Source organism: Gopherus flavomarginatus, chromosome 6, assembly GCF_025201925.1.
Source record: "Gopherus flavomarginatus isolate rGopFla2 chromosome 6, rGopFla2.mat.asm, whole genome shotgun sequence".
Lineage (NCBI taxonomy): Eukaryota > Metazoa > Chordata > Testudines > Testudinidae > Gopherus > Gopherus flavomarginatus.
In genome coordinates, this window is record NC_066622.1 from 79127746 (window position 1) to 80102920 (window position 975175).

A 975175-nucleotide genomic window follows, 5' to 3' on the forward strand; every position below is an offset into this window, starting at 1 on the left:
GAATTAGTTGATAAACTTAACAGTAACAAATCACTGGGACCAGATGGCATTTACCCAAGAGTTCTGAAAGAACTCAAATGTGAAGTTGCAGAACTATTAACTAGGGTTTGTAACCTGTCCTTTAAATCTGCTTCTGTACCCAATGACTGGAAGTTAGCTAAAGTAATGCCAATATTTAAAAAGGGCTCTAGAGGTGATCCCGGCAATTAGAGACCAGTAAGTCTAACATCAGTACCAGGCAAATTAGTTGAAACAATAGTAAAGAATAAAATTGTCAGACACATAGAAGAATATAAATTGTTGGGCAAAAGTCAACATGGTTTCTGTAAAGGGAAATCTATCTATTCGAGTTCTTTGAAGGGGTCAACAAACATGTGGACAAGGGGGATTCAGTGGACATAGTATACTTAGATTTCCAGAAAGCCTTTGACAAGGTCCCTCACCAAAGGCTCTTATGTAAATTAAGCTGTCATGGGATAAAAGGGAAGGTCCTTTCATGGATTGAGAACTGGTTAAAAGTCAGGGGACAAAGGGTAGGAATAAATGGTAAATTTTCAGACTGGGGAGGGGTAACTAGTGGTGTTCCCCCAGGGTCAGTCCTAGGACCAATCCTATTCAACTTATTCATTAATTATCTGAAGAAAGGGGTAAAAAGTGAGGTGGCAAAATTTGCAGATGATACTAACTGCTCAAGATAGTTAAGACCAAAGCAGATTGTGAAGAACTTCAAAAAGATCTCACAAAACTAAGTGATTGGGAAACAAAATGGCAAATGAAATTTAATGTGGATAAATGTGAAGTAATGCACATTGGAAAAAATAACCCCAACTATACATACAATACGATGGGGGCTAATTTAGCTACAAGGAATCAGGAAAGAGATCTTGGAGTCATCGTGGATAGTTCTCTGAAGACGTCCACGCAGTGTGAAGAGGCAGTCAAAAAACAAACAGGAAGTTAGGAATCATTAAAAAGGGGCTAGAGAATAAGATGGAGAATATATTATTGCCCTTATATAAATCAATGGTATGCCCACATCTTGAATACTGCATATAGATGTGGTCTCCTCTTCTCAAAAAAGATATACTGGCACTAGAAAAGGTTCAGAGAAGGACAGCTAAAATGATTAGGGGTTTGGAATGGGTCCCATATGAGGAAAGGTTAGAGGCTAGGACTTTTCAGCTTGGAAAAGAGGAGACTACGGGGGGATACGATAGAGGTGTATAAAATCATGAGTGATGTGGAAAAATTAGATAAGGAAAAGTTATTTGCTTATTCCCATAATAAAAGAACTAGGGGCCACCAAATGGGCAGCAGGTTTAAAACAAATAAAAGGAAGTTCTCCTTCACATAGCGCACAGTCAACTTGTGGAACTCCTTGCCCGAGAAGGTTGTGAAGGCTAGGACTATAACAGCATTTAAAAAAGAAGTGGATAAATTCATGGAGGTTAAGTTTATTAATGGCTGTTAGCCATAATGGGTAAGGAAGGTGTCCCTAGCCTCTGTTTGTCAGAGGGTGAAGATGGATGTTAGGAGAGAGATCACTTGATCATTGCCTGTTAGGTTCACTCCCTCTGGGGCCCCTGGCATTGGCCACTGTCGGTAGACAGGATACTGGGCTAGATGGACCTTTGGTCTGACCCGGTAGGGCTGTTCTTATGGTCTTCTTATGAGCCAGTTCCATTAAAGCCAATGAAGTTAGAGTATGGGGAGGGGAGAATCAAACCCAAATCAAACCAACACATCTATATTAACTGCTAATCATACCTGCTATAACAGTGATATAATTGTCAACATGATTATATATCATCCAGAAAAAATAGTAATGCCCAGCTAGAACTATTCAGAAATTCACCTCTCTTGCTACTATGGGTCAAAAACGATCCTGATAAAATATAGAAGACCAGTGTTCTGTAAGATCTTCACAGAGGCTTAAATCTTCTAGCCTAATAAACATGAGAAGAATGCTATCATCCCTCCTACATTGTTCCATTGGAGGTGGAGGTGGGATAATTGACTCCCACTCTCACTATGAGGCCCATTCCCACAGCTGGCCCTTGTGGGAGACCAGTTCAATACATGCAGATGTCTGCAGCTGACCTGGCCCCTAGTTTGCCCCTGGGCCATAGCTTCCCTTTGGAACCATGCTAGGTGATTCTGCTGAAAACCTCATAGCCAGAAAATTATTAGAGACCCCAACAGAGATGAGGATCCCACTGTAACAAACACTCTAAAGTCTAAATAAACAAGAGAGCCAATGTGCAAGAGGGACAAGACAGGCAAAGCAACTTGTACAAAGTCATACAGCAGGCTAATGGCAGAACCAGGACTAGAACCTCAACCCATGTCTTCTGATTACCAGTCCAGCACTTAGATTACACTATCTCCCAATTTCTGTAGCACTGACATGATGATGTGCATCCTCCATGGTTCTTCTGGTCCTTCCTGGACTCTGTGTATGGCCTCCAAAATCCATAGATCCCTTGTGTGGACCCTGGAGAACATGAGAACCGTGCCTACCCATTTTCCCAATGGGCTACCTGTAATAAGATAGAACTAGCCTGATTTGCTGTGAACCTTGAATTGTACTACTTTGAATTAACAGGTTGATTTCTAAAGAGATTTCTTCGTGTGTTAGCTGGCATGTGACCTGCAAATATTGGGAAAACAACCACAAATCTGAGTTTCACCCAAATGCCATTAGTAATAAAAAATAAGGGAATACGTTGTATGAACAAATAATGTTACATAAATGCATGGACAACAGTATTTCTAAATGAAATTTTGGTGGGTAGAGGGGTTAAATCCATGTGTCCAAGTGCAGACAAGATATGACTTAAAAAACAGAAAAATGAGCAAAGTTTAGTGCTTTTCAGGAAAACGTCTTAGGAGAATTTGGGGGCATTTATGGTATTTTTGCTGAAGTGAGGAACAAATAAATCAACTTATTCATCTGCAGTTAGCAAAATACCTGCCCCAGGCAGCCATTATCATAGCTTCTGAAGGTTTTTTGGTTTTGTTTGTTTGTTTTGGTATTTTTGTTTTTTGCAGTGTTTAGGTTACTTTTAACATAGCATAGAGTGCTTGAGATCCTTTTTTTCTTGTTTACCTCCTATTCCATCTTGATTTCCCCCCCAAAGCGTCACCTACAAGTTGAAGTTGGGAATTTAAAAGAAAACAACAACTCTGAAAGTAAATATATTAGAGACGCAAAAACAAAAGCAAATAGCGTTCTCTCAGCATACAGTATCCTATTCAGAACATATGCCCTCTATATTTATATCTTCCCTTCTCTTTATCCCAGATATACCAATGCAGTGGCCAAATAAAATATCCAGTTCCTACTTTCAGCCTGTAGTCTTTAGAGATTTAAAGCATTTGCAAGGTGTGCATCAATGGGGAACTATTTATAACAGAATTTAAAGCTGTTTTGCACCAAAACAGAACAGAGAAGGTTGAGAGGTAGTGTAGCTGCCAAGATATACTGTGAGAACTTCATGCAGGGATAGGAAAAACAGTTCTGGTGAAATAAGAATGCACCTAAATTTCAGCCCTAACTAGACCCTCCCACCAAGCCCTTACAAACAACAGTGCACCTGAAGCTTCTCATTCATGCCTGGAAGCAGGGGCGGCTCTAGGTATTTTGCCGCCCCCAGCATGGCAGGCAGGCTGCCTTTGGCAGCTTGCCTGCCGGAGGTCCCCTGTCCCGCAGATTCAGCGGCACGCCTGCGGGAGGTCCGCTGAAGCCACAGGACCAGCGGACCCTCTGCAGGTATGCCGCTGAAGGCAACCTGCCTGCCACTCTCGCGCCAACAGGCAGAGTGCCCCTCATGGCTCGCCTCCCCAGGCACGCGCTTGGCGTGCTGGTGCCTGGAGCCGCCCCTGCCTGGAAGACCCAATTCAATAAAGCACTCAGCTTAATTTCAATGGAACTTAACCATGTTCCTGAAGTTAAGCTGGTATGTAAGTGCTTTGTGGAATCGGAGGCATGCTGGAAAGCTAAATATTCTCCTGGACTCCTTGCCACTGAGATCAGGAGAAGAAGTGAAAATTATCAGAAAAAGAGAGAGTTTGTGTGTAAAAGAGAAGACTTGACAATCCTCCCAAACTGATAGGATTCTCACCCTTGCCAGCGTGACATTCAGTGCGGTTTTAAAACTATATCCTGGTAAGAATGATGTTACTGGTTCTACTGGTATGCCCCATGTGAAGTATAGAGAATATCATAGAATCATAGAATATCAGGGTTGGAAGGGACCTACGGAGATCATCTAGTCCAATGCCCGCTCAAAGCAGGACCAATTTCCAACTAAATCATCCCAGACAGGGCTTCATCAAGCCTGACCTTAAAAACATCTAAGGAAAGAGATTCCACCACCTCTCTAGGTAACCCATTCTAGTGCTTCACCACCCTCCTAGTGAAAAACTTTTTCCTAATATCCAACCTAAACCTCCCCACTGCAACTTGAGACCATTACTCCTTGTTCTGTCATCTGCTACCACTGAGAACAGTCTAGATCCATCCTCTTTAGAACACCCTCTTCAGGTAGTTGAAGGCTGCCAGCAAATCCCTCCTCATTCTTCTCTTCTGCAGACTAAATAATCCCAGTTCCCTCAGCCTCTCCACATAAGTCATGTGCTCCAGCCCCTAATCATTTTAGTTGCCCTCCGCTGGAGTCATTCCAATTTTTCCACATCCTTCTTGTAGTGTGGGGCCCAAAACTGGGCCCAGTACTCCAGATGAGGCCTCACCAACGCTGAATAGAGGGGCATGATCACATCCCTCTATCTGCTGGCAATGCTCCTACTTATACAGCCCAAAATGCCGTTAGCCTTCTTGGCAACAAGGGCACACTGTCGACTCATATCCAGCTTCTTGTCCATTGTAACCCCTAGGTCCTTTTCTGCAGAACTGCTGCCTGGCCATTCAGTCCCTAGTCTGTAGCAGTGCATGGGATTCTTCCATCCTAAGTGCAGGACTCTGCACTTGTCCTTGTTGAACGTCATCAGTTTTCTTTTGGTCCAATCCTCTAATTTGTTTAGGTCCCTCTGTATCCTATCTCTACCTTCCAGCTTATCTACCACTCCTCCCAGTTTGGTGTCATCTGCAAACTTGCTGAGAGTGCAGTCCACGCCATCCTTCAGATCTTTAATGAAGATATTGAACAAAACCAGCCCCAGGACCGACCTTTGGGGCATTCCGCCTGATACCAGCTGCCAACTAGACATGGAGCCATTGATCACTACCCGCTGAGCCCAATGATCTAGCCAGCTTTCTATCCACCTTATATCCACCATTCATCTAGCTCATACTTTAACTTGCTGGCAAGAATATTGTGGGAGACCTTATCAAAAGTTTTGCTAAAGTCAAGGAATAACACATCCACTGCTTTCCCCTCATCCACAGAGCCAGTTATCTCATCATAGAAGGCAATTAGGTTAGTCAGGCGTGACTTGCCCTTAGTGAATCCATGCTGACTGTTCCTGATCACTTTCCTCTCCTCCAAGTGCATCAGAATTGAGTCCTTGAGGACCTGCTCCATGATTTTTCCAGGGACTGAGGTGAGGCTGACTTGCCTGTAGTTCCCCGGATCCTCTTCCTTCCCTTTTTTAAAGATGGGCACTAAATTAGCCCTTTTCCAGTCATCTGGGACCTCCCCCGATCACCATGAGTTTTCAAAGATATCAGTGTGTCCAGATCATTCAAAATGGAAATAATTTTTTAAATGTGAATTCTGTTTGCTGTACCCTCTTACCCTTCTGTCCCTAAGACTGAGCTTCTAGAGCTATCCCTTATATCTATACATGAAGACCCAGGTGTAAAATCAAGATCCAGCAAAGATAAGGGAACCCTGTCCATTGCCATATTGGATAAACTCTTTTGCTCCAGTGATGAAGCTCTTGCAAAAAAAAAATTAAGAAATCTCTTTGGTCCACTGTTAAGATTCACACTCTCCTCTGTCTCCCACCTACCTGCAAAACCCATGCGAGGAGCTATCCCTCTGTCTTAAGTAGAGGAAGGAGAAGTGCACTCCCCCTACTCATCTGCTCCCTTTTAATTCAACCCTGTATACAACCATACCTTCAATTCATTCTTTTATCAAACAAACTGTTTGATAAACAGCTGTTGGACTGGTGGAAGGTGGTCCAACAGTGGTAAGCAGCACTGAGAAGGGAATCTTCAAATTTTAGGCTCCAGCTTTTTAAGAAGAATGATTCTTAAATGGTTAGAGAACTAGCCTAGGAGTTGGGAAACATGGGTTCAATTCTCTGTTCTGCTTCAGATATCTTGTGTGGCGTTGGGTAAGTCACTTAGCCTTTCTGGGCCTCAGTTCTGTATCAGTAAAATGGGAAGAATCACTCTTCCCTACCTTGAGTGGGGTGTTGTGAGGATCAATACATTCAAGACTACAAAGTGGTTTGAGATCTACTCCTGAAAAGCACTGTTTAACAGCTAGATGTTGTTTGTTCTTAAAGGTGTCCAACTCTGCCACCTGCTGCTGTTGGATGGATGACGGAAGGATAGTGTGGAAAGTGATCCCTGTTCATGATCCTTAAACCATCTCCACTTAAGCACAGGCTTCTGTCCAATTTCCTTTAATGACACTTAAGCATGTGTTTAAATGTTTTGTTGAATAGGGATGGATTTAAGCACTGTTCTGTTAAATCAGGGCCTCAGTAAGCACAGATGCTCATGTGTTGTGTTTTTAATCTTCAGTCTTGACATCAACAAATTATGGTCAGTTTGGGTTCAAAGAGACTCTTCTCTGAAAAGAGCCTATCCTCTTTCCAGCTGTACTTTTGTGTCTGGTTATTCAGTGTGAGTCATAGTGCATGAGACGGAGTACTTCTCACTCTTTTCCTCCTCACACTTTGTTTGGGTTGCTTACGTCACTTTTAAAATATTGATCCTAGCAGAGAGTATTGACTGCTTGTTTCAGTACAGCCCAGCGCAGCTGGGTGTAGCACTTTAACTCTCTTAGACAAAAATGAGCAAACTCCCGCTGAGCCAGCCAGCCATTGATTAACATCAAATACTCACAACATCAAATGTCATTTGGTACCTAGCCTCCTACGTTATTAGCCAGTGTCTGGTTCAGAAGACACAAGGATATAAGTCCAATTCTACGTTATCCCTGCAAGGAGAGAGAGAGAGAGATTCAGTGATACAACACAATCCAGCTGCAGTATAAATGAGCAGTTGAAGCTCAGATGCACAGGAGCAGACGACAATTTTCTAGAGCTGGCTGTTGAACCACTCTCCACAGGTCTCTGCTTCAGGTTGTCAGTCACGGCTGACTACAGAATAATATGCCCTCCTTTTGATATCTGAATAAAATCTGTGACATTAGGCAGGATACTCTGTGCTTGGCCTCCTGGTAAGTATGGCAATCATAAGGGAATTTCCATCCCATTTCTTTTCATGAGCTTACACGCCAAAGTAGATACAGGCCCATTAGTAGGGGGCTGACCTTCTCATGCTTTTAGAACAGAAACAGTAAGAAGAGGTTTGGCTACTGCTAACGTTTGGTCTGCAACAATTCACTGTCATTTGTCAGCAGGGAAAGCCTCTAATGAACTGGTAGCAGATTCCCCTGGCTCCGGTGCAATTATTGGACAGTGGGGTTGCTGCTGTCTGTAAAAGGAGAAGCATGGTTGCCTGTTTCTAAGTAGCAGATTACAGGCTTTTTCTTCATTGGTTTAGCTGATTTGCTTTTATCTGCAAAGACTTTTTTTTTTTAATTAGGTTTTTTCTGAAAAATATGTCTCTATTACTAACACCAGTGTGAGTTCATCTAGTGCAAGATAGGGCTCCTGTTACTGTCAGTGTTTTTACCACTGAGCAGGTTTAGACAGTCCAGTGCTTAGGATGCCAGCAACTAGCTTGCACTAGCGCTCTACAAGTGAAGCTGCTTCAGCCTTAGAAAGTGTGGGAAATTATTTTTCAGCAGAAATCTTTATGAAAACACAGCCGGTGAGATTAGAGTTTGATACACACGGCCTGAATCTTTTGCAGTGTACTTTACCAAACCCAAAGTAACCTATTTAAAAATTTCTTAATAAGATGGAGAGGGGGATGTGACTGGATGGATGAGGGGATTGGCAATGGAGAAAAAAGCCTTTTTCCCTCTTGGTCACTGGTTCAAACCCTTCTAGGTCAATAGAACATTAGCAAAAAACGCTGTTTAGAGTGTGGGCCAATAGGGCACTGGAATGGGAATCAGGAGCCCTGTCTTCAGCTGCTGGATTTGCCACTGACCTGTGGCATGACTGTGGATAAATCACTTCCCATCTGTGTCCCTCTGTCTCCCCTGTAGAGCACCTAGCATCAATGGGGCCCTCATCTCAGTTGGGGCCTGTGTGTGCTTCTCTGATAAAAACAACAGCAGCTCCTTTTCAACTAAGGTTTTAAATAGAGCTTGTAATGATATAAGCAACGTGCCAAAATGTTTGTGTTGAGACTTTTGGGGTCCTGAATGTTTTGTGAGCACAGCAATAGCAGTGGTTGGTTTATGATCCTCAGGAAACCAGATACTCAGATCTGCTCAGGTGTCCAAATAAACTCTTTAAGCCACGCTACTTCAAAGGGACAGCAATCAAGTTTTTCCTCTAGGTACTAATGCTGAAGACTCCCAGGTTTATTATGGTCTCCTTCCACGCAATAGAGTGAACAATACTGCATGCTCTTTGAGCTCTCACATTCCCCAAACTGATACATTTTTCTTCCACTCCTGAAAAGAAAGGGAAGAAAGAGTGAATGTTTCCACCTAACTTGTATATCCCTCTGCATACTCTCATGAATGGGTTGTTTTGACCTCTGTATCACACTGTGATCACTTTTAGTATCAATGTCAAATGATTAGAAAACTGTCCAGCTGTGTGAAGAGGTGATAGGTCATATTGTCTGATATTATTCGATCATACCTGCTTCCTTGCAAAATGAATGGCATTTTTGGGAGCAACTTGTAAACTTTTGCCAACAATTTTCACCTGCTCTCAAAGAGGGAGGGAACCTCAGGTTTCAGTGGAATGCTTACACTTACCTATAGCATTAAAAACATAATGGATTAACTGGATTCAGTGTCTAGCTTGGAGAATCCCTGAACTTTTCATGTCTTCATGGCTCTCTGAAGCCTACTTCCTCCTGATTCTATACTTTGGTGGATTCATAAGCTGGCACAATGCTATATAGGAACTGCCATGCTAGCACATAATTAATTTTCTCAAACAGCGTGTCTAATGGTTAAAGCGTGGGACAGGAGACCCGAGTTCTGCCATTGGATTGCTGTATAATCTTGGTTAACCAATTATTTTCCCCATCAATAATATGAAGCTCAAAATACCCAACTTGGTAAAACACTTTGAGATCCTTAAATGAAAGATTCTTTGTCCCTTACCTTGCCCAACTGTCAAAAGATTTCTGAGAGGGCTAATTAACATATGTAAAGCACTTTCTGATCCTGAGGTGAAGGGAGCTCTCTATGTGGCAAGTATTTATTAAGCATATTTCTGTCTTTTCAGAAGCTTGGGTGTTTTGCAGTGTAGTGAAACTCATCATTTCAACACATCTCATGTGATAAACACTTCTGTGTGTAAATATGGGTCTAGGTCATCCCCTTTCAAGGAAAAACTTGTGGGCAAAAGCTCTGGGGATAGAAATCTGAGTGGTGTTTCCATACAGAAGTGGTCTCTATATCATTTTGTCAGGGATAGGGCAGGGTTTGTTCCCCTCACAGGCCAACTTCCAAACCTAGTGGAGGCCCAGGAATCCCTGGGAGGACAGAGCTATCCATTAAGAGGCCCTCTGCCTCTGAAGTTGCTATGGTTCTTGATGGCTTCTCCACCAGCCACCGCTACCCCATAGAAGGCAGGGCCTACAAAAGAGTAATATAACTCTGGCTGCATTGTTTTTCCAGGCTATCTTTGCAAGGCTGGAGTGAGGACAATTTGCATTCTTCACATCTCTGGCTTGTCATTAGTCAGAATGCTCTAGATAGGTGAAGGTTCTGATATGTTCCCATTATAGCCTGTCCAGTTTGCTCATACCTACCGAAGTGGGAATTCTAGTTGACTCCATTAGACTCCTCTGTCTTCAACAGAGACCAGTTGGTTTCTGCTGTTGAATGTGTAGGTTTATTGGATGTGTTGCTTTGGTCCAGAACTGTTTGCTAACAGGTACAAATTTTCAGCTGGAATTTCTCCTTGGGAAGACTAGTGTGACATCAACACAACAGCGTGGTTACTCAGCAACGGTTAGCCTCCAGTGTGGTGGAATAAAGGTGTTTGTGTATTTTTCCTTATTATCTTAGGATCTGATCATGTAAACATTTGTGCATCTGAGTCACTTTACTTGCACAAGTAGTCCCTTTGAGCTAATTATAATGCAAAAGGGAGAAGCCACCCCATGCAATTGAAAGACAAGACATTCTAAACATTAGGCACCTAATTTGTGGAGGGCACATGCTCAGCACTTTCTGAAAAACAGATCCCATTAAGCTGTCTGAAGTTGATGCCTGAACTAGGAGGCCTCCAAAATGACTAGTCACTTTTGAAAATCTTGGTCATCATATATTGGATGAAATCCCAAACAACTGGTGATCACTGGAGATCACATGTCATAACAGTAAAGAGGTCAAATTCTGTTCTAATGTGTACCCATCACCATGCAAAGTTTGGCCCAGGTTGCAATTTAGCCTCAATATCAAGGACAAAATCTTTCCTACAGAAGATCCCTCTGCAGTTTCAAGGGTTGGCTTTGTTTTTTGTTTTGTTTTTTTTCCTTCTCCCTCCAAAAATGGTAGTGTACAGTTACTGGCATAAAATGTCTGCTGTGTTTCAATTCAGAAGTGACTATGTTTTAATTGATATGTATCTTCATATCAATTGAAAACAAAGAAAAATGTATCAAACCTTCCAAAAGTTTGTGAAATTTCATGGAGGGATTCATCCAGGGAGCTCTCTAGTCAGGGATTGAAAACTGCAGAAATTCTGTCAAGCTTTGCGTAAGCTTTACAAATAACTTATTCAAGATGAGCAGTAAATCTTTTGAGATGTCTGTGCTGTGATCTTATTTTATTACTGTGTCAGAGGGAGTATATTAGGCTCTGGCCAGGAGAAGAGTTAACTCACTCACTGAAATGAAAGACCAAAGCTGCATGCCCTAAGTACAGATATGGTCAATATAGCTGGGCTGGCCCAGCTGTCAAGAGTTAAATAATTCCCTGGCACTCTAGAACTAGGAGGTGCTCCTGAGAACTGGATTGTTTTATAATAAGGGTTAAATGCTTTATAGGGAAAGTAGAGAGAACAGGGCCTAAAAATCTCTCTTTTGCTGGGATCATGCTTTAACTGCACAAAGACTTAAAAACTCGTTTGAAACCCTCATTATAAACAGATCTGATTATATGTTTGACCATGACTCTGACACTAAGTGGTGTAATCTTTTGTTGAACTCTTAGTTTAAACCCTAGTTGCGGGACGTCTTCTGAGTGCTTCCACAAGGTTTTACAGTGCTCAGTTCATCCGTTCAATTGCCCCTTTAAAAACAACGGTGTTAGCCTCAAATCTGACTGTGGCATCCATGGCTTGTCATGTGCTTTATAGTGGCTAGATATAGAAAGTAGAAGACTATATAAAGTGTGATCCTTCCTAGAGGGAAGGTGGGATCCTCCCACCTACATAAGTGATGTCAGTCAGAAAACACTAAAACATTGCATCAAAGGAAATTCTGCTGTGCTATTATGCAACATTCCATTAGGGGGAAGAAGTTATCTAAAATGCTGTTGGAAGAGAGGGGGGAAACTGGAGTAATTTGAAGAGATTAAATCCACCTGATGAATTGAAAGCAGATTTCAAGCTATTGCTTCAGATAGAGGTTTTAAAGCCTGTAACAGACTCCAGCAATATAGTCACTGCATCCTTCATTGTGATTTGATCAAGGGCCTTTTGAAAAACACCATTAGAAGGTATCCCTGTTAGTTCATTTGCTCTCTGGCGTTATTTGAATGTCTGGTGTCTATAGCAGGCAGCCTGAGTGAATAGTGCAGGCAGCTGAAGCACAGCTCTTAGAAATGGACAGTCCTATAACTGTGGTTATGAAAGTATGAGGTGGTTTATTAGAGATTATAATAGTTTTATAATTAGTATATGAGTTTAAATAATTACCTTATAAGAAATAATGGGCAACCATATGCTACAGCCAAGAAGGAAGCCCTCAAACACTAGTGTTCATTTGTGTAATTGTTCTTTCTCCAAATTGTCATTCTGTCTGTCACTGCATTATTTTAATAGAAGCTAGAGGCACATCTCTTCCTTGTTTAAAAGAAAGCTTTTCATGCTAGGCCAAAGAGACCATCCATGCAAAAACCAGTTTATTTGGCTAGTTGATGTCATTCTTCAAAGTATCTGAGTGAAAATGATATCTTCTTCTACTATGACTCAGAATGCCCTGCTGCTTGGCCCCATATATGTGGACATAATAACCCTGCAATTATGGCCTCACTGACTCTTGTTATGTAAATGACTGACATAGCAAATTCACCATAGCGATTAAATGGCAGGATCAGGGAGGAAATCTTTCTATGGCTCTCTTTGACAAGTAGTCAAAAGTGGCAAGGAAAGTTCTGAAAACCAAAAAGCGATGCAAAAATGTATGTGTGAGAACATATCTTCTTCTTGAGCAAGGAGATTCAAACTTCACAGCCAAAGATAAGTGCTTGGTTAGACTGCTAGCCTTTGGGATCGTCTGTGAGTAGCTAGCTAATGCTTGCTCATGTCAATGTCATTCCACTGAGTTATATAAAACACTAGGGTTAATGTCATATATGCAGAGAACAGACTATTTTGACAAAAGGCTCACAGCATGACAACATTTTGGCATTCTTGCGCATTGTGATTTTCAGGAGACTCTAAATACTGTACAGCTCCTAATCCTTTCATGCCTTTTAAGTTCTTAATATTTTATTACATAAAAATGACTTGCATGTGTTTCTATAGCGAGGAGGCCTTTTATCCAAAGTGCTCTGCAAAGTCTCGGAACCTAGTCCCAGAACCTCTGACTAAGCCCACATCTCAGGGGCTAGTCAATTGTCTGTTGCAATGATACATCCTTTTCTTATATAGAACCTCATGGGGTGAGTAGGTGGCATGCTTGACTGGACTGAGTTCACGTTAAACGACATAGGCCAGCCAAAACTGTCGCTTAACAGTTTAAACTGCTGCGTTTGTACTTTTAACTGGTAAACGATGACACATCTCTCACCTTCACAAACAACAATGAAGTTTTTTATTATTATTATTATTATTATTATTTTTACAAGGCAAACAGCAGCTCCAGGTTTTGTGTGTGGTGGTTATAAAATAATCATGCCCCTAAGGATCAAAGAGGCACTTGTCTGTGCCTCGTGCCTCATAAGAACCGTAGGGTGTAATTGCCTAATGATGACACTCCCTGCCCCCGTCATCTTATATTATTTAATGAATTCCAAAACATTGTCTTCAAGCTCTGCCTTGTGGTCGTCATAAAGAAACACAAACATTATCTGCGATACTGATTGCATCAGCAACTCATCTTCTATTTCAGATTACCTCTGTAATCAGAACAGCCTGGAATCTGTGTACAACATGGGGCGGGGGGTGGAGGTGGGGGTGGGGAGAATCAAACAAAGAAGGCTTAAGGCCCTAATATTACACTGAGAGCCATGGGGACAGAATCCTGCACATCCTGGGAACCCCACTGAATTCAGAGGTCTACTGTGCAGTTGTCAGGATCAAGGCCCAGTTCATTAAAGCTTTGTGCAGAACTTGATATGAACAGAAGTTTTCATTTGTTCCTAGATTCCCAGAGCTTAAGACCAGAAGGCACTATTAGTTCAACTAGCCTGAAATCCCACATGACACAGGCCATTAAATTCCAGTTAAGCCCAATAACTTTTGTTTAGCTAAAGCATGCCTCCCAGAAAGGCACCCAATCTTGATCTTAAGACTCCAAGAGGTGGAGAATCGACCACTTCTCCTGGTAGTTAGTTCCATTGGATAATCACACTCACTGTTTAAAAAGACAATAGGCCTTATTTCTAAATTGAATTTATTTGACTTCAGCTTTCAGCCATTGGTTCTTGTTAAGACGTTCTCCCACTAGATTAAAAGGCCCTTTAATACGTGGTAATTTCTCCCAGTGAAGGTATTTATACACTGAAATCAAGTTAACGCTCAATCTTTTTGATAAGCAAAACAGACTGAGCGCCAGCACCTTTAGGCTGGCACCTCTGGGCTTGCAGCGTAAGTTACAAAAAAAAAAAAAAAAACTTGAGCACCTCTTCCATTACAAATTAATGCACTGCTGAGTTCTTTAAATCTCTCACTGTAAGGCATTGTCCCCAGCCTTCAAATAATTTTTGTGGTTCTTTCTGAGGCTCTGTTCTCAGACTTATTGTTTCAGTTTCAAGTTAATTATTTAATTTTGATTTTATAGCATCTAACATGCTAGGCATTTCCCATAAATTAAATTTGCCAGATTTAACTGAAAGATTAAAATAAATAACATAGGACAAGCCCATCAAATCATTATAATGCTAAATGCTGCAGATCAAACCCTCATCTCCCCCTCATCCCAGTCTATCAACCCACATAACACAGCTTCCATTAATTATTTTTCTCTGTGTGTGGTTAAGAAGTGAAAGCAAACATATGAATAAAAGCTTTTCCCTGTGTTAAGCATGATCTTTTAGGGCTTGATCTAAATGGGAGTTTTTCCACTGACTTCAATGAGCTTTAGATCTGATGGGAATCCTTGTTTTTTTCCACTAGAAATCACTGTTAGCAAAATATTTGAAGTGAATTTAGTACCTATGAAAAGGATGAGACTAAGAGGCTCAGAAACAGATCTGTTTTACTTATCCAGAGACAAGCTACAATAGCAGCAGTGCAAACTTTATACTACCTCACAAATCAGCCTTCACCCTGTTGAGTAGAGACATTTATATGCTAGGAAAATGCTTGTGCTGTCATAATGAAGTTAGTAAAACTCTGTATGTCTGCAGGCAACCCACAAATGGAAGAAAAGGGCTGAATTAAAATAAATATATATATACATTTTTTTTCAATAAATAGTTTGACCAGCTTTATACACTAGTATTTACTAGAAATCTACTTGCTTGTATAATGATGCAGAGTATTATGTTTAGTCTCTTCTTTCATGCTCATCACCATACTATCTGAGCCCATCACATACATGAGTGCATATGTCGTCATCAATGACACAGTAAAGTATTATCTTCCATTTTCCAGATGTTGCCATAAAGTATAGTAAAACTAAGTAACTTGCTCAAGGTCACATAAGAAGTCTGTGACACAGCTGGGAATAGAACCTAGATCTCCATTGTCCCAGTTTGCCTTACCCACAAGACCCTCCTTCCCCTTCCTGCTAGTTCAGATTGACATATTTTGCCTGAAGGCAAGAGAATATTAACCACAGAGCAACAGTTAGCCACTTTGATGGAATGTTCTATTTCTTAAATAATAAGAGCAGAACACAATCATATTACATTATTGTTGTCTAATGGCAAATATGTTATGTAAATTTTGTAATTAGGGAAAAGTTTTTTTGCCCCAAAAGAAATTTTCATTACACAGAAATGACAACAGCAAATTATAATAAAAGCCTCAAAGCTAAGTATGAAAGTAAGTTTTAATTTCCAGAAGATTTATTTTAGTCTATTGCTGACATCAGCAGTTAGTCAAGTTTGGCTTGATTCATTAAATATTTTGTTAGTCCCTTCCTGTCAAATCTTTAATGCATGTTTTTCCTCATTAAGAAAAGGATATGATGGGCTTTGAAGGGCATATTTTTCATAGCCATGAATTGGGGTTCACCAGCGGGACAGATACCGCCACTAAAAGAAGCATTCAACTAGACACATGGGCAAGCTGTTAAAAACATTGGGGTGATAGTAACTCGTTAAATGTAGAATTTTTGTTCATCATCTCCACTTTTCTTAAGCAAAAATTGACATTTTTATCATATGTCTGAGAGGATGAAATGCATGAAAGGATTCAGGAATAAAAAATTAGTTTCCTTTTTGTTAGAAAAAAGAATGAAAAATTACATTTATTATAAAAATAACTGTTAGAATAGGGGGGCAACAATGATCTAAAGCTGATCAGAGAGGTCTGTAATATATGCACCAGCAATTCACTAATTGTAGAGTTGTATAATCATGATCTAATGGATGCAGCAGTGAACTGAGATAGAACTCAGATCTCTTGACTATCACTTGATGCACTTGTCTGCCATGTGAGCTTGGACAAGTCCTTTCAGTTCCCTGTGCCTCTGTTTCTTCTCTTGTCTTTTTGTTTGCCTTTGGAAAAGGGACTGTCTTTAGTCCCAGCTTAACAAATGTGCATTTGATTCATGTGCACAAGTCCCCCAGCATGGGGGCGAGAAAGGAGGCCTTACTCTGGGGCTTTGGGTGGGAAAAACCACACACACAAACAAAAACAATCTAGGGTCTGGAAAGGGGTGGGGGTCTCATGAGAAGGGGGATTCACCTGCAAGCTGTGGTGAGAGCAAACAGGCTGCAGTGAAGAGCTGGGCTAGCTCACAGAACCGGAACTGCTGTGGGGTGAGTGGAGGGTGGACTTGCACTTCAGCAGCCCCACTAGAGGCAGGAACCAATTGCCTCCTATGGGACTCCCATCCCCCGGAGACATCAAAGGGGGGGGGGGCTCCCCATTGCCATAGTGCATTGGGACCCAAAGTTTTTAATCCAGCACTGTATGTGTCTGTATGGAGTCTAATGCAATGGGACCTGGGTCTCAACTGGAACCTCTGTCATGCAAATAATAAAAAACAAGTGTTGAGACAGAGGGATTAAAGCACCAGATAATTAATAGGTTTCTTAAATAGAATGCAAAATTCCGTATATATTTTGCAAGAGATCTAAAGAGGTCACTCGGAATTGCAGTGGGCTCTGCAATAATCATGATTAGTTGTATTTAAAAAAAAGAATTTACATTTATATGGCTATCTCCATCTCCAAGGATTCCAAAGTGTTTTACTATCAGCATACACAGTAAAAGTGCAGCCACTTGTTTAACAATGCATAGCAGCCTTAAACTACCGTTTAGGAAAGGAAACCAAGTAAAATATCAAATCCAGTTGTAACTATGGAGGGATTTGGGTAGGTAAAATAGAATTAAACATACTGGAATTAGGCCTGAATACTGTGGTGGCTTGACTCTTTATAAAAAGTATCCTGATGTCAAGCGTTGAGGAAGACCTCAGCATTTCCATATTATCTGAAAGACAACAGCCCCAAGCCACACAGCATTCTTAACATGATGTGACATTGCTTCAGTATTGACTCAAAGAACACCATTTATTTAACAGCATATCCCAGAGCACCTGGGTTTTCCCTGAACATCTCACATCAAAGGATGAGAAGGAACACATTAACAATATTCCAGTGCTCCACACTGATTAGGCCTCAACTAGAGTATTTTGTGTCCAGTTCTGGGTGTCGTATTTCAGGATGCATGTGGACAAATTGGAGAAAGTCCAGAGAAGAGCAACAAAAATAATTGAAGGTCTAGAAAACTTGACCAATGAGGTAAGATTGAAAAAATTGGATTTGTTTAGTCTGGAGAAGAGAAGACTGAGAGGGGGCATAATAACAGTTTTCAACTACATAAAAGGTTTATATAAGGTGGAGAGAGGTAAATTGTTCTTGTTAACCTCTGAGAATAGGACAAGAAGCAATGGGCTTAAATTGCAGCAAGGGTGGCTTAAGTTGAACATTAGGAAAAACATTCTAACTATCAGGGTGGTTAAGCACTGGAATAAATTGCCTAGGCAGGTTGTGGCATCTCCGACGTTGGAGATTTTTAAGAGCAGGTTAGACAAACATCTGTCAGGGATGGTTTAGATAATACTTAGTCCTGCCTGGAGTGCAGGGAACTGGACTAGATGACCTCTTGAGGTCTCTTCCAGTCCTATAAGTCAGTATTACTCCATTTTCTTGTCTCCCTCATTCCCAACTGAGGTATTTAAACTGGAGGAAACACACACCTTCAGTTACTCAACACACGTCACATCCTCCTTAGGAGTGAGAAGATCTTGTGGTCAGCGGATTGGGATGGAACTAAGGAGGGCTAGTTCAATTGCCGGCTCTGCTTCAGACTTCCTGTGTGACCTTGGGCAAGTCACTTAGTATCTCTGTGCCTCAATTCCCTATTTGTATAATGGAGATAATACTACTTCCCTCTTTTACAGGGGTCATTGTGAAGCAAATGCAGTCACTGGAGAAGAAAGTATCCTTACTTCTCACCATCAGAATAATTTTGGTGTTGAAGATGAACACATACCACACACACACAAATAGTTACACCCAATTGAACTCAGGAAAGAGTAGAACTTGCACCTGAGTATATTTTCCCCTGATGTTTGCTTGTGGTTAGAGAAGTCTCACTCCCTTTTTTCCAAAGCAGAGCTCTGCCTTCCATGTCCCTCTGCTGGCCTGCAGAAAAGATGGTTACCATTAATCTAACTAGTTGTTTCTAGCTTCTGCAAGCATGTCATTAAAAGAGCTTCCTAACCCACACATCAATCTCTTTGACATCTGTCATACAGCTTAGATCATATATATAATATTTTTCCCCAATGAAAGAGTCATGCTGTAAACATTCTTTCATTCCTCTAAGGCTCATGTCAAAAAGAATCATTGACTTATTTTCAGCATGTCCAACTTTCCATGCTAATGGTGTCTACAGATCTAAAAACACTGCCCATGCTTATCCTTTCCAAGTTACTGACAAGCTTCAGGGAGGAGAGCCGTAGAGCCTGCATGAAGTCTACTGCATACAAGGTGGACAATCTGATAATGAAGCCAATTAGATCTTGTCACTCTATTTTTGTTCTTTGCTCCCACTGATAGATGGATGAAGAAAGACCTTAGTTAACTGATCTCCAGCTAGGCTCTGAATATTCCCATTGCTGTTTATGTTTCTTACCCTCGGTTCTCCTGACCTGTTTCTCTTGAACGTTTAGACCCTGTACTGTCTATGACTGACTGGATAATTCTTGTATTCCTTTAGCCCTCTCTTTGGCGTGCCATGTACCAGAGACTTTTAGCACCATTCAATCTATATAGCATATGATTATTTCAGTTTGCCATTTTTACACATACGCTTTCACATTAATCCAAAATCTGGCATCACTCTTCACTGTAACTCAGATGTCAGGATGGATTGAAGCCATTCCTTGGAGGATGTGCATTTGAACTGGCAGAGAGTAAATGATTGATAATGAACATAAGCATATTTTTTGTCAGGACTTCAGCATATCATTTGTTGGAATGCATATTCTAATGAATGCCACCCACACCTACCAGATGTGTCATCCAAGATTATGCCAGTTCCCTAATAAGACTATTGTTTGATACCCAATGCCACTCACTGGAGGGAAATGGAGAGAGTCACAGGACTTTAAATTCCTCATTAACTTGTTTGTTAATTTCAAGAAGTTTCATGAGATGGTGCAAAAAGCCGGATGCAGAGTGGGGGATGCTCTCATAGATTTATGTTAAATTTGAAGCAGAAATGGTAATTGATGTGTGACTAAAGCAGAACAAAATTCAGTAGTTTCCCTTTGTAGGCGTTCATGTCAACATTTTCCTTGGTTTCATAATCCCAGCTTTGGTTTTGAATTTCATGTATCAACAAGCCTCAAATCTCCAAAGTACAACTGCTAAGTGTAACTTATCTCATGCTGAAACCATGCAAAACTATAAATTTTGCATGATTTTGATGCAAGAAACTGTGCCAAGACTTGGTTTAGGGGGGTTTCTTGAAATCTTTGTGACTATGAACAAACCTTTCAATGAACTTGATTGCAGTTTCGAGTTTGTATTGAAACAATGAATTTTAATGTGATTTAGAGTCATGTTTTTGCACCTTGCTGACACCAAGGAATAGGTGTACATTAAATCTGGCTCTGTTCCATGCAGTAGGGGGCTCAAAAGTTCTGTGTAATCTTGTAAGGAATAGGGGAACAATACGTTGTAATACATTATTTCCTGCACATCCATGCCTGAAAATGTGTGAAACAAGGTAGTCTAATATCTTCTTTCTTATAAGATTTCCAGCACAGTTATGCAGTCTCAAGAATTCGGAACATTTGAGTGCTGAACTGAACTTCCTGCCACAACCTGGCTATTAGTAGTCTTAGGAGGTACTCAAGAACATAGGGTAGGGCAGCTATGGGAGAAGGCTGTTGCTTGCCCTCAACAGGATATGGAGCTCAGAAACAGCAATGGGAACTGAAACTGTCCATTTCCCTGTTTTTCCCTGATAATCTTGCTTTTATGTTGCCTCCTCTCGCTGACCTTTTTATGTTGCTTGCCTTCAAAGTAGTTGCCTCTGAACCAATGCTATGGACTTATGTCAAGTAGTACCTTACTTTCTGTGTGAAGTCCCGCAGTACTACTCATGGAGTAAAGCAACACTAAATCCGAGTAAAGGCATTGCAATCTGGCTCTAAATCTGAAGATGTTTGGACCTGAAGTTATATCTACTTATCCATAAATAATAGAGATGAACATTTATCTTTTGTCTCTGTGTTGGTCTCAGACACCACAACATGCATGGATTGGTTAATGAGAGAGAGAGATGATCTCATTGTCGTCCAATTCAGACCAGTGAAATTCCACTGAACTCAGTGAATTATGAATGGTGTAAAACTAGAGAAGAGACTCAAGCCTAGGGTTTATAGATTAACTCTGCATTACATCTGTCCTCCACAGTGTCACCCGCATAAATGAACCATCTCTGTAGTCATAGTTGACATGAAAAAAAAGCACAGTTTTACATATACGTACGATGTGATTGGTATAAGAAAGATGCAGCAGACTCAAAGTCATGTTGTTTTATAATCCATCCAAACAAACCTTTGCATTGTTCCATAGTTCTCTCCTGTGGTGATCCCCTTCACAGGTGCACATATAAAACACTGGATTAGATAGTCCTTGCTTCACATTGTTCTTCCTGTGTTTTTTATGGCTATGATAGTCAAAGGGCAAGAACACCAGAGATTGTGTAATATTTCTGTAGGGGAAGGAGGTGGAGAACTCATTAGGATTTACTCTGAAGCTCTCGCAGAGCAGTAGCTAAAATCCCATAAATACTTCCTGTTAGTCCAGCTGCTATAGAAATGAGCAAGGGTTTTCTTTTTCCCCTTCTTCTTTCCAGCCCTCACACTATCATTTCTTCACCGTGAACTGTATTTAATATGTAAATAAAAAGCAGGCTTTTAGGAGATTTAACTGTTTCCCTTGGTATTTAAATTATTCAATTATAACTAAAGCTATTAAAATACAGTTAATTAAAATTGTTAGATTGTTTTCCCTTGCACTGATCACAGCATTGCCCTACTTCTCCCTCTAGCTGTTTAATTCCTATTAAAAATTATAATGCTTTGCTTTATTCATAAATGCAGTAACCTTACGCACATTCTTCAAGTGATCTCTTTGGTACAAACTGTGCCGGTTTTCTTCTTTTTTAGCAGTGAAGCGGAAATTTTGCTGTAGTCTTTAGAGGTTTAATCAGCAGTAAAAGGACTCAAAATTTAACATTACCAAGTCATGAGAAATAATGCAGTTCCCCAGGGGAAAAAAACTGCTTTATTTTGATGCAATATAATGTCATTAGAGATGACAAGAGAACCCTGAAGTTTAATAAAAGGTGGAATCTAAATAAAGATTTCATAACTCAAAATATAAAAATACCAGATTTTCACTTTCAATATTTAATTCGAAAGGTTTCACAGCATTCTGGTGGGAATAACAACATAGCTGAAGTACAGATGGGTAAGTTCTTTCAAATAAATAAATAAAGGATGCCAAGGCAAGTTCATATCTTCTTGATTTTATCTTAGTAGATAAAGAGCACTAAGTGACAGTTCTGCCCCTTTCCTCTCCCGCCACCTTCTGTGACAAATAGGAGACTATAATCACATGCTGATGTTCTAAAAGTAAAGGAACAGGAATGGAACCAACACAGAATGATCCCCCTCCTAGCCCCAAGGTTCTGGCAGCCCCAGCAGCCATCTGGAGCTCAAGGGGCCCGGGGAAGCAAGTGAAACCAGAGGGAAGGTGAGTCAGGGAGGTCTGGAATCCTCATTAATTAGATGATTTTGGAGTGCAAAGTCCATTAGAAGTTCCTTGAAGCCTCAATTTCTGATCCTAGTTTATACCCCATCTCTCCCCCATAGCATGGGTTGGTTGGGTTCAGCTGCAGTACAGGTGCACATGTCTTCGTGGGGACCAAGTATGCCAGGCAACCATGGGGGAGCAGTAAGACATCTAAAGGAGTTGGGTGCTAGGGCATCTCATATACAGATGTCTCAAAGATCACAGGTTTAGGGTCTGTGTTCTCCATTCAGCCATGGGCATCACACTGTTAGGAGGCTGCGCACCCAGCATCCTCTGCTGGGCTTCTCACCTCTTCCCCAGTCTGTGATAGTAGACCCATGTTAGGGAGAGAGAAGACACTACAGTTAGGCCTGAGTAGGGCAAGAAACTAGTTGTAATAGTTGATGATCTTCCCTTTCTGATGGAAGAAAATCAGGTGTCCTTGCTGATTACTTTAGCTATCTTAGATACAGCTGATCATGAGGTTTTGGTGACTGTAGTGCGATGAATGGAAGTAGAGAAAAAGGGGTCCTGGTTTCAGGAAGCACGAAATTTAATGTGACCAAAGGGCAAGCTGGGGCCAGTCTGCTATTACACTCTCTAGAGCCTCAGCATGTTAATCTGACCTTTCAGCGTGCTCAGTAAAGGTCTTTTTCCTTCAACTCTGCCTGCCTTTTGCATCCCTTATTGGCAGTGAAACAGTGGCATCTCAATGAATCCTAGCGGGGATAGGTGCTGTTGTCTTGCTGTAGTTCTATTCCTCTATTTCCAGGAGATCCTAGCTGTTAATCCCAGGAGATTACTCACCTGCCCTGAGGACATTCATGCAGGGTAGCAAAGGTTCTCACCTGGTACCCCTCCTGGTGTGCGTGTGTGTGTGTGTGTGTGTGTGTATATTCCCTCCAATACACTCTTAACACCAGCACTATATTTAGAGCCAGTCAAAAACCCCAAAAATGTCTAATGAAAATTTTAAACTTTTCATGAAGTTTTGGTCAAAAATTGATTTTTTTTATGAAAATTTTATTGAATTTAAAAAAAATAAAACAGACTGTCTCCATTTCTATTTCTGTTTTTTCTCATCTAGTTGTAGTTCAATGACTTACAAAGTGTCTGAAATTGTTTGGGGCCTTCATGGGGTCTTGCTAACTGGAACTCAGCCTAGAGAAGATGAGTTGATGCTTACAATTAGGAGATGTAGTGGAAGGAATAGCAGAGGTTATATCTGTCCCTCTTAATTGCTCAGGTTTACAATCTTGGGGGTTGTGTTAAGTACCCCAGTAGTAGCAGTGGTCAGGGTCAGGGTCACTGCTTCTCATTTTCACCAGGTGAGAAGAGTGCAGTGTTTCCTTTGTGTACCTGGCTACAAGTATCCACTAATGATTTAGGCTACAGTAACAGGTCTGCACTCAAATATACTGCAGAAATTTCCTGCTCACTTATTAAGTGGTGCTTCCTGCAGAGCCCTGATCCAGTTTGGGGGAGGACCTGCCTATGGTGGTTTTTATTTACAAGAACCTGAATTTTATACACAAGTTCCATACATGAGACTACATGAGTGACAGCCTCTCTTCTGGGGTTAGACAATGACAGTTTCAGTCACTGGACATTATCAAGCTTATTGCCGACTGATGTTACAAAAAGCGGCTGCTGCTGCTGCTAGACTTTTTTTTCCCTCTCGTTTTTGGCTCTTTGATTCTAGAACATGCTTCCCTTCTTGGTCCTAAACAACTTTTTTAAAAATTAAAATCTCTTACCTACACTCACGACGTATCTTCTCTTTTTTAACCAGACATTTTCCAGGAGACGTGGCATTTAGGGATGGTTTGTTGGGAAGTCTCGTTTTATAGTGTACGTTTGATGCTATAGGTTTATTATAGTATTATACTTATGGACTTACTGTATTACTTACTGTATTAGTTAACAAAACATATTATAAAAATATTATGGGGCTTGGCTGGTAGAGTTCTTGAGCTATTTTCCTTCTCACCTCAGGGTTTCACTAGCATAACTCCATTGGCTTCAGTGGGGTTACTCCCGATTTACACCAATAATTAGTATTGAAATCTGGCCCCTTGTACTTGTCATTGAGACTTGTTATCCCCTAATGAATGGTATTTGTTCAGCACCTAGGATTGTGGAAAGTCCTTTATTAAATCCAAATAAATGCACTCTTGTCTCAGCTCTACTTTGTGAACTGCTTAAATATGCTCTTCATAAATAAATCAAGTCCAACTTTTGTTATAAAAAGTGAAAAGTTCATGGTAGTTGTGCATTGGCCAAGCATAAGATTCAAATGAAAATGACAGAAGCTGACAGATATGATAGGAACGGGTAAGAGCATCAGTACAATACAAGTTTAATACTTCATAATGCATTGGCAGCTGTGTTCATTTAAGTAGCGTTGCGAAGTTCAGCTGGCCTAGTGTTGCTCCATTTCCGAGCTGTCTGTTCTTACTCTTTCTGATTTAGAGTGAGAGAAGTTGGCTCCCCAGAGAATTCTGAGTTCTAGTTTAAGTTAAATCACCTAATGTGACCTTAGGCAGTTCATTTGGCCTTCCTGTATCTTGATAAATTCAACTTTTAACATTGGATAAAAGCAAGGCCTGGCTCCAAGGCAAATCTTACAAGGAGCCAACCTTTCCTAGGTGAATTAAATGACACAGCTACACCTGTTATATCTATCTAGAGGACATTTAGTCATATCACCTTGAGCTGTGAACTTCCTGGGTCTTCTAAGCTAAGCAAGTCCAGACCCAATTAATACTTAGAAGAGAGAAGAAGGAAAACTAAGGTGCTGCAAGACTTGTTCTTGGAGATTTTGACTGTGAGGAAAGACTGACAGCCTCATACACCAGCATGATGTTAGGAGGCACTTTCTTTCATGAGATGCCATCTTTTCAACTGGCCATACAACACTCACGTCTGCAAAAGATCCCAAAGTATTTTTCACTATCTGATAAGCGTATTATCCCTAGTGTCCAGGCCAAATTGCAATTTAAACCATAACATTTTTCCTAGCCAAAATCCACACATTTATAGTTTCAATTGGACCAAGTATTCTTTACCCTCACTTCCTAAAACACTGTGTTGTGTAGTTGTGCTGGTGCAGAATGGCTGCTATCTAGAGGTGGCAGGCAGCTCTCAATAGATGGCCTATATATTGAAAGAATATGTGTCAGGGTCCACCAAATAAGGCTGGTCCGGAATTCTGGTTGAAGCCAAAAATGGAGAATAAAAGAGAATTCCAGTTAGAAGTTTATACAGAGAAAAGTACTGAGCATCTTACGGAATCAGTGATAGTTGGAGAGTTTATAATCCCATACTTTGTGTACTGCCCTTTAGTTAATTGGTATACTGACCCTGTATAAGGAAAGCATCCATAAAGCACTTAAGCATGCACTTAATTTTAAATGTCCACTTAGTCGGACCTAAGTCTCACTCATCTCATGAAAGAAAGTGCCTCCTAACATCATGCTGGTGTATGAGGCTGTCAGTCATTCCTCATAGTCAAATTCTTAAGTACATGCGTAAGTGCTTTCTGTATTCAAGGCCCTCATGAATACCCTTACTGTAATCTGTCTGATAGCAAGTTACTCTCTAGTTCTCTCTAGGAAATCATTAGTATATATATATAGCCTTTAAAAGACTTTGTCACTCTTTATGGTGAAAGGTACTTTTTAATATAAAGTTAGAATTATACATTATTAATATGTAACAGCAGGCATAAAACATGTAACAGCAGGTGCTCACTTATCAAAGTATTACCCAAGCTCAGATCCACATAGCTTTTATTATGAGACAATGCCTAATCAGAGTACTTTACATACAATCATAGAATATCAGGGTTGGACGGGACCTCAGGAGGTCATCTAGTCCAAGCCAATGCTCAAAGCAGGACCAATCCCTAACCAAATCGTCCAAGCCAGGGCTTTGTCAAACCTGACCTTAAAAACCTCTAAGGAAGGAGATTCCACCATCTCCCTAGGTAACCCATTCTAATGCTTCACGACCCTCCTAGTGAAAAAGTTGTTCCTAATATTCAACCTAAACCTCCCCCACTGCAACTTGAGACCATTACTCCTTGTTCTGTCATCTGCTACCACTGAGAACAGTCTAGATCCATCCTCTTTGGAACTCCCTTTCAGATAGTTGAAAGTAGCTATCAAATCCCCCCTTATTCTTACCCAGTACCATTAATACGTCTCTAGTTATATACGATACTTATAACACATACCTCTTTACATTAACATCAGCTTCTACACAGAAAAGCCTGATGCAATAGATAGGTATTGTGTGGTGCCTGGAAGCTGCCCAGCTACCAAAATGAGCTATTTCCAGAGATACACACTATCTATTGAGAACACTCATCTCATGTAACCCTAAGGGCTTGTCTACATCAGAAAGTTGCAGCGCTGGTGAGGGAGTTACAGCGCTGCAACTTTGAAGGTGTACACATCTGCAGGGCATCACCAGCGCTGCAACTCCCTGTTTGCAGCGCTGGCCGTACTCCCGTTTTGTCTCGGGTGTAGAGGATCCAGCGCTGGTGATCCAGCGCTGGTAATCCAATGTAGACACCTACCAGCGCTTTTCTTGACCTCCGTGGAAGGAGGAAGCCTCTGGTAATCAAGCTGGTCTCCTTTCCCGGTTTGCTCTCTCGTTCCCGGAACCCCGAGCAAGCAGGTCTCCTTCCCTGCGGTTTGCTGGGTGGCTCCGGGAACGCGAGAGCAAACCGGGGAAGGAGACCAGCTTCGCCGCGGTTTGCTCTCGCGTTCCGCGAACCACCCAGCAAACCGCAGGGAAGGAGACCTGCTTGCTCGGGGTTCGGGGAACGCGAGAGCAAACCGGGAAAGGAGACCAGCTTCGCCGCGGTTTGCTCTCGCGTTCCGCGAACCACCCTGCAAACCGCAGGGAAGGAGACCTGCTTGTTCGGGGAGCGCGAGAGCAAACCGCGGCGAAGCTGGTCTCCTTTCCCGGGTTTGCTTTCGCGTTCCCCGAACCACCTAGCAAACCGCAGGGAAGGAGACCTGCTTGTTCGGGGGTTCGGGGAACGAGAGAGCAAACCGGGAAAGGAGACCAGCTTCGCCGCGGTTTGCTCTCGCGTTCCCCGAACCTCCCTTGAAGCCGCCCAACAGCGCTGCAGTGTGGCCACATCTAACACCACTTGCAGCGCTGGTTGCTGTAAGTGTGGTCACTCTGCAGCGCTGGCCCTATACAGCTGTACTAATACAGCTGTAACAACCAGCGCTGCAAAATTTTAGATGTAGACATGGCCTAAGACCCAGCTAATGAGAGCGACTCTTTGGTTCTAATTTCATTTTACTATGACTCTTAGAATTTATTCATCCTAGGATGCATTTACACATCTGCAGTCTGAGTATTCTAACCGTTTGTAATAACACTTCCGGTTCCTAGTTTTGGGTGACAATTCATCATTGTTCTGTTCAGTCAATGTATGTTTTCTGCTGGCTTACAGTATCTCTTACCACAGTTTAGCTCATGGACATGGTGCCACTGCTTTCCTTCTCTCTCAGTGCTCTGCAGCTTCATTTTAAAATATTCGGTCTGATGTGGCATGTGTATATATATTTAGCATCACTTTTCTATGCCCCACTGCTCTATGACCTGATTATTTATATTATGTATCAAGTACTGTATGTGATAGGGCATTCAAAATGAAGGAGTGGCTGGAAGATCATTACAGTAGGTAATACAGTACATACAGTTAAGCGTTCAAGTCTACTTTTCAAACTGAAATGTAATTGTGTATACATTTTAGCTTTAAAATTATGTTTCTCCAACAGCATATTAAGAATAGGAACCTTCTGCTTCTATAAGAGAATGTTTTCCAGGTGTCACTCAAAGATGAGTAATACCCTTAGGGCTTTTCCATGCTGGAAGGGAAATTATGTTAGAATACAAGTTAAATACAGACACTGGGATTTTCAGAGGAAACTAAGAAAACAGGGCACCTAACTCCCATAGGCCATGGCTACACTAGAGAGTTGCAGCGCTGGTGAGGGGGTTACAGCGCTGCAACTTAGGATGTGACCACACTTGCAAAGCATGGCCAGCGCTGCAACTCCCTGGTTGCAGCGCTGGCTGTACACCCGGTCGAGCCTCGGGTGTAGCGATTCCAGCGCTGGTGATCCAGTGCTGGTCAGCAAGTGTGGACCCCACCAGCGCTTTTATTGACCTCCGGGGTATAAGGAGGTATCCCAGCATACCTTTTAAGCCTCTCTGGTAATCCTGCACACTCCACTGCCCTGGGCTCAGCTGACCCCACCTTTAAATGCCCCGGGAATTTTAAAAATCCCCTTCCTGTTTGCTCAGCCAGGTGTGGAGTGCAATCAATCAATCAATCAGCAACCATGCCTCCACGCCCCAGACGAGCCCCAACATGGAACAGTTCCGAGCTGCAGGACCTCATCAGTGTTTGGGGTGAGGAAGCTGTGCAAGCACAGCTGCGCTCCAGCCGGAGAAATTATGATACCTATGGGCAGATATCACAGTCCTTGCTGATAAGGGGCCATGAACGGGACGCGTTGCAGTGCAGGGTAAAAATTAAGGAGCTGCGCAGTGCTTACTGCAAAGCCCGTGAGGGAAATCGCCGCTCAGGAGCTGCCCCCACAACCTGCCGTTTTTACAAGGAGCTGGATGCCATACTTGGGTGTGACTCCACTGCCATTCCTAGGAGCACGATGGAGAGTTCAGAGCAGGGAGAAGTAGGGGAGGGTGTAGAGGAAGCCGAGAGTGAGGCTACTGAGGTGGAGGGAGACACCCCGGAGTCCCAGGAGGCATGCAGCCAGGAGCTCTTCTCAAGCCAGGAGGAGGCTAGCCAGTCGCAGCAGCAGGAAGTTGCTGGTGAGGAAGAAGCTGAGGAGTGTGCTCGGGGTAAGCAGATTTTTATGTTTTGGGAGAGGAGGGTTTGGGTTATGGCTGCCTGCATGCATGCCTAAACGTGGAATAGCCCATTGATTTGCTCTATCACGTCTCTGTAATCTGCCTCGGTAATTTCTTGAAAAGTTGCAGCCAGAGCGTGGGCAATGTGCTTTTGCAAGTTTATAGGGAGAGCCACCGTGGTCCTTGTCCCGGTCAGGCTAACTCGTCCAATCCACTGTGCAGCGAGGGGTGGGGGGACCATGGCTGCACACAGGCAAACTGCATAGGGGCCAGGGCGGAATCCACATTGCTGTAGAAGACCCTCCCTCTCTTCCCAGGTAACACGCAGCAGTGATATATCTGGCAGTAGGAAACCCTGTTGAGAATTTAGGGATACTTCAGTGCAGGGCGCCAGGTTCGTGGTCCCCCCCCGACCAGCAGGTCGCAAGCACCGCGGTGCATTCCAGTCTCCCCACCCCCTTGCAGCAGGTCGCCAGCACCGCTGTGCGTTCTGGTCTCCCCACTCCCTTGCAGCAGGTCGCCAGCACCGCGGTGCATTCTGGTCTCCCCACCCCCCTTCCAGCAGGTTGGAGGCACCGCGGTGCGTTCCGGTCTCCCCACCCCCTTCCAGCAGGTAGCCAGCACCACTGTGCGTTCCGATCTCCCCAGCCCCCTTCCAGCAGGTCGCCAGCACCGCGATGCGTTCCGGTCTCCCCACCCCCTTCCAGCAGGTCGCCAGCACCGCGGTGCGTTCCGGTCTCCCCACCCCCTTCCAGCAGGTCGCCAGCACCGCTGTGCGTTCCGCCCCCCCGCCCCCCCCCAGCAGCCCGGCAGTTCCACGGACCGCCCCTCCCCGCCAGCAGCTCGCCAGCTTCATGTTCCCTACTATCCCCTGTGCAGGCCACCAGCTACCTCTTCTACCCAGTGCAGATAAACCCCAGTGAGCCATCAGTCAGTTCCTCCTCCCAGGTGAAGTCGGGGCAGAAACACTCACCCCATTGCTCGCCATGCCTTCGCTTCCCTGGCCTCTCTGTGTTATGTTAGGTATGTGGGAAGGATGCTACAAAAAGTCTACAGACTCCTTCACTGTGTGATAATAAACAATGTAGCCTCTGTGTATTACATGTTTCTATCTATGTTTTTTTTAGTGACCTTGACTAATGCAGCCAGATCACCGGCCTCACGTCGGTTGCAGAACCTGAGAAAAAATCCGCGAAAATCAAAAGAAGAATTGATCAAAGCAGTTATGAATCACTACAACAGAGAAAGTAGGAAGACGCAGGAACGGAGAGAGAAAATGTATGAGTGGAGGTAAACACAAAGCAGGAGAAAGGAATTGGCTACCAAAAAAAACCTCAAAGCACATGATAAGCCTCCTGGCTCGCCAAACTGACTCTTTCGAGTCTCTCGTAGCCATGCAGGCAGATCTGTACCGTGGTAACCCACAACCCTCCCAAAGCTCTCTTTCTTGTTCCCCAGTATTTGCACAAAACACCTTTCTCCAGCAGCCAGTTTCTTATTACCCCCAGCTGCCCCCAACACCTGTACGATCACCTACCAGCCCTGATAACTACAATCCTTACCCTGTGCACTCCACCCCCATTACTCTGCAGCATAGTAATCCTGAAGTGCAGCAGACATTGAACAGCAATCCAAACAGGACATATTCAAACCTCTGAATGTACAGTCCACCACCCTAACCCCCCTGGCCTTTTATGTACTGTACTTTGAATAAAGGATTTTATGGCTTTTACAATACTTTTTATTATTGCAGAAAGTGGTAAATGCTGTACCCCAAAGTAGAAAGGAGCACAGCAAAGGCACCAACCATTACTGTTGGCTCTCAGCATCAAATTGCTCCCTTTAAGGCATCCCTAATCCTTGAAGCCCTTTCCTGGGCCTCTCTAGTAGCCCTGCTCTCTGGCTGTGCAAATTCATCCTCTAGGCGTCGAACCTCAGAGGTCCATTCCTCACTGAATCTTTCACCTTTCCATTCACAAATATTATGGAGGGTACAGCACGCGGATATAACAGCGGAGATGCTGCTTTCCCCCAAATCTAGCTTCCCATAAAGACACCTCCAGCGGGCTTTCAAACAGCCAAAAGCACACTCCACAGTCATTGTGCACCAGCTCAGCTTGTAGTTGAACCGGTCCTTGCTCCTGTCAAGCTTCCCTGTATACAGTTTCATGAGCCAAGGCATTAAGGGGTAAGCGGGGTCTCCAAGGATCACAGTGGGCATTTCGACGTCCCCTACTGTGATCTTGCGGTCTGGGAAAAAAGTCCCGGCCCTCAGCTTCCTGAACAGGGCACTGTTCCGAAAGATGCGTGCATCATGCACCTTTCCAGGCCATCCTGAGTAAATGTCAGTGAAACGCCCACGGTGATCCACAAGCGCTTGCAGAACCACGGAGAAATACCCCTTGCGATTAACGTACTCCGATGCCAGGTGGGGTGGTGACAGAATAGAAATATGTGTCCCATCTATTGCCCCTCCACAGTTAGGGAAACCCATTTGTGCAAAGCCATCCACAATGTCCTGCACGTTCCCCAGAGTCACAGTTCTTCTTAGCAGGGTGCGATTAATGGCTGTGCAAACTTGCATCAGCATCATTCCAACGGTCGACTTTTCCACTCCAAACTGGTTCGCCACCGATCGGTAGCTGTCTGGAGTTGCCATCTTCCAGATTGCAATAGCCACCCGCTTCTCCACTGGCAGGGCAGCTCTCAATCTCGTGTCCCTGCGCCACAGGGTAGAGGCGAGCTCAGCACACAGTCCCATGAAAGTGGCTTTTCTCATCCGAAAGTTCTGCAGCCACTGCTCGTCATCCCAGGCTTGCAGGACGATGTGATCCCACCACTCAGTGCTGATTTCCCGAGCCCAAAGGCGCCGTTCCACAGTGCTGAGCATATCTATTACTGCCACAAGCAATTGAGTGTCTTGAGCGTCAGGCGTTTCAATATCATCGTCTGACTCCTCACTGTCACTTTGCAGCTGAAGGAATAGCTCCACTGCCATGTGTGATGTGCTGGCAACATTCATCAGCAAGGTCCTCAGCAGCTCAGGCTCCATTTGTAACAGAAATCTCAGAAATCGCACTGCAGACTCACAATGCCGCCAAACTGCTCGGAATGTGTAGCAAAGCACCACGGGGCGTTGGAACAGGAAGCAGAAAGACCCACGCACTTCCTTCCCCTTCCCACAAGCCACAGCGCCAAAATGGGACGAGGTGCTCTGTGGGATAACTGCCCACAATGCACCACTCCCAACAGCGCTGCAAGTGCTGCAAATGTGGCCACACTGCAGCGCTGGTAGCTGTCAGTGTGGCCACACTGCAGTGCTGGCCCTACACAGCTGTACGAACACAGCTGTAACTACCAGCGCTGCAGAACTGTAAGTGTAGCCATGGCCATAGACTCTCTTGAAAAGCACAGCCTTGTTTTCTGCAGACAAGGTCTGCCAGGGCTTAAAAAAAGAACTGTCAGCTGGACCTTTAAATGCAATAGTCTTTGTCCTTACTGATTTCTAAGTCATCTTTAACTTTGTGCTAGTTAACACACAGTCTAACACTATAACTATCAGTGTAGACAAGCCCTTCCTGGGCTGATGCCTGTTATCTGCTGCGGAAACCTCACACCACAATCCCATCCTCATCAACGGGCCATCAGGGTCAAAGACAACCAATGCTCTGCAAAAGCCTCATTGCAAACTTAATTGTTCACAGGTGGAGGCAATTTATATTTTAATTGCAAGGCTATGCAACAGTTTTAACTCCTAACTCAGATGTAAACCTTCCTGATGTAAAGGTTTGTTTACTACATTTATAGATTTCACCTACTTGTCACATCATAATAAATGTAGTGTAATAAGAATGGGACTGATTCTTCTCCCCCCAAGTTTTACACCAGTGTAATGCCACTGGTCCACTTAAATGGGCTTACTCCCAGCTTACACCAGTACAATCACGTGAGGGAATTGGTTCCAGGATTATTTGTGTGTATGGCGTCAGATACACACATGCAACTCACATTCACTACATTTGAAGGCAGTATGTACTGGTGTCCATGTGACAACCGCTATCTTGGCTGATATAGTGGAGACCTTCAGAGCATAAGCATTATGGCTTGAGTTACTAACAGATGCATTTACGCTGTGGGTTGGGTACAGAGGGAGACTGGAGTAACCAAAAGAGGTTATCATTTCTTCTTTGGACGCAACTGTGAAAAAGCAAGAGAAAGCGTTCCTTTTCTGAGACATCACTGAGCTAGTTGAAATTTTTAAATCAAAACATTTTTGACAAAAAATGGCTGTTTCATCAAAACAGAAATTTCCATGGGAAATATCTGTTCCGTGTCAATTTTTGTTTGGGGTTGGGAGGGGGGCGGTCATCAAGAAAACAGTTTTCAGCTGCAAATGGGAAATTTTCAGCCACTTAGATGAAAAATTTTGCCCACTTTGATGATATTTTTCATGGGGGAAATATTTCCTGACCAGCTGTGTCAATCAGTTTTGTTTTGAATTGGAAATCTATTTTGAGTCAGGCCGTGACTGTCTGCGCAAGTGTGCATGGAGGGCAGAAAGCTCAAGCACACAAGCTTCCCTTTGCCCTGGCACCAGGATTAGTCAAAAATCACAGCACAAAACTGCTCTAGGCTATTGCCAACAGCTGTGCCAGACTCCCAGGAAAGGCTGAAGACAGAGGAGGGCAGAGCCATTGTATCCATCAGCCAGCAGAGTTGAGCTAGCACAGAGGTAATGCATGCTACACTCTCACTCTTTGAAAGAGTGTAATAGGCTGCTTTGGCTGAGGTACGAATGAACCTGGAGGCATTGTGCCTGAGTCAAAGACACTGTCTCTGGGAGTTGCGCTGAACTGATATCCCTTAATACTTCCCCCCCCCCCCCCCGCCCCGTCCAATATTGCAAACTAGCTACGGAACGATACTTCAGCCCATTATTTGACATTGAGATTTTACTCTGCAATGCCTTTTGCCTTTTAGAATGTAACATACACATCTCAAATAATGAAAGCTTCCACTTCTGACAGTGCTGCTGCAGTTTTGCTTCTACATTTGCAAGTCTCTCTCGCTTACCCACTGTCTCTCTTGGGCCAGTATGCAAAATCAAGTTGTATAACTAACCTATGAGTCATTCTTCCCCTTGCAAAATCTCTTTGGGTGGGCCTTTCTGGCTTCAGTGACACTGTCTGTTGTACTACTGGCAGTTCTTTATCCTCTTCTCTCGATAGCCGTTCTGTTCATAATCATGATTTTTCCATTACGCCAGTGAACGGGTGTCACGTTTAATTATAGCAGCCATTTGAGATTTCAAAGTCTATAGCCTTGATATCGTGTAATGTAACAATTGTGTTAGTGTCTTACATTAGTAAATCAGGCTATTTTCCAGCCCCAATAACAACAAACCTCTTAATATTTTCATTACTATAGTTAAATCATTTTTACTTCTCAAAGCTGTAGAATGACAGACACTAGGAAAACAAAAGGCTTATTATATTGCTTTCACCAAAGAAACATATCAGTCCATTAATAAAGGCTGAGAGCATGTGCTCCTTATTTTTAGATTCATTAGTACTGATTAGTCAGCGTTTTGTTTGTTTTAAATCGTGATTTTCTATTGTAACAGAGCAAATCTGAAATCTGTATGGCAGATACCCAGTAATTACACAGTAAGAAAGCTGGCTGTGATTGGTTGGTGCTTGCCCTTTGTCTCATTGTTATTGTAAGTGTAATGAAAATACCAACAGCCTTGCTTACTCATGTGCCAGAGGTAGTCCTTGTGAGAAACCAGTGTGTGAATCAAGTCGGTGTACAAAAACACAATATGTTTGAACATCACTGCCTACAGTTAAGCCAGGTTGTCTTTGTACTTTACATCAACTTTTACAAAATATTACCTGTTGTTGGAATGGTTTTCATGAGAGTTTTGCAAAAAACAGAAGTGAGGTGAGGAGGTGTTTCTCAGAACTCGAGAACAAACTCAACAGACCTGCCCCCCCGCCTCCAGCCCCATGTATCAGTTTGCAGCCTGGACGTGCCAGCTCGCTTCCTGGATTATTGGCTTTGCAGCTTCATGGAAAGTGTCTATTATGTAGAAATGGAGAAAGTGTGAGGGACAAAAGTGAATTTGTGGAGTAATTTATTAATTCTGTCCTGGTTTCAGCCACGCTGCCTTTTCAGACAGCCTCTCTTCTGTCTGGCCCTTTTAAAAGGAAGATTTAATTTGTGTTGGTGTCAGCAAAGTTTTGTTTGTGTGAATGTTTGCAGAAATTAATTTCAGGCCAGAAACCAAGATTTATTTGATCATGAAACAATCTTTTTCTTGGCAAAACAAAATTAATTTTGAGTGAAAGCAGAAGTAGTTCATAAAGATTGGGTCCATTCAGTTAAGAAATGGAAGAATAACCCCTGGATTCTGAATATCAAGTACACTCCATGAAGGGTCTGCAAACATAGAATCATAGAACTGGAGGGTTGGAGGGAAACTCGAGAGTTCATCAAGTTCAGCCCTCTGCACTGAAGCAGGACCAAGTAAACCTAGCCCATCCTTGACAGGTGCTTGTCTATCCTGTTCTTTTAAAAACCTCTAATGATGGGGATTCCACAATCTCCCTTGGAAACCTGTTCCAGAACTTAAATATCCTTACAGTTATAAAGTTTTTCCTAATATCTATCCTAAATCTCACTTGTTGCATATTAAATCCATTACTTCTTGTCCTACCTTCAGTGGACAAGAAGAACAATTGATCATCATCCTTGCTATTAACAGCACTTAACAGATTTGAACACTGACATCAGGTCCGCCTCAGTCTTCTTTTCTCAGGACCAAACCTGCCCAGTTTTTTAAACACTTTCTCATAGTTCAGCCTTTCTAAACCGTCCATCAGTTTTGTTGCTCTCCTCTGTACTCTCTCCAATTTATCTATTTCTTTCCTAAAATGTATTGCCCAGAACTGGACACAGTACTCCATCAGAATCTTAATCATTGCTGAGTAAAGTAGGACAGTTACCTCCCATGTTTTACATATGCCACTCCTGTACCGCAGAATATTAGACTTTTTCACAACTGCATCACATTGACTCAGGTTCAATTTGTGATCCACTGCCAGATCCTTCTCAGCAGTACTACCACCTTAGACCAGTGGTTCCCAAACTTGTTTCACCACTTGTGCAGGGAAAGCCCCTGGCAGGCCGGGCCGGTTTGTTTATCTGCCACGTCCGCAGGTGCAGCCAATCGCTGCGCCCAGTGGCAGCAGTTCACTGCTCCAGGCCAATGGGAGCTGCTGGAAGCGGCATGGGCAAAGGGACATACTGGCCGCCACTTCCAGCAGCTCCCATTGGCCTGGAGCAGCGAACCGCGGCCACTGGGAGCTGTGATCGGCCAAACCTGCGGACGCGGCAGGTAAACAAACTGGCCCAGCCCACCAGGGGCTTTCCCTGCACAAATGGCAGAACAAGTTTGGGAACCACTGACGTAGACAGTTATTCCCCATTTTGTAGTTGTGCATTTGATTTTTCCTTCTACATGTAGTACATTGCTCTTGTCTTTTTTTAATTTCATATTATTGATTTCAGACCAATTCTCCAATTTGTCAAGATTGTTTTGAATTCTAATCCTGTCCTCCAACGTGCTTACAACCCCTCCCAGCTTGGTGTCACCCACAAATTTTATAAGCATATTCTCCATTCTATTATCCAAGTCATTAATGAAAATAGTATTGGATTAGCACTGATCCCTCTGGGACTCCATTAGATACGCCCTCTAAGTTTGATAATAAACTATTGACTACTACTCTTTGAAAGACCTTTATTCAACCGGTTTTGCACTCACTTTTTGTAATTTCATCCAGAGAACATTTTCCTAATTTGCTTATGAGAATATCATGGGGGATTATGTCAAAAGTAGGGCTGCCAAGCGATTAAAATTTCTTTTTGATGTTTTATACATTTGGATGTTTTCTACATTTTCCAATATACTGATTTCAATTACAACACAGAATACAGTGCTCAATTTATATTTATGTTTGATTACAAATATTTGCACTGTAAAAAAAAAATCAAAATAAATAGTATTTTTCAGTTCACCTAATACAATTACTGTAGTGCAAACTTTTTATCATGAAAGTTGAATTTACAAATGTAGAATTATATAAAAAAACTGCATTCAAAAATAAAATAATGTAAAAGTTTAGAGTCTGCAAGGCCACTCAGTCCTACTTCTTGTCCAGCCAATAGCTCAGACAAACAAGTTTGTTTACATTTGCAGGAGATAAAGGTGCCTGCTTCTCATTTACAATGTCACCTGAAAGTGAGAACAGCCGTTCTCATGGCACTGTTGTAGCCGGTGTTGCAAGATATTTACATGCCAGATGAGCTAAAGATTCCTATGTCCCTTCATGCTTCGACCACCATTCCAGGGGACATTCATCCATGCTGATGATGGATTCTGCTCAATAACAATCCAAAGCAGTGCAGAACTATGCACATTCATATTCATTATCTGAGTGAGATGCCACCAGCTGAAGACTGATTTTCTTGTTTGATGGTTCGGGTTCTGTAGTTTCTACATTGAAGTGCTGCTCTTTTAAGACTTCTGAAAGCATGCTCCACACCTCGTCCCTCTCAGATTTTGGAAGGCACTTCAGATTCTTAAACCTTGGGTCGAGTGCTGTAGCTATCTTTAGAAATCTCACACTGGTACCTTCTTTGCGTTTTTGAATTCTGCAGTGAAGGTGTTCTTAAAATGAACAAGTGCGAGTCATCATTCGAGACTGCTATAACATGAAATATATGGCAGAATATGTGTAAAACAGAGCATGGACCATACAATTCTCCCCTAAGGAGTTTAGTCACAAATTTAATTAATGCATTATTTTTTTTTAACGAATGTCATCAGCGTGGAAGCATGTCCTCTGGAATGGTGGCCAAAGCATGAAGGGGCATATGAATGTTTAGCATATCTGGCACACAAATACCAGCTAAAAGTGCCATGCAAATGCCTATTCTCACTTTCTGTGACATGGTGAATAAGAAGAAGGCAGCATTATCTCCTGTAAATGTAAACAAACTTGTTTGTCTTAGCGATTGGCTGAACAAGAAGTAAAACTCAGTGGACTTGTAGACTCTGAAGTTTTATATTGTTTTGTTTTTGAGTGCAGTTATGTAACAAAAAAAATCTACATTTGTAAGCTGCACTTTCACAATAAAGAGATTGCACTACACTACTTACATGAGATGAGTTGAAAAATAGTTTCTTTAGTTTATCATTTTTACTGGGCAAAAATTTGCAATACAAAATAATATACACTTTTATTTCAGTTATAGCACAGAATACACTATATATGAAAATGAAGAAAAACAACCAAATATTTAATACATTTAAATTTGTATTCTATTGTTTAACAGTGCAATGAAAACTGTGATTAATTGCAATTAATTTTTATTGTGATTAATTTTTTTGAGTTAATCACATGAGTTAACTGCGAATTAAACAACAGCCTTAGTCAAAAGCCTTATTAAAATAAATATATATCACATCTACAACTTCCCTCCAGCTACTAGGTCAATGACCTTGTCAAAGAAGGAAATTAGGTTGGTTTGGCACCGTTTTCTCTTGACAAATCCATACTAGCTATTCCTTATCACTATGGCTACGATTTAGTCAAGGGTACTTTTTAGTAAAAGTCAAGGACAGGTCATGGGCAATAACCAAAAAGTCACATCACTGACCTGGCTGTGACTTTTACTAAAAATTCCCCTAACTAAATCTTACCTGCGGAGAGGAGGAGGACAGTGCTCAAATGGACCCTGCTGTTCCTGGGGGTTGGGGGCAGCCCAGGGCCCCACTGCTGCTGCTTCTCTAGGCAGGGCCGGGGGGGCAGCCTGTGGTGTTGCTGCTGCTCCCAGATTGCTGCTCCAGGGCAGTGCCCAGGACTAGTTGTCTGGGGCCACCAGAGCAGTGGACAGTGTGGCTGGCCCCAGGTCCACTCAACTGCTTGGGCAGGCCACCCTGGGGTCAGCTGCACTAGCCACTGCAGCTGTAGAAGTCACGGAGGTCCCAGAAAGTCACGGAATCCGTGACCTCCATGAAAGAATTGCAGCCTTATTTATCACTCCATTATTTAATAGTTTGTTCCAGTATCTGTCCAGGTGTCAGAATTAGGTAGCCTGATCTATAATTCCTCGCATCCTTTTTGTTCCCCTTTTAAAGATAGGTACTATGTTTGCTCTTCTTCAGTCCTCTGGGAACTCACCCATCACCCATGAATTCTTGAAGATAACTGCTAGCAGTTCTGAGATTGCTTCAGCTAGTTTCTTAGATACACTAGGAAGAATTTCATCATCCACTGGGACTTTACATCTAACTTATCGAAATATTCTTTAACCTGTTCTTTACCTATTTTGGCTTGTGTCCTTCCCCCTCATTGTTAATATTGTGTTGAGTATCTGGTCATCATTAACCTTTTTAGTGAAGACTCCAGCAAAATAGGCATTAAACAGCTCAGCCATCTTGTTCTCATTAATTAACAGCTCTCCTTCCTTGCTAAATAGAGGACCTACACATAACTTGGTCTTTCTCTTGCTCCTAATACATTTTCAAAATCAATTCTTATTGCCTTGCTAAGTGTAACTCATTTTGTGCCTTAGCCTTTCTCATTTTGTCCCTACATACTTGTATTTTTTGTACTCCTCCTTACATGATTGTCTAGAATATATTTTGATGAATGATTCATTGAACAATATTGAATAATAATTTGTCAGAATTGTGATCTATCCACAGACAATAGTTAGGAAAGGTGACGCTGTTCCACTAAATGTATCATCTCCTATTTGGAGAAAATCTTTAGATTGTACGAAACAGAGCTTTGGATTCAGACAAGCTGTACTTGATGTGTTGAGGATTGGGTAGACTGTGTGTCTGTATGTCATCTTGGAGGCTTCCTGATCCTGGGGTTAGGTAGGGACCGTCCTACTCCCAAGAATAATTTGGATTAGCTTCAGGGTTGTTCTAAATCATGTTGTGATGCTCACTGCCATAAGAAGCAGTTCCATCCACAAGGGATCCATGGAACACAGCAGCTGTCTTAGCCAGTAATGCAATGGTGTAGGCTGTAATGAGTAGTGGTAGGGTGTCACTTCAGCCAGTCTGCAGCACCCATGGATGTCCCCTGTGATGGGAGAATCTCCAGGAGACCACGTCCATTGGGTTCCAGCTACTTTGCACCAGTAGAACAACACAAAGCAGCTGGTAATGGGCCAAGAGTCTATCCCTTTAAAAGGGAAGAAGAGAGTATCAACATCCACAGAGTAACAGGGTCATTTCAGTTCTGCAGATTTCAGAAACCGTTGAACTGAATCAGAAAACTGAATGTGAATGGTATGAGAACTCGGAATTGGGATGTATATACAGAAGACAAAATTTGTGTCCAGCATGGAACAAAAATAGATTGATAGAAAATAATTTAAAAGCCAAGGAGTATGTTTATCTGAGTCAAAGGATCCAAAACAGGCTGATGAAATATAAAGCTAGAAGATATAACAACGCCATGAAAAATAAAACTCTTCACACTATGTCAGTATGTTTTTGTCAACTTGTACTATATGTCATTGAATATTAAGTAAAAACATGGGCCTTCTAGGAGACAGACAGTAAAGCAAGCATTAAAATATATTATTAATAGCTGCTATAGTATGTAAAAGAGAGATAAGTAGACCAAATGGTAAAAGTGAGAGAAACCGTGAAGATTATGAAGAAGCTGTAGTGGCAACTGCCTGAGTATCTAGCAAGAACAGGAGCTGAAAATCTCAGCCCTTTGGTATTTATTCTAAGACAAATAAGAGATTTAGTCACTCAACTCGATTTAAAATTTAAACCTTTTGAAAATCTGTCTTTAGACTATAAGGTCCACCAGCAAACATAACAAGAGATGAAGATTTGCAGGACCTACATAATCACATTTAGTCCAGACATGAATGTCTGCCAGTGGTATTAATTATGAAATCGTCCTCTTAGGTCCAAGATGAATAAGGCTGTGGTGGCACTGATTGTGATAAGTTTCTCTTCCTATTGGGAGCCAAGTACCCTAGTCAAACACAATGATATGTGGTAATGTGGTACAAATGACTAAAAATTTCTTTATGGAGATCCAACTACTTCAGTAACCATCACTGTAAACAAAAGGTTGTTTTTTTCTCTAGTACTGTAAGTTTTTCTGGAATAACAGTATATTATTTTAAAGTTTTCTCCTCACAGTGAGTTATGATGCAACTAGGGAATTGCTCTGAAAAAGCAACTGCAGTTTCCTCATTCCTCTGATTTTTAACTAAAGCCAGCAACTAACCTCAATAACTACTACATGCCATTTCTCATCTCCTCTTGTATGTTATCCTGGCATGGTTCCTTGAACTCAGATTTTCTTTTTTAGTGTCAGACTTGATCGGTGATTTTTCCCCCCAAATGGGTTGCTTCTTCCTCCATTTTGATTTACTTTTTTAGTCCTTTTTGTATTGCTATCTAACCCAGAAAGCTCAATTAATGTGTGGATATCGTTAACATTGTATACTATAAATGGCATGGCACTGTAGTAATTTAATTGTACAAGAAGCCATTAAGATGTGCGGTGACAAACATCAGAGATACGTTAAGCCCTTGTCGGCACTGGGAATTTGCCCCAATTTCAAACACTGGTGTAGCTGTGTGGATACAAACACGTAATTTAGGAAGGCAAAGACACTTTTTGCAACAGTGGAATTGAAAAAATCACTTAAACCTAGGGAAACACCACTGATGCAGCTTTACTTGTCTACACTGAGCAGTTGCATTCATGCAGCTATACTGGTTAATTGCTGAGATTGGGGCAACACCTTTATGTAGACAAGGCCTACAATCGCTCACTTTTCTCCTGCATTTTTAACATTTTATAAATTATTTGTTTTTAGTAAAAGTTCTGACTCCATGATCTCTTTATATATTGAAGAGTCAGCAAAGACCCTTCCTAACGGAAAGACGTGCAGCAGAGATTTCCAGAAATAGGTGTCTAAAATAAGGCACCTAAATTCACTCTGGTGCAAAGAGTGTTGAGCACTCAAGGAGCTCCCATTGAAGGTTAGGAATCTAACCTGAGGTACTTATTTATGAAAATCTTGGCATATAAATAGAACTAATGAATGTATTACTACTAAGGTTGCAATTTAGTCACAGGTATTTTTAGTAAAAGTAATGGACAGGTCATGGGCAATAAACTTTTACTAAAAATACCTCTGACTAAATCGTAGCCTTAGTAATCATAGCTGGGGGCATTTGAGGGGAGGCTGCTGATGCGGGGAGATTCAGGGGCAGCCACTGTGGGGGAAATCTGGGGGGGGGGTGCTGCTAGGAGGAGGCACCTGCTTCTGGGGGCCACAGACAGTGGCTGCTCCACTTTGATCAGCCGGAGCCCACTGCCTGCAACTGGTGTGGCTGTCCCCGGGGCTACCTGAGCAGCTGGAGCTGGGGTCAGCCACCCTAGCCCCTGCAGAAGTCACGGAGGTTGCAGAAAGTCACGGAATCCATGACTTCTGCAACCTTCGTAACAGACATGAAGCCCTAATTATTACCAACCAATATTTTCCAGAGTGATTAGTGATTTTTGGGAGACCCCCTTTTGTGAGGCACTGAGGCACCCAAATTTATTTGTCATCTTTTTGGTTTAGGCCATTATTACTGGTTGACAAGTGAGAGTAGCTATTGTAAATACCCATGATATATGTGCTCACCTTGAACAATCCAATAAATACCAGAGATTTCACATAACTTGAACTTCTCCAAATTGGTGGTCTAATGTTTGCAGCACCACTAAGAGGAAATTAATATAATGTTTGTAAATTATTAAACTGGTGATCTTTGGGGGACCTGTGATAGGAATGTCACATTCCAAATTAGGGATTTTGCTCCTGTACTCACCAGCTCATATTGAATAAATGCATGAGATTTCAAGATTGTAGGATACTTCGGCATTTGCAATCATAAAAATTTCTGCTGGACTTTGCGTAATGTATGATTTTAAAATTCAGATGTCAACATGAGGCTTTCTCTATCCCAATATACACACGCATTTTAAAAAATGAGAATATTCTATTTCAAGATTCAAATTCATCAAGAACATGGAAATTAATTGTGTTAGTAGTTACCCTGTTATAAATGCCTATATGACAGATGTGTTGGTAGGCAACTCCGTAGTTAAGGTGTTGTTGAGCTTTTCAGTTAAATCACTCAGTTTCACTATTAAATTATTTGAATTTACTCTTCAAATTTAGTGCATTTATGGTTCAGGGGATTTTGATGGATTCCACTGAAATTTAATTCCACTGTTATAGGCCCCAATTCAGTAAAGCATTTAAGCATATGCCTAAGTCCATCCCTATTCAGCAACACACAAGCACATGCCTAACTTTAACATATGCTTAAGACCCACTAAAGTCAATAGGACATAAAGATATGCACAAAGTTAAGCACATGTATAAGTGCTATGTTGAATACTGGTGGGCTGCTGAATTGAGGCATTACCGAGGTGGGAATGAAGTAGAATGAGATTCCTATATTCTACTATATTACGAATTTCAGTTCCAGACATAAAGAATCTCTACTTAATGTGTAAAATGTAACTTAATCATAAACAATGGGACACTTTTGCTAAACTAATATGAACATCCCTGGAACTCTTTAGTTCCAAGCTGCAATTAGATGTTTGAAATTACATTCCCCCTCAACCCCGTCTTCATAGTAATTTCTATGTACCATTTATGTAACTGTAATCAAAAGACCTACTTTATATTTAATGCTCATTGAAGTTGGTATTTAAAACAAAAGAATTAAGGCAACATAATCTTTTTTTCAATTTGACAAAGTAAGCTACAAAAGGACAATTTTATTTTAACTGGAGTGTTTCTCCACATGACTTAATCCTTCCACATAGTTTCCTTATTTTTCTTATTTTAAGATAAGGAATAGTCCTTTTATCTGCCGGGCAAGTTGTTCTTTTTCTTGTGGGAGTGTGTCTCATCTCCAGCACATTGGGCCTTTCTAGAATAAATATACCAGGAAAAAAATTTTTTGGCTGAAAAATAATTTTTTATCTTCAACAAACCAAACATTGTAGAACATTGTAATATAAGCTCCTATTTGCCCAAAGGTAAATTGCAGTAAGTGACCTACTAAAGAACATTTGCTGTTCAGCAGCTCAAAATATGTTTGATAATACAACAGAGCCCTAAAAATGAATACTTCTAAATTGAAGGAACATCTGCGAAGAGCTGAAAAACAGAAAAGAATGTCCCTTCAGAAAAGTTCATTCAGAAGAATAAGTTCTTTTTTGAAAATACTTATTTTGTGAAAGTTGCATGAGGAATGTGAAGATATTTTGTTTTTGATCACAAAAAGAGAGGGAACTACACTAGAAGGACTGTTAGTAGCATTGTAGAACCTGTAAAATAAATATAGGGCAAGTTAGAGCCAACTGTGTACTCTCCTTTAAATATCTTCATTTGTACAAGCCTTCAGTGAAGCCACACTGTGCCTACTCAGTTTAAATAAATCTTAATCCTGGGCATACTTTATTCTATTTCATTTATAAATGGCTTATGAAAGGCTAAAAATTATTAGTAGATGTTACAGGTATGAGGAGTATATACTTAGAGTGGGGCAAAAAAAAATTGGGTGTCTTTTTTTCCAAAAAAATGCAAAATCAGTTGATCAAAACTTTTTGTGACTTTGTATCGAACTCACTACATTGTTTTGATCGAAAAATAAACAAACAAAAACAAAATTCTGAAATTGAAACGTTTCATTTTGACATTTTAAAACGGGTATTTCAATGTTTTTATTTGAAAGTTTTTTGTTTAGAATTGTATTTCATTGTTATCTAAAAAAGGCTTTAAAAAAATCCAGATGAAATGTTTTGTTCAATCCTGATTGCTTGCTGTGTTTAGAGACTACAGTTTAAATGGTCTACAGGTGCCATCAGATACATCTTACACTCTGTATAAAACAGAGCTGCTGTGATGTTGTTGTTGTACTTTTTAACACTCCAGAATGAATAGGTGACAGAGGCATTTACTAGCTAGGCCAACACCATTGAATTCACCAATGAACTCATGAGACAGGGCCTAGGAGAGTTGTGGAATACTACTGCAGGGGTGTGAGTCATCAGAGAAGTATTCTTCTCTCTGTATGTTGCTTTGCAGTAAGATCCAGTCTGACAAGACATTTATGCGGTTTGGCAGCTCCAGTGACTTCAATGGATTTTCAGCTGCTTACAACAGCAGAGAATCTAGCCAACAGTTTTCATGAAATATACTGAAATGAAAACTAACAGCATGTCCCAGGTGTGGTCGCATCCCTGAGACTAGGATCACATTCCACCATGGAGACAACTTCTTCAGTAGATCCTAGTGAGACTGTGTGTAACCCGTTACCATACATAGGTACATATAGTCTTTATTTGGAACTTTCTGCATCACTGACATCTGTTCCTGGGGATGGAATTTTTCCTCTTGGCTACTGAAGATCACAGCCATCTGGTGTCTCTGGATCAGCTCCAGATTAAGCAAGCCAGCAGCGTGAGGCCCTCATCACTCCGCACCTGTTCAATACCGCAGCCCAAATGGTCTAGGACACTGAGGTGCAGCATGAGCACAGGTAGAAGTGTGAGCCTTGGCCTTGAGTCCTTTCCCTTCATTCTAAGTACCTACCTTTTTAGAATCGGACAAACTTGTGTTATATATGACCCTTTCTACTGCATGAATTCAGCTTTCCCCCCCCCACCCCCCCCCATGGTAAAGTAAAAGCAGGGCCTCTTGCTCTATGACTAGCTCAGCATGGGGGTGGAAAATAAAGAGGGAAACTGGGTCTTAATGGGAAAGAGATTTCTAGCTACAATGTCTTCAGCCTCCAAATCAAATGCCAGGGGAGGTTGCCTGCACCAACCCTATTTCGGGAGCTAGTTTGCTGCTGTTGCATGCTGGGGTGGCTAGCCAACTACCCACTTTTATAGCCCCAACAGTGTTACAGCTGTGGGAAATCACTGGAGTGTAGGTCTGCTCTGGATCCCCCCTCCTTTCCCACCTACACCTGCTTCTGACCCACCCCTGACATACCAGTGATATCCACTACAGGAATTTCTGTGGAGGCTTAGCTGCTCTGTGCCTGCACTCTGCCAGTGGGAATACATCAAGAGGGATATGCAGCTGCGTTGAGGCCTCTTAATACCAAAAGCCACAGTGTAGTGACAAATTCCTGCCCAAGTGGAGTTCTGCTTTCTCTTCCACTCTCTAGCATCACTCTGACAAGCTCTGGACCTCAAGAGTATTAAGGCGGACCTCATGCCACTACTGGATATACGGCATAAATGGAAAATGGGGAGTGACACTGAATAGGGCAACAAAATATGTAGAGAAAATATTGACTGCCTTAGAAGAGTGAATTGGGAACTCTGGGGAACAGTAGAATTAAGTAATTCAGAGCATACAGTCATCCAAAAATCAATAGGACTAATTGCCTGAGTAAAAAGCAATAGTTTGCAGAACCTAACTGAAGGTTCAACAAGTACTAGTAAACTTTATTGTTGTAATTGGGTTGTTAAATTATATTATGGTCATGCCCAAAGGCCCCAATCAGAATTGGAACCCCACTGTGCTGGCCCCTGGGTGCTGTACAAGCCCCAGGGGAGAGACAGTTTATGCTTTGGAAAAGTCACCCAGTAAAGTTTTCAATATACAGATGAAATATCCTTGTTAAAATTGGTGGGGAAATTGTGTCTTTCACAGTCGCTTTGGGTACAAAAGGCTAAGTTTGCAGAGCCAATTTTATTTTGAGGCTGTAGTTTTTAAATTTCTCCCATCTTTTATTATGCTGTGTGACATCCCACTAATGTCTGCCGCAGTCTGTATCTCTGGCTAAATAGCAGTTCCTTTAAGAGCCAACACTAGATGCATTCCACAAATTGCTGAACAGTCCTTTTATCTTCATTGGCCAGATGAGAATATCACCAAACTACCACCCAAAGTGGTAATGACACTGCCCCTCCCCACCTGTTTATACAGTAATGGCCTGATTTATGGTGATACTGTGCAAATCAGCCTAGATTTTAGTTAGTGTAAATTCATTTTTTCCTTTGAGTTAATGTAAAATATTTTAGCTTTAGAAATATTTAATCTTAAAAAAAAGGAATAAAAAGATATGTGGGCTGACTTCCTCCATTGCTGTGTACCACGTGGAGCCATTTACACAAGTGCAGTGTGAGTGAAAAATGGATGTGAAATGTTCCCATTCTGACTGGTAGTGCCTTACACTGACTGTGCACTGGTATAAATGACTATACAAGGCTGAGGGAAACAGTGAACTGGTTCATAGGAGATTTCTTTGTCTGTGAAAATATCATAAAAATATAACAGGGTTTTGGTTGATTTGTTCGTTTGTTTTGTGTGGGTGTGTTTCGGGGAAGGGTGAAGAAAACTCTGAATATTGCTTTGAGACTGCAGACAAAAGATTACCCAGAATTCTACTTGCTCTTTAAAAAATTACAAAACATTTAGTTGAAGCTTTTAGCAAATGCCATTGTTTTGGCTCTTGACAGAAATCTCTTTGAGTAGATGTACGTTCTTAAAACCCATCTGTGTCCCTGTATGTTTAATTTGTCAAGTTCCTAGTTTTGATAGCCTCCTTTCCCCCGACCCCCACCCCCACCCCTTGATAACTGACAGAACAGTCTGGAAGATTTGTATTACTACTAGCCTGCAGTAGCCTCTAGTGGCCTGAGGCAATTGGTTGTATGCAAAATATGAATCCTTCTGACACCCATGATTTTGTTTCTTTAGCATCCCATGAGCTAAATATATCCATCTCTGGTGTATTTTAGAGAATGTGTGGTCTTGGGTGGTGAAGTGCAAGATAAAAGAAAGCTTAATGTAGATATTTGTTTTTCCAGGGAAACAATTCTGGCATTTGAATCCTTTCTTACTTTTCCTTACCACATCAGTGGAAGTGCTCACACTGAAGAAGTATTCAGAAGAATGCAGGAGAGGGGTGGGTGTTATAGTGTTACACTAGATGAGAACCAAAGGCTAATTACAGGAAGCTGATCACGCTTTCAGGTCATCAGCTAATGTCTACTCAACTCCACTAAGGTTTTGGACCCCAGTTGCTCATTGAAATAAATATGACTCAGTAGCAGTTTTATACATTTTTATTAAAGCTATTAAACAATCATAAAATCAAGAAAACATATCACTAAAACCAAGCTTTGTTAACAAACCTTAAACTAACAAAGGCCTGTCTATGCTATCTCACTGTCCTGTTTGAGGAGGATTACATTCATGTGAACTAGGAACCTTTCAGTTCATGCCTGCAATGTCCAACAGGGGAGTTGCAGTACAGCCTTTTGGTGTGCACTGCTATTTGCCTCCCACCCCATGAACCAAATTATGGGGCAGTGTAGACATGCCCTAAGATTAAAACAATACAACTATCAAATCAAGATTTTTAAAAAGGTCAAATCAACAACTTACTCTCAATGTTAAATTGGAATTAAATCATCAGGTGACTAAAATAAATCCTTATAAATTCCATGCGTGGCTCAAGGAGGCTGCTGTCTGCCTATGATACAAACCCCAACTAAGGAATTTTACCCAAGGAAATCGATCCTATAATTTGGAGCTGGTTGAATATTTTGATACTTAATTCAAATTATCTAATGTCTGAACCACAGACTCAGAGCCAATTATAAAGCTTCCTTCTTAAATTTCAGATCTATTGGGGTGACTAACCCTTTCCTTCACACCAACCATCCAACAGAGATATTAGAACACAGGCCTTCAAAGTGCACTCTGTTAAGGGGAAGTTTGATGGCTCTAGTTTAGCAGTTCACAAGTGACAGCTCTAAGTGTCCTCGGATACTTTAAATACAGACTACCAAACACGCCTTCCCAAGTATCTTTGAGACTATGTTTTAGCGCTGTTTAAAACTTTGTGTCTGGTGCCTTCCCTGTGTGGACTCTGCAGGTGCTCCTGCTCCTATGCACACACACAACCACACTTTCACACCCTGAAATAAAAAAAACTAAAAGGCTAGGATATCTGCCAGCTAATAAAACAAAAGACAAAAGTAGAAAAAGGGAAAATAAGATAACGGGAGTATGGGAACTCTTCAGCTCTCAGACTTCCATATTCTGTATGTCTGTGTGAAAAGGTCTGGAGAAGACCTGGACACCAGTATACAGAAAGTCCAATCTAAAATCCTATAGAAATAACTACCTGAAAAGACTTGGCAATAGCCGGCTGCTCAACCTTCATCCATCAACAAAATTAAAAATAAACTTGAACATTGTATGACCAGATGTCATCATTCTTCTTGCAAACAACACAATTTAGGAACTAGCCAATAAGTCAGACATCTTAGCTTTACAAGTTTTTTCCTCTTGATAGGAAACAAGTTACTTTAAACCTTTTGAGATGAAACCCTTTGAAGAAATAATTAAATTTATACAATTTATACAATTCTCATTTACGATATTTCTCTTGCAACTGTTTCCAAGAATAATTCTATATGTTTGGATGGAACTATATAAATATGTGATGGAATAAGCAAGAGTCACTTCACTATGTCTTTCAAGTGAGACAGAGAAGTAAATGGGATTTAATAATCTGACAAAAGTCCATGAAACCTAAGGCCTTGTTTACAGGGGGAAATAGACTGATTGGCATATCTATGGCAGAATAAGATATTCCACAACAGCTATTCTGAAATAGGTCCTCATATGAACATTCTCTTCCAACATAAGTCACTTTTATTCCAGAATAATGGATCCACTCATTAAGCTATTCTAAAACAGCATTGCAGGTCCATTTCCCCTTGTAGACAAGACCTAGGAGTATTGGCTGTCTTATTAGGGAAAAGTGTATGTTTGCCTCATTCTTAGACATTTTAAAAGCAGTGTCTCTAGTATGTATAGCACAGTCCATGAGCTTTTTTTTTTTTTTTTTTTTTTTTTTTTGGTTCCTTTTCTATTCTGCTGCAACTTAAGTGTTCAGTTTAATGATTTGAGAGAGGAGTCAAATGTATCCAGATATCTGAGAATCACAGGGACAAGTTTAGCAATTTAGCATTATATATGAGACTGTTAATGCAACTCCACATTTTAGTGGAGCTGGAGTTCCCAATTACTAATCCTTCTTCAGACTTAGATAAACTAACCCAAATGTGCACATAATTTAGATAGCAGAGTTTCAGGTTCCCCTGTTACTCATTAATCTCACATGAAGGGAAATGCAAACCAGTCTGGACAGTATAAGACATGCACTCCATGTGAAACTTTGCCCAGTACCTGAGCCAAACCTAAATCAAAGCTTTTTTGATATTCAAAACAATGCAACTATTTTATTCTTGTTGGCCTTTTTGCATTTCCAGGGTCTGCCTAGAAAGCAGAGCTGAATGTGTCAGGATTGATGCTATTCTAATGATATGTAGCAAAAATCAGGCTGGGAGAGCCTTTTCTATCTAGGAAGGAAGTTAAAGGCAAGGTCTTTGGATCCTCCTGGGATCAGGAACTTGAATACCGAGCAAATCATCTGCAGAGCAGGAGCTGGTGGCTTTATTATTGCCAGATTCCTATACTGCTTCAGTTGGGATAAGATCATAGGATCAAGAATGGGGGGAAAAGATACAACATTGTTAACTCTTGTGATTTTTATCCTGAGTTTTGCAATATTTGTTAAGTTTACAAAGTGTCTTGCTCCCATGGTAACAGAGAAAAAGCTGGATCAGTGTGAACCCCAAATCATTAACCAGAAGGCAAATAAAAAGAATTCCCAATGCATTATTTTTAAAATCTTTTTCTTTTGCAACGAGATTTGTGATTTTTAGGGGTTGGCAATACCAGAGACAAAAAGCTAATGGGGAGGATGGGAAGAAATTTGTTCAAGATACCCAAAGAGTAGGTAGTTTAGACCCCCTTTTTGCCTAAATTCACCTCAGGCATTTGTGAAGAGAGGAAAGATGGGCTTGTGGCAAAGACATTGGGCTCGAATGTAAGAAATTTGGATTCTGCCACAGACTTCTTGTGTGACCCTTTGCAAGTTCCTTTAGGCCAGACTTTTCTTCAGACCTTCTTCATACTCACAGCTCTACATTTAATCAATGGGGAACGTATGGGTGGTTGGCTTTTTGGAAAATCAGACCCTTAATCTCTCTGTACCTCAATTTCCTGTAAGTAAAATGGAGATAATGTCTTTCCTTCTATTCTTCCTGGTTTGTCTGCTTACTTTCAATACACACTAAATAAGTAATAATATATTAGTTACCTAGACAACAGGTTTCATCCAAGGATGTCCAATGATTTTACAAGAATTCAGTCTCACAAAACTTTGTGTGGTAGGTAAATGTGCAGATTTTAAGGACAGAAGGAACTATTATGATTATCTCATTTGTCCTCCAGTGACTTCTGCATCAAGCTCATAACTTCTGATGTTAGATGTTATTTCATTTTGTAGCTGGGTAAGTTGAGGCAAAGAAAAGTGATATGCACAAGGTTATACAGCAAGTCAGTGACAGAGCCAACAGCTTCATTTATAGTTTATGAAGGGTTAATAAATGGTTAGTAGATGTTTAATGGTTAATCCATTGTTATAGAGTTCAGCAGGTCAAAAGGTTGCTTACAGCCATTTGCCTACATCCATCAACAAGTGTCTATGATCGTAACATGTTACTCATCTCTATAACATGTTTTAAACATCCATGAATCATTTATTAACCCGCTAGGAACCATGTTTAAATGGAAACTTAATGTAAAGTGTGACTAAGGCTTTGTGTACACTGCAAGCTAAGGATGTGAGTCCCCTGCTCGTGTACACGGATTCAGGTTGCTAAATGAGAGCTAGTGCAAATATAAACAGTAGTGTAGCCCCGGTGGCATGGGCAGTGATGGCACGCTTAGCTGTGCCAACTACAAACACTCCTGAAACTAGTGGGTACGTATGTACCACCACAGCCAGGCCTGCCGTGGCTATACTGTTATTTAAACACATGCTAGCTCTCACTGAACTACCACATCTATGTGCACAGGACCAGGCAAATCACATGGCTAGCTCACAGTGTAGGCATAGCCTAAGTTAACTTCCAGTCTCCTGATTTAAGCACCAGACAAGTCAGGATTTATTTTTTTAAAATTGAGTCTTATGTTGACAGTGTGCCTTTAAGACCAACATGTCATTCTAGATATACAGTTCTAACTCGGCCTGTCTGTGATTATGTGCTTTAACATCATTACTCATGTATAGCCTGTCTTTTCCCTTTCCAGGCTATATGGCAAGTGATGCTTCAACAAATAATGGACACCATTCACCGCAGGAGGTTTTGTGTGTTTATTACAAGCCCTGGGACATGTCTATAAAATGTTAAGAGTAGTAGTTAACCACTGGCTCCACCATTTGTTGTTCAAAGCAACACTAAAATGAGCTGGTCAGCATATTACACTCTCTCTGACTTCAGTGTTTTGTTACTGACAGTTCTTCTTATCATTAGATTTTTTTAATATATTTTGAGTTAACTAGTTGCTATCTAGCCATTTCTACAGGGAAAAATAAAGGCACTTTTCCTTTTTGCAGTGTTTGCGATCTTGTCACTGAAATCCCACTCAGAGAACATTTAGGACCCAACAATGGGCAAATTGTTTAATTTAAAATTTAGGTATGTGACAGCAGGGAAAAATGGGGAATTCTCACACCAAAGAGTTCTATATTAAGTTTAATCTCTGACGAGAATCTTAGAGATGAGTTATGAGCCAAGAATGCACAAAAACTTTTTAATATAGAGATCTACACAGTTGCATTGTAACATTTTAATACTAAACGTTGAATCTCAAGTTCGTTAGTTATTTGGCTTGATTTTGAATAGGCATACAAAACTAGCTGAACATCTAGGGTATGCAAAACTGGCCCCAAAAATCTCATTGTTGTTTATTTATTGGATTTGTATAACCATAGTATCTAGCGGTCCCAACCAACATCGGGTGTGCTAGGTACCATACAGTAAGAGATGCATCGTTGGGCTCACAAACTTTAAAGGGAATCTAAGGGCCACACTGCGAACTGCTGTTGGTGAGCAATCACTCTCAGGAGTACACCATTGCTTATGTCCTATTACAGACTTCAAACAAGCGCCTCCTGTATTCCAGACCAACCATTTCTACAAATGAGATGTAGTGGGATCATGACTTAGGTTAAATGACCTGCAATTGCCTGGTTGATATTATACAGGGTTTTGTATTGCTTGTTTTCCTTTCTCGGTCGTCTGAGGGATGCAACTTCAGTGGGAAGGGACAGTAGTCCATTAGCATTGTTAATTAACTGGCTGATTTTCCTGCTATTGGGTCTCAATACTGTATGCAATATATTAACCAGTCCCGACATGCTTGGCATTATGAATCAGGCATAGTTGTCTTTCATAGTGCAGTAGCTATATTAATCTTACCATGATTTTTCTTTCACTTTGATAGCCTCACATTTATTCACAAAAAGTGTTGTTCTGATCTTAAGGTCTCTGTTCTAATTGCTGCATTGGGGTCATGAAAATTTCTAATGATGTACTATTTAGAATTATCATACAAAGAAGAGTGGTGCTTTGGATTTATACCAATGTACAGAGAGGCAGTTGATTCTCTGGGGTTCCAAATAGAGCAGGATGAATGTCCTAACATTTGCCCTATATATTAGTTTGAATGTTTAAATGCATTCACTTTTAATCCGGTTGTGCCTTTTTTGTGTTCATTTTATGTACATATTCTACTGAATGAATTTACTAGTGGGAATGTTCACAGAAACAGTGCATTTTAAGCAAATATTGCAAAATATTTATGGATAATGGACTCTGAATTCATAAAATGGAAGTATTCATGCCAGATTCTTTGAGTTGAATTCATCCAATCCAGGGGCAGGATACATACCATGTCAGCTGTATTCAATCAATAGGCTCTAACAGCTAGAATTTGTATTACTAGCAATGACCTCCTCATGCATAATCTGCAGCGAATAATACTGAATAACAAATGTGAGGAAATTCTGAACCATTTGTGAATAGTTTGCAAACAGGAAATAAATACATTATTGGCTAAAAATTATTCTCCAGGTATAGTTCTAAGTTACCCTAATATGTCCACATTTCAACTAATATTAGTGCTTGTTCAGAAGTTATTTTGTGCTTCTTAACTCTGCTTTAAGTTGAAGGACTCAAGAAAACATTAAGTCTATGCCTTTTTACCATAAGGCTTCTTTATTTTTATTTTTATTTTTTTGCCTGTAGATGTTTATAACTCATTAAAAGGAAAATTACTGCATTTCCATTTACTTTGTATTGTTATGGTGAAATTGTATTTTAAGAATTTTTTCAAAGATTTGGCAAAAGTTGTTACAAGATTTATTGTTTAAAGTCATACAAACGTTTTCAGGTGAATCTGTTTATTTGGACTGGAAGAGATTCAAGGTAGAGTGCAATATAAATTATTCTCTCCCCACTGCATGCTTCCCAAAATGCAAGCATCAAAAGTTTACAATATCATTACATACTTGAGAATCTATTTTTTCTAAAAATTTCTAAATTAAATAATATTTGGCTGTTTCAGGAAATAAATTATTGAATGCTGGAAGCTGAAAACTCTCTGCAATACAGGAATGCCCTAGGAGGCTCTGTGATAAAATTGGACATAAAAGTCACAATTGTAGCTCAGAAATCAAAAAGTCTATCTCACAGCTACACAAGATATGAGGGCAGAATTACCTAATGATGGTCTGCAGTTGACAGAAAGCCCCTCAATCACTGAAAATTTCAGTGGCACCTGGAGGGAAAACAGAATCACACTATTTGGAAATCTCAAGGGTAGTATGGCCAAAATGGCTCCTCTGTGTTTCATGTGTGTAAAAAGAGTTAATGGACTTGGCTGAGTTCCTAAAGGACGGGAGTCCACATTATAAAGGGTCACGATCATAACTGCCAGCAACCGACTGATTTTAATATTTAGCTGTCTCAGGAATAGGGCTGAGGACTGAATGGATGTGAAGACCGAACTGTCATCTCCTCCTTCTACATGTTCTCTTCAAATCAGGCTTGAAGCATGTGGGAAGCTTGCAGTGCTGTTGTTCATACTGTGCATGTGCTAGAGACTATGGAGTTTGACCAACTCTCAGAGACAGCAGTGGGACTCTTTCCATTGCTTATAGAGGGGTTATGATCAGGACCATACAGAGAACTTATGTTCATGGGGTTGCCAATGTGCCATTGGGCATAATCAATAAATTCATTTTTAACAAAGAAAATTAGCAGCCTTGTCCTAACATGGATTTTCCTGTTGCTTCTCAGACTGAGGCAAAATAATTGATTTTACCAGTTTTAAGAACACCGTTGACAGAGACTTTTTCCCATTCCACTAGTGGTAACGTAGGTAATTGCCACCTGTTATCTTTACATTCTACTTCTACTACAGACATGTCAAAGTCAGTGTTAATAACAGCATACCAATACTAGTACTTTATGGCTTCATTGTTATTATTATATTGCTATAATACCATCATTACCATCTAAGCTTAAAATTACTAACTACATTCAGCAAAATATACCTTTCCTAATGTTAATGCCAGGGTGGAAACTTGACAATATCCTGTAAAGTTAGCTATAATTTTCCCTCTAAGTAAGTTTCAGCTATTACCAGAGCAGTGACTCAGTAGCTTTAAAGATCTTTCTAAAGTCAAGGTTTCCAATTACAAACTGGAGGAGTTTCCTTTCATCATTCACAGAAGTTAGACACTTTTAAATGAATAAGTTCCCTGAACAATGTGTCTGGTTCTGAGATGTACTGAGCACCTGCTATTCTCGTTGGCTGACTAGCAGATGTTCAACAAAGGTAAAATTCAGACAACTTAAGTGAGACTTGAGTGGCCTGTTGGCTTTGTGCTGTCTTTCTGCATGGAGGTGAGTTTCATCATAAGTGTTCAGCACTCACTGAAATGAATGGCAATAGTATTGGAACAGATAATAGATTAGAATAAGCCCCCGACGGAAGGATCATTGTGCAACCGCTGGATAGTTTTGCTTTTAAAAGGCATGCTTACATATCTGTGATAGAGATGAAGTACTGCCATGCTGCAAAACATTACTTTGTAGATCAAGTGATCGCTACATTAGGAATATATCCTATTATATCTATTTATACACACACTACACCAGTTTTTGACAGTGGAATAGTGCCCTCATATAAAATGAATTAGAAGTCATTATTAATACAAATGCTTTAAATAAAATTTTCACTCAATAGAGTTTTAATAAATAAAACCCAGCTGTTGTTAAATCAATGCCACACCACCTCAGACAGTGAGCAGTCTCACACACTAACCACCAATAAGCCTGATCAGCTCTTGGCTCAGAGACTGCCAAGGAATGTCTAGATGTTGGAGAAGATGATGCAACCAGCTGGTTCTCTTTCTTACGAGTAGCTGCTGACCCATTTCTCGAGCGTGTTAGGTGTTGCAAAACTTTGCCAGTTGCTGACTTTTAGATGTAATGTAAAACTGAAGCCCTAAAAACTGTTGTTAATGAAGATCCTGTGGCACTTTGCACAGGCATTAGAGGTGTTCACCTCAGGCCTGGTCCACACTACACAGTTAAATCGATTTAAACTCTGTACCCGTCCACACTACAACACACTTTAAATCAATTTTAAGGGCTCTTAAAATCGATTTCTGTACTCCTCCGCAATGAGAGGAGTAACGCTAAAATTGATATTACTATATCGATTTAAGTTTAGTGTGGATGGAAATCGAAGTTATTGGCCTCATCATTTTACAGTAGCTATCCACAGTGCACCGCTCCAGAAATCGACGCTAGCCTCGGACCATGGACGCACACCACCGAATTAATGTGCCCTAGTGTGGACGCATAAAATCGATTTTATAATATCGGTTTTATAAAACCGGTTTTAGTTATTTCGATTTTATGCTGTAGTGTAGACGTAGCCTCAGTGTGCTGGCCAAATTCCAACTGCATTCTGCCTATTTAAGTCCCTCCTGCAGTTTCTGTTGGGCATGGTTATGGGCCTACTGGTTGATTTTTGTGAGGACAAGGCTGAAACTAGGTGAAGTGCAAGACTCCTGGAGAGAAGTCATTTTTACACAAAAGAATTTCTGTTCAAAGAGTGCAATGTCCTCAAAGAGCACATGCACCGAAGAATTAAAATAAGCACATCTCCTATAGCCATTAAAAACATAAATATTGCACCATGGCACCAGAGGAGAAAATCACTCAAAGATCAGACAGAATCATTAAGTCAGGGCATTTCCTGTCCCTGAGACAAGCCTAATATAGACTGAACTGGCAGCAATGTTAGGCATTTCAGCAATAAGTGCTGTAAAATGTGGCTCATGTACTATCTCCGTGACAGTTTCAAAGCCATCAGATGACAGCAGGGCCAGCTACAGGATTGTGTCTGCTGTCCCACTCTAAAGTCAGGACTAGTGGTAGGCCAGGGAACTCCATTCTACACAATGCAGTCATTAAGAGTGTGAAGGATATGTCACAGAGACATAGAACAATCATGGCATGAGGTGTTGACGTTGCATCATCACGTATGGATGAATATCATGTTTCAGTCATGCCATCATGTCAAGACTTTGTGCCAAGAACAGCTGGTAGGTTTTCTGCAACTCCATCCGATATATTATTGTCCCGTTCTCCTCCTCTCTGCCACTTACTGCACCTGAATGCTGAGAATAGGGGGATGAGGAGGTCTTTTGTTCTTCTTTCACCCTCCATGGCAACTGGAAAGGGCAAGAAGGAGTCCTAGGGCTTATCTACAAGAGGGATATTTTATAACATATTTTAAAAAGGATTCAGCTATACAAGTGATAACACTGGTTAATGCTATCATCTGGACCCTATTTCAGGAGATTTAAAATGATCTAACCTTTTTTACTCAATGGGTTTCAAGACCATCTGAAATGGGTTCAGTAAAGATAAATCAGGTTCCTTAAACCACTTGAACTGGGTCTACCCTATAGCTGTAACTGGTTTTAAAACCAATTAGACCTGTGAACAATTTACTTATAGTGGCCAACGGGGAAGGTGGAGTGGAAATGTCATCGACAGTAAAACTGACACCTAGAAGAAATCACATTTATTCTCGTTTCTAGAAAAGCTGGACATTTTGTGCAGGTTTGTTTTGCTTTTCCAAAAAAATGTTGTTTTGTTCCAAAAAGCTGTTTTTAGCTGCAAGACTTGTGCTTCCCCCAGTGGGAATTTTGCCTTCTTGTACAACAAAAATATTAATGTTCACCTTTGAACAAATTCTCTCTGGTGTGAATACCTCGGAGGCTAGCCCCTTTCCGAGAGTTTGAGCCAAGCTGCTAGCATGCTCTCTCCTATTGAGGAGGGAAGATATCTAGCTGACAAGAGGTGAGGCTATGTCAGGACTCTGGAGCTGAGTGAATCCCAAGATGACTGGTCACCTCACTGCCTCTGGAGCCTGACTCATCTCTCAGGCTGAGCAACACAGGTCACAGACTGGGAACTGAGGCTACTGGTGAATGGCAAGGAAAGATTCGCTGGCCAGAGTAACTTGCTGCAGGTAGGAAAAGGATAGGGGAGCAGGCAGAGTAAAGAGGTAGGTCTGCTGGGAGGTAGATATGAGGATATGAGTACTGTTTCTTTAAAATTGTGGCATTCTGCCAGGCAAGAAGGGCTAGACCAGGCCCTAGGAAAGAGGTTCTCAAACTGTGGTCCTCGAGCTCCATTCAGGTGGTTCGCAGATAGTTCCCTCTGAGGTGCGCGCCTCAGCGGCCGCACACAACAGAATGAAGGGCCACCCACCTAATTAGTGGAGCCACAAAGGGCGTGGTTCCACTAATTAGGTGCCTGGATCCTGGAGAAGACGCACATGTAAGGTGAGGTGGTGGCCTTGGGGGAGATAGAGGGGAGGGGGCAGTGAGGTGAGAAGAAGGGCTAGGGGCAATTTGGGTTGTGCAGGGCTGCAGAAGCCAGAGAAAGAGGTGATTTTCCCCAGCTCCAGGGCTACCGCTGCCAGAGAAAGACCCCCTCCTTCCCAGCCCCAGCTTGGGGGCTGCTGTGGCAGGGGAGAGAGGGAAAGACTCCCCCGCCTCCTTCCCAGCCCCAGCTCAGGGGCTGCTGTGGCGGGGGCGAGAGGGCACATACATCACATTAGAAAGGTAAGACTACTGAAAATAAAATATACGTTGTGTGCTTTTATTTGTAGAACAAAGAATGTTAATTATTATTAAGGGGGGTGTTATGTAGTGCTTTTATCTGTAGTGCTTTACAAAAGTTAGCTAATAGTACAAACAACATTTGGAAAGATCATTAAGTGGTCTTCTGAGACCCTCAGCAATTTTCAAGTGGTCCATGAAAAAAAAGTTAGAGACCCACTGCACAAGGCAGAAGTTTTATAGTGAAGCAAAGAGGGGAAGAGTGTGTAACTTTAGGGATCACACTGTATTCCTCATTCTAAGAAAGTTCCTTTTCTCAGTGTCAGAAGAAAATGCCTCTTTCTGTGATCCTTTCCCATTGCCACCTGCCTGCAGAATCTGCTGGCATTTGGATGGGAAGCCACTGGTGATCTAAAGAAGGGAGAGACTTCTTGGGCAAGGGTAACAAAGTTAGCAGAGCTCTTGTGGGGGAAAGGGAGAGGAAAAGGCTCCTCTCCTTTCCCAAAGAATCCCCAGGATAGAAATACTCCGCCTGAGGGCTTCCAGGGTTCATGAAAGTGGAGTCATTCAGACACCCCCCTTCATACAAAGGTACTGCTTCACAACATGGAAACAAATGGGATTATACACGTTATTAGTCACAGAACTCCCCATGTAGCTGGACACCACCCCCTAGCTATCCTTTGTCCCATAATCCAACCACTAGCACTCGTTTCCCCTTCCCTTTTTGGGAGAATAGCTTCCATATGACACTGTTTCTTCAAAGAACCCCTAGCATGGGTTCCCAGTAGTTTTTGCAACTAGGATCATCAGCTCCATAGCAGTGACCACAATTATTTGATCTATAAGAGGAACTCCATTAGCTGGTAGTTGTAACAGGTTGTTATCTTGTGTGTGGACCAGCCCCTAGAACGGTATGTGATACACACTGTGCAGGCATGTTATGTCTCCTATCTATTAAAAGATACAGTCCCCTTCCACCCAGTTAAAGAGGGGTAGAGGGTTCATTACAGACTCTAGGCTTAATGCTTGAGTCTAGTCCAGATAGTAGCATTGCAGGAGTTGAGGGGGTAGGTGAATGTGGCCATACATTACCTTTATGTTTCTATTGCTCCATGTCGTACAAACTGGGGAGGGGGGTCACCAAACTGCAGTAGTACTCCAGCCATGTTGCTTATACTTGGGGTTGAGAGAGGAAGGTGGCCCAGAGCCAGCTGTGAAGGCTGTATAATCCTTGGGGATGCCAGCAGGGGCATGTGCTCAGCAGAAAAACTGAACTGGCTTTTACAGCTCATTTACACCACTGGAGCAGCACAGAGGGGTCATAGTGAGTGCTGGAATCTGGCCCTCTGACTGAACTATAGTGTTTGTTAATACTCAGCTGCTCTGTTCCTTCTTGGCTCACAAAGGCAAACAAGAGCTCTGGCTCCACTTAGGCCATTTCATTTTCCAGCTTGCCCTGTGTTAACTGGTTCGTAATGCCTGGAAGTCATTCCTCAAGGAAAAGTCTTTAGATAGATTTAAAAAAAGAAAAGAAAAGCCTATGACTGTGGTAGATGTTAGACGAATCTAATAACCTTTAGAACAGATACTGGACAACTGAATACTAAAAGATTTCCAAAACTGCAATGTGAAATGCTTCTTAAGTGAGAAGAAATAAGTGAGGGGATAATGTATGAACTCAACTTGCTTAAATTTTCTTTAACTAGTGATTGTCCCAGAACATACGTCATACTTCATTCCATACACCCGCCCACTCTGAAATGGTGTCATAGACCACTGCTACTCACTAGTAATTTTAAAATACTGGGAAGTGGGTTTAAAGACAAGTCCTCAGAATAATACAGGAGAGGCAAAGGCATGTGAAAGAGGCAGAGGAAATGTTGTGTCTGTGTCCTAAAGAACTGCAATTTTTTTTCATTTGACTGTTGATAAGCTGCTAAATGTTCCAGGCACTGAAGATTTGGGGTGGGGGGGAAATGGAGAGTTTTTAGAAGGCAAGAGAGACTAAAGAAAGTGCAAAAGCCACAGCAAAACATGTCAGCGGCGACAACTGCTATACAATTAGTGCAGTTGAGTCTGAACAATGCAAAGTACAAGTCTTTGGATAATAATACAATGTGGAAGTAAGAAGCAAGATATTCTTGATGAGCCTTTATATTAACTCCACTGCTTTAGGCAACAATGGGAACCGGAATATAGTCAGTCTGCCAGCTGCTGCTGTTCTTCCAAGCCCCGCATCAGTAAGAAGAGTGCTTGAAAACAGTGTTGGCAGCCAACGGGCTCCACAGATGAGGGCTCCTGACATTGCTGACATCAGTGGAGCTGAACCAGCGTTAGTAGCAGTTGGAAATATTTGAAAAACGTCCCTCTTGAAGCAAGGGCCTTAGCAGAAGAAACTATTTGTACATAAAAGAAAGTTATTTCAAGGAAACTCCCAGATGCATGTACTGGTGACTATAGAGCCATCACTTGCTGACTCAAATCAAATGAGCTGTCTCCATCAAACAGGGCCTCCAGTTCCAAATGTAATGCTTCCAATGTCACTGTGATAAAAGCATGAATTCTCAGCTACAGCAGTCAGTGTTATCCACGTCATTTCTCTCAAGGTTAGGTGTGGTTCCAAACCAGAATCTCAGATCTGAACACTTTGGAAGAACATAATAGATTATGGCCTTAGCATTATTGTTCAGATATTTGTATCTGATTGCAGATGAAGAGCCAGTGACAAACCTAAAATATATAGATGGGTCAGAACTGAGGACCTGGATCTAAACATCACAAATTCAGGGACATGCGAAATCTGTATCCTCATCTGCATTCTGCAGCTCAGATCCACCCCTAATGAACAGTAATGGATGGAGGGTTGAAAATTCATCCCAATATCCAAAAGTTTACATGCTTATCCCCACTATTCAAAGGTCTTAAGTCTATAAAAATTGGGTTGGGAATCTTATGAGATTTGGGGGTTGATCTGGAAACCATGCAACAATGGCTTTCCCCAGAGTTATTCTGCATTTCAGCTTCTGTAGCTCCATCAGCATGGAAGAAGGAAAGCTAATCCAAAGTGATTGGACTAGCTGTCTAGGAGGAGCTAGCTTTTTTTAGCAACGTGTGTGGGAATGTACATGCGCATATGCACACAGAGCCAAACTCCACACCTCAAATGGAAAAATGAAAGGCTTTGAAAGTTAAAACTGATTTTTCTCTCTCTGACAGGTTTATTCCTATATAGTGAGGAAAATGGGACGGTCCTTAATTGTTAATGAGAAGTCTGCCTGAATAAGGATTGGAGAACAGAGCCATATATGACAAGGGCTTTGGACCATTACTGTCAAATATTGTTAGTTGTTTTTTAAATTGGGGATCACTAAAAACTAAACAAAAGCCAGGTCAGCTAACTGTAACCTCTAATGTAAAAATCTCTTCACCAACTCCAGCTGGCCAAAATGTAATTGCTTTGGCTGGCTGATATTCAGTCAGCATCTTCGGATGTGTCTGCTGAGTCATCTGTTCCGTAAGCTACTAGTCATCTGATAAAACGGAAGGAATCCAATAGTTAACGGAAAATAAGTTCATAATACACAAAAGCATTGTTTCCTCTGTTTTGCTGCCCTCCTCTCTGTTGGCTCCTTCATCCTGGTGCAGCTGACACTGAGATGGTCAAAAATATTTCAAAATCTGTGGTGTTTATTCTTTCCAGTTTCTGTCAACCTGCTTCACCTCTATCTCTTAGAACAGCTAGGGTAGGGGCAGGGTGAGATTCATGAAACTCCAGTCCATGATAGCTGAGCAGCAGAGAGTAAAAATTCTCTGTGCTAGGGTCTAACAGAAAAGATGAAAGGGAAAATTGGATGAGACAAGAAATTAACTGCATAACTCTGATAAACCCCCAAGACCTTTTCCAGTATAGGGCCTGATCGAAAGCCCAGTGAAGTCAAAAGGAATTTTTCCATGGATTACAATGGACTTTGAAACAGACCCTTGGATAATTGGCTAATAAGAGTGTGATGGAGTATGTACCGCACAGGCCTGAATGAGTTTATGCAGGCCTCAGAGGCCAATTAACATACCAGGACGTGCCTGAAGGGGGAGCCATGCTTAGTTCATCATCAAGACCAGTTAGGCAGAAGTAGGCTGATAACTCTAAAAACGAGGAAGTTCAGACCAGAAAGTTGCTGTGACAAAACAGTTAGCAGTTCTGAGAACAAAAAAAGCAGAAGCTTTCACCACAGAAACTTTCTGAGGGATGAGTAAATCCAAGTGCAGCTTGCTGCCAGATTAAAAGACAATTCATTGAAGAAAGGCATGAACTATTATGTAGTTGGGTACACATGAAGATACTATCCTGAATGAAAGGTTTATATATGAGAACTTGAGAAAGCTATCAATATAAGCAAAAATACTAGAGCTGTCAATTAAATGCAGTTAACTCACAATTAACTCAAAAAAATTGTGATTAAAAAAATTAATCATGATTAATCGCAGTTTTAATCACATTGTTAAACAATAGAATACCAATTGAAATTTATTAAATATTTTGGATATTTTTCTACATTGTCATAAATATTATATTCTGTGTTGTAATTGAAATCAGTGTATATTACTTTTTTCAAATATTTGCACTGTAAAAATGATAAATTAAAGAATTTTTCAGTTCACCTCATACAAGTACTGTGATGCAATCTGTTTATCATGAAAATACAATTTACAAATGTAGATTTTATTTTGTTACATAACTACACTCAAAAACAAAATGATGTAAAACTTCAGTGTCTACAAGTCCACTGAGTCCTACTTCTTGTTCAGCCAATCACTAAGACAAACAAGTTTGTTTACATTTACAGGAGATAATGCTGCCCACTGCTTATTTACAATGTCACCAGAAAGTGAGAACAGGTATTTGCATGGCACTTTTGTAGCTGGCATTGGAAGGTATTTACATGAGAGATATGATAAACATTTGTATGGCCCTTCATGCTTCATCCACCATTCCAGAGGACATGCTTCCATGCTGGGGATGCTCGTTAAAAAAATATGTTAATTAAATTTCTGATTGAATGCTTTGGGGGAGAATTGTATGTCCCCTGCTCTGTTTTACCCACATTCTGCCATATATTTCATGTTATAGCAGTCTCGGATGATGACCCAGCACATGTTGTTCACTTTAAGAACACTTTCACTGCAGATGTGACAAAATGCAAAGAAAGTACCAATGTGACATTTCTAAAGATAGCTACAGCACTTAACCCAAGGTTTAAGAATCTGAAGTGCCTTCCAAAATCTGAGAGGGATGAGGTGTGGAGCATGCTTTCAGAAGTCTTAAAAGAGCAACACTCCAATGCGGAAACTACAGAACCCAAACCACCAAAAAAGATGCTGGTGGCATCTGACTCAGATAATGAAAATAAACATACTGCTTTGGATTGTTAATGAGCAGAATCCGTCATCAGCATGGACACATGTTCCTTAGAATGGTGATGGAAGCATGAAGGGACATATGAATCTTTAGCGCATCTGGCATATAAATATCTTGCAACACTAGCTACAACAGTGCCATGAGAACGGCTGTTCTCACTTTCAAATGAAATTGTAAACCAGAAGCGGGCAGCATTATCTCTTGCAAATGTAAACAAACTTGTTTGTCTGAGCAATTGGCTCAACAAGAAGTAGGACTGAGTGGACTTGCAGGCTCTAAAATTTTACATTGTTTAATTTTTGAATGCAGTTTTTTTTTTACATAATTCTACATTTTTAAGTTCAACTTTCATGATAAAGAGATTGCACTACAGTACTTGTATTAGGTGAATTAAAAATAATATTTCTTTTGTTATTTTACAATACAAATACTTGTAATCAAAAATAAATATAAAGTGAGCACTGTACATTTTGTATTCTGTGTTGTAATTGAAATCAATATATTTGAAAATATAGAAAACATCCAGAAATATTTAAATAAATGGATTCTATTATTGTCTAACACTGTGATTAATCATGATTAATTTTTTAATCGCTTGACAGCCCTAAAAAATACATCTCCACGTAAACATTACATATGATATATAAAGTTTAGATATCTTCCTGAAAGCAGTTAGAGGGTTCTTTTGGAATTGTATAATGCTATCTGAGCACAAGGATTGATACTAGTGGTGTGGAAACAGCTCTTTAATTCCAGAGAAAGGAATAGATTTGACACAAGCTTATCCATCTAATAAAAAGACATTTTCTAAGAGCTTTAAAAGGGGCATGAATTGGGGGAACAGGGGAAGAGATGGAAAGAGAAATTTTTCAAAGAAGAACATCACGACTATGCAAATATTTATTTCCTGCCGGAGAATGACATTGTTCCAAAGAACCTTTCGACACACTTCAGCTTCTTTAACTACACACCAAGAACTTTAGAACGACTGTGAAAAACGGACCAATATTTTTTAAAAAAACACCCTCTTTCCTTGTTCAGCCCCAAACTAAACTGTCATGAAGTAGAAACAGGAGCAGTAAAACATCACAAGAGAAGGATGTGTTTTCAGTATAATCAGAGAAGATGCCCATAGTCTTCTGCAAATTACTCTGTGCTCATGAAATTTCCAGGTTAATTTTCAGGATCTAAACCAGAGACAGGCATTCTTTTTGGCCTGAGGGCCACATCGGGGTTGTGAAACTGTATGGAGGGTCAGGTATGGAAGGCTTTGCCTCCCCAGACAGCCTGTCCACTGCCTTCTCCCACTTCACGCCCCCTGACTGCCCCTTCATAACCCCTGACCCATCCAACCCCTCCATGCCTTGTCCCCTGACCGCCTCCTCCTGGGACCCCTGCCACTAACCACCTCCCTGGGACCCCACCCCATCCAACTCCCTCCTCGTCCCCTGACTGCCCTGACCCATATCCACACCCCCACCCCCTGACAGGCCCCCCAGGACTCCCACGTCTATCCAAACCCCTACCCCAGTCCCTGTCCCCTGACTGCCCCTGAGATCCTCTGCCCCTTATCCAACCCCCTAGCTCCCCGCCCTCTTACCATGCCACTCAGAGCCAGCCATGCCACCGTGCTGCCCGGCAGGAGCGGCTGGCCAGAGCTCTGGCAATTTGGCAAGGTGAGGCTGCGGGGGAGGGCGGAGAGTAGGGGAGGGACCCAGGGCTAGCCTCCCTAGTCGGGAGCTCAAGGACCAGGCAGGACCGTCCCATGCGCCGGATGTGGCCCGCGGGCCATAGTTTGCCCATCTCTTATCTAAACACACAGATCATTTGGCTCAGCATCTGAATTCTTGGAGTGCTAATACAAATTGAACCTCTCAAGCTCTGGATATCCCGTCTGCCTTTTTTTCATGGTGAGGAATCACATGAACTCACCTTCCTGAGGCAGCAAGAAAACAAGGAGATTTATTTGTTTACAAGATCTTGTTTTATTCTTTCCCCTCATGAACAGCAGCCATAGCAAATGGTTCAGTTAAGAGACGGAACAAAATCCTTCGGTTTTTCGATAAAAATTCTCTCCAGTTTTCCAGAAGCTCATATAGCACACACTGTTTAACTGCCCTTTTCTGCTGCTGTGTGGTCTGCAGGATACTTAGTAGGAGAAACATGTATTGCAACTTGCAGCACAGACGCAATCTGGGCATACTGCACCCCTCGGGAGGGATTATATATATTCAAGCCAGAGAGAAGTTCCTGTGTTACTCTCTCCCCTCCCATGTGACATCTCTACTTTCTAAATACAAGAAACTATTCGGAGCAGGCTAGCTGTGGAGGCTTCTTTGATGTCCTTCCATCACACTGAGCTGTGGAAAGCCGCCTTGTTGTCTTATATAGGGAGCAGTTGAGGATATCAAAGGGAAGATGGGATGTTAAATTTTTATTGATGAATGTTTAATAGTCTGGGTTGTAAGCTGTCATGAGTAATGCTGTAAAAGGATTCAGTCTGAATCTCACTGTTTGCCGTACAGTGTCTGAAAGTGATTAGTCTTTAAAGAGCCCAAATCTCTTTTTTTTCCCTCCAGCAATTTATTTTCTTCAGCAGATGAAAAGAAACCTATCGTGATCCTTAGGAGAGAGTCAAGTGGGCATTATGGGTTAACGCATCAGCCTTGCTCAGCCGGAGACTTAGGTTTGAATCTGCTTTAAAACACAATTGCAATGAATTTAACATTCTCACTCAATAAGGCCACCCATGTGATGTGTTTGGCCAGATCTCCTTAGGACTGGAGCATATCTGGGCTGTTGCACATTGTGGCTGAGGTGCATTAGCTGAACAATGTGGAGAAACCTGGCTTTGGATGGTCCCAGAAACATTGCCAGAGGAGAGATGGGAAATCTCCCCTTCCGGAAATCATGATTGATAATCTCCATTCTCCTTTCTCCCTTAAAACACGAGTTTTAAAAGGAATGATCCATTGGAGACTTTAAGACCATACTTGGAAGATAAGAGACAGTTGCAGCCCAAATTCTGAAAGACTGACTTCACTGCCACTTCATCCACTGATGGAAAGATGCTCACCCAAGGTGCATCCTGCCCTGGCACTCTGTGAAAGTGAACCTATGCTAAAATACTGTATGTGTGATCTCAGGGGAGCCTTTGGATAGGGTGGAATGAAATATTTCAAGTCTCTGATCACATCCTGGTCCTGTGACAAAGTGTCTGTAGAAAGACAGAGCAAACTAGTTAAGGGGATGGAGGAGGAATAAGTTTGTGGCGGTGGGGAGGGGTATACAACTGAGGGGTAGCTGTCAAAGAAGATGGTGTGTGAGGTGCCAGTTTCACTGTTAGGAGATCTATTAATCCATGTGTCAGCCATGCAGAGACACTGTGAAACCAGATAGGGCTGAGTAAGGTTTGATAAGGTTTTGGGAAACAAAGAGTATGTCTACACGGCATCTGAGAGTCAGCCTCTCACATCATCCACAGAGTTGTGTTAGCAAGGATGGGGCTAGCATGATAAAAATAGCTTAGTAGGCATCCTGGCTCAGGGTCTCAAATTTGGTGGCGTGGGTGGGTTTGAGGGCCCAAGCTCCAGCTGGAGTCAAAATGTCAAAATATCATCTACACAAGCTGTTTTTAGTATGCTAGCATAAGGCTGTGGACCTAGGCTTGGACACTCACTCCCTGATGCAGTGTAGACGTACCCAAAAGATGTATTTTCCTATATGCTGACTATGAGTTCGGAAAACACAAGCCCGTTCGGCTAGTCTTGGGCTCCATGTTTTTTTAATGTTCCAGATGTTTCACAACACTTTAAAATCATTAAACAATATCCATATTTTTAAGAGCAAATCTAATATTGGGAAAGGTGCTGAATTTGACAGCCTTGGATTTGAAGTTCTTAGTTTATCTACTGAACATATACAGGAGCTTGCCCTGCAAAATTTCCTTGCATTGCCCTGTGACCTCCATCTTATTCTGCAACCTCACATTGTGGGGTGAGAGGGTAAATCATCCTCCATGCCTATTCAGTATTTTTGGTTAGTACCAATTATGAGGTGTTTGATGTGAATGAACACTTGGATGTGGATGGAACTGGAGTGAGGCTCCCCACTTGTGTCACATAGGTTACTGAACAATCATCAGATGATGATAGTTTTTGTGCACTACCTTCTGAGCTGGATCAATAATCACTATTAATGAAAGGCTCCATAGTCCACTGCTAAATGCCTGGTCCATCCCATCCCCTGTCAATGGGATATTTTTAGGATAATTTTCTCTCTATCCCTGATTGTTTATTGTTCTCCTCCTCCCCCACCCCAATAATTTTAGATATGTTATCCTAGGAACATTCTGGGTCTAATTTTCCAGTAGTCAGATCACAATATGCCCACATAAATTGGAGGATCAGCTTGGACATTGGTTCTTTCATGCCAAGGAGCCTGTAGATGTGCCACTCATGAGTTGCACATGAACATAGCACGCGTAGTCATGCCAACCAGTGGTGGTTTGCACTTTGCAGTTTTGCATACATGGGAAAGGGTATAACTGAAAATTTGTATCAAAATCTGTGCTGTACATGTATTGACTGAGGCCACCTGGGATATTCCTGACTCAGAATATTTGGTTCTGTTTTCTATCGGATTTCCACTTTTTAAGTGATTTCTTCCTGTTTGCATTGAGAAGTCGTTAATAAAACATGGCTTAATAGTCTCATCTTTAAAAACCACCACTCCTCAGCTGGCATCCCTGCTGGCAGACTCAGTGGAGCAGTAAAGATTTAAATAGGCCATGAAGACTAACTGATGTTATCAGGCTTGATTATGGAATGTGCTGGTGGGAATAGAGACAGGGAAGAGTTTTTTCCCAATATTTCTTGTGGGTGGGCAGAATCATTGAAATGCTCCCTGTGAGATTCTAGCCTGGGAGATTACAGATGTTTGTCTGTAGGAACCCAGGATTCTATTTATTCCCCCATCTGGATGTGTTCAGTAGATGTCCCTCTCTCTCTCTATCCCTCACCCCAGTTCTCTGAAGATCTGTGACAGAGGGCATCTCATAGTTCAGTGGTGAATCAAAAACAAAACAAAGAACTAATTAAATTAGCATAAATGAGTTTATGTAAATTAAATATACATGTTCTAACAGTTCCTTAGTGCAAGCACCAAATCTTATGGTTACACATACTCATTTAAAATTAATCTGCATAAACACTGGGAATATGATTACTTCTAAGAATAAAAACTTATTTTTATAAGAATGCTTTCCACCTCCCTCTCTCACTGACAAGGACAGCTGCTGCCAAGTGGCTCTCTAATCTTCAGGAAGAGAACTTAAACAACCTCTTCCCCTAACACTGTCTCCTTAGGATCTTACTGTTCTGTTCCCTCAGGAGCCATCCAGACCAAGCTGGCTCTTGCATTGCAGCATATTGCTCTATACTGGGGTTGACCTAATCGAAATGTTCATCAGTTAGGGTTGGTCAAAAAATTTCATCAAACTGGTTTTTTTAATGGGAAATTCTGTTTTCCCTACAACACATTATTTTTCACAAAAAGGACTCTGCTCTCCATGGAAAATTTTGACTTTTTGTTGAAAACTTGAATGCATGAAAACTGAAATATTTTTATTTGGAAATGCCTCTGTGATGCTTCATGAGGGTTAATTGGCTGCCTCATGCTCATGTTCTCTACTATGGATTGGATTCCTCAGCCGAACTGTATCTCACATACTGAATCGAGGCCAGAGACTCCCAAGATGCACCAAGGTCTCCGCTCTTGCTGAGCCACTGTGCTGCATCATGGGACATGTAATTCACCCAGGAGGCAGGGCTTAACTTTTGTGAGTCCTGATTTTTTAAAATTTTGCCTTGATGTAGTCCTTGTCTTCTAACTGTGCATTGGCCAGATTTTCAAAAGTTCTTGACACATAGCAGCTCCCACCCAGAACAATGGAAGCTGCTGGATGCTTAGAAATTCTGAAATTTTGGCCACTTCATTTTTGTGCCTAAATAAAGAGCTAGGTTGTTCTAAAAACTTAGCCTCTTAGGCCTTATCTAGACTAGGACCTAAAGGTAGGCTGTTAGTCTGCATGTTTAACACGTTTGAAAAGTCTAGTATAAATCAAGAGAGTGTACATTTTAACATGTACTAAACTGGGTGAGTTAAAGACTAGGTTCACCTCTAGAAGTTAAAAAATATTAGAACATGCCAATAGCACACTTTTTATCCTATTCTAGACAAAGTTGTACTTGGGGACCAAAATGGGAGTGATTGGGTGCTGATCTCCTTTGGAAATCTGCCCTATATGTTATGTATCATATCTGGGTACAACTCTATTCACACAATATATAGTCACTTTATAATTAGTTATATCTCGAACAAATACAAAAATGTGCATGATCTTATAGCACAATATCAACATTTCATATTTGTCACAAACTACAAGTGATTCATTGAAAACAAAATGCTTAGATATACCTCTTTAAATTATTGCATCCTATTCAATCTTTGTCAGGAATATCATGTAAATTAAATCTATGATTAAACTATTCAGCCAGAGATCATATTCCTCTGGGAACACAACTCAGAATGATCAATTGTTCCAGCACTACATATTTTTTAAATCATAGCATTTCCTCTACTCCTAGAGACCCAGTATCTTGACTGTGTGAGCCACTGAAGGTTTCTGTAAGAACTGCCAAAACTTTCAGGTGTGACTTCCTGATATTAAGTGATGGGTCAAACATATTCCAGGAAGGGTGTCGAATTTTGTTCAGATTCTGCTTTGCTGAGAGATCTGGCTGACTTTCTTTTTTCCTCTTAACCCTGACCTTAAGCCTAACTCCTGGGGAGCTTCCGTGGTTAAAAGCATCAGTTAGACATACTTGTCCCTGAGGCCTAATACTGCACAGTGCTGAGTACCTCCTATAAGCAACTGAGTCTCCTCAACTCCTATTGACCTCAAAGGTTGTTGAAGGTGATCTGCTACACAGTAAATGCTGAAACAGAGTTGGGTCCAAAATCTTGATCCTCTTCTGTTAGATAAGACATGATGTGCCTTCTCTTTTCTCGTAGAACATTCAGTCGGCGAAAGGGTGAAGTAATTTTAAAAAAGGGTATTAAATGTATTATATGCTGTCTTAGAGATTTCTAAGGAATCTGTTAGAGGTTTGCAGGCACAAGTGAATGACAGTGTAATTCTGTTCTTTTATGCTGTCAGTTTCCAATAAGGATCCTATTCAGCAAAGCACTTAAGCATGTGTTTGGCTTTCAAGCACATGATTAAGTCTCTCCATATTCATCAAAACACCTAAGCATGTACTCAAAGTTAAGCATGTGCTTGAGCTTTGCGGAACCAGGACCTAAGCTGATTTTATTAAACTACTTAGGTCCCAAGTGTGCAAACTTTTACAGTCAATGGTGCTAGTCGTGTACATCAATTAAGCACACTCATAAATTTTTGCAGGATTAGGCCCCAGGGAAACAATCACTTCAATGTGGGAATCCAATTTGTGCAAAAAAAAAGTGGAGAGGATTGTGAGAGTGGTGGATTTTCATGGTTGGGAGACTGTTTTAGCTTTTTATTTGCCTTGTTGGTTAGTGAAAGTTTCTATGGATGACACTAGTGTATGTTAGGTAGGTTTTAGTGTTACTTTTGATACCTGTAACTTAAGGTCTGTCAAGTGCACCTCCCTGGAGCATTTGAATAGGAGCCCTTTTTAATGTGTGTAAAGCTAAAGGAAAAATATACTTTGAATGACTAATAAAACAAATCTATTAACTTTTTTAATGTGTGTCTCTACTTCGACAGTAGGCAGCATGCTTGAGTTCTGAATTTCTAACAAAGACTATAGCAAAGTAGCCAGTTTTATGAAACCAAGATTGGTTCTGTTCTGCTAACTTGTGTATGATGAGGAGTAACATATGGCTGAAAGCTGCAGAGGATGTATTATACCTGAAGCAGTGTACTTCCAAATTAGAGATGGGCCTAAGAACTAGGTCTTGGTCTGGATTTCAAAGCCTTTCTACCCAAAGTTCAGAAGGTCTTTTATTTGAAGTTTCAGCTCAACCCATTATAGAAAGAAACACCGAACCAAAGAGTGTTAGTCTCTGCACAGCAAAGAAAAACCCAGGCTGGCCCATGCCAGCTGATTCAGACTTGCAGAGCTTGGGCTGTGCAGGACTGACCAGAGGATTCAGAGGACCTGAGGTCCTCGGTGGGCGGGGCCCTCGCTTCAGCAGTAATTCGGCGCCAGGGGGCAGGACCCACTGCCGAAGTCCCCTGAAGACCCTCAGCGGAGGTCACCGCCACCGAATTACCACCGAAGACCCAGCTCTTCGGTGGCGGGTCCTGGGGCGAAAGGACCCCCCACAGGGGGTCTTCGGGGCACTTCGGCGGCGGGTCCCGGTGCAGAAGGACCCCCCGCCACCGAATTACCATCAAAGACCCGGAGTGGAAGAAGCTCTGGGAGCCCGAGCCCTGCAAGAGTTTTCCAGGGCCCCCAGAGCGAGTGAAGGACTCCCCTCCAGGGGCCCCAAAAACTCTTGTGGGGGCACCTGCGGGGCCCGGGGTTTGGGGAAAATTACCACACTTGCCCACTCCCTCCCCTCTTGGCGGCCCTGGGGCTGTGGGGCTGTTTCATTGCTGTAGACTTCCAGGGTCAGGCTGGAGCCTGGGCTCTCTGACTTTGTGGGGTGGGAGTGCCCCAGATCTTGAGCTCCATCTTGGGCCCGGAAGTCTACATAGCAATGAGACAGCCTCCCAGCGCAAGCCCCAGGATCCCGAGTTGGGTCAACCATGGGTTTTTCTTTGCTGTGTAGACATTCTTCTGCAGCATTTTGTCTGTGCTCATTGGCTCAAAATTGGAAGTGTTCCAATCTCAGTCTCCAGTTTAATTAATAGATTATTAATCCAGAAAGGACCATTGTGATCATCTAATCTGATTTATCCATAACAGAGGCCATCAGACTTCCTGGAATTAATTCAGCATATCTTCTAGAAAACATCCAATCTTGATTTAAAATTTTTCAATGACTGTTGGTAAATTGTTCCAGTGATTAGTAACCTTCATTTTTAAAAAAATCTCTGCCTTATTTCAAGCCTGAATTTGTCTAGCTTCAGCTGCCAGCCACTGAATTTTGTCTGCTAGTTTGAAGAGCCCTCTGTCAGATTTCTGTTCCCCACCTAGGTACTTGCATATTGTGGTCAAGTCACCACTTGACCTTCTCTTTGATAAACTAAGTAGACTGAGCTCCTTGAGTCCATCACTATAAGGCAGGGTTTCCAATCTTTTAATCATACTCTGAACCCTCTCTAAATTTTCCACATCTTTCTTGAATTGTGGACACCAGAACTGGACACATTCAAGTAGCAGTCGCACCAGTGCCACATGCAGAGGTAATACAAACTGTCTATTCCTACTCAATATTCTTCTGCACTACTGTTGGCTCACACCTCATTTACTTCAATGAAGCTCTGGTGGTTTACTACAACTAATAATGTGGCCCAGGGCTCTTAACCACTCACATTCATTTAGAAATTGTATATAGGGAGGAAGAGATTAAGAAAAATAGTCTGTATATTTAGTCAGAGATTCTGCTGACACTGGATTCTGGGAGTACAACGCACTGAGTGAAAGCATTTGAACCTTGAAATAGAAAGATAGACCTCTTAATTAATCTCGCTGTTATTTTATAAAGTGTTAAGAAAACAAATACAGAGACTTTTTTCCATTTAATTACAAAAGGAAAAATGTGTGTGTGTGTGATGAGGAGGAGGGTGTGGACCAGGGCAGCACATTACGCTTCAAAAGTAATTACGTAGGAGGGGAAGGTTTATTAGGCTGCAATAAACCATCATTTATGCTGGTTGAATCTTTATTAGAGAGCTACCTGTTAACATTGCTCCAGTTAAACTTGTATCAGAATGTCTGTTCCAAATCACGTTTTTTTCTTGAATTTATAGCTATGCTTGAATTTGTTTCTTTAAGTAGAAACTGGCCACATAAAAAAGTTACTTGCAATGTATTTAAATGTTGACTATTAGGGTTCTAATTGTGCTTGCTGATTTTTAATTTTATAGGTAATAAGTTTGCTGGCTCACAGCTCAGACCTTGCTTTCTTCTAGGGGACTCTGTGAAAACTGGGAAAACAACTGTGATGGGGTGTGCCGGACCCTTTGAGGCCTGCTGCTGGAGGCTTCATGGTCCTACCACAACACACACATGCGCCAGAAAAGGAACAGTGAAGGTGGGTCTCCCAGGCCTTCCTACAGAGGCTGCAGGGAAGCAGCCAATCTGAGCACAGTAGGCCCAGTTAAAAGTAGCTGCCGGGCTGGAGCAGATCATTTGCTGGCCAGGACTGGAACAGTGAGGAAGGAGAGTAGTTGAGATCTTCAGCCCTGAGGGAAAGGTGAGGAGGAAAGGTCTATGTGGGAAGTGGCCCAGGGAATAGCAGCAGCTTTCCAGAAAGCAGCACATGTCCCTGGGTCTATCCCCTGGAGTAATCGGCAGGCCTGGGTCCTCCCTCATTCCCCACCAGCCACTGGCAGGGTGGCCTAAGCCCCAAAAAGGGGATACGGTTGTTTAGAGGCCCAAGTGAAGAGCAGGACTTAGAGTCCCCAGGGAGACAGTCCTGGGGGCACTGCTCTATATCAGGGAAAACGTGGACTTAAAGCTAGCCCAGAAGGGGCTGAGGATTGAGTCAGAAGCAGAACTTTCAACATTACTGAGGACACAGGGACATGCCATGTTGGACCTTTTACCCTGAAAGGGGTTCCTTCATGCCTTTGACCATGTGTGACTTGGCCAGAGGGCTGAGCCACTGAAGATCCACCTGAGGAGGCTGACAGCTGACGGGACACCGGGAGCAGAGAGTGCAGGTTTGCACCCTACTGATGAGAGGTGCTCCCTAGAGGTGCATGTCCCCCGTCACACCAACATTTAAAGGCATCAGCTTTGTTTTGCTGATCTGCATGTCTATGTGTCCCATTGTCCTTCCACGCTGGCTGTATAACCCCATTCCTGTGAGCAGCTAGGGTATTGCCAAGTATAAGAATAGGCTTCTCCTCCTCCTGTGTTTTTCCAGCATCCTACTTGCTACATGAAGCCAGCACAGAGTAAATGTGGACACTCATATATAAATATTAAAAAACACAAATCTATTGCACTCAACCACTGAGCAGCTGGAATTGCACATATAATTATATGTTGCAGCATTTATTTTCATACACAGACAATTCCTGGGATCAGGATGGCAGTGTAATGAGAAAGCTGTTCTTTGTTTATGGTGATATGTTAATTGATCCTTTTTGTCTGGTGGGGTGCTCTGACTGAAAGCTCTCAGGTTTACCCTTGTGCCAGATCTTCTGGGTAAGTTTGTCTGTATAAGTTGTTAAGTTATACAGTGAAACCGCGCTATAACGTGACCTTTGGGGTCCAAAAAATCCCATCGCGCTAAATGCGGGGTCGCGGTGTAGCAGGGTTTCATATCAGTCAGGTGATCCCCAAAGCGGTGCATTGAGGTGCACTGCTAGTGCCCCTGGTGCCTAGTGCCCAGCAAGGGAGAGGAGCTGTGGCCCCCCACCTGCCAGGGACAGAGAACTCCGGGGCTGCGGGCACCGGTGCTCTCTGTCCCCGGCAGGAGCGGGGCTGCAGCTTCTCTTCGGCTACAAGAGGAGCCGTGGCTCCCCACCTGCCAGGGACAGAGAACTCCGAGGCTGCGGGCGCCAGTGCTCTCTATCTCTGGCTTCAAGAGGAGCCTCGGGCACCTGCCTGCTGGGGACAGAGAGCACCAGCGCCAGCAGCCTCGGAATTCTCTGTCCCCAGCAGGTGCGGGGCTGCAGCTTGTCTCCCCTGCCATGGTGTTGGGGACCTTTGGTACAGTATCATACTGTATTATACTGTACCTTAAAGAGGAGCCAACCTGCGATCGCGTTATATGCAATTTCGCGTTATGGCGGGGCGCGTTATGGAGGGGTTTGACTGTAATTGTTTTATTGTTTGTCACTTAGAAACCTATTGATAGGCACATTTAGGAATGCATTAAATTAAATGTCAGAATATTAACTCAGGATACGGCAGATGCCCTCTAAAGCAGCTTGGTGAATTTTGGTAAGCTTTATGTAGGCTTTAGAACCATTGATTGAACAAAACCTCCAATCCTTTGGCAGTTAACCCATCTCTAAGGCATGGCTGAGCTATCGACATCCAACTTCTACCCCATGCTTAAAGTTAGTATCTTGGCAACAGATGTATTATTGTTTGTTGTTTGTGTTAGCAGATAGAGGCCCCCACAGACACATACATAAACATAGCAAAGGACAGTCCCTCCCATGAAGAGCTTACTTTTTTTCTGTCTTGCCCATTATGAATGTATTACTATCATCGCCATTTTAGAGGCCGGAAACTGAGGCAGAGAGAGGCTAAGTGACTTGCCCAAGCTCACAGAGCAAGTCTGTATCTGAGCCAGGTATATAACTCAGGTTTCCTGAATCCCTGTCTAATGCCTTAACCACAAGAGCATACCTCCCGCTCAAGGAAATTCTTGTTTAGAGTACATTGGTTCCCATAGCCTCACCCTTCCCTGTTCTCTCAGTGGTGCTTCATTCAAAATCAATTCACTCAATTTTGTGGTGTGTGTGTCTTTTAAACAGGCTTTTCATGTTCTGACTTTTCCCCAAGCCCCAAACTCTAATCAGAATGTCCCCCCAAATCATGAATTCTGGGAACTTGGTATGTCACTTGGGATACCAGCGTAAAATAGTCAAAGGATAAAATTGGGTAACTGTATCTAGTGAATGAGATACTGACAGAATGAGACATCTTGAGTCTTGCTTTCCTTTTGCACCACAAGGGGAGGAGTGAATTAATGCCTCACTGTGTTAAAGCAAGGGAGAGAGCACTATTAGAGGATGCATACTGGAAAGATAATTAAAACGATGGGCCACTATCATTTTAATCATTTGGACTCTGCTTCATAAAGAGAAAAGAAATTTTCCCTCTTGGTCTTCAGAGTGCTTGGATTTCATGCATGATTCCCTGCTGACTTGTCTGCTGGATATAATTAAAAAAATTGAATTTTGTAATATGGCCTGTGTAATTCAGTTAGTAGCTTGTTGAGACAGCTTTGCAATGTTTTGCTTTTTTTCCGTCATGTGTTCGCTGTTCCTCTCCAAACAAACAAACAAACAAACCCAACAACAATAACACAGCTTGCCAGACAGAAATACCAACTGTTCTTGGCACCAGGCAAACAGATTCTCTAGAATCAAGAAACATATTTCTAAGAGATGGTGGGGGAGATAAAGGCAAAATCCAGCAATCCACTGGAAAAAAATGGGAATCATTAATAAACTCTGGAAGAAATGAAGGGGGTGCACTTTTCTTGGAGCCCATATTATCGAGTGCATAACTGCCCCAGGAGAAGACCACAATATTAATTGTCAAGCTGACAATCACTGTTCATTCCCTTGTCTCCCCCCTGGCCACAGAGGGGAGGTGAGCTATTACCGCTCTATTCCAGTAGCAGATTGCTTCCCCTTCCACATTGGCTCAGCTCTGTTGGCTAGTATGCTGGGCTTCATTCATTTTCCATCTTGGCCCTGCGCTCTTTGCCCATCTCCATGAGATGGGAAGTAGTGGCTCCTTGGAGGCTGCTCTATCCTCCACTTCCTATGATGCAAGAGGTAGCCAGCGCAGTGGGAGTAAAGGGGTCTCTTATGTCTCCTTACTCCTCTGTGAGTTTGTAAGTCAACAGGCAACCTATGCAGTGGTGGGAGATAATAAATAATAGTATTTTACATTTACATAGAGCCTTTTATTTCTAATGATGCCTAAAAGCTTTACAAATCCTACTTTGAAAACTCCATCACTGAAATGCACCCAAATCTGACAACTGTCTGATTGCTTACAGCACTACTACACAACAGTTTAGGACAAGTATTGAAGAATAAGTAAAATTACATAAGGAATTAAAGTTGGGCAGAATGTAATCATTTGGGTTAGGTGTGCAGTTTGCACAGAAGAACCCTCCCTAATCAGGTGAATTTGTGAATATCAAGCCCAGGTTCAAATGTTTCACAAATCTGTGCAGGTGTTGTTCCCTAACCTTCCTCATGTCTCAGGCACAAGGTTTCCACAGACAGCTGCACTGTCCTGAGAGAGATATAGAGCTCTAAACTGGTCATTGTGTGTGGTTACTGCTGCTGCACCCTTAAAATTTAGAGCATTCTCAGTCACGCAACTAAATGCTTGAATCAACTGATTTCAATGGTGCATTTCATGTTAAAAGTTAAGCATATGCTTACGTGATTTGCTGAATGGGACCATACTAAATTATCTCCTTTATAAAGCTGCTGTTGATATTAAAGTTAAGATATGTGCTTGGGGAGTGCTATATAATAGTTAACACTTATCAATAGTAATCCCTTAATATTCCCTCTGCTTTGAATAAGAAATAGCTCATATCACAGCTCCTGAGATACTGGAGTTAACTTTGTAATGACAAGTCCTGTATATGCTTGTGTTTATGCGTATGCACGTCTATCCTGTAGTCACCATTTAAAATACAAACAAACAAAAACACACAGTAAGGATCTGATGTGAAGTCAATGAGAGTCTTTCCATTGGCTTCAATGGGCTTTGGTTCAGGTTTAAGTGTATGTGTGTCTGGATCAGGCTTGAAAGAGTGTGTGTGTGTGTGTACATATTCACAGGTCTATATTTGTGTGTGTGTATATATATATATATATATATATATATATAGTCTGTCTCTCTCTATCTCGCTCTCTCTATATATATATATATATCTGTGTGTATGCTTATGTGAGTATTTATATACACATTCTCACAAACAAATATATATTTAAGATTTGCTGTTCTGGAAAGTCTAGTGAATAATGTAAATGATTAAAGCAGATGCCTTGCAGAAAATATTGTACAGGCCTCCTCATTTAAATTCAGCCTCTTATTCACACTTGGTAATACACTGTGCAGTATGAATTATGGATGCCTGTTTTTATCTCTCACACTACACATGAATGTTTGATAAAGATTGTTTCCAATATTATATTTTGTCAAAATGCTCATCTAAAATTCAGTCAAAAATACTTCCCAGTAATTATGCATTGACTTAGTACTTTAAAACAAATGTCAACTGGTAGTATCATTGTTTTTCCTGAATATTTGTGCTGAATAAGGGTAAGAGACTGAGAACATTTGAAGCCAAAATTCCTTATTTATACTCAGCCCGCATGACACCAAAGTAACTACAGTATGTTGGGGGGGGGGTTGGTTTTTTTTTACACTACTCTACAAATGCCTCAACCTTACCTCTTTGCCTTTTGAGGAAAGACACTGCCTTTATGCTAAAATATTCGTAATGATGTTAGGAAATGGATTACTATCTAGAAGGGGTCTAGATTCATGTTGAAGAGGTATCAAATTCATTTCCTTGGGGCATCAAGATAGCTGCATGATGTCTCTAGAAGAAGAAAGCCCAGAGGAAACAGTGTTTTGGTGCCTACAGTATGTTTATTGGTTTTGTTTTCCCTTTCTCTGGGTGAATTTAGTTCTCCTGAACAAGCAGGACTACCAAAAGCAAAACAAGGTGCAGCCAAGTATTCCAAAAGCATTCCCCCTTTCCCCTACAGCTCTGTTAATGAAACTAGACCATGACTACAGTGCCCCTTAGGTTACTCCAAGCCCACTCCTCTCTTGTGTAGAGTCCTCTTAAATTGTATCAGACTGTCCAAGTGGTTTGTGACTATAGTCAAATGTCCAGAAAAAACTAAAGGCCTGATCCAAAGCCCACTGAAGTCATTAGAAAGACTCCTTTTGACTTCAATGGGATTTGGATAAGATTCTAAGATTAAATCTTCAGCCTCTTTTTATCATTCAGAGGAAGTCAGTTCCAAGAGGTTGATGCTGCCTTTATGCATAGATGTATATTACTGTGCACGTTGTGTGGAGAAGTTGCTACGCAAACCCACATCTGCAACATAGCTGATTTTGCTACTTATCTATGAATCCTTGAATCACAGTTGATTTGTGGGAAGGCTCCGAACAGCTGCCCATATTTCCAGCATAGACTCCCTAAATTCCATCCCAGAGTCTGTGATGGAACCACCTCAGAAGCAAAGCGACCTGCGTGGAACTTGGAGGATGAAGCACAGGCTCCAGGAGGGAATAATTTGAAGGAGGCACCTGCATGTTTTTCTGTATGTACTTGGCTAGAATGCTAGCTGCAGTTGCAGAGCCTTTGTAACTAGTTCTCTTTATTAAGAGTTTAATTTTACAAACATGAAGTCCTCTCATGTTACTATCCAACAGGCAGTACATGAACCAAGAAGTACCAGGGGAAAATGCTGATAAGTAGGGGGAGGCACTTTCTACTGTATAAAAATCTCAGCACAAAATCAGGGCCAGTGGGCTCCTTTTTTATTTGGATCCCCCTTTATTTGCTGCGCATACCTACTTGCTGCAGATCCAGCAGAGGGATCAGCATATATTGGCACATAACCATCTGTGAGTAGATTAAAGCCAGTCTTTTCTGTTCAAGGACCCCGATCTTCCTTTCTTATTCCTTAGTTTGCCCTCACCTGCCACTTTCTAAAATCTTTTCATGTTTGTTTTGGAAGCCTGGTGTCACAGCAGTTATAATAAAAGATAGATCCAAGATGGAGTAGTCAAACTAAGACATTTTCCAGACATATTTTTTCTAACACATAGAATAAAGATATATCATTAATATTTATGTGTCTCTGGTAGTTTATGTAGCCCCATTACCACAGCATGTTAGCTGCCTTACAATCTTTAATGTATTCATTCTCACCTCACCCTTTTGAGGCATTAAAGTACTCTTATGGCCACACTACAGATGGGAAACTGCAGCACAAACAGATAAAGGCCTAGTCTACACTGGGGGGGATCGATCTAAGTTACGCAGCTTCAGCTACATGAATAATGTGAATAACGTAGTTGAAGTCAATGTACATTGATCAACTTACTGTGCTGTCTTCACCCCAGTGAGTTGACTGCTGCTGCTCCCCCATCAACGCTGCCTGCGCCTCTCACAGAGCTGGAATACAGGAGTCGACAGCAGAGCACTTAGGGGTCAATTTATCGCATCTAAACGCGATAAATCAACCCCCACTGGATCAATCACTGCCCACCAATCCAGCGGGTAGTGAAGACATACCCTAAGCGACTTGCCCAAGGTGTCTCAGTCTGTGGTAGAGCAGGGAATTGAAGTCAGCGTCTGTGCGCTGGTAGGCTAACACTGAAATCACTAGACCATCCTTCTGCACTGTGCTAGGTATTTCACACACTAGAAAGAAAAGATCCCTGACCCTAAGAGCTTCCAATGTAATCTTAGATATGACATGACAGTTGGCACAACAAGCATTGAGGGAAGTGAAGAAAGACAAGGGTCAGAACAGCAAGTTCTAGGATGCAGCATGTAATTCTTCCACTGTACCTCTTTCTGTCAAGTCTATTCACCATCACCAAACAGTTGGTCTCCAACCATATGTATATTATGGCAGGGCTGCATCTTCTGAGGTATCAAAAAAGGGACATCTGGAATGACCCTGAGCCCATAAAACTGGACAGCTGGTAGTGTATATTAAGCACCCTTACAGATTTCTTGAGACAGCTGCCTCAAAAGAGGGATGGTTTTCTACAGTTCCTGCCTGAAAAAGCTCACAGTCTGCATACAAGACCAGCTAAGGAAGTATTATTATCCCCATTTTACACTGGAGAAACTGAGGCACAGAGCGATTCAGGGATTTGCTCAGGAAGTATATGGCAGAGCTGGAGACTGAGGCTGAGTTTAAGGCCTTAACCAGAGGCCAGCCTCTTCAGTATAGTGTGCAGCTCTTTGTGGCATGCTGTGTGCACGTCAGTGACACACAAAATCAGGGACAAAGCTGGATTGTGTGCTGATCGGCAAATCAGGCTGTTCTGTACCACAAGTTAGCAGGGACATGGCAGAGCTAAAGAGATAGCAAACAGTGGCTAGTCAATGAACTGTGTCATATTTAGAGCTCAGTTTGGTGGCAATTCTGAAAAAAATGAAGGAAAAATGTTTCATGACAAACTATGTTTTGATTTCAAGCATTTTTTTACATTTTTAAATTAAAACGTAAGAAAATTTCAAAGCAAAAAGTGGTTTCACATAGCAAATCAAGCAACACATTCACAAAATGTTTTGGTGCGGCAGAATCTGTTTTTTTCCCCCTCTGATTAAAAAGTTGCATTTGAAAAATGTTGCCCATGTTTACCAAAAGGATGCCATTTTCCATCCTGATGTGATGTGGTGTCTTTTCATGTATCTGAGCCTGCTAGTAGTTAGTTGATGATGGTTTCCATTAGGCTCTTTCTCTCATAGGTCTGCATTTGGAAGTGATTATTCTCTTTGATATGTGTTTTGCTGGTATTTCATGCTATCAGCTGAGCCTCCGGATATTTCTGATTGCTAGTATGAAGAACCTGGGTACAAATTCCCTTGGTTTTGGATAAGATGTATGAAACTGGATTATGTGTTTTAGGGCTTGTCTACACAGTCTGTTCATTTGTACCAGAGTGATGTAAAGTCTAATGTGCACTAGCATGTCTAACTGTCCCATCAGACCCTGCTCATGGGCACTAAACGTTCCCTAGTGCACATTAATGTAGTAGTATCAGGGGGTAGCTGTGTTTGTCTGTATCCACAAAACCAACAAGGTGTCCGGTGGCACCTTAAAAACTAACAAACAGATTTATTTGGGCATAAGTTTTCATGGGTAAAAAACCTACTTCTTCAGATGCACGGAGTGAAAATTACAGATGCAGGCATTGTTATACTGACACATGAAGAGAAAGGAGTTACCTCACAAGTGGAGAACCAGTGTTGACAGGGCCAATACAATCAGGGTGGATGTAGTTCACTCCCAATAATAGATAAGGAGGTGTCAATTCCAGGAGAGGAAAAGTTGCTTCCCTAATGAGCCAGCCACTCCCAGTCCCTATTCAAACCCAAATTAAAGGTGTTAAATTTGCAAATGAATTTTAGTTCTGCTGTTTCTCTTTCAAGTCTGTTTCTGAAGTTTTTTATTCAAGTGTGGGTACTTTTAAATCTGTTATAGAATGTCCAGGAAGATTGAAGTGTTCTCCTACTGGTTTTTGTATATTACTATTCCTGATGTCTGATTTGTGTCCATTTATTCTTTTATGCAGAGACTTGTTGTGTCAACCAGGCAAGGTATTAACAAACTTCAACAGGACTTTATTTTTAAAGTGGAAACCTCTTTACCAAGTGTGGTGTTTAGATGTTGCTTGTAATTATTAGAACTGGGAGCACTGGCTGTTGGGAGTCTGAAAGGACAGGAAACAGGAAGGTGGGGGAGGAGTTGAGGAGACAGAGTGAGAGTTACAGAGGATGCAACAGCAGCTTGGTAAAGAGGTTTCCACTTTAAAAATAAAGTCCTGCTGAAGTTTGTTAGTACCTTGCCTGGTTGATACAACACCAAGCTGCTGCTGTACCCTCTGTAACTCTCACTCTGTTTCCTCAACTCTTCCCCCCTCCTTCCTGTTTCCTGTCCTTTCAGACTCCCAACAGCCAGTGCTCCCAATTCTAATAATTACAAGCAACATCTAAACACCACATTCCCTCCTTTCTTAAGAACTCACTCAAATAAAATAAACATTGTTTTTCTAACCACAGGAACAAATAGGAAACAAGACACTGTACTACTGGCAGAAATATTACACTGAAAACACTGTAGATACTACATAACATAGTCTCTAGTCCAGACAGGTGGTTGTCTGGGTCTGACAGGCCGTCTCTCAAGCCCCAGTTCCAATGCAATGTCTTGTTGTGTTGATACTACAGTGAAGTCATCCAATGCAGACTGGGTGTTGACATAATCTCCTCTTGGTGCATAGGCAGGTGCAAGATAAGAAGCATTCCATACCCACCCATCAGAAAGTCAATAGGTGTAAGGTCCCTTCTTCTCTATGATTTTAAGAGGAGCTGTGTATTTATGGTCCCCTTTGCATAAAATTCCAGGTTTTCGTATTCTAATGAAGGAACCACACTCAAACTTTGGTTCCTTAGCACCCTGCCGCTTGTCTGTGAAAGACTTATACTTTGCTTGGTTCTATTCAACTGTTTTTCTCACATCTTCCTCAGTTGGGGCCTCAGCTCATGCCTTTAACAATACAGCAATGTTCAGTTTAGTATTCATCTGTTTCCCATGCAGTAACTCTGCAGGTGATCTTTGCATTATGGTATGTCGTGTAGCCCAGTATGCTTGCAAGAAATCAGTAGTGAAGGGTATCCATAATCGCCCTTCCAGTTTAGCTGTTTGCAAACTCTCTTTCAAACTTTCGTTATACCATTCTATTTCCCCATTGGCTTGAGGGTAATATAAGGATAACTTTCTGTGTAAAATGTTCCTCTCTGCTAGAAAAGTTTCAAACTCCAGGGAAGTAACTTGACTACCAGTATATGAAACCAGTTCTTTGGGGTTACCTTCCCTGCTAAAAACTGAAGAGAGGAACTTAATTATTCTAGCAGAAGAGATTTGCGATATAAACACTACCTCAGGCCATTTACTGAAATAGTCTATTAAAGTGATGGCATAATGACAGTCAATTGGAGCAGTACCAAAGGGTCCTAAAATGTCAATCACTCACTTTTTCCCATGCAGATTCAGGAAGAGGAACAGGCTGTGATGGAGGAGTACATGTCACTGCTATCTTATTCTGCATTTGGCAAGTGACACAGGATTTTATGAGTGCTTCAGTTTGAAAGTCCATCCCTGGCCACCAATACAAATCCCATAGTTGTTGTTTGGTTCTGAGAATTCCTTGAGTATTGTGTGCCAAGTGTATGAGTTTTGTCTGTAATTCTCCTGGCACAAGTAGCCAGTGTGTACCTCACAGCACACAGCCATCAAGCAAAGAAAGTTCATCCCGAACTCTAAAATAAGGCAGCAAAACTGGGTCAAGGTTTTTAGGGTTACTGGGCCATCTCTTTGTCAGAAATTCCCATAGTTTTTGTTGAATTGGACATGCTGAACAATCAGCTTGAAATTGTTCTCTTATAACTGCAGTAAGAGTGCTTGGCATAAGCGCAACTACTACATCCTCATCCTCCAGTGGACCATCTGGTGAAGGCAAAGGCAGGCGAAAAAGGTAATCAGCTACCATATTTTTGTTTCTAGGCTTATATTCCAGTTCATAATTGAAAGAAAGTAGTCTTGCAGAACATCTAGCAATACGATATCCTGCTCTTTCCAGCCCTTTCGTGGTGAGCAACATCATCAAGGGGCTGTGGTCTGTGCGCAACTTGAATATGTGGCCCCACAGGTAAGTTCTTCATTTTTCAGTAGCCCAGACTCAAGCAAGTGCTTCTTTTTCGACTGTAGAATATTTTCTCTCAGCATTACTTAGTGTCCTTGAAGCAAACACAACAGTCCTCTCTGTGTTGTCCTCATGAAGTTGTGTGAGGACAGCCTCAAGTCCATAATCAGAAGCATCAGTAGTTACAATTGTGGGCAATGCAGGACTGAATAGTGCAAGTACTGGACTATGTACAATCAAGTCTTTCACTGTTTCAAAACTAGCTTGTGCATTCGTTGTCCACACTAGCGTTGAACTTCTCCATAGTAATTCTCATAACGATTCAATGACAGAAGCAAAATTGAGAATGAATTTTGCATACCAGGAGGTAAGACCCAAGAAGGAATGTAAGGTTTGCAAATCTGTTGGAGGAGGAGCATTTGAAATTGCCAGGATATGATCTGGATCAGGTTTTAGTCCAGCCTGTGAAATTGTGTGTCTCAGAAAGGAGAGTTCAATTTGTCTAAATTTGCGTTTGGACCTATTGAGCTCGAGGCCTGCTTTGCTGATGCAGTTTAATACAGACTGCAGGTTATTGTTATGCTCCTCAGTAGTATTTCCAAACACGATAATATCATCCAAATAGCACTGAACTCCATGTTGATTCTTTAGAATCAATTGCATCATTTTTTGGAAGGCACTTGGGCCTGACATGAGACAGTATGGAACACGTTTAAAACGAAATAGTCTCTCATGTAATAAATGCTGTGAGGTCTCTGCTATGTTCATGCAACATAACCTGGTGGTATGCACTCTGCAAATCAAGAGTAGAAAACATCTTTGCTCCATGGAGTTCTGCTAATACTTCTTCTATGTGAGGAAGAGGATGGCTGTCAATCACAATAGCTTTATTTGGCTTCCTTAAGTCAACACAAAGGCAAATGCCTCTACCCTTCTTCTGCATCATTATTGTAGGTGAAACCCATTCCAAGGAATTAATCTCTTCAATAATATCCTTTTGAACAAGTTTTCTAAGTTCATCTGAAACAGCTTCCCTGACTGAAAACGGTAAGCTCCGTAATTTTTGTCATACAGGCATCTCATTATTCCGCATTTTAATTTTATGCAGAAACCCATAAGCACAGCCGAGTTTCTCCTCAACCTGGTATTGAGTCCCAGCTGAAACTGGTGTGTGTACCACAAGAGTGCTTTGCTGAGGAAGATCAATTCGTCCATTAACTACCCTGAGATTTAAAGAAGCCAGTAAATCTGCCAAGGATAGGAGTGCCTTTGTGGACAATGTAGAACTCTGCAGCTACACAGCAATCACCAAAAGTAACTATTGCTGGCAGGCAGCTGTGTACTGGAATATGGTTTTTCAAATAGCGCATGAACTGAAATTTAGATTCAGTAAGAGGCGCATCTTTAAAGTAATGCAAATAGATAGAATCAGGTACTATAGATACTGCTGAGCCAGTGTCCAGCATTAGCTGAATAGAGTGTGATTTGCCTGAGGGTACGGTGGAAACGTTTACAGTGCACTTTATCTGTTCTGGAGTATGTGCAGTAGTGGTTTTGTCCACTCTCAGCACAGTTACATCTGGTATTGTAACTGCATGCACCTGTTGACTGAACTGGCTACTGCAACATACTTTAGCAAAATGCCCAATTTTTTTGCAATGATTGCACTGAGCTACTCTTGCTGGACATCCTGTGTAGCTTGCAAGGTGTTGTGGGGATCCACAGCGAAAGCATGCTTTTACTGTATTTTGAATTTGCTAATTCAGTGGCTTTTCATTAGTTTTCCTCCTGCAATTGTTTGTCTGCAGCAACAGTGAACTTTTCTGCAAAGGAGTCACAGCCTGGATTGTGCCTCCTGTATCCCTGCTCATTATTTTAGCTTCAGATGTAGCTGACTCAATCTGTTCTAGAAGTAAGCGTTCTCCTACACAAAGCATGGTTGTTTTCTCAATGAGCTGGTCTCTAATCATCTCATCTGCCATATTCCCAAAGTCACAAGTTACAATGAGACTCCTCAGGGAAGCAATATACTGCATTATAGTTTCCCCTGGTTTCTGCTCACGCTGGCGAAATCGGTAGCGATTAGCTACTACATTCACCTTTGGCACAAAAAAGTTCTTTAATGCAGTGAGTACAGTCTCATATTTATCATCTGCAAGGGGAAAAGTGTAAAATATATGCTGCCCTTCTGCTCCAAGGCAGTGGGTTAGCAGAGCATGCTTTCTTACTTCAGAAATCTCTGTAGCACTGATTCCAAGCAGATAAGTCTCATACATACGGATCCAGGCAGTAAAAGCAATTAGAGGCTCACCTGGGCTTTGCAGAAAAGGTGCAGGTGGGTTCAGAGGCAGAAGATCCATCCTCATCATCAAAATGTTGTATCAACCAGGCAAGGTACTAACAAACTTCAACAGGACTTTATTTTTAAATTGGAAACCTCTTTACCAAGCTGCTGTTACACCCTTTGTAACTCTCACTCTGTCTCCTCAACTCCTCCCCCCTCCTTCCTGTTTCCCAACAGGGAGTGCTCCCAGTTCTAATAATTACAAGCAACATCTGAACACTACAAGACCGTCTGGTTTGGCCAGTATACATAACAGAGGGGCATTGCTGACACATAATGGCATATATCACATTAATAGATGTGCAGGTGAATGAGTCCCTGATGGTGTGGCTGATGTGGTTGGGTCCTCTGATGGTGTCGCTAGAGTAGATATGGGGACAGACTAGGCAACAAGGTTTGTTACAGGGTTTTGTTCCTGTGTTAGTGTTTCTGTGGAGTGGTGTGTAGTTGCTGGTGATGTAGTACTGTTTGAAACAGAACCAAATTAACACATACTGTGGAACTTGTGCTGGACACCAGATGGGAGAGAGTGTGACACATTAGAATATAATCTGTACCCGAGGAGTGTAACGCATCACATAGACAAGCCTTTATATTGTTGCTGCTTTATTGAGCAGAAGAAAATTTCAGGGCCTTGTGGGACAGTTCCTTGTGTGGAGCAGAAACTGGTGATGCAGCCTCAGATATTTCTCTTAATGTAATTTTTGTGTAGTTTGTAAATGACCAAGTCCTGTTTCCTTGAGCAGCAGTGGCAACAAACTGTACATGGACAAATCCCTCTGTTGGAAGCTTCAAGTCAAGCATCTGTGCCCTGTTCTCAGAAGCAGCTGCCTTTACCTCTGTCATCTGACCCTAACTAGTCAGCAGCTGCTATCCGGCACAAAGAATATTCAGACACACCTAAGCAAAGGGAGAGTGCTTTACCCCAGTCAGTGTCCATAATGATCTTCTGGGTTCTGGAGAGCATCTTTAACTCTCTCTATTTAGAGTTTTATTCCTGGACTCTTATACAGCAGTGACCCTTAATGTGCGAATGATTAGCACCTTTTACCATAACAATTTGATGACAGTGTAGTTCCAGAAGACATGTCCTCCAAGGAGTGTGCATAACTACTGTCATATTTTGGCTTGCTCATATTAGCTTCATGATCTTTATATTAACAGATCTGAATATGTGGAGGTACATGTTTCTAGCCATCTGCTTAATGACTGCTATGTTTCAGCTTCTCCACCTAAGGGAACTTTTCTGCCAGACATGGCCATCATTTCAATAAGTTTCAAAACAAAACACTACATATTTATGGTGCAATAGGTTTAACAAGAAGCCTCTTCTGTGCCCAGCAGATGTAGTCAGCAGTTCCAAGTTTAAAGCATGAAAACAGAGTTGGAAGCATGAAGTCAATGTTTCCACCTTGCAGCCAAAAGAAATCCTCATTTCTGCTTCTTATTCCTGATCCGCCCTAGTGACCTCAAGAGAGAGTTTCACATGTAATGATCATTATGTGTACTGTAGGCAGTATTGGCTTTGTACAGGTGCGTGTGGTCAGAGCAAACGATTCCAGGGCATAATATGTAACTGCCTAGAATGACATTTAAATGTCAATAAACACTTCAGTAACAATATAATTGTTGAAGGTGGTTCCAATGTGTCAGAATCATGAGCTGAAGAGAATGTTCAAAGCAGTGTCCGTCTATGTCAGAAAAACAGCAGAGGGTTCTATGCTCTTAATTGCTGGTGTGCCATGGTTTCTTCCTTTCTTTTGCTGACAAGTGAGGAAAACATTCAAACGACCAGATCCTCAGCCATTATAAATAAGCATAGCCTCCGTGGCTTAAATAGAACTATGCCAATTTACACCAGCTGACGATCTGACTCCCAAACCCCAGCAATTTATCCTTTATATTCTTGCATCAGTAACCCTAAGAAATCATTATCAGTTGCTCTCCTACTGCATTCCCTTACTGTGGTTAAAGATGAGTTACTGCATGGTTTGGGTTAATGGAGGCATATTCTCCTGAGAGATAAGAACATGCTAGCTTTTAGATGGGGATGGGTACTTTATTATGGTGTATGACTGATTTCAATGCTGCTTTAACATCTGCCAGCATGCACACACAAACTAATAAGCTGTTCACTGCTTCTTGCCCCTGAGGGCACCTTTCAATGAGGAAAACCATTGATTTTTACCATCAGACACCAAACCATAAGCCATTGCCTGAATTATTCTATCCCCAGTGGTACAGTCTGTAAGGAAAGCCAGTCATTTTAGTCCTCAAAATCACACGTACAGATAAACTAGCTAGTAATATGCTACCTGTGATGCTCAGACATTTAATTTTTTCTCCTAGCAGGAGAACAATTGCTTTTAACTTTTTGAGCGGTCCAGTGGCCAAAATAAACCTTATTAAAAATATTTTGATAAAAGGAAGAGCCACATAAAGATAAACTATGTATGCTCTGAAGTTTCCAATGCATCACCAACTGGCTATCACTGTCACTCTTCATGGCAGTCTCAGCAGAGAGGCTAAAGATTGAATGGCAATGAAGTGTGTAATCATGCCTGCTACCTTTTAGATTGTTTGTATTTCCCCATGTAAGCAATAGCCCCTCTTCCGCCTTGCTATGGTGCTGTTTGGAGAGGAGAAGGCAACTTACTCCTAGACCTGCAGTTCTCAGACCCAGCTTCCCACATCTAACGCTCAAAGTTACTAGGTGTACCACCTTTGAGCACACTAACCTGTGTAGATATTTTGTGTTCTTACTCTGTTACTATACTTTAAATCAACCAACTTTGCTTCTCAAGGGCTAGCCAGAAGAAAAGGTCCTAAGTCTTCAGCTGGTGACACTCCATGTAACTCAATTGATAAGCACACCAGTTCAGGATCTGGGACTCTGTATGGACTTCTGTCTCCCTTTCACTCCCCTCTTTAGCATGCTGGTCTTACAGAAATCAGCAGACACACCAGCTCCTCCACAGCCACTCCAGTGAAGCAGCTACTCTTTCCCCTTGTCTTCAGCCAGCTGGCAAAAGCAGCAAACTGAGGGGCTTGGGGAATACCAGGCACAGAGGTCCATTTTGCTTAGGATGTTAAAAGCATCCTAACCTGCCTGGAAAATAGCCCCTGATGACCTGAAGGTTTTTAGCTTTGTCTGAAGTACCAGTGACAATTTCAAGGCCTGATGTCTTCTGAGCCAGTGGGGCTAGAAACACGTTACCCCAGCTTTCCAATAATGTACAGCTTTTTTTTCCAGATTTATGGTTCATGAGACACCAGACCTTAAAATCCCATTATCTGGGTTATATTCTTCTATGTCTGCTGTGTGTTATTCCTATAGTGTAGTAACCTTCCTAGCTCATGACCCTTGCATATCAGAATTTCAGATAACTGGAATGTGAGTAGAGCTGGCTTACATTTTTCAGACATTAAGTGCCTGTACCTAGGAGGAACACCCAGCACCCCCATGTTCATCTTTATAAAATGGTATCCAATGAAAAGTTTGTCATGTTGGTTGTCTTTGGATGGCTCATAATGCACTGAGCATGGTTGTTATAGTGGTGATATAGTAATTGGTACAGTAATGTTATAGTGAGGTTATAGGTTATAATTTCATGTATATAGTTATGAGGCTGAAAATGTAACCTCATGGCTTAAAGCAAGCCGATGCAAAAACTCTCCAAGAAGAGAGAGGCAGTTCACACCTCGTCAGGGCATGGATGGGACCCAGCCCAGTTTTACAGGAACAATGGACACTGGCTTAGGCAGCAACAAAAGAATCTGTTAGACCCTCCAGGGAGTCACCCCCTTACTTTGGGCAGTTTGGGACTGTGATGAGGTAATGCTCACCTGACTCCGAAGAGGGTGAGGGGGGCAAAGCCAGCAGGAAAGATAGGACATGATAAAAGGGAGAGACATTTGCCATGCTCTCTTTCTCTTCCACCTACATCTACAAATACCACACCAAGAGACTGAAGCGCTGATCAAAGAGGAGAGACTGACTGAAAAGTAACCAGCTGACCTGTGGTGAGAAGAATCTAAGTTTTTAAGGACATTGGAAGTGTTAAGATCAGCGTAGAATGCGTTTTGATTTTATTTCATTTGACCAAATCTGATTTGTTATGCTTTGACTTATAATCACTTAAAATCGATCTTTATAGTTAATAAATCTGTTTGTTTATTCTACCTGAAGCAGTGCGTTTAGTTTGAAGCATGTCAGAGACAATCCTTGGGATAACAAGCCTGGTACATATCAATTTCTTTGTTAAATTGATGAATTTAAATAAGCTTGCAGTGTCCAGCGGGCATTACTGGACCCTGCAAGATGGTAGTTCCTAGGGTTGCATCTGGGACTGGAGATATTGGCTCGTGTCATTCAGCTGCAAGTAACTGGGAGCAGCTTACATGCCAGAGGCTGTGTGTGAACAGCCCAGGAGTGGGGCCTCTCAGAGCAGAGCAAGGTAAGCCTGGCTCCCAGAGTCAAGGACTGGAGTGGCCTAGCAGATCACCGGTCCAGATAACACCAGACGGGAATGTCACACTACATTTTCCTATCCATCAAAAAACATAGTTTAATCAAAATCAACATTTTCTGTGCCGAAAAAGCCAAGAGTCGATTTCAATGAAGTTTTCTTTCCCAATTTTCCAGTCAGGAGTACCGAAACAAAAAATGTCATTTCAAATCAACCACTGGGAAACAAAAAATGTCATTTAAACATATGAAATAGTTTTGTTTAATTCAAAAAGAGCAAAACTTCGACATTTCTGATCCAAAACTTTTTGTAATATTTCATTTCACACAAAAAAATCAACTTTTCATTCTGATTCAAAAGGGAAAGTAATTCTGAAATGTTGAAATTCCCTGTTAAAGGAAAATTCAATTTTTTCAATCCGCTTTAAGTATAGGTCAGGGGTAGGCAACCTATGGCACATGTTCCAAAGGCGGCATGCAAGCTGATTTTCAGCGGCACTCAAACTGCCCAGGTCCTGGCCACTGGTCTGGGGGGCTCTGCATTTTAATTTAAATTTAAATGAAGCTTCTTAAACATTTTAAAAACCTTATTTACTTTACATACAACAATAGCTTAGTTATATATTATAGACTTATAGAAAGAGACCTTCTAAAAACGTTGAAATGTATTACTGGCATGTGAAACCTTAAATTAGAGTGAATAAATGACGACTTGGCACAGCACTTCTGTAAGGTTGCCAACCCCTGGTATAGGTTAACTGGAATTAGAGTAATTGAGTTTCTACCATATTCAAATCTTTGTATATAACCCAAACTGCAGATGCAGCCAGTTTATTCAAATCTATAACGTTCAATGAAAACTATGCCATCTACTTTCCCACAGAATGCCATACATTGTAACAAACTGATTTCATATATACTTTGGATTATGATATAAGGATTTAAAATGTGAACTTTGACCCACATCCTTACATGGTGGGGAAGAGGTATACTATTTATTATAACAATTTTAGACCAGGAAGTTGTTTTCTAAAAAATACAGGAAAGGGGAACACTATCGAAAATATTCTCAAAATCTTTCAGGATCACACCATGGACCATATTTTGAGGAGGGAGTTGGGAGTCTGTGCGCAGCCACTGTGATGAGAGAACAGGGTATTAACATGTGCAGATAACATTTCAGACACCTTACCAACAACACCAGCTTAACAGTTAGGATAATTAACTATTGGAACAATTTTCCCAGAGTCATAGTGGAGTGTCCATTATTGACAATTTTTAAATCAAGATTGCATGTTCTTCTAAAAGATCTGCTCTTGGGCTAGATAGTAACTGGGACTATACAGCCACGTGAGGGAATAAGAACTCTCCTCACACTCCTAGCCAGACCTTGGGTTCAGATACCAAGAGTAAGCAGAGTTATGCACTTGCTTACCCCTTCCCTGAAGCAGGTGGATTACCTGTCTATCTTGTAATTTATTACCTGTAGAGGCCAACAATATATTACTATCCCCAGAAGCAATGGAGGAGCAGAGATGTGATAAAATCTTACTGGGCTTGTAATTGGTGGTAGGGATATATTTTGAAAGTGATTGCTGAGGTGAGTGACATCCCAGTTACAAGCATACAACAGCAAAATAGACTTTTGTTTACACTTTTGGGAGAACTGAGAAATAACTGGTTATCCATGAGACTCCTGGCCTCCCAAGAGTTGTGAAAACCTGACTTCTGAAACCATGGCATTAACTCACAAAGGAAAATGAGTTTAGACTATCTTAATTTAATCCCCATTTGTCCACTGTACGATATCAACAAACATTTTATCACAACTGGTAAATTCTGCTCAGAACTGGAACTGAAGGTATGATGCAACTCAGACATGAGATCCATGAGCTGAATTGTACATGGGGATCACACTGTACCTTCCTCTAAAATGCCCAAGTCAAGCGAAGTCTATTAGTCCCTCACTTTCAATAGAGCCATACCAACTCCCTCTCCCCACCCTTTTTAAAGCCAACTTCAATAGGAAAGGAGTAAATTGCTTTATAATCCCTTGCTAAAAGGCAAGCAGAATACCCATATCACTGGTCCTGGATCTCATAATGTCGAGGCAATGAAAGTTGAAGAAGATCATGGAGGCAGTGGAAAGTGCCATGCTCCGTGTGCAAGTGCTCACAGGTTCAAATCCTCTCAGATCTTTTTACAGAGGTGGTGAATATTCTCTTATGACACAATTTTTTAACTGTGATGTAACCATTAGAACTACCAATGGAAGTGGTGAATTCTCCATCTCTTGATACCTTTTCATCAAGACAGGATGCCTTTCTTGAAGATATGCTTTAGTCAAACACTGGTTATTGGGTTCAATGCAGGGGTAACTAGGTGAAATTGTATAGGCTTATGTTATGCAGTAGGCCATATTAGATGATTTAATGGTCCCTTCTGGCCTTAAAATCTATGAAATTTGCAAATTTAGTCAGGGATATTTCAAATTAAAAGTATTCAAAGCTGGAGGGCATGAAGGACTTGCTTGCAGAGAAACTATGTAACAGGAAACGTGATACGATGATAGTGAGGGGAGAGGTAAAAAACAGGAATAGCCCAGATCTGAGCACCAGTTCATGCAGTGACAATGGAACTCAGCTTCTCCGAAGTTGGTATCAAAGAATAACCATTTATAATGACAATGTCTATAAGCAGAGAAGCTAAGTCTCTGATTGCTAAATAAACTATTGCAAAAAGCCCTTACACAAAGCACCCCCATGCCTAACCAACAACTCAAATCTCAAAGGCTTTTATAGTTGAAAGAAGAAGAGATTAAATTAAGAAAATATTAGTGAGTTAATGAATGACCAAAATATTATTTGGTCTGTTTATAATGAAACAAACTTAAGCATGTGTTTTTTCTCTCTTAGATATTTCAATAGCATTCCATAGCTTCCTATCAGTATAGCCAGTGCATAGGATATACAAGGCAGTATTTTCTACCAGATAGGATAAGAACCTTTGGCCATCTAGTCCAATATCCTGTCTCTGTCAGTGGCCAGGGCAGGTGGTGGATTAGCCACTAGGGCCTTTGCCCAAGGGCCCTGGCCAATTGGGTGGCCCTGGAAAAATGGTTGCCCCGACATCACAACCAGCATATCCTTTACTATCCTTCATCCTATGCACCACCATAAAGTGGTGTCATAATCTAACCTTAAGGTAGCAAATAACAATCCAGACCATGTAAGGCTTTATACATTCAAAACAACATTTGGAATTGAACTTCGCAGACACTGTTGTCTATGGAGAAGCGATGTGCTTGTTTATGGCCTCTGCACTGGCTGAAGTTTTCAGTAATCATCAAGTGTAATGCCAAGGAGAGCACATTGCATCAGTCTGCTCTAGCAAAGGGCCTGGGTAAGTGTAGTGAGAGAGAACAACCTCTTATCCAGAAGCAAATGAAATATGTGGTGGTGCTACTCATAGATCCAGGACCAGATGAGGATCCAGAAAGACCCCTAGGTTGCAAACCTAGTTAACAATCCACAAACATCCCTCTCCATACATGCCAGTAGCATGTTATCATTTAGGTTGGAGGTTCGAAAGAAAATGTGCTGTAGAGAAAATTCCACCTCCTCACAATTTATTGTTCCTACTGCCTTAATTTTTCCTGCCATTTTTTAATGTCTCCGGTAACTTTAATTTGATTTTTCCATGCTGCACAATCATTGAGCTCTATTTTGTTTTTTAAAATGACTGTGTCCATGAGGCATGTTTTCCCAAACGCCTGCAGTTCTGCTTAATCATCAGTCATCCTTGGACAAACATTTTTAGCATTTGAGCATTTGCCTGGATCGCAGACACTTGGAAAAGATTTACCAGGTCATCTTGTCCATCCCACTGCCAATACAGGATTGTTCCCTACAGAAAATTTTCAAGTGCTTTGTCCCATCCAACTTAAATTAACAAAGCAAAGAGGCTTCCTCAAGTTCCCTTTGGGGACTATTCTTCAGTCTGATAGGCCCCACTATTGGGAACTTCTTCTTTATATTCATGAACCTAAATTACCTTTTATTCATTTTCTTGCTGAAAATTGATTCCTTATCAGAGTTGCATAGTACTGGGAAATGAAAGCAGACTCCTGTCCTACAGGAACCCAATAACACTAATCAAGGTGGTCCTTTTATCTTGCAATGCCACAGTATTAACAGTTGTTCCAATATTAAGTATATCCTTTATTATTCTTAACATAGTATGGTCACCATTTTGAAAAGTACTCACTAATTTTGGTGCTCAATTTTTACGTACTCACACTCATAATACCTGACTTTCAGACGTGAGTATCCATTGCTCTCACTGGTTTCATTTGAAGTTGGGGATGCTCAGCATTTATGGAAGTGGTGAAATCCTGGCCCCACTGAAGTCAGTGGAAGATTTGCCATTGACTTCCATGGGGCCAGAGTTTTATCCAATGTGCCCCAGGTTAACTAAGTGCTCAGCTTCAGTGGCCGCTTTTGATAACGTTGGCCTATGAATTTCCCTGTTAGCATTGTCTAGTGGTTAGTCTCCACCGTGCATTCCATCACTATCCCGTACCTGCATGTTTCCTCTGGGCACAATATTCCTAGGCAGTTTAACATTTAATCCAAGGAATTCCTAGCATGCCACAATACTGGAGTCTTTATAAAGGTGAAAGCATCTTATCTTAGTCTTTGAATGCACTTCCTTACAAACTCTTGAGAATGGAAAGAGCCAATTTCTCAATGGTGTATGATTTCATAGTTCTCATTTGTCTTGTAAAACAAAAGAACGTTTTCAAAATATCTTCTTGTGTTGACTAATGACTATACATATCCACCTTTACTTTAAAACTAGGGACCTGCAAACCTCATGTTGTTTGTGAACAATGCAAACCATTTTGAGGCTCATAGAGTGGAAGCTGTTGAAGTTTATGAATATTTAGTTTCCCCTGTAATTTTTGCCCCAAGTTTGACTGAACTGGAAAAAATATTTTCTAGCTCAAATGAAAACCCATTATTAGGGACATGAGCCTCCCCTGAAAGCTAGCTGGCATAAGAGACTTTATAAGGTTTGTTCATTAGACACATTCTCCCTCCTTCTCCCAGTCACTTGCTCTACCCTCTTTTTTTTCCTCCCACATCCTCACTAAATTAGCTTTTCACTCTGCCTGTTTGCTCTCTTTTTCACTCTGAATTTTTTTTCTCTCACTTTGATCCTTTTTTCACTTTCTTTCCCAAGAGGGTCACAAGCTCAGTGATGTCCAGTTTAGAGTCTGACATCTGAACTCCCCCAAACGAGTGAAAAATTAGGCAAAAGAAATTCAACCATCTCCTCATCAAGGTGATAAGCCAGCTCCTTAGCTGGTGTAAATCCAGGTCATTTAATCAAGTCCACTGAGGACCTGGTCCTTCCTTTTATTATAATAATGGTTTGGTGTCCTAAATACTGAGCCAGTTAGCAATGTTTTCCACTGTGGACCAAATTCAGCCCTGAAGTAAATTAACTGAATTCCATGGAGACTTTCACTAAGGCTGAATATGGCCCAGTATGTGTGTAGTGCAGATTGCTTTATCTACATTTTATCAGTGGGGGTGCCAGACTATGCTGCCTCTCTCTCTCCCTTGTTCTGTTTACTCCGTTTCCAATAAGAGATAAAAAAGCTGACTTGCAGTCAGAAGGGGTAGAGTTGGACTGAGCAATATAAAGTGCTGCCAGAACTAAAAGCTCTGTGCCAAATTGTACAATACATTCTACCAGTGGCTACATCTGGTGCTCTTACTAGCTGGCTCTGCTGGTAGCCTAGGCAGCCCAACTTGCAGCTCTGAATCTTTTTTCCTGTGACTGTCTCTGGGTCAGGATGCATCCTTTCCTCCTCCCAATGGAAAGCCTTGTCCCTGAAAACAACTAATTGCAGTACGGCTTTAAATTAAAGGTCGACGGATGTGGATTGAATTTACAACTGCTAAAACTTGGAGAGTTTTAATTATGAACTTGCTGGAATGCCACATCCCCACCGATGCGTTAATACTCCTTAATTATCTCACAGATGAAGAGTCACATTGTGGGTCAATCCTTAGCTGGTGCAAATCAGCAGGGCTGCACTGAAGACAACAGACAAAAGCTTGATGACTCTTTGTCCTCTAGAGACAAGACTATGGAGGTGTGTGTCATTCCTATTGGCTCCTAGCCACTTCCAATCAACAACTACACATATTATTGCTCTTTCCTGTAATTATACTTCTGAAATTCAGCACTAAACTTCTGTGATGCCAGAGACCAAACATTGGAGAGTGCAAAGGGAATGTACCTCATGCTTTAAGAAAAGAAAGCATTTCCTTTTTTAATTGTCAAGAGTTAGGCTTATGAATACTAATAGGGACTAGCCTTTTAGTACATCTGCTAGCTAAGGACCTGATTATAATTACCTTCAGCTTCACCTTGGGCCCTTAATTACCATCAATCACTTGCAATCTAAAGAAGAGGTATTGTTGTTCCTTATTTTGGATGTAATCCTGCAAAGATGTATGCCCTTCTTAACTTTGGAGTCGGAGAACAATTCACATGCACAGAATTAAGGATATCTTTGCAGAAGTGGGGCATAACTATTAGCAGTACAAACACCTGTTAATACACCATTACGGTTAAGAAACACCACTGTTGATAAGAGTGCTATATGCCTTTAACAACACTGACGTGCATGCTATGGGTCTGATTCTCTGTTGTCCTGCTCCTTGCATAGTCACTTCCACCTAGGCAAAGTGGGTGTGAAATCTACTGCTCTGATCTAGTATATGTTACACCCACTTTGTATGCCATTTCCATTAGTGTCATAAAATTCTCCAGTCCTCTCACTTTGTATAATCAATTTCAGTTCAGTTGTGTTCTCTACCACATGGGGCCAAATTTTGGTCTAAGGTAAATCAAATGTAAACTTGGAGTAACTCCCCTGGCTTCAGAAGAGTTACTCTAGATTTACTTTGGGATAACTGAATTTGATCTGTGGTGTAGGAGACATTTAAATAAAATCTCAGAATATTTAACATTGCTAATTTGCATGGATACATATCTGGATTGCTTTGAAAAAGAAGAATTTTCTCATTTCTGTGCCAGATTAAAATATTATATACACAAGACTCAGTGCAATAGACACCAAAAATATTAAGTAAACTCCTTGCTGCCTCTCTCATGTTGAGGAGGGATTAAAACAATCTTTTGCTGCATAATAAATTTCCTGCAGAATATGGACCAGACAAGAGTAGCACTGGATGCTGCAGATATCTCATTAGAGTCTGACATTGAGGGAGAGATTTCTAGAAATCACTAGAAAGTATTGTTAGAACATAAATTAAGCTTTCAAAATAACTTAATCAGCCCATAATGTGGCTTTCTTTGGGATCATCTATCTTATATAAAAGGGAGACTATACAAAGACCAGAGAAATTGGTTGTCCCCGTGCCCTCCCTTTTGCCCCTACTATATTGCACATTAAGCTTCTTACTAGTCTTCTGTATTTTTCAGCCACTGGTCCAGTTCAAATATGTCTCTGCTTTGCAACATCACAACCAACTGCTCTCTGCAAAGTAAGCCTGTCCAGTCTCCCTAGCATTCTATGCATTGTATATACAGACATAGGGAAGAGCAGGCAAAAGTTCTAGCAAATGACACTGTGCTAGACATAAGAAGGGTAATACTGGGTCAGGCCGATGGTCCATCCAGCCCAGTATCCTATCTTCTGACGGCGACTGGTGCCAGATGCTTTGAAGGGAGTGAACAGAACAGGGCAATTTATCGAGTCATCCATCCCCTGTCATCCAGTCCCAGCTTCTAGCAGTCAGACACTTCTAGCAGAGACACTGAATGCAAACAAATTAATTATAATTATTAGCTTTCTTATTGTTCCATATACAAATAGATTTAGCTTTTTCCAATGTAGTTTTGAATTTGTCAGAGACTTTGCTGGGCAATTATAGTTAAAGGAGGGTGGAATGCTTGCTGCAGTTGGGATTTCTGTAAATCTCTGATGGAAAATCCCTCTCCTTCCCCCAGCATAAAAGCTTCTGTATATTGGATACAAAAAACTATTTACCCCTATATCCAGAGATGGAATGGAGCTTCTGCATACCAGTCTCACCTCTCCCATGTGAAACCATCTGCCCCTTCCCTCTAATCCCCCAGAGGGCTCTTTGGGAATTCATGTGGGTGGGGAAATGGCAATTGGGTGGGTCAACAAATTTTGTGGGAACTCAGACTATCCCACTTCCTGGCCTATGGAGCTAAGGTCCAGCTCCTTGGGTGGCTATTGTTATGAGCAGGGCTGTAATTTCAGAAAAACTTGGTGTGGGGGGGCATAGTTATGTCAGCATATTGAACATTGTTTGTGGCAATATTATGTCCTGCAAAACTGGGGCAGGGTTGGGAAAAATGGAGCATATGGACCTATGAAAATACTGGGAGGGGGCAAACCCAAGGTCTGGTGTTGGGGGTCAATTGCCCCCCTTACCCTAGATCAAATAATGCCCCTGATTACAAGAGTGCTCTGTGTGTATATATGTGTGTCTATCTATTTAACATCTGCAGTGCTAGTAAATGGCACTCAAGAACATGTAGTATAGTTGTAGAGTTCTCTAGAACTCTTCTTCTTGTGCAACAACAGATGGCTTCCTCTGTGCAGTGGTTTACATCAGCTTGGAACAGTGTAGGTCCATTGAAGCTAGTCTGACTTAAACCAGCTGAGGATCTGGCCCAAAATAGCCTTAGGCTGTGCAGACTTCTCTCTTCATTGTGGAGTTCCCCTTTTATGGGAGCCAATTGAGGAGCAGCCACAAGTTAAGAGTCTGTCTGCCAGGGCTCACAGAACTGGCAAAGGTCTCCTGCTGTTACCCTGGATTCTGTGAGAACTGTATGCTGACCCTGGCCTGTTCTGTGGGGGCAGGGGACAACTTGGAAGAAATCTTCATGGGGAAAAACTTGCAGAGCAGCTTCCCTTAGCTCCCTCCTGTGGGTCTTTCATTTGCATATAGCCAACAATGTGCATGTGCACTTAACAGATGACTACCTCACTTAGCCCTTGAAGTTCAGCCTTCAATGAAGAGAATGAGATGGGGGCAAAGCAAGTTCAGACCTTTGTGATTAACTTAGAATTTGCAGAATGCAGAAAAAACTGCAAAGCCCATTGCTTTTTCTACTCCTGTCTATGACTGGATTAAGAATGCTTTGAAGGACTGTGTTGTGTTGGTGTTCTCCATGAACACTGTCCCACCAGCAGTCCCAATACATACTGCATCGCTAATCAAGCTACTCAAAGTGGGCAAGAATTTATGAAGGCTCCAGTAAAACTCTTAGTATGAGAATAATCAAATTCTCCCAGAAGTGACTTATCAGTAGCTCATTAATCTTATTCTGCTCCCATTGGTAGTATACTCTTGTGTCTCCACTGATTTTAATAGAGCTGTGCCTGGTTTACTTCAGGGTGAGAGGGAAACCTATCGCTTTATTAGCACTGGTCAAAAATGTCCACATTTTTAAATTATTTGTACTAAAAAAGATTTTTTTTAAAGCTTCCATGAAGAATGTCACCCTTTTTGGACCAGCTATATGGATGTGTGGAAAATGTCAAAATTCCAGTGAGAAAATAGAACAACATTTTTTGCAAACTTGTTCCCTGAAAAATGGGAACAGTTTTCAATTTGCTCCAGTTATGATCTATGTTGCAATTTCTTTTCAGACGTGGTTGTGCAACTACTCCACTGGGATGGCTGTTTTCTTGCCAGATTTCAATCATCATCTATTTTTGAGTTATCTGTTGGCAATATACTTCACTGGAAAGAACATGTTCCCTCCAGTGCTCCACATTGCAAACTTCATCATTGAGTTTGAGGATGTACCTTCAAAACCCAATTGCATGTTCTGTTGGGAATGTGTAATAAGCAGAAACAAGAGGAGAAAAGCAAGTGGGGTTGGGAGGAGTAGGTGTTTAACCCCAATATCTCCACATAGGAGTGAACCACACAAATAAAATCACAAACTTGGTTAACTTTAAGAGGCGGGTTTGATAAAACCAGCTATAAAACAACATCATAGAGTTTGAGGGTTTATTTAAAAACAACATCCAAAAGACTGAAAATTTGCATTTAGGGTATAAACACCCACCTTAATTCTGCCATTTGACTTCTCAGAAGCATCTGGAACTGAAGATCTGACAACATGCCCTTGTGCCTGAAACTGGCTCTTACACTGTGTGCACCTAACCGCAGATGCAGAAGGCAACAAGCTACTGCTGCTTTTCCTAACTGTGCACAAGGATATCAACAGCAACACAAGTGTCAAACACAGCAATCAAAGGTTGTTCACCAGCTTATCTCTGAGAAGTCAGTAGATTGATAGAGCGGTATCCATAGTGGTGCGATTTTCAACATAACCATACCTCCTGAGGGCCAGTGTGCTGATAGTGTAACCCACCGGAGAGCATGTGTTTATAGGTCCCCTTGTGTGCCTGATCTAGCAAGCTGTAGCAGCTTATGCTTTTTAGGTCTGGAGGTCTCTGTTCAATCCCCAGTGTGTCAGCCAAGATAGCAGCCATCACAGTGGCACCTCTGAAAGCCTACTTACACCCAATGATTGAGAGATTTCGTTCAAAGGTTAAATATGGCTCACATCTATGGGGAATACTAGTACCTGTAGGCTTGCTTACTGTGGAGCTGAAGTTACTGGGCCCAATACAGAAGTAACTGGATGAAATTTGATGGCCTGTGTTCTATAGGAGCTCAGACTAGATAATCTACTGGTCCCTTCTTGCCTCAAATTCTATTAATCTACTTTTTCAGTGCTTGCACTATGAAGAATTTTCTAATACTTTCATGCCATCTCCATGTGCTTTTGCTGCACTGTGGTGGTAGCTTTAAAAGCCATAGAAGGAACAGTAGTGGCTCGTGTGCCTTAATGTTAACAGCAACAGTACAACCAACGCACAGAGGGAAGAGAGTATGGGTAAAACTCTAGTGGTTTACATTGAACAGATCAGGATTTGCCAACAGCTACCATAAAGCATTGTCTGAATTTACCTAAGAACAGGCAATAAAGTGAGTAACTGGGTGGTATCTATTGACAAATATTGGTTTTTTAATGGAGAGCACAGCAAATGGGATTTCCAACATTAGTTTTATATCCACGTAGAAAACATGAGGGAAAGAAACAGTGAAGATTAGAAACAGAAGAGAGGAAAAAGAGAGAAGGAAAGACAGAGCTGGAACAAGAGAAAGGAGGAATGGAGGAAAAGTAGAGATGGGGAAGGAATACAAAGAAATGAGAGAGGAGGAACAAAGCAGAGGCCTTCACTCGACTGGGAAAAGTGATTGATGGTGATATGGCCCCTCAGTTCCTGTCTGTCAGACATTTTAGCCCCTTGACGAAAAGGTTTGCCCAGCTCCAAGTTAGATTTAATAGCAAAAAGCTTCAAATATTCAGCTCTTGATAGGAGGAAATGGTCCAAGCCTAACACAGCAGATACATCAAAGGTTATTTGCTGTATTTGCAGTAAAACAATAGTGCTAGATTGTTCACTTTCTCTGTACAACAACCATGGGTGACTTCCTCCTCGCTTTTTCTGGAAGCTGGTTAGTTTTCAAGTGCTGAATCAAACATAGCTATGTAGATGTGCCACTGCTGATCCATTGGGAAGACTATGCCACATGCAGACTGCTTTACTTAAGGTGCTTTGAGAGGTGGGGTTATCCAATGGGGAGGTTGCTGTGTGCAACCCCATTAAAAATAACGTTTCTTTTTCCTTGTCTTAAAACTCTCCATAGACTTGTTTGTTGGTTAAGTTTGTCACAGGCTCCCAAGCCTACCGGACTTGGAGAACTTTCAGAAGGGCTTTTGGAAAGCTTTTTTAATTATAATATTTCCCATTCCAGGTAATAACAGAAACAGTATCTGACCTAGTGCTTGTCTTCATAATTGCGTGCTCATTCAGAGTGCTGCAATTAGAGTTGTTGTGTTTTAAATATGTAGGATTTTTTCTGCTCATTTTTTTTGTTTGTTTGTTTCGTGTTTGGATTGGATTTTAAATGGAAGGGAGGGAAAAAGCCCACTAATTATTCAGGACATCATCATTCAGCAAGGAAAAGTGTGAAGTGTTGGACTTCCTGCAGCTTTTCAGACTCATGAAAAACCAAGCTGGCATCTCTGATGCAGCCACAGATGTCAGACATCTTGTGAAGAGAACCAACATGCTGGGGTATGATTTACTTGGCAACATAGTGCAGCACAAGAGGAGAAATTGCTTGGCTCCAGAGCAGGCTGTTGATGTGAACGTACCTCCTAGCCAAATGGTAGCACTGAATCTAACTCCATTACAGAGCTCATCTTTCTCCAACAGAGCATGATGCTCCCCCACCCTTTGCCCAGCCTGCCCATTCAACCCAATTCCTTGTCTCAGCCCATGTGCTCCAATTACCTTTCTTTCTAATTCCCTTGGGCTAGGAAAGAAACTCTAAAATATATCTTCAATGAGTTTGTAAAAAGGTGAAAAAGGCCCAACCCAGGCATGCTGGTCTACATAGCTTGACCATAAGCAGAAAAAGATATCTCAAATAAAAGGGCTGTAAAACCCCTAAATTGTTTTAGCTCCACTTTACACATAGTGTGGCTGGGGCAGAAAGGGGTTAGCAGACTTGCTTGGGATGTTCGTTTCGTGAAAGCCAGGAGAGTTTGTACTCACCCATTACATTCTTTTATTCATATTTTATAAAACTCCACCAGTGCTGACTGCAGAGCCTGCAGCTACCTGTTCTGCCCTGTAGTCCAAAGCCCAACCCTCCAACATGAAGGGTGACTTTTTTGACATCTACAGCCATCACCCTTCACCGGAATACCAGCTGATCCATTCATTGCTAAACGTCACACATGGAGTCAGAGTTAGAACTGAGAACAGTATCCTGGAGTTATGATTCCTAGACTAAAATCCTAGGAGTAAGTCAAGGGTCAGCAACCTTTCAGAAGTGGTGTGCCGAGTCTTCATTTATTCACTCTGATTTAAGGTTTCATGTGCCAGTAATACATTTTAATGTTTTTAGAAGGTCTCCTTCTATGAGTCTATAATATATAACTAAGCTATTGTTGTAAATAAGATTTTTAAAATGTTTAAGAAGCTTCATTTAAAATTAAATTAAAATGCAGAGCCCCTTGGACCAGTGGCCAGGACCCGGGTAGTATGAGTGCCACTGAAAATCAGCTCGCATGCCACCTTTGGCACGTGTGCCATAGGTTGCCTATCCCTGGTGTAAGCAGAGTCAGGATGAGCTCTACCCTGACATCTGGTGGTGAATTGTGGTGTGTTGTGCAAAAGAACTGCAGAGGCTGATCTTGTTTGCATAGGCACACCCACCCCGCCTAGCATGAGCCCAGAACAGCCGAAATGATCCCTTTGGCTGCTGTGGGATCCGCAGTTTCTCTGTTATTGGGGCAGGAAGAATAAAGCATTATTACTCTGATTATGTGAATCAAGGACAGTGGAATGGTTTTATGACAGAGGGACTCACTGTCAACTAAGTAGCACTCTCTAGACAAGGGACATGGGTTCCAAAAGCCAGTGAATTGAGAGAGGCTGGAGATAGGCACTTCTACTTGGTGGTGTGGGCCCACCTTTGAGGGTGTGAAACACTAGCTGCACCTCCTTCTCTCTCCACTGTGGAATATCAGAGCTAATTTTGATTCCATTAGGAGTCTAGTTACAGGCTGCTGAGCTGAATTCACTTGGGGCCAATGGTGCTCCAGCACTGAGGCTCCCCTACTACAAGCTGAAATCACTAAAGCACTAAACTGAGTGCTGTGTTAAGTGGGGGTCCTGAAGCTCTATTCCTGAGTGGCTAACAGAGCAGTTTGTGGGACAGCTGGTGGAGTGGAATGGAGCGGCTGGCAGACCAGTTTGTGGGGCTGGTGGAGTAGAGCAGTTTGTGGGACAGCTGGTGGAGTGAAGGCTACAGCAGAACCCCATGGAGAGGTGGTGCAGTTGGCCTCAGATCATGTAAGGTGCCCCTTAACAGCCCTGCCCTCCCCCCCCACCCCGATTTCCACCCAGGCTAGGACGTAAAATTCTGCAGATAAATTTTTGAACTCTGGGGCGGAACTGACCAGGGACTTTTGGGTTGTTGGACTTTTGGGACTTTGGGTGATTTTTGGGTTGCTGGGCTCAAAAACTCAAGGGAAAGGAAATGGCCCAATTTGCTGGGGTGGGTCTTTGCTCATGGTTTGGTCTATGAACCCTAGTTGTGGTGTTTTCCCAATTTAATGCTGATGTCATTTACCTCATGTTATTAAAGCTTGTCTGCTATACCAAGACTCTGTGCTTGCGAGAAGGGAAGTATTGCCTCTTTGAGATTTTCCCAGGTCACTGGGTGGGGACTTGAGCTGGTTTTGCATTGCGTTGTTGGGAGGGGACCCCTATGTACTGAACCCAGCCCTTGCTGCTATCAACTCGGCCTGGCAGAAGGGTTACATAGGTAAGACTCAGATTTTGTCACAGATATTTTTAGTAAAACCCATGGACAGGTCACAGGCAATAAAAATTCATAGAAGCCCATGACCTGTCTGTGATTTTTACCAAAAATATCCCTGACAAAATGGGGAGAAAGGAGAGTCCAGCACCCACAGCGGTTGGAGGCTCTGGGATCCCCCTGCTGCCAAGCAGCTGCTGAGAGCTGCGGGGTGGCAATCTCCTGACAGTTCCAGCCCTGGGACAGAAAATGTCATGGAGGTCTCTGGAAGTCACGGATTCTGTGACCTCCATGACATAATTATAGCCTTACTCATAGGCCAGAGTGATTGGATTTGATTCACTGATTTGCTATTTTATGCCTCTTTTCCCCCTAATTTCCTTCTTTATTTAGCAACTGTGCACCACTTATTATTGTACTGTTTATTAGCTACCCTATATATGTTTTAGCCTCAATTGTGCCTTATAAGCACAGCTCCATAATACCTCTGGAGCTCCTCAGCACTGCAGGACAGCATGTTCGCTGCGCCACCCGGTAAAATGAGACTCTAATCTAAAAGAGATTCCAAAAATGCCTTTGTAGTTTCCACATCTCTTGTTCCTCAATTATTCCAAATCAGATATTCTCTACTTACTGATAAACAAGATGATTCCCTGTCCCCAGCTGTACAACCTCATCCCAAGCTCTTCAAGCTGAGTTACCTTGTTTCCTTTCATTCTATCATTACCAGGTTCCATATACCCAACAATGCACTCATTTACACTGGGTCATCCCATTGTCTTCACCTGTGCACCTCCATGACCTTCAATGGCATTGCATAGTCTCAGCTGATCGACACTTTGATGAGAACATTGGTAGATTATTCTTTTGGTGACATGGAATCTGGAATAGAATCCTGCTCACCCCTGCTTCACTATGTTGGTTCTGCAGGACTAACAGGAGTAAATAGCGTTAAGGAGGGGATTTTCAAAGCACCCAAGGGAGTTAGGAGCACAAATCCCATGGAAAGTCAAAGGGGCTAGTGCCCCTTAACTCCCTTGGGTGCTTCTGAAGATTCCACCCTAAAAGCTTCTTTTAGCTACTAGCATCATTAGACAAGACTCTGAATGCACTCAGGGAGTAGGAAGGTGCCATTATTACATACTTACCTTTCAGAGCAGAACTTCACTAAGTTGCAGCTAGTTACTGCAAAGAGGAGAAGGCAGGGCCAAAGTTTTGTCTTTTCCCTACTCTTCTAGGAGCTGCGTCTGCACAAGGAACAAAACTGTGCTTGGCACCTGGATGAAGGGCACAAATAAGGTTTTTTGTAGCCTTTTCACCCATATACAGGTAGCCAGAATTATTATTTACTATGCATTTTACACTAGTGAGTTTGATCTCCCCCCAACCAAGATCAGGGCTCCCTACTGCTAGGCACTGTACAGACACCTAGAAAGAGACAGTCTGCAATCTAAGAGTGTCATAAACAGATAGTTAAGGGTTAATGTCTCTTTTACCTGTAAAGGGTTACAAGCAGTGAACCTGGACCACTTGACCAGAGGACTAATTGGAAGACAAGATACTTTCAAATCTCGGTGGAGGGAAGTCTTTGTTTTGTGTTTGTTTGTCTGTTGTTCTCTCTGGGTTCTGAGAGTAACCAGACGTACCTACCGGCTCTCTATAGTCTTTTTGATTGTTTTCTTTATTTGCAAATGTGTATTTTGCTGGAAGGATTTTAATTTGTATTTGTGCTGGGGGGAAGGCTTCTCTCTAGTATCTATAAGCTGAAAGACCCTGTAACCTTTACCATCTTAATTATAGAGACAACTTTTACTTTTTTTTCTTTCTTTTATTAAAAACTTTTCTTTTTTAAGACCTGATTGATTTTTTTCCCCTTGTTGAGGCTCAAGGGAATTGAGTCTGTTCTCACCAGGGAATTGGTGGGAGACAGGGAGAGAAAAGAGGAGAGGGGAAGGTGCATTTCCCTTTGTTTTAAGATTCAAGGAGTTTGAATCACAGTGATCTTCCAGGGTAACCCAGGGAGGGAAAGCCTGGGAGAGGCAACGGTGGGGGAAAGGGTTTACTTTCCTTGTGTAAGATCCAGGGGGTCTGGGTCTTGGGGTCCCCTGGGAAAGTTTTGGGAGGACCAGAGTGTACCAGGCACTGCAAGTCCTGGTTGGTGGCAGCACTACAAGATCTAAGCTGGTAATTAAGCTTAGGGGAATTCATGCTGGTACCCCACCTTTTGGACGCTAAGGTTCAGAGTGGGGGTTATACCATGACAAAGAGCTTTCTGTCTTTACAAACCAGACAAACAAGGGTGAGTGAAAGGAAGTTTTATATTTTATAGATGAGTAATGGAGGCATAGTGTGATTAAGTGACTTGCCTAGGAAAGGATTGATAATTCAGTGGCCTGGGACTCAAGGGTTTAATTCCCTGCCTTGCCACAAACTTCTTAAGTTAATGTTAGACAAATCATATAGTCACTTTGTGCGACTACAGTTTCCCATCTGTAAAATGAGGATAATAGCATCTCACAATGGTGTGAAAGTAAATGCGTTACAGATTGAGAGGCACTCCAATACTGTGGTATTGGAAGGGAGTGGGACAAGGGAAGGCATAGAACTACCTAAGATGAAGATAGAGAGAAATCAGCAAGAAAGCCCTCGTAGAGCTGGGAACTGAAGCCAGCTCTCCTGATGGCTGGGCAAGTACCTTAACCGGGAGCCCATCCTTCCTGTCTTGGCTCAGGGTGAGAATTATTTTGTGATCAATCTGGTCCTGTGTGTTGATTATTTTACTGACACGCAGGCTGGAACTCAGTCTGTTTCTGACAGTGAACTTAAATATTTGAAAAGGTCTCTATCCCCCCTTTTAGTGGGAAAACTAGAGAGGCACAGCACTCCCATTCTATAAACTGGGACCTGCTGTTGTATCTAAAAACCCACCTATTGGTTTTTTCCCCCTTTTTAAAGATCAGCTGATCAAACTGTGATAAGGACAAGTATGCAGAAGCCTGATAGCAAACACTAAGCAATTTCAAGCATAAAAATAACAACAATGCAGCCTTCTATTTTCTAACAGTGACTGTTGGCAATATTTTTTTCCAGATAAGATGATATCATCTAGACTACTATAATCCTTAAGGTTGTAAACTGTGTCATGTTGCTCCTCTTTGGAGCGGATCCATCAGTCAGCTGGCCAGAATTTAGCTGATTAAAACTGAAGGCGTTGACTATAATTTTATTATGGGTGGTTGCTTTATTCATTTCACTGTGGGAAATGATTCATTTAAGGTGCTGGATTTGGGGAGGATGGGGCATCCTCTACAAAATTAAGGATTCCTTCCCCTACCAGAAAAACCTAATATAAAATGGTTTAGAAGAGGATACAATAATTTTATTCTGAATTTTGTCACCCCTGGATTATATTATATAGTGGAGCTTAGTCGTATAGGATAACAGCAGTATATTTAGAAAGAGTGGCAGCTTTAGTAAGGACGTAGCAGCATGGAAGATGAGAGAATCAGAAACACAGAGGAGCTGAGATCCTCTGCACTCAGTACTATCAGTGAGAGGGGATTATGCAGAAGCAATTTAAATGAATCTAAGGGTATGTCTACATCTACAATTTTGCAGCGCTGGTTGTTACAGCTGTATTAGTACAGCTGTATAGGGCCAGCGCTGCAGAGTGGCCACACTTACAGCAACCAGCGCTGCAAGTGGTGTTAGATGTGGCCACACTGCAGCGCTGTTGGGCGGCTTCAAGGGGGGTTCGGGGAACGCGAGAGCAAACCGGGGAAGGAGACCAGCTTGCCCGTGGTTTGCTCTGGCGTTCCCCGAACCCCCGAGCAAGCAGGTCTCCTTCCCTGCGGTTTGCAGGGGGGTTCGGGGAACGCGAGAGCAAACCGGGGAAGGAGACCAGCTTCGCCGCGGTTTGCTCTCGCGTTCCCCGAACCCCCCTGCAAACCGCAGGGAAGGAGACCTGCTTGCACGGGGGTTCGGGGAACGTGAGAGCAAACCGGGGAAGGAGACCAGCTTCGCCGCGGTTTGCTCTCGCGTTCCCCGAACCACCCTGCAAACCGCAGGGAAGGAGACCAGCTTGATTACCAGAGGCTTCCTCAGGTATGCTGGGATACCTGCTTATTCCACGGAGGTCAAGAAAAGCGCTGGTAAGTGTCTACACTTGATTACCAGCGCTGGATCACCAGCGCTGGATCCTCTACACCCGAGACAAAACGGGAGTACGGCCAGCGCTGCAAACAGGGAGTTGCAGCGCTGGTGATGCCCTGCAGATGTGTACACCTCCTAAGTTGCAGCGCTGTAACCCCCTCACCAGCGCTGCAACTTTGTGATGTAGACAAGCCGTGAGAGGAAGTGAATGAATTTCACCAGCTTCAGTTGTCTCGGTTCTTTCTTTGGCATCTAGCACAACCTCTGGATTAGAAACTTCTGTGTGATGCATTAATGTTTTTATCCTGCAACTGTGCAATAACAGCTGCAAAGTGGGAGAGACACATTCAGAAGGAGGCAGGGCTTGGTGACTGTGTTTGCACTGCATATTTGGTATGCTTAATCCCTGTGGCACAAATGGCAGAGTAGAGGAGGCAGAGTACTCACTAGAAATACACCCTGGAAGCTACTAATAATTTTAGCACCTGCATAGCAGCCTGAGGATTTTAATATCTTGCAATGGCTCCTCTTGAGCTATGTGTTTAAAAAGTTCAGGGTTTGGATTCAGTGTGAACAATTGACCAATATTTTGGATTCTTATCACATGTACCTAAACTATTTAGATCTACCAAACTGGGCAGAGGAATACTTGTGAGAACAGGCTTTCTGGTAAGATATCCAGTGCTTTCTACTTCTTATGGAGCTGGCAGCATTTCTCCCAGTCCCACAGAACCTGGACCTCTGACATCTTGCACCTTGGATAATTGTGTGCCCCTGTACTCAAATAGTAGCATTTGACATTCACTTGACACAGCTTTGAGAGTACACAAGATAGAGAGAGGGCAGTGGAGAATCCAGGCCTCAGCATATGTATGATTTCACTTAGAACTCATAAGTGTAGGGCTGAGGTGGGCAAACTACGGCCTGCAGGACCCTCCTACTTGGCCCCCAACCCCTCCCCTGCAGTCTCAGCTTACTGTGTCACCGGTGCAATGCTCTGGGCGGTGGGGCTGTGAGCTCCTGGGGCAGTGCAGCTGCAGAGCCACGGCCTGTCCTGGTGTTCTCGGCAGCATGCCTGTAACGTCGCCAGTCACCGGTGCTCCAGGCAGCATGGTAAGGGGACAGGGAGCGGGGAGGGAGGGGGTTGGATAGAGGCCAGGGGAGTTTGGGGTGGTGGTCAGGGGGAGAGGGTGTGGATAGGGATTGGGGCGGACAGAGGGCGGGCAACAGGGGGTTGAAAGGGGCAGGGGTCCCCAGGGGGCAGTCAGGGAACAGGGAGAAGGGGTGGTTGGATGGGGCAGGAGTCCTGGGGGGCAGTCAGAAATGAGAGGAGGGGTTGAATGGGGTGGCTGAGGGCTGTCAGGGATGGAGGTTCCAGAGACAGTCGGGAGACAGGGAGGTTGGATGGGGCAGGAGTCTGGGAGAGTCAGATGAGGTTGGGGCCCAGGCCAAGCCTGGCTGTTTGGGGAGGCACAGCCTCCCCTAACCGGCCCGCCATACAATTTCTGAAACCCAATGCAGCCTCGGTCTAAAAAGTTTGCCATCCCCTGGTGTAGGGCCTTCCAAAAATAATGGAAATAGTAGAAAAATAAAAGGCAGTCAAACTTTTTTAAATTACGGTGTTTTCTTAGGTTTGGGACAGAGTTTCAATGGAGGGGGAGTTCTCATTTTATCTAGACCTGCTAGCTCATATTCAGTTTCAGCCCTTTCCTCTCCCCACAGTGTGCCCAATTCACCTTTTCCCTGCACCCTGGGGAGATCTTCACACCAGTGCAAAGTGGGTGTTAAAGACTGCCATTCTGAGAGGATTCAAAGAGGGATTAGATGTGTATACACATCACAAGAATATTCAGAGTTATACTAGTAACTATGTAAACATAAACAAGATTTTTGGAGGACTATAAACTCTCATGCTTCAGGACATAAGCCAGTATTTTTTTCCTTTGAGCTGCACCATTAATGGCAAATGGATGATACTTCAGTAATCTCTGCTGAATTTTTAAAAGGGATTTTCATATGAGTGTAAAGCACCAATTATGTGAACAATGAAAGAATGATTCTTTACTCTCTTAAATAGTCTTCAGAACCATTGAGGAGCAAGTGTTTTGCCTCTACAGACACATTACCAGCCCATCTCTAGCCATCAGCCTGCTAGCTATACCCAGAGAGTGTGCATGGTGTATTATGGGGTGTCAGCCCTAGAATGATGTAAAAATCTATCAGTGAAAGCAGCTGAACTCTAAGAGCATTTTCCAGCTGTGCTTTGCTACAGAAAAATGCCGGGAGCCCATCTTCTCCAGGTGATGGCAGGGATTTGGGGTGAGAGGAAAGGACTTATCTCGCCAGCCCTGCATTAGATGGACAACCCACCTAGATGTCTCCTAAAGTTCCAGGAGACTTCACTGGGTGGAAAAAGAGTTGCAGAATATTTCTTTCTTGCACACCCCCTACCACTGCCCAGCAGCAGCAAAAAGGGAAAACTAGAGCTGGTTGAGGATATGGGAATATCTGAGGTTCAGGTGAGTTCCTTTTGTTTAATAGCTAAAATGACCAAGCTCACCTAGGCTCATTAGCTTTGGGTTTAGGTTTTACTGATTTTGTGGGTGTACACAACAACAGAACTCAGCAAGATTCTCCTGGATGTTAAAATCACGTCAACCAAGCCTCTCAGGGGAGGAACACGTGGATTTCACAAGTAACCATGACACTCTATGGAAATATACCATCAGCTCATTAATTTCGTCCTGGAAAGCAGTATGAGATGTGCAGAAGAGTGGTTTAATATCCCTCCTATCAAATGAGAAGTTGCCACTTATAAAATAGCCCACCCAGAAATGCAGTCCCTGATTTGGGACTGAGCCCAAGCCTTTTTAACCATATTCATGTGTCCCAGAGTCTGGTGTTCTACTCACTGAGCCAAATTGTCTCATTAGAAAATTCCTAGAGCGTGCACGCCATGGACTTTGCAGGAGGTATGGGTGAGATCTAATCTCTTCAGTAAAATATTCAGAAGCAAATACCTTTGCTACTCAGTCCCCACGGATAAGAGCAGCCATATGGGAACGTCTTTGCTGGATGTTGCAAGAGTTTCTATTTGTGTTTTTTGGGTGAGTGAACAGCAAGTCATTTTATACCTTAGCTCTCATCACGGCTCTTTAAAAAATGTGAATTGACAGCATCAAACTGACTTACATTAATCTTTGTTACACGTTGGTACGCTGACTCCATTGCCAATCAGACTATGTTCTCCATCTGAATTAGTTTATTACTAAAAGATGTGTGAGGGTGAGGTGAGGAGAACCCAACAGATCCCCAATCCCCATCTCCCTGCTGGTGGTAGGATTCTGTCTGGGTGAGGTGAGAGGAACCAAACAAATCCACCTTCCCCCACCCCACTCCCATCTCCCTGTTGGTGGTAGGAATCTGTTTGCTTTTTGTACGTGATTTTAGATAATAACTTGCAGAGCTGTTGTTTGAATGTATCCTGTAGCTGAAATACACAATTAGGTGGGCATTTGTTGTCTCTGCTGCTAATCAACTGGCATTTGTAACATGCAAATTAAACCAAACACAAAATCAAATGGTAGTTTTTAAAAGTAAACATGATTTAATTCTTTTAAGGGGCATGGAGAAAACTGTCTTCCTTAATAAAATGCTGCATTTATTATGAGGATTAATAATTATTATTAATTGTTTGTAGTGCAGTGGTGCCTGGAAGATCTCATCATGGATCACAGCCCAGTTGAGCAAGGCACTGTGTGTGCACATACGTACACACACACACACACACACACTGAAAATGCAGTCCTGTCTCCAAAATTCTGTGTGCCTATACTATATTTTCTCCAGTTTAAAAGACAGTTTGATCAGTGGATGTACTTAAAGCACATGATAGGGGTGCCTTCCTTTCTGAAAATCACCATGCTAGAGACGTATCCCCCAAGGCATATCTTAGGCCCCAATCCTGCAGTGATCTCCATGCAGATGCCCTCTTCTCTCTCCCCACCCACCACCCCACCGTGTCCTATTGAAATAAGGGAAAGGCACTCAGCTTTGATTTCTCCGATATTTTACAGAAAGCCAAAGAGCCTATAATGGTGTGAATGGTCACAGCTCCACTAACTTTGGCAGAGCTGTGTGCTGCAGCTGTCATTTGTGTCTAGGGGTGGGTGCAGCTGTAGAAAGCAATGACCATCTTCCACTTTGACTGTCAGGGCTCTGAACTGCAGGGGCACTTAGACAGTGGGAGCATGCCATTTACAGCAAGTTCTGTTCATGCTGCTGTTCAGTGATTACATCAAATAATTGAATTATTACATATAAACTCTTGTTGCTTTAATGCAAAGAACAACACGAGTGGTGCAGATTTTCACCTGCTGAGGGCTGTCCCAGGGTATTCTGGAAGCATCATGTTTCTTTCATATGCCAGGTCACTGCAAACTGTATTTAGGAGGACTGTGGTGTGGATGTTACATCATCCACTTTCTTTATATATATGAGTGCATCTTCTCACTTTGTCATTTTCTGTACAAAAAGGGATGCTCAAATTCACATAATTACCGAGCAAGTAATTCCCAAGAGACCTAAGATATACATCTAAAATGCTTGGTTTTCATTTATTTTTACATTATACAGTTATTAAACATAAAAAACTTCTCCCTCTCAAAAACAAAAGGCAGATCCTTAGCTGCTGTAAATCAGCATAGCTCCATTGAAGTCAAACAGTGCTACAACCAGTTTATTTCAGCTGAGAATCTGACCCAGAGCTGTAGAATATTTTGTGAATCATTTAGATCTTGCTGAACGGTTATAACAGTTTAGCATCACTTCAGACTTTTCATGGTTGTTGTCTTGATTGTATCCCAAAGAGAAGCTAGAGAAGTAGTAAACCTACACAGCTCTAGGTTATTCCAGAAGCCAGTCAGGTGCCCTGGTTAGCTGAGGATCAATCAGGTCACTCAAATAAGGGTACAATTTATATTTAATAATATGACTGCATGTTTATCTACCAACTACTGATCACAAATATAAATACTAAAGGTGAATGACTGTGTGATTCTTACTTTATGACTCAAGTCATGCCTCCTTAGATCCATGCAGGCAGGGGACTGCACAAGCTTGGGGGAGGAGAGTAGATAATAATGGATGGTCTAAATCATTTAGGGTGAAATCCTGGCTCCACTGAAGACAATGGGACCACTGTCATTGACTTCATTAGGTCCAGGATTTCATCCTTAGTGCCTGAGCCTGATCTCACTCGCACCAGTTTCACTCCAATGACTTCGGTATAGTCGCACTTGATTTATATTGCTATGAGTTCAGAATCAGGTCCTTGCAATTCTCTCCCTAGGAAGGTACCACTGAACTCCGTATTAATGGAAGAGCAGCTCAGTGGCAGCCGGTGTCAAACACTTTTCCTTGCTGGCATGTTAAGTTCAAATCCCCGCACTATCAACTTACTCTCTTCTGAGGCAGACATCCAGAGTACCCCAGGCTGCACCTGCTGAGGGTATGGCTACACTTGAAATTTCAAAGCGCTGCCGCGGCAGCGCTTTACTTCAAAATTTGAGCCTCTCTGTATCTTAAAGCTGCTATATCATTTTGGATAAGAATTTGACCCCGTGTCCTTTGCTAAAATTTCTCCACCTACCATTTTTGTGCGACAATTTGTTGCTTTCCTCCACACCTGAGAGATCTACAAAGGGATAGTTGATAAAGAGCCAGGGGACCCTGTGAGGTAAAAGCCGCTTGTATACAGCACACACAGAATATTAGGACTGGGATTTCAAATGTTACTTGTCTTCAGCGGTGATATCAGCAATAAAAGTACCACCTTCTGGGAATGACAGGGCCATGAGATTGCTTGGAGTACCACTAGGCACTCCAAGCAGGTAGCGATGATTTCTGCCATGTATTGGAAATTTTGATGTAGGCTCATATCTATTGAGAATAAACAGTGAAAACCAGTTGCCTGGTAAAACATATTAGCTACTTTTTATGACTCGAGTCTTAATATTAGTCAGTGGGAGGAAACTTTGAAGAGAAAAGAAAAATGGAAGAAAGAAAAAGGAAGAGAGAGATTTAAAGGCTAGATATAGGATTCAGAAGGAAATAGAGGGACAAGGAGAGGAAATGAAAGTGATGCAAATTGTGAATGGAAAAAAATGACAATAAGATTAAGAAAAACAGCAGAGCAAGCAAGCGAGAAAGTGTAAGTAACGGTGCTGGAATTAGGCAAATGCTGAGCTGTGGTAGTTCAAGAAAGAACCCTGCTATCTCTCCTAAGGTGGAGGGGTGGGGGCGTTCAGACCAATTTAAAGTTGTCCCTGTCTAATTCTGGTGGTTAAATCCAAACACTGATGAGAAGATGCACAAAAAGAAGTGCAGAATGAAGCTTTGTGGAAAGAGCTCTTGAATGTGGCAGCACTTCTGCATGGAAAAATTATGTAAATGTCCAGTATATAGGGAGAACGATGCCATAATTTTGGAAATTGCTATTACTCCAGAAAATTGTAATTGCTCAGGGTGCTCTAGGATTTTGAGACTGATCTTAGATAGAATTCTTTAAACTTTAAACTTCATACAGGTGTGAAGAGACTCTTCAAAGCAAGTCATTTGGATATTAACAGACAGTATTAACCATTTACTTGTAAATTCCCAGAAAATTCCTTCTTCTTGGTGAGGATACGTGGTATTCTTCATATATAATGAAGCAGGTGATTCCCTGCTTAAAGGCAAAACTCAGTTTAACCTAAGCTGGAGAACTGAAACTGACGCTTCCATAATGGGGGTAATTACTTACAGATGTGCTCCTGTAACAATAATGCACAAAAGGAAAATACTTCTAGGAACAGATTGGTAGCTGATAGTTTGCACCAGCTGAGGATCCGCAATCCCTTCCTCCTCCCCATTATCTATCATGAAATTATTCCAGGAAACAGATGAGACACATAGATGCCCTGTCCTTGTGCCAAGGTGGAATCTCCCATTGATGTAAAATGAGACTTGTAAATGGTCGTGGAGAGCAATATATGGTTCTACATGTACTAAAAGAAACATTTTAAATAACTCATTTTTACATGAGTTCCAGGGTTAGCAGAAAAATAATTATTTATAATACTAAACATACCTAGCAGCTTTTTAGTAAAGGATTGGAAAGGCCCTCCAGTATTGCCTGCATTTACAGAGCCTCATTCTTGATTTCATTGACACCAATGTAAATCAAGAGTAAAAAGCACTGTGTTATGCATGTGTAAGTGAGAAGAGATAAACATGTGATTTGTTCAATAGGGATGTGCTTAAGTGCTCTGCTGAGTGGTGGCCTCTAATCTGTTTGCCTAAGTGCCATTAAAATGAATGGGTCTTAAGTACATACTTAAGCGTTTTGCTGAATCAGGGCCTTAATTTCTACAAATGGGAAAAACATACATGCAGATATCTGGTTTCAGAACTGGAACTATAATTTAGTCCAGTACCTCGAGAGTGAATGATTTCACCATGTATGAAGCTGGGCAAAGCAGCAGACCATGTAAATTAGGGTGTTCCTATTGGTTTAAAAAGTGTGGGCCCCAGCAAAGGTGAAAATTGTTAACTGCTTCTGATCTCTTCCCTGGACAATTCATTAGAGTTGTCCTGAGAGCGACTTTTGAGTAGAAAGAGTGGCTGAGTTTCTGTAGCTGGTTAGTCGTCTGTTTTGATCTTGCACTCTTTGGAATCTTTCTATCTGTAATAAAAGTTAACTATTTTGTTAGTACCTTTAGGTAACATGCAAAAAAACGCGAGTCCTTATGGCACCGTAGAGACTAACAAATTTATTTGGGCATAAGCTTTCATGGGCTAGAGCCCACTTCATCAGATACATGGTGATCAGTGCCTCATAATGTACTTCAGAGAGATTAAAGGAATTCCAAATGCTTGCTTTGTGAATTTTTAACACAGAGCTTTTGTATTGTCCAGTGAATTAAAGCAAATTCATGGAAAGACAAAACTGTTTCTTACCACAGTTAAAACTTACTGAGTATTTTTCCATATATTCAGAGTCTGATAATATCATAAACTTAATCACTTTGTCATTTACAATTGCAAGATATGTGGCTTTAAAAATTGGAGATATACCTATCTCCTAGAACTGGAAGGGACCTTGAAAGGTCATTGTGTCCAGCCCACTGCCTTCACTAGCAGGACCAAGTACTGATTTTTGCCCCAGATCCCTAAGTGGCCCCCTTAAGGATTGAACTCACAACCCTGGATGTAGCAGGCCAATGCGCAAACCACTGAGTTATCCCTCCCCCTCACACTTTTTTAATTACACTTTTATTCCACCCCCTCTGCAAATTTTAGAAGCTGCCCTTTAATATATCTTACTCATTCACTTTCTCATGCAATCACGGAACAGAACTAAGACCATTAGACTTATGTTTCCAAACTAACACGCACAAAATGGGAACTATCAACTATTCACAACAAACATTTCATGATTAGTCTACAGATGAAGAGTTTCAATCGTTCCCTGAACATTATGGAATAATGACCACTTTGAGAAAATCATAGACCATTCACAGACAACTTGTGAATAGAAAAATAGGCAAAATGTTTTGAATAAATGATTCTCTCTGAATTATTCACTCTGATTGTATCTTGATGGTCAGTACCTCAGCAGTAGCCTATCAATGGAAACCAAGTGCTGCAGGCACTAGTTAAGGCATTTCAGTAGGTGACACTCTTCTTTCAGAATCAATATCAAGACTGTGCACTGGGGATCATGTAGTTTAGTCCTGATCACTTTTTACTGAACACTCCTTGAAACTTTGCATGTGTGTTTCTTTTGGCCCGCTCTAGCTGTAGTTTAAATTCTTTGTACCTGCATTTCTCTTGTCATTTAATAGTTTAACAAAGTGAAGATTTGGAGGTGAGTGAAGCACAGTCTATGAGTACCTACATGGTGAACAACTATTTGATAGTGGACTCTTCAGTCTAGCAGAGAAAGGTATAACACAAGCCAATGGCTGGAGCTGAAGCTAGACAATTTCAGGCTGGAAATAAGGTGTACATTTTTGACAGTGAGGCTAACTAACCATTGGAGCAATTTACCAAGGGTGGTTATAGATTTTGCATCATGGACAACTTTTAAATCCAAGATTGGATTTTTTCTAAAAGATATGCTCTAGGAATTATTTTGTTTTATGGCCTGTGTCATATGGGAGCTCCGACTAGGTGATCACAATGGTCTCTTCTGACCTTGGAATCTATGAATCTGTAAATTATACTTTACATCTCATTCCCAAACCCCATTATATAATATTAAATGCAGAACTCATGTCAGCCTTAACTATGGAATTGTGAACTACACCTCCACCATCATTGTTACAATCACCCCAATACAGTCTGTAAAACACTTGGGGATGACATTTGTTCTATGAATAAATACAATCTATTGTTAATAGATATCCATATACCATGTACCTATGAATTTTATAAAGTCTGTGAAGGAAGCAGAATAGCCCCACACCATTAAAGAAGGGGTTAAGGAGAGCCTAATGGACCAGCTAATCCTGCCCCCACTATAACTGTAGCCAATGCCTGGAGGGGGAATAAAAAGAGCCTGGCTCAGTTGAGTGCTGGATGGCCAGGAAGGAGGCTGGAGCTCTGCCTGAAGGGATCATCACTTGCAGATGATGTAGAAAAATGGATCCACGCGTTGTGTTTTCAATCAGATCAGCCTGAGGCCCTTTATTGACTACAAGCGCGCAAGGGGTGACAGCTATTGGAGCTGTTCGTCTCCCTCCTACTCCCCCCGCCCCCAGTCCAGGAACACACAAGCTTTTTAAAGTTTAAAACCACAGACAAATTACACATACTTCCATATTAATTACCTTATTTGGAATAAATTGCAAAATTAATACAGGTCAAAAGCAGAAAGAACAATCATCCTTCTTATCTGGCTTTTCCTGTTATTGTTATTCACAGTCTGGTTCATTTGTGGTTTGACTTTTCTAACGGTGCTATTGTGGTTATATATGTCCTAAGCTGGGGCTATTATAAATTGTTTTGTTTGGCGATTTTTTCCACTCTGACTCCTTCTTCCCCTTGTACACAAAAACAAGTAGGATCTTAGTTCAAGAGCTGTAAGCAAGCTTGACCAAACTCAGGGCCTTGGCTAAAGTTTAAGGCCTGCTAAATTTTCCCTCATAATTCCCCCCTTTGATGCCTCTTTGGAATCACTTTAGCCTACACTTCTATGTTCCTTAATCCATTAATTTCCTCTCTCTCTTCCTCTCCGTCTACCTGCATTTCCTCATACATGTTCATTACTGCCTCTGGCCTCTGGTTTCCCAAACTGTTGTCATTATGTTCATTAACAATCATTAGCATCACTTGCTTTTGTACATTGAGCCTAGCAGGTCTAGCGCAATGATAAATGCATTCATTACAACAATAGTAATAACACAATTCTATGCCAAAAAATAATAAAAGCGATAACATTCCCAAAATAAGAAAATAATGTGGCTGGGGTTGCTGAATAGCCTTGGTTATAAAGCATATGGCATCATACTTAGTACATAAAGTGGACACTCTATAGGCTGTATGAAAGTTTCATCTCAGGTAGTTTTGGGCTAGCTTCCGCAAGCTATTCTTCGAGATTTCATAGTCTTAGGGCTTGTCTACATCACAAAGTTGCAGCGCTGGTGAGGGGGTTACAGCGCTGCAACTTAGGAGGTGTACACATCTGCAGGGCATCACCAGCGCTGCAACTCCCTGTTTGCAGCGCTGGCCGTACTCCCGTTTTGTCTCGGGTGTAGAGGATCCAGCGCTGGTGATCCAGCGCTGGTAATCAAGTGTAGACACTTACCAGCGCTTTTCTTGACCTCCGTGGAATAAGCAGGTATCCCAGCATACCTGAGGAAGCCTCTCTGGTAATCAAGCAGGTCTCCTTCCCCGGTTTGCTCTCGCATTCCCCGAACCCCCGAGCAAGCAGGTCTCCTTCCCCGCGGTTTGCAGGGGGGTTCAGGGAACACGAGAGCAAACCGCGGGGAAGCAGGTCTCCTTCCCCGGTTTGCTCTCGCGTTCCCCGAACCCCCGAGCAAGCAGGTCTCCTTCCCTGCGGTTTGCTCTCACGTTCCCCGAACCCCCGAGCAAGCAGGTTTTCTTTCCCTGCGGTTTGCAGGGGGGTTCGGGGAACGCGAGAGCAAACCGCGGGGAAGCAGGTCTCCTTCCCCGGTTTGCTCTCGCGTTCCCCGAACCCCCGTGCAAGCAGGTCTCCTTCCCTGCGGTTTGCTCTCGCGTTCCCCGAACCCCCGTGCAAGCAGGTCTCCTTCCCTGCAGTTTGCTCTCGCGTTCCCCGAACCCTCGAGCAAGCAGGTCTCCTTCCCTGCGGTTTGCTCTCGCGTTCCCCGAACCCCCGAGCAAGCAGGTCTCCTTCCCTGCGGTTTGCTCTCGCGTTCCCCGAACCCCTGAGCAAGCAGGTCTCCTTCCCTGCGGTTTGCAGGGGGGTTCGGGGAACGCGAGAGCAAACCGCGGGGAAGCAGGTCTCCTTCCCCGGTTTGCTCTCGCATTCCCCGAACCCCCCTTGAAGCCGCCCAACAGCGCTGCAGTGTGGCCACATCTAACACCACTTGCAGCGCTGGTTGCTGTAAGTGTGGCCACTCTGCAGCGCTGGCCCTATACAGCTGTACTAATACAGCTGTAACAACCAGCGCTGCAAAATTGTAGATGTAGACATACCCTTAGTTCACTTATCTGTCCGGCAGTGAGGCAGCAAGGGAGAGGTTACTAGCCCAATCACCTTGCTTGGTTGGAGGCTTTATTATGTCCTCAGGTGGAGAGGTTTTTTTAGCAAAATACAAAGGCACAGTGGGTCTGTCAGTGGACAAAGGAGAGTTACCAGCTCTTCAGTTTGTTCTTCGATCCTGTTGTTCAGGAGAAGCAACAATGCCAGAAGGAAAGATAGACCGATCATTAGTCGGAGAGCCATTACAGTGAGAAACTTGGGCAGGTAGTCAATTCTCGGCACTTCACAGCTGTGTTGATAATTAACAGGACTTGATAAGGATCTTTCAGCACAGGGCCAGGGCGGTTCCTTGCTGATGGACCTCTATGTAGACCCAGTCTCCTGATTTCAGTGAGTGGCAGGGTTGCTATGTGTAAAAAGACCTAACACATTTCATTAGTACCTGACAACAATTAAGCCTGGTGTTATTTATTAAATGACTGTCCCTCTGAGCCAGAGCCAGTGGGGCACAGCTGGTAGTCGCAGTGGGCACCCTGTTAGAATTTCCTGAGGGCTGAGTTCAGTCTTTCGATTGGGAGTGGCCTTCAAAGGGCATTTGGCCATATTGGTGAAGCTGCACAGAACTTTTTTGTGAACAGGGGCTGCTAACAGGGAGTTTTGCAAGGGAGTTTGGAAGGGGAGTGGGAAGGGAGCGGGGGTCCCTTGTCGGTCCTACCTGTTCCTCTGTAATCCCCTTAAAACCTATAATCCAAACCACATTCCAAAACCCCTTTCTTTAAACCACCCTTTCATTACCTAGGAGACAATGCAGGCAGAAGCCCAGCAGCAGAGTGGGGGCTATCCAGTTTATTGCACTGAGCGCAGAATGTATGATTTCCTGACCTGTGGGCAGGTGGAATATGTGTACAGTCGGTGCAAAGAGCTCCTGGCCCTCAGAGACCATATACGGACTTTGGAGGCCAGGGTGGTGGAACTGGAGGAGCTAAGAGAGGCAGAGATGTATGTTGATGAGGCTTTCCAGGACACTGTAGAATTGTCCCACCTCCGCTCAGACAGCCCTTACGCTGTTGAGGAGGAAGAAAGGCCCAGGGAATCAGAGCAGTCAATGGGAGCAGAGGGAAACCTTCCCATAGTTGGGACCCTCCTTCCAGATGGTGCTTGTACACAAATGCTAGAAGTCTAAATAATAAGATGGGTGAACTAGAGTGCCTTGAGATAAAGGAGGATATTGATATAATAGGCATTAGAGAAACCTGGTGGACTGAGAGCAATCAATGGGACACAATCATTCTGGGGTACAAAATATATTGGAAGGACAGAACAGATCATGCAGGGGGAGGAGTGGCACTACATGTGAAAGAAAATGTAGATTCAAATGAAGTAAAAATCTTACGTGAATCCACATGCTCCCTAGAATCGCTATGGATAGAAATGTCATGCTCTAATAAAAATATAACATTAGGGATTTATTATCAACCACCTGACCAGGACAGTAATAGTGATGATGAAATGCTAAGGGAAATTAGAGAGGCTATCAAAATTAAGAACCCAGTAATAGTGGAGGATTTCAATTATCCCCATATTGACTGGGAACATTTCACTTCAGGACGAAATGCAGAGATAAAATTTCTCAATACTTTAAATGACTGCTTCATGGAGCAGCTGGTACGGGAACCCAAAAGGGGAGAGGCAACTCTAGATTTAATCCTGAGTGGAGCGCAGGAGCTGGTCCAAGAGGTAACTATAGCAGGACCGCTTGGAAATAGTGACCATAATACAATAGTATTCAACATCCCTATGGTGGGCAGAACACCTCAACAGCCCAACACTGTGGCATTTAATTTCAAAAAGGGGAACTATACAAAAATGAGAGGGTTAGTTAAACAAAAGTTAAAAGGTACAGTGACTAAAGTGAAATCCCTGCAAGTTGCATGGGCCCTTTCTAAAGACACCATAATAGACACCCAACTTCAATGTATACCCCAAATTAAGAAACACAGTAAAAGAACTAAAAAAGAGCCACCGTGGCTTAACAACCATGTAAAAGAAGCAGTGAGAGATAAAAAGACTTCCTTTAAAAAATGGAAGTCAAATCCTAGTGAGGCAAATAGAAAGGAGCATAAACACTGCCAACTTAAGTGCAAGAGTGTAATAAGAAAAGCCAAAGAGGAGTTTGAAGAACAGCTAGCCAAAAACTCCAAAGGTAATAACAAAATGTTTTTTAAGTACATCAGAAGCAGGAAGCCTGCTAAACAACCAGTGAGGCCCCTTGACGATCGAAATACAAAAGGAGCGCTTAAAGACGAGAAAGTCATTGCAGAGAAACTAAATGGATTCTTTGCTTCAGTCTTCATGGCTGAGGATGTTAGGGAGATTCCCAAACCTGAGCTGGCTTTTGTAGGTGACAAATTTGAGGAACTGTCACAGATTGAAGTGTCACTAGAGGAGGTTTTGGAATTAATTGATAAACTCAACATTAACAAGTCACCGGGACCCGATGGCATTCACCCAAGAGTTCTGAAAGAACTCAAATGTGAAGTTGCGGAACTATTAACTAAGGTTTGTAACCTGTCCTTTAAATCGGCTTTGGTACCCAATGACTGGAAGTTAGCTAATGTAACGCCAATATTTAAAAAGGGCTCTAGAGGTGATCCCGGCAATTACAGATCGTTAAGTCTAACGTCGGTACCGGGCAAATTAGTTGAAATAACAGTTAAGAATAAAATTGTGAGACACATAGAAAAACATAAACTTTTGAGCAATAGTCAACATGGTTTCTGTAAAGGGAAATCGTGTCTTACTAATCTATTAGAGTTCTTTGAAGGGGTCAGCAAACGTGGACAAGGGGGATAAAGTGGACATACTGTACTTAGATTTCCAGAAAGCCTTTGACAAGGTGCCTCACCAAAGGCTCTTACATAAATTAAGCTGTCATGGGATAAAAGGGAAGGTCCTTTCATGGATTGAGAACTGGTTAAAAGACAGGGAACAAAGGGTAGGAATTAATGGTAAATTCTCAGAATGGAGAGGGGTAACTAGTGGTGTTCCCCAAGGGTCAGTCCTAGGACCAATCCTATTCAATTTATTCATAAATGATCTGGAGAAAGGGGTAAACAGTGAGGTGGCAAAGTTTGCAGATGATACTAAACTACTCAAGATAGTTAAGACCAAAGCAGATTGTGAAGAACTTCAAAAAGATCTGACAAAACTAAGTGATTGGCAACAAAATGGCAAATGAAATTTAATGTGGATAAATGTAAAATAATGCATATTGGAAAAAATAACCCCAACTATACACACAATATGATGGGGGGTAATTTAGCTATAACGAGTCAGGAAAAAGATCTTGGAGTCATCATGGATAGTTCTCTGAAGATGTCCACGCAGTGTGCAGAGGCGGTCAAAAAAGCAAACAGGATATTAGGAATCATTAAAAAGGGGATAGAGAATAAGACTGAGAATATATTATTGCCCTCATATAAATCCATGATACGCCCACATCTCGAATACTGTGTACAGATGTCGTCTCCTCACCTCATAAAAGATATTCTAGCACTAGAAAAGGTTCAGAAAAGGGCAACTAAAATGATTAGGGGTTTGGAGAGGGTCCCATACGAGGAAAGATTAAAGAGGCTAGGCCTCTTCAGCTTGGAAAAGAGGAGACTAAGGGGGAATATGATAGAGGTATATAAAATCATGAGTGATGTTGAGAAAGTGGATAAGGAAAAGTTATTTACTTATTCCCATAATACAAGAACTAGGGGTCACCAAATGAAATTAATAGGCAGCAGTTTTAAAACAAATAAAAGGAAGTTCTTCTTCACACAGCGCACAGTCAATTTGTGGAACTCCTTACCTGAGGAGGTTGTGAAGGCTGGGACTATAACAACGTTTAAAAGGGAACTGGATAAATTCATGGTGGCTAAGTCTATAAATGGCTATTAGCCAGGAAGGGTAAAGAATTGTGTCCCTAGCCTCTGTTCATCAGAGGGTGGAGATGGATGGCAGGAGAGAGATCACTTGATCATTGCCTGTTAGATTCACTCCCTGTGGGGCACCTGGCATTGGCCACTATCGGTACTGAGCTAGATGGACCTTTGGTCTGACCCGGTATGGCCATTCTTATGTTCTTATGTTGTTATGCCAGATTGTGATACAAAATCCTAAAATAACAGTTTTGGCATCTGCCTTTTTACAAGGAAATATATTACTAAAACTAACACATGCTAATAATTACAACGTTTAAACCTTTGAATTAAATCAATCTGAATATTTACAAAAGGGTCCCCATGGTGTGGGGTGCCCAGCTGAATTTGTCCATACCAGTCTGCCACTTTTGCAGATCTAGGCAGATAGGACAGGAATTGCAGTACTGCTGTGTCATAAAGGAAAATATCTTGGGCATACCAATACTGCAGTACTGATGCTATCAGAGCATACCACCCCCCTCCTGCTTACATGTGCCATTTTATGGGACACCATCTGGGGTACAGCAGATTATACAATTTAATTTACACAGCAAGTCTTTTCCCAAAAGGCTAGCCAGTGAACAAGGACTGAGGAGGAAAACATGATAGTTAGACAGAGGACTGACAGAAACGGTCAGAGGTGAAGAGACGGGGTGGGGCACAAGAACCTTGCCCACCCCTACCGCTTGTAGAGCAGCCAGGGTAGGGACATTCCCTTTTCCAATGGCCCATCTGTTTGCAATAATGACACATGCCATCACAGGGTCCCGGGGAAGGTAGACAGTGGTGACCTTAGTTTGGCCTTTCTCCTCTCCCCCGCAATGGGCGGCTATTGCAGGGTCCTTGCACGTCCTGGAGCTGGAGGGTCATTAACTTAGTTTTAATGTGGTGGTGATAGTGTGGGGTAACTGCTAAAATTTCATTTAGATTCTTTTCTTTACTTTGTTTACAGGTGCTAATTTTGGCCCAATCTGCTTTCTTTGGGCAGATTGTGAGAACTACTTCCCACAGCCTGTTTCTGATCCTATTTATTGTGTCCTGGTCATGGTCTGGGTCCTCCATGGGCCACCAAGCTGCCTGATCAAGACGATTTAATGTTTTCCTGAGCAGGACTCCCTTCAAGAGTTCGTTTAAGTCTGCCCAGGTAGGGTTATAACAGGGCATGACAGTTTTTAATTCTTCTTGAAATTTAACAGGGTCTTCTCTTATTTTTGGAAAAATTTTAATTAAAATATACAAATCCGTGGGAGACCAAGGTGCATGCACAGACACTAAGGTCTCCTGACCTGAAACACCAATGCCCGGGGACTGGTGCAAGGGGAATATTCCTCATCACAGGGACACACTGTCTGAGGGGTGAACATAAGGGGCTTTTGTTGCATAATATTTCTTGCCATCTTAGTTGAATTTAAATTCTTTGCCAATTCGCTTTTTTTTTCTTTTATTTGTGTGGTAAGTTTCTCCTGGGAGTCCTTGAGACTCCTCATTTGAGATTCACGGCACCATTTTTCTGCTTCTTCATACCAATTAAAATATTCATCAAACTGGCTTTATGGGGATCCCATTCTTTAAAAAGCTTACAAGTGAAAGAACTGCAATTTGCGTACATACAAACATACAATACTCAGGCGTGCCCTTTTGGCGGGACAGTGATTCCTTTTGTCTCACCAGCCCCCATTTTAACAGATCACTTTCACTCAGGTCTTTACAAAGGGAAGGCTTATTGTAGGGTGTCCATGACTGTCTACACCCTCGTTCAGCAGAGAGCATCAGCTGGTCTCAGAGAGAACGGCGCCGCTTACTCTCTTGCTCTTGGTGGGGCTTTTGGACCTGTCAATGGCTCATGCACTGCCCTTAGGTGGGGAGGGGAATCAGAGGAAAGAGGTTGAGGAAATGAGACCGCCCGAGGGCGGGGAGGATAGGGTCACCCACACTTAAACCCAGGCAGTCCTGTTGGTGGTCAAGCCAGTAGAGCGAGGTCAGGGCCCTTCTGTTTCGGCCCTTCTAGGTGGGGTCACAGGGCTTGCTTTAGAGACATCTCTGGTCATGAGCCACCAGGCTTCGCAGAGAGCTCTGGCCGTCTTCCTATGACCCTTATAACAGATCACTCTCACACCAGCACACACACTGGCACACAGTAATAGCGTCAGAGGCCTGTCTAGCCACACACTTGGCTCTTCCTGGGATACAGTACAGAACAGATCAGAAGGGTGTCAGGCATGTCCAGCAGCAAAAAGTCCAAATAGAGCATGTAACTCACTCGAACCGAGAGCCTATAGGCGGTCCTTCACCAGAAACCCTAAATAGAGATTTCAAAAGGTCTCTTACCTTTCCAGTGGGCCAGGGATGTGGTGGGGAACAGCTCGCGGTCCTCCGGTGTTCGGGGTCGCTGTCTATCCAAGTCACGGCACCAATTGATGTGGAAAAATCGATCCATGTGTTGTGTTTTCAATCAGGTCAGTCTGAGGCCCTTTATTGATTACAAGCACGCAGGGGGTGACAGCTATTTGAGCTGTCTCCCCCACCCCCCCAATTCCAGGAACACACAAGCTTTTTAAAATTTAAAACCACAGACAAATTACACATACTTCCATATTAATTACCTTATTTGGAATACATTGAGAAATTAATACAGGTCAAAAGCAGAAAGAACAATCATCCTACTTATTTGGCTTTTCCTGTTATTGTTATTCACAATCTGGTTCATTTGTGGTTTGACTTTCTAACAGTGATATTGCGGTTATATATTTCCTAAGCTTGTGCTATTACAAATTGTTCTGTTTGGGGATTTTTTCCACTCTGACTCCTCCTGCCTCTTGTACACAGAAACAAGCAGGATTTCAAGGGCTGTAACCAAGCTTGACCAAACTCAGGGCCTTGACTGAAGTTTAAGGCCTGCTAAATTTTCCTTCACATAGAGATGCAAAGAAATGGGCCCGCTGGCTGGAGCAGCCACTGGAGAGGAATAGTTAGACCCCAAGGAGCAAGTGATACATGAATCAAAGACTGTTTTGAGAATCAAGCTCAAAAGAAAGGGCAGGGCTTCCCCACTGGGAGATGGCCCAGTATTGAGTGAGGTTTGCTTTTTGTTGTAGAATGTTTTGGGACTAAGCACCTCGCCTCAAATCCTCCAGCAGAGGGATAAGACAGAAGGGACAGTTAGCCTGTGGGCCAGAGCCCACCTCAATGAATAGAAGAGACAGCCTTCTTCCCCCACAGAGAGTCCTGTGGCTTTGTTGGGGTGCGTGAAAGGTTCACAAGGAGGCACTGCTCCAGCCATATATGCTGTTCATTCAGGTAATCTTAATATTAATGACTATAAAAATATTATTTTATCAATGTGCACTATGTATTAACAGTATATTTTATGAATTAACTTCAAGTTAATATTAAGCAATGCTAAATTATTACGGAACATCATATGTGTTGCTACCAAAAGAGTTCATCATGATTTATGTTGTTACAATGAACATCAAAGGAATTAATAATGATTTGCACTTACTATGAAGTGGTACCAATGTAGAGGGGGGAAACGGTTAGTCTAATTAAATTCTGGAAACCACTTTAGGGCTCTACTGTATTGTGGATGCTGGTTCTTATATTAATTCTCTCTGAAAGGTTTTAATATTGTTCAAAGAGGCATAATTTTAAAACCAGACAGTATTTCAGATTATTTTTTTCCCCAAGGCATCACTGGCCAGGGACAGCATCTAGCACAATGGTGACTTGCTTCCTAAGTTGGGCTTCTAGGTACTACAGTCATACAGAAAATAAATAATATCTATGATAGTCCTAAGATATTAGGTATATTGGAGAGGAGTAGATTCATGAGCTGTGATAGCTTCATGTTTTGACAGACCTGAGTGCGCAGGAATCACAGCCTCAATCCAGCAATCACATAAGTACCTGCATAACTCTGCTCCCATGAGTAGTCCTATTGACTATATGCAGCTTGAATATGGACATTATGAAACTCAGTACTATATATTTTAGTAGGCTGGAGGACTGAAGTTTTCCAGCTGGGTTGATCAGTGTGAAAATCCATGCTTATCTATCCTCTATATCTTTTGTTTGTGTCTTTTAGTTATTTATACTGAAATAAATACAGCCGTGGATCTAGGCACCATGACACATATTTACCATATATGATCATGTTGATCTATTAGATATTCTTGTTTTATTTTAGATAGGGTTGACCTACTAAGAGTTTTTTAAAATCTTAGGTAGGATTGTAATCAACTCTTATCTATCACTCTTATGATTGCACTCATCAACTCTTCCTTTGTATGTCTGATTGTAACAAGAAGAATGGGGATAAAGCATTAAAAAGATCATTTAAATTGAAACCTCTCTCTGTAGCAGAAGGATACAGAAGGAGCCCAAAGTGTTTTTCAGGTAGAAGAATCACATCACCAGCTGAGTAGAGGGACATTGCTCTGTAGTCTTGTTATTAAACAGTGCCAATCTGGCACATGAGGTAAAGATTAATGTAGGCAACAGGAACTGTAGATGGAATCTAGTTGCCTGTGTGGAATTTGACGTGAACACCTTTACTCTACAGAAAAGTGCCATAGGCAAATTAGTGACCACAAGGGCACTGTGACTTAGGCCTTGGCTACACTGGCGCTTTACAGCGCTGCAACTTTCTCACTCAGGGGTGTGAAAAAAACACAAGATACAGCACTGTAAAGTGCCAGTGTAAACAATGCCCCAGCACTGGGAGCACGGCTCCCAGCGCTGCAAGCTAAACCCCATGAGGTTGTGGAGTATGTGCAGCGCTGGGAGAGCTCTCTCCCAGTGTTGGCGTGCAACTACACTCACACTTCAAAGCGCTGATGCTGCAGCGCTCTGAAGTTTCGAGTGTAGCCATACCCTCAGCTTTATATCTTATCTGAATAACAGCACTCTAGCAGCAGCGTGTTCCCTAACATCCCATTTGGGAATTGGCTCATGGACTTAGAGAACTCGCCTATTGAATCCCCAGCCTCCCTTCATTGTTATTCCTTCCCGCCGCATACCAGGTTTCTCACACAAACACTGTGATGGATTGGATCACAGAAACGCTCCTGGGAGCTGCCAACTGATGTGCCAAGACTACCTCTGCTCCTGTTTTCCCTGCCAGCTGAGGACTCCAGCACCCTGTCTTGCTGAGCCAGACACTCCCATCTGCTCCAACAAAGATCCAGGATCTGAATTACTTGCCCCAAAACTGCAGGTTTACCTGATAGCAGCTAACAGAAGTGTGCTTGTCTTTAATACCCAGATGCCCAACTCCCAATGGGGGTCTAAACTCAAATAAATCTATTTTACCCTGTATAAAGCTTATGCAGAGTAAACTCATAAATTGCTCACCCTCTATAACACTGATAGAGAGATATACACAGTTGTTTGCTCCCCCCGGTATTAATACATACTCTGAGTTAATTAATAAGTAAAAAGTGATTTTATTAAATACAGAAAATAGGATTTAAGTGGGTCCAAGCAGTAACAGACAGAACAAAGTAAGTCACCATACAAAATAAAATAAAATGTGCAAATCTATGTCTAATCAAACTGAATACAGATAATCTCACCCTCAGAGATGCTTCAGTAAGTTTTTTCCTTCCAGGCCTGGGCACAATTCTTTCCCTGGTATAGCTCTTGTTCCAGCTCAGATGGTAGCTAGGGGAGTCTTCATGATGGCTAGCTACCTCTCTTCCCTTTGTTCTGTTTCACCCCTTAATATATCTTTTGCATAAGGCGGGAATCCTTTTGTCCCTCTCTGATTCCCACCCCTTCCTTCTCAATGGAAAGACATCAGGTTAAAGATGGATTCCAGTTCAGGTGACATGATCACATGTCACTGCAAGACTTCAAGCCTTCATTCCTCCCAGCCTGACTCACAGGATGGCCTGCCTGCAAACAGAGCCATCCAGTCAATTGCCCTGGTTAACGGGAGCCATCAAGATTCCAAACCACCATTAATGGCCCACACTTTGCATAATTACAATAGGCCCTAGAGTTATATTTCATATTTCTAGTTTCAGACACAAGAGTGTTACATTTATACAAATAAGATGATCACACTCAGTAGATTATAAGCTTTGTACTGATAACAAGGGACCTTTTGCATGAAGCATATTCCAGTTACATTATATTCACTTATTAGCATATTTTTATGAAATCATACAGGCTGTAACGTCACACTAACCAGACCTGTCTCTAATTAGCTTATTTTTGGCAGTTTCTCATCTTCTGAGGCCTGAGCCAGCTGATCTTATGGTAACTATGGTACCTGGTTGTTCTAGGTGAAGGATGCAGAAAAGTAAAACCAATAACAGTTTGTAAGACCCCTTAGACATTTAACAAATAATTTTACCATAAACCCTGTAGCAATTTTACCATCTCCACAATACATTATGTTAAGGGGTGGTAAAAAAAAGAATTTGTTGGCATATATTTAGGATGCCCTGCATAACTCATTCATGGTTTCAGAACTCTTTGAATAGTATGAACATCCAAAACTCATTTAGATTTGCACCAATAGTAAGTTATGAAAACATGGATGGGAATAGTTGCTTTGCTTCTGTCTCTAGACCTATGAAATTTGCTGAAAGTCTTTTACTTCTATATAACTGTAACTTGCAACCCATTGCTGTAGACCCTCTTGAAAAACCTATTCTAGCAAGATTTTTTTCAGACCTCAATTCATTTAAAGCACGTGCTTGCTTTTAGGCATGCTTTTAAGTTCTGTTGACATAAAGTTAAGCATGAGTTTAAGTATTTTGTTGAACAGGGATGGACTTAAGCATGTGCTTAAATGTTTTGCTGATTGAGGCCTAAACCTTTTAATTAGAGCCATGTTTACAATAAATTAGATTATCTTTATCTGTTCTGCAGTGATCAAGAAGTTACCAACTGTCACTAATAAAAACAACCAGTTCTTGTTTTAGTTGAAACTTGCAGTCTAAGGAAGCAATAAAGACTATACAATATACTAACTTAATTTTTACTGCATCAGTTATGAATTGAATTTGCAAAATACCCACTCTAACGTCAAATAAAAGGGGAGGGAAATTAATAAAATTTAAAGTGGGGTTGTTCGTTAAATACATATATCCAATAAAATAATGGAATGATACCAGATCCTTTCTGCTCTAAATATTTGTTCCTTCCATATACAGTATAGTCTGTAGTGCATCTCTCTCTGTCTCTCCTTCCACTAACAATTTATATTCAGGATACTCTAATGAAGTACATCTTGAGTCTCCTTTTCATGGCTAATGAGGAGACAACAAGAATTTGACTAATACTAGTACAATTACTGGAGCAGTGAAGCGTGCATCTCTGATTAGACATGATAATTTGCAAGGCTGGGCTCTTCACATTAAGTTTGCAAACAGTTTAAAAATCACTTCCTCTATTTATCCAGCTAATCTCTGTTTAATGACTCCAGATTTGACAAAAGAAAGAGAAAACGTCTCTTAAAAATCCTATACTTCATTTATGAAGCGTGAGTAGGGAGCAGAGGTGCAATTTGTAGTAAATCTTTTCCAGAAGACTCTTTGATGAAGCCATGCAGCTGACTTTTCACATATGATGGTATTTTTATTCATCCTAGAATACATCAGAGTTTCTTTTATACTGAGGTTTGTTGCCTTTGTCTGTTTCGCTGTAGAATATCACTAATTTCTCCATCAGCTTTAGGCATATTTTTACTGTATTATTTTTGGCTCAATTGTTTGCTTTCAGTTTCTTTCTAATTATAGAATCATGGGACTGGAAGGGACTTCAAGAGTCTAACTTGTTCTTAAGAATTTCCAGTGATGGAGATTCCATTACCTTCCTGGGAAATTCATTTTAGTGCTTAACCACCCTGAGGGTTAGGAAGTTTTTCCTAATGTCCAACCTAAACTTCCTTGCTGCAATTTAAGCCCATTGCTTCATATCCTATCTTCAGTGGTTAAGAACAACAATTTTTCTCCCTCCTCCTTGTGACAATCTTTTAGGTACTTGAAAACTATTCTCACGTCCCTCTCAATCTTCCCTTCTGCAAACTAAATACACCCAGTTTTTTTCAATCTTCTCTCATAGGTGATGTTTTCTAGACCTTTAATCATTTTTGTTGCTCTTCTCTGGATTCTCTCCAATTTGTCCACATCTTTCCTGAAATGTGGCACCCAGAACTGGACACATTACTCCAGATGAGGCCTAATCAGCAGAGTAGAGCTGAATTACTTCTCTTGTCTTGCTTACAACACTCCTGCTTGTGGTCCACTATGCCCCCAGATCCTTTTTCTCAGTACTCCTTCCTAAGCAGTCATTTCCCATTTTGCATCTGTGTGCAACTGATTGATCCTTCTTAAGTGGAGTACTTTGCCTTTGTCCATAGTTAATTTCAACTTATTTTCTTAAGACCATTTATCCAGTTTGTCAGATAATTTTGAATTTTAATCCTATCTTCCAAAGCACTTGCAACCCCTCTCAGCTTGCTATGACCTGCAAACTTTATAAGTGTATTCTCTCTAAGCCATTATCTAAATCATTGATGAAGATATTGAACAGAATCAGACCCAGGACTGATCCCCGTGGGATCCCATTCAGTATGCCCTTTAGCTTGACTGTGAACCACTGATAACTACTGAGAACAGTTTTCCAACCAATTATTCGCTCACCCTATAGTAGCTCCATCTAGGTTGCAAAGGGAATTAAAACCAATAGTAAAAGGTTCTATAGTCATATAAATAAGAAGAAAATAAAGAAAGAAGAAGTGGCACCGCTAAACACTGAGGATGGAGTGGAGATTAAGGATAATCTAGGCATGGCCCAATATCTAAATAAATACTTTGCCTCAGTCTTTAATAAGGCTAATGAGGAGCTTAAGGATAATAGAAGGATGACAAATGGGAATGAGGATATGGAGGTAGATATTACCACATCCGAGGTAGAAGCCAAACTCGAACAGCTTAATGGGACAAAATCGGAGGGCCCAGATAATCTTCATCCAAGAATATTAAAGAAACTGGCACATGAAATTGCAAGCCCATTAGCAAGAATTTTTAATGAATCAGTAAACTCAGGGTTTGTACCGTATGACTGGAGAATTGCTAACATACTTCCTATTTTTAAGAAAGGGGAAAAAAGTGATGCGAGTAACTATAGGCCTGTTAGTTTGACATCTGTAGTATGTAAGGTCTTGGAAAAAAATTTGAAGGAGAAAGTAATTAAGGATATTGAGGTCAATGGCAATTGGGACGAAATACAACATGGTTTTACAAAAGATAGATCATGCCAAACCAATCTGATCTCCTTCTTCGAGAAGGTAACAGATTTTTTAGACAAAAGAAATGCAGTGGATCTAATTTACCTCTATTTCAGTAAGGCATTTGATACAGTTCCACATGGGGAATTATTAGTTAAATTGGAAAAGATGGGGATCAATATGAAATTGAAAGCTAGGAACTGGGATAAGGAACTGGTTAAAGGGGAGACTACAATGGGTCGTACTGAAAGGTGAACTGTCAGGCTGGAAGGAGGTTACTAGTGGAGTTTCTCAGGGATCAGTTTTGGGACCAGTCTTATTTAATCTTTTTATTACTGACCTTGGCATAAAAAGTGGGAATGTGCTAATAAAGTTTTCAGATGACACAAAGCTGAGAGGTATTGCTAACACAGAGAAGGACCTGGATATCATACAGGAAGATCTGGATGAGCTTTGTAAACTGGAGTAAAAGTAATAAGATGAAATTTAGTAGTGAAAAGTGCAAGGTCATGCATTTAGGGAGTCATAACAAGAATTTTAGTTATAAATTGGAACACATCAGTTGGAAGTAATAGAGGAGAAAAGGACCTCGGAGTATTGATTGATCACAGGATGACTATGAGCCGCCAATGTGATATGGCTGTTAAAAAAGCTAATGCAGTTTTAGAATGCATCAGGCGAGGTATTTCCAGCAAAGATAAGGAGGTGTTAGTACCATCATATAAGGCACTGGTGAGACCTTATCTGAAATACTGTGTGCAGTTCTGGTCTCCCATGTTTAAGAAGGATGAATTCAAAGTGGAACAGGTTCAGAGACGGGCTACTAGGATGATCCGAGGAATGGAAAACCTGTCTTAAGAAAGGAGACTCAAAGAGCTTGGCTTGTTTAGCCTAACCAAAAGAAGGTTGAGGGGGGATATGATTGCTCTTTATAAATATATCAGAGGAATTAATATTAGGGAGGGAGAGGAATTATTTAAGCTTAGTACCAATGTGGACACAAGGACAAATGGATATAAACGGGACACTAGGAAGTTTAGACTTGAAATTAGACAAAGGTTTCTAACCATTAGAGGAGTGAAATTCTGGAACAGCCTTCCAAGGGGAGTAGTGGGGGCAAAAGACATATCTGGCTTTAAGACTAGCTTGATAAGTTTATGGAGGGGATGGTATGATGGGGTAGCCTAATTTTGGCAATTAATTTGGCAATTGATCTTTGATTATCAGCAGATAAGTATGCCCAGTGGTCTGTGATGGGATGTTAGATGGGTTGGGATCTGAGTTACTACAGAGAATTCTTTCCTGGGTGCTGGCTGATGAGTCTTGCCCACATGCTCAGAGTTTAACTGATCGCCATATTTGGGGTCGGGAAGGAATTTTCCTCCAGGGCAGATTGGCAGAGGCCCTGGAGGTTTTTCGCCTTCCTCTGCAGCATGGGGCTCGGGTCACTTGCTGGAGGATTCTCTGAAGCTTGAGGTCTTCAAACCACAATTTTAGGACTACAATAACTCAGACATAGGTTAGGGGTTTGTTATAGAAGTGGATGGGTGAGATTCTGTGGCCTGCATTGTGCAGGAGGTCAGACTAGATGATCATAATGGTCCTTTCTGACCTTAAAGTCTATGAGTCTATGAGGTTGTATTTCCCTACTTTGTTTATGAGAAGGTCATGTGAGACAATATCAAAAGCCTTACTAAAGTCAAGATATACCATATCTACTGCTTCTCCCCATCCACAAGGCTTGTTACCTGGTCAAAGAAAGCTATTAGGTTGATTTCACATTATTTGTTCAAATCCAAGCTGACTGTTACTTATCACCTTATTATCTTCTAGGTGGTTGCAAATTGATTGCTTAATTAGTTGCTCTGTTGTTTTTCCGGATACTGAAGTTAAGCTGATTGGTCTGTAATTCCCTGAGCTGTTGTTATTTCCTTTTTTATAGATTGGCACTATATTTGCCCTTTTCCAGTCCTCTGGAATCGATCCCATCATCCATGACTTTTTGAAGATAATCACTAATGGCTCAGATACCTCCTCAGTCAGCTCCTTCAGTATTCTAGGATCTATTTCATTAGGCCCTGCCAACTCAGATTCTAACTTGTAATTTTCAACTTGTTCTATCCCTATTTTAGCCTCCGATTCTACCTCATTTTCACTGGCACTCACCATATTAGATGTCCAATCACGACTAACCTTTTCTGGTAAAAACAGAAACAAAAAAGTTATTTAACACTTCTGCCATCTCCACATTTTCTATTGTTGTCCCCGCCCCCATTGAGTAATGGGCCTACCCCATCCTTGGTCTTCCTCTTGCTTCTAATGCACTTGTAGAATATTTTCTTGTTACCCTTTATGTCTCTAGCTAGTTTAATCTCATTTTGTACCTTGGATTTTCTAATTTTGTCCCTATATGTTCTTTGTTTATATTCATCCTTTGTAATTAGACCTAATTTCCACTTTTTGTAGGACTCTTTTTTGAGTTTCAGATCACTGGAGATCTCCTGGTTAAGTCAGGGTGGTCTTTTCCATACTACCTATCTTTCCCACACATAGTTGGGGATAGTTTGCTCTTATGCCCTTAATGTCTTTTTGGATAAACTGTCAACTCTCTTGAAGTGTTTTTTCCCCTTAGATTTGCTTCCCATGGGATCTTACCTTCAACTCCCTGAGTTTGCTAAAGTCTGCCTTCTTGAAATCCATTATCTTTATTGTTCTGTTTTCCCTCTTACCATTCCTTAGAATTATGAACTCTACCATTTAATGATCACTTTCACTTAGGCTGCCTTTCACTTTCCAAGTTTCAACCAATTCCTCCCTATTTGTCAAAAACAAATCTAGAACAGTGTCTCACATAGTAGCTTTCTCCCCCTTCTGAACTGAAAAATTATCTCCAATACATTCCAACAACTTGTTGGATAATCTGTGCCCTGTTATGTTATTTTCCCAACAGATGTCTGGGTAGTTGAAGTCCCCAATCACCACCAAGTCCTGTGCTTAGTGTGATTTTGTTAGTTGTTTAAAAAAAGCCTCATCCATCTCTTCTTCCTGGTTAGATGGTCTGTAGTAGACCCCTCCCATGACATCACCCTTGTTTTTACCCAGAGTCTTTCAGCAAGTTTGTCTCCTATTTCCATCTTAACCTCAGTCCAAGTGTATACATTTTTGATACATATGGCAACACCTCCTCTTACTGCAACTTTTAGATTTATACTTGCCTATTTACACATGGCAAATCACTTTCTTTGACAGGAGAGTTTGATAGTAGTTTTTACTCATCAGCATCATTGTGAACAAGTCAATTTTCATGACAATTTTGTAAGGCTGACACTTACCATTCCTAGGTTTCTGTGAAATTCCTTTTTTTATGACATGTACATTTTCTACAGTCAGAGCTGAAGCAGACAGCTTAATACCTGCTGGTGTGTCCTCTGTGTAACTTCCTCTGAAGCCACAGCTCCTCAGGCAAGGGTTCTGGTCAGACTTCACAAGCGGAACAGGACCAGGTCAGTCCTTGGATGGAAATCTTCCTAACACAACTACCACTGTGGGAACTGGCAGCATTGCCTCTCTAGATGGCATTCTTGCTGTGTCAGGAATCAGGACTGAGCTGCAGCCATAGCAATCTTTCAAATGAGCATTCAAATATATGTCCTGAGGTAACACTGCCCTCCTGGGCATGTCACTGGCAGCAGGTATCGAACCTCCTGCAAGAGTAAAGTCATGATCCATTTCTGGCTGCTATCCCAGCGAGTCCGAAAGAGATTGTGATTCTGAGACACCTAGTTCCTTCCAGGGGCTCTTTCTTAAATGTCGGCAGCTTTGTGTCACCTCTTACCCGGGCTTGGAGCAAATGTTCCACCTAAGCCTTAGGGAATATAATTACAATACATAGCTTTTAAAAAGCATAATTGTGCAGGTGTGTCCTGCTGCAGGAGCTGGTTCCTCTGGAGCCATAAAACTGTTGGTTTGATATCAGCATGATATGCCTCTGTGATTTGCCAGTCTAGCTTATTTTTTGAGGTGGGGAGAGTTGTTTGCTGTCAGAGAAAAAAACAGTAGCGTTCATGAACTGTAGTGGAAGGAGACAGAAAACGTTGGATCAACTTCCTTCTGTAACTATGGAAGTTACTATGGGGCATTCCCTGGGGAAGCCTTGACAAAAGGCATCTCTGAATGCAGAGGACACCTGTGTTTTCCTGCTACTCCCAACACAAAGAAGAGAGGTAAAATTAGAAAACAATATCACAGGTTGCAAGCTATGGGCTGGCAGGTTTCCAAACCTCAATGGCAGAAAGTCCTCCCAGGGGGATGGCAGTTGAAGCACTGCAAAGCACAACCCTTCCCCATCTGCTGCTATGGTAGAAGCCAGTTCACTCTGCTTCAAAAAATGGGCAGAACTAATCAGGGGTTCTCGTTAACTCTTGTCTGTGACTTCCGCTGATGGACCTCCTCTCTTCCAGTCTAGGTTTATCCAGAGCTTGGTTTTCAAAAAGGTTGGCTACCTCTATTTCCAACTGTCTTCCCAAGATTAATAGATTTTAAGGCCAGAAGGGACATTTATTATCCCCTCATTTGACCTCCTCATTAACACAGGCCAGAGAATTCATCCACTGATTCTTGGTGTGATTATTGATTGAACACCTCTGAAAACCAGGCCCATACTGTACTCATCACCAAGGTAACTGAGCATCTTAAAGCTGCCTTTCCCTGGGGCAGTGGTTCCCAAACTGGGGTTCGTGAACCCTTGGGTGTTCACAAAATATATCAAAGGGTTCTCAGAAAAAAATTCTGTAATAGCAGACAGAGCTGTCCCTAAGGCCACCAGGGCCCGGCAGCCCGAGCCCTGTGACCATTACTTCCTGACAGAACAAGTTTAAGCTTTGTTGTAGTCATGCATGGTTTGCCTGGACTGCTCAAGACCCAAATGCTTGTGGGAGGAACTCTTTATTTGAGTTGGCTTCTTAAATACCTTCATGCTGTTTCACATCTGATACTCCTTGATGAAACATGTAGGAGGCTGAATCGAAGTGACATGAGCTACAATAGTGAAATCTTGGAAGAGTGTTGCCGTTTTCATAATGTAATAAAATCATGATTAATGTAATAATAAATAATGTGTAATAAGTGCATCATAAAAAAGCCAAATTATTTCCAAGATCACTGCTTCTATAATTTATGCTCAGGTAAGGGAGAAAATCCCTGGAAATATTCATTTTTAGGAGGGGGTTCACAACATTTGATATTTTTGTGAAAGGGGTTCACTGGTTGTTAAAGTTCGGGAGCCACTGCCCAAGGGGAACACCTGGTACAGCAGTGTAATCACCACTGTTCTCTCTGGGAGAGTGAATCCCAACTCTGGTGCAGTGTCTCCTCCCCACTTAGTGCAAAGAAGAACAACTTGTCTTATGCATAACTTAGATCCTTATGTATGCAGTGTATAATTGACACTGCTCAATAAATAATAGGGGTATTCATTTCCAGCTCCTTGCTGGACTAGAAATATTCTGGGCAAAGAGCCTGTCCTGCATTTTTTTCTGTATTTGCCCTCTGGGTCCAACCTAGAAGCTGGAAATATAGAGGTGGATAAAGGTGAAAAATAGGGCTCTCAAGCAATTAAAAAAATTAATCATGATTAATCACGGAATTAAAAAAATTAATTGCATTGTTAAACAATAATAGAATACCATTTATTTAAATAGTTTTGGATATTTTCTACATTTTCAAATATATTGATTTCAAGTACAACACAGAGTACTAAATGTACACTGCTCATTTTATATTTTTTGTTATAAATATTTGCACTGGAAAAACAAAAGAAATAGTGTTTTTCAATTCACCTAATACAAGTACTGTAGTGCAATCTCTTTATCATGAAAGTTGAATTTACAAGTGTAGAATTATGTACAAAAAATAACTGCATTCAAAAATAAAATGATGTAAAACTTTAGAGCCTACAAATCCACTCAGTCCTACTTCTTGTTCAGCCAATTGCTAAGATAAACAAGTTTGTTTAGATTTTCAGGCGATAAAGCTGCCCGCTTCTTGTTTACAATGTCACCTGAAAGTGAGAACAGGTATTTGCATGGCACTATTGTAGCTGGTGTTGCAAGATATTTATATGCCAGATGCTCTAAAGATATGTATGTCTCTTTGTGCTTCGGCCACCGTTCCAGAGGACATGCATCCATGCTGATAACGGGTTCTGCGCGATAACCATCCAAAGCAGTGCGGACCGACACATGTTTATTTTCATTATCTGAGTCAGATGTCACCAGCAGAAAGGTTGATTTTCTTTTTTGGTGGTTCAGCTTCTGTAGTTTCTGCATCAGAATGCTGCTCTTTTAAGATCTCTGAAAGTATGCTCCACACCTCGTTACTCTCCGATTTTGGAAGGCACTTCAGATTCTAAAACCTTGAGTAGAGTGATGTAGCTATCTTTAGAAATCTCACATTGGTACTTTCTTTGCATTTTGTCAAATCTGCAGTGAAAGTGTTCTTAAAATGAACAATGTGCTGGGTCATCATCTGAGACTGCTATACCATGAAATATATGGCAGAATGCAGGTAAAATGAGTAGAAGATATAAACTTCTCCCCCAAGAAGTTCAGTCACAAATTTAATTAATGCATTATTGTCTTAATGAACGCCATCAGCGTGGAAGCATGTCCTCTGGAATTGTGGCCAAAGCATGAAGACGCATGCGAATGTTTAGCATATATGGCAAGTAAATACCATGCAATGCTGGCTACAAAAGTGCCATGCGAATGCCTGTTCTCACTGTCAGGTGACATTGTAAATAAGAGGCTGGCAGCATTATCTCCCGTAAATATAAACAAACTTGTTTGTCTTAGCAATTGGCTGAACAAGCAGTAGGACTAAGTGGACTTGTAGGTGCTAAAGTTTTACATTGTTTTGTTTTTTAGTGCAGTTATGTAACAGAAAAAAAATCTGCATTTGTAAGTTGCATTTACACAATAAAAAGATTGCACTACAGTACTTGTATGAGGTAAACTGAAAAATACCATTTATTTTGTTTGCCATTTTTGCAGTGCAAATATTTGTAATAAAAATAATAATATAAAGTGAGCACTATCCACTTTGTATACTGTGTTGTAATTGAAATCAATATATTTAGAAATGTAGGAAAACATCAAAAACATGTAATACACTTCATTGTTTAACAATGTGATTAAAACTACAATTAATCACGATTAATTTTTTTTTAGTTAACTGTGTGAGTTAACTGTGATTAATCAACAGCCCTAGTGAAAAAAAAATGAGCAGGCATAAGCTGACTTTTTTTTCCCAAGTCCCCAAAAGCATTGAGGTCAAGAGAATTGAGCAAAGTTCCAGGTTATTTTATCTCAATTTTTTAAACTCCTTTTTACTGAATAGTTATATATATATTTTTAAACAAACGTATGTGTCCTGATGCAAATAACAAGAAACATTTTGTTTCTAATTCAGTTGGGGCCTGATCCACTGAAGTCAATGGGAGTCTTTCCATTGACTTAAATTCTCTATGGGTCCATCTCTTAGTGCTATGGCATTATATATTTATTATTACTTGTTAGCTGGGAGAAAAAGAAGGGGGTAATTTATTATGTGTGCAGAAAATTATTTGTGAACTGAAATCTATGACTGGAGGATGGTTTTCATTTTTTTTTAAAAGGAAGGGAATTATATTTAAAAGAAGCATTGTCACTTAAAACAAAGCCAAGTTGTTCTCTGTTATATATCACTGTAGCTGTTAGTGGTAGAGAGAGAATACATCAAATACGCACATTAAAAACCCTAAATTCAATTAGCTAGTAGCTCTTTAAGGTGAAAAGGGTATGTGACTAAATTTAGTACACGACTAATATTTTTTGCTATTACCTTTTATGAAAAGTTCAGCAGAGGTTTCTCTTTCAAGCAGTGTGTCTGAATTCTCCAGAACTGAATCTTTGCTCATTTCCTCCAACTTGCTGTAGGCCACACGTAAGAAAATTTGAAACTGAATCAGCCATTCTAAATCTTCCTTTAAAAATTGCATCCAGAATTCACTGTGTTTAGTGTGAATAGCCCATCCGGTAGCATGTATCTCCTGTGCAAATTGATCACCAGGTTCTTTGAGACCATTTTCATAGAACAGCTCATGTATTCCTGAGTGTGATTATGAGGAAGGATGGTCCTGTGGTTAAGGCACTAGCCTGAAGTTTGGGAGATATAAGTTCAATTCCCATTTGTGTATCAGACCCTTTGTATGACCTGGAACAAGATACCTAGTCTCTGGGCCTCAGTTGCCCATCCATAACATGGGGAATAATGCTTCCTTTCTCCCACTCTTTGTGCATTTGGATTGCAACCGCTTAATATGTGTCTCTTACTATGTGTAGGTCTGGTCGGGGTCTGTAGTCACAAATGCAGCTTTTTGTAGTGAATATTTCTCTCTCATCATCCCTTATTACTCAGCTAAACAACCTGTGTGAAGCCCAGCTCTAGTCAGCTTTGTAGATCTGGGGCCCACATAAAATATCTGGAGGAGAGAGTGTCACGTTATTGATATAAACTGGAACCATATAGAACATGGGTTGCAACCAAGGTCCTGTAGTGGCACCAAATCTTATGTAAAGGGGGTCATATAAGGTGTCCAAGACCAAGTTATGAGTTACTGATTATGATTATGCTGTCTGTATGTCTGTATCATTTTGGTAGTTGAAGTTATGAATATTGGCTGTATGCTGTCTGTATTTCAAACTTGTGTTGTGTTACTGGGAAAGATCCCAGACAAGTTGGTGTCAGCTCTGTTTAGCCTGCTTGATGGCCCATTAAGGACCATCACCTACACAATTGTCCCATCGAGAGAAGGCAGTTATGCCCTGTGACTCAGCAGGGTGTGCAGAAACTGGCCCATGTGACTGCAAACTCCATTTTGCTGTAACTTTCCACAGCAGGAACAAAGGAGTGTTCTTACACCTGGAAAAGTCTATATAAGGCGGAGGCCTCATCTCCATTTGGTCTTCAATCCTGCTTCTTACCTCTGGAGAGACTTTGCTACAAACTGAAGCTCTGCACAAAGGACTGAATGACCCATCCCAGTGGGGGATGTTCTCCAGAGACTTGATTTGACCCTGCTGTTTACTCCATCACTGCTACAAGCCTGAACCAAGAACTTTGCCATTACTGTATGTAATTGATTCCATTTAACCAATTCTAGCTCTCATCTCTATCTTTTTCCTTTTATGAATAAACCTTTAGATTTAGATTCTAAAGGATTGGCAACAGCGTGATTTGTGGGTAAGATCTGATGTGTATATTGACCTGGGTCTGGGGCTTGGTCCTTTGGGATCGAGAGAACCTTTTTCTTTTACTGGGGTGTTGGTTTTCATAACCATTCATCCCCAGGACGGGTGGCACTGGTGGTGACACTGGGAGACTGGAGTGTCTAAGGAAATTGCTTGTGTGACTTGTGGTTAGCCAGTGGGGTAAAACCGAAGTCCTTTTTGTCTGGCTGATTTAGTTTGCCTTAGAGGTGGAAAAACCCCAGCCTTGGGCTGTAACTGCCCTGTTTGAGCAACTGGTCCTGAATTGGCACTCTCAGTTGGTTCCCGCCAGAACCACATCGTCACAGAGAGGAAGAAGCAAGAGAGCCTCATTCTCTTTCTACAAGTCCTAGATCTACCTGACAACAGAGAAAGCTAGTGGGGTCTCTCATGGCACAATACAAGCCAGTGCTCTTGCAATAAGTTCTGTAAAATGGGAAGGGGCAAGAGTAGCCCAAAGAGGAGATAGGGGCCACACTTCTATTTTTTTTCAAATCCCCATTTTCCTGGTCTGGAGCGTTACTGTTGATCTATTATAGTAATTTCAAAAATGAAGTAATCACACTATCAATAGTCGCGGAGTTTCTTGATACATTTGCAAGGCAATTTGAAATTCCAGAGCTATTCTTGGAGTGAAACAATGACTTCAGAAGACCAAAGACGCCCCGTCCCCATTACACAAAGTATTTTTCTCTACAAATTCCCCTTTTCTTTCTCCCCCAAATCTGAAGTGAAACCTTAAATGTCCGCAATTTCAGAAAGGTGTGAAATATCCAATTGTGCAGCTTTCACGCAAATCTCAGAGCATCTTTCATACAAAATCACAGCCAACTTCAAATGGAGAATAAACATATAAATGAGCCATTTCTCAATTCTGTATCACAAGATATTCTGAAAGGAGAGAGAGGTTGAGACTTAAAAAAATAACTTCTCCAGTTAACTCTCACTGAGCCATTAACATAGAGTTGGCCCTAGGCTTTGTCAAACTCATTCATGTGGTGTCTCATCCAGCTACCTCACTTCAAGCCACCTTTGAAGCTATTTGTGCTGTGTGCACTTTGGCCATTATTGAGAATCTGACCCATAATGCCCAGCGAGTAGATCTTGTGATGCCTTTGTCTGTCACATGAAACAACTCTTTACTCTCTGTCTTTTCCCTGGGTAGGTACTTATAGACAGTGATCAAGTTATCTCTTTGGTCTTCTGAAGTCATTGCTTCACTCCAGGCATAGATTTAGAATATCAAATTGCCTTGCAATATCTATCAAGAAATTCCGCCACTACTGACATTGTGATTATTTTTGCAAATACTATAGCAGATCAACAGACTTGCTTCTCTTGGACAGCTATTCACACTTTGGGCATGGTGCAAGCAATTACGATGGGATTCATATTCTAATACCGGTTAGCTCTGCACTCAAGTGAATCATTCCCACTAAGGATGGAAGATTCTTTTTATCCGATGTCTCTGTTCATTATGGGCCTTCTGTGAGCCACAAAATCCCAGTTCATAGCTGTTGGCATCTGGATGTGCACTACTTGTAGAAAATGCAAAATGTCTGGCATAATCTCAGTTCAATGCTATGCTCACACTAGTGGTTGTATGTGAGACCCTTAAACTTAATAACAGGAAAATTTATACAACAAGGCACTAACTAACTATCCCTAAAGGCTAATGTTGGAGTTTCTTGTCCCCTTGATGTTTGTGGAGAATTTATTTTATGTGTATAATTCCCATTAACCCTAAAGTAAGCTCCTTGCTCTAGGAAATCTTAAAGTCAAGGGTTTATTTTTTGCCATGAAATTTAAAACAATTAACGCATTCATGGGAGAGGAATTTCAATTGAGATCACTGCATTTGGAAAAACAAGTGTGTTATTCATAAGCAGAATAATTCCCTCTCCCAATCCTTTCCTCTAAACATTTGGTCATAAAAGGGTTCATTTTAGACTATCTGTAGCAACAGGAGAGGTAAATATTGTTCTAAAGCTTAATATTCTGAGTCAGTGGAGATGGGTGTGATCCAGCTAGATTTATCTTGTCCTGTCATTTCAGATGTACCTTACCCACTCTACAGAATCATTCCTTGTAGACACCAGCAGGAGTCTCTGCCATCTTAAGCCTGATTTTCTTTTTGAACCAGTCTTGTTTGTTTTAGACAGGTTGCTTCATACCCTGTTCAAAAATGAAATGTTTTCTTTGTGCATGAGCTTTGACAGAAATGAAGAAAAATCTCATCCATTTTCCTCAGTTGTCCTTACCTCATACAAAGGAAAACATTCACAGCTGTCTCTGGTGTCCTGCAGTGCAATAATTCTTCTCCAGATGTAGACTAATACCTGAAAACCTGCTGACATGGCCACTTGCCTCCAATGATGCCATAACTTCTGGACACTAAGAGCACAAGATTGATTTGTGTCATTATTCCATTAAGTCCAATATCCCTTTAAACAAGCTCAAAGCATATTGCTGTTCAGAATGAAGAAAAATACCTTACAGAACTCTTAGATTTTTATCAGTAATGTTAAAGATTTAAATGATTTTCAAGAACACCTAAGGGAATTAGGCACATGGAAACTCAATGGGATTTATATTCCTCATTTGACAACCCTGCCATTAGATTTTTATTAACAATTACATTCCAAGAACTCCACAAAACATAGAAAATTTTTTTCTCTCTCTAAAATATAAAGATGAATGTGAGTTGGTGTGAATTTTAGCTGCAGTACAAAGAATCATTTTTCAGGAGTCTGCAAGGGACTAAAAAGAAGCCTTCTCCTTTGAGAAGGTGAAGGTAAAACAAATGTAAAATTAGATCTGATAATTAATGGACCTGTGCAAAATACTTGTGACAAATCACATGAAACTTCTCTGGTTTGGTATTTAGTTACAAAAAAAAAAGATGTACAAGGTTTGTAAGAAGATCGGCAATTCCAGATTCTTTCCTTGAACCAGCAAAAATTTATGATTTATGGTGGAAAACATACGAAACTCAGTGGTTTTTCAGGGTGTCAACCCCAAACCATATACAACTTGGTGGTTTCAGCTTCAGGTAACAAATGAAACTAAGATATTGTGAACCTATGAGAACTGAAAAAAGATAAGTGAGAGATCTGAGATATAAAGCCACAAAGATTTTATATATTTGTACCAGAGACACAAAAGGGAACAGTTTTGGTGGTGGGAGGGGAGGAGAAAAAAAAGATCCTTTTGAACAAAAAAGAACCACAAGGCAACTGGTTTTTATTGTATGTTTGGGAAGAGAGAACCCAGGGTTTGCCAAGCCAGCTCAGACAATCAAATCCAATATTCTATTACTGGCAGTGGCCAACATCCGGCTAATTATGCAAAGTTGTACAGGAGGGATTAATTTCCATCATGGGCTTAAACCAAGCCCTGACGGAGAAAAGTAGGACATACATATGAACTAATAACCCAGGCCTAACTCTTCCAGCAGCAGTTGGAAGATTTCACCATAAATCCAAGAGTTAAAATCAGGTATGTGTTAGAAGAAAGGATTCTACAGGTTAAACACTGTGCATTGAACTCAATGGATATTACACCCAAGCAAGGGCAGAATTAGACTCTAAGCATTCATTGCATTTTGTTAAATTGAAGCATGTAGCCGTTATCCTCATGGTCACAATTTTATTCCTGCCTGCATATATAACATATTATCCTATTATAGATTGACCTCACTCATATAATTGGCAAAAGGGTATTCCATTAAAAGTAAAAGCTTTTTTATTTCATTTTCTCTCTATGGTTCTTTTGTGATAGTCCATCCTCTTTGTGACCAAGCATTTAGTAGGTTCACTAGCTTTCCATACACCTCTTTATGTCTTGGCTGTGTTGCCCAGGAGTCAATTTCCTGGTATTTTTTTGCTCAGAGAGGTGACCAGATTCTTGTTGTACAAACTGCTCATCATCTTAGACTGCAAACTATTTGGAGTAGGGACAGTATTTTTCTGTATGTATTGACAACTCCTCATGCCATCACAATATAAGTAATAATACAAGCAATGCCAGAGTTCTTGGAGTACAGATGTTTGAAGCCTTAAAAGGGTACATTATTGCAACAGGCCAGTGAAGGTTACTTGTAATAGGTAATTACCTATCCAGTTTTGAGGCAGATATGGCATGGTCTTTACCAGCTGCTATTAAGTGGCTCTGGACCCACTTTTGTGTCTGTTTTGCTTATCCACATTTAGATATCACCAGCAGAGGCCATTTTAAAAAAAAAGGCATAAAAGTGCATCCTGTTAGAGGTCAAAAGATGAATGCACTGTTTACTATTTCAGGACCCTGTTAATTCACAACCTTTTGTAAGGCTTGAAAATTAATATAATGCATTCATCTCCTCTAAATGTTCATATACTATCTGTGCATGATAAAGTATGTTTTGCCCGGAGTTGCATTTTCTATAGTTTCATTTTAATGTATTTATTTGTTGGTAAATTCAACTATGCTGCAAAGGGTCTCTTAGTCATCAATGAAACTTAATATTGCCTTACTTTAGATAAAAGTACTGCAAAGTAGACAGATGGAAGCTTTGAGTTGTGAAAGCTAGGTCTCTGAAAACAAAATTTCAGCAATGGACTTTAAGTGCAAGGAAGACAATTAGGGTATCATTGACACCAAAGTTGGAAAAGAATTTATTAAAAGTTCTGCAAAGAGCCAGGATCTCTCTGGTGCCTCTTCTGCATATCATATGTGAGTAGACAGGGCTCAGAGGATTGAACAAAGGACACAGATCCTTTCATCTGATAATCACTGAGTACCCTAGGTGACAAATGAGTTCGTCTCAGTCCAGTTCCCAGTGAGCAGCTGCCCACATCACATAAACCACCACCACAGTTAGCACTAACTCACATCATGTGTTGGCAGTCTTAACAGAGCGGCCAAATACTGAAAAGGCCTGGAGATGGAACTACTGTTTCAGGTCAGAGTTGGCAGGAGAATAAAATAATATTACTTAGCACATGAGGAAATTTACTTTGTTGCTACCACAGCCATAGTAGAACTGTCAAAAGAACAGAACTTGATTTTTCAGCACTGGCAGTGTGGTGAATTCCACAAGCACTATAAAATTTACCTTTACAAACTTGAAAAAATATCTTGGCCCCTTAGCATTGAGGAATCTAAATCTCAACATCTGAGAATTCCTCTGGTGTGGAGCAGTCCTCACCTGGCACAGAAATGGTATAGTTGACCTCAAGGCCGCTCCTTCATTATCAACCCTAGTGTAGGGTGTATGCCAGGGCAGGAGAAAATATCAAAATGTCCCTGTGCTCTGGCCATTTTCAGCAGGTAGACAGCAATTTAGGGACCATTACTGGCTGATGTAGTTTAGAGCCTCCCACAGACTGCTCTAAACTGTCTTATGACCAGCAGAGAGCCAACAACCAGCTTTTTTGAGCTCCGCTGGCATTATAGCCAGTGGAGACTAGGTACAGCAGATGTGTTGAGATCATGTACCTCTAATGAGTACCAACAGATGCAAATTACTGAATGGAAAAAGAGTTTGTGAAAGTAAATTCATATCTACTGCTGCCAAGCACATTTGGAGCCCAATGTTTTCAAAATATTAAGTTACTTTTTAATTATTATTTTTGTGTCCACTAAAAAAAAAGGGGGGGTAACGAGTATTATAAACATGAAGCTAGGTTTTTAGAAGCTTTGATTCAATTTTTTCCTAGAATTTTTTTGAGAATCCATATTTTGTTTTGGATTTTATTTTAAAATGTCAATTGGAAATTAAGTTTAACTAGGTATTGCTATGAGCTGGATAAAACCTCATTGAGATGGGTAGGCGTGAACTCACCCTTCGCTTAATATAACTGTAAACATAAGACCCCACCTAAGACAAAAGTGTATGACACACACCCCAGGAGCTTTTGCTAAAGTATTGTTTCTGGTAGGTATGTAGGTGTGGAAAGAGAGGACACACACATGCTGACGTTAGACAAATGCAGAGGCAGCCTGAAGGAGCAGCAAAAAAATGTGTGGCTGACTCTGGAAGAAACTTGGGGAGAGGCTTGTGGTTCAGAGGTCCAGGCAGAAAAGAAAGAGCACTCTTGGTGCTGTGAGTAAAAGAAGCTGTTTCCTTCTATTTGATTCCTTCTATGTTCAGAGACATATTTTCTGTAAATAAACACAATTGCATCAAAGAAATACCCGACTATTGCCCCAAACTTTCACTAGTCAGTGGGCTCAATAAGAGACAACAGTACCATGAGAAGCTAGAGTGAGGATTTTCCAAGACAAATAGAAGATTGAGCCACATTACTCCTATTAACTTAATTGGGAGTTGTGTAGCTAAACCTCTTGGAGTATGTCTACACTGCAATAAAAGACCCATGGCATGGCTGCAACTGTCACGATTCATCTGACTTGGGTTTGGGCTTCAGGGCTAAAAATGGCAGGGTAGATGTTCAGATTCGAGCTGGGGCCTGGTCTCTGAAACCCCACAAGAGGGCGTGGGTCTTAGAGTTTGGGGTTCAGCCCGAGCCTGAATGTCTACACTGCAATTTTTAGCCCCACAGCCCACAAGTCTGAGTAAGTTGACCCAGGCTCTGAGACTCCGTGCTATGAGTTTTTTATCGGATTACAGACATACCCTTGGTGTGCTTTGAGAATCTCAACTCCATGCCCTTTTCTTGTCTCACATATGGTACTTTACCCTGTTCAGTTTGACAGTCTGCTGCTGCTGCTGCTTCAAAGGCCTCTATGATTTTCTTTCCACGTTTTCCAACTTTATATCTAATCTGATCGTACCTCTTAGTGTGTGTATGTGTGAAACAAACATACTAACCCGATAATAGCCTTGTTAAAGCTTTTATAACACTTAGAGAATTTATACTTGGATTTCATCCAGGAAGGAAATGTCTGAATGAAACAGAACTTAAATGTTCATCCATTGCAACTTTTTTCTCCTGGCTGATTTTTTTTTAAGTTAAAATGATAAATTGTGTTTCAAGAAATGATGACCTGAGAATAGATGAGCTGGAGTCTGACATAGGATTTCAGGCTGAAATATTAAATACTGTTATGTGTGTGTGTATGTACACATTTAATGTGTATAAATCAATGTATATTTCTTCTGGAGAATTCCATGTTATATATCTTTAATTTTCTTCATTGGCCCATGTTAGACCAAGAATTTCCCTAGAGGGCAGAACTAACCAATCTCTTGTAAGATTAAACACTTTATTAATTACTACCAAATGTTATTCTTGCCAACTCCAACTCCCCGTGTTTTCCATCTGCTCTTGGTGAAGCAAGTGCAACCACTTCTTGTGTGCAGACTTTGTTACACTCCTCAATGCCTCTGTCACATCGAGATGAGACTATTCTTATGCACTTATTATAGGGGCTATGTCCAATCAGATGCCTAAGCAGATGTCGTCTTCCATGCCATTTGTTAACTGGGGCTCACAATGACTGCACATAATACCAGTGCTTCAGGGGTTGCCCAGGCTGCCTTTCTGGGTGGAATTCAAGTTGCTAATATTGATGTCTAAAGCCCATAAGGATTTGAGACCATGCCGTACTACTGCAGTTGTGATCAGCAGAGGCACTTGAGCTGGAGCTCCCTCAGTATTAAACAGAAGGGGTTGGCCTCTGGATAATCTCTCTGAAGACCCCTCAACTCTGGAATGAATTTTCCCCTTTGGTCTACCAGTGCTCAGATCTGTTAATCTTCCAGGCATGCTGCAGACCCTAACTGAAGGGAGGTGGGCAGAAGGGATTGTTGTGAACTACTAAATGCCTCACATTGGTGACTTCTTTATGCTATAAGGGGCATTCATGTTTATGATGATTATTAAATAGTATTTCTTTTTATGTGGGAAGAGCAGGTTGCGCTCTTGTCTGGTCTCAACTGTGTCGAGGATGGAGGGGCCAGCCAGAGCACAGGACAGGCACTCGCGTGCACTTTTATTAAGTGAAATAAATTAAGACAGAAAAAAATACATTAATAATGCCTGGCAGAGCTAATGGGGTTGATCCTGAATTCAGGCCGTTCATCTTTTTGACAGTAGATTCCTCTTTTGATCCAACATTTGGCAAGTTTCGTAGGCACAGTCTTAGCTCCCCTCCCCTCGATTTGCAGATGAAAATAAGACAATCGAGTAATATGAATATATTTCATTCTTCTTGTGCCCTTCTTCCCTAAGATCAAAGTGCTTTCCAACCAGCAGCTCAATTGTCTCTTTAGGGCAAAGCCCTTCATTGGAGGCAGAGAGGAACAGCACCACCCAAGGGGAGACCCGTAGGGGAGGAGAATGTCTGTCTGCCAGAGCTCCCCAGCATGCAGGGGAATCAGACCTGCTGAAGCACTTCTTTATGGGGCACATCATGTTCCCCACAGTGTTCTGCTCCATCCCAAGGACTGATGTGGAGATTGGAGAGAAGCCAAGTTGCTGTTAACACCCTGTTGGGGGCACTATACCTTCAGGGGACACAGAGCACAGAGCCCTGCCATCTTGGTACCCTCTCTAGACAGCGTGCATCCACATAAGGGCAGGCAGAGTCTGAATCATTTTACCTACCACTGATATTCAGCCACTTATGAAATACAGACAGATTGCTAACCTGCAAAAAACACACAGCACAACCGTGAGGCCAACTGAACATCCTGCATATTTTTCTGCAATATAAGACTGCACTCACTGCTAACGTATGCCTAAATGGTGGCTTATGATACGCATGACCGTTCACCACTTTATCGGTCCGGGTCTTAAGTTAGTGGAAAGACTCCAGCTGACTTCCCTGGGCTGTGGATCAGGCCCTAGGTAAGTTGAACCACTCACACTAATATTGCAGAAAGTATCTTTTTGGCTACCGTGACGGACATAGTGATATGATTAGACAAATAGAATATTTTCCAGTTCATGCAGTTTCAGGCCAGCTTCTGAAATCTCTCACATCTTGATCTCGCCTAGACAAAAGAAGCAGCAAGCACGGGCAAAGGAAAAATGTCCAGACTTAAATACAAACAAGCTGCTTTGGCGTTACTAATGTCTTTTTCCCTCTTACATTGATTTATCTGCCAGTGTTTCATGTTTTACTTGGATAAATACAACCAAATGGGGAAAAAGCTGAGATGCCCCATGTGCCTTCTGATAAGTTCTGAACATTTGGAACTGATTGAAATGGAGGGAAGTTGGGGGCTCTCTATGGGTATTGGTATTTAGTAATACAATCTGGTTTATATTACGATGGAATTTCTGAGATCCAGAATATACTTCACTAACAACCATTGGTTGCTGTAATAAATGTATGATCATTCATATTGTTTTACATATAGAAGGATGTATATATTGACAACCCTGTGGGATTTGAACTTGTTGGGGGAAGCCAGTGGGTTATAAGAGTCTGAGCCATTGTTCATATCTTGGGTGCATCTTCGTTAGTCAACTTCATGGTGACCAGAATCTGTGTAGACATATTGGGATCCTGCACTGCAAGTGAGTGGGCATCTGGTATGCCATTTCCAGTTACTCATGTTCAGTGCCATCAGTCTGTAGGACCATCAGGCCAAATATAAATTGAATTTCCTGACTTACTGAACTCTTGGAAAGTTGGCTTCCTGGTTCCTCATTCTGGATTCTTGCTCCATGAATGGGAGGTGGGTCAATATAAGCTACGTAGATAAACTTGGGTGGCGAGGGAATGGGGATCATGTAGGCAAGCCAGTGGACATCCATGGAGATTTTCATGGCTATGCCCTGGGGGAGGACTCCTTCATAGATGAGGAGGCAACTGGATGGTACATCCCAAGAGACTGCCTTGGTGTTGGTGAAAGGTGTCAAAGTGACATTCCTGGACATATAAATTATTCCGTTTTTTCACTGAATAGTTACAGAACAATGAGAGAGAGCACAAAATTTCCCACATTAATCTTTCCAGTTTGCCTCAACCTTGATCTGGAGGTCCTGAGAGAAGGAGAGTAAGAGTTCTTCTTCGAGTGCTTGCTCATATCGATTCCAATTAGGTGTGCATGCGCTGCGTGCACATTCGTCAGAAGATTTTTACCCTAGCAACACTCGGTGGGTCAGCTGGGTCGCCCCCTGGAGTGGCGCTGTTATGGCACCGGATATATACCCCTGCCAACCCAACGGCCCTTCAGTTCCTCCTTACCGCCAGTGACGGTCATTGGAACTGTGGAGTGCGGCTTTGTTGATCTCCACGTCCCTAGCTACTCGATATGAAGGACGCGTATTTCCACATCGTAATTTACCTACCACACAGACGGTACCTCTGTTTTGTGGTCAACCATCAACACTTTCAGTTCACTGTACTTCCATTTGGCCTTTCTACAGCTCCGCGTGTGTTCACAAAATGCATGGCTGTAGTCATCGCCTCCCTCCAGCGTCGTCGGGTACACGTCTACCCGTATCTTGACAATTGGCTCATTCAAGGGACTTCCCAGTTACAAGTGTCGCAGCACCTGCACATCGTCAAAGACCTCTTCGGGAGCCTAGGCCTGATGATCAACACAGAGAAGTCTACTCTGACACCCATGCAGAGAATAGACTTCATAGGAGCGGTTCTGGACTGCAGTCTGGCCAGAGCCTGCCTCCCGCAGTTGCATTTTCAAGCAATGGCTTCAATTATTCTAGGTCTTCAAACTTCTCGACAACGTCGATGCACATGTGCCTCAGCCTAGTAGGTCACATGGCCTCCTGCACCTTCGTGACCAAGCACGCGAGGCTACGCCTCTGTCCCTTTCAAACCTGGCTTGCTTCAATATACCAACCACGCAGAGACAGCCTGGACTCAGTGCTTATTATTTCCTGGAAGGTTCTGGGCTCCCTAACCTGGTGGCTAAACCCCACTCTAGTCTGTGCAGGGATGCCATTCCACCCACCTCAACCCTCGATGGCCCTAACCACGGACGCGTCATCTCTGGGTTGGGGTGCCCACCTCGAGAGCCTTCGCACTCAAGGCCTCTGGTCGCCTCAAGAGCTGGCCTTGCACATCAATGTGCGGGAGCTGAAAGCAGTCTGTCTAGCATGCCAGGTGTTTCGAGAACATCTCCAAGGCCGTTATGTATCAGTGTTCATGGACAACACAACAGCCATGTTTTACATAAACAAGCAGGGTGGAGCTTTGGGACCTCTGGGACTTTTGCATAGCCCACTCGATCGATTTGGTAGCGTCTTTTCTCCCAGGAGTCCAGAACAGTTTGGTGGATCACCTCAGCAGATCCTTCCTGTCTGACGAGTGGTTGATTCGTCCGCCCGTCATCCATTCTGTTTTCCGGAAGTGGGGGTTTCCCCACATAGACCTCTTTGCCTCCCGAGAGAACAGGAAATGCCAGGTGTTCTGCTCCTTCCAGGGACGCTCCCCAGGCTCCCTCTGACGCATTCCTGATCCCGTGGAAGAGGCACCTACTCTATGCCTTCCCACCATTTCCGCTCGTCCACAGAGTCTTACTCAAGCTCTGCAGGGACAGTGCCCACCTGATCCTGATTGCTCCAGCGTGGCCGAGGCAGCACTGGTGCACCACGTTGTTCGACCTCTCAGTGGCAGACTCGATTCCCCTGCCACTCTGGACGGATCTCATTACACAGGACTTCGGCAGGCTTCACTATCCAGACCTGCAGTCTCTTCATCTCACAGCATGGTTGCTGCATGATTGAGCCAGTCTGAGTTGCGTTGATCTGCCTCGGTCCAATAGGTGCTCTTGGGCAGTAGGAAGCCTTCCACTAGGATGACATATCTCGCCAAGTGGAAGCATTTCTCCTGCTAGTGCACTCAGCGTAACTCAGTCCCCAGGCAGGTGTCCGTTCCTACTGTCCTGGACTACCTCTGGTCCCTGAAAGAACAGGGCCTCATGGTCTCTTCCATAAAGGTGCATCTGGCAGCCATCTCCGCCTTCCACCCAGGGGAAAATGGCCGATCAATCTTCTCTCACCCCATAGTTTCAAGGTTCCTCAAGGGATTGGAACGTTTGTACCCTCAAGTCAGATGCCCGACTCCTACCTGGGATCTCAACCTGGTGCTAGCCAATCTTATGGGTGCCCCTTTCAAACCACTGGCCACCGGCTCACTGCTGTACCTTTTCTGGGAGACAGCCTTCCTCGTCGCTATTACTTCAGCAAGACGAGTATCTGAGCTTCGGGCCTTGACCGCGGACCCCCCGTATACAATATTCCATAAGGACCAGGTACAGCTGCGACCACACCCCTCCTTCCTCCCTAAAGTGATGTCCACCTTTCATGTCAATCAAGACATCTTCCTCCCAGTCTTTTTCCTGAAGCCACACCCATCGCGTCGGAAACAACAGCTGCACACCCTAGACGTTTGCAGGGCTCTTGCCTTTTATATTGAGAGAACAAAACCCTTCCAAAGGTCACCTCAGCTCTTTGTAGCTGTGGCAGACTGGATGAAAGGCCTACCCATCTCATCCCAACGAATTTCATCTTGGGTAACATCCTGTATCCGTACATGCTATGATTTGGCTCACGTTCCAGCTAGCCACCTCACTGCCCATTCTACTCAGGCTCAAGCTTCATCTGCTACCTTCCTGGCCCACGTTCCCATCCAGGAAATATGTCGGGCAGCTACCTGGTCATCGATTCTCACCTTTGCCTCACATTACGCATTGATTCAACAGTCCAGAGATGATGCAGCATTTGGCTCAGCAGTTTTGCATTCTGCAACATCTCACTCTGACCCCACCGCCTAGGTAAGGCTTGGGAATCACCTAATTCGAATCGATATGAGCAAGCACTCAAAGAAGAAAAGACGGTTACTCACCTTTGTAATTGTTGTTCTTCGAGATGCGCTGCTCATATCCATTCCAAACCCACTGTCCTTACCCTCTGTCAGAGTAACCGGCAAGAAGGAAGTGAAGGGCCGTTGGGTCGGCAGGGGTATATATCCAGCGCCATAATGGCGTCACTCCAGGGGGCGACCCAGGCGACCCACCGAGTGTTGCTAGGGTAAAAATCTTCCGACGAACGTGCACGCAGCGCGCGCACACCTAACTGGAATGGATATGAGCAACACATCTCGAAGAACAACAGTGACAAAGGTGAGTAACCATCTTTTTCTAGGCCCATTCATTTTTTGGCGTCTCCAATGAAATTGCCAACAATGGTGCTACCTGTTGTGAAGGTCGAGATACCTGTCCACTAAGAATTGGTTTAAGACCACCATCTCACTGCCCATAGGCCATTAAATGTGGTAATAGCATTCATTTTTTTCTAATCCAGGCCACATTCAAACCAGCAGTCAGGAAAGGCTTCACACCCTTTAATAATCACCTGAGCCATTAACACTCCCAGCTTACATTCACATTTATGTTACAGGCATGCAAGTGGCATTGGTAGACAAATCAGGTAAACTGACTTCATTCAGAATAAGAATCAATTAGCACTGAGTCTATTAAATCCCAAAAGAGAGGGATTACTACAGTACTCGAAAACAGCAAAATACGCAACAGTAGATTAAACACAAAGTTGTCAAAAATCTCATTGAAATAACAGAAAAAATTAAATACAGAATAGGAAACTAACAACAGACATTGACCTTGGTTGGCTCCTACATTTAAAAAAATGGCTGGCTGATGGCAGAGCAAGGGATTTTTTCCCCTTGTTTGTCTGGATTGTTGATCAAGATACAGGGAAGTTACAGAGTCTCCGGATTCTTTTGACCAAGACAAAATCGGACAGAAAACATAGTGTAATTTTTTAACAGTGAAGTTAATGAACCATTGGAACAATTTACCAAAGTTGTGCCAGGAAATAGAGATGATGCAGTTCAAAGAGGCATTATTTGGGGCAAGTTCTCTGGCCTGTGTTCTACAGGAGGTCACAATAAATGGTCACAGTGGTCCCTTCTGGCCTTGGAATCTATGAATCTGTGAAAACCAAGTTTAGGTTTAGGGGAGCCTTCCTCCTAGTTTGTTCTGAAAGAAAACATGAATTGTCCAGGTACACTGCATAGTTGCCCAAGGATTTCCACAAGATCCTGCTCTGCTATCTATTGGCCTGATCCAGGAAGGTACTGAGCATCCACCTCTCACTGATTTACAGCAGCAGTCACCGGATTCTGCCTCTCACGGGGTAGGAATTTCTACAATACCAGAAATAGCTTCCAAGGAAATGGCCAACAGAAAAGCCCACAGACTGAGTGACCCTTCTGCACCTTACAAGTCACATACAGGCCTGTTCTTTTTTAAATTTCCTTACAATGAATGGCATGGCAGATTAGTCCCCACAGCGTGGCTAGTGCTGTGACAGTGCGCACACAGTACTTGCCAAAAGTTTGCCTTGAGAAAACAAATGCAGTCCAGCTTTGCAGCTGATGTTCTCCTGCTGCAAGACATGGCATGCTTGTTGTCCAGGCGCTATATCATCACTGATGTACTGTCTCCGGAAGGAATCGATGCCGCTGAAAAGGCATTTGGATAACATGCAAGCTATGGTTCTCTGAGTTTCTTTAGCTCTGTGATGCAGGTGACAGGCTTTCCAAGCAGGAACTAGAAGGTCTGAGGGAGAAAAACGTCTCCAGGAATTAAACAGGAATTGTTGATATTATATGTACAAAACTGCTGCTGCTAGGCATGGTTTTGAATTGCATCATTCAATGTCTGGTCACCAGGTCAAAGGTACAGCCCTCAAAATACCCAGCCTACTTTAGAGACTGCAGTTTGCCAAAGGCCTGTTCCAGCAGACACTCAGCTTCACTGATACAGTCCAGCCATTCCCTATTACTGTGTAAAATCAGCTTATTCAAGGAAGAAACAAAGTGTAGCTCAGGAAGTCCGTTTCTGGCTATTTTTCTGTGATCCCATGCAGCCAAAGGCAACTGATTCTGTGACCAAAAGGTGTGAGGACTGTGAAGCAGAGGGTGGTGATGCTGAACTTCTATGAACATCTGGCCATTAATCTCAGCTTTTGGGACTTCTGCAATGCTGGCAAGCAGAGCTCCAGCTGGCCTGGGGACCGCTGCTTCTCCATGAGCAGGTAAATAGGCCAGATGGTCTCGAATTTTACTACTGTTTCTAGTGTGGATTATGAGCCCTGATCCCCAGCTAGCAATACGCCTTCCAAACATCGAACATTTTTATTCACCTTTTGACCACACACACACAATGTAATTATTAAAGGAGCAGCATAATAATTGGAGCGGCAGCCAAAAGGAAAGTTTGATAAGCAAAGGAAAAGCAACAAAGATCAGCTTGCCTTTCTGTCCTCAGTGCAAAATGGCAAGTCACAGACATGCATTTCAGACAGTTGCAGTTGCATTCATTTTTGCTATAAACCTAAAAATTCTGTACCCCCACCAACACCAATGAAGCTGCTCTTTTAGCTCCTTGCAAAAAAAAAAACAAACTGAAAACTTGCCATAACTTTTGTGTTACACTGTGTATATGAATAAGGAGGTCAAGGATCTGCTGCAATGAGTTCCTGGAGGGAAATCTTATTGCAGTTACAAGTTTCAGAGTGGTAGCCATGTTAGTCTGTATCAGCAAAAACAACAATGAGTCCTTGTGGCACTTTAGAGACTAACAAATTTATTTGTGCATAAGCTTTCGTGGGCTAAAACCCACTTCATCAGATGCATGGAGTGGAACATACAGTAGGAAGGTATAAATACACAGCATATGAAAAGATGGGAGCTGCCTTACTAAGTGGGAGGTCAGTGCTAACGAGCCAATTCAATTTAAGTTGGAAGTAGGCAATTCTCAACAGCTGACAAGGAGTGGAAATCACTATTGTAGTGCTAATGAGGCCAATGTAAACAAGGTGGCCCATTTGAAACCGTTGACAAGAAGGTGTGAGTATTTAGCAAGGGGAAATTAGTTTTTGTAAAAACAATGAGGAGTACTTGTGGCACCTTAGAGACTAACAAATTGATTTAGTTTCTGTAGTGACCCATCCACTCCTAGTCTCTATTCAGGCCTAATTTGATGGTGTCCAATTTGCAAATTAATTCCAGTTCTGCAGTTTCTCTTTGGAGTCTGTTTTTGAAGTTTGTTTGTTGAAGAACTGCCACTTTTAAGTCTGTTACTGAGTGACCAGGGAGATTACTTCGGTTACATGTAGCATTCAAATCATAACAAGGTGGGGGAAATGTCAGAGGGAGCTCAGGTTGACATCTTGTCAGAAAATATGTAGGATTATTATTTATGTGTTTGTATTACAGTAGCACCTAGAACAGGTCTGCACTGTGCTAGGAGCTGTAGGAACTTGTGAATGTGGAACTCTTACTCACCCCAGTCATCTCTTACTCACAGGAGTTGTCCCATCAAAATAAGGGTGGTGCAATCAGGCTATTGGGGAATACCATACTATGCATCATCATCTGTTCCTATGGTGTAAACATTAGCAAAATCACCATTTTAAGACATAGTGGTCTTGTAAATGTTGCTGTCTTGGTTTCTCCATGAAGGAGAAGAGAGAATGTAGGGATGCAGTTTACGGTAAAGCAGGGGGTCAGAGAAAGCTGTGGTATATGCTAGTTAGGGCATGGCAGGAAAAGATATGGTATCTGCTTCCTTGGGGAAGGAAGAAAGTGGGGGTAAGTGGCATGAATGGTGATTATCATGGGCAGCGGGTGAACCAGCAGTTGGGGGAAGCTAGTCCCATCCCCCTCCGCCCGAGACCCCTTCTCCTTTTCCCGAGGCCCCACCCCTCATCCCTTTCTGCCCCCTCCTCCACTGGAGCTCAGAGTGGCAGAGATCCCCATAGCCTCTGGCACCCCCGCCCCAGGCCAGCACCCCTGTCCGCAGCCCCAGAGCACAGAGCAGGCAGCGTGCTCGCAGTGCCCCAACCCCAGTCCTGGAGTACCAGGAGGGCGGTGGCGTCGCAGCATCCCTGGCTGGCGCACCAGGCAGGCACCAGCCCTAGCTTCCCCAAGTCCTGGCAGCAGGCTGTCTGGCCCCAGCCCTGCCCCAGCCTGGGCCATGAAAGAGCAAGAATTCACAGGCATTCCTGGGGGTGGAGCCACATCAGGCTGTTTGGAGAGTTCAGCCTCCTCCAGCCTATGATACTTGTCGTTTTGGAAATAGACCAAAAACATTGGGATGGGCAAAAGAGAAGGGAAAAGGAGAAAACCAATCCTAATCATCCATCAGCCTGGAAGTTCCTTCTCATGCTTCCCTCCTCAGGAAACTGCCAGGCAACAAGATTCATTCCCAAAGGCTGGAAAAGTCTGAATGTTAATCAAAACTATGAGTGGAGGAGCAGGTGCAGCAGCCTCTCCGTCCATGTTCTAAAGCCTCTGTGATTAAAATGGAGCATCTATTACTACAAAAACTACAGTCACACAGCTCACATGAGGATGATCAGATCGCAGACTCCCTAACTTAGAGTCTACTCCCAGTTGTATCAAAGGCAATGAGAGTTGTGGCTGACTCCTGTGGACACAGGATTGAATCCTTAGCGTCCTCTGTATTCATAACAGAGGAAGCATTAGCAGCTGGTGCTAGCAAATTTAAAGTCTCAGCCACTGCCAAAATAACAACAGCAACAGCATCTCTCTTAGCTGTTTCTATGGCATTGGCTATGCAGTGACAGAAAGCACAAATTGGATCTGGTGTCAGTGCCAAGGGTCAGCCCTGTGTTTAGGGAAGGGTGGTTCCAGGGACGGCATTGTGGTCCACCTTTGAAACCTATGTGCCACCTCCTGCAACTTTGCCAACAATGAAGCATTGGAGCGTTTCTAAGGAATCCCCACAGAGGAGACAGCCCCAGCAGCAGCCAGGCCATGCTGACACTGCTGCAAAAAACAGGCCATTAAATATCTGATATATGAAGTTTCAGCAACATGCCAGAGCAGAAATAGACCCATGTCATCCCCACCTCTTCTATAGCAGTGAAGGCTGCAAAGAAACATGTGGGATTAAACAGATGGAGCTGAACACAGGCAGTGGGCAGAACAATGGAAGGTGAAATTTGACTTGAGTAAATGGAAAGTGAAGCTCATTGCTAAAAATAGTCCGAACTTTTACATGCTACTGGGCTAAGAACTTACATGATTCTCTGTGGGGGAAAAGACTTAAGAGATATCACAGTTAGTTGAATAAAGATATCTGCCCTGTGTGCAGCAGCATTTGAAAAAGCATATCCATTGCATTAAACAAGAGATTCAAAAGTAACTGTAGAGCATTGGTCTCCACCTTGCTAGTTTGCTTCTAACTGTATTTGTTTTCTTTAGGAATCTTTTAAAATATGAGAGTTTATGACCATTTCCAGAGCAAACAGACTTAGTAAAAGATCATGAGAAACAGTACATTTAAGGCTGTTGCTATCTGACAATGTAAGAGGAATTCTGGCTTCAAGGATGCTGTGAGGCAATCATTCCCATCCCGGATTTACTTTACCTTATAGGTAAGGGTAGTAGTACACTATGCTTATAAATCCCTCCTTGTGTGCAGTAGTATTGAATGTAATCTCAGGGCATTGTTTGTATGTATGCAATATTCATGGAAATGCAGATTGCTCTTTTGCTAGCCAGCAAACATTGTTTACTTTCTTGAGTGTCCCTGAGTTATGTTCACATAAAACTCCTTAACATCTGATAGGAGATACATTGGGGAGGGCCATTATGAACAGATCCCACTCCTTTAAGAAGATTTTGAGTCTGTGGGAGTTTGCATTTTCACTGTTTGGGGAAGTAATGGACCTGATTCAATGGAAGCTGATGTAAAAGGGTATTGCTCCACTGAAGTAAATGGATCTGTACCCATTCACACCAGTACAAGATATGTTCCATTGTACCAGCAATGTCCCACACAGGTAAGCAGTTACAGCTACCCTTAACGCCCAGAAGGATTATGGTGACTTAATTTCTCTAACCACATGTAGAATGTTTCAACTTTTTTCTCTCTTTGTTTGTCTCTCTTTATGCAAATATATGCTCAGTGACATCTAGAAAGCCTTACTATTTAATTTGTTCCCTTCTCTGATAACTGGGGTTCCCTGTAACAGGCAATAGATGGAAACTGGCAGGGGGAAGGGGAAGTTGAATCCTGATTGTGGAAATTATTTGCACCTTTGGCTTTGTGGTGGTCTGGTGAATGTGGCCCACTGGTTGATGGATGCTAGTAAACTGGTGAGGTGATACAGCAGAATTCTATTAATCATTTAATTTAGTTTTCCCTGGACTGTGGCTCAGGAAATCTGGCATGAAGAATAATCACCAACTTAGCATTTGATTCAGTTGATTAATGCAAAGCCCTGCCTCCCCCGGGGCGTTATTCCCATCTGTCACTGTGACCAGGAGCCATAACTCTTTCCCATGCACCTATGTAAAGGGAGAGGAAGGAGAAGAGTTATTTCTATGATTGGGTCATATAGTGGTGCCATGAACTGTATCTTGTCTTTAATGCTCAAGATGCCAAATTTTGCCCTCTGTTATACTGAGTACAGCTCCCATCAGTGGCATAGAGTTTATCTTCAGCTTTATGCTGGGGGGGAAAAGCTGGTTCTTTAAGGTTTGGGATCCTGGGTAATTTCATGGATATAAAGAGTGGGCTTGTGGTAGTGGTTCAGAGGAGTATCCCCTGTTTGAATTGTGTCTGTATTGTAGGCACAAGGATTGTGGGAGCAGCACTACTTAGTAGCAAGCCCTATGCAAAAGGGAATGCAATTCTATATCAGCAGGTAATTTCTTAGACTTCTTAGACTGTTTATTTTAGCTTCTTAGGCATAAAAAATAATTACTAGTCACTACACTACATATCTTGGTGTTAGTGACTCCTCACTAAGCCTTTCAAACTCTGACAATATTATAATGACATTATAATGAGTGGATGAATAATAAATGAATGTTTATTATCTTAGTTCTTGAATCCAGCACTGGTTATAGAAAGATCTCAGGGAGGTTAGTCTGGAAAGGAGAAGTGTTAGAGAAGATTTCTTTGTGGTACAGTGTTTAAAATGTGGCTAATACTGAATGATGCAGTTCTTCCTTCATTTTTGACTTTTCTTTCATGTTGTAATCTGTTTCTCCTACAGTTAAGATTTCCTGGTGGTTGTTAATAAAAGTAGTGTACACAAGAAATGCTGCCCTCTTCACTTGAACTTTAATAACTTGGAAAGAGCTGAAAATAAAAATATTCAGTTAAAGCTGCAGATTTTCAGAGCAAAATACTTTACTTTGAAATATACCAGATTCTCAGCAGATTATCATAAAATCCCCTGGATGATACAAAATCCAGTTGCATCAATTAAAGATTAAATCTTAATTCCATGAAGTCAAATCAGGACACAATCTTATCCCCATTTTCCCCATTCCTAGCTTTTCAAGTGTTTCTCCGTTCACTTTGCAGCCTCAATTTATCTGTGTTCAAAATGTTCCTTTTATCCCTTCCTCAGGTTCTTGGGTCTTCCTCTTGTTCTTCAGTTCCTCAATTTCACAGAGGCCATTTACCATGGATGATTATTGTTTTAGTACAGTGCTATTAAGCATATGCTGACCACCTCACAATACAGACAAAAGATAATCAATATCTTTCCTTGACAGACTTACCAGAAAGATAATAAGACAGTGAGAAGGAGTAAGGACATGATGCTTAGAACGAGCACCAATGAGGCTACAAGATTACCTGGTGAAAATGGACTACAGACAAAGGGATTTGGCCAGGAAGAAGTTGCTAGAGACCTTGATGAGTGACGTTTTCAAGGAATGCAGCTTCAATAGAGTGAAAGCTTGTGACATTCTTGTCTGGAAATCCAATGTTCTTCTTTATTATTGCTACCTATGAAAATCTGGGGCTTTCACTGCTTCTGTATTAAAATCAATACCGAGTCAGTTTTAGGGTTGGATTGCATAACTCATATTTAGTGACTTGCCAAGACAGAAATCAAAACCAGATAATTGCGAATAAAAACTAAAATCCATTACAAAAGTTATGTATGTGTTATATATGTGCTGGTTTTGTTCTATTTGTACAGTTCCTATCACAATATCATCCTGATATCAGAATAAGGCCTTCAACTGCCAAAGCTAGGTCTGGATAATGGGATGGATCACTTGATAATTTCTCAGTTCTGTTCATTTCTTCTGAAGCATCTGGCACTAGTGATTGTCAGAAGACAGGATACTGGACAAGGTGGATTATTAGTCTAACCCAATATGGCCATTCTTATGTTCTTGTGCTCCTTCCTTCTGTCTTTTTCACATTAGTCTGAGCTGCAAAGCACATGTCTATCACTAAAGAGTCAAACACACATGATAATCCATACAAAGCCTTAAAATTGCAGAAGCCCAAATATCATCTCAAGCAGTCCAAAGGATCTGGTCCTGGCAAACACCATAGCCCTCAGATAGAATGCCCCACAAGGTGAAATGAATCAATTCTCAATGGCCCTTGCTTGCAACGTACAAAGGAACAGGGGAAGAAGCTCAAAATGACAGTCAAAGGAGAGCCTGGAGAAATAAGCAGGACAAGCACCAGGCTCAACAGATAGCCCCAGTCAGACTCCAGTGGGGAACAATCCATCGCTGAGGATCCGTGACAGTGAGAGTCTTGCTCTGACATGATCAAGAACTTAAGGACAATGAGCAGGTGCCTCAGTTGGCTGTAACTGTCTACCAGGGAGAAAGGATAAGAAACTTCAGAAATAAAAGGAATAATCTTCCATGTCTAGGCTGCTTGTTTTTTCAAGGCTTTTCAGTCTATTTAACATTGCAGTGTGACTCACCAAATGGCAGGTGGTTGAGTTGGCCATTAGCCACTTAAAACTGAAGTGACAATGGCCATATGACATTGGTAGGTTCCTTCCTGGTTTGTATTTGCATAATGTTTAGTATAGGAACAGATGCTGAGTCAATCGTTCATTGCTAGTGTATTCTATAAAAATAGTAGGGTGTTTGCCTGGATGGAAGTTCATTTCCTATTGCAATGGAAATTTCTTCCTGGTTGTTACCTTTGAAAGCCAGCACAACAGATTCTCCCTCAATAACTGTCAACATTTGGTAAACTGAACCAGACAGTGAAAAATAATCATGGGTAACAAATACTTCCTTTCTGTACTAAGTTTCTCATTCCAGCCCAGAATGCAAATGAAGCATTTTCTAGACAACATGAGATCATGCAAAACTGCTGTGCAGGAACATCTTGTCATGCCCAGAACCAAGGAGCTACCAAATAGAACTAAACAGAATATTTGCCTCTGACCTGCAACCCAGTCCCTGCACCCTTTAAACCTCAGCTGGTCTCTTTCCTCGCCTCCCTCTCCACCTATCAGCTAAAGACCACACCTCCTGTGGAGTATTTCCCTTAGATGGGAATGAGGAATGCAGGGATGGGTGGGCACTCAACTATAAAAACCCTTTGTAAAGCTCACACTGCACAACCAAGCAGAAGTAAAGGGCTGTGTGTTCATGTTAGACAATTAATGGTTTACATGACCAAACTACCAAACAAAAATCGCGTGGGGGAGCAAATTATGAAATACGTAAATAAACTGCTGAACAGATCAAGGTGAAAAGAGCCAAATAGCTGCGTGATCGGAGAGAAAATTCCATTAGAATAATTTGTAAAGGCATTTATTTGCCTTACAATCATAAATTAATCTCATAATATGCTTCTGACAGATATTCTTGCACATGCTAAACAGCTCTTTAATTTCTCAAACTGTCAGACATACTGATAAGCCATGCCAATGAGTTCACCAACCCTCTCTGGCTGAAATGCTAATTCTTCTACATGTATTACTTACTGTTAAAAGTACCTGTGTTACTAAATGAAATGCAGTTGTTTGACTAGATCCATGTATATTATTATTATTTATTAGGCGCCAACAATTGCTTGCATATTTTGGGAGGTGCAGTGAAAATATGTTTGCCATGGTATGTCTTTGTGAGCAACAGCTGGGGAACTGGTGCTGTTGTTAGTTATTAGAGCAGCATTAAATGTGTGAATTTTGGGACTAGAAAGATGGATAATATTTGTTTGTTTAGGGTTGTTGCCATGATAATTAGGATAGTTACATGGACATTGGAAACAAACTAGTAACTTACAATGAATTAGTAGTGTAAGTTCTAGAGGATTTTGGGGGGTGTCAGGTTGGAGGCTTTTTTGGGTGGGGGTTGTTGTTGTTTTAAGTTACTAATCTGAGCTTCATAGATTTGCCCAGAGCCTTTTTTCTTATTTAGCGTCTTTCTCTACACCGAAAAGGGGGTGAAGGGGAGGGAAAATCTCTCATGGAAACCAGTAGCTGAAGTTATATCTGGATGAAAGCACAGAAGATGGCTGTAAGATAAAGGTGGTGGGGGGGCATGCTTCCAGCCATTGATCCAGATAAAAGAAACTGGAAATCTAAACTGATAGCACTCACGGTTCAAGTTTTTCAGAGTGAGGAGTGTTACCAAGATATTCCCAAAATCCCGGCTCTTCTTGCCTTTTCAATGATGCTATGTTGTACAGTACACAGCCATTTTGTGTATTCCTTTGAAAAATAATCCTATCTTGTCTCTACCACAGGCTAAAAATGCTATTATATACCTAATGCTTCTGCTTTCATAGCAAGAGAGAGGGATGTTATATGAAGAATGCTACATATGTGGGACAAAACAAAAAAAAACAAAGTAAATTAAACATGTTGAAAGTAATTTATTCTGCAAAATTAAAAATCAGTGCCCAGCTATGAATGCTATACAAATACCATAGGGTTTCTCAATTATCCAAAGGTACAAAGAGGATTATTTTATTCATTTAGTTTTACTGATTATGGACCTAACAACCCCTGTTCCATCACAATCTCACTGTTTGTGAAAACAGTTGTGAGTTTGCTGATGAGTCCCACAATCATTAGGCTTTTTTCTTAAAGGCCTACCTCTCCGAAGCATGTGGTTACATGAGCATCTCAACTTACATTTACAAAAGGAAAAAGTAAATCTCTAGCCTTCATGGCTGCAGACAGAAGTTGAAAATGAGGCTCAAAATCCAGAAGGAAAATAAAAGGAATCCCCACTTCATTGTTTTTTAAAATATCATTCTGTTTAAATCAATCTCATATTGAATGCTCTGGGTTGGTGAACAGCGCACTTTGACCCTGGAGAACCCCCTCCTTCCAGGGGGTATCAGGTTCCGTGGCTGAGGCAGGAGAGGATTGGTGCTGCGAGTCTATGGCCACTCTCCACACCATGTTCATATCATCCCCAAATCCCCGGGAATTTAGCCAGCAATACAATACTGGTTAGCATTAATTTATTCACTTTCTTCACTGTCATCTGAATCTACCCTGAGAGGCACTGTGGAGAATTAGCCATCTGGGAAGTCACTGGCATGCTCTGCAGTTTATCACAGTAAAATCACAAGAGCTAACAACACTGCAATTCAGCATCCATCACTGCTAATAGCAGTTTTGACATTTACCCCAAAATAATTACATCACATACATATTATCTATATAATAAGATTCCAGGATTGTCACTCTCAGTCTACATTGTCTGTTGAATCAGCGTGATGCAATGGAAGGCTGAGAACATGACACAAGTGCAACCTAATGGCTCAGAAACTAGAAGGCAAAGGAAAAGTCTGATGATTTTTAACCCATACTCGTGATATTTTGAGGCCTGTCTGATTTTTGGATGCTGGTGGTTGTGATACTAGAAATGTATGAATAGTCCTAACCCTAGCTGCACACTGCAACAACATGGTTAATTTTCTTCTCGTTAAAATCTGTTTACTGGAGAGAACTAGTTGTCACACCATTATTTTTTCCAACCTCAGGAAACCTGAGCAGAGATCAGAGATTGTGGTGCAATGTAAATAGTCCCTGGGAGAGAGCACCACTTTCTGATCCTTGCCTGCCTGCTGAACTTCCAGTGGATTCCTTGGTCACTAACACTGTTTAGGAGGGTTACCTGGCAACCAGCTGCAAAAAATACTGCACCTGGTTTCTCTGACCAGGAAACTCCTGCACTTGCAAATCTAAAAGCCTTCTGTGTACGCAAACACGGCAGATAAACACCAGACTGGAGACTGCCCCTGTAGCCAATTAAACAAACAGCTGTTAGGTTTAATTCTGGGGATTTTTATTTTTTTGTTTTTTGTTTTTTGCTTTGTAAACAGACTGTGGAAACACAAAGAAAGCATCTGCAAGGAACATTCAGAACAAATAATGATTTCCACTCAGCTGTGCAGAGAAAACCACTTCTAAAGTCTTGCCTATGACACTGGTGCCTTTAACAGGTATTGGCAAGAAGAGGAGAGTTGCAGAGCCATGTCCCATGGCCCTCTATCAAATAGAACCCTCTTGTCTGGCACAGAACAAAGAAATATTGCTGGCAAAGAAGCCTGTTTGTGCATTTTAGAGCCATAACACAATAAAGCCCCTCCATAAAAGCTCTGAGTTCCTAGGGCTGCATCTTTAAGCAAGGTCCATGGTGCCAAATAAACAAACAAAAGTACACACCTTTGGAGTACTCCTTCAGGAAGTGGAGAGTAATTTTCTGCCCACTGCAGCAGCCCCTTCCTACAAGACTGCCTTCTTTATAGGTGCTTTTGAATGCAGCTGTCCTGCCACCTTCTCCCACAAATATTTCCACCCTTTGTTAGGGAACTTGAGAGAACCAATGAAGGGGTAAGGCAGGTGGGGCAATAATAAATGACAAAGGATTCTCTGGACATGGGAAACTGGCTGGATTGGCATCTCTTTGGGGCAGGAAGTGCCTTCTTGTTCTCTTTGGACAGCGCCTAACACAATGGGGTCCTGGTCCATGACTGGGGCTCCTAGGTGTTGAACTGCATTTCCAGACATTCTAATACTTGTGATTCTCTTTAAAGGGTAGAAAGTTTGGATGTTTGCCGGACTCTATTGAAATGTTCTTTCAGCCTTAACTCTTTGTTAGCAATATCCTTTGTTTGGACTTGTCATAAAATTCTGAATTATCATTGAGATTACATTGCAAGTAGATATTGTTTAAGCCATTTTTCTGGGTTTTCAGTTTCTACCTATCTCATATATGTAGCATTAAGCAGAAGGTTCTCTATGGGTCAGATTTTCTTCCCCACACCTACACTTTTGTGTCACAGCAGTGGTGCAAAGGCACTGAAAACTAGTAGCTCACTCCAGCTAGGCATTGCATTGGCATGGGGGAGCTACTGGGTGGCATACAACTGATGAAGCCAGCTCCTACAGCCCCCCACTGCTGCAGTGGCCAGTGAGCAGGGTCTGACCAGACCATACTGCATTCCAGCAGTGTCCAGCCAGCAGACAAGAGGGGAGCCAACTAAGCTGCAACTGGCTTAAAATGGGTATCAAACCAATGTGCTCGTTTTGTACACCCCTTGCACGCCTCTGGCTGCAGCAGAGAATCTGGCCCTGTAAGGGCACATTATTGCTTTGAACTTTAAAGTAACTGTAGCCCAGCACTTAAATGTCATAGACATGTTAAAAAATACATATTCATTATTTTCAATTAGGTACTGTCATTAATACCTTTGGAATACGATTGGTTTTCCCCATGAATGCACTCTCTTTTAACAATGCTGGCGGATGGTGTCATCCAACCCAAAAGATTGTCTCATATGCTCTCCTGGTCTTCTAATTTCTCAAATCTAAACTTTCACCATCATTCTCCTGGGCACTGACTCTCCTCTGGCTCTTACTCACTGACTCATGAATATTGATGTTTTTAATGAGCAAACTCACCAAACATATAGTCCAAATAGCTCTGTCCCACATGCCCATGCTGCCCACAGGTCAAATTTCATAATATTTTACATCAGCAATTTAGAATAATGATTTATAACATATCTCCATCAAGGGCTTGACATGACATCTATGGTCCACTTAACGAGAGATCTGAGAAAGAAGCTTATTTTTAAGGGGAAAGAAAGAACTGATTTACATTTGCAAAACTTTAGGAGAATTGAGTTTATGTAGCACCTGATCCAAAGTCCACTAAGTCATTGGAATGGCTCCTATTGACTTCATTAGGTTTTGGATCTGTCCTGTAATTTTTGCAACTGCTATCATGTTTAAAGCTACTTTTTTTGATTTCCCAGTGTCAAATAACTACAGGGGTGGGACAGTGTGAGAGACTGATCACCGTCTGAGGCTGTGCACGGAGGCAGCTATCTTAGGGCATATCTCCATCCTATCTGTAAGCTGGACTGGGGGAGTTAGCCGTATATGTGGCACAGTCCTAAGACTCAGAGGAGGGCTATTTTCAGGCCCAGGGATCTATGCCTGAGAAAGGGGTGGCCCAGGATAGGTGGTGCCCCACCCCGACTCCACCCTTTCCCCATCCCTGTGCCGCCTCCATTCCAACCCCTTTCCCAAAGTCCCTGCCCCAACTCTGCCACCTCCCTGCCCTTATTGGACCCGTTCCCCAAATTGCCATCCTGGCCCCGCCTGTTCCCTGAGCATGCTGCATTCCCCCTCATCCCTCCTCCCTCTCAGTGCTTGCTGCTGCGAAACAGCGTGCTGCAAGCGCTGGGAGCTAGGGGGGGAAAGCGGGCATGCAGCATGCTCAGAGAAGGAGACGGAGACTGAGGTAAGCGGTGGTGGGGTGGGGAGCTGCTGGTGGGTGCAGAGCACCCACGAGTCGGCACCTATGATCAGAATTACATTAACATTTTTAAAGAGACCAGAATGCCAGTTATTTATGCCACCCTTAGAAATCAGTCTGAGAAAGAGTTTGGAAGATTTAGACTCAGACCACCACTGGAACACTTGTAAAAATTCTGAGACATTTCAGCAGCCTATATCCTCACTTAACAAATACATCTCCTTGTCATTTTCTTCTGTCCAAATTTCAGTCAGGACTGTACTGTGCAAAGAAAAATTTCAATATGGGAAGGAGTGGTTAGAGGAGAGGACTGGGGCTCAGAACCAATGGGTTGCAAAACTGTCATACTGAAGTCAGCTTAGACCAAGGACTTTTATACAAGGACATTCTTTCTGATGGACACCGGGAAGAATGGCAGCCGCAAAAACAGTTGGTGGTTCCAACTAAGTACCGGGGGAAGCTCTTAAGCTTAGCCCATGATCATCCCAGTGGCCATGCTGGGGTGAACAGAACCAAGGACCGGTTGGGGAAGTCCTTCCACTGGGAGGGGATGGGCAAGGACGTTGCCAAGTATGTCCGGTCTTGTGAGGTCTGCCAAAGAGTGGGAAAACCCCAAGACCAGGTCAAGGCCCCTCTCCAGCCACTCCCCATAATTGAGGTCCCATTTCAGCAAGTAGCTGTGGATATTCTGGGTCCTTTCCCAAAAAAGACACCCAGAGGAAAGCAGTACATACTGACTTTAGTGGACTTTACTACCCAATGGCCGGAAGCAGTAGCTCTAGGCAACACCAGGGCTAACACTGTGTGCCTGGCCCTAACAGACATCTTTGCCAGGGTAGGTTGGCCCTCCGACATCCTTACAGATTCAGGGTCTAATTTCCTGGCAGGGACCATGGAAAAACTGTGGGAAACGCATGGGGTGAATCACTTGGTTGCCACCCCGTACCACCATCAAACCAATGGCCTGGTGGAAAGGTTCAATGAAACTTTGGGGGCCATGATATGAAAATTCATCAACGAATTCTCCAATAATTGGGACCTAGTGTTGCAGCAGTTGCTGTTTGCCTACAGGGCTGTACCACATCCCAGTTTAGGGTTTTCACCATTTGAACTTGTGTATGGTCACGAGGTTAAGGGACCATTACAGTTGGTGAAGCAGCAATGGGAGGGGTTTACGCCTTCTCCAGGAACTAACATTCTGGACTTTGTAAGCAACCTACAAAGCACCCTCCGACACTCTTTAGCCCTTGCTAGAGAGAACCTAAATGATGCTCAGGAAGAGCAAAAGGCCTGGTATGACAGACATGCCAGAGAACGTTTCTTCAAGGTAGGAGACCAGGTTATGGTCTTGAAGGCGCAACAGGCCCATAAGATGGAAGCATCATGGGAAGGGCCATTCATGGTCCAAGAGCGCCTGGGAACTGTAAACTACCTCATAGCATTTCCCAATTCCTCACTAAAGCCTAAAGTGTACCATGTTAATTCTCTCAAGCCTTTCTATTCCAGAGACTTACAGGTTTGTCAGTTTACAGTCCAGGGAGATGATGTTGAGTGGCCTGACGGTGTCTACTACGACGGGAAAAAAGACGGTGGCGTGGAAGAGGTGAACCTCTCAACCACCCTGGAACGTCTGCAGCGGCGACAAATCAAGGAGCTGTGCACTAGCTTTGCCCCATTGTTCTCAGCCACCCCGGGATGGACTGAACGGGCATACCACTCCATTGACACAGGTAATGCTCACTCAATCAGAACCCCACCCTACCGGGTGTCTCCTCATGCCCAAGCTGCTATAGAACGGGAGATCCATAACATGCTACAGATGGGTATAATCCGCTCATCTACCAGTGCATGGGCATCTCCAGTGGTTCTGGTACCCAAACCAGATGGGGAAATACGCTTTTGCGTGGACTACCGTAAGCTAAATGCGGTAACTCGTCCGGACAACTATCCAATGCCACGCACCGATGAGCTATTGGAGAAGTTGGGACGTGCCCAGTTCATCTCTACAATAGACTTAACCAAGGGGTACTGGCAAGTACCGCTAGATAAACCTGCCAAGGAGAGGTCAGCCTTCGTCACCCATGCTGGGGTGTATGAATTCAATGTCCTTCCTTTCGGCCTTCGAAATGCACCCGCCACCTTCCAAAGGCTGGTAGATGGTCTACTAGCTGGACTGGGAGAATTTGCAGTTGCCTACCTCAATGATGTGGCCATTTTTTCAGACTCCTGGCCCGAACACCTACTACACCTGGAAAAGGTCTTTGAGCGCATCAGGCAGGCCGAACTAACTGTTAAGGCCAAAAAGTGTCAAATAGGCCAAAACAGAGTGACTTACCTGGGGCACCAGGTGGGTCGAGAAACAATAAACCCCCTACAGGCCAAGGTGGATGCTATCCAAAAGTGGCCTGTCCCAAGGTCAAAGAAACAGGTCCAATCCTTCTTAGGCTTGGCCAGATACTACAGACGATTTGTTCCACACTACAGCCAAATCGCTGCCCCACTGACCGACCTGACCAAAAAGACCCAGCCAAATGCAGTTAAGTGGACTGATGAGTGTCAAAAGGCCTTTACCCAACTTAAGGCAACGCTCATGTCTGACCCTGTACTCAGGGCCCCGGACTTTGACAAGCCATTCCTAGTAACCACGGATGCATCTGAGCGTGGTATAGGAGCAGTGCTCATGCAGGAAGCAGCAGATCACAACTTCCATCCTATCGTGTTTCTCAGCAAGAAACTGTCTGAGAGGGAAAGTCACTGGTCAGTCAGTGAAAAGGAATGCTATGCCATTGTGTACGCCCTGGAAAAGCTACGCCCATATGTTTGGGGACGGCGGTTCCAACTACAAACTGACATTGCTGCACTAAAGTGGCTTCATACTGCCAAAGGGAACAACAAGAAACTTCTTCGTTGGAGTTTAGCTCTCCAAGATTTTGATTTTGAAATTCAGCACATCACAGGAGCTTCTAACAAAGTAGCTGAGGCACTCTCCCGTGAAAGTTTCCCAAAATTCAGTAGTTAAAAAGTGTTCTTAAAATGTAGAAGTCTGTTAGTTATATACTTAGTGGTATAGGTAAAGGTGCATGTGTTGTAGTAATCTGGTTATTTTAAAGTTCTAGATGGAAATCGCCGCCAGTGAGCTTCCCCACTGTCTGCAATTTGGGGGGCGTGTCATAAACAGATAGCTAAGGGTTAATGTCTCTTTCACCTGAAGCACCTGACCAGAGGACCAATCAGGAAACTGGATTTTTTCAACTCTGGGTGGAAGGAAGTTTGTGTCTGAGTCTTTGTTTTCTGTCTGTCTGCTTTCTCTGAGCTTTGGAGAAGTATTTCTGCTTTCTAATCTTCTGTTTCCAAGTTGTGAGTACCAAAGAGTTTGTTTCTTTTGTATTTACATGAATATAGTGCTGGAGTGCTTTGATTTGTATTCTTTTTGAATAAGGCTGTTTATTCAATATTATTTTAAGCAATTGACCCTGTATTTGTCACCTTAATGCAGAGAGACTATTTGTACGTATTTTTCTTTCTTTCTTATATAAAGCTTTCTTTTAAGACCTGTTGAAGTTTTCTTTACTGGGAAACTTCAGGGAAGTTGAGTCTGTACTCACCAGGGAATTGGTGGGAAGAAGGAGTCAGAGGGAGATCAGTGTGTGTTGGATTTGTTCGCCTGACTTTGCATACCCTCTGGGTGGGGGGGGGAAGGGAGATTGACTTGGTGATTTTGGTTTCCAGGACTGGGAACGGAGAGGGGGAGTCACTCTGTTTGGATTCGCAGAGCTTGTGTCTGTGTATCTCTCCAGGAGCACCTGGAGGGGGGAAGGAGAAAAGGATTATTTCCCTTTGTTGTGAGACTCAAGGGATTTGGGTCTTGGGGTCCCCAGGGAAGGTTTTTCAGGGGGACCAAAGTGCCCCAAAACACTCTAATTTTTTGGGTGGTGGCAGCAGTCCCAACTCCAAGCTGGTAACTAAGCTTGGAGGTTTTCATGCTAACCCCCATATTTTGGACGCTAAGGCCCAAATCTGGGACTAAAGTTATGACATGGGGCTCAGAACCAATGGGTTGCAAAACTGTCATAATGAAGTCAGCTTTGTCCTTCAATAGCAAATTCCATCCAAGAACCTCAGAGTGCTTTACTAACCTTGATGAACTGAACTTCACAACACTTCTGTGCGATATGAAAGTATTATCCCCATTTTGTAGGTGGGGAAATTGAGGCACAGAACTCTTTCTTTTGTTACCTCAGTCTCCCACCATCCCCCCACTCTGTTTGTCCGTTTTGCCAATCTGACTTGTCCTGTCTGACATGTAACCTGCAAGTTCTCTGGGTCAGGGGCTGTCTTCTTTGTTACCTGTCAGTATACTACAGCAGTGGGGCCCCAGCCCTTGACTGCTGCTTCTACTGTAATAGACATAAAGGTCACACTTTATATTAATATTCAATTTATAAAGATTAATACACATTACAAGCATGTTGCAGATATGAGTAGTATGTGTTATATATGGTTATTATAAGCCAGAATTATTAACCCTTTATAAACAATTTTATAAATGGAATCACTATAAAAGGGTGACTGAAATTAAAAAAGTTAAGTAACTTCTCTCGCTCACACAGAATCTGTGTCAAAGCCAGGAATGGTAAATGCAAACCTCTTAAAAATGCTTGTTTTTCCTCATTTCACTGTAAAGACAAAAATGGACCTAATTTCTTAAAAAACCCATTTGCCATTTTCCAAGTAGCAATGGGTCTGGTTGAGCAAAAATGGAGCAAATATCCATTCGAAGTAGAGTTTATGTGATGTAAAATTACACAGAACAAAACAGCAACCATTTTGATATGTACCAGTAGTTTCATTAAACTGAAAATTGTGAACATTTGCCCAGTTCTAGGCAGGAGTCCTGGGGCCCATTCTTGGCTCCATGTGACCCTAGGAAAATCAATTGTGGACAGATTCTGCCATGCTTATCTACATTGGACATAGTCTGAAAGTCATCTCACTGAAATCAGTAGGGCTCCTCGTAGAGTCAGATACCATTTAGTGTTAGTAAGTGGGAAGATTCTGTCTCTTATTCTCTGTTTCTCCATGTATAAAATGGGTATAATAATGCTTACCTGACTCATAAGTTTTAATATTGATGAAAAGTTTTGAAGCTCAGATGAAAGATCCAATGGACCCAATCTAGCACTCATTGAAATGAATGGATAAACTACTGATGGTTTCATTGGTGGTTGGATTTAGGCCTATTGTGAGTGCAAATAAAGGGCTAGCCGAGCTGGTTTATATGTCATCAAAAAAATGGCTTTTCTTTATTGAATGTTTTCATCTTCCTCAGAATTTTTGTGCCTGTCCTTACTCGTATTTTTATTGAAAAGCTAATCAAACTTCTAAATTTCATCAGCCTTTTTTTTCCCCCTCATTGTTTGACAGTCTCGCTGGCCAGATCACTTTCCCACCTCAGAAAAGGCCATGGAAATATGAGTGCAGAGCAGGGGATGGGGACATAGAAGGATGGGATCTTAGTGACTCCATTCCCTCCTTAATACTGGCCCAACCCCAGAAATCGGGGACAACTTTCACAGAGTTTTCATGGAACTGCCACGGCTTTCATGGGGTATTATGTTGGGGAACGGTATCACAGAGTCTCAAGTTAGATGCTGTACCCCATCCATGCTGGAAGGGTGAGACCATCTGATTAGTATTAATAACTCAAGATGGTTGAAATTTTTCAGCTGAAAAATTATCCCTCTGAAAAAATGAGATTTTGTCAAAAATAATATTATTTTCATGGGGAAAATGTGTTTTTGGATGAAATTTCTCAATGGGAAATTTTAAAATTTAAAATAGTTCCTATGAAATTTCTCTCAGTAAAATAAATGTTATTTTATCCAGCTCTATTAATAACAAAATTGCAGAAACTTAACTTTACACAGAGGCCTGGGGATCTCCCTCTCTGGAGTTAACTTAGCAAATAGAGCCTCATTGGAGGAAGGAAGGGAGAGATTTTACAGGGAAGAAAAAAATTATCCTGGATTAGTAGCTATGATAACAATAGCAGGCACTTCCAAAGAGCCAATTTATCTAGGCCAGGCTGTATCAAGAGCTTTACAAAGTTATGTCAAGTGAATCTGGCATGACCGAGTAGTATAAAGGGTGCAAACTAGAAGCTGGTTTGGGGATTGGAGTGCTATTGCCAGTGTGTGTACCCTATACGCTGTTTATTACAGTTTTACCTGAAAATGGAGCTGCTCATGTTTTGCTTGACTCTCATTCTCACAGGAGTAAGAGATGTTTTTCTATAATTTGAAGACTGGAACTGATACAAATACAGTAGTTGGCAATATAATACTGAAGCATGCAGGAGTGGGGCCAGGGTTTTTGGCGCCCTAGGCGGTGGTCCTTCCACGCTCCTGGTCATTGGTGGCAATTCTGCGGCGGGCGGGGGTCCTTCCGTGCTCCCAGAAGGACCTGCCGCAGAATTGCCGCCGAAGACCTAGAGCGTGGAAGGACCCCCAGCCGCCAAATTGTCGCCGAGGGCAGCAAAATGCCACCCCCCCAAATCCTGGCACGCTAGGCGACCACCTAGGTCGCCTAAATGGAAGCACCGGCCCTGGAAGCATGGCAGTGTTAGATTTAGTAGTCCTTTTGTGGCTGTCATTTGGTTTTGACCATGTAACTGTTTTTAAAATAAATTGAATTTTAATGTGATTTAAAAACACCTTCAAAAGTTTGATCTGTTCTGATGTATAGGACAGGCACCATCACAAGGCACTTTATTTAAGGAGAAAGTGAGTCTTGCAAAGGCAGGTCTGCGATAAGGGACATATGGCAAAATAATTCTAAAAGTTCTGTGAACATTTTCACACACGGTCACTTATCATTTGCAAGATGTTGAGACACAAAAGACAGGATTAGTAGTTATAACAAGTAAAGTATAAATCCATAACCATCTGCAACATCATGGTTTTAATGTGCCAGGATACGTTCTCTTGGGTTTAGATTTAAAATCTTACATGAAATTCCTAGTAACTACTAGAGAAGAAATAAAGAAAAAAGCTTGATTAATATTGTCTGATATAAAATGCAGACACTAAATATCACACTGTTAAAATTCAGCTCCCAGCATCCTCTCTATCTTTATACAGATAAGGATTTTTTGAGACAGATGACACCTTTAATATGCATAAATATGCTATGCAAGTTCTGGGATCCCCTCAAGGTCCTTTTATTATCAGATGTGCTAAAACTGTGTACGTAATAGAGTGGTAAATATTGTATATTGTTTTGTTTAACCAAAATAAAGTGTCTCCTTTACTAGTGAAAGCTGATGTGTTGTCTAATGAAGAAGCTGTTGGGAATAAGATGTATTTTTTTCCTCTAATAATTATATTCTGATGGCTGGTAGCTCTTAGACAGGCCTGAGGAAAATCAAATTGTGTTTCTAAAGCGATGAAATAATAAGAAACTCTGACTAGGTGTGTAATATGCAATTGTGCCAGGGTGAACAGTCCATGGTTTGTTCAATAATTAACTATAAATACCAATATATATCACATTCTACAATAAAGTGATGGTGGACTGCATGTGAACTTACATTATAAACAAGCTATGTATCTAGCTCTTTAACTGTAAATAGCTATAGCTACATATCCATGAAGCATTGTGAAACCTGTTAAATGTTTATGTGATTTGGAACCTTTTTTCTCAGCTGAATCAGAGTTTGGGACACTGAGTCTGTTACCAACAGGGGGAAGGCTTTGCTGGACATTGTTATTTGCTGGGTGGGCATCAATTGGTTTGTCTTTTGAACTGAAATATACTGCATTAAATTACAAATGGTTTAGAGACACGAGCTAAGGTATGAGATAATGGTCTGGAAGTTAGCACAATAGAAATAACAGGAAAACTACTTTTAAGAGGTGGGGGAGAAAGATACAAACTAGAATATGCATGTAGTCAAGGGGGAAAGGAAGACATCTTATTTATGAAAATTTGTCCCTTCTGCGTGGTGATTTCTATTCAGCTATTTCCTTAAGAATTAGTTCTTTAAATTGAATTTGCTTTTATACTGTATTGAAAGGGAAGGGAGAACTCCAACCGATCCACAGCCCCGCGGAGGGACGAGCCTCCCTTAGCACCAACGTGGGCAGAGCCAGCGGGTCCTGCGCCCGCCACCCAGAGGGCAGGGCGCAGGACAGGAAGTAGAAAAGCCCAACTGCAGAGCTCACTTAAAAGCCAGCTGCCAGACAGGCCAGATGCCTGTGGCCTAGCTCAAGGTTGGGACACACTGGTGGGCTGTGGCCAACACGAGGACTGGCCAGGCCAGCCCAGTCCACCCCTGGCCAGCTACCCAGAGGAGCAGCCCAGCCTAGCCCTCGCCACCTACCCAGAGAAACAGCTGAGCCTACCCCTTGCCCGTTACCCGGAGGAACCGATGGTTCTGGAAATCTCTGAGAACACCGCCCTAACCCAGGTACCCTATGAGGGGGAGTCTGGAAGTAGCCCGGGTGCAGTTGACCTTGGTCTGGCCACAGCTCAGCCAGAACCCATGTCAGTGTGTTGCGGTCCGGATCCCCACTGACTCAGCAGCATGTCTCCTGCTGCTGCTAAGGCCCCAGGCTGGGACGCAGTGGAGTGGGTGGGCCTGCGTCCCCTCAGCCACCCTACTCACGGGTGGCAGTCTCCCCCTCGCACCAGACGCTCAGAAGCCTGAACTCCAGACTGTTTGTTTGCCGCCCTGTCTGACCCAGACCCTGGGCTTCTATTGAACTATTGACTCAGCCCCTGCTTAAGGGCCTGAGCTCCAGACTGTTTGTTTGCTGCCCTGCCCTGACCCGACCCAGGGCCGGGCCCATAGTGAACTATTGTGAGGCAGTGGGATCCCCTACTGCCCCGCAGAGCGACGAGCCTCGGCTGAGCCCTTCTACCCATCCTTTTCTATATCCAAGTCTACAGGCCTATAAATAATTAACAGTTGTATGGAACTTATATCACTGATGTGGCACATACTTTACGTTAAAGTGCATTCACTTGGCTGACAGGATCATGCAAACACCCCCTGGATAACTTTACTCATTGGAGTAGTCCCATTGACTGTACTGGGGCTGCATGTAGGGGTACAGATACTTGTGTGTATAAGTGATAACAGGATCTGGCTCTGTGCTCAGTATAAGTGTGAGCATAGCACTATAAGCCATAATGGTATATTTACACTCCTGCAACATCAGTACATCTGGTACAACAGCCCTCTGGTTTCTAATGTTCAAAACAGAACACGGATCTGTGTTAATACCTGACCATGGCAAGTTGCTCCTGTCTCCACTTCCTTTGATACTGAGCAAAATGTTCTCAGAACTGAAACCTTTTCCACAACAGGAAATATAGAATAGAATATCGGGGTTGGAAGAGACCTCAGGAGGTCATCTAGTGCAACTCCCTGCTCAAAGCAGGACCAAACCCTACCAAATTGCCCCTGTAAAAAGTGAACTCACAACCCTCCCCCCAAATAGCTATAGCCTTCAAATTTTGTCCAAAAACTATTTCTCTGCTACCCTCCTCAGTTGTCTAGTAAAAGACTCAGAACTGGGGGAGGATAGGAAGTGGCATATGGAATAGCTCTGGCTCAAGCAATGAGTTTCTTATGAAATGAAGTTATTATTGATCCCAGCGGATGTGGACTAGTGTCTTCCTTTCTCTCTGTCTCATTCTGCAACAACTATGAATGATCTCCCAATTCTTTGCCCAGCTGCTGCTGTACTAAAAAGGCACATGAATTTATGTTCTACTGGTGATCCTCCCACAGAATATGCCATATGTTAATTGCTTTATTGATGGTTGGGCCGGTTTTAAGAGATATTGCCAGTTTTGGTGCAAAATTCATATTGATTTAAGAACGTGACTGAATAGGTTACCTTTCTTAGCAGCCTAGTTATTTCCCCTCTTTTTATGTTTCTCCACGGATTTCTGCTTACTTTATCTCACCCAAAGCTTGTGAGCTTGATGAACTGAGCAAGATGTTTTCCTTCTCCATGCTATTTTCTCTCAACTACTTTTAACATCAAATCCCAGTTCTTTATCCAAGGATCAGCAGGACTTGAACACAGGCCTAGAGAACTACTAGGCCACCAACTGCCTCTCACTTGTGCCCTGTGACAGCTCTAATCTAGTTTCTCCGAGCAACCCACAAAGGCTGAATGTCACAGGAAGTTCTGCTTGAGTGATCCAACTGACAGCTGTTTTAGAGATCCCTGATTTGCTCCTGGATCCAATAGAAGTCCATACAATTATGTGGATCTCTAACTAGTTGTTGTTGCTGTCCTGCTTCTGAATTCCTGGTATTGACATTGGCTCTGACTTGAATCCTGTTTGAACCCCCCGAACCCTAACACTGACCTGATACCTGGTATCGACCCTCGGCTTGAGTCTTAACTTGAGTTTGACATCAACTGTAACCCTGGGCTTTTGTTCCTGGTTCCCAACTCCTGCCACTAGCCCTGCCTTCCTTTGCCCAGGATTCTGACACTTTAGAAGTTAAAAAAAATAATAACAATAATCCAGTTCAAACAGTGATCTGCAAACCAGAGCTCTTTTCTTAGTGCCTCTTACAGCATCACCTAGTAAGAGCAATTCTTCAGTCAAAATCTTCACTGACAGTTTTGCTGCTGATGCAGGAGGCAAGAATAAAGCCCTAGCTCACTGCTTACTGAACGGGTTCAGACGGGCTAACAGGAGCTCCCTTACCTTGTGTAGTTACTTACACCAGTGCAAAGAGGGTATAAAACACTCCTGTGGTGGCTTGATTGCATCTTTGCATTGGTGAAAATGATGACACTAGTGGCAGACTATAGAGAATCAGGCCCTTTGTTTTTGTCAGGAAAAGTAAACAGCTGCAACTCCAAGACAGGCACACAACCTCCCACTGAAATCAACTGGAGTTTTGCTACTGGCTTTAATAGGAGGAGGAGGAAGTTCCTAGTTTTAATACAGACACATTTTTGATAGAGCTGTTTGAAAAAAGAGGAAAAAATTCATGGTTGTTTTTTTTAAATTCCCACTTCAATAATTTGGATTTTTTTTCCAAATTTGGGGTAAATTTCAACCAGCTGTGTTCTTGGATCACAGCTATGTTTGTGAAGTCAACTTAAGTGCCATAGGCCAAGTTCTGCAGTTCATATTCCATCCTTAATCAGGCAAAATCTACCCTGAACACAATGGGAGCTTTGTTGATTGTGCAATCCATAAGGAAGGTAGGGCATGGCTAATTCTGAGCTTTTTCAAATTCATCCATCTTTATCCCATAAGAAATTAGTTGTGCGTTCCAAACATCACTTGGATGTATTGAAATAAAGAGGGTATAAAAATAGAAGAAATTTGTCTTAAAGAAAGAAGCTTTAGTATATGAACACACACTTTAGGGTTGGTGTTCTCCATCTGGGCCCCTTTACTTTGAATGCTCTGCCCTTTGATCCAAAAATAGCTTGAACCTGTTGACTTTCTGCAAAGGAAAATGGGCAACGAAAGCCCTTTTCCCAGTCTGGGGAGATTTCTCTAGTGCAGGCTCTGGGTTACACATAGGTTACATAGGGAGTGTGCCAGGGAGGGAGTCAGTGGTTCTCAAACATATTTTGCTGTGCCCTCCTTCTCTATAGGAGTCACCTTACCCCCACACTGCCACCTGTCTGGGACAGGAAGTGACTCACCAAGGGGAGTGGGAAGCTCATGCCCAGGATGGTGGCAGGACCTGGCTGGCTCCATCCTCAAAGAAGCCCATGGCAGCACAGCACAGAGCAGATCAGGGCTCCTCACATTTCTGCTTACCCTCCCCAGAGCCTCTGGCTCCTGTACGCTCTGGAGGCCAGGGATCCTGGAACACTTTGTGTAGTGGAGTTGCTGAAAGACATTGAACCAAACTGTAAACCCTGTATATAATGGAAATCACTTCAAGCTATGGAGTGTGGCAGCATCCCTAGTTCCAGCACCTATGCCAGAAGGTTTAAAATTTGCAGGTCTGTGGCCAGGCCAAGGCAGGGCAGGTGTGCGGAGAGCACACAGAGAGTCCCCAGCAGTCAGGGAGGGGAGGGCTGGGCTGCACTCCACCTCCCTTCCTGACCACTGTGGGCTTCCTGTGCCTTCTCTTCATAGCAGCTCGGACACCAGGCCAGCTACAGCCCTGTGCCCTACCTGATGCCTCCCCGATAACCTCCTTGCACCTCTGGGAGGGGGTGAGCTCTACCATTTGAAAACCAATGCTCTATAGCAAACATCTATGAGGACACTCAGCTGCTTTGGGCTGAAAAACCAACCCTTGGACATCTAGGCATGTGAGGAGTTCTGTGACCTGAACCATCTCCCAGCAATGGTGCTTGAACCATGGGTACCGGGGGTGGGGGTGCTGCTGCACCCCTTGGCTTGAAGTAGTAATAACAAACAACAAATACATGGTTTCCATGATCAGCACCCAGACTATCACATTTCTTCCAGCATCCCTGTTTCCCAGAGCACAGTCCCAGCCCAGAGTCAGTCAAGCACATTGGTGGCTTAAAGCCATTTTTGTGCTGCCTTCCCTCTAGCTCCAAGAGGCACAATACAGATTCTTCAGCTGTGGCGTGGCAGTTTTAGTTGCTAGGGGGTCTGCCAGCGGCTGCTTGGTATGAGACATGGCTGGGGGAGGGAAGGGGGTCAGGAAGGAGAACGGCTGCTGCTGCTGCTGCTTGGAATGTATAAGTTTCCTGTGTTGTATCTCGAAATCTATGCCAGCGGTGGTCAGAACTCTGGATGGGCATTCTTCGGCATGGAGTTTTACTTCCAAATAAAATATACACAATGAATCTCCAAGCTCGCATTTGGTCACTGTTTTGTAAAGGGGTGTGTTTTGAGAACTAGACATATGTTGCTGGAATAGTAGTTCTAGAGAGTAATTAGAGCAGCATAATGGTACAGGGGCAGCTTAATGATGTGCATTGCTTGAATGAAAGGATACAAGAATTGATCTGCAATAACAGGACTGTGTAGTTTGGAAGATAGTAAAGTATGATCCTGCTGTGATCAGCAGGTATTTAATGTGTTCACTGTCTTTTTCCTTGTTCCTTTAAAAGAATCTGTTTGCAATTATAGCATGTTTTGATTACAAAGTCAGAATATTCATCTCACTAGGTTTTATGATAAAATGATATAAAAAACCCCAGTATTTTTCATTCCATTCTCTCTTCTCTTTTCATATTTTAACAGATGTATTTGGTTCTGGACTCAAGCAATATGATGGCCTTTGTATGTATCTGTGTGAAATCTTTCTCTTTTTTACTTATGATATGGCTAGTTCATTAATGCACTTTACAGTAACTGCTGCCATTGACTGGACATCAGGGAATAATCAAGGGCTGTTTTGTTTTTAATTTATAGAAGCACTAACCATGCAGTCTTCCTTTAAGACAAAAAACCATTTTTTTATTATCTGTCTTCATTACCTTCTGGTTGAATTATTCGTTGCAAATAAATTATTACCTGAAGATGGCTCTTTTTTCTACTCATAAATAGCTTGATTTCTTTGAATTTATTCATTATTTGTATTTGCCAAGAAGTTTATCCAAACAAATTCCAGTATATCAGTTGTTTGCAAATTGTTCACTTTGAATATTCACAGCCTGTGACTGGTCATGGTTTTGTTTCTATTCCCTGATGGGATAACTGAATATTTTAAACAGTGGGCTATTGATTATAGAAGAACTGATAGTGAATAGTGATTAGCACATGTAAACTGGTAGATTCTATCATCAGCCTGGGACAGTCAGTCAGCCATGCCCAGTTCCATTTGTGGCCCTTTCTTCAGGGCTCTGTCAGTTTACTTTTCAACACAAAACCATACGGAAGTGCAGAAGAAAAGCAATAGGCCTCTTCTGGACTGGTCTCCAGTAATTAAAGGGTCTGGTCTTGTCCAGCCTAGAGGGATCCACAGGACCTGCTTGCCTTCTGGCCATCTTCTGCTGCAGCCACAGGAGAGTATGCTCTCAGGCTCCTTCAGTGAGCTGGGGGCCTCATTTGTATCTTCTAGCTAGGAATATGACCCGCTCATTAAGTCCTTTTCAAGTGAGTCCCAGGACCTACCTGCTGGGTTTCCCTTCAGAACTAGGCCACCTGCTCCCTGGCCCTTAAAGGGGCAGCCCACCCTGTTACAGCACTCTTCTGAGCCTAATTTTTACTCACGCTTAGAATACATCAATACCATGTGCCAACATTTTCTCAAATAAACCATCAGTTATCTGACTACTCATGTAGAATCAATAATATGAACCAGCAAATTAACAGGAGAGTCCACATGATTGGTTTATTAATGAAAATAGTCACAAATTGCTGTTCTTATTATTTGATTGGTTCTGCTCATGACATAAGTTGTAAAACTCCTGCCATAAAACAGAACAATTCTCAACCGTACACAAACTCACTCATGCACAAAAAAAGGAGTCTAGTTCACTTTGGTTCGAGTTTCAGTATGTGAGTAACCATCACTCAAGCGTTCTTCAGTCTCAGGGACATGACTCATGTTAGTCTCAGAGGTACCTGTGTTCCACACAAATCTGGTGTCTCCTTCGCTTTTGGGTTTTTTTTTTTTTTGTTTTTTGTTGTTGTTGAAAATTATATACACTAGAAATGGAAAATCATTAAACTAGTTCTTCACACCAAAAGAATGAATCCCAGAGCATTTACATTTCCATGAAGAGTCCATGACTCAGCAAAGCACTTAACCATATGCTGAACTTTAAAGTGCTTTAGGGAGATACACAGGCCCTATTGAAGTTAAAGGCAAAGCTCCCATTGACTGCAGTAGAGCAAGGTTTTTCCCCTTAAGTTAAACATGTGCTTAGGTGCCTGACTGAATAGTGATGGGGATGAGTCACCTGCTTAATTACTTTGCTGAAAGTGGGGCTGGAATGATTTTTTTAAAACCTGTGTTTTGGATCTTTGTGATACCTTGCATCCACTGGCAAACTGAGAGGTCTGAGGGTGAGCCTAGTCTCTGAACCAGTTCACTCATCCTTAATGCAGATAGTGAAAGGCTGCTAATCTGTTATCATTCTATAGACTGAGTGTTCCTGTCTCATTTCAAGTCAACTGATGTGTTGGCAAAATATCACACATTAGTTTAATGTTCAAAGTCCAGAAAGAATCCACCTAATGGGGAATTTCTATCATCTTATTTTCCATTATTTTATTTCTTTCTCTTTATTTACTTAGTAGAAGTGTTTGCTAACCTACTGGCAATTAGGCTGTGCTATCTTTTATTTTCTCCCTAAAACAGACTCAGATGGAATAACAGCCATCTGTGGTTATAAAATTTACTACTCACACAGGATATTATAAAAACAACTGGTGGAGCTGCCTGGAAAAAAATAAGTTTAAAAATAAATGTGGGCTCCATTTAGTATTTTGCTTCGAGGAGGAGGAGAGGACTTTTTAATCATATTTTATTCCAGGTATTTCTTTGGAGGACATCAACTCTTTCAATAAGATAGGCTTGATTTTTATAGTATTAGGCTGAAAGTACAGGATGGGAGGCAGCAGTGAAATAAATCTAACTAAATGAGTCCAGAAAGCAGTTTCATATGTAAACTCAAAAGCATTATGTGCGCCTCTTGCTCAAGTCATGGTATCTTCAAAGCACATAAAATATTTTTCTATCTGTATCAATGCACATCAGGAGATGTGCATGTGTTTCAGTGCTGCACAGTTTAAGATGCCAATTCTGTTTTAGATTTGGATCTTCAGCTGGTGTATATTGGCATAGCTCCATCAACTTCAATGGAACAACACCAGTTTACACCGGCTGAAGATCTGGCCTTCAGTCTCTGGCACTAATTGATTGTGATTGGAAGCAGTTTAAAATAAGAGCTTTCCCCTGATTTTAATTTGTCCATTTCTTCTTGATAGCTTGTTGCTTAAAAGCAAGATTAATTACATGTTGGTTAGACAATACAGAAATACATTTAAATAAAGGTAATAGGATGTTTAGGGCCATAGATATCAGAAAGTAGCGTTGACTGACTCAACATATATAATTCATTCAAGGGCCTTAACCCCTTACAGGCCCAGCTCACTGTATGACAGAAGTATTTTAATACCTACTCTTACATTTTAATTTATTCCAATATATAGCATAAACTAGGCTACATCAAACTTTGAAGACCTCAGATTAGAACTTTAAGGGCTTGTGCAAAAGCAGAGATAGACAGGTAGAGGTAGGAGACAACTCATCTAGAAATAAACTTATTTATTTAAAGATTTTCAAGTTTCGACCTAGGAGACAGTAGGAAATGCAGAAGTGGGGATGGTTTAGTGAGTAACAGGATTTATAAAAGTCATAAACTTGCTTCTTGTGGATCTTGAAGTAGTTGGGGGTTTTTAAGAGGTTTTGAAGAAGGAGAAGAGGAGGAGAGGACACAGCTTTCTACTTAATTCATCTCTGACCCATCTGTTTTATGTACCATATGCTGGGTATTAACATGAAAAGACTCCATGCTTTTAAAACTAAGCTGGGTCTTTATTAAGAGAACTATTTACAGAATTGCTGCAACTTGCAGCTAGCATTCTAGTCATGTGCACACAGACTGACTTCTTTGTGTTTCCTCCAAACTCTTCCTTCCTGCAACCTGTGCTCCTCCCTCCAAGATCCACCAGGTTTCCTTTCTTTTTATACTCTTCCCTCAGCAACACTATGACAGACCAGGACCTGTGAATCCTTTGCAGACTGCCTTTACCTTGTCATAACATAAAAATCAATTAATACATAAAGTGTGCAGCACTGGGTTCAGCAACTCTCATACCACCAGAAAGGGGAAGATAGTTTACAGTAGAGGAGAGGGCAAGGAAAGAAAACTGAAATTTCAAAGAGGGAAAGATGCAAGTAAGCAGGCTTCTTGCAAGCTAATTATAGAGGGAAGGGGAAAGAAAAGATGAATAGGGTCAATCGGTCATAGGTTAAAGCAAACAGGAATGTTTTAAATGAAAAATAACTCAGTGAGAGAAGGGATGAGAAGGCCACTTCCAGATAAATGGGAATGCACAACACAACAGCAATGATCAGTAATTGTGGGGTCTTGGAAAAAGAGACGGCAGGCCAGAATTAGCACTTGGCCTTGAGCAGGAGGGGAAGAAGGTGGGCATGGGGGCCAAAGAGAAGGGGATAGAATGAGTTTGAAAACAAGAAGAGCAGTTCTGAATTTGATTTAGAGATAGTGAGAAGCCCTGCGTTCAGCTCCAGAAGCCCTGTGTTTAGAATAACAGGACTGATGCAGGTTTCCTGCAGAGCTGCGTATATGGGAAACTTGCGCAGCATCTATCTGCTCTCTGCTGGGCTCAAATCAATGTTCCTAGTCTCTTGCATTCAGGAGTAGCACATTTACACAGAGTACAGACAATATGTGGAAAAAATTCAGGGCTTGTCTATGATCAAAAGTATACACATCTTTGCTATGATTCCTTTTAACATGTCCCTCTGATGCTATAGCCACCTCCTCTGTACTGCAGACTGCAATTTAAATGAATTTCAGCAGTAGATGATTTTCATTTTTTTTTAACTAAATGGAGCTTGCTTGCTCTTTCTTCCCCCTCTGCAGTGATAGATTCAAACAAAAAAGTCACAAGATCAAAGATTAAACTGAAACTAGACCAGACATCTCCTGCACTCAAATAGTTGTATCCTTTGTTCGTGACTCACTTATAAACCTCCCCCTGCACTAAGCCATATTCTTCATTCTCGGCAAATCACAGGAGCAGATGCTCCCTTTGACATGTGGATACAAGTCACAGATTTAGAGGCTTTCTTGATTTGTGTTGGCTAATGCAACAGTTACTTCAGCTGAACTCCGAGTAGTGGAGAAATACACTTTCCAAACTTGCTTTGATTTCTTGACAAACTAACTGGCAGAGATTATGACAAGTGTTCTTTGCTTATTTAACTCTCTCCACTGTTCAGTTCCTTACAAAAATGGGATGAAATTAATTTTCCTGCACTGGGATGCTTTGTTTTTCTTTCAGTGGGAAATGGATGTTGGGTGTGGATTTTCTCTCTCTATATATACATAAAAAAAAGTCATGAGTGAATTTACTGCTGGAAGGAAAAAGTTGAGGGTTGGCAGCTCTAGAGACTGATTTCCTCGTATGTATTTATTTATTGCAGTAGCACATTGGAGCCCCAGTGATAGACCAGGACTCAATTGTGCCAGGCCGTGTACAAATGGAACAAATGGACAGGCCTTGCCCTCAGAAAGAGGTGACAGTCCTAGTAAAGCAATAAGTTAGAGGATGAGAGCAGTACAAGTGGCCCCACCCTGGTGTCTTTGTGGAGGGACCACATCAAGTTCGATCTCCATGCTTGTCAAGAGAGAAATTCACTGTATGTACAGGGCCAAAACAATGTTTATGCCCCACTAAAAAGTGGGCTTGAGTGGTTCATGCTGGCCCTATGTGCAGGGGTGAACTTCACCCTGAGTTCTTGGCCAGTCTCCTGAGACTGCTTCCAACACTTCCAGTTTTTATCTGGTCATTGTGAGGTGGATTAAAACAGTCATCTACTCTAATATAGGTCACTCAGCTAGGGTGGCCGGATGTCCCGATTTTATAGGGACAGCCCAGATTTTTGGGTCTTTTTCTTATGTAGGCTCCTATTACCTCCCCACCCCCGTCCCGATTTTTCACATTTGCTGTCTGGTCACCTTATACTCCTGTCAGATAGTAAGGACTTTTATCTGCTACCATCTAGGTTATAGTCAGAGGAACAGCCCAAAGATGAAATGCCTTATACTGTGTTCTTATACCCCTGTGAACCAGTCAATCCCCTCACTGTTATTTTGATACCCTACAATGTAAATTGTTGTTTATGCTAAAAGGGACAGCTTTTCAAAGCTGTATTTAGGTGCCTCAAGATAAATTTCAATAGGAATTAAGCACCTCATCTGTGTAGTATCAGAGGGGTAGCCGTGTTGGTCTGGATCTGTAAAAAGCGACAGAGAGTCCTGTGGCACCTTATAGACTAACAGACATATTGGAGCATAAGCTTTCATTTGTGAATACCCACTTTGTCAGACGCATGTAGTGGAAATTTCCAGAGGCATGTTACATTGATGGACGTGCAGGTGAATGAACCGGTGATGTTGTGGCTGATCTGTCACATCACCAGTTCATTCACTTGTACGTCCACCAATGTAATAAACGCCATCATGTTCCAGCAATGCCCCTCTGCAATGTACATTGGCCAAACAGGACAATCCTTACTTAACGGGATAAATGGACACAAATCAGATATTAGGAATGGCAATATACAAAAACCTGTAAGATAACACTTCAGCTTCCCTGGACACACAATAGCAAATTTAAAGGTAGCCACCCTGCAGCCAAAAAACTTCAGGACCAGACTCCAAAGAGAAACTGCTGAACTTCAGTTCATTTGCAAATTTGAAACCATCAGCTCAGGATTAAACAAAGACTGTGAATGGCTAGCCAATTACAAAAGCAGTTTCTCCTCCCTTGGTGTTCACACGTCAACTGCTAGAAGAGGGCCTCATCCTCCCTGACTGAATTAACCTCGTTATCTCTAGACTGAGTCTTGCCTGCATATTTATACCTGCCTCTGGAAATTTCCACTACATGTGTCTGACAAAGTGGGTATTCACCCACAAAAGCTTATGCTCCAATATGTCTGTTAGTCTATAAGGTGCAACTGGACTCCCTGTTGCTTTTTACTAATCTGCGTAGGCACTTTTGAAATCCTACCAAACATGAATATTCATTTTTAGGTACCTACATTTTTTTTTTACTATCTGGCCCAAAAAGCCTAGTAACACAAATGCAAGAGACAGAGTGATATGTGGACTTCTTGTTTATCAACAGGAAACTGTTGTGATGAATTAATATTGTAAGTTCATAGTAAATTTTATACCACAGTCTTTAGTGCTGCTAGCTGGGTGATAGATGTCATTCTTTTTAAATCACTCTATGTGGGATCTCTCCTTCTGTGGAGGATTGGAGGTTATAGTGGTAAGCTAAGTCCTAACAGGGAGGTAGGAAGAATCCCACGTACAGTGTAATGTCCTGACACTCAATTTATCTCCCTTCGAAGGAGGAAGGGCTGAGCTGACTTTGCAGTTTCAAGGAGTCTGTGATAGGTATTTCAAACGTAGTGCTTAGAACAATCACTAAATCATTACTTCTATCTGAACTGATTAATTGCTTATTTACTCACAAGGAAAAGAGAAAACGAAAAGCAAGGGTCTTTAAGTTTCTCTAATATTTCCAAATCATTCCTCTCTAATTTTGCCTACTAGAAAAAACTAGCAACCCAACAGCAACTATCCACATTATAGGGAGCAACTGTGGACAGTGAGTCTTAACATGTTTATTGCCAGATAAACAAGAAAATACTTAGGCAGTTTCTTTTATCAAAAAATTAATTATCATTTTATATTGCCAACTCTGCGTTATTCTAGTACCCCAGAATAGCTACATTTATTTGATATGGGGACCTAAGTGCTTTACTTCTTCTACAGGTGAACTTGAGATAAACTCTGAGATGCAAACCCCAGCATCTAACAACTAGGACGTAGATTTTAGCTTTGTGGCTATACCTATAACTAAATGTCTAGCAAGAAAGAGGCTATTCTACCCTTCTCCCGGGGAATTCTGTTGGTGCTAATGCTCACTATTATTGTTATTTTTATCAATAATAAGAAAAAAAATTACCTAATTTTCCTCTTACTACCATAGTTTACATCAGAGTAACTCCACTGCTTGATTTATATCAATGTGAGTGAAAGGAGAATCAGGCCTACAATTATTATTTCATTATTAAATTTTATATTATTTTAAAAAGTAAGTGGTTATTGGTATAATTGAACATATTAGCTCATCAAGCGCAATTTACAAAAATAAAACCCACAAAAAGACATGCCCACAATGATAGATTCATAAGAAGCCTAAATTACTGCATTAGCTTATTCCTCTATGTCGGGTTGTTTGGGGGCTGGAGTCAGAAAAGGACTTAGGTGCCAAATTCCCATTTTAGGCACCTAAATACCAGAATCAGGCCCCAGTGGGATTCACAATATCCCTGCTGAGCTGAGCCTCAGCCCTATAGACACCTAAAATCACTCAGCATCTAATGTTCGCAGTAAAAGTTACCTAGACACCTATGTTTCTGCTTCTACGCATGCACACTGTGGCCCCCTGCCAGGCAGGGCTGGCTTTAAGGCGATTCCCCCGATTCCCGGGAATCTGGCCCCATGCCTAAGAGGGCCCTGCAGCGTCCGGAAGAGGGGGGCCCCGCACCCTCCGTCGAAGTGCTGCCAGCAACCGATTGAGCTGCCACCAAATTGCCACCACTATCTTCGGCGGCATTTCGGTGACAGCTCTTTCGAATCAGGCCCCGCACGCCCTAAAGCTGGCCCTGATGCCAGGCATCCAAATGAGCGAGGCACAAACCAGAAGATAGGTTTTCCTCCGCCTACCTCACCTGCAGGACCCAATGTGGTGAGCCGGCTTGGAGCTCATCTACTGGATCAGTCCCCTGTAGATGAGCCTATGGAGAACACTGTGGGAGTGACAACCTCCATCATAACTTTTAGCCCAATGGTTAGGGATGTGGGAGAACTCCAGTTCAACTCTCCTTAAAGTGGAGAAAGGATTTGAACAGGGCTCTGCCACATAGCATACGAGTGCTCTAGCTACTAGGCGTCTCAGTTTCTCCTGCTGAAGGTGTTCCACTGTGGTTAAATGAGTAAAGTCATTGGAGCAGGGGGACTGGCTCCTGAGTCTCCCACAAGAGCATTCTAACCCCCTGGCTACAGTCATGCCCGTGCTTTCTCTCTTTCCCCACTCTCTCTGGCCTAATATCTAAGCTAAATAATAACTTGTAGCTAAATAATGAAAGAATCATTGGGCCAGACAGAAAGACAGCAAGTTTCAGACTCTGGGTATGTCTACACTATGGGATTATTCCGATTTTACATAAACCGGTTTTGTAAAACAGATTGTATAAAGTCGAGTGCATGCGGCCACACTAAGCACATTAATTCGGCGGTGTGCGTCCATGTACCGAGGCTAGCATCGATTTCCAGAGCGTTGCACTGTGGGTAGCTATCCTGTAGCTATCCCATAGTTCCTGCAGTCTCCCCCACCCATTGGAATTCTGGGTTGAGATCCCAATGCAAAAACAGTGTCGCGGGTAATTCTGGGTAAATGTCGTCACTCAATCTTTCCTCCGTGAAAGCAACGGCGGACAATCATTTCGTGCTCTTTTTCCCTGGATTGCCCTGGCAGACGCCATAGAATGGCAACCATGGAGCCCGTTTTGCCTTTTATCACTGTCACTGTATGTGTACTGGATGCTGCTAACAGACGTGGTAGTGCAGCGCTACACAGCAGCATTCATTTTTCTTTGCAAGGTAGCAGAGACGGTTACCATCCCTTTTGCACCGTCTGCCATGCCATTGTAAATTGGCGATGAGATGACGGTTATCAGTTGTTCTGTACTGTCTGCTGCTGTCATGGGTGCTCCTGGCTGGCCTCGCTGAAGTCGGCCGGGGGCACATGGACAAAAATGGGAATGACTCCCCGGGTCATTCCCTTCTTTATCCTTCGTCTAAAAATAGAGTCAGTCCTGCCTAGAATATGGGGCAAGTGTACTAGAGAACCAGAGAGCACAGCCACTCCGTGTCAGAGCCCCAGAGATCCCGCAGAAATGATGAGCTGCATGCCATTCTAGGGAGTGCCCCTGCAACAAACCCATCCGTTGCTTCCCTCTTCCCCCAACCCTCCTGGGCTACCATTGCAGTGTCCCCCCATTTGTGTGATGACGTAATAAAGAATGCAGGAATAAGAAACACCGACTTTTTAGTGAGATGAAATGAGGGGGAGAAAGCCTCCAGCTGCTATGATAGTCCAGGCAGGACATTAAAAAGGTGGTGAGGGAGAGGAGCCCAGCGTCCCGCTACTATGATAGTCCAGGCAGTACAGAATCTTTTCTTTAGACATGAAAGGGGGGGCTGATAGAGCTCAGCCTCCAATTGCTATGATGAAGACAGTTAACAGCCATTCTGTACCATCTGCTGGGGATGACGGGGAGTCATTCCCATTTTTACCCAGGCGCTCCCGTCCGACCTCACTGAGGCCAGCCAGGAGCACTCACGGGCTGATGATGAAGACAGATAACAGTCATATTGTACCGTCTGCCATCGGGAAGGGGATGCTGGTGTTCAGTGCTGCAGCACTCCATCTATCAGCAGCATGCAGTAGACATAGGGTGACATTGAAAAAAGGAGAGAAACTTTTTTTTCCCTTTTCTTTTGGGGGGGAAGGGTGTAAATTGACGACATATACCCTGAAACACTCGGGAAAATATTTTTGACCCTTCAGGCATTGGGAGCTCAGCCAAGAATGCAAATGCTTTTTGGAGACTGCAGGGACCATGGGATAGCTGAAGTCCTCAGTACCCCCTCCCTCCCTCCATCCATGAGCATCCATTTGATTCTTTGGCTTTTCGTTACGCTTGTCACACAGCACTGTGCTGCGGACTCTGTATCATAGCCTGGAGACTTTTTCAAATGCTTTGTCATTTCGTCTTCTGTAACGGATCTCTGATAGAACAGATTTGTCTCCCCATACAGCAATCAGATTCAGTATCTCCTGTACTGTCCATGCTGGAGCTCTTTTTGGATTTGGGACTGCATCGCCACCCGTGCTGATCAGAGCTCCACGCTGGGCAAACAGGAAATGAAATTCAAAAGTTCGCAGGGCTTTTCCTGTCTACCTGGCCAGTGCACCCGAGTTCAGATTGATTTCCAGAGTGGTCACAATGGTGCACTGTGGGATACCGCCCAGAGGCCAATACCGTCGATTTGCGGCCACACTAAGCCTAATCTGACATGGCAATACTGATTTCAGCGCTACTTTCTCGTCGGGGAGGAGTACAGAAACCGGTTTAAAGAGCCCTTTATATCGATATAAAGGGCCTCATTGTGTGGACGGGTGCAGGGTTAAATAGGTTTAACGCTGCTAAATTCGGTTTAAACGCGTAGTGTAGACCAGGCCTCTGTAACTTGCTCAGTGTTAGCCTAACTATGCTCCTGTTGAAGTCAATGAGTATTTTACCATGAACTTCAGTGGGACCAGAGATTGGCCAATGGTGAATACATCTGAAAAACCTGCCTTTTACGTCCAAGTTCTTGTGGAACAGGGATTACATCCTAGATTTGTTTTGTAGAGTGCCTCTCACACTTTGGTTGTGAACACAGTGTGAATAAATAGGTATAATTAATATTAATTCATTCTGTGAACTCTGTGTGCCTTGAAATCTCTTCCTTGCTGGCCTGACATTGATCTGGAAGAGTTAGCAACTTGCCATGACCAATGGCAGGATAGAACTAAGTATGCACTGGATTGGAGATAGGGGTGGGTGGGGGAGAGAGAATAGCACATAACATCTACTCTGGGGTTCTTCAGGCACAAAAGAAAAGGGTGCATCTTTAGCGGTTAGAGTAGGGGACCTGGAAATCAACTTCAATTGCTCAGATACTAACTAGAGATCGGTGCCATATTAGAAACTAGATAGTTTCATAGTCAGACCAACAATCTTCCCAAAAAGTTCTATTCCCAAATCTGCCAGTGACTTGCTGTGTAACCTTGGAGAGCCGTCTTCAAGTCTATGTCCCTCAGTTTACACGTGCCTGATATGCAGATAGTACTTACTCGCTTCATACAGTGTTGTGAAGCTTCACTAATTAATGCTCTAAGATCCAAAATAAGAAAGTGCCATATAACTGCAAAGTGCTCTTTATTAATTCCACGTAAGTTATTTTGATTAGGCTCTTCAGCTGCAGAAGACATGCAGGACCTCTCACAGCAGACAGCTATGGAGGTAATTTCTCCTTTACTGAATTGAGCCCTTAGGAATTAATGATTGACTTCTAATAGGTTTATCCCATTCAAGTGGAGGGGTTTCTGCACGATGTGATGCAGAAAAAGGAAGAAAATACCCAAAGTGAAGTAAACTCCAGTGAATGTAAGGGATCATCTTACGGTAAGTGTTGTAATTAGAACCTAGGTGTGATCACAGAACCCCCTTTGGGAGTTGCCTCCTGATGTGCCAACACTACATCTGCCCCCTGCTTTCCCTGCCAATTTGGGATCCCAGCACCCTGTCTTGCTGAGCCAGACACTCCCGTTTGCTCCAACAAAGACCCAGGGTCTGAATTACTTGCTCCAAAGCTGCAGGTTTACCTGAAAGCAGCCAACAGAAGTGTTCCTGTCTTTAACACTCAGATGCCCAACTCCCAATGGGGTCCAAGCCCAAATAAATCCATTTTACCCCATATAAAGCTTATACAGGTTGAACTCATAAATTATTTGCCCTCTAGAACACTGATAGAGAGATATGCACAGTTGTTTGCTCCCCCAGGTGTTAACACATACTCTGAGTTAATTAATAAGTACATTACATACAGAAAGTAGGATTTAAGTGGTTCAAAGTAGTACCAGACAGAACAAAGTAAGTCACCAGGCAAAATAAAATAAAATGCGCAAATCGATGTCTAATCAAACTGAATACAGATAAGATCCTCACCAGTTCCAGAATGCTCCCTTTTACAGACTAATCTCCTTTTAGCCTGGGTCCAGCAATCACACACACCTTTGCTCCAGTTTCTTCCAAGTATCCTGGGGGGTGGAGATGCTCTCTCTTTAGCCAGATGAAGACCAAATAGAGGGGTTTCCCAGGGTTTAAACAGACTTTCTCTTGGGGGTGGAGACCCCCTCCTCACTCCTATGCAAAGGCCAGCTCCAAGATGGAGTTCTGGAGTCACCTGGGCAAGTTGCATGTCCATGCACGACTCACAGTCTTTAGAGTCAGAAGCCAATGTCCACATGGTATCTTATATGTCTCCAGGAAGACTTCTTATGTGGATTGGAGCATTCCAAGATGTATTGTTCCCCAAGTGCTTCCTGATCGGGTACTTAATAACCTTGCGAATTCCTTCCTAAAGAAACTGACCAAATGCCTCACAAAGCTTACTTAGAAATCAAGCAAGTATACAGCCAATATTCTTAACCTCAGGTACAAAATGATATACGTGTACAAATAGGATGAATAGATATAGTAGACCATAACTTTTACAGAGGTATATTACATGGCACAGGCAGCACAAAACATATTCCAGTAATGTCATATTCCCGTAAAGCGTTATGGGGTACAGTGTCACACTAGGAATGGTGAATATTTTACAATACTCAGTTATGGTACTGAGATTCATTTTGTAATTAATTTTGAGCTGCAAGTTGATCACTTTTAGTTCACTATTTCTGAGCAAAACATTTAAGACTAGGCAGATGCATTGCAAAACTTCCATACTAGGTTTCAGAGTAAATGTTTATATAACCCTTCATAAGAAGTTAATGATGCTCATTAAAATGTGAAAAGCAGTCAATCACGTTGACTCTCATTTTAAGAGCATTTTAGTATCACACCCTGCTCTATGAATTAACAGCCCATTTAGTTACTTATTTGGGTTATAGCAAGGGTTTGCCAGATGACATAAGATATTTACAGAGACTTCAGAGCTTATACATGTTTTTCACAGAATCTGCTATTACTAGAATGTATTAAACTTTGAATAAGATGATAGATATTGTGAACTAAGGCTACACAATAAAATCTAACATTATACATCCCAAAGTTCTTTATAGAGTGATATATTAGAGCAAAAGCAGCCATTTAACATAACAAAAATATCAGACAACAGTTCAGGACAGGGAGTGAAGAATGCCACATTTGAAATTGCAGGGAGTATTTAGACCAACAAATGGTAGTTACACCAACTAGAATTTGGTTGGGATGACAAAAATGGTTGTAATGTGATTCAAAAGCAAAATCAGCATCTGGTTTACAGGAAAATTAATTTTACAATTCTGTATTTACAGGGTCATAGAAGACCCAGTTAATTAATCACTTTTTCTGATGCTTTGAACAAGCTTTCACCTTTTAAAAGCCTCTAGAAAAGTGTTAGGTGAAAATATGGCCCCAATTCAACAAAGCATTTAAGCACATTGACTTCAACAGGATTTAAGCATGTGCCTGAAATTAGGCACATGTTGTTTGTTGAATAGGAATGGACTGCTGAATCAGGGGCTTAAAGTAGCAAAGAGTACAACTGCATCTAAGGAAGGTCTATTTCTAGGCTTTATTAATTCCGCTGTACAAAAGGGTCTAAAAATAATGCTTTTGGGTAAACAGACTGAGTACATAGCAGAACTTGATGATGAATAGAACTTGCAGTCTACTAGCTGCTGGTGATGACAGCTCAATCTTTTCTGGTTATGTGTTACTTTAAAGGGAAACTTTTGCCTCTTATTAGCATAGCAAACTCTCCCTTCAATTGCTGGGTGTGGCATGAGTAGCTGGAAGAACCAAACACTGCATGAGACCATTCTCAGAAGCTCTATCTATAGCAGCAGTAAAGTACTGATATATTATTATTTCCCCTACTCTGTGTAAACTCCTGTAGATGTCTGGGGGGGAGTGGAGATTAATATTATTTGGCCATTGCGGGCTAGTAACAATGAGGGATCTTAACTCGAAATTGCTAGGCTTGGTAAAGATAGGTGAGACTTAGGTCTAATATATGTGTGCTTATTGTATGATATCACAGAGAACCATAGCAAGAGACTGAAGTCCAGTTCCTCACCCAAACTTCTTTCTAGGCTATCGGGAAGAATAGAGTGAATAAAGAAGCTCTCTGGTTGATTTTTTTACCACAAGGAGGAAATGTGGCTGACTGATTAAATGGAGGATACTGGATGTATTTCTTATTTTGCTTCTGATGCATTGGGTGATATTTACCTCCCTGTTCCTCAGTTTACCTCTCTGTAACATAGTCATAACATTATACCTACCTCACGAGAGTGAATTTTTAGTCCATGTATGGAGCACAGTACAAGGGTAAAATATTACAGAATGCTTCTGAGTCTTGAAGTAATCTGTCTTAGAAAGAATCCTGGGGTAGATGTGGTGGCTGAAACTACATTCACCACTTTCAAATAATTAACTAGACTTCAAGTTAGTGGTGTCCTGTTAAACTTCAACAACACTCTACTATGTAAATGCAAAAGCAAGAATCACTTCTAAGTTGCACAGCCTATCACCCAGACCCCTGGTTTTATGTTTCCTTTTAGCTATCTCTGATCCTTAAACAGATAATATTCTTGCACTACAGTATTATTTGAAGAATATATATAATTGTTTCCTGTGTTACTACATCCTTGTACATGAACTTCTATTGTTGAGAATTATAATATTTTGTGTAAGGGATAGCTGCTATTTCTTTCCTAACAGTTGAAGTATTGCCACTCCTACCCATTCAAAAGTCATGAGTCAGGCCCTAAAAACTCTTGAAGTTGGCTTAAAAATCATGAGATTTGATGGGAAAAAACTGGCTTCTCTTTATTTGCCATATGGGTTTCAAGCTTTTCTCTGCAACTATGGGAGCTAGCAACTTGGATTAAAATTGATAGCTGAAATTCTCAATTAAATGTTTTCTGAGCTGAAGCTTAAAAGAAACCAATCCACTAAATATTGTGAGACTTGCAATACAATCACAAGGGGTGATACTGCCAAGAAGATTGTATCAATTGTACTATTTGGATCTGGTTAACTTAAACATGCCAGATCAAATCCATCTTAGAAAAGGTCTTGAAAGAAGCTGGTAGGCAAGGAGAAACCTACACTGGAGTATTCAATGGAACCAAAAGATAGCAGTTGCTAACACTAAGGAAAAGTCTTTTGTTTTTCATTAATTTCCTAGAATTAGTTTAATTTGCAGTCATTTCCACTGAAAGAAATTTGGGGTGCTGGTACATCACATTCACTGCCTCACCCCGTCCCATTTCACCCCAGTTACAGATGTTTGGGGGGGGAGGCTGAGTCCCCCCTTTATCATTATCCCTATTTACAGTGGACTCCCTATGCAAATCTGGGTCAATCAATTAACTGTTTGTAAATAATAGTCCAGGTCATAGCAAATCTTTGTAGTGCCACTACACTTAAAATGAAGATGCTGGCTCCCTAAATAACTCCTTAGAATAGTACATAGTTCTCTTCTTTTAAAATACCACCTGCATCAGGAGTATGAACAGAGAACATTCATATTCTGCATGTGATATACTGCATACTACATGGATTAAACAGAGGGCCAGTGTAACAGGGTGGCCCAGACAATCTTGTTCATTGATTAGATGGTGCTGAGAAGTGGACAGGTGTTCCTTTTAAACAGGTGCAGGGAAGGGGAAATGGGGAGAGAAGCTTAGAAGAGGATAAGCTCCTGTAGTACTCCCTGAGTGCTCAGTTAAAAGACTCCGCAGAGACCAAGAATAGGGCAAAGAGCATATAAAAAAGGTGCCCAGGAAAGGAGCCAAATTTGTTTTCTTGCTTTTAGGAAGGACATGGTTTTAGAACACTGCTGCAGGTTAGCTTGGAAAAGGAACCTAGGTGAATGTGGAAGAGCCTCTGGTTATGATTTGTGATCTGTTGTACGTTGTCAGGTTTGGATTCTGAGGACTTTATCTTTGGACTTTGAAGACTTATCTTAATAAAGGAGCCTGAAGAAGGGTGCTGTTGAAACAGGGAGTTTAGGAAATTCCTGTTCAAGAGCCTGAGGAGTGGGAAATTGTGGTAGAGCACTGCAAAGCCAGGTCTTGCAGCAAGGGGAATTGTGAATTTGTAACAGCTGGATCCTGCTCTCACTTCCAGAAGTGTAAATTGGGAATAATGTCTCTGAACTCAATGAAGTAACATCTTTGTAAAACAAGTACAAGGTAAGACCAGAATCCAGACACTTCTGTTTAAGTGCTTGAGTTCTGTGAACGATGAAAGGTAAATATCTTGGTAACTTAACTGCCTTTTTTTAATGAACAGGGGGTTTGGGGGATGACAATCATTTGAAATTGTATTGAATGGTCTTGTTATAGGGTCATTCAAATAATCCCTGCCACAAAACGGCAAGAGGGAAATAAAGATACTCTATATCCACTCTTTCCTATCACGGAATGAGAAACCCTCATCCAAACTCCATTGGTATTTCAGAGGAATACAAGTTGTTATGGGAGAATTCCATGACTAAATCATTTCTAAATCAGGCAGCAAATTTAGAAAAATTGCCTGAGTGTCATAAAAACTGTTATTGTTTTAGTTTGTTCTGCAGGGTTTATCCCCTCATCCATAAGTAGAATTTCTACAAGTGGTGTTTGCTAGAGAATTAGTGAGGGTGAGTATCCTGTTTTAAGTTTCTGCTCTAAAAATGAGTCCTAGGGAGCTCCTGGATCTTGCCCTTAGATTGTGCACCCAGCCATTGGTGCATGTGATTTCATGATTAATTGATGTCTAACTGGCTGTTTGTACATGCAGTTACCCAATATGTACAAAAGACTTGTACACACAAATGAGGATGCCTATTATCCCAGACATTTCCAGAAAACACTAGTTGGAGTCTACCAGTAGGCATCTGGGCCAGATCATCAGCTGATGTAAATCAACATAGCTGCAAGGACTTCACCTGATGTCAGTCTAACTCTTTGGCCCTTGCTGTTTAGGAAGAATATTGCTTTGCCTTTTATGTATGTTTGCATGAGAGAAGGGAGAAATAGAATTGGCTGTTCTGAAATCCTGCAACAGAAGAGTTAAGAGTGTGTACTTTTTCAGACATTGATTTTGAAATTACTACTTATGACAATTTAAACATACCAAAAAGCACCCACTACTGAGTTTCTTAGAGTCTGTATGCTTTGCTTATTAAAATCAGAGGGCATGTGAAAAAATGATAATCCCTTAACTAACAATTTATCTTGCATGAAGAAAAATACTAATATTTCAGTCTTGATGAAACCAAATTGCTATTTGACTGTGATCACATTAGCTGTTTTGTGCTCCTGAAGTTACACTTTAAAGGTGAATTCCTGTGTACTGTGACAAAGTTCCTCCTCTACCTTGGTGGGTCCTGCAATTATTGGCAGATTTGCTCACCTCAGTGATCTTCCCCACAGTCTGGATCAATTCCTCCTGTGTCTGATCAGGAGTTGGGAGGTTTGGGGGGAATTCAGGCCTGCCCTCTATTCTGGGTTCTATCCTAGGGCCCTATGGATTGCAGCTGTCTATAGTGCCTCTTGTAACAGCTGCATGACAGCTACAACTCCCTGGGCTACTTCCCCATGGCCTCCTCCAAACACCTTGTTTCTGCTCACCACAGGACCTTCCTCCTGGTGTCTGATAATGCTTGTACTCCTTAGTCCTCCGGCAGCACACCCTCTCACTCTCAGCTCCTTATGCCTCTTGCTCCCAGCTCCTCACACACACTTCTTCTCCTCTGGCTCCCTGCTGCCTGACTGGCATGAGCTCCTTTTTAAACCCAGGTGCCCTGATTAGCCTGCCTTGATTGGCTGCAGATGATCTAATCAGCTTGTCTACCTTAATTGGTTCTAGCAGGTTCCTTTACTCTAGGGCAGCCCCTGCTCTGGTCACTCAGGGAACAGAAAACTACTCATCCAGTGACCCATATGTTTGCCCTCTACCAGACTCCTGTACCCCACTGGTCTGGGTCTGTCACAGTACATTAATGAGCTTAATTTGTTATACCAGATTCTTGTTAGGAAGGACCATTTTGTGGGTGGTGGTGTTGCTCAAACATCATTTTGATCACTTATACTTGGTATTAGTCTCCATTAACTTCTATAGAAATTATCTTTGTGACAACAACCATTTTTTCCCAGCTCATGCACACACACAAAGAAATCCCAGGATCCCAACCGTGCTTGTAATGAAAGTTAATTGTATTTAATGACTTAAGAGTGCCATTTTGTGTTTATGGATTGCAAATTACCCTGTAAATACTCAATATCTGGATCAAATTAGTTGTATAACAAGTTGGGCCAAAAGGCAGTATATATTCACTGCTGTTTTGGCTCCCATTCTCTAGTGGCTTTAAAAGGCTTTTTAGAAATCCTACTCATACCCTATGAGCTACCTTGTCAAAACTCAAACCCATTTTGAGTGTGCATTTTATTTTTATTTTCAAATATGGGCTTTGTATAAACTTGTATTGTCCAGGAGAGGGTTGGGCTGTACAGGATATGCACTCCTGGGGGGGGGAATCTAGGACTGGGAATGTATTGGGATCATCCTGCAATATGACCAAGGCTTATAAGATCCATGATGCAGCTGGCTGGCTGCAGCACACACATAGACATAGCTGGGAGTGAGTTGCATTTTGAAAGCTGTCTGGAGACTATAGCAGCAAGGCATTGTAAAGGGCACTCCAGGTTAGAGGGCAGGTGCTCATTAGTCTGGATTGTACCTTGATATGTCGCAACAGGCTACTGGCTTGGGATGAATGGAAAGTTTAAATGGAGCGGAGGTGACTAAGCCTAGATTCACTGCACAGCAGGTATGGGGTTGAGCTAAGGTCATAGAGGACACAATATTTCATGTAGAAAAACATTCCAGAAGCATCTTTTTCACTGTAGACTCACAGACGCATATAGTCTCATGTGTTTACTGCTGTGTAACCTATTGGAGTAATGTGTTTTTCCAATACAAGATGGAATTGATTTAGGTGTCTAATGGAATGACCAGGAAAAATATGCATATTAGCACAATAGTTTCCAGTCTTTCCAAAGTACCAGCCAGCAACCTCTGCATCCCTTATCATCAGAAACATCCTCAAACTCCCTATACTAATAACAATTTTTGTGCCCAGCCTGTGTTCTGAGGTTCAGTGCATTGTCTCCAGTAGCCTCCCGTTCATCTCTAATCCAATGGCTGTGGTGCACCTGAATAATCAGGCTCATTTGGAGCACTTCATGGTGCAATCTGGATTGGCATTATAATCTGCCACCAGGATCTAATGACATCCTGCAGCTTTCCAAATCTCGTGAGACTGGGATTCCTGATAGCATAAGATCCAAAAAGATGAGACAATGCACAATTGGTTGGCATGTTGGTGGTGATCTCAGAACAGAAACTAGGTTTGATAGGGAGAGGACTCAAACCAAGAGGAGCTAGGCAGCCATGTACCAGTAATAAAAATTTGACGTGGAACCGCTTTGTTAGCAGCACTTTCTTTATGAGCCAGATAATCAGTCTAGAGGGAGTCTCTCAAAAGGAGATTCTCTCACAGGCTTGGTCAGTACAGGAAGTTACATCTGTTTTAAATCCGTGCAGCTGCGAATGTGGACATTCCTAAATCAATTTTAAACCTGGTTTATATTGGTCTGGAACAGTTAGAATCTGAAATGCAAATCTCAGAAGGGCTGGATCAGCCATTACAGGAGCAAGCTAAACCACTATAGGCAAAGTTTCCTGATACAAGTGTGCCCAAATGGGGGTTTGCCTTGGTTTAATTAAATCAGGTTGTTGTGGGTTTTTTTAAAAACCTATTTAAGTAACCGAGTGCAGCGTGACTGTAGACAAGCCTACAATATGAATAAGCTTCCAAATGCATGTTAGACAGGAAATATCAGACCTAGCTCACAGAGTGGAAAAAATGTCAACTGTTTAATATTTTATAAGCACTGCATGTGTTTCTACATGATAGATTCTGGAAATGTGGTGCTTATATAATCTGCAGCTGCTTGAACAACTCTGTTCACATTGTTGTGTTGTCCTTGTCTCTGTGCTAGACTTTGGAATCTAAGACTGCTGATTCAAAAACTATTGTACTGTTTCCTTTTAAAAAAAAAACAATACTTACATTCTTCTCATTTTCCTCAACAATGTATGTGAAGAGCCAAATAATGAGGTCTTTTGGTTTGGCAGGTGATGCTTAGAGTCAAACTGCTGAGTTCTAATCTTTGGGGAAGTTGCTTAGCTGCACTGTGCCTCAGTTTCTCCACAAGTAAAGTGGGGATAGTACTCCACCTACACTTCTGGGGATGCCCAATTGTCTGGCTAATTGGATTTCTGCTATAATTAACTCACAGGAGTAAGATGAGACTTGACTGGATAATGTCTACAGAATGCTTTCAAAAATGAATCTCTACCTATCTACTATCACTACCTATGTTCCAATTACCATAATGTTTGAGCACTTCAATTTATTTAAATATAGTTAATGTATTTATTCTCTCTCTCAATAGTCCCCTGAGGAAGGGAAGCATTTATCCCCATTTTAGAGAGAGGGAACTGAGGCACAGAAAGACTGAGTGGAATTTTCAATTCCCAATAAAATCAATGGGAGTCTCACCATAAGTGAATTGACCACGGCCATACAGAAGTCTATAAGAGCAGGGGATTGAACACAGGTTTCCTAAGTGCTAGGTTAGTGCTCTAACCATTGGACTACCCAAGCACATTGTACCCAATCACTGTACCTAGAGAAATTAACCATATAAGGCCCAGAGGAATAGTACAATCATTTGTCTATAAATACGTTGGGGTTCTGTGTGCAGAAAACATGGTTTCAAAGCTGAAGTGAACATTGAACCTGAAATGAACTTGATACTCGGTGTCCAACTGAGCTGCTCAGGCAGAACGGGCGAAGAGAGTTTTCTCCCCTCCCAAGGTGAAAGTTACTGTATTGGAAACTCCAAGGGCTAGGTTTGACTTGGACTAATTGTCCGTGTGAGAGAGAAAGAAACTCCTTTGACCCTTTATACAGACTACTGGGTCTTTGTCTGCCCTTCTAGGAGTAAATATAGCTATTCACCTGCTTACTTCCTCAATGGAGCAAGTGGGCAGGAACTGAGCTGAGCCTTGTCTCCACCCATTTCTTACGGACTGGTCAGACTAGTTAGCTGAGGCAGCATTGGTTGCGTAATGTAGGCCAGCAGTACATTACAACTGCCAGCAGACAAGGAAATGCAAGAAGGGAATCGTGTCTCTCGGAGGTGCAGTGGCTCCCAGTTCTGATCCTGGGTTAGTGCTGCTTGCTTACCACTCTGCACTCAGGCTGTGCTTTAAGTCCTAATTTAGCCTGAGTGAGTGTTGGGGGAATCTGATAAAACATAGGAAAATTTCTGAAGTCCTCGGGACTTTGAAGAGTCCCTCAGCATGAAGCAAAAGCTACTCAACCATTACTGAGTAATGTCCTCAGAATATGATCTGACCCCTAATCACCTTAAATTATCAGGGTTTGGGATGGAAGAAGCCACCCTCTCTGATCTGCTGGGCAGCTATAGTACTGACTGCAGCAATATGAACTTGCTTTCTCTTAATATCCTCTCAGTGACCTCAGTCTTGACTTGGAGACAGAGACTTTTTTCTCTCTATCTCAGGGTGGAAGACTAGTAGATGAGAATAATTCTTTGCTGGTTCATCCCTTAGTCTCTCCACAAGACAAGATGGCCAGTGTCAGCAAAACATTGTCAGAGGTTTTTGTTTCGTATGTCATGTTTTCTAGTAATAACTCTCCTATGCTAGATTCTGGATTAAGACCACAGTATTGTCAACACCAAGCACCCAAAAATCATAAGTCAAGCCTCTGAAAATCTTGCCATTTTAAACACAATACATTTTAAGTTCTTTCTTTCTTTCTATTTTCTTCTGCTTGTTTAACCTTTAGGGGACACTCTTGAAAGTTTTCCTCTACAGCCATGAACGCTAGAACCCTTATAAAAAATTTAAGCTGAAATTCTTGCGTATCATGACTCCAGAAGCTGGGATTTTAGGAAGGGGGGGGGACCACTAAATATCACAAGACTTGTGATACAGTAGCGAGAATTGGCCACATTTCGAATATGAAATGTTTCACAGAATGAAGATAAGCCTTGAACCATCAAAGTATCCTCGTAAGAACCCATGGCTAATCCTATTCATTCCTCTTATGTTAACAATGCAGCATTTTCAGAATAGAAGCTTTAGGCCAGAACCTAGTCCCTGCTCTTTCAGCAAGTGGTGATGCATAATTGGAAGTGGACGATCTATGGGTTTAGCACATAAATTTCCCTATATATCTGTCTATAATTTCAAATGCCAACTGTATAGCTGTCTCCTCTACAGACCTGCCATAGGCTTCCCTGCCGGCATTTGTGCCCTCTCTGACGATATTTAGAAGCTATTGAATAGGAATTACAGTAGCTGGCACTTTCAAGTTTTTACCTTTTTACATGGCAAATTGTCTCATAAATTATATGCATTGCCCTGGGACCATGCCTTTCATCATCGAGCCCCCTTAACTGCATGCTTCTAGGCAGTACTGGAATATGTCTATACTGGAGCTGGGAGGTGTAACTCTAGTTCAAGGAGACATACTTGTGCTAGTACTGATCAAGTTAGCACACTAGAAATAGAAGTGAGTCATGGATGTGCAAGCAGTAGGAGGGACTAACCCTCCTGAGTATATCATCAGAGACCGTAGGTACTCATTTGGGCAGCTAGCCTTGCTGCTGGTTTGTGCCATTGTAGCTAAACTTCTGTTTTTAGTGTGCTAGCTCAGTTAGACCTAGCAAAAGTATGTGTCCTCAAGCTAGAACTGATCCCTTCGAGCCCAATGTAGACATGCCTCTGCTCCTGCAAACACACATTCCATGGGCATCTACTTGGCAACATAGGACATTAGAGTTTGTTCATTTTTTTTCCCTCCACCTGATTGAAGAGTTTCAGCTCTCTCACCCTGTACAACAAAGAGGGAGATGCAGTTGAGGTGAAGATGCCATATTATCACTAGTATTATAGTAACGTCTACAGCTTCCACTGAGATCAAGGCTCCATTGTGCTGAGCTCCGTACAAACACGTAACACAGTCCCTGACCACAATCTAAATAAAGACAACATTATTATCCCCCTTTTACAGAGAGGGATCTGAGGACTAGAGATAAGTGACTTATCCAAGGTTGCACAGGAAGCACACAGAACACATTTTGTTAGCTCCTGTCACAGGGTGGACTGGGCTAGGCTTGGCAAGCTGGTCAAACAATGTCAATTGACTTCCTGTTTGACCTCAGTCAAATATTCCAGCAAGAATGCCCTGATGTAGGCAGTGTCCTGCATTTTTCATTGTCTCATGCTAATCTTTCTTTCTTTTTTTTTCTTTTTTCTTTTTTAAAGAAAACATTCAGGTAACAAGGGTTTTTTTTGTTTGTTTGGTTGGGCTTTTTTTGTAATTAGGCATAAGTATTTATCTGAGGCTGTCTTTTCAAGACCATAAAGTCTTATTGTTTGTTACTCTTCTAACAAATTAGTGCCTTAAAATAGCTGACTGGTCAATTGACTAGTCAAATACCCAACCCTGGACTGAGCCCTCTAAGAGGGAACTGGTCTAACTCATTAAGAGCCTCATGATGGGGCTGATAGAGGGCAGCTGGCTTCTGTAAAGGGACAGAGAGGAACAGGAAATGGCAGGGAAGTGCTGGAAGGTACCTGCAGGCTGAAAAGGGGAAGAGCTTGAGTCACTATGGGAACAAGACTCCTGTCAGGTAGGGCTGGGAGTGGCTTGCTGAAAGCAGAGCATTGCAGTGGACTTAGCTGACTCTTTATTTTGGGCTGTTGTTTTGTTTGGAACTAGATTAAAGATGAATGAGCAATCATAATTATGGCATTTCCTGACAATTCAGTGCTTACTTTGCAAACTTATATAACATTCTTTTAACACAGTTTTGTGTGTAATTTTATTTATCCTTGTCCTCCTGCTTTCCTACTTATCTGCTTTCTTGCCATCTGACACTGATTTTTCCCCCTCCCAAAAGCGAGCCCTCCCTTATGTGCAAAATACACTTAGATTCTGTTTTATGAAGAAACTAAATACCAACTATGAAAAGAAAACAAACAAAACAAGGACTATAACAGTGGGACTGAGCTACGGCAGTTTTGAGGTAAAACAGATTGGATTAATTGCAAGCTCTTTGCATGATGAGGTTCTGATGGGAGCATATCTCATTGCTTAGCCAGATGTTGTGAGTTTACCCTGCATGCTAGAGAGATCACACAGCTCATTTGTTCTTCTGAGCCGTGTGATATAAGGCAGGGATACAGCGTGTTTAAGTCACCACAAGTCTTAACCAGAGAGCACCTAAACTGATTTGTGTGCTTCCATTTAGTAAATTACTAAAATATATGTCACTAATTAGAAATTGCCCCACTCTGGAAGAAGAGGAAAGAATGCTAATGCAGTTAGTAATCTGATCTTGTTTCATCTAGTGTTGTATTAGTCACCATTTAAGTTGGTGCCCTTCCAGTTGGACTGATGATGTGCCACAGATACCTGCTGTGGAATATGTTGCACTGTCAAACATGTCATTTTGGGGGCAGTGAAGAAATCATTCTGTGTAAACTGGAAGGTGATAGAAATTCAAATTTTCTTAACTTCCTGTCCTAAAATTATTGCATAACACTGCTGTGCTCTGCTAAGCAGCTGTGTTTTCCATCTCCGAGGCAGCTGTAGTCCAGTGGATGCTGAAGTGAATCCTTTGTGTATAGGACAAAGGTCTCATCTCCAATTGGCTCCTTGGATCTTCATTGCATATGGTGCACTTACTCTGTGCAGAATTTTACTGGTGTCAATCAAAGCCCACATTAGGAGTAAGTGCATTGGCATAGTTTGACTTCTATATTTGGGGATGGGGGAGGGTGTGGCAGCAGCTCCAGTCAGGCCAATGGGACCATATGGAGGGGGGGGGGCGTGTCATAAACAGATAGTAAAGGGTTAACAAGTCCAGTAAACCTGGCTAACACTTGACCAGAGGACCAATCAGGAGACAAGATACTTTCAAATCTCAATGGAGGGAAGTCTTTGTTTTGTGCTGCTTTCTTTGTTCTCTGTTCTCTCAGGGATCTAAGAGGGACCAGACAGGTATACAGACTCTCCAATCTTCTGTTCAATTTAGTAGGTACCGTTTAGAAAGGTGGTTTAGTCTTTTTTGTTTGTTTGTTTTCTTTATTTGCAAATGTGTAGTTTGCTGGAAGGATTGTATCTCTGTTGCAACTTGTATTTGTGCTGGGGGGAGATTTCTCCCTGGTGTCTATAAGCTGAAAGACCCTGTAATATTTCCATCTTGATTTTACAGAGACAATTTTTACTATATCTTTCTTTTATTAAAAGCTTTTCTTTTAAAAAAACCTGATTGATTTCCCCCCGCCTTGTTCCCCTCCTTGTTAAGGCTCAAGGGAATTGGGTCTAAACTCACCAGGGAGTGGGGTAGGGGGGAAGGAGAGGGGGGAAGGCGAATTTCCCTTTGTTTTAGATTCACGGAGCTTGAATCTGTCTATCTCTCCAGGATAACCCAGGGAGGGAAAGCCTGGGAGAGGACATGGTGGGGGAAGGGTTTATTTTCCCTTATGTTAAGATTCAAGGAATTTGGATCTTGTTTCACCAGTGAGTTGGTGAAGCCTCTCCAGACGACCCAGGGAGGGAAAGTCTAAGAGGGGGAAAGGGAGGAACTGACTATCCCCACTCCTTGTTTTAAGATCCAGGGGGTCTGGGTCTTGGGGTCCCCTGGGAAGGTTTTGGGGGTACCAGAGTGTACCAGGCACTGCAAGTCCTGGTTGGTGGCAGCACTACAAGATCTAAGCTGGTAATTAAGCTTAGAGGAATTCATGCTGGTACCCCATCTTTTGGACGCTAAGGTTCAGAGTCGGGGTGCATTCCATGACGGGCAATTTACATGCCTGTCCCAAGGCTTGTAGTTTGGGGTCAACCCCACTCTCTTCTGCCCCCCTCTCCCACCCCAACCCCAACCTACGCCCATGGTTTTCAGTTAAAATCTTGAATGTGAGAAGCTCCTTGGCTATTTGACTATACTCTGAAAAGTCAAGGATTTCTTGCATCTTGAACTGCTACTCCTATGAACTTATTATAGTTAGCAAATGCTCTTTCAAGAGCAATTCAGTCCTTTCTTTGAAGGAAAAATAATGCATTCTTTAGCACAGGGGTCAGCAACCTTTCAAAAGTGGTTGCTGAGTCTTCATTTATTCACTCTAATTTTGAGGTTTCGTGTGCCAGTAATACATTTTAATGTTTTTAGAAGGTGTCTTTCTATGTCTATAATATATAACTAAACTATTGTTATATGTAAAGTAAATAAGGTTTTTAAAATGTTTAAGAAGCTTCATTTAAAATTAAATTAAAATGCAGAGCCCCCCAGACCGCTGGCCAGGACCCAGGCAGTGTGAGTGCCACTGAAAATCAGCTCACATGCTGCCTTCGGCACATGTGCCATAGGTTGCCTACCCCTGTTTTAGCATAATAGATAACCACAGAGGGCTTCTGTCATGGTATAAATCCCCACTCTGAACCTTAGCGTCCAAAAGATTGGGTACCAGCATGAATTCCTCTAAGCTCAATTACCAGCTTAGTACTTGTAGCGCTGCCACCAACCAGGACTTGCAGTGCCTGGTACTCTCTGGTCCCCCTAAAACCTTGCCCGGGGACCCCCAAGACCAAGTCCCTCTGGATCTTAACACAAGGAAAGTAAACCCTTTCCCTCATCATTGCCTCTCCCAGGCTTCCCCTCCCTGGGTTACCATGGAAGATTACTGTGATTCAAACTCCTTGAATCTTAAAACAGAGAGGAAAATTCACCTTCCCCCCTCCTTCTCTCTCCCCCTCCCAGACTCTCCCGAGAGAGAAAGTAATCCTAACACTGAGAGAAATTAACCTTTCTCTCCCCCTTCCCTCCTTTCTCCCCACCAATTCCCTGGTGAATCCAGACCCCGTCCCCTAGGATCTCACAACAGAATAAAAAAACAATCGGGTTCTTAAACAAGAACAACTTTTAATTAAAGAAAGAACAAAGGTAAAAATTATCTCTGTAAATTTAAGATGGAATAGGTACATGGTCTTTCAGCTATAGATGCTGGGAATAGCCTCCCTGCCTAAGTATACAAGTACAAATTAAAATCCTTTCAGCAAAATACAAATTTGAACTCCTTCCAGCCAAATACACATTTACAAATAAAGAAAACAAACATAAGCCTAACTTGCCTTATCTACCTAGTACTCACTATTTTGGACATGTAAGAGACTGTATCAAAGAGATTGGAGAGAAACCTGGTTGCAAGTCTGGTCCCTCTGAGCCCCCAGAGCGAACAACCAAAAACTAACAGCACAAACAAAGCCTTCCCTCCCTCAAGATTTGAAAGTATCCTGTCCCCTGCTTGGTCCTCTGGTCAGGTGACAGCCAGGCTCACTGAACTTGTTAAGTTCAGGCAAAATAGATATGAAGTACTTCTGTTCTATTAACTCTTACTTATTTGTTTATGACAGCTTCATACTCATAGTGCCTGTCACCTAACAATATCAAAATGCTTTTCAAACAATGATTAAATCTCCCTTCCACTCTCCTCCCATCCCAGGGGATAAATAAGGGTTGATGTTGTTGTCCCTGTTTTACAGATGGGGAAACTGAGGCATACAAGGCACTTAAGGCCAAGATTTTCAAAATGGCAACTGATTTTGGGTGTCTGCAATTTTGGACACCCAATCTGAGGCATTGTTTACCACCTGTTTTGGCACCTTCGTCTCCCATTGACTTCAGTCTCTTAGTACTACTTCCGTAACCAAAGACTATGTTCTTCATGTCACAAATCAAAGCTTCTGAAAACTGCCTAAGGTCCGCAATAGCAGAGTTTGATTGACTCATAGACTCATAGATTCTAGGGTCAGAAGGGACCAATGTGATCATCTAGTCCGACCCCCTGCACAAAGCTAAACTCCTTGGTGGCCAGTCAGCCAACTTCTGATTAGCTAGCCAGTTCTCTAGGCTGTAGCTGCAGCACTCTGATTATACAGCACTTGATTTTTTTAATAAAGGTTTGGCTGTCTCCCAAGACTCTATAAAATTGGGTTTACATTGTATTGTGTACATAACAGCTACATTGCTAAACAAATAAGTCAGTCAGATCATATAAGATCACTGTAAAACCAGAAATAATCTTCTTTCTTCAAGTCAGAGCACTTGCACCTAATTAATGCAATACGATAATATGATACAACTGCCCCACAACATCCTTCACAAAAGACTAGGGCCACAGTATAGGTTATAAAATTGTTGACTTAGCATGAACACTGGAACATACCAGTGCTTAATTTACAGTATTTGTGTAGTAAAACTGTAATGACCCATATAAGAAAAGCTGATCCATCTTCTTTCACTATTTATAAGTCCTAGATCTGAACCTCACTTATTTAGAACTTTAATTCCATTTTTACTGAGTATGTGTGTACCAGAGAACACACTGCAAAAGTAGAGATCTTGTCACACTAGACATTGTTTAGAAATGTAGAGATTTTAGAAATTTATCCATTAACTTACCTTTCTATTTGGTATATTTTTATTCTGTATGTATACAGTTGAACAATGTGGAAGAGGAAGTTGATGGTCAGAGATATTAAAAGATGCATAATTAGCATGTTGTTTTCCACATCCTACATCACGAGAATATGAGAGCAGGACTGATGTCCTATCCTTTGTTCCATGCTGCTGCCTCAAATTTCCTTTCTTGGTTAGTCATGCATCTCATGAAAATCAAGTTCTCTGAAGTGGATCCTCCTCCTACTTTTAAGAAAGCAGATGCTATGCATTCACTGCAAGAAAAGTGGCCTATTCCTGTGGACAGTAGGGCCTTGAAGTGCCTTCAGCTTGTCCTAGGCACTTGAACCTTTGTGTCTATTATAGGATTGCAGTGTTCCACTCTCTCCTAAGCAGCACCCCTATGTATCAAATGCAATATTAACTAGAACTTTGTTTAAATATCACTGGGATGAGGTGGGAACATTATTGAACTTGCAAGGCAAATGTCCTTATATTAAAAGCCAAGAAAGGTAAGAGATCAAACTTATAATTAGTATTTTCCTTCCCTTCCCAACCAATATATATTCTTAGACTTAGTGCATTTCTCAACATGCATGTTATGCTCTGACATGAGTCATGCTTTGCAATGACTAGCTTAATTGTTCATTTGATTGGCTTTTATTGCTACCCTTGCTCTAAACCCACTTCTTGGTCCCTTCCTCTTTCCTTACAAAATTCTCTGAACTGATAGTGAATCGCTGTATGAGCAACAGTGCTGGGCCCTGCCTATAAGGCACAGATGAAGGACTCTTATTTTCCTTGCTTGTCTGATGCAGGCACAGTGAGGCGATAAAGCTTCCAGTGAGAGCTAAAAAAGCCAATGAGTTTTCATTGTCAGTCTGCAGCATGGCTTTCTGTGGCCTATTAGCATAAGGCCATAGAATAGAGGCTACCCCACAAATGTTCCTAATTAGCACACGGAATGCGAAACAACATCCTTCCAAAGTGCTGGGAAAGTTGGATGGACTGGGAAGCTATAGTATGGAGGCAGAGGGTAGCAAATGCAGGGGCTGGATGTCTAACTCCAAAGAGTAGGAAACAAACTGTAAATACTGTAAATTACTCCTGTTGATTTGCTCGGGACTTACTGAGCCCTCGTCCAGACTAACCCGCGGCATCGGCGGGTTAAAATCGATTGCTCGGGGATCGATATATCGCGTCTAGTCTGGACGCGGTGTATCGATCCCCGAGCGCGCTTACATCGATTCCGGAACTCCATCAATCCGAACGGAGTTCCGGAATCGACGCGGAGAGCCGCGGACATCGATGGCGCCCCGTCCAGACTGGTGAGTATCTCGATTTTAGAAATTCGACTTCAGCTACGTTATTCCCGTAGCTGAAGTTGCGTATCTAAAATCGATTTTAATTCCTAGTCTGGACGTGGCCTCAGAGTGGGGGATGATTCATTGACTGTTTTTAATGACTGCTCAAAGGTTCTGATGCAGCAAGTTTCTGATAGTAATGAGGCCATTGTCCCACTAAGCCTGTGTGGGCATCATTATGAATAATCATGATCTAGCCTCCTGCTTCAGGGATTTAGGGGGTAGATTATCCAACATCTGCCTACATGTGGGGTTCTCACATCTCCCTCTGAAGCATCTAGAACTGCTTGCAGTCTGACAGGATACTAGATTAGATGCAGGGCTGGCTCTACAGTTTTCGCCGCCCCAAGCAGCGCACCGAATTGCCGCCCCGGGTGGTGGGGGGGGGCAGTCCGTGTGCCCTTAGGGCGGCAGGCGCGTTTCCACAGCAGCGGCAATTTGGCAGCAGCTTCTATGTTTAGCTGAAGCCGCCACGGACAGCTAAACGTAGAAGCTGCTTCCGAATTGCCACCACTGCGGAAACGCACCTGCCGCCCTAAAGGTACATGGACTGCCCCCTCCTCCCCCCCGTGGCAGCAACTCAGAGCGCTGCTTGGGGGCAAAACAACAGAGATTGCTGCCCCTTGCAGATTGTCGCCCCAAGCACCAGCTTGGAATGCTGGTGCCTGGAGCCGGCCCTGATTAGATGGACCACAGATCTGATGGGTCCGTCAATTCCTAGGTTCATAAGGTATTTATTTGGTTAAATACTGACCCAGATGAAGTCCTGGTCCCTGCTCTTGGGAGTTTACAATCTTAAAGATAGAAGCCAGATAACTGTGCACGAAGGGTTTTGGAGAACGGGGTGTTCTTCTTCGAGTGATTGCTCATATCCATTCCAGGTAGGTGTACGCGCCACGCGTGCATGTTTGCCGGAAACTTTTTACCCTAGCAACTCCAGTGGGCCGGCAGGTCGCCCCCTAGAGTGGCGCCACTATGGCACTAGATATATACCCCTGCCGGCCCGCCCGCTCCTCAGTTCCTTCTTACCGCCGTGTCGGTTGCTGGAACTGTGGAGTGCGGCTTGCTGTCCTCCACGTCCCTAGCTCTCCTGTACTTGTTCGTCGTCTTAGTTGTAAATAGTTCATAGATAATTCGTAGATAGTTTGTTAGTATAGTAGTTAATTAGAGTCTTGTATATAGTTGTTTAACATCGCTCGCAGGTGGGCCGTTGTCCTCCCTGGCACCCGGCACCGGGCCCATCCCTGGCTCGTCGGGCTTCAAGCAGTGCTTGGCATGCAAGAAGCCGATGCCTACTAGCGATCCCCACGACGCGTGCCTTAAGTGCCTGGGGGAATCGCACATCAGCGAAAAGTGCCGCATTTGCAAGGCCTTTAAGCCTCGCACGAAGAAGGAGAGAGATCAGAGGCTCCGCGCTCTCCTCATGGAAGCGGCTCTGACTCCGGCACCGGCGGCGCAGTCGGCCAATTCTACTCCGGCACCGGACCGCGCCGGCACCGGCAAGACTCCCTGGCACCGACTATCCCCGGCACCGGGAGCAGACTCACGTCCCTCGGCGTCTGCAACGCCATCGAGGCAGGCCCGAGTGGAGCGCCCGGCACCTACCCTGGCCGCGGCACCGCCTGCAGGGCTGCTGTCGACTCCGGGCCCGGAAGGTCCGTCGAGTCCAGCCCCTCCTAGCTCCCCCTTAAGATCAGGGGTCGAGATACTGGTACCGTCTACGCCGGAGACCTTTGCCTCGGCACGGGACTTGATCGCGATGACGGAGCCGTCGCAGCCTCAGCCGGCACCCCTGGGACGGGTAACCTCCAGGGGTAAACCGATGCTTCGAGTGCTGTCTCCTGAGTCCCGGCACCGATCACCCCGGAGGCATGAACGCTCGCGCTCGGGGTGCCGCTCGGAGTCCCGGCACCGTTCTCCCAGGCGGTACCGGTCGTACTCGCGGCACCGATCGCCATCTGCACGGTCCCGGTCGGGCTCCTCTCACCGCCGGCACCGAGACTCCAGGAGCTGTTCACCTCGACGTTCGGCTCCTCCGTCGACCTCCTGGCACCGAACCAGTGGTAGGTCCCGATCCCAGTCGACTTCCCGGCACCGCGCCGGTGGCAGGTCCCGGTCTCCGCTGCCGTCCCGGCACCGCGCTCATCGAAGGTCGCGGTCCCGCTCCCGGCACCGACATCGCTCCCGATCTCGATCCAGATCCCGGCACCGGTCATCACGCCGATCCCGATCCCAGCACTGATGTGGGTTGCAGCACCGACCTTCGGCACCGAGGGGAGCGTCGGATTCGGCGCACAGAGACGCATACCAATCAGGCTCAGCGCCTCCGTGGCCTTCTAGGGAGCCATCGGTGTCTTCCCAGGCTGACAGCGCCTATGCCATGGGCCAGGACAGACACTCGGCCCTGTTCCAGGACCCTCCACCACAAGAGCAAGGGCCTCAACAGTGGGGGTTTTGGACCCCATGGGCGTATTCCCAAGCCCAGGGTCCACAACACATTACCCCCTGCCCTACGAGGGAACGCAGACCACCGGAGGCGACGGTATCTAGACCCCCTCCCTCCCCGGAAGCAGACGGCAGGTCCAGTCACCAGGATCCAGAGCTCCCTCCAGAGACGGAGGTGCAGCCCCACATGGAACCCCCTGTGGACACTCTGTTGCCGGGGGTTTCCTCGTCGTCTTCTCCGGATGAGGCAGTGGCGGGTACCTCGTCCTCCAGCCCTCCCCCGCTTGATCTTAGGGTGCACCAAGACCTCCTCCGCCGGATGGCACAGAACCTGGATTTGCAAGCGGAGGAGGTGTCTGAAATTGAGGACCCGGTGGTGAGCATCCTCTCCGCCGATGCGCCCACCAGAGTGGCCCTGCCCTTTATAAAAACAATCCAGGCCAACGCCGCTAACATCTGGCAGTCACCGGCCTCCATCCCTCCGACCGCTCGAGGGGTGGAACGGAAGTACATGGCCCCCTCGAAGGGCTATGAATACCTCTACGTTCACCCGACACCCTGCTCATTGGTGGTCCAGTCGGTGAACAACAGGGAGCGCCACGGTCAAGAGGCCCCAGCGCCCAAGTCGAAGGAGGCGAGACGAATGGACCTCCTGGGCCGCAAGGTCTATTCGGCGGGGGTGCTACAGCTCAGGGTCTCAAACCAGCAGGCCCTCCTCAGCCGCTACTCCTTCAACTCGTGGGTAGCGGCAGGGAAGTTCGCGGAGCTCTTGCCACAGGACGCCCGCCAGGAGTTTTCCACCATCCTGGATGAGGGCAAGAAAGTAGCAAGGACATCGCTACAGGCCTCCCTTGATGCTGCCGACTCGGCCGCTCGGACCCTGGCCTCGGGGCTCACGATGCGCCGAATTTCTTGGCTGCAGGTCTCTGGCCTTCCACCGGAGCTCCAACATACTATCCAGGACCTCCCCTTTGAAGGCCAGGGCCTGTTTTCCGATAAAACAGACCCCAGACTAAAGGACCTCAAGGACAACAGGGTCATAATACGGTCGCTGGGAATGCATATGCCTGCGACACAGCGCAGGCCATTCCGGCAGCAGAACCAGCAGCAGCGGCGGCGGCCGTACCCTCAGTTCCGCCCGCGGCAGGACCTCTCTAGGCGCCGCGGCAGGAACAACCGCCGCAGGCAGTCCGGTGGCCAAACGGGGCAGAACCAAGGCTCTGCCAAGGCCCCTCCAGGACCTAAGCCTTCATTTTGAAGGTGCACCCGAGGGCGCAGTACCAGTTTCCCCTCCGGATCCTTCCCCGCAGTTTTCCAACCGTCTTTCTTTTTTCCTCCCGGCGTGGACCCGAATAACATCGGACCGTTGGGTCTTGCGTACGGTGCAGGCCGGTTATCGCCTGCAGTTTTCTTCGACCCCCGCCCTCCCACCCACCATCCCCGTCCCTCTTCAGGGGCCCCTCTCACGAGCAATTCCTCCGTCAGGAGGTGCACGCACTCCTCGTCAAGGGAGCCATAGAGGCAGTTCCGGAAAACGAGAAGGGCAAGGGGTTTTATTCCCGCTACTTTCTAATCCCCAAGTCCAAGGGCGGCCTCAGGCCCATCCTCAACCTGCGGGAACTCAACAAGTATATGGTGAAGTTGAAGTTCCGTATGGTATCCCTTGGAACCATCATCCCATCCCTGGATCCCGGAGACTGGTACGCTGCCCTCGACATGCAGGACGCTTATTTCAACATCTCTATTGCCCCCCAGCACAGACGTTTCCTCCGCTTTGTGGTCGACCGCCAACATTATCAATTTGCGGTCCTCCTGTTTGGCCTCTCTACGGCCCCGAGGGTGTTTACGAAATGCATGGCAGTCGTCGTCGCACACCTTCGACGTTGCCGCATTCACGTCTTCCCCTATCTGGACGACTGGCTGATCTGAGGCACATCGGAGCTGCAGGTCCGCGACCACGTCTGCAGGATCAGCACCCTCTTTGCTGCCTTGGGCCTCGTCATCAATGTGGACAAGTCTACTCTGCTCCCCACGCAGCGGATAGAATTCATCGGGGCCGTTCTGGACTCTACCCTGGCCAGGGCCTTGCTACCCTTGCCCAGGTTCCAGTCGCTGTCGGCCATCATTCTGCGCTTGCAGGCGGCCCCGCTGACCTCTCTACGAACATGTCTGGCCCTTCTAGGCCACATGGCAGCCTGTACGTTTGTGATGGCATATGCCCGACTCCGCATGAGGCCTCTTCAATCTTGGCTCATCGCGCAGTACCGGCCGGCCAGACATTCGTTGGACACAGTCGTCACCGTTCCTCAGAGGGTACTGGACTCCCTTTGGTGGTGGCTGGACCAGTCCGTGGTCTGTGCGGGGCTCCCGTTCCATCCGCCCCAGCCCTCGGCATCCTTGACTACAGACGCCTCAGATCTGGGCTGGGGGGCACACTGCGGCGCCCAGAGAACTCAGGGCTTGTGGACACCTCAAGAGATCAACCTCCATATCAACATACGAGAGTTGAGAGCGGTCCATCTTGCTTGTCAAGCGTTGTTGTGTCGCGGTGTTCACTGACAACACGACGACCATGTTTTACATCAACAAGCAGGGCGGCACCAGGTCCTCTCCCCTGTGTCTCGAGGCAATGCGCCTCTGGGAGTTTTGCATAGCCCATTCGGTTCACCTTTCCGCCTCCTATCTCCCGGGGGTGCGGCACACTCTAGCGGATCGGCTGAGCAGATCCTTCCGTTCGCACGAGTGGTCCCTCCGTCCAGACGTCGCCTTCTCACTCTTCCAGAGGTGGGGTCGTCCCCGGATGGACCTCTTCGCGTCCAGGCAGAACAGGAAGTGTCGAGCATTCTGCTCCTTCCAGGGTCGGAAGCCAGGGTCTCTAGCAGATGCATTCCTGATCCCGTGGACAACCCACCTGTTTTACGCATTCCCTCCCGTTCCGCTGATACACAGGGTTCTCCTCAAGGTGCGCAGAGACAGAGCTCGGGTGATTCTCATAACTCCAGCATGGGCCAGACAGCATTGGTACCCCATCTTGCTGGACCTCTCAGTAGCGAACCCAGTTGCCCTGCCCCTACATCTGGACCTGATCACCCAGGACCACGGCAGGCTCTGTCACCCGGACCTTCAGTCTCTGCACCTTACGGCATGGCTCCTGCGTGGTTGACAGGCTCCGAGTTACGCTGTTCTACCCCGGTTCGGGAGGTTCTCCTGGGCAGTAGAAAGCCTTCCACCAGGGCTACTTACTCAGCTAAGTGGAAGCGTTTCTCCTGCTGGTGTTCGGAGGAAGGTCTTCGCCCTGTGGAGACTCCCGTCACCACTATTTTAGACTACATCTGGTCCCTCAAGACCCAGGGTCTGGCGTTGTCGTCCCTCTGGGTCCACCTAGCGGCCATCTCCGCGTTTCATCCTGGAGTGGACGGATGTTCTGTCTTCTCCCACCCTATGGTGGTGAGATTCCTGAAGGGACTGGAGCAGCTCTATCCACAAATCCGCCCTCCTGCCCCTTCATGGGACCTCAACCTGGTCCTAACTCGGCTCATGGGCCCTCCATTCGAGCCATTAGCTACTTGCTCCCTGCTCTACCTCTCGTGGAGGACTGCCTTCCTAGTGGCCATTACCTCAGCTAGACGAGTGTCAGAGCTGAGGGCCCTCACAGTGGACCCACCGTATACCGTCTTCCATAAAGACAAGGTACAGCTGAGGCCTCACCCTGCCTTTCTTCCCAAGGTGGTCTCAGCTTTCCACGTTAACCAAGAGATCTTCCTCCCAGTCTTTTTCCCAAAGCCCCATTCGTCCCGCAGGGAGCAACAGCTCCACTCGCTAGATGTCCGTCGGGCGCTAGCATTTTATGTGGACAGGACCAAACCATTCCGCAAGTCCCCCCAGTTATTCGTGGCGGTAGCGGACCGGGTCAAGGGGCTGCCGATTTCCTCCCAGAGGATATCTTCCTGGGTTACCTCCTGCATCAGGACCTGCTACGACCTGGCCCATGTCCCGACGGGCCGTGTGACTGCTCACTCCACCAGAGCACAGGCATCATCGCTGGCTTTCCTTGCCCGTGTCCCAATCCTAGAGATTTGTAGGGCGGCGACCTGGTCATCGATCCACACATTCGCTTCCCATTACGCCCTGGTTCAGCAGTCCAGAGATGATGCGGCCTTTGGCTCTGCAGTACTCCAGGCCGCGACCTCTCACTCCGACCCCACCGCCTAGGTAAGGCTTGGGAATCACCTACCTGGAATGGATATGAGCAATCACTCGAAGAAGAAAGGACGGTTACTCACCGTTGTAGCTGTTGTTCTTCGAGATGTGTTGCTCATATCCATTCCACACCCGCCCTCCTTCCCCACTGTCGGAGTAGCCGGCAAGAAGGAACTGAGGAGCGGGCGGTACGGTAGGGGTATATATCTAGTGCCATAGTGGCGCCACTCTAGGGGGCGACCTGCCGGCCCACTGGAGTTGCTAGGGTAAAAAGTTTCCAGCAAACGTGCACGCACGGCGCGTACACCTACCTGGAATGGATATGAGCAACACATCTCGAAGAACAACAGTTACAACGGTGAGTAACCGTCTTGTATCTTAGTCTGGAGATAGGAGTGGCAATATGGTGCTCAAGTGGGCATGGGTTATTGTTTGAAGGCCTTGTGCAAGCAGGGTGTTTGATAGGGATTTAAATGAAGAGAGGTTTGGAAGTCTGAGATACTCTCTGTAACACAACAAGAAGATTCCCAGACATGAATACAATCCAGCTGGTGATTCTGTGCCTAACTGTTCTGAAGCATTTCACCCTTGTATGTTTAGGTAAGTCTGCACTGCAGCTGGGAGGCATGCACTAGCTCCACTCAAGAGAGACCATGCTAAAAATAGCAGTGTAGCTGTGGCAGCTGGCTGGCCACCTGTGTGTGGACCCAGGCAGTTGGACAGACTTGTTCTCAGGCAGTTACCCATGGTGCAATGTCTGCGCTATTTCTAGCACACTGGCTAGAACAGAGCTATCATGTGTTAGTCTGCTCTGGCTGGGAGGCACATTCCCAGCTGCAGTGTAGACATAGCCACTGAGACTGCTGAAATGCAGCTGTATGCAATGGAGGCTTCATTCCCTTCAGCTATAGCAATTCATTTAGGCTATGAACCCTTTGAAGTAACTGGAAAGACAACCATTGACTTCAGCAGCCATTGGCTCAGGTCCGTAAGCAGCTTTGGGCTTTTGAGCCACCTGTGTAGCGAAGACCTGCTCTGTCCATTAGGTTAGTACAGCTTACTGCAGGCTGGCTTGGAGAGTGCAAGGCGGGACATGATCTACCCTCTTCCCTGCCTTGTTTTGTGGATTTGCTTCCCAGGAGGAACAGGGACAAGTAGCCCCTAAGCTTCCAAGAGCAAAGGGAGAGCTACTATGAGCAGCTCCTGTGCAACTGTTCTAGGGGGGAAGCTTCTTGGCCAACCCTCCAGCACTGTGCGTCCATGCAAGGACCTCTCTCAGTCTGGACCATTGTGGTATGGCATGGCAGTGTGCCTGATATTTGGCCTGCTCATAGACAGAACATTGACATGCCCACCATATGTGATTTTTATGGCAACTTCCTTCTTGATTTGATTCATCTTGGGAATATCACCTGCATGTGTTGAGTAAGCCCAAGTGGTTTTGTTTTGAGAGTTTAATGAAAGTAAACAGAGGAATTAAATGCGGGAATGTACAAAAGGAGACTTGTTGAGGTTATTGTATTTTCCCAACTTTCTCTGCTAATAGAGACAATCCTTAAAGAAAACCACACAACTGGATTGTCTCTATTAGCAGAGAAAGTTGGGAAAATACAATAACCTCAACAAGTCTCTTTTTGTACATTCCCGCATTTAATTCCTCTGTTTACTGTGTGGAAGAATGCCTCACAGTAACACCTAATAAAATTTGAGAGCCTGGTTTGTAACCGCACGACATGTTTCAACTGTCCTATCACTGGTTCCTGAATTCTATTGGAGCTGTGTGATATGAGTCCCGACATGATTCTACTTCAGATTAGCGCATGTGGCATGGCTGCTAGAAAGGCAAATTCCAAACTGGTTTTGAGAGCTGTTTCATTTAACATACAGAGAAGTGAAACCATTCTGAAAATCAGGCTAGTTTAACACAATAGTGTGGACTTCTAGATAAATAGTATTTGCTCTAAGGAGTCTTCAAATTTTTTATTTGAGCTGAATAAATGTTACAGTTGAAACCAGTCCTTGGGGTTTCATGTCTGTCTTTCAGCGGCCTGTGACTTTCTTTCCCTTTGGCTGCTGTTTCACCTGATAGAGTTGACAATGGCATGGCTCCCAGGAAAAGAAGTAATGCTGGTTGTATGCAGTTATCACTGAACACAACTGCTCTGAATTTTAATAGGTAAGTCCTCTGCAACTGCAAATAACATATGGCTAGCACTGAGCGGCAACTTCAAGGGTCTCTGCCTGCTCGCATTTCTATCAGGTAGCTGTGGAATGGAAGCCTGCCACTTCAAGGAAGGCATTTAAAGAAGGCAAACAGTGGGAAGATATGCTGCATAAACTCAGTGTAGTTAATGTCTGGTATCCTAATATGTACAATATTCACTAGCTTGTGTTCTTTGTTTGCTAATGCTTTTGTTAATAGGTGAAGTGCTTTCACCAAGGTGCATTTGATAACACATATGTAGAGCATTATTTAATAGGAGAAGTCTTCAGTCAAGCTGGAAAACCAATCTAAACTTGCAGCTCTTGCCTGTGTTCCCAGAGGGGAATCCTAACAACTAGGGGCTGCATTTTAGCTGTAACATCCTTACGGTTCACTGGCAGCTGAAAGGAACACATTTTGACAACTATATTTAAATACCATCAGCCATTCAGCACCCTCTCTCATGTGTTGTCACATGCAAGTGCATGCACACCCTATCCATTGGTAAGGAATTGTTGTTCCTGTTTTTTAGCCATTTCAATGGTTTTAATTCTGGAATTGCACAGAGTCACTGAACTTCCTTACCTTTTCCTTGCCTATTTTCTCACCCAGTACAGTAGGTTTGTGAATTATCTACCACAGAAAAGTATAAAGAGACAATACAGTTACCTACCATCTTTAGAGGAGATTACATTTGTGCTCCTATAGCTCAGGGAATTGGAGCTAGCTGGAAAAACTGTTTTTCATCAGAACTTTCTGACCAGCTCTCTGGAGCATTTTTATCCTTGTTTTACTACAGCAGAGAAAACTGAAAGCTTATTTACCTCAGGGGATTGCTAGCTGGTGTGAAGTAATGGTGCAACGTCCTAATGTAGACACTGTACCAGTGCCATCTATCTACAGTAGAGGTGCAACTATATATAGTTTCAAGATCTACAAATTTCTCTAGTCTAGAAAAGCTCTGAGGTACAGAGTATTTATGTGAATTGTGTGAGTTTATTCAACAAATCTGTGGTAGACTAAGGAATTGAAAGCGCTTTTAGGAGATAATTAGAGCTGATCAGAAATAAAAATCTCCATTCTGTGGGAATTTCAGATGTCTTTGCTCCAATTTGGAACAAAGAGCCAAAATTTTCAACAAAACAAATATAAAATCTTTTCATGTTCAACCATGTAATCATTTTGATAACATTTCAATGTTATGGTATAATGTAATAGAAGCCAAACAAAATGAAGTGAGATGAAATGGGAATCAGAATTATTTGACTTCTTCCCATTGGAAACTTTGTCGAATCGATGTGTTCCTGTAAAATTATTCAATTTTGATTAAACTGCATTTTCTGATAGAAAACTGATAGAACTGTTTTCTGATTAAAAAAAATATGTATTTGACCAGCTCTACTAATTAGAGCATTTTTCAGTATATTTGGAAGCCTAAATACATAGTTTACCACTGTATAATGAGGCCTCAGCTAGAGAACTGTGTCCAGTTTTGGGCATCACATTCCAAAAAAGAGGTGAACAAACTGAAGAGAGTTCAGAGGAGAGCAACAGAAATGATGAGTTTTAGAAAACGTGATCTGATGAAAGGTTAAAAGAACTGGGGCATGTTTAGCCTGGAGATGAGGGAGCTGCAAGAGGACTTCAGTCTTCAAATTTGTAAAAGGCTGTTAAAAAGATGGTGATCAATTGTTTTCCATGGCCATAGAAGGTAGGACAAGAAGAAATCTGTTTAGTTTGTAGCAAGGGAGATTCAGATTAGATCTTAGAAGTAACTTTCTAACTTTAAAACTTAAGCAGAGGAACATGTTACTTGGGACAGTTGTGGAATCCACATCACTAGAAACTTTTAAGAACAGGTCCGTTAGACAGAGATGGTCTAGATATTGTTGCCCCTTTTGGACCTGAGTGGCTAGTCAAAGTTCAGGGTTCTGGAGATGTTCCAGTTGGGAGTCTAATTTGATGATGGAGTCTGGTATTTTCTTTGCAATCTTATTTACAAGGAACATGTGTGGTTCTGCTTCTCTAAATGCAGGAGGGATTGGAACCAAAAGAATACTCTTGTAGGTTACAGCCCCAAACCTCTGGTTTCTGGTAAAACTCCACTATGCCTTGTGTTAGGTGTGTCCCACTAGCTGTCTCTTACAACAATCTTAAATGAAGGGCAGGTACACACTTCATTTTCAATGAGGTTTTAACTCAGCCCAAAACAAGGTTTAACCCAGTTCATAACTGTATACTTAATCCTGCCTCAGCACAGGGGAATGGACTGGGTGACCTCTTGCAATCCCTTCCAACCCTACACAAAAAATGTGATTATTTATCATGACTTACTCACATTGTGTCACCACACTGGGATGCAACATCATGACACTGTCATATTACATCATGCTGCAGATTGATGCTGTCATGCTACAATATAGCAATATTAACACCATTTCTGTGCTGGTGTAAATATTGTTTCAGTGCAGGAATTGGATAAAAATCACAGTTGCCATGGATTTTTAGATAAATTCACTTTCATAATCCTTTTCAATTTGCTTTTGGGTGACTATTCAAGCAAGTGAGCTATATTAGTTGTTCATACTTGTGAAGGCAAATTTTAAGTTCAAATGCTGGCATATTAATGGAAAGCAAATCTGCATGGCTAAGGACTATTAATTGTTTTTTAATTAAATGAAAACTTTTTTTTCTACATTTAATTTTTGGCAGTGTAAGAAAACCTTATCCAATAGTATCTTGCTAGATCATGAACGCTAGGCAGTGTAGCTGACCACATGAGCTTCTAACAAAGAAAGAACGTAACCACACAGCCCAAACACAGGAAAAAAAATCTGTTTACAATTCTATCTGTGTTTTTAATAGTCTGGTATTAATAAAGGTAAACATTTTTTTAAATACAAAAATAACAAAAAACCATTCCTGGCAAGGTTCTGTTCAGCTCTCCGGCAGCTGAGCTGTTGAAGGGAACAAGTAGCTTCTCTATATCTCCTCGTGCCACATCAGGTCTGGACAGTAGGACAGCCTGTGCCCTTGTGGGGGTATAGAGCTGCTCCTAAAATGTGCTGTCCCACGGAGGGGAGGAATAAGCAGGGCTGGGACTCTACTTTCCCTCACTTCCATGCATGGGTGGAAGTATGCTGCATTCTTCGCAAGGTGAAGAAGCTTGTACTTTACCTTGTTCCCCACAGCTCCAGTGCACCAATGAGTGTATTAAGGCATTCTGATCTCTGTGGTTTTATTCCTCTGATGCCCTTCTGGGTGGTGTGCCTCTACACTCCAGTGCAGGACTGTATTAGCCAGGCAGAGTGTAACCGCATGGGGTTTTTTTTTTCCTTTTTGAAGACTCCAGGAGCCAAGCAAGCTCATTGGTGTAACTAGATTCCCACCTCTCAGCCCCTTCACAACATATCCTTGAACTGTAGGTTCTTCCCTCTGTGCACTGGGGACTCTCACAGTGTTCTTTCCCGGATAATTGCTGCTTTATCTGTTGCTCGCAAACTGCTTCTGCAGGGGATTCCATTTTGGAATGCTCAGCAGCAGCAATGGCTGAGAGTACATATCAGTTGCTAGCTGGTGTAATTTAGCATAGCTCTATTTACTCCAGTGACGCTTCACTGATTGGCGCAGGCTGCACATCTGGCTCAGTATCTCTTCAGAGAACAAACAGCAATGAGCTCACCAGCTAGTAGTGGCCAGTTTTCCGGAATACAAACAACTCATTGTGCTTGACAGAAATAAGTCAAGGTGGAAAAGAGAAACCTTATCATATTCATTTTTTTTCCTTTCTGATTTTTCTTCCTTCAAGAAAAGAAAGAGAAGCACTATTCCAATAACATTACTATGCTAGGATGCCAGGATTAACACAGTATTGGACATAACTATAGTTGGAGGGCAACATTATTTATAGACACTGTTGCAAAATAAGACATGCATCATAAACAGGACAGCCCAATGCAAGTTACTATACAGTCCCATGGGTCAGACTTTCTATTTGAAATAATGACAGCTAGTTAACACAGGATTCTTAGGTACAAATGAGCCAGGAGCCTCGGTTTTCCCTGCTTCACTGACTGAGGAAGCATAACTGAATAAGTACTCTGGTTAGCCTGCACAGCAACAGCATATCCTCTTCCTGGTACATCAACTTTTGCAAAGCCACCGCTTCCTCAGTCAAGCTGTAGAATACTTAGGGTTTAGGGAATTCACCACTCTTTGCTCTGAAGCAGGCATAACTCCACTGATGCTAATGTTGCCCTTTTTGGCCAGGCAATTAGCCAATATTTGGGCCTGGAAGGATTGTTCCCACTGAGAGGCAAAGTGGATGATGAGAGACAGGTATATTCTTTGGTTAAATCTTGTTAATTTGCAAAGAATGTACTCAAAGTCCTGTTTCTGTGACACAGTGGAAACAAACAGCAGGCAGTTTCTTTGCTCACAATTTCTAAGTCTGTCTTTCCAGTCAGTGTTATTTCCCAAGGATCTTTCTCTCTCTGCTCCCTCTTGGAGCCATAATCAAAACTGTTTATTTCGCTGACTGTGCTCTCTCTCTCCCTCTAACTTCAGTGAAGATGCTACTATGCCGATGAAAGAGTTTCTTCCATCAGCATAGTTAATCCATCTCCCCAAGAGGCAGTAGCTATGTCAATGGGAGAAGCCCTCCTGTTGACATAGTACTGTCTACACCAGGGTTAAAATGGTATAACTGTTATGCAGGGTGGTGGATTTTTCACACCCTTGAGCAATGTAGTTATACTTGTTGTTAGATGTTCAGCTTGTGCCTGTTTTCTCCCTGAGCATTGCCCCAGCTCTGCGCAGGCAGCCGGCACAGCAGACCTCGAGTGAACTGCCAAATGACCACAAGATCCGTTAAGGTACAAAGGCACCAGGCCAGGTTTATTCTTGACAAAGCACAATGATAGCACCTGGCAGAGTCTATGCGGCTACTAAAACAAGTATGCCTGTGACAATGGATGCAGCTCATTGAATGGTGAGTTTTTTCATTCTCCTCTCAGCTGCACCAAGACACACTCTCGGAGAGACCTCTTTATACCCTGATACAAATAAGTTATGTACTGCCCCTCTGACATAACTAGCCACGTCAGGGGGCAGTAACTATTACCCATCTCCTTGTACGTGTTGGTTTGATTCCAACATCTTTATTCATCATACTGTCATCCTGACCTTATCTTTTAGGAGGGGTCAGTGTGTTCTTGTTATCCTTGGGAAATGTTTTTGTACCATCCTTGATATCGGGTGTTCTGGTACCACTCTTCTGGAATGTGTTTGCGAGAGTGCTCTGTGCCCAGCACTTCTTAGGAATGTGTGTTTCTGCAATATCAGCCAGATTCTGTGAGCTTGCAAGCAGGTGGAGCCTGACCTTTGCTCACAGCCTGACTTTTTCTAACTTTGCTTTATATCAGTATAGCTTGCCCACTACTTTAGCTCAGGCCTCATACCAGGCCTCTGATACAAGGGCTTGTGTCTCAGGCTGTCTTCCTACTACAATACTGTTGTAAGTTTAGAGTGTAGACTTGGTCATAATCTGTGATTGTCCATCAGTCAGACCTGCTTGATGTCAGCTATGAACACCAGCATCATGCTAGCAAAGGTGAGAGCCCTCGCTGAGATGAACCACTGGTGGTTTTACCACCCTACCATCAAGACTTAATCTGAGGGTTGTCAGCATAGTGATAAAAATGCCAGCAAATGAACTACTGTAGTGCACCTGTTGTGTGTCACCAGTGGAACTGTATGAGTACAAAAGCAATGGTAAGAGTTTCCTGAAATCTTCCATGTGGATAAGATCACCCAATGTATCTTGATCTGTTGGATTTCACTAAGGACAATGCAGGGGTGGTACCAGGTATTCTTGTCAGGGTACGTCTACACTACAGGATTATTCCGATTTTACATAAACCGGTTTTATAAAACAGATTGTATAAAGTCGAGTGCACACAGCCACACTAAGCACATTAATTCGGCGGTGTGCGTCCATGGTCCAAGGCTAGCGTCGATTTCCGGAGCGTTGCACTGTGGGTAGCTATTCCATAGCTATCCCATAGTTCCCGCAGTCTCCCCTGCCCCTTAGAATTCTGGGTTGAGAGCCCAGTGGCTGATGGGGCAAAAATCATTGTTGGGGGTGGTTCTGGGTAAATGTCGTCAGTCATTCCTTCCTCTGGGAAAGCAACGGCAGACAATCATTTCGCGCCCTTTTTCCCTGAATTGCCCTGGCAGACGCCATAGCACGGCAACCATGGAGCCTGTTCAGCTTTTTTTTTTTTTTTTTTACAGTCACTGTATGTGTACTGGATGCCGCGGACAGAGGCGATACTCCAGCACTACACAGCAGCATTCATTTGCTTTTGCATGATAGCAGAGATGGTTACCAGTCGTTCTGTACCGTCTGCTGCCAGTGTAATTTGGCAATGAGATGACAGTTGTCTGTCCTTCTGTGCTGTCTGCTGCTATCATGGGTGCCCCTGGCTGAGATCGGCCGGGGGCGCAAAAGCAAAACTGGGAATGACTCCCCAAGTCAATCCCTCCTTTATGGTTTCTAAAAATAGAGTCAGTCCTGCCTAGAATATGAGGCAAATGTACTAGAGAAGCAGTGTATCGGAGAGTACAGCTGCTCTGTGTCAGATCCCGCAGAAATGATGAGCTACATGCCATTCACGGGGGGTGCCCCTGCAACAACCCCACCCGTTGCTTCCCTTCTCCCCCAACCTTCCTGGGCTACCGTGGCAGTGTCCCCCCCCATTTGTGTCATGAAGTAATAAAGAATGCAGGAATAAGAAACACTGAGTTTTTAGTGACATAAAATGAGGGGGAGGCAGCCTCCCAGTGCTATGATAGTCCAGGCAGGACATTAAGCAGTGTGGGGGGAGAGGAGCCCAGCATCCCACTGCTATGATAGTCCAAGGCAGTACAGAATCTTTTCTTTTCACATGAAAGGGAGGGGGCTGATTGAAGCTCAGCCCCGAGTTGCTATGATGAAGATGGTTACCAGCTGTTCTGTACCATCTACTGGGAATGACAGGGAGTCATTCCTATTTTCACCCAGGCGCCCCCGGCCAGCCTCACCTAAAGCCAGCCAGGAGCACTCACGGGTTGATAAGAAGGACGGTTACCAGTCCTACTGCACCATCTGCCACTGGGGAGGGGAGAGGAGCGGATACTTCTCTTCACTGCTGCAGCATCGAGTCTACCAGCAGCATTCAGTAGACATAGGGTGACATTGAAAGAAGTCAAGAAACTATTTCTTTCCCTTTTCTTTCACGGGGGGAGGGCGGGGGAGTAAATTGATGAGCTATTCCCTGAACCACGCCGGACAATGTGTTTGAACCTACAGGCATTGAGAGCTCAGCCAAGAATGCAAATACTTTTCAGAGACTGCTGGGGGACTGTGGGATAGCTGGAGTCCTCAGTACCCCCTCCCTCCCTCCATGAGCGTCCATTTGAGTCTCTGGCTTACTGTTACGCTTGTCACGGAGCACTGTGTAGCCTGTAGATTTTTTTTTTTCAAACGCTTTGGCATTTCGTCTTCTGTAACGGAGCTTTGATAGAACAGATTTGTCTCCCCATACAGCAATCAGATTCAGTATCTCCCATACGGTCCATGCTGGAGCTCTTTTTGGATTTGGGACTGCATTGCCACCCATGCTGATCAGAGCTCCACGCTGGGCAAAGAGGAAATGAAAATCAAAATTTCGCGGGGCTTTTCCTGTTTACCTGGCCACTGCATCCGAGCTGAGATTGCTGTCCAGAGCGGTCACAGTGGTGCACTGTGGGATACCGCCCGGAGGCCAATACTGTCGATTTGAGGCCACACTAACCCTAATCCGATATGGTAATACCGATTTTAGCGCTACTCCTCTCGTCGGGGAGGAGTACAGAAACCGATTTAAAGAGCCCTTTATATCGATATAAAGGGCCTCGTAGTGTGGACGGCTACAGCGTTAAATCGGTTTAACGCTGCTAAAATCGGTTTAAACGCGTAGTGTAGACCAGGCCTCAGCTCCCACTAGCACCAGTTGGTAACTCCAATGACTTAAATGGAATTATTCCTGAATTTATTCTTGAATCTAGCCTAAGAGGTTGTTGTTGTGCTATAATCGATATTTGGAATAACGTAACATCACGGAGGGTGTCACTTGATCTCATATTTCCCCTACAGGAAAGCATGTTCCCCAGAAGATTTTGTATTTGACAAGCAGCAGGGAATTCCTATTTCATCAGCTGTCTGACGGTTTTTAGCAGAGGTACGGGCAGGCTGGTCCCCAGCACCTGACCAATATTCGCTACTGCTCATATACAAATACTCCTACATGGAAAATTCAGATTTTCTGACTCTGCGTGTATTACTTTTGCACTGAATCACTGTGTAATGTGTAGCAAAGGAGGGAAAGTTGAAGGGGCTAAGGTCAAGGGAAGAATTATATTTTTACTTTCCAGTAGCCCATTTCCCTCATATCCACTGTCAGGAATAGAACTTTAACTTATAATAGAAACATAAATCCAGTTACATCGTTTATTGTTTTAAAATGAATTTCAGTTGAGGGGAAAAGACTGTCTTGTGACTGTCATGTTTTTAAGTTATTTTAGCAGGGAGAATTAGCTATTTGGTCAGAGACAAGGGCTGAAAGGAAGGCACAGGACAGAGAATTTGGGGGGAATTAGCAGCACAAATTGTATCCATTTGAAGCCTGCTCCCCATACACACACGAACACTGTGCTCCCCAAGATGACAGCAAATAAATACTTAACTTTAGGTTACAGATCTCTACATATTGTAGGTTATACTAATGTGCTAGTGACAACCAGTGCTTGCACCAGGCATTGGTTTAGTGTCTGCCTTTTAGTCCATTCTCATACATGAGAAATCACACACACACACAGATTTCATTTTAGTTTTTTTCCTAGTTGTCTTTCTCCTCTCATGTAGGCTCAGATCCTCTGCTGGTGTAGCTCCATCAAAGGCAGTTGAGGATCTATTGATTGGAAAATAAATTCTGTTCTTCTAAACTAATCCACAGGAGCTGCTTTTTACAGTCCTGAAGAAGTGCTTTTGCAGACATTGGGCCTGCTCTCACAAAAATGTTGAGCAGCTCCTGAGAGGTTCTGAGTGCAAGTGTAAAGCTGTGGTGACTGCAGGTTTGGAACGTTCTAGAAGGCAGAATTCAAAAAGGCTAGTTAGTCGGCCATGAGTTTGTTCAGTAAGTCCTTTATCCACACTGATGAGATGCTACATCCTGTCAGTCAGTGGCCTGGCTGAAAAGTTCTACTCTGCTACTATCTATCTTGAAAGGATACACCCCATCAGCAATTGATGATAGGATGACCCTCAAGTGTTTGGAGGTTCTGGTCTGCATTATATAAGAATCTGTATTTTTGGAAGCTTATATCAACCCCTTCAGTCTGTAAATGTGGTTGGAAATATTCCAAGAATAGGTTTGCCTCTCCTTTCCTTAAGCAATATTCTGAAATCATTCCAGTGGCCTACAATTCTCATTCTAGTTCCAGCATCTTCAGTGGGGAGGCTCTGGCTGGCCATGGTCAGAATCATGTCCAAGGCTGCAGCATGGTTCTGGAATACATGTGTCAATACTGAAGGAAAGCGTGTGTTGTAACTTGGTTCTCCAGTAAGGAAATAGTTGTAGTGTAGACAGGACCTCTGTAACTTTAAACTAGGACTTTAAACTAGACCATCTTCTGCTCAATAGGAACTAAGAAATGAATTGCTATCAAATACAGTTTATATCTTGTACAAAATAACCTAAAAAATTAAATCTTTGTAGTAATGAAATCATACCTCTGTCTTTAAAAGCTGACTGTGTTTCTGACTGTCATCCTTCATCTCCTGTTGACATTGAAAGAGCTGATCACCCCCAACTATTCAATGTAAATATGTTTTCATACTTCAACCAGATGAGCAGCCTCTATTGTTTTATATCTACTGGTAATTATCTGGTAAGGAATCACATAGCGCTGAGGGAAATACAGAAGTGAATGATGGCTATTTCTCTTAGCAGCTTCTATTTTCCTTATGGGTAAATAAATAATTTTAAAAGTTGCTCCTCTTGATCAACTGTGAGATTGCAGAGCTGAAACAGAGCCAGGATAACCAAAAGAGAATATCGTGGAAGGTAATGGCTGGGAGCCTATTGGTTTTAAAGAATCTGAATCCTTCATATGCCATCAAACATTGCTTAGGGTACAAAGAAGGGTCCACCATGCCTGTCTATTCTGGGATGCTCTTTGCATATCCTATGTCATTGTATTACAGTAAAAATTTAAATGTGCAAAGTGAGTAAAGGTGGTAGAATCTGGCCCTAAATTCTTTTTTGAGATTTTCTGATGTATGTTTAGCTGTGAAAGCAGAATGTGTACTTCATCTATGGGTAGGTCTCTAAGCACCTTGCCAGTATAACTATACTAGCATATTTTACCAGCATAGCACACGTAGTGCCACTTATACTGACAAAAGCTGTACTTTTCCCAGTATCACTTATTCCAGCCCTCTTCTTCACCTCCCCTGAGCATAAGCACTATTTTTCCTGTATAACTGCATCTATACTGGGGCTTTTGCTGGCACACCTGGTCAGACCCCTCACTGACATAGCTATTTGAGCAGAAATCCATAGACGTGACCCTGTGTACAGAGAAACAGAAGTCCTTTTTACAGACAGGAGAACACAAACTGTTCTCCCATGGAGATTTGACTCTTGTTCATTCTTGTCGTTGTACCAATCCAATCTTTTAATGAGAAATGGAATTCTGAATCTTATGGGCCTGATTCTGTTGTTCCTACTCTGGTTGAGGAACCTCCTATTGACAAGTAGTCCTATTGACTTCAGTGACACTACATGAGCAGGAAAATGGTGTTCGTTGTGAGTAAGGGCAGCCAAATCTAGCCCTTTTTAATTTTCCATGTTTTCTTGTATTTGGTCTCTATTTCCAGCCTCCCCAGAGGAGGAAGCAACAGTGAATTTTGAGGGGGGCGGGGGAAAGGCTTGTTGTTGCAAGATTTCTAGGCCAGCTCTTCAAACTGAAAAGTCAGACTGGGTGGAGTTTAGAAATGTAGGATGCTCACTTGTATTGAACCCCCAAAACTTTTCAGGTTCACACGTAATTAGAGAGAGAGCACGAGTAGCTACACATCTTCAGACATTTTATCACTTTAAACCAGGGGTAGGCAACCTATGGCACGTGTGCCAAAGGCGGCACGCAAGCCGATTTTCAGTGGCACTCACACTGCCCAGGTCCTGGCCACTGGTCCAGGGGGCTCTGCATTTTAATTTAATTTTAAATGAAGCTTCTTAAACATTTAAACAACCTTGTTTACTTTACATACAACAATAGTTTAGTTATATATTATAGACTTATAGAAAGAGACCTTCTAAAAATGTTAAAATGTATTACTGGCACGCTAAACCTTACATTAGAGTGAATAAATGAAGACTCGGCACACCACTTCTGAAAGGTTGCCGACCCCTGCTTTAAACTAATCCTGAAGTTGGGTGCAGAACTTTGCATCCAGTACTATTCTCCTAGTGACTTTCCTCTGGTGGCTTCTTTTTTTAATATCCATTCCATAAAGACTAGGATATTGCTAGCTCTGTGAATGTCTGCCTCCTGTTTTTATACCCTAATAATACCAGCTGCCTCCATTTTCAGAAATGTGTGAACTGAATATAAAGAATGGCTAAATCCCTTTAGGCTGGCTAGCTCAAAAATGGAGCTTTCCATTTCTGGCAACCACAACAAAAAGCTGTGGACTAAACACTGAGTGGGCCTCAAGCTTTGTTTGTAAACTCAAAATCTCGACCTGGAATCTGCAGACAATTTCTCTGAGACAGTCACATTAAAAAATGCTAGTTCTGAGCCAGGAGTTCAATAGAAAGGGCAATAAAAGATCTAAATAGGCCAATTTTGACCAAATGTGTTTCTTATTTTCTTATTCAACTTTCTGGCTTTGCAAGGTATAGCAACAACTTCAACTTAGAATTTTATGGTGGCAAGACTTCTCAAGGTATAATAGATAGATAAATGAGAGAGAGAGAGAGAATTAATATATGAAAATATAACCATAATATGCAAACTTTTAAGGGGCAGACCCTCAGCTGACACAAACTGGTTTAGCTGCAGTCTGTGCTCATACAATACCTAGAACTCTGGTAATACTACTAATTGACTTCAATGGAGCTATGCTGATTTACACCAGATGAGGATCTGCCTATAAATTCATGTCTGTCTGTGAAGGAATTTGAAGTCTGAATTTTCAAAAATGACCTCCCAGTATCTGACCTGGCTCAACTCCTGCTTTGACCACTAGGTCAGACCTCTCATATCGCGGACATGATTGCAAACTAGGCACAAAATGGCAGATGAAATTCAATGCCAAGTGCAAAGTAAAGTGCATTGGGATTGTATTTTCCAACTATGCATTCAAAATGATGGGGTCTAAATTAGCTGTTACCACTCAAGAAAGAGATCTTGGAGTCACTGTGGATAATTCTTTGAAAACATGTGCTCAATGTGCAGGGGCGGTTGAAAAAACTAGTGATGATAGGAACCATTAGGAAAAGGATAGGTAATATAATGCTGCTATACAAATCCATGGTATCCACACACCTTGAATACTGTGTGAAGTTGTGGTCACCTCATCTCAAAAACCCAACACATTAGAATTGGAGAAGGCACAGAAAAGGGCAACAAAAATTATTAGGGGTATGGAACAGCTTCCATAAGAGGAGAGATTAAAAGGAATGGCACTGTTCAGGTTGGAAAAGAGATGACTAAGGGAGGATAGGATAGAAGTCTATAAAAGCATGAATGATGTGCAGAAAGTGAATAGGGAAGTGTTGTTTGCCTTTTCACATAATACAAGAACCAGAGGTCACCTAGGGAAATTAACAGGCAGTAGGTCTAAAACAAACATCAGCAATACTTCTTCACACAACACACAGTCAACTTATCGAACTCGTTGCCTGGGGATGTTGGACTAGATAGCCTCCTGACATCTCTTCCAATCCTAATTTTCTATGATTCATATCACCATAATCCATACGTACAAGGAATATTATCCCAGAGGAGTCCATGAGTCACTGAGGCTGTATATTGGGTTTGTGGGTTGATCGGGGAAGCCAGCTCTGTCTCGCAAGAGTGGAGTCTTCTGTCCTATGTGGGAATAGGAATGGGCCACTGGTGCCATGTGCCAAGTTTATGGGTGTTGAAACAGAGGTGAGAGCTCAGCCCAGCTTTTCTCTGACTTTTTTTTTCCCCTACTCTTCCCACTGTTCCAGCAGTTTCCTGTTGTTCTCAGTGTAACATGTGGTTGTGGTCAGTGTTTTCCCCAGGAAATGAAATTGGGGGGGGGGGTGTTTAAGCATTCTATGATGCATGACATCTACATCCTTCTTGGTTTCTTGTTATAATTTTGCACAACTCCTGTTAATGAACTTCTTGAATGCAATGTGTTCGTCTTTGGTAGCTTCTCGTGTCTCCAGTACTTCCATTCCTTCAATTGATCTGCTCATTTAGCTCATTCACATAATCAGGCAGAAGGTGACTTCTTTCAGAACACAAAATTCTATTCAATGATAAAAAAAGAACACTCAGCTGTAGCTGTTGTGACTAGGAGTAGCAAGAGATGAATTTCTACTTCTTTCATTCCCAGAAAACATAGCATTAACATCAGGCCAAGCCACTAGTGATGATAAGAAGTTGAAGTTAAATCTTCATTCATTCGTCACTCTGTGTTCAAATTTTCTATTCTGTCCTGAGCACATGGCAGCCCCATTGCTGGTAGTGCCTCACTTCACTCAACTGTCAGTGTTTTATAGGACAGGGATCTGTAAAAGCTATGTAGAGGTTGAGTAGAATCTAGAAGTCACTGTTGTAGATTTTTAAGAATAAAGTCTGTGTACTTTTTCAGATGTCTTAAGCACTTATTGTCCTCGTCACTTAAGGATTCAATATAAATGCCTTCATTAGTCAACTTCTGGACTGAAGTCTTTGCTTCTTCCAATACTATTTTCAATGGATAGTTCTCTGATCCAAATGTGGCTTCTATTGCTGGACAAAGATCTACTACTGTTGTAGCAGATGCCTGGATGGCATTGTTTAATGACCCAAGTGGTTTCAACAGTAGACTTGCAAGAAGGATAAGGGCAATAGTCTTCTCTGAACGTAGCAGCAAAAGTAATATACCAGCCTCACTACTTAGATCCATCCCATCTTGGCAGATACCTTCCAAAATCAATAACGGTTAGAGTAATTTTTAAGACAACAGCCAAGGATCGCTCATGAGAAAGCCAGAGGGTTTTCCCAGGTTGGACTAATTTGAACTTCAGTCCCAATGTGTCTTCTATATTTTCCAAGATATTCAGTCTTTTTGGACTCTTGCTGAAAAAAGGATATGATGAAGACATTAAATTTATAGCTTTTTAAATGGCTTTTGAAGAGACTGCAGCTTGTACTAGCGCTAGTTGGAGTAGATGGCCTCTGCAGTGTGTATAGGAGAGATTAGGGTTACGCTTTTCTCTGAGCAAAGCTTGTACTTCACCTAGGGAGATCAGACGTCCCGATAACATCGGGATCATCCTGATATTTAGGTGTTTGTCCCGCAAAGATCAGTTGGGACGCAATTTGTCCCGATATTTTGCTCTGCTGGCAGCACTCAGCTTTTTTTGTTTTTTCGCTCCCCTGGAGGACTCCCCTCCCATGTGTATTGATATTTTTTTCCTCTTGTCTGGTCACCCTAACTTCACCATGTCTTCCAGAGAAGTTTGCACCTCCATCAAATGCACAAGCAGCCATTTGTCTGGGGTCCAATTGACAAGCATTTAACACTAAGATGTGGGTTGTCACAGATGCAGCCAATGTGTCTACTATAACTTGAACATCTAGATATGCATCTACTGGCCTACCACTGACATCAAGATAATGTACACAATGACAAATACTTGCCCATTTGCTTTGGTGTATTCATTAGCCATGTATGCAAATGTTTTGAATGTGGTGAGAAAGGTCTTCATTTTTTCATCTTTGAGTCTTTGACTGCACCATATGCTGCTAGCCAGTCAGTTGAGTTTCTTGCAGAAAGATAGTGAGCATTTGCTGGTCTTCTTCGGAGCCAATATTCAACTTCAGGATGAACAAGTGACAGTGCACTTAACATTGGCCTCCAGTTTGTAGTGTGTGGTATTTCTTGCTTAAATAGAAAGTATGATGCCACACCCACGTTTGTTCGCATGTTTCTTGAGGTTTCACCCAGCTCACAGTGATTTTTTTTCAGCTGAGCTCTTAATGGGGGAACCTTACTGCTAGTGCAGACTGGGCCTTCTCTTCCACTTAGACCTGATTATCATTGATTTTCAGTTGTAATGGTTATTTAACAAAACAAAAGACTATCTATGGAGCCTAATCAGCTCTATCTTTAAACAGTGGAGAGGGGCAGGTCAAATAGTACTTGTGACTCAGGCAGGCCACCAAGCAAAACACCTGTCCCCACCCTCTCTCTTGATGCCCTCAATCAGCACAGGCTAAGTACAGTTCTACTGCCCTTTTCTCATACAATAAGAATAACAACATTTCATTCCCCTGCTACCCCCGCATTCAAGTGATTTGTAACCCAACCCCAGCCAAAATCTATCACTTGGGTAACACAGCTCTGTTTGCCAGATACCTAGGTAGATTAAGTGTGATTATAAATGCAATCTGGTCCTGAAATCTTTCCCCCCAGTCCCAGCTTATCACTAGATGTCATGGAGAGTTCATTTAGACTTTGCTTACAAATCATCATTTGGCCAACATCACCGAATGAATTCACTGACATCGTCATAAAAACAAAAGCTGTGTAAGGAATCTAGTCTATGTTCATACTTTTCAAATCTATTATACTTTTTCTATTATACTTTTTCAGATACATGTATTTTATCATACGCTTCATGTGCTTTTAAAGTATGTATTAATGTTTCAATTTCAATTCAAATTTCCAACAATCACTAAATTAGCAACACTGCATGCAACTAATTCACAAAACTGGGAGGGGAGAGTGTTGGGGAAATTCAGGGGGGAACAGGTGGGTGTGGAGGAAAATCCCTGGTTATGGTGCTGCTGCTGCTTTGGCAGTGGCCTGTTCCTGGCATCAAAAACCTGTTGGATTTTTATTTTGGCTTGTTGCCAAAACTTTCCCGAGGCACTCTCATGAGAGAAGGGACTTGGCATTTTTCAAAAGTGAATAAGTCGGTCAAACCTGAACAGGATTTCATATGAGAAGCAAACGGCACTCTCTAACTCCTGCACTTTGGCCCTACTGACTTTCAAAGGCTTGCTGCAAACAATGAGAGGTTTTATAGCTTCTCCAAAAAAGTTATAAGTATCTTTTATAATGGAAAGTATAATACAACCTAAATTTTGGGGCCACTACCAGCTGCCCATAAACTAATGAGAGAGCAGGAACATGGCTATCGCCTTACCTTCACCACACTCTTCCATGCCTATTCTGCAGATATAGGGCAGCTCTGAGTTTCCTCAGTACTCGGGCTCAACACTGTCATTAGCCATGTGCAGGGCATGAATGTGGGGAAATGTCTCCATTGCACACACCTGCACGGGACTAGTGGCAATTAAGCTCATAATTTCAATATGGATTTCTGTGCCATTTGGAAAAGGATGTTTGTTTTTCCTGGGCTGAGAAGGCCTGAGATCCTTCTCTCAAGCAATTAAAGGTAGCTGAGGGGTTTTTTAATAGGACTTTTTTAAATTTTGAGGTGCGTGGAAGCCTCTACATACAGGGAAATCTTCCCTTCTTCAAGGGATCCAGCTAACAAAGACTTATTGTAAACACCAGGTGCAAGAAACCCAAGGTAATTGTCTATAATTGTAAGATTCTTGTTAGCGCTATAGTTAGCTCAGTCAGATATGCATGCGGCAGCCATTCATGTCAGTGGGAGTTACATGCACGAATTGAGTGGAGAATAGGGCCATTTATGTTTAGCTTCCTTGACATAAAATGTATTGAGATCATATGCTAGGAGGTGACACTTTTTAAACAATATCCAAAATATGCATGTGTAAAATGTGACATTTAAGGTTTTTCACAAGTTGTTAAATTGTGGAAATCTAATTGGAATCTGAGCTCTCTTGGTAGGGAGATAATATGCTATTACCAAAAGAGAGAAATAGTGTATTTCAAGATGCAAGTTAACGCACTTTCTTTTAAAAATGGCTTTGGAAGTTAATGCCTTTGGAAACCTAGACATTGATTTATCTTTGAAAGGCTTTATGCACTTCTCTAATGCTTTGCATCTCATGATCTCAAGGCACTTCACAGACTTGGTTAAGTTTCACAGAAAATTGCTATAATCCCCATTTTACAGATGAGGCAGAATGCAGAATGGGAAGTCTGTGGCCTTATGTAAATTGAGCATTGACCCCAATTGCCGCCATTGGTAGATAGCCACCGGCACTGCAGCGCCAAAGGACCAAACCCAAAGGAAATCCAGGATTTGCACTAGTTGAGCTAATTCTGTTTTCAAACATGAGGGACACAAAACATGGTTTTCCATGTGTACACGAAGATTTTGTACTGGTGCAGCTATACCAATTGCTGGCTACAGGAGGGGTGGGAAAATCAGGGCTAATCTGTATAGACAAGATGTATGGCAATGCCAGGAATAGACACTAGGTTTCCTGAATCATTAGTGCATCTTCCCCCCACACACCTGCCTTTTAGCTAAATAAAATTGAGATGGCTGTCTTGTGCCCTGTGAGTGGACTGAAGTGGTGGTGGTGAGGAGTAGAGGGTGATCCTTAAAGTGTTCAAACAAGATTGCTTTTTTTTTCTTTCTTTCTTTAACAAGATGAGTGCTCATGAAACATTATGTGAAGTCCAGTTACAGCTAGCAGGACTGTTTTTATAAGCAGGGTAGAACACTGACTGGTTCCCATGTGGCTGAATGAGTTCAAGGACCTTCTCCCTACTCTTTAGCATGCTAGTGCAGAAGCTGGCTAGATTCCCATACAGGGAATAGATTCCCTGATCCCAAGTAGTGTCTCTGGGCACTCGGGGGCAGATTTTCAAGTGTTCAGCCACCACATTTGGGAACAGATGTTCAAGTTAGGTGCTGAGCTCTTTTGAAAATCTGTCCGTATCTGTCTGAAAAAGGGCAGGGACTCTGCCTCTACCTCCTCACTAGCCAGCAAACACAACAGAGCACAGAGTAGTGAACGTTTTTTGTTCATGGTGGTGGATCTACTTCATCAGGAATTCAATATCACCAGTGGAATTCTGGCTGATCATAAAATATCGATATTAAAGGAAGAACATGAGGTGGGTTGTTTTTTTTTTTGTTTGTTTTTAATCTGACTATATAACGTGACTTGACTTCATCTACAACCAGTGGGTTTATAACCCATTTTGGTTACAGCTGCATAACATTGCAAGGAAACGTGTTGTTCTTATCCTGAGGCATAGAAAGTTGCATGTTAAATCGTTGTGGTCAGAAAAGAATATATTTGAGTGAGGTTGTTGCAGCAGATATACTGTAATGCTTGGGCAAAATAGGGTGAGTTCAGGACAGAATGGAAGGCTTGGTTTGAAATGTACTGGATTTTGTCAGTTTGTCACAAGCTTAAATGATGATTTCTATGCCGAACTGAATGCTGGGGGGAGGGGGGCCAGAGGAAAGAACACTCATGCAGAAGTGCCGATGGCCACATCACTTCAGGCTGTGAACTTGTCAGGTCTCATAAACTAAGCAGGGTCAGTCCAGATCAGCACTTGGGTGGGAGAACTCCAGTGGAAGCAAAAATGCTGCTGAAGTAGGGGCCCAGTGATTCAGCATGTGGAATTCTTCCCTGTGAATCTGTATTGAACCAATGCCCTGATATAGTGCTAGAGACATGTCCGGCTCAGATAAGGAAAATCAAGACACTGAGTCCTTTTAGTCACTGATGATCTCATGGCCCTCTTCACAAGAGTGGCTGTTTCAGAGTGGATGTGCTGGCTAAGTTCTATTCAGACAATTATTTTTTCTTTTGTTTAATTGAACAAATTACTTTTGTTCAATATCTTGTTAAAACTCTCTCTTGAAGTGTTCCTGGGTTTTCACCTTCCACCCCATAAGTAGCTGAATTAATTTCTGTGGTAGGTGAAGTGATCCAGGGTCAGATTCTGACAGCCATCCTCAAGATGAGTAGTATCTTTTTCTACAAGTGGTCCCGTCAATCAGTATATTTACAGAGTAAAGTACTGCTCAGTGGGCCCAGTGCAACACCCACTGAGGTCAGTGATGGGACTTCCATTAACTTAACTTGCTGCCCATTGACAAGATTAGAACTGAGCCCACAGTGAATGCAGTAGTTAAACTATCTCTTTCTCAGTGACTCATAGCTATCCCATTTTAAATAATCTCCTTTAGGAGACCTTTCCATTCTCTGTTTTAGGCCAATGGAAATATTTGTGGAAAGTTTACAGAGACTCTGTTGAGACTTTTTTGGTTTGTTGCTGAATGGAAAAAATACTGTTGATCTTAAAAGGAATTATTAATAGGGAACAAAGCAAGTAATGTAAAAAAAGACTTCAAAATATGTTTTAGTTTAAAAAAACCAAAAAACTAATTACAGGCATGATGGGTAGCAAACTTCAAAAGCTCTTACCTATGTTTAAAATAAATTACTTCACCTGTTGTGTACTATAAAAACACCACTAAAAGTGGGAAGGAAGAGCATGTGTATGTCCCTGTCTGAAATAACCAACCAGTCACCATTTAGATTAGAGCTGGCTTTGACTTCATCAACATTTCAAGAGTTGGGGATGGGAGGGGGCGGGGGGGATTGTGCAAAAAAAATGGTATGTGAATGAACTCACTGATTGTAGGTGAGTCTTTAGAAATGCGATTTTAGGAGGGAATTGCATGAGGAGAGGGAGGAATCTTGGTGAACAGGGGTTGGAAAAATGTTCCATCCCCGAAGGCAGTGGGGAGGGAAGGGTGTGAGAAAGAAAACAAGGTTGGTGTCATGGGTGAAGTGAAGAATGTGAGAGGGAACATGATAGCAGACAAGGACAGAGATGAAAGTCCTGGTGGAATGCTTCAGGACCTTGAAAACAATAACAGGAAATTGAACTTGATGTAGAAAGCTAATGTGGAGTCAGTGGAGGGTTTCCATGATACGGGTGACTTGTCAGAAAGAGGGCTGAAGAAAATGATTTTATGGACAGAGTGTCAGAGGGACATTATTGAGGCTATGCACCATACGGACAGGCTCTCACATTGTGGTGAGAACTGCTACTGTCCCATTTCAGTTCAGTCTTAACACTGCATTAACATAGGATGGGGTTGTACATGTCTGGATAGCAGTATGCTGTGCTGCGAGTTCCATGCAGTATATACAAAGCCATGGGAGAAAATACATGCAAAGAAGTGACAAAGTCTTGGCACAATATCATAATTCTTAATGATTGCATAATATATGGTTAGTGCCAATGAACATCATGAGGAGTATTAGCTGCTTAGTCTGAGCAGTAACTGCTTTTCTGACATTAATAACTCAGATGTTTTGGATTTCAGAGAATGCTAAAAGCAGCATGCTTGCATTATTGACTACGGAATACAAAATTTCATTAAACAAACAACACAGCCAATTTTAGTTACAGGATTGATTTAAGAAGAGGAAAGAGCATCTGGAACTGGCCGGAATACAGTTTTGATTCCTCCTCTGAAATCGGAAGTGCCAGCTAATTTAAACCAGAGTTATACAAATTCATTCCTGGGCTGTGAACTGGTAGAGCAAGTTAATAAGTTTGCAGTGTTATGATAGATACACCCCTCAAGTGCAGCCAGGGAAATATAACAGAAATATTGGCATAATCTAGGGAAAATCCTGTCCCTGTTGAAGTCAATGGTAAAACTGGATGCCCAGACTCTGCCTTCCTGGTAAATCAGCAGAAGAGTATGGCAGAGGAAAACTTGATTCCCCTCACAAAGGCTCTAATTCTGCAATTTTTCCATGTTGGCCAATCCCCATGTCCATGCATAGTGTCACAGAAGTCAGCAGTGCACCCAGCTAGATTAGCTTCAAGGTTTCCTCTGTGTTCTTTGCCAGAGGCTTGGTTTCATCTCACAATCCCACCCCACCCCAAAATCATGGAATCCAAAAAGGGCTTCTATTCTCAGTCTGGCTCTCCCTAAAATCTGCACTGGCTCCTGAGTCCCCCACTATTCACTCCAGCTCTTTGTGCTGTCCCTTAGCTAGAGGCTTCTGCCTCATAAGCAGCTGTCCCACATGGCTGAAAACCAAAATGACCAGGATGCCAGTGCAGAAGGTCCCATTCATGTATATATCTACTGGAAGGAAGTATGATCGGGACCACAGACATCACCTATTAGAAATATTGAGCCAAATTCTTTGCTGATTAAAATCAGTGGAGTTAAACTGGAAAAGAATTTGGCCAACTAGCAGCATAATAAATGGCTGGGAATTTCAAAGGTGCTACAGGGTGGTAAACACCCAGCTCCCACTCAACTTCAATATGATTTGGGTGCCTAACTCCCTTTTTGAAAATTCCCAAGATGATTTGCAATCTCATATGCTAGAATCCTAGCATCATGGCAGCCATCCCTTCAGATAAACACTTAACATAGCTCTCTAGGTTATTGATAGTGCTTCCTAAAAAGCCTAGTACAGTCATTACAAAGCATGACACCACATTCCATTTTCCCTCTGGGGATGAGCATTCTGCCTTTGTAGTTCTGTCAGTGTGTATTTTGTGTGTATGTGCTCGCGGATATATGCAGGAATAGGCATTCTCAAATGATAATTTTAAAAGAGAGAGAACTGAAAACAGATGAGATTTTAGCCTCTCGTGTTCTCCTTCAAGCCTCAGTAAAATGCTCTAACAGGTTTGATCAAGCATCTGTAAAAAAGAACAATTGTGCTATTCATGCTAACTGGACCACCTACAGTTAGGTGTCACTATAATTATTGTCAAGTATTATTGTTACAAGGGTGTACAGCACGCATAGATCTTCCTTTAACCTGACAGTGGCCGATTTAATGGAACATTACTTATTAACACAGCCTAGAACAGAATCTGCTAGCATACCTCTAACAAAACTTTGTTATAGTTGAATGAATTACAGACCACCTTTTGAATGCCTACTGGCTGGCTTGGTGCCAAAGACTGTAAAAATTGAAAATGTAGTTTGCTTCCTCCTTTTTCATAAAGAAATCTGAAAACAGAAGCACTGACCTTGACAAGCGTTTCACAGTAAAGTTTTCCAATAGGAAAAAGCACTATAAATCAAATCAGAATAATTTTGTGTACAATTTATTTTCTCCCAGTTTGCCAGGATTGCACCTAAGGACTGAATTTTTGTAATATTAAAGGAATGTTTTTAATCCTCAAGACTTAAAGCATGGTGAGAGCCCAGTCCAAATTTCATCTTCACTTCTTGCATTTGCCTAACATCCTGGCTCTGCGTTCCCATGAACATGCAATTTATTTCTCTTGCAAAAGTCATTGTAACCCATAAGAACAAACACACAACCTGAAAACCTAAAAATGAGCAACAAGCTCACCTAGATGACAATCTGCTGCCTAGCTTCTTCTCCCCCCGAAGCAGAAAAATAAGCTAAACATTGCCTTTCTTTCTCTGTGTTAGTAATTCTGTATTTATCACATGAGTTGGAAATCTTAAAAGGTTACAGTTTATTCACCAGACCTGGCTTGGGGGAGCTTGCAGACTCTTCTAACAATTGTCACAAGCCAATGTTCTAAAAGTAAAACCCTAAACAGAATAGTTTTGAATATTACATGGATGTTAAAGCAGAATGTAGAGTCATAGATTCCAAGGACAGAAGGGACCACTGTGACCATCTAGTCTGACCTTCTGTATAACACAGGCCATAAACTATCCCCCAGAATAATTCCCCGTGCAGAACTTTTTAGAAAAAAAAATCCAGTGTTGATATAAAAATTGCCAGTGATCTACCACAACTCCTGGTAAATTGTTTCAGTGATTAATTTACTCACTGGTAAAAATTAGGCCTTATTTCCTGTCTAAATTTATCTAGTTTCAATTTGTATATGGGGCAGATCTTCAGCTGGTGTAAACAGTCATAGCCATATTGACTCCAATGGAGCTATGACAATTTAGGCCAGTTTAGGATCTGTGTCTGTGATAGCTAGTTTGAATAAAGTTATTTATGATACCATGAATTTAAGAACTGAACTGTAACTTAAAATCAGCCTTGGCCAGATCCGGTGCTTTCTTCCATGCTGTCCTATACATGGAGTGACCTCCCTAAACCTGCTCAAATCCTATTGACTTAACTAACACTTTGACTGTCATTTATTGATTTCAGTGGTACTCAGGGGTGGCTCCAGGCACCAGTGCACTAAGTGGGGGCGGCCTGCTGGTTGCCGTGAGGGCGGCAATCAGGCTGCTTTTGGTGGCATGCCTGCGGGAGGTCCGCCGGTCCCGCACCTGTGGCGGGTACATCGAAGGAGTGGGACCGGCTGACCTCTCACAGGCATGCCACTGAAAACCGCCTGACTGCCGTGTTTGGGATGGCAAAATATATAGAGCCGCCCCGATGGTACTTCAGGACACGTTTAAGTGCTTTGCTTATTATTGATGAATGTAAGCAAACATTTAAGTGCTTTGCTGAAGTAGGGCCTCAGGTCCCTCCTAAAAGCTAACTTAGGTTGTTTTGCCTTCAAAAAGTTTATATATAAAATATAGCAAACTTAATGGAATTGCCGAGGTGTGTGCAGGGCTTGACAGTTAACCATGTGGCACTATTTATTGTACCCTTGTCCTTTCTCTCCCCTCTTCTTCCCCGTTTTTCAATCTAGATTTCAACTCTCATTTGTTGTGTGATGTTTGAATTAAAGCGCTAGTCTGCCAGGACAAACCCATACAGCAGCAAGCTGCATGTAGCTATGAGGATACAGCAGCTTGCAGACTGAGGCCTGAAACTAGAAGGCACAGTCTGTCTCTTCACTTGGTTTATTTTGGCATGCTTGCGACGTTGATTTAATGATTTAACAATGTGTTAAATGTTCAGTTGACAATATCCATTCGATTTTTTCATTCTGCCCTGGAAAGAAGTGAAATGCCCCATTCTTTTTTGTGGGAGGGCAGAGAGGGGGTCAGATACAGAGTATTTAAGGCATCTTGCCAAAATGCATGCATTCAGCAAAAATTACTGTTGCAACTTCTGTAAATAAGACAGACTCCCAAATATCTACGCAGCACTTAGATACAAAGGTGATCAATGCCTTATAAATAATTAAGCCAGAGAGAAATGTCCTGTTTAGATCATGGTCTATCATATGTAGATTTGATTGGCTCCTTAGCACTAATACCCACGGTGCTCAGTAATAACCAAATGGATGCTGACTAAATCCGTACATTTATCAGTGTGTAGGATCATCGTTAAAAAATTGAATACACAGTAGAGTTCTTAAATGGTAATAAACTGACTAAGGCTTCATTTAGTAAAACTCTTCTGGCCTACTGAAACAGCTTCATCAAATCTCCATGTATGTAGCTGCCATAGCAAGAGAGAGGGTATGGTTCAGTGTACAGTAGGTCAGCTGAGGGGCCTCTTGCATTTTGGTCATATGGTTAAGTCTTCAGTTCCTATATGTTGTGTGGATGTTGAAATGTAATCCTAGTGTAGTTCTGCATTGGTAGGAATGCCTCGCTACAGAAGAAACATGGAACAGGAGTCCTATTCTGTTCATTCTATTTGGGTTCTTATACCACACTTGTAACCATGGTTTCTGAGACTGAAGGTAATAATCCCCTGGCACTTGATAAAAAGAGTAAGAGAATCCTAATATCATGGTTAGAAATGCTTTCCAAAGAACAAGTTCAATAAGCAAGGTGTTAGGTGTGTTAATGCAGTGTGCCACATTTACCTACATAGTCAATGTGCTGTTAGTATCTAACTCTTTGCTTTGTAAAGTGCTTTCAGACACATTGTGTGTGAAAGTGGATATAATCAAGTTCTAATCTTGTCTACATATACTGCATGTTCACTGTGGGCATGACCCAATTAGAAGCTTTTCCGCCAACTTCAATGGGCTTTGGATCAGGCCCTTGTGTAATTCCCAGTATGATTAATGGTGTGAGCCTGTCCAGTGCCCTGGAATGAAAAACCACAAAGGGTTTCTTCATTGGGATTTTTAGAAGTGTTTGAAAATCAAAACTATGGGGAAATCATATCATCTCAGTAATGTAGGATTCTGCTGTTCTGACAAATTTGTGCAGATTATGGTTTCTGCATAGAGGGAGAGGGTGGAAAGAGAGAGTAAAAAAAATTGCCAGACCATTAAAATGTTGACATTGTTTAGTAGGATATTCTTCCATGAGACATAAAACATTAAATGAAAAATTATTTGTTGTGTCCAACTCTTAAACCTGTGTTTTGAAAATTATCCTTGTTACATGTTGACTTAAAATTCTTCAATTTGTGTTCCTGTCCTTCCATGGATGTGGTCTAGTTTAATTAGCAAATGCCCCTACTCCTGAACATTCATTTATATCAGAATTTTCTTGTTTCTTAATCTACCCAGGTTATAATCTCATATCAATATCACCCAGAACATTCTGTTTGTATATTCATCCCTTAAGGAATTCTCTCCTTCTCACTATTCACAGCGCGCAGTCTGTATTGACATGTAAACCTGATTAAAGGTTCACTGCTGTTTTAAATATGTTCTTAACTACTGGTAATCTAATGGAACTAAATTCTGCCCCCCTTGAGCAGAGTTCCATAGAAATCAAGGAGATTACTGGTGGAGCAAGATGTTAATACAAGTAAGGGTGGCAGAATTTGCCCCCACTGAAAAGTTTTGCTGTTGACGTCAATAGGACCAGGATTTCACCCACAAAGTGTTTTAACTCTGTGGGGCAAGGACTGTAACTAGCTGTAGGTCTGTACAGTGCCTAGTACATTTATAGTAATATAATTGGTAACAATAGTGCCCTGCTGATCTTTTAAAAGTAACTTGTTACTAGAATTTTTATTTTCCCCCATCAGAAGTGTGCATGTACACATGTGTATTAAGGCTCTACTCTTAGACTTGGAGCAGATATTTATCTATCTCTGAAGTTGATTAGCCCATTTTTCTCTTGGGGGGTGGGTTTTGGTGTTTTTTTTTTTTTAAGAGACGATACAATGATAGGATTAGAATAATCAAAATATTTAAGCTGCAGTCAGTTCAGAGACACTGCACAATTTAGGGACTTCTCTAAAGTTTATGGAAAGTATCTGAAGCTGTTTGGTTACAGATTGGTTCTATAATTGGACAAGACTTCACAGAAATACTCATTCCTTCAAATTGGTTAGTACAAAGCCACAGGCACTTTGTACCCTTGGTCAATCATATGTGCCAGGATACAACCACACAATAAGTGAATACTATATACTAGGTATCCTGCACCGCTGTGTCAATTTGGGAGATGGAAATGTTCCAAACTTGACGAAATTCCTCAATTTTATTTTGCAGTTTACACCTGAGCTATTCCAGGGAAGTGACTTTTTCAACAATAACCTGATTCAGCAGTCCTTTATACAGGTTACATTCCCAGTGATCTAAAATGGAGTAGAATGGAAACCCACTGAGGTTTGTTTTCAGTCCTGATACTTTGGTGGGTTGTTGTCTCAACTGTTTCGTAAAGTCATTGCACATAAGCTCCTGAGAAATTGCACATAAGCTCCTGATTGATTAACTCTGTGCCATCTGTGTAAAAACCCTCCTAAAGCAACACGAAAGTAACATTTTGGGTCTAGCCTGAATCTACAAAAACAAGACAACTGAGTTCAGACTGCAAATTCCATCTGATTCTTCATCCTTAATGTGCCTCAGTGTGTCTAGGGATTGCAGCACATATGGTCTGTAAGATCACCCACTGTTTGAAGCCCCCTGAAATACATAGGAATAGATGCAATGTGGTGAATTGCAGATGGAGTAGAGGAATGGATTTTCAGTCTTAAACTCACAGAAGCGCAGCATTACAAAGTTAAAGCTAAATATTTGTTCTGACATTGTCCTTTGCTCCCCTGTTGGGCCTAGATGGTAGGGATCTCCAAGCAGTGGGTGATTTTTACATACCATATGTGCTGCAATGATTAGGCAGAGACAAGGACAGTCACAACAGAGCTTCAGACTCAAAGCAAGAAGATTCTGAAAAGTCAAACTCTTAGCTGTAACTCTAATAGTCTTTATAGTATGGTTTTATATATAATAATTTCTATTGCTATTTTTTGCTGGGTATCATGGTGGCTTTTTTGGTTCTTAGGGATATATATTTAGTTTGAGCCTCTATTATGGTGGTATTAAATAGTTTTGCAGGCATTTCACCCTTGTGACTGTTCCTTTTAATTGCCATTTAACTAGCTTCCTCATTTTTGTGCTATTCTCCTTTTTCAAGTCTAGGAACTAGCTGAACCAAATCTCAACACCATGAGCAATGATCTTTGAGAGCTGATGGAGGGTGGGTGAGATCCCAGAGAACTAGAGAAGGGCAAGCGAATACTTATATTTTAAAAGAGGAATCAATAGGACCCAGGGAACTATGGACCAGTCAGCCTAACTTTGATACCAGGAACAAATTATTAAACAATCAATTTGTAAGCAAATTACATAGAGCCTCTCCTGCTCATAACCAATCTAAGCAAATGTAGTTTTGATGAAATTACTATGAAGTGGGTGCACAACTCGTTGGAAAAAAACAATGTGCTCTGAGTAGATGTCAGTGGTTTACTATCAAACTAGGAGGATTTCTCTAGTGGGATCCCTGAGTTCTGTGTCCTGGTTCTGCTACTAGTCAATATTTGTATTAATGATTTGAATAATGGAGTGGAGAGCATACTTATAAAATCTGCAGATGACATCACTCTGGGAAGGTCAGTAAGCACCTTGGAGTACAGAATGAGAGTTCAAAAGGACCGTGATAATTTGGAGAAGTGGTCTGAAATTAACAAGATTAAATTCAGTCGCTTCTTTTAAACCATTAATTTCTCCCAATATTTTAAAACACAATGCATGGCAAATTAAATATTTCATTACCATGTCTGTGGTTTAAATAGTAGTATATAATTAATAACAGTAATAATCAGAGCCCTGAATCAAACCCAGAGGCTATATACAATATACAAATTAAAGAGTTGGTTGAATCCAAATGCACATCTGGATCTGAATTTTGCAAATGTTCCCTTTTGTTATAATGAGCAAAATTGAAATGTCATAATTTTATTTATATTCCAACAGTTTGCATATCTGCTAAACCATCCTGGGTGCTCTGCAATAAAACAAATACAGGTAAAATGAGTCCAATCGTTAGAAAAATAAATGAATGAATATTGCGTAAAGCCATAGATTAAAACCAATGAGACAGGCTAAAACCCTCTATAAATAAAAAGGTTTTTAAACCTGCTCTAAAAGAGGTCAATGTCATGGTCTTCCTCTAGTGAAAGGCAGAGCCAGTCCACAGCCCTGGGGCTGCAGAGAATATACCACTCCATCCATCTCACCCCCTTCTACTCCAGGGGCCAGGAGGGCACAATGGGACCCAGGAGTTCAGAGAGGTATCTGAAGTCCAATTCATTAAGGTCACAGAGAGTCTAAAGCAAAATGTAAATCTGAGTCTGTGCCCATCAAGGTTTGTTCTGAGTACATGGCATGTGTGCAATCACAGAAGGTCCATCCCCACAGCTCCCTCACAACGTCCTTTTGTATCTGCTCTTTGTACAGCGTTCAATCAATGAATCCACCATTGTCTATTGGGTCTTTCTGCACACACAGGGGCAGGATGAAGTGTGTGTCCCACTGTAAATTGGACAGCCTCCCCCAACCAATCCAGCAAACAAACTTCCCGCGTTCCATATTAAACCTGATTTTTAATTCCAGATCCCAAGTTGTTAAAGAACAGGCTTTGACTCCTAGCTATTCAGAGACATCATCATTGGACAGACCATCATTGCTTAATACAAATGAGAAAGGAATCCTGGAACCTGAGCCATTACTTTTATCCAACATACCTTAGACAGATATTTCTTTTCATAGAAATAATAGATTTCTCAGAATACAGAATGGGGTCCCTGGTGCTGTGAGAATCCTTATTTTTCACAAAATAAACTGCATGTGTTTGGATAAGCAATGGCACCAGTGCCAGCTCATACACTGTGACAACTAGTGCTTAGCAAATTGATGTGCCGCCTTAATGCTACAAGATTGAACACTTCTCCATTGCTCTTGCCTTCCCTCAGGAGACTGTTGCTCCTAGCATGACCCCTTTTGCTTTGCACGTCAAGTGAAGGAAAATCATCCCTGGATGCACTTGTAAGGACAGATATTGATCTCAAGCATTCTGATGCATATCCAGAGTAACTCTGCAGTCCGCAGAGTTATTCCATCATATGCTTCTGGAATTGACATCAGAATCTGGCCATTGGCCTCTGAGCTTGATCTCTTACACCATGCAAGAGAAAATAGCATGCCTGGTGCACTAGCCGTACAACATGTGCTAAGCCATTTGGGCAGAAATACAGAGAATTTATTATTGATGTTTATCACACGGAACATTGATGTATGTAACGGTCTTAGTACATTTTCTTAATGGTCACATCTATGCCAAAGGTATTGATGTTTCTTCAACATATCAGGAGCATAAATATCAACCTTTAATTTTTATAAAAGCTTTTTTTTTTTCTTTAAATCATTTAAAGCCTCTTCTCATAATTCAGGTACCGCTCGTTCTCTGCAAGAAATGTTTGTTTGCTTGTTTTATATTTAGCTTCATCATTTAGTTTTTAAATGCTTTGAACTGTTCATAAAATGTAGGGTTGTGCATCGGATAGCTGTGCGAGTCTGAAAAAGTGGGTTAATGTTGAACCCAGACAAGGAGGTCTTACTGGTGGGAGAAAAAAGCTGGAGGATCTCACTTGTTAATCAATTCTTGTTGATTAATGGGGCATGCCTAGGGAAAGTTGATATATTGCAAAATGTTACTGGCCATTTTTCACCATGGGCTGAAGTCCAGGTTTTAACAGTGGTCAAATGGTGGCTGTGTTACTTTAAAAAATATTAGATGTTGCGCTCTCTATTTCAGACATGGACTTAGCCACAATGGTGTATGCCTTCGTGGCTGTTGCAGGGGGGATTGGCTTGTTATGTACTTTATCTGGGAACCATTTTAGTGCTACTTGGCAACAAGACTTCTCAAAGGCCTTCATGCACCTCCACTGGCAGTCTGTTATCCATTTTGCGCTCCTATAGGTCTTAGTGGTTTCTGAGGGAACTATATCCCAGTATGGCAACTGCAGTCAGTAAAGGTGGAGCTGCTGGCATCTCATTGTATAATCCTGAAAGGACAAGAGAGAGCTCCTTCTTCATCAGTGGTCCATGACTCTTGTAGTCAAACTAAAGACGTATGGCATCCTTCTGTATTGGGCTTTTTGCATGTTGGTTTCCTTTGTAGTTAATGTCCAATTGAAGAGAGCTGCATTTTACTCCTAAGCTTGGGAGTAGGTCTGAATTTTTGCTTTTTCTCTTTTTGTTAACCTTCCCATTGACCACTAGGCCAGTTGATCCTTTTAGTTATCATTTTCTGTTTTCCATCAGATGCCCAGTGCCTTTGGCATAGATGTAAATATCCATTACTGTCATCCATCATCTCTAACTGAAATAATAAATAGGCCATAGAGCCACACAACCTCTAGATAATATAAAAAAGAAATATTTTGCTACTACTGGGGTTTGAATTCAGTTCTGTTTGGGTTCTTGCACTCTCCCCATAGAAGGGTATCTGAGAACCTATTAATATCTACGTGGAGAGATTGATAGCACAGTTTTTGTGGCATTGAAGGAATTCCATCATTGCAATGAAGAAAATAATCCTTTTCTTAATGTGCTGGTTCTGCATTTTCCATCATATCTAGCCTCACTTTAATTGTGAATTATTATCTTGCTGATATGTCACTTGAATCACATGGTATTATTTCTACTTCCTGACGGAATGACAAACTTTTTTTTTAAATAGGAGAATGACAACTGTCTTACTGAAATTGAAAAGCAAAAGGTCAATAGTGAACACTCGTGTTCATTAATAGCATTATAACTTGTACCGAGGTGCTGTCTAGGATCCCCAGTCATGGACCAGGGCCCCATTGTGTTAGGTGCTGTACAAATACAGAACAAAAAGCAGCCCCTGTCCACAAAGAGCTGACAAGCTTGAAGTACATAAGAACATAACATAACATCCATCTCCACCCTCTGACAAACAGAGGCTAGGGACACCATTCCTTACCCGTCCTGGTTAATCGCCATTAATGGACTTAACCTCCATGAATTTATCTAGTTCTCTTTTAAACCCTGTTACAGTCCTAGCCTTCACAACCTCCTCAGGCAAGGAGTTCCACAGGTTGACTGTGCGCTGTGTGAAGAAGAACTTCCTTTTATTTTTTTAAACTTGTTTCCCATTATTTTCACTTGGTGGCCCCTAGTTCTTATGTTATGGGAATAAGTAAATAACTTTTCCTTATTCGCTTTCTCCACATCACTCATTATTTTATATACCTCTATCATATGCCCCCTTAGCCTTCTCTTTTCCAAGCTGAGAAGTCCTAGCCTCTTTAATCTCTCCTCATATGGGACCTGTTCCAAACTCCTAATCATTTTAGTTGCCCTTCTCTGAATCTTTTCTAATGCCAGTATATCTTTTTTGAGATGAGGAGACCACATCTGTACGCAATATTCAAGATGTGGGCGTACCATGGATTTGTATAAGGGCAATAAGATATTCTCCATCTTATTCTCCTAAGTAGGTAAAAATGAATATATTTGTTCATTTACAGACAAAGAGTTTGTATAAATATTAACCATTCCCTAAACCGTTTGTACATATAGAATAAAGAAAGGCATAAGCATGACCAAAATGAATAGTCATTAAGAATTCAAACAGGTTCTCAAACACTTCTGGCCAGTATTCAACCAGCTCTACGGTTGAAAATAATTTAATGTACACACTTTCCATCTTGGATGATGAAAAATTCTTGTAAATGTTTCTGCCCTCACCAGCCAGACACACTACCATTTCCTAGTGGTTTTAAGTGAATATTATTGTAGCTTGGGGTCTTAAGTCTGAGGTTTTCAATCTGTGATCTACTACTTATCTTAGCACTTACTTTTATATTGCACTCATCACAGTGGTACTTGAGCACCAATGTATGGGTGCATCCTCCTTCCCTCACAGAAAAGTAGCAGCAGTCATTAATGCTTCCTTCTCCTTGATGATTTTATTAACTGAAGCTTAAATTACTTCCATTGCTTTTGAACAGTATAACCTAGTGCTCATTTACTCCCCCAATTATGAAAAATTAGAGGAATTTAAATAAGGATTGATTGGCATGAGTACACAACATGAAGTCAGACCAGGCCTAATTAAATTCCTCTGTCTCCCTCCGCCACCACCACCACCACCACCACACTTGGGGCCTGTTTCTTATTTACACTAAAGCCCCTTTACATTACTCTGGCAGTATAAAGTGGACTTTAAGTCAATTATATGCATATCACCTACTATAAGACCCTTTGCACTAGCAGAATGATGTAAAGGGGCCTTTGTGTAATTGAAGATTGCTCCTGATTACTTAACAGTCACCTTTAAATTGTCCAGTTAGCACTTGATCTAGCTCTTGTTAGAGTCAATGATAAAACTTCCATTGACTTCAGTGGACCAGAAGAAGGTCTATAGACAGCACTTCCTGTAGTCTCCTCCCTTGCAGTTAGGGCATACATTTTCAACAGTAACTAGAGATTTGGGCTGACTAAGTTTTGGGGTGCCCATCTTGACACACCCTTAAGGGACTTGATTTTTCAGACAGTGCTGAAGTCCCACCATCTGAAAATGATTTAACATTTCTCAAATTGAGTGTCCGAACTAACTGGCCACTCTTTAAAAAGTTAACCTGACCGTTTTCAGAATAACTAGTCTAAGAGGATTTGCCAAGGGAAAATAGGCTGAATCTTTTGGACAAACCATCATCCACTGAAATTCATCATTCTAGTAGCCTTGCCTGACCCGTAAACAGGTGCTCTGCAGTTGTTTGCAACAGAATTTTCTGTAGAGAAATGTTGCCTCATTATTTTATTCCTGACTGCTTTCCATATGGTGGGATGTTAAGAAATTGCTTTTTCTGCCCTCTGCCAATAAATGACCTGCTTTAACCAAGCAATCTGAAATGAATCATAACACTGTCAGTATGTGCACTAGCGATTACTAAGGAGCTCAACACTGTGAGACTATCTGTAGCAATATTTGTTCTTCATTTCCAAATGCAGAGACTACACTATTTTTTTTGTCATTTGAATGGATGAAGCAGACATTATTACCTAATAATCAGATGATGTTGGGTATAAATGTCAATGCAACACTCCACCTGTTCCCATTTCACCCTAACTTCTGATCCTGCCATGGAAGCCACAGGGGATATAACAGGGTGGCAGATTATAGGGCCCTGATTGACTCAGCAGGAGCATTCTGCATGCCTATTCTGAGTCAAGTGCATTAAGTCTACACAGAGATTTAGAAGTAGCTTAGCTTAGTCATGCCAACAAGTGGATCTCTAATGCTAACCAAGAACTAAACCTGATTGATGGGTCCCACTCAGAAGCAGAGAGGACTTGGGGCTGAGATAGAGGGAAAAACTTAAGAGCAATGACATTTGAGGGGAAGGCTTAGGCTGGTGTGTATGGTGGTGTTTAATATCAGTAAACAACAAAGCCAAACCTGAGGAATAGAGTAAGGGTGGACAAGTCATGGTGAACGTATATTCTGTTGAAAGTAGGGTGGGAACTTCACCTCCTTGCAGGGAATTTTGACACTAACTTTAGTGATAACAGGTTCAAGTCCTAAAGGTATGGATATATCATATCATAAAGAGTCATGTGGGGAGTGAGGAGGGTGGGGCAGGACCTCCCTTTGACTGGAAAACTGTGTTTCCTTGAGGAATTCTATGTAGCAAATAAATTATCACATTATAACCGTTCTTCTAAAGTTAAAACAAAGTTGGTGCTCAGACACAGGAGGGTGTCTGCTTTTCTTCCCCTTTTCCTGGAGGGGAACCAGCCAGTACAGGGATTCAAGGGAGAGGATAGGAGAGGCAGAATGTCTCCAGTACTTTCCTCTTCCACACACCCCCCCCCCAAACCCCTAACCCTTGGCTGCACAACCACCCAAGGAAGGACTGGGGCAAACAGGTGCAAGCTAGCTCTTCATGTTTTTGTTTGTATAGAATCTGTTTCTTCTGGCTGTAGATTTATGGAGACAAATGACTGGAATAGCTCATTGTTATCAATAAATGTGTGTTTTTAGACTCCGGAGAATGCAAACCTTCAATTGACTGCCCCATCACACTTAGCTTCACCAGTGGGTTGGCAAGACAGACTCAAATCTTTCTCTCCAAATCCAACCCTAAAACTTTGATCCCCTGGTCAGAGCCAAAACCAGAACAGAAGAGGTCTCTTTTCCAGATTCTGTTAAGACTCTGTCCATGTGATTTTTGTCAAAAGTTTTGCCACGTTGATCTCACGAAATGTCTGCCTGGTGGGACAAAAGCATGTGAGAATAGCTTGTAAGATTTCAGTGCCATTGAACCTGAATTTAAACTCTAGTCCCAATCTAATTTGGATCTGGAGTCAAATTTGGTCTCAGTCCAACACTCTTACTCTCACACAATGTCTACTGATTTAAAAACTTAAAATAATTTTGTTTTTAAAGAAAAAGTGAAGTAAGCTAGTGTCTTCCATGTAGGTCTGGCTGTTGAGCTTTTAATTCAAATCTTGTTCTAAATATTGAGTGCTGCTATAGAGTGATGGAGTTCATGTTTACTTTCTTTGAGTCTTCAGTTTGGAAAGTGGTGACTGGATCCTATCCCTCCCACCAAGACAGTACAATTAATTCAGGGTACCTTCTCAAAACAGTGTGACCAAACCCCAATATTTTAATAAATTTAGTACATGTGCCTTCTGTGCATCCTTTTAAAAAATGCAAATGTATTATAGTAGTAATAAAAGTAGCTAGGTGTTGTGATACTTAATGTCCTGAGTGCCTTTAAAATGAGCTGTTTCCAAAGTTATGGAGAATTGAATGGAAAGTTTGCCTCAAGAGATGCAATCAACAGCTTTGTTTCACTTTGAGAAATATACCTAAAACACTATGGGATGAGTCAGTTTTGAAAACAACTTGGGAGCCAAGAAAAATGATCTAAGAAACTGTCTGTGGGGAAAGCTAATAAATTACACTGGCACAACTCACTTTTCCACCCTTTAAACCTTATTTAGTCACCTCTCGGGCTTATAAGGGATCTCTCTAATGTTAAATAAATGGAAATATGGTGGTTCACCAGCATGAATTAAGGAAAAACTGGAAGGTCTACATACAAAAGCCTGATTTGAAGAAATTCCAAAGAGCAAACTAGAGAGTAATTGTACCACATGAGAAAATAGACAATCGTCATTAAACAAGACAATATCCTGCGCCATGTGTTTTAACACATTAAATGGTATCGTGACCCATGACTTTACTGAAAGTCAGTGGAGTACAGTGGACTTACAGCCTGTTTCAAAGCCCATTTATGTTAATGGAAAGATTCCTATTGAGTTCGGTGGACTTTGGATCAGGCTTTCACTCTCTAGCATGCTAGTATATTTTGTGATCTACTTGCATGACCACATAATTCAAGAGAGCAGTACATTGAATGCATTGACATGTCTAACTGTTTTGGCTTGCCTCCTTCAAAACTGATGTGGGTACTTAGGTGAAAAGCACCTGTGATTTTTTTTCATTAAACTTTAGTCCGTTATGTGTATATATGAAAACAAATGTGTGTGTTGCATGAGAAATGACCACCAGAAATTGATACATAAGAAGTCATTTAATCAAGACTGCAAAATATAGTGGCATGCCATTCCATAAGCCCATTGTGACAGAAGGAGAATCATTTGAGGCAGGGGAACATAGTAAACTCCTCCAGAGCTGGGTACAGACACAAAGCTGTTGTTTGTGGAACTCTCAGCTGTATTTTCCTCAATGGAAATCTTTCTTTTGAGCATTGCTAACTTTTTTTTTCCCCCCTTAATCCCAAAATTTGATAGGCCAGTCTGGGCAGAGTACTTGCATGATCATGTTTCCAAGACTGTGTGACCTGAAATTTCCATTAACTATGTAGCTTTCCCTCAGAGTATTTCAGTTTAAAGAGGTATTGTAAAATTGTGTAATCCATTTTGTCCACAGATTTTTCTCTTGATGAAATGGTCAATAAATTTTAATTATGTCAAAAAATACCTTCCCTCTGATATCATATTATCTCTTTGCCAAGCTTCAGAAATAATAAGCCATCAAGTTTTCAAGTTCTTCTTACTCCCATATTCTACCCATTTGTATTCATGCCTAATAAAAAGGTGGGTTTGATAATGGATAAGGTCAGATGGGAAAAGTCATGGGTCCTGGTTTTAATTCTAAAATTACACTGATATAAAAGCAGTGTAACATAGTCGTTGGTCTTGCTTATTGACTGTAATGATGAGACTTCCATTCTCCTCGGAGAAAGTGTTTACCTGCTTTGCACAGGTAATATTTCTTCCAGTCTCATATTGTCCTAACAAATTAATTAGGCAAAGAACCACTTCTGTGTCTAAACAAAATAGACTGGGGATTATGAGGCCCATTTTAAAAAATTGTTGATGCCAGGCCTGATAAATCTTGAACAGCCCTATGAAGTTTAGTCCTTTGTAATTCAGTAATGAGGGGTTAGTTATTAGCCATGCTACTTTGAGCCATTTCTAGCACATGTAATTATTAGTTCATTCCTTTTCCATAGTGAATAAAAGGAAAACTCAGGAACCAGAGAGGCTGATGTAATGAGTCAATACAATATTGTAGTAGCAAGAATATTACTGGAGTGATCTGTGATGAATCGGCTATCATGAGAATGTACTAACTTATCCATCAATGACAGGCATTGATACCCATTATAGAGGACAGTTCTCTGGATGGCTCATTTTTCCCCCAGAGCACCTATGGTTGCCAGGCAAGAAGTGCTCTGTAAAGCTCCTTTGGAACATTTCAGAAGCATTAGTGTCCAAAGGCATTGTGTTATACTCAGAGGCCCTGTCAGATGGTGAATGCAGTATTCTATCCTTGGTTTGGAGGAACTTCTACTTGTCAGTAGGCACTGTCCAGGCTGGAGAACCAACAGGCCTCCTCCAGCAATTCTGGAATCTCCTCAGTCTTAGGAATGAGAGATCTCTCACTGTAGTGTCATCCAGCCATTGATTGTCCACACGCATCTGTGTCCCCCCATACTTCTTCCTTATTGAGACTGTGGGTACAGTCATGGACTCATGGAGGGCTACATGATACCTCTTTCCACTATCTGTTGCAGTTGTTTGCTGACCTCTACTTAGTGGTGGACTGGGATCCTCCATGGTCCTGATATGAAACTTGGTATTTCCAATCTGTCCATTGCTATGTCAGCCTCGTGCATTGCAGTAATTGTCTAGGAAGGTTCTGAGCTGCTCTCAGTAGCTTGAGTGAAAAACACCCTCCTCCTCAACCCCAAATCCCCAAGATCATCTCTTCCCCCCACTTGTTTCATTCCCATGTTTAGTCTGTTTTAGTGTCTCCCTCCTTTCCAGTGCCTTGCTGTGCTGCTAGTACTTCAGGCACTACAGAAATACACTGGTAGCCAGCTGTCAGAGAGCATAATCAAAATGACTGATGGATTTGTCTTTATCCTGTGTCCAGTGGTTGAAGGCTGCTCAGTTTCACTCAGTCTGTGGGTTGGTCCAGAGACCACTATACGGCACCTCTGACAGGCATATACCCCTTGGGTATCCTGTGTCCATCCTTCAAATGCCTCCTGTGTTTTGTTTTGGAGCAGCAGACCAAGAAAGGTCATCTTGATGGCTTCATTCTAGCCACTTATTCTTGCAGTTTGTTCAGAATGGTTGGTCCAGTTGGCTCAGTTCAGCCATCCTCAGTATATCTTTTGGGCATGAAAATGGGTCACCACATTGTCCCCTACACATACACCTGCCCATCTCCTCCTGCAGGAGGGACACTTGGGAACACTTGGGTTATCTGAGTTGTTCATTTCCATCCACTAGGTAGCCCTCTGTCACTTAATACCTATGGCTCTTGCACTGTAAACTCTACCAGCCAATACCGCTAAATGGTCTCATCCCATCTGGAATGTGACAGTATCCGCTTCTTCCAGCTGTGTATTTAATACAGCTCAGTGCTGCGGTGCACCAAAGCTCATAAAATACACAGGAGTGCTAGGTGGACCATGACTCTAGGTCACTAGGGAAGGTGGTGTATGGAATGGGAGCTTTGACCAGATCCTGCAAAGTATTTAGGTGCCTAACATCAGTTGATTTCAGGAAGAGTTAGGTGCCCAAATACTATCGAGGATCTGGTCCTTCCTGCTTGGCAGACTCATCAGAGACAGTTCAGCACAGCAGAGAAATTCCACCCATCAATTAGTGTACTCTGCCAAATCCAGTGGTCCCACACAGCATGAGGCTCAATCAGCTCCCCTCTGTTTGACTCTGAATTTCAGGCTTGAGATAAGAGTTGAATAATCCACTGAGATGCAGGAAAAAGCTTTGGGTTGTGTTGCAGGAGATGTTCAAAGTAAGGAAGAACCCCCATCTCCGGGGAGCTCTTACGGGTTCAGGCAGCAGAGTTATGTTTACCACTCTTCATTTATGATAATTTTTTATGAGCTGGAGTGCTATGAAGAGCTTCTCCTCTTCTTTCTCCCACCGATTATGTAAGAGTACAATCAAATCCTTGTGTAGTGAGGCAGCCTGGTTCCCAGGGGCCTCGGAGGGCCAAGAGCCCAGCTGGAGGCCAGATTGGGCGGAGCTACGGGGCTCTGGGCCCGCCCCGCAAAGGGTCAAGCATCGACCCGGAAGTACAAAGGCGGGCCCTCCAAGCTCAATAAGGCCCCAGCCATCAGCCAGGCCAGCTGTCCACGACCAAGCTCCTGCTGAGGAGGCCGCAGAACGCAGCGGCCGACCCAGCCTCCCCCGACTCCCGCTACCCGGAGGAGGACTGGCCGAGCCGGACGGTGGCCCTCTACCCGGAGGACCCGCTGAGCCCACCTGTGGACACTTACCCTGAGGAGCTGATGGTGGTTGACCCCTCTGCCGACACCATGACGACTCAGGTACTCGAGGAGGGGGAAAGGGGAAGTAGCCCGGGGGCAGCCGACCCCAGTCTGGCTGCAGCACGGCCAGAACTGATGTCAGTGTGTTGCGGCCAGGATCCCCACTGACCCAGCAGCGGACTGCCTGCCGCTGTTAGGGCCCCGGGCTGGGACACAGTGGAGTCAGAGGGCCTGCGTCCCCCCCTGCCACCCTTCCAGGGGTGGCAGACTCCCCCCTCTCCCTGGTCTGAGGAGGCCTATAGACTTATCTGAACTGCTGCTCAGCCCTGCCTGAGGGTCTGAGCCCTGTACCAGTGTTTGTTGCCCCGCCCCGAGCTAGGGCTTTGGTTTTGTAGGACTTATAGACTGAACTGCTGGGTGTGTAGTGAGGCAGCCTGGTTCCCAGGCGCCCCGGAGGGCGAAGAGTGACCCTTCGCCCGACAAGCGAACCCTTACACCTTGTCTAGCTGGAAAGGACAGATACAGGACACACTGGGTGTCACCCTATGGAAATAAACCCCTGAAGCCTTCACTGTTTCTTTGGTTTGGTTTTTTTGTTTGAGAAACCCTTGTAGGAAAGTGAATAGCCCGAAAACAAGGCAGTAGATAAAACCATAAATTAGTAACTGCTTACAGTTGATTTACGGTTATCCACAGGAACAGAGGAATGTCAGAGACTCTTGGGAAATCTCTAGGAATTATAAAAGGGCTGTTTGTAGAACTGAGGGGGAAGTGTGTGACTGAGTAGAGCAGATATGTTTCTGGACTCCTGTTTTGTAGTAGTATATGCTTATGTGAGGATGTTAGCTATGATACATTCAGTATCTCTGGATATTTTCTTTGATTTCAGTATTCTGCTAACATTATCTGTCTAAAATACAGTAGCTTGAGATCTGTAAGAGTGTACATCTATGTTGCATACCCCTTATGGTGGTGTTTAGAGTACAGATACTGCACATGCAGCCCCAGCTCGGGTGTAGATAGCAGTGTAGATGGTGAGTCACTACTTAGGTTGGTAAAAGTTTGGCTGAACCTGATGGGTATGTACCCTACACGGCTCTGTACAACCCCAAGCAGCACCTCTCCCATCTACACAGCTAAAAATATCAATGTAGTGTCCTGCTGCAAACCTTTCCCCACCACAGTGAGATGCTAGAGCTTTCCCTCACCACAGTGAAAGACTCCAGCAGTGGAGAAAGACTCTTTCCCTACCACTGCTCACGTGCAAGAGCCTTTCATGTGTGTGGATGCAGCTTGCCTTTCATTGCAGCGTGTAGCCACATGTATCCCACACGCTGCCCGCCAGTGGTGTGCTGTAGACATACCCTGAGTTTTGTAATAGTCTGTCAGGAGCTAGCTGTAGCTTAGCTAGGCTTGCTCACACCTATCAATTCAAAGTGAAATTAAACCAAAGCTGCTAAAGTTTGCTTATTTTCATGTCAACATTTTGTATAACTGCTGTTTTGAGTGGTTCTGATAAAGACAGTAAATTCTACCAGGAAACTCAAGAATGGGTTTGCTTAAACATATGCTAGCTTTGCCTGATGCGCCGTTTGTCATTTTTGTGATTGTTTTAGTCCGAAGTTGGGCCAAGCTTCACATTTATAGTCAAACTCTAATCCAGCCAAATGTTACCTGTGTTTGGATTTTATGACAGTCTTTCACAGCTCTCTCGTTTAATGTCTACATGCCACTTGTAGAGAGAGGGATGAAAGTTCATTCTCTAAATGATTCAGTCCAAGTGTCAATATTTGAAGGTAATTAATAAAAACACCCTTAAGGTGAGGAGTAGAAGTTAGACAATTGAAATATTATGTTCAAAACTTTTATAGAGTACATAGAGTGAAAAAAGGCACTCTTTTTGCTTTAAAAGCTGAATAGTTGTCATGTATGGTACAGAAATAGGAAGGAACAGCGACTGGTAGCCACTCAGACATAATACGAATGGATTTAGGAGATAATCAAATATATTTATGAAATTGGAGAAAATCTAGTTAGAAAGAAACAAGGTGGTCAGTCAGTCAAAATGGGACAAGGCATGGAAAACCACAACTTCCTATTAACCCTCCATGTTCATGACCCTTCAGTGGAGTAAAATGCAAATTGTTTCTAGGGAATGTTGTGTTACTTTTTATTTCTAATATTTAGACTCTTAGAAAACCTTTTTAAGAGACCACAGCGAGAGCAGGGGACTGAGAGTCAAGGGACTCAGATTCTGTTTACTCAAGGCTGATGAGATGTGACAGTGCATAGCTGAAACTGGCACGTAAGAATGAACTCAAAACTAGAATCTATTTGACAGCAGCAGAAAAAGTTCATATTATATTTAATTCAAGGCAGTCAGTGCCTTTCCTAAAAAGCCTCCACTGATTCTAGTTCCCACCCTGCCACTGGCTCTCTGATCATATTTAACCTCTCTGTGCCTGTTTCTTCAGACCTACTTCTGTAAAATGCTTTGAGATCCTTGGATGAAAAGTGGTACGGAATATCTTTGGGCCTACCTACTTCCCTCCAATGCATGGATGATGCCCTTACTGAAGATATTTTGGGGTCCAGACATCTCGCATTTCATCTGTGACATTAAATTGCATTTGCCATTTGCAGGCCTTGTCTCCTAAAATCCTGATTCCCATTCAGTGTTTGTTGTTGTTCTAAACTGTATATATAGCAAACATCTTGAATGTTGGTATCCTTATAACTTTACACCTCTGTCATACTTCTAATCCTTGGTTAAATCATGGATGTATATTACGAACAGGAGAGGTCCTTAGGTTGACCTGATATTACACTCCTTTTAATCTCTTACCAAGAAAGCTGCTGCCAAAAGTAATTCTGAGGCAATTTCCTATCAAACAAGCAGTCTTATCCCCAGCTTAATGACTCCATACCTTAGTCAATAATCTCTGGTGTGGAACTAAATATCAGATGCTTTTAGAAAATCAAAGTATACAATATGCTTCCCTTGTCTACCGTAGCAGCTATATCACTGGAAAGAAAAATCTCTACAAAGTTAGTTAAGCATGACCTCCCTCACATAATAAACCAATCCTGACTGGCTGCTAAGTGATGGATTCAAGGTGCTCTTTGATTCAGTCTTGGAAAATTATTGGGAACAATTTTACTAGGACAAATGTATAATGGACTTGTTTATGTTCATTAAGTGTAGCTGATTTGTTCTTTGGTTTCCTTTTTTTAAGTGTTTTTGTTTTGATGCTTTACTGTTCTCTGTGCTCTGTTCTGAAATTAGAAAATGGTTATAGCACAGATTTTTAAATTAGCATCCTTAAATATGCCCACAAAATTTGCTGTTACTTCACCAGATGCATCTTTCCCCATTAAACTGCAGTTACCACATATAAACACTGATATTGCATGTGCACAAAATGTAGAAATATATACTTATGAGTTTTTCAGGAAGGCCCAATGTAAAATTTGCCAAATGATTAAAGGCAAACTTTTTCTGATCTCCTAATTGGTATATGGTATCTAAGGGTATGTCTACACTGCAAAGTTGTCATCAAAACTTTTGTCTTTTGCGGGTACTTAAAGCCGCACTGCGAAAGACAAAAGTTTTGCCTACGCAAGTGGCAGTGTGAATGCAGCTTTGTCAGCAGGAGCACTCTTCTGCCAACAAAGCTAACGCCGCTCATAGGGCTGGAAGTATTTTGATGGCAAAAGTGCAGGGTGTAAACAAGTCTACTGTAACTTTTTGTTCACCTTAAGTTACATGAGTCTGTAACGATGCAAGACTCACCGCCGTGGCACCCCCTGTGGTCATCTAGGGAATTGGCTTTCCAGCCTCCAAGTGCCCCCTGTCAGCCAGTGTCTCGCCTTTCACTGGCCCCTGTGTCCCTCCTGGACCCCGGTGCCCCTTTCTTTTGGGAGCTGCCCCCTGGCAGTACCCTCCACGGTTTCTGGGTCTCCCCACCCAGGGGAACCCCCACTCACTATACCCACCTCACCTCAGTATAAAGCTACTGCCAGTCACCATCTAGCCCCCGTTCACTGGGGCAGACTGCAGTCTGTAAAGGCCACTCATCACAGGCAAGGGGGGTTTGGACCTGTTGCTTCCGCCTATCCTTGGGCTGCCTCCTGCACCTCCAGTACCTATTTGGCCTTGCAGGAGGCCGGCAGCCTGGGGAGTTGCTAGGCAGGAGCTGCCCAGCTCCTCTCACCTTTCCCCAGCCCTGCTCCACTTCAGGTACCCTGGTACGCTGCCAGGCCCATCTCCCCCCACACACACAGCTAGAGGAGAGATTCTCTTACCCTCTGGCTCACAGCCCTTTTATAAGGGCTAGCTGAGATCTGTTTGGGGTGTGGCCGCAGCTGAGCCTGCTTCCCCAATCAGCCTGAGAGCTGCTTGCCTCAGCCACAGCCCTTTCCTAGGCTGTTTTAAACCCCTCAGGGAAGGAGCGGGTGACCACCCTACTACAGAGTCTCACTACACCAAGGGCATCTGTATTCAAAGACGACCCTGGCTGTGGATCTCCACAATTCTGCAGGGACGTGGAGTCCATGCCATCTGGATGGCTCCACCACTTCTTCCTGGGACTGTCCTCTGGATATGGCATCTCCCCATGTTCAGGAAACAGAGCAACAGGCATGGTGCTACTTGTGGAGGAAGATGGTACTCACTGTGAGGGTGCTACAATGTAGCCCACAGTGAATTTATTCAAAAATTGAAATGAGTATTTGTGGGAAATTTGTTGCACTTGTTCACCCAGATTTCATTTTATTGCAAGCTTATGGGGTGTGTAAGCTATTTTTTCCTCATCTAACGCCAAATCTTAGTAGGTGGTGACACAAGAAAACTCCAGTATCAGTGAAATTTCCCCTTGTCAAACTGAGACAAAATATTAAAGAGAGAGGAAAACAAAGTGACCTCCCACTGACTAGGGGAATTACAGAAAGAATGTTCTGTATATATAGGCCTCTGTCCAGGAAAAATCCAGTATAGGCCTCTGTGTGATGTCACAAGAGAGCTCCGATAGCAGTAAAACAAATAGATTTCAGCTTGTTTAAGGCCAAATATAAAATAAAAATAAGATGGTTTCCATGGTAATTTTAAAAAAGGCAATAAATATATGAGGCCAGTTCTTGTCAGTCAAACACAGGGACTAAGCAGAAAATAATTTTGTTTTCCCCACTAGACTTTTCTAGATGGTTCATGGGCTCAAGTGAAATAAGAGTGGCCATATTGCATCAGACCAATGGTCCATCTAGCCTGGTATACTGTTCTCTGTTCATTCCCTCTGAAGCATCTCGCACTGGCCACTCTCAGAACAGGGCAGTTTTGAGTGATCCACCCCCTGTTGCCCAGTCCCAGCTTCTGGCATTTGGATGTTCAGGGATACGTATGCAGCCTTTATCTATGAGATACCATCTGAAAACTACTTCTGCTGAACTGTGGTGACCCTTCTGGTTGCACAGAATGTCTCAAAGAACCAGTATTATAAGAGAAACACCATGTAATTTCTATCCTGTGATCTATCCCAACATCCACGCGCACAAAAATATACCAGGAACAGCTTGAAATATTTGTGAGTACCCAGCTAGAGCAAAAATAAAATCCTCAACATTGCCACAAGTAATAGATGTCAGACTCAAACTGGTCAGTACCCTGGTGGCTTGAATTTAACAATTTATACTGCAGCAGTGAATCCAAGAGTAGTTTCCAGGCTAGTATTAAATGGACAATTTTATTTGTTTAATGTGCAGATATGACCAAGTGATATGTGGGATTCCCCATTTTATTTCCTCTCAGTGGCTTCCATATCAAATGTGTTCCATTCCAAAGATCTTTCCTAATTGCCCAGCTCTGCAAACTCAGCCTAGAATCTGAAAAACAAACACTGTTCATTCTGCAGTCAGATCTCAGCTGGCAGCTCCTTTGGTGTGGGAGACAGAACCAAATCCAGCATACTTGTCCATAGTTGTCTTGGCTCTGCGTGGCGAATGAGAAAAATTGTGTTTTCTCAGTTATCACTCAAAACTCAGGAGTAAAATCTTCTTTTCTCACTTATTACTCAAAGTAATATAGGGAGCAGAATATTGTGCATGTAATGTGCCATGTTTGCATATTTGCTTTCTTGACTATTGCAATACTCTCCTACTCTACTTTTCAGAGAAATACATTGACTGAAAGAAAGTATGTAAGGGAAGACTGAACAAAATCTAAGAACAACTCTAGTACTCAATAGCATCAGTGAATGGGGAGATGGGAGAGGAGTTATTCAAATAAAAGCATCATAAGAAAGATGGTATTTTAAATAAATGTAGCATGGAAAATCAAGTGTTTGCTTGATTTTTCAATGATGTCATTTTAAGCACTGGCACCCTCTGAATACTTCCCGACTCACTACTCTTCTGCTCATGTGGGACAGTTATTGTAGAGGAAGTGTTAATAGTATGGATTTACCCGTTAAAACTAGTGAGCAGTACATTTGAAAGCTGTGATCATTTATCACTTTGATGGTGATGTCTCTGAATATGTCATCTTGCCAATTCCATCCAACGGGAACCTCTGTTCCTGCTGCTATTGCGTACTAACCAGAATGATGTCAGTGCTGCGCACATAAAGCTGCAAAAAGTTCTCTCTCAACCTCCTCTGTCTCATTCCATGTGGGTCCCATGCATAGCAGGATCTCCCTGCGTTCAGTCACAAGGCCCCCTACATTGTCCCAACTGAGTGTCTCTCTTAAACACCCTTTTCTGCCATGCTGCTTATAGTGAATCAAGTAGGTTGTATAAACAATTCCTATTTGTTGTTGCTCTTCCTTTAACCTCTGTCTACCTGTTTGTCCTTAGACTGTGAGCACAGATGATTCCTTCTTGAATTCTGGGAAGGTGCCTAACACTTCATGGGCGCTACCATAAATAAACAGAGATCTGAAGATTTCATTTCAGCTGTGATCCAGAAATAGCCCTACATCCCCCAGTTTGGATGTGGATCCTTGGGTGCTTGGTTAACTCTTCCAGTTCAATCCATTGCACAGAAAGGCTCAATCCACAAAGTTCAAATCCAAAACTGGGGTTTGAGAGTCCTGGGACTTGAGCCTGCAGTTTGGATCTGACATTCCAGTTCAGACCTGTCTCTAATTTGAGTGAGCCCAAAAGTCAGTCACTAAGTTTCATATGGATTTACGTTAAAATCATGTGGCATGGCAAAATTCTCTCATATCCACTTACGATAAAACTGTCCAACATTGTCCTGGGTTCAGAAACTTGAGCATGAACCTTCACATGGACAATCTGAGTTTCTAGTTTGTCACAAAACTTAAGAATCAGGCAAATGTCCCAGAATTTGTGGTTTTTTTTAATTTCATTCATACTCTGAGTTCTCTTCTAAGTTTTATACTGAACAGAATCATAATTCTGTCTACTTATTGAGTCCGTTACTGTTTCATACCGACTATCAAGTATAGTGTGTTTACTGTCTTGGCAGATGGGAATTTATATGGTTTCCATGGTTAAAATAATAAAATGATGTTGATCTGCCCAGAGTAGCTCTTGTTTTTTTTCAAAAGGGTCTATATGTTCCTTATTCATGGTCCTTGAATTTTAGAGTGGATTTCTTTTTTGCATATCTTCATGCAAATGTTTCTAGCCAGATAGTTCGAAGTAGTCCTTTCAATCACAGTAGCTTTGGTGACATCACAATTTCAGTATGATTAGATGATAGTGGTAAGTAACATGGTAAGTAGTAGGGTGAATTTAAAATATGTTTCATTCATGACTTGACAGATGCTACCCAAGTAAAATATACCCAGACCTTCACAGAAGTAACCAATATAGACAGTGATGAATTGCAATTTCACTGTTTTTATTATATGTGGGGAATTATAAAATTATATTGGTCACTGGAGCTGGTTGAATAATGAGGAAAATGCTAAAAAAAATTGCTGGTTTCTCAAATTTCTGTAAGCTTTTTAGCAGGAACCATGTTTTGTATTTGTATACTGGGGTAAAGAGAGGGATGCTGAGGTAATATTAGGTACAACTCTGACAATCCCTTTTTTTAGCCCTTCAGTTGAACTTTTTGCTGAAGTACAAGCCAGAGTTCTATCTTTCCAGAAATCGTTACACAGAGTTAAACCTCTAGCCTATTGTATGTAAAACCCTGAACATAGCTGTTAATAACTGTTCTCAGTCAGCTTCAGAGAGAGAGTACCATGCAATTTCTTAGTAAACATGCATTTAATATAAATAAACATTATAAAGACTATTTTTAACTACTTATGAATAATATTTAAACAAGCTACTCAGTAGTAAGTCTACCAGTCCTTATATAAACTTCCCCACTGTGTTGCCGTTGCATATATTTAAATGCAAAATTTTGTCATAACGCTTACACATCTATACATTTAGAATACATCATCTTTCAGAGATTTCTCTGTAGTGTGGATGTAACTGTGAGTGTGTGTGTGTCAGTCACCTGGATTCTTCAAAGTTTGAGTAGTATGGTAGCATCTCTGCTTTTTTTAAACACTTCAGAGCCTTGCCAGCAAACAAAAGTCTGGGGATCCTTACAATGTGCCATCATTTCAGCCCGAGGTTTACTAGTTGGCTAGTTTCCTCAGTTACTGTATACAAAATGGAATAGGTATTGGAGTCAGCATATAAAATAGCCATTCCATGATATCTAACAGTTGACAAGAAGGTGTGGGTAACAGTATGGGGAAAAAATTAGCATGGGGAAACAGTTTTTACTTTGCATAATGCCTAGGTCTGGGATTAATGGAAAACCTCCAATTGACTTAGCTGAGCATTGCAGCAGACCCCAAGTTTTAGAGAAACAAGAATCTCAAGAAAGGGGAAAATAATACTCAGTCTGAAAGCAGAAGAAATCTTAGATTTTGTAAATAAATGAATACTAGGTGTATCTTGACACTAACAGCATAACTAAGGTCTTGGCTACACTGGTGCTTTACAGCACTGCAACTTTCTCGCTCAGGGGTGTGAAAAAACAAGTTACAGCGCTGCTAAGCGCCAGTATAAACACTGCCCCAGCGCTGTAAGCTAATCCCCACAAGGAGGTGGAGTATCTGCAGCACTGGGAGAGCGCTCTCCCAGCGCTGGCACTGTGACCGCACTTGCACTTCAAAGCGCTGCAGCGGGAGAGCTTCCGCGGCAGGGCTGTATGGCTGCAAGTGTAGCCATACCCTCTGTCTTGTTTTAAAACAGAGATACTGGAAGAGCCAGCATCCTTGGATGCAGGAGTTTCTTCAACATAATGAAAAGATGAAGTGTAGTTATTCCTTTGTAATGTTGTTAGTAAGCCCCTTGGATATTACAGGCAAACTCTTTTTCTTATGTCTGAGATTCCATACTTTGTAAACTGTATTATGTGTCAATTTCATGCAACTGGACATACTTGTGAACTTTGTTCCATAGCATGGATGGCTCATCTTCTTTTGGAAAACATAATCTAAAGTTGTACTTTTGAGCTGGTACTCTTCCTTAACCTTAAGAATAAAGAGAGGATACTATATTACAAAGAATCTGCCCCCTTATTGCAAGTAAAAATTACTGAATTGAGTGATTCTACCTCATAATGATCATACTGTAAGGCTTTTTTTTTTAAAAAAAACTCAGAGCCTTGAGATATGAACTAAACTGACAAATTTAGAGTGCCTAAAGAAAGCCTTAAAGAGGATTGGGAACTACTGATGAAACTAGCTGTACACAAAATAACTGGTGAGAAGATGTAACTCAATACACTAAACTTTGTGAGTCTATAACAAGATGTTACTCTGCCTGAAGTTGTCCTTGATTAGCAAAGTGTCACAAACTCAGACACAGGGGAAAGTAATTAGTGACCATTGTTATTTAAAGAGATAGTTGGAGAATGGTTAGAAGCCTATGAACTACTAAAAACATCTGATACTAGTCTCATACGGCATATAAGATAAGTATAACCCAATAAACCACATAATAACGATTAAAAACTTTTTATCATAAAGACCACAGAGTTCTTAGACTGACTCAGGAAAGAATTTCGCTGTAATTTGGGGATGGGTTCTTAACTACTTTTCCAGAAGGAGGAAAGAACTATAATGTACTGGCAACACTGCATCTGATGAAGTGGGCTGTAGCCCACAAAAGCTTATGCTCAAATAAATTTATTAGTCTAAGTTGCCACAAGTACTCCTGTTCATTTGGCAACAAGAAAGTATTAGCAAAACATGTGGACAATGGTGATCACATGGGACAAACTATAAAAGCGGGGACCAAATCTAGCAAAGATCTAGATACATGTTTAGTGGAAATAGTATTGGGGGTTATTAGTGTATACAGACCCTAATCAGGATCTGGGTGAGCCTATGTGTAGAGTTAAATCCTGGCCTCATTGACTTCACTGGGGCCAGGATTTCACCCTTAGACTTATTTTCTAATCACATAGTTCTGAAACCACAAATGTGAATTTTCTTTTCTTCCCTCATGGTTACAACTTTCTTTCCACACTTCCTGTAGTTCAAAGGCTGTTAAGCATGCACACTTTTTCTGAGATTTCCTTTTTCCCCCATCCCCCGTGACGAAGTGGGGATTTTCCCTTGTTATGTTGCATGTGAGCCTTACTGTTGAGCCTATGTGAGTCTTTTTTACTGTTTTGCATGAATAGAGTGTGTGCCTCAGTTTCCCTGAGTGCTGCATAGGGTGAAAGTAAGGCAGTACAGTGTACCGGTAAAAAGTGGCTGCCTGTACCACTAACTTTAAAGCGCTGCCACAGCAGCACTCTAAAGGACCCTGCTTAAAGCACTGCTGCACCAGCGTTTTAATGTCCCTGCCCCTTTTGCCCCACCCCACCCCACCCCCTGTCCACCAGAGCAGTTATCCCGGGACTGGTGATTTAAAAGGGCCCGGGTCTCCAGCTGCTGCTGCTAGAGCAGCAGTAATCGGACCCCGGGCCCTTTAAATTGCCACTGGAGCCCCAGGCACTATGGGCAGGCTGTCTGGGGGACACTGAATCCCAAGCCCACTCCCCCCTTCCAGGGGGGCAAAGCTCCCCCTCCCCCATACTGGTAAGAGAGAAATTTTTACTTTCATCCCTGGTGCTGCACCAATACCTCAGTGGTGGGAATAAGTGTGTGTGACTTTGTCTAAGACCCTCTGGGGCAGATAAGGCTGCTCCAGCTGCCTGCATGTATGCTATGGCCAGTGCCCTTCGTAACCTGGGACCCAGGAGGGGGATGCAACAAGGTGATGATCAAGTGACTATTTGCCTGGGAAGCAAGACAAAGACAAGGAGGAGGAGCAACCGGGAGGTCTGAGGTTGGGTCACTGGAAGCTTCTCAGTCTGCTTGCGAGGGACTGGAAGAGGGGGAGTCCAGGGCATCTGGCCTGGGATTACCCAAAATGGACTTGGCTGAAACTCACTGATTTCTGTGCTAACAAGCTGTGTTCTATGCTGTGTTCCTTCTGTTCTACATGCTGGGTGAGAGTTATGTTGGAGTGCAGGGCCCTATGGCTTCCTCAGGAGCCCCGCCCAGGTGGACTCATTGCGGGAAGTGCACAGTGTGGAAAGGGATGCTGAATACTCCTAAGGTCAGATCCAGGAAAGTTGAAGCTGTGTAAGCTTCTTGCCCTGGTGACAGTATTCTCAGAGAGATGTAGACACTAGACTCCTGGCTGGCTTCATATGGAGTAGTTCCAGAGCATTGCCCAGTGACTCCATGACAACTGGTGACAGAGGTGAGATAAACTGCACCCTGTGGAAAGAGCATCCTGCAATAAGTGACTGGCGAGCATTAAAACGAAAGGGGGTGTCATAAACAGATAGCTAAGGGTTAATGTCTCTTTCACCTGAAGCACCTGACCAGAGGACCAATCAGGAAACCGGATTTTTTCAACTCTGGGTGGAGGGAAGTTTGTGTCTAAGTCTTTGTTTTCTGCCTGCCTGCTTTCTCTGAGCTTTGGAGAAGTAGTTTCTACTTTCTAGTCTTCTGTTTCTAAGTGTAAGGACAAAGAGATCAGATAGTAAGTTATATGGTTTCTTTTCTTTGGTATTTGCATGAATATAAGTGCTGGAGTGCTTTGATTTGTATTCTTTTGAATAAGGCTGTTTATTCAATATTCTTTTAAGCAATTGACCCTGTATTGTATCATCTTAATACAGAGAGACCATTTATATGTATTTTTCTTTCTTTTTATATAAAGCTTTCTTTTAAGACCTGTTGGAGTTTTTCTTTACTTCAGGAAAATTGAGTCTGTACTCACCAGGGAATTGGTGGGAGGAAGAAATCGGGGAGATCTGTGTGTTGGATTTGCTAGCCTGATTTTGCATTCCCTCTGGGGGAATAGGAAAGAACTTTTTGTTTCCAGGATTGAGAACAGAGAGGGGAAGTCACTCTGTGTAGTTTCACAGAGCTTGTGTCTGTGTATCTCTCCAGGAGCACCTGGAGGGGGGAAGGGAAAAAGGATTATTTCCCTTTGTTGTGAGACTCAAGGGATTTGGGTCTTGGGGTCCCCAGGGAAGGTTTTTCAGAGGGACCAGAGTGCCCCAAAACACTCTAATTTTTTGGGTGGTGGCAGCAAGTACCAGGTCCAAGCTGGTAACTAAGCTTGGAGGTTTTCATGCTAACCCCCACATTTTGGACGCTAAGGTCCAAATCTGGGACTAAGGTTATGACATGAGTGGCAGCAGGTGGGATATAGACAGAATCTAGAAGCCAGTAGGAATATTATATTTTTCTCTTCTCTGCTAAGGGCTTTTTAGCAGAGAGAAACAGTTGGTTTTAAAAGGGAACCAGAGAGAATTTTTTTTTTCTGCTCTCTCTGGCAGTTTGTGGCTTGCATGTTAAGCGAGAAGCCATTAAGAGACTGTTGAGGGTCTTTTGTCACACAATAGCACTCCCATTGAGAGTCATTACCAGCACTATATGAATGCAAATAAAGTGGTTTTTCAGGTTTACTTAACATTGAAAATTAGCTAAAGGCACTGTTGCTAGGCAGATTTCAGGAGGCAACAGAGAACCTGCAGTTCAGAAGATAAACACCGGAGGGCACCCCAACACAAGAAAACAGGAACCATGACTTCTAAGGCAAAATTGAGGCCGAAGAACAAATCAAAGAAGCTGAACACAGGCGAGAGATGGAGATGAAAGAAAAGGAAGAAAGCATGAAACTGGCAGCCTTCCAAAGAGAACAGGCAGCCCAAGAGGCAGCACACAAAGAAAACTAGAAGAAGAAGAGGTGGCCTACCGAAGGAAACAAGCAGAAGAAGAGTTGGCCCACCGCCGAGAAATGGAAAAGCAACAAAAAGAGAATGAAGAGAAGGAAAAACAGAGAAAACATGAACTGGAGTTGGCAAAAGCTGGGCTGCATGTGCCAGCCAACCCTACAACCCGGCGCCCATTATTGCTCCACAGCACAGAAAATTTCCCACCTACAAGGCAGGTGATGAAACCGAGGCCCTTCTTGGAAAATTTTGAAAGAGCTTGTCTTGGGTACAGCATTCCCGAAGACCAGTACATGGTAGAATTGAGGTCACAGCTCAGTGGACCTTTAGCAGAGGTGGCAGCTGAAATGCCTAAGCAGCAAATGAATGACTATAAACTTTTTCAAACCAAGGCCAGATACAGAATGGGAATAACCCCAGATCATGCCCGTCGGCGTTTCAGAACCCAAAAGTGGAAACCAGAAATGTCATTTCCCAAACACGCCTACTACATTGCAAAAAACTATGAGGCCTGGATAACAGGAAACAACATTCAAACCTTGGAAGAACTGCACCTCCTCATACAAATGGAGCAGTTCTTGGATGGTGTTCCTGAAGACATCACACGGTACATACAAGATGGAAATCCCAAAGATATCGCTGAGGCGGGGGAAATTGGAGCCAAATGGATGGAACTGGCAGAAAGCAAGAAAGCTACTGTCAAGGGGAACGATTACCCCAGGGGGCACACAGACCATAAACCCTACAACCGAGGACAGCCAAAGACCCCACATACCACCCAAGTAAAGCCACAGATACCCTACCCTTCAACCTCACCAGTCTCCAGTAACTCACCTCGGCCCAGTGACCCATCAGATGGAAGATGCTTTAAGTGTAATGAACTGGGACATATCAAGGCCAACTGTCCCAAGAACACCATGCGAGTGCAATTCATTACACCACCATCACACCAAAGATCCCCAGGCCCGGATGCCTCTCAAATACCCTTGGAGCGAAGGGAAAATTTGAGAGTGGGCGGAAAGAAGGTTACTGCGTGGAGAGACACGGGGGCACAAGTGTCAGCTATCCACCAATCCTTCGTTGACCCCAAATTCATCAACCCAAAGGCCAAAGTTACAATTTACCCCTTCATGTCACAAGCTGTAGACTTGACTACAGCTCAACTGCCTGTCCAGTACAAAGGCTGGTCAGGAATGTGGACTTTTGCAGTCTATGACAATTATCCTATCCCCATGCTACTGGGGGAAGACTTGGCCAACCAGGTGAGGCGGGCCAAGAGAGTGGGAATGGTTACACGTAGCCAAACCAGGCAAGCTTCCAGACCCATTCCTGTTCCTGAGCCGTCCACAGAGGCCCCGTCTGTGTTACCAGAGACCCAGACAGAGGTAGTGGATCCAGATTCCATGCCAACCACTGAAACAGCCACAGCACCTCCAGTCCCAGGCCCGGAACTGGAACAGCAACCAGCACCAGCGATTGCAACCCCATCTTCAAACTCAACGCCAGTGGGCGCCAGCGAGCCACAACTGGCAGAAGCAACAGACAGCCATACCCAAAGGCTCAGCCAGAGCCTGAAATACCCTCAGGTGCACCAGCGGAGAGCGGTTCACAAGCAACGGAAACAACCCCATCACCTACATTGCTTCCAGAGGGACCAAGCCCAAGTCCACAGTCTGAGGAAGAACTGGTGACCCCAGCCTCAAGGGAACAGTTCCAGACTGAGCAGGAAGCAGATGACAGCCTTCAGAAAGCGTGGGCGGCGGCACGGAGCACCCCACCGCCTCCCAGCTCTTCTAATCGATCCCGGTTTGTTATAGACCAAGGACTTTTATACAAGGAAATTCTTTCTGGTGGACACCGGGAAGGATGGCAGCCGCAAAAACAGTTGGTGGTTCCAACTAAGTACCGGGGGAAGCTCTTAAGCTTAGCCCATGATCATCCCAGTGGCCATGCTGGGGTGAACAGAACCAAGGACCGGTTGGGGAAGTCCTTCCACTGGGAGGGGATGGGCAAGGACGTTGCCAAGTATGTCCGGTCTTGTGAGGTATGCCAAAGAGTGGGAAAGCCTCAAGACCAGGTCAAGGCCCCTCTCCAGCCACTCCCCATAATTGAGGTCCCATTTCAGCGAGTAGCTGTGGATATTCTGGGCCCTTTCCCAAAAAAGACGCCCAGAGGAAAGCAGTACGTACTGACTTTAGTGGACTTTGCTACCCGATGGCCGGAAGCAGTAGCTCTAGGCAACACCCGGGCTAACACTGTGTGCCTGGCCCTAACAGACATCTTTGCCAGGGTAGGTTGGCCCTCTGACATCCTTACAGATTCAGGGTCTAATTTCCTGGCAGGGACCATGGAAAAACTGTGGGAAACTCATGGGGTGAATCACTTGGTTGCCACCCCGTACCACCATCAAACCAATGGCCTGGTGGAAAGGTTCAATGGAACTTTGGGGGCCATGATACGAAAATTCATCAACGAATTCTCCAATACTTGGGACCTAGTGTTGCAGCAGTTGCTGTTTGCCTACAGGGCTGTACCACATCCCAGTTTAGGGTTTTCACCATTTGAACTTGTGTATGGTCACGAGGTTAAGGGGCCATTACAGTTGGTGAAGCAGCAATGGGAGGGGTTTACGCCTTCTCCAGGAACTAACATTCTGGACTTTGTAAGCAACCTACAAAGCACCCTCCGTCACTCTTTAGCCCTTGCTAGAGAGAACCTAAAGGATGCTCAGGAAGAGCAAAAGGCCTGGTATGACAGACATGCCAGAGAACGTTCCTTCAAGGTAGGAGACCAGGTTATGGTCTTGAAGGCGCAACAGGCCCATAAGATGGAAGCATCATGGGAAGGGCCATTCACGGTCCAAGAGCGCCTGGGAGCTGTAAACTACCTCATAGCATTTCCCAATTCCGCACTAAAGCCTAAAGTGTACCATGTTAATTCTCTCAAGCCTTTCTATTCCAGAAACTTACAGGTTTGTCAGTTTACAGTCCAGGGAGATGATGCTGAGTGGCCTGACGGTGTCTACTACGACGGGAAAAAAGACGGTGGCGTGGAAGAGGTGAACCTCTCAACCACCCTGGAACGTCTGCAGCGGCGACAAATCAAGGAGCTGTGCATTAGCTTCGCCCCATTGTTCTCAGCCACCCCAGGACGGACTGTACGGGCATACCACTCCATTGATACAGGTAATGCTCACCCAATCAAAACCCCACCCTACCGAGTGTCTCCTCATGCCCAAGCTGCTATAGAACGGGAGATCCAGAACATGCTACAGATGGGTATAATCCGCTCATCTACCAGTGCATGGGCATCTCCAGTGGTTCTGGTACCCAAACCAGATGGGGAAATACGCTTTTGCGTGGACTACCGTAAGCTAAATGCGGTAACTCGTCCGAACAACTATCCAATGCCACGCACCGATAAGCTATTGAAGAAGTTGGGACGTGCCCAGTTCATCTCTACAATAGACTTAACCAAGGGGTACTGGCAAGTACCACTAGATGAACCTGCCAAGGAGAGGTCAGCATTCGTCACCCATGCGGGGGTGTATGAATTCAATGTCCTTCCTTTCGGCCTTCGAAATGCACCCGCCACCTTCCAGAGGCTGGTAGATGGTCTACTAGCTGGACTGGGAAAATTTGCAGTTGCCTACCTCGATGATGTGGCCATTTTTTCAGACTCCTGGCCCGAACACCTTCTACACCTGGAAAAGGTCTTTGAGCGCATCAGGCAGGCCGGACTAACTGTTAAGGCCAAAAAGTGTCAAATAGGCCAAAACAGAGTGACTTACCTGGGGCACCAGGTGGGTCGAGGAACCATAAACCCCCTACAGGCCAAGGTGGATGCTATCCAAAAGTGGCCTGTCCCACGGTCCAAGAAGCAGGTCCAATCCTTCTTAGGCTTGGCCGGATACTACAGGCGATTTGTACCACACTACAGCCAAATCGCTGCCCCACTGACCGACCTGACCAAAAAAGACCCAGCCAAATGCCGTTAAGTGGACTGATGAGTGTCAAAAGGCCTTTACCCAACTTAAGGCAACGCTCATGTCTGACCCTGTGCTCAGGGCCCCGGATTTTGACAAGCCATTCCTAGTAACCACAAATGCATCTGAGCGTGGTATAGGAGCGGTGCTCATGCAGGAAGCAACAGATCACAACTTCCATCCTGTCGTGTTTCTCAGCAAAAAACTGTCTGAGAGGGAAAGTCACTGGTCAGTCAGTGAAAAGGAATGCTATGCCATTGTGTACGCCCTAGGAGTATATGTAAAGGTGTATGTGTTGTATTAATCTGTTTATTTTCAAGTTCTAGAAGGAAATCGCCGCCAGTGAGCTTCCCCACTGTCTGCAATTTGGGGGGCGTGTCATAAACAGATAGCTAAGGGTTAATGTCTCTTTCACCTGAAGCACCTGACCAGAGGACCAATCAGGAAACCGGATTTTTTCAACTCTGGGTGGAGGGAAGTTTGTGTCTAAGTCTTTGTTTTCTGCCTGCCTGCTTTCTCTGAGCTTTGGAGAAGTAGTTTCTACTTTCTAGTCTTCTGTTTCTAAGTGTAAGGACAAAGAGATCAGATAGTAAGTTATATGGTTTCTTTTCTTTGGTATTTGCATGAATATAAGTGCTGGAGTGCTTTGATTTGTATTCTTTTGAATAAGGCTGTTTATTCAATATTCTTTTAAGCAATTGACCCTGTATTGTATCATCTTAATACAGAGAGACCATTTATATGTATTTTTCTTTCTTTTTATATAAAGCTTTCTTTTAAGACCTGTTGGAGTTTTTCTTTACTTCAGGAAAATTGAGTCTGTACTCACCAGGGAATTGGTGGGAGGAAGAAATCGGGGAGATCTGTGTGTTGGATTTGCTAGCCTGATTTTGCATTCCCTCTGGGGGAATAGGAAAGAACTTTTTGTTTCCAGGATTGAGAACAGAGAGGGGAAGTCACTCTGTGTAGTTTCACAGAGCTTGTGTCTGTGTATCTCTCCAGGAGCACCTGGAGGGGGGAAGGGAAAAAGGATTATTTCCCTTTGTTGTGAGACTCAAGGGATTTGGGTCTTGGGGTCCCCAGGGAAGGTTTTTCAGAGGGACCAGAGTGCCCCAAAACACTCTAATTTTTTGGGTGGTGGCAGCAAGTACCAGGTCCAAGCTGGTAACTAAGCTTGGAGGTTTTCATGCTAACCCCCATATTTTGGACGCTAAGGTCCAAATCTGGGACTAAGGTTATGACATGAGTGGCAGCAGGTGGGATATAGACAGAATCTAGAAGCCAGTAGGAATATTATATTTTTCTCTTCTCTGCTAAGGGCTTTTTAGCAGAGAGAAACAGTTGGTTTTAAAAGGGAACCAGAGAGAATTTTTTTTTTCTGCTCTCTCTGGCAGTTTGTGGCTTGCATGTTAAGCGAGAAGCCATTAAGAGACTGTTGAGGGTCTTTTGTCACACAATAGCACTCCCATTGAGAGTCATTACCAGCACTATATGAATGCAAATAAAGTGGTTTTTCAGGTTTACTTAACATTGAAAATTAGCTAAAGGCACTGTTGCTAGGCAGATTTCAGGAGGCAACAGAGAACCTGCAGTTCAGAAGATAAACACCGGAGGGCACCCCAACACAAGAAAACAGGAACCATGACTTCTAAGGCAAAAATTGAGGCCGAAGAACAAATCAAAGAAGCTGAACACAGGCGAGAGATGGAGATGAAAGAAAAGGAAGAAAGCATGAAACTGGCAGCCTTCCAAAGAGAACAGGCAGCCCAAGAGGCAGCACACAAAAGAAAACTAGAAGAAGAAGAGGTGGCCTACCGAAGGAAACAAGCAGAAGAAGAGTTGGCCCACCGCCGAGAAATGGAAAAGCAACAAAAAGAGAATGAAGAGAAGGAAAAACAGAGAAAACATGAACTGGAGTTGGCAAAAGCTGGGCTGCATGTGCCAGCCAACCCTAACAACCCGGCGCCCATTATTGCTCCACAGCACAGGAAATTTCCCACCTACAAGGCAGGTGATGAAACCGAGGCCTTCTTGGAAAATTTTGAAAGAGCTTGTCTTGGGTACAGCATTCCCGAAGACCAGTACATGGTAGAATTGAGGTCACAGCTCAGTGGACCTTTAGCAGAGGTGGCAGCTGAAATGCCTAAGCAGCAAATGAATGACTATAAACTTTTTCAAACCAAGGCCAGATACAGAATGGGAATAACCCCAGATCATGCCCGTCGGCGTTTCAGAACCCAAAAGTGGAAACCAGAAATGTCATTTCCCAAACACGCCTACTACATTGCAAAAAACTATGAGGCCTGGATAACAGGAAACAACATTCAAACCTTGGAAGAACTGCACCTCCTCATACAAATGGAGCAGTTCTTGGATGGTGTTCCTGAAGACATCACACGGTACATACAAGATGGAAATCCCAAAGATATCGCTGAGGCGGGGGAAATTGGAGCCAAATGGATGGAACTGGCAGAAAGCAAGAAAGCTACTGTCAAGGGGAACGATTACCCCAGGGGGCACACAGACCATAAACCCTACAACCGAGGACAGCCAAAGACCCCACATACCACCCAAGTAAAGCCACAGATACCCTACCCTTCAACCTCACCAGTCTCCAGTAACTCACCTCGGCCCAGTGACCCATCAGATGGAAGATGCTTTAAGTGTAATGAACTGGGACATATCAAGGCCAACTGTCCCAAGAACACCATGCGAGTGCAATTCATTACACCACCATCACACCAAAGATCCCCAGGCCCGGATGCCTCTCAAATACCCTTGGAGCGAAGGGAAAATTTGAGAGTGGGCGGAAAGAAGGTTACTGCGTGGAGAGACACGGGGGCACAAGTGTCAGCTATCCACCAATCCTTCGTTGACCCCAAATTCATCAACCCAAAGGCCAAAGTTACAATTTACCCCTTCATGTCACAAGCTGTAGACTTGACTACAGCTCAACTGCCTGTCCAGTACAAAGGCTGGTCAGGAATGTGGACTTTTGCAGTCTATGACAATTATCCTATCCCCATGCTACTGGGGGAAGACTTGGCCAACCAGGTGAGGCGGGCCAAGAGAGTGGGAATGGTTACACGTAGCCAAACCAGGCAAGCTTCCAGACCCATTCCTGTTCCTGAGCCGTCCACAGAGGCCCCGTCTGTGTTACCAGAGACCCAGACAGAGGTAGTGGATCCAGATTCCATGCCAACCACTGAAACAGCCACAGCACCTCCAGTCCCAGGCCCGGAACTGGAACAGCAACCAGCACCAGCGATTGCAACCCCATCTTCAAACTCAACGCCAGTGGGCGCCAGCGAGCCACAACTGGCAGAAGCAACAGACAGCCATACCCAAAAGGCTCAGCCAGAGCCTGAAATACCCTCAGGTGCACCAGCGGAGAGCCAAATCTGGAACTAAGGTTATGACAGGGGGTTAGTGAGAGACGTGTGCTGAAGGCTCAGAGAGGTGCAGTTCCAGGAGGTGGAGGAACCTAGAGCTTAAACCTGAGAGAGAGAGTGGACCCCTACAAAGGGCTGTTGCACTGAAGGGGTTCCTCCCAGGGACTGTGGGAAGCTGAGAGAGCACAGGCCTGTGAGTCCTCCACAACTTGGGAAGAGCAAAGAGATGGCCTATAACCTTCTCCTTAAGAAGGATATTGTAGAGCTGTGCGCAGAGAGGGGGATGTGCATTGGAAAGTTCATCAAGGCACAGCTAATTGCTCAGTTGGAAGAGGATGATCTCTCTGAGGAGCTGCCCTCCCTCCTCATCTTGACATAGGCACTGATTTCTGCTCCCGCCGGTGGGTGCTCGACCTCCCTCTGCCCTGGCCCTGACTCCATTCCTTCAGTGAGGCCACGCCCCCACCCACCCTTGCCCTGCTCCCATTCCAACCCCTTCACCAAAAGAGCCCAAATCCCAGCACTCCAATCTGGAGGGCTGGGACCGCAGGCAGTGAAGGGAACTGGTTTCACTCCCCTCTCCAGCTGCTGAATAACAGGTTGAGTTGCAGAAGGACCCCTCCTTAGAGAAGCTGAGGGAATTTGCTGACCACAACATGGCAAAACCCCTTGGGGAAGGCTGCAGGGAAAGATTTCTCGGGGAGAAAGGATTTCTGTATGGGAATGGGCTCCCCCAGGGGAAGTGGAACTGGGGGGGGGGTCTGGAGGCAGCTGGTGGTCCTCCAGAAGTACTGCTGCAGGCTACTGTACTTGGCCCACAATGTCACTCTCTCAGGACACCAAGGGATCCAGTGCACCAGGCACAGGCTGCTACAGGACTTTTACTGGCCCAGAGTCTGCAATGCTGTCCAGCAGTACTGCAGGTCCTGCAACCTCTGCCAGAGGGTGAGGAAGGCTCTGGACAAGGGAAAAGCAGTTCTGAGATCCCTGCCTGTCATAGAGGAGCCTTTTCAGAAGGTGGACATAGTGGGGCCCTTCAGCAAGGCGACCCAGGCAGGGAAGAAATACATTCTAGTTGGGGTACGTTTTGTTACTGTTTACTCAGAGGTGGTGGCTCTGTCTTCCATTGAGGCAAACACTGTGGTGGACATGAAGCTGACCATCTTCAGTGGAGGGGGGGTTCCCCTGGGAGGTCCTTACAGACCATGGCTCCAATGTCATGTCAGCCCCACTCCAGTGCTTGTGGGAGAATTGTGGTGTCCAGCACACCTGGGCCTCAGCCTGTCACCCTCTCTCCAATGGGCTGGTGGAGAGATTTAAGGGGCCCTGAAGATGATCTAGACTTTCTTGGGCCAATATCTGCAGGACTGGAACAAGTGTTTACCCCACCTGCTGTTTGCAGACAGGGAAGTGCCCCAGGAATCCATGGGATTTACTCCTTTGCTGTTACTGTATGGGAGGAGAGTGAAGGGACCCCTGGACTTGGTGTGGGACCAATAGGGAGGGGAAGACCTCTTCAGATGGAAAATCAATGGTGGAGTATGTACTAACTTTCTGGGAAAAGCGTGCAGAGCTCATGGATCAGGCCAGGGAAAACCTAGCCAGAGCCCAAGGGAGGCAGGTCTGGTACAACTTCTCAGCACATGCCTGCTCCTATGTCCTCTGTCCTTCACCTGCAGCACCAGTTTTAAATTGGAGCGTGGTGAAGCACTGGAATGGGTCACCTAGGGAGGTGGTGGAATCTCCTTTCTTAGAGGTTTTTAAGGTCAGGCTTGTCAAAGCCCTGGCTGGGATGATTTAGTCAGGGATTGGTCCTGCTTTGAGCAGGGAGTTGGACTAGATCAGTGGGTCTCAAACTTTTTTACTGGCGCCACCTGTCATATTGCAAGCCTCTGAGTGTGACCCCCCTACCCCAGTAAGTTAAACACACTGATTAATATTTTAAGCACTATTATAAATGCTGGAGGCAAGCAGGGTTTGGGGTGGAGGTTGACAGCTCATGATCCCCCCATGTAATGACCTAGCGACATCCTGAGGGGTCCTGAACCCCAGATTGAGAACCCCTGACTAGATGACCTTCTGAGGTCCCTTCCAATGCTGATATTCTGTGTCACCAGGGACCAGGTGGTGGTTCTCATCCTGGTGAGAGAGAATAAGCTGCAAGTTGCCAGGAACGGTCCCTTCAAGGTCATCAGGCAACTGAATGAGGAGAACTAAATGGTGGAACTGCCCAACCGTGCTCTCAACCACCAAGTTTACCATGTCAACATGATGAAGATGTTCTGTGACAGGCAGAGGCTGGTACTGGCCATGAGTGGGCAGTGGGAGAAGGGGGAAGATCCCTTAGTGGGTCTGTTCCCTGAGACAGGAGCCAGCCTCCTCCTGGAATCAATTCTTCTCTTGGACCAGTTAACCCCTGCCCAGCACGCAGAGATCTGAGAAGTGCTGCATTTCTACCCGCAGCTGTTTTCACACTGGCTTGGGCTCATTAACCTAGCTGTCCACTGGATGGAGACAGGAGCCAGCGCCTCCTATCAGTTGTTCCCCTTTCAGAGTAACTGGGACCACAGCTCAGGCCCTGGAGAGAGGGGTCAGAGTCATGCTGGCTTTAGGGGTGATCCATCCATGCACCAGTCCGGGGGCTCTCTCGTGGTGCTGGGCCTCAGGAAAGATAGGTCGATCCAATTCTGTGTGGCCAGGTGGAAGCTCAATGCCATCACCATGTTTGGTGCCTGCCTAGGGTAACCAAGTGTCCGGTTTTCGATCGGAACACCCAGTTGAAAAGGGAGCCTGGGAGCTCCGGTCAGGCCGTTGACTGTCTGGTTGGCAGCGGAGCAGGGCTGGCGGACTCCCTGCTAGCCTCCCTCCGTGTGACTCCAAGTCCCTGGAAGCAGCCAGTATGTCCCCCCTCTGGCTCCTACACATAGGGCAGGGGTGGGAAACCTAGGACCTGCTGGGCAGGAGCCGCGATCTGCAACTTTTCCCACTGTTGGGGAAAACCCTGAGCCTCTGTGCTTCCCTCTCCTCCTCCCCCCCGTGGCGCTGGAGCCACTGCGCTGGTTCATCTCACTGTGGGGGGAAGCCCTGAGCCTCCGTGCCCCCCTCCCATGGGGGGGGCTGCAGCCGCAAGTGGGGGGAAGCCCTGAGCCTCCGTGCCCCCCTCCCATTGGGGGGGGGGCTGCAGCCGCAAGTGGGGGAAGCCCTGAGCCTCTGCTGCCTCCCCCCCTCCCAAACCCTCCACTATAAATCCAGATGGATTTTTTAGCTGGAAGGAGCTTCAAGCACAAATGCTAACCTACACCATGGCTTCTTATTGCCAAACCACCTGGACTTTAAAACAATTTATGTGCTTAACTGCTAATGAGCAGGATTCATTGCTGGCTTTCAGGTCTTTCTGTGCAAAGGTAAACTGAAGTCCTTTTGCACACAGCAGCATTCCTCAGAGATTAGATTTAACTGAGAATCCTCCAAAAGTAAGATGCACCCATATTAGGGCTGAGAAATTAGGGTTAATAGGGGACAAGCTATTGCAATCTGAAAGCCTGTAGTACAGTAAGGAACAAACACACGCAATATGGAGCTGCTTCCAACCAAATTATTGCAACCATGCTGGAGGCACATAACTGGGCTCATACCCACCAAGTTCTTTCCAAGGGTCGAGATGCTCAGCTGCTGTGTGTTTTCACAGCCTCTTGCCCTGGAATGGGAACTTCAGGCCCCACTGTGTGCAGTGATATGTCACACACAGACACAGACACCAGCTGTAGCAATGATTTCTCTCTCACTCACACACACACACTCACACACGTGTGTGTTGAGTTTATAATGGCGCCAGTGGCTCCATGGAGCCGGGCCCATGCTCAGAAGGGGCCTTGGCCTTCTCCACTTGCACTGTGCCCTGAGACCCCGCTGGCTCCCCCCCACCCACCACTTGTTCCTCTCTGCCTCCTGGCTCCACCCTCTGCTCCTCTCAGCCCACTGGCCAGACCTCAGTGCACCTCCAGCTCTGGGCAGTTTCTGCTTCCCACCACCTGCGAGGCCCCACCTGTCTCCCCAGAGCTGAGTTGCCTGGGACTGGTGCAGAAGCCTAGCCAGTGTCAGCCAGGTGTCGGGAGGGGGGAAAGGGAGGGGGAACAGTGTAGAGGGCTTGGTTGGGCCCCTCCAGGCAAGTGCATCTTGAGGGACCCTGGCCGGGGCAGGTCCTGGCCTGGCTTATTGCACCACTCCCAAGGGGACGGAGCAATTCCCGGCCCTGGGACAAGCCCTGGCTGCACTGCTGGCTCAGCCCGGCAGACACAGACAGTTACCTCCCAGCAGGACCGGTGAGTGCGACTGGGAGGCAGGACTTGGAGGAGTGGGTCTTTGGGGCGAAAGAGGGGTGCTGGCCTGTGAAGGGGCAGGGAGGATCTGTGTGTGTTGGAGCACTAGGGAGTGGGGGGTGCTGGGTAGTTGTGGTGGGGCTGTGGGCAGGAGTGGGGCTGTGCATATGTGGGTGGGTCTAGGGGGGTGCTGGGCATAGTGGGACCAGGGGGTCCTCCGGCCATAGGGAATTGCGGAGTATTGGGCAGGGGGGGCTGTGTGGTGTGGCATAGGCCCACCTCAGACGGGAAGGGCCATGCTGGGCGGAGCGGGGCTGTCCCTGCCCATGCCATGCTGTATTGCCTCTGACTGGCCCCTCACTCCGGAGACCGACGTCCCCGCACCATGCTCCATTGGGGCCCACAAATACGTTTGGCACCAAGCCCACAAAAGGTTAATCCATCCCTGCACACATACCACCCCCCTATAGTAGTAGTAGCAGCAGCAACACCACCGCCCACAGCACCTTCCTCCTGAGTGGGATGTGGGAGCTTCATCCGAGCCTGCCCCTCTCCCCCAGCTTGGGCAAGCTGCTTTACACCCACACCCCAAATGCTTTTGGAGGTGTGATAAATCCCACACACATGACAGCAGCCTCTCTCCCTAGTGGGAGCCCCAAGCACCAGGGCCCCCTGGAGCCACAAACTAGACCCACTGCAGGGGGAAGCCCTGAGCCTCTGAGGCCGCTCCAGGCTAGTGTGTGGCTCGCAATTGATTTTTTTTTCTGTGTGTCAATGGCTCGTGACAGAAAAAAGGTTCCCCACCCCAGAGCCCGCACCCCCAGCGGGAGCCCTCACTCCTTCCCACACCCCAGCTCCCTGAACCAGCTGGGGGAGAGAGAGCGACGGGGGGAATGAAGTGAGTGGGGGCAGGGCCTCAGAGAAGGGGTGGGGAAGGTCAGATCCAAGAAGGTCAGAGCTGTGTAAGCTACTTGCCCTGGTGACAGTACGGTCAGAGAGAGGTAGGCATGCTTCCCCCAGAGACCCAGCCGGCTTCATACGGAGTAGTTCCAGAGCATCGCCCGGTGGCTCCATGACCCTTCCCCTTATACTAAATTCCCCGTTCAAATCCATGAACTGCCTGTTCTTTCCTGTGAGAGAAATTTCCTCAGAGAGCTGTGTTTTCCGAAGAAAGAGAAATGGGTTCAGAACTTGGGAAGCCTGCTAAATCTGTTTTTTATGTAGCTCGATAAACACAATTTTCACTAGGGCTCAAGGTTGGTAGTAAACTCTGAGCCTAGCTATCACAAGGACTCAACAATCAATATTTTGTTCTGCTAGTCTGTTTAGAGGCTTCTAGGGGCAAAAATCAAATCATTTGGGCCTGATTGTTATACAGCCTCCATATGGAAAGAAACTCACTGGAAAGTACATAAGCATTAACTTAGCTCCATCATGTGAGCTGAAGAGCATAAGAAGTTATATGGCTCTTGATTTGAATTTTTTTGAGGGGGAGGAGGGGCTGACCAAACTACCTGCTAACAATAAATCCTATTATCCTCAGTTATAGAGAGCGGTGAGGACAGTGAGGCAGACAGAACATACTTACTGGTCCTTCACTCCAGGGGAACTTCAAAAACTGTTCCTGCTAGAGTCCTCCAGGACTGAATACCAACATTTGTAAAGTATGGCAACTTGTTAATGGACAGAGGGGACAAATGCTGATGACAGCATATTGGGCTGCATTAGTAAGAGCATTGCCAGCAGATCAAGGGAGGTGATTATTCCCCTCTATTCAGCACGAGTGAAGCCACATCTGGGGTGTTGCATCCAGCTTTGGGCTCCCCACTACAGAAAGGATGTGGACAAATTGGAGAGAGCCCAGCGGAGGGCAACGGAAATGATCAGGGGGCTGGGGCACATGACTTACAAGGAAAGGCTGACGGAACTGGACTTGTTTAGTCTGTAGAAGAGAAGAGAGGGGGGATTTGATAGCAGCCTTCAATCACCTGAAGGGGAGTTCCAAAAAGGATGGAGCTCGGCTGTTCTCAGTGGTGGCAGATGACAGAACAAGGAGCAATGGTCTCAAGTTGCAGTGGGGGAGGTCTAGGTTGGATATTAGGAAACACTATTTCACTAGGAGGGTGGTGAAGCACTGGAATGGGTTACCTAGAGAGGTGGTGGAATCTTCATCCTTAGAGGTTTTTAAGGCCCACGTTGACAAAGCCTTGGCTGGGATGATTTAGTTGGTGTTGGTCCTGCTTTGAGCAGGGGGTTGGACAAGATGACCTCCTGAGGTCTCTTCCCATACTAATCTTTTATGATTCTATGACCCAATCACAGCTAACAAATCAGGACCCATCCTGTGGAGCAAGAATCAAACCACTTAGGGAAATTCTGCATTCTGCTTTGGAGTTGTTTGTTTCCATTTCCAACCCAATGACATCCTTAGGTGGCGGACTGAAGCAGAGTCCAGAAGAACAACACACAGTAGTAGTTCTTGTCTTCCCATTAAAAATTATCAATAGCTCCTTTGAGGCTGGGGAAGGAAAAAGTTAAACAGTTTTTCTTAGCAAAATATTTATTTCAGAAATTACAAACCCCTCTACGCTGGAGAGAGAGAGAGAGAGAAAGAGAGAGAGAAAGAGAGAGAGAATTTTTGGTCCTAGGTCATCCTCTTCTTGTATGGCTCCTTTGTTTTCTGCTTTTCTTGTTTAGTTGGTTTTGTTCTGAGACAGAAATGCTCAAATTCTCTAAATGTGTTTTACATCATATTACATATCTAGGCCCAAATGCTTGCTTCCGCACCAAAGTGAGAGGGTCCAAAATCCAGGGAGAGATGGAGAGAGAGGTCTTTGTTGGTCTTGGTAAGGACCAAAAAGCTTGTATATCACAATTTGTTCCAGTTAATATCATAGAACATCTTAACAGAACTGTCTACAGTTCCCTGATCTCTCCTGGCAGTCTGGAGCCCAGACTTCCAAAATAGAAGATGAACTTTTGTCTCTGTGCCATACACCGCATCCTTTCGCAACAATGACAGCTGCTCTACACAGTCACTCCATGACTACTCACAGAGACTCAGTGGTTATGAAGGAGGGTTTGTTCAGAGTGGGAGGCATAGGACCAGTAGATGACTCTTTACTGCAACCATGACCACCACCCCCATCATTCTGCAGGATTTCCTTTCAGAAAATCGTTTTGCCCAAATCAGTATTTTCTCCCCCTGGTTCCCTCTAGTTCAGACACATGTCCCTCAAAGGAGATGAGGCAGATGGGGAGAGAGAGCAGTGTGGAGGCATCTGCCCACAGAGATCTGGATCAACATCTGCAGTAACAGTTTGGGATGTTTGCAACTTGGATGGGTTGCGTTCCCTGGTGGTAAGGGGGCACTCTTTGTAGTGAAGGATAGTCCACTGTGTATTCTGTTTGGGGTACCTGTCTCACTTAGAGCTCAAGCCCTGATCATTTCCCTGTGTGTCTTTCTGTAGCATGATGGAAAGCATAGGAAATCCCTTTATGGACAGTCATGAACTATATACGGAGGCATTTCTGAGAGTTAAGTCCTTAATATTCATATTCCTGTGGATACCTAGATCTGTTACACACACAGCAGCACCCTCCCCTTATCTTCCCTTCTAACATAGTACCCTTCCCCCTATGGAATGAAATGCAGAAATTCCATTTGCTGGTCCCTTGGTGGACAGTTTTCAACATAGAGGATGGCTTGACCTTTCATTAACAAATACACACTGTCAAATTTTCCAGTTTCTAGTAAGTCTCTCCTGCTACTACGACTAATAAGTAACCATCCTACTAATTCATTAAGGCAGATATTTGAATGAAGGGTAGGCATAATAATTGTTCCTGCAAGGAAATGGACCAAAAATATGTAATTTTAAAAAAAATAAACCTAAGTCTCTTTAATTTTTGTTAACTGCTGAGATAGAAAACATAAGTAGCTCCCATTTAATCTGATGTGGGTTTTTTTTTCAAGTGAGCAAACTGAGATCCCTATGTGGGAAGTACAGCTTTTATTCAAACACATGATGTTTAGCAGTACACCTGTCAACTTCCCTTTAAAACATTCCAATTGTGCCAATTTCAGTGGCAATCCTGAAAGTGGGTGGTTGTGACTTTCATTGTTCTCATCAGAACCATGAGCAGTCATATCAGCATTAAGTAATGACACCCTAGAGCTGACAGGCTTCCAAAATCTCTTTTGTCTCACAACCAGTACAAATCCTTATAATTGATTTGGATTGTGGGGCTGGTAATATAGCACTGACTAGCAATTAATGCTAACATTTTAGTCTCATTTCATGCTGTCAAATACTCGACACTTTTTTTTATGTAAAAGATTGTCAGGTATAAAACCATTTGTCTCATTATATGTCGATTTGCCAGCTCCTCTTCAGATCACTGTCATGAGTGATGCAGGTGAAGCTTCCACTTCTTTTAACTCTTAGCTCAGTGGTTATATGAGAGGAATTTGGAAAGTATGTACCTATTTACTCTTGTAAATAAATCAAATCAATTACCAATAACGCATCATCAGCTGAAGACACGTGAGAAATACCTAATGATTGGTTGTATTCAACTGTGTTCAGAAATGTTTGTTTTACGTAAATGAGACAATATTAAAGACGTCCTTTATTATGATGCCATCTGGAAATGGGGATGTGTCAAACCATGGATTATGGACGAAGGTGCAAGGTTCTGTGACCGGTCCACCTGAGATGCAAAGTACCTGCAATCAATGCTCTGCCTTGCCCAGGGTCTTAGCAGGCTTGGAAAGTGAATGGTACTGTCTCAGGATGAAGGGTGTAACCAGAATGAGTAGGGGAGTGAAGATCCAGGGCTATTAAATGGGAGTTTTGTTGTTGACTTTAGTGAAAGCAGGATCAGAACCCCAGAGCATCTCTTAGGCAGCCTTTGTGGAAATTCAGGCTGCCTTCTCTTGGTGAAACTGCAGTAAAGGCTGAAGAGCCATCTCTCCAGAAATGAGACCTTCTGTGGTGTGCCAGATGCTTATTGATGCTTGGAGGTACAATATCCTCCTCTACTCAATATGAATTGAGTCCATTTTTGTGAAACTAGGTTGGGATTCTTTTAGTGTTGCATAAAGCCTGGTTTGCAACAGTCAGTCAGTTTAATAACAAACCACCTCAAAACTCTCTAATCTTTCTGATGTTCCTTTACCTGTTGAATGTAGTCCTATTTACCTGATTCAGGACTTGATTCTGAAGTCTCTATTGAGGCATTCGTTGGCTTCATTGAAAGTTGTGCTTGAGTGATTCGGCGCAGGCGAGGCACCTTTTAACTGATCAGTGTGATGCTATCAGGTTTTCTACAAGTATATAGTTGTGAAAAATGGGTGTACTCTCTTTATGAAAAAGGTTAGTGCCTTTGCAAGCTCACTGAAACATTTATTACTGTTGTTTCTACTAGCATGGAGAATTTTTGCACATATGGTAGAAAAACTGCTCTTGTAATTGCTTCATCTCTTTCACCTCAACTTAGGTATGTGCCCGTATCAAACAGTACATGTCAGTTTCAAAGAGTACTTTAAGAAATTAAAACCATGACATGGAAAGGAATACAAGAACTCCTGATAAGACCGGGATCATGAAGAGCCTCTAACAGATGTGTGAGTGCCTTCCATCTAGAGATAGTGTTGGGCATTTCTGAGTATCAGTGTCTTTGCACACAAGTATTGATGGGAGCAACGGGGGCCTGGTCTACACTACGCGTTTAAACCAAATTTAGCAGTGTTAAACCTATTTAACCCTGCACCCGTCCACACAACGAGGCCCTTTATATCGATATAAAGGGCTCTTTAAACCAGATTCTATACTCCTCCCCGACGAGAGGAGTAGTGCTGAAATCGGTATTGCCATGTCGGATTAGGGTTAGTGTGGCCGCAAATCGACGGTATTGGCCTCCGGGAGCTATTCCACAGTGCACCATTGTGACCGCTCTGGAAAGCAATCTGAACTCGGATGCACTGGCCAGGTAGACAGGAAAAGCCCCGCAAACTTTTGAATTTCATTTCCTGTTTGCCCAGCGTGGAGCTCTGATCAGCACGGGTGGCGATGCAGTCCCAAATCCAAAAAGAGCTCCAGCATGGACCGTACGGGAGATACTGGATCTGATCACTGTATGAGGAGACAAATCTGTTCTATCAGAGCTCTGTTACAGAAGACGAAATGCCAAAGCATTTGAAAAAAATCTCCAGGCTATGATACAGAGTCCACAGCACAGTGCTGTGTGACAAGTGTAACGGAAAGCCAAAGAATCAAATGGACGCTCATGGAGGGAGGGAGGGGGTACTGAGGACTCCAGCTATCCCACAGTCCCCAGCAGTCTCCGAAAAGCATTTGCATTCTTGGCTGAGCTCCCAATGCCTGTAGGGTCAAACACATTGTCCGGGTTGGTTCAGGGTATATCTCGTCAATTTACCCCCCTCATCCCCCATGAAAGAAAAGGGAAAAAAATCATTTCTTGACTTTTTTCAGTGTCACCCTATGTCTACTGCATGCTGCTGGTAGACGCGGTGCTGCGGCACTGAACAGTAGTTTCCTCTCCCCTCCCTTCCCCGGTGGCAGATGGTACAGTGCAGAAGGACTGGTAGCCATCCTCGTCGTCATCCCGTAAGTGCTCCTGGATGGCCTCAGGTGAGGTTGACCAGGGGCGCCAGGGTAAAAATAGGAATGACTCCCGGTCATTCCTGGCAGATGGTACAGAACGGCTGGTAACTGTCTTCATCAATAGCAACTGGGGGCTGAGCTCTATCAGCCCCCCCTTTCATGTCTAAAGAAAAGATCCTGTACTGCCTGGACTATCATAGCAGCGGGATGCTGGGCTCCTCTCCCTGCCACCGTTTAATGTCCTGCCTGGACTATCATAGCAGCTGGAGGCTGCCTCCCCCTCATTTTATCTCACTAAAAAGTCAGTGTTCCTTATTCCTGCATTCTTTATTACGTCATCACACAAATGGGGGGACACTGCAATGGTAGCCCAGGAGAGTTGGGGGAGGAGGGAAGCAACAGGTGGGGTTGTTGCAGAGGCACCCCCTAGAATGGCGTGCAGCTCATCATTTCTGCGGGATCTGACACGGAGCAGCTGTGCTCTCTGGTGCACTCAGCAAAGAGTCCTGTGGCACCTTATAGACTAACAGACGTTTTGGAGCATGAGCTTTCATGGGTGAATACCCACTTCGTTTTCACCCACGAAAACTCATGCTCCAAAACGTCTGTTAGTCACAGGACTCTTTGCTGCTTTTACAGATCCAGACTAACACAGCTACCCCTCTGGTACACTGGTTCTCTAGTACACTTGCCCCATATTCTAGGCAGGACTGACTCTATTTTTAGATACAACATAAAGGAGGGAATGACTCATCATTCCCATTTTTGTCTTTGCACCCCCGACTGACCTCAACAAAGGCCAGCCAGGACCACCCATGACAGCAGCAGACGGTACAGAACGACTGACAACCGTCATCTCATCGCCAATTTACAATAGCATGGCAGATGGTAGAGAACGACTGATAACCGTCTCTGCTATCTTGCAAAGGCAAATGAATGCTGCTGTGCAGCGCTGCAGTACTGCCTCTGTCAGTGGCATCCAGTACACATTTGGTGACAGTGACAAAAGACAAAACGGGCTCCATGGTTGCCATGCTATTGCATCTTCCAGGGAAAAAGGGCGTGAAATGATTGTCTGCCATTGCTTTCACGGAGGAAGGAACGAGTGACGACATTTACCCAGAATCACCCATGTCATAAACAGATAGTAGGAGTTAATAGAACAGAAGTACTTTATATCTCTCTTGCCTGTAAAGGGTTAACAAAATCAGTGAGCCTGGCTGTCACCTGACCAGAGGACCAATCAGGCGACAGGATACTTTCAAATCTTGAGGGAGGGAAGTTTTTTGTGTGTGCTGTTAGTTTTTGGTTGTTATTCACTCGGGAGGCTTAGAGGGACCAGATGTGCAACCAGGTTTCTCTCCAATCTCTCTGATACAGGCTCTTATAAGGTCAGAATAGTGAGTACTAGGTAGATAGAGCGAGTTAGGCTTATGTTTGTTTTCTTTATTTGCAAATGTGTATTTGGCTGAAAGGAGTTCAAATTGGTATTTTGCTGAAAAGATTTTAATTTGTACTTGTATACTTAGGCTGGGAGGGCACTCCCAGTGTCTATAGCTGAAAGATCCTGTTCCTATTCCATTTTTTAAATTTACAAAGATAATTTTTATCGTTTTTTTCTTTCTTTAATTAAAAGTTTCTTGTTTAAGAACCTGATTGTTTTTTTTATTCTGGTGAGACCCCAGGGGACTGGGTCTGGATTCACCAGGGAATTGGTGGGGAGAAAGGAGGGAAGAGGGAGAGAGAGGTTAATTTTCTCTCTGTGTTAGGATTACTTTCTCTCTCAGGGAGAGTCTGGGAGGGAGAGAGAGAAGGAGGGGGGGAAGTGAATTTTCCTCTCTGTTTAAAGATTCAAGGAGTTTGAATCACAGTGATCTTCCAGGGTAACCCAGGGAGGAGAAGCCTGGGAGAGGCAATGGGGGGGAAAGGGTTTACTTTCCTTGTGTTAAGATCCAGAGGGTCTGGATCTTGGGGGTCCCCGGGCAAAGTTTTGGGGGGACCAGAGTGTACCAGGCACTGGAATTCCTGGTTGGTGACAGCGCTACAAGTACTAAGCTGGTGATTGAGCTTAGAGGAATTCATGCTGGTACCCCATCTTTTGGACGCTAAGGTTCAGAGTGGGGAATTGTACCATGACAACCCGCGACACTGTTTTTGCACCATCATGCATTGGGATCTCAACCCAGAATTCCAATGGGTGGGGGAGACTGCAGGAACTACAGGATAGCTACGGGATAGCTACCCACAGTGCAACGCTCCAGAAATCAACGCTAGCCTTGGTACATGGACGCACACCACCGAATTAATGTGCTTAGTGTGACCGCATGCACTCGACTTTATACAATCTGTTTTACAAAACCGGTTTATGTAAAATCGGAATAATCTCGTAGTGTAGACATACCCTTTGATACATCCTATATCAGTTGATAGCACAATGGACTCCTGTTGTAAGGATTTTATCTCTCTAGGCTGATCTGATCAGAAGACCTTGGGGAGCCTTACAGTTTACTTCTGGCTGAGTCCCCCTTTTAAACCCATCTATCAGAGCTGACCCCAAATGAATAACACACGCACAAATGTAAAACAACCAACAACACTTTATTTGCTAAGGGGAGAGGAAGGAAGGGAAAGGGGAATGGATTTTTGGAGTAACACACAGGCACACACATGCACTTATAATACAAGATGTTCTTCTACCTTTACAGATGCAACTGGTGAAGAGCCTACAGGATCCAGATAACAGAAGCCAGCGATGAACACTGACCGTGGACAACAGATGAAATAGACAAGTACGTATCCCTAACTTAACTTCCACCCTAACCCACTTTGCGTCGTCTATGGGTGCACGATTGATCTAACTAATCGGACCAGATCTGTGTATGCAAATTTGCTTTCCCAAAACAACAAGTAAACAACCCCAACGTAATTAGTAAGTAACTATTGCAGGCCAATAGCCAGTGCCAAGATTGTACCGCACTACGAGAGAGAGCTAGACACCTGAACCTCTGACAGCTCAAAAGCTCAAGAGCCAGTGCCCCTTGCCCCTCTCCTCATTGGTTTTTATAGGGAGCTGTTGTTGGGCAAGGTCAGGTTCCTGCTCTTCCCATTTTCCTGCCTTTTCTAGGTACTGAGGAACAAGAACCTGACCCAAAATGGAGGTCGCCTTGTCCTTTTACCAAAACAAAATGGATTTTTGATTTACAGAACTTATTTTAACTTTCATACATAATAATTTGGCAAACATGTAAACTGAAATTAACACTGTAAAGGTACGGGAGTCACCCCTGTGGCACCTCCTGCTGGTCGTCTCAGGGAATTAGCTCTTCCAGCTTCCAGAGCGCCTCCCAGGACCCTGATATCCCTTGTCTTTGTTCCACCCAGGGGAACCCCCAAACCTCTATCCCCACCTTGCCTCAGTCGTGGGCTACTGCCAGTCACCATCTGGCCCCCGCTCACTGTGGCAAACTGCCGTGTAAAAGCCACTCATCATAGGCAAGGGGAGTTTGGACCTGCTGCCTCTGCCTACCCGTGGGCTGCCCCCTGCAACCCCAGTACCTAATTGGCCTTCCACTAGGCCACAGCCTGGGGTGGGGATGGGGGAGGTTTCCAGGCCAGAGCTCCCCAGCTCCCTTGGCCTTCCCCTAGCCCTGCTCCACTCCATGTACATTCTCTCAGCTCCTTGCAGCCAGATCCCATCCTATCAAAGCTAGAGAGAGTCTCTCCATGCTTCTGGCCCACTGCTCTCTTATAAGGGCCAGCTGGGCCCTGATTGCACTAGCTACAGCTGTGACTGCTTTCCCCATCAGCCCAGCTTTTCTCTGCCACAGCCCTCTCCTGGGCAGCTTTAAGCCCTTCCATGCAGGATTGGAGTGACCAACCCGCTACAACTCCACAGCCTAGCTGTAGATTGCTCATTATTTCTTCCTCCCTATATTGATGACTGTGACAGTCCTGGCTCAGGGGTTGGTTGGTAGGGTAGCATCACTTAGTGGTCAGGGCTTAGGCCTGTGACATACAGAGGGCTTGTTGTTAGGGAGCCCGAACCCTCATACTCCACTGGGCTCTGACCCAGGGCCCTTTGAAGGCTGTCAGTGCTATGACAGCTGGCGCTGCTTAAGCCTGCTCTCCCTGGGCCATTTCCTATCCCCGCTGCAATTCTCCCAAGGTTGCTCTCGAGGTTAAGGTGGCATGAGGGTTGTCTACTCACCACAAGGCACCTTCTAGTGACTGCGTGTAGTGAGGTCTCTCTCTCTCGGGCAGCCACTGCCACCTCCTGCAGTATGGCCTTCCATCTCAGGGCTTCATATAAGAGGGAGAGGGGAATGCTTTCCTCTCAGGCTCTCTCTGTGTCAGGTCCACATTCCCTGAGGGGAGGGACCTTTGGGCAGTTGTTTATGGAGAGATTCTACCTTCCTTCAGCTCTTCTTTCCTGGGGCATCAGGTCACCGGTCTGCTCTCTTCCTGGGCTGCCACCGAATAAGCAGCTGCTCTTCTAGTTGGTGCATTTACTGCAGGTGTGGTGGGGCAGGGTGGGACTGGCTGGGCCCAGAACAGTTCTTTAACCCCTTGTTGCCCAGTGTGGGGTTTGTATACCCTATCCCAATGACATTTTGGAAAATGTTTTGTGTCAGTACTGAACTTTATATTCTGACAATAGTATAATGATGTAGCCAGTGCATCTTAAACCAATTTTAAGTTTATTCAAAAATAGGTCTAATTTATTGTTAGCACAGCTGTGTACCACCTTATGCTGTGAACACTAGGTAAGCTGTGTTGCCTTCAAACAGCATTTCAGATGAGAAACCCCTAAGAAGTGCCTCAGGAAGTGAAGCTATTGCATGAAGGGCTGGGCAAGCAGGGCCAAGGGAAAGTCCTTTGAGCTTCCCCAAAATTCTGTCCAAACAAACCATTTGAAAGATACAATATGAGCGAGGAGATATATAATAATATAATTCAAATCCCACCTCACCCCATCCCCACCTAAGAAATACATCACTTTTTTCCCCACTGTCCCCAGAAGAAAGTAATCTCTTTCTCCACCCCCAGACCTCCAAAAATTCATCTGCTTCTGTCAACTGTCCCCACAAATATCCATGTTCTCTCTTCACCTCACCATAATCCATCTGGTTTCTCCTGCCTCCTCCCTTTTCCATCTATCCCCCCTCCAAACCATCTGTGTCCTTCCACAATTTGATCTCTAAATCCCCATGAAAATTTCTCCAGCACACATGTGGCTGTAGAGGAGGGAGACTTCTGCTCTGTGTGTTGGTTGTGGGCTGCAGGACTCCATGGGGGTTGTGGAGCAGAGGAGATGGCTTCATCAGCTCTGGTATCCTGCAGAGCAGGAATGAGCAATAACCACTAGCAGATTCTTTTACCCTTGTGAGCTGCCTGAATGAGTCAGGCCTGCTTCACAGGCTGTGATTGGTAGGCAGCAGAGAAAGGCTGAGATGTTAACTTTGCATGCAGGCAGAAGAACGCAGCACAAGCCCGGTGGCCTAAGAAAAGGTCTGGTGGTCCAGACATTTCACCTTTTAGTATGGCCCATTATAGTCTCCCCTTTAACCAGTTCTTTACTCATCCTTCAATTTTCATATTATTAATCCCCATCTTCTGCAATCGAACTAATAATTTCCCATGTGGAAATGAATCAAATGCCTTACTGTCATCCAGGTAGATTAGAGCTACTGCATTCTTTGTCTAAAAATTTGGTTATCTTTTCAAAGAAAGAGATCAGGTTGGTCTGACATGATTTACCTTTTGTAAAACCATGTAATATTTTATTCCAGTTACTGTTTACCTTTGACTCCTTACCTACTTTCTCTTTGAAGCTTTGTTCCAACACCTTGCATACAATTGAGGTCAAACTGATGGGCCTGTAGTTTCCTGGATCACATTTTTTCCCCTATTTTAGAAATAGGTACTATATTAGCAATTCTCCAGTCATAGGGTACAACCGCCTCCTCCCAAATTTACAGATGCACTAAAAATCCTTGCTATTGGACTTGCAATTTCATGTGCCAAAAGCCACTTCCTTTAATAATCTTGAGGGAGATAATCCAGGCCTCCCAATTTGGTCCCATTAAACTGTGTTTGCATTAGCCATCCTGCCACTACCTCTAAGATCCTCATTACCCTTATTAAAAGCTGAGGTAAAATATTCATTTAGGTATTGGGCCATGCCTAGACTATCTTTAATCTCTACTCTATCCTCAGTGCTTAGTGGTCCCACTTCTTCTTTCCTCCTTTTCTTTTTTGTTTATATGGCTAAAGAACCATTTACTATGGGTTTTAATTTCCTTTGCAAGGTCCAGCTCTGCTTGGCTTTTGGCAGTTCTGACTTCTCCCCTATACTTTCTAACTTCTAAGTAGTAGTTTTCCTTACCGATCCACTCCATCTTCCATTCTTTGTAGGCTTTCTGCTTTCTCTTAATAATATGCTTGAGATGCTTATTCATCCAGTTTGGTCAGTAACCCCTCCCTACTAATTTTTTCCCCTTGCTTGGGATGCAATCTTGAGATAGTTTCTGCAACTTTGACTTCAAGTAATTCCAAGCCACCTCTACATTCAGAGTTGAGTTCATCAGTCCAGTCTAATTCATAACTACTTCCCTTGATTGTTTTTTTTTTAAAGTTTGGTCTTTTGAAATCAAGGACCTTAGTTTTAGACCTATTTTTTGTTTATCTTTCCATTTACTCTAAACTGAATTAGTTTATGATCACTTGAACCAATGTTGGCCTCTACAACCAGTTCTTCTATGAGGCCCTCACTACTGACCAATACTATATCTAAAATGGCATCATCTCTTGTTGGTTCAGTTACTGTTTGGCGGACAAAAATCAGTCAGCTATCCCATCCAGGAATATCTAGGCTTTACCATTATTAATAGTACTTGTCCTCCAATCTGTATCTGGGAAATTAAAGTCTCCCATAATCACACAATTCCCAGTACTATTTATTTCATTAAAAATATTAAAGAGATCTCTATCCATATCCACACCAAAAAAAAAAAACTAATTTTTTTCTCAAAGTTTTACTGAAAATTTTTGATTGGGTTTGATTTTTTTAACCTTTACTTCCCTCCCACCGTTATTTCCATTTTGCAATTAAAAAAGGAAAAAATCCTAAACTGAAAAATAAAAAAGCAAAAACTGTTCAGTTTTTGTTAGAAATACTCAACATTTAAAAAAAAATATTTTTGTTAAACTTTCAGGCTATTTAATGAGGGAAAGAAAGTTGAAAAATGTTGACTAGCTGTTGTCCTGAGCACTTTGGGTTCATTGAAGATCCAATAGCATTTTTTAAAACAGTAAAGGTGTTAAACTGGATATCATGGCCAGACTTTCATTCTTTCAACTCTATCAGAAATTTTCACCATTCTTTCATCTGGAGAAAGTATCCCTCCGCTTCCCATCCTAGCACTGTTGTGCAGTTTTGCTTTACACTGTTAAACAAGTTACTTGTTTCACTCTTACAAAGTGGCAGAATTTTAGTGGTGGAAGAAGAAATAACTTCAATACTAAGGTCAACATTTTGGTGCCTCTTGCTTTGTTCTTCGCTGCCAAAGTTGTCTAGTCAGTATCATTGACAAGAGAATTAGAGTCATAGCTTCATCAGCGTCTTCAAGTATAACAGACAACATAAATGAGTGTTCTGTATATAGCATCTAGAGGGGGACTTTGAATTAATGTGGTGTTATGTAATTTTAAAGTCTCTCTAATCTCTTTCCTTTGTACACAAGTGTAGCTACTTTAGAAAATCCCAACTGAGCTCAGTCATGTTAGATGGAGTCTAATGAAAGCTTTATTTCTGGCTGTTAAATCATATTCTATTTAAAAAGCAAACCCACTGCAAAACAGTATTAAAATGGCATACGATGCAACTGCTTGGAATTCACTATGCTCACTCTCTCAGTAATATGCAAAATGATACCTTCTTCCAACCATTCTGCTATATACAGTGAGGATATATTGCAGCTTATTACTATTATAGCGTATCCTTAAAAGCAAGGGGTTTTTTTCAGACAATCTCAAGCAAGCATTTATCAGTTTTATTCCTTTAATGACTCAAACTTCTTTTTTCCATGGTATGCTATTTGGTACATAGGATTTTATGGATTTAACAGTTTTATTAATTTAAGAGGTTTCCAATGAGCAGTAAAATGGCTCAGTATGACAAAGAAAGTATCATAAATGAATTGATTTGTCACCTATCAGAATGTGATCCAGCAGTGTTTTCATTATTGTGGTTATTTCCCTTCAATTATCTACAAACTTAAAATGCAAAATAACATCCTCATATCAACTGAGAAAAAAAAAATCCCCTGAAACAAATGTGACCGGATTTCACAAATTTCTTTCAGATTATTGATGCCTCACATTAATTTGTATTCCTTAAGGCACAATCTTCCTGAAGATAAACAAGATATATTTTATTCAAATGTTTTGTCTGAGTTAGGTCTTCAAGGCAAAAGACAGATAAGCCGTAGCATATTTCAGTACAAAAGCTGGAACACACAATAATGCTGTTATAGAGAACTGCATGTGTCCAGCATTCTATGGTTTTGCTGTAGGATAGAACTTATACTGCTCATGTTACCAATTAGATCATAAAGATCTGAGATAAATACAAGGTGTTCTTATTCAGGAAGTCATAGCAGTAGAATTTAAGAAGCTGTTTTTGACCTACAGGGCTGGAATTTTCAAAGCCGCAGCCCTACTGAAATGCAACAGGATTGAGATGCCGAACTTCCTTAGGCTCCTTCAACAATCCCAGCATAAAGCTCTAAATTCCATAGGGCTCTGGCTATCTAAGGGACTTGTGCAGTGGCTGAGAATCACCATACCAATTGCTATCATTGGAGACACTTGAGCTCATGCCTCCTGCTGGGTTGACATAACTTACAAAGTCATATTTAATGGCATGTTAGTTAAGATGATTCCTCAAGGTCATGTTCTGCCACTACCTAATTTTCTAATGAAAACAAATCCCAGGAATGGTCCTCGACACTTATTTTTATTTATTATTTATATTGCAGTAGTGCCTAGAGGCCAGGGCCCCATAACGATAGGCACTGTACAAACATGTAACTAAGAGATGGACACTATCCCAAAGAGCTACGTATGAGACAGCAGGTGGAAGCACAAGGAGCCACTGAAATGAAACTGGGCAGATTGAAGACCAGAAGGGAACGTTATCATCTACTCTCGGCTCTTGCTATTCTATCTCACTCTCAATAATTTCTGCATGGAGCCTATAACTTCTCTTTCAGCTCTAGCTTATCTTTTAGAAAAGTATCTAGTCTTTATTCAGACTTCATGATGCAGAATCCACCACATACCTTGGTAAGTTGTTCCATGGTTAATTACCCTCACTATTAAAAATGTAAATCTTATTTCTAGACAAAATCTTTCTAGTTTCTAGTTTCCAGCCATTTCATCTTTTTATACCATTTGCTGCTAGATTAAAGAGCTATCTGCTATCAGAAATCTATTCCCTATGTAGGTACTTGAAGACTATGACAAAGTCATAACTTTCTCTTGGATAAACTAAATAGACTGAGTTTCTTAAATTTCTCCCTGTAATGCATGTTTTCCAGACAGCAAATCATTCTTGTAGCTCACTTCTCATCCTTTTTAGTTTTTCCACATCATTTTTGAAATGTGGATGCCACAACTACTCACAGCATTCCAGCAATAGTCTGAAATGGTGTGTACAGAAATAATACCACATCACTACTCCTATTTAATGTTTCCCTGCTTATGCATCCCAGGGGTGTGTTACCCTATTATCTACAGCATTGCACTGGGAGCTGCTTAGTTGGTTGTTTACCACCTACCCCTGGTGCATCTTTTTGCTGTCAAACATAATGTGAAGAAATGCCATGGTCACAGTGGGTTCCAAATAACTGTGTTGACTAATTTATATACAACATGCAAGAACTAGCTACCTATATATACTGCTAGTCTAGCAGGGTCCTGGTGGCTTCTGAAACAGACACCAATCTCTGTATCATCTGCAGATTTTACCAGGAATGTTTGTATGTTTTCTTCCAGATCACTAATGAAGATATTGAATAATATTGAGCTAGAAACAGCTACCCACAGGACCTCACTAGAAACTAAATGATGATTCCTCATTTACTTTTTGTGATCTATCAGTTAACCAGTTTTTAATCCGTATATGTCTGCTAGACTTGACTTGCTTTCCTCTTGAGTTCAACGAAACCCAGATCCCTTGACCTTCAGGACACACTACAAGGCTCATCTCTTTCTGGAAAGATGAGATAAGGGTATGTGGGGAGCCATACGCAGGCATTAATTATTGGATTTGTCAAGGTACTTTAACTGGATTGCACTATAATTATTATTGCAGTTTGGGAGGCAGCAATAACTTGTCTTTTAAAGTTTTATTTGGTTGTATAATTATAATGTTCAGTCTGAGCACCTAGGATTAGGAAATTCACTTTAAAAATCAAAGTAAATACCTACATAAATATAATCTTTGTGTGTTACTAGCATCTAGGCACACATACAGGCACACATACAGCCATAGTGGTGGTGGGGTGTGTGCAAAGTTCTTTCTAGGCATACTGTAAGATGACAGGGTACAAGGACTAGTAAGGGCACTGAAGATGCCCGCTGGTGCTATCTCTACTGCTCCACACAGGCAGCCACCAGCAGCAGCACTGAGTAAGTGGCACTATTTTTCCATTAATACCTTTGATGCAAAACCGCGTACTCAATGTGATATGATGGCAGACACTTAAATGTGTAACTGATCCCAAGCAGTTGGGGACCTTATCTCTGCAAAATCTCTTCTCTTCTGTTTAGGATCTTATCCCATGCTCATCACTGTGGAATCTGAATGCTATCCAGTAGTCAATTAAACAACGTGACTAACATCTGTCACAGTTATTTGTTCTCTCATTCTCTCCTCAGAGAGAAGTGTGAACAACGGAATATTTTGGGTTGGTAGTGGATTTTATTGTCATTGTTGGGGTTTTTTAATATAAATATACTTGCTGTTCTGTGTTTCTATTAGAGAAGGCAGTCAAAGAGATTTGTCTTGCACTTGGATCAGGAGTTGGTCTGGTTTGTGATGGTCCTTAGTTCCTGGGGGAATTCATTCCGCAGTCTCCAACCACCACTAGAGAAAATTCTGTCTCCCACACAGAAGAGTTTTATAATGATTTTTATGTGTTCTATTGTGCCAGAGAAGTGTAGTTGTCTACCATGATCTTATCCTGGAGTTTGAGGTTTTTTAAGTACCCTGAGCCCAGGCTGTGCACTGCTTTGAAGATCAGAACTGGAGACCTTGAACTTGATTAGAAATTCTAAGGGAAATCAGTGTAGAGATTGGAGGTTTGATCCATTTGCAGTAGCCTGTGTTTCTGAGGAGATGGTATACCGTATTCTGTGCTCATTGGAGTTTCCTGCATGCTGAAGGCTTCATGCTCAGGTATACTGTATTGCTGAAGTCCAGCCAAGAGGTGATGAAGGCATGTACAATTGAAGCCAGGTCTTCATGTGCAGAAGATGGTGTGTTCTTACCAGCTAGAGATGGTAGAAAGTGTTTCTCTTGTATGCTGCTGTGTGAGAGCTTAGCGTCAGTGAGGAATCCAAGAGTACTCCTAGACTGTAGACTGAATTGACCAGTTGTGGGTGTGTATCTTCAGCCAATGGAGATTTGCACCATGGCTACAACCTCTTCAAAATACCTTCCTCTCCCTAAATCATGTTAAGTAATTCTAGCTGAATATACAGGAAAAAAAGGTGGGCTCCAGTATGGCTCAGATGAAGTGGAGACTTCCTCATGTCAGGGCAAACATATTGATGTCTGAGCAGCAGCAAGATGGCAAGCCACTGTTGAGAATGGGCACCATATAGCTCCATGTACACTCAGGTTTCTTCCTGAGTTCCATCTATGCAAGGATGATGGCATGTGACTTCTTGCCCTTCCCCCCCATCTAAAGGTAGAAAGCTTCTAGAAATTGATGGCTGCTGCTGAGCCCCAGTGGCAAGTGCCATGCCATAGCTTTTCCCCAATGAAAAGGCTGTGCCATGGGTTTGCCAATAATTCAGATCTGCTGTATGGCAGGCTCCTGGGGTCAGGCACAGACATCTGACTACAAACATGTGGACTGGTGGACAAACCTCTGAGAACATTACCACTAATTCACACAGCAGGGTAGACATGAAACAATACACCGCCAATAAATACTGCAGGAACTGCAATTGTCATAGAGGAATGGTTGGGGTCATGCCAGTTTCCTTGTTGGCAGGTTCAGCTGTGAAGCTTAAGATGAAATGGAAATTAACAAACATCTTACACCTACAGGTGTGTAAGGATATCTGTGCCTATGTACTCTGTGTAAGGAGTGAGGTATATTGGCTGCAGTATGGGGACACTTACATGGGATGAACAGAGGTCTTATGTCTCCAACACTGTCAATCTTTCTTGGGGAGCAGGGGAGAATATTAGAAATCACATAATAATATATTTAAAGAGGATTTTTCGCCCCAAAAAAATTCTGGACTCACTGCGTTGACAAAGATCTCATTCTTCTAATATATAAAAGCTTCCAAAACTATATTGAAAATGACAAAATAAAACATCTAAAGTGCAGTATGACACTACAACATGAAATTGCATGAGAGAGAAAGTCTGAGCAGATCATTGATACATTGGTGGAATAGAAGAATTAAGCTGGTGAATATCACACTACCATAATATAACACTAGATCAAAACTATGGAATATATGGCATTTAAGTTGCAAAGATGGGTGTATTCGTGTCATGTTGGTTTTTCCTATTGACCTTTGCTTTCACATACTGGTGTATGGTTATATCAAACTAGTCATGTTCACTAATTCTATGTTTCATTGGTGGGCTTGAAAGATGGGAAGAGACAGATTGAAACCTGGGGGAAATGACTAAACCAGAAATAAATTCAAGGTGAACGATGATTCCAGCTTTCTACCTTGAATGTTTCATTGCCTCCCTGACCTCTAAGAGCTCATAAAGCTTTATATTATGTGTGGCATTAAAATAGCCTGTCTAGTGCTACAGAGAATATCTGCTCAAATTACTTCTGTGACACGTAACAAATGTCTCCATTAGCCAATATCTCCATGTCAGAACATTTAACTTACCTGGGATAGGTTAATGCCTCAGAAAACTCCGAAGTCAGATGAAATAGCTTAGAACCTTGTGTCAATGTAACAGACTGGAAGTTCTCAGCAACCTTTAAGGAGTTGACACACACAAATTAAATCTCTTGAAAATGTTAGCAGTTATCTTCTGACAAATTGTTGTTCTCACTCTTCACTTACACTGTTCAAAATTTAAAACATTTTTGATTGTTAGTATGTACCTTTTTCTCCAATGACTCATTTTGCTTTGCTTTTATCATAAGTATTGATTCCAAATGATACAACAAGATTGGGATGTATTTAGAATCTAAGTGATGCCGGCTGATCTGTGCAAAATTACTTATCTAAATCAATTACTACTGCACGTAGCATAATTTTTTTTTTCTTTTGAAGATCCACATGGTAAACTCTGATAGTTGTTGGATGTTAAATGGTGCTATATAATACAAATTCACACACACATACAGCGAGAGAAACCGATATCTCCAGCAACGAACTAACGTGCTTATGGAGAATAGGTAGCAGCATTTTTATCTCTTGTTGTTATGATTACTGTTAAACTAATATGCTTCATTTCCACCATAAGATCTAGCATAAAAGTGAGTTCCTTCTTTTAGGAATCATGATTTACCTGTGTATGTTGATTAAGAAAATAAATGTTCTTGAGATTTGTTTTGGGTTGAGTTGAATTTTTAGTTTTATCAATTATAACAAAGAGGATTTACAAGCATCTGAAAGCTGTATGTTCACTCTGCAAAATGAAATGATTTCCTCTACTTAGTTCTCTCACCATCTTATCACAGCAGTGATTTCCAATGTTGCCATCTTCCTTCTATAATTTGTTAAAATTGCTTGTTCTGTCTTGTCTTAAATTAGATTGTAAACTCTCTGGGACTGGAGACCATCTGTGCTTGTACAGCACATACTGGAAAGCCCCAATCCTGACTGCAGGCGTTAAGTGTTAACATAATCTAAATGATAAATAACAACAATGACTTTTTACCAATTATCCTGTTTCACCTGAGAAAACACTCACATCTGATCTCAGTGGAGAGCAAACTTTGAGGCCTGTTTACAGATGTAATCTGCCTTGGTTGGTCAGTCTTTATAAAAATTACTACTTTTTTGTTCTGATGAAATATTTTGTGATGGAGGGTTTTATTTTCTGTAATAGGAATTCCTCTGGACAGGATCCATGTCATTCTCCATATGCCCCACAGCAATAAACACACTATCTGAACTTAGCCAATAATAAGAGTAACTAATATCTTATAGCTTACTGTAGGGTGACCAGATGTCCCGATTTTATAGGGACAGTCCCAATTTTGGGGTCTTTTTCTTATATAGGCACCTATTACCCCCCACCCCGGTCCTGATTTTTCACACTTGCTGTCTGGTCACCCTAGCTTACTGTGATGGTTTTATAACAACATTGTTCAGTTGAGGTCAGTGATGCTCGTGGATGTCTGCTTTGTAGACATGGAACTTTTAGCCATGGTCTCATGACAGCTCAGTTCAAGTGCAAAATAGCCTTGAAGTAGCATATCAAATACATTTAATCCCAGGAGGCTGCTTTTAAGGTTACTATATCTATTGGCAATGATTTCCCAAGCTGGTTCTTTCTTTGTTCCTTCATGTTTATTTTCCCCTGCAGTAGGAATTGGCTCATGAGCAGTATAAACCATTATTCTAGAACCCAGACCCGCAAACCAAGGTTTGGTCAGGTTACAGGCAAACTTGTAAACATCAGATCAGGTTCACGGTGGAATTTCGCTAACGCTATTTGTACAGCCTACTCCTCACATCACTAAGTACTTCCCCCAAAAACATCTTCCCCCACACCAGATCATGTTTAGAATACCCTTCTCACAATCTAATCTTCAGAGGAGAGAAGCTGAAAGGGGAATTTTGTGAGTTACATGTGACAATGTCCCATTCTACCAGCTGGGACACTGCTTGCAAGCTGCTCTGTGCATGTAATCAGTAGAGTGATGCACAGACAGTACCTACCACCAAGAGACAGGCAGGGTCTGAAAATGAAAACTACATTTAAAGGGTTGAGAATAATCTTTATCAATTTAAAAATGATAATAACAGCAGACTTATGTCAATTGCTATGGGCCAGCAAAGCAATCCAGAGTGAAGTTAGAGATAAAATGCAAGATAGCCTCCTTTAATCAATCAGAAGAAAACCAGGACCTGATTCTGAGTTTACTTACACTTGTGCAAATTGGAAGGAAGATAATAGAATGTTAAACCAGTGTGAATGGAACCAGAATCCAAGTCCTTAAGCAACCACATTTCAAATTACCTTAATCCCATCAATACATCTTTTTTCTTTTCATTTGTTGTAAACATTCATCTAAAAATGATCTGTTTCAATCTTCAACCTTTTAATACTTCGCATATTTTTCTATTTATGGCACATTTATTCCCATGTAAAAAAACAGAGATGAAAACAATGAAAAGGAAAAATAATCTTTCCTTTGGTGATGATCTAACACTGCAAGGTGCATTTCTAATAAGAAGGATGTCTAGTTTTTATTTATTGAATGAAAAAAGACTATCCAAGGAAACTAAGGAAACACTGACCAGACCTTTGCTATGAGCTGTAAGTATTAACAGAGCTGTTTGCGTATTAGTGTCATATTCCATTACTACTTCTCTAGATCTAAAAGAAATCCTAGCTCAAGTAGTGGGAAGTGTCTGAAGTAAATTATGGGCTATATAGAGAGAAATATGGCCTGTTAAAAACAGTCCATTCTAACAAATAGTCATCTTGTATGTTAGATTTTAATTGTTTTGAGAGTGGGAGTTGGTTTTGAAATTAAGCAGTGAGTAACACTAGATATAATATTAGAGCAAAGTGTTGCTGCTGTGACTTAAAAATCCTTTTTTTAACCTATAGGGTCAAATTTTAAAAAAAAAATTTCTCTAAAAATGTTGGCATTATTTTTTAAACCTCTCAGTTTTGTATGTGCAAGAAGTTGGATTTATGTATGCCAAGATACAGCTGCTGCCCCAGCCTACAATCCCTTAGGTGAGGAGGGCCTTTCACATGGAACAACCAGGGCAGTTCTGCTGCATCGGGGAGAGGGATACAGTGTCATGAGCCAATGTGGAGGGCATGGAGGTGAGGTTGAGTGAAGGTCAGAAGAAAAAACAGTCCTCCTGTGTGATAAATGTACCATCTGCAATGTACCAGGCTGCAAGGTAGCTGATGTTTCTCCATGAGCCTTGTCATGGTCACACGGTAAATTTACCATAGGCAGATAGTACTTTTTGGTGACCTCCCTGTACAGTGAAAAACTGTTGCTACAACATCTTCCGTCAGGCAAAGGAGATAACGTCTAATCATTAATCCTGGGCATTTATCTAGGAGCAGAAGATCATCATCCTATGACAGCTTTCTATTACATGGGCATCAAACTCTTAAATGCAGTTACAGTCCCATGGGAAATTGTTATAGACAAGCAGGAGTTACCTAGGAAGTTCTTAAAGTAGTTGGATTCCCTGATAGTTATTCCCCCCTCCTCTTTTTTGTCACACCCTTTCAGAAGTTTGAAAACAAAAGTCAGTTTCAATTATGCCCCAGTCCATTTGGCAAATATGGATGCTCCACGACCCGCCCTTCAGCCTTATGTTCCTACTGGAGCTTGATAGTTTACGTGGATTTTTTGTTTGCTATTTCAGTTATTCGCTAGCTTGATCAGCAAAGGCCAGACACTGTCCTGTGACCAAGGTTTGTTAGTTTACCTTGCTTCTGCATGGCCACAAGAGCACACAACTTTGTTTTTGTGAAGGTCTGATGTAAATAGTGGCTGCTACTTTTTTCTTTTCATTTTTTAGACCTGGAATGGTGGGTGATTTCCAGCCTGGGGAACACCTTTTTTCCTCCCGTCCAGATTACCTTTTTACTATAAGCAGAGCTGGTAGAGAATAGTATATAATTTTCACAAAAAAATGTTAACTGCTTTATTATTTAGGTCAAAAAATAGAATTTAAAATTTTATATTTTTTCTATTGGATCATATCCAAAATAACTTTCCTCTTTTTTGGTTAAAATATCGATTTTGACCAGCTCCAAATGTCGGTCACATTTTCCTCCTCTAACTTTGACAACACAAGCAGTAGACTTCAGAAAACGTAATCAGTCAGAGATGTGTCAATGTTAAGTGGAGATGGCAAATAGAATTAAGTTTGCCCAACTTTCACTAAAGTGGTTGTCACTAGGGATGCCATCAAGTCAGGATCCTCACCCCTTGTCTCAGGTAGCTGCCAAGATGATTCTTATAGATGCCTAAGCACTTGCTGCATAGAGTGGGAGACTACATCAGTGTCTTAGCCAGCATCCTCTCTTGCACATACACTGTGCCCAGCTGCATCATGCAGGAGTCAGACCTGGAGCACAGGGGCTGTTCAATCTGTGCATCCCCAAGGAATCAACGTACCCCAAAAGAAGAGTCAGAGGGAAAGAGGAGGGGCCACCATGGCTCCAACCTCCCTTCTCAGGAGTCAGTAGAGGTGGCTGGGCAGAAAGTGCCAAGCGTGTTGCACTCTCAGGAGGAATGTTGTAACAGACACATTTCATAGTATATTAGGAGATCATTCTTCCTGGTGCTCCCCTGGCAGCAGTGCAATTTAGAGTCATGACTTGATGGCATAAGTGAGCTCTCAGTAAAGTGGAAGTTCTATGCAGCTGAAGCCAGAATTTCTGCTTTAAGGCCCAAATTCTGTGGCCAAATGCTGAGGCCGAATAACTTGGGTAGTTGCTGGACCCAGGCTGTGAAGTAAAAGCAGAGTAGATTCTACACCAATCGCTTCCTTGCCGTCTCCAGGGGTTTGGAGAATATGGGAAATTTCAGGTAGCAGCAGAACCTCTGACCTAGCCCCAGGCCTTCTTAAAATACCCCACTCTTAAGCATTAATGCAGGGAGCTGGATTCTGAACCAGGCAGGGATGGGGAAAACCTCTGTGCGATCTACTCAGATTATGCAATGGTAGGCTGCAGGAGAGGTGTTCTGTAACAAAGTGAGAGAGGCAGGATCTGCCTCAGTTTGCCTATGCCATTACTGCACTGCCAGAACCTTGCAGCTTTCTCCTAAAGCATTTTGGTTGCTTGAGAAAACTTGCATGAGAAAGGCATGACAGAGTATTCCATTGTGTCCTAATGTAGCATATTCCAAAACTGTCATTGTATGGTGGAACTAGAAACAAAAATGCTGAGTGATCCTGAAACTGTTACAAAAAAAAAATCACTATGATACTCGAGAGTCAAAATTGTAACAACCTGAAAGAGAAATTAAACCTGACAAACCCTCCAAAGAGTAGTACAATGAGATATTAGCAGACACTGGGCAAGAAAAGAAAATTACATTCATACACTGATGAGTGAGAAATCCATGGCAGAGCAATATGGCAGAGCCTTTTGGACCTATCTGCCATAGTAGGATTTAAATGGATGCATTTTACAAATAAAAGTGAATGAATATCAAGTTATAATTCTGCATTATTATATTTGCTGGTTCTTCTGTTAACCTTAAATTGACCTCAGAAGGTTATACAACGTCTTTTGTTACACATGGAAACAGTTGCCCTGCTGCAGCCTTCTATTCGTTAATGAATTGTCCTAAGTGATCAAAGAAGCAATCCTCAGGTTAGACTTTCATATTGATATGACAAAGGGAACTGAAGAACCAAATATACATACATATTTAACAGCGAGGTTTAAGGAAATGAGCAAATTTTCTCCATGAAGATAATAATAAAGTTAGCAAAAAAGCCAGGGGGGCTACAGAGTTCAGAGAATTGTTGCACTCACACCATGGTGACAAGTATGTTTTAATTAATAGAATATTTTGCCTTTTGGTTTGAATTAAAGACCAGGATGGTGGTGCTCAAAAGCTGTCTCAGGCCAATGGCATTGGTGATCTGTCTGAAATAAATGAGCGCTTTTAGTCCAGGTGCAAGTTAGGATTTGCAAGCTGTATCTAATTTCTCAAGGGAATTCCATGGTCCATAAGCAGATCTTGTGGAACAATCTTGAGTCCCAAAACCACTTCAGAATCCCTTGCCACCTGATGCATTGGCAAATATGCTAAGAGTGTTGCAAAATGTCATTAAGATTCATTTCCAATATCATGAAGGAGGAGTTTGTCCCATCAGAATTTTCTGCTCTAATTACAAGAGACAAGTTGTATTTATTGAGGTGTCTAAATGAAAACTCTCTTGTAACCTTAGTGCCAAGGGCACATCTCGAAGTATACTGGGCACAGAACATTTGTCTTTCCACCTAGTATACTAGAACCTTTTTATTTTACTCATGCAATCTTAAATCCTTCACTTCAGATCATATGATCATAAAATCAGTGACTCTGGAGTTCCCTAGGAAAGTATTAATTTTGGAAGCAATAATGTTTCATAATTGTCCTTAATTAACTCAGAATTGTTTATCTAGTATTGCAGCAACTTGCTGTCAGAAAGCTGAGTTTTCTTTTGGTCAGCCATTTCTTTTTACCTTCTTTTTATTTGTGTGTTACAGCTGTGGATAAGCACCGATGTGCTGCTATATATCATCTCAGGTGTGGGGGAAAAAAAGCGTTGTGAGTTATGAATGTCATCTTCACTTGAATACATTGATACATTGCATATGTTATTGACTTTCAAAATGCATACTGATGATGAAGAAGAAGCAACAGAATAGAACCAGTTAGAGAGAAACCTTAACTCTACCGTTCACATCTGAATGATTATATGAACATTTCCAAAGTTTGAGGGAGGTATGCAGATCTGAGAGTTTGGTTTATAAAGGTAGGATTCATCTGCAAAGACAGATCCAGACTCAAGTGTGCTTCAGACCAATTCAAGGGTGCTTGGATCCAGGGTTTGGGTCTGGATTCATCTCTATTTATCTGAGCTAGAGTCCAAGATAAATCAAACCAGAGAGAGAGAGAGACGGAGAGAACTCGCTGATGGAGCTGATGATGAGTCTTCAATAACTTCAAAAGAGAAACTGAAATAAATCCAGCAATACCTGTACTCACCCGTTTAGAACAGTCAAATATACAGCATGAAGAAAATGCAACATTTCTCATCATGCTGCATATCTAACTGTATCAAATAGGTGAATACATACCCCATGGCACTGCATCATTATGCTGTTTCCCCTAGGATGGTTGGAACCCTAAGGATCTGGAAGTTTTTGCAAGCAATGATTTTTCCAAGAAGAAATGAACTGCAGTAAACTGTTTTCACAACTAGCATAATCCTATGTAAATCTATCTTTGGCACTGGAATTTGATGTTAAGATGCTACAGAATTTTAGGTCTCTTCTTTGCAATAGTTTCCTCAATATTCAAGTAGTCTTTGATTAAAACAAATTTGTGTATAAACAGCCACGCCTTGCCCCCAAAGAGTTCTAGGAAAATTCAGCTGTGACAGGGGGAAGTCCTTATCCTATCAGTGATTCAGGAGCTAGAAATTATTGCTGTTCTATGATAAAGTTGGAAGTGTTGGCACATTTATTGACATCATATAAGGCATGTCACTGTGTACACTACCCAGCACAACTGGGCTCTGATCCTGTTTGGAGTTTGCAAGTGATGCTACAGTACATCAAATAATACCATCCCCATACAGAGGCACCCAAACTTGGCCACGTTGGCAACTTTTCAGGAGCTCAAGGACTGCAACACCTGCCCACAATATTTACTTTTCTCAAAATGAGAAAACCTGCTAGGTATATATAGGTTCAAAAGAAACCATCACTTCAATGTGTTAATTACACTATTCACAGATTCTTTGTAATGGGCTCCTTTGTTAAAAAGAGCACAGAACTGGCTGAAAACATGAGTGTTGGAAGCAAAGCTCATATAAGAGAAATAGGAGAAATCTGGAGAGAGGTTGTTTGTGTTCAGCCAGGAATTCCTTAGATACTAACAAGAATGCAATTCCAAAACTAATTCAGATAATGTTTCTAGAAACTCAAAAGCGACAGTGGTGTGTTTGGGGAAGAAGGAAGGGAATTTTCAACTGCTTTATGCCTCTGTGGTGATCTTATGACTTACACCTCTATGGATAATTCCAATGATCCTTTTACACTGTAAATCTTCAACAGAAAGGCTTGAAATTCTTTTTTACTGTTAAAAGCTGGATGGTCAGGGTCAGATGAGTCCCTTCCCTCCCTCTTTCCCCGAACAATGAATATTTTAAGAGACCCTATCCCCCTCATTATATTTCATTTTTTGTTATCTGCTCTTTTTCTGTCCCTCTTGAGCCAGGAAACAAAGAGGTGCATGAAACTGACTAGAGGCTCCATTAGAGAATTGTATAATTCCGTAATACAGATTTAAAAGGGGGAAAAAAATATTTCTTTCCTTGTGCATTCCCAGAAGAGTGACCAATGTCTAGTGAACCCACATGAGGTTGTATTGCAGATACATACAGCGATTGTTATATGTTATAGTGCTGTCTTCTGAGCATATCTGAGAATATTGTGATTCACAAAGCCAACAATATTTTGTATCACAGAAACTGATGAAAATGATTTAAAAAACCCTATAAAATGCATTTAACTTGAAATATATTACAATATTTCTTGGGGCATGTTTCAGATCTTGTTACCATTAATGTGCCCATGTACTATGAATAATAGACATTTTACAAATCCACTCTTTCCTTAGATGTGCCCCATCTTGAATACCTGTCATGAATTGTGATTGGATAACAAATACAATTACAGAGAAGACATATCAGATAGTTTGCGGGGCAGAGGCTGGGAAACTTTGTTGATTTATTCCAGCAGCAGTGCTTCGAAAGCTATAGACTGAGGCTATAGCTCACATGAGTCTAAAGGAATTGGGTGCCCAGATCCCTTGGGCTCATTTGAAAATCTCCACCTTAATCAATAAAACTGTACCATACAACAGTGTTTTTCTAAGGTTAAACTACAGCTCACAACACCTATCATGCTAATTTCTATCATCTTTTAAAACCTAGCCTCCCATTTAGCATCCTGTAGGGACAAAGGTGCAGATATGTGCAAAAACAGAGGCCTGATTAAGGCCTCCTTAAAAATCAGGCCTTTAGGGCATAGTGTAGCAAAGGATACTACTTGCTCCTGGGCCTGCAAACCCATGCTTTCCAAGACCACCTTTGAGCATCCATACTGCAAGAACTGCACACATCTCATACTTGTGTGGCTGTGTCCACACTGGTACTGCTTTGACACATTTGGAGCTAGAATTTCTGGGCGATGCGTTCTAGGGTTCTTAGAACCTCACTGCCTGAAGTGCTTGGGCTTGGTATGTGGTGCATCATGGGAGAACTTGTCTGTCCTTCCTAAACCCCCCGTGCAGAAGCATTTTTAGCCTGCCAACACATTTACAAGATGCACTTTCAGGTCTTTCTGCTTCCCACTCTTGCCTGTTCCAACCAGGAACTAGCCATGGATCCAGCACCAGTGGAAACGATTTTCCTGCATGCACTGTCATAGCAGGAGCCACATAGGGTCTGTGAGATGAGTGCTGGACATTTTCAGCAGCAGTTTCTATCCTTCAGAAGGTAGTGGCAGTGGTTGTCAGAGAAGGGATGCAGGCATGGCAGCCGTGGCACAATTGAGGTGCCTGAACTTAGCTGTCTTAGCTGCTCATGCCCTATATGTAAACCAGAGCTTCTGGTGTACAGAGTGGTGAGACTTTGTCATCATGCAGAACTTGGATGACTAGCAGTGGCTTCACAACTTCCATCTGAGGAATCAGACCTTCATGGAGCTGTGTGAGGTGTTTGCCCCGACCCTCCAGCACCAGGACAGATACATGAGGGAAGCCAGAAACAGGTTGCCATAGCCACCTGGAAGCCGGTTAACACAGACTGATGCAGGTCCATGGCTAACCAGTTTGGTGTTAGCAACTCAACTGTGGAGGTTGTCTGGTAGTGGAGGCTTGTTGAGGCAGTTAGAACTGTGGTTTGCCTACAGGTAGTGGGCATAACTAATGTGCCTGAAATAATAGCTGACATTGAGAAAATGGGCTTTCCAAACTTCACTGAGGTCATGGATGGCACTATCTGCCCATAGTTCACCCACCACAAGGAGCACACGAGTATATTAACCACAAAGGTACTACTCCTATCATAATGCAGGCCTTGGCTGACCATAGGGCTAGGTTCATGGACACTAATGTGGAATGTACTGGTAAGGTGCATGATGCTAGCAGGCTGAGGACATCTGGCATTTTTTCTTTAGACAAGAAGGGAACTTATTCCTTCCAAGCTGCAGAGTAATCAAGTCTCAGTGCCCACTGCAATTTTAGGAAACCTTGCCCAGCGTCTACTCCCATGGCTCACGAAACCATACCTCAGAGGGCCTGATAAAAGAAAGTTTAAATACACACTTAGCAGTTGCAGGATGATGATGGAGTGTGTATTTGGCTCAAAGCAAGATGGTGCTGTCTATAAAACTGTTTGGATGCCAGTGTGTCTAATCTCATCGGTATTATTGTGGAATGCTGCACCTTGCACAATATCGGTGAGGGAAAAAGCTCATGGAATGGAGTGGTTCCACTTGCTTGCAGATTTGGTGCAGGCAGTGAATAAATGCACCAACCATTACTAGGGCTGACTCCAGCTGGGCAAGAAAAATCAGTGTTGCCTTGTATGCCAATATCCTAGCATTGCAGGGTGACGTGTGTGAGGGGATGGGAAATTTTGTGGGCATTGCAGTTTTTGCTCAGTGTATCTTTTAGGTGAGCAGTGGAGTTTATTTGCTACTGCTTGTATATGGAATTAGATTTCTATGGACTCAGATACTTTAACAAAACTTCTATACAACTTCGTGACTCATCCTTTTTGAACCGTGCACTGAGATGCCAACACATAATGCAGCCACAACAATTTGTTAATATATAAAGATTTTGTCTCTTGCGGGCATCCCAGCTGCCAGCAAGCAAACAAAAAAGGTGCAAAAAGTTGTAAAATTGGCTAACTATGTACAGTACAACTGGTGCAGTCTCGCTGGTGGTGGAACTGAATGTCTACTGTGTGCCTGTTCTCCTTGCCCCTGTTAGACCACATTGTGTGAGTTGTCCATAATTGTACATCTGGCTGTTCCACTCAACTGAGTGATTCAAAAGCCTTCCCAACCCTGAGCTGTCTATTGGCTGAAGAAGGTGGTAGCATTTTGGGGGACTAAGCTGAAGCTGGAGGCCATGAATATAAGCAGCTTCTCAACCAGGTCCTTCTGTTATGCTCTGTCCTCCTCCCTCAACCTCATGTTGGAGGAAATGCAGTACCATTCTCTCCTTCTGCTCAGCTGTCTCCCTCTCCTTCTGCACCTTCCACTCCTCCTTCCCTCTCTGGTACTCCATCTGGCTGTCTGCCTTGGCGACAGTGTCGTGCAACATTAAATCCCTGAACCATCTCCTTCTCCCAGGCTGGTTGAGTCCAATGCTCAAGTCCTCGGTAGATGCCTCAGTCCATCAGAGATGGAAGAGCCTGCTTACACAATGACAGATCATAGTATTTGTTGTCCTTGGGGGGGAGAAATGAATCCCCATCACCACTCTTAGATCCTGCTTCATGCCAATGCCCAAAGTTGACCATTTTATCACCTTGGTATATTTAATCCATTCATTACTCACTGGCCTGTTAAGAAGCACCAGCTAGATGTGTTGCCAACCCACAAATACATTATGGGAAGAATTACATAATTAATTATTTTAAGCAAAAAAAAAGGGAGGGCCTGGGTGGAAGGCAATGATCCTATCAAGGGGCCGTTTACTAATATTGGTTTCAATATTATTTCAGGCTAGGAAGCCTTAAAAGACACAAATCTGCTTGAGGTCCCAGACTGGAAGAGGGTATTCCTATTCCAGAAATACCATCTATCTAGGCAAAGGAGATTTTTTGCATCAGTTGACCTAACAGCATATCATTGAATGGAGGGAGCTAGTGAGCTACAGAGGCAGCCATTGCAAGTTTGTCCTGCTCAGGAATCTTGATGATTGCAAGCCTCACCAGCTAGCAGTGGGTGAAAATTCAGACGAACATTAATTAGGAACCAGAGGCTTGCTAGCTGGAACTGATCTCCCTTACCGACCCTCGCCAGCATGCTGCGATGAGTCAGGAGTTCTGGAAACCAAACATCGCTGTTTCCAAGGAGCTTCTTCACGTACTCCAGCCACTGCAACCTTGCAGCAATGCTAGCAGCTGTCAAACCAGCATGACAACAGTTATAAAAAGAGCAGTACATGCAGAAATATGAGCTCAAGATAAGCTGTAATCCTGAGCCCCTTTTCTAACAATGAGCAGATATTTAGTAAAAATTAACCACTAGCGGCTTGTTAGATTTCCCCTCCTGCCCCTCACTTGGAATCCAACTTGAATCCCATACTATGGGAAGAGAGGCCAGGGAAATGGCATAGCTTCCACCCTCAGCTGAAACTAAATCAAACCCCCTGTATGTAATATCCACTATAACAATAATTGCATTGGTCATAGTCCAGAAATCTGCAGTTCTGACCATTATAACAACAATGATGGCAGGCACCGCTTACCAGGTTCTGGTTCCACATGCTTCTGGGGTGCTGCCCCCTGGTCCCATCCTGAACACATCTTCAGCACTTGAGCCCAGGATGTCCCCTAGCCGATGCTAGAATGCAAATTCCCCATATTGTCTCAGGTGATGGGCTGTGGAGCCCCTCTCCGTAACAAGCAGCTTGATTTGTGTGCGCAAATGCTACTTCTGTGTGCAAATCGGGGGGGTTGGACACTCAGAACATGAGTCTTTATTTTTAAAATTTTCTCTATTTTTAAGTCAGGTTCATCATTTTTAGGGGACTGACTCCTGGTTGCTGAAGACTTAGTGGCAGTACTGCACTCACAAACACACACACTATTCTTTCTTCTTTGGGGGGGAGGGGAGGAGGGCGAGGCAGTGAAAGGAACTCCTCTGTTCCAAGTCTGTATTTCATTGATTTTGTATAACTAAGCCTGAAAGATGGAGCCTTCATTTTCAAAAGTGATGAACTTTTTGCATTTTTAGATGCTTCAACTTGAACAGGTTCAAAATGGGCCTGATTTTCAAATAGTGGGTGGTCAGAACATGCTGAAAACCAGATGATCCTTAAGGTGTTTTAAGTTTGGCACCTGAGAATGGAGCCACCTAAAATCATTAGTCACTTCTGAAAATGTAGGCTGAGATGTTTTGTAAGATTAAAGAGTAGCATATGTAAACATATAGGCTGGAATGCTGATCATACACATTATCCTTTAATGAGGGACTTGCAACGTGTCTTGTCTTGTCTTTGTCTTATATTTGCCTTAGAGCCGAACCCTACAAGCATTTATCATCTAACGCAATGCCTACTACCCATTAACTTAATTTATTAGGGATCTTGTTTATTTTGCTATGAATTTATGCAGCTTTTCAATGGGACTCTTCATGATAGCTGGCAATGCTCCGATCTTGTTTGCACAATCAGGCCCTTAGATAAAAAAGTGTTCAGAGTAGTAAGTTGTTCTGTAAATTTATAGCATTCTATCCACTTATATGCACTGTATACATGCTCATGTGGCAGGCTGAACAGTAAAACCCCACTATGCATTCTCTGTGTGGGACTTACTTGGTGCAGAAGGCTTTGAAATTAATTTTACCCTACTAAAATTACAATGGGGACATGGTTCTACAAGGTGCACCTGGCCCTGCTTCAGCAAAGCACTTAAGCACATGCTTGAATTCAGGCATGACTCACAGGCTTGAAGCATATGCTTCAGGGCTTTGCTGGATCAGAGACAGAATACTCAGCAGGATCGAAGCCAAAACTAGCACCACTAGAATCATAACTAGTATTCAGTCTATTGCCACTGCAGTTGTTACTAGTGTTCAGTTACTGCAGTCATTGCTAGTGTTGAATTACTATACTAGTATTATAGTTGTTAATGTTCACTCTTTTAGTTCAGGGGGAAATCGCTAACCTCCCTGCTGTCTCTTCAACTTTGGCTAATAAATCTTTGAGGACACTGAGGCAGCCCTTTCTAGGTGCACAAAGAAAACCCTTAAACCCTGGAACCGGGAAGGAAATCCAGGTGTTATCTCAACGGCAAGAATCGTATGCTATGAGGAAAGGTTTCTTCAAGTCATTGATTCATAGACTCTGGGACTGGAAGGGACCTCGAGAGGTCATCGAGTCCAGTCCCCTGCCCTCATGGCAGGACCAAATACTGTCTAGACCATCCCTGACAGACATTTATCTAATCTACTCTTAAATATCTCCAGAGATGGAGATTCTACAACCTCCCTAGGCAATTTATTCCAGTGTTTAACTACCCTGACAGTTAGGAACTTTTTCCTAATGTCCAACCTAAATCTCCCTTGCTGCAGTTTAAGCCCATTGCTTCTTGTTCTATCATTAGAGGCTAAGGTGAACAAGTTTTCTCCCTCCTCCTGATGACACCCTTTTAGATACCTGAAAACTGCTATCATGTCCCCTCTCAGTCTTCTCTTTTCCAAACTAAATAAACCCAATTCTTTCAGCCTTCCTTCATAGGTCATGTTCTCAAGACCTTTAATCATTCTTGTTGCTCTTCTCTGGACCCTCTCCAATTTCTCCACATCTTTCTTGAAATGCGGTGCCCAGAACTGGACACAATACTCCAGCTGAGGCCTAACCAGTGCAGAGTAGAGCGGAAGAATGACTTCTCGTGTCTTGTTTACAGCATACCTGTTAATGCATCCCAGCATCACATTGGCTTTTTTTGCAACAGTATCACACTGTTGTCTCATATTTAGCTTGTGGTCCACTATGACCCCTAGATCTCTTTCTGCCATACTCCTTCCTAGACAGTCTCTTCCCATTCTGTATGTGTGAAACTGATTGTTCCTTCCTAAGTGGAGCACTTTGCATTTGTCTTTATTGAACTTCATCCGGTTTACCTCAGACCATTTCTCCAATTTGTCCAGATCATTTTGAATTTTGACCCTGTCCTCCAAAGCAGTTGCAATCCCTCCCAGTTTGGTATCGTCTGCAAACTTAATAAGCATACTTTCTATGCCAACATCTCAGTCATTGATGAAGATATTGAACAGAGCCGGTCCCAAAACAGACCCCTGCGGAACCCCACTTGTTATACCTTTCCAGCAGGATTGGGAGCCATTAATAACTACTCTCTGAGTACGGTTATCCAGCCAGTTATGCACCCACCTTCTAGTAGCCCCATCTAAATTGTATTTGCCTAGTTTATCGATAAGGATATCATGCGAGACCGTATCAAATGCCTTACTAAAGTCTAGGTATACCACATCCACCGCTTCTCCCTTATCCACAAGACTCGTTATCCTATCAAAGAAAGCTATCAGACTGGTTTGGCATGATTTGTTCTTTACAAATCCATACTGGCTATTCCCTATCACCTTACCACCTTCCAAGTGTTTGCAGATGATTTCTTTAATTACTTGCTCCATTATCTTCCCTGGCACAGAAGTTAAACTAACAGGTCTGTAGTTTCCTGGGTTGTTTTTATTTCCCTTTTTATAGATGGGCACTATATTTGCCCTTTTCCAGTCTTCTGGAATCTCTCCCGTCTCCCATGACTTTCCAAAGACAATAGCTAGAGGCTCAGATACCTCCTCTATTAACTCCTTGAGTATTCTAGGGCTTGTCTACATCACAAAGTTGCACCGCTGGTGAGGGGGTTACAGCGCTGCAACTTAGGAGGTGTACACATCTGCAGGGCATCACCAGCGCTGCAACTCCCTGTTTGCAGCGCTGGCCGTACTCCCGTTTTGTCTCGGGTGTAGAGGATCCAGCGCTGGTGATCCAGCTCTGGTAATCAAGTGTAGACACTTACCAGCACTTTTCTTGACCTCCGTGGAATAAGCAGGTATCCCAGCATACCTGAGGAAGCCTCTGGTAATCAAGCAGGTCTCCTTCCCCGGTTTGCTCTCGCGTTCCCCGAATCCCCGAGCAAGCAGGTCTCCTTCCCTGCGGTTTGTTCTCGCGTTCCCCGAATCCCCGTGCAAGCAGGTCGCCTTCCCTGCGGTTTGCAGGGGGGTTCGGGGAACGCGAGAGCAAACCGCAGGGAAGCTGGTCTCCTTCCCCGGTTTGCTCTCGCGTTCCCCGAAACCCCGTGCAAGCAGGTCTCCTTCCCTGCGGTTTGCTCTCGCATTCCCCGAATCCCCGAGCAAGCAGGTCTCCTTCCCTGTGGTTTGCTCTCGCGTTCCCCGAACCCCGAGCAAGCAGGTCTCCTTCCCTGCGGTTTGCAGGGGGGTTCGGGGAACGCGAGAGCAAACCGCGGGGAAGCTGGTCTCCTTCCCCGGTTTCCTCTCGCGTTCCCCGAACCCCCCTTGAAGCCGCCCAACAGCGCTGCAGTGTGGCCACATCTAACACCACTTGCAGCGCTGGTTGCTGTAAGTGTGGCCACTCTGCAGCGCTGGCCCTATACAGCTGTACTAATACAGCTGTAACAACCAGCGCTGCAAAATTGTAGATGTAGACATACCCCTAGGATGCATTTCATCAGGCCCTGGTGACTTGCAGGCATCTAACTTTTCTAAGTGATTTTTAACTTGCTCTTTTTTTATTTTATCTTCTAAACCTACCCCCTTCCCATAAGCATTCACTATGTTAGACATTCCTTCAGACTTCTCAGTGAAGACCGAAACAAAGAAGTCAGTAAGCATCTCTGCCATTTCCAAGTTTCCTGTTACTGTTTCTCCCTCCTCACTGAGCAGTGGGCCTACCCTGTCCTTGGTCTTCCTCGTGCTTCTAATGTATTGATAAAAAGTCTTCTTGTTTCCCTTTATTCCCATAGCTAGTTTGAGCTCATTTTGTGCCTTCGCCTTTCTAATCTTGCCTCTGCATTCCTGTGTTATTTGCCTATATTCATCCTTTGTAATCTGACCTAGTTTCCAATTTTTATATGACTCCTTTTTATTTTGTAGGTCATGCAAGATCTCGTGGCTAAGCCAAGGTGGTTTTTTGCCACATTTTCTATCTTTCCTACCCATCGGAATAGCTTGCTTTTGGGCCCTTAATAGTGTCCCTTTGAAAAACTGCCAACTCTCCTCAGTTGTTTTTCCCCTCAGTCTTGATTCCCATGGGACCTTACATATCAGCTCTCTGAGCTTACCAAAATCTGCCTTCCTGAAATCCATTGTCTCTATTTTGCTGTACTCCCTTCTACCCTTCCTTAGAATTGCAAACTCTATGATTTCATGATCACTTTCACCCAAGCTTCCTTCTACTTTCAGATTCTCAACGAGTTCCTCCCTATTTGTTAAAATCAAGTCTAGAACAGTTTCCCCCCTAGTAGCTTTTTCAACTTTCTGAAATAAAAAGTTGTCTGCAGTGCAGTCCAGGAACTTATTGGATAGTCTGTGTCCCGCAGTGTTATTTTCCCAACATATGTCTGAATAGTTGAAATCCCCCATCACCACCAAATCTTGGGCTTTGGATGATTTTGTTAGTTGTTTAAAAAAAGCCTCATCCACCTTTTCCACCTGGTTAGGTGGCCTGTAGTAGACTCCTAGCACGACATCACCCTTGTTTTTTACCCCTTTTATCCTAACCCAGAGACTCTCAACGCTTCCGTCTCCTATGTCCATCTCCACCTCAGTCCAAGTGTGTACATTTTTGATATATAAGTCAGAAGCAGGTTAGGCCAGTTTGGGTAGGAGAGAGGAATTGCTGAGGGTGGCTGATTTTTATTTTTAATTCCACTTTTAATTTATTTATTTACTTTGAACTTTTCAAAGGGGGAAGACAAAGTCTGAGAGGCTTCTCTCTGTCAGATATAGCAAGAAGCTATGAAAACACATCACAGTTTTACGATAAAGAATAGTTGCAGCGGCTTTTAGAATGTCAGTTTTGAGTTCTTAACTTAACCACATGATTAAAGCACTGCTGCATTGCAAAAGACTTCACACATTTGAATTGATTGGAGTTGTAGGGGGGGATGTATATGCGTTGCTTTTACTTATGACTCAGAGAGCATATTCACCATTCGTAAAGAAAGTTATCAACTCACATGGAATACAGGCTGGCACTGACATGGGGTGAAGGCAAGTGCAGACATGGTTAGCAAATATAGACATGAGGAACACCCAAGATGTATTAAAACCAAATGCCCAGCTGGAGTTTCAATTTAGAGAGCTCAGATTTTCTTCCACCCTGTCACAGTCATTACTGTAAAGTTTGTTTTTTTTTCCCCAGGAAGATCTAACAGTAATTCAAGTACATTCCTATATATCAAGGTATATGGTGTTAACATTCCAGGAAAACTTTGTAGAGAGGAGCATTATCAGGACATGTGCCATTCCTCACAGTGCAGTACAAGCCACCATGGAACCTTCTACGGTTGAAGAGGAAAATCTCTGGAAATCTGTCTGGATGTCAAAAATCATTTAAATATATAGCTCTGCCACAGTACTATTGAAACCATGTTTAAGCATGGCTGTTGCTAGCAAAAGTTGATTGAAAACGTGTTGAGAGTGGGAATTGTGAACATTTTTCATCAATATTTGGATGGAAAACTGCATAAAATTTTGACATTGAAACAATATTGATCACCTCTATTGCTGGAAGTTTCTCTGGTCATTGTGGACCGGGATTTTTTTCCTCTCCTGATAACTATTCTATCAATCACCCATGGGGCTAGGTGGTAGCATGAATCAACTACCATGATTCCAAAAAAAAATACCTCTTTGGAGCACCTGAGCTAGAAGTATCCTGGAGAAAAATGATATGTAAATGTGACTGTTGCTAGGCCACTTTTAGGCATACTGCAAATTGGGCCTTAAGAGATTGGGCCAATCTTTGTATTACTTACATGGGTGTAAATCTGGAGCAGCCTCACTGCCTTGATTTGGAGTTACCCGTGTAACTGAGAGCCAAATATGGCCCACTATGATGAGTGTGCGTGTTTGGGTTCTATGTGATGGAGCAGTTGGAGAGCCGAAATCCCGCATGGTTTATGATGGCATAATCACAGCTGCAGTGGAAAAACAACCAGGGAGGAGGATGCAGTTGGGAAAAGTGGCCTCCATGTCTTCCAAAGTGGTATGGAGTGAGCCAGCACCACCCTGGAAGAAGGCAGTGCTATAGTAGCAAGGGATGTCCTCCTCCACTCTACCCCCTGACCAGCATCCTTGGTCAGGGCCCCAGCAAAAACTAAAGCTACCCTCTACTGACCGGTAGGATAGGTGGCATTACCTCTTGGATGCATCCTCCTAAGCTGCAGTGGGTCAGAATGCAGGGAGTTGTAACTTACACCTCTCCATGAGGAAGCAGAGCCTGCTGTACAACCAGTTATATCTGTGTCTGCATAATGGTTGGAAAAACTAAATTGAAATTGAAGAAGAAAAACTGCTGTGCATCTTTGCTGAAAGATGTAGCAGTTGCAGCCTTTGGCTCCATTCTCATCACAGCAAGTTGTGACAAAATTACCTCACATAACCTTTTGTAAAGGATCCTCCTACAGGCTGACTGTTTCCAAGGGGCAAACCACGTGCTTCTGTTGTGTAAGCCAGAAAGTCCTGATTCAGCACACAACCCGATAACGGAGAAGAAAAGGGTGTGGGGATTTTTTCCCAAGGCAGGACAGGAAACCCAGTTAACAAAATGAGGCCCTTACAACTGCTTCTGACGGTGAGTTTTAAGATTGAACCATGATTGGTTCTATAACTATTGGCTGGAGCAGGATAATTCTAGCTAAGGAAGAGGCAAAGCAGACGTTTCATACTAGTTAAAGATACCCACCCACAATTGGTCAGTTCAGCATGTTGTCTAGGAGTAATCTGGGATTCCTTGCTGATGATGATCTCTCATGTAGTAGCATCTGCGAGTAATGATTTCTATTATATCTGGTTGGCTAGGAAACTCCATTCCATTCTGGCAGACAAAGACCAGGCTTCAGTTATTCTGTTGGTCACTTCTTGTCTGAATTACACCAATGCAGTACATCTGAAGTCTTCAGCACTTACTGAGGAAACTCCAACTAATTCAGTACTTAGGAAACTCCAACTGCAGTACATCTGCTCAGCAAAACAGACTACCATAAACCTATCTAGCCTGTCCTCTTCTCTCTGTGCTGGCTTCCTGTAGTATTGTGAATCAAGTTCCAGGTCTCAGTTCTTCATAGTGCTCCATTCACTGTATGCAAGATATCTGAAAATCCACTTAAAGCTCTGGGACAAAGACCATGGTCAACAACTACACTCTCAACAGTAAGATTAAAGCTCATCTGTGCCAGAGACAGAACTTTCTCCAGGGGCAGTCCAAGACTAGAATGAATTTTCCCAGGAACTGAGGACCATCACAAACCTCAGCATCTTTCACTCCAAATGCAAGGCACGTTTCTTTGACCTTGCTTTCTCTAATATAAACACACAGCAACAGGTATAATTATATATTTTACCAAATCAAGTCACTCCCCTGAACACAGTTCTCTCTCTGGGGAAAGAATGAGAGAGCAAACAAGTGACAGATGTTTAGTCATGTTGCTTGACACACCACTGAAAGCACTCAGCTACTACAGTGATCAATGTGGTATAAAAACATATATAGAATAGAGCTCAGTTTACCCTGTGCACATTTCTCAGGTCTTCCTGGATACTCTTTCCCTAATGCCTCTCTGCTCTGCACTAGAGCACAAGATTCCACATGTCCTATTTTCGTAAGTATTGTGATGAAACTAAGATTCCCTCTTTTATTTCCACTAGATATTTATGCAACAGTGAACTCTTGTCATTTATGAAGTCTGTCACTAAAAGCTTCCTAGACACTGATTCCTTCTTTCCCAAGACAAGTCCCTGAACAACTTTACAACAGAGAATTTTAGAGGCTTTTGGCCTGAGCCAATCAGACTTGAGTGTTCAGCACCCTTTCGGACTAGGCCCTGAAGTGCAATCCTGGAAAGAGACGCATTCCTTTAACAAGGCTTCTGCTTCAACCAGTACTTTCTGTCAGTTAAATATTTAGATCCCCTGACATTCATACATACACATTGGACTAGGTACACGGATACTTCCCAGGGCCAAAACATCTCCAATGTAGCTGCATGTGCCACTTACAGTCTTACATTACCTGGATCTCAGTGGGTGTTCTGTAATCATGTTGCTGGATATGATAGTTTGAGAAATCTGTTTGTGAAATTTGTGAATTTTGGTTGATTTTTGTGAAGTTGCTTTGTCACTAGCCATTACCTACAGCCCCCAATTAAAACCTCTCCAGCGCATCAAGGATCTACAACCTATCCTGAAGAACGATCCCTCGCTCTCTCAGACCTTGGGAAGCAGGCCAGTCCTCGCTTACAAACATCCCCCCAACCTAAAGCAAATATTCACCAGCAACTACACACCACACAACAAAAACAGCAACGCGGAACCAAACCCTGCTACAAACCCCGGTGCCAACTCTGTCCATATATCTATTCAAGGGACACTATCATTGGCCCAAACCACATCAGCCACACCATCACCTGCACATCTACCAATGTGATATATGCCATCATGTGCCAGCAATGCCCCTCTGCCAAGTACATTGGCCAAACCAGACAGTCTCTATGCAAAAGAATAAATGGACACAAATCTGACATCAGGAATCCTAACATTCAAAAACCAGTAGGAGAACATTTCAATCTCTCTGTAAAAGCAGCAAAGAATCCTGTGGCACCTTATAGACTAACAGACGTTTTGGAGCATGAGCTTTCGTGGGTGAATACCCACTTCCTCAGATGCATGTAATGGAAATATCCAGGGGCAGGTATATATATGTGTGCTAGCAAGCAAGCTAGAGATAACGAGGTCAGTTCAATCAGGGAGGATGAGGCCCTGTTCTAGCAGTTGAGGTGTGAAAACCAAGAGAGGAGAAACTGGTTCTGTAATTGGCAAGCCATTCACAGTCTTTGTTCAATCCTGAGCTGATGGTGTCAGCTCAGGATTGAACAAAGACTGTGAATGGCTTGCCAATTACAGAACCAGTTTCTCCTCTCTTGGTTTTCACACCTCAACTGCTAGAACAGGGCCTCATCCTCCCTGATTGAACTGACCTTGTTATCTCTAGCTTGCTTGCTAGCACACATATATATACCTGCCCCTGGATATTTCCATTACATGCATCTGAGGAAGTGGGTATTCACCCACGAAAGCTCATGCTCCAAAACGTCTGTTAGACTATAAGGTGCCACAGGATTCTTTGCTGCTTTTACAGATCCAGACTAACACGGCTACCCTCTGATACTCAATCTCTCTGGTCACTCAATAACAGACCTCAAAGTGGCAATTCTGCAGCAAAAAAACTTCAAAAACAGACTCCAACGTGAAGCTGCAGAACTGGAATTAATTTGCAAACTAGATACCATCAGATTAGGTCTGAATAAAGACTGGGAGTGGTTGGGTCATTACAAAACCTAAACTTAATTTCCCCAATACTAATTTCTCTCTGTTACTCACACCTTCTTGTCAACTGTCTGTAATGGGCTACTCTCTTACCACTTCAAAAGTTATTTTTCCTCCCTTGGTATCCTGCTGTTAATTGATTTATCTTGTTAGACTGACCTAACACTTGGTAAAGCACCCCTATCTTTTCATGTATTTATACCTGCTCCTGTATTTTTTACTTCATACATCTGATGAAGTGGGTTCTAGCCCACGAAAGCTTATGCCCAAATAAATGTTAGTCTCTAAGGTGCCACAAAGACTCCTCTTTTTTTTTACTGTATATTGAATCAGTCATTTGCTACCAGGGCTAGTGTCACAACTCCCAGGCCTGGAACAATGGAGATGCTTTAACCTGAATAGCCTTCCATTCAAATGGGAGGGTTTTAGAACAATGGGATTGCTGTAATCTACAGAAGAATCAATTCTCCCCTGGTTGCTTGCAGGAGGAGGGGTTGGATCACTAGGAAATTCCCAAGAAGAATAAAGAAGGAAAACACAAGATGTTAGAAGTGGCTTCTAAAGAGAGAGACTCTGGGAGGTTCAGGGAGCACTGACAAAGGGACGTGCTTTGTTAGCTGGAGACTCTTTCGATGCTGGACCTAACAAGCTAAAGAGAACTTGCTGCAGGAGTGAGAGTTGACTTGGTAAGCAGAGAGAGAAGACTGAACTTGGGGAGTAGGACCCAGGAGATGATATATGGGGATCCCTGAAGGCGCCAACAAAAAGCTAAAGAAAACTCAAGAGTGGTGAGGACTTTGAAGCAGGAATTGCATTGTTTTTTATTTCGCTTAGATCTGTGTCACTCATATGCATTATCTGAGTAAAGTGTGATTGGGTTAGAAATTCCTCTGCAAAATGTTTACTTGCTTCAGCTTACACTTGTCCCTGAAGGGTTAAACTATAAACTGCACTGTACATCAGTGAAGCTCTGGGGAGGGTGTGTTTGGGTGATTGGGGTGGCTTGCGGGGTCAGTACTGGTCTTGGGGCCCTAGGACAGCTAGACCATGGGGCCCCATTCCCTAAAAGTGTTACCAGGCAGAGTCTATTCTTAGGAGAGGTACCTGCAAGGCCAGAACCAGAGACACTAGCTAGAGACTCCTAGAGGAGCTTAGAAGCATACCGATCCAGCACGTGGGTCTGTACAGAGCTGCCTGGTGAGCATCAAGAAGGGGAAGCAGCCAAGACTGACACTGGGGCACATGCAAAGCCTTGCAGAACAGAAGGGTTTGCGATTGCTGGCGGGTTTTTGTCTCCATTCTAACCTGGTACTGAATGCTTTGCTCTCCAGTTCATTTTCTCAAGTTAGTGTCTAAATTTTCCAAAATCAGAATGTGGAGATTTTTGTCCTTATTATGCATATTGCTTAATTGTGTCTGCACTTCTTTGGACCTTTTCCACTTTTATTCTCACTCTCACACACACTTTTTTTGCTGGATTCCCAGGTTGCTGGATTACTGGATTTTTCCAGAGTTACATCTAAATCACATTTGAAACCCTTGACTGAAAAAATGTCTTAGAAAGTTAGGAAGTAAGGTTGGATGCCAGACATACACAAATGTTCTCACCTTCCTGAATTTAATTAGGGATTTGTATGAAGCTCCTTCCTCTGAGCGCTTGCTTGAATTTGGAAGCTTATAAGGAGATGATGTTTTCATTTTCATGCTGATGAACTTTAAGAACAATAGTCTGACCATATCACTAGTGTCAGAGGCATTCTGGGTTAAAGCTAGCCTGTCAATTGCCAAAATATTGTTTTCTCCTCCACTTACCATATGAGAGAAGTTTTAAATGCTCAATGTAATGTCCTGGAAAGATGCCCTGTCTGGTCATGATAAGGAAAATTAGAACAGAAAAAAGATCTCCCTGAAGAATCTGCCCTAGGTTTTACACAGAGCCTTTGAAAGTTGGAACAGGACTTTTTCAGTGAGTTCTAGATAGAAAATGCAGATAATGTTGATAGATATGTCTAATAAATTTACTGAATATTTGCATTAGTTCTCTAAGCTGCCAACACTCTGAGACTTACTACTGTAAGCTTTTAAATTACTTTTTCTCTGTGCTGTTTATTTGGTCAGGAATTGTTCATTACCCAGTTGGACTTGCATTCTGATAAGGGAGAATCCTATTACAACAAAAAATGTGGAAGTTATGGTACCGTGAAACACACCCAGGCCGGCCCACAACATTTTAGCACCTGAGGCGGGGAGCTCAAATGACACTCCCATTCCCCCTCGCTTGGGCCAAAACTTTGAAAGGTCTCAATTCTGCCTTCTTCCTGTTCTACTCCTCTCATGGTACTGCTCTTCTACCTACCCCAGTAAAGGAGAACTAACAAGTTAAAATGCCTTGTTAACAATTTTAAGTAACACTTAACTTTCAAATGCCTGGACAGCAAATGTAACTTTTCTTGTCTGCATAGTAAACACTGGCATTTTTATCTGTTTGAATAATCAAAGTGCCTTCTTGGTTGCAAAGATTTGAACTGCTTCCTGCTGAACGTCCACAGTCTGGGCCAGCTCATACTCTGTTGAGATGGTTGCAAGGCTGACCAGCCTCTCCTGTGTCATTGTGGAGAGTAGATGTGTTTTTATTAACTTCAGCTTGGAGAAGCTGCATTCTCCACTGGCAACTGTTACAGGAAGTGTTAGAAGTATGCACAGAACAACAAAAGGATTTGGAAAGAGTATGGTCATCTTATTTATGCACATATATTCCAGAACAGCCTTTGGAGTTGATCCTGCTGAAATGTATCTTGAAAGGCTTTCAGTTCATCACCTAAATCGCTCACATCAATATCGCACATGTCATCATGTGTAAACAGTGTCTCTAGTGCCCTGCATTGCTGGAGTAGGTCTTCTTCAGGTATAGTGCGCAGTTTTGGAATATCATACAACATCCCAAATATACTTCTGTGTTCCTTGAGCTGCATGAAACGTTCTTCCTCTGACTGTATTGCACAGTCTAGCACCTGGTTAAAGAATTGAACTTTGAATTGTTGTTTGAGGTCTTTTATGGGATTATCCCGTGCCTCATAATCAAAATGTCGTCTTCTTCGGTGACTCTTGAATTCTTGAATGGGTGGGAAAATAGCTTCAACGTGAAGGTCCTCTGCCAACTTCTGTGCCCTCTTCAGAACGTTTTGAAATCCCTCATCTGACCAATAAGACTTTGCTTACGACTTTGCTTTGTCCAGTTGTTCCATTGCTCCAGATATATCAAGGTCAACACCTTGGAGTCTCTTGCTTACAACATTTATTTCAAACAGTATGTCTTGCCACAACACTAAGCCATGCAGAAATTTGAAGTTATGTATGTTTCTGGTGATTCCATTTCCCTCTGCCACTGTTCTCCCACGAACAGTTCCTGTCATAGCATTATCCTCCATAATGGCAACTATGGCATCATCTATCTTCCCAATTTGGTGTTTGATAGGTTTTATTGCCTCCAGTCGACTTTCCCTTCATTTGGCACTCAGTAGTTTCAGTGTCAGAGAGAATGTTCCCAGATGTGGGTTCAAAATTTGCCATCAATGAGTTGATGCAGAGAAAAATACATAGATGCTTTGAATTACATTAAAAAATGCAGCAGCCTCACTAGAAGCTGGTGCTGCATCACTGACCACAAAGTTAAATGAATGAGAACTGCATGGGACAAAAAAAGCTCGAGGGTTTAACTCTCGGATCCTGCACTCCTCTGTTCTTTCCTCTCATGTTGGCGCTATTATCGTAGCCCTGACATCTCATGTCAGCTATCGCAATTCCTGTATCTTCCAGCTTTTTAAGAAGCACATTTCTCATACCAGCTCCTGTAGTATCATCAATGTCAATAAATTCTAGAAAATGCTCTCTGACAGGCACCATTGCAGGAACATTTTCACTAGGTTTTGTTGTTGTTACAAAATGCACCATTAAAGTCATTTGTTGCATATGGCTGATGTCAGGTATGCAGTCCAGAATAACAGAGTAATATCGTGCTGACTTCAGATCTGCCACAATCTTCGGTTTGACTTTTGTTGCCAGTAACTGTATGATCTCATTTTGAATTGTTTTTCCAAAGTAGTGGTGTGTATACTGTGACAAAGCTCTGGCTTTGTCTTCGTGGGTCCCTCGTTTCCTGTTGGATTTTGCTAGCTTCAGAGGCTCACTGTGACCCTCCACTTAACCCTTCTCTCTCTAGAGACAAGGGTCACCGTGTACTGAGCCATTTTCATCATAAGCCAACGAGGGAGGCAATCCTGTCTTGCACAGTTTCTATTGTCTCCCAGTCTCAGTGATTAATCAAGGAGCAAAGGGGGGGAGCCCAGGTCCGCCCTCTACTCCAGGCTCTAGCCCAGGGACCCTAATAGTATCAGCTATGGTAGCTGACCTATTCGGAACAGGACACATGCAATTCCCTGAGCTACTTCGCCACAGCAGCCCTCACTTCCTTAAGCTCCACTTCACCCTTACCTCAGGGTCTCCTTCTTTGTGCCCTAGTATGGTGTGTACAGTTCAGTCTCTCCAACAGCACAACTTCCTCTCACAGCTCCTGACATGCGCTGGCACCTGACTAACTGGGAGCCAGCCCCTGATTGGCTTCAGGTGTCCCAATCAACCTAGCATCCTCTCTGCCTTCTGGAAATCTCTTTAATTGGCCCCAAGTGTCTTAATTGACCTGGAGCAGCTGCCATTTACTTATCCTGGTACCAGGGATTTGTTTAGCCTGGGGCTAATATATCTCCCACTACTTTTCTATAGCCATCTGGCCTTGCCCTGTCACAATACATTTCTTGAATGGTGACTCTTCTTAGATGCTCCTGGTGTACAGCATCTAACTCAGCCATCAGCTCCACAGTTTTAAGGAAGTTTCCATTGTTTGACACATACAGCTGATCTGAAGTGCCACGCAGTGCTTAGGGTTGAAGCAAAAAAGCAGCTGGACTCAACTGCAGCGAGTGCTTGGGGAAACCTAAAATTCCCTCCTCACCCAGAGAGCGCACACACTTCTAATATAAAATGTGTCCATTAAAGTTAGCGTGTAAGTTTCCTAGATATCTGAGGGAAGATGGGATCATAATGACCATCTAATCTGACCTGCATAACACAGACCATAGAGTTTCACTTAGTGATACCTGTATCATGCTCAATAACCTGTGCAATCCCTTCTCTGAGCCCCATATGCTGTGGAGCCAAGTAGCAGCAAGCACGGGACAGTTTTGATCCATCAACGCCTGGGTCACAGGCCCCAGCGTGCGCTCACTCTGCCATGCTGTTGACTCACTAAATCACTAGACAGTGGAAGCATAGTATGGTATTAGAGTGCTAAGCAGGGATTTGAGGGTTCTGCCTTTAATTCCCTGGTCTTCCCCAGACTACCTGTAGGACCTTGGGCAAGTCACCTGTTTGAGAATAAATACTCTGCATATTGTGAGGTACTCAGATAGTACTGTAATAGGCGTCCTATGTAAGTACCTAAGATAAAACTAGAGTGGAGAAAACACTAGAAAATGTACTATAAGGATGACCTAACATGGCTTTTCCATCTCTAACTTTCATAGGCCTTGGTGTTTCAGAAGTTCACACAAGTCCATCACAATGGCACTAGGATATTTTTGGACTTTATTATACTATCCTTTAACCTTTTTATATATAATCACTTCTTGGGCATCAAAGGGCTTGTCTACATGAACTTTTAGTTTGACACAAGCTATGGTACAAATCTAATGGGCACTAGCCAACTGTGGACTAATTGTCCATGTGGACCCTGCTGACGCACATTAACAGTTTGTTAATGCGCTTTGATCTACTCTGATTTCAAAGAGGTCTAGATCAAAGCACATTAACAAACTGTAAAAGTAAGTCAGCAGGGTCCACCAGACAGTGAGCCTGTAGCAGGCTCGTGCAGGACTAGATTGACACCCCAGCTTTCCACAAACTAATAGTTCATGTAGACGACCCCTAAGACTCTTATCAGAGTAGAAAATCACCACAGGTCTTCAGGTGTGTGCTGAAACATAGATGTGTTGCTCAGGATGTACAAATGAGTGCTATGGCCAAGGGGATATTGCTTGATTTTGGTCTACCTGATTATGTGCAACCTTAACCTTGCATTGATACTGTTCTATATACATAGACAGGACACTATAATGTATAAAAAATCTCTATCTTATGCTTCCCAATATCTTTCAGAGCCTAATCCCTGGCCCGGATACAGCTCCTTTACACTGCTCTGCCTCCTCAGGGTTTCACCTGTTGTAGGGTAGAACTGCAGAGCTACCACCTCTCCACATGGCACTCAGGCACGTGGAGGGAGATACATAAAACTCTTTCTCAGCTATGTTCTTCCAGAGCTGAGGTTTCTATTGATTAATCATTGATTTTGGTTTTATGTATACCAGCCTCAGAAAGCTAAATTTCAACCTAAAGATTTTGGACAGACAAAAGAAAGGGCTATCATTTTTGCTCCTGATGTCTCTGTTTCTCAGAGCTACATTTGGAGTGGAGCAAGGATTGTTTGCTACAGAAGAAGCATAGTAAGCACTATCTAGTTTTTTGAGGGGCTGGTTCACAGGAATTGATTTGTTTGAATATGAAAAAACATCTATAAAGATGTACAAATGCAAGTCCACTACTGGAAAAGGACCATCTGACATGAGAGCTTACATGTCCCTTGTTCATTAGGGCTTTTCAAAGGACTTTCGATATCTTCTGCAAGACGTTTTGTCTCATGTCAGTTTGGCTGACACAAATATTACTTATGCTAAAATCCTTAATGTGAGATGCTCTATAAAGAGGTTGTTTCATTTAATAACATTCATTGCATTAGTTCCCCCTGAAGTAATCACTTTGATGAGAACACACTCTGGGTTTCTTTCTTTGATCTGAGAATAAAATTATCATGTCTTTACGTTAGTATCTCCTTTTTATTTATTTTTTTCTAGGAATAAATAAACATGAAGCTGTCACTACAGAGCAGGCGCTGCCTCTCCGCTGTTGCACACCTTTTGATTTTCATGTTGAGAGAATTTTTCTACACAGTGATCCCTTTAAATTGTGTTAGAAACACTGTGTTTTCTTGCTTTTCACTTTTTTCCCATGTAGATACATGGGTAGCAACAGACAGAGAGGCTCCTACTGTCCCAGTAGAACTGGTCAAATTATTCATTGTGAAGAAATTACTCGATCATTGGTATTATGGTAGCAACCAAAGCCACCGGTTGGGTTTTGGGCCCCTTTGTACTGCTCAAATGTACTGAGGCCCCAATCCAGAAAAGACTTAAGCACATGCTTAACTTTACTCACTCTTAGTAGTCTCATGGACTTCAGTGGGGCTACTAGATAAGCACAGGTCTCAGTCTTCACAGGTCTGGGCCCTTGGATTGTGGGATCTCCAAGGCGGAGGGAGGGAGGGAGTTTATCTTTTGAACTGAGATGTTTCTATGATAACTAGGACACTGCAGCACTGAATAAGGAAGAAATGTTGGTGAATGATGCTTTATGGGCTGCAGGTGATGATGACAAGAAGAGATGTCCTCCCACAATGGCTTTCTGGGCTAACAGAGCACAATTGTCCTCTGAGCAAGAGGCCACACACAACCTTGTTGTAGGGGGGCATGGATCAGCGATCACATCGTGCTCCCCATCAGTACCCAGCCCGGGCTGGGGAAGACAATGATCCAACTAGAGGACCAAATTTGATGATGAATCCTGGTCACATGCAATCTGAGGCATGTTGCACATATGCTAAGAAGACCTTGTTATAACTTTTGTTATTGGGGAAGGAATGTTGGCTTGAAAATAGTACTAATAACTTGTATTAATATATTTCAACTGGAGGATTGACCCCAAAACACTTCCTGCCAGATTTTGACACTCTCCTGGCTGCTTTGCACAGGGGATCAGTGGAAGTCATAGAGCTACCACACATGTTCCTGTGCCAGCATCTCCAGCCTTTATCACAGGAGCATGGCTGGGTCACATCTAGGGCATCTTTAGATGCTGGTGATCCTGGCCTGGAGCATGGTAGCCTTTTGACAGTGCACACTCAAACTGCACAAGTCTTCAGGCCAGGCAATGAAGAATAATACTATACTTAGTAGAAACTATAGGAGAAATATCTCTATCATAGGCAGAATATAGTTACCCACATCAGTATTAATTGAGGATACCACAGACAGGCTGACTGGAAATTTCATAAGAATGGCTATACTGGATCAGACCAATGGTCCATCTAGCCCAGTATCCTGTCTTCCAATAGTGGCTACTGTCAGGTGCTTCAAAGGGAATGAATGGAACGGGCAATCACTGAGTGATCAGTCCCCTGCTGTCCACACTGTGAAAGTAGAATGAATTATATTATGAAAATATAAAGGATTAAAGAAATGCTGTCTGTACCTTTAAGCAAAATTGTTGGAATGCTGCAATCCAGGTGTCAGGAATACAGACATTAACATAGAACAATTGCGCCATTTAAGGGCAATTGGTGAAGTATTAGCCTTAGATGGATAAGAGTTAGTAAGGAAGTAGGATATGCATGCTGTGCCCCAGGTGAATTTTACTGTTTTGCTTTCTTTGTCCCTTTGTCTAATTCCCGCTCTTTTATCTATATAAATAAGACTGTTTGGGTCTTGCATGGCCACTCACATTATCTGGGAGCTATTGGCGGAGTGCTGCGCTAATAAAACAGAGTGGTCTGACAAACTGAGTCCTGAGTCTAACTTTGACAATTTGGAGGTTCCACCGAGATGGCAACCGTCTTCACTGGGGCTGTGTGATTCCTGACTGTTTTTATAGGATGACCGTGGCAGCCGGCACCTGGGCATTTGGCCCGAGCGGTCCTCCACTAGAACGGAAAGGTGCAAGACCACAATGAAGTCTACGCCATCGAACCTGTTGGTTCCCACTCTGTTCTGGTAGGGATTCTGGGATCTGACATCAGGAATCTGGTCAGGTAATTATTTCTGTGTTTTGTCCGGACTGAGGACTGTCCTGTCTCTGTGTCTATCCGTACTCTTGTGGAGTGTTTGAGTCTGGGTGCTGTCCCTGTCCGGGGATCGGCCGACCAAGGGGTTCCTGTCCCCGCGGTCTGAGTGAGTGGAATCTGCACAATCGCAGCCGCACCGCACTTTGGGTAAAACCTGGTGTGAAAGCAAGGGCGATTGAGGCAGTAGCCTGTGGGCTCCTTTTATGTGTTGCGCTGGGCATTGCTCTGACGAACTCAAATTTCCTTCTTGTGTGATTGGTGTGTGAAGTCCTCCTGTATTGGTAAACAGACGTCTAAGTCGGGACAGTTCCCTAAATGAACGCCGGCTCATTTTATGTATTTAGGATGGGTCCGGACTCCTGTAAAAAGGGTCCAGACTCCCATAAATATCTGGGAAAATGGTCTAGACTAACTCAGGGGGATCCCAAAACTCAGTGGCCACGGTTAAAATCTTGGAACAAAGACTGAGTGGACGTCTTAAAGGACAAATTCGGCCAACCTAAAACTAAATTGCCTAAAGGAGAGGTTAATTGTTTCATGCAGTGGTGGGAAGAGGGAAATCGTATGTGGACAAAATCAAAACTCGCTTCTCTCAATTATTCAAATAATAAGTTAAAAGCTTTATTAAAAGCCTCCTCTCCCATCACCAGACCGAGCGCTCACCTTTACCCCGTTCTCTAAACCCCGGATCAATCCAACCCCCTTCATACTCCCATTTCATTGTTAAAAGGACAACAAGCCCCTTGTTCTGTTCCCCTTTGTTGCCTGCCTCAGAAACTAATTTGTTAGTGTTCCACTATCAATTCAGCAAGGGGGAAGGAGTCTCCTTAACTAGCCCCCACCCTTCCTGGTCCCTTTCCTTGAACATTTCTTTCAAAATTGTGAAGTGACCACAATAGCACTCACAAATGGTTCATTGGAAAAAGCAGGATCGGACCCAGACAAGCAGGCAAGCAACAGATAAAGAAACTGAAAAACAGGTTGAAAGCCCTAAGGGAATAGTGTCAGGAGTAAGAAAAGCAGTAAGTGCAGGCATGAACCCCTGGAACAATACTTAAAATGGTGAAATCTGAGGTGATAAAGGTGTCATTTTGGGACATAAACAAGTGATTTAAGGAAAGAGAGTGAAAAGTTAACTCTACAGAGGCTGGAGAGAATTAAGCAGTTAAACTTTGTAAAAATGTTAAAAAGGACCAGAATTCTTGGTTTCTTTGCAGCCATTCTGAAGGGTAAATGGGCCCTTTTCCAGAAGAGTGCTTGTAAATAATCCAAATATATATACAGCTATGTAAAAACAAAGCAGTGTAAAGGAATGTTAAGGAAAAGAAGTGTATGTATCTGTTTGTCTGTAAAAATATGTAAAGTTCTAAGAATCTAAACCAACACATCTGGTTTGTAAAACTCCTGTTTTCTAGGTATGAGATAAATTGGTTTTGGTTTTGTTTTTAATGCCACTAAAAATTCATTTGACTCTTTAATTCAGAGTTGCAAAACTGACAGATATTTTTGCAAGACACAGGTAATTAGTGCTGTTTGGCTTTGGGATTTAGCATTTAACCCTTAAGGGGTAACTTGATTCTTTACAAAAATTAAAATGTTTTTAAATAAAGACCAAGTCATGGCTGCAGTAGAGCAGTGAAAATCAGGAGAATAGGTAGAGTTTCTGGAGTCTTTTTGTTTGTTTGGGTTTTTTTTTTTTTTGTAAGAATAGCAGATAAGAGCTATAATGAAAGAATAAGAAATTAACGGTGCCCCTCTGAAGCAACAGCAAAGGTGAGGTGCACAAAACAAAAAGAAGCAATGTTAAAAACACTGAGCCTTAAAATAGCTCTGTGTAATCAGACTGTCACTTTGATAAGGGTACATGAAAACCCTTTAAGAACAAAAGAAACAAACAAACAAACAAAATTGATATGGCTAATGTTTTTGAAAAAGTTATAGTATAGAGTGAATGTACATTTCCCCTAGGACATGTGCAGTGTATATTGTAGAAAGGGGTAAAAGAAATGCAAATGAAACGTGCTGCTGAATTAAAATCCTATTAGGGCTCTAAAAAGAGCCGCAATAGGCTGTGTTTTCTTTTTCAGATTCCTGTGTGTTAAAACAGAGTATCTGAGCTCTGCTGATGGCTTTGAATCCAGAAGTCAAGCCTGTGTTGATGCAAATTACCTAACTGATAAAGAAAGGTGAGAACTGCCAGCACAAAAGAAGCTGCAAATAAATAACATACCTGGTCAGCAAACAAATTGCCTACATAAAAGGCATGGTGTAACAAGATACCTTTAATAGATTTGATGCTAATGTTATTGTTAATATTAAACATTGAAATAAATTTAATGTTAGTAAGTACCCCTGTAACAAGTTAGAGTGTATGATTTTTGGAAAAATCCTTTAAAGTAATATGGTAATGATGCTTCTCAGCTATTACCTGTGAATAAACTTAAAGCTTAACACAGCAGGAAAAACATTACAAACTTGGTCTGCTATATAAGGGCTTGTCTACATCAGAAAGTTGCAGCGCTGGTGAGGGAGTTACAGCGCTGCAACTTAGGAGGTGTACACATCTGCAGGGCACCACCAGCGCTGCAACTCCCTGTTTGCAGCGCTGGCCGTACTCCCGTTTTGTCTCAGGTGTAGAGGATCCAGCGCTGGTGATCCAGCGCTGGTAATCAAGTATAGACACTTACCAGCGCTTTTCTTGACCTCCGTGGAATAAGCAGGTAACCCAGCATACCTGAGGAAGCCTCTGGTAATCAAGCTGGTCTCCTTCCCCGGTTTGCTCTCGCGTTCCCCAAACCCCGAACAAGCAGGTCTCCTTCCCTGCGGTTTGCAGGGGGGTTCGGGGAACGCGAGAGCAAACTGCGGCAAAGCTGGTCTCCTTTCCCGGTTTGCTCTCTCGTTCCCTGAACCCCCGAGCAAGCAGGTCTCCTTCCCTGCGGTTTGCAGGGTGGTTCGGGGAACGCGAGAGCAAACCGCGGCGAAGCTGGTCTCCTTTCCCGGTTTGGTCTCTCGTTCCCCGAACCCCCGAGCAAGCAGGTCTCCTTCCCTGCGGTTTGCAGGGTGGTTCGGGGAACGCGAGAGCAAACCGCGGCGAAGCTGGTCTCCTTCCCCGGTTTGCTCTCGCGTTCCCCGAACCCCCCTTGAAGCCGCCCAGCAGCGCTGCAGTGTGGCCACATCTAACACCACTTGCAGCGCTGGTTGCTGTAAGTGTGGCCACTCTGCAGCGCTGGCCCTATACAGCTGTACTAATACAGCTGTAACAACCAGCGCTGCAAAATTTTAGATGTAGACATGGCCTAAGAGGAAAAACTTGAGGTACACCACCTCATGAATTTAATAACTAAACAGTGGAATAATTTTTGCATAACCCTTAAAATGTAGAAGCCATTAAAATCTGGCCTGCCTATAAAACAAACAAGGTCTTTGTAAAAGAACGGAATCTTTAACCAATAATCAATGTCACCCCAAAAGGGGTAGAAAAATGTTATTTTTGTCTTTCAGATAATCCAAAGTACTGTATAATGGGCTATGTGTATGTGTTAATTCTTGGGGAAAAAGTGTTTAAAAAGTGTTAGCAACCTACCAGAAGACAAATGTAAATGTAATGTAAGTACTGTGTTTACCAATAATCGAATTTACTATTTGCCACAACAACAACAAAAAGTCTCAGCTTACTGTAAGCACTGATTTAGCTGAGTTGTCTCTCAATCTTGGCATTGAATGGCAAACAGTTACCAATCGTCTGTTAAAAGGTAAAAAGGTAACATAGTTCCTAAAAAAAAAAAAAAAAAATGTGGAAAACTGGACCATTCATATTATACACACAAATGGGGACATGTTAAGAATTGCCACTGCAGAAAAACATAACAACTTACCATTGGTATAACATATTTTCTGGATGGTCTCCCACAACTACTGGCATACTAATGTTACTACCTCTAATTGTTTTTGGTTTTAAATTGTATGTGTTTAATTAAAATGTTTAAAATGTGCTGGTGGATAAAACAAATGTATGCAAAGCTAAAGCCACAGGCTCAAATCACCTCCCAGTATTTTCTATTACGTGGACTAAATAAGAAGTGACACTGGCGATTAATAATCTTAGTGTCAAAAGGGAGATATGTAGAAGCTGGATTTTATAATGTACTATGAGAATTAATGTACGATTTGATTCCATCCTGCTAGCCACTTTTTTTTAAATAGCAGAAAGAAATGACCCCCTGGGATTGTAAGATTCTGTTTTCCCATATGCATTACAAATTGGGCCCTCTCTAACTCTTTGTTTTAAGATTTAAGTAGTAAGAGACAGGATTCTCTATTGTGTCTATGTTAAGTAAATTAGAGAAACATTGAAGGCCTGGGTCTCAATGTAAATTGTTTTGGTTATTAATTGTAAAACTTGCAAGGTTTAATTTACAATGCTTTTTTGCTCGATATAAAATACTACTGTTTGTATTCTCAATCTATTTGTGTGAATGAGGAATGTATGCATCAGGAAAAGATAAGGTGTGAAGGCCATTGTTATAGCCAGAGTCAAGGAAGAAGTAGTAAAGAGACTTAAAGAATATCAAAGAATCACCAGGCAGTGCTTACTACCCCGACGGCTGTTAAACTGTCTGGCATCTCAGAGTGGATACATGCTTCGCCGTGTAAGAATGCACCACCCCCAGTGAACCAATCATCACCTCAGGACCACGCAGAGTCAATTTTGACTCCAGAAGAAGACGTAGAGGAACAGCCTGCAATACCTTACAATCTACGCTCTCGTAAGCATTGCTGGAAGCAGATGACTACATAAAGCAAGGCTCAAGAAGAAGCAGTAGTGAGCCTAGCGCCTGCTGTCTGGTGGACATAAAACTGTGACTGCAGTTCCCTCAGTTGAGGTTGTCAGAACCAGAAGGGCCCTGCCTCCAACATGCACCTCTGGTGGTGCCTGTTCCTTGGCTGTTGGTGTCTTAAGGTCTGGGGAGTCCACAATGATAATTCTTTTATCCAGCAGCAAGTGTGGATAGCTCAGACCCTTAATATTTCTAAATGCTAGTTCTGCAGCCACATCCCAGCCCACTCTCAAACTGGTGTTCCTGTCCTGGCTACCCATTCAATTCCCCAGACCGCACTGGAGGACCTTGTCCGTTTAACACAATATGGAACAGTAATGACACCTGGGAAGAGGCTATTGGCAGTTCCTTTATCCCACTTGGGGGAGTAATACACCAGGCAAAAAGGCTCCTGAGGTTACAAGCAGTAGTTAAAATAATGGCAAATAAAACCAGAGAAAGTTTAAGAGCCTTGGCCAAAGAAACAGAGGCAATCTGACAGGTGGCCCTCCAGAACCGTCAGGCATTGGACATAGTGCTGGCGGCCAAAGGAGGGACCTGTGCTCTCATTGGAAAACAATGTTGTCTGTTTATACCTGACGATACCAATGAGGTAATAGATCGCGCTAGCCACTTAGAACAAATCGCATATCTTCCCCATGAAGATCCGAGTTCTTTATGGAAGTGGCTAAGTAACCTGTTCAATTTCTCTGGCATAGGAAACTGGTTGTTTCAGAGAGCCCTAGTTATCCTGTTTGGAATCTTAGTGATTTTTGTATGCTTTCAGTTAATCTCCTGTTGTATCCAGAATTGTGTCACCCAGGTGACTGCCCCAAAACAGAGTGCTAATATGATGATTTTGAATATCACTGATGAACAAAGACATAAGGAATAGTTAATGTGTGGAACCCAGTAATTGTTGGTCATGGCGTGCGCTTGACCAAAAGGAGGGATTGTGAAAGTAGAATGAATTATATTATGAAAATAGAAAGGATTAAAGAAATGCTGTCTGTACCTTTAAGCAAAATTGTTGGAATGCTGCAATCCAGGTGTCAGGAATACAGACATTAACATAGAACAATTGCACCGTTTAAGGGCAATTGGTGAAGTATTAGCCTTAGATGGATAAGAGTTAGTAAGGAAGTAGGATATACGTGCTGTGCCCCAGGTGAATTTTACTGTTTTGCTTTCTTTGTCCCTTTGTCTAATTCCCGTTCTTTTATCTGTATAAATAAGACTGTTTGGGTCTTGGCATGGCCACTCACGTTATCTGGGAGCTATTGGCGGAGCGCTGCGCTAATAAAACAGAGTGGTCTGACAAACTGTGAGTCCTGAGTCTAACTTTGACAACACCCAGCTTCTGGCAAACAGAGGCTAATGACACGCAGAGCATGGTGTTGCATCCCTGACTATCCTGGCTAATAACCATTTACCATGAACTGATCTAATTCTTTTTTAACCCAGTTACAGTTTTGGCCTTCACAACATCCCCTGGCAATGAGTTCCATGGGCTGACTCTGCATTGTGTAGAGAAGTACTTCCTTGTGTTTGTTTTAAACTTGAACCCTATTACTCTCATCGGGTGACCTCTGGTTTTTGTGCTATGTTAAGGAGTAAATAACGCTTCCATATTTACTTTCTCCAAGCCTGTCAAGATTTTACAGACATCTATCATACCTCTCCGAGTTGTCTTTTCCAAGCCGAAAAGTCTGTGTCTTTTTAATCTCTTTTCATACAGAAACTGTTCCATTCCCTTAACCATTTTTGTTTCCCTTCTCTGTACCTTTTCCAATTCTAGCATATCTTTTTTTGAAAGAGGGCTAGCAGATCTGCACACAGTATTCAAGATGTGGGCGTACCATAGAGGCAGTGATATTTTCTGTCTTATTATCTATCCCCTTCCTAATGGTTCCCAACGTTGTTAGCTTTTTTTACTGCCCTGCACAGTGAGCAGATGTTTTCAGAGAACTCTGAAGATCTCTTTCTTGAGTGGTAACAGCTCATTTAGACTCCATCGTTTTTGTATGTATAGTTAGAATTATGTTTTCCAATGTGCATTACTTTATAGATTCATAGATTCATAGACTCTAGGACTGGAAGGGACCTTGAGAGGTCATCGAGTCCAGTCCCCTGCCCTCATGGCAGGACCAAATACTGTCTAGACCATCCCTGATAGACATTTATCTAACCTACTCTTATTTATCAACATTGAATTTCATCTGCCATTTTGTTGCCCAGTCATCCAGTTTTGTAAGATCCCCTTGTAACTTTTCTCAGTCTGCGCTGGACTTAACTATCTTGAGTAGTTTTGTATAATCTGCAAATTTTGCCACCTCACTGTTTATCCCTTTTTCCAGATCATTTATGAATATGTTGAACAGAACTGGTCCCAGTACAGACCCCTGGGGAACAACACTATTTACCTCTTTTCATTTTGAAAACTGACCATTTATTTCTACTCTTTGTTTCCTATCTTGTAACCAGTTACTGATCCATGAAAGGACATTCCCTCTTATCCCATGATTACTTAGTTTGCCTTAGAGCCTTTGGTGAGAGACCTTGTCAAAAGCTTTCTGAAAGTCTAAGTACTAATCTCCACTGGATCACCCTTATCCACGTCTTTGTTGACCCCCTCTAAGAATTCTGATAGATTGGTGAGCCATGATTTCAAAAGTCATGTTAACTCTTCCCTAACAAATCGTGTTCATCTGTGTCTGTTTTTCTTTACTATTGTTTCAAACAGTTTGCCTGGTATTGAAGTTAGCCTTATCTGCCTGTAATTGCTAGGATCACCTCTGGAGCCCTTTAAAAAATTGGTGTCACATTAGCTATTCTCCAGTCATCTGGTATAGAACCTGATTTAAGTGATAGGTTACATACCACAGTTAGTAGTTCTGCAGTTTCATGTTTGAGCTCCTTCAGAACTCTTGGGTGAATACCATCTGGTCCTGGTGACTTCCTACTGTTTAATTCATCAATTTGTTCCAGAACTTCCTCTAATGACACCTCAATCTGGGAAAGTTCCTCAGATTTGTCACCTAAAAGGAATGGCTCAGGTGTGGAAATCTCCCCTGCATCCTATACAATGAAGACTGATGCAAAGAATTCATTTTGTTTCTCCACTTTGTCTTCCTTAAGTGCTTCTTTAGCTCCTTGATCGTCCAGTGGCCCCACTGATTTATTAGCTGGCTTCCTGCTTCTGATGTACTTAAAACATTTTTTGCTGTTAGTTTTTGAGTCTTTAGCTAGTTGCTCTTCAAATTCTTTTTTGGCCTGCCTGATTATACTTTTACACTTGACTTGCCAGAGTTTATGTTCCTTTCTATTTTCTTCAGTAGGGTTTAACTTCCAAATGTTGAAGGATGCCTTTTTGCCTCTAATCGCTTCTTTTATTTTGTTGTTTAGCCATGATGGCACTTTTTTGGTCCTCTTACTATGTATTTTAATTTGGTGTATACAGTAAATTTGAGCCTCTATTACAGTGTTTTTTAAAAGTTTCCATGCAGCTTGCAGGCATTTCATTTTTGGGAGTGTACTTTTTAATTTCTATTTAATTAGCTTCCTAATTTTTGTGTAGTTCTTCTTTCTGAAGTTAAATGCTACTGTGGTGGGTTTTTTGGTGTGCCCCCCCTCAAAGATATTAAATTTAATTATATTATGGTCGCTATTACCAAGCGGTCCAACTATCTTCACCCCTTGAATGAGATCCTGTGATCCACTTAGATCTAAATCAAAAATTTCCTCTCCTCTCGTGGGTTCCAGGATTAGCTGCTCCAAGAAGCAGTCATTTATGGGGTCAAGAAATTTTTTCTATGCATCCCATCCTGAGGTTTGACATGTACCCAATTTCAACATTACATTATGCCCAAAGGCTAATAAGAAGTGACATATTGCAACTGTCTTCCTGTGATCATGGAATTAAAAGGCTGGAAAAACATGGGTTGGTTTTCACACAGCATTTAAAATCTCTTGATGTTCTGTAGAGCCAGACATACACTCCAGTAGGAAACATACACCTCATGGGCTCACGTATTACAAAAAGAGGCTATAAAGTTATCAGATATAAATGTTGCAGACTTTAATTTGGGAACATCAGTTTAAAAAACTGGTCTGCATGTTTCCTGAAAGACTGAACTGTGGACAATCTAAATCATCACAAGCGTGACAGGAAAACTCGTTTAAATGAAACTTAATTATTTCCTGCTCTCCATCTTGTTTTGAAGGTATCTAGGTACTTTTGCCAAGTATGCTGCTATGGTTTGGAGGCTCAGAGGATTAGAACTGGAGATATGAAGCCTTTGTGACACCTAAAGCACCATTTCTAATCCAGACTAGGTAGGTGTTCTGTTGGTCTTTACCGTCTGAGCTCTATTAGAGACCTCTGCGAGACAAGTTGATTATATCAGTACAGTTTGTGTTAGACTGGTGTCCACACCACAAGAAATTGCCATTACACTTAGCATTCTTATTGGACAGCATCTGCAAAAAAGCCAAAGATTCATAGAGAACAGAAATCTTGTCACCCTAGGATGGGCTCCCTCCAGATCGGGTTTGAAGCACACTAGGAGACCACTAGCTGTTTGCTCCATCTTATCTAATTGACTTCAGCACAAAAGCCAATGTGCTCTCTTGTTCAGATCACATCTGAGTGGCCCACCCAGCAGTGGGAAGGATGTGAGTGTACAGAGCAAGGGCAAAAGTAGATACCACTTCTCCCCAGAAAGGATGAAAATGCCGCTGTTGTCCTACGTGACCAGGCAAAGGTGCATACAGAGAAATGTGTCAGGTTTTTCCTCAAGCGCTGTAGCTGTCAATCTGATACTGTTCAAGCACATTAAATTCAACTCACAATTATAAAGAAGCAAAAATGGCAGTAGCAATGAGGGGCTAACTATGAGTGAGTGCAAGGAACTTCCATTGAAATTAACAAAGTTAAAAGTAAGAGGAACCATAGATCAGCTTTTATTTGTAATAGTCTTGTAATGATAATTTAATATCAGTCAATTATCTTCATTATCAGGATCATTATTAATGGGACAAGGTCAAAGGGTTTGGGGTTTTGTTTTGTTTTTTGTTTAGACAGATTTTGTGTTTAAGTTTATACTTCCATTCCATTGATATAACTTGGAAATGTTCTTTCTCCATCTTTAAAAAAAAATAATTGACAAACATTAGGGTTCTTACCCAGTGTGTTTCTTGTGGCCTTTGGGGCTGACTTTTTTTGTCTGTGCCAATTTACTATGAAAGCTTAGGAAGCTTGCTGCTAGTTCACTCCTCTCTCTATCACTAGGTGGCATTGCAGGGTAATTTTGCTTTGAATTAGTAAAAAATGTAACCTTTTTTCCATGGCTTAAATATAATACAAATATAACAAACCATTCCCTGGGGTTTGTAAACATAAACTCCCTTTATCTACTTAAATTTTATCTGTCTTAAATAAAAAAGAACTAGAGAGTATATCCTGCGCACTTTGAGAGTGAAAGAAATATAACAGGAGCAGAGAAAAAGGACATGAGAGGACAATTCAATAGTCAGAGTCACCAGCTGAATTCCTTACTATTTATTTTCAAAGGGCAAGAAACAGCCAGGGCTTAGGACTGAGAAGCTCTGTGAAACATTCAGGGAGCAGAAGATTTTAAAAACAAGCAAACCTGGTATTGTAAAGGGAACTGACTGAAATCTTAAGAACCTGGAACTGGGACCACTGGGGCTGTATTATTTGAGAATTACCATTCTAACTGTATCAGTTTATTAAGCTATACCACTTTATACCGTATTAAGCACTTTTATACCAGTTTAATTGCACCTACACTGTAGATTGTATTGCTTTGATTATAGTCATTTTGAAACTGATATAATTACAGTGGTACAAAAACCTAGGTGGAATTCTGGCCCCATAGAAGTCCATGGCAAAACTTCTGTTGACGTCATTGAAGCCAGGATTTGTGTGTAGACTAGCCCCTAAATTAACAGGAGTAGAACAGAGCCTATTGTCTATAGTATGTCACTTTTAGTAGCTGAATATGAATTAACTGATCAATTGTGCATTGCCCCATGTATTCACTTTACGAAAGGTGCATCAGCATGGGAAATGCCTTGTCTTCACAAAGCATGAAACTTTTAATGGCAGGGAAGGATCAATCCATGAACCCCTTATCCCCCAAAAATAAAATCCAGAGTTTTCTTAGGTTTGGCCTAAGAACAATTTTTGTACTGGCATTGTTCCTTAGGGGTGTGACTTTTTTCACCAGTATACTTATACCAGTACAACCCCTAAAGTGGAAGCAGTTAGAGAGAGAGAGAAAGGTGCCTTAGATCTGTACACAGCTTATTCCCCTTCCCATATGAGAATAAGCTATACTGCTATAGGCACGTTTATACATCCAAACCGGTACAATTAAAACAGTACAACTTTTCTGTATAGACAAGGCCTTTAGAAAAATACCTTTCTGTCCTTCCCACTGGATAGCTGCATCCCAAGCAAAAGAATGGGTTACAGTAAGGTGTGTGCAAATGAAGGAAATGAGTGAAGTCAATTGGAAGGTATATTTTATCTTGTCCGTGTTGGCTGTGATTTTGTTGTCGTTTATAAAAAGTAACCTCACCACCGCTCCCAGTCCCCACACACATGCTCCTAGAAACCAAGTTAAGGAAGAGCGTAACTCCCATTCCCACCTTCCTGTGTTCTCTCTGTCCTCCAGAGTGAGACACATCTCCTGGAGATTGATAGATGCGTTAAGATCAGTTTACACATGAAAGGGTAATTGATCCCCTGACGTTCCACAGACAGCCATTCACTGTGTATGTTGTGCAATTTCAGAAGTAAATCAGAATTACGAGTTATATCTCAGGAGGGGGGGAGGAATAGAGAAGGGGGAAAAAATGGAACTTGTCTCCTTTCAGGCTTAGAAAACATGTTGTATTAGAAAAGGTGTTAACTGCCGACAGGTTTTAACTGACATGGTGATAAATATGACTTAGTAACAATGTTTGTTTTCTCTATTGAGTACACTTCCATCTCCAAAAGCCTGAAGAGATTCCCACTTGTCTCTGTAGGATTTGGCTTGGGCTCCTTAACAGGGATGAGTTGTGCCAGTACTACTAAATGGCCTCTGGGATTGATACTGCTACTGCCACGGAGGTATTTATTTATGTAATAACTTGTTGGCTGGTGTGGCAATGAGGAGCCAGAAGCAGCAAAATTCAGCATCATCCATTCTTTGTCATAGATCCCTTGCAAAGAAGAGGGAGTTGCAAAGGGAAGCTCCCATAATGATAACTGCAAATTTTGCATGAGCCTTTACCACCAAACATTTCCTCCCAAGCAATCCCCACCCCGATCTCTGTCCTCTTGGGAACCAGAATAAAGAATCATTTTTAAAACTGTGAACAAGTGCTCTGCAGCAGCTGCTGGAGTCCTCAAAGTAGGCAGCCAAAACTGATCTGTAGAAAGTAGGGGCTAGAGCTACATAGGGACAGAGTACAGATCATACTGTATCTGACTCTAAACAGACCCAGCAGAACCTACTTCCTCAAACTGAGAAGCCTTCACTGCTCTGCATGATACAGAACACTGCCAACTTTACCTAAAAGTTCTGAATGTAGCCAGCTGTCACACCAAGCTATTGCCTGGATGGGTGTTCGCTCCTATTGCTGCATTGCAGCTTTTGATGAGCTATCCCTCCATCCTAGAAATGAATGAAGCCAGGCAAAGTTTTCCACTTTCCCCACAGTACCCAATGAAGTGAACATTCTAGGAGGAGGATTATATGACGATTAGCTCTGTTTCTAATTTCAGCTGTACTGCAAAATATTACAAGTACTTCAGAAGCACCTCAGAGCCCTGAGTCCCATCATATCCAAATTATCACCTTGAACACCCAGTGCAACAGAAGGAGAAAATGGTAAATGCTCACATTTCAACAACAAAAAAATTTGGTTGTTCTCCCTCCTTTGGCCAGAATCTAGCTGCTAAAGTAACATAAAACAAAATTAAAACTGAAGGGACTTTAATACTGATAGGACATTTTTCCTTCGCATGACCTCCTTTATCAGCACTCACAGACACTTGAACAGGGAGTGCTGCATCAGGGCATCAGCTGTTTTTCAAGTTTTTAATGATTCATTTCCTGCATTCTTACTGGTAGTCCAACCACAGCCAGGACTCGGATAATAAGTGGCTTTGCACCTATGCCAGCTTGGGTTTAACTCTTCTTTCTACACGCAAAACAGCTTGGAGCTGTGATTAGTCCCTTGCTGGCACATCTCTTCAGCATATTCTGATTTGAGGCCAACAAAATAAAAAAGAAGTTGGACTGGGATATGAGGCAGGTAATTCTGCTGCTATTGCAAGTGCTGGATGCTTAGACCTATCATCTTCTAATGCTTTTCTACAGCTGCTGGTTGCCTGTTCAGAATGAAACATACACTGGGGGGGGAAGGAGAAGGTTGAGTTTCTCCTACTAAAATAGATGTTGTCCAACATCCATATACCACCTGGTGCCCTTAACCAAAATTTCCTCTCCTCCTAGGTATTGCTTACCTTGCTATTCATGGGTTGGTTGGTTGCTTCCTACTGTCTCAGAGGTGACTGCATTTCACTGGTCCTGTATGTGTATCATAGCATTAGACCAAATTCTGAGCTCTATGTTCACTTTTTCCTGAGCTCAAATTCTCATTGGAGTTGACCTGGCAAGGGCTCAGCAAAAATGACAAAATGGCCTCAGGATCTGATCCACAATGTGCAAAGTGCTTTGGGATCCTAGAGCAAAGTGAAATCCTTTTTACAATGTTTCTCCCCACCCAATTCAATCCTATGTGCAAAATCATTGGCTCTGGAGTATCCAGGCAGAGAGGAAGCTCTGTACAGTATATTAGACAACAGTAACACCTTCATGATTTGTGAACAGAAAACATAAAAGGCTACAGAATATCAGACTTCCAGCTCCCTCTCCTGGCAGAGCACTGTTGTAGTGGTAATTGAACTCCGGGGCTGTGTGTGTATTGCACGCACCCCAGGCACAATCAAGCTAGCTTGAATTCAGGCCCAAAGCACAAGAAGCTAATATGCAAAGGGACTTTGCCATCGGTGAGTAATAGCTCCTCTCAGTAAGGAACCTAGTGGTAATAATGCAGACATAGCTCTACCAGCAGATTAATACAGGATTAGCAAAAGCAAAATCTATTCTAGTGAAGACCATCTGTGACATAGCTTTAGCTGCATAAAAAAAATATGTATTTCAGCACAGATAAAAACTTTATTGCTGCATATTATCTATAGCCCTTAAAATTGGGGGTAGTTTACTTTAATCTTTAATATTTTGATACCAGATTAATTTGCATGTGCAACTGTGCTGTGATTCCTCTCCACTGCCTCTGCCCTTCACTGTTTGCTGATTGTGTTTATAGGCATTCTGCCCTATAGAATGCTTTCCCAGATTGTAACTCTACCTTTATGAAATATGCAGGAACTACTATTGCTTCTTTTTTCCGAATCCATCATTAGAACATGTGATGTAGAATGCTGGGGCTCTTATTATTCATCTTCTGTCCTGCAGAACCATATGTCGCCTTTCCATAGGTTAAGGCACCTACCATTGATCCTGTGTTCTGCAGAGCACCCATTGCATCCCTGTGTCCTGGCAGTACCTTATCAAGAACATCTGTGATATCGCCAGATGTGGAAGTGCCACAACCGTCATCTTGGCAAAGGATTAAACCCAAGGACCTCAGGAGCTAAAAGAATACGACACTACAGCTTGTGCCAAAGGACCAAGTCCTGCAGCTGCCAGGGATGAATTGGGCTCAATAAATGTGTTATTTTAAAACATATAATGAGCTGGGCTCCCTGCCTAAAACAGTCAAACCCCCTAATCTACCCATTTCTATTAGTGACTTTTAAGACACTAGTTCTATTTTTGATGTTAAAAAAATAGTTTTTAGGCTCTTTGTTTGTTATTCTTTTATTTTCTTTTGTTTTTTTTTCCTGTTTCTGACAGGGGATGTTCCCTCGTCAAGGGCTTGATCCAAAGATGATTGTAGTCAATAGGTGCCTCCCCACTGACTTGAATGGACTTTGACTAAGACTGCCCTCAAGCCAGGGCCTGTTGAGACTCCCTTTAAAACATCTCACTGTCCATTTTTCATTTACATTATTTCAATTGGGAGGATAGAAACCGGGCTTACTTCAGGAATCAGTCTCTAGTTCTTTCAGCTGTTTTAGGGCGTTATTTGAAGCTGATTGTTTTTAATAAGAATGGGTGATTTGGAGAAATAAGCAGCACCCTGTTGAAAATGCTGGTTTTGCAACATGGTCCCCTTTTGTTCAGCTGAGGTGCTTTGTCACTGCAGTCTGCCACGAGTGATATTCTTTAGGGATTGGTGAGATTCTTGAAGAGAATCTGTGTATGTGAGAATCTGTGGTTCTCCTTGTAGCTGTCTAGCCTCCCTTTGTCTGGTGATGCTGACCTGTTTTTGAGAGAGAAATGCTCAGCCCTGGCCTGTGGTTGGGGACTGGCCCTGGACTTGGGAGACCAGCATGCAATTCCTTTCTATGTCAAAGATTTGATTGTGTGTGGCATTGGGTGAGTCACTTCTGGTATGTCCATATTGTATTGTAAATCTGGATCTGTGGGACTTAATGTTTGCAAGCCCATGCTTGAGCATTCACACTGCATTGTAAAACTCGGTTAACAATTGCTTGACTTGGGTCTTACAGCCAGGCTAATGTATCCACATTGTAGTATACAAGCCTTCTGACCTGAACGGTGTCCATGTTGCAAAATGACAGAACTTAGACCCAAGTTACAGTGGGACTTGGACTGTGACTCACCCACCCCCAGTAGGGTGCTAGGATCTGGATCCTAAGTGTTTGCTGACCTGAGTCAGACTGATTTGTGTGTGACTAGCAGGGGGCTTAGGCTCAAACCTGAGTCAGAGTCCAGCCTTAGTGTGCAATGTAGACATACCCTTAAAATACATCAACTCTGCAAAGAAAAAAACCCATGGTAGTTAGTCTCAGAACCCGGGTCAACAGACCAAGGCTAAAAATAGCAGTGTAGACATTTCCACTTGGGTTGGAGCTCAGGGTCTGAAGCCCAGTGAGGGATGGGGCTCAGAGCCCAACTGCCAGCCCAAGCAGGAACATCTACAATGCTATTTTTAGCCCTGTAACTTGAGCCCCATGAGCCCAGGTCAGCTGACCCAGGCCCTGAGACTCAATGCCATGGTGGGGTTGTAGTTTAGGCATACCCTTAGTCTCTCTGGCTCCACTCCTCAAAGGTACTCAAGCATTGCTCACCACTGCAACTCCTAACCACTAGGCCAGTGGCCACCCAATGGAATTCTCAGCCCTGAGTGAGGCTCCCAATGTCCCTGTGAAAGGTCTGAGGACAGTTAAATGCCTAACAGTGGGATCTTCAGAAGCCAAGGAGCTGCCTCTCCAGGAGTGAAATGCCAAGGAGAGGTGGTGAGAAAAGAGGGGCTTAGGCACCTAAGCAGCTGACCTAGTGTGCCTAGCTGATGAGACAGAGAGGTACTTCCCTCTGCTTGTGATCCTCAGCCACAAACCCTCTCATGGAGTTAAGTATCTAGGGCCAAGGCTACACTGGCGCTTTATAGCGCTGCAACTTTCGCACTCAAGGGTGTGAAAAAAACACCCCCCTGAGCACTGTAAGGTACAGCGCTGTAAAGCCTTAGTGTAAACAGTGCCACAGCACTGGGAGCGCGGATCCCAGAGCTGCAAGCTACACCCGTAGAGGATGTGGAGTACGTGCAGCACTGGGAGAGCTTTCTCCCAGTGCTGGCGCTGCGACCACACTCGCACTTCAAAGCGCTGCCGCGGCAGCACTCCCACGGCAGCGCTTTGAAGTTTCAAGTGTAGCCATACCCTAAGCCAGGTTAGGTAAATTAGCACATGTACTAGGAGCCAGAACTGTGTCTGTCTGTCTCTCTCTCTCCAGCTCATGCTTCATATCTCTCATACTCCTCCTACATTTCCCTGTGCCACTGGCAGTCTTTTGTGGGGCTGCGTTGCAGCACTTCTGCTTATCAATGTCCTGCATCTGGCCCTGCAGCTGTAGGGTCTGATTGGTATCAGGCATGCCCAGAGCACAGCTAGAGGATTGGGCCCTGCTGGTGAGAAAGGCATTCGCCCCCATTTAGTTTGAGAGCTTCCTCTTGATCTAGGGCTCCAAGCTGCTCAGTAGTGGGGGCAAGCATTAGGGCTTAGGCAGCTATGCAAAGGCTGACTGGTGGAAATGTAGGCACTAGGGAGCTAGATGACAGCTGAGATGTGGTTTGGAAAAAAATCAATGGCACCAAAATGGTGGAATTGGGTGCCTGAAGAGAGTTGCCTAAAAACCTTTGTGGATCTGTTCCTCTAAGCAATTCTGATCCCTGTCTGTAAAACAGGGACAATTCTCCCGTCTCACAGGAGTGCTGTGAGGACAGCGATGGGAGCCCTACAAACATCTACTCAGATTAAGTATAGCAGCTACATTTACGAGTTATGTTTCTATGCTTGTTCAGTCAATTAGAAATATTCAGAACACGTTTCAACAATTTGCAGCAAGTGAGTAAACTTGATATGTTCTGGTGAGTGTTGTGTGAATCTCTGTTGGTTTAGCCTTTGCCTCTTTAACTATAGGGTTTCTATTTCTGAGAAGACAGTTTGACAGAATTGTTCCAAACTAGAAACAAATACCATGAGGCCTTCATCCTGTATCGGAGTCTGAGTGTCACTGTCCCTATAAAGATCTTGGGGTCCAAGCTAAAAGATCTGGGGCTAAAGCATTGGAATTCTTTTTAAAGCCAAGTTTGGTTGTAATTCTGGGAGCATCTCATAAGAAAAGAGCCTTCCCTTATCTTCAGGAATTTCTAGTCCTCTCTTTCACCTTTCTACATTATCTCTGAGTTTGGTTTAAGGAGTGAGACCTTGAATATATTCCAAGGACCATTAAAGTAAGGCCAGAGCTGCACAAAGGGGATTTAACAGGGCTGAGGATGTGACCCTAAAATGTATCATTACACAGCCAAGATTTCTGGTTCTAGAAGAGTTTCTGGGAGAGAAGGTGATTCTCCACATACAGGTCAGTATACAATTATTGTATCTTCCTAGGGGACAGGACTGGTCTATGGCATAAAGGCTTTGTCTACACTATGCTGCTTTTAGGGACACAGCTGTACTCTTGCTGATAAAGCACTGTTTACACCGGCGCTTTTCCTCCACAAAACTATAGTCTTTTGGGGAGGGGGTTGTTTTTTTAACACCTCTGAATGACAAAAGTTTTGTCGTTCACTTGCCAGTGTAGACAAAGCCAGAGAGAGAGAGAGAAATAAACAAGTTGTTTGGGGTTTTTTTAAGGAATAACAAAGATCTGTTAAATACCAGAGTAGGAAATGAGATTGATTAAAATCAGAATGTATTCACATTCAATTGCAAGTTATTCTAGGAAATGTAAAATACAGATCTCTTAATTAGAGTGATGCAAAAGACTTCTTAAAATCAAAGGTTCCAAACTTGCAAATATTTCCACACTTCATGAGCTAAGCTCTGTTCCTGCACTGAGCTCCGTGCATAGCAAATGGGGCTCCATTCTAGTGCAGCCTTATGCCCATGGACAGCTCAGAACAGGGTCTGGCCCTAAAACTGATTTTCTCCTAAAGGTACCAACAGGAAATTTGAACATCGGCTGTCAACTCCTACTTATCTGGCATTTTGAGCTTAAAACAATGGTTTAATTAATCTCTTGTTTGGGATTTTGTCCTTGAGGTTTCCAAAAGACTCTTTATAAAAGATTTTTTATGGCAGTGATTATATTCTTGTGGTAACATCTGAACTAAATATTAATACGCTGTATCCTGGAATACGTCTTGAAATTAAAAATTAAACGATGGGCCAAACTTCCTGCTGGCATAATGCCACTTAAGTTAATGGAGTTATATCATAGGGAGTTTGACTATACATATGTAGGTGAGTTAATGTAAAATTTTCTCCTGCTCTTGTTTTTGACTGAGAACATATGCCCAGAATCCCAAATATGTTCATGATTTTTTCATATTATGCTTCTCATTTTTGATCCTATATTTCATTTTCTCAATTTGTGTTTAGAGAGATTTTTAAAATGTATAAAGAATATTAAAGAGTAAATAATATGTAGGGTCAAATCTCTGGTCTCACAGAAGTCAATAGCAAAACTCTTTTTGGCTTTAATGAGTTCAGGTTTGGCTGGTGTGTGGTATTGATCTTCCCTCTTCATCACACAGCTAGTAGTAGATAGCAGTGACATCATATCTTAGGTGTGCCCATGCAACTATCAATAAAGCCTTTATATTCTTCTAATCTCCTAACCCACCAGACTGCTAGGTAAGTAGATTTAAATGTTAAGAAACAGTCTGTGATTTCACAGACCAAGAGCGGAGATGATTCAGTAGGATACAAATTCTTACACACTAAACAACCTGTAACCAAGCAATAGTGTCACTCCTTCTCCAGTATAACAATTCCAAACCTCAATTCCTGGATTGAGATTCCATAACTCCTGAATCAACGTGCCTAGCACAGAGCCTGATCCCACCCCTGTTAATCATGTAAGTACCCCGTTGAGCACTGCTGACACCACATGCAGTCTGTGTCCCCATACAGCCTCGTTACTGTCTAGTAAAGTTCCTAGCCGTGAGAACAGTGAGGAATTAATTGACTAGCTTTTGGAACAGATGACCAAGGGATGTGGTAAAATTCTCCCATCAATTTCAATTTAGGTTTGGATGTCTTCCTGAAAAAAAGATGCTGAGTCCAGTTCAACCAGAAGAGGCTGGACTTAATTCAGGAATCACTGGGTGAAATCCAGTGGCCTGTGTTATGTAGCTGGTCAGATTAGAAGATCATGATAGTCCCATCTGGCCTTATATTCCATAAGTAGGTAGGGTGTTTTGTCCCTGATCTCACACAAGTGTGTCAAATGGGTTTTTTTGTTCTTTTGTGCAGAAAGGGCATCCAACTATGTCTGTTTCACTGAGGCTATGTCTATGCTGCGAGCTAGGATGTGATTCCCCTGCTCCCATCAAGCTGCCGTGAGTATAAATAGTGATCTAGCCAGAGTGACACCAGAAGTATGACTGAGCTATGTCAAGTATGTACCCACCAGGTTCAGGCGGGTTTCAGAGCCATGCCTCTGCTGCTGCTACCCATGCTGCCACAGATAAACTGCTATTTACACTAATGCTAGCTCAATAGGAGCTCAAAATGTAATCATAGCCTGAGTTCACCTGCCACTCTGCCTCCTAGGAAGCTGTCCAGGAGGAAATCGCAAAGCACACTGCACCCTATGAAAAGCACCCACAGAATTCTGCCTCCAACTCCAGCAGCTGAAGCAGTATGGGATAGCTGCCCACATTTTCGCAGAACTTCCCATAACTGGCTGTACAGCTTAGTAGGTGTGGACAGGGCAACACAATTGACCTATAGTTGTGCCAGGAATATTGCTGCCAATCAGGTGCATGGAAACATGTTATCTCAGCTGTATCCTTGTTCATGAGCATGTTCAAGGCTGGTTACAGTTAACATAGTTTTATTTGTAGAATGGATAGGGCTAGAGAGAGTATTATGGTAATTTCAAGTGTGGAAACGCAGCATGAGCAGACAAGCCCATAAACCACAAAGATCCTCTTTCATACAAATGTCCTTAGTGTACAGAAAGAAAAGGAGAAGAGAAGTACAAAAAAATAATAGCACGAAATATGATCAAAACATTATCGAGGTAGAATGTTTTTCAACATTTTCCATGAGGGGGGACAGATCGGGGGGCCAAACAGTGAAGGGATAGCAGAAGCTTCTTGCACTGCAGTGCAAAACCTTAAGTGCCAAAATAGTGTTCCAGATTTTCTTTAAAGGGGCTGGCCCGTAACTCAGTCCTGGTGCAGGGCAGTTCATTCTCAGCACTGTTTGAAATTCAAGGTCCTTGCATCTATTAGCAGAAGGCCCCACTATTGAGTTAATGGGTTTTAATCAGCATTGAAATGCCAACACAGAATACCAGTTTGATTATTCAGTTCTGGGCCATATGTTTGATAGTAAATAGAGGCAACAATAGCAGCAACATCAATTATTAGGGGTTTTTTTATTAGTGATAAAGAATTTTTTTAACTGCATAATCCAGGCCAGCATATCTAGGGAATGGGGGAGGGAAGCATGGGAGGGGGAGTTTATGTAGCTTGTATTAAAAAAAAATTAATGCACATGTGATATAAAGGGTGGAGAAGGGGGACAAAACTGCCATGCAAGGGACAACAGAGATAAAGAATTATGGTCCGTGTGTAGTGCAGGGTTGCAGACATACTAGAGAAAATATATTTACCCGCCAGCTCACAAGCTTGACCTTTCCTTGCACTTACACCTCCGTTATCCCAGGCCAGGAATTAATTCATACAGAGTCATGTGATGTTTTTGTAATCCAGGGAAGAATAGTACTGAGGTGAGGTGATCACCATAATTATACTGTAAGCTTCTAATGCATCTTTCATCCAGGAATCTTAATGCATTTGATGAACACAGGTTCCCATAGGATCCAGAGAGGTATTATTTGCATTTTAGAGATGAACAGAGTAAGTCTATATTTACACTGCAATAACAGGGTCTGATAGCAGCTCATGTAGACATACCCAAGTTAGCTTTAATCTAGCTGACTTGGATACTGAAGCAGTGATGCTGCAATAGGACACGCATCAGTGCAGGCTGGCTACCCAAGTAATTACCCAAAGTCCCAGGATGGCTTGTACAGCCTGCAGTAAAGTCCATGCTGCTCCTCTTCTTTGCTCTAGTGTTTCAGCTAGTTAAATTACAGCTACCTTGGGTATTTCTACACCCACAAACTGCAACCGTGAGCCATGATTGCAATGCAGACATAGCTGGGACTTGTCTACCCAAGAAAGTTGCATTGGTTTAACTGAAGTTGCAATGTTAAATCAGTTTAATTAAACTGGTGCCACTGTGTGTGCTGACACATGTAAACTTATTGAAACCTGCCTTATGTTGGTTTAACTTGCCTCTGTACATTTGTAAAGGTGGTTCTACATCAGTACAAGTATATCCACACAAAGATTAAAAGGAGGCAAGCTTCAGGAGGGAAAAGGAAGAGAAATGGGGAAAACACAAACATGTTCAAATTTTCAGTTATTTTTCTGTCCAAAAATCTGAAAACTTTCAATTTTTTTCTTGAAAATTTTCAAAATAATGAAAATATGTTACTGATCTACTTCACATTTTCCAAAGAGTTGTCTTGCCCACACCTTCTGATACTAGCTTATGGAATGAGGGCTAATATGTGAGTGACCGAGGAAAAGGACTGTAGTGTGGGTTCGCTGAAGCAAACAGAATTAGCATAAAGGACAGGTTTCTGGGCACATGCCATAGGGAAAGACAGATTATTGTGCAAGAGGAAGATTGTTTTGTAGGCAACATAGAACACAAAGGGTTACTCTCTGTGTGACACTAGCAGTAATGGATTACTCTGCAAGTGACAGTGGCAGAAAGGAAGTTTTGTGCTTGTGTCACAGAAGGAAAAGGATTACTGTGTAAATGATACTGGAGGGAAAGGATTAGGCTGCATGGGATCCAGGAGAAGAGAGGTCATTGTACATACGTCACAGGAAGAGCAGGGTCATGTGACATGGGGCGGAAAGGATTCTTTGAAAGTCAAAAAGAAAATGAAAAAGAGAAGAAGGATTATTGTGCTAGTGTCAGTGGAAGACGAGGTTCCTTGTGTGCAAAAATAAATTGCTGTGTTACCATGGGAAAGAGAACACATTAGTTCAAAAAGAAGTGCCTGGATTTTCCTTTGATGAAGGCCTGTCTACACTGAATCTGGCACCACTTATTAGTTTAAAGGAATACACTGTTCCCACAGATAGATAGAGCAGTGACTGAATAATGGTGGACACTTGTCCACCTTGATCTCAACTTCTCTACAGTTAAAGAGTTGGCTTCTGTGGTGATTTCCCCCGCCCTACCCCCTCATAACAAAAAAAAGGAACTGCCCTGTTGCCACAGACAAGGCAGAGTGTAATGTGCAAGTACCGTAGCTCTGATGAGCTTCCAGGGCTTTACTTCTCAATTAGCTTTCCAAACTCTAAGAAGGATGGTTCATCTCTCCATATGACCAGGTTTTGCTGAGAGGCAATGTAAGTCCAGGCAGCTTAGGTTTTTCTTTCCTCTAGAAATCACTTCCTTCTTTAAAAAAATAACAAACTAACCAAGGAATCAATAGTTCACACTCTTCCTACACGTGGAGATGAGTTTAGAATTCTCAGTAGCCCTGCCAATGGACATTTATATTTCCACATCACCAAAATCACCCCCCCACACACTTTGGCAATGTTATCAGGAGTTGCAAGGAATGGATAATGTTATTGGTCAAGCCTATGATGCAGTGTGTTGTATTTGTGTGGAGTAAGGAGGGGGAAGGAAAATGGGGAAACTTCTACTCCTATTTTGCCTGGTTCTAGGTCAGGGCTTCTCAAACTTTTTCACACCTGGATCTTTCACACAGGGGCGGCTCCAGGCCCCAGCACACCAAGCATGTGCTTGGGGCGGCAAGCTGCAGAGGGCGCTCTGCCGGCGCCACGAAGGCGGCAGGCAGGCTGCCCTCGGCGGCTTGCCTGTGGAGGGTCCACTGGTCCCTGCGGGAGGTCCGCCGAAGCCACGGGACCAGCGGACCGTCCGCAGGCAAGCCGCAGAAGGCAGCCTGCCTGCCATGTTTGGGGCAGCAGAATTCCTAGAGCCGCCCCTGCTTCCACAGTTGGCTACTCGCAACTTATCTTTGGATGCAGCTCAAAATTCTTTACACCAGTTCCTGTTGCTCTTCAGAGCAGGTGACACTGGAATTGGAGTAATGGTTTATGGGTCACTTTTCAGGCCAAAAGCAGCCCTGCTAATTCTTTGGATTTCGGGAGAACTGTATCAGGGATGAATTTGTCCCCCTTATGTCAAAGAGGGGGGAAAACTGCTGTTGCTGTGCCAGTCTACTTTTGCAGAAGGCCGGAAAGCAGGCAGAAGAGCAGTATCAAGACTTCTCCCCACAAATAAGTGTTTTGGGAGGTGGAAGGTATGTGCAGCTCATCCTGTGCCTGGGGCTGGAGGAGAGTGCATTGCAGTCAGTGGTGGAAAATGAGCTGGTCTGTGTCCACACATTCTGGGCTTTTGGTGCAAACTTTGAACTAAAAATCAAATATATTGATCAGATTTCTTCAAAGCTGCTTCAGTAAAGTGGCATGGCTGGTGGTCAATTCCTGCAGGGTAGTCTACAGTGACTTGACAAGTCCCAGTCACCAGGAAACCTGAGTCTGCTATCTTGACCTCCTCAGGCAAGTATGGATCTTTTTTTCCATCCTGGCTTTCTGCTATACATATCTGGCAATAGCCTATTTATCCAATATATCTTTCTCCAAGTGTTGTTAATCTGACAGCTAAGGCAGTGAGAACCCTGTAGGGTTCAGTTCATGAAGGGGATTACAAACCAGTCCTTGCACTTCAAATTGCAGTGATTGAAAGGAAACCAACACCCGGAGCTTCACCTGAGTTAATCCCTACTGCAGATACATTTCTTACACAGATGCTTTCAACAGGCTGGATTCTGATACTCTACTCACATGGAGAAGTACCTTGTTTCACAAGTACTTCCATTGTCCAACTCACCCTGTGACCTATTGCTGGGAAAGAGGGCAGCTCTTCAGAAGAGAGGTAAATTGGCTGAGAGGAGGAAGGTTTGCCAGCTTCCCATCTCAATGTGTGGTGGAAGAGAAGAATGTGTAGGGGAAAATCAACCCATGTGCTAAACTTTCTCAGGCATGGGCTGAAATTCATGAATCTAGAGAACTGTAAGCCCAAAGCTCAGTTTCAGGTGAGTTTGATGTGAATATTTTGCACAACTCCCAGTGGCAAATGCTGTTTTGGATGTTGTTCTACCCTTGCAGAACAAACAGAGAGCAGAAATAAGGTCTTAGCTGTCAAAAGTTTTGGACTGAGTTTCCTTTTAAGAATGTGACACAAATTTAAGGCTAATGTTCTGCATTTAACTCAAGCTGTCATCCCTCTAGTGGTGGTGTTTTCTCATAGGCACCTGAAGGCCAGAGTCTGCTTTGAAGCTTGTGGCTTTTGACAGTTTGTATCTCTCCATCCTCAGGAATGCTGCTTAAGTGCAGCACTTTCAATGCATCCTTATGGACTAGGACAACACAGTGGGGAAAAAACCTCTCAGACACTTCAGATCTGAGTCAAAGCCCAGTAAAGTCAATGGGAGTGTTTCATGGACTTCAATAGGCTTTGGATCCGGACCTAAGGACCAATGTAAATCAAGGTAGGTCCATTGCCTGCAAGAGAGAGCGCTGATTTACCCCAGCTGGGAATTTAGTTCTAAATTACATGTCCAATTTGAAACATGCTTATGCAAGTTAAAGGGAACTGAAATGACTTAACAACTGGACTGATTTTTAAGACCATCTCTAATACAAGTTGTGCCAAATGGTCATAGTTAAATTAGCCATCATGCAAAATTCACCTATTTTGGGAGGGGACTCAGAACTCAGTTCGCATTTCCCATAAAAGCTTTTGAATGACTCTAGGACGATCCTGCATTTTGCACTGGAATTATGTGAAATTCAGATTTGATAGGAAGCTCACTAGTTTTGATTGAATCATGAACCTGTATCTCAGAGTGAAATTTGGTGAAAACCCTATCTAAGACTGGAAATGTGCTCATCAATTGCAGGTAAAGGAAATTTCACATAACTGTTAATCACAAATGATAATACGAGGTGGGCAAACTTTTTGGCCCAAAGGCCGCATCTGTGTATGGAAATTGTATGGCGGGCTATGAATGCTCATGAAACTGGGGGTTTGGGGTGTGGGAGGGCTCCAGCTGGAAGTGCAGGCTCTGGGATGGGTCTAGAAATGAATTCAGGTTGTGGGAAGGAGCTCTGGGCTGGGGTAAACGAAAATGCGCTCTGTATGACCTAGGCTAAATCAAGGCCTGACTAGAGATTAAATTGAGGCACAAATTTTAAACCCTGGTCTCTGGTTTCCTAAAGTCTAAGGTCTTTGGACCTAAGGTTTTAGTTTAGATCCATGTTTAGATACATCTGAACTCAAAACTACTGAAAATGATTTTCTCAGAGATTATGTTTTCCTTGTTACAGATAATGGAATCATTACCCCTTAAAGCTGCTTGCCCTTCATTGTGGAATTAGTGACTTCATCAACTCCAGCAGAACAAACACAGCCTGGCAGGTAAAAAACTTTCCAGGCAAAAATGAGAAAATAAGGAAACATTTATGGTTACTGAAGGCACCTACAGACTGATGAGAAAGGACATGAAACAAATAGGCGAAGTTCATCCCTGATGTAACTCCAGTATGTTTCCAATTCAAACAATGGAAAGTGAGGGGAGGGGCACAAAGAAGAGAAATTCTTAGTAGTAAACATGATTAGATGAAGCAAACAGCAAAGGCACCACTCTAACTGCAGTTCATCATACAATGAGTTTCTTAACAACTTGGCCATTTGGAGGGCTTGTACTTTGGCTCAGAGCTATGCCAATAGAATAAATCAACTTTACATACACAACTGTCAATCAAAACGGAATCTATAAACCTTGAAGGCTGAACCGGGAGAATAAATTAAAGGATAAAAGGAAAACGAGGCATGAGTAGGTCAGTAGGATCAGGACAATGAAGAAAAGAAGGAAGGAAGTATTGCTGAACTAATACACAATGTACCTAGGGGTCTTGAACGGAATCGACAAAAGCATTTCTGTAAGCAGGGCTCCTAATGCTGTCGCATGCCTCTGGTTTTAATGAGACTAATGGGATCCACTGGAACTAAAGGGTGAACTGGAATACTTATTTAGCTAATTAAATATATGCCCCTCCCACCCACTCCAGTTATTATATGTAAATATATACACAAATCACTATGATCCAAATCCTACTGTTCTTATTCAGCTATATTCAGTTTGCACTGGGATCAACAGTTTTGACTGGTTGCAGGCTGCTGCATCTGGTCCTGCCAAGTTCTGTGCATTAGGGACCATCTGTGAAATAGACTTTACATTTGTGATTGCAGTTTTGTGCACACAAGTGGGGGGATGGGGGACCAGGAGAAGTGGTGAGTGGAATGATGAACAGACTTTCTCCCTCATGCTGACACGAAGGCTGACAGACTCTGAAAAGAGGCCTATTTGTCAAGAGACCTGTAGAATAGAGGGGCAAAGCTTGGACTATAGGAGTCCACTGCTAGCCACAAGTGGACCAAGCTGTTCCTTGAGTATGCTCACAATGACATGACTTCCGCAATGCCAGCCTGTAAATCAACTGTAGGTGCAGAGCTAACTTGAAAAGAATATTGTGTTGTCTTCCCTTCATATACTTACACCACGTACCTCATCATGGTATCAAGGCAGCTAATACATGTATCTTAGCAGCTGAAAATTTGTCGATATTTAAGTTAGCAGTTATTTGACAAAGTCTTCTTAAGAGGGATGAAGGAGCAACAGCCCCAAAACAGGCAGTATCTATTTGCAATTCTGTGTTAGACTTTCATGAATGAAGTAGTGTTTTCCAGTGTAGCCAACTCTCACAATTTTATCATTAGTCTTATGGTATTTGGAATTTTTCTTGAAGTCCTAGCTTCTAGAGTCATGTGAATATGTAAGAATCTCACTTGTATCAAATGGAAACACATTTCTGGTCCTTAGAGTTGTGGAGGAAATCGTGAGAACATGATCTCAATGCACCCCCAAAAGATTCAGAAACGAGAATGCAACTTAAATAAATAAATCGTTTGGGTTCTTTTATTTTAAATCTCTTCATTTAGAGCTAATCTCTTATTGTTGAGAGACTTGACTCATCAGAGTTGAGGGCTGGCAATATTAGATGTATTGCTAGACTAATCTCAGCAAACATGGTCATTTGAGCTAGTCAAAAAAGAGGGTGTGGTTGGGATCATGAAAAATATTGACAACTAGAATTATTTTTTCCTCTTAAATCAGAAATTTTAAAATTGAAAAAAAAATCCACTTGCTCAGTAATTGATTAAAAATTGAGGGAACATTTTGTGAAAAAGTAAAAAATGCCCTGATCCGTTTGTGAAATTTTTAATCAAACATTTCATAATTTCAAAACTTTTGACCTGTTCTAATGCACACATTTGGCTAACTTAATTATTACTCAAAAACATGTTACTTGTTTTAAAATGTGCAATGAACAGGTGATTGATTTATGTCACAAATTGCTTAGAGACTGGTTAAAAACTTCTATTTTTATCTTTTGTTGATAGCCATCAGTGTACTTTGTGTTGTATAAAACAGGGACAGACACAGGCCTTGCCCACAGAGCGTACTGGCTTCAATGGAATTACTCACATGGACAAAGCGTGTGTGCGTGTATGCAGGATTGAAGCATAACATTCCAATACTGCCAAAACATATTACCCAGAGTAGTGCTTTAGTAAGAGTAGTCACACTGATATTGGGGACAGAGGTTACTAAGGGCTAGTCTACCCTGGCAGCGCTAAAGCGCTGCTGTGGCAGCGCTTTAATGTTCCTTGTGGTCACGGAGCAGCGCTGGGAGAGAGCTCTCCCAGTGCTCTAAAATAATCCCCTCCATGAGGGACGTAGCTACCAGCGCTGGGAGCATGTCTACCAGCGCTGATGCGCTGTGTACTCTGGTGCTTTACAACACTGAAACTTGCTGCTGTCAGGGGGGTGTTTTTTCACACCCTTGAGCGAGAAAGTTGCAGCACTATAAACTGCCAGTGTAGAGAAGCCCTAAGAGCAGTAAGCATTGCACCCAGTACAAATTCAGGATTGGACCTGTAATTATAAAATTTGGTGTCATATTGTAAAACAAATGCATGGCATTCCATCCCATTATTTGGAAATACTTGATGTAACCCATCTGTATTTATTTTGTTAATATGTAACTGCACTTTTATTTTTCTTAGCTACATATATCATAAATACTGTATGTCAGACACAGATTGTGAAACCCTAAGTAACACCATATTGCAAAAATAGCTGTGTTGATTTCAGTGGAAATGCTCATCATGCTGTAAAGTACTATCAGTGTGGGAATGGAATTCACAACCTGCCTCTTCATGAAAATTTGTGAATGAAAAACCTTGATTATCCTATCAATGTTAATAAGCAGAGCTGGTCAAATGTTCTGAATTGGAACAAAAACAAATTTCAGAGTCACAGAATTTCCCACAAAATGGAAATTCCAATTCCTGCACAGCTTTATGCATTAGGATTTACATAATGAGTTTAATCCTGTTTTATTGTAGTGTGGGGGAAAGTTCTCATTGGCTTCAGTGGAAGCAAAATCAGGGTCAATCTGTGTTAAATTAAGGACCAAATTCTGCCTCAGGTGGGAATCACATGTTTGTATGCATGGAGGCAGTATGCTCATATGGCCAAGGGTTCAGGATTCAAAGAAATCCAGCATGGAGTTTTGCACTAAGTGACCCCCAAATCCCATGAGCATGTATTTTATGAAAATTTATTGTGATAAAAAGCTTCACAAGAAAAATCTGAGTTTTGATCTAAGGGGGAGAATTTATTTAAACTCTTTGAAAAATTTTAAATAAACCACTTGCTATGTTCTCTGGAACTCTGGGGGAAGGCAGAAAGAATTTTCTCACAACAAACACTTTAAGATTGTTTAACTAAACTACTGTGCCTGTGGCATGATTTAAGTTACTTTTTTATTTAATACAATTAGTGTTATTCTCTGTGTAATAGGTCCTGCTCCTAAACCATCTCTGGTTTGACTTCACTGACTCCAGTGGAATTACATCAAGGATGAATTTGGCCTTATGGTGTTTTTTATAGATTAATTATTTGCGTTGGAAACCAGAATTGCCTACAATTAGCTCTTGATCAATTCTAAAAATATTGCCATCCAACATGAAAAAAGCAACTAAAAGCTAAACTGAAGAATTCCAGCTTGTGTTTGTACCTATCAGCCAAAAGTAGTGCAACTCTGATAGTGCTTTCAACTGATAATTCTAGCAGAAATGAGCTGGCCTTGAACTGAGTGAATTAAAATGAAGAAGCAGCATATGCACACTAACAACCTAAATTCTCTACTCAGAGGTGTGTGGGAACTCCCATGCATTTGTACGTCAGACAAAGAAGTGGTATTTTTTAATGTATAGACTTGGCTTACAGCTAGTCTGTCCTCCTGTACCTGTGCATACATTATGTTTGACTTCACTGCAAGTTGCTCATGGCTGTCTGAAGGTGGGGAATTTATCCTTATAATGTGAGAGTTCTCATTTCAATATCTGAAATATAAGGGTTTTTTTTGAAGTCACAAGAAAGGGATAAGAGGCTGAAAGAGAGATGGTGTTGGCCCATGAATGAACTAAGGACCTGTGGAGGTCAGTTTTGAGGTTGGTCTATGGGATACACGTTGTGATATGTGACACTGTAAGGCAAATACTACCATCCATCATCAGCCCAAAAGATATTTCAGTATGCTTTCAGTGTACTCCAGGATGACATGGATCAGCTTTATGAAAACTGGGATGGATAGTGGTATCCAGGTCACAGGCTGTTCAAATTATAGTTGGTCAAAAAAAAAAAGTGGGGGAGTGAATTTCCACAAAAACATTCAATTTTTTTCATTTTCATTAAAAATTTACATTTCAAAGTTTCCTTTCCAGCTGAAGCTAAAATAAACCACCTCATGATGGCCTTGACCCTGAAAACATCTAATCTAGTGATTCCCTGAGATGTATCCAGAAGGGAAAGATACATGTTGCAAAATCCAAGCATGTGGCGCTGGATTCTAATCTCATTTACAGCAGTATAAATCCAGAGTAACATCACTAAGGCCTATGGAGTTACTCTGGATTTACACCTCCCAGTGTAACCAAGAGGAGAATCTGATTAGTGTTGGTCGGAAATCTTTTTTTTGTTTCTGTTTTTTTCTGTAAAAAAAAAAAAGATGGAAACTTTTTTATTATTATTTTCTTCTAATTTGTGGGGGGAGGAGAGGGAAGTGGCCTTTTCATCAAAAACTCAAAAACCAGGATGGGGGAAAAATCTTTTGGGGTTTTCAGCAAAAACCCAAAAAATTTGATGGAAATTGAAGCTTTTTTGCACATATTTTCCATTTAATTGAAAGGCCATTTTCTGTAGAAAAACAGGTGTTGGTGGCAAATTTTTGACCAGCTCTAAATCTGACTCATAATTCATACAAATAAAACAGTGCTAAGCTAAAATTCAGGAATGAGGGAGATAGTGAGAACCCCAGTTCACACGTGTTCCCTTTCTCATGAGATTACATTCAAGGACAGCTGTAATTTGAAGAGGAAGGATGTTCCAGTGGTTAGATCAGGGGTAGGCAACCTATGGCACGTGCGCCGAAGGTGGCACGTGAGCTGATTTTCAGTGGCACTCACACTGCCCGAGTCCTGGCCCTTGGTCTGGGGGGCTCTGCATTTTAATTTAATGTTAAATGAAGCTTCTTAAACATTTTAAAAAACCTTATTTACTTTACATACAACAATAATTTAGTTATATATTATAGACTTTTAGAAAGAGATCTTCTGAAAATGTTAAAATGTATTACTGACACGCAAAACCTTAAATTAGAGTGAATAAATGAAGACTCGGCACATCACTTCTGAAAGGTTGCCAACCCCTGGGTTAGATTGCTAGCATGGGACATGGGAGAACTGGATTCAGTTCTCTGATAGACCACAGACACATCTTGGACAAGTAATTTAGTTTCTCTGTGTCTCAGTTCCCCCTCTGTGAAATGGGGATAATAGCACTGCCCACCCTCACAGGGGGCTGCTGTGAGGACAAATATGTTAAAGATTAGGAGGTTTTCAGACACATAAATGTAACGATACCAAACAGGGCCAGCACAATCCATTAGGCGACCTAGGCAGTCACCTAGGGCTCTAACATTTAGAGGGTGGCAACCATGGTGGCCGGACCTTCCGCCACCTCTGTTGGGGGCAGCATTTTGGGGGTGACCTTCCGCCGCCTAGGGTGGCAAAAAAGCTGGCGGTGCTCCTGATACCAAGGCCCCAGTTCAGCCAAGTTTTGAAGGAAATCAGTGACTTGTGTGTGCTAGCTCAGATGCTTAAAGTTGTGCGCTTGCTTAAGTTCTTTGCTGGACTGAGCCCCAATTGTGGTAGTAAAGAAAGAGTCTGCTTTCACCCCCATGTATGCAAATGCTACTTTTCTTCATCAAAATAAATATTTGTTAAAAATACATGCTGAAAATAAACAACATGGAGCTAATTTGGCACTCAGCATAAATCTGGTGTGACTGCCCTGTAGCTGAAAGCAGAACATGCTCAAGTGTGTTTAACTAATTAATATTTCTGGCTGGGCCTCTACTGGATGCAAGAATTAAACAGTAACTGCATGATTTAGGAACCCTCCTTCCTAGCCTGCCATATGTACTGAAGAAGAAATGAAGCTTTGAGAGTATTTCTCATTAAAACACATCTTTTAGCAAAAGATTTGGATTTGATGTGTACCTCTTTTCTGGTACCCAGCGCTGAATGCTTATTACGACAACAGTGCTAACGGAAATCTGCTTTTGAGCCATTGATTACCATCCCCTTCTCTTGCTCCCTTTACCTGTCTTTCTTTCCTCTGTTGCCTGAGGCCACAGTTGGCTTTCTGAATGCATTTCCTTTTTGTGGGGATGCTTTGATTGCATCTCCTATTACTAACGGGTGGGGGGAAACGCAGCAAGGGGTGTGAGCGGGTTTGTTTTTACGTTGTGGTCTCTTAGTGAAATGAAAGTCATTTAAAAAAGAAAACATCAAGAGGCTACAGCTCCTGTAAAAGCCATTCCATGGCAGCTGAGTGCAGCTGCTTTTTCTCACCTCTAAAGCAAATCAATATGCCTTTAACTGATTTCCCTGCTGTCTAGTTTTCTTACATTGCACTGCTGCCATTCCAGTCCTTCTGTTAGTTGGTCATTCCTACCTCCTCTTTTCAGCCGCATGCTCTCTCTCTCTCTTTAGCTCCTCCTCTTACCTAGGCACACATACAAAAATAGTGGAGTTCACTTTTGCTTTCACATGTGATTCTCTTTCTCTCACATACCCTTTATCTCAACACACACACACACACACGTGTGTGTGCATGCTCATCATATTGCCCAACTGAGCTGTTTGCAAAACATCTGCTTATCAGGAGTTTTTCTTCCAGTGTAGTAGTTAATGATGAAATGCTAATGCTTCCTGGTGCTTTTGTACGGCAAACGTTTTCTAGCTTTAAAAAAAAAAAAAGTCCATGACACATCTGAGTGCACTCTGCTCTTTTTATCTTTTTCCCACCCCTTAGGAGCAGGAACTGTTGAGAGCAAACATGTCACTATTCCTGTAAAGGAAAGGCCACCCAAAATTCTGATTGAGCATGGACTGAAATGCAGGTAAACTCAATTCAGAACAGAACTCAATACTGTCCCATAGTTCTAGACACTGAATAATTTTGACTATGGTTTGCTCTGATCACTGATTGCATAAGACACCCTCGGAAGTGTTTGTTTATCATCTAAGGGTAGTGATTTACAAGTGGTATGTCCCAGGGAAACAGAAGCTCCAGGAGTACAGTCAGTTCAGCTCAACAGTCCTCTGAATCCCCTTATCACCTCAGTGCTGCACATAAACACATTAGCTGTTTATTCCATGCAGAATTCTTTAGTTTGCCAATTCAAACCTCTCTAGGTAGTATAATCATATCCTTTTTTAAAGTTTCATATACTTCTCTCTCACTTTTTTTCTCCATTAATTAATGCTTTTATCTGACCATTCACGCTCTTAAAGTAGTTAGGAGATAATTACATGAGTCTGATTAATTTATACTATCCTCTGCATTTGAGTGGCTTGCTAGGGGTAAGAGTTCAGCTTATACCAAGGTGCACATATGGAAGGGGGGAAATGTCTGGTATTACAATGTATTGTCGAAGTGTCACTTTTGTGAAAGGGACAAGAAGATTTTGCCAAGCTTTGTAAAATAAATAGAGGATCCAAGTTCAAAAGTTCATAATTTGATGAAGAAAGCAGAATTCTATCTTTCTGCCAAGGGAAAGTGGAGGGGTCATTTTAGGATACCTGCCTACACACACTGTGTAGCAGTTTACTCCACCGGAAGCACCACTGAAGTGAACAGGACTGCTTTTAGAAGCATACATCTCAACCTGTCAGGGCCCAAATGAGTATGCTAATGTATGTGGCAAAGGCCCAAAATAAAGGACGCAAAAATAATTCATGCAGATCCCTTCTTTTAGTGTCAATGTCTCTAACCTCAGTTTCATGACTTTACATTACACATATAAATGATTTTCCCCCGGGAAGAATGAGGGAATGGCAAATATGTGTGGAATGAAGGTAATTTTGGGATTAACATGGGTGAGTGACTTCCTTCAAGTGCAGTACACTTGAGAAGTACGTTGTGCAATAAGTTTCAGAGTAGTGTAATAAGATGCTATTCCATGTCAGTAAAGGGAGCAGAATCTAGACCTCAGTTAGCTGTTCTTTTACAATGGCATGCATTAGTCAACATACTCTTTCACTAGAGAAGTCACCGAAAGACTGCAATTCGTATTTGATTACTTTAGAAAAACACCAACACTTCCACCAAAAAAAAAAAAAAAAAAGTGCAAACTTCTGACTTGGCTTTAGTCCCTCAGTTTTTTCCTGCAAATATTTGTCTGCCTGTCAGCAAGACTTTTCTCTCATCTTCTGCCGTTGTTCCAGAAATAGTGTTGCCCTCTCAAAGCATGTCAAAATACCTTAAAGTAGTTTTTTCTCAGCCAAGCAGGGTTTGCTTACCTTGTGTATATGCGTTATTTTTAGATCAGTGTTTAAGTTAACATAGCTACTGTTAATGCATCCGCTGGTCACCCAACTCCATTATGCACTGTTGATGTTCAGCCTTTGTTGACAGAATTAATATTACACAGCAGACCATTACTGTTTCTGGCTAGCTGAAATAGCATGTATTTTTATGTTGGGGGCCATGTGAGTATTTGATGGGGCGAACATGATACATCAGGAAAAGGAAAAGGACCCTTAGACAAGGAAATAATAGGTAGTAACAGCCAAGAGGATTGCTAACATATAGAACGTGTGGGAAAATATAGGTCTATTACAGCCCCAGTTCCATAATGGTGGTTGTGTCATTGCTTTCACTAGTGTGTCTGTGCGTGGTTATTAGTTTCATTGCACGTGAGTCATAAATGAAAGCCATCTAATGGTAATGACCATGGTGCCCACCCTAATCATGCATTTGAAATATGAATAAAAATAATTTATGTCATGTGACTGCTTTTTAACTAGCTGCTTTCAAGACTTTAGATCAGGATTATAAAAGACGTGCATTTATAAATTATTAGCCTTGAGCACATAAGCACCATATACTATGGGGAGCACTTTTGTAGCACTTTAAATTAATTTATTGTTATTCATTCCAGCTGTCTGTGATGTAAACCTTTGGCTATAAATTTGTACCATCATCCAACACACCATTAAACTAAAGTGGTGCCTGTGCTAGAGCATATAATAAAACATATGAATAAGATTTCTGTGGGGACACTTTTTTAGCTGTCCTCTCAGCTAATGACACCAGAAAAGTGAGCTAGCCTAGTCACCCTATAACTATTCATTCATTAAAAACCGGCGGGGCAGGGGGAGCGCTCTGATTGGTACTTTATTGAATTCTGACTTGATGTTTTTCCTTTGCCAGATCGTTTCAATTCAAACCCATCGGAAGGGAAGGACTTTGGCAGAATCCGTCATGAAGTCACGGGCTAATACTGCCAGAAGCTTTTGTCTGTCCTGAACATTTCAGTAGTGGAAATAGCTCCTGACCATTGAATCACAGAACAATAAGAGCAGAACAGCTTTACTGCTCTTATCTCCTCCCTAGGAGAACATTCCTTCTGCTCCAGCCCCCACCGGGATGACAGTCTGTCTGCATGACTGATATCCAGCATGTCTTAATCTACCAAACCACATAGCTGTATCCAACACTGGCCCATTGGGATGTGGTTCCTTAAACCTCAAAGCAAATTGCAATTGCACAATAGCATATCAGGTATATTTAGAAGCTGCTGATGCCCTCTCCCCCATCCCTCTCTCTCTCACACACACACACACACACACACACACACACACTCTACATTATCCTTTGGTTTAGTAACCCAGAAATCCTGCAAATGAGGGAATCAGTGACATTTTTTTGTCAGAGTTTGTGAAATGTGACTGCCACAGACTTGTGCAGAACACTCGCAGCTTTCATTGACTACAAATACGAGTCGCAGTTGCTCAGAACTTCTTGGACTCAGACCTTTAATCCTGATATAAATATTAAACATAGAAACAAATATATTTACATCCATCTGATAAGAACTGTAAACTAATTTAGTAGTTCGTGGCTCGTAGTGCCAGATTTGCAGCCAGTGGAAAGTAGCACAGCCCTTTGATTTACACCAGTGGAGGATCTGTTCCATGTGTCTGAAATCTAGATCTTGCTAGCCTGTTAGCTGGGTATTTTTAAAAGGGTGGTTAGGGTGCCAACATTGAACAAATATTTTGATTATAACTCATCTTGTGAATCTTAAAGATGGGTTTGAGACACAAAGTTCAGCTCCATCTCTGATGCTGACCTTGCCCCAAAGTTCAAGGGTCTTTGGATCTGGGAATTTAGTTTGGGATCATCTCTAAATAAATCCAAACAAAGAATATCTGAACTACTTGTCAAATTGTGGTTGTCCTGAGTTAGACCAATAGCTGGAATTCACTTGTGAATTAGCACTTTGGCTATTGGGCAAAGGAAAAATACTGTAGATCCCAGAAGGTTTTGCATTTGATTTTGGTTTCAGCATCCAGAAGCTGAGCTGATTATCTGAACTATGCAAAATTTTGAATCATATTCATCCATGACTCCAATGAAGTAACCTGCATACACAAGGGCTGAATTTGTCTCTCCAGAATTGATCCAGAAATCTCAAGCTTACGGGAGCTTTTGCAAGATTCCCGGTACTTTGTGAGTGCATTCAACCCATAAATAACCTTTTTTTTCATTCTATTTTGGCATGTCCACTGCCATATCCTGCAAGTCAAGAGCCGCACAAGAATGAAAGATAATCGGGGGCCAGAGTGAGAAATCAGGACTGGGACAGTTCTGTGGCTACATCTAGGCTATGAGCTAGGGGTATGATTTCCTCTGCTCATGTACACATACGCTAGTTGTCACTGAGCTAGCATGAGCATAAATTGCAGGATAGTCACAAAGGCATGGATCACAGCAGTGGAGGCACAGCTTAGCTAAGCCAATTATGTACCCATAGGGTTCAGGCATGTTTGTACTCGTCATGGCTAAGCTACTGTTACCCGTGCTACCGCAGCAACATTACTATGTAAGCTTGTGATAGCTCTCATCAAGCTAGTACAAGCATGTGCACACAAGCAGGGGAATCACACCCCTTGCTTGTAGCATAAATATAGCCTAGGTTGTGTGACCATGTTACACCTATCTCTGAACAAAACATGAACAGATATTGTCTTGCTCGCCTTTTATTAGTTGCACTGAGAAGAAAGAGGAGTACAGTTCTGACACAATCTGCTGCTCTGATTTGTGTAACAGGATGCAGGGGCATTACCAGCAAACAAAGCGTTGAGCTCAGTTCAGCTGCTTACTTACCTGCGCAGGTGCTTAGGACTAGGACTGTAAATTGGTTGCTTTAAAAAAGCACTGGGAGTGAGTGTATTTTGGGGGAAGGCTGGCCAGTTTGGTTGCAGTTGTCAAGTGAGGGTCATTCTTAAGGTAGGGAATGTCTGTTCTGTTTTTGATAACTTACTTGGCTTTCTTGTTTAGCTATTATCTCTAGAAAAAAAGGTTTTGCTTGTTGTAGCTGTGTTGGGGTGGTTCTTCCCTTATCCTGAGTCATTCCATTCTCCTACAGTATGCTTTGGATCCATGCACTCTCCACATTCAGGGTTTTAGTTTGTATACGAAAAGGTATCAATAAGACAGTTTAGTCAGTTTGCAGCATAATCACCAACTGTTAGTGTATGTGCTACCAAAGCCCAACTCCACTCTTTCTGGTAAAATGGTGGTGGTAGTTTTTGTTTCAACTTCCTAAATTTGGCACAAAGAAAGAAAACTCAGTAATTTTCCAAAAAATAAATAAATAAATGTGTAATTTATGTTCAAGGCTACTTTTTTTTAATTCCCTGTTTAAAAAATGAGCTAATCACCAGGTGTAATTATGATGTCCTGAAACTTAAAATACTGAAGGGTAAGTTTAAAAAAATAAATATGTAGGGCCCACTTCTTAGAGGGTTTCCTTAGAGGAATAGATGACTTTGTGAAACTGGAGATCTCTGCGTTCAATTCCTATGTTTGCCACAGATTTTCTATGTCCCCCTTGGTAAATTGCTTCAACTATCTCTGCCTTTGTCCTCTTTCTCTAAGATAGGGAGACTTCTTCCTCTGTGTGTCTTTCTGTTTTGCCTGTAAGCTTTTGGGAGTAAGGACTCCATTTATTGTGTGTATGTACAGCTGTTTTGGTTAGGCTCTCCAGATGCTATTTCTAGCACAAATAAGAAATAGTGGCCCTCTTCAATTCCCAGACTCAGACAGAAATTGCAGTCATATGCCATGATTTCTGTCTTTCCCTCTCTCTGTGTTTCAAAGACCCTATCCTAAGCTGCTGTTATGATAACTGCCCAGGGGAGGCCTAGGACCCCATTGGGCTGGGTGCTGAACAAACACAGAACAAGGAGTTGGTTCCTGACCCAAAGAGTTTCCAGTCTAAGTCTAGGACAACAGATAATAGGGAATACAAGGAAACCATGAGATAATACTGGTTAGAGGAACAGGCAGTGCTAACAGTGCATATAGCATGCACTAGAGGAGGATTGCCATGGCAGTTATATGTTGGTGTTGATACTGCTATCAGAATGCATTTTAAGCCCTACTTCCACAGCAAGCTCTCCTGGATTCTGTGCTAGGGAATGTTAATTATGGGAGTGCAGTCTCTTGTTTTCTGAGGTACCATAACTATTAATTTGCACCATGTGGAAAACACTTTATATTCTTTTTATTAAAGATTGATACAAGCAAACTGCAGTGTAAAGTATGCAATACAAAAATGAAAAGCTCTCTTTTTACTGGGTTCTTTGGAATAGAAGTTGAATGTTGATACATTCATCTTGCTAATCTAATGATAAGCCCTCATGCTTCTGTTTGTCATTATGGAAACAATTAAAAATGGCTGCCCCCACACATAGTAGAAAAAAGCAACTAGCAATCCAGTGTATTGTATGTCAATAAGATGATGCATACACTCCTAGATTTATCATGAGATACAGAGTGACCAGAGGAGTCTGACAGTATGTGGAGTCCATTTTGAATTGGAGGGAGGGGGGCTAATTTGTTTTGTTTAAATCTAGAAAATGTTTAGCTCTAAGAAAACTGCTCCATTCTCCAGCAGGAAGCTGAGTCTGCAATCAGGGAGTAATTCCACTACCACTGTTGTCTTATAGGGTCAAAAAGAGGTCATGAATTACTTCCTACAGTCAGATTTATCCTTTGCTTACTAGCAGATATTTAGGTGGTTTCCTCACAGAGGCTTCATGTAGGCAGGTCTAGGGATATTAGCAATATTAGTTTTAATCCTGTTGCAAAAGATGCTCAGGTTTAGATTTTGAAAGGTATTTAAGTGCCTGAAGATGCAGATAGGACTTTTATCATTTTAAACAGCACCTAGCTATCTAACGCCTTAAAAATCCCCCTAGGAGCCTATCTGCATATTTAGATGCCTATATACTGTTGCCCCTTTTCAACCCAAGCAGCTAGTCAAACGCTGGAGCCCTGTGGCTCCTAGTTGGGAATGGAAATTGGTGATAGGTATTTTGTTGATGTGGTTTAATTTTCAAAACATGTACAAAGTCCTGTGTCTCTGACCACAGGGAACCAAAAAGGAGGAAACAGCTTCTTTTACTCACAGAACCAAAAGTGGTGTTCTCAGCCTGTACCTCTGACTCTCCTTCTCCCAAAAAATCTTCAGATTTTTCAGGGTCAGCCACAAGAGTTCAACTGGTCCTTCAGCCTCTCTCTCACCCAGTCTGTTCTGAATCTCTCCCCTATGCGCACACACCCAGTCACAATACCCTGTCAAATCCTCTGTCACATGGTGCTGGGCAGAGGCTAATAGGTTATGTTTTAGGTATAGCTTCTTACGAGTGACTTAAGTGGCAGACTCTGTCACGTTACACTCGATATTCTTTATGGAAATATGCTTATGATATGGCTATGACATAACTGAGAGATACTTTATGCAACATGTCCCATTAGCAAAGACAATGGACTGTGAAAGCTTAATCTTCCTGTGGATGCTCCATACAGCTTATGAGTAATGGCTGCTACAACCGTGCAGAGACATGGGTCTGAGTCACCTGGTACTGGACCCCCCACCTTGGAATGCCAGTGTTCTTCCACTGGGAGACAAAGGGTTCCCGCCATACACAAGAGCTATATAAGGCAGGGAAGTGACATCATCGTGGTTCTCCTCTGCCTCCCCACCTGAAGAGATACTGAAAAACACCTGGAAGCAAGAACTGAACTGGGGGAAAAGGGTTGAGCCCAGGCTGGGAGGGAATGGAAATAGCTGAAGTTTCAAGCTGGAGGCCAGTCCTGCTGGCTTTCAAGACTCTCTGTAATTGACTGTAACAATATTTAGGAAATCTATTATTTGTAAACCATTTCTTTAGTGAATCAAGATTATTTTTCATGTTCTGTTTGTTTATTTAGTAATCTGCTTTGTTCTGTTTGCTATCCCTTCAACCACTTAAAACCTGCCTTTTAGAGTTAATAACATTTATTTATCATTAAACCCAGTTTATGCAATTTCTAAGTGGGCTAGGGGGACAAGGAGCTGTGGCTATCTCTCTTCACACTGAGGAAAAAGGTGAATTTTTATGAACTTCCGCTGTGAGATTTTTTTCTATACAGCGCAAGACAGTATTATTTTGGGTTTGTCTCCAAAAAGGGGTGTGTGCGTGAGTACAGGGGGAGTCCTCTCACACAGAGCTGACTTCAGTCTGTGTCTGCAGCTGGGTGTGGCCCTACCTATGTGTGTTTTGCAAGAGGCCAAAGAGCCTAATTCAGTAGAACGGAGAAGGAATCTAGGCTGGTCGAGCAGGAGAGGCTCGGTGAAACCCCAGTACATCAGGTGGCATCCCAGATGTGGGAGGGGAGGTCCAACCCATCACAGACTCATTGACACGTCCGTTTAAAGGGGTTTTAACTCAATCCATAACAAGATTTTACCCAGCTTTAAAAATCTCTCCATCCTCAAGCCAAGGGGGGAGAGAGCTCAGTGGTTTCAGCATTGGCCTGCTAAAACCAGGATTGAGTTCAATCCTTGAGGGGGCCACTTAGGGATGTGGGGCAAAAATCTGTCTTGGGATTGATCCTGCTTTGAGCAGGGGGTTGGACTAGATGACCTCCTGAGGTCCCTTCCAACCCTGATATTCTAAGACGACACTCTCACTTCACATCAAACTGCTATCAGATGGATTCTGTTTCTTAGCACCCTAGGGGAAGTTATAGCCATAGGCTGAAGCCCTCAGACCTGTACAACAGGCCCAGCCCAGCCCAGCCCAGCCCAGCCCATAGGAGGAGAAGAAAAAAGGGAGTTTTGGCACCTTTGCTGTCGTGATTCTGGGTTGCTCACAGTGCTGAAACAGCTCTGAGGCTTGTCGACACTTAGTGGTACAGCTGCACTGGTGCAGCAGTTAGTGAAGATGCTGCCTACGCCAACAGTAGGGCTTCTCCCATCAACATAGGTATTCTACCTCCCCCAGAGGCAGTAGCTATGTCGACGGAAGAAGTCCATCTATGCTCGGGATTAGGTAGCTATACCATAACTACGTCACTTAGGGGTGTGGAGTTTCCACTGAGCAACATCACTGTCCCAACACAAGTTGATAGTATAGACCAAACCCTGCTATAAAGCAGGCATCTTTGTGAGGAGCAGCTCTAAATTACAGCATCTCTTCCAGGACTACCACTGGCACAAGCCAGAATGGCCACAGTGTGGTGTGTGTTATAGCCATGCCTCAAGCGCCACTCCATTCCCTGGCATAACTCCTCTGCTGGAGCTTGTGAGCAGGACAGTGTAAGGTCACCTGTGGTAACACCATACCTGCATTAGGGAAATTCTCCCTGGTCCCATTGTAGACGGCTCACAGCCAAGGTAGTGAGGTGGGAAAATCTCAGTACTACAGTACAAATTGCTCTCATGGCCATCTTTCATTACCATATATTGTGCATTTCTGAGTTCATCTACGGTATCTTTGGCTTGATCTCTTAATTGTTAGAGGAAAAGGCAGCAGGACAACCATAATGCTGAAGAAGGAAGAGACAGGCATATACGACAGGAATGTAGGAGACAGTGGCATGTAATAAAATGGAGAGATTGAACACTTTATATGAATGCACTGCCACAGGTTCTAGGCTGGATTTGTTTTTTATATAAACTTCCCTCAAAATTTTAAATTGTAGGTTAATAGAAAAGCCTTTTAAATATTTCAAACTATCCAGACATCAAATTATAGCTCTTCAAAGCTATTAGACAATTCTGTTAGGCCACGACGGTGGTCTGGGACAAGTGTCACTGAGACGAAAAATGCATTAAGACAAAATTGAAAGGGGGAGAGAGGACTCTTTCAAAATTTGAAATGACTAAAACTCTTACTCCCTTGCTATAGTGAGACTAGCAAACCAACTGAAAGGCTTAGAGCAGAGATAGACCCAAGTTGGAGCCAAACTTTTTTCCAGCAGTTGAGGTTGTTTGGATTAGAGGTTTTGGCTTGGGTGGTTATAGAAATAGGAGTCAGCAGCAAAGTTCAGCTGCGGTTTATGTAGACAGCAGGGGCAAAAGATGTAATCTTTAATTGTAAGTTTCTCTGCCTGATGCATAAGCAGCTGTGAGGCTGCCACCATTTTGTCATTCTGATTCATGAGTCACTGCGGTCTCTCTCCCATAGACAACTTATGCTAGTTTTTCCTGGTTTTCCCCCTGTTCTCTCAAACTGAAATAAAGGCCATCAGGGTTGAATGTGTTACTCTTCGTGTGGTAGAACATAGTGGGGCCTGACTCGAATTCAGGTGCCTAATTCAATTTGTTTCTGATAAGCGCTCAAAGGGTGAGAGATGCTTATTACAGTTATATAAACCACTTGCACCAGAAATCTGACAAGAATAGCCTTTATGTTGGCAATTGGGAACTTCTGTTGCTAGACAGAATCTAGAAATGTAAAGACCATGAACACTAAGGAAAAAGTTAGCCAAACTTTTTCGAATGTCAAATGTGGCTGTTTGGCTTGAATGTTGGATGCAGATACAGATAGGGGGAGAAGGCCTAATTTTGATCTGACTTTCACCAGTGTCACTTGACTTTGAATGCTGTTACGCCTGACTTACACTGGTGTAAGTGAGGTCAGAATCAATCCCAGAGTTTTAGGCTTCCTTCTGAGGTACCAAAGTGAAATAAGGCCAGCTCACCACATAGTTTCTGAAATGGCTCAACTAAATCAACAGATTTCCACGAAAACAAAAGCCAACACTTACTTGTATTAGATATTTTTCCAAATACAATTAACGAACTAAACATCAAATCATTTCTTATTCTAATACAAATACTGACACAATGTCCTGCTAATATTTAAAGGAGAGGGATAATGATAAATCACCTTCATTAATTATATTGCTCAGATTTCCGTACAGTTAGCCATTAAGAACGCCAGTGCCGTACGCTTCATTTTCTCAATACTATTGTGGTATTCCGGATGAGGGTCAAATAAAATAACAAAAACGAGTGAATCAAAACATTTAGGCAAAACTTTATGAATAGGAGTCTAAAGTTAAATATGGACTCAGAAGTCTGATCTTAGGTTGTATTTTTGAAAATTTTGGCTTTATACGTTGCAAAATTATCCTATATATAGATTTTAGAAGCTCCCTCAGCACCAGATACTGTTTCACTATATGAACAATCACTTTGACAGATAATTGTTGTTTTCTAAAGTCTGTTACTAGATTTGGGCCCTGATTAAGCAAGTGACTTAATCACATGCCTAAATTTAAACATGTTAATAATCTGAGGTTAATGTGTCTCTATCCACACAGGAATGAGAACTGAACTAGTTTGCTGACAAACTGTGGGATAACACCTTTTAGACACTACTCCATGGTTTGGACTTAATCTGGTAACCTAGGAGTGAGAGGTATTATGTTGGTAATTTCTTGAGCCATCCAGTCGCCCACTCAGGTATTGATAAATGCTCCTCGTACCAGCACTCTATACCTATATGGGGGAATGTTGGAAATCCCACAATAGAAAGTCGAGTAAGTAAACCATATGTCATCCGTTAGTAGCTTCTGAGAAACGGCTCAGAAAATAAACATAATGAACATATTTGTTTTTCAGTATCAGAGTGAGTTCCCTGCAGGAGGTTGAATGAGTGACAGTGGCAGTGACACTGATCATGTGACAGAATTTTTGAAGAAACACAATTTGGCTTTCCCACAGGTAGCCCAGATACTTTGAGAAAAGGTGCTTTCAGAATGGGTGTAGAGAAATCATTGACCCTGCAGTATTAATTAGATTGAATGATGGCCATCACCATTAAGGAAGGCCATCACCAACCGCACCAGTGTTATGTTAATCTTTTGGGTAGGCTTTACGGTACTGATGTGATGAATAACATCAATTTTTTTTTAATTTGGCTCAGTCTTCAAAGGTATTTGACACGTAAATACCTTTTGAGGAGCTGGGTGTTTCTCTCTAATCATCAGTGCTGATTAAGCTAAGAAATAAAACCAGGGGCTACAGCTTTTTCCACAAGAGGTGGGATGTTAAATCCAGTGTCCTGGCCAAATTCATGTTCTGCTTAAGTCCTCCCACCTCACCATCCATGTTGAGTATATGCTATTGTATACTTCTATACAGTTGCCATGTTTCACTTCAAAGGAAGTTGTGGTTGAGTTTAGTATTTATTTGTATTACAGCTGTGCCTAGAGAGGCTGCAACTGCAACTGGGGACCCCCTTTGCTAGGCACTATACAAGCACATAGTAAGAGATAATCTTTGCCCTAAGGAGCTCACATTCTCTCTAGACAAGACAAGTGATGGGAGGAAAAAGAGAGAGAAGATTAAACTCCTCCAAGTTCACTCAGCAGGTTCGTTTGTAGAGCCAAAAGTAGAATCTGTCGTCTTTGCATCACAATCCTGTACCCAAAGTACCACACAACACTGTTTCCCCGGTACAATGATTGCACTGACCCTCATCTATAATCGGCAGGTCATTTTCAGTGAGCTCAGCAGTTTGAGGTTCTCTAGGGTACAGGGCATTATGCTAGTATAAATTATTTTGGTAGGACTTCCACTTAAGCAGCACAACACAGCACCTTTTTACATGGAGAGGAAAGATTTTTAAGTAACGCTTTGTGCTTTTTCTTAATGCATGTCAAATAATATGCAGAGAAATAATATATGAATGCAAACCCACTGGTTTTGATTGTGGTTAGACTGACAGTTTTGGTTTGCTTTAAGTGGAAGCTGACGAACAATGGTTTAAGAGGAGAAAAGGATAATGGCCAATGCTGAGGTCAATCAACCACTTCCTAGATCCAGCTGCTCTGGTTTATTTTTTTATTTAAGTTTGGCTTAAATTAGTGCTGACAGTTTAAAGTGAACACTTTCACCTATGTAGCTTACTTTACATCTGTCCTTTCTGTCTGATTGCATTTCGTCACAGGGCTCTCCATTAGGATCCTAACAGCCCACAGGTTCTCCCTATTTTATTTTGTCATCTTTGTGCTCTGCAGTTGCCCTTTGCCCTTTTGTGCTCATTCCAACAGAGTGCTGAAGCCACGGCAGTAAGAAGCAAAGTGCCTACTAAATGATCATTCATGCTGCTGGAATGTGAGGTGGTGAGGAACTGCTAGACCAGGCGCATAGATTGTAGATTCTGGGTCAGATCCTGAATTGGTGTAAATGAGCATTGCTTCAGGGAAGTCAGGGGAACAATGTTGGTTTAGGCCCACTGAGGATCTGATCCACTGTCTTGCGCTCTGGCCAATGGCTGATATTCTGAATAAAGACTAAATCCCACAAAGCCCTTAGCAGGATATTATGCCATTAGGGTGTAAATTCCTTCCTGATCCAAGGTAGTAATTCAGATCTTGAAGCATAAGGATTAGTAACTCTGGAAATGACTATCCCAGGTGTATACAGTTGAAATGCAGGGAGAGATATAAATGTAAATATTCATGTTTTAGGCAAAAGCCGGCAAAAACAAGCTCTCTTCAGGTTCCATGAGATTCCATATGTAGAAGTGCAGCCATGCACATCAGCCTGATGACCTTCAGCAGCTGGTGGAATCCTACAAACTGCAGCCTTTCTGCAAAGAATAAACGCCATTGTGATGCTTCACTCCATAATATTTTATGGAAATATGCTTATAAGTGTGAATATAGTGTAACTGGAATATGCTTTATGCAAAAGGTCTCTTGTAAGGTGTCATTACAAAGCTTATAATCTACTGAGTGGGTTCATCCTATTAGTATGTATGTATCGTTCTTGTATATGAAGCTAGAAATATTAAGTATAACTCTGAGGTCTTATTGTAACTATGCAAAGTGTGGGCTATTAATGATGGCTTAGAATCTTGATGGTTCTCATTAACTAGGACAATTGGTTGTGAATGGGTTTATTTACCTGCAAGCCTTCTGGTGTACATGTGCTGGCCAGCCTGTGGGTAATGAAGAATGAGGCCTCACAGGACATGTGACCTTATCACATGATACGGGAATCCATCTTAAATCTGGTACTTTTCCATTTTGAAGGAGGGATGGGAACCCAGAGAGAGACAAAGGATTCTCGTCTTGCTGCTATAAAAGGGGGTGCAATAGAGCAAAGGGGCTGCCAGTCATGAGAAAACCCTTGGTTACCACCTGAGCTGGAACTAACAAGGACTGTACCAGGAGAGAGGATTGGCCCAGGATTAGGAAGGAGTCTAGACTGTGAAAGAAGCTTATTGGAACATCTCTGAGGGTGAGATTTTACCTGGAATCAGTTTCTTAATGTATTAGGCTTAGACTTGTGTGTTCTTTGCTTTGTTTTTCTTGGTGACTTACTTTGTTTTGGCTGTTATTACTTGAAACAACTTAAATCCTACTTTTTATACTTAATTAATAAACAAAAGTGATTTTATTAACCCAGAGTAAGTGATTAATACCTGGGGGAGCAAACAGCTGTGCATATTTCTCCATCAGTGTTACAGAGGGTGAACAATTTATGCGTTTACCCTGTGTACGCTTTATACAGAGAAAAACGGATTTATTTGGCGTTTGGATCACATTGAGAGCTGGGTGCTGGAGATAGGTGACCTGCTGAGCAGTTTTTGGTTAAAGTCTGCAGCGTGGGGGAGTGGACCAGAACTGGGTCTGTGTTGCAGCAGATAGCGTGTCAGGCTCAACAAGGCAGGGTTCTGGAGTCCCAAGCTGGCAGGGAAAATGGGCTAAGAGGTAATTCCAGTACTTCAGGTGTCAGTCCTAAGGGGGTCTTTGGACTGCCATCACAGCCATCCCCTCCTGGAGTCTGGGTATATTAACATGAAGATCACTTAAACTCTACATATACCCGAACCTAAGCCTTCTCCCCAGGCTTCTTTAGTCCTAAGGCCACAGTAACCTCACCTCAGATGGAGACCTGCCTTTGTCTTCAGGATGAAATCTGAATAGCCACATCAGCATCCATAGTTGCTAAACTGCAGCTCTTTGTACGAAGCCAGCACCTGATAACAGAGCAATAAAAGAATCATGTCATGCTGCTAAAGACTGAGATGAATTTGTAACAGATACGGCAATTTCTTACGGTATCTTTGGGAGATCATATTGAATTAAGTTGAATTGGCTTTGGAGTCCATTGCAGTAGAAATGCAAAGTTTATGTATTATTGTAATATTGTATGTAACTTCTCTAGCGGGGGAGACGTGGCCAATGTAAATCCTGCAAGTGTTAGGAGTATCAAAGAACTATTTAAAACAATGTGCCAGACAAGAAGGAACTTTCAGGATCAACAAAGGTAAATGGGGTTCCTAGGAAATACTTGCAGGGAGAGTAGTGCAAATTCCCACTTCCAGACCAACCTTTTGAAGTTACACCCAGAAGCGAGAAGTATTGTCTAGCTGATTACCTATTCATGGTCTCGGCAGATCAAAGCCCCAGGCTGCATGAAGGAAAGGCAAACCTATGCATAGGAATTCTTGTTCTGAGCTAAGGCTGTTAAGAACTTGTGATCACAGAAAAAACCCTTGCTGAAGTCTGAAGGACTGAATATCCTACCACAGTCCTTACTGGAGTTGTGGGGTGATCCCTTGTAAGCTTATCACCATGTGTGTAGGGTTTTTAATTTATTTTTAACATTTCCTCTGCTTTCACTTTAAGACTTAATATGCTTGCTTAGAAAGGGCTGTGTGGTAACTTTTAACTGTGGGCAATTGCACTGTTAGCCTCTGAGGAGAATGCCTAAGCCTGACTTTGTGGGGAACTCGCAGTACTTCAGGGAAGTGTGCAGCCTGAAAAAAACCATCAGGAGGGGGAGATATGCAGGTCTCTACTCAGAAAGTGACAGCTGAGGAGCTGAAAGCTTTGAGTGCTGTGGACCACGGAACAGTAATACAGGTGCAGTACAGGTATAACAATCTTTTCTGATATGGCTTTCAGTTAACACTGAAAGTCAAAGCACTGCTCACACAGAAATAAATCCATACGGCTTGGTTGTGCATGGGTGTGTAAAGGGGAGAGTGTGCAAGAAGCCTTCTCTCACGTTACTACATAGCATAATGGAATTCTCAGGCAAGTGTATGTGTCTCTTTCTCAGAACCCCTGGAGGAACTCAGGTTAGGTTAGACAGAATGATTAAGCCTTCCTCTCCCATTCAATGCAGGCTGTGGCTTCAAAGCCACAATATAATCTCTAGCAGTTAGGTCTTCTGATTCAACTGTTATAAACAGCCATTGTGGTTTCTGTTTTAAGAGTCTTGATCAGTTTCACCATCACAAATTCTTACCGGAATCAGAGACAGCAAGATATAGGGCCAATTGAAACCTTGCGTTAGCAAGTGGAATTTCATTAGACATTTCTGGGCCAAACTCAGCAGACATGTAAACAGTGAGAATGCACTTCAGTGTAAGATTATCAGAAAGGGTTTATGTGGCAACACTGTAACTTGCACCATTTTGGCATTTAGGGGTGTACAAAATGCATAAGTTACACTCCAAAAGGAAAAAACAGCTAAGAAGACCATTAACTTGTGCTTCATCATCCAAGATGGTTCCAGGCCAAATTCAGCTCTGGAGTAATCAGGTGCAATACTTATTGACATTATTTCTTGTAACACTCCCAAAGGTTATGTGAGAGTATGAGTATCAACCCCTATGCAGACTGTTAAAAAAGAGGGCACAAATTTCTAGTTGGTGAAATCTAAGTTTAGAACTCATAACCAATCAACTTCACCAAGTGCAAACTCCTCAGCACGATACCAGCCTTAACAGGGAGTCACAGACAGTCCCCTTGGGGACTGTCTGTGACTCCCTGTTAAGGCTCCAGGCCCCAGCATGCCAAGCACATGCTTGGGGAGGCAAGCCACAGGGGGCGCTCTGCCAGTCGCCGGGAGGGTGGCAGGCAGGCAGCCTTCAGCGGTATGTCTGCTGTGGGTCCGCCAGTCCTGCAGCTCCAGTGGACCTCCCACAGGCGTGCCTGCGGAGGGTCCGCTGGTCTTGCAGCTTTGGTGGAGCCGCGGGACCAGCGGACCCTCCACAGGCACACCTGTGGGAGGTCCACTGGAGCCGCAGGACCGGCGACCGGCAGAGTGCCCCCTGCGGCACGCCACCGTGCTTGGGGCGGCGAAATGTCTAGAGCCGCTCCTGCTTGGATACTCTGGTTTGTCTTGCCATCCAGGGGAGTGTACCCTGTGAGAGAGGGCCCCTTAGATCAAGAATCACAGCCATGTTCAGGTGTCTCCTGATCCCAAAGGACCAGACTCTTACCCCAGGTCAATTGTGCTTTAGATGTCACACCAAAGACAAAGCTTGTAGCCAATGCCATAGTAAACTATATGAAGATTCCTTAAATAGGAAAAGGAAAATAGAGAGTTATTTACAAGATTAAAGCAATCAAACACAGACACATGAAGGAGGTAGTATAGGCTTCTATACTCAGCAAGCTCAATTTGTCTCTTAGGGCTAATCCAAGCTAAGCATCTGGGGATCTTTCTTATGCCTGGAAACACTTTGTCTCTGCAGAGTCTAAGCAGCCTAGAAATATCTAGTTCCTTTTTGTTTGGGGTTTTTAATCCCCTCTTACCAAGTGCTCTGAGCTGCAAACTCAGCTGATGGGAGGAATCCACTTGCTTAACTCATCCTCATGGGGAGAAGAACAGAACGACAACATAAGTCTTCAGTCATTTGGCTGACGATTCCTCAAAGCAGATGTGCGGAGTTTCCAGTTGTAAGATATGCCTGTCTGCTATCAATGGGTCTCCTCTTTCAGCAGGGGCATAATTTCTGTAGAAGAGCAGCTCTTCATGCTAATTAATGGCCCTTACCTGAATGGTGATTCATAGGGTCAGAGGCTCATGATACAACTGCTCAAATAATACACTATTGCATGGAACACAGATATTACAAGTAAAATTAATGCAGGCAGCAACTCACAAGCATTCAGTAGTTTAAACACTTTCTTATCATTCTAATACCTATTTTATCAATATTAACCCACAAGTGAGCTGGACAGATTCCAGCTCTGTATCTCTGTGTCCAGCTGAGACATGGGGACTTTGGCATGAGCTGGCAACTGGCCTGCCAGTGTTGGACTTCTCTTTGGGAGATTGCTATGATTAATCTCTTACTTGAGTTGCAGTTGCCCCCTGTTGCCCAAAGATTAAATTAGATTCCTGCTAAATGCCAAATTAGTGCAAATAAAGCAGCGACCTGCACTTACGGACCACTGCCTTTCTTACTAGCTTGTAGCATGGTCCAGATTCTAATTCTGCTATACTGATGTAAAGCCAGAATAACCCTACAAAAGTTAATGCAGCTACTATGTTTTTGAGACGCATGCAAGGAGTATCAGAACCTTGTCTCTAATATCCCTACAGCTGCCAATCCACCACCCTCCACCAGAACTACATTTAATTTCAAGAATATACAGTACTTAAGGTTCTGATTCAGTGCTCTGTGAAGACAAAAGGATCCTACCTGTTGACTCCAAAGTGAGCTGAGCAGCTGGAATAAATCATCACAAGGCCCATTAGAGCTAAACTAGAAGCATCACAGACTAACAGCAACTCTGAGCTGCCATATGAAAATTCCAGATAGTTCCCTTGGCTCAGCTGAATTCTGCCCACGCCAGTAGAAGCATTGCAGAGGGTTTTCACTCCCTATGGGGGCAAGATGAAATTCTTCACTGGGAGAAATGCACCTGTTGGGACATTCTAGCATGAGGATCCAAAGGGAATTCCCTTCAGTTTTAGGGTATATCTACACAGCAGCAGGGAGCTTGTGTCCCAGGCTGGGTAGACAGACACAAGTTATCTCTATGTGAGCTAGTATGCAAAACAGAGCAATGTGGCTGCAGTGATGTTGGCTAGCCACCCAAGTACAATCTCATCCAAGCAGCTGGTAGGTAGTTGGGTGGCTAGCCTGAGCATCTCTAATGCCACCATAGCCACATGGCACTTTTAGCATGCTAGCTCAAGCAAAGCTCACACATGTCTGTCTGGCCAAGCTGGGAAGCCTGCTTCCAGCTGCAATGTAGATGTACCCTTAGATGGCAGCTGGAAATATCAAAGCAAAGGATTCTGCAAACCCTGTTTAGTTAGGCTCAGCTTAAGTAACAAGAGACCTGACCGCAAAACTAATCACTCCCAGCTTCTGGCCAAAATATAAACACATGGAGACACAATGTTGCCACAAACCGATTTTAACAATTCTCCAAACCTCACTAACACTTTATTAAAATATTACATTCTCAGTGTAAAAATGACTATTTCCAAACAGCTAGAGGAAAGCTAGGGCACTGAAAGAAAACAAATGGATATGAAAAGTGCTGTACCTCAGTGAGGTAAGCCAGGGCCTGCACCTGCTGGAGACAGAGTACTCTGGGGCTGCGAGCACTGGTGTTGTTTGTCCTCGCGGCTTCTCTCTGTTTTCTCTCTTCTCTCTAGATTCATATATTATGTAATAAATGTTTTTTCTATTTAATGTTCAAATACAAAATAAGCCTTGAAAAATTGTTTTCAGAAGAGTGTGGTGGGCGCCAACATGAATATGCTACTGGCCACAAAAAGGTTGGGGACCACTGTGTTAGTCTATAAGGTGCCACAGGACTTTGTTGCTTTTCAGTAATATTTTGCCCATCTAGAGGGCCCGATCCAATTGCATTGATGACAAGAGAGAGACTCTCATAGATTTCAAACGTTTTGTTGTGCCCTTTATATAAAGCAAAGTATTAATATATAAAACAAAATGATACAATAGTGAGAACTGGAATGAGCCCATAGTGTCTCCCATTTGTATCTCAAAACACTTGATGAGTATTTAATGAACTAGCTCTCTCAACACCCTGATGAGAAATAGAACTATTATTTTGAAAGAATGAATTGCCTTCATGGTATCCCTTTCAATTGTGTCATTCAATTTAATAGATAAGCATAGCATGAAACTTTTAGTGAAGAAAATTATGCCTAATACCATTCCACCCCATCTCACTGCTCTTTTTTGTTTGTTTGTTTAAGTTAATAAGTACTAAGGAGTGACCAGTGTTGGAAATAACTCTTCCATGCTGTTCGCACCCCAGAAAAAATACTTAGCAGCATTATTACCAAAGCAAGTACCAAAATGAGAAGTTAAGGTCTGGATCATCTTGTAGAAATCCATGCATGGAGAGAGCTTTCCATTCATGGGTCTTGTCTCCTTTTCTTTTCATGGCAAGGGAGTAGGGAAAGGGGAGGGCATGCTGTCTGTGAAGCACCATTCCTTTGCTTCCTTTGATCCATGTGTCTCCTACCGCCACCATGCTGACAGTTGGCAGAAGGGACACCATGGATTTCAGGAGTCAAGGGTCAAGTGCAGGAGAGGATGGAAGATGTCCACAAGGAAATCTAAACTGGAAGCAATACTGCCAGTAAGAGGGAAGAGGGGGATGGGTGTTGACTAGAGTAAGAGCTATTGCTGTGGGTTCCTTCCTCTATGAATCCACAGGAGCTGTGTGGGCATGCCTGCCAAATTCCATAGCGCCCCTAACCAATCACATCAATGGGAAGAAGCTAGTTGGATGGGTGCATTAGCCTAAGGGATAGGGTGCAAAGCTTTAATTTGGGAGACCTAGGTTCTATTCCCACCTCTGACTGCTGTGGAAATTTTGACATCAGCTCACCTCTCTGTACCTCTTTCCTTCCACCCTTTATCTACCCTGCTTTTTTTTTTTCTTTAAGCTCAATGGACCATTTCTTGTTTTTGCCCAGTACCTGGCCTCCGGTTTGAGGCATATAGGCATTACATAATACTAACACATGGAAAACTGCCAAAGAGACACCAAGGAATTTTTCTTCCCGACCTCACTTTGCACCCTCCTGCAGGGGTTTCTATGAGGGCATGATGTGACCACTGAGCAACTAGGCTCTACTCCATAAAAACTATCAGAAGGAAAAAGATAAAAATAAGCATCCTGGCTGGGTCTGTCCTCAAGCGGAATAATGCATACATTTGAAATGTGTCTGATTTTGCTTTTCTAATGGACTTTGCTATTGCCCATCGGAATGTATGTTCTGGCTACTGACAAGGGACTAGACTCTTTGGAAAGTGGGGTTTTGTGGTGAGGAGATCAGGAGCAAACTCCAGGTCTCGTGTAACAGCTTCACAATCCTGGGATTTTTACATAGTGGAAGGGATGCGTTTCAGTGCAACTAAAATAATTCTTCCAGTTCGTGTTTAATCTTCTTTGGAAGTAATAACAAAAAATAAGCTGGTCTAATTTTAAAGGGCACTCTAATTGAAGTGACATTGGCAGACACCAGTCAGTTCTGCTGAACTATTGCCATGTTTGACTTATGCATGCCTTAGTTTTCAGAGCAATTCACAAGAGAATGGCTGGCTGTGCACCTTCCTTGTGAACAAAGCCCACATGGTCATGTCTGACAACTGTGCTGATAAAGCCCTAAATATGTTTAAAAGAAGGAAAATCTACTGGAAAACAGTGGGGATCCGGTCTACTCGTGGTGTTAAAACACAGAGTTACAACTCTGGGTATGATTTTTGCTTTGGAAAAAATACTTATGTGTCAATCACTCCACCTCTGATTTCTGCCGTTTATAAGTAGAATATTTTTTTTTCTTCTTAACTGGGATGTTCATTTCTCACACAACACTATTACTAAAGATTCCATAGGCCAATTGTCCACAATGACACTTGCGCACTTTCATTGTCTCCAAACCCTACCCTCAGCAATACCCATCAATCCCACTAAAGCAGGAGTAGGCAACTTATGGCACAGGTGCCAAAGGTGGCACAAGAGCTGATTTTCAGTGGCACTCACACTGCCTGGGTCCTGGCCACTGGTCGGGGGGGAGGGGGCTCTGCATTTTAATTTAATTTTAAATAAAGCTTCTTAAACATTTTAAAAACCTTGTTTACTTTACATATAACAATAGTTGATGTTTTATAGACTTATAGAAAGAGACCTGCTAAAAACATTAAAATGGATTACTGGCACACTAAACCTTTAAATCAGAGTGAATAAATGAAGACTCGGCAAACCACTTCTGAAAGGTTGCCGACCCTTGCACTAAAGGGTAATAGGTTGTCAATGAATGGGTCATTTGGACTCCCAGATTATTATTGCTGGTTATACCTGATCCCGACAAGACTCCAGGGTGCATTTGCGAGGCTGGCAGTTAGGGGAAAAAAATATTTTTTTTATAAACTAATTTAAAAATTTTAATTTGGTGTGATGTTATCTGATAAAATATGACCATGTAGATCATTGTTGCTACCACTGTTATATAACCGCAACAAATCTTGTACTAAGTACGTCAAGTAAGAAGTCTATGGAAAGGTTATGATTTGTATACATATGTATATTTTTTGTATTGGAAGTGGAGTATTGGCTCTATACCTGTATTTTAAATGTTTGCTCCTGTAGTAACACGGAGAAGCTATTTAGCTTGCACATGTTGAAGGGACTATCCAAGTTAAATGGCTCATCAAGGAACACTTAACTCATAACAGACCATGGGAGATGCCTATCTACACTTAATGGACTTTCCTATGAACATTCTATCTGGAGTATAGGTAATGGCACCTGCTGTGACTAAGCAAAATCATGCATGGACATGTGACTTTCCCATGTGACTCCAAACCCCACGTTGGGGACCCCTGCTTTAGATTTTAGATACTAAAGGATTGGTAACAGTATGATTATTGGCAGGACCGGTGCCAGTGTGTTTGGCGCCCTAGGCGCACGACCATTTCGCCACCCCACGCACTGCTCCCGCGGCTCCGGTGGACCTGCCGCAGGCGTTCCTGCGGAGGGTCCGTTGGTCCCGCGCTGCTGATCCCGCGGCTCTGGTGGACCTGCCGCAGGCATGCCTGCAGAAGCTCCATCGGAGCCACAGTACCAGCGGACCCTCTGCAGGCATGCCTGCGGCAGGTCAACCAGAGCCGCCTGCCACCCCCCCCTGGCAAAATGCCACCCCCCAATAATCCTGGCAGCCTAGGCGATTGCCTAGGTTGCCTAATGGAAGCGCTGGCCCTGATTATTGGGTAAGATCTGAGTGATACATTGACCTTGGTGTGTGGCTGGTCCTTTGGGCCAGTAGAATCTTTTGTTTGATGAAATTGCTTTTAAATAACCACTTGTCATTAAGTCTAGTGTTTTTGGTGGTGGTACAAGGACTGGAATGCCTAAGACTGCTTTTCTGACTTCATGTTAACCAATATGATGAGACAGAAATTTACTTTTGTTGCTGGTTCAGTAAATCTTATGGAAGGATAACCAGCAGTTTTGGGGCGGTGTCTGCCCTGTTTCTTAGCAGTTTGTCCTAGATTTGATGGTATTAGCTGTGGCCCATGGAGGCATAGTGACACATGGAAACCAGAATCACCTAGAAGATTTAAAAACACAACTGTGACAGAGTGCGATATGTCTGGGACAAATTGTGACCTTAGTTATGTACTAAAACCATTTTGTAGTATGCAATGAACTCATGTCTAACTCAGGGTTGCCAGCTGTGGTTGGACAAATTCCTGGAGATTTCATCACATGACTTAAAGATTAATCTTTAATTCAAGATTAATTCCTGGAGACTCCAGGCCAGTTCTAGGGGGTTGGCAACCATAGTCTAACCTCACCTACAGCAATACTGTTACGATATATTCCAGAGAGTCATCCTGCCCACAAAAGGTGTTTTGACATGTAATTGAATGACTGAAAAGTCATCACAAAGGCTGGAGGAACTGTAGTGTCTCTATCTGGGTATGTGGGGGTGGGGGCGGGGCAAATAGCAGTTTTCCATCATCTTGTACAAGGAAAAATAGGCTGGAGAGAGGAGGCAGGAGGGACTCTGCCTCATCTGAAATGCTGAGAAGCTCTCAGACTCACAGAAGGGGTAAGTATGCGGTGGTGTTGTAGCTGTGTCGGTCCCAGGATACTAGAGAGACAAGGTGGGTGAAGTAATACCTTCTTTGAACTACCTTCTGTTGGTGAGAGAGCCAAGCTTTGGAGCTTACAGAGTTCTACAAGTCTAGGAAATGTGATTAGGTCACAGCTAAATACAATGTGGAGCAGATTGTTTGTTTGCCATAAGCAGTTAACACATTTCAAAGGATCAAGGTGAAGTGGCCGGTTAACATCCCTCCAGTCATAGGGAAGAAAGGAAGTGGGGGGAGACTGGTGAAAGAGCTGGGGGAGGGTGTTAGTAGTTTTTTATAGTGTTGTAATACGCCATAAATCAAGTGTCTCTGCTCAGTCCATGATTTTTAGTATCTAGCAAAGTTATGAATTTAAACTCCCAGGCTCGTCTTTTGGAAGTGTTGTTGTGCAGGTGTCCTTTGAGGATTGAGAGGTGAGATACAGAGTCATCACTTTGTGAGAAGTGTTCACTCACAAGCAATGTGGTGGTTTTGTCTTTTATCACTTTCCCGTGTGAGCTCATTCAAGAGTGTACTGATTGTCTGTCTGGTTTCACCCGCATAGTTATGGGGTCATTTAGTGCACTGGATGAGTTACACCACATGTTGTCATTGGCATATGTAGGACCCATGGATCTTGAAAGGTGTGTTGTGGGAGGTGTTGATCATTGTAGCAGTGGAGATATCTCTACAGATTTTGCATCTGATGTTGTGACAGTGTCTAGTTCTGCTTTGATTTGGTCTGTGCTGGGCTGTGGGGAGCTTGCTTCTGGTGACTAGCTTGCAGAGGCTGTTTAAAGGCCAGAAGTAGAGGTTTAGGGAAGATTTCTTTCAGGATGTGGTCCCCACTGAGTATGGGTTATAGTTGTTTGATGCACTGTATGTAGGTGACAACTAGGGGTGTGAGGTTGGAGGGGGGTTTTAGTTCTGAACCTGAAGCATGTTCTCTTGGGGTATTTTGGTGGCCCATTCCATGACGCAATCTACTTCTCTGGTGGAGTGTCTTTGGCGATTGGCAGTTTTGTGTGAGTTATGGTGTATATCCCAAACTTTCTCCTCAGAGCATATTCTGTGGTATTTGAGTGCCTGTCTGTAGATAACAAATGGTTTAGGAGGGACAGTGGACCTAAGAAGGTAAGTGTGGTGAGATATTTGAGGTGAGGTCAGACCAAGGAGGGGTGCGTCTTGGACCTTTTTTGTTATTTGCAAATATCTGTTACTCTGTAGTACTTTTAAGAGTAAATGTGATTGTTCAGAAATTCCTTTGCTGTTCCTTGCTTGCCAGCTATTTTGTCCCCAGAAGGTTAAATGAGAATCCAGAGTGCCCAAGCATAGGTGGGATGCTGAGAAAGCATGTGTAAACTATGAGGGGGGTTGGGAGGCCTGAGGCACTGGTTACAGGGTTTGCAGTAGCTGGACTGCAGAGTCCCATGTTCCCAGGAAGGGCTCATGCAAGAGTTCTCAGCCTGGGAGTGCACCCTAGAGACCCAGAGCTAGAAACAGTAATTAGACTCAGCCTAGATCCAGTTGGCTTGGAAGCATGTGGAAGTTGGAACCCAGCAATTGGATACACCTGCAATAAACTGGTGACTGTCAAGAAGGAGGACTAGGCCAGATGGTTTTAACAACTTCCATTAATTTCAATGGGATTTGCTCATGTAAATATCCCAACCTTACAGTGCTAGTGACTCAGATACAGGCAGCACCAGAGTAGGGGAAGCGTTCATAAATGGCAGAAAGTATAGGCTGTGCAAGTCTGGAGTGAAGGGTTTCCTTGAACAAAGACATACCTCCTTGCAGTGAGAGGAGGTGGCTGCACTGACAGTGTGGGGTTCTTTAGTCTCCTGCTAGTAGAAAAGTCATAATTTGAGATGAGTAATGACAGAGAGACTTCTAGACGGGATGCAATTTTTTTCACTTGGTTAAAATATAGCTAGTTGCAGCAAACAATTTTTTGTAGATTTATTCATCTGCAGAAGAATTAGTACTCAGGGGACCTTGAAGGGTCTGAAGAAAAAAGTTAAGGGGCAAAATGGGAAGAGTTGATGAAAGAGAGCAACCAGAGGGAAACCTCTCGAAGGTTCCAGCATGCACTCTGCTGCACTAATGGTTTATGTCACTGCAGAACATTAAATGAGCACTTAAAAAGGTAATTAGCACCTTTTCATTGGACCAGAAATCAAAGGTGTAATTTACCAAAAGTCAGTGAACAATATAAGAAATCTAATTTAATCACATTGCATAGCTTATCCAAGATGAAAAATTAGAAGCATCTCTTGGCTGAATAATTACACTTACAGCATAGTCACTTTTTTCCTGCCCTCGCAGAACAACATAACTGTAACCAGAACTGCAACTGGTACAGACATTGAAACAATATGGGGCATTCTTACTGCTTGAATTTCACTGCATCATCATTGCTGTTCCCTGCCATAGATAGGGTTTTGTGATGGGCAAAATAAGATACTCTTGCCTAGAACAGAGAACAATTTATAGCCCAAACTGAGAGTCTAAATATGTGGACTCTGTTCAGAACACTCTGCCAGGGGCCAGGGTATCAGAATCTTCTGAAATTCAGGGGTGTCTGGATCTGAGGATCCTGTGGCACCTTATAGACTAACAGACGTTTTGCATCTGACAAAGTGGGTATTCACCCACGAAAGCTCATGCTCCAAAACGTCTGTTAGTCTATAAGGTGCCACCGGATTCTTTGCTGCTTTTACAGATCCAGACTAACACGGCTACCCTTCTGATACTGGATCTGAGGGTTTGTTTTGGCTCATCGTAGAGATAGATCATATTGGGATCTAAATTTGGATTTCAAAACACCCAATTCCACCCCAGAGTTTGGCGATGTTGATTCAATTGATCTCTGTTTAATATAAAGCAAAGTATTCAAAAATAAAATAAAGTAAGTGCCGTTAAAGGTTAAGTGCCATATAAAGAACCTCAGCAGGTCTAGCAAATTCCTTCACTGGCCATAGTTATACCACAGTGCATGTTTCCTCTCTAGGGCATTCTTAATTAAAAAATGTTACTGTGTACACGGTGTAGAGACCAGCTGGCAGATATACTGCTGACCACAACTTGGCTGTCAGTGCAGCTCAGGGCAAATCATGTTCAGTGTTGTCTCAGCTAATCATTCCCAGAACACTATTTCCCTCCTAAGATTCCCCTCTTTTATCTGCTAGATCTTCATGCTTGTTCCAGTGATATTAGAAGGTGAACACCCAGATTCAGAATTCAGCTTTTGTTTTTAATTGAAACTCCTAATCAAGCAAGGCCTCCCCTTTGAACTGCTTCCTGGTATGTTTGATCAGATAAACTGACACCACTCTTTTTAAGAGGTCACTTCACGGCTTTGCAGCTAGAATTACATATGCACAGGCAGTTAATTTGTCAGTGACTGTGCTGTGGATTGCAAATCAGGAAATGGTATGCACTTAGTATAGGCTATATGAGATGGGATGCTTTCTGTTGAACCTACCCAACAGACAGCATTATCCCAAAACCCTCTCCCCAGAGCCCTGGCACAAACATCTGACTGTACCTGTCATAGCTAGAACCATAAACGCATGTAATCATTTTATATTAATTTGACAAGACAAACTTAAATTTTAGCTCTGCACCCAGATAATGCATCTTACCGAAGAAGTCTAACTTATCAAGGAATGATCTCTTCAGCAACTCTAGCCAACACAGCCCAAATGTTGAATACTCATAAACTATTTGCAATCAGTCCATAGATAGAAAATTGCAAAAGCAGTTCAGCAATTGAACTGGAACCAGAGACCCTGATGTCCCTAAGGAGATTGGATCATTCTAGAGACAATTCTTTAAGCAAAAAAAAAAAAATCTTATTGACTCAACTTTAATAAAAAACTACAATGCTCCTAATTTATTAGCATCTCTAATTGTATGTAGAGTGCCCTAGGCACATTGGGGTAAATGTATTGTAAATTTTATTAAATTGTATTAAATATTAGTCTATTGTTGGGCCAAACCCATTATGTTGAAAGCCCACAGCTCCCATTGATTTCAGTGTTACTCAATTAGTTAATGCCTATGTTATTAAAAAGTGATGTTACAAACTTCACCTTGCTTGTTTAATTTCACTTCTCTGTTCACTGATGTGACACTTAATGCCTCTTAAATAACTTGCTTCCCTTACCCATCCCCTCTCTCCCAAGTGCATATTTCCCCCAACTTGCCTTCTTTTTTTGCTAGTTGCTGAAGAGACTCATATTTTTTTTCCATCGAGACTACAGTAATGACCATTTTAGTTTCACTGTAAAGCTTCGTGAACTAAAGGTGCCATTTTTGTTTCCAGTACTATATTGCTGCCTGGTGCTTACAGGGTGTTGCTCTTCTCCTGTTCCTTAAAGTTTCTTTGTTCCATATTATATGGGCTTGAGTGCCATATATTGTCACTTTACTTACTTCCACATCAATACTAGATAATATCTTTAGCTTAACACCATTTAAATGAAACACTTAAGGCCTTGGCTACACTGGCACTTTACAGCGCTGCAACTTTCTCGCTCAGGGGTGTGAAAAAACACACCCCGGGGCAGCAAGTTACAGCGCTGCAAAGCACCAGTGTAAACAATGCCCCAGTGCTGGAAGCATGGCTCCCAGCGCTGCAAGCTAATCCCCACAGGGAGGTGGAGTACCTGCAGCGCTGGGAGAGAGCTCTCCCAGCGCTGGCACTGCGACCACACTCGCACTTCAAAGCACTGCCGCGGGAGCGCTCCCTTAGACTTTGATAAATCTGCATTAAGTGAATTAGGAAACTAAGCCATGAGGAACAGAAACTTGGCTGCAAAGCCTGGAGGAGGGTGCTCTACTAGGCAGACTTGGAGAAAATTCTCTCCCTTTCTCTCTCTCCATGGATGGATAACACCAGATAATATGTTTGACATAGGTACTGTATTTCATCGTCCACAATAAACACAACTCTGCCCACATATCTACACCAGCGACACCATCACGGGACCTAACCAGATCAGCCACACCATCACCGGTTCATTCACCAGCACGTCCACCAATGTAAGATACGCCATCATATGCCAGCTATGCCCCTCTGCTATATACATCGGCCAAACTGGACAGTCTCTACGGAAAAGGATAAATGGACACAAATCAGGTATTAGGAATGGCAATATACAAAAACCTGTAGGAGAACACTTCAACTCCCTGGCCACACTATAGCAGACCTTAAGGTGGCCATCCTGCAGCAAAAAAAACTTCAGGACCAGGCTTCAAAGTGAAACTGCTGAGCATCAGTTCATCTGCAAATTTGACACCATCAGCTCAAAGACTGTGAATAGCTTGCCAACTACAGAACCAGTTTCTTTTCCCTTGGTTTTCACACCTCAACTGCTAGAACAGGGCCTCATCCTCCCTAATTGAACTAACCTCATTGTCTCTAGCTTGCTTGCATATATATACCTGCCCCTGGATATTTCCACTACATGCATCTGACGAAGTGGGTATTCACCCACGAAAGCTCATGCTCCAAAACGTCTGTTAGTCTATAAGGTGACACAGGACTCTTTGCTGCTTTTACAGATCCAGACTAACACGGCTACACCTCTGATAATAAATATATTATGGGCCTCCTTTTAAAAACAATGGAAAGAAGTGCTTAACTGTTCAGAAAAACCTTGAGGAATTCATTTAAATCAAATGGAAAAAAGGCTCTTAAATCATTACACTTATTAACTTCAACCACCAATATTTAAAAGTAAGCCCTTGTAGACATCTTTCAAGTGCTTTGAAAAAAATCTCCATATTAGTTGCTACCAATTGCACAATAAATGACTTCAAATATCCCTTGTATATTTGCCACTCCTGTATAGTGTGGTGACTTGCAATACAAGTCCTATTTCTTAATTATGCAATGATTGGGTTCTACACTTGATGAGTGAATTAACATATACATACTGCCAGCAGAGCCTTATATCATGAATGATGGAATAAAAACAAAGCAAGAAGCTGGGGATGTGATTGATTAAAGTAATTCTTTAGTATAAGCCTTTTTTGCATGATTAACTGGTTGGGTTTTTTATTGTAAGTCACAAACATAATAGCATATTAAAAGGTAATAAAAATATAGCAGCCTCAAATTCATACAACTGGTGTAAGAAAAGCACTGAAAGGTCTGCTGTTCACCCCAGCCTTGCTGGGTCTTACGAGAACAGGTTATCTTGTAATATGCGGATTACTACTTCCGATAATCTGTATGCAAAGCAAAGGAGAAATCTTTATGAACCTCAATGTTCCATGTGAGTTTGGGGCAAGCATTTGAAGGATGATTTTTATGTCATCTGAAAAAATTTGCATTTCTTTATTTACAAAACCTAAAAGCTTGAATTTTAGAGGAAATCTGTAGGTCCCTTTTCTATTCTCGTGTTCATTGTGAGAAACCTCTTGAAGTCAAAGTACTTGATAACAAGAACCAACTAACTTCACCAGTTAACCAGAGCCAGTCTTAAATCTTTGTAGACAGAGAGAGATTATTTGCATGCATGCATATATAATAAAATTTTTAGCCAGCTCTACTGCTCTTAAATTTTCCTACACAGGTAGCAAAACATTCTTGTAGACTAAAGTTTCTTAAGAAAAACAAGAGGAAAAAATTGTCATGACAGGGTACAGTAAATATTCTATCAGGGTACAACATTTGAGAACAAAATGGTTGTACAATTACTAAAATGTTAGACACAATACACAAAACAAAGGTATGAGAATTACTAGTTTCAAACATCACCTCTCACTTTCCACTGTAACTGTAGCAGTATGGCCCCAGAAAGGGACCAGAACCACCTATCTATTAGATATTTGTGAGGTAACAAGAACCCACATCTTACAAACATCTAAGACTGATAATCTCCAAGGTTGAAGTTAATCCAGCTCCTGAGAATCCATTCAAGTGGTCAGTTACCTTTGCCCCAAAGCTGCTCAGTGTTTTTTCTAAACTACCTCGTCCTACCTGGACCTGCCCACTTAGACCACTTCAGTAGGTTCTTAAGTCAATGAAAGTCTTCCCATAGTGTGCAATAGATTGTGAATCAAGCCCCTAACATAGTAGAGCTGGTTGAAAATTTTTCAAATGAAATGGTAGGGAGGGTTGTAAGAATGAGAAATTTCCCAAAATACTGAACAGTTTGGATAAATGTAGAAATGGTCATCTAAACTTGTTTACCTGAACCTGCTTTTCAGCAAACAGTCAATAATCCTCTTGATGTTTTGACATAAAATTGACCAACTTCAACGAAACTTTGCAAAAGAATAAAGAGAAAAATGGATCTGCTTTTAAACTGTCAGATGGAAACCCCTGTGATTTTTCTTTTGTTCCTCAATTTTTCATCCAGTTCTTCTACATAACCACTAAGCAGACATTACATTGTTTAGGATCTGGAAGCCTCCAGGATAATCTGATATTTTCTCCTGCTACACCTTTTTTTCCCCTCAGAATGATCACTGAAGGACTTTGTCTTTCTCCAAAGCAGATTATTGTCCACCTGCCAGCTATATCCATCTAGCTTTGATAGAGTGGGCCAACATGCACTCACCTCTATTTTCAATTTCAGTCAAACCTTGGCCCAAAACCTGCTTGAAAAGGATGCAGTGTGGCCAGCACCAAGCCACCAAAACTCATGAGTCAAGTCCCCAAAAATTGTCTTTTTTAAATGTTGGGTTATCTTTCTTTGGCTCTGAGTCTTGAGGCTTTTATTCTGATTTTTTTCAAGCTTTTTCACCACAAGCATGATGACCAGAAACGTATCATTTTAAAAATAAATAAAATCCTAGAGATTTCCACTTAATCACATGTCCAGGAGCTGAAACTCTAAGGGAAAAGAAAACACCAAATACCATGAGACGCGTGACAAAATAGAGTTGGCACCACTGGTTATGGAAGGCTTTAGTGTAAAACTTGCTCATAGAAATCCTAGGGATTTATTGACACACTACAAATAATTCCATTAGACCAGACAGGATATAATTTTTTACAGAACTACCCCATTTCCCAATCATATACAACATAACAAACAAGACAACCACTTTAAAACTAAGGTAAACTATCACCTGTTGGTGGAGGTGCTGTCTATCTTATCAGAACATTAGCTCCAGAGTCCCACATATCTATTAACTAAAACTTATTAAATGTTAATGTATTTCTGGTTAAAACTTTGGGGAGTCCCATAACTTCTCAAACTATAATATCTAAAGGCAGGGCCATGATGCATACTGAGTGAATGTAAACAAGTTGCTGTGTTTTTCTAAGCTGCCAGCAAGTATTTGCAAGCATGGTTTCCAACGCAGACTGCTGAACAGAGAATACTGTGTCTTTTTCACAGAAGAAATCCATGGCTTCTCTGAAAGAACAAACTTGGTAGAAAGCATGATTGAACTTACTAAAAAATTGTTGAACTCTAGGAACATAGTTCTTCAGTAGCATTTCAATGTTATAGCCCTTCATCCTGACTGCAGGTCTATCAGTCAATAACAAGCAGTCACTCCACTGGACATCAAGGGCCAAATCCTGATCCCTATAAACAGCACAACTCATAGACTCTGCACAAAGTTATACAAATGTGGGAGATTCAGAAGTGTGCCCTGACCCCCATTCCAATCCAATGCACCATCGCTACAGGGCTTTAGTAGTATCTGCATAAACCCTCTGCAGAAGAACTTTGATTCAGCAGGGTCTTGATGTGTGTAACTTTAGTCCTACTGATGTCAGTGGATTACTCCTGTGTTTAATGTTCAACAAACTTAAGGATGTTGCTAAATCAGGGCCAAGATTAGGTCCAACTCTGCTCCTGGTCCTACTCTGCTTCACAGAACAGATTCAAGTAAGGGTGAAATGAACAAGAAACATACCAGTACTGTAGCTATTGGTACGCGGCAATACACTGAGAAAGGTAATGGATATGGCTATGGGAAGATAGCAGAGGAACTAACAAGTTTAAAAGCAGGTAGTGCACTGGAAAAAATTAAAGCAAGTTAGGATGCTGCTCAGCTGATGTTTGATACTATCACAAAAGATCAGGCAAACGGGCACTTTGGATGGATGTGCAGAGGAAGTTAAGGTACAGCTACTAGGAAGGCAAATCCAAAAACCTTTATTTTAAGAGGGAAAAAGACATACCCACATTTGAATAAATAGAGACTCCAAGGGAGAGTGAAGACAGCAATTCAGAGCAGGTAAACAATTTCCCTATGTACTATAAAGGCACCAAAATGAAAATATCTAGAAATCACGAGGAAACAGCATTAGCCTATTGTTATGGAAGTGGATGCTGCTGTCTGTTCTTGCTATTTGAAAAAACTAATGACAAAGAACTTTAATAGCATGGTTGTATGGTGATGTCTATGTGATGTGCAGAAATAAATATGTGAAGAGTTCAGTGGTAATTTTGAAAAGGTTCAACATTGGCCTAAGGACATAAGAATGGCCATTCTGGGTCAGGCCAAAGGTCCATCTAGACCAGTATCCTGTCTTTTGACAGTGGCCAATGCCAGGTGCCCCAGAGGGAATGAACAGAACAGATAATTACCAAATGATCCATCCCCTGTCTCCTATTTCCAACTTCTAGCAAACAGAGGCTAGGGACACCATCCCTGTCCGTCCTGGCTAATAGCCATTGATGGACCTATCCTCCATGAACTTATCTAGTTCTTTTTTGAACCCTGTTATAGTCTTAGCCTTCACAACATTCTCTGACAAGGAGTTCTACAGGATGGCTGTGTGTGGTGTGAAAAAAAAATACTTCCTTTTGTTTGTTTTAAGCCTGCTGCCTATTAATTTCATTTATTGACCCCCTAGTCTTATGAGAAGGCGTAAATAACACTTCATTATTTACTTTCTCCACACTAGTTATGATTTTATAGACCTTTATCATAACCCCCCTTAATGATCTCTTTTCCAAGCTGAAAAGTCCCAGTCTTATTAACCTGTCCTCATATGGCAGCTGTTCCCTACCCCAATCATTTTTGTTGCCCTTCTCTGAACCTTTTCCAATTCCAACATATCTTTTTTTGAGATGGGGTGAACACATCTGCATGCAGTATTCAAGATGTGGGTGTACCATGGATTTATATAAAGGCAATATGATATTTTCTGTCTTATTATCTTAGCTCACTGTTTACCCCTTTGTCCACATCATTTATGAATTTGTTGAATAGGACTGGGCCTGGCCAGTACAGACCTCTGGGGGACACGACTATTTACAAAACTGATCATTTATTCCTACTCTTTGTTTCTTAACTTTTAACCAGTTACCAATTCATGAGTGGACCTTCCCTCTTATCCCATGACAGCTTACTTTGCTTGAGAGCCTTTGATGAGGGACCTTGTCAAAGGCTTTCTGAAAATCCAAGTACACTATATCCACTGGATCCCACTTGTTCACATGCTCAAAGAATTCTAGTAGATTGGTGAAGCATGATTTTCCCTTTACAAAAACCATGTTGACTCTTCCCCAACAAGTTATGTTCATCTGTTTCTGACATTTTTGTTCTTTACTATCGTTTCAACCAGATTGCCCACTACTGGAGTCAGGCCCTTTTTAAAAATTGGCATCACATTAGCTATCCTCCAGTCATTTGGTACTGAAGCTGATTTAAATGATTAGGTTACAGATGAGTTAGTAGTTCTTGGAAAGCACATTGACTAGCAGAGAAGCTATCAGAGTTTTGCTGGTGTAATCGGAATATAAAAAGATATGGTGTATGGGAAGTCTCAGTTCACTTAACATTACTGTTCTTCCTCAAGAGGGCAGGGTCACTATTTACCTTTAGAAAAGGTACCAAAGTTGATGTAAACACAATGAATATCTATGACCTACTCATTAAAAGGGAGTGCTCCAAGAACTCCAAGTTTTGGAGATACCAGCAACATGTATCAATGTAAACATTCACAGATCTGAGCATACTAGAAGAAAACCCATTTACTTACAGGAATTTTAAATGGATTAGGCATACAATGGGTTTAGTAAGAGCCTGGCAGATTAGCCTCTTGACTTGATCTCATGGCTCAGGTCGGTCTAAAGCCTCTGTACTATTTTAAGTTAAATTGCAGTTCATCAGTCAAAGTCAGACCTGTTTGCAGCAATTCAATTTAAGTTAGTTTCTTTTTGATAAAGATGCTTTAGAATCCTTCACATAACACTCTGCAGGGGGAAGGATCAGGGCCGGTGCAACCACTAGACAAACTAGGCAGCCGTCTAGGTCACCAAGATTTGAGGGTGCCAAAAAGCAGTGCCTAAAATGTCTGGGATGCTCACCCAGTGCCAGCTAAACATGTAACCCTCTTCCTGCAGCTGTGTGAGAGGGTGCAGCAGCTTTGATCAGCTCTGGCCAGCTGGGAAGTTGACATTCCTCCTCCAGCCACCAGGGGCGCTGCGCCGCTCCCTGCTGCTCTGGCTCTTCTCCAGGGACCCCGCCCCTGCTCAGCCCCACCCCGCCCCCACTCCCCTGAGCTCTGCAGCAGGGCCATGCCTACCCTCACCGGCAGGGGGAAGTGCAGAGACCCGGCCCCAGCCACGCCACTGGTGAGTGCTAGGGTGTATTTCCCTCCTGCCCCCCAAGCCAGCCCCGCCCCCCAGAGGCCTGGAGCACCACACACCCTCTATGGGGGGGTTGTGTAGGGCCCCAGAATATCTAGGGACAGCCCTGGTACCCGTCACCCTGCTTGCAGCCAGCCCCTGCTGCATCCCCATGTCCAAAGCCAGCCAGCCCCACACCCTGTCAAGTTATTCATTCATGTTCATTAAATATGTAGACTAAATAATGAAATTAACAAACTTTCAAGCCAAATGTGTATTAATTCTAATGAACAATGCCATATTAGGCAGTATTCATTTTTGAAAGCTTATCATAAGCGATGCTTTGGGGGGAGATGTGGAGAGGGGTGCAAGGTGGAAGTTTCACCTAGGGTGCAAAATATCCTTGCACTGGCCTTGGGAAGGGTGAGATGGGAGGAAAAGATCATAAATAATATCAAGGGCTTGATTCTTCATTCACCATGTAAGGAGTGGTGTAATGACTTAGTTGTTGACAAACTATCTACCTGGGACGCATATAGTAAGTGAGATGGAAGTGCAATGTGCAAGCTGATGCAATTCAGTGCAAGTGCAACTATGCGCTAAATCCCCTTGCTCAGGGCTGGGACAGAGTTGGGTAGTGCAGGCAGGAAACAGGGTGTGGCCTGTACAAATTAGAGGCTGGTCCACCCTTTCTGCCTGTTACAGATAGAGCCCTGCACAGACACACAATTTGTAGCCGCATCCAATCCATTATCTGTCAACCACTTTTGCGGCTAAAGCGGAGATCCATGGATTTCTAGTGACAGTCATGTGGCTTTGGTGTTGGTGAAGGTAACTGATACAAGAGTGGGTTGTTTTGTTTTTAAGTTGCACTACAGTGATGACAGCAGTATGGACAATGACACTTTTTGAAAGCTGTAGGACCAAAGCTTCAAAAAGAGAGATTCTGGAGCCATGTACAACTGTGCACGTACATGTTAATCATTGCAGGTGCATGAAAATAACTGTCTAGATGACTGTGTTTATCTGCATATGCAATCACAGTAACTTCAGCCCCTGTCCCTAATACAGATTCGTTACAGGAGTGCAGACTTCCAATTGCCTTTTTAAAAATGGAACCCTGAGAGTTTACATTTGTTACCAGAAAATTTCCACTTATCTGTTTGTATTTTTCTGCTCAGTAAATAGAGATTCAGCAAAAAGATTCCTCTAATGTTATGTAAGTTAAAATGAGGTTAAATTTTAGAAATCTTGCTTCCTCTATTCAATCACCTGACTAGTTTAGAGTTACAGCACTACACTGGGATCTTCTGCTATCCCAGATCAGACAATCTTATCCAATGTATGGAGAACATATCTGTATTAATAAAGCAGACACAGATCAATAACCTGCAAAGGACACGTCACTGAATTTGGCTTACAAAATGGAAGCCGATTCAAAATAAAATATGTTCCCTTAGAATTCCCTCCCCTCGGCTATTTGTGCCCCTGATTTGGATCTTGATTTTTAAACCAAACTTAAATGTCACCTTTGTATTTGATTGTTTTTCATTTGTTTGCCACAAACTTCAGCATACATGACACATGCTTCAGTCTCTGCTCAAAGGTCACTCTGCTCATCACCTCTGTTTGAATGTGATAGTGCATCTCATTTGCATCTAGCCATTATGCTTCACTTTACTTGTGAATGGCACTATAAGATTTATGTAGTAGCACTAGTGGTTTGTGCTAACATCTAGTTAGTGTTCCGTGTGTTGCATATTGTAGAAGATATAGCTGAATGCCACTGTTTGTCAATGCTGGAGTATGCAATGTCAGTATCTCTATAAAACTAGCATGTTTATCTGCCAGGAAATGAGAGGAGCTTCAGAACCTGGTAACTTACAATATGGTCACTGATAATACAGTAGATTTAAATATGATAAACTTCATTTGACTTCCAGGAGTATGAAATTGTGTTGTAAAACGGTGTTCAGGCCAACACATACTTCTGTTTCTTCACCATTTCCATGACCCATTTCTCTCACATGAGTCTTCTGTAGCCTCATGTCACATCTGCCACAAAGTTCCCTGTACTGCTTCATTTCCCCCAGGTATCCTTGCCTCTGAATCCTACCCCTGCTCCAGGGAACCTCCCTCTGGGACCAGCCCCTTGCTCCTGGGTTCCTCCTGCAGTCCTCCACTCAGGCCTTCTGCCAGAGGGCTCCCTGAAGAATTACATTCCCTAGGTCTCCTTGCCTGTGAGTCCAGTGCCCACTCCAAGGAATCTCTCTCCCAGAGTCAACCCCTTGCTTCTGGGCCTGGCTTATGCCGACCAAGCTGATTCTTCCCCTTTTTTCTAGGGGCTTTTGTACAAGCCTTCCCACAACAGGGCAGGATTTGGTTTGAGAGTTAGAACAAAAGTTCCATCCTTTCCCTCACCCACCTGCTCCAGATTTTACTGCCTACTTACTACTGAACACCCAGAACAAAAGTCCAGTGACCCACACAGGACTATAAGGGAGTTCTTACTCCCCCTTAAATCCTTGCATAGGCCCATGTCGGGATCTAACCCTTACCTTGTAAACTCTTCAAAGCAGGGATTATATGTCTTGATTAGTCTCCTTTTAGAGGCTAAAGACAGGCCAAATTCATCCCTGATTTAACTTAATTTAACTCTGAGTTATACCAAGGGTGAATTTGGTACAGTGAGTTTAAAGACGTCTCATCTCCATTACTCTGTTCAATTGTTTATTTATCTTCATGCTTGAAGTGGCATGAGTATAAGTAAGTATCACAGGGTGACTTTCCCCTTTAAGATGAAGCAGGATCCAGTGCACCTGTGACTCATCAGCTGCTTCCCAATTTGATTTAAGACAGAGCACGGTGGGTCTGAAAATGGAAAAGGCAGGAAGGAGAAGGTACAAACTGCCTGAGAGGAGACTTGAGGGGTAGGTTAGAGCTGTCTGCTACACTGGCACTTTACAGCGCTGCAACTTTCGCGCTCACGGATGTGAAAAAACACCCCCCTGAGCGCTGCAAGATACAGTGCTGTAAAGCCTCAATGTAATCAGTGCCGCAGCGCTGGGAGCGTGGCTCCCAGCCCTGCAAGCTACACCTGTAAGGGATGTGGTTTACGTGCAGCACTGGGAGAGCTCTCTCCCAGTGCTGGCGCTTCAAGCACACTCACACTTCAAAGCGCTGCCGTGGCAGCGCTTTGAAATTTCAATTGTAGCCATACCCTGATGAGAAGAGGAGAGATGGAAGGAACAGCAGGCAATTGCCTGAGGAAAAGATCTGAAGGAGACACAGTAATTGTGAGCTACTAGGAGGGCTGGGGAATCCTGCTGTGTTGTAGGAAGGCTTGTACAGAGACCACTAGAAAGAAGCAAAGACCAACCAGCTTGGTCAGTGTAAGCCAGGCCCAGAAGCAAGGAGTTGACTCTGGAGGGAGGTCCCCAGGAGCAGGGATAGGACTCCCAAGCAAGGAGGCCTAGGGAAGTGAAACCATGGAGGGAGCTTTCTTATGGCAGATACGACTTGTGGCTGCAGAAGACTCAAGGGACAGAAGTGGGTCTTGGAACTCTCAGGTAGGAGAGAGGGTCCCTGGCACAGAAGCTAAAGGTGCCAGGATGGAATGGTTAGTGACTCTCGGATGAATGACCTGAGAGTAGTGACTTTTTTGAATGGGATTAGAAAGCTGCTATGTTGTAACTTTGTTCTCCTTTGAGATTTTGAGAAGAGTTGTTGTTACTATGAGGGATCTGCAAAATGTAGCTCTTTATAGGAATAAAAGGTTTTGAATTTGCTACCGAAAGAGTCAGCATTCCTTAGCCTAAGTGAATAAAGGGGAAACTGAGGCAGGTGTACCTGTCAGGCTGCAGTGGTTGGAGGATGACCCAGATGGTGGTTGCCCTATAGCAATAAACTATACCAAAGAAAGTCACTGATTGCAAAATGGAGTGTTCACATGTGGAGTTATACCTGCATAGCTATAGCACTGTAATTATATTGCTGTGGTTCCTCAGGTCAGTTTCCTGTAGACAAGTCCTCAGTCCACACAGGATTGAAATACCCATTTAAGTAGGTGTCAAATGACTTGCACCAACTATGAACTCCTCAAAGTAGCAGCAACCCTCTTACTTTCATCAGCTAACATTACTGTCCATGAAAGTTCTATTGGGAGGTATCCTCTTTTTCCAGTGATATTTTCGGGGAGATAATATAATAAGGCAAATGATAAATCCCGTAATAAGTATAGCTGGTAGAAAAATTTTCACTGAGTAACAGGGACAAGTTTTTTACACACAAATGCATCTCTTTAAACCAGCTCTAATTACAAAACACTTACATCAGGTACATAACTACAATACAGTTTAACTCTCACATTTGAATCGAGACCAACTTATACTTCTAGGATGTGTTTATGCTGACAAATTGAACGTAGAATTCATTACCAGTGTGAGGCCATTGGTAATTGTAACAGTAGGAGGTACAGTATGGCCAAGACTTGGGGAATTTTTAACACCAGGTTGCACCTGCACTGGTTACTTTAATATCAGATTTTTTGCTAGAGTAGCGAACCTCTAGTGGGAAAGATAGAAGGGAAAAAATTGTAAGACAATGCAGCTCTCCAACTAACAGTCTAGGGCCATGTCTACATCTAAAACTTTGCAGCGCTGGTTGTTATAGCTGTATTAGGACAGCTGTATAGGGCCAGCGCTGCAGAGTGTCCACACTTACTGCTAGCAGCGCTGTAAGTGCTGTTAGATGTGGCCACACTGCAGCGCTGTTGGGAGTGATGCATTGTGGGCGGCTATCCCACAGGGCACCTCGTCCCACAGCGGCGCTGGGGCTTGTGGGAAGGGGAAGGAAGTGTGATTGTCCTTCTGCTTCCTGTTCCTGTTCCAACGGCCAGCGTTGCTTTGGTACACATGCGGAGCACTGTGGCAGCATTGTGACTCTAAAGCGGTTTTTCTGCATTATCTTTCAAGAATGGATCCTCAGCTACTGAATACCTTACTAATGACTATTGCCAGCACATCTCGCCTTACTGTGGATCTAATCCTTAGGCTGCTAAATGTGGAGTCGGACGATGGTACTGAATCGCATCAATATGCAGACAGTACAATGCTAGTGGCAATAACAGACGTGCTCTGCTCCGTGGACCGGCGCGTTTGGGCTCGGGAAACCAGCACTGAGTGGTGGGATCACATCGTCCTGCAATCATGGGATGACGAGCAGTGGCTGCAGAACTTTCGTATGAGGAAAGCCACTTTCATGGGACTTTGTGATGATCTCGCCCCCAACCTGCGGCGCATGAACACGAGATTTAGAGATGCCCTTTCTGTGGAGAAGCGGGTGGCTATTGCAATCTGGAAGCTGGCAACTCCAGACTGTTTCCGATCTGTGGCGAACCAGTTCGGAGTGGGAAAGTCCACCGTTGGAATGGTGCTGATGCAAGTTTGCAGGGCCATTAATCGAACACTGACAAGAAGAACCGTGACTCTTGGTAACGTGCAGGACATTTTAGATGGCTTTGCAGAAATGGGCTTCCCTAACTGTGGAGGGGCAGTAGATGGGACGCATATTCCTATTATCTCTCCACCCCACCTGGCATCGGAGTATATTAATCGCAAGGGGTACTTCTCTGTGGTTCTGCAAGCGCTTGTGGATCACCGTGGGCATTTCACTGACATTTACTCTGGTTGGCCTGGAAAGGTGCACGATGCACGCATATTTAGGAACAGTGCCCTGTTCAGGAGGCTTAGGGCCGGGACCTTTTTCCCAGATCACAATATAACAGTAGGGGACGTGGAAATGCCCATCGTGATTCTGGGAGACCCCGCTTACCCATTAATGCCATGGCTCATGAAACCATATACTGGGAAGCTTGACAGGAGCAAGGAACGTTTCAACTACAGGTTGAGCCGCTGTAGAATGACTGTGGAGCGTGCTTTTGGCCGTTTGAAAGCTCGCTGGCGCAGTCTGTTCGGGAAGCTAGATTTGATGGAAAGCAGCATTACCGCAGTTATATCCGCGTGCTGCACCCTCCATAATATTTGTGAAGGGAAGGGTGAAAGGTTCAGTGAGGAATGGACCTCCGAGGTTATACGTTTGGAGAATGAGTTTGCTCAGCCAGAGAGCAGGGCTAATAGGGAGGCCCAGGAAAGGGCTTCAAGGATTAGGGATGCTATAAGGGAGCAATTTGATGCTGAGAGCCAGCAGTAATGTTTGGTGCATGTGTTGTGCTTTGCTTTACCTTGCTGTGTATAATTAGCCATTTCTATCACCAATAAAACATATGGAAAGAAATACAAACCAAAACCTTTTATTTGTCATACAGTAAAAAACAGGTAAGGGGGTATGGGTGGTTCACAGTACATTCAGAGGTTTTACTATTTCCTATTTTACTCAATTGTAACCGTCTGATGCAACTCACCATTACTTTGCTGCAGAATGATGGGGGTGGAGTGCACTGGGTAAGAATTAAACATATCTTGGTTACTAAGTGATGTTATAGGTGTTGGGGGCAGCTGATGATAATAAGGAACTGGGTGCTGCATAAAGCTATTTTGAGGATACACAGGGGGACAAGGAACATTGCTTTTGGAAGCCTGTGGGTTATCACGGTATATATTTGCCTGCATGGCTACAAGAGACTCAAAAGACTTGGTTTGGCGAGACAGGAGTCTCATCATCTGCCTGGCTATTCTTTTGGCAGACAATTCCTGTCTCCTGCTTTCAGTCAGCCTCCATTCCTGTACACTTTTTCTCCACTCCTCAGTCTTCCTACTTTCCCTGTTGTAGTGGTTCAGAACGGTCTTGATCAGCTCCTCTTTTGATTTCCTAGGATTGCGCCTCAAATTCTGCAATCTACGTGAGGCCGGTGACACAGCCGCATTACTCGAGTTGTCTAGAAAAAATAGAGATAGAGACATGTAATACACAGGGGCATAATTGTTTATTATCAACTTTTGAAGGACATTGGAAACTGTAGGTAGCATCCCTCTCACATACCTCACATAACACTGTAGAGTTCAAGAAAGCTAAGACATGTCTAGCAATGGGGTGAGTACTTTTGCTTAAAATTCTCCCATGTTAGTGGGATGCCTTGGTTCCTGCTTGGAAGGGGGGATCGGTGAGGAAGAAGCACCCCGCAGGACACGGTTCCCGCTTGGAAGGGGGGGTGGGGGACGGACAGAGCACACCGCAGGGCAGGTTTCACGCTTGGAAGGGGGGATCGGTGAGGAAGAAGCACCCCGCAGGACACGGTTCCCGCTTGGAAGGGGGGGTGGGGGACGGACAGAGCACACCGCAGGGCAGGTTTCCCGCTTGGAAGGGGGGGTGGGGGACGGACAGAGCACACCGCAGGGCAGGTTTCACGCTTGGAAGGGGGGATCGGTGAGGAAGAAGCACCCCGCAGGACACGGTTCCCGCTTGGAAGGGGGGGTGGGGGATGGACAGAGCACACCGCAGGGCAGGTTTCACGCTTGGAAGGGGGGGTGGGGGACGGACAGAGCACACCGCAGGGCAGGTTTCCCGCTTGGAAGGGGGGGTGGGGGACGGACAGAGCACACCGCAGGGCAGGTTTCCCGCTTGGAAGGGGGGGTGGGGGACGGACAGAGCACACCGCAGGGCAGGTTTCCCGCTTGGAAGGGGGGGTGGGGGACGGACAGAGCACACCGCAGGGCAGGTTTCACGCTTGGAAGGGGGGATCGGTGAGGAAGAAGCACCCCGCAGGACACGGTTCCCGCTTGGAAGGGGGGGTGGGGGACGGACAGAGCACACCGCAGGGCAGGTTTCCCGCTTGGAAGGGGGGATCGGTGAGGAAGAAGCACACCGCAGGGCAGGTTTCCCGCTTGGAAGGGGGGGTTGGGGACAGACAGAGCACACCGCAGGGCAGGTTTCACGCTTGGAAGGGGGATCGGTGAGGAAGAAGCACCCCGCAGGACACGGTTCCCGCTTGGAAGGGGGGATCGGTGAGGAAGAAGCACCCCGCAGGACACGGTTCCCGCTTGGAAGGGGGGGTGGGGGACGGACAGAGCACACCGCAGGGCAGGTTTCCCGCTTGGAAGGGGGGGTCGGTGAGGAAGAAGCACACCGCAGGGCAGGTTTCCCGCTTGGAAGGGGGGGTGGGGGACGGACAGAGCACACCGCAGGGCAGGTTTCACGCTTGGAAGGGGGGATCGGTGAGGAAGAAGCACCCCGCAGGACACGGTTCCCGCTTGGAAGGGGGGGTGGGGGACGGACAGAGCACACCGCAGGGCAGGTTTCCCGCTTGGAAGGGGGGATCGGTGAGGAAGAAGCACACCGCAGGGCAGGTTTCCCGCTTGGAAGGGGGGGGTGGGGGACGGACAGAGCACACCGCAGGGCAGGTTTCACGCTTGGAAGGGGGGATCGGTGAGGAAGAAGCACCCCGCAGGACACGGTTCCCGCTTGGAAGGGGGGATCGGTGAGGAAGAAGCACCCCGCAGGACACGGTTCCCGCTTGGAAGGGGGGGTGGGGGACGGACAGAGCACACCGCAGGGCAGGTTTCACGCTTGGAAGGGGGGGTGGGGGACGGACAGAGCATTGCAATCTACTTACCACGAGCACGATCCTCAGCTTCCTCATCAACGTCCGCTTCCAGCTGCTGTGACTGGCTAGTCTCCTCAGGGCTGGAGAAGAGCTCCTGGCTGCCTGTGTCCTGAGACTCTGGGGTGTCCCCCTCAACGCCAGTAGCATCACTGTATTCATCCTCTACACCATCCCCCACTTCTCCCTGCTCTGAACTCTCCATCGTGCTCCTAGGATTCACGGTGGGGTCACACCCAAGTATGGCATCCAGCTCCTTGTAAAACCTGCAGGTTGTGGGGGCTGCTCCTGAGCGTCGGTTTCCCTCACGGGCTTTGCAGTATGCACTCCTCATCTCCTTAATTTTTACTCTGCATTGCAAGGCGTCCCGTTCGTGGCCCCTTCTCAGCATGGACTGCGATATCTGACCATAGGTATCGTAGTTTCTCCTTCTGGAGCGCAGCTGTGTTTGAACAGCCTCATCTCCCCACACACTAATTAGATCCTGCAGCTCTGCATTGGTCCATGCTGGGGCTCGTTTGTTGCGTGGAGGCATGGTCGCTGAATGATTGATTGATTAATTGCACTCCACGCCTGACTGAGCAAACAGGAAGGTGATTTTTTAAATTTCCCGGGGGATTTAAAGGAGGGGTCAGGTGAGCACAGGGCAGAGGAGTTTTCTTGATTACCAGAGAGGTATCCTCAGGTATGCTGGGATACCTGCTTATTCCACGGAGGTCAAGAAAAGCGCTGGTAAGTGTCTACATTGCATTACCAGCGCTGGATCACCAGCGCTGGATCCTCTACACCCGAGACAAAACGGGAGTACGGCCAGCGCTGCAAACAGGGAGTTGCAGCGCTGGTGATGCCCTGCAGATGTGTACACCTTCAAAGTTGCAGCGCTGTAACTCCCTCACCAGCGCTGCAACTTTCTGATGTAGACAAGCCCTAGAAGCCTAATTTTTGCTCTTGGATGCACAAGTCTCTAATCAATGTCAATAAGAGAAGCATTGTACATAACCTTGGGCTCAAACATACTAATCTGAGAGAACAATTTTAGAGTTCAGGGTGTTGCCCATACAAATTCTAGTTTCTCCCTGCTGAGACTCAATCTATCAACTTTCATAACCAAAATTGGCAGCTCTACTGATAATGAGTAAAGAAAAATATTCCGTAGCTATCAATGATTATAGGAGCTCTCTCTTCTTCTCCTCTTTTAGGAAGGTCATATGCTATGACAGCTGCTTCATTACTCTGCCTAGCATAGATTTCATAGGTGAGAGGGCATGCCTTTCTCAGGACTTCATGAAGTCCTAGCCACTTTGTTGGTAGCTTACTCTTAGGAGATGGTAACAGGGGTAGCAACTTCTGCCATGGCTGGACTTGTCTCATTATTAGATGATTTTCTGGGTGTTCTGGCTCTCTTTTGGTGCATCCCTTAACTGGGCTAGACACACGTGTAGAATATAAGAGGCTACACTCTTTAGAGGCTTGCTTAAGTACATTGCTTTTAAGTACAAGCCTTTAACGAGTGGTTCTCAACCTATTTACCATTCTTAGCCACATATGCAGCTTTGTGTCTTATAGGCTGCATCCATACAATACATATAGTACCTCTATGCCCCAGGGGTTGTCACATGGGCTGCAATTGTGTGCTGATTGGGCCGAGGGTTGAGAACCACTATCTTTAACATATGCTTAAGTGCTCTGATGACCTGTGCCCTCAATATCACATGGCATTTTTATAAGGCTAGAGTTTCAGGCTCAGTGCCCTGGTTAAATGTTAGCACAAAAATTGAATTCTCATCTACTTTCACCTTTCAGTGTTTCAAAGACTACAGTAGTTCTCACATCTTTATTGTTGCTGTGTGCTGTTAAACGCCTCCTGCATTTCAGTAGTAGGTGTAGGCATCTCTGTATATCTTTTATCTTGCCACTCAGGAGTGTTAGGAGACTCAAATCATTAATGTTTGTTCAACTGTAAGCTCAGTGCATGAAAGGCACTATACAAGCGCAAACAATTTTTATTGCTTTTGGGGGCAGTCCTTAGGGGAATGACAGAAAACAAGATGGATGATACAGCGATTGTTAAAGGGACAAGCAACCTGGTCTCCATGAAATCTTAAGACCAGCTCCTCGGTTCTGGAGTTATCCACAAGCCATGTTTCAAACCTTACATTGCTTGAAAGCTTTGATTGATTGCCTCATTACATCTCTATAGTACCCAAAACAGGCCACCATGCTCATACATTTGTGCTAATTCTAGCAGTTACATATGATGCTATACTAATGTCAGGAGAAAAAGAAATGTCACGAACTTCATTCTTAAATGTAGGCAGAGCTTGAATGCAACCATGTAACCATTAAATTATTAATGTTGGTGCTGGAGTGTGGTTACATAAAAATGTGCATGAGCATTAATCTCAGTTCAGATAACTTTCTGTTATAACTTCAGCCATGTGTTCTGCAAAGAGCAAACTGTCTGGTCAGAGAGAATATTTACCTTGTGCTATTAAATCTACAGTTTTCTACAATAGCCATTGGTGATTACATGATAGATGATAGTCCCAATGTCCTGGCTAAATTCCAGGCTGAGTAGTTATATTCTGCCTCCTTAAATTCCCCCTTCAAGAGCAAGGGGCGTGATGATATTCTTCACTTAAAAGGCGGCAAAGAGTCCTGTGGCACCTTATAGACTAACAGAAGTATTGGAGCATGAGCTTTCGTGGGTGAATACCCACTTTGTCACCCATGAAAGCTCATGCTCCAATACATCTGTTAGTCTATAAGGTGCCACAGGATTCTTTGCCACTTTTTACAGATCCAGACTAACACGGCGACTTCTCTGATACTATTCTTCACTTGTTATTCAAAACTGTTTCTCTGCATTTTTGGAGAAAAGAGCCTAGGGGCTTGGCTACACTTACATTTTATAGCGCTCTAATTTGCTGGCTCAGGGGGGGTGAAAAATCAGCCCCCTGAGTGCAGCAAGTCAGAGTGCTTTAAAGCGCTAGTGTAAACCGGCTCCGAGTGCTGGGAGCTAATCCCCTCATGGAGGTGGAGGACCAGGAGTGCTGGGAGAGCTCTCTCCCAGCTCTTGTACATGACCACACTCGCACTTCAAAGTGCTGCCACAGGAGCGCTCCTGTGACAGCGCTTTGAAGGTTCCAGTGTAGCCATACCCTAAAATCTCAAAACTAAACCTCTGTCACGGAAGGCCTATGTTTACCTGGCCCTGCCTCAGCACAAGGGGCTGGACTAGATGTTTTCTCAGGATCACTTTAAGCTCTACATTTTGATGATTCTGTGATTCTAGTCTGTTTTATGATATCTATTACAGTAGCACCTAGATGTCCCAACCAAGATCAGGCTTACTGTGCTAGGTGCTGTACAAACACACAGTAAATTACAGTCCCTACGTCAAATTGCTTGCAGTCTAAATGGACAAGTCAAAGAGTTGAAGGGGAAATAGAGGCACAGAGAGGTGAAATGACTTGTCCAAGGCCTTGCAGCAGGTTAGGAGTCCAGACCCATTAGATCACATCAGGCTAACATGCAAAACATTTAGATTCAAAGCAAAGAGATTTCCTTGCCTTCATCTTATGTACAATTTCTGTATTAATCAAATCTCAGTGCTTCTGTTTCTAAAGGATTTAAAACACACAAATTGGCAAAAGTTTTTTTTTAACTTTTAGCAAATGTCTGTTACACAGAAAACATAACATTTACCCCAAAGAAAGTCTTCCATATAAGATTCTCAGCACTTGGGTTTTTGTCTCTTCATATATTGGTCTCTTGGATTTGAAATTAAAAAGTTATTGACAATAAATTGTAAACTATCCATAGATTTTTATTTTATTTTCAGAATTGTCTGCTTTGTAGAGACTATTCAATTCAGTTCTCAAGTTGAAAGATACCCAGCAGTTTTCTAAATGGAAAGGAATTTATTACATGATGTGAATGTCTACGTCTCTCTGAAGGTTACGTTCATTAGCACTAAGCTATTTAAGACTAAGGTGTCCTAGAATAAGTGTTTGACTGGGAAAACACCAGGAAGAGGCTCATGAAATCTCTGCTAGCAAACACCTATGTTGTTCTTATGGAAATACAAACATATCCCCACCCAAGTTCTTTGAAATATACCAGTTAGCACTCAGTGTTTTTCTGTTGTGTTCTTTCACTTCATTGTTTATATTTATTCTCCTCTTTACCTCCTTATTTTGGCTGCAGCAGTCCTATTTTTTCAGTACACCATCTAAGAAGTAATGTAAGGAACATGATCCAGGGTGTGGATGTTCTTGATGAATCTGGGTAGGGGTTCTCTCTTGAATGTTTATACAGTACCCAGCACTATGGGGCATCAATCTCAATAGGGGCCTTTGGGTGCTATCATAATAGAAATGTATCCCTGGGTTTCTCCTTTTGCTGAGAATATGTATGATGGAAGATGATTGAGAGCAAGTTTCGTACCTCTGTGGTATGAAATAGCTGCCTCTTTCCCCATGGGAAGTCCAAGAGGATGATACTAGAGTAGCTGGTGCTACATAAAGAAACTCTTCTTTGTCTGCTGCCTTGTGCCTTCCAGAATAATGTCCCCTGTCTTTACTCTTTCAATCTTAAACCAATGCCTGGTTGCAGGTATTAAAGCAGCATGCCTTCTATGCAAATTACACTGGTCTACAATTTTTGAGAAGTCGTCTGCTTCAGAGATAAAATGTGATATTTATTATGTATTTTGATGTGCTGAATTCAAATATGACAATTAAAACAACTGATTGGCTACTGTTTCTAAGATATTTAAGTTTTTACATTTTATGTCTATGTATATTGTGTAGATAGTAGAGTTTTAATCATAAATTGTAAACCTAGGTCTTTTCATGTGTTTATGGTTGCTTTACATGATAATATTTCACCTGTTCTGTTTATGTAACACTTTAAAAATCAGCAAAAGGGTTCTATAAATAAAATTTATTATGAAACAAAAGGCAAAAACTATTCTGTACATAGTTTAGTCCTATTCAGTGTCTACTCGGTGCTTCTTGGCTTGTCTCTTGTATTCATTAAATGAAGCATCTCTTGTCACTGTCCAGCAATAGTCTGCAAGCATTGATGGGCTCCATTCGCCCTGATAGCCTGCCAGGAGATTCCACTGCTGTAGTCTGGAGCCCAACAGCTCTGCCTTACTCTTGGGTAGTTCCAAATCCCTGACAAGGTCATTCAGTTCACCTTGTGTTATGAGGTGTGGTTCAGAGGAGGAGGATAGGAGAAAATGTGGGTCCTGGGACATTGATGGTTCAGGACCAGAAGTTTCATCCTCTTCCTCTTCCTCGTCTGACTCAAGTGAGAATGATTCTGGTGCATCAGGAACCGGCAGTCCTTCTCTGTGGGGTACTGGCCATATAGCTGATGGAATGTTTGGATAATGCACAGTTCAATTTTTCTTCTTTGACACACCTTTCCCAACCGGAGGCACCATGCAGAAGTAACAATTGCTGGTATGATCTGTTGGCTCTCTCTAAATCATTGATACTGCAAAAAGCATAGATTTCCTTTTCCTGTTCAACCACTGGCGAAGATTTGTTGTAGCATATGTGTGGAGCCCACCTCTTGTCCTGATCTCCAATTTTGCAGCCAAAATAAAGGTGATAGGCTTTCTTAACCATAGTGGTTATACTGCGCTTTTGTGATGCAAAACTCACTTCACCACAAACATAGCAGAAGTTATCTGCACTGTCCACACAAGTACGAGGCATCTCTGCTCACTTTGGCTAAACAGAAATGTGTCCCTTTGCAAAATCAAACACTGACAAAGAAGAGAGCATGACACTGTATGATTTCTAGAGCTGATATAGGGCAATTTGTTCAGCAGAGTGATATAAGCTCCATTATGATTGCATCATCCATGACTTCTAGGAATAGCATGATGCAATTCATATCATGTATGACGCAATACCAGCTTCAGATTGCATCATGCATTGTTTTGCCTAAAAAGCAAGTACTGTCCAAACCCAGTCATAGATTTATTCATAGATCCAGTCAAAGATGTATTTTAGTCATTTCTGATTTAAATTGAGATCCTTTCCCTTTATAACTCACATATCCTCCGCCATTCTCAAGTCAAGGGTCGTATATACTGACCCAATAGCATATCTTGAAAACTAGAGCCAATCAACAATTTTAAGCATCATTTTCGTTCTCAGTGACCCAGAATTAGTAAAGTTGGACTACATTTATTTCAGAAGCATTTTGGCTGTAGAGCAGTGTTACAGGTTGCAGATAGCTATTGGAAGTGGCTTCATGACTTAAAGGCCTTCATCTGTGAGTGCCCCTGGTATCTGTGCTCCACCAACTGTACTACTTGCCTGTTATCCAGCAGGTTACTCAAGGTTCATTCATATTTAAGGCCTTAAATAATAAATGACTTCTACCTTGCGTCCTAATGAGGCAGCTGCAAACAGGAGCTGCTCATTCTTGCATGATGTAATCTCAAGAGGTCTAGAGATGGCTCTGCAAAGCTATCCCCATGGATGCCCCTGTCTGGAATCCTTCTGTGCGTGGGCTCAAGATCTTATCAAATTCCCAAATCATACAGGCCTCAGAAAAGATTCCGTAGAGTCTATAACATATTCAACATTCTGGTACGAACATAATCTTTCATCAATCACACTTGGCTTATTTTAACAAATCTGAGTCTCTGGGAACTTCATGATTGAAAGAATGCTACAGGCAGTGGACACTCCGAACTTCTAAGAGTCAGCAGAAGTAGAGCCTGAATCTTTCTGCTTAAAAACATTGGGTCTACTCCTTTAAGTTAAAGACGACTCTCCATTGGCTATCAGCAGTAGAGGGCCTCTGAGACAACTGAGCTGTACTGAATCCATCCAACAGAGGGCAGAACTGCACATATTACTGTGTTCCATACAATATTCATAACCATTGGACAGCATCTTTTTCTTGTGGAGTTCCTTTTAAACACAAGGGAATTGACTATGTCCTGCTTCCCTTTCTTTTATATTGACCAGAAAACTGGCACAAACTACATACTCCTCTTTCCACATGGAGTTCAGCTGCCATATGAAAACATGCTAAGAGAATTGAAGTTCACTGGTGAGTTAAATTTGGGCATTTTGATTTAGTTGTACAGTTTCTGGTTTCAGGCAAGAAATGTTTGTCTGTTTACATGTAAATTAAGTATTGTATGGTTCACAATGGGCCTCCATTTACAGTCTGAGCCAAGTGCTAGGGAAGGATTGTGAAATCTTTAAAGAGTAAATTTACAGGAAGAAGTTCATCAGCAGGGTAGAATCCTGTTTACAAGTAAGGACAATGAACTTTTGGGGGTATAACTAAGGGGTATGGAGGTACAGCTTGGTTCATTCAATCAGTGAAGACAAGCTACCAGGGGGCTAGATCTTATGAGAAGATGTCTCAGCCAAACTGGTTGAAAATGCTGGGGAAAGGACTTTTGAGTAAGCTATCTTGCAGAAGAAAGGGGAAAGCCTTGTTATTCGCATACTTTCTAGGAAAAAAAAGTTCGTTAGGATTTTTTCTATATAATCATTTGTTTCCAATATTCTAACTCTCTCTCACTTGAATCTCTGTTCTTCAATAATAAACATATTGTTTTCACTGTACATAATATATAAAAAAAGTGAAGTGCTGTGTGTTTAAGTGGCGATCCTCAGCTGACTCTTACAAGCTGGTGTGCGCTATGCCTTCGGCAATAACAAATCTAGGAGTTCTGCACGTGTTCAGTGGAACAGGGGCCAAGCACTACAACAATGCTCAGAGGACTCGGGTTGGTGTGTGCCTATCTCTAACCCACACAGACAGAGCAAGGCCTGTGGAGGCTTGGAAGACTGTACTTGTGCTGCCAGAGGCTTATGTTCTTCAGAGAAATGATCCGCAGCAGACACAGATGAGACTTTTTCAGACTAAGGGCGGGTGATGGGGAGGTGCCTCGTACCCCTGAAGAAGCACCACAACACCCTCTTGGTGTGACAGCAAACCATTGATAACGACTCTTGGAGTACAGTCTTTAAACCCCTTGTGCCACCTTATTGTGATTTCATCTAGACTACATTTCCCTAGTTTACTTATGAGAATGTCACATGGGTGTGTGTCAAAAACTTTACTAAAATCAAGTTATATCATGTCTACTGCTTCCCCTGATCCACTAGGCCCGTAATTCTGCCAAAGAAGGAAATTGGGTTGGTTTGGCATGATTTGTTCTTGACAAATCCACGCTGGCTATTCCTTATAACCCTATGTATCCTCTAGGTGCTTAAAAATTGATTGCTTAATAACTTGTTTCAGTATCTTTCAGGTTGACTGGTCTATAGTTCCTCTTCTTAAAGATAAGTCCCCTACACGGTCAGCTCTAGCATTTTTGCTGCCCCAAGCGTGCACACACACAAAAAGCCGCGATTGCGATTGGTGGCAGTTCGGCAGCAGGTCCTTCGCTAGGAGAGGGAGTGACAGCCCCACCGCCGAATGGCTGGATGTGCCTCCCTCCTCCCCTTCATTGGCCGCCCCAGGCACCTGCTTGCTACGCTGGTGCCTGGCGCCAGCCCTGGTCTCCAACCCATGAGTTCTCAAAAATAACTGCTAACAGTTCCAAGATGGCTTCAGTTAGTTTCTAAACTAGCAACTGGAATACTTAACTAAATATTCTTTTACCTGGTTTCTTTTTTTCCCATTTTGACTTGTGTTCCTTTCCCCCTTACTGTTAGTATTTAATTGGGATGAGTATCTCGTCACCATTACTCTTTTTAGTAGAGACTGATGTAAAATAGGTATTAAACTCCTCAACCATCTTGATGTCCTCAGTTATTAGCGCTCCTCTCCCATGAAGTAGAGGACCTACTCTTTCCTTTATCTTTCTGCTGCTCCTAATCTATTTATAGAATCTTATCTCCCTCCCTTTATGTCCCTTGCTGGATGTAACTCATCTTGCACCTTAGCTTTTCTTATTTTGTTCTTACATGCTAGTGCTATTCTTTTGTACTTCTCCTTAGCAATTCATCCATGCTTCCACTTTTTGTAGGATTCCTTTTTTATAAAGAGCTCCTGATGGAGCCCTGCTGGCCTCTTACTATTCTTCCTCAATGATACACACATGGACATTCACCCTAACCTAAATGGAACACACTTTGAAGTTCAGGCCTAGGCTGAAGAGGAACACTAATAGGGAGGAAAGCAAATGGGAAAACTTTCATCATCTTCCACTCTTGGTAGCAATGGAGGTGCTAAAATACTCTGTGAAAACCTGCTTCTGAGGAACTTGCAGATGTTGGAGGTTCACAAAGAAAAAAAATTATTTTGGATATAAATTTAAGCCCTCTGAGACTCACTCCTCACTAACACTTGTTCATGCCTCCCAAGAACCTTTTGTGTGTTGAAAACTGCTGTGTTGCCCCTACTTCTATGAATGGTAACCTAAAGCACTGGTGCAACTGCACTTACCAAACTTACAGAAAATTCTTGGTCAGTCCCATTTTAGAGGTGGAACATGCAGAAGAATGGAAACATTCTATTGCCCAATCCAATCTAGGGTTCTCTGTTGCATATTCTGGATCTGATGCATTCTGAGATCTCAGAGTAATGTCACTAGAAGCCCAACTTTGGGTTTGTTGTTGACTGTTCATATGTAGACTTCATTACTTCCAAAGAGCAATATGTTCCCTTATTTCTCCCTCTTCAGGCCTTGGTGACTAATGGACAGTAAGTTGCTCGCACTCTGTGCATCCACCTAGTGAGCAGATGCATAAACTAGAAGACAACCCTGATGACATCTAGGATGTTACAAATTTATTGTTGCAGGGAGTCAAGGACCCATAGATAAGGATCAAAGTGCTTTATTCCAGGGAAAGGTAAGAGTAAAGAGAAAGGAACAGTGCCAAAGGCTATCAAGCATATCAAATAAATAAATGACTAGCCAAGCCACCAAAATAACTGCACTGCCCTCTCAAAAGCTCACAATAAACTTTCCCCGAGCTGAAGGAGAGCTCTGTGCAGCTAGAAAGCTTGTCTCTCTTACTAACAGAAGTTGGTCCAGAAAAAGAGATTACCTCATCCGCCTTGTCTCTGTCTGTCAAGTTGAATAGATCTCAGTGTAATACATAACACATAATCTCTGTACAACTAGATTGTGTGGTGATTGCCTCATAAGTGAAGAGAAAGGTATCTTAGACCTTGTCTACACTACAGGTTACTTTGGTATAATTTATATCACTCAGGAGTGTGAATAATCCACCTCCTGATCTAAGTGACGGTATAGACAGCAACATCGCTACCACTTTTCTTGCACAGGCAGGAGTTATTAAGCCAATGGGAGAGCTTTTTGCCTGTCTGCTTAGAATGTCTCCACCACAGCCGCATCACTGCAGCTGTGCCACTGTAAGTGCTGTAATGTAGATGTAGCCTTAGATTATTTGCAGAGGTCATGGTCTGTGTTCCATACAATATTCATAACCATTGGACAGCATCTTTTTCTTGTGGAGTTCCTTTTAAACACAAGGGAATTGACTATGTCCTGCTTCCCTTTCTTTTATATTGACCAGAAAACTGGCACAAACTACATACTCCTCTTTCCACATGGAGTTCAGCTGCCATATGAAAACATGCTAAGAGAATTGAAGTTCACTGGTGAGTTAAATTTGGGCATTTTGATTTAGTTGTACAGTTTCTGGTTTCAGGCAAGAAATGTTTGTCTGTTTACATGTAAATTAAGTATTGTATGGTTCACAATGGGCCTCCATTTACAGTCTGAGCCAAGTGCTAGGGAAGGATTGTGAAATCTTTAAAGAGTAAATTTACAGGAAGAAGTTCATCAGCAGGGTAGAATCCTGTTTACAAGTAAGGACAATGAACTTTTGGGGGTATAACTAAGGGGTATGGAGGTACAGCTTGGTTCATTCAATCAGTGAAGACAAGCTACCAGGGGGCTAGATCTTATGAGAAGATGTCTCAGCCAAACTGGTTGAAAATGCTGGGGAAAGGACTTTTGAGTAAGCTATCTTGCAGAAGAAAGGGGAAAGCCTTGTTATTCGCATACTTTCTAGGAAAAAAAAGTTCGTTAGGATTTTTTCTATATAATCATTTGTTTCCAATATTCTAACTCTCTCTCACTTGAATCTCTGTTCTTCAATAATAAACATATTGTTTTCACTGTACATAATATATAAAAAAAGTGAAGTGCTGTGTGTTTAAGTGGCGATCCTCAGCTGACTCTTACAAGCTGGTGTGCGCTATGCCTTCGGCAATAACAAATCTAGGAGTTCTGCACGTGTTCAGTGGAACAGGGGCCAAGCACTACAACAATGCTCAGAGGACTCGGGTTGGTGTGTGCCTATCTCTAACCCACACAGACAGAGCAAGGCCTGTGGAGGCTTGGAAGACTGTACTTGTGCTGCCAGAGGCTTATGTTCTTCAGAGAAATGATCCGCAGCAGACACAGATGAGACTTTTTCAGACTAAGGGCGGGTGATGGGGAGGTGCCTCGTACCCCTGAAGAAGCACCACAACACCCTCTTGGTGTGACAGCAAACCATTGATAACGACTCTTGGAGTACAGTCTTTAAACCCCTTGTGCCACCTTATTGTGATTTCATCTAGACTACATTTCCCTAGTTTACTTATGAGAATGTCACATGGGTGTGTGTCAAAAACTTTACTAAAATCAAGTTATATCATGTCTACTGCTTCCCCTGATCCACTAGGCCCGTAATTCTGCCAAAGAAGGAAATTGGGTTGGTTTGGCATGATTTGTTCTTGACAAATCCACGCTGGCTATTCCTTATAACCCTATGTATCCTCTAGGTGCTTAAAAATTGATTGCTTAATAACTTGTTTCAGTATCTTTCAGGTTGACTGGTCTATAGTTCCTCTTCTTAAAGATAAGTCCCCTACACGGTCAGCTCTAGCATTTTTGCTGCCCCAAGCGTGCACACACACAAAAAGCCGCGATTGCGATTGGTGGCAGTTCGGCAGCAGGTCCTTCGCTAGGAGAGGGAGTGACAGCCCCACCGCCGAATGGCTGGATGTGCCTCCCTCCTCCCCTTCATTGGCCGCCCCAGGCACCTGCTTGCTACGCTGGTGCCTGGCGCCAGCCCTGGTCTCCAACCCATGAGTTCTCAAAAATAACTGCTAACAGTTCCAAGATGGCTTCAGTTAGTTTCTAAACTAGCAACTGGAATACTTAACTAAATATTCTTTTACCTGGTTTCTTTTTTCCCATTTTGACTTGTGTTCCTTTCCCCCTTACTGTTAGTATTTAATTGGGATGAGTATCTCGTCACCATTACTCTTTTTAGTAGAGACTGATGTAAAATAGGTATTAAACTCCTCAACCATCTTGATGTCCTCAGTTATTAGCGCTCCTCTCCCATGAAGTAGAGGACCTACTCTTTCCTTTATCTTTCTGCTGCTCCTAATCTATTTATAGAATCTTATCTCCCTCCCTTTATGTCCCTTGCTGGATGTAACTCATCTTGCACCTTAGCTTTTCTTATTTTGTTCTTACATGCTAGTGCTATTCTTTTGTACTTCTCCTTAGCAATTCATCCATGCTTCCACTTTTTGTAGGATTCCTTTTTTATAAAGAGCTCCTGATGGAGCCCTGCTGGCCTCTTACTATTCTTCCTCAATGATACACACATGGACATTCACCCTAACCTAAATGGAACACACTTTGAAGTTCAGGCCTAGGCTGAAGAGGAACACTAATAGGGAGGAAAGCAAATGGGAAAACTTTCATCATCTTCCACTCTTGGTAGCAATGGAGGTGCTAAAATACTCTGTGAAAACCTGCTTCTGAGGAACTTGCAGATGTTGGAGGTTCACAAAGAAAAAAAATTATTTTGGATATAAATTTAAGCCCTCTGAGACTCACTCCTCACTAACACTTGTTCATGCCTCCCAAGAACCTTTTGTGTGTTGAAAACTGCTGTGTTGCCCCTACTTCTATGAATGGTAACCTAAAGCACTGGTGCAACTGCACTTACCAAACTTACAGAAAATTCTTGGTCAGTCCCATTTTAGAGGTGGAACATGCAGAAGAATGGAAACATTCTATTGCCCAATCCAATCTAGGGTTCTCTGTTGCATATTCTGGATCTGATGCATTCTGAGATCTCAGAGTAATGTCACTAGAAGCCCAACTTTGGGTTTGTTGTTGACTGTTCATATGTAGACTTCATTACTTCCAAAGAGCAATATGTTCCCTTATTTCTCCCTCTTCAGGCCTTGGTGACTAATGGACAGTAAGTTGCTCGCACTCTGTGCATCCACCTAGTGAGCAGATGCATAAACTAGAAGACAACCCTGATGACATCTAGGATGTTACAAATTTATTGTTGCAGGGAGTCAAGGACCCATAGATAAGGATCAAAGTGCTTTATTCCAGGGAAAGGTAAGAGTAAAGAGAAAGGAACAGTGCCAAAGGCTATCAAGCATATCAAATAAATAAATGACTAGCCAAGCCACCAAAATAACTGCACTGCCCTCTCAAAAGCTCACAATAAACTTTCCCCGAGCTGAAGGAGAGCTCTGTGCAGCTAGAAAGCTTGTCTCTCTTACTAACAGAAGTTGGTCCAGAAAAAGAGATTACCTCATCCGCCTTGTCTCTGTCTGTCAAGTTGAATAGATCTCAGTGTAATACATAACACATAATCTCTGTACAACTAGATTGTGTGGTGATTGCCTCATAAGTGAAGAGAAAGGTATCTTAGACCTTGTCTACACTACAGGTTACTTTGGTATAATTTATATCACTCAGGAGTGTGAATAATCCACCTCCTGATCTAAGTGACGGTATAGACAGCAACATCGCTACCACTTTTCTTGCACAGGCAGGAGTTATTAAGCCAATGGGAGAGCTTTTTGCCTGTCTGCTTAGAATGTCTCCACCACAGCCGCATCACTGCAGCTGTGCCACTGTAAGTGCTGTAATGTAGATGTAGCCTTAGATTATTTGCAGAGGTCATGGTCTGGTGCTAGGAGTATGGAGTGTTTTTAGTCTTGGCTCTGCCACAGACTTGTTGAGTGACCTTGAGCTAATTACTTTGCTTCTCTGCCTCCATTTCCCATATGTAAAATGGGAATAATAGTATTTACCAACCTCAGAGGGCTGTCGTGAGGATTAATTACTTAGAGCCCAATCATGGCTTTTCCATGAGCCCTGTGAAAGGAGCAGCCTATTGTTGAGTTGCATGGGAAGCAGACTAATTCAGTCACAACCTGCCTCTGAGGGCAAGGCCCTTGCACGCTGTGGGGAGGTCCTCTGCAGCAGCCCTATACCTGGCACATCATACATCCCCCTTAGTGTGCTGGCACAGAGTTGGGTAAGGTAAGGACAGGGGCGGCTCTAGGTATTTTGCCACCCCAAGCACTGCAGGCAGGTTGCCCTCGGCGGCTTGCCTGCAGGAGGTCCCTGGTTCCACGGATTCAGCACCCTCGCGGCGACCAGCAGAGAGCCCCAAGCATGTGCTTGGCTTGCTGGTGCCTGGAGCCGCCCCTGGGTAAGGACATTTGTCCTGTCTGCGCAGGGTGGGCGAGGGGAGTAGTACCTCTGCTGAGGCTATGTGATACAGGCAGCCTTTACCTGTGCAGACAGGCAAAGCAGGCTCTTAATATGTATAAAGTATTATGTAACTGGCAAAATAGTGTAGCTGGTGCGGGCCTGCAAAGAAGCAAGCATATTGATATACAAAGTGGGGGTGATGATAGGTGTTCCTTTTGTAACAGGTTTGGCGTGAAAAACAAAACAAAATAACCCCACCCAACTCCCAGTTCACCCCATCTCTACTAAAACCCTTGAATTATATCTTTGGCTCAGTAAACTGTGTGTTATAAAAGCAAATTTTAAAATGCCATAGTGATAAACAAGATAATAAAGAAAGCCATCATATTATTCTTGAGTGAGGTTTAATAAAAATCAAATAAAAGCAATTATATGAATTTTCAGGAGGATCACCTTTTCTTTCCCTGAGGTATAAAAGAGAACGAACCGAGGAAATCATTAGAATCAGAAACTCAAGCCACATAACAGAGCCGGCGTCTGCTGTGCAAAGACAAATGTAGAAATCTCTTCCCAGGTTAACATCCTTATTTCTGAAACAGCTTGAGTGGAAAAATCCACCTATAGGTGAAGAAGGGTAATTAAAGAGACACAAGCATTTCTTTTGTAGTGAGGCTGGCTTTTCATATGTTCATATTGTGCCTAACCCATATTTAAAGAAGTTGGACATCTTGAAATCCCTACAGCTTGCAAATGTGTGTTGATAAATACATATATTAGACCTCTTCTGCTCTCCTTTACACAGGTGTAAATCCAGAGGACCAGATATATTATTCCTTTCCCTCTTACGCAGTCACTTGCCCCTAGTGCAAAGTAAACAAAGTGGGTACAGAGTGGTATCAAATGGAGGTGTTTTTGGCGCAACAGTATATGTGCTCAGAAAAATGTAGTTTTGTTAATCTAGACATTTTTTCAATAACGTGTTTATTTCCACACAGTTGTCAATTGAAGAAAATCTACATTAATCATTTTAAATTCCAGTACAATAAGGAAAGAATGCTTCACTTTGACTTTTTTTTCATTTTGCTACATTCCATGTTGAACATGTAAATATATTTAATATCTGCATAATTATGACGATTCATCTTCATAGAGGATAGGAGGAAATAAACAACAAAGTCTTTTGTCCTCTTCAACGTTCCACTCTAGTCTGTCTGGTGTCACTGGGACTTGCGTGTCGGCCAGATGAAACACCTTCTGTTGGTGATCAGCACTTTATACTAGTTAATCGCGCTCTCTCCTGTCTGAGTTACACAGTTACAGAGGGTTACAATGCAAACATTAAAATACTATCGGCTACAGATGTTAAATGTAAATTTATGGAAAGCTTGTCAGTTGCTGAATGCATTAGTCTAAATGCTAAATGCATTCTTATAATTCTAAAGCCTATTTTAACAATTTGTCAGTATTCAGTTGAGGCCTGGGAACCTTGCCATGAGTTGGCACCTGGTCTGCCAGTGTCACAGGGACAACATCTTTATTTGCCTTCTGTTTTTTGAGGCTTTAGGGATCAAGCCTTCTGGCTTTTCTCTGTACACTTGAGGGCCAGAAACTTTATTTCAGCTTTTTCTTCTTCTTCTTAAATCACATAATCACATGACTCCATGAGCTGGGGCTTCTGGAGAAACCTCAAATACGAGATCTGGCAGCAGTGGAAAGGAACTGGCATGGGCTGCAGCAGTGCAAGTTCCCCTGTGTGTTGTCATCTGTAAAGGTGATAGGACAGTTCCGTCGCAATGCACCTTCACTCTTCAGCCTCTGTAATATGTCTGGCATTATAAAGCTGCTAGGTAACTTGTGTCTACTTCTGATGGGGCATCCATACAGGACTGGAAGGGGATAAGATGGCCAGGTAGACCTATTAATTCCACAGGCTACACCTGGAGGAAGAGAAAAGGGACCAGAGAATTGATTGCAAGCACGTTCAGCTGTGCAGGAATAGATGGAACTTATAAAGCCAGGAAACTGACAACAGAAAAGTCTGCTAGGAAAGTTTTGCAGTCACTCCCTGGGAAGAGTGTATGGCGGCCGTGGAGTGGTAAAGCCGATAGAGCCAGAGAAGGAAGGGAGAGCCAGAAAGTTAGAAAAGGGCTTAGGGAAATGCAGCAAGATATGGGGTGGGCCAGACCTTGACTGCTGCCTAAAGGGTTCCTGAGTTGGAACCTGGAACAGAGGCAGGCCTGGGTTCCCCTACCAGCCACTAAAGGAGCACCACGTGAGACAGTGAATGGGAACACTGCCTAGGACTGTTTGAAGGAAAGACTTGGATATATGCTGGAAGAGAGGATACTGAGTGACCTACCCAGAGGGCTGAGTCCTGAAAAGGGTGCTGCGGTTCCTGAAGTGAGAGTAACAGAGTGATGGCATGTAACTCTGTAAAGGGGCATTGACCCGATGAGCTAGTCCCCAGAGCAACCAGGAGGAGTGAGTGGTATACCCCATTACACTACTGTTGTGGTGGCTTTTTATGATGGCATAACAATCCTGCCTTTCTTGTCCCTGTTTTTCACCCTTGAATCTGGCTAAACTGTGCTCAGTGTAGTGCCTGGCTGGGAGAGTGACTTTGCATCACCTTTGCATGCTCCTTACTCCACTGTTGTGTGGCTGGACTGTAGCCATTTCAGCCTCCAACACACCCTACAGCAGCCTCAGGGCCGCTCTGACTTATGTCCAGTTGCAGTTGGTCTCTCTGCTAGCAGTTCAGGATTTCTAGAGTACAGTAGTGCTCCAGCCATGATCTCTATGCTGAAGAATGCAAGGGGATGGCCTAGAACTGGCCAGCCCAGGGGAATCATCAACTTGCTGTGGAAGCCAGCAATGCAGTCCATTTATGTTGTTGGCATGGGCTGGAGGATTTGAGCCCAGTATCTGTAGTGTTATCAGTGAACTCACTATTGCCTACTATGAAAGTATATTGTAGCCTTGTGAGGCTAGCATGACAGAAGTCAGTAAAATTGTTTTAAATAGTATGTTTCTATACACAAAGGACAAAAGCCAAATCTCCCTTAAAGAGCACAGAGTGCACATCTCCTTACCTGCAGTCTGTGCTTAGTAATCATTTGTGTTTAGTTCCCTGCAGAGTCCTAGCTATATGCAATGAATGAACTATCCTCTGGCAGCTAGTTGGGGAGGGGGAGAGACTCCAGGAGTAAACTGTATTTACATGAACACACCTACTCTGCATAGGTATCTAGCAGACAGGAGCTGTGTAGCTCCAAGTGATCAGCTTTGGCTGGTGTTAGGTTACAAATCACTTTAGTACTGGATGGGGTAGTGAACTGTTATCTTCATTGTATGATTAAAAGAGAGCAGAACTGTGCTGAGCTTGTCCCAATTGAGGGTCACCCTCAGCTGAAAGGAACTTGCTAAGCCATGGGCTGTGAAAATGAGGGGAGGGTGTGGACAAGTGGAGGGTGTGTTGGAGGCTGAAATGGCTACAGTCCAGCCACACAACAGTGGAGTAAGGGGCATGCAAAGGTGGTGCAAAGTCACCCTCCCAGCTAGGCACTACAATGAGCACAGCTTAGCCAGACTCAAGGGTGAAAAACAGGGACAAGAAAGGCAGGGTTGTTATGCCATCATAAAAAGTGTTGCAGCCAGGAGGCATAGACTCTCCCTAAGGGTCCTCCCAGTCTAGTTTAACCTGTTCCTTCCCACTGCTCAAAGATAGAGTTAAATAAGCTTCATTAGGAGCCTTTTGTTATTTCAAGTACTCAAGAGCTGAAATCACTGGGGTGGGGCAGTGTTTCTGCCCAGCCTGGTAAGAGCTAAAAATCACAGAGACTGATCTACAGAGGTCACAGCAAAGAGGCAGGTGGCAGTAGAAGGCAGATGAGTGGCTGGTGAAAATGAGGAGCAGTCGACTGGCTGGCAGGGCTGCAAGGTGGTGAGGAACAAGTGGCTGGCAGGGCAGACAAAGTGATCAGATGGCAGAGCAGGCAAGGTGCCTCCCTCCCTGGGTGGGAGATGAACTCACACAGATGCACCTCTGAACCCTGGGTCCTCACTGACCAAGGTCAACCACCCTGAGTGGTGTATGGTGAGGGAGCAAAGGAACTTTTGGTCATAGAATTCAAGAACACGAGGCAGAAGATTCTGCCCCACGCACTCTGGCATCGGTGTCCTGCTCACAGTTTTATGTTTATGAATCCTGCTTGTGGCATTTTCCCTAATTAATGTTGAGTGACTTCTTTCATTAAAAGTTTCTTTTCTTCACACGGACTCTGTGCTTGTGAGTGGGAAAGTATTGCCTCTCAGAGACACCCAGGAGTGGTATGTAATTTTCCCAGGTTACTGGGTGGGGACTCAAGCAAGTTTTGTGCTGTATTGTCAAAAAGGAACCCCTAAATATTGAACCCAGCCCTGGTTGCTGCCAGCTCCATCTGGCAGAAGGGTTACATTTATGAAGAAAACAAAGGCATTGGTCATACATAATAGCTAAACATATAGCTTCAGATGGGCATTGGGGGATTTTTAGCTTTGTAAGAGGCAAATCTAGGCAATTGCCAGTGCTCTTAAAGCCACTTCTCCATGTGGGGGAGAGTGTTATTGCCTTTGACAGGCATTCAGTATGCCAGTTGCCAAAAGAAAAATTCTTAGAACGGAAATGTGGAGAAGTAAGGTTGGTACAAAAGAATACCATCAAAAGCCAGGAAGCCATCAATTAAAGAGTCTCTGTACAAAACTGAATTGTTAACAATCACAGGAAATGAAATGGGTGCTGTCAGAATATACATGGCAAAATAACTTTTAAAAATGAACGAATAGAATGAACCCTAAAAGCAGAAGAGGAAGATGAAGGGATGGCTTTCTCTGCTCTGAAATTTTTTGAAATGTGAGGGAAAGTGGAACAAGTAGAGTTTAGTTTGGAACATTAGCATCACTTCTCTTCTTCCACACAAGCAGAGATCAGTGAGCTAAAATATGATGGTCAGGTACTCTCTCCTTTGGACAGAGGATAGGAAAATCACCACCTAACTTTGTTTCAAAAGAGAAGGGTTGAATTTGCAGCGTAGCAAAGGAAAAATAATAGTTTTGCAGAAGATCAGAGAAGATGCTGCATAGTTTCACCTCCATTTAAATTGCTGTAACTTTAATGTAGGAATTGAAGTGCATGGGGAAGTGGGAGGAAGGGTTGCCTAGTAGTTAGAACTAGTGCCTGGTCATCATTACTCCTGGGTTCTATTCCTGGCTCGGCTGTTTTCTTGCTATATGAATTTGAGCAAATCAGTTTGGCGTACATTTTCAAGTTTTCACTAATTTTGGATACTCAACTTGAGACAGCGAATGCCTGAGCAACAGAGGTGCTGAGCAGCCACAGTTCAAATATTCTGTCACTGAGCATTGAACAACCTGTCACCATAGCACTTTGTATGCCAAGTTCTCAGAGCAAGCAATTATTTTCACAAAGGCCATGTGCGATAACTATAAGTATTATTACTTCCATTGTTCAGATGGGCCAGTTGAGATTCATCAGTCAGGGACTAAATTTTTAAATGGCCACTAACTGAAGATGTCTCAGTTTGTGAGTGCCCGGTTTGAAAGAACAAAGATCAGTATGGGCTGTGGCTGAGAAACGCTGAAAATCAGGTAGCTGACCAGAAACTGAAATGTCAGTCCTGGCCTAACTTGTAACACTACATCCACTGCCTGGAGTTCTATGAAACAAAAACAAGTTTGCAAAGCAAGAAGCAGTGTGGCCTTGTGCACAGAGCACTGGACTCTGACTTAGGAGACCTGGGGTCCATTTCCACCTCTGCTACTAGCCTGCTGGGTGACCTTAGGCAAGTCCCCTCACCTCCCTGTTTCTCAATCTACAGAAGCGAGGTGGTCACATAATCATAGAATATCAAGGTTGGAAAGGACCTCAGGCAGAGGTGGCTCAAGACATTTTGCCACCCCAAGCATGGTGGCATGCCATGGGGGGGGCACTCTGCCAGTCACCGGTCCCTCTGCTTCGGTGGACCTCCCGCAGGCGAGGGACCAGCACACCCTCCGCAGGCATGCTGCTGAAGGCTGCCTGCCTGCCTGCCAGCCACCCTCTTGGCAACCAGCCATGTGCTTGGTGTGCTGGGGCCTGGAGCTGCCCCTGACCTCAGGAGGTCATCTAGTCCAACCCCCTGCTCAAAGCAGGACCAATCCCCAATTCTTTCTTTTTTTTTTCTTCTGTCCCAGATCCCTAAATGCCCCCCGCAGATTGAACTCACAACCCTGGGTTTAGCAGACCAATGCTCAAACCACTGAGCTATCCCTCCCCCCAGGTGATAATCCACTCTGTAAAATAACTTGAGAGTTGGAAAGTGTCAAGGTTCCTCCCCACTCTGAACTTTAGGGTACAGATGTGGGGACCTGCATGAACACTTCTAAGCTTAATTACTAGCTTAGATCTGGTAACACTGCCACCATCCAGAAATTTCAGTGTCTGGATCACTTCCTGTCCCCCCAAAACCTTCCCCTCCCTGGGCAGCCTTGAGAGGCTTTTTCACGAAGTTCCTGGTGAACACCGATCCAACCCCTTGGATCTTAACACAAGGAGAATTTAACCATTCCCCCCTCCCTCCTTTCCTCCACCAATTCCTGGTGAGTCAAGATCCAATCCCTTTGGATCTTAACACAAGGAAAAATCAATCAGGTTCTTAAAAAGAAAGCTTTTAATTAAAGAAAGAGAGGTAAAAATCATCTCTGTAAAGTCAGGATGGAAAATACTTTACGGGGTAATCAGATTCATATAGCCCAGAGGAACCCCCTCTAGCCTTAGGTTCAAAGTTACAGCAAACAGAGGTAAAAATCCTCTCAGCGAAAAGGAACATTTACAAGTTGAGAAAGCAAAAATAAGACTAACACGCCTTGCCTGGCTGTTACTTTGAAACATGAGACTGATTCAGAAAGATTTGGAGAGCCTGGACTGACGTCTGGTCCCTCTTAGTCCCGAGAGCGAACAACCCCCAAAACAAAGAGCACTAACAAAAGACTTCCCCCCACCAAGATTTGAAAGTATCTTGTCCCCTTATTGGTCCTTTGGTCAGGTATCAGCCAGGTTCACTGAGCTTCTTAACCTTTTACAGGTAAAAGAAGCATTAACCCTTAACTATCTGTTTATGACAGAAAGTAATAGGTAAACTGGGTATTATTACTAATCTATGAATATGATAGTAAAGGCTTAAGGATGAATAAGGTCTGGATTCATCAGATTTCTGGGACTTCACCAAACACTTCCAGGGTCTCTAATCTCTTCCCAACACTTCCAGGGTCCCAGCTAGATTTATTTTCCAACTTGTAACCTCTTAATCTTGTTCCCAAATGCAATGGTAGCATTTTTCACCCACTTTCCACAAGTGCAAAGCGCTGGAAGATCAGGCCCTGTGCGCCTCCTTTGGTTGCAGTTCATCTGATAGGCATAGGCATCCCTTTGGACCATGCCTTTAGCACAGGGGTCTCAAACTCAAATGACCACGAGGTCCACATGAGGTACAGGAGGGGTGTGGGGTGTGGCAGGGAATTGGGGTGTGGGGTGCAAGAGGGACGAGGGGTGCAGCAGGGGCTCAGGGTGCAGGAGGGGTGAAGCAGGGGCTCAGGGAAGTGGGTTGGGGTGTAGGGTGCAGCAGGGGGCGTAGGGCAGTGGGTTAGGGTGCAGGAGGGGTGCGGCAGGGGGCTCTGCTCCCACTCCCACTCCACTCCGGGAAGTGGCTGGAACATGGGGGAAGCAGGGGCACAGGGGTGTGTGGGTTGCTGTTGCTTCAGACACCGCACCCAGCATCCCCATTGGCTGGGAACGGGGAACCGCAGCCAATGGGAGCTGCTGGGGGTGGTGCCTGAAGCAACATCAACACACACACACCCCTGTGCCCCTCTTCCCACTGATGTGTGCATCGGTCCAGAGCTGCTCTAGATAAACTCTGGAGGAGAGTGTGGGGACCACGAGGAGCTCGTGGGCTGCAGAAAATACCTTGTGGGCCACATGTTTTGAGACCCCTGCTTTAGCATCACCAAAGCTGCACCGACAGATAGACATCCATGAGATCTTGCAGACCATACTAGAGAGAAACAAAAACACTCTCTTCTTCTCTAGTGCTGATGCTAATTAGCTGAGCCTTGCCATGCCTCTGTGAGAAGCTATTATTATCCTCACTTTCAAGATGGGGAAACTGAAGTGACTTGTCCTAGGTCACACAGGAAATCTGTTGAAGAGCTACACACAGAGACCAGGTCTCCTGAGTCCAAGTCTTGTGCCTTAACCACAAACCATACTTCCTCTAAATTCTAGCAATGAAGCGATTTCTTGTACAACCCAGCTGAAGAACAGGTAAACTTGGTTGTGAATCAAGTGCTGGAAATTAACAGGGCTGGTCAGAATTTTGTTTGAATAACTTTTTCTTTTAAACAAAAACTGTATTTGTATGAAAACCTGCTATTAATTTTTTTAAGTTAAGAGAAAAATTAGGAAATTATTGAATTTAGTAAATATATTTAGGATTATATATTGCTACACTTAAACCAGGTCAAATATTGTTTTATGGTAGTGTCTATGCCTCAACCATGAATGGAGTTCCACTGTGGTAAGTGCTGCACAAACACAGCATAGTTGCTGTCCCAAAGAGCTCACTTCTCTTAAGGTAATCCCATTAATTGCTAGAAATTACTGTTTTTTCCCTTTTTTTCAGCATTGCCACTTGCAATTGTTTAGATTAATCACATGGTGGATTTTTTTTTTAATTCAAACTCATTTCAAAAATTTCTAATTCAAAAATTTTGATTTTGTTTAAATAAAACACAGAAAATGTGGAAAATAAAAAAATCAGACAACTGCATGTTTTTAAATTTGCTGAAGTTCCAGCAAATTCTTTGTTTTGAAGAGTCCTAGTTAGTAATCGCTACTACTTACCTAGAGCCAGACAGCTGCTTTTACGCACACTTAATAGTAGCTTATTCTGTGAGTAGTTCCACAGATAGAAATGGGACTATTTGTGGAATGACTTACTTGTCAGTGGTAGTGAGGATGTTAGAATCTAGGCCTTAGTGTCTCCTGGTCCTTTAGTTCAGTCTAAACAAACCTATTCAAGTTGTCTACCTGGAAGGAGGTCATTAATTCCTTGTGACATGAAAGTAATGCAGCAGGTCGAATCAAAACTTTATTCCAAATCTAGGGTAAATTCCCTTCCCAGTGCCATGTGGGACAACCAACCTGTGTAGAAGTCAACCTCAACTCCACATACATGATCACGATCCACATGATGGGCCCAATTCTGTCTCTAACAGACTCCTAACTCTCTAAGAGGAGAGAACAGAGCTGATAGTTTGAGAAGGACCTACTTATGGACATGTTTACCTGAATAACATGCAATCCCAATGGTGCTATGCTGCTCGGTAAGCACACTTCAGATGCAGGAAAAGAGAGACCAAAGGTAATTTTTTTTTTTGCATAGCGACATAACGGGGGGAAGGGGAGGAATCTGCTCTGCTTTCACTGGTGTAAATCTGGAGTAATTGTTGAATTCAATGGACTTACTTTACAGTGGGGGAAAAGGTGAATAGAATTTTGTCCGCAAGATGGTCAAGCTCATAACAACTAAGGTGTTTGTTTAGGGTGAAAATTCCAGTACACTTGAGGGTTGATCACAATTTCATTTTTTGAGCACTTGTCATGCAGATGGATCTCAAAGTTGTCCAGACTACTCAGACGGGGTTATGTAGTGCTTCTCTTACTGCGCTAGTTGACCCACTAAGGCTTCATGCAGCCTGCCTGGCTCAGCATACTTTGGATGTTGGGCCCAGGCCAGGGCCTGCTCCAGGCACCAGCTCACAAGCAAATGCTTGAGGTGGCCAACAGAGAGGGGCGGCACGTCCAGCTCTTTGGCGGCAGGTCCCTCACTCCCTCTCTGAATGAAGGCCCTGCCGTCGAATAACGAAGCGATGGTGGTAGTGCCGCAGATTGCGATCGCGTCTTTTTTTGTTGTTGTTGTTGTTGTTTGTTGTTTGTTGCTGCTTGGGGCAGCAAAAACCCTGGAGCCAGCCCTGGCCCAGGCTTAGTGCCAACACAGTCTCTGTATTCCAGGTACTTCCTATGCCCCCCTCAGCAAGAGGGTGCAAAAAAGTAGTGGAGAGGGTGTGGATTAGGTAGAGCCTTGCCTCTATACTTCCATGCTCACTAGCCAGGTGTGGAGGCTGGGCAAGGAAGCTGCACCAGCCTAGATTAACCAGTGTGCCTGACAAATGGAGGGAAAAAACTGAATGGTGCTGCAACCCCATGTGCCTCGTCACAACAACTCACTCATATTTGGCCAGGCTGTCCCACCGTCATAAGGGGTCAAACCCAAGTGGCGCTGTGACCTGGTGACTGGCAATCCCCCTGTCATAAACAGATGGTTAAGGGTTAATGCCTCTTTTACCTGTAAAGGGTTAAGAAGCTCAGTGAACCTGGCTGACACCTGGCCACAGGACCAATAGGAGGACAAGATACTTACAAATCTTGGTGGAGGGAAGTCTTTGTTTGTGCTTTTTGTGTTTGTTCATTGTTTGCTCTTGGGACTGAGAGGGACAAGATGTACACCCAGGCTTTCCCAATCTTTCTAAATCAGTCTTTCATGTTTCAAAATAGTAATAGCCAGGCAAGGCAGACTAGTCTTATGCTTGTTTTCTTAACTTGTAAATGTGTCTTTTTGCTAGAAGGATTTTTACCTCTGTTTGCTGTAACTTTGAATCTCAGGCTGCGGGGGAGGAGGTCCCTCTAGTTTATATGAATCTGAGTACCCTGTAAAGCATTTTCCATCCTGATTTTGCAGAGATAATTTTTACCTTTTCTTTCTTTTTCTTTTTAAGAACCTGATTGATTTTTTTCCTTGTTTTAAAATCCAAGGGATTGAGTTTGAGCTCACCAGGGATTGGTGGGGGGAAAGGAGGGGGAATGGTTAATTTCTCCTTGTTTTAAGACCCAAGGGGTTTGGCTCTTGGGTTCCCCAGGGAAGGTTTTGGGGGAACAGAAAGTGTGCCAGACACAGACTTCTGGCTGGTGGCAGCGTACCAGATCTAAGCTAGGAATTAAGCTTAGAAGGGTCCATGCAGGTCCCCCATATTTGTACTCTCCTCTACCCAACCACCAAACAATCAGAAGACTAGCCACAACCTCTGTGAAAATCCAACGTGCTGCCCCAGGAGTGTGTGCCCACCCCCTGCCATTTGAGAAATTCTGTTCTAGGGGGTAGGAGTGGGGTGGGGTGGCATATTGAAGTTTTGCCAAGGATGGTGATTGTATGTCTTCTATATCCTGTGCTCTGACTAGTTTAAGGAAGGGAAGGTGGAGAAGGGGTATGTGACAATTTCCATAGTGTGCAGATCCTCAAATTTCTCTTATCTGGACCTGAACCTTTGCCCTTTCAAGAGCTGCAATGACATGCATTCCTCCTATATCTAGACAAGTTGATTAGGGGAGGAATTTCAGTTCACTGAGTCCCAATTCCTCTCAGGGATGGAGCAGTTACATGTCGCCCTGTGCTCAAGGTTGAGCCTGAAGGCTCTATCCTAGGATCATTTTTTCTGCTATTTACTGACCTCTGGAGTGAATTTCTGCAGCAATTGTCTCAGCACCACTATGCAATAGTGTTTAGAGGGCAAGTGAAAAGCATCTTTGTGTTACTACTGTTGCAATATTTTGGAGTCTAAAGGCCTCTGCTGCAAAACTGGATCTCAACTCCCATGAAGTTAGGAGGTAGATATGTTGCTTGAGTTTGACCCATTATAAGAGGAAATCCCAATAAATTTGGACCCACGTTCCTCCCAGTCTTCAGGGCTGTTTTTCTTTAGAAATTTGCTCCAAGCCCATTTCTAGAAATTAGGTAGGAAAAGGGAGTTGGAATTTGGCCAAAGTTTAAAACTTCTGCTCTTGAAAAAAGTACCTTGATATCTATAATAACCATAAGTGAGATGAACCTCCTGTTTTTACACAACATCCAAAAGCCAGCACTGCCTGCTGGGGTTGTGGTATAAGGCCTGATTGAAACCCATTGAAGTAAATGGGAGTCCTTCCATTGACTTCTTCAATGGACTTGGATCAGTTCCTTAGGGAGAGATGGGCGGCTATTGGGAGTATGTGGGATGAGTGTAGTAATAAAAAGCAATAAAAATTCCTCTTGCTGCCTTTCCCTAAACAAACAGAAGAACTAGAACACTCAGCAGAGGAAAAGGGCCAAAGATTAAGTTCTGTGCCCCCCAATATTTCAAACATAAAGTTTTAACAAAATGGGGGAAAAAACCCAACTCAGAAAAGACATTTTTTTAAAGAGTAGCAGTATCCATGTGCCCAAAGAAACATGTGGGACGTTGTTGTTTTTTAATAAGAGCTTTTCTACCTTCAATTTTGAAGGGGCCTGGATCCCAGGGTTTTCTTTATTTTTCACACAGTTTACATGACTTCTGACATTTTTGCCATGACAAATCCATGTGTGTCTCAAAAATTTACCATGAAAACCCTGGAGCTTCAATTATGGTTCATTTGCATAATTAGTGCAAATACATGCAATTACCATGTGTACCTATACAATTACCAGCTACAATGATGTACTAACAATCCTTATTAAACTTCAGCAGGGGAAATTGCCTGTGCTCAGATACACTGTTTAAAATTCCATGTCTCTTTCCTGGTTCAAAATAGTTGGAACTTCAAGACACCAAAAGTAATCAGTCCCCATCAGCGTGAGCTGTCTGTCAAAAACGTTGTTTTACTGAGATCTTTTGATACATTTTGAAAACAGAAGAAACAGTTCCCAGTGATGTTTTCAGCAGGAGAAGGCTTCTTCAGTAAGTGAAACAGATTTAGGATAGAATCCTGGATTCTTGTGAAGTCAAGAGCAAAACTTCCATTGACTTCAATGGTACTGGGATTTCACTCCCTGTATGCAGTCTGATTACTTAAAGAAGTGCTTAAGTAACTTAGTTGTTCTGCTCTTAAACAAGTATCTTAAAATGCCAGATCTGAATGTGCATGGATGTGTATGTCTCTGTGAGAAATGTATTGCAATATTAGTTACTCCAGAGGTAGGACTGAAGTTGGTTTCCCATTGTAAACCCTATTTTCAATCCCCATCTAGTGTAACCTGCCTGGAAAGAAACCAGTGTCACTAAAACTAAAACTGTGCAGGCTTCGTCTCGTTCTCATCTTGGAAGCTTGGAAAAGAATCTGAAAAGGCGCTTACTGCCCTACAACCCTTCATCACTCACTCTCACCCTAGCTGACTTATACAGCCTATCGGATCTTCATAAAGAAAGGAACCTATTTTTTTATATTAACTGGACTCCATGAAACTATTTCAACCTTAATGCTTTTATATGGCACACACCCCCAAACACATGCCAATCAAGAGTTTTGTCACACTTGAAAGTTGTCATTTTTATTTGGCCTGCGAACAAAAAACTATTAGTATTTGTTGAAGCAGTGAAGATTAAGGGAAGCTAATTGTTACAGTTTTAGATTCAATGAAAGTCGGACTTTGTGCTTCATCCGCATTAAGGCAGCTATTACATAAAGGTTTATTACATAAACCTAATGCCTCAGAAAAACTTGTTTGTTTGTTCAGATTTTGCGAAGTGCTTTTTTCCTACAAATTTGACTAACCATCTCCCTTGTGGCACAAAATACAGGCAATGAAAAATGTAAAGGATGATAAATAGAGATACCCATAGGAAAGCAAGTCATAAACAAGTTTCCTTCCACTGATAAGGTTGCATTTTATTTAGCACAATTAGCCTTGTCACTGAAATAATGTATCTTGGGGCTCTGTTTTAAATGAGACTATCCTCATTCACTATTAGGCTTCATCAATGTTGGTTCACTTTTTTATAGTCTGATATCCCATTATGTCATGGCGAGTAGGTGTTAGCTGTGACCAAAACATGATCTAAACACTCCCAAAGTCCAGGGAGTTCCCATCTCCTATTCCATTCTCACAACACAACCTCCCACAACCATCATCTGGCTTCTTTCTTGAAATTTTGCCTTTTTGCCTGATCCAGGTCATATATCAGGATCCAGAGCAGACGTGAAGAACTTCTCATACTTACAGCCACTTGCAAAGCAAGAATGTATGTCTGTTTCCTCTTAAATCTCATTCTCTTTCTCCATTAAAAATCAGGCTGTCCAGAGAAGCTCTACTCCTTTTCCAGCTAGACAGTAGGTGTCACAGAGACAGACACAATACATTCCTTCTACCCTCTCAAAAGTGAGAACATACATCACAGGCACCTCATATACATGCCCAGCTCCTCAAAGAGATTTAGGTACCTTACTCCCATTGATTCAGGTGCCTAAACAGCTTTGAGTATCGGGTCCATAGTAACTAGAATGATTTCAAGAAAGTTATATGCATGTCTAGTTCTGTGGGTGGTACCTGATCGCATCATTTGGAGGAGATTAAAAACAAGGTCTTGACACTTATGGTCATTAAAGATTTTCTGGCACTTCTTGCAAGAGCAGGCTTGTTAGGCACAGCATCCTGGCCAGATTCCAGTATGGATAATTATATTCTGCTTGCCTATATTGGCCTGAGTTTCAATCGCATCAGGTATTCTCCCTCACTTCCTGTCCTACAAAGTTGTGAAGTGTTATTGAAACAATTAAGTGAAATAGCACCAGTAGGGCTGTCAGAGTCCCCGGGCAATGCTCTGGAACTGCTCCCCACAAAACCAGTCAGGACTTTGGGGAGCCTCCTCTCCCTTGGAGCAGGCTGTCTTCAGGGCAAGAAGCTCACACGGTTTCACCTTCCTGGGTCTGACCTTGGAGCATTCAGCATATGCCCCTCCATGTGCTTCCCACAGCAAGTCCACGCAGGCTGGGGCCTGGGGAAACCAGAGGGTCCTTCACGTACCCCCACTTCACAGTCAGATGTGGCTCTTAGCCATCCAGTAAAACATAGCTTTATTAGATGACAGGAACATGGTCTAAAACAGAGCTTGTAGGTACAGAGAACGGGACCCCTCAGCCAGGTCCATTCTGATGCCCAGTGAGGCAGACAATCCTGTCTGCCCTCACTTCCCGTCCCCAGCCAGCTCCCAACTGAAACCCCCTCCAGCCCCTCCTTCTCTGCTGAGTTCCTTTCCCAGGCCAGGAGGTCACCTGACCTATTTGTTCTCCAACACCTTTAGCATCCCCTTGCAGGGGGGGAAGGGCCCGGGCCTTTTGTTGCCAGGAGACAGAGTGTCAGCCAGAAACTGAGGCACTCACACAGTAGTCAGAGGAAACATTAAGAACAGTCCCACTTCATCACAGGGGCCCAAATCTCTCATTTCAGGTCTGAATCCAAATTTCCCTATTGTTCAGGTGCGTTTGGAACCAAGATTTTGGATCCAGTGAAGGGATTTAACCAGTACCAAATTTAGATTTAAATTTCCTTGAAGCTGAGAAGGTGTTTGGATCTGAAACTTTTGTTTGCCCAAATCGCTGACAGTGTGGGTTGAGATCCTTTTTAGAATGAAGGATTCTAGGGACTATATCAGTCACTATTGTAGATGTTTTTTTAAATGTACATCTTGGACACTGTACCAATAACGTTTATGATGCCGCACATGATGGGATCTACAAATCCCACACAGGCTAGAAAAGGGTTAATGAGCCGCTGTAGCAGAGCGTGTCCCACATCTGCAATAGGTGTCTGTTTTAGATGGAGGAGTTAAAGGGGGAGAGTCTAGCATATTTGGGACCAGATTTTGAGGGAGAACAGACTCTTATGTCTCATTCTGTGGAAGAAAGTCTGGCAAGGGCCAAAAATTGCTGCTGCTGGAGCCTTTCTGAGGGAAGGTAGCCTGATACAGGACTATTATTTAATTTGCTACCAGTGACTTGCTTGTTGTGGCTGAATAATACCGCGGTAGGCAGTGCCCTGCCTGAAAGGGGCCACCGCCAAAAAAAATCCTTTTGTCTTTTACACCTGATAGGGGATGCCGCAATGGGTTGTTATGCGCCTAGGAATGACCTAGTAACACTGAATTTACCCAGTGCACATAGGCCAGGCCCCTTCTCATATGCTAATGAATTGCCTTATTTTCCTGTTTACTCAAGTACTCCTACATTTTTTTTTTAATGGAAATCCTAAATCTTCAACATTCAAATCCTGGATTTCAATGCTTTCTTGCCACATCCTAGTTTTTAATTTGTTTTATAAAATAGTTTAATTTTATTGCCAAATGCATCAAATCTTCTCATCTAATGTAGCATGAGGAGGGTTGCCAATTTTGGTTGGACGTATTCCTGGAGGTTTCATCACAACATAATCTTTAATTCCTGGAGACTCCCGGACAATCCTGGATAGTTGGCAACTCTAAGCATGATCCAAACTGAGACCCTAATCCCACATGCACACATGTTTAACTTTAAGTACATGAGCAGTCTCAATGAGTTCAGTTGAACTACTCATGAACTACTCATGTCTAAAAGTTAAGCACATACATACGCGTTTGCAAGTCCTTCAAACTGCTCCACACAGGCACCCGTGAAGTCAGGGAGGTTCCATGTGAGTGCAAGGATCCATCTATGTGAAGCAATGTGTAGCACTGGGATTTAAATGCCAAATTCAGAAAGATCAAGTTTAGGGGCAGATGCAGAAGTTTAATTTCTCTGCACAAGCTGGGCTGGACTGGACCTGGTATCTGCTGGCTGTTTTGGTCAACAGATTCCACCTCCCCTGTACCCTTGGAGCCCTCTTGAAGAAATGTGGTCCCTTGTATTTGTTGCTGAAGGCTGACTGTCAGGTAGTGTAGATTAAAAAGAACAAATGGAGGACACAATCTCTGAGAATATGCAAACGTTTTAAGCTTCAAAAGGGAAAGGGGAGGAGGGAACTTCAACCACTCTTCTCCTAATGTCTTGTAATCATTTCAATGTGTTTTTCTCTACAAACTTGTTTGTTTTTTTTCCTCTAGGACTCTTAATGTTTGTTGCACTGCAATTTAATTTCTCCTTGAAAAATCTAAATAAGCCCCATTTTCTATATTATTAAGACAAAGGCAAAAATACAGACATTTGTCACTACAGGAACTATATACCTCACAGCCACAGTGAAACACACAGGGCCTGAGTCTGGTCTCAGTGTATGTGTACACTGAAGGTGCAATTTCCAACTTTACCCATTTGAGCTCTGATTGAGTTAAAAATAATAGTATTGCTGCAGCGGCGTGAGCTGCTGAAACAGCTAGTCACCTGAGTAGTTACCTAAGGTTTCACATGGGATAATACTTGGGACAGCTAACCTGTCCATCTTTGCAACTAAGCTTCTGTTTTTTAGCATGCTAGCTCAATCAGAGTTAGCATGGTTACATCTACCCAAGCTGACAACTTTACACCTCTAGTTGCAGTGTAGACATACCCTTACTTTCACACTGGTGGAATTTCATTGTCTTCAATGATATTAGATCTGATTTACATTGGGATGAGATCAGAATCAGGTTCTGAGTCCACATCCTTTCTCTGAGGAAATGTTAGTTGAACCTTAGTGGGAGTATTTATATGACTTAGGCCTTGGCTACACTGGCGCTTTACAGCACTGCAACTTTCTTGCTCAGGGGTGTGAAAAAACACACCCCTGAGCGTAGCAAGTTACAGCGCTGTAAAGCGCCAGTGTAAACACTGCCCCAGCACTGGGAGTGTGCTGTAAGCTAATCCCCACAGGGAAGTGGAGTACTGCAGCGCTGGGAGAGCTCTCTTCCAGCGCTGGCGCCGCGACTACACTCACACTTCAAAGCGCTTCCGCGGCAGCGCTGTTCAGCTGTAAGTGTAGCCATACCCTAAGTATCTGCAGGAGAGCCTCTGCAGGTGGTTGGTAATGAATAGAGCAAAGTTTCCCAAACTTTTTCGGCCACAGAACACTTTTTAGCTTCTTACAGAACACTTATAATATTATTTTGTAGTCGTTTGGTTTTCAGATAAAAAATTGTGTTATTTATGCTCAAATATATTTTATAAAATAAAGCAAAAATACAAATTTAAAATAACTTGAACTAACAATTTCTAACTGGAAAGCATGTATGAAGTAGTACAAAAATCAAGTGCAAGGGTCAAAATTAAAAACAGTGTTCTACTTTAAAAAACCCTGTTTTTATATATACACAAACACCAAACAAATTAGATTTTTACTAGGAAAATCTATTTTTATAAACAGAAATAAAAATTTGGATTTAATGGGATTGGTGTTTCTGCATTTTTCTATCACAGATTCGCTTAATATTAGGAATAATGCTGAAAGTTGAATCCTCATGTCAGGCGCAGCATCAAGTCTATTCCTATATTTGGTTTTTGTTGCAGTATAATACGAAAATCCTGTCTCACACAAATAAGTGGTAGTAAAAGGAAGGAGCACTCGAACTGCACGTTTAGCCACATTAGGGTACTCTTCTATTAGGCTGCTCCAAAAATTATTCAGCGGAAGATCCTTAAACTTTTGTTTCAAATCAGAGTCAGAAATTAAGTCAATTAGGCTTTCATAATCATGCGCAGTAAAGCCAACTGGTTTGGCTGTAATTAGAAACGGATTTCAAACCCAACCATTATCATCAGTAGTTGTAGGAAAATATTCTAATAAAGAAGCCTGCAAGTCACATAAGTGCTGTAAAATGGTGCTGGAAACTTCTTCGTGGACTGTAGAATTTATTTCAGTCAGAAATTCATGTACTGTAGAGAAGCAGTCGAAGTTATTCTGTTCTACAGAAGATGCCCAGAATTGCAGTTTCTTTTTTAACGCCAAAATTTTATCCATTGTAGTAAAAATAGTCACATTCTTTCCTTGCAGCAACAGATTAATTTCATTTAATGTTGCAAAAATATCTGCAAGATACGGAAGTCTCATTAGCCATGAGGAATTTGTCAGACAGCAATTAAATTTTTGTCCTAAATTAGCTGAAGTGAAGAATACCAGTAGTTCACTATGAAGCTAAAAAAGCCTCACAAGCACTTTTTCCTCTGGATAGCCACCTCACTTCCGCATGCAAAAGAAGCACTTTGTGCTGACTACCCATTTCCTCGCACAAAATTTTAAATAACCTGGATTGAAGTGGTTGAGATTTGACAAAATTGATAATTTGTACTGCTTCATCGAGCACAATTTTCAGATATGCTGGTATTTTTTTTTTTTTTAACTGCAGGTGCTTGTCTGTGTAGAACACAATGGATCTTAGTGCTTTCTGGTGCCACACTTACGATTCATGTTACAACTCCCTTCATCTTCCCAATCATTGCCCAAGCACCGTCAGTACATACATCAATACATTTTCCCCAACTAATTTCATGCTTTCTGATAAAATTGTTGATGCAGTTGAATATTTCTTCTCCAGTTGTGTTGCTTTGCAGAGATTCACATAAGAGCAGGTCCTCTTCAATAATATATTAAATCTGTATTGGACAAATACTAGTAGCACAGGAAGTCCTGAAACATCGGTGGACTCATCTAGCTGCAATAAATACTCATGGCAAATTTTCAGTCTGCAAACTGGCTCTTTTTCTATGTCATAGGCAAGATCTTTAATAAGGCGTGCAACAGTATTATTTAACAACTGTACAGCGTCAATTTTTTTACCAGCCTGCTCACTCAACATGCACGTTACGATATCTTTCGCGCAAGGCTTGATAAGCATTTCTCCAATAGTAATCTCGATAAGATGCCTCTGTTGCACTTTTGTTGTCTGTTTTAGCAATTTTAATCATTGGAAGTTTACAATTTCCAAGTGAGTCATGCTGCCTCTTGAAAAAATGTGTATCTTTGTCTTTGTGTTCAGCATGCTTGGTTTCCAAATGTCTACGAAGTTTAGCAGGAGCCAATGAACTGTTTGCTAGTATTTTGTTGCACATAACACACTGCGCATCAGGAACATCTTTATTTCCAACACACATAAAACTGAAAGACAAATAACTTTCATCATACTTTTGTTTTGGTCTTTTAACATCTGCTTCTTGTTTTTTTGATATACTGTGGTGGAAATTCTTTCACCTTGGATAACTCTCTAGTACTAACAGATTTTTCGGCAACAAAAGACTGCGATTCTTCATCCTCACTTTGAAATGTCACAATATTTTGGTTATTTATTTCCGCCACAGTTGGAGTACCAGAAGAACTTGCTTTTTGTTGCAAAGTTCCTTCTTTTAGCCACAAATCCATGGTGATTAGGTTTAGTAACAATATTTAAAAATACTGATTTTTGTCAAATTTTCTTTCACAAATATTTATATTGTTTCAAGCGAAGCTAGTTTAGTTGTGTTTATCGCACACACGGTAAAGACCCACAGGTTTGAACGTGTTGAGTGAATATGTTATATTCACCATGACGTAAAGAGAATGATGTGTGCATACCACTGCAGTTCGTGCAGCCTCGAGAGGAAGGGGTACGACGTCACTAACTGAAACATGCCCGAAAGGGGTAGATGTCAACATTCTTGCATGCCATGTTCTCTTTATGCCATGATATTCAATATGAGATCTATCAATAACCAGAAAAAGTTTTATGTTAAATTATAGTCATTCAAAAAGAGTTGTAAACTACGCTTCAAATATGCCAAATTTAAAATTAAAAAAAATTTAAAGATCCTTTTTTTAATTACAATTCTTTCATGGAACACTTATTAATATCATCTGGAACACCAGTGCTCCATGGAACACAGTTTGGGAAATGCTGGACTAGAGAAACATATGAGAGATGTTGATACATGATGAGACTTTGTCCCTTGGAATCTGGGTCGAAGGGTAAGAACAATGCACTGCTCTTCGGGGCAAAGATCTTCATATGTGTCTGTACAGCACCTAGCATAATGGTGCCCTACTTTTGGTGGAGTCTCCATTACTGGTAATTTTTAAATCAAGGTTAGATGTTTGCCTGAAAGACCTGCTCTAATTCAACCAGGAATAATTTGGGGGAAGTTCTATGACCTGTTACCTAAGAGGTCTGACAACATGATCACGGTGGTCCATTCTGGCCTTAGAATCTATGGTCCAGAATATTAAAGAACGAACAAGAAAATAAAGCAATCCTGACTTAAAACCATGCTGGACAATGAGAAATGATCAGCAGTGAGAGTTATAGAGCAAAGGAATCAAATAGGGAGTGGTGTTGTGAGAAGATCATATAATGATCTAGGTTCCTGCATGTAATCATGATCAATTTCATTTTCATTACAATGTGAATTATGAGTGCATCAAAAACTAACAATTAAACTACATCTGTGGAGGGTGAGGTGATACACTAGTTTAGTACTAGATCCTCTGCAGAATGGAATTCAAATCTGCCTTGGGTTATAGAAGAGGAATGAATTTAGCAGATTCAGTCCAGTCCTTGTGGACAGGACCACCGCATAGTGCAACAAGATTCAGAACAACTCTCTCTTCTCAGGAGAGGTTTTAGTACTTCAGCATTGTAACGTTAGGCCAGGATTGAGGTGCATTTGTTGAAGTCTGCACAGTTTCTATATGAAGGCTGGTTATAGCCACTGCTATGAGTCTTTAATTGTCAAGAGCATTCATTCACTAAATGCAGCCTCCACGGTAAAAACCACCCAACCAAAAAACTGGGCCTAAGCCTTGGCCCTGCAAATGCTGTTTTGTCTTGCTCTGGCAGTGCAAAGGAGTTGGAAAGGCTGCTGCTCCCTACACTGAAAATCTCCAGGTGACATGAGGCCACTGTAGTGGTTCTTACATTGCCCCTTCTCCTGAGCCCCCATGATATTCCTATGCCTGAGTAAACCTCAACTACCAGAATTGTCTCTTGGGCAGCTGGATGTAAATTTGAGCAGTTTTGAGGTTGCTCTGCTTCATGCTGATGACTGACCCAGTCCCCCAAGATGGCCCCAGAATCAGAAAGATGGGAAGTAGAGCGTATACCATGTCGTAAAGCCACCTTTGAAGCTTCCTGAATTAGGCTGAGCACAGATCAGACCAGCTCCAGCTCTCAGCTTTATCTCTTAGTCTGCATTTATATAACACCTCTCATCCCAAAGAACTTCACAAACTTAAAATAATCTCCAAATATACCTTACAAATGGACCCCTGAAACCTCCTCTGGGATGAACATGGCTGGTGTTAAATACAGCAACTGTTGGGGAAGAAGTAAAGGATGATATCTCACTCCAGTGCATTCTCAGGTGGTTCTTAGGCAGAATGTAACAGCTGGCTTTTGGCCAGGCACTGTAGTTTACACCCAGACTCTTACAAGAGAGTCTGATCTCCAATGACTGCAAGCGGCCAGGACCTCAGTTTTGTTTCTCTGCACATGGCATCACCCTGCCCCTAACCCTGTACTGGAACAATTGATTTTTAGTACAGACTGGGAGGGTAGAACGACACCTGCTAAATCAACACCACCCCCACTTCCTGCAACACTGTGACCCAGCCCCATACAGATCCAATCCACATCTGCTTAGCTGCGGAAAACTGCAGGAGCACAGCACAAGGTGGTACGGTTGATTAAAAAACCCACACAATACAGTGACATGGGGGTTCTTTGGTGGCAAAGTCCCAAAGAATCTTGAAGAATTAAACCAGTTACTACACAGTGTACCAATAACACAGCTTCCAATTACCATTTTCTATCCTGTTGACATCAGTGGAAATGATGTTTAAGTAGAGAGGTTAGAATATGGCCTTGTAAACATTTTTTCCATCCCAGAGAGATATTTCATTTCTTAATTTTAGAATACTTTTGCCTTCGACCAGCACAGTTCTAAACCATTAATTGTTAGAATGTGAAACATTAAACCTAGTTCAGGCCTTTGCTTTTGTGGACTGTTAACAACAAAAGTTTTGACTCCTTAGCAAGCTGATCATTTAATAAGAAGAGGAAATTAATTGCTAATTAATCCACTATTAAGGTGTGATGCTAATGACATATCATCTATGTGATTATAATGAAATGACTGCATGGGTACAATGTCATCATCCGTTACTTAGAAGGCTGGATTTATGCAGCCCACGTTTCAATAATGGGCATCAAACGCAGGCTCAGGAGCAGAATGATTTATGGGCTGCATTGACTAAACAGTATCCATCTTTTTAATCTCTGGACTGCTGGGTAAAATTATTGGGGTTTATAGGGATCTCAAAGGAAGGGCAATGGAGTATAAAAATGGATAGATAAGGGGCTAACATATTTAAAGGAAGGTAAGACATGTTGGGGCTGATGGTCTTGTCCTGTCATGGCTCTCCCAATATCATATGGGGCTTTCTGCAAATGTGTGACATGAGCATTCTCGCCTTCCAAGAGATCCAGCTCAGTATTAACCCTGTTTCTGATGACAGCCCTGATGTGACTGTGGGGGAGCTGTGGGGGCAGCGCGTGGAGCCTCCTGGGCTGCCTATGTGTCTAGGGGATGCAGGGACTTGTCGGTCACTTTCTGGGAGCTGCAGTAAGTGCCGCCGGGACCCCTCACTACCCCAACACCCTGCCCCAGCCCTAGGTCCCCTCCTGCATCCCAAACCCCTCATCCCCAGCCCCACCCCAGAGCCCATACCCTCAACCAGAGTGCCCTAGCCTACAGTCCCTTCCTTCACCCAAACCCCTCATCCCTGGCCCTACCCCAGAGCCCACATCCCAACCCTCTGCCCCAGCCTGGTGAAAGTAAGTGGAGGGTAGGGGAGAGGGAGTGGGTAGGGGCAGGGCAGGGATGTTGGGTTTTGTGCAATTAGAAAATTGGCAACTCTACTAAATACCTTTTAAAAATCTGGCTCTCTGGGGCTGAGTAATCTCAGTTGATGCCTATTGGAGCTGCAGGTTGCTGATGCAGATGCAAAGCCCAAACTCAGAGGACCCATTTCAAAATTTATATTTGCTGCTGCACAGTTATGCATGGAAATTTTCCCCTTGGAAGTCAATAAGCAACTACGCCCCCAGGTGAAACAGAATGGGTGTGTAAGGGGTCCGAAGGTAGTGGGGCTATCTCAAGTGGTTCCTGAGTGCCAAGCCCAAGGTCACTCTCACATGGGGAGAGTGACACAGAATAAGAGCCCAGATCTTCTAGGCCAGTGGCTCTTGAACTTTTTAACTGGTGACCCTTTTTGCCTCTGAGTGTGACCCCCCTCCAAATTAAAAACACCTTTTAATATGTTTAACACCATTATAAATGCAGGAGGGAAAGTGCAGTTTGGGGTGGAGGTTGACAGCTCATGACCATCCATGTAATAACCTCACGACTGCCTGTGGGGTCCCAACCCCTTTGAGAACCCCTGTTCTAGGCCCTACTCAGATGCCCTGACCACAAGATGAATCCTCCTTCCCTTCTGCTCCTGACCCAGCAGAGCAACATGGAAAAGGGAGCTTGGCCCTTCAGGGCAAGCACCCTGTGTAATGAGCTCCACGGCAATTAATGGGACTACTGCAATGGGTTTTTTCCAACAATCAAATAATCCAGTAACTAATGATCGGCCATCTGGTGTGTGGTGGCTGGAGTCTAGGCGGGTGGCCGACGTGGGGCCCGATCCTGCCCCCCGCTCACAGGTATGGCTTACGCTCGTGAGTAAGAGCCTGCAGGGGCGGCCCCGTTGGGGGCAAGGACTGTGTCCGCCCCCAGGCCCTGCCTTGAGCCAAGCCCAGCAAGGCTCCAAACAGCACCAAGCCGGGCCGGTTCCCGCACCCCGGTGTGAGTGGCAGCCAGGCACAGCGGGGCTGATCCTGCAGCGGGGCGCGGCCCCTTTAAGGCGCGGAGCAGCGAAGAGGCCCGCGCTGCGTGTGGCGGTGGAGCCGAGGGGGGAGCAGCGGCGGCGGCGGCGGCGCGGTGCGTGTGTCAGCGCGGCTGGCACTGGCATTGTTCCCTGACGTCACTCCGCCAGCCCTGCCGCCGCGGCTGCGGCTGCCGCTGCTCTCAAACTTGTCTTTGTTATTCAGCGCTCTCCGGCTGACACGGCGGCTGTCTGCAAAACGCGGCGCCCGGAGCCGGCCCCGCAGCACCTGGACTGGAGCTTCCTCCGCGCACGCCGCTGCGGCACCTCCCCGTTACCGACGGCGCTGGCCTCTAGCAACGTGCCGGTCGTTTCCCCCGCGGGGGCCCTTCGGATCTCCCCGCCTGTGGTACATTGCGAGAGCCCGCAGATCTGCGCCCCTCTATGTCTCCCCACGTTTCCCTAGCTATAGAGGTGACCTGCTGGCGGGGGTTTATTATTTACACAGCTGCATATGGCCGGTGCTTTGCAGGCGCGTCAGGAGACACAGCCCCTGACCGAAGGGGCTCTCGTTCTGTGAAGGAAAGGAGCGCTCCGCACCATCTGGTTGGGCTCTTGCAAACACGGTCAGAGGGGCAAGGGGAGGCAGAAAGCGCACTGGGCTGAGATTCGGGCATCAGGGGAAAGCACCAAGACCCTTTAGTGGGATTGATTTGGGAGAGGGACGTGGGAAAAGCACTGAGGAGGTGGGGAGGTTACTTTAGACTGAGGAACAGGAAAAAAAATCACCAAGGGACTGATCACAAGCCCCCCGAAGTTAATGGCCAGGCTTCCACTGAATTCAATAATGGCCTTTGGATCAGGTCCTCCGAGCATTAGTTAAAGTGATAATGACAAGCAGGAAGAACACTAGATTAGACGGATTTGAGGGGGCTACATTTTTGAGAGGTGGTAATTGCAACAAGAACATGATGAGGTTAAATTCTGCTTTGATGAAGGATTTATGTCTTAGGAAGCAGGCTGGAAAAGAGAAGGCAGCAGTTAAGGTATGACCCCTCTACCAATCAACCCTGAATTCGTACTCGCCCTTCTCCTTACAGACGGAACACCCACGTAAATAAGCGAGCACCACTTAAATGGGTCAGGGAAATAATTGCAGTCGTTAGCCCCATACGTTTAAAAGTGTTCCCACCGTAAATAGTGCAATGTGAATAGAGTTCCAGTTTGACTGATAAAAACATAGTCCCTCCCCCTTCTAGTAACCCGACATCCTTTAAATACTAGATCTCTTTCTCCTTCCTCAACAGCAAAATAAATCCGAGCCGATGAAGAGCTCTATAGCACTGTTTAAATTGCTTATCTTAATTGCATAATCTAACAAACCCCGTTGGAACCGGTATGAATATATTAGGCTTATTAACAACTCATCATAAAATATTGATCATCCTGGAAGTGTTTTATTGGGGGGGAAGAGAAGTCGGAGGAGTTGTTTTTAGAAGATTGGTGCTGGTAATAACAAGAATTTGTCCTTGTCTTTTCTTATTGGAAGTCACGCTGGATTTGTTCTTTAAAAAACCCAAACACAGCTCACCCTCTATTATTTTTGTTATTCGATTGAACCGCCTCGCAGTAAGGTCTGAGAGCCCATTTTAAAGCCCCGAGATTTGCAGTGACATGGTCAAAAAGTGTGTAAGTTTGTGTGTGTGTGTGTGTGTCGGGGGTGGGGGAGGATAGCTCATTGAATTGATGGCAAGGAACACGATCAAACTTTCAGGGACAATTGGACACCCGCATCCGGAGTGGTTGCTATTAAAATAAAAAACACCCCCTCCTCTTTTTTTTTCCTGTTTTCCCCTCCCTCTTCCTTAAGCCCTCCTTCTTTGGGGAAGCTTGTGCGTGTAGTGATACCGCCCCTTCTCTTCGGACTGGAGACGGTGTTGGTTGGGGCTGCTACAGGCAGTCAGAAAGCTCTCTTAAGGGACGATTCTGTTCTCTTGCTAGCCCTAGAAAAGCTTCTCTCCTTCCCGACCAGAACAGAGAGTCTTTTCTCCGTGGGACTAGAAGGGGAATCCAGCACTCCTCTCTATTGGTTCCTTTATCCCTTCCTTCCTGAATCATTAGTGCTGTTCGCCTTGAAAATAAAACCCCACAGAGCTAATATAAAGTGAAACGCATCAAAAAGGCAAAAGAGCTTGACCCTTGCAACCAGCCATTCAGTAGTCTGTGTCGTACCCCCCAACCCGTAGTCCCCAAAACCCAAGCAATAATCGCCTTTGAGGAGAACATAAACTGCGGCAGCATCGCACACTTTTAATTATATAAATTCCAGAGTGGGGGTCCCCCCTTTTCAGCAACATCTAAATCCAGAGGGGAGGCTAGTCCCATGCGTTCACTCTCTAATCTGGGATGGTTTGCATTGCACGCCATTCACTAGCATTAAGAGGAAGTTTGTGGGTTTTTTTTTTAATCCTGTAAAACAATATTTGCATTTTTAACTTTAACTTTATGTGATGCGGGGAGGGAAGAGAGGGGGCGAGAAAAGAAAGCGAGGGACAGAACATCCCTACAGGAGGCAGCTCCCTTTCAGATAGGAATCTGGGACAGATTTTGCCAACAGCCACAAAGCATGGCCCTTTGGTAATAGAATAGCCAATGTAATTTGACACTTCAACTTGCTGTGCTCTCTGCTAGTTGATTCACTTACTCACCCACTAACATTGAGCTCCTTTTCACTGTCTGTAGGGGGGGGGGAGCAGGAGAGAGAAACCGCTTTTAAATGAAAAATATTTTTAAAAGCACCTGAACAGAGCTGCCAATCAGTTGGGGAAAGAGGATTTTTGCCTGCCTGCTTCCTTATTATATTTCTTACTGCAAGCCTGCTGTGCAATCTAGGTAAGTTTCGTGTCTATTTCAGTCTTACGTTCACACCTCCCTGTGTTTGTGACCGGGCAAGGATTGTATCTTGAATGAGGCGAAACAATGGAGTAACCAAGCTAAGGAAATATATATGTATATATTGAGAGAGAGAACATTTGTTTTTTGCAAGACAAGAAAATGTGAAGATTTCTTAAAGGGACAGGTTGTATCTGTGTGTCTGGAAAAGGAGGAGAGGAGAAGGGGGAATGAGACAGAAAAAGAAAACAGGAGATCCAGCGGAAAAGGAAATTCCTTGCCTTTTTGTGATTGTAGCGAATAGAGATTAAGGAGCCAGAGTGTTTTATATTATGAATGTGGGGCTCAGATCACTTCCTCACCCCCTTTGAGCTGGGGAATGAAGGGGACAGTGTTGGGGAAATAGGTGTCTTGTGTGAGATGATTGTAAAAGGAGGAATCCTTGAAAATTATAGCAGAAGGGAGGGGGCGGTTCTTTCGTGTTGTAGATTTAAGTTTTAAAAGCTGAAACAATGAGGCGAATTAGGCATGCCTGAAAGAGACCGAGAGCGAGCGATCTTGTGCCATAAAAACAAAGGAGGTTTTAAAATATTCCGGATAGCTTCTGCTTTCTGGCCAGTTTACCTTTCCTGCCTGCTCCGGTTGTGCACCGACAGGGTCGTAATCAATCGAGCTGGCACTGAAGAATCTCTGGGGGTAAGAGGTGGGGAGAGGAAGGTTGCAATAGCAAAGTATTTTTCCGGGAGGAGGGCGTGTGTGGAGGGGGGATTGGGCATGTTTTCCGGGCTTTGGGAAGCTTGCCTGAGTGTAAATTCCTTGTGTCTGGGTTTTGAAAGCCAGTTGGGACTGGGGCCTCTCTCAATCACAAGGCAGAAGTAGTCTCTCTCTCTCTCCTGTGTACATCTGTCCAGGAAGCCCGGGGGGGGGGGGAAGAGGGGCCGATTGAAAGAACCCAGCTCCTGCTTTCTTGCCATTGTGAAAGGAAAAAGGAGGGAATCGTTTTCACGGGAGACTGGCTGAGCTAGCTGCAGTAAAAGGGAGAATGGCAGCCAGTTAAAAGACACTTAAGGAATGTAAACATAAAAATAGGAGCCATCTAGTCATGTTGTATTCCTTGCTCTAATAATCTGGGATGGGGTTCCCTAGCCTGATTTTGGCATGGGGGGGGGAAGAAGTGGAGAGGTAAAAGGAGGAACGGGGAAGTTGTTACTATACCCATTTTTCTACACTGCAAACTTTTGTTTTACACGTGTATAGTTTAATTTCAATCCTACTTTGGAGTCTGTGATGGGGAGCATAAGACTAGTTCTTGTGTTAAATTCCTTCGGCTGTTGCAGACCTTATTCATATCCTTAATAAAACTGACATGTATAATGGCAAAAACATAACAAATTGCTCTGATTGTGGGTCTCACTAACTGGTCCAGGCAGCTGGACTGAGAATTAGCAACTACCACATATAGGTAATTTATTGAGACTGCAGCTAACTTAAGCAATAGCCCTGCATTACTGTTTGATTGTGCACAGTGTATGTTTTTTTGCTTCAGTTAATAATCTGCAAACGGCTTAATGACTCTGTAGTGACAGAGGAATTGGTTTTGTCCATTTACTTCAGCAGGCCTGAGTGAAGCTGGTATTCTGACTGCTTTTTTCAATGCATTGACATGAGGGAGGAGGATTTAACTTGGCAGCCTGAACAAATGCTCTATCAAAGGTTTCCTAAGAGACAGTAAGAGAGTTGGTGAGAGACGAATGAGCTGGGGTAGTTTTAGGGTGCTACCTATGCAAGCTTTCTTTTAAATACGAAATGGCCATTTAGAAACCTGAATAGAACTGTGTGCATCAGAAAGGCGATAGGCGTATAAAATTTAAAAGGGCAAAAGTCCATTAATGCTTTGGCAAAGCTTTGGCTCTGGGCTCTGGTTGAGTAGTTCCAACTGCCTTGAAGTGCCAGAGCTTTTAAGGAATCTTTTGCAACAGCTTCTCTATAGTGGCAATATGGAACTTGGCCTTGTAAATTGGAAGGTTAATGATGCAGTCTCCTCCTTTCCAGGCACAAGAATGGGGGGTGGGTATAGGATACGGATACAAGGGTTAAAAAAAAAAAAAAAAAAAAAAGCCCCACGATAAATGATTAGGGAGGGCTGTTGCTAATGAAAGACTATTCCAGCTTTAATACTTGTGCAATCATTTCACACTGTGGCAAAAGTTCTAACCCAAAATTAATGTACAAGCAACCAAGAAAAAGTTTGACAAAGAGGTTCAGCAAAATTATATACTTAGAACTACTGACAGTCTTTGGGAGAATTAGGATTAATCTAGCAGACACAGAGTTGGTCATTGCCTCAAACTTGCACCCCCTTCTTTTGATCGAGGGAAGTTTACTATGGCATCAATCTTCTCTTGGCGGGGCCTGATTCAGGTTTATGAATGCCAGAAGACTTGCGCTGACCTTTTTCTGTTCAACTCGAGGATGTTGAAACACCAGCCATCAAACAAAAGACACATTGAAAGCAAGATCTGCAATAGAGCACGTGTGACTTTGAGGCTGGTTGAGTGCATTTGGTGACACTGTTTTCTTCTGAGTTCTGGTAGGAGTTGGGAGAGGAGAAAAGGCCATTTATTAAAATGAGATTGTGGAAAAAATGACTTAAAATAATCTAAACACCTCTAATTAGAGGACACAATTTTGCTTTTTTTTAAATCATCATCTTTTTAGTTTCTTCAAAATTCTGAGGCTAAGGAAAGAGACTACAATGTTTTCCTCTTGAGTGCAAAAATGATGAGTTTTGAAGTATCTATCCTGTTTATTTTTTTTAAAGAAAAATTGTTTTAAAGAACATGAGAATTGAAGTTCTAGAATTGTCTTTAGGATGTAAAAAGAACAAAATAAAAAATTGCTCAGGATTTAATTGCCAGATCTGTGGTTTTGCCCTATATCAAAAGTAGTTCTTGTCTACTTTATAGGCTAAGCTTAAAGGAGATTTTAGTTTCATTTAAAAATAAAAAACAGAGCCAATGAATTTAGTATTTCATTTGTCTGTCTCATTCATGTCAACGTGAATGGATGCTTTCATTGTTTACAGCGGCTAAGGTTCACAACACCTTAAATAAAATGTAATGATGGCAAAGGCTCAGTTAAAACTTTGTTGGGGAAAGAACCATGTTGCTGCACATCTATACAGTGAATGTTTTGTAGTGTCTGAGATCATGAAACCTGGCTATGAGTGTGGTGTAGAACTTTGTTTTCCAAAATATTGTATCACACAAAAGATAATAGTTAGTTATTTTTTCCCATTACTTAAAGGATTTTTTTTAATAATCAGAAAGTTTTACAAGGAGTTGAAGTGATGGAATTCTAGGTAACATATGTTTCCATTCATAACTTTTCTTGGGAGTTGCCTGCCCTTTACCCTATATCTCTTCCACTTTTATAGGTTCCAAAGGTTTTGTGTCCACAACAAAACTCATGGATGGTAATTACATCAGTGACACTACTGTTGATCCAAAGTTATCTGGTCCCTAGCAACTTGACATGTGTGGTATCTGCCAGGAAAGCTTGGTTTCTCACTGTAAACTGGAAAAACTTACAAGTTGTTAATTTTGTTTTTTGTTTTGCCTTCTGTCTTGCTAATATGTGCCCTAGCATTTGGAGGCAACAGGGGCCCTGCATTTCCAAGTTATACAGAGTACAGTGTGACTTGAGGAGTGAACATAAGGGTGACTCAGGATCTACCAGTTTTTAGTCACCATGTCATAACAGCTTGGGGAATCAAACAGTGCAGAGAGTAATCTAGTTATTGTTCTACCTGTAAAATCTGTTTCTTACACATATCTAGGACTGCAGTTGGTGCCTGTGGTAGTGAATTTGGCCACTATGCAACTGATTAATTTGTTCTTTCCTAGTTATACCAATTTCTTTGAAATTCTATACAGTATTAGTGTAAAGACATGGAGAGAATGTTGCTGCGGAGTTGAGAATTGGTTTATGATTGCACTCAGCAGCTACTGTGCTGACAAGATTTCTTTATCCATTTAAGATGTTGGTTTGTTTTTTAAAGAGGAAGCATATTTCATCAAGATGTAGTACAAAGCAAATATGCATGGGGTATATCCAGTAGTTCAATATGGTAGGAGCGTTTTGTTATTTCACTGAACTTTATGTAGATCTAAACTTCCCTGCTGACATATGGGTAGGCAGTGTCAGTGGAGCTAGAATTTATTCTTCAAAAGTGTTTTTTTTTAGTTTAACACAAAAGGTTTGCAAAGCCAAGTGTTACTTTGTCATAATGATTTTATTCTTCTCTCTCTTCTCCCAAAGTAAAAACTTCTTATGTAGCAATTTTCATTTTATTTGTTTACATAGGATTTTATAGAACAATCTGCATTTAGGTTGGTTAATTTTAGGAGGTTTTAAAAAGGGCTGTAGGTTTTAAGAGAAATGTCCAGGCGAGGAGGTGTAATGGATCATCCTAGTTTGACTGTTGGAGGCAGCAGTGTATTATGAGAGTAGAGAAGGTCTTAGGCTTTGTCATGTGATGCTTTTGTTTCTAATAGGTTGAGATGCATTGAAAACTGAGTGGTTTTTACTACTCGCAAATGTTGGGCTCTGATTATGTGAGCACAGTGGTACAACTTTCTCCCAAAGAGAGAAGGATGAAAAATAATGTAGACAGTACTTTTCCAGTGAGAGAGAGAAAACTATCTTTTGTAGTCCTTAGTCTGACTAGCTAAATTATCCAGCCCCTGGTAACAGAACTAACTTTAATCAGTGGGAACAACCCAGATCTGCAAGGAACATACCCCTCTGTGTAACTCAGAAATGTTCATTTGATTCAAGCTGTCTTATGTTCGTATCAGTTGAGATAATTATACCTTTCAAACCAGCATATGGGGGTAAAAGCAATAGCTGATATTCCTATCATTCAATTCTGGAACAGCTGGATCCAATTGTTTCTACGGTGAAGAAATGATAGCTTACTTTTTAAAGGTGTCTCTAAAGGGCTAAAAACAAAATAGACCCACATGCCATTTGTAATAATAGTTCAGTAATTCAGGCTGGGTGTTTTGTGTTTTGTTTAGTTATTTAATAAGTGAGCATTCAAGTGGTCACATCTAAACTATCAAGTTAACACTTCATTAAAATGAATATGGGAAATTTATCCTTCTGTTGACACTGTGTCTCTTTGACTCTACAAAGCTGCAGTGAATTGCTTCACAAAGTAAAATGCGTAGCCTATGGGTTCAGTCTAGGTAGGATTTTTTTTTTTTAATATAAAATCCCTTTACTATTCATGGCACTACAGAAATCTGTGGGAGTACCATAAATCTGTGGATGGTACTGTTCACTGTTTTTGTCTGCGTAAGGAGCTTGCTATTTGATTTTCTCCTGACTAAATGTTTATATGTCAGCGGATGGTGGAGAGTCGATTTATAAAACAGATGTCATAATACTAAGACATTCTTCTCCAGATCTATGCAGCCTTGAATTTTGTGTCTCTCTCTTTTTTTTTTTTTTTTTTTTTTTGTACACCACTCATAAAGTATTCTGTGGCTCCCTGCCCTGCTGGCAGTACCATTACTATCTCCTTTGCAATAGAACGATATTTCAAATTTCTCAGTACTGTATTGAATGCAAGCTTGGAGGCATTCTTGGTTACTCTGAGCCTTCTTTACTGGGCTAAGGCCATGGTGAGGTAGAACTACCTTTGGCTGGCCCCAGCTTCCATTAATATTGTGTGTGTAGACTCAACTAGTTGCTCAGTTTTTTATTGATTTTGAAGGGCACATGTTTTTATCTTACTACTCTCCACAGCAGCCGCTACTTCCTGAAAGCTTAAGGTAAGGTAGGAACTGGGAGCAGTTCCAAACTAGATATTAATAAAGGTATCTACTGGAAATTAGCATCAGAATGAAGCCAGCAGACATTATATACCTTCCATACAGCGTGATATGAAATCAACATGGTAATTTTCTAATCACTGTATCTGGCCTCTTGAAACTGTTTCTTGCCTCTGCTATTGTAAACCATGTGTAAGAAATCACTGGAGGAGGTAATGGGTGGGAGAAGGTAAGGAGCTGTATGTGTAAACAATCTCCTGGTGAGTTATTTCACAAGCATAAGTCAATCTGGGCCAGGATGGTATTAATTGAAAGATATTAATGGGTCGATCTGCTTAATACACAAATGCATACAGTGTAGATAAACTGTGCCCTGATCTTGTTACAGTTTTCTGTACCTGGTGAAATATTATCTGCCCTTGTTTTGTAAGGACCTTTTGCTTAACAGATTAACACAGTTGTTGGCAGAGGGGACATGGAGGGGGTGAAATAAATGGAGAAGCGCAGCTCAGCTGTGAGCAAGTTTGGGGTTTATTTGTTTGTATATGTCTGTGAGACTGCAGAGTATGATGATTGACTGGCTGACAAAGCCAGTGTTATCAGTCTCCTAGGGGTTTCCAGATAGTCTCATAACTAATCAGAGCGGTTTATTTATTGGGGCTACAGTGACACAGATATATGACAGAATGGTAAGGGCTTCAATTGGTCATTTAGTAGGAAAAAACAATTCCTCTGATAAATATTTGCTTGTCTCTGGCTGTGCTCCTGTTACCCTCTGAGAACAGAAGAGCTTTTCAGCCTGCTCTGAAATGTACACCTGTGCCTTAGCCAGCAGTTTTTAAAGTGTAAGCATCTCTTCTCTTTTCCTTGTTTAAACACCCACCCTTCCCAAAGTTAGCCCGAGCTTTCTGTCTTCCTCTGTTAATAGGTCATGACTGAGTGATAGTGCTACTATAGTTAAGGTTAAGTATCAGAGTGGTAGCCGTATTAGTCTGAATCTGTAAAAGCAGCGAAGAGTCCTGTGGCACCTTATAGACTAACAGACATTTTGGAGCATGAGCTTTCATGGGTGAATACCCACTTGGTCAAGATGCATGTAGTGGAAATCTCCAGGGGCAGGTATATATATGCAGGCAAGAAGCAGGCTAGAGATAATGAGGTTAGTTCAATCAGGGAGGATGAGGCCCTCTTCTAGCAGCTGAGGTGTGAAAACCAAGGGAGGAAAACTGGTTTTGTAGTTGGCAAGCCATTCACAGTCTTTGTTTAATCTTGAGCTAATGGTGTCAAATTTGCAGATGAACTGAAGCTCAGCAGTTTCTCTTTGGAGTCCGGTCCTGAAGTTTTTTTGCTGAGTTTAGTTAAGGTTGAGACTAGTTTACTGTTTAACAGCTAATTTTTCTAAGTGCTTTGAAATCCACATCCTTACTTGGGTTGTCTTGAAAATTGTGTGCCTCATGAGAATCCAGGGAGGGTTAATGGTTCAAATCTGAGATCTTTTGATCAAGGTGTTCCTGAAATACAATCCCCACCCTGCCTCCTAAAAATCACGATTCAAAATTTTATAGTTCTTAATGTTTCCCCCTCCCCCGCACACATATTTGAAGCTCAAATGATGTCTTTGATCCTCCCCAGTCTGGTATCATCCACTTGCAGTTGATCTCAGTTTGGCACCCTTATTGCCCCTCCTGCTATAGCAGGAGGCATGAAGGAGCCAGGAAGAGTGCAGAGCAGGTAGGTGAATGGCAGTAAGGTATGCAGTGTTCTTGGAGCCATGCCAGTTTCAGGATGTTACAGATACAAAGTGTTTGAATAGCAATAAGGTGTTCCCCAGGTGATCTCCTTCAGTCCCCTCATTACTATCATTTCCTCAAAAAACAAGGGAAATTCACTGCCCAGAAATGGTTAATGCAGGGTTGAGGTTGACTGGAGTGCCTCTTACGCCATCAGGAAGTCAAATGCACCTATACTTTAATCTATGAAAAATAGACACTACAGAGTTAAAGTACTGCCAGTTGTGCCCTGCACTCTTAACTCTGCCCTCTTCTGAATGATACCCCAGCCCACCCCAACAGATAATATTGCAGCACTCTGTCCTTCCAGATGATATGGAACACTCCAGGTGTGGTAGCTAAGTACAGCAGTAGAAAATGTCAGGCTGTTTCCTCATTAAGGCAGAAGTTATATTTAGGGTGGGTTTAGTGAACACAAGCTGGCTATGCCGGGCCTGTACCAAGCATTTCACCTGTTCAGCACAAACCATCTCAGAGTTGGCAGATGTTACCTCCCTTTGACCCTTGTCCTAAGGATTCCCTCTGGAACATCACCCCAACTTACCTTTTTCCTGTAGTGTATTGTCATGTATGCTTGCAGCTTGCTACAAATCCCTATGGCAACAACAGACCTTTGTGCTCTTTTGCCCATACAACCCAACACAGAAAGGAGGGGCCCCGGATACATTTGGGTGCAGATGCACCTCTCCTCATATCACAGTGTGAGCTGTGGTAATCTACAGCAAGGATCCCTGCACCAGTCAGTATAGCTGTAAATAACACACTGAAGAGCTGTTGGCACAGCATGCGGACAAATGAGAGAATACAGTTCTGTTGGACACAACCAACCACTTAAAATAGCACATTCATTTAGTTATTCTTAGTATCTTCCTATTATAGGGCAGCCCTGGCTGAAACATATTTACACTTTATCACCAATGGCTCTTGCCAGCTCCAGGGGACAGGACTGAGGTTGTGGGGAGGGATTGGTGTGTACCTTGACTATGTATTTCCTGGTTTCCTGAGGTTTCGATATAGGTGCACTCAGCGTTCTGGAAAGGAATGAGGCACTGTCAGGCAACCTTAACTGTGTGTTAAGGAAGCTTTTGGGCAGTGACTTAAGTTGGGTTTAATGAGAGAATTCCTTTCTCACAGTGAGTTTTTAAGAGCTCCCCTTTCTGCCTCCCAATTTAATAATGTTAAAGCAAAACAAAGCCTTTATAGTCTGAAACAGGCTCTTTTTTCAGGAGCTGTAATGTTTTCAATTAAGTGTCACACACAGCATGGCCTCAGCACAAACCTTAAGGATTCCATGGGATTGTAGTTGCTCATAAGATTTTGGCTGCCTTAGTGACCAGAAATTGGAATGCTTATCTATAAGGAAAATTTGCCTAGAGTGTGTTTCTGGTTAAGAGAGACCCTGGTAGCCAGCATTCTCATGCTAAGAGGTGTGTGACAGTAAAGAGCCATCACTGTTAAAAGCGGGAAAGTGTTCATAGGTCAACAGAAATCCCATCTGGCTACCTTTTCCTCTTCCCAAGGGGGGAAAAAAAGCATTAAAAATAATTTTGAGACTCTTCAGTGGCATTAAATTCTTAATAGAACAATTTATAAGTGAGAGAGAAAGAGAGGGTTTCTTCTGCTGCGGTTTGCAGAGGGAAAGAAGAATGATGTGACTGTCATAAGGTCTACCTCATTTCTTTGTGTCCTTTCTACAATTTCTATGTTTGTTTAATGCTCTTATAACTCTTTCCCAACAATAGGATCACAGAAGATAACTTGTTTACAACAGGTGCACAGCTTACGCTGGCTGCCCTTGAAGCAACCCTATGCCTCCCCCAAGCATTTTCAAAGAAAGCTTCCTCTTTTTGTTCTGCTGCACTTTACATTTGATTTAACATCTTGAATCTAAGATTGGAATGCTCCTTCTAAAAGAAACCTGGTTTAGTGAACTTTCTCCTGACAATTCTTCTATGATTATTATATCTCTTCAATACAACCTCAATAAAGTACTTTATAAACTTTAAGTACAGCTCATGATGGCACTGTTATGTAGGTATTATCTCCATTTTATAGATAAAGAAACTGAGGCACTGAGAAGTAGTTCCTTGTTTGTGAACACTGGGTGCAGACAGAGCATACACTTACTGAAAACTCTAAGGCAACTTAACTGTGGACTCCCTGCTGCTCCACCATAATAACATCTGCATCTTTGTGCACTCCTCACCAATTCTTTTCTGCTGCTCCTCCCCAATAGCCCTCTGATCTGACAAGATTTTAAAACTGCTGATGGTAGTTCTTCAAATGACCTGTTTAAGGAGTGTTGCAAATCAAGAGACTGAATGGGGAAGAAATATTTGGTAAGACTTTTTGAAACTTTTGTTTTTTGTTAACACACACAAAGCTCTAATGTGCAATGAACAGTTGGGAGAAACGACATCTTTGTTAACTATCTCACACCCACATCATTCACTTATGGTGTAAATGTTCACTTCAGTCATCCAAGGTCTACAAGAAGTCTTCTGGCAAAACCAGACCTTGTATATCTGATACTTCTAAGCAGTGTTCCCTCTAATTTTTCCCACCCATGTACAGAGTGAATTGTGTTATGTGCACCAATATGGATGTGATATGTGAAAAAAACACCTCTGTATTGGTGCACATAACAAAATTCATGGCGTGGGGTTGAGAGGTTCAGAGTGTGCAAGGGGGCTTAGGGCTGGGGCAGAGGGTTGGGGTGTGGAGAGGGGTGCGGGCTCCAGGGTGGGGCCAGGGATGAGGGGCTCAGGGCTGGGGCAGAAGGTTGCGGTGCAGGAGGTGAGGGCTTCAGCTGGGGTGCAGACTCTGGGGTGGGACTGCGGATGAGGGGTTTGGGGCATAGACTGCCCTGGGGCTATGGTGGGAAGAGAGGACTCCCCCCAGCAGCACCTGGGCTGGGGAGAGAGGGGCCCCTCTTCCCACCACAGCAGCTCTGGCTTGGCTGGGCTGGGCTGGGGGAAGAGCTCCTCTCCCAGACCGCGGCAGTTCCGCTGGGCCTGGGCTGGGCCGGGGGAGGGGCTCCTCCCCCGCCAGCAGCTTCAGAGAGGCTGCGCTGGCGGATCTGCGTGGCCCTAAATAGCTTGCTGCATGGCATTGCAGCTTACAGGGAACCTAGCGTGTAAGGTATAAGTGCAAGCAAAATAAAACCCATTCAGACTTTGTTTATACTTTATAAAGTAGCATGAAGCAGACACAAGTCCAATATTTTTTTAAATCCTGTGCCAGTGACTGAATTGTAATTTCCTTGTCAGGTCTGTGTGCTAGGACTTATAGGGTTTCATTTTCAGAGGTGATGGGCACTTATTTTTAGTATTATTATTTGTGATTTGTATTAAAGTAGAAATTGGGGATTGGGACTGCATTATGATAGCCACACTACAAACACATAGTAAAAGACAGTCCTTGCCCCAGAGAACTTGCAGTTGATTAAAATAGATGTGGGCGCTTGGTATTTTTGAAAATCAGGCCTCTTTTAACTGAGAACACTGGTTTGACAGGCAGAGGGGTATAATAGTAATTCTAGTAACTTTCTTTTGAAACTCCCTGAAACATTAATAAATATCTGTCAAGTCTGTGGCATATGCAGAATACATGACGTGGTGTATAGCTTTTACTGGCACTGGTTTGAATTGACCTGTCCTACATAACTGACCAGTGACAAAGCCATTTGATAATAATGAGGACATCTTAACCACCTGCTGATAAAATCTGTAAGTCAGACCCCACACAACATCATATATTCCCTGCGTGCATGCACATAGTATTGTGTATGTAGTTTTGCATTATGTATGTTTTGTGCTTTTAACTCTGGATCTTTTGGTTTAATGGACCTGGAAGTTCTCTATGCAGGATTCCGATTCACTTTAAAGGAAATTGTGCATGCAAAAGGTAGACTTCCAGGATCAGGACCAGAAAAGGCCATAGTCCTTGTATATCACAGTTTTATTATAATTTGTTTTGCTGTAGAAGATGGAGAAAAATTTGCTCAGAAGCATTATTTAGGAAGCTAAAAAACTAGGACCTTATCTGGCATTGATTTAAATAAGTGGGAGTGGCACTGATTTGGTAGTATCATTGACACAGATTATAAGCAGAGAGTCTGAAAGTAAACTGCTCCATAGGAACTGTAGTGTGGATAGATGACATCCTAGTTCATTTATCCATGCTCTTACAGTTGTCATTTAAGGGCTGATGCAACAACAGTAAATAATATGTCTTAAATGTTTATCCAGATCAACTTGCAAAGTAAATCTGCCAAAATATGTACAGATCCACTGGCTCTTACAACTTTCCCCCTCCACTTCTCTCTCAGCCTGCCTTGCCAGAAAATACCTTAAGTGCTCAGAAATAAGAGCTCTGCAACAAAATATTTAATATACTCAGTTTGGGTTTTACTATTGTAGTTCCCTTAACTAAAACACAGAGACATTAAGCTTCTGTATTGAAGATCTGATATTTCCATGGGTTGGGCTAGAATGTAAGTTGACTGATTGGTGCAGTGGGTTAATACATTATCTTTAATCTTTGGATATCTGGGTTCAGTGCTACCTGCAGCCATACAGGGTCCTTGCCAATTTTAGCTGATCTTAGACCTGTTAGATACAATAACAACACTGATTAATGTACTACAACTGTCCTACAAGCTTGCGCTGTATCTGGTAGTACCCTGCCTGGCTCTGCTCAGTGCTGTTAGAAACACAGGTGATGTAGGGTTGCCAACTTTCTAATTGCACAAAACAGAACACCCCTCCCCACTCCTTCCCTGAGGCCCCACCCCTGCACCTTCTCCAAGGCCATTCACTACATCCCCCTTCCCTCTGCTGCTCGCTGTCCTCCACCCTCACTCACTTTCACTGGGCTGGCTCAGGGAGCTGGTGTGTGTGTGTGTGTGGGGGGCTCTGGGTGGGGCCAGCAATAAGGGGTGCAAGAGAGGGCTGGGGCGGGGGTTGGGGTGCGGGAGAGGGTACAGGGTCCTGGCAGCGTTTACCATGGCTCCCAGGAAGTAGCCACCAGGTCTCTGTAGACCCTGGACACACGTGCTGCTCCTATTGGTCACAGTAGCCGAGCAGTGGGAGCTGCGGAGCTGGCCCTTGTGACAGGGGCAATGCGCAGAACCTCCTTGGCCATTCATGCATCTAGGGGCTGCAGGGACCTGGCAGCTGCTCTTGGGACCTGTGCGGAGCTAGGTCAGGCAGGGAGCTTGCCTTAGCCCCAGGCCCCTGCTGCACCGCTGACCAGACTTTTAATGGCCCAGTTGGCAGTTCTGACTGGAGCCACCAGGGCCCCTTTTTGACTGGGCATTCCGGTTGAAAGCTGGACGCTTGGGAACCCTAGGTGAATGTAATTATGGAAGTAAAGAGGGGGGAAAATCACATGAATATATACTAATTTTGTTCCATTTACAACAGTTCGTTATTAAGGTGAAGCGAGATGCTTAACAATAGGTTTTTGATCATGGCTTCATGTAAGTGTTTCACTAGATTCCTTTCACACTTAAATGCAGAAAGTGAAAACACCCTGATAGGTTCCAAGTAATTTGCCCATTCCAATCCTTATTAACTTTATTATGATGTGACATGACCTGAAATAATATGAAAATTATTTTCTCATTTAATAAACTTCGTTATAAATGTTTGAAAAATTCTTGTGTCCAGTTACTATTCTGGGAATAGTCCTGTCATGAAAGCGCTACAAAAATTTCTGATACTTCTTTGCAGAAGAATTTCAAGTATTTCTGACACTGCTGTATAGTTTAGTACTTTGTACCTCACTGAACTTGGTTTAAACAAAGAAAAACAGGGGCTTGGCATGTCATTTTTAGCTCCCTGTTGTCTGAAACTGTCTTTCTCAGTAGAGAGAAATGGAAATAAAAATATTTGTAGTTTTGCCAGCATCTTGTCCTAGCAATTTCCCAGTGTATTAAGTCACAAAATGATGAAACATAGTTCATATCTCCTGGCGCATTAAATATATTTTTAAATACTTTATATTTTTCTGTTTATTCCCCTCAGGCTCTTGTGAATTCTCACTTTATTTTGTGGCAGAAATTGGTAAGGCAGGAGAGTGATCTGAAATGTTTTTATGGAGGAAGCAAAGAATTTGGAAGCCAAGTTTCTTTCCTCACTTCCAATGTGGATTTGGAAACATTTTCAAAGGTGGCTAAAGATGAGCTATACGTATGCCAGTGCCTTTTAAAAGATTACTTAGCTTCTTTATTCAATAAGTACAAAACTCTAATAAACAACACTGAAAAGGCTGGTGTTCTCTGGCAACTGCTGTGTTTGAAGCTAGATGTGGCTTGTTTTGTGAATGTTTAATATTTTTAGTTTGAGATACAAACACACACCCTGATATAACCACCGTACTCTTTTCCATTTACTTTAAAAGCTAAGGGGTCTAAGGTCCAGAATTCTTAAGTCATTAAGGTGTTGCTGTGCTGAACATTGCAATGCTTAACTGATTTAGGAGCCTAAATGTTGATGGAATTTAGACCCCCCCAAGTGCCTAAATCCCTTTTGAAATGAGATTTAGCTCCTATATCATGTAGAGTCGGGACACTGAGCACAGCAGCACCTACATTGTTTTAAAAATCTGGGTCTCAACCCTTACAATTAATGTATATTGGCCTGCCCTTGCCCACACATGCAGATGATTAACTTATGTTGCATGTACAGTACACCTAGATACTTGCATTAGTAAAGATATGTGCTTAAGTGTTTGCAGGGTTGTGTCCTAAAGGTTTCATGCCAGGAAGTAAGATCAGATTTGTGATTTATATCTTGAAAACAAATGTGGCTTAAACAATACACCTCTACCTTGCTATAATGCGACCCGATACAACACGGGTTCTCCTATAGTGTGGTAGAAGCAGGGCTCCGGCGGCGCTTTAAAGGGTCCAAGGATCCGGCTGATGCGGGGAGCCCTGGGCCCTTTAAATCACCACTGCAGCCTTGCTGCCCCTACCCCGATATAACAGCTTTTCACCTATAACGCGGTAGGGATTTTTGGCTCCCTGTGACTGCGTTATATCAAGGTAGACGTGTACTTGTAAGTGAATCAGGTTTGAAAATGTTTTGAGCTTTGTTTGTTTTTTCCATGTTGATAATGCTTAAATTTTCCTCCCCAGTGTTAAGAAAATGTAACGATTGAGGGATGCTCCAAATGTTATTAGTTTTTCATTGCTATTTTTGAGTGACTAAGATGAGGAACTTCAAGAGATCAGTTCAACAGCTGGAGTTCTCTACCTATGTCTTCCTGCCACATCGATGGATCAGGACAGCAACAAGTGATTAGCAGGCAATTGGAACAAACTCCCCTTTTCAGTTGTGGCTCCCAGTGTACTTAAGAGGGCATGGGGGAGAGGCTAAGTATTTGTGATATTCTTAATTTAATTGGAAACGTTTGCATGGAGCTGAAAACTCACAGGGACAGCCTCAGCCTGAAAGCAGCCTTTAAATTTGTGTGTGCTTGTATATTTGTGTTTTGTAGCATCCATAGAGAAGGATATAATTAGAGTGTCTTCCAGTTACACACAGAGATGGAGGAAAAGGGAACGACAGTGTATGTGAGAGAAATTTCATTCGTAAAGAATACAGTATAAAGATTAAAAGCTAGGCTAGTTTTTAGATGGCTACTTTTATCCCTAAACAACTGCAGGTTTAATTTTAGACTGATTTTTTTCCCCTAAATGTTGTTAGTTGGAGGGTGAGGGGTTTAATACAGATGTAAATGTCGGTTTGGTGAAAAAATAGTTTGAGTGTCATACAACTTTGAATGGCATGTGGTTCTCTATTTAGCATACTATTTAAAAGCTGATATTGTTTTTTAACCTGGATAGCAGACTACTGAGTAGAAACTAATTGTTTTCTTAGGGGCTATTATTCCACAGGTTCAATTCTGTACACTTCTTGAAATACACACTGATATGATCAGACCAAACTTTTCTAAGAGTGATAATGGGATTACACAAATGTGACTGATCAATATCTGAATACCACATGGTTTTACACTCTAGCTGTCCTGCCATACCTTAATATGATGGTGTGAGTCAAAGCATAGTTTTTCTTTTTGCTTTTAGAGGTGTAGGTCAAGAGCCTTCATTTGTTACTTGTAATTTGGTTTTTGTGTTTTTTATCATCTTTTAAAATGTAAATAATGCTTGACTACAGAAATGGGAGCCATCAGGCACCCTCCTTCTGTAACTTGATAATTAACATTTTTTACTTGATTGTTGTAGTTTTAGGTTGTGTCGTTTGCATAGTGTTTGAAAGCGTGAATGTACTGGTGTTGTCTAGTGATTAAAGCAGACAACTAGGTGTCAAGAATCCAGAACTGATGACCTCCGACATTCCTCCATTATGAGCCAGGCTGCTGAAAATCATAAGGTTGTAAATAATTCACTTGGGGTTCTTTTTATTTGCCTTCTTGTTTTTGTTCCTTTAGAATTCATGCCTACAAGTTTTTCTCACAACCATCAGTGCTAGAAATGCCCTTTTCCCCCCCTTTTTAAATGAAAGCAGAGATTTTCATTATTGCTTGAGTCCACTATCTCACACTTTGCCTCAGTTTACTGTCTCTAAAACATTTATTTATGAACAATTTATGAAACTGGGGGCTTAATTTTCAAAAGTACAAAACACTTGCAGCTCCCACTGACTTAAGTGGCAGCTGTGGAGGCTTGGTACCTTTTGAAACTCAGATTCTTGATGTGTAGAAAATGCTTCCTCAGATGGGAGGATCTCTATATGAGGAAATAATGTAGTTCAGGCCCCACCTGCATTAGTCTGAAATAGCCTGAATCGGTTGTCTTCTAGGACATGTTGGAAAGTCCATCTATTTGAACTGGGGAAGAATAGTGAGGGAATAGTAAGTGGTGAGTGGAGTTGGTTTTTGTTTATTTACCTTTTGCTTGGTCATTTTGGGCAAGGACGGGAGAAGAGAAAGGGTGAAGTGAAAATGCTGGATTTTTAACATATATTTTGCATTTTTAAATATCTGCCAAGGGCTCTGAGAGTTTGAGCTGTGGAAATGTTTACCTTTATTTAACAAATCCACATAAATCCATAGTGCTGCTAGATACAAATACTGTTCCAGGTATTGAATTGCTTGTGTGTGTGTGAGAGAGAGAGAGAGAGGACTTTATCTCTGTCGGTCAAGTCCACTTTAATTGCTATGATCTGTGCATCATTCCAACATCTAAATGCAGCCTGTGAATTGGTTTGATTAAAATTGCATCTCTAGGTGTACGCTCTAAATACCTTAGGTATTTCACCTACAAACCAACTGTAGAATTGCTGGTAAGAATGACAGCTGCAGGCAATAAATGAAGACAGTAATAGAAGTCTCAATGCTAGAACATCATAAATCAGGAGGAGAGAGCAGTATGTGTGCTGACAAATCAAGGAGCAGCTGCAAACAGCACTTTCCAGGTAAGAATTATTGCACTGGCTTCTGATAAGTACTCAGAATACACCTCTAGCCTTTATATGTGGATGACTTCCCTGCTGCATTGCTAGGCACGGTCATGTAATCAGTAGAGTTCAGGTAGTTTGACTTGGTGTGGTAACTGTTTTGCAGGGTGTCATATACATACTGTACTATGGACTTTCATTTTCATCCAAGGCATATTCAGGTGTGAGCTTTCTTTTTCTGAGGAAAGTCCTAATGCCTTTCCATCAGAGAAGTTATTTTACTTAATTTCCTAAGAGAGTTTGGAGAACAGTTCTTGACAGCTGGAGAGAATGGATTGTTTTCCACTGTTTTAAAACCAATTTACTTTGTTAGCTCATGGGGGTGGGGGAGGAAGAGGAGAGAGAGTGCACATATGAGTGTTATTTATTTATTTATTTTTTGCCTTGGTAGGAAAAGATGAAAATGCAGCCATGTAGGCAAATGAAATGGCAATATGCGTCCCATAGAAAGCCAGTGTGCATTCTGCTGTTAAAAAAACCTAAAACTATTTTGTGTGTGTGTGTGTGTGTGTGTGACGGTGTAAAACAGTTGTCTGTCAAAGGATTACGTGACTAGAATGTCTCTTTTGAACCCCACAAACTGGAGTATCAAAATGCATGTCCAATATAAAACAATCTTTAATTAAGTTACACACAGAGATTACATACATAAGTTACATACTGGATTACAGTGCCAGAACATGACTTTAACATACAGATGTTTATATTTAAATCTAAATCTCCCGATTTGTTGTCAATTACCTTACTTTCATCTTGCCAGATCGTAGGTTTAAAGTTTAGTCCAGATCCGTGATGCCTAAAAGTTACTTTACTGCTGTCTCATTTTAGTACCTATTTACAATGAGCTTGATCTTTGTCTAATTCTGAGACCTATATGTCCACATTAAAAAAAAAAAATTAGAATTGTTACTTACCAATAACCTTGACAGAGATCTCAGCAGACTAATGGTCTGTATTCATGCTTAAGGGCCTTGTCTTCACTAGGAAAAAAGGTGCTAACATATTAACTAACACCTGTTAAAATCCTAATGTAGACAAGGCAAATTGTAGATTTAACTTGTTCGCTATCTGAGGGAAACAGTAGGCTCCCAATCCCTAAGGGTATGGCACACTTGCACGGAGTGCAAGGGTATGCTTACACTTGCCGCGGCAGCGCTTTGAAGTTTCGAGTGCGGTCGCAGTGTCAGCGCTGGGAGAGAGCTCTCCCAGCGCTGCACGTACTCCACATCCTCTACGGGTGTAGCTTGCAGCGCTGGGAGCCGCGCTCCCAGCGCTGCGGCACTGTTTACACTGAGGCTTTACATCGCTGTATCTTGCAGCGCTCAGGGCATGTTTTTTTCACACCCCTGAGTGCAAAAGTTGCAGCACTGTAAAGCGCCAGTGTAGCCATGGCTTAAGATTGACCTCAACCAGCTCACAGTGTATCAGCAACAGTTGCCTTTGTTTGCACTAGGATTGCTAACAGGTGTTACAAAGCTCTTAGGCCTGGTTTACACCAAAAACACAGGTCATCCAAGTTATGTCATTTAGAGGTCTGACAAATTCACTGCCCCTGAGAGTGGGGGTATGGCTACACTTGAAGCTGTACAGTGCTGGGAGTTACAGCTGTCTTCGTACAGCTGTGTAGGGAAAGCGTGGCAGTGTGGCCACACTGACAGCTACCAGCACTGCAGTGTGGTCACATTTGCAGCGCTGTTGGGAGTGGTGCATTATGGGCAGTTATCCCACAGAGCACCTCGTCCCATTTTGGCGCTGTGGGTTGTGGGAAGGGGAAGGAAGGGTGCAGGTCATTCTGCTTCCTGTCCCAACCCCTCGTGATGCATCGCTTCACATCCCAGCAGTCACTGTTTTTCCATCCACGTTTGGCGCCATTGTGACTCTCTCAGCGGTTTCTGTGCAGCGCGATTTCTGTGGGAAATGGAGCTGCTGAGGAGTATGCTGATGAGTCTCATCAGCACATCACGTTTGGCAGTTGAGCTATTCCTTCAGCTCCAAAGGGACAGTGAGGAGTCCGACGATGATATCGAGTCGCCTGACGCGTATGACACTAAATTGCTTGTGGCATTCACGGAAATGCTCAGCACCGTGGAACACCGTTTTTGGCTCGGGAAACAAACACTGAGTGGTGGGATCACATCATCATGGAAGTCTGGGATGACAAGCAGTGGCTGCAGAACTTTCGGATGAGAAAAGCCACTTCCATGGGACTGTGTGCTGAGCTCGCCCCCACCCTGCGGCACAAGGACACAAGATTTAGAGCTGCCCTGCCAGTGGAGAAGTGGGTGGCTATTGCAGTCTGGAAGCTGGCAACTCCAGACTGCTACCGATCAGTCGCGAACCAGTTTGGAGTGGGAAAGTCGACCGTTGGAATCGTGTTGATGCAAGTTTGCAGGGCATTAATTGCATCCTGCTAAGAAGAACCGTGACCGGCTGAAAACCAACAGTAATGTTTGGTGCCTTGCACGAGAGTGAAGTGCAGTGGTTACAATGTTAGTAGGAATCTGTTTTTCCTAAAATGATTTGCAGTGCCTGTTCCTTTCCTGGGCTACAGTATCTTTCACTTTCTGCAATAATAAAGACTGTTTTCAAAGGCAAGAATTCATTTATTGAAAAGAAAATAACTTTCTTGACAGACACACAACATTTTGGGAACCTAAAAGGGCAGGGGGGTGGTGAACTGTACAGTCACAGGTTTGAATGTGTCCTGTCTAGAGTGCTGTGCAATGACTGCTGCACTTCAGGATGAAAATACTGCATGGTGATGGGGGTTGAGTGCAGAGGGTAAGGGTCGTAGTTCTCAGGGCTGGTTGGTGAACGTACAGGTGTTGGGGGCAGCTGGTGGTGGTAAGAACCTGGATGCTGGGGAAGGGGGTTTGGAGCTGACATTGGGGCACAAGGGAAAGAGCTTTGGGACGGGCGATGGGGGGCAGCACGGTAGTGCTCTGCCTGCATGGCTACAAATGACTGAGTAGAGTCCGCTTGGCGTGCCAGGATGCTTATCAGCTGCTTTGTGCGTTTCTTCTTAGCCGCTGCGTTTCTCTGGCGGATCCTGCTTTCCCTTTGCCTCCAGTCCTGAAGTTTTTTCCTCCAGTCCTGCAGTTTTTTACTCTGTCTGGCAGAGTGATCCATAACTGCTTTCAGCATGTCTTCTTTACTTTTTCGTGGCTTCTTCCTGAGGTTTTGTAGCCTCTGAGCAGTCGATGATACGGGCAGTTGAGTAGTCAAGGACACTTTTCAAAAGGCAAAAATGGCAACAGTTAACAGAGGCAGCATTGTTTATAATCTCACCCAGACAGTTATTCCCACACAGTGAAGGAGTTTACAGTCTTCACTTTAGCATACTTTTCCCATACCAAACAGAGCGCACATAACCCACAGGAGCCACGAAATGGTGAGTAAGGGGGACTGATTGCTTCAGGGGTGTGCAGGGGTTTCTGTGCATTGGGGAAAGCAAACTGCTGCAGGGGGCATCTACACTGAACGCTCTCCCAACATTTTCCACAGGATTTAATCCTGGAAGATATCTCGCTGCTGCGGGTCACCTGGGAAGAGCAGGAGGGTCTTCTACAGCAATGCGGATTCTGCCCTGGCCCCTATGCAACTTGCCTATGTGCAGCAATGGTCCCCTCACCCCTCGCAGCACAGTGGCGCGGACGCGTTAGCCTGACTGGGACAAGGACCATGGTGGCTCTCCCTATAAACTTGCGCAAGCGCATTGCCCATGCTCTGGCTAAAACTTATGAAGAGATTACCGAGGCTGATTACAGAGACGTGATAGACCAAATCAATGGGCTATTCCACATCTAGGCATGCATGCATGCAGCCCTAACCCCCTCCTCCTTTCCCAAAACATTTCCATCCTGAAAATAAAAGCCGCTTACCGGTAACCCGCTCCTCTGCTTGTCCTTCACCAAGTACCGGCTGCTGCGACTGGCTAGCTTCCTCCTGGCTTGAGAAGAGCTCCTGGCTGCATGCCTCCTGGGACTCCGGGGTGTCTCCCCCCCACCCTAGTACCTTTACTCTAGGTTTCTTCCCCTTCCCCTTCCCCTCTCCCCCCGAAGTGTCCATTGTGGTCGTCGGATTGGCAGTGGGGTCACCTCCAAGTATTGCATCCAACTCCTTGTAAAAATGGCAGGTCGTGGGGGCAGCGCCGGAGTGGTGGTTTCCCTCGTGGGCTTTGCAATAGGCACTCCGCAGCTCCTTCACTTTAACCCTGCACTGCACCGCGTCCCGGTCATGGCCCCTTTCCAGCATGGCCCTTGAGATCTGCCCATAGGTATTGTAATTCGTACGGCTGGAGCGCAGCTGTGACTGCACAGCTTCCTCCCCACTGAGGAGATCCAGCAACTCGCCATTGCTCCGTGCTGGGGCTCGTTTGGCACGTGGAGGCATGGTCACCTGGAAAGATTCACTGATTGCACTCCGCACCTGGCTGAGCAAACAGGAAGGGGATTTTTAAAATTCCCGGGGCATTTAAAGGGCGGGTCACCTGAGTCCAGGGCAGTAGAGTACGAACTGATGAGCAGAGTGGCTGAACAGGCATTCTGGGATACCTCTGAATGCCTCTGGAGGCCAATTACAGCGCTTTTGGTGGCCACACTGGTGGAGCAGCGCTGCATCACCAGCGCTGCAATCATCATGCCCCAGGCAGAGCAGGAGTACAGCCAGTGCTGTAGCCAGGGAGATACAGCGCTGTATGTGCCTTGCAAGTGTGGATGGTGAGTAAGTTGCAGCGCTGTAAACCCACCACGAGCACTGCAACTCTCCAGTGCAGCCAAGCCCTCGGATGCCCACTGATGTATGTCCAGAATACAGAACATCATCTCAGTTGCACAAACCTCCGGGATGGCATGAGCCTACCCCAGTCTGCGTTACTTCATATGCATGGTGAGTGCAAGGCCCACCATGTAAAGATGCCATTTTGAAGAGAGCGCCATGCAGATCATGGTAGGAAGGGTGGAGTCTGCGCTTTGCAAAATGGCATCTTCAGTGTGTCCATGATGATACAAGATAAAACGATGTTCGGTTATATATCAGTACCGGACAGGAACAAACCATACAAAAACAAAACTGTCTAGCTTAAACTGGATGAATGGGCTGCCTACCTCAGGGCTTGTCTACATCAGAAAGTTGCAGCGCTGGTGAGGGAGTTACAGCGCTGCAACTTTGAAGGTGTACACATCTGCAGGGCACCACCAGCGCTGCAACTCCCTGTTTGCAGCGCTGGCCGTACTCCCGTTTTGTCTCGGGTGTAGAGGATCCAGCGCTGGTGATCCAGCGCTGGTAATCCAATGTAGACACTTACCAGCGCTTTTCTTGACCTCCGTGGAAGGAGGAAGCCTCTGGTAATCAAGCGGGTCTCCTTTCCCGGTTTGCTCTCGCGTTCCCGGAGCCCCGAGCAAGCAGGACTCCTTCCCTGCGGTTTGCTGGGTGGCTCCGGGAACGCGAGAGCAAACCGGGAAAGGAGACCCGCTTCGCCGCGGTTTGCTCTCTCGTTCCCGGAGCCACCCAGCAAACCACAGGGAAGGAGTCCTGCTTGCTCTGGGCTCCGGGAACGAGAGAGCAAACCGGGAAAGGAGACCCGCTTCGCCGCGGTTTGCTCTCGCGTTCCCGGAGCCACCCAGCAAACCGCAGGGAAGGAGACCTGCTTGCTCGGGGCTCCGGGAACGAGAGAGCAAACCGCGGCGAAGCGGGTCTCCTTTCCCGGTTTGCTCTCTCGTTCCCAGAGCCCAGAGCAAGCAGGTCTCCTTCCCTGCGGTTTGCTGGGTGGCTCCGGGAACGCGAGAGCAAACCGGGAAAGGAGACCCGCTTCGCCGCGGTTTGCTCTCTCGTTCCCGGAGCCACCCAGCAAACCGCAGGGAAGGAGTCCTGCTTGCTCTGGGCTCCGGGAACGAGAGAGCAAACCGCGGCGAAGCGGGTCTCCTTTCCCGGTTTGCTCTCTCGTTCCCAGAGCCCAGAGCAAGCAGGTCTCCTTCCCTGCGGTTTGCTGGGTGGCTCCGGGAACGCGAGAGCAAACCGGGAAAGGAGACCCGCTTCGCCGCGGTTTGCTCTCTCGTTCCCGGAGCCACCCAGCAAACCGCAGGGAAGGAGTCCTGCTTGCTCTGGGCTCCGGGAACGAGAGAGCAAACCGGGAAAGGAGACCCGCTTCGCCGCGGTTTGCTCTCTCGTTCCCAGAGCCCAGAGCAAGCAGGTCTCCTTCCCTGCGGTTTGCTGGGTGGCTCCGGGAACGAGAGAGCAAACCGCGGCGAAGCTGGTCTCCTTTCCCGGTTTGCTCTCGCGTTCCCGGAACCCCCCTTGAAGCCGCCCAACAGCGCTGCAGTGTGGCCACATCTAACACCACTTGCAGCGCTGGTTGCTGTAAGTGTGGCCACTCTGCAGCGCTGGCCCTATACAGCTGTACTAATACAGCTGTAACAACCAGCGCTGCAAAACTTTAGATGTAGACATGGCCTCAGAGAGGAAGTTAAGATGACTTAAGCCCTATTGCAGGCAGCACAAGGTCGATGGAAGAATTCTGCTGTCAACCGAGCTACTGCCTGTTGGAGGTATGGATTAACTACAGAGACAGAAAAACCCATTCTGTCTCTGTAATAAATGTTCGCATTACTGTGCTACAGTGGCCCAGCTGCTGTGGCGTATGCAGTGTAGATATAGCCAGAATGAACTACCCCTAGATGCATTCTCCTGACCTCTCAGTCCATACCTCCAAAGAGGGTAGAGGTACAATAATTACGCAGATGTGAGGATACTTAAATTCTGCTACACCTGCTCTGTGGCTTCAGGACACTGGACTGCAGGTCTGTTAAGGAAATCATATAAAAGGTGCCAGATTGTCTTTATAATTTTTTTTTTCAGTATTGTAGTGCAAACAATATATCCTAAGAGAAATGTTTCTTTTAAACAGACAACTTTTAAAGCAGACAGAACAATGTGTGCTCAAAACTACAGCTCCCAAGATGCACTTAAAAAAAAAAAAAGTCTAGAAATAGCCATAGTCAGCCTGTAGCCACTTCACACCACTCCCAAAGCAAAAATCAAAGGAATATTGTCAAATCTCTGAAGAAGGTAGATTTTGGAGGTCTTTAAATCCAGTGTGATAGATTTTCTAGGGAAGAAACACTTTCTTCCTTTAACATATTTTTCTTTTCTAAAGCTAACAGGGTAAGAAACTTTCAAAAGACTTGCTTTACTTACAATCATTCATGTGTAGTTGGCTCATGTAAGCCTTGACAAACAGAGGTCTTCTTTTCCTAACATAGCTCTGGTATAAAGCTCTAAACAAGGGTAACATTTCAACTTGGTTGTTAGCATCATTATTATTAGGAAGTAAATAAAAGTCACAGTAAATATATGCTAAGAAGCCTTTTCTGCTAATGGAAATCATCAGGGATCAAGAAAAACAAGAACAAAACAAACATAGACAAAGAACTTAACCCTGCCAGTCAGTGAGGCTGGGTGACGGTAGCCAATTCCTGTTTGAAGCCCTTGGTCCAGTTTATGAATTTAGAAGGCTGAAACCCTTTTGATCTTCAGCAAAGTGATTCAGAGAACTGAAATGATGCTGGAAACACTCTGCCTCAAGCCATACCACTTCAGGCTGTGATCTGATCATGCCTCAGAAAGTAGACAGCATTAGCCTGGCCACTACAAAGAAGAAATCTCCAAAGAACCTCCTCTTCCCTCCATCTGGTGCTGCAGGGCAAGTTGTTCGGTTTTTCACTATGTGTCATTCTTCCCTTTGTCAGTACTCAACAAATGCTACACTATGGTACTATAAGATACTGAGTTTAAGGCCTGGTCTGCACTAGGAACGTGTTTCTCGGAGGGGAAGATTTTTCACACCCCTTAGAGATGTAGCTATACTTTCCTATCCCCCAATGTAGACAGCACTAGGTCGACAGAACCCCTCCTGTTGACGTAGTTAGTGTCTACACTGAGTCTATGTCTACATTAGAGAGCTTACAGTGACACAGCTTTACTGATACAGCTACACAGCTGTAAGACCTCTCATGCCGCTGCTCTATGCCGACAGGAGAGATCTCTTCCCGTCGACATAATTAATCCACCCCCAACAGGTGACAGTAGCTATGCTGGTGGGAGAATCTCTCTGGCTGACATAGCACTGTGCACACTAACGCTTATGCTGGTGTAATTTATGTCGCTTAGGGGTTGGAATATTCACACCCCTGAGTGACAGGTTTTGCCGACGTTAGTGGTAGGTTAGATGGCCATAATTGCTACGATGGCACAGCTGCAGCATTTTAAGTGTAGATATACCCTTAGATGAGCCATAGAGCCAAGGTCCTGAGCATCCATGGCCATTTAAGATTTCATGACAATTTTGGCAAGTGTAGATTTAGTTAACACAGATTTAGTCATTCAGTTTTCTTTAGAACAAACAGTTCAGTTCCCGTGGTTCAGACGAAGTTTATATTTCCACAGATCCAAAATCTTCATGTGAAGCTTATTAAACATATTGGATTTTGCTACAAAACTGGCAATTTTATTTAGATAGCCTCCCCATCCTGGGACCTTTTTCCCTGAGAAATTTGGTGGGAGACAGCGCTATGACTTTGAAGGCCAGGTCCTGACACCTTTGAGATAGGGTATAGCTAGGGCCCTATAAAATTCACGGTCCGTTTTTGTAAATGTCATGGTTATAGCATTTTTAAAATCTTGAATGTCATGGGTTCAGATATTTAAATCTTAAATTTCACGGTGTTGTAACAAAGCATGAATACATATTTAAAAACAGCAAAATATTAAGATGTAAAAGACCTTAAGACTTAATGGTGTTTCTCAAACTGGGAGTCCCAACCCAAAAGAGGTTATAGTAAGGGTATAGTAGAAGGCTCATGGTATTGCCCCCCTTACTTCTGTGCTGCCTTCAGAGCTGGGCATCTGAAGAAGTGAAGCTGTTGGCCAGGTGCCCAGCTCTTTTGGGTCGGGACCCCCAGTTTGAGAAACACCATTAACATCTTTTACATCTTAATATTTTGCTGTTTTTAAATACGTATTCATGCTTTGTTACAACACCGTGAAATTTAAATCCTCTGTTACAATATATGAACCACACATGGACAGCTGGGACTAGAACCCTGGTTCTTATGCTCCAGAAACACAGGCCCCTACCCACTGAACTGAAGGAGAACTGTAGTACCAGCAGCTCTCATAGCCCCCTGTGGGCCAGCCTCTAGTTATCAATGTTGCTCACTCATGCATACAAAACCAGTACAGTGCAGTCAGCTGCTTCTTGGGAGGGACTAGCTGTCAATTAGGCCAACTGGCAGAATCCCCTAGCTGCTTGCTTGACCAATTCCTTCCTCAATTTTTGAAGCTTTAAAGCTTAGTTAGGGGGGCTGAAGTGCTGTAGGAGGAGTTTCAGGTTTTGGTATTTTGCCCATTGTACAGTTCCTAGCATAATGGATTCCTGGTCCCTTACTGGGTCTTCTAAGCACTGTAGTAATACACATAATAAATAATAATCTTTAGTGTCTACCTAGAAATTAGTGCTGACTAATATCCAATTGATCGTAAATTATCTGTTTATTTAATTTCCCCAAGAAACACTCAGTGCAATATTCTTTGCTCCCTGATTTTTAATACTATTGTATAGTCTACGCACTGCTTCTGTGTATTCTTAAGCAGCTGCCAAGTTTTGTCCTAGAGGTGGTTGCATCAGTTTAGTAGTGGTAGATAAAGTCATTAGGATTACTCTGTGGGTGCTTAGATAATATATCTGTCATGTGCTTTATAATCCTTGGGAATGAAATATTTCTCTCAATTTTATATAAAATGTGTGAGTGTGTGAGAGAGAGCAAGATAGAGATTTAAGGGGCTCTTCCCCCACTGATGTGCATAATGGGAGGCACATACATATGTGAATTGGAGAATAGAAATGAATTAAATAAATGTCTTCAGCTTCCTAAAGAACAAATAGATGAAACAAATGCGCACAAACTAGGGACTTGGTCCTGCAAATGCTTATGCGCATGCTGAATGTTGGGCACTCTGAGTAGTCTCAGAGAAGTCATTAGAACTAGTTTATGTTGTGTTTGTACAGCACCTAGCACAATGCAGTCCTGCTCCATGATTGGGAGTGCTAGGCACATTAGTAATACAAATAATAAATAACAATACATTAATTAACAACAATAAAGTTAAGCATGTGTACAAGTGTTTAGGGATCAGAGCTAGGGCTCATCTCTGTGTCAAATTTTTGAATGGAATAGTGCTGCAAACAGAATAACAGTCCTCTCTTTTCAACCTTTATTATAAAACAACGCAGAAGAATGATCCTGTCACACATTCTCCGTAACTGCTGTCAGGAAAGCCTCCCATACCTCTCATAGAGCCTTGAATTATTCATGCTTCTCAAACTTAACTAACTAACTTATTTTTTACTAATTGCAGCTGCTTGAAACACACACACACACACACACACACACACACACACACAAAATCATAGACATCTTCACATACTTTTCCCCATCATTTTCCATCAAAATTTGGGTTGGACAACATTTTTCTGACCAATTCTGCATGTTTTCCCAGGTGACTAGTTTTTTGGGTGCATTAAATGACATGCTGTAAAAGTGGCCCAAATCTAGTATGTCCTAAGCACTTCCCTTGTGAAAATCAGGCCCCTTTAAGGTAAGTCAAGTTGGACACCCCAAAAGAGTATCCCAAAATCATTAGTCACCTGTGAAAATTTAGAGCATACATTTTCTTTCTGCATAGAATTTGTCATTTTTCCTTTCATGATTGGTTGCTTTAATAATAATTCTCAGGAGAAAATTTCCTGTTGAAACCCCTCTATTTCAAAAGGATCTGCCTTAGAGGTCTGTGCGTTACACACACACACACGTACTGGAAGTAGGGGTGCTGGGGGTGCTGCAGTACCCCTGGGCTTGAAGTGGTTTCCATCATATACAGGGTTTACAATTTGGTTCAATGTCTCTCAGCACCCCCACTATAAAAATTGTTCCAGCACCCCTGATTACACACATTTGATTAACATTTTTCAGACGTATCTATTGACAAATATAGATTTGAATTAAGTGAAATCGTATTGTTTAAAATATTTAAGCAGAGGACTTCATCTTTAAACTCTCAGAATGTGTCATCAGAACCCCTTTTTATATGAAAACTTTTTTCCTATCAAAGGGAATGTAATTTGCAGATGCTGAAATCTGTAATTATTACAAAATCTTACTTTTAAGGATTCACTATACTATTGTTTATATAACACAAAGTAGGAAATTCATTTAAAGTGGCACTCATAATTAAAATTATTAATAATTTTTGTTAACTGACTAAATGTCAGGTTGGTATCTCTTTAATATTGTAAACGAGTTATTAATGGCACAGGTAAAAAATTAGTTTCAAGTATTTCATTTACTACTGAGTTACGATACCAATTTGCATGGCGTTATAGTCATACTTTCCCCCTTAAAGAAAAAAAAAAGTGTTTCTTTTCCATTTGTATGTATAAGACACAAACAGTGGAAACTGACATATGAAATGGCAAAACTGACTCTACAGTGCGCTGTCAAATGCACAATATATTACCAGGCCCTGATCCCACAATGGGAATTGGGACTACTCAGTATGTAAAGTTAAGCACCATGCACCATAAGTCCTTGGAGGATTTGAGCCGTACATATTTACAAATTTGAAGAAATATGTATATATCTTTTTCTGAAAACAATGGACCCAGCCTATAAAAGATTATTACTGGATGGAGTGAGAAAAGAGTGTCTCAGGGTTAAGGCACTGAATTGGGATTCCAGTTATCCGGGTTCAATTCTGTGCTGCACTACAGATGTGGGTGAATCACTTAAACTCTCTGTAGTTTGGTGTCCTGTCTCTAAAAAGGAAAACACCAGTCCCATCCTCTGACTTCTCTATCTGGAGCAGGGATTGCCCTCCTACATTTTTTGTACAGCACCAAGCACAATGGAGCATCAATCTGAGTTGGGGCCTCAAGGTGGTATTGTAAAATAACTCTTTATGAATTATCTCAGTTCAGTCAATTTAGAACCAAGGATACTCAGGTGCCCTGGGTTTCAAGGAAAGACTTGTGTGGTAACTGCTTCTGTGGGTAGTTCGTAAGTGTTATTGTTATGTGTTTTGAGAAAAGCTGTCAGTACATGAAAGCATGAGAGTCCAACAGCCATTTGCTGATGTTACACTGATTTTAGATTCCTCACTTTGCTTCCTTCCTTGGAGGATTGGTAAGCAAATTATAATATCAACCAGTGTGCTACATAGACAACTGCCCACCCTGGAGAGGGATGGTGGGAGAGCACTTGGATTCCAGATTGGATTCCCATTACGCATTTCGGCGTGTACTTTACAAATCTGTGGACAAACAGTGGTTAAGACTCAGATGAAGATGCATGCTCTTCGCAGGAGGGAGAGTGGGAAATTGGAGAAACATAGGCGTTTCTCTTTACCTAAGCTTATAGAGATGCAGCATTGTGTGTTCCACCAGAGCTGATGGGGAGAGTTGCGGAGGAAGGGGTGAGGGAGAGGAGGGAATGGTGGTAGGCTTGATTACAAGTTTCCAAACGTCAGTTCAAATCAGTGCTTTCTATTTAGAGACTATGTTAAACAATGGGAATTCTGCAGAGAACTCTTTCTGTGTGTGTGTGTGTGTGTGTTTCCTGCAAGTTATGAAATCAGACTGAAATTTTTCCACAACCTGCTTAATGAAGAGTAATTTTATGCAATCATGTGGTTGAATCAGATGACTTCCAATGTGTCCTCAAGCCCAGGGTTGCTGTAAACACCAAGCTGCTTCTTAAAATAATTCTATGTACTAGAATCTTAATGTTCACATTTTTATTTTTCTTTTGCAAGGAAGATGCCCTTGGCGGTTATTGACCTGTTTACAGTCTCTGGTGTGGTTTGTGGAGGAAGTGGGCATTATCCATGTTGAGTCCATACATTCAGATAAAGGAAACAGATGCTTGACACTAGTTTTGAGAAGCCGCTGAAGGAGGTGGTATAAAAGGACCATGCATCCAGGGGAGAATTGATCTGGGGTGGGGATGGCAGGGGTGCTGGAACAATTTGTATAGTGGGGGTGCTGAGAGCCATTGAAGAAACTATAAACCCTGTATGTGATGTGAACCACTTCAAACCAGTTCCAGCACCTGTTGGAGGGAGGGAGAGGGTGTTCTTTACATGATGATGCCCCACCAGAAAAGAGAGGGGGCGGGGAGACCCGCTTGGCTTGTATGGCTTTTAGGCTGGGCTTTGAAGCCATCGATGGGCTGCTGGCGCTAGCAGCTACAGCAAGCGTCTGGGGCTTGATGTAATTGGCAAAGGGGCTGGAGCGTGTGTTCCCCCCCTCCACTCCCCCAGAGGGGGAGCCTGGGACCGCTGATGGAAACATGATTAGCATCAGCTGGGTTCCCGCAGCCGGCTGTGATGTGCCCTAGAGCTAGGGGAGCCGAGGGGGTGAAAGATGGGAAGGAGGCTGGAAAAGGGTTAGGGATGGGGGGAGGGGAAGGAGAGCGAGCCTCTTAAGGGCAGATTCAGTTCCTCGTGATCTGTGCAAGGCAGAGGGATTAATGAGAGGAGAAATGGCATCGCGAAAGCTGAAGCGTCCCCTTGCTCTGTGGCTGAAGATCAGGTCCTTCTGGGGCCCTGCGATCTGCTCTGTTTGTGGATTAAGGTTGTGAAGCCTAGTGCAGCTGACAGAAATTCAATGCAGGCAGAGAAGAGCAGCTGGTCTCTAGCCAGTGTGTTTTAAATGCTTTTTTTTTTTTTTTTTTTTTTTTTTTGCTGCACAGCTGGAAGCTGAACGAGTTTGCTTCAGTGGAAGAAAACTCAGCCCTTGGTCTTGTATAAACACAGTTTGAGAGACAACAGCCTTCACAAAGAAACTGAAATGTGACTTGCACATAAGAAGTACAGTGTGAGGGAAAACTGTATTTATACAAGTTGGTAAATTTTTTTATGTTTTGTGTTTCAGTGAAAGACGTTCGCTCTGTTCTACGGACTAGAGTGGCAGGAGTAAACAGTGTAAGACCTTGTGTGTATCTTTGGCCCAGGGTACCTAATGCAAGCGTTGAACCATTGGTAGCTGGCATTCGGTGGTAAAAGTAATGCAAACAATGCCAGAGGCTCTGAGCTGTGTTGTGGCTGTATTGCACTTACTGGCCAGGGAAGCATTTAGGACTTAATCTATGAATATTGTGTGCTCTGTTTTGTCTCTTTTGTGCAGTACAAGTATTACAGTAATGTTCAAGTTCATCTACAATTGAATGGATAAAACATTGATCCTCAAATCCCATTAAGTATTAATTTTTTGGGAGGGATGGATATTGGTAGTGTTTTATTTAGGAATATAGTATATAGATATCTTTTATTTTTGAATTGCAGCATTTTTGTGATCAACAAACAGTTCAGTGTTTTGATTTCCTCCCCCTCTCTCATTAGGTTAAAAAGCAATTACTCAATACAGCTTTCATGCATTATTGGGTTTTCCTTTCTTTCCCCCTGTTGATCTGGATTGTGTGTGTGTAGGGGGCAGGGGAAATCATTACATAGGTTGGTAGAGCACTTCCTTTTGTTTATGCTTTTAGCTGTAAAAAGGGTGGTTGAGAGGTTGTACCACGTGAGTGGTAATTTTATTTATGTTGGTCTCCTTTCAAACTGTCACAGTAAATCTATTTTACTTGTCACTTTGTAAATCATTACACAGGATTAAACCTTTTACCAGCTTTTAAGAATTCTGCAATCATTTTAAGCACCTTCTCTTCCCTTCCCTTTCCCCCTCCCTCAGTTCTGTTGAGTGTCTAGTGCTCTTATTAGAAATCCTGACTCTTCACCCCATCTTGAAAAAGATATATTAGAATTAGAAAAAGTACAGAGAAGGGCAACTAAAATGATTAGGGGTATGGACTAAAGATGTAAAATATTAAACGGTTAAATAGTTAACCGATAAGTATTAATCTTACTGTTAATATATTGCAGTTAACGTTTAAAACAGATTGGTAAAATGATTTCATGACACTGTAATACTTAATGTGCACATTAAAAACATTGCAGCAATACCTGGGGGGCGCTGGAGCTTGCAGCACTCTCTCGCAGCTCAGGGCACCGCAGCATCAGCCCCTGCCCGGTGGAGAAGGCACTGCTGGGGTGCAGCTCTGCAACACCCCCTCCCCACCTTCCCCTGGCTCTGCTTCTCTCTTGCAGCTGGCTGTAGCAATGGGTCTTCCTGGGAACTACTGGCTCTGCTAGAACACTTTGCTCTGCCCTGGCACCGCTGCTCTCCCGGCAGCGATCCAACGAACAACTGCACTAGGCAGCACCTAGTAACTGGGAGAGTGAGGGGTGGGATCAGAGCAAGGTGCGCAGTGCCCAGCCATGCACACGAAAACCATGCCCCAGCCCACTTTAGTCCACCTCCAAGGAGAGACAGCAAGGTGGGCTCTTCCTCCCAAGCCAGGGGTAGATTGTGAGCTTGTTAACGATTAAACGGTTAACCAATATAATTTTAATAGTTTAAATGGGTACTTTTAAAAAGGATATTCACATCTCTAGTATGGAACAGCTTCCATCTGAAGAGAGATTCAAAATACTGGGACTGTTCATTTTAGAAAAGAGGCGACTAAGGAGGGATCTGATATAGTTACAGAAAATCATGACTGGTGTGGAGAAGGTGAATAAGGAAGTGTTATTTTACTCCTTCAACACGTGAACCAGGGGTCACCCAATGAAATTAATAGGCAGCAGGTTTAAAACAAATATGAGGAAGTACTTCTTCAGACAGCGCACAGTCAATCGGTGGAACTCATTGCCCGGAGATGTTGTGAAGGCCAAAACTATAACTGGGTTAAAAAAGAATGAGAGAAGTTCATGGATCATAGGTCCTTCAGTGGCTATTATCCAAGACAGTCAGGGACACAACTCCATGCCCTGGGTGTCCCTAAGCCTCTGACTGCCAAAAGCTGGGACTGAATGATGGGGAATGGATCACTTGACAGATTGCTTGTTGTGCTCATTCCTTCTGAAGCATTTGGCTTTGGCCACAGTTGGAAGATAGGATACGGGGCTAGGTAGGCAATTGGGTTAAACCAGTAGGGTGGTTCTTATGACTGTTCAGATAATATAATATTGTACACGATTAGGAGGAAAATACTTTGTCTTTGGAATGTAACTGACATTTTCAAAGGTGAAGCTGGAACAAAGGAGAATTTGAACTGTGTAAAGATTTTAAAAGTTAAATAATATTTTGAATGTGTTAGTTCTAATGTTTTTCCTATTGTCATGGGAGACTTGGATCAGGTCCCAGAATTGTGGTTAACTTTGCCAACACTCTTGGGCCTTATTTAGTACCACTGAGGAGTTCAAAATATGAAACTGTTCTAGCTAATTCTCTTCCCTGAAGAAGACATGACAGTATAGGATAAAGGCTCTTTACTCTCAAATAAAGAACAACAACTATGGCTTTTTCTTTTATATAGGGCCCAGTTCTATTTTTAATAGATGCTAATGAAACTTATCTTGTGCTCTACAGCGTGGCAAGCTCTTCACTGACCACCTTTCCATGTGAGGGGATTATCTGGAGCCAGTTTGAGATATTTTAATTAATTCTATCATCATTGGGTTGGAAAAGTAAATATAACAACGAAAGTGTGGCTTAGGGGTGAATGTAAATTGTTAGGAATGGAACACAGTTTGCGCAGTGTTCTATTCATGTTTTAGGTTTTCTGAAAGGAAATAATTTCATAGACTTGGTATAAATAGTCAGAGGTCAAAACTAGGCCTTTAATAATAAAAATAAATCAATAAAAATAATGTGTGCTTCTGAATGCCATCCCTAATAAAAATTGTGGTGCCTGAGGACCAAAAACAAGGTAGGCTATGTTCACTTCTTTCTTTTGAAGCTTATTTCTTGAATGTAGTGGTAAGTAAGGGCCTGATCCTGCAAACATTTAAGTTTATGCAAAATTTACTAATGCAAGTCATCCTATTGATAACAAATTTTACAAACGTAGGGCCTAATGCTGATGTGGAGTTTTAAAAATTCCAATGGAAAGAGTATTTTTGTTTTTGTTTTTAAAACCAAGTAAAAAAAACATCATAAACCAATATGAAACTGACTTGGTTGTTTTTCCATTGCCTGAGCTTAAAGAAGCCTGGGCCGAGGGACATACTGACCATTGCTTCCAGCAGCTCCCTTAGCCTGCAGCGGTGAACCGCAGCCAGTGGGAGCCGCGATCGTCCAGACCTGCGGATGGGGCAGGTAAACAAACTGGCCCGGCCTGCCAGGGGCTTTCCCTACACAAGCGGCTACCCCAGTTTGAGAAACACTGCTTAAAGCTTAAATTATAAGGCGTAATTAAAAGGGGAGAAAATGCTCTTAGTACATGAATTCTGTAAATACTTTAAATATATGTGTAACTTTACCGATGTAACTAGTTTAGTAGAATTCAGTGAGACTACTCTCACAAGATAAACATTTTCTTGCATCTTTCAAAGACCAGGGTCTAGAGTTATTTAGCTTTTTTTCTTATGTCAGTTATTTGACATAAGATGTCATTGATGTGATGTCATTTATGTGACATCAGATTATCTGCATATGGTTGTCATGACAGCATTTGAACTTGTAACTTTAAAGATGTAAGTCTAAGGCTTTTATTGGTTTATTAAGTCTCTTAGGGCTCATTTTCCATTTATATATCCTTCCTGTTCCTTCCCTAGAGGCCTATTATTATTATAATATGTAATGATAGCTTATCAGACCAGATTATCCCGGTGTAACTTGCTTTTAATATGTTAACTTTTAACTGAACTTAGTGGTTGAGTTGAAAGCAAAGCACATAACCGCATTTCAGCCAGTTCTCTAGCAAATAAACTTCCCCTTTCAAACTTCCAATAGGATACATCCATTTCCTAGATGGTAATGTGAGTGTATGGCAAATACATAATAAAAGGTGTGTTACATAGCTTTCTTTTGGACCTGATAAAAATGCAATAAATCAAGCATGACAGGGAAACAGAAAACTAATCAGATGCTAAAGAGATGTTATGACTATTAAGTACTTTACACTTAAGCAGTCTCTTTTTTTTTTTTTTTAAATAGTCCAAAACATTAGTTCAGCAGACACCCAACATGCATTTACAGGTTTATTCTTGACTTACTGAGTACAGCCAACTCAATGCAATAAGAATGAAAGCCTGAAAAAACAAGTAACTTCGGCATTTCAATTACAATCTGTTACCCAATTGAGTCCAATGTGTTTAAGAGGGCACATTGGATGTATAGTCTGTCCTCAAATTCTATATTTAGTATCAAGAACCAAAAAGACATACTTTGCTTATGCTATTTATTTGTACACGCTGCTGACTCTGTGCGGCTTTCAGATTTAGCGGTTTTCCAAAATGCAAACTGACTTATTCTATAGGTCAAACACTAGCACATGGAAGCTGATAAAGATCACCCAAAACTGGGACTTTTTTCTCCCCATACAGCTTGCATGGAGACAGACATAGTAACTGTTTGTTACCAACTGAGTGGAGTATCCATTAGAGTTGCACACTTTTGGGCCATTACAAGTATTGCAAAACCATTGTGAATTTTTTTTAGACAATTGGTGTATTAAGTGATTTAAAAATGTAAGAGGGGCCAAAATCCTCAGAGGTACATTTAGGTTTATCCAAATATGGTGGCTCAAATGCATACCTAGTACCATGGAAACAATACTGGGAAATTCTGCTTTCAGGACCTTCCTTATCTCTCCCTGCCCCCACCCCGCACCCCACGAAAAGAGGTGAAATACTCCCCATGCATTCCTTTATACAGACTGTTTTCTCTATAGGGAGTCCCAGCATATTAAGTTACTCTGTTTAACAGGAGTGAATACAAGGGAATAAAAATCCCATTCAATAGGAAAACTCAATCTCCTTTTGAAAACTTTCCCCAGTTATCAGTGAACATCAGCAAAAGAACCTTCATCGTATCTATGAGGGGAAAACTTTTTGTCATTATACTTGTCACAAAAGTGAATGATAAAGCGTATGGTTATACGATTTGAAGGAATAGTATGAATCTAGGGGAATGTTTGCTAAATATGTTAATAGCTTCAGAGTAAACAAAGTAATTCAGCTGCCCTTACTCAATGGTATATGCTAAATTCTCTTCCTGAATATGAGCAGAGACAAGATCTCAACCCAAATCTATTGACCTTCATAGCCGCATGCTTGGGGAGAGGATGAGGTGAGCCTTGTGGAGGGGGAAAATAGAGAATAAGTATACTGCAGCATTCATTTCTCAATTAAGAAACAATCTAATTGCATGCATGTATCGCTCCATTCATAAATATTAAATTAAGAGAAACAATGGGTGTGACATGCCTTAGAGTTAATTTGCATAAGGCCAGTGTTTCCGCAAGCAGCTGAAAACAGCTTCCTGCCTTCTCAGTCAGTTGGCCAATGAGAGTTTTTGCTGTTTCCAATATACAATGGTTGTAATTTGAGATCCTGCTGCAGAGTTGGGAGGGCTTTCTGTGGAACCAGATAGCTGGAGTTCGTGTAACAGATAATCAGCGGCGTATTATTGCCTAGGACAACAAGGCCTAGGCCTAGTGCGGCAAATTTGCTCGTGATCCCTTCCCAACTCCGCTCCTTCCCCAAATCCCCTGCCCACCTCCTCCCCGCAGGTGCACCGTGCTTCCCTCCTTCCTCCCAGGTTTGCCGCGTGAAAGCACTGGGAGGGAGGGAGAAGTGAGTAGCGATGTGCTTGGAGGAGGCAGAGCAGAGGTGTGCTGGGGCCCGCCGGCACGGGGAGTAACCTGGGGAGGCTGGGAACTGCTCCCCACTCCAGCTCACCTCTGCTCCACTGCTGCCATTCCCCGAGCATGCCGCAACTCCCTGTCTCCCCCCTCCCTCCCAGGCTTACCGTGGGGGAGCAGAGATGAGCTGGCGGGGGGCAGCAATTTTTTGAGGGCCTAGAGGCGCCAAATTTGTTAATCCGCCACTGCGGATAATGGTATCATTCGTCACAAAATTGCAGTGGTTTGTTTGAAAGCATATCTGACGTGAATTCTTTGGATTCAATTTTTAATGGCACTCAATGCAGTCATAATTTTTCGGCCTCCTTTTGTCACGTAAATGACATTTGTATTGTAAAGTAGGAAAGAATGTCATTTTGCTTCTGTCTTGTTTATTCCACTCAATATATGCACGCTTTTACTATCATGTTGTAGATTGTTCCCTAATATTGAAAACATATGAGTAAACCAGTATTAATTACACATACACCTCTATCTCAATTATAACGCTGTCCTCGGGAGCCAAAAAATCTTACCACGTTATAGGTGAAACTGCGTTATATCAAACTTGCTTTGATCTGCCAAAGTGCGCAGCCCCGCCCCCACCGGAACACTGCCGCATTATATCAGAATTTGTGTTACATCAGATCGTGTTATCTATTTATGTATGTAGAGATAGTCAAGTTAGGTGAGATAATATCTTTAATTAGGCTAACTTCTGTTGGTGAAAAATACACGTTTTTGAGCTACACAGATATTCCTCAGGTCTGGGGAAGGAAGGAGAGTGTCTTTATATTGAGAGAGATTTTTGCCTTTTGAATATTGAAAATCAGAACTAGCTTAAAGCAGAGCTGCAGGATGGGGGAGGAAAATTATTAGTGCCATTTTGATTTTTTTCCTTTTTTTAGGAGAGATGAAATCCTAAAAAGTGTTGCTTACAAAAATACTTTGTGTGTGTCTTTTTTAACCTGAGAAGTATTAGGAATAGCAAGTCCTATCTTAGTTGTTTATGTTAAGAGGACCCCTTGGAGGACCAGAGAACTGAGAACTGGAATTGGAGATTTCAGAGCTCATAATTCAACAGGAAGGGGTGTTGGAACTTTCACAAAGAGATCTAGCCTTCCAAATGTCGATCAGAATGTTGAATAAAATAGTTATTAACTAAAGTAGCTTTTAATGGTCAGACATGTCACATTGCCCCGTCTTGGTGTTGGGGGTGGTGTTATGCTATTTGTTCACCATTCATACATAGTTGTCCATGGAGAAAAGGGCAGACAAGACCTGAATTTCTAATTTGAGGAAAATCTTTAAGGCTTTCTATATAGAATATAGAGGCAAAATGGGGCAAATGCAGTTCTTCTACTGTGGCAGATTAACTTCAAGCATTATGTATGCCTTTCTTCATTTTCCATAATTTTCATCTCATAGTATTTAGTAAACCTGGCTTCCTTGGTGCAGGAAGGCATCACGGGTCCGTTTTTGTCTTTCTTGGCCAAATGAATGAATGTTAGTGTGTACAATTTGTCATATTACAGCGTATAAGTGATTCAGTTATAGAACAATAACTCATAGGTAACACAGTGGTGTATGAATGATTCCATGCTCTTCTGGCAAGAGAAGGGGGTGGAATAAAGCTACGCTAACCATATTTAGCCTCAGTGTATTGTGTGTCAGCTGTGTCGCATTTTTAGGTATTGCTAAAAATTGTGGTAGGAAACTGCCTGAAATGAAATGTGAGGAACTCTGTATAATAATAAAATCAATTGGACTGTTTCCCCAGTAATTCTAGAGACTGATGCATCATTAATGTTGGTAATACAGTAGCTGTCAGATCACAAACTTCTCAATAAATGTGCAGCTGGCAGGCTTTGATGGAAATTGGAGGCAAGCAGAGAGAATGAGATTTAGGGTTTTGATATATGGGGTGTCAGCCATGTGATGAAGTTTTTATCAATTTTTGTCCTTTCTGTCTCTTGTGCTCACTACATCTGTGGTCTTCGTTGCCGTTTCTATTGGTGGCTGAAATGCTAACTGTGCTTTATTTAATATTTAGTGTTAGGAATGTTGTTTAAAGGAAGAACCAGCTTTGCGTTTTCAATATGTTGTTTGATTATACCAGTACCATAGCATTAGGAATGTAATGCTATAATTGGCAGTGGTTAGGTATCTGTTGTCAGTAATAAGACTTTTGATGGACATTGGAAGCTGAACTTGCCAGCTAAGAACTTCCAGTGGCACATCTAGAACAGCAAGTCAGTTATTTAGTATCCTAATTAGCCACCTTGTCTAGGAGAGGCACCCAAAGAGCTGATTGATGTATTGGCTCCTCTTTATTTGGTCTCTGAATTTTTTTTCTTTCCATTCAAGCTTTGAACTGTCTGATACTGATAATTTCTGATTTATCTTTTAGATAAATCATTTTAAAGCGCCTACTCCTCATGCAATTAGTTCAAAAATCAAATGGGTACGTTGCAGAGAACAAATGGATGGAAAGTGGTGCAAATATCTGCAGCTTTAAGGAAAAATAAACAAACTAGTTTGCTTAAAGCAAATACTGATAAGAGAGCTAGTATCCATTTACAGCCTGTAAGGAACACACAGCCAGGTGGATTTGCTCCCCTTAGGGATTGCTCTGATTTATACTTTCATTAAAGCCTTGTTCACCCTTGTTATCCAATAACACAGAGAGGTCTCCATAAACAAAAATGGGGTCCTTGCCACCAGAGGGGAAAAGTTTATTGTGTATTGCGGCAGTGGGGCCTTTTGGGTGGCTCTGAGCCACAGTTGGCCTAAAAGTGTTTGCTGTTAAAACTACCTGAAGGCCGTTTAAGGCAGGTGTATTGTTGCATTTTGAAACTAAATTCAGGGATGGCATTCCCCCTCTGGTTTACAGGATGAGATTGTCAGTGATTTCTAATCTTGACAGGATTAGGGGAAAGTGGTGGTGTTTCTGTGCTGTGAAGCTCTGTCAAAATTTGTAAACTTAGCTGAGGGTAAAACTTCAAAAGAGGAGCCTCGGATACTTTGAATCTGCACACTCTGAATTGTGTGTAAACAAACTTGTGGCCCAGCTTCACAGACAACATTACTAAAAGATCACCCTGATGATAACCACTCTGATGGGGTGAAGTAAGCCTCTAAATCAAACAGCAAATAAAATAAAAAGGCAGGAACTGCCAAAGTCCTTGGAAAATATAACATTCCTCAGAAAGAAATGGATAAAGCCTCAAGGGAGCCCAGGTGTGAATAAAACTTCAATTATAAAACTGTTTATCCTCCCCCTCTCCCCCCTGCATCACTCCTGCCCACCTCCTCGTGAAGGTATGAGTGGTATGCATTGTAGTGAAGTCCTGTAGGATTTAATAATGATAGCGTTCTATAGAAAATTAATTGGGATCTAGTAAAAAATTATTCTGAAAATCTGTAGGCCTGAATTCTTCCTGTGCTGCCGTCGCTTTGCATTGCACCTGTGGCAGATTGTGAATATCAGGCTGTTCTAGCTAGGGTGACCAGATGTCCCTATTTTATCGGGAGTCTCGATATTTGGGGCACTTTCTCTATAGGCGCCTATTACCCCCCATCCCCGCCCTGATTTTTCACACTTGCTGTCTGGTCACCCTAGTTCTAGCTGGTGTATAGGGAGATCACCTCAGTGTAGGCAGGGATCTACTAGTGGCTCAGAGCTGCTTAATGGCTTCTAAAATACCTGTGTCCCTTAGGGGGTGTGATTAGGGTTCATCCGAGTTAGAACAGCTCTGTTGATTTCAGGATTGACTGGGTACACAGCCAGCCCAGGACTAAAAGGTGGCTTAAAGCAGAGTTGAAACTCTGATCCCTGACAGATTGCTACTTCTGTAAATGGCAGCTTGGGTAGATGACCTAATTTCTAAAGACTGCTGGCCTATGAATTTGGGGTACTGGTCAACCCCAAGAATTCTACAAATATGTAATAAATACAGGACTGTAAGTCTATTAAAAACACATCGAAGAAGCTTCCCTTCTCTCTTCCCCCCACCCCCGCCAGCGCCTTTTAGAGATGTTTTATTAAAGTAAGGAGCGCAGCTATAGTTGACAAATAAAAATAAAAGTTTGTTTCCCAGATTATGTTGAATGCCCGATACTTAAGGTGAGAGATTTGATTATTACTCCTTCTACAGCCTGAAACTGGAGGCAGAGATCCAGGAAGCATCATCAGACTTAGAAACTTTGGATTTCATAGAGGAAAAGAGGCTAATTCTGGTTCCAGCTAGTTTAATCAAAGTATCTTTGACTCCTCCTGTGGTCCTAAATATATACATATCTGTTCCTACTTTCTCTGGAGCTGTAGAATTAGCAGCTGTGTTTAGAAAGAAAACTATAAAGCGAACCAGATAACTTCATTCGAGGTGACTTGGCTGATTTTCTACTTGTTTTTCAGATGTCCCTGCTGGCCCAAGATAGGTACCCACCCTAATCCTCCTTTTGTTGATACTTACATTTCTTCTTAGTTCAGGGTAATAGAATATCCATGGTACTAGTGATACCTCATAGGTAGCTGGCTTTCTCGGAACAAATTGCTGCCAAATGAATGCTTTTCATTCCATAGAGTTTTTTTTTAATTTTTTTTTACACACTGTATTTAACCTGTATCCTTCTCCTGCAGAGGCTGAGCATTTAAGGCTCTGTTCCTGTGAATTTGATTAGGGGGTTATAGTACATGTGATATATTTTAATATGATTAGAGTTGCATGAGTTGAGCACAGTAGCTGTGTAAAGGAGCTGCTCTGATCTGATAGATTTGATAGTTTCCAGAAATTACAGAGTTTGTATTCTGACAGTGTGTAAAGCTAAATGGAGTTTCTGTGTAATAGGCAACTGTATGTGTGTAGAACATATTTATTTTAGTCAGGGCTAAGGAGGTTCTGCATCTGGCACTTAGGCTACTATAGGCAGCAGGAGTGATGAGGAATAGCTGGTGATGTCAGGTAGAATAGATGATAAAATTATGTAGCATTGTCTAATCTGCTCACACAGCTTTGCCTGTTACAAGTGACAAACTAATATGCCATCAAACTTGACAGCCCTCTTAGTTTATTGTAGAAACTCAACACAAACTGTCATTCACGTTCTCTAGATGTGATGCCTTTCAGATAAGGGGAAGTGTATTCTTCTGGCACTCTTTAAAAATGTACACTCGGTTGTGAATGTTCTGTGTAGGAAAACACGCCGTTCTGATTCTAATAACAAATTTAGTTGAGTACATATACCCATTTTCCCCTCCTCCTTTTGCAGGGGTCTGCAGACCCTAGTTTTGTTAGAGTTAAGGCTTTGGTTAACAGAAATTCAGCATGTCATTGTGTTTGTTCTAAAAATGTGTAGGGCTGGATCTTGTAATGGTATAAATCGGTGTAGCACCATGACTTCAGTGGAGCTACGCTGATTTAGACTGTTAAGTCTCACTTCACGAAGTAGGTATTGTACAAATTGCTAAAGGTGAGTGGGTGGCAGAACTGCAAATAGAACCCAGGAGTACTGACTGACTCTCTTGGCTCCGGGCTCTAATTGCTGAGTCCAGTTTCCCCCCAGTTGTGATTATCATCCTCCCAAAAAATGGGAAACTAATAGCATTAGTTTGAGCCAGGTCTAGTCTGGGGCAGATGCTGGGCTAGTTTCACTGTAACATCTCGGCCAATGCTTCTCAATTCTGGCCTGTACCATCTATATTGTTAAACTTTGGTCCCCTTTTATGAAGGCAGGGAGGGATAGCTCAGTGGTTTAGAGCACTGGCCTGTTAAACCCAGGGCTGTGAGGTCAATCCTTGAGGGGGCCATTTAGGGATCTGGGGCAAAAATCTGTCTGAGGCTTGGTCCTGCTTTGGGCAGCGGGTTGGACTAGATGACCTCCTGAGGTCCCTTCCAACCCTGATATTCTGTGATTCTAAGATCATGATAACTATGTGGTGGTATTGTAATGGTGTTGGTGAAGACCGGACATTAAACTGGCTTCCACTGGTCAGCTCCAGGATATAAACTTTCTCCAGAGGCAAAGAGCTTGGCTGTTACACTGACTCTCTGCTCCACAGAGGCAACATTAATCTGTAGAGAACATGTTACATTTTAGAATATATTCAAATATTACCCTTAGGTATGCTGGTATAAATCTGGAGTTAATTTACAATGGAATAACTGAGGGCATAATTTGATAGATGTGATTAAATGTAGGGAATGCAGATTGCTGTGGTTTAATAGGTTTTATTGGCATGTGTTTGGCATGGCTTGCATAATTCTTGCTGTTAGAGCTTTATCCCATTCACTCATGTATCTGCTATAGCTCATCTAATCTGCAGAATTCTGCTCTCAGTTACTGTTATAAATATGCTCCACCAAAAAAGCTTCTGGTTTAAAAAGTAACTGTTTTTATTTCTGCCTTTCTCAAATGTAGTGTCTAACCACTTGCAATAGTCACCATTTATTTAATTTTTTTCCCCCTTCCTTTTGGGGGTTTAAAAGAGGACATAGAGTTCGGGTTCCTTAGTGGCTAATATGGTAATAGATTATCTTCCCTAAAACTCTTTCCAGAAGACAAATAAATCCTATCCCTTAAATAAATGAAACCACTTGTTTTTATCTATCTGCTCTCTAGAGCATTGTCATGAGCAAATTTGTTGTTTAACTTTTTTTTTTTTGCTGCCACCTCATTTTTTCCTCTTACTAAAAATTCTTGAAAAGAGCTGATCCAGATTAGCAAGACTTTGGGACTTCTGTGAAATATCTAACATGATGATAAAAATTAGAATTAACGTGTAGGATCAGGACCATTAAGATCCAAAACTAATTAGAGTCTGATTTAGCTTTGAATTACATCAGATTTCATATCTGCTTGATATGGGAAGACAAAAGGAATGGTAACAAGTGAAGAGGCTGAGCTGTTTAAAGACTCAGCTTCTCCAGTAGAAAAAACAGGTGGAGGAAGATGAGACTCAGCTTTGCTTTATTTATGGCTTACTTTTTTTCAGTTTTTTTTTTTCTCTCAGAAGATAGTATAATCTTTTCTTTAATGTTCATCCACTAAATGATCATACTTGACAAAGATGAGGAATAGCTTTGGCGTCTCATTTGCTTCATTTGTGTTGATCACCAGAGGATGGATCACTTGATGATTACCTGTTCTGTTCATTCCCTCTGAAGCACCTGGTATTAGCCACTGTTGGAAGACAGGGTACTGGGCTAGATGGACCCAGTATCGCCTTTATGTTCTTATGACAGCTTTTGAGTGTGCCTTCCAGATACTGCCCAACTGGTGAAATAATGCATGCTCTTCCATAAACGAAGAGTATTATGTGGAACGAATTTTCAGTTGAGTGTATTTCTGTTAAAATCATACAGACGATAGAACCTGTTTAACATCCACAGTAGTCCAGCATTGCTTTGGTTTGCTTCCACTTTGTTTCATGAGATTAATTTTGATGATGGACCTGTAAGACCTTACTTGGGTTTCCCAACTATAACATGCTGACTTGGGTCAGTTGGTTTCTTTAGGTTTGTTCTTCAAGAAATGCGTCCCTTGGATTGTAGTCGTAAAATGGCTTATTGTTTTAAAAGGTAGATTGTTGTCTTGATCTAATAATCCTTAGGACCAGTATCCTTCTTGATATGGAATCTTATCAGGTTTTTTTTCCCATAAGGTTGAAAATACTTCCCTTTAAACACTTAACAGCCAGTTGGTGCAATTCACTTCTGTGGGTGAAGTGGGAGAGGGTAGGAGAGGTGAAATGTACATGCAATCCCAGGGTAAAGGCTGCAATGAACATTCCTCCGTCCTACGTTGCCACTAACCCAGCCACTGTGTGCCACTTCAGTGGTTGGTTAGAGCTGCGTAAGGGCCCCAGTTTAGCAAAGCATTTGAACACATGCTTAACTCCATCCCTATTCAGAAAAGCTCGTAAGCATACATGCTGCGCTAAATAGGGATGGATTGCTGAACTCACTTGGCTTGCTTCCACTGCTACCCTCCACTTTGGCTTTTGGGAGGAAGGGCAGAAGTCTCATTTTGGGCAAATCATCCAGCCTCACTTTGTGAGATGTGCTGGAGCAGTGGTTCTCAGCCAGGATACCCATACCCTTGGGGTACGCAAAAGTCTTCTGGGGGTACATCAGCTCTTGTAGATATTGGGCTAATTTTACAATAGGCTTCATAAGAAGCACTAGCGAAGTCAGTACAAACTATCATACAGACAAAATGAAACAATAAGCAATGTTTCAGTACTAGTGTGCTGTGACACTTTTTACGTCTTTTTTATGTCTGATTTTATAAGCAAGTACTTTTTAAGTGAGGTGAAACTTGGGGGTATGCAAGACAAATCAGACTCCTGAAAGGGGTACAGTAGTCTAGAAAGGTTGAGAACCACTCTGCGAGAGAGACTAATCCTGTCCCTGTACAGTTTGGGGAATCAGGTTTGTGTTTATTGATGCAGTTGTGTTTAATGTTTAGAGAGTTGGTTCGACATGAAATATCTTTTTAAAAAATTGCTATGCGGTATCTTCAGTTAATCAGTTACTGACAATACAGAGCATGACCATTGTTAAAGATGCCGTATGGGAGGCTTTTTCTAATAGCACCCTAAAAAGAGCTATTCTGTGTTTCAGTGGGCCTCTTCACTGTAATTTTTGCTCCAGGTATTTGTGTGATTGTCCTTCAAAAAGGTCTGGGGGTTTAACACACAATTGCCAGCCCTTTCCAAATTTATTTTGCATCTTTTAAAACTACCAGCATGTGGTGATTCTGCATGTGAAAGCTTTATTTTCTTCTTATCTGTACTAGCTCTAGATCTTACTAAAAATAAATGATTATATTTTTGGTTTTGTAGTTGGTACAGTTTTGCCTCAAAGCATGAATGGGAGAAGAGGAGGGAAATGGGACCATTAATTTTGTTAGCATAGCCAAATGCAGCACTAAGATGTGGGCACATTTCAGCAGAGGCTTAGACAGCTGCAGACTGGCTGTCATGGTACAGTTGTGGCTACTTGGTGAATGCTGCAGAAATGTTTGTAATGAAGTTAAAGCTGTTAACTGAATGCACATCTTAAAGTTAATTTATGTTACTTGTTTGTTACTTTGAAAGCTTTAGTTTTATATAAAACGGTGTTGTTTTGAAATGAAGACTATTTAAAGAGTTTGTTGTACTGATAAATGGCAATCTACTTAAATGTATACCCTAAATTTAAAAACACAGTAAAAAAACTAAAAAAGAGCCACCGTGGCTTAACAACCATGTAAAAGAAGCACTGAGAGTTAAAAAGATATCTTATAAAAAGTGGAAGTCAAATCCTACTGAGGTAAATAGAAAGGAGCACAAACACTGCCAAATTAAGTGTAAAAATGTAATAAGAAAAGCCAAAAAAGAGTTTGAAGAACAGCTAGCCAAAAACTCAAAAGGTAATAACAAAATATTTAAGTACATCAGAAGCAGGAAGCCTGCTAAACAACCAGTGGGGCCCCTGGACGGCCGAGATACAAAAGGAGCACTTAAAGACGATAGTCATTGCAGAGAAGCTAAATGAATTCTTTGCTTCAGTCTTCACGGCTGAGGATGTTAGGGAGATTCCCAAACCTGAGCTGTCCTCTGTAGGTGACAAATCTGAGGAATTGTCACAGATTTAAGTCTCACTAGAGGAGGTTTTGGAATTAGTTGATAAACTTAACAGTAACAAGTCACCGGGACCAGATGGCATTCACCCAAGAGTTCTGAAATGTGAAATTGTGGAACTGTTAACTATGGTTTGTAACCTGTCCTTCAAATCAGCTTCTGTAACCAATGACTGGAAGATAGCTAATGTAACGCCAATATTTTAAAAGGGCTCTAGAGGTGTTTCTGGCAATTACAGACCAGTAAATCTAACATCAGTTCTGCGCAAATTAGTTGAAACAATAGTAAAGAATAAAATTGTCAGACACATAGAAAACAGAAATTGTTGGGCAAAAGTCAATATGGTTTCTGTAAAGGGAAATCGTGTCTTACTAAGCTATTAGAGTTCTTTGAAGGGGTCAACAGACATGTGGACAAGGGGGATCCAGTGGACATAGTGTTGTTAGATTTCCAGAAAGCCTTGGATAGGTCAGTCACCAAAGGCTCTTACGTAAATTAAGTTGTCATGGGGTAAGAGGAAAGATCCTTTCATAGATTGAGAACTGGTTAAAAGACAGGGAACAAAGGGTAGGAATAAATGGTAAATTTTCAGAATGGAGAGGGGTAACTAGCGGTAGTCCCCAAGGGTCAGTCGTAGAATCAGTCCTATTCAACTTATTCATAAATGATCTGGAGAAAGGGGTAAACAGTGAGGTGGCAAAGTTTGCAGATGATACTAAACTGCTCAAGATAGTTAAAACCAAAGCAGACTGTGAAGAACTTCAAAAAAGATCTCACAAGACGAAGTGATTGGGCAACAAAATGGCAAATGAAATTTAATGTGGATAAATGTAAAGTAATGCACATTGGAAAAAATAACCCCAACTATACATACAATATGATGGGGTGGCTAATTGAGCTACAGCTTATCAGGAAAGAGATCTTGGAGTCATCGTGGATAGTTCTCTGAAGACATCCATGCAGTGTGCAGCGGCAGTCAAAAAGCAAACAGGAAGTTAGGGCTCATTAAAAAAGGAATAGAGAATGAGGCAGACAATATCTTATTGCCCTTATATAAATCCATGGTACATCCACATCTTGAATATTGCGTACAGATGTGGTCTCCTCATCTCAAAAAAGATATACTGGCATTAGAAAATGTTCAGAGAAGGACAACTAAACTGATTAGGAGTTTGGAATGGGCCCCATATGTGGAGAGAATATAGAGGCTAGGAGTTTTCAGCTTGGAAAAGAGGAGACTAAGGGGGGATATGATAGAAGTATTTAAAATCATGAGTGGTGTGGAGAAAGTGAATAAGGAAAAGTTATTTACTTATTCCCATAATACAAGAACTAGGGGCCACCAAATGAAATTAATGGGCAGCAGGTTTAAAACAAATAAAAGGAAGTTCTTCTTCACATAGTGCACAGTCAACCTGTGGAACTCTTTGCCTGAGGAGGTTGTGAAGGCTAGGACTATAACAAGGCTTAAAAGAGAACTAGATAAATCCATGGAGGTTAAGCCCATTAATGGCTATTAGCCAGGATGGGTAAGGAATGGTGTCCCTAGCCTCTGTTTGTCGGAGGGTGGAGATGGATGGCAGGAGAGAGATCACCTGATCGTTACCTATTAGGTTCACTCCCTCTGGGGCACCTGGCGTTGGCCATTGCTAGTAGACAGGATACTGGGCTGGATGGGCCTTTGGTCTGACCCGGTATGGCCATTGTTATGTTCTAGTTTTTTAGGGTGTTTATTGAGTTTATGGTAAGCTGGGAAGCAAACTTTCTGTTTTCTCTGTGTTACTAAACCATGTGGTAGAAAGACAATGAAGGGAACACTAGAATGTCCTGGTCCCTTAGTGGGAGGATTTTCCTTTCTCTCTGTGCAGTGTCAGGATCTGAGACTAATTTTTTTTAAAGAAAGTATAGTTAGGAGCTGTAGTTCCATTCAGGCAAAACATGTAAGCACATGCCTAACTTGAATCACACATGCAGCCCCCTTGACTTCAGGATGACGATTCACATGCTAGGAATTGAGCATTGCTTAAAATCTTGACTGGAAAGAGGCATATGTGCATTAGTCTTCACATATAACTTATTTTGAAAATATAGTCCAACAAGCTTTAACTATTTATTTAGGAAGTTTTAATAGGTTTACAAATTCTTGTTATGTAAATATCAGAAACAGTACAATAATCATATCACTGTAACAGTAAGCTTGTATTCAGAGAAATATTATACAGGAATATAATCATCAGATCTCTCTATTTAACAGGTTGTTTCAATACTGCTGAGTGAGCATCTTTATTCTGCCCATGACACACACGTTGTTTCTAGTCATTTTACTAAATTGAATGAAATCTCTTATATTTAACAAACCAGGCATGCCTTTCAAATGTTAATATTAAAAAAAAAACTGGACAAGTGTGTGAGTTTGTTTTTAGTAGGGAAGTGCACTTTGGGTATGGTATAAATAATACTTAGATATTTGGTTATCTTTTGTCCACCAAGCTCTTTAATCACAGTACTGAATGTCCAACTAAAGTAACCCACATCAGCCTAAATTGGCTTTCTTAGTAGGGATGGTTGAAAAATGGTAAGTCTTGTCTGCAAAAATTTTTGTAAAAATTGAGATTATTTTTATTTTCCTTCAAAGAACCATTGGGCTTTTTGGCAACATAATTTTTTGGGGGGCTTTTGAAAATGACTGATGACATTTTGGTCTCTTCCCCCTCCAAAAAAAGATATGTGAACACACAGAGTAAAAACAGCTAATTCTTGTTATTCCTTTCGAGTTGTTAATTCCTTTTCTGTATGCAGAGCAATTTCATTAAGGGGCTCTGGTGACTTGCTAGAATCACAATAGCTAAACAGAAAATCTGCAGTATTCTTTGAGAACCTCTATATAGAATTTCCTTCTATTAAATCATGGGTTATTCTATTTTTATTAGATTAGATATTTTTCCGTATTTCCCACGCTGTATTCCAAGAAAATAATCAGTGCTGATAATATTTTGTGCAGATACTGATTTTAATGGTGGAAGTGGTAGAGTAGGAGAGTTTGGCATAATATCTGTTGAGCACTGATGGGGGAAGCATTCAGTGCTATACAGAGAGAAGACATTGGCTGTATCCAAAAAAGACAGGTACATGTAATTTTTACTTGTATAGTTCCAGAGCCTGTTAAAATTTTAAAATACACCAGAGTTTTTGGACAACAAAACAGTCTTCCGGTGGACTTTAAAAAAGGGTTAATAGCGTGCGTTCCAAGGCCAGCAAAGCAGTGCTAGACGGACTGATCTAAAGCCCAAAGAAGGCAGTCTGAGTCTTTCCATTTATACTGACTTTGGATCAGGCCCCAGAAACTGTTTTGTTTTAAAAGGCAAAAATTAAGTCAGTACCCTCTATACTGGCACTGTGGAAATAAAGCTCCACAAACTTACTCTAAAATCCTGTAGAATTATACTGATAGGAGGATTCAAAAAAACCTTCTTTCCACTGACTTGGGACTGCTGACTGGGCTAATTAATGGGTGTTATTTACTAATGCTGAAAATGTGGGTGCTTACAGTGTTAGAAATGAGGCAGTATAGCCTAGCTGGTGGATAGGGCAGTGGTCCCAGATCAGTCTTCTATTCCTGGCTCTGCCACTGACTTCCTGTGTGACCATTGCTAGTCACGGTCACCGCTCTGTGCCTCAGTTTACCCTCCTGCCCTTGATCTGTTTAAATTGAAAACTTTTCAAGGCAAGGATGTCTTGTGTCTTCATGTGTTTGTACTAGGGTAGGGCAAATTGAATTAAGGCCATTTAAACTATGATCTAAATCTTACTATTTTTTTAAATTGTTTAAATCAGAGTGAGTCTTTGTAAAATGAATTTGTGCTGTTGCCACTTTAGATTAACAGTTACAATTAATTAAAATATAAATGTAAAGGTTTTTTTAAATGCCACGACTTTTGTGATATCTTATTTGAATTTTACACAACTGCAATACGCACAAGAAAATACTAAAAACTATTATCCTGATCCTCTACGCACTTGAAATCAATGTAATTATTTGAAAGGATTTCACTGTTAAACTGGTACATTAATTTAATCACATGTGTAGTCTCATTGAAGTCAACAGGGCTATCCTTGTTAGCAAAGTGAAGAATGTGCATAAGTGTTAGCAGCATCAGAGGCAAAAATTGTATGTTTATTAAAAACTTAGTGGCATACTGTCTTTGTCACTCCAAAACAGAAATGCTTTAGCATTAACAGTGAAAAGCAATTTAGATTTTCAATAAACTTGCAAAGTTATCGTGCACGTCTTTGTCCGCAGGCCCAAACTGATTTGAGCACCAATCTCATTGACCTTCAGATGGAAATCCTGATGGAAGAGTTTAGCCTGGTGGTAGCATTTCAGCTTTCTTGACATGTGGCAGTTCAATATATTGGAAGGTGGTGTCTGTTGCAAATATAGCCAGGCTTTTTGCTTATGAGTTTAGAGTTTATGGTCTTCTTGCAGTAAGGATGCTAATGAGGCATTGATGTTGAGTGTGAAAATTCTTAGCAGAAACTGTAAAATCAGAAATTTTGCTAATAATGAGGATTGATTAGAGAAACAAGAACAAAACCTAGCAATTTTTAGGTTAGCAATTTTATACTCGTGGAACTAGCAATGTGTACCCCCCCGTCTGATTTTGAAATAAACAAAACAAAACAAATCTATTTATACACCATGGTTTTTTATTGCCCAGTCCAGCGAGGCCATGATCTCAGTTGAGAACTGTGAGCAATACTGCAATATATATAATAATTAAAATAATCTGCTTTAGGGATGCCCAAGGAGCGATCTGGTATGATTAATGTACGAACAAAGTCCCGAACCATGTTTTGGAATAGTGCCACTTACTCTTCTTATCCAGTGCTGTTATAAACTCACTCAAAGACTAGCACTTGGGAGAACGAAAAATGTAGGTGCAGGACTTGGGTTACACCCGCCTGCTGAGGATTTTTGTTTTGTTTTGGTTTCTAGAGTTCCCCCAAGAGTGGTATTGCTTTAGTTTATTGGTTTTTTTCACCTTCTGAAAAGATATCAAAAGAGGAAAATCTATTCAAAAGCATGGTCTGAAGATGGGCTCAAAAGTGGTTCAGTAATGAAGAAATAAAAATAAAGTTCATTTGTGGAGTTAAGCCACCTGGGAAAACCATTTGGGCCGTCCCAAATTCTTCCCCCTACATAGCTCTGGTGGAGTAGGAGCAGTCAAGATGGCTGTGTGTGTCGGGGGGGAGACGGGGTTGGAATCAGTGGGGTAATGGACAGCAGTTTGCATTTGTGATATTGGGAGTTGGTGTAAAAGAGCAAGGCTTCTCATTCTCTTGCTAGGTGTTTTCTGGTGGTTTTAATTGCAGGTATCCCCTTTCTTTTGTGTGGATTTAATAAAATTAAACTTCTGCCAGTTTACATACTGAATTTGGAGTTTCCAGGGCCTGATCTAGCTCCCATTGAAGTCAGTGGAAAGACTTCCTTTGATTTCAATGGCAGCTGGATTGGGTCCCAAGAGACCACTTATTGGAGTGCCTACATGCCACACAGTGCCATACTGTTAAGTGCCCTGTCTATATTATATGCCTGCATGTTTACATTCCACCTCATCATCACTTCATTCTGGATCTCTGGCACGGTCTCTCCAGAGACTCGCTTCTTTTATTTTAAGTCTCCCACCAATGTAGTTGCACTGATGGTAATGTGGCTGCCAGAATTTTTTAACACGATGTTGCTTATGCTAACTCTGGGCAGAGTTAACTGACAGTGGTAAACATGCCGGACCCTGTCTATGTTAGCAGTAGTAGCTGATGAACTGTGGGAGATTTCCAGAAAGTCAAATGTAGATAGTTTGCAGTGTCTGTCTCTGCTACTTTAGCCCATATAGAAACAAAGTGTGTTGTGTGACTACTGGTTAACTGTATAAATGCAATAGATCTGGTCTGATTTTGGAAGGTGTTTTTCCCTGGCCATGCATCACAGGCCAGATGTCATATTTTGGGAGGGGACCAAGGAATTGACTCACTTTAGCAGTGTCTGATTTAACATCTGTTAACTCTAGTTAGTCTAAATGCTCAGCTATGCATCTTTTTGAAACAAAACTCCAAAACAACTCCAACTCAGATGGTATGGTTATTAACCTGAAAATAGGCCTAGGTTTGCCAGGATTTCTCATACCCTTAAGAAGAAATCCTTCTCTGTGGGTGCTAGGAAGAAAAGGTTTGTCTCAAACCCAACTTGTTTTCTCAGCTGAATTTTGGTTGAAGTTCAAGTTCACTCAAACAGTAAACTCAAAGCGAAACTTCGGTGTGTGAACCCACATACACCAAAAAAGAAAAAGTTGCTGTAACCACAGTTTGATACAGCTCTCTAATCATTACTTATTGCTCAACCCCTGTAATCTGTGCATGGCAGCTTGCTTCCTCCCTTTCTGGTGAGGTAAACCTATTTCAGCGAGGGAATAGGCTAGTGTTTTGAGATCAGTGTTACATTTCTAGGGGCTTGTTCAGTGGAGCCTTCTCCCAGGAAAAACCCAGCAGGCCGGAGTGAAGCTAAATCTTGTTACCTGTATTGAAATTTGTCTAAATTGTGTATTCAGTGATTTCAGAAGGTAAAACTGAAACAAGGCAGGGGATTTAAACTGTGGCTTCTTTCTCTCTGTCCTTGTACTGTGGAGCTGAAGCTGGAAAAGCTTTGAGGAAGTGCACAGGAGGCTCAGGTGAAGGGTTAAAGTGCTTATGCTTCGGTTGTGAGAAACAGAAACAGACGTTTCTGTTTGTGAAGGCACAGCCTTCCCAGCGCTGGTGTGAGGAGGGTTAGGCTATCAAGCTGCAGAGGATGTCTGTGTTCAGGGAGATGATTGGCAGGGCTGGACCACAACTCATTATACAAGCTGCAGCAGATAAGGGAAACATTAGTTTATGCCAGTTCAAATTGCTCGAGTCCCTAGAGACCTGGTGATGTGATCCACCAATATGAAATATTCAAGTTTTAATCATTGTTGCCTAGTAGAAGAACTGTAACTCAGTCTCCTCTAAAATGTTTACTCTACTCTACATAAACAAGTCTGACTATATGGAGAGTGCATGCAAATAAAGAGATGTTCCATAGCTATATTTTAAATTTCATTATATATAATTAAGAGATTTGATACATTGTTTTAGAGACTATTTGTAGTACAGCATAACGAGCATTGTAGCGAGAATGGCAGGAATGAAGTTAGTATTCTGTGTGGCTGAAGAAGAAAAGAGTATGACATTTGAATATTATGAGTACCATCAGATTAATGATGGTGCATTGTAAAGAATAGAAGCTGAACACTAGTGTTTAGAGCCTCGACTTAAACGTGTGCCTGAAATGTTTTATATTTTTTTAGTAAAATCACACTGTCATTTTTCTTTAACCGTTTTTTTAATAATTCCAAATTTTAGTGTGTTTTACTTCATTTAGCCATTCAATATGATCTCAGTTAGCTAAAAAGTCCTGTTATCCAAAGTAAGGTCATGTCCTCTAACAATGATGTACATGATGGTATATGGTCAGGCTGTCCTTATGGGGGCGCAGTATCCAGGGCGGAAGCGATGGATTGGTCTCTTCCGGGACCGACTGTGCCAGCCAATCGCACCGGCTTGCAGGGCCCCCAAAGCATGAGACCCAGTGCGGGGGGTTGAGGGTTGGGAGGAGAGAAGTGACGCGCTGGCCAATTGCACCAGCCTGCAGGGCCCAGAGCGGTCGCCCTAATTCGCCCTACCCAAGAGATGGCTCTGTATATCATACTCAGGAAAGTAATGTGTTTGCTGGATTAGGGGTGGGAAGTGAGGAGGAGAGAATGCTGCATAGACAGCCTGCCTCCCAATTGTATGACTCTTCCAGTGTGGTTCAGTCATTATGATTTTAATTATGCGAAGGATAACTTAATAATTGCAACAAGTTTTATAAGTGACCGGTATAAGAGGATTTGTGCCTCTCTTCACTTCTTAATTACATAAGGAACAACTTGCAAATCTTTATTCTTAGGTATTGCCTAACATGGGAGATTGTTTGTTTGGCATAGTGGATCACTAATGGGGTTATGATAACATAGGATGATCCCAAAGAAATGAAATCTATTTACATGAGAGATGGCATTTTTTACTTGAAACTGTGGTTTGGCTTTATTTGGGTATTTTAAAATACCAGTTTAACTCCGTCACCCTATAAACATGTGGGGGGAGAGGAGAAGCAATTGCTGAAGATTCAGCACTTTCCTTCCCTTCATGAACTGACAGAGCTGTACTGTCCACATCTGACTCCCTAGGAAAACCACAGAAGAGATTAAAATCCCTAGTGTTTCTAATGTAAGATACATATTTTTTTTAAACAGTACATTTCCAGAATTTTTCCCTCTGCAGTCACCTCAAGGTTTCATTTGTGAAACCAAATTGCCAGTTAGAAATAGATGCCATTAGTTGGCTAGATGTTTTAACATAAAAATATAGATTGGAGGTGCTGAGCAAGAAATACCTTCCATAGGAATAATATAGAGTTACTTGTTCTGCTTGGATTCAGTTTTTTTTAAAACAGTCCTAAGTAAAATCAATTTTCTTTAATTGCAGTGAAGTATCTGTATAGAAGGTTAAGGTTTACTCAGAGAGTTGCTCCCTGCCACAGGAAGGATTCAGATACTGTCTGATTTCTCTTGCAAGGTGCCAGCCTCTTGATTAGTATTGATTGCTGAAGGAATTGGCCACTTGACTAGGATCTGAATCAAATAATCCCTCCATTCTTGCTTCGCAAATCCATTGTCATGGAACAATCTGCTCTGAAGCTTTACATACACACCACACCGTGATGGGAAATTCTCCCTCAGAGTGGCTGTTAAAATTCACGCTTAAAAAAAAAAAAAAAGGGTAGTTTTAGCAAGCAATGAAGGGTAGAATTTGTCCTAATACCTTATCCTGGCAGGTTTTAAAAGAGTGTGGGGGGAGGCAGACAAGAAATATGGGCTACTGGTGAAACTTTCAGAAATGCCTAAATGACTTGGAATTTAGGGTTTCAAGTTTCAAGTGTTTTTGAACATCTTACTCTGTATCTACACTAGTCTTTTTCCCCCTGCAAAATGTCCCTATTGTTACTGCCACTATCAGAATGCTAGAGTAGAGGGGTTCTTGTGACCAGTGAGGAAGCCCTTTTAACACCATGTTATCTAACACTGCTCAGAGCAGGCCTAATTGACACTAGTAAAACCCCAGAGCGCTGTCTACCCTATAGCACTCAATTGTTGCTACTACCAGGAGAGTGGAATGATAAGGTGTATAGGGGAAAGGCTAGTGCAGAAGAGCTGTGGTGGCTGGCTGGAAAAAAAAAAAAAAGCGCGTGCTTCAGAGAAACTCAATGGGTTTGTTTTTGGATTTGCTCAGACTCCAAGGGCCAGGAGCGGCTCCAGGCACCAACGCACAAAGTGCGTGCCTGGGGCGACAAGCTGTGGGGGGTGACCTGCTGGTCCCCCTGAGGGGAAATCTCAAATATAGCATAGAATATAGCTGTGGTCTCTTTGAATGTGTATTCTGTGAAAGAGGGAGAGTGGGCATGGGCTCCGGTGATAATATATTTTAACCTTAGCACTGTAGCTGCTTGAAAATTGGAATTTCTGTACTACAGGAAACCCGATATTTCAAAATGTTGTTTTTGACCTGAATTGGGGTAAAAATGCAAAGTATCCATTTCTTTTGTGGAATGGAAAGTTCTGAAAAATATATATTAGGAAATGTCTAAACATTTCATGTAGACATTGCCAGTTGAAACGGATTGTGTTAACATTCTCAGATCAAGAAATTTTATTTTACTTTGGTTCAACATTCATCTGTTCTCCAGTTTGGTTCAACATTCATCTGTTCCGCAGTGCCTGATGTGAGTTGTCGTTTTGATGCCTCATGCCTATTCTAATCTAGAGGAACTCAGCCTGTAGAGAAAAATTGAGGCATGAGGTACTCTAACTGCAGCTCCCATGAGGCATTATACAGCAGCTCAAGCAGCTACAGTTCATTGTTGCGCTAACTCAAAACGAAAATGTTTTGATTTTCCAAATGGAAAGTTTTCCTGTGGGGAAAACCTAAATTTTCCAGAAATTGCAATTTCCATTCAAAAAACATTATGATGGAAAACGCACCATGTACTAAATGTACCATCTCCTGTAGATGAACTGGTAGAGGTTGGTAGGCTTCCCCATGGCATACCTGTGCAGATCAGTATCACTTATTTGGGGTCATATTGGAATATTAAAGCAGTTTTTAAGACACTTAAATGCTAGCGATAGATAACAGCATTTAAACAGTACGATATACACAAGACAAAAGCATAAGAGCAAACAGAGAAGATGGTGATCAGTTATGGTGGTACTTGTCGTAATTTTAAAGGTATAATATAACAAATCTGATAAACCTAGGCACATGAAATTGAGAAAAAAATAGGTGCAAGAAGTGTATCCTAATGAGTCAGATGCATTCAAATAATAACGATGAGCCATGCATTCTCAGTGAAACTTAAATACAGGTGAGCTATGATGGGTTACATATAGAATACTACAAATTAATGGGAACAGAAAGCTCTCTCCTGTTATGGATCAAAGTACAGCCTCTACCTTGATATAACGCTGTCCTTGGGAGCCAAAAAATCGTACCTTGTTATAGGTGAAACCATGTTTTATTGAACTAGCTTTGATCCACCGGAGTGCTCAGCCCCGCCCCCCTGGAGCACTGCTTTACCTCGTTATATCCAGATTTGTGTTATATTGGGTGGAGTTATATCAAGGTAGTGGTGTAATAGGTAATGTACGAGAAGGTGCATGGAATACTGTGCTGTCAATTGTATTGGCTGATGGTAGGAACATGAGGTGTCCCCCGTCCCTCTGAAGATCCCAGGACTTGTTTAATAATTGGCTTTGCTGCTTCCAGTAAATTAAATGTATTGTATCCAAAGAAGAGTAATGCAGAATGTCTAAATTCACATACCTGAAGTACATAGACATGAAGGTGTAAATAGTGCCACAGCTTCAGGGGCTGTCCACTTTAAACGAATGACTTCATGAGCTGCAAAGGTGGCACAGGACAAAAAGATACCTTTCTAGACAGGCAGGCCCTGTTGATTTCATCACATAGGTCTAGGAGGCAAGGCCTGGGATGACAGGAATATAGCCATCCATAATGTTCCTTGTTCAGCTTGATTGCTCAGCTTGTGTGTGATTTAACTGCAATGTTGTTGGCATGCATGCCGTGGAGCTGTTAGAAGCATAGTGAATTGCTGAACCCACCCTGATTTTTATCCTTCTTATCTTTGAAGTTAGCTAGCATTGTGGTATACTGCTTATGGCCTGAGGATAGGCTAACGCATTACTCTGAGGTTGACACTGGTGCCTGGCTCAGTGTGAAAGCTTGCGGTTGTCGCCTGTTATGTTAATAATCTGAGTTATTACTCTTGTAGTTAAGTGTAGAGCTGAAGATGAAATGTTGTACTGAAATTGATTGCAAATGAGTGCTTGTGATGCAACATAAAATCACTAATTCAGCATTGTCATATCTTTTCATTTTACCAATATTATTGTATTACTTTCCGTGAGACTCATTATCATACGAGTGATAAGCTGGTTTGGAAAGAGAAATTAAAGAAGTTTGATGCATTCTTGCACCAATTTGAAAAAAAACGTGTTTGGTGGGGTTTTTTTTGATTGTCATAACAAAGCATTTTGTACAGCAGCTTTTCTTGGCTAGTTGGATATCAATATTTGGCACCATTTCATTGCTTGACTCTCCTTTCTTTAATTGCTTTCAACAAAAAACTCCTTAGGATTCAGGTTTGGGAGGAAATAAACTTAAATTGTGTGTGTTTAAGCATAGTTCTATTGTAACATCTAAATTATCTTTTTTACATGGAAAGAAATGTTCTACTTCAGTTTTTACTCTGATATGTACAATGCAGCATTCTGATCATCAGGAATCTTTCCTGGCAGTAATTTCTACTTGGGTTCTGGATAATGGGAACAGAGGCTCACAAACAATAATGTGTGTTAGTGAATCTAGCCTGGATGTAGTTCTTAATTGCTTTAATTTACTGAATTTTTAAAAGAAAGAACTTCAGTCTATTTAGTGCTGGTTGAAAGATGGGAGGCTGACGGAATATCGAAGTCTTCCTTTTTATTCACAACCTGGGCCTTGGCATTACAGGCTTAACATCGCTGCCAGGCCAGTATATCACAACTAGAGCTGTGCAGATGATGGAAATTGCATTTCATGAAAGATTTAGACATTTGTCTTTGTTCTGATTAGGAATAAAACCCGAAAATTTAAGAATTATCCAGAAGAAAATTCAGAGAGAAAAGTTCCGTGGTTTTCATTAACAGTAATGTCTAAACAAAACCAAACAATGTTGGTTTCCTCCTCAAACAAAATGTTAGTGAAAGGCTACAGTTCTGTGTAGCATTTCAGCTTAGACCTACTTGCATTCTCTAATGGATGGTGGATCCCTTGAAGTTTTTTCTGTTCAGATGTAGGCTGCAGCCTTGACGGCAGAGGACTTGTATCTGGGAAAGAGATCAGTCTCCATGCAGATCAGCCCTTGGCTTTTGTACTGAGGGTATGTCTACATCTACAATTTTGCAGCGCTGGTTGTTACAGCTGTATTAGTACAGCTGTATAGGGCCAGCGCTGCAGAGTGGCCACACTTACAGCAACCAGCGCTGCAAGTGGTGTTAGATGTGGCCACACTGCAGCGCTGTTGGGCGGCTTGCAGGGGGGTTCGGGGAACGCGAGAGCACACCGCGGGGAAGGAGACCTGCTTGCAGGGGGGTTCGGGGAACACCGGAGCAAACCGCAGGGAAGGAGACCTGCTTGCAGGGGGGTTCGGGGAACGCGAGAGCACACCGTGGGGAAGCAGGTCTCCTTCCCCGCGGTGTGCTCTCGCGTTCCCCGAACCCCCCTGCAAGCAGGTCTCCTTCCCCGCGGTGTGCTCTCGCGTTCCCCTAACCCCCCCGCAAGCAGGTCTCCTTCCCCGCGGTTTGCTCCGGTGTTCCCCGAACCCCCCTGCAAGCAGGTCTCGTTCCCCGCGGTTTGCAGGGGGGTTCGGGGAACGCGAGAGCAAACCGCGGGGAAGCAGACCTGCTTGCGGGGGGAGTTCGGGGAACGCGAGAGCACACCGCGGGGAAGGATACCTGCTTGATTACCAGAGAGGCTTCCTCAGGTATGCTGGGATACCTGCTTATTCCACGGAGGTCAAGAAAAACGCTGGTGAGTGTCTACATCTGATGACCAGCGCTGGATCACCAGCGCTGGATCCTCTACACCCGAGGTTCGACCGGGTGTACGGCCAGCGCTGCAAACAGGGAGTTGCAGTGCTGGTAATGCACTGCAGATGTGTACACCTCCTAAGTTGCAGCGCTGTAACCCCCTCACCAGCGCTGCAACTTTGTGGTGTAGACAAGGCCTGAGACAACCAGTTGCTATTGGTGGGGGTGGCCTGGCTTTGTAAACAACCCATTTTACATTGGCTGCCAGCTAGTTATCAGTGTGTGGTGAAATCTTGGCCTCACTGAAGTCAGTGGGCTCAGGTTGCTACTGAGATAGATTAGATTTGAACTAGAGGGCAAAGAGCCTGATCCTCTAAGTTACTGAATGCTTCCTGGATGATACCAAGTGCCTTCAGCACCCACTGAGGCTAATAAGAGTGGAGGGTGCCTGCCACCTTACACATTGGACCTTAAATGAGGGGAAGTGGATAGCCTGTCATCACTCTATGAAATCATCCAGTCCCCTGTGTTGCTAACGGCAAAAATCTCCCTTTTCCCTATCTGCTTCAGCCCCTCCAAACAGAACTCTTTTTTCTTCTCCATCCACAGAGAATGAATTCATGCTTTAAGGATTTGTAGTCTTTGCACTGCTCTATGTGATAGCTACCCAGTGAGATGCTCTGGAAACTGCATTAATGATTGATAAAAGCTGAGAGCTGTTTAATTTTTTTCCTGTTTAATGGCTGTCAATAATTTAATGCACTTACTGTATGTTTTTAAGAAATAGCACCCATTTTACAGGCTTGGGTTTCTCAGTTTAAATGATTCAAGCTTTACAAATGTTATGAGGAGCTAGAGGTTTTCCCTTTTTAATTAAAAAAAAAATCTGGGGACATGAGTAGAGGCATTTCTCTTGAAACAAATGGTTCTGGTTTTTCAGTATCCTTTAGTTCTGTTGTAGGAAGGTAGCTGGTTTTCTGAATCACTGAAAACCGTTTCAAAGCTAAATAAGAACCTGTGTCTGCTGTTACGTTAGCATGCTGCCCATCGATAATGGAAAGCACAGGAGCCTGACATGGTGTAACTAACAGGGATCCCCAAGAGAATGCCATTCTAGAGAGTGTATCCATGTGCCTGACATTCCTGCCTTTTATATTCTAACCCAGGGCTCAAGTCACACAGAAATGTCATTTGACTTGATTTATCTGCATCCAATAATCAAATTCATTTATAGAAACAAAAAACAAAGAGAGGGGATTACTTCTAGATGTAACTCTTGGGATCATTTGGCTGAGCCTGGTACCGAAAACTGCAAATCAGAAATTGAGGTAGGGTTGCCACCTGTCCAGCTTCTGTGTCCGGGTGCCATTTAGGGTTACCAGGTGCCCAGTTTTTGACTGGAAAGTCCCACTGAAAAGGGGACCTGACAACCCTAAATGGCCAGGGGCGGCTCTAGCTTTTTTGCTCCCCCAAGCAAGGCAGGCAGGCAGGCAGGCTGCCTTTGGCGGCTTGCCTGCGGGAGGTCTCCAGTCCTGCGGATTTGGTGGTTTGCCTGTGGGAGGTCCACTGGTCCCGCGGTTTCGGCGTATCCGCCACCGAATTACAGCCAGATCTGCGGGACCGGTGCACCTCTTGCAGGCAAGCTGCCGAAGGCTGCCTGACTGCCACCCTCACAGGGACTGGCAGGGCGCTGCCCGCGGCTTGCCGCCCCAGGCACATGTTGGAGCGCTGGTGCCTGGAGCCGCCGCTGTAAATGGCACCCAAACCAAAAGTCTGGTTGCCGTGGGGTAGGGGGAGGCACCAGGTCATTAACCTGCACCAGCCCCTTCTCAACCGGAACCACCTCCAACCTGCAAACAGGCTCTTTGAGAGAATCCAGTGAGCGACGGATGGAGTGCAGGGGCTGGGGGGGGAGCAATGGGGGCGGGATTTTGGGGCAAGAGGCAGAAAAGGGGGCAAGGCCTTGGGAAGAGGCAGGGAAGGGGGCGGGGCTTCTGGGGTCTGGTTACCAGCACTTAGAAAGGTGGCAACCCTGAATTAAAGAGAGGGAAAAATAGATATTTGGACTGATATAACTGGGTCTCTGCTTCTCTGGAAGGCACCAGTCCTATAAAGTGCTGAGCATCTTCATCCGTAGTCATCTTTTGGAGTGGAAGGCACTTGGCATCTTGGTAGATTTTGTCCTCCAGGCCTTGTGTATAAAATATTCATACACTGCAAAATTCTACTTGCCCTGGATGTATAAGTTACATTGATGAAATAATCCAATATAATTTGCTTTCTTCTTGATGGTCATTGTGGTTAAAGGCTGTGCGAGTAAACTTAGTGCCTGGGATAGTAAATTTTAATGTCTGTTATATAAATGTGTGTGTATAAATATAAGTATTAAACTTTGTTTCACATTGACAAATGGTTTTCTTGTCTTTTTCCAGGTTAGAATACATTTAAGAAAGAGACAATAGTTCTTAGGGTATATTTGGGGGAAGTATATATAGGTATAACATTAAAATGACCCAAATAAACCTTTAATGATGTAAGCAATAGAGCTGATTGGGAATCTTTGAATGAAATGTTTTTCTGTCAAAAAATGCTGGTTGAACAAAATTGAAACTTTCTGCAGTGTTAACAAATTTCCAGTTTTGAAAAAAAGTTGAAATGATCATGTTGTTTTGATGCTTTAAAAATGAAAAGTTCTGTTTTAGGTTTGAAACAACTTTTAATTATTAAAATAAAAACAACAGTTGAGAGATGTAAAGCAAATTTTTGTTTGAATTGTTTGTGGAAGTTGTTGAGTTGTTGATTTGACTTTTCATCCCCATTCAAGATGGGAAAAATCTTTGTCATCTTGAACATTGTTCCTGGGATAGGAAAATAATTTACAGCCCAGTCCTAGTTAAAAGCACTCCTACTTCTTCAAATACCCTAAAGAAAATGGTAGAAGGATATTTACTACACCCAGAACTTACGCAATTCAAACCATTAAACTTCATGTGTAATAAAGTGGCTTATAGATTTCCACTAACGGGCAAACCTGTGTATTCACTGGAGCTGGTCAGATTATGGGAAAACATTATTAATGAAATCCTCATGGCTTATCTGACCATGCTCCTTCCCTTTGTTTTCATTTCCGTAAATATTTTTGCAACTTTTCTGTTTGCAAAGATATTTGTAGTGGAGCTTTTATGTTTGGAAACACCTGTTCCAAACTGTAGGCTTTAGAAAATGAGAAACCAGGACAGTGATTTTAAAATAAATACACCCTCTGTTTTAATCAGCAGTGAGGGAACTTGCTCCAGAAAGTGAAGATCCCTTCATCGGAAACATGTGAAGTGTGTATTAACCTTATAAGGTAAAGAAAGGTATCTGCCGTGTAGACAGCCATGGAAGTAGGAGTGAATAGTGGCCGGAGACAACTAGGGTGACCAGAGTGTGAAAAATCAGGATGGGGGTGGGGGGTAATAGGTGCCTATATAAGAAAAAGCCCCCAAAATTGGGACTGTCCCTATAAAATTAGGATATCTGGTCACACTAGAGACAACTGTCCTATGGAACCAACTCTGCATACAGACTAGAGCTGTGTGTATGGTTTCGTAGTAAGGGCTTGGCTACACTTGAAACTCCAAAGCGCTGCCTCGGAAGCGCTCCCGCAGCAGCACTTTGAAGTGCAAGTGTGGTTGCGGCGCCAGCGCTGGCAGAGAGCTCTCCCAGCGCTGCATGTACTCCACCTCCCCGTGGGGATTAGATTGCAGCGCTGGAAGCCGCGCTCCCAGCGCTGGGGCACTGTTTACACTGGCACTTTGCAGCGCTGTAACTTGCTGCGCTCAGAGGTGTGTTTTTTCACACCCCTGAGTGAGAAAGTTGCAGCGCTGTAAAGCACCAGTGTAGCCAAGGCCTGAGTACTTAACTGTCCGATGCTTGTGAAATGTCTGCTGCTCTTTGTGACTGGCAGTGGATGTGGGGAATAGTGGCAGAGACTTGTAAATTCAATAAGAGTATCTCCCAGATACATGAAATAATGTTGTAAGGAACACTGAACTCCAACTTGTAAGGGTATGAATTTGAGGAATCATTCATGCACTTTTTGCCACTTCATCATGTGTCTCCTCCCTCCTAGTGTGGTTTTTTTTTCTTTCTTTCTTGATTTTTTTACAGTTAGAAACTTCGGTTTCGTCCAGAGGCACCAACTTTCTGTGGGGCTTACCCAGGTCCCCCCACTCCGCCTCTTCCTGCCCCCGCTCCCTTCCCCCTCCGTCCCCCCGCCCAGCCTCCTGCACACTGCTGAACAGCTGATCAATGCAGACAAGAGGAGCTAGGAGGGAGGGGAAGGAGCTGATCGGTGTGGCTGTTGGCGGGTGCTGAGCACCCACTATTTTTTTTCTAAGGGTGCTCCAGCCCCCGAACATCCACGGAGTTGGCGCCTATGGTCTCATCTACCCTGGAAGGCTCTGTGGTGACTAGTGAAGTAATAATTTTTTTGGGTCTTCTAGGTGAAGAGGCTGAAAGATAAGCAGTAAAAGGGAAGGAATTTTTACTTACTCTGTGTAAAAAATCTTGGGTTTTTTCCCCCTTTTTTTTATGCCTGTTTAACTCCAGTGCTTCCAGTGATCACTTGGAGAAGGGATAACTTTGCTAAAAATTCAATCTTTGTCCATTTGAGTACACATCTGAGACCCTCAAGAAGTCCTCCAGGAAGAAAAAAAGAAAACCAGATCTGTTGTTTCTCATTTCTAAGGGAGAGGGAGAAAAGCAGAACAAGAAAAATGATAGGAAAGAGTGCCTGAGATGAAGGATGGTCTTGTGATTAAAGCACTGGTCTGGGACTTGGGAAATTTGGGTTCATATCCTGGCTCATAAACATCCTGTGTGCTGTTGAGCAAGTCACTGAGGCTATGTCTACACTAGAGATCTTACGGCAGCATAGCTGTGCTGCTGTAAGGTCTCCTGTGTAGCCGCTCTATGCTGGCAGGAGAGAGCCCCAGTGAGTGACAGTAGCTATGTCGGCGGGAAAGTATCTCCTACCAACATAGTGCTATCCACACCGGTGCTTCTGTCAGTGTAACTTACGTCAGTCAGTGGCTTTGTTTTTGTTACTTTTTCACTCCCCTGACTGATAAAAGTGCTATTCAAGACACAGAACAAGAAGATGGTTTCTGCCCCTCCAAAGTTCATGCTGGAAGTAGAAGACTAATGATAACAGTTGTAGACAGACATGGGGGAGTCACGTTTCATGGCTACAGGATGAACTGTGCCTTAGATTGCTTTAGTCCCTCTGGAATGCAGCTTTTATGTGACAAGCCTGGCTTCCCGCACCTCACTGGATGGAACCACTCTAGTCCAGCCACTCTGACTGGATATGTGGGCTGCAGCCACCCAGTTTCCAACCGAGTTAATTACACAGGCCCAACTTGGTTTTGCCACCTGTAATAGCTTACCTTCAGGAGCCTGTGACAGTAATAAGCCTAGTCTAATGTCTAGATTTACATCGCTCAGGGCTGTGAAAAATGTCATGCCCTGTGCAGCCTAGTTAGTTCAACCTAACCCACACTGTAGACCTAGCTTTGGTTGATGGAAAAATTCTTCTTTCAACCTAAGCATCACCTCTCAGAGAAATGGGTTACCTACTGCATCAGGAAAACCCCTTCTGTCAACGGAGGAAGCATCTATACTATGGCGCTACAGCTATGGTACTATGACAATAGCTGTATCCGTGTGGCTGTTGTAGTGCAGGCATATCTTAAGTATGCAGTGACACAAACAACATCGCATCATTTATTCATTCATCTAAGGTACAAGGAATGTAGAGCAAAGGATAAAAACAATAAAAGGCCTCTTGTAAATATGACCCAAGAGCTGGCAAAGTTTAAGGTGTAAGTTCCTCTCAGCTTATCTAACTCCATCTAACTGGCAGGGAGAAGCAACTTCTCTGAGTACAGAAGCCTCCTTAGGCTCACCCTTGGGAAGAGTCATCCATTCTGGGCTGCAAGGAGCCAGATGGGGTATTGTCCAAATTGTTTCCCTCAAAGACCCTTGTCTTTGCCATTGTTTCATTTCCCTTTACAGCCTCCTTTTGATTTAACTCCTGGCCACTGGTTGCTCATGAGGTTTTTGACTGGCGAGGCATAAATCACAAAATAGGCTACCCAATGTTTAATTGAATAGCTACTAAAAGCTGTCCTTATTTACAGTGAAGAAGCAGCAGGTGAACCCAGGAGCTGGAGCCGCTACCCAGCCCAGCATGGGAGGGTGGGAGGAAGAGCATAAGGCAGGCACAGGGCTTAATGGCAGCTCCTCACACACACACCTGGGACCAGAAACGCACAGGGTGTAGGCCCCATGCCCACAACCCTCCTGCATCCCAGGCTGCTACAAACCTGCCATGGCCTCACCAAGCAGTGGTTACTACAGCAACACCATTATAAAGTGACTCCTGGGCGTTGTAAATTGCCGTGGTAACAAGACAACTTCTTGAGGCACTATTAGGTATGCCAAGATTTGAGTCTCATGTGGCACTATGTTCTTCAAAGTTTCTGGCATTGTGATTCACCACTGGAAAGAGTGAGTTATGACATTTAAGTTCAGTGACAATTTGTCCTTAAATCCGTATATATTTATCAATGAAATAAAAAAATATGCAAAATGTATTTCATGGCTTTTGGGAATTCTTGATTTGGCTGTACCTCATTTGCCAGCTGCCTGGGCTCCTGGCATTCAGGCAAGTTAATACCACAGATAACCTGAGGGGAATATGATGTTTATAAAAAGAACTCCCTTTTTTCTCCGTGTCAAGTTTTTTGTAAGCATTATGGCAAAGGAGGATAACGAGAGAGCTTTGCAGATGTTTTACTTTTCTGTAGGTCCCAATTCTCTCTTTGTTCATGATGGGAGGAGGACTACAACTGTCTCTGTAAGAGCAGTGATTGTCGAGTCCTGGCTGTGGCCCTCAGTGAGGCTAGTGACTAGAACTGGTCAGGAAATGTTTGAGAAAACTGTTTTTGTTGAAAATGCCAATCCAAAGCTTTTTCTGCAAAAGGGTGAGTTTAGGGGAAACATTCATCAGGAAAGGTTTCTCAGGACCAGGATAGAATTGTGAAAGCAAGAGATGCCCCCCACTCCCCCAATCTAGAATAGCCTATAACTGAATGGTTAGGATATTTAGTGGGGATGTGGAAGACCCAGGTTCAAGTCCCTGTTCTGTTTTAGGAGAGTGAAACTGTGTGTATGATTTTTATATATAATATATATTTAAAACATAGGACATTTAACTAGTATAGCAACTCCTAACAGGCTCCACCTGACTGGTGTCTGTGTTTTTTATAATCATCCGTACAGACTTTTCATCATAATGCTGCCTAAAGCGTGTCTTTTATTTAATAATTAAAAAGGAAAGAAGGATGTATTTGATTTGTATCACTGATGAATGCAAAATAAGTGTGTGTATTTCTTTTGCTGTCTTTCCCGACATGGTCTGTGGTGAGTCTGTCAGTAAATATTGATTAGTGCATTGCCTCAGGAAGTACATATGTCACAACCAGTTCATTGAGGGTCATTTCTTTTCAGTTCTTCACAATCAAGGCTCTAAGCCTACTCCCCTTTGCATGAAAAAGTGTCACATTTTGAGTACTCTACTTCTTATCTGAAATTGGTTGAAGGCAATTTAGTGCAAACAGCCGTGGTACCTGATGTGTAAAGGAGATGCAAATAGGGAAACTGTATATAATTGTGCTTTTCTACTATGTGGGAGAGTCTGCCATTGGGGAGGTTTTTTTTTTTTTTTTTTTTTAAAGATAGGTGATTCTTTTGTATCTCAGGATCTGTCATTCTGGATCACTGGTTTATTTTGTCTGGGTACTTCAATGGGCAGATGTAGCAGGGCAGAACAGGAGATATTTTGTGCCACTGTTCTTTTTTGTTCTTTCTCTCTCTCACTCCTGTTGCGTGCAGTCTCTGTGTCTTTTCCTCCAGGATCTTTGTTGAGGTTGTCATTTTTTATTTACACTACTGTTGTTACTTTGTGAATTCTGTTTTAGGCCATCGTGTCTAGAGGGGAAGCCGGTCAGAATTATCCTTGCAGCTTTAAATCTGCCTAGCAGGCAGAAAAGGGTGAAGAGTGTAGGTTTAGTCCCCCTGGCAGATGCAGAAGCGGTGGCCTTTTGGAATTGGAGAAACTGTACTGTGCATTGAATGGTTTTAAGAACAGATTTCCTTATGATGGGGTTACCTTCCTTTTTCTCCCTGTTAGGGTCCCTAGCATCAGATAAAAATGACCTCTTTAGAGAGATGAAGATCAAGTGGCACAGTTAGCTACTGTTTGGTATTAGATGCATTTGTTTTTTCTTTTTGGGGAAAAGGGTAATCTTAATTTCTTCGGTGTTCAGACAATTCATTCTTAGATTTTTCAGGGACAATTCTTTAAATAAACCCTCAGTCAGAGAAGGGCAGAAAGCAGTTTGCCATTTCCTCAAATATATTAGTCAGGCAAATTTATTTCATATGTATCTCTTTGATTTCTCCCCCCCCCCCCCCCCAAAAAAAAAAAACCAAACAAACCAATAAACAAAAAAAAACTCGTTTGCCTTTCATTTGGGGCTAGCCACCAGTGAGAGGAAGAGGACAATGAAATTTGAGACACCTTCAAGTACTTCCTAACGTTGGTGGTAGCTGTGGGGGAAGGAATGGGAAGGCTGAAAAAACACCTCTTTTTCAGACAGTGGTATGTGGAGGGAGAGGACAAATTAGTCCTGACTGGGATAACAGAAATGAGTGAAACCCTGTAAGAAGCTTATTTAGGTGGTGGAGGCTGAGGCTGAGCATCGGGTTCCTTGTTCCAAGTTCGGCTAAGGGTTATGCTAAGCCTGCCTAAGGCTATATCTGCACTACAGACCTTACAGCAGCACAGCTGTATCACTTCAGCTGTGCCGCTGTAAGGTCTCCTTTGTAGCTGCTCTAGGCTAGCGGGAGAGAGCTCTCCTACAAACATATTTAAACCACCCACAATGAGCAGCAGTAACTGTGTTGACAGGAGAGCATCTCCTGCTCACATAGCGCTGTCCACACCAGTGCCTTTCTTGGGGAAACTTCTGTCAGTCAGAGGTGTGTTTCTTGGACATCCAGTTGTGGCAGATGGGGCCAGAGATCCCTCTGAGGGGAGGGATTAAGCTATTGTGGGAGCTGAGTTGAGAAAGTTTCTGTTTTGTGAACTGGTTTCTTCAGTGTGGAGAAGGGTTGTTGATTTGTGCCTCATCTTTTTGGATTGTATTTTGAAGTATTTGTTTAAGAACGTAACCTGGGTTAGGAGTTCGTACACACTGGAATGAAAATAAAAAGTAAAAATATTTAAAATTGGGATAGTGGTTATTCAGATACGTCACGTTGGTATTAATTATCTTTGATAGGATGAGCGCACAAGCATTTGTACGTGTGATTTTTAAGTGTGTGCGTGTGTGTGTGAATCAGTACAGTTAGGGATGGCTATTTTGGGGCTGGAGAAATGGGGAGGGACTATAGATATGCTGAGGAGTTGCTGTAGTCTGCTGTACCTTCAAAGGACAAGAAAACTGATATTTACGTTCCCCTTTTCTGTTTTTTCTCTCTCTTAGGAAGTACTGTGTGTTACAGACTGAGACATCAATCCCAGATCACCCTCCCTTTTTTTTTCTTGACTGAATTAGAAGCTCCAGGAATGTGCTAATTGGCGGCGGCCTCTTCAGAGAAGTAAAAGGTAATTGTTATCTGCCTGCTTAAGGTGTCTTGCCTAAACCTCTTTTGGAGCAGGTGGGAAAGGAGGGTAAGGTTAGAATAAGCTTGTCAATGTGGAATTTTTATTTTCTTAGATCATCTCCAAGTTGATGGTTTTCCATCCTCTTCAATGTACTCATGCAAAGAGAGGCTTCTGTGTATGTTCATTCATGCATACAGTCCTGTTGTGCCTATTTCTATGTGTAGGATAGAGAGCTAATTTTGAGCAACTGCAGGAAAAGGTTTGGTTAAAATGTTAGTAGAAAACATAATTTTTTAAAAAATGGCCAGTGCATTGGTGGAATGATGACTTATCTGCATTAGCTTAGTTCCTGGGCTCCTGCCCTCCATCTCAGGTCCTCTGTGGTCATCTACAATCAATACCAGGGGAGAAAGGCCTCCCATTGGGCAAAATACTCATTCAGGTAAAATGACCTACATTTGAATAATTCTATGTTTGAATTGCATCTTTCCTTGAGATTTGGAAAAGATTGGTTAATAATCGTAATACCTAGATCTTACATAGCAATTTTTCTCAATAGATGTTAAAGCGCTTTACAAAGAAAATCAATATCAGTATCCTTTTTTTTTACATATGAGGAAAGTGAGGCATGGGCGGATGTGATTTTCCAAAGTTCACCCAGGAGGCTGGTGGCAGAGCCAAGAATTGAACCCAGGTTTTCTAAGGCCAAATCCAGTGCCCTATCTTCTACACTACGCTTCCTTCCAACTGAACTTGTTTTTCATGTATTTAAATGCTTCTAGTTCCAGGCAGAAGTGCCAGAATATGGTATGTGTGCACCTCTATGTAATAAATTCCATGGCCATAGATGATGATGTGGCCTTATGTAATCCTCACTCATCTTTCTATTTCTTGGAATATGGTTTATATGGAATGTGGTTTATATTCCATGTCCCCAATACCCTGCAAGTTAATGATTGCAAAGCAGTTTCTATCCTTACAAGCATTTTAGATGAACCTATCTTAGAACATGTTTTTAAATGTTGTTACTTCCTGCTGAGACTTTCAGGTGATGCTAAGGGAGTTAAGTGCTGAAGTTCCATTGAAAGCTAAGTTGATTTGAGCACCTAATTCCTTTAGGCTCCTTTGGAAAGCCCATTGTTCATTCTTTAGCTCTCTGTATCCTACAATAACTGATTCCTAAAGGAATCATTCACCCAGTGATTCTGGGGCATCCATGGACAACAGTCCCATAGACTGTTTGATGCAAAATGTAAAACCTCAGACTAAATACAGATACTGCAGGGTATAACTTGCTGACCAAATGACAAACTGCAGGTAGGCAAATCTGCCTGGAGTAGCTCTGTCCCATGCTTGCCACTGTGCTGCTGACAGTGGGGAAGAAAGCAAATCCTTTCTTAGAAGGGCCCCTACTGGGTGACTGATTACCTTCTGAAACAAAGCAATGGACCTTTTGGGTTACTCTTTCTGGGGAGCTTCAATTGATACTAAGAGACAAGCAGAAACCTACAGACCAGTTGAAGCATTCTAATGGAGTCTCCTGGAATTTCCCTAGGGCTCCTTCTAGGTAATTACCTGTCTATCACTTTGTCTCCTATCTTTTAATGAGGGAGGAGTGCTAGACTCCCAGGCCACTAATCCTTATTACTGTAGAAAGGTAAGTTTCACTCCTCCCTTTCTCACCTTTGAAAAATGGCACCAACTACCCAGCTGGCTTGGCTCTCTAAATCTTGTTTTAAAATGGCTGATAACCTTTCTCCCTGGCTGCCAGACTAAATCATAGGAATCTCCTGACTGCCTCAGGCATGTATTCCCTGAATTAGCCATACGGATAAGAGGAAGTGGATAGGGAAGAAAGGCTAGCAGAAACCACCTCACAATCCCTAAATCCACTTTACCCCAGACAGATTCTTATTAGAGTTATGGGATATGTTCATTTCAAACCCAGAACTTGGAGCAAATTGACTGAGAGTTGCAAGCCTGGTCTGACCTGGAGTTCTGGGCAAAAGACACTGCAAAACCTGGCAGTTCCAGCTGAACTTGCTTACAGTCTCTGGGTTCTTTCAGACCCCAAAACTCACAGGAATTGGGTTAATGTAAACCTGTAAACCCAAACCTCACAGGGCTGTGGGGTGGTGGTTTTTTTTGGTGAGATTCTGCTCATTAGCCTTGTGGGGGGTTTTCTGTTTGTGTTTTCTTTTGATTTAATCAATTATATTTTTTAACTGAAAACTTTGCATTTACCCTATATTCCCAGTCTCTTTCTGTGAAGGCCCTGCTTCAGGACTATTGCCTTTTCTCTTAGGCCAGGGTACTCGGTCTGTGCCTCTGCGTTTTTCCTTGGATAACCCCCTCTCTTCCTGTTGCTGGCTCACATTACTGTAACAAGTCAGAGATATTTCCCCACCTCCTCAGCTGTTGCTTACGCCAGGAGCTCAGGCATAGTCCTTGTCCCTATATGCCCCGCTTTTCTTCATTCTTCACCTGACCAACATGCCAGAGGTCCGGGGAGATCATGCTAGCTTTGGGTGATGTCCTTTTCCAACTGCTTCCATGGGTCAGACAAAGAAATTTACATTGTTAAGCCCCTCTACAGTACCTTAGTGCAGCATGTGCTTTTAACTGCCTGCTTATGTATGGTATTTAAGCAGCAGTCTGCTATCAAATGCTACCACCCAGTCTCTATCCCTCGGGGTGAAAAGCTTTAGGAGAAGAGATGGGACATGGTAGTGATATTTTGGAAACAAAGCAAAAGGAAAATGCTTCCAAGTTTGTTGGGCTGAAACCTTTTGGATAGTGGAGGAAGCAGGAGGAGAAGGAAAGGTATTCTTGATGGACTTTGAAGTATTTTTTGAGGGGGTGGGGAAAGAGGGAATGTCTGATTGTTAAATAGCCAAACATTTGCTGAAGTTTCATGTTCGTTGTTTCATTGCTATACGTGAAGTTACCTTTTTTTTTTTTTTTTGTCCTTTCTTAAATTAAACTTGGGCAAAGATTTTGGCTCCTAGAAAGTATAAATCATATACAAAGGTGAGACCCTGTTCATAACTGATACGCTTAGAATAACAAGAAGAAGAAAGTGCTTTCAAGATTGGAGCAAAGTCATCTCTTTATTTTATTTTTTCCCTTTCTCCTAACCCATCTCCAGAGAAAAGGTGATACAGCTTCTAGCTAACATATTTCAGGTGGGTGACGCTGTGGTATGTTAAGCGGTGTCTGTAATAGCTTATCTACTGGTGGTAAGCTTACTCTGTTTGTATTTCTCTTTTCACACATAAATCAAGTTAATAGTTTTCAAGACTTTGAGCAGTGTTTCAACAGGATATTTGCTTAATGTCTTTTTTTTTTCTTTTCTTTAAAAAAAAAAAAGATTTTGAGTTAGGATTTCTAGTACAGCAAACATATCCAGTGTCAAAGCTATGAAGCTATCCAGCACCCAGTCAGGAGTCAGACCTCTGAGTCTGAATGAATTAACAGCAGAGCTTGTGTTTCCAGGGATTCCAGTCTCTGGAGACCTAATCTTTGCACAGGCCTTAAGTCCTGATTAAACAGTACATCACCACTTAAGTGCATGCTTAACTTTAAGTTATGCTAAATTTTAAGCACATACTTGTGTTTAAGTACTTTGATGAATAGGGATGGACTTAAGCACATGTTTAAATGATTTGCTGAATTGGGGCCTTTCTACACATTGACCTTGTCATACTTCAGCAGCACTCCTTGGATGGGAGGAGGAGCGCTTCATGGAGGCTTGCATTTTTTCTTTGCCTGGAGAGGTCTCTTTAAGTGCTAGTTATGCCTATGCTTGGAAGGATTACTTTTTAATTGGTAAATATCAGTAAATGTCAATTTCACTTTCCACACACAAACCAACGAAAAAATATTTCCATCAATAGTAATAAAAATTTACAGATAGTCAGAGTAACAAAAATGCTATCTGAGAATTTTTTGAACCATTTAAGAAGATTTACTTTGTATATTTTGAGGTGATGCTGACCAGCTGTTGTTACATTTTAATTGTTACAAAGCTTTAACGTCTTGATTCTCATCAATGTCCACGGTCATTAAATAACCATTGGCTGACCCTCTCCCCCATAATTCTGCACAGTTTTGAAAATTTAAATTGATAAAAATGCTTAAAATAAAAATTGATAATGTAAAATTATATTAAAAAAATCAGTCTGCCAAGTCTTGTTATACCATATAAGACAGGGGTGGGCAAACTACAGCCTGTGGACCGGATTTGGCCCGCGAGCCATTTTAAGCTGGCCCGCAAGCTCCCGCTGGGGCAGGGACCGGGTTTCGTGGCTTAGCCCTGCCCCAGCGCTCCAGCCGGGTCGCTTGGTCGGCGGCCACATTATGCGGCTTCACTCTGCTCCGGCCAGGGCCCTGGGTCGGGGGCTGCACCATGCGGCTCCCAGAAGCGGCGGCATGGCCCTGCTCCGGCTCCTATACCCTCCAGTTGCCTCTGGTGCGCCAATGGGAGCTGCAGGGGCAGTGTGGAGAGCTGTCTGGCCGCGCCTCTGCATAGGAGCCGAAGAAGGGACATGCCACTGGTTCTGGGAGCTACTTGAGGTAAGTGCCACTTGGATCCTATGCCCCAACCCCCTGCCTCAGCCCTGATCCCTCTTTCGCTTTCCAAACCCCTCAATCCCAGCCTGGAGCACCCTCCTGCACCCCAAACTTCTCATTCCTAGCCTCACCCCAGAGTCTGTACCCCCAGCTGGAACCTTCACCCCCTTTCTGCACCCTTTCGCCAGCCCTGATCCCCCCACCCACCCTCCAAACCCCTTGTTCCCAGCCCAGAGCACCCTCTTACACTCCAAACTCCTCATCCCTAGCCCCACTCCAGAGCCCAGACCCCCAACCAGAGCCCTCACCTCCTCCTGTACCCCAGCCCCAATTTCGTGAGCATTCATGGCCTGCCATACAATTTCTGTTCCCTGACATGGCCCTCGGACCAAAAAGTTTGCCCGCCCCTGATATTAGAGAAGAGGAGACCCCCTTTGTAGTCTGTGGAATTGGGGACAGGTCCTAGATATATGGAAGGGAGAAAACTTGGAGTGAAGAGAAGAAAATGAACACAGAATATGGAGGAAGGCAATTTGTGAGATGAGCTACGTTTTTTACTTGCATGACATATGATGGCTGGACATCAGCATCATAAACTACATGGTACAGAGTTAGTGGAATAGATCTGTGTCTCTTACATTTGTTATATGAATCTTAACTAAGTAGACTTCTAAATAAAGCAGTACAAAATAACAAATATTGTCAGACTTTACATTCAAGAGGAGCTGGTTAGGAATTTTTCGAAAATGCATTTTGTCAGAAAACACCAGTTCATCAAATCCAAAAATGTTAATGGGAAAGGATAGATTTTGATGAATGTTGTTTAGAAAAAACTTGGGGGGAGAAGAGGAATGTTTTGAAAGTTTTCTAATAGGCTGTTTTGACAATTTAGATACTTAAAAAAAATTTAAGATGAAAAATTTTGTTTGAAATGACTTTTTGTTTTTGCAATTTAACTAATTACAGTAAAAAAAGTCAAAATAATAAAACATTATGCAATTATCAAAATTAATTTTTTCACATTGTTGGTTCTTGAAAGTTTTCTAGACTTCAACTTTTTGTCCCATTTAGAATGGGATGTTTGTCCCCTAAATTTTTAAAATTTTCCAGGCCAGGAAAAGAGTTTCCTGCAGAGCTATACATTTAAAGTTTTTTCTCTTGTACATTCTCTTCTAACTAAGGCCTTGTCTACACTACAAAGTTGCAGCGCTGGTGAGGGGGTTACAGCGCTGCAACTTAGGATGTGTACACACCTGCAGGGCATTACCAGCGCTGCAACTCCCTGTTTGCAGCGCTGGCCGTACACCCACTGGTGCCTTGGGTGTAGAGGATCCAGCGCTGGATCACCAGCGCTGGTCATCAGATGTAGACACTCACCAGCGTTTTTGTTGACCTCCGTGGAATAAGCAGGTATCCCAGCATACCTGAGGAAGTCTCTCTGGTAATCAAGCAAACTCCACTGCCCTCCAAGCAGGTCTCCTTCCCCGCGATGTGCTCTGGCGTTCCCCGACCCCCCCTCCAAACAGGTCTCCTTCCCCGCGGTGTGCTCTGGCGTTCCCCGACCCCCCTCCAAACAGGTCTCCTTCCCCGCGGTGTGCTTTGGCGTTCCCCGACCCCCCCTCCAAGCAGGTCTCCTTCCCCGCGGTGTGCTCTGGCGTTCCCCGACCCGCCCTCCAAGCAGGTCTCCTTCCCCGCGGTGTGCTCTGGCGTTCTCCGACCCGCCCTCCAAGCAGGTATCCAGCCCCGCGGTGTGCTCTGGCGTTCCCCGACCCCCCCCTCCAAGCAGGTCTCTTTCCCCGCGGTGTGCTCTGGCGTTCCCCGACCCCCCCCTCCAAGCAGGTCTCTTTCCCCGCGGTGTGCTCTGGCGTTCCCCGACTCCCCCTCCAAGCAGGTCTCCTTCCCCGCGGTGTGCTCTGGCGTTCCCCGACCCCCCCTCCAAGCAGGTCTCCTTCCCCGCGGTGTGCTCTGGCGTTCCCGGACCCCCCCTCCAAGCAGGTCTCCTTCCCCGCGGTGTGCTCTGGCGTTCCCCGACCCCCCCTCCAAGCAGGTCTCCTTCCCCGCGGTGTGCTCTGGCGTTCCCCGACCCCCCCTCCAAGCAGGTCTCCTTCCCCGCGGTGTGCTCTGGCGTTCCCCGACCCCCCCTCCAAGCAGGTCTCCTTCCCCGCGGTGTGCTCTGGCGTTCCCCGACCCCCCCTCCAAGCAGGTCTCCTTCCCCGCGGTGTGCTCTGGCGTTCCCCGACCCCCCCTCCAAGCAGGTCTCCTTCCCCGCGGTGTGCTCTGGCGTTCCCCGACCCCCCCTCCAAGCAGGTCTCTTTCCCCGCAGTGTGCTCTGGCGTTCCCCGACTCCCCCTCCAAGCAGGTCTCCTTCCCCGCGGTTTGCTCTCGCGTTCCCCGAACCCCCCTGCAAGCCGCCCAACAGCGCTGCAGTGTGGCCACATCTAACACCACTTGCAGCGCTGGTTGCTGTAAGTGTGGCCACTCTGCAGCGCTGGCCCTATACAGCTGTACTAATACAGCTGTAACAACCAGCGCTGCAAAATTGTAGATGTAGACATACCCTAAGAGGAGCTGTGACTGGTATGCTTCGCAGTGACTGCAGAAGAGTTGAGGGAGAGCAACCTAACAATCTGCAGAATGGAGTTTTTAAAGTGCACCTGTGGAGTTAATCTGTAATCAGTGACTGGGAGGAAAAGTGTGTGTGTTTGTTTGTGTGTGTTTATATGTGCATATGTGTGTATGACAGTTTATCATTACTTTTGCCTATGTTCCACATTACTTCTAATGAGAAAGTTTAATCAGGCTTAATCCCATTTGTGGAAATTAGCAATGAAAAGGGTTTTTTTCCCCTCAGGTGCAGAATTGTTCCCTGCTGTTAAGGAAGCTCTGGTGTATGTACACATTTCTCCATTCTTCGGTTCTGTATATACATGTATGTGAGAGTCTTGTACATTTCAATAACTTGCCCATTCACAAATACAAAATCAAAGGGGAACTGTAGTGTGTGATTCAGAAGTCATAAACTAACCCAATAGGTTGTGTGGTCTTATGGATAAAGTACTGGACTGGGTAGAGTTCTCTTCCCAGCTCAGTTACCAAATTGCTCTGTAATGCTGGGCAAATTACTTGTCCTTCTGAGTCCTTCTGTTTCCCTTCCGTTCTCACCCTTTGTCTTATCTATTTGGACTGTTAGCTTGTTGGGGCAGGGACTCTCTTACTCCTGTTTGGCTGCTAACACTATGGAGCCCCAGTCTTGGAAGAGACCTCTAGGTGGTAATGAAACATGGTAATGAAACAAAAGTATTAAAAAAATCCTGGTCTTGTTTGCTGGGGTAGATTACTTACCTGAGTAGTCATGATCTTTAAAATGTTTCATATCTAATTTTTGGTGGAGAACAGAAGAATTTCCTCCCCCTTTCCTCACTGAAATCATGAGATCATTGTTGTTTAGGTTTTGTTAGGGGGCTGATTTCCCTTCAGTGGTCAAATGCACTGTGAGTCTTATGTGTGAGGAAGGAATGCTTAACCTTTCAGTGAACAGAAAGAAGGGCATTTTGGCATTTTGTAGTATTAATAAAATCAATTGAGGGGAGAGAAAATGCATACCTGATTTGTAGGTAATAGTAAAATTGGGTTTAGAGGTGTGAGGGGAAGTCCTGTTTATCAGCCAGAGGTTTGAATGGGATTGTTGCAGTTCTAAAATACTTAGTTTAAGTGTGGTGGTGTGATTTCATTTATTTATTTTCCTCTTAGAAATCTAGATACAGGGATCACGTGCCATGGTGAACTTTGCAGGTATATATGGTAGCAGGTCTCTATTCATATATAGCACATGGAATTTGGCTGAGAATGGGAATTCTTTCCTTCTTTCTGAATGTAGGTTTTTCATAATGGAGCTACTGTTTGTGATTACCGTGTAAAACTATATCCTACTCCTGATAGCTAAATGATTTGCATGTGTTAATGGTATCTTTTGACCTGCCCTCACCAGCCTAGTCTTTCTTCCCATTCTTTTATTTCTATTCTTGTGGTTAGTATGGAAATTATACTAAAATGCAGACTATTAAATTGCATTTTCCTGCAGAGGCATTTAAAGTTTCAGGTTACAGCTCCTGTCTCTCTCTCTCTCTCTCTACCACCTCTCCCCTCCACGCCCGAAGGGTGGGGGGGCGGAAATAATTTTTGTGGCATATTTGAGGAGGAGGGACAGTAAGCAGAGAGGTCTGAAAAACAATGTGGTGTGAATGATCAGGGAATAAAAAGAAAAGAATGGAAATATGCAAGCAATGGCTCACCAGTGATACATTAATAGCATCCTGAAATCAAGTGCTCATTCATTTTAACCAGAGGTTAATTAATCAGAGAGAGTAGATAAAATGATAAGCTGCTCTTAATGAAGTGTAGCGGCATTATTAGCAGTAAGCAAAATGCAAAATATTTGGTCTCTTCCACATGTGGGTTTGATTGGACCTGTAGCGAGGCATTGGCTTTGGAGATTACTAGCCTCTTTTGTTGTACTCTGAGTTAGGGGTGTGTGTTTAGAATGTGTGGCCATGTGCAATTGCTGGGAAATAAGGGACTGGAATTAAATTAAAAACAGATAAATTGTTCCTTTGTACATTTTCCTGTATGCCAGAGGCCAATAATTACTGGCCTTGATAATTCAGATACTTATTTTGCCTTTGGCGATAACTGGGCTTTCACAAAAAATAAAATAAAATACACAGCTTCACAAATGAAATAAGAATATGTGAAAGTAAACAATTTGGTATTGCTTAGTTAATGTTGGTGTACCCCAAACTGGTGCAAAACATGATTGCTTGAATAATCTAGGGGAGTTAGCAACCTCTGGGTAGTAATCTGCACCCTCTGGGTAGTAATCTGCACCCTCTGGGTAGTAATCCACAAGGGACTTACCTGCTGTTTATCTAGGGCTTGGCTACACTGGAGAGTTGCAGCGCTGGTGATGGGGTTACAGCGCTGCAACTCACTCTGTTTCCACACTTGCAAAGCACAGCCACTGCTGCAACTCCCTGGCTGCAGCGCTGGCTGTACACCTGGTCTGCTTGGGGTGTAGCGATTCCAGCGCTGGTGATGCAGTGCTGGTCATCAAGTGTGGCCACCAAAAGTGCTGTTATTGGCCTCCAGGGTATTAGGAGGTATCCCAGCATACCTTTTCAGCCACTCTGCTCATGGTTTCGCATTCCACTGCCCTGGGCTCAGGTGACGCGCTCTTTAAATGCCCCGGGAATTTTAAAAATCCCCTTCCTGTTTGCTCAGCCAGGTGTGGAGTGCAATCAATCAATCAATCACTGACCATGCCTCCACGCCCCAAACGAGCCCCAGCATGGAACACTTCGGAGCTGCAGGACCTCATCAGTGTTTGGGGTGAGGAAGCTGTGCAGTCACAGCTGCGCTCCAGCCGTAGAAATTATGATACCTATGGGCAGATATCAAAGTCCTTGCTGCAAAGGGGCCATGAACGGGACGCGTTGCAGTGCAGAGTTAAAGTAAAGGAGCTGCGGAGTGCCTATTGCAAAGCCCATGAGGGAAACCGCCGCTCAGGAGCTGCCCCTACGACCTGCCGTTTTTACAAGGAGCTGGATGCCATACTTGGGTGTGACCTCACTGCCAATCTGAGGACTACGATGGAGAGTTCAGAGCAGGGAGAAGTGGGGGAGGGTGTAGAGGAAGCCGAGAGTGAGGCTACTGGGGTGGAGGGAAACACCCTGGAGTCCCAGGAGGCATGCAGCCAGGAGCTCTTCTCAAGCCGGGAGGAAGCTAGCCAGTCGCAGCAGCTGGAACATGTTGGTGAAGAAGAATCAGAGGAGCGGGTTTCTGGTAAGTAGCTTTTATTTTAAGGATGGAAATGTTTTGGGAGGGGGGGGGTGTTATGGCTGCATGCATGCATGCCTAGATGTGGAATAGCCCATTGATTTGGTCTATCACGTCTCTGTAATCGGCCTCGGTAATCTCTTCAAAAGTTTCAGCCAGAGTGTGGGGAATGCGCTTGCGCAAGTTTATAGGGAGAGCCACTATGGTCCTTGTCCCAGTCAGGCTAACACGTCCGTGCCACTGTGCCACGAGGGGTGGGGGGACCATTGCTGCACATAGGCAAGCTACATAGGGACCAGGGCAGAATCCACATTGCTGTAGAAGACGCTCCCTCTCTTCCTAGTGATATATCTGGCAGTAGAAAATCCTGTTGAAAATGTAGGGATAGTGTTCAGTGCAGGTCCCCCCCAGCTGCTCTCTGCTTTCCCCAATGCACAGAAACCCCATTGAGCCCTAACTCAAGCAGCTCCCCTTCCCAGGTGAGTCGCGGCAGAAACACCCCATTACTCACCATGTCTTCGCTGCTGTGGCCTTTCTGTGCTATGTTTGCTATGTGTAAATGATGCTACAAATAGTCTACAAACTCCATCACTGTGATAATAAACAATGCAGCCTCTGTATTAAATGTTTCTATTTCTGTTTTTTTTAAGTGTCCTTGAATCCTCCGGCCCTATCACAGCCTGCTGAAAGACTACAGAACTTGAGGCTTAAGCCAAGGAAAAGCAAGGAAGATTTGGTGAAAGCAGTTATGAATCAGTATGCCAGAGAGAATAAGAGGCTGCAGGACTAGAGAGAGAAAATGCATCAGTGGAGGGAAACACAAAGCAGGAGAAAGGAATTGGCAACCAAGAAAAGCACAAAGCAGCTGATAAGCCTCCTGGCACGCCAAACGGACTGTATGCAGTCTCTCATAGCCATGCAGGCAGATCAATACCGTGCTAACCCTGCCCCCTCCCAAAGCTCTCTCCCTTGTGCCCCAGTGTTTGCTCAAAACCCCTTTCTCCAGCAGCCTGGTTCTTACCACCACCAGCTGCCCCCAACACCTGTAAGTTCACCTACCAGCCCTGAGAACTACGACCCTTACCCTATGCACTCAACCCCCATCACCATGCAGCATATTAATCCTGAAGTGCAGCAGGCATTGCACAGCAATCCAGGCAGGACATATTCAAACCTCTGAATGTACAGTTCAGCACCCTACCCCCCTGCCCTTTTATGTACTGTATTTTGAATAAATGATTTCTTGGCTTTTAAAACATTTTTTATTATTGCAGAAAGTGAAAAATACTGTACCCCAAGGGAAAAACAGGAACTGCAAATCATTGTAACCACTGCAGTTCACACCCGTGCAAGGCACCAAACATTACTGTTGGCTTTCAGCCTCAAATTGCTCCCTTAAGGCATCCCTAATCCTGGAAGCCCTGTGCTGGGCCTCTCTAGTAGCCCTGCTCTCTCTAGCTGTGCAAATTCAGCCTCTAGGCATTGAACCTTGGAAGTCCATTCCTCACTGAATGTTTCACCCTTCCCTTCACAAATATTATGGAGGGTACAGCACGCAGATATAACAGCAGGGATGCTGCTTTCCCCCAAGTCTAGCTTCCCATAAAGACACCTCCAGCATCCCTTTAAACGGCCGAAAGCACACTCCACAGTCATTCTGCACCGGCTCAGCCTGTAGTTGAACCAGTCCTTGCTCCTGTCAAGCTTCCCTGTATACGGTTACATGAGCCATGGCATTAAGGGGTAAGCGGGGTCTCCAAGGATCACAATGGGGATTTCAACGTCCCCTACTGTGATCTTCCGGTCTGGGAAAAAAGTCCCTGCCTGCAGCTTCCTGAACTGGGCACTGTTCTGAAAGATGCGTGCATTATGCACCTTTCCAGGCCATCCTGTGCAAATGTTAGTGAAACGCCCACGGTGATCCACAAGCGCTTGCAGAACCACAGAGAAATACCCCTTCCGATTAATGTACTCTGGTGCCAGGTGGGGTGGTGCCAGAATAGGAATATGTGTCCCATCTATCGCCCCTCCACAGTTAGGGAAAGCAATTTGTGCAAAGCCATCCACAACATCCTGCATGTTCCCCAGAGTCACAGTTCTTCTTAGCAGGGTGCTATTAATGGCCCTGCAAACTTGCATCAACACGATTCCAACGGTCGACTTTCCCACTCCAAACTGGTTCGCGACCGATAGCTGTCTGGAGTTGCCAGCTTCCAGATTGCAATAGCCACCCGCTTCTCCACTGGCAGGGCAGCTCTCAATCTCGTGTCCTTGCGCCGCAGGGTGGGGGCGAGCTCAGCACACAGTGCCATGAAAGTGGCTTTTCTCATCCGAAAGTTCTGCAGCCACTGCTCGTCATCCCAGGCTTGCAGGACGATGTGATCCCACCACTCAGTACTTGTTTCCGAGCCCAAAGGCAGCGTTCCACGGTGCTGAGCACGTCTGTTACTGCCACAAGCAATTGAGTGTCTTGAGCGTCAGGCGAATCAATATCATCATCTGACTCCTCACTGTCACTTTGCAGCTGAAGGAATAGCTCCACTGCCATGTGTGATGTGCTGGCAACATTCATCAGCAAGGTCCTCAGCAGCTTGGGCTCCATTTCTAACAGAAATCTCAGAAATCGCGCTGCAGACTCACAATGGCGCCAAACTGCTGGGATGTATAGTGATGTACCACGGGACATTGGGACAGGAAGCGGAATGACCCTCACCCTTCCGTCCCCTTCCCACAATCCACAGTGCCAAAATGGGGCGAGGTGCTCTGTGGAATAGCTGCCCACAATGCATCACTCCCAACAGCGCTGCAAGTGCTGCAAATGTGGCCACACTGCAGCGCTGTCCCTACACAGCTGTACGAACACAGCTGTAACTCCCAGCGCTGCAGAACTGTAAGTGTAGCCATACCCCTAGACTCAGAGGGTAATGAGCCAGTGTGTGTTTGGCTATTACACTGAAGTAGATTTGCTTAGTCGCTTCCAAATGGTCGTCTGCCATCAACAGTGCCTCTAAACTATTCAGCTTGTTCCTGTGGTGTCACCTGAAATGCTGTGGAAACTGTAAGAGAGTGTTCTGGTATATGAATGATAATGCAAATTACAGTAGGCAAATAAATGGCTGAGAAGCTTTGCCATCTACTGACAAGTCAGTATTTCAGTTATAACAAATGAACCCTTTCCCCTTTACAAAAAGAAAACTGTATTCTTGGTGGAATTAGCAAATTTACTGTGAGCTCTCCTACATTGCTTTAAATGTTTATAGTTCAGACTGGTGTAAAAATTGAATGAGCAGGGCTTTTAATGCACCACTCATGCTATTAAATTGTTCCTGAGTCCCTTTACACGCAAAGTTTTGTAGGAATAAGTTAATTCGCTTGTGTGAACTAGAGAAATGTATCCAATGGATTTGAGTGGCTTGATAGTAAGACATAAGCAAGTAAAAGAAAATTTACTTAAAAGACTAAGCTTCCTACAGTCAGTCAAGTATGAATTCCCTAGCAACAAAGGAGAAACTGACGTCCCTAGTGGCTCAAGGGTGTAAGTGATATTACAGGCTTAAGTTGAACGGTTGAATCCACCGAACGAAAGAATTCCACTATAGTGAGTCAAACTCTCAAAAAGCTAGCTAGAATGGTAGGGAAAAGGCCCGGGGGAGCCTTGAAAGCAAGGCTGAACCAGGGAAATGAGAAGGTGCTACTCAGGAGAAGCTGGAGTCAGTAATTCAGGAATTGCATTTTGTGTGCGATTATTCTCTTATGAAGAGACCATGCTACCCAGCTTGGCAATATTGTTCTCCAACTATTTTGTTCAAGAATGTACCAACTACCTCTGGGGTTTTTTTTGCTTTATATTTCTGCATCTAAACCATTTTGGTTTTTAAATAATTTTGCCATAAGAATCTCCTTGCTAGCTATGGAGGAAAAGCTTTAAAAGTAGAACTCAGAACAAAAAATGGTCTATTTTCCTGTAAAGCAAGAAAAAGTGCATGCAACCTGTTTGGACGTGTGTTGCATTGGATCTAACAGGATGACATTAGGATACACCAGTGGCTCTCAAACCTCATTGCACTGTGACCTTCTGACAACAAAAATTACTTCAGTACCCCGGGGCGAGGAAGAGGAACCGAAGCCTGAGCCTGCCAGAGCCCCGTCCCCCGGGTGAGGGGGACAAAGCCCAAGCCTCACTGCTCTGGGAAGAGGAGTCAAAGCTGAAGCTCAAGGACTTCAGGCCCTAGTCATGGGGCCTGCAACCTGAGCCATGCTGCCCAGGGCTGAAGCTCTCTGGCTTTGCCTTCGGCCCTGGGCAGTGGGACTCGGGCTTCAGCCCTGGGCCCCAGCAAGTCGAAGTCAGTCCTGGTGACCCCATTCAGAGGCGGTTGCGACCCACAGTTTGGGAACCACTGGGTTAGCCTGAGCTAGCTAACATTTTAACACCTTCTATAACTCTACTTTAGTACATGCTAAACTGGCTGAATTAAAGCCAGCTGGAGGATAAAAGCCACTGAACCTACGAAAATAGCATCAGTGGGAAATTGAAGAGTATTGAACATAAAGAAGGGAAGAAGCCTAGAAGTCTGCAACTAATTTGAAACTGGGTCTTATGAAAAAAAATGTAGGGGAAAATGCTAGTGTTTCATAGGCTGAAGGTCTAATGCATGTGATCTCCATGTGAAGCTAGTAAGTGATTAGTGTTTCAGAATGGCGTATTTCATAGTTGCAGTATCAATGGAATTTGACAGCTTGGTCTGTTCAGGTGGATGCTAGAATTTCTTCTCCTTAGTTGAACTCTGTGAATGAGGTCCCACAACAGGCTGTAAGTTAGACTGAGCATGAGAGACTCTATATCTGTGGCTTGAAAGGCAAGGAAACAAGTCATTTAGCATAGTCCTACACAGGTGATAGCTCTAATTATGCGTACTGTACAGGAAATTAGAATAATTAAATTTCTAGTGTTAGCAAAAATTTAAGTTTCTTATTTTGTTAATATAAATAATGTGAAACAGGGTATGCTACATTTGAATTGTTGCTGATAATGTATTTTCCATGTGTCTGTCTTAAAGGCAATACTGTATACCAGTGACTTGGGGGTGGGCAACTCATATTTCAAAAAATATTTTAACCTGAGGTTTGCAGTGCATGTCCCCTGCCTGTTTATAAATCTAAATTTTAAAAAGTATAATAATAATTTCCCTACTGCTAGTTTTACAGATACAAACTAAAGAATAAACATGTACTGTTTTTGTGAGCCCTTTAGGTGAAACATCGACAATAGGTGGTGACGTAATATTGAATTGTCGCTTATGTTGGCTTTTGCAGCAATACCCAGTACAGAATATCAGTGTTTATAATTTGTTGATTGCCATCCCTTCTGCCTCTACTTGTCCTCAAAATATATATTGGTTTATTTTTTTTTTTTTAAGCCATGGTTATTTCATTCTTTATTGTCCTGTATCAGTTTAGGTCGAGTTCCTCTCTGCCAGGAGGCAGATTCAGTGTTCTGTCTCATCTTGAGAAAGTCATTCCCCTGTATGGCAGGGATTTGCTAGCTCACCAAACTTTTTGCTGTCTCCAGTATTATTACAGGTGGAAGTAATAATACCTTTTGTCACATGACACATAGGACTCTAGAGGAAGCAAGGGGCCACGTACCAGGAGAGCTCTACCTGTGGGGGAAGAGGGAGCCCCTTCTGATTGGCTGCTTTGCCCCCCTTGCCTGCATCCTACCAATCAGAGCTGCTATAGGAAGAGCTCTGTCTCCTCCCCTTCCCCTCAGCAACCCAAAAGCATGCTTGAAAGAGGGGAGAGGGAGCTAAGAGCCTAGTAGCTCAGGGTGATTCTGCTACCTCTACTTCTCCTGTGAACAGTGAGGTCAGGAGAGTTCCTCTGCTCTTACCCATTCCCCCCTGCAGCACCCAGCCTGGGGACCGGGGATGATGCTAGGCCCCGCCTCAGGCCTGGGATAGCGGGGAAGAATGCCAGGAGCAGTCAAGTTGAAGCTGAGAGGGGGAATTGATGCAGGGTCTAGTGGGACAGGATTGGTTGGGAGGCAACATAAGTTGCTGGTCAGGAGACAGGCAGATGTTGTGAAGAGGTGCTCCTGCAGCAGGGACCAAAGCCATTTTACCTAATAACTCTGGAGTGGCAATACTAGCTATCAGTCATACATTGCTGCTGGGGAGGGGCAGGTGGAATTCAAAAATCAAAAGAACAGATTAAAAAACACACTATACTTTTTTTTTTTTTAATCTCATGATGTTGGGGGTTAGGAGGGCGGGGGCTGACAACAGATTTGTTTATCTCTTGAGGTTGACAATAATGGGACTGGGACACCTACACTGTGTAGCTGCCTCTGACTGTTCCCAAGAGAACTCACTCTCTGTTTAGTAGAGATGAGGAATTCAGCATGTCTTAACTACTCCCAATTCCTTCCCAGGAAAACTCCAGCAGAAGACACTGGGACAGCTGTATACAATAACCGAAGTTGGTCACTGGGGATGTTGGGGAAATCCTCCTTGAAGGGTCTAGAGGATCATTCTTGTGAAACAAGGGACAAGATTCAGAGGGGTAGCCGTGTTAGTCTGTATCAGCAAAAACAATGAGGAATCCTGGTGGCACCTTCGAGACTAACAAATTTATTTGGGCATAAGCTTTTGTGCTAAATCCCACTTCATCAGATGCATGGAGTGAAAAATTCAGTAAGCAGTGTATATATATATGAAAATATGGGAGTTGCCGCTGTTCTCCTGAAACCAATTAATAGCTAGAGAAGCCAGGCAGTACCCCTTCCTACAGGGCCCTTAGTCCCCATTCCATTGAGCTGGTTGTGAGCCCTTCCAGGAAGTCTGGGGAGCTTTTTGGTGGATGTCATTCTCAGGTGCAGGAGGGCCCTAGGCCCTTGTTAATGTTACTTCTGCCTTTTTATAGATGAGCAAACTGAGGCACAGAAAGCTTAAACGACTTGCCCAGGGTCTCATGGCAAGTAAACGGCATAGCTGGGAATGGAATCCCAATTTCCTTATTTCCAGTCTCCTGCTATAATTAGAAGACGATGTTTTCTTCTTATGCAGTGTGGACATGAATTGGTCAGAAATGGCATGCACAATCAGCTTCTTGCACCAAAGGTCTCTGTGTAGGGGGAATATTGCAGTGAAATGCAGGAGGAGGGGAAGGGCATTCAGGGACAACTGTACCTACTTGGGCACAATTTAATAAACAGCAGTGAGTCGAGGAAGCAGTCTGTGCTCCAGATGCATTGTTATCTGTAAAGTCAGAGTGCTTAAAAAAGGTTTAATGCAAATCCAAGGCCTCTGCCATTGTGAGAGACAGATTAGGTCTCATTTGCATTCTTTCTCCTATAATAATTACCTAGCAAGGAGTGCCTGTTACCATTAACTTCATTCTGTTTGCCTGTGATAACACCATCAGCAATCTCTTCTCCACGGATTATGGACACTATGAGAAAGGGGTGATAGTAGAAAATTTGAAAGCTGATAAATTGAAATTCAGATGAAAGTCTGATAATAGCCATTAAATACATCTGCAGAAATACTGTGAACTGAAGAGCAAAGGCCAATATTAATCTATAATATTGATGAGCTGCGTGGTTTCAATGTAATTTAGTAAAGACAGCACATCATTTTTACTTAGCTCAAAAAACTGTGCAGTCCTTTTCTCAATGGTTTTGTTCCATTTTAGGAATTGGCTTTGAAATGCCTCTCGTACTGGTATAGTACAGAGACCAATGTTAATAAAATGGTATACCACCCATGAGTGAGTGTAAATGCACACCAAAAAAATAAAATAAAACCCCAACAATCCCAGTGACAGGCAAATCTGGTGCACAGGACTCAATCGTGACTTTCAGATTGATGTTAAAGGTAGAGATTATTTGTCTCTTTTTTTCCAAATTACTGCTATAAAAGGGCAAAACAAAAAGTGCAAAGAAGTTTGGGAGAATGAAACTAGTGAAACTAGTTTTGTTTACATTTTAATTTTCTTTAGAGATAATATAAAATATTTTGTTCCACAATTTCTGTTTTGGTTGTAGTCTCTGTCTCTGAGTTTGTGTCATTCCTGATAAACCAGTGGGGGTCACTGCAAGAGAGGCAGAGATCCTATTATTTAATCCTATCCGTTCCCTCCCTTGGTTCAATCTGTTTGTTTCTATGAGCCTCCCAGTCATGGGAGCAAGGTCCCTAATCTGCGAATCAAACCCTGAACCCTTGCACAGTAGTAGCCAAAGTGCTACCATTAGGTCTAGAGCTGATGGCCCATTTCAGAGCCTTTTATTGCATATTGCACGTGCCTCAGTAGAAAGTCCCCTTTTTGCAAAGAGGATTGAGAGCAGAGTAAAGAATATTTTGCAGGAGAAAACATTCTTAACATCTCTGGTGCCTTGTGGAGAGGGAGCTGCATATACTGCTGATGTGTGTAATTTTTCTTTCTGCTGGTTAGTAGAATTTTGTGTATTTGAAGGTATTCACTGGAAAAAGCAAGCTCTGTGTGTGTGTGTGTGTGTGTGTGTGTTTAAATCAGGAGCAACTATGGATATAGGGCTAAGCCTCTTTCTTATCTGGAACAGGGCATCAAAGCAGTTAGTTGTATTTTAAATAAATTTTCCTGTGGCAAGCATAGTGTGTGTGGGACATAAGCTGTCATCTTCATCTTACATCCCCAGTGGAAATAGCAGTGTGTGAATGATTTGGGCTTGAAGAGTCTGTTATAATGTGTTTCTCCCTGCCCCCATGGAGGCTCTGTGGGGAAGGAGGGGGTGGGTAAAATAGACTGTTGTTAATCTGTTGGTTAGCCACATAACCCAGCTAATGAATTACTAGAAAAATCCTTTGTTTACTCACTGTCACCATTCCTGGCTGTTAAAGATTTGCTAGAGTAACACAGAGCTTTTAAAACTTGATACAGCCCTTCAGAGTTTAAAGATCTGTTTGTGTGTGGACTTGCTTAGGTATATAGCTGGGTTTCCCTGTTTCCCCAACCTGATATACTGGATTTACAATCTGTAAACATGGCCAAACAGAAGTGCATTTTTTTTGAATCATGAATGGAATACCTTCAATCCCTTAATAAGCTGGAGAACCGTATTCACTATAAAATACATTGCAGTTGAAATGTTTGGGTAGAACAGGTTGTTTTGCATTTTTTTCCCAGTGATGGCATTTGTGATGCCATGTGGAAAAAGGCACGTATTCCAAACTGCAGAGCAATGACATCCTGTATGGAAGAAAACCTCTTTCCTGATTAGTCTGTGATTACAATTGGACATGTTTATTTAGAAACAAGTAGTCAGGTAGTCTTTCCATGGAGTCTAATAGTTCTATTGGGCAGAGTTTGGGGGCAGTTTTGGATCCAAATATAAATCTCTGTGAGCATGAGTCCTCCTTCAAAGGAAACAGTTCTGTTGCAGGACACCTGGGCTGTTTATACCTTGTATCTCTGCCCACACCCACAGCATTCAAGGTACCTGGCCTGGGAGAGAAATTGCTACATTTTTCTATACATGGACTTCCTTCATTAGGCTTATGGATGGTGTTTGGATCCTATTCCGTTGCTCTGAGGCCATGGCTACACTGGCGCTTTACAGCGCTGCAACTTTCGCGCTCAGGGGTGTGAAAAAAACACCCCTCTGAGCGCTGCAAGATACAGTGCTGTAAAGCCTCAGTGTAAACAGTGCCGCAGCGCTGGGAGCGCGGCTCCCAGCGCTGCAAGCTACACCCGTAGAGGATGTGGAGTACGTGCAGCACTGGGAGAGCTCTCTCCCAGCGCTGGCGCTGCGACCACACTCGAAACTTCAAAGCGCTGCCGCGGCAGCGCTTTGAAGTGCAAGTGTAGCCATACCCTGATAGGCAGTTGTACCATCTGAAGGGTGTTCTCCTTTTACCTTTTCTCCACCCACCAACTTCCATGAGCTATCTCTAAGGGGGGCCCTAATGAGTGGGGAGGAGTTAGGAATGTGGGGAAAGGGTAGAAGGAATGTGGAGCATCACCTTGGCAATGAAATGTCTCTTTGCCATCCATGGAAGTCTTGTGGTGTGCGTTTTAAGAAAAACATCTGGCCCGGCCAGTTGACCACAGGTGGGATATAGTGCTTTGAATGGGGGTACCTGGAGACTCATGAGATCTGAGGATTGCAGGAGGCCCTATAGAAAGCAGAGTATCTGTGTGTTTTTCTCTGTGAATAGAAAGGCATTGGATGGATAGGAAATTTTCAATCTTCCTCTTTGAATTGGTCCTGATATTAAGGTAATCCGAAGACACAAGTTTCTCTGGTTTGGGTTTTTGTTCCAGCCAGACCTTGGCTTCAGAATTCATGACCATAATCTACCCAAAACCATGCTCCAGACTTGAAATTTAAAGTCTGACATTTTAGACCTCTGGTTGATCAAAATTTGCCACCCTCTTTTGTTCAAGTTCTCCTATGCTAACTAAAGGTTTCCACAGATCGAAGAACCAGCTATTCTAAAACCTGGCCTCCTACAGAGAATGAGGAAGCTAAGTATAAGCCTGCAAGCACAGCTTGTGTACATATTTGTTGCAAGCTAATTGGCAGTGCACTTGCCTTTCAAACTCTCACCTATCAGCGAGCACAACTCTGGTACTTAATGTACTGTTGATTACGTAAACACTACCCTGAAATATTTGCACAGGCAATTAACTCTTGTATTTTACACTACTTAGGGTTACAAATGGAATCCTGTTAGAGAGCCCAAAATTATTTATATTGTGAAATTTATTTCATCATTAGATTAAACAACATTCATAGGTGCAAAGTTTCATAATATTGTCCTTCAAGCTAGTGTCAAATGTGCAGTGTAGATCAGAAGTGTAGTAAGTCCTTTTAGTTAAATGGAGTAAAAAGTTTCTTGCCAGGAGTTGGCGTGACTTTCTTGATAATTATTCCCTTTCCTCCACCCCTTATATTTTAGTGGTGGTATAACTGGCGGAAATTTACAATAGCTGAGATGATTTTGTTTGGATAGCATTTAAAATAGAACACATCCTCCTTCTATTCATTTATTCTATGGTTCTTTAATCCTTCTAGTCAGTATTTAACACTTTTAGCATGATCGGTTGTAGCAAAATTTGGCTGATAATGAAAAAACTCATAGAATGCAGGACAAAAGGTATCTGAATGAGACCGAGTGCTCCGATAAGTATACTGGTAGGGCACTGTACAAATACCTGGTTAGATGCATCTCCACCTCACCCCACTCCCAAGAGAACTGTGATCACACCACTGCACCAGGGTTTTCAGTCTTCATTAATTTGCGTGCAATATGTCCCTGAAATTGGAAACAAAGTCCCTTATAGCCAAAAAGCAGCGGCTCCACAACTTGTGCCAAATGATAAATCTGTTAGAAGTTTAACCCCAGTAACAACCATCATCATGTCAGGCCTCCATCCACTAAACTGTGGGCCTGATCCTACCATCTAATGGATTTGATGATAATTTCTAGTGTGGGCTGATAGCAGACTAGTAAAATAGTGCTCATGACACCGTGTCCTGTTTTGATTTTGTTTTTCTATTTATGGACTACACACTGATATTAATTCTATGACATGCAATTTTTTAATGTGATTGCAGATAAGAACATAGTTCTCTTGTAGAATGCAGAGTGAATCTGTTTAATGAGGGGTTGTCAGTATTCTATATTTTATGTCAATCTCTCTCTCTCTCTCTCTCTCGCGTGCGCGCACACACACACACGCACACACGTTAGAAAATATTATACTCAGTTGGACTGGAACACTGAAAATCCTTTATAAATTTCATTTAGTGAAAGTCTGCAACCAGGAACACAGTTTAATCAAACTTATAACGTGGCTAGAGATTAAACAGACTTGTTAGATAATCAAATCCATCTCTGTATATGTACAGGATATAGTTCATCAACTGAAGTCTCTATCTGATATTACACTTGATCTTAGCTAAAAATTATTGAATGAAATATATTGCTGTTAGGTGGAACCTTCCAAAGTATTTCCATTTATGATGTTATAGTAGATAGATAGAACCGGACACGCAGCGGAATAGAAATAGTTACAATTAGCCATATAGAGATTTTTACAACAAGAAGTCAGAAAGATAAGGTCCCCAGTTATGGTGCATTGCAAAAAGAGAGGAAATTCTATAGAAGCAGAAAAGCGCAACTTGACATGTACTGATGTGTCTATTTAATTAAAATTATAATTAAATTATTACAATTTATTTAAAGTGCCTATTTAATTCCCTAAGTGTTACTGAGTGGAGGTTTGTTGAGTATACCATAAGTCAAAATGCTAATGTCTGAATGTGTTTAACAGACAGCACTGAGGTCCAGGCTTTGCTAATAGGGGGTGGGGGGGAATGGGGGAATTACCATTTTCATTTTGAAGGAAGTAGCCCATTTAGAAATTTTGAATTTCACTTGCTTTGCAGATGGTGAATTGATTGCCTGTGAAGTTAAATTTCCTTCTGCTTTCTCTTTTTACCCCTCTTTCTTACTTTTTCTTCTGCCCTGCTCTCCCTCTGCCCCCGCCCCCAAAAGGGGAGGGAATAAGAATTGCTTTTTTTAGAAATTTTTTATTATTTTAGAAATACAGGAAACTCCAGGCAGAGTGGTGCACCATGGGCTTGGAAGACTGGTTTTAGGGTTATTTGTAGGTTTTACTTGACTGATTTTTGATGCAAGCTCTTGAGACTGATACTTTCAGATGTTTTTGACATTCATGTAAATTTCACCAAATCTATCCAAGTGATTTGTACTTGTGATATAGTGCTGTGTGTGTGGTATGCTTTAAGTGCCTAATTAAAATACATTTAATACCAATGTTTTTTCTGTAAGGCAGCAGGGCTTGTCTCAACAGCCATTATAGAAAAATGTTCATTTGTGAGTGAATGGAACCAAAATAGAGTGTACAATTGTTGATAGTTTTCAGTAATATCCAGAGATGGTTTCACTTAAATTCCATCATAGTTCCCTTGGGCTGTAAGAAAAAAAAAATACATTTACGAAATCATTACCTTTTTGCCAGATGAAGAGAGACAGGAATAATATTTTATTTTGATATGTTCCCACCTGATTGCTTTATCATTTTTTCTTAGATTGAAGTTGATTGAAGTGATTGTTGGGAAATGAGTAGTAATACATTGTTTTTAATTTAGGAAGAATTTGGGCTCACTTTTCCTTGCTTTATTTGGAAATATATCCAAAACAAATGCTTCAGTTTAAAATGGGTGTGTATGCATGTGAGCGCAATAACTTTTGATACAACAGCTTAATGTAATTCTTTTCCGTTTTATAGTCTAACTCGGGGGTCAGCAACCTTTCAGCAGTGGTGTGCCGAGCCTTCATGTATACACTCTAGTTTAAGGCTTTGGGTAATACATTTTAACGTTTTTTTGAAGGTCTCTCTATAAGTCTATAATATATAACCAAACTATTGTTATATGTAAAGTAAACAAGGTTTTCAAAATGTTTCAGAAGCTTTATTTAAAATAAAATTAAAATGCAGATCTTATTAGTTTAGTGTGATCCTTGCCCTTGCTTTTCCTTGCTCAGTTTTCCAGTGTCTGGTGGCATGTATTTGGATACTTTAAGCTGCACTCAGGCTTCTGAGTGATCAGTTGTTAACCGACTGGAACCCCAGATTGGCAGCTGAGGTGAGTGGAGCTGGCGGCTGGTAGGGCTGAGCAGGGCCGGAAGCCTGGACCCTGTCTGGCAAGGGGCCTGCGCTGGAACTCCAATCGGAAGCAAGGTGAGTGGGGCTGCGGCGGGGACTCCGGCTGGCAAGGGGCCAGCAGCTGGAACCCCAGAGCGGCGGCAGGTTGAGTGGGTTAGCTCACCCAGCTCTTGGGTTTTGGCGGTGGGCTGAGCATCTCTGCCCGCCCTCGCACTGGGGTTTCAGTCGCCAGCTCCTGCCAGCTGGGGTCTCAGCCCACTGCTAGCCTGGGGTTCCTTCACCCAGGCCAGCAGCAGGTGCTAAGTGGGACTTGCGGTGGGATGCTGGCTCGCAAGGCACCAGCAGCGGGAACCACAGAGCGGCGCTCAGCCCACCCCACTCTGGGGTTTCGGCTGCTGGCTCCTGCCAGCCGGGGTCCCGCTGAGTGGGACCAGCGGTGGGACCCTCACTGGCAAGGGGCCAGCAGTGGGAACCCCAGAGGTGGCGGCAGGCTGAGCCGCTCAGCTTGCCCAGCTCGGGTTTCGGCCGCCGGCTCGTGCCAGCCAGGGTCTCAGCCTGCTGCCAGCCTAGGGTTCCTTCCCCCAGGCCAGCAGCGGGTGCTGAGTGGGACCGGCCGTGGGACCCTGGCTGGCAAAAATAAAAAATCAACTCGTGTACCATCTTTGGCACGCATGCCGTAGGTTGCCAACTCCTGGTGTAACTGATCTCAGTTACATTTCTTAATCACAGTTCAGTAGTCTGTGGGTTCTGAACCTGGATGCTGCAGCCCTTTTCAAAGATTCGGTGGCTCAGGACCACCTTGCATTTATGCCCAAATGGGAAGGGGTGTGTGTCATGGTATAGAAAAGGTTACAACCACTGCAATAGTCACTATTCCCGAACAGATCAATTTGATGAGACTATACTGGGAAACATAATTTGTATGGGCATTTTAATTTTACAACCAGTTTAAACAAGATCAAAACCTTTTTTTTTTTTAAAATGACAAATGTTTTTAGTTTAGCATCTTTATTTCTATGATATGCCTCTGATCCTTCCTTCACTGCCAGCATTGTCTGGCCTAAGGCTTTTGCTCATGGCGTGTTTGCTAGTCCATCTCAGGGACTCTTAAAGCTGTGCATCACTTGGCTACAGGGTTAGATACCGAGCTGGTGTAAATTTGTGTGGCTTCACTGGCTTCAATTTAGTTTACGTCAGCTGCGAATCTGACCCACAGATTGGCCACTACAACTCTTCTCATTAAATTCCACTTTACTTCAGCATATAGTAGTATATTTCATGGTGACCCAGTTTTAAGGCAGCTAAGCAGTGCTCTCTAATGCAACACTGATTTCTATGCAGGCGCAGCTTTACGCAGTGGCTGGGGTGCAGATTTCAGGATGGGACAAGAGCTGTGGGCACCATAACTCAAGGACTGGTTCTGTGACACAACTCTATACCACACAAACTTTTCACTGTGCAGTTGATGTCGTCCTCTTTTGCCACTGCAGGACACATGCATTTTCACTTTTGGTCTCCTTCTTCCTCCTTTCCCCCCTTTATTATTTTTTTTAATGTATCTGGCAGTCTGGTACAGTTGACCCTACATTTCAAGTCTTACTGCACCAGACAGAGTGGAAAAGCTAGTACAGCCATTATGGAGGAGTGGCTGGAGGGAAGTAAGAAACTAATTTAGGTGACTTTATTTGATCTGATCTTTAAGTGATAACATGGGTTCAATAGTTCTAAATAATATGTCTGTAGTAAGGTCTTTATCTTCTACAAACATGTTATCAAGTAAGCTAAGGGGCTGAATAATAATGATTGGTAGTCTTTAAGTTGGAAAGAATCTAGTTATGTGGATATCATTCTTTCTAGTAACTTTGTAATTGATGGATGTAACTTAAGCCAGGTTGAAACCATACATTGGTTCTGTATAAGGAAACAAAGCCTCTAAAGCATATTATGGCATTAGTTTGAGTATAGGGTTTCACCCACTTATTGTGAATCTGAAAGCCAGGTAAACACCAAGGCTGTGCTTTTTTTTGCCCTTTTTTCCCTCCTGTAGAGAAGGAAAATGGTAACACAGTATTTGAAGCATGCAAGTTATGCAGATGTTCAAGAGGCCAAATAAAACAAATAGATGGGCTGCAGCTGCTGGAGCAGTTATTCAGCAAGGCATGCTTTGCCACTATAAGACAAGACTGCTCCATCATGCCTCTGGCTTCTGCCTACTTGGGGGAAATAACACGGTGAATTAATTTACCCTATTGTGATTGTAAATATGAAATCCCAGTTGCTGTGACTTCTGAAAATAATTTTTCCTATTAAAAAGAAAATACACAGAATGGAGTAGGAGATGATGATATTCTTTCCAATAAAGGAAAGGGGAGATTTTTCAAAAGCACAAATGGGAATAGTGTACCTAATTATCCTTCTCCTTCAGGTGCCTAACTTTCATGGGTACATTTGAAAAAATTCCCCCAAATGGAATAACATAATATTTTAGGGCCTGAAAACTCTCTGAGACCACAGAAGAGACTGAATATGATTCATTGGTTAGAATGGCTAGAGACCAATGTACATTGGCAGCATGAGTGAGGAAAGTTAGTGAATATGTTTACTATTAAGACTCTGCCAGCTTTAGATAGCATGTACCACAGGGAGACAAGAATTATTGACTCAGAAGTGTTGAGCAAAATTCCTGTGACCAATACACTTGGCAGAAGGGGTACACCATTGTCAGTCAGCCAAATGAAATCAGCAGGGAGTTGAACTAAGATGTTACCACAAAGAGTTCCATTGCTTTCAAGAAAGGTATTATAGAGACCTTGTGGAGGATTTTGGTGACGTCTTCCATAGGTTCCCATCTTTGCAAGGGACTCTCTTGCTTTTATATAAGTTTTGAGGAGTGGTGTATGGAAGAGCAAGCAGGATAGTGATTCTTTGTCCTGTGACTTTGGAATTTGGTTGCGTGTTTGGAAATTATCATGCTGAAGTGTCATCTTTCAAGGTGGGTATCGTGCAGGGCTCAAATCACTCAGAGGAGCTATCCTGTTCAGGGTTTTTCATTTAGAATAATCTCCTTTCAGAAAAGATAAACCAGAGTTAGACCAGATTTGGGTGAAGAGCACAGCTGCCAGGGCACCATCTGAGAGCCAGCGTTGTTTGTTAAAGCAGTATGGTCTTGAACATTGCATTATATTGGCCAGGAAAGCTGGACACTTTTGGGGAGTAGGGAGCTCTGTTTAGTGATTCCTTTTTGTCTTCATTTAATTTTCTGAGGTAAACTATTGTAATTTCTTTCTACTCTTGGATTTCGTGACCAATGAGCACATGCAGAATTTTTTCTCTTTGTTTTTGTTTTGGTGAAGGGGGGGTTGTGTGTGTTTGTGTACACATGTGCCAGTGAACATATTGTTTCACTAACACTTCCTGTGTCCACTGTGGACCATCCTTGTATGTCTGGTCTGACATGTTTCCTGTCAGGAAATTGAAGACTTTGTATTGCTCAGAGAGGACAAAGAGAGAGAGAAAGAAAACACTCACACCACAAAGAGAGACAGCGATGCTTCAAAGATCTTTGATTATTAATTCTCAGTAGGTTAAGGAGTCAGTGCAGCTAGTCCTGTAATGGCAATGACAGACTTCCACGTGTTTGAATGAACAGTTATTCTATTGAAAGTATGGCTGGCTGTTGGATCCCATGGGCTTTAGTAAGATGGGTCTGTGTTGGACATCTGTGGAGCAGCAATATGGGCTTCAACCATAGAAATTAGCTGCTTATTACCAGTGGACTTTAGCAACCACAGGAGAAGTCATCTGTGGTTTTAAGGAGGATTCTCCAAGCTGAATGTCTCATCTTATGCTAGGGTTATGTTCCGCAGTCAGCGCGTAAAGCGAAAATCGCGTATAGTCAAAATTACATTGAGCGTAATGGCGGGTGGAATCGCCCGCACTACAGAAACAGTATTTAAATTGTTGTTTTTCTCTTTTTTTGTTTGTTTTTTTTCTTGTTTTTGATGACTGTGTAAAGCTGAAATTGCATATGTTAAATACACCTAAGATGGGACAGACCTGTATAAAGACTTCTCGCCACTCCTTGCTGGAGGCATCCACGTGTGGTGATTGAGTATTAGATTAACAAAGGCATCAGGTAACTCAGGAGAGGCACTTACTTTTTTCACATTGTAGAAAAGAATACCCTGATAAGAAGGTAAAGGAAGGAGGTGTGACTGGAGTGAGGGAGAGAATGTAGGGTGGGGAGCGTACCAGTGAAATAGCTTTATTTCCCTATTTTCTGTGGGAGCAATCTATTACTGTTGTTATGGTAGCACCAATCTGGTCAATAGGATGTAGTGTCCATCTGTCCTGGATACTTTCTGTGGCCCCCAATACCATCTGAATGCCTCAGAATCTTTTAATATAGTTCCATATTAAGTTCCCAATGTAGGCCAGCGTTAATGATTTGCCCAAGGTCACAAAACAAATGTATGGCAGAGCTGGCAATTGGGTGTTCCAGATCCGTGCTGACACCCTAACTATTGGATCATTTGGTTTTTGAAACCATAATAATTAGTAAGCAGTATGAACTTTGCTGTTAGGATGTCACCTTGGTTATGTAACTTGGATACCTTATTATAGATCACTTACTCCAATTCTGACATCAACTGATAGCAAAGGACCGAATTTTGAAAGATTATAATATCAATAGTTCATACTCACATGTTGTGTAAAAAAAAATAGTCTTCAAACATCTTGAAGAACAGAGAAATGTACATATCTTGCAGCCATAATATTAATCTCATACAGTAATTATAGTTCAGATTACTTTCAGAATAATCATTAATTGAATATTAAATCACAAGCAGGTTTTTAAAAAGTCAGCTCATTTTTGGAATCAGTATTGTCAGCATTGTCCAGATTGACAAAACCATCTTTCTTTACTTTTAAGAAGTAAGAAAGTATATGATTAGATTTGAGAAATAAGAGGTTTTTGCATTATAATGAAGTATTGTGTTTTAGGTCTTGAGTGAAGCTAAGATTTGCAGGAAACAAGAGAAGCAGAAGAAACAAGAGCAGGCAGGAGCATTTTTTTTCTCACTAGAAAGTAGTTTTATAAGTCTGATAATATAATTTAATTTCTGATGGGGAGACTTTCAAAAAGAGCACTTAGGTCCCTAAGTCTAATGAAAGCCAACGGGATTTGGGCAATTGCCTCTTGTGGCTGTCCAGATCTTCTCTGTATAAACTCCGCCCGCATTTCCCAAAACAACGTGTAACTACAGCATGCGCTCATGAGAAGATGCGAACATTTTGTTTCTGGCACCAGTAGAAGTGGACTCACCTGTAGATTGAATAATTGGACCTATATTATAGATCCTGAAGAACATTGATATCTGGAGGGGAATCAAACTCTTGCAAAGAATTTAAAAATGAAAAGGCAGAATTAGCTAGATCCTTATGCTGGCCTGATTACCAGATAAATTCTTTGGTCAAGATTTTAAAAAAACAAAAACGGGCACCAAAAATGAATATCCCAAATCTGTTATTGGGCAGCTACATGAAGATCCTGTTTTTGAAAAGTGCTGAGCAACTGGAAGCTCCCATTTAGTGCCTTTGAAGTCTGTCTGTTGTGTGCTGAACACTTGAGAAAAACAATTCACTTAGGCACCTAAATTGTGAAAATCTTGGCCCTTAATTTGCATGCAATTTCTCTATTCTTTGTTGTCACTGGGCATATTGAACTGTAACTTCTCAATCTCCTATAGCCATTGTTTTTAGTGGCAGTGATGGCACAATACTGCATGAAGTTGAATCCCAGTCGATTGCCTGGTTGCAGTTTTAAAACTGATGCAATTACAAGCATTTACTGTAGGTGGGATTGAATTTGAGAAATAGCTGTGAATATAATTCTTTGTTGACTACAGTTGCCTTTCCACCTGCAGTGTGTTCCTTTTCAGAAGTGTGCTGCACTCGCGAGAGCTGTATGCTAAATACTTTTCTCTATCTGCTATACACGAAGTTCATTTTATATTGCTGATCGCTCATTTGTTGGTTCTGTGTTCACCCATGGTTATCTGAATCTCCTTTTTCAAGCAGAACGATTAATCCCTTATTGTTATATTAAGAAACATCGCATAGCATGATGATGCAAACAGGCTGCTGGCAGTGGCCTGCAGAAAAATAAGTTGTCTTCCCAGTAGACTGAAGTGCATATGTTTAAAAAAGATTGCAGTAGGGGAAGAAAACAATGATTCTGTTCTTGTAAAAATTGGACTAGCTCATAGAAATGAGTCCTTCAGCTCATCCATTGTAATGTGCCCAGATAGTGTTGTCCTTCACTTCTCTAAATAAAGGATCTGTAGTGGAGATTGAATGTCAGTCTACATGATTGACCGCTTCAGAGCAACATGCGGCTGCTGTTGGAGGGTTTGGTGCAATCTCTGGAATAAAATAGCTCTACTAGAATACTGTGTGAGATGGAAAGGGGACTTGTATCATATGACCATAACTACTCTGTTCTTATCATGCAATTTTTCTCTGAGGATGACCCCAAACTGACCCAGAAATTAGGATGCTTACAGTGGGGGTAGTGAAGCAGATCAGAAGCATATCAACTCATTAAGCTGCACGTGGTCACCTGTGGTGATGAAATGTGCTTCACCACGGAATTTCATAAACTGAAATTCATCTACATGGAGGGTAGTGGAGGTAGAACTGATTTTGATAGGAAGCTACCTGTTTGTGCCTGTAAATCAAGCAGTTAGTTGTGTGCTTCTTGTGGCTCTATTTCTAGCCATGGAGTCAAATATGCACCTATTCTGGGTGCAGACTTTATTCTTGTGCATAGTGGAATGCGAGTCGCCCCCCCCAAAAATGCTCTGATTTTTATGCAAACTATTGAATTTCTACATAAAAGCGCTGAGCCACTAAAAGCAATGGTGCTGTGGTGTCAGTCTGATCTACCTCTGTTTTTCTTCCTTCGCACGGGGAAAAGGAGAAGAGTTGATCTTCTCACTGTTGACCTCGTTAACTTGTTGAATGAAACATAAGTAACATTTCTAGCTCAACTGATGCTAATATAGAACCATATAATGGAATTATTTCTTATTATTTTTATTAGTTGCATTTCGCTAGTGCCTGGGGATCCAGTTGAGACTGGGGCAGGGGTTTCATTGTGCTAGTTATTGTACAAATACGTCATAAGAGGCAGTCTGTGGCCCAGAGGTTTACGATCTACATAGACAAGACAAACAAAGGGGCTAAGATAATACAAATAATACAGAATGAGAGGGTACGTCTACACTACAGGATTATTCCGATTTTACATAAACCGGTTTTGTAAAACAGATTGTATAAAGTTGAGTGCACGCGGCCACACAAAGCACAATAATTCGGTGGTGTGCGTCCGTGTACCGAGGCTGGTGTCGATTTCTGGAGCGTTGCACTGTGGGTAGCTATCCCGTAGCTATCCCATAGTTCCCGCAGTCTCACCTGCCCATTGGAATTCTGGGTTGAGATCCCAATGCAAAAACAGTGTCGCTGGTGATTCTGGGTAAATGTCATCACTCATTCCTTCCTCCGTGAAAGCAACGGTGGACAATCATTTCGCGCCCTTTTTCCCTGGATTGCCCTGGTAGACGCCATAGCATGGCAACCATGGAGCCCATTTTGCCTTTTGTCACTGTTACCATATGTGTACTGGATGCCGCTGACAGAGGCAGTACTGCAATGCTACACAGCAGCATTCATTTGCCTTTGCAAGGTAGCAGAGACGGTTATCAGTCGTTCTCTACCGTCTGCTGTGCCATTGTAAATTGGCGATGAGATGATGGTTATCAGTCGTTCTGTGCCGTCTGCTGCTGTAATGGGTGCTTCTGGATGACCTTCACAGAGGTCGGCCGGGGACGCAAAGACAAAAATGAGAATGACTCCCCGGGTCATTCCCTCCTTTTTGTTGTATCTAAAAATAGTCAGTCCTGCCTAGAATATGGGGCAAGTGTACTAGAGAACCAGTGTACCAGAGAGCACAGCCTCTCCATGTCAGATCCCGCAGAAATGATGAGCTGCATGCCATTCTAGGGGGTGCCCCTGCAACAACCCCACCGGTTGCTTCCCTCCTCCCCCAACCCTCCTGGGCTACCGTTGCAGGGTCCCCCCATTTGTGTGATGAAGTAATAAGGAATGCAGGAATAAGAAACACTGACTTTTTAGTGAGATAAAATGAGAGGGAGGCAGCCTCCAGCTGCTATGATAGTCCAGGCAGGACATTAAACGGTGGGGGGAGAGGAGCCCAGCATCCCGCTGCTATGATAGTCCAGGCAGTACAGAATCTTTTCTTTAGACATGTAAGGGAGGGTGGTGATGGAGCTCAGCCCCCAGTTGCTATGATGAAGACGGTTACCAGCTGTTCTGTACCGTCTGCCGGGAATAACCGGGAGTCATTCCTATTTTTACCCAGGCCGACCTCCTCTGAGGCCAGCCAAGAGCACTCACGGGATGATGACAAGGACGGCTACCAGTCCTTCTGCACTGTAATGTCTGCCAACGGGGAGGGGAGGGGAGAGGAGAGGAGAGGATGCTACTGTTCAGTGCTGCAGCACCCCGTCTACCAGCAGCATGCAGTAGACATAGGGTGACATTGAAAAAAGTCAAGAAACGATTTTTTTCCCTTTTCTTTCCCGGGGGGGGAGGCGGGGTAAATTGATGAGATATACCCTGAACCACCCTGGATAATGTGTTTGACCCTACAGGCATTGGGAGCTCAGTCAAGAATGCAAATACTTTTCAGAGACTGCTGGGACTGTGGGATAGCTGGAGTCCTCAGTCCCCCCTCCCTTCCTCAATGAGCGTCCATTTGATTCTTTGGCTTTCCATTATGCTTGTCACACGGCACTGTGCCGTGGACTCTGTATCATAGCCTGGAGATTTTTTTCAAATGCTTTGGCATTTCGTCTTCTGTAACAGAGCTCTGATAGAACAGATTTGTCTCCCCATACAGCGAACAGATCCAGTATCTCCTGTACGGTCCATGCTGGAGCTCTTTTTGGATTTGGGACGGCATCGCCACCCGTGCTGATCAGAGCTCCATGCTGGGCAAACAGGAAATGCAATTCAAAAGTTCACGGGGCTTTTCCTGTCTACCTGCCAGTGCATCCGAGTTCAGATTGCTTTCCAGAGCGGTCACAGTGGTGCACTGTGGGATAGCTCCTGGAGGCCAATACCGTCGATTTGCGGCCACACTAACCCTAATCCGACATGGCAATATCGACTTCAGCGCTACTGCTCTCGTCGGGGAGGAGTACAGAAACTGGTTTTAAGAGCCCTTTATATCGATATAAAGGGCCTCGTTGTGTGGATGGGTGCAGGGTTAAATCGGTTTAACGCTACTAAAATCGGTTTAAACGTGTAGTGTAGACCAGGCCAGAGAGGAGATAGAGGCCTAGAGAGAGGAAGTGTATAGTGGAAAAACCAAGAATAGAAACCAGATTTCTTGACTATTAGTCCAGAGCTTTATCCACTGGGTTGGAATATGTATTATACACCATCCAGATCACTGCAGCAGTTACCCTACAATGGATTTGTGATTGAGAAGAGCTACAATGTTAGCTATGAATTGAAATGGAAGTAAAAACTTACTTTGTCCTATTTGAATTTCTGTTCTCTTGACCCTGACTGGCAAGACCACCACTGATTTCAGGTTGCTGAGCCCTGCAGAAGGGCAGGTTGGGATTTCATGGAAATGTTACTAGATTTATGCTCTGTACGCTCTTACAAAAGAGTGAAATAAAGCCAAAAGACTGGGACAACTCACAGTCTTTAATCGTAGCTGCTGCATGTAATTTATAAATGCATTAGTTTGCCCAGCCAAAGGCATGTTGTGATTCGGCTGCTCTGGCTATTCTTTTTCTGCATTGTGTTAGCTTAAATGGGGAATCTCCTTTTTAACAAGTCTGAAGCCAGTTTTTTTTTTTAAATCCGTTTAGTTAGCATAGCAAGGTTTATTGCTTATCTCACTTTTTATCTGAGATCTTGAGGGTTTTCCTCTCCTACAAGTCACTGTTAAATTGTTGTTATATTTAAGCAAATCAATTTCATTGCAGAGTTTTTACTGTCATAATGATCAGTTTGCAGCACAAATCTCATTGATTTTTCACAGCCCTGAAAAACAGTTGACAAATAGCACTGGGATAACTCTGGAGAGATGCATTTTGTGGCAGCTTGGAGAAACTACGACTAACCCCCATCTCACTTTCTCTCCCTGCCCTCTTTCCAGCACCCCCCTGACCCTTTCTCTTTTCCTCCCTCCCTCCCTCCCCCCCGCCTCCCGGCATCAAGCCTAGGCACTGGGTGGAACAAGCTGGGCTCCTGATTGCAATAAAATGGCACCCACAAGGGTGGGGACAAGTGGAAGAGACACTCTCTCTATCCTACTAGGAGAATATTGCAGCTGAGGTCAGCATTGCCCTATCAACCAGGGCGTGAACTTCATCAGACCTGAATCTTTCACCAAAGAGAACCAAATCCTCAGCGGCCGTGCTGATCAGAATGCAAGCATCCTGCACTTGCTCTGACAATCTGACCTTGCTGTTTACATTTTGTAAACTCAAAGTCAGAATAATTGGTGTGCGAGACTAACTCTTCTCCTCCCCCCGACATTTTCATAACTGTTTCTTGGCAAATTTAGCTTCCAGAAAACATAAAAAACAAGATGAGGAAGAGGAAACTTCTCCCAATTGTCTGTGAACTTGCACTGACTCTTACTTGATCTTCAGTAGATGCTTTTGTTTTATGTTCTGATTTTCTCCTTTTTCTGCTACCCTTATGCAAAGTGTATCAGCTTAGGCTTTGTGCATACATGACAGGCGTTGTTAGCGTGATTGAAAATCTGATTCAGGTGAATTTCCTACCTTCACTACCCTTTCCCTCCTCCTACTTTCTTTGTCTAAACACTGCAGTACATTAATATAGTAGCACTGGGACTTCTGTGCAGGTTCTGACTGCACTGCTATGCTGCTGTTGGCCATTGCTTACTGTGTCCCACCAATCATCCATATAAGGTACCTTTTCATTTCCAATCGCTGAATATTTTTTCACACTGAGGATGCCAATCTGAAATGACCCATCCTTACACTCCAGTAGAGAATCCTGCTACTGAGATCTTTTCAGCTTACATTGCTTAACCACAGTATACCAGTACCAGGAGTTCTAAGAATAGACTACCTCTCATCTGCAACAAGTCATGGAGTATTGCATATTGTGCAGGGAACTACTCTGCTGCTTGAAATACAGAAGTAAAGACATGACACTTGAATATATGACTACCCAAGGGGGTTGCTATTTTTGCTTAAATATTTGTTGGTACCCCTTGAGCCTTAAAAATCAATTGGTAGAGTGCAGTATGGGTGCTGGAAGTGCCAGTGCTTCTTACTTTAATAAAAAGGAACATGGTATTTTGGGTAATGAGACAAAGTGAAGAGGAAACATAGGTTTCTTTTTGCTAATGATACTTCCAGACAAGGCCGCTCACTTAACTAAATGAAAGTGTTTCCCTAATGTCTAGTATCATGAAGCTTGAACTTATGAAAAGCAAATGGCAATTCACAAAAAATGTGCATTTGGCCCACCTGTCAATTTTATGGCAAAGCAAGAGCCATACAAGTTTTTCTCTGCTTCATCTTTTAACAATCATTGTATAAATGGAACACCAAAAGGAGGGCTGCAGAGAGAGGGGGAAAGCAGGAATCCCATCTGGCTTGTCTGCACGTAGAGAAACCATGGTATGAATGGTGAGAACTAAAAACAGGAACTGGTGGGAGAATTTTACATGTGGAACCTTTTGTGCAATTCTAAAATTGAAAAGAAGTGTATGCAGTGACTTATAAGACATGTAAAGGTCAAATTTCTGCCCCAAGTTCCTTATAATAGAATGCAGAAAAAAAAATACACAAGACAAGGGATCAGACATGTCAGTGATTTCATTGTGTGTTTGCAAAAGATGTGCTGATTTTTTTTTTAAAGGATTTATTTAGAGGAATGGGAAGGTATTTGGAACACAAAAGTTAGAGGTTGTTCCAAGCGTTTTGGCAGGAAGAAGCTAAGAGGTCAAAAGGAAGCATGACACAAAGGGGATGTCTAGGCCATGGCTGGCTGTGCCAGCTGACTCTAGCTCATTGGGCTCTGGCTAAGGAGTTGTTTAATTGCAGTGTAGACCTCCTGGCTTGGGCTGGAGCCTGGGCTCTAGGGTCCTGTAATGGTCCCTGAATTTCTACACTGCAGTTAAACAATCTCTTAGCCTGCACCCCATGAACCCAAGTCAGCTGACACGGGACAGCCAGCGTTTTTTTAATTGCAATGTGGATATGCCTAAAGAGAGCTATTAGAGGCTGCAAAGGAATGCAAAGTGACTAATATACTGTATACTGAATCTTCTTAAATCATAGCTGTGATACGGCCATTCTCTGTCGTATAATGTGACGGTGCTTCTTTTGCAAGGGAAGGCTAATGCTGGAATCTTTGGACGAGGATTATTTCAGTCTTGCGCGCGCAGAATGCTCTGTATCATTAGTCTTGGGAAGAGGCAGTGAATAGCTTCTTGCTGAGGCCAGTGGGCAGAATGAAAGGCAACCCCATGCGGGGGCCTTTTCTATCCATCTGCTGCAAATTGTGCTCTTCACAAATTAGATTTGGCAATGAACCCCCTATCACTGGGAGTGTTCACATACATCCAGGTACCAGATATGTAATTATGCTTCCCAGGCCTGCCCTTGTGTATGAACGATATTAACCAGGCAATAAAGGGGTGGGTGTGTGTGTGTGTGTGTGTGTGTGTGTGTGGTGGGGGAGGGGGCGTTGGGGCTGGGGGGGATATTTGGAAGCGAACTCTATTTAAAAACAAAATGATTAAAACATAAAATGTGCTTTGAAAAGGGGAATATAAAGACAGGTTATGGATGCCTGTGCCTTTCACAGATTTACTCTAAATGCTGCCAAGGGTGTTGCTGGTTCTCAGTCTATCTAAATAAAGAGAAGATATATTAACCCTTGTAACCCTGGTATCTTTCTGATTGCTCCTCTGTGCTTCCCCGCACTGAATGTGTAGGAGCGGGTGTATACTTGCTCTCCACATACCAGTCTATGGATGTAAGCATTTATGATGGTTCTTTTCTTTCACAAATGGTTGCTTAAATTACAAATGATTCTAAAAACAGAGTTAGTGCTGCACTTGCAAATATTGCTAAGCAGCATCAGCCCCCTGCCCCAACTGTTCCGCTAACTAACAGACTTCAAATGGGAAAATTCAACGGGAGACAGTGATTTTAACAACATAGATAACTGTGGGGGGGGGGGGGAGCGGGCTACTATAAAATTTTGGGTGTTTCTGTTACCACTTTTGGAAAGACATGCAAAACCCGGGAATGGCTTTGCCACTTGTAAATAATGCAAAGAGAGGAGAGAGCATGACTATTTACAGAGAACTTAGGGTGAAATCCTGGCCCCACTGAAGTCAATGGAGTTTTGCCATTGACTTCAGTGAGCCAGAATTTCAAATTTAGATTATACAAACTCAAAAGGAACCCCTTTATTATCCTGAGAAGCTTACAGACTAATTCAGGTAGCTACAATACAAGCAATAAAAGATGAGGGGGAAAGTGAGAGCAGACTGATCTGAGAGATGAAGGTTGAGGTAGAAGAAGAGGGTTTTAAGAAGGTTTCTTGATTAATAGAAAGGGGGAAGTTATTCCAGATGTTTGTGCCTCTCTCTCCTCCTCCCTTTCTCTGTACTCTGCAAAATTTAGTGAGAAAAGGACTACTCACCACTGAATGTATTTTATTGTGTCACTGACAAGCTTCTGGTTTTGCCTGGCTGTTTAAAAAATGTTATAGATTGAACTTAGTAATAAAAATACAAAAGGGGGTGTATGAATATCTTATGACATAAAATGTTACTGAAATAATTCCTGAGGCAGAAATTGTTCTGTTAACCATTCGTAATAAGTTCTAATAATACTATTATTCAATTTCAAATTATGTTATATTAAATGTGATCTCTGTCCATTAAGGAACATTGTAATAAAAGGCTCATGAATATTATTACTTGTGATCAATTACATATAAATTCAAATATCTTAATTTATAATTGTTACAGAATCATAGAAATGTAGGGCTGGAAGGGACCTCAAAAGATCATCTAGTCCCCCTCCCTTCACAGATTATATACCGTTATAATAAAGCCAGTGATAAGTCTGTGTACCTCTCATAATTGTCAATTATTTGTAATGCATTTATTTACATAATTTTATCATTTACACACACACACAAAAGGAGGAGTGACAGAAACCAAAAATTCTACCACCTGTGTCCAAAATTTCCTTTCTATTGTTCTTGTCATTGAGTAAAGTCACAATTACACCATATAATCTTTAAATTAAGCGGCTATCTGTGGGTGCCAGATGAGTAAAATATACTTAGCCTTATGCCTTGTCACATTATTTCCAGTTAGAAATAGTAAATATTTTAACTAGATCAAGAAAGCATATTAGGCAATCTGCCATATTTCCAAAGGACAGCAATTTTGCATTTATTGTTTGTTTATATTCCAATAGCATCTCAAGGCCCCCGCTGAGGTCAAGACACCATTATATTAGGGCCTGTACAAATATGTACTAAGAGGCAGTCACTGCACAAAAGAATTTACAGTCTAAATAGATGAGTGAGAGAGAGAGTGGATTATATTTCACCCATTTTGCAGGAACTGAGGCACAGTGATATTACTGCTAATAGTACCTAATTCTTTAAAAATAGCACTTGCCATTAGTAGATCTCAAAAGCCCTTTACAAAGGAGGCAACCATCGTATTCCCATTGTACAGATAGGGAAACTGAGACCCAGAGGTGAAGTTACTTGCCTAAGGTCACTCAGCAGGCCAGTGGCTGAGCTGGGACTAGAATCCAGGTCTCCTGAGTCATAAGCTGTTGCTTTTTCCACTAGATAATACTGCTCAAGAATTCTACCACAGAACTGCGAGTGTTGCGGCTTCATTGGCCACCTACTAAGCCATAGGACAAAACTTCTGCTTATGTTCTTCGTTCTAGCATGGTTACATAGGTGCCAAAAACACACATACGGTTGGCATGAAGTTCTGACCACTTGAGTAACTTTGTGTCAGAGGGGTAGCCGTCTTAGTCTGGATCTGTAAAAGCAGGAAAGAGTCCTGTGGCACCTTATAGACTAACAGACGTTTTGGAGCATGAGCTTTCGTGGGTGAATACCCACTTCGTCGGATGCATGCTCATGCTCCAAAACGTCTGTTAGTCTGTAAGGTGCCACAGGACTCTTTGCTGCTTTTGAGTAACTTTGTGTAGCACGTTCACAGAATATGTGAACATTTTCTTAATGAAGCACAAGAACACAGCATATGACATAAAGTGTCCAATGTCACTTTACATCTGTAGATAAGAAAAAAGAATCTAGAAAAGTGTACTAATCATCTAGAGTATCTGTAGAGGATATTTAATTGATCTGAAAAATGTAGGCAATATAGCTTCAGTTCATTTTTTAGTCATTACTCTTTCATCCATAAAATATCTGTTTTGTTGAGGCCATTGCTAGTTTGCGTTTTGGTAAATGTTTTAGGGCTTTTTTATTCATCAAAATTATGGAGAAGATTTCTGTGCAATGGAATACAGGGCAGTCCAAACATGTAAATAAATCTGGTCCAAAATATTTGCGCGTTCTCATCTGTAAATATTGATGAAATGCTAAATTTAACTCTTCTTTGTCTTTTGAAATAATTTTAATTCTGTATTAATTAAATCTAACTGACAAGGTATTACTTCCTATCAGTTAACAATGCTCATTTGAAGGTGCACTGGAATAATTTCTATATTTTATATTGTCAAAAAATGGATTTATTTTAGAGAACCTACTGCTTTGTTCCATATTTTAATCAGATTCCACCATGAGTCCACTTTCTTTAGCTTTGATGGGTGTACGTGCATTCATTTGGGCTAGTAGTTTCATTGGCTATTAAAGTGAGCTAGTTTTCATTGGCAGGGTTAAACATGGGGGATAACAAATCGCCTTTCCAAATATAAATCCTTAGCTCTGATCCTGCATAAACTTATCTGTGTGCTTAAGTTTATGCACCGTGGGCCAGATCCTCAGCTGTTTTTCAGTTGTTACAGTTCCATTGACTTGAGTAGAGCTGGGACAGTTTACACTAGCTGAGGATTGGCCCCTATGACTAGTTCCACTGACTTTAATGGGACTACTCACAGTGCATCCAGTTACTTGTACACATGTAAGTCTTGGCAGAAGTGGGTCTCATTATTTGGCTTTGTAATCACAAATTCCGTTTCCATTGGTGGATATCTTATCTAAATTTATTCTAGCCCTCTCAATACACCATGGGGATGAAGGTAACACTTTTATTTTTATATAAAGTATATGTTGCCTTTTGAACTCTATGATCTCGTTTGTCATTTAAATATCATGAACTCCTTCAATAAAATTCCAAGGTAAAGAAATACTTAGCCAATTCATTTGTTTTGATTTTGTAATATAAGGGACTAGCTTAGATCAAACAATGTAACCTAGTTTTTATTAATTGTAATCTCCAGTTATTTTTAAACTCCTTAATTTTTCAAGAGAAACATAAAAAATAACCCACTCTAAAACCAAACCTAAAACAATGAACATACCACAGTTAATAGGGTGGGTTATTTTGTATCAGTAGAACTCCAGATACTGGTGAAGAGAATTCATTTTTCCTCTGACAATATTTTCCATTTTATTGCTGTGTATTTTTCAAATTTGAATAATGTATTGAAATTTAAGAGGATCCTAAACAAAAAGGAGCTACTCATGAGGTGCTCAAACATTAGGCAAATAAAAAGAGCCAACCCAATGTTTAGCTATTACCAGTTGAATGATTCAATCTAACGCTCCGTATGTATGGCTGGCGACTTCTAGGCCAGCACTGGCTGTCCTGCTAGTAGTGAAATTAATCTTTAACATCTTCCTGAATGTTCAGTTAGCTCTTGCATGTACAGTTTGTTAATAGTATAGTAGTCTACACATCTCTGTGGTCTGGTGGGATTCTTTTTCTTTTAATGGATATTAAATAGATATTAAATAGAATATTTTTTTTATTTCAGTTCAGATAAAAAAATTAAATGCTATCTATTCCCACTAGAATCCGTTAGAAGTCAATATGCGAATGTCTACACTCCTCCCCTTTTTCTGATGTACAGAGTGACTAACCCTAAGTAGTAGTGTCTAATCTTAATTAAAACTTCTACCCATGCTTCTTGAACTGAGCTACTTGGCTACCCGGCTACTACCTGCAGGGAAGGGAGGAGTTCTGGAGTGGTAATATTGATGATCAATGCACCAATAGAAGATTTATGGGGAGCTAAAATGCTGCTTGCCCACAAAACCTGAGCTGCTGGGATCAGCCTTGTTTGTTCTTGCCTGAACTTTTGGTTGCATTGTCTATCTTTAAAGACTAAGGGCCAGATTGTCAGCTATCGTAAACGGAAGTCAGTGGAGCTACATTGACTTACCCCAGCTCAGGATCTGGCCCTTAAACCTTTTTTTGGGGGTGTACCAATGAATTGTAGTTTTGGTATTTAACTTCCTTCCCTTCGGATTATCTGCACTTTTCATGTCGTCCTGAGGATCATCCCATTTGGCTCCCTATTTTAAATGCTCGTTGGCCCATCTTAAAGCCTTCTATTTTGGTGGAGGCTGGCTGGTATTGATCCTTTATCCGGATAGCGCATATGCCGACTGGAGGGGTTAGATATGTACCTGCGACAGCTCTCCTTTTTCCCTCCACTTCCATCAGGTTATGTGCATTCTCCACTCAGAGAAGGAACTTAGCTTTAAATGCTGACAGTTCTCCAAGTTAGCTGAAGTGCTAGGTGGAAGGCATGGTGGTCTTCACCACCAACCATTTAAGGGGTTGTGTGCACTAGGGTGTGTTTTAAGTTATTTTTTTCCCTCTTAGACTGGTGATAGGAAAAGGCAGAAAGACAGAGAGAACTAAAATTAACCTGAATGTGCATAGTCTCTCACCTGCCCCCGATCCCTGGGTTATTTGAAGCAGAATTGTGTTGTTACATTGGCTATTCACCCCAGTCATTCACTTTCACTGCTGATCACTTGTGCTCTTGCACTGTTTCTCTCTCCCTTCCTTCGAACTGGGACAGACCTCTATGCCAGCATGGAGTGCAGGCTTTGCAACCTTCTCAGCCTAAAGTAAGTGCTAGCAGCCGATTCTCACCTTCAGTCAGAGCTCCCAATGAGCACAGCTGAGAGGCAGCCCTCAGGAAGGCAGGAGCTCTTGCTGCTGCAGCTAAGGTAGTAATCAGAGGAGGTGGGGAGAGGATTACTGAACAGCAGGGAAAGGTGCTGCTGGGTCCCCATCCAAGACCAGTGAGGTTGGCTGGAGAGCCCATTGCCTGGAGTGGCTAGGTAGGATCAGGGACAGCCCCTGGGCAAAATGGGAATGCTGCTACTCTTTATCTATATACAGGGTTAGAAGAAGTAGACTTTTGTCAGTAAATGTTGGCCAATGTCTATTGCACACAAACCAACAAAAAAGATGTTTCCATTGATGAACATCATCACAATTTACAGAGAGGCAAAATAAGAAAAATGCTTCTTGAGAATGTATTAGAGTTTTTGGTTTGAAAGATATTTACTTTATATCTTCCGACGTGATGTTGACAATTTATGTTTAACAGTTATAAAGCTTTAACTGTTTGAATGTGTCTACTGTCATTAAATAATTATTGTCTGAGCCTCTCCATGATTTCCTGAAATTGGAAATTTAAGTCAGGTTATCTTAATCCGTGTTAAGTAACTTGGATTAAAATATCAGTGAAGTGTCTTTTAACTCGAGTTAGCAGTTCCAGTTCAAGAACACCCAGGCTGCCCTATAGGACAGTGATATGTCTTCACTGCTGTTTTATGACTGGTTTCAGAGGGGTAGCCCTGTTAAGTCTGTATTAGTAAAAACAGTGAGTTGCCATGAGGCCTCCTCATTGTTTTTACTGCTGTTTTAAAATGTGTTAGCTAATGCAAGTCAAGAGCACATCTTTTCCATGTAGACATACAAAAAGAAAGAGCGAGACCTTGCTCCAAAGAGCCCAGTGTGTTTGTGTCATGCTCTCTTAACCCAGGAACCCATCCTTGCAACAAAGCCCATTGCCAACTCTGTCCACATATCTATTCAAGGGACACCATCATAGGACCTAATCACATCAGCCACACTATCAGAGGCCTGTTCACCTGCACAGTTACCAATGTGATATATGCCATCATGTACCAGCAATGCCCCTCTGCCATGTACATTGGCCCAACTGGACAGTCTCAGTGCAAAAGAATAAATGGACACAAATCTGACATCAAGAATTATAACATTCAAAAACCAGTCGGAGAATACTTCAGCCTCCCTGGACACTCAATTGCAGACCTAAAAGTCATAATTATTCAACAAAAAAACTTAAAAAACAGACTCTAACAAGAAACTGCAGAACTGGAATTAATTTGCAAACTGGACACCATTAAATTAGGCTTGAATAAAGACTGGGAGTGGATGAGTCATTACACAAACTAAAAACTATTTCCCCCCTACTGTTACTCATACCATCTTGTCAACTGTTTGAAATGGGGCATCCTGATTATCACTACAAAAGTTTTTTTTCTCCTGCTGATAGTACCCACCTTAATTGATTAGTCTCATTAGAGTTGGTATGACAGCCCCCATTTTTTCATGTTCTCCGTGTATGTGTATATCTTTCTATCTGTCTTCCTACTGTATTTTCTGTATTTTAGCCCATGAAAGCTTATGCTCAAATACATTTGTTAGCCTCTAAGGTGCCACAAGTACTCCTCATTCTTTTTAGTGAAGAGGAGATTACTACAGCTCCCAGCTAGGCCACTTAGGAATTAAAGATCATGGCATGGCATGGCTGGCCCAGGTCATCTAACTGAGGCTAAGAGTGCAGGGGTAAAAATTGCTGTGTAGGCATTCAGGCTCAGGCTGAAGCCTAGGCTCTGAGACGTTCCCCTCGTGGGGTCCCAGAGCTCGTGAAATCTCAACATCTACACAGCAATTTTACAACCCCGCAGCCTGAGTCTGAATCAGATGGTCTGGACCAGCTGTGTTTTTTTAACTGCTGTGAAAACCCTTAGGGCTTGATCCAAGAATCATTGAATTCAATGTCAGTCCTCTTTTGCTCAGGGTGTGGAGGTTCATGCTGTTAGCTCTGGGAGAGCCCCTGGGGTCAGTCCCTGGTGATTGTCCACTTACAATCCAAAGTTGGAAATGATGCAGCAAATGAGTGTAACTAAGATTAGGTGGGGAGGGGTTATAGCGAGAGAGAGAGAGAACTTTAGTTTTCCTTTTTTGCTTCCTTCTGCCAGGACTGTGGGGTACTGGCCTCTGCAGAATGACAGTTATAAAATTAAATAATCTGTTAATAACTGGTAAATTAACCTCATGTCTTTTACAGAGAACAAATATAGTATTTATGTAAAAGTTGTTAAGAGTTTTTCTCTTTTTAATTAGCAGAAATAGATGCAAAATGAATGATAATTAGGCAGCTGATGAATTCAGTAGCACAATTATGCCTAAAGCTATGCCCCAGTACTTAATGCTGGATGCTCTGAGCAATCAAAGAAGCCTATTTATATAATTTATTTATAAAACAAAGTTACAAATAAGAGTGACACACATACTTCAAGTGCATCAACTTCAGCTGCTGGCAAGATCTTTTAAAAATTGAATATATTAATTAAAAAAAAAAAAAGAGAAAACCCTATGCTATTTGTGAAGAGACCAGCGATTGAATTTTAACTTCAGTAATAGATAACTGTCAGATTTGTAGAAAGGCTTTTATTTAAAACACTGGAAAAGAACAATTGAGCTTTAACTAGAAATGAGCTGCGATTTTCCATGATTCAGGAAGCATGAAAATGAATTGTTTTTTTTTTTCCATGCCCTCTTTCTTGTTGTTTTGTTCCTCCTTTGGGGCAGTCTGTGCCGAGAGAGCAGAGGAAATTGTAGAGCCCTGGCTGTCTGCTCTATGAGGCTTTAAGAAAATACAAGCCATTAGAAACAGCTGCCTCACATGCATCCAAGTGGGAAGACTAAACTGATTAGTGTATAAACGCTGGGAGATGGTAGGCAGCGGTGTCAAAGGGGCTATGACAGTCATCAGATTGTGGTTTATTTCAAGCTATTGTTTGAATGATGGATCTCTCCCCGTAGAGTAAGCTTTACGGTTTTGAAGAGGTGTAATATAAAACCAGAATGACGGATCCAGCTTTACTATAAGCAACTTCTTGCTTCACTATTTTGTACTACCAACCTTGGTGTTTCATGAACAAGCCTGTTGTCTTTTTACCAAGCATGCATTACAAATTTAAAATGTACTACTCGTCTTAACAGAGTTGAAATTGCCACTTGCCCATTTAGAAGAATGTATTAGACTGCAATACTAAATCCCTTTGGGAGGAAAAGGTAGGGGGCATTTCCAACAGCGGCATTCTGACGCTTCCGTTCCAGCATCTGTATGATGAAATACTGATATAAAGGTTACAACTGATCAGTTTAATTCCAAGAGATGAGTGTGAGGAGGCAAGCATATAAACAGACTAGCTTATAATGTCTTGAAGGTTTTATGTTCTGTTGGGGTGGCCAGTGTGCATAATACACTGCACCTTTGAGTTATGTCAGCAGCAAGAATCAAAACGGGGACTTTTAGGATCTGAAAGTGTGAGTCTGTGTTGTTTGATCTAAAACATGGCTCCTTTCACCAAGGCTGCCGCAGGGTCATCAGCTTGTATATATGGCTCAGTCACCACTAAAGGGAGACAGAGCACCACCCTGAGTGGGTGTGGGTTCCATGCAGCCTGTACTGTACTGCGTGTAGGTCAAAGACAGTTCTATAATGCGGTGTGTGACAACATCAAGCATTGCATGCTGGTACTCTCACAGTCTTCACAGAACAATTGTGTATTAAGCGAGATGGGTTTTATACAACCTCCTCTTCTCCTCCAAAATAACCACTAGCTCCCTCTCAGCTTCCTGGCTACTTGCTATTTTGGCCCTAATTTGGGCAGTGTTTATGTGGCTGAGTCACTGGTATTTTAGATGAGAATTCGTTTATCTAGTGGTGCTGATGAGGAAATAGCCCCCACTCTCCACTTTTTAACAATATAGGCTTTCTGTTACTGATTGGACTAATCCAAGGGGCATATACCAAGATGTGTCGCACATGCTTCCCGGAAGCAAGATATTGGGTCATCTGGAATTTTGGGATTTCTTCTACCTGATCATTAATGGTCGTTGTTTTCCATTGTAGAATCACATATGCTTTTCAGACAGCTATATTTTTGCATTGTCCTTTCCAAAAGAGGAATGGTATCTGTGTCTGAGGCAGTGTCACAACTTTTCTCCTTGGCATATAGATACCATTTCCATGCAGTGATTGTCAGATAGTGGAGCCTGAAGGCACTCAAAAAGGCATCCAGGTTTGCACTGCTCTGTGGTAAAATCTCCCCAGCTTATCTTGAGTCAGACTGTTGGTCTGGAATTGCTTTCAGATGCTACCCAGATGATGGGTGTTGAAATAACTCCATCTTCAGTGCTCTGGGGGGATAAACTTTAAATAGAGGTCTAGTCTACACTTAAAATTAAGGTTGACTTAGCTGTGTCAGTCAGGTGTGAAAAATCCATGTCCAGGAGCAAAGTAGTTATGCCAACCTACCCCCAGTGTAGACACAGGTCACTGGAAGAATGCTTCCACTGACCTAGCTGCTGTCACTTGGGAAGGTGGTGCTCCTATACTGACAGAAAACCCCTTTTGTCACTTTAGACTGCGTCTTTGCTACACTATGGAGCTTTGCATCCTTAGTGTAGACATACCCAGCATGCAGTTACAGAGAATTAGAATGATAGCTTCTTATTAACACTCTTTTACAAGACAGAAAATGCAGAGCATAGGCAAGATTAAAATACAAAGGGGATATATTGTTATATCACAAATCTAATCTAGAAACCATTTGTTCATGTGTTGGGAAGATTTGTAGCAGAGGAAAAAAAGTTAAACTTTTATAAAATTTGTAACCCTCATTTCTAGGGAACTTACTCTGATTTTTGCATTGAGGGTCAGAAATGCTGGAGTTGAGGGACTATTGAATGTCTGAGGAAGTGGGATGGTTTGGTGATTAGGGCAAGGGATTGGGACATAGGATGACTAGGTTTGATTGCTGGCTTTATCACTGACCTTGGGACCATTTCTCCTTTTTGTGCCCTTTCACCATTTCTCTTGTCTATTCAGATTGTGAGTTGTACAAATAATACAAATAATAATTGTTGTTTCCATCATTTGTACTCCATGGGAGCACTTTAAATCTCTTGCTTTATCCCTTCCTTTCTCCCATCTCCTGAGGGTAAGAAGCCTTCATCAGCCATCCTGGTGGGTCAATTGAAAATTCCCCATGTTCTAGTCATGAGCTATTTTTTAAATAGGTCCTGGAATGGCCCCTCCATATTTACTCAGTGGAAAAGTGCATTTGAAAGACACAGAATTTGATTTAAAAGCTGTTGGCATCCAGCTGCAATAGGAGTATTTATCTCTGGTGTCTAAGTCGAACATTGTGAGTTGTCTGAAATAAGAAAAGTAAGAAACCAGTTCTCCTGTTCTGGCTACACTGGGCAGGTGATGACACTGGCTACTAGTTAGTGAGGATAAGAGGATATTGATTTCTGGCAAACACATTACAGCGTAAGGCAAACATTCATAAAGGCTGTGGAGAGAGCCAAATAATATTCAGCAGTGGAAATAAAAAAATAAAATTGATTTAACATATTTTCTTAAAACAACGCTCCTTCCCTTCATTCTTCCCTGCTGTTGAGGCTCCATCTAGGCAACCTGCAAAAGAGCTGAAAGTGCTAGCTGTTCTAATTGCTTGGAATTTTGGCAGACTGGAAGGGATGCCACTCATGTTTGCCTGCCTGGACATTTATAACTTGCAGCTGTGCGGTCCAGGACTCAGCTTAGTGTGGTAAACCAATCTGGCCCTTGGAAAGCAACATTCCTTCTCCTCATTCCCCTCTCCCCTCGCCACCACCTCTCACTGCACATGTGCGCATGTAGTCTCCTCCATCCTGGTTGGTAGAGCAGTAAGAGAGACTTTGCTTGACTCTGGCTAGGATTTTCTTTGACTGTTGTGCAAGTGGAAAAAAATGAAATTGTAGTTGTATGTTCCCCCTTATTAAAATTAAATCAGTGTTAGCAGTTTAAATAATTATAATGGAAATACTTAGCATTTAGGTAGTGCTTGACATTTTTTAAAAGTACTTTGCAGATGTTAGTTAATTATTCCTCCCAATGTCCGGATGTGGTAAGGATTATCACTCCCATTTTATATAGGGGAAGACTGAGGCAGAAAGGTTTATTGACTTGGTCATGTCTACTGAAGAACTAGGACTTTGAGATAGGGAACTCCTAGCTTCCACCCCATACTCGTTTTGATTGCCTCAATGTCTTTTTCTTTTAATTCTAATGCAAACAGTGATAGCATGGCCAATTAAAATGAGGAGCTCTGCTGGTGTAACATTCTGGTTTGCTTCACTCGTAAATTGAAACTGAGGGTGTTTCCTCTGACCTCCAGTGGGGATTAAGATGAATGTTTGTTGTGCATCTCCTGATTTTATGGATGTTTGCATTTTGTAAAGGTTTATAAAGCAGATATGTGCTTGATTCAGTAGGGGACGCTTTTTTGTTCTGTTATCCAGAATTCAGGAGTGGTGGGATTTGGGTTTTGCCTTTGGGAGAGAGGTATTCTGAAATACCTCCTGTGACGTTATTTATATAAACTGGGACCATATAGAACATGGTTGCAACCAAGGTCCTGTAGTGGCACCAAATCTTATGTAAAGGGGGTCATATAAGGTGTCTAAGACCAGGTTATGGGTTACTGGTTATGATTATGCTGTCTGTATCATTTTGTAGTTGAAGTTATAAGTATTGGCTGTATACTGTCTGTATTTCAAATTGGTGCTGTAGTTCTGGGGCCTCCCCCCCCGCCATTTCTCTCTCTGTTCAACTGGAAGGCATTAGACACTATATCCTCTGTCTTGATTTCAGTAGTCTGAAACTACGTTACAAGCATGCAGCATTGTCAGCCAGGGCTTTGTGGACTATTTCTAGTTTTAGGGGAAACTACACCTCTACCTCAATATAACGCTGTTGTTGGGAGCCAAAAAATCTTACCACGTTATAGGTGAAACTGTTATATTGAACTTGTTTTGATCCACCAGAGTGCACTGCCCCGTCCCCCTGGACACTGCTTTACCGCGTTATATCCAAATTCTTGTTATATCGGGTGGCGTTATATCGAGGTAGCGGTGTATATGATTTCTATGTCACCACACTAGCCAGGTGCAATATCATTTTGTGACCTTTAGTACAGTTCTCTGCTTCTTTTTCTCCCCCATAACTAGTAATAATTAAGCTCAGTGTTGAATGGATCTAATGTAATCTGGTTTGGAGCATAAAGAAGGTTTTCTACATAAATGTAGAAAAATATAAATGACCTGGGTATGCATGAGTTGGTTAAAACCTTGTATGACTGACAGTGCTCCCCATTAAAATCTGTGCAATTGCTGTTTGCAGGTAATTAACATTACAGTGGTATTCCTCATACCAAGTACAGGAAATACTCTGGTAGTATCAATCTTATGAAAAGTAAAACTGTACAGATTTTAATTAAAAATCAACATTTTTGATAAAAATGTATATAAAATCAACATTAAATATTATAAAACTGTGCAGAAGATGTTTTGAATTAACTAACATGCACTAACTCATACACATGATTTCTAAGGATTGCTGAGTTTAAACCATTTCCTGTAAGCTTTCCGAGGGGAGAGTTAATTTAAAAGCAGCCTTTGCCACATCACTCAGTGATGTTTTATTTTGCAAGTCTTGTGTAAAGTGGAAATACAGATGTGCATGCACACACGTGTGTGTGAGCAGACACACAGTCTCAGTAAGGAATCTACTAACTAATTCATATCTAGTAAAGTACTTAACAGCAGGTCAAAGTGCAGTGCTGGATGCAGCTGCTGCAACCAATGCTATGTGAGATACTTCTGAAGCTGAGTTGGTGATTGCGGGAGGGAGGAAAGGGGTGGAGAGAGATCCAGACAGCAAGGGCTTTGTATATTCAGCTAAAAATACTGGCCTTTCACTGTCATAGTGACTGTCATCTTCACAGGCAAGATATTGCTTTGTTTTTCTTAAACAAAACCTGGCAAGCTGGATGAATCAAAGTTTCTTTCAATTCATGCAAAAGTGCTTGCTGCACAATGAGTTGCTCAATGAAAACATAAATTATCTGCATAAGAAGATGAAGTGTAATCTAGTCCCAAACAGATCTCTCTCCTCTGAGAATACAAGTCTAGCTTTTTTCTCTCACTTTTCTCAAAGACTTATTTTTTTACTTTATGTGAAAAATCTGCTTTTCTTTTTAAATTTTTTTTCCAGAGAGAGTGCGAGTAATTTGCTGTACGAGATCCACTTGTCGTCAAATTACACGTCTGGCCAGCAGTGTCCAACGAATGACTCGAACCAGACATATCGTTTATTCCTAAGTGCTGAACAGTGTAAAGGTAAAACTTTCTCTTTTTGAAGAAGTTATAAAAGTGCCTGGGTTATGTTTCCACATCCATTTTGATTCCTCATCTAAGTAGCTCACTTGCACACTGGCGAGTGTGGATGCTATGTTTTGTCTCTTGCTGCAGTAGTGTTCAGATTTAGTATAAAAAGGAAAAGAAAAGCACTTGGGATTTTGAGAGTTCAGAGATGCCACACTTGATACTTGCTAATTTTCTGGAAGCAATGTTTACGTCAAATACCTTTTGTTCTTTTGTCATTATTGACACATGGCGGGAACTCTCTAATCTGCTCTGCCACTGATCAGACCTACCTTTACGCAAAGTCTGTTGAGGACTTCGGATTTCTGCTAAATATCTATTCCTTTGGATCGCAGAGGAAACTATATTCTTGCTAGCTGTGACTGGGTGTGGGCTGGTCCTGATTTTGATATTAGTACATACACGGAGCTAGTTACAAGTTAGTGCTTGTACAGAGCCTTGAAAATATGAAGTGCTATTTTAAGTGCCAAGCAGTAGTAATGCGAACTGTGATATGAGCGCCAGCATGATAGAGAGGGAGTGGATTGGCTCAGATACTAATGAGGTGCCTGGCCCTGCAAGGTACTGAACAATGTCTGTGTGACCTGACTGCTGCTCTGGAAGTCAATGGAGTTGAGAGCACATGGCAACTTGCAGAAGGTACTCAGCACTTGGCAGAGGTGAGCCCTAAAGGAGGGAAGCAGTGATGTTCAGCCTGAATAATAGCACAGGACAGGGAATTAGGTGACTTGAATTCTATTCCAGGCTATCCTACCAATTAACTCCACGACCTTCAGCAAGTTGCTTAACTGCTTTGTGGATCAGTTTCCCTCCTAATAAAATGGGAACCGTGACAGTTCTTGGGGCAGCCAGGACCGTGGGTCACCTTGTTACTCCCTTCCCCCAGCATGAGGGAGTCTTGCCTGTGTCTGGCTGAATGTCAGATCCTTTAATCTGCTCACACACTCTCCTCTGGGCTAAGCCAGCCCTACCTTCGCCTTGCAGGCTAACAATAGGAGCACCCCCACCCCCAAGTGCCTTTGAATCATTCCCTTGTGCTATCTAGCACCTGACACTGGCTACTCACAGAGATCCCAGATCCTCTGCTCCCCGAGGTGCAGCATACCCAAGTTTACTGGTTTTACCTCAGACCACCGCTCCTGTGAACCACACAGTGTCTGTGAGCACTTATTTATAAAACAAAAGTCAGTTTATTTAAGAAACAATAAAGATTATCTAGAAACAAGAGAGAATGATGGAAACAAATGGTTACAATACAAAACAAAATCATAAAAGGTGAACCTGCATCTGTACTTTATTAATAGTTACCTTTCCTCTCTAATAAAGTAGGTTTTCCCCATCAAGTTCAGTCTGTTACAGAGCTGGTTGGTTTCTCAATAACTGGGATCTAATTTTTCATGAGAACACCTTGCTTCTCAAGATGTCTCCTCAATGAACGGATTCAGCAGGCTGCTTCTTCCTCTGTGTTATACTGAAAACAGCCTTATGTTTCCATTCACAGAGGGCGAACCGCTGTCTTGCAAAGTTCCTTTTTACCTCCAGTTGCTTCAAAGTCCATAAAGCATACTTTATATTGAAAGATATTATTCCTTAAATATTATTCGTACAGACACCTCACCATGATTATGAATCTTGGCAAGTTATGAGCTTTCTGTATATACCTTACATGTTACCCTTTATGGATAAATATCTTGAAAGACGTGTGTCTGCTGTCATGAGTTTGTCAGGTCTGGGGTGAAGAACAGGGGACCCTTTTCCAAGGGGTTTTGGTGCCACAGGAGTGTGGTGCTTTGCCACATTGGCTGATCCAGGTACCACATTTACCCTGCCCCACCCCCAGCTCCTCCCATGGTAGACCTGCCATTAGTTAAAAGCAGGGCAATGATTGAGCAGGTTAAAGATATCAAGCAATGTGTTAATAATGATGGGAGCCCTAATGAAGAGCCAAGGGCATCTGCCAGTAGCCATCAGAAACGTCATCCTCTGAGAGTTAGAGATTGCCCTGTGTGGCATCACTTGCATGCTCTCATGTCTGTTTTTTCTCTCTCTGTGCATAGGTCACATCAGCTGTAATGTGAATTGTGTGATCGCATCCCACTGGTAAATTACGATAATAGGTTCTAATGAAAGAGCAGGATTTCATACAAAGCTCTCCCCAGTCCGCCCCCCTCACCTCCCCAACCACACACCTTACATATAAAATGAATGAGGCAGAAAGCGTAATATTCTGTTGTGTTCATATCAGAACTCAGGAGTAAGTTTGGGGCTCACAGTATGTCCATGCTGCAATTAAAAACCCGAAGCTGGGCCGTGCCAGCTGAATTGGGTTTTCGGGGCTTGGACTAAGAGGATGTTTAATTGCATTGTAGAGACTGGGGCTGGAGCCCAGGCTCTAGGACAGGAGTTCTCAAACTGGGGGTCGGGACCCCTCGGGGTTGTGAGGTTATTATATGGGGATTGCGAGCTGTCAGCCTCCACCCCAAACCCCATTTTGCATCCAGAATGATGTTAAATATATAAAAAAGTGTTTTTAATTTATAAAGGGCGGGGGGGGAGTCACACTCAGAGGCTTGCTATTTGAAAGGGGTCACCAGTACAAAAGTTTGAGAACCACTGCTCTAGGACCCTGTGCAGTGGGAGAGTCCCAGAGCTCGGCCCCAGCCCAAAGGGCTACATCGCAATTAAAGAGCCCTCAAGCCTGAGCCCCACAAGCCTGAGTCAGCTGGCACAACCAAGCCACCTGTGTCTGATTGCCATATAGACCTGCCCTTTAGTTCAGATCCAAAATGAAACTCTAGCAAATCTTATTTATCAGAGTAGTCTCATTAACATATGGGATTATTACTTGAGTGAGAGTGTCAGGATCTTGCTCTTGCTTTCATTTTCTTGAGGAACTAGTATTTTTCTTAGTGCTCCAACTTCTCTTAATTGTTTTCATATAGGAGGGAATTTAGGTTCAATCAATACTTTTAAATGTTATGGTTGAATGTAATTCAAAGGTAGGATTTTCATAGCTGGAGGTATATTGGTTTGTCTAGCTTGCAGTTTTTTAAACTTAATTTTCCCTGACAATTTGCCTAACTCTCTCCAAAAGAGGAAAAATCCCCAAAGCCTACACCAGATTGTCTTATTAATATGTTGATATTGTAGTAAAGCAAATATTTCATGCTCTTTGTTTAGGTTGGCTAGATTTTAGCTGGTGATTTGTATTGATTAATTACAGTCAGGATTTTAGAAGTACATTGTCTTGAGTTAGGAATCTATGGAAAAAATCACAAGCATTCTGAAATGGGGAACAAATGTGCAGTAGTAATAAGGAGAAAAAATGAGGGCAATTAGTGTAAGGCATTGGAAGAGTTTATTTAGAATATTTAGAATTGTAAATTTTTAATTTTTTTAAAGGAACACTTTCTACTAGTCAGAGCAAGAGGCTTGGGGTCAGGATGGCAGGGTTCTGTTGAGAGCCCCCCACTGTGTATACTAGGCACTGTACAGACATAGTAAGAGACAGTTTCCGTTCCAAAAGACTCACAGTCCAAATAGACAAGTCACACTAAAGGTGGGAGTAGAAACGGGAGCAGAGAGATGCATTGATTTGATCAAAGTCATACAGCTGATCAGTGACAGACCTAAGAATGCATCGTTGATCTCCTTTTCCTCAATCCAATGTTTAACCACTAGACCAGTGTTCCAGCATTTCTTATTGGAGCATTCCTTTTCCAGGCCCTGAGGAGCTGGACTGCATCCAGCATGAGGGCAGCACTCCTTTCTGATCTTGTTTTCATTGTCTTGTATTTAATTAAACCTTTATATTTGCCATAAATGTACACGACACTTTATAGAACATAGGAAAGACACATGGGCCGCACCTTAAGGAGATTAGAGTCTAAAACATGGAATGAGGGGGCAGAGGCTAGAAAAGTGATGAGCTAAAATAAAGCACCATTGTACATAAAATCCTGGAAGCCTACTCTTCAGTTGCCTTGTAAAATTATAATGAACACCTAGGGACAAAATCTGCTTGCCCACCCAAGGTGGAGGAACATGATGATTATGTAAATGACTAATTATGTATTACTAAACAAATAGGATTTTTGCAAGGCTCCTCTATGGACAGATCACCATATAAATGTAAATTGGTAAGAGAGGCAGTGTCTTCTAATAGATAGAGTGCTGGCCATCGGCTTTGCGTTCTAGTGCCAGCTCCTGCCACTGGGTTGCTGGGTAAACTTGGGCAAGACACTTATTTGTCTGTGGCAAGGTTGCCCTAGCCATAAGATGGAAATAATGATACAGATCTCCTGGTAAACCACTGAGATATCTAGGGATGAAAAGCATTTATTATTATTTATGTATGTATTGTGTAAAGGGTGCTTAATCAGGACTCGAGGAATATTTTTGAAAACAATCACTCGTCTTCTTGATACCAACCCTCCTTGGCTCATGTGTGATCTTGTGGTTATAGAATATGTGGTAGGATTTTAGCAAGCATAAGACTTCCCTGTGCCTCAGTTGTAAAATTGGGTAACAGCAGGGACCTCCCTGACCAGAGCAGATGCTGCATGTGAACAGCGTTCTCCTGGGTATAAATATATCACAGTATAAAAGGAAAAGCACTGAGAGCAGCTTGCTTTCTGGTGTGTTGACCCTGTTCTTGGAACTGATGGTGATGATTCCTTTCTCCTGAGATCATCATTCCAGAGTGAGTCTAGGGACAATACCTACCCCCAGCCAATTGGAGAAATCAGCTCTCGGAGTAACAAGCAGACTTTCCAAGATTATCTGCTTGCCAAGATATAGATTCTTGTTAGGTTTATTGCTCCACTTGTTTTACTTCTCACCTGAACTTTATTATAGCTTCTTTGTTTTATTTTCTCCTCCAAAAGGAGCTCATTTTATGACTGTGAAATGGAGAAATAACAGAGAAGTTAATTTGACTAAATCTCAGTGGGGTGAAAAATCCTTAATTTATTCCATCCCACATAAAAACCAGTGTTTGTAATAAACAGGTTATTGTGTGCCAAGATTTTCAAGAAACATTACCCAGGGCAAAGCAGCAACATATAAACTGGCCACTTGAGTCACTGATGCTTGTATAATTTTTCAAATAGTTCCATGCATGCTCCTTCCCTGTGCCAGGGAGACGAGACCTAGGTGGATTTTCTTATCTAATCTATCTTTTTCTAAGGTTGCTCATCACCATGGTATTAAAGTAAGCTTTCTGCTTCAGAAAACATCTTTGGATGTGACATTAGTCAGTCCAAAACATGTGTTACTTACATATTTTGTGGAGTTTTTAGTAAACAGGTACCTAGTGCATTTTATCTTTCAGAAATCCAAATAAAAGATAGAAATTCTAGGGTTCCAGCCACCACATGGTTGGTTGGTTGGTTTGTTTTTCTGCAATGTTGCTCCTCTTCCTCATCTATCCTATAGAATTCTCCTTGATGAGAGAAAGGCACTTTATTTGCTACTGAAAAACTGTTGCAATTCTCTGAAGAGTGTAAGGGGGAGATTTTCAAAGGCACAGGTAGGCTTTAGGCCTCTGGCTGCCAGATTTTCAGTGGGAATTTGGTGCCTTTGTGCTGTTTGAAAATACTCCCCTATGTATCTTTTGTCCAGTGGCAAAATCAGTAGCAGTACAAGTACTTCATGACATACTATGCTGAGCATTGGTTCATAGCTTTTCTGCTCAACTTTCTCAGTCAGTGCCCACCAATTTCCATTCAGTTACCACCCACAAATGAGCTTGGACTATTCCATACCTCTCTTGTGAGCATCCCGTGTGCCATTGTGGGGAAGAATATAAACAGCTGAATTGGGAGATGGCGCTGGGGTGACCTAGCACAGAAGCAGATCATTAAGGTGGGGATGGGGGAAGCACAGAGCACTAATCAGAAGAAGCCGAAGTATCTGTGTAATAGTGATTGGAAACCACTTGTCTAGAGCTTTTCTTTTCAGTGCCGTCAATTTTATGATTTAAGCACTCTCAATAGTTACTAGGCCTTTCACCAAACATTCCTTCTCTAGACAATATTTTTTATTTTGCCATAGGCCCTTTTAGAATAAAACATAATGTTGCGCTGCTTTAAGCTAGCAATTTTTCAGTGGGCAAGAGCAGGAAAGGCTGAGAGGACTTTTCTGTACTGAGTACACATGGCTGGCAAGAACACAAGTTAGTTTAGGCTCCACATCATATTTAACAGAATGTGATTGCTTTTTGAGTTGGTGGGGAGTAGTTGTCAGAGTGGTCTTCTAAGTGTCACCCCCTAGAACAGAGCTTCCCAAATTGTGGGGTGCGCCCCCTTGCTTCCACATTTGGCTCCATCCCCAGCCTTGGCATGACTCTACTGATGGCCCTGCTCCAGCCCCTAGCCTTGCCTCTGGCCATGGCCCTGCTCCCGGCCCCAGACCCACCCCCAACTTCAGCCCCTTACCCCCATGCACTCCCTGAGCTTTGGCCCTGCTGGCTCTGGGGGGACACAGATACGGGTAAGGGGGGTGCAATCCTCTAAGGTTTGGGGACCGCTGTCCTAGAGGAACAGGAATCAGTCTGTAGTTATTGGTTTATTACCACTTCCTAAAGTGCACATGTTCTATTAATGAATGTGTCATGTGCTTTCCTGTAGGACAGGATATAATTGTAATAACCAGTGGGTCTAGAGTGCATTAGGGTCTGGGAAAAGGAGGAGATTTGAGAGGTGGGCAATATTATTAAACAAATTGTGTTGGAAAGTTTGTATCTTACTTCATTTAAATAATTTTAAATGGGCTCATAACCCTGTCAAGCGTTGTCCGATATTGTAAAAACTAATTGGGCAAAACCATTTACGTATTGAAAGCCAACAGTCAGCTCTCCCAACGATCAACTCTCTAACATCACATCTCTCAAGAAAGACCAGAAGGACAAGTGGGCCCTAAAAGTTATCAAAAAAAGGGCTCTGATGGATCAAGAAGAGAACTAATATCCAGAGCGAAGTCCTATTTGCAGAGAGCCCTCTCCTCATCCGCCTCTCATTTACACAAAGGGAATAAGAGCTTGATTACCTTAGCATTGATCACAACTGCCATGGAATCTCTCATGAAGAGAGGAGGCCTTTACAATAGGCAGGGCCCAAACTGCTTAAGTTTATTTTCGGATAAAACCAACACCTTACTCATGATACGGAAATCAGCAGGGAACAGTCACCAGGGCAAAATCTCTTGGTGTTTTTGGGTTTTCCCCTTGTGTTCTCCTGTTGCAGACTGATGGCAAAACAAATGGCTGGGAGAGGACACGTTTGTCTGTATGCCTTGATTGAGACTGAGGGGGTGTGTTATAGGTAGACTTGGCAGAATTCAATTTTTATTTTTTTATAATTTTGATACCTATCAATTTTTATTTTTAGCATTTTTCAATATTTTTTCAAGTTTAAATCTGCAGAGTTTCTGGAAATTATGCGGGAGTCAGACAATAATTGTTTAATAACAGATGTTGAGATTCAAGTCGTTAAAGGTTTATAAACATTAAAACACAAATTGTCAAAACATACAAAGTAAATATCCTTAAATTCTAATATAATCTCAAGGAGTATTTGTCTTTGTGCAAATTTCTATTATCGATCAAAATATTTTTGTTGGTTTGTATATGCATGGTGAAATTTACATTTACCAATATTTACTGATAAAAATTTAATCTTTTCAAGTCTGATTATAGGTTCAGGTGACTCCCTTCTCCCAGCATCTCTTTAGAGATGGATTACTCTCTTTTCTCATTGGGGGCATTTACATGAAATTACCCTTCAACGGTAATCTTAGCAAAACCAAGATTTATTTGAGAGGAGGTGGAATTAAAACAAAATAAATAGTTTGCTTAACATCTCTAGATTTACACTTCTTGTAAGCAGGATAAGGTCTTCTTATCTTAGAGTGGAGAAAAAAGTGAATTGCTTACATCTCTTGAAAGCAATCCCCTTTCTCACCAGTCTGGCCTGACTGTCAGCATCAATTACTGTCCAGATACCAACAAAACCTCAATTTTCCCCCTGGACATCCTTATTAAATTTTTTTAATGGAACAAGTTTTTCCAAGCTCTTTTCTGGAGACAAACACATACAATAGACATTAGTAAAACAGTTTCATTCTCTACCTTCTAGGAGATTGTCCATTGTGAAGAGAAAACCCTTGACATTGATGAGTAGCTGTCTTTCAAAGACTTGAAAAGATATCTCAGATACAACCGTTCACAGACCACTTTGGTTGGCAGTGCCACTTTTGGTTAGACCTCTAGGTAACACCCCCCACCCCGCCCCAGTATTTTGGTTCTTAATATTGACTATGTGCTATGATCTACATCAATTTGTAAGAGTAGCCGTTCACAGAGCACTGGTGTAATGTGTTCCATGAGGAGTATCACGTAATGCAAGATCGACCCTCTTCTGCATTTGCTGAAGCTTCTGAATAGTCCAAACATTTAATCCCGTGTGGAGCACATTGCAGTAATCTAGCCTTGAGTCACAAAGGCATGGTCTTCATTCAAAGGAAAATGTTTCAGCCTCCTTGGCAACTGCAAGTGATGAAAAGACACTCCTGGCAAGTGGTCCGATATGGTCATCCAACAGCATATGGAAATCCAACAAGACCCATAAAATGAGAGTTACTATAACAAATGGACATGCTCTTGATATCAGGAATGAGACTATAATCTGCAACACTCCTTCCAGTTGCTATCTCACCATTTATAAGAACTACTTAGGTGTTATCTGGGTGGAGCACCAACCTGCTAGTCCATATCTGGATCCCAATCTGTTAAACTGAACAAGTCTCCCAGCTGTGCCAACTATGAGTACACTTTTTGCCACAGCACTTTCTAATGAGATTTTTTTTTTTTATTCTCTAGCTCTATCCAGACAATCTTTCATCCATGCATTGATCATCTTAATCTTGATTACTGCAATCTCCTAATCTTTGGTGTTCTGGACATCCGCACCATCCCCTCTCAGCCATACAAAATGTAGCTTGTAAAATTGCCTACTGATAGTCCACATTATCATCATCTTTGAATAACTCCACTGACTCTGCTTTCTACATCACCTCTGATTTGAAGGGTTTGCCCTTGCTTTAAAGATCTTATGCCACTCTGACTCTCTCCTATTTATCCCACCTAGTCTGACTGTTGTCTTCACTCCCTCTGCTCTGCTAGCAACATGAGCCTTGATACCTTAATCTGTTTCTACTACAAGTAGCTCCATACCGTTGTTCATGGTACTCTATATGAATCATAGGGTGAGAAAAGACTGCAAGGTTCATATAGTCTAACCCCCTGCCAAGATGCAGGGTTTGTTGTGTCTAAACCATCCAAAACAGATGGCTATCCAGCCACCAATAAATGAAATGCCCTTCCAACCCTTATCTGCTAACCACTGCACTCTCATCATTTAAGTCTGTTATGAAAGCACTTCCTCTGGGGTGACCACAATAAATGAGTCACTTACATCCACTAATGTCAGTGAACGGAGAGGAGCACCTCCGTGGATGTGTATGTGACTATATTTTGAGCAGTGACATGAACCTTCTTACGTAACTTCTTGTTCTTCTTAACTTGATTCCATCTCCGCTGTTTGTCATCCTCTCCTGTTTTAGCCTGTTAGGAATATAGAATGTGGAAGCTTTTCAAGGCAGGGACTATGTCATTCCATATTTGCAGTTATGTACTAAGTATGCTTGTGTGTACCATAAATTCCCCACAACAACCTATTTCATTGTTGTGTATTTTGTCTTACAGTAGTGCCCAGAGGCCCCAGTCCAGGATCCCAGGCCCCATTATACTAGATGCTTGTAAATTAGACCATCCCAGCCTCTCACATCTCACCATCCAGAATTATGGCAAAGTACAGCAGGTGGATGACACAGACAAAATAGAAACTGGAACCAGTTAACAGGAACATGTTATGCACAGTAGTTACAGCAATCCCAGTTTACCAGCAGCTTAGCTCACTGCTGTCAGGTGGTAATAGGCCTAAGAACCAAGACGACCCTGAAAATGAAAAATAATGAGGGCTAATGTTTTGGATGAATATTTAAGCAGGTTGGGGAGAAGATAGACAGTAGTTCTCATGATTATTGAACCTCTCCAATTGTAGGGTGTTTTTTTCCTTTGTGAAGGTGATAATTCATCATGGCTGTCAATGGGAAGATGAAGTTGCCTGGATGACTATTTAAAACAAAATTTCCTTTCCCTCTTAGCTTGCTCTACTAAAGGAACTAATTGCAAAGCTATAAGATTAATTGGCACTTAACCCTGTGGCTATGCTGGGTTTTTAGCTTACATTTGTTGTTTAAAAAGTAAATTGGGAGAATTAGTAGTTTTCTGATGTTAATTGCTAATTTTTTAGAGAAGGGTAGAAACTGGCATGACCATGAAGTGAAATGCCAATCGGGACAGAAAGGAATGGGTACAAAAGTAGAAGTTCCATTTTTTAAAAATAATTTGCATGCTTTATCTGGAGTAAGGATATTTCAATAACACGTAAAAACAAGTGGAACAAAAAGATGAGTTCCCTTTTTTTTTTCTCACTCTAGGCCTCCATTTTAACCTCAGTGTCTGTTACAGCTATGATGATAAAGTGGTTATCTATTTCCTCACACCCCTGCTGGGCAGCTGAATTCTGCCTATGGCTGGATCATTATTTGATAACAACTGAAGGGCAGCATGCCACGCATCTTACAGAAGGCATAAAAATGCCTGGTCTGGACCCAGAACCCTTGAAATCTATAGAAGACATTTTTTATTGTCTTTGCTTTTTGGTGTATTGATTAGGATTCTTCATTTTTATAGTCCCTGTTGCATGGTACTCAGGGACAATTTTTTTTTTTAGTTTTTAGGTGTCTAAAGATAAAGAGCTCAAAATGGAAATTAAACACATGGGCAGTTTTGTAAATCTCACAAGGTGCCTATCTCTATCTTTAGGCACTTAAAAACATTGAAAATCAGGACTTATTCAGAAAAAATGAGATAAAACTACTGCTGTAAACTGCCAAAATGAACATCATTAAAGGATTGTTGGAGTTGCCTAAATAAAAGTTGACCCAGTGTTCCTCCATTGTAAAGAATAAGACAAAAGTTAAAATGAACTAAACCCACAAAATCAAATGAAATATAAGATGAATTAATGTCCTGCACCATGTTTTTCAGGTTGGTTTTCATTGGGTAGTTGTAATACATTTCTTTTCTTACTCATCCTGTTGGCATTTTAGTTATTTCATTTGGTGATGAGTCCTGTTAATCTGAGAAAAATTCACATTATTTTAACATTGTGCAGGGATTAGATGCACTTCATAAAAATGGTGGTATTTCCATTTAATATTTGTTTTCTGGCCTCATTGTGGAATGTACTTGTCTATGCATATAACAAAAAGGCAGTCACTGCCCAGAGAACTTACAGTAAAATGTAATGTTTAGCCAATAGAAATGTGGTTTCCTGAAGGCTTATTTTTAAGAAAAATTGGTAGAATCTTGGCTCCATTGAAGTCTCAGTTACCATTGACTAAGATGGAACCAGGATTTCACACAGTGCATTATTAAATTCAGGGCTTTGTACTTGTGATTTCAACTCAGTCCATTTATAATAGCTATACAGAAAGAACCTGCATTTATCTGTCCATTGGTTTCTTGTGGCTACAGTCCACAAATGATATCCCCAAAGCTTGTTTGCTAATACACAGCAGTCTTAGTGATAGCAATGTCTCTTGGCAGCCATTGGAAATGACTGTTATTAAAAACCCTATGTTTCTCATTAGAACAACTTTATTATGCATATTGTTTAAATATAGATTACTAATGAAATGCCTTTTTATTGTTTTCTCAGTGAAGACTTTCAGTGTAAAGTTAATTTGCAGTGTTATGTAAATTCTGTTTAACTTCAATCAAGTTTTTAATTATGTTTTTACTATAGTAATTCCCATTTGATTTGTCATTTCCTGTTAGGTATTTAACATTGTGCAGGGTGTGGGTTTTTTCCTCCTCTTTTCCTCCCTTTTCACTTTTTGACCTGACATGGAATGTACTCTTCACTTTTAGATTGGATGAGTATGATTTTCTTCCATGCATGCATGATGGAATGAGAAAAAGTTACACAAAACCAATATTGGAAATATTGTAGTTAATCTATTGATTAGGAAAGAAATAAAATTGATTGAACAGGCGTAACTGTGCTATTCCAAAGACATCTTTTGTGCTCTTTCATATGGCCTTCTTTTGTCTGATTGCTCTTGTTCAGTGAGCCTTTTATGCCAACAGTGCTTGGATTTCATTTGAAATATCAATGCGTTTTAGCACTTAATGCATTTAATGATTAGGGTTGAGGCTTTCTGACACGGATAACAATTGTCCCAGCAAACACTTACCCAACATAAGGCTCTGATGGATAAATGGATCTTTCTTTGGCAACCAGTCAAATTACAAATCACTTTGGTGAAGATAGAACTTGTCAAGTTGCATTTTTAAAACATCCGTATTGGGTAAAATGAACCTGAAATGTTCAGAGTTGAGTTAACTGTTTTTTTTGTTTGCACTCGTGATAGGAAGGAAGTCTCTTCCAGGAAACAAAAATATAACTTATGTAGTTTCTTCAAGGACCTTTTAATAAATATATTCAGCAAAAATGTGCAGCGGAGGGTAAGTTTTAGCATTCTTCTTCCATCTAGCCTAAGATTTTAAAAAGTGACTGGTGATATTGTGTATTGTGACTGTATTTGGGTCTCCAACTGAAGGTGATTTAAAGGGCTCTGATTTTCAGAAGCTGAGTTGTAGGCACTTCATGAAAATCAGGCCCATTTAGGGTGTCTCAGATTGGACACCCAGAATCACGAGTGACATTTGAAAACCTTTGCTCTAACAACATAGTGTGAAACACAAATTTCTATTTAATGTTGTAGTCTGCTTTTATTCATTCTATTTCTGAGGCAAATTTATGAAATTAACTCCCAGGTTACATGGCACCATTTAGGGTTTGGCCTCTTTTTGCTTTCTTGAAAATGCTGATATCACCCTCCCCTTTTTACTTCACCAGACTGTGCATAAATCCTAACATTTAAAAATAGTTTAAGTATTAAAATAAGATGATGGATTGGTGGAATAGAAGTTACACTCTTGTGTCTGCCTTCCGGTTAAGTCTCCCGCAACAGTACATGAGTATGGAAGGGGAGGGAAGAGACCACAGATTATCTACCCAGGATGTAAGCTCAACTATCTTACACCAAAGTCCCTGTGTTTACTTGGCATATTTTTGAATCCAGAGTGGTACTGGATAGACTTTATGTGTGCTTAATGTGGATCACTGTCTCAGTATCAGAGAGAGGTTACCATGAGTTAACCATTCTGTGGAGATTACTTGTATACTCATAAATTTGCTCTTAGATATGGGGTAGTCTTTCAAAGTGTTGGCCTAACTCTTCTACCATTGAAGTTAATGGGAGCTATACCAGTGTAATGAGTTCTTGTAGAATCCTACCAGTAGAATGCCTGTATACCTTTCATCCTGAGTTGGAGCTACTATTCCAGTGCTGCCGTATATCACTGCCAGTCCATCAGACCTCATTTACAATGGAACTGGAGCGCTGGAGGGAGATGGGAGCTTTGGTTTTCTCTACAAAACCCCCACATTTCTATATACAATATACTCAGTTTCAGATGGGAACTGTGACAATATTTCATGGGCAGTTGTAGCACGGTGGCCATCCTGCTCCTGCCCTGGAGAGGGCTACAGCTGGGAAAAGAGAGGCTGATTGGGGAAGCAGCCACAGGTGAGGCCACACCCCAAACCATCACTAACTCAGACCCAACACTACACCTGTTAATTTCCTCATCAGTGGTATAAACTCTTCTTTTGGGTGGAGCCAAGCAGAAATCTTGGGTTCTGTGCTCAGATTGGCAAACACAGGGAAGACTTTTTTTTAATTGCTAAAGCTAGATCAGCTCAACCTTTAACAGTATACTAGGTACACTAGTTAACATTTAAGCCACATGTAAGGTTTTTTAATCACCCTGTAATCTATAAATCTACCAGAGTTCTATGAACTCTAGAAGCATTTTAGCAATGTTTTTCCATCACTTTATTTTGTAATAGTGATGTTCTCTGTCTCTCTTCTCAATCTCTTTTGATAACTAGGATTAATTTTCTTTGAAAGAATGGTTTCCATTTTAGTGAATTGAGTGCTGGTAAAATGTCCCAGATTGACAGTCCTGGAGACTAAAGCCTCCTTTGTATTCACAGAACACATATGGTGCAAGTTTTCCTCTCACTGAAGTTGGGCATGTACTATTGTTAAGTCAGATGATGGTTTATGTGATGTGAATAGTTGTTCACTAGGAATTGTGCTGAGGTCACCAAATAGGATTGGATAACTTTTGTTTGCTATCTAGGCTGGATTCCATTTGGTGATAGAGGCATAAGAGCTTCGTATTCTGCTAGCAATCTCTTGAAATTACATTTGATATTCTTGTCAACTCTTTGAAAGGGTTCCCTCTTATCGTTTGGTAAAGAATGCTGGTGGTTCCTCATAGCTTGTTCCTGCAAAGCTAACCCATGTCTAGTGAATCCTCAGCCATGACTACAACATCACAGATAAACCCTTTTTTATTTTTTTCCCAAACCCCAGATATCTGTATTGTCTGACACTCCTTTCTGTAACAGTATCTGAAATTCACATCCAACCCAAAATTCATTTTTATGATATCTCAATTTTACAAGTTTTAAATGCTTCCCAAGGCCTACATACAATTTCATGTTACCTGGATTTAACTATCATCCAGTGGGTTTTCTCTCTGTACACCTAATCCTTTGGAGAAGAGAAATGTTTTGGCTGATATTTTTAGCTCTCGAAGCTCACCAGTTGCACTGCTGCTGTGGAAAGGGAAGCTAAATGACAGGAATGTTGGGCCACCACATTGTGTCAGGATTTCAAGTCCACCAATGATGGAGGATATGTCTGAATATATGAGAAGAGGGAATGCTGGAACTTATTCTCTTGCCTACCACTGTAGATCTAGGTAAAGTGTCTCTACCTAACAGCTACAAAGCTACAAAGACATATCTTTGCCAGGCTAGCAAATTAGCAGGAATAGTTCATGTTATTTTTTTTTAAACTGTTCCAGACTATGTAGCATTTAAGAGGGACACCTAAGAAAAGCATGCATATACAAAAACAGAAGTCTTGTTTTTACTGTAAAAAATTGATTCCAAAAACGACAGCCAGACATCTAAGATCTCTCTGCCATTATTTTCAGAGCTCTGCATTTGTCATTCAAATATAGGTAATAAAATTGCTGTTTTTCTAAAGAGACCTTAAGGATGGAAAGAAAATTAGCCCACCCCGTCACCCCACCCAATCAAACAGTTACTCCATAATGCTACAGAAGTCAGACAGTCGGGTTGCTGCCATATGACCCAAGATTTTTTGAATCTCTTCCAAAGTGAATGAAAACTTACCCAGTTGTGTGACTATTTTTCCTATTTGTTTAAGTAAGCACTTCAGTCCCGGTGGAGTTGGAAGTGGCTGACTTTTTAAGCTCCAGTGAAAAGGGGAGAGAAGAGACCAAGCAGAAGGAATGCCATTAGCACATAGTGAAGCCAAGAGTGGTGCTATTTAGACAGCTGCACGTGTCAGATCATGCACTTGGGCCTCTGTCAAACTGCTATTTCTGTCTCTTTAGCACAAATCATAGTATCTGTGTATGTGGGGTAAGAGGGAGCGTTGACATGCTTGAGGAAGAGCACCAAAAAAGATAGGGTCTCATATATGTGCATTTAAAATTAGAAGAGTAGTTATAAGCTGCCTATTTGACTGTAATCCTTAAATTAGGAACATGGTCGAATCTGCTGTTGTAATGTCAGTAAAGCCTCAAATTAAATAGCAGGCTGACACTTTACTCCATTTAGGCATTTTACAACAGTACCATAGTTTACCACTCCTGTACTATGTAAATGGGTTCAGCATTCTCCGGTTAATAGTATCACTATCCCAAGCATTCAAAAATCATAAGTCAGACCCATTTTAATGAAAACACATGTTGGGGTCCTTTATATTAGCTGCCTGGTTTTTGACCCTTTAAAAACATTTCTTAACAACGAGGGCTAAAATCTTATTTTTTAAAACATGTGAAAGCTGCAATTTTCAAATAATGACCCGAATCAAGATGCTAGGGCTTTAAGAAAAACATCGTGATAAAATTCTGAGCAGTTAATTTCATTTGAAAATTCAAAGAAAGCATGATTTGCCTGGGGGTGAATTAGGAAATCTCCAGCAGAGAAAACTGGTCAAGAAGTATGGATTTCTTTTTAATTAACACCCCCTCACCCTGCAAACAACAAGAACAAAACGAAAACCCCAAAATTTGTGTAGCTACTTAACCATAACTTTCTTCATTGTGTTTTTTATTTGGATTTTTGTATTTGCTTGACCAATACTTGCCCAAACCAGCATGTTGAAGTATGAAACATCTTGTTCCTTGCAGTTCTACACTGTTAGCTGATATTGATATAAAGTTTCATACTGTAGCCAATAATTAATATAGTTATTAAACTGAGGCAGATCCTACATTACATGTTGTTGTGTAATAAAGTGGTATGAAGGTTCTAAATTTAAATCCAAAGAACAATGTTTTCTGCTGAAACATCGTTCTCCTCCCCACCCCCAGAACACTTACATAGTATATTCTGTCCAGGGCTTTCAATGTGCTATACAAACATTAAGCCTCACTACATCTCCATGAAGGCAGGTGGTATTATGGCGAGATGGCAGCTATTCCGGAATTGGTCTCTGAGGTTGGACACCCAAAATCACTAGTTACTTTGGAAAACTTAGTTAATTTTTACTAAAAAAATGTGAACTACTATTTAGCAGCAATTTACTGTACATTTACAGTTTTGTGGAATCATAAATTTATTATTTACTGTTCTTTAATACTAGTTCTATGGTGGCAGTTTCATATTTTCCAATGCTGTGGAGGACTTTTAAATGTAACCAAAACAAACCTGCTTTGTGTGTTTACATTTAATGATATTTCTTTTCATACTGGCTTTTGTAAAAAAACAAAAAACCAAAAAAACACTTCTATAAAAATGGGGATCACAGTTCAGTTACCCTCTGCCCCGTCACACCTCTTTGTGCAATGTATTTTCAAATGTCCTACTTGTTGCTTTCTCTAGATTCAGACCCTTAACTTTAATACAACTTTGTGGGGTAATTATTTTCCCCAGTACTGTACTATTATTAAAGCGAATAAATAAACAAAACTCAATGTGGTGGTGAGACCTATTATACTATTGAGTTCTGAAGGAGCTGTTAACATGAGTGCTGTTGATGCAATCATATTGATGGTTGGAATTATTACAGTTTGATGTCCAGGCTTTGGCTGGCCATAATAGAATGTATGGATTTTTGACACAGCAGTCAGTTCTATATCTGTTGTGTCACCTCCTCTTTAGACTCCTTAATTAACTAGCACCAAAGACTGCTCTGGTTTGCCATGGCAATGTACTCGATTGTTGCTTAATCTGGAAAACAAAAGCATTAAAAAAGGATATCATTTAAAATGCCTCAGTGACTTGATCAATTTATATTGGCTGCTTTGATCTAGTCCCTTGTAAACCAGTGTTTAAAATTGTGATGTATTCATCTGGTGCAAATATTGAGGTAAGAGAGGGGCTGAATGGAATGTGTGCTGGGAACTAGATTGTAGTATTTATGATCAGGGTCGGCTCTAGGTTTTTTGCCGATCCAAGCAAAAAATTTGACTGACCCCTACCCCAGCCCTGGCCTCCCCCCACACCCCTGTGCTGCCCCAGACTCCTGCTCCCCGCATCCCCTGCCACCCCAGCTGTGAGCCCCGCCCCCCACCCACATCCTCCTGCTGCCCCAGCCCTGGGCTCTCCTCCCCTCCCCAACTGCACCCTCCTTCTGCCACAGCCCTGGGTCACTGGTAACTCGCTCCCAGGGCAGGTCATTCAGCAGGAATTTTGGATGTGCACAGAACACAGACAGGATTCGTTTCCATATAGTTACAGAACTGCAGTAAAGTGGAACAATTTTCAGCTTGTGTGATTGGAGGATATCTGGATGTATATTATGAGACTGTCCTACATAAATGAGGAACAGTTGAGGTGCCTTTATTATTCTTTCGTTCCACTTTTGTTTCTATGGGGAATTTGCCAATGCAATATCACTGTCTTCCTTTTAAACAAATAAAACATTAAAAAAAAAAAAAAGGCAATGGCTGTTGAAAATAGCAATTCCAGTTCTAATAACCACTGGGAAGCATTTCTTGCTCAATTTTATCCTGCCTTTTCTACAGCAAGTTACAGTGGATCAGTATATTTTATTTGGGAGAAATGAAGTAACAGCTGCCCAAATTGAGCTTCAGCACGCCTGAATTTTGAGGTGTCCAAATCTGGAAGGCAGGTGCTACATTCCCTTTCTGAATATTAGATAAATCTGAGAAGGAAAAGCCAATTTCTGCTTCCATGGCTCAGAAGTGGAAATCCTCCTACATGCCTGGTACTGTATCTAAAGCTGCCCAGGTCCTCTAGTAGAGCCTCTCCTTCCTTACTTTTCATTTTAAATTCTAGTGGGATCCACGTACCTCCCTTGCTAGGCTTCAGGTAAAGAGGTGCACCCAATTCTTTCTTTGGGGGCTGCAAGATGAGGTCACACCAGTATCCCTAAAGCAGTCCGGGGAAGTCTTCTGAGGGGGATATCTGGGCCAAAGCCTTCTACTCTTTGGGCATACTTGTTCCTCGTTCACAGTGCCACCCCGTTCTAGCAGTGAGCTCTCCATTGACAGCAAGCTGCAGCATGAGGTCTCAGCTACCTCCCTCCCTCCCCCTCCCTTTCCTATTGATCATTGCCAAGGGAATGCCGGGAAATGTAGTTCTTTCCCTGTTCCATGGCTGGCTCTATAGGCAGGGAGCTAACCAAGGAACTACAGCTCCCAGGGTCCCATGTTGATTCTCAGTTCCCATGCTGGATCCTGGCCATCCCCGCAAATGTGCCGTCCCAAGCACCTGCTTGCTTTGCTGGTGCCTAGAGTCGGCCCTGTTTATGATACCGGCGAGAGTGACATTCCTAGACCCTGAAGTCACACCCTAAATGGACCCTTCTCTAGGTTTGAGAAGGCAGCTCAGTTTCTGTCCAACTGGTGGTCACAGTTGTGTTTCTTTTGCTCCTCTTTCACCACCTACTGAAGCTATTTCCATGACTGAAGACTAATCAGATTGCTCTCCTTATTCTCTGTCCCTTATTCTCCTTCCTTTACACACCTGCCTTCAGAGACCTTGCAGTGTGGCAAATCATAACCGCAAGTAGAGGAGGGCTAAGACAGCAGCCAACAGAGCTTCTCAGCACTACTTGTAGAATGGACCAGAAAAGCTTTAACTGAAAACAACTTGAAGTACACACCTCTGATGTGGAAACTGACATTATTATTTTTTATTATAGAAGTGCCTGGAAATCCCAGTGGAGATTAGCCATCTGTTTTTTCTTGACACTGTACAAATACATAAGAGACAGTCCCAGTCCTGATCTCTTGTGAATCATTATGCTTTTACCCCACAGACTATAATAGAAAATACATTTGAAACCATTGATATCCACTCTTTACTGGCTTGTTCCTATAGTCATCTCTTCCTGCCCCCCCATTAATTTCCAGAGCTTCATTTTTAATCTTTATTTATATGCTATAGGTACCCGGATAGGATAAATATAACATAAACTTGAAGCTAGTTATGGTTTTATCTGGTAAGCTGCAGAATTAGATTCTTTAAAAGCGTGTGGTAACTTCTGTTCTCTTCGTCTCCCTTTTGGATTATGCTAGCGTTAAGATTTCATGCATACTTGATGTTTCATCTCAAATGGTCTATAATAAATTTAGCGTGAATAAGCTGCACTTTTTATATATCGTAAATTTTGCCTCATAATTTCACTAATACACTTCCTGCCACCCCCCACAGCATTTCAATTACGTACTGATAAACTCTTTGACATTTAGATACTACATCAGCTGGCTCAAGAGGGAGATGTGGGTCACACAGAGCTGTCAAGAGAGCGGCGTCTCTTTTATATCCAGTTGAATAGGAAGCTCCCAGCTGCTGTGAGTTCTGTGAAGTAGAGGGCAGTAGCTCAGAGCCTAGAAGTAAAGTGTATTTCATCTTAATTAAATGTGTGCAAAGCACTTTGAACAATTTCAGAAGTAGATGAGTTTTGTCCCAGTTTAGTAATTGGGGAAACCGAGGCAGGAAGGTATGTGACTTGTCTTTTGTGTCCTTAGACAGCTGAGTCTGAGCCAGGAGTTCCTGTGCTCAGGTTACACCATTCTCTTACACTTTGACCACAGGACAAAAAAGCTGTTTCAGTGCTTGTCTGCTAGCATCAAGGCCCAGGATTCCATAAGATACCTCCTCCCTCCCATCTGCCCCAAATGTGAAGAACTGTTGGGAAGGGGAATAGAAGGGAGAATGCGTGCAGAAGTGTGCTCTGTGTTGTAACACAGAAGGAAGGAATCTGTCCCCCACTCAGGGTATGATAAAAATTGTAGAGACGCTGAATGCGCAAGAACTTCCAGTTGTCTCAAGAGCTCTGTTAGTTCAAAGCAGGCTGTATTGTACCTCAGTTGGTTCTGGAGAGTGGGCCACAGTCTCCACACCCTAACATTTCAATCTGACCCTGGGTTGTGTATCTCCATAACCTGGGAGCCCTGCTGCAATGTCAAGTTTTGTCACTGTGGTCTAAATCACCTCTGGGACTGGCGACATGGGGCATTGATTCCCTTTCACCAGTAGGTAGAGCCCGCTTGGACAGTAGCTAGGAGGCTTGAGATCAATATCTAGCACATAGGATCCTTTGGATACTAGCATATAATATGGCATTTCTACAATTTATATTGTCACATTTATATTCAGATGCCATTTATAAATAGCTAATAAAATAGTAAATAGTTAATAAAAACTAAAATGGTTAGTAGATATTTTAATAAATGGTTCATGTTATACAGACGAACATGTCAGTTGGTTTCTTGTAACCATGTCTTATAACTACAGATGGTCAACATTTTTTCATCAAAACATTTTTTCAACAGAAAAGTAGATTTTGGTTTAAACCATTTTTTTTTAATTTTGGCTTCTGGCAGTTTTTGGCTCAAATGTTTGGTCCAGCTGTCAAAACCCAAAATATACTTGGTTTTCATGGTTTTATTTTTTGATGAAAAGTTAAATTTTTCCACTGAAAATTTTGACAAAAATGAAAAAAATTGTTTTCACTGAAATTTTCCATTGGGGGGGGGGTAGAACCAAATTTTCCGACCGGCTTGGCTTATAACCATCAATAAAACATACTGTGTGTGTCTGTAACAGACTTATAACATCTGTTAACCATTTATTAATGCTTCATAACCCAGTTATAAATGGAAACTTAATATAAAGTGACCCTACCATGCTCTTGTTCAGAAAGAAGTCATGGGCTTGATTCATCAATACAGTAACTCCCCACTTAACGTCCTCTCGCTTAACATTGTTTTGATTTTATGTCCCTCCTCAATTACAGAACATGATCCATTTAAAGTTGTGCAATGCTTCGCTATAATGTTTGGCTGTCTGCTTTGTCCACAGCTGGCAGCCCTCCTATAAGCTCCTCTACGCCCCCTCCCCCACCCCCAGCACCTTCCGCTCACCGGAAGACCCTGCGGATCAGCGCCTTCCCCTCCTCCCCCTGCCTCCTGATTGCCGCGGGCAGGAAGCAGGGGAGGGAGTGGGGAGGAGCGAGGACGCGATGTGCAGAGTAAAGGGGGAAGAGGAGGGGAAGAAGAGGCGGGTTAAGGGTGGCGGCTTGGGGAAAGGGGTGGCGCAGGTGGGCCAAGGGTTGAGCCCCTCGCCCCTGCTGCTTGCATAGTAGGGGAAGCTGCCGCTGCGCAACGTGCTTTTCCTAGCCTACAGCAACTTCAGCCTCCTTACCTGCCTAATTGTCTCCAGAGCCAGTGGGCTGTGCCTGTGTGGGGTAAGCACCTCCCAACTATAGTATTGTACTGTATTGCAAAAAAAAAAAATTCACTGGAACGTAACCGCCCCCGCCATTTACATTCATTCTTATGGGGAAATTGGATTTGCTTAACATTGTTTCACTTGAAGTCACATTTTTCAGGAACATAACTACAACGTTAAGTAAGGAATTACTGTACTGGGTGAAATTCTATGGATTGTGTTACATAGGAGGCTGGATTACATGGTCACAGTAGGCCTTTCTGGCCTTAAAGTCTGTGCATCCGTTTTTCATGTATGTTGGTATTAATTTGTTTAGATGTTCTCTAAAGCAGCTATCTAATCCATCGTATTTTGTATGAACCTGTTTTTTTTTTTTAAAAATGTGAATAGATCTCTTCTTTGTTAGTGAATAATGTCACTTAAAAAGCAGATATTCTCATTAGAAGACTTAATTTTGAATGTAATGGAAGAAAAAAGGTCATTTGGCAAACTGTTTCATCTAGGATTTTCCTGTGCTAGTTGAAACCATATGTTATTAATAACTGTTTACATAATTCATAAAAACTTGTGGGTAAATTGTAACTCAGAAACCTAAAAGACGGGTAAACATGAGATGAGATTGATCACAAGAACTGTGTCTAAATTCTAAAATGAACAGAAGGTTGCTGTAGCATTTCTACTTGTTCCTTTCGATTGAGAAAGAATTGGTGAATTGTGAATGCTTTCTGGAAAAGTGGTGTGTGGTTTTTTTTTTGTTTTTTTTTTGGGTGAGTAGGGGAAGTGATTGTATAAATCCCCTTCAGACTACTAACTTCTGGCTGTTAGCCAGCTAGTTTAGGGAACAGGCTGGATTGATTACCCAAAACAGTTATTTTTGCTTTAATGCTGGTTTTGGTGTGTATGGTGTCACATAATTTACCTTCATATCTTTGCTAAATTCAGATGCATCAAGTGTATTGTATCCTGTGTTCTCTACGAAGAGAGAAAGAAAATGTATTTTTGACATATAGATAAAGTAAACTGGTTAACAATCAAAAAAGACGTCAGTCTAGCTGGAATCCTCAAGCAAAGAGTAGGCAGAAACGTGACACTAAATTATACTATAAGAACCCCTTATCGTGTCTTTCAACAGAGAATGTCGAAGTTTCTTGCAAGCAACATGCAAATATTATGATTTCCCTGTAGGCTAGGTGGCATTGTCAGCGTTGAGTAAGCTGAGACACATAGGTGCTGATGACCCACTTACTCAGCAAGCCAGTGGCAGTGCTGGGACAAGAACATCGAAATCCTGAACCTCAATCCTAGCTCTAGCCACCAGTTTTCCCCAGAGGACTGGTGGTTAATAGGAAACACTTAAATTTTTGGAGCAAAACTCTTTCCCTCCTCTTCCTCTCAAATCATTTTAAATTTTTGGTGGAAAACCTTTGATGATGATGATGATAAAGGAAATGCCACTGGGCTGAAAGTAAACATGGTTAAGGGTATGTCTACACTGCAAGTGAAGGTGTTATTGCAGCTTGGGTAGGTATACCCATGCTAGCTTTAATCTAGCAAGTACAGGCAGTGAAGATGTAGCAGTATGGGCTAGTAACCAAAGAATATACTCAGGACCCCCTGGTGGGTTTATATTCTGGTTGCTAACCCATGCTGCTATGTCTTCATTGCTACTGTTACCGATGCTAGCTAGATTAAAGCTAGCACTGCTATACTTACGTGCATTAGGGTTGCACCTTCACTTGCAGTGTAGATGCTTAGTGAAAAGCAGGGGATAGCCATTATGCTGGAATTCCTTTATGCAAATCCATCTAGAACATCAAGCTGTGATTCAAAACTGCTTTGCAGATTTTGTCTGTTGATCATAAAAACAGAGCAATAAAACTATATCAGTGTAAGGTTTTACAATAAATAACCAACCCCTGGTTGGTAAATAAAGCTGGACTGGTGTGTTGCCAGCACTAGTGATTTTATCATGAGTCTTGTGATGCTTTGTTTTACTTAAAGTCCCAGTTCCTGGAGTCATGTGACTATAAGAGACTATCAGCTGTTATTTAAAGAAACCTGAAGTTTCTAACCAGTCTGGTTGCAGAGAAAAGATTGAAAATATGACCCCAATACATCCTAACGGCTCAAAAACTAAGGCAAATAAAAAGAAGCTCAAATGTATTATTTTGTAATAATAAATATAAATTTGGGATGAGGCTTGATTCATTATTCATGAACTTTTGAGGTTGCTAGAACTGAAATAGCTAGCTTTTTTTTTTTAAACCCATGAAATAGAAAAATTATAAACTTGTTTTTTCAAATTACAGTCTGCTTACATGCTGACTGTTGAGGTTTGAAAAGGAAACATTATTGATAATAAAAATCACTTGTCCAACACTTTAAACTTGGAGCACTTCACAGGCACACGGTAAGACACACACCATTGTGAAAAGAACTTACTGATCAAGGGCACAATCCTGCGCGCACATACTCTCAGGCACAGCGTTCATGACTGAGGACGAGTCCTGGCTTCACTATCTTTGTCCCTTTCCCACTGCCAGCCTCAAAGTACTTTTTATGATTCTCTGCTTTAACAGGAACTTCTGCATCTGCTTCTATACTGCTCCAGTCATGGAATGCCCCTCCTAAGCTAGTCTGCCAGGGAGCTACCCTCTGCTCCATCCAGACCCAGTGCATTGTCAGTAAGAAACTAACCAGGTGATCATAGCACAGTCCTGGGCATTTGGGGATAATCAGTATAGTTCAACATTAACCAAGGAAAAGAAAAGTAAAGAAATACAGTGTAGCAAGAACACTACCAATTAGCCAATGTAGCCTGGTACTCCCTTTGCATGTCACTTGTATGTTTCCTTTTTCCCCCTTACTGTTGGTCTTTGTCAGAGGCTGTGACTTGGAGATCGTCTACCATAGCATTTTGTGAGTGCTGCCAAAAACAAATAATTGTTTGCAGGATAGACCTTTAATAAGTGGAGCTGGGGAAGAATCAGATTTCTATCCATTGTGAGACTAATGAGCGAAGTTCTAGCTTTATTTTAGCCTAAACAACTTTTTATACAATTCATTATGACTTGTTTTTATGAAAGGTATTTTCCAGATGGGTAACATGGTCTAATGCAGTGGTGGGCAACCTGTGGCCCATCAGGGTAATCTGATTGCAGACCGCGAGACATTTTGCTGACATGGACCATCCGCAGGCACAGCTCCCAGTGGCTGTGGTTCACTGTTCCCAGCAAATGGGAGTTGCCCACTGCTGGTCTAATGGCTTGAGCACAGATCTGAGAGCCAGGAATACATTCTAAACATCTCTGTGGATCTGGACAAATCATGCAACCTCTTCATGCCAATTTTAGTGCTGCTGTGACTACAAGTCTGTTGAATTACATCCTATTATGCCAGTCACAAATGTGTTCCTTTTTATTATATATATTACCCGCTGTAAAATGGGGATGATCGTATGTATCCACTGCCTCTCAGTGGAATCTGTGAGGATTAGCTATGTCTCTATAGCACTGCATAGGTGGTAAGTTGTATTGCAAAGGACAAAATTGTGCAATTACGCCAGAGGAGCAGGGAGCTGCGGGTGTCTTGTTACACTTACATAGCAGAATAGCTGTCTGATGAGCTTCTCTGACCTGTGCAGTTAACAGGGGCGGCTCCAGGTCCCAGCACACCAAGCGCGTGCTTGGAGCGGCACGCCGCGGGGGGCTCTCTGCCGGTTGCCAGGAGGGCGGCAGGCGGCTCCAGGAGGTCCACTGGAGCCGCGGGACCGGCGACTGGCAGAGCGCCCCCCGCGGCGTGCCACCGTGCTTGGGGCAGCGAAATGGCTAGAGCCTTCCCTGGCAGTTAAACCAGATTTCAGCACAGTTGTCTCATTTATGGGCCAGTCTGATTTCTGATGTCGGGATGGCTTAAATGTAACCAGCAGCCATTCAATGTGGTTTGCACTTTTCTTTCATTCTCCAATACCTTTCTTGGACACTGTGAATGCATTGCACTTGTACTTGCCAGAAGTCTTTCTTTTTGGCAGTGCAAGTCTTGGTGCACCATTCATCCATTTTTCCCACAGCAGTCTTTGTTCGTTTTTGTCTACATCAACCTCTATGCATGGAATGCACTTTCAAATAAGTCAAGCCACTATGGCCTCACTTTTCTGAAATCCCTCCTAAAGACTCAGTTCTTTCATGATGCCAACAAGAAATAAATCAATAATAATCCTATTTATTCTCTTTTATGGGCTTCCCAGTGCATCTTGTCTGTTCTTGAGTCTGTCTTATTTATATTGCAAGCTCTTTGGTAGAAGGCCTGGCTGGACTTTTTTCTCTCTTGTACAGTGCTGAGCACACTGTCAGTACTCAAACAATAATTACTAGGATTATCTCCTCCTGAAACACTGTACCCCACTTTATCTGGATACTTGGGGGCACTTCGCTTAAAGATATCCTAATTCATTCAGAATGTTATGAAGTATGTAAGGCAGTACGAATTCCCCTTCAGTGACGCTCAAGGTATGCTCTAAGGCTCTTGAGAGGTTAAGTTGCAGTGACTGCTGAAGTTAATGAGAATGAGTGATAAGAAAGAGGATTTACTTGTATTTCTATTAGGATCTATTAGCAAGAATTTAATGAAGTGAGATCAAAATGTTATCACCTTGTGAGGGTCACTGTCAGCAAATGTAACAACAATGGTGATTATTTTAGTGCATTGCCTTGGGGAAAATTGGAAATAAGAACATCATTTCAGACTTGTGCAGTGTATTTAATTGCATGACTCCCATTCATTTTAAAGTGATGTTATTAAGTAGTTTAGGACCCTATTGATTCACATGCAGTATCTGGCTTTCATCGTGGCATATAAATTAACAGAATCCCTGTGCAAATAAAAGCCTTATATTTAGGTTTAGTGTGATAACAGATTATTTATTTTAATGTCAGAAGTATAGGTCTGCACGTCTGAAAATGACCAGTTTTGAGTGTTTGTTCTGAGGTGCCCAGCATGTGACTCCATGAAGGAGCCTGATTTTCAAAAGCAGGCTGCGCCCCTGTACTTTCTGAAAGCCAGGTGTCTTCAGTGTGTCTCAATTTGGGCACTAAAAGTCACGAGTCACTTCTGAAAATTTAAGGTATACTTTAGTGTAAATGTTCCTACCAGACGTGAACAACATCGTAATAACATGAGAACCAGGTGATGAAATTGGTGAGAAACTGATCCGATTAGTGTCATTGTGCAGTCTTAGTGAAATGCAGCACAGATGATGAACACGTTATTAGAATTTTAAAAAATGTTGACTTGAATGTAAGGTTTAAAATATATAAAATCCTTATTTACGATCTGATCCAGCCAATATATGCTAATAGGCAATGCTATTTGCGTTTGTATTATATGTATTTAAATGTTGGTAGGATCAGGCCCTGAGGAGGTTAGTAATAAATGATTTTTATCTTGATGGTGTCCTATTTAATGGGAGTTACTGCTTGTGGCTAAAACATTGTGCACCACTTAGAAAATGTGCTCGTGTTGCTTCAGTTTTCAGCCCTGGGATTAACATTGTGTATCTAAATCTCCCACAGATTGACCTGGAAATGTACCTCGTAGTTATGTAAGAATAACATATTACAGATTGAGGAGGGGAGCATTTATCTCCACTGATAAAGAATAGACCCACATCTCATCCGTATGAAAGCCATGATTTATGGTCTTTATCTGCCTTGTGAGGATTAAACTGTTTAGCCTGCTATTTGTTTTGTGTACTTAATTTGTACTTGTTTTATATGTATTAAAAATCTCATTTTTTGAGTGTTTTTTGTAGCTCTGAAAAGAAGGGGAGAAGCTTCCCCAAAACATATTTTGTTAAATAGTTAATGCTGAAACAATATTTTAAAAGAAGAAATGGAGAAAATGTACTAATTATTTCTCCTCCTTGATATGGAGGAGATTCTTGTTTAGTTTCAGATCTTAAATATTATGAACACTTAAACGCCTCGTCTGAAATCAGTGGGAGTCTTTGCACTGATTTCAATGAGATTTTGAGGGAAATAAGTGATAAGAGCAGATGGCCGCCACCAGAGGCAGTGGGTCATGGCGGCATTCTACACAGCTGGAGACAGATGAGGGTGGGAGGCTACCAAAGAGAATAGGAACAGGAGGAATTCCACATAGACAGAAGTTTCAGATCTATACCAGGGCATCAACATGGAAACTTTGGAAGATTCCTTTCAAGATCAAGTAGGTCTAAGGGAATGAAGAGATATACAGGGCACATGTGTGGATCACAAGTTAGGCTAATCTGTAAGCAAATCAAGCTTGTGTGCAAAGAATTATCCAGCTGTCCGAAGAAGACAGACAATCCTTGTTGGAGATTCAGTATTCAGAAGAACTGAAAGAACATTTTGCAAGGAACAGGCCAATTACAGGACAGTGTGCTACCTTCTTGGAGCCAAGACAAGAGATGTCACTCCATGACCGTATAGGCTTCTGAAATCGATGGGCAAGGATCTATTGGTGATGGTTCATATCGGCGCTAATGACACTGTGTTGCAGGATATCTCATAGACAGTAGATGGCTTCAGGGAATTCAGAAGCGTGCTGAAGAAAAAGAATGTCGAAGCAATCTTCTCTGGCATACTTCCTGTCCCACAAGCAAAGGAAGACAGAAGGTGGTAGATTGAGGATGTGAACTGCTGGTTAGGTAAATGGCATAGGGTAGAAGGTTTTGGTTTTGCAGAACCCTGGCCCATCTTCTGTTGGGAAAGGGTTGAATAGTTTGGATGGCATCCTCCTCCATACAAGGGTGACCTATCTCTTTGGGAGTAGGCTGGCTACAGTAGTCAGGAGTGGGTTAAACTAAGAACCAAAGGGGAGGGTAAAAAGAGGAAAGATATGGACACTCATTACAACATCAAGATGTTGAGAACTAAATGAATCAAGGAACCAAAACACATGAAGAGGAGAAATTCTTGAATTGCCTATATGCTAGGAGCCTAGGTAACAAACAAGAGGAATTGGAATTGCTCATTTATGAGCATAGTTTCAGACTAGTTGGTATTACTGAAACCTGGTGGGATGATTTGCATGAGTGGAATATTAAAGTCAATGGTTATAATCTATTTAGGAAAGATCAAGTGGGAAAAGGGGAGAGGGAATGGCACTTTGTCAAAAATAGCATTACCTTTTTCCAAGTCACTGGTGACTCAGAAGAAAAGGATCTTGAATGCTTATGGATCATTGTCCTAACAACTAAAACACTGAGGTGTTCCTGCAGTGGGTATATGATGAGGGGAGTGGTAGGAGGAAGTGGCAATGTATCCTTATATTTTGGTTTGATCATGTGATTTCTTTATGCCTTTGCAGCATTGCCATTTACTGATCTTGATGGTATTCCAGGCAAGTACAGCAGGCTTCCTCTGATGTAGTCAGGTCTTCTGGAGATTCGGAGCAGTATGATCTGGATAACTGGACCTTCTTTCAGACCCCATTCGTAGCTTGGCGATCGTGGATAGTGACTCTTAGATCTAAGCTTGAGGCTTCAGTCAGTTGGGAAGGATGGGGAAGGGCTAATGCAATGGTTTATGGTTTTGGAGCTCTTAGTGCAGGATCACTTCTTGCCTCAATATGACTTAAGTATCTGAAGCTTTTTGGTATCAATGAAAATTTTTATTCTTTTCAAAGCCAAACTGTATTATTGATGCATTGTATCAGTCTTTATTTCTAAATGCTATATTCTGTATTTTTTTTCAATGTGTATACCAGTTACATACAAAAACCTAGATTCTGAGAGACCTGAAGATGTATATCAAACAAACAAACAAAACTTGCTAGTTCAAAATGTCTTGTTTTTTAAGGAGACATGAAGGCATCTTGTCCAAGTGTATTTGGTGTCTTTTGAACCGGCGTTCTGGGCCACAGTTTTGTGTGTTTGTGCCAGTTCAATGTCATGTGTCAGTAATTTTGCGGTAGACTGGCAGAGTCTCTGGGTTGAAACCAAATGTCGGTGGTTGGCAGGCTTGGCAGCCAGAATGTCTAATTGCAGCAGGGTATAAAGAGCCCTTGTGCACTCTGACAGCACCATGGAAAATTTAGACTGCAAAAAAGTGAGATTATAAACATGAAATTTTGTTCAAACCTTTCCCCCTCTCCCTTTAGTGTAATGAAATTGGATTTGTTTTTGAAATACGTTAAATATGGGTTGTCCCTGCCTTAATGAAACCTGATTCCTGTAATGTTTTACAGAAGACCTTGATGTTTTAGTTTTTGGGCTAAGTAGAGTTTTCGGTGACTTAGCCACCAGCGTTATTTTTAGAAAAACAGTGCCTTATCTCTCCAATGTTTTCATAAAGTTAACAGTTTAATAGATGATCATTAAGTAACTTTATCTAGGGGAAAACAGTGCTGTTTTCTCTCAGGTTTGAGCTAATATAAGTGATCAAATTAATAATTCATTTTCAGGTGCCCAGGATGCAGTATAGAATTGGCTCCTTTTGCACCACAGTGCCATATGTGAAGAAGCAGCCAGCTCAATTATTGCATCGTGCTCATTAATAGCTTCCCTTCCCCCCACCCTTGTATTGAGGCTAATGGTAATCAGTTGCAGGGACCAAAAAGTACAGTGCCTGTGTGCTTTTTTTGAACATTTCCCTCTTGGGCAGATGCTTCTGTTATTAAAAGAAGACAATCCTGGGAATGGAGGCAAAGGAAATCCATCTGTATGTAGGGTTTATTTACCATATTCTGTGTTGACGCCATACTTACGGTAAAAAACTTACTATCAGCAAAAAGCCAGATGATCAATTTGTGTAAATGGTTGTAGCGCCATTGACCTCAGTGGAATGACAGCACTTTGTAGCAGCTGAAAATCTGGCCTACAGAGTTTATTAAAGTCTTCTCGTTTATGTTCTAGCTGTCTGGTTTCAGAGCTAATCATTTATGCAATAGAATTATGAATTCCTTCTTTTGTTTTCAGTCATCTTTTTGAAAAAGCAGCAACATACCTAGTAAAACCCCAATATTGATGTGGAGCAATAACTAACATACAAATGCTTCGTACTTACGGAGCGGTGAAGAATAAAATGACCATGTGAAAATTTCTTTAGTCAAATTTTGACTAAACAACAATGAAAGAGTGCCCCTCTAGAACTGTGGGGAACCTTGGTAATATTTTAAAAATAGACGAATAAACAGATCCATCAGTGACCCCAGATCAGATCAAATAACTCAGGAGCAAGACACATGCACACAACCAAAAAGACAGACTTCCTAACACCACTGCTACCCCCCAAAGGACATCTGATCTTGGAGGGACATCACTGTGCTGCGTTGGATACAAATCATACTAGTTTTATCTCTTTGCTACATAAAAAGGAAACAAAATATGTAAGTATTACAAAAGGTCAGGTAGTTTTTGTCCAAGTAATACACTGCTCATGGCTTTAAAAATGATGCCTGTTTATGATTCTGCCATCTGCAGGAGCAGCAGCCTATCATAAAGTTACTGTATTGATCTGTCAGTAGGGCTGTCTTGTCTGCCAAATGAAAGATGGCTTAAACTCATAACCCGGGCCAGCAGTTTTCTTATGGTGAGCCAGACAAAAATGCCATTGATCTTCTTTGCTGAAGTGTTCTTTTCACAGCTTGCCAGCACAAACACTCTGTTGTCCTTAGTCAGGGCTAATTAGCTAATAATTTAATGCAACTGAGACAGCAGTCTTAGTTTAATTCAGCAGTGAAAGGATATGCAGTAACTTTTAAATGATGAGGTACCTTCTTTAAAGCTTGGCCATGTTAACAGGACTTGTCTCAACTTTTATACTCTCACTTTAGTTTTGATTTCCCCAGTGCTCAAGAATAATGTATTTGTTACAGTGGTTAAGATGGGTTGTCAGTTTATGTTTTATAGAAAAAACAAAAGACAGATGGGAGATTGGTATCTCTGTCCTTGAGTTCTTGGTTACTAAGTAACACCTGAGCCTTATGATCACTTAGTGAAATAAATATTAGGTTGATTTAGATTGGTCATGAAAACCCAGTGATCTGTAAGCCATAAAGCACACAGATTTAGTGATGTCCAATAAATACAGGGATTGCACCTATCTTCATCTTGTTAAAAAGTTACTGTTGACTTGGTTTAAACTCTAAATTTAGGGTTTATAACCCTCTCTTGAAAATTAGGTTTGCTAACCCAGTGTGAAAATAAAGATATAACTGAATTCAAAAGTTTCTAGTGAACTTCAGGGCTGGGAGCACTGGAGGTATTCAGGCTGCCCCTCTGGATTTGCAAAACTCATATAGACTTCACACAACACGGTGCGTGTACTGAGTTTAAGTTTTTAATAATTTTCCATTTGGAGAGAGAGAGAGAAACTGAGATCCTGGTCCGGATCCTCAGATGCCATCAAGGAGCAGTCAGCACAGCTTTGGAGGAGGGCGAGTAAATATGGTCTAACCGCTGGTATAAATTAGAGCAGCCCAAAGACTCTCCTAATCTACAATGGCTTCTTACAGCACCTACAGATTATCCAGGTAGAGTGACACTTGCCCTCATCTCCTACTCTGGTTGCTAGAGAGCTAGTAGCGATGGGGGATGGTTTGTAATATGGGAGCTGCTATTGGATGGCTCTGTATCACTAAAAAAACCCCACACCTTTTCACAGGGGTATGTGTATATGGGTCTTTTCAAGGGTTCAGGTCTGATGGGTTTAGGTGGCATCTTTGAATGAGGGCCTGGCTCAAAACTTCCCTATCACTAGGCAGGATCTGGCCCCCTGTGTGTTTGTTTTGAGAGCATTATATAGACACCTTAATATCCTGCATTATGTATCAAGTCAATAGAAGTGGTATTAATTATGCAGAGGGTCATATGCTGTTTTTTCTACTGTATTATTTTGCATCACAGTTAAGACTGTGTGTTTGCAAAGAGCAGAGCAAAGCATTTCTTCGTTTTCTTGTATTGTTCACACTTACATTTAATGACTGGAGCATGGGTGGATATCCTAATTCTCGTTAAGAATGGGAGGTTAATCTATGGGGAATTTTACAGTTGCTTTAAATTTGGGGATTTAGATTATTATTTCTGAAACAACCTCAAAAATAGTCACAATTAACTATCCTGTTCTTTTGGTAAACTGCTTAGAACATATCTGTCAGATTTGGGAAACTGGTGTGCCAGTGTATGTCATTTTAACTATCTGACCATAAATAGAAACATTGTAATATATATGCCATAGTTGGCAATAATGTCCATCCCTTAGAGAGATTATAATCATATTTCACAGTTGCCTCTCTCTGAAGATTGCAATGTTCTGATGAATTATATCACTCTAAAACTTGTGTCCCATCTCTGCAAATTGTTTGAGCTTTTCTTAATCTGTTATAATTTCCTTTTTTAACACAGGCTAGAGAGTTGTGTTTTTTAATAAAACAGAAAAATTAAGAATTTCTTTGTCTTTTTCTGAAGATTCCCAACAGCAAATGAATCTGATTTCAGGACTGCACTCCATCTGTTTAGGAAAGAAAAAAGACATTAGTAGTCCACACATGAGCAACTTATTAGTTCATTTGATGAATGCAATACAGTGATTCAAAACTGATTTAAAATATTCATCCACAATTACTGGTGCAGCACAGTTCAAAGTGCTGCAAATCTGTGGGTTTGACTGAGAAATTTAAGGAAAATAGCTGCAAATTGATTCTCTATGTAATTAAGGAAACATTTCATTCTTATGTAAATATTTAATGCTTGGGTCTTGTTTTGCTTGTTTCCTTTCTCTCACTTATCCCTCCCAACCCCCCTTATATGTTTGTTTGCTCAGGGAGTGGGGGTGGGGAGGAATCCCCTGAATAGGGAGTATTCATTCTATGGAAATATACCTTAGCTGAGCTGTATCTTCTGCTGCTAGAGCTGCTGATCTGAGGAGTCCTAAGGACTAGTAACTTCCATGGACTTTAATGAGAGTGACAAATTCTCCTCACTTTTCAGGATCAGACCCTTTTTTGTTGGGGAGGAAATAGACAATGATACAGATGAACTGTTTAGGTGGGTGTGAGTAGTGGGGTGCAAGGAGGTAGCTTTTCCCCATAAATGCCACAGCACTTTAACTGAATTTTGCTATCCTCATCAGTGGCAGAGTTTAGGAAGAGCCTGTAGTTTTAACATCATCTTAGTAAAATTTTTAAACCTCAAAGATCCTGAGGCAAACTTCAGGTTGTCCTTCAAGTCAGTTCTGCATATTGGACACAAATTTTGCAATGTTTTCTGCTTTTAACTGCTTCTCTGTGTTGTTGATGGTTTCGAATTTCAGCGTGGGCCTGCTGACAGGGTTTGTCATGAGTGCAGGCCCTGGATCCTAGTCTAAAGCTCTCCAAATCCAAAGATCAGAAAACCAAGATCTAGGGCTACCGGTTTGGGGGTACTTGCATAACTGCTTATTTGAGTCAGTCAGTGAGGGGAGCTCTTGACGATCATCTGTTGTAACTGAACAAATTGGAAGGCAGTGGGGAAAAAAAGCCCTCAAGCCTTCTGCTTCTTGCCAACAAACCCCTGTATATGAACGTTTTTCCTTTGAGGTGTGGTTGTGTGACTAGTTGTTTTCTTCAGTGCTGGATTTAAGTGACATTAATCCAGCGTAAAGGGCTTGGAGCTGTATAATCAAACTAGATAATGTGCTTGTATCTCCTTTATGTTGTGATGCTGCAGCTTTTGTATAGTGACAGAAGGAGATGGATACAGTGTTGTAACTTTCTGCTGTGGTGAGCCGGAGTTGCAGATGCCACACAGAAAAATGAGAAGGAAAAGGTCTTGGCTGTGCAGGTATATATGTGAGCAATGTTTGGATGTTGTTGTGTTAAATACCCAGCTTTAGGATACAGTTTGATATCTCAGGGCTTTTACATATCTGCTAACCAGTGAGGTTAGTGTATGCTATGTAGACTTTTAATGATCTATATTGGTTGGTGACAAAATTGGGTTATCAGAATTATGATTTTCTTCTGGCCTTGTTTTTGCTGATGCAGGCCTTTAGCTTACCACCTGGAACATTCTCTTCTCTTCTTTTCTTTACAAGAATAAAGGAGTTTAAACTTTCTTCAAAATGATGAAACCTCCTCATATCATTATTTGAGAGAGACTGAACTAAAACAGGATCTTTTGGTCCTTCAAATAAATTCCAGATAAATAATTCACCTAAATAAAGAATCCCTGTTCTTATCTGAGGCAAAACTAAAATCCTCGTGCTGGCTGAAGTATTTCCCCACATGCATAAATGGCTGAAAAATTCAATTTAACCAAAATAGCAATGTTTTGTGAAAATATTTTGATTTTTTTTTCAGAGTTTCATTTTTTGATGGAAAATTTGGCAGCTTTCCAAAACACTGAGGGTATGGCTACACTTACAGTTTTGCAGCGCTGGTAGTTACAGCTGTGTTCGTACAGCTGTGTAGGGCCAGCGCTGCAGTGGCCACACTGACAGCTACTAGCGCTGCAGTGTGGCCACATTTACAGCACTTGCAGCGCTGTTGAGAGTGGTGCATTGTGGGCAGCTATCCCACAGAGCACCTCGTCCCATTTTGGCGCTGTGGCTTGTGGGAAGGGGAAGGAAGTGTGCGGGTCTTTCCGCTTCCTGTTCCAACGCCCCGTGGTGCTTTGCTACACATTCCGAGCAGTTTGGCAGCATTGTGAGTCTGCAGCGCGATTTCTGAGATTTCTGTTACAAATGGAGCCTGAGCTGCTGAGGACCTTGCTGATGAATGTTGCCAGCACATCACGCATGGCAGTGGAGCTATTCCTTCAGCTGCAAAGTGACAGTGAGGAGTCAGACGATGATATTGAAGCGCCTGACGCTCAAAACACTCAATTGCTTGTGGCAGTAACAGACGTGCTCAGCACCGTGAAGCGGCACCTTTGGGCTCGGAAACCAGCACTGAGTGGTGGGATCACATCATCCTGCAAGCCTGGGATGACGAGCAGTGGCTGCAGAACTTTCGGATGAGAAAAGCCACTTTCATGGGACTGTGTACTGAGCTCGCCCCTACCCTGCGGCGCAGGGACACGAGATTGAGAGCTGCCCTGCCAGTGGAGAAGCGAGTGGCTATTGCAGTCTGGAAGCTGGCAACTCCAGACAGCTACCGATCGGTGGCGAACCAGTTTGGAGTGGGAAAGTCCACCGTTGGAATGGTGCTGATGCAAGTTTGCACAGCCATTAATCGCACCCTGCTAAGAAGAACTGTGACTCTGGGGAACGTGCAGGACATTGTGGATGGCTTTGCAGAAATGGGTTTCCCTAACTGTGGAGGGGCAATAGATGGGATGCATATTCCTATTCTGTCACCACCCCACCTGGCATCAGAGTACATTAATCGCAAGGGGTATTTCTCCGTGGTTCTGCAAGCGCTTGTGGATCACCGTGGGCGTTTCACTGACATTTACTCAGGATGGCCTGGAAAGGTGCACGATGCATGCATCTTTCGGAACAGTTCCTGTTCAGGAGGCTGAGGGCCGAGACTTTTTTCCCAGACCGCAAGATCACAGTAGGTGACGTCGAAATGCCCACTGTGATCCTTGGAGACCCCGCTTACCCCTTAATGCCATGGCTCATGAAACCGTATACAGGGAAGCTTGACAGGAGCAAGGACCGGTTCAACTACAGGCTGAGCCGGTGCAGAATGACTGTGGAGTGTGCTTTTGGCCGTTTGAAAGCCCGCTGGAGGTGTCTTTATGGGAAGCTAGATTTGGGGGAAAGCAGCATCTCCGCTGTTATATCCGCGTGCTGTACCCTCCATAATATTTGTGAAGGGAAGGGTGAAAGATTCAGTGAGGAATGGACCTCCGAGGTTCGACGCCTAGAGGATGAATTTGCACAGCCAGAGAGCAGGGCTACTAGGGAGGCCCAGGAAAGGGCTTCAAGGATTAGGGATGCTTTAAGGGAGCAATTTGATGCTGAGAGCCAACAGTAATGTTTGGTGCCTTTGCTGTGCTTTGTTCTACCTTGGGGTACAATATTTACCACTTCCTGCAATAATAAAACGTATTGTAAAAGCCATAAAATCCTTTATTCAAAGTACAGTACATGAAAGGCTAGGGGGGTTAGGGTGGTGGACTTTACATTCAGAGGTTTGAATAGGTCCTGTTTTGATTACTGTTCAATGTCTGCTGCACTTCAGGATTACTATGCTGCAGGGTAATGGGGGTGGAGTGCACAGGGTAAGAATTGTAGTTATCAGGGCTGGTAGGTGATCGTACAGGTGCTGGGGGCAGCTGGGGGTAATAAGAAACTGGCTGCTGGAGAAAGGTGTTTTATGCAAATACTGGGGAACAAGAAAGAGAGCTTTGGGAGGGGTGTGGGTTACCACGGTACAGATCTGCCTGCATGGCTACGAGAGACTCGAAAGACTCAGTTTGGCGAGCCAGGAGGCTTATCATCTGCTTTGAGGTTTTTTTGATAGCCAATTCCTTTCTCCTGCTTTCTGTTTGCCTCCACTCATACATTTTCTCTCTCCATTCATACATTTTCTCTCTCCATTCCTGTGTCTTCCTACTTTCTCTGTTGTAGTGAATCATAACTGCTTTGATCAATTCTTCTTTTGATTTTTGGGGATTTTTTCTCAAGTTCTGCAAGCGACGTGAGGCCGGTGATCCGGCTGCATTAGGCAAGGTCACTAAAAAAAACATAGATAGAAACATGTAATACACAGAGGTTACATTGTTTATTATCACACAGCGAAGGAGTTTTTAGACTTTTTGTAGCATCCTTCCCACATACCTCACATAACACAGAGAGGCCAGGGAAGCGAAGGCATGGCGAGCAATGGGGTGAGTGTTTCTGCCCCGAGTGCACCTGGGAGGGGGAATTGACCGATGGGTCACTGGAGTTTATCTGCACTGGGTACAGGAGGTAGCTGGTGTCCTGCACAGGGGACGGTAGTTAACAGGAAGGTGGCGAGCTGCTGGCGGGGGGGGGGGGGGGTGGGGGGGCGGTCCGCGTAACTGCCGGCCTGCTGGTGGGGGGGGGGGGGGAAGACCGGAGCGCACCGTGGGGCTGGCTGCCTGCTGGGAAGGGGGTGGGGAGACTGGAGCTTACCCCGAGCACACTCCTCAGTTTCTTCCTCACCAGCAACTTCCAGCTGCTGCGACTGGCTAGCCTCCTCCTGGCTTGAGAAGAGCTCCTGGCTGCATGCCTCCTGGGACTCCGGGGTGTCTCCCTCCACGCCAGTAGCCTCACTGTCGGCTTCCTCTACACCCTCCCACACTTCTCCCTGCTCTGAACTCTCCATCGTGCTCCTAGGATTGGCAGTGGGGTCACACCCAAGTATGGCATCCAGTTCCTTGTAAAAACGGCAGGTTGTGGGGGCAGCTCCTGAGCGGCGATTTCCCTCACGGGCTTTGCAGTAAGCACTCCTCAGCTCTTTTATTTTGACCCTGCACTGCAACGCGTCCCGTTCATGGCCCCTTCTCAGCAAGGACTGCGATATCTGCCCATAGGTATCATAATTTCTCCGGCTGGAGCGCAGCTGTGCTTGCACAGCTTCCTCACCCCAAACACTGATGAGGTCCTGCAGCTCGGAATAGTTCCATGCTGGGGATCGTTTGGGGCGTGGAGGCATGGTCGCTGATTTGATTGAATGATTGATTGCACTCCACACCTGGCTGAGCAAACAGGAAGGGGATTTTTAAAATTCCCGGGGCATTTAAAGGAGGGGTCAGCTGAGCCCAGGGCAGTGGAGTGTGCATGATTACCAGAGAGGCTTCTAAGGTATGCTGGGATACCTCCTTATACCCTGGAGGTCAATAAAAGCGCTGGTGGGCATCCACACTTGCTGACCAGCGATGGATCACCAGCGCTGGAATCCCTACACCCGAGGCTCGACCGGGTGTACAGCCAGTGCTGCAACCAGGGAGTTGCAGCGCTGGCCTTGCTTTGCAAGTGTGGCCACATCCTAAGTTGCAGCTCTGTAACCCCCTCACCAGCGCTGCAACTCTCTAGTGTAGCCAAGCCCTTAGTTTCCTTTTTGGTTTAGTTTCTTGTTTTCTCTCACTATTGCACCCCTTCCCTCCAGTTCTCCTCTCTACCCCATTCCCCCTTAAGAGTTGGAGAGTTTTTTTTCTGACCAAAATGAAGCAGATTTTTCCATTGATGAGCAAGTTGTTTTAAAAAAAAAAATGAAAAATCATTTATTTCAGTCACTTCTGAAAAAACATGTTTCTTTTTTCAATAGTTTTAATGAAATATACTTCTCTTTCAGTCAGCTATAATAAAACACATTGGCTAACTGCACTTATATATTAAACTCTTTGGAGAGTCCACACTGTTTTGCTCTATAGTCCTTGAGTGGAGATCCCAGAGGCAAACAGTTCTCTTTAAAAATGTGTCCATGTGTGGCCAGAACTACTATGATAGATTTACTAGACCCAGCAAATAAAGTCTTAAATTCATTAGATGTTGGTGTTTTATATCTTTAAATTTCATTTAAACCACAATTAAGATGGCTTTAGTGTCAACTCAGTTTCTGTCCAGATTACAGAATCATCCTACGAATTGTGCATGATTGATTGTCTCTGGACTCTCACCAAGTAAATTTGTCCTTCTTGAAACATTTTGGATTTTTTTTTTTGCCACTTTACATTAATAACCCACTAAGACATAATTGCTACGTATAAACCTAAAAGCATACATTCTGAAGGGTAATAATTTTGATAGCAAAGTTATGCTGTTAGGTTTTCACTGGAGAGAGAAATGAATGGTTAAAAACAAGCATGTCTAATCTTGTCTCAGTGTTTATGCACCCAGTAGCGATACTGTCATTTGAGAATTAAGTTTATAGCACACATTTGGGTGGGAGGCTCTGTCATAAATCTAGTCCCAGATTTGGACCTTAGCGTCCAAAATATGGGGGTTAGCATGAAAACCTCCAAGCTTAGTTACCAGCTTGGACCTGGTAAAGCTGCCACCACCCAAAAAATTAGAGTGTTTTGGGGCACTCTGGTCCCCCCAAAAACCTTCCCTGGGGACCCCAAGACCCAAATCCCTTGAGTCTCACAACAAAGGGAAATAAACCTTTTCCTTTCCCCCCTCCAGGTGTTCCTGGAGAGAGACACAGAATCAAGCTCCGTGAATCTAAACAGAGGGACTCCACCCTCCCCGTTCCCAGTCCTGGAAAACAGAATTACTTCCCTCTTCACCCAGAGGGAATGCAAAGTCAGGCTAGTAAATCTAACGCACACAGATTTCCCCCTGACTTCTTCCTCCCACCAATTCCCTGGTGAGCTGCAGACTCAATTCCCTGGAGTTCCCCACTAAAGAAAAACTCCAACAGGTCTTAAAAGAAAAACTTTATATAAAAAGAAAGAAAATACATAAAAATGGTCTCTCTGTATTAAGGTGACAAATACAGGGTCATTTGCTTAAAAGAATATTGAATAAACAGCCTTATTCAAAAAGAATACAATTCAAAGCACTCCAGCAACTATAGACATGTAAATACAAAAGAAAAAAACAATAACCTCTATTGTTTTTATGATCTCTGTACTCACAACTTGGAAACAGAAGATTAGAAAGCAGGAAATAGAAATCACTTCTCATAGCCGAGAGAGCATACAGGCAGAAGACCAAGAACAAAGGACTCACACACAAACTTCCCTCCACCCAGAGTTGAAAAAATCCTGTTTCCTGATTGGTCCTCTGGTCAGGGGCTTCAGATACTTATTTCCAGGTGAAAGAGACGTTAACCCTTAGCTATCTGTTTATGACACGACCCCCAAATTGCAGACAGTGGGGAAGCTCACTGGCGGCGATTTCCTCCTAGAACTTTAAACTAAACAGATGAATACAACACATGCACCGTTACATATACCACTAAGTATATAACTAACAGACTTCTACAGTTTAAGAACACTTTTTAACTACTGGATTCTGGGAAACTCTCACGGAGAGTGCATCCGCTACTTTGTTAGAAGCTCCTGAGATGTGCTGAATTTCAAAATTAAAATTTTGGAGAGCTAAACTCCAACGAAGAAGTTTCTTGTTGTTCCCCTTGGCAGTATGAAGCCACTTTAGTGCAGCATGGTCAGTTTGTAGTTGGAACCGCCGTCCCCAAACATATGGGCGTAGCTTTTCCAGGGCGTACACAATGGCGTAGCATTCCTTTTCACTGACTGATCAGTGACTTTCCCTCTCAGACAGTTTCTTGCTGAGAAACATGACAGGATGGAAGTTGTGATCCGTTGCTTCCTGCATGAGAACTGCTCCTATACGACGCTCAGATGCATCCGTGGTTACTAGGAATGGCATGTCAAAGTCCGCGGCCCTGAGCACAGGGTCAGACATGAGCGTTGCCTTAAGTTGGGTAAAGGCCTTTTGACACTTATCAGTCCACTTAACTGCATTTGGCTGGGTCTTTTTAGTCAGGTCGGTCAGTGGGGCAGCAATTTGGCTGTAGTGTGGTACAAATCGCCTGTAGTACCCGGCCAAGCCTAAGAAGGATTGGACCTGTTTCTTTGACCTTGGGACAGGCCACTTTTGGATAGCATCCACCTTGGCCTTTAGGGGGTTTATGGTTCCTCGACCCACCTGGTGCCCCAGGTAAGTCACTCTGTTTTGGCCTATTTGACACTTTTTGGCCTTAACAGTTAGTCCGGCCTGCCTGATGCGCTCAAAGACCTTTTCCAGGTGTAGTAGGTGTTCGGGCCAGGAGTCTGAAAAAATGGCCACATCATCGAGGTAGGCAACTGCATATTCTCCCAGTCCAGCTAGTAGACCATCTACCAGCCTCTGGAAGGTGGCGGGTGCATTTCGAAGGCCGAAAGGAAGGACATTAAATTCATACACCCCCGCATGGGTGACGAATGCTGACCTCTCCTTGGCAGGTTCATCTAGCGGTACTTGCCAGTACCCCTTGGTTAAGTCTATTGTAGAGATGAACTGGGCACGTCCCAACTTCTCCAATAGCTCATCGGTGCGTGGCATTGGATAGTTGTCCGGACGAGTTACCGCATTTAGCTTACAGTAGTCCACGCAAAAGCGTATTTCCCCATCTGGTTTGGGTACCAGAACCACTGGAGATGCCCATGCACTGGTAGATGAGCGGATTATACCCATCTGTAGCATGTTCTGGATCTCCCGTTCTATAGCAGCTTGGGCATGAGGAGACACCTGGTAGGGTGGGGTTCTGATTGAGTGAGCATTACCTGTGTCAATGGAGTGGTATGCCTGTTCAGTCCGTGCTGGGGTGGCTGAGAACAATGGGGTAAAGCTAGTGCACAGCTCCTTGATTTGTCGCCGCTGCAGATGTTCCAGGGTGGTTGAGAGGTTCACCTCTTCCACGCCACCGTCTTTTTTCCCTTCATAGTAGACACCGTCAGGCCACTCAGAATCATCTCCCTGGACTGTAAACTGACAAAACTGTAAGTCTCTGGAATAGAAAGGCTTGGGAGAATTAACATGGTACACTCTGGGTTTTAGTGAGGAATTGGGAAATGCTATGAGGTAGTTCACAGTTCCCAGGCGCTCTTGGACCGTGAATGGCCCTTCCCATGATGCTTCCATCTTATAGGCCTGTTGCGCCTTCAAGACCATAACCTGGTCTCCTACCTTGAAGGAATGTTCTCTGGCATGTCTGTCATACCAGGCCTTTTGCTCTTCCTGAGCATCCTTTAGGTTCTCTTTAGCAAGGGCTAAAGAGTGTCGGAGGGTGTTTTGTAGGTTGCTTACAAAGTCCAGAATGTTAGTTCCTGGAGAAGGCGTAAACCCCTCCCATTGCTGCTTCACCAACTGTAATGGTCCCTTAACCTCGTGACCATAGACAAGTTCAAACGGTGAAAACCCTAAACTGGGATGTGGTACAGCCCTGTAGGCAAACAGCAACTGCTGCAACACTAGGTCCCAATTATTGGAGTATTCGTTGATGAATTTACGTATCATAGCCCCCAAAGTTCCATTAAACCTTTCCACCAGGCCATTGGTTTGATGGTGGTACGGGGTGGCAACCAAGTGATTCACCCCATGAGTTTCCCACAGTTTTTCCATGGTCCCTGCCAGGAAATTAGATCCTGAATCTGTAAGGATGTCGGAGGGCCAACCTACCCTGGCAAAAATGTCTGTTAGGGCCAGGCACACAGTGTTAGCCCTGGTGTTGCCTAGAGCTACAGCTTCCGGCCATCGGGTAGCAAAGTCCACGAAAGTCAGTACGTACTGCTTTCCTCTGGGCGTCTTTTTTGGGAAAGGACCCAGAATATCCACAGCTACTCGCTGAACTGGGACCTCAATTATGGGAAGTGGCTGGAGAGGGGCCTTGACCTGGTCTTGAGGCTTTCCCACTCTTTGGCATACCTCACAAGACCGGACATACTTGGCAACGTCCTTGCCCATCCCCTCCCAGTGGAAGGACTTCCCTAACCGGTCCTTGGTTCTGTTCACCCCAGCATGGCCACTGGGATGATCATGGGCTAAGCTTAAGAGCTTCCCCCGGTACTTAGTTGGAACCACCAACTGTTTTTGCGGCTGCCATTCTTCCCGGTGTCCACCAGAAAGAATTTCCTTGTATAAAAGTCCTTGGTCTATAACAAACCGGGATCGATTAGAAGAGCTGAGAGGCGGTAGGGTGCTCCGTGCCGCCGCCCAAGCTTTCTGAAGGCTGTCATCTGCTTCCTGCTCAGTCTGGAACTGTTCCCTTGAGGCTGGGGTCACCAGTTCTTCCTCAGACTGTGGACTTGGGCTTGGTCCCTCTGGAAGCGATGTAGGTGATGGGGTTGTTTCCGTGGCTGGTGAACCGCTCTCCGCTGGTGCACCTGAGGGTATTTCAGGCTCTGGCTGAGCCTTTTGGGTATGGCTGTCGGTTGCTTCTGCCAGTTCTGGCTCGCTGGTGCCCTCTGGCGTTGAGTTTGAAGATGTGGTTGCACTTGCTGGTGCTGGTTGCTGTTCCAGTTCCGGGCCTGGGACTGGAGGTGCTGTGGCTGTTTCAGTGGTTGGCATGGAATCCGGGTCCACTACCTCTGTCTGGGTCTCTGGTAACACAGACGGGGCGCCTGTGGACGGCTCAGGAACAGGAATGGGTCTGGAAGCTTGCCTGGTTTGGCTACGTGTAACCATTCCCACTCTCTTGGCCCGCTTCACCTGGTTGGCCAAGTCTTCCCCCAGTAGCATGGGGATAGGATAATTGTCATAGACTGCAAAAGTCCACATTCCTGACCAGCCTTTGTACTGGACAGGCAGTTCAGCTGTAGGCAAGTCTACAGCTTGTGACATGAAGGGGTAAATTGTCACTTGGGCCTTTGGGTTGATGAATTTGGGGTCTACGAAGGATTGGTGGATAGCTGACACTTGTGCCCCCGTGTCTCTCCACACAGTAACCTTCTTTCCGCCCACTCTCAAATTTTCCCTTCGCTCCAAGGGTATTTGAGAAGCATCTGGGCCTGGGGATCTTTTGGGTGATGGTGGTGTAATGAACTGCACTCGGATGGCGTTCTTTGGACAGTTGGCCTTGATATGTCCCAGTTCATTACACTTAAAGCATCTTCCATCTGATGGGTCACTGGGTCGAGGTGAGTTACTGGAGACTGGTGAGGTGGAAGAATAGTGTGTCTGTGGCTTTACTTGGATTGTAGGTGGGGTTTTTGGCTGCCCTCGGTTGTAGGGTTTATGGTCGGTGTGCCCTCTGGGGTATTCGTTCCCCTTGATAGTAGCTTTCTTGCTTTCTGCCACTTCCATCCATCTGGCTCCAATCTCCTCCGCCTCAGCGAGATTTTTGGGTTTTCCATCTTGTATGTACCGTGTGATGTCCTCAGGAACACCATCCAAGAACTGCTCCATTTGTATGAGGAGATGCAGTTCTTCCAAGGTTTTAACATTGTGTCCTGATATCCAGGCCTCATAATTTTTCCCAACGTAGTAGGCGTGTTTGGGAAATGACACATCTGGTTTCCACTTTTGGGTTCTGAAACGCCGACGGGCATGATCCGGGGTTATCCCCATTCTGTATCTGGCCTTGGTTTGAAAAAGTTTATAGTCGTTCATTTGCTGCTTAGGCATTTCAGCTGCCACCTCTGCTAAAGGTCCACTGAGCTGTGGCCTCAATTCTACCATGTACTGGTCTTCAGGGATGCTGTACCCAAGACAGGCTCTTTCAAAATTTTCCAAGAAGGCCTCGGTGTCATCACCTGCCTTGTAGGTGGGAAATTTCCTGTGAGGTGGAACCATAATTGGCGAAGGGTTGTTAGGATTGGCTGGCGCATGCAGCCCAGCTTGCGCTAAGTCCAGTTCATGTTTTCTCTGTTTTTCCTTCTCTTCACTTTCTTTTTGTTTTTTTTCCATTTCTCGGCGGTGGGCCATGTCTTCTTCTTCTTGTTTCCTTCTGTGGGCCACCTCTTCTTCTTCTTGTTTCCTTCTGTGGGCCACCTCTTCTTCTACTAGTTTTCTTTTGTGGGCTGCCTCTTTGGCTGCTTGTTCTCTTTTGTAGGCTGCCAGTTTGATGCTTTCTTCCTTTTCTTTCAGCTCCACCTCTTTTTGTCTTTTTTCCAGTTGTCGCCTGTGTTCAGCTTCTTTGATTTGTTTTTCGGCCTCCATTTTTGTATTGGAAGGCATGGTTCCTGTTTTCTTGTGTTGGGGTGCCCTCCGGTGTTTATTGTCTGAACTGCAGGTTCTCTGTTGCCTCCTGGGGTCTGCCTGGCAACAGTGCCTTTTTCCCTTTCTTCCTCTAGGTAATGTTTTCAATGTAAAATAAACCAGAAAAACCACTTTATTTGCATGTATATAGTGCTGGTATTTGACTCCTAATGGGAGTGCTATTGTGTGACAAAAGACCCGTAACAGCTCCTTAATGGTTTCTTCCTTAATATGCAAGCCACAACTGCCAGAGAGAGCAGAAAAAAAAATTCTCTCTGGTTCCCTTTTAAAACCAACTGTTTCTCTCTGCTAAAAAGCCCCTAGCAGAGAAAAGAAAAATATAATATTCCTACTGGCTTCTGGATTGTATCTATCCCAGTTCTGCCACCATGTCATAAACCTAGTCCCAGATTTGGACCTTAGCGTCCAAAATATGGGGGTTAACATGAAAACCTCCAAGCTCGTTGCTGGATGCGGCAATAATCTACTTTAGGAGAACCTGAGACGTTTTCTCTCCTCCCTACCTCCTCCCTGTATTTTGGTCTTGTATGTAAGTGTTGTTCATGAATACTGCTTTCTATCCTTGTTATCCTTCTCAGACCTTTTCTCTTAGCAGTAATAGCAGCTGAACTACCTGGTGATTCATCTACATCATTAGTCTTTGCTTTAAGTGTAGTTTTAAGAGACCCCTTTCTGCCAAAAGTTTTTTGTTATCCAACACATGCACCGAAAAAATCAATTACTTCTGCTTCTCTGCAAATGTGTTCAGCGGGCAAGTGGCCATACGTAAAGAAGAATCTGATGCTCTAATAATGACAGAGGCAGAACCTTTGTGCCTACAGACCACTTCTGTTGCTCTGCTAGAGAGAGTGATAGTTTGTGTGTTTAGCTACAGCTGGGGTGGAGGGGGGGTGAGGATTCAGTTAAATTAGAAATATGAAATAGACTAAGAATGCTTGTGGTGGAGCTGGATGGCTGGTGTTCCTGGTAACAGGATACAAAGCGGGCTCTCCCATCTCAGTGGTTCAGCTCCAGCCAAGATTCATAATGACTAGAGATAGATAGGAAACATTTTTGCCACTGTGTGAAAATTTTCACAGAATTTCCGAAATTTCCCTGTTCTATATGCAGCTGAGACCAAAATAATTTTTTTTTTGAGAGAGAGAATAGCTAATAGCCCAGTGATGAAGGCACTCCCCTTGGATGTGAGGGAAACAAATGCAAATTCTTGTTCTTCCTGGTTCTCAGCAGGGACTTGAACCTGGGTCCCCCACATCCCATGAGTGCCCTAACCACCATGCTGTCAGCTATTCTGGGATGTCTCTCTGTTTCTCAGATCCATGCCATTGAAAAATGCTAAACCCAGTCTAGTAGTGACCACTGTCTGTTGCTGGTGAGTCAGTATTAGAGTGCTCTCCACACACATGGTGCTCCACATGCACTGCACCTGACCGGATGGTAGCTAAGGTGACCAGATGTCCTGATTTTATAGGAGCAGTCCCGATTTTGGGGTTTTTTCTTATATAGGCTCCTATTACCTTCATCCCCATCCCGATTATTCACATTCGCTGTCTGGTCACCCTAGTGGTAGCCCTTTCAGGTTGTTGGTTCGTGGAGGGGTAATCTGTACATGGCATTTTGATCTGACTGAACTGCAAAGCCAGATTGCATGGGTCATGGTCTTGGATCACTGGCCTCCAGGTCCTCAAACAGCAGGGGGTCAGGGAACAGATTTGAAAAGCCTGCCCCTCTAATATGGGGATCTTTGCAGAACAGGCTAGGAGTGGCTGTATTGCAGCAAAGGAGTCTGGGTATTTTGATGGGCTAGAGAAGGCTACTTCCATTTGTGGGAGGTACCTGGCCACATAAGACACATGGAGAAGTCTGAGGACTTATGCGCTTTCATAAGAAAGTAACAGAATGTTAAGGTTGCACTGTTAGGCACTTAAGTCAGGAAGTTGCAAAGTTAAGTGTATACGCAGTCCAGTCCAGTTTGTGATTTGATGCTTTCTCTCAAATAACACAATCTAATGTATAAACTTCTGTACTTACGTGAAACATCTTGTACAGAGCTGGTTGAAAATGGAACAAAACTGCCCACCACCCAGCCATTGAAAACCAAATTTTTTCCAGTTTTAAACCTGACAATGCTGACAAAATTTAAAAAAATTCATCTTTTTTTTACAGGGGAAATAAATCCTTTCTTGACCAGCTGTAATCTCTTGGTACTGCACCCACTAGTTAATCTGTTGTAGTCATTTAGGAGAAAAGTACATAGTAAACTGTTTTTAAGCAACATGTTACAGTGTGAACATAATACAGTGCAAATTTGATAGCATGGATAAGCCACCCAAGTGTACACCTAAGGCAGCTTCATAATCACTGCCTCATTGTGTAATCTGCACCTACAGAACCCTGTGCTGCTGTTGGAAGAGAAATTATGTAGCACGTGGCTGTTGATGAAGGGTTCATTTATGCCTTTAGGGCACCAGCCCTCTGCTGGGAGGAGGGGCATACTGGTAAAGAAATAATGGATATAGAGCCATCACTGCCCTCAGTGAGAGCTCAGGGAAAACAGGTGGCTTCCCTGAAGCTCACAAGCATGCAGCAGGGATCTGTCCACAACTACAGGGAAAGAAACAGACTGTGGTCCCGTGCAGCCAGTCAGATCTTTTGGCTGATGTGTGGGGTTATCTAAGCCAGTTCTCTTTTCTTAAGGTGTTGTACAGGGGGTACACAAAGGGAGCAGTGTTTGTGCTTTGGAGAGAGCACAGACTGATGATGTGCTGCTATACAGGGAAGCACCCGTGTGCATTTTGAAAGAAGAGTTAACGAGGTTAGTTAAATCAAATAAATGGTCTTATTACATCTATGCTGTGACAGGGCACTTTGATCTATATCCATTATTTCTTTAGCAATATGGCACTTAAAATCTTTACCACTAGTTCTTAGGCTTTTCTTCACTATAAAACTAGCAGACCCGGCCCCTTTTTTCGGTGGGAGCTCCGTAGGGGCCTAAAAAATATGTAGAGAGTTTAAATGATGCTGAATATCAATTGCTACACCAAATTTTGGAGCAATAACATTGCAAAAACTTTGCAAGCCTATAGAGGGCTCAGTTAACTAACTTATAACACTGGCTGCATAATGAAGGTTATATCTGATGTTTAAACACACTATTTTTTACATGTTTGTTTGTTTTCCTGAGTAGTATAGTACACTTGTGAGTTAACAATCTTATTTAGGAAGCGTGTCTGTTGAATGCTTCCCCTGTAGGATACAATTATAATACTGGATATGGTGTTTATGAAGGAGGATGCAAAGCTTCTAGCACACTAAACTGTTCATTCTGGTATTAGGAGTATTCCTGACTTGAAAGGTGTCATCCATTTTAATGAGAATATTAGTGGAATAGGTAATAACTCTAAAACTAGAATGAAATTTTTAGTTGCATCCACCATAATTTAGGCCTCAGTGAGACATGTGCTTAAGACACGTGTAAGTGTTTGCAGGTTCGGGGGCTAATTGAGGCCATTTTGGTTTGCCAGGGGTTCCCTTGTTTGGTCTTTCCTGCTTTCACTTTCCTTGGGTTTTGCTTTTAGTTTTTTATACTGTCTTTCAAGAGATGGGGGTTTGACTCCTGGTCACAACTTCTCTTCTTTTTCCTTGGGCCAATGGAGTTGGGAGCTCAAGGGGACGCAATGTGATTGTTTTTGGGCTGAGGAGGAATATCTTGTGTTTCTCAGCAGTGACCTCTCCAGATGACCACAGAGCAGAGTTGCTTGGCTCTGAAAAGAAGTCTTGACCATCCTGTGTCAAAAGGCTGATAGCTGTGATGTCAGGCCAGTGTATGTGAGAAGGAAGGGAAAGTCTTCTTTTCTTGTGAGCAGCGTCAGTGGTTGCAGATTTTAAGATCTAACACTGGGTCATGTCACTTCTCTATTTGTACCCTTTCACTGGCTTCCCTCAGCCTTCCAAGCTTTTGCTCAGCTCTTCTCCGGCTAAATCACTGCTTATTTCTCTCTGCTCACCTCTTTCTTCTTCCCCCTGCACAAGCCCCTCCTGTTTAAGAGCTCCCTGTGTATCCTGCTCCCACTCTTGCCTTCAGACCTTCTTCCTTGCTGCCCTTTTGTGCTTGGGACAGGCTTTGTTCTAATCCCGCCTTTAAAAAACCCTGCTCCATAAGCCTGACAATAAGCCACTGAGGAGATGCATTTAAATGAGAAATATGTTAAACTGGCCATCGTGCATGGTTTGCTCTGTGTGTGTCCTGCACAATCTCAAGCTATATTTTCCTTTGTTTACTCTTGCAGAATTGCTAATTACCAACCCCAAGTGTTCAAAACACATGAATTAGGCGCCCAAAATTATGATTGGCTTAAAAGTCATTATACTTATAAAACCACGCGCTGCCACCCCACCCCATATTTTGGGTTCTTTTTATTTGTCTTTTGTTTTTCGAGTCTTTGGGGTGTGCACTTGGGTCACGTTTCTGAACTTTTCTGCACAACACTGGGAGCTAGAAAGTGGACAGCTGCTTTTCTTTTAAAATGGAAACAGATTTTCATGTAATCACAGGGTTCCAGGAGCTGAGGCTTAAAGAAAAACACCAAATATTGTCAGACTCGTGATAAAATCACAAGAGTTGGCAGACAACACTGTTGTCTCTCCATCACCCCCACAATGTTCCTAGTCTGTATGTAATGTGTTGGTTGTCTTTTCACTTATTGATCTTAGAGTGCCATTGTCTCAGAGCAGAGATTTTAGTCTTTTATAACTTGTAATGCACCACACATGCCTTTGGTACTAGAAATAATCTAATACCAAGTGCCTTGGATTTTAATGATCGAGCATTTCATAGCCAAGAAAGTTTATTTAAAAAAAAATGATTCCTTTGGGTCCCACAAACTGGTTCCTGTGCTCCCTCTGCGGGCTCTGCAGGAGCAGCAGACATGCACTGTCTTCTCCAAGCCATGATTGCACTGACAATGTTGATATGCAAACTAGAAGCTTCGTTGGGAGAGATTGTCCATGTTTGTATAACACAATTCCTCTTCATGGTGTACTGCTTTAACTACCTCACAGCATGTGCAGTACTTACAGGAAAGTGACAGAAGGACAGAGAGAAGTTTGGGATACTGAATCAATGGGTTGGTGATAACGAGTGTCAGCGGAGATATAGGATATGGACAGCGTGGAAGAGATGCATATGGGCCAGTTTTTTAAAAAAGCAATGGAGAATCCATAATGTGGGATCATTAATAATAATGACGATCAACTGTTGCATAGTGCTTTTCAGCCATTAATCTGAAAGCACTTTAAAAGGGAAGATTGGTATCATCAGTCCCATTTTACAGGCGGGAAAACTGAGGACCAGTGAAGTGATTTACCCAGAATCACATAGTGTGTCAGTGGCAGAACCTGAAATAGAACCCAGGACTCCTGACTCCTCTGCTGAGTGAAACAAAAGTTTAACCTCTAGTAGAAAGAAGTTAAAATTGTGGGGGGGAGAGGGAAGGAATTTGTGGAAGAGAACAAATACATAATGGAGTTTTGAAGAGATTATTGTCAGGAGCCATAAAGATCAATTTTTCACCAATGGTGTCTGCCAAAATGCAGGCTTCCTAAAATGGTTATTTTTCACCTGGACAAGTAATACAGCCAAATCAGTTTCTGAGGCAGATTGTGGCTTCATGACAATATACTTATTTCAACTGAGGATGCTGTTCTTAGCAAACAGTTTAATTTTTAGCTTTTTTACTATTTGTGAATTATCTGTTAACAAACTAAATGCTCCTGCAATCCAAATAGGAAGTAATTATAACTTACATTTTTTCATTATTCTACATTTGTCATCTAACCCTGAATGTGAGTATTTTGCAGTGTCTGAGTTGTTCCTTAACTATCTGGCTTCAACTCCTGATAATTGATCATTAGCGGTTGCTGATGGAGTGGGCACTGAAATCACATGGGATATTTTCTGCTTTGGAAGACTGGCTTTTCATGAATGTTCTTGCAAACAAAAAATCATTGTGTAAAAGTTAGTTGAAAATGAATAAAAAGGATTACAAACTGTATTTGTGTGTGAACTTTCTTCATTTTTCTGCCCAGTATATTCTGAGTTTTAGTGCCTATTAACAGAAGCCTATAAGGATACCCTGCTTGATTGCTGAGACAGCATGTAACAGAACCCATGCTGCCAGTAAGCTTTCCACTGTCCCTCCTCCTGCACCCTTACAGTATTTCTTTTAGGATTTAAACAGCATTTCCTCGACGTCAAGGGGCCGTGCCAAAGTAATCTGTACATTTGCTTTGTTTTGCTTCAGACAGGGTGGTGTTTTGTGGTATTTTGTCTCCTCCTCCTAAGCAAAGTTCAGGGTTGTTGTTGTGTTTTTTTTCAAATGGCAGTTCATAACATTCAGCAAAGACTCTCCATAAAGAAAATGAAAGAGAGTTCAGCATGGCATTTAATTGAAGAAAAAATATTTACTTTTCAGGTTAATAAATCTGGATACTCACTTTAGTAGAATTCACTGTCAGCTTCTCATCTTCATTTTTACAGATGAGCAAACTTTGAGGTTCAAACTGATGAAGTGGTTCACCCTAGTCTCACAGCGAATCAGTGGAATTGATGGTAATAGAACCTGGGGTTCCAAATCTTAATCCTTTCCCCCCGCAGCTTGCTTTTTAGAACTTTTGAAGTTCCATGAGTTTTTGCAGATCTGCTCTTGCAGCTTAAATGCTGCTGCATTGTACCCTTGAGGATGTGTGAGTAACGCATCTATATTTCATTGTAGGAAGATGAATCGTGTTATGTGAAGGCACTGAGGAAGTAGTCATCAGCTCCTGAGAGTAAGAAGGCACTGGTGGAACTCAGGTAGGAAGATTTTTATTCTCAGCTGGTAAAATACATATGGGCCTCTTGTCTTTTCTAGCCAGTGCATCATGGTTTATGCTTTAACCCCTCATCTGGTTGCTATCAAGGTTCATCAGCTCTTTTGAGAAGTAGTTCAATTGATGGCAATGACAAAACACTGCTAGCAAAGCCCTCGGTATAAAGATTAATTGGCTACCTTGGTTTAATTCTGTTGATTTAATATACAGTACAAACAAATGACGCTTGCACTGGCCTTTCCAGCTGTAAAATAGTTTGTTCTGCACACTCCCAGTAAACATGCACTTATAATAAACAAACTAGCAGTCCCTTAGTAGAAATTCAACAGTAGTTTCAATGAAGTAGTGTTTAGTATTTATATCTAGGTGTAGTGAGGAATGAAAAGTAACAAGAAGTATTTTTTTTTGTTTTTGTCATATTTAGACATGTTCTTCAAACTTGTTCTACTCTTTGTTTGATTCACTCTATTTTTTATAGTATTTAAAATACATAAGATGATAGGTTGTTGCATCTCTGCCTTTGGCATAGTTCCAGAGTACCTTAGTGGGTTTCAAGTGTTTTTGCAGTGTGGTTCACGTTTTGTCTTATGAATCAACTGCCCTCTCACTTGCTATCGTGTAGACCATTTCCACTTCAGCTCTCAAGAATGTCTACATGGCACAGCATAGGTGGGGAAGTGACTTTAGGGAAATGTTTAATGTATTTTCAGTTGTTTTTAATGCAAATTAGCAGCTGGAAATGAGGAGGAGGTGTTAGTACCATGTGACCATCCAGCTTTCTGCAGCTCACCAGCCAATGGTCCAAGGATCATAATTTGAGAGCCAATGTTGAGAGGGATTGACATTAGTGATAGAATAAACTTCCCTTATCTATTACTACCAATATTGCTCCCTAGCATTTCAATGATACATCTTGGTGAGGTGCAGACGATTGACCTGAAGCATTTCTTCATCAATGTTTCTTCCCAGCCTCACCTCCAAATGCCCCCTGCTCCTACCCACTGCGTATTTCAAGAACCAAATGAGAAAAAACTGTTTGACTAATATTTATACTCTGGGTGAGTATGTGTGGGGGGAGGGTATAGTGTAAATCTTGCTTCCAGCAGAAAATGCCATCCCAGTTTTGCCTCCGATAATTAGAAACATTTCTGACATGGCCACTAGAACCGGTTAGTGGTGTGTTCCTGCCATTTACTGTGCTTTTTTTTACTGTACTGCTGCCTTCCTTTTTGTGTGTTTTTCTCTTTTAAATCAAGAAAACCAAATATTCACTGGTATAGAACTAGCATTGTATGACCCCCCCACTTCCCCCTACATAATGAATGATTGCTTACAAATACTGATAAAAATGGAAGGCTATTATTCAGGGTTATGCTTTTAGTCATCTTTGATCACACTTAGCAGAACTTTCATGGACAAATCCATTCATTAACAGTACTAACAAAAACCAAATTGAAAAATGGGAAGACCAAAAAAAAAAAAAAAAAAGAGAGAGCAATTAACCAAGTCTTCGCTGGAGGGAAAGATCTCTTAATTAGTTATACCAAGACATAGATTAGTGCAGAACAAGAATGATAAAACCTTGCTTTAGAATACTCTGGGAATATTTTTGTAGCAATGTCCCAAAAGGTTCGTATATGTCTAAAGACTTGACCCTTTCAGTGCAAAATAATATGATGTGTCCAGCCATGGGTTAGAGAATTCAGCCAAATAATCTTTAAAAACAACCTTGTGTATGCTGTCCTGTCCATGGATTCTGGCTTCAAAGGAAAAATTTCCTTTTTCCATTCCATGAAGAAACTCAGGGGAAAGAAGTTCCTGGCTGTGCCTTCAGGTCACATGGTTTCACTGCTGTAGAGCAGGAATGTTTGCTATGGTATTTCCGGAGGCTTCACAGAAAGAGCAGCTTTTTTTTATTTTTTGCCAGCACAAGGACATTGCAATCTGAGAGTGCTACGAGCTCAAATGATGAGGGTTTCTGTTATAAACTGTGCGAGTGTGTCTTAAAGTGCATGTTTTTAATTAAAGAAAAATCAGAAAAACAATGTCAGGCAATGTTTTTGTTGTTGCACATGTGTGAGAGAATAAATCAGTTGTTACTGAAATGTGATTCTTGGCAAGCTAAATATTAACGCAAACCCCTCTGTTTAGATGCTCTTAACAGTTCCTTTTGACATGTGTCATTTTAAAAGGCATTCTGGAATCTGTCTTGATAGCTGTCATCTTGCAAACTGGAGTAATGGAAACAAAAGATGATCACTCAAACAAGGTTAGAGGGAAGAGCCATTCCCTAAGTCTTGCTGTCACAGTGAAGAATCCCCAAGTCAAATTAGGAGAGCTTTGAATTAGTTCTGGCTCCTGGGATCCTGCAGTTAAGATTATGCAAACCTGCTCTTTCTCATTGTAAGAAAAGCACTGAGACTCTGTAAACACCAATCCAGACCGGGCTGGAGGATGAAGTGTGAGGGCCTCAGTCTTGGACAGGATGGGGCCATTCCACTCGAGTGACTGGTTAGTGGAAGCTTTATAGCCATATCGATACAGCTTTATGCATGAGTGAGAGTAGTGATTGATGAAATTAGAGGTGAACATACCAATCCCATTGCAATTGCACAATGTGACACCATGGCTTTGTTTAAACTTCAAAAATATATACCTGCTTTCAAGGACTGTGTTGAAACAGCATTGCAAAATTTCATACTGTAGATGCATTTAGCCAGGGAAGAGTCATCAGCCCTGAGAACAGCAAACAGGCTTCTTGTAGAGAAAGTAATCTTCCTTCTGTTAAAAAGGAGTTCTCTGAACTTCTCTGAAAACTCTCCGTCTTCTTTTAATCTCTCATTAATGCTGTTTGGACAATGGTAAGTATAATCCATGAAAAAAATGAAATAAATGAAAAAAACTTGGTTAAAAAATTACTGAAATTGTCAGAGGTTTTTTTTGTTTGGAAAAAAAATAAATTTAAAAAACCTAACTTTTCAGATTTTTATTGAAATTAAAAAATTTTGAACAATTCTGTGAAAATACTCACCTTTAAAAATGGAAGGCCATTTTTCATGAACAAAAAATGCTTTTGACATGCTCCTTTAAATTATAAAATGGTAACTTCTAGAGGCCCCAGCAGAGGTCTGGGACACATTGTGCTAGACGCTACACATAGTAAGACTCAGTCCTTGTCCTGGAGATCATACACTCGAAAGAGACAAGACAGAGAAAGGGCAGGGAAAAGAAATAGCATTACCCCCATGTCATGGTTGTGGAACTGAGGCAAGGAGAGATTAAGTGATTTGCATGAGGTCAAAGAGGAAGTCTGTAAGTGAATCTAAGATTGAGCCCAGAGCTCCTGCATCCCAGACCAGCTCATTAACCAAAAACCATCCTTGTTTTTTAAGCTTTACTTCAGCAGTTTATCTTGTGAATGGATATTCCTATTGAATGAGACTATCTTGGTCTGCAAATGCAGTCTCAGTGGCTTTATTGAAACAAGAATATTTTCCTGTTCCAGTAAACTCTGGGATATTGATCACACCAGGTGCCACCTTTCTGTCTCAGCTATTAGCATTGAACTCCTGTGACTTGTGTCCAGGATCTGTTGGGAAAGTCTGACAGAAGGGAGTAAAAGATACTGGGTGGAGAAGACCCTTACAAGGGGAAGAGGAGGAGATGCAATCTTCCAGTTGGCAGGTGAGAAAACAATAAAACCCAGGACAACAGTGGATGACAAAGAAAGGAGGAGAGTAGAAAAGGACAAGAAGAAGTAGGAGCTGTGAGGGAGGAAAGGAATGGAAGAGATTAAGAAAAAAAAAAAAGCAGGGCTCAAAGAAGGAAAATATTACATGAAAGGAAAGGCAGGAGCCAGTAACCTGTCTAGGGAGAAGTAAATGTACCAAACCATGGGTCTCAAGGCTGCAGCAGGTGTGGGTGGGAAGTAACAGCAGTTCTGGGTTTTGGAACTGGAAATGGAGGTCACACGCTATTCATCTTTTCTTCCATTATCTTCCCCAAGACCAAATGGAAGTACAGCTCACAGCTCTACCTCTTATAATTCTACCTCAGCGAATAGGGTCTTACTAGGTCTTCCTGCAGCATGCACCATTGGATGAATTGAATTGTTAAGGCCAGCCTTAAACGTTAAGGGATCGTGTGATAACGTCAGTGTTAAAGATCAGTGATCAACAAAGAGACCCAAATAAACATGTACATCAGGGATCGGCAACCTTTGGCCCGCTGCCCGCCATGGTAAGCACCCTGGCGGGCCAGGTCGGTTTGTTTACCTGGCGCGTTCACAGATTCAGCCAATCGTGGCTCCCACTGGCTGTGATTTGCTGCTCCAGACCAATGGGAATGGCGGGAAGCGGCGGGCAGCACATCCCTTGGCCTGTGCTGCTTCCCACAGCCCCCATTGGCCTGGAGTAGCGAATCGCAGCCAGCCGGAGCCGTGATTGACCAAACCTGTGGATGCGGCAGGTAAACAAACTGGCCCATCCCACCAGGGTGCTTACCCTGGCGGGCCGCGTGCCAAAGGTTGCCGATCTCTGATGTACATATTCAATGTGAGAGAGCAGTTAGAAAACCCTACATGTCACTCTGGCCTTCTGAGAGGCTATTTTTAGCCATAGTATGCTGGTCAGATCTGTGGGTGTTTGGAAAGATCTACAGGCATACTAGAGGGCTTAGGTCAAATACTCTTCCTTGATAAGCAGATGTTTCTTATCTCTCCTCCCCTTTACCATCAAGAGGTCACCACAGCAGATGTGTTTAACTGTTCCTGTATATTGGTCCCTGAAAAGCAATTGACATATTCAGGAAATGGAAATGGTCCAGGAATGCCTTTAGATCAGAAGAGTTCTCTCCACACTCAGCGCAGGCTGCAGGTTATATTCAGTGACTTTTCGGCCTCTCTTGGGTACTTTAGCCTGGTTTGGAGGAAACTGTAGGGCTTATTACACTTACTATGAAGGCTTTATCCTCTAGCAGCTGTATAGTGGTTGTGGGAATAAAGAAACTGGATGCCATATTTTACAGCACACCACTAATTAGTCCTGCTCTGCTTTTCATGAGTGTAGCTTGGAATGAAGAAAAGAATGTCTCCTTGCCTGGGAAGAGACTGTAGTTCCCTTTTGGAAGGGGAACATGGCATACAATGCAATTTCAGTGAATTAATCTCCATCTTAACCTCCATGAATTGATATTCAGTTTTACTCCAAAGCTCTTGATTGGCCTGTAAAAACTCATGCCTAGTTTGTCCTTTAGGGACATCTCAAGAAAGAGACAGTGTCTGTAGGTTTGTCGTGACCGAAGAAATAGAAGCCAACAACAGGCATATTTGCAGGTCAGAAAGCTATGTAGTTCCTGTAAACTGAAGAGTAGTTTGCACCTGCGCTGTGTATTCCCTTTGTACACAGTGACTATTTAGGAAGTGTTCTCTTGCGTTCATTAAATTTTGTAAATTTGGACAGGCTGCAGCAAGTGCTACCTTGGGCAGCAGTGTTAGCACTGTCTGGTTCCTTAGCCTACCATGCATCAGGGCTTGAAACCCATAAGTTTGGGTTGATACCTGCATTGAACCTAAAAATGGTTAGGTTTTTTAATGCTGTATTTTGGGGGGGGGGGGTGTCTTACCAACCTGTTGCAAGACTACTACCCTGACACTAGTGGAGTTTCATTTAGAGATTAGAAGTGTACACTTCTACCCTATCCTTCAAACCCCTAAGGATTTGCGGCTGAGGAATCCAGAGCAAACTACTGTGTCCTGAGTCATAAAAAAAAATCATTTGAAGGTTGCCTCCGTTGGGGTGGCATAGACTAGAACCCATCGGCCTGTGCCTAGAGAAGTCAAGTGACAGGAAAAACAATGTACAGGTACAATGACTCCTTAAATATCATTAGTTTTTTACACTGGAAACAAATAGTGTCTTAATTAGGTTAAATATAAGTGTGCCAGATTTTTAAGCATATACACCTCTACCTTGACATAACGCTGTCCTTGGGAGCCAAAAAATCATACTGCGTTATAGGTAAAACCGCGTTATATTGAACTTGCTTTGATCCACCGGAGTGCACAGCCTCCCCCCCACCCCCGAGCACTGCTTTACCATGTTATATCCGAATTCGTGTTATATTGGGTTGCGTTATAGTGAGGGAGAGGTGTATTTCCTTCAAAAAAAAAAAGTTGAAACAGAGGAGAAATGAACACAGATAAATATAGAGAAATATCCAACTAACTCTGTATTGGATAGTACTGAATAAACCTTTATTAACCTTATGCTTGAGTTGTCTTCAAGGCTGTCACATGTAACACCCTGGTAAATGCCCAACTGGAATAAAGGACACTAACATGACTTCTTAGATAGTGCGAACATTGTATGTGAGTTTCATTTCCTGGAGGTAAAATGTCTCAGTGCTTTCCCTTGTCTCTTAGTTTATCTTGCCATTATCTGAGAATCCAAAGGGAGTTTCTGCAGCTCATTTTTTTTAAACGGAAGTTTATTTTTGGGAGGCTATTTTTCATGCACAGACTTAGCCATCGAAAGTCATCTTAAGCCCTGTAAACCTTTGTAAGGAAATCTTGTATACGGTAGACCAAAGGGACTCACAATTTAAACTAACTTTTCACAGGCTACACTTTTTTCATTGAATTTCACAGTGATTGGGAAAGATGGAGTTTCCTGGTAACGAAAAGCGGGCAGAATAGGTTCTATTTTTGACGCTCCATTCTTAGAACTGTGGAAGTTATACTGACATAGCTGCACCAGTGTAAACCCCCTAATATAGACACGCTACAACCTGATTCCATACTGCCTGGGATAAATTATACTGTGTAGCACTTCCACATCAGGAATTTGTGTTACGCAGGTGCAAAAAGAAAATCTCAGTATAGACAGGCCCTTAGTTTGGTGTACCTTCCTCTGAAAATAGGGCTTTTTGTGGGGTGTTTTTTGTTTCTGTTTGGGCTTTTTTTTTGTCTGCACTGCTTTAAAGCAAACTAAGAGGAATTTTCAAATACTCTATCATCATGTAACCTTTCAGGATGCTTATTGCTGTATCCTGTACTAGAAAACATTTTATTTTGCTATGGAAAAGATCCAAGCATAGTTTTGTGTCCTTTTAAAGGGTGTTAGCATGCATTTTTTTCTTTGTGTGTAGAGAAATAAATAAGATACTGTCCGTGTCTTAATTTTTTTCTCCTATATGAAAACAGTTTATTGGCTAACATTGGCTACATTTTTACTTTTTTTCTTAATCTTGTTTGTCTGTTCAGAGTGTTCTTCCAGCTATCAGAAATGTATTGTTCTAGGGGTCTTTCATAAGCTGTTCTAGGAATTGGCATGTTTTAGTGAAATGCATGTTGAAGGGACAATTGGATAGTATGACTTGTGTGGCATATGTTTCTATAAAATTAAACAAAGCATAATACAGGGGTTCTCAAACTGGGGGTTGGGATCCCTCAGGGGGTCACAAGGTTATTACATGGGGGGGTCGCGAGCTGTCAACCTCCACCCCAAACCCCGCTTTGCCTCCAGCATTTATAATGGTGTTAAATATATAAAAAGTGTTTTTAATTTATAAGTGGGGGGGGGTCACACTCAGAGGCTTGCTATGTGAAAGGGGTCACCAGTAAAAAAGTTTGAGAGCCACTGGCATAATACAAACACATGGACTAGATTCTGGATGGTGAAATGTACTTCTGTTCACACCACCTTTATACCATATAAGCTTTGATACATAGACACATTGCGAGTTCATTCTTAACTCTGAAGCTTTGCTGCTGCTCCCTGTGCAGTGGCCCAAGTGATGGGACAGGAGTGCAGAGCAGTCCCTGCAGGGGAAGAGGAAGTCCTATCCCTCCCTAGCCCAGCCAGGACTAACAACTGGAGTCCGAGGCATGGTAGAATCCCTGGCTGTGGCATCTTTAGCCCTGCCCTGCCATCCCTGACAGATTTCACAGAGGAGATCAGATTTCACGGTTCATGATGCATTTTTCATGGCTGTGAATTTGGTAGGGCCTTAGATACATCCCAAAACACAGTTCGGGGCTGTACTTTTTAGGAGGGCTCCATTATATTATTCCTCCTGCCTACTTCTGACCTGGGACAGTCCCAAAACATGAGAGACCCACATGCCCTATTAATTTTTGTTTTCTTTCTCTGACATCCTCCCCGCTCCAATTCTGTAATATTCTGTTTGCAATGGAGTGACCAATATTGCACAGAATACAGTAGGTGTGGCTGCACCACTGATTTCCATAGTGGCATTATAATACTTTCTGTATGAACCTCCATTGCAGTGTGATATGAGATACTTCATTCTCCATACTCATTCCACCTTTGGTCTCTCTGCTGAGACTACCAGTAGGGCTGCTAAATAGGGTGTAGTTTTCCTTTGTTTGGTCATATTGATTCTTGCTCACTAGGAGCTGGCGTGAGCCCATTGAACATCTGTCAGATGGTAGTGCCTTTCAGACATTAACATCCTGGACCTGGTTTGAACTGATGACCTAAAGGTGAAATGCTCCTTATTCCCATTACCAGTCCTTAGAGCCATCTCCTCCTTCCCATCCCTGCACTCACAGCTGTTTATCTGCTGCCTTAGCTCTTGCAGCTCCCCTGAAATCCCCAGAGTACCAGTGGTCCCTGTTTCTTCCATCTGCTGTCTGTAGTGGCACTAGTAAGCCCTGCAAGCTTTTCTCTTATCAATCATGCTGTAGTAGCATTCAGAGCACTTCAGTGTCTATGCTTTGGCAGGCAATAGAAAAGAAACAGGCTGTAAAATAGCCAGGATCTCCAGATACACAGGAGATCAGGATATGAAAGGGCCTGTCAATAGTAGGAAACTGTGTGTACGGGGAGGGGGAAGTATTATGTCCGAGTGAGTGGGTGGATTAGGACAGTACTGTTGAATGAGGAGGTGAGTAGCAGTATGAAAGACGAAAAGGCCTGATTATTCCAGATGTAGGCTTGCCACCATAAATCGTTTTCATTTCCTGTAGTGTATTTTCTTCTGTTCTTTAGAATACTACCAAAATACACTCTTTTCCTTTAATTTTTCCAGAGTATTTTCTCTCAGATTTAAGCTGCTTCATTATGAGGGAGATGAGTAGCCCAGTGTCCTAACTGGGGAATGAAAAGAGAAATTAACCTTAAATACAAGTTTAGAAACCCACAGAATTCCACAGGGGGAAAGTTTGCTCTTGATCTCAACCGTCTGCCCCAATCACTTTCTGGTGACAAATGCCCTTGCTTGTTGGTTAGCAAATGTTCACTGTTGAATTATACATTAGTTATAGGAGAGTATCAGACTGGTATCCCTCAGTGCCAGCAGTTATGAAAAAAAGTTAAAGATATGCAGTACTCATCTAGAAACAGGAATTATGTCAAAACAAAACTGAAAAGCCAGAGTTTGTGTATTAAACTTTGGAAAACCATAGCACAGCAAAGCCTAAAAGCCACATCCTCAGCTGCCATACATTGGCCTAGTTCTGTTGACTTCAGTAGGTTTAGTGGCAACTATATGTATTTACATAAGCTGAGACATTATATGGCCTGTAATTCTTGGGAAATTTCCCAGTGTTACTAGCAGTGGGGGAGTTGCCAGCATAGAGAAGGGAGGAGTGAGTGTGTGTGTGTGTGTGTGTGTGTGTGTGTGTGTGTGTGTGTGTGAAAGAGAGAGAGAAATTTTTGCAATATCTAGTGAAAGCTAGACCACTCTAGTCTTTTAATGAAATAACAAAATGCTTCCTCAGCACATTTCATACCAACTCTTCTGTAACTTGATTCAATGGTCCTCAAATTATTTCTTCCCTCCAAAGTTTTTCTGTGTCGCACACAGACCTTAATGCATCACTGATACTAACTCACTTGCTGTTTAAAAAGTAATTTTTCCATTTAGCCAGTATCCTCAAAAAGACAATATCAACCTTCATTAGTTGTAAAATTGCTTTTATTAAACTAACTTAGGGGATTGTATCTGTGCTAAAGACAGAGCTGAATAATAATTTGTCTCTTGGAATTAATTTGAAATTTCAGCAGCATTGAACAATATTTTAGTGGCAGCATAATCCTGTACGTTTCATATTAAGTCTGCAGATAGTGCTGCTACTAAAAGAACCTTAAAGTAGTTAAATGACACTATAGCACCACAGTATTACATTCAAGTCATTAGGAGGCATTTTATAGGATTGAGGATATTTGGCAGAATGTCAAGGGTGAATTGTATAAACTGTGTTTACTTTGCCTTTCCAAATACATAGATTAGAGATTTTATAAAAACAATTACACCTAACGGACCAAAGCGCTTACCCTTCCTCAGCCCAGAACATCATCTGTCTGCTGCTTGTACTGCAAAATACTTGCCAGAACAAATGCGCGCGCGCTCTCTCTCTCTCTCTCTCTCTCGCGCACACACACTCGCGCACACACACTCGCGCACACACACACGCGCACACACACACACACACTGTTCATCTGGTAGATGACATAATGGGGAACAGACCAGTTTTACAGAGAATATCTCCTTAAAGATTTTCTCTGTTGAGGCCAACTGGTAATTCTACATTTATTGAGAGTTTGTCTGATCTAATCTAAGCAGCCAGTGGCTAGGTGCATAATTGAAGATTTGGTCTTCCTATAAAGCATCAGATACTGGCAAGGTTCAGAATGAAGGCCAGGACTTTCAAACATACAAGGCTAAATATGGCTTCCTAATAAGGAGATTTTGAAAGGCACAAAGGGCAATTAGGCCCCCATTGCCTGTTGAAAGCACAATGGGGAGTGGGCATCTATCTCCCCTTTGTGCCTTTTGAAAATCTCCCTCTAAATTCATATTTAGATAGCTTAATCAGTGTGTTTATTTTTCAAAAGCACAGAACACCAGAAGGCCCTGTTGACTTCAGTGAGAGATATTAGATGCTCAGCAGTTCTGAAAATCCAGCTACTTATTTATCTTGGCCTAAGTAGATAGATTCTGTACAGTATGGCAACTCTGTTTCCCTCTTGCTATGTTCCATGTGATTGGAAATTTTTTTAAATGGCAGGAGCGATGCTGACGGCAACTTGCCAATCCTATAAACAGTGCATAGTGCTGGTGGTTGAGAAGGTTGCAGCCTAAAGCAAGTTGCAATAATAAATTAGAAGAATGAGATAAGGTAACATTTTAAAAGTTCATATTTTTAACGTGATGGCAAGATCTTGCCACCCAAATCCATTATGTTGCTTAACCTCTGCAAAAGAACTTGGCAAATTTACCTCACCTATCAAATGTGTGATCCTTGCCAAGCACCTGTAGTTTTTGCTAGTGTTTTGCTGCACTGAGAACAGAATACAGTGCAAGCTGTGATGCTATATAATGATCACCATTAGAAAGTCAGCATTTACGAGCAGCTAACGCACCTGCATGTCTGAGACACTGCATGCTCCAAATGTAATGGAGATGGTGGTATCTTAGTATAAACCTATATAGGAAACTAATAACAGCTGTTCAATGTTGATAGAATTGAATATGATGTAAAGGCAAGGGGATGCTGACAGGGTGTTGTGTGTGAGGGCTCTCTGAATTTGGAATGCATTGTGTGTGTGTGTGTGTGCGTGCGCGCACTTGGGGTGGGGGGAGTGAACCTTGGGTTTGATCATGTTAATGGTTTGGGTTTGCAAATGAATTAAATTAATCCATGTCAGAGTATCATGAATGGCCTAAGCACCATGTAAACACTTATAACAGAAGTTAAGTAAGACTTAAGTGATGAATAGACCTAGTCCTGGCCCTCTGCACAGAGGTAATTTCCACCCAGATCAGAGCAGATGGTCATTTCACAGTTTTGGTGTTGGTTTAAAAGTAATCATCCTTCATTTTAAAATGAGCAGCAAGAGCTTAGCTTTCTGCTCCATGTTGCTCTCGTGTTGGATGGGTTTTTGAAGTGAAAGTCAATGGGTATTTTCTCAGAAATTTCCCTAGACAAACAGATCTCAGTTGGGGATGGGTCTCTAGTGACCTAGGAGGCTGGTGATTAATCATGAGCTGTCATTTTAAAGTAAAAATAGAGAACTTAAAACATTTATCTTAAAACTTAAATGCAAGAAAGGTGTCAGCATAGTGATCTCTTAGGAAAAAATAGGGCAAAATACATAATAATCTTACGTTGTTCCCCTTATTGGATCAATAAATATTTCCCGTGTCCATTTCAAAAAGCAAATGGGTGACCAGAAACTGCTATTAGATTGTCTGTCTGATATTTTAAAGTGGATTTTTAAGTGGGTTAAGTGTAACGTGATGTGGTTTTCAAACTGTGGGGTTGGAACCCCAAAGTGGGTCACGACCCCCTTTTAATGGGATCTCCAGGGCTGGCTTAGCCTTGCTGGGGCCTGGGACTGAAGCCAAAGCCTGAGCCCCACTGCTCAGGGCCAGAGCCGAAGTCTGAGGACTTCAGCCCTGGACAGTGGGGCTCAGGTTACAAGCCGCCTGCCTGAGCTGAAGCCCTTGGGCTTGGGCTTTGGCCCTCCCTACTGGGGCAGCAGGACTTGGCTGGGCTCAGGCTTCAGTTCCCCCTCCTGGGGTCATGTAGTAATTTTTGTTGTCAGAAGGGGGTTGCAGTGCAATGAAGTTTGATAACTCCTGCACTAGCCTGAAATAAAGTTGGAGACCTTCTCTTAGCCCTTCTCCTGCCTGAAGGGCCCAGGCATACATGGTGAAATAGAAGTAACACAGAGTTCAGGCTGGGCAGAAACCTTAACCCTGTGCCACACCAGACTTTTAATGCATGCTTTTATTTGCTTAACATCACCATGCCAGTTCAATTGCCCTTTCAGCGTATCTATGGCAGGACCAACTCCCGTTTTCAAGTTTTGTAGTTAGGGTTTGGATGATCGAACAGCTGAAAATTTCAGTCAAAGCAGGAAATAATCTTGCCAGTCTCAATGATGGTAAATAATTGAAAACCATTTCTCCCCTAGTATCAGAGGGGTAGCTGTGTTAGTCTGGATCTGTAAAAGCAGCAGAGTCCTGTGGCACCTTATAGACTAACAGACGTATTGGAGCATGAGCTTTCGTGGGTGAATACCCACTTCGGACATGCATCCGACAAAGTGGGTATTTACCCACGAAAGCTCATGCTCCAATACGTCTGTTAGTCTGTAAGGTGCCACAGGACTCTTTACTGCTTTTATTTCTCCCCTAGTTCACTGGAGGCAGATATCTGGAACACAGACTCCTTTGGCATTCTGTGACATGCAATTTCACCCATCGTGGGCTGTTTGGATAGATTAATTTTGAAACAGTGTTGGCCTAGTATTTGGTCTGGAAACTTGCCACACTGTGCTTAAATTCCCTTGTCTGACTGTTAAAACTAGACTTTAAATGAAGCTTGAGTGCAATAAACTAAACTAGCTACACCTACAGCTCATTAAGCCCTTATGAGTGTTAGAGAGGTAGTGAGCATAGCATGGCTGATAACAAACACAAATGTCTATATAAGATTATACATATTTAACAGGCTTTACTACTTATTACAGAGTCGATTGGATGCTTCTTTATGTAGATATGGAGAGGGTAGCGCACGTGCCCTGTGCTGCCTTGGTAAAATTTGTTGACTATGCTGTCAGTTTAATTTATCTTTATTTACAGATCAGTGGATAGTGCATTGCTCCGCTGGCATCCAAGAGATTTCTAACATTTTATCTGTAAGGCTCTGAGGCAAAATTAAAAAAAAAGTGTTTCTAAGTGAAGTTACTAAATAATTTAAGATCATATGTTTATATAATTAAGGCTTTTTCCAGGCAGTATATAGAGGTTTATGTAAGAAACTGGGACTTATATCATGTTATCATATGTCTTCATATCTGTTGCCAGGCAGCAACCCATGACAACATAATGTGATGGAATTTTTCTAGCTATTATCCTGCTGAGAGCTACACTGGTAAAAGTATTACAGTGTGTTTATAGGCAGATTTTGGGGTCAGCGGAAATGACATCAGACCACTGGTGGGGCAATGCGGGGAGAGTCTTTAATTATACATTTGTACAGAACCTAGTACGCTGCTGACTGGGCTGTGTGAGAATACAGGTAATAGTAATAACAATGCAAATTCATATTGGTGGTACATTATAAAGGCTACGAGATATGCATGTTTCTGTTTTCTGGTATCTTACACAACATGCAGATTCCAAGGATGAAGGGTCTTATTCCTGGGAAAAGTACTTTGTCAAGTACAAATTAAGCCTATTCTTTGAGGAAGAGGAACATCTATAGCAAATACTGCCCCTCCACCTCTTTCTCCCTCCCCCAAAATATAGCAGTTTATCCTAGGTTCATTCTGCAGTTGTAGCTTAATACAAACAGCTAAAAACATTAGGTTACCAGTAGCAATAAATGCTACTCAAATTATGGATAAGTGCTCTTGCACTTGGACTGCAACTAATTACCTTTGGTTCCTTCTGTAATTGGATGATGATTACACAGAATAGTGTTTGTATTGGCAATTTTATAATTTATAAGTTTCTGGACTTGAAGGGTGGGTAGGTGTGTGCAAGCCTACATATGTCTGCAATGTTTAATATTTCTGTGAGGTGAAGTCTTGTTGATACATTTTTATTAACATATTATACCCAACTTGCATAGTGATGGATACATAAAAGAATTATTAGAGTTTGGGGACAATTATGTTTAAAGGTACACCTGTACCCCGATATAACATGACACCATATAACACAAATTCGGATATAACGTGGTAAAGCAGTGCTCCAGGGGGCGGGGCTGCGCTCTCTAGCAGATCAAAGCAAGTTTGATATAATGCGGTTTCACCTATAACACGGTGAGATTTTCTGGCTCCCAAGGACAGCGTTATATTGAGGTAGAGGTGTACTAGATGTTAAAATAGAAGCTAAAATCTAGCATTTCAAACTCAGACTTCTTATGATTAAGTTAAATGTTTGAAAAGTGGCCAATGTCTGGGATCTCATTAAAGTACTTATATGTGTGTGAGAGAAGTTTGGATGGACTGTGATTCTTTGCATGAGGGCGCCCCAATATATCTTTGACAAAAGTTAGTAACAATATTACCCCAAAAATCACATGCAGATGTCATACATCCTCTGCAAAATTATTGTGCTATATTTGGAGACAGAACTTGATCATTAAAACATGAAATAGAGGGATTTGAATCCAGCTTTGTAAGTACAAATAGGGTGACCAGACAGCAAGTGTGAAAAATCAGGACGGGGTGGGGGGTAATAGGCACCTAGATAAGATAAAGCCCTCAGAAATCAGGACTGTCCCTATAAAATCGGGACATCTGGTCACCCTAAGTACACACCTCAACACAACTTTACTCTGGAGAGGTTCCAATGTGTAGTGTGGTTCACATTGTGCCAGCTGACTTGTGTCTGGTATGATCAGAGGCTGCCCCACTTCAGATTCTGACCACTGCTCTAACATCACAAATTAAAGCCTCCATTTAAAAGTTATAAACACTTAAGACTGAGGATCTAGTTTTCAATGTTTCAAAAATATGGCTAGGTTAGCCCTGTATATACTCATTTTCCACTGAGCTTCTTAAAAAGGTTTTGAACTGTAAGAGGCATAAATTCCCCCATTGATACAACCATGTCATACCCATTAGTGTGAATGGGAGTTGTGTGCAACAAGACTGGTAGTCCTCTTAAATGAGTCTGAATGTTAACTAAGTTTATTGTCTGCACTGTTCCCAAGTTAACTTTTCAGCTCATACTTGGAGGCGGAGGATGCTTTACTTAGGGGACATCCTTATGGGTTAACCCTCAGAGCATTTTAGAAGTAAGGAGCCTCCTTGGAGTTATCTTTGAATGTTTATCCCTTAGTTGCTCAGTGTGAGTGGTGTTAAGGTAATAACAAATTAAGGCTCATTACAGACACTGGCTAACCAGTGACTAGCTTGGTTTCTGTTCTGCTGCCTTTGTGAGTTTATACACAGAGTAGGGAAATACATCCTAGATGGAGCTACTAGAAGGTGAGTGCATAACTGGGTGGAGAACAGTTCCCAGAGAGTAGCTATCAGTGGTTCACAGGCATGCTGGCAGGGCATGTTGAGTGGTGTCTCACAGGGATCAGTTCTGGGTCTGGTTCTGTTCAATATCTTCATCAATGATTTAGATAATGGCATAGAGAGTACACTTACAAAGTTTGCAGACAATACCAAGCTGGGAGGGGTTGCAAGGGCTTTGAAGGGTAGGATTAAAATTCAAAATGATCTGGAGAAATGATATGAAGTAAATAGGATGAACTTCAATAAGGACAAATTAATAGGTTTGCCAGATTTGGTTGAATGTATTCCTGGAGGTTTCATCACACGAGGTTGCAACTATTCCACTAGGAAGGAACAATCAACTGCACACACATAAAATAGGCAATGGCTGCGTAGGAGGGAGTACTGTGGAAAGGGATCTGGGGGTGATAGTGGATCACAAGCTAAGTATGAGTCAACCATTTAACACCATTGTGTAAAAAAAAAAAAAACCCAAAAACAAACAGAAAAAAGACAAAAACAAAAAAGCCCACCCTCCATTTTGGGATGTATCAGCAGGAGTGTTGTAAGCAAGACATGAGAAGTAATTCTGCTCTACTCTGTGCTGATAGGGCCTCAGCTGGAGTACTGTTTCCAGTTTTGTGCACCACATTTGAGGGAAGATGTGGACAAATTGGAGAAAATCCAGAGAAGAGCAACAAAAATGATTAAAGGTTTAGAAAACATGACCTATAAGGAAAAAATTACAAATTTGGATTTGTTTAGTCTGGAGAAGACCGAGGGGCTAAATGATAGCAGTTTTTAAGTACGTAAAAGGTACTTACAAGGTGGAGGGTGAAAAATTGATCTTCTTAACCTCTGAGGATAGGATGAGAAGGAATGAGCTTAATTTGCAGCAAGGGAGGTTTAGGCTGGAAGTTAGGAAAAAACTTCCTGTCAGAGTAGCTAAGAACTGGAACAAATTGCCTATGGAGGTTATGGAATCTCCCTCACTGGAGGTTTTTAATAACAGGTTAGACAAACATCTGTCAGGAATGGTCTAATTAATAAGTGCAGGTGATTGGACTAGATGACCTATTGTGGTCCCTTCCATTCCTACACTTCTGTGATTCTGTGTCCCCAGAGAATTAACCAAACTGATCTATTTTATTAAATAAAGCCATTAGGGATTGTCTGAAGAAAGCAGACTTGAATCTGGGTTGTGTAATGGCCCAGCATATACCTGTAGTATAATCCAACCTTTGGTTTATTGTTTGTTTTGGTTTTGTTTTGTTTTAACATGCCTCAGTCTTCCATGTCTGCGTGTGTCTGTGTTTATAGCATGAATGAAATACCATAAATTACCATCATCACTGCTATAATGTGAGAAGCACCTAAAGGTGTTTCCTTGTATTAGAATAACTTCATTGTGTCACTGAGATTCTATTTATTTTTTTAACTTTTTCAGTCTTACAAATGATTTTAGTTGAATGCTTTTTGTAATTCTCTCTCTTGCATGCACGCACACAACCCATTATCTTTCCAAAACTTCAGCTAAGAATGTGAGCAAGTGTTCTGTTTCTGAAAACGCAAATTGTAAGAATGAGGTATGAAACAAAGTTCCCTGTGTTTTCAGGAGAGCTGAGAAAAATGCAAGTGAGACCAGGTTAGGATATCCGTGGAAATTTAGTGTGTCTGCATCCTCAGGAGCACAAATATTTTTATTGTACTTGAACTTTGTTTCCCAATCTTTAAAACTGGGCTGACTAGCAGAATGTCTTACTCTGATAATGTGGGGAACAGTATTCCCCGTTCTGCCCTTTCATTGTGCTTCAGTCCTGATTGTGAGAGACCCTGCTACGAGTAACAGAGTGATTCAGTTCTTCACTCGAAGACTGCCAGAAAGGATGTTGGTTCCTGCCATTTGTGTGACTAGTTTGTGATGTGGTCATGTGTCCACTGGAAGCTGGACAGAGATGAGCAATTTGTTTGAGTGGCCCTACAACAGACATCAAATGCTACCTGTTTTGGGTTGCTAACTTCCAGTACTACCATAGAATTAAATCTGAAAGACGTTTCATAATGAACACTGTGCAGACATGAGGCTGAAATTTTTGCTGCTGGATAAAGGCTTGTAGGTGTATTTAGTAAAGCCCTGTATGTGTGGAAGGAGTTCTGAAGGGTTTGTGGCAGGAAAAAAAAGACTTAATGCAATTGACAGTGTTTCCTTATGTATATTTAAAAACTAATGCAATACGCTGAGTTTGTGACACATGAACAAGTGTTTTGGATAGATATTCTTTGGATTTAGATACAGGACAGGATTTCATCTAATACGCTCAGACGACAGGTTTAAAAAAAATTTTTTTTACCTTTTTAACAGGCTGAGCCCCTGACAGTCTTAACAGCAGATAACAGTGGTTAGATTGTTGGGGAAATAAGTGTCTTGTGCAGGCATATCTATATTTTAAATACGGTTCATAAAAAATTGTGGGACATAATCCTATCGAATGAGATACGAGGAGTCTGAAAAACTCTGCTCAATAAACTGATACATTCTTCAGAATATTGATGATATTTCAAAAGCTGTTTCACCAGATAGTAATCGTTGGCTTAGCTTCCCAAAATGAATGTGGAGTTGGAGCGTTGAGCTTGTATCCGCTTATAATGGTGCCTGTTCTGTATTCAGAATTCCGCGCTTATCTTGTAGGGGGTTCTAACACACAACAAAACTGATTAAAAAAAAAAAATAAAAGTTTCAACCACCAGTGATTTCTTGTGACCTTAAGTATCCTTTAGTTTATATATATAGGATTCATTCAAAGAGGATTTGACGTTTTTCTTTTTTTGAATGACCAAACATACTGGGAAAAAGAGCTCTTGCAATTAAAAGATAAGGACACAAAATCAACACCTAAGCAGCAAATCGGTTCTTCTATGCAGCCAAAAATTATTTAGACAATTTGAATGTTTTTTATGCTCGTCTGCCTACACAGATCCTGCATACAATCCTAGTACACCTCTACCTTGATATAACGCTGTCCTTGGGAGCCAAAACATCTTACCGTGTTATAGGTGAAACCGCATTATATCAAATTTGCTTTGATCCACTGGAGTGTGCAGCTCGCTCCCCCCACTGCTCCCGCAAGCACTGCTTTACCACATTATATCCGAATTCGTGTTATATCGGGTCGTGTTATATCGAGATAGAGGTGTATGTAAAAAGAAAGCAATAACCTAATGTTTCCTAGAATTTGACACTCTTGTGATTAGTCTAGATATTTTTTTTCCTTGTCCTCAAAAATGTGGGAATGAAGCAGTCTTCAGTTCACACAACAGTATTTAGAATTTGCATAGTTACCGATGTGTAGAGAGCACTTAGGAACATTGTTTTTCAACACTGGGCAAGAGTGACCTTGTTTGTCCTGTGTAATACAAGTTGTAACCGTTATCTCTGTGAAAATATGAATCACTAGAGCAGTTGTGCTATAGTGAAAAAGACCTTAGGAAAAGGTGTTCTTCATTCTTTTTTTTTACTTGCTCGACAACACTCCAGGAGGTCTCTTTCTGCAGCTGCCTGAAGTGGGGATAGCTTTCCAATGTGAATGGAAAGCTGTGGCCTCTGGCAGATCCACTAAGATCTGTGAATGCTCTGGGCTAAAACTTGGGTCTGGACTGTAGGCACAGGGAGCTGCCAGCATTGCTTGGTCACTGTGTTTGTGCAGGTTGCTATTTGTCTCTGCCAGATGCTGTTGGCGTTCAGTGCACTGAACAGCATAGGCAGGTGCTGTCTCCCTGTGCCAAGGCACTGCAACTATGACCAAACATGGGCATGAGGGTTTTGGGGGGGGGGATGTGGGAGGAATGGTAGGGGCAAGATGTCTTAACCATTACTACAGGAGAGTAATGATATGGCTGAAAGGGCTTCGCCGCTATTGCAGTGGGGGAGTGGTGTGGCTTACCTGTCATTGGAGCGGGGGAGCTGATGGCTGAAATGATGCACCTAATGTGGTTTTCATGTCATCATTACTCAGTGGCACGCCATTGAATTGTCCTGTGTAAAGAAAGGGTGACTCCTTATGCCATGCTGTATTTTTAATAGAGGGTCTATGCTAGGGTTGTCAGCCTTCCAGGGTTGTCCTCGAGTCCCCAGGAATTAAAGGTTACCCTTTAATTAAAGATTATCATCTGATGAGACCTCCAGGAATATATCCAACCAGAATTGGCAACTCTAGGCAATGAATGACCGAGGGCCCCAAAACAAGCTGCTTCAATCTTCTAGAGGAGAGAACAATGCCATTGATTCCTGAAAGCTCTGATAGTGTTTTCAAAGTCAATAGCACTGCAAGAGCCCCTGTGTCAGCTGAGGGGAGGCCAAAACCAGTTCCACTGTTGTTTCTTTTGTGAGCGAGAGGCAATGTTTTGTGTTGCCAGTGTTGGCACTGCCTTCTTCCTTTTTGCCGTTCCTCTCCCCCCTCTCACCCCCCCGGGACCTTGGCTTGCTGCTTGTGGGGTGGCAGTAGCAGCTGCTATTGCTGTCCTGTAATTCTTCCATCTCGGTCACAGGGGACTGGAAAGGAAAAGACGGTCTGTCTCAGCAGCAGTCCACCAGCTGCCAGTGCAATGTATAATGCGTAAATTTGCAAAATGCAGCTTTTAATTTTGTTTTGCAGTCAGAATGAAAAACTAGAACACACCACCACTGCCATCACTGATTGATTAATAAAAATTTACTTACCTTTTGCCAGTGTTCAAACTCTGACAGAAAGTACTTGGAAATGGCTACAAATAAAAGGATAGAGGAATTTTACAGACTTTCAGACAGAGTAATTAACAATGATATGCTGTATATGAGTATCTGAATATATACTTATGTAAAATGAAGCTGATGAAGGATACAAAAAAGTGATATGTGAATAAATGTAAGAAATTGATTCTATTGTTGTTTCTGGGGTCACATTATTACTTTTTTCAGATGTTTGGGCAAAAACTGGGTTTTTCATGAAAATGTTAGTGAATGTGAAAGATCCATGAATTTTAGCACAAATTATTCTCCTGAACATTCATGTTGGAAGCATGTTATTTGCTATTCTTCCTTAGTTGATTGCCAGATCAGAGAGCAGCAAGAATACCATGAATAGCATATAGTAGAGGTGAACAGGTCATACATGGGCTGAAATTTGTTCTTTGATGAATAACAAATGCATTCATAGAAATCAGGATCTTTCCATGAACAGTTAGCAAAATATTGGCTAAATTTGTTAAAGCATGTATTTGCAACAAATAATTTGACCCAGAAAATAGTGAATAGTTCAGAAGACAATAGCAGTTACAAAAAAAAAATTATATATCTGTTTCTCTTTAAATACCTTGAAGTCCTTAATCTCATTGGTCTCATAGGCCCATCAGTGCCTAAACACTAGTACAGTAACATGTCTATGTCAAGTTGTCATGGAGAACAGGAGACAGTCTGCTTGCAGGCTTCTCTTGGTGGTGGGAGAATTTGGGGCAGCTGACAGTCTCTTCTCCCACGGTTGGTTTCATTGGGGGTAGCTGGCTGATCTTCTCTTATAAGGGACTCAGGGGAGCCAGCTGCCATGTTGTCTGGCCTGCTTGAGGCTGTACACCTGGGATATCAGCGATGATATCAGATACAAACTGCTGCCCTTCAGTATGTGCTATTGAACAAATCCAAATTTAAGCAACAGCACAAGTATAATCTAATTTTGTTAAAGTGACCACATGTTACCATTCCATTAAACATCTGAGAGCATGTGTGTTAGGTTGGCAGTTAAAATTTAACTATTAATTACGAAGGATGGGTTTGAACCAAAGCCTCAGACATAAATGCCCCTGGACTTCGGGGAATTTTGTGGCATGGACCCATCTTCACCAGTAAGGGTGATAGGATGGTATCTTGGACCTGCCATAAAAAGGTCAGTCCTTGTTTTTGTGCACTTGGTGTAATATTACTGTTGACTACCCTTAAATGAAAGCATTAGGAAATTCTACTCACTCCAATCACACCATTCCCAATAAATAAAACCTCCAGGGATGCTGTCAGTATAATTAAGTGTAGGTGCATCTCTGGGATTCCGTGAGGGGGAAAAATTGTTTACAATAGTTTAGAGGATAAATCAAGCATTTTTAACACAATGTCCATCCCCGCTTTGCCGATTCTCTTATATGTGTTGGAAGTTCTTTTTACTAGACATTGAATTGCAGCCGGGGTATGTTGTACCTTGTCCCAAAGCAAGTATTGTATAAAGAAATTTATTACAGGCTGACCCATTATTCTGACAGCTGTATTACTTTATCAGTTAAAAGCATGAGTGGAGCGTCGCTTGCATGTGTGCAAGGACAAGCCCAAAACCTTCAAATCTTTGTCTTAATATTGTAGAGTCTATGTATTCTTGGCTCTTTAGGAGGTAAGAGGGAGGCAGGGATGAAGGAGGTAGTGTGTTTTGCTCAAAAATGCCTTCTAGTTTTTTAAAATACATGTGAAATATTTGATTATAAGATAAAAATGGTGGTTAGTTCTGCCACTCAATTGAGACATAAATGTGATTTAGCAGAACAGCGATCTTTGTATAGTTAAAATACAATGTTTTGATCACGCTACCCATACATGCACAGAGGAAAGGATAGACATTATCAGCACACAAGGGACCAAACAATAGGTTAACTAACAGTGAGATGCAGTAACTGGGAGCCATGGATGAAGGATACAATACTGTACATAACCAATCTTTCCAAGGATCAGAAAATTGACTTTTTTTTTTAAAAGTCAGTTGAGCCTTAGGCTGTAAAGATCGTTAAGAACGCATTTTAAAACGTCAATGGTAGCAATATTGATTTAGATTTAGAAGGGTAGTGTCTGACTTTCCTTTACATTATACTGTAAGTCTGTTTCTAAGGTTTGTTTAATATTGTAAAGATAAGAAAGCGAAACTCCTTTTTTCCTTTTATCTTTTAATTTCTCCTCTTATTACACTGTATCCCCCTATTCACTGCTTCCCGAGCTCTGCTAGGGATTCTTTGGAAGATTATAGCATCTACATCTCCTTGACTGTGTTCCTTCTGTCAAAAAAATAAAATAAAATAAATTAATTAAAACAGTTTAACTACACTGACCAGTCAAATCCACAGGTGCAGTTGCCTAAATAATACAGACATCTTAGAACTACTAACAGATTCCATAATAGAACCTGTAGTATAAGTACAAACTGCTGTCACTCAACTCTGTAAAGGAAGGTCTTCAATGAAAAGCACAGCATTACATTCTACATAGCAAACAAGATTGACATAATTCTTCCCTTATTGAAGGTCTGGTGCAGCTGCTTGCTCAGTAATTGCACTGATGTCATTTGAGGGGCAGTACTCACCTGTGAATAACTGAAGGCACGGCATCTGAGGAAATACGGCATGATTGAACATGAACTGAGTCAGTAAGGACTTCATGGAAGGGTAATCTTCAGTGATTTCTCTGGGCTATGACCTCTGATATGTGAGGGCAAATCCCTATTTACATGCATGTGGATATTGTCATGCACTCCATAGGTATGCGTATATGTAAGAAAAAGGGGTTCACATTTTGGGGAAAATGGTGATAATCTCCCATCTTAGGCCCATACTCTAAGCACCACCCATACCTCTGCCCATAATCACTTCCCAGTGCGTGTCATGTCTCCCTTCCTGGACAGTTCCCCAGTGTCGTACCCTTCCCTCTGTCTCATTTCCTTGTTAGGAAAAGGAGGCAGAGAAATGGAGCAGGGGACGACGGAAAGAAGAAGGGAAGGAGCCCTGGCCACAGTGGAGGGTGGGAGTCCTGTTGCATAGGCTGTGGAGGAAAGGGCCCCAGAGATACCGTTAAATATCCCCTTACAGAGTTTGGATTCCAAAAACAACAACATTGGGACAGGGCATGAAGCTGAACATAAACCAGTCTAGTTTCACTGCCAAATTAAATGCCACAAGCAACTGGCATAAACCATGTGAAGTAAACTAGACTTTTAAATGTCTGTTCTAACTATCTAAAAGTGTTGTTAATAATGCAAGTAATCACTGAGTCAAAAATTAGGCATGACTGTCTCATTACAGTGTATGACCAGAGAAGTGAGAACCAGGTGTTTTTCTTTATTGTTTTGAGGTCTACAATCTAGAGAGGTGCACAGTAATCAATAATATGGAAAATCTGATTTTCTTCATGTCTTAATCATATTTTTGATATAATATTATGGCTGGGAGTAATATCTATTTCTATAGCTATAGCTTGGTATACACTCACTAACTCAGGATAAATCATGTCACTACTGAAGTAAGTGATCTAATATTTTATGAAATGTCATGGCAATTGTATGAATAACTGTGCAATTAGTAAATTATTTGTGAAAAATCATGCCCTCGTATCACAAGGCAACTCAGAACTTAACTCGCGTGTAAACCCATCTGAATAAAATTCTCCAACACAACTTCAATTGCAAAAGTTTCCCAGGAAATTTCTATCATCCAAACTCTTTGAATTTTTCTTATGGCTGAATTCTGTCCTGATAACTCCCATTGGATTTCAATGTGAATCGCACCTATGTACATCAGAGGCAGAATTTGGCTCTTGAAAATATAGCACTCTTGTAAAATTTGAACACACACTTGGCCAAAAATCTCTTTTAGGTGGCCTATGGAATGGAATGTTTTGAGAACCAAGTACTGGGAGATTGGGACTGAAAGGAGAAGTGTCTCAGAAGAGGGTCTTACTCTTATAAAGTGGTCTGTAAAATGAGAAATTTGGGATCCCATTGAAACAGGCTGTACTAGGTATTCAACACCGTACTTCATCAGCTTGGCAATTGTTCTGTGATGGGAATAAACAGACCTTTAAAAATACTGAAGTATTCCACAAGATCTCTTTTAGAAGGTGGCAGGGAGGGAAAGAAATAGGTAGCAGAATAAGAAAGGAAGTTCTGAACATGCTAAGCATGTCACTTGGGATAATATTGCCCCTGTTTGTTCCCAGTAAACACAACACCAAATCAAGAGCCGGAGGATAATACTTCACTCTAAATTGTTTTCCTGTAATAGTTGAGGCTACACAGTAGCAAATCTGTAATGGGGAAGGCTATCCTCGTTGTCTTGCTTTGTTTGCAGACACAAGCATGATTTCATTGTACAAACATTTACTCCATTAATAGTAATTACTCCAAGTTGCTTTGTGGATCTTTCCTGCCCTGGTGGCATGTGTTTCATCACACAATTTTATAGGAAAACAGTAACGCTAGGGGTTTACTAAAGCAGAACATACATAATGTGTGTATATATCTGTATCTATATCTAAATAAATATAGATATATTGGACTTTCGGGGTACATATGTTCAGGGTTGTAAAAGCAGCAGTGTATCAGTTGTAGGAGGCAATGATCATGTTTCTTGCTCTGCAGTGGCTTGCTTTTTGGTTTTCGGTCTCAGTTTTCCCCATCTGTAAAAACTCAAGTTTATGAAGTGCTTTTAGGATGAAAGTTGCTCTTTGCACAAAGTGTTATTTTCCCCCCTAAGCTACAATGTACAAGTGTCTAGGCCTTGCAAAATTTTATGTACTTATGCTACCCTGTGAAGTAAGAAAGTGCTATTATCCCCATTTTACAGATGATAAATTGAGGCACAGAGAGACTGACTTGCCCACGGGTCACGCAGGAAGTCTGTTGTGGAGCAGGGAGTTGAATCTAGGTCTCCCAAGTCCCAGGGGAACATCCTAATCAATGGACCAAACTTCTCTAGTGGATGAGTGTGTCTAGTATATATTAAGTCAGGGGTAGGCAACCTATGGCATGGGTGCCGAAGGTGGCACGCAAGCTGATTTTCAGTGGCACTCACACTGCCCAGGTCCTGGTCACCAGTCCAGGGGGCTCTGCATTTTAATTTTATTTTATTTTAAATGAAGCTTCTTAAACATTCTGAAACCTTATTTACTTTACATACAACTATAGTTTAGTTATATATTATAGACTTATAGAAAGAGACCTTCTAAAAAGGTTTAAAATGTATTAATGGCATGCAGAACCTTAAATTAAAGTGAATAAACGAAGATTCGGCACACCACTTCTGAAAGGTTGCTGACCCCTGTACTAAATCTTTGGGAGAAGATGCAAAAGCTACCACTGACTTGTCTGGGCAAGTTGATTAAATTGTGCCTCAGTTTCCTATTTCCAAAATGGGTAGGGTAATACTTTACAAAGTTATTGTGAGATGTAGTATTTATTAAAGCACTTTGAAGGTGAAAGATGTTATACTCATTGCTCAAGGAATTGAAACCTATGTGATTCTGGATTTTTGGATTATTTAAACTATGTCAGATTCTAAATGAAATATGTAGGCTATACATATTGGTAAGGAACCAAATAAAATGAGAATTCATGTGACTAAAAATGACTTTGTATGAAATCATTTAATTCCAATGTATTTTCTATTCTCACCTCCCCCAGTCCATTAGGCGAAAGTCAGATTAGCTCAGTGACTGTTATCAGACCTCTTTTCTGTTCCCCCAAATAAATTTATATGACTTAAAGAGAGGGAATGCCAGGCACAACCTTATTCCTGCTGGGGACAGGAGCTGCATTTGCTGAATTTCTGTGCTGGTGAATAACACCCCACAGTGTTCTATATGGAAAAGTGTGTAGGTGGCAATTTAAATGGTAAACAAAGGCAAGCAGGGAAGGAGTATAGTAGTTCTGCTTATGCTTCTTATTACTTGAGTTCTCCATAAAATGTTGCTCATAGAAGATGAGCAGCAATAAACATCTCAAGAGGAACAATTTGTCAGATCTTATGATTTTAGGGTCATAAGTTTTAATTAAAGGTTTCTTCTGTCCATTTGAAAGTAATGTTATGGATGTAATTCAGGAACTTTCACTCTTATCTTGCAATAGTGAAAATTCAAGAACCTTACCTCCAGCCCTTCCACATCACCTCAGAGATGTTAGCTTCATGGCTTTATTGAAAGCATTTATGTTCTCAGCAGTAGTGAGGGCACAATTTAACATGATTTAATGTCGGGCGGATGCTCACCCACCTCCCTTCCCAGCCAGAATGAGTGCTTTGCTCACTCCTCCTTCAAGCTTCAGTGAAGCAATGTGGTCTAGGGCAGTGGTTCTCAAAGCTGGTCTGCCGCTTGTTCAGGGAAAGCCCCTGGCAGGTCGGGCCGGTTTGTTTACCTGCCACGTCTGCAGGTTCAGCCGATCGTGGCTCCCACTGGCTGAGGCTCACCACTCCAGGCCAGCGGGGGCTGCGGGAAGGGCGGCCAGCACATCGCTTGGCCCACGCTGCTTTCTGCAGCTCCCACTGGCCTGGAGCAGTGAACCTGCCAGCAAGCGGCGGACTGGTGATCTAGTGGATAGGGTGCTGACCTCAGAGTCAGGAGACAGGAGTTCTTTTTGAGTAGTGTCCCCTGGGGTGCTCCACTTCAGGTGAGCATGCGCCTTTAATCAGAGATTTTTGGTAGCAGTGCCCATTCAGCCTGCACATGGGTCCTATGCATCATTGTGCTCCATACTGATTATATGTAGGGCTGCACAGGCGAACTGCCCTCAGTTCCTTTTCAACCAACTTATGGCCTATGATGGAGTGTCTGGCAGTGACCGCTTTCTACTTCATAACTATAGCCTCAAATTGTAATTTTAAAATTTGATTTTTAGTCAGTGTAGTTTAGTTTATCTTCATTTAACTTTGATTTTATGGACTCTATTTCCATGCCCTGCCCCCCTCCCCTTCCCTCTCATTCAGAGGGGTTTTGTTTGGGAGTCCTTTCTATTGGTATGCTGGGATTTCTGTGATTCAGATGCTGTCTTGACTGCTTGGAAGCTACCTCATCAGCAGTGGACATTTCCACTGTGTCCACTGTCTGGGTGATACCCACATCCCATCGATGAGCAAGATCTGCTCAGATTTTAAAAGCAGATCCTGTAGGAACTGGGAGATTAAATTTAAGCTTCTCATGGTGGAATGCTCCCTCTGATCAGACTGAGGTCCAGACCTGGATTCCACCCTTGGACATTGACCTCCAAGCAAACACAGTGCCCCATCAACCTCAGAACATAGACCTTCACTGGGTAAGAGCTCTGATAATTCTCTTAGAGCTTCCAAGAAAATAAGTTCTTCATCTCCCCACAGAAAACCTACCTCAAAGAAACCTGTGTCACAGTCAAAATTGGAGACTTCATGTTCCAGAAAGGCTACTGCTGAAGCAGCAGGTGACTCTGGTACCGGCAGCTCATCAAAGTTCCCTTCTCTATGTGATGAAGCAATAAAACTGTGGAACTAGTGTATAGCCAATCACATTCTCATTTCAGCTCTTATCTTCCAAGCATACAGAAAATCATGGGCAATATTCTGAGCAGACATTTTTCTCTGGACTATGAGTGGGAATTGAAAACTCAGATATTCCTGACATGGAGGTTTCCACATGCGGACCTTTTACTGACTGGGAAATATAGTCTAGATGCAATTACTATAAGATGGGTGCAGAACTGGTTGAAAGACCATACTGAAAGAGTAAAATCAATGGTTTGCTGTCAGATTGAGGGGTATATCTAGTGGGGTCCCTCAGCGGTCGGTCCTGAGTCTGGTGCAGTTGAGTATTTTCATTAATGACTCGGATAATGGAGTGGAGAGAATGCTTTTAAAATTTGCAGCTGATACCCAGCTGGGAGAAAAGATGTTCTAAGTGCTAAGACTTGCAACATGGGCATAAGTGCACACCTTTTCCAAACACTATGCTCTGATATCTGTCTGTAGATCAGACGTGGCTGTTGGCATAGCAGTCCTTTATGGAGTGTCGGATTCTGTTCTGAAGCCCCCTCCCCCTAACAGGAGTAACATGACATACCATTAGGAAGTGACTTGAAGTGAAGTGCCCATAGGGATGCCATTGAAAGAAGATGGGAAGAGTGAACCTCCTTGTGTAGTAACTGGAGTCCTTTGAGATGTGTGGCCCTTGGGGTGCTTCAGGACCCACCCTCCTTCCTTTCTGCTTTGGAGTTTCCTCTCTGGGTCTTTGTGGTGGAGAAGAAACTGAGGAAAGTTCTCCAGTGCAGCCTTATATATTCTTGGTTCGGGGCACAAGGATGCGTAGGAAGTATGCGTGGGTTGAACGGGCATTGCTACCAAAAAATTTCTAATCAAAGGCACATGGAGCACATGCGCACCTGGAGTGGAGCATCCAAAGGGATGCACATTGCAAGGAACTCCAGTTCCTGCACAAGGTGAATAACCTCTCCTCCTGTTCTCACTTCTGTCATTGACCTTCTGTGTGACTGCAAGCAAGTCACTTTCCCTCTCTGTCTTGCCTAGTTAGAATGTAAGTTCTTTGGGGCAGGAACTGTCTTGTATTTTTTTTGTACATGTTCTAGTGTATCGTGGCCTTTGTCTCAGTTGGGTCCTCTCAGTGCTACTGTAATATAGACAATAATAAGGTGGCCCTTTTGTATCACACACTTCATTCTTGGAAATGATCATCTGTTTCCCAGTATCTTCTTGTCTATAGTGACGGTTTGGGCATGTTTTAAAAACTGCTGCTTAGATTGTCAAGCGGTGCTCAGAAGACGTTCCCCTCTGATTGGCCATATACCTTTGCAGTTTTCTGACTTGTATGGAGTTCAAGGCTGCTGTGTCAACCTAGATCCCCTGCTTTGCTGTGGGAAGTAGCTACATAGAGACTTCTACATACTGCTGCTTTCCTGATTTGATTTTTGCCAGAGAGGAACCTGCTTATGTCATTTTTAAAGATATTTCCATAGCCACTTGATTGCATTAAATAAATGGGATAATTGAGTGATCGTCCAAAAGTACATCAAAAAATAACTATTACTAGTGTTTTCTACTAATGTAGCAGTTTTTACTGGCAGTTTCCTCTTTGACTGGTGATTAGATTTGGAGACACAATGCATGCATTCTCAGTGGAAGGCAGCTACTCCGAGAAAGGCAGCCAACCAGTCATAACTTTACCTGCATTCATATAAACGTCATAATGAGCCTGGCTTTTGTTACTTACGCGTAGTAACCGGATTATTATACATGTTCAAGCTCTGGTTCCAAACTCTTTCCCTTTTTGAGCTGATAATTTGTTGCCTGTGTTGATGCCGGAGAAGAATCTTCACAGGGAAATTGCCTCTCCGGATGATTGACTTGTGTCCAGGCCACTCACTTACGTTGTGATGCAGTGTAGCTGCTGAGCTGTTCTTATTTAGCCCTTGGCCTGTGTAGAAAAATAGCCTGTTGCATAATAGGTCATGTCAAAATGCTTTACCGGTACAACCAGCCATTATTAGAAGATTGCTCTCTTGCCTCACATAGAGCTTAACTTGCAATGTGTGTGGCTCATGTGGAAATATAGCCCTGGGTTTTGCAGCATTAGCATCAAAGATGTTTCACTGGGGAGAAAAATCTTAGCTGCTTGTACCTTCTCTGACTTCTTACACTTACAGAAAGAACTTGACTAAAAGACTTAGAACTTTTAATATCAATGAGATGCTTTAATATGTCTTTTTAAAAAATAAAATTAATAATCCCAGAATTACCAGCACCAACCATTCAAATGTCATGCATGAGTCAAATGCCAAAATATCATAAGGTTGCTTTAAAAATCATGAGATAAAATTCATTTGGGGTTCCTTTTATTTGCCTTTACACTTTGCTTGAATCATATATTCAAGCCTTTCTCCACAATTATGTGGGTTAATAACTTAAATTTTTTTAATAAGATTGAGATTTCTGTGTAAGAATCACTTGTCTTTAGGAGCTGTGACATAAGTAAATATCAACTATTGGTAACATCATGATGCAATCACAGTCCCTCCAACCAGTGCAATTCAGTAACTTTTTTCAGCTAATGACTGCTATTACTGCCGTACCAAACTACGGTCACAACTAGCCTGTACAGTCTTTGGAGCATACTGCATGCACAGGGAATTCAGCTGGCCCTTTTAACAGTGCAGAGTCCTGGGTAGATAGGACAGATCAGCTCTTCTCCTGGGATCTTGAGGGCTCATACTACAGGGGAATGAGCAGATTCCTTCCTCACTGTGGGAAATCTGCTTCTGAGGCCTTGTTGGCATTGGAGATTTCAGCCAGTGATGGGAGCCCCTCGTGGAAACCCTCTAGTGCAGACGGGCAAAGCTGCTATAAATGGCGTTTTGCACTTTGAGGAAGCTCATACCTGCGGGATAAGCAGGCAAGCTGGATGGGGGCAAACTGTAGCTGTACCTGTTTCCGTTAAAGGTTTAGATTGGTTCATTTGCCCCGGGAGCTAGCACTGATAGATGTAACCAGTTCAAATCGCTAGTGCAGGTGAGGCCTCGGTGGTAGCTTTAGAAAGTTTGTGTATATTTTAATAGTGGGAGGAAAGTCTGATATTCATCAATTCATAGATCTTTAAGGGAGCATTGTGATCATCTAGTCACAACTCAGGTCACAGAACCTCAAGCAGTAATTTCTGCATCAACTTTATATTTTATTTATCAATGTTTTAAACAGATCAATCAGGATACAGCAATAAAAAAACACATGTGCAGAGGGCCAGTGTTACACTCTGCACATTTGTGCAGAAGGCAGGCATAAAAAGTAATAGTCAAGTGGTTAAACTGTTGAATAGTGTTCAATTTATCATCTCCCTGGGCATTCTTTTGCTAACAGTGCTGAGGATATTGGCAAAGGCCTGTGCTGATAATTACTTCCAAAATACAATTAAATATGAACATGTTGCTAGTGAGGTGCTAATTGGTTTACTAATAAACTACAGTCTCCTCACTTAAGATTTCCCATGACCATCAGATTAGAGCATTTGATACAACACTTCTCCAGAAGTGGAGACCTGTGATCAAACTGGAAAGATATGAAAAGTTTACCTAGGTAGACTGACCATCCTATGGATGGCAGGGAGAATGATGGTTTTGTGGTTCAGGCATTCAGGAAACCTGGATTCAATTCTTGGCCCTGCCACAAATTTCTTATCTGACTGTGGGCACTGGACTTAATCCTACTGCACTTCAGTTCCTCCTTGTCTAAAAGGGGGACAATAGTACATCCTTTCTGTTATCCCTCATCTCTTTAGATTGTGCCTGACCATATTGTAATATGGTTTGATGTAGGTGGACCACACCCTAATGGTTATACTGATAACACTGATGTTAAGCTATGATCAGTTTGCCTGTTTAGACAGGTCCTTATTGTATAGAAAACCCAACTACCTTATTTCTTCTAAGACTTTTCTTCAGAGCTTTTATGTAAGCAGTAAATGTTTTCTGTAACCAGGCTGTGGAAATAACATAACAACATAAGTATCAGAGGGGTAGCCATGTTAGTCTGGATCTGTTATAGCAGCAAAGAGTCCTGTGGCACCTTATAGACTAACAGACGTTTTGGAGCATGAGCTTTCGTGGGTGAATACCCACTTCATCACGAAGTGGGTATTCACCCACGAAAGCTCATGCTCCAAAACGTCTGTTAGTCTATAAGGTGCCACAGGACTCTTTGCTGCTATAACAACATAAGTTAGCATTGCTAGTCTTGCGCAAGGAGGGTGACTATTTTTTGAATGAATTACATGCATGTGAAAAAGTACCGGCTCAACAGGCCTGGAGAGCAAAGTCAGCGGTTTGACCACAGAACAGATGCAGCAGAACTAATATCAGTTCTCTTCACAGTCTTGGCAATGTGCCCCAGTGCTCTTTTGGGATAGACCTCCTCTGCAGGTTTGTCTGCAGTACAATAAAATTGGGGGAACCCAGTTACAACACAGTTGTTCCCTGACCCGGCTATGTCGTGGTTAACGTGTATCCATATTACATAACTGAGCTAAAGCTTTGGTTGTGTCTAAGGCTCATGCCTATCTGGGAACACAACCCAACTGCGACACTGTTCAAGCTACATGTTTAAACTCAGCCCCTCTAATTTGGGTTGTGTTTTGTAGTGAAGAGAATCCTTAAAGGGGAGAAGACATCTAACAGCCTTATCCATTGAGTTGTTGGCCAGAGACTACCTTTTAAGGATTCCAGTGTGATGAAGCCTTTCAGTGAGGACACAACCAAACTGAGACCAAGAATCATTTCAACAAGCTACTAACCGGCCACCATCAGTATACAACATGTGAATGTAGAGTAATCAGAAACAGGAATAGTCTCACTGTTAAAAACAAATTGATCATTTTCCCAAGCATTTAGCTATTTGTAAAACAAAATGCAGTTATTCTTATAGATGTAATGTTTCATAGATTTTAGTGCCAGAATGGATCATTAGGTCATCCCTTAATATAGGGCTCCAGACTTAGCCGGAGTGTAAGCAGATGCAGCTCTGTAGAAATTAATGGAGATACACATCCAGTGTCTGGCCCCAGCAGGTGTTAAATTGAACATAATTTGAAGCCTATTTGCTGCCTCAAATAGTTGGAGCCTTTGATTTCTCCTGTAACTACTCTTAGAAGTTGATTTTTATCAAAGTTTCATTATATAAGTCTTTTTCAACCTTGAGATGACAATGCATCCTTGTGCAAAATTTACTTCCCACTGAAATCAATGAATAGCAAGGCCTGATTGCTTTCAGGGTGCCTGCATTGTTACAAGGTTAACTAAAAATTGAAGGGACGGATCAGCTATTGGTTTGAGTAACTCCATTGGGAAAGTATGGACATAAACACATCTGCATTGTAAATGATACAGAGTAGTTGCTGACACTGTTGAGATTCTGACCTTTGTTGTAGAAGGGCTTAAATGCATTGACTAATCCTAAAGGGCTGTTACATGGACACCCCGTTTGCTCAATAGAATAAACAATTGCATTGAACATACCTTGTAGTCGTTATGGGTCACATTTGTATGTGATGACGACTAGGCTGCTGGCACAACCTTTACCTATCGTGCTAACCAGTACTGTACCACAGTTTCCTTGTACTCCCCCATGTTTGTATCCATCTGTTGTCTTTTGTCTTAAACTTATACTGTAAGTCCTTTGAGGTAACTTTTTTCTGTTTCTACAGCACCTAATAATCATGTGTATGCCCTACTCTAAAAGGAAGCCTTCATCCAAAAATTTAGCTGAACCCTTTTAGAAGCTTGAAAAAGGTATAGATAATTTTTTACATTTTTAATATGCCTCTGAACTTAATGATTCTGTTTGGAATAAGAAAGAGAAATGCCACAGAAAGGTGTATTCTTGAAATTTTTCTTACCAGTTTGGAACCAGGAAGAACTGGAAATCTCTCAGGATTTTTAGATCAAAGATGTTTGGCAGGTATGTCAGCTGTGGATACAAGCCCAAATCTCTGAGAATTTTGAGGCTTTCCCAAAGCTAGTCACAACTAATGATGTCAAAAAAAGCTGATGCACATTTTGTCTTTGAAAAACAGGAAACTTGCAACAGTATGTCAAATGTACTGGATTTTAAACTGGTTTGGAGATGAGAAACTGATCAATTTGGGTCTTCCCTACCCTAGGCTTTTTTTCCTTAAAAATCTCCTCTTTTGCTATATCTGATACAGCTGCACCAGTGAACGCAAGGGTGCTCTTGGCCTGCTTGCATTTTAGCCACTGGCTTTGAGTAGAAGGCTCAAGTGTCACCAGGCAATCTGCCCTGGTTCTTTATTGTTCGTACCATCAGTGGAGCTGCACCAGACACAGTGGTGAGAAATTTCTAAGAAATGTCTACTGCAGATGCAGTAACAGAGCCAGCTATATTTAAGCACAGGACACGAAGCAGCATTCTGCTCTCTGTTATTCGAGAAAGTATTTTCTTTTAATCTTTAACCCCATTACTACTATAAAATAATAAAAGATGATGATACTATATATTTAGTACTTTCTGTGTCTTGGACCCAAGTTCTGATTGCGCTCATTTGAGTTGTACCAGCTAGTCAGAGTTAATTGAGCATAAGTGGCCTGATCACCCTCCAGAGATTTGTGCATGCAATTCCCATTGAAATCATTGGGAGCTGCATGCACGTCTTCTGGGATGAATCCAGGTCCTAGGTTTGTCTTCAAACAGAACAGTGGCCCAAGTTTACTGCTGGCAAGTGGGTAGAATGGTGCAGGGTTGGCTGTTGGTTCTTTCTCCACTGACCTTGTTTTATTTATGTTTATGTATAAAAACATGCTGACCATATCCATTATCTGATTAAGAAATTCCAGTTTTGCACTAGCAATCTGGTTTTGCTTCAGGAACACAGACTGGTTCAAGCATAAGGAATTTCTTCACCTGTGTCACTAGTAGTATCTTAGGCCCCAGCCTAACACCGAGCTCTGCACAGGGCCAGCTCTAACTTTTTTGCCACCCCAAGAAAAAAAAAAACCCGAGCGCTGCCCCGCCAAACCAAAAAAACAAAAACAAAACCCCGAGCGCCGCCCTGCCCCGCCCCGCCAAACCAAATTTAACAAAAAAAAACCCAAACCCCAAACTCCTCAAATTCTTTCTTGGTCAGTTTTAGCATACTTTTACACTTCACTTGCCAGAGTTTATGCTTCTTTCTATTTTCCTCACTAGGAGTTGACTTCCAGTTTAAACATTTAACAGTTTATCTTTCTGGTTCTTCTACACTAGCAAAATTTTATATTATTTGCAAATTTTGCAAGTGAAGTAAGAACTATCATCACAGATTTTAAAAGATGTTTATCAAAGAGTTTTAATTGATATTAGGCTTTTCAAAATTTTAATTTAACCAAAAAACTTGCCTTTCAGACATTAGCCACCTGACCAGAGAGTCCCTTTGCTTTGTTTGTTTGTTTTTAATTTTGGAGAAAAGAAATGGGCTGTTCTTGGAAGCAGTGCAGTATTCGTATTCCGGGTTTCTAGTTTCCAAAAGATTAGCTATAAATATATGTGCAGTGGGATTATTGGTATTAGAACTTTTGCCTATTTTCTCATTCAAGCAAATAGATGTGCCGCTGACCCAACATCATGTTTCTGCTGCTGCTGTGTGGCCCAGAGCTACGTGCCATTGGTGAGAGAACAGGGACAAGACAACGTTGAGATGCCTTGTGGCTTTCCAGGAGTGTCTAGAAAATGAGAGCTAAAGCCATTTTATCGTACTTCATGGATGATTTTGTAGCCACTCTGGAACCTTCAGCTTAGTGTGATATAACACGAGTTTTATTTAATAGTGTTCTAATTGAAGTCTGAGTCTTGTAGGTCCCAGTGGATTTGAAGAGAAAATATAACTCCAAGAAAACCCTCCCCCACCACGACATGCTCCTTGCAGGTTTTACAAGGCTTTTGGTAAGCCTGTTTGCTTTACTGGAACTTTAGAATTGGAATTAACATTTTTCGAGACTTACCATTAATTTTAATTCCAAAACCAAATTTGCTGATTCTTATTTCTACATTTATTCAGCTCAAAATGTTCAGATGCCGGGTGTTTCCACAAATCAGCTCTCTGCTACAAAGCTTACATTTGAAATATAAACACAAATACCTAAGGGAGAGCTGATGTATTTTCCTTTCTACTGTATTACCATTTATTCTGTTTTTAAGGAAGAGAATAAACTGCAATTTTGAGTAGAGCAATGTGTTGGAAAATAATGCCCAGTGATAAAAATGATTTTACATTTTTAGTCCCTTGTGTATTCCTTATGGTTATGATTAAGGGAGCCATGCTCAGATCTTCATTACAAAACAAGTACTGTCTGTGTTTTAAACAAACATGGTGGTTGTGTCTGGCCAGTGAGGAATTGGTAAATGTAGATTTTTTCTAAAAACACGTTTTGCACACCCAAAGCTTGTCCATTATAGACATCTGAGGTGCTATATATAACCAGTGAATGGATTTTGAGATATAAAGCATGCTTCCCAAAAGTCGTGAGATGGTGGGAAAATTTCCAGGATAGGCCCTGTTTCAGAAAGGGACTTAAGGACATGCTTAACTTGAAGCATAAGAGTAACCTTTGCTGTATTCAGCCAAGCTTTTAAGCATGTGACTTGAATGGGAGTTAAATGCGTGCTTAACATTGGCCACATGTTTTGCATACTTTGGTTCTATGCTGAATCAGAGGTGTAATATTAGGAAAAATTGTACAAGTTAGATACAGGGGAATAAACCCTGCTCTAGCAGCCCCAGTGGCGAGTAGGCACCTGCCAGTCCAGGGAGCCCTGCAAAAGCAACTGTTGCCACAGAGGTAATTGCAGAAAGGCTGCCACTTCCTCTAAAGCTGACTGCTTGTGGTGAAAGAACATAAAATAAGAATGGGTATACTGGGTCAGACCAGTAGACCGTGGAACCCAGTGTCCTGTCTCCTGGCAGTGGCCAGTGCCAGATGCTTCAGAGAGAATGAATTAAACAAGGCAATTTTGAATGATCCATCCCTTGTCATCCAGTCCCAGCTTCTGGAAGTCAGAGGTTTAGGAACAGCCGGAATATGGGGTTGCATCTGTGATCATTCTGGTTAATAGCCATGGATGGACTTATCCTCAGTGAATTTAAATACTTCTTTTTTTAACTTAGTTTTACTTTTGGCCTTTACTATGTCTCTTACAAAGTCTTCAGGCTGTGAGTGAGCCTGTGTTGTGTGAAGAAGTACTTCCTTTCGTTAGTTTTAAACCTGCTGCCTATTAATTTCATTGGATGACCTCTGGTTCTTGTGTTATGTGCAAGGGGTAAATAAAACTTGCTAATTCTCCTTCCCCACACCATTCACCATTTTATAGACTTCTATCATATCTTCCCCTTCCCCCCTCATCCAATTAGTTGTCTCTTTTCTAAGCTGAACAATCCCAATCTTTTACATTTCTCCATACCCCTAAATAATTTTTTGTCCTTCTTTGTACCTTTTCCAATTCTAATATACCTGGTAGCTTTTTAAAGATGAGTGACCAGAACAGCATGCAGTATGCAAGATGTGGTTGTACCATGGATTTATATAGAGATATTATGATAATTTCTATCTTATTATCTATCCCTTTCCTAATGGTTCCTAACATTCTGTTAGCTTTTCTGACTACCACTGGCCGTTGAGCAGATGTTTTCAGAGAACTAGACGTGATGACTCTGAGATCTCTTTCCTGAGTGGTAACAGCTAATTTAGATTCGCTCATTTTGTATATATGGTTGAGATTCTTTTTTCCAGTGAGCATTACTTTGCAGTTATCAACATTGAATTTAATCTGCCATTTTGTGGCCCAGTTCACCAAGTTTTGTGGCAGAGGAGGAAGAGCAGGGAATGGTGGAGGGAAAGGGTAGGACCACAAGTAGTGGAGGAAAGCTGCCAGATCTCAATTGTCACTGCAGGAAGTTCCTTACACTGCCAGAAAAATTGAGTAGCTGCTTTCATGTTTTTCCTTTGCACCAGCCCATGCGGTGGCCCCTAGAGCAGCCAGCCAAGGGATTAGCACATATAGGAAGGCAGCCACCCACACTAGGATGTGGTAAACAGTGATGGCAGCTTCCTTTACTAACCTCAAATGCAAGTGAGCAGAGAAACTTGGGTGAGGGACAAAACCAGCAGGAACTTGTAGGATGGGACTGGTGAGGAGCCACCAGGAGGAGGGCAAGGGTTAAATAGACATTTTAGGAAGAATGGAAGGATTTTCAAAGCTGTGTAGGAGACCCTCTTTAAATCTTTGCTTGGGGCCTATGTAAATATTACCATGGCCTTATTATATTTGGAGAGTATTAATTAAGAGCCAATAACAGGGCTTGGGGACTCTGGAATAAAGAGTCTTGTTTCTTGTTCTGCCCCTCATTCACTCTATTTCATGGAGTTCTCCAGTTTATTCATCAGTAAATGACTATACAATAATACCTACGTAACAGAGTAGGCATTGGGAGAATCAAGTACCTTTATATCTATATAGATAGATATGATAAGAATCCAGTACTGGGTTCTTATCCCTTCCCTTCCCACACCCCCTCAAAGAAAAAAAATAAAAATCGAATACATTTATCAATTAGATCAAACTTATTTGATCGCCCCCCCTTCTTTGTGTCTCTAATCCTTTGCGCCCCCACGAGTATATATACCACCACCCATCTCTGAAGACAGAGTGGAGAGCAGTGGCTGTTGGCTGGGGCGCTTAGCTCTGAAGGCAGTGCCACGCTAGCAGCAGCACAGAAACAAGGGTAGCAATGTGAAAAATATTTATCATATCACTTTTCACAGCAGACTATGCGCCCCATTGCCACCCTTTACTTCTATGCTGCTGCTGTCACAGCCGGAGCCCTGTCGGCCACAGGTGAGGGATTTTGTGTGTGCTGGGGGGCAGACCCTGAGTCCAGGCTCCCTCCTGATGGAGGATTGGGGCAGGGGGCGGAGAGCCTAGGTGGTTGGCTGTCAGCCCCAGGTTGTTGGGGCTCTGACTGTCTCCTTTATTCTCGCCTCCCAGATGTGTGTGATTGTTCTGCACAAGCCCTAGTCACCTGGAGCTGGCAGCCAGCATTCTTAAAAAATAAAGGCACACAGCTTGCGCTTCCCTTGACACATTCCTGTGCCTCCCTAGGTAGGCCAGCACCATAGTTTGAGAACAGCTGATTTAGATCAACCTTAATAATGGGGACATTTTTGTAACATTTTTAAGTTAAACTTGTTGCACAACCTATACTGTTCAAGGTGTTTCACAGCCAAGAATTCTTAAACAGGGCTGACTAAACATTAACTAAGAGGAAAGATGTTTTTGTGAATATGGCTGCATTTTAATGTGAAACTATAAATAAAATAAGAAAGGCTCAGGACTGGGACTTGGGAGCGCTGGGATCAGTTTTGGTTCTGCCACATACTCCTTGTGTAACCTTTGTCAAGTCACTTAGCCTCTCTGTGTTTGAGTTCTCCATCTGTGATAATACATATTTTCTCACAGTCTCCCTTTGATGGACATGTCTATTTAAACCGCAATCCTGCAAAGATAGGTACGGGCTGGCATTGCTCTTAATGCATAAAATTAAGCTTGTGCTTAAGCCTTTGCAGGATCATCGTATTAGGTTGTGAGCTCTTTGGGTAGGGATTCTCTCTTACGGTGTGTTCGTACAATGCCCAGTTGAGGCCCCTCAAGGTTACTGTAATAAAAGTAACAATTATAATTAGATACTATGGTGTTTTTGCTCAAGTCTCAGAAGGTCGCAATCAAATCCAGGAAGAGAAGGTAGTCAGACTGGAGAGAACCAGGGCTGCCTTTCCTTGATGTTGAAAATTCCCTTTTATTGGTTATTTGTCAGGTAAGCTCTTCAGTGGGCAAATGGTATTTTATCAAAGCAAACCACTTGTCTAGTCTTTTGCTGGAGTCCCATTACTTAGTGCTGTGCACCCTCACCTCCCCCAAAGTAACGCAAGTTGTTTTTTTTTTACACACAATAGATTTCAATCTAAATGTAGGGGGTTTTTGAGCATAAGTATTTTCAATTGAAAAAGAGGCAATTTGTGACACTCTGTGGTGTGCTTTTTAATCACATCGGGCAGCATCCCAGGGGTGCCACTTTACCATTGCAACCAGCCAGCAACTTAAACTTAAATAGGATTTTAATGGAAACCCTGGTGAGGAGGTAGTAAAACATCCAGGAAGGGTACTAAAAGCTACCTTTGTTACTTTTAGCTTCTGTGCTGCAAGAACTCTTTTCAAAGACTACTTTACGCTGCAGTGAAACACAACTCTTAAGGGTTTTCTCTTCCCCTATGTCCCCTCCATTTTCTTTCAGATCAAGCTGAGAGTTGTTTTTGTTCTTCAGTGAGTCTGAAAAAGCCAACCGGAGAACAGTTACAGATGCTATCCATTAAGATCAGCTTCCTCCCTTTAGCCACTCAGATGAGGCATCCCCCACTCCTCCCAACCTCGAAGACTGATTACCTTCTGCTAACCTTCCTTCAGACAGTTGCTCTAAAGAAGGTGGTACGGAGTGGAGGAGGGAAGGGAGAAATCGCAGGGTGGGGGAAGAATGAGAATCTGCTTCAGTGCCTCGTTATAGATAAATTTCTCTAGACACTGCAAAGCCTTAGATCTTTACAAGCCTCCCTCGGAGTGTCTTTGTTCTTTGTGTAGCTCACTTGCAAAGCTGGCATGTGGAATTGTGTTTTATTCAAAATGAACTGAAAGACAGGATGTACCTTACCATTAGAAATATGATGAGCTGTCAGCCCTTTCCCCCAAATTCTATCAGATCTGTACAGTTCTTAATAAACGAACAGACAGCTTATTAACCAGATGGTACAACAGGAACCTTGTTCTGTCGTAAAGTTTTAAATCATGTTGTTTTTAACAGGTATGCAGTTTATCTCCACCTCTTCTTTGGGAATGGGAAATGAGGAGGAAAAAGTGCATTTTTTATGATTGAGGGTAATAATAAAAAAATTCAGCTATGTCAAAAGATAAAGGGTTTGGTAGCCTACGGAAATATTACCAGGCACTGAGAAATGAACTGTCTTTGCCAAGGGTTAAGAGAACACTTAAAGTATTAAGGGAGCTATTAAGGTGGTCTGTTTCTTCTAATGTTACCTGGTAAGTAAGTGTCATGTCTAACAGCAAACGGCTATCATCTTATAAACACCTTAATTTTTTTCAAGTTATGTGATCTTAATAAAAGTTGTATTTATTATTTGGGATCTACACTGACATTTCTGTTCAGTTTTCATTCTGCTTCTAGATATACACATCTGGCCTTGGTAAGGAAACCACATCATTGTATTTACGTCACTGCCTACTGTTGTTTTCTGCTGTACTTGCATTTAAAAATGAAATTTTAATACTATCAAACCACTTTACGATATCCATTGTGTATCCCCCAGTTAGTAGAAGTGCCCTTCTAAGGAACAGATAAAAAATATCCAGTTCTTGAAGGCTCAGTAGTCAAGGAGCTATGAAGCTTTTCAACTCTAAGTGATTCACTGGTTGAAATCCATTCTAAGAAAAGCCTGGTCCAGACTTGAAATTTAGGTTGACAACTATGGCACTCGGGTGCGAAACATCCACATCACTGAGCGACTAGCTATGCTGACCTAACCCTGGCTGCAGACGCAGATAGATTGATGGAAGAATGGTTCTTGTCAACCTAGCTATCCTCACTAAGGGGAGGTAGTGTCCCTACATGGAAAAACCCCTTTCGTTGCTGTAGGCTGCGTCTGCACTTAAGGGGTTATGCCGGTTCAGCTATGGTGCCATATCTCTTCTGCTATAATCCCCGTAGCCTAGACATGGTGATAGTAACCAAATGTTATCACTGTCTGACTGTTCTTAGGTCTTTGTGAAATGATTGTATGGTTCTGATTCCATTGCTAGTGGTCAGCTATCCATGTCACAGACACTACCATTGCAAACCAAGGAGCCTGTCTGTCTTACCAGGGAGATTGAAGTTTGAATCGGACTGAAGTGCCTTATCAGCGCTGTCAGTGATTCCCTTACAATAATTAAATAATACATAGTAATACATTGCATTTACACAGCTCTTACCATCCAAAGCTCTCCATATGCTTTTCAAACAATCGGGTTGAAACACTCTGTGCTGCACTGTAGGTACCTGTGCTTTACATTTTCTACTAAGGGCTCTGCCTCCATGACTGCCAGTCTGGCAAGCCAAAGGGGGAAATAAATGTTCACCCCATACAAAATGATTCTTCGGTCTCTGGGAAAACCCAGACTGCTTCTTGAATAAAATGTGGGGTTTATGATACCAAATCACAGCCCCCAAAAGGCTTCTGTTACTCAGGAATAACCATTTACAGTCAGGTCAGTCTTTCTCTGTCAAGTGTGCACTGCTTTGAACTGTTTTCTGGTAGAGTCCTTGCTGGCCTGGATCTTCTACTAAATAATATACTTGACCTTGAAGCACAGCTGTGTACATGCTGCATTATAGGTCTGCTGTGTGAGAATGCAGGGGTAACGTAAATTGAAGAGGAAACATTGTTTTGCATTTTATGAGGCTACAACAAGGTTAAGATCCATTTCTGTTTACACAGGTAATCGTTGAACTGTCTCTGATTGTTCTCTTTTTGTCCTTTCCAGCTACTGTATTATAAATTACTGTCATATCTATTTGGATGCATTGGCTAAATTGAATCCAGCATTTAAAAAAATACTTTGGTTGATATTAACATAATCATGCATTTAAAGTTCTGCCTGGCTTTCCTACCTGTGGTGGTTTCCTGGGCTTCTAATGTCAATGCATTTTCCTTCTGAAATAACTGAATCACTAGCTAGTTATATGTGGTCACTCAAGTATTTTGTTAGGTTTGAGAAGCACCAGCAATTATAATCACCGTCTCAGTTTTCCAGTGTTACTGGGACTGGCTGTAGTCAGGAAGGAGGACCATGAATAGTTCAAGTGCTGTAGAAATGAGTGTGTTTGTCAGGTGTTTTGCCACCTGCAGACATGTTGTATGTTGTTATGACAGTGGTTATTCTAGGGATCAAGGGGAGGAGAAAAGAGTATACATCTTTAATCAGGAATTTATCAATATCAAGGTTATTTCCTCCCCTTCTTCCTCTTTCCCCTATCCCCCATTTATCTCCATGCTTAGATTTAGTGTAACATGTTCATATTCACTTATGATTTCCTTATGTTTTTATCCCAGACTGTCTTACCAGTATACACTAATTTTTCACATCCATGTGCTTTCTGGATTGAATTACTTATTCTGTATAGATTATCCCACCATAAAGTTCAGCTGAAGCTTAACCAGGCCTCTTTGATGGGTGTGCCAAGGTGACTAGTAAATATACCTTGAAATCCAATATTTGCATTGGCTCAGGGAGAGCAGGAAAGCTGCAGATTTGGATGTGGTGCCCTGCTTGGAATTTGACTCTGGTTTTGTTTACAGTACACGGTTCAGTATGTGTTAGTTTCCTTAGAGTTGTCATGCTGGAAAAATCATTAGAAGTGACGTCAGTCAAACAATAGCAAACTAAATTTAGTTGTTTTTTTTGTTTGTTTGTTTTTAAAGTCAGCCATCTCCCAGTGCAGTGGCAGGCAAAGCAACCAAATGATAAGCAGACTGCTTCTGGGCTGAGACTCCCCTATTGGAAATCTTGGGTGCTGACATTGATATTGTTGCTAATGGGGTAGCAGTGTTAGTATTCCAGAGCTCAGCAGCTCTAATGCTATTCTTTTTATTGATCTTATATTTAACTCAATCTCACCCTGAACAGATAGTATCCTCTTACTCCTACATCTTGATAAGATCTCCTGCTTTAAGTGCTATTCTTTTCAAAGTAATTAATTGAATGTGGGCATGTATTTCATCCAGAATCTTAGTGGAGTCTTTCAGTAACATTCTAATGAAAGACAAAATTCTCATCAAATAAGTAACATTTCCCACACTTTCCATTCAATATAGCATGGTGTTACTTTTCTGTTCTATTAATAAGAAGTAGAAACAATGTTGCTGCTCTAATTAGAACTGTTCTCCACCCCATTCACTGATCCCTTAACATTGACCAACTTCAATTGATTAGTTTTCCTCTTATAATGAGGAAATAACACATGAAATAAGTTTTCCCGACATCTGCAATTTACATAGTGTGGGCACAAACATGTTCAGACTTGCATATTATTTGTTTGTATTTCAGTAGGACTGAGAAGCTCCAGTCATGAATGGAGAAATGGATTATGCTAGGTACTGTACAAACACATTACAATTAGATGGTTCCAGCCCCAAAGAGCTTACAATCTAAGTCTTAAGACAAGAGACAACCGATGAGGATACAACAAACAGATGTGGGGAAGCACAAGAAAGTAAAATGACAGTGCTGGTCACCAGGTTATGCAGTGGCCTCATCATACCAGCTGCTTATCCATTAAATACACCCTACCTGAGAAAGTGGATAGGGAAACTATTACATTTTTTTTATGGGTAGATATACAATTTTTTTTTGCAGTAAGCAAATATATGCTTAATGAAGCATCTCCTTTTCAACATAACCTCTCTGCTACTTCAATATAATTGCTGACTTTGAGAGAATGGAGGTTTCCAAACTGCGCCAGGCCCATAGATGGGACTCGTGCCTGTGGTTTGCCCGTGGTTTGTTGTACATAAAATCCAAAGGGTACAACTCCATTGTTATGTAGACCACCATGGATTACAGAGGGCCATTTATGAATGTCAACATGGGTTGCACTGGGAAAGTTCATGGTGCCAGGGTTTTTTGCTGATCGGGAATCTGAATTCATGGACAGGCTCTGATACTATTCCTACCAAATGACATTAACATAAATAGAGCTACTGTACCCACCATTATTCTGGGGGATCCCACAATACATCCTTTTAGCTTGGATTATGAAACTGTATCCTGATTTAAGAGGCTCTGGAGAAAGATGGCTTAATTACACTCTCAGTTCAGTGTGCTTTTGGCAGATTGAAATCCTGTTGGAGATATCTATGGACCTGTTTGTAGTCCAGTATCATCAGTACTGTATGTATTACTGTGGCTTCTTGCACTCTTCACAATCTTTGTGAAGCCAGAGGTGAATCATTTCCCCCTGAATGGACCTGTAACAGCAAAGGGCTGCTGAACTGGTATAGCCAGAAAGCTCATCTACCACAAGTGGAGCTGGATGCACCCAGGCAAGAGAGATTAGGGATGCTTGATGCTCCCCACATCAAGGACTTGCATGGCCCAATGGAAGAGGGGGAATAGTACCTTTATGAATGTGCTTGTGGGGCATGGGAATGGGTCTCCTTGATTGTGGGTGGTTGATTGCAAAGTACTTTGTGAATAACATGATCACTTATCAAATGTGGAGGGTGTGGGAGTTAATTCACAGTATAGATTTATGTAAGGAAGTGATTGATGTCTGGAGTGATGTAGGCCACTGTACTGAAGAATAATGTTTGCAAAGTAATTACCAATTGTCCCTGATTATGTGTTTAACTTTATTATTTTAAATGCTCATTGTGATACAGTGATAACAATAAACTGTGGTGATGAAATAAAAAGTTTTATTTATAAACATGGATTAGAAAAGTACATCACTCACTCATTGTCAGGCAAGCCATCTGCTATTACGACACTGAAACACCTATAACAACAGAACCTTAAAAACAACAACAAACAAACAAGCGCATGAAGATGTGCAAACACCTATACTATCTGCAAAACAGAAGCTCCCTACCATTGCACATCTTCTAGCCCCCCATTCTCTTTTCTCTTCTTTCCTTGTTTGCCATGCACTTGGCCCCGGGGAGGGGGATGGAGGCATCCACAGGGGAGGGGGTCAATATGGAGGACTTCAAGGGGCAAGGTTGCCCTTCCCAGTCATATATGGGGCCTGATTGCATGAGTCACTCAGTAATGGAGTTTTCCAACTAGTTTCTGGATTTCTTCATTGAGTACTGGTAGGGGACTCGGGCTGTGGTGTGGCTGATGCAGCGGGAGTCGATACTCTTGCAGCCAATAGTGAGATGAACCCCCCAAGCAGTTCTTTCTGCTGACTTCTGTCGTCCTCTCTTAGCCACTGTTGCTGTTCCAAGAACTGCAAAGCAAGTGCCTGTTCCCTTGCTGAAACTCTCTCCTCAAGCTGTGCAACCAGCTTAAGCCTTTCTTCTTACCTCTTGCTAGGCCGTTTTTTTAGCCGCAAGTCTCTCTATTTTTGGTACTTGTCCTGCTTGGCTCTGTTCAGAACTTCAACCATATGTCCATCATGGAAATGCTTCCTCTTGGAATGATCCATGAAGGAATGTTGTCCTAGACTTCTGCTGCAGTGTGGGCAGGCTGTGATGGTACTGCAGCCAGTAGAGGTTGAGGAGCGAGGAACAGGACGACAAAAAGACAAGGTTATTGTCTTAAATAGCTCAATGGAGGAGCACAGAATAAATCCCTGTTAAATTTCAAGGCTATAAAGTGTTACTTTTCCAAACTGAACTTCTGTACATTGTGAGAGGGATGCTTCAGACCACAGAAGCTACCTGAACACAGCCTGGTTAATAGCAGTGAAAGAAGTGCAGAGACAATGGTAAGTTTAATATTCAAACTTTTTTGTTTTCTAAAAATTGCAAAATTACTTGAGTTTGTGTGGGGAGTGCTGCCTATGGCTGCGCTACAAAACCTTTTTCTATCATTTCAGGACTTCTGCATTTTGGAAGATGTAACAGTTCTTATTGTGCCTGATTGCCAAAAGGAGATGTTATTCCAAGTTGCTGTTGGAAAACCTGTAGTGGATGCAACCCAAGTATTCAAATGTATAATGACTGAACAGCACATCTAGAGTGGAGTGAGCTGGTCAGCTATTGAGTTGAGCCTGAAAAATTTGCCCTGCCCCATAATGTGACTATCTATCTAGAGTTCTTGCTTCAGTATGGAAAAATTTGCAGCGCTCAGCCCCCAGAATTGGGTCACAATTTTTGATGGAATCAACAGGAGGATGCATTAGCTCCCACATGGTTGAAACTTATGGTTATAGAGACATGCAAACAGGAACTTCACAGCCATCCTGCTTACTCCCTTCCCTCCCCTGCACCATGTTTGTGCCAAATTCAAGTGGAGTTTGAAATTTTGTCAGAAACGATTTTTGTCACCAATGGACTGCCTTTAACTGAAATGGACAAGATTGTAAATGGAAAACATTTCCACCTCCCCTCACCTCGACTCACTGTTACCATGTGGCTTGTTACACTATTGAGTGGTTACAGCACAGTGTACTTATAGGCATGGCAATGTAAGGTGGTTATTTTTAAGAAACAGGAATGCCTTAGCAAAAATGTATGCCATCTCAAATTAAAATCCCCTTTCAAGGCATTTTTACTCTTTTTTGCATTTCGTGGTCACCATTTTAATGGGGAGTGAGGGGTGCCAAGCTGCTGGTGGTATATAGTCTGGCATTAGCGGATACATGTTGCTAGGTGAGGCCTCTAATTTTGCATTGGTTCATAGAATGGAAATCCCTTCCATTACTATGTTAAGAAACATTAAAATGGAGCCAGAAACTTACTAGGCTCAGTGGCAGCTCCTATCCCTTCCGTGTCTGCTGCAGTCAGCTGTTCCCTAGAGGGTCGGCATTAAACAGCTCTTCTGAGTATGGTCCCAGGATGTTCTGTTGCTGCTTCTGCTCCAAGATCTCCTCTTGAGTCTGGTTTCAGCACCAGAGATTTACCAAAATCTGGCTGTGCTCCCATGACTCTGAAGCCACGTGCTTTGCAGAAGACTTCTCTTCAATCTCCATTACAATCACAGAAAGCTCTGGTGGTTTGTTAGCAGCTTGGTGTTCAGAAGACAATGGAAGGGTTAAACACTGACCTACTGAGTTGCTGCACTACACCAAGGGGGGCTGCTCCCATTTCCCTGGAGTCTGCTGAAGTTCCTTGGGATAGAGAGGACAAAGGAGGCTGGCCCATGGGATTGTGGGTTGCTTTTGGTGGACTCCCAGGGCCTGAGTCGGGAGGCTGTGTTTACCCTACAAAGCAATAGACCTGAACCCTGGGTCCCAGCTTGGCTTGGGCTCGAATTCTCAAGCCCCCGAGGGTTCAAGGTCCTTAGTTCTGAGCCCAAGTGGGAGAGATTTAGTGTTAGGGCTATTAACTCTCCATAAATACTGAGCATTTCTGGAAAAGCAGACCATTGTACTGTGAGAGCTGTTCCACTCACGTTACCTCCTAAATAGACTGGAACGTTGACTTCTTAAAGAGGTTAAAGAAGAGGTCTGTTAAATGATAGTTTTGATACACAGACAAAAATCTTAATTGCAGTTCCTGTCAATGGAATTTATTAGTCATGTTTTAAAAGAATTTTTCTTCAAAAAATACTATGTAGGTCATTTTTCTGCTGTTGAAATAATACTTAATGGACACTGCTGCTGGTTCTCTCATAACAAATTAATGTCAAGTCTTTTGTATCTCATGCATTGAAATAATTTAATTTGCCATTGTGTGTGTGTATGTGTGTTCCCTGCTACCACCATTAATAATAATTAATAATAAATTCCATGTTATTTCTTTTTTGTGGAATATTTGGTGGAGAGCAGAAAAGCAAGCAAATGTATCAAGAAAGTATTGGAAAGGAACAGTATCATAGAAGAGTTTTTATGTCCATAGTTCAATGAAGACCAAATCTTTTCCCATTTGTATTGTGAAATAATTTAATTTTAGTTAATTTAAGAGTATTTCCTAGCAAAAGTCAGATTCCAAGGTTAGGCATTTCAGGTCTGTCTGTTGTTGAGTGCATCCTTGTGTCCAAGGATCTCAGAAGTTCTTTTCAACACTCCTGTAAGGTGGATGTCACAAAAGATAAAATGAAACACAGAGAAATTGTACCACATGCCTAAGGGCATGCTGTGAGTCAGTGGCATAAGTAGGTATACATCCCAAGAGCCCTGACACCAGCTCCCCCAGTTGCACCAGTACAAAGCACTGCTTCTCACAATTATACCTTTTAAAAAAATCAAATGTAAAAACCACTTTAAAATCTCTCCGTGAGATACTCTATGTGAGTCTGTCAGGTGTTAGAAAATGAATTACACAGAGATCATAGATGCAATAAGAATGCCTCTAGGAAAAATAATGCAGCATCGTATACCTCTGTGGGCTACAATGAAGATGGAAGTGAAGCCTGATGACTGTTGCTGATGAGAGGTTTCAGAGTAGCAGCAGGCGCATTCTGTCCAAAGTAGGAACTTTTTGGAACATCCCCCCTCAAGCCCTTCACATGTGCATTTATCTTGATGATGTGCTGAATGCTTCAGGCAAGCCAGGGACTTCTTGTTCTAGTGCCCTGATTCATTAAAATATAGCATCACCTCCTAGGTATTTTAAAACATTCAAGTTTTGAACAGCCTTTATTTTCCATATATATATATTTATTTATTTCAAGAAAATAATGCACAATATTGGCAAATAAATGCCCTGTTCAAACATGACACTGACTGTAGAAGGGAAACACTTTAGTCTTTCACATGGAAAATGTGTCTCTGTACCACAGGGAAAATGAATTCTATGTTAAGATTACAAAAGCAAGACTTCATTATGATTCCCATCAGCAGAGGGGATCTGCTTTCAAGCACATATATTTACATTTATAATACACAGGGGATGCAGGTATCAATTTTTTCCTCTAAGGGGAAAAAATATAGTGTCATTCTTAATTAGGGTTTACACTGAACCTAAATCTTGCATTAATGAGGGTTTCTGCATTAACACCTAGTGCTAGTGAGCAATGCTTGAAATGTTAAATTATATTAAAAAATAAAACATTTCTGTTTTTACTTAGGATGCATATCAACCCCATATCTCACAAATGCTATAGTATTCTCAGGATAAAGCCTTATGTGTATACACTATATACCGGGGTGGGCAAACTTTTTGGCCTCAGGGCCACATCGGGTTTCAGAAATTGTATGCAGTGCCAGTTAGGGGAGGCTGTGCCTCCCCAAACAGCCAAGCATGGCTCGGCTCCTGACCCCGCCCCCCGCTTCTCGCCTCTGATGGCGCCCCTGGGACCTGGCCCCATCCACCCCCCTGCTCTCTGTCCCTGGACTCCACCACCCCTAATTGCCCCCCCGCCGCCCCATCCAACCTTCCTGACTGCCCTCTGGAGACCCCTGCTCCATCCACCCCCCCTGCTCCCTGACTGCTCCCAGAACCCCCACACCTGACTGCCCCCCACCGCTCCATCCAACTGCCCCCCGTGACTGCACCCCCGGCACCCATGCCCCATCCAACTACCCCTTCTCCCTGACCGCCCTCGGAACCCCTGCCCCCATTCAAGCCCCCTGTTCCCCGCCCTCTGACTGCCCCCGCTCCTATCCACACCGCCGGCCCCTGACCACTCCCCAAACAACCCTGCCCTCTATCCAAACCATTTGCTCCCTGCCCCGTTACTGCGCTGCCTGGAGCACCAGTGGCAGATGGCGCGGCTGCACCAGGACAAGCAGCCATGCCGCCCAGCTGGAGCCAGCCACGCACTGCGAAGCACAGAGCACCGGGTCAGGCTGGGCTTTGCAGCTGCACTGCCCCAGGAGCTCGCAGCCCACCGCCCAGAGCATTGCACCTGCGGCGCAGCGAGCTGAGGCTGCGGGGGAGGGAGGACATCTGGGGAGGGGCCAGGGGTGAACCTCCTGGTCCAGGAGCTCAGGGGCTGGGCAGGAGGGTCCCACGGGCCTTAGTTTGCCCACTTCTGGTATATATAATACTGTCAAAATTTAACTTCACATCCCTGAAGGATCCACAGAATAGATTCAACTCTAGTGGTATAAATTTCCCACAAACGTTCTACCAAAGATCATCAGTCCTGACTTCAAAGGACCTGCACTTGCACCTCAGGGTGTAATGACATTTCAGTCTCTATTCCCATGCAGTCCTTGGTGTCTTGGCTGAAACAGCAAACATGTGTCTTGGTTGTGGTGTTGGTTTCTTGAATTGCAGATAGCTGTAACTAAATGTTGGACTGAGATCACACGCTGATTCACACAGGCCATGAAACATCTTTAGAACAGTCACAATGGCTGGTCACTACTACTTCTGAAACATAGACCAACTTTAGGCCAGGGAAATTAAACCAGATAAGTTCCATATAGCGTTACCAAACCCATGGATCATCTTAACCCTAAAATAAAATTATCAGTATATTGTGCATTTCCTTGTGGTGGTTGAAATATATATTTCTTATTTTCAACCTTTGCTTTTCTTTTTATAGGTGAAAAACTTGTTTAAAAAAATAGACATTTTATTATTTCCTCCATGATTCAGAAATCCAGGATATGCATATTATAGAAACAAAGAAATGTAGAGCTAGAAGAGACTTCAAAAAGCAATCCCACCATGCTAAGGCTAGACTAATTATGTTGGCATGCCTGGTTTTAATGAATTTTGACAATCAAGGATTTTGTCTGCGTCACCAAATATTTGGCGGTTGAGAGAGAGATGCTTTATATTTCATGGGAAGTTGGTTCAGTGCAGAAATATTTTTCATTATATGCTATGAAAAATACACTTTAGAGTTTTGTATGTCAGAGAAATACGTGTTTATAGTTAATTGTTTTATTAAAGGAGTCTTGGTTATCTTTAATGGAAAAATTAAGAGAGAATTTCAAATTAAAAAATACTTTGTTACACTTAAGGCTAACTATAGAAATATTGGAACAATTCCCTCGTGTAGATTTGTTTTTGATATGAACTCTGGTCTTGTAGATGGAAAAAGTCTTCAGGAAAGTAGCATAGAGGCGGCCCTTGTGTCAGACATGGGTGGAACATGAAGGGTTGGGAAGAGCTGGCATGAGGTTTTTGCTTGTGTAAGAGCTACGTGTGCTGCTGTGTTGGAGTGCCCTGTTTTGTTCGTTGAAAGTGTGTTTGATGTAACACTTGGCAACACATCTGCAATTAAAATAGATAGTGTATTTGTGTAAATAAATGGTAATCTGTAAAATGAGAATCATTTGAGGTACCAAGACAGTCATGAATAAAAAGGCACATGGGAGAGCAGAAGGAACAAAGATTATGGCTAGAAGCACCACCATGGCAGGAAAGCTGCTTACAACTCTTTTGCCTCCTAACCTGTTTATGAGTGTTGGTCCCACAGTTACCTCCATTGCAGGAGCAAGGGTTTGGATGTAATTTTTAGTGAAGTCTGGACCATAGTAGCATTTGATAACCACTCTAAAGAGCTTTTACTGAAGTGTTAGCAAAGGATGCTTCAGCTTGATAATGAATCACTGTTATGGTCTAGACTTTAGTAAAAATTGGAACCATGTTTCTAACCAGATTACGAGACAGCTGAGTGGTAACCAGGTTAACATGGCGGTGTTTATTCAAGACAGGGCCTAAAAGATCACATTGCGTGTAACCTGGCTGCTGCAAGTCATTAAATGTTGTCATTCCAACCATTCATGCCCCAGGAGATTCCACATTCAGTTGTCTGGACGCCCTGATAATGCACAGAAGTATCAGTGAGTTAACTTGTGGGAAAGTATTTATGTATGGAAATATAGTTCAAGTACTTGTCTCTAGTTATGATTTCCACATTTCTTCTGGAGGTTTTCTTTATCTAATGTTGATAGTAATGGGAGTCAAGCAATAATTTGTAGACTCATCTGAAAATTTTCAATTACATTTTTCATTAAATGCTTGAATTTTGCTGACAAATGGAACAAAAATTTTACCAAGCTTATGGCTCATTTTTTGACTAGTTTTCATAATTTGATATGATGTTAGATTGCTGGGTCACTTTTTAACAGAATGTAATTTAATCTCATTGGTCATTTTTTTCTCCTTTGATGTCACACTGACAGTGTAAATTGGTTAGCGACATCCCTACATTTGACTTGCATGCCCTCCACTGAAACTTAGACTGGTCTCGAGTTATTAGCTAACTCTGTGGAGGAGTCAACTACATTCTTCAGATATTAAATGATAGTTGAGCCTCTATTGGTTAACCTTAAATTGTCAGCCTAAATGTATTGTTTAGCTGTACAGTCTGAGAAGCTTAGATTTTTAAATTTTATGTAGCAATGAATTTGCCACCATGGAATTTTATAAATGTCTCCAAACTTAAAATTGATCTTTATTTTTCTGGCTCTGTCTGGTTATCTGATGGAAGGAAATAACTACTGTATATCAGCTGAAGTATGACTTGTTTTAATCTTAGGCAGCTCTTCTGATGGATTCCAGTTATGCTAGAGAAGATAAATGGTGCAACAGTTAGAGAAACATATAGCCTTCCACGGAATTAGTCTTTTGTAACATAAGTAAATTATCCAGAAGGCATTCATGCACAGCTCTTCGATAATATAGGTGTTTAAATGGTAATAGCTATTGGAATTCAAATGGGAGTGAAACAATAAAGTCATTAGGGTGTTACAACATGAAATTAAACTATTGCTATTACTGAGCAATATTATTATCTTAAAGTCTGCAACTGTACACACACAGCAAATGAAAGCAATGTAAAAGCCCTCTAACTGGAGTTTACATTAGGATTTAGTTTAGCCATGGTGTTTGCTAGTGCTATAATATTTCTATTAAACAGTATTTCTCAGCTGATAAACAATAGTGTAATATAGAAAGGGCAAAATGAGAACTACTGGACATTTAGCAAAGTAAATCTCCTCCCATAAAATTCCATTCTGTTGCTGAAAATGTGTATAGTTGTGTGTTATGGTTAGGGAAAATCTAGAGTGTGAAGAACTCTGTTGTGTGTAGGGCATAAACTTTGTCAATAGGTTATGAACAAGCATGCATAACTTGTCAGCCTCTGTACTGATATATTTTAAATACTGAATAAATCAAGAGGAAGGTTTTTTAAAAATGACAGTGTTTGTAAGGTAATAGGAGCATGGAGAGGCGGTAGCTTATAACGGGAGAAACTATTATTTACGTGTTTTGTGGACACAATTATTTTTTCAAAGCCATTTGCACATGAAGACCTTGTTCTGTTCTACAAAAGGATCCACTAGCATGTAGTTCTGTGCCTGTGAGAAGCTGCATGGATCTGTGCTAGCAGAAGCCAATGCGGGGTGGGGGCCTAATCTATATAAGGGACACACAGGGAAAATGAATTTAAAAATTATGTTCTTTTATGTTTAAACATTCCCTGCAGCATTTGAAATCTGAAACTTGCACCATGGAGCTGCTGCTATTATGCATTATTAATTGTTGTTGTTACTGTTAATCAGTTAATCAAAACCAGAACATGCAGATAGACTAGTTAAGTTTCATTGGCCAAACTAAATGAAGTATTATAAGTAAGCAGCACAAATTCTTCCAGTTATTTATTATTTGTGTTACAATAGCACCACAACTAAGATCAGGGTGCTCGTTGCTGTTCATACACATAATGATGAAAAGTAAAATATATACATACACACCACTACCTCGATATAACGCAACCTGATATAACATGAATTTGGCTATAACGTGGTAAAGCGGTGGTCCGGGGAGGCGGGACTGCGCACTCCAGTGGATCAAAGCAAATTCAGTATAACGCAGTTTCACCTATAACGCGGTAAGATTATTTGGCTCCCGAGGACAGCATTATATCGAGGTAGAGGTGTATTTATATTAAAATAGGCAAGTACTCTCTTGTTAAAATAACTTGGATCAGACCTTCAGCTGGTGTGAATGGTTGTATCTCCATTGTCTTCATGGAGCTATAACCATTTACAGCAGCTGAGGAGCTGCCCGTTTTCTTTCTTAAAATTAGGAAGTTTTCAGACTCCAGATTCCGCTAAACATTTTAGCAATAATAATCCAATGAATTGCAAAATTCAGGAGTAGTTTTTCAACACTAAGGTACTTAAGCATGTACCTACCATTAATCTTGTGAGTCAAGTCAAAGGTCTACTCATGTGCTTAGGGTTTGGCCCATACGGCACCTAGCACAACCAAGTCCTGGCATGACTAGTGTACCTAACCTGGTGTTAAAACAATACAAACGATCTTAATGCTTAAGCACATTGCTGAATCACAGCTTAAATATATGCAATCCCATTTTAGTATATAGCAATTCAAACCTGTTTTGTTAAAATGTTTTTCGGTGAAGGATTTTTGCTGTGGCTGTTGTTTTGGTTACGTTTGTTGAGTAAGGAGATGTTTCTAGTCTTTTTTCCTTTCAAATTTTCTTCTCATCTCTTCTCATTTATTTGTGATTTTTTCGTTCAACTTCTTTGCTGATATCCTCCATATGCTGTTGTCTAGTTTTTTCGTATGCTTTTTTATTTCTAATTAGTATAGTAAAGCCGCAGTCATTTCTCCACAAATGAAGAGAGAGAAAATGAATCCTGTACTGAATAGTTTACCAGGCCTGAACAATGTTACTCTGGGTGGATTTTAAAGCCAGTTTGTCAAGCTAGATTGAAAGTTTGTCTCTAGCTCCGAGCAAGCTACATTCGCCATAATTTCATTTCAAGCTATAATTATTTTTATATTTAAACATTACAGATTTTCATGTGGACACTGAAATTTAAAAAAACACTTGGCTTTGTAGACCCATAAGTACAGGTAACCTATTCAACCCCCTATTTTCTTCTAGAAAGTAAGTATTAAATTATTTGTAAGCAATTGTAGCTATTGCTTTTAAACCAAAATATATTTTCAGTGGGATGGTTCTACAGAATGGGTTTGTCCGACATTTTATCCAGAGGGTCAGCGTAGAATCTTGACTGAGCTGGCAGGAGATGAAGGACTATATTTCAAGGTCTGAAATGACAATAGTTCTATGTTCAAATACACTGAGGTTGCCTTGATTTATATTGCTGTCTTCCTTGCGTAAGCAGTGTCTGCTTTTTGGTATTCTGTCAGTATCTGAGATCATTGAGGTGCTCACCCCTTAGAAATGAGAATGTTTGTTTGAAATTGGGAGAAAAGGAAAAAATGACTATATATAAAAATGTACACACAGTCATCTGTTAAAATTTACTCTTTGTCTGAGCTTTGGAGCTCAGTCAGGTTTTGTGACTTTGTTCCTTTGATCTAGGCACAAAACGTTAGAAATAAAAGGGTGGGGGTATGGGAGGGAGAGGAACTAGAAAAGGCATGTCAGCTAGTGCAGCTGCAGCTTTTAAGCTTTATAGGGGCTGAAGTAAGGCTGTTGACTGTCAGCTCGCATGAAGAGCCAGAAAAGAACTGACAGACGTTAACATGACTGCTTTCTTCAACTGTAGAAGTGTAAAGGAATGAACACAGATCATGACACACATCTTCCTCTTCCTCAGGTAGTCTTACAAAATATATTGTTAGTCACTAGGTTTCCTAATTTATCAAAGCCAGCTCCCTTGAAAACAGTGTGAAATACTAATTAGATCCATTCATATAGGCCTTATATTTGGGAGCCAATTAGAAATGGCAGAAGTTTCAGTGTGGAGACAATTGTGTGTACTTTGTAGGCCTGGCTTGACATGAGTAATTGGACAAGGGGGGGGGGGGTGAGGAATATTTTTTTTATTTTCAGGAATTTTAAACAAGCTAGTGACACAGTAATTGTTGACATTCCAAACTCTGGTACTATTATAGTATTTCATCAAATGTCTATAGCTTCACAAAACCTGAGTCTTTGTGCACACTGGCTATTTAAACCAAGCAGAGTATCTGCTGCCTTCACACCATTCAAAACTTGGAGTATGATTCTATAACCCTTACACACACACACACACACACACACACACACACACTCTCTCTCTCTCTCTCTCTCTCTCTCTCTCTCTCTATTTACTTAATGAGGGCTACTTGGCAAAGTCAAGATTCCTCACATGTGTGAGGCTTGAAAGAGTGTATGGAACAAAACTTGAAGGTAGAAAAACATGAGTCTTGTACACACATTCTTGTTCTACATAAATCCCACTTTATTTTCTTAAAACAAAAATGGCACGAATGTGATTCATAAAAGAAATAAAACCTTCCTGCCACCAGCACTGCCATTCTGGAGTGAAATAAGAGGACGGAGGGAGCGGTTACTTGATTAAGCGTAGAACTTGTAAATTGAAAACATGATGTTTCCTTTCTGAATTGTAAAATCTTGGACTTCATCTGAGCTTGGAAAACTGGCTTTCCCTTCAGGAAGTGTTTGCTCCCTACTGCTCTGCAAAAACAGTGGAAAAGTGAAACATTTTCAAGTCACTGTTTCCACTGTAAATAGAAGAAAAACTATGTCTCATTTCCATTTTCCACTTTGTTATTACTGGGGATCTCAAAGTCCCTTTTTTCTTTCCAGAGTGAAGTCCACAAGGGATATAAAAACAATTAGACAAGAAGCTGTAGTATAAAAGCTGGGAAAAGGCTTTCATTTGGGGGCGGGAGGTGTCTATAACTAATCTATCAAGGTACTAAACTAGTTTCTGCTGTATAATAATTTTTTTTGCGGCAGGGGAAGGCTGAGTTAGCAAGTGTCTGTGTTTGCAAATATCCTTTTAAAATGTCCCATTTAGTAGTAGACTTGGAGTAACAATACTCAACTGCATATCCCATGCAAATACTAAGTGGATTGAATAAACAGCCTTTCCTGCTGTTTGTTGCTCTTTGTGGGAAGAGTCCCTATTTCTTTCTTTCTCATGAAACTCTGTTTTTTCTCTTCTTCAATTTACTATTAACAAAACCAAACTAGGCAAGACAGTTTACAGCATAGGTATGAAAAATGCATCAAATCAAAGAAATATTTCTGCCCGTACTGATTTTATTCTTTTCGTGGGTGAGTCATGTTGTTTGTATACTGAATTGATCCAAGCAAATTTGGTTCCTATTTTATCAATAATACTGTCTTTCTAGAATTCCCTTTAAGTAACTTTCCTGTATTTCCTACACTTCATAAAGGGTGTTTTTGGGCTCACTAACCTGTAGCTCCAGTTTACATGTTCAGTACTCAGATGATAGTGTAATGCAGAAAAAGCTGGTGTTTTAGATTTATTCCCTCAGTGAGTATTCATGCAAGTTTGTGTTTTAAAAAAAAATAGCACGTGTTGATTGTATTTTAAAATATCCTTTCCACTTAAAGAAGCAGAAAGTAATAGGGGTTAAAGAGAAGCTCCAAAGAGTCCATTTTCAAGTCAGTGAGGTATAAAATGTCATATTGACAGAAAAAAGTAGGAGCACAGCTGTTGCTTTCTGGTTGTGACTGCATTTTACTTCTGTTCTCAAGGGAGAAGTCTTTAAAACATAAACATAACTGCAGAAGCACTGTTGATTAATTTGGCCAATGCTGTAATTATTGCTGAATATCAGTGTAACTCTCTCTCTTTCAGTCACACATCATGCTTTAACTGGTACTACAGAAAACCCGATTATATTGCTCTGGCATTCTAGGGGGCTGTTAAGCAGGAGTCTCCTCTCTTTTGCTCTAAAACTCATCTAAATGGAAAACACATTGTCTTCATTATATGCCAGTGTTGAATGAACAGAGTTACCATAGCAACAGCCATCTGAGGCCTTGCTGATTTCAGGCCAGTGAATGGGGTAGACAAACAAAGTACCTTCAAAACCAAAAGGGAACAATTGCTATTCATTCAAGCCAGGTTTAAGATCAGCAAATGTCTTTAGCAAGATATATGTAGATAAGAAAGTATCAGACATGGACATAGAATAGTAACAGAAAATTATCATAATCTTAAACTTTTCTGCCTGGTGGTATAGCATTAAAGACTTTAAAAAAAAAGTAGTTTTTTTAAAGAGAGCTGAAACAGACAACTATGATTTGTCTACACAAGCTGGTGTCGTGGTTTCAGTATTTGCAATTACATTGCACCCTCTTTATAACCCCAGCAATCAGGAAGCCAAGCATTTTGAACATTTGAAAGAAGGCACTGTTATAAACAGGGCAATTATAATGTCATTGAATGCGCTGTAGAACCCAAGGTAGAGTAGTCCCATATTATAATAGAGGAGCTCATTTTGGGGTAGGGAAGGAATGTATTTTGAGTTCTAGATTATGACCAAAGATGCTGAATTATCTGAGTTCAATCTTCTACCTTTGCAATTTACTGGAAAACTCTTCAAGTTAAGTCCAAAGTCCAAATGTGTTTGTCTTATCATTCTCTTGTTGTTAAATGACTGTTTTGTGTATAAAATGGTTGAAATAGTCAACATAAACCCTGCTTAGAGTTAATACACACCACATAAATGCCTTGATATAATACAAACAAATCAAGGAGTTGAGATAAATGCCTTGATGTAATAAAAAGCAGACCAAGGAGCTGAGTGTGAAATGTTCATATTGAATTAGAAATGGTGTGTGTGTGTGTGTGCGCGCGCACGTGAGAGAGAAAATATTCTTTCTTCCTAGTTATAGGAAGAGATTTAAATAAACACTGGTAATGTTATAACTACAGTGGTATTTGGTAGCCAAATGTTGTCTAATTTGTAGATGGGAGAGGTGACTGTGAGCTAGAAAACAAACATCGGCAGATTGTGTATGCTATTGGGAGCATGCTGTAAAGATTCCTGCGGGAGTTGCACATTTGAGTATAGACAGTGAGGAAGGGGTCCTTGCTGGCTTCTGTTTCGGGTCTAACAGAATGCAGCAGCTGTAGTATATAAAAGTATCACAGGCACTAACCAGTAACCAGACTCAGCAATAGAATCAAAAGAACAGGCATTTAGTTCAGAAATGGGTCTGCTTTTGAGTCCTTTGTACTTGGAAAGAGTTGTTATCTCAGGGACTTGTCATCTTTATCTAAAGGGGCCACTCTTGGCAGGAGGTTATCTTGAGAGCTAAAACAGACCCCTGCATCCCACTCTGGAAGGTATCCAAGCAATTTTTTTTAATATTAGGTAGGCTTAAAAAAAACAGAAGTCTCTCCACATGGTACCGCATAGGTAAATCAGATGGCATGATAACATAAACCACTTGCTATGACATTTGGGGAGTTGGAGACAAGGTGCCTTTGTGAAAGAGAGATCAAGCTCCTCACTAATAATAGGAAAATTGTTATCTTGGGAGGCTTGTCTTGAAGATGGAATCTGTCAAATTTTAATTAGTTTGCCTTCCATATTTCATAGATTCTGTAGGTCCGAGGTTAGAGGGGAAATCATAATTAGTAGCCAGACACAGATTTCAAAGAAGCTTTCCAGCATCAATAGTGATATAGTACTTGTAGCATTATAATTACTAGCTATATAGAGGGGAAGTATGATGTGGTCACAGGTTGTCGTTGTCAACAAAGACAAATTCCATTGTTCGTTCAAGTCTCCCATTAAAAAGCATGTGAATCTTGTAATAAGGTGAGTGTTTATGAAGAGGGGTTTTTGTTAATGTAATTGGATTCTTAATTAAGAATAGAAGTTTAAAAAAGCACATAAAAACCTTACAAGAAAGTAGTGAAAATGGAACTTAGGTGACTTTGAACTCAGTAAAGGAATGGACAATAATGCTGAAAATACTATAATGACATTAATAAAAAATGGTACATCCTCACCTGAAATAACGTGTCCTGTTCTGGTCATCGTGTCACCAAAAAGTTGTAGTAGAAAAGGATTAGTGATAAACTGAGAGAAATAGCAGATTGGGACTGTTTAGTTTAGAAGGAAGACACCTAAGCTGGGATATGATAGATGTGTACAAAATAATGAATGAGCGTAAGGAGGTAAATCAGGCCCTCCTGCTTACCCTCTCTCACAATACAAAGGTGCACAGTTCATGAAACTGAAAAGCAAAATAATTTAAAACTGATCAAAGAATGCACTTTTACACAATGCATAATTAACATAGAACTCATTGCACAAGATTATTAGTCAAAGAATTTAGCTGGATTCAGAAACTGGTTAGACATTAACATTAATATGGACATGTACAGTTACATTAGGTAGGATTTTTGAAAAATTTGAGTTTATATAAAACCACATGGCTTATGCCATTCTGTCTGTGATAGTTTCTGCTCACCCTCCCTGAGGCTTATACTACTTATTCTAGTATTGTCCACTACAAGGTTTCTTACACCTGCTGCTGAAGTTTGTGGTTCTGGTCACTATTGAGACATGATACTAGACTAAATGGCATGGGGTTTGTGCATCACAGTTACTGGGTTAGCTGCATCGCTCTCCCTTCGCAGGGTCTCACCAAATTTACCCCCACAGGTGTTCTTTGCCATTTCTGGGATGGAATTCTGCAGTTTGCCCACTCTAAGAGCAGCACGTGGGTTACAACATGCTGAGTGCCAATCAGGTGCATTATTGTGACAAACCACGAAAAAGGAACCGGTGGTTCAGTTTTATCCACCAACAAATGAAAGCGCTGAACAGGTCAAAGGTTATTTCTATGAAAGATTGCAGAGCATCCTTGGCAGGATCAGTAATTTGACATTGTTATCCTCATCGGAGATCTAAATGCACAGGGTTAGTCATTATAATACTGGGGATATGATCATATTATGGGCAGATATAGCATCCCAGGACAGGTTGCCAATGGGTAATGTTTTGTTGAACACTGTGACCTGTGCAGTCTTTGCTTTGGTGGTACATGATTTCCACCCAAGGAAAGTCATAAACTTATGGTCAGAAACAGCTCATGTTGCCATGAATAGACACGGGAGAAGTTCACTTTTGGATCCGAGGGTGTGTAAAAGTGCCGATGTTGAAAGTGATTACGATCTTGGGTTAATCAAAATAAAACTAAGGAAGGTAACACCACACAAGGCAGAGGATATGTATGATACTAAGAAGTAAGTAGATCCAGCAGTTAAGGCACATTTCAAGCTGAAACTTAACAATAGATCTGAAGAGTTAGACACTGATGGAGGACAAAGAAGAAAAATGGAAGTTTTTCAAAGAAATGAGTGTGAATGCAGCTAGGACCACATTGGGGCTGAGAAGATCTAAGAAAGAAGAATGTCTCCAACCAAATATATGGAGGCTTGGTGAAGAGAGGCAAAAATTAAAGAAGAGAATTCTACAAGAATGAGAGAGCAGTAAAAGAGCTATTCTGCAACAAGAATATTGCAGACAAAACCATGGAACTTAAAAGAAGAACCAGAAAAGATAAGAAAGAATGGATAGAAATTAAAGCAAGAGAATCTGAGGAGACATAGAAGAGAGGGAGTTCTAAAAAGGTTTTTCTAGTTTCTAAACAGAGGTCATTGTTCTCAAACCATTGTGGCACTTGAAGGCTCAAGATGGTATACTTTGTGTTACAGAGGAAGGACAGAGAGCCCGATGGATGGAATATTTCTAGACTCTGCTCAGCCAGTCAGAACCACTAGCACACTTTGAGAGAGATGTGAAAAAATAGAGGACTTATCTTTATCACTAGAAGTAATCACCTTTGAGGAAGTAACTGAGGGCATAAACTGACTGAAGAATGGTAAAGGACTAGGCTGTGATAAGAGAGATGCTATACTGTTAAAACTTAGAGAGGAAGTGATGATGAATTAAGCGTGCAGGTTGTGTGGACTGTTTTGGGAGAAGGTGATTTCTCCTAAAGATTGGAAAAGAGGTGTTATCCACAAAATTTCTTAAGAGGAGAGAGGACCAGCTTATTTGTGATAACTGAAAAGAGATGACATTCTTATCTCTTCCTGTAAAAGTGTGTTGTATTATCATTTTTAATAGGGTGAAAACTGTTGGTGATAGTACTCTGATACTCAGGGGACGACAAGCTGGATTTCACTTTGGTAGGTCATGTGGAGACCAGATTTTCATCTGAAGATGACTGATTGAGAAAGGCTTAGATTCCCAGCAGAAGACGTTTTTTCTTGATTTTAGAAAAGCGAGTGATACTGTCCACAGAGAAGCACCTTGGAAGATCCTGAGACACTATGGAATTACATCAAAGATGATTAATTTGATAAAAGTTTCATATGATGAGTCTGTGTACTACGTCAGAACAGAGTGGAGACACAGAATGGTTTAAGATTGTTATTGGCGTACCACAAATTTGCATACTGTCCCCACTTCTCTTCAGTATTGTCATAGACTTGTGATGAGAAGAGTGATGGCTGCTGCCAAGACACTGGTGGTATTCACGCAAAAGATAAGCTATGAGACTTGGATTTGGCAGATGATATAGTCATACTGGATACCAAGTTGGATGGAAAAGACTCTTCATGAGCATAAAAGCAGAATCTGCTAAAGTGAGACTTAAAATCAATATGCAGAAGACCAAAGACATGGAGATAGGCGAGAATGTTGTTTACATTGGTGTATGTGTAAATGATGGAGAAGAGTATGAAAGAGTTTTATTTGTCTTGGAAGTACAAAGCTGCTAAAGGCCAGCTCACTAAATAAGTGAAGGCAGGAATCGGTAAATCCAGTGGATCGTTTCTCCATTTGTCAAACATCTGGAAGCATAAGAAGTTACATCCACACACTAAAATAATTATGGTCCTTCCAATACTATTGTATCTCTCGGAAACATGGCAGAAGGTGGAAGTATACAACAGGAAGCTGAATGGGTTCCACCAGTGTTAAGAATCTTGGAAACATATTGGAGAGATTGTGTAACCACTGTGGAAGTGCTGCCCTGCATGGATTAACAAACTGTAGATTCAGTAATTAGAAAGGAATGGCTTTGGTCCTTTGGTCACGTCATTGGGCTAGCCTGTGGCAGAAGCACAAGGTACATCTTAGATTGGATTTCACCTAGAGGAAAGAGAAGGCGTGGAGGACAAAGACGGACCTATCACAGAACAATCTAAAAGGATGCTGTTATCATCGAGAGAACTTATGATGCAGTCAAACATCTTGCTGTGGACAGACTGCTGTGAGGAAAATGGCTTTGTGCCACTAGGCACAGGAGATGCTAAGTTCTCAGTCTAAGTACCAACAAGGCCTACTTCAGTAGTTCCGACTGGTGTTTGAACTGTGCTGGTGACTTCTCTTTGGCCTACTGCAAAATATATAGGGATTACGTAGACTTCCCAGACAGTATTGTTTAATGTTACCCATAGGACTACAGTATTGAGAGACATGGGTTCAGCACAAAAAGAGACCTAACCTCATGGACTTTACACAGCCTTTTAGCTTCTCCTGGCCTAGACCCGTGGTTCTCAAACTTTTTTACTGGTGACCTCTTTCACATAGCAAACCTGTGAATGTGACTCCCTCGTATAAATTAAAAACACCTTTTTTAATATATATTTAACACTATTATAAATGCTGGAGGCAAAGCGGGGTTGGGGTGGAGTTTGACAGGTTGTGACCTCCCCATGTAATTACCTTCGCGACTCCCTGAGGGGTCCCGACGCCCAGTTTGAAGCCCTGCTTAGAAAGCCTGCATACCTGCAGCTCCTTTCTCTATCCCAGTTCTGTATCAACCTCATGGAATGTTGACCACTCCTCTTCTCCCTTCTTCTCTGCCAGGGTTACCTTTTATCTGGTCAAGATCCTTTGATCTTTAGGGTCTCAGACATTGGGATAGCCCCATTGTTCCCTCAGTGTACCTGAGGGTGCTTTAATCTGTGTCATTGTTTCGCTTTTTCTGCTCGATTCTTGCAACCCCATTACAGTCTCCTTTGATTAAACTTTGTGCACCCAGGCAGGCAAATTGATACACCAATTATATTCGTAAGAATAATGCAGTTATCTCCTATTTCATCACATTAAGCATTTTGCTTGTGGTAGATCGGCAAATGTAATGTGCTGTGGTCAACTATATTGTCTCTTAGACTAGAAGACTTTAGCACAGTTTGGAGGACACAGTTTGGTCTAACATGCTGCAGCCTGCAAACACAGTTGATTGTGTAGCGTAGGTTGGACCTTGACTGTATACAAGTGACCAGCTTGTAACTCATGTCTTCAGCAATTCACATGTTCTGCTTGTTTTGGCACTGCAGCATTGGCTCCTCAATGAGCTAACTCCCAATGAATACAAAAGCAGACTACAACAAAACAACTTGATAGATTCACCTGCAGCAGCTTTATGTGTCTTTAGGGGTGTGATAATGGGTCTGTATCTGGATTATATTCAGCTGATGGTGCACTCTTAGTTAGGAGTGCAGTTTTTGGTTTTGTTTTCTTTTCTAAAATGGCAAAGATGTTTAAATAGATGAACATTTAAACATAACCTTTAATACCGTGTTTTTCCTGGTGATTTAGCAAGGGGCTACCTGGTACAGCTACTGGAGGAGAGAAAATCATAACTTTGGGTAATGAGTGATGAACATTGTAAGAAGAGCTAGCTTTCTGGGAGCAATTTTAAAGGGTAGAAGTGTCTCTTATTTCTAAAGGTGGCCCGTAAATTGAATACCCTCACCTTTAGCAGTACATATTGACTATCTCCCAATAGCCAAGCTAAGTGAGGCAATTCAACACACTCCCATAAAATCACTTTTCTTTCCCTAGGTTCTGTGACAGCCGATCTCACTTGGTTCACTATCTCCTACTTCAGTATAATGTTCCAGTGTGCAGAGCACTGATGACAATTTGAGCCGCCATAGTCCCCTGCTGAAACACAGTCCCTTATTTGGACGGGGTTCATTTGTGTTCACAATTATGCTGTATTGCCCAGATTAAAAATGGCTGACTCATTACTCAGAGGGGCTCCCAGTTTGATGTGGTGTTACCAGCAATAGCGTATGCTGGGTTCATCACAGAATGAGAGCCGGCAATCTTAGAGGGGCTGCTTAGCTCAGTGTAAGGTAAGCATTAGAGTGCTGAAAGCCCCGCAGACAGTCTTTTGGGGGTAGTTGCTAAAGATGCAGGGATTTTCACAATTCTCTTTACCCTAGTAATTGCAATGAATTATGGGCATCGATTTTGGTTATGCTGTGACCTAACATGGAGAGGTGGTGTACAGGTAACATTATTGTTCATAGTATATTAGTGCCAAGTGGCCTCAGTTAAGATCAGGGTCTCATGGTGCTAAGCACTGTTTGAAGGCCTAGTAAGAGACAGTCCTGAGCCCAAAGAACTTAAAGTCTCTCTAGGTAAGACAAAGGGTGGGTGGGGAAACATAAGGGTGAAGAGTAGAAGTGGTTTGCAAGTAAGTGGCAGACCTGGGAACAGGGCCCAGGTCTCCTGACTTCCAGTATCATGTCCTATACACTAAACTATACTGCATTCCTGGAAATTAGGACATCTTAATTAACTAGGGTGATGCTGCAGGACAGATGATGCCATATAGGGCTGCCAACCCTCCAAGATTGGCCTGGAGTCTCCAGGAATGAAAGATTAATCTCTAATTAAAGATTATGTGGAATACGTCCAACCAAAATTAGGAACCATAGTGCCATAGTAGGTAAATGACACTGGGAAAGGAATTGCTCACTCAGTGAGGTAAGGAAGAATTGCACAGCAAGTGGCTCAAAGGCTGAAGGGAAGGAGTGACCTAGCCTCCAATGTTTGTTGTGGACAAGACACACTTACACCATGGTTGGTACTCACATGGGCAGAACATTAAAAAGTTAGTGATTTACCTGCATCCTTGGACTGACCCACTCTCTTTTTACGATCTGCTCTAAAGGCTCTGAACTATCCATCACAGTTGCTCCACAGGCGGTCTTGAAATACAAGTTAACTGGAGATTAAAACCTGTTGGCTAAAATAATTTTCCATTGTTTGTGAGGACCTCTTCTGACTCCCTTTGTTGGCTCATCTTTCTTCCAGCATGTGCACTCATCCATCTGCTGCCACACCAAAGACAGTGCAAATCTTTGAAAGGCTGTCGTTTTTCAGGAAGTGAATTACAGGCTTCAAATACAGATAGAAAAAAATATAATTAGAGTAAAAGTTTCTTTCTTCCCTAAGGGAATACAGCCCCCCTAGTTTTATGTGTAGTTTTGTATCAGTGTTAAGTGAAACTTCAATAAGCAGCAACTTACAGTACATTTTACAAGGAGATTGACAAATAGTTTAGGCTCAATATTTAGTATTTTCACTACCAGTCCTTCCAAGACTGACTATTTAAATCTCAGCTGTGTATGTGACTTTCAGTGCCTACTACATAAAACCCTAGTGGCTTTGGTTTGTAGTGGTTGCAGTATGGCTGTGGCCATGTTTACATGTCTGTAGCATCATTCGTCTGTCCTTTAAGCTGGATGAAATCTGGGGCACGATATTGATATTTAATGATGTGGTTTTGTAAGACATAAAATGGGCCTACGCACATGTATATCTCCAGCTGTTTATAAAGGAAATGGATACCTACTGAATGGCTTAATTTAAATTAAATTATAAACATCCTTTATTCAATTATTTCCATTTTTAAATGACTTTAGTTCTTGTGATAGGCATGTCATTGTAAGCTCAGGAGACTGAAGTGCTCTATATCCAGAGAACAAGAACCAAAGTACCTTAACCCTGATCTAAAGGGCCTGTGTGACTGGGGTCCTAATGGGGGCCAGCTATGGTCATTCAATTATTGAACTGCAAAGAATGGGGCAGACAAACTCCAAAAGACTGGTGGATATGCCAATACTTAGATTTACCAAGCCAGTATAAAACAGCTTCTGTATCACCTCACTGGTTACTCAGAAGTCCAAACAACACCATTCCCTTAAAATTTAAGGCTTAAAGTGATCCATCATATAAAAGAAAAGGTTCTACTAATCCCAAAGGATCGGACACATTACTTCCCAGGTTAATGAATGCTTCAGATCTTACCCAAATACATTCTACAGCCAATTCTTATTAACTAAACTAAAATGTATTAAAAAACCAACAGAGTATGGTTAAAAGATCAATATACATACAGACATGAGTTAAATCCATTGAGGTTCAGATTCATAGCAGAGATGGTGAGCTTTTAGTTGCAAAGAGTTCCTTTAGAATTTAGTTAATAGGTTATAGTCCAATGTCCAAATATCATATTCAGGGCATACCAGTGTAACTGGGACCTCAGTCTTGCGACTCAAACTTCCCCTGATGAAGCTTAAGCAGATCTGAGGTGAACAGGATCAGGACCCAACGGTCTTTTTATACATCCATCCACCTGACCACACAATTCTCATTAAACAATAGGCTTTTGATGTAACCTTTTGCTTCCTAACACCACCAGTAATAAGTTACACACATTAACAAAGGGCAATTTATCCATTGGGTAGTCTATTACAAACTTGAAAGAGACATATAGACAATGACATTATTTTACCCAAGATTCAGCTAAATGTTAATATTCCCTGTTGATCTCTGAATTAATAGTTGTAGTGAGAGACAGGAACTGTCTCTTTATGGGTAGCATCTAAGATACACACAATTAGTATTACTTCAAACAATATAGGTTTGCACTTCAAAGTTCTAGCCTATTTAACATGAATGGCCCTAATTGTCATTCACATACCTTTCTAACATGGCTTTAAAGGTGGGCTTTGGGTTCTTCAGCCTGCAAGCTGTTTAACCCTTTCTAGCTATGTGTCACAGCCTGCATCCTTAATCTGTGCATTTAGCCTTTGCATCCATTCAGTCCTTGACCTCTCTGCTGCAACTCCCAATTAGGGCCACTTGTGATGGTGATTTCTGTGACATGGATGCTGTTCTACTAAGAACAGAACAGAAGCCATCAACCCTACTCATCTCATATAGCCCACTGAACAGGCAGATGGTAACAATGTTTGGTCACTGCTGACTTAGGCTGCATTTGAACTAGATGTGAAAGCCGCCATCTCCCATTAAGATCCCATGAGCCATCAATTGAATACATTTATTATGATACCCAGCCTAGGAAATACATAGCACCAAATAGGGCATGAATGTGTGCAGTGCAGGAAAGCATTTTCTCCTTCAGCTATAAAGACTTTGTTTTGTTTTGTTTACTCCAGGGGTTCTCAAACTTCATTGCACCATGACCCCCTTCTGACAACAAAAATTATTTCACAATCCCACGAGTGGGGACTAAAGTGTGAGCCCAGCTGCCTGGGGTGTCAGGGCCAAAGCCCGAGCCTCACCCTCCTGGGGTGGGGGCAGGCCAAAGCTGAAGCCCAAGGGCTTCAGCCCCAGACAGGGGGCCTGTAACCTGAGCCCTGCCACTCAGGGTTGAAGCCCTTGGGTTTTGGCTTCAGTCCCAACCTCAGGCCCCAAGTCTGAGCCAGCTCTGGTGAGCCTATTAAAAGGGGGTTGCGACCCACAGTTTGAGAACCACTGGTTTATTCCATGGTTATAGTTTAAAATTGTCAACTTTTCCTGTCATAAGCCCTCCCTTTGTAAGATTGTTACACATAAATGAACATTCCCGTTTGATGAGAGCTTGATGCAAAATGTCCCATCTAAAGAGCAACTCTCCTGCCTTTTGAAAAGGAGATTTTCAGAAAAACAAACTTAGCTATTTTTTACAATTTTTAGAAGGTATTCAGTATTTTGCGGATTTGCCTAAGTTTGCTATTTTGATAGTGACGATGCTTTCTGGATGCCTTCCTTTAAGTCATTCCAGTAAATATCCAGTTGATAGTTTGCATCATTATACAACAGCTTCCCGAGAAGTGGTTTACACCTAGACCAGGACAGAAACTGGAATTCCCATTATAGGGGAAATCCCAAAATTCAAAAAAAAAAACAACAAACCCATTCCAAAACAGAACACAAAACCAAAAATATGAAAATTCCTACAGAACAAGAATTCTGCAGTTTTGTTTAGAAAAAACTAAAACAACATTTCATCTAACCCCATTAAAATGTTTCCAAGGCTCCAGAACTTGAGAGCTGGGGCTCCCAGGACTTTCAAGATATTAAGGAGTTGGGAGCAATGAGAACCATGGCTCCAAGTCAGTCCATCCAGTGGCTGCGCTGGAGTCAGGCAGCCTGGAAGTCTAGGTGGGCTAATGAGGAGCTGTGGAGCTGGGGAAAATTTTCCAAGGGAGAATTGAATATTTCCTTTGGAATATTTTGATTTTGTGGGAAATGCGCTTTCTGTATGAAAATTGTTTGCACAGAAACTTTCCGGACAGCACCATGTATACAGTTGCACAACGGCCTGTGAGATTCTGTCTGTGCAACGATTCAACACCCACCACTTACATGTGAGTTATTCCGTGTTCTTCAATGGACAGCTTGCTGTCATTCAGCTTTCCCTGGCACCCCAAGATTTCCCATAAAATGCAGAGCATAAAGACTGTCAGTGTATAATGGCTTATATTGCTCCTTTGTGCAAATGGTGTAACTGCCCTTCCCAGAGCATGAGTATATTTATTAATGGCCATTAGATAAGGATTTTTTTTCATGTGTTTCTTCTAGATCCCAGTCCAAACGGATAAACGTACTCCCCAATCCATCCAAGTTCTTCGTTTAAAATATTCATATATTTTTATTTATATATTGCTAACAAGGGCGGATATGGATGCTATTTAGTCTAGAAAATACTGCCATTACGAGCTGACGAAAAAAATCTACAGTAAGTTAGAATAGTACCCTGAGGTGTCCACTGCAAGCAGTACTGCCAGGCATGCTACAAGATTCATGATTACAGTAAGTGTATATTAGATGAATCAGCAGTTTTGGAGCCTGAATTTCTCAGTTTACCTATTTGGTAGTCATACACGACATTTTACTTCCTTAGTGTGTTATCTGCATCTGTTCACACAATAATAATTTCACTTTCCTGCACAACACAGTCAGGTATGTTGATAGATTACAAGTTGAGCATTACAAAATGTTTTGTATGAAGGCAAGAATTGTACCAGTTTGTGCGTCTGACTCATTAAACTTTTACTCGTATTAACTAATACTACATCCCATTAACTATGCTTGGAAGGATTAGATTTTTATTGGTAAATGTCGATAAATGGCAATTTCCCATGCACACAAAAATGAATGAAAAAAATATTTCCATTGATGATAACCATAGTTTACAGGTAAGCAAAGTAAGAAAAATACTGCTTGAGAACTTACTATGGTATAATATTGGCTAAAATGTTGACAGTTTGTGTTTTAATGGTTACAGAGCTTTAACCTTTTGAATGTATTCTGTCATTGTCTGACTCTCCCCACCCCCCAATAATTTCACACATCTGAGAAAATTCAAATTAATAACAATAAAAAGGCTTAAAAGTAAACATGATTATCCATCAAAATTATTTTAAAAATCAAATTCTGCCAAGCCTAATATTAACCAATATGAACCACCAGAGGAGTTTGGTTCTGAAACAGTCTTCCAATAGGAGTAATGTGTGTAAACCACCTAACTAGTTTTGAGATGGAGTTTGATAAATTTATGAATGGGATTGTACCATGTGGTTGCTTATGTTAGCAGGAGACTGGATTCTGTGACCCAGGAGATGCCTTCCAGTTCTATGCCCTGTGTTTCTGTGTACATTCTGAGTTTAGACTTGCAACAATTCTCAGCAAATAGTCCTTAAGCAGCAGTAAAATGGGTCCATGTTGATTCTTTTTAACTTTGCATTAGTTTGGTGGTTTCTTTAACCAGACAAAAGATATTAATGCCAATTTTCTGAGCTATAAGTACTATCTACAGAGTCCACTGATGACTGGCAATGCTTTCCCATGCTTGATGGTGCATTATGGGACAATATTATAGTAATTGCATACCCGACAGAGCAGACCATTGCCATGTAAATACACATTCATCTGATACTAGTGAAGGGTCTGATATTATCTTTGGGGACTCTCACTAGAGGGCACTCACACATTTTGAGAGTGAAATGTTTCTCCTATTGCATCACCTTCTTAGCAGGTGAGGAAGTTCTGTAGTAGGCTATAGGTTAATTAAATTGAGGTAGAAGTGGCTTATGAGGGAAGGGAACCCTAGGAGCTACCAAGCATGATAGGAAGAGTTTAGGAAAAGTCAGGCCTATGGGGAAGGCTTTGACTGGGAGATTAATGCAGTAGTGTTAGCCAAAAATAATTTCAACATAAAATCACATCCTAGAAGGGATGACTTCCTAAATTGATGATAAATGTGCTGCTCTTGTTGTGCTGCTCTTGTTTGGAGTACAATATTGCCAGTTCTCCATATCCTGCATATTGTCTGAACAATTCCAACTATATAATTTAGATTTTATGTTCCATGCAGCAGGTACTGCATCTTCCTTCTAGTTTTGCATTGCAACAACTACCTGAATGCGAATAAAAACTTGATGCATAGTGGAGAGAAATTAAGTTGCAGCAGCTCACGTGTTCAATATCAGAAATGGACCCAAACTGTTCAATTCTGAGGCGATCAGATCCAAATTTGTGGTTTGGGCCTAACTCTAGTTAACATTCAAAATATTTGAAGGGGAAAATTGGTTCTAGAGTTTCATTAGTGGAAATAAGTCTTTAATAACAAATCTTAACATTTCAGATTCACTGGGACCTGCTAAAAAAACAGAGCCCTTTTTTGTTTAACAATAACGCTGCTCATCCAGATACCAATAATTCAGAGAACATTTCAGCCTCTCTAACCACTCAGTGACAGACTTGAAGGTGGCAATTTTGCTACCAAAAAAACTTCGAAAACAGACTCCAAAGAGAGACTGCTGAACTCGAATTAATATGCAAATTAGATACAATTAACTCAGGCCTAAACAGAGACTGGGAATGGTTGGGTCATTACACTAATTGAATCTATTTCCCTATGTTAAGTTCTCCTCACACCTTCTATGGGTCAACTTAATTATCACTTCAAAAAAATTTTTTTCTCCTGCTGATGATAGCTCATCTCAATTGATTAGACCCTTCCTGTTGGTATGCATACTTCCACCTTTTTATATTCTCTGTATGTATAAATATCTCCTGTCTGTGTGTTCCATTCTATGCATCCGAAGAAAGCTCATGCTGAAATAAATTTGTTAGGGCTTGTCTACATCACAAAGTTGCAGCGCTGGTGAGGGGGTTACAGCGCTGCAACTTAGGAGGTGTACACATCTGCAGGGCATCACCAGCGCTGCAACTGCCTGTTTGCAGCGCTGGCCGTACTCCCGTTTTGTCTCGGGTGTAGAGGATCCAGCGCTGGTGATCCAGCGCTGGTAATCAAGTGTAGACACTTACCAGCGCTTTTCTTGACCTCCGTGGAATAAGCAGGTATCCCAGCATACCTGAGGAAGCCTCTGGTAATCAAGCAGGTCTCCTTCCCCGGTTTGCTCTCGCGTTCCCCGAACCCCCGAGCAAGCAGGTCTCCTTCCCTGTGGTTTGCAGGGTGGTTCGGGGAACGCGAGAGCAAACCGTGGCGAAGCTGGTCTCCTTCCCCGGTTTGCTCTCACGTTCCCCGAACCCCCGAGCAAGCAGGTCTCCTTCCCTGCGGTTTGCAGGGGGGTTCGGGGAACGTGAGAGCAAACCGCGGCGAAGCTGGTCTCCTTCCCCGGTTTGCTCTCGCATTCCCCGAACCCCCGAGCAAGCAGGTCTCCTTCCCTGCGGTTTGCAGGGTGGTTCGGGGAACGCGAGAGCAAACCGCGGCGAAGCTGGTCTCCTTCCCCGGTTTGCTCTCGCGTTCCCCGAACCCCCGAGCAAGCAGGTCTCCTTCCCTGCGGTTTGCAGGGGGGTTCGGGGAACGCGAGAGCAAACCGCGGCGAAGCTGGTCTCCTTCCCCGGTTTGCTCTCGCGTTCCCCGAACCCCCCTTGAAGCCGCCCAACAGCGCTGCAGTGTGGCCACATCTAACACCACTTGCAGCGCTGGTTGCTGTAAGTGTGGCCACTCTGCAGCGCTGGCCCTATACAGCTGTACTAATACAGCTGTAACAACCAGCGCTGCAAAATTGTAGATGTAGACATACCCTTAGTCTCTAAGGTGCCACAAGTACTCCTGTTCTTTTTGCCAATAATTAAGTAAAAGAGTGTATCATCTTGATTGCCCAGTGGTTGGTAATCAGTACAGAGCTAAAGATTGCTTTGTAAACAGCAGTTGGTGTATATTAGACTTCCTTTGAATGAGCTGTAAACCGTTTGAGCATAACAGACACAGAAGGACAGTTAAGCAGCAATCCGCCAGCAAATTAGAAGCGCAAGTGTTGTGTTAGGGAAGGTGAGAAGAGGTGGTGATCTGTCTGTTCCAGGGAATTCATTACATGCCTGCACATCCCTAGTAGTGTGATAAGGAAGATTTGTGTGAGAGATTTGCAGTTCTATTTACTTTTAGAGTTGTAAATCAGCAGTACTGTCCTCTGTTAAGAGTATTGTCTGGGAAAAATAGAACGTCTTAATGGTTATGCCCAAATTTTAATGTTTTTTTCTGCTTTTAGGAAATTTGTACTAGACTCACCTCCTTGGTGGGGGCAAAGGGTCTAAATAATCTGTGTGCCTTCAATTTGGGGGTAATTAAAGATAATTAATAAACCATAAGGGACTACAAAAATGTATAGGTGGCATTCTCGGCTAAAAACTTTCTTGTAGAAAATTCTGTTGAAATTAATTTTTGTCATTCAACTTTGTATCTATTTTTTACAGATCCCCCCATTACTGTCGTATCTGAGTGGCTCAATCTTTGATGTATTTACTCTTATAACACCCATGTTAGGTGGGAAGGTGCTATTATCCTCATTCTATAGATTGGAAATTGAGGCACGGGAAGACTGAGGGCATATCTGCATAGTGTGGCAGTGCACATGATGGTGGTGTTATTTCTAATGCACACTAATGTGTTGAGCACTAACTGGTTCACATAGACCCTGCTGGTGCGTTCAAAGTGCTCTAGGGACTTGTTAGTGGACTTTACAGATCACATGCCTGTAGTGCACGTTGCTTCGCTGTACAGATCTGCCCTAGGTCACAAAGAAAGGCAGAGTTCGGAATGGAGCTTTGTCTCCCAAATCCTTGGCTTTAGCATCCTAACCACTGGACAGATGCCTCTCGCCATATAATATCTGACAATCTTGTGTGTGTGTATATGCCTTGTAAAACTTAGCACCTCTTGAACAAAGTCTAGTCATCAGCCCGTTATCATGATGACAGTTGGCAATAAATATACAATACTTACATTACACTAGTGGGCAAATATAATTTTGCTCATTTATATTTAAAAAAGAAATATTTCTATAATTGTAAACAGGCAACATCAGTGAACAAGGATTTTTCAGGTTTGGGGTTTAATTCCCTTTAACTGAAATCCAAGGATCATGCAATAATTTAGGATCCTTTTCTTTCAGAAATTTTATTCTATTAATGTTTATTTTGGTAGAGCTAATTTTACTGAATGAATGTAGCAATGCTTCCCAACTTCCTTTGTGAACTATGGGTAACCATCTGAAGGCAGAAAAATTACTTAGGAGCCTAATTCCCATTTTCAAAGGTCACTTAGGTACTTAAATGAGTTTTAGGCTCCTAATTCAGTTAGGCATTGCAAGTCTGAGCACAGCAACACCTAAATATCCTTAAAAATCTGGGCCTTGGGCATCTAAATCTCATTGAAAGTCAATAACACCTAGTCTTGATCAACAGTACCAACTTATGTCGGTATAACTACATCGCTCAGGGGTGTGGAAAATCCACACCTCTATGCAACGTAGTTATACCGCCCTAACCCGCTGTGCAGAAAGTGCTATGTTGAAGTGAGGACTTCTCCTGTTGACGTAGCTACTGCCTCTTGCGGAGGTGGAGTACCTATGACGACTCCCGTCTTCATGAAGTGCTACACGGCACGGCTGTACTGGTGCGCTGCAGCGCTGTAAGGGTAGACAAGCCCATAGGCTTCTAAGTTACTTAGGTGTTTTTGAAACTTTTATATGCTTGCATATCACAGTGCTTTGTACAGTTTAAGAACCCAAATACATAGGAAGCTATGGCTGCAGTAGTATTAGAATTGAGGCTTCTTTACGTGTGTATTTCTTAATAAAATAATTTAAGTAGAAATATATTGAGATTCCTCTTTTAGAGTATAATCTCTCTTTGATTTTATAGAACAATTTGCTCCGTTTGTGGAAGGACACCATACCTACAGCTGACGTTGGTACATTGAAACGGTTTGAAACTATATTTCAACTTGTCTTAGATTGGAATGTCACTGTTGGAGTTTGCTAAGAGACAGTATCAGTATTCTAGCTACAGCTTACAATGTCCAAAAGGAAAACTGTGATGAATATAAAAGCTTCTTGAGTTGCCCCACATAACTTCTCATTAGGTGCTCTTTGTGAAATGATTTTCATGAGCCTCCCTAGAGTTCTTATAAACTTGCTTCTTACAAAGGTAGTGGGAAATATTCATTAACGAAAACTTGTCACTTTTAGTAAACACTAGGGGGCAGGATTTTCAAAGGAGCCTAAGGGAGTTAGACACCCGAATCCCACTGAAATTCACCTAACTCCCCTGGACTTGTTTGAACACCCCAGATTTCATCCATTTACTTTCATCGTTTGCAAGATAGTGAACTAATATGTCTCCTGTTATAGACAATTTAGGTCGTTTAAAAGATGTGGTTTTGTTTTTGGTATTCTTTGGATGTATCATCATGCGTCATATCATTAGGTCACACACTGTTGGGTTCTGTATTATTAGAAATGTAGGTATATGCCTTTCCACATCATGTGCCCTCTATGAATATGCAGCAGGTATCTGATCCAAAATACAAACTAAAGGCAGCATTGAATATGTAGTAAACCAGCTGTGTGTATACCAGAATTACATTACGCAGTTCAGCAATATACCTACTTTATATATAAATCTGAAACTTTTGTGGCTTTTTCTAAATGAGACTGTCCCATATTTTCATTTTTCTTAGCTGTTTTGATATTTCATTCAACTGTGAAAGTGAAATTAATTTCTGTACAGATTTGTCCTTTTTCTTCTGTATTGCTCAAAACAATTAGTTTCCTTTTTCTAACAGAGCTTAAAATAAACAATTTTTTAAAAGTATTTCCTGGGTTACATACCATCCATGTTCACTAACATCTGAAAAAAATCATCTATTCTTTGCCTGTTGCTACAGAGCACAAAACATTTTTGCATAGATCACAAGTAAAAATAAGAAATCAGTTATGTGTTTTGTGTTGGCAGCAACTAATTCTCACACACACACACACACACACACACACACACACACACACACACACACACACACACACACACACACACACACACACACACACACACACACAGTGTATATTTATATATATGTAGACACCTCTACCTTGATATAACGCTGTCCTTGAGAGCCAAAAAATCTTATCGCGTTATAGGTGAAACCATGTTATATTGAACTTGCTTTGCTCCACCGGAGTGTGCACCCCCACCCTCCGAGCACTGCTTTACCGCATTATATCCAAATTCATGTTATATCGGGTGGCGTTATATCGAGGTAGCGGTGTATTTAGATCCCAGCTGTAATTTCCTACATCAAACAATAACAATTTGAAGATAGAAACCATTTACAGTCTACATTTAAATGTCATAATTCCTCTATTAAAACCAGTGCAGGATCTCTATCTCTTTTCAGTGATAAACATTAAACTTGTTCAGTTCAAAAGAGAAAAAGTGCTTTTTCTAACTTCCAGTGCTGCAAACTTAACCTTGGATCTGATTATCAAGCTGACTTTCCTTTGGCCTTCGAATATAGTCATTGGAATGAAGATTCTGCAATCAAAAGTTAGCTGAGAATTCTGTTCCTGATGCAGGAGCCAGAATAGAATCCAGCTCACTCACTAGGTGCTTTTGATTCTGCAGGGCTAATACTAGTAAAAATTGCTTTTAATTTATTGTTAGTAAAGTAAGCACCGATCACTCAAACACTGAGAGAGCAGACAGGTGATGTAAGAATGTCACTGTCTGATATAGTAATTTTTCTGACTGTAGTCTTACACTAAGTGATGGTTTACTAAAAAGAATCAGAACTGCTTTTTATTGTGGATTTTATGGTCGTTCTTTTAGGAAGAAATACTCCTACTGATGTTTGCTTTTAAATGCCACATGAAGAGCATCATTTGCAAAGCAGTGATAGCTTGTGGGAAAGAAAAAGACTAAAACTTGTGAAGAGTTGGTGCTGGAAAATAGCACTGCTTGAGGAAGAATAGGAAATATTGGGTTAGTTTTGGGGGGTGGAGGGAAATGTTCAAAGCTGAAGAACTCCTCTTTGTAACTAAGAGTAATTTTGTAAAAATTAATTTTTTCTGTGGCTATTGATTAAGTTGAGTTAGAGAGTTCCAAAGATAATGAAAGTGAGGAGAAGAGAGAGGGAGCTTTATAGCATTGTGCATAGTTAATTTTTCACCCAGTACTACACCTTTACCCCAATATAGCACTGTCCTTGGGAGTCAAAAAATCTTACTGTGTTATAGGTGAAACCGCATTATATCGGACTTGCTTTTATCCGCCGGAGTGCACAGCCCCCCCGGAGCTCTGCTGCTTTATCACGTTATATCCGAATTCATGTTATATTGGGTCACGTTATATTGGGGTAGAGATGAATATGCAAAAGCTGAACAACTAAGAATGACAAAAGACTGTGACCTATATTTTCATATGTGGCCAGTGATTTTTAGATGTCAAAGGAGCCTGATTTTTCAGAAAGCCCTGACCACCCATCCTCTGAGAATCAGGCCTGTGTAAGGCATCTCAACCTGAGCACTTAAAATGAAAATTTTGTCCCTTGATCTTCTGTACAGTAAGGAAGTAAACTCACTGATTTCAGATGTAGGTCCCAGTCCTGCTAACTTTCACACATGTGAGTAACTTCTTGCATGAGAAAAGTTACATGCATAAATGTTAGCAGAGTCAGGCTGATAATTTGTTTGGAGAATTACTCAGGAATGAACATTTTTTTTCTCTAGTTAATAGTTTGAATATTTCATATGGAAATGGAAATGACTGAAATACTTTGCATCAGGTCTTCTGTTTAGCGTTATACTTTCACACTGTAGAGTAAACTAATGAATTACAGCATGATTACACAGCACAAAATTAACTTTGTAATTAATATGCAGCTGCCACTTAAACTAAAGCACTGCTTATAAAGATGTACAGCAACAGTAAATCATAGGTCAGAAATAGCACTTGGAATTTTCGGAAGAATGAGAGTCAGTGCAGAATCACTTACAGCAGCAGAGCAAGTTAATTAAAAAACAGATTAATTGTGAATGTCCTGTTTAATTTTAAATACCTTTGTTATTTCTTTTCTCCCAAGAAAGAATCAGTGTAAAGCCCAACCTATTTGTTGTTGTCTTATATGATATCTTTAAAACCGAGCAGTGTGAAGCCTTGTCATTTAGTTTTTGAATCAGCGAGTTTTGCTTTCTTTACCGTGCTATGTATATGGTAGAACATAAAGATTTTTTTAAAAATTATTTTGCTTGGAAGCTTTAAGCCATAGGGCTTTTCCTCCTAAACAACATTTCCATTCAGTGGTATAAACTCAGTCAAATCAACTTTCTCCAGAGATGCTACTGAGTTGTCTGTACTGGACTTGGGTAAGGATGAGGTTTAAATTAGGTCAGATCAGTGAAGCCTTGCAGGCCATGTTGTCACAGTTTTGTACCATCACCAATATCTGTTCATCTCCACTGGGGTTAACATCATTAGCAGCCCTAGTATAGACAGGCTTCATGTATTTTTTTTACTCCACATAAGAGAGAAGAACATGACACAGTAGTTTATAAAGTGTCTTTGCTATCCAGAGATCCCTTTTTGCTAAGACTACCACTGATGAAACTGAATGGATATTAGCATTGGTGGGAAGTTCTTAGAAATTCCTCTACTGTAGATATGGCCCCACAGTCTGGGTTTTAGACAACATAGTGCTCCTGATCTGTGAAGAGCAGCATATAATATGGTGTCTGACTCATGGACCAAAAATTTGCCTTTCTCAGGAGATGGGAGTTCAATACTCTCTAAAATTCCTTTAATATGTGCTATTGAACCGTAGACTTGTTGGCTATAATATTAACATAAAACAAATACAAATGAAGTGGATTCATTTTTCCCCCCTAAACAAATATTCACAGAAATGGTTTTAGGTATAAATTAGGTAATGTAGGCTCCTAAGTCAGTGTAGTCTCCATCATCCAAAACCCAGTAGATTGATTAGACGCCCTTTCCAGAGATGTGTGCAGGAACTTTAGGGGGTTGGGGATCAGACAATAGTTATTTAACACTGATATATTAAAAGTTAAAAGTTATATATAAAAGGTTAAAAGTTAAAAAGTTAAAAGTTTGTAACCACATGTCAAAATAGACAAAGTAAATTTCCTGAAAATAAGTTCTCAAGCGTCATTTTTCTCACTTTGCTGATCTGTAAATGTTAATTATCATCAGTGGAAATTTGGTTTTTGTTGTTTTGGGTGTGTTTGGTGAAATGTTGCTCTACCACTAGCTTAAGTGGTACAGATCTGTTCTGGAAATCTGAAGATCCAGAGTTCAAACTCTGCTGACTGTCCAGAACAGAGGTACTTATAATTATCCCATGATGGAATTTCCATTTTCCCAGTTTCCTTAAGGGGAAAAAAAAATCTGGTGCATGAGAGGGTCAGTGAGTGAGAGAAATAATCTTTAAGGCAGGTTTTACTATTAAAAATCTGTTATCTGCCAATTGTGGCAGACATGTTACAAAAACCAAAGGATCCACAGTTCAGTCATTTGCTACACATTTGAGTAGCTTCTGTCACACACTGCTACGTCAGAAGGTTGATAGAAATGGTAGGAATTGCCATATTGGTTTAGGTCAGGGGTGCATCTAGTGTAGTAACTTATCTGACAGTGGGCAATAGTAGATGCTTCAGAAGAAGGTATGAGAAACTGCTATCATTGTCAGCTATACAGTAACTTGTGTACGTTTACAGCAATAAGGTCTGGCTCATGAAACGGTAGCTAACCAGATGTGGTAGTTGATGTTTTCAAGCATCAAAAAAGATTTATGAGTTTGGGGATAGCAGGTAATGGGGTTAAGGCGAAATTGTGCCTATGCTAGTGCTGCTTTTTTAATTTATAACTTAGGTGTTTACAAGTTCCATAGTTCTGATTAATAGTTTTCAACCTGTTTTTTTCATGAACTCTTTAATTTGAAATATCATTATTAGTTTTGCATTATGTGTAGCTGGTCACTTAAGCAGGGCTGACTCCAGGCACCAGCTAAGGAAGTAGGTGCTTGGGGCGGCCAATACAAAGGGGCAGCCCTCCATCCGTTATTGGGGTGGCATGTCTGGGAATTCGGCGGCAAGTCCCTCTCTTCCTCTTTGAGCTGCTACCGAAGAGGAAGAGAGGGAGTGAAGGACCTGCCACCGAACTGCTGCTGAAGAATGGAGCGGCGCGATTCAGCTGCTGCCGAAGTGCTGCCGATTTTTTTTTTTTTTTTTTTTTTTTTTTTTTTTTTTGTCCACCACTTGGGGCGGCCGAAAACCTGGAGCTGGCCCTGCACTTAAGCCACACAATACTGTTTCCAAACAGCTAATTGAAACTTCATACCAGAAGCAAAAGTGACAGTGGATAATGCACCGCTGGCATGAATTTTGGGATGAATAGTCATTCATGTTCAAATATGTGTAACTTTTGGGATTCACAAATGCCTAGCAATTGTCTGAATACTTTGGTAACATAATATACCCGCATGAATCCTAGAGAACTCAACTCAGTGCTCTTATTTATGTGCAAAAAACATTCACAAATCAGTGTTTCCGTTCTTTAGCTGATCTACAGACTGATGCTAAAATCAAGTTGTAATGATTAAAATGCATCCCATATTAAACCATTAGGAAAACTATTCACTCAGGATGGGCTGTATGGCATAGATGAAGTCCTTACCCCACTGATGTCAATGGGAGTTTTGCCATTGAATTCAGTGGAGTCAGGATTTCACCCCCTCTTGAAGGTCAACTAACTGGCTCTGCTGGATCAATGAATTCCTGCGTGGAGAGGCCTTGTCTCACAAAAACCATCCACACATCCCCACATGGTCCAAAAACTACCCTCAGAGCACAATACCCCTTACAGTCCCCCCTGGAGAGCTTGTTTAGTATTTTGATTCCCAGGGAAGAATCTGACTATTAAATCACTAACACTATTCCCTTTAGCCCTTCCTGGAGGTCTCTCCTCCAAATACCGATCCAAACAAGGCATGGGGGAAGATGTGACAAAAAGTAATAAAATAATATTGGGCAAAGGAGGACTAGGACAATCTGTTTGCAGGTGAAGGACTGTTACAATCTGGACAGATTTGCAGTTCATTAATAAAGTATAAGTAAAACCATCAAATGGCATCCATTACGAATCAGTAGAGACATCAGCAACATAGCAGTATATTATGGAGACGCCAGTTATAGCTCCATAGCTGAATTTTACACTGTGTGTGTGTTTGACAAATACATTGCAAATAAATTTAAAATGTTGAAAAATTATTTAATGTCTTGGCAACAAAATGCAGTGCTTCATATTATTAAATATTTTATTATTAATTTTTTTTAAATTGTCATCTACACTTAGATGAATTCATATTGGAAGCCCCAGCTGAGCCTGTAGTGGTAAAAGCACTAAGCTTTGATGCTTTCAGCTCAGTAATAAATCTCCATTTACAACTTTAAATTTTAGGGAGGCGGGGGAAATCAAATGGTTGAGGAGAAAATATTTCCTTAAGCCACTTCTTACTAGCAGGTCTGTTCTATATGAAGAGAGGGGATGAAGCTTCTCTTCCCACTACACAGCTTTTTTTTGTGATGGGGTTGTAATATATGTTAACATTATATCGACATGGACTGCTCTAGTCAATAGGCTAAAATAGCTGGATAGTTTGTCTTTTTGACCGATCTTGTCTAGCAATTTATATGACCTTCCAACTCTGATATTTTCCATGCCAGTAAGCGTTGCAAAAGGCTCCTTTCCGGATACCATCATCATTTCTTTCTTCCTTATCATTCACTGAATCCATAAAGGAGCCTACCAGGTCATTGCCAGTGGTAAATTGGGTTTGCGGATTATATATATTCTTTAACATTGCTTCGTTAAGTCCTGAATATAGTTGGTTAAATTAGTGTTTAAAAAGATTAAAACATATTATGCTTTTTTCCAGATTTTAAAAATTGGGATGTTGACAATATAAAAATATATTTATCATACAGTCGTCAAAATTTAGTTTGTGTTATTAGTTTGCAAAAATCTAGGTCGCTCTGCAAGCTATTTGGCACAGGCAGAACAGTGTGTACGATTGCGGCCCTAGTACTTTTAAACCATTTAGGTTGCTTCATTGTATGCATTCCATTCATTGTGGAAATGAAAAAAATCTGGTCAATCTCATATTAGTAAACTTCAGTCTTTAGGACACTACCAAAATGCTATTACAGTTGGGTATTCAACCTTGTAATGCTTATATTTGTTCTTACAAATACCTGTCTTCCTCACTCATCCATCCAGATGTATTTTTTTTAAACCAAAACCGACATTTAGTCTAAACTCAGTTGGTTGAGCCCCAGGATGAGTGTGCAACTTATGCTGAAAACACTAAAAGGACAAGGTGTTCTTCTCATCCAAATTAGAACGCTTTGTACAACTTTGCTTCCCAGCATGATCACAGGGATTTTGCATGTGTTCGTTTCATAACACTAGTTTGGATGTCATCCATGAGTTATTCCTTGAACTGCAGCACAGGGATTGGTATTATAAAAATGCTTACACAAGTGATATGGAATTTTGGGGAAACTTAAAGTACAACTAATGTAAGCTGACCTTTTCTGTCATTTTAAACAAGTTATATATAGAATTTAAAACTGCTAAGGGAAAGGGATAATGGTTATGATATTCTGTGATGCCAACTCCTATATACTGTAGCTCAGATATAGCACCCAACCAATTGAATTCTTGTTGTTGGTGTTAGGACAGGGGTGGGCAAACTTTTTGGCCCGAGGGCCACATCTGGGTGGGGAAATTGTATGCAGGGCCGGGGCAAGAGGTTGGGGTGCGGGAGGGAGTATGGGATGTGGGAGGGGGTGCGGTGTGCAGGAAGGGGTTCAGAGCAAGGGATTGGGGCAGAGGAGGGGTGCGGGGTGTATGAGGGGGCTCAGGGCAGGAGGTTGGGGTGCACAGGGGTGCAGGGTGCAGCAGGGAGCTCAGGGCAGGGGGTTGGCATGCAGGAGGGGTGTGGGGTATACGAGGGGGCTCAGGACAGGGAGATGGGGTGCAGGAGGGGTGCAAGGTGCAGGCAGGGGGCTTAGGGCAGGGAGTTGCAGGGCAGAGTACAGGAGGGGTTTGGTCTCCAGTCTGGCGCCACTTACCTCCAGCGGCTCCAGGGTGGCAGCGGCATGCACTGGGGCCAGGGCAGGCTCCCTGAATGCCTGCCCTGTCCCTGGCCCCATGCCGCTCCTGTAAGTGCTGTGGCCCCTGGGGGGTGGGTGGGGGAGGCGGAGGGCACCACATGTGCTGCCCTTGCTGCGCCTCCAGGTATCTCCCCCAAAGCTCCCATTGTCCGCGGTTCCCTGTTCCTGGCCAATGGGAGCTGCGGGGGGTGGTGGGTGAAGACATCGCATGAACCCTCTGCCCCCCCTGCCCGGGGACTGCAGGGAGGTGGTGCTGGTGGTGCCACGGGCCAGATCCAAAGCCCTGAGGGGCCGGATCCAGCCCGCAGGCTGTGATTTGTCCACCCCTGTGTTAGGAGGACTTTGTGATTAAGCATTTATAATGAGAGTCATCCCCATCTTTAGGTACCTAACACATGAGGAATGAGCATTTGTTCCTAGCCTTTGAAAAGCATAGGACTGTGTTAATAATTTTGTTTGTAAAACAGCGCCTCTTCTTCTGTCTCCTCCCCCAAAATTCTTGGTAAAGTGCCTGGGCTCAATACAGAAAAATAAACATAAATGTTCTCATAAATCTTGAATATGAAATCCCCACATACAATAGTCAAACTCAGTAGTTGAGCTGGTCAAAAATGGGGAACACTTAATAAAAAAATCATTTGACACTTTTTAAAAAAGTTGAAAAATATGCTAATTTTTCCATGGCAATTTTCAGCACACTTTTGAAAAATCAAAAAATGTCAACCAGATCTACTCAGTATCATTTAAAAAGGAGAGAAGTGTCCGACCTTTGGATTAATGGTGATTTACGATAGAAGATATTTTTTTTCACAGCACTGTTTAAAAGAGTTGGCCTGTTGTCACTTACTGTACCATAGATCTTCCATTTGCTTATACCTCTCTTACTGTGTTCTGTTTCGTTCCTACTGCCTCTTTTTAAAAATATATATATTAGTTGTCTGCAGCTGAAGGTCAGATTGTGGTTTGTTGTTTTGATCTCTCAGCCATTTGCTATTTGCAAATGGCCATGACATTGGCAGGTGAATGGAAGAGATTCATGCAAAATCTACCTTGTAGGTATTGTCTTAGTGCCTGTGACATGTCTGCTTGTCTAGAGATTGAAAGGTGAAATTAGAAGTTTAAGAGTTCAGAACTGGAAGAGGGATCAACTACTCTATCATTGTTTGTTTGTTCTGTGAGATAAAGTAATTGTACCATGATGATGCTGCCCTTGCTCTGTGATTCTGAATTGCTATGTGATAACTTTTCTTCCATACGTCTTGACACAATATCCTTAGGTCCAAAATAAAGTCCAGTCTATTTCATTGTCCTGCAAGAGAATGCTCACAGGATGTTGGCCAAACTAAATGTAAAACAGGACTGTCCCATGATTTCTGAACTGGGTAAATTAATATTCCTGTTAAATATTAATATTTCTGCAACTCCACTCCAGCCATATAATGACTTTTCATGGACATTCTCTAATCTTAAAGTTGCAGCTACTTAGAGTTAGACTTGGGGCAAAGTAGGTTCCTGGGTTTAGCCCTCCTGGACTAGTCTCAAAGGCCTCTGTCAAATACGCAGTGGTCTACACTTCATGAGACCTGTGAACTGAGTACATTGTGCTTGATCTTGTTATGATCAAGACGAGTGTTCGTCAAAGAAAGAATCTCTGTTTTGCTTCTGACATCTGTATCAAGCCAAATTGGAAGTTTAGTACTGGGCAAAACAACGTGATTCGTTTGGAACTGCAGTGTCCTTTCTCTTTCTGTCTAGGAAGGTTATAGGGAGAAAAAGAAGAAACCACCAGCAATCTTCACCTTACGGTGGGGCGAGGGAGAGTGGGAACTCTACCTCCTAAAGAGGAAGATGAAGCTGTCTTGCCTACCTCCAACCACTCCTTTAATGGGAGTCTGGACCCATGATGATCTAATTTAAGGGAAACAAACCTATCTTAGCAGTTACATGAATAATGAGCACCTGGGCCTGATAAAAGCCCATCAGGGCTCAACTGTAGCCAGGTGCTCACAGAGAGAGAAACTCACCTAAGGGAGAGGAGCTTGCAGAGACCCCAGGCCCCAAGAAGGAAGGCTGTGCAATCTCTGCACCCAAGAGCAGAGAGTCTGTTTCAAAGTAATGTGTTTAATAATGTAGAACCCCAGCAAGGAAATTTTGTCTCACTCCCTTTTGGACCGTGTGGAGTTCTTCAGGGGCTCTGAGAGAAGCGAAACTGAGGGAGTGTCTGCAGTACCACACGAGGTCAGCAGGGGGCACTACAGGCCAGGTACATATGTCTATGTACAAAGTGTATATGATGTTGTGTTTGTACAGATAGTTCTAATTCAAAGGGGTATTCTCGTTACTACATTTGGTGTGTATTGAACTGTGTATTGTTTCAAATAATAAGATGCTGCACCTATTTATGCCTACAGCACTGCCAACTTTGTATGCATGTCACTCACTCCAGTGTTTGTCTAATCAAGCAGGGGTTCAGAAAAATTTGAAGGCTATAAAGGTGACCTCTGGAGTGTATAGTGTTGCTGTTCGGAACAAAAAAGAAAAGTGTTCAGCGTTTTGAGGCCTGTTATGCCATTCAATAATGAGCATTTTGAAAGAAAAAAGAGAAGAAAAAGGAAAGGAAAGGAAATCCTATGAAAGAAGGGGTAGAGAGAAGAGGAAAAGAAACTGCCACCTGGACCCAGACTACTTTATTCCAGATGTCATATGCATGGGTAATATGAGTTTAACAGATTAATTTATGCTGTATTTGGAAATTTGTCCTTTTCTTAATTGTAGGAAGGATGGGAAGCTACATTCTATTAGCATAGGTAAGGTTCAGATGAATGTTGCATCCATATTTCACCCTGATTATTATCGCATTATTACTTATTTGTACTACAGTAGTACCTAGAGGCCTCATCTGAGATTGGGGCTCACAAGTGTTAGGTGTTGTTCATGCATGTGGTGGAGACAGTCTCTGCCTTGAAGAGTTTATCATCTAAATAGACAAGACTGACAAAGGGAAACAGGTGCAGAGAAGAGAAGTCTGTGGCAGAGCTAGGAATAAAACTAGGTCCACTGACTCTCATTCCAGATTCCTATCTTCTAGATCACACCGTTGTCCTGTAATTATGGTGCAAGCTTGCATGCTTCTGTCTTTGTAGCTACTTAATAATAATAATAATAATAATAATTAATAAAAAAGCAAAGGTATTTTGGTCTCATAGACTATTTTGCATTGTTCATTAAGATAGTAACTGAATATATACTGGCTTGGATAACAGTTATAACAGTTACGAGTCTTCATGCTTCAAGACATGAGATGATTATCAACTAGAACAGTGGTTCTCAAACTTTTTTTTTCATGGATCACCTGAATATTGTTGAGGGTCTTGGCGGACCACTTAATGATCTTTCCAAACGTTGTTTGTACCATTGTAAACTATTGTAAAGCGCTTTGGATAAAAGTGCTATACAATTTTTTTTAATAATAAATGTTTTTTTGTTCTACAAATAAAAGCACACAACTCACATTTTAATATCAGTAGTCTCACCTTTCTAATGTGATGGATGTGCCTCTCTCCCCCGCCCTGGCAGCCCCCAAGCTGGGGCTGGGAAGGAGGGGGCTATCTCCCCCACCACAGCAACCACAGTGCTGAATCTGGGAAGGAGGGCCGTCTCTCCCTGGCAGCCACAGCCCTGGAGCTGGGGAAAGTCACCTCTTTCTCTGGCCACCGCAGCCCTGCATGTCCCAAATTCCCCCCAACCCCTCTTCTCACCCCTTTACCCCCCTCCCTCCTACCCCTTATTGCCCCCAAGGCAACCACCTCACCTTACATGTGCATCTTCTTCAGGGTCCAGGCACCTAATTAGTGGAGCTACACCTGCACGGCTCCACTAATTAGGTGGGTGGCTCTTTGTTCTCTCAAGTGCAGCTGCCTAGGCGCACACCTTAGAGGGAGCTATCTGTTGACCATCTGAATGGAGCTGGTCCGCGGACCACAGTTTGAGAACCTCTGAACTAGAATTCTGAGGCTTTCAGGAACAATGGAGATGGTGGTGGTTGTGCCATCTCCTGAAGAAAGGATATGGGATTAATGGGGATCAGTGATCTCTTCCATTGTGCCATTTTTTGCTCAAGACCCAACTTAGCATTTGTATAATTAATGCTTGTGACAGGAGCCACTCACTGCAGGTTGCACCTCCTCCCGGCTATCCTGGGGATTAGCTCTACCAGGCATCACACCCTCCTCTGACAGTATCTTCACTCATCTTGTCTCATCCTGCCACCCCTCTTGCTCCAGGAACCGCAGCCTCCTTTTTGTGACTTGGCCCTCCAATTGGGCCACTACATGGTGTCCCCTTCCGGGTGTTAACCAAAGTCCTTCTGTACAGTCTCAGGCAGTCTCCATTAGCACTGTTCTGATGGTGCCACTTTCCCAGTGGCCGGCAGGGGAATCCTGGCTCGACCACTACTTTCGAATTCCAGTCCAGGGACCCTGTACCTGGCATCTGTTGTCTGCTTCCCTCAGCCCTTGTTGCTCCTTCCTGGGATTCTTTCCTACTGTGTCTGGTTCCCGCACTTCTCTGGATGTACTAACTCAAACTCCCTCTTCCCAGGGGGTAACTATAGGCTGCTATTCTCTCGCCCCAACACATGTCCCTTCTCCCAGGGAATGACTGCAGCCTACTTCCCTGCAGCCACCGTCTGTTGCCAAGTTCCTGGCTTTATAAACCCAACATAGCTCTTCCCCTAGCTGGACTTCATCAGCAAAGTAGGCCTTAGCACTCCCTGGTTTTCCTCCAGGAATGGACTATATGTTAATTGTCCTAATGTTACTCCATCAGGCTTATGTAGGGTAGACTCTCCATCACAATGCTTCTGAATGACTGTGCGCTTTTTAATGCTTGTGTCTGTCTACACTAGTTTTCTGCTGCATGTCGTCTCAGATCTGCTTACATGGTCATGTGATGCAGGTTACAGAAGTTACACGTTCTAATATAATTATAGCTAGCAGAGATCTTCTGTCCTCTTGGAACAAAAAGTTCTGAATTCTAGACCTGATCATGTGTCAGAATTTTATGCAGCTGCAGTGACCAGCTGAGGTGACAGAAGTCTGCTGCCGTGGAATTGTTCAGACTTCTAGAAACAGAGTTGTCTGTGAAATTTATTTACCAGATATCATGTTTTTCACTATAATTCTACATCTTGGATTAGGGAGTCTATTTGTTAACACTAATATCTGTCTATACTGTGTGTTATTAGATCAGATTAGAGGATATGTAAGACAGGACATGTGTTAGAAGTGATACATGTGGCATCTATACCTTACTAGGGGAATTAGTTAAATTTCTTAGAATGAATTCTTATCTGGTAGAAGTCAGAGATGAAATTAATTTCTCAGTTCCTTCTAGAAAGCAGTCCCCTTCACAAATTTGCTGCACAATACAAATCATCTGCACTATGGTAATTTCGGCTCTATATAAAAAGAAGTATCTGTATGGTGAAATGCTTTATTATTTCAACAGACATTTGGTGATGTGAACTGTAACCTCAGCATGTGCAACGGCTTCATGGGCTGTTATTCCCAGTTTGGTGAGGTGCCCTCATATATTGTCACACAAAGTGGAATCTCACATATGAAAGCATTTTCTGGTAAAAATGCCTGGGCCAGTCATTGCTTGGCAAGTAAACTGACAAGTTCATACTTGTTGGGAGTTTCCTTGTGCTCTTACGGGTCTATATGCACACTTGTGTGTAATTCCTTTTGACATTAATGTCAAGTCCATGGGCATAGTGAAAAGGAAAGTAGACTTAAATAAATGGGATTTTGTACAGCACTCTCTCTCTCTCTCTGGGCTGGTCTACACTGGAGGAGGGTGGGGAGGTTGATCTAAGATACACAACTTCTCTTAGCTGAAGTCAAAGAATCTTAGTTCGACTTGCCTGGCCATCCTCACGGCGGCAGGTTGACCGTCACGGTTCCCCCATTGACTCCGCTTACTCCTCCTGCTGAGGTGGAGTATGGGCGTCAATTCGGGGATCGATTTATCGCGTATAGACGAGATGCGATAAATCGATCCCCAATAGATCCATTACTACCTGCCAATCCAGCGGGTAGTGTAGATGTGGCTGCTGTCTCTACCCCACCCCCTTTGACACCAAAAAGGAACCATAGCAATTTCCGCTATTCCTGTGGCTACCTATTTTGCCTACTCACAATGGTAGTAGGCTTGTGTACATGCTCACTTCTACAGAATGAGGAACCTTATCAAGCATATCTGTGCCATGAGGATTCATGTGTACCACTGCCCTTCAGTGACTTGGGGCTTAGAGAAGATAGCCCTATTGGTACTTACAGCCCAATGAGATTTTTCTTTTAGTTAAAGTGGTTAGGGACCTACCTGTGTTCCTGAAGCAGAAGATACCCATTGTGACATTTGGAAAATGCTTTGGAACTGAAGATATTTAGAATGTCTTGCATCTGTTCAGAAGTTTTGAAATCTATCTACACAGAGGACTCTCTATGGAGAGAGAGACAATTATGAGGTGGAAAGAGACATGCAACACACGGCAAATTAGAGAGTGGATGGAGGGGATGGTCTGACCAAGGACCGTCAAGGGGGAGCTATTTCTCTTGAAAAAATACCAGAGGATCCTAATTTCTATGCAGAACAGGCAGGATCTTGGATTTTGCCATGCCCTTAGTGTGCTTGAATGACAGCTGTGGAGACTGAAATCTTTTATCCATAGAATAGGTATGACTGTGACAGTAGCAGCTCAAGCATCCTGTGCACTGTCCTGATAGTGTGCATCACTCCTGACCGGCAAGGGCCACCATTAAGGACATTATTAGTTACTCTTCTTGCCCATTCAACCCTTGAGTTTTCGTTGTTTGTTTGTTTTTTGCAAAGGCTGCAAACAAGGCTGTCAGTTTCTATCAATTGGGTGGGATGGGACTTTTGAGATGCCACTCGTACATGAGGAAATGGACTGTGACCAATGACCATTGTTTTCAATGTGTTATTCCAAAAACTTCCACATGGTAAACTGCAAGGTACAGCTACCTTGGAAGGATGAAGGGTTAAGCAGTGTGTATGTAAGTATATGTATATGTATATATATACACACACAAGATATCAAAACTGTAAGTCTAGGTACACCATTTCTCAAATGTGGCCACCAGGAGCTTTTTGTGCAGCCACAGCCTCCTGGGCGGTCACTGGGGAGGCAAAGCAGTGTTAATATACACTTTTCACAGAAACAGACTTATTAACTAGCAAGTCTTTAAAAAAAAGTACCTACCAAAAAAGCAAAAGAAACGACAACAAAAAGACAGGATCTTGCAAAGCCAATTATTTGTTTCTATTCTATTTAGGTCTAGTAAAGAATAGATACAACTCTACAATATTTTTATTATTGAGTCTGCAATAAAAACCTACATAAATAAATTATGATATGCATGTTTATTTGTTTTTTTCTAAAGTTAATTAAGTATTTTTGGGGATGTGGGGAAGTTGTTGGCTGCACTCTGAGGCTACCAAAAAATTTCTTGTTAGAGCCGCTCCCGGGTCTAGGAAGTATAGATGTTTAATATCTTGTGCTTCGGTCATTATCAACAAGCACCACCCCAAATGCTAGAACTTCTAGTAAGCAAAGATAAATGTGGAGTACAGATAGGTTACATTCCAATAAATACTGGAAGGCAGTGTCGAAAATGTATTCAGCAGCCAGTGACTACTTTGTTTCTCTGGCTTAAAAAAAAAATTGCTCAGCCATCTAATTTCTACCTTCTTCCTTCAGCTATATTTAGCTTTTATTGGTTTTGCCCATCCCCCTGGAATTCATTGTGCTTCCATTCTGAGAAATTGGGTAAATCTTTACTTAAATTTCATCAGAAGAGACCGGGATAATAGTAGATTTAAGTTGTTAGAGTCCATGTCCCACAGCAGCTATTCAGTTCTCTCTGTTCTCTAGAGATTTTGTTAATTGCAGCAATGCTTTTCTTTTTTCTTCTTTTTTACCCCCGGTGGTTTTCTCTGAAAGAGTGAAGCAATCCCTGGTGGTTAACCAGAAAGTATTGGTCTTGGGAGCAGTTTTTCAGTTCTCCTAGAATGAAAGAGCAACAGAATAAAGTGTGTTGTGTTTATGGACCATAAAAGGAAATTGCTGGCGACTTTAATTAATTATATATATTTCTGGGTTATGTTTAATTCTAGCAACCAAAAAAAAAAAAAAGGGATCCAAATCTGTCCACATTTGTGTGTACATGTGGGGTGTGGAAAATGGTTTTGAAGAAAATGATCAAGTGCTCTGTACTGCTAATGGGTTCTGGGGAATACAAGAAAATGCCTGATGGTACAATGTTGTTTTTATTTTTTAACAACTGGTACCTTCCATGTCAATAAATGTTCCCTTCAAATTTTATGATGCAGCTTCCAAAACATGCCTAGTTACATTAGACAAACACGAAGGCATTTCATGTCAAAGTGCAATCCTTCTCAGTTCTCATTCTTGGTGGACTTGGGATTTACCTTGCTAGGAGCGTTTCCGCTGGCTGGGCCCAGGAGGCTTTGACCTCTCTCTGCTTGATATATTGTTGACTGTCTGGTCCAGCAGGGATATTATCAGAGCAGAGCAAACACAAAGCAGCATCTTCAGTTTTTGATAGGTAATTGTTAAATTGTTACTAACATTTGCTGCTAGTACTAACTCTTTTCCATCTTTCTTCACTCCTGTTTCTGAGGTCCTCTCTGTGAAGCTTTTCTTGCTGCTGGTCACCCTGGTACCTAGAAAAATATTTGCTTTTTTCGCTTCTGTTCTTGTTTCAATACCCAACATCCTGTAAACCTGTAGCCAGAGAGGACTTGGGTGAACCTGTCCTACCCAGTTGGGGTTTTATTTGTAATTTACTGTAATTTACTGCCCAGCAAGACAACCTATATAGCCACAGTGTAAAGACAGGAGGGATAGCTCAGTGGTTTGAGTATTGGCCTGTTAAAGCCAGGGTTATGAGTTCAGTCTTTGAGGGGGCTGTTTAGAGAACTGGGCTTAAAAAAAAACAAAACAATTTTCTGGGGATGGTCCTGTTTCAAGCAGGGGGTTGGACTAGATTTTTTTTCCTTTTTGGGGGGAGGGGTAGCTCAGTGGTTTGAGCATTGATCTGCTAAACCCAGGGTTGTGAGTTCAATCCTTGAGGGGGGCCATTTAAGGATCTGGGGCAAAAATCTGTCTGGGGATTGGTCCTGCTTTGAGCAGGGAGTTGGACTAGATGACCTCCTGAGGTCTCTTCCTACCTTGATATTCTATGACATTCCTAAAGACTGGGGCTCTTACCCACGGAACATGTACAGCACAGGTGACGGCAGCAGCAAAAGTTTCCCTGTGCCTCTTCCAGTGTGCCTATGATCCATCCTCACCTGCTGAGAAGTGAGATTGGTCTCTATAGTTATTCCATCCTTAATCTCACCACTGAGCCTACCAATGGGGGCCTCAGCTGTAGTGTTCAGACACTGAGCAGGCTGGTCTCTGGAGAGAAAACGCAACACTATCATCAACTAGGCAGCTAGTCTGCTCTGTCCTATCTTCTGCTTAGTGTTCTGGGAGGCCACTCTGTTGAGAAATCTGGGAGGCCACAGGATGGTAAAAACATTGTCATTACAGACCTAACTTCAGATCTGAATGTCAGGTGAAGGGTGTCCTGTTTGGATACCAGTCCCATTCCTTGTTCTCTTCCCCTCTTAAAGGGACCTATTGCCTCAACAGACACTCCATTCCAGTGCATAGAAACTTCCAATTAATTTATTCAAAATAGCTTACTTTCTTTCTTGGAATGGGACCACGGATTGGAGAAAGGGGAGTCTGGTCCCCTGTCATTCTAGGCATTTGCAAGTTTCCTGGGGAGTTTCTTGATGGTAGTGGTGTTAACTGAGTGATCAGGGTCACTAGTTAGAGATGGCTCATTTGCTTGTAGCTGTCCCTGTGCGGATTAGCATTTCTTTCCTGCAAGCTACTGTATATTTAATAAAACACTGGATCAGTGGACTTTGCCGTGGAACTGTCAATGTTTGTGCTGGCTGATCTGTCTATATGTGCAAAGCCTCTGAGAATGCTACAGCAGGTCTGTCAGCTCCTGCTCCCTAGAAGCACACACGTTTAAGCGCTTTTGCCTTTAATTTTGTATTATTACTTCTTGCTGTTATAAACTGCAGTGTCTATCTTTCCTCCTACCCTCTCTAAATATAACAAGCTTGACAGAGTTTTTGATGCTTGTGCTTAGGTGGAATGTAGGGAAACCAACCTTATAATATAAGCATGCAGCAGGACGATTACTTGAAACTGGATGTGCAGAGATACTGTATTTGGCCTGGGGAAACCAGTCATTTCAGCCAGCAGGCCAGAGGTGCAAAAGATTGCTCATGTGCTTTAAGTTTATTGTACTGGCCAATGATCAGTGTGTAGAGATTTTAAGAAGTGTGACACTTGGTTAGAGATGTGATACTGTTCTGTCCCTCTGATCCCACCCATCTGTGGTTTCCCACCCCCACCCCACGCAGGTCAGATCATAGTGCTGTGCGCTCCACAGACAACACTACCACCTTTGCTTTTGTAATCAGGCTGCAGATGTGCTTGATGATTGAATAATTTCTCCGCACCACTGCTTCTCCTCCCAGAGGAGTCCAGCAGGTTCCCTTATGCAAGTTGTCATGTCTTCTTTTTTTTTTCAAAAACGTGTGGATTTGTTTTTTGTGTGTGTCTGTGTGCACGGCTGTCTATAATAGACCATGTATATAGACATGTTCTCAAGCACATGGCTGCAGAAAAAGCTTTCTTAACCCAACATAACTGCCAGCGCCTACAGTTCAAGCCATCATAAATTAAATAAATCCACTCCCACCCCTAACTGAAGCTGTGCGTATTGGCAGTATGCATGCACACAAACATACAAACTCTCTCTCTCTTTTGCTTTCTCTCCGTCAAAGATGATAGAAAGTCTTTGGGGGATTATTGCACATTTGTAGAGCAACAATGGAAAGCAGTACTGCACAAATATCTTTTCTTCCTCGCCCAGCATAACAAACGCTGCTTTGTCTCACATCTGGCCCTTTTTAATAGCTCAAAGCCAAAAGCAGTAGCTATTTAGCAGCTTATGGTAAATAAAGCTTTATTAAAACTACTTCCTTTTTCAAGTGTTTAATGATTAAATGGCCTTTCACCTGACATTTCATGCTTCTCATTTTTTGAAGTACTGATCTAGCAAAGGAAATAAAATAGTAGTCATGGATGGATATTAAACTTCTCACAGTTTTATTCTCGGGATGAAAACAATGTTTAAGTGCATTTTTGAATTTTTTTTGGAAAAGCAGATTTAAAAACAAAGCTATTTTAATGCAGTATCGTAGCATATAGGTGTTTTTGTGCATATGTGTATGCACAAAACATTATATATTATATCTTATTTTTAGGTGCCTATGCCCAAAGGTCTATATGTCATCATTTTTTTTGTTATGATACCTAAAGACGTTAGCATAAGTACCTAAAAATGAATTTAATATGTAATCTGTGTGAATACGCCACCACCACTCCTCAACCCTGTCCCCCCACCTATAGTTCAGGACGTAACTTTGTTTTTAAATCTGCTTTTCAGTAAAGAAAAATGTTATAGTTTATTTAAAATGTGTATAATCCCAAGCATACAGAAACCTATTATACAATTTTATAGCTTATAAAATATTTAGTAAGGCGTGGGCTTTTCTTCAGTGTCTTGCATAAGGAAACAGAACTACCTGAGCACTTAAACAGTTCTACTGGGTCTGTGATTGGAAAGTATGTTTTGAACCTATGGAAAGCATTATTTAATTCTGATGCTTATGAGTGATGGTTGTATTGGAATAACACAGTGTTTAAAATGTTGGAAACTATTCTGAGATTAGTATTGTTAAAGATCGATAGATTAGAATATGGTATCCAGGACTGTTTTCTGTATTTAGCATGCAAGTGGTTTTCTGCCCTGTTCCCCACTCCCTGAATTTTAGGGGAGCATATTGCTTTGAAAAGAAAGTGCAGTGGATATTTTTTTAACCAATAAATATTTGCGTTTAGGATTCCTTTTTCCCCTTCTCTTATTTGTGTTGAATTGTTGTAACAAATTTATATTAAATGCTACACGCTGTCAGAACCTGTTTGGTATTTAGTCTTGACATTAAAGCATTTGATCAAATCGCAGTGTTCTCTCTCTGCATCTCCAAAGGCAGCCCTTTTTGAGAATAGCTGTCATGGAGTATGACTGCAACTCCTTAGCTCTCTATTTGCAAGCTCTGGAGGTGCGAAAGATGGCAGCGAATGGGGAGATAGTTAATCAATAACCACAAGGTCAGACAGACAGTGTCAGTTTTAGTGCTCCCTGTTAGGAAGCAGCAGCAAAGGATTTGTAGGGGCTTGTAAAGGCTTAAAGAAACACAAGACTGCTGTGTGAGAAAGGAATGGAGCTCTCTCCGCTTTAGTAGAAAAGGGAGACATCTGCTGGCTTGTCTAGGATGGGGGGAAAAATTTGTCCAGCTAATCAACAGGAAGGTTCTTTAAGTACTTTTAGCATTGTTCTTCCTATTAATATAGATGTATACTACAAACCAACATATGTAATAGCAATATAGGATATGTGTGCATATAAAGTGAAAACAGTGCATGTCATTTCAAGGTGTGTTTCAGTAAATAGAGTACTTTGATATTGGAACAGCAAGTGTTGTGAAATCATGAATGGTGCAAAATCCTCCAGGCTTACATGCTTCCTTCTTAATATGTAATGATCTTCCCTGGCCAAGTTTTTGTGCAGAATCTAAACTCCTTTTGCATAGGTAAAGCACTCAGTTGCCTGACATACCATCTCTCTCAGGAGAGCAGCCAAGTTAATTGTTTTTAACCCCCCTGATGTGTTAATGGTACAATACAAATGTCTCATCTTAATCATCTCTGTGTTAAACTCCAACACCATAGCTTGGGCCACTTCTTTGCTGATGACTTAATTGATTAATTAGCCAATGTAATCCCTTCCCACCCTGTTCATAGCCTGCTTTATAGCCTGATCAAAGACACTTATTAGATTAAAAAAAAATTCTCAGCCCTCTCTTATGACTCTCAGCATATTAGAGACATATAACAAATTATTCCATTGTATCTGATTGAATAAACAGCACCAGTAGTACATAGAACAGCATTCACCGGTTGTTTGTGCTTCATCCTGTGCTACCATTCGATACTGAGGGGAGACAGGGTTATTTTAAATGTATTGTAGAATTCTTGCTTTGGAAGTTGTTTTCTTTCCCTTTCTCGCACCTTGTTAAGGTTCAAACAAAGAAATGAAATACACCACAGCAGTGTGATTTCTTTTCTCAATAAATTTTCCACTTTGATTGACTGGTTCCAAGTGGCTCCGAGTCTGACCCTTTTATTGATAACAAATATATGATTTCCCAGATGGTGGCTGCTAGTGTGCATCTTCCTTATACCCTCAACTTCTAAAATTGAAACCAAGTATCTTGACCTGCTGAGCTCTCACCTGGCAACATCTTTCGGCCCTTGTTCTTTGCCCCATGGCAGTTATTCTCTCTCCCTTTTAGACACTAGCTGTTCCTAGCACATACATTGTGGTGGATGTTCCTTTACCCCTCGGAGAGCAGAAGGGATAAAAATCAATAGACGAGATGCAGTGAGTTAAGAGGAGTGCACTCCTGCCAGACTACTTCTCCTTTATCTGGTTATCTATTTGTAACTCCATCTTTAATTTTTAAAACATGAACTTTAAATTCAGGTAATTACTTTATGTTCACAGTTATCACTCCATTGTACTTATTTATTTATTTTATTTACATTACCACTAATCTTTTGAGTCTAAAAATGCCATCTCATTTGTCTGTGATGTTCTAATCAACTGTTAGGTAATTACATGAATTAAGAAATTAAATTACAAAATGATGCATTATTTATTACCCATCATACATGCTGACACATTATTTACTTTCAAGACAGGTTATAGTCCTCTATTTCTTCCTGTATGTTAAAGGATCTCCATTCTATTTGCCGAAACTAATCAGTTAGTAATTGTTTACAAATGATCCCTTTGGTTTATATGCTGGGCCTAATGGTTCCCAGGCTGTGTGCGTAAGTATTATCTGAGCCTCTGTGGTCTAGAAATCAGGCCGAAACTTACTGAATAGGCTTTCTTGGGACATTCTCAGTTCCTTCTACTTCCATTGACCAGGCATAAGCAATTTGCATCTCAAAACCAGGAAGTGGAGCGGTATGAAAGTGTGCATGGGCACAAGCATTGAGTGGAGAAGGGACCAAAACATCTCTAAAAGGTTGGACTCAGGTTTTAGCTGATGACTTGGGTCTGCTCTTATTTTATGCAGTCCAGTTTGTCTACTCTTTATGTTGTCTGATACAGTAGTGTACACGATGGTAGCTGCTTTGTGTGTATATGTAGAGTAAGGAATTTGGTCAGCAGCTTGAGTGCTCATGAAAGTGAGTGGTTGACAACATGTATTAGTGCCAGTTGTAAAGCAAAATCTGTGTCAACTTCCTCCCACCAATCTGCCAGTGAGCTTCATACCTGGGACCAGGAGTCTCAGGAATTCTACTCTTAGATGCCATTGACTCTCCACGTGGCAATGGGCAAGTCAATCAGCTCTGATTGTGTTTTGCCACTTGTAAAATATGGCTGACAGGTACCTATCTTACAGGGGTGTTGTGAAGGTTCAATATTTTTGAACCTAATTGGCACCCTAGTCATTCTCAACGTTACTAGCCAGCAAAAATTCTCAGTTATGTCACAAATGACGTGCAAGTTTGAAGTTTGAATCTGTTCTGTGATTGATTTAATAGCGGTTCATGTCATAATCTACCATATGAAGTAGAAATGATAAAAAAAATAGTTTTTTTTCAAAACAACCATTCTTTTTAATTTTAAAAAATGTCAAAATTTTGAAATGTTGAAATGTGTGACTTTTGAAATGTTTCAAACAGCTCTAAAACTGATTAAAAACTTGATTTTTTTTCTGAAATGCTTTTTGAAAATATTTTTTATTGAAAATCAAACTTTTGACAAAAAATTAACTGAAAACTCAAAATGTGGGGAATTTCAAGCAATATAACAGACTATAACAGCAAGATGTGAAATTCCTTTTTCCATTTTTTCTATTATCCACTACACGATCCCTACTTAAGAACATACTTCTAACTGTAGTTCACCAGAGAAAGATTCAGTACGTTTAAGGTTAAAAAAAAATCATTGTCTAATAGGTCAATACATCTGTTCCTTAAAAAAAGAAAAAAAACAAACCTTTTCCCCTTTTGAGGCATCATAAATATGTAAATGAGGTCTATTTAATTACTGCCTGGGGCTATAAACTCGCATGCTTGCGGGGAGGGAAGGCAAGAATAATGTACATAATATTTTCTTTAAAAGAGAGCAGGTCTATGCCTCAGAAACAGAACAGGAGAATACACTCTCTGTGCACGGAACAATATAACCAAAGAGGAACAAGACCAGTTCTTGTCATCCTTGTAGATGGAGTTACAATGTAACAGTAGAGGGGTGTGTGTGTGTGTGTGTGTGTGTGTGTGTGTGTGTGTGTGTGTGTGTGTGTGAGAGAGAGAGAGAGAGAGAGAGAGAGAGAGAGAGAGAGATTTGGTTGTTTTTGAAGGCACCAAGTAAGCTTTCTCTTCCCCACAGCTCTGTTGATGCCCTTTAATCCTGATCAGCAGACCCCACTGTTATCCCTCTGAGTAGAGGCTTCTTGTTGTGCCGAATCCTGCCATGGTTTGCTAACACTGATATGTAAGAGACTAGAACGGGCAGGCAACCCCTTCGGCATGCGAGCAAAGGGAATCGACTTTATTTGCTCTTCAAGGCCCTGACTGAAAGCCCACTGAAATCATTTTGCAGGACAAACAAATTCCCTGCTTTTGGAGGAAGCAATATTACAAAATTTGTGGGCAGAGGGAAGATGATGCATACCATGGCAAGCCTGGAGCCTACTCAGCTCAAGACAGCAGTCATGAACGTTGTAAACACCTCGCACATTATCGTGCAGTTTATGTTGAACCAGGACCTGAAAAACCAGGCAAGGACGAGGCGGCTACGGCAGCACGGCAACGAGAGTGATGAGGACATGGACACAGAATACTCTCAAACTACGGGCCCTGGCGCTTTGGAGATTATACTGTTAATGGGGCAGGTTCTAGCCATGGAACACCGATTTTGGGCCTGGGAAACAAGCACAGACTGGTGGGACTGCATAGTGTTGCAGTGTGGGACGATTCCCAGTGATTGTGAAATTTTCGCATGTCTAAAGGCACTTTCATGGAACTTTGTGACTTGCTTTCCCCTGCCCTGAAGCGCCAGAATACCAAGATGATAGCAGCCCAGTTGAGAAGCAAGTGGCGATAGCCCTGTGGAAGCTTGCAGTGCCAGACAGCTACCAGTCAGTCGGGAATCAATTTGGAGTGGGAAAATCTACTGTGGGGGCTGCTGTGATGCAAGTAGCCAATGCAATCACTGAGCTGCTGCTACCAAAGTTTGTGACTCTGGGAAATGTGCAGATCATAGTGGACGGCTTTGCTGCAATGGGATTCCCTAACTATGGTGGGGCGATAGATGGAACCCATATCCCTATCTTGGCACTGGAGCACCAGGGCACCCAGTACATAAACCGCAAGAGGTACTTTTTAATGGTGCTGCAAGCACTGGTGGATCACAAGGGACGTTTCACCAACATCCACGTGGGATGGCCGGGAAGGGTTCATGATGCTCGCGTCTTCAGGAACACTAATCTGTTTAAACGGCTGCAGCAAGGGATTTACTTCCTAGACCAGAAAATAACAGTTGGGGATGTTGAAATGCCTATAGTTATCCTTGGGGACCCAGCCTACCCCTTGATGCCATGGCTCATGAAGCCATACACTGGCAGCCTGGACAGTGGTCAGGAGCTCTTCAACTGCAGGCTGAGCAAGTGCAGAATGGTGGTAGAATGTGCATTTGGATGTTTAAAGGGACGCTGGCGCATGTTACTGACTCTCTCAGACCTCAGCCAAACCAATATTCCCATTGTTATTGCTGCTTGCTGTGTGCTCCACAATCTCTGTGAGAGTAAGGGGGAGACCTTTATGGCAGGTTGGGAGGTTGAGGCAAATCGCCTGGCTGCTGATTACGCACAGCCAGACAACAGGGCGATTAGAAGAGCACACCAGGAAGTGCTGCGCATCAGAGAAGCTTTGGAAACCAGTTTCATGACTGGCCAGGGTATGGTGTGACGGTTGTGTTTGTTTCTCCTTGCTGAACCCCCCCTCCTTGATTGATTCATTCCCTGTAAGCAACCCACCCTCCCCCTTTGATCACGGCTTGCTTTCGAAGGAAATAAAGTCATTATCATTTAAAAATCATGTATTCTTTATTAACTGATTATAAAAAGAGGGAGAGAACTGACAAGGTAGCCCGGGTGGGGTTTGGGACGAGGATAGGAGGGGAGGAAAAGGCCACTTCAGAAGTTCAAAATAATGACAGCCTTTTGCTTGGGCTGTCCACTGAGGTGGAGTGGGCGGGTGCATGGAGACTCCCCCTTACACGTCTGGGTGAGGAGGCTATGGAACATGGTGTGGGGGGTGGGCAGTTATACAGGGGCTGCAGCGGCACTCTGTGATCCTGCTGCCGTTCCTGAAGCTCCACCAGACGCCGGAGCACGTCAGTTTGATCACGCAGCAGTCCCAGCGTTGCATCCCGCCACCACTCAGCTCGAGCGTCTCTCCTCTCCTCCCGTTTGTCCCTCATGGCCTCACGTTCACTGGCAGCTTTCCTGTACTGGGATAGGGTGACCTTCCACTCATTCAGATGAGCTCTTTCATTGCAGGTTGATTCCATGATTTCCAAGAACATTTCGTCTCGCGTCCGTTTTTTTTTTTTTTTTGCCATCTTATCTGAGATAGCCTTCAGGACGGAGGAAGGAGGCTTGAAAAATTTGCAGCTGCAGGAAGGAGGGGGAAAAAGGGAGAGAAGTATTTAAAAAGATACATTTTACAGAACAATGCTTATACTCTTTCACGGTGAACAACACTATTCACATTACATAGCACATGTGATTTCAGTACAAGGTCACATTTTGCATCTTAATATTGAGTGCCTGCGGCTTTGGTGTTAGAGATCACAGACGCAGGTCCAGGCAGCAGAATTCGGCTTGCATGCGGCCATGGTAAGCCATCGTCTTTTGGCTTCTGCAGCATTCATAAAAGCAGCGCCCTCCTTTCCCACATACCAAGCAAAGCCCATTGAGTGCTGCGGTTTTCCTGTTAACGTGGAGCAGCAGAAACCAAACTAAACTCCCCCCCCCCATCCAATTCTCTGGGATGATCGCTTTATCCCTCCCTCCACCGCATAGCTGGTATCAGGGAAGATCCCTGCAGAAACCAAACTAACCCCCACCCCCCATCCAATTCTCTGGGATGATCAGTTTACCCTTCCCCCCACTGCATGGCTGGTATCAGGGAAGATCCCTGCTAGCCAAACGCGAAAAGCTCAGTGCGAATGCCGCCTTCCCCCTCCCCCGGGCTTGGCTAACTGCAGGGAAGGATTTCTTTTCAGCCACAGGCAAACAGCCCAGTAGGAACGGCCACCTCTGTCCCCTTAATTAAATTCCTGTATTTCAGCCAGGTTACCATGAACGATATCACTCTCCTGAGGATAACAAAGCGAGATAAAGAACGGATGTTGCTTGAATGCGCTGCCAGGCTTTGCCATACAATGATTACTTGCTACTAGCATGGCGTGGTCAAGTGTCCTACCATGGAGGATGGAATAAGGTTGCACTGCCCAGAAACTTTCTGCAAAGGGTTTTGGAGAACATCTAGGAGAGATTCATGGAGATGTCCCTGTCCACTCCATCCCCAGACACGTTAACAGACTTTTCCAGTAGCTGTACTGGCCATGAATGAATCCCAAGTCCTCAGGGCAAATTAATCATTAAAAAACGCTTGCTTTTAAAGCATGTTTTATATTTATAAAAGTACACTCACCAGATGTTGCTTCCATGGCTTCATGGTCTGGGATACTGCCTTGGGAGAGTTGGGAGGGTACTTCATTCAGGCTGAGAAAAAAATCCTGGCTTTTGGAGGAACGGAGTGCTGTGTGCTCTCCGCAAGCTCGTCACCGTCATCCTCATCTTCCTCCCCATCTGCAGAATCCTCAAGCATGGCTAAGATTACCCCCTCCTTGGAATCCACGGTCAGAGGTGGGGCTGTGGTGGCGCCCCCCACTAGAATTGCATGCAGCTCAGTGTAGAAGCGGCATGTCTGCGGCTCTGACCCAGACCTTCTGTTTGCTTCTTTGGTTTTCTGATAGGCTTGTGTGAGCTCCTTAACTTTCACGTGGCACTGTAGTGAGTCCCTGCAGTGAGATTTTTCAAATGTTTTGGCATTTCATCTTTTGGAACGTAGTTCTGCTAGTTCAGAATCCTCTCCCCATACAGCGATCAGATCCAGTACCTCCTGTATGGTCCATGCTGGAGCTCTTCTTCAATTCTCAGACTGCATGGTTACCTGTGCTGATGAGCTCTGCATGGTCACGTGTGCTGATCATCTCTCCACGCTGGGCAAAAAGGAAATGAAATTCAAAAGTTTGCAGAGCTTTTCCTGTCTACCTGACCAGCGCATCCGAGTTCAGATTGCTGTCTAGAGTGGTCACAATGGTGCACTGAGGGATAGCTCCCAGAGGCCAATACCGTCAAATTGCGGCCACACTAACCCTAATTCGAAATGGCAATGTCGATTTCGGCACTACTCGGGGAAGAGTACAGAAATTGATTTTAAGAGCTCTTTATATCGAAGTAAAGGACTTCATTGTATGGATGGGTGCAGAGTTAATTCAATTTAATGCTGCTAAATTCGACATAAACTCGTAGTGTAGACCAGGGCAAAGAGACACAAAACTAAACCAGAAAAGAGCACTCTTATTCCAGAATGAGGGTCTACACACAGAGATCTATTGGTATAACTATACCAGTGTAATTATACTAGTATAGTCATGCCTTTAATTTTCCGCTTGTAGCCAGCCCTTAGCACCTTGTTCAGCTTTCTATATTCTCTGTGCAATTTCATGTGCATATGGTATTCTTTACTTCCCATCCGAAACCATTAAGTGTTGTTATGGGCAATGAAACATCTTCCATGTTACTCTCGGAGGTAGCTGCATGACTATCGTGGTTTATTTCTGTATGTTGTACAGCCCTGATTTTCTGAAAAGTTTCTGAGAAATTTACCGCTCTTGGGAAAAATGGGGTTTTGGACAAATAGGAGAGTAATGCCCGGTTCAGGTAGCTGAGATCACCTTCATTTACACATGTGGTTAACTGGAAGTCAGATGATTGGAGGTGTATTATACACAGTTTATAAATCAATTTGTAATATTCTTTGCAGTCGTCTGGCACGAATGGTACTACATAAATGCAAATCATTATCATTATCTCTATAGAATCCCCCTGCAGTCTCCCAACCCCACACTGTACTGCCAACACCACCACAGGAGTTTTCTTTTGTTATCAGCTGACAGCTTCAGTGCCTGGTACATCCAGCCTTGCAGGGGAGTCATGTTTTCTGGAGGTATTGGGGATGTCCTTGAATCTGTTGCCTGGAGTAGAGTTGTTTTTGAGATTGGATTCTACAGGGTTCTATAGTTGTGAGAGGGTTAATTAAATAATGCCAAAAAATAAGGGCACTTATCTCTGTTCCAAAAGCAGCTTAAACACAGCATTGTGATTACTGGCTGGTTGAGAAAATTTCTACTGGTTTTGTTTTGTTTTGTTTTGTTTGTAAAGAGAAATGAAGCCAGTGATTTAATTCCTTAGTTATGTTTAACAACACTTGGGGGGTGGGGAGCGGGTTTTTGTAATATGCTCTTTTCCTTCTGTCCTAATACGCAATTAAAATGCAGATAATGTATTCCAGTTCTTAAGATGGATTGTTGCTGAAGTGGTGTCATGTCTGGGCTAGCTTATCTCATGATAAATACCTCTGCTGCCCACTGAAAGATTAAACGCCATGGCTACTGAGGTTGTTTTGGGGTCTTGTAAGCAGATAAGAATGTGTTACTCGTTTTTAATAAAATATATCAATCTGTGTTTTCTGAAGGGTCCTTGGTCAGTGCCTGCCATTGAGAAGGTGGTGCTGGCAAAGTCTAATAATGATACTTGTACACAAAACTGGCTTTACCATTCCATGAGTATCAAAATTTATTGACAGGAGTGCTTTATTGAACCCTCTTGTGTCTGGAGTGTGGGGATGAGGTGCTTGAGCTGCTGTTGTAAGACCTCATTTAGCTGTCTAGCAGAAAAGATTTCTTTCCCAGAGTCTAATCCAGCAGGAGCCATGAGAGAATGTTATCAGTTAGGTACAGAAATCTCAGATGGCTCGGGTGCGTGGGACACACGCGGATGCCATGGTCTGGAATCCATCGTGCTGTGACAGTGATGCATTCAGCATATCCATTCAGGGAAGCACAGTTCCCTTTCTGAGGGCTGGGCATTCATACTGCAGGCTTTTAGAGGTGCTCTAATTGAAAGGCTATAAAGTGATGTGAGGTGGGAGTGGGGAAGGGTTTTAGATTCCCTAGCAGAACTAGCATCAGAAAAGTCCACCCTCTCTTTCATGTGTTTGTGGAGAGCGAGATGATATTCCATCAGGGACAGAGCTATGATAAACAAAACGAACTGCTAGGTGTAATAAGAATGAAACTACAATTCACAACGGCAGACATTGGAGTGCAAACTTGGAATCCTGTTGTGCCAGTATAAAGTTTGCACTCATGTAAATATACCATGAGAATGTGTCTTGCAGAATCTGTCCTTCCCCTCTCATAGAATATTAGGGTTGGAAGAGACCTCAGGAGGTCATCTAGTCCAACCCCCTGCTCAAAGTAGGACCAACACCAACTAAATCATCCCAGCCAGGGCTTTGTCGAGCTGTGCCTTAAAAAGCTCTAAGGATGGAGATTCCACTAGGTAACAGATTCCAGTGCTTCACCACTGTCTTAGTGAAATAGTGTTTCCTAATATCCAAAATCATAATATTCCTCTTCCCCTCCCCTCCCCCCTCTCCAGTCATTGGGTGTGAGAAAGCAGCTTCTTACAGTGTTTCAAGGACAGGGAAAAAAATATAGGCAAAGACCAGTTTTGTGACACAATATTCACTCCATGTTGGCTTCAAAGTGTCATGAAAGGGGTTGGGAGAAAGAGGAGTGGGGGGGGGCGCGGGGGCAGCTCATCACCCTTGCCTGAGAAAGGAGTATTAGAAAAAAGCCTTTAAAACTGTTAAGCCTGTTAAGTACAATTATACATAGCTGGAGCCTTGTCACAGTTCTGGTTTTAAACAAATTACAGTGCATATCAGTTGATATTGTGAATTATGGACAGAAATTGCTGGTTGGAATCCAAGTTTCCATCTTTCCAAGCAGCTGCTTTGCCACTAAAGTAAAAGAACAGATAAAGCCAAGAGGGACTCTGTTAAACTCAATCCACAGACAGTGCGCATGGGCTGCAGGGCTCAGTGGGTTACCTTTGTTTGTACTGCATTCCAGTTGGCCTACGTGCCAAGCCTAGTTTTGACTACAGTAGCTGAAAGGTCAGAGCAGAATCCCAAGTGGATATTTATCCCTGTCTCTAAAATGAATGGAGCCCCATAAGTGGCATAGCTGACACTTTTTCAGCTGTGGGCTGAAGGCAGAGATAAAAGGGATTTAGAAAACAGAATTCAGAATGAGATGCAGAGGTTACTTGCTAACCCAGTACCTTCCATGTCCCTAGCTTGGTCACTAATCTTAATTCTTTACTTACATTTCACACTGCTGAAAAACAGTTCTGTGCTGATATATTAATTATTTTGACCAGAGATGCTAATGTGCAGGTGCAGGGTAGCATGAAGCCTGACTCTGAAAAGAGATTAACAAACCTATTTAATTCTGCTCCTCTTGCTGAGTGTTGATGGTGGGGCCAACAGATCACAGTTTTGCTGTTTATATCATCATAATTCCTTGATGTCGTTTCTCATGTGGTGATTTCCTAGTGCTATACCCATGCAAATCAAAATTCTCAACACCTCTTTCAGATGGGAATATGCTGCTCATTTTCCAGATGCATAAAATGAGGCTCAGAGAGTTTGTGGCTTCCCTAAGGTTACATAGCAAGTCAGTAGCAAAGCTGGGGATAAAAACAGAAGCCAAGATTTTTCAAAAGTGACTAGTAGTTTTTGTGGTTTAAAGAAAGACATCTTAAAAGATCCAGATTTTTAGAGGGTGGCTGTTGCTCAGCACTTTTGAAAATCAGACTCCTTTAAAGTATGTCAAGATGTCACAAAATCACTAGTCACTTTTGAAAGTCTTGCCTGAATCCTGAATCCCAGTGCTGTGCTTACTGCCATCACAACTTCTTCCAGAACCATTTTTAAATGACATTTTTTATCAAGGCATACTTATCATTCTAACTGAAAGTACCGAGATCCAAAGCTTTCCGAACTAATACTTAGGCAAGTATAGCTAGGCTCCGTTGTGTAATCCCAGTCCTTATTTGCTGGCCATGTAATGGTACAGTGCATCTGAAATACTTGTGAGAGCAAGAGGTATTTTTTCCCATAGAAATAGAAGGGCAAGTCCTTTATGTCCTTGTTGTCATAAAATCCAGACTTCTTGGATGTTGCCAGCAGCTCTGCTGTTTCATTTTAGTGGCATTTGGTGAAGTAGTTCTGTAGTTCTTTGTGTAAAAGGAACCTTTGTTATTGGCTTCACAAAAGCTCCCAGTGGAGTTTGGTTTACCTAGCTAGGTGTTGTCATGTGACTTTGGAATGTCATTGTTGAATTTAAAATACAGAGCTTCTGCCTGTGCATACTTCGTGGGCCCCCTGACAGCTCCCTTTCCCAAACCAGAAGAGAAAAAAAATCATCCTCAGGAAGGAAGGTTAAACCTGTGACGTGTAACATCCATGGTCTCTCTGACTGTATAGTTGGCAGAAGTGCATGAACTTTGTTCAGTGATCTTTCTTGTTCTTTTTATCTTGCAGATTGAGGGATTTTAATGGCTTTCAGGTAGAAGCCAAGTGGAGACAATCAAAATGAATTCTATGGACAGGCACATACAGCAGACCAATGACCGGCTGCAGTGCATAAAACAGGTAAGCTGAAACTGGAGACCGCTACTAGGAGTAAAGCTAGAGCAGCCACTGCATCGCATTGCCTGGCATGGCACATAGCTGCTTGCAGAGCCTGTATAATGATCATCATCTTTGCCTTTTTGTAAGGGGCATGGGGGGAACATTCTAATCTGGCTGAGTAGACAAACGTCTCCTGCAAGGATCACCACAGAACGAAACCTTTCAAACTCCCCAGAGAGTCAGTTGTCTGCTTGGGTTAATCAGTTTGCTCCCTAGAAGCAGAGAGCAGTGAACAAACCAAATGTTAGTAGATGTTTATTCTTAATATGTGGTTTTTAAAAATGTTTCTTGCTAAATAACAACTAAGCTGAGCTTTAGGGACTGGAAACTGGGGCTGAATTTTCATAAGCATCTAAGGCCCACATTCAGCAATGACGTAGGCACTTTGCAGCCTAAGTTTCATTGAAAGTCAGTGGGACTTAGGCTCGCTCCCATTGATTCCAGTGGGAACTAGTTGCTTAAATACCTTTGAGGATCTGGGCCCTAATACCTAAATCACTTTTGAAAATGGAATTTAGGCTCCAGAATCCCTTTGGGGCTTTGAAATTGTTACCCTCTCTGCATTACTGGGCGAGGAAAGAAGTAGTTCCAAATGCTTATCTAATTGATGGCAGAAGCTGACACCATCTTTGCCTGCTCATTCCTCCTTGTGAGCTGTGCTGCCTGGCTCCTGACCTCCAGCTGCATACTTTCTCTGACAGGAATCTGTCAATGTGGGTGGGTGATGGTGGGGGTGCGGTTTCTCAATTTGAGATGAGGCTAAAGGTTGCTGTATTTTGTTTCCAACCAATTCAAATACCCCCCTCCCCCCAAATGTGTAAAATGTATTCGGGAGATCTCTTAACCCAACTGGATCCATGAGATGAACTCTAAAATATCACTTATTAGAGTTGGATAAAATGTTGTGAATTTTTGTTTCAGTGAAATTTCAAATTACAGCCAAAAAAAGGGGACATGTTTTTCATAACACTTTCCACAATTTTCCCTCTTTTTTGACTTGTTCACCTCTTGTACTACTTGCTGAACAATTTGGACCATGATGATCCAGAGGTCAGTATAGATTATTTGCTTCCAGTTTTTTAATCTCTGCAGGGCAGGGTTGGTCTCTATTATATGTTTATACAGTACCAGCATGATGGGGTTCTAGCCTCTAGGTACTACTGTGATACAAATAGTAAATAATTCTAGTAGGATCCCCAGTTAATGTCTGTTTTAACTAAGTATGAAATCTTGCCCTCATAGCATAAAAATCTCTCTCTGTTAAAAACATACATTATGCTGTGGTCCTCTCTCCCCTCATAACTTTCTTTTGCACAGTGGAGTGAGAATTTAGTGCCCTAGCTTAAATCCTCATTTGAAGCTCAGTTTAAAGTAAGAACAAGTGGTGGTATATTGGCTACACCGAGACTTCTGAAACGTCTTCTTCTATTGCTTTTGTCTGCTCCCTTGCTCTTAGCTTTAGAAATAGCCACCATTGTATAGCATCACGCTATGCAGCACTATCTGGTGTGTGGCTGTTAGCCAAGGATTATGTTTTTTAAGTTAAAGGATTTTTTTTTCATACAAATCAATTATTTTAAAGCAGCTGAAAGCTTTGGTTCTGAAAGTTTGTTTATTTGCTAGTCTGGTGTTACTGACGTGGTGAGCTGAAAACAGCTGCTTTTGGGAAGGTTAGAAGATTGTCTAAAACAGCTGATTCTCCCCCTCCCCTCCCCTCCCTTTTTTTTTTTATAAGCACAGATGCTGGGACAAATCTGATGAGTCTGGTTCATGGAATTCAGTTGGTCCAAATCCACTCCAAGTCAAGTGACCTGAAAGTTATCTCATGGCTGTACAGAGGCCCAAGTGAAATTAAGTTGTGGGGCCTCATCCCCGCTCCTTAGGGATAAGTATCCACATCCCCCCAAATCAATCTTGTTTGGCACTAATTGGCCTGCTTCCTGACAGTCACAACCAAGAGGCCAAGAGCAGGTGGAGCGTTGGGAGCAACCTTGCTTTCCCAACCCTAGAAGCAGACCTCCAGGTCAGGTTGAGAGAGACAGATGAGGCCAAATGGAAGATGCTGTTCTCTGGGTATTCCATGGGTAAATGAAGGATCTCTTTTTCCAGAGGTGCCAGTCTTTCATATGCACAGAATTCACATATATTTTTTGTAATAATCCAAGGCAAAACACAATAAAGCTTTTTCAGAAGAACAGTTTTTGGCTGCTGTAACCGGGCAGACTCACCCCTGCGGCGCCTCCTACTGGTCGTCTTCAGGAATTAGCTCAGTCCAGTGTCCAGAGCACCCTCTGCAGGCCAGTGATCCACCTTCCAGCTACTGGCCCCATGTCCCTCCCTGGACCCCGGTGCCCTTTTACATAGGGTGCTGCCCCCTGGCAGTGACCCTTTGTTCTCAGGGTCTCCCCTCCCTAGGGAACCCCCACCCTCTATTCCCACCTTGCCTCAGTGTATGCCTACTGCCAGTCATTGTCTAGCCCCACACCCTGGGGCAGACTGCAGTATCAGCCAACTCATCACTGACAAGGAGGGTTTGGACCTGCTGCCTTGGCCTACCCCTGGGCTGCACCTTGTAACCCCCAGTACTAGCTCCCTGCAGCCAGGCCCTTCTCCTTCTACAGGCAGAGGAAGGCTATTCGTTTGTGCTCCTAGCTTCTCTGCCTTATATAAGGGCCTGTTGCTCAGTTTGGGGCGTGGCCCCAGCTGCTGCCACTTCCCCCAATCAGCCCAGCCTAAAAGGCTGCTTTCTCCAGCCCCAGCCCTTATCCAGGGCTGTTTTAATCCTTTCAAGGCCGGAGCAGTGGTCCACCCTGCTACAGCTGCATAGTGAATACTTTGTTAGTTAAACCACTAATACTGCACCCAAACAGTGCTACTTTGATTTAGTTACCTAATCTCAGGAGGAGGAGGAAGGAAGGAAAGCCAGCAACCTTCCCAGCATTCATAGGACTGTTCCGAGTTGTGTGTGGAATGGAGGCTGGCTGGAAGATGAGTTAACAGAGGACTTTGTGTTCCATTTGTGTAGGTTAGGGAACGGTGCCACAGCGCAACAAACACAGTGATTTTTGTTTTGCAAGACCCCAGGAGGATAAGTGGCAATCTTGGCAAGTGAGAATGGCCCACCACCTCCTACAAAGGAGAAAGTAGAAGAGTTCTGGCTATCTAAATTTGAACACGGTTGCTTATTTACCCTCACCCACTAACAACTGGTGCCTGGCAAGCCAGCAGTTGAACACAGAGAATGCACACCGAGTTTAGTTCCTCAGCAGAAGCTTCTTTGCTTTGGGCTTTATTTATGTAGAGTAATGTATTTAGCCTATAAAAAGCCCCTTAGTTTATCACAGTTTTAGTAATGGCAATTTTAAAATCCTATACAATGTCTTTTATGAGAGTGGGAAAAGATCACATAAACTGACTCAACCCTACTGGTTCAGTGCTGGGAATCTTTGGCCCATGCATTGTAAATGCCCTCCTGGTATCAATAGAGTCCTTGCTTAAAAACGTTCACTGCGTTTGCTCATAGGTTGGCCCAGATCCCCAGATGGTGTAAATCTGTGGAGCTGTGTTGCTTTACAGCAGCCCCTTGCTCTTACTTACATACACCTCCCTTGATGTGGGGAGCCTGATCATACTTTGTGCTATGTACTGACAGTTGGGAATCATGGCTGTGTCAGATATCCTTCTCCACCTTATCTACTCCACTTCACCACAACCACCCACCCCACCACCTAGTGAACAAAAAGTAACATTGCCCTTCTCTCCTAGAAAGATGCGTGCTTTGTGAGATTAACATGTCAGGAGCATGAAAGGCAACACACACACACACACACCCCAAAAAATAAATCTTTCCTTGGCGTCCAGTGTCTACACATTTTATAACCTTGCTGCAGCTATTGGCCCATGCAACCAGACTGAGAACTGTCTGCTGCACTCCCTGGCCCCCCACCCCAACCCCTGAGAAACACTATAAATGGTAATCCCTGTGCCTCTTTAACTGGATCAGGTTACAACAGAGGGTCAGCGCAGGTTTCTTTCTTCCCAGCTCTCCCAGTCTCTCAGACACAGACAATCCTTTTCTGACTCCACTGACTCCTGTTTCAGGATTAAAGTTGTGATTTCCTCCTTAATTTTTGCATTTTAAAAAGGAAACAAAAACCTGTATATTGATCCACTAGCGAGCAAATGAGGTGTATTAGTAACAAAAATGTTTCAGAGTAGATAAAACAGGACAAACAGCAGATAAAGAAATATATTAGCTCTTTAAAAAAATTACCAGCCTTCTGTGAAACTGTAACAGCTTGTGTGGTCTCTCGGTGTGAACACTACAGCATACACAGGAGTATGTTCTCTAAAATCAAGGGTACATATTTTTCAGTGTTCAGAAGAAAAACTTAAGTGATATTCTTTCCTTGGTATGTAGAATTAGTTCACCATAGCACAAAAGAGAGTTGTAGATGAACTGCGGGGGAGGAGGTGGGAATTGACCTTAGTTACATTTTTACGTTTGTTTAAGCGAAGTGCTCATCAAAGGTGCAGGACTGATAGCCCCTGCAAACTGAAGTTCTCTGTTCACAAAACACTTACAGCACAAACAGATCCCCCACACCATCTGGCTAATATAGCTTAGCCCAGGGTTTCTCAAACTGGGGTCCGTGGACCCCTGGAGATCTGCAAGGGTACTCTAGGGAGTCTGTGAGTCATCCCTGCGGTCGCCAGCCCCGCTGATTAACTTCTCCCCTTCCCTCCCAGTAGGGTGAGGTGGGATGAGACCTTGGGGGGAGAGACTGAGCAGGGAAGGCTTGGGGGGCCGCAAACACTTCAAAATCAAAATGGGGATCCTCGGGTTGCTAAAGTTTGAGAAGCACTAGCCTGAGCGGCCCATGCAGTGGTGAGAGGATAGTTTAGTTTCCATTCTCTCCTTCAGTCCTCTGCTGGGACTGCCCAATGAGTGCTCAATACTGTGGTATATTTTGGGAGGCAACCCAGTAGTCTTATTCACACTGGTAACTTTCAGTAACTGCCAAACAACTGGGCTGGATGTGAGCTAGCCCAGGGGTAGGCAACCTATGGCACACGTGCCAAAGGTGGCACATGAGCTGATTTTCAGTGGCACTCACACTGCCTGGGTCCTGGCCACTGGTCCAGGGGCTCTGCATTTTAATTTAATTTTAAATGAAGCTTCTTAAACATTTTAAAAACCTTATTTACTTTACATACAACAATAGTTTAGTTATATATTATAGACTTATAGAAAGAGACCTTCTAAAAACGTTAAAATGTATTACCGGCACGCGAAACCTTAAATTAGAGTGACTAAATGAAGACTCGGCACACCACTTCGGAAAGGTTGCTGACCCCTGAGCTAGCCACTAGGAGAATAATAATAATAAAAGACTGACTGTATATCCTATGACCTGTCCCCCCTAGCAATCCTGTCATCCCCATTGTAGTATTTGCTTTTTACTCATTCCTCATAATACCCTTGTGATTCTTCAGCCAAGTAAATAATTACTTGAGTCATAGCATCCATTATTTTTCTTAGGCAGTACAAGCAAATTCCAGGCCTCCTGCAAAGTCTTTGGATTGGACCCCTGTGGCCTTAAAAATGTCTAGATTCGAAATGTAGAGCTGCCCCAACCCTGAGACTTCCTGGCTGCTGTCTACTGCTTTCTGAACTGGCTCTGTTTGCATACAGCTTTTTATGGCTTTTGTGAAATTCTTGAAGTGAGAAAGGTCAGAAAATCTTTCCATGTAAAAATTACAAGGAAATCACCCCTTTCAAAATACATCTGATATCTTGATACTGGATTGAGGATTGCCTTCATGATGTTAAAGCTGTGTTGAAATAGCCACGTTTATTTCCAGTAATAGGTTAAAGGAAGTATCTGGAGGTCCTCTGGTATCTGGGGTACTTTGCTGTGGTGGGAGTGGAGAGTGCTGTTTCCGCTGCATGTGTCATGTTACATCAGGGTGCACTGAACAATATCACATCAAGCGATGCTCTATCACTCCTAATGGGAAGCACACATCATATTACTGATTTCTAGAAACAGATTAGCATTTCTTCCCCTTCTCTTCAAAGAAGGAGCTTGCTGAATTGCTGTGGTTTGAATGCATTTTATTGCCTAGCTGGCCATTCGGCAGATGTATGTTAAAAAGTCTAATTGTTCGTGTTTGTGTTGCTTCTTTCTTTCTGCAATTGCAAACTAACCTTGGGAACAGCCTTTTTCTTTTTCTGCCTTCAGTGCTTGGATTTTTTTGTAACTTGCCATTTAGTGGAAAGTTGGATTCTTCACGTATTTGCATAACTTCTGTTAGCATGAAAATCCTGAAGCCATTTGAAAAAAAATCTTCCTACTTTCCAAAATCTCTTATTGGAGAATGTCGGTGTTCCCAACTCATAAGCACTATTAACGTATTTTTGACTGGTGTGGGTTAATGGTGTAAAGGTAGTAATAAAGATACTTGAAAGTTGCATAATTCACTAATTTTAAAAATAAATGGCATTTTGCCATAGAGACCATTTGGGCAGAAACACCTTCTTATTAGTGGTTGTAGTTCCATGTAGCTACTGCTGTTTTTTAGTACTGAATTATCAGTGGCTTATACCAATAAAGATAAGGTTGAAAAGGGCCCTTTCTTTACCTTAAAAAAAAGTTGTGTTTTTTATAGATTATTGGTTGGTCTGTTCATCAAAAGTGTCCTAGTATCTATCTTGCTCCTATTTTTCCTGAGGCCTGTATAGTTACAAATTCTTTGTCTGCTTCCCTCCTCGGTCCATTGGAACATCTCTCTGCTGTGGGTAAATATGTTTAGGAAAAGACTTGCTTTCCTGGCTTCTCAAGACCATTTGTAGACTTTATCCATCAACATTTCTGCCATCTTTGATCCTTCATCTTGGTAGGCTGCCCTTCTGATATGGGCAGTCAGGATGTGAGGAAAAGGGAAAAGGATATGGTGTGGTATGAACAGGCTTGAGGAAGGAAACATATGCTTTCTACCCATGTTTGTGTCAAAGGCAGAATTGGAGTGGCTTGTTACGTGAGAATTGGCTGGGTTTATGAAAGGTGCAGCCTCTTGAATATGATCCTTCCACTTTTTGATCTGGGCTAGTGGTGAGTGTGCCAAGTTCTATCAATTGCCTTATCATAGCACCTGTTTCTAAGGGATGAATGATTTTTCCATAGAGGGATTGTACTCTCTCAAACCTTTTAATCCTGGAAGTCTACAATATCAGGAACACTATTACTCTTCCACATAATTATCTCATCTGACCTACTGCTAAAAATGGCATGTGATTTTCATGGGTAAATAAAGGCTATAATTTTAACAATACTGGAAATCCAAAAGGCTATGGGTCAATCGTGCACATGGAATTCTTTGATTAGCAGCTGGCCTTTGCTCTGCATTGAATATGTGATACAACTGGTAGCATGTCTCTGATTTTTGACATCCCATTTTTGCCTTGTCTGTCAAGTTGAATATCTTTACAGGAGCAAGGTTCTGCTTATTTCCTTTCATATGCTTACACGTGTTAGTAGAGTAATGAATCCATGTGCTTCAGACAATGGATACAATTAATATATTATCTATGGACAGTTAGATTAGATTAGATCTGTCCAAAAATAGGGGGGAGGGGTAAATACGGAATAATTTTATGTATCATTTTTTTTCTTCAAAATGTTCTTACTGTCTCTCTTTTAGCACCCCGGTCCTTCCATTTCACACAACTCTGCCATTAAAACTGAAGGAGAACTCTGTCGGTGGTGGTAGAATGTGCTCTTCCGTACACCAGATAGGAAGGTCCATTCTCATTTATTAATGTGCAGTGCACCAAGACAGCACGTTGTGATGCTGAATGTAGTTTCAGAATGTTGGTTAAACCACACAGCAGCATGTGCTGGGGCAAAGGACATGCTGCGGTTCTGAAAGTTGGTAACTCCAGAGAGATTAGATTTTTAAAAAGGAACACAAGTTTTCACCATGTTTATGCATCTTCAAACTGAACTTTGTGTCTGAGCCTTGAGCTGCACCAGAGTATGTTGGTTGTTTGCTATGTTGTCCTTTGTTTTTCTCTAAATGATTTGTGTACCTGACTTAGGTCTTTGGGTGAGGAAGTCAGTTGCACAGCTATGGGATATATCCTGCTTGCTAGGTGAGAAGTTAGCCTGACTTTCATTTACTTAATGGTTCAAACCTAATCAATGTATGAATTGTTTAAGTCCATAAAACTGTTATGTTGTTGCTGTTAATAACTGGTATTGTGTGAGCCATTCCAGTATTCAGATGGTAACCTGCTAAAAGTCTGCTGGTCAGATTTTTAAAAGCACAGAATTGACTTGGGATTCTAAGTCTTGTTCTGAATGGTGACTGAAGTACTTAGGATCTGAAATCCCATTAACTTTCAGTGAGATTTAGGCCCCTTAGTGCCTATATCATGTTTGGAAATGGGACTTAAGACCACATTTTTAAAGGTACTTAGGTGCCTTTTAAAGATGCAGATAAATGCCTAGTGGGATTTCCGAAAGCATCTAGCACTGATTTCATTTTAGATACCTGAATACCTTTGAAATATGGTGAGCAGACTCCCGAGTCACTAAGGCACCTTTGAAAATGTTACCCTATGTTCCTTTTTGCTCTGGCAAGTCCCGACGTGTCTGTAAGTTTCCACGGATGCTTATTGGCATGTCTCTACAGAGTGTAAGTGCACAGCAAACTCGGGTGTAAATCTACAATGCTATAGCCTGCTGCAAATGTGGACCCTCATATTGTGCACTAAAAATTCCAGAGTCTGCTTCAGCCTAGCAGAGTCCACATGGCCAGTTAGTGCGTGGCAGGCCAGAGCGTTACAGATTCACATCTGTTTGCCATGCGCTAACTCTCCATGTAGACAAGCCCTGAGAAAAGTCTCCCATCAGCCCTGACATTCTTCTCTGCTAAGAAGGAGGGAAGAAGCTTTTATGATGCCAATTGAAGTAACTTATTTTCCATCTTGATGTTTAAATATTGGATCAGGGTAGGGGGAAGAAACTGTTATTTCCAAGCAGACATAATGGCCATTTATATTAATAGCATCACGGTGCTCCATGGCATAATGGAGCTTTTCTTCCTTAGCTGGTTAGGGCTAGCTGCCAGAGATCTTCCCAGCCTCCTCCCTGCATTTGAGCTGTTTGATTTCTAACCGAAAAAGAAGCTGACATGACAGAGTTGTCCTCCTCCCCCAAATGCATAAAACACAGAAGTACATGGGGTAAGGAAGGGAGGGGAGAAGGGTAATTTCCTTGGGGGAGGGTCACTTCCTATTTGGATGAACTGGTTACAGAAGCTGCTGAGATAGTGCTGCTGAGACTTTGACTTCCAACAGCAGATGTTTTTCTTTGGGTGGGTCTCTTTGTCCTTAGCTGTCTAATTACCTACGAGGCGGTGCCGTTCTGCTACTCTGAGCATTTGAAGATTCCTGGTTTTCCTCTTGCCTTTCTCGCTATTTGTGGGAAGCATTATGGCTCCCAAGAAGAGAGTCAGTAGGGCTGCTCAGGAATCTGAGATCAGAACTTTGGCGGTTACTCCGGTTACAAAGTTATTGCTACAGCAGTCTAGACTTGCTGAGACGGGAGTCGGAATCAGAGGTATGGTGACAACTGACTGTCCCTTCTTGGTCAGCCTCTCACAGCCAGATAATGAGGAGGAGGTGATACTACAAACAATTCAAGCTTTGGAGCAGTGCATTGGACAGGTAATGTTGTCTAGCCAGTTTAGTTTAGTAAACAAGCATTTTGTTTAACTTGAAATTGAAGCCAGAGGACAGAAACAAGGTAGCAACTAAAAGGAGAGCATCATTTGGTGACTCAGTGGGATATGAGGGTTATTTAGGGACATATCGCAACAGGCCCAGCCCTGTGGCACAAGTAACTGAGGAGACCTCCAGGTGTCATGGTCTTTAGGGACATTGCATTCCTGTTCTAGCTCAGGATCTCCAGGGCCAGCCAGCTTTCCCCTTTGGCAGTAGGATTGGAAGGGAGAGGATGTCTTAACGGTCAGTTTCCCTCTATTCCTGTCTGAAAGCAGAAGTAAGATTCAGAAGCAACAGTGCAGTGCCTGCTAGAGCTTTAGCAGTTGAAAAAGGCAATTTTTCATTTCACTCCAAACGTGAGAGTCTGAAATGAATCCTGAAAAGGATTTTTTGAATATGATGCTTACTGGGATGCTTAGCTTATATAAAAAGCCAGGATCCCAAATTATTTATTAGTCTGTTTTGAAGCAGTCCTACACTGAAACTGTAAACCCAGATGGAAGTGGGCAAGATGTATAGGATGGTAATTAAAAGAGCCCTGTCTATTGGAGGTACAGAAAGAGTAGAACAGACAGGTTATATGCCTGCAAACTTGTTCATTGCTGTCTGGTATTGCTGCTTGCAAAACCTTTTTCCCTTCAGAGTTATCAGTCCTATTTTTTCCAGAGTAAGATAGGGATAAACAAGAAGAGGAGAAGGAAAGTGAATGGTTGGGCTCTAGGTTTCAAGAACGTAGATGGCGAGTGTCATTCTTGTGTCCTGGAAAATTAAGGAAACGTAATGGTTCTATGAGGTATTTGTCTTATGTTTGTGGGCAAACAAAAGCATTTTTAAATATTTGTTCAGGGTTTCATGAAAAGGAAATTGATGACTTTTTAAAGACTAAATCAAACTCTGAACAGTTGCCTGCAATGCCAGTTACAAATATTCTTCCTGAAACTGAAGTAGACGATGATTTAAAAAAAAAAAAAGTACTGAGTTATGAATCTGGTGCTATGGGGGATTTGACCCCTCAAAATTGAATCTCTGAAACAGTCACCCTATAAGTGATCATAGTGTGAAAAATTAAGTTAAATTTATCAGGTTATGGTTTGAAACAAATTTTGAACATTCAGATGGCTTGTGTTGTTTCTCAGGGTAATCATCACTGAATGTTCCTTCCTATTGGAAATTGTAAAATTGCTGTTGGCAATGGAACTTTAATTTCCAGTGTTAGTTGTAGCCTTCAGGTTGGCCATTTAAGACAATGAAGAGGTTAATCAATTAGATGCACCTCTTCCTATACCTGGCCATTGCTAAATATAACCCTGAAGCTTTCTGAATGCATATTTATCTTTATTGCAATGAGTATTGCAAATTTCATCTTTCCTAGGAATACTGAAAAATCAGTCCCATGCAGACATTTTATATACAATGTATATTTTGCTGATGGGGGCTGGTGAGAGTATGACATGTTTGGATGTATGTGCTGTTAGAGTGGCATTAATTCTGTTCATTCTATATGGACTATGAGATTAAAATAATAAAGCTAAAACACAGAAATACAAGGAAGACACATGATAAATATTTAAGTGTTCAGTAAATGAGCAAAAAACCTTTGAAAAAGTACATGTCAAACCCAATACAGTATACGTAATTTGACAGTTGGCTGTGGATTTCTTATTGTTTTTTTTTAAGGAAATCTCTGCCCTTATGCCACTAGAATTGAGAAAATAGAATAAAAATTGAGTTTGGTCCATTGGAAAGAGCAAGGAAATGGGAGTCAGTACTTCTGCTTACTTTTGCCAACTCTGTTCTTGGCTCCCTTAGTGCTATTGGGCAACTCAATCTCCCTGTGCCTCAGCTTCCCTTTTTGCAGTAACTCATGATTAATACTTTCCAACCATTTTTGGGTTATTGTGACCTTCACTGATTTCGTTAAATCAGTTTGAGATTCTCCGGTGGAAGGTGCTGTAGAATTACTTATCAATTGTATTTTGCACATGTGTAACAATCTACGTTTTCCAAGAACTATTCAGACATTACTTATGAATAAACCCAGATAATTCAAAATGCTGTCATTTCAGCTTCAAATTATATAATTGTTCCTAATGTGGAATTTTGCAGACCGAGGACCTACTGACCTGTGGTCTCCGCATATCCTATTTTAAAATACATTGCACAAGTAGTTTCTTTTAAACAAGATAAGTAAGCATGTGTCTGGAACAAATCGGCTTCCAGCAATAAAATCCATTAACAACTTTTCCTGAAGTAAAAGGTTTAGATTGTCATCCACATAGGGAGACCTGGTATATTTTGGAGGGAAAGACTGACACATACCTTGAGAATGGTATCAGAGGGGTAGCCGTGTTAGTCTGGATCTGTAAAAGCAGCAAAGAGTCCTGTGGCACCTTATAGACTAACAGACATATTGGAGCATGAGCTTTCGTGCATCCAATGAAGTGGGTATTCACCCACGAAAGCTCATGCTCCAATACGTCTGTTAGTCTATAAGGTGCCATAGGACTCTTCGCTACCTTGAGAATGGTAACTCAGAAACATGTTGAGATATTTAAAAACTCAAACGGCCTTGCAAAATGGCACAGGCATTGAAGATGAAAGTTCCTATATCATTAAATTGGTCCCAACACCTTTGCCCAGGGTTTCTTTGTGTAAACAGTTTGGCTAACTAGAGTGGGCAATATCCAGTATTCATCCACCCAGAACAGAAAGGGTTAAATGTTAGACTCACCCACCCACGGTGTTGTATTTTATTACAACCTTTTATATTGGAAATCAAATGGAGGAGAAGGGGGAGAAACCTATATAAAGTCCAATATGAGTACAGATGTTTTCATGAGTCTTACTTAAATTTCACAGCAGACAGGATCTCACAGATCTAAATGGCTTGGAACTTGCCCACTTGAGAGACCCACCCCTTCCCCCATATCACTGTTCTGGCTCTAGTTTGTCCCCCAGAATAAGACAGAGGGTGGTAGTGAAGAGTGTGTTCTATTTGAAAGCCCATTAGCTCTGGAACTCATTCCCCCATCCCTCCTGCTCCAAAATGGCCCAAATTTCTTGACTTTCTGGGGACACTGCAAAATCATACACAATTGATAGGAGCTGCTGAAGTTTTGGGGCTTTGCATGGAATAGGAAGGGGCAGTATATTTTGCTGTGTGTTTTCTTGTGGGTATTTTAACTTACGAGTGATATTCTAAGAGACCGTATGATTAATTTTTATTGGGACACCTAGAAGTCATGTACAGGCATTTTATTTCTAATATATTTTGGATGTAAATTTGTAAGTATACAAAAAGGTTTCCAGAAGTGCTATAATCCCAATTACTAGTGCCTTGAGCTAGCACATGTGAACCAGGTCAAGGTGGCTAGAAAATGAAATTGATCAGTCTAGTTAAAGTCTCCAATATGAGTGTAGTGCACCAGTTAGACTAACTAGATTTCATAAATTTTTTTGATATTAATAACCTTAGGCAGTGATGTTTAGACATGAAGATGCGAGGAGCCATATAATCATTAAAAAGGGTCCTGGAGAGCCAGGAAATCCTAACTTTACACGTTGATGTTTGCATTGTAATACTGAAGCTTTGTATCATTATACCTGGTCAGGGAAATATGATTAAACAATCAACTTAATAACTATGCTCTGATTATCTTGAGACTCATTGTGGCTTCTTGCTTCTCTTTCACTCGTCACACACTCCCCCTGCAAGGTACTTTTCTCCTCTCTGAAGGAAGGATTCAAGAAGCAGTGTCCATAATGATAATCCAGATGTCCAGCACTTTCCATGGGGCCTTGTGTGTCATGGAGTGTTCTTTTGATCGACATCCCTCTTGTTCCACTTTAGAATAGGCAGAAGGGGAAGCACAAATCAGGTCTTCCTTATGTATACCACATTGATGTGAGAGCTCCAGGTTTAGTATTACCATTCCTCAGGTGGTGATGGTGACATGGCTAAAGACTGAATTGGCAAATGTTGTTGTAACTGGATATATACATTACTATTGAGCAAAATGAGCTGTTACCGCTAAAGCGAGCCCGTTTTCTCTGCTGGCTATGAGAATGAGATACCAGGCTCAGGTCTTAAATCGCAAAGGCACGTTGGCCAGCTTGGCAGGGCAGAGTATAGCACAACAGCACCCAATAATTTTTGTTATAGAGAAGGTGTATTTGTTGTTTTCTGCCTTATTAGGAGACAAAAGTTCTGTTGTAAATATTCAGAGTGTACTGCAGCTATTTATATACTAAGCATATAACCCAGAAAAGAGATGCAGCCCATGTAATTCTGATCAGCAAAGTCAGACTAATCCTCATTTCAGCTCTTTTGGCTTCTGCTAATGGTTTTCAAGAACAGCCTCATGATGAATATATTGCTGACACATAACATGGCTTTTTAAAGTAGGTGGACAAGATGGAGTTGCTCCCAGACGCACATTATCCCCTACCCCCTCCACCCCCACTCCTCCTCCGCAATTCAAAAGCAAATCTTGTGATCACTAAATTAAGGGACCAGCACTGCAAAGTAGTTTAGCTGACATTGCTATTTAAATTTTGAAAAATGAATTGGATAAATTCTGGAATCAATTCTGCAAACATCTGTGTATCATTGTGAGGCCATGGCTACACTGGCACTTTACAGCGTTGCAACTTTCATGCTCAGGGGTGGGAAAAAACACCCCCCTGAGCACTGCAAGATACAGCGCTGTAAAGCCTCAGTGTAATCAGTGCCGCAGCGCTGGGAGCCCGGCTCCCAGCGCTGCAAGCTACACCAGTAAGGGATGTGGTTTACGTGCAGCGCTGGGAGAGCTCTCTCCCAGCGCTGGCGATCTGATCACACTCACACTTCAAAGCGCTGCCACAGCAGCTCTCCGAAATTTCAAGTGTGGCCATACCCTGAGAATGGCCTTTGTTTTGCAAGTGATCTCCTGCCCATGGGGACAATGTTCTCATGTGAATAGAAGATTTAACATGAGTTGGAAAGACTCAGTGTGGGCCAGATTCAGTTCTGACCTACACAGTGGGGTCAGTTACCTGTCTGGGGACAAGCGGGTTGGAAAACAGCTTGTTGAAAACTTCAGAAAAAAAGGTAGTGAAACATTTTCCCATGAATATTCTTTAGCTGAAACGTCAAATTTTCAACAAATTTCAACTACTCTATAAACTGAACAAAACCCAGCAACAATATTTGAAAAATTCTTTGTCAAAATTTCCAAAATATTTGTGAAGCCCTAGAAATTGATTTGGTATGCACTGGCCATGCAAAAAAAAAAGCATGTCACTTACAAATGGTGGGGAAGCAAACGGGGCTTTGCAATGAACACGTTAGTATAAGGTTAAGAAGCAGAAGAGGTGTAAAAGGAAAGCAGGGAGATAATTAAGCTTGGAAGCACTGCTTTATTTGGTACACTCTCGTTGCTTTTCCCTTTAACCCATAGTATGGTCTGTTGGTGTGTACATTGAGAACACTCTGCATGTCTGCTGAATTCTGCATCAGTATAAGTTATGCTGCCTCATTGATTACTATACAATTCCTTGCGCCTATTTTCAACCCATGCACACTGAATTTTGCTCATGGATTTCCATGGGAGTGGCTCTTACGTATCCAGGGACTGAACTGGACACTGCTTGTCTGTGCTGATATTTTCCCTGTTTTCTTTTAAATACTCTGGATAAAGATGTTCTTTCCTTGCTCACTATTTATTGTTTTCCTTCCCTTGAAATGGGAACTGCAAATACTGAAATGTATCGAAGGCGGCCTGCTTTCAAGTGTATCTTCTCTTAGTAGCTGTAGATTTTATTCCTAGGTCTGTGTCCTTGTATGAGTAATTTAATCTGTCTGTTCCTCAGTTTATCCATTGATAATAGGGAGTGTTTGGAAGCTTAATAAACATTTGTAGGGCAATTTGAGAGCCTCTGATGAAAGATGCTCCATATAAGTGCAAGGTATTCTTAAAGACTAGTGAATGAGAAAAGCATTTGAAATTTGAAAAAGTTTCTATCTGGATGCAGAGTTCACAGCTTGAACCTTTTTATTTGCCTATATAAAAAACAATCTTTGTTACAGAAGGAGTCTGTAGAGCTATTCCTTTTAGAGAATTGCACTATGTATCACTATATGTCGATAAGCACAGCTCAATTCCCTAAAAGAAAGAAAATAGCTCAATATTCCCCTCTATCCTCCTGAAGAAAGAAAGGACATTTTGATTCTTGGTTTCAGTTGTGTTTTTAATTTACTAAGTATAGTTCCTGACGTATACAGACTCTCAGATGTGTAATCACATTACTTTACCATCACAAAAGAGAAAAACTACCTATTTTGGGTCATGGCTTTTTCCATTTTAGAAGCACATCAGCAATTAGTGGCTCATATTTCTACAACACCACTTTAGTTCCATAAGAGCCAATGAAGGGCATGTCAGGGAGCGAGAAAGGGACTGAATTCATGAATGAAGAACCATAGCAGTTATCCATGCATGAGAGGGAGGAGATCACGGCTGGGCTTACTCTCTGAGCCTCTTGAGCATTTAGACTAATAAAAGGCTGTATTAATAAATTACTGTGAATGATCGTGGCTGATATGCAGGTCCTTTGCTTTTTGAATGCGGTGGGAATGACTTATCAAATTTAGGTCTAATAGCCACATATTTGTATGCTATACACAAAGAACTGCCTGGTCTCATATCAGTCAGTCAATGGCAAGGGTGTCTGAATGAGAGTTATGTTTACATTATTTAGACAGGCAATTTATTTTAATTTCAGCGCTAAGCTTGCTTTGTCTAGTACACAGGACCACACTAATTCTGCTCCAGTGTTGTTTAAGTTGCAGAGAATCCTTCTAATCTTTCCTGTTTGTCTTTTGCTGTTCTGTGCGTGTTCAAAGCTGCAGTATGTTTTCATTAAACACAGCGAAAAGCAAGTCCAGGTGAATTTTAAGATGGAGTAAATGATTAGAAAACGTTGACTGATTTTAAATAGAAATGATAGTTTTTGATTTGCAGCAAAAAAAGTTTTCTTGGCTGGTGGACTCTGCAGAAGCAGCTGGACCCCATATCTTCCATACTAAAGGAATAGATTTGGGGATTGCCAGAGATGAAGAAAATGCTTTTAGAGGTAGATAAGTTTGGCCAGATTGTCAGCTGGTGTTACTTGACTTCTCTGCAAAGGAACTAGCCCAATTTCAGTGTTGCCAATTCTTGAGATTTTAATATAGGGTCTCATGATGTTTGGTGGATATCTTTTTAATTCCCAGTTCTTGGAGTCATGGGTTAATGTTCTAGTGTAGAAAAGGCAACATATGGCTAGTTGGAGCAAGTTGATACTGTATGTCTTTTTCCAAGCAGTGAAAATCTCCATTTGTTGGTAGTTGTATTCTTCTAATCTAATACAAAATTGCAAGGCTTTGTGTGGCTAGTGAAGCCAGAGACTAGGCAGGGGCCAAAGTGGCAATCCATGTGAGAAATGCAGTGGCTGTAGGCCACTGTTAATTAACCTGGAATCTAGCAGCATGGCTTAGCGTCTGTGTGATTAGTTATGTTATCATTCAGCAGTTCAATTAAAGCAAGACATAAGACACAGAGCAGATGTAACTGGGCAAAATAAACAGACAACTTGAGTCAGCCTTCATAATTTGGTGCGACATCACATAAATAAATGCAATAACTTGTTTAGCATAGTTAAGCGGTTTGCTACTCAAAAGCATCCTATTTGCATGACATCCCATTTGAGCAGCAGTTAAGATACGGTAAATTAGTTCTGTGTCTTCAGAGCCTGGCATATTTCAAAGAAAAGAAAAAAAATACCTCCCCCCCATATGCATTTGTAAATTAAAATTCCACGTTTAATTTCCATAGCAACATATAAAAACACAGTCTGTACTGAGATTATTTTGTTTTCCATATTATTGTTGTCATGTTAGTGATGTCTTGATATATGCATGATAACATTAACCCTCTGTAATTATTCTTAATTTTGCACTGTTGTCCCAGAATTTACTGCATTGCTATAGCTACAACATGTTGGTATACATCTGGGTTGTAATCTTCTATATTTATAGGAGATACACCTGGTATCCTAGCCATATTTCATTCCAGATAACTGATTTCTGTCTTCCTAAATTTTTTTTTCCTCAAGATTTCAGTTGTATAAGGCTTGCATTTTGGTGTGGGTGTATAGAGAACTCGGTATATAAAGAGTATATGACTTCTTGTTTTACAGTGCTCTGGAATCCTTTCAAAATTTCAAATCTATATTACATATGCCTGTCTTGCCCATATTTGTGCATGAACTGACCAATACTGGTGTGTATGTGTTCAGGTTGATGTGCATGTGATTACATATTGTAGGTCAGGGATAGTCAGTAGGTCAGCTGTGGGCCAAATCCAGATCACCAGATGCTTTTGAACAGACCCCAAAACCTTTTTATTTACTTATCCTTGTGGTTATTTTTTTATTATTTTCTATGGAGTCTGGATCTTGACTGTATCTTGCCCAAGAAATTTGGACCTTGACCAAAAATAATTACCTACCCCTGTTGCAGGCCAACAGATGAGGGTGTCGGATGTCAGGGCCTTGCAAGTTGACTTCCCATTGAAGGAAAAATCAGTGATGCTGAGTTTAGGTATAAACTTAATGCAGCTTCTTTTATTTACACATATATACCAGTTAAAAAGCAGAGATCCTCACAGACAGCATGTAGATAATCCTCTCTTTCAGGGGTCTCAGCCCAACCACCAATTCCTGCTTCCCAGGGAACAACTCTGCCTCAAGAAGTTAGTGAGATTAAGGCAGAGAGAGAACCCCCTTGCTTCTTGCCATAGCTCCCCTGTGCAAAATACTGCATCAGTAAATAAATAAATAAAATTTGCTTGCAAAAAAAAAAAAAAAAACAACAACAACAACTTGGGAGGCTGGCAGCACCACCTGGAGTCCTAAGAAGCACTTAATTATAACAACTTGGTTCTAGAAACTTCTCTTGAAAGTTCTGGGGCGGGCAAACTTTTTGGCCTGAGGGCCACATCGGGTTTCGGAAATTGTATGGAGGGCCAGTTAGGGGAGGCCTCTCCAAACAGCCAGATGTGGCCCGGCCCTGCCCCCTATCTAACCCCCACTGCTTCTCACCCCCTGACGGCCCCCTCGGGTCCCCTTCCCCATCCACCGCCCTGCTCCCTGTCCCTTGACAGCCCCCAGAACTCCCACCTCTGACTGCCCCCCATCACCCCATCCAACCCCTCCTCTCATTCCTGACTCCTCCCCCCCGGGATCCCTGCCCCCTTTCAGCCCCTGTTCCCTGCCCTCTGACCGCCCCAACCTCTATCCACGCCCCCGCCCCCTAACCACCATCCCGAACTCCCCAGCCCTCTATCCAAACCCCTTGCTCCCTGCGTGGAGCCAGCCATGCACCGCGCAGCACGAGCACTGGGTCAGGCCCGACTCTGCAGCTATGCTGCCCCAGGAGCTCACAGCCCCACCACCCAGAGCATTTCGCCTGGGTGAATAGTGGGGAAGGGGCCAGTGGCTAGCCTCTTGGGCCAGGAGCTCAGAAGCTGGGCAGGAGGGTCCCGCAGGCTGGTTGTGGCCTGCGGGCCATAGTTTGCCCACCTCTGTGATAGGTTGTGAAATAATGAAATTGTGATGTTTTTCAATAGTTGTTTTATAGTAAAATTAAGTAATACTGAAGATCAGTCTTGTAAATAACTGATTCTTACAGTGTGTCTTGGTTTGTTTGTTGCTATTTTAGATTGTGAGTTTCCTGCGACTACCTTGATACAAGTGTCTTCTGCAATGCTGAGCACGTTGTTGGTGATGAAAAAAATAAGTAACATGTATTTAAACATCATGGTTGTATGTTAAATATTGTGGTTCTCTTGTAGAACCTTTGGGCTTAGAGCTCTGCCAGCCTGTTAATGTCTTGTGTGGTTATTGCATTAGATGTAATAGCCCAAAGTGAGTGCTGAAGTCTTCAGTTTTTTTGTAGTAGTAGTAGTTTTATACTAGTAGTTCTTGCTTAAGGCAACGTTTCCTAGGATGTAATCTCTTCTTCATATGTGTGTTTTGATTCATGTGTGGTTTCCTTTCAACTCCCCATCCCCACACACAGAAAACAGCTTTGGTCTCTGTAATCCTGAGAAATTTCAGGCAACCCCCCTTCCCTTACTTATTTTAAAAATTATTTACTGAGAAAATTAGAAAGGGATGAGAAACAGGTTTTTGGCATGAAAGGCTTCATGCAACCTGTACAACACGTTCCTTACTTTGTACAGCATGAGCTTTCTCTCTTGCTCCAGAAACTACTCAAACATAAAGAGGATGGAGATCAAACCCATTAATGTTTTGGCAAGGTCTTTTCTTCCTTTAGATTGGTTGGGACTTTTGTCTTTGACAGAATTGACAAAGGCGGGGGGGGGAGGGGGTTACTCATCTTGCTTAACTAATATATAAATTAATTTTCAGTAGCACAGTTGCTGTGTAGGATGTCAAGTTTTCAGCATGCTGTGTGTGTGTATACAATTGGTTTTTTTGTAGAGGACCCATCTTTTAGTGGTTGGTTTATAATAGGTCCCTGCTGTGCTTGACCATGCCAAAAAAAAAAAAGGAAAAAAAAGCCCAAGTGCAATGGGTTGATGAGATGGAAACTTGAGTGAGAGTTGCATAAGGCGTAATTAATCGAAGTCCAAGTCACCATCGTTTCTGCTCTGATGTATCCCATTGAGATGAGTATATATCTTTAGAGTGAAGTTTAAAAATGAAACAAACTTATTTCAGTCCTTTACTTGTCTCAAAGCATATTGATTTTTGATAGTCTCACATTAAGTAGGTGTCAGGGTATGACACAATGAAGTGAAAATTAAACCCATGTTTAAGGCCTCTTTAATGGTGGCCTAAATTTTCAAAAATGGTGAATGATTAAGTGCCTCCATTTTTGGGTGTCCAACTTGACTTCTTAACTTGACTTTTGATTTTTCAGAAGGAAGGTGCTCAGCACCTCTGCAAATCAGGGCCCTGTAAGATATCTCAAGTTCAGCACCCAAAAGTTGAGCTACAAGACTCACCTGATGATCCGTAAAACAAAAAAAATATTTTTTTCCATATTCTGAGTGTTATTGAGGTTGCAACATCTTTTTGCTGCCCCTGCAGCATGTGATTATCACAGTATGATTTGTGCTCCAGTTATGCTCACATTTTTCTTTCTCTCCAATTTTTGCAGATGCATTATAGCAGGAGAAGTTGCCTTTGGTGTATGATGCTCTAAAGGGTTTTGAGTTGGTTTTTGTGTTTTTTCAGCTAAATGAGAATGGAGAATTGAAATGACAGTAGATACTGAGAGCTTTTGCGGCAGACATTCGCAGCTTTGAAGGCTCCCAATCTCTCACCTTTCTGCTTGCTATAGTCAGGACGAATAACCTAAACTACTTGGCCTGTTGATTTTTATAACAGACATAAAAGATCCCTCTTATCTTTGTTTAGTTGGATATGCTAATATTCATAAGTATACAAAGAGCTTTGACTCCTCTCATTGAGCTGGCATGGAAATGTTGCTTTGAAAATACAACTCAGAGGAAGTCATGCAGTTGGTATAAATTTGGCTCCATGTTGCTAAGTGGGAAGATACCATGTTGCATAATGTTTGTTTGTTTTTTTAAATTCTTCCTTTGTTTTAAAACTTGCTGTCCCACATACCAGTCATCTCTTGTCAGCGCAAGGGCCTCTGACAAAGATCCTCCATAGAACAAGGATTAATGTAACAGGATCCAAAAGGTCACAGACATAAGAGCTTGTCACACCCTGGTGTGGGAGGATACTCGTTTTCACTCCGTGGTCTTGGAGCTAATTTATTTGGTTTATCTGGCATGAGAATAAGGGGGAAAGAACTGAATATCCTTTAATGTGAATAGATTTTGAATGTAGGACATATGTTTATAGCAATGCCAACTCCAAAAATTCAAAAATCATGAGTCAAACAACTTCCCTAAATTCATCAGATTGGTTTAAAAATAATGATAATTTAATAAATTCCTTCTATTGTTGGTTTCCTTTTATTTGCCTTCTGGGTTTTAAGCCTTCTGGGTGCACATTTTCAGACTTTTCTCTTCAACCACAAAGGCTAGGACCTTTTTAAAAATCAAGCTGAGTTTCCCATATAGGCTCTTGTCTCTAGAAGTTTGGGCTTTAAGTCAAATATCACACCTATTGTGAGAGCTGGCATTACTGTGTATGTAGCCTGTTTGGGGAAAATACTTACATGAGATTATGATGATACACATGGGAAAGGAAATAAGTGAATCTTTAGAGTTAAGATCAGTGTTTTTAATTACTGTGAAGTTTTATTGGAATCTATATAAACTGAGTAAAGTAGTTTTGGGTCATCACTGACCATCTCATTTTTGTCTGCACTGCTGACTCTGTTGAGCTGGAGAGTTCTCCAAGTTTTACATTGACAGAAATCCCCTTTATGTAAAATCTGTGAAGCAAAAAGCCAAAGAGCTTGCAAAAATTCAGCTAACTCTCAATGTTAGATATTTGCATATGCCAGAGAGGACGCCAATGTGTCATCCTTTTTGATGAACCGTATGGGCTAGTCCAATCTCCTGAAAATGGCAGTTCTAGGAATTGCTGACAATTTCCTGGTGCATATAGAGTGTAGTCCTTCAATAATGAGGTTTGGTTTGGGTTTTTTTTGTTTTACATTTTCCATTGCAAGGTATGAAGGACAGATCTAATATACAGAACATTGGTATAACCAGGTGCTGTTCTCCAGGACATAGAGTGTGTCCTCCATCTCTTAGATAAATGAATACATAAAAAGGGGGAAGTATAGGAAGTTGGCAGCCATCATGTAAATAGGGGCTTGTCCGGGATTCAGATGATTATGAGCCTCAGACTGAGATTTCTTTGATCAGAGAAAATATGTAACTTGCTGGTGAGTGTATGTTACAGGGCCTTCTCTATGCCCAGTGTGCAGAGGATATGAGTCTGTTACAGCCACAGCTAACAAGCAAGGCCCTCTCACCACAGGCTAGTGGAAACCTTTTGTACACCTCATATGCTGCGGTAATGATTGTCTCCATTAGTAAGAAATTCTTTTTATTCTTTTAATTCTATTTTAATAATAGTATATATTAGTTTATTTTTAACAGCAATAGCCAAAACTCTTATAGTGCCTGATGTTTGCTAGGTGCTTTACACCAAATAAAAAATGGCCTTTGCCCCAAAGACCTCACAAATGAAGGCTCGACAAGCAAAGACTTCTACTATGTGGCTTTCTTGTGCCCATAATGTATCGCCATTCTGGATGTGCGCATTGTACAGTACGTAGGCACACAGGCATCATGTTAATGGTGACCTTATACAAACCCGGATAGGGATGGGATATATGTAAATATCAGTTTTTTTCAAAATGCCGACAAATAATGCTTTCTTCTCAGAGGATTTAACAGCTACTATCTTGCTGTACATTGAATTCTTCCCGCTAAAAATTTGGAGCATTTTGGTTTTAGAGTACTTTGAAATATGACAGTAGACATTATGGTATTAAATAATACTACTAAATGTCTCCCAAAACAGGACTGTATTTTGGCCAGTGCAGGGGAACCCAAGAGAGTAGCAGTTAGGTGGGTTTCCTTTTCCAAGTTTTGCCAGCTAATGAAATCCTGCTCCTGTAGGGGTTGTGAGATTTCCTTTGGATATTTCTCAACACTCTATGTGCTTTTGTATTTTCAGTTGTAGCAATGTCACAGCCATACCTTGGTGTCAGTGTTTTCCTCCATGTGCTGTTTTCCTGAACTATGGTGCCGCAAATGTCTCAATATTTGTTGCAACCACAGGCTAGCTACAGTTGTGGAAACTGTTTAATAAGTATCAGCAATGTCCATAGCAAGGCAGTCGGGCCATATTCCGTAAGTAAGCGGGCAGATGCTGAAATCTAGCTGTTCTAAAAGCATTGTGGGTCTGTGTCCCCCTTTTCAGCAGTTGGAGTTGGGCCTGAGGCAAAGAGTTGAAATGCAGAATGAGATTCAAGCCTGCCCTGCGTTGGGATTGGTGAGCCTTGGTGGCCTAGTTCAACTCATTACATCTCTGGGCACAATTCATGAAGTTTTGGGGAACTGGATCTGGACTTTCAGTTGAGTTATTACCTCTGTGCAATAAAATTAAATTAGGAGCAATATACAGATAATAGAGAATAAATTAAGTTGGTCTACTCTATTCATCTCTTATTTCCTGGGTTTTTTGGCTTTCAAGTAGTGTGATGAAGAGAATGCATCCAGCAGTTAACATTATTTATTTACCATATTGTTTTATCTCCCCCCTTTTCAGCACTTACAGAATCCTGCAAACTTCCATAATGCAGCTACAGAGCTCCTGGATTGGTGTGGAGACCCGAGAGCTTTCCAGAGACCTTTTGAGCAGAGTCTGATGGGCTGTTTGACGGTACGTCAACTCTTTCCATGATGGCATTTCTTCCTCTCTGTGTGCTGTCTGTCAAAGACTGGTAACTGAGTCTGCTGTTAGTCACTGTTTCTATACAGCACTTGGCTCCTTAATCCCCACATACTAATATATATTTATTTCATAGCAATCAGGGTGACTAATGTTACTTAACATGCAACATAAGAAGGCAATAGGAAATTAATCATTTGGAGGGAAAAATCTTATATAGCTATACTTCATCTCTCTGTATACACTAACTGAGCCACTAATTAGGAGAGCCATCGAAATTTCAGACAAATCTCCCCTATTGCTTATTTTTGAGGAAGTGGGTGGAAGGGCACTCTTCTGAGGTAACCAGAGCTAGTCCATCAGCTGATGAGCATTCTAGAGAAATCCGTTTCATTTGGCTTAGCCTGTTTCATATGCTGACGTGGGTCAAATCCTACCTTACTACTTGTGTGAGTGCTGTTGACTTTAATGGACTGCCTGTGTGAGTCAAATGAGCGGTGATTGGTCTTAGAGCAACTATCAAATGCAGAATGTACAATTCAGTGCCTACAATGAGCAATTTTTGTTCTGAATGGTGCCGCTTGCCCTGCAGATTTAGGATCCAGGCCAGAAATATTCAGAGAGTCAAGTAAATACTGTGCAGCGGGGGTACTCAAAAGCTTTCTTGCTATTTTCATAACATTACATAATAATGGTAAATTAAAACAAAAGCTTACCAAATATCAAGAGAAACAAATAGATCACCTAGATAGCTTATGCCATCCTTCAGCGTAAGTGTTGACAGATGCTTGTTATCCATGCAAAAATACACAAATTGGTTTCATACCGTTTGTAAAGAGCATACATATAGCAGTTACTAAGAGCCAGATTCAGCTGTAATACTCCAAATGTTAAGGAATGGCTCCATCTTAATGTGTTCAAGTGTATAGCATCTCTCAGAACTCTGTCAAGGTATGAAATGAATCTAGTGATCTATAAGAAATTGCGTATCATCCTTCCAAGCAGGAAATATTTTTTGAGAGAATTATAAATGTTATTGGGCTCCACAGACTTCTGATGATGTTTAAACTGTAAGTTGTCTTAGCAAATTCCCCAATTTATCAAAATATACACATGATGTAATGTGTCCCTATATGTTTATGTTGTATCTGGCAATTGAAAAACACTGTGTCTGAGTTTGGCGTTTGTGAAAAGGAGACAAATGAAACACTGGCGCATTGTGAACCCACGTAGACTCCTGTGTCTGTGGGTTAACTATGCTCTCCTGACCTCATGGCTGAAGACAGCTCAATAAGAGAGCAAGAAAGAAAAGGAATGCCTATATCTCCCTGGTGCAGACTGGTCCCAATAACAAGGGAGATTGTGGGACCAGGAGGATAAAGATATCCTCTGGAAAGGTTGTGTCTTGTCACTTCATACCACTAGAGTAGGTATAGACAGCGGCCCCTTACAGGAACATAAAGATACCACCAGTGAATGAGTCACCAATATCACAGTTTTCAATGATACCGACAGTTACCAGTCCTTCAGGTCCCAGTGTTTTATTTAGGTGGTACAGCAGCTGGTGTCAAGTTAGATGCAGAGACCAGTACTGAAGACTTGCTCCTTGGAATCTTTTGAACACGATCATGCGACTTAGGAGTGCCTAAGTCCTTATGGCTTTGGTATGAGCGCCCACCCCACTTGGATGGGGCTGGGAAGGGATCTCTCCTCCTACACTGTGAGAGTGTCCCTTATTCTAATGAGATGGCCAAGCCAAAAGTTCCTTCCCTCTGCACTCCTGTCTTTTGCCAACTCTGGCCAATGCACATGGGGGAATCTCCCAGGCTTGGGTCTGACTGAAACCTTGCTGCATGCTCCACTTCTGAACCCAAAGCTCTCATGCTTGCTGTGTTCTGGTTGGGGGAAAAGCAGCAGAAAGTTATGAGCAACTGAAAACAAATTGTATATTGGACCGTCATAAGTAAGGCCCTACTTAATTTACAATATTGTGGAAACTGTGGATCCCGTAATATTAGGTTTCCACTGCAATTTTTATTTTAATGAGCTCACTTTGCATAGTCCACAAAGTTTCTTACCTTTTGAGGTTTGCAACACACACTTCTTTGTGCATTACTACAGTTAGAAGCCCGTTTATCCGAGCTGATAGTGGGTGGGGCTTGTGCTGTCAGCTCTGGTGGCTGGGGCTCGGGCTGTCAGCCCCACGCGTTGACTGTAATATAGTTGCAGCAAAATGGTTATCAAAAAAGTTAGCAGGCATATTGTTCCAGCAAATTTTTCTTAAACAAATAGGTCTTTTCTGGTTTTTCCAATTTACTGCAATTAATAAAAGTCCATTATTACTTTCCATGATTTTCCATGTCTTGTCCACAACTCAGCTGCAATTATTTGACAATCATACCGCAATTCAAGTAGAGCCTTAGTCATAAGCAAAATTAATCTTAATTTAGCAACTGCATGCTCTATGATATTAAGAGCCAAAGCTGCTTATCTTTGGAAATGTTTATCAATTATTTTACCTTGTGAGGGATTATACTATGATTCCCCTCCCCCCAAAAAGCGTAAAAGCCTATTCATTCCATTGTAGCAGGATTATTAATTCTTTATTTTTCCAATCCCTAAAATGACCTTTGAAAACAAATTACTTCAGAACTTCATTACTTTTGGGATATAAATTAAAAAGCACTTAGCCTCTGGCATCATTAGAACATTTGCATTACACTGGATTCCAAAGCAGCTAGCACGCTGATAAATGACCCAGGAATTTCTACAAAACATTAGAAGGGTTTGCAGTATCGGCTCCTCCTTTTCCGTGTGTAAAGAAAAATTTATTTTCTTAATTTTTCACACAACACACAGACATGATTTTCTGCACAAACTGCAAAAAAAAAAAAAAAAAAAAAAGAAAGAAAAAAAATGTTCAACATGAAACTACTCCTTCCAGCACATAAATGTAGATTTTGTGCTATAGGATAGCACTCAGGAGACACTAGGCAACATCTAAATCCTAAAGTATTCAGAGAATGCGAACAAAGGGCAGGCTCTCTCTAAAATGAGCAGAGTGTCCATTCACAAACTGCAAAATTTAGAAATGTGAGATGGAAGACCAGGTCTTCAACACAGACCTGTGTGCTGTTATGAAAAGCCTGTCCAATGTACTTGGCAGATCTGCATGAACAGCAGTTTTCTTCCTTGGGTAGTTCACTTTAAAACTAATATTTTTGCTGAAATAACAAATAAGAGTTCTACCCTTACATAAGACAGATTACTTCAAATCCCTCAAACTGTGGTTTTGATCCAAACAGTCGTTCTTGGGAAATGGTAGGTTGGGGCTACACCCCAGCTTCCTGTGTACAGTCTTAGCTAGCTCTTCTTAGCTTAATAACAAAAGCAATTATTTTCTCCTTCTGCCAGTCCCACTGAATCAATATAGCTGCAAAAGAACATGCTGCATATCATTCTGTGCGTCATCTGCAAAGTTGCCTGCTTTGATTGCGAAATCAGTGTTGTTGATGTAAGAAACAGAAAGCCATCACAGCATGATTTTCAGATCCTAGATTGAGTTTGAAGTGCCAGCAGTTATGGAAATCTTGTTTTGACTGGTAAACTGCGTGAATCGGATACAGAGCATGTGTGGAACATCAAAACATAATTTTCACAGTATCACTTTTCTCCCAGTGACCACATTTTAGGCTAATGAATAGATTTGCCTTTGTGCATTCCCTGCACTTGGCATTATTCAGGTTGAAATTGCTCCTATAGGAGCCAGTGAGAATATATTGGAGATAACAGGTCTGGCTTTCTTATTTTAAGAGTAAACTCAGAGTTTGTCAGAGCTACTGAAACTTTGCCAGAAAAGAAAATGGACAGGTTTTTATTAAACCCATAGTGAGCTAGATTTAGCTTGTGAAATACCCTTCCCTTGTTAAATAAGACCCTTTAAAGGACACTTCCTTTATGGGGATATAATCCTAACCTACGAGCACCACCACCATGCAAAATAATGTCAGTCTCACAGTAATCCTAGAACTGATTTTTATGTCTAACCCATGAAAACTCCTGAAATGAGAGCTTAATGTACTTTTAAACAGAAACCCATTTAAACAGATAGAGAAGATGCAAGGAGGTGGAGGTAAATCTTGCATACATTTTTTTTTCTTGCAAGTTACAGACTCCAGAGAGAAATTACAGAAAACAGCTTGGAAGAAATAAGTAGAAACATACCTAAAATGCAAACACATATTTGTGTTCTTCTAGCGAGTACCTGTCTTCTAATTTGCAAAGGAAAACGAGGTGCTATGTGAGCTGCTTTTCCACAAGGGTTACTTGGCAAATCAGATTTGAGAATCTGTATTCTGAAGCCTGAATTCTGTCTATAAATGAAATTGTATCTGTCCTATTAATATTCCTGAAGTTTCATTTGGATGAAGTATTCTTCTCTGTCTGTCACTAACTGTTGCATACAGTTGTAAAAAACTGATTAAAATAGCTGCCAGTTTGTAACCCAGAGTGGCTGCATTTTATTGGTAGGAGAAATATTTTCTAAACATAGTGGGTGTGAAATTTGTAAAGCAATTTGGAATTAAATCTGCTTTATAAAACTAAAGTTACTTTATGTGAGTAATAATCTTTATGCTCTGTAAACATAAGAATATTCATTAGTATTATACATATTAGTATACTATATATGCAGCTGTACTTACTATCTTCTCAAACACTGACAAGCTCAAATAACCAGGTCCAGATTAGTAAGCCAGTGAATACCTTTAGAAGTGGCTTCCTGAGATAACACAGACACATGACTAAAGCATCAGTGATTTAAGGTATGGTCCATAGTTTGCGACTGGTGTCCACAGTTACATTGTGCATTATCTCCTATTTTCTAGAGGTAGTAGAGATGAGACAGCATCTGCCATTCAGTGTTCTGAAATGGTTCAAAGTGAGTCATTGTTTCTGGGGCAGGTTGAAGCCTGGAAGTTCTTTTGTAGGATCAGCAATCAGGCGTTTGTTTGAGGCATTAGCATTATCCCAGAATTCTCTCCAGTGTGCTTCAGGATTGAATGAGTCTGCTTCAAGAGTTTTAGCCTGATCTCAAATAGGTTTGTGAGATTTCAGGCATGTCTTTCGAAGGTTCTGGAGGTCCTCATGAATTGGTAAGTTCTAATTGGCCATGGTTTGATTGTATGCACCAGCTGTTTGTGTGTGTGTGTGTCCAGATTTTGGGTGGGGCTATATGTGCCAAAGTGGGCAGCCATTGAAGGAGTGTTGATTTTAATGTTCCAGTTGTGATTCTCCTTGCGGCATTAAACTACACCTCCAAAGTTAGTATATGTGAATTGGAGTGCGTAATGTTCAGCAATCAAGTATACCAGTGCTAGAGTCACTGTTTTGTGTGTGTGTATGTGTGTATTATCACCTCATTTTGTGTTTTCAAGTGTTTGGATGAACTAGTTCTTTCTTTTACTTCTTTGCATGTCCTTTTCAAATAAGGTTTAAAAGTCCAAGCTTCTGGCCAAGGTTACATGCAGGTACTTTAGATAGGGCTCATTTCAGACCTGCCGACTGTAAAAGGTGACACTGAGTGGTTCCTTAGCAGCGTTGTTGTTTAGGTGAAAGGCTATTACCAAAATTTTGGAGGCCTTAGGGTAGAGCTTCCAGTATTAAAAGTATGCCACCATTATCTTGAGGTGTTGAAAGGATATCACCAATGGTGGCAAGTTCTTTTCCTTATACCACAAGAGCAATGTCATCGGCATAAGTGAAGTTATGTGAAATTGTGTCAGATAAGTCACTACTGTAGATGTTGACTAGTAAATAATCCAGCATGGATCCAGGAGGTAGACCATCACTAGGGGTGTGTGTTTTGCTGATTGGCCCAGAAGGACATGGTATGTATGGTTGTTCAACACCATGTCCAGGAGTTGCACGCTGCTATGGCATTGGATGACCTTTGATCGACAGGCCATATCTCTATACTGTTTTTGGTGGCAGATAAATCTGTCAATTCTGTTTTGGTTTTAAGATTCAGCTGGAAGCCAGCCTCAGTATGACTAGTAATGATGAGAGCTTGTTCGCAGAAATTTCCCTTCTGGTCTGAAACTGGCCTGTTCCTTTGGCAGGATGATCTCAAAGATAAGGTGAGATGAGCCAGTGAGACCCTTTCTTGCAAGTTGTGGAGAGGCGTGATATTGAGCAATAACTGGTGGCATCATTTGATGGATTCCCATGTTTGAGGAGGGCAATGATGATCGCCTCATGACTATCACCTTTTTGGGGGGTCTTCCTCCATCAAATGTGCAGCAGCGAATAGGGCTGACAACCATGCTCATCCCTTTGGCTCCAAATTCTTAAGAAATTTAGGATAAATGAATTTTTTTCATTTTTTTTGCCACCCGCTTTTCTGCGTTTAGTGGCCATGAGGGCCTTGTTTATTTCTTCTCTAGTATATGGGGATGATAGAGGCAGGACTTTGCCAGACTTTTAGGAAGAGCTCTTTTTGAATCTTCTTTCTAGTCATCTTATCAGGTTTTTGTCTTTGAGCTACAGAGAGAGTGTGAGACAATAGCAATGACCATCACTTTTGATTGGCAGTGTTTACTGGGTCAGCAACTTTAAGCTTATGGAGGCGTGCCAGAGTTACAACGGGAATGCATGAAGTCAAGACCTTCCACTGTCTCATTCCATAGCTTCACATGGGCAGATTTCAATGACTTAATGCTTTAGCTGTGTCTGGATCTCCACTCCTCTCATACTCTTTGAAGAGTGCTTCTGTCTCCATCTGCCAAGCAAGGAGTGTAGACTTGTGATGGCCATGGGACATGAGCTTCACAGTTGCTTTGATAAGATAGTGAACTAAGTGGCCATAGTTTTCTGGGTTCAACTGGATACAATGTACGAGTCTTCAACTTATGCAGTATATGCAACCCGGTTTGCTTTGAGAAAATTTCAATGAAGGTTTTGGATTTAATTCAATCAGCAAAACTCAACAGCTGACATGCAGAATAGTGGAGCAAGGAAAGTTACCAACCACTGTTCGTGAAGCTTGCATTATTGTTTTTCATCAGAAAGCAGAGTTCAGTGTTGTGTACTGTGGTACCTCTGGTTGAGCAAAAATTCCCTTATCATTTATGTTTGAAAAGAAGATGGACAGCTGTGTACAAGACCTATGTGTGAGTTACTCACCAGGTGCATCATAGCCCTGTTGTGAGTGGTAGCTATAAGTAAGGCTACGTTTTAGTCAGTGGTATTTTTAGTAAACATCATGGACAGGTCACAGGCCGTAAACAAAATTCATGGCAGAGAACCTGTCCATGACTTTTATTAAGAATATCCATGACTAAAACTTGGGCGGCGGTCCGCAGGTGCTCAGGAAGGTGTTGGTCCAGGGGTGTCATAGGTGCGGGGTTAGGTGGCCTGGGACCTACGCATCTCCCATTGGTCAGGAACTGCAGCCAATGGGGGCTGTGGGAGCAGGCAGAGCATGGAGCCCCCTGGCCCCTCTGCCACCTAGGATCTGCAGGGCCATGCCAGTGAGAGCTGGGGAGCCCACCACCCCAAAGTAAGCACTCCTCCGCACCCACCAACCCCCTTGCCCTGAGCCCCCTCCCACACACCCAAACTGCTGCTGCTCACTGCTGCAGATGTTATGGAGGTCACGGAAAGTCACAGAATCTGTGACCTCCATGTCAGACTTGCAGCCTTAGCTGTAAGTCTCTAACATACATGGCTGGGTGGAGAGAAGATGGTAACATGGCCTTTGACCATTCAAAGTGTGTAGGTTTGTAGATGTTCATTATAGTCATTTGTTCAATTTGTGGTGCAGCAGTAGAGATTCTCATGGTCTTGGATTGCTCCAGGAAGGAAACATCTTTAAGACCATGCCTGATGTACATGGTGAGGCCATACTTTGCATTGTTCACAGTGGAGGTTAATTCATAGGCAAGAATTTTGTATCTTGCAGCTTACTTATAGCCTGTTAGTGTTAGTTTCTTGTTGAGCAACATCAGTGTTATTCACCTTGAGAACTCTTGAAAGATAGTCATATTTAGCATGTTAGAGAGAGAAAGAGGGTGTGGTAATATCTTTTATGGGACCAAATTTGGTTGGTGTGAGAGACAAACTTTCAAGCTTGTGCAGCTCAAAAACTTCTTTCTCTCACCAACAGAGCTTGGTCCAATAAGATATTATCTTATTCACCTTGTCTCTCTAATATCCTGGGACCAATATGGCTTCAACTACACTGCATATTTGGCATGTGACCGACCTTTATAATGAGTTTGTACATACGTAGAACTGGTCTGGCGGTTCTTCAATAACGTCCCGGACAAGAACTCCTAAGAAATTGATGATATTCATTGTGTTAATCAGTAACACATAACAGGAGCACCATGTGAAGGTTGTTGTCTTACTCCTTCCTCCCCCCAGATAAAAAAAAAGCCAAAAGTAAAATAATTCAGGCCACTATATCAAGTTGAACTTAAATCTAGTCAAGAGTTGTAACTCTCCCTTTCACCCATTCTTAAATCCATCCCCATCCCACTGCATTATTCTACCATTGATAAATGTCCTGGCATATTAATGATGGGGTTGTGGAGATTTCCATCTTGTCATGCTATGGAGCAGTAGTAATAAGAAGGGGAGAGCTAAGACCACTGGACATATCGATATGCCTGTCTTTGACCAGCAGTACTTTTGCACTCTTATAGCACTTCTCATATGAGAGTTCACAGTACTTTACATTATTTAGGCCTCACAACATGCCTGCAAGGCAATTCAAAGAGAGGGATACGTAGCTTCATTTAGTCATCTCCGGTATAGAATATTGCACGTTAACAGTGCACGATAGGTTATGAAAAGGAATAGCATATCCAGTTTGGGTGGCAGGAGGAATTTAGATAGGCTGAATGTAATTACCAGAATGGTCTGTTGGTCAAAACACGGGTTATGCAACCCTGCTTATCAAAAGGGTTGTGGGATTGCTGACCACAGATCGCCAGGACCTTGGTTTCTCATCTCATCTGACAGATGTCACTTCGCTTGCCACCCTGACCACAAACACTATGCTGAGGTATTTGTTAAACATTGATAGAGGAGAAGTGATACCTCATGAGTCACAACACTTCTTTCATCATCTAGGTGTTCTTGGAGGTTTTCTAGCCAAATAATGGCTCTGCTCAACCTTGCTTAGCCATTGTGATCTGATGGAGTCATAACCAAGGTGATATGACTGCACTAAAGTGTCAGAAAGATTGTTAGACATAAAATTCTTTGATAACTCTGGTCATGCTGTATCTGAAACTCCAGGTTTTCTTTTGTATCCTTTCTGTAACCTGAGGATCTCTATATACTCTAAAGAGAAGCATTACTCAAAAATCGTTGTATTAAAATGTCCAAAGGAACAATGCTTTCGACCACTTATTTGTGGTTGTGATATTGCATGTGCTCAGTCATTTTACAATGCAAAATAACCTTCTGAATTCCATTTCTCCTTGAAAAAATCTTTGAAGCAAAGTCTTGACATTTTTCAGATCATTTTAAGAATAGGAAAGCTGTTGTCAGTTTTGTGATATGGAAACCCATTTTAGCTCATCAAACGTGTAATTAAAAATTTTAATTAAAAACTAAAAGGACAAGAACCATACGTTTGGATGAGGTCAGGTTTCCAAAACAGAATGCCTCAGCAGCAAAGAATCCTGTGGCACCTTATAGACTAACAGACATTTTGGAGCATGAGCTTTCGTGGGTGAATACCCACTTTCTCAGATGCATGCTTTTACAGATCCAGACTAACACGGCTACCGCTCTGATACAGAATGCCTCAGATGGCAGAAACAACAAAGTTAGGCTAATGTGTTTGCAAGGTATCTGCTGCTAAATTGACTTCATGCCTGTCTGGGCTCTTTCTGTTTAATACAAAGAAGTACAGAATCGAAAATTAACATGTGACACTTCTAAAATCAGATTTCATATCAGATCAGGATCACAGTAATTACAGATAGAAGATCACATCTATACCCATGAAAGGACAGGAGACAGCCTGCAGATCCCTAAGGATGGCACACACCTACTTGTTTCTAAAGCTTCTGTGGAGAAATTTCTGATTCCATCCTGTCCTCTCCCCACATTTATTAGACAAATATTTTTATGTGTTTCAAATGGTGAACTGTGTTCAGCCAAGTTCAGGATCTCTCTCAGGGGTGTGTGTCATGGCCACCATTCTGACATCCTTGGATGACTAGATAGGAAGATTTCCCTCATGCTCATTCAGTCTTTAACTGTCTGCAGGAGTTGCTTCTGAGCTCTGACTTCAGTGTGTTACATAGAGGTAAGCCCTGCTTTGTGCTGGTGCAGCTCATCTACATTTGGGGTTTGCGCTTCGAGTAGCTACATCAATGTAGTTAAATCATTGGAAGTTGGCTTAGTGTATATGCAATGTCAGACACCTCCTCCAGGGGTAAGGAGTGCGGGGCTGAAGGTCCTTATTGGCACTCCTGCTCCTTGCTGGTCCAGGTAGTGAGGTGCTGAGGTCAACAAAGGAATTCATATCCCCCCCTGGCATTTTTGAGTTTAGCCACAGGATTCTCATAGCTAGCTTCACTGCCACAGACTTGAGACATGTGATCATCCATTTTTCTCTTTTTTTAAGATTTTATTTAATATACTTTTTATAATACTCCAACCACCTGTGAAACAGCTCTGCTTGTGAACTAGTCTTAGAGTTCATATCTTCTCTAGACTGCTGCTGCTCACATGATCATGCAGGTGCTCACATTCCACTCAGTAGATGCCAGCTGGACACATACACATGGTGAGAGAACACAGAGCACTATCTGTCCTAGAACAGATTTGTATCTGTGCCTGATCTCTCATAATGTGTGTGTATACAGTGCACTCACTGCCTTCTGTGGGTGAAATGTGTGGCTGCAGTCTACAGGGGATATATTGTACAAACCCTAATGCATATGGATTGAAAAGGAGGGAAGAAATAAAAAGAAGGGGAGCTACCCATGTCAGTGCTACCTACCCGTGAGGTTTTCAAATGAACCACGTAGTTATATAGACATCTCAGGTGTATATAGTGCCTTTCATCCCAAAGGATCCCAAAGCACTTTATTGCTTTGAACGTACTGCACCATCAAAAGGCAGCCAGCAGGCACAGAACACCCTGCATAAAAGCAGGAGCATAAAGACCACCATAAATCCCAGTTTTACTGAGTCAGTCCTGGCTTTCCATATGAGATCTTGGCTTCCTGTGCACTTATTTTGTTCTTTCACTTTGTCAGTCAAAATGTTTGTATATTTTACCACTTGAAAGTGTTTGAGATAGACTGCTAACCCAATTTATCACTCACTAACCACTCTTCAAGGTCAAAGCTCGTCATAACGTGGCAGGTGACAATATTGCAATGAGTCCAGTGAGTTGATTACCCTGTCTAATCAGTCAAAAATCCCTGCTTTGGCCCGTTAGGGGACAACATTGGGAACATGATCCTAGGTCCTGCCTTTCCATAACTAATCTGTATGGTTGCCAAAACCATAGAGAGCAGGGAAGGGAGAGACAGATGTGGGGCAAAAGCAGAGCTCCACTCCACTGCTCTGGGTGGAACTTTTCCAAATGAAGCAGATTGAAAAAAGGAGCCAGGATGCAGAGCAATCACATATTTCACAATGCTAATTGTTGTTTCCACAAGGGTTGCAGGGTCTGATTTTCAAAACATGATCCTTATCCATGTGATGGGGGAGGGAAATGTGGAAAATGTCTGCTTTAAGGAACGGGGATTTTATGGACTCTTTTATGTCCACAGAGAACAGGCACGATCTCTGTTTTAAGGTCCATTGTGAAAGACTAATACATTTGTGTCATTTTACTTACCTACTTTGGCTATCTGAATTGCTGAGGCAAACCTGCTGGGATTTGAATCTGTGAGTCTAGTCAAACCAGGCGCTGAGATCACTAAGGTAACTCCCGTCCCTTCCCTCTTGTTCTTTTTAAAGCAGTTCTCTAGTTATACTGCAAAAATCCTGTTTGCTTCTTGTTTATCTGATCTTCCTCTGCTACTGGGGGGGAATTACCATCTACATTGCAGAATTGTAATTACAAAATTTCTGCTGTAGTCTTCAAACTGTATTCAGATAATTTCAAGGGCACACAAGTGGCTGACTCACAGCTCTCTGAACTAGCAATCAGTTGGCATTTTTATTTTTTTTTGAGAAGCTGGCAAATTGAATTGGGAAAATTCATTCTGATGCCAGCAGGGGGGGTGCTCTTGACTGCTGCCAGTTAAGAGATTCATTGAAAGTGCAACATAATGGGAAAGGAGTTTTGTAATAAGCAGTCATAAAGCTCTCTTGATTAACAGGCCTGTTAGGTTAAGAGGTGCATTGTTCCAGTACTTCATGTTGCGATGACAAGCAGGGCAGAGAGTGGAGCTAGCTACAGCAAGTCATGCCCTTTGCCTCACAAAAAGGAGACGGGGGGAAAGAAAAGCAGTGCTATTTTTTAATGAGAGAAGTTGATAGCTGCATTTCTGTGCTTACTTGGTATCAGTTTCCCATTATTAGAACCCAACACTAATATCTTTTTGCTCATTATTGATGCTCATGAGATTCTAGCCTGCCGGAACCCTGCTGAACTATGTCATAGTGGCTGAATGTGGTGTTTTAGTCACGAATGCAATATGGTGTAGGTTAAAGGTTTTTAAGTACTGGAGGCAGTCAGATCTGCCTGAAGGCAACCATTTGAAATAATGCAGGAATCTGAACATAGTGTATACTTCACCTAAAAACACCTTTTGAAATTAACACATCTAAACTAAAGTAACTTCACCATTTCATGTAGCAAACTATGAATGTCCTAAGGACTTCAATAAAATTCCATAGAAAAATATTAAATATAAACCTTGGGCTGGCCAAATATCTTTGAGCTAGTGCTTTACTTCGCCATGAAGGAAACTCTGGGCTTAATTTCTGGTTTTGGCATAACTATCAGCTGCCTCTTTTATAAGAGATGGGTCGCATTTTAAATCCAGTTTTATGGCTCACCATACCTGGCCCAGCAGGGATAGGCTTTCTACATTATAAAATTACATCATGTTTGACCGTGGTGGTAAACAATTGAGTTAGCTGACTCATTGTAGAACATGAATTTGCAGTCTGCGTAGGCCAGGGACAAATTGCAGCTAGTGCTGTGTATCAGCTAATCATGACTGTACCCTGCACAGTTAGCTGAATTGATGCTGATCACAATTCATCCTGGCCTAACCTAACCACTAACTTGTGGCCACACTATGTAATCTAACTTACATCTGCTCACTTTAATTTGCAGCTGGGTTCAAACACAATAAAACTTTGTAATGCAGACAAACTGATTCAAATTGGATGGATCGTACCAGTCAGCAAATTAGTATTTCTTTCCGAGACTGCTGTCTTGTTCTCCAGAATCAGTGTTGATTTAAAATAGAAGGAGGAAAAGAGGAAAATCTCTAGCTCGGATGGCGGCAGCAGCTTTCAAAGTTCTCTAGCTGTTACAGTTGCAAAGAAGGTATAAAAAATGTGAACCAAATGTTATCAATGTAGAGATGTCTATGTGAATCTGCAGAGAGCCTAAGACAAAAGCTGTGAGCAAGGAGGGAAATAGACTTCTAGGATGGAGGCTCGCCGACATGATTAAGAGAGCTTTAAACTAGAAATTTGGGGGAGATGGTTGGGAGATGTTCGGGAGAACTCCACACCGGAATTTAACCTTGAGAGGGAAGTAAACAAAGTAAGAGGGGATACAGCCATGGACAGAAGAATTGGCATAAGGAGGAAGGGTAGTGTAGATAACAGACTAACAGGTGATGTTGGTGGTAGAATGTCCGTGCCTAACAGGGTACAGAATGTGAGTGAAGCCAAATGGCAAAAATTAAGATGTCTGTACACTAATGCGAGGAGCCTAGGGAACAAAATGGAGGAACTAGAGCTACTGGTGCAGGAAGTGAAACCAGATATTATAGGGATAACAGAAACATGGTGGAATAGTAGTCATGACTGGAGTACAGGTATTGAAGGCTATGTGCTGTTTAGGAAAGATAGAAATAAAGGCAAAGGTGGTGGAGTAGCATTGTACATCAATGAGGAGGTTAACTGTAAAGAAATAAGAAGTGATGGAATGGACAAGACAGAGTCTGTCTGGGCAAAAATCACACTGGGAAAGAAAGCTACTAGAGTCTCCCCTGAGATAGTGCTTGGGGTGTGCTACAGACCGCCGGGATCTGATTTGGATATGGACAGAGACCTCTTTAATGTTTTTAATGAAGTAAACACTAATGGGAAATGTGTGATCATGGGAGACTTAAACTTTCCAGATATAGACTGGAGGACAAGTGCTAGCAAGAATAGTAGGGATCAGATTTTTCTGGATGTGATAGCTGATGGATTCCTTCACCAAGTAGTTGAAGAACCGACAAGAGGGGATGCCATTTCAGATTTGGTTTTGGTGAGCAGTGAGGACCTCATAGAAGAAATGGTTGTAGGGGACAACCTTGGTTCGAGTGATCATGAGCTAATTCAGTTCAAACTAGATGGAAACAAAACAAACAAAAATAGATCTGGGACTAGGGTTTTTGATTTCAAAAGGGCTAACTTTAAAGAATTAAGGAAATTAGTTAGGGAAGTGGATTGGACTGAAGAACTTGTGGATCTAAATGCGGAAGAGGCCTGGAATTACTTTAAGTTGCAGCTGCAGAAACTATCGGAAGCCTGCATCCCAAGAAAGGGGAAAAAAACCATAGGCAGGAGTTGTAGACCGAGCTGGATGAGCAAGCATCTCAGAGAGGTGATTAAAAAAATGCAGAAAGCCTACAAGCAGTGGAAGAAGGGTGGGATTAGCAAGGAAAGCTATCTTAGTGAGGTCAGAACATGTAGGGATAAAGTGAGAAAGGCTAAAAGCCAAGTAGAGTTGAACCTTGCAAAGGGAATTAAAACTAATAGTAAAAGGTTCTATAGCCATATAAATAAGAAGAAAACAAAGAAAGAAGAAGTGGGACCGCTACATACTGAGGATGGAAAGGAGATTAAGGATAACCTAGGCATGGCCCAATATCTAAATAAGTACTTTGCCTCAGTCTTTAATAAGGCTAATGGGGAGCTTAGGGGTAATGGAAGGATGACAAACGGGAATGAGGATATGGAGGTGGATATTACCACATCTGAGGTAGAAGCCATACTTGAACAGCTTAATGGGACAAAATCAGAGGGCCTGGACAATCTTCATCCGAGAATATTAAAGGAACTGGCGCATGAAATTGCAAGCCCGTTAGCAAGAATTTTTAATGAATCAGTAAACTCAGGGGTTGTGCCATACGACTGGAGAATTGCTAACGTAGTTCCTATCTTTAAGAAAGGGAGAAAGAGTGATCCAAGTAACTATAGGCCTGTTAGTTTGACATCTGTAGCATGTAAGGTCTTGGAAAAAATTTTGAAGGAGAAAGTAGTTAAGGACATTGAGGTCAATGGTAATTGGGACAAAGTACAACATGGTTTTACTAAAGGTAGATCATGCCAAACCAACCTGATCTCCTTCTTTGAGAAGGTGACAGACTATTTAGACAAAGGAAATGCGGTAGACCTAATTTACCTCGATTTCAGTAAGGCATTTGACACGGTTCCACATGCGGAATTATTAGTCAAATTGGAAAAGATGGGGATCAATATGAGAATTGAAAGGTGGATAAGGAACTGGTTAAAGGGGAGACTACAACGGGTCGTACTGAAGGGTGAACTGTCAGACTGGATGGAGGTTACTAGTGGAGTTCCTCAAGGATCGGTTCTGGGACCAATCTTATTTAACCTTTTTATTACCAACCTTGGCACAAAAAGCGGGAATGTGCTAATAAAGTTCACGGATGACACAAAGTTGTGGGGTATTGCTAACACGGAGAAGGACCGGGATATCATACAGGAAGATCTGGACGACCTTGTAAACTGGAGTAATAGTAATAGGATGAAATTTAATAGTGAAAAGTGCAAGGTCATGCACTTAGAGATTAATAATAAGAACTTTAGATATAGATTGGGGATGCATCAGTTGGAAGCAACAGAGGAGGAGAAGGACCTTGGGGTATTGGTAGATCACAGGATGACTATGAGCCGCCAATGTGATATGGCCATTAAAAAAGCTAATGCAGTTTTAGGATGCATCAGGTGAGGTATTTCCAGCAAAGATAAGGAGGTGTTAGTACCGTTACATAAGGCGCTGGTGAGACCCCACCTGGAATACTGTGTGCAGTTCTGGTCTCCCATGTTTAAGAAGGATGAATTCAAACTGGAACAGGTTCAGAGACGGGCTACTAGGATGATCCGAGGAATGGAAAACCTGTCATATGAAAGGAGACTCCAAGAGCTTGGCTTGTTTAGTCTAGCCAAAAGAAGGCTGAGGGGGAATATGCTTGCTCTTTATAAATATATCAGAGGGATTAATATTAGGGAGGGAGAGGAATTATTTAAGCTTAGTACCTATATAGGTACAAGAACGAATGGGTATCAACTGGACACTAGGAAGTTTAGACTTGAAATTAGACAAAAGTTTCTAACCATTAGAGGAGTGAAGTTCTGGAACAGCCTTCCAAGGGGATTAGTGGGGGCAAAACACATATCTGGCTTTAAGACTAAGTTTGATAAGTTTATGGAAGGGATGGTATGATGGGAGAGCCTAATTTTGGCAATTGATCTTTGATTATCGCCAGATAAGTATGCCCAGTGGTTAGTGATGGGATGTTGGATGGGATGGGATCTGAGTTACTGCAGAGAATTCTTTTCTGAGTGCTGGCTGGTGAGTCTTGTCCACATGCTCAGGGTTTAGCTGATCGCCATATTTGGGGTCGGGAGGGAATTTTCCTCCAGGGCAGATTGGCAGAGGCCCTGGAGGTTTTTTGCCTTCCCCTGCAGCGTGGAGCATGGGTCACTTGCTGGTGGATTCTCTGCAGCTTGAAGTCTTCAAACCACAATTTGAAGACTTCAATAACTCAGGCATAGGTTAGAGGTTTGTTATAGAGGTGGATGGGTAGGGTTCTGTGGCCTACTTTGTGCAGAGGGTCGGACGAGATGGTCACATTGGTCCCTTCTGACCCTAGAATCTATAAATCTATGAATCTATGAGAGGTGGGAACTGCCCTATTCATGTTAACTTAGATGCCCAATAGAGACATAGGTGTGCCTTTGTGAAGCCAAAAGGGCAGAGGAGAGGAGGGGAGCCCAGCGGGACATCTGTGCTGGCCATATTGCAGACCCCAGCAGGGCATCCACCATCAGACACAGAATGGGTGGTCCCTCTACTTAGTACAACTAACGGGGGGAAAAAATTTCCCCAGTAGAAAATGGCTACTTTGTCAAAATGGAGATTTCCACAGTAAATGTCCATTTTTGATTACATACGCTGGATTGCTGTTGGAAAAAATATTTTTAAATGAAATTTCTTATGTGGGGGGAAAAGCATTTCTGGACCAATTCTATTATTTAGATGTCCATAGATTCAGATTGCTTCACACCTTCCCTTATTTACAGACTCCTACTTACTAAAATTACTTTATACATCACTTTTGGGTAGGGCCCGGACAAGACAATATGACCTGCCCAGGGCCACAGAGATGATCAGTGTCGGAGATGAGTCTGGAGGCCTAAAAAACCTAGTCTTTTTTTGAGATCAAGATCATGCCAAGTATAGAAGAATATTTACTGTAATTAGTTAAATAAATTAAATAAAATAAAAATTGATTGCAATTAGTGAGCATAACAGATTGTGCCTTGTCTGTATTTAGGCTGAAACTGACCCTAACTTTCTCATCTGACTAATAAGTTACCTTAATCATAGACTGTGTGTCATGGGTCAGGGTCTGTGATTGTGTCTCCTGAATTAATGTGGAGAACTTTTTCCATAACTAGCAAGATATTGGTTGGAAGTCCTTATTTGGCCTTTGGCCAGCAGCATCTGTGTCCATAAATCCATATTTTAAACAGAACCAAGTGTAAAAATGTCAACGTATTTTGCAAGTAAACACACTTTACTCCAGTTTCATTGATGAGCAGACGTATCTGCTTTCATTCCTATCCAGTTTCAAAATCTGAAGCTTGCAGATAATGTGCCAGTCAAAACAGCATTTTAATAAAGGCAGGGAGGTAGGTTCCCTTTCTTATCTCAGTGAAGTGAGCCATGCTTTAAATTAGCTAGTGTGTGATGTTAGAGTAGATGGTGCCTAAATGAGTTTCAATTATGTTTGCATAATAACAGGGCATCCCTCTCAGGAGCCTTTAACAAGATTAAAAAATGAGCTTCCAGTTTGCTTTTTCCAGATCTCTTTCATGACATGTACCTGACGGTATGAATGGGCAAATAGATTAATATTTGGATTCTGGTGATACTCAGTTTAGCGGATACAAACATCTGGAGCCTTCCAAATGTGAGTTTCCTCCAACTCCAAATATCAGTCTGACAGCCTTCCATCCCAAAAGGGCTTGGGCTTCTCACCACTCACGGGTCATGAGCCATCTGGAGGTCTTGTTAATGTCTCCAGGTCCTTGATCCCGTGAAGACTTGTGTATGAGCTTAACTTTATGCAGGTGAGTAGTCCCACTACATCAATTTTTTGCAAGATCTAGACCTTGAATCTTAACAAAGACACCAGTACTAACAACTGTACTGTTTGGGGTTTGAAGATTATTTTACTGAGTTCAAAATGTTTCATGATTTATCAAAAAATAAACAGGCCTTTTCTCCTAAATGATAATTCTCTTCCTATCAGAAATTTTACTTTATCACTGCAACTAACATAGATAAACTGGATGTAAAAGGGCTAGCTGCAGTGTTCCAGACCTGTGTGTTATTGTGTTGTTTGTTCCAAATTTAATTTTGTTTGTCATGAAGATCACTGGTGCTCAATTTTGAGATTAGAAGTGTTAAAGAAAATGGGAGGGGAAACCACCTGATGCAGTTGCATAAATCTTAGTTTCCAAATTAACATCAACAAAAATCTATCCATAAACTGCAGCATTATCTGTAGTAATACTCTCTTAATAAAGAAATCTGATTCTTTATTGTTAATTAGATACTGGAAAACAATTTGGAATAAGAAGATTCATGTGATAGAACTGACTACTTAACACAGAATGGTACATTTCATTACCATTTATACGTTATTGTGTATCTTGGTTTCTAACTCAGTTCTGTACCATTGCTTTTTTGAGAGCCGGTTCTAGACACAGATAATTGCACACTCATGTGTGCTGTCTTTTAGTTTAACTAGTGGCTTTGATCCTGAGACAAGGAAGGAAAAATAATATTTTATTTCTTGGGTTGTAAGCTATTGGGAGCACAGATTGTCTCTCATGGCACCTGGTGCAATAGAGCTTCAGTTGTGGCTGGGGCTTTTTGGTACTGTTGCAATACAAATAAATAAACTGTCTATATTGCCTACACCTTTCTTACGTTCTCCTTTCAGCTTGTATGATATATGTTTGGATAATACTTTGTTTATATAGCACCTTTTATCGTAGGTCCTGTTTATCCAGAAGATATCCCAAGATATTTCCCAGACAGTATACATTGCTACTGAATTGCAATCACCTCAGGGGTGGAGGGTGGCAGCTGACTAGAACATAGCATGTTGAATAGCAGTGAGGTGGGAGGATTTTTTAATCATGAAGATCAAGACCGTATTCTTACAAACAGTGATTTGTGCTTGTTAATGTCTGTGCAGCAGTGTTTAAGGTCTGGTCTGATAGTTCCTAAACACAATAAAACATGTCATGCTTAAGTGTATATAAAAGTTTTACTGTTCGTTTGTTTGTTTGTATTAAGCTTTGCCTCCCCAGGGGAACGAACAGATAACAGATGCAAAAGTGCAGGTTTCTGTGCTTGCTTGAAAATCTCCTGGAGAACAATGCCTCATACCCGTGTATATGCTATGGATGTCACAGCAGCTGATAGTCGTTTGCCATTTGTGTCAATAAGCAGGTTAATGTGACTTTGCAAGGAGCCAGAAGTAACCCCCACTGAAGCTTTCTCTTTCTCTTCGCAGGTTGTTAGTCGAGTGGCAGCACAGCAAGGATTTGACTTGGATCTTGGATACAGGCTACTGGCCGTATGTGCAGCCAACAGGGACAAATTCACTCCAAAATCAGCTGGTAGGAAAAGGCTATTTCCATTTATCAATGGTTCTTTGAGGGTCAGATTCTGAACAAATATCACCAAGTATCTTGCTCCACCATAGCCACTGAATGTGCTGGCCATGAACCAGGGATACCTGATGCTGGAAACCCCTGCATTCTCTCCAAAAAGTGTCACTTGCTGCACCTTCTAGTTAGTGTTACTTCCAGAAACAAGGTCCCTAATATTCTGTAATCCTGAGATGGAAAGAAAGGCCTAAGGGAGAACCTATACACCGAATCACACCATTTTAGTGAATTCTTAATCTCTCGCATTGCCTTTCCATAATGTGTCTATTTGTCTCACTGCTTCAAATTCCTCCTACAATCCTAACTCTGTCTAGTGTGGACTTTTTGTTGTGTGGGCCATAGGTGTCTGTATAAAGAATACCACTTGTTGTTGTAATTCTTGCTGTTTGGTAGTATTCCCACCTATTCTTAACCTGTGTAATACCATGCAACCACCATTCCAATAGTCTGGCAAACAATGCATTCTCCTCCAATGTACCACAGCTTGCTACCAAAGTAGCAATAATGGACCCTCAACATGTCACTGTTGTGTGGGAAAGATGAAGAATCCATTGTTTTGTGTCTTTTGTTTTGTGTCTTTTGGTGGCACTTGCTTACATTTATTTACTGTGCTTAATTTTCACCTATTCTATTAGGTGACGAATGTCAATATAACATGCATAATCTAGGAAAATGAGCAGATAACTGCTCCTTTTCAGAATTGGACATACTTAATTGTATTGCCTTTGTGCTTAGTATCGGCTGCCATGCCACCACTGACACAACCGTAGCAAATGTTACCTCCTAAGACAATAATTCTTATAATGAACTGTTTGGATTATGCCGCTGTTTCTTATCGATGCCAAACTTCCATTCATGGGTAACTTTTGCCTTCAGTGTTCAAGGCCGTTCCTTATCAAATAGTGGGTCATGCCTTATGTTGTACTCATTGACTTCACAGATTTGCCTTTTGTGTGATTACCAGATTATTGATTTTGCTAAATGTCCAATAAATTGTCCATGATTTTCACTCCTCTAAGCACCTCCATGAAATACTTATTGGCTCTCAGAATGTTCTATCCAATTTATTAGGCATGATCTCCCAGTTGCGAATTATCTCCAGTGATAGCTATCTGTTCTTTCTCTGATTAATCTTATCAGAGTCTTTTTAAGTCCACCTTTGTGTGCATTAAGATTCCTCTATTTCTAAATATGTTTAAAATAGACCTACTAAAGGTTCTGTGTCATTTCTTTTGCCACTTTTTTCTTGACGTGGATCCCATCACGGTGCTGGCAGAGGGAAGGTTGTCAGTTTTCAGACATTTTCATTTCCTGATTTACTTTTCTGGTGTAATCTTGACAACCTCCAGTTTTTCATTCCTTCTAGGGAAATGTTATGTCTGTATTTGACTGCTGCTAATAATTATTTTTTAGTCATATCTGTCTTCACTCAGTGCATTTCCCTTGCAACCCCAGAAAGGTACTGCTGTCTCTGTCATTAGCTGCTTGTATCTCTATGTATTTGGGAATAAAAATCTTTTATTTTAGCTTAACAATGATAGTAAAAGTGGCAAAGAGTTCTGTGGTATCTTATAGACTAACAAACGTATTGGAGCATGAGTTTTCGTGGGTGAATACCCACTTCGTCGGATGCATGTGGCTATTCACCCGTGAAAGCTCATGCTCCAGTACATTTATTAGTCTATAAGGTGCCATAGAACTCTTGCCGCATTTATAGATCCAGACTAACACGGCTACTTTATAATATATGGTAGTGATATGTGACAGTAATTCCAATGACCTTAAGTGTGTGTTTGCTTTCACCCGTGCCTGTGTTTTGTCTTATCTACCTGTGTTTCACCAATAATCTTGCATTTCCTTTTCCATTAACATCAACTTTTCACAATCACCCTTATTATCAAATTTGCTAGAATAGGAGCATAACCATGGGCATCTGTTAATGAATCTGTGAAAAGTCATATCGGTAGACGCAGTCCTTGCCCAGAAGGGCTTATGTTCACATGACAGACATGTGAGAGCTACTACAATAAGTGGGGAAGTTGGAAGATGAGCAGACCTGGGTTACAAAAGTAAGGTCACTCCTAATCATTCTGACAGGAGGGGGTTCACAGTAAATTCCAGATATCCCTACTGTTTTATGGTCTGTTACGCCACAACGATTCTACTCCCTCATTCAACTTCCTCTAAGATCTTCTGTCAGTTATTTTTTGACACTACCTTTTCTCCTTCAGTGTTTTCTCTGGATCTTTCTAAGTACTCTATATTCCTCAGTATTTATAGCTCCCTACATGACTCACTTAAGTTATTATGTCGAGAATTCTTGCATGTGTAGTTTCTGAATAACATTTTCTTTTTCCCTGGCCTCTTTCCTACTCCCAGTATGTGCTGATGTATATCCTGCATGATTTTTTTTAATCAAATAGTTTTTTAGAGTATTTTCTTTCTCTGGACTTAATGCTGAGGAATGTACAAGGGTTTGAGTCCATTCCTACAAATTACATTTTAATGTTATTAAGGAAAGGTACTTCTATAAATGCTGGTATTCCATATTGTCCTATTTGAGATGTGAGATAAGCAAAATTTCATTAAAGAAAGGTACTCAGAAATTTTTGTGAACCCCTCTCCAGCCCATAATTTCTAGATTACTTATTTGGTCTAAAATGAATATGACCCTCATTTTTAAGAGTAAAAGACCAAAAGTATGAGATGCAGTGATTCTTAAATGGTTCGTTATGTATCCCCTATCTATTGTTTCTATATGCGTTACATACAAATCATCAGGAAAGTCAAGTGTTGCCTTAAAAAAGAAAGTTATTTGCATTAGTAGTAATTTATTGCCAATATGTTTTTTATAGTTAAAGTGGCTTATTTTAATCTTTTTTAAAATGAGGTTCTAGTTAGAAAAGTAAGTGTTAAAATTGCCCTTACTCAACGTATTTGCTGCATGTGTATCCCCCAAATCATACCTGCTAACATTACTGAAAACCTCTTTTGTGTGGGTGTGAAAGAGTATTGTCATACAGGACATACATATCTCAGCGATCAAGCTAGGAGTGTATTCTGACTCATGCATCAGTGGCCAAATTGTAAGCTAAATTTTAATGGCAGAATCTTTGTTCTTGGGATGATGTAAGAGGAGGGGGGGAATAACTTGATTTTCAGTTATCAGATTTAGTTTGCAGAGCTGGTAGTTAGAATAAACATCTTTTTTTTCTTTCTGTTAAACTGAGCAGAATTAATCTGGATATAATTGAGAGACTAAATATGGTACCCTAGAACGGCCTTTTCACAGAGGCATTTTCTTGTATTTGCAATCCAATGTCTTCAGCTGAAGATCTGCATTTTATTATTCTACAGATTTTGAACTCTTTTCCCTTATGTCATTCCCCTTTGTAGAAACAGTATTTTTTTTTTCATGAGTTGGAATTGCGTTACTAGAATCAGTCAATTTGTTCTGGTTAAAGGGGCTGGTATTGGTACTTCCTGTCAGTTAGGAAAGTATTTCCTGTTCGAAGAGTGTCTTCTTTACAGTTAACACAGATCAGGGCCAGCTCTGGCTCTTTTGCTACCCCAAGCAAAAAAATAAAAAAATAAAAAAAAATAAAAACAACAACAAAAAAACCTGTGGGGCGGCTAAGGGATGGGGGAAATGTAGGGCGGCCAGAGTGGCGAAGGTGGGGGGGAACCTGCAGAGTGGCCAGAGTGTGGGTGCAGGAGGACTCCCGGCTGTGCAGACGTGCCCCAGGCGGCAGAGTGCGTGCTCCAGCTATCGGGAGGAGAGGGGGGGAGAGAGAAGGAGGGCAGCCAGGGCTTCCTTCAGCGAGGCGTTCGCCACGCTGCCTGTCAGGAGGGCTCCGCGCCGCTCCAGTCGGCGGGCAGAGAAGGATGCGGGCTACCCTGCCAGGCTTGCTACAGATCTGGCACCGCTCCTAGCAGGGCGATCCCCTCCTCCACGCTGCCAGCCCCTACAGGGCGACCGAAGCAGCAAACCAAAAAGAAAAAACATGCAGGGGTGGCCGAAGCGGCGAAGCAAAAAAAAAAAGAAAAAGGATTGGAGAGAATGCTGCCCCCTGGAATTTGCCGCCACAAGCACGAGCTTGCTCAGCTGGTGACTGGAGCTGGCCCTGACACTGATGAGTACTTCATATAGTATGGTGAGACTCCAAATGATTTCACTGCAAAATGGAATTTTGGAGAGCAAACCTGTCACATGCAAATTCTTAACAGTTTAAATTGATCCATCCATTTGTTGTAACACAAAGGGTAATATTTTAATAGCCTTGGATTTAAAAAAAAATTCAACTGTTAACTATTTGCCCTTCAGTAATGTTTTTCATGTTAGGATCCTAAAGCACTTTGCAAGCATTAACTGTGGGACTAGATTTGGAAGGTGTGCAAATCTTCTTTCTGTATTGAATTTGTATTTAGTTTATTTAAGGGTCTAGTTTCCCTGTTCTACTTTGATAGCCCCTTAACAAAGAATGACTGGCAAATCAGAGAGGCACAGTACCTGAGGGCTCTAAACCCAGAGGATCCACAGGAGTTTGTGAAGTAAAGACAAGAGAGCAGATGTTGGGACAATGCAGTGGAATGTATGGTGGAGTGGTTTGTATTGTGCAGGCAGCTGAACAGTTGGATTAACCCATCAGACACACTGCAAAAATGTTGTGTCCCACAAGACCTGGCTATCATCTTTCATTCCTTCTGTGAAAAGGAAAGTTCCCATAGGCTTCAGTGGGAGCAGGATATCACCCCGATGTATAAATGGGCCTTTTTGTGTGCCATACAAGACTTCTTACAATACATAAGTCCCTCACTCTTGTAGAAGAAGTGCATAACAATTTACACTAGCATCAAGATCACAATTAAGGTCAGAGTTGTAACTTATACTGAGACCCTCCACAATGTGCTTGAGGGACTTTGAGGAGGTGGTGTTGGGAAGCCAGTACTGTTGCTGTTTGTGCTGCAGCTTTTCTGTGGATGAAGAGAAAATTCATTCTGCTACTTTTCACAAACATTAATGTGCTTTATAAAGTTCTGTTTCCCCCATGTCCAACCCCACCCTGAAAAAGAGAGAGATTGTTGTTACATTGGCAATAAGACAATATGCATTCAAAAACTGAGAGTGCCAACTGTAAATATCTATCCCATTTTCTTAGAACTATTATTATTTTTCTTTTTTGGGGGAGAGGGGCTGGTAAATGGCATACTAAAATAAAATCAATTGCTAAACTACTCATTGAGTTGTATATACTGTAGGGATGAACAAACGACTTTGTGCCAAGTAACAAGTGGCTTCAAATGTCAGTCATCTCCCAAGTTTTCTGGAAGCTTGGATTCATCCAGATCAGTGTCATTCACCACCTCCTCTCCTCTCTAAGCCCTGCAGCCAATATGTCTTTCTTCCGATTACTGTTCCATCCGCCTAACATTTTAATGTGGGGCAAATCAGTCCTTAGGTTTTCTCTGCTTAGCCCTGAATAGCTGCCCACTGGATTTTAGACCCCTCCTTGTGCCCCAGAGCACTGTGCATATGTGGTGTGTGCTCTGGAGGGTCCAGTCATTGCCAGAGTAATGATGTGAGCAGCATGTAGAGGTCTTTAGACCTGGTGGCGTATCTGAAATGATAGGGAGGAGGAAGTGGCAGGAGGCAGGACAGAGATGAAGGAAGATGGTTCATTGGGTGTGGTGGAAAGGAGGGGCTTCTCTGGGGCTGCGTCTTTAAAAAGTGTGTTTTTACATTGTCTTAGCTAATGCATTGCCGCTAAAAGGATATAAAGTCCTAGTGAAGAGAAGGCAGTTTGTAATTTTCACATGTGTTTAGCAGTCAGGGTGATCTGCTAACGCATGTTGGTAGAAAAACGGCCTTGTCTTCACTAGGATTTTACTTCCATGTTCATTGCCATGTGTTAGCTGCCATAAGGTGAGAATACATGTTTTTTCCTAGTGAAAACAAAGCCTTATAGGTTATTGTTGGGGAAAGTGTCTGCCCCAAACCCTTCTAAAGTTCATCTATTACTGGCACAGCTCCTGCGTAGTGTATTTGTGTAGCTTCTTGTCCCACTTTTTGGCCTAAGCCCTTTGGGTGTGGAGTTGTCAGCTCTTCAGAGCATCAGTTTTCTTCCATTCTTGCTCTGTGTTGCTGAGACTGGGTTTGAAGTGCTCCTTTTAAGTCCTTATTTATTTTACTTAGCTAATCCTTAACTATCCAAGTAGTTAATGTGAATTGTTCTGGAGGGTGCCCAGGGAGACCTGTGTGGCGTGAAAAGTATTAAAAAGTTATTGTGTGGTTTTTCAGTAGTAATGGTGATTTAATGACTTGTGCCTCTTGCCTCTGTTTCTTGGCATTTAACCTGTCATAATGGCTGCATCTCCATTTACTCTTAAAGCCCACACTGCTGTGTCTGGGCCACTGCCTCTGTAGCAGGTCAAATGCAGTATTTCCCACCCTGAAAACAGATGACACAGCTTTTAAAAACAGATTTGAGTCTTTTCATGACAGCTTCTCCCAAAACATTTGGGTAAGTTCCATTGACTTGTTGACACCTATAGGGAATGGCCCAGCAGGTTAGCAACATGTTCATTTGCTTCTGAACTAGGGCTACATGTGTGCCTTTGGCTATGTCTACACTTACAGTTTTGCAGCGCTGGTAGTTACAGCTGTGTTCGTACAGCTGTGTAGGGCCAGCGCTGCAGTGTGGCCACACTGACAGCTACCAGCGCTGCAGTGTGGCCACATTTAAGCACTTGCAGCGCTGTTGGGAGTGGTGCATTGTGGGCAGCTATCCCACAGAGCACCTCATCCCATTTTGGCACTGTGGCTTGTGGGAAGGGGAAGGAAGTGTGCGGGTCTTTCTGCTTCCTATTCCAACGCCCCATGGTGCTTTGCTGCACATTCTGAGCAGTTTGGCGGCATTGTGAGTCTGCAGCGCGATTTCTGAGATTTCTGTTACAAATGGAGCCTGAGCTGCTGAGGACCATGCTGATAAATGTTGCCAGCACATCACGCATGGCAGTGGAGCTATTCCTTCAGCTGCAAAGTGACAGTGAGGAGTCAGACGATGATATTGAAATGCCTGATGCTCAAGACACTCAATTCCTTGTGGCAGTAACAGACGTGCTCAGCACCGTGGAACGGCGCCTTTGGGCTCAGGAAACCAGCACTGAGTGGTGGGATCACATCGTCCTGCAAGCCTGGGATGACGAGCAGCGGCTGCAGAACTTTCGGATGAGAAAAGCCACTTTCATGGCACTGTATGCTGAGCTCGCCCCTACCCTGCGGCGCAGGGACACGAGATTGAGAGCTGCCCTGCCAGTGGAGAAGCGGGTGGCTATTGCAATCTGGAAGCTGGCAACTCCAGACAGCTACCGATCGGTGGCGAACCAGTTTGGAGTGGGAAAGTCCACCGTTGGAATGGTGCTGATGCAAGTTTTCACAGCCATTAATCGCACCCTGCTAAGAAGAACTGTGACTCTGGGGAACGTGCAGGACATTGTGGATGACTTTGCACAAATGGGTTTCCCTAACTGTGGAGGGGCAATAGATGGGACACATATTCCTATTCTGTCCCCACCCCACCTGGCATCAGAGTACGTTAATCGCAAGGGGTATTTCTCCGTGGTTCTGCAAGCGCTTGTGGATCACCGTGGGCGTTTCACTGACATTTACTCAGGATGGCCTGGAAAGGTGCACGATGCACGCATCTTTCGGAACAGTGCCCTGTTCAGGAGGCTGAGGGCCGGGACTTTTTTCCCAGACCGCAAGATCACAGTAGGGGACGTCGAAATGCCCACTGTGATCCTTGGAGACCCTGCTTACCCCTTAATGCCATGGCTCATGAAACCGTATACAGGGAAGCTTGAGAGGAGCAAGGACCGGTTCAACTACAGGCTGAGCCGGTGCAGAATGACTGTGGAGTGTGCTTTTGGCCGTTTGAAAGGGCGCTGGAGGTGTCTTTATGGGAAGCTAGATTTGGGGGAAAGCAGCATCTCCACTATTATATCCGCGTGCTGTACCCTCCATAATATTTGTGAAGGGAAGGGTGAAAGATTCAGTGAGGAATGGAACTCCGAGGTTTGACGCCTAGAGGATGAATTTGCACAGCCAGAGAGCAGGGCTACTAGAGAGGCCCAGGAAAGGGCTTCAAGGATTAGGGATGCCTTAAGGGAGCAATTTGATGCTGAGAGCCAACAGTAATGTTTGGTGCCTTTGCTGTGCTCCTTTCTGTCTTGGGGTACAATATTTACCACTTCCTGCAATAATAAAACGTATTGTAAAAGCCATAAAATCCTTTATTCAAAGTACAGTACATAAAAGGCCAGTGGGGTTAGGGTGGTGGACTGTACATTCAGAGGTTTGAATATGTCCTGTTTGGATTACTGTTCAATGTCTGCTGCACTTCAGGATTACTATGCTGGAGGGTAATGGGGGTGGAGTGCACAGGGTAAGAATTGTAGTTATCAGGGCTGGTAGGTGATCGTACAGGTGTTGGGGGCAGCTGGGGGTAATAAGAAACTGGCTGCTGGAGAAAGGTGTTTTGTGCAAATACTGGGGAACAAGAAAGAGAGCTTTGGGAGGGGTGTGGGTTACCCCGGTACAGATCTGCCTGCATGGCTACGAGAAACTCGTAAGACTCAGTTTGGCGAGCCAGGAGGCTTATCATCTGCTTTGAGGTATTTTTGGTAGCCAATTACTTTCTCCTGCTTTCTGTTTGCCTCCACTCATACATTTTCTCTCTCCATTCCTGTGTCTTCCTACTTTCTCTGTTGTAGTGAATCATAACTGCTTTGATCAATTCTTCTTTTGATTTTCGCGGATTTTTTCTCAAGTTCTGCAAGCGACGTGAGGCCGGTGATCCGGCTGCATTAGTCAAGGTCACTTAAAAAAACATAGATAGAAACATGTAATACACAGAGGCTACATTGTTTATTGTCACACAGTGAAGGAGTTTTTAGACTTTTTGTAGCACCCTTCCCACATACCTAACATAACACAAAGAGGCCAGGGAAGCAAAGGCATGGCGAGCAATAGGGTGAGTGTTTCTGCCCCGACTGCACCTGGGAGGGGGAACTGACCGATGGGTCACTGGGGTTTATCTGCACTGGGTACAGGAGGTAGCTGGTGTCCTGCACAGGGGACAGTAGTGAACAGGAAGGTGGCGAGCTGCTGGCGGGGGGGGGGGGGGGCGGCGGTCCGCGTAAATGCCAGCCTGCTGGTGAGGGTGGGGGAAACGCACCGCGAGGCTGGCTGCCTGCTGGAAAGGAGTGGGGGAAACCGGAGCGCACCGCGGGGCTGGCTGCCTGCTGGAAAGGGGGGGTGGAGACCGGAGCGCGCCGCGGGGCTGGCTGCCTGCTGGAAAGGGGGGGTGGAGACCGGAGCGTGCCGCGGGGCTGGCTACATGCTGGAAGGGGGTGGGGAGACCGGAACGCACCGTGGGGCTTGGGGGGGACCGCAAACCTGGCGCCCTGCACTCAAGTATCCCTAAATTCTCAACAGGGTTTCCTACTGCCAGATATATCACTGCTGCGTGTTACCTGGGAAGAGAGGGAGGGTCTTCTACAGCAATGTGGATTCCGCCCTGGCCCCATGCAGCTTGCCTGTGTGCAGCCATGGTCCCCCTACCCCTCGCTGCACAGTGGATCGGACGAGTTAGCCTGACCGGGACAAGGACCACGGTGGCTCTCCCTATAAACTTGCGAAAGCACATTGTGCACGCTCTGGCTGCAACTTTTCAAGAGATTACCGAAGCAGATTACAGAGACGTGATAGAGCAAATCAATGGGCTATTCCACGTTTAGGCATGCATGCAGGCAGCCATAACCCAAACCCTCCTCTTCCAAAACATAAAAATCTGCTTACCCCGACCACACTCCTCGGCTTCTTCCTCACCAGCAACTTCCAGCTGCTGCGACTGGCTAGCCTCCTCCTGGCTTGAGAAGAGCTCCTGGCTGCATGCCTCCTGGGGCTCCGAGGTGTCTCCCTCCACCCCAGTAGCCTGACTCTCGGCTTCCTCTACACCCTCCCCCACTTCTCCCTGCTCTGAACTCTCCATCGTGCTCCTAGGATTGGCAGTGGGGTCACACCCAAGTATGGCATCCAGCTCCTTGTAAAAACGGCAGGTTGTGGGGGCAGCTCCTGAGCGGCGATTTCCCTCACGGACTTTGCAGTAAGCACTCCTCAGCTCTTTTATTTTGACCCTGCACTGCAACGCGTCCCGTTCATGGCCCCTTATCAGCAAGGACTGTGATATCTGCCCATAGGTATCATAATTTCTCCTTCTGGAGCGCAGATGTGCTTGCACAGCTTCCTCACCCCAAACACTGATGAGGTCCTGCAGCTCGGAATTGTTCCGTGCTGGGGCTCGTCTGGGGCGTGGAGGCATGGTCGCTGATTGATTGAATGATTGATTGCACTCCACACCTGGCTGAGCAAACAGGAAGGGGATTTTTAAAATTCCCGGGGCATTTAAAGGTGGGGTCAGCTGAGCCCAGGGCAGTGGAGTGTGCATGATTACCAGAGAGGCTTCTAAGGTATGCTGGGATGCCTCCTTATACCCCGGAGGTCAATAAAAGCACTGGTGGGCGTCCACAGTTGCTGACCAGCGCTGGATCACCAGCGCTGGAATCCCTACACCTGAGGCTCGACCGGGTGTACAGCCAGCGCTGCAACCAGGGAGTTGCAGCGCTGGCCGTGCTTTGCAAGTGTGGCCACATCCTAAGTTGCAGCGCTGTAACCCCCTCACCAGCGCTGCAACTCTCTAGTGTAGGCATGGCCTTTGTGTTTGCCTGTCTTTTCTCTCTTCTTAATGCCTCCTCCCTCAGTGCTGTCTGAGTTCTCCTAGCATAGTGCTGATTGGGACCCCTAGAGGTTCCGGAATTTAAATGAAGGCTCTTTGAAGCATGAGCTTTGCTGATTTTGTCCTTCCAATCCAGCATTTTCAGTTGTATAATACATTTATTTTAAGGCCTGTTATGCAAGTAAAATGGAGTTCACAGATCATGGTAGGTTGTTGTTTTTTTTTGGTAAGTCAGGAAGGAAATAATTTGCTAAGGTTTTTTTTCATAAATACTTTAACAAGCTACTGAACTTTTCCTTGCTCCCAGAGTAGCTTTTGCTTTTGTCAGTAGGCCAGGCTGGGGCCAGACAAGGGGACGACAGGATGAGATCATATAGGAGCTTTGTCAGAAAAAGACAGTGTTCGATATCTCTGCACTGAGAGAGGCCTGAGGGCAGTATTGTGCAGAGAAAGTACCTCAGCAGTCACTGAGAAACTGCAGCAAATGAATCCTGTGACAGCCTGGATGGGTGGCTAAGTGTTAGACATTTGATAGCAGAGATAGCAACTCTTTCTCTTTGATAGAGTGCTGTGATTGGCTTGTTTTCAACCACAATTGGCTCTGTTTGGCTTTCTTTAGTATTGCAGTTAAACAATAACACTACTTAATTTTCTTAATTATGGACTTTATTAAATAAAGTATGAAGCTTCGTGTCATTAGGGTTTTGTATATTAAGATTTGTTTGGTTTTGGGGTGTCCTTTTAAGACCATAATGGCTTATCATAAGAGTAATTAAGCTGTGCTTTTAGTGGGTGAGATACCAAAGTTATCAGTACAAAGGACCCTGGGATAACCAATTTATACTGCAGTTAAGTGAATTGGCAAGTCGCAGTTTTAAGACATAGCTTTAACATGATGCTGGAGCCAAAGGGTTTGTCTTGAGTAGAATAAAAGGTCTTTTTCTTGTTCAGTGTGTTAGCTAATGTGACTTAAAACATTAGCGTGGACAGGGCGAGCTGTATTTTAATACAAGTTATCTAGTCAGAGAACTCTTGGCTCTTCACTACACTTCCAGCAAACATGTGGATTCTAGTCTAGATAAACAATATCCTAAAAGAGAACATTGATCATGGGTGGTTAAATAAGGGTGGTAGGGTGGTATTTGCTTTTAGTCTCACCTTTTGAGGTTGTCTTGTATGTACGACACTGGACTGGGTTCAGTTCCCAGCTCTGCCACACACTCACTATGTGGCCCCATGGCAAGTCAGTCAATCTCTCAGTGTCTCAGCTCTCCATCTGTGAATTAAGCATTAAAATGCCCCCTTTCTCTCACCCATGGCCCACCTAGTCTGTTGAAATTGAGAGGCCTTTGGGGCAGGGACTGTTTCTATATCTGTATTTGTGCGGTGCTTAGCACAAAGGGGCCCTGATCACAGGTGGGACCCCTAGGCACTGCTAGAATTCAAATAATAATAATTATATGCTGGAGTACAAATCCAAGAAATATAGCTCTATTAAATTTACTAATCTCCTTCTCAACGATTTATAGTAGCAAGCCGCGGGGGGCGGGGCGCTCTGCCAGTGCCATGAGGGTGGCAGGCAGGCTGCCCTCAGCGGCTTGCCTGCGGAGGGTCCGCTGGTCCCGCGGCTTCAGCGGACCTCCCGCAGGCTTGCCTACGGAGGGTCTGCTGGTCCCACGGCTTCAGCGGGCCTCCGGCAGGTGTGCCTACGGAGGGTCTGCTGGTCCCGTGGCTTCGGAGGACCAGCGGACCGTCCACAGGCAAGCTGCTGAAGGCAGCCTGCCTGCTGTGCTTGGGGTGGCAAAATTCCTAGAGCAGCCCCTGGTGGGAGAGCAGCCAGTGTTAGTTCTACCTAGAGGGAGCAGCTGTAGCTTGTGTCTGTGCTCCATGGGCACCCCATCAGCATAGACTATGGAAAGGATACAGTGAATTAGCTTATTCTGTCATTCATTTCCCAATGAGCACAATCCACTTTGGGGCTAGGCTGGAGCTGACAGTGGTTGTGGAAAGATTTCAACCCCTTTTTATTACTGTATCTTTCCCTCAGTGGAACCTCTACTTCAGTGATTCTGTCCTTGGGTTTTTGGAGGTAAAGATAAACTTAAACCTGAGCTGACCATGGCCCAATGCTTGTAAAGCACTTTGAAAGTGAAGAAATTGTTGACGTAACTGTCCAACAGAAACCTGAAAGGAAAATGGGTGGAAGATAGGGGAATGCATATGTCATGGTACAATTCCCCACTCTGAACCTTAGCGTCCAGGAGATGGGGTACGAGCATGAATTCCTCTAAGATCAATTACCAGCTTAGAACCTGTAGCGCTGCCTGGTACACTCTGGTCCCCCCAAAAACCTTGCCTGGGGAACCCCAAGACCATAAGCCTAACTCGCTTTATCTACCTAGTACTCACTATTCTGCACTTATAAGAGCCTGTATCAGAGAGATTGGAGAGAAACCTGGTTGCACGTCTGGTCGCTCTCAGAACCCAGAGAGAACAACCACCGAAATCTAACAGCACATACACAAACTTCCATCCCTCAAGATTTGAAAGTATCCTGTCCCCTGATTGATCCTCTGGTCAGGTGACAGCCAGGCTCACTGATCTTGTTAACCCTTTACAGGCAAAAGGGATATGAAGTACTTCTGTTCTATTAACTCCTACTTATCAGTTTACGACAGCATATATGCATATGGAGGAGAGAAGTAAGCAAATTCTTTATAGTGGCATTTGCCCATCACAAGTTGCCCTTTCTGAGCTGTAATACAGCCTGGCATGTTATCCTTTTCCAGCTGTGCTTCAGCCAGATGGACACATCTGGGTCATTCCTTTGCCCTTCTGTTGGTCTGCATGTCTTGAGAGCATTCAATGAAGTTCATGGGGAGTCCAGCCACCCAGACAGTAGGATTAGCCACTTCTGCTGGTATTGATAGCTTTTTGCCACTGATGTGCTGCCCTAGCAGGAGCATGAATTGGATGAACAAATTAGCTCATTCTATCCCAAGATAACAAGTGCAGTCAGTATATGCAACTGAGTTTCTGCTGGTCAAAATTCCAAATCCATTTCTTAATTCTTGTATTCCTGTGTCTTAGCCTTAAAGAATGTTCTTGCTCTTAACCCCTTGCAAAGAAAACTAGTATGTCCCAGTATAAAAGTTAGTAGACAATGTTTATTTTCAGAGAAGTATTATGAATTAGGTTAGTTTCCATGCAGAGTATTATTATTTTCTTGAATAGTTTTTACTATTACTTCTCCTTTCATTCTTTTTAGTTCTTTCCAGATATAATAGACCCGTAACAAAGCATTTGGATTAAGTGCTGTGTGATAAAACATAATTTTAAACATCAATTAAAGAATAATCAAAGAATCAAGCAGATCCAGTCTAATAAATTTATGCTAATTTTTAAACTATATCTTTCTGACATCATATGGAAGTGGAAGTCAAGGAACAATGTCCTAGAGTAATAGAAGTAATGTCCTACAGTAATAGAAGAGTAGATATGAAGAGACCTTTTAAAACATATATTCCTCTCATTGGTGCAAGATTGTTCCCTACAGTGTGTAAATGTATGTTTTCTATGAAACTCAGTGGAGGTAAATTTGTCCATCTTTGAAAATGCACCTTGATTGTTCTCCTTATATACATTGTTTCTCTTCCATGTTACTTCAGTTTTTAATAACTCATAAAGAAAACAATCAGTGTGTGTTTCCTCTACAGGTGTTCCAGGTAGAGAGAAAACTGCCTTATTTTATTTATTTGTGTATTTGTTTACTTGATTTGCATAATTTTGTCGACCTGTTCTTTTAATTTTCTAACAGATCCCCTTGTTCGTTTGTATTCTCGACATCCAAGCATGCTAAATCATGGTATGTAGCAGTTATAGGTAGGTAGGAAATAAATTAAGGAATAAGGGGAGAAATAACATTTCACTTACAAAAATAAATTAGTGTTCAGCATGAAGATTGACTTGGATCAGTCAAAAACGTAGGAACCTAAAACTAGAAATGGAGCCTGAATCAAACCCCTGCTTTTAACCAACACTCTGCAACTGCTGGTTGTTCTAAATCTGACGTCAATGGAGAGAGAGAGAGAGAGATTGAGAGAGAGAGGGAACTGAAGCCGAAGTGTGGCTGAACTGCCTTAGACAAGACTTTTGTCCCCATATGTAAAGTGAGGATGATTATTACCTACATATTTACACAGGGGCACTGTGAGAATGAGTTGTTTAAGGCTTGTAACACATTTTGTATGTGGGGTAAAAGTGTTTTTTAATGTTAAATATTATTATTAGTTCATTTCTTAGTGTGCAACAATTAGGCAGGCGTATGAAGAGCCATTGCTTCCCTTTGTTAAAGCTGAGTCATGTCTGTATGTGGATTCTAGAGCACCAGCCTCACACTCTCAGCACTTTACAAAATGTTATACTTTACTCCATACAGTAATGTTAAGCGTGAACAAATTCATGAAGCTGCCATAAACCCCTCTGAAATCAACCCCCACACAGAAATCTCATTAGCCCATCAAACCCGTTCCCTCTCCAGATAGAATGGAAACTGAGAGGCTGATCAGTCCCGGCACTCAGATCCCAGGTTTCGAGAAAGCAAGTTCCAAAATTTAAGTGCTTTCATTGAAAATGCTTGCCAACGCCTGCGGTCCTGGTTAAACCAAGGAGGCATATTTTTAATAGTCAATTTTATTTATTTCTTACTTTACTTTGGAGTCCTTTAAACATACAAATCTGAACAAGACTGGTCCCCAGGAAGTAATATTGAACTTCTGAGAACAGAGTGGTTAGGTTTTGTGTGATGGTCTCCTCTACAATTGCCTGGCTGGACCCAAATCATATTCATCTTATTTGCTTTGGAAATTAAGGCCTTTTCATCATAAGAAAAACAAATCACATTATTTAGTGTGCTCACTATAGAGGCAATTTCATTAAGACAAAGAATTGTAGTGGCCTCTAGATTCTCAGTGTGAAAAATGATTCACCGCAGATCTAAAATGAGATTGGTAGATGTAAATTGTTGGGAATTTGTAACAGTCGTTGTTTCCCACTGGCTGTTATTGTGCAGGTCTTCTGGCCTTGAAATGCCAGACAGCAGTGTGAAAGGAGTTTTTTTTGGAATACTCCTTGGCATTTATTTTTTTTTAAATACTGCAGTCAAATGTGTATCTGTCTTTCTTTGAAATAATTAGTGGTAACGCCAAGAACTGTGAATTGACCAAAGTATAAACCACGAAGCAGGAAGGCGTTTGGGGCGGGAGCAGAGAGAGGACAGGGTTTTCTTGGGAACAAAATCTTTCCAGAGAATAATTACAACAAAAGTACAGTTACAAAATGTACTCTTCCTGCTCTGGCCACGTCAGTCACCTGGAGTGCTACACAGGGAGCTAAATATATAGCCCTGACATTAAATTGTTTGGGATGTTGTTTAAAATACAGAGGGTGCTGGAACAATTTGTATAGTGGGGGAGCTGAGAGTCATTGAACCAAACTGTAAGCCTTGTATATAATGGAAGCCACTTCAACCAAGGGGGGAGCGGCATCACCCCTAGTTCTAGCACTTATGTTAAAACATTACACAATATATATAAAACAATCCCCATGGCACAAGTAAAAACACCAAGGTGAGAAACGTCAGTGAGCAAAGGGAGGAGAGGCTAACAGTGTCCCAGGATATGAGAGAGAGAGAGAGACTGTCCTTTTTTTATTTTCCAAAGAGCGGAAGAATGGGCTGAGGCAGATGCTCTGAGTGGAGCAAATTCCATGCCCTTGGAATGCTGCGTAGCGAAAGCTTGGCTCCCCATTGCAATAGTTAAACCTCTACAGTAACATAAATAATACTATAAAAAGAGGGTAGATACTTCTTAGTTACAGCTCAGAGGGAAGATTTGATTACTCTGTATATGTTTGTATATAAATTAACCCGCACGTGTGCATGTTAAAATTAATTCAGGGCACTCTACCTTCAGATACAGTATATAGCCTTATGTGCAAATTTGGGAACCCACACCACATCAAAGGGCAGCAGCCAGTCCTTCCAGTGCATGCACATTTTGTGGAAGTCACACTTGTACCCCCAAGCAGACTAGCTGCTCCTCAAGTGCGGCAGCATTCTCTTCTGACTGGGAGGTAGACTCCCCATTGGAACAGCTTTCAACACAGGCTCCATATAGGGCTGGGTGTTCTCTGGCACATCAGTATTTTTCTTCCCCTTTGACTCACATGTCATCAAAGTACCTCTTTCCAAAGTGCTCCTGAAATTTGGCCTAAGTGTGTAAACTTCTGTGAGAGCACATACACCTCTAGAACCTATTACAGGGAACATGAAGGACGTCAAGATATTTGACAGCTTTGATTATGAGAAGGGGGAAAGGAAACACCAAAAATGATACATGGGGAAATGGAGAAGAAATCCCAACAGTCTGAGCTGTCTTGACAATTTCCTGTGACGCAGCCCTCTTTGATTCACGGAGCTCTAGACCCTGCTAGCCTTTTGTTTTGTTAAAGGCAGACTATCTTGTCTCTCTCTCATTTAATTGTGATCTGGTAGAATTCCTGTCTTAGGCCTTGGCTACACTGGCATTTTACAGTGCTGCAACTTTCTCGCTCAGGGGTGTGAAAAAAACACCCCCCTGAGCGCTGCAAGATACAGTGCTGTAAAGTGCCAGTGTAAACAGTGCCACAGCGCTGGGTCCCAGCACTGCAAGCTAATCCCCATGAGGAGGTGGAGTACATGCAGCGCTGGGAGAGCTCTCTCCCAGCGCTGGCGCTGCGACCACACTCGCACTTCAAAGCGCTGCCACGGCAGCACTTTGAAGTTTCGAGTGTAGCCATACCCTTAGGGACTTGACTGAGAAATGTACAGGTTTGAGAGAGGCTGGGTTTGTTCAATGTGGGGTGATTTGTTTTCAAAACCTGCCCTATGCAGCGGAGGCTCAAGCACTAAACAGGAAGGGGTATGTATGGTGGTCATGTGGGAAGATGGATAAATGTGCTGAATACATTTATTTAACCTTAGCTCACCAATCAGTGAACAGTTAGGTAAGTGTTTTAGACTCAATAGAATGATGACAGAGCGATGTAATTGGTACCTCCAAAGAGATTCCTTTGCCTTCTTCAAAATGTTGAGATGCACAAGTCGGTGATACCCTTAATATTATCTTGGGAACAGATTAGGATTTTGGATACAAATCTAGGGATTTGTAGAAGTGTATGTATGCGTATTATAAAGTAAATACCCTATGCTTGAGTATGGTGTATGAAACCTCTATAAGCATGCTGTAAATTTTGAATGATCATACTACTCAGGTGAGTAAATTACATATTCCCATACCACTAAAGCTCTTATTCTGCATGTGCCGCTTATGCTAGAGGAAAAAACTCTGATAGCAATGCTTTACGGCTTGTCTGGCCCCAGCCTACTGCAAACTAAATGTTCATATAGTCAAGTCCTTAGAGGATTGTAAATGTACTATTTTGGGGTACCACCCCCTATCATTGTGCAGAGCCACATGCCTTATCTACCATGAGATCAACTGAACAGGCCCCGGAGCAGTGAAGATGGATTAGTGGGCAGAGTGCAGGTGACGTAGTCAAAAGATACGTGAAAAATGCAATTATCAGCTGCTAGCTCTGCAATTAATCTTCTGGCTCTCACTATCATGTGCTTGGGTTAAGAAGCAAACAAGACTACCAATTAACCAGAATTCTTAGTTAACTGAAGTTCATTTCACATCACCGCCCAAGATGAAAATGTTGGCCCAGATTTGCAGATTGGGTGGCCTGAAAAGGATTTGACTGCTTAAAGCTAGTTGGTTTGAAAATTCAGCTGGTATATTCTTTACTCACTCTGTTTTTTATCACAAGATTATGGGAATTGTGATTGCAGTTTTTCAAAGCTTTGTAGGGGATTTAGCCATATGTCTGCCATTAAAAGTCACTAAAGATGCATAGTTAAATCCGCTACAGGAAAATCTCAATCTGTACGTCCCCTCCTCCCTCCACATGCACACCTAATGCGACAGTCTCACAGAGGATACAACTAGTGATTGCTTGGCTTGGTTCCTCTACACTAGTGATTCTCAACTAGGGGTACGCGTACCTGTGGGGATACACAGAGGTCTTCCAGGAGTACATCAACTCACCTAGATATATGCCTAGGTTTGTAACAGGCTAAATAAAAAGTACTAGCGACATCAATGCAAACTAACATTTCATACAATGATTTGTTTATACTGCTCTATATACTATACACTGAAATAGAAGTACAATGTTTATATTCCAGTTGATTTATTTTATAATTACCTGGTAAAAATGAGAAAATAAGCAACTTTTCAGGAATAGTGTGTTGTGACACTTTTGTATTTTTATGTCTGATTTTATAAGCAAGTAATTTTTAGATGAGGTGAAACTTGTGTTATGCAAGACACATCAAACTCCTGAAAGGGGTACAGTAGTCTGGAAAGATTGAGAACTGCTGCTCTACACAACAGTACTATCAGCATTGTGGCCTTGATATAGCATGATAGTGAAGAATGTGCTTAACTTTAAATTGTGAGTAAGCACATGATAATCCTATAGGATTATCATGTGCTAATGTGTAAGTACCTTGCTGAGTTGGGGCCTCTGAGAACAGGTGAGTTCTGCAGATCACGGGAGGATGTAGCACTGCATAACTATCCTATTTGTTTGTTGCAAAGGGGGTGGTTCCGCCTTGTATACTTGAAAATAGTTGTATTTCTGTAACATTTTTCATTAAACAGTCCTCAGTTGCACCAAAATTTACCAGTCTAGAAGTTACATCTTTGCTTGATATGTTTACTTGTACCTCCGCCTCTTTCCACGTCCACCTTTAATTGCAACACTGCAGCACTTAATAATGGTTGTCATATAGTCCATCAAATTAAATTTAAAATGGCCATAAAGAGAGAGTAATGGGCTGAATTATCAAAGCTAAGGCCATGTCTATGCTACCACTTATGTCAGCAAAATTTATGTCGCTCAGGGGTGGAGCATAAATTATGCCGGCATAAACTGCTACTTGTTAGGGTGGATTAATTATGTGAACAGGAGAGCTCTCTTGTGTCTGCATGGAGCGGCTACACGAGAGATCTTATAGTGGAGCCACTGTAAGCTCTCTAGTGTAGATGTAGCCTTAGAAGCTTGTTTGAGCTGCTCTCTGTGTGCTGAATAGTATTGCACAGGCCTGTTAAAAGAAATCAGATATTCTTGTGGAAGTGTTTAGCAGAACAGTCTGGTGGGAGTCTGAGTTTTGATTCTGCTGCATTGCCCTGGTGCTTTCTGTTGCAGAGGCAGCTAGCTGTATTTTGACGTCCAGGGACTCCCATTGCTATTTCTGCTGTCTTGATACAGTTTGTTTATGTTCTCAGCACTACTAGAAATGTTTGCTTTTTTTTAATAATACTTTATTATTTCTAAATTGTTGAAGTGCTTCTGATTTATGGATCTAGAATTACACATAATTCTGTTCAGTAAATGAAAGGTTTACAGCAGGCTGGTACACGCCAAAATTAGAAAAGGATTTCTGCGTAGGAATCAAATTCTATCTAATGTATCTACTCACTTGTCAATTTATTTTCATTAGAGGCAAGCTGCCCCGTCTTTTTAAAATCATCCTTACTCAGAAAAACTCAAACATTTGCTTAGATTTAAGCACATGCTTACTTTCCATTGAACTCTGTGGGTTTTAAGATAAGAACTTGCTTAAAGTGCTTTCTTGAATCAGGACGTTAATACTAACCCTTCAGTATCAGGGGGTAGCCGTGTTAGTCTGTATCCACAAAAACAACAAGGAGTCTGATGGCATCTTAAAGACTAACAGATATATTTGAGCATAAGCTTTCATGGGTAAAAAAACCTCACTCCCTTCAATTATTGCAAATGATAAAGGAGGAGAGGAGGCAGCAGAAGGGAATATGTGGCCAAATCAGAATCAATGAAATTCTACTGAGATGGACTCTGATTCATCAAGAACATGTCTAACACTGAGCATACGAGTAGTTTCCTTGACATCAAAGTTAGTTTAAAGTGCTTAAATTTAGGCAAATGCTTAAGTTCTTTGATGAATCAGGTGTATTCAAGCCACTGAGTTACAGGAAATGGTTATTGGCAAAACGTACACTGTTGTGAATGGGAAGGTGTTCAAACACCTTCTCCTAGTCTCTAACAGTCCCTGTGATGTATTTCTGGAGTTAATTCCCTTGTGAAACAATGTTAAACATCTGTGGTTTTGAGTTTTTCCTAATTTAAGTCAACAATACTGTAAAGACGGAATGAAACGTGTGTCTGTCTGATCTCAGGTATTTTTAACACACCTTTCCTCATAGTATCCGAGTATTGGCTGACACACTGATCTGTTCAACTTTTATTTTTTTTCATATCCTTTTTGAAATGAGTCTCTTTTTGCCTGTGCTTTGAAACCAAATTACCCAGCCGCCTCTATTACAAAATTGGAACCAAGGAAAGTGTATAAGGGGGGAAATTATTTAAAGGAAGATTCATTGTCTTTTGTGAGACGATTTTATTCTTTTGGTTTTCTATGCTTGATTTTTTTTTTTTAATGTCATAAATAAAGAAGCCAGCATTTGCTGGTTTTAGATCATTAAGGAGTTAGTAGGAATTTTCCCCAAAGGGATGTAAAGGATAACATGATACTCCTTACATGGAGATGTTCACGTGGGACCTTCAGTAAAGCTTCCTAAATGACTAGGGTTGATTGTGAGCTTTTAAGTATGCTCCCTGCCTAAATAACACAGTAAACTTGCCCTGATGTACTAGCAGGGGATTAATCGAGTAGGTATATTGCAAAAGATCAGATTTCTTCCACTTGGTAAAACTCCTGCCATGGGGACTGATGGGCTACTCAGGAAGTTAATAAAGTTATCAACAGCAATTAATTCAGAAAGGAAAAGCAGGTAAGAGGGCTAAATAAATCACGACTTCTATTTTAAAATGTGCTTAATATTCTGATCAGATGCACACATCTTCTAATCCTTATTTCCTGGTAATTGCTTGAGCCTAAAAATATAGGCTGCCTTAAGATACTGGAAATGAAACACCATGTTTGATGATTGCATGTGTGTATGTTTAAACAGTGAAAATAAACACCTTTCCCTTCTAGGTTTCTGCACTGAATTCTTTAGATTAGTACCCACTGAAAGTTGTTGGTTTCTGAAGTTGCTTCGTTGTCTTCGTGAGATGACTTGATGGAGGAGAGGTTCTCGGCAAATGTGATCTCTGTCAGAAATGTTACTTGCATGCCAGCTAGCAGCTGTGTTCACAGTCTCAAGCTATGCCTTCACAGCAGAAATGGTGGGATCTTTACAGCAGGATAATTAATATGCATTATCTATCCTGCTGTAAAATCCTAGTGGAGACAAGACACTTGTCATTTTTATGAAGATGTGAACTAGGCCAGGTCAACTACAGCCCAGGAATATATTGTTGACCATGCCTACCCTAGTGTGGGGCTAAAAACTAAAGGTGTCTTCTGCTGAGCACTTACAGTTTCTATTAACTTCAATTGGAGCACCTCTAAAAATCAGGCCTTTAAAGTTTAAAAAGAAGGAAATATACCTCACTGTATTTTCAAGTGATTTGAGAAAAGAAAAGTTTTCCTGTGGTAACCATTTTGCTACACTTCAACTGAGTGTGCAGAGATGAAAGGTGATGAATCCATTGAAATAATTCTTCATTAATGGAAAGTTAATACACAACCTTGTATAAACCATTGGATCCATTCCATCTTCTAGACTTACTCCTTTGAGAGATGTTATGCTGTCCACTGTGAACATACAGATTTATGTTTTGCCTCAATATGGCAAATCTGACAGCTTAATACAGCACACTTAATAGAAGTATTTTGTGTAGACTGTATAAAACAAATCTTTACTAATTTTTCTTATGCTCTGTTGGCCAATTTTACGTTTTAGTCAAGTTCTTGATTCATTATATATTTGGTTATTTCTTTTTGTATGTATTTTTATCTATATGTAAAATTCAACTAAGAATTTTTTAAACAACACAACGCCATATTGTAAAGGGCATTTATCCAATCAAAAGTCCTGTTCTGCACATTTCTCCTGGTATTCAGATTGCTTACACATTCAAATTGCTCACTTTAAAATCAATATATACCTTTCCCTTTTTAGTTTTGGCTATTGCAGAAGATGATAAATTTAAGTTATTTATAAGGGACTGATTGAAAAATGTTGGTGACAGTGAATTTTATTTCAATTTATTTATTTCCTCATTTGCTGGCCAATTCTGTTAGATTCTGTCATGATTCAGCAAACATTTAATGCATGTGCTTAACTTCATTCCCTGAAGTAGTCCCACTGAAATCAATAATTATGATATATATGTGAGTTACTATCAGGATCCTTGGCAGATCATGCAGCAGGAGGGTGCTTCATGTTGGCTGGCCTCCTCTATGTCTTCACTGCAGAGTTAGCCCGGGCTTTTATTTGGGTGTTGCCCCTAACTCCCTTCCATTCACAAACAAAATTTCTTACGCAAAGCTTAGTAGTGTTTTCAGCATAGGCCAGCTAGTTTGGCTGGGGTATGTTGGCATTCCACAGTCACTTGGGCTGGTAACCTGCTTAGTTTGCAGTGAGGAGACAGGCTAAACCACTGCAATGCTGATAGTACTCCAGTGCCATCCCACAATTTCCTACTGTCTGCCCAGAGAACAAACAAGTTCTCCCACTATTCACTGGGAAGGAATCAGAGCCAGGTGCTGATCATCTGGGATAATTCTGCCGTGAAGACAAACCCTATAATAGGTGTTAAAAAGTGATTGGATGGGTGAATTTAACTGGGACTAGCTTCTTCTGTGAACATATGATCTCAGAGAACTGCCTGTTGTTTGTTCATGGTAGGGAGAGAGAGGAAGTTTGGGAGAGATCGGCTCTTATTCATTGGCTACTCACTGACCATTATTATACCCACAGTTTCTTGTAACATTAAGAGCTTACATGGAAAAATTACAACTTCTGATCTGAAGAAATCTGCCCTTTTCACTATTAATAGATTTCCTAGAGGAGCAACAGGTACTATTAGTGTCTTCCTTTGGAAGTTATGATAAGATCCACTGTACTGCCTCAGTAAAGTGCTTAACAGCTATTTCCCACATCCTCATTTTTCAGGTCAGTGTGGCGCATTCCAATTTGCTTTTGCTTCAAAACACACACAGAATTCCTCATGTAAGGGGAGGAGTTGGTTTAACACACTTTAATGCACAAAAATATTGATCCCTTTTCTTTCCTCAACAGCTCCATTTTGAGACTGTTTCTCCCCAACTCCAAAAGTACAGTGTTTGTGTTCTGCCACAAATGAAGTGAAACCCGTAATCTGGGAAAATTATGGAGTACAGAACAGGAGTGATGAAATTGATGGCTTAACAGCTGGCAAAGGTTTAATCTTTTGCTATCTTGCTTCTTAAAACAACCACATTAGTTCCTTAGGTGGCTCTGAGTGAGCTACTGTAACTTGTTGGAGGGGGAGAAAGCACTCACTTTTCCATCTTGAGTTGCTCCTTCTCAGCGGTTTATTTAAAAAAATATTTTTAATATTTCAAAATGAAGGTACGTGCCACAAGCTGGGGCAACACCACCACTGCTAAGTACTATGCATTCTGTGTGTGACAAAATGAGATGTTTTTACATCACTTTAAGCAATTATTTTCCCTGCTTCTGTTATGACTGGTTTTTTTTTTCCTGGAGGAAGACAGGCACAGTTCCAGCTTATTGCATTTAGAGAATAAAGAGTGGACAGTGCTTTCCACCAAAGTGTGTTTCACATTGTCCAATATGTGTGAGCTTGGTAACCTGTGGCCACTGGCCTGTAAAGGTTTCCAAGTTGCCCAGAAATGGATTAGCGGCTTTCTTTCCAAACTATAAAACTATCTTCCAGAGAAAAGTGTATTGCATATAAGAGTTAAGACGGGGGCTGACAAATGGTGTGGAGTCGTCTTTTCATCAGGAATGCCCTCCCGTTTGGGTTGCCCTTTTATCTTCAAAGTCTTTGACTCCATTAGATTAAGAAAGGATTTATAGTGGGAAGTCAAGGCACATCAGCTATATAAGGGAGAATATTGCAGCAAGAGCACAGCATCCTCGCCTCCCATTCCTTCAGATTCTGCTGGGCATCACTCCAGTATTTTTGTAGGTCACATATCCTGAAATGTTCTTTTGCTATTACTAAGTTCCAGAAGACTACCAGTGCTATTTACAGGGCACTCTAAGTAGTAGCTCATTGCTCCCAATGAGCCGATCAAAAGGGTTGGTTTCCCCCTGCGAACGTTTAAGTGATCAAATGGTTTTATAGAAAAGATTTATGGGTCACTTACTACTTTTATGAAACTGTATGATGTCCCTGTGTAAGTTCAGTCTTTGCCATTCAGTTGCCTTGATCCTAATTGAGTTTAAAGATTTCAGCATTTTAGTAGACTCAAAAATCAAATCAAAACTTCACAGTGATGCTATTTAATTATTGATGTGTTTAACTATTGGAATGATAAGCCAACATTTTCACACTGGGCATCTAGGTCTGTATTAGACACTTAAGTAAGTGGTCTCATTTTCAGAGATGCTGAGCTCCCACAACTCTTAACTCCTGTCACCTCCAACCATGAGACAGTTATTTTTATACATTCCTGGTGAAATAATGTTTATTTTAAAAATTACTCTAATACAGATATTACTGAGTAACTTCTACGCTGTGGTTGAGACTCGAGTGTAGGCCTATAAGTTGCTTAGAATATTATTCTCTTTTAAAATACAGTAACTCCTCATTTAAAGTCGTCCTGGTTAACATTGTTTTGTTGTTATGTTGCTGATCAATTATGGAACATGCTCATTTAAAGTTGTGCAACGCTCCCTTCTAACATCGTTTGGCAGCTGGCTGCTTGGTCCACTGCTTTCAGGAAGAGCAGCCTGTTGCAGCTAGTTGGTGGGGTCTTGTAACCAGGGTGGACCGACAGCCCCCGTCAGGTCTCCCTATTGGCTCTCCGCTCCCCTAAGTTCTCTGTGCTGCAGCCACCCAGCAGGCTATCAATCGGCAGTTCAGCTGTTCCTCCCCCGACTGCCATGTGCTGCTCCCTCCCTCTGCCTTGGAGCTGATCTGAGACTCCTGCTTGCTGTGCGGGGGGAAGGGAGGGTGTCCGCTAATGTCAGGGTGTCCGCCTCCCCCCTGCTCCTGCACCCCGCTTACCACTTCTCCATATAGAGCAGGGAGGGGACACGGACGGAGAGAGACAGAGAGAGAGCTTGGGGCAGCAGCTGCTGTCTCAACTTCCTGATCCACTTAAAAAGACAATGCACTGAAGAGTGAGTCAGCTTATTTAAAGGGGCAGTATGCATCTCTCTCTCTCTCCCACACACACAAGGTGTGTGTCTGTCTCTGTCTGCTATGCTGCCTCCCTTCCCTCGTGTTCGTGCTGCCTTGTGTGAGAGGCTACGTTAACAAAAATGTGTTAACCCTTGAGGGCTCAGCCGAGTGCTAGTTCATCATTTAACAGCAAGGCACTTCCTGGGAAATATCCCTCCCTCTTCCACCTTCTAACTTCACCACCTCAACCAAGCTTCACAATCATCATTGCTGTGAACAGTGTTAAATTTTGTTTAAAACTTATTGTGTGTGTGTGTGTGTGTGTGTGTGTGTGTGTGTGTGTGTGTGTGTATATATATTTATATATAATATATAGTTTTTTGTCTGGTGAAAAAAAATTACATTACATTAATTCTTATGGGGAAATTGGATTAACTTAACATCGTTTTGCTTTAAAGTCGCATTTTTCAGGAACATAACTACGACGTTAAGCAAGGAGTTACTTACGATCTTAAGAGGAACTTGAGATCCTAAGAGTGTAAAACACAGGTGCAAGCAAAGGACTTCTGACATAAAGGAAGGACCAAGAAAGCATTCATATTCTTCATTTAAAACCATCCCAACATTGTCAGTACAAAAGTTGCTGTGTTTAGTTACCTTACAGTAAATCCTCAAAGCAGTGCTGAAAAATGAAAACTTCAGAAAATGTTTCCTGGGAGATGAATTTATTACACCTGGGTTTGTTAAACTGTATAATGTGGACCAATTCTTAAAATTGTCTTGCGGATACTTTTTACAGTTACTTGTTTAGCAGCCCCTATCCTGCTGCTATCTCCAGTACTTATGATCCACTGTCACTTCCTGTCCTTTTACTCCAAGGTAGCATCAACCCTAGCAGAGAAAGTTAGGCTGATTACTCTTCCTTGCTACTAGCTGCTTTTACAAGTATCCCGGGTGCTTTTTTGTAATAAAGAGCCTAAAGTTTTCTAGGTGTAGCTAGAAACAACAAGAGAAAGGAGCAAGTACCATGTAGGTTGCCAGTTTTGTGTGTGCCACCAGCAAAGGTTCTGCAGTGTGCTTGGGGAACTGCAGTAGGACACTGTCTGCTGCCTTTTTGGTGAAAAACCTGACAGTATTTATGTATACTACATCTTCAGCCACCCAAACCTTGAAGGGATTAAGGGCCTGGTAATAAATTGTTTCTGAGTCTATATTTTCCTTTTTCCTTGGATGGTAACATCTTCTGTTTGTCAAATACTGGCTGGCATCAAATGTGGCTGTGATTCAATGCCTCTGTATCTTTTAAAGCACCATCATTTTTCTGTTGCCGGGGCGGGATGGGGGGTGCTCTTGATGGCTCATCACTGAAACTTCTGTTTTTGTTTATTATGTTCATTCTCCTAAATACACAGTCTAGGAAGTGACATAATTGCATACAATTTAATTTCCTTTAGGCTCTGTGTGGTCCTCAGCCACCTTCTCAGATGTTGTTTGCAGATGTTTAAAATCACTTCCTTCCAATTAAACATCTGCCATGAATTGTTGAAGCGTAGGGCTGCATATATCTGAAGGGCCCATGTATGCGCAGACAGGTTTTTTACTAGATAAAATGAAAACTTCTCCCTATGCCATGGCTTTTAATGCACAGACGGTGAGAAATTGCTCCACTTATTGAACTCCATGGGGGAGACAGAGTGGTGGTTTTAAGTACATTTTAAAAAGTAAGGTTCTTTTTTTGTATCTTCTGTGGTGTTTTGTTAGTGACAAAAACATGTCTCAGTTGTCTCTGATTTCAAGGGATATTACTCAGTAGTCCCAAAGTTCCCAAATGTCACACAAATTTGGCCTCTTCTCACTTTTATGATTGAAAATTACTTGCATTGGAAATAAAGAATCATGAAACTGGAGATACAGAATGTTATTTAGGCTAAAGGAATGAGTCTCACCTCATTTAAAGTTAAATGGATAGTGTCTGTTTCCCTCATTTTGGGGTCTTTGTCACAAATAGCATCCTATATTTGGGCCGTGGCAGGTTAAGAGAGATGATAACATGGATTTATGTGGTAATTTTTTTTATGAAGGAGGAGGGCAATTTTAGCTAGTTGGTTTTGTTAGCTTCGACTGTTTTATCAAATGAGAGTTTTGTTTTTTAAAAAATTAAAAATCCGAGCATGGTGCAATGAGACTATGCTAGCAAATTGTGACTCCCATGACAGTCACATTCTTTGACCACCGAGTTCGTAGAGGTCTTGGAAGTGGGGGGCATGGGCTTTGTGTGGGTATGAATTGGGGCTATGGCATATTAGGACATCACTCTTCTAACTGGTAGGAGAGAGTGTGAAGTTGGCAGCTAGAAATGCTTTTGTAGTTTCCCTTGCTGAAGTAAAATACTGAGTGGTGACTGCCTTAGGGGAGAAGGAGGGAAGATTAAAAGGAGCGCTGCATTCATGAGGAAATTGGAGAAAAACCTTAATTTTATCCTATGAGGGAGAAACCAATAAAAAAAGCAAATAGACATGAACATAAACCTTTGCAGATGGAAGTTGAGCAGCTTTGCAAATAAAAGCTTGTCTGGTGGCAAATTATCTTGAATTAAAGTGTTTTTGTGTGTGTGCATCTGTGCACTCGTGTGTGTGTGTGTGTGTGTGTGTGTTTTAATAGCAAGAAGTGGTGGTGTCAGATTAGTAATAAGATTCCACAGTGTGTTACTTCTTTTGTTACATAGATCTTAGTCTGCAGAAGTGCAAATGGTTTACAAGATGACAGGACCATCACTGTGTGTCTGTCCTTCTAAGTAGCTATTTTAAGGCTTTTATTTAAGGCTGATGGATGTTTCACAAGCTTCTTAGGCATTAGGTGTCATCTTAAAAATGAGACAGCCCCCCCCCACGCTGTATGTTTGAATATAATGTTGTTCAAAGCAAAATCCCCTAGGATTGCAGTCTTCTAGTCATTCAATGGACAGGTACAGCATAGGCAAACGCATTGCAAACTAGCCTTGTCATTCCTGCCAGTGTGTTTCAAATCTGATCTGGGAGAGACCATCTCTAGAGCTCAGTATCCAGGCCCATTCAGACCTTCAAGGCTGACAACAAAGTTGCCAAATTTAGATGAAGTGTTTTGGTGATGTGGACACTTGTCCACTGGCAACTAGACTGCAGCCACTATGTTCGTTTCACATAGGCCACTGAATAGCCATCAATGGTAACAAGATAACCTGGACGGGATTCAAGTCAACCTGTAGTTGAAAGGCTGCTTTATCCCAGTTAACAAAAAATGGGATTTATGGCTTCTCTACATGGCATGGCACTGCCGTCCAGGGTATAAGATGCAAACTATAAAATGTTCTTTCGTGTTGCACTCTCTCTGTCTTGTGTAGACCATGTTGACGCAACTACAAGGTACCTAGTTCACTCTGCTATAGTCCCATTTTAAACAGGACTAGGTTAATGCACACTAGACACCTTTTGGTTTGCTCCGGCAGGTCTACATGGGGCAGTTGGAGTGCAACACATTAGAGCACTCTTCAGTTCAGACCCCCATAGACTGCAGTGCTGTGTAGACAAACCCTTAGAATGAAACCTCTTTTACAAATTATTTTTAATTCCCTTCTATCACTATTAAATATGTAGTGATCCCCTTTGAAGTAAGCAACCAAAATTTGCTTGCCTTTAGTCAATTCCGTAGATAACTAAATAATATTACGTCAGTATTTGCAATATCCGAGTATTTCCTATAAGTGATATAAGGAAATTAAAGGGAATACTGCATCTGCTAAGGCAATAACATCTTCCACATTTATCAAAGGTAAAATTGGAAAATTATAACAGTGTCTGCTATATTTTCTATCCTATCTTATGCAGAGAATCTCTTGGCTGTTATGCTGTTGTTGTTTTTTATTTGTGTGTTAATAATGCCTAGAGGCCCCAGTGAGATTGGGACCCTGTTGTGCTAGGCACTGTATGCATACATAGTTAATCTCCTGCCTTGAAGAGTCTATAATTGAAATAGACCAGGCAGCCAAAGAGTGGAAGAATGTCAGTGTTATCTCCATTTTACAGATGAGGGAAAGAGGCATAGAGTGGGTTAAATGACTTAACCAGTATCACCCAGAAAGTTTGTGGTAGAGCTGGGCATTTCACTCCATCTCTTAAGACTCAGTCTAATGCTATAACCACAAGATCATATTTTCCCTGGTGAGATCTTATCTCTTTGTAGGGGGACTGGGATAAAGAATTTGCTATAGTCCTGAAGCTGTCCATTGAATTTGAAAGTCCCTCTGTGGCAGTGATGGAAACGTTGCATTTGCACTGGAGACTCCTGTGCAATGTGATAATGTTAACTAATTATGAGAGATTTTAGGGTGACTGTAACTAATGTGTCACCCTTGTGAGTTTCCGTCTGAAGATGGGAGATAGAGAACAGACTACAGGGTATTTCTATGATAGCCCATTATAAATGTCTAAGGAGTGTGGATTCCTGGAACCTAGTTTAGAATTATGTTAAGAGATGAGTGGAGAAGGAAGTTTTCAGTTTTCACTGTAAGGGAAAGGTGCCACTGATGCCACCCCAACGGAAGGGATATTGTCAGCAGGGGACTCACAAACAAGAAGTTACAGCTCCTGGTAACACAGATTTAGGCAGCCAGTCTACCCACAGGAACTGAGAGCTCCTGATCTGTGCCCAACTACAAATGTCTCCCAGAGCAAGGTGACTTCCCAACCCACTACCTATCAGACTTGTCAACAGACCTGGTTCATTTATTCCTTATTTATCAGGATTACAAATGAATGGTGAGTTAATATAATTGATTTAGTTAACATGTTCAATTTCTGCTGAAATGGCAACACAGTGAACTCTTGTCTTTCTTTTCTCCCCCACCCCCGTTCTCAGACTCTGTGTATAATTTAAGGTATTGCATCTGGTTATTGCCTGTAAACTGGGGATGGGTAGGGAGATTGGCTTTATTTTTTTGTATTTTAAAGGGAAGGTTTAAGGGCAAAAATGTCATCTCTCCTGCGACTTTCTTTGAAGTAGGTGTTTATGTTGACAAACTAGAGTGAAAAACATGCCAGGTTACCCTGGAGGATTGAGTACCACCCCCAGGAATTCCATGTTGAGTAGATCACACATCACTGTTGCCTTGATTCGCCCTGGCCAGTGAACAGCGTTGATAGCAGAGTACTGCTGCTGATCTCTGTGTCTTTGTTGCTTGTACAAAGGAATCCACTTGCTGCTACTAAGCGCTGCAGGCATAAATGGAAAAGATTGTGGATTTTGTTCAAGATTTATAATTCATGTTGGATTGTATTCTCCAGTTAGCATTGCAGTTGGCTGACATGCACATACATACCAGTGAAGATGATTATGTAATAAATATATGGAAGTGGTGACTGCCCGTGTTTTGTCTTACCTTTGCATCTTTCTTTCTAGAAGATGACTGACTACTCTAAAAACAGATTGAATCACAAAAGTATCACTTCTGTAATCCAATGCAACTGTGTCAAGAATTGCTTTTATCTATTTGAAATAATCAGACATCACAATCAATACTTTGCTTTCTACTTAGTATAACAGAATAGAAATATTTGATAACTTACATGAGTCCTATCTTCCAAAGTTCAGTATATGAATTACAGTTTTCCTGTTGGAATTCTTTCTTAAATTATTAGATATCCATGAAAATGATTCTTCTATTTGTATTAGATACTGTCCTTGTGTCTGTCTGTGTTTTAAGAGTAAAAATTATTAAATTACATTTTCCTTTTTGCACTCCAGTGTCTAGCATAATAGAGCCCTAATCTACATTAGGGCCTCCACGAGGCACTACTACAATACCAGCAATAGTGCTAATACTACTAATAATTAAATCACACCTGCAATTCTTTCAGTTTAACTGGTGTCCGTCCTGGGAGATTTTTTATTTTATTTTTAAAAACGGATTTGCTCATTGTCCTGTCCCATGTGAATACTGCTTGACTGTCAGACCTGACCTGACGGGGGTTTGCACCTCAAATCCTACATTACAGGAAACTAGTCTTATGTGTCTTGTTGCTTCAGCTGCTTCCAACTCCGTGGGCATTTCATTTTCCTCGATTGCCCCGTCCCCTGCTCTTGCTCTTAGAAGCCATGTCGAGTAATGGGCAGATTAAGTTGCAGGATAAAAAACCAAACTGTGAATACTTAGGGTTATGTCTAGCTAATAGCAGTGTAGCTGCCAGTAGGAGCTTGGTCTAACCACCTGAGTACAGATCCGCCCGGACCCTTTCGATATCTACTCAGGCAGCTAGCCTGAACTGTCACCCTTGCTATGCTGACTACGCTGTTATATTTGGACCACTAGCTTGAGCAGAGCTAGTGCGTGTCTGTCTACTCACATTGGGAAACATGCTCCCAGCTGCAGTGTAGACATACCCTTAGATTGAAGCTCCTTAGACCAGGGACTGTCTTTTTGTTCTATTTGCCTAGCACAGTGGGGTACTGCTGGACATGGGCTCCTAGGCACTACTACAATACACCAATAACAGGTGCACAGAGCTGAGTGTGGAGCAGAGGCCTTTTCATTTTATGTTGGGCTCCACTGAAGCCACCAAAAAAGCACTGAGTAGAAGAAATTGCCCTCTTCCCTCAGAATCGTTCCATGTACCCCTTCCTTACAAGAATTGCTGCTAAGCCAAAAGGAAGAGCAGAAGTTTAAAAAAAAAAAAAAAAAAAAAGCCCCAGGATACTGCCTGGATTCATGGCAAGCCCAATGTGCAGAGCCCATGCATTCCTAATGTGCTACTGAGGGAGCTGACCACTAATGGCACCCAAAAAAGAGATGCATCTTTGTGGCATGGGATTAGGGTCAGGAAACTCACTAGTTCAAGAGTGACTGACAATAGCTGGTACCTACATGGGAGAAATACAGTTACAAGTGAGGAAACCAACTTGACCGTTCCCTAGATCTCCCTCCTCCGTGTCTCCTGGTCTAAGGATCCCAAGCTCACTGAGAGAACACAAGTGATTAGAGACAGGAACTTAAGGCAACAGGAATAAGTGCACTAGCCACCCACCAGTTCCCTTTGCTTACAGAGAAGGTGACAAATTGGACAGAAAATTTTCTTCTCAGCCCCACATACCTGAAACCCCCCAGTCCTACTCTGATTCCGTGGGTGGAAGGCAGGGTGCTTTTGCTCTGGGATGAAACAGGGCTCTGTCTGTCAGCAGCATGGTATAGATGCCCTCCCTTCTACAGGTGCCCATGGTCCAATGGCCTACCTGAGCCATTTCCAGTCCACCCCGGCTCAGATGTTGTCCCCACTGCCCCTCTCTTAACCCTTAAAGGAGCTGCAGCCTCTTTTCTTCCCTGACCAGACAAAGGCTCCCAACATTCAAGACTGTGGTTAGTGTATTGTATCTGGCAGTTTTTATTGCCAAAAATGGCATAGTTTATTAACCCAAATTCTGAGTAGTTGAAGTCTTCCGTGTCTTTGTTCTAACTAATGTAGGATACGTTCTTCTGTAGTGATCACTTACAAGAAGTTTGAACACAAAACAAAGAGGGAAAAGACACATAAGCTGTTTGAAAGAGTTGCGTGTGCAAGGGGTGTGATTCTCCAACATTCACTGTGCAGGCCTGTTTTAAAATACATCCTTTCATGATCCAGCCTCTCCTCCCAAGATCCAGTCTCCTATTGCTTGGTTCTCAGAATGTTTCATTCTGTGGATCATCACTGTGCTAGGGCTTTGTATTGTGTGTATATGCCAGACAGGAGGGACAAATACCAGCTAACATCAGTTAGTCTGAGTGCAAGAAGTCTTTGACTTGTTCAAGCCAGTTGAATGGAGTATCTTATTATGGACAGGAATCCTGCCCAGTGGCTGTAAATCATTAACGGTCTACTTTTGTGCAGGCCTCATGAGAGAGGTAAAAATGACGGTTTAAACACTGATGGATAGTTTCCAGGGTATAGCATAATATGTACTTTTGTAGCTATGCTATTGACACATGTTCATGCAACGCATAAATTATTTAACAAATGGATGAAAATGCTCAAAATGTTGAACTAGGAACTTGAATATTTATTTCTCTATCTTTAAACAAGGTATTTTTTTGTTTGTTTTTTGCAGGGGAGGGGGGCGGGGAGAGGAGGAAGTTAAGACAAGCTCCTAATGAGTGGATTCTTCACTCTCTGAAACCATAAATTCATGGGATTCTTATCACTTCTTCTTGCAGATTATTCCAAAACCTGAGCAATCACAGTGTTAGGAAGGTTTCTTTTCTTAATAGCCTAAATTTTCAATTCTTAATACCAGCTGGTTGGAATCTAGTTTTACCCTTTGAATTACCCTAAAGAGTTACCTCATCTTGGGTTGTTTCTGTTGTTTAATATTAAATAACAAACGGCACAGGAAATTTACCTGTCTTATCACAAACCCATTTTCATTTAGAAGAAAATTTCATATTGTGTTACCTTCTGACTGTCTATTGCACATCAACTTTGCATTAATCATAGTTATTGGGAACATACCATTATGACTTTTGTATTATTACTTTGTAATTTTTAATGTGTCTTAGATTCATATTTATTTCCAGGAAGTAAGATATCCCAGGTGAAAACCTGAAAAGCTTTCCTAATTTTCTCTTTATGCAAAGAGGTAAAATGTAGGTATCTGCAACTTCACCTTCCCCTCTATTCTGTACCAATTTGTGTAAACCTTGACTTACAGAAACAACTTCTAATCATGGAAGGATGGCACAGTTTCAGTGCCAATTCTGTTCTTTGCCTGATCTTACACCTTGTCTATGCACAACATAGTTAGGGGTGTGTTGACAGGCTTATCTTGAGTAAAACCTGGCTTACAGCAGTTTAGCTTGTAGCTGCTCATTCACATGCACAAATAAAACCAAAGTACAGTAACCCATTTCAAAATGATGTGGGAGAGTCCTTACAGGTGCACACAGGGTACATCTATACAGCAGCTGGGAGCGTGCATCTCACCATAAGTAGACAGGTACGTGCTAACTCTCCTTGACACGCTAAAAATAGCAGCGTAGTTGGGATAGCATGTGCTGTGACTTAGGCTAACTCCCGAAGTGCATACCCACAGGGTGCGAGTGGGTTTGTACTCAGGAGGCTGCCTGTGGTATCCCTAGCCATGATGCTATTTTTAGTATGCTAACGTGTGTCTGTGTACCTGTGCTGGGAAGCATGCTCCCAGCTGCATTGTAGACATAGCCAAGCACAAAATACACATCTATATAATATTATATAGCTGTTATATAGCATTTTTCATCCACTGATCTCGAAGTACTTTACAGAGGAAGTAGTCATCATTATCTCTATTTTTACAGATGAGGAAACTGAGAGCAAAGGATGATGAAGTGAGTTGCCTGAGGTCACTCATCAATCCAGTGGCAGAGCTGAGGATAAGAATCCATAGCTCCTGAGTCCCAGTCTAACGCTTTATGCGCTAGACTACACTGCCTCAATGAACTTAAACCTGTGAGACCCTTAAAGTGCTAATCAGAGGTGCCATCTACAAGAATAGGGTTGTGTGTGATATGAATACTTGTCTACTAGAAAATGGACTAAGATCACAACTTTGATTTCACTTAAGCCCTGAATAGCGATCAGATGGAAATAGCATGAGTTAAAACTGGCACACTTGCTACTTGCTCCAAATAAAATAGCATTTTTTGTTTAATAAAAAGATGCAGTATTATAATGCCAGGTAAACAAGCAGGAGCGGCGCCAGGGTTCTGGCGCCCTAGGCAGAATTCAGGGGGGCGGCATCTTGTGCGCTCCCCACGGGGCGCGTGGGAGCTTCCGGTTCCGCTCCCATCGCGCTGCCGAAGAAGGACCCTCCACCAAAATGCCGCAGGCAACAGCAGCAGTCATTGAGCTGCTCAATTGCCTGCCGCTGTTTTCTGCGGCACGTCGGCAGAAGCTCCTTCTTCAGCGGCGCGACAGGAGTGGAACTGGAAGCTCCCGTGCGCCCCATAGGGAGCGCACAAAATGCAGCTCCCTGAATCCTGTTGCCCTAGGCGACCGTCTAGGGTTGCCTAATGGAAGCGCCAGCCCTGTAAACAAGACTGTCCTCTGGTGTCCATGCCTTGTCGTGGTGGAACAGCTTGTGTGCTCTAACGATCCCCCAGAGTCTGTGTCAGTGGGGATTTTTGCTGCTGGTAGGTTCAACCATGCTGGAGTGATGTGTAGGGGAGGGGCCAGACAAAGCAGACATCCGGGTCCTCCAGGCTGGGGTTTAGGCACAGGGCTAACAACCCTGTCCCGTTTAAAAAAAAAAAAAATGTTACGGAAACAGCGACAGAGAAATCGCCCATTACTGTGTGTGATGGCCTTCAGGAGTCATTGACCCGTATGACTGCCAGTGGCAAAAGCTGAAAGGAAACCACTGGCACAAAGACTAAAGTACTCAACACCAAGACAAAACCAAACTTTGTTTTTGGAATGTACGGACAATGTATGAAACAGGAAAGTTAGCAGAGATGAGATGCTACAGCTTACACATCCTAGGTGTCAGCAAGAGCAGCTGGATGGGATCAGGAAGATTAACAGCAGCCTTGGGAGAAATTTTGCTATTTACTGGATGGGATGATGGACAACAACATGAGGGTGTTGTCATCCTTTTGAAGAAGGGAATGGAGCATTCCCTGCTTGAATGGAAATCCATCAGCAGCAGACTTATGAGAGCCAGACTGAAAGGGAAACATAATAATATCACCCTGATTCAGTGCTATGCACTAACAAATGACAGTGATGAAGAAGTAAAGGACAAACTCCACCTTGCACTACAGGCAGAGTTAGAGAGAGAACCACGCCACAACCTAACTATCATTATGGGAGACCTGAAAGCCAAGGTCAGTAAAGACAACACAAATAACGACAGAGCACTGGGAAGACCTGGGTGCGGCACCATGAATGAAAACAGAGAAAGGCTTGTTGATTTTATTGCAGCAACCACCACCTTGTGACAGCCTCCTTCAAGCTGAAACTGAGAAGTGTGGATCCATCAAACAAGGGACATAGACATTATGATATTGACAAGCTAAAGTTTCCTGAAATACAGAAAGTCTTCATTCTGCAGTTAAAGAACAGGTTTCAGGCACTTGCAGACCTTGATGATGAAGAGGGGAATGCAGATGAGATCAACAAGAAGTGGGACAAAGTAACAGCATTTTATAAACAGAGCAGTGAAGCCTGTCTAGGCTACTGGCAGAAGAGAAGGAAGGAGTGAATTACACCCAGCACATGGAACGCCATAGAAACCAGACAAGCCCTGAAGAAAAAAGTTTTAGACACAGAATCCCAGAAGCCGAAGGACAAATACTGTGAGCAGTATAGCAAGGTGCACCAGGAGGTCAAATGCCTTGTGAGAGCGGACAGTGGCATAATATTGATAATCTGGCAACACATGCAGAGGATGCAGCTGCTCATGGTGAACAAGGAACCATCTTCAAAATGATGTGGCTTATTAGTGGTAAACGGCAGACACCAACAAACACTCTCATCAGGAACAAACAAGGACACCTACTAACAACTGAAAAAGAGAGAGCATTTCAAAGAATTGCTGACCAGGGAGCCACCTAAAGAGGAAACAAGCATCCAGGAGGCAGAAGATGATCCTGGTATCAACACAGACACCCCAACTAAGGAAAAGATCATTCAAGCCATCAAATCCTTAAACAATGGGAAAGCTCCTGGCAAGGATAACTTGAATGCAGAATTGTTCAAGGTAAATCCTAAATTAGCAGCATCTATCCTGGCTCCTCTATTTACATCAGTCTGGGAAAGGGAGAAAGTGCCAGATGAGTGGACTAATGGGGTTATAGTAAAGATACCAAAGAAAGGAACTCTCAGTGATTGTAATAACTGGCATGGTATCACACTTTTATCTGTGCCAAGCAAAGTATTGTGTAAGATCATTGTCCAGCATATATCAGAGGCAGTTCATAGCGTTCTCAGAAAAGAGCAAGCTGGTTTTCAGAAAGGGCGTGGATGCACAGACCAGATCTTCATTCTACAAAACATAATAGAACAGTACTTAGAATGGCAGCGGCAACTGTACATAAATTTCATAGACTTTGAGAAGGCTTTTGATAGCATTCACAGGTCCAGCCTATGGCACACTCTGCGAGCATATTAAATTCCTTTCCGTATAATCAACATAATCAAAAGCTTCTATTGCAACTTTACATGCAGTGGTAATCACAGTGAGCTCAGTTTTGAAGTTAAAACAGGAGTATGTGAGGGATATGTCATGTCTGCAATCCTCTTCAACATTGCCATCAACTGGGTAATGCGGCGTACAACAGAAGACATACCAAGAGGCATTAAATGGACACTCTTCTCATCCCTTGAAGACCTGGACTTCGCAGATGATGTCGCTCTCGTATCACATACCCTACACCATATACAAGAAAAAACAACTCAACTCAACGCATTCAGCAAGCAAATTGGACTAAAATCAACCACAGTAAGACAGATATATCACGACCTTTAATATTGGCTCACTGTAGCAGATCGCAAACTCATTGCCGCAGCACCTCCTGCCGGTCATCCAGGAATTAGCTCGATTCCAGCACTCAGAGCGCCCCCTGATGAACGGTGTCTCTCCTGCCTCAGGCCTCATGTCCCTCCCAGACCCTGGTGCCCTTTTCCCTTGGAACCCCCAACCCTCTAAGCTCACCTTGCCTCAGTGGCTACTGCCAGTCATTATCTAGCCCCCTTTCTCTGGTACAGACTGCAGTCTGTAATGGCCACTCATCACTGGCAAGGGGGTTGGACCAGCTGCTTTTCTTGGCCCAGCTGTCTCTCTGTAGCCCTAGTACCTCCTTTGGCCTTCAGCAAAGCCTCAGTGTGGGGACTCGCCAGGCCAGAGCTCCCCAGCTCTGCCTGTCCTTTCTCAGCACTACTCTGTTTCAGGTGCCTTGTGCTCCTGGGCAGCTAGGTCCTTCCCACTCCAAGGCTGGAGTGAGACTCTCGGTCTCCTGTCTCACTGCCCTTTTATCAGGGCAAGCTGTGCCCTGACTGAGCTAACCACACCTGGGGCCCGCTAGCCAGCCAGCCTCCCTCAGCTGCTCTTAATCCCTTTTCTAATTGGGTACCAGCCACAGCCCTCTCCAAGGGCTACTTTTAACCCCTGCTCTTCTGGAGTGGGGCAGCTGTCCCACTACACTCACCATCACCAGTACGGACAGAGGATATGTTCTTACCAATGTGAACACATTCACATACTTGGGCAGCACCATCAGCCAGGACGGGGGAACAAGCCAAGACATCTGGAACAAAATCAGTAAAGCCAGGAACACTTTTGGGAGCTTAAATACAGTCTGGAAATCATCAAAATACACACGAAAACCAAACTCAAGATTTATCAGAGCTGCGTACTTTCAACACTACTTTACAGTGCAGAATGAGAAAGTATGACATGTCCAAACTGTCTTCATTCCATACAACCTACTTCAGAAAAATCCTCTGTATCTTTTGGCCCAGAACAATCTTAAACCAAGATCTATTGACACAGTGCAGCCAAGAGGATCTGAGCACCATCATTGCCAGGAGGTGTTGGAGATGGATCGGTCATGTACTTCGGATGGAAACTGATTCCATCACCAGAGTAGCAATAAGATGGATATTTGAAGGCAAGCGAAAATGAGGCTGCCCAAAAACCGCATGATGAAGAGCTGTGGAAGCTGAGCTGAAAAACCTAGGGCACAGCTGGGGAACCATTGAAAGACTTGCCAGAAACAGACCGGAGTGGAGGAGCTTCGTCACTGCCCTAAACGCCAGAGGCATAATAGGAACATGATGATGAAAACTTGCACAGATGAAAGATGCTATCCTATTTCATTTGCAAAGAGTGAAGCTGAATGCAGGCTAAGCTGAACAAGTGGAACTTTATTAAGCCCTGTGCACAGCCCTCTCCATGTGGCTGAGTTGCTTCTAGTCCAACTCTGCACGGTGTCTGTTTTCCTAGTGTCTTGTCAATAGCAGCTCCTCCAGAGAATGTGGGCCCTCTGACTCCAGTTCCACTGATCACATTGAATTCGTTACCAGTCTGTCAGGGGATTTCAGACTCTCATGCTGTCATCCTCCATTTAAGCCAGGTTGACATACAAACTTCTGCTGATATGTTTGTTAGGGAGGTGATTAACCACATTTCTATATTGGCAAAAGCTCTATTATAGGCACATTACACTGGCAAAAATGTGGTTGTGGTGGTATAGCTTATTTATTGGCAGAAGCACTCTTTTTTGCTGTTATATGTCTTGGGGAGGGGCCGTGGCAAGCTATACTGGCAAACCTTTTCTAGTGTAGGCCTAAGTGATTGTTGCTTGCCTTCATTTGTTCATTAATAATAATAATAATAATATAATATCTAGCTCTTATATACCGCTTTTCATCAGTAGATTTCAAGGCACTTTGCAAAGGAGGTAACGATCATGCTTATTTTATAGATGGGGAAACTGAGGCACAGAGAGGCAAAGTGACTTGCACAAGGCCACTCAGCGTGCCAGTGGGAGAGTCATCTATAGAAACCAGATCTCTTGAATCCCAGTCCAGTGTTCTATCCACTAGGCAGCATAGGGCCTTCTGTGACTTTAGAATAGAGATGGTCAAAAATGTCCAACATTGTGATTCATCTTTTTCGTAGAAATTTGGCTACAAAAATTTTTACAAAATGTTTGTCATATTTTTAGTCCATTCTAATTCATTGTATTTTAGTGGTTAATAGCAAAAACACAATTTGCTGTCGCTTTGCTTAGCTGTTCTAACCTTGCTTAATCCATGATCTGTGACATAATATGCACCATGAGCTAATTGGGGTTAAATACTCCTTATGAATCGCCATAGTACACCTTTTCATACTCTTGCTATTGTTTTGTTTTTGATCCTCCATTACATTTCAGGGATTAAATAAATAAATGTATTTTAGAAGACAAAACTCTTATATATTGTACTTATGAGTATAGATGCTTCTTGCATCCTTGTAATAGCCAGAAGGTGAAGAGTTAAAAATGTAAGGCCTTATTAATGTAGGGAAATGCTGACACAAGTTTTTCAGTCCAATTCTGACAGAGCACCCATCTCTAATTTGCTTGTCTCTTTACCCATATAGCATTGTACATCTGTCCTTGAAAACAGCTCTTGCAGCATGAGTGTAACCAATAGAGTCAATTTAGCAAAGGTTGCTGTCTGCATCCTAGCAATGCAGGCAGACAGCCTGGAGCTACTACTTATTATCAGCTAAACAGGTATATGAATAATTACTAAAGATAGAAGCCTGTGTTAATTGCTGTTTTTAATTTTGTTCTTATAAATTGTTACAGATATTTTTTCCCCTCAGCAAAAAATGAAGTGAATCTTTTTTTCAGATTCTGAATAAGCTAATGGGGTCTAAGACATTTTTAGCTATAAGAGATGCCTTTCCAGTATTGAAACACACTCACTGAGGCTACACTGCTAAGGTGGTGTACAGTGTAAATGAGAATCAGGCCCATCGTATTCAGAGTTGAATGAGTCCATAGTCCAGTAACCTTTGAAATACCAAGATTAAGCTGTGGGCATTCTTATAATAAGGGTCTGCAGTTTTTGGAGAACTACCTGCTTTGAACAGAGTGTTGTAGAGAGAAATTTGGTAAATATCTGTTATCCCTGAAGCTCTTCTTTATGTAGCTGTAACGATTACCTACCAGTGTTCACTTGGTATTCCTCTGAGCTACACCGCTTTCCATTCAGGTCCATTCCCCTTCTCTTGCAGTAACTGCATATATTCATTTTCAAAATAGTCAAAAAAGCACAAAACTTTAATAATTCTATTTTGGATTTGCTAATATTGTAATCCTCCTTAGTGTATAGTCAAATATAGGTATTGAGGGATGCTCTTAAAGTCAGATTGGTGCAAGGAGAAAAAAAGTGACAATAACTGGATTTGGTCCACATGGAGAAAATTTTTCCTTATTGATCTGAAACACCTGATCCATGCTACATCTCAGTATCCACTAAACGCAATTTTGGATGGCTTTCTGCCAGATTAATAAGAAAAACAAGTATATGGCATATGTGCACAGGTTTGTTTAGATAGTTAGCAAAAGACATGTAGTGGTATTTCTGAAACAGATTGCGCTCACGCACACACACATTTTTGCATGTAGAAGGGAAAGATTTTCCAGACTGGTCCACTTTCAAGATAGGTCAGTTTTTCTGGTCTAAAACACCAATGCCATTCCTTAAGTGATTCTGGATAATGTTGCCTTCTGACAACTTCTGCATCTTCCTCTAGCATATGCGGTATGGCAGCAGCAAGAGAGCTATGTGCATTTGTGATGGTTTTCATGGTTTGACGGTGGTCTTGGAGAGGGGCACACAACGTTGTCCTCGTTTTTTTTAATGGAATCCAGTTGGTTTCATCTCAGCTTTCTCATTACATTTGAATTCTAATGCTGTAACAACTCATGTCCACCATGGGACTAGTGTTCTCTTGTTGACTTTCCAGTGCAGAAGATGCAAACCATTGTGGGAAGACGAGGGCTTTTTCCTATCTTATTCATGTCCCACTCAGTGCATTTGCATCACTTGTTCTTTCTCAGTTCTGGTTCCTCTAACACTTTGGCTTCATTCTTGTGGCTATATGTGGATGAGTTGGATTTGAGAGGGAACCTTTGCATTCCCCTGGACTGTTGGAGCTCAGCTGCATCAGACAGTGACATGCTTAGGCTCAAGGGGGAGAGTACAAGCAAACCCTGAGGGCCCTATTCACAGAGCCATTTGAATGGCCCTGACATGGGGGAGTGGAGATGGAATGAGGAGGAGATGACATTTGGTGATACAAGGTATGATATGATAAATGGTAGTGGAATGTTTGTAAGAATCAAAGTAAACACAGTCATTTAGGCTGACCTTGGTTTCCTGAAGGCTTTTATCTCCTGAGGGTTTTAGAGAGCAACCTTGACAGGAGCTGAAACAAAACAAACTGGTCTTACAGTGCCAGGAAAAAACAGAACCCAGACCAGGGTTTTTACTGTCAGACATGGAGTGACTGGGGATGGAATTTTCTTTACTCCAAGGTATCCCCACCCACAATCTCCTTGTGGAGTTTCCTGTCCTCTTTCTTTTTAGCTTTCCGTCTTCAGAACTGCCTCATTATCCCCCCAGCACCTTTTGCAGGGAGAGGAAGAAGCTTAGCTATAGTTAACCCCCTGCATGCCTGTGCCAACGTGTGGCTTTAGTTCACTGTCACACAGCAAGTCCAAAACAAATAGAGGAACGGAACCAAATAAATAATAGTAAATGCCTGGATAGCATTGATGTAACTCTGCTTCTGCTGAAGTCAATAGACAGTGACTCTAATCCCCAAGTGCTTAACAAACAGAGACAAAGCTACCTCTTAGATGTGACTGGTCTCCCATTTATGGAGAGGCATGGTGGGGCTTGAGCTGTGCTTAGATGCTGGAGAAGGTACAAGATGAAAGTGAAACAAGTGATGCCTCTAATGAGCTTAAATTATCATCAATATGCAATGCTAGACTAGGCAGACACAAAAAGATGGTCTTGTGAAATAAATATAGGCAAAAACGGGGGGCGTTACCCTTTAAATAACATATAAGCCCATTAGAATTAGTCAGTCAGGTTTGCCCCCATCCAAAAGTAGTTCCTGCATCTCTAGACTTACTGAAGTAACAAGGAAAATTGGGCAGCTTGCCAGCCCGCTGCAGAAGTATCTGCTTACTTAATGAAGGCTATTGAAAAAAGTACAGAGATGGTTAAAAATCAATGGAACCTAGTTTTGGGAATCCCCTTGAGCACGCAACAGTGTAACGAAATTGGACTTGGTACAAAAAGGCCTCTGTCTCTGTCTAATTCGCCAGAAGTGCTTTGCATACAGTGGACTCCAACTGCTGTGTCCAAAGGAGGCATTAAAGATGCAAATGACCATTGGAAATGTACATTCCTGGCTTCCATCTATATGGTGGTTTGTATGGGACTGTCTACAAATTAGGAGCATTGGGGAGTAGGGACATGTAAGAATGTAATAACTGTAGGAACTTCTCTTTTGCTGCAACCAGAAATGTTTATATTGGGACTCCTCAGCCTAAATCTCCCACATGATGAATTCACAAAAATGCTGGTTCCTGTGAGCCTCATTATTCTTAATGGTATGGAGTCTGATCTTATAATGCTGAAAGTCACCTACACCTCCCAGGGTAGAAAACTGTCCCAGTGAGTTAAATGATGTAGTAGCTCTTGAAAGACTAAAAGAAGGGGAAAAACTCCACAGATTTGAGAATATTTGGTCTTTCTTTTTAGAGTTCTCTGACTGACAGATAGTGGTGTGTACAGGGAGCTCTATTGAGGGGAATGGTGAAACGACACTGGAGATAGTTATAGACTGATGGTGTCATTATATAATGATTTTCTGGTTCTGCAGGGTACATTTTCTGTCTGCCACACTATGTTGGGAGTGTAATCTTTCCCTTGTGTCCTCCTTTCTCTTTGCTTTGGTTCCTTTTCCCCTCTGTTTTCTTACAGTGGATAGTAGCGAATAAAATGTAAATGTATGAACTTGATGAATTTGGCTTTTTTTTCTATTGTTCTGTAGTTTTCCATATTTCGTTGTAATTGTCATAGCTCTTTTGGGTCTATGTATGGTAAAGACATTTAATAAAAAAGAAATAGAATGAGAAGGTAGCAAAATCCTAGACTAATACGTGACATGGGGTTGTAAGGTGGGCTTCCTCTTCCGAAGGTGATGGTGATCATAAAGGGGAAAGGGGAGAGCATTTCCTCATTGCAATAGTTATGAGCTTCCATAATCACAGCCCATCTTGACCTCATCTGTAGGGTTGGAAGAGAGAAGGTTCTTTCGTAATGGGTTTGTACAAGCACATAAAAATGTCCAAGATCTTAAACATTAAAAATGGCACCTGATATTGTCAAAGAAAATGTGAAAAGGTCAAATCCACTTGAACAGATATAAGGTGTGCTTGTCCACAGGGCAGTGTTTTCAGTATTTCCTTTATTCTTTGGTGCCTCCAAATATTAAAATTTTAGAGTCCGTGCAAGTTATCACAGGGTAGCAATAGTGAAAAGAGGAAGCCTGTGTGAGCCGAGATGCTACATCACATTCTGGAACTTTTCTGCCTGGCTGTTGGAGACACCTGGCAGAGATGGGGACTTCAGGGGTATGGTGAGCTGCGTAGTGAGCTGTGCAGTGTAGCAACCTTTGACTTAAACAAAAGAACAGGACTTAACCACATTGCAGAGTTTGTTTTCCTTGCTTAATATGCTAGGCTTCCTCTCCCACCTCTTTGGATTGAGTTGGTTTGATCTTGGAAAAGTGGATTATGCATGAAAGCAGCAAAGAATCCTGTGGCACCTTATAGACTAACAGACGTTTTGGAGCATGAGCTTTCGTGGGTGAATACCCACTTCCTCAGATGCATGTAATGGAAATATCCAGGGGCAGGTATATATATGTGTGCTAGCAAGCAAGCTAGAGATAACGAGGTCAGTTCAATCAGGGAGGATGAGGCCTCATTCACCCATGAAAGCTCATGCTCCAAAACGTCTGTTAGTCTATAAGGTGCCACAGGATTCTTTGCTGCTTTTACAGATCCAGACTAACACGGCTACCCTCTGATACTTATGCATGAAAGGCACTTGATGCTGAGTTAAAGGAGCTTCTTCTTTTTAAAGTATATTGCTGCTTTCTGACTAGGATGCAGCCTTGTGATTTATAACAGCTTCTACTCATGCAGTCTACTGTGAGACATTTAAAAAAAAAAAACACAAGGCCACTGACCCGTGGAGTCTCTGTATTTTTAACATGTAATTGTAATTCTTCTAAAAGGTTTTTAAAAACCATTGCTTCAGTGCTAAGATGTATACACAGCGATGGCATTCCTGTCTGCATTAGATAAATAACCTTTGAAGTAATGTACTAAGATCCTGCAGTTAAAGACTTAACTCCACTAAAACTCCCATTGAATAAGGACTGCCAGATTGGGCCCTTGGATAATTTTAGATGCTTTATTTCTTTCATTATGGGTAATTTGCCAAGTCAGCAGTTACACTTTAGTTATACAAAGTGTCATGTTATTCCAAAATTGGGAATAACTGACATTGTTGCTATTTGACAAAGAGCATGAGTGGTTCCTTCACGTCTCTAAACTGCTTTTCCCCTCCACATAAGTGTCTGCCCCGCCACGATTATGAAACCATGCTGAAGTATCATGATGCCCCAGTACATCAGGCACCACTAGTGGTGTGTGTCTGACACTGTAATTAGCACTAAAGCATTTAAATTGGAGATTGGTTAATTGTCCCTTCTGCAGCCCACTTATTTTCATTCTTCTGCTTGCTGGGAAATGTTTATCATTGTTTTTTGTTTAATAATATTATTATTATTATTTAATTTTTAGGTTTTATTTAGCATTAGAAATGTGCTTGGCACTGCACAGTATGCAAAAATAGACAGTCCCTGCCTTGAACTATTAAGGTAGATGTAAGTGCTGGGCAATACTCCTTTGGGAGCCTATCACCATCTCTCCTTAATCTGCTAGATGTGTTGCAAATAAAGCACTCCTCGGTCTTCCCTCAAGGGCTGAATGATATGGAGAGTCCAAAGGACACCAGGCTTCTCTAGTCACAGCAGCGAGGTGGTTTTCCTGGAAGTAGAATCCATGTTTTCTCAAATGGCAGCACAAAGCACAGCCACTGGGCTTGCTCTCCTACACCAGTTTTTTAAAATGACTTCCCCAGCACAGACACACGCTCCTCCCAGTAGTAAATGACTGTAGTGGGTCTTGTTAATAGTTATCACTGCGTGAGACAACCCTTCCTATGATGTAATTTGACATACTGCTGTCATTGGGGCTTAAACATAGTAATCTTAAAAATGATTGGGAATTTGCCCTGCAGAAAAAACTCTTATGATTAATTTCTACAAATGATAAACCACTTATTTGCCAAAATACGGTAGGCTATGAAGTATGATTTAATCCATTTAACTACAGTGCCAGATTCCTCTGACAACTGTGACTCAAAAGTCATCACAGAAAGTGTTATTTCAAGTGGCAGGGTGGGATTAGAAACCTGCTGAAGATTTGTCAAAGGAGAAGTAAGTACATAATTTTTAGATAAATGATTTGTCTACTCTAAATCACTTCCATTGAAAAGACAGGCAGTTTAAAGAGAAACCTACACTGTGACACTGGAAAGTGAATATAAGAGCAGAAAAAAATAGTGATTTTTTTTAAAATGAAAGTTAAAAAAAAAGTGTAAACATATCAAAGTGGAAATTATATCTCTATATATATTTTCTTCTGAAAAACTCAGATTTCAGTGTGGTTTTCATGCAGGGAAGCAGTCAATCTTGATTTTGAAAAGGCTGCTCCAGATCTTAAAAAGTCCTATTTTTTTTTCAATATGCAATATGACAACATTGGGATTAAAGCTATGTGAAAGTTTTGCGATTGCAATAAAATCTGAAACCAGCACAACACTCTGTATGTATGTATGTATGTATGTATGTATATATAAATTTATATATTTAAATTGTACATATACGTTTATAAATAAAGTGAATATTTGGGTTTTTTTTTCTTCAGGCATAACTTCAAACTCTGAAATTGGTGGAGTTACACCAGCAAGGAATTTGGTCTTTGTTCGGGATTATCATCCTAAATCCCTCGTAGTTTTGCCAGTTCCGAATAACATTGTCATCTGAAACTCATGCATGTTATCAGTTTCTCTGCCTGCTAGTCAATATAATTCACATTTTCTTAAAGTTCAGTTCTATTCTGAAAAGTGATAAAAATAGTTTCATGAGATTCTGTGTGTTTTTCTCATTGCCTCCATCTCAAGTTTGATCAGTTTGCAAATTAAAATATTTGTTGTTTCGAGGTTGGTTGGTTTTTCTATCAGCCCTGCAGACACTGTCTCTGGGCTGTGAGAATCTAGCTGGATTCCTTCCATCCCATGCATGCATCAGTACTAATGCTTATATAGGCCAAATTATGCCTTTTGTGACACCTCTGCAAGCCATATTGTTTTAAAATTCTGCCGTTAGTTGTACTTGTGCAGCTCTGGGGTTTGGAAAGGTTTAACTGAGAGGAGAATTTGACTTGCAGCACCTTTTTACACTGGCAGAACTGTGAGAGGAGGCGAGAACCCAGTTTGACTGTCCAACCTGAAGCTATGTCTTCAAGGATGGAAGTTAGTGAGAATAAAATGTATTTTTACTTGTTTGATCTGGATTCACAGAAAAAAATAAACATTGAACCTGACAATGTCATTTTTTGGAGTCACTTTTCAGAGCAGACCACACTTTGGTATCTCTGGTAGTTTGCTGACCGCAGGGCCGGTGCAACCGTCTAGGCGGACTAGGCGGTTGCCTAGGTGCCGAGATTTGAGGGCGCCAAAAAGCGCCCCCCAATTTTTTTTTAAATGGTTGAGCAGCCGCTGCTGCTGGGACAGAGAGGGAGTCTGAGCTGCCGGTGGCAGCCGGCAGCCCAGGGTGTCCCCCGGGTCAGGGCGCCGCCACGGCAGCCGGCAGCCCAGGGGGTCCCCCGGGTCAGGGCGCTGCCGTGGCAGCCCGCAGCCCAGGGTGTCCCCCGGGTCAGGGCGCCGCCACGGCAGCCCACAGCCCAGGGGGTCCCCTGGGTCAGGGCACTGCTGCGGCAGCCCGCAGCCCAAGGGGTCCCCCGGGTCAGGGGGCGCAGTTGCCAGCAGCCCAGGGCTTCCTCTGGGTCAGTGTGCCGCTGCGGCTGCCAGCAGCCCAGGGCTTCCTCTGGGTCAGCGCCCCAGCAGGGCCACCCAGAGAGGGGGGCAAGAGGGGCAATTTTCCCCAGGCCCCGCAGTGGCCCCCACAAGAGTTTTTCGAGGCTCCTGGACGGGGTCCTTCACTCGCTCCGGGAGCACCGGAAAACTCCCGTGGGGCCCGGGCCCCTGGAGCTTCTTCTGCTCCCGGTCCTCGCTGGCTGGGGGTCCTTCCGCTCCGGGGCGGAAGGACCCCCCGCCAGTGAATTACCGCCGAAGCAGGGCCCGCAGCCGACATGCAGCGCGGTCTTCAGCGGTAATTCGGCGGCAGGGGGCCCTTCCGCTCTGGGACCAGTCGCCAAAGTGCTCCGGAGACCTGCGGCGGGGGCCCTCGGCCACAGAATTACCGCTGAAGACCCAGCTGCACTTCGGTGGCAGGTCCCGGAGCGGAAGGGCCCCTCGCCGCCAAATTATCGCCAAAGCGGGGGCTCCCTGCTGCCAAAGATCCCAGGCCCCCAGAATCCTCTGGGCTGCCCTGGCCCACCGCTGGCAACCCAGGGAGGTCCCCTGGGTCAGCATGCCGCTGCCGGCAGCCGCCAGCCCAGGGGTTCCACTGCACAGTCCTGCTTGGAGAGGATGCGGAGCAGAGGTGAGCTGGGGTGGGGAGGTACCGCAGGGCTCCTCAGGCCAGGGGATGGGGAGCTGCCACGGGGGCGGGCGGCACACTTCAGGGCGGGGGGGGCGGGGAGCTGCTGCAGGGCTGGGGGGGAGCAAGGTGGAAGTTTCGCCTAGGGCGCGAAACTTCCTTGCACCGGCCCTGCTGACCTGATCGATCATGTTGCAGACACTTTTATTTTATTTATTTAAAACATGGTTTGGTGAGTAACTGTGAATACTGGGGAAAAAGCGCAGAGCCTTTTTAGGTTCTTTAACAAAAAGGAACATAAGTGGATCTGCTAGTATTTTTTTTTTAAATTTATAGTCCATTTTCTTTTTTTGGAATGGAAGCAGCAGCATATTAACTCAGTGAGCTCTGTGATAAAATGTCCCAGTGCCCCTTTAAGAAATGGAGGAACATTTGTGAAGGTTGTGCCTGGGAAGGAAGCGGCTATTTACCACAGGATGCTATGTCAGGAAAAGGCTGATTCTTGGTCAGCCACAACTTAAACTGCCAGTTTTCCCTCAGAGCAGGAAAAGAGGTCACATACACTTCCTGTACATTTTTTTCTTGTCTTTTATATTGTCAGCTCCTTACAGAAAGCCTTTACACAGAAGAGCTTGTTGAAATATCTTTCTCTGTAAAGAGTGCTTTTGAAGTATTGAACGTATTTAAAATGCACACAAGTCTAATTTTAAACTTAAACAGTTTTAGTTATGTTACATGGAAAATTATTGGCGTTATTAAGAAGAATGAGCCACAGGTAGGTAGTTGAGGGGGCTCGAACTGAGTTCTAATCCTGTCATTCTCTGTGGTCTTGAGGAAATCATTTGAGTGAGATTTTCAGAGAAGGCCATGGGAATTAGATGCCTAAGTTCCATTGAATTCCCTTAGGCTCCTTTGAAAGCACAGTCTTAATTTATCTGTGCCTCAGTTTCCCCATCTGTAAATTAGGGATAATATTTCCTATCCATTTAGCAGGGCTAAATACTCGGATGGTGCTTTGTATATTTAATGATACATAAATGCTCATATTATTGCAGTATCTTGGATTATCAAGGCTAAATAAAAATGAAGGCTAAAGTAACACAATCCTTCCTTCCTCACAAGCCACCCCACACTCTCCAAAAAACAAATTCAGATATAGGTGCCGATCAAATGGCACTAACCAACCTTCCTGTGTTTCAACAAGTAACTAAGATCAGTCATGCTCCTGATGCATATTTAACATTCATCCGATTAGAAAACTTGTCCATTCACTTCCTCCCACTCTGCCTCCATTGGACTGATTCCTCTTCTCATAGGAAACCACCAGCACTGCCTAAATGCAGAGGCTTCTCTTGGCGCTAATTAGCATGACTAGTTTGATGGATTTAGTCAACAGCATTCTGAGCAGGGGAGGGGGGAAACAAGTGTATTAATTTTTCCAATTCTGAAGACTTTTCAGCCTCCGCGCCCTTAATGATTTGTTATACACACTCAAACAAGAGTTGCTTCAAATTAATTGATCAAGGGATTTTATTTTAGTATTTTGGCTGGATGCCAGATAAAGAGGCTTTGTCCTAGTGCTCTAAGCACCACCCCTCCTTGCAAGTTTGAAATGTGAGCTGCCTGGGTTTTTTCCCCCCTCCCCTCCTCCTTTCTCTCTCTCTCTCTTCTGGGCAAAGTGGCTGTGATTGCTTGTGTGTGTGTGTGTGTGTGTGTGTGTGTGTGTGTGTGTGTGTGTGTGTGTGTGAGAGAGAGAGAGAGAGAGAAGTGGATGTGTATATGGATGAGAGTGATGTGTGTAATGGGAGAGATGGATCAGTAGAGACAAAAGAAAACCAGCCATATCAGTAACATGCAGCTGAGGTGAGATTTTCTGAGTGTTTGATTTTTCTTAAAACCCTTTCAGAAGATTTAAAGCAGCCTTCTTGCATCCTGTGCGCTGAAGACATGCTCCTAGGCAATGTCATATGGATGCTGACATGCACACCGCTGTTTCAGGTCTGTTTGTGTACGTGTGAAGTTTTAAAGCTTAACCTGATTCTCTTTATTGTCTCTGGAGGGTTGTAGCTTGAGCACAAATAGCCTGTTGGCAAGTACGGCATGAGCCTATTAGCAAGACTCCATCTGTGATTGGTTTTGCCTGGAAACCGGGAGACAAGCAATGAATAATTGATGTGTGTTGTGCAGTGGCTGGACAGGCGAAGAGGGAGAGAGAGAGAGAGAGAGAGAGAAACAGAGCAGTGCAGGGTGCCCTCAGAGGGGGGAGAGAGAGAGAACAAGCTTGAAAATAGCTACTGGCTGCCTTATGCTGAGATTAAGGCAACCCTGGCTGTCTTTGTTCTGCACTAGATGGTTTCTGCCTAGAAGTGTTTTCAGACATATGTGGCCTTTTTCTGCAACGGAAGAGAGGCAGGAAAAACAGAGGAGGGGGAGCAGAGGAGGACTAGTTTTTGAATGAAATATAACTTGTGGGTAAGTTGGTTTCTTTTGGGGGGAGGGAGTGTGTATGGATGTGTGCGAGCGTGCGCGCGTGTGTTTGCTCCAGTCTGTCTGAGACTGTATGTGTGACAGAGAGAGAGAGAGAGCATTGTGGGTAAAGCAGTGCTGCATGTTGTCAGATGGAAAAGGCAGAATAAGGAGATGAAAGGCAGACTGAGTAGGAAACTGGGACATATTTGCATACAGTTACTGTTCCTTGTGCTTGCCCCTGAAGAGAATTTGGGAAGCTGGGGGATACTCAGATCTTACTAATTTGATTAACTGATCCTTAGGACATTGTTATTTTAGAGGGTGAAATGTTGACTTGTAAGCAGACATTTTACAAGATCTTTTTTTGCTTCTTTTTACCTGCAACCATAAAAGCAGAATGTGCATCAAGCATTGATGGCATTTCCTTAAACTGTCTTTACTGTCAGAATGTTGTATGTTCCAAAAGAGATTCTGGAAACAACAAATGCTGTAAGTGTTGTCACCATTTCATTTACGCTGCTTTCCTAAAGACCTTGCTGTACGTAACTTACGACTAACATGCATCCTGGCAAGTAGTTTCAAGGAAACTGGCACAGACATGATGGTGTCAATAGCAATCTCAGGTACTAAAGTTGACAGGTATTTTTTCGTCCCAAGTGGAATGCAGTCTTCAGTACTAATTGTGATATTTAAAAAAAGATACAGGACACCATTGATACGTTTGAAAGAGTATTTCGAAAGTTCGAAAATTAAAACTAGTAACACTGAAGCATTTGAAGTCCTGCTAAATAGTCCCTTGGTGTTCTTAATTACATGGAGCAGAGCAAGTGATAGTTTTAGAGTGAAATAAACCAGGCTCAGTTAAATCTGGAATAGAAATTAGGCATGCAGAGGGGTGGTTGGAATGAAGCAGTGTATAAATTCGGAACTCAAAATTGTGTATCTAATAAACATGAGCAACATGGGTGTAAAGAATAGCATGCTTCCAGCTACTTACTGAAGGGAGAGTAGTACAGTATGTAACAACTCTCCTGATCCGGTGGAATCTGTTTTGTCTTGAGTAGTTTTAGAGCCTGATCCTGTGTCCAATGAAGTTAGCAGCAAAGCACCTATTGATTTCAGTCATCTAGAGTCAGACATGCAGTTGAACGGTTTTCATTTAGGGCCTGATCCAAAATCCATTGGCTTCAATGGGCTTTGAATCAGGCCTTCAGTCCAGAGTGGCTTGAAATGAGCAATTATAGTAATTCTTGTCAACCACTTACATGTTGCACTATGCCAGGATGACACAACTGTAGAAAGGGAGATTGCTATGAAAATCTATGGATTTAGTTTTTGAAGACAAGTAAGTAGAAATGTATTCTCTTGTGTGTGCAGGATGAAGCAGTGAACTAGCCTGATAACGAAGTAGCCAGGTTTATTTTAAGAAGTGATATCTTGATTAGGTTAGGTTAGGCAGTTCATTGGGCCAAGATGACAAACTTTATCTGTATGAGCAATATGCCATTTGAAAAGTGGTAGTACTTAAACTAAAAATAAAGTTCAATGAAATTATTCATAGTTACCCATTCTTTTTTTTGCCTAGAGCTTTATTACAGTTTTATTAAAAAGATTTGTTTAAGTATCTGTTGCTGTGGATTTTATAGATGTGAATGGGTTCCATCACAGAAATCACTTGTCGTTTGACTTTGTTTTGGTTTTATAATACATAGAAGTAGGTGGTGCATTTTAAAGTAACAAAAACATACATTCTCCTCCTACCTTATGCCACACTGCTCTGCAATTTTTTTATTTCTCTTTTGGTTTATTTTGTATATCAAAAAGGCATCTGGAGCAAAGCTTTTGGGCTGAAACTGAGGTGAAAAATTGCTTATAAACATTTAAAATTACCATATATACTCGTTCGTAGCCAAATTTTTTTAGTAAAAAAGAGAAGTACCAGAGAAGGGGGGTGGCTTATGAATGGGGATACAGAGGGAGATGTGGGACACAGCCCCTCCCCCCAGCAAGGCAGCCACAGCCAGCAGAGCCAGAAGGGAAGAGGTGGGGCCAGAGTCTCTCCGCTTCTGGCCATGCTGCTCTCCCTCCAGCCTCCAAAGTGGCCGCATCGCCAGAGCAGGCTGTGGCCGCGCCGCCCAGCCTGCCAGAGCATGCTATGGCCGTGCTGCCCAGTCCAGCCCACTGAAACGTGCTGCAGCTGCGCCACCCGGTCTGGCCCGCCGAAGCAGCCTGCGGCCACGCTGCCCAGCCTGCCGGAGCAGTTCCAACCAGGCCAGAGACATCCTCCCCTGGCCTTCCCTAGATTGGGTGGGAAGGGACGGGATGAGGAGAGTGTGGGGGTCCCAGTCTAGGTGTGGGGTCACACGAGGGGTGGTCACAGGAGTCACTCGCCTGACTCTCAGCTTCTCCCTCGAAAAAAATTTCCACACCAGTTGCTGTCCCGGCCCATCAGGGTAAGCAGCTGGGGTGCCGAGACGCTTTGTTTACTTAGGTTTACCTCCATGCCTGTGGACCCTTGAGGTAAACAAACCATCTCGGCCCACCAGCAGCTTATTCTGATGGCCCGGGAGCCAAAGTTTGCTGACCCCTGAATTATAGGGTTATAAAAATTTTCCATTTTTACTTATCCATCTTGGGGTGGGTTGGCTTATAAACGAAACAGTTTATGATCGAGTATATACGGTAATTTTAGGGCGCAGTGGGTTCCCTTATGATGGAGCCATCAGAAAAAGTTCTTGGGGGAAATGTAACCGCAGAGATAGTATCGAAGTATCCGGCTCAAAGGAGTGTGATTTCGGGGGAGGGATAGCTCAGTGGTTTGAGCATGGGCCTGCTGAACCCAGGGTTGTGAGTTCAATGCTTGAGGAAGCCATTTAGGGAACTGGGGTAAAAATGTGTCTGGGGATTAGTCCTGCTTTGAGCAGGGGGTTGGACTAGATGACCTCCTGAGGTCCCTTCCAACCCTGTGATTCTATGATCTTTTTAAGAGACAGTCTGAACATGTGAGACACAATTTTGTGATAGGAAATGAAAATGCTTACCTAAGAGGGGTCCAAAATTGAGTCTTAAAATCTTTAATCTTGCATAGCTTTGCAGCAGAAATTTCCACATCTCTGTTTAAATGGCCTTGATAGAAATGTTGCATTGACTGTACTTGAGCAACACACACATAAAATGTGTATTACCATAACACCTAGGGAAATCTCAGTCATGGACCAGGCCAGGTGCTGTACAAACACAACAGAAAGACAGTTCTTCCCCCCAGACATCTTACAATCTAAGTATAAGAAAAGAGACAACAGAGGGTTACAGGAAGATGGGAATACAAAGAAACAGCGAGGCAATAATGTGGGGAGTGCATTTTGGGATGGGGATTATTAAGTCGCTTATCAATGTAGTAGCTGTGTGGTTTTATTTATAGTGAGGCAATTTAGAGAGAGATCTGGCAACATGGACTTCTTGTCCACTAAAGGTTAGCGGAACAAGTTAGCTGTGGACTACCCAAGAGGTTTAAGCAGGGATAAGACTCTGCGTATAAGCTGTTTATTGCTGCTTTATATGTTACAAGCTGAACTGATAGCACATAAGTCTGTGTGTTAGTTGTCACTGAGGGAAGGGTGTCTTACTGTAGATCGTGCTTTCTCATAGCCAGGTGACCAGCAAACGGATCTTACTGACCAAAAAGAAATCCTGCGATTTCATATTCTTTCCCTAGATGACTTCAAAGAAAAAATCAAATTCTTTGTTAAGACAGGAGGCAAGTTTACTCTTTCTGTTCATCTTTTATTGCTTTAGGAATGCCAGCAAACAAAATACATTTTTATGATTTGCAAAGTTATTGACACAAATCGGCATTCCAGAGGTATCCGTTAACATCTGTAAAAAGAGACTGCCAGTGAAATTCCTTCCTCTGCTGCTGCCCCTGTAATTGGGGTAACTGCTAGGTGTCTGACATGGAAGACTTATAGGAAGTCATTACAGAAGACTTCCATGAAACAACCTGCAACAAGTTGCACTGCAGGGGTGACCCATTGCAGTTTGCAGACAGGCTGAAAGAAACAAGCCTCACCTCAGCATAGGGTTGGAGTGCTGTAAACACTTTTTTCACTGCTGTCCCCTCCCCCAGTCCTTCTCCCCAGACCATCTTCAGGTCCAATGAATCCCTTGTTCTGTAGCGCTTCAATAGTGGGATAGAAAAGTACAGGAAAAAAAAATCAGAAAAGATGGCAAAGTTTCCCATTCCAGTTTGTAGCAGGGTTTGAAAAGTGACACACAAAGACAGTTTACACAGACAAGGAGAGGAGATGAAATGAGTAAAAGTGAGCACATCTTTTCTCATCAATGCCTAAGAAATACTGCTACACGACACTAATCCATTGCTTAGCTTTTCTAGAACTATGACAGCATTATTCCCTACCTAATAAGCATCCTAGATAGAAATCAGAATAGGAGACAGGGCACAGATGAGTAGATCTTCCCCCTCTGCTACTCTAATTAAGGCCCTTCTATTCAGTTAAAACAGTATTGCAATCAAGAAACTCCTCATGATTAGTGTGTGCAAAAGTGTGTGGGAGAGAGACTATTAGAAAGCCTTCTCTTCCTCCAGTGGAACCAAAAATGTAAAACACCTGTAGATAATGCCAGGAGATTCTCCTTGGAATAAGCATCCTGACTTCCCAGAGATATATAGATAATGCAAGTGAATGTGGTCATGCCAAGTTGCCTCTTGTGTGACGGGTACTGGAGATCACAGAATCATTGATTTTAAGGTCAGAAGGGACCATTATGATCGTCTAGTCTGACCTCCTGCACAACGCAGGCCACAGAATCTTACCCATCCAGTCCTGTATCAAACCCCTAACCTATGTCTGAGCTACTGAAATCCTCAAATTGTGGTTTAAAGATTTAATGAGAATCAACTGCCCCCATCTGCCCTTGTCATCCCACAGACATACCCCAATCAAAATGGCATCTCTGGGGCACTCTGGGACAGAGCCCAAATAGGGCTTGGGGAAGGGCAATCAAGGCCTATCAGGATAAATAAAATCTTGCAAACTGTTGGCCAAGAATCAAATGTGTTTGGCTGAACAAAGCCTTCAGCCAGGAAATCCACATAACATTAAGAGATGGTTGAGCCATTATGAAATGTAACTGTTCGAAAATAAGAGGTACACAAGTGCACAATTAAGTCATGCAGTAATTGCTGTTAAATCGTGGTGAAGAGTGTCTATCGTTCATCATCAGTGTGAAAGCCAGCCCATCTGGCACGCACCTAGGATCATTCATTCGGGACTCACTGAAAAGAGCAAAGCCCAGAGCACTTATACCATCTTTTCACTCTTAATTAGAAGTTCCTTTAAGGATTTCTCCTTCAGTATCAAAACAAAGTAACCCTGAGAACAGAGGGATGAAAATGAATGACGTTGAAACTAGTTACTTCATCAGTATTGAACGTTTCCGACCAGCATACCTGTAATCATTCTGCATTTCGCTAACATAGGTCACTCCCGATATTTTACAATTCCTCCACAGCACTCTTTATCCTGTTGCCCACTTCACTAAGGCCTGTTCTACACTCTGTGTGTGTGTGTGTGTGTGTGTGTGTGTGTGTGTGTGTGTGTGTGTGTATTGATCTAAGTTACGCAACTTCAGCTATGTGAATAACATAGCTGAAGTCAACGTACTTAGATCTACTTACCGTGGTGTCTTCACTACAGTGAGTTGACTGCTGCCACTCCCCTGTCAACTCTGCCTGTGCTTCTCGCCGAGCTGGAGTACAGGAGTCGATGAGAGAGTGCTTGGGGATTGATCTCTGCCTGCTGCTCCAGGTGGTAGTGAAGGCATACCCTAAGATTCCTTCTGTTGAGAGTTAGCCCATTCCACCTGTTGCCAAAGCATAAATTATGTGTATTAATACAAAAAACGTTCAGCCACCCATTCATGTCCCTAATTTTTGTCTGTTGTAGTCCAAGTTTAACTCCCAAAAATGTCGTGAGAAACCAAACCTTGATACCTATTATTTTTTTCTTGAAGCCTAATTCCTCAAACCAGGTTTAAAGGCTTCTAGCTATGACTCCTAATATCTTTTGACCTCTTCCTTGAAGCTCATCCATCTATGAGTGTTATATTTTTCCTTGGCCCCATTGAGGAAGTGAACAAAAACATACAAGCCTTGGCAAATATGAGCTGCATGTAATTTATTTTCAGATTGTGTTAACATCAGTAGGGCCTTTCCTTTTTCAAATACTTGACATTTTAAAATTCTCAGGTGGGATTTTCAACAGCGCTCAGCTTTGGCCTCACTTGGCTCCGATTGAATTCAATGGCAGCAGAGTTAGGACAGTGCTCAGTGTAAAAATCACACTAGTAATATTTTATTTACTGTCATTCTTTTTTTCAAAGATCAAACTGATATTATTAGAGGCTGGTTGTTCCACCACTGCCCCACCAGACTTCATTTAGCCTTGTTAAACAGGAGTGGGTGAGTGAGGTTCTGTGGCCTGCAATGTGCAGCAGGTTAGACTAAATGATCATGGTAGTCCCTTCTGACCTTAAAGTGAGAGCCTGAATCTGGCATCTTGTTTGTTTTAATGATGTAATAAATTTAGGCATGTGTCAGAAGTTGTCTTATCTCTTTACTGGGCATCACTGAGAAGTAAAAATTATGCATTGTGAGAAAACTTTGCCAATGAATTACCTGTGTTTTGGCTACATCTCTAGGAAGTGTGTTTGTTGTGCAGTTACTTGCACTGTCATATCTAGCAGCTGTAAAACTGTTTGGGAAATTTCACTCTGGTTTCGCTCCTACCTATAACACCAATACTTTCGGTAGAGCACATCCTGATTTACTTGTTCATGCAAACTTCAGTGGCTTAGGTAGCCTTGATGCTGCTTGATCTGTCAGCAGCATTTGATTCTATTGATCACAGAATGTTATCTGACTGCCGTGAACAACTTTTAGGTCTCCCAGGTTCTGTTAACTTGATTTACTTCTTATATTTCTCTCCATTCTCATTTTGTTGCTGTCAATAGTTTTATCTCTGATTCTCTTTATGTTCAGTGTGCTATGCCTTTTACTACATGTGGTGATACCTTTAATAAGCACTATTGCTGTAATCTGGGTTTATTCTTTGATTTTTGTCTATTCTTATCACTACATCATTGTTGGTTCCAGTGCACTGAACTGTCAGATATCTATCTGGTCTTAGGTATTGGAAAACTCCTTCTGTCTTAGCTCTAATAAAATGAAATGCTCGTAGCCCTAAACGTCGCGTTGGTCTTTTGTTGCTAATATATAATATTTCATTTGTTTGAAATCATATTATTTTTCTAGCTGTACAGAAATGAAGGATTATCTTTGAAGAAACATCTGGCCTATATCTTCTGACCATTTAGGGAGCATTTCTAGTGTATGGGCTTTCTGTTCTAGTCAGATCTCCTGATGGTTATCCCTGTTTTGTTTCTGTTTCTTGGGGAAGAAACATAATTTCTTAATCAGCTGATTTGCCTACAAAGACGTTACATTGACTCCACAGAGCAAAACATGGTTGTCTGCAGTGTACTACACTGTGCATTGCATTCTGCTTAAAAATTGAGACCCTGACTTCTAAGCTATTAGATGGCCTTAGTCCATTAGATCTTGCTGATCATCTTAATCCTGTGTTGCAAGATGTTGTTTGAGATTTGCCAAGTAACGTTTGTGGTTCCAAGATTCACTTTCAAGCCTTATAGAAAAGAGATTTAGGTGGTTATGCTTCTGTTTTATTTCTGGATAAACCTATCTTCTAAAGTGAAGGGACAACCTATTTTCCTTTTGAACCCCAGTTAGATTTCTCCTGGTGGATTAATGTACTTACCTATAGGCCTGTGCAATGTTTTAGCATAAAAGGCCCAATAAAATAGTGTGTTTTGGGGGGTGTAATTACTGTTAATTTCCACTCTAATTCAGAGTGAGAATAATAATAATTGTAACTTTGAACTTCCAGCACAGCTTTCTTTGCTTTCAGCACGTGCTGTGGTGTATGTTTTTTTATTTCCTGAGGCAACATTTCTTACATCGACTAGCAAATGTTTTTTGACCTTCATTAGACTTCTCCTTAACAGACTTCCCAATATCCATAATCAACTGCATTTTAAGCGTTAGTGATCATACAGTGTTGGTATATTGTGACCATAATTTGGGCAGGAGGCAATGGCTCAGAATCAGCAAGATAACCATGGAATATTGCCTAGTTAGTGGTACACAAGAATCTTTACTACTGAGTGTTTTATTCATAGAGCTCTATCAGCTGAAATGAAATATGAGAAAACTGGAAAATTATACTGAAGCCAACTTTAAATCCACTAAAGCCAAGATATTTAGAGTTAAAACTGCCATTGCATTCTTAATTTAGCCATCAATTCCATATACTGCAGCTTGGAGCCAAAGAGTCTCCGGACACAAGAACCACATGAAATGCATATATGTTGATCCCAATTCTTCATTCACTCCATGTGCTGACCTTCTATTGATCCTGCCTCAGACAGTAAGAACCTATCACAGGTGCTGCAAAGATGCATACTATATAGGGGCTAGCAGGGAGAAAGAAGGCAGAACATGAGTTTGTGGGCTTGGAGGGAAACATTCCCTTTAGGTGGAGAGTAACAACAAGGAGAGTGAGGACAGAGAAGATACTAGTGCAGCAGGGAGATGCTGTGACCAGGGACTGATTTCTGCACCCTTTTTTTTAGCTATAGAATTGTGAGGGTCTAAAAAAGACCAGGTCGGCAATGTACCACAGTGCCCTGAAGGCTTGTATCCTGCTGTCCGTCCCTGTCCCTCCCCTGCGAGCTCCTCAAAGTTCACAATCAGACTAAAATATTGCCTTCATTTCTCTGTGCTAGGCTTTTTCTTTCACCTCCCATGTAGAGAACTTACTGTGGCTCTCACGACGGTGTCACGTCTTGAGCATTCATAAAGTTTAATGCACACCTTTGCTGTAATTTTGGACCATGTATTTTGCTCCCAAGAACCACAGTGAGAAGCCACAACTTTTAACTTGCCAAGGAACTAGGTGGAGAATACGAGCTAACTATTGAAAAAGCCCATAAAGACACTACTTTCTATAGATTTTTTTTTAAGTGTTTGTAAGAAAGCATAAAAGAGCCATTCTGTACACCAACTGCCCCTACTGTTTAATATGGACTTCAAAATGATACAAACTACATTTGGTGGATTCTGAGTAGGAAAAAAGCTTTAACAAAAGAAATCCTCCTCCTTGTTAAATGACTATAATTTAGCATGGTAGATAGGGCTAACTAAGTGATTTATTTGACATCTATTCCTCAGGCATTTAACTAAATCTGTTGCATGCCCATTCTGTTTATTTTGGCTGATTGAAAAATTAACCTATTTGCACATTAGGTATGGGTGGTACCTCCCCCTCTCACCCACACTCCCTACATTTGAACAGCTTTTAATGTAATTGTTTCTCATGGAGGCAAATTATTATCTGGACAGGTGTCAATCAGAAGAGGACTTTTTTCAAAAACTGAAGTAATTGTTAATATGATCATAAGTAAAGATGGATGAAAATACTGCCTCTTACATGTACATTACAGCATTTCTGAAACAAGACAGAGACTATCTGAGGAGCTTTCTTTTTCTTGAACCCATTTGGGATGTTGAAATGTTAGTTTTAATAGATAGTTGGTTAGAGCAGGGTACTAGAAGGGCTCAACTTCATTTATTCTTTCTATCTATCTCATCATCTTATGATGGTGCCCATTTCCATTATATCTGAGGACCTGCAAGAGACAATAACCAAAATGATGATGTCAATGTTGTGTTAGTAGTGTGAAGTGTTGTTATTATATTATTTATTATTATGCAAGTACAAAAGGTGTGAAGTGTGCTCTATAACAGTGGCTCTCAAACGTTTGTACTGGTGACCCCCTTCCACATAGCAAGCCTCTGAGTGTGACCCACCCTCATAATATAAAAAAATACAACACTTTTTTGTATATTTAACACCATTATAAATGCTTGAGGCAAAGCAGGGTTTGGGGTTGAGGCTGACAGCTCGCAAGCCCCACCCCACCTCCATGTAATAACCTCATGACTCCCTAAGTGGTCCCGAACCCCAATTTGACATTCCGTGCTCTATAATCTGTTAAACTGTTCTTTTGCTGTGCGACTCACACTTATAGTTCTGTAGTGCATGTGGTGTAGAAAAATGAACATGGTTTCTTTCATCACTGTGTTGTTCTAAGCTTCACCTTTCCAAGGTAAAATGATATGATTTTATTGTAGCAATAGAGACAATACATGTTTTCTGACAATTGCAACTAAGTATCTTCACTGGCTATGTGCTGGTTGTGTATTATTTCTGGCCTTTCAGAGTTCTGAGAACCTACAACTCCCTGCTGTGGGAGCTCAGCATTTCTATTCTAATCAATTTACTAATTTACTCATACAAGCCCATCTTCAAGAATAGATTGAAGCAAACTGGTGTATTCAACTGAATTAGTGTCTGATAGTGGTTTGTGCAAAGTGAATATAAGCTTGTACTTGTACACGGTGAGTTTAAAATGGTGTTCAGACTTCAATTAGTCAAGCCGCAGACATCACCGATTTGATGAACTTAATGTACCCTGTCTACATGCATCTGAAAGCTTATTATGTCTTCTTCAAGATGAGGGATGATATGGAGCTGTCAAGTGGTGCCTTTACCATAGAAATGGGGATAAACAATGACACTAACAACATGTTAAAATGACCACTTTGAAATATTTATATTTGCTTCTGTTAGTTTAATATCTCTATGTATTATTTCAAGACATAAAATTGGATTCCTTTGTGACCTCAATGCACCCCCTACAACAATCTAAAGGGTAAATCAAAGTCTTATAATAAATTTATCCAGGTATCCGTGAAATGTAATAGTACTGGTGACATTTTTAGTCAATATTATCATCTTATTCATCGTTGTGATCTCTGTTGAGTGTGTGGGGGTTACCACTGTCTTCAGTATGTACGCAGTTTGGTGCAGAGGAGATTGTACTAACTACAAACACAGTTGATTCTGGAGTGATTCCTACTGATACAGGCACGAATGGGGTCTTGTAGAAGCTTAGATGCCATTGGACACTTGAAGAATACGGGAAGCAGTTCATCATCTACATTTTGCCATGTATGTTGCAACAGTAATGCAATATCTGGTTTACCTACGTGTGAAGACATCTAACTTTTTGATTGCCAGGATCCTCCTTTGACATATTCTTCAAAATTATCCTCACATGCTGGGAGTTTGGCTAGTGACTTGTTCTTTTTGATAGCTAGATTGAGGCAGAAGCAATTCAGGTCTCTGTGGGTCTCCTTTTCTCTCTCTCTCTGGTCAGATAGAACTGCTACCAACTTCCTTGCTGGAGAAATTGTAGCTTGTCTGTCACACTCTCCTAATTTGGCAAGATCGCTGAAGTGGTAAGCTCCCTTTGTTCTGATAACATTAAACACAGATTTTTTTTCCCAGTACCAAACAGGGATAACAGAGTCACGTCCTGTTAATGTGTGTATGACAGAAAGTATGTTGTAGAAGTCACGAGTGAGTGGATCATAAATTGCACACATAGGTAGGAAGTAATGCTTGTCACTGGTGCTGGTAATGGTGCCTGTTTCAAACCACATGTTATCTGTGTGTTCCATTTTTGGAAAGTAGTGAACAGCAAGAACCAAAACATCTGTATTTAGTGACCTAATTAATATGGTTCCTCTGACACCAAGGGACCCAAAAGTCATATTGGCACATATAGCATGCAGAAATATCCTATGTCTGTTTCCTCTGGAGTACTGTAAAGGACTTCGGTTTCTTCAACACCTCTGCTGATGATGGACTTTGCTACTTCACTATTGGAAAAACCTCCAGCAAGGAGGAGTGTTTCTGTTAGCTGTACTCCTACACACTCAGGTGCATTTTGAACCATATATTCACAGAGGAATTTTACAAGTGACTGCTTGTTGGATGCCACACATAGAAATTTTTTCCAGGGTGTCCACTTACCACCTGGTATTTCTTGAATCCAATCTTAGATCCTGTCCAGCTCTTCTTTCTGCAGTTTTCACAGAGTTACTGTTGTCGTATCTGTCAAAGAGTCAATTCTAGAATTAGCTTTATCAAATCCTTTTAGGACCTTGCCTCAAGTACTCAGCAGCTAGTTCATCAAATGTGTGGAATTTGTCTCCAGCCATCATTTGTATGTCAGCCATGGCATCTCTGATGTACACTGTGGTTTCTTTTTACATATGCTTAGCTCAAGGACACTTCCAGCTTGATGCCTTAATTCAGCTTTGTCTGTTTTTCTCACTGTTCCATCATCACACAGGTTCTATTGGATGAATAAGAACAGTTGCCATTGAAACATCATCTTTGCATCTTGTTAAAGACAGGGCTCTGCAAAAAAACAATTTTCTGGACAGTTGGCTGTTGTGATTGTCCCTTCCTTGCCAGACTTAAATTTGATCCTCTTGGCCATGGCAGCAAATGTTTTGCTGCCAGGTTTCTTGACTGGGCCTGAAGAAGCTACATTAATCACCAGAATCACGTGCACCTATCACAAATCTCCCATTCCTTCTTCATCAAGATTTGCTTTTTTCAGTAATACTCTTGGACTTTGACTTTACTATTTCTTCTTAGGTCACTTCTTTCTCTCGTAACTTTTGCATATTCACACAGAATATGGCTTTTGAGGGTCAATCTGACAAGGGCCAACTTCTTTCTTGTATGTCAATTACATTGCAAGACTCAAACTCATGGTGTAGTTTATGTGCAATGGTGTGATAATTTTGCAACTGTTACATACTATATACTCCACAACTGAAAGGGACCTTCTTTGAATGTCTTCTGAAGGGTGATACACATCGCTGGCTGAATTAGGTGCCTCTTTGTATATCAACCAAAGGAGAAACTTTGGCAAAAAAGTATCTGGTCTCTGTAAACTACAGTCGCCTGGCTTTGGATGATATTCTGAGGCTTTCATTTTTGGCTATTGCAGACCAAAGGATTGAAGCAACATTGTACAAAACCACTTGTTTACTTGAAAGCTGTTTATCAGGCTCACTCCCCAGGAAAAATCCATAAACATTTGGATGACTTCAGATTACGAGCAGCTTGGATAGCATCGGCTAATGTTGTTGTGAATGGAACAAAATTGCAGAACTATAATGTTTTTCTGACCTAGCCTGTAACTTGCTACTGGAATAGTTTGCAGTTTCTACATCTGAGGGAAGTATGTTTTATACCTTGGTAGCAGCTAGGACAGGAGAAAAGCCTCTTGTATATAAGATCATTGTCTAGGTCTTCAATCAGCTGATAAAATGCATAAGGTGACTGTATTGTTGCAGTGTAACTAGATGGCTTTGCTTAGATTCATTTAACTTAAGTAGGAAGAAAGGCATGGTGAGTGATAAGAACGGCCGTACCGCGTCATACCAAGGTCCATCTAGCCCAGTATCTGTCTACCGACAGTGGCAATGACAGGTGCCCCAGAGGGAGTGAACCTAACAGGCAATGATCAAATGATCTATCTCCTGCCATCCATCTCCATCCTCTGATGAACAGAGGCTAGGGACACCATTCTTTACCTATCCTGGCTAATAGCCATTTATGGACTTAGCCATCATGAATTTATCCAATTCCCTTTTAAACATTGTTATAGTCCCAGCCTTCACAACCTCCTCAGGTAAGGAGTTCCACAAGTTGACTGTGCGCTGCCTGAAGAAGAACTTCCTATTATTTGTTTTAAATCTGCTGCCTGTTTAATTTCATTTGGTGACACCTAGTTCTTGTATTATGGGAATAAGTAAATAACTTTTCCTTATCCACTTTCTCAACATCACTCATGATTTTATATACCTCCATCATATCCCTCCTTAGTCTCCTCTTTTCCAAGCTGAAGAGGCCTAGCCTCTTTAATCTTTCCTCATATGGGACCCTCTTCAAGCCCCTAATCATTTTAGTTGCCCTTTTCTGAACCTTTTCTAGTGCTAGAATATCTTTTATGAGGTGAGGAGACCACATCTGTACACAATATTCGAGATGTGGGCGTACCATGGATTTATATAAGAGGAATAAGATATTCTCAGTCTTATTCTCTATCCCCCTTTTTATGATTCCTAACATCCTGTTTGCTTTTTTGACCGCCTCTGCACACTGCGTGGATATCTTCAGAGAACTATCCACGATAACTCCAAGATCTTTTTCCTGACTCATCGTAGCTAAATTTGCCCCCATCATATTGTATGCATAGTTGGGGTTATTTTTTCCAATGTGCACTACTTTACATTTATCCACATTAAATTTCATTTGCCATTTTGTTGCCCAATCACTTAGTTTTGTGAGATCTTTTTGAAGTTCTTCACAATCTGCTTTGGTCTTAACTATCTTGTGTAGTTTAGAATCATCTGCAGACTTTGCCACCTCACTGTTTACCCCCTTCTCCAGATCATTTATGAATAAATTGAATAGGATTGGTCCTAGGACTGACCCTTGGGGAACACCACTAGTTACCCCTCTCCATTCTGAGAATTTACCATTAATTCCTACCCCTTTGTTCCCAGTTCTCAGTCCATGAAAGGACCTTCCCTTTTATCCCATGACAGCTTAATTTACGTAAGAGCCTTTGGTGAGGGACCTTGTCAAAGGCTTTCTGGAAATCTAAGTACACTATGTCCACTGGATCCCCCTTGTCCACATGTTTCTTAGCAATCAAGTCTTCCATAGATATTCTGCGCAGCGTGTCATCTTTTCTCTGAAGAGCTGCCTTCTTTAGACTGGTTGCTCTTTCAAATGTTTCTGGTTTATGAAGGTTCTTGTCTGTTTTGTGTGTGTTTCTCAGGCAAACAATACAATAGGACTACTCGCTGGAGGATGTGCTTGTTCTGGTGGCTATAAAAGCAGGGCAACATGATGCTGTCTGATTAGATTTCTGATTTCTGTTTTCTTTCCTAGGTTCAATACAGTTCTGACATGTGCCAAATCCAACTTGCTTGTGTATTTCTGAAAGCAACCCCTGCGATAGAATATTGGTGACACATCATTTAAACTAGAAAACTCCTCCAGTAGCCGCCAGTACAATTCATCTCTGGTTTCTGCTGCCAGCATGACAGAATTCTGTCCAGCATGGTGGCTTTTGACAGTTTCTGCATTCTTTTGAATTTCTTGACAAAACACATTTCAAAGTTTGTGGAGAGTCTTTTTCTCCTTGATGTAAGCTTTGAGGGGCTTGTATCCTCCATGCCTTCATATGCAGTAACTTGACTGTAGAGGAAAATTCCTGAAGTATATTGTTAGCATTACCATGCCCACCACCACCACTTTTCCTTTTGTACACATATACAGACTTGTGCTAAATTAGATATAAATTAGATTAATAGATTAGTATCAAAATAGCATTTTTGTTTAGTAAGCTCTTTGAAACCCAGTATGAAGCTGTGTATTGTCATCTCTAACATAATATTAACCTGTGCATAAGTGTCACTGAATTTAAAAGCTAGTTTCTATAATATTTCAAAGGCTAGTACTGCATGCCTAGGGCAGACTAGATGCTACGTTGTATGTACAAAGGCTTACAAATAGAGAAGTATTACATTAGGAATTCATGTACATTTATATGTACCCACTATGCATTATGAACTGTGGGCATACAATCTACTGCTTCTGGTACACAACCTTCAGACTGATTGATCTGGTCAGAATATTTCAATTAAAAGTGCAGAATACTATTCAAATCACTTGTGAGATACTTTTACAATTAAGAATATGCAATGTAAAAGCATTTCATATTAGTGTATTGAAAATACTGTTGTTATCCTTTTTGCCACATGCTAAATAGCTTAATCATTTCTGGAAGAAAAAATACTTGCCCATGCAAAACCGATACAAATCTTTTAATACATTGTTGTTTGGTAGCTTTGACCAATAAACACCATATTAACGTGTTGACATGAACTTAAATAGTAAACACTGTAGTACTAGTCATGTTGCCGTGTTTCTGAAAGTCTGCAAAACAAATGTTCTTTTCAGTTTTGGGTACCATTTTTTCACCTTGCCTACAGGGTTATGGCACTACTTGACAACTCATCTCCTTGACAACCTCCTATCTCATCTAAATGTGCTTAAAATAAGGTTTTAAAGTGTGTGTGTGTGTGTGTGTGTGTGTGTGTGTGTAGTATGGCTACATTGAACTGTAAAAATACGGTCCTTTGTGGAGTATTGCCACACACCTAAATGTAATGAAGAATGTATTTACTTAAGTAAAAGGATGTCCTATATATTACACTAAATATGCATACATCAAGAACCGTTGCAAACCCTCATGGAAATGCTGTTTGTTCTAGAAGTCTGTGTAACTTAAATCTGGAAAAGATTAATAGTTTTTTTCTCTTGAGTAGCTGCATGTTTTCCAGTTAATGTGGTTGGCATAGTACAGCTTGAAATGTTTTATAATCTTGCATCTACTTAACCTTTAATGTTTTCTGTCAACATCTATCATGACCATATGACCTATAGTTAGTAAAATATGCCCTTGCAGGCTGCCAGATACTGTAATGGAATTAAGCCTTTAAAATAATCAGAGCTGTCAAAGGGAATCCTATAAGAGCTTTAAGTGGTTTCCTACCTCCACTTGAATATACATTTGACCTGGTTAAAGGTCCCCTCCCCCTATTCTTATTTAAAAACTTGTAAGAACCAGTTTCCTTTCCATATAGAGGAAAAAGTACTGTACAGCTTTCCTCTCCTTGGTTCAGTTTCACTAGTATTTTTTGGATTCCCTATTCTTCTCCCTTCATTGCACCCGTAGAGCTCCCATTAGTAGTAATGGACGTTCTGCAGGTTTTCAATGGAAGCATAGCCCCTTAAGTGAGCAATAACCACACTCCAGCACATGCATTTGTCAGTCAATTTACACCACATGATGACATGACTTAGGATGGAATGTCAGTCTTGCTTTCTATGTTTTTTTAAAATCAATTTTGGGCTCATGGAAGGTGTCGAACTGACAAGTCCAGCAACTGATGTCATCTGCTTAATCTGCAGTGCAAGTGTATAGCAGTAGCAGTGCAAATTTCCCCACACTACATCACCAGTGTGCCTCACCCTGAGCTCAAGGAAATAAATTGCAGGTACAGGGTAGTCTACTCTTAGCTAGTTCAGCCCTTCCTTCCCTGCCGATACTGCCCATAAAAAACAGTCCCACCTTGTTGTTCACACCTAGAAATAGACTGAATCTACTGGATCCTTGCACACAAGCCAGTAAGTGGCTGGTGACAGCTTGAAGTCACTACCAAAGTAGAATATTTTCAAATAGGTGTTGATGAGGTGAGTAGCTCTGCTTTCCAGTTCCCAAGCCACCCAGTCCCCATTATTGAATTTGAATTTTCTTTCGATGAATGGCTGACAACCCAGCTTTGACTGTATTGCAACATTGGAAACTATGTAGCCACTTTTATGGCCCCCATCACCACAGTGCTGGAGCACTTTAGAACATGTCTGTGAGCTAGGAAGTATTATCCTCATCTACAAGTGGGGAACAGAGGCACTAGGTCACACACAAAGTCTGTGGCTAAGCCAGGCAAATCACTTCACCTGCACCCAGGTCTCAGGAGTCACAGTATAGTGCCCTATCCACAGATGATCTTCCCTACTTACAGGGAGGTTGTAGATGTGACATGATCAGTCTCAAATGACTGGATTTTGTTAACATTGTTCTGGTTAGTTAAAGATTAATCTGACTTTGACATGTGAAGGAACAGTGCTGTGCTGATTCAAAACACTAAGTAGGAGAGTGACTCAAGGCAAAGATGGAGGGTGAACTGTATGTGGCTGTTCGAAAGTATGCCTTGTTTGAGACCTGATGTATAACTGATGGAAGGAAATGTCCTGCAGCCCTTGCATTTGTATGGAAAAGACTTTCTCTTTTAGTGAGTTTTCACATCTCCATTATTCTGATATAACATTACAGCCAGGCACAGTAAGATGTGAAAAAGAAAATATGGTCCTTACACTTGAACTCTAATCCAATCTAATTTTGAGGGGCAGTAAAAGGCCAGCTTGGGTCTGTTTAAAGGCAAAATTAATTGGGGCTGGGGATGGCACAAAATGGCCTGAAACGGAGAGAACAAATAGAAGAATTTGCATCCTTCTGGAGGGGAAGTTCCTCCTGCTTCTCTGACCAAAATCATATTTGGGAGCCTCCAAGAGCACTCAAGCTCAATTCTGAGTCCTATGATGGTGACTAGGAATGCTCAAGGGCCTGATCTTTAAAATAAAACAGATGTGCTGCTTTTCCCTAGGGAGTCTTAGTCCCGAGGATTCTCCTTAAGCCCTCAAAACTTAACTATACAACAACCCTCCTTACAGCGTACGACTGGATGGGGTTACATTACAGAAGTCCACCAGAAGGGAACACTGGCAAGTATTATGAGATAGGTACCCCTTCAATACACTGCCAAAACAGCATTCTCAATCCTTGGCAGTCCAGGAGTGAGTGAGTTTAGCTCAACGTCTGCTGCTGCTAGCTGATAGAACTGATGTTTTGAGGCAGTACCCAAAACTGTACAATATTTTCGCGGGTGGCTGACTGTATCAGGGGATTAGCTAATGGCTACTGCTTCATTTTTTGTCACTAGAATAGTGTGTTCTCTTTGATTTTTGTATTTAAACACAATTGTCTGTGACATTTGATATTTTGGGAATGTTGGGTGTGGATTAGAGTTAAATACTTAGCTGACAGAGAGATGGACCCAGCTCGCTCCCCAAATGAATAGGGACTAATGGGTTGCCATTGGTGGGCTTCTGTGATATCTCAGGTTTATGGTAAATACAGACCCAGAGCTTACATAAAAGGAGTCTGTGCAGTGCCCCTGCTTCCATTGCAAAGATGACAGGAAAGCAGCTCTGAAAAGGAACTCACCACACTGCTGCTACAGTACTGGACAACCAAACCCCAGGCTAGTGGTTTTCAATGGGTTTAAGATGCTGCTTAAATGTTATCTAATGGAATGGGCTTAACAAAGGGGTGTTCTGTGGTTATTTTTTGATTTGTTTGTTTGTGGGGGGTTTTCTTCCCCAAGTTGCAAAGTGAAGGGTGTTTTGATTGAAATCAGGAAATCTGTGACTTAACTACACATTTTCTGATTTGTACCTTTTTCTTCCCCATGATCAGACCATTACTTCTCATGTAATTTACTGCAATGAGCCACTGTCCCTACCAGTGCAGTATGTAGAGCCATTCGTCTCTGTCATTTGTTGAAATCTGTCCTGGGTCAATTATTCATTGCCATCTGATGGCTGTTCTTTGGCTTCCTTGTGTGCCATCACCTATACAATAAGAACCACTATCACAGCTTGCACTAACTGGCAGCCTTGTTGACAGCCATAGCTGAGACACCAAGGATTTGAGTGAAAATTGAAATGGCACTCTCTGGTTTGTAAGGGAGATCACACCAGCACATAATCCAAGGTGTGCCCAAATATGGCTGATCTGTTACAGTGAGACATTGTGGATGCTTGCACACTGCCACTGTGACTTTCCTCAGTTCCAAATTCACGTGATTGTCCACTGTACTCTCCCTGGAGTCACCTCAGTCGTGTAACCCAGAGGAGAATTGGACCTATCTCACATGCTTCATATTTATTAATGACCAAGAAAACAATCAGTGAGACTTTTCAAATACATTATTTTAAAATGTGTATATTAGTCAAAGCCTTTGTTGTAAATGTGACCCAGCCTATGTTCAGCATTTCTAGAAGGAGAATTATAGTTCTGTAGATTACCACTGGAGACAGGATCTTTATTTATAATTTTGGCAGCATGGTGACTATTTAGAGTAGAAGCCAACAGGGCTGATTTGCACTATGTATTAGATCACTGTAGGTACTAAGATTTCTTTATCTGAAATCCCACCCAACACGAGCCCAGTGTTCACTCACAGCTTCACAGTTCTCAATTATAAATGCCCTCCTTGCAGCTAGCCCACATGCATGCAGCCTGTTTGAACACTCAAAGGGTTTGCCTAAATCATCCGAAATACTGGGTGACAGGTACTTTACTTGAAATATGCATTCTGTTCTCCAGCCATTTAATCAGTTTAAGGATGTACAAATTGCAAAAGGTGTCAGGGTGACCCAGAGCGGATTGAAACAGGAGAATTTATTTCAAGAAGGCAGAATCTGATTGCAGAATAATATCATGTGAGTTAAACACTTTATTTTTAAAGTGAAGACCTAAATAAAGCCAGAGTGATTCTTTTGTACTTCAGTCCTATCTACATACAGCTTTAGTTTTAGGTTCTGCCTACATTTATATGGTAACCTAGCTGTAAAAATGTCTTAGGGGCTGAAATATAGCAGCCAGTGTCTTATAGTGGAAGTAATATTCATTTATTAATCAGTTAATATGACAATGAAAAGTCTTTAATCTTCAAATAGCATATCAGAAAGTTTCAGAATTTCACAAAATCTCTTTCTGAAAGCATCTGTATACTTTAGGGTGACCAGACATGAAGTGTGAAAAATCAGGACAGGGGGTGGGGGGGATAATAGTCAATAGGCGCCTATATAAGACAAAGCCCCAAATATCGGAACTGTCCCTATAAAACTGGGACATCTGGTCACCCTAGTATACTTTTAGCTGTGGATAATTGTGGATCTCAGTTTCATGTCATTATACCACCCTCCTAATTATGCCATTTAGATCTTTTGTATCGTTCCATTGGCAACACTGGATAAAATTCTGAAAAACGCCCAACTTCCATTGGGTGATAGGCTGCTAAATCACTTAGGCATCTTGGAAAATTTTACCCAGCGCAAGCAGTGGAACTGTACAAAATATTTGAAGTCAGTGGAACTCAAGCTCCATAGTTACTAAGACTCTTTTGAAAATTTTACCCATAATCTATAACAAGAACCTACAGCAGACCTTTCCCACTTGTATTTGCCACCTCCTGCTAATCTCTTTTGAAACTGGGTATGCATGAACTAAGTTTTCTGGGAGAAAATCTGACTTGCGAACTCCAGAAGCTTCTGCTCATATTTCATCAAAGATTGAGACCCGTCCAGCCTATCCTTTACTCACCCAGTTTAACTTAGTTAGGGCAGGAGTCAAAGCAAGTGTTACATTCCATATGTGCTGCAATATCTATGTACACTAGGATGAATCAAAGATACGGGGTCATCCACCTTTACATTTCCCATGTTGAAGATACTTGTCATGTTTTTATAATGTAGTTTTGTTGTATGAAAGGACACTCTCAAGTCTTTTTGTCTTTGCTGGTGTTAGTCTTGCTCATTCCTCCATGTTGACAATGTCCCTCTAACCATCTTGAAAATAATTCCACTTAATTTTTTGTGTAAATTCATATAGGAGATTGTGACAGACTGTGACAATATCCTGTAATAGCCTCAACAAACCTTGTGGAATTAAAATGAACTTTATTGAGTGAAGTTAAACCTTATAAGAACATAAGAACGGCAGTACCGGGTCAGACCAAAGGTCCATCTAGCCCAGTATCTGTCTACCGACAGTGGCCAATGCCAGGTGCCCCAGAGGGAGTGAACCTATGATCAAGTGATCTCTCTCCTGTCATCCAGCTCCATCCTCTGACGAACAGAGCTAGGGACACCATTCCTTACCCATCCTGGCTAACAGCCATTAATGGACTTAACCTCCATAAATTTATCTAGTTCTCTTTTAAACCCTGTTGTAGTCCTCGCCTTCACAACCTCCTCAGGCAAGGATTTCCGCAGGTTGACTGTGTGCTGTGTGAAGAAGAACTTCCTTTTATTTGCTTTAAACCTGCTGCCCATTAATTTCATTTGGTGGCCCCAAATTGAATTTGGGTTAACACCTTTGGGGTACATTGTATTAAAAATGCAATTGTGGCATTGTATGCACCTTCTCTAGGAGGAAGGGGTTGCTAATGTACTTACGCCACCATCAGCCCTTGGAAGCCACAACTCCCTCCCCCCACTCCCTTCAGGGAGGTGTGCATATTAGTTCAAAATGGATTCTCCAGGGACCAACAAACAAAAAAAAAAAAAAAAAATATATATATATATATATATATATATATATATATTTTTTTTTTTAATAAATACTCTGGTTTTAAATTGGCTCAGGACCTTCTTCCTGGTCCTGAGAGGGCACAATCCTTAGGTTAGGGGTGGAAGAACTAGGCCTACCTTGGCCCCATGGTACTGAAACTGTAAAGAACTTGTTACCACAAGGAATCCCTTTGGTTAGGGATTTGAAGAACTTTGCCCACCAGAATCTATGTTAGTGTTGGGGTGATCTCTGGTAAACATATTAGCATGGTGTGTAGGTTCTTTTATTGTTTTTAATGTTTTCTCTGTAATGTTTTTACCTTAAGAATGCATAAAAACAGTGTGGTACTTATAACTGTAGCAATTCTACATATTAACTGTCTCTGAAGAGAAAGCAAGTGTGCTTAGACAGCCAGTCTCTGCTGAGAATAACACAATGAAGGCACAGAACTGCAGGCTGGAAACAACTCAGTCAGAAGGCAGCAAGACTCAGGTCTCCACCCAAAAATGGCAACCGCTAGGGAGTTAAGTGTCTGAGAGCAGGTGCCCTTGCTGACCCCATCAGAGGAAATACAGGAGTAGTTGCCCTGAGGTGTGAAAGAAGAAAGACTATCAAAACAATGATCCATTCCAATCGCAGCTCGGTATTATGGAACCAAACTTGATGAATAGCTCTAATCAGAGTGAGAGATCAGTTCTACATCCTGAGGGGAAATATGGGATTTTACTACCATTTTTAAATTCATAATAGGTTTGTCAATGAATCAGTCCACCAATATGATAGTGATTGCTCACCTCACCTCCACCCTGCCTCTGCATAACTTCCAACAGGGTTACAGATTCCTTTCCCCAGCTCTGGAAACTCCGTACCTCACCACTGAACTCTAGTTTTTCATGGTTTGGGATATGGATTTTTTTCGGGAGTACTTTGAATCTTGATAAAGTGATGTCTCCAAGGCCTGGGACAGAGGCGGTAAGTTTTGCAGTGTGGAGAAGAGAAGACAGGTCTACCCTTAAAACTTTTGCCAATATAATAATGTTGATTTGGGGTGTGATTTTTTTTTTAATGACGTTTCCATACTGACTAAGCCCTAGTATAGCTGCAATTATACTGGCAAAAAAGTGCTTTTGCTGATATAGCTTACTGTATATACTCGTTCATAAGTCGAATTTTTTTAGTAAAAAAGGGAAGCACCAGAGAAGGGGGTTGGCTTATGAATGTGTATAGAGAGGGAGATGTGGGACACAGCCCCTCCCCCCAGCAAGGCAGCACAGCCAGCAGAGCCAGAAGGGAAGAGGTGGGGCCAGAGTCTCTCCGCTTCTGGCCACTCTGCTCTCCCCCCAGCCTCTGAAGCAGCTGCAGCTCAGGGGCCGGCAGGCTGCAGCCATGCCCTCGGCCCTGCCCCCCCCAAAGCAGGCTGTGGCCGCACCGCCCGGCCTGCCAGAGCACACTGCAGAAGTGCCGCCCGGCCTAGTCCGCTGGAACATGCTGCGGCCGCGCCACCCGGTCTGGCCCTCCGAAGCAGGCTGCAACCATGCTGCCCAGCCTGCCGGAGCAGCTCCAACCAGGCCAGACACATCCTCCCCTGGCCTTCCCCAGATTGGGTGGGAAGGGATGGGATGGAGAGAGTGTGGGGGTCCCTAGGGGTGGGGTAGGGTGACCAGATAGCAAATATGAAAAATCGGAATGGGAGTGGGAGGTAATAGGAGCCAAGAAAGAGACCCAAAAATCCGGACTGTCCCTATACAATCAGGATATCTGGTCACCCTAGGGTAGGGTCATGTGGGGGGTGGTCACAGGGGTTACTCCTCTGACCCCCAGCTTCTCCCCTCCCTGCCGCCCACCCCCCCAAAATTTCCCCACCAGTTGCTGTCCCAGCCTGTCAGGGTAAGCAGCTGGCGCGCCAGGACACTTTGTTTACTTAGGTTTACCTTCATGCCTGCAGATGCGAGGTAAACAAACCATCTCAGCCCGCTAGCGGCTTATCCTGATGGCCTGGGAGCCAAAGTTTGCTGACCCCTGAATTATAGCATCGGCTTATGAATGAATTATAAAAATTTTCCTTTTTCACTTATCCATCTTGAGGGAGTTGGCTTATAAACGAATCCACTTATGATCGAGTATATACGGTATTTTGCTGAAGGAACCAGTATAAACTATACTAGAAAAAGCACTTTTTTGACAGTCTAAGGGTATGTCTTCACTACCAACGTGAATATGGCTGTGTAGATGCAGCACCAGTGCTGGGAGAGAGCTCTCCCAGCGCTGTAAAAAAAAACCACCCCCACAAGGGGAGTAGTGTTTTTTTCACGCCCCTGAGTGAGAAAGTTGCAGTGCTGTAAAGTGGCACTGTAGACACGGCCTAAGCTACATCTACACTTGGAGGAATTGCTGGTATAGTTAAACCAAACCTTTTCTAGAGTTGTTGGGTGGATGGAAGATCTACTCTAGGGGGTTTCCAACTGGGGGTCGGGACCCCTCAGGGGATGGTGAGGTTATTACCTGGGGGATCGTGAGCTGTCAGCCTCTACCCCAAACCCGGCTTTGCTTCTAGCATTTATAGTGATGTTTAATATATAAAAAATGTTTTTAATTTGTAAGGGAGAGGGTCAGACTCAGATGTATGCTATGTGAAAGGGGTCACCAGTACAAAAGTTTGAGAACCACTGATCCACTCGAATGGTCTCATGTAGCAAAAAAGGCAAGATGCATTAAAATTCTGGGAGTATCTAAACTTCTCAGGGCTGATTTGAATTTGCAAACTTTTTTTGCGGTCTCACCAATCACTGGTTTCTCTATACTCCTCTTTGTCTCTCGCACTGAGTAATCATACCGAGATCTTCCCTATTGTTCGTTCGTGAATGTCAGAATTATGAATATACTCTAAAAGCTTGTGAGGTTAGTTCAGGCTGTTTCTTCAAGTTCCCACAAAAGAAAAATAAAACTCATTCCCAGAAAGTCTCTTGTGGACACTCTTCAATATCTAGCTAGAAACAGCCATTCTCTGTGTGGCATTATATTTTCCTTTATCTTGTGACATCCCTTTAGTGTCACAAGTATAATGCTATTGTGCCAGTAAACCTGAATAGTCTGCAATTTTGCAAAGAGATAAAGAAAAGATCTGTAGATTTGAAGTGATTTAACTACACTGGAGCAGCTTCTCAGACTTGTTCTCCCTTCCTGACATTATAAAGAAGCATTAAAAAAAAATATATTTTTTTTCCTTTTGCAGGTCACATTGCAGTCCTAGCAGAGCTGAGCATAATTTGGAGGTTTCAGTTTGGATGGATTTGATCCCACCCTAAGTTTCACTTCAAGTTTCTGGTTCAAAGAACCACAAAAAATTCTTAACAGAACTCAGCAGAAACAGGCTTGGCTCTGCTAATGATTGTAACTAGTGAGTTTCACATTCTCTTTATCTGAATTTGTAGTCACTCAAGACTTGACCCTAGGTCATTCAATCTCTTCTTGCTCTTTGGCCAACCTGGACTGAGTTTCCTTTGATAACTATACTGAAAACTAAGTCAGGTTTCAAGAAAATACGCATTGCTGTAGCCCTGAGTGAAAATGCTTTCACATATACCCTGTACTACCTGTGCTTTCTCTGCACTCCCACACTTAGACCCACCTCTTGGAAGAAATGGATGCTTATGAGGGCAAGACATACTTGCAGCTTGAGAAACACTGGTCTAAACCACATCTATGGAGCTTTAGTAAATGAATAGAAATGCAGTAATGCCTTTTAGACCAAAATTCATGTGGTCCATTTTTCCAGACTCTCTTCGGCTGTGTTTAAAAAATATATATTTGGAAGATCTTTGTAAAGATCAACATTTCTTCTTGCCCATTTTCTTTGTTGGCTTACTTGTCTAGAAAATGTAATCATGTACCTTTTACTTATCTTGTAATGATTAGTAAATATCAGTTGTTTGTATTTAATCTTTGGTAGAACCTCTCTCCATATTCAGGAGGTCCAATTAAGCGTGATCATTATTTCTAGCATTTTATAATCTCTGCCTGGAATATCACATTTACCTTTTTTTTTTAATTTCTCATTAATCCAGCAATAATATGCTATTGATGTTACAGTTAAGTGAATCCAAGCCATAAAATATTAATATAATGATTGACCCAGCCCACTGTACCAGATAGGACTAGAATTCTTCCTATCAAGGAGTCCACTTTCAGCGTAGCTAATTCGTTTATCTGCAGTAAACCCAATCATGCATTGTTTGAGCTGTGCTCAACTTCTCCTGCATGCAGCAACAATATAAACTTGCAGATTCAAACCATTTTTATCTTAGCAAGTTTGCTTTCAGTATTTTTTTCCTTCTGAAAATTAATTCTGTGTTTTTATTTGGGCATCATTTATTCAAAGTAACATCTTGGAGTAAAACAAAATCAAATAATCCAGTAGTTCTCAAACTTTTGTACAGGTGACCCCTTTCACATAGGAAGCCTCTGAGTGTAACCCCCCCCACACACCTCCCCTTATAAATTAAAAACATGTTTTTATATATTTAACACCATTATAAATGCTGGAGGCAAAGCGGGGTTTGAGGTGGAGACTGACAGCTCGTGACCCCCATGTAATAACCTCACGACCCCCTGAGGGGTCCTGACTCCCAGTTTGAGTACTCCTGAAATAATCAGTGGTTTGTTTTATGTTTTTGTTTTATTTTAAATCTTCCCTGGTTTTGTAAATTGCATCCCATCTTTCATTTCCCATGAATGAATGTTAGGAGTTTCTGTTTTCACTATAGCAGACAAAAACTAAAGCACCAATCCTGCAATGGGCTGAAAGCAAATGGAATTCAGTGCAGGACTGGTGCCTAATCCTGACCCTGCAGTGCCCTTATCCCCACACATAGTCCCACTGAAGTCACAGGGATCTTTGTGCATGCAGATTCCTCTGCACTAAAGTAAGGTTGTGTGTGTCAGCAGGAGAGAGGAAGATTGTATGTAAATCTTTAATCATTTTTTGCTAGTAATACTTTATTTCCACCAGAAAAATCAACACAAGATGATTTCTGCTCCATTAATATGTATTTAAAACACAGCAAGAAAACAATACAAAATAAATAGGGAAATAGAGAAAAGCAACATTAATAAATAAATATAGCGAAGAAAATTGTTCGATGCAGTAAATCTGTAACCTAGTCTATTTGCACTATATAAAAAGGTTCTGCTAGCAATCTGATTCCAAAATAATCACAGCTAAATGAACAATGGAACACCCACAAAACTAGTCATAATGGTTGAAGTCAAGAGGACACTCACGTACATGGGTAATCACCAATATGCGCAACTATGGAACAGATAGCACCAGATTTGGATCTCATTTATTCCAGTGCAGATCAGGAATAAATCCCTAAATCAAAGCAACTGTGTACTGGTGCAGATGAGATGGGAATCAAGCCCATAATAAGGTATCCAAGTGTCTCTTTTTGCTGCACATGTTACTACTTAATGGAAACAATGAGTCTTTGGTTATCATTTTAGCCTGGAAACAAAACCTTTGTTGAATTAAAATGTGAAAGGTGAATACAATTCGAGCTACAGTTTAAGAAACCTTCCAATTTTCAGAACTGTTCTTTTTTGCTGGAGGCGGCTGTCCGATGTTATGCTAGGTCTGCGTCGACAGATGGGTGAATGTACCTGAGCGACTTCTCTGTATCACAGCTGTACCCATTAGTCTGCATTTGCTATTTGAGTCTCTCCAGTGCCATATGCTCTTTTCTTTAAATAAACAGGTATATAATAGTTAGGACAGATGTGAAAAGCAAAATGACATAAGCAGAGGCATGATTCTGAACCAGAATCAAATGATTAATCTTGACACTCTAAGTAGTCTTGCAGAGCACCAGTTTGCGAGAGGACTGAATTAGTATGTGCTGTACATTTTCTTCCATTGTCCTTGTTAATGGAAGGGTAGTTTTCATCAAATTGTAATCTCAGTTGCTATCTGTCTTCTTACAATTCATTAGTATTTATAATTCCATCCCTTTTAAGCTTAGTGGCTTGTTATATTGCTTACTAATATGATTCAAGAATGCTGCTGATCTGTTTAGTAGACAGCCCCAGTCAGTCTGTTCATCAGAGGGATCAGTACAACAAGTTTTCATTCCATTTAATTTAATTTTTATGAGGGGTACAAACTCACTGAGGTAAATACTTATTCTTTTTTTTTTAATAGTGCTTTAGAAAACAATAGCATTATAAGCACCAATCATAAACACACAGGGAATTACATACAATTACAGTAGCAAAACATCAGCCAGAGATGTAATTGTATAGACAAGTACAATACAGCAAGAAATCCAAAAACAATTGCAAGATTTACTGTGGAAGTATACAAAATGTACTTAATGTGTATCAGAAGTCTGTCAAAATGTTAGAGGAGATAGGGCAGATCATTTTAAACATTCCATTTTCTCCATTCGAGAAGGTAGGTCTTTTCGTTTCAGAAATGTTTCTGTACTAGTATTAGATTTAATGCTTGAAACTTTAAACTGTAATTTTTAGTCAGAAAAGTCACTAACTGAAAACAGCTTCTTCCAGTTCTTCTTAGCTGTTCTCTTTTGGGTTCTTATCTACTTGCTTTACTACTGTTAGCCTTGAAGATAAAATACAGCTTTGGAAAGTGAACTGAGTTTTAGCCTCATGAATCACCAACTAAATTCTAATTTTTTTTTCCTCTTGCAGTGATGTTAATGAGCAAAAAACACAGTTGAGTTTTGAAATCCCAGGGCAAGATTGCAGAACAGTTGTAAGAATCAGCTTTTGACTTGTAAACTGATCAGATTTGATCTGAATGTCACAGAGAGGGAATAAATAAGAAATCTAACCATCTCCTTTCCACACTTGAGTTAAATCCCCTCATTGAAACAGGTTAAGTCCTATGATTTAAGTTCAGTTCTATTGTATATTCTGTGTGACTGATTTTTATCTGATGTTGTTGAGATTTATGTGTTGGCACTTTTATTTCAGGAGGAAATAACATTTTCAGTGTACTCTTATGTGCAGGCCTACTGCTATGAAGGTAAACAGTAACTCCGCAGCTCTGATTTAGCACAGTATTGCAAGAGTAGTATAGTTTAAGTATGCTGGAAAAAGTACAGCAAGCCCACCTATTGTATTAGGTTGCTGTAAGTTAGAAGGAGTATTGTGAAAGGAGTATCTTTGCTCATCACTGATATGTAAATAAGGGCAGGTCTACACTATGGCAGGGATCAACACTCTCCAGATGCTCTCCAGTCGATCCCTGTACTCTATCCCCGACGAGAAGAGTAGGGTAAGGACACCCCCCACGCACACGTGGTGTAGACCTCACAATAACTCGACCTAAGGTACATCGACTCCAACTACATTATTTACGTAGCTGGAATTGCGTAGCAAAGGTCAACTTACCACAGTAGTGTAGACATAGCCTAAGTTACTAGCCAGTCTTTCATCAGAAGATAACAGAACTGATAGAAACTTCCAGTGATCCCCTTGCAAATCCTGACCCAGGAAATTCTGCAAGGAAATGCAGAGCTGGGGCAGGGGCAGGGCCACAACACACAGATCTGCAGTGATTCTGGGTAGTACCGTGGACCCATAAGTTATCTTAATTATGCTGGGGGCTGTAAAGCATTCCAGGGTCAGGAGGATGCAGTTGGCTTAAAGCCACCGTAGAATATGAGTTCTGGGCTGCACAATCAGAATCTCATCCAAAGGGGTGAAGTCCTGGCCCCACTGAAGTCAATGGAAGTTTTGCCATAGACTTCAATGAAGTTGGGATGTCACCACAAGAGTTTTTCTCTCCTATATTTGTGTCTCCCAAAAACTAAACTATAAAGAACCTAACAAATAAAATCAGTGTATTTGACCAGTGCATATACTTCTGTCATCATGGCTAACAACTTTTGCTGTGTATTTTATAATTCAGTTTCTAGTTTCAAAATGATACCTGCCTTCCCTTTAAAAATGAAGCGAGTGTTACTATTTGTGATGGGCATACAAGGCTTGCAATTGTCGTCTTGTCATGAGGACATAATATCACCTTACATCATGTTCCCTTCGTCTCTTTCTATTAATTTTTTATGAGCTTCATCAGAAATGTAAGGCACAGAGTTACATTTTTATGGTGATTAAACACTGGAGAAATGAAAACAAATAATTGTCTTGATGTACACGCTGCCTGGAATGAACAGCTTACTTTGAAATGCACCAGTCCAGCACACTGTACAGACAACAGTCTTATATAACACAGTTCTTTTTTCCGACCCTTGATTTGCTAGTCGTGTTTTTTCTGATCCTCTGATTTGATTTGTTGTCCTTTATAGCTCTTAGTCATACAAGAGATTTAGACATGCTACTTTCATCGTGGAGGTGAAAATCAAAGTAAAATATTAAGTAACATTAGTTTGATGGGTCTGAACTCCCATGGTATTCCATGTTTCATCAAATGGATAAAATGGTATAATTTGTTCTCTTTCGTGCTTTAAGTTCTTAAAAACTACAGACACCACTCCACAGTTAGAATGTGTGCACGCATGCGCGCACACACTGGGATCACTATAAGGGCCCCCCAGCAAGTTAGTGGTTGGCTAATGCCAATGCCAATGGCCCCTTATGTTCCTATTTTTTGTCCTTTCAAACGTCACTGGAGATATGCTCATTATTCACATAAGTGCTTAATCATCTTTTGAATTCTGCTGTGCTCTTGGCATCAGTGATATATGTTAGTTCCACACACTAGCATTTTGGATTATGTGAAAGGGGAAACAGGAGTGCCCAACTTCCTTTTTCTGGACAATTCATTATTTTGTATACGTCTCTGCCCCCTCTTATCCATCTGCTTTCTAAACTAAATAGTACCAACCCAAATTATCTGAGCATGTTCTGATTGACATGTTGCTGACATACTCAAAGAATTCTAGTAGTTTATCTCTCTCATATGCTAATCATCTGGTTGCTTTATTCTTGTATTTTTAATTACCATTTCAACCGGTTTCCCTGGCACCGAAGTAAGGTCTACTGGTCTGAAATTCCCAGGATGACCCCTAACACCTCTGCTGCTTCTTGTTTTTAAGTGGAGGATTTAGATCAAATGTCCTGCTAAGTGTACGTAACAGACTCTACGTGAGGAGAAGAGGAAAACGTGTTGATACTGCATTTCAGTCTAAAGCATAATAATCAGATTGTTGCCAATACAGAATGTAAATGATTTATAGCAGTGTTTCTCAAACTTTTGCACTGGTGACCCTTTTCACATAGCAAGCCTCTGAGTGTGACCCCCCTCCCTTATAAATTAAAAACACTTTTTTATATATTTAACACCATTATAAATGCTGGAGGCAAAGCGGGGTTTGGGTTGGAGGCTGACAGCTCGTGACCCCCAATGTAATAACCTTGCGACCCCCTGAGGGGTCCTGACCCCTAGTTTGAGAACCACTGATTTATAGTATATAATTGTAAACTGATGGGTGTCACTGGGTTTGAACTGCAATACAAAACCTTCCTTTTCTTCTTGGAGCTATTCTATGATACTGTAATTGTCTGTAGTACTAAGTATTAATTGATTGGCACTCCTTGAGCAAACTTTTAAAATGTTATATTCCTGAGGCTCTAATTGCATGGCGGTCAGAAGGGAGTCTTGAAGGCAAAGGAAAAGCTGGGTTTTGCTGACATTCTAGTAGAAGTCAGCTGGCTGCTGGTGCTCTCTGTTATAAATACAGTGCACTGACTCACGGTCTAGTGGATCAACAAGGTCAGCTTGAGAAAGTAGTGTCTGCTGGCTGTTTATGCTGAATTGGATAGATGGACTCTGTTCATTTTGCATGTGTGGGCTTTTTTTTTTTTTAATTCAACATTCCTTACTGTAGTCATTCACACAAAGGGTGCTTTTAAACTAGTAATGAGTGCTTTCCATCTTGGCAGTTACTTAAACTGGACTTTGTGTCTAGAGCTCTTCACGATTCACTCATACAAGACCTAAAATAGTAAAGACTAGTAGGGGGGAGCAAAGCTCTGTCTGGCTCATGCTGTTTCTAGGAAAAGGGAATCTTAGGGGGGAGGGAACACCCTGGAAACACTTACAAATTATTCACTGCCTTTTCTATCCATGAATAGTTTCTCTTGCGAGCAAACTAGGTTGTACTTCTGGACAAGCAGACAAAGCTATGTAGCTAGAGTTTTTCTCCCCAGGTACGCCTACAAAACTTGTTTTCATAATAACAGATGGACTTAAATAGGTCTGAGGATTCAACAGGGTAAGTGTCCAGTCGATCTTATGTTTATCTTTACCTTAAATCATTGGCTCTGAAACTTTCCCATACTGGGATCATCCTCTCGTAGAGCCAGGATCTCTCTGATATTCATCTCCCATGTAGCAGTAGGGGAGACCCTTTCATAGTGTGTGACCCCAAGTTTAGGTTTCATGTTCAAGGACATTTTGAAGAGGCATTTGAAAACTTCCAACATTGACACCACAAGCTGGAAAGATATGGGTAGCAACAGGTCACACTGGAAAGTGTACTGTGCCAGGGAGTCAAAGAGGATGAAGAAAGGTGCTTGAGAGAGAGGAAAGCAAAGAGGAAAGCACAGCAGCCCTCAGGGTCTCGTAGTGTGGTGGCTTCATTTGATGACCCTGTGCCTTATGCCTGCAGTATTTGTGACAAGGGTTATTGCTCAAGAATTGAGGTGTTTTAGCCATTCATGATCCTGTAACATGACACAGTGCCTGATGTGCTTTGGTGCTTACACCATATCTTTTGAGCTGGAAGATTGCCATGCCAGTATGTGACCCCCTAGCTGCGAACCAACTACAAAGATTATCCTCTTTTGAGCTGCATACTGTCACACATCACAGTGCGACCTAATGGTCAGAGCAGGAGTCTGGCCTCATGTTTGAAGCAGAATCAGAGGCGTGGTCAGGACATACGAGGGGAGGGATAGCTCAGTGCTTTGAGCATTGGCCTGCTAAACCCAGGGTTGTGAGTTCAGTCCTTGAGGGGGCCATTTAGGGATTTGGGGATTGATCCTGCTTTGAGCAAGGGGTTGGACTAAATGATCTCCTAAGGTCCCTTCCAACCCTAATAATCTATGATTGGATCCAGGAGCCAGAACAGAACCAAAGGGCAGAACCAGAGTCATGGTTAGGAGACAAGACAGTGGTCAGAGCCAAGAATCAGGAGTTGAGAGATAGGCAGGGACATGGGCTGGAGCAGAGTAGTCAAAGGTTGGAGCAAGTGCCAGATAGGAAGCAGGTCTGGCACAATTATGGGTGTGGAACGCATTGACCAGCCACTGTGTTGCTGTTGCAATGGAGCTGTTCCCGGAAGCAGCTGAGATCCTGACAAGTATTTGGTGAGACTGAGCGGACCCCTGTATTCACACCCTACACACTGACTATTGTAATCATCTTTGTACAAAATAAGCCTTGAGCGGTATTGTTTGAAAGTGAATAACAAATGGATCAGTAATATCATGGTGAAATATATGTAGCAACATTATATGCAAAGTTATGAACATAAGCTCCAATCATGACTTAAGTGTGTTTAGCAAAGAAGTCTGGATAGTGGGTAGACCAGTTTCTCAAAGACAAAGACAAGCTAATGCCTCTAGCCAGATGTCCTCAATGTTGGTGGGCAACGACCTGTCAAGTGGCCATTCTATGGCAAGGAAGGAAGGCAAGAGCAAACAGATCTGCATCTTAGCTAACAACAGCATGAAACCTCTTTTACAGACTCCTTGTCTTCATCCTCATAGCATGAATTAACTTTATCTCGGGGTAACCCTTGGGAAAATGCATTTTAAAGGGTGACTGAACTATAAACGTAAGGGACAAAAATGCCATCTCTCTCTCTTTCACCTAAGAACACTAAAGAAACCAGCCCATTTGACTTTGGGAGAGAGCCTGACCTGAAATTTGGGAGCATGTGGTAAGAATTTTATCTTGAACCAAGTCTAGCTTGTTAAGTTTTAGTCCTAGGGAGCATTTATTTTAGGGCTGTCAAACGATTAAAAAAATTAATAGCGATTAATTGTGTGATTAATCTCACTGGTCAACAATAATAGAATACCATTTATTTAAATATTTTTGGATGTTTTCTACATTTTCAAATCTATTGATTTCAATTACAACACAGACTACAAATTGTACAGTGCTTACTTTATATTTATTTTTGATTATACGTATTTACACTATAAAAAACAAAATAAATAGTATTTTTCAGTTCACCTAGTACAATTACTGTAGTGCAATCTCTTTATCATGAAAGTTGAACTTACAAATGTAGAATTAAGTACAAAAAAACTGCATTCAAAAGTAAAACAATGTAAAAGTTTAGAGCCTGCAAGTCCACTCAGTCCTACTTCTTGTTCAGCCAATTGCACAGACAAACAAGTTTGTTTACATTTGTAGGAGATAATGCTGTCCGCTTCTTGTTTACAATGTCACCTGAAAGTGCGAACAGGCATTCTCATGGCATTGTATAGCTGGTGTCGCAAGATATTTACGTGCCAGATGCGCTAAAGATTCATTTGTCCCTTCACATGTCCATGATGATGGCGGGTTCTGCTCGAGAACAATCCGAAGCAGTGTAGACTGACGCATGTTCATTTTCATTATCTGAGTCAGATGCCACAAGCAGAAGGTTGATTTTCTTTTTTGGTGTTTTGGATTCTGTAGTTTCCAAGCATTCTCCAAACCCCGTCCTTCTCAGATTTTGGAAGGCACTTCAGCTTCTTAAACCTTGGGTCGAGTGTTGTAGCTATCTTGAGAAATCTCACATTGGTAACTTCTTTGCGTTTTGTGAATTCTGCAGTGAAAGTATTCTTAAAATGAACAATGTGCTGGGTCATCATCTGAGACTGCTATACCATGAAATATATAGCAGAATGCGGGTAAAACAGAGCAGAGGACATACAATTCTCCCCCAAGGAGTTCAGTCATAAATGTAATTAATGCATTATTTTTTTAACGAGTGTCATCAGCATGGAAGCATGTCCTCTGGAATGGTGATTGAAGCATGAAGGGGCATACGAATTTTTAGCATATCTGGCAAGTAAATACCTTGCAGTGCTGGCTACAAACATGCCATGCAAATACCTGTTCTCACTTTCTCATGATGTAAATAAGAAGAGGGCAATATTATCTCCTGTAAATGTAAACACATTTGTTTGTCTTAGTAATTGGCTGAACAAGAAGTATGACTCAGTGGACTTGTAGGTTCTGAAGTTTTACATTGTTTTGTTTTTGAGTGCAGTTATGTAACCAAAAAAAGTCTTCATTTATAAGTTGCACTTTCACGATAAAGACATTGCACTACAGTAATTGTATGAGGTGAATTGAAAAATACTATTTCTTTTATCATTTTTACAGTGAAAATATTTGTAATTAAAAATAACATACACTTTGATTTCAATTGAAACACAGACTACAATATATGAAAACGTAGAATAATATCTAAAATTATTTTGTAAATTTCAATTGGTATTCTGTTGTTTAACAGTGTGATTAATCACGATTAATTTTTTTAATCATGATTAGTTTTTTGAGTTAATCACGTGAGTTAACTGATTAATCGACAGCCCTACTTTATTTCTCTTAGAAGCATTTGTGACTTTAATGCCTTTTACTTGTACTCACTTAAAACTTATCTTCTCGTAGTTAAATAATTAAAACTTGCCCCAAATTCACAACACTGGATAACTCTGTTTAAGGTAGAAGACTGTTGAATATTGATCCTATTAGAGGGGCAACAGACTTAATATATCTAAACTGTCCAGGAGAGGGCTGGACAGTGCAGAACAAATGTTTTGGGGGGAAAATTTGAGACTGGGAGTGTGTTGGGGTCACCCTGCAAACAGTAATCAAGACAGCTGGAAGCCAGAGTGTGGCTGATGTTTGCTGACAGGTTGCAGGGGTCAGAGCTGCTGGATCAGGGATGTGACTGTACGCAGATACTCAGGGTGTGAGAGGCCCTGGTGGGAGCTACAGGAGCAAAGCTGTGTGAGGCACCCCAGGTTGCAGGGCAAGCATGACATAGCCCCTTACTGGTCTGAATGGCACCCTGGAATGTGGTACCTTGTAAGAACAGGTTGTCTCACATAATGAGATAGTTAGTACTTCACAGCTATGATAATGCTAGTTATTCTTGCATTGCACCAGAGTAAATTTCAAATATCTGTCTATTTCAGACAGAGAAACTATGGCATAGTGTGGCCAAGTGGCTGGCTCATGATTGCACAGGAAGTCAGAGGCAATTGGGTCTCCAGACTATTGTCTCCCAGTTATTGCTGCCTCTTGGCAGAGTTGTAAATAATGCAAGAACAGCCTTTCTCACAAAATGTTATTGTCTCCTCTTCTGGTTCCATCCAGAATTAACAGAAGTCAGTTAATTTGCTATAGGTACTTAGTGCCTCTGAAAATATGGCCCTGCGCAGCTGAGTTCAGATACTTAAAATCAGAGGCCACTTTAGAAAATGTTGATTTTTAGCCTGTGGGGCAAATTCATCCCTGACTTCAGTGGAATTGCACCTTCCTGCTTATTCCAAGTTTGAATTTGTTTTTCTGCATCTTAGCTTTCCCAGTTTTAAAATGGGAATGAAAAAAAGACTTTCTTGTCACATCTGGATGGGAATTAATTATTTTTCATTTAAAGAAACATATGCAACATAATCTATTAAAAGATACCATTTGCTAACTTTTACCACACTCTCCTCTAACTACATGGGGAAGCACTTAATGATGCTTTCAGTGAGTGCTGATTTGGGTGGAGGAAGGGTCAATGTATTTATTGACTTTGTTGCAGTTTTGTAGGCTTTGGCCAACTGGTTTTCAGTATCCCATTCATTTGCAAAGTACAGTTGTGAAGATGCGTGACGATTAGAAAGAACTTCTTGAAAAAGGAAAAAATAAAAGTATTTGTTAAAGCTGAAAAAATTGCACCTAAACAGTTTATGCCACTTAAAAAGAATGAACTGTTCTACAAGAAAAAAAGATGCCTTTAACATCATTATCTGTAACTTTAAGATCTCTAATCTATCTTGTTACTTATATCCACTCTTCTCTGGAGCATCTGAGCTCCTGATCAAAAAACAAAACCCCACCAAGCAATTTGAAATTTCTCCCCCTTCTCTCATAAAGGAGAGAGTTAATTCAAGTAGCTGACCTCTGACAGCGATTTTATGCTTTCTTTCAAATAGCCATTGATATCACTCCAGTTGCTAGTGAACAGGTGTCTGCATGCTCCTAAATTACCATTACAATTGGCACTCGGGTTGTAGTCTCAATAAAGAGACCAGTGATTAAATGGGCATCGGACTGAAGTGCCCTCCCTCCCAAAGTGCAGGGTTCTTCTAGGTAAGGGGATATTGGTGGGCTGTGTGGAAAAGCTCATGTGTGTTCTCTGTGTTGTAACTTTTCTGTGGTTAAATAGAGGGCCTTAGTCTCCCAAGATGGTCACCCCAGAACCTTTCATGAGCCACTAAATTCACATTAAGAAAAAGTTCAGTGACTCTGGCACCCTTGAGGGTGGCTGATAGTGGTACTAAATGTCATAGCCTGTAAGAAAAATGGGGCTTTTAGACTACCTGAATTCAAGTTATTTTCCATTTCACCAGTGCGGGGAAAGGTGGGGGGAATGAGTCTAGAAAGAACATATTTGGAATAATAACTTCACCTTGTTAAAAAATCATCCTATAGTAGAAGAGTTTCATTGCTTAGGAAACTAAATCCTGTGTGTGTGTGTGTTGCTTAGGAAACTAAATCCTCTGTGTGTGTGTGTGTTCCTCCTATACACTGTTCATTGCCAGTTTTTTCATGTAGGCAGGAAAAGGCTGACCTGACCAAAATAAATCATCATATTGTAAGCTGTATCAATGCTTTATGCCATATGCTTTAGGCTGAATTTTCATACCCAAATGACATTAGCAGTTACAGAGGGTAAAATCTGAGCATTCAATTCATATATTTATTTTGCAGATAGGGCTGGTAGGCCCTGCCTGTTGTTAAGGTATCCTGTCACTTCCTATTATTAGACCCTAATTCCAGTTTCTTAGAATTTTGCCAAACTTTAACCATTTGGGTTGAAATTTTATATGATGAGTGTCTACCTCAGGCTTATATGAATTTCAGCCAAAATGGTCCAGCCATTTCTGTGAACAAAGCTAGGACAAAAATACATTGTTTTGTTAAAAAACAAAAACTAGTGAGTTTTTTTTTTCTTTTTTCTTTTTTTTGAACAGCTCTGACACCCCATGCTTTGAATCAGGGATTTGAAATTTGGGAGGAGGTGGCCTTTTGTGAGAGGTGTGCGCATTTGGCCATCCCCTTGAAAATCTCCCCAAATTTGGCTAATCATGTCTTTGAAAGAATGCATTTTGCAGAGGCTCAGTAGCAACTACTTTGATTTTAGCAACTAAAGCTCCAAAGATTCTGGCCACACTTGAGCATGTCAAGCCTCTCCCAGCTCCTAGTGTTGACCAGACAACGCATGACTCATCCCCACAGAGTGACTTAGGGCTTGTCTACACTGGCAACATCAAAGTGCTGCCGCAGGAGTGCTTTAACGTGGCTTGTATAGTCGCAGCAGAGCGCTGAGAGAGAGCTCTTAAAAAACCCACCTCCACGAGGGGCATAGCTACCAGCATTGGGAGCACAGTTCCCAGCGCTGGTGCACTGACACGTTACAGTGCTGAGCGAGAAAGTTGCAGCACTGTAAAGCCCTTTGCTTTAGACAAGCCCTTTGCCTGCTCCGTCCCTTCACAGCTCCTGTGTGTAACAGGACTTTGTATGTGCCATCCCCACAGAGTGATGTGCAGGGCTACCCTGGCAAAGCTGAACGGTTCCTGCTGCTCTGGGCCAGGGGACAGGTACCAGCCACAAGTGAGAGCAGGGAGCTTGTCTCTCTTGTGATCTCAACTCCCCCTGCTGGCACTCAGGCAGCAGGCAGGAGGAAGCCACTTGATTTGGACTCAGCAAGAACAAAATCTGGACTGGGAGAAGGAAAAGAAGTAAAGAGAGACAAGGAGGGGAATCTGGGGAACTGGGATTGGGAGTCTGGGGGAGAGGAAGTGGCAAGGGTAGGAGGTTTTGGAGGGGAAAGCTAATTTGTCTAGAAACACATCTATGGTAGGTCTCAAGAACTGATTGACACTACTGGTGCTTCAACGGCCCCTTGTGGTGACTCTTTCTCTCATATTTTGTGACCCGAGCTATATAGAAATCTTGTTTGCTTACAGGGTTCTAATTGAGCAATGTCTCCCAATTTGTTTGGGAAGCAGGTTTTGCAATATAAAATGTTTGCCTAGATCACATTTATCATCTTCAGTAGTAGAACTATTTAGTTCACCTAACTCGTTTCTTTTCACTGAGAAACAACTCTAGAAGCAATAGCAGCATTTCTCTTCTGAAATATTTGAGCTGTTTTCCTGATTGTTACATTGCCTCAAAGTGTATAACATGCTAATCAACAGTGTCCTGTGGAACTGAATGTCTAAGGAATTTTTTATACAGCATAGTAATGAACTCCTGGTGCAGGGCTTGAACATTCCTCCTTGGTGTGGGTAAAAAGGAAAGTTTTCCAAGCAAGTGGTATCATTGTTTGCAAATCTAACCATAACATAAACCAAACATTGCCCTTCTGTTACTTGTGCTTTGTCACAATATGCTTGTTTTAAGCACATGGAAATCATGCTTTTAACCACTGTGCTTTCAGGTCATTTCTTGTTAGTGCTTTGTTCACCAACCTGTCTTCTCTTTTGACATATAGTTCCCAGATATATATTTACCTTCTCCAATTGCATGTACCATCTGAGCTAGGTGACATAATTATTCAAAGTTCTCCTGTAGCTGACTAGATTGTTTCTCATTTCTTGCTTTGCCTCCCAATTAATGAATGTTCTTTTGAAACTTTAATATGTATTCTCCTTTTGTTGCCAACAGCCAAACCACTTATTTAAATATACAGCTCAGCTTGTTTTGACTCAGGCACTAAGTTAACTGCAGTCAAATGCCAAACTTCTGTAGCCAGCAGCCACGTGGTTTCACGTAGAAGAATGGGACTGGCTCTCAGAACTGATGCACCTGATGCATTCATGTCGGCTCCTTCCTGCTTAAACTGTTTGTGGCTTGCGGCTTGGTCCCCTTGCCACTTTTGACTTGCTTTTGATTTTAATTTTTGTGATCTTAAGAGTTAAATATTAAGTTATGTAAGGCTTCAGACACTATTCAGCATGCCATGCCAAAATTGCTGGGTTCCCATGGTGTAGTTTGTGAGCTCATTCAGGGCACCATTGGATTTTACAAGTTTTCTGTAGCAATGTAGACTGCATTGTGAACTATCATAATTTATGCAAGATCACCATATCTTTTACCTGATAGCACCAGATATTATCACTGTAATATCTCTACTATAACAAATGCCGTCACAGATACACTGCTTTCCTGAGATTATAATATTTACCACTGTTACTTATTATTTGTTTAGTGTTCATGCTAAACAACCCCAGCTGAGCATTCCCATTGTGCTAAGCATGAAAACACAGGCAAAGACGCATTCCCTGCTCCAAAGAGCTAAGCAGATTTCTAATTTAGTCCTTTCACTTACTTACAGTGATTTCTTTTGATCACCCACTTCTGGTTATCTGGTAGATCACTTGTGCATTTTTGTAGTTATAGTAGCACTTTTTATCTGTCTGGTTTTTAACTGAATGGAATATATAAACTCTAGTAGTTCAAAAAGATTCCTGGACATCATCAAACAGGATTACAATTAAACTGATAAAAATAATTCTAGAAGCAACTGCTGCATGATCCACTTAAAAAGGAATTTTTAATTTATTTCAAAACTCTATTTAGAATTTAGGTTTAACTTACCTGATTTTGTGACCAGTTATATTTCTAGTTCTGTGTGCATAGAAAATTATAATCAAAGCTCATTTGTCTCGGCTTCAACTGTTCACCACAGGAGTTGGAAATTTCTGGAAAATACAACTGAATAAGTGAACATGTTTGAAATATTTTCTCGTTCCTCTGAAGCATCAAGTTTGGCCACTTATCAATAAAGAAAACTGGGCTTATTGAACCAATTGGCTGATTCATTATAGCTTCCCATATGAGCAAAGATTTCTCTAGTAGTGACCCTATGTCTTGTAGACTTCTGTGTGCAACGTCAGCTCTATAAACATTAAGTTTTATCCGTTTTTAAAACTTCCAGCTTTGTTAATTGCTCTATCATCTCTTGTTATAATAGTTTCTCATCTCCTTGCCTAAGCACCTTACCCTTGACTTAGGCAAGTGTTCTCCATTTATAATGAGAGTCACTGTTCTTGCTTAATGACTATTTTTCATATCTTCAGTTTTCCCTCATCTTAGTCCTCAAAGGGCCAGTTCTTTTCTTTAAAAAAAAAAAAATCACTATTTGTCTATTGTCTGTTCTTTAGGAACCATATAGTTAGCTAAGATGTTCTCTTATTTAGAATGTTAATTTTATTTCATCATGTCATCTCCAGTTTTACGGGCTGTAGACCATATCATTCTTCAAGTTTTCCCTTATACCAAGTCCTTTGTACCCTTTCTGTGCATTCCTTTTAATTTACATAGGTCCATCTTGGCTTAGCCGTGTTGCGTCCTGCTATCCTTCTTTATTCCTAGATTTTACTAGGATGAATTTATGCTGCTGCCATTCTAATGCTTTCTTAAACATATCCTACTTTTCTATATTAGTTTATTCCAGAGTTTAATAGCATGAGCTTATTCTGTACTTTATGAAAGCTTTGAGTACAGGCCTCCTGAGGTGTTGCCTTTCGTGTATACTTCAGTGAACTAGCCTACTTCATTTTATATTGTTGATTACTAGAGCCTGTTCCTCAGCCTCTACTCCTTTTTTTTTTTTAATGTACCTGACTTACTTTCTAGGGCTAAAACCAGAATAGCCTTTGATCTTTATTGGTGTTGATTAAAATGTATAACTAAGTCTATACATTATACCAAGAACATGCACAAACCTCCATTAATTTCAGGGTATTCCTAGAATCCCACCCATTAAGGAAGGTTGGTGTCCCCAGCCTTTATTTCTTTACAAGTCTTCATTGGTGTACTTATCATACTAGGAACATTTTTACTATTATTCCTTTATGGAATAGAAATATTACATGTGACGTTTCCATCTGCCTTTGCAGAACTCATTGTGCCATGCAGGGTTCAGTTTCTTCTATATCTTTCTCTTTTATCCCATATAATTATCAATCCATATATTTTAAATTGCGCCAAAGAAACAGAGGGGCCAGATCCTCAGCTGGATAACTCCATTGGAGTCAAATGGAATGGCATTGAAGTTGATGATGTTACGCCCATTTCAACCAGCTGAGGATCTCTTCCAGTGATAGTGCAAGACGTTAAAAACAATTTAGTGTGGTCTAGTGATCTCAGCACAGACTTCAAAGGAGTTTGAGTCTTTATTCGAGCTCTGATGCTGATTTAAGCAATGTCTGCCTTTTAGGATGCTATGGTCAAGTATGCTTGTCCTCAGTAACTGACACTGAGATACTGAGTTTGAAGCATAATCATCCTCCAGCACAGTTCCCTCCCTTCTTTCCATGACCCTGCTATAGAAATTTGAAGCTTTCTCCCCTATATGCATGGCCAAGCTCTAGCTCTCCTTTGTACCCCTCATGTCCGCTCTTACCCAACTAGGGAGACAGCATGGTTCCCATCAGCAGAATGTGACCAAACAGATAGTAGGCAGGAGTCCTGCTCCAGAACCGCCACTTAGCAGCCACAGACCTCGTTTCTCCCTTGTGCTGTGTCCACTGTGGGGTTCTCACCATACCCCCCATGAAATTAACTAGTTCCTACAGCACAGCCCTCTGGCCATTTTCCTAAGGGATAACCTTGCTGCCTCTGTTTCTACCTTTGTAAAATTAGGATGATGCATGCTTCACAGGTTAGGTGCAGCTTAACGAGTGTTCATCAAGTGACTTAAAGATGAAAAGTGCTTTATGTACATATATATCTGTTGGACTACATGCTCTTTGACAGAGGCACTGTGCATTCCTTTGTTTAGAAAGTACCTAATTTGGGACACTGCTGCAGTATAAATATTACAGAACAATAAAAGAGAGATGCTGAGTATTAGCAGAATTGAATACAGCCCTCTTAATCCTGATATTTTTCCTAATTTGAAAACATTCCACATTATTATTGATATTTAATATTTTTATTATGGTAATACCAAGAGCCCCAGTTTGGATTCTGGTCCCACTATGATGAGTGGTGTGCAAAACTAGAAGTGGACACTGTCCCAGCCTTGCTGAAGTGTTGATCGCCTTAAAAAGGAGTTAGTTGGGCACCTCAGTATCTTCCACATCAGTTGTCCCTTGTTTATAAGTCAGAGGTTATTTTTTCCCAGCTGTCCAGTCCTGCAAAGTCACACTGGAACCTGAAACCAAGATGTTCCTTCTGTTTTTTCTATCATTTCTAGCAATAAAGATTTTGCAGCTAGAACTTAGTTGATAATTTTGTTGATAATGCAGGAGAGAGCACAAAATGTATCTTTTTATTCCTTGATGGTTTTGACCCTGCAAGGCTTTTGTCAGTAGCATGAGCAGATGATGAGTCAGAAGACTCAGGGAGAGAAGGTATGTTGTGCAGGAAGGTAATTTTGATACTAATCTTCTGGCCATTGCAACATTTAAACCACAGTGACTGTACCATAATAACATAAAAACTGCTTTTCTCCTTTTAATTCTTAGACTTTGAATGACAGGTACTTGAACTTCAGCTAGTATTCTGCATTGATCCCATTCCACCCACATGTAATAGATGCTTGTACATGTGCAGATACATGTTCCTGATGTCATCATCAAGAAGAATCTAGGTGTCAGCCCTGCCCTTCTCTTTTAATGGGACTACACCAATATGAGAGCATGGGCAGATTGCCTGTGTACAGTTTATTCTTGGCTATTTTGAAAAGGAACAGATCATCTGGAATAAGAGCAGGAGTAATTCTATTGCGCAACACTTTCCCCAGGTCAATCACAAGATATTTGAAGCAGTTTCTCCCACTTTCTTTTGTAAATGGCTGCAGTATCCAGCTTCTGGGCATTATTCGAGACAGTTGGGAGCTCCAAACTTCAGGTTCATGATATAGGTGTGTTTAGGTTATAAAAGATAAGCACAGAATGGGGTTTGTGCCTTTATTATCTCAATGGCTGCATTTTGGCAGATTAAGTATTTACTACTGGCCTCTATTCCATGAGTAAGGAAACATATCAGCTTAGATAAATGGCTCAGAAGAGGACATATCTCAATTGAGCCTAATCTGCTCTGTCTTTAAACAGTGAAGCGGGGAGGGTCAAATGGTGTCTAGGTCTCCTGAGGCAGAGGCAACTCTACCAGGTAGGAACACCTGTCCCTGCCCTCTCGATCTAGTTGTCAAAACAAAATGCAAACCCAAAAGTTGGGGGAAATCTTTTAATTTCTTATTACTTTGACAGGTTTAGTTACATATCCTTCATTTGCCTTTAACATTCCACCACTGCCTATAGTATCTACTTTACTTTCCTACTACTCTCATTCCTTATTTTCCTCTCTGCTCTTTAGGCTTGCTTCATTTCTTTCTCTAGTTTCACTCCTTTCAAAGCTGACTCGTACCTTTGGGAGAGTTTTCCACTTCCTGTCTCCAAAGCCCTCTTCCTTTTATAACCCCACCACCGCCCCAGGAAACTTTCCTGCATTAGACTCTTTGAAAATTCCTTGTCCAAGCCATCTAGTTTTGAACTATTATCACATGCATTTTGTTTGTTTTAAGTTTCACAGAATAGGGACCAAGTCTTTTGTATTTGCAAAGGACCATGTATGCTCACAACAGTCCATAGACAGTTGATAACTTAACTGGAGTGTTATCTCCAAACACTGTTGAAAATCTATGTTTCTCCACTTTTATAGAGCTCTTACCTTCCACTCTCTTTTCTCTTCTTTTCCCACCCCCATTTCAGTCATTTTTTCCATAACCTATATGATCTTATCACTAAAGTTAAAAAATGTCATACCAGCAGATTACAGTTTTCTCTAATTTGAAGAATAGAAATGTCTTTTGCAACATGACATCTGACTGTATATTCCCATAGAAGGATCAGAACTGTAGGCATTGTACAGAGGTAACAGAAAGCTTGATCCTGCTACCACTGAAGTCAATTGCAGAACTTCCACTGACTTCACTAGAAGCAGGATCAAATCCAGAACTGTGCTGATCAAGAAGAAAGTGGAACTGTTATTTACCATCTTATGTTCTTGTATAGCATCCTCCAAATTGTCATGTAGCAATACTTGGTGTTCTGCTGTCCTCTCTGTTTCTTTTTCTCCAGATGCCATGGAATTGTCTCACATATTTAGTTTCTATTACAATAGAATGATCAGTGGTGATGTGAGCTGTTGATTTTCTGCAGACTAAGATATCAGAAAGGTTGTCCATGTTTATATTTAAAAAGCAAAACACAAAAAACCCCACACCTCCACACACAACAACAGCTCTGTAGAAATAACAGAACCGAAGCCTTGGGAACGTCCTTTTTTTGCTTGTTTGTTTTTGTTTTTTCCCCCCAGATTTTGCTTCCAAAGATCAAAATCTACCTCCTGATAACAACTCGGGGTTATTACAGATAGATAAACAAAACATTTTTTTTCATTCTATATTGGCCATGTCAGCTTGCATTCCAAACATTTTCAAAGAGAAACCCTGAGGAGTCGTGTATAACTTGTCTGAAATGGTTTCCTATCTACCTTTTTCACTAATACTGTAGAATTACTTAAGCAGTCAAAGCAGATAAAATCATTTGGTTCTTTTGCATTTCTACAGCTAGTTTTGCCATATGAAATTGGTCTTAAGATCTGATTTTTTGACTCATTCAAATTTTATTCATTTCTGCATTGTCCTAATCCTGCTTTGAAATATTCACAGGAGGGCAGAGGGAGACACACTGCAGTTCAGTGCAAGACTGCAAAATTGTTTTACTGTGTGGCATCCATTCTGTGCTGTCTTGTGCATGCTTGCTCTTTTATGCCACCCACTCCTTTCCTTCATCTGCATCTCTCAGGCCCATTCGCCTTTTCAGTGGTTGAGATACTGTGTCAATTAGAGGGGCGGGAGGGTTAACAGAGCTGCCTCAGGAATTGATTCTTGTCTGCCTTTCTAAGCGGTCTGTGTGCACAGCAGCACATGATATGATTTTACACAATACCCAGTTAATATCGTACTCAGCAGCTTCCTCGGGAAGAGCTGGATTGGAAAATAAATAAATAAATAAATAACGGTACTTCTCTGCAGACCAGAGGGAGTGAATGGACCAGAGCTAAATTTGGAACACTAAATCTTGGTTTCCAAATGCGTGCTCCCACACACATACGTCTATCCTTAGTCAGCTTTTCCATGTGACCCTGTTGAATCCAGTGCAGCTGTTATTTATAGATGGTAGGGGTAGTGATGGCATTATCTTTTAGCACTGTTCAGAACTGAAATTATAGTGTTCTTCTGCAGTGATACAGGGCCAGATGCCCTCCACAAGAATTCAGATCGATGGCTCGTTTTGTAAATGTTCCAACTAACAGATGATTGCAGAATAGCCTTCCCCATCTTTTTATTTTCAAAGGCAGGAAATAAAGGGTATTGTAAAAAATTAGAATGCGCTGTGATTATCACTGGCTTCTTCTCTGGGCGTGCATAACAAAATTGAATCACCTGGTCCTTAAGTGATCATTCTTTTCTCTTCTCTTCCATTTCCCCGTACAACCTGTTGTAACCCAAGGGGGAAAACTGCGTGTTCCACTGAAGACAAAGACCAACTCTTTCCAGATCAGGCTGTCTAAAGTTAGGCTCCCAAATAATAACTGTTTGATATTCCAAGGTGCTGAGTATCTGTAGCTCCCAATGATTTCACTCAGGCTTGTGTGTGCTCACTAAGTACCTGAGAAAATCTGTTGGTGTGTATTTAGGTTTTTGGTTCCTTATTTTAGTTCCCAGGTTTGAAAATTTAGGCCTAAATAGAAAATATAATAGCTTTATTTTCTTTGACATATTTGTGGAAACTAAGCTTTGGAATATATAACAAATCATATATTCCATTTTCAGTACCCCACCAGTATAATGCAACCACTTCAGAGGTGAAACACAGGAGCTGTTTAACTGCAGTAGATAAACATTCATGCATGCATGTGTAAGCATGAAAGAGGGTCAATTTATGAATTTGCCAAGATGTCATTTAGATTTTTAAAGCTGAAATCTAGCAAACTCGGTTTGGCAATACATAATTGAATCCAATAGAATGACACTTTTTTTTATTGAGTGTAGGGAGTGGTTAGTCTTACTAGTTTTAATGCTGGGGGGTTTTCAGGTCAACTTTTAACTGGAACAATATTTCTCAAAACAGTACACTTGTTTATTCTTAACCAACCAACAATTTATTAATTCACCCAGAACCACATTAATATACAATCAGCAGTTCACCACTCAAAAGTAAATGCAACCGTGTGTACTACATGCACAAATACAGTTTTGAGAGCAATTATCACAGACTAGAGGTGAGGCTTAGCAGTTATATCAAGAAACAATGCAAATTACCAAGATTTCTTATTACATGTACATATGATCATGAGTTCCCAGTTTTTTACTGGCTTATATATTTATCACACTTCCATGGATATACCTGTCTTTAAGGAGCTTTGAAGCGTATGGTTGTGTCTCTTTGACTAGATTAATCCCAAAGGGACAAGTTTAGAATATTAAAACAAATTGCTTAAAGTTATTGTTTTCAGTATTTCTTAGGCCAATTTGCTTGGACTTATAAAGGAGTTAAAATCTAAAATACGGTTACTTAAGGTATCACTGGAGAGGGTAGACTCAGCAAGATAACATTTAGTTATTTATATTAAAAAGGAGAGGAGCGAGTAGTCTTTTAAATGAAATCTCACCTTTTCTTATCCTGTTCACCCTGTGATGGGGGAAGGGGCCTTTCCCACAGGCATTGTTCCCAGGCAACTTTCTTGAGCACATGGTGACTTCAGTTTATATAACCTAGTGTCAGGTCTTGTAGGAGGGACTCCTCCACACACATGCCCTCCCTCACCCCCTAAGAGAGTGCTCCGGTTTTAGAGTTTTCAGTTTCTTTGCAGCTTCCATTGGTATCCAGTAGATGGTGATAGTGTAGACAGATTTTTTTCAATCCTTTTCTTATCAGAGGCTTTTTAAGTCTCATCTATGTCAAAGATTGTATTTCATCATTAGCCACTACTATCCGTTGGGTTCCCTCCTTTGAAGCAATTTATCTTAATATCCCAAAGTTTATAGCTTCATTTGTATCTTTTAACGTTTACTTTTCCTTGTGCCAGTGCCAGACAATTCCTATTACTCAGAGGTGAAAGTAACTTAAAGGACTTACCGGTATGCCAGAGTCCTGAGCGGGGGCATGGCCTTAACCGAAAGAGGTGTGGCCTTTCACGATTTAAAGGCCCTGGGGTTGTGGCTGGGAGCCCCAGGGCCTTTAAATCATCCTGGAGCTACCAGCTGCAGAGGCAGCTGAGACCCCCAGGGCTCAGGGACGAATTAAAGCGCCCAGGGCTCCGGCCACTGCGGAGTTCCGGACCCTTTAAATCACCGTGGGAGCCCTGCCGCCACTATCCCGGGGCAGCCGGGCTCGGGCAGGGATTTAAAGGGCCCGATGCTCCTGCCACTGCGAGGTAGCGGCGGCAGGGCTCCAGCGGTGATTTAAAGGGCTTGGGGCTCCCTTCAGTTGCAGGAGCACCAGGCCCTTTAAATCTCCGCCCAAACCCAGCTGCAGGAGCCCCTTGGACCCTTTAAAGCACCGCTGGAGCTCTGGCAACCAGGCTCAGGTGGCTCTTTAAAGGTCCCAGGCCCTTTAAATCACCACCGGAGAAGCCAGTCCAGTCCGGCACGACGTATCAGATTGTACTGGCTTACTTTCACTTTTGCTATTACTTCCACAGTGCAATTATTTACAGTTATAACCAACACAATCCTTATAATCTTCTAAATTTGGAAGGCTTGTAGACAGAGGATGTTGCAGTGGGGAAGGTTTAGGTTAGATATTAGGAAAACTTTTTCGCTAGGAGGGTGGTGAAGCACGGGAATGGGTTACCTAGAGAGGTGGTGGGATCTCCTTCCTTAGAGGTTTTTAAGGTCAGGCTTGAGAAAGCCCTGGCTGGGATGATTTAGTTGGGAATTGGTCCTGCTTTGAGCAGGGGGTTGAACTAGATGACCTACTAAGGTCCCTTCCAACCCTGATATTTTATGATTGTGAAGGCCAAAACTATAAATGGGTTCAAAAAAGAATGAGTGAAATTCATGGGGGATAGGTCCATCATTGGCTATTAGCCAATAGGGTCAGTGGTGCAACCTCATGCTCTGGGTGTTCCTAAACCTCTGCCTGCCAGATGCTGGGACTGGACAACAGGAGAGCACTGGCATGAAGCACTGGCATTGGCCACTGTCGAAGACCGGATACTGAATTATATGGACCATTGGTCTGACCCAGCATGGCCATTCTTATATTAAGACAAGTACATTTTATTTAGGACTTACAATAGACGTTTCCCACATGTAGAAGGATGTTGATCTGACTCACAAGGCAAACAAATGTACAGATTCTAATTTGGGGTGAAAGACCTAGAGTACTTTTTCTCTCTCCCAATCTAGCTAAAGAGCTTTTATCCATATGCAAATTATGAGAGATTCCTGTCTAGGGGATTAATGATGCTCTCGTTTAGCCATTTTAGTTTCTGTTCTTGGGGAGAACTCCTGACTTTGGTGGATCTGTGGGTCCTTAGACAAAGTGTCTCATGTGATGCATGCCATTTCTTCTCTTCCTAGGTGGATCTTATTTTAGGAATAAACAGAGATGAATAGCTTTTCTAATTTTTACGGGCCAGAAGAAATCAGTAGTAATTAATCAAGGCATATCTGTTCTATATATCTCTTACCCATGTTCTGCATCATTCTAGCTACCTTGCATCATTAGGATTATGATTAACTTCAAATCTCTTGCAGGCTAAATAGTCTTCTGCAGTTATATGCATTTGAAAGACAAGGGGGAAACTGGGTTTTCGTGGTCAAATCAAGTGTCCACAGTGAACTGGGTGGATGGTCTCAGTTCAAGCAGTCAGGTGTCCATGTCACAAAAAAAATACCTCCACAGCTGACAGATTTCAGGACTGATTTTTTTTTTAACAGTTTCAGTAAAGTTGGCTAGGACCAAATAATCTTATCCTTCTTCTCTCTGCTCAAAAATAATATTTTCTATAGCTATCTATTAATAAAACTTTTTTTTTTTACACACACGGTAAAAGTGTAAAATTCAAGTTAAGTTGAGCCTTAAGCAAAACCCAAGAGCAGAAGTTCTTAAAATAGCTTTTGGGTCTTCTCCGGGAATCTGGCAGCATGATGTTAAGTTAGGAAATACAATTGTGCCGTAAATTTTGTTGGCATGGTTTTCATATTTTTTTCTCCGTTTTTGAAAGCGTATACAGATGTTTTATGGTTGTTGTATGAAAATGTTCCAGGGCCAGTACTGAAAATATGGGGTTAGAAAACTGACCTTGATGTGGTTGGTGTGGTTTTTCCTTCCACTGAGAGGAAGGAATGTGGTCTCCTAGGAATCTGGACTCCTGAGTTCTCATCTTGATTCTGCCACTAACAAAGTGACCTTGAGGAATTCCCCTCTTGTCTATGCTGTAGTTTCTCCATCTTTAAAATTTAGTCACCAAGTGTTTGTTGAGTGGCTTAGTTTACTGATCTTTGTAAGGAGCTGTTTATTCCCTAACTGAAATGTTATAGATATTTCAAGTAAAATTATTATTCTTTAAAATCAGAAAACAAGAAGGAATTCAAACTTAACTTTGCTCAAATGCAAAATCTTTGTTTTGAATAGCTGTGTAAAGTAATATGACAGAGCATAGATTTCCCATGCTATACAATAAGCATCTAAACACCTTTCGTCACACTTGTTAGCATAAACAAAAATCCTTCTCAGAAGATGCTTTTGTGGTACTTGGCTAGCTCAGAGGATTGATAATGGGAAACACAGCTTCTCACTTTTGGGTCCCTGTAGGTTTATTAAGTGTAAGTGACTTTCAGACCATAGCAGTGAGCAGGAAGAAGAGGTCTTTAATTAATGAATTGAGTAGCTTGGGGCCACAGACTTACCCCTCTCTTCTCCAGCTCCCCCAAACCTGGCACCCTTTTAAATAAGAGAGACAACAATTTTGCTCTATTCCAAAATCATGACTGAAGATGATCATCGGACTTCAATCTATGTGTGTTATGTGACAGTTAAATATTGATTTGAAATCTGTCTAGCATTCATATAGATAGATATGTGACTGTATCTTCTGCATCCTATTTGTCCCTTGTGAGGATAGAAATGAAATAAATAAATAGCCAGCACAATATTTTCTCCCCCAATGCCACAGATTATCTGCCAGGATGATTTGTCAAAAGGAGTGTTGCAGACTCTGCTTGTACAGCAGAAGATACACCACCACCTAAAAGATCTAAAAAATTCTGCATAAAATAATGTGAATTTGCCTTTAAAGCTACATATACTTTATTGGTGTAGATCTGTGAAAGGTGCTGCATATGCCACAAAAGCCCTAGCACCTTACTGCATTTCTTGCTGAGATTAAAAAACAAAACAAAAACTAGGGGATGGTACTCAACAGATATTTCTTCACAATTTTCATTGCACTGAGTAAGAAATATGAGTCTGCCAAGCTGCCTATTGAACTATCTGCTGCAGCTTAACTGCAGCAAGAAAACAGTAATCCTATTGTGCTCCTACAGCAATCTCTTGGGAAGCAGAAGGCATTGAAATTACTGAGCAGTTGTCTTGTCCCTTCCTCACCTGCCTTTGTAGCTGTAAATATAGTGTGTGCCTATAAATAACAGTTTGCTGCACCTTTAAGCACGTTCCCTAACAAGAGGAGGTGATTTACTGAGGTGATAAGCTGTAACTAATACTAGGGTATCATAATAGGTAAATAGATTAGCACAGTGCTTCTCTGTATTTTGCTTTCTAGGGAGTCCACTGGCTCATTCATTCATTGTAGATGCTTACTACAGCACATTGCAATACGTCGAGTTAAATCGGTTCCAGGATTGTTGCTATTGATGGTTGTATGTATAAAGCTAATGAAATGCATTAGTGAATCTATTGGACAGCTTTGATTGTTTTGGATCTCTTCTTTTCTGCTTCAACACCTCTTCCCAATAAAAAGGTTATAATGGTCAGAGTCCATTATTCAGTATCATGATTATATATTTTGAAATGCATCATCATTTTGTTTTGGGGTTTTGAATGATGTGAAGTACAGTAAGTCGGATCATTTGCAGCAAGGTGTTAAAAACTGAATATGCATTCAGGGTTTCATCCATGGATTCCCCATCTTGGATTAATTACTTTTACATTCTTAAGAGTCTGACTTTTCTGGAGACTATTAATCTTTAATTAGCCAAAGCACTGTTTATCTGTTCTGTGTTAATGACCTAAACCAAGGCTGCCCTGAGGGCAGGTAATGATGCATTCTTCAGTCCCGAGCATCCCTTGTCTGTGTAACAGGTGATTGCTCTGGGCTGAGCCAGGACCACTAAACTCATTTTCCTAATTAAATTGTACTAGTCTTTCAACCTGATGCAGAAGTATTCATTTTACCCATGAGCCCTTCCTGTTCTGTCATTCCTCAAATAATTTCTCTATTCTTTCCAAACGGGCTGCTTCCTTTTCCCATTTCTCCTGCACCACCTAGTGACCGGTCTTTCGAATGGATTCCCTTTTTTGGTATATATGTCAGCATATATATAGGCACTTGCAATGACTGCGCTACATCCTGGGTCCACATGAACAGCACTTTCTAAGATCGTAGTTATCAGTATTTTATTAAAATGCTTTTGAAAAACAAGTTTTTAATTTCAAGACAATGATTGATACTCTTATAATTATGCAATACTTTGATCAAATACACTGGAGTATGTTTGGTGGAAACAATGTTGCACTGTGTGGACAACATATCAGTATAAAGGGGGCCTAACAAGATAGGAGCAATATTAAGATATGTTGCCAACTCTCATGATTTTTTTTTATCGCAAGTCTTGAGCTATCGAGTGCTTTCTTTAAAGCCCCAGACTCTGGACTCAAGTGATTATACAAACATCTCAGTGTTTTAGTAAGTTTGTAGCCCACATGGCTGCAGAGAGATGTTATTCAAGTGTCTCTTAAGAGTCAGAAGGAAATTAAAATAACACCATATGAATGTGTGTGTATTATATAATGTTTTTAAATCATTGTTTATGATTTTTTGAGGCTTAACTCATTTAAATATGAGGGTTTGGCAATACTGGATCTTAAATATGCAAAAGGCTATAAAATGGATGTAATAGGACTGATTTTAATATTGAGAGGATATGGGTCAAACTCTGCCTTCAGGTATGCACATGTGAAGGCATCATGTGGCACTATATTTAAGTCTCCCTGGAAGAATGAAAGTAAGACCATAGGGCTAGGTGGCAGGAGCTGACATCATTGAAAGTACCTTTCCTAACTTTCAAATATATTTTTCTCACTTTTTCAACATCTCTTTGGCTGCTTGTAAATGAAATTGCACCCCCCCCTTTCCCCCCCCCCCCCCCACTGATTCCATTTTTCTCCATTTCACAAACATACAGGCCTGTTGCTATGGGTTTTGGTATTGGTTTGCTCCTGTCATCCAATATAGCAAGCTAGCATTAATTTGTTTTAATAAAAATACTGAAATCCTTAAAATAAAATAATCAAATGAAGAATTGCACAGGTTTTACAAAAGAGAAGTAGGTCAAATATTGTGCCAATCAACTGTGAGAATGCCCCTTTAAGAAAAATAAATGGGGAATACACTAAAACTGTCAGCCCATCATTTGGTTGCCTGTATATACTGCTTTGGTATGACCTGGCAAAGCCTGTGTGACTTAGTATTGTGGGAAAATGTCAATTTTAGTATTTTAACCAGAATATCCTTTATATTTGGGTTTGGGATGGGGATATGGCAGCATAAAGAATTCCTGTTCTACCCTTGCAAACGTTGAATTTTTATTTTAACAAGCAAGCTACATTATTATATTCAAGGGGCATTGTAGCAATGCAGCATAGGAACACAATTTAAATCAATTATTAAACTGCAGCAGAAAGAGGCTGAGAGGGGCAGTGTGGATGGTCCATCTGCAAAATCTGTGCTCCTGTTTTACAAGGAGGAGGCTTTAGAGGGTGTGGGGAGAGAAAAAGCAGCTGCTTGGCTGTTCTCTGAGAGGGAGAGACTGACTGTTGGCACCATCTGTAGCTGTCCTTTGTGCTTGCTTCTTTATCTGTTCATTATAGTGATGCTGACTTTCTCGTGCTTTGAGTTTCAATGAGCTGAGATGTGCCTAATACTGTCAGCACAAAAAGCTGAAACTAAGTACGCTAACGATGAATAGTGTAATCTGTAAATTCATTTTCATCTTACTTGAATAGGCAAAGGAAGTAATGTTCTTCAGAATCCAGCTGTACCAGATGCGTGTGTGGCGCATTTCATCTCACCATACTAAGTGCAAACCAGTATAAGGGGGGGTTGGGAGGAAGTTGCAACATTTCAAACAGACAATGGCAAAATCGCTGAGGGAATGTCTACGCCAGGGGTAGGCAACCTATAGCACGCGTGCTGAAGGCGGCACGCGAGCTGATTTTCAGTGGCACTCACACTGTCCTGGTCCTGGCCACCGGTCTGGGGGGCTCTGCATTTTAATTTAATTTTAAATGAAGCTTCTTAAACATTTTAAAAACCTTATTTATTTTACATACAACAATAGTTTAGTTATATATTATAGACTTATAGAAAGAGACCTTCTAAAACATTAAAATGTACTACTGGCATGCGAAACCTTAAATCAGAGTGAATAAATGAAGATTCAGCACACCACTTCTGACAGGTTGCCAACCCCTGGTCTACAGTGCAATGTAAACCCAGGATTTGAACTTGGGCTCAAGCCTAACCCCTCTTCAGTCTACACAAACATTGCACTAACCCCATGCTTGGACCCGAGGTCCAAGGACCCCATGGTGTTGGAGGGTCCAAACCAGAGTCAAGCTGGAACCCAGAGTTTAAGACCAACTGCTTTGCAGTGTTGACACAACCCCACTGGACTCATCATGTGGGAGTCCACCAAAAGAAACCCACTGGCCGATTTTTTGTCACACTGTATCACAAACACAAGGCTAGAGTGACCACACTTTGGGAGAGTGCTGGGCAGTCAGGGGTACGGGTGGTTGGAGTCAGGCCTGCATAATGCAATGTAGATCCTGTAGCCTCAGGCTGGGAACCCCAGGGTTCTGCAGTTCCTAATCTAGGGTTACAAATGTAGATGCTCAAGTCCTAGCTTAACAAACCCAGTATCGGCTACCTCAAGTTCCAATTACCCAAGGCTTCCATTGCAGTGTAGGCATACCCAGAGGGGTTTTCTCTCTCCCACCCTCCGCTTTGATGGAGATAATGGTGGATTTGACATTTTTTGAGACAGTTCTGAACCGGTCTCTTTTCATTCAATGCACAAACACAAATTATTATTATACATTGTACATGACTGGGAAATGTCCCAGGAGGAAAGGTTAAACCTCTCTGGGTATGCAGCGCTTTGAAGTGCGAGTGTGGTCACAGCGCCAGCGCTGGGAGAGAGCTCTCCCAGCGCTGCACGTACTCCACATCCTCTACGGGTGTAGCTTGCAGGGCGCTGCAGCACTATTTACACTGAGGCTTTACAGCACTGTATCTTGCAGCCCCCTGGGGTGTGTTTTTTTCACACCCCTGAGCGCGAAACTTGCAGCGCTGTAAAGCACCAGTATAGCCATGGCCTCAGTAATGAGCAGTGAGATGGGGATGAGTACATTTGTTATATTTTATACCTTCAAATTCTTACTTTCCAAAAATGTAAGTCACCTCTGGATAATTTGTAGCATGTAACTGTCTCCCTTATCTCAAAAGCCTGGCCATTCTCTGACGTTTACATTTCACCTTTACAAATGTGTGCATTTGATATTAGTAATGATAATAACTCATTAATATCTTACCTTCCCTCTCTACTCAATGCGATGTTATCTCATTTCCATTGCAAATTACTTGGCCAGGAGTTAACTCTGTTTTTTCAAAGCAGGTACTGGCTTTGTTTGCAGATTCATGTCCTCAAATCCATTAGGCGGATGCTTTTTATCTTTATTTGTCAAGCACTTATATGTGTGCACTAGGAACAGCTCCCTCCTCACATCAAAGCCACGTTTAAGATGGACGGTTTCCATTCGACACCATAGTAATTACACTCAGCTGTGGAAGTGCTCAGCATCTGCTATTATTCTGACATGGCTGCATTTACAGCTCGGCAGAACACTTTGTTCATTTTTCTCAGAACTCAAGTAGCCATAGTGTGCATGAGAAGACTATGTTAGGCAGTGATTTTTATCTGCAGGCGGCTTGAAAAGGGAATGGGAGGGAAAGACCCTTTGTCACTGGCACATAAGTAATGACATGCCAGGGATAAAAGGTGAGTATAATTTGGTCAAATGCTTGTTGACAGATTCCTTGGCTATAGAGAAGCAGCTTAGAATGACACTCGTTGCTAGAACATTTAGGCACAGAGCTCAGTGGGAATGCTTTCTATAGGCTAGATGTCATGCTAACAATTTCAGAGTAACCATATTTAGTTATATAAAGAATCAGTATCCCCTTCTTGTCATAGAAGGATTCTAAAGTACCTTGCAAAACACCATTATTGACCTTGCATGTGGCAAATACAAAGAAATTACTCCATCCTCAACACCCCGATGTGCGTTTATTTTTCTGTAATAGAATTGGTTTTATTAAATATTTCTCTGGTTTGGCCAGTAGATTTTTTTTTTTAATTTCTAGTATTTTTATAGAGAGACACATTTTTCTGTGTTCCTGTCAAAATCTGAGAATCTTACACTTTTCACAGTGTAACTTTCCAATTACATCCTTTGAAACTGGTTCTGATAATCATTAATGACACCACTTTTGAGTGTATAATGGAAGAAGAAGGTGAGGTCCTTTTAAATGATGGGTAATTATGGTATCACACCATTACGAAAAGCATACAAGTGAAAATAAACATCCATGTACTGGACATCTCCTCACCTGTGTCACTTACATTGGTAAACCTGACATCATGTTTTAAACCTCATCTACTTTTGACTATTTATACCACATGTATATTTTAGACTGGCTTTCTGGTTTTTGCCCACTAGAACAAATTGTTGTTTGGGTACACAACAAATTGTTGTTTGTAGGGAAGCATCTACATTTAAAACCTTTTAATTGACGTTCAAGACCGTTTTTTATCGGCATGAAGATCTGCAAAACCCTCTTTTAAGGAAGAAAAAAATAGACCCTTCTGTTTGACAAAGTTGTTTGTATCAACCACAAAATTTTGCAGTTGGTCTGAGCTGTATTTTATTGGAATTCTTCACCCACCACTTAGCGCAAAAGATCTTTAATTACATTTCACAACAGTTAGTTATCATATTGGAATTTAAAAGGGCAGCTCCTTGGTTTAATCACTTTTCTATGAAGATGTACTAGATAAAATCCTGCTTCACTGCAATCAGTGGAGCCTAGATTGTGCTCACTGTCATTTGTAGAGGCTCTGTTTATCAGAATTTGTGTGCTTTTTGTAACATAGGCCAGAATTTTAGTGCCTCTAAAAATCAGGCCTCTTATTTAGGTGCCTAAGGCCCCAATTTATCAAAGCATGTAAGCATGTGCTGATCTGTGAATATATGAGTAGTCCCATTGACCAAAGGAATATTCACATACTTAAAGTTTGGCATATGTTTAGGTGTTTTGCTGAATTAGGCCCCAAATATGGATCCAGGTGTCTAAGCACCCACATCTGAATATCTTGGCCATTCTGTTTTGTAAGCTCATTCACAGTTGGGATAGGTAATATAATGTTGCAAATTAAATCCAACACCTGATTTTTCTTTTGCAATCTGTCTTCTGCAATAAAATTTCATAGAAAAAAATTGCAGTATTGTCAATCGTACGGAATGATACTATTTTAGTTATGTGAGAAGGCGAAGAAAAGTCATCACAATAAATCATATATAAGACTGGCTATATTAAGAAATGCTGATTGTGCAGATTGTGTAGATTATTTATAATAAACTAAATCCAAACTAGAATAACTTGCAGAACTAAAACTATCATCTGCTGCCTATTAACATTAGAGGTGGAATGGAATGTAGGAGACTGTAGAAAGAAATCTTGATTTCTCTTGCTCTCCTCTCCTTATCTACCAATGATCTCATCTCTGTTTCTCCCCTTCTCATAGTTTTCCCCCTTTTAGTATAGCAACATATTCTTCATATGATGGTAGTGGCTCATGGGGAAAGTTTTCAGAACTGGAGTATGTCCATTCAGTTAGTGACTAATGTGGTTAAAATATCCTGCACCTCAACACAGCTGCACTCTTCATTAATTTGTACACCTTCATTTTGTTTTGTTTGCACAGCGCTGCTTTCGTCGTGGTGTGAGGAGTTGGGACGGCTCTTGCTGCTTCGTCACCAGAAAAGCCGGCAAAACGATCCTCCCGGGAAGCTACCCATGCAACCCCCCATGAACTCTATGAGCTCCATGAAACCCACACTCTCTCATAGGTGAGTCACGCAAGCCTGCTATTATGAGAGTAGGTGCATATACAAATTCAGTGAGAAATCTTTTAACTGAAATGCTTATTACCATGACAAATCGGGAGGAACTAGTTGAGACTTTGCAAGTGGAAGGCAGCTTGGGTGAAAGTGGTCATGAGATGGTAGAGTTCTGATTCTAACAGCTGGTAGGAGGGAAGATAGAAGAATAAACATAATGGATTTCAAGAAGGCAGGCTTGACCAAATTCAGGGAGTTGGTAGGAAAGATCCCATGGGAAGCAAGTCTAAGCGGAAAAACAGTTTAAGAGAGTTGGCAGTTTTTCAAAGAGACATTATTAAGGGCTCAAAAGCAAACTATCCCACTGCATAGGAAAAATAGGAAGTATGGCAAGAGATCACCCTGGCTTAACCAGGAGATCTTCAATTATCTGAAACTCAAAGAAGACTCCTACAAAAACTGGAAACTAGGTCAGATTACAAGGAACAAAAGCATGTAGGGATAAAATTAGAAAGGACAAGGCACCAAATGAGATTAAACTAGCTAGAAACATAAAGGGTAACAAGAAAACATTCTACAAATATGTTAGAAGCAAAAGGAAGACCAAGGACAAGGTAGGCCCATTATTCAGTGAGCGGGGAAAGACAATAATATAAAATATGGAAATTGCGGAAGTGGTAAATGCCTTTCTTGTTTCAGTTTTAACCAAAAAGGTTAGTAGAGATCAGACATCTAACATAGTGGACACTAGGGAAAATGAAGTAGGATCTGAAGCTAAAGTAGGGAAAGAACAAATGAAAAATTATTTAGACAAGTTAGCTGCCTTGGAGTTGGTAGGCCCTGATGAAATCCTAGAATATTCAAGGAACTGACTCAGGAAATATCTGAGCCATTAGCATTTTTATTTGAAAATTCTTGGAAGGGTGGAGAGATTCCAGAGGACTGGAAAAGGGAAAATATAATGCCAATTTATATAAAGGGGAATAAGGACAACCCATGGAATTACAGACCAGTCAGTTTAACTTCAGTCCCTGGAAAGATAATGGAGCAAATAAGCAAGCAATCAAGATAAGTAACAGTCAACATGGTTTTCTCAAGAACAAATCATGTCAAACCAACCCAACAGCTTTCTCTGACAGGTTAACAAGCCTTGTGGATGGGAGGAAGTGGTAGATGTGGTACATCTTGACTTTAGTAAGGCTTTTGACAGTGTCTTGCATGACCTTCTCATAAACAAACTAGGGAAATACAACCCAGATGGAGCTACTGTAAGGTGGGTGTATAACTGTTTGTGGATGATACCAAGCTGGAAGGGGTTGCAAGTGCTTTCGAGGATAGGATTAAAATTCAAAATGATCAAGACAAATTGGAGAAATGTTCTGAAGTAAATAGGATTATCAGCCCAAATGCAAAGTGCTACGCTTAAGAAGGAACATCAACTGCACATATACAAAATGGGCAATGGCTGCCTAGGAGGGAGTACTCTGGAAAGGGATCTGGGAGTCATAGTGAATCATAAGCTAAATATGAGTCAGCAGTTTAACTCTGTTGCAAAAAAAAGCAAACGTGATACTGTGATTTATCAGCAGGAGTTGTTGTAAGCAAGACATGAGGAGTAATTCAGCTCTACTCCACACTGATAAGGCCTCAGCTGGAGTATTGTGTTCAGTTCTGGGTACCACATTTCAGGAAAGATGTGGACAAATTGGAGAAAGTCCAGAGAAGAGCAACGACAATGATTAAAGGTCTAGAAAACATGACCTATGAGGGAAGATTGAAAAACTTGGATTTGTTTAGTCTGGAGAAGTGAAGATTGAGGGAGGACATAACCTTTTATGTACTTGAAAACTGTTGTCACAAGGAGGAGGTAAAAAATTGTTCTCCTTAACCTCTGAGGATAGGACAAGAATCAGTGGGTTTAAATTGTTATCAGGGTAGTTAAGCACAGGAAAAAAATGCATAGCAGATTGCAGAATCTCCATCATTGGGGGTTTTTAAGAACAGGTTAGACAAAAACCTGTCAGGAATGGTCTAGTTTTTACATAGTCCTGCCTTGAGTGCGGGGGGCTGGACTAGATCACCTACTGAGGTCCTTTCCAGTCCTACACTTTTATGATCCTATAACGAAGGATAGCTAAAGTGGTTCATTCACCGATTGGAACTAGAGACATCAGCAATACTAAAAAAGCTAAATTTTCCGCATTGCTAACTACCCAGTACATGGTGATGTGACTTTTCCATTTCCCAACCTGAGTTCAGGTTTAGCAAAGAAGCATGTAATTGGCCCCCTGAGACATCAAGACTTAAACCCCACCCTAAGGAGGCAAACTGTACTGACGTTAATTAAAATAACACTGCTGTGCATCACTCCTCAGATTTTTTCCCATGGAATATTTAAAGAACACTGCTTTTTCTCTGGGCTGCAAACGTTTTTTTGAAGGTTTTTTACTTTTAGGTTCCAAGGTGATGGTTTCATTAGAAATATCTGTATAGATTAGAGTAGATTGGATGTTGCATCAAGGTGTTAATATTATGGGGTTAATCAGGGAAATGAGAACCTTCACTGCACTCTAATGTCATCAGTCAGGAGAAATTCATAAAAGAATGATCACATTTTGAGTGGAAAAGTGAGCCCCAAGGATTGTCTGAGGAGAGACTAAAGCATGCAGGATATGAAACTTTTATTATTAAACCACGATAACACTGTACACTAATTCAAATTGCCACTTTATGACTCCACTTTATGCCAATGTGTCTGGCTCTGTATTTTCATGTTTGAGTTTGGGGTTTTCCTTTTGTTTTTGTTTTGGTATATTTCTTTTTCATTAATGGAAAAAATACAGAAGCTACACATCATTTACTAAAAGTAATACCCCTTATTCTAATATAACTGATTTTAGTGATATGTGACTAGGCTGCTTCTTTTCTATCTTAGCTTATGAAATGATTTGGATCAAATACTTAATTACATTAGCTTGATGAAAACAAATTTCTTACTAGAAAACCCCTTTGATTCTAAAAATAATAGTTGGGCTCTTGCTGTTTGGACTTTAAATAAACTCCAGTCCTCTTTTCATCATCCAAGATGAAATCAGATGGGAAGTCTGCATAGTAACACACTCTTATTGGGACCCGCAGGAGCTAGTCAGTAGAGCTAGGGAAAGACAAAATGATCCAGTGTCTAGGGCATTAGTATGTGACTTGGACACTTGAGTTCATTTCCTTGTTCCACTACAGACTTGTTATGTGACCTTGGGAAAGTCACTTAGTTTTCTGTGCCTCAGTTCCCTACCTGTAAAATGAAGATAATAGCACTGCCCTACCTCCTAGGGGTGTTGAGGATAAATACAATAAATATTGTGAGGCTCTCAGATAGTACAGTAATGGAGACCATATGAGTAGCTAAGAGAGATAAAAAAAGCAATCAGCAATAATCCTGTATGGCTGTCATCCAGTGAAGCAGCCCATCATGTATCATAGTGTAAATAATATGTCCTGTCAAAGCCTAGATTTAGATTCTAAGATTGTTAGGCCTTGAAATACCTGATGGACTCATGTCACAGTTCCTGAGTTCATTGCACCTCTGACCCCTTTGTGGACTCTCTGAGGGCATCCCAGTTAAGTCTTAGGCCTCTAGCTGTCACCTTTCTCAGGCAGAGTCCTGCAACACACTCCCTGTACACCAGGGAGTTGGTCTACAATTCCATTCACAGTGATCACCTTAGCAAGTCTGATTTGAGTTCACCATCTCCTGTCCTGTTCTCTCAGGAGCAATGACCAGGGTTTTCCAGTGCTTTTTAAAGCAACTATGATTTATTCAGAACATAAACATTACAGAGAAAACTTATCTTAAAAACCATAAACAGTTTACGTGCAGGCCTTAGCTTACAAGGCAGACGTCCCTCTCCCACCTGGAGACCCTGGCAGGATTCAAAGTCTGTCCTTGTTGCTCTCAGCATGTCACTTCTTATATTGAGTGAGAGTGACCTCCCTCTCTATGTCAGGTTGGCCACTTAACACGGTTCTCCTTTCTTTGTGTATCAGGTCTTTTAAACCAGGTTACACTAGTACATGCAGTTTCCCCCAAGGGTTGAGGTTACTGGCCTAGGAATTTGTATTACCCCCCAGTGATTTTTGTTCCTCTAGGAAACTCCTATAACTCCTCCATGGGGTTAGAATAAAATCCCTAGCCCATACGGATTCATATAATGTTTATGAAATCAATAGTATAGTCTTTGGGTATTCCATGTACTCATAATAGGTCACCGCCTGTACTAACGCATACCCTCCAGTTATGTTCACAAGTGGGCATATCCAGTTGAACACCACACTTCTCTCTCTTTCTCCTGGAATACTATTTTGGGGGGGAAAAAAAGCTTTACTTTGGCTGGCACTATGAGGTAAATCCTAAATCAGAGTTGTTCAATGCTGTGATGTCCCGCTGGAAACATCACTGCTGTGGCATATCTTCTTGTAGTGGTGAAATTTAACATAATGGCACGCAGCAGCCTCTGAGGCCTGTTGAGTATTTGTATCATCACTTCAGAATGTGCATTCATTTCAGCTCTAAATTGGACCCTAATCTAGCCACTGTAAATTATATGTCAGATAGTAGGACAGATATAGCTGATTTGCATCTACCTTGCAGTCCTTGCTGAAACTGTACATTTCCATGATTGTTCTGCATTGAACCTATAAAACATAAATTAAATGTAGAGTGGGGATTTACTGGGTTGTTGTTTGGTTTTGGGTTTTTTGTTGTTTGTTTTTTTCCCTTCAAAAAAATAGAGGACTAACAGCAATCATGAAATCCCCCCTCAAGGATACAAAGTCAGACTGGGTTGAGGAGGCATTAGCTTTCTTCCAGTCTTCTGGAACTTTCCCAGTGCTCCAAGACTTACTGAAAATTAACCTTAATGATCTAGTGAGCTCTTCAACCAGCTCTTTTAAAACTCTTGAACGCAAGTCACATTAATCTGCTGATTTCAAAAAGTCTAACTTTAATAGCTTCTGTTTAACAACCTCCAGAGATACTAGTGGAATAAAAAGAGTGTTATCACTATATGATGAGACTATATCATATGTTTTCCCTCCAATACATAACAGAAATATTTATTCAACACTTAGCCTTTTCTGCATTATTATTGATAATTCTAACACTTATATCTACTAATGGACCAATACCATTGTCTTGGTTCTTTTTGTTCCTCAAATGTTTAAAAAACTCCTTCTCATTCCTTAACTATCCTGGTCATAGATTTCTCCTTGTGTCCCTTGGCTTCCCTTACAAATTTGCTAGAATTCCTAACTTCTGATTTATATTCAGTGCTGTCAACTTCCCTATTCTTGTTATATATTTTATTGCTTAAAGTTGCCTTCGCTTCCCCTCTAAACCAGGTTGGTTTTTTAACTAGTACAGCCTTCTTCCAGGATCATGGGTTCTTCTTCGAGTGATTGCTCACATCCATTCCAGTTAGGTGTGCGTGCCGCGCGTGCACGTTCGTCGGAAACTTTTTACCCTAGCAACTCCAGTGGGCCGGCAGGTCGCCCCCTAGAGTGGCGCCGCCATGGCACCCGATATATATACCCCTGCTGGCCCACCCGCTCCTCAGTTCCTTCTTACCGCCGTGTCGGTCGTTGGAACTGTGGAGCGCGGCATAGCTGTCCTCCACGTCCCTAGCTCTCCTTGTTCTACAGTTGATAGTTAGTAGTTAAGTGTAGTTAGTTATATAGTTAATAGTGTAAATAATATTGTAGATAGTCGTTAGCCGGTTTGGGCCGTAGCCCTTCCCGGCACCCGGCACCGGGCTCATGCCTGGTTCGCCGGGCTTTAAGCAATGTGCGGCCTGTAAGAAGCCGATGCCGACCAGCGACCCTCACGACGCGTGTCTAAAGTGCCTGGGGGAATCGCACAGGTCGGACAAGTGCCGCATTTGCAAGGCTTTTAAGCCTAGAACAAAGAAGGAGAGAGACCAGAGACTTAGGACTCTCCTCATGGAAGCGGCACTCGACCCAGCAGCTTCGCAGGCCGTCATCTCGACACCAGCACCGGATCGCGCCGGCACCGGAAAGACTCCCCGGCACCGACCTTCCCCGGCACCGGGTACAGAAGCAAGACCCTCGAAGTCTGCAACTCCATCCAGGCAGACTCGAGTGGAGTGCCCGGCATCGACATCTGCCGCGGCGCTACCGGCACCGTCGACTCCGGGCCCGGTGGGTCCGTCGAGTCCGGTCCCGCCGAGCTCCCCCATAAGATCTGGGGTTGAGCTATTGGTCCCATCGACTCCAGAGACCTTCGCCTCGGCACAGGACCTCATTGCCCTGACTGAGTCAACTCAGCCTCCACCCCCGGTACCTCCGGTGCGGGTAGCGTCCAGGGGCAAACCTATGATGACAGCGCCGTCTCGGGACTCACGCTCGTGGTCGAGGTCCCGACACCATGGTCGCTCAAGATCCCGCCGCCGCTCGCAGTCCCGGCACCGCTCCCCTCGGCGGTACCGGTCGTACTCGCGGCACCGATCGGCCTCCAGGCGGTCACGGTCTGGTTCCAGCCGCCGATACCGGCACCGGGACTCTAGGAGCCAGTCCCGCCGTCGATCAGCGCACCGGTCGACCTCCCGGCACCGAGCTGGTGGCAGGTCCCGGTCCCGGTCGACCTCCCGACACCGCGTCGGTGGCAGGTCCCGGTCCCGATCCCGGCACCGAGGCAGCGGCCGGTACCGGTCCCGATCCCGGCACCGAGTCCAAGACAGAACCCGGTCCCGATCCCGGCACCGGTATGACTCCCGGTACCGGTCCCCGGCACCGAGAACATCTTCGGCGCCAGAACGCGGAGACTCTTACCAGCCGCGGTCGGCCCCTCCATGGCCTTCCAGACAGCCGTCGGTGTCATCGCAGGCGGACAGCATATACGCGCTGGGCACTGACAGACAAGCGGCTCTTTTTCAAGACCCTCCGCAACAGGACCAGGGTCCGCAGCAGTGGGGGTTCTGGACACCCTGGGCGTACCATCAAGCCCAGGGCCCCCAACAGCTTCCTCCTAGGCCTGCAACGGCAGAGCACAGGGCGCCGGAGGCGTCGTTGTCTCGCCCCCCTCCCTCCCCGGACGGGGAGGACGGGTCAAAGCAACAGGACCCTGATCTCCCTCCTGAGCCAGAGGCGAGGGCTGAGGCGGACCCCCCGCTGGACACTCTCTTGCCAGGGGTCTCCTCATCCTCTTCTCCTGATGAGGCGGTGGCTGGCACTTCCTCTAATAGCCCTCCTCCGCTAGATCTCAGGGCACATCAGGACCTCCTCAGGCGCGTAGCACAGAATCTGAGCCTGCAAGCTGAGGAGGTCTCTGAGATCGAGGACCCCATCGTCAGCATCCTCTCCTCCGATGCTCCCACCAGGGTCGCCCTACCCTTCATTCGGACGATCCAGGCCAACGCCAATACGATCTGGCAATCGCCGGCCTCCATCCCCCCTACTGCAAGGGGCGTCTAAAGGAAGTACATGGCCCCCTCCAAGGGCTATGAGTACCTCCATATTCACCAGACACCATGTTCCCTGGTGGTACAGTCGGTGAACGAGAGGGAGCGTCACGGACAGGAAGCCCCAGCCCCCAAATCCAAGGAGGCCAGGCGTATGGACCTCCTCGGCCGCAAGGTTTATTCGGCTGGGGCCCTTCAGCTCAGGGTTTCCAATCAGCAAGCCCTTCTTAGCCGCTACGCATTTAACTCTTGGGTGGCAGCGGACAAGTTCAAAGAGCTGCTGCCACAAGAGGCGCGTCAAGAATTTGCGGCGATTCTTGACGAGGGCAAGAAGGTTGCACGAACCTCGTTGCAGGCCTCCTTGGACGCTGCAGACTCGGCTGCCCGTACCCTCGCCTCGGGGGTGACGATGCGCCGCATCTCCTGGCTTCAGGTTTCTGGCCTTCCACCGGAGCTCCAATACACCATCCAGGATCTCCCGTTCGAAGGCCAGGGCCTGTTCTCGGAGAAGACAGACCCCAGACTGAAAAGTCTTAAGGACAATCGGGTCATTATGCGCTCCCTTGGTATGCACACGCCTGGGACGCAACGCAGACCCTTCCGGCCGCAGCAACAGCAGCAGCGTCAGCCATACCCCCAGTTCCGCCAGCGGCAGGACCTTAATAGGCGCCGCGGCAGAAATGGCAGGCGCAGGCCATCAGGCAATCAAGGGGGGCAAAACCAAAGCTCCTCTAAAGCCCCACCTGGACCCAAACCTTCATTTTGAAGGTGCGCCCGAGGGCGTAATACCAGTATCCCACATGGATCCTTCCCCCCCGTTTTCCAACCGCCTTTTGTTTTTCCTCCAGGCGTGGTCCCGGATAACATCCGACCGCTGGGTCTTACGCACGGTGCAGACGGGATACCGTCTGCAGTTTGTATCATTTCCTCCCTCCCGCCCCCCATCCTCGTCCCTCTTCAGGGACCCCTCTCACGAGCAATTCCTTCGCCAGGAGGTACAGACGCTCCTCAACAAAGGAGCTATAGAGGCAGTTCCGGAAAACGAGAAAGGCAAGGGGTTTTATTCCCGCTACTTTCTGATCCCCAAGGCCAAGGGAGGCCTCAGGCCTATCCTCGACCTGCGAGAGCTCAACAAATATCTAGTGAAGTTGAAGTTCCGCATGGTATCCCTGGGGACCATTATCCCATCCCTGGATCCTGGAGACTGGGATGCCGCCCTCGACATGCAGGACGCTTATTTTCATATTGCCATATGGCCACACCACAGACGTTTCCTTCAATTTGTGGTTGGCCGCCTTCACTACCAATTTGCAGTCCTCCCATTTGGCCTTTCTACGGCTCCGAGGGTATTCACAAAATGCATGGCCGTCGTTGTGGCACATCTTCGGCGCAGTCGCATTCACGTGTTCCCTTACCTCGACGATTGGTTAATTCGGGGCACGTCGGAGCTGCAGGTCTGCAGCCACGTCCGCAGGATCACCGGCCTGTTTGCTACCTTGGGCCTCATGATCAACGTGGACAAGTCCACCCTGCTCCCCTCGCAGAGGGTGGAGTTCATTGGGGCCGTCCTGGACTCCACCGTGGCCAGGGCCCTTCTGCCGTTGCCAAGGTTCCAGTCGTTGTCGGCGATCGTTCAGCGCTTGCTGGCAGCCCCCCTGACATCGATACGGACATGTCTAACCCTGTTAGGCCATATGGCAGCCTGCACATTTGTGACCGGGTATGCACGGCTCCGCATGAGGCCCCTCCAGTCTTGGCTCATCGCACATTACCGGCCGGCAAGGCAATCACTAGACATGCTGATCACAATCCCCCAGGGGGTGTTGGATTCTCTCAGTTGGTGGCTAGACCAGTCCGTCGTGTGTGCGGGGCTCCCATTCCACCCACCCCAGCCCTCGGTGTCCCTAACGACGGATGCCTCAGATCTCGGCTGGGGGGCCCACCTGGGAACCCTGAGGACACAGGGCCTGTGGTCCCCACAGGAGGTGGAGCTACACATCAACATGCGGGAGTTAAGAGCGGTCCGCCTTGCTTGTCAAACGTTCTGTCACCAGCTTCGGGGTCGTTGTGTCGCGGTATTTACCGACAACACGACGACCATGTACTATATCAACAAGCAGGGCGGCACCAGATCCTCTCCCCTATGTCACGAGGCGATGCGACTCTGGGACTTTTGTATAGCCCACTCCATTCACCTCACGGCTTCCTTCCTCCCCGGAGTACGGAACACGCTGGCGGACCGCCTGAGCAGATCCTTCCTCTCGCACGAGTGGTCCCTTCGCCCGGACGTCGCCCTCTCGATCTTCCAGAGGTGGGGTTGTCCCCGCGTGGACCTCTTCGCATCCAGGGGGAACAGGAAATGCCAGGCGTTCTGCTCCTTTCAGGGCCGGGAACCCGGGTCTCTAGCGGACGCCTTCCTTATTCCGTGGACGACCCACTTGTTCTACGCGTTCCCCCCGTTCCCGCTGGTCCACAGGGTCCTTCTGAAGGTGCGCAGGGACAGGGCCCGCGTGATCATGGTAACCCCGGCGTGGCCCAGGCAACATTGGTATCCCATGTTGCTGGACCTGGCCATAGCCGACCCAGTTCCCCTGCCCCTTCACCCGGACCTGATCACCCAGGACCACGGAACTCTCTGTCACCCGGACCTCCAGTCGCTGCACATAGCAGCGTGGCTCCTGCGTGGCTGACCAGTTCGGAGTTGCGCTGCTCCACCCCGGTACGTGAGGTACTCTTGGGCAGCAGGAAGCCTTCCACTAGAGCGATGTACTCGGCCAAGTGGAAGCGTTTCTCCTGTTGGTGCGTGGAGAAGGGTCTCCTCCCGATGGAAGTTTCGGTGGCCAATATTTTGGACTATATTTGGTCCCTCAAGCAACAGGGCCTGGTGATATCGTCCCTGCGGGTCCACCTGGCGGCTATCTCCACCTTTCACCCGGGTGGGGATGGCCGCTCTGTTTTCTCTCACCCGACGGTGACTAGATTCCTTAAGGGGCTGGAACGTCTATACCCTAACGTCCGACCCCCTGCCCCTACCTGGGATCTTAACCTGGTATTGTCTCGGCTCATGGGGCCCCCCTTTGAGCCGTTAGCTACTTGCTCCCTGCTCTATCTTTCTTGGAAGACTGCCTTTTTAGTAGCTATTACCTCAGCTAGACGGGTGTCGGAACTCCGGGCTCTCACGGTAGATCCCCCGTATACAGTCTTCCATAAAGATAAGGTGCAGCTGAGACCGCACCCTGCCTTTCTCCCCAAGGTGGTCTCAGCATTCCACGTCAACCAGGAAATCTTCCTCCCAGTTTTTTTCCCGAAACCTCATTCTTCTCGCAGGGAGCAACAACTCCACTCGCTTGATGTCCTCGGGCTCTCGCGTTTTATGTGGAGAGGACCAAACCGTTCCGCAATCCCCCCAGCTTTTCGTGGCAGTAGCGGACCGCATTAAGGGGCTTCCCATTTCCTCGCAGAGGTTATCCTCGTGGATAACGTCCTGTATCAGGACCTGCTATGACTTGGCTCACGTTCCTACGGGCCGTGTGACTGCGTACTCTACCAGGGCGCAGGCGTCGTCGCTGGCTTTCCTCGCCCGTGTGCCCATCCAGGAAATCTGTCGGGCAGCGACCTGGTCATCGGTCCACACCTTTGCTTCCCACTACGCCCTGGTCCAGCAGTCCAGAGAGGACGCGGCCTTCGGATCTGCAGTGCTCCATGCCGCTACTTCTCACTCCGACCCCACCGCCTAGGTATGGCTTGGGATTCACCTAACTGGAATGGATGTGAGCAATCACTCGAAGAAGAAAAGACGGTTACTCACCTTTGTAACTGTTGTTCTTCGAGATGTGTTGCTCACATCCATTCCACACCCGCCCTCCTTCCCCACTGTCGGAGTAGCCGGCAAGAAGGAACTGAGGAGCGGGTGGGCCGGCAGGGGTATATATATCGGGTGCCATGGCGGCGCCACTCTAGGGGGCGACCTGCCGGCCCACTGGAGTTGCTAGGGTAAAAAGTTTCCGACGAACGTGCACGCGCGGCGCGCGCACCTAACTGGAATGGATGTGAGCAACACAACTCGAAGAACAACAGTTACAAAGGTGAGTAACCGTCTTTTTTTTGGGATATAATAAAGCTTTCTTAAATGATTTCCAATTATCATTCACATTTTTCTGATTAAATTCTTCCTTCCAGCTGATTTGGCTCCATTGTTTTCAGCTTTGGGACCAAGTATATACAAGAGATCATGACTTGATCACATTTATAATGTGCAAGCAGAATAAATTCCAGACCAGTAATATATAATGATCTGGAATTTATTCTGCTTGCACATTATAAATGTGATCAAGTCATGATCTCCTGTACCTAAGCTACCATTATTTATTAGTTCTGTGATCTGTTCCTCTTTCAGACAAGCTCTAATAAAGAATCCATCCATGTTGGCTGCAACACTTTTGAGTTAGGAGATTGTCATCTATAATGTTTAGGAATTCCAAGGATGTTTTACCACTGGCAGCATGAGCCCTTCAGCCTATGTCAAACTGAAATCCCCCATGATCATACAGCTTTTTTTTTTGCCCTACACCTTATAGATGAATAAGGAAGCAATCATCCTATTCCGTAGTGTCATTTGGTGGTCTGTAGCATATGCCAACTATTACCCCATCTTGTGTTTTTATTTGTTAAGATGTTGAATCATAACATTCAAGATAATTTTCATCTGAATTATCAATTATTATACATCAGGGGTCGGCAACCTACGGTATGCATGCCAAAGGTGGCCGGCAGGAGGCTGAGCGGGGCCGGCAGCCAAGACCCCAGACCAGTAGCAGGCACACCTCTTGGCTCCCCCCTCACCATGCTCGGGTTCTGCGGCTCCCAGAAGTATGAGCCACCGGAGCGCGGGGCCCTGAGCCTGCTGCGGGAGCGGTGGCGGTGGCTCACACTCCTGGGAGCCGCAGAGCACAAACACACTGAGGAGGGAGCCAGGGGGTGCATGGGGACCTCCGCCCGCATGCATCCGCTGCAGGAGCCGCCTAGGTGCGGGGCTCACTGGACCACAGCCCAGGCAGGCACACACCCCCGGCTCACCCTTCACCGCACTCGGGTTCTGCGGCTCTTGGAAGCGGGAGCCGCTGCTGCCACTGCCCCTCCTGCAGCTCCTCTACTCCCGCTGCCTCAGCACTCCACGTGGAGATTTGCCTCCACGTGGAGCCAACATCTGACCAGCATGGGCATGGTAAGGGGAGTTCCGGGGGGCAGTCAGGGAGCAGGGGAAGGGTTGGATGGGTCAGGAGTTCTGGGGATCCTGTCAGGGGGCGGGGAGTGATTGGATGGGACGTGGGAGTCCCGGGGGTCTGTCTGGGGGCAGGGGTGCGGATAAGGGTTGAAGCAGTTGGGGACAGGTAGGGGGTAGGGTCCTAGCAGTGCAGTTAGGGTTGGGGGGGTTTCAGGAGGGGGCAGTCAGAGGACAAGGAGCAGGGAGGCTCAGGTAGGGGGAGAGGTTCTGGGGGGCAGATAGGGGCAGGGGTCCCAGGACGGGGCAGTCAGGGGACAAGGAGCGGGTGGGGTTGGGGGTTCTGACGGGCAGTCGGAGTGGGAAGTGGGAGGGAGTGGATGGCGGTGGGGCTGGGGCAGTGCTCTCCCCTCTTTTTTGATTGTTGAAATATGGTAACTCTAGGTGGAGGGGAGTGCATGGGGGCTGGCGCCCACATACATCCACAGAAGCCTGCGGGAGCCCCCAAGGGGGCGCCGGGCCACAGCCCGGGCAGGAGGGGCGGGGGGCGCAGCTACGCCCCGCTAGCGGCACCTCCGCCTTTGCAGGGGTGCTGCCCCCCTCCACCGTGCCGGCTCCTCCATGCCTGGGGCATGCTGCTGCCACAAGCGGGATTCTCTGGCTCTCCTGTGCCTCCAGAAGGCGGCTCCTCCCTGCTGAGCTGCTGCAGCAGCCCAAGCCTGGCAAAGCCAGTGAGTGGACTCAGGACAGGGGCCACCGGGGTGGGGTGAGGAGGGCTCGCGGTGGGGCTGAGCACCTTCCAGGGGAGTTCAGGGGGCGGGGAGGAGGGAACCTGGTCTGGGGAGCAGCCCCTGGGCAGGCTGGCTCCTGGGGTCTATAAAGGCTTGTTGGGATTTGCCTTCAATGTGCAAGGGGGTTGGGGGGACGCAGGGTGGAAAATATCCTTGCACCGGCCCTGCCCCAGGGGGTGCGTCTACCCTAGGTTAAGAACCACTGCACTAAAGTGATAAGATCTGCATTTTAATTTAATTTTAAATGAAGCTTCTTAAACACTTTTAAAAACTCATTTACTTTATATACAACAATAGTTTATAGACTTATAGAGACCTTCTAAAAATGTTAAAATGTATTACCGGCACGTGAAACCTTAAATCAGAGTGAATAAATGAAGACTCGGCACACCACTTCTGAAAGGTTGCTGACCCGTGTTATACATGCACATGAATTTCAAAGGAACTCAGGGACAAGCTTCCAGGTTTGTCCCATTCCTCATGTATAGTCCAACTGTTTTTTGAAAGCTTAAGCTGGGTTGATGAAAAATTGAAACAACTAGGCCAGGAGGGCTCTTACAGTAATATTTCAGGTCAAACATAGGGCAAAGGGAAGCAGAAAGCAAGGCTGAAAGTTTCTTGTGTTAAAAGGTATACATTTGGATGGTTTTAGCATTGGCTTTGGGTTGTGTTGTTCTGAGCACACAGAACCTGAAAATCTCTCTCTGCTTGGGTTTTTCATAAATACAAAATGTTGTCTTTTAAAGGTTAGAGGCAATTATGTGCTCTAATTATTTATTCAATATTTTTCACTAATAGTAAAGTAACTGGGTGTGAAGTCAGTTGCATGCAAGCCAAACAGTTCAATAAAATAAAGACTTCAATTTGAAAAAAGACATGCTTTTGGTTCAACATGAAATGTGGTTAGATTGTAAGCTCCTTGTGGCAAGAATTGTCATTTGGTGTTTTATGGAGCACTGAGATCTCTCTTGGCTTTTAAATAACTCATTTGATATTTCAGTAAACACAGTGTGGTGCGGTAGTTAGTGCAAGACTGGATAATAAACTCATGAATTTTGTTCTCAACACTATTGTTGATTAATGAAAATCCATCCCTGAGCAGAGCACCAACATGAGACCTGGCCATCACTTAAATCCCAAATTAGCCCTCCTGTGAGAGTTTAAGTGGGATTTAACACATAATCCTGGGGTTGGCCCTCAGCATAGGGTAAATTTCAAACTATGTGGCTGTGGGCAAGTGACATACACTATAGTTTCCCAATCTGTGCTAATATGTATAACAGCACATACTTATCACACAAGGTAGTTGAGTTTTAATTAATATTTGTAGAGTACTTAAAGATCCTGGGGGAATGGTGCTGTGTAAGTACAAATTATTATTATTACAGTATCTTCCTCTTATTTTGATCAAGTCTATACTTACCGCATTTATTGAATTAAGTGGTTGACCTTGTTCTACATGGAACTTATTAAGCCCAGCTTTAAATGGGCATAGCTTTCTTCAAAGTGTGTGGGAGCTACATGTTACTGCTGCTTGTGATGAGTTTGACTCCGTACAAGAGCCAGAGTGCATATTACAGATTGTACAGCACATATCTGTGATTACACTGTCAATAACAATGTCTGAAACCACACAGCTGGCTGCTGTAGTTTCATATGTTACCATGAGTCTTCCTTTGGTTCTTTTTATCTTCTATCTCATTTTGAATTTTGGCCTTCCATATTAATTAAATGGCAGCTTTCTTATAGCCAGTGATTGATTTATAATAATGCCTGCTTAGAGCAATCAAAATTGATTGAAATAAAGGGATATGGCTATTTTTTTAATATAAATGATTTGGTTCTGGAGGTTGTGATAAAATTAAACTGACATTCGAATTAACCAGTAATTCAGTTAGGTTTTAGGCATTTTATTTCTTAATTATCATTATTATTTTATGTCTAAGCCGTGGCTCCAAAATAGCACTTTCGATAGTGTTTAAAATTGTTTTAAGGTAGGTAGCATGATGGTGTTTTTTTTCCATTTGAAATATAGCCAGTAACAGAGGTGTAGGGAGGTGTTTGTGGCTTGTTGGAGATAATTTGCAGCTAAATTTTTTGTGCACGTTTAGGGCCCTGCCCTGTGCATGGTTTAAGGTCAGATGTCATCCAGTTCCAGAGTATTGATGAATCATTTCTGAACCAGCTGGAAAGTCTGCCTCCATCACTATCTCTGGCAGTTTTGACTAACAGTGAAGATAGCTGCTTTAATCACTTTCCAAGGCCAGTAATTTTAAAAGTAGAAGCAGTGGAACAGAGGCAATTTTTTTGTGAAAACAAACCTTTCTATATTATGTACGCTTCTGTTCTGAGAGTTTGGGTCCTTTCCACACCTAGCTTGGGCTTGAAACAGAGGAGGCATCTGCAGACTTTGAAAGAATGTCCATCTTTTTGTGATGAAACTGTAAAATATGTATAATAAGGGACTGAACAGGACTAACAGATGGTGAATGCTTAATTTAAAGGAATATGTCCAGTAAGGCAACCTATGCTACTCCTGATTCTGCAAGGGGGGGAGGCGGCTATTGTTGTGTGGGGAGGTGGTGGACTGCACCGTCAGAAGGAAATAGATTAAAGAAAAGTTCGTAGTCCAAAATCTGTTGAGTTCTGTATGATTAATCCTTGATCGAGTAGTAAGACTTAGGGAAAGCATTGCGGTGCCTAGAGTTCGTTTGCTTAAAACTGTGGTAAAAGTGGCCACTCGTGCTTGAAAACTTTGTACAGAAAAGGTTGTGATGTGATTGTTAGGAAATGATTTCCCAAAATGTTCTGTGCAATCTTGCCTTTGCTCAACATGCTGCTCTGTAAATGAGACCACTATTAATATCTGGGGTCAGCATGTTGTCTTAGGAGATGGAAGAAGGTCTTGAATGCATGTTGCAGCTGGAAGTGCAGAAGCAAAAGCCAAATGATAAGTATGCAGATTCTAGCACTGAAGTCTTGAGACACCGTTCACCACATCTTATGATTTATAATTGCTAGATATTGTCTTTTAAATAAAGAATGTAAAAGAGTGGTGTTTACATTCTGGACAATATAATTTGGAGATCTGTCTTAATGATGCACATGGGGATTAGAGACCTCATTTCTTCAAAGAACAATTGGAAGATTCTTTCTTATGTCTTCCTTTAAGTGTACATTCTTCATGTACACTTAGATTGCAAGGTCTTTAGGGCAAAGACCAGCGTTTAATTATTTCTGTGTGCGATGCCAAGCGCAATGATTCTTGACTGGGGTCTCTAGGTATTACTGCAATGTTAATAATAAATAACCATGATATTAGTAGCATACAGTTTACATGTATGTGTTTGTGTGAATGTGTGCATATGTATTAGAATTGTGTTTAAAATATTATTCTGTTGTCTTGTCTACGCTAGGATATAAGGTGATTTTTTTTTAATACAAGCTGTTAGCTCACACGTTTTAAAACCCTAGTGTTGATAGGGCAGTTTTAATTTTACATGTGCTAGCTGTTTGAGGTGATACTTGAGTGGCTTGCTAGGGTTCACCTCTGATTGAATACAGCTTGCCCTGCCTATGCTAGGGTTTTAAAATGCTTCTGGAGAAACTTTGCTGAATATTTACTATTTGCAGTTAATAAATTAGTAACTTACTGTTTAGTTTACTGACCTTTATAACAGTATCATGCTCTTTACATGAAGACGACTGTACAAAGCTAATAATTGGTGCTGAATGTACAACTCTATTTGTGCCCATCAAGTGTGGTAGAAAGGTTCCCTCTGTCACTTGTCTTTGGTGAAACCAACTCCTTTATGATGGCATTGGATTAAAATCATTCAGCTGTGTCCATATCCCTTGTTTTTACCAATTTGATTGTCAGCCTGATAACTGCATGGTGATGCTGTGAGGTGCACTTTATGTAGGGCCTCATCCAAAACTCATTAAAGTCATTGGGGGGGTCTTTCAGCTAATTTTATTAAGCTTTGGATCAGGCCCTTTGAGAATCAGGATTTTCCATTTAAAAGACAACTACAGTTTCAGGTCCAACTTAAGTTTTCTGTCTGTTTTTAAAAAAGAGAGAGAAACAGAGGGTGAAGTTTGGTGGGAGGGGACATGGTTTACAGAGTGTTACTGATAGAAATGGTTGTTACTATTTAAAGGGCTGTCTGAAGTGATGGAAACCCGAACAATTGGTTAACATCACATTCTTGCTTGAAAACCAGAAAGTGACAGGACTCTGAATGGAAAGTGAATTTACCAATGTAGCTTCATTTTCAAATCTAAGTGAAGTGCAAAAAGTTAAAAATAATAATAATAATGGCATAAATGGTAGAAAGTGCATTTGGTTTTTAGAGTTCTTTACTTAATACTGTAATGCAGTCGTTCTGAGAATTTTGTACCGGTGACCCCTTTCACATAGCAAGCCTCTGAGTGTGACCCCCCCCTTATAAATTAAAAACACTTTTTAATATATTTAACACTATTATAAACGCTGGAGGTAAAGTGGGGTCTGGGGTGGGGGCTGACAGCTCATGATGCCCCCAGGTAATAACCTCGTAACCCACTGAGGGGCCCCAATCCCCAGTTTGAGAACCCCACTCTAATGTTAATAGTAGCACCTATGAGAATTTTAATATGATTTTTATCCTGACACCTTCTCTTTTAAAAAAAACCCTGTAGTTAATTCACTTGGATGAAAATATGAATCTCCTCAATTACATCCTCAATAAGTTACCTCAGTTAGGGTGGCAATTATAAAAGGAATAAATTCCTGATCTATGACTATCTTTTTTTTTTTTTTTAAACATTCTCATATGCTTGGGCTCTCAAATTTCTCTAAATTTCACAGTGGGAAGAAAAGGAAGTAGTCACTAGTAATTGAAGTGGTGGAGAGCTTTTCTAATGGTGCCCTAAATTAAAGTGGGTAGGAACTCTAGCTAAAATCACTGCCTGTGTTTCATTAGCGATAACAACAAAGACTCTGTTCAATAGACAGAGCACATCAACAACCTGTACAGATGTATCTGTGAAATTAATTAGATACTGACAATGCCTTTAATGGGCATTGGTTATTTCTTCAAATAAAGAGGCTGTTAAAAGACTGAGGAAAACACATTAGCCAAGGGATCTGAATTTACTCATCTCCCACCATGCTAAGTAAAGAATTCCTGTTCATGGTCTCATTTACCACTTACCATGTCAAAGGAGATATGATGTGATAGTTTGTTTGCCGCTGTCATTGTTTCAAAGCAGTAGCATTTTCCAAATCATTTTGACAGGCAAAGTATTAAAGACTTCTGTTAACATTTCTCAAACCTGTCCTTTACATGCCATGAAGTTTAGTCACACCAGAACAGTGAAGTCATATTTGCCTAGGGAAGGCTTTCCACCTCCCTCCCCGCGTTTGAACCACCCCAGTATAGTCACCCCTGGCTAATCTGACTCTCTGTGTTAACACAACATACTCACATCCCTGATCTCTGTGGAAGCACTCTGCTGTGTTTGTCTTAGACTACTAAGGAATTAGTCCACAAACTGCATCTCAAAGTAAAACAAAGGAAAATCCATCCACACATTTTACTTAATTACTTTGCTTCATTCTAAAAGATCCATCTCTTCCTCTGGACGTGGGCCAATTTGTTCTGTCCTAGAAATCGAAATTTAAAAAAAATTATTCATTGGTTCCGATCAAAAGGCACAAGCTGCTCATTCAGTAATTTCCTTCTATTCAGAGGTGTTGAGGTATCTGAACTGCAAATCGATCAGCCCCTGAACTCACGTCTGAAATTCAAAACCAAGCTAATCTCATTGTGACTTTTCCATCGAAAATAATTCATCAACGGCCTCAGTTACAGTAGGGATTTTTTTTTTTAAGAAAGCAATTTTTCTGCTTTTTGGGGGAGAATAAATTAACTTCGTCTGTAATCTCAGAAGTGCAATTGCATCAAACCCTCCTGGTTGCTGCTGCACCTTCTGTCTGAGTCAGACTCTCTGCAGATCTTCCAGTAGTCTTATTTCTGTGCATCCCCCCCACCCGCTATCTCAGTAGCAAAAGCAGAAGTGGAATCTGCTCACGCTTTCAGCGGTTCCTTCCTGGGTTGTTGTAGCAGCCGCTGACCTCCAGGCATTATGAATAAACAGCAAAGCTGGGAACAAAAGGAGTCTTCTGGCTGCCATTATCTCACATTAACATAGCAGACGCGCTGCGGTGTGAACAATGCGAGTCTCGTTCTCCGATAATCAGCGAGTACCCAGGCATTTGGATTACCAAGGCAACAGGCAATGGTAGAATACTGGGTGGGTGTGTGTTGTTTTTTTTTTTTATTGCAAAGGAGCAATCGGATATGGAATCCCAGGTATATTGATAAACCAGAGCAAAATTAATGCCTTGCAACTGACTGGGGGGGAAACTGAGGAATTGGTTTTGCATTCTGGCACGTGAGATAAATAAGACGTGGGTCTGGCTGTACTTTGAAAAGCAATAAAAATTAAACTGCTTTTGTCAAGCTGAAAATGTTGTTAAGATATTTTTTAACATCTTAGAAAAGGTAACAGGTGGCATGTTAATAACAGCCATTAGTGGTGGAATTTGTAACTGTAATCTGCGACTGTGATAGCACATTGCATGGTCTACGACAGAATTGGATGTGATGCTTTAATCTTTCTTCTTTAATCAGAGTGGATGTTGTAAGTCCCACAATGTCATATGGTGATAACCCCATCCAGCTTCTTTTTGATGCAGGGAGTGTGTTTGTTTCTTAACTGCATAGCTTTGTTGTCATTTGTTCTACACAACCAGAACTAAGTTGCATATAGCTGTGTATGTTTGCATGCACATGTGTCTAGACATGTGGAATATATAATATAACAGGATTCTGTGTGTAGTTTGTATTCAGGTTAAGAAACATGTATTTATTTATAAGGGAAATACTTGGGCCTGATTCATAATCAGATATAGAGAATCAGATCCCAATACCCTAACTCATGTTGAGTAGTGTCTTACTATGCAAGTAACCCTAATGCAATACATAGGCTATGTAGGCCTTACAGGCTCAGTCCATTGCACACTCAAAGAAAAAATGTTCAAGTCACACAGTATCCAGAGGTACCAACCTCTTCCGACCTCCAGGTTTAATTTTGAAGTGTTAAACATCCACCAGATTCCACCCTAAAAATAACTGAATTTCAGTAGCAATGGTGGTTAATGAACATCTGTGTGCATTTGGTGGTGTTAGCCATGTGCTAAATTGCAGAGCCATGTTATGAACTGCATTTATCATGCACCTCTTCACTATGTCACCTGCCTTCTGCCCGCTGACTAATGTTTATGGGGAGTGACATTCCAAACCTCAGAGCAGTTTTAGGGTGGCCACTCTTGCATTCCAATAATACCAGACATTCCAGTTCTGGAACAGCATGGATGGGTCCATCCATGCTGGCATGACCTTGCATGCATGGAGGACACCATTTTGAAGAGCACACCAAGCCCCAATTGGTGTGACCTTACACACATGATGTATACAAGGTCACAGCAGAGGCAAAGCAGCACACTCTTGAAACTGGCAGCTCCCATCTTTGATACCGGACAAAACCACATCTGATTTTGTCTCAGAACTGGACAGGGGACAAACCATTTAAAAACAGGACTGTCCCGCTTAAAACCGGACAAATTGTCTGCCTAGAACAGTTTCAATTAGCTACTTCCCTCCCTCCCCCCCAACAACCAGCCAGAAAAACTCTTCCTTTTTTTCCACCCAAAAGTGGAGTTCCTAACCCCCTTCCAATCCAATTTACACTGGTCCATGGCCCAATATAGTCAGCATTCCTGGAACACTGGGGTTCAGGCAGGTCTTTGTCAACCATGTAGCGCTAGAAGTGCCTGCTTTAATGCCATTGGAAATGGGAGATTCAGAGCCTTCCAAAAGGAGACGCAACATATGTATCTTGTTGGGAAGTTTGAGAGATATCAGATTAGACATTTTTATGTATAGAAAACATCTTGGGATGATTTTTGAAGTTGAAAAATTATATTTTGTCTTGCCCTCTGTGGTTTGTGCATTTATACTCATGCTACTAAGAAAGTCTGGTGGAGATTATACAAAAAATAGTCTCAAGAACCTTTTGAAACATTTCTAAAATAGCTTTTCTGTAACGTGACATATTCAGACTAGTCAGTGATGTGGAATGAGATAAAGTTTTTGTGGTGCTTGAGGCAAAGACCACCTCTTCGTTATATATTTGTATGCACTGTGGGGTCCAAATTCATGATGAGGGCCACTAAGAATGACCATAATACAAATGACAATATTAAATAAATATTGACTTCTATTTTAGGAAGAACTGCAGAATTCACTATAGCTTCAATAGTCAAAGTATTGTAGCCACCCCAAACTTACGCTAATACAAACCTTTACACCATGACACCATCATGCTTGGGTTCTTTTATTTCATTCTCTATCATATATATATAAACAAGTAAAACCAGTTTTTAGAAGATATTACATAAATGAAGATATTATTTGTTGTCCTTACAGTGACTCCTTAGATGTCCCTGTTGGCTTGGATCGCCTGGGCTACACACTAAATCGTTAATAAAAATGAATTAATCAAATGTATGTGCTCCTTCTGCCCATTCCCATGCCATTGCTTCCATTCTGGTCCCTATCTGGCATATATCCAGGGTCTGGCCAGCCCCAGACAGAAAAGCATCCCATTACAACTCACAGCATTCATAGTGCCAAGCTTCAAATGTATCGATATTCAAAGTTAAGACTATCTGTGCTTATATGTAAATATGTATTTGTATGTTTCTGTATGGTATGCAGTGTTTTTTAAAATTTACATAAAAAATAGCCTAAATGAACATGTGATAGCTTTTGATAAAATGTTGATGATAATAATGCTTTATTTTTATTTTTTTTAAATTGACTCTAAACCAAAAGAGCTCCAAATTGGGACACTCCATCTGTGGGGGTGTTGGAGGGCCTACGTCTACACTGCACACAACTGGCAGTGGCATAACATATGTGTAGCTACACACTGCAGTGAAAGGCAGGCTGTGTCCACGCTCTGGTGTGTAGCTACATGTGTCAGTGAAAGTCTATGGCAATAGAGGAAGCTTCAGCAGCTCCCCGTAGCTGGAGCCTTTCATTGTGGGGAGGAAAGGCTATGGCAGAGCCTCTTCCTGCAGCATGGAAAGGCTCCAGGGCAAGGAGCTGCCTAAGCCTTTCTCCATTGCCTTCCCTCAACCAGATCCTTTCCCACCACAGGGAGTCTTTCCTTGTAGCAGGGAAAGGATCCAGACGCAGGGAGGCAGAAGGACGCCACACTGCTGCAGAGGAGACAGAAAGACATGGTTTGGGCAAGTAGAGACCATATATGATATGTGCTTGCATACATACCCACACCCTTGAGGTGTGTCTTTCCTTGCCTCAGTCATGCCCCATCAACTACCGTGCTGTTTATACCTGTGCTAGGGGGACTCTGCAGGTGTGTACTCTACATTCTGCTGAATGAACAGTGCACTGTACACATACATACATGTGTTACAGCTCATGTGTGTGTTACAGCTACTCAGGAGTTCGTTTTTGTTCCTGTGAATAATTTCAATAAAGTGGAAAACATCAAAAGTTTTCTTCAGAAGTTTTGGGAGGTTGTTGAAAAACTAAAACCTGAGAATGTTTTGGTTTTGATTGCCAAAAGCAGAAGCATTTTGATTTTCAAGTTGGGGGTTCCCAAAATTTTCTCGCAATCAGCTATTTCCCATGGGAATTTCTGTGTTGACCACTACAAAAGCCATTCTTCATCCAAAAGTAATTTATGAAGAAAATTTTTGACTTGCTTCAGTATATATTGAAAAGGTTACCGGGAACATCTAGTTTCAGAGCTGTGGTGAGATACAATCTGATTTCCTTTCTGAAGCCTTCTACTGTTATCAAAACTAAGTTATTAATGGAGTTCTGTTCATTTTTGTAATTTCATTTTTACTGAACATAGTTCTATTCATGTAGACAAGAGGAATGATGCAGAGAAGCCTGGTGACACTAACATTCACACTATGCAGTGAGCACACTGAAAAATCTAAAGAATGTTGGAATTCAGTGTGTGTATTTAGTAATATAACATATCTTCTGCAATAAGAAACCATTGAAATAAGTTTACACTAAGTTTACAATGGTGACCTGACTAAGTGGGCTCATTGATGGCAATGTGTCATTAGTTAACTTATATAGCAGTTATAGAGAATCTCAGATAAACATTAAATAAAATAGAGTAGAAAGTCATAAAGCTATTAAATTTATAGGCATATAATAAGAAATCCTTTAATTGGTACAAGAGAGGCTTGAGGGTTTATTTCCTTTTCTCACTCAATTTATCCATTGTAGGTGTAATGGTTTTTGCTTTGTTTTATGGGTTGGGGGGGAGGATATTTATTATTAATAATAATAAATATTTAATTTGTATTACAGTAATAGCACCCAGAGGCCATAACCAAGGTTGAGAACCTATTGTGCTAAGGACTATATGTACACATAGTAAGAGGCAGATTCTGCTCCAAGGAGCTATAATCTAACTATAAGACTGCGGAAAGGCAGAAGAAAAGCACAGAGAGGCAAAGCGACGTGCCCGAGGTCAATCAAACAACAAATCCAGGAATAGCATCTAAATCTGTTGAGTCCCAGTCCAGCATGCTATCTAGTAGACCACACTGGTTTCAATTAAATGATCGTGGAAAAGGAGCCAAGGAAGTTGGTCTAGTTTTGAACTCTGGAATTTCAACTCTCTGCAACCAAGTGTTTCTGTAGGTGTTCATAGGTGACTAACGGACAAGGAAATGGGAGAAATGACAGTAAGTATTGTGATGGCCGTTGTCTGTCCACATCACTGTCATTCCAAGGATCTCTGGTGCCGATAGTATGTTTAAATGACTGTTTTTATGTATTAGCCATTTTGCAGATGCTGTAGTTAAGCCAAGGAGAGCACCTATGCCTCAAATGACAGAGATTCAACCAAAACTGGAGAGCAGACTTGGGGGAAAAAAATGGAAAGAAATTGCTGGGAGCCTAATTGCATGAAATAGCTGGGTTTATGCATAACCGTAGCCTAACTTTGAAGTGAAAGTGATTTTTTTTCAGAAAAGCTAATGCCTAGTGCTATAAAGTACATGTGGGTTATGTCTCCATCAGTCTTTAGGGCTTTGTTGGGAACCCCAGAACCATAAAACAGGAAAAAGGTAACAAGAGAAGTATGTTCATCACAGCATATGCATGGACTGGAAACATTTTAAAGGCTATCTAGTCTGTCCTTTCCCCTTCCTTCACTTTAACTTTGCTGTGAGATTTGTATTACATCTTTATATCAGTAGTTGTCGTTGATGCTAATACAGGTGCATCACCAAGAATCTTTCATACATCTTCATTAGTATTCTTTGTTACCTTTTGCAAATCCTTGACCATGTAAATCATATGTTTATTACCTCATGATCAAAGCTGCCCGTTTACATACTGTAGCTAATGTATTTGCTATGTTTAAACTGACTATTTTTACTAAGATAAATGGTTTATAAACATAAAGGTAAGTAATTGTCTAAACAAACCTAATCCTCTCCGTGCACAAAAAGCAATGTGAATCGCTCCTCTCTCATTAAGTGGAGGTGTGTAAATGGAGTGTCTGATACACATACACATATTTGCATTAACAGGTGAACTTACAAATTAGTGTTAGTTATGTAAACCCTTTTTAAAAATAAATCTTCGTTTACACATACACACAGTATTTCCAAATAAATGCCACAAATCATGTGTGAATCATTGCAAGTCACTGGTTTCTATTCACTACATAAACCTCATTTTTCATGCAGTGACTTCTCATAGTGAATTTAGCTAACAATCCTTGTCTGACATGATGACTGGTGTGGTTGAGAGTAATAATTTTTGTTAGTGGTCGGTGAAGATTTAACTATAATTTTGGTAAAGGGAGCCCAGTAGAAGAAGAATTGGGAAATTTGGCTTTGATAGAAGTGTAGAAGGAAAGAAGTGAATTGAGTGGTGTGTGTTTAATGGGTTTTCAGTGATGACTACATGGATTTTAAAAAGAGAATCCTGCCTGGTAGCATACTACAGTGGAAAAAGTAAAGACTGAGTAGACTGTACTTTGATAAGAAGAGGACATTTGAAAATGTATCAGAGAGGTAGCCATGCTAGTCTGGATTTGTAAAAAGTGACAGAGTGTCCTGTGGCACCTTATAGACTAACAGACGTATTGGAGCATAAGCTTTCGTGGGTCAATACCCACTTCATCAGACGCAGGAAAATGGTGAAAAATATAAAGTAAATATGTAGCAGAACAACATACAGTATTAATAGCTGGAATCCGACAGCAACCTGAGGAAAGATGAAATTGAGGAAGAAATTTCATTGATGGTTATATAAGGAAGGAAGAAAAAGTTTTGCCAAAAGGTCAGTGAAGGCTTTCATGCCAATGGCAATGAAGTAAGTGGGGGGAGAACAGAGGAATTTTGAAGAACTTTTCATGGAGATAATATGTGGCAGAATGAGTGGAAAGATGGAGTACTTTTGGAGAACAAGTTGGTGATAGAATGTGATGTACCAGAGAAGTTAAAAAGAAAAAAAGTATTATTCAAAGAGTTTGAGGAAGCAGGTTTTGATAATGAAACAATCAAAAATTCAAACAGGAAAAAAAGGAAGTTGCTAACGCAAGATTGGAGGCTGAAGAGGAATTTGTACAGAAAACTGAAGGAAGATGATGGCAGGAAGCTTATTTTTAGGTTGGCAAAAAAGAAACAATGAAGCACAAGAGATGAAGAAATCAGTGACTTAGTCTAAAGAGGTAGTAGTGGTATGCAAAAGATGTTTTCAAAGGTTGTTAAATGAGAAGAAAGATTTGCGAGCTCAAACACCGTCAGTAATTATGGGGATGTTTCAACAAATATCAGTCTCTGTACGTGAAGAAGAAGCAGCACTGAATAAGATGAAGAATGGTAAAGCAGATGTGAAGATAACATAATTGTTGATATGATCAAGATAGTTGGAAGTACTAGAGTAAAGAGGTTTTATAGATTACTGTGTGTTTACTGGGATCAAATAAGGATACCAGACTGGAGAACAGGATTGATTGTGCCTCTTTAGAAGAGTACAGGTGACACAAATGATCCCAATGCCTACTGGAGGCATCACTTTGTTAAGTCTACCCTCAAATTCCTTGAGAGAGTTTTGCAGGCAAGTTTGAGGGTAAGGTGGAGGAAAATGTAGGAGAGGAGCAACATGTTTTTAGGAAGGGAAGGACATTTGCGGTGAGACAGAAGTTTGAAAGAATAATAAGTGGAGGGTGTAATTGCTGAGTTGCATTTATTGATCTTGAGAAAGCCCATGAGTTGGTTCTGCAGGAGTTGGTGTTTGGAGTATTGAGATGGATGGCAGCGGGACTTCAAGAAGTGGAGATGATACGGAGTTGTTGTATTGAGGGTCAGGAAATATGGTGATAGCACTTGGAATTTTGAAGCATTTTGAGGTGATGGTGGGATTAAGATATGGCAGTGTTCCAAGTCCACTTCACTTCATCTTAGCTATGGAGGCAACTAGTAAAAGATTCGACCCTGTGACGAGACAGAGAAAACTAATGCATGTTGACAATCTAACCCTTTTTTGCTGACGGCAAAGAGGAATTGATAAATTGGTATCAGAGTGGGCATTTGAGTTTGAAGATCATACTCTGAAAGTTAAACACAAAGAAAACTGAAGAAGTGGAAGAAGAGCTACTGATGGAAGTTTCAGGTGAGAAGCTGAATCATAAGAAAGAATTAGTGTACTTGGGAAGTACACTTTGTGCTATCAGAGGGAGAGCTGAAGAACTGAAAATAAGAACCCAGTGTGCGTGAGTGGCAGTGAAAAAGGTGACAGGAGTACTGCGGAACTGGCAATTAAGTAACAAACTGAAAGAAAAGATCTATGCTGCATGTGTTTGTCCCTGCCTGCTCTATGGTTTGGAAACAGTGGGCCTTATGGAGTTGGAAGAAAAGAAGATATAGGTAGTAGAAAATAATATGCTGAGGAGAATGTCAGCCAAGTGGAGGATAGAGCATGTGCCTGGGAGAAATTAGGGGATAAATGAACTTGGGACTCTACCTGATAGACCGGGAGTGCACATCTGAGGTAGGCTGGGTGTGATAAGACTGGAAGAACGACAAGCAAAGAAAACATAGGAGGAAGAGGACAGCAAGAAAGGACATGGAAGGCCGAAGGTTCGATGGAAAGACTGTCAAGGGAAAAGGACTGGAACTTCAAGATCTATGAACCTGTGCCATGGACTGAAAAGCGTGGTGAAGAATCATGGGCACCTGCGACCCTGTATCAACCTGGAAGAGGAGTCGAGAAGAGAAGTGAATCCAGGTCTGATATGGAAATCTGAAACCAACTCATGGTGTTAGTTTGTCTGTTCTTTGAATTTTTAAAAAGTTATTTAAACGTAAAGCCTCACTTACCTCTTTGACATCAGCATTGACTGACAACAGCATTGGCTTCAATATGCGTTAGCAACTAGGAAATATTTTTTAATATCTTTCTTCCTTGCACTGTGGTGAATGATTGCAGCAGGGCTGCCCAGAGGATTCAGGGGGCCTGAGGCAAAGCAATTTTGGGGGCCCCTTCCATAAAAAAAAGTTGCAAAACTATAGAATATTATATTCTTGTGGGGGCCCCTGTGGGGCCCGGGGCCTGGGCCAAATTGCCCCATTTGCCCCCCAGGCGGGCACATCATAGCATCGCTACATCATAGCCTGAGAAGTAATCGCCTTCCTTCTCTTCCTTTTCATTTGAGGGCTTCCTCTGCTGCTTGGCCCACCTCTGCTGACCTCTAGCATGTGCGGGTTCATTAACATTATTTTAAATTAGTCAGTATTCTTTTAGTGGACTCCGGCTGACTCACTGCCCTCCAGGGTATAATGAAGAGACTTAATTACTCTTGTGCTGTTCAACAAGAGCAATGTGGGGAGGATTTCTCTTTAAATGTCAGAATGTACCATAGATGACTACAGAACGCCAGTGTAGACATCCACCAAAAGGAGTAAGGAAAGAAGTAAAAGTGGCAAACATCACATGAGTAGAGGGGAAAAAGGTGGAAGGCATTAAAACAGAAGTCCAAATCAGCCCCTAATCTCAGACCCTGAGGATCTCCCATCCCGGGCTGAATATGAGTTTTTGCAATGTTGATGGAGGGATGTTGCTGCTGCATGCATTAGAAATATTGTATCATGCTGAAACATTGTGCGGTGAGAAACATTGCGATGTGCTGTATGAGACAGAAAATGTAGATTTGGTGGACTTCCTGTCTGGTCTGGAGAAAGTGTTTTTAAAAATTGGATAATCACAGTTTTAAAGATATTCCCCCCTTTTTAAAATGTATGTTAATTACTTAATTTTAATTTATATTATTAATTTTACTGTTACTAGATTGTAATCTCGTTGGGGGCAAGGAGCATGAATGTACAGTACTTAACACAAGGGCATCCCAGACCCCATAATATTCACACCAAGTTTTGAAAAGAAAAATATTTATATCTTTTGATCCTTCAAGTACATACATATTAACTCAGTTTTACACTCAAGTAGTCCTGAGGCATAGGGGAATGGAAAGATCATCCAGTGGTCAGAGTGGTAGCCGGATACCCGTGTTCAGTTCTCTACTCAGCACAGACCCCCGCATGACACTTCTGTGTCTCAGCTGGAAAATGATAACAGTACTTCCCTGCCTTGTAGGATAAAGATTGTGGGGCACTCAGATTCTACGATAATGGGAGTTGTATGAGTTTCTTAGATAGCTAGATAAGCATTTGCAAGGTCAGAGTTATAATTTATAATTTAGTTTAAAAATGAATTCATGGCCTAAACCGCTTGTCAGTATCTCTTTAAAAAAAAAGGACTATATGTGTGTTCCTTAAATAGTTTATGACCTGGAAAAAGTCATAAACGTAGAATCAACTTTTAAAAGTAATAAATAATAAAACATGAACCAAATAATGCTAAATAGGATATGTAGGAAAAAATATTGTATTTATACCTCTGATTATTTAACTGAGGTTTGACCTATCCAGTAATTATATTGCATGTACACCGTGTTTTAGTTCAAAATATATACATATACATATTCTTTCTCTGTACAATATGCGCCAAGACTTGTATGTGACAGGCTTCTTGCTTGTATCTGTTGGATTTAGTTTATGGAAAAACCCAGTGCTCTCTACCACATAGTTATCTGAAAGGATGCATTTTTAGTTTCAGCAGTTGATTTTCTAGAATACTGATTAGCTAATATTTTTTGGCATACAGCTCATCCATCGTGCGGTAGGACGCCATCTGGATTTTAATTCACTTTTTGAAAATTATTGTTGGACTGCTATTCCTTTAAAGGCTCTTCTGGCCATGCTGGTACCAACTGCAGACAGTGGGGCTGCAGTCTAGTCTCAAAACCTAATTGAATTGGAATGAGACAGCTGAAGCAATGATTGTTGAAGAGCTTGAGATGGATGACTTTTGCAAAATGAATGCATCCAAACATCCAGCTAGCTTAATGTTCTTATTGTTGAAAGCTGTGGCCGAGAGTTTATTTTTACTTCTGCAGGTGGCAGAGTTTAGGGGTGAACTCTTCATTTTATCCATCACCACATGGGTTTGTGTGCAATGAATTAACTTAATTTCCCTTCTGCTTTGATGCTGTGGTGATTGCTCTGCTTGTAACCAAACAGAAAATGCCCATTTCTTAAACATACTATGATACTTATAAAGCTGATGAGTTGGAGAGGAGTTAAGGTTATTCCATCTGCCTTTGTCTGTTAAGAGATCAATCCCCTCTTCCCCAACCATCATTCATTTAACTGTTTCAAACCATGACTCTGGTGTGTTGTGTTTTACAGTGATGGGTCTTTCCCCTATGACTCTGTTCCTTGGCAGCAAAACACCAACCAACCACCAGGTTCTTTATCAGTGGTCACCACAGTATGGGGTGTGACTAATACCTCCCAAAGCCAGGTAAGCTTCATTTTATGCTCTTTACTCTGAGCTGTGCATTTTGGTTAAATGTTTGTCAGTAAAATGGAAAAAAAAATTAGAGGAAAAAAAAGGAAAGGACTGTTATAAAACTGTGTTTTTTCCCACTTATTTTCTTCTTCTGGCAGCACAATGGCTACATGTTAGGGTTTGATGTATTTTGAGCTAGTAACACATTTAACTATGTGGATGGAAGTGTCAGATTATATTGGTGGCAGTTGCAAGCATCACTTGCTTTCTGTACAAGAAAGGGGTGATTATCAAACCTAACATGTTTATTATAGCATTTTTCTTGAGTCCTTAATAGAAAACTTTTCTCATTTAGCCTGGTGCAATGTTCTGAAGCATTGAGACAGAGGCAGGAGCTAAGTGGTTAGTGCCAGAGTGTAGCTGTCCAGAAAATGGAAATCCATTCCGGTGAAAATATTTGTATTTTTGAACAAAATGTCATCTCATATTGGGATGAAAAGTCCAAAATACAAAACTTTTCACAGTAGGGACTTCCACAAAATTCTGTTTCAGGAGAACTGAAATGGAATTTTTTAGTTTGCAGGCACCCAGCCTGGACAGTTCTTGTCAATTTCACCTTTTCCTTGCAGGCAGAAAGTGAAATTGACCAGAACCTTCCAAACAAGGAGTCAAAGGCCAAGCACCTGGCTCTCCACCTCTCCTCCAGCACTGCTACATCTGTGTGGCTGCCTGAATGGAATGTTCTTGTCCATTTTGCTTTCTCTTGAGCTGGGGAGCTGTCATTTCAATTTTTTTAGTGGAAAATTGACATTTTTCTGAGAAATTTACATTTTGCCACAGAAAAATTCAGTTTTGTGAAAACTCCATTTTCCATTGGAAAATCATTCAGCTGGCAAATTCCCAACCACTTCGCTGTGTCAAAAACTCAAATCTCCATCCAGCTGATATTGAAGCCAGTAGAAAGACTTCCCTTGACTGGAAAAGGAGCTGGATCTAGGACCACACACTGAATGTGACATTAGTCAAGTCACTGAACCACCTTTATGCCATAGCTATGTCCACCCTATATGCCTTAGCTATGTCCACCCTATGTGATTCCCCATCTCCTGTGAGCATCTTGTGTTAGTCTCATCGAGGTAGCATGAGTGGAAATAGTACTGTAGCCACAGTAGCACAAGCAGCAGCACTGGCGGCACGGCTGATCTGTACCGAGTGGAAACATGCCTGAAACCAGTGCATATGTACTAAGTACGGCTCAGCTGTGCCTCCATTGCAGCTATGTTGCTATTTGTACTTGTGATAGCTCGAAGAGACTTAACACAAGTACACGTTACATGGGCAGGGGAATCACAGCATCGCTCATAGTGTAGATGTAGAGGTTTGGTTTGGTCATCGGTAAAATGGAGAAACTTTATAGTAGTTGTGAGGCTTAATTAATATTTGTAAGTCATTTTGAGGTCTTACATCAAAGACATTATGTTGGGGCAAAATATATTTTTTTTAAAACAAATTGTCATCTTGGAGACCAACAAATTGTCAAATGACACAGTTGTTTCTTGCTTCTTCACTTTTTTGGATGGATTCTCGACATGATTAAAAAATGTGATGTCTTCTGTTCCTTATTATAACTTTTCAGAAGCTTCAGTGAGAGACTAATCTAATGATAGGGATCAGAAAATGGCAAGGGAGAGCGCATAAGAAATTAACATACCTCTGTACATATAGCATAATGAACCCTGGACTCATTTGAGTACAGAGTATATAGGTTAGTTGATTGTACTTTAATGTCTGCAGCAAACTAACATTGTTTGCAGCCATATCTCTAAAGGCTTTCTCCTTATTTTGAATATTTATCCTCATAGGTGCTGGGAAACCCAATGGCAAATGCCAATAACCCTATGAACCCAGCAGGAAACCCCATGGCTTCTGGGATGACTACCAGCAACCCTGGCATTAATTCCCCTCAGTTTGCTGGGCAGCAGCAGCAGTTTTCAGCCAAGACAGGCTCCACACAACCTTATATGCAGCAGGGCATGTACGGGAGACCCAACTATCCCGGAAGTGGAGGCTTTGGTGGGAGGTAAGACGAGTCTGTATGGGATGGAAATTGGAAGTGAATAGTTTAGGGTGTTCTAGCTTTGCATAGCAATCTACTGGATGTGCCATAGGCTCCCTTTGGTTAAAGGGTAAGTCTACACACCAGCTGGATGGTGTGATTCCCAGCTTGGGTAGACGTACATGGGCTAGTTCTGCTCAGGCTAGTGTAATAAAGATAGCAGCATGGCTGCAGCTGCTCTGGCAAGCCACCCAACTTCCTGGGTACATACTCAGGCCACTGCAGCCACGCTGCTATTAGCATGAGCAGGGCTAGCACATGTTTACTTGCGCTGGTAATCACACCTGCTACTTAGAAATACTCCAAGTCTTGGTGGTTATTTCATCAGGTGTAGCTAAACTGCATACTGGGTCCATTGCTTGAAGAATTGGCTACCCAAAGAGCAGGAAATTCATCACTGTACCTGGAAATTAGGTCAATCAATTACCCCTGACAAACACCAAAAATAAAGTTTTAATTAGCACAAATAGAAGACACAAACCAAGGTCCTAGGCATGCTTAGCATTCAGTAGGGTTAGTATGTGAGAAGTATTGATGGTACAACTTCCATCAGTCTGTACAAAGAAATGAGCTTGAATATTAGTAAGTCCTGCAGTCCTGCAAAGCTAATGGGCAGACCCCTTACAGAAGGTTTGCACCACTACAGGAATTTATAAAGCATTTCGTATGCATGAGGGGCAGGGCTTTGGTCTTAAATTTTAAGTTATGTATTTATTTTTGTGGGGTAAGTGCAATTCTTGTGAAATGTGCCAAATTAATAGCCCAGGTTATCTACAAAACACAGGCAGTAAGCATGCAAGCTTCCCATGCTCCTAATGCTTTTCCTGAATGCACTTCTATGGTGATAGTGTAGCTCTGTCTCCGGTCCTAATCATTCCCTGGGTTCCTTTGTTGTTACTGCTGAAAAGGGTACCAGCGTGGTACAGTGGAACAACACTATCCTGGAAATTGGGAGACCTAGCCTCTGTTTTCATCTCTGCCCCTATCTCACTACATGAATTTCTACCATTCACTTAAACTTTCTGTACAGTTCATCTGTAAAATGGGCATAATGTTGACCCACCTTTTTAAAGACCTTTAAAGATTTCAGGTGTGAAGTACTTTAGATTATTTATTCATTTATTTATTTTGTGGTAGTTTTGTGATTAGTACATGAAGTGAGCAGGCACAGCCAACTTGCTTCACGCAGAACTCTGAAGAGGCACCAAATGACAGCTGTCAGTCACTGTCGATCATAAATGGCCCGTCAGCCTCTTTGCTGAGACCAGACCTCAATGGGGACAGATTTACTTTTCTACTCCTGGAAAAGCTGATATATTCCACTGTTGAGGCACATAGATGGCTCATTGTGGAAGAAGCTCACAATAGATGCTATGGTCCATGCTGCCCCTAAATTTCAGATAATCACATTTGTTTACAGCCTCTGAGTCCAGCAGCTTGGTAGAACAGAGTATTAAAAATCAGTTAGAAACTCCTGAAGTCTGGAGTTTCTAACTCCATTGAAAAGTGCTGACGTTATCTGCACTCTATGCCAGAGCAGCTCTTGTATCCTCATTTACATCCCTGCTTCTCTCTTCCTGTCAGAGTGCTTGTTTCAATAGAAACTTATACATGGTATTGGAACTGTTCCAAATGACATCAGACTGAGGCCCAAAATCTAGGTCCAAAACACTAGGTCCATTTTAATATTCCTTTCTTTCTTCCCCTGGTAGTTATCCTGGTGGCCCAAATACTCCTGCAGGAATGGGGATCCCTCCACACACGAGGCCGCCTGCAGATTTCACTCAGCCGGCTGCAGCTGCCGCCGCAGCTGCAGTTGCAGCCGCAGCTGCCACAGCTACAGCTACAGCTACAGCCACTGTAGCAGCCCTTCAGGAAACCCAGAACAAGGACATGAACCAGTATGGACCGGTAAGAAAGTAGATCTTGCAAACTCGTATTCTTCTGACTTCTGCCTTTAGAGAGACGTGAGTGCCACTATTTAGTATGTGAGCTATTCGGGTATCCGCTGTATTGTGTGTCTGTGTGCACAAGAGATCTCTTGTAGCATGTATAAGTATGTATACTTAATGACACAGAGTGGCCAATACATCATCTTTATGAATCCCTGTTATCGGCACTAGTAATGCATTTGTACTTCAAAGAGCTCATCCCTTAGTTAAAAAAAAATTGCATGCAAAGTTTTATATCCACTTCTAATGTGATGCGTTAGTACTTCCCCTCCTCCAAACTTTAGCACACAGGTAAGTGTTCTAAAGCTTTATTTTAGAGCGTTGCTGTTTCTCTAATTAATTATGTTGATCGACTCAGTTTTTCTAAATACAGTGAAAAAACACACCTCTTAAGGTATTATCTGTGAGAATAGCAATTTGAAGCATACATTTTTGCTGACCCTAAGCTCAACACATAATTATTTCCTGTAATAACTATTAATGAAAAAGGAATGAGTGTTTGATCTGTGCAGCAGCTTTTCTCATCACTTCCATTCTGTGTAGTGTTTCTAAACATAGAGGATAAGGGTGGAGTGCATGCAGAACCTCAGCTGGCGTAAATAAGCAAAGCTCCTTTGAAGTCAATAAAGGGGTGCTGAATTACACCAGCTGAGGATCCTGGCCCATTACCTTGGGGAAGATGACTGGTCATGTCAGTGGATTTTTATTTGCTCATATTAAAGTAGTTTTTCTCTTACTAAACTATTATTTTTGTCTCTTGTTGCTTTTAGAATTCCAGTTGAATTATTATTATGCACATAAAAAAACCCTTACAGAAGGTTACGGAACATAAAAAGAAAATGCGACATAATCCCAGCCCCTGCTAACAAACATGTTCAGCTCCCCGCTCCCATTTTAAATGCATGTCGCATTTTATTCTTTTTTTTCTTTTCTTTTCTTTTTTTCTTCCGTTGAAGGTTTGTTCCTCTTTCCAGATGGGTCCGACTCAGGCTTACAACAGCCAGTTCATGAATCAACCTGGCCCTCGCGGTCCTGCTTCTATGCCAGGCAGCATGAACCCAGCGAGCATGGGAGCTGGAATGACGCCTTCCAGCATGAGCGGGCCGCCTATGGGTATGAGCCAGCCGAGGCCCCCTGGGATAAGCCCGTTCAGCACCCATGGGCAGAGGATGCCACAGCAAGCTTACTCAGGCCCACGCCCCCAGTCTCTGCCTATCCAGGGCATGAAGAGACCGTACCCAGGAGAGGTGAGTATTCTAACTCCTTTATTTCTTTTGTCTTACAAACGATACCAGTTATTCTATGGATGAAATTCACTCTGTGGAGAAAACCTGTTTGACACCCTGGTGAGTGTGTGTAGCAGGTCAGCTCTGTGATTAGTCCCTGCCTATGGAGCTTCAGTTCAAGCTGTAGCTGCTTGTGCCTTTTAGCTCTGGAGGTCCCCAGAGTTCAGTCCCGGTATGTCAGCCAAGATGGCCGCCACCAAGCTCACACAGCCCTGTGAAGTTCTTGAGCCCTCAGAACATCACTTTGAAGCCCTCATAATAGAGCTTAAGTTCATAGGTCTTATACAGACTCTCTGTGCAGAGATGAATTTCAACCTGAATGCTTAAAATAAATGTGTCATGGGCAGAGCATAAGCTTTATTAACTCTGGGTTTTTTATTGTTTTAAAGAAATATGGGGCAGTACCTCACATAAACACCAAAAGCGTGTAAAACTTTTAAAAATCCCATTGCTTTCCAAACCTCCTGTGGCTTGATTTTCATAGGTGCTCAAACTCAAAACTCCTGTTGAGCTCAGAATCCCTGAAAATTCCCATGTTGTCATTTAGCTCATTTTCTTTTGGTCTGGGGTGATGATTATCTGAATTCTTTTCCTGTCTATCCGTCTGTATCTGTTTGTTTCTCCAAAATAAGCATAGGATGTGAGCATTTCCCAAGGCGTAGTAATCAAAATCACACAGCCATTGGCTTTCTGTACGACTTCAGGCAAGTTTTATTGCAATCAGTGGGAGTTAGGCACCGAGATCATTTTGAAAATCCCGTCTTCATCTTTAGAGGCCTATATACCTTTATAAATCTAGCCCTTAGTCTATAACTTTAGATAGAATCATAACATATACTAAATTGATGCTATGCTTTTAGTCCATAGAGTTTACACTAGCATTTTATTGGCCAAAATATAATTGTGGCAATGTAAGTTTACAGAAAATATACACTGATATCCAACATTAAACAAATATTTATTGAGTTTCTTGCAGTTTTCCTAAATGCAGTGTTTCCTGGTCTGTAAATGAATTCTGTTATTGTTGTTACCTTATACATCAAAAGTGACTTACTGCGGCAGGAGTTGCTTATCTAACAACTAGACTTTTCTACTCTGTAAATGCTATCACTCCTTTCCAATTGAGCTAACAATGCATAATGTGTGACTTCTTCAGATGATTATTTTCATCATTACATTTCATATTTCACACCTTTGTGGAAGATTGGGAGTCCCTCCTTGCTGTTTCAATTGCATGTTTTTCGTCACAAGTGAATACAAGAATGTTCTCAAGTAATACGCATTTTACAGTGCTATAAAATCATACGCTTGTTGTAAGGGTGCTGGTAAGTTTAGTAAATGCTACTTATTTATTGATTTATGAAAATTTCTTAAAGGGGATAGTTGTTATAAGTTAGCTTGCTCCAGAATTATTTTGTTTTTGTTGTAAGTAATCAGTATTCATAAATAGATTTGCCATCAGAATGGTTATATTCTTGACCTCGCCCTAAAGGTGCTGAGCAATAACAATGCCCATTGACTTCCTGTTGGGTCACTGCAGGGAAAATGGGAAGGAACTTAGGCCCAGGAGTTGGGGCACTAGCCTAGGATTTCAGAGGCCTGGGTTCAGTCATCTACTCTGCCACAGGCTTCTTTTCTGACATTGGGCAAGTCACTTGCTTCAGTGTTTCAGCCAGCCACCTATAAAGATTCCTTCCCCACCTCCCAGTGTATTCTAGTTTTGGGGAAGGTTATTTCATCCACGATGGCCACAGCTGGGGATGAGACACTGGCCAGAAAGGGCCAAGGTTCTGACGTGGTATGAAGCATGCTCTCTCTCGGGTACTTGGCTGGCTGGTTTTTAATCATATGCTCAGGGTCTAACTGATACGTGAGGTCAGGAAGGAATTTTTCCCCAGGTCATATTGGCAGTGGTCTTGGAGGGCTTTAGCCTTTCTTTGCAACAGAAGAACATAAGACCAGCCATATTGGGTCAGACCAGTAGTCCATCTAGCCTTGTATCCTGTCTTCTGAGAGTAGACAATGCCAGATGCCTCAGAGGGAATGAACAGAACAGAGCAATTATCAAGTGATCCATCCCCTGTCGTCAAGTCCCAGCACTTGTCAGGGTTTAGGGACACCCAGAGCATGGGATTGCATCCCTGACCATCTTGGCTAATAGCCATTCATGGACCTATCCTCCATGAACTTATCTAGTTCTTTTTTGAACCCCTTTGCTTATCTAGGTGTCCTTCACAACATCACCTAGTAACGACTTCCACAGGTTGACTGTGTGTTGTGTGAAGAAATGCTTCCTTTTATTTGTTTTAAACCTGCTGCCTATTAATTTCATTGAGTGACCCCCCCCCCCCACCCCGCTTGCTCATGTTCTGTGTGAAGGGGTAAACAACACTTCCTTTTTTTCTTTTTCAGTCCATACCATTAATGATTTTTTATTCTCCCCTTAGTCATCTCTTTTCCACATTGAGCAGTCCCTATCTTTTTAATCTCTCCTCATATGGAAGCTGTTCCATATCCTTAATCATTTTTCTTAGCCGTTCTCTATACCTTTTCCATTTCTAATGCATCTTTTTTGAGGTGGGGTATTCAGTACTATATGCAATATTCAAGTTGTGGACCTACCCTGGATTTATATAGTGGCATTATGATATTTTCTGTCTTATTATCTATCCCTTTCCAAATGGTTCCTAACATTTTGTTAGCTTTTATGACTGCTGCTGCACAGTGATCAGATGTTTTCAGGGAGCTAACCACAATGACCCCAAGATCTGTTTTTTGAGCAGTAATGGTTAATTTAGATACCATCATTTTGTATATATACACCTCTACCCTGATATAACACTGTCCTTGGGAGCCAAAAAATCTTACCGCGTTATATGTGAAACCACGTTATATCAAACTTGCTTTGATCCGCTGGAGTGCGCGCGCGCGCACACACCCTCAGAGCACTGCTTTACCGCATTATATCTGAATTTGTGTTTTATTGGGTCGCGTTATGTCGGGGTAGAGGAGTAGTTGGGATTATGTTTTCCAATATGCATTACTTTGCATTAATCAACATTAAATTTCATCAGCCATTTGTTGCCCAGTCACCCTTTGTAATTCTTCACAGTCTACTTTGGACTTAACTATCCTGAGTAGTTGTGTATGGTCTGCAAACTTTGCCACCTCATCGTTTACCCTCTTTTCCCTATCATTTATGAATATGTTGAACGGCACTGGTCCCAGTACAGATTCCTGGGGGATCCCATTATTTACCTCTCTCCGTTCTGAAAACTGACTGTTTATTCCTACCCTTTGTTTCCTGTCTTTTAACCAGTTACTGATCAATGAGAAGACCTCCTCCTCTTATCCCATGACTGCTGAGTTTGCTTAAGAGCCTTTGATGAAGGAGCTTGTCATAAGTTCTCTGAAAGTCCAAGTACACCATATCCACTGAATCACCCTCGTTCATGTGTTTGTTGGCCCCCCTCAAAGAATCTTAATAGCATGTGGGTGTGGGTCCTTGCAAGGATTATCTGGGTATATCTCACTTAATCCTTTCCCTGCCACTGAAGTGGCCTCAGGCACTGATGCTCCTCAGTCCCTCCTGTTTTCTTCCTGTGGCATATAATATTACACTCCCCAGGAGATAGACTAATTGTGGTTTCATTTCAGTTGTTTGGTTTAGTGTGTATGTTGTTGGGTGGTGTGCTGTACACAGGAGGTCAGACTAGATGATCTGGTCGACCCTTCTGGCCTTAAACTCTATGGCTCTGTGACTTAATATCCCTATGCCTCAGTTCTTCAACTGTAAAACATGGAGTTAATAGCCCTTCTCTATCTCCCAGGGGTGTTGTGAACATTACACACCTGAGATGGTAAGGCCCTCAGATACTGTGGTTATGGGACCATAAAAGTACTTTAGATAGATGGATGCAGGTGCTCAGCTCCTCTGAAAATCTGTTTACTTATTTAAGTGCCTAAAGTTGGGCATCCTGGAGTGGAGATTTTCAAAAGCACAAATGGTTGGGTGCCCCAGATTGAACAGTAATAAGATTTGAGCACCTTTGAATGTCTGTAAATCCCTGTCCCTCAGAGGCCCAACTCCAGGCACCCAGGTTTGAAAATGTTGGGCAAAGAGTTCATGAGACGGGACATCAGCCTAATTTTATTTTCATTTTAATTCTATAGTTCAAAGTTCCATTCAAAATTATCTCTTGTTTTGTTTCATCTCTGTTGTAAAATAGCCAAATTATGGAAACCAACAGTATGGACCAAATAGCCAGTTTCCTACCCAGCCTGGTCAGTATCCAACTCCCAACCCTCCAAGACCTCTTACATCTCCCAATTACCCTGGACAGAGGATGCCTACCCAGCAAAACACGGGGCAGTACCCTCCTCCGACAGTCAACATGGGACAGTATTACAAGGTGAGACCTTGGGTTCATTGACTATTTCATCTGGTGCTGGTGAAAGTTCTTTCTTCCTTGTTAGTGGATAAAATGAGACTCCGGCAATATTATAGGATCCCCAGATAGGGCCTGATAATATGCCATTAAAGGCAATGGAAGTTATGCTATTGCCTTTAATGAGTCAGAATCAAGCCCATAGTACAGTAAGCTATGCCACATCATAACTTGGGGGCACTAAATGGCGGGCCAAAGTAAAAATGATTGCCAGTCTGAACCTGCCTTTGAGGTTTGACATTTCTAGTTGTGGCAAAGCACAATGAGGGCACCCAATGCACAGTTCTTGGATTAATTGAGAAAATTGCTTTAAGATTAGAGTAGCCAAGTCATTTCTGGTGTTGGATTCTGAGCCAGAAGAATCTTAGGGCCATTAAGATGCACATGGTTCTGGAAATAGGGTTGTTTTGTCATTATTTGCATGGGAGGTGGGTACTGTTTGAGATGACAGCACTATTGGAAAAGAATAAGGAATCATTTCCCACAGAAGGTCACTCGTTGGCTGATGTGGGATGCCTAGAAACATTGCTTTTTCTAACGCAATTTTTGCTATACTGTGGCAGCTTCTGTCCCACACTGTCAAGATGGATGCATCAAGGAGCTATATGCTCAGCCAGTGTAAATCAGTGTAGCTCCATTGCAGTGACGGAAGCTACAATGATTTATGCCAGCTGAAGATCAGTCATGAGTGTTTTAAAGGTGAAGGATTCTATATACTTTTGTATCCTGTTTATTTTTGTTAGGTTTTTAAAATTTTGTTTTGTTTTATAGCCAGAACAGTTTAAGGAACAAAATAGCCTTTTCTGGGAGTGACCCGTGGCTATGTAAAAGGGAATCTTAGTTTGGTTTGAGAAGAAAATCACAACGAAATTTGAAAGGGGAATCCTTGGTCTATCGAAATGCGTTGCATGTTTTTTCATGGAAATATAGATTGATGTGGTAACTGGATGAATAGATGAGCTCATGGAGAAAGGCAGTTCTCCCAACTAAGGGGCAAGGCTCTGAGTTGCAATATAGATGACCTGGTCTTTGGGAGTTTGAAGATTGTGGAGACTAGAGCCTTGATGAATTGAGAACTGTGAGGAAGTTTGGTCTCAGCAGAGACAGGAATGGGTATAGTCTGTAGTGCCTTTCAACCTATGACTGCTCAGTGACCAAAGATAAAATGCTCTCAGCCAAAGATCAGGTGCTATAATATTTACTGCTGCATCAGGAGGAGAGGAGAGGAGGAGAGTAAGAAAATTAGGGCAAAAATAGGAGAGATCAAAGGTGGAAAGCCGGATAAAGAGGCAGGGAAGAATGAAAAAGTGAAGCATCTGCAGTTTCTGGGGCTTGCAACTTCTTGCCTCAAATCTAGACTACTGTATGTTTTTAAAGTGAGAAGTAAATGCAAAGAAAAAAGTATCAGTATGTTTTAAATAGTGCCAGGCTCAAGCCACAGTACCTAGATATTGATTCAGTGTTTAATAGCAATACATATGATAGGTCTTTTTTTTTTTTTTTTTCAGAATTCAATAATAACTTGGTATTATCTTTTTCTAGCCATCAAGGCCTGTACCTGTGGCAAATTACCCTCACTCACCGGTTCCAGGAAACCCCACACCACCCATGACTCCAGGGAGCAGTATTCCACCATACCTGTCACCTAACCAGGATGTCAAACCACCATTCCCACCTGACATTAAGCCAAATATCAATGCTTTACCACCACCTCCAAGTGAGTAGCAAATGGAGCAGCCCCTCAGCCTTTTACTGTCTCTCCTTCCTCTGCCATGCATATTATGCAACCCAGAAGTGATGCTTTAAAAAATAGCATCTTGATTGCTATTTTTTGACATGGAGAGAAATGTTGATTGCCATTTGATATATGGCGTTGACCAACCACATTATGCAAGCTACTCCGAGAGGAAGGAAACAGGAAAGAAGAATATCTGTTTCCAAACAAAGTGCTGGAAAATGCCAAATGGAAAACTCTCTCCAAAGTTAAACTTTTAAGAACATTTCCCCTTAAATATTCCTGTAGTTGATTTATCAGAATGAAACTCTTAATTGTCAGCTGTTTCATGTTGTTGGGTTTGTTTATTGCATAGAATCTCCATCAATAGTAATGTGGTGTGTTTTGGTCAAGGGAAAGCGATTGAATACTACTGAAGAATAGCTTAAAGGGTGAATATTTATAATGGTACTCCTGTTATGTCCATGCAGACCTCTTATATTCAATAGCATGCCAAGTAATAATGTATACAGTAACTCCTCACTTTAAGTCATCCCGGTTAATGTTGTTTCGTTACGTTGCTGATCAATTAGGGAACATACTCATTTAAAGTTGTGCAATGCTCCACTCTTACGTTGTTTGGCTGCCTGCTTTCTCCACAGCTGGCAGCCTCCGTACACTCCCCCCTCCCCACCGCGCCTCCCGCCCACCAGCAGACCCCACAGATCAGCACCTGTCCCCCCCTTCCCCCCTGCCCATGGCAATCAGCTGGCTTGTGGCATTTTAGGGGCAGGAGGGAGGAGTGAGGACTCGTCTCGCAGGCTCCCCATTCCTCCCCTGCCTCTCGAACGCTGCAAGCCAGCTAATTGCCCTGGGCAGGGGGAGGGAGGGGGAGCCTGCGTGCCAAGTTCTCGCTCCTCCTCCCTCCCTCCCTCCTGCCCCCTAAACACCGCAAGCCAGCTGATTGCCCCAGGCAGGAGGGAGTGGGGAGGAGCGAGGACTCAGCATCCAGGCTCCCCCTCCCTCCCCTGCCTCCTGCCAGCAGCAGTCAGCTTGCTTGCAGTGTTTAGAGGGGAGGGAGGGGGAGGAACAAGGATGCAGCGTGGGAAGTAAAGGGGGAGGAGGTGGGAGGGAGAAGAGGCAGGTCAAGGATGGGGGCTTGGGAGAAGGGGGGAAGTGGGCGGGCTGAGGGTTGAGTCCCCCCTCTCCCCCCCCGTGCTTGCAGAATAGGGGAAGCTGCCGCTGCTGTGCAGTGTGCTTCCTCTAGCCTACAGCACCTTCAGCCTCCTTGCCTGCCTCATCTCCAGTGCCAGTGGGCTGTGCCTGTGTAGGGTAAGGCAGGGGCACCTCCCAACTGTACTGTATGTAGAGTATGTTTGTAAACACACAGCACGTACACACTACTCCCCCCACCTTCCAGTGTAGTATTAAATTGCTTGGTTAAAAATTATTTAAAACTTATACCTGTATTAAATTGCTTGTTTAAAATGTATATAATGCCTTTTGTCTGGCAAAAAAAAATTCCCTGGAACCTAACCCCCCCCATTTACATTAAATCTTATGGGGAAATTGTATTCGCTTAACATCATTTCACTTAAAGTTGCATTTTTCAGGAACATAACTACAACAGTAAGTGAGGAATTACTGTACTCCTTTCAAAGCCACTCAACCTCACAGCTATGTTTGGCTGAAAGTGAGTCAGGAATAACACCATCTCAGTGGCTGTATACTCATACAATTTGTCTAGGGTCTAAAAGTCACTAAAGAATAATCAAAATTTAGGCACTGGAAGAAGCAATACGTTCTCTATAGAAAGACCTCTGTTGTATTAGCTCTTTACAACCAGCATTTTGGGGTTCATGGGGAGCTGAAAGATTAAGGTTATTGGTACTGTTTTAGCTTCAGCAGCCTCAGAGGGAGGAGAGTATTTTAGGTAAGAGTTGAACAGCAGCTTCTGCTTCTGATGCGTAAAGAAGAAACACAATCTTAAATCCAGTAATTACAATGGACAGTGGTAACCTTTTAATATTCCAGGTCTTCCTGCTTCAGAATCACTTCAAACAAACCTGTTTTTTCAGCCAGAACATACCTGCTGAAAATAGTTGGCCATCATAAATTGTGCATAACAAGCAGCAAAGCTCTTCATGATGAGAGACTGAATGGCTTGTGGAACTAGTAATAGAATACCAGAGCCTTCCATCTGTAGATGACCATTAGAACCGAGAGTCGTTACCATCTACTGGCACACTTAAAATGAATTTGGTAATCTCAATTCCAATTTCTAGGGAGAAAATAGCCACATCACAGAAAAACAAATAGCAACGCACCACCACAACTGGCATTAATTGGCAGGCTCAGCAGAGTGATTGAATGGTAACTGAACTAATCTCTCACAATGAAAAATGGTCCCCCCACATCAGGTGGAAGGCATGACTGTAGTGAGAGGCACTTTTGCTGCTCCTTTCATAAACCTTCTCTGTGGATATAAGTAGAAGACATCAGTCCCCAGAGCTATCAGTCTGCTCCCTATCACCTGCGCAAAATCCACTTATACAATTATTTGTCATGTCATTTTCTATATGTGACTCTACTAGGTTAACCCCAGCAATAGATCACTGTATCATTTGTCATTATTCTGTATAAATATACACATTGTTATTGCACTGCAGATGCTAAAGGGAAAGTTCACACTTTCTCTCCCTCTTCGATCCCAGCCAACCACAACGATGAGCTGCGTCTGACATTCCCTGTGAGGGATGGGGTGGTGTTGGAGCCCTTTCGGCTGGAGCACAACCTGGCGGTCAGTAACCATGTCTTTCACCTGCGGCCAACCGTCCATCAGACGCTGATGTGGAGGTAGGTTTGAGCAGTGTTCTGAGGCAATCTTGCATGGCTGAAAGCAAAATGGTGGGGCAAATGAACTTTGTTTGAGTCAGTCATGGATTTCAAGATTAGTAAATATGGTCTGGATAGAAAAAGAATCCCTTTAGCTCATATATATGTGAACAACCCTCAACTTCCAGAGAGTAAAGTGCAATAATATGCTTCCTCATTCAGTTCCCAACCCTTTGGCTGGTGCTAAGTTATATGCCATCCTTCCAAGCAAACCTGATGGAACCAATGTGAATGGGGCAAAGGGCAATGTCTGTAAAATAATCATTTAAATGTATCTTTTGACTTGCTTCTGCTCTTTCTGGTAAAAGTGCTAGGAGCATGCGTAGCTGAGACCAGCATGCAAGGACCATTCATGAATATTTCTGAACAAGGCATACTCCTTGCATCATCCAGAGGTGATCTGGTGTTACTGTGTCAGTAATTTGGCCTGAACAATCTGTGATAAGCTTTGTCGCAGTACCTTGGCAGGGTTGCTTCTATTTTCAGCTGGAACTCAGAGGTGCAAAGATATCTGAAAATAAAAACAGTAGGCAAATTAAGGACCTGATTCAGAGAGATGGTAAATTCAGTGGCAGTTATAGGTGCTAAGCCCCTCTCAGGATAAGGCCCAAATTTCAGATAGAAGGTTGGTTTTAGAGAGCTGTTCTAACTTACCCAGAACAGAAATGAGCCAAGCGACTGAAGTGCAGCTTTCCCCACGCAACATAGCTCTTTCACCTACAGTAAATATTGCTTTTCATCAGAGACACAGAGAGCGAATAGTCCCTCTGGATTATATTTTGCAGCTCTGTAATTCAAACTTGCATAAAATGATTCCAGATTCTGTACTGGCTTTGATATATGGACAAGGAATGAAATGGCATTAAATCAAATCAAAACCAAAGCCTTGATTTGTTTTCATTTCCAAATACTGTAGGATGGACTTGTTTAGAATCTGTGCTTGTGTGCCTTTGGAGAATTTAGTTTTGTCATTATCTTGTCTTATTGTATGGAACTTTCCTTTGTAATACATGAAACAGCTGAGCAAATGAAACCTCTTCTCGTCAACACCCTTTCCAGTGTGCCCAAAATTCCCCTTCTTCCAGTTTCTCTAAGAAGTCATCCTTCAAGCCTGGGCTAGGTGGATCATTGGATTAATAATGTTGTGACCTCAAGATTTTCCATACTGGGACCCATTGCAATCACCCACCCATTTTGTAATGTGGGAAGGATGGGTGGTTGTAACCGCCTGGGCATCATGACTCCTGGTTGAGATTTGACCTAGAATATAGATACTTATTTGCCTGCATGATGTTGGTAGTCTCAAGCCTAGGAATTAGAAATGTGAGAGATTTAAAATAGGCTACATCCAATAATTAATTCCCAACTTTGAGGTCAGTTATTGCTTACTTGCATTTCATTATCCCGGAGTACTCACAACAAGAGGGAGTTTTGGCAGTTATTTGCTGGTTCTTATTAATAAGTAATCACTGTTGGGGATTGTGCAGGCTAGTTCTGTAGATTTATAGAGCTGCACTGAGCCATGAGTCTGTCTCTTAATACCTGATCTTTCTTTAAAAAAAAAAAAAACAAAAAAACTCCTTTAGCACACTGACTTGGACTTGTATTTAAATTCCTTTTAATGAAGACTCATCAGTAATTTGTGCTCAGGTTTTCCACCTTGAAAAACTTATTAGTGATGGGAGGCCAGGGGCAGCCTGAACACGCAGAAAACTGAGTCTTGTGTCTGTCATCCTTATCTCGTTCATTTTTCTCTGCTTGATCACACAGTTACACCCACGTGGAAAATGCCCAGACTGTGTCTCTAACCCTGTCAGCTGTGTGTGGAGCATCAGTTGTGTTAGCATTTGTTGTACAATAGCTCAGCTAAAAGAGAATAGATATTAGATGGCATTAAGAGATTTTGCACGTTGAAATTATAATGAAGTAATATGAAGTTCACCTTGGACTGCATGGATTCCAATGCATGTATTAGTCACGTAAATTCTAGACCAAACCTTTAAATTTGAATAGAGAATGATGGAATGGGGCCAGTTGTGAAAGTTTTTATGCTAGATAAAATATTGAGTAAAATATCCCTCTGATAGTCACACAGCTGATGGTGACGCAAATATTCTTCTCTCTACTGGGAACTCCATGCTCTTACAAAGGAAAAAAATGGAGAGAAAGTCAACCAGGAGAATTTTGCCTTAAAAATGGATCAGTCTTTGCTCACCACAGTTTATGTATTATCTATCATTGTGGGGCAGCCTAGCTAGAACACAAGATTCTCCACATTTCCATTCCTCCCTATGTCACCCTGGACAAACTTTTAAGAGGGGTCAGGGAGGCAGTTTTGTCCTTAACAGCTTCTGCGTAATGTATAAAGACTTTCCCTGTTTTTTTTAATCTACTTGATTTTAGGTTAGAGATATCGGGTCCCCGCTTCCCTCGTTTTATTTTTTGTGCTAACTAGATTTCTGTAGGCCCTGAATAGCAATGTCACTTGAGATGCTTTCCTTCCCCAAAAATAGAGATTGTGATTCTAACCTAAATCTCTGGAATTTCTGAGCATGACCACACCACCAGTATAGGACATAAACGTGACCTTTACAGGGAAAAAACTGAGTACAAATTATCTGAGCCTTCAGTAAAAGCAGTCTAACACAAGGCTGCCCATTGCTTTTTTTAAAAAATTATCAGATACTAAGAAACAGTCTGAGCACAGGGCCTCCATTCTTAGACTCTAACAAGTTGCATTTTCTTCCCACCTGCTGGGGGTGGAGGAGAGAGCAAGTTGCATCTCAGATTATGGTCTCGTATGACTCACTATTCATGTCCTTCAAAGGTCTTACAGGAGAGTCTAGCAAAGAGAAGGAAATTATCACCTGATGTTTCTTATGTAAAAGATGGTCAGCAATGGACTTTGTGGCCGTCTTTGTTCATAATAAATTAACAGTGAAGGACAAAACCCCAAAATTTCAGTTTAACTTTCCAGTCCCTCTTTAACCTCTCTGTACTTCAGTTTACTCATTTGTAAAATGAGGCTAATACTGACGTGATGGGGTGCAAGTGTGCTACTATCTACTGAGGCCTGGTCTACACCTCAGATTTAGGTTAACCTAGATACATCACTCAGGGCTGGGAAAAAAATTGTGCTTTGTGTGATATGGTTAGGTCGACCTAACCCCCACAGTAGATGCAGCTAGGTTGATGAAAAATCAGAGAGATGGATTACAAAAATAATTCCATCAATGTGGGACTTGTCTACACTGTGACACTATTGCAGAAGTGTAGTTGTGTCCCTGTAGTGGCTGAAATATCCTCAGTTACTCAAGGGTTAACTTCAGCTCAGTTTGGTATTATCTGTCATTGTGATAAATCAAGAGTAGTTGCTTTGGAGATAGAGTGGGACATATGTTTTTAGGGATTCTGCTACTGAGATGATCCCCAGGCTGGGTGAGTTCTCCTTACTCTCTGAATGTGTTACTTGCTTTATTTTCTTGTTATAAACACTAACGCTTGAAGAAAGACCTACCTGACTGCAACTTTTTCCTTTCCGCTGAGTCATTCCACCGACTTACAACCCACCTTTGTAAAGCACTTTGAGATCTCCACAGGAAAATTAATGTATAAGCGTAAAGTATCATTATTATTATTATTCTCTCAAATTTCAGATGCCTGAGTCATCCTGTGTTGTTTCTGTTAATGGCTTTTATGGGGAGGATATGTGTTATACATTTATTATTTGTGAGGCATTTCCAGAAAAAAAAAAAATCAGAGTTGAGCAAAGCAGAGTTAAAGTGAAGGGGGTGGGATGGCATAGAATTTCTAACATCCCAAAAAAAATTCCTTTAGTCATATGAAAACAGAGTTTAAGCCAGGTTTGTGCCTTGTGGTACAGGTCTGACTTGGAGCTGCAGTTCAAGTGCTACCACCACGAAGACAGACAAATGAACACAAACTGGCCGGCATCAGTCCAGGTCAGCGTTAATGCAACCCCTCTTACCATTGAACGTGGCGACAACAAGACATCTCATAAACCTCTGCACCTAAAGCACGTCTGTCAGCCGGGAAGAAACACAATTCAAATTACAGTAACAGCATGTTGTTGTGTAAGTACATGGGGCTTGCTGCTGCCGCTGACTCTAAAGGTCTGCGGCACAGGAAGGAACTGTCTGGACATGTTCACTTAGGCCAGCAGTTCTTACCTCTCTCACTTTTACTTTTTTTTAAAATTTTCATTGTTGGGGGAAGGGAGGTGTCACTGATTTTAGTGTGGGTGACAGGACAGGGCCAGAGAGAGAGTGCTAAAGACCATGTCGTATTTTAACCATGTCATAATTTGCTGGAGAACTGGGGCCGTATGGGCAGAGCAGTTGCCTTGCCAACATGTCTAGAAAGACCCACCTCTGAAGGGGAGAATGCATCAGATCTCTGTGCTCATTCAGTACTTGCCTGTCTAACAGTTCTGATAGCAAGGCAGGTAATGTGACGTTGGATGGTTTTCTTGCTGTGGACACTTGTCCACTGGGAATTGGACTAAGGCTAAAATCTTACTTCACACAGAGCATCAAATTGCCATTTCTTTGCCACCGTGACTCTGGGCTGGGTTATACCAGTGAGGTAAAGGTGAAAGGCTCATATCTCGTTACTCAATCCACTGAGCCATGCAACTTGCCTCCCACTGCTAGCTCTCAATTACAATTAACATAGATTGTACTTTTAATGGAGAGGGGCTGCACACTTCATAGTCTGGGCTTTCTGCCATTTCGTTGCCATTGGCAAGGACAGAGAGTCTGGGGACAGCTTTCCCAGGGTCAGAGTCTGAGACAATTTGAAGAGAGACCTCAAGCTTATGCCCATTGTTTTACTTCAGACTTCTTCTTCCTTGCACAATCTCACATTCCTTGTCTTGTGCCCCACAGTGCAGTGGTGGATCACTTATCTGATGGCTAGGAGGAGAGGTCATCACAGCAACCTTCCTAGCTATTCTGAGTGCAGGGCAAGTGGGCAATAGGGCAGGGGTAGAAAATCCAGAGGTCACTGTGACAAACCCCATAAATAACAGATTATCGCATCACATTTTTTACTTTCAAGGGGAAAATGATGCAGCGAATGTTACCTTTTCTTTACAGCAACGTAACCAGGTGATAGGTGTTATGCAATCCTAGACTGCAACTTCAGACTGTCCTTAAAGAGAGTGTGTTAACTCAGATGAGCAAAGTCCACTGTAGCGTGTGTTTGCAGGGTTCTCTTGGAGTCAGTGCAGAGCTGCACATGTGCCATTCAAGGGCAGAACTCTGCGCCATCCAGTGGTGTATAACAACGTAACATGCGTGGTTCTGTTAGTAACTCGGTGATTTTTTTTTCAGTCACACTTGTTTGTGCTGCAGTTAGTGCACCGGCCATCAGTTCGTTCTGTGCTTCAAGGCTTGCTAAAGAAACGTCTTCTCCCAGCGGAACATTGTATCACTAAGAGTGAGTTTTGTGTGTGAGAGAGAGAATGTATTAGAGAGGAGGTGAATGAGGGATTATCTTTTATTGTACCAGCTTCTATTGGTGAGAGAGACAAGCTTTCGATCTACACAGAGCTCCTCTTCAGCTAAAAAAAATGTAAACCCCTCCTGTCCACCATGCCAGGGTGGGGTTGTTCAAGGCAGGGTAAGTCTGCTTTCTGACTTTTTACACAGCTTTGGGGGCCAGTGTACTGTGCTTTGGGGGCCAGTGTGTATTCAGCTCAGACCAGACCCACTCAGACAAGCACCAGGAACAAAGTTGTGTTCTGTAAGATTACAATCCAGCAGCTTCCTGTCTCCTTGCCGCATGCTCCCAGCTTCAGGAGAGCTCTGTGTAAGCTCGAATCCTCGTCTCTCTCACCAAGAGAAGTTGGTCCAATAAAGGATATTTTCTCACCACCTTGTCTTTCTAATATCCTGGGATCTACCCGGCTACAACAACACTGCAAACAATGACTGTATTAATTATATTTATCAAGATTATCCAGAGTGCCTTATAATCAGTTATAATATTTTATTCACCTATTGAAATTTTTAATAACCAGGCCTGGGCTTGCCAGAGCATCATGCTGTTGGGCTACTTACCTGGCATGCTCTGATTCTGGAGTGAGAAACAGGGCAGAGCAACCAGCAATGTCAGCTTTACACGACCCAAGAACTGTCAGGTTGGGGGAATCCATAGCCATGTGAGATTTTCATCACTCAGAGATCCTTTCAAGCTGGGGGAATCCCTGGCTATCCATTCAGGGCTGCTTTCATCCCCTTTGCAACACAAATTGGACAAACTGGGGCTGAGCGCCCAGCCCTATAACTTTTCAGTATGTAATGATTTCTCTAAATTTGATTTTTATCATACCTGTGCTCCTATTGAGTTGTGCACACAATACCTGGCTTAAGTTTATAGGATTCTATGCCATCTCATGAGAGCTGTTTATCAGGTATGGGGAAGGCGCTATTTGCACAGCCAGACTTCAAGCAGCTACATTAAAAACCATAGCACATGTGTGGTTTCTTTCACATCAGGGCCAGTGCAACACATTAGGCAACCTAGGCGGTTGCCTAGGGCACTAGCATTTGGGGGGCGGCATTTCGGGTCCTTCGGCGGCGACCGCGGTGGCCGGATCTTCTGCCGCCCTGGTCGTCGGCAGCTTTTAGGTGGAGGGAGCTGGGACAGGGGTGCTCGGGGAGGGCCGCCTGCAGCAAGGGGTGGGGGGGCGCGACATGCAGGGGAACTCCCTGCCCCAGCCCACCTCTGCTCCGCCTCCTCCCTGAGCATGCCACCCCGCTCTGCTTCTTTCCCTTCCAGGCTTGTGGCGCCAAACAGCTGATTGGCGCCGCAAGCCTGGGAGGTGGGAGAAGTGGAGCAGCAACGGTGTGCTCGGGGAGGAGGAGGAGCAGAGATGAGCTGGGGCGAGGAGCTGCTGCACAGCTCCCCGGGCTGGGGGGAGCCGCTGCTGGGGGGTGGGGGAGCACCACAGGGTAGAGTGGGGGAGCTGCTGCAGGGGAGGGTGCCTCAGGGCGAGGGGATGGGGAGCTGCTGTGGTGGGGGCGCCTTAGGGAGGAGGGGGGCGGAGAGCTGCCACAGGGCTTGTGGGGGGGAGGTGTGCAAGGTGGAAGTTTCGCCTAGGGTGCGAAACATCCTTGCACCCACCCTGTTTCACATACATATACCGTCTTCCTAAACAGTCAAGAGGAACTTCAGCAGCGTGGCAGCCTCCTCTGGCAACGCAACACTAAACGGTGAGGATGGAGTGGAGCAGACAGCTATTAAAGTGTCTCTGAAATGTCCAATCACATTCCGGCGAATCCAGCTCCCAGCGAGAGGCCATGATTGCAAGCATGTACAAGTGAGTACATTTCGGTGTCCTGATATTTTTCCCTATGCTGTGCATTACAATGTCTTTTGAGGGTTTTTTTGTGGGTAGGAGATATGATGAATTTCTCTGTTTATCATATGGATTTTGTGGTTTGAGATCATATTTTACGTTTGTCTAATTTCAACCAAAGGGTGTGACTGTTTTTAAAATAAATACTAAGTTCAGTTGATGATGAAAGCTTTAATTCCTCCTATCCTATTGCAAAATCATATGGAGTGTGATGAATGAAATAAGAAATGTCACATAACATTTCAGTTGTAATAGTGAATAATACCATCATTGGCCAGATCCTCAGGTTGCTACTGAGACTCCAGTCCTGAAACACTTACACACATCAGTAATCCCGTTGAACTCAGTGGAACTACTTATGTATGTGTTTGTAGGAACAGCGCCTGAGTCCTTATGTAGGCAAACAGGCGAGCTGCTGCTGACTTCATTGACAGAGTAAAGACTTAAGTAAGAACATGAACTAAAAAAGTAAGGCCTTCCAGATTTGGCCCAAAATGCTTTGTGTCCAGTCTCTGGTGGCTTGGCTCACCTTTATGTCCAGGCATTTGAAAATGGGCTGAGGAATTATTGGAGAGATCAGTTGGGGATTGAGCTTTTAAGCTACCCAGTTTTATTGGTTGTGGGTCCTCTTGAATTGTACTGCTGCATTCAAGGAATTATTTGTGATGTATTTTTAAGCCATATCAAGGGTACCTAGAACATATGGTCAGCACTTGTCTTTAGCATTTTGTAAATGTAAGTAAACAAACATAATGCATCTGCTTGTTTTGAACAATTCCTCTTACCAATTACTATCCAAGAAAATGTTCTCCCTTCTTTCTCTTCATTTTTTTACTAAGGGGGGAAATCTTGGAAAGTCTCATATGCCTTTATACAGCAGGGGAAAGGATATTTCCCGTAAGCCACCTTCTTACTTCTGTAGATTTATATCTCCGTGCTTGTAGTCTTGTTTCTCCACTGTCCGCAGTTTTATTTTTGCTCAGTTGGCTCAGCTAATATGATCTCTTTGCGTGTGTGTCTGTCTATCTGACTTGCAGTGCTTTGATCTGGAATCTTACTTGCAACTGAACTGTGAACGAGGAACTTGGAGGTGTCCTGTATGCAAGTAAGTGAAACATTATATCCAATGCAAGTTGCATAGAATTTGTCCCAAGTTATCTTCCAAAACAAAAAATAAGAGGCAATAGGAGAAAGATGTTGAAAAGAATGGAGAAGACCACTAAGAATGTTTGGTTTATCTTGTTCTGTGTTATCGGAATGTGAGGACACTCCATGTCCATGATATTTAAAAGGTGACAAAATTAAAATGAATGAAAGAAAATACTTTCCCCTGCAATTCATAACCTGTGGATCACTGATTCGGGATATTAATGAGACGAGGAGTTGTGCAGAATTAAAAAGAGGTTTGAGCCTTTATATTGATAAGATTGGTACCTACCGAGTTATTTCAGCTAGGATAATAGTTACTAAGGCTGTTATTCCTTATGCATCACAGCATGAACTCCAGGAAAATTCAAGAAGAAACCCTCTACCAAGCAGCGGTGGCATTGGACAATTGAATTGTGGGTTCATTGCCTTCCTCTGGATCATCAAGCATAAGCCACAATCAGAGACAAGATACCAGAGTAGAAGGACTTCTCGTCTATTCTGAGATTGCATTTCTGTTCTATGTTGTAATTCACAAATGGCTGAACTTCAGATGAGCAGATATTAAAGTGGTCACATTCAGTACACCCACTGGGGAAATATAGGCAAGGTCAAGTTTTAGAGGTAGGAATCAATCTACTGTAGAGTGAAAGAGGAAATCTACACTGAGCTTGAAACAGTAATGCACTGCTCCTTATAATGTTTTAACCTGGGGATAGGCTAGTCGCAAAATCCAAGATCCTGAAGAAAGTGTGTGGCACATCCAGGAACTGAACAGGTCCCATTCTGGTGACTTACCCCCAAACCATCCTTCCTCTCTCTATACATACTTGCAACTATTACAATTTAGGCTTCTTCCTTTCTAGTAAAACTGCTCTACTGGAGGGCTTGGAGGTTGACCAGTATATGTGGGGTATTCTGAATGCTATACAAAAGTAAGTGACCTCTCTTTATTTCCGGTTTTGGTTCTGACCAGCTGCATCAGTTCTCTGCTTGGGTTAAAAAGATTTTCCCCAGAATGATTAGGGCTCTTTAAAGGTATTAGATCTGTAAGTTGCAAGGGGGAGACTGAATAGCTTGGGTTACTGAGTATGAAACTTGTCACCTGTTCAATTGCAGGGCAGGTTACTAGTAAGTGAAATTCATTATAAATCTGATGGCTCTTTGGTAGCTTAGGTGAAGTGACTTGGTCTCAGTCTGGTTGCTAATGGACCTGGCTCCTAATTGGCACTCTTGATGGCAGACTCATCAGACAGGCAAAGGATGGAATGGGGAATGAACTATTTTCTCGCTCCTAGAAGCTACCCATCTAACTCAGGTTGGTGGCACTTCAGGCAGGACCATACAGAGATGTTTGCACTGCTGCAGTCCTACTGTACCCACTTGTGGACAATGGGAGGAGTTCATTTTTCAAGGCTCTGAAACGATCACCTTTTAAGAGTGCTGCCTACACACTCTTTGCAAAGGAAACACTTTGAGATTGTATTGTCTTTCGGGCAAATGGAATTCACAAGTTACAATGCAGCTTTTTGTGGGACATTCAAGAGAACTGATAGCAAAGCAAGAGCCAATGATACTGTAAGTTGTTTCTGTCTTACAGCTCTGAATTTGAAGAAGTTACAATCGACCCAACGTGCAGTTGGAGGCCAGTCCCTATAAAGTCAGATATTCACATCAAAGATGATCCAGATGGCATTCCTTCCAAGAGATTTAAAACCATGAGTCCCAGCCAGATGATCATGCCAAATGTGATGGAGATGATTGCAGCTTTGGGTCCCGGCCCGTCACCTTACCCATCCCTTCCACCTCCACCAGGGGCCAATAACTCCACTGAGTATGGTAACCAAGGTTGGTTTTATTGTTTCAAGAGCACAGAAAACATATCCCAAAAATTGTTGAGCGATTCAGTCAGTTTTTGTGATCCACATGTGTAGCAATGTAATCTATGAGTGCCCTTGCATGGAAGACTGTTTGAGCAAGAAAGAAAATATACAGCTACTGATATGAAACACTAACGTAGCCCTTTCACTTTAGAATTTATTTAGGCAAAAATCTGTAATGAAGTAAATCAATTATTCTTACCCATTTTATGATAAAGCACCTCTATTCCCCCTCCAATGGATGAGCAGCGGCTGCTCCCATGTCTGCTTTGTCATGCCCCAACACAGTTCCCTTCATCTTGCTTTCTGTCCATTTCCTCCATCCGTCCCTTTGGTGACTTCCTTTCCCTGTTCCCGCTCTACAGAAGGCCACATACTGCTGAGGGTGATAACCATGGAGAGGCTTGGGCCAGTGGGCTGCCGTCTGAGCCTGCAGTCCTGTACATGTAAGCTTCTCCATTGGCCAGCTTCATTAAGGGCCACTGTGGGTGTAGGGACAGAAGGTGGGCAACTTTTAAAGAACCATACACCGCTTTGCTGAGAAGCACAGGAGTGTTTTTGTATTAGGAAGTCAGATTTAGAGTCATGCAAATTTCTCTACCACCTCCTGCCCCAATGTTGGGAAACACTTGACTAAATGCAGGCGGTGGAGGTATCTGTTCAAGGACCTGGTATATTGAGAATGACTAGATTATACAGGCAGGTTGTAGCTCAAATTCTCATGATATTGTTGTAAAACTAGAGACAATTATCTTTGCAGTGGTATGATATGACTCTTAGTACAACTCTCAATAGTTTCAGAAAATGTCATTACAAGACAATAGATGTGCTTCTTGCAGGCATTTTGGAGAGAAAAAAATATATATATATAATTTACTCCAATGATTGAGAGACCATCAACAGATTATCCAGCTTTTTGAATGATCAAGTAGGTGAACAAACACTATAACAATATCATGGGTACTCCATCACGAAGTGTGTTTCACTCAGTCAATAGGGAGGAAGCGTAGTTGGAGCATGAGACCAGGAGTCACTTAATTTGGGCTTTGCTCCCTGCTCTTCCCACTGACTCTGACACCTGGGGCAAATGACCTCTTTTCCTCTCATTATGCATAGCCGGGCAGTGAGACTGATGAAAGGCACTGTAGAAGGACAAAGTAGTAGTAATAGTACCACTTCGATGTTCGTAGCTTAGTTTTATTTATTTATGGCAATATTTTCCAGTATAGCAGTAAACACACTGCAGTATGTCAATAATACGAGACCTCGCTCCAGCTCCCTGCTACTAAATCTTTCCTGAGAAGTGGGGTGAGACCAGCTATGTACTATGAGACTTATCCAGTTTGCAGATTAGCAAAGTGAGAATTAGAAAGGCTCTACAGCATTTACATGATAGATCAAAGTCCCAACTTGTTTGAGAAATACTCTTACATGGCTAATGACTTCTATTCCTCTGAGATTAAACTTCTGCTTAAAATGAGCTGTGCTGAAAAGCGAATGATGCAGATACTTCAGTTTGTCAAACTACCTGCTTGACTTGAACGTTTAAAGCTGCTCTACTTCAGCTGACAAACTGAAAACAAGCTCCAAAGCCGTTGTATTATTTCAGAGCTCAATATGATCCCATTCCTGGCTTATGTGATTGCTTGGTAGCTTTAGTTCAGTTTCTACTGCTCATATCAAGTAAACCACCAGAGTTGGCAGCCCAGTTGGAAGTCTTAACAGAGACACCCAGGATAGAAAAGGATATGAAGGGTGAATTTATCTGTACACCTATAGAGGATCAGTTCGGAAGAGAGTTGGAGCACAGTGGCTGGAATGGAATGGAGCAAAATGCACTGGTCCTGACCATACAGTACCTTATCTGCAGACAAACAGAGGATTTTATTCTCTAGATATGGCAATTCCCCATCCCACACCAGCTCTAACTTCATTTAAAACTAGTTGAGTGAGGGATAAAACCAAAACATTTATTTTGAAAACCCCTGGAACTTTTGTGCTTCAAGGAACTCAGACTCAAACCAATCTCAGTTTAGTTTTGGAAATTCATTAATCTTCCATTCAGAATGTGCACTTGGTGTTTTAAAATGTTGGCTGCAGTCAGATTGTAACACTGCAAATTAAAAAAATAAATGCCTTAAAAAGTAGATCATTAATGTTCCATTTTCCAAATCACTGAGTGAATTTTATTAGGTTTTGTGAAAACAAGGAACATGATAGCACAGGCTTGAACCAAAGCATTAAGGCCTCTTCTGTATTAATCTTAAAGGAAGCTATATGTTTACTCTAAAGAGGGGGCAGTAAAATAGATGCCAGCTGTGAGCACGCATTGCAGTAACTTCCTTACGCAGTTCTGCCAATAAGCCTCCTGATGAACTGCAACAAGCGTGTAATCCTAGTTAGATGATAATCTTTAGGAACAAAGACCACCACACACTTTTGGATGTAGGACATCAGTCAAATTTGAACCCATGTCCCCAGAAGTGGAATATCCTCCAGGATTTTATGTCTTCACTACTGCGTATTGTTTTTCTCCTTTCTTAAATGAATGTGCTAAGTTGAAGTGGTTGCCTTTTAAAATACCAGTATTTGCCAAGTTACTACATGAATGTATCTGAGCTGCTCCAGTTTCCCCTTATTCATAGAATAGGAACTATGTGGTATCCATCGGTGAATGGTTACCTTTCTGTGGAAGATGACATATAAGAGACTGTTTTGGTATTTGTTTCTCTTCCTCTACTTTGCTCTAGTACACCGAACAAAATTCCACAGTAAGAGTCCAAATCACTGCATTGCAGTGCCATGCAGTGTGAATTGCACTGTTGAGGGAGCAGTGTGAGACAGCTAAGAGTCTCTTTCATGGTAACTCTTTTTTGACTCTTTTTAGGCAACAGTTACCAAGGTCATGGCAATTTTGATTTCCCTCATGGGAATCCTGGTGGAACTTCTATGAATGACTTCATGCATGGGCCACAGCTGTCTCACCCTCCAGACATGCCGAGCAGTATGGCAGCTCTTGACAAACCCCTCAGTCACCCCATGCAAGAATCAGTAAGTAACCTTACACCAGGTCTTTCTGTTTTTCCTTATGCAGGGTGGGGGTCTTGCAGCACTAGAGGAATCTGTATCAGACTGTGAGCTGTTCATAGCTCTTAGTGAATTTCCCCTTGTCAGTTCTTAAAAAAGATATGTCCTGGTAATAGAGTCAGAAGTGCCACGTTTGGAGTCTGGGTTGGGGCCTGTGAAGCAGCAGTTCTGAGCTTTTTGAGTTGTCTCTTTAGCTTATCTATCTGAAAGAGGCAGCCTGGTCCAGTATGTTAGTCGCAGTGGTTTGTGCTAACACATGGCAAACATAGATTTCATTCCCAGTGTTTCATTCCCTAGGCAGCAGGGTCTGTAAATACTCATCCTCAACAGAGAGCCTGTTAAAGCGTGGCACTGACTAGCTTCAACGCATGGGTGCTATCTTGTCTGCCTTTGTCCTTTGAGAGAGAATTTTGCATCACAGTATTGTGACATTATATCCTTCCCAAGGTAAACTGAGGGGAGGGAGGTAAACGGCCTGTAAATTGGTCTGGCAGGACATAGGAGAGTACCTTGGATGTGGAGAGGTAGACCTGTGGATTTCAAGGATAGATGCCAACTCTTCTCTGAAAGGACATCAGTTGTTGAGAGGGAAAAACAGGATGTTCAGATCTCAGATGGAGACATAGGACTGCAGGTTAGGAATAGAGTTTGTTCATTTCAAAACACTGTATTGTGACTATTTCATGTGTGGAACTTTATATCCAGAAAATACAGCACTGCAGCAACAGCAGCAGTACAAAACCTAACAGTAACACTTAGCTTTTAGGCTTGCTTAATCATCTGATTTAACTAGAGCAGTACAATTTAATTGTGTGTACATATATCTCCCTTTGTTTAAGTAACAGGGTAGGAGCTGTATATCATCTGACAGTGTGTTAACGTGCAAAGGAAGAATGCAAAATGTGACATGTCAGATGTGCCGCGTTTTTAGTGAATATTGTGAAGCACATTTACAGTGTGTAACATGGACATGCGGTGGCAGCAGCTTAGGACAGGTCTCTTCTAGATGGCAGCAGGTTTTCCTGAAAGAGAGTGGTGGGGAATTAGGAAGATGGTAATAAAGGGAGCAGAGAAAAGGGAACTTAGAACAGGTCCAAGTGCCCCAGTGAAAGCTGGAGGCCGAGGAAAAGTCCAGAAACCATAGCAACTTTGTGAATTGTAGGTTAATAAGCAATAATGCAAGGTATACGTACAAGCCTTGGGAAATCAGCTTGTTGAACCATCCAGACTATCTGTATCAGAGCCAACTGAAATAGCCCTAAAATATAATATAGTGAGGATTTGCTATCAGCAAGAACTATCCATGCAAAGCAACTATCCCTTAATATAAAGGCTGCAGGGACTTCTGCTTTGCCTCCGCTATGAAACACTTCAGACAAGAGTCCTAAGCCAGCCAGTGCAGATTGACATCATCAGAGTTAAGCAATGTCACTGCTCCTCTGGTTGGCCAGTGACATTTCACGTGACAAGTGGCAGAAGATTCAAAAGGCAAGTAGCTTGATATTAGAATGCAGAGCTTGAGGAGCTGTGTGGCCTTCGGTAAGCTAAGAGAAAATATGAAGGGCAAAATTCTCTCCACTCTTTGGGCTTCACTTGGTGAAGGAGACTGAAGGGGCAATTATGGAGCTATTTACGCTTCTTGATTCTGTGATCAGTTTGCGAGCTAGTTACTCATACTAGTTGGTAACTGATTGAACAGAACTTTGCTTTGTTTCGCTTCCTCCCACCATGACGTGCACTCTATGCTAGTGGAGTGGAGATGGAACTAAAGTTGGCTCCATGCGGTTTATGTCAGCTGATAGTTCCTTCCTGCACATGAGGGGGATTCTCAGCTGACAAGTTATGGCCAGTTTCCATCTCCCTTGTGCTTCCTGAATAGCACAAGGAAATCAGCTTAGATTAGAGAATCTTTCCCTAAATCTTCAGATATTTCCCGTAGAAGAGGTTATGTTACAATTCTAATTTAGCTATTTGAGTAGTATAAAGTATCCATTTTTATCCCTTTGTCTCTTTCTCTTCCCTCCCTTAAAATTATAAATCTTGGCTTGACTATAGCAAGCATTCAGGAAAGATTACTTTAAACCCACAGCTTTTCAGTAACTGCATTTCATTGCACAGGCTCAGACAGAACTGGACATCAATACATTAAAATAACTAAGTAACACACTGCATGATAAGAGACATATTAACATAAAAAATGGTCACTGAGTAGTTTTTATACGCTGTTTACCTTGAGCTCTGTACAGATAGCTTGTTTATTATTCTGCTGTTCACTGAGAATATAGAAATATAAAATTGCCATACCAGTGGCCATCTAGCCCAGTGTCCTGTATCTAACTAACATTGACCAATGAATGCCGGATACTTCAGAGGAAGATGCAAGTAATCCCTTAATGGACTGTATAGAGTAGCCTGCATAGAGGGGAAGCTAGTGAAACTTGATCCTTCTTCACACACCATGTAGATCACTCCAGGAAATGGAGAGACAGTGTGTTGAGATACAGACAGGTTCTGGTAACAGTGAATTCGATCATCAGAAATATCATTATCAACAGTGGTGTTCCACCTACGTAGCAAGAAGAGAAAATCAATCCCCAATCCATCATGTGGCTACGAGGGGAGAAATAAACCCCCAGATTATAAAGTGTTTTGGTATTCCATGGTGGGAAAAGCTCTATTCAGATGTAAGATAAGACTGCAACATAGTAGGTGCAATTCCTTCATATTTAATATATTTTCATAACATTTCAGAGGTTGCAAATAAGTTTTAAGGAGAAGGTGATTTCAGACTAATTTCAAGCCTATTGCTCTGAAAAGCAGAGGAGGAGGAGAATTCCATATGAACGTGGTTCCCAGATTAATAATGTACATTTAGCGGCACTGTAGCTCTCTGCGGTGAGATCCAAAGATGGGCTGCTGAATTTACATCTTAGTCGTTTTCCCACCATCAATTTTCTATTGAGGTCAAAGGAATATTAGGTTTTGGCTAACGTTTTCAAAATAGCTAAGCAGGTATATTTCACACCAAGATTCCTGGAACTTAGTGTTAGTCTTATAAATGTGGTCAGTGCTGTTTTGTGACATTAAATTGGAGAAGGGGTTTGAATCCGTATTTCTGGTATAAACTGCTATTGGATAGATGGTGTATATCTCCATCTTAAGTTATAGGAGTACAAAAACCCAGAAAAGTTTGTGGTCTTAGAAGTCTTTGGTGTGCACGCCATGCTGTAAAACAAAAGCAGTTTTGTTAGATTGTGCAACCAGCATTTTTATAATGTGGATTAGTGTCTTTAAGATACAAGGATAGGGTCATGAAGAAATTAAAGATGTCTGAGTGATGTTTAGAAATGCTGCATCCTGCTTTTGCATCCTCATGAGCTTTTTTTCACTGGTAGATTTTATGAGGTTTTATGGTAAATAATACACTTGAGTAAATAATACACTAAATAAGGTGGATTTAAAGCCCCAATGTCTTTCTGAGACACAAGTTCCTCTTGTAAACAACATTCAAATGTAGAGTTAGACCTTGGTCTATAATGCAGCTTTTTTGGATTCCCTCTCCTGCCATATTGTTATGAACAATCATTGTCCGTCCAGCAAATAGCTCAAGCACCAAAATATTTATTGGACTAGCCAGAAATATCATTTGTCAACAGTAGTGTTCACACATTGCCTAAAATATTTCTTTGCTTTGAAGTGTGTCTATCTGAGAACATAAGAATGACTCTTGGTTTAAATAATTGGTTTTATAAATATCTAGCAATTATTCCAGCATGTTCATACTGTTGTGCCTTTTGGGTTTAAATGACATAAATTAAACAGGAGTCCAAGGTCGTCATATTTTTTTAAAAAATCTTCTTTCCTATTTTATCAACACTACTATCAATTATTAAAAATAAATATATTTTTAAAAATTCTAGCTTACTTTTCCCGACTTCTGGTGTACATTTACTCACTTTATTAGATAGACACTGAATGTCCAATTTCTCTTGCATTTCATAACGTTATTGGCTTTGACACTCATTTACAGTAAGGCCTGTATTGGTATCACTACATCAGTGAGGGGTGTGAATTTATTTTTTTTCTGATCTAGTTATACCAGTAGCATCCTTACTGTGGACACAGTTATACTGGCATAAAGATGCTTTATAACTAGTATAGAGCTTATTCCCCTTCCTGTATGAGAATAACTATACTGGCATAACAAAAGCCCACACTAGAGTGGGTTACACCCCTTGAACGATACCAGTATAATTAATTTTGTGTTGACAAGGCTTAAGGCTCCTTTGCACTATTCTGCAATATAAAGAGACCTAAATTACAGTTACATCCACTTTCAGCACCATTTACATAGCCAGAGTATTGTAAAGGGACCTCTGTGTAAATGACAGTCAGGCTCACTGGAAATTAAAATACAGAATTGTAGACAAATATTTGAATAAAAATGACTGGTTTCAGTTATGTTGTTGACTGTTGTAAAATATTTCTATTAACATAGGCTTTTTATAATAAAGCTCCCTTTTGCTTTCCAAAATTAAAATGTTCCAGCTAAATAACCTGACAGTTCCCTTTGAAGCGAAAGGGTCAATTCTGACAGAATTTTGCTGGCTTTTGTTGGTTTGTGTTGGATTGTTTTCATGCTGTTGTTTGCATTTGCTCTTTTATTTCAGCTCTACTTTGTGACAATATGTAGCATTCCTCAAAAAAGTTACATTTGCTTATCCATCTACCCAATTAACGTGAACACATTGGTTCCATGAACATTCATGCACTTTTTTTCTCATCGCACCAAGGTCCAAGTCCCAGGAACACTCCAACATTAAATGTAGCATGGAAAGGAAGGGGGGAAATAGGGCTTGTGCCCTTTGATTGCTTCTTTATGATGTGAATAGAAGAACAGAAGACCATTCCCCAACACCACAATAACAGAGTTTTGAATATTTGTTTAATTTGGAGGTTTGGAATTTTTTTGCACATACAAATGTTAGGACTGGCAAGTCCTCACCTTCTTGGATTTTGAAAGAGGAGTTCTTGGGTGACTCAGAGGTGGACTGGGAACTTTCTCAGCCTTTAACTGAAGGACAGAGGTCCCTGACAAAGAGAGGTTTTCTGCCAGGTGTTTTTAATTAAGTAATAACCAGAATGGAGTAGAGTGTTGTTAATATTGCCTTCTTAACCAAAATAGTCGGAATAATGATCACTTGTCTTCTGAGTTAAGCAGGTTTCCCTTGCCTAGCTTTTTTGATGTCACCCTCCTACTATTTCTCCAGTCATCTATAGACCCTTCCAGTAAAAACAGGGTCAACCATATCTGGATTATTAATGCAAAGAAATAAGCAGAACTTTCCTACCCTGCTCTTTTCTCACATTTAAGGCTTTGTTTACCCATCATGAAGAAGCAAATAAACAGCACAAATTCAGTGCCCTCCCCCCTTTGCGGAAAACCTTTAAAGAGACAAACATTTCCTCTGATATTGGGACATGGGATTCTCTTTTCTGATAGCTTTTTTTTATTGTTTTGTTTTTTAACATTCAGTTGAGGAATTTCATTTTCTTCAAACACCTTGAACACTGTACCTTGTGGCCTCACTTTCTTTTCCTGCTTTTTTCCTCCTTCGCAGATCCCTCATCCTGGCAGCACTGATCAGTCCCATAGTTCCATGCAGCAAGGTTTGCACGTACCTCACCCCAGCAGCCAGTCAGGGCAGCCATTACATCACAGTGGTCCTCCTACCCAGCAGTCCCGGCAGCCGCCACAGGCCGCTTCTAGCAACCATCCACACAGTGACCTGACTTTTAACCCCTCCTCAGCCTTAGAAGGTCAGGCTGGTGGACAGGGAGCATCTGACATGCCGGAGCCCTCACTGGATGTAAGTTTGTGTCATACTGTCATCTGCCTGCCTTGGAATGTGCTTTACATTTCTGAGAGATGGCGGGGGGAGGGCAGGGAGAGGGAAGGGGAAACAGCTTTCACAGCTCATGTCATCGTTTCATGCATTGTTACATGAACGTAATCACTGAAGCTGAGATGATAGGCACTCTTAGCCTGCTGAGAAAACCTTTCTGTTGTAAGCAGCATCATGACACGCAAGCCATATCTTCTTTCTAGTGACGGTGTTTCCATGGGGCCAAACTTTTCTCAAGACAATAGATCGTTTAAGCATCTGGTTTGTTTTTCTTCTTTGGACTGGTGAGCCTGCATATTAAGGGCTAGATCCTGAAGTTACCACAGGCCCTAAGTAAGGGGCAGAGCACAGTTGCCCTGCCCCAAGTGCATGGACTGAATTGTACTGAGAAAGTCACAATTCAGAGCCTGCTTCCCCCCTTGCTCCTAGGACATAGTAATCTGCTCCAGCCTGGCATCATTTACCATCCCTTTCCATGCTAACTGGTGTCTGGGTGGAAGCTTGTCTCCACCCACACCCACCTGTGCAGTAGCAGCTCTGCAATGGCTGCTCTTCCTCACCATGCACTGCCCAGCCCTGAGGGTTCCAGTGTAGGGGAGCAAGCTAAGAGAATGCCTTTTGTCCCTTTACTTCCCTGTTTGGTTGCTTAAGGCAGCTCATGACTGAATCCTGAGTTACTTCTGTATCCTGTTTTAAGGCAAACTGTAATCCTCTCTTTCAAACAAGGTTAAGGAGTTAGTTTATCTGTCTCCAGGAATCCTTTTGGTCAGCCAAACACTTCTTCAAACATACATTTCTTAATGCTAGGGTTTGGTTTGGTTTGGTTTGGTTTTAAATACCTTGCTCCTGTCCTCATATTTTCCACCTCTGTTGTGAACTCAATACATGGTGTGATTATAACTTCCAAAGAAGTGCTTACTCTTGTGCAGCAGTCTTGCACATGTATTTATTGCTCATGCTTTTAAATGTTCTCTGTCACAGAACAGCACCGTGTCTTTAAATAGCCATACAAAAGGAGGAAGGGTGGAAGTAGGGGAAACAGGATGACCCAAGTCATTATGGTCATTCCTCCTTTAATAACTATGAAAGTTTTAGGCAGGAAAGGCTCTAAGGCCATGTCTACACTTACAAGATTACAGCGTACAGCTGTACTGATACGGTAAGAGCGCTCCTGTAGGCACATTCTGCCGACGCAAAGGAACTCTGTCACTGACATAATAAAACCAGCTCAACAAGTGGCGGTAGCTATGTCACTGGGAGTGCGTCTCCTGCCGACATAGTGCTGTACACACGAACACTTAAATGCTGAAAAAAATGTATGTTACTCTGGGGGGTGTTTTTTCACCCCCTGAGCGACAAAAGTTTTGCCCACGTAAGTGCTAGTATAGACATGGACTTACTGTGAGCCAGATTTTGCTGCCATTCATAGCAAGCGCACTGAAGCCATTGGGGGATGCACTTCGTGGGGCAGCTACTGAACAAAGCCGTTAAAGACCACATTCAAATAGTGTTAATGGGTCGCATAAACAGCTAGGCTCCTTCTCATACAAATGTTTAGGTAACATAGAAAATGCTCTTTTGGTTGAGGCACTCATTCTTTGGGGATAATCATAGTATAGAAATCTGGATAATTATCTAGGTAACGAGACCAATACCACAGAATGTTCAGTGGAAGTTCTTTGAAACATAGCTAGAAATTCATTAGGTGATGACTTTAGTCTTCAGTGAACATGTTATGAAGTAATGATTGGATAAAAATGCCACGCAGTGTTATCAGTGAACTAAAAGATAACTTCAAAATGTGCAGTGGCTAGTAATCTAGCATGGTGTACTCATTGTTGGGTGGCTTCAGTGTAGTTCAGTATGATGATTCCCATAACTTGAGAATTTCTCTTCTGTACAGAGATCCACATTATCCAGATATAGATGTAGATCTGTTCTTGTGTTTATACAGCAATTCAAGACACTCTAGTTTTCAGAAGTCGTCTTTTTACAAGCTCAGACAATGTGCCAAGATACCTAATAACTGGCACAAATAACTAAACAAATTATGTTTACACAATAATTCACGGAGAGCCACACAGGTATAACTGCTTGGTTTCAGCCACATACTAACGACGCCCTGATCTTTTACAAGTGCTTCTTTATTTTAAATGCACCACCCAAACTTGGAAAAGTATGGCTTGCAGGATAGTGGAGAGAGAGATTGTTTAAATCCATCCTTCCAATAAATGCATACAGTGAGCCTCAATAACATTACGTTAATTCTTTATCATTAATTAACTGTAAAGTCTTGAGAGTAGGGGCTGCCTTATACTCTGTACAGTGCTTTGCATGGCGAGGCCGCAGTTCTGAACAGGGCCCTCTATACGGAACTGTAATACAAATTATACTCACGTATGGAAGGGCTGCATGTCATTCATTGCCCAGTAGTCTTTGTGGTGACATTGCTTTTTTTACATTTAATGCATGTTCCTGAATAGAAGATAGATATTGTTAAAAACAATAACAGTTATTTCCTCTGGGAGATACAACTTTTTAAATCATCACAATCATACTTTTAAAAAGCAAATACAAAAAGTACAATCTTTGTGTTTCTCATAAAACTTAGAGATTATGTTTACATTTCATTTTTAAAATATTGCAAGATAAATTTACCTGTTTAAAGTTAGGGAATGAAAACTGTATTTGCATAAGAATACTAAAAATATATTAGAGTAATATTAATATATAAAGTGTAATATATTAAAGTCTAGCTTTTAGTTTTGCAGCATTGGATAAACACATAGCAACTACAAGGGTGCATCTGAGCTGCTATTTCATTTGTTGAAGTAATCCATATTTTTTATCTTGGCACTAAAAGAATTTTGAATGTAAAAAGTCCTTTTCACTGCCATAGTTAAAATTTGTCATTTTTGCTTTTTACCAAGAAACTGTTAGGAGCAGAATAAACTGTAAAATATCATTGGTTGTGAAACTGAATAGTTACAATTTCTGTGTATATATCAGACCAAAAAGGGATCTGAATGGAATTTTGAAGAAGAAATTTTACCTGTTTGAAGCATTATGTCAGTGGGAATATATCTCAGAATATTTCTGCAGTTACTCTTCAAAAGCTGTAGTGAATAGTGAGTGGACTCTGCTCTCAGACAGGGTTATAGTGCCTCTGAGTCATTAACCCAGCTTGGGTCACCCATAAGATACTGCTGCCAATTCATCTTTCCATGCAGATATGCATAATCCTACTTTGCCTACTTAAAGCTGAGAGATAATTGTTGATCAAATGTAGTGCATATTTAGAATATGTATTTGCGTAGAACTTTTATGAGTGCTCCCTATGAGGAAGTCATATACATGGGCAAGAAAAACCTTTGCAAATACATCAGCCAGGGAATAAATTGTAACCCATAGAATAAACTCCCTACACAAAAGGAATTCACGTTAAGGATGTTGGCCTTGAGACTGTAATTGCCACAATACTGGGATGACTGAAATTCTCATGCCAAAAGTGGGTTATATAGACTTCCCCAGTCAAGAGTTCAGACTAAATGATCACAGTGGTTCCTTCTAGCCTTATACTCTTATGAAGTGGCCAAAAAAACTTGATATTACACCATCTTAATTTGTCTTGTTTATGCTTTGTTCTGATGTAGATACATTACAGTCAGTTTCCAGGTATGTGCAGTTTTTAATCCCTCGTTCTGCCAATCTGTTTCCATTACCTTTAATTTTCCTTTTAACTTTATGTTTTTGTAGCTGCTTCCAGAACTCACAAATCCAGATGAGCTGCTTTCATACCTGGATCCTCCCGACCTGCCAAGCAATAGCAATGATGACCTTCTCTCTCTCTTTGAGAACAACTGAAACCCTATATATTTTCCCCACTCCCTCACTTGTCCACACATGGGTAGCTGCACAAAGAGGAATCTTCACACTCCCTTTCCACAGAAAAACCAACAAACTCAGACTCGATCGAATGGTGCACTCCCTGCTTTCTTCATCTCAGAACTGGTTTTGTCAGCGTCACTGACTGTGAAAAGCAAGACCAGGGGGAAAAGAGAAAGAAATGCAATGATCTCATAGACTGCGGCTACCTGTCACAACGAAGCATAGACAATAGTGCAGCTAATGGAAACCCCATTCATTGTTAATCCTATAGTGAGAGAGTTCTGTGATACACATAGTGTGAAGTGTACTGGCAAGAACCAATCTTGGCAAGGAAACAAAAGGCAAAAGAATGGAACTGTCCTAATTGACCGGTCTCAGAATGTCCTTCCAACGAGTGTTCTTCCATTTTTTTGAAACCCTTCCCCGGCTTTCCCTCCTTCCCGCCTCAACTGCAGATTTGTGTTGGACAAATTGTATTGGCCACACACATAAAGGAAAACAAACAAACATCTAAATCACCAAAAAAGCACAAATAATACAATAAAAATCAAAAGTCGAGAAGAAATGCATCAAAGGGAGACATCTGCATAACAAATGTCTGTCTTCAGTAGAGGAGCCCTGAGAATCTCCAGGCGGCAGACAGTGTGTGTTTGTGTTTATAAAGCGTAGGAATCTGCGACACCTGTTTGCAAGGGATCCCTCTGCTCAGACACACAGACTCAGAAAAAAACCTTTAAATTTGGTTTGGGGTTTTTGGTGTGGGGGGGTTGGTTTCAAATCACTACCATTTGTGACTGTGTCGTTATCCAATTGTTGACATGATTATTTTTATCCCATATATCCATACAAAGCAGAAAAAGAGCAGGGAGGGAGTGTAAAAAGTTTTCTATCTCCTGGAGCCTTCAGTGTGTTCAGTCTCTGTGTCATTAGATCCTCTGTACTGCACAATACCTAGCAGGACCAGCTGGATGAAGGCAGGGAAGAGCTCACTGCTGGATGGAGAGAGTAACATCGCTCTTCGCATTTTTTGTTTTTTAAGAGCTTGAAAGGAGCATTGAAATTGGACAGACACCTTAGAGCTTCTCTCTTGTTTTGCTTTGTGTTTTGTTTACAAGACTGTTACACGTAATTAAGCCTTTTTCTGCCCTGTTTTTTTAACTCTTTAGCAGCCCAGGATGTTTTATTTTTCAAGAAGGATGGGCATGGGGAGAATAAGTAATTGTTGGTAGGTTACTACTGCCCTCAACAGACCCTCTGCCACAATCACTGTCTTGCCCTTGTAATCTGTGCTTCTCGTGTGGTTGCTTCTCCTGCATGAGCTTCCTATTGCTTTGGTGCCCATTTTTGTGCGCTCGCTCTCGCGCTCTCATAAATTATGTACGGTAGCTGTGTAAAAAGTGCATGTGTGCCAACTTTGCCCTTATGGTGCGACATTTCTGCTTTTGCCCACTGTACAGTTATTGCTTTCTTTATTACAAAAGCAAATTTAACCACCACCACCCTATTCCACATCCCGTCAAATAGTCCCTTAGTTGTTCTGAACAATATGTTTTAAACTTAAGTGCCAGATGGAATTTTGTTAGGATTTTTTTTTTGTCTGTTTTGAATACGTAATCCTTCCTCCCCCATTTCCCTTTTAGTTTGCAATGCTGTAAATGGCATGACACATGCTTACAGTTCTGGATTTGCTTTCCTCACCAAAGTCAATATGTGTAAATTCTTTGCATATTTTTTGTTAACATTTCCCACTACTGCTGTACATGCATTGTGATATATATATATGCTAGTCCGCAGCACCTTGCTGTAGATATTAAAGGAAATGGCGGTTTAGTTCTTTTATTTTCCAATAGACGTATTGAATATTTCAAACATTTTATGTAGAGGTGTTCCCACACTTATATTTTTCCTGTTTTACGTTTTTTTAAAAGGCGCTGTTCATTATGCAAAATCAGTTATTTTAAGAATTGCTATTGTAAATATCTTTGTGAATATTTTAGCATCGTCTTTGATAATATTCAACATTTTCATCATCTGGTTATCCTTTTACTGGTGTTTTTAAATACCTTGTCTGGAAAAAAAAATGGGTCCTAAAAAAAAAAAATGGTAGGGTTCTTTAACAGACTGAGGGAGCATTGTTTTCTTTGATAAATTAGTCCAACTTTCATATCCATTTCTCAAATGAACTGATACATCAGGCAGTACCTGGGCAATCAGGTTCCAGCTCTGTCATGCAAACTGAATAATAATAATCTTCATTGACTGTGTGGGTGATAATGGGCTGGTTAGTGGCAGACTTTTGCCTACATCAGCAGAACCCCTAAAGCCAGCCCTGAAAACAAGCAAACATGCATTAAAGCAAGCAGCAAGTATATAAGATACAATATGTACATCACTCTTCTGTTCCTCCAGCCTTTGAGACTGGAGTTATCTAACACATAAGGGTGTTGGTGGGTGGGGCAGGGAAACATTACAGTATGTTTTATTCTGCTTAGAACTCTCTTTTTCTTCTCTAGACTTGAACAGCTGTAGAGGATCTCTGCAGAATGTTAAAGATATCTTGGTATAATACATGGTGACGTGGTTGTGGTGTAGTGCCACTCTCACGCAATTAGTAGGAAAGACCATCCTTCAGTTACCAATGTGTTTTGTAGCCAGTTTTACTGTAGTAGTTTTCCCTCTGTATTTTTGCTGCATCATTTATATAGATGTTGAAGTCATTTGCATGGGCAGATAATGATAAACTGACTTTGTATTGCCTTTAGGTATTTGGGGGTTTTTAGTCATAGATCTTGGAATAAAGAACACTTCTCACTCTGAGTTGGAATTGGTTGCTCGGATTCTGTAATTGATTCTGTTAATGATTATTTAATTGCTCTACCATATTATTGCTTGAGCAGCTGGCTAAATTAGCCACCTGAAATGATTTGTCTATTAAAATGAGTCTACGCTTTTTAAACCAGATATGTTAAGAATCAATCTATTGCTAATTGGTAGTCATCTAACTGTATCATGTAGAGGTACCTGTTGGGAAACATAAACAGAAAATCCCACAGAGAATGGCAATGTGAGTGGGATGGTTTTCTACTTCATACATTAATAACAGAGAATTAAATGGATATTTTAAGCCTACAGAAACACTTGGTTCCTAAGCAAAAGTGACACTAGGATTTTTAGCCATCATCAAACTGTCAGAAATTTGAGACAGTTTCAAGACTGTTCATCAGCTGACGTCAGGTACTGTACAATAGATTCAGTATGAAAAAACTTTTAAATGAAAATATGGATAATTTTTAATCTGTTCACTGCCATAATGTTAAAATGTAGGGAAAGACCTACCAAATGGGATAATCACTGTTATTTTTCCTTTAAAGCTTAATTATTATATCAAATTCCCAGTAGTGTTTTAATCTGCTTTAGGTTTTTAAAAATTGTTTCCTTATGGAAGCTCATCTGGGAAAGAACCCACAACGATCTACAGTCTGCCAAGATGTTATTATAGGACTGACAGATACACACCGATGTCTGCAGTGGAGACTCAAGGGACATCTGTACATATGTAAATGATGAATAGAGACATGTTAACAGAAACGCATTCATTTTCCTTGGAATGTGCATTGTTTTTATTTTGCAAGAAAAAAAAAGCTTGAAGCGCCATCTTATGTGGAAAATGAATCCTGTTTGTTAGCGTTTGTGAAGTCTCAGCATTTGTTTCACTTTCACTTCTGTAATATACTCTGACCCTTTGTGGAAAGAAATTTTTGTTTTGTTTTGTTTTTGTTTTACCTACATGTAATAATTAGCTTAAGTGTACTAGTCTATCACCTGTGTATTTTTAGGGTGCTACAGAAATAATGAAGAAAATAAGGGGATTTAAAAAAATTGTAACCAAATTCATACTTTGTACAATTTTTGATATCATGATCAGAGGAGAATTAAAAAAAAAGTACAATCTGAAGTAACATGCAAAAATGGCCATTGTCTTTGTTTGTACATTGTATGTACAGTACAATGCAATCATTTCATACTTTAAACTGGTCAGAAAAAATAATTGTGATTTTTAGTCTTGCAGAACTGTATGTAGTTAGATGATGTGACAACCTAATATTTATCTAATAAATATGTATTCAGATGAAACCTGTATATTAGGTGTTTGTGTGGTTATTTTGTATTTAAAAATCAAATTATTTGACAATTGCTAGACACACATATTCTGTTGTAACACTGAAATATTCTCATTTGCTCATGTTAATTTTTTTCCTAAATAAATTTACAAAATTAAGGTTTGGCTAATTGGCAGCTGTTTTGTAAATTTGAAGTTTCTTTTTAAAACAAACAAAACCCAGTTTGTATGTTAATTTAAAAGTAACTCTAATGTGTTATGGGTTTTGGTGGGAGGAAAAGTGAGGACAGGGAGGGCCAGTATTTTCTGTGAACATTTTTGAAAGAAATAAAATGGTCTTTTTTTCAAAATGTTCAATGGAATGTTTCTGTTTTTCAATGAAAAACTAAAAAAAATTTTGTTTGAGGTTTTTCAAACAGAGGCCATGGCTACACTAGAGAGTTGCAGCACTGGTGAGGGGGTTACAGTGCTGCAACTTAGGATGTGGCCACACTTGCAAAGCACGGCCAGCGCTGCAACTCCCTGGTTGCAGCGCTGGCTGTACACCCGGTCGAGCCTCGGGTGTAGGGATTCCAGCGCTGGTGATCCAGCGCTGGTCAGCAAGTGTGGACGCCCACCAGCGCTTTTATTGACCTCCGTAGTATAAGGAGGTATCCCAGCATACCTTAGAAGCCTCTCTGGTAATAATGCACACTCCACTGCCCTGGGCTCACCTTTAAATGCCCCGGGAATTTTAAAAATCCCCTTCCTGTTTGCTCAGCCAGGTGTGGAGTGCAATCAATCATTCAATCAATCAGCGACCATGCCTCCGCGCCCGAAACGAGCCCCAGCATGGAACAATTCCGAGCTGCAGGACCTCATCAGTGTTTGGGGTGAGGAAGCTGTGCAAGCACAGCTGCGCTCCAGAAGGAGAAATTATGATACCTATGGGCAGATATTGCAGTCCTTGCTGAGAAGGGGCCATGAACAGGACGCGTTGCAGTGCAGGGTCAAAATAAAACTGCTGAGGAGTGCTTACTGCAAAGCCCGTGAGGGAAATCGCCGCTCAGGAGTTGCCCCCACAACCTGCCATTTTTACAAGGAGCTGGATGCCATACTTCGGTGTGACCCCACTGCCAATCCGAGGACCACGATGGAGAGTTCAGAGCAGGGAGAAGTGTGGGAGGGTGTAGAGGAAGCCGACAGTGAGGCTACTGGGGTGGAGGGAGACACCCCGGAGTCCCAGGAGGCATGCAGCCAGGAGAAGGCTAGCCAGTCGCAGCAGTGGGAAGTTGCTGGTGAGGAAGAAGCTGCGGAGTGTGCTCAGGGTAAGCAGATTTTTATGTTTTGGGAGAGGAGGGTTTGGGTTATGGCAGCCTGCATGCACGCCTAAACGTGGAATAGCCCATTGATTTGCTCTATCACGTCTCTGTAATCTGCCTCGGTAATCTCTTGAAAAGTTGCAGCCAGAGCGTGCGCAATGTGCTTTCTCAAGTTTATCGGGAGAGCCACCGTGGTCCTTGTCCCGGTCAGGCTAACTCGTCCGATCCACTGTGCAGCGAGGGGTGGGGGGACCATGGCTGCACACAGGCAAGCTGCATAGGGGCCAGGGCGGATTCCACATTGCTGTAGAAGACCCTCCCTCTCTTCCCAGGTAACACGCAGCAGTGATGTATCTGGCAGTAGGAAACCCTGTTGAGAATTTAGGGATACTTGAGTGCAGGGCGCCAGGTTCGCGGTCCCCCCCCCCAGCCCCGCAGTGCGTTCCGGTCTCCCCACCCCCTTCCAGCACGTAGCCAGCCCCGCGGTGCGCTCCGGTCTTCCCCCCCCCCTTCCCAGCAGGCAGGCAGCCCCGCGGTGCCCTCCGGTCTCCTCCGCCCCCTTCCCAGCAGGCAGTAAGCCCTGCGGTGCGCTCCGGTCTCCCCCCCCCTTCCCAGCAGGCAGCCAGCCCCGCGGTGCGCTCCGGTCTTCCCCCCCCCTTCCCAGCACGTAGCCAGCCCCGCGGTGCCCTCCGGTTTTTCCCCACCCTTCCCAGCACGTAGCCAGCCCCGCGGTGCCCTCCGGTCTTCCCCCCCACTTCCCAGCAGGCAGGCAGCCCCGCGGTGTGCTCCGGTCTTCCCCCCACCTTCCCAGCAGGCAGCCAGCCCCGCGGTGCCCTCCGGTCGCTCCCCCCCCCTTCCCAGCAGGCAGCCAGCACAGCTGTGCTTTTCCCCCCCCCCCCCACCAGCAGGCCGGCAGTTACGCGGACCACCCCCCCCCCCCCCGCCAGCAGCTCGCCACCTTCCTGTTCACTACTGTCCCCTGTGCAGGACACCAGCTACCTCCTGTACCCAGTGCAGATAAACCCCAGTGACCCATCGGTCAATTCCCCCTCCAAGGTGCAGTCGGGGCAGAAACACTCACCCCATTGCTCTCCATGCCTTCGCTTCCCTGGCCTGTCTGTGTTATGTTAGGTATGTGGGAAGGATGCTACAAAAAGTCTAAAAACTCCTTCACTGTGTGATAATAAACAATATAGCCTCTGTGTATTACATGTTCTTCTTCGAGTGATTGCTCATATCCATTCCAGGTAGGTGTACGCGCCGCGTGTGCACGTCTGCCGGAAACTTTTTACCCTAGCAACTCCAGTGGGCCGGCAGGTCGCCCCCTAGAGTGGCACCACTATGGCACTAGATATATACCCCTGCCGGCCCGCCCGCTCCTCAGTTCCTTCTTACCGCCGTGTCAGTTGCTGGAACTGTGGAGTGCGGCTTGCTGACCTCCACGTCCCTAGCTCTCCTGTTCGTCTTCGTCGTTTGATTGTAGATAGTTCTTAGTTGAGTTGTAAATAGTTCTTTAGTCTAGTAGTTAGTTAGAATCTTGTAAATAGTTATCGGACGTTGCCTGCGGGTGGGCCGTTGCCCTCCCCGGCACCCGGCACTGGGCCCATGCCTGGCTCGGCGGGTTTCAAGCAGTGCTCGGCGTGTAAAAAGCCGATGCCTACGAGCGATCCCCACGACGCGTGCCTTAAGTGCCTGGGGGAATCGCACATTAGCGACAAGTGCCGCATTTGCAAGGCCTTTAAGCCTCGCACTAAAAAGGAGAGAGACCAAAGACTTCGCGCTCTCCTCATGGAAGCGGCCCTGTCTCCGGCACCGGCGGCGCAGTCAGCCAGTTCTACTACGGCACCAGACCGCGCCGGCACCGGCAAGACTCCCCGGCACCGGCCATCTCCAGCACCGGGAGCAGATCTACGTCCCTCGGCGTCTGCGACACCATCAAGGCAGGCCCGAGCGGACCGCCCGGCACCTACCTTAGCCGCGGCACCGCCTGCAGGACTGCTGTCGACTCCGGGCCCCGAAGGTCCGTCGAGTCCAGCTCCACCTAGCTCCCCCGTAAGATCAGGGGTCGAGCTAAGGGTCCCATCGACGCTGGAGACTTTCGCTTCGGCTCGGGACTTAATTGCACTTACGGAGCCATCTCAGCCTCAGCCGGCACCCCCGGGACGCATAACTTCCAGGGGTAAGCCGATGCTTCGAGCGCTGTCTCCCGAGTCCCGGCACCGATCACCCCGGAGGCGCGAACGCTCACACTCGGCGCGCCACTCGGAGTCCCGGCACCGGTCGCCCAGACGGTACTGGTCGTACTCGCGGCACCAATCACCATCCGCACGGTCCCGGTCGGGCTCATCTCACCACCGGCACCGAGACTCCAGGAGCCGTTCGCCTCGGCGTTCGGCCCCGCGGTCGACCTCCCGGCACCGAACCGGTGGCAGGTCCCAAACCTGGTCGACCTCCCGGCACCGCGCTGGTGGTAGGTCCCGGTCTCCGCTGCCAGCCCGGCACCGCATTCACAGAAGGTCGCGGTCCCTCTCCCGGCACCATCATCACTCCCGCTACCGGTCGGGATCTTGGCACAGATCATCACGCCGGTCCCGGTCCCGGTACCGATGTGGGTCGCGGCACCGAGCCTCGGCACCGAGGGGAGCATCAGTCACGGCGCATAGGGCTGCATATCAACCAAGCTCGGCGCCCCCCTGGCCTTCTAGGGAGCCGTCGGTTTCCTCCCACACTGACAGTGTCTATGCCATGGCACAGGACAGGCACGCGGCCCTGTTCCAAGACCCTCCGCCACAAGAACGAGGGCCTCCACAGTGGGGGTTTTGGACCCCATGGGCATACTCTCAGGCCCAGGGTCCACAACACATTACCCCCCACCCTATGGCAGAGCGCAGACCACCGGAAGCGGCAGCGTCTAGACCCCCTCACTCCCCGGAGACGGACGGTACTCACCGGGACCCAGACCTCCCTCCGGAAACGGAGGTACAGCCCCTCACGGAACCCCCCGTGGACACCTTGTTGCCGGGGGTCTCCTCGTCCTCGTCTCCGGATGAGGCAGTGGCGGGCACCTCGTCCTCCAGCCCCTCCCCCCACTGGATTTGAGGGCGCACCAGGACCTCCTCCGCCGAGTGGCACAGAACCTGAACTTGCAGGCGGAGGAGGTGTCGGAAATGGAGGACCCAGTGGTGAGCATCCTTTCATCCGATGCTCCCACCAGGGTGGCCCTGCCCTTCATAAAAACGATCCAGACTAATGCCACTAACATCTGGCAGTCACCGGCCTCCATCCCTCCGATGGCTAGAGGGGTGGAGCGAAAGTACATGGCCCTCTCAAAGGGCTATGAATACTTATATGTTCACCCGACCCCCTGCTCGTTGGTGGTCCAGTCAGTGAACGATAGGGAGCGCCACGGGCAAGAGGCCCCAGCACCCAAGTCGAAGGAGGCGAGGCGGATGGACCTCCTGGGCCGCAAGGTCTATTCGGCGGGAGCGCTGCAGCTCCGGGTCTCAAACCAACAGGCCCTCCTCAGCCGCTACTCCTTCAATTCCTGGGTAGCGGCGGGGAAGTTTGTGGAGCTCTTGCCCCAGGATGCACGCCAGGAATTTTCCACCATCCTGGACGAGGGCAAGAAAGTAGCAAGAACATCGCTACAGGCCTCCCTTGATGCTGCTGACTCGGCCGCTCGGACCCTAGCTTCGGGGCTTACGATGCGCCGGATTTCTTGGCTGCAGGTCTCTGGCCTTCCGCCGGAGCTCCAGCACACAATCCAGGACCTCCCCTTCGAAGGCCAGGGCCTGTTTTCAGATAAAACAGACTCTAGATTGAAGGATCTAAAACACAACAGGGTCATCATAAGGTCGGTGGGCATGCATACCCCGGCGACACAACGTAGGCCGTTCAGGCAACAAAACCAGCAGCAGCAGCGGCGGCCATACTCTCAATTCCGCCCACGGCAGGACCTTTCGCGGCGCCGAGGCAGGAACAACCGCCGCAGGCAGTCTGGTGGGCAAACGGGGCAGAACCAAGGCTCCACCAAGGCCCCTCCAGGACCTAAGCCTTCATTTTGAAGGTGCGCCCGGGGGTTCAGTACCAGTTTCCCCTCCGGATCCTTCTCTGCAGTTTTCCAACCGCCTTTCCTTTTTCCTCCCGGTGTGGACCCAAATAACGTCGGACGTTGGGTCTTGCGTATGGTGCAGGCCGGTTATCGCCTGCAGTTTTCTTCGCCCCCACCCTCCCACCCACCTTCCCCGTCCCTCTTCAGGGACCCCTCTCACGAGCAATTCCTCCGTCAGGAGGTGCACGCGCTCCTTGCCAAGGGAGCCATAGAGGCGGTTCCGGACAACGAGAAGGGCAAGGGGTTTTATTCCCGTTACTTTCTAATCCCCAAATCCAAGGGCAGCCTCAGGCCCATTCTCGACCTGCGGGAACTCAACAAGTATATCGTGAAGTTGAAGTTCCGCATGGTATCCCTTGGAACCATCATCCCTTCCCTGGATCCCAGAGACTGGTTCGCCGCCCTCGATATGCAGGACGCCTACTTTCATATCTCGATTGCCCCCCAACACAGGCGTTTCCTCCGCTTCGTGGCCGACCGCCGCCATTACCAATTTGCGGTCCTTCCGTTTGGCCTCTCTACGGCCCCGAGAGTCTTTACAAAATGCATGGCAGTCGTTGTCGCACATCTTCGATGTTGCCGCATCCACGTCTTCCCCTACTTGGACGACTGGCTGATCCGAGGCACGTCGGAGTTACAGGTCCGCGACCATGTCGACAGGATCTGCACCCTCTTTGCGACACTGGGCCTCGTAATCAATGTGGACAAGTCTACTCTACTTCCCATGCAGCGGATAGAGTTTATCGGGGCCGTTCTAGATTCTACCCTGGCCAGGGCCTTGTTACCCTTGCCCAGGTTCCAGTCCTTGTCGGACATCATTCTACGTTTGCGAGCGGCCCCGATGACCTCTCTACGAACGTGCCTGGCCCTCCTAGGCCACATGGCAGCCTGCACGTTTGTAACAGCATATGCTCGACTCCGCATGAGACCTCTTCAATCATGGCTCATTGCGCAGTATCGACCGGCCAGACAGTCATTGGACACAGTCGTCACCGTCCCTCAGAGTGTGCTGGACTCTC

At 42.4% G+C, this 975175-nt stretch overlaps 4 protein-coding genes, 2 long non-coding RNA genes and 1 pseudogene across 29 annotated transcripts in view; 4 read left to right on the forward strand and 3 right to left on the reverse strand.

Moving 5' to 3' along the window:
* Positions 1–456937, reverse strand: part of POLR3A (RNA polymerase III subunit A) — a 1141582-nt gene extending 684645 nt beyond the window's left edge. The window contains exon 1 of the mRNA XM_050959979.1: positions 456933–456937. The gene's annotated coding sequence lies outside the window, so the exon portion shown is untranslated. The remainder of the gene's footprint in view (positions 1–456932) is intronic.
* LOC127054313 (uncharacterized) lies at positions 353997–379082 on the forward strand. Of its 8 annotated transcripts, none has more exons than XR_007775197.1 (4): positions 353997–354175; positions 354376–354452; positions 360831–366195; positions 367034–369868. It is a non-coding gene; the product is annotated as an uncharacterized LOC127054313 (long non-coding RNA). The 8 variants fall into 8 exon arrangements; XR_007775198.1 differs by lacking the exons at positions 353997–354175; positions 354376–354452 and adding exons at positions 374215–374302; positions 376618–379082 and having other exon boundaries at positions 355715–366195; positions 367034–367124; XR_007775201.1 differs by lacking the exon at positions 354376–354452.
* On the reverse strand, positions 415487–418681 carry LOC127054233 (zinc finger and SCAN domain-containing protein 29-like). The gene is made up of 2 exons (XM_050960273.1): positions 417762–418681; positions 415487–416087 (listed from the first exon to the last, which is right to left on the reverse strand). The coding sequence occupies exons 1-2, from the start codon at positions 418282–418284 to the stop codon at positions 415582–415584; spliced, it is 1029 nt and encodes a 342-aa protein (XP_050816230.1). The 5' UTR covers positions 418285–418681; the 3' UTR covers positions 415487–415581.
* On the forward strand, positions 416132–417565 carry LOC127054321 (uncharacterized). 2 transcript variants are annotated; one of them, XR_007775211.1, is made up of 4 exons: positions 416132–416550; positions 416709–416867; positions 417286–417338; positions 417496–417565. It is a non-coding gene; the product is annotated as an uncharacterized LOC127054321 (long non-coding RNA). The 2 variants fall into 2 exon arrangements; XR_007775212.1 differs by lacking the exon at positions 417286–417338.
* On the reverse strand, positions 450447–452432 carry LOC127054512 (zinc finger BED domain-containing protein 5-like; annotated as a pseudogene).
* A 2642-nt stretch (positions 456938–459579) lies between the features above and the next one.
* Positions 459580–968764, forward strand: ZMIZ1 (zinc finger MIZ-type containing 1). Of its 16 annotated transcripts, none has more exons than XM_050960038.1 (26): positions 459581–459806; positions 529201–529322; positions 579953–580077; positions 632509–632588; positions 708606–708667; positions 741000–741110; positions 765253–765366; positions 785427–785532; positions 896273–896417; positions 926820–926934; positions 928785–929002; positions 930751–930949; positions 931947–932237; positions 936506–936688; positions 938267–938441; positions 941108–941294; positions 945217–945427; positions 946688–946793; positions 948518–948678; positions 949755–949822; positions 950730–950798; positions 951464–951711; positions 952109–952189; positions 954631–954794; positions 960452–960700; positions 964493–968764. In XM_050960038.1, exons 6-26 carry the CDS (start codon positions 741051–741053, stop codon positions 964598–964600), a joined length of 3258 nt encoding a protein of 1085 aa, XP_050815995.1. In that variant the 5' UTR covers positions 459581–459806; positions 529201–529322; positions 579953–580077; positions 632509–632588; positions 708606–708667; positions 741000–741050; the 3' UTR covers positions 964601–968764. The 16 variants fall into 16 exon arrangements, with proteins under 16 accessions (XP_050816001.1, XP_050816005.1, XP_050815995.1 ...); XM_050960040.1 differs by having other exon boundaries at positions 708606–708654; XM_050960044.1 differs by lacking the exon at positions 708606–708667 and having other exon boundaries at positions 459580–459806; positions 941153–941294.
* LOC127054251 (zinc finger and SCAN domain-containing protein 20-like) lies at positions 538760–540594 on the forward strand. Its single transcript, XM_050960318.1, has 2 exons — positions 538760–539732; positions 540377–540594. Exons 1-2 carry the CDS (start codon positions 539084–539086, stop codon positions 540514–540516), a joined length of 789 nt encoding a protein of 262 aa, XP_050816275.1. The 5' UTR covers positions 538760–539083; the 3' UTR covers positions 540517–540594.
* Positions 968765–975175: the final 6411 nt, after the last annotated feature.

Bases quoted from the DNA above. Each gene is read 5' to 3' on its own strand.
- LOC127054233 (XM_050960273.1), bottom strand. From the start codon at position 418,284: ATGCCTCCACGCAACAAACGAGCCCCAGCATGGACCAATGCAGAGCTG. The intron at 416,088-417,761 runs GTAAGTAGATTG...TATTTTTTCTAG, and splicing joins AGCTGAGGATCGTGCTCGTG to ACAACTCGAGTAATGCGGCT.
- LOC127054251 (XM_050960318.1), top strand. From the start codon at position 539,084: ATGGTTTCGCATTCCACTGCCCTGGGCTCAGGTGACGCGCTCTTTAAA. The intron at 539,733-540,376 runs GTAAGTAGCTTT...GTTTTTTTTAAG, and splicing joins ATCAGAGGAGCGGGTTTCTG to TGTCCTTGAATCCTCCGGCC.
- ZMIZ1 (XM_050960038.1), top strand. From the start codon at position 741,051: ATGAATTCTATGGACAGGCACATACAGCAGACCAATGACCGGCTGCAG. The intron at 936,689-938,266 runs GTGAGACCTTGG...ATCTTTTTCTAG, and splicing joins ACATGGGACAGTATTACAAG to CCATCAAGGCCTGTACCTGT. The intron at 941,295-945,216 runs GTAGGTTTGAGC...CTTGTGGTACAG, and splicing joins CATCAGACGCTGATGTGGAG to GTCTGACTTGGAGCTGCAGT.